This window comes from Lissotriton vulgaris, chromosome 3_1 (genome assembly GCF_964263255.1).
Source record: "Lissotriton vulgaris chromosome 3_1, aLisVul1.2, whole genome shotgun sequence".
Taxonomy (NCBI): Eukaryota; Metazoa; Chordata; class Amphibia; order Caudata; family Salamandridae; genus Lissotriton; species Lissotriton vulgaris.
In genome coordinates, this window is record NC_141689.1 from 975737686 (window position 1) to 976891118 (window position 1153433).

A 1153433-nucleotide genomic window follows, 5' to 3' on the forward strand; every position below is an offset into this window, starting at 1 on the left:
TCTTTTGGTGTTTGAAGTTAAGATGGGTTGCGAAATTTGTGAATTCCTGCCCATTGAAGGGGGGCCCATTGTCTGTCTTGACTCGCAGTGGGATGCCCCAGGCTGCGAATATCTCATCGAGCACCAGAATCACGGTGGTTGCTCGGGTGGATGATATCAGGCGTGCAAATGGAAATCGAGAGTATTCATCCATAGCTACCATGATGTATTGCCCCGATTGTAATGGTCCAAAGAAGTCGACTGCAATCTGTTGCCAGACTCCTTCTGGCAATTCCGACATTTGCAGTGGTGCCGGTGGCTCTTCTCGGCTGACTATCTGACATGTCATGCAGTCTTTCAGGGTTGTTTCTACCATGTTGTCAAGAGAGGGAAACCAGACACACTCTCTCAGGGCTTTCTTGGTTGCATTGATGCCTCTATGGCCTTCATGTGCCAGATTGACAACTCCTTGGTGTAGTTTGTGCGGGATTACTATCCTCCCCCCTCTCAAGAGAAGGCCATTGTCACTAATGGACAGTTCATCGCGCACCCGTTGGAATGCCGCGAGGTCTTAGCGCAGTTGCGCAGAGTCTTGGGAGTGCTGTTTCACGTCCCTCCATGAGTTGGTGCGGATTCGAGTCATTATGGCTTGCACGAGGGGGTCAAGTGCAGAGGCTTCTTGAATGGCTTCAACTGGAACTGTGGGAGGACATGCGGTGTCAACAACAAAGTGGAGGTATTCATTCGCCACAGAGAGTGCAGCACGTCTACCGGGTAGTGGGTGGCGTGACATGAAGTCAGCTGGGTTTTCAGATTTGCCTGGTTTGTGGACAATGGTAAATATGTAGTCTTGCAAACGGAGGCCCCATCGCTCGATGCGCGATGGCATCTTCGCATTGGGGTTTCCAAAATTGTGATGAGTGCCTGATGGTCCGTGATGATCGTGAAGTGTTTGCCGTAAACAAAGAGATGGAAGTGCTCGCACGCCCATACGACAGCCAGGCTTTCTTTCTCCGGCTGGGAGTACGCCTTTTCGGTGTCCGTGAGGCTGCGGCTTGCGTATGCTATGATGTGTCTCTGGTCAGAGTCTTCACGGTATTGGGCCAGGATGGCACCCAGACCCACCGGGCTGGCGTCTACTGTGATTTCCGTCTTTTTCTTTGTGTCGAAATATGCCAGGTTGATGGCAGACCCGACAGCTTGTTTGATAACGGTGAAAGCTTGATGACAGGCTTCAGTCCAGTCAAATAGCTGACCTTGACGAGTGAGTTCTCGTAGGGGATAGCTGATTGTGGCATAATCTCGAATGTACCGTGCACAGTAGCTTGCCATCCCAATGAAAGAGCGAAGGTCACTCACGTCTCTGGGTGTTGGGGTGTCGGCAAGGGCTGTCACCTTTTCAGGGTCCGGTCGCATTCCGTCTTTGGAAAATATGTGGCCATAGAATTTTAAACTGTCTCTGTGGAATTCGCACTTGCTAGCGATGAGTGTTAGATTTGCAGTCAGTAATGCATGGCAGACCCTATCCAGTGCGGTGTCGTGTTCGGTTTGGTCCTTTCCAAATACCAGTAGGTCATCACTGTAATTGAAAGCATTTGGGATGCCTTGTATAACTCGTCTGATGGCTTCTTGAAAGATCTCGGCGGCTGAGGAAATGCCAAAGTTTAAGCGTTTGTATCGAAACAAACCTTGGTGGGTGGTGAAGGTCGTGATATATCTGGATTTGTCGTGTAACTCCAACTGGTGGTAGCCTTTATTTAGGTCAAGTTTGGAGAAGACTGTGGCACCATTTAATTTTGTGATCATGTCACTGATGTGGGGCCCAGGGTGGCGCTCCCGCTCGATAGCGGTGTTGGGCGCGCGCATGCCGACACACAGTCGGACCTTGTTATCCTGTCCCTTTTTGGGGACCACCACAACTGGCGATACCCATGGGGTGGGTCCTGTCGTGCGTTCTATGATGTCTGTTTGAAGCAGGTCTTGGAGCTCGTCATCGACGGCTTGTTGTAGGTGAAACGGCACCTTCCTATGGTGTTGAGCGATGGGTGTCACGTTCTCGTTGATGTGTAATTTTACCTTGAAGTGGTTCAACTTGCCAAGGCCTTTGAACAGGTTTGGAAACTTTGCCACGATGTCAGGAGCATCTTCTGTCATGTACAGCAGTTCTACAAGTTTGAGTCTTTCTGCCGTGGGTAGGCTTAGCAAACAATCTGCGACATCTGGCCCCTCTACCACATGTATGTAGGCGTCGATTTTCCGATCCTTGAACGTGAGAGTGGTAGGAAATCGACCCAAGCAAGGCAGTGGTTTGCGTGACATCCATGTGAATATGCGAACAGCAGCTGGTTCTAGTTTAGGTTTCTGCTTCATGTTGTGGTATTCTAGGGCGCAGATGTAATTCAAGGAAGCTCCGGAATCTAGGACAAATTTTGCCGGGTGGTCGCCTATTAGTATGTCAAGCTTTGGATATCGCTTCAATCGGTCTGGGTCTGAGACCATGCTCATATACTCATCACTGTCCTGTGACGTGGGGGTGCGTGAAGATGACTCACTGGAGGTGTCTCTATGTGACCGGTATGATTCAGTCGCATGATGCTTGGTGCGGTGGCCACTTCCGGATCGTCCTCTGGATTGCCGGGAGTATGTTGACTGGACGCTGGAGTTTGATGAGCTGGATGACCGACCTCTTCTCTCTTCTATTGCTCGTGCATGATGACGTGTGTCATGTCTTTTGACAGACGACCTGTGATTTGGCTGCTTGGCCTGGCATGCGATCTCAAAGTGGTTATCTCTTCCACAGTTTGTGGCATCTCTGACCTATCGCTGGACACTGTCCCAAGTGTGGGTAGTCTTGCCCGCATCTGTAGCAAGTGGGCGCAGACTTCGTGGATTTCGTGTGTCGTGAACTCTGTTTGGACGATGTTTTCCGGGTGGTGTGGGACTTGTGAGATTTTGACGTATGTCTGGACGTCTTGGAAGAGCTGTGTGCCTGGACTCGCAGAGCCTGGTCTTTCCTGTCTGATGATTTCTGTGTTCCCATCCGCTTGGCGTAGTCTTCTGCTTGATCGTTGATCCTCGTTAGTTCCTCAATCTCCTCTAATGTGTATGGTTTCTTTAAGAGTCTCCTGCGGAGAGTTTCAGATTGGCATCCGTCAATAATGCGGAGTCTCAGAGCATCCTCCGTTTTGAAATTATCGAAGTCACAGTATCGCGCAAGTCTTTTTATGCGCATGATGAAATCACTCATGCACTCATCTTTCTCTTGTGTTGCTAGGTTGAACGTGTGACGCTCGTAGTCTACGTTGCGTTTGTGAAGGAAACACCGATCAAGGGTAACTTTTACTTCATCGTAATTGGCAGTTGCTGCGTTGGGTAGTTCTTTGATGATTTGTGCTATGTCCGGGCCTATCAAGTTTCTTAGGGCCACTAGTTTTTGCTTGGGGTCTTGTACCTGGGACCCTATCATGTAGTCTTCAAAGTCCTCACTCCACGTTTTCCACGTCAGGCCCATGCTGTTTCCTGGCGTTAGTGGCAGTGGTTGTGGTTGGCGCATGAACGATGCTCCAATAGGGTTGGTGGCCATCGTGGGCGCGTTGTTAACTGGAGGGATTGGGCCTCCTGTGCTTGCTGTTCCTGCTACGTCGTTTACCTCTGATGAGCTGTCAGGGTTTGTATTGGACATTTGTAATTTGCTGACCCTGTATGATTAAATTATATATAATCCCGATTTGTTTCTTTGGTTCTGGGGTCCTTCTGTATCCTGGGCTTGTGTTTTCCGCCTTGTTCTGCAACCAGCTTATTAATTTGGACGGTGCCTGACCCTAAAATGGCCGCCGTCGAAGGTGTGTGGTCTGTGTTATGCACTGGCGCCTGACCCTAAAATGGCCGCCACTCGAGACATGAGGTCTTTCCTTTTGACTACCCTTGTGGTCTCTTGACTCCCTCGTGTTGGCTGGGGCTTGTATGTAGGTATGGCAGGGCGCGCTGGGCAGTTTTCAGGGTTTAGACTCACCCTAGTATTCTTTTTCCTTTTCTTGTTTGGCCGGCCTCTTCACCTTCTCTTTGGTGTCTGGGGCTGCTTTCCGGTGCTGCGGCGCTAAGAGGAGCCGACCGCTCGACTCTAGGGGTTGCCTGGTAACAGCGCGTGTTTGCCCGCGCTTGTTACCGGCAGCCAGCGTCTTTCTCGGCAGGCGGGGGCGGGGTCCGGACGCACACGGAGCAGCGCTCCGGTTCTCCGCAGGCAGCTTGTAGGCACACGCGGTGGCAGCACCCGACACACGCGCTTGTCCTTCTCTCGGCAGGCAGTGCCTGGCCACACACAGAGTAGCGCTCTGGCATACGCTCTCTGGTTTTTCCGGCGGACGGCTGGAGGCACCTTGATTTTCGCGCTCTTTCTCCGCGCGGCCAGGATTGGTGCTGCAGGGCTCGGTGGTCGGCCACACAGGATGGCTGAGCGATGATGCTGCGTGTGGGGTTTATGAGCATCCCACCCTCGTCGCCAATGTCGCAGCGCTCATTAAAGAAAACACACCGAGGCACAGGTATATTAGATGCGTGCTTCTTTATTCCCTGCTAGTAGCATACTAGCTTACAGACTACTCTTTCCTGTTCATGTCGTTTCCGGTTCCTATTTCCTGTCCGCCTGTCCTGTCCCTCGACAGGGTCAGGCGGGAAGACATGACAGTTGTCATTAAGTCAAACAAGTCAACATTCTGATCCAAATGTGATTCCAATTCAATATGTTTTAAAAACAAAGCTATGTCAAAAGTCAGGAAAACAAAGGAAAAATGTCGGTGCATGGTCTGGATGCTTCAGCATTTAAGATCACACTAAAGAACATCACAAAGATATATCCAGATTTGGAGGATTATGAAACTATCTCTATTGATTGAAGAAGCCATTTTGAAAAACCATCAGTTTCATGATTCTTCACAGGGCCACTCTTTCATAAAACATCCTGGTCAGAGCTTAATTTATAAAAAAAAAGTATGTTTCGTAGGAGCCTACTACTGGCACTGCTAAATTCTGTTGTTGCAGATTCTCACGGTGCAAAGTCTAAGTTTCACCTCACACCTCTTCCTCAGTAACTCCACACTTCCATCCTCCCTCTATATCTCATTCTTTGAGATGTTATCCATTCCTTTTTTTCTCCATTTTTCCCTGTTTTCCCACCTTTCTCTTATTCCTTTCTGATGATGGATCAGGGAATGGAGTTTGCACTGTGCAAAACCTTTGGTGCAAGCTGTACCGGAGTGGGTGGACCATTGTCTCGAATTGAGGCTTAACATCAACAGTATATTGATAGCAGTGAAGCACAGCTTGCCCCACAACAATGACAGATAGTAGTAGCTTTGCAAACCATAAAGGTTTATTAGCAAATTATGATCTGTCATAAATCAATAATCACCTTGTTAGAACATGGTCCAATATAATCCAAAGTAGGTCAAAATAGTAAATGCAAGACAAGATATTTAAAGATAGACATATGCAAATTGAGTAAGATTCAGTTCCCATGAAGAGGAATTCACTAAACCTACACTAAAGTTTCAGGAGAGGTTGGGGAAAATAAAGCAGCAGGTGCCAGCAAGTTAAACCTCTAACGGCAGAGCCAAATGAAGGTTTTAGATGGCCACAGAGAAACACATTTATTTACTTATTCAAGGTTTTATATAGCGCTAGCTTGACCCTGAGGTATCAGATCGCTTTACAGAATCAAGAGCAAAGCAATAATAATAGGTTCAAGATTACATACAATTATAAAAGAAGGGAAGTAAAAGTCTGCAGAGAAGTACACATTAATATATACATAGAAACAATTGTAGGGCCTTGAAGGATGGAAATTACTGAAATAAGGTCCAATCAAGAACAAATTAGGGGCCATACAGCTCTAGCTGAGCTGTACCCTGGGGTATCAGAGCGCTGTACAGAATCAAGAGCAAAGCAATATTAATAGGTTCCAAATGATATAAATGTATAAGACGAGGATAGTAAAAGTCTACAGAGGAGTACACATTAATAAATTCATAGAAACATTTCTGGACAAGAAGGCATTTCAGGTCTCTTTTGATGCCTGGGAAGGAGGGGTTGCAGCGAAGGTCCCTCGGGAGGGAGTTCCAGATGCTGGGAGCATTAACTGAAAAAGAGCGAGAGTGGGTAGTTTTCCTTTCTAGTTTCGGAGTCACGAGGAGAAGAGCGGAGGTCTGGCACTTCCTGCTCTTGTGTGTTTGTAGTCCAAATAGTCAGGGGAGTGAGAGTGAAGTGCTTTGTGAGTGTTACAGGCAGTCTTGTAGATGCATCTTCCTTTGATGGGAAGCCAGTTTAGGGACGTGCGGGCCTGCGTGATGTGTTCATACCGTTTACAGTCTGTTATAAGCCAGGCTGCTATGTTAAGTACTGATCTGAGGAGGGCGAGGTAAGTTTTCGGAGTGCCGGTGAGTACAGCATTCCTGTAGTCAAGTTTAAAGAGGACCAACGATTGAATGACCCATTTGAAATCCTCTGATGGGATGAATGGTTTAATTTCTTTGAGGTGTTTAAGTGTGTATGGCGCTCTTTTGCCTGAGCTTTTGATATGGTCCTTCAGTGACAGATGTTTGTCCAGGGTAAAGTGTAAGGATTTGGCTGAGTTGGATAGAGTGAGCAAACAGTTTAGGGCTTTAAGGTCAGTGATCCGCCTTGGATTGGGAGGTGGTTCATTATTGGGGAGAATAAAATGATTTCTGTTTTGTTAGGGTTTTATTTTAGATGGTTGGAATAAAACCAAGATTGAATCTTACTCAATATGATGTTAAGTTGTAGAATGTCCCTGTGTGATTTAATTTTGTAGTAGAGTTGCGTGTCGCCAGCATAGAGGTGATATTTGATACCTGCTTGTTTCAGAATGATAGTAAGGGGTTCCATGAAGAGGTTGAAGAGTGAGGGGGAGAGTATTGAGCCCTGAGGGACACCCAGAGAGACAGGAACTAGATTAGAGAGGCAACAACTGATTTTGATTTGTTGTGTTCGATGTTGTCGGTAAGAAGTGAACCATTTTAGGACTCTGCCATTGAAATCGAAGCGTGTTTTCAGAGATTCCAGTAAGAATGAGTGTTTGACTGTATCGAAAGCCGCTGAGAGGTCCAGTAGGATAAGAAGGCAAGCATCTCCATTTTCTAAGGATCGATGTATGTCGTCTGCAATGTTGAGCATGGGGGTTTCTGTGCTGCAGCCTTTCCTGAAACAAGATTGGAAGGAGTCAAGTAGATCTTATTCGCCTATGTGTCTGTCGAGTTGTTGTAAGACGCTTTTCTCCATGGTTTTAGCTTGGAACGGGAGGTTAGAGATAGGTCAAAGGTTGTTGGGATCATTAGGATCTGCCCTGGGGTTTTTGAGTATAGGTGTGATTTGACCTAGATGGAGGGAATCTGGTATGAGGCAAGGGAAGTATTAATGATTTTTGTCCAACACAGGGCGATGATGTGTTTTAGCTTATGTGCTAATTTTACCGGGAGAGGATCTTTGGTGTGTGAAGTTGGCTTTAATTTCGCCATATATTAAAGACTTCTAGTTCAGTCATGGGTTTGAAATGTGTCCAATTGGCATCATTTTTCAATTTGGTGTTAAAAAGGCTTTCAATTGGTGTTGATTGAATATTGAAAAGCTCGGGAAATTGGGTTGTCATGAAGAGGGGAGTGTCATTAAGAGTGATAGGCAGTGGAGAAAGGGTAGTGACTTGAAGGAAGTATTTATCAATTTTAACGATTTTGTCTGTGAATAAGGATTGATCAATTTTAGCGATTTTGTCTGTGAAGAAGCTGGAAATTTCATCACATCATTCTTTGGAGGCCATTAATTTGTGTAGGGCAGATGAGGTTTGTCATTTGACAATATTAAAGATTTCTCTAGGCCTATTCTTTGCACATTCAAGTTGGATACGGAAGAAGGAGGCTTTTTCTCTGAAAATGTGCTTCTTGAAAGTTAACCCAACAGTTCTGAGGAGAGTTAGATGTAATGATGCTGGGTTTTGTCTCCAAGTCCTTTCAACTGGTCTAAACTGTCTTCTTTAGGTGTTAAGATCCGAGTTAAACCATGATTTAGATTGGATTGATCTACGTTGTTTTAGTATGACCGGTGCAACTTGGTCGAGAACTTCAGTTATCACCTTATTGAAGTGGAAAGTGAGCTCATTCGCGTTTTGAGAGTGCGGGACACCTTGAAGTTGTACACGAATGTTTGACTCAAGTTTGGTCAAAGGGGCTCGTTTGAGGTTTCTGGTCCACAGCTTAGGTTTGTTTCTTAAGATGGAGTGAGGTTTGACGATGGTGTTGATGTTGAACAGTAGCAGATGATGGTCAGACCAGCCAATGGGTACGATGTCATTAAGGGAGACCAGTTCATTACTTGTGATGATAGCGTCTAGAGTAGCGCCTTTGATGTGAGTTTGTTTGTTGCAGAGTTGCTTTAGGTCATTCATCTCGAGAAGGTTAGCAAGGCACCTGACTGTGGAGTCTTCAGCATAGTTCAAGTGAATGTTATAATCTTCCAAAAATACATTCTGGAGTCAGTAGGGGAGAACTGGGTAAGTAGATCAGATAGCTCTTCAGCAAAGAGTTGGCGATCACCAGCGGGGTGATAGATAGATTGCAGTTTGATGGGTGAGGTACCTTTGTCATTAAGTTCAACGCCACGGTCTTAAAAGGTCGAATATTCAGCATTCTTCATAATGGAGAGTTGGATTTCTCTTTTGTGGATTATAGCTAGATCTCCACCTGATCTATCAGTCCTGTCATGTCTAATGATGGAATACCCAGGCGGAGTAAGTAGGTCAAGAATAGCAATCGAGTGTTCATTGAGCCATGTTTCTGGAAGAAAAGCAATGTCAATTCCCTCACTGAAGATGGTTTCAGCTATCTCAGTAGCATGTTGTGCTGCCGATCTGCAGTTGGCGAGCATGCAAAAAAGAGGCCTGTGATTATCCTTATCAGATTTAAGGGTATGGATGCTGGTATATTGTGCAGGAGGTCTGGGTGAGTTAGGAATTACATGGGTTCTATTTCAGCCCATTTTTACTGGGATGTGTAGGTGGGGAAATGGTAAATCACCTGGGTATTAGGGAGGTAGTATTTGCTAAGAACATTCACTTCCATGGCAGAAAGAGGTCAGTGTGCACGATGAGGCCTGTGGGCCCACCGGCAAAGGGGAATGGAAGGCCAAGTGGGGCATTGAGAGGAATTCGAAGAACTTGTAGGTGAAGTTTTGTATGAGTAAGAGCAGGCCACGATGTTCAGGTTTAAGAGATCTTGTCTAAGATGCGCTAATTTGGTTGTAAGAGAGTTGAGTTTACCATCCATTCGGTTCAGAATCTGTGCAAATGATTTGAAGGTGCATCTCGCATTGAGCGTGGGGGAAACGCAGTGAGATCTGTGTAAAAGGGTGAGAGAATCACCACGTTAAGGGGATGGTCCTTGTCATTAGGACTAGGATTGGAGATACTCTGGGGGGATGCTTAGGGTCTGCCTTATGAGGGGGAAGTGTTGGATGAGCATTAGTCAATAAAGTTCCCAGGATAGGTGCCTCAGTGCATGTTACACATGTTATATATGTTATATTGCACTCATACATTTTCTCAAGAGTTAAACTTTGAGAGCAGGACAATTAGGTATGGGGTTTAAGAGAAGAAATAATAATAATAATAATACTGGATTTTATACAGCGCGAACAGCTACCTCACGAAGGAGGTGTCCCGGCGCTAGTAGAACATAAATGACCTGGGCTAAAGATAGGAAAGCTAGCGTGGCTGGGTGAATAGCCAGGTCTTTAGTAGTTTCTTAAAGCAGGGTTCGGAAGGGGCCTGTTGGATTGCTTGAGGCAGTGAGTTCCACAGAGCGGAGACGTTTGCTGAAAAGGTCCGACCGCCTAGTCGGGCCTTTTTTGCGCGCGGGACGGCCAGTTGGACACAGTCGTTGGACCGTAGTGCGCGACTTTGGAGGTATCTTGGGAGGCGGTTTTTCAGGTATTGTGGGCAGGAGCCATGCAGAGATCTGAACGCCAGCGTCTGAGCTTTGAATTTTATTCTGTTGGCTACTGGCAGCCAATGCAGGGTTCGAAGATGCGGAGAGACTGACTGCTTGAACGGGATTCGCAGTAGCAGTCTCGCAGCCGCATTTTGAACTACCTGAAGCTTGTGAGTCAGGTATTTTGGGAGGCCAATGTATAAACCATTGGCATAATCCAGTCGGGAGGTGACAGTCGAGTGGACAACCGTTTTTCTGCAGCTCTCTGGTGGGAATCTTAGGATTTTTCTGAGGTTTCTCAGCTTGCTCAGGCAGCATCCGGCGACTTGTTGGATATGGGATGAAAAGGACATGTTATCATCCCATCTCACACCAAGATTTTTTGCCGAGTGACTGGGTGAAGGGGGCGGGCCCATCTCAGTTGGCCACCAGAGTTCTGGGGGGGGGGGGGGGGGAGGGACCCTTGCCGAAGAAGATGACTTCGGTTTTATTGGCATTAAGTTTTAATTTATTAGTGTTCATCCAGTGTGCTATATCCTGGAGACAGCCTTTGAAATTAGAGAAAGACTCCTGCGTCATCTCAGAGTATGGAAATACCAACTGGGTGTCGTCGGCATATGAGATTGCCTTGACGCCCCAGTTGGCAATTAGCGTAAAGAGAGGAGCCAGGTAGATGTTGAACAAAAGGGGGCTGAGGGCCGACCCCTGCGGGACTCCACAGCTAAGGGTTTTGGGTGTAGAAGAAATCGTTCCAAGTGCCACCTTCTGCGTTCTCTGAGATAGGTAGGAGTTTATCCACCCCAGCGCTCTGTCCTGAATACCTATCTCAGCCAGCCGGCTGAGTAGTCTGGCGTGGTCCACCGTATCGAAGGCGGCCGACAGATCCAGGAGTACCAGCATTGCTGAGTTACCTGCATCCATCGACCACCTCACGGACTCGGCAACTTCAATGAGCGCTGTTTCTGTGCTAAAGCCGGGACGGAAGCCAGATTGTGTTTCATGCAAAATGTTGTTAGTTTCTACAAATTTGCTCAGTTGGCGCTGTATAACTTTTTCCAGCATTTTTCCCGGGGCAGCTAATAGGGATATTGGGCGGAGATTCGTAAGGTCATCTGGGTCCCCGTTAGGTTTTTTCTTTAGGGGTAGGAGAGTAGCGTGCTTCCAGATGTCCGGGAATAGGCCCGACATGATGGAGGAGTTCCATATACCTTGAAGTGTGGGGGCGACCGAGTCCGCTATGGCACTCCATAGTTTAGCTGGGCAGGGGTCGTCAGGGAAGCCGGATTTGCAGCGGATAAGTTCCTGCCTTACCTCATTCAGGGGGATATGCATGAACTGGGTGAGGATCTCACCTGGCCCACCATTATTCACTAGGTCCTGCTTCACAGTTTTTATTATTGGACCAAAAGAGTCATATACTTTTTTAATTTTTTGGTCAAAAAACTCTGAAATTTGTTCGCATAGCGTAGCTGTGGGTACAACCTCTCTTTCAATGCATTTTGGTTTGAAGAACGACTGTACCACTTTGAAGACCTGTTTGCTAGACTGTTCTGCCTGAAGAATCAAGTCCGCATAGAAACGCTTTTTACTTTTTCTGATAGCTTTCCGGAATTTTTGGGAGGCTTCTTTATACCTAGCTTTTTCTTCCAGACCGTAGCTTGCTCTCCAGAGTCTCTCCAGTTTTTTACAGGCTGCTTTCTCATTCCTAAGTTCTTGCGAGAACCAGGGAGCTGAGGGGGAGTCTCTTTTAGATAGAGCCCGAGAGGCTGGAGCAATGGAGGAAACCATCTTTCCGATCCATTCATTAAGTAGTTGAGCATCCGTGTTGGAATTATTTGTCAAGGATGGGGAGGTTTGCGCTAGGACAGGGCACATAGTATCAGGGGTCAGTTTTTTCCATTGCCTCTTCAGGTAGTAGCTTTTACTCGCAGCGGGGATGTCATTCACAATGTTCAGTGTAAAAGGGACGAGTGAGTGGTCTGACCATGTCAGAGGGAGAGGAGTCTCAGATAGCACATTCTTGATATTAGAAAAGATGAGATCAATAGTGTGGCCCCCAGTGTGTGTAGGGCCCTCATTGATCAGTCTGAGGCTGGCCGTATTTAACGTGGTTTTAAGCAGTTCTGCCAGGGCACAGTCGGGTTTATCCATGTGGATATTGAAATCGCCTACCACAATAAAAAGGGGGTGGAGGAGCGAGCTCTGAACAATCGTGTCTAATAAGGTAGTTAGGGAGGGGTCTGCGCCGACCGGGGGGCGATATATCACTAATCCTGCTAGTGATAGCTGAGGGCTCACTTGAAAGCAAAAGTGAAGGACTTCGATTCCTTGAATAGCAGTGGGGGCTGAGGATGTTAATACTAAATGCTCTTTAAAAATAATGGCTACACCACCGCCTCTTTTTGTCCCAGGGCGGTTGGCGAGGCATATTTTAAATCCCGGAGGGACTGCAAGTGCAATGGAGGTCAAGTTGTCCTCCTTGATCCATGTTTCTGTTAAAAACAGGATATCCCATTCTTGTTCTTCTAATAAAAGCCAGACATCATCTGCATGTTTGGCTAGGGATCTGCAGTTAAGTAGACCTGCCCTAAGGCTTGTTTGAGGTGGGGATTTGTGCTTAGGGGGTATCATGGAGGCCTCCCTGCAATGGCTATCCCACAGTTGTTACAGATCTGGGGGATTCGAAGGTCATAGGGTCTGTAGAGTGAGGGCAGCACTTGGATGGGGGATCGAGCGCCTTACGGTCCTCACCTGACCACGCTATCCTTCCACCATGTGTACCACTGCCGGCAGCATGCCTGGCCCCGGCCGCGGTCTGGTCGCGGACGAGCGCAGACGGGCTTGCCTTAGGCGCGCCTTCGGCGCGCAATCGGCGCTCCCGCTGCGCTCGTCCGCTACGCTTCCGGTGGCAACACATACTAAGTAGAGATGGAGGAAGGGGTGTGGCCTGACAGGTGGTGGGCGTGGCCTGCGTGTCCCAGGGGAGGGCGTCCACACTAGGAGTATCACGTGGCACAGGGGATCGAGGTAGGATTTGTATTATGTCACAAAAAATACACTCAACAAAGGTAAAATCAGTTTTAAAATCACATCAATTACACCAAAAGTTTTAAAAATCGCTAGGGCGACTCTCCCGGCTTTCGCCTCAAGAGGTCAGTAGGTTCTGCCTTGCGCTCAGATTTGGCGCGCTATTTAAGAGCTCGGCGAAAGGGGCGTGGCCTGACAGGTGGTGGGCGTGGCCTGCGTGTCCCAGGGGAGGGCGTCCACACTAGGAGTATCACATGGCACAGGGGATCGAGGTAGGATTTGTATTATGTCACAAAAAATACACTCAACAAAGGTAAAATCAGTTTTAAAATCACATCAATTACACCAAAAGTGGCATCTGCATTCGGAAACAGACCGTAGCAATCTGATTCTGACTAACTCAGCAAAGCATACTCAATCATACAAATTCTAAAGCAAAGTACAACTTCCTAAGGTTCCCATGAGGCAGAAACCAGCCAAAATCTAGCATTAGATGATAAGATGTCTGCATTTTCCTTCACAGTCATCAAGCTCACTGCTGCACAGCCTTCAGAAAATATCTCGTACTGGCTTAAACATCAGTGGCAGACCGTCCATGGCACATGTGCCTAAAACCAATGTCCAGTTACAGTGATACTAGCAACAATACATTTTATCATACAGATTAAAACAACTTAAAACTATTGCTATTCAAACTGTTTCAGTTAGCTTGGATCCTAAAATCAGAATAAAGAGTAAGATAACACACAGCTGCCAAGAGCCAAGTTTTGATGTTAGCAGAACTTATTTTTTTACTGAGTTCTACATTTACCATGGCCAACTTAACGTAAACAAACATTAACTATGGTTAACTAGAGCGCGGAAATTGCTAATTATGGTCAAACTTAACATGAAAGTCACACTTCAGATATGGGTATATAATGTGCATTAGTTTAACTGCTAAGCAAAAATAAAAATAGGAAGAACCCGTCACCACTTGCATGTCTCTCTTTTTAGGTCGAGTTTTAGCAGCGCATGCACTGCTCTGCGAGATATGCTGTATTCGAGTATGGACTTGTAGCTCCACACACTCTACGCCCATATTTTTCATTGGCTTGTGTCATTGTCCTTTTTAAGTGCTGGCTTCTGATTCATTAATAGACTTGTTAGTCCCTCTTTAGTGCCACCTTGTCTTCATTCGTAACCTTCCATGAGGACTGGCCCTTTTACTTCAGTTGTTACACAGTATTTCTTATTTAGTCTATAAGCACTATTTTCTTTAATGAGTTTCTCCTACTGCAGGTAGGACATGCTTTCCTGCAGCATTCAGCGCACCATGCACGCTTCCACTTTCCAAGCCGCCCGGGACAACGGCTTCTTTAAAATTAAATAGGTCTCGCATTTACAAGAGTTTGAGCTATTGGCATTGTAAATGACAATGCCATTTATTTATTTGTTAATTATCAAAACAGATAAAAAAAAGGCATTGACATTTACAATGCCAATATCTTAAACCCTCGTAAATGCAAGACTTATTGCATTGCAAATGCTTGTTATCTCTTGCTCTGCGTCCAAGTCTGCCGATGAAATGAGTGTCAAAGCCCTCCACCTAAAGCTGGCATAAAATATTAAGCATTGGTTCTCGGTCATGTTTCCCTTAACCCTGCAAGGTGCCTTTTCTGTATGTAAGAATAGCCTCCCCATTGTAGATATTGCTGTATCTACCAGTTATCTGCATTCATTTAATCATAGCACCCAGCATGACACCCGCTGGTTTTAGAATGGCAAGTTATTTGCTCATAACACAGGATTATTATTCACTGCAATGCAAAGCTTTTCCCAAAAGAAGTTGGCAAACTCTTCACATTTTATTATATATTAAGTGATGGGACAACAAGAGCGGAATTGGTGGTGGGCTGCTTCATAAAGTTCAATAGTAGCTACGTTTGGTTTCTACCTGAATCAAGATGGGGTCTTATGGGGTAGGTTGTGACATTAAAGATGCATTTTAATGTTCTCAGACATTTGCTAGATGAGGGGGTGAGGATTTTTGTCACCATTTCTGCTCTAACACCTCTCCCAATTTCCTTGCATCATTAAGCTCAGTGGAGACCCTTTGGGCAGAGGTATTAGGTTTCTTCTATTTTATTATTGGAACAAAGGTAAAGGTAAGTTAGCCATTACTATATTGTACTGAATGGTCAGTATGTTCACATACCTTGGGAAAGAAGGGGACAAGGCAAGCAAGTATCCAACAATAGACAAACTTCTGCACAATTATTATCTTTGGTGATACAAACCAAGAAGGTTCTTTGTTTGGGTTGCAAACACAAGGAGATGTTGGACGGAGCGCTGAAACTTTTCAGACACAAACCCCAGTCACAGATCTGTCTTTGGATTGGCATGTGACATTGTAATCAAAACAAAGGGAGAAATGAATTTTGAAATGGTCAGACCATTCCACATTTTGGTTGGGTCATTTACCTTTGGAGAAATAAGATCAAACGGTGCCCTTGTCGTGTGGGGTTGGCAAAATGTTGGATGAAATTGATGTCACTCAGAAAGGAGGCTAATGAGTATCAGCTACGTGTGAGGAATTGTCCCACTGCTACTAACAATTTGCAAAGAAGAGATTGTTGCAAGAGTACATCAGTCGGGAAGTAATGTGTTCAATTCTTTGAATGAGAGAGATGCTCACTTTCCCACAAGGATGGTACATGGCACTTAATGGGGTGGAGTGTGATGAGGCCATTTTGATTTCAACCTTCAGACACTGAAATGTTGGTGAGGTTTCTGCAGATATGTGATTGCAAGTGAGTATATTTACATGAATCAGAGAGCTCACACCTCCTGATTAACCCTCTACATCAGTTATGATAATGATCAAGCAGGAGGAAGTAGGAGATCCACTAATGATTGGGAAGCTTCATTGTTCCAGGTCTATGTTAGATTCAGTAGATTTAAGTTAGGAGACAAACAGTAACAGGCAATTCAATGGAGAGTGCCTCAGTGGAGATGCAGTTGTAAAGGAGGGAGAACTAGAGGAAGTATAATTTGAAGAAAATCATGACCATTTGCTCAAGGTTAATGTGTACTAGATTATTAATCTATGCCTACCAATGTCAGTTCAAAGGGCCATTAGATTGCTCAGAGTTGGTGAGTGTGAGGAATTCAGAATGGATCTGGGTTATGTTGAGGAACAAGGAGGGAATAGGGAATGATATTGAACCCTCATCCAAAGTATGGAATAGATGGATATAGGGATCTGGGGTGGAAACACAGGTGCATGTGATGAGCCATTTTAGGTAAGACTATTCTGAGAGCCTGGGTCATCTAGGGGTTATTCATTGAAGGCACAGGGTGTGCAGCTCAAACAAAGCAATCAAGGTTTAAAGTCTACGGGCCCGATTCACAGAACAAACTTAAGACAAATTCCTAAACTTACTACCTTTGGTATTCACAGAAGTTAGGATTTTGTCTTAAGACAGACTTAAGACAGACTTGAGACATAGAATCCTAACTTAAGTCTGTCTTAAGTCTGTCTTAAGTCTGTCTTAAGACAAAATCCTAACTTCTGTGAATACCAAAAGTAGTACGTTTAGGATTTTGACTTAAGTTAGTTCTGTGAATCGGGCCCTTCTTTAGGCTATCCAGCTGATTGTTTAAGAAAATAAGCTATTCCCGGTGTGTGAGCTGGAGTCTGAAGTATACTAAGAATTCAGTGCTTAATTTGTAAATTAATAAGTACTCAGGCCTAAGTATTGCTCATCCGCTCGAGACTGGTGCTATTGAAGGTCACAGTTACTAAGGCTGCTTAGTCTAGATTCCACCTCATCCCTCTTTCATCTATCACCACACACTCCCTGTCCCTTTATCTCACTCTCGCAGGTTCGTTTTCATCCATGATTTCTCTCTTTGTCACTTTTTCTCAGTCATTCCCGGTCTACTTTTTTCCCCCATTTGTGTTTTTTTCTCTCTTGCACTGGGTCAAAGTCTGATGAGGTCAAATAAACACTGGTTCACAAAAATGAGTGCTGGTGGGCCCCACCTGCAACCACTGGTTCAAATAAGAACTTTTGAAGACTCGAGGATAGCTGGTGTGCCAGACCCAAGTAATGAGAGGACATTTCAGTGGATAAAATGCCTTCTTTCAGAAACAGTTAAAGGGGGGGGGGGTAAACATATCATATGAGAGATCGATTAGGAGGATGGTGTTAGTTGTACAGCCAGGGCGTCAATGTTAGAATTAAAGCACTCTTGTTGATTACCGGAGCAAGGGTAGCTGGAGACACAAGTTCGGACAGTGAGTAGAAGGTGAGCGTTGGGATAGGAGGCCAGATTGTTGTATAGTAATGGGTCTAGTGGCACAGAAGGGGAGTATGTAGCTGGTTAGGTAGGATAGAACCAGATAGGTGAGATAAAGTGGATGCTTGCCAGTCAGGGAAGAGGGTGGAACATTCTTGGGGTTTGTGAGGGAGATGAACAGAGAATCAAACCTTATCATTTGCTTGGAACATAGTTTTACATTTCTCATAGAGGAAATTAGATCAATATTTAATAGAGAATTCCCAATAGAATATTTTTTTCATAGGTGATATTAATCTTGAGGAGCACAAATAAGGTGCCAACAGAGGATTAAAGTAAGTTACAATGGGGTTACCCAGTATCCCTCAGAACCTGGCCAATTTTAAGGTATAGCAACAATGGTCCTGTCGGGTTCGAAACAAGATTCTTAACACATTCTACTTAATAGTTAATAGTTCATTTCTTCTCGATGGGTCAATCCCAGCCACAAAACCAAGAACCTAATTTAAACGAATAAACAAATCCAAACCATGTTGGGTATCTCAGGTTATTTTATATGAATTTACTTGCATTCACAATTACCCTTCTTTGCATTAAAAAACAGTTCAAATATTTCAACCGGCGCAACAGATTGTGAGAACAGTGACGGTCAAGTGCTCAGTGATATTGAACTGTTTTTTGGCTGGCATTGACCCATCGAGAAGAAATGAACTATTAACTATTAAGAAGAATGCGTGAAGAATCTTGTTTCGAACCCGACAGGACCATTGTTCCTATACCTTAACAGAGGATTAAATGCAAGCCTCAGAGTTAGGAATGAAAAACAGCAAGTCTGTTGGGAGGAAACCATTCTTTATGCGTGTGGTTTTGGCCTGCCAACCGTGTGTTGGAACTCATGGTGAATGATCTGAGTGAGGGAACTGTAACAAATCTAAAAATAATTAAAATAAATCTAAAAGAGAAAGGCTGAGAAATGTATAAGAGTAAAGAGCTAATGTATATAGCATAACACGAGTAAGGTCGAAGAGTACCCTAATAGTTGACTAACATAGAAGCACTATTTACTTAAATATGAGTAGTATCTTATTTAAGAAGCATGAGACAAGGACTTAAACATATATGGCTACATGATTGCCCCTTCCTGGTAATCAAATCTAATTGCATTCCTAATACTCTCAAAATTGTTATAAAATCTAACACATCTGCTGCTTTATTTGTAAGCACTGATCTGCATCCATCATAAATTTGGATGGGACACAAATAAACACTCATCATAACCTCAAATCTCTCACCTGTCAAGTGCTAAATCATTTTGTTGTTTTTTTGTTTTTTTTTTCAGTTTCATAGCAGCAAAATAACACGAATCAATTTACAATATACATTGAATATCAATGAAGGAAAAGAAAAAAAAAACATAGAGATACAAATATATATATAAATATAAAAAGCTAATTCATCCCTCTAAATAATCATAAAAGGCACCCCAAATCCTTATACCAGTCTGACGTTTTTTAGGCCCTTTAACAAAGAATAGGCCCCAAAATTCTCCACAATCGCCCCTACCTTCTGGAACTCTCTACCGGCCCACCTCAGATCTTCCACTCAATACTCTCACTTCCGAAAGGCGTTAAAAACCTTTCTCTTTCTACAAGCCTTCCCACTATAAACCACTCTATTCCCTCCCGACCTTCCTGTTCTCTGACTTGAGTAAACTATAGTGCCATGAAACCGCCAGGTGAACGTGCGCTTTATAAATGTTTTAAACTCAAACTCAAACTCATTCTAACTTATATAAATTATACATTTTTGCTCGCCAGATTTCAAATGGCGGAGGATCTTTCTGCAACCATTCACCAGCAATACAAAGACGAGCGACAGTTATAGAAAAAAAAATCAACAACCTATGTTGGTATGTTATATTTGATAGACTACTTCCAGGCAATTTCCCTAATAACATCATAGCAGGAGTAATAGTCAGGTGAAAGTTCATAGCCAAAGATAAAAAAAATTCTATATCAGTAATAAATCTGAACAGTTTTTCTCAACCAAAAACAATATGTACACTGTCAGCGTTATCATCCCCACATTGAAAACACTTCCCCTCAAACCCAGCCCCCCATTTAGCCATCCGTGCGGGGGTATAATATAAATCAAATAAAGTCTTATAAAACGGAACTTTCAAATTCGCTGACATTAACGTCTCTCTAGACATTGCAATAAGTTTCACAACCGAAATATCCTATTCTCACAGCTCTCTAGACCATTTAATATTATGTTTATCCAAATCATCTGGTCTATCTGATAAAAGTAACTGGTATATAACCCCAATTTTTGGCTGTCGTCCAACCTTCTATATAAGAGAATGGGGTAACATATTAACATTAGTCTGAAATAAAAAGTCCCTAATCTGTACAAAATTGAAAAACTGAGCTTTAAGCAAACCATATTGAAAAACTAACTCATCAAAAGATATACACACCCCATCCGAGGAGTAAAAATTCCCTAAATTCTTAATGCCTTTCCTTCTCCAGTTTTGAGTGATTTTATCCCCAAATATAGAAGGTAAAATCTTAACTGCGTTCAAAGGCGTATAATAAGAAAATTTCCCCATTAAATTCAACAAACGTAGCCGTTTCTAAACTTTAAATGCACTGTTCAGGACTTTAAATCGAGTTCGTTTATAATAACTTCCATCCACCTCTGTAAATAAACATTGTCTAGCAATTGGACCGATAAGAATTTCATAAATTGTGGGTGCGTAGCACTGTTCGAAGCTCCGTCGCCAGTGATTAAAACCTGCATCTTTAACAAAAAACAAGTAAAAAAGTACAAGGCAAAATCGAGTACTGCTAAGCTCCCTCTCTCGAACGCATCACGCGTCTACGCCTGCCAGGTCTCCAAATAAATTTCCCACAAATCAATTGAAGATGTTTTAGTCTAGTATTTGTAACTTCCAAAGGTAGTGAGTGAAATAAATAAAGAGCTCTAGGTAGGACATTAATTTTAATAATATTGCAATGCTCTATCAAAGTGAAATGCAAACGCCCCCACCTATCCAAAGAATCAATTGATTCCAATTAACGTACATCAACTCAGACATAGAAGATCGAATTTGAATACCCAAATAGGTAACCTCTTTTACTACCCGCTCATCTCTCCAAACAATACTATCTGAGCACAAAATTTATGTTTTTGACACATTGAGCTTATACCCAGAAATAAAACCAAATTCTGTAGCTAAGCGCTCAATCTCCTCAATCGCAAGAGAGGGATTCACAATAGTAACGGCTATGTTATCCGCAAAAGCAAATACAGAGAAATGATAATCATGACACATAAACGGGGGGATACGAACATTGTGGGATAATTGTTCTATAAAGGGATTAATATATAGAGCAAATAAAAGGGGAGAACAGGGGCAACTTTGCCGGGTGCCCCGGGTTATAAACACCGGGTCCGATAAAAATCCCATTGCAGAGATTTTAGCAGTAGGGGCATTATTCAAAGCTTGCAAAGCAACAATAAAATTGTTACCAAAACCACTTTGATCCATCAATTGCCACAAATAGTCCCATTGCACGCGATCGAACGCTTTCTCTGCGTCAAGTAAAATCAGAGCTAAATCCCTCTTTTCTGTACCAGCAATGTCGAATAGTGCAACAACTTGATTAACATGTGAAACAGTTCCGTGTTGAGAAATAAAACTGTGTTGATTTAGAGAAACCAAAGACATAATGACTTTAGATAGTCGGTTAGCCAGTATTTTAGAATAATTTTATTATCGCAATTTAATAAAGAAATTGGACGATAGGATCCCACCAACTCCGGTGGTATACCCTTCTTGCAGAACACAGCAATTGTAGCTTCCAACCAAGATTTAGGGGGTTGCCCTAATTGTGCCATCTGGAAAACCTTCAACATCTCATCCTTAAGTAAGTGAAAAAACCAACCTGTAAACCTCCGCAGGAATCCTATCAGGTTCTGCCCTTTCCCTAAGGCTAAACTGTTTACTGCACTTTCTAATTCCGTCATTGAAATTGGGGAATCAAGTTGCTCCACGAGAAGAGGATCTAGATGTTCCACTCGCTCCTGTAAGAATACACTATCACCCCCAGCGGATCACCCCTGCTGAGTATATAAAGTAGTGTAAAACTGATGAAAAATGGAGAGTATCCGCTGGTGGTCAGAGTGCAATACACCCCTCTGATCCTGCAATGCCTGAATCGTTCGCGCCGATTCCTTCATATGAAGTCGCAAAGCCAACCATCTTCCAATGGCCTCCCCAAATTCATGATTTTGCTGTTTAAACGTTAAATATCTTCTGGCATTCTCAAATTTCCAAAACCCCAAGACATTTGCCCAATATTTAGCCACATCATTCAGTAATTCAGAAACATCATTCTTACTTAAAGCAATCCCTGTAGGTAAGGCGCATTCCGCCTTGTTCAAACACTCATAATGTCGGGCCAGGTCCAACTTAAGTTTCTTCTGTTGGTATAAACTAAAGCTAAGAACCTCCCCCCAAAAACAAGCCTTAAAGGTGTCCCAAATAATAGTAACAGATGCTGACAAATTGTTTAAAAAAAAACCTTAATCCAATAGCTCATATTTTCCTTAAATTCCTCATTTAAGCAGAGTTTCCGGTCAAATGAGAAGGACCTATATGGAGGCCTCCTCCTAGGTATAGCTAATTAAAACACAATAGGGGCATGATCCGATGAAATCCTCGGATATAGCAGAATAGGCGCTTCCTTTAACAAAGAAATAGGTGCAAAAAAAAATACAATCTAACTAACTTTTTATGTGGATGAGAATAAAAACTAAAACCCATATCATGTTCCTTTAATTTACCCCAAGCATCCCCTAACCCATGGTCACGAGTTAAATTATATAATGCTTTAACAACTTTCGGTTTTCGTCCATTATATTTCTGAGGACCCTCCTGTAAAGCTCGATTGGTTAGATTAATATTAATATTGCCACAAATTACCAATGGATGCTTCCACGTAGCCAATTCCATATTTAAATCAACTAAAATCCCAGGATCATCAAAATTAGACCCGTATACAGTGCAAAGTGTAACCTTATGCCCCTCTATCCCACATTCAGTGAAGGCCCACCGGCCACATTTATCTGCCAGAGTCCGTTCAGCAATAACCAAATCCCGTCTAGCTAAAATGGCCACACCCGAGTCATACCTAATTGTCCAGAGGCAGATATTAATACAAATCCCAAATCTGTCATTATGTCTCGCTTACCCCATGGTATATGGGTCTCCTGTATACAAAGTAAATCTGGCTGTATATGTCGTAATTCCGCAGCTATTTTCTGCCGCTTTGCCCAGTTATTAAGGCACAACACATTTAACGAGCACATTTTTTATCCTTTATGTAGCATTATGATGGTTAAATGATCCACCTATGGCAAACAATACAGATCCAAACAAAGCTAGGCTACTACATGCACATTTATACTGCTTTAAACACTCCTCCGACTTTAAGCACCAAGGTTTTAACTTTTTCTGTTCCTTGAAATTTGAAAATCTACTTACTGCTGCGAAGTTCTTTCCCTTTTTCCGCCACCTAAGTGAACCCCACCCCCTTCCCCCCCGCCCCTACCTACCGAAGGGCTGCCCCCCAACCTTGAAACCAGCCCTCCCTTTAACGAGGATTTAGGACACATAGTCCTGTAGATGCGAGCTCGCCAAGCCCCTTGCCTTCCCCTAAAGAGTCCTTTGACAACCCTAAACCCATTACATAAATCAAACAAAACAAAGTGAAGTGAAAACAAAAAAGGCAACAAGAAATAAGATACAGACTCCCTTCCATCAGTATAAAGAGGTCAATCTGATGTTTTTACTCTAAATAGAGTTTAAAAATTATTTGGCAGGGGTAATACTAGTAAAGAAACGAGTGCGCTCCTTATGAACAACTTTCAACTTAGCAGGGAACATTAAGTAAACTAATACCCCTTTAGACTGTAGCTCAGGAATCATTTGGCGAAATTGCCAGCGAAGCTCAACTGAACGTTGACACAGATCTGGCCGAACAAAAAACTCTACATCTCCCCCTTTTCGTTTCTTATCGGGTCTAGCCAGTGAAAAAACTTCTTCCAGTGCCAAGAAACTATTAAATGATACCAAAAGAGCCAGAGGTTTAGAATCCTGGCCGGGTCTCAATCAAATGTTAAAAGGAAACCTATGCACCCGTTCTATCTCACGGTCCCAATCCCACAGGGTCAGTTCAGGGAAGGCCTTTTTAAATAAATCAACAATAAACCCCCTTGGATCCTTCCCCTACTTCCCCTCAGGAATCTGAAGGATCCTCAGATTGTTACGGTGAGCCCGATTCTCAATGTCAGTTAATTTCCAAATAGTGTCTTCCTTTAAAGCCAAATTTACTTCCGTAGCCGCCTTATGTTGAGCCAAATCGTCTTCTAATGTGAATATCCGGGCCGCTGCCTTATTAAATCTGGACAGAAAGTTGGCGTGGGATTTAACCAATCGTCTCACAGAAATTTTGAAGCTTACGACATGGGTTCTGCACTCTTAAGCTTTCTTCTCTCGTTTCATCCCTATGGGACATAATAGAACGATAAATCATTGATAAAGAAACCTCCTCCCCCTCAGCCACGCCTTGTTCACCTTGGAGCAAAGGTTTAATCAAAACATCTTTCTTGGCACACAAATCAAGCTTCCTGACCGTTTTAAGTTGCCTATTTTCAACTTCTTCATTCTCTTCCAAAATTAAACTACTATGATCACTACCATCCAACATTAAAAGTTGGTGGTTCTCAATCCCTTTCACGCCTTTAATCAATGTCCCTCTTTTTTCCTCCCCTCTTCCGCGTCATTTTCCGTATTCCGGTCAGTCTCGCCTCGTTATCCTTCCCTTAGCCCGTTTTTCTTTCCCTCTGTCTTCTTTAGTTTTCTTCCTCAGTCCTTCTCTCCCCTTTCCTCCCATTAGCCCTCTGCCTTCTTTTCCTCTTCTCAGCCGTTCACCCTTCATTTCTTCCTATCATGCTTTATTTCTGTCTTTCCCCCGTTCTTCCCTATCAGTCCTATTTGCTAGTAACACAGTGTTTCCCAAACTGTGGTCTGCGGAAATCCAGGGGTCCAGGAAACATTCCCAGGGGGTCCGCAGGACTCGAGTGCTTGTCGTAGTGAAGGGGCAGTGGGCAGTCAGGGGGCGGGCCACAGGAGGCACCGCTGCTGGGGATACAGGCAGAACAGAAGGCAAAAGGGGCACAAAAACAAGGAAAAAAGGGGCACAGAAGGCAGAAGGGCACAAAAACGAGTGGAACAGAGAGCAGAAGGGCACAAAAAACTAGGGGAAAACGAGTGGAACGGAGGGCAGAAAGGCACAAAAAACGATGGGAAAACGAGTGGAACAGAGGGCAGAAAGGCACAAAAAACGAGTGGAACAGAGGGCAGAAAGGCACAAAAAGCGAGTGGAACAGAGGGCAGAAGGGCACAAAAAGTGAGTGGAACAGAGGGCAGAAAGGCACAAAAAACGAGGGAAAACGAGTGGAACAGAGGGCAGAAAGGCACAAAAAACTAGTGGAACGGGGGGCAGAAGGGTACAAAAAACGAGGGAAAAACGAGTGGAACAGAAGGCAAAAGGGGCACAAAAATGAGGGGAAAACGAGAGTCACAGGGGGCAGACAGGCACAAAAAACAAATGGCACAGAGGCAAAATACAGAATACAGAAATATTCGGTCAGCTAAGAACAGAAGGCAGAACGGGCAGAGAGGCACGGGCAGCGAGAGGAACAGAAGGGAAAACCGGGCAGAGACACGGGGCAGCGAGGGGAACAGAAGGAAATACCGGGCAGAGAGAGGACGGGGACAGCGAGGGGAACAGAGGGAAGAAAAAAAAAGGGGGGGCCCAGACCACGTACAGGCAGCGGGGGAAGACAGACAGCAGCAGTCACAGACATAACAATGAAAATACAGGCAATACAATAAAAGCAATAAAACGTTGAAAGGCACATGTATATAGGTTACCGTTACTTGGCAGGCAGGTAAAAATAGATGCAGCCAGGATCAGCAGTAGGATTTTCGTGCTGCTGTCTGATTGCTCACTTTCCACAAGCCCTTGGGTCCCACTAAATAAAACACTGCTGTATGCATACATGTCCATGGCAATAGTCCCAATTCAGGTTGTCTCCCTCTTGAAATTGCCTCTGCTTCAAAAGGCGTTTTTAAAAATAAATTTAAATTGTCCAAATTGCTTGGGGTTCCCAGCTTCCAGTAGTGATTCAGTGGGGGTCCCCAGGAGTCAAAAGTTTGGGAACCACTGCAGTAACAGATCAGCTGCCCACTCTTTTGTAACCAACACCACGCTGTGTTCATGTTTTCTTCTCTTCAGCAGCTAGACACTATAGCCGGTGCTTCGCAGTCTACACCTAGGGTTATACTTACTCAAGCGCCCGCCGGCACCCACGCAATCCTTAGTAAATATATACCCCTTGGAGGCTTGGCTTTCGCTCAGCATGGCTGACCTCTGCTCGCTTCTTAACACAGGCGTATGCATTCCCCATGATTCACTTTTTAAACTTGTGTCAATATAATTACCCCCGCCCCCTTTCCTATATTTCTTTTAATGACATGGCCCCTCTCCTCGACAAGGCCTGCGTCACAGGGGAGAGCTGATATTCCAGCTCCTCTTCTGTTTAATTTGTCAATAATATGGAAGTTGATGTCTTCTTACAGTGGATGTTTCTAAGTCTGGTATGTACTGATAAGTGTGAGAAATGCATAAAAGCCAAGAAGTTATAACTGTGTGTGACCTCTTTTTCACTCCTATGACATTGCCCTTTGAATTTTTGCTGGGTACTTGTTTAATATGTACATGCAAACATACTCATGGCACGAACTCACCTGATGTCACCTAACTGTAAAGTTCTACTAATTGTGCATGAATTACCCATACAGCATTTAGACGTTTTTCGCTTTGTGTATCTCTGCAACCTCACACGCGCCTTAATTACAACATTTTACATATGTGTGCATTAGTGCAATGTTTCGCGGGGCTTAAAATGTTTCTTTCCCTCCTCGATCTAAAGGCAATCGGAACATCCGAAAACATGGAGTTAGTTTCATTTGGTGAACATTTCATTTGATATTTAGTCCAGTCTTTGCTGCCCTCTTGCGGTGAAAGGCTGGCAGTGAACTTTGCATACAAATTCAACCTGAGAAATCCATAGGTACAAGGGCTATAAAACAATGCACACGACATTCCCTGGTGCCCATGCCCACTAATACTGTTTAGTAAGATTAGCAGGTTGAATAAAATAGGTTCCTTAATTCATCCAAGCTATTATCATAACCCAGCCGAGTAAGCACTTAGGAGGAGGACTTTGCAAAAATGTTAATGCCTGCTCCGCCTTCTCACCCGCTTCTCTACTTAACTCGACATAAGGTTTGTCAATGTACAAGCAAATCAACTAATTTATGTTTCTAGTACATTGCAAGAAGATACTTTGCGGTAGAAGTAATCTGCCTAAAACCTTTTCTCGGAATAGCTGTCCAAATGGCTGAATTTGCATGATCTCATGCAGTAATGATTTTTAAAGACATTAACATCACATTACAAAAAATGAATAAGATAAGGTCGCAGGAACATCAAAGCGGGTATAACAAGTAGCACTGTACAAAATGGTTTGGGAAATAATCAATTTCTAGCTTCTGCTAGAATTCCATTGCCTTGCAGGAAAGTGATTTGTTCAACTTTTTCAAACTTGGGTAAATATAAAGAGCAGGACTCAAGCAACGCTCTGCAGGACCCTGTTTTGCTTGCTTAGACCGGGGACCCTGGCAATAGTTAGAGCGGCAGACCCTGATGCAGAGGTCTAGCCCGCGACCAGGGTTCAATTCCCCGCCTCGGCGGGTCTTGGGCTCAAAATTCCAGAGACCTGATAATTCTCGCCTCGGTGCCTATTCCAATCATGGAGTCCAACTCTGGGCAATAGCTTGCTTAAACTCCACAACGGCCCCCACAACGCTAAGGATGCCTGGCCTCCACCTTGGGGGTGCCCAGGAGAGGGCGCCTCACAGGGAAAGCCAGGATGGGTTCCACAGCGGTATTCGTACAAGCGCCTTGAAACCCTTGCGGGCGAGTAGTGCGCTATACAAGCATCAATTTACAATTTTATAAAGATCATTATCATACATCTCTTAATGCTGATCCCTGGGCAAACACGTTTTTAGCCATCGGCTCGCATGGAGGGCCTAACTATTCATTTTTACAGGCACATCCTTCTAAAATGTGAATGTTGTACTCTGGGCCTACATTTCCAAACCAGCGTGATAACTTCGGTATTACATGTGTCGTTTTCTTGTGCATGCTTTACTACTGAGCAAATTGTGAGGTATCCTGTGTGCTGCGTTGATTTCAATGTACTGATGTAAAAATATATACACACACATATGTTTATGTATTCTAAAGGGAAATATAACTCATCTGCAGCTATGGTTGAGGGGGTAATCTCCAGGAATTGGATTTCTGTTTATCAATAACTTTGGCGCAGGTTTAGAAAACTGTCAAAAAAGGGAATTCGGGGGGCGTGGCCAAGATGGCGGCGGAGTAGGACGTGCTGTGAGTCCCCTCCGGCGCCAGGCCCTGCATAGCATCAATTAGCAACGGCCCCGGGGTTCCCCTTGGACTGCGGGCAGCTCCGGAGTGACCCGAGAGACGGTGGCCCCTAGTAAGGCACCTCCCGGGGCGTCGGAGCTGGATTGTGCCGCCTGAAGATGACGGAGGCCCTAGCGGTGGGACGGGCCGATACGCGAGCCCGTGGCGGCAGCGGGCCTGTGCAGACGGAGGAGAGCGGAGGACAGCGGAGCAACCCGGGGTGCGGAGCCTGCTATACCAGAGGCCGCTGGACCTCCGGTGGAGCTCTGAGCTGCTCGGTCCTTGACGGCCCTGGAGGGGGAGGAGCCTGACGGCCGGGCGCCCGGCCGCCACAGCGAAGCCGGCCAGCTACTCGAGGCCGGGGACTGCGGCCTAGAGCGGAGGCGGAAGAGAGGCCCCCGACCTCGCACGACTGCTTGGGCCCCTGGCGTGTGGCTGATCCTTGAGGCGGAGGATCGCACGAGCGGAGGGAGTGCCTTCTGGGGCGGCGGTGAGTGCAGTGGCCCCCGGTGGAGACAGTGAAGAGACTGGCTGGGCCCCTGGGTTGTGCTCCCGGGCACGGAGGCGAGGGCAGCGCTGGTGAGGATTCAGGTGGCAGACTCTGCTGGGCCAGGGCGGTCTACGTGGCGAGGAGGCCGGCTTGGGGTAGGCATCACTGGCAGTGGAACGGAGGTCTTATGTGAGGGTTTGACCCTTCCCACTCCCCCCCCCGAAGCGGGGGCAGCACACTAGCAATGGACACTGGGAGCACGAGGTGAGACAGCGAGGACATCCGGGGGCTGGGAAGCTGATAGCGGGGAACCTGCACGCATGGTGGACAGCAAGAACCGGTCAATCACGGAATCTGCGCATCTCACGCCGACAATACCCCTGCCTGTGGGCGACTAGTCTGGAGTTGCAGTGGCGAGCTAAGCCAAGAGTGCAATAACTGCGTGGAAACTGTCGCACTAGCACGGACTCTGGTACCCAAGCTTGAGCTGAACGTGGTCGGCCTGCGCAAGGGGGGCAGTCCTGCCTAATCGCGACGCTGTCTCTGGCGTGGCACGCTGGTGGGCCTGCTTCTGATCACTGGGCCTGGCGGCCGACCTACCTGTGCTGCTTACCCTGGTCTGGATCAGCTGAGGGGGAGGGACTGCGCTACCCCTGTACGACATTATCGGACTTACCTGAAGAGTTGGGGATACCTTGTCTCCGCCACGACTGCGGTTCCAGGATGACCACCACACTTCGCAAGGGAAGGCCGGGGAAAGACTGAGCCCCTAAATCTTCGCAGCAACCGGCCTCTCTGGGAGCCAGTGGCTCATCAAAGCAATCGGATGACGAGGCGCCGGCCACTAAGGCCTTTATGACAGAGCTCTTCGCCTCCATTAAAGAGGATATCTCAGAATTGCGTGCGCAGTTGGCGTCCGACTTGAGGGAAGTGCGGAGGGACGTGGATGGCATCGGAGAGCGAGTGGCGACGCTGGAGGATCACGACCTGAGTGTGGCGAACGATGTGCATCTGCTGCAACAAGACATCATCCGCCTCACCGAACAGAACCTGGATCTGCAAACCCACACCGAGGATTTGGAAAATCGTTCCCGCAGGAACAACTGTAGCGTAGTTCCTATTTTCCCAATAGGCCCTGCGCATTGGAATAACATAAACAGTAGTATCGACGTAGAAGTGCGGATCTTCCAGGCCTCTACTGACTATGCTAAACTTAATTGGGTTTGTTACCAACTAGCTCAGAGGTCACTGGAAACTTTCTTGACTGAAATAGGAAGTGATCAGCTTCCCTGGCACAGACAAGAAGGGATTCAGTTTTCCAACAACCGTGCAACATGACAACTTTGCTCCTCAGATCAAGAGTCAATCTCTAGGGTCGTGTGAAACAATAGACAGTTATTTTACTCAGTCAGTTTGGTGCAGTTTACTTTCACAATATGTAGAGAACAGAGAGACGGGCGTTTGTCAATAAAGAGTTAACATTTATTGAACAGTCTTTCTTCTCGTACAAGAGAAATGTATTGCCACAATTGCAAGACTTGTTATTATAAAAAGTACGTACAGTAAGATAAGTATTGTGAAATAATACTGTAAAAGCATTGATATGGTTTCTTAGCCATACAATGATTTAAAAGTAATAAAACATATATACATTCATATATACATTAGGCTAAAATACTCAACTGGTGCTTCTAACTATGCCTACCCCAGTGTACCTGACCTAAGCCTAATACTTGGGAGGGGAGTAAGTAAGTAGCTTTAAGTTAAGTTGGTTTTGCCAAGGTTTGCTTCAAGAATTCTCTCTCAAGGGTTTAGTCAACACCATACCTCTGGAATAGAATGATGGAGGTCTGGTATCTCCCTCAGGGCTTGATATCCCAGTCACCCGCAAGGGTAGACCAGAAACGCTGGAGCTGGATTTCTCGGCAGGAGAAAGGCAGCATCTCTTCTTCAGCGCGTCGAGGAGGAGAAGGAGGGGGGACAGCGTCCGCGGGCAGCTTGCATCTGCTGGGCTCTTCGCAGGGGGACGGCTGTTCAGCTCCTAGGTTCACCACACCATCGTTCGCTAGTTAGCAGCGATAGCAGTAGCGATAGCAGCGATGATATCTTCAGCATGACAGCTTCTTCAGCTTCAGCGAAGATAGCAGCGATGGCATTGAGACAGCTAGCGTTTGCTTAAGGCAACGTTGGTAATATTTATACCTGAAAGGTGCCTTGTTTGACGTAAGTTTGCTGGACATAAGATGTCAATATAGATGTCACTAGGAAGTGATTGTCTATCAGTGCTCATTAGAGTTCTATTACTAATCAAAACACAGCAAGCGGGGATTTCCAGGTTTGCTGAGTTTTTATCCTGTTGAAGAACTCAGAGTTTTAATCTAGGAATCTCAGATAGTGACTTCTGCTCTGTCATTGCACTAATTGGTTGCAAAGGAAGTGGCAGAGAAAGCTATCCTGGAATGTGGCTCTGTTCGTGTGAGGCCAGAGATGAGTTTCTGAATATTGCACTTGAACGGTTATGCCAATATTGGGAATAAATGGATTTATAGCCAAATAGGGGCATAAGGTCACAGTATTGATCAGGATCCTAGATAAGCACGCAACACCCACTCCACGGATTCATGTCCATCAAATTACTAAAACTAGAGCAATAAGATGCATGTGTAACATTGCCCACCCCAAAATACATAAATGCATTCGAAATAGGCGTATATTGTAATACGTGAAAATTTAGGTACTGTACGTTTTTTTGAAGCATAGAAATCATTCAAAAATCATTGCATATGAAATCAATGAAAGATTATGCAAAAAGAATTACACATGAAATATCTCTGAAACAGAAGAAGGGCGAGATAAATCATCACATATAAATGCATTGCAATAAATGTGCTAGAGGCTGGTGTAAGGTTGTTATGTCTCTAGATGTGTGTAGAAAATAGAAGTTGAAGCTTCTGTTCTCTAAGAATAGTTTTCACTTTAAGCAAAGAATTTTTCGTGCCAAAAAAGGGTGAATATTAAAAAGTGTTCAATTCAAAAGAATTATTGCTTGAACGGGGAAATAGAGTTCCAACGCTTTTAGCAGTTTTTGTTGTTCAAAACTGAAGGCCGAATTCAGAGTTCATGGGAACGCTGTGTGTCGGAATGTTTCTCCAAAGTTATTATTTCTGTTCGGGTGAGAACATCATATCAGACAGGCTCTCAAAGAATTGGTCTACAAAATCAGGTGACAGTTCAACCAAATTCGATAGTGCTGTAACTTGGCAGGTGTGAGAATGATTGCTGTCATCATAGTCGGGATCAGCAATGCTCACAGAAGGTCGTACCTGGGTGATGTTGCTTTTGTCACTCGCTCCACTGTTACCACCTAGTCGTAGCACACGAGTCTCAACGAATGCTGTCATCAGGATTGGTAGCCGCTGGGGACAACACAATGCGTGAGCCGTTATCGGACTGAGCAAAGTATCGACGTCCATTGGTACTGCTGATGGAAGTGAAAGACAGATGTCCAACATGCACTCATCTCCGCATAGCATACATCGAAGTACCGGTAAGATACAGTTCTGCCATATAGGTCTGAATGAAAGGAACCAGGTCATGTTTAGATCTCTCAGCCTGGCCAATCCAAGGACTCTAGTTATTCTGTCCCGGTAGCGCATTGCTAGGATTGTCTCTTCCATTCCCATAGGAGCTATGTCTGAGCTGTGGCTTGCCATAACGAAGCAGGAGGGTCAAAAATAAAATCCCTGCTACAAGTCCCAAAAATAAGGGTATGCCGCCAAAAACAGAGTGGACAAAATTAGGAACGATTCCCAAAATTGCTTGAAACGGTGTTAGCAGTCCCGTAAAAATCGTCTTAAATATGCCTGGGATGCCTGTGGCACTAGACATGTTAAGGAGTTGGCTAAGCATTTCTACGAAATGCACGGGGCAATTTGTTGATAAAAGTTCATGAACTTCCGTAGCTGTCCTTGCAACTAGAAGATCATACGTCTCTTTTGATGACGTTATGGGCACTGTTGTCTGTAAAAGCACAGACTTCATTTTGCTTAAAGTATCAATTCGTATAGAATAGAGATTCAGACGAGGCCAGATGGGAGTCTCTGTGTCTGCAAGCCCGCTCGGAAACAATGCTTGCATACAGCATTTGACCATGAATGTTACACTAGATAACTTTTCCCTGGCACAAGGCCACAACATCTGTGATCCGTTCTAAGAATGTAACTCCCGTTAGCAAGTTGCATAAAGAAGGGCTCTATCTGAGTTGCAGGTGTGACTAGCTGGTGGAATGAAAGGTTGTTAGAATTACCTTCACAGGCTCCGTGTAAATTAATACCCTGACACAAAAGTATACCGCTCAGTGAATGTTTACAGTTTTCACCACTAAGAAATACATTTTTGTCGCTGTCACTATAGCATGAATGTGTGTATGGTAATTTCCATTCTGATTTTACATATCCTTTACCCAATCGTTCATACTGGCCAGTAGGTATGTATTCAAGGCACTTTTTAAATCGGAAAGTTGTTATCGGAATAGTGATAATTCCGTGTATTATCCATTCAATGACAGGACTCTCTGACATTGTCAATGGTAATCTCTCAAGTTTTCCGATGCTCCGGATTGTATAGTCTGCTCCTTTCTGTGCCAAACTGATTTGTTTATCAGTAAGGTTAAAAATGGAAAATAATGACGTTGTGTTGATTAAACGCCAAGGCACATAGTCTGAACGAAGATTTTGCAGCGTCCAGCCTAATTGTACAATAGAACGTAATTGAGATTGGTCATGCTGTAACATTAGCAAGTCTCTGTCTATTATGTCAAAGGCAGAAGATACAATATTGTCCAACGAATATATTCTGGAGGACAGAGTCATTAACCCATTGTCCACTACAGAAAGTGATTTTTCCAAATTAATACGATCAATTTCTCGTATTTTTTCTGCTGTTTCAATTTGTGTGACTTTCCAAGCCTCGTTGTACGCAGCATAGATACTGGTCGCTATGAAACGTTTTTGACGCTGTTTGCGTGGTCCAAGAATGAAATCGCGCAAATCAGCACCATCTTTTAGTAAAGACAAGTGTTGCTTAATTTCAGCCAGTGTGGATGTTCCTAGCCATTCGAGGCAGAGTTTCCCTACACTGTATGTTGTTACTATCCCTGGATGTTGTCTCTGGGAGTATCTAGGGTCTTGTCTGGTCATTTTTAACCCCTGTGTTTTGTTCAGGAATCTATCTTGACAGCTGTTTGTGTCAGTCGGCCAGATTAACCACTTTTTCCAATCAGGATGTGTTCTGTTAAAATGTAAAATTTGTGATACGTCTATCTCAATATCTGTCGTTGCATTCTCAGGTATTGGCCTTGGAATAGACGGTTTGTTTAGGTCTTTGATCTTAGCTAGGCCAAGACAGGATGTTTGGTGAATTGTGTCATTTAAAAACATCATTTGTTCTGGTATCATGCAGGTTCTGAATAGTGCTTCAAGGCCTTGTACCTGCCAATCTTTTGTACCCCAAATGGTTTTCGTTTCAATGTTATTTTTCCAATAATCAAAACCAAATGCCATCATTTTTTCATAAAATGCTTCTGAAAATATTAATTTAGTGTTTGTCAGCATTGTTTTCATTCCTGTTTTATCTAACAGTTTGTAATAAAACGTTTCTCCATCACTGGTGTTAAACCCTGAGAAGTATTTGAATTTCTCAAAAAATGTTTTAGAACTGCTTTTAGGTGGTGTAGCACAATGTTCCCATTGATTATACTTAAAAACATTTCTAGGCTGTGCAGATTTATGCAAATAATGATCACCATAATGTGTGTAGCAGAATAATTGTTCATAACTAGATGAACCTTGTAAATAATCATGTTCTGTAAATCTAGCTGACATTACTAAATCAGACATCATGTCATTAATACTGTTAAAATCCCAATCATCAGAGAATGTACTAGGTTTTACAAAGTCACTTAAGGAAACCTTCAGTTGATGAGGATACTTCAGGATTTCGACCGGACCATAGATCTCATAGTCAGTTTTCTCCCATACTACCCCACCAGGTATTGGAATTGCTGTGACATTTACTGTTGGCAGTTCTCTTTTCTTCACGTGGGATGATCTGTGTGGTTTGAGGACTAGGTTGATGTTCTGACTTGCTGTGTTAATAAACTTTCCTAAAATTAAAACTAAAATTAGGCATAGTAGGAGTATAAATACCCCTGAAATAATCCAATGCTCAATCAACGGTGTATCCAGATATAATTCTATAATTTGTTGAAGGAGTCCTGTTGTATTTTCTTTAGAATACTTTTTTGTTTCTGGCATCACTTCGGGGTCGTTTTGATCTTCAGAGAAGTTGTCGAAGTTGATGAAATAACCAGAGGCAGTTCTGTCAATTGTTGGGATTGTTCCTTCAATCTGTCTTTCGGTAGCACTTTCTGATGCCACATTATTGTAGACTGGTGATTCTTGACGAACTGTTTCAATCTGTGACTCAAGAGGCACGAGTTCCATGGCATTATTGCATAGTCCTTCTCTGTGCACTGCAGGCTGATTGAATGTGATTAGTCTTTCAGTTTGAACCTCTTGGATTGTTGCAAGTTTGTGTATTCTGTTGTTTCTTGGGAGTCCACTGGGCCTACTGTTGATTATAGGCCACATGGTTGTGGTTTTACCAGGTCGATAGACACGACTCTGTTCTCCTTTTTACCAGCAAGGGGCGGTAGTACAACTGATCTTGTTCCGGTGACTGCCAAGACAGGTACTGCTTTTCTGTAAGAAGGCCCAAATTCCTTCTTCACCGCGATTTTTTCTCTGACTAGATCCCCAATCTTTGGAATCCAGACAGGCCTTGCTGGGGCTGTTGCTTGTGGTGCCTCATCAGTGGTATCTGGCTGTTGCTTTAACTTTATGTTGCTTAAGGATTTTCTTGTTTCATTCAGTTCCTGTAAAACAGCCAAACGATCTTTGATGTCAAAGTCTGTTGTTTTTTCTTGTACCACTGACACCTGACTATCTAAGTCCTGAATTCTCATTCTAATTCCGAACAATAGCTCGTATGGGCTGAAACCTTTTAGAGATTTTCTTGGCAAATTGTTAAGACTGGACTGGACACTTATTAAATGTTTGACCCACCCAGCGCCTGAACCTAATACCTTCGCTGTTATAGATCGCTTTATGTCCCGGTTTTTTCTTTCTACCACACTATTCCCTTCGGGGTGCGACGGACAAGAATACCGCAACCCAATTCCCATGCTGGCCATGGCCTCCCCATAAGCTCGAGAGCTAAAAGCAGGACCCTGGTCAGAATGGAACGTGGTAATTGCGTATGTGCCGATATAGACTCGCAGATCTCTCTTATAACAGTTCTAGCGTCAGCCGAGCGCTGGAGGCCTCATTTTTTAAGTGTGTTTAGTCTTAACTGATTAATAGGGCGCTGAATGGCTTGCGGACATCATTACCCTTTCTATAAATGGTAACTGTGCAACAGGCAGGACCGGTTCATTACTGCGATCCCTATCACAGTCCGGACAGTTCTTTACATATATCTGATGTTGCACGCTCATCCCCGGCCACCAGTATACTGATTGCAATTCAGTCAGGGATTTTCTCATCTGAATGTGCCTTGGACCTTCACCCATGTGTGCGTCTGCTATTAATAATATTCTCCTGTTCGTGTTTGGAATTACCCTATCCTCCACTCCAGGAATTCGAGCAAAAGGAACGGAGTTTGCATCGATTACGTATGCATATTGAGTGGATAGTTCACGGGTAGTGCTGCACAGTCGCCTTTTACGGTCGTTTTTACTGCCAGCATGGTTTCCCCGTCAATGTATTTTTCTGTATGCTTTTTTGTGGCTACGGAAGCCCGGTTAGTTGCTTCCGCTGTGGCTGTGTTAGCCAATGAATTCCCTGCAACGTGAACGCCATCACGTTGAAGACTCTGTGCGTGTATCACGTGAGTCTTTTGTAGTTCTTTGTGTAAAAGAGCTACCTGTTTCCAGAGCAATTTATGCTTTATTGTGGCGCCTGTGTCATCTTTGTAATCGTTTTCAATCCAACTCTGCAGTTTATTATTGTAAGAGTTGACGCATAAATGAGAATCGCACACGATAAGTGTGGGGAATTCACGTTCTGCATTTTCGAGCGCCATCTTTAAACATCTGATTTCAGCTCTTCGAGCCGAACAGTTTCTCAATGATTCAGTTTTTGTTACTTTCGGTCTGAATTTACCGCACAGCCAACGACCTTTAACAATCGCACAGGCTGCATCGTAGGATTTGCTCTCTACGTTGAAATGCTGTACAAATCTATCTGTATAGATTATACAGGCGTACTGTGGGAGAGGCAGAAGTTCGATTGGCAGAGGATATTCTTCTTCATATTCTAAATCATTCAGTTCTTCGAATTGCGGGGCGAAATAGTATTTCACATCTTCCGCTCCTAGAGAATCTACACACTGTATCCATTTCGGATCCAGTGACACTGTAGGCAGGTTTACTGGGCTGAATAGCGCCTCGAAGGCGGATTCCGCTGTGAGGATATTAATCCGTTTGCCGTGTGCTAGTTCTCTTTCATTTGCTAATGCAATTTGCACTGCTTTCACAGTTCTTTCTGTGAGACTGAATGCTTTTCTGCTTGTGTGTACAAGTGAGATTTAATTGAAATTGGTACCTTTTCTCCCTCATTAGAGGTTAGGTACGTGAATCCGCATCTTCCTGGGATGACTCGGATTACAAGACCGCGTGTGTTGTCACGTGTATCTAATTTAGTTTTAGCTAACATGTCTGTTTGCAGTGATCTCAAAATTTCTGTGTGTTTTTGAGTCCAATTGATTTGTTTAAAATCAGGTTTAATTAGATCGTAGAGAGGTTTAACCCTCTCTGCGTAATTTAGAATGTATGTTCTTCCGAAATTCAGAAAACCTAGTATGGATTGTAAATTCTTCAGCATTTTTGGAGCTTGGAGTACAGCGCACTTTCTAAGAAGTTGTCCGCTAGGCTTTTTCCTTCACTTGATAATTCGTACCCTAAGAATAGTACTGTCAGATGGGCAATTCGAGACTTTTTAAAGTTGAATTTGTAACCCTCTGCTGCAAACCCAAGTATAATGGTGTTCACTCTTTTCAAGTGAGTATCCAAGTCGTCGTCTGTGAGATAGATATCATCTACGTAAGATAATGCCTCATCATCATATATTTGTAGTAACTATGTTACCCTAGCTGAGAATAGTCCTGGGCTGTTCTTGAACCCCTGTGGGAGTCGACAGAATTTTTTCTGTGACCCAAATGCTGAGAAAGTGGTCAAATATCTGCTTTCTGGTGCAATGTTTTGACAAAAGAAACCATTAGATATGTCTAATGTCGTTTTATATTTTTTCCTAACTATGTTATTCATTAGGGCTGCACATTGCGAGTTTTGTACTGCAAAAGTTTTGCAACATGCATTAAGATGTCTGTAGTCCAAAACTAGACGATATGAATTGTCTGGCTTGGAGACAGGAAACAAAGGATTGTTCATTTGAGAGGTGCATGTTTCAATCACCCCCTGGTATTCAAGTTGATCTAAGATCTCCCTGACTTGTTTTTTAGCTAATGGGATACTGCCGTTGGGCAGTTGGTTCACTTTTTAATTGTATTTTGTGGGGAGGTGAGTCCTCATCCCATCCTACATGATTTTTATATAATGCCGGTGCCTGGGCTACTGCCCATTTCCTTGCATAAGTATATTTTTTGTGAATCGGAATGTGATTCGAGAAGGCAGGCATAATCATTTCTTCGCCACGAGGGAACTCCCTGACAAACTCTGGGGGCCAATCTTTTTCAGCTAACAGAATATTGTAGCCTTTTGAGAGTTTATCCCAAAATAGACCTCTTATTTTCCTAGTCTTATCACCCTCTATACGTAATGTTATTTCGTATATTTTATGGGGCTCGCTAATTCTGGTGTCGGCAGTTTCAACCTGAATGAATTCATTCGTGTCCACTGTCTCCAGATGACTCATCAGGATCTTGCGGGCTATACTGATTTCTGCTGCACTGTCCAACATTGTCAATGCCCACTCCCCGTTTTTAAACTGTGTCCTCAGTATTCTCGGCATGGTTGATTACTCTAATACTGGCTACCTTCTTTTTTGGAAATTGAGATTTTTTACTCTGAGCAGGTTCCTTGTCTTTGGACTTTGTGTGCTCTCCTGGGTCTGACCGTCCTCTTCTTTCCGATTTCTGCGAAAAAGATCGAGAGGGACGTGTATCAATACTTTGATATCTATCAGGTTTTTTCAAATTATCCCTATTTCTAAGGTTATATCTTTTCTCAGAGGGCTCCCTCTGGGGAGACTGGTGTTCTTGAGTCGGAGTTCTTTCCCTCCGTCGAGGAGACCTTCCTCTGGACTGGAAAACTTTTTCCTTGGGAGTGGATTGTTTATTTCCATCCCAGCTCTTTTTAGGAGTGTTTAAATTATTTTTAATAAATAATTTTTCAGGATTTTCGAGCAGTTGGGGCTTTACTGGTTTCCCACCCAAGCTGTCTCTACCTAATTCTTCATAGCATTTTTCTATGATTCTGGCAAGCTCAACTGGCTGATCTGTTATATCTGTTTCCTTCAACTTCTGGCGGATCGCCACAGATGCTGCTTCTCCCTTTATGTTGGCTAATAATATAGCCGAGACCTGCTTGAAGTCTTTCAGTAATTTCATACCAAGAGTTAAAGCGGGCTCTGGACCGTATTCATTTTGAATCTGTTTTAGCACTTCTGGTATTACCGCCATAGACGGAACACCGTGTGTTTTTGTGTAAATGGAAGCAAAGACTGTACCCCAAGTGTCACAGTCCTCTATGTGTGGTGCGATTCCCATAGGAAGGCAGATGGTCAAGATTCTGTGTTTCTCAATAGGGGTAGTATCAGGAAATACTGCCTCTATTTGAGTGATTTTCTGTGCTAACCAGAAAGGAATTTGTTCCCGTTTTACGGGTGTTTTACCAAGACATGACTGTATGATCTGTGGTGTGATTTTATTAGTGTTCCCCTGATGAGGGGTCAGCTGTGGTACATTAACCGCTGGTTGGACTGTTGCAGTCCGCATTACATATTGCACTAATTGCCTATGTATTTTTATTAATGTTTTTAGCTATACTAACAGCTCTTCTCTAGACATTTTTGCAATGTCCGGATGTGGTGTGTAGCTGGCTAGAACCGGCCACGTTGCTCCTGGTCTAACTAGTGGACCGAGCCTGGTAATATGATCATTATGTTTTAGGGCGCCATTAAACCAGAGCAGGTGCTCTTGGAATTTTAGTGGGATTTCAGTCTCCTCGAAAGGAGCGTACTCTTCCAGAGGTTTCTCTATTTTGTAATAGTGAAACTCTTTTGTTCCAGCGTTTGCCGCTGGAAAGTTTATCCATGAATAGAATACCTCTGTCTGCCGATATTCGTGTGCCGAAAATTACTGTACCACCTTGTGGTGTCAGTCCGTTTTCTATAAGTTTTAACGTTATAGACTTTCTTAAATGTACCGGGATGATAATTGCATCCGGGTCAATATGTAGGAGACTCGTGTCTTCCTCTATTAGTAGGGTTGCCAGTCTAACTGCTTCTCTTTCTTCTTCACTGTCTGACATTTTATAAATGCAGGCTTTGCAGAGTAGGTCTCCAAGGAGACAAAGATTAGGTGCACAATATTTTGGAACACTGTATCCTTCAACGTTGAATAAACCAGAGCTTTACATAGGAATCTCTTCCTACTGAGTTCGGGCGGATTTTAACCTTTCACCCACTCCAGACGTCTATTGGAGTATTTACGGGAGAAAGGGGTTTGTGTGAAATATGCACGACTGAGTTACTCTAACGTCTTGCGTTAGTTTATCGCCTTACCAAACGTTAGGCGCCATGTAGCGTAGTTCCTATTTCCCCAATAGGCCCTGCGCATTGGAATAACATAAACAGTAGTATCGACGTAGAAGTGCGGATCTTCCAGGCCTCTACTGACTATGCTAAACTTAATTGGGTTTGTTACCAACTAGCTCAGAGGTCACTGGAAACCTTCTTGACTGAAATAGGAAGTGATCAGCTTCCCTGGCACAGACAAGAAGGGATTCAGTTTTCCAACAACCGTGCAACATGACAACTTTGCTCCTCAGATCAAGAGTCAATCTCTAGGGTCGTGTGAAACAATAGACAGTTATTTTACTCAGTCAGTTTGGTGCAGTTTACTTTCACAATATGTAGAGAACAGAGAGACGGGCGTTTGTCAATAAAGGGTTAACATTTATTGAACAGTCTTTCTTTCTTCTCGTACAAGAGAAATGTATTGCCACAATTGCAAGACTTGTTATTATAAAAAGTACGTACAGTAAGATAAGTATTGCAAAATAATACTGTAAAAGCATTGATATGGTTTTTTAACCATACAATGATTTAAAAGTAATAAAACATATATACATTCATATATACATTAGGCTAAAATACTCAACTGGTGCTTCTAACTATGCCTACCCCAGTGTACCTGACCTAAGCCTAATACTTGGGAGGGGAGTAAGTAAGTAGCTTTAAGTTAAGTTGGTTTTGCCAAAGTTTGCTTCAAGAATTCTCTCTCAAGGGTTTAGTCAACACCATACCTCTGGAATAGAATGATGGAGGTCTGGTATTTCCCTCAGGGCTCGATATCCCAGTCACCCGCAAGGGTAGACCAGAAATGCTGGAGCTGGATTTCTCGGCAGGAGAAAGGCAGCGTCTCTTCTTCAGCGCGTCGAGGAGGAGAAGGAGGGGGGACAGCGTCCGCGGGCAGCTTGCATCTGCTGGGCTCTTCGCAGGGGGACGGCTGTTCAGCTCCTAGGTTCACCACACCATCGTTCGCTAGTTAGCAGCGATAGCAGTAGCGATAGCAGCTATGATATCTTCAGCATGACAGCTTCTTCAGCTTCAGCGAAGATAGCAGCGATGGCATTGAGGCAGCTAGCGTTTGCTTAAGGCAACGTTGGTAATATTTATACCAGAAAGGTGCCTTGTTTGACGTAAGTTTGCTGGACATAAGACGTCAATATAGATGTCACTAGGAAGTGATCGTCTATCAGTGCTCATTAGAGTTCTATTACTAATCAAAACACAGCAAGCGGGGATTTCCAGGTTTGCTGAGTTTTTATCTTGTTGAAGAACTCAGAGTGTTAATCTAGGAATCTCAGATAGTGACTTCTGCTCTGTCATTGCACTAATTGGTTGCAAAGGAAGTGGCAGAGAAAGCTATCCTGGAATGTGGCTCTGTTCGTGTGAGGCCAGAGATGAGTTTCTGAATATTGCACTTGAACGGTTATGCCAATATAGGGAATAAATGGATTTATAGCCGAATAGGGGCATAAGGTCACAGTATCGATCAGGATCCTAGATAAGCACGCAACACAACATTCGCATTCGGGTGGTGCCGTGGGACGGTGAGGCGGGGGACCTGCGTGGCTACGTGCAGGCCCTGTTTTTGCAGATCTTGGACGAAGAGGATGTGCAGGAAATAAGAATGGGCAGAGTGCACAGAGTAGGGCTGCCCCGGCGGGGGGGTCCTCCACCGGACATCCTTGTGTGTGTTCACGATTTTCAAGTGAAAGAGCGCATACCGCGGAAGGCAAGAGCCATCCAGTCTTTGCAGTTTAGGGACCACCGCCCGCAGCTCTACCAGGATCTGGCTGCCTCAACTCTCCGGAAGAGACGGGAATTTCGCCCCGTGACCTCCTTTCTACGGGACCGTGGAATCTCCTACTCCTGGGGTCATCCCTTTCGTATCATCTTTCGGTGGCAGAACAGGCTGACCCAGATTCATTCCGTTCAGGTAGCAAAGGACCTCCTCGGCTTGGATGACGTTGCACCCTCCCAGGAACCTACCGCATCACCGTCGAGGAGGCGCCATCGCTCGTCCTCCCGGGCGTCAGCGGCCAGATCGGGCTGCCAGTCTGCAGGAAAGGGGAGATGCGGTGGCATCGGTGGCCTCAGCAAAGTTAGCTGATTCCCAGCAAAGCTCAGGAGCGGCCTGATCTTTTGTTTACTAGGGTCTGGCGCAGGAGGGGCTCTGGCCATATGGTACCGGGGCTTTGGTTGTACTTTTGGAGAAGACGCCTCGGACCGTGGCCGTGGGGGTCACCATGTCGGTCCCCCTGCCCTGCTTCCAGTCCAGAAAGGACCTGTCGAACTATGGCCTACTGGAACTGTTTGGAGACTGGTTCAGGTTCAGTGACTTGAGTTTTTTCTTCTTCTTCATCTTGTTCCTTTTGTTGTGGGGTGTGTTGGGGGGTGGGGGGCGAGAGGGGAGGGGGTCGGGGAGGGTCCGTGGTGGTGACAAGGGTGCTAGGTGGTGTGTATGGCTGAGTTGCACGTTGGAACTACAGAGGATTTCGGCGGAGGGGCCGTACTCAAGGTTCAAGATGGCCTGTTGTTCGGCGGGTGGAGTAGGGTGGGGGGTGGCGGGTAGTTCATCGGCAGCATATATGGCGGGTGAGTTTAGGCCTCTGGGTGGGGGAACTCATTGGCTGGCTTTAGCAGGGGTCGGGGTGATACTGTGTGATGCCTGTTAGCATAGGGACTTGGAATGTTAAAGGGCTTAACTCGCCGCAGAAACGACAGATTGTCTGGAAGTATGTGACTGACCATCAACTGGATGCGGTGGGTCTCCAGGAAACTCACCTAGCGCGCAAAGACGAGCTGCGCCTTAGACATAAGGCTTACCCTCATATTTACAGGTCTTCTGCTGCTACGAAACACAGAGGGGTGGCCCTCCTTTTCCGCGCCGCGCTGCACTTCCAACCTGTAGAGGTGCGCAATGATAAGGATGGCCGATGGTTGATGGTGAAAGGGGTTGCTCAGGGACGAATGTGTACCTTTGTAGTGGTTTATCTCCCTAATGTTGGCCAAAATAAGTTCCTACAAGACTTGCTGCAGAAGGTGGGGGATTTCGCTGATGGGCACTTGTTCCTCATGGGGGACTTTAATTTGGTGTGGGATAAGGTTGTGGACAGCTCTAGGACTCACAGGGCTGATACGGGTCTGTTTTTGGATGCGACACAACAGCTGATGGGAGAAATGGGGATGATTGATGGATGGCGATTTTATCACCCTACTTCTCGGGATTACACATTCTTTTCCCATGTACACCACTCCTACTCCCGATTAGATTATATTTTCCTCAGTCAGGCCCTTAGGGGAGATGTCCTAGATTCTACCATTCTCCCGCTGTCAGTCTCCGACCACAGTTTGCTGGTCCTCACCCTTCACTGGACATCGTCCGGTAACGGACAGCGGAAATGGTACTTCCCTGCCTCGGTGGTCAGGGACGACGCGTCGAACAGGGCATAGCGGGAGGCCATTAGGAACTTTTTTGATCTCAACCCCACAACGGACACATCGGTAGTTAATACTTGGGACGCCTTTAAGGCGTCCGTCAGGGGTACGTGTATAAGCCTTAATGCCAATCTTAATAGGCTGAGGCGGAAAGACCGGGAGGACTTGGAGGCCGAGTTGGCCAAACTCGAACAGGCGCACAAGCTCAATCCGTCGAGGACGACTCTACGTCCACTTACGGCGGTTCGAGGGAAACTGAGAGCCCACTACAATAACAGGGCTGAACCTACGATGTTGAAGCTGGGGCGTCAATCGTACACTTCTGGGAATAAGGTGGGTAGGCACCTAGAGCGTCAACTGCGCGACAGGAGGGAACGTGAATATATCGGTGGGATTAAGGATGACGCAGGCGTGTTACAGCATAGGGACGAAGTGAAGGCGGGCATCTTTGGCCGCTTTTATGAGGCCCTTTACGCAGGGGACGGTCTCGATACAGAGGCACAAAGGGAGTACCTGCGGCGCCTACCACTCCCCCAGATATCAAAAGAGTGGAATGAACTGTTGGAGGCCCCGGTCACCAGGGAAGAGGTACTTGAGGTCATCAAAAATCTGAAACTACACAAAGCACCTGGGCCGGATGGCTATACAGCCGTCTTCTACAAGACATACGCCACCGAACTCTGCAACTTCTTAGTGTCCCTCTTTAATGATATGGCCACCTCTGGTTCCTCGACCGGAACTTTGGCCGAGGCGGTAATTACGGTCTTGCCAAAGCCGGGGAAGGATCCTACCCAGTGCGCTTCCTTCCGCCCAATAGCGTTACTTAACATAGACGCTAAGCTATATTCGGCGATCTTGGCGCGCAGGTTACAAGATCTGATGCCGGCAATTATTCACTCGGACCAGTCCTGATTCATCAAGGGGCGCCAGACTCATGATAACACACGGAGGGTGGTGCACCTCATTGAAAAGGCGGATAGATTCCGCATACCGGCGGTCCTGGTTGGGTTGGATGCCGAAAAGGCCTTCGACCGAGTGGATTGGGGCTTCCTGTTTAACACAATGACAGCATATGGCTTTTCGGATAAATTTATTACTATGGTGAGGGCCAATTATTGCGACCCCAGGTCACGGGTGACAGTGAATGGACACTTATCGGCGTTCTTTCCACACTCCAGGGGTACCAGGCAAGGTTGCCCTCTTTCACCACTCCTGTTCGCTCTGAGCATTGAACCCTTAGCGTTGGCGATACGGGAGAACGAAGGGATTCGGGGCATTCCTTTCACGGGAGAACAACATAAAATCACGCTATTCGCAGATGATGTGTTGTTTTCGGTGGCGGATCCGGAACACTCATTACCCTGCATTAGGGAGGCCCTGTTGCAGTTTGAAACAGTGGCCGGTTTCAAGGTCAACTATAATAAGTCATATATCTTGAACCTCACCCTATCGCAGGCAGAGGTGGAACGTGTACGTCCCTTGACGCCCTTAGCATGGGCCACTAGCTCGATAGTTTACTTGGGGGTCCATTTGCGTCGACGGTGGGCGGATTGTTCTCAGCCAACTTCCCCCCTCTATTAGCGAAAACACGAGCTGAACTGGACAGGTGGAAACCTAAATTCCTGTCCTGGTTGGGTAGAATCCATTCTGTAAAGATGGTTCTCCTTCCCAAATATCTATACTTATTCCAGGCACTGCCCATTCCACTGGATAGCGATTTCTTTCAACGCCTCAGGACTCAGATATTGCGATTTATATGGCAGGGAGGGCGGGCGCGCCTTCCCTTTACGGTCTTGCGTCGACCAAAATCTGAGGGAGGGGTAGGACTCCCGGATCTGCAGCTCTATTATAAAGCGGCACAACTGAGGGTGTTAGTGGAATGGTCGCAGCAAACATCGGAGAAGCACTGGCTCCACATGGACCGGAGTGTAGCTGGTAGATCAGTATGGGACTTGGCGTGGAAGCCCAAAAAGGACCGCCCTCTTAACGCTTACATTAGCACCCCTACAGGGACGACGTTGAAGGTCTGGGACACACTTGCTTCAGACGAGAGGTGGACCACATTCCCCTCACCCTACACACCTATACACCTCAACCCGGCCTTCTCACCGGCGCTCCAAGAGGGACCCTTTGATGCCTGGAGGGAAGGGGGCTGTAGAGCATTGACCCATTTGTTCCATGGGCAGGATCCTCTATCCTTTACTAACTGTATGCGAGACTATGGGATCCCTCAGACTGAACGATATCACCACGTGCAGTTGCTCCACTGGGCTACGTCGCCTGGAATACGGGAGGCGGCTACAAGGCCGCCATCGTTATTTGAGGCCTTCCTGCTGCGGACATCTACCATGAAGGGAACTATCTCATTCCTGTATCAGCTCTTGCTACGATCTGTTGAGGCCCCTCGGCCTCGTTACATGGAACAGTGGGAGGAAATGGTGGGGGGAGCTATCTCTGATAATGAATGGACTGCACTGTGGCGGGACCTAACTGCGTTTAATCACTCACTGCACCTGAGGGAAGCGCACCTTATTACACTTCTGCTATGGTATCTTTGCCCGACTAGGCTCCATCGCATATATCCGACCGCGTCCGACAAATGCTGGAGGGGCTGTGGGCTACTTGGTGACTTCCGCCATATATGGTGGGACTGCCCGGTGATTCGGCCTTATTGGGAGGAAATTCTCTCGCACATCAAGGATATTCTTCAATATCCCGTCGAGAACTCCATCGCTTCTGTCTTGCTGGGCCTCCGGGAACCTGGTCTGGAATACCAGACTCGGGCGGACAAGAAGATCTTGTGGCTCTGCCTAGGAGCGGCCAAGCTCACGCTGGCTGCCGCTTGGAAACAGAAGGGGGCTCCAGCGATTTCCCTGTGGCACGCAAGGCTGTGGAGGCTTTTGAGTATGGAAAAAATGGCGGACATCTTCCTGGGTAACTTCAAGAACTTCCAATTTCAGTGGGGCCCGCTGGTTGCCTTTCTTTCTAAAGGTTTGCCATCAGCTGTGTGTCCTGCATCCTTAAGATCACTACACCTCTTTCAAGTCTAGAATGAATGATGGAATGGCAGTTGGGGCGTATGGAGTCACCACCATGGGGAGGGAGGGGGAGGACTGGGGGGGGGGGGGGTTTGTTTATGTTCCTTTGATCTTGGGTCCTCTGGGGTGCATACTGCTGGGCTCCTTGCCCTCTGCTCTCGCTGCACAGCATCTTCTGCTTATATGTCAGTAGGTGGATTGAACTTTTGCGTCCTCATTGCAGAACTAAGTGGGATCCTGATGTAAGAACTTTGCCCTTGATTCTGTTACTACATGATATCATCGCTAACGATCGACAAATGAACCCCCTGTGTGGGGAAATGTATGGCACCTCGGGGGCCCTTGTTTTGTTTATTACACCGTTTAAACCAAAATAAAAAATTTACAAAAAAAAAAGGGAATTCACTTTTGATCTATTCTAGCTGAACTGTTTCTAACACAGCAGGCTGAAGACTAATTTGAATATGGCTGTGTGTTTTTTATTAAAACAGCACCTGTACTTTTAATGGATTTGGGTTGCTTCAATAGAATCTCCGTTTTGGAAAGCGAATGAATTGACGGAGGCCTGCTGTGCCTCACACATCTCCATCCCTGCATTGGCAGTCAATCAGAGGGGCTTACTAATTGCAATCTACCAATATTATTATTAATTAGCAAAGTGGTTTAGTGACCCCCTGCAAATGGACAATTTGCGAGGTGACCGAAAGATACATGAGCTGCATTGAAAGGGAAATGAAGCCCTCTGACCATCGGTTTATATCTTGTAGTGCGTCAGATTCACATGTTCACAGGCTGTGCACAACCCTGCTATCTAGTGGTGGGCACTAATGTTTGCAAGTACTTTTTCTTCGAGAAGTCTTTGATCACAAGATGTCTTGTGGTTCCTCCTTGAAACCCACAGGGTACCAGAACAAAGGCTCTACCTCACATTGTGACACACCCCCGGGTGGGTTTATTAGGTGAAGTAAGTGAAATAGAAGAGTTAAAGTCTATTCGTGCATTGTACAAGGGAAATCCTCATCTGAAACATTGCCTCGCATCTGGGAGAGCAGGAGGGAGCATATGAATCTACAGCACTATAAGCTACAAACCGATGGTTACAGGGTAACATTTTCTGTTGGTAGTATGTGTTGCGACAAAGCAAACACAAGATGATGGATGGAGAGCTGATACTTTTCAGACACTCACCCCCAATCACAGATCTGGGTTGAATCCATCATCGTTCATTAGCTCACTTTGTCACCCCAGTTCAGACCCAGCTATATGCAAATAAGTCTTGACCCTGTGTCTCATGGAAACAGTCCAGCCCGAACTGCCAAGCCAGGTCTTCCCTGGACTGGAAAAAAGCATTCTGGATCGGTTTTGGGGTAGCATCCCTCATCAGCCAGGCTAGCTTGAATCTAGTGGCAAAGTGAGCAAGGGACCCACATCTGGGCATACCCTGCCAACTTAGGGTGAACAAAGCAAACACAAGGAGATGATGAACGGAACGCTGAAACGTTTCACACACAGATCCAGGTTCAATCCATCATCATTCTTTAGCTCACTTCGCCACATCAGTAAGCATGGGCAAATTTTGCGAATCTCGCGTTCGCGAATTTTGCGGATTTGCGAACTCGCAATTCGCAAAATCCGCGAATTCTCGCGAATTTGCGGATTTTTTTTTTGTGTGTGTTCGCGCGGGTTCCTGCCAGTTCGCGAGGGTTTTGTACAATTTCGCAAACGCGAACATACCTGTCGGGTCGCAAGTTTTGCGAACTTGTTGTTTCTACGTGTCCAGCCTGTTTGGGACACTCTTCTTCATCACTGCCACTCTCTGTCACCACTGCCACTCTCTGACTACTCATGCCACCCTCTGGCCCACCCATGCCACCCTCTGTTTCATCACAGCACCCTCTGGTTGTCCAGTCAGTGTACATTATTGTGGCAAAGCAAAGCACACCTTCCCTGCCTCAAGTGACCTGAATTAATTTGAGGCTGATTAATGTGTCACAGAATATTTTTTTAGCTGGCACCTGCTTCCTTAGTGCTTCCTGATTAGTGATCTTTTGCACTTGCTAAGTGCTTTCATTGTTGCAAAATTAGTTACAACACCTGCCCTGCCCCAACTGACAATAATGAATTAGGGGCTGATTAATGGATTTGAACTTCCAGCCTGGCTCCTGCTTGTCTCCCTTAGCTGTAATTCAGGACCTTTGTGGCATATGTGTAACTATTCTGAGGTTCAGAGCAGGGTCACATAATAGTTGCAAGTAGGCAACTGAACTCTGGAGGGGCCCCTCAGGAAGCACTACAGGAAATGGCTACTAATGATGAGCCTGAACTTTTGAACCTGGTAAGTAGTTTCAGTTTTGCTAAGATCGTATTTCTGCAATTTAGCGCTTATTCGCGGGGCGCGAAGTTGTACTGGGAAGCCGCGAACTCACGCGAACAGTGCGAGCAAGCCATAAAATCCGCTGCTCGCGGATTTGCGGATTTTGCGGGAGATTCGCGAATCTCGTGGATTGCGAATTTACCGAAAATCCGCAAAATCCGCGAGCGAAACGGATTTTCCGCCCATGCTTACACTTCAGTAGTCTGTGGTGCTGCAGATCATATGCTCTGCAGAGGCGACAAAGAAGTGTAGTACCACTAAAACAGTGGCTAAGGATCCAATGAAGCAGATGTATGAAATACAGTTCTGAGCAGTGTTTGGCTAACTTGAGTCTCTCAGCAAGTTTAGAATATCCACTTAATATTTATTGAAGATGTCTGATGTACTGTAAGAAGCAGGTTACACTGGTTTGCTAGTAGTATGTTCTCATAAAATGCCATTGCAGACCCTTTATTTCTGGTAGAATGTGCCATTGGCACCAAAAACAAAGGTTGTTTTGCTTTGGCATAATAGACTTGGTTTAGGCTTAGCTAAAGTGACAAAGAGTTTTTTTGTCTAACTGATATAGTTTATTCTGTCAAAGTAAAACATTCGTACTCTCCTACGTCTAATGTGTCCAAAGCTCTTTCCGCTGCTGTGCAAGGGTGCAGAAGGAAATGAGGTAACTCTCTGGTTTGGTTGACATGACAAGGGCAAACCACATTGGAAGAAAATGGATATTAGTCCTCAAGATGACTCTAGCACTCTACAAGTGAATTACAGCTGTGTTCCTCTGTTACAGATTGCAACCAACTTAAAGGAGTGATTGTGAGAAGAAAAAACACGTTCCATGAAAGATACTGCATTGCACAAGAATGACAGTTCTCAAAGGGAGGTTCCTTAAGCCTGGTAAGTACCAACTTAATTACAATTGCAGGGACCAGTGGTGCTCTTGGGCGGATTACTCTATTTACCCATCCATGAATACTTTAATGACTAGAATTCTAAAAATTGAAGTGTGTTTCCTGTTTTACAGCTAGGAGCCACTGTTGCCAAATGCACCGTAATGGGTGCATATTCTAACCATACATTTTGAAACAGCAGATAATGTCTTCCACCAAAACATTTAGAGGCCCTGCTTTTTATCTTAGGCAATAATGAACAAAACACTTCCAATTTGCTGCATAACATGTAGGCTTGCATGCCTCCCACTGGATTTTCACACTGTATTTGGGTAGTTTGAGGTACCCAAACTCTATGACCTCAGGTGCTAAATTGCAAGGTTTATTTCTCTGAGGCTTGGATATCTCAGCTTACCCCTAATGTTGTGACAGATTATCTGCCTTTATGGGGAGCTTCTCATGTGGATGGACTGATATTTCTAAAAGTGCTGAGTACCAAGGCTGTCTTGCCCATTTTGACGCGACCAGGATGAGAGTCATTGTCATTTGTCTGAGTGTCCTCACTACATAAGGACACAGAGGTAGTGAAAGAAAAGCGTAAGTTTAGATTCTTAACCAAGTCAACCATTGTGACTGCCAATGGACTGTGCATACTCGAGGAGACTTTTGGGTTTTCTGCAGTGGCAAGAAGATTGATTGTGGGCATCCCTCATTTTTTGAGGTAGTGCCGAAGTACTTGGGGATTTAGCTCCCATTAGTGTTCTTGTTGATGAACCGTGCTTAGTAAGTACGCAAAGGTGGTATACACCCCTGGATGGTGCTCCAATGGGAGCTACATATGATTATGAAAGGCCTGGTGGCAGTTCCTTTTGGCCAAGGATGACAGCAGAGACAACTAAGTGCCCCTTTGTTTTTAATATAATACATGGCTGTCATGTTGTCTGTCCTCACCAGGACTTTTTTATGTCTAATGTGCATGTAAAACCCTATGAGCGCCATTTGTCTTTCTGTCAGTTTTAGGAAATTTATGTCGTATTTTCTATTCTTCCGTCCAGATACCATGAACAATCATATCATTTAGATGTGCTCCCCTCCCCATGAGTGAAGCATCAGTGGTAAGGGTACCTGACCCTGAGGATCCGTCCTGAAATGGCCTGCCCAGTGACAAGTGTTTGCCGTTCCACCATGGGTGAGTGTGCTGCACTCTGGGTTCTACCAACACTAGATCTTACAAGCAACCAGCTACTTTTGATAATTCCCTGGCCAGACACTCTTGTATAGGGCGCACATGATAATATGCATATGGCACTATGGCTATGCATTAGGCCAGCATCCCCCAATGTTACTGTTCTCATAGTTAAAAGACGTGTTGTCTGAAAAGGGGAGCAGATTTGAAATGTGATTTCCCTTTCCTGGTTTGGGTAGGATTTACCTTTAACTGACGTTAGCACTGCTCTTAGAAATGGCAGAACCTTGCTATGGATTGAGATGGGACTTCTTGGCCTTCATTGTGAACCACAGCCTTGGTATGAGTGGTACTGCTACCTGAGTGTATGTTAGCCACTGCTGTTGGCTTTTGCTTTTTCTATCAACCATTCATTCAGATAAGAAACCAAGTGAATGCATTGAGGCAATGATGTGCTGCAAATGCTGGAAGCCATTTTTTAGGTACTCTAGTGGCTTTTTGATACCTACGCGTAAAACCTTGAACTGGTAACATTGACCACTTACCACAAATAATAGATAGTGGTGATGTGCCAAATGAATTGGTGTGTGGAAATAGGCCTCCTCCATTTCAAGGATCGCCATGGGTTTTCGGTGCAGGGAAGAGGGATGACATCATGCAGGGTTTTCATTCTGAAATGCTTTGACAGAATGTAGCAATTTGGTGGCCTGAGGTGGTGAATAGGCTGCATGTTACTGTTCTTTTTGGGAATACTGAAATACAGTAAGTACCTTCCTAGTCTCACTTGCGTTGAGGTACAGGTTTGATGGCATCTTTGTTGACAAGTGATTGCTCTTCCTCCTAAAGCAGTCATTGATGTTTTAGGGTGATTGTATGACTTCGTGCTGATATGTTTGATAGTGTGGAACTCCAAGCATTTCTGTGCTGTACCAGAGATAGGACCTACCTCTGTGATGGTATTTATGGCTATTCCAGATAGAAAATCCTGATCATCCCCCACCAGGTGTTGTGTGTTAGAGGACCCAGGAAAGTAAATTTTTTGAGGGGGAGGTGTTACATCCTCTCAGTTAAATTACAGGTTTCACATATATTAATGTTACTTTTTACCTGTTCCTTTAAGGCATGCAACATGTGTATTTTCCATGTCAGTTCTATATTCCAAACCGAACTTTCCTAATGTACAGTTCCATCATTAATGTTCAGTTGCATCTGGACCTTGGTTTATATGGATGTTTTCATGCCGTGCAGATAATAAATATATTTATTTATTTATGCAACCTGGATTATTTCTTACAATTTTGTCGACGAGGACCTAAAGACTACTCCTGCCATCTCCAGCACGAGAGCGGAGTATTTTTAGACCCACCAATTGTTTATTTTTTTTTCTTCTTCGCTTTAATTGTTGCGTTAGTTGTAAAGACTTATATCTACATTGGCTTCTCGCGCTCAAACTACGGATTTCATCTCCGCTGGCGGATTTTACAATGTACAAGCATTGGGGGTGAATCGGTGCACGATTGATCTCACCGCATTTTTCAAGCTACAACAACGAGTCTTCATTGCTTTGAGCAGAACACGCCAGGTCAGAATTTTCTTCATGCCGGCATTCTTCTTCTGCCCTGCTCATTCCATGTACGCGTAGCTGACGGCACCTACATCACGGCGCCTAGCTACATGCAACGTTTAGCGGCTCCAGTTCAGAACTTTCTTTTTCCGGCATTCTTCTTCTGCCGTGCTCATTCCAGGTACACGTCGCTGACAGCACCTACGTCACGGCTCTTAGCTACGTGTAACGTTTGGCGGCCATCTTCAAGTTACCTAGCAACCCTTCCGATCAGATCCTACGGAGTTATAATTGCTAAAGCACAGAGAAACTTGCATTTAATTCCTTTCAGTTACTTGATCAACATCGTTTTCTTATTTTATCTACTTTCCATATTAATTATTTATGTTATCTTAAATATTTTCAACTCATCGGTTTGCTAGAAGATCACCAAACATGAGTTATACATATTTTTTTTTGTTGTTATTATTTACTGTGTTACTTTTTCAATTTCTGCGCTCTCACAGAGGTTGTTATGCAAGTGCAAGCTTTCTATAAATCCTTATAAATTACTATTTTACAAAATCAATATTTATTACATTTTTCAAAACATTTACTTTATTAGCAGCACCAGAAAATGCAATTTGACCCCCCTGCAAAGTTTCTGCAAAATAAAGGTGATCCTCCCATGCCTTGGCCTAGATGGAAGGTCAAGCTGTGTTCAGAACTTTACCCCAGATGTCTTTACACTCTGGCGAAGGAGATAATATGAATGTTTATGTGGAAGCTTTAACTAGATTTGAAAAGAGATTTAAACCAACGTCTAATATCTCTCTTAACAGATTTAAATTTTACACTAGAGCGCAAAGGGATGATGAATCGTTTGATGTCTTTCTAACTGCCTTAAGATCTTTGAGTTTACATTGTAATTTTGGGGCCATTTTTGATGAAATGATTCGTGATCAAATCATCGTTCACGTCAAAAATAAAAAGATACAAGAAAAATTTTGGGTTATGGGTGATCCAAAGCTGGAAGAAATTATTGCCATAGCTAAATCCACTGAACTTTCAGAAAAATGGATGGATGTTGTTAAACAAAACAAATCTACCCCAGAGGAAGAGATTTGTCTTGTCAAGTCAAAAGTAGATAATAGGAAGTTCCAATGTAGCACAGGGGAAGTCAAATTACATTGTAATGTTGGGGCCATTTCTGACGAAATGATTTGTGATCAAATCATCGTTCACGTCAAAAACAAAAAGGTACAAGAAAAACTTTGGGTTATGGGTGATCACAAGCTGGAAGAAACTATTGCCATAGCTAAATCCACTGAACTTTCACAAAAATGGATGGGTGTTAAACAAAATTCTAATAACAATAAATCTTCCCCGGAGGAAGAGATTTGTGTTGTCAAGTCAAAAGTAGATACTAGAAATTTCAATGTAGCATAGGGGAAGTCAAAATCTACTTATAATAGTTTTTTAGTAGGAAACAAGATCATCCTAACAGTTTCTTTTCCTGCTATAGGTGTGGGAGCAGATCACACATTGCTTCTTTTCAAGGATGCCCAGCAATAAATAAGGAATGTAAAGTTTGTGGAAGAATTGGACATTTCAGCAATGTGTGTAGAGATAGACGTTACAGTAGCCAACCACGTAACATATCCAACAATGTTGATTCCACAAAAGCTTCTTGTGTCAATGAGAGTCAAGATTTGAATCAGGATTATACAAAGACTATGTGGTTTCTATTACTCAAATGGGTTGTGTTAATGTGAACTGTATGAAATCTCCTAAATGTTCTTTTGAGGTTTTAGGCATTGATTTAGAACTCATGGTGGACTCTGGTTCACCATGGACGATTATTAGTATGGGATATTTTAATGAGAAATTACAAGGTGTGTGTAATATTATGGTCTTACAGCAATCAGACATCATTGCAGAAAGCTTCGATGAAACACGAATTGACATAGAAGGTTTGCTAAGTGTACCTTTAGTTTTTAAAGGAAGGCCTGCTTATATCAAATTGTATATTGCTATTAAGGGAATCAATGTTCTAGGCTGGCGTGATCAGTTGGAGTTGGGAACTGTTCTCAATCCACGATCTAAAGACCCAGTGTCACTGCAATGAACATGATATGATAAATGTCACAACAATCATTCAAAGTATGGAGAAAAAGAAAGACATGTCCTACTGGAGTCATACATATAACAAAGTCTTCTGTGATAAATTGGGAAAATCAAAAGATATTTCTCATAGAATTGTTTTAAAAGAGAGTGCCATTCCAGTTAAACAAAAAATGAGAGGGGTGCCTATTATTGTTAGGGATGAATTGAAAGAAATGCTACATGATTTAAATAAGGATAACATTATTGGGCCAATTGAATCCTCTGAATGGGTTTCACCCATTGTTTTGGTGCGCAAGCCGGACCAAAAATTACGTGTGTGTATCGATTTGAGAGCATTAAACTCCAACATCATAATAGATTGTCATTCCCTCCCAAATATCAATGTGCTAGGTTCCTTGTTTGATGGTGTGCAGATCTTCTCTACTCTAGACTAAGATCTGCGTACCACCAGATTGAACTCACAGAAGAATCAAAGAAATATACTGCGTTTATCACGCCAATGGGATTGTTTCAATACACAAGGATGCCCTTTGGGCTGACATCAGCAGCCTCTGTTTTCCAGAGAGTTATGTTTCAAATTTTTAGAGATGTTGACTCTTTTGTCAAATGTTTTCAAGATGATATTTTGTTTTTTTCCAAAAATGAATCTGAACATGAATCACATCTGGATGAAGTTTGCAAGAGACTTGAGAAATGTGGTCTTACTCTCAAAGCACACGAATGTAGTTTACTTAGATGGTCTGTTGAATATTTGGGACATACACTTTCTGGGGAGGGTCTCATCTCTAAAAAATCAAAAGTGGAAGCTATTCTGAATGCTCCAGCCCCAGTTAACAAGGAACAAATGCTATCATTTTCTGGAATGTGTGAGTACTATAGTAAGTTTGTTGAAAATATTGCGACCAAAACAGAACCGTTGAGACAACTGTTGAGACAAAAAGCTTTATTTGAGTGTAGTGATGAAAAAGATAAGGCTTTTATGGACATTAAGAATTATATTATTAATGCCCCCACATTGAAACCTTTCAGGATGAAGAAAGAGTGTATTATAATGGTGGATGCCAGTTTATATAGCCTGGGTAGTGTCTTGTCTCAAAGAGATGGTGGTGGTGAATGGAATGTGGCTTTTTCCTCTGGAACTCTCAATAAAACGGAGCACAGGTATGCTGTGATTGAGCGTGAGTGGCTTGCATGTGTTTGGGCAGTGGAACATTACAGGATTTATGTGTGGGGCAGCACATTTGTTCTCAGAATGGATCATAAACCGGTGGCACGTATTCTGTCAGTGGGTGGAGGCTGACATTCCACATATAGAATTGCACGTTTGGCTTCTAAACGTCAAGAGTATAATTTCACAGTAGAGTATATACCAGATAAAAAATGTGACTGCGGATTGTTTATCACGCCTTCCTTGTAATGATGGTTTTAGTAAGGTTAATTGTGTCAAAGAATTGGATTTTGTGTTGGAGTTTCTGATTTGATTCCTTTACAATACCAGGAGATTACTGAACAACATTGGAAAGAGGCTCAAGATTCCGATGACAAATGTGTTCAACTTAAGAAATTTGTTTTGGAAGGAAGGCCAAGGAAGAATGATGTACGGTCAGACTTATTACCTTCCTTTAATGTTGCAGATGAGTTGTTCTGTGAAGGTGATTTGCTATTTAAAGATGGTAAGTGTACCCCACCCAATGGTATGCAAGAATGAATTCTCAAATTAGCACACAAGACACATCCTGGAATTTCTGCGATGAAACATTTGTTAAGATCTTATTTTTGGTGGCCAGGCATGGATAGGTTTATTGACCACACAGTTAGGGAATGTAGTGAGTGTTGTTCTAGTGACAAAATGTTAAAAGTACACATTACGCCACTTAAAAGTGTCAAATGGCCTCAAGAACCATGGAATAAGGTTGCATTTGATATATCAGGCCCTTTTAATATGTTACCTGAAAGTTCACGTTTTGCGTTAGTCATGATTGACTACCATTCAAACTGACCTGAAGTTAAATTTGTATCAAAGGCTACCACCAGTGCAGTCATTAATTTCTTTAAGGAAGTCTTTGCACGAGAGGGATGTCCATCTGCTCTTGTTTCTGATAACGATGTGCACTTGGTATCAACTGAGATGGGAAGTTTCTTAAAGAATTGTAACATCAAACACATTCGTACATCACTTTATGAACCTCACGAAAACGGTCAAGTTGAGCGTTTTAACCGTGTGCGAAATAATTTTGTAACTGATTCAATTAAACAAAAAGGAAATTAGATGATTGTTCTTAGGGAGAAGTTATGGGTGTATCGCATTACCTCACATTCTCCTACTGAGATTAGTCCCTTTAAGTTACTTAAAGGAAGATATCCAGCTTCAGATGTATTTCCTTGGTGGTTTAGGGAATAATGTAAGGATTATATAGAGCACAAAGTAGATGTGCAGGAAACTGCTAATAAAGTTGGACACAAACAAGATAAAATCAATTTATGGTACAACAACAAATGGAGGACGAAGGAACATGATTTGAAAGTGGGTGATTGTGTTAGGATCTTAAAGCCTTTCCTTGTTAGTAAAGGTACCAGCAAGTATGGTAGACCTGTACAAATAAAAAAAAAATTAAGAACAGTGTTATTACCCAAGATGGTAAGATTTGGAATTCCAGGAGAGTAGCTAAGTGTCCTGTTCAGAATGATGAATATTTTGGAAATTTTGTTAATTAAAATGGTGAGCTAAGTAATGAGCAAATATGTGATTCTGTTGCGTCAAGAGTCAAAGATAATATATGCATCAGAGGAATAACTAAATTGTTCCAGAATTATGTTTGATTTCTTCCATTTCATTTTCTTGTTTTTTTTTTAATGAGGGAGATGTGTTGCATCCTCTCAGTTAAATTACAGGTTTCACATATATTAATGTTACTTTTTACCTGTTTCTTTAAGGCATGCGTCATGTGTATTTTCCATGTCAGTTCTATATTCCAAACAGAACTTTCCGAATGTACAGATCCATCTTTAATGTTCAGTTGCATCTGGACCTTGGTTAATATGGATGTTTTCATGCCGTGCTGACAATAAATATATTTATTGATTTATGCAACCTGGATTATTTCTTACAGGAGGCAACTTTTACGGAGCCACAGTTGCCATTTCCATGACTGTTGCCTTAAAATACTCCCTTGTGAAAGGATTTTTGGGTTGAGTTTCCTGGTAGGGTTATTGTTGTTGATAATCTGACTGCTGCAGTGTTGTTGCAGTCTTTGGACTCCCTCACATCTGTTGAACGTGACATCCAGGCTTTATCATTTGAGTCTGCAGTGCTCTTTAGTGGTAGTGGTATCCATTTAAATTTTCTCCAGGCTGGAGTAAACCTGAGGGATGAAGGGATGTTCCCTATCAAAGGTGTCATTAAACAGTTGTTGCGGCTCCACAAGCTGAAACCCTGATACCATGATCCATGTGTGATGGTCAAGGATCACATTGGTGTTGGCCACTCTAGTGGCTGTGATGATTTGCATCCAGGCCACATTGAATGTAAGAATTGGAAATGGTCTTTTCTTCCTGCACCAAGTCCCTGCCTCTTTTCTTGTAGGCCTGTAGAAGGCATTTTACAAGTTGATCCATCTTCTCTCAATGGTCCCTATTGTACCTTGAAAGGTCAACCGAGTTTGCAATATGCCTTTGTGCTGCTGCTTCAACTGCTACACATTTCCTTGCAGCATCTATATTCCACCTTTCTTTGTTGGGAGAAGATGCATCACCTATGCAAAGTCTAACTTACAAGCTGTGTACACCACTGGAGAATCAGGAGGAACATGGACCTGTATGTAGATTGGGTCCTTGGGAGTGACACCTTGTCTTCACTAACTCCTTACAGTTCTCTGCTTCACACTTTGTCATGCTTTAAAGCACCAATAGGAACTGAACATGGCTCTCACTCATGGGCAGTGTTCTCTACAAGAAAATCTCCATCCTCAACCATATGAAGTTTGACTTTCAGATGGTCAGCCAACCTCTGAATAACATGTCATCTGAGGTAGATACTAAAGCTGGAATCAACAGCACTTTCAGAAATGATTTTAGCACCAAAGTTTTAATACCTAAAAACTGCAAAGGTGTCCTTTTGATTCATGGCTTAAAGTCTGTGGGTCAAGGTTTTTCTATTTGAGACTGGCCTCACTGGAACCACAGCCAGAGCCAGGTGTGGGCCTCTTAGACTGTGTCTTAGTGCTCGAAGCCCGCCACCCTAGGGAGCAGTGCTTTACCTCTGTGTGAGTAGTTTTGAGGCGGAACCCCAGGGAGTCAATCCTCTTGTGCAGAAGGAGACATAGGTGTTCTTGGGGTGGTTGTTTCCAATGTGCAATTTTACCCCAGACATTCTTCTGTGATCTATGTCGGAGCCCTCCAAAAAAAGGGTGCTGGGATTCTCCTCAGCTTAATCTGGTGGAACACCAGAAAGGCCTCCCACTCCAAGTATCTTAGTCCAAAGAGCAGTTCGGGCCCTGCTAGGTCTTGTAGTTTCATTTTATAATGATCCCAGCAATATATCAATTAGTCTTCTTGTTTTTAAATCCCATACAGGAGGAGTGAGTGGATTCCTCATGGTTTGGAGGAAGACAGAGTTTAAATACTAGGGGGCAGATTTACAAGCCCTGTACGCCTAATTTGCACCATCGTTGCATCACTTTTGTGATGCAGCGGCTGCGCAAAGCCAGCGCCATGCTGCGTGGTATTTACAACCTGACGCAACTAGGGAGATGTGTCACGTTGTAAAGCCCTGCGCCACATGCGGGAGTTCCAGCATGGGGGGGTGGGGGGGGGGGGTTCCTGCGCAGGAACGCCTCAGAAAAGTGGCTGAGTGAAATCTACATGAAACCATGCGCCTGCTTTGACGCAGCATGTTAGGCATAAGGGCACCCGAGTGCTTGCAACGCGACTCCAGCAATGCGTCGCATTTCCTCCTGCCCCTAGGTGATGGTCCGAACCCAAGAAGTGTTATTATATTTAGTGCAGAATTAGAAGGGTCTGTTCTTCATAACTCACCTGTTATAATTGCTATGCTTTTTTTCTTTTAGGTACCCCCTTTTTTAAACTATATATGTTGGTTATTAAATCTAAATGTCCAAACCTTATCCAAGCTTTTATTCATTGCAACATAACAGGCAAGTCTTCTTGAATATATTCATGTTATTTTGTATGAATCAAATCCTCTGTTCTAGTGATTGTTTTGAATGATGGACAAGAGTTCATAGAAGCTGAAAATTCCAACTGTCATTGTTTTTAAACAGAAAGCATGGTTCCACGAAATTCAAGTATGTTAAAGTGTGACATACAACCACTATGCAAAAGTTGACCACTTCACTAGCCTGCCATGAGGCTTGCAGAGAAAAGCTGTCAACTCCATGGAGATCACAACCACACCAATGGAGAACGAAGACATGGATGACAACATCCCGGAAAGGGTCGCACAGTTAATCCATGCTATAGAGCAGTCTCAGATACGCATCGAAATGGCACCTCGCTGCCAGACCCTGGTGGAGAGCCAAATCTCAATGGCACTCATAGACACTGAAGCAACAATCAACGTACTGTCACTGACACTGACACTGTGCAAGTCAATGCCCACTCCACCGATCCTTCTCCCTACAACTACAAGGATATATGCTTTTGGCACCAACACATGCATTCCCTTGGTTGGGGTCCTCACCTCTGACATCACCAGATCTTGTTTTAGGGCAGTGCAACTGGTGCAGTCAAACCTGCCTCTGACATTGGTGGGGGGGGGCACTGTGCTTAGATTAAATATTGGCTTAAAAGCATGTGAACTTCCTTGTGCATCAAGTAGTTTTCAGGTAACAATAGAAGATATCACAATACCTCTGGTGATTAATGTTCCTGCTGGAGAAAGATAGGAATTATGTCTAGTGGCAGTTTTGACTGAGCATAAAGTAGCGTGGAGGGTTAATGAGCCTGCTACAAAGAACATGTACCAGGGAAATCACAGAAATTAGTGTGAATGAACTATGAGTAGCAATATAAAAAAATGAATTGTGTGTCAGAGCGGAGCTATGGAGGGGTGAGAGGCACTTGTGTAGGGTTGTAGTGAGGGGTTCCTTGAAGAAGAGGGTCATTAGTGGGCGCAAAAAAAGATTGTCGTACCAGGTGCCATCAGCTCTAAAGCTGGCTCTGGACATCACACACGAGGGACAATCAATGAGGGCAAAGATATTTGCCACTTTTGGAGGAGTGGACATGTTCACAAGCAGTCAGCCATCGGGACACCTCCAACTAGTCCAGTTCGTATTTGGAGTCCATGCACCTTCGACTCCATTCTAGGAATATTCAAACATCAGTTCCAAGGTATTGGCTGCCTGAAAGGCTGAGTGGTCAGCCTGCACATCAACCAGTCTATCCAACCCGTTGCTCTGTGCCACATACGTGTAGCCTTCTACCTCAGGCCCATAGTGTAAGTGGAACTCTGGAAACTCAAACCCCATGACAACGTTAAAAAGGTCAGAGGGCTTACCCCATGGGTCTGATCCATTGTTGTGGCCACAAAGCAAAAGCACCATGGATAGGTGCAAATCTGTGTAGATCTGTGCCTCCCAAATAATGCCATAAAACGGAAGAGTCATCTGACCCCCACAGTCGATTACATCGTAGGGGAGCTCACAGGTTCCCGCTGATTCTCCAAGATGGACCTAGGACCAGGTATCACCAGATTCTGTTAGCACAAGAATCACGTCACATCACATCATAACATTTTTCACTCACCTAGGTGGAACACTAGCCTCAACCTTGGCATTTCCAGCACTGATGAAGTGTTTAAGGACATCATTAGTGGGGAACTGTCCGGACTCCCAGGGGTACTAAACATTAGTGCTTATATTCTGGTACTGTCACCAACCATAGAAGAACACCTCAGCAGGCTACGAGCTTTGTTCAGTCGACTTCAAGACAAGGAACTCACTCTGCACAAGTAGATGTGTTAGGAGATGTGTGAATGCTTAAAAGAGGAAATATGCTTCTACTTGAAAGGAGTTACCTCCAGCCAAAGTCTGTAACATCCAGTGAGTACCAGCCCCAACCACCATGACAGGTGTGATAAACTTCCTAAAGATGGACACGTACTTCGGCAGGTTTAAGCAAAAAAAACCCTATGCTCACCAACCCCCTCTGGGAGTTCGCCAAGGCATCCACACCCTTGCAGCTGGATGGTGAATTTGATCTAGCATTCCAAGCTAATAAACAAGGGATATCTGTACATACTACCCTTGCCTACTTTGACCCAAGAAGGGACACAGAACTATCAGAGGATGCTAGCTCCACTGACCTAGGAGCTGTACTCTCATAGAGGCAGTCGTGTGTAGAAGGGGCCCTCATTGCCTTCACTAGCATGGTACTGACCCCAGCAGAGCGGTGGTATGCCTATATTGAATAGGAGGTGGCCGCCATTCACTGGGGCTGCAAGTAATTCCACCTGTACCTGTAAGGCCACTTCATGATTGTCAGTACCCATCACAAGCCCCTAGTACCCCTATTTAAATAATCCTCAGTGAAACCCCACTCCTAACAAGGATCGAAAAGTGGATCATCCAGCTGCAGGAGTAAGAGTTCATCAGTGAGAACAAACCTGGGGCAAACAATCCTGCTGACTATGCCGGCAAGTCTGACTGGCTATGCTCCAAGAGGAGAAGGAAGTGGTTGACACAAAAGACTATGGGCCTGAATTAGATCTTGGCGGGTGGGTTGCTCAGTCACAACGGCGATGGATAGTCAGCCTGCCGAAATAGAAATCTTAATATATTCTATGAGATTTATATGTCAGCTGTCAGGATATCCATCATCGTTGTGATGGAGTAACCCGTCTGCCAAGATATAAATCAGGCCCTAAGTCACGATGGTCATAGAGCGATCACGGCCTCTCCCCCTATCTCTAGCTGACATAGTGGAATCCACCAACTCAGATGACTACCTGCAACAAGCCACCACAGCAGTACAATCAGGTAACTGGAAAACCACCACTGACGTTCTATCACAGAGAACAGAGGAGGCAAGGCAGATTCTAGCTTCACTAACACATGTATAAGACAAATTGACAGTCAAGGCAGAAGGCTGCCTTCAGAGAGGCCCCAGCTAGTCATACTGAGGAGCCTGACACGAAGGCTGCTATCAACGAATTGTCAAGATGAAGAAACTATTCTGCAGCAAAGTCTGGTTCCCAGGGCTGGATGAGCAGACGGTCCAACACTGCGAACTCTGCCAATCCACTGGGGCATCCAACCCCCGACGCCCATCATCACAGAGCATATCCCTTCTGTGCCTTGGATCTCATCAGTGGAGATTTTGGGAGGCTCCCCGGCGAGAGATACCTGTTAGTGGTTATCAACAATTTCATGAAATACCGGGAGGTGGAGATAATAGTATCAACATCAGTAGGTGAGACTGAACCCAAATTGGAAACAATCATTGCCACCCATGGCCTGATCAAAAAACTACGTATGGACAACAGGCCTTCATTCAGTGAGCAAGTATTAGCGAACTACGACATGTCCCTAGGAAGTCAAGATGTTCATACGTACACTACCTAAAACCATCCACATCCCTCAAGCTGAACAGCAGTGCGTGGAAAAGGCCATCTATGCTTTCTGACTGACTACTGATTAACTCTCCATAACAGAAGAGACGGTGCTTCCAGACCCCTATGTTTCATCTGGAGAGTAGACGAAGCCATCCCCCATTACTCTGCATGGGCGGAGGAGGCCTCACTAGTCAACCAAGCACATGACTGCCGAGTGGACTAGAACCAACATGCCCCCCCCCGATGGAGGAGGGCCAAACCCATCAGCCTGCAGGTCGGGTGACAAAGTACTAATTAAAGATTGACACCCCGGAAGGAAACTCCAGCTTCTCTTTGAGCAGCAACCACGGCAGGTCGCCCAGATTCGTGGCGCCATGATGTTTGCGAGGAAAGGGGCAAAGATAACGTCACAGAAAGCATCATCTTTCAAATGCTTCCACACATCACCAAGGGATAGCGAATGATCACAGTAGGCAGGTCACAGTAGACTGCATTCTAGAGACCAGGACCACGGACCACCAAGAAGGACCACGGACCCCTCTCTAAGCTAGAACACGGGCAACAGGAGGCACGCCCTCTCAGCCAGAGTTACGAAGCTCTGGCCCTGGTGAAAAGGCCAGCGGAGAAGCTCCAAGAGGCACTGCCTTAAGCACTGAAGGGATCCAGGTCAGTCAACAGGACAACCGGGGATGAGGTTTACCTTGCTACAACCTCCTGAACAATTGTGCCCCCACTCAGGGATTCCAAGACTATGTGATGGACTCCTAAGACAGCGAATCACAGAGCACGAGGCTCGTCTAGGCCAATATCCGTTTGTTGGTGTTTAAGCATTTAGTGAAGACAGTTGTATATGTCTTTGTGTCATAGGCCCATTGGTGTCTGAGTTACCACCCTTATCTCTAGTGAGGATAATGTTTGCACCTGTGTTCATGTGACAGAGGGCAATAAAGATCGCAGCGGAGCCTATTATAGGCAGTTCCATGCCAACGCAGCCACTGGTGTGTGCATCCATTATTTACTGCGTGCAGCGCGGCTCTTTGGCTTACCGTCACTGCCACAGCCTGCCCAACCTCTACCAAATATAGCCATAAAACATAGAGGCGACTGACCACCATGGTCGATGACAACATAGGGGAGTTCACAGGCTCTCGCTGGTTCTCCAATATGGACCTAAGATCACGATATCACCAGATCCTGTTAGCATCAGAATCACGTCACGTCACAATGTTTTCCACCCACTTCAGATTGAGGCGGGACAAGCGCTCACCTGGGGCTACATAACAGAGAACTCTCAATGTTCATCTATTGAATCATCGGGGAAATGTCATTTTTGGTGGTTTATTGTGGTAATTACAACAGCTGTATCTGACATGGCCACACCATTGCAATGACACATCAATTGTTTATGATCAAGTGCCTGTACAACAGGCTTCATCCGAAATTCTAAAAGTTCATTGCACAGCCCTGCTGTAGGCACAGATAGTGCTGCTAGAGGGTTGCCTCCTGCACTTTACTCTGCTGCCCTTAACAATACACAGTGTTGCAGCGCCCAGAGTAGCCCTCCCTTAGGGCACCTCACAAGACACCATAAACACAGGACAAGGACTGGCTGCCTGATATCTAGCTGCTCTTACAGACTTTTGTTCAGATTTTTCTCATAGACCTATTACTGCAATGACACCCTATCAACAGAGCCAGCCTTATAGCTGGTGGCGCCTGGTGCAACAATCTTTTTTCTCATAGACACACTATTGTATTTTCACTCTCTGCACTGCATTTCTGCAATTCAAAGCCATAACCCTAAAAAGTATTAACAACACTAATAGGTGTAAAGTGCATGAACACAAATAAATATGCTGTCAGCCCACACTCACACTGCTGCCCTCACATGGGCACACTCCTCTTGCTGCATTCATACAAACAAATAACTAAATGTCATGCTTGTAAAAAAGTGCATTCCACTTTTGTCACAGAATTGCACTCCTTACAATCAGTCTTCAGCATGCCTTTCAGGCAAAGCCACACGCTCCAGCACCTCCTTTCCAAAACCATGCTACAGGTATATGTACATTGAATCACTTTTTATAAATTTAATAAAAGTCATTTTGAATTAAAAAAGCACACTGTGCGCAATGGACTTTGTCATTGTACCTAACTGTACTCTACTACAAATATAAGTTCTTAAAATCTTGAATTCATTTATAATTCTAAATTGATGTATGATTGTGAGGCTTTTTCTTACGGTCCTTGTGAAGTCCTACTCTATTGGGCTTCAGCCTTAATGGGTAAGGTTGGTTACCACTGATACCGCACAGCAGTCTGAATTGGATTTCCAATAGAGTCGCTCATGCAGGTAACTCTCTCAGGATAGTGATGGCGAACAAGGAAGGCTTCTTCCATGGTAATGAGGGGTTTACAAACTAAGAAGCAGTATGAAAGTTTGGATAATAAAGAGTGCATGAAGTGTTCAGTTAGTGTCAGGACAACGGCGGTAGAAAGTGGTGGGCTTGGTGCTCCTATTGTTATTAATGCTTTGCCATTAACGGTATGCCTATTTGTCTTATTGTGTTCTTGGTTTGAGGGCTTCTTATGGCTCTTCTTCTATTGCCTTACAGGGAAGTATTCGTATTGGAACTTCACGTCCTGGGGTGAAGACAGGTTGAGTGTGACAATGTCTATAAAAGCTGCCACGCCCTTTTATCCACACTCACTATTCTCTTGGCAGTCCATGTAAAGGGAGCTCTTCATTCCGGTGCTGTTCCGGTTTCCAGTAAGAGTATTTCCGGACCTTTTGTGAGTACCCTGGTGGTTCCCAGCAGCATTCCAGCATTCTAGTGGCTGGCTTCCGCTACTCTGGTGAGTGCTTGTCTTTGCCGCGTCAAGTCTGTCATTGGGAGGGAGGGGGTGAAGCAGACCACGGACAAAGAAATATGTGGAAAAGGGTGCTTTTATTGGAACAGGTGTGCATCACATATTAAATAAACCTTGGCAAAAAGCCTTCCAAAACTAAGCCTCACTAAATACATAACATACCTAATCCCGCCCCTCCCCATAAATGTCATGACCCCGCCCCCACCCATACAATAAATGTCAAATATTACAAAAACATTACAGCACCATATCAACCAGTATAAACCTATAAATACAAGCCCTCCGTTAACCAACTCCCATGCCTGCCCCTTCACATCTGTCAATCCCCCCAAAACGTGTAACTGAACTAAACACGACCAACCTATCCTTTCCCCCTCGATAACACAACTTAACCATTAATCAACAAACCTCTGCCAAACTACCCAAAAACAAATAGTCCCCATACAGCAACTGCTCCAAGTGACAGACTACAGCAAAAAAACCCTGCTCAGCTGTTCCAACAAGGCCAACCAAACTAAAAAAATTAAGAAAAAGCCCTACCTAACTAAAAGGGGGGGAAAAAACCTTAACACAAAAAAATTGGGAGGGAGGGAGGTAAAATAAAATCCTGCCTAAGCTCTCAGCTACCAGGTCACCAAACCTAAAATGGTGGCTGGGAGCAGGAGCCCAAAGCATTTATGATTGGGCTCCAATTGGGCTACCTGCCAAAAACAGCCCAAAGCCCAAAATGGCCTACGCTCCAGCTTCCAACCCCCCCAAAGCCCCTCCTTAATCACCCGGTGGGGGGACCTCCCTGCGGTCAGATGCCCCCCAAGCCTCCCTTGGGAGGGAGGGGTGAGGGGGGGTGAAGCAGACCACGGACAAAGAAATATGTGGAAAAGGCTGCTTTTATTGGAGCAGGTGCGCATCACATATTAAATAAACCTCGGCAAAAAGACTTCCAAAACTACGCCTCGCTAAATACATAACATACCTAACCATGCCCCCGCCCCCTCCCTTAAAATTTCATGACCCCGCCCCCACCCATACAATACAACATTTCAAACATTACAAAAACATGACATCACCATATCAACCAGTATAAACCTATAAATACAAGCCCTCCGTTAAACAACTCCCATGCCTGCCCCTTCACATCTGTCAATCCCCCAAAACGTGTAACCGAACTAAAAACGACCAACCTATCTTTTCCCTTGCGATAACACAACTTAACCATTAATCAACAAACCTCTGCCAAAACTGCCAAAAAACAAATAGTCCCCGCCACCCAGAAAGACGGGGGAAAGGAACTACTCCCCTTTCTGCCCCCAAGTAGGAAAAAACCCTCACACTCCTAACCTCTGAAGATTCAAGCATCTGGACAAAACTGATTTCCAGCAAATAGAGATCCATACCCAGCCTGGATAAATGCACTCCATCGTCCCGAAAAAATTCTACTGACTCAAAACGGATATCCCTGTATGACACTCTCCCAAAACCCAACTGACGGCAAAACCTTGAAATTTCCGAATTCCCCTTCTTCCTTGCCCTGTCAATGGCTCTGGGGTTCACCGCCCCTCTACAAATCCTCCGCAGAACCAATTCCATCCACAACACATGGCAATCAGACCAGCCTTACTTCATTTAAGACAAATCCCTCTTCATTGCCCTCAGCAGGACCACACCCTTTACCCCACAAAGATCGTTCTCTCCCAGGTGTAACAATAAAACATCCGGGCATAGGCCTTTCACCATCGCCTTATTCAAACAAGGTATGAGTTCACTCCAAAGCATACCCCCTTTCCCTTCCACACAATGTTAAACATTTGGTCATTAAAACCTAACATTTTTCCAAAATAACTCTGGGCCACATGAACCTGTGCCCATTTGATGAACGAATGCTCCACTATCCAAACCGTCAATTCCTTAGACTAGGACCCAGCCACAGAACCTGTAATGAGAAAAATAAAAGGAGTCTCAAAGCAAGGAGGATGACGCATGCGCCTCCCACACGTTTCCCCTCACATAGTGCTGAAAACAGTTTGACGACCAGCGCCCTAACCGCATAATTTCCCCCTGAGACCAGCCTCTGTTATGCGCTTCAGTCGCTGCACCAATCCTAAAAGAGTGAGTTCCATACTGCTCCCCGTCCAACCCAATATTCCGCAAAGCTTTACGCAAAACCATGCGCAATTGATATGCCGTTTCTCGTGCCCCAATGATATGTTGAAAAACAAAATCGCACTCTGACCCCCCTGACAAGGTCTTCCAGCGACGGGCCCAACGCAAAGGGCAAGTAGCCTTGGGAGTCCTTGATTCCAACCAAACCCCTTTTCCGGTTTTTCTCTGATCGGTTTTAGAACTAGACAGCCAAATGTGCAGTACTTCTTCCGAGAAAAAGACTTTTTGCCAAGTGATTCCCTTCTTTAATTTGCCATGTGATTCCCTTCTTTAATTTGGTTCCCAATAGCTCTGAGACTCGAAAGGCCCTGAAAAACATGAAGGCCATCAGAGCGGCAAACAAACAAGCCTCAAAGTCATCCCTGCATACCAAAGGTAAAACGTCCAACAAACGAGCCAAATTCTGCCACGAGAAAGGAGAATGGGACAACTGAACACCTCCCTGCTCCCTAGCGCAACCTTCGAGCATTCTCTTCCCTACCTTGCCAGCAGAAGGAGAATAACCCCAAAAGAGTTTCCCCATAAAAGAAATACCTGCCGATTTTCTGGCGATGGTAACCCGGGAGAGGCCTCTCTCTATAAGATCCAAGATAAACTGTACTACATCTTCAGAACGACGCCATGCCTCCTCTCGTCTACATGCCCCAGACGCAAAAAATTCCTTCCATGCAGGGAATATGCAGTTCGAGTGGACGCAGACAAGGAGCCTACCACCAGTTGTAATACCCTACGTTGCCTACATACCAAAGATGTTGCGGCATTGGGGTCGGTGTCCTCCCCACCTCCTTGGCCAGCCCACGGAATCTCCCCCACTGCGAACGCGACAAAGCATCAGCTATGTCATTGTCCACACCAGGAATGTGCAAAGCTCAAAATGTAATGACATGTTTCAGGCAGACTAACACAAACACCCTCATCAACTTCAAAATCTGTTCATCTCTCGCCGACTGCCTGTTGACGATCTCGACCACTGCCATGTTGTCCACATGAAAAAAAACCTTCTTGTGAGCTATTTCCTCCCCCAAAGAGTCAATGCAACTAGCAATGGGAAAAGTTCCGTAAATGTTATGCTCCTTCCTCTAGTCCTCCAATCCTGTGGCCACTTCTCTGCACACCACCTGCCCTGTCAGCATAAGCCAAAACCGTCACTGCCTGCTGCATCCGAAAACATTTGAACATCCAACTGTACATCCTCTTCCCTATCCAGTGGCACTCCATTAAATGAAGTAAGAAAAAAGGACCACATACGCAGTTCCTCCTTCACTCCCGCTGACAAGCGGACATGGTAGAGAGGCAAATGCTGACCGACTAAAGCTCTGCCCAAGCACCTACAGAAAGTCCTCCCTGCCCTGACTACCCTGCAAGCGAAGTTAAGATGTCCCAGCAGCACCTGAACCTCCTTCACCTTCTGTTTTGAAAGCATAGTGTCCAACAAGGGTAGCAATTTCAACCTTTTGTCATCCGGCAAGCGAGCCCGCATTGCCACGGAATCATTTTCAATACCCAAAATGGATAAAACTGTAGCGCGTCCCATTGTTTTTTTCGGAGCCAAGGGCACTTCCAGGTCCTCCATGAGCTCATGGAAAGTGTCCAGAGCTATCTGGCACTCCGCGGAACCCGGGAACCAACAAAGAAAAAATCATCCAAATTGTGTGTTACCAATGAATGAACTGTGTGGTGTGTGAAATGCCATTGCAAAAAGGTGCTGAAACATTCAAATAGAGCACATGACATGGAGCAACCCATCGGTAATGCTTTGTCCAGGTTCCATTTACCCTCGAAATGGATACCCAGAAGATCCCAATCATCTGAATGGACTGGAAGCAACCGAAACGCAGACTTAATGTCACATTTTGCCATCTCTGCAGTTGCCCCTGCGGTCACCACTAGTGACATGGCCACGTCAACTAAGGAATATGAAACCGAGGCATCCTCCTCATCAATGAAATCATTCAACGAAGACCCCTCAGGCCATGACAAATGCTGAATTAGCCTGTACTGCTCTTGCTCTTTTTTTGGGCACCACTCCAATAGGTGATATTATCAAGTTCTCAATTAGCCAATCATCAAAAGGGCCTACCATCCTTCCTTCATGCACTTCTTTGCTCAGTTTTTCTTGCACCACCCCTCTATGCTCTGCCGCTGACTTCAAGTTATCTGCCCACCTTCTCTGCCTTAGTCCCTGATAACCCAAGTAAAATCCATATTGAAAACCTTCCAAAAGCTTCTGTTTCACCCCTACATCCTCATACCCCCGAACTGCGTGTTCTAGCTTTGACAGCCTAACTGGCGTAGGAGCCCTTTGGCCCAGTGCCCTGCACCCCTCTACCCGCCCGACCCCCTTGAAATTGCTGTGGGGTGCCAGATGTACCTGCGCCTGTCTGATGCACTTGCTGACCTCCTTGCGATTTAGCTCCCAGACAACTAACAAGGGGATGCCGCTTACCACACTTGGAGCATTTGTGTCTGTACTTGCAGTACTCCCTTGTGCATAGTACTTTTTTGAAATCCCAGCATGCCCCCATTCCAGTCTGTGTAGCCGTTGCGCTTCCCACCCCACCCCGGGTGGGCTTCCCCTGAAATGGCCGATATATTAACGGCAGACCACTAGCTGTAAAAATGGTCTTGCCGCCTGCAGCCGCCCCGATCGTATGCTGCCATAAATCTGCATCTAACTCCCCCCACATTGCTTCTGGGTCCCATGCCATCCGAGCCTGATACTCCTCATCGTATTGAGCCCATGCATAACCTCTCCCAGTAATCTGCGCTTTCCAAATGACATCCATATATTTAAATATAGACACGCTGCGCTCCCGGAATTTCTCACAATATATGCTTGCATAAATTAAAAACGCTGCCGTCCAGTTCTCAATGATCAATGGCACTTTAGGGTGCTTAGCCAACTAATACTCCTCTTCCTTAGAGCCCTCCTTAGACCCGACCTCCTTATGCAGGAGTTTCAGTATCTCAACATACTCACCCTTCCATATACGCTCCTTGGTTGCCAACATTAAATGAGCGCCCAAAGGCGTGGTTACCCCCATGTAAGGCAGCTTCTTAATTTTCAATTCCTTACTGTCAAGTGGCTCTTTAACTCCCCCAGCTGCATCTGTATTAGTCCCACTCTCCACCTTAGTACCCAATGCCACACCTCTATCGTCAGTGCCCACTCCCGTGTCCTTAACATATTTACCTTTGAGCAGTCTCCCTTCCGACACCACCCCGACCACCTCCACCCCTGTCCCCACGGAAACCATTTTTGGTTTGGCCTGTGTACCAGCGGTCTCACCTGGCTCTAAGGAAGCTGCTCTAGCGGACTCTGACCGTTGTGCTGAGAAATCCAATCTATCCCTTGTTCGAGGAGCCCTCACCGAGGGGCCGCGCTCTCTTCTGTTTCTTGTCTGCTGTACCACTCCTGAAAACTTTAGAACACTATGAGACAAGTGAGAGGGCCCTCCATGTCCTGCAATTCCCCTTTCTCGGGGCTGTCTTCATCATAATCAAGCAAAATCAGTTCCACCACTTGAAGCCCATCAGTATAAAATTCCACCTCACGGGTCCTACCAGGCCCAGCATTACCAAAACCGGTCCTGATGGCCTCCAAGCGTCCTCCTGGCGGGGGAGACGACTGTACCCGCCGGTACTACTCCATGAGTTGATTCTCAAAATACATAGTCATCGGTAAGGTAGACCGCCTAGACCTGCTAGTAGTTGGGGCCAGCGAGGTCACGGCGGACCTTCATGTGCTGACCACGACGGGATCCCTCTTTGGTACGGAAAGTGCCTTGCAAGGCTCCACCCTCCCTTCACCTCGGCGCAATTGGGCTGTTCCATGCCCTACCGAGTCTGCTACGCCACGACGATCTGCATCCTGAAAAGAAAAAGTTTGGACTGATGTGTTGGGACCCCTATTAGCAAAAGCCAACTCTGACCAATGCCAACTAGAAATTACCGGACCTACTGACCGCCTTCTTACCCGACCAGACTGCTCAGCTCTGCCAGTACTCACCACCGGAAGATAACCACCCCCTTCCTCGTCATCACTCCATTCCAACATAGCCTCTACCGCTGCCGAAGCTTGGCCCCAACTCTTACCCCCCCTAATAACATCAATCCCCCCTTGTTGCCTCTCCACATGACCCCTGACATCCTTAAAAAACCCCAGGCACCCATGGGGATCAGACCGTTCAACCACACCACGACCCCGCAACCCTGCCGACCAAGAGGGAAAAATGTCTAAACCCTCCCAAGCCTGGCCACCGCCCGTTGACTCCAGATCCCTTTCCACCTTTAACAATGAACTTGGAACAAAACCTCCAGCACTTTCCCCAGGGGACATGCACCATGCTCTTGCTGGTGTAGCCACAAAAGCACCACCACTACATGAAAAACTCTCTCCCAACCTGCCCTGCACCAAAACCTGAAACTCCCCCCTTTGCGCTCACCCCCCCTCCACTTGCGCCCATTCGCCATCTCCCTTAGAGCTCCCCCCAATGAACAAACCCCCCCCCCTCAAAGATGCAGGAGGCGAAAATAGCAAAGGGCTGCCAAAGTTCCATTCACCATCTAAGCCCTCTTCCTCCCTTTCAACAAATTGTGTGCCATCTTCTATTCCCTGCAAAGAATGGGATAAAATAACTCCCAACACACTTCTTTGCTCTACATTTTCCATGCCTTCATTGCCCTCTGGACAAGCGTCCCTCTGCTGAGGCAGAAAGAGAAGAGGAGCGCTTCTTGCCCCCCTTTTGGCCTCCATGCTTCCTGCTACTTATTGGCGACGCGCCCGCCCCCGCCCTCTGCTCACGGGGCCGGGCTGCATTCGCATCACTCCCTACACCAGCTGGACACAACAAGGAGCCCTCAGCCTCATCCTGCGCAGGCCCGCTCGACATGCCTGCGGCCTCCCCCCCCCGAACTGCACTGACGGGCCGGTTTCCGAGTACGAGACCGGCCCCTCTCACTCACCGGAGATGCCCGCCGCTTTTTCGGAGAGGTACACGCTGCCACAGCAGCTGCGACGCCAGCAGAGGCCTGCCGCAGTGGGCGCGTCGACTCCCCTCCGATTACCAAGTCCATTCTGCCGGCTTCGCTCAGCAAGCGAAGCGCTTCCAAAACCCTGTAGTCCTCCATAATACAGGTAAGCAGACTCGTAATACACTAACTAAATGCAACCTAAAGCCTTGTAACTTTACAAACACAGACTAGATACCACAGAAGAAATTCCTGCCTAACCTCCCAGCCACCAGCTCACCAAACCTAAAATGGTGGCTGAGAGCAGGAGCCCAAAGCATTTATGATTGGGCTCCAATTGGGCTACCTATCAAAAACAGCCCAAAGCCCAAAATGGCCGACGCTCCAGCTTCCAACCCCCTTCCCCCACAGCCCCTTCCAAATCGCCCGGGGGGGACATCCCTGCGGTCAGCGGCCCCCCAAACCCCCCTCGCGGCCGGCCCCCTCTGAAATTTCCTGATACCGCAGCTCATGCCGGCTCCTGCCGAGGTTTCCCTTGATACCGCAGTTCATGGGTATTTTTTTCAGAGCAGGCCGTACTCTGTACGGTAAGAAAGGAATGTAAAATACATTACATTGAAAGAAGAAGCAACAACGTTTCTTTGTCATATTGTGAATATTAATGCCTGTCTGAACGCATTTGTTTTTCATAATTAGCATATCCTGAAAACGTGTTTATTAGACAAGATTCATGGTGTTGAGCAAGTTAGAATATTAAAACAAAGTACTAGTTGGTGTAAAGAGCAAGTGGTATGCCTTAAGATTCTGCATATAAAACTCAAGCCACGCATATTGGTGATTTTATGAGTGAACCTAACTCGCATAAACTTTAGAGTGATTTTTGCATTGAAAACGAAACCTTCAAAAACTACGTGCTGCACAAAAGCATGCTTTTAAATCTTTATTGTATAATTAATGGTATATTTGTTTATTTAACCTTTTCCTTTGCAGATCTCCTTCCCATCTGTTCCCATCCTAATGTTTCTTCCCCCGCTTGATAGCTCCAATAATTTGTTACTATATAACTCAGAGTTGGAGGTATCGAGAGGTGGGTCCATTGTGTCTTGGCATTCAGATCCTGAGGAAGAATGTTCGCTCTTACAATTAGTGCTTTACTCTGTAAAATGGAAAGTACTTTAACAAAAGATAAGTAAACTAGTATACATACAAATATGATACAATGTGTTAAATACCAGAAACCTTTACATATTCTTCACCCAGTATTCAACCTCAAACAACTTTATAGGACCCTCATGCTGGGTTCTAGAGGTGTGGTTTACACTGAGCCTTCTAAGATGCCTCTCAACTGCCGCCTCTTTGCTCCATTGTTACCTTAACTGAGATTCTGACGTTCAGCTCAGTAATGTTCAGAGCTTGGATCTTTAAACTAAATATATACTTTACATGACTGAAAATTGTCAAAGGATGCTGGTAGCCAGGCCTTATTTGGATTTAGCCTCTGTGGTGTTCAAAGATGCTCCTCCAAAAAGAAGGCACTCAAAAAATAGTTCTAACTGACCGGCTGAATGGTAGCTATGGATCCACCCAAATAACACGGTTCCCTCCCTACAGAGTCTATTTTCTGATTCACCTGATGGCTAGCCATTGATGATCACTAGGACTACATGTAAGTGGAGCCCAGGGCCTGGTTAAGGGCTTTTAATATTCTGACATATGCCTGTATCTTGATTTCTTTTGGTCCACGGGATAGTCAGTAAGTGGGCACTGTTAGATCTTTCAGCCTTAGGGTGATCTTACCCCAAACCTTTTGCATTCTGCACTCCTGTTTTGCCGAATTCGTTTTTGTTGGCCTTAGGACTCTGTGCACTTTACCACTGGTCACCAGTGCTAATATTCACTTCCTAAACAACTGTAAAATTTGCTTACACCTAATTGGTAATTGGTATACCATATGCGCATGACTGGTAAATTAACTGCTATTGATGGCCTGCAGCATTTATTGGACAAATCACTTAAGCAGCCCCTTAAAACATGCCTTAGGTCTACCGTTGCAGCCTGGATTCGGTTTCAAACTGCCAATTTGATGTGGCAAAAGAAACCACTTTGCCAGGCCTAAAACTACCTTTTTAATACATATTTATTTCACTCCTAAGGCAGGCCATATGCAGTCCATAGAGAAGGGTCCAGTGTATTTAAAAAGTTGGACATGTCCATAACCACAGGACCTGACTACCACAGCTGAAAGTGATCACAGAAGAGGACTGAGCTTCCACTGTCTCCACACAATGGCCTGAGCACACAAGCAACTTGCCGAAACCTCATCGACTGGCTCACTGCATGCACCCACACCCTGGTTTCCCTCAAGTGCAACCCAACAGCAAAAGATTGACTGCAACCCAGCTAGTACAAAGCGAATTTAAGTCAGACAAAATGCCACTGCAAGCATCAGGAGCGCAAATGGAGAGCAAATGAGACACCGTGGGTAAAGACCTATTCAAATCTGCCCTATGACGCTACCATCAGCAGATATAGAACATCAAATGCACAGCTATTGCAGACCGCATCAGCACCCATACAAACAGCAGCAGCAAGGAAATCTTCACCATCATCAAAGATTTTAACGCACATCTGGCCATCTCCAGCAACATCACCTCCTCTCAAGACCTTTGCAACAAGCCCTTGGAATTATTGTGCAACAAAATGACCCTCATGTGCTTCAACGTCAACCCTTTATGAACTCGATCACTACTCTACTCTGAATCATGGGCCAAGAATGAGTCATACCCTCATGGTCCCCGTCACCATAGTCAAAACTACAACTACCACGAAGATCATCTACTCGGGGTACCCATCTGATATTTGGCCCCACCACTACCTTCACCAATGACTCCTACTGACCAACGAAGTACAAACACCCATCCTCAGCACCTCCATCATCTCAGACATATTCCTGGACACCTAGAAAAATGCCACTGCCACACTTTCCAACTACAGAGCCATCTCCCTCCCACAATACCTGGCCAAGGTCTTAGAGAAACTTATCAACGAATGCTTCACCGACCACCTCACCAACCAGCAGATCCTTAATTACACACTTTATGAATTCATACCCAACAACAGTACAGAAACAGCACTCATCGTCACCACTGACATCTGCAACAGAGACATGGCAGCCCTCATTCACCTATATCTCTCATGAGCATTCGACATGGTCTCACACCTCATTAGGCGCCTGCACGAGATTGTCATCCAAGAACCCGCTCTTCACTGTCTCTGCTCCTTAATGGATAGAACACAAGCTGTTGGCCTGGCCCCTTACTCTTCGGAAGCCCACAAACTCATCTGCAGAGTGCCTCCAGATCCCCAAACAAGTTCACCTCCTGCATGACTTAATTCGCCATCTGGATGAAAGCTAACTATCTAATGATCATCACTGACAAGACTGAAGTACTGATCTTTGGCAAGAACACCTTGCCATGGGGCTCCAACTGGTGGCCGGCCGAACTTGGACCTGCACACAACATCCACGCCAGGAACCTTTAAATCATCATTGACAGTAAACTAGACATTATTGCACAAATCAAAACTGTTAATGCATTCTGCTTTTATAACTTGAAGATTCTGAGGTAGATCTTCAAATGGCTCAAAAGCAATACAAGAAAAACTGTCAATTGTGCCCTAGTCACCAGCAAGTTGGACTTAAAGAGCACCCTCAATGGTGAGATCGCCAAGCAACTCACTGGAAGACTACAAATCATTCATAACTTAGCAGCCAGATGCAGCCTCAACCTCCCACACAGATCTCACATCACACCACTCCTCAGGGAGATCCACTGGCTTCCGATTTACAAATTAGCTCATTTGAACACACATATACATACACACACACAACAACATTCACACAACCACACACACACAAACATGCACATATACACACACACACAAACACACACACACAAATTCTCTCTCCTCTCTCTCCACTACACAACTTAGGCTCAACCAACCTGAACTGTTGAATCTCATTCATCAAACCATCCAGACACCTCCACTCCACAGGACTCTTATTGGCACATACCCCACACATAGGCAGAAACAGATCAGGAGGATGGGCGTTCTTTTACATTCACTCCTAAGGTAAGCTGTGGAATAATCTCCCATTCCACATCAGATCCCCCCTCCTCTCTTCTTGAATTCTGCAATAAGCTGAAGTCCTAGTGCTTCAATCAACTAACTTACCCTAGGCAGGGCTAGGCAAACCCACCTGTTCTGTACTGCGATACCCTCGCAGGTGATGGTGCTCTTAACAAATAACAACATGAAAAGATCGATCAACATATAGTACAACCAAAGATGGGAGAGGAAAATAGGTTTTTGCATATATCACATTGCAATTAAACCAGAAAAGACCGGGAGAACTTGTTTAGAAAAAGAGCAAAGCAGCAACTCCCTCTGATATTGAGATCAAAATTCTGAGAAAAAGCCAAAAGAGATATCTAAGGTCTGCTAAGGGAACTTTTATTTTATTTTGAAAGGAGATGGGCTGATATGATCTGTTTGGCCTATGGTCATGACTGAAGTATGTTCTGGGGATTACTAAGGTGATAAAGTTGGATAAAGATGAAAATAAAATCAACAGCATATAGGCGACCATCTGAAAGTTATGTGCTTGTTTACTGTCTATTCTTCAGCCTTTGATAGGGCTAATAGTGCTATACTATGGGTAAAGTTTCCCAAATGAGTTTTTCCCTGGTCCCTGTTTAGAACAACCCACGTAACCTTGGTCCTAGTCAAGATTGTGTATGGAATCAGGGTAACCGAAAATATACCAAAGAATAGGGGTCTAACGCATGGCTGCATGTTGGCACTCCTTCCTTTTAAACTATACACCACAGATATGGCTATGTACCTCAATGAGCTAAGACACTTCCACCAAAGGTGGGGAAAACACTTACACCTTCTTCAGTACGCGGAATCCGCCATTGTGGACACTACTGTAATTGGGTTTAACGAGGCATTGAATGCAATCATTATCCATAACTTTAATGATCTGAAAGTTAGTGTAGCAAAAGCAAAATGTATATGGAAATAAGGAACCCATATATTTGGAGGCTAGTGATCGAAAAACATTATTGTGTACATACGTATAATTATCTTGTGGTCTGATAGGAAAGTAGCTCAGGACCAAGAGCACAACAGCAAGCACGAAAAACTATACCTGCTCACATGTAGTATATACTTACAAAATTATACTTAAAACTACATAGCCCGTCAATGTTATCAGTCCTTAAAGTAATCAAAGCTAAATTAGTAACTTGCTTTTATATGTAGCTCTTACCTTTGGAATAGACTATGTGATGCTCCAGAGAAACCCACACCATGTCTCTCTAAAGATGACTACACTTCTCCCATCTATCCTGTTGCCAGAGAAAATTGACATATATTATCTAGTTATCTAGGACACTTTAATAGTATTCCAGTGTCATGTATGATCTCCAAAATAACCCTTTCTAGATGCTTCCCTCCTCTATCCCTCTTTGGATCACCCCAAACCTCATTTTACTACTATGATCTCCCAAACAACCCTTTCTAAATTCTTTCCTCATGTATCCCTCCTTTGACTCATCCCAAAACTCATTTTACTACTGTAATCTCCCAAATCCATTTTTAGATATTCTTACCTCCTCAATCTCTCCTTTCACTCATCTCAAACCTCATCTTACTACAGTGATCTCCCAATAAACTTTTTAGACGTCCCTCTTCTATCCCTCCATTATCCTTTTCAATCCGACTAACAGACTCTCATGTCCATTGCTCAAATTAACTCATATTTCCCTATACTAATCCAACAATAATCTTTTTGGGTTCCTTAGTAGAGTGCTACTCATTGAAAAACACTTCAACACCTCGCCAGGGGTAGTAAGTGCTATATCAATACAATTACAATTACACAAGCATAGGCCTCACTCTCAACTCACAAATGCACATTTTTCAGCATATACACCACTTACCCTACACTCACAAAAGGCAATGTTATTCCTGCATTCAACGAGTCACATCCTTCACAATGCACTCAAAAACATGCTAGCTATCCTGCACTCACACAAACACACTGCTCACACACAGGTACAGCGCTCAATAGGAAGAACCAGACTTTGGCAGATGGTGGCACAGGTTGACACAGGTTGATTATCTGGTGCATTGGTCCTCTAATGTGATTAAAAGCTCTTGTAGTAAGCAACATTGAAGCCTGAAGGTCTTGGGCCAATGTGTAGGTGGAGGCCAAGCACAACAATTACAACCATGATCCAAACAATTCTGGACTGAGAGGTTCCAACAACTTAGAACCAAGTCAGGCATTCCTTGGCTTGACTGGCTAATACTGGAGGTTTATTAAGGGGTTCCATTGTTGCACCCCTCATAGAACTCACCTCTAAGATAATGCCCAGGAAGATAAACTGGACAGTTAACTGTCAAGGGGCTTTTGACACCCTTAAAGAGGCAATGTGCTGAGCACCAATTCTCAAAGGTCCAGAGTACTTTAATCAGTTCATTGTACAGCCTAATGCCTCTGAGCTAGGGATAGTAGCAGTCCTATCCAAAACTAACGATGATGGCCAGGACCAGCCTGTTGCTTTTAGTAGCAGGAGGTTTCTCCCCAAGGAACAGCGTTGGAGTGCCATAGAGAGGCCTTTGCTGTGGTCTGGCCAGTGAAGAAGATGAGACCATACCTGTTTGATACGCACTTCCTTGTTCAAACTAACCACAGACCTCTCAAATGGTTTGGCCAGAAGAAATATGAGAACCCAAAACATTTGAGGTGGTCCATCTCCCTACAGGGAATGAATTTTAAAGTGGAACACAGACCTGGGACTGACTATGCCAATCTAGATGGACCTTCCAGGTTCTTCCATTTAGACAATGAAGACTTTCTCAGGAAAGGTTAGTCTCATCCTCTTTCTTTTGGGGGTGGGGGTTGTGTTGTGTAGGAAAGTACCCTTTTGGCATGGTTACCTCTCACTGTTTGCCTGCCTCTGATGCATTTTTGAATACGTGTGCACTGGGTTCCTGCTAGCCAGGTTCCCAGTGCCTGTGTTCTTTCCCAAAGCTGTACCTTTGTTTCCACAATTGGCACACCTTTGGCTCACATATATGTCCCTTCCAAAAGGTATCAATGGTACCAAGGGCCTTGTGACCAGCAGGGTCTCTAAGGGCTGTGCCATGTATTATACCAACCTAAGGGTCCCCTCACCAAACACAGACATTCCGCCACAGCAGCCTGCATGGTTGGGTGCAGATGAAAGTAAAGAGTCGGCCTGGCACAGATCCTTGTGTGCCATGCCTACCAGCACTGCAAGAGGTCTAGGTAAGTGACCTCTACAGCAGGCCTTACAGCCCTAACGTAGAGTGCACTATGCCTCATGTGAGGGCATAACTGCATGAACAGATATGCCTCTACAGTGTCTAGGTCCATTATTAGACATTATAAGTGCACAGTGAAACCATACGGAGTACATGGGCTGCGAGCTTGTCATTACGACTTCCACAGCTCCATTATGGCTTCACTGAATTCCAAGATGTTTGGTACCAAACATCTCAGCTTAATAGACCCACACTGATGCCAGTGCTGGATTTATTAAGAAATGCATCCAGAGGGTACATCAGAGATATCCCCTGAAATCCTACCAACTTGCTTGTGTGTGCCTGACTGGTCCCCACCAGCCAGATACCTTTAAACACAATTCTGACCCCCTGAGGTGGGAGCCTTTTGCTCTCATGGCTCAGGACCAAAGCCTGCTCTGGGTGGAGGTGGATCACACCTACCCCCAAGCTGGAACATCATAGAAAGGAGGTGAGCGTCAAAGGCATCCCATCCTTTGGTATTCTGACAGGGCCTCTCCAGCTAGTGGAGATGCCCTCTCCCCTGACCAACCCCAATTTTGGTAGCAAGGTCGGTAGGAAAATTAGTAAGTAAGATAAGTGTGTCCCCTCTTAGCCAGGGCCCCTCATAAGGTGCCCTGAGCTGAAGTGACCTCCTCCTTTCAGAATCCTCCACATTGTTTTGGTGGGCTCTAGCCAACAGAGTTAGAAATATGCCCCCTCCCCAGGAGTGAACATGAAAAGGGTGTCGACACTCCATAGGTAAGTAGCCCATTAGCTACTACCTTCTGACCCCTGTAACACCCCTAAAGTTAGTATTAAGGGGCACCCTGAACCTTAATCCTTAGATTACTGATGACCTACGAAGAAGAGGTTAAAGAAGAGCCGATCCCTGCATAACATGAAGCTCCAGCCACTGACTTGGTCCCAGCCCTGTCAGCCTGTCTGCTTACTTTGAACTTTGCAAGCTTCCACGACTTGTCCTGCAGACCAGCGGCCTCCGAAGCTACCTTTCATAAAGACACAGCGGACCTGTCCAAAAGAAGAGCAACTTTCAAAGACTAAAGCTCTTACAGAAGAATCATCAAACCAACAGACTCCCACTGCCCCAGTCCCAGTGCCCCACCGGTCCACCAAAGGTTTCCAATGCTGTGTTGGCACTCTGCACCGGGCCGACCCTGTGCCACTGGAGGTGTACGTTTGTTGCTGCCTTGTGCCCCCCCTGAGCTTACCTTAATCCCCAGAGACTGGGTTACCAAATGGTGCTACTTATTTTTAAATAGTACCACTAGGATCGCCCCTTTTCTCAATTGGATAACATCGGCACCAGATACCAAGTTAGACCTCTGCAACCGGCCGCCCCACTGCCGCAGTGCATTTTTGTCACTTACCTGAACCTTCATTGGTACTGATTCTTTATCCACAAACCCAATAACGTAAATTGTTTACTTACCTGCAAATTGATGAATGTGTTTCCTCCTATAGGATAACATTGTATTGTTGAAAAATGCAGTGTCCACCTTTTATATTTAAATGCATTGATATTCCAACACGTATTTACATGTAACAAAGTATCTTTGGTTCTATAAAATAAATATACTAAAAGTATTATTTTTACAAACCATTGGTCTCTGATTTAGTCATTGAGTGTGTGTATCATTTATTGCCTGGGTGGGTACAACAAATGCTTAGCACAGCCCTCTGAAAAGCCTATGTGCTCGCCCACACTACCACAAAGAGAGTATATGTATTATCTACTTGAGCCTCTGTAATGCTTGGGGATCCACTGGACTCTGTGCACACTATACCTCATTTTGGTACAGTATATACAGAGCCATCTTCCTACAGGGTGTTCCATACTTAGCTTCAAAAAGCCTTTATGAGTTGTAACACCACATTTGTGATTTACAGACTAAAATGCAATGGTGATCAATTTTACATTGGCCTGACTACAAGGAAGGTTAATACTCACATTCAGGTCATATTGGTACAACAAAGTTGGCAGACTTACCACAAAATTAGTCTTACACTTCAAAAACATGATTCATAAGTCTACCAAATGTGAATGGAAATTGACCCCCACCATCCTAACGAAGCAAAAAGTATCCTATCCCTTAAAAAAGTGGAACGGATTTTTTCTGAAGAAACATTGGCGTGAGCAATTTGGTGAAATCAATCAGAACCCATGTATAATCTCCAAAGGAGTTACTGTTAGAAGGTGCATCACCCATGCTTGATATGGATTTACATGTAACAGCAATACACATACTGTACATCTGTTACATTGTTTTCTTTTCCATTCACGGCAGCAACTTTACCAATTAATGGCACAACTAAACGCTGGATATCGATGGAACCCTGGCATAATTGAATGGTATAGGTTCAACATGGTCCTCTATGCACTTTCCCATAAGGGGGCTTGTTTCATTTTCTAATTTAACCCCACTTTAGGAACAAACTTGCTTGATCTATTTTTATTATTCAAAACCATACATTTTCATGTGTATATTATGATCAGCCCATTTTGCGCCACATCAGTAATTGCTAAGGACGGGGTCGTCTTGGGATACAGATGCCCAGACTTATATTCGCATACTCATGTTCTTTTTTTCCACACAAGTTTTTGTAACAAACAATATGGTGACATTTTAGTGGTATAAATGAAGTGCATGCTATGTCCAGCCTTGCTCGGGTGATTGGCACATACCTGGGTAGCGCCTTCAAGATGGCCGTCTACCGTGCAGTTAAAATGATGCTCTACTTGACCGCTCTATACGTACATTTTGTCTTGTTATCCCCAGTGGGAACATGTGATTGTGTTTGGTGAGTCCACCGTGCACCGCAAGCATGTGAGTGGCATGTGAGTGGCATTTGAGTGGGCTATTCCCAATTTACGCATGCGTGGGTAGTCCCTTCAATATAGCCACCCACCTTCCTATTAAAATGATGCTCTAGTTTTCCGCTTCCTCCAGGTTGGTGGACACATATATTTTAATTCCAGTTTTTATCTTCATTCGGGACATGCAGTAGAGTTCAGTCAGGCGTCCGTGTTCCACAGGTGTGTGACTGGATTGCTCCTCAGTTAACAGTTGGTCTATTCCTCAAATGCTGGTGGTTAAGATTCTGCGTCAGCAAAGGGCGGGCCAAAAGAGGTGTCTTTATGGAGGTAGCGTTGTCTTCTTGCATTCAAGCACAGTGTAGGTCTTTATGACCATTCTTTTTTTCATGACACTTTTCACTGGCCCTAGAAGATGGGGGTTTGTGAAGAAAGACAGATAACATGTTTTAAAAAAAATAAAAACACAGTATATTAGATGTTGTGTGACTACTGTCACAATCCTTAAATCCTGCCATTGTTTGGGGGGGCTACTTAAAGACCTTCTGTGAGCCTCCTCCCATCATGTACACTAGTTTGGAACCTTTGTGGCACTTCCGTGTTCATTTATAGACCTTACAAATTCTTTTGGAAATCATACCCACTCCAGATTCCATTCCAAACTTAACATATCAACCACTAATTCATTGTGGTACTTTTACACTTTACATGAGCGTGCATGCTGGAGTGGGGTCTTTTGGTAAATCTTATTATACTTGGAACTCTTGATGAATTCCTGCCATATGTCCAGGAACATAATCTGATCATTGTTCCATTTCGGAGTTTCATGCCGCCCACCGGTTGCTTCATGGAACTTCAGTGCACTCCTTCAGGCAGAGAGCTGAAGGAAGGTCTTGTACTGCTCTTGCCTGCTCTGTGCTGCAGCTAGCTCACATATTTTCTGAATACCAATCACCCTATGTTGCTGGGAGGAGGGATATAAGCCTGGCTTCTGCATTCAGTACTTGTGCTTTAACTGCTGTTACTGGGAGCTACTGTTTTTTTGTTCAGTTGCTTTCACTGCCGGATCCTTTAAAGCTGAGAGGAGTCCTGATTCCTGCTACTGCTGTTTGCAGTCTTCTGCTTTCCTATGGCTCCAATGTGCAGCATTGTGCTTCATGAGTTTTCCTCGCTTCACAGTCTTGTTTTGCTTTCTATCTTTCCTTTTTAAGCTCATATCATGATAAATGTGTTTTCCCTATTGGGCTTCTGACCACATATTCACGAGGTTGGCAGTGGTTTCCTCTGTTTCCTTCTTCTGATTTGCTGTTCAGACCTTGTTCTGAATGCCTGTGTTTATTCCATGTATCAGCAAGGCATTACTCGTTTCAGTGCCTGTTTGGTAAATCTTTGAATTCCTTCTTTTAGTTCCAGTTTCCATGAACCAGTCGAACATTTCTTGTTCCAGTGCCTGGAAGGTACATCCTTGAGTTCCTTGTTCTGAATTCTAGTCGCAGGTTCCCTGTACCAACGGGGCATTATTTGTCGCGGTGCCTTTTGGGTGCAGCCTGCTCTTGATCTCTGTACTCCTCTCGTTGATTTCTGAAGCCCTGTTCATAAATCATCATCTTGGCTTTCTCCTTGTCTCCTTGCTGTCCTCGTCTGTCCTGTATTCTGGTTATTCTTTCCACTCTGGTATTCTGTTCCATTCCAATTCTGCTCCACTTCTATTGCAGTCCATATCTGTATACAGTGTGATTTCTGGCTTTGTCTCAACTCCAATCAGGTAAAAGAAAGACTTCTGTTGTTGCACCCTGGTCCTTTGAAGTCTTACCTGTGTCACTGTTGTCAGCCACATTCCATCTTACACTGAGTACAACAGTCTCTAACAACAGGCCCAAACTTTAAATTTGCTGTAAGACTTTTGTTAAGAGCAATCCACTGGTGTGAGTCCACGGGGTGTTCCCTAAGCTAATAAGATACCTATTGTCATATACTAGTACACCCTTACTTTAATTAAACCTTGTTCTCATCCAGCTCCTGTCCTTGTAGTTCTGTGACCACTGTTTTAGTTTGAGTAGCCTGGTATTGACCTTGCTCTGTCACCTTGCTAAATGTGCCATCAGGAATCACCTGTCCCTGCCTTCACTCCACTGAGCTACACTCATTGTTTGCCTGGCCATTGTCCTCTACATATGTTCAAGGATATGTCAGGATTGCATGCTACTAACAACAAACACATAATTATGTCAACAGGTAGCCATCAAAGAATGCTAAGCCAGCCAGTAGGTTTTCACCCTAGTGGTCATATGGTAAATATACCAATTAATTTGCAGTTTGCTGGCAGTCATTGAGTTATCAGTCTGATGGAAGTGGACAGCAGATTCGTTTCTCCCTACCTTTTTTCATTTTCATACAGGTTTGTGGTGTGCCTTTGGATGATAAGATGGTTCTCTGGCCCTGAAGAAGTTGCCAATAGAATTTAAGGCAATGTAATATTTTGTCTTGATGCAATTAACAGGTCTTAACATGCACTATTATGTTTAACCACGTGCCTTGTTACCACATTTAATAAAATACAGAGGGTATCTCAGACACATTTTTAATAATATAGTACAGAATAAGTACAGCGATGTGGCGTGGCTGTACCACCCGGCTATGGTTATAATTGCCAAATTATTAACTGAGCTAGGCTGACTGAACCTCAGATGCAAAGCCCCTTACCCTTGCATTCATAGGAGTACACTTGTGACAGCAAGCCCGGGGCACTGGAATTATCCTTCAGGGTCGCTTTTGGTCACTTATGTGATTGTGAAATGTCTCCTATTTCTCTTACAACGCTCTATGCTTACCAAAGTTCACTGTTGTAAATAGATGCACCTTGAGTAGCCCAGTGAGCCAGACAGTGGCTAGACTAATACCCTTGAGAGTCTGTTCAATTGACCCAGGGTATAATGACTGCACATTGTGTAAGGTGCTAGAGCAGGGTTTTATTGGGAATGCAATATACATGAATGAAGCGCACCCCGGCTCCTCTTGATTCCCTCTTGGCTCCCACCTTTGTTGATGGATTTATTAAAATTACTCCCTTGACCAGAACTAAACAACTTATTGGCCACAGTCACTTGCATAGTAGAATGAGTAGTATCAAGCTGTCTAGCATCTTCAAAACAGCAACAAAACAGTTGCCTCATCCAATGAGGGATCTTGCATGCTAATAGTGATTCTTGCTCCTTCTTCGAAGCTCACCTAGACACAAGTTGACCCCTTATGAGTAAGAGTATGCAGTAAAATATGAGTCTACTGATTCAGTGGGAGCCTGTACGATTGTAAAAATAAATTGTGGGAATGAACAAAAATATTGAATTTGCCTTCAGAATACATTTCCTGACGTTTCACAACAACTGGATGTTCATCTATAATCTCATCACCTGCAGATGTATAATCAGGTAAATGATGAAACACATTTTGGCCTTCAGACCTTAGATGATAATACAAACATTTCAATTTACATCTGCTCTGAATGTATGCCCCTCAATAGCACCATGATACTCGTTTAATGACTTGGGGCCATATGTATCAAGCCTTTTGTGATTCGTGCGACCTTAGCGAATCGCAAACGGCCTTTTTACCGATTTTGGAATGTATGAAATATTAGCAAAATAAGGAATCGCAAAAAAGTGAGATCCTCATTTTGCTTAAGCATTTAAGGAATAGCAATTTTGTGATTCCTTAAATGCTATGTATGAAGCTTTTTAGAATTGCTATTTCAGGTTTAGAAATCGGAAATTACCACCAACTTGTAGTTGGTGGTAATTTGCGATTTCTTGTAAATATGCACAATTGTGCATTTGTGAGGGTGGCATATGACGCACATACATGCCCATTGGGCATGTATGTGCGCCATATGCACACACATGTAATTTACAGGGGTGCAGCAGGGTGTCCTTGAGACACCCCTGCACCCTTGAATTAATTCTCAAATTGCGATTAGCAAATTGCGAATTCGCAAATTGAGAATTATGTTACAGTCATTGCTATGGGCCTCCTGGCCCATAGAAATGAATGGGAAATTATTCCTTATTTGCGAATTCGCAAATTGCGAATTCGCAAATAAGGAATAATTGGAAATCGCTAAAAAATACCGATTTTGTACATACATACCATTTAGCGATTTCTAAATAGCGATTCCTTAAAATTCCCTATTTAGAAATCGCAAATGGTGATGATGATACATATGGCCCTAAGGGCCATATGTATTAAGCCTTTTGCGATTCGTTAAGGCCGGAATTCGCAGAATTTCGGCCTTAGCGAATCGCAAACTGCCTTTTTACCGATTTTGGAATGTATGAAAAATTAGCAAAATAAGGAATCGCAAAAAATTGCGATTCCTTATTTTGCTTAAGCATTCAAGGAACCGCAATTTTGTGATTCTTTAAATACTATGTATGAAGCTTTTTAGAATTGCGATTTCAGGTTTAGAAATCGCAAATTACCACCAATTTGTAGCTAGTGGTAATTTGCGATTTCTTGTAAATATGCACAATTGTGCATTTGTGAGGATGGCATATGACGCACATACATGCCCGCTCAATAGAACGCGCCGCGCAGGCGCGAAATCAGCGCCGCGCAGGCGCGGAGTCCGGGCCATGACGGAACCGCTCCGTCATCAACACAGCGCCACCGCGGCTGATGACGGAGCGGTTCCGTCATCAGCATGGAACGAGTTAATATTGTTAATCAATGTTGATCCCGTTGCATGAATTGTCAAGTGACATATTGAATGTCTGTTACGGACCGAATCGCGCCTCACTGTGAAGCCGCAGAGGAAAGAAACTACATTGCCCATAATGCTTAGCGGCAGAGGCGGGGTATATAGGTAGCCACCCCCTAGGCCCGGTGTCGGATATCCTGAATCTTGACCCGGTAGTTATTGAGCCTTGCTGCGGAAGGTTCTGGCCATCCCGTTGTTCGTTGTCCTTGTTCGGATACCCTGGAGGATTTCCAGAGGAGTTTGGAGTGCTAACAGAACCGGCGGTGAAGCAACCGCTACTCCGTGGAGATCCGTTTCCGTTGGTGAGCCTTATTTCCTCGGCTCATGCGGAAACGGGGTTTGTTATTTCCCTGTGCGTTTACCCTTTTCCGTTGGCGAGCCTTATTTCCTCGGCTCATGCGGAAACGGGGTTAGTTATTTCCCTGTGCGTTTACCATTTCCGTTGGCGAGCCTTCTTTCCACGGCTAATGCGGAAGTGGTTCCTCGTTTATTGTCCTTGGTTGTTTAGACCCTCTGTTGGCGAGCCTTCTTTCCACGGCTATTGCAGAGGGTTTGCTTCATACGTTTCCAAAGGGGAATTGGTCCTGGTGAGATTAACCAGGCGCCCTCCTTCATCTCTCGGAGGTTTCAGGCAAGAGTCTTCAAAAGAGAGGTACTTGTTTATTTATACTTTACATTGTTTGGGTGACGTAACCCACACCTTTCGTAGACTCAGTTAAGGCATTGTTCCTAGAACCCCACTTTGAGACAAGAAGGGAAGGATACTGGGTAGGTGTGTTACTATTCTAGACCTACGTTTCTTAGACGTCAGGGTTCACGGCACATGTATATTCAAACTTCGAATCCTATTGTGTGTTTCAGAGGGGAAGAGTCCATTAAGCTACCAAGGCCAGCTCTCAGTAGCAGAGAGGTATCTCCTGAGTATAGCAGCCATTCATTGGTTTCAAGGTAGGGAGAGTATCAAGCTGACCTTATTTGATTATACTTATTGTTGGTACAAGACCAGTTTCCAACCTTCTTGTCCTTTGTCTTACAGCTCTCCCTCCCCGCTGTCCTCTTCCTTCCCTTCCCGTTTGTTCCTGCAGCCCTCATCTGATCCTTCCTTAGCCCAAGGCTTTTATAGCACGCTGGGTTTGGATAGATCTGGAGGGGGCCTTTTTATCTACACGCTGATCCTGAGGAAGAAGAAGATAACAGAATATCCGACCCAAGGTTATACATCCTCCCGTTCAGTGTGTAGATATGGCCTCTCTTGATGATGTGTTGGCTGCGTTGGTAGCCGTACAGGCTGAGCTCCTATACTCTAGACAGGAGACTGAGGTTCCGTGACGGTTCCGTGACGACTTGAACCCGTGTTTTCAAGTTTGTCGGAAATACATAATATTGGTATCAGTGAACCGCAAATGATCCATTTAGTATATCCTAGTGTTTTCGCTACGCTACGAGCAAGAGCACTCCTTCCTCTGACACATTTCTGATCTACCCACGGCATCCATCTTAGATCATGGCCGCCATTTTGTGTTTCCTTGCCCTCACATATGCAATAGCCTCTGATCACTTCATTCACTTCACTTTGATTAAGGACACGTAGCCTTAGCCGGAGATTCACCTCTTACATGACACGTGCACCTTAAACCAGATCACGCTGTAGCTGCATGACTCGACAAAGGCTGCCTCCTCTGCCCGAGGCCAGTCCTGCCAAACTGGTCTTCGTGTCCATTGTACCTGATCATGATTAGGCGGCCGAAGCCGGTAGCCTTGCCCATTTACAACCCACAAACATCCCTTATCCCGCTTTCCTATCTTCCACACCTGGCTCTGTTTCTTTCTTTCTGAATCTTTATTAGGGGGAGGTAACGAACTTTACGATGAGGCGGTCCGGGTCCTGAAAGCAATATTGACAGGGGATTGTGATGAACTAGTGGGAACCCCTCTTCGTAGATGTTTGGTATCAGATTTTATCGACGGTTCCTGTGTAACGCCAAATATTTATTGTTTAGAGACACAAAGGTTTGGGAATGTACCGACATGTGAAATATTTGCCTAGAGCACAATTTTTAGTATATAAGGAGCAACCCACTTTGTACAAATCGAACAGGCTCCTAGTCTCTGCCCGTGTGTAGATTCTGTGACTTCTGTGTCCCTGCAGTAATAAACCTTTGGTCTTTGACGCCACCATCGAGAAGCCCGTGTTTCTGTTCATTTGTGCACCAAGGCAGGTGGAACTCCGGGGTCTTTGGGTGTTGTACCCTGACACCTCTGGACGGAACCAAAAAGTCCAGAACTCCATTTGGCGCCCACGTGGGGCGACGTCATTCGGTACCGGTCCAAAAGCCTGAAGAGTTCGAGAAGCTTCGTGTGAAGATTCCTGAGGGAGGCGCCCCACTTCATCGATCCCGGCATATCGCAAAAGTGGCCTGAAGTTCTCTTCCACGAGGGTTTCCCGTTCAGGACGGCTGCAGTGGGCCGTTGCCTTGACCGTCGCCCTGTCTTGGACCCGAGGTGGTGCAGTCCTTAGTACGGCGAAACGTGACGGGTTTCTCCTTGGTGACGTCTTCAGTGACTCAGTTAAGTATTTAGTGATAGGTAGCTGGTTACTTTTGTGAGGATTGTTAAAAATCCTTGATCGGTTCTTGGTTTGGTTTGGTTTTGTCAGATTATCACTGGTTGTTCTAGTTACGATAATCTATTTGGTTTAGTTTTGGGTATCGATACATCAGTTCGTTTTGGTAGGCCTAAGTTCTTGGTTTGAGTGCACATATTTGTTCCGTGTTTTGTTTGTTTTGTGTTCCGGACTGAAAATGGTAAGTCGGAAAATGTTGTCTTGTTTTAGTTGCAACAGTGACTCACGATTGGAGGACTCTTGTCTGGTTCCTCCGATTGGGACTCCCCTATATGATTTATACTGTAAGTATGGCGTGGGTCCTATAACTTATAATGAGATATGGGTCCGTTATTGTAAGAAGGATGGTGTCCTTAGTTGGCCACTGCATGGTAGTTTTGAACAAGAGATTCTCGACAATTTAGAAGCGAAATTGTTCAAGAAGAAAGCCCGGCCGGCAATGTTTGATTCCTTCCGTTATTGGCGGAAAGAATCCAAACAGAGAGAAATGAAAAGGTTGAAGAAAGAACAGAGAGAACAAGAAGAGTTAACTCTAGAGCAAGCGACTAAACAGTTGCAGGCTAACGAGTGTGAGAAGGCCATAGATGTAGCCATTAGAGAGCATAACTTAGCGATTGACAAGTGCTATCCCGCCTTGCCATCGAAAATGGCTAAGATACTGGAGGACTCTGAAAACGATCCTCTGCTATCTTATCTGTTACGGTCACCTCCACCGTATGCACAAGGCGCTACGGCTCCACTCGTCCCAAATGTTCAATTGCCGGTTGCTGGACAACCTGGTGTTCCTGCTCCTGTTCCCCAGAATCAAGTTCCTGTACTTCCTATGGTGAATGTAAATGTTCCTACAGCTCCTCCTCTTCCTACACTGCCAACTCCTATACCTACCTCTGTACCTACTGCTCCAGAAACTATTTTCCTCGATACTCCTACTGTTTCGTCATCTATTCCTACCTCCACTGCATTCTCTATGTCTGCGAGTGTACTAACTCCACTTTCTGTTCGTCGAAGAATCACTGATTCTGTTACTAATATGCTGTCTCCTATATATAAAACTTTGATCAAGACTCCTACTCCTGACTCTGTACAGAGACGGAGTCAGCTTCCAAGTACTGAGGAACGGGGAGTTTTAGACTCCACGGCTCTCAGATGGATTTCGAAGGGTAGAAGATATAGTACGAGAGATGTGCTAGACACATTTATGCAGTGGGGAGAACCAACGCAACGGTACGTCTTTGATGAGATGTGCTCGTTGTTACGCGAAGAGATAGAAGAAGACGATGTCGAATCAGATTTAGAAGATTTAATTAGGGTTCAAAAGGAGTTTGCTGCTGGAATGATAGTGGGTGAGAATATAAAGGAAGCGATGGAACTTATTTTAAGTTTCAGGAGTGATCCATCTCTTCATTCACCAAGAAATTTAGAAAAGGGTAAAGTGAGGCTAAATCGCCAATATCCTATGAGGGAGGTTCCTCCAATTTGGCGTGAAGCTGTACAAGCTGATGCGGTCCGAGGAATTGCAGCTGCTCCAGCACAGTTCCAACGAGTGTGGATACACATTCCATGGAAGCGAGCAGAAGTGTTAGCGGTGAAACAGGCCTTGCCAGATCCACGTAAGAATCCAGCCGGATATTACAAGGAATTAACACAGACAGTTGAGGCTTGTGTAATGAACTTAGCTGACATTGATATGTTGTTTGGTAATGTAGTTCCACAACCGGTGTGGGCTAAAATTCGTAGAGAGGATCATCAGGCTGCTTTAGGTGGTGATTGGGCAGCTATCACTGCAGCAGATGGTCAACAAATAGGTGGTTCGAAACCAGAACCTTTAATTGCTAATCTGCCAGGTAGAATAATTGATCTAATGAAGACTCTGATGCCAGCATTGCGTGTTAATTGGGACAAGTTGTCAGCATGCAGGCAAAAGAAAGACGAAAGTGTCTCGGACTTCTTCACGAGGTTCGAGGAGACTTTTGTAGATCATAGTGGTCAGGACATGAGTACAGAAGGAGGACAAAGACTGTAGATAAATTTGTGCATAATTTGTTACCTGAATTATGCAATAAATTAAAAGACTCAGAAAGTGCATGGGCTGTATCTACGACAGCGCAAATTCTTGCGACTGCGCAGTACTACGAAAATAGAGATAAAGAGGAAAAGGAAAAATCAGAAAAGAAAACGAAAGATTTAAAAACTAAAGTTCTTTTGCAGCAGGCGTATCCGCCTCGCGCGAATCAGACTAATACGCAGCAAAACTCATACCAAAGGACAGATTATAGTACATCAAGGCCTCAATATCAATGGAATCAGTGTGCGTACTGTAAGAAAGAGGGCCACTATAAAAATGAATGTCCGATCTTAGCGCAAAATAATGCAGCAGCAGCTCAGAGAGGTCGTGGTGGTTTTGTGCAGAATTCTAGAGGGCGAGGACGAGGTGCTATGCCTCCACAAACGAATGATCGTCCCTCCAATCACTTTGATCAACGAAATGGACAATCTGCTCAGCAAAATAGATCTCAACAATATCTTGTTGAAGACTATTGTGAAGTAGATGAGGGTTTTCAGCAAAATGGGTACTAGGACAGCCATGGACAAAGAGAGGGAGTAGTATCAGTTCCAGTGGATCAGAGTGGGCCTTATGTCGCAGTAGCAACATCAGGTGTAGTCGAACCGTTTCTGTTGGATACTGGTGCCGCAAAAAGTTCTATAATTCATGCGAAACTCCCTGGCGCACCTTTGTCTGGCTCAACAAATGTTTCCGTAGGTTTTTCAGGCGCCCCGGTGTACAACCCGATATCTTGTCCTTTGTCTATTTCTGTTGGACCGTGCCAATTGAAAGCACCCCTGATTTTGACGACAGGTTGTAATGAAAATCTGCTTGGTTTAGATTTGTTAAAACGACTATATGCGACATTGTACTGCTCTCCGGAAGGAGTACAGCTTACACTGGGCAAAAATATCACCTCTCCGATGTATCTGTCAATGGACGCACTCCCGCCGGAGCTACGTTCACTCCCTGATTCTCTTTGGGCGACTGGTCCCAACGATGTAGGTCTCTTAGAAATCCCACCGTATGTAGTAACTTTGAAAGCAAATGTAAAATTTCCAAGAATTCCCCAATATAAAATATCGAGTGAAGGTGAGCGTGCACTTTTATTGATTGTGCAAGATTTGATCAAGAAGGGTGTGGTTGAAGAAACTAGAGGAAATGTCTGTAACAGTCCTGTATTACCGATTTTGAAACGAACTGATCCTACAAAGCCTCCAGTTTATAGGTTTGTCATAGACCTTAGAGAAGTTAATAAAATTGTAATTCCGCAGTTTCCTGTAGTGCCAGACATTACTGCCTTGTTAACATTGATTCCTGCCACAGCTACGTGGTTCTCAGTTATAGACCTTAAAAATGCCTTTTTCAGCATTCCGATAGCCGAAGAAAGTAGGGATATTTTCGGCTTCTGTTTAGGAGGTCGCAGTTTCAGATTTAAACGCGCTCCACAAGGCTATTGTGAAAGTCCATCCATTTACAGTCAAGCTTTAAAAAGTCAGCTAGATTCTTTTGTCCTTCCTCCAGGTTCTGCCCTAGTACAGTACGTAGACGATCTTTTAGTGGCTGCCGATGATAAGGAAACTTGCAAAGCAGCTACGATTTCACTATTGCATCATTTGTCTAATTTGAATCATAAGGTGTCACCTTCCAAAATGCAATACTGCTGCCAAGAAGTAACCTACCTAGGTCACCTCTTATCAAAGGAGGGAAGGAAGTTGACCCCAGAAAGAATAAAAGCCATTACGCAGATGAGTGTTCCACGCACACAGAGAGAAGTACGTGCCTTCCTAGGTATTACCTCTTACTGTAGGCAGTGGATTCCAAATTTTTCTCTTTTAGCGAAACCATTGGTAGCTTTGACTGGGAAAAATGTTCCGAGTCCGGTGCCATGGTCTGATGAATGTCAAGAGAGTTTTACTGAATTACGAAAAGCATTGTGTTCAGCTCCTGTATTAGGTACACCTGATTACAGCAAGCCATTCACGCTCTACGTTCACGAAAGAGAAGGTTGCGCGTTGAGTGTTCTGACACAGAAATTTGGTGATAAACAACGCCCTTGTGCGTATTTTTCATCAACATTAGATCCGGTAGCCAGAGCGTTGCCTAGTTGTTTGAGAGCTACAGCGGCAGCTGCAGCTTCCATTCGACAATCTGCTGGTTTGGTGATGAACAATATGCTAGTGGTCATGGTTCCTCATGCAGTGGATACACTCATGAACCGAACGAAGACACAACACCTTACTAGTGCGAGATTATCTGGTTACGAGCTGACATTACTAGCGAGTCATATTCAGATCAAAAGATGCAATGTATTGAATCCAGCAACATTGTTGCCGACTGATCAAGAGTCGAGTGATTCTGAACCACATGACTGTTATTTCAAAACGGAGGAAGAGACAAAAGGACGTATCGACCTGAAAGATACTCCGCTATCAGATCCGGATGGTACGCTGTATGTGGACGGGTCATGTTTTAAATTGGAGAATGGTGATGTGACTGCTGCTTACGCGGTAACGACTTTGAAGACGATTGTGGAGACTGCAAGAGTGAGTCAGAATTCTGCCCAAGCTGCAGAATTAATAGCTCTTACGAGAGCGTGTGTTTTAGCTGAGGGAAAGAGAGTGAATGTGTTTACAGATAGTCAGTACGCATTTGGCGTGGCCCATAGTTTTGGCCGGTTGTGGAGAGAAAGGGGTTTCATTACGTCCCATGGGACTAAGATCCAACATGGTCAGCTAGTTAACGACTTGTTGGAATCTCTAACCTTACCGACTGAAGTTGCGATTGTGAAGTGCAGTGCTCATAAAGCAATCACGGATGATGTTGGTCGTGGGAATGCCTTTGCTGATGAAACTGCTAAACAGACAGCTAGAGACACGATGAGTAGAATGTATGTTGCTACGTCTGCAAGATGGATTGCTGAGTCTGGAATGTGTGAGGACACTATGGAAAGTGTGAAAGAGATTCAGAAAGAAGCGACTGAGGAAGAGAAACGTGTATGGAGAGAAAGTACGGGCAAGTTGGACTCGAATGGATGTTGGATTGATTTGACAGAACAGCAGCGTTGGATGTTGCCTGATGCGTATGTGCTTGCAGTAGTGACGATGGCACATGGAGTAGCGCATATAAGTTCTAAAGGGATATGTAAGATGTTGGCACCGGTCTGGAAGAATGAGGGAATCAGTAAGTGTGCAGAGAGAGTGGTGAAAAATTGCATGGTGTGCTTGATGCATAATCCTGGCAAGGGAACTCCAACTCCAGCTGGTCATTTTGCTCCTCCTTCCTGCCCCTTTGAAGTGATTCAGTTAGACTTCATTCACATGGAACGCTGCAACAATTTAAAATACGTCCTGGTGGTAGTGTGTGCTTTTTCCAGGTGGATAGAAGCATATCCACTAAAGGACAACACTGCTCTATCTACTGCCAAAATTCTTCTAAAGGAATATTTCCCTAGGTATGGAATGCCACGGATTGTATGGTCAGATAACGGAAGTGAGTTTATAGGGAAAGTTATGCAGAGTGTGTGTGCTGGTCTAGGATTGAAACAAAAATTCCATAGTGCAAACCATCCCCAATCTGCTGGTTTAGTCGAGGGTTACAACGGCACTCTCAAGCTTAAGATAGCCAAAATACAAGCATCCACAGGTTTGGCTTGGCCAGACGCACTTCCTTTGGCCTTGTTATCAACGAGAGCAACAGTGCATTCTAGAATAGGGCTTTCTCCATACGAGATTGTGTTTGGCCGCCCGGCAAATATCTGGGGTGTGCCAAGGCCTAAACAATTTTGCTCCATTGAATATCCTATGTTGATAGACTACCTTTACGACTTGACTGCTAAATTAAGTCTTATTCATCAACAGGTCTTCGATGCTTTGCCAAAACCTCCGGAGAGTCCAGGGCATCAGCTGAAACCCGGCGACCACGTGGTGGTCAGAAACTTCGCGAGGACAAAGAATCTTCAGCCTCGCTACATCGGCCCCTTCCAGGTTCTGCTGGCAACGAGGACAGCTGTACGTGTTGCTGGCCGCAAGCACTGGATCCATGCTTCTCACGTAAAGCGTGTTCCGCTGCCGCTGCCCTACGACGACTGGGTGAAGAAGGGAATTGGTGCCTCCGAATCTGAAATTACTCCGAAGTTTATCCCTTTCAGCGATGCCGATTTGATTACTGACACTTTGAAACCTGACTCTCCTCCTGAAAAAACTCCTTTGAACACTGAACATTTGTCTCCAGCATCAGAAGAAACTTTGTTATCTGCGAACTTAAACTCTGCAACAGCTGCTAGTGAAACACTATTTTCTGATCAAACAGTACCAGCGAAGAAGAGATACAACCTTAGAAGCCATAAAAAGGACTAATAAAGCAGGCAACTGCATATTGTGATTTTGATATATTTATATATATTGAACTTTTGCCTTCAGCCAGGAAGTTTGCTATTGTTTATTGTTTTTAAAAATTGCCTTGCCGTCTGGGTAGCCGTAGGGTCGTGGCTGTGTGCCTAGTTTGAATTTGCAGGGGTCTGACACAAGGTCGATCTTTCTGTTGGTTCTGGGAACTCCCAGGGCTGATAGAGGCATTTTCATCTACGTACACATCATCAGTGGTCGCGAGCGGATTGTAGAAGATGGAGCTTCCTGCGCTGCAACGAGAAAATGTGATTTATGTTCGCAGAAACAGACTTAATAGAATTCTTCACAGCAAATGTTTTCTGATGCAATGTGCCATTACATTTTTGATTGTTTTAACAACATTGGTGGGTGGAATTGTCTTTAGCATAAATTTGATTTTTGTGCCAGTTTCTACAGTGCCTCCCCTTGATCCAGCTATTTCCACTGTTTCTTCTATACACTCTTTCCACTCGTTTCCAGAACATGAGCAAGCCCGACGCTCAGAATTCACCAACAACACATTTGTACAGCTCTTACACCAACACCAACTGGTAGTTAACACTACAGACTGCTGGGTGTGTGGCTTGATACCCCACACTATGGATAAAGGTATTCCCTATCTGGTTTTACCGTACAGCTATAATGGATCATTTCAGGCCTTCCAAACCATCTTTGCTTATGCCCTCGAAACCTATCCTCCACGTCCACCACGTTCCACTAAATATAACTCTGCCAACAAAGCTTTAGTCCAGGGAATTATTGACATGGTCAAGGATGTCAATAATACTCCATCTTACCCTAGAGACGAATTGCGAGTATATTTAAGTTGGAATACTTCAGAGTATCGCCTCAGTTTAGGAGAAAGCAAGCGTAAAAGCTCAACTCCAATCTGGGTCGTACCTCACCGAGGTCAGGTCTGTTTGCAAGGTAATGGGAGAAATCCGAGAGCTCAGCTAGGGAGGAGTGAGTGCATAGAGACTTATGTGTTTCCGGCTAACTCTTCCCCTGCCTTTCTCACTGCTAGGGGTACTTATTTCATTTGTCGAGACAGAGCTTATACATGGTTGCCTGCCGACTTCTCAGGATCATGTTATATTGCTCGATTATTGCCTCCGACATACACTGCTTCACCGGATTACCATCGAACAAGAGTAGCAAGAGGTGTCTTCAGCAAGGAAGATACCGCTGGCCAGGAAGCTGGAGACTTTTTCAAAGGCTTCCTTCCGTTCTGGGGGCCTATGGCCAATAGTAGAAACATACGTCAGCTAACACGGGTAGTTGAATCTACTATCACCGAAACTGCTGGTGCCCTTAGCAATCTGACAGTTGAGCTTCAGGCGGATAGGCTCATGACGTTGCAGAACCGTATGGTTCTAGACGTTATACTTGCAGATCGAGGTGGGGTATGCAGAATGATCCAATCGAGCTGCTGTGTCTTTATTCCTAATAATGCTCCAACAGTCTATGAGGCGATCTCTAAGTTGCACAAGATTTCAGACTCCATACATGTAGACAAAGGAAACTGGTCCTTCATGGAGTGGTTTTGGACTCTGATATCAGGGTGGGGATGGAAGGTTCTAATGGTCATTGGTGTCATCCTAGTGTTCCTATTCTCATGTTGTCTGATTATCCAGTGTGGTCCTGCTCTGTGTGGTCTTTGTGCTGCGACTTGTCTCAGACAACCACCTGCGTTTGGAGAAAAGACACGAGAAAGGATGATGATACAACAGCATGTCACTGACTTAATGAGCATAGAACTAGATTCAGACATAGATTGAGTAATTGCCTATGTAAGGGCAAAAGGAGGGGCTGAGGTTCCGTGACGGTTCCGTGACGACTTGAACCCGTGTTTTCAAGTTTGTCGGAAATACATAATATTGGTATCAGTGAACCGCAAATGATCCATTTAGTATATCCTAGTGTTTTCGCTACGCTACGAGCAAGAGCACTCCTTCCTCTGACACATTTCTGATCTACCCACGGCATCCATCTTAGATCATGGCCGCCATTTTGTGTTTCCTTGCCCTCACATATGCAATAGCCTCTGATCACTTCATTCACTTCACTTTGATTAAGGACACGTAGCCTTAGCCGGAGATTCACCTCTTACATGACACGTGCACCTTAAACCAGATCACGCTGTAGCTGCATGACTCGACAAAGGCTGCCTCCTCTGCCCGAGGCCAGTCCTGCCAAACTGGTCTTCGTGTCCATTGTACCTGATCATGATTAGGCGGCCGAAGCCGGTAGCCTTGCCCATTTACAACCCACAAACATCCCTTATCCCGCTTTCCTATCTTCCACACCTGGCTCTGTTTCTTTCTTTCTGAATCTTTATTAGGGGGAGGTAACGAACTTTACGATGAGGCGGTCCGGGTCCTGAAAGCAATATTGACAGGGGATTGTGATGAACTAGTGGGAACCCCTCTTCGTAGATGTTTGGTATCAGATTTTATCGACGGTTCCTGTGTAACGCCAAATATTTATTGTTTAGAGACACAAAGGTTTGGGAATGTACCGACATGTGAAATATTTGCCTAGAGCACAATTTTTAGTATATAAGGAGCAACCCACTTTGTACAAATCGAACAGGCTCCTAGTCTCTGCCCGTGTGTAGATTCTGTGACTTCTGTGTCCCTGCAGTAATAAACCTTTGGTCTTTGACGCCACCATCGAGAAGCCCGTGTTTCTGTTCATTTGTGCACCAAGGCAGGTGGAACTCCGGGGTCTTTGGGTGTTGTACCCTGACACCTCTGGACGGAACCAAAAAGTCCAGAACTCCAAGACCACTGAGTTACGCACTCGGTTGGATGCCATGCAGAGGAACCCCTTTAGCGCAGGGGCTTCTGGTTCTAATCCTCCCAGTCCAGTGGTAATTGAAATACCGACCAGCGTCCCACTTGCCAACCCAGAACGGTTTAAAGGGGATGCAGGTACGGTACAAGTGTTTTTGACACAAGTAATGATGCATTTTACGTGCAAACCGCGCTCCTTTCCCACGAATCAGTCCAAGGTAGCGTTTGTAATATCGTACCTAGTTGGGGATGCTGCTCAGTGGGCGGTTCCCCTGATTCAAAGGAATGATCCCTTGATTCATGACTGGGAGGCGTTTCGGGACGAGTTCGTCAAAGTGTTTGACAGACGGGCTGACACTTATACGGCAGACAAGGAGTTGTTGGAACTCCGACAGGGAAATCAGGACATCTTGACCTACCTGAATTCCTTTCGGAGGCTGGTTACTGAGACTAAGTGGCCGGAGGCAAAGCAGACATCATTGTTTCACCAGGGATTAACAGAAGAAATGAAAGATGTCATTGCTCAAATCGATCCCCAGCCAGTGTCATGTGAAGACTTAATTAGTCTAGTATTGCGCTTGGATCACCGACTCAAGAATAGAAAGGGGGATTCTAAGACCAGGTCCAGAACCATTCCAGTATCAAGCCCTGCTAGAGCCACGGATAGCCCTCCCGCTACCAATACAGAACCGATGGATATAGGCGCAGTCCGTGCCGCTCTTACACCCGTTGAAAAAGAACAGAGACGCAAATTTGGTCTTTGCTTATATTGTGGGAAAAAAGGACACTTTGTTAGGGAGTGTCCTGTTAAACCCAAATTCTCCAAGTTCCGAGCTAGCAAGGGGGCATCCGCTGCGTTGGAAAAACCGGCGGAAAACTGACGGACTCTAGGGTGAACGAAGGGGTTCCTTGGAGTCGCGTTTGTATCCCTTCAATGGTAAAAAACACAGTGGGGGCGCATCATTTGTTCATAAATATCATACTGTTGATCAGCATGGTTGAAGTCTCCACTTGTGCAATGGTGGACTCAGGGGCCACCGGTATATTCATGGATAAGGCTGAGGCAGAGAGGATTGGTATTCCTCTCATACCTAACGAGAGGTGTGATGAGGTATACGCAGTAGATGGTAGGAAATTGAACTTAGGACCTGTAAGTTATCGGACTACTGAAACGGAAATGAGATATGGGAGGCACTGTGAAAGGGTCACGTTCAGCATCATAAACGCCCCCCAGTATGGAATAATCATTGGCTTACCATGGTTAAAAAGACATAACCCCGAGATCGATAGGGGTAAGGACACTGTAGACATGAACTTGGAGTATTGTAGAGATCATTGTTACAGTAATATTCAGAGTCCATCTTTTTCCCTAGCTAACGGGAATAGCGTGGCCACAGCGGCCGAAAAAGAGGTGGTATTACCAGAAGTCTATAGTGACTATCAGGATGTGTTTGACGATGTATTGGCTGAAGAACTACCCCCCCATAGACAGTACGACTGTCAGATAGATCTAGTGCCAGGGGCCGTGGTACCCTCAGGACGCCTGTACGCCTTAACAGAACCAGAGAACATCCATTTGAGACATTATCTGGACAAATTGTTGGAATTAGGGTTCATACGTCCTTCCAAATCACCGGCTGCATCCCCTCTTTTCTTTATCCCCAAGGCGAATTGGGAATTGAGGGCGTGTGTAGATTTTAGGGCCCTCAATGAGATAACTGTCAAGAATAGATACCCACTACCCTTAATCAATGTGTTGTTGGAACAGGTAAAGAAAGCTAAGATATATACTAAATTGGACCTGAAAGGGGCGTACCACTTAGTGAGGATGAGGTCGGGAGATGAATGGAAGACGGCCTTTAAGACCAGGTATGGGCTATTCGAATACCTGGTCATGCCTTTTGGGCTATGTAACGCCCCTGCGGCGTTTCAGTTTTTCCTCAACGACGTGATGCGGGAGATTCTGGAAAGATATGTTATTGTCTACATCGATGACATTCTTATCTACTCAGAGACAGAGGCTATGCATGAAATACACGTGAAAGCCGTATTGACGATTCTGCGTCAACATGGACTATACTGCAAGTTGTCTAAATGCGACTTCCACGTGTCTACCGTATAGTTTCTAGGGGTCATGCTGAGCCCTCAGGGTCAAGAAATGTCTGAGAGAAAGGTACAGGCAGTACGCGATTGGCCAGTGCCCAAGAACGTTAAGGATGTTCAGTGCTTCCTGGGCTTCGCCAACTTTTATCGCCGCTTCATCGACCAAATCGCCAGAGTTGTGGCACCCCTTACCAAGTTGCTGCGCAAGGATCAGGGTTTTGTGTGGGATACCGAAGCTCAAAAGGCCTTCATCATGTTGAAACAGGCGTTTGTGTCCGCACCAGTGTTAATGCACCCCGATCCTGAATTGCCGTTTATCGTTGAGGCGGACGCGTCCGAAGTGGCGATAGGGGCTGTTCTGTCCCAAAGGAACGAACAGACTAAGCTCTTACATCCGGTGGCATACATGTCCCGGAAACTTAATGGGGCTGAACGTAATTACTGTATTGCGGGGAAAGAGCTTTTGGCTATTAAGATCGCCTTCTCCGAATGGCGTCACTTTCTGATGGGTGCTCAACATAAGGTGACAGTCTATTCTGACCATAGAAATTTGCAATTTATGTCGGCAGCACGACATCTGACCCCGAGGCAGCTGCGGTGGATGCTTTTCTTTTCGGAATTCGATTTTACCATCACCTTTCGTCCAGGTGTGGATAACCGAAAAGCGGATGCACTCACTCGCCAGTCATCCTCCAAGACACCCAAAAAAGGAATAGACACCTCCATCGTAAATCCAGCTAGGGTGACAGGAGCCATACAACCTGATGATTTTCTTCAGGGAGTACGCAAGGGCTTCAATTCCGAACATTGGAGGAATTGGTTACAGGTACATCCGGAATGGCAAGATAGGGATGGATTCCCTGTTAAACAAGGACGTTTGTTGATCCCTACAGAACCTCTTCGAAAACAAATGTACTCATGGTGTCATACATCGCCAAGCGCTGGTCACATGGGAGTGGAAAAAACTGTGGAACTGATCACGCGCAAATGTTGGTGGCCATCTGTAGGGTCAGATGTCAGGAGGTGGATATCGTTATGTACTGTATGTGCGACTGTAAAGGCAGATCATAGGCGTCCTGCTGGTCTTCTTTGCCCCATGCCTACCCCCTCAGCCCCGTGGGAACGCATCTCTTTGGATTTTGTGGTGGGCTTGCCCAGAGACCAGGGATGTACTGCAGTGCTAGTGGTCATTGACTTTTTGACTAAGATGGGTCACTTTATCGCCTGCACTCAGGTTCCCTCAGCAGGTCAGTTGGCACAATTGCTGATGGTTCACGTAGTACGGCTGCATGGTTTACCTACAGTTATAGTCTCAGACCGAGGCTCTCAATTTACCGCTAGGTTTTGGAAGTCTTGGTGTTCCTCACTGCACATTGAGACGGCTCTGTCCACAAGCTTCCACCCACAAACTGATGGACAGACCGAGCGGCTCAACCAAACTTTGAAGCAGTATCTGCGGTGCTTTGTATCCCAGGGGAAAGACAATTGGGTGGAATATTTGTGGCTGGCTGAGGTGGCTTACAACAACGCCATGCATTCGGCCACTAAGGTATCCCCTTTCTACTGCACGTATGGCCGTCATCCAAGGTTTCTACCTTTCCTACATCCGGTTCAGGAAGATTCGGTGCCTGAGGCAGCTACGAGGATTGCAAAGCTCAAGGACATCCTGGTGAGGGTCAGGACTGATCTAAAGACGACAAAGGAGAAGTATAAAATCTCGGCGGATAAAAGACGTCGTCCAGGTCCGATGTATCAGGTGGGGGACAGAGTGTGGTTGTCAACCAGAAACTTCAGTTTCAAAAGATATAGCGTGTTCAATCCCCGTTACATTGGGCCTTTTCCAATAGTACAATGCATCAATCCAGTGGCCATGAAACTAAGGCTACCCCATCATCTCCGGATTCATCCTGTGTTCCATGTGTCTCTACTGAACCCAGCAGCGGTGGTGGTGCATCGACTGCCTCCGCCATTAGTTGTTCCCGATGGGGAAGAGTACGAAGTGAGTGGTATCTTGCATTCTAGGTGGCGTGGAAGGGGTTTGAGCTATCTGGTGGAATGGAAAGGATATGGGCCAGAGGAGAACTCCTGGGAGCCAGCGTCCGGAGTGCATGCTCCCCGGCTGGAGAGTGACTATCATAGGCGGCATCCTTTGCGTCCTGGTCCTGTTCGGCGCTCTAGGTGAAGGGGGATGTACTGTTACGGACCGAATCGCACCTCACTGTGAAGCCGCAGAGGAAAGAAACTACATTGCCCATAATGCTTAGCGGCAGAGGCGGGGTATATAGGTAGCCACCCCCTAGGCCCGGTGTCGGATATCCTGAATCTTGACCCGGTAGTTATTGAGCCTTGCTGCGGAAGGTTCTGGCCATCCCGTTGTTCGTTGTCCTTGTTCGGATACCCTGGAGGATTTCCAGAGGAGTTTGGAGTGCTGACAGAACCGGCGGTGAAGCAACCGCTACTCCGTGGAGATCCGTTTCCGTTGGCGAGCCTTATTTCCTCGGCTCATGCGGAAACGGGGTTTGTTATTTCCCTGTGCGTTTACCCTTTTCCGTTGGCGAGCCTTATTTCCTCGGCTCATGCGGAAACGGGGTTAGTTATTTCCCTGTGCGTTTACCATTTCCGTTGGCGAGCCTTCTTTCCACGGCTAATGTGGAAGTGGTTCCTCGTTTATTGTCCTTGGTTGTTTAGACCCTCTGTTGGCGAGCCTTCTTTCCACGGCTATTGCAGAGGGTTTGCTTCATACGTTTCCAAAGGGGAATTGGTCCTGGTGAGATTAACCAGGCGCCCTCCTTCATCTCTCGGAGGTTTCAGGCAAGAGTCTTCAAAAGAGAGGTACTTGTTTATTTATACTTTACATTGTTTGGGTGACGTAACCTACACCTTTCGTAGACTCAGTTAAGGCATTGTTCCTAGAACCCCACTTTGAGACAAGAAGGGAAGGATACTGGGTAGGTGTGTTACTATTCTAGACCTACGTTTCTTAGACGTCAGGGTTCACGGCACATGTATATTCAAACTTCGAATCCTATTGTGTGTTTCAGAGGGGAAGAGTCCATTAAGCTACCAAGGCCAGCTCTCAGTAGCAGAGAGGTATCTCCTGAGTATAGCAGCCATTCATTGGTTTCAAGGTAGGGAGAGTATCAAGCTGACCTTATTTGATTATACTTATTGTTGGTACAAGACCAGTTTCCAACCTTCTTGTCCTTTGTCTTACAGCTCTCCCTCCCCGCTGTCCCCTTCCTTCCCTTCCCGTTTGTTCCTGCAGCCCTCATCTGATCCTTCCTTAGCCCAAGGCTTTTATAGCAAGCTGGGTTTGGATAGATCTGGAGGGGGCCTTTTTATCTACACGCTGATCCTGAGGAAGAAGAAGATAACAATGTCATATTAATTGCTGTAACATGGAGAAACCAGTACCAGCTTACTAATTGCTGCAGAATGCAAATGATTCAGAAAAGGGGGTGGTGATGAACAGAGTGTCTGAATTAAGCAGACCACTCTTACCCAGTCCAAAGATCAGGGCTTGATCCATCACCGTTTTTTAGCTCACTGCACCATCCCAGCTCAGAACCTGGCTACATGCAAATTAGTCTGTTCCTGTCCCAGTGCATGATGGGAACAGGGAAAACCAAACTACCAAGCCAATTCTTATACTGGGAAGGAAACAAGCTTCCAGGGACCGGTTTCTGGCATTTCAGCCGTCGTCGGCCCGGCTTGCTTGAATCCTGACGGTGCAATGAACAAGGGACTCACATCTGAGTATACCCTTCCACGCTTATGGTGGACAAAATGATTCAGAAAAGGGGGTGTTGATGAACAGACTGTCTGAATTAAGCAGACCACTCTTACCCAGTCCAAAGATCAGGGCTTGATCCATCACCATTGTTTAGCTCACTGCACCATCCCAGCTCAGAACCTGGCTACATGCAAATTAGTCTGTTGCTGTCCCAGTGCATGATGGGACCAGGGCAAACCAAACTACCAAGCCAATTCTTATACTGGGAAGGAAACAAGCTTCCGGGGACCGGTTTCTGGCATTTCAGCCGTCGTCGGCCCCGCTTGCTTGAATCCTGATGGTGCAATGAGCAAGGGACTCACATCTGAGTATACCCTTCCACGCTTATGGTGGACAAAATGATTCAGAAAAGGGGGTGGTGATGAACAGAGTGTCTGAATTAAGCAGACCACTCTTACCCTGTCCAAAGATCAGGGCTTGATCCATCACCGTTTTTTAGCTCACTGCACCATCCCAGCTCAGAACCTGGCTACATGCAAATTAGTCTGTTTCTGTCCCAGTGCATGATGGGAACAGGGCTAACCAAACTACCAAGCCAATTCTTATACTGGGAAGGAAACAAGCTTACGGGGACCAGTTTCTGGCATTTCAGCCGTCGTCGGCCCGGCTTGCTTGAATCCTGAGGGTGCAATGAGCAAGGGACTCACATCTGAGTATACCCTTCCACGCTTATGGTGGACAAAATGATTCAGAAAATGGGGTGGTGATGAACAGAGTGTCTGAATTAAGCAGACCACTCTTACCCAGTCCAAAGATCAGGGCTTGATCCATCACCGTTTTTTAGCTCACTGCACCATCTCAGCTCAGAACCTGGCTACATGCAAATTAGTCTCAGATGTGAGTCCCTTGCTCACTGCACCATCAGGATTCAAGCAAGCCGGGCCGAAGACGGCTGTAATGCCAGAAAACGGTCCCTGGAAGCTTGTTTCCTTTCCAGTAAAAGAATTGGCTTGGTAGTTTGGTCTGCCCTGTTCCCATGATGCACTGGGCCAGGGACAGACTAATTTGCATGTAGCCCGGGTCTGAGCTGGGATGGTGCAGTGAGCTAAAAAACGGTGATGGATCAAGCCCTGATCTGTTGACTGGGTAGGAGTGTTCTGCTTAATTCAGATACTCTGTCCATCACCACCCCCTTTTCTGAATCGTTTTGTCCACCATAAGCGTGGAAGGGTATGCTCAGACATGAGTCCCTTGCTCACTGCACCATCAGGATTCAAGCAAGCCGGGCCGAAGACGGCTGTAATGCCAGAAACCTGTCCCCAGAAGCTTGTTTCCTTTCCAGTAAAAGAATTGGCTTGGTAGTTTGGTCTGCCCTGTTCCCATGATGCACTGGTCCAGGGACAGACTAGTTTGCATGTAGCCAGGTTCTGAGCTGGGATGGTGCAGTGAGCTAAAAAACGGTGATGGATCAAGCCCTGATCTGTTGACTGGGTAGGAGTGTTCTGCTTAATTAAGATACTCTGTCCATCACCAGCCCCTTTTCTGAATCGTTTTGTCCACCATAAGCGTGGAAGGGTATGCTCAGACATGAGTCCCTTGCTCACTGCACCGTCAGGATTCAAGCAAGCCGGGCCGAAGACGGCTGTAATGCCAGAAACTGGTCCCCGGAAGCTTGTTTCCTTTCCAGTAAAAGAATTGGCTTGGTAGTTTGGTCTGCCCTGTTCCCACGATGCACTGGGCCAGGGACAGACTAATTTGCATGTAGCCAGGTTCTGAGCTGGGATGGTGCAGTGAGCTAAAAAAACGGTGATGGATCAAGCCCTGATCTGTTGACTGGGTAGGAGTGTTCTGCTTAATTCAGATACTCTGTCCATCACCACCCCCTTTTCTGAATGCGAATAGGACATTGAGAAATAATGTAGAGAATTATTCCAGCTTGGTAGAAGTAGAATTTGTTCTTTTACTCCATGTTTTGTGTCAAGTGTGCCAATCGCTGGCAATGCATACTGCAGAGGTCTTCAAACTGGGTGGCTGGGCCCCCATGGGGGGTCTTAATTGATCCCATTGGGGGTCGCTAGACACTGTCCAGGAGAATCATCATGCTGATAAGAGTGCTTTGTTTTTACTGGGGAAAAACAGAGGGGCAGAAGGCAACTCTGTAATGAGCCATTACTAAGATCTGTTGTCGTTCATATTCTGCTGGGAATAGATGTCAAAGGCCGAGGGCCTCCAAATGACACTTGTACGCTTCAGTGTAACCTGACTGAACAGAGAAGGATGTAGTCATTCATGTATTTGTTTGCATTTTTACAAGGGATAACTCCAATGTTTAAATATGTTCATTCATAATTAAGCATTGGCAATTTTGTAGAAGAATTGGGACGAAATACGTGTTCTTTCCTGGGAAGAAGAGGGGCAATTATTTATTTATTTGGGTATTTTGACACCGGACTGGGCATACCATTAAATCGTTTGAAGATCACTGGCATACTGGAAAATCACCATGAAATAAACTTCGTAATAATATTAAAGATGTCCAGCAGGTGGGGCTGTAAGTTCACTGTGAAACTGGAAATGCTGAACAGTAAGCAGAATCCAGAGGTAGGCTATACAGAAGGAAAAGGGGCAAAGCGAAGTTGAATCAAGCTCCAATAAGCACTAGAGATGGGCGCACCGACTGAAGGTTCGGGCCAAAATCTATGGATCTGGCTCAGCTCAAGGTCTTTCTCACCCGGGAGACCAAAGAAAGGAAGCTGAGATTTCATGTGGCGCCTGCCTTCTCTTTGTGAAATTCCATAGCTTCCAAGTTTGAAGTGTAGTTGTGTGTGACTTTCTATGTTTGCAGTGAGCTTATGTGTGACATTCTAATGCATTATGTGTGACATTCTGCGTGACACTTTAAGGCAGAGGTCTTCAATCTGTGGGGCGCGACCCCTTGGGGGGTCGTGGAGTCCTTGGAGGGGGGTCGCAGATTCTGTCAGGGGCATGCAATTCCTGGCGTTGGGCTGATCGAGGGTGCTCATGTCAGAGGCCTAATTCACACCGAGGTGTGAAAAACATCAGAGGCTCATTAACAAATAGAAGGTATTTTAAAGACATGTTAATTACTCGGGTGTGGCTGTGTGTGTGTCCCTGAAACGGTTTCAGCCAGGCTCACACACACACACACACACACATGAGCTGGGGGAGGGGGGTGGATGGGGGGGGGCGGAGGGGGTTGAAGTGGGTGTGTGAGCCTGGCTGAAACCGTTTCAGGGACACACACAAGAAACCAAAATGACATTAGCCAGAACTGATGACAAACTGGAGAAAGACCAAGACCTATGGAAGACGTTGGCACATAGTGTGAGCTACCCCCACCAGACGAAAGCCCCCCACATCCAAACGAATAAAAACTTTACAGGAACGAGATGCAAAGTTTTGTTACTCTGTTGTTGCAGTCCATAACCATGTGCAATACAATGGAAGCTAAATGTTTCAATGTGTTACTGTGATCTAAACGCTGTACAAGTCTCACTGTCTGAGCAAATTGGGCACTCACTAGTTGACTAAGTCTTGCATTGTAAAACTCAATAAAAAAATAGAAAAAATTAAGAGAAGGAACTGTGAGCAGAGACTATCGATACATCTCCTATACTATAGAACTTATGGCAATTGGGCATTTCAGACTGTGATTGTTTACACAGGGGCATATTCCAAGTACCTTTCTTTACTGGTTATCTCGGCGGTGCTGAGACACCACCTATTCTAGTTATTGCATGTTACTGTTTGAGTGACAGGCACTCTGCAGGTGGGGAAACTGGGGAATGCAGGACCTATCTAGTGGGTTGCAAGGTGGGTGGAGGAGGGTTACAGTTGGGGAAAGTTGAGTTGTTATTGCAGCATCACAGGTAGAAATGTATGGTGGGGCATCTTACAGTGGAAATGATACGAGGACGGTTACTCTGTGGGTGGGGTCTGGGGGAGCAGGCTGTAGTGTAGCCCTTTGAGTATAATTGATGTTGCGTGCCTGGAGCTGTGGGTCCCGTGACACGTCCCCCCTCCCGCCCCCAGCAGGGAGGCACAGAGATGCCCTTCCAGGGAAAGAAGGAAGACGAAGCTGAGATACTGACCCCCCCCCCCCCCACCCCTCCATATGAGAGGCACAGAAAAGGTGGGTGGATGAATGATGGGTGGATGGATGGATGTAAGGATGAAGGATGGATGGATATGTGAAACGATGGGTGGATGAATGATGGGTGGATGGATGAAAGGGTGGGTGGATGGATGAAAGGGTGGATGGATGGATGAAAGGGTGGATGGATGGAAGGATGAAAGGGTGGATGGATGGAAGGATGAAAGGGTGGATGGATGGATGAAAGGGTGGAAGGATGGAAGGGTAGATGAATGAAGGATGTATGGATGGATAAAAGGTTGCATGGATGAATGATGGATGGAAGGATGTGTAAAAAGATGGGTGGATGAATGATGGGTGAATGGATGGATGAAATGGTGGATGGATGAAGGATGGATGTATGGATGGAAGGATGAATGGGTGAAGGATAGAGGGATGAAGGATAGATGTCTGGATGTAAGGATGAAAGGGTGGATGGATGAAGGATGGATGAATGGATGAAAGGGTAGATGGATGGAAGGATGAAAGGGTGGACGGATGAAGGATGGATGGATGAAAGGGTGGATGGATGTATGGATGGATAAAAGGTTGTATGGATGAATGATGCATGGATGGATGTGTGAAAAGGTGGGGGGATGAATGATGGGTGGATGGATGAAAGGGTGGACGGCTAAAGGATGGATGGATGGAAGTATGAAAGGGTGGATGAAAGGGTGGATGAAGGATGGATGTATGGATGGATAAAATGTTGCATGGATGAATGATGCATGGATGGATGTGTGAAAAGGTGGGGGGATGAATGATGGGTGGATAGATGGATGAAAGGGTGGGTGGATGGATGAAAGGGTGGATGGATGAAGGATAGATGTATGGATGGGAGGATGAAAGGGTGGATGGATGTATGGATGGATAAAAGGTTGCATGGATAAATGATGGATGGATGTGTGAAAAGGGTGGATGAATTTGGGTGGATGGATGGAAGGGTGGATGGGTAAAGGATGGATGTATGGATGGAAGGATGCAAGGGTGGATGGATGAAGGATGCATGTATGAATGTAAGGATGAAAGAGTGGATGGGTGAAGGATAGATGGATGAAGGATAGATGTATGGATGTAAGGATGAAAGGGTGGATGGATGAAGGATGGATGGATGAAACAGTGGATGGATCGATGAAAGGGTGGATGAATGGATGAAAAGGTGGATGGATGGAAGGATGAAAAGGTGGACGGATGAAGGATGGATGGATGGAAGAAAGAGTGGATGGATGTATGGATGGATAAAAGGTTGCATGGATGAATGATGAATGGATGGATGTGTGAAAAGGTGGGGGGTGAATGATGGGTGGATGGCTGGATGAAAGGGTGGGTGGATGGATGTATGGATGAAAGGGTGGATGGAGGAAGGATGGATGTGTGGATGGAAAGATGAAAGGGTGGATGGATGTATGTTTGGATAACAGGTTGCATGGATGAATGATGGATGGATGTGTGAAAAGGTGGATGGAGAATGATGAGTGGATGGATGGAAGGGTGGATGGGTAAAGGATAGATGTATGGATGGAAGGATGAAAGGGTGGATGGATGAAGGATAGATGTATGGATGTAAGGATGAAAGGGTGGATGAATGGATGAAAGGGCGGATGGATGGAAGGATGAAAGGGTGGACGGATGAAGGATGGATGGATGGATGAAAGGGTGGATGGATGTATGGATGGATAAAAGGTTGCATGGATGAATGATGGATGGATGTGTGAAAAGGTGGGTGGATGGATGGAAGGGTGGATGGGTAAAGGATGGATGTATGGATGGAAGGATGAAAGGGTGGATGTAGGGATGTAGGGATGGAAGGATGGAAGGATGGATGGAAGGATGAAAGGAAGGATGAAAGGATGGATGGATGTGTGAAAGTATGGGTGGATGAATGATGGATGGATGTGATGCGGTCTAACAGGCGCATTTATGGTTGTCAAAAGTTGATGATGAGGAGTACCAGTTTCTAGAAACTTTTGTCAGAAGGGGGTCCTTACGCCTAAAAAGTTTTTACAAGGGGGTCTCGGCATCAAAAAGTTTGAAGACCACTGCTTTAAGGTCAGCTGAAAAAAACAGTTACGTCCATGTAATGAGATTAATCTTTCTTAAAGCTGTTTTGGAAGGGGCTTTAAAAAAAATTGCAATCCTCCTGCAAGGTGATTAACCTTTTTTACGTGATCCCCAGGCATTTCCCAAACTAGTTCCGGCAAGCCTCACTCTGACCTCGGCTTTCCGTCAATGCCTTTCTACCTCAGTTAATACCTCTTTCCATTTTTTACTACTGATTTTGTCTCCTCCCATCCCCCTTTAAGTATAGATTCTTTCTTTCACTGATCATCTTACCCTGGTCTAGCCCTTTCCTCAGAGCACCATTACCTGCTTTGAATAATACACTTGCTTTCCCGCTCCTTACTCATCTGTGGTTCTCTCTCCTCATGATGGATGACCTGTGCAGGTGCCATTTCCTCTTTCCTTGTTACTCGCCCTGAATTTTTCTCTACTGTTGTTTTTAGGTTCATAATTTCCAGCGATGTATTGGTATATGTAAGACTGTTTTATATTTATTTTAGTCCTGTAATGCACTACTTCTGTAAAGTACTCTAATGCCCTTCGGGCAGGTATTCCAAATCGCTTACGTGTAATTGACAGGGCTCTGACAGTATATTTTAGATGTTGCCACAAGAGGGCAGCAAATTACATATTTTCTTTTCTCAAGTTCTTTCACTGGCTGTCGGTGGTAATCAATCCGACATAGGGAGCAGCGGTCTGAACTCCGTACTGCGATGTGGTCGGTCAGACCGCTGCAGGCTGGGAAAAACCGACACCTGGGACAGGATCGGAGATCCCGTCAGGGCGTCGGTAGGACAGATAATCCCTAAATGGCAGCGGTGCCTGTTCAGGGGCAGCCGCCAGGATTATGATGTCCATTTTCGACAACCTTTCCATATCAGCCTTTCCGAAAGGGAAAGGCTGTGGGAAAGCAACTTTGGGAGCCCCAAGCAGGGTCCATGCCAGGCGCCCTCTGCTGGGGGGCCCACTCATCCATGCCTGCACACGGGGCATGGATGCTCTAGAAATGTATGTTTTCTATTGAGGCTTGTGCTGCGGCACAAGCCACAATAGTAAATATCAGAGGCACAACTAGAGCCTAATTTCGGAAGGGGCTAAGAAAAAATTTCGGGGGGGGGGGGGCTGAACCTTTAATCACTAGGCAGAGTGGAGCTGCAGGGCCTCCAACAAGGGGTGAAACAACAGCAAGGCCTAATTAGCATTCAAATGGTCTTTTAAAGACCTGTGAAACGTTCGGGTGTGGCTGTGTGTGCCCGGGATCTGTCTCATCCCGGGCTGCCACACACGAGGGGGGGTAGAAGCCTGGTGAGTCCAATGGGTGTTGCGCGCCTGGTAAATATCCACTTTACAGCCGCCGTGAAGGTGGTCGCATCATAATGATGGAATTGGGACCACGACTCCTTGTTGGGCAGTCCCGTTTCCGCTACAATGTCAGTCGGATGCTCTTCCAACCGACATTGTAGTTAGGGCCTTAGTCTTTCATAGTAAACTACAACGCAATGTTTCTTTACTGTCTAAATTGTAAGCAACCAATGTCACAAAGCAGCTGTATCTGCCATGTTTTCATGGCATATAAAGTCAGTCTTGGATGCTGTGCTGCATTTAATACAGTGCCACCGTCACAGTAGCTTTAAACTTTTGCTTTAGTTCCCTCAGGCTCAGTGCTCATAGGTGGTCAAGGCGCTAAAAATGTGTGATGTTTCTGAATGTGGTGATGCGGACCACCACATTAAAATGCATTAGTCTAATGCTTGATATTCCCCTGCCCTTCTGCAGCAAAAGTGCTGCCCAGCACAGCCATGAAGCAGGACAGTAAAGACCAGTAGAACCCATCTGCACACAGCTCGCAACCACAGAGGGTAATAAATAGTGCAAAAAGGTTTGCCACTGCACTTCCTTTTTAGGTCTCGCGTGGGCGTGACAGCGAAGCTGCTCCGCTTCTGCGAGTGATATAGTTTGAAAACATTTTCTAAAGGGGACTCTAAGCCCGCCCCCCTTTGCCATTGGGTAGCGTCAGCGTTTATGGTAAATGCTTGCTTCCCAATGGAAAGGAGTGTTTTTGGGTGCCACCCTGTCTGTTTTTCAGACAGCCCCTCCGGACACCATGTTGTGGTTTGCGGCTGTCGTGAAGACTTTTCTTATCTGCTTGTTTATTTTAGCAAGCAGGTAAGAAAAGTGTTCACGAAACAGACGAGCCATGGCGCACAGGCATTCCAGGGGCACCTGTTCCAAGCACTTCCCTTTTCTCTTATCTGATGGGCCGTCACTCGCCTCTTCTGTTTCCTCCCTCCCCTCGCTACTCTACCCCCCACCCCACTCTTGCTTGAGGTGCGTTTGTGCGTGTAGGGCACGCTGAAGAACGCTGCTGTGTCTGAAGTGCACCAAAATGCAACAGTCTCTTTTCGTTGTTTATTTTTATTTTAAAGGTTTTATATAGCGCTGGCTAGACCAGGAGGTATCAGAGCGCTTTACATGAGCATCAGATCGTAGGTACAGGTTACATCGTACAAAGGTTACACAGTTATTAGAGCATGGCAACATAGTTACTTGTAAGGTCAAGATAAACAATAAGTACAAATTACGAAAGGGGAAAAGCTAGCAAGGGGAAAGATTCAGGGGAGGGGGAAGGAGCTTGGGAAGTAGATAGGTAATGAAGGCGGGAAAGAGGAGGGGAGGGTGAAGGACATCGCAAGGAAAGAGGAGGGCAAGGGCGACGGGGACACAAACCAGTAGATGAGTCAAAGCAACGTCCAAAGTCCAGTAAGCTGTGATCCCAGGGGAAGTGGTATCACTTCCCTATCTCTGTTGCGGGAGGCTCCCTTTACACAGCGGACTCTCTCCGAGGGGTCTCTGAGATTCCAGGCCTACATACTGGATCCGGACCCAAAAAGAGGAGAGGGAGTGCTTTGGCAAGGGGTGCAATACCATACCTCAGCTGTGAGTGGCTCCCTTGGCGCAGTGGACTCTCTCAGTGGGTATGCTGAGACTCTAGAGTATAAATATTGGATCTTTCCCCAACAAGGGAAGAAGGAGTGCTTAGTCAAAGGGCACAAAGAACAGGGGGCTAGGCAGACTAGCAGGTAAGGTGAGATATTCAGGGGAGAGAGGATAGGAGCTAGGGAGGTAGACAAAGGGAGAAAGAGTACTAAATGGGAACATATTTAACTAATAAGTTATTATATAGCGCTGGCTAGACCCGATGGAATCAGAGCGCTTTACATGAGGGACAATAATGTTGCAAATTACATCAGTTAAAAGTTACGTAAGTATCAACAAAAGCATTTAAAGAACATATGAGAACAAGGTGAATGGAGCAGGAAGGGTAAGGGGATATGTTAAAGGGGTAGGAGGAAGACAGGACGTAGAGACAAGGGGAAAATAGTTACAAAAGATATCAGAAAAAACTTTTTAGGAACATAGAAGAAAAGGAAAATGGGGTGAGGAATGGAAAGGGGTTGAGGGCAAAAGGGGTAGTGTATAGATACAGCGGAGAGACAAAGGTAAATTTTGTCCAAGGTCCGGCTGGGTAGGTGACGGCCGAGGGGGAATCCTCGGTCCATCTCCTCTTCAGCTATCAGGTAGGTCCACCGGGCATCGGTCAAATGGCTAGGTCTCAACAGAAAAACATTAAAGGGGAAGAGGGCGAGAAGAAGGGAGCGTAGAGGGGGAAGGGGGCGGGGTGAAAGGGTAGGAGGGGAAAACGACAGAGAGACGAAGGAAAGTCTGCCCAAAATCCGGCTGGGTAGGTGACGGCCAAGGGGGAATCCACACCCCATCTCCTCCTCAGATAACAGGTAGCTCCACCGGACAAATAGAATGGTCTCTACGGTCGAGGGAAGGTTCAAAGTACATGTCCAAGAGGGAGAGCAGGATCATGGTCAGGTGAGGGATGTGGTTAAGCTCAGGACGCTGACTAGTTCTATTGTCCGGGAGCATTAGAGCATCGTGGAGAGACCGACTGAGGCTGCCAACTTGAGGTCAGGCAGGGGGGTTGAGACCTTGGTGTTAAGTTCAGTCTGTCCCCAAAATTCCCAAAAGTAGTAACAACCCCGTCACCGGGGTTGTTACTGTGAAGACCAGCCCTCCCGTGCCCCACTCATCTCATCCTCCTCAACCTGTCACCACGACGCTCTCGGGGCTCTCACGTCTCAGAGGCAGATTCCTCCCACGCCCTGCCTCCTGCCTGCTGCTTCTGCCGAGAGATGCGCCTCTGGCTTCGCAACCCTAACATTTGGCTGTCAGGCAATTGCCGTTTAAAATACAGCAAAAGTAAGTGTTACAACAGACAATGCCCACTAGCTCACAAGCAGTGTGTGACCGTGGGCACAATGCCGAGGGAGTAGGTGTTTCAGCACAACAAAGTCAAGAGTTGGTAAACGGAGGATGGGGAGGGGGGGGAGTTGCCTTCATTTTATAATAATTATTAACTATTTGCTATTGAGTGTAAAATGCTCATGGACGCCAGTCCACATCACCGACCCCTGGGAGGCAAAAACGCCTTTGTATTGTGCCTTTTTTATGTCAAGGGCATGTAAACACTCTGAGAAACGATTCACATACACAACAAAAAAATTAAAGGGCCTTCCTGCCTGGATGTTTTGTCCCTTAAAAGTAGCCCGATGTGTGTGCTTTTGTATGCTGAAGTTCTCATCACGCCTTGTGAGCGCACAGAATGGACCCCAGGCTGCGCCGCGTCCTCCTGTCGCCTGCTCTCCCAACCTCTTATTTTCTCTCACTGTTGCCTTCTCTCCTTCCTGCCACGTATTCTATTACATCCATTGCCCTCTTCTTCCTCTTGTTCCACTTTGTGTTTGCTTGTACCATTCACTCTCCCCTGCCTCGTTTTCTGGCCTCTCTATCTCTCACAGCTTTTTTTTCATATTTCCCTCCAATTCTTTCTCTCTCAATATTTCTGTCTCCATCTCTCTGTTTCTCCCAACCTCTGTCTATTAATTTCTACTTCTTTTTTTCTTTTACTCATTCTTTCCATTTTCTCCCCAGCTGTCTCTCTGTCTGCACATATTTCTTCTTCTGTGTATACTGTTCTTTCTTCTATGTGCTGTCTCTGTCTCGCTGTCCACCTCTCTCTCCGTCTTATTTAGCCCCCTCTTCTCCATTGTGTGTTTCTGCTCTCCTCGCATCCCCTCCCCTACCGACCCCCCCTACCTCCATCTGTACATGTTTCTTTTTTGCATATCCTGGAGCTGTTAGTGCAAAACTGTGGAATATTCTTCTGGGTCCCGAGCCAAAAGAAATTCAGGGGAAGCATTCCACCCTGCCAGCATCAGCCAAGGGGTAGGGAACCAGATAAGCCCCTATAGACACTAAGGAGGCGATAGGTCACCGGGGTCAAAGGGGAACCAGCCTTTACAGGGAACAGAACAGGCAACTAAAATACAGATTCCAGGTAGCCTTCGGGATAGATAGCGCCTTGTGAGCGCACAGAAGATGGGGGAGATTTGCAAGCATGTAGGCAGCCGAGGAAATTCCGAGCAGCCGTTCCTTTGAAAGGAAACATCCTCGCACCTGCCAAGTTTGTGCACACCGTGGCCTGTCCGTCCCTAGCCCCGCGGAGAAACCCCTGGATGTTTCTATTGGCATCGCCCCAGTCACACACCTCAAGGGCCCGTTCCTAGACCCGAGCGCGGCTGTGGGTCACCCAACTACTGCGTCATCATGGAGGCAGTGAGAAAAGACCCTACACCCTGTCACTAAGGTGCAGTGCGACTCCCCCCTCCTACGTCATGTCATCATGGGAGCAGTGCTGCGCAGTGTCCCTGAGATAAGGCCCTACACCCTGACACTGTGGTGCAGTGTCCCTCAGAGATGGCACTACATCCTGACACTGAGGTGCAGGCGACTCCCCCCTCCTACGTCATGTCATCATGGGAGCAGTGCTGCGCAGCGTCCCTGAGAGAAGGCCCTACACCCTGACTCTGTGGTGCAGTGCGACTCCCCCCATGAAGACGTCTTCATGGGGGAGTACTGCACACTGTCCCTGTGGTGCAGTGCGACTCCGCCCTCCCGCGTTATCGGGGCAGGCAGTGCTGCGCAGTGTCCCTCAGAGAAGGCACTGTGATGTCCCAAGGCCGCAGGCGCATGGTGTGTGTGGCGCCGCGACTGCAAGAACACTCGGGACACTGTTTCTTTGTTAACCGCGTGGTCCGGACTGCCCCGCCGGCCACGCCTACTTTATTTTATATGCTCGCGTGTTACGTCACGCGCTCGCGTGTGCGCACCCCTCGGTGTGCGGCTAACTAGACCGCTGACTCGCGGCCACGAACATTACATTCCTTTTAACCTTTATTTAAACAAAACATAAATAGGTATACTGTCATTAGAGTCTCATTAACTTGAAAACGGGGCCATCCGGCCAGTTACCAGCATGATGAGTAGACAGTTCATGATCAGCCCACAGCAAAGTCCGCCAGCTGGGATGATGGAGCTGGATTTCTTCTCAGGCCATACCCAGCTGCTTCTCCCCGGGCGGGGGCCCTTCGAGCGGTCGATTGCGGGGACCCTCGGGTGCCCCGGGACTCATCGGAGGACCGGGGGGGCTGGCCCTGGGAGTGCTGGATGGTGGTGAGTTCAGGTCTCCATCTCCGTCTGGGGTGATACACTCATTTTCCTCTGCTCTGCTGGGTTCCGCTGGTTGTCTGGGGACTTCTCCCTCCTGTTCTGGCTCTTGGGAACTGGTATTGTCAGGGTGGGCTTTCTTGAAGAAAGATACATTTTGGGTGACTGTTTCCTGTCCTCGTTGCGCCGTTACCATAGTGCCATTGCGGTGTGTGACAGTCCATGGCCGGGGTTCAAACGGGAGTCAGAACTTGCTCCCCGGATACCTGTCTTTTACGTAGACACAGTCCCTCTTGTGGATCTCAGGTTCTTTGGCCCTCCGTCTGAAACTGGCATAGTTGTTGGATCGAGTCCTGTTGGATAGCGCCCTCTGCGGGTCTACCTGGCTCGGAGCCCAGTTGGGGTGACTGGGGATTGTGTCTCTGACCACTCATCCTAGGGCTGACGGGCTTGGGGCCGCTTCAGTGGTTCGGTGTGGCGTAAGGCGGTACTCCCTCAGGAAACTGTATATTGCCTTTTCCATAGAGACTTCTTCTGCATGTGCTATTCGGATGACTTTATTCAGAGTGTGCATGAATCTTTCTACCTCCCCGTTGGCTTGAGGCCAGCGGGGGGTCACTTTCCTGTGATGGATTCCCAGCTCTTCAGATATTCCGCGAACTCCTGCCCTTGGAAGGGTGGTCCGTTATCTGTTTTGACGCTCTCGAAGATGCCATGTGTCGCTATAGTCTTTTCAAACTTTGAGATGACCTCCTTGGCAGTGAGGGTTGTTATCACTTCTACTTCTGGATATTTGGTGAAATCATCAATGATGACGAGCACATATCTTCCATCTGGGAGGTGTCCGAAGTCTGCGCTGACACAGTCTCACGACGTCTGCGGGTTGTCCTCCGTGATGACCAGGGGTGGTCTCTCGGGCTGTCCTGCTGCTTGGCACCATTGGCACGCCCTGACTGTTTGCTCCACCATATTGTCCATTTCCGGGAACCACACTTTGGCGCGGAGCCTGCTCTTGGTCTTGACTATGCCTTGGTGTCCTCGGTGGGCTAGCTCCACCGCTTGCTGTGTTAGGCTCTCCGGCATTACAATCCTCAGACCTCTTAGCAAACACCCCTTGTTGTTAATGCTATAACTCCTCTTTCACTTTCAGAAGTGCTTCGATTGATGTTTTGGCTTGTGGTGTCCGTTTACTCAGGGAAGCCTGGACCGCCCTCCAGTCATTTGATTGGATGGCACTCGCCACCAGTTGTAGCACCTCGTCATTCCGCGTGGCTCCAATGATCCTATCTAGACTCATGGGTAGGGGTCTCGACCTTTCCAGCACAACCTTGACGTACTCCTCGGTATCCTCCGCGTCTTCTCTCTCCCCTTGAGTTGAAGCTCGGGGGTGTCTGGAGAGATAGTCCGCTGGATTTGTCGCTCCCGGTCGGTACTACACTTGGTAGTCGTACTCTTGTAGTTGGAGGATCCACTTTTCAATTCTGGGAGGAGGTTTGGATACTGTCCCTTGAAACAGTGGGATCAGCGGTTTGTGATCCGTCGACACAGAGAATGGATGTCCATACACTTATACATGGAAGTGTCAGCAGGCCCAATGGATAGCTATCGCCTCACGTTCTATTTGAGAGTATCTTTGTTCTGTGTCGGTCAATGACCGACTGGCGTAGGCAATGGGGTTCCATTCATCCTCTCCTTGACGTTGTGTCAGGACCGCTCCTAAACCGTAGATCTGGCATCCACTGCTATGTTGGTGGGTTTAGCCGGGTCAAAGTACGATAGGGTTTGGTCTGCGGACAGCGCCACTTTGGTGTCCCTGAATGCTGCCTCCCATTGTTCACCCCATTGCCAGGGTGTTGTCGACTTGGTTAGCTCCCGGACAGGTCGGTGAGGTTTGATAAGTCAGGTATAAACCTTCCACAGAAGTTCACCATACCCAGGAAGCTTCTCACCTCTGATATGTTGAAGGGGGCTGGCGCATTCTGCACATCTTTCACCTTCTCCGGGTCTGGCGCTATCCCTTGGTCAGAGAAGGTATATCGAAAGAAGATGATCTTGTTCTGGAGAAATTGACACTTCTCTCTGTGTAGCGTCAGGCCGGATTCCTTGATTCTTTGCAACACTCCCCTGAGTCTCCAGTGGTGTTCCTCGATGGAGTCAGCATAGACTAAAAGGTCATCAGTGACGTTCAGGACGCCTGGGAGCCCACTCAAAACCTCCCGGGTAGTGTTCTGGAAGACTTATGCGGCACTGGATATGCCGAAGTTGAGACGTCGGTCGCATCGGAGGCCCACGTGGGTAGAGTAACGTAGCGGGAGTCCGGGTGGAGGGGTAGTTGGTGATAGCCTGTCCGGAGGTCCATTTTTGAGAACCACCGCGCCCCATTCAGCTCTCCGAGGATGTCATCGATTGTGGGAGTGAGGTGCCTCTCCCTCTTGACTGCAGCGTTGGGCAGGCACATGTCTACGCATATGCGGTTCTGTCCAGGACTTTTTGGTTTTCGCGCTACTACAATTGGGGACACCCATGGGGTCGGTCCGCTGACCTTTTCGATGATGCCTTGTCGTTAAAGGGATTCCAGCTCCTCCTCCACCTTCTTTCGGTGGTGGAACGCTATTCTTCGGTGCCTGAGTGCGACAGGTTGAATCGACTGGTCGATGTGGAGGGATACCTCTTTCCCTTTTAGGCATCCGATGCCCCTGAACGTATCCTCGAACTCCTCCAGTATTGTGTCCAACTCTTCAGTCAGCACCGCCATGGTGAAGGATATCAGTCAGAGTTCTTCCGCTGCCTGCCCGCTGAGAAGCATGTTGCTGCCTTCTTTGGTGACATATATGGTCATCGGGGCCTTCAACTCCTGGTGCTGTAGCTCCGTCCGGAAACAGCCTATTAGTGGAATCGGTGTTTTCTGCCCATACTCGAACACCCTGATCTTTGCAGCTTGCAGTGGCGGTTTGGCTCTTAGCTGATTGTATACATCCGCCGCCATAAGTTCTATTGAAGCCCCGGTGTCGATGGTGGCTCTCACTTCTTGGTTGTGTATCTTGATGCAACACTTTGGAAGGCGCCTCTTCTTCCGTTGGGGTTGGTCTATGGCGAACACGTAATGGACGGGATAGTCATTAGTGTCATCATCCATGTCTTCGCTGTCTCGACTTTCTTTTATGGTGTGAGCTGCCTCTTTCTTGGCCTTAGTCGACCTGCATACTGCTGCGAAGTGGTTCATCCACCCACACGAGCTGCATCTTTTCCCTCGCGCCGGGCAATCTTGGATGCGGTGTGGCTGACATCCGCAGTATCCGCAGTCTCTGCGTTTTTCTTGCGGCTTCTTCCCGCCATACTGACCTGTCTTGGGTCTGACGACATTGACTTGTTCTGCCGCATTGACCTGCTCCGTTTTGACTGGTCGGTGGAGAGCGGCCTCCATGTGCGACGCCCTCGCTTGGGATAGCTCTTTGGAGCGCCCCAGCTTCAGGATATCTGCCAACGGCTTTCCGTCTTCTTGCAATATTGTCACCCTCAGCTTTGAGGAGTAGCACCCCTGTCTTATCTGTCCCCGTATTTCCTCTTGCTCGTCGCGGAACCCGTACGTGCTGGCTAGTTCTTTGAGCCTGCCGTGGAAAGCATCCAGTGACTCTTCGGCTTCCTGCTTGGCTTGTCGGAAGATGAATCTTTCATAGTCCTTGCTAGCCATGGGTTCGAAGTGCGCGTTAAGAGCATTGAGGAGCGTTATGTAGGTTTTCGGGGTGGCTTCCACGATGGTTTTGTAAATCCTATGTATGTCTTTCCCGCCCAGATGCATGAGTAGGGCTCTGCGACGTTTCCTTGCTGTCCCTGCGCCTTCAAAATATATCTGTAGGCGATCTGTCCAATCTTTCCAGCGAAGCGCCAGGGATACTGGGGCACCGTCTACCACGAAAGGTTCGATGGCGGGAATGGACGCCATATTGGCACGTGGATGGGCCTAGCTTGTGGCCTGGATTATTCTAGTTCTGGCTAGGCACTGTCCTTGCACGTGTGTTGGGGCGAGGCAGGTGGCCCGTTCTTTAGTGTGTGGGCCTATCTGGGTTGCCCTTGCTCTGACACTGACCTGCCGCCGTCGTGGCTTGCTGTCCGTCCGCTCCCTCAGGCTGTAGTGCTAGGGTGTGTCACCCAGACTGTCCTTTCCTTTTCTTCTTTATTGTTTTTCATTTAATGAGGAGTTGATGGCCTCAAGACTTCATATATGCTCCCCCGGGCCTCAGCGCCGCACGTGGAGTAGGGGGGGGCGGCTGTACAGTGGTTCGGAGACACAACACGATGCCTCCGCCTTGATCTGGGGCCGCCCTCGGAGCGGTGGCGCTGCTGGTGCAATACGCGCTGGGCCCACGCTGGATCGGGCTAGCGCGCAGCCGCGCGCTCCCATTTGCGGCCACACGAACGTCGCCCAGGGGCATAGCACGGGTCCTCAGACCCTCGTCGCCAGTGTGATGTCCCAAGGCCGCAGGCGCATGGTGTGTGTGTGGCGCCGCGACTGCAAGAACACTCGGGACACTGTTTCTTGGTTAACCGCGTGGTCTGGACTGCCCCGCCGGGCACGCCTACTTATTTTATATGCGAGCGCGTTACGTCACGCGCTCGCGTGTGCGCACCCCTTGGTGCGCGGCTAACTAGACCGCTAACACGCAGCCACGAACATTACAGGCACTACACCCTGACACTGAGGTGCAGTGCGACTCCCTCCTTCGTCATTAGGGTGGGCAGTGTTGCCCAGTGCCCCTAAGAGAAGGCACTACACCCGGATACTAACACTATGGTGCAGTGAGACTCCCCTTTCCCATCCCCTTCCTGCCTTATCAAAGGGGCAGTGCTTCGCAGTGTCCCTGGGAGAAGGCCCTACACCCACAGCCCACATCATGATGCACTTTCCCCATGGCATATTCAGTCCCCATAGTGATACTATAATATTGATGTTGTTAAAAAATAATAACATTAATAAAAGCCATTACCATTTACAATGCCAATAGCTCACACTCGTGTAAATGCGATACAATACATTCACATTGACAAAACTTTTGACTATTAGCATTTTAAATTACAATGCCTTTTATTTCTGTTTTACAAAAGAAAGACAAAAAAAACAATGTCATTTACAATGTCAATAGCTCATAACAATTTCAGTGCGAGACCTATTGCATTGTAAATGCTTGTTATAGATGGGAAGATGAGTCATAATGTTGAATCTCCCACATTGTTTGCTTTGGCAAAAGTGTATTGCATGCTGTGTACGTAGTGGTGCTTCACACTCCCCCAGTGCTGCGAGCCGGTGTGCTCATCCCGGCAGGTCATTTCGTCTCATGGGTGTGACAGGGAGGCCCACCCATGATCACAGGCGCCATGCTCCGGGCACGTGGGCCTGAGGTTTCCTTGCTGCGCGGTTAACCTCCAATGCCCCACCTGGTGACCTGATCGCAGGTGTGCAAAGCCCACCGCTGCATCTGCGGAAAGTGAAAGTATCACCTATATGCAGTTGAGGACATCTCACCCTGCCTTGTATCTGGCCTGGAGGTGTCACTGCGAGAGGCGGTGACACGTCTCAGGGAGGGCCTCACATGAGGAAGCAGGCACCGGAGTAACCGTGAATTGTCTAAATTTGACAATGAAGAAAATGACCTACACCAATGACAAAACACTTGATAAAGACCATGAAAGAGGGGTGACCAACTGTGTGGAGCAGCACATAGAGTGTGTGGAGCAACTTATAATGACACTGCATAATATTGGGACACTACTGAAAGGCATTGGGTGGAAGGTATACGCAGAAAAGACTGCAAAGACTGTGTCTTGCAGGAAGACCCTCAGAAGCTGCTCATACTGGGGCTAAGGGAAAACCACCCAGTCTGCCTGAAAAAAAGGGCCACGTCGACACCTGGCATCCACTCCGGATGTTACCCACGCGAGAGACTCAGGGGCCGCACACTATGACCCAACAGCAGAATCCTCCCCTGACTGCCCCCTGCACTGAGCTCTCTCTCCTCAGTCACTTGCAGACCCTGCCATGGCCTCCCTGTGCTGACACACATGGATAGGGTGCCTGCAGCATTATTTTTGTGCCACCCGCCCAATGAATTGGGCAGTAAAAAGGTCAACAATACTCCATATCGGGGTGCAGAACTAAATTACCTGTTTGAACACCTTCCAACACCGGTGGAGATGATGACTGTGATGCTGCGGTGGCAGCACTGAACCACCATTTTGACCCCCAGATCAACCCTGACTATGAGAGGTTTAATCTGTAGCAGGCCTGGCAAGCAGAGGATGAGTCCGTGGATGTCTTCTATGTGCAATTCAGAAAATTTGGAAGCACCTGAACTGACATCGTATACACTCCACCAGGCATCCAATCCTACGTGAAGGCCCAGATGCACCGGACCTCCCAGACTGCATTGACCCTTGAGGGAGCGGTTCCTAAGCCCCCAATATGCATTCTTACAACTCTGATTAATTTTATTTCAACCGCAAGGGGCCCATGTTTCAAGGACCATTTTCCATTGTGTGGAGCAAATTGATTTTTTCTGTGGCGCCCCACATACAGAACGTTGTCGCATCTCATGTCAACGCATGCTTGCCATCCTGAGCCATTCACATCTGAAGCTTTAAAGCCATCCTGTTAAGCATGCCTTGTTGCTTTAGCAATTCACCCATGCTCATCACCTACAGTGTTCTTGATATAAAATAAGGGTCCATTTAACAGGATTCTTAATTGTTTCTGAGGCGCCCACACACACGGAATTCTGTCACATCTAATGCCAATGCAAGTTTGCCATCATGAGAACACAGCACCGTCTACACTCTTGATAGTCGGGAAGCAGCATGTATATACTAAGGGACTAGCCCCCCACATCAGAAGCCCTAATCATAGACACTTACTGCATCCCTACATTTGTCCTTCCTTTTATCAGATTCATTCACCTTGACTGATGGATAACATTTTCTGGATTGAATATTAATTCAGCACATCTCTACGTTTTAATTTGGCCCATAGGGGTAAGCTTCTTTCCTCCTTCACATCCGGTCCTAAATCAATTCATGCACCATTGTCCCTTGACTGGCATTCCACCTTGTTGTTGTCTCTCTGCACAGCCCTTGGGTCTATGAATCACGCAGATTCAATCTGGTAGTTCAAAGGACTCATGGTGGACTTTATTCCTCTTCATTGGTGACCAGTACCACTGGCCCAGCTTTGGACGTTTCACGACTCATAAAACCATACCCCCTATATTACCTACATCTGTTCCAACCCTACAGCTGTTGACAGTCGGAAATATTTATTACTCAAAAATTAGCTAGGAGTATATTTCTTAGTCCCTCTTTTCATCTTTTCAGGCGCCTTGGATTTCCTTCAGGTCCCTTTCAGACACGTATTCCAATGATGTGTATACAGGTCTAAACATTTAATGCATAAATCATGCTTTGGAGATAGTTATTTTCCTCTGTTTTCCCCTCCAGGCAGCAATCTTTCACACGGTGTTCTCTTTGTCCTGAAGAAGACCTCAAATCATGAAGGTCGAAATGCCATTGACTTCATACAGCTTGATTGAAATTGCTAATTATGTTATGATTTTATTAATTATATTATGAAGTCATTTCCTCATATATAATTCTTGCATCAGATCACTTCCAATGTACTTGCCGTTCTTTTTCCATGTTTTACTTACGTGTTTCACTTGTGCTGTTAAAAAAAATTTCACGAGCACTATGTGTTCACTCTGCACTTTAAACACAATTTAAGAAATGCTACTGATGTCTGCCATCAGACTTCTTTGTAAAAATACAGTAAATTTTTACATTGATACATGTAAATTATTTAATCTACAAACATACAAGTGTTTATGTAATTAATTTACTGTTATACATTGTACTTTGCTTACTGACTCCCATTGAGACATTGTTGTATGACAGTACACTCACCCAGGTCTCAACTGGGCATAGGGGTTTTGCTCCTATACCGTATTAACACATACTTTAACCCAAGGCGCCAGACGGACTGTACATGCCTCATGGGACTTATGCAGTTCTCCTTCAGGAAGAACAAGGGATCATGGGTCCCCAAATGTAAGGAGAGCGTTGACGGACACTGAGACGAGGTACACGCAGTTGAGCATGAGGCACTGGCAAATAGTGGGCCTGCCGCCATTTTCACTTGTACCTCTGTGGGCAGTGGCTTTGGGTCACAACTGACCATGAGCCATTGGTCCCTCAGTTTGCTGGATTGCCCAGAATGCTCCTCTCCCACATTGATAGGTGGGCTTCAGCTGTACATGTTGATGTTGTGTACTGTCCCGGAGTGAATAACCCAGCAGACTACTTGTCGATACATTAGCAGGCACAGACTGGTCCCGAGGAGATGGAAGAAAACGAAGGTGCCAAAGAATTTGTGAAAATAGTGGTACATGACGCCTGTCCCAGGTGCTAACATTTGAGGAGATAAAGAAGGCAAACGATTGGACATGAGCATATCAAAAGTGAAAGAAGTGCTTCTCAAGAAACAGTGCCTAAACCTCGATAGATGGTGCCAAGGGGCTGACAGCCGTTGAGCAGGCAACAATGGGCTAACTCTGGAGGGTCAGAGACGAAATTAGAACAAGTGCAGAGGGCCTGCTATGTCCGAAGAAGGCAGATCATTATTCCCAAGAGCTTTTGGACACAAGCTGTTGATCTGACCCACCAAAGTCACCAAGGCGTTCTGACCACAGAAGCCAGGGTAAGAGCCAAAGCATGCTTTCCTCGCTTGTACACGTGGACTGATGATAAAGTCATAGTTTCTCACTCATGCATGATGAGTGGGACACCCCCATCTGTTCAAGCAATCACAGAGGAGTCTTGTCTGACACTGTGGTTCTGTGTCAGTATGGACTTTGACAGTTTCTCTGATGGCTGTCTCATGGCTGTGATGATTGACAGAGGCTAATCAAAAGAGAAAGGATCACTTGTCCTGCTCAACCTTGAGTGTACAGGACTAGCAAGGGGTGTCCCAATAAAAAGACCCTCATGCACGTGATGGGTAAGGTGGATTCAGAGCGGTATATCTTGATTCTCCGCTTTTGTATCACGTGTGTGCATAATCATAAGGTCTAGTTTCGTTATGCAGCCTCCACCCGGAGGTATTTTACCCAAGGTTGGTGCAGTAGTGAGCCAGAGATAAAAATTGTTAAAAAACCAAAAACTCAGTAAAAGGAAATTTTATTCAGTCTGGTTTATGGTCTGGTAAACTCTGTTATAGTGCAGCTTGTTGACTTGATAATGAGTAATAGTTGCACTTAGAGTCATGGAATTAGAAAAAATGGGGGGGGGGGGTGATTGAAAATAGGTCGACATGTTTCTGCCTTGGTTGCCTGGGTTCTAGGACTTACGGGCATTCATCAGGACCAATGGTGAGTGAGGTGAAGGGTTAAATAATTGAAGTGCTCGAAATTGGGAAAAAAGGAAAACGGTTATTGACCTGTTCCTATGTTTGGAGGTCTTATGGTACCTGTAACGAGTAAACACAAGTTTGCAACATTCATACAGGGAGGGGAGGGGTGGGGGGACACACGTTAAGCAAAATTTGCTTCTCATATTTACCAATTATAAACAACTATAAAATGACAATACTTTACATGACCGGTTATTGTCTGCGGCAATGTCAACTCTCTCTAGTACTCTCCTGTCTCATGCAGTTGGCTATGGCATGCTTCTGGGTGAATTAACATGCATTTTTTGTGGACGAACGTAGGTATCAATCGAATTGTGTAGCAATATTGTGCTCATAAAGGTTGCTACTAATTGTGATAGTCTCTATTATGTTTACTTATTCTGCTGTGAAGTATACTCAAAGTGCTTTGTGAGTGAGGTAGATCTTACTGGGCGTTGCGTATTTTTATACGTGAAACAAAGTGCTAAACTGCGGGAAAGACAGCACGGTGCAAGATAAACTGGTTCACATGCGTATGGGCAGGGAGAGGAGGAGAGCGGCATAGTGACCGTCGGTGTGTATTAAAATCCCTGCTTTACCTCGCGCAATTATTATGCACACTCCCTTCGGTGGTAGAGCTCTTAGAATGGGCTACAGGGAGAAAAAAGGGTCCGAAAATTAGACGGAGCACAGTTTTATACTTGCGGTTTTGTAGAGGCGTATTCGCGGTGTTTCCTTATGTTACCTATTGCGCCCTTTCCTCAGCTTTCATGTGAATGCGCTGTGCTGCTCTTACCGGACCGGAAGCAAATGGTATTGTTTCCGGGTCATATTAATGGGCGTTAGTTGTGCGTTCAGAGACTTCCTATTGGTCTGAGTCTTGTGTTTAAGTAACCATGGTGACCGAGTGTGTTGATCTCGGTGTTACGCTACGGTTTTAGAAGGCATTAATTGAGGTACTTTATTCTGTAAATCGCCTGCTCAGTTTAGTTTTTAGAAAAAGGGAGGGCTAAAAAAATACGTTATGGCATTTGTATCTTGCTTCCTCCTTTCCTTGGTGTTCCATTATTTTTCTCATTAGGGCACAGTTTCATCTTTCATAATGGAGAGTTTAATGGTCACCATGAGTGTTTTTTATATTATTTATGATTAGTGGTAGGTCTGGTCTTATAACAGAGTAGTCACCTTCTTACTAAAGACAGCCAAGGTATATTGTCATTCAGTCCCTCGGTGTCGGCCTTGAGTCTATGTACCCATCTCTGTTCTTTCTCGAATAGGGTTCTCTCCGCATTGTGATCCTTATTTGTTAAGGTTTCAAGAATCACCCATTGTAGGTCAAGAACAGTATGGCCTTTCTCTAGATAATGTGAGGCCATTTTCGTAGTGCTTTTTTTGCATTTCACGCTGCTCCTGTGCTCACAAATTCTTTGCTTTGCTTTCCTGCACGTCATCCCAATGTAATTTAATTTACACGGGCATGTGATCATATATACAACATGCGTCGTGTTACAGTTAGTATGGTTGTTCAATGTCCATTTGAAATTGAGTAAAAGCTGTATTTCTTTTGTTGGTCTTGTGAGGTCACAGACAGAGCACGAGCCACATGGATAGTGGCCTGTCACTCTTGGGTTGCCCCACATTTTAGCACTTTGTTTCACGTATAAAAATACGCAACGCCCAGTAAGATCTACCTCACTCACAAAGCACTTTGAGTATACTTCACAGCAGAATAAGTAAACATAATAGAGACTATCACAATTAGTAGCAACCTTTATGAGCACAATATTGCTACACAATTCGATTGATACCTACGTTCGTCCACAAAAAATGCATGTTAATTCACCCAGAAGCATGCCATAGCCAACTGCATGAGACAGGAGAGTACTAGAGAGAGTTGACATTGCCGCAGACAATAACCGGTCATGTAAAGTATTGTCATTTTATAGTTGTTTATAATTGGTAAATATGAGAAGCAAATTTTGCTTAACGTGTGTCCCCCCACCCCTCCCCTCCCTGTATGAGTGTTGCAAACTTGTGTTTACTCGTTACAGGTACCATAAGACCTCCAAACAATTGAAGTCAGGATGTGTATGCTCAAGTGTTGTGAGTGCAAGGTTTAAAAGATCCCAGCTGTGCCTAAAAAAACTTTATTAATGGGCCAGCTGTTCATATTAAAAACAAGTGTTGCATACGTAGTGGTTTTTATTAAAACCACTATGTCCTAGTAACAAAAGGTCGTCATGTTTCTGCTGCTTATTGCATCATTCGGCTCAGCTTTCATCAGGACCATAAAGTGAAATCCCCCGGGGGTCCACGCACGCTAAGACGCGTCCACTCCGTGAGGATATATATGTGAAAAGGTAAAAAATTATTACAAAAACTCACTGTTTTATCCGTATAAAGCACTCCCAGAGATCACCAGGAGCCAACTCTGTAAAGAAACAGATTAGACAAGACAAACATTAATAATGCACAAATGTCAGGCATTCATTTCATCATACTCTGCCAATTCCTTATGCCATTAGGTTTAGAATTGTTCTCTTTTACTGTGGTTCACTTCCAAACCCATCTCCATACACCCACAGAGTTCTATACTGTTTGGGCAATACCCTTGTTCACCCTTGCGAATTGTCAGGGAGGGTTTCATTTGGACCAAACTCAGTCCCACTGTGCGCTATGTCACGACTCAGGTAGCTATTCGCCTGCGTCGTACCTATGGCGCCATGCGTACAACTATGATGATTAAAATTAATGCAACACCCCTTTTTGTTTTGAAAAAAAAAATGTATGAACACCCCTCATTAAAACAAACGTCCCTTCGTAGTAGGACGATGGATTCATATACTCAGACTTAAGGAAGCTTTTTGCTGTGGTATACAGTGTCATAAAATTGCCAAACACTTACAACACATGTAAGTCAAGTGTGCCGCATGGACTCGCAGCGGGGCACAATCTTCACGTCTCGCTCCGTCTGAAAGTTTAAACAAAACCGGCATGAATAATAGAGCCAATACAGGCCCCGGCATCCCATAATCACGCGGGGGGCAAAACCGGAACGTTGGTGGACTTACTTAGTGCACAACGACTCGCCGCCGTAAACCTATTCTGTTTTGCGCTGCAGCCCGGAAGTTGTCGCCCATAGGTATTCCACGGGGTTATGAAGAACGCAGACATCAAGTTACGTATCTGACGTTCTGCGTCCGCGTCAGGTGACCGGCGTAACGTGCTCCATGTCCCCGTTTGCGAGCAAACACTAGAGCGCTAACCCTCTGGGAGGTACGCCTGGTAGATCTACTCAGCGCATTCACGGTTTCACTAAAATAGAATAACTTTATTGTTCACCAAACTTCGGCAATCTAACCAACCCGCCCTATCAGGCATCTGAATTTAAGCTGTCACTTCATGTGGTAATTTGATTCTAAAATAGTGACAAAAATGGCTATTTAGATCCTATTCCCATTTCATTCATTGTACTCACTGGTGCCGATGAACGTCAATGGGAACACTTTGCAAGTGTACAAGTTTGACATGTTTTATTCGTCAAGTTTCCCACATATCAAACATAGGTGCAATTTTTCTGACCTCACACCCCACCCGAGTGCCGGCCGGCACGGAGGTGCATAAGTGCACACACTCTTGCATCATAAATAGCGCTGCTCACTGGAATAGCCATGGGCAGATTATGGTCTTAGTACCGTCCCCCAAGGGATTTCATCATTCAGGCCTGTCACATGGGTAGAGAGGCGGTGAACCCACCTCTGCTCTTTCTCAAAAAGACTCGTTTCTGTACCATGGCCGAGCTGTTCAATCACACTCCAATGAATCTCATTTGGGGAGTGTCTTTGTTCCATGAAATGTGTGGTAAGTTTGGTGTTACTCTTGCCACATCTTATGCTACTCCGATGTTCACAAATTCGGAGTTTGATCATCCTTTTCGTCATCCTATATATCTTAAGCCACAGGGACAGGTTATCAAATAAACAACATTGCATGTATTGCAATTTGTATGCTTTTGTTGCTGCCATGTCTTTCCTGGCTCAAGGTTGAGTGTTTTTGAGTTCGAAGTAAGGGGGCCCACACTGGACCCCCCACAGGGATAGTAACCAACAATGGGTGGCAAACCCCAGGCGTTCAGTACACCCCTTGTCATTTCCTGCTGTTTTCTCGGACGTGTATGGACAATGGAGTCCTTAAGGCTCCTGGTTCTTTTGTAAGAGAACAAGGGTTTATCCCATACACAATTGTTGGATGTCAAGATCCTCCAATGTTTTTTAATGCTGTGACTCACTATGTTAGATGCTGAGTTGTAGGTCGTAACACATGTTAGAGGTACCTCTTTCCCTGTCTCCTTAGGAAGGTCCTCCAAAAGAGCCTCCCGGTGTTGATTGCGCGCCCTTTTGCAACTTTTAGACAGAAGGTGTTTAGGCTAACCCCTCTTGTTCAATTTATTAGTAAGGTCCTTGGCCTGTTCCTTATAATCAGAGACCTCACTACAGTTCCTCCTGATTCGGAGGTACTGACCAAATGGAAGGTTTTCTCTCAATGGCTGAGGATGAAAACTTGAGTAGTGCAAGAGGTTGTTCTTTGCTGTGGGTTTGTGGTAGGTCTTAGATCTTAATTGGTTGCCTACTCGTGTAATTGTTACATCCAGGAACACTATCTTGGTTCTGTCAAATTCATAGGTGAACTTAAGGTGAGGGTCTTGGTTGTTCACCCAGACAAAGAAAGAGCGTATTGACTCCTCATCACCCTTCCAGATCAACAACACATCATCTATGTATCGTTGCCATAGAATGATGTTTGGAAAGTAGGGGTTGGTGGTTGGCAAGATGTTATTGCATTCAAAATTGTACACATACAACACCGCCACACTAGGGGCAAATGTACTCCCCATTGATGTTCCGGTGGCTTGTAAATAAATGTTGTCCTCATATTGAAAAAAAATTAGTTTCAGTGCCAGAGTCGCACAGTCTACTACAAACGTTCGCAATGTCTTATATTCCCAATTGTTCCAAACTTTCTGCAACCACGTCAATTGTGGCGTCTTGGGGTATGCAAGTATAAAGACTCTCAATGTCTGACGTTGCTAAGAAACACGGTTCTTCAGGCATTTCAATGGTCTGTAACATTGCAAGTAGACTTTTGGTGTCTTTAATATATGTGCTAGTCGATTCCATGAGAGGCCTTAAAAAGAAGTCGCAGTACTTCGATAAGGGTTCTAACAATGAATCCAAACCCGAAACAATGGGCCTGCCTGGTGGTGGATGGATGCCCTTATTAGTTTTGGGGAGGGTGTAAAAATATGGTATTTTACCCTCTGTGATGGTCAAAAAGTCTGCCTCTTGTTTAGTTATTTGCCCTTCATGTTCTGCTGTCATCACCAGATCAATTATTTCTGATTTCAGACTAGTAGATGGATCCTCTCTCAGCAACACATAATTAGTTTGGTTATCTAAGAGGCGTCGGCATTCTCGGTCATAGTCACCCTTGTCTTGGATGACTATACCGCCCCCTTTGTCTGCACTCTTAATCACAATATTGGTATTATTCTGCAGTGACTGTATCGCCTGGAACTCGCCTGCTGTTAAGTTCTTGAAAGGTGTTGGAGTCACTAAGGACTCAACCTCATTAACAACGGCTAGCTCAAAGGCCAATATCTCAGATGGAATTGTGTGGGGCAGGGGGGTAAAAGTAGACTTCAGTCTGAAACTAGTATCTCCTTGCGACATCTGTGTAGACTCCTTTGTGTGTTTCTCGAAAAAGCTTTTCAATCGCAATTTCCGGAAAAGTTTGGTCAGTTCACAGCGTAGCTTGAACTTGTCAAGACCTGGAGTGGGCACAAACCCAAGGCCCTTTTCCAGGACCCGGGTTTCCTCTTCTGTGAGGGTAGTTGAGGACAAATTCGTAATCAAAGTCTCTGGTTGCTCGGTCCCGCTCTCTGCTCCGAGGTTTTGCTCCTCGTATTGTCGCCCACAGATTCGGTTGGTTCCCAATGAACTTGATTGGGCCCTTTTCGTCTCCCTTTCCTCCCCCGGCCCCTCTCTAGAAAAGGCTGAGGGAACATTTGAGGTTGGAAAAAATGCGGTTGTGGAGGACCAGACCCTGGATTCCACCCCATCATGGGTGGAAAAGGTGGTGGTTGTTGGAAGGCGTTTTGAAACCGGGTCCGGCCCTGCTGGTACGCTTGCCAGCCGGGATTAAAGGAACCTCTGCCTCTTCCCCGACCTCTATTTCTTTTACCAGAACTTCCTGAACTGGAGCCACTAGAGTTAAAATCCTCCGACACATCGGAGTTGTAGTCTGTCTTAGTGGGTGGTGTGTAGTCAGGGCTGGCATACGGGTATACTTTCACGTACGACCACCGTTTTAAGTCTTTCTGGAACTTCTGAGCTTTGGACTGAGCTAAATTTTCCTTGTACTCATTAAGTTCTTTATTCAGATTGTCCAACCTCTTCTTGTATCCAGTCAAGGTTGCCCTAAATTGGCTCTCAGTCTGTTGGATTTCAATTTGAAGAGCATCTGAGAGTCGGAGGGCGGTCTTTATTATTAGCACTGCCCAATCCCAGGTGCAGTGCCAGGTGATCTGGGCCCATTCTTTCCTGAACACTGCATCCTCAAGAACAATTCTAAGGGCATTAGTGACCAACAGTCCTTTAGGGGCTGTGTTCTTCATCAGATATTCCTTCAGCATCGTGCTATGTAAAATGGCTCTGATGCAGCTTTTTTGTTCACCAAGTTTGTCCCATTCCGTTGTTTGGGAAATAGTCTGGGATATGAGTGGGTCGGCAAATAAGGATGCATCTCCTAAGAGTGCATCCACTTCCTCTCTTGTATACGAGAGACCTAGATCTTCCATTCTGTCTGAGTGGGGTGGCACTAAAAGAATGTTTTAAAGAGAGCAACACTCTCGCAGCTGTGCGCTGCCAAATATATCTAACCAACCTTACAGGAAGATTTTAGCATGCCATGGCAGGATAAAAAGATCTTGTCTGAAGAAGACATTTGTAATGATCAAGTTACCGCGCCAGAGACCAATTACTCGAAGGAAACAACAAAACACATAGGATCAGTTTCAGTCATCTTGATAAACACCAAACAGCTGAAGGGAATAATTAAACGCCTAAGAGGGTGTGGCAGGCCCAAATGGGCTTCCTAGTGCCTTTTTAAGCACTCACCTGACTTCTGGGCAGAATACCTACCACCACTTTTTAACCAGATCTATAGCCAAAATAAATTGCCTAAGTCCTGGAAAGGGAATATTATCCATCCGATCTTCAAGCAGGGTGATCATAATGAGCCGGGAAATTACAGGCTGATATCATTGATCGATGTGGAGGCAAAATTATACGGATCATGCTTACTAATGCACCTTCAAGATTGGATGGAGGAAACAAACATAATTCCCATGTTCCAAACGGGTTTCAGGCCAGGGACAGGCACATTAACAAACTTGACAACCTTGGCGCTCCTAACAAAAAAAGCAGAATAAAAGAAGACCAGACTGTATGCTTGCTTTATAGATCTGAAAACAGCTTTCGACAGGGTGAATCGAAACCGTCTATGGGAAAAATTACGATCATGGGGGCTGCCGAGGAAAATACAGGAGCCAATAATAGGCTTGTATAGTGAAACATGGGCAAGAATAAAACTGGGCGATGGTCGTAGCATCACTGCCGAAATTAGTACGCAACAGGGTTTAAAACAAGGCTGTTTCCTGGCCCCTAGTTTATTCATCCTATACATGGCAGATATTGTTAAACACATGCAGGTAGGGGAAGGTCACCCACCGAACCTGGCAAATAGTCCAATTCCTTTTTACAATATGCCGACGATATTGTGGTACTGAGCCAAACACCTATAGGTCTTCAAAGAATGATTAACAACCTTGTTACCTATCTAGAGCACGAAAACTTGGAATGAACAAGGAGAAAACTAAGGTGGTACGCTTAAAAAAATCGAATTTTAAATGGTACACTAAAGGATCACTAATAAAAGAGGAAACGTCTTACAAATATTTAGGTCAAAGTTGGGGCGAGGATTGACCCACAAAGAACATAAACTGGGCCTAAAGGCGAAAACACATTCCTTGTTCTATGCGTACAGGCTATTATATAAAAACTTGGATTGTCCTAATTACATGCATCTTCTAAAGGTGATGGCATCACAAACTTTACCCACTCTGTCGTATGGTCTGGTTACCTGGTGTGGAAAAGAGGCTGGGTTGCTAAACAACCTTCAAACAAAGGTATACAAAGCAGTTTTCAACCTTTTAAAATCAGCCTGGCCAGCACAGGTTCGATTGGAATGTGGGTTGCGGAACCAGAAGTTTCAGGACATGAATAGTTTTGTGAAACTGTGCCACAAATTGCGCCTGTCAGCACAGGGTTCATTAGACAGCCTGTGTTGGAAAAAAATCGAAAATCAGTTGAAGCAAACTACCGTACGCGGTTGGGGAGCTTACCTGAGCAAATCCTTGCAGGAGTTAGAAATCCAATCGACATGGGACTCCAGTCCAGATAGAGCTAGCTTTGACAAAATAACAAATAATGCCGCAAAATGGAAGTCCTTTCTGGAAGACAAATCTGCAATCTCCAAGCGCCAACATGGGTGGACAGTGATTAACTCATATTCTTCAACAAAACCCCAGGCATACCTAGAAAATCACTTCAGCATAATACTAAAGAAGAGATATATAGAATTTCGGCTGGGCTTACACCTTTCGAAAGACTTACAACCATCTTGGAAAGGCGTTTATAGGGATCCTTGCTGTCGCTTATGTGGTTACCAAAAAGAATCACAGCCCCATCTGTTATGCGTGTGGCCGGCTCTTATGGACCTAAGGAGATGGCTTTTAAAGGATATTTTTAACGAATTGAACATTCGCACATGCAGGCAAGCTGTAATTCGATGGCTTGAGGGATCGTCACCAATGTTGGCTTGTAGGGGGGTCAAATACATGAGGAAAGTACAATCTCTCCTACGACAAGTCGAACTTGGGGATACAAGTAAAGAAGGAAACAGTAACCTCATTGCTTGACAGATAATTTTAGCAAGATTGTAAAATATGTTTATAATGAGCTAAAATGAAACACTTAACTCAAACTTTTTATGGACCAATCACCCACCTATTTAACGCTGTATAAAATAAACCCTCCAATGATTTCCATGATGATAGTACATGGTATTGGACAAGGCAATCGGATGACAATTTTATGAAATGTGTATTAAAAATTGTTTGAAATTTTATAGATTATTTTCTTATTGCAATTTGTAATGACTTTAAATAATCAAACAATACATTTTTGACTTGACTTGACAGTAAATCAACACTTTTTACTAAACCACATACAAGCATTGACAAATTTTAGCTGGCTAGCACCAGCAGGGAGCTAGTCAGGGGGCCAGCAAGGTCCACGGAAAGTTCCTAGACAAAAGAGGCAGTCTCTAGTCTAGTTCCAGTGTCAGTAGCTGCTTGCCTTTTACTTCTATGGAGTGGTCCTGAGAAGGGACAGAAATTGCTGAAGATGCTGTGCAGTCAATGGGATCTTCCTGGGGTTACTCATCAGTCCACATGCTTGGTGAGGCAATCCTGGCCACACGGGTTGAAATCCCTAAAAGTCTGTCAAGCTGGGTGAAAGTCCAGTCATCAACAGAATACCGGTCACCCGGTGCAGCGTTTTCACCGACGGCGACTCCTGTCAAGCAGAGTCAGGGGGGAAGCAACCTTTGGGCATTGGGTTCTGGTCCCTTGTACTGCACGGAGGCGAAGAGCAGTGATTCAGGAATCTGGGCTACCATCTCACCCTAGCAGGATTCTTGAGCTGACGCTGCTTTGTGCTGCGAACAGAAGATCAGCCAACTGACCCTTTGTTTCTTACTTTAGCTGGGCTCAGGAGTCTGCTTCTCCATGAGCAAGACACAGTCCTGCTCCTTCGCTACCCACTAGGTGCAGCAAGTGGGGTCCACGGAGGTGCAGCCTGTCTTTGCTGGGTCCTTGGGGTAGTAGGGCAGTCATACTCTGATCCTCTTCTCCAGTCTAACGAGGTTCGAGTGCAAAGGTTGCTATTTTTACTCACAGAAAATGGCCTTAGGGGAGGTTGCGGTCACTAACCAATGGGCTCCTAGGTTTCCTCAATCCTGATGACTACTTCCTGTGAAGTGTGGAATACACCTATCCCAGAAGTCCTTATTCTGCTCACTCTCTCGGCCTGCCCAACCCAGCAATGTGGCTATCGGTGGGCTACACACCTGTGGAAAGCCGGTTTAACAACTAGCTTCCCCTCTCTGTCCCTTGTGCCAGCCAGTCTACCTAGACAATAGAGCAGCCCCTTTTCCAAGTGTTCATCATTTGCTCTTTGATAGTTACTTCCCATTTGAAGCTCGCCTTTTGAGCCAACAGTTGTGTGGCTCCCTGCCAGGGAGAGGTAACAATTCTCCCCCATGCAAGTTTTTATTGATTCCTTTCCTGGGAGTCATTCACATGTCTCCCCAGGAGGGGAGAAAGCTGTCTCGGGTACAGAGCCCATGTGCAAGCATAAACGGGCACAGGAGTCTGAGGGCAACAAAGTGGCAACTTTGTAAAGGTTGTACACCGCAACACATTATATCAATTTCGAATTGGTAAACAAGTCAGCCAAAAGTAACAAGTTGTTCGATATCTTACAATATCAGCCTTAGTAGTCCTAGTCAGAAGTTAGTGTTGCTGTTGTGGCAACCTGTAACTCTGTCATTTTATTGTGGAAAAGGCTAGTACCATCATTGGTGAGTGCAATTTGGTTTTTTTTCTGTTGGATGTAAAAGTACGTTACACTTTCCAATATACTGTACCCTGCCTTTAGGCTTGATAGGTCTCCCTTTGGGGGACATAAAAGAGAAGCGGTGTTTTACATTTGTCACACCCACAGTGGCGCAACCAGTGCTACAATCCCTGGGGTGACCTTCTAATTTACAAGCCCTGGGTACTATTCTAGGGACTTACAAGTAATATAGTGTTGTATCTGAGTCATAGATGGTGATGTCATGACTAGGGAGACCTTGGAATGATAAGTATGTCATGCTGGAATCTTGAGGGGGAGAGATGAGCAATTGGCCAGAGAATCTGTTCCTTATGTTGGAATAATCTACTTTCTCCTCCACATCTCCGCTATGGACTCATTCATTTTGTCCCGGAAGGTATAGGAGAGGATCTCAACAATCCCGAATGGATTCGTATTACAGCCATATGAGTGGTTTGGAAGTCCTGCTCTAAGGCGTTTTGCCGCAAACTGATGATAAATCTCTTTTAAATTTTTCATTGGTGAACGTGTTCGGCGAGGCCACCCAGGGAGACTAGAATAACGCACTAGACTTTGGATCATATAACAGTAACATCTGGGTTATAGCCCATTTTGGAATTCATCCTAAGTGATTTGTTTTGTGTTTTTCTTTCAGCCTTTTTAATCTCTTGACTTGATGTTACTGTTAATCATGCACTGACCTGCTTAGCCAACGGTGCTGAGATCGCGTGCTGCCTTCATGCAAACACTCACTTGTTAAGAGCGTGCTTCCCTCGTGACAGCTTCTCTGTTGACCGCTTCTCTGTTGACCACTCCCTTGGCAATGCACCACCCAGTTCTGATCTCAGTCACAGGTCTGGAATCCCTCATTAAAGCGGCCCGTTTCAACACTACCGCCTACAAGGATCAGTTGGACTTCTCTGCGCAGGCTCCAGCAGAGTGACGAGCTTCCAGAACACCTTCATACAGTAATCAGCAGTGTTCCGGTTCGCGCAGGCTGCCTTAGTATGATCCTCTCATGCAATCACAAAAGCTAGTCTGCTCACTTGCCTGTTCAGTGACGGGCACACTTCCTGGAGCAGCAATTGTTATTTAACACTAAATATTAATACGCTTGAGTGCTGCTTAGTTGGATCTTGCCTGCCCAGTGACAGGCACATTTATTGGTTTCTAGTCTGCTCACTTATTATTACGCTGGTACATTGATTGGTTGGATCTTGCCTGCACAGTGACAGGCACACTTATTCATTGTTCGTCGGCTCAGTTGCCTGTTCAGTGACGGCCACGCTTCCTGGAGCAGCTATTGTTATATTTGACACTCTTCCCAGAGCATGCTCATGTTGTTCCTGCCTGTTCCGCGACAGGCACACTTACTTATTATTACTCTGAATTGCAGTGATACGCTCACTTCTTTGTGCATCCATCCTCTCTAAGTTTCCGTTGTCAAGAAAACAACAGTGATGCACACACTCTATAATTCTGTCATAGCAGAGTTCATTGGTCCTGTTGTCAAATTTTATGAGAACCCATTTACAAACGTTAGTTCTTTGGGCTTGTTTTTGGGACTCTTTTGAGTGAAACCCTCATTAAACATGTACTGCTTTTGTGCTTACGTAATTGTTTTTAAGTATGCAAAATATACCTGCACCACCTTTTTTCCTCACTACTCCTGGTAATCCTCCCATGAAGTGGAAAAAGTGGAAGAACATATTTGAAAGGTATGCTAAGGTATGTGGGGCATCTTCGAATGCTGAGAGAAGATCTTCCTTGCTGCTCCGTTGTTTAGGCTCTGAGGGGCAAGACATTTTTGATCATCTCCCAGATCTTGCTGCTACAGAGGCCAAAGACTTAAATGATGATGAAATTTGCATTAAAAAATTGGACAAACTTTATTTTATTTTTTTACCAATAGTGAGTACTATACTAGAGAGGTATAATTTTGCAAGGAGGCTTCAAAAATAAGGTGAATCTGTAGAAAGTGATGTCACTGAATTAAGAAAACTAGCTTTCTCTTGTAAATTTGGGGTCTTCTTGATGAAAGAATTAGCTACTAATTCATGTTGGGATGTGACATGGAAAGGGTCAAGGAGGAATGTGGATGAGAGATGAACCTTCATTAGATGAGGTATTGCATGTTGCCAAAAGGGTTGAACACTCTATGAAATGTGTGGCAACAATAAAGAAGGAAAAAGACCAGAGTGTACAAGCGGTGAAAGAGAAATTGAAGAAGCTTAACATGAAGAGTGAGAGAGTGCAGTGAAACAGAGGGTAAACCCATGCAAGTGTTACAGGTGCAAAAAAACAGGACATCTGGCTAATGACAAGATTTGTCCTGCCTTGAGAGCAAGGTATACCAGGTGCAATAAAAAAGGGGATGTTAGAACTGGGGGTCTCTAGTTGGCAGAGGTAGGTACCACTGTCCAAATAGGGACCCTTGCTTCTAGTCAGGGCAAGGAGATAACCCTCTTAGATAACCCCTGCTCGCCCTCTAGGTAGCTTGGCCTGAGCAGTCTAGGCTAACCAGAGGCAATGCGTAAAGTATTTGTACCAACACTCACAGTAACACAGTGAAAACACCACAAACGGATTCCACAACAGTTTAGGAAAATAAAGATATTTATTCTAAACTACACAAGACCAAAACGTCAACAATCCAACATACACAGTTCAAGGATATGGTTTCAAAAGAGTTCTTCAGGTTGTAATCAAAGTTCTTCAAGTTGCGATCAAATAATCCACAGATGCGTGAAAATTTCACAGTTGCGTCACGTTTACTCACAGTACCTTTTAGATGCAACAAAGTTCCACAAGCAGGAAGCTGGTGCGGTGGAAACAAGCGATGCGTTACTCCTGAGACCCTGGGGAGGCGATGCGACAGCCCCGCTGCAGCAGCGGGCGTGTGGCGACGAATCCGGTCTGTATGGGGAGGAAGGCAGCTTGCGTGGATTTCGGTGCGTAGGTTCCGTAGGAAGTCTGTTCTCGCAAAGGCACAATGCGATGCTCTCGTAGGGGCTGCGACGATCTCCGGGGCGACGATGCGCGGTCCAGCGGTGATCCTCTCTCTCGCAGCTCCTCGATGCGATGGTTCTGCGACGATGTTCGCAGCGACGTGATGCGGTCCGCAAGCAAGCGGTGCGGCGATCTCACCCAGCGATGACAGGCTCTGCGACGACACTCGCAGCGATGTTCGATTCTCCCGCACCGGTCTGGTGCGTCCCGCAAACGAAGGATGCGACGGCTCCGGCAGCGGCGTCAGGCGCTGCGCCGATCTCGACCTTCGTAGCGGTGGGAAACTTCTCGCACTGTCGGGGATGCGCTCCGCAAGCGAGCGATGCGACACTTTTCAGCTTCAAAAGTCTCTCAGCTTAGTTTCAAGCTTCCCAGCTCAGGATCAACTTCCAGAGGCCCCACAACTGGATCAAGCACTCTAGGAAGGACAGAACTCTCTCAGCAGAGTTCAGGGAGACTGGGGGTGAAGTCCTTTTGTTCCTGGGACTTCAAAAACAGGGAGCCAGCTCTTCTCAGGCCCTTGGAGATTCCTGCAAGACAGGGGACACAGCTCACAGCAAAGTCCTTCCCCTCTCCTTGGCAGCAAAGCAACAGCAGGTCAGTCCAGCAGAGCAACAGCAGGACAGTCTTCCTTCTTCAAAGTCAGCTTTCTCCTTGGCAGAGGTTCCTTCTTGTTTCCAGGATGATCTAATTTTCTGTTGTCAGGGGTCCTGTACTTATACCCCTAAAGTCTTTGTCCTCTCTGTGCATGTGGGCCCTGAGCCCGGTCTGAACCAGTTCTGGGTGGATCCTGAGCACTTTGTTTTGCTGGCTGCATCTTTCCTTTCAGAGTGAGGGGCAGGGTCCTCAGCCGCCCAGCAGGAGGTGGAGCCAGCATTGTGGCAGGCTGGCACAGCCATATTCAGCCCAGGTGCTAACTTCTCCCACCACTCAGGTTGCAATTGCATTCATTCAGCCTAGTGCTGACTCATCCAGCCTCTGGGGGAATTCCCCAGTCCCTGTCACTCACAAACCAGACAGTCAATACACAAACAGGCCCAGGCACACAGAAGGGTCAGACAAGAGAACAGCAACTTTCTAAAAGTGCTGTTCTCAAACACAGGATTTAAAAACCACCTTTCCTAAAAGATGTATTATTAAATTCTGAGTTCAGGGATACTAGATACCTATGTCCTATCGTGTTCCTATGGGAAGAAATGCTGTTAACCACTGTAGCCAGCATCCCCCATGTTAACCTATGGAGCAAGATAGCCTTACAATAGTGAAAAACGAAAATGGCTGTAATTCACTACCAGAGCATGTCACCTGCACTAGTACATGCTCTACCTTTCACATACACGGCACCCTGCCCAGGGGGGTACCTTGGGCCTTCCATAGGGGTGACTGATGTGCACGAAAAGGGAAGGGTTAGGCCTGGTCAGTGGGGACACTGACCAGGAGGACATGGCAGTTCTAAACTGCCCATAGGCGCTGCAGTGGCAGGCCTGAGACACCATTTTTAGAGCTACTCCTGTGGGTGGCACAATCAGTGCTGCAGGCCCACTAGTAGCATTTGTCATCACCAGCCCTGGCACACCCAGTGCTCTTTACTAGGGACTTCATGGTGATACAAATATGCCAAACATGTATATCCAATCAGAATAACAATTTACACAGAGAGCATATGCACTTTAGCACTGATCAGCAGTGGTAAAGTGCTCAGAGTCCTATTGCCAACAGCCAGGAACAGGAAGAATGAGGGAGGAAGAAGCAAAAAGTTTGGGGATGACCCTGCAAGAAGGGCCAGTTCCAACAGGGGACTTTGCGTCTGTGTGCAAGGCAAGAAGTGTCAGTATGTGTGTAAAACGGATTACAGTAGAGGATGGTCCAGCAGAAGGTGATCAAAAAAATTAACCTGGTGCAAAGATCACAAATGTCTCTAAAACATTTTACCAGGAGAAACTTGCAGGGAAAATTGAATTGTTGAAACCAGATATTGTCCCAAACGCATATGGAGGTGAACATATATGCCTACAAGAGTTTTTTAAGGGGCTCATTGAGTATAAAGAAAGATATGTTCCAGGTAAGATTTATGTCTCTGAAAAAGGGGATAGTATCATAAGTTGGATACATCAAGGTGAACTTGGCGTCATGTTCGATCCCAATTGTGATCCCCCGTTTGCCTTAAGGAATGAATGTCCTAATGTGTTCATAGAGGATCTAGGTTGCTTGAAAGGTTATCAGCATAAAATAAGGTTGGTGGCTGAGGTCCAACCTGTACGTTGTAAGGTTAGGAATGTCCACATAGATCTCAGAGATGCAATGCAGGAGGAGATTGGGAAACTGAAAGTTAGAGGAATTATATAGGAGGTAGAAGGACAGAGTGGCTTACACCTGTGGTTGCAGCACGCAAGGCTAATGGCAGTTTACGACTCTGTGTAGATTTCAGGCACCTAAACCAGATTGTTAATAGGTATCCCCTCCTGAACATCTCTGAATTGTTATTGTTACTTGGGGGTGCAAACGTATTTAGCACTATCGATCTCACCTCGGCCTATCACTTGAGCTGAAGGACTCTTCTAGAGATTACATGGCATTTATTACCCCTTTTGGTACTTTGAGATATGTTCTACTGCTGTTTGGTTTGTTATTAGTGGCGTCAGTTTTTCAACATGCCATGGAAAAAGTACTACAAGGGGTTGTGGGTGTCTGTGTGTATCAAGATGATATTCTTGTCTTTGGCAAGGATTTTGGAAGAACACAATGCTTGTCTTAGGAAAGTATTGGAAAGGTTGAAGAGTACCAATCTTACCATCAAAGCTGAGAAGCAAAATACCACTTACCCAGTATGCATCTGTTCTTTGCATGTAGAGCTGTAGATTCATATGCTTTGCATAACCTGCCATCTGGTGTTGGGTCCTGATGTTTGCACTTTGTTTTTCTTCAAGGAAGTCTTTTCCAGTCACGAGGTAGGTGACTCCTCCTTTCTGTGATAGTGCGCCTGGGCATCAACTCCATTGTTAGATTGTTTTCCAGCAGAGGGTGGTAATGGAGTTAGTAAGAGTAGTAGAATAGAGATGTCCATGTGCATGTATCTAAGTAAGATATTAGTGTAACAGGTACAGGGACCTGGGGAGGCGGGAGGGCACATGTGAATCTACAGCTCTACATGCCAAAAACAAATGCATACTGGGTAAGTAGCATTTTCCGTTCGAGGCATGTGAGCTGTAGAGCACATGCTTTGAATAGACTTTATAGCAGTAATCTCCCAAAGCGGTGGCTAACCGGTAGCTTTTGCAGTGGTTTGAAAGAGTATGTAGACCTGCCTGGCCCACACTAGCCTTCTGTCTTGCTAACACATCTACACAATAGTGTTTTGTGAATCTGTGAGGTGTAGACCATTTTGCAGCTTTGCAGATGTCATCTATGGGGATGTTTCCTAAGAAAGCAATAAAAGCCCCTAATTTGCAAATGGAGTGCACTCTAGGGGGAATTGTTAATGTGTGCTTCGCTTTTGCATAGCATGTCTGCATGCATTTGACTATCCACCGGGCAATACCTCATTTTGAAATGGGATTGCCTTTATGAGATGGAGCAAAAGTCACAAAGAGTTGCTTCATTTTACTGAAAGGTTTTGTCCTTTCTATGTAGTAGAGTAATGCTCTTTTAATGTCTAAGGTATGTAGAGCAGGTTCTGCCACAGAATCTGGTTGAGGGAAGAAAACAGGCAACTCAAAAGATTGGTTGATACGGAAGGCACAAATCGCCCTGGGTAAAAATGAAGGATTAGTCCGAAGAAACACTTTGTTTTGGTGTACTTGTAAAAATGGTTCCTGTATGGTTAATGCCTGAATCTCACCTACTCTCCTCAGTGATGTGATAGCTATGAGGAAAGCGACTTTCCAAGTGAGAAATTGCAGCTCACATTTGTGCAATGGCTCAAAGGGTGGACCCATCGGTCTGGTGAGGACAATATTGAGATTCCACACTGGGCCAGGTGGAAGTCCTGAGGGAATTACTCTTTTGAGTCCTTCCATAAATGCCTCAATAACAGGCACTCTAAAGAGAGACAGATGTTGTCTATTTTGAAGGTATGCAGCTATTGCAGCAAGATGTAAGCGTATGGATCAGTACGCCAACTTTGAACGCTGTAGATGCAGTAAATAGCAGATGATGTTTTGAACTGAAGCATCAAGCGGGTTGATTTGATTGTTATTACAATAAATAACAAACTGCTTCCGCTTTGCTGCATAGCAAGCACTTGTAGAAGGATGACTAGCTTTGATATTGTTCATGCAGTGTTGCGGAAGATTGAGGTAGCCAAACTATGACTTCAAGTGCCAGATCGCAAGGTTGAGGAGACCGGGATCTTGGTGTTCTATCTCTCCACAGCTCTGCGTGAGGAGATTGGGTGTAAGATGTAGTTTTTGGTGATGGACTACTGAGAACTCCAACAGGGTGGTGAACCACGGTTGATGGGCCCATGTGGAAGCGACTAGGATTAGTGTCAGGGATGCCTGCCTAAGCTTCTGAACTACTAGTGGAATGAGTGGGAGAGGCGGAATCTGTGACCTATTCATTCATAGTGCATTGCCTCTGGACAATGGGTGTGGATACCTGGAGGCAAAGTGTGTGCATTTTACATTTTGGTTTGTAGCGAACATAATTATGTCTGGGACGCCCCACATCTGAAAGTACGGGAGCACTCAAGGGTGGAGTTCGCACTCGTGAATCTGTTGTCTGTGTCTGCTGAGCAGATCCGCAATTTGATTTTCTACTCCTGTAAGGTGTTCTGCGAGGAGATACATTTTGTGACGTATGGCCCACCTCCAGATGGTCTGTGCTAATTTTGACAGTTGGAGAGAGTGTGTCCCCTCGTTTCTGTATGAAATACATTGCAATGAGTGATGAGGCTGAAACTGGGAAAGTAGAGTTTGAATATTGCGGATTCTGGCCAGATTATGATAGGCCAGAGCTTCTTGTGTATCTAGAGTGGCTCCCAAGTACGCTTGCGTGTCGGAGGGTTGGAGATGGGACTTGGACAGATTGACTGAGAATCCAAGATCGTGGAGCAGCTGCAATGTTTTGCGAGTATGTCGTAGACAGTTTGCTTGCAAGCTTGCTTTTGTGAGCCAGTTGTCTAAGTAAGGGAAGACGTGAATGTGTTGTCTTCGCAAATGAGCTGCAACTATTGCCAGGTATTTGGCGAAAACCCTTGGAGCAGTAGTGACTCTGAATGGGAGCACTTTGAATTGGTGATGTTGCCCCCCTACCACAAACTTAAGGTAGTTGTGGTGAGCGGGATATATCGGGATGTGGAAGTGAGCATCCTTTAAATCTAAAGTTGACAGAAAGTCGTCTTGCTGAAGGAGTGGGAGTACTTGTTGGGGTGTCACCATATGAAAGTGATCCGATTGGATGCATAGATTCAGGTGTCAGACATCCAGTATAGGTATCAGAGAGCCGTCTTTTTTGGGAATTAAGAAGTATAGGGAGTATACACTTGCCCCTTGATATTGTAACGGGACTGGTTCTATAGCTCCTCTTTGTAACAGAGAGAGAACTGCTTGTTTGAGAAGGCAGAGACATTGCATTTGAGCTTGGAGGAATGTTTGGGGGAGTTTCTGTAAGTTCCAGGCAATAACCATATTGGGCAATTTATAAAATCCATTTGTCTAAGGTTATTGTATTCCAGACGGGTAGAAATTGGGAGAGACAGCCCCCAACAGGCGTGGAATGATCAGGGGTAGAGGATAGAAAGTCCCTGTTTGGGGTTTGCAGGGGAAGTGCGTGTTGAGTTGCCTCTGCCTCTTACCTTCCTGTTGTTCCCTATAAATCCTCCTCTAAAGTAACTGCTTCTTATCTTGCCGTTGCGCCCTCTAAATCCTCTTCTTAAGTAACCTCTTGACGAAAGCGATTGATTATTGTTCTTGTAAGAGGAGGAGGGATTCTCTGATTAAGTGTTTTTTGAGCCAGCTCTGTAAAATGAGCACTGAAATGACCCCCGATTGGAAGGGAGTTACAAAGGCCCCCTGGATTTCGTGACCTCTGCATCTTTTTTCATCTTCTCTATAGAAGTGTCCACTGTAGGGCCGAATCGGTGCTCTTTATCAAAAGGTTGGTTCAGAATAGAAGCTTGGACCTCAGGTTTGAACCCCGAAATTCTGAGCCAAGCATGTCTGCGTAGCGACACACTGGTGTTAACTGCGCGGGTTGCTGTGTCTGCTGCGTCTAAGGCGAACCTAATAGAAATATTGGCAATTAATTTCCCCTTCTGCATTAGGTAAAGGCTTTGGTTTTGTGCTCAACATGTAAAAACGGCATTAATTTTTCTAGCTCATCATAATGAGCTCTGTCGTAGCAAGCATTTGCAATTCGCCAGTGATTGGCAGCTTGCGATGCTTTTCTTTTGCCCGAGGCATCAATTAATTTTTACTGCTTATCAGGAGGAGGTCCGATCTCCTGTAGTTTGGGAGTTCTCTTTTGCGAGCATTGGAGACTAAAGGGAGTCTAATGGAAGATGACCCCAATGTAAGTGGGGTCAGTAGGTGCTGGCTTGTACTTTTTCTCAATTCTGGGCGTGATAATTCTTGCCGGCACAGGGTCTTTAAAAATCTCGTCAGTATGTTTAAGCATTCCCTTAAGCATAGATAGAGTTGGTGTTGATATCCGAGAGGAAATTAAGGTCTCAAATAGAAAATCCTCTTCAAGAGCCTCTTTAGGTAATTCCACCCCATGGTATTGAGCAGCCCTATTATGTAGCTCTATATACCCGATGTTGTCACAAGGTGGTGGGGGTTGGGAAGGGTATAGATCCAATCGTTGTCTGATCAGATCTGTATTATAGTCCTCCCAGGGGTCATTAGTGTCCTGTGGCATATCTTCATCCCCATTCCCTTCGTCTTGTATATCAGTTGATTGAGGTTGTGGGAAATTTGGGGGTGTGATGAGCAAATATAGGTCAATGGGTGAAGGAGGTGTAATGGGAGGAGAAGAAGGGTTAGTACCCACATTCTTGAGTTTTAAAGGAATGTGGTAATCCTTTTATGAGCCCATTTTATGTGTCTCTGGCAGTTTCACATGAATATGCCCAGTATCTGGATGGATAACCAGTCATTTTTGTTTCGGATCCATGTTTGTAGGCGGAACGTCAAAACAAGGCTCTTTGGATGGAACAGTTGTTTTCCCTTTGGGTGCCATACTTTTTGGCAGAGGAAGGACCAGAGCCTTTTTCTTCAACAAATGTTGGGGCAGAGGGGTGTCTGTACTCACGGTACGCTGATCCAGTGTCATTGCTCTTGTTCTTCCATGTTGGAGTCAGCTTCCGACACAGAGATGTGTTCCCCCTCTTCTTCGGCTCCTTGTGCATTGAATTCTTCCTGGTCGGAATCTTCATTGAAGATGTTTGTTGGGAAGCCGCTTTGTTGGTGCATTTCGTGACATGGAGCCCAACGGTCACGGAGTGTCGTCTTGGATCGATATTACCGGCACGCGTTGCAGTCTCGTTTGTCGTGACCCGGTGTAAGACAAAAATTGCACACTTCTTGCAAGTCGGTGCATGGAAACTTAGTGCGACACCCGGGACAGAATTTGAATGGAGTCCGTTCCATCGACTGCTAGCGAGCCCGACACGGGTAGGCCCAACGGCCCTTCACGAATCTTCCGATAGAAGACCTTGACTCGAAACAATATTCGGAGAACAAAAAACGCAATTGAGAACAACATCGTCAAGGGTAGTGGATTGCGCGCCGAGGGGAACCCGAGATATGGTGTTGAACCAGAGCGCAGCAATTCACATTCGAACCCGATGGCAGAAAAAAAACAATCGAACAATGGGGTCGATGCCCATGCGCACTATCATCGAAAGGAGGAGTCACCTACATCGTGACTGGATAAGACTCCTTCGAAGAAAAACAAAGTGCAAACATCCGGACCCAACACCAGATGGCAGGCTATGAAATGCATGTGATCTACAGCTCACATGCAAATTTGCCACTACTAACATTGATTATTTGGAGCACATCACTGGTGATGGGATAGCTCCCACGGCTGAGTTGGGTATTACCATTGAGCGCATGTCCTCACCCTCTGCGAGTGAAGAAGTCATGAAGTTTTTGGGGCTGTTTGAGTACTTTAAAAATATGTGCAAAATTGAGTGTCAACATGAGACAATTGTTGAAGAAATGTACAGCGTTTTTATGGGTTGAAGCTTTTTTTTGCGTTCAAAGGAAAAGCTCAGTTCAACACCCAAATTGAAGAATTTTGGTCCTCGGAGATCAGTCATCACCACTGATGCCAGCCATAAAGGTTTGGGTGCAGTTCTGCAGCAGGAGAAGAGTGATGGTGGCATGGATACCATCATGTTTGTTTGGCACGGATTGAAAGAGGCAGAGTCAAGGTATTAGGTGATTGAGTGTTAGGCTCTGGCAGTATTTTGGGCCATCAAGAAGTTGAAGAAATGTCTGTGGGGCATGAGATTTAAGGGTAGAATGGACTACAAACGTGAGATTTTTATGCAAAAAGGGGATTGACTCAGTTTCGGTGAGAATAGCTAAGTGGGTCGTAGCTTTGCAAGAGTTAGATTTTCACATGAAATACATCCCAGTGTTGGAGAACAGGATTGTCGACACGTTATCCAGGTTGGTCTCAAAGGAGAGCCATGGCGAAAGTGATTCTGATATGTATGATGAGGAGTCTGAGTTTGTGTGTGTGTGTTGGAGAATAATGTAATCTCAGAGGAGCAATGACATGGAAACTTAGACTCTGGAACCTTACTCATGGAAGTGTTGTCTTTGGTGAGGAAGGGTTGACATTCAAGGAAACAAAGTTGAACACATGTGGTGGTCTTTTGTGTCGGGGTCCTCGACTAGTGCCTTCGGTTAATTAACGTGAACTGATAGACTTGGCTCATGAATCACGTTTGGGCATGTCCAAGACATAGGAGAGGTTGCATCAGATGTATGGACATACAGATAGGAAGAAAGATACAAGACTGTTTACCATGCTCTTTGAATGAGAAATCTAAGAAACCTAGGGTACAGCCCATCTCGGGGAGACAACGCCCCTCTGGCCATGGAAGGAGTTTGCTTTGGACATCCTTGGTCCAATTTATAGCAGGGGCATCAAACGTGAGTTGGTGTGGTGGATTTGCATTCACGGTGGAATGAAGTATGTCGGACAATGAGAGTTGAAACCAAACAAGTTTTGAGTTTCTTGGGGAGTCTGATAGCTAGGGAAGGTATTCCTGAAACTCTTTCTATTGACAACGGGGTTCGTTGGTCTCAAAGGAGATGGAAGAATTTTTGAATGCATGTGGCATAGCATACAAGTGTGCACTCTAACCCTTCCACCATCCCATTTGTCTCAGAGTGGTAAACAGGGTTCTGAAAGAAACCATTATGCTTGCAAAGTCCAATTCCTTGAAGTGGAAAAGAAATTGAATTGTATAGGTTGACACCCCATAGCACAACAGGGAAGACTCCATTTGAGCGGTTTAGAGGGAAACGTCCTATTACCTTGTTTGAGCCTTCTTGGGTGCGGTATTTTGAATTGGAAATAAAGGTGGGGGGGTCGGCAGAGACCTGTGATGAAAAAGAAAAAAGAAAAGTGTTAAAAGAAAATTTTATTTTGATAAGAAAAAAGCTGTAAAGAAAACTGTGGGGGCTGTGGGTGATGATTTGGCAATGATCAAACATCCCGGGAGGGTTGGTAAAGAAGCAAAATATTCCCAACCTATCAAAGTCATTAAAGTTTTCAAAAATGCAGTGAGGACACAAGATCATCACATTTGGAACCTTGGAAGAGTGACGGTGAACATTGCTCCTCTGGATTCCTCTTTGCCTAAGGGGTACCTGGGGAGTACCTTGGGAAAAGGAGGGGATGTTATTGACCCTCAAGGGAAAGTTGGGCCAAGAATGTCTCATAGAGAAGTGAGAAAAACAGAATATTTGAAGGATTTTGTTTAGAATATGTCATACATTTGATACCTTCCTGTGCTTTATGTTTCCTCTACTCAAATGTCTTGAGCACTGTAATATCTACTCACTTGTTGCTTCTGTTTCCATGATTTTCAAGACATAGCTTGTTTTGTTTAGTTGTTAAAGGAGGGCGGTATGTGGTATCTGAGGCATAGATGGTGATTTCATGGCTAGTGAGACCTTGGAATGATAGATATGTCAAGCTAGAATCTTGAGGGGGAGAGATGAGCCAGAGAAGCTGTTAAGAGCTGGCTGGGTTTCCTCTCCTTATGTTGGAATAAACTACTTTCTCCTCCACATCTCCGCGATGGACTCATTAATTTCGCAACTGCCTGGAGAGATTCTTACAGTTAGCTTATTCAGATTGGGTATAAGCCAATCACTTACAGATTTTAAGGTCAGGGCACGGAGGTCTGGTTAGCTGACTGAAGTACACTCAGTCGAAAAAACAGCAGCATCATACAAAAAGAGGCTTTTCCTTTCACATGCATACTCATCTCTATTGATAAAGTAACTATATAATAATTACTACGTGCGGGAGCTAGGATTACCATATTTTCATAGGATAAGTTCATGAAATTCTGGGCAAACAAGACATTATTACCTCCGGTTGTGACTACCACTGAAGGGAGCAAAATATTATTTGTATATTTTGGGGCGGAAATTGGTTTAAACCATAAAACAATATACAGAAAAACATTATGTTGCACAAAAAGGACTATTTTTTCTAGGATGGTGGCATCAAGCTGATCTGGGGAGAACGATCCCATATCTTTAGTAGATTCTGAAACATCCCGAAATTAGGTGCAAAGGTCTGAACAAGTGTTTGAGTTTTTATGATGCATAAAGTTTATTTATTTATTTTTTGCAACTTTTTCTTCAAAGAGCAGATTGTTAAAGTCAAACATTGCCTTCTTAATGTTCCTGTGGAATATTAAGCTGCTGCATTCACGGTCTGTGACGATCAGCTTCAGGTATCATCAGAATGTTCACCATTCTATAATAGGGCAGAAAGGAAGATTCTGTGTGTTTGAATTTTTTTTGTAAGAAGCTGTGATTGAGACAGTAATAAAACAACCTTGAGGTTACCTTTCGGAGCCTTGTGTTTTTTGGACTATTTTTCAGTGTCTCCAATTGTAAGAGGGGAACGGAGTAAGACAATTTAAAAGGTGTAAGAAGATTGTATCATTTTGGAAGTGAACACCACTATATGGTGGCCACCTTTCATCTTGGCTAAAAAGAATAACAGGCAAATTAACTTGGAGCATGGACTTGTGTTGGCTTAACAATGCTATTTGGGTGGAGAATGTATCTCTTCCCTGTATGGAGGATCTCACAAGTTCTGTAGGTTAGTCCAAATTGTTTTCCAAATTTGATCTTCATGCCGTATACCATCAGGCAAAACTAGACACGGATTCTAGTCATCTAACAGAGTTTGTGACACAGGATGGCACTTTGAGTTTTGTCGGATGGTATTGAGACACACCCTCAATGTGCTTTTCTCAAAGTAATGATAAAAATGCTTAAGACTATTTCTGAAGAGGTAGTGTTTTAAAAGGATATTCAACTACACATTTAGAGACAGTACCTTGGGTTTTCTCATTAGTAACTCCTTAGAAATCCAAAAATATCTTCAAAATAACTTGGTGGTAAAATGTGAACTCAAACAGATTAATGCTCTTCTTTAACTAAGTATTTTGAAGTATAATAAAGTGAATGAAGAATGCACCTGCACAAGGCAAGGGACCTCAGACCAGAGCAACTGACTCTGAACTCATAAGACAACAAAGATGTTTTGAAGTTGAACACATAATTGATCGATTGGAAACATGGAACACTACTTGATTATTAGTATGCCAAAGCTAGATGCAGAAATATATGATACCTTTGAAAGGATACTGTGCATGCTGGGCTGTCCAACAAGGACACAGAGAGCGTACCGGAAAGGTGAACACTTCGAGCCCATTACGCAAACAGATCCAACAGCACAGCATTATCAAGCAGAAGGAAGGACTTTTGCCCCTAACAGACAAATGCACAAGTGCATTGATTATTAAAATGTTTGATAAAATCGGTCCTTACTTTTCAGTAGCACAAACACAGTAAAAACAGATAGGAGGGGAAAGTCAGTTAGAAATTATGAAAAAAGGAATGAAAACTAGAGGCTATGGGAGCTCCGGTGAAGTTGTGGGGTGTTGCCTGGACTCCATCTGCCGTAATTCCAAGTGCCAGGAGGCGCTAGATAAGACTGATGCCGGCCCGTGGCGTGGGACACGCCGGGGCAAGTGTGGGCCCGTCCACGCTCGCCGGAAGCTGGGCTAGCCACCCCATTAAACGCTTGGGATAAAACATGGAGAAAAGGAAAACAACATTGCAGGAACAAGGAGGAGATACTGTAAATACCTTGGACTCCTTTCTTATGAAGGCGGCCAACGCATGGTCAAAAGAAATTGAGAGAGCAGAGGAGAGACTTACTGGAGGCGAGGTGGATCAGGTATTGCTAACTCCTCATCATAATGCTTCCACAATTGAGCCAGTGGGGGTAGGAACTGTGGTTATTATGCAACCAGGGTTACCCGTACGGACTACAGACTCTCAATTAAATGGCACTGTTTGTTTAAACTCTACAGGTTCTCCTGCTGAACCACCAGTGAAGAAAATGAGAGGAGGCAAATCCCATAGTCCGATAAATTCAACTATGACTTTAGGTGGGGGAAAGGGCTCGGCAAAAAAGATTATACCCGGCCCTAGACAGTCGGGTCACCCTCCTAAGATCTTGAAAGTATCTTGTCCCGCTCGCTACAACCCCTTTTGAAGAGACTCTAATGTATCGAACTACAGATGGTGAAAATTATTGATAAAGGGGTAAATGTATGTGGCGGGGGACTGAGGGTGAATTCAGCAGGTGTATGTGACTGTACCGAGCCCGTACCTACCAAGTCACAGTTAATGGTAATTCCAGAGTCTGACCGTCGAAAAGCTGCATTAACTTCAACTAACCTAGTTATCAAAAGGGGAACAGGAATTGGGGGGGGGCGAAGGCGCGCCAAAGGCAAGCCCGTCTGCGCCCGTCCGCGCCTGGACCGCGCCCAGCGCCAGGACCCCTGGTCCTCAACGATGCCAGCCTACACGACGGACGTACAACGACGCCACCCTCAACGCACTCAAACCCGACCGGAACCCCACCTGCTACTGTGCCACACCGAAACGCACCCACGGACCCTTCACCTGCCAAGTCTGCAAGTTCACCTGCCCCCAGACCATCACCGCACCCGAAAGGCCAGGCACCAGCAACAACCACCTCAAATGCATCCTGCTTAACACCCGCTCCGTCCACAGACACGCCGTCAAAATCTGCAACCTGCTCGACTCAACATCTCCAGATGTTGCCTTCCTCACGGAAACATGGATGAACGCCTCCTCGGCACCAGACATCGTCATAGCCATCCCGGACGGATACAAGATCACCCGGAAGGACTGTGTCAACCAGACCAGAGGAGGCATCGCCATCGTCCACAGGAACACCATCCGCATCACGACCAACTCAGACGACACCCTCACCGCTGCCGAGCACCTCCACTTCCAGATACACACCGACCCCAAGACCACCCTCAGAGGCACTCTCATCTACAGACCCCCGGGACCATGCACACAATTCAGCGAAGCCATCGCAGACTTCATCAGCAGCCACGCCCTCGCCTCCTCCGACTACATCCTCCTAGGGGACCTCAACTTCCACCTGGAGAACAACGATGCAACACCACTACCCTGTTGGACAACCTCGCCAACCTCGGACTCAAGCAACTGGTGAATACCCTCACCCACTACGCCGGCCACACGCTTGACCCAGTCTTCTCCTCCAGCAAGCACATCGCCTTCAACCACTCCACCGGACTTCACTGGACTGATAGCTGCGTCCACTTCAGCTTCAAGAGAACCACGACTCACCACCACCCGCAACAGGCTCCCCTCAGGAGCTGGAGCAAGATCACCTCCGACCAGCTCACCACCTCCCTCAGCCAGAACCCTCCCACCAACACGATGGACCCCAACGAAGCAGCCCGCATCTTCACACAGTGGCTCATCAACTGCGCCGACGACCTCGCACCAAGGAGGAACCCTCCCAGCAGACACGGCAGCAAAAAAGCATTGTGGTTCACCAACGAGCTCAAAACATCCAAGAAAAACTGCTGCACCCTCGAAAAAGCCTTGCTCCACGACCAGACCACAGAAAACATGACCGCCCTCAAGAACGCCACCCGCACACACCACCAGCTGATCCGCACCACCAAAAGGACATCATTCAAAGAACGCCTTGACAACAACACCCACAACAGCAAGGAACTCTTCAGCATCGTCTAAGAGCTCTCCAACCCCAGCTCCGGAAACAAAGACATCACACCCTCGCAAGACCTCTGCGACTCACTCGCCTCCTTCTTCCACCGCAAGATTGCCAACATACACAACAGCTTCGACACACCAACCATGCACCCAACCACCAAAACAATGCCCCCCACCACCACCCTCTGCAACTGTACCCCGGTCAGCACCGAAGACACCACCCGCACGATGAACACCATCCACTCCGGATCCCCTACCGACCCCTGCCCCCACCATTTCTTCAACAAGGCCGGCTCCATCATCGCACCCCAACTCCGGAACATCATCAACATCTCCCTCAACACCGCCACCTTCCCGGAGAGCTGGAAGCATGCTGAGCTTAGCGCCCTCCTGCAGAAACGGACAGTGGACCCCACCGACCTCAAGAACGTCCGCCCCATCTCGCTCCTCCCTTTTCCTGCCAAACTCATCGAGAAGACCGTCAACATACAGCTCACCGCCTTCCTTTGAGACGAACGGATCCCTCGACCCCTCACAGTTCGGTTTCCGAGCCAACCACAGCACCAAGACCGCCCTCATCGCAGCCACCAATGACATCAGATCCCTGCTTGACAGCGGGGAAACAGCTGCCCTCATCCTCCTGGACCTCTCTGCAGCATTCGACACAGTCTGCCACCGCACTCTAATACAGCGCCTCAGCAACATCAGAATCCAAGGGAATGCACTGGAGTGGATCACCTCGTTCCTCGCTGGAAGAACCCAGAGAGTCCGCCTCCCCCGTTCCGATCCACAGCCACCGAAGTCATCTACGGCGTACCTCAAGGATCCTCGCTCAGCCCCACCCTCTTCAACATCTACATGAGCCCCCTCGCAACCATTGCACGTCAACACAACCTTAACATCATCTCATATGCCGACGACACCCAGCTGATCCTCTCCCTCACCAACGACCCGGCCAACGCCAGAGCCAGCCTATACGAGGGAATGAAGGACGTCGCCGAATGGATGAAGAACAGCCGCCTGAAGCTGAACTCAGACAAGACGGAAGTCCTCATCCTGGGATCATCCCCCTCCGCCTGGGACGACTCCTGGTGGCCCCCCGCCCTGGGCACCACCCCCAAGCCAACGGACCACGCACCAAACCTGGGCTTCATCCTGGACTCCGCCCTCTCAATGACAAGACAAGTCAACGCAGTATCGTCATCCTGTTTCAACAACCTGCGCATGCTTCGAAAGATCTTCCGTTGGATCCCCACCGAAACCAGGAAGACGGTCACCCAGGCACTCGTCACCAGCCAAATGGACTACGGGAACACCCTCTATGCGGGAACCACCGCCAAACTACAGAAAAGACTTCAACGCATACAGAACGCCTCCATACGACTCGTCCTGGATATCCCTCGCCACATCCACATCTCCACCCACCTGAGAGACCTGCATTGGCTCCCCGTCAGCAAGAGGATCACGTTCAGACTCCTCACCCACGCACACAAAGCTCTCCACGACCTTGGCCCCAAGTACCTCAACAACCGCCTCACTTTCTACACGCCCACCCGCCAGCTGCGATCGACCAGCCTCGCCCTCGCCACCATACCACGCATCCGCAGAACCACCACCGGAGGAAGATCCTTCTCCTACCTTGCGGCCAAGACATTGAACTCCCTCCCCATCCACCTGCGGCTGACCCAGGACCATCTCTCCTTCAGGAAGCAACTCAACATCTGGCTTTGCGAGCAGTAACGGACCCCCCCCCCCCCAGCGCCTTGAGACCTTTCCGGGTGAGTAGGGCGCTATACAAATTGTTCCGATTGATTGATTGATGGTTGTAGAGTAAAGGACGAAGAAGTCTGACCATTCACAAGTACCAAAGCTTTGGGTGCTGAATATAAAAGGGAGATGAGGGATATGAATTTGGGACTAAAGCCGTGCCATCGCAATGAAGCAAACAAAAAGGACCAATCAACCCTGTCAAAGGCCTTTTCTGTATCAACAGAGATAGCAGCTAAAGGAATTGAAAGAGATGAAGCTTTATTCACGTTAAGAAAGAGACGAGAGTTATCGGAAGTAAGTCTGCCTTTAACAAAGCCACATTGCTCTTTACCAATGAGATGGAGCATGAAGGGATCTAAACGTAATGCAAGTATTTTAGCAAATAGTTTATAGTCCACATTGACTAACGAAATCGGACTATAATGTTACAAAAATTGGGGGTCACGACAGTCTTTAAGACTAAGACAGATGGTAGCGTCTTGAAAAGTGCCTTCCACCTTACCAGATGAGCAAAATGATTGAAAAAGTGTTAAAAGCTTAGTAAGTAGAAGATCAGAAAAGTGCAAATACAATTCAACTAGGAATCGATCAGGACCAGGCATTTTACCTTTAGTGAGGGATGACAAAGCTACTGAAAGTTCATGTAGTGAAATATCTAGGTCAAGGTCCTGAAAGTTAAGATGGGAAACAGAGGGTTTAGGAAGCCTATCAAAGTAAGTTTGAATGAGAGAAGGAGTAGGAGGAGCTTCCGGTGTATAAAGTTGCTGGTAAAATGATTGGAATTGGTTAAGTATGTCCTTATCTTAATGAAGGAGGGTATTATCAGAAGAATAGATTCTATGAGGGTACGCTCTTTACGTGACTTGAGATAATTAGCTAGGAGCTTCGCTGACTTATTCTGACCACCATAATAACGAGCGCTACTACGAAGAAGTATGGAAGATGCATTATCCCTAGTAGATTTATTAAACTCTAATTTTGCCCGTAAAAGTTCTGGGGATATATGTTTATCTGAGGAGGTATAAAATTTGTGTTCCAAAGATTTGATATGAGCCAAAGAGGCTTTCTGTTTCTGGAGATATTGCTTTTTCTTCTTGGATACAAAATCTATGAAAAAACCTCTCACAAGATATGAGGAGGAGTATGAGGATCGCAATTGAGCGAGAAGAAATCATCAATAAAGGAACGAAAAGAGGAGGAGAAGTTGGGACAGTGAGAAGGGAACTATTAAAACGCCAGTGAGATGACTTGGGTTGGGACGAAAGTAAGTCAAGGTCTGTTACAATAGGATCATGATCAGAGATCACTATGGGTTCAATAGAAGAAGACAATAAGTGTTGAGACAAAGAGTGAGAAAGAAAGATATAGCCGAGACGAGAAAAGGACATGTGGGGAGGAGAGAAGAAAAGAGTAATCCAGAGTGTCAGGATGAGAAAGTTGCCAAGAATCAATAAGATGTGATTGCAAGATAGTATCAATGAATTGTTTGTGTATCTTGTGAGGTATGAAGCGAACTGTGGATTTACGATCAAGAAACAGAACAATCTGGTTACAATCCCACCTAAAATAAATAGATAGTCTTTATGCTGGATATATTTTTTCGTGATTGTAGGACAGAAAGAGGAATCGGGTTGTGTGGGACCATAGACATTGAAAACAGTTAAAGGTTTAGAATTAATTAATAACTTAGCTAATATCCATCTACCATCAGAGTCATATTCCTGTGACAAAACTTTACATTTTAATTTCTTGTGACATAAAATAACAACTCCATTATTTTTATCAGTGGAAGGTGAAAACAAAACAGCACCCACCCAACTCCGCTTTAACTTTAGGGATTCAGCCTCTGTAAGATGAGTCTCTTGTAAAAGAGCTGTCTGGGTTATAAGAGGCTAAATGGGAAAGAACTCTCTGCCGTTTATTAGGACTAAAAAAACCTGTTACATTCCAAGGGATAACTCTGAATTTTTAAACAGCATAAATTCAATAGAAGTACAAATCACATTAGCATAAGAAGGTTAAACAATGCCGAAAGCTAATGGAAGGAAAACATGAGTAAAAAAGAGGACATCAGAAAAGGTGTTAAAATGAAGCAAAACAGAGGAAAGGAAGATCATTCAAAGATAGATATGAAAGAAAGATAATAGAAGTGCGAAGATAAACAGTAAAGAAAAGGGAGTAAAAAGGGAAAAGGGGAAAGAAGGAGAGAAGGAAAATATAAGGTTGATAAGAAAACTGATACTGAGATAGAAAAAAGAGGAAAGGCAGATAATACAAGGGAAAAAGAGGGAAGAAAGGGGAAGGAAGAGAGGAAGAAAATACAAGAAGAGACAGTACATATCCAAGCGGATGACTGAGAGTAACATACCTGGGGGAAACATACAAAAGGACAATGGGGTAATGGCGACACTCAACAAGAAGGACCACCCGAAAGGTAGGAGTCCAACCACACCAGGACGGAAAAACGAAGGCAGGAAATCATATAAGTTGAGGGGAAGAACGCCCACGAACCTACATAGGGAAACATGGAAAACAAATAACAATAGCAGTATACGTTAGAATATAAGTGAAAAATCTAATCAACAGATTATGTAAAGACAAGGAAAGTGTTAGAAGATTACAATATCAGGAACGACTAAACAACAAGAACAATGAAAGAAACCATATTAAATCTATGAAACATTTAAACCTTTATCTAAGCTAAACCTAAACGTAGAACATCCTCATAAGTGTAGTAAGAAAAAAAAAGTTTAAACAATCCATCAGCCTTTAGGAGAAGTGGACGTATCCATGCCACCATTAGAATGAATGTGAATGAAGTTCTTAAGTTCTCCAGGATTCTGAAAAGTCCATGTACGATTTTGATGGGGGACTTTAAAAATACATGGATGAAATAAACCATAACTAGCACCAAGAGAACATAGAGGAGCACGCAGGTTTAGAAATTATTTTCTTCTTACTGCTGTGACATTGGAGACGTCTCGAGAAATAAAGTTTGACCCAGCCAGGATATTTGTCGTTTAGCTTTGGCTGCAGAAAGTACTGAAAGAAGATCTGTGAACTTCAGAAAAAGAATGACGACACCTCGAGGTTTGGTTGAAGCAGATGAATGTGGACCAAGCCGGTGAGCCCTTTGGATACTAAGAGAAGTAGTAGCTGACATATCCAAAAGTTTTGGAAGGAAAGATGTAAAAAACGACACTGGGTCTTCACCTTCAAGGGATTCCGGCAGACCATAAATACGAAGGCTATTCCTCCTATTCCTGTTTTCTAAATTCTCAGCATGTTGTTGGAGAGCAAGAACTGACTTTTCCAGAAAAGAGATGTGCTGCGCATTACCTTGTATTCCTGAGACTTGTTGTTCCGCAGATGTAACTCTGTTGTCCATAGTTGACCACTTCTCTTCAAGAAATTGCATTTTATTTTTAGTCTCTTTTACAAATGGACGTAAAGCGCGAATCTCTTCCAAAAGTAACTCTATAATGATGGGAGATGCCGATTTCTCTGGAGAAGGAGGGTCAGGTTTCAAGCGCTTAGTAGAAATTATAGGAGGAGAGGACTTGCTTGAAAGAGACTGTGTGGAGGTTGAGCGGTTAGGAGCACTGAAGCCATTTGGGATACAGTGAAGGAGAAGCCTGATGTTGAAGAAGATGAGAAAGTTGTCACAGGAGCACTCTTGGAAGGAACAAAAACAAACTTCGGACTACGTAGTCTGCTCATAAAAACCAGGCTACTCAAAACAGGTGAGTAGAGGGGTGCTATGTCAAAGGTAGAGAGGGACTAACTTAAGACAACAAGTAGTCCCTGTAAGTGGATGGGTGCTACAATGGAATACAGTTCTGAGGACAGTCAAAATACACCTCACAGAATAGAATAAACTCGCAACAACAGCAGTTAGAGCTTCCCTAGTTAAATAAGAAGCATGAAAAATGTACAAAATACAAGTGGTATATCTAACACACAGGCATCAATAATTTATCCACATTGAAGATGGTAGGAAAAATAGATGTCGCATAATATCTGACACAGCACACTACTCAAATGCAGTATGCCTTTAAACAGGTTACATGCAATTCTACCACCATAGATATGTATCGCAAAGATGATAGCGATATAGAAAAGAAATCAAACAAAAAAATGTTGAACAATAAATTGTTAGCACAAATACATTATGCAGAACGTTCCATGAAGAAAGTGGCTTGACTTGGTCACACACACAACTGGTAAGTACCTGTTGTCATAAGTTCATGGGAAGAAAGTGACGTAAAAATATTGGAGGCATCCTCACAGTAAGAAGTTTGAGAACATAGTACTGGTGAAAAGAGAGGCTTCATTCCAAAGGTTACAGTAAATGAAAAGCCATTCCAACAACAAGTGTATGTCCTTAAAGCTTTACCACAAAGCAGGTGAAAGAGCGTCGCGCTGTGAGGCACGCAGTGAAAGTATAAAGGCAGACTTGTGCAAAAATGACCTGGTCACACTTGCAGTTGGCAAGTCATCTTCAGTGTATGGATGGAAACCTCCTCACAATAAGAGGCTTGAGACCATGGCATTGGTGAAAGGAGGAGCCACATTCCAAGGCTTACAGCAGAGAAAAAGCCAGTCCAGCAACAGAGATATGCCTATAAAGCTTTATTTCAAAGCAGGTGAAAGTTCATCAAATTTGAAACGTATAGCAAAAAAAAAAATATGGCCAGATTTGCGGAGAAAAGATGTTAGCGCATTAAAAAGGGGGTTAGAGCGATTATGAGGTTTTCCTGCGGTGGAGCTGAACGCCGTAGGAAAGCGCACGCTCACAAGATGGCGGGCGCTATGAGGGCGTAAAAGCTTCAGCGCTTATAATTGAGAAAGCACAGCACACCAAAGGTCAGGAAAGCGCTCACCCAACTCCACAAGTGTTCCAGTTTATGTTCACGGCATTTAAACTCAGCATGCTGCAGGAAAACCGCAGCGAAGGCGTCCGCGAGTAGTCCGGTGTGGCGGAGCTAACTCTCTAGCCGTCCATCGCGTGCGGCACCGTAGCCACAACCCCGGTTAAGATGTTTCTAACCCGGCATAAGTTGTAAAAACTATTTTTTGCTTCTTTCAACTGACAGGAAATAATAAACAAGCACTGACAAAAGCAAACCCTGTTTTTTTTTATACTGTGTAAAGTTCATCTTGCACTACACTGCATACAGAGACCTTACACCGCCTTAAGTTTGATGTAGCATTCACTGTCAAAATCGAAGTTCTGAGAGTTCCTTGATAATGAGATGCTTGCCAAAATCTGCATTTAAATGCACTGACCGTACTGCTTGTTGTCCGTGTCATTTTGGTTGCTCACATTCCCCCCTTCTCAGCCAGTCCTTTAATGCTGTGTGCGTTCTTAACTTTAAAAAACCGTTACATTAAAATTTTATTTGAGACTGACCAGATTCTGTGCCATAATTTCCACGAACTATGCAGAAGTCACCTTAATAACATGACATAACGCTTTATAAAGCTCTAATAAATAAGTGAATAACATTTGGTATCTTCTCCTCGTACCGGTATCAGAGTTAACACCCAGTCTACTGTTCTGGGATGTCAGGGTGCCCTACACATACCTACAAACCTCGAGTTGGACTCATATTCATGTTTTCCACAAAACACATGCCTACAGGGGTTTGAGGGTTGGTGTGGGATCCCCAACATGCTTTGCCATGCAGCATCAACTCTCTCTTTCATGCACACAAGCTCTCTCCCTCTCTCACACGCATGCATGCACAAATGCACGCTCTTTCTCCCTCTCCCTCACTCACACACAGGCACGCATACATGCAGTCGCTCTCTCTCACTCACACGTGCACGCTCTCGCGCTCAAACGCACACGAATACTCACATGCAGACTCTGCTCTTTCTCTCTCCCTCACACACATGCACGCTCTCAGACACGCACACACACAAACGCATGCACTCTTTCTTTCTCTCACACCCACGCAGACACATGCACGCTCTCGCTCACACGCATGCATGCTCTCTCTCTCACACAAACACACACACACACACGTACACGCTCGCTCTTTCTCTCGTGCATACTGGCACTCACGCATTCTCTTTCTTTGGTGTGTAGTGCCGAAGCACCATTGAATCCTGCTACCCACAGTAAGTCATTCATTGGTGCTTTTATTATGATACAAGGACCCCTTGCTCCCTGCCAGGCCTCTAGCACTGGTGGCGAGGTGGGGTAGTTAAGAGTAAGACCTTCACTGGTGCTTTTAGCTTGACTGTGGTATGATACAAGGACCCCTTTGCTCCCTTTCAGGCCTCCATCACTGGTGGCATGGTGGTGGCAGTGAGCAGTGCCGAAGCACTTTTGACTTCTGCTATGCATGGTAAGGCATTCATTGGTGCTCACTGCTTTCAATAGGGCCATAGCTTGACAGCAGGCAGGCCTTTGCTCCCGGTCAAGTCTCCAGCAGTGGTGGTGCATCATTCATTCCAGCTGCTCCGGGCTGGTGCCTGTTAATGATTCCCCTGCAGCTGCGCAGTCAGCAGTGGGTGAAGTTCTGAAAGGCTCTGGTGGTGTCTATGCGTTCCCTCACACCTTTTCCTGCTCTACTCCACGCTTGTCTCTCGTGTGTATATTACAGAGGTCCGAAAAACACAGCATTTGAAATACCTAAAACACGAAAAGATTGCATGAGAACCGGTGCCGCGTGGCACCTTTCCTCTCATTGATTAGATATACCCGCTCTCCCTACAAGTCTCTCTTTCTCACGCACACAAGCTCTCCCCCCCTCATACACACACATGCATGCTCTCTCTCTCACACACACATGCACGCTCTCTTTCTCAAAAACACAGGCTCTAATGCACGCTCTCTCGCACTCACTCACACACATACTCACACATGCAGGCTCTACTCTCCTTCACTTCCCCTCTCACACACACACACACACACAGGAACGCACACATGCACATTCTCTCACACACACAAACACATGCACTCTCTCTTTCACACACCCACGCACAGACACATGCGCGCTCTCACGCATGCACAGACATGTACACTCTCTCCCTCTTACACACATACACACCCACGCGCTCTCTCTTGCACACTCACACACACAGGCACACATGCATGCATGCTCTCTATTTGGTGTATAGTGCCGAAGCACCATGGATTCCTGCTACGCACAGTAAATCATTCATTGATGCTTTAATTATGATACAAGGACCTCTTGCTTCCTTGCCAGGCCTCCAGCACTGGTGGCGTGGTGGGGGTAGTGCGTGGTGTGCAGTGGCGAAGCACCATTGACTCCTGCTGTTTACAGTAAGACTTTCACTGGAGCTTTTAGCTTGACCGTGGTATGCTACAAGGACCCCTTTGCTCCCTTTCAGGCCTCCAGCACTGGTAGGATGGTGGTGGCAGTGCCAAATCATTTGACTTCTGCTATGCATGGTAAGGCATTCGCAAGCGTGGCAGTGCCTAATCTGAACACCTTCACTGCTGTCTTTTGGAGTACCGAAACACTGCTGTGAATAGTCACAATATGTTCGTGAGTACAACCACCCACACAACCACACACAAAACCACACCCACCAAACCACAATCAACCACACACATATAGCCACCACACATACAACCACACACAAATACAACCACAACCACACCAAGCATTGTCATAGCCAATAGGTCTCGCCTTTGGGACCTTATATGTTTTTAGCCACGCAACAGTTAATGTGGTTGCACCAAGGATATTGTGCTGTTCAAAGAACATGTGTTAATGCTTTGCTGCTGCCAGTTTTACTTACAACATGCTTTCTCTATCCACAAACACGATGTTTGTGTTCCTATATTTTGAGATGATTTTAGTATTACTGTCACACACACACAAACTACAACCACACACACAACCACACAGTACCATCAGTGCACGCTTTCACCGGGCACACACACCACCAGCCGTCAGTGCACGCTTTCACCAGGCACACACACAACCAGCCGTCCGTGCACGCGTTCACCAGCCAGCAGTGCATGCTTCCACAAGGCACACACACCACCAGCCGGCAGTGCACGCTTCCACCAGGCACACACACTACCAGCCGGCAGTGCACATTTCCACCAGGCGCACACACACCACCAACCATCAGTGCACAATTTCTACAGGCACACACACCACCAGCCATCAATGCACACATCAATTGTTAACGCATGCACAATTAACTATTGTAGCAATCGCAGTATGGCTCACTTTACTTTTAAACATATTCATCTAAAGCGCAGCATGCCACCATTGCTACAAAAAAAAAATTGTTTTGGACTACAATTTATAGACTTTGGTTGGAATTGGTGTTGCAAAATTTAGCAATGCCAATAGCTCATAATTAATGCAAGACCTATTGCATTGCAAATGCTTGTTATCTAATGTTTTTAATGTTATAATGAAAGGCCCCATTCCGGGTTCCTGGAATAAGACAATAATTGTACCAATATTTTAAAAAGGTGATAAAGCATTTCCAAAGAATTATCGGCCGATTTTACCAATAGATGGCACCTGTAAATGAATGGGTCGCCTTTTGCTAAATAGACTTGAGGAATGGGCTGCAGGGAAAAATATTTTAATCAATACACAATATGGTTTTATAAAAAGGGATGGGGATACTTGATCAGTGTCTAAATCTAAACGTGGCAAAATATACTCATGCTAAAAATGGAAATATATACATGGCGTTTATGGATCTTTCCGCCGCGTTTGATTCAGTATCACATGGAAAATTATGGTTTATTTTAAAAGAGATGGGCGTGGAGGAAAATATTATACATTTTATCTGACAATTACACTCTCAGTCCACAGCATGTGTTAGATATGGTTCCCAGGGAGAATGCACAAGGCCCTTCCCAATTTGCCGGGAGTAGGCAAGGCTACTTCCTAGCCCCCCTTTTATTTTTTACGTACACAAATAGGCTAGAGGCTGCAGTAAACAAGGATGTTATTGATGTACCTCGGGTAAATAAGAAACAGCTTTCCATATTATTATAGGCGGACAATGCAGTTTTGTTGGCAAGGACAGGTGTAGCCTTACAAAAGTTAATAAATAATTGTCTTATATGGCGGGACTAGACCTTTAAGTAAATGAAGCAAAAACGTTTGTCCCAATAGCTGGGAAGCAGCCCAAAAAAGTTCCAGCTTTTTACATTACCACTCGGAAAATTGAATGAACTAAAACCTTATTATATTTGGGGGTTCTTTTTAACAGTGAAGGGACTTGGACGGACAAGGTGGCGAATAGATGTAACGCCCTAGAAAAAAATGCCATGGCTATTCCATCCTTTTAAAAGAAAGCTGGGTACAAAACCACTGGAACCAATCAAAAACATGTATGGGGCCAGAGCGGTCGCCTCTGCTACATATGGAGCAGGTATTTGGGGGTGTAGAGAATACTGAAAAGCTACAAAAAAAGGAAGATATGTTCTTTAAAAAGTTATTTGCTATCACCAAAGGGTGCTCAAATTATATTATGCATCAGGAATTACAAGTCCCTTTTATATCTGATCTGTTATTTTTAGCCCCAGTTTTATTTGGCATTCAGTTTGGTCGAGACACGGTGGGTTAATCAAGATGGTTTATTGCTTGATAAGGTAAAACGAGTCCCATGGTTGTGTTACATTAAGAACACATTGTTGAAGCTGGGTTTAGAGACTCTCTTTAGATCATCTAGCTTGTAGGGGTACATCAAAAAATGTAATTAAAGCATGTGCAAAAGAATTGAGAGAAGTAAAGAGATATGTTAAATCGTGTTAAACCAACTGTGGCATTATATCTGATCCTTCCACTTCTATCAGGTGAAATGGACTCATACCCGACATCTGTAACCCCCCCCCCCCCGACATAGATTTATATTGTTAAGGTTTAGATTAACTTTTATCCCCTGTATGTTAGGTTATCCATCAGGGACCCATTTAGTAAACAAACTTTCACCTTGTCCCTGTGATAACAAATCTATACAGTCTAACGTACACGTTATTCTTTTGTACATTTTATTCATGTTTACGGAGAAAGTATATCCGTCCATTGCTGCAAAAGTATCATTTTACTCAATGCTGCCCTGCTTGGTTTTTCCTCCAAATGCTTCCTAATCCATATGTTATTTATTGTGTCACATTATATTTAAGCTTGGAATTATCGAAAAAGGAGGTCAACAAGGCATTATATTGTTTTTTTAATGAACACTGCACTAAAAAGCACTTTAACTGATTGTGGGAAGTCTGGTATCCTGGGCCCTTAATACGTCTTAGATGAAATAATGGATAATGCGAGACATAACATCTAATGTATTGGTATGGTTTACAAAAGTCTCTGTTAGCACGTTATATGGCATCTTGCGTATTTGCACAAAGCACATTATGAGCTATTGATTAACTTTTTGATGTGTTTAACTGGATCGTTGCTGATGTATTTCACTTTTTAATTATGAGCATGTGTATTATGCGGTGCTTTTATGATCTTGCTGTACAAGATCGAATAAAGTTACGAATTAAAATTGAATTAAACAATCTAAAATACAATATCTAAAGAGAAAATGGAAAAGAGATTAACAGAAATTCACATTGTGGAACAGCACGACAGAAAAAGAAAAAAAGGCGCATATGAGGAATATATGATAATAAAGGAACAAGGGTGTAGCAATTACTAAACAAACTATTTTGAAGCTAGGAGGGAAATGGCAACTTAAGTTTTGAGATCCAACTGACACTTCAAACCAAAAAACTGTGTAGCCTGCACATCTAAACATGTGTAATGCAGGAAGAATCTCAAACTGGCTAATTCATACACCAAAGTCAGTCAGTTTCTTCCAGCAAACATTCACAAGCAAATTAAATATATGGGACTTCATTTTTTAAAACACTTTAATTGTTTCCCATTTCAGCTAGATCATGAACTGAAATGAAGAATTTGCTGAAAAGAGCTCCAAAAAGGTAATGTCACAAAAATGTTATTGCTTAATTTCAGATGTAGGACAGCGGGTTACACTTATGCATCCCCATATAAAATGTTAAGACATACAAATTATCATGAAACACAGAACATATACAATGCATTACATTTTTTACATAAATACACAGATATGATTTTATTCGTCCAAGACACCACTGATAAGTGCTTACTGACACAGCAGCTTTAATGACTGACGTTTGGAAATTGGCAACATCGCTTTGTCATATCACAGTATATACACATGATAGTGTTCTTGTAGTTTTCAGTACAACGTGCAGCACAGCTGTGAACGGTAGGAATGCAAACATCAATTGAGGAATGTTACAAAATTGCAAAAAATAAAGCCTACAAATATGAAGTTGTTTTGCAAGATGGAAATGTCCGATGGTGCACGTGATAAGAGCATGTAAACTCAAACACATAGCTGATTTTCTGAGCTAGACACAGAAAATGGTACACCATTGTTTGCAGGTTTTCCCGGTTTACTGCATCTGCATGAAGTTCCTCATAAAAGTTGCAAGCTTCTCAACTTCTTCAACAGTAACAGCGTTATAAAGGGAGGCCCGGATGCCACCGACTGACCTGTAACACAAAGGAAAAGTGAACACTTTCACACCACAAGGTCACACTCAGAAGAGAGTTAAGAACACTTTTTATTCCAAAGCATTAGTGTGATTTAGTTAACGCTTGGAGTACACTAGGAAGTAAAAAGTGACAACTCCATACATTTTAACACTGTTCAGTCATACGAATTAAGTGGGGAAAAAAAAGCTAAAAACAATATTTCATGACAAATACATTGAACTGAACAGGACAAACGGTCTATTGAGTAGGCCTCGTTTATAACCAATTATAGCTTAAACATTGTGATGAACAATTATCAAAAGTTTATTAATGTAAGTGATGGGTTATTTTTGTCGAAGGGATAGGGTAGAATGAGAGTATTACGCCATCCACTGTACGTCTTTATCCATTCAGTGTCTGTAACTTCAAGGGTGTCCACATAAGACATAAGACATGAAGAACAATGAAGAGAGCGCAATCACCACTGAGGCACGTGTAAAAGACTTGTAGATTGACTTAAGTCATAACAGATCTTCACACTCCTAGAATGATTGGTACGTATGTGTAGTGTAACAGGATTAATCACGCTTCATGCCAGTTCTTACAGGTGGCATGGTGGAAAGAAGGGAAAGGGAGAAGATGGAGTCTTTGCACCACTAAAGATATGATGTGCGTGTCAGTTTCATCTTTTTTCTTGAACAGAAACATGGCTACGGGAAACATGAAGTGTTTCTAAAAGCGCTTGCTTACCCAGAGGCATCTTGCCGCTAACTAGCCTAAGCAAACAAAGTTGGTTAGATCTTATGTCCACTGTAAGAAAAGGGAGGTTTTGATAAGCTTCCTGGAATGTGTGATCGTCCACAGCTTTGATGTTCATTGGGGGCAAAGTCCAGCTTGGCTGAGAAAATGGCAAAGGTACTTCCTACCCATCGAGATTACTTTATTCTTAGGACAGCCATGTCTGTCATCTCTGCTGACCTGCTAGGTCTCCAAGGGCATACCAAGTAAACTTATATTTAATTGATGCTGCACCAGTCCCATATAACGCCCTATGCACCAAGCAGGGGGCCTCAAACATGGAGTGTTTGAATAAAACAGCCAATGTAGGTCATTGTGTCTCTGCCACAGAATCAATCTCGCAGACACATTCTGAGGGACATGTAATCTTGAAAATACCACCTGGGTAACTCCCAGATAGATGGGAATTGTAGTAATCCAGGCAAGAGGCAATTTTGGCTTGGACAACCGTTTTGTGCCGAATGGGAGATAATAGGTAAGATTTTCTTTAGCTTCCTAATATTAAAGCAACATATAGCTATTACTTGGTTAAATGAGGGCTTTAAAGGGCAAGTCTTAGTAAAAAAAAAAAAAAAAAAAAAAAAAAAAATCACTCCATGATTCAATGCAGAATTACCTGGTTGCAGTACAGCACAGACAGCCACCATGCATGAGAGCAGGTATTTAGCGAGTTTCTAAATATCAGGACATCTTTTCCTCACACCAATAAGTTTTCAGCAATTTGATCACGGTGTTAACACCATGAGAACTAGTTTTAACAAAAGAGCAGCAACAAAGCCTCACTTCAGCCCAATCACAAAGGGCCACACCACAGCACATTAAGCTGTTCCCTTTTGTGGGATCCCCCGGATCTCCCCCCCCCCCCACACACACACACACTTTCACTGCCTGTCCACATGGACCAATAAAATGGGGCCTTCTACATGCAAGATCTAGAGCTGCGTGGCTCCTCTACTCTGGGCTCAGATCAATATGGAAACAGTTGTCATTTACATATTAGACTGTGTACATGTATGCCATCATAACAAGCAAACAAAAGTTACTGCCATCTTTACCTGTGACCTTTTAATGACATCATTCCCAGCTCCGCAGCCTTCTCAAGAAACATCTTTTCCAAAGTGTCATCACCTTTTGCATTTCCTATACGGAAAGGTGTGTTCATTTTGCTTCTGCTCTTTTTTTCAACAGGGCAGCTAGAAAAATATAAAAATTCAATTGTTGGCTTCACCCATGTAATGGGAATTCAAGGTTGAAGGCAATAGCTTTACCTGCTTTTTCTTTCCACATACATTGTTTTAAGAATTATCTGGCCTAATATTTACTGAGGAAAGGTCCAAAGGCAATTTTACAGATGACAACAAAACGTACATTTTGTTGGCAACACATCCCTTTGATCGGTCTTCCATATGTAAAGGAGAAAAGGCTAAAGGTATTCATTTTTCACCAACAGCATTTCGACTTGCACCCAAGCGAGGATTCTTCTTTCATAAAAAACAGCGGAAAATTACTTTGCAATAACTTATTTTTTGTAAACTATTTCTATATCAAATAAGAATTTAAAGAAAATGTAATACTAAATCAAAAAACTTGCAAGCATAGACAACTTAGATTTATTGGGCTTTTTTAATTCATTTAAAGATGTCACTCAAAAGCAGAGTCTATTATTGTCAGTTACAATTTTGTTAAATATGGGCAATTGCACTAAAACCGAAGATTTTGTAGTTTTGTATTGAAGCCCATGGAGCAATACCTAATAAAACATTAACTTATCACAGGGAACCCAATTCTGGACAGAGTATATTCAAGCATAATTAAATTCAAAACTCGACAGGGGCTGCAGCTGGCACCGTCTCGTTTTGAGGTCTTCTGCCGCGATCTTGGGATCAATGTAGGGAAAACAAAGTTTATGGTGCTCCATAGGTCTAAGCCAGTTAAAGCAAATGTCTACATGGATGGCGCTCTATTGGAGCAAACAGATGTCTTTACCTACCTGGGTGTTGCATTCAATGATAAATTAAGTTGGAAGCCCCAAGTTGAAATGCTAGCGCTAAAGCACGCTCAGCTGGCTGGTGCCCAGATTAAAGGAGCAGCACAGGTTGTCTCCAACCAAACCTATTGCCCCTATTGTCAAGATATACACAACCAAAATTTGCCCAGCCATACTTTATGATGCGGAAATATGGGGTTTCTGTAAGTTATCCTCACTTTCCTTAGCCCTAAAAAAGTTTATGAGATCGATAGTAGGCATGCCGCAATCGTCCCCCCTAATACCATTGCTTCTCGATCTGGGCTGTCAGGCACTTGAAGACGTAGCACGCTACAGACCGCTGGCATTTTGAAGGAGTCTTTGGATCACTCCGGAACTCTCCTTGTATGCCAAGGCCCTACTGGAAGTGAGGGGGGCTGAGTCGATCACAGAAGATCCCATGGTTGTCTGCAATTAGGTCCTTGTTGACTGATATGGGGATGAGGAATGTATGGGAACATCCAGAGGTTGCGGAATTTCCATCAAAAAAGTCCTACAGAGCAGTATACTGGGAGTTGTGTTAAAATTAAGAGATTCTCCTCCCATATCTGCCAGTCACTGCCGAGGGACTTCCTTGATATTAAGGATGAACCACTCCTGGAAGGTTACTGGGATCTTATCACAAAGCCTCATGATCGTAAACATTACCATCAGTTCAGGATAGGCACATTACCCCTACGATGGTTTACAAGCAAATGGAACCCTGCCAGTAGTGATAAGTGCGCATTCTGCCAAGATCATAGTTAAAATATTGATCATTTTTTATTTGTATGCCCTGCATACCCTCAGCCGAGGAGTATCTGGCTGAAACCTGTATGTTTGACCATGATTACAAGATTGGCGATGGTTGCAAGGAGAATATTGAAATCTGACACTTCCAACCTCACTGTAATAGGTGTAACAAAGTTCTGGACCTGGGTGTGGGCCATACGCAACAAAAATGGGGGGCAAAGTAGCTGTGTAACAATTAAAGATGGGCCCTTTTAAATAGGGGTTGGAGTTGGTATAGCAATACCTTGTTTGGCTTAGAAGATTACTTGCCCCTTGTAAAATAACTGATGTACATTACATTTAATTCTTTTTAAGATACTATTTTAACGTGTGTATATATATATATATATATATATATATATATATATATATATATATATATATATATTATTAATCATTGTGATATGGTATAGTATTAAGTTTTAGATTTTTGAATTTGAATGTGATGCGTATTTTAAAGTGAATTAAAGCTGTATTCATTTTGGATATTACTGTCTTTTATGATGAAGAAGAGCAATAAAGACTTAATGAATGATAATTAAATTCAATTAGATTTTCCATTTTATCATAAAAATATGGTGCCTCTTTCTTCAGTCCCGGGGAACTAAATCATGTAAAGACTAGAAAGTTGCCCATACATTTGGCTCTCCACTTGGGGTCAGGATGTAAACAAAGACTAGAAGGAATGAAAACCCAGTTGTGGTAAGGGCTACAGAGGGCAGCACAATTTTTTGTGCAATCTTAAGTAGTTCTGAGATTTTGCACCGGGCAACGCAGAGCAGTCTACATACTAATGCACTGGGCAGGTTTTTAGCTGGCTAAAAGTAGTCTAATGCTCTGTATAAACACAGATTAAAATATATAAACGAGTGCACCAGGGAAAGGTAATTACTACCTTCTGATCATACTAGTTCACTGAATCCCGGGTTGTGGAATTCCACATACCAAATCCCCTACTTGGCTGTTATAATCTCACCTCCAACCGTAAAGATCTTGTAGTATTGATCCCACACACACTGGTCTTAAATGAAACAAGCATTGGTATAGCAAATACGTCTCGCTTTCGGGACCTTATAAGTATTTAGCCATGCAGCACATTATCATGGGTGCTGTGCCACCTGGGACTGGAGAGTTATACAATTACTACACACTGGATGAGGAGTCTGATTCAGGAATACATGCTTGCCTCAGGATATAATTTGACACATTCAAAAGGCTTTTTAACCACAACCCCATTCTCACTACTAATGCAATGCACTCTGAGATCTCACATGAACAACCAGTACACTGCAGTCAGACATGTCTCAGGCTCCACTGTGCACTGTACTTCGAATGGTCCTGCTTTCAGAAATGTCACAAACACAGACAACCTGCCACATGTGAAAAATCACCAATTTAAAAAAAATGCCTAGCCATTGCAAATGCCCTAAGGATCCATGTCAAGCTGACTGACTGATTAAACGCTCCCGGCTGACATCTGCTTTACGTGTTTGAAAAGCCTTGAGCAGTATGTAGGATCCCTGTGTCACATGGCACGCACGGAAGTCACAGACAGTAGTTACTCGGAATGCTTGGAAGCCATGAGTAATGAGCAGGGCCAATGGAATCATGCAATTGCACAGCGATTTTGACAAAAAAAAACAGAGATCTTTGTTTCTAGCTCAAACACTTCAAAAGTAACTAAGAATATGACATGTGTCGCTGCACAGTGGAAGGGCCTTTCCAAAGCTAAAGGGGTCAGCTTTGTGGCTTATTGCTATATTTGGGTGTTAAATTAGTACTAATGCAATACAAGCAATGCCCAGACAGCGTTACTAAGTTTAAAAATGACGAAGTAGAAATGCGTTACTTACCTGTAACTGCAGTTATCCAGTATTGGGGTCTTTCATACATTCACATGCCTGAATCATTCCGAGTTGTGTCCCCGGTATATAAATAAGTAATGTCCTATAGACATATATATAGAGAAAAGTAGGCCTAGAGGCCTCACCTTAGTAACATATCCATGTCCTTTTGTAAAAAGGACCAAACTATAGAGAAGAGCCAATCAGCTGCCACCTCCCTCTAGAACCTTCCTGTCAGAAGCCTCAGTCCCTCAGATTTTGGTACGCACTAAGCTAAGTAAGCGTGTTACTGAGAGAATTAGGCGAGTCCTTCCAGGGAAGGCAGGAGGGTTGCATCTGAATCTATGAAAGACACCAATACTGGATAACTGCAGTTACAGGTAAGGAACGCATTTCTTATCCAGTATTATGGGTGTCTTTCATAGATTCACATGCCTGAATCAGAGTAGCAAGCAATGCCCAGTGCACATTTCTGATGGAACAGCATATACAAGTCATTAGATAATACATATCCTGCGACTATGGACCATCAATAGACATAAACAATAAGCATTAGTAAAGAAATGTGCATACCAGAGTAGGATGGAGGGACGGAGGAAGACTCACCTTACTGAAATAGATGGCGAAGCACTGCTTGTCCCACTGCTGCATCCTTCATCAGCTCTGTATCCAGGCAGTAGTGCCTAGTGAAGGTATGCGGCGACTTCCATGTTGCCGCCCTGCAAATGTCAATGACTGGCACCCCTGCAAAGAGTGCCATAGAAGTGGACATAGCTTTCGTGGAGTGCGCTCTCACTTTGGAATGCAATGGCGGTCCAGCTTGGTCTTGACAGAAAGCAATGGCTGCAGAAATCCATCAGGAGATGCTCTGCTTGGTAAGCGGTAGACCATTCCTAGGTCTGCTGTAAGCTACGAATAGCTGGTTAGATTTTCTGAATGTTTTTGTTTTGTCAATATAAGATTTCAAGCATCGTTTGAGATCTAAAGAATGCAGCAATCTCTCAGCTGCTGTGCTTGGGTTTGGAAAGAAGGAACGTAGAACCACAGGTTCATTTAGGTGGAAGTCCGACAGGACCTTTGGGATAAACCTAGGATTGGTTCTCAGGATTACTCTGTCGTTTGTAAACTTTAGATGAGGATCCTGGATTGAAAACGCCTGTAGCTCACTCACCCTCCTTGCAGATGTGAGCGCTAAGAGAAGTGCGGTCTTCCACGAGACATACTTTAGGTCGGCTCTGTGTACTGGTTCGAACTGATGTTTTCATGAGCTGATTTAGAACCACATTGAGATGCCAGGTAGGTGGCAACATCCTTACTGGCAGGAAAGACCCGTGTAATCCCTTTAGAAATTGCTTAATCAATCTGCTTGACCAACCTGCTTGACCAGAGAGATGGACTCATTGACGTTTTTATAACGAGATATTGCTACCAAATGTACTTTAATGGAGGAGTGGGATAGGCCCGACTGTGCCAGATGTAATAGATAAGGTAAGATTTGCTCTGGTTAGGAGGAGAAAGGACGAATTCCTTGATCTGTGCACCAAACACAAAAGCGCTTCTATTTCAGGGAATACGTTTTGGTCGTGCTATCCGCCCTTGCTCTGGCAAGAATGTCTCTACAGTCTTGTGGAATATTCAGATTCCGGAACTCAGGAGCCAGGCGGCTAACCCGAGAGACTTCAGATCCGGATGTTACACTTGTTTGTTGTTCATCGTGAGCAGAGATGGATACCGCCGCAGGTGGATCGGCGGTTTCAGGGATAGACGGCGGAGCTCTGTGAACCAATGTTGCCTCGGCCAAGTTGGGACTATTAAAATTAGAGTACAAGGCTCCACCTTCATTTTCCTTAGGACTCTGGGATTCATCGGGAATGGCGGAAAGGCGTACGCAAAGACGTTGCGCCATGCGATGGAAAATGCATTCCCTAGAGACCCTGACTGGGGACGCCAACTTGCGAAGTGTGGGCATTTGGCGTTCACTCTCGTCGCAAATAGATCGATTTGTGGTGTACCGCTTTGTGGCGTACCCCATCTGGAGAAGATCTGGTTGATAATTTGTTGATCTAGCTCCCACTCGTGTGATGATGTTTTCTGCTTGCGCAACTTGTCGGCGAGCACATGGTCTGTGCCTGCGACATATTCCGCCTTTAGGGCTACATTGTTGAGTATGAGCCAATTCCAGATTTTTTGCGACTCGCGAGAGAGTGTCAGCGAGCGCGTCCCTCCCTGTTTGTTGAGATGGGGCATCGTCGTAGCGTTGTAGGTCATGACGAGCACTAGGGAGTTTTTGATCCTTGGTAGGAATGACTGCAGGGCCAGGAAGACTCCTCTCCGTTCGAGAAGGTTGATATGGAGTTTCTCTTCCACTGACCATTTGCCGCTTATCAGCAACTCCTGCAGGAAGGCCCCCTAACCTTCCAAGGAGGCGTCCGTCGTGATGGCATGAGGAGCTGCGGGAAGTAGGAATGTCAATACTTGAGATAGGTTCTTTGGCGACATCCACCAGCGTAAACCTTGACTATTTGCACTGTCACCTTTATGCGGTCGTCAAATGACCCCATGCATTGCACCCACTGCGTGGATAATGCCTCTTGCAGAGTACGCATCGGCAGACGGCAATGTGGTATCAGTAGGATGCACGATGACATCATCCCCAAAAGGGACTTGGAGACGAACCGTCAACACTTTCTTCGAGGCCACTGTCGAGGCTAGAGAAAGGAGCTTGCGTTTTCTCTCCTGTGATGGGAATGCTCTTGCAGAACATGTGTCCAGGGTTGCCCCCAGAAAGGTGATGGGTTTGAGAAGGCTGCAAAGTCGACTTCTCTTCTATTATTCTTGGTGAAGCGTAAGACCTAGATGATTGAAGAGACTGAGACAGGCGTTGAAGGATCTGGAAGAGTCTGAAGGATGGTGCCTTTATTAGCCAGTCGTCCAGATATGGGAAGACTTGGTGACAGTGTTGCCCGAGGTATGCCCCCACTGGGGAGAGACATTTGGTGAAGATGCGGGGCGCCGATTTGAGACCAAAGGGCAGGACACGGAACTGGAAGTGTCTGCTCACTACTGCAAACCTCAGGTACTTTTTGTAAATTGGAATATGAAAGTACGCGTCCTGTAAATCCAGTGACGCCATGAAATCTCCCTCCTCCAGAAGATGCAGGACTTTTTGTATGCGAAACGACTGCTTCCTCAAGAATTTTTTCAATGCCCTGAGGTCTAGTATCGGCCTCCATTTCTTCTCTTTTTTCTGGATGAGAAAGAATCTGGAATAAAATTCCTTACCCTTCTGTGATGGTGGTACCTTCTCTATTGCTCCTTTCCTTAGCAAAACGGAGTCCTCGCAGAAGCAGTCGTAAATTCTTGTGGTGCATTGGGCGAGGAGGAGTTTGTGGAGGAGTACTCTCGAATTCAATGGAATGACCAAATTGTATTAAATTGAAGGACCCAACGGTCCGTAGTAATTTTCTTCTAATTTTTTTAGAAAGCGGGTTAGTTTTCCTCCAATCTTTAATAATTGAGATGAGGTCTGGACTGGCTGGATAAACAAGTCATTGTCGTCCTCCGTTGTTCCTCTTTTGACCTTTGCCCCGAAAGGATGACTTTCCATATGAGGACTGTCAGCCCTGCTGTTGTTGGTGCTGCTGGTATTGAGCTCTACTCTGGATTGGAAGAGTAGGATTACCTGTTTTGATAACCACCTCTGTAGGAGGATTGTCCTCTTCCTCTGTTTCCTCGAAAGGACAGATTCCTATACTGGAGCGTGCCCAGCGCTCTTGCAGTGTCAGTTTAAATATTTTGTAGTGCCTCATCAATCTTGGAAACAAACTGAAGTTGGCCGACATTTGGCATGTCCAATACTTTGGACTGTACCTCAGGTCTGAATGAGGTCGCTTTCAGCCATCCCTGCCGCCTTAACACTGCTTCCCCGGCTAGTTGGCGGAATCCTGTCATTGCCACATCCATTGCACAGTCTATCATCTCTGAAGCTTGACCCTCTAGAAGTATAGTTTTCACTTCTTCCTTCGAGGCATCAGGCAGTTCAGACAGGTATGGGGCTATATCTGCCCACAGTTGTCTATTATAGCGCCCAAGAAATAGCTAGGGCATTTGCTGCTTTAACTGTCATCGCTGACATTGTGGAAAATCGTTTCCCTATGTTGTCTAATTTCCTTCCCTCCTTATCCGGTGGCGTCGATAAGGGAGATGAGGGATTTCTGAGGGTTCTTCTGTGCCGCCTGCGTCTCCACCGAATCAGGCTTAGGATGTCCTGTTAGGCAGGCCGGTGCCGATGTTGGAGCTTTGTATTTTTTGTCCAGGCGAGGGACCACTGGCGAAACTGAAGCGGGATTTTGCATCACCTGAAACCCCCTGTGTCTACAGATAATCAATAATTGGAATCGATCGTCGATTTCTTAAGAGGTTCTTTAAAGTCGTACAGGAAGCAGTCCTGCTCCTGTGATTCCATTGTAATCTGGAAGCGTTTAGCGGCCTTTTCTACCACATTGTGGAAACCACCGATGTCCACAGGCGGAGAATCGGAGGTGGCAGGCACTGGAGATGCTGGGGAAGGTATAACATAGTCCCAGTCTTCATGGACAGATTGATCGTCCTGCACTTCTTCTCCCTCCTCTTCTTCATCTGAAGACTAAGAGGAAGGTGAACGAGGACTAGGCACATTCACCCTTTCCTGCTGGATAACTAAGGGCGGCGGTCGTGGTCTTGGCGATGGTACTGCTGTGGTAGGTGGAGGAGCTGGAGATTCTGGGAATCTCTGCTAGTAGTCCTGAATGAGGAATCTCAGATCCGTAACCAAGGATGCTGGTAGACAGACCATAGACGTAATTTGTGGTTGAACCATGTGCTCCTGAACATCCTCCTCATCCGAGCATTGACATTTAACATTTAGTTCTGAGGGGCTAGTGGCTTGAAACATATCCCCGTCATCAGAATACTCATCTTGAAGGAGACATGCTGGTGGTAAACGCTGCACACTGCTAGGAGAAGTTAACTCGGCGTTAGTGTCTTTTTGAGACATACAGAAGGTGCTAGAAATCCAGAATCCTGCAACGGGCCCGTCGACGTAGTGATCGTCGACAGTTGTTATATTCTGGAAATCTGTCAACGGGATTGTCGTCGTTGACTGTATGAAAGGTATCGTAGACAGTGTTGTTGTCAATGGCAGAGATGCAGCCGCGATGTCGACTGTGATGATCTCGTCGTCTACGCTGTAGTCGGCGAGGTAATAGTCGACGGGATCTGGGCGTCGACGATGATTTCTCAATGACAATCGTCGACGATAAAGCCTTACCTGCTGTCGACGATGGGGTAGTCGATGAAGATAATGAAGACGATGCTGTCGTCGAGACGGTCGTCATCGACGTTGAGACATAAAAACAGGAAACACAGCTTTACTAAGTGCTGATGTAGTCGACGGCGCAGGCTTTTTGAAGGTGTGAACCTCCTTGTCAGGAGCTGATTTTGACAGAGCCTCTGAAGACTTTCTTGGTGTCTTCTTTTGAGGAGCGTCCAGAGGGCTAGGGGAAGCTACCCTTGGCCTTTTAAGAGACATCTCTGAGAAGACTGAGGAGCCCTTACTTTCCTCAGAAGACTCTAGATTATCTCTGTCCCTGAGTCTTTGGAGCCAGATCAAAAGGCGTCCTTCACGGTCTTTGAGGGTTTTTGTGGAAAAGGCTCGACATACCTTGCAGTCCTTAGCTGAATGATCAGGGTACAGGCAGTACTTGTGTTGGTCATCTATGTGGAGCCTTTTCTTTCCACAAGAGCTACATGCTCTGAAGAGACCCTTCTTATGAGTGTCAGCCATAGTGCACAGCTTTCACTCGAGAGAAAAATCTAAAAGTTTGAAGAAAAAAAGCTTTGAAGAAACAAACCTGAGCAGAACTCAGGGGGAGACTCCCTTAGCACAATGTGCGGTAGAAAATCTAAGGGACTGAGGCTCCTGACAGGAAGGTTCTAGAAGGAGGTGGCAGCTGATTGCTCTTCTCTATAGTTTGGTCCTTTTTACAAAAGGACTTGGCTAGGTTACCAAGGTGAGGCCTCTAGGCCTACTTTTCTCTATATAGGTCTATAGGACATTACTTATTTATATACGGGGACTCCCATCCCGACGACGGGGAATGATTCAGGCATGTGAATCTATGAAAGACACCCATAATACTGGATAAATACTATTCCAAAACGTGCCACATTATGCCCCATAATTTTCCTTTCACTGCAATCTGCTGCTAAAAAAAGGGAGGCATTTTCACCAGTCCTTAAACAGGACCACTGGACAGTCTATTTTCTCAACAGGAAGTGGAAAAATATATGTGGAAAAATATATGTGCAAAGTAACACCTCCCACAAAAATAGCGAGCCTGGGTGAGCAGCAAATTGGGAATGTAAGCCAGAGACTGGTGTTTGCTGCAAACTGGGACCAGACCAGGTAAAACCGCAAAGTGCAACCAGTATCTTCCGTCCATAGTGGTCCAGGTGGGAGAGCAACCCCGGGAAGCCGTCCTTCAGTCCCTGCTTGATGCCGGGTCGGTGGCCTTGAAGTTCTTGAACATGTCCAGGTTCTGCTGGCGGTACTCTAAGTACTGTGCCAGGAGGCGGAAGGCCTCGAAGTGGTTGACCTTCCTGGCCCGCAGGAACCACAAGATGTAGGAGTCATCCGTGCGCAGGAAGCCGATGTCCGGCCGGGTGATGACCAGGTCTCGGACCTCCTGGATGTCCTGGTGCAAGGTGTCCGGGTTCTCGTTCAGCTCTAGTCGAGCTTTCTCCAGGGCTTCGTGCGAAAGGCCCGCCTGCAAGTGCAGCAACCCAAACCACTTATTCCAACGGATGCATTGCTTTATCAGTGACGGAAGATGTTGCAGCTGCCTCCACCCTCCTTGCTCCATTTAGATTTTTGACATCCTTCAATCAGTGCATGAGATTTACCATTTAACACATTGGCTGCTATGGCTTTTCCCCTCCTGTGCTGAAAGGCTTGAAATACTGTAGTTTCATGACAAGCTCAGCTCGTCATAAGCACAGCTCCAGTGTGCCTCATGACGAGCTGAGCTTGTCATGAGCAGCGAAGGGGTTAAAGATCTGTCTTGTTTTCTTTATAATGAATAGGTCTCCTGCACCATTTGGTTTCCGTGCTCTTTCCCATTTTAGGCACATAACAATAAACCGCAACGGAGTAAAATCCACCCAAGCGGTGTTTAACAGGAAGCAGTTATGGCTGAACATGGAGATGTAGAACAGAAGGAATACAAACCAGACACAGCCTGGACGGAGGCGCCCCGCGAGTGGCGCGCTGAAAGTTTAAAAAAAAAAACTCTACGCTCCACCCCCACAGTAGATGGCTAAGAGACCCCTGAGACACCCGCACCACACTGATCATCATGATGGTGCGTCCCACTGAAGGGGGGAGTGAGGGGGGCACACGTCGCTGAGGCTGCAGGGGGCGCTGTACGCCGCATTGAAGATCCATGCTGGTCATCGGAAGTGCACAGTTATGCACTGTAAAGAAAAGCAGATTCTTGCATTTCACGTACCCACGGTAAGCGATGATTCATGACAGTGTAGGAAGCCCAGTCAAGGAAAGCTGCTGTGTGTGCAGAGAAACTGGAGTGAAGAGTGACCTCACGAGCCCCGCTGAGCCCCCGAAGGAATGCAGGACACCGCACGCCAAGGCAGAGGGAGTGATCGGGGAGGGGTGAGAGGGCTGGCTCTACTGACAGGCAAGGGAGGGCGCCCGCCTGATAGTGCTCTGCTGTTGGGGCGATACCGGGCTCCGGAGAGGGGCTGCTAGTATACACAGAAGACGCGTGGCCTGTTAGAGACCCGCAGACAGAGACTCTCTGTATGGGGATCTGGGAGAGGTGGGGGTATTTTGGGCTGATGGACCGTTTACTACTGTGGGGTCGGTATGCCCAGGGCAGATGAGGGAGACTGTGCTAGTGTTGGGCGCAGCTCTGTTCCTGGTGATGAGCGTAGGGTAGCCATTGTGTCTGGGACCAATCCCAGCGCTGCTAGTCAGTGACATCTGGGGAACCCCTAGAGGCTGGACCAATACCAGCGCGGCTTGGAGATTATGTTTTCAGAATCTGCGCTCTGCAACGCTAGGCGCGAGAGCGCACGCCACACCGAGACATGGGTTTTAAATTATTGCGCACGCATCTGTGCACGAGAATTCAAAACACATGGCGCCCGTACGGGTAACTTCAACCAATAGGCCATGGGCGGAGCAATGCACCCGCCTTTGCCCAATTGCGTGCTGTCTTCATTAAAAAGACCCACGCATAGGCCAATAGCCTGGGACAAAACAAAAAGCACACGCAGGAGCGTGTGCGAGCGGGAGGAGAGATTTAAAAAGCCCTTACATAAAGTCTTTGCCAAAACAACGCAAGCGATGCTACAGGCTCGACCTAAAAATGGCTTTCCTGCAGACCATTGCTTCACTGAAATAAAGTGAACACCGTCCCACAGTCTAATTAAACCGGGCGCGATAACCTTGGTGGCTCATTTCCAGAACCATGTTCCAGTTCCAAGGAGTTCCCGATTGCATGCCTTTGACATTTACTTCATCTGACTTTTAGCCCTCACAATAAAACCAGACTGCATCAGAGGAAAGGGCACTGAATCATGAACTCGTCAGTACTCGAAAGCAAATGTGACTCTATGGAGAGTGTTAGAAGAATTCAAAATTAAGGACATAAAAAGCATACATCTTCTCAAATGTATTCTTTTTTATGTTCCTTTCTATACGAAAACATGAATTGATTAGGAGATGTAGGTCTATAGTGCGTCATATGCCACCATTGGCCGGCTTGCTTATTATATTGCCGCCTCTGGTCTTACAAGGGGCATCTTGCTCCTCTTCAAATCATTTATCACATATAGTTTGTGGCTTTGATACCCTATGCTTTAAGCATAAATGTAAACTTGAATGTCTGTCTTCTGGCCACAGAGCTGTAGCCTTAGGCCTGTATGGATTGATCACAGCAGCCTGGAGACAAATGCTAGGACTAAACTCCAAGCCACTAACTCAGTCGCTCATGAGGCATGGTGAAGAAAGAAAAGGCATCCGGAAAAGGAGCAAGCTTTTGATAGTTTTAGTCTACATATGGTTCCAACAAGTCATTTAAAGACTAGTTGCAGGGAGTCAGGAGACAATACAATTGGCCTACATGTATCCAGGTATGGATACACAATTAAACATCTTTCTTATCGACTATTTGAAGATATTCAGACAACATGGCTGTGATCCTTCTTGGACTGCCGTTCGGAGAGACATTACAACTCCCCTCCTAGACAACTTTAGAGCACCATTCTTAAGAACTAGCGATAAAATTCAAGTGCCACTGAACACTCCATGGAACTGGTGAAGACTCCACGCAATAATCTCAACAGAAATAGCATTCTTTTATTCTCATTTAGAAAAGTATATAAAATCATAAGAAACAAAACGGATTTGAAACCTCATATTCGGGAACAGTACAAAACCTGCACATCAATGCATGCGCTTACTAGGACTTGCTGCTTGAATCTTTTACAAGAAGCAAAGATTGACAAAAACAACCTCCGGTTACCTCATTTATCAATAGGAGTAAGCCACCAAGACTAAAACTGGTGCAGATCACTTCTCTTCGGTAGCCCAAATAAGTGAAACATTTCAGAGGAAGTGCATTTGCAAGATTTGCTCGCAGCCTCTTAAACTACTTCTTTATCACATACAGCCATTCATTGAACACAAATACTTCCAACTCCTCAAAATGTAAGGAAAGAAAACAACCAGGCATCCTCGGATGTCCCACTCTTGCTAAATCCCTCCTGGATATCCCCAAATTACACCTGCTCACTAGGATCTCTTCCTAATACAAAAGCAAGAATAACACTAGAAACCCTATTGTAACTCCGAAAAAAAAGCAACAAAAAAAAGCATGCATGTGGAATCCTACAGTGCCAGTATCAAATATCTATTTCTGGGACATCAGGGTGGGAGTAGGAAGTGAGCATCCTTTACCATTACTTTGCTATAAATCTGCAATAAAATCGAAGTATTTGATGGTTTAAAATATGCAAAATACTGTGAATAAGTGAGAGGACATGAAACACTTAAAACAACAATAAGAAAAAATAGTAACTTACACATAAAATCCATGGGATTCATCAATGAGATCATAAATCATATTTGATTTGAGACGAGTCATTTTCTCCATGGCTGCAGCACCACCATTGTTCTTAATCCATTCCAGAACAAGACCTGTAATGTAGATGCTGTAAGAAGGAAACAATGAAGAAGTCACATTGTGCACCAACAGAGACAAATTACAACTGGTTCCCTGTCTGTAATTCTCCGATAAAACCAGGGAGTCCAATTCAACCAACAACATAAATTAATTGCTTTTGATAGCCTTTTTCTGCATGCAATGAGAACATTTAAGACACTCCACTAATACTTTGACTGAATACAATACATAGCTACAGGAGGCACACTTTGAGGAAGCTGAACTTTACCTCAGTGAAAGGCTAGCAAAAATTTTAAATATCCAGCAAGATAGATGACAGTGTTATCATTTGAGGAAGCCTTGTACAAAACACCGGGGCAACTCTGGAGGGATTACTGTTCAGCAATGCTTTGAACTAAGAAATGCAAATCATTATGAAGCAACAAGGAATGGTTTATGTAATTCCTAAGGAGGATATTAGGCAGTAAACATTTTTGAATTACATGAATAAGAAAAACAAGTTACTTACCTGTAACTTTAGTTCCCCAGTATTGGTAACTTTCATAGATTCCCATGCTTTGTATCATTCCCCGTCGTCAGAATGGGAGTCTCAGTAACAAAAATACCATAGCTGTAGGTACAAAAGACAATGGAAAAAGGCCTAGGCCTCATTTCCTTTTGTAGCATATCACCCTCTTTGTGTAAAAGAGACCAAGCTATGGCCTCAGCCAATCAGAAGTGCCTCACCACTTAGAACCTTCCTGAAGGAACCTCAGAGCCTCAGATTTTCGTAGCCGTTGTGTACTTAGACACCATATCTGTTGTAGGCTGAGCTTTACCCGGGGAGGTGGGTGGGCGCATGGGAATCTATGAAAGTTACCGATACTGGGGAACTAAAGTTACAGGTAAGTAACTTGTTTTCTTACCCCAGTATTGGAACTTTCATAGATTCCCATGCTTTGTATCAGAGTAGTAAGCAGTTGGCAAGATAATCACATTTTGCATTGTAAATAATAGCAGTAGACAACATGACATTAGATACAAAATGTGAAAAAATGGAAGGTGGGCAGAAGGGAAAGCTCACCATTAGTGGAAGAGGTTCCTCAGGACAGCCTGTCCTACTACTGCATCATCCTGTTGCAGAGATTCCAATCAGTAACGCTTGGTAAAGGTGTGGACGCTGCTCCAGGTAGCAGCTCTGCAGATATCCTTAATTTGCACCCCCGCGAAAAGGGCTGTTGAAGAAGCCACAGATCTTGTGGAATGCGCTCGTATCTTTCCAGTCAGAGGTTAACCAGCAGCCTTGTGACAATGTAATATAGCGCTTGTGATCCACCTTGAAACACCCTGTTTGGATAGTGGAAGGCCTTTATTCGGCCCCCCGAAGGCCACAAACAGTTGAGAAGATTTTCGAAAATCTTTAGTACGTTGCAAATAAAATGTTAAGCATCGCTGCACATCCAATAAATGCAATGCTTTTTCCGCTGGCGTGGAAGGCTGAGGGAAGAATGTTTTTAGAATGACCGGTTCATTCAAGTGGAAATCCGAGGGAGCCTTTGGCATGAACCTAGGGTTAGTCCTCATGATGACCGTGTTCCTTTTGAATTGAAGGAAAGGTTCTTGGATGGTCAAAGCCTGTAATTCTCCTACACGCCGAGCCGACGTGAGAGCAAGGAGAAGAGCCAACTTCCACGAGAGATATTTGATGTCAGAACGATGGACTGGTTCAAATGGACCCTTCATAAGTTGAGAAAGGACCAGGTTCAAATGCCATGTTGGAGGAGGCGGTCTCAACGGTGGATAGACCCTGAACAGGCCCTTAAGAAATTGCTTGATTATTCTGGAAGACCATAATGAAGGCCCAGAGTCTGTCCTTCTGAATCGTGACAAAGCAGCCAAATGGACCTTAATTGATGAATGGGCTAGACCAGATTTGGCCAAAGACAGCAGGTAAGGTAGGATCTGATGAGGCTTGGAATTGAATGGATCAATGTTCTGCTTTCGACACCAACAACAGAATCTTTTCCACTAAAGGCGGTAAGTTTTGTTAGTTGAAGGAGCCCTTGCTTGGGACAGAACTTCCCTAACCTCCCTTGACAATGGCAGGTTCATAAATTCTCGCTGTTCAGGAGCCATGCAGTCAGGTGTAACGACTGAGGGTCTGGATGCAAAATCTGTCCTTCGGACATCGTGAGAAGATCCGGCAGAATCCTTAGAGGCAAGGGGGGAGCTATCGACAACAGATGGAGCTCCGTCAACCAGAACTGCCTCGGCCAAGCCGGGGCTATCAGGATCATCCTGCACGGTTCCACCTTGAGTTTCTTGATTAGTCGTGGTATCAGAGGAATGGGAGGCAAAGCGTAGACAAATGTCTTCGACCAGGCTATCGAAAGGGCATTTCCCCAATGAATCTTGATGGGGAAGCCTGCTTGCGTAAGACCGGCATTTCTTGTTGGTCGGAGTGGCAAAAAGGTCGATGTCCGGCCTTCCCCACCGGCTGAAGACTTGTTCCAAGACTTCCTGATTCAACTCCCATTCGTGGCTGACCGAGGATGACCTGCTCAGTCTGTCGGCGTTTTCGTTCAGGACGCCTGGCAAGTGTTCTGCCGTCAGTGACATCTTGTGCTGGATCGCCCATTCCCAGACCTGCTGAGCCTCTAGCGACAATGGGCGCGATCTGGTCCCTCCTTCCTTGTTCACATAGTGCATGGCCGTGGTGTTGTCCGTCCTGATAAGCACTTCTGAACCTTCCAGGCGAGGAAGAAACGCTTGCAGAGCCAGTCGTATCGCCCTGAGTTCCAACAGGTTGATGTGGAGGCGTTTTTTCTGGGGTGACCAATGACCGCTGACATGTAGGTCCTGCATCACTGCTCCCCAACCCTCCAATGACGCGTCCGTCGTTATCACTTGTGGAGACGGGTCGTTTGCGAAGGATAGACCTTGGGACAAGTTGTTTTGATCTGTCCACCATAAGGCCGCTTCCTTCATCTCTGGAGTGATTGTCACCCTGTCGTCGAATGAACCGTGGACTTGCTTCCACTGATTGTCCAGTTGCTCCTGCAAGGGACGCATCTTCAGTCTGCAATGAGGAATTAGTGGGATACACGATGAGATCACTCCCAGCAGAGACTTGTAGCGGCGTACCGAAAGAGACTTTCTTGTTTGTAAGTCTTGGGCCATGGTTTGTAATTTCTGCGTCCTTTCCGGAGTAGGAAAAGCTCGTGATAGCTTCGAATCCAAGATGGCTCCCAGAAAACGAGCCCTTCTGGACGGGACCTGGCAAGATTTCTCGTTGTTCAGAGTGAGTCCCAGGTTCTGAAACAAATTGGTACATGCTTGAACCGCCTGCAGCGCTGCGTCTCTGGACGGAGCTTTCAGTAACCAGTCGAACAGATAGGGGAAGACCTGAAACTTGTGCCTTCGCAGGAAAGCTGCTACTGGAGCCAGCACCTTTGTGAATATTCTTGGGGCTGAGCGGAGTCCAAAGGGTAAAACCCTGAATTGGTAATGGCTCTTGGCTACTGTGAATCGCAGAAACCTTCTGTGCGCTGGGTGAATCGGAACGTGGAAATAGGCATCCTCGAGATAGAGGGTGGCCATGTAATCTCCGGGCTGATCAGCTTCAAGATGTCCTGGAGGGACACCATCCGGAAGGACAGAGAAATGAGATCGGTGTTTAGCCCCCTGAGGTCTAAAATGGGGCGCCACTTGTCGAGCGTCTTCTTTACCAGGAAGAACCTGGATTAAAATCCTTGACCTCTTTGGTTTGATGGAACTGGCTCTATCGCCTCTTTCCGGAACATCTGTTGAACTTCGAGCCGAAGGAGACGCCGGTGTTTTGAAGGAGTGGCTGCCGGGGGCTTGGGTGGCGGAACTTGAGTGAACTCTAAGGTATGCCCTTTCCGAATGATGTTGAGCACCCAACGGTCCGATGTTATCTTGGACCAGCTGTGAAGGTATTTGTTGACCCGGCCTCCAACTGATGACTTCCTGAAGGAGGGTCCAGTAGGAAGAGCCAGGAGGCCGCTATTGACGCTTGGACGAATCTCGTCCTCGTGCCCCCTGCTTTCCTTTACCGTAAGGCCTGGAGTAGTTGGAAGACTGGCCCTGCCGCTGCTGGTAAGGCTGACGGTGTTGCTGGGAACCGGATCCTGTGTTGGAATAGCGTTGTTGTTGGAAGGATCCTCTGTAAGTACCACCCCTGCCTCTGGATCCCTTGAAAGGAGACTTTCTGTACTGAAGTGTTCCTAAAGACCTAGCGGTCTCTGTGTCCTTTTTTATATCTTGCAGGGTGTCGTCAATGAGTTTGCCGAACAAGGCTTCCCCATCAAAAGGGAGATCCAATACTTTATTCTGGACCTCGGGCCGGAACCAGGTAGCTTTAAGCCACCCTTGGCGACGGATTACTGCCGCTCCAGCCAGTGAGCGGAATGCAGTAGTTGCAATATCCATTGCACAATCAATGATTTCCATCGACGTCGCCTCTCCCTCTTGTAAAATCTTCTTTGCCTCAGACGTAGATTCAGGAGGCAGCTGGTCAAGGTACGGGGCGACATCGCACCAGAGTTGGCGGTGGTACCTACCCAGGATCGCTAAGGCATTAGCCGCTCGCACCAGCAAACTTGCCATCGATGAGAATCTTTTTCCCACGTTATCCAACCTCCGCCCTTCCTTGTCCGGAGGAGTTGTCAGTGGTGCCGAAGGGTTGCGCGATTTTCTCTGCGCTGCCTGCGAAATCACAGAGTCTGGTCTTGGATGACCTGTCAAGGCCGCAGGGGCATCATCGGTCGCCTTGTACTTTTTATCGAGACGTGGTAGCACCGGGACCACCGTCGCCGGGTGTCATTGCCTTTATGCCCTCTTTCCATAGGTGTCCACGATAAGAATGGACCTGGCAGTCTTTCGAAAGGGTTCCTTAAAATCATATAAGAAACAATCTGTGGTAACCTTAGGCATTGCCAATTTAAATCTTGCCGCAGCTCTCTCCATCAGCTGATGGAAGCCCCCAATATCCGCTGGCGGGGAGTCCGCCGGGTCCGGATTTGGCGATGCGGGATTGTCAATAACATATTCATCATATTCCGTGTCGGGATTAGAGACATGATCCGACTGTTGGTCCTCATCCGAGGATTCATCAACATTATGAGTTCCTGGCAATCCAGAGGAATCCTGTTGTAAGGACGCTTGAGGCTGTGGAGAAGTTGGAGCCGTTAAAGTAGATGACACCAATGAAGCCGGAGTTCTTGAAGGCGTAGCAGGCGTTGACGTATTTGGCAGAGGTCTACTAGCCTTAGATTTATAGTCCTGTAGCATCCTATGTAGATCTTGCAGGAAAGACGTTGGCACTGACACCATTTCCTGTTCAGGTTGCAGCTGCTGCTGCTGCTGACTACAACCACGTTCCTCGTGGCCGTATTCGCCCTGAGTCAGTGTCCTGGCATTTGACAAATAGCTGGGAAGGACTATTGGCATAGCTATATGCATCTTGTTCATCCTCCTCTGATTCTCCCTCTTGAAGAAGCATGGTAGGTAGCAGAGGAGACACCGTCCTTGGAGAAGTCATCTCTGGCGTGATCCGCGTCACAGAAATGGTAATCCGCTTTTCTGTGGACAATATCGTCGGTTCTGTAGTTGACGGTTGTATGTACGCCGTCGAGATAGGTGTCGTGGACGTAGTCGACGATGAAACTGTCGACACGCCAGCCGTTGTCATAGTCACTGTAGTGGTCGTCGACGAGACCGCAGTCGTCGACACAGTCGTCATCGGGATTCTCGCCGTCGACACCGTTGTCAAAGTCGTCGACGGGGCTTTCGTCGTCGACGGGGCCTTAGTCGTCGACGGGGCCTTAGTCGTCGGCGGGGCCTTTGTCGTCGGCGGGGCCTTCGTCGTCGGCGGGGCCTTAGTCGACACCCTTGAAGCTGGTACCTTCGTCGTTGGCGCCTTCAGTTTCTCCGTCGACGGCGAGGACTCCGCTGTCGACGGTAGCGACGTCGACGAACCTCCTGTCGACAGTCTTCGATGTCCTTGTCGACGGACCTCCCGCTGTCGACGTCTTAGTCGTCGAGGACTTAGAAGTCCTCTCAGAAGATTGGCATGAAGGTGTTTTGAAGGCTGTAGCAGTCTTCTCACCTGTAGAAGGCGTAGAAGGTCCATCCCTCTCCTTTACACTTCCGTGAGGAGATTTGCTGGGACCTGGGCTCTCAGACTCACTGGGGGTCTTTTTTGAGGCCTTTGAATATCTTCACACAGAAGAAGTAGAAGGGGAACCCCTACCCCTTTTCACTAACCTTGTAGAAGACATCGATCCAGCATCCTCACTGTCACTAGAGACAGTATCCTTCCTTGATTTAAGCTTTTGCAGCCATGTCAGGAGCCTACCCTCACGGTCCCGGAGGGTTTTGGCGGAAAAAGTGTGACAGATCTGACAGTCAGCAGCCTGGTGGTCAGGATAGAGGCAATAAATGCAGTCCTTATGCTTATCCTCCACAAAAAGCCTTTTCTTGCCACAGGAGGAACAAGGCTTGAAAAGGGTTTTTTTCTTCTCAATTTCCGACATCCTGGAAGGTAGTAACATTCCTGAAGAGAATCTGGAAGATTCTGAAGAAAATCTGAGGCTCTGAGGTTCCTTCAGGAAGGTTCTAAGTGGTGAGGCACTTCTGGTTGGCTGAGGCCAAAGTTTGGTCTCTTTTACACAAAGAGGGTGATATGCTACAAAAGGAAATGAGGCCTAGGCCTTTTTCCATTGTCTTTTGTACCTACAGCTATGGTATTTTTGTTACCGAGACTCCCATTCCGACGACGGGGAATGATACAAAGCATGGGAATCTATGAAAGTTCCAATACTGGGGTAATCAATTTTACAATTTGAAAAAAATCTGTAGCACACAAAGCTTTCATCTTGCAGACTCAAGTTCTAGGATACTCTTAATATTTCACTCTATTACAAATTACTTTGTTGTGTAGTTTGAGTGGATGCTTTGCAATAGAAAATAGAGCATGTGCAAAGACCTACCATATTTTGCTGAGGATATGACAATTTCCATGAACTGGATGGGACATAACATTTCTACACTGGCAGAGGCTTTCACTTTCCACAAAAGCCAGCATTTTGTCTTGGAAAGAGGAGGGTTTATGCCAAAATCAAGCAAGGTAGAAGCTGGAGGTGACTTTTTTTTAAATTCAGCACTCTTGTAGGGTGGATGTTTACCGTAGATGATGCTTGCCCTCTCCACAGCCCTTGGAGTCGCAATCATTTTTTGCTGCTTGAATTCTTCAGAACGGTTAAAACCACAATAGGCCCATGTAGCTGCTTCAGAATTACCTCATCTTCTCCGAAACTTTGTGAAATTCTATGAGGAGTATTTAAACGACTAATTGTGTACCACTCCAAAAAACATTATCCACTGCATAAAAAGGAGTGCTCAATTACTTTAGATCAGTCTTAAAGGGGGTTTGCCTCTGAACTATAGACAAGTTATTTTGTTCAGGACAGAAACCCTCACCCACCCTTAGGTGGCATGCTTCACCATAAGGTCTCTCTTCACACCAGGCCCAGAGGTTGCTGGTGTTGGCTAGAAGAAATGTGTTACTTACCTGTAACTGCAGTTATCCAGTATTGGTATCTTTCATAGATTCACATGCCTGAATCATTCCCCGTCGTCGGGGTGGGAGTCCCCGGTATATAAAAAGAGTAATGTCATAAAGACATATACATAGCAATAGGCCAGAGGCCTCTCATTAGTAACATATCCATGTCCTTTTGAAAAAAGGACCAAACTTTGGCCAAGAGCCAATCAGATATCACCACCCTCTAGAACCTTCCTGGAAGGAGCCCTAGTCCCTCATTTTTTCTTAAGCACAGTGCTAAGTAGTATCTACTGAGATAGCCAAGGTGAGCCCTTCCAGGGGAGGTGGGTGGGTTGCATGTAAATCTATGAAATATACCAATACTGGATAACTGCAGTTCCAGGTAAGCAACACATTTCTTATCCAGTATTATGGGTATCTTTCATAGATTCACATGCCTGAGTAGCAAGCAATAACCAGCACATTTTGTATGGTACAACATGTAAAATCACACGATATAAGAATACCATTTGTGAAATATAACTAGTACCAAAAAAAAAATAAGAGAAATGTGCAAGTAGGAAGGTGGGCTGAAGAAAGAAGGCTCACCTCTAGTGAAATAGGATGACGGAGCACAGCTTGACCCACTGCTGCATATTTCATAAGTTCAGAATCCAAGCAGTAGTGCCTGGTGAACGTATGTGGTGTCTTCCACGTCGCCGCTCTGCATATGTCGATAATGGGCACTCCTGCAAAGAGCGCCGTTGAAGTGGAGACAGCTCTGGTTGAATGAGCTCGAACTTTAGAATGCAGAGGATGACCTGCTTGTTGATGGCAGAAAGTAATGGCTGCAGAGATCCAACGAGAAATGCTCTGCTTAGTCAAAGGAAGACCCTTTCTGGGCCTGCTGAAGGCGAAAAAAAGTTGGTTGGATTTCCGAAACTGTTCTGTGAATGTAGAACTTCAGACAACGTTTGAGGTCTAAAGAGTGGAGAGACCTCTCTGCTGCGGAAAGTGGATTTGGGAAGAAAGTCCGCAAGACTATAGGTTCATTCAGGTGAAAATTAGATGGAACCTTTGGGATGAATTTAGGGTTGGTCCGTAGGATAACTCTGTCCTGTTTGAATTGCAAGAAAGGATCCTGAATAAGAAGGCTTGCAGCTCACTTACACGCCTTGCTGATGTGAGCGCTAGCAAGAGAGCGGTTTTCCAAGACAGGTATTTGATGTCGGCTCTGTGTATTGGCTCAAAGGGATGTTTCATCCGTTGAGCAAGTACAATGTTTAATTGCCAGGTGGGTGGTAAAGCTCGCACCGGAGGGAATGTCCTGAACAGGTCTTTTAAAAATTGCTTAACCAGTCTGTCGGACCAGAGGGAAGTTCCAGATGACGAACGCCTGAAGCGAGATATTGCCGCCAGGTGGACCTTAATAGAAGCATGGGCCAAATGGAGCAGGAAAGGTAGAATTTGTGCAGGTGTTGATGAAAAGGTGTATCTTATTTGCTTTACACCATACACAGAACCTTTTCCACTTTAGAGAGGACGTCTTGTTGGTACTGTCCGCCCGAGCCCGGGCTAAGACTGCCCTGCATTCTTGAGGAATGTCTAGGTGTAGAAACTCTCTGAACTCAGGAGCCAAGCCACAATCTGAGAGATGCTGGATCCGGATGCTGGACTTGCCCGTGGTTCATTGTAAGGAGAGTCGGGCAAGGCTTGAATAGAATTGGCGGTTCCAGCGACAGGAGATGAAGCTCTGTAAACCAGTGTTGGCGCGGCCACGCTGGTGCTATTAAGATCAGGGTGCAATGCTCTGCCTTTAGTTCCGGAGGACCCTGGGAATCAGGGGAAATGGAGGAAATGCGTACGCAAAGATGTTGCACCATCCGATCGAAAATGCATTCCCCAGTGATCCCTTCTGGGGATGCCAGCTTGCGTAATGTTGGCATTTTGCTTTGTGCTGTGTCGCAAACAGATCCAGATGAGGCCTGCCCCATCGGGCGAATACAGAGCTGAGAAGTCGATGATCCAGCTCCCACTCGTGGCACACAGAACGTTGCCTGCTCAGAGAGTCCGCCAGGACATTGTCTGTCCCTGGGACGTACTCCGCCCGAAGGGAAATGTGCTGAAGAAGCCATTTCCAAATTTTTTGAGATTCTTGAGACGACAGAGTGCCCCCTTGTTTGTTCAGATAGTGCATTGTGGTGGTGTTCTGTTCTCACAAGCACTGGGGAATCTCTGATCCTGGGCAGGAACGATTTTAATGCCAGGTAAACTGCCCTTAACTCTAGGAGGTTTATGTGCAGTTTGCTTCTCTGCCAGGGACCACTGCCCGTTGATTTGAATGTCCTGAAGGAACGCCCTCCAACGTTCCAAAGACGCATCTGTAGTTATCACGTGGCGAGATTGGAAGTATGAACGAAAGGCCCCGCCGTAGAATTTGTGGATGAAGCCACCAGCTCAGAGCCTGGACCATGGTAGGAGTTATCCGGATGACGTCGTCTAAGGATCCCCTGCATTGAATCCCCTGAGCTGATAGAGCCTCCTGAAGTGGACGCATACGAAGGCGGCAGTGTGGGACCAATAGAATGTTCGAGGCCATCATCCCTAACAAGGACTTGTACAGGCACAGGGTGATGGACTTTTTGGATTGAATCCGGGCGGCCAAGGTCCTTCGTTTCACTTGACGTTCCTGTGAAGAAAAAGCCTTTCCTCTGAGCTGTCCTAGATACTGCTCAGAGAAAGTGAGACACTGGGACGGATTTTTCCTCGTTGAGAGTAAGGCCCAAACCATTGAAGAGCTGAAGACAGGCGTTGGAGGACTTGGTCACGCCTGCAAAAGTAGGCGCCTTGACGAGCCAGTCGTCTAAGTACGGGAAGACCTGGTGATGTTGATGGCGGAGGTATGCTGCTAATGGATATAGACATTTGGTAAAAATGCGTGGTGCCGACTTTAGGCCGAAAGGCAATACTCGAAACTGGTAGTGCTTGCCCGCCACCTCGAACCTGAGAAATTGTTTGTGGTTCCTGTGGATTGGTATATGAAAATATGCATCTTGAAGGTCTAAAGACACCATAAAGTCGTTCTCATTGAGGAGTTGCAACACCTCCTGGATGGACACCAGACAGAATTACTGTTTTTTTGAGGTATTGGTTGAGGTTTCTCAAGTCCAATATAGGTCTCCACTTTTTCTCCTTCTTTCGAATTAGGAAGAATCTGGAGTGGATTCCCTTGCCTTTCTGATTCCGGGGGACTCTATCGCTCCTTTTTTGAGCATGAGGGAGAGTTCCAATTGCAGCAGTTGCAGATTTTTGTGCCGCATTGGGATTGGCGGTTTTTGAGGAGGAGTTTCCACAAATTCTAGAGAGTGTCCGAATTGAACAAGTTGGAGGACCCACCGATCCGTTATGTCGCCAATTGTGAAGGAAGGATGAAATTATCCCACCGACTTTGCAAGGTGGAGAAAAACTGGAGACCTGTGGCAGAGAGAAGTCATTGCCTTCTGCCTGTGTCCTTCTTTCCCCCTCGTCTGCGAAAGGAAGACTTGTTGTAGGAAGACTGGTTTTGCTGCTGCCTTTGCTGGTACTGGGGTTTGTATGGTTGGCTTGGGTCGTACGTGGATTTGTAGCCCTGAAAGGTGCCTCTAGTGGACTGCCCTCTTCCTCTGGAGCCCACGAAAGGAAGGATTCTTGTATTGGAGTACCTAGAGCTCTTGCGGTATCAGTATCTTTCTTGATACCCTGTAGCATTTCATCGATGTGTTGTCCAAAAAGAAGCTGACAGTCATACGGCATGCCCAATACCTTGGTCTGAATTTCAGGCCAGAAAGATGTTGCCTTAAGCCAACCATGGCGCCTCAGGACTGCAGCTCCTGCCAGCTGCCGGAACCCCGCAGATGCGATATCCATCGCCACATCAATCATCTCCGAAGCGGAACGTTCGCCTTCAAGGAGAATCTTCTTCGCCTCTTCTTTCTGCTCCTCTTGAAGCGAATCCAAGTATGTAGCGATATCTGCCCACATTTGACGGTTGTAACGTCTAAACGGTGCTTAAGAGTTTGCTGCACGCGCCGTTAAAGCAGACATGGACGAAAACCTCTTCCCTATGTTGTCTAGCTTTCGACCCTCCATATCTTGCGGCGCAGCCAATGCAGCCGAAGGATATTTTGACCTGCCTTGCGCTGCCTAGGTATCACAGAATCCGGCTTTGGATGGCCAAGAAGGCAAGCTGGGGCTGTGTCAGGAGCTTTATATTTTTTATCCAGTCTGGGCAGCACTGGAGCCAGAGATGAAGGGTTTTGCATTATTTTTTCCCCTTGTTCCCAGATGTAATCAATGATGGGAATGGACCGTACCGCCTTTTGGAATGGCTCTTTAAAAATCATAAAGGAAGCAATCCTGTGGTGTTGCCGTTACTTTGAGTTTGAAGCGGAACGCCGCTCTCTCTAGGATGTTGTGGAATCCTCCAATGTCTTCAGGAGGTGAATCCGCTTGTGTCTGTACAGGGGATGCTGGACCTGGAATCACATACTCATCCCATTCGTCTTGTGTGTCCTGGAGCTCCCCTTCCTCACGTTGTTGCTCCTCTTCTTTGTCTTCCTCAACATAATACTGGATAACTGTTCACTCTTTACAAACACTGGAAATTTACAATTACCCGAAGGTGTCAGGGCGCTGGGGGTCGTCGGGAAGATTAAGCGAGCTGTTGCCCAGAGTCACAGGGTGCTGGGCTGATCTGCTGCCGGTGCTGGGGATTGAACAGTGAGCCCCCGGGTTCCGGAGTCAGTCGCCCTGGCTGCTGCGCCACACCTCTTCCACTTCAGCAAGGGAGTATTTCTTGGCGTGTTTACGATGTTCATTAGCATGTAGGGGCGGTTTGTGTGGATGAGGTAAGAAGAACGCAGCTTAAATTCTTAAGGAGAATAAGACTGCATCTTGGTGGACTGATCAGTAACTTTATTTTAATGTTTCAAAGGGATAGTTAAAACTGAGGGGGAGTGAAACGTCAACTCCACCCCCATTTAAACAGATCTAATACAATAATGTTTTGACACTGTATGCACCTTTTTTGTGCAATGAACACTTTATAGAGTCCTTCTGGGCTCCGTACTATTGCCATCACATTTGAAGTTCAATATCTTACCATAGCTCCAACTGATGCAATGGCAGGGCCTAAAATGTAATTCCTAAACAAGGACACCAAGATCAATCAGCAGGCAACTGGTGATGTAACCAGTCTTTAGAGCACTTAAGAGAAGTTTCCTAGAAAGTGTCTACGAGTTCAGGCATAGTGGTTCAAAACTTAAGGTGGCTCGGGCAAAACGCATTTGTGCCTCTTCCATGCTCGGTCCTCCTCACTACTGTCTTTGATGTCCCTCTTAAGTGTGTAAAGAGAGTCAATAAACTGGAATTCCAGTGTAAGGTACGTTCCCCCAACACTGGCTTCACCATAGAGGTACCTTCAAGAAAGAATGGGTAAAGGGCATAATAGAATGATCTAGGACTGAGAAAATACGCATAAAAGCTAGAAAAAGAATAAGAAAGCACCAGCTGACCTAGCTAGATGGGAAAATAGGATTAATGAACTGAGGAACCCAGTAAAAGAAGCATTGCAAAACTAATGATTGAGATAGAATATGTATATGACTCACGACTATCTATGCTTAGTGCAATACAACTGTAGGTAGAAAACAACCTTAAGTAACAACCGATAAACATGATCGGATATTTAGCTTGCAAAAAGATATGCTGAATATTCGGAATGTTTATTTCTCGGCTTAATGATAATATGACAATATTCTGATTTTTATGTCTGTATTTCCATTTACAAACTACAAATAAGAGTTGTATTAAGTTCTTGTTCCCCAAATCAACAAAATTGTCAAGAACAGTAGGTTCAATCTCCAACTCCTACGAAAGGTACTCTGTTTGTACTGGTGAACTTTAATAAAAAATACTTGTGGGAACCCTAATCAAATCTAAACTTGATAACAGCATCGCTCTGTTTGGTAGACATCTGAAGTTTCATGTAGCAGCACGACCACCTCATAGCGACCATCTTGTTTACAAAACATCATTTGTCCTTACAAAAAAAGACTCCATTTGGAGGTCAGTAAGTTAATTCACTTACACAAAACAATTAACAAGTACTGCTCGCCAGACCTTTGAGATCAGCTAATTCCGTGCTTCGGACAGTCAACCATTAAAATCCAAACACAATGGGACTTTAAAATTCTATGAGCTTGGTCCTAGATTGTGTGCAGCTCTTCCTCCTACTTTCAGAAAGAAATGTTCACCTTTCTCCTTTCTTAAACCCAAATAATCATGGCTTTTCTGTTAACTCTTCCCGCTTCCTTAGGCCCAGAAATCACTGCGTGAACAGCACCTGAACACATTCGGGTTTTCGTGCACAGTACAAATAAAATGAATAAATTAGCACACTTTCAGTAAACATATACCTGATCCTTCTTCAAGCAGCACGATCTTCCCGTTAAAACACTCAGGGGCCCCATTACGATGGCGGGCGGACACACCCTAACGGTAAACGGGACCGACCGCTAGAGGTGCGGCAGTCCCGCCAGGCCCATTAGGATGCAATCGCCACCCTGGCGGTCGCATCCTGCATATTTTACATTGTGGTGGGCGGTACTGTAAGCAGCACCCGCCGCAATGTAAAATATGCATGTTGTGCATTGGCATGTACAACGTGACAGGCACCACACGGTGCATGCCACCTTATGTAAGCCAATGAAGGGGGTACCATAGGTGGTACCCCCTAAGTACAGCCCCCCACCCCATCCAGGGGCCTGTAACGGGCCCCAAAGCATTTTCCGGAAGCCTTTCCATGGCAGCATCGCCGCCATGGAAAGGCCTTTTCAATGGCACATGATAATATGGCAGCGCATTGGCACCGCCACCATATTATCTACCTTTTCCACCCGGCCAGGAAAGGGATCGGCGAAAAGCGGAGGACGGTCTTTCCATCCGCCACAGTGCCCCCCGCCATACTGATATGGTGGGGCGTGTCACAGGGACATTAGGCAGGCGGATCGCCAATGCCGGCCAGGCGGTGGCGATCCGCCCGGAATCATAATAGGCTCCCAAATACGTCTGACCGAACTATGTAGTGGTTCCTGTAGAAAACATACAGCCCCCAACAATTTTAAAGTGTTCTAAAAAGCAATGTTGTCTCCACCATTCTAAAAACGCTAGCTTTCATTTAGGACTGATCTGCTTACAATAACTGAGTTTTAGAAACCTACCAAATAAAATAAAAAAAAGTAATAAATTGGGGGGTCACCTTTTTACAGTTCTACACACCACTAAGTCTGTGTGCGTACTAATGATGTGTTAAACCCAGCTCTGTGTAGACTTCAGATCAGCCAAAATGGGTGCGGCAACATTTCAGCTACTAATTGAGAGCAGGCCAGTGCTTGCATCTGCCCTTATTTCGGATGGTTTCATAAGCACTGTTGGCTTTCATTTCCATTGTACAATGCCATTGTACTGAAAGAGCTAAGGAAACGCACACGTGATATAAATAGGGAGTGTTTGCATCCATTTTACTGTTGCTACAATTGAATGTGCTCAAATACTTCATCCAAATGTAATGAAATGAGAATAGAGGGAGGAACAAAAAATTCAAAAACTAAAATTCAAAAACAAAAAACAAAACAAAAAAGAAATAAATAAAACAAAAAGGTACAGGAATGTTGATTTCATAAGCATGACTTTGCAAGAAGACCAGAATTACCTGAAACATGGAGGGGTGTTGTATAAGGAATTGTTCCCCATTTGAATTTTGTAGTCAAAGATGGTAGGGCACTCTTTCAGAGCAAATCCGAGCAAGTCTTCACGGACTATCACCACAGTGACGCCAGCACAGCCAATGTTCTTCTGCGCTCCAGCAAAAATGAGTCCAAACTATAAAAAACGAAATTATAAGTCAGTGAAAGTGGGTGTCATTTTAAGGCTGCAAAGCACTAGAGAACATATATTCACTCTGGGCTTTGGGGTGGTGAGAACATTGCCATCCCACCAGGCACCAAGGTCACGGGTGTGCACGCTGCATGGCAGGCTGATCCGAAATAAGAGCAGCCTGCAGAGATCTTGCTGGGTGTGGCATCTTTCGGGATATAATTACAATGGCATGGCAGCTCTCATGGTTAATGCACTTGATGGGGAGATGCCATTTGGACTCCTGATATAGTAGCATAGAGTGTTAATGTTCCTGCTACAAAGCACAACATGTGACATGTAGACCACAGATGAGTATTATATGCAGCTCGCTCAGTGGGATGTTGCTTTTGTCGCAGAGATCCTTTTGTTACTCAGAGTTTTTGAGTCTCAATCCTAAAATAGCATATTTGAGCTATAAAATGGCATCCAAGCACTGCATGCACATTGAAAGGCATTCGTTTAGAACCTTCCTGTTCTCTTCCCCCTCAAACTTTCGTTATTCTTCGGTTGCTAAAGAGGTTTCCTTTGGGTAGCAATTCAGTGTTATTAGAATTACCTTTTCCCTCCACCCCAAATGACAGGGTTACGTTTATGAGTAGGATTTACTAACACTTTGTACCAGGTTTGCATCACGTTAGTGATGCAAACTAGGTGCAAAGTGCTGCTTTGGGGTTTACTTTCCAGCACAAACCCTGAATTAGCGTTAACAGTAACCTTAAAGTAACACAAGTTAGCACTATGCAATACTTCACGTGAAGGAGGCATACTAAGGGTGGTACATAGACAGCCCCATGCACTCACCCACGGATTTTTGTTCCCAAACCCCATCTACTAACTTTGTTACAAAGAGATTGGCATAAAAGAAGAACGCCTCTTTGAGGTAGACGTAAAGTTAGAGAAAAGATGTATTTCCTCCAAACCTTTCCAACTTTGCACAGGTGCTGTATTGTACAGCGCAGCTAACAAGTGGTAAAGTATTAATCTTTGCTAAAGCATTACATTTTGAGCTAGGAAGGCACCCTTCCACTATAAAACCAAAGCTTGTCCTTATGCATACACCCTTGCACTATGATGCAGTCTACATTAGGATATGCAGCACTATTAAATAAATGTGAAAGAGATGCAAAGGAGAATGGAGGGCCACCGCTGGAGGGTGGTAGTGAGGGAATCCATGAAGATAGAGGTCAGTGGAGGTGCTAACGAATACTGTTACACTGGGCGCCATACATACTGAAAACGTGTTTGACAAAAACACAAGTTCTAGGTTATAATGTAACTCTTTCTAGTCAAATTGATAGCAAGACAAATCATCATAACATTTTATAGGTCTTTTTTCAGCTTCGGCCAACAGGTTGATCAGGGAGTAAACAGTATTCAATATGCCAGCATATTTTGTATTTTTCAATTTCATATATACTAAAAATGAAGACAAGAAACGAATATGCTACTTACCAGTCTGCATCTGTTCTTGGCATGTAGGGCTGCTGACATTCATATCTGTGCATAGATCGCCGCCTAGTGTTGGGTCCGGATGATTGCACATTGTTGTCCTGGAAGAGTCTTCGAAGTATCACGAGATAGGTGGCTCCTCCCCTGGACTACAGTGCGCATGGGCATCGACTCCATCCTCAGATTGTTTTTAGCCATTGTGGCCAAGATGGAGTGAAACCAAGTGAAAGATGACCATGCTAGAAGTATGTGTGAATTCTGCAACTGCTACAGGCGCCGGGGAGGAGGGTGGGCGATATGAATGTCAGCAGCCATACATGCCAAGAACAGATGCATACTGGTAAGTAGCATATTCGGTTCGAGGCATGTGGGCTGCTGAATTCATATCTGTGCATAGAATACATAGCAGTCCCTCCATCAACGGCGGCCGCCTGTGCCAGCTGCAGCAGTTTGGAACAGTGTTTTTAGAACAGCCTGCCCTACAGCTGCCTGCTGTTTGGAGTGCACATCAACACAATAATTCTTTGTAAATGTGTGTGTGGTAGACCATGCGGCTGCTCTACATATGTCTTCCAAAGGAATATTTCCAAGGAAAGCCATGGAGGCCCCCAACTTTCTGGTGGAGTGGGCCCTTGGTGGAATGGTGAGAGAACGCTTGGCTTTCAGATAGCAGATCTGAATACATTTAACGATCCACCTAGCTATACCAGCTTTGGAAATGGGGTTACCTTTGTGTTGTGGTGCAAAGGCAACAAAGAGTTGCTTAGTTTTCCTAAAATCCTTGGTCATATCGATGTAATACATCAGGGCCCTCTTGACGTCAAGGGTGTGGAGCATCCGCTCCGCCAATGACTCAGGATTTTGGAAGAAAACAGGCAATTCAAGAGTTTGGTTAATATGGAATTGAGACACAACCTTAGGAAGGAATTTAGGGTTAGTGCGAAGCACCACCCTGTTAGAATGAATTTGGATAAATGGCTCTTGGATAGTTAGTGCTTGGAGCTCACTAACTCGTCGCAGCGATGTAATTGCTATGAGGAAAGCCACTTTCCATGTCAAGAATTGAATCTCGCAGGAATGCAGTGGTTCAAAGGGAGGACCCATCAGCCGGGTGAGGACCACATTGAGGGACCACTCCGGAGCTGGTGGAGTCCGTGGAGGAATGACTCTGAGTCCCTCTAGAAAGGCCTTAATGGCAGGCACCCTGAAAAGTGAGAGGTGCTGCCTGTTCTGGAGATAAGCGGCCATTGCGGATAGATGTATGCGAATGGAAGCATAGGCCAGATTACATTTGTACAAATGGAAAAGATAACAAATGATGTTCTGAATAGATGCATCTAGCGGGTTAATGTTGTGGTCTGCACAATAAATGACAAACCGCTTCCATTTCGCCGCATAGCATGCTCTGGTGGTGGGCTTTCTTGCCTCCATGATAATGTCCATACAGTCAGGAGGTAAGTTGAGGTAGCCAAACTCTAAGACCTCAGGAGCCAGATCGCCAGGTTGAGCTGTTGCGGATCTGGATGCTGAATGTCGCCATGGCTCTGCATCAGAAGGCTGGGAGTGAGGCGCAGCCTCTGATGCGGTACCACGGACAGTTCCAGAAACGTGGTGTACCATGGCTGGCGAGCCCACGTTGGAGCAACCAGGATGAGAGTCATCGAGTGCTGCCTGAGCTTGCGTGCCACCAGCGGTATCAGAGGTGCTGGGGGAAAAGCGTACGCAAATGTGCCTGACCAGTTCATCCATATCGCATTGCCCTGCGACTGTGGGTGTGGGAACCTGGTGACGAAGCTTTGGCATTTTGTGTTCTCCCTTGTGGCGAACAGGTCTATCTCTGGATGACCCTATCTTTGGAAGTACGGTTGGAGTACTGATGGATGTATCTCCCACTCGTGCATTTGGTGGCTGTACCTGCTGAGCAGGTCAGCCATCTGATTGTCCTTGCCCGGGAGGTGTTCCGCCATGAGGAAGATGTTCCTCTGAATGGCCCACTTCCACATGCTCTGAGCCAGATGAGACAGCTGCGGAGAGTGTGTTCCTCCCTGCTTTTGAATGTAGTACATGGCCGTCATGTTGTCCGTCCGGATCAACTTGACCTTGTTGCACAGATGTACTTTGAAGGCTTTGAGTGCCATGAAGATCGCCATCAGTTCCAGAACATTGATGTGCATCTTCTGTTGCGGATGCGTCCATAGTCCCTGCACAGTGTAATGGAGTACATGAGCTCCCCATCCCTGGAGAGAAGCGTCAGTCGTCAGGATGATCTGTGGCACAGGCTCTTGGAACGGTCGCCCCTTGCAAAGGTTTCGTGGATTCCACCAATGCAGAGAGTTGTATGCCCGACCGCTCACCAATACCAGGTCTTTCAACTGCCCGTGAGCCTTAGTCCACTGACGTGCTAGGCACTACTGAAGCGGGCGCATATGTAGTCTCGCGTGCGGGACTATGGAGATGCAGGAGGCCATCATGCCTATCAACTGCATGAACACTCTTGCTGGAAGCGAGTGTTGAGGTCTGAACTTCTGTATCAGCGATTGAATGCTGCTGACTCACTGAATTTGGCTGTGCTGTGGCCGCCAGAGTGTCTATGGTCGCGCCCAGATACTGCCGTATGTGGGCGGGTTGGAGGTGGGATTTTGGGTAATTCAGTGAGAATTCCAGATCGTGCAGGAGGTGAATGGTGTGGGACACGTGGGCGGCACACTGCTGGGCTGACTTTGCCTGGATGAGCCAGTCGTCCAGATAAGGGTAGACATGGATGTTTTGTCTCCTTAGGTGCGCCGCCACTGTCGCGAGGCACTTTGTGAACACCCTGGGTGCCGTGGTGACACCGAAAGGCAAAACCTTGAACTGGTAGTGCTGGTTTTGTATGGTGAACCGGAGGTACTTCCTGTGTGAAGGGTGCAGTGAAATGTGACAGTACGCATCCTTTAGGTCTAAAGTTGCGAGAAAATCCCCCTGACTGAGCAACGGGAGCACTTGCTGCAGGGTCAGCATATGGAAGTGCTCCGACAGGATGTAGTAGTTGAGTGGCCTGAGGTCCAGGATGGGCCTGAGGGACCCGTCCTTCTTTGGTATTAAGAAGTACAGGGAGTAGACCCCTGTGCCTCTTTCCTGCACTGGTACGAGCTCTATTGCTCCTTTTTGCAGCATGACGGTGACCTCCTGCTGCAATAAGTACAAGTGCTCGTCCGACATAGGACGGTGTCTTGGGGGCATGTTGGGTGGAGTGGACGTTAACTCCAGACAATAACCGTATTGCACAAGTTTTCTGACCCACCTGTCTGTGGTGATGGTTTTCCAGACTGGCAGGAACTGCTGGAGTCTCCCCCCGACCGGTGTTGTGTGGTCGGGGGGCAGTGACAAGGCGTCGCTGTTTGTTGGTGGCAGAGGATCTGGAGTTGTTGTTTCCACGACCTCTGCCCATGGCGCGGTTACCACGATATCCACCTCGACTTTTGTTGGTGTACGTGGATTGAGTGTTGCCCTTGTAGTACTGCCTGGACTGGGAGAGCTGGCCCCTGGAAACGCCTCTAGTGCTTGAGCGACGAAAAGACCCACCCCGAAACTGCTGGGACTGTAAGGCACCCATGGATTTAGCAGTTTCCGTGTCCTTTTTAATTCTTTCTAGGGTGGTGTCAACCTCCGGGCCAAACAGGTGATCTGGATTCACTGTTTTATTAAGGATGGTGGTTTGGATTTCCGGCTTAAATCCAGAGATTCTGAGCCAGGCATGTCGTCGTAGCATAACACTGGTGTTGACAGCCCTGGCTGCGGTATCAGCCGCGTCTAGATCGCACTTAATCGAAGCATTAGAGATCAGCTTCCCTTCCTGAATAAGCATCTCAGCCGCCTCCTTGTATTCATCAGGCAGGTGCTGCAACAGGATCTCCAGTGTGTCATAGTGTGCCCTGTCATAGCGCGCCAGAAGCGCTTGTGTGTTTGAAATGGGCCATATGTTGGCTGCCTGTGCTGCTACCCGCTTCCCCGATGCCTGAAAGACTTTGGATTCTTTGTCTCGGGGAGGAGCATCACCCGTAGTCTGAGAATTAGCCCTCTTCCGGGCATTCGAGACGAGTCCAGAGGCAACTGTCCTTTGATGTAGGTAGGATCAGTAGGCGCTGACTTGTATTTCTTCGCAATCCTAGGGTTTATCACCCTCGCCCTGGTAGGTTTTTTTAAAGATCTCGCCAGCATGTTTTAAAACACCTTTCAGCATAGGCAGAGTCTTAACAGTTCTTTCTGAGACTGAGAAGGTATCAAAAAGGAAGTCGACATCAACAGGGTCAGCATGGAGCTGGACGTTGTGATTGCAGCTTTCAATGCCCTCATTGAACGGGCAGCTAACAGAGTCCTCTGTAGGAGACGTTTTTGCAGAAAATAGCTGAGGGTCGTGTCCTGCTTGAGGGTCACCTGGGTCAGCACCAGCGGCCCAGGGTTTGTTGGTATCCTCAGGGTCTGTATAGACAGGATAACTGTATTCGTCCTCATCATCTCCCTCTCCAGCGTACACATCAGAGCAAGTGGGCGAAACATCATGAGTCTGTGGGGATAGTGGTTCCACCAAGACGGGAGTGAAAGCAGAGTCCTTCTTTCTCTTGAGAGGGATCTTGTAGGACTCCAGTGGGCGTTCAGGGGCGATTTTCCTCTTGTGGAGGGAAAGCTTGCCTGTTTCGGCATCAATGAAGTGTTCTTGATGCTCGTCCACAGAAGGTAGTCGAGGCTGTGGGACAGGGACCACCGTTGACGACTTCGGCGGCGAGGAGACCTTCTCGGGAACGCTGGCGACCGCCTTAGGAGCGAAAGCCTTCGGCGCCGTCTTCGGCGGCAACGTAAAATGGATGGGCATTGACGCCTTATGCGGTTTCTCCACCGGTTTCGGAGGCGGAGGATCCTTCGGACCGACCGATAAGGTCCTGTCCCTGATGCGCTGTAGGGAGTCTGTCACCTTCTTGGTGAACGCGGCGGATGGACGCGCCGGTTCAACGGAATCCTTCGAGGCCTCTACTGGAGACGACTCACGGGGTGCGCCGCTTTTGGCCCCATCCTGTTGACGCGGGGTCACGAGAACCTTCGGGTTATCAAGACGTTTCTTCGGGTCGCCGAGAGCTTTCTTCGGGTCGCCGAGAGGTTTCTTCGGGTCGCCGAGAGCTTTGCCGGTGTCGACCATCTTCGGCGCCGACGCGCTCGTCTCTACCACCTTGACTTTAGTCTTCGGCGCGGCAGACTTCATCTCGACGCCCTTGACTTGAGCCTTCGGCGCGACAGCACCCTTCGGCTTCTTCGGCGCCGAGGGCTCCGAGGCCTTGGAGCCGACCAGAACGATGCGCACTTTCGGTTTCGAGGACGGCACCTGCACAGTTTCTTGTGTCAAGACCATAGGTTTCACTTTCGGTTTCTATTTGCCAGGGTGTGGCTCAACAGCAATGTCCGTGGCCGAGCCCGAAGGCGGGGCCGTAGAACCCATGGTAAGGCCCGAAGGCGATCCCTCGACCTGAGCCTTAGTAATTAGCACGGCCCCAGAGTCAGTTTGAGGAAGCTCCTCGTCCGAGCTATCCTCCATGGCCGCAAGGGCCCCGTCGTCTTCTCCTACCTCATCGAAGACTTCCTCGGCCTCGAACATCTCTGCGTCCGCGTCGTAGTCGTATTCGACGTCCGAAGCGGGGTTCGACTCACTAATGTCCTGGATAGATTCTTCCTCGACATCCCCTGCATCGAAGATGTCCACAGGTGCCGGTGCAGCATGCTGGGCCTCCTGGCGCGCAGCTCGTCGAAGCTTAAGCGTCTTCTTGGACCTGAAGCGTGAACAAGCCATACACTTGGCTTCATCGTGGTCCGGCGACAGACACTAGTTGCACACCGGGTGGACGTGGATGTGGGGATACTTCGAGTTGCAGACGGGACATTTCTTAAATGGACTCCGGTCCATGACGAACGGTCGATAGGGTCTGAAGCGTCGACTGGGCCTTCCGCGTCGAAGCACGCGGGTGATGGAATCCGGCTCGGGACCGAGCTGGAAGAACTAAGACCGAACGCAAGACTATACCGACGTATTAGGCTAAAGACCTTTGGTCTTAAGAAAGTTTTCGATTGATTCCGACAAGAGGGAATTCAAAGACATCCGAACCCAATGGCGTAAAAAACAATCTGAGGATGGAGTCGATGCCCATGCGCACTGTAGTCCAGGGGAGGAGCCACCTATCTCGTGATAGGTCGAAGACTCTTCCAGGACAACAATGTGCAATCATTCGGACCCAACACTAGGCGGCGATCTATGCACAGATAGGAATTCAGCAGCCCACATGCCTCGAACATATGTAAAGGTCTGCTGTTAAACATCAGCATGCCAGCACACCTTCAGACGTTTTGTAGTATGCATGACAAGACAGTGGTCAATATGCAGTTTGCATCATCGGCGGTGTGCTCTGCAGGAGCACCAAGGACTGACTGGATGATCATTCAACTCTTTTCTCAGTAGTTCAAATCCAAAGTTGATTTTTCCGAATCACAACAAAGTGCCAAACTTATGGTATATTTTGTTTATATCATTTTATAAAAAGTTTTTGTCTTGTTGGCACAGGCTCTAGATGGAGGTGAAAGCAAGTAAAGAATGCAACAGTGAGGTTTTACTTGCGTTCTAATTTACAGATTTGTCCCCCAACACCAACGTTTGCTGTAATTGAGCCCAAGGTGTAGGTTTCCACCCTCACTTCCAAGCCAATGCCTTTATCTCAGTCTCTTTTCATTTTCAAACACTGGAAGATGTAAAACACATTGAAATATCAGATCTTATTGCTTCACACTGATATTGCAGACAGCACTTTAATCTGACATAACTCTGAATCTTAAGTCACAGGCCTTTTCTTCAAATTTAAAATATGTCCACTTCCACCCTTCACATCATGTACTACAATGAAACCTGTAACCGATTTAGCAATACCATTTGTACATCGGGTAGTTTTATATCACAGCTTATTAACAAAAGCACTCAAATGATAAGTACTATTTTATCACAGATTTTACCACCAAGATTGGTAAAGGATTCTATCATTTAAATGGCAAGCACAGATTTTCCAATGGCACAGCAGCCAAATGATTCAGCGAAACTGTGGTGAAGTTTGACAAGCCAGGAACAGAGTGGAGTCAACAATAGCAGAAATTGCCCAAGAAAACGGTTCGAAATTATCAAACATCAATCTAATCAACAACCTAGCCCCTACACATTAGGGTCCAATCCGCAGCCAAACTGCAATATATTTGCCTCCCACTTCCTTAAAAATAAATAATCAAAAAAGCTAGAAAGTGATCAACAAACAGCTATGGAACACCTCACAAGGATACCTGCAAATAGCCCCTGCCTGCCTCGGATGGAGCAGCTCCCAAACCAACAAGGACTCGCAGTGAAAAGAAAAACGGGTCATGAAACACTTTCAAAAGCTTTGATGAAAATGCCATTCTGAAGAGCTTAACACTTAAACATAAAATCACTTCTGCGACCCTCTACCAGCCAACGTCTTCAATGCGATCAAAACGTCTCTACTACCTCTCTTGACAAGGATAGTAAATGCTTCACTACTTCAAGGGGCTATACCAGACTGCCTAAAATTAGGGCAGGTAACCCCCCATTTCTAAACTAACTCACTCCTTCTCCTGATCTGTAACAGGTACTGACAGCATTTATGTTTCTTGGTTGTCTTGTTTACTACTTGCTGGAACACTTGTAAAGCACTTGGTTACCCTTCCAGGATCTAGTTCGCACTATATATAACTTTATAAATAAAAAATAAACTACATAAAAAAGGGAATGCTTTACAGATGCTGGAGCCAGTCCGATTTATTATAAGAGACAGTGGTTCCTGAGTTACTGGCGAATGTGTTTGCAATAAATATAGCCTCAATACTTACTATAGATTAGCCGATATCCAGCCTGACAAGGGCGATTTTATGATGCAAAATAATGGAATAAAACAAAAATGAGAGTTAATGACAGTGGGATACAAGCCTGTATCCACGAACCCACATAACAAAGAGTGAAAGGCTCAGGCAGTTTGCAGTTGTTTCTATAAAGTAATTTGAAATAGAGTAAACAACAATTAGGAAAAGGTCACCTTTACACATATTACATATAAGATTAACTGTGTATAAGGTTGACAATTATGTTGACGCGTTTCGATCTTTAACCAAAGGATATAGGATCATCATCATGATTGCCTGAAAACAATGGTCTGTAATTTACTATACAATAGCATGGAAATAAAGGAGAGAAAAAGTGGAAGGAAACATATAAAGAGGTCAGTCAGGGCTCTCATCAGAGATAACGCAAGAACACCGCAGGTGTGGGTTGCGGCGTAATCCCAGCTTAATGGTCATTTATTTTATGTGTGGGAACAGACGTGATGCCTATCGAGAAGGCGGAGTGAAGTTGCAAGGTGAGTAAGTATTTTTGGACCAGACGCACAAGTAACTACTTGTGTAACGATATATCTGTAAGAGACATTAGTTAGTGATAGATTCCTTACCTTAGAATATCCCCAGGCGTCAGACTGGATCCGGATATTTTTCACGTAGCAGTACCCATGCGCGGTGGTAGGTGTCGTCCGCGGCACCGCGTCAGTCGTCGGCATCGTGATGACGTCATCGGAGTACTTAGACGCCGCCTCCGTGGGCTGACGTCAGTTCTTATACACAGCTTTTCTGTGCCAGAAACGCAGAGCCATGATAAAAACCAACTCTGGTTCCATGAAACTAGGGCCCTGAAAGGGGAGGACCTTAACCCTAGATATCGGTTCGCAGAACGGGGAGGATGGGTGGGTCGGTAAGGAATCTAGCACTAACTAATGACTCTTACAGATATCAGCCCATCAGGAGGTTCCTTATTAGCCAAAGAGTAGCATGCCTGGATGCACAACACGATCCACAGAGAGATGGTCCGCTTGTGCACCGCCAGTCCTTTCTTAGCGCCCACGTAACCAACAAAGAGTTGGTCATCCACCCGGAACTGGCGTGTGCGATCCAGGTAGTAAGAGAGCGCACGTTTTGGGTCCAGACGGTGGAGCCTCTCTTCCTCTTTCGAGGGATGCGGAGGCGGAAAGAAGGTGGGCAAGGTGATGGACTGCCCGATGTGGAAGGCTGTGACTACCTTGGGCAGGAAAGAGGGCTTTGTCTGCAATACAACCTTGTCCGGATGAACAGAAAGGAAAGGTTTAGAGGAAAGAGCCTGGAGCTCACTCACCCTCCTGGCAGAAGTGATGGCAACCAGGAAAGCAGTCTTAAGTGTAAGAAGACGGAGAGGACAATTATGAAGCGGATCAAAGGGAGCGCACATCAGGTAAGTTAGAACCAGGTTCAAGTCCCACTGGGGCATCACAAAAGGAACAGGTGGGAACATATGAGTGATGCCCTTTAAGAATATTAACAATCGGGGACTTGAACAGAGAAGGCTGATCAGGTAGCCTTAAGAAGGCAGAAAGGGCAGAAAAGTAGCCCTTGATAGTGCCCAGAGCAGTGCCCTGCTGGACAAGAGAACCTCTGAAAGGGGGGTAGAGAGTGGATCCACAGCCTTGCTGTCCACCATGTCACAAATCTGTTCCACCTGCAGGCGTATACAGACTTTGTGGAGGGACGCCTGGCTGCCAGAATCACATTCCAAACTTTAGGAGGCAAGTCAAATGGCCTCAACTGTCGCCGCTCAATCTCCAAGCATGGAGGTGGAGACTGGACAGGTTCGGTTGGAGGACCATCCCCTGCTGCTGCGACAGAAGGTCCTCCTGAAGAGGCAGACTAATCGGGGGAAATCGACATCCATGCTGAGTAGCTCTGGATACCAATATCTTCGTGCCCAGTCCGGAGCCACAAGGATAACCTGGGCCCGGTTGCGCCTGATCTTCAGCACTCTGGGCAGAAGTGGTATATGCGGAAAAAGGCGTACAACAGACCGCAACTCCACTCGCGACGACAAGCGTCTCCGAGCGAGTGCTGCCTTGGAAATTCCAACGCGCAGAACTGATGACATTGCGCGTTCTCTTCTGTGCAAATAGATCTAACCAAGGCTCTTCCCACTGCTGAAAGAGGCCTTACACCACGTCCGAGTTCAGACGCCATTCGTGATCCATCATGCACCGACGGCTAAGTTTGTCCGCCCTGGCGTTAAGGGAACCTGCCAGGTGTTGAACCACCAGGGTCACGCCCTGATGTTCCACCCACTGCCAGAGGCGCAGAGCCTCCTAGCATAGGGTAATGATAAATGATAATTACGCACTTATATAGCGCACGACTACCTGGAGGGATCTCGGTGCTTGCACGAATACCGCCGAGGAACCCTTCCTGGCCTTTCCCTGTGAGGAGCCCACTCCTGGGCACCCCCAAGGTGAAGTCAGGCATCCTCAGCGTTGTTGGGGCCGTTGTAGAGATTAAGAAAGCTATTGCCCAGAGTTGCAGAATGGGGCTCATGATCAGAATAGGCACCGAGGCGAGAATTCTCAGGTCCGAGGAAATTGAGCCCGAGACCCGCCGAGGCGGGAATTGAACCCTGGTCCCGGCCAGACTACTGCATCAGGGTCTCCCGCTCTAACCACCGAGCCACACTTCTCTACCACGACCCCACCCCGCCCGTTGCAGTACCACATGGCGGTGGTGTTGTCCGTGAACACCTGCACTACACTCCCCCGGACAGAGGGGAGGAATGCCTTCAGTGCAAGCCGGATCGCCCGCAGCTCCAGAAGGTTTATGTGGAGCTGGGACTCCGCCGGAGACCAGAGGGCTCTGATCTCCACCTCTCCCATGTGGCCCCCCTAGCCCTGGAGGGACACGTCACTCACAACTACATGCTCCGGTTGGGGTAGGGAGAGAGATCTGCCGCTGACCCAATCGCGGTCCGTGAGCCACCGCTGCAACGGTCTTGCAGTGCCCTCCGAGATCAAGACATGGTCGGACAAGTTGCCCTGATGCAGGGCCCACTGAAACTTCAGGTCCCACTGCAGAGCCCGCATCCGCCACCGGGTGTGATGCACCAGAAGGATGCAGGAGGCAATCAGCCCCAGAAGCCACAGCGTCAACCTGACCGAGATTCGGGATGAAGGCTGAAAGATCGGAATCAGAGCCAGAATATCCCGAACCCGCTGTTCGGGAGGATAAACCCAAAACTGTGCCGAGTCTAGAACCGCTCCGATGAAGAGTAGCTTCTGAGAGGGACACAGGTGTGACTTTGGCACATTGATGGAGAACCCCAGCAGGTGCAGGGGGTCGGTCGTAGTCTGGAGGTGGCTGACGACTGTCTGGGGCGAGCCCGACTCCAACAACCAGTTGCCGAGGTAGGGGAAGACTGAAACCCCTAACCTGCACAGATGAGCTGCGACCACGGCCATCACTTTCGTAAACACCTGTGGGGCGCTGGTAAGGCCAAAGGGGGCATGGTAAACTGAAAGTGCTCGTGGCCTACCGTGAACCGCAGGTAACGCCGGTGGGCCGGCAGAATGGGGAAATAAGCGTCCTGCAAGTCCAACGCTACCATTCAGTCTCCAGGGTCTAGGGCAGCTAAGACCTGAGCCAATGTCAGCATCTTGAAATTCTCCTTCCGGAGGAAGCAGTTGACTTTCTGTAGGTCCAAGACAGGGCGTAGGCCCCCTTTGCCCTTCTTGGGTACCGGAAAGTAGTAGGAGTAACTACCACACCGTACTTCTGGCCCAGGAACGCGCTTGATGGCCCCCTTGGCCAAGAGGGCTGTAACTTCCTCTTGCAGAAGACTCAAGTGATCCACCGACAAGCTGTGGTACTGCAGTGGCATCGCTGGAGGGGACGTCTCGAAGGGGAGGGAGTAACCCCTTAGGATGATTTGCAGCACCCACCTTTACGATTTGACAGTGCGCCAGTGGTGGTGGTCATGGCGAACCCTGCCCCCCACTGGCGTCACATGGGCCTAAAAGCTTGGACTAGGAGGGTTTTGAGGCGGATGTTGCAGGGGTAGGTGTGGACTGGCCTCGCCATTGTCCCCGACCGCCACCACGGCGGTTCCCACGTCTGCCACCGCGCTGGGTGGTAGTCTGCGGCCCGTGGCTGGCTGGACATGTGGGGCGCCCATAACTTGGCCACGAAAGAGGCGAAAGGCTGCCGTTTGCTGGCATGGGCCGAGAGGCCCCAGGTCTTGGCCGTAGCCCTGGAGTCCTTAAAGCGCTCAAGCGCATGGTCTGCCTTGTCGCCAAAGAGGCGACGGCCATCGAACAGCATGTCCATAAGGGTGTTTAAGACATCAGCCGAGAAGTTGGCGGACCTCAACCAGGCGTGGTGACGAATCGCCATCGTCGTTGCCATCGCTCTGCCCAGTGAGTCAGTAGTGCCCAGCCCACACCGGATGGACCGGATGGCTGCATCTCGACCCTCCACAAGGGCTTGGCCGAGTTTAGCCCGGACCTCCCCCGGGCATTCTGGCAGCATGTCCGCGACCGTATCCCACAGAGAGTGGGTGTAGCGGCCCAAGAGGCACGCTGTGTTGACTGACTGCAATCCTAAACTCAGGGAGGAGAATACTTTCTTCCCGTATTGCTCGTACCTCTTGGATTCCGATGGGGGAGCCTCCGGGAATGCGGTCTGGGAATTAGAGGCCTGGATAACCAGGCTCTCGGGGGCGGGGTGGGTAGACAGAAAGCAAGGGTCGCCCGGAGCCGGTCGGTGGCGCCTGGCCACGTTCCTATCCACAGGCTGACCTGTAGCGGGCTTGGACCAAGTGCCCAGAAGAACGTCTGATAAGGCCTCATTAAAAAGGCAGCAGAGGCTCGGCCGAGCTTGACTGCGGTTTAAGGACCTCAGTGAGGAGGTTAGTCCTCACGGCTGCGACGGGGAGCTCAAGGCCCAAGACCTTGCCGCCCTCATAAGCACCACGCTATAAGCAGCCCCCTCCTCCGTAGCCACACTATGAGGGGAGACAAAACCAGTGTTGGGCGAAGTGTCCAGACCACTGGCTTCCCCAAGCTCTCCTGTCCAGTCCGCAGAAGACTGACACTCACGTGCCAGAGGGTCCGCAGACCCCTCCCATTCCCCCTCGTCACCCATCGCCTGGTATTGAGGCTCAAAGGATGGGGCCGGGTAATAGAAATAGAAATCTCGAAACGGCGTCGGATACGCTCCGACGCCAGACCCGAATCGAGGGTAGGACCAGGGACTGCGTGGTCCTGGGACGGCGCCGGGGGCGACACCGTTGGGGCCGGTGCCGGCGAGGTCAATCGGCAGCGACCCGGATCCGGTGGGGCCCTGCGGCGTCAGGACCAGAGTCGCCGCCGAGGCCGAAGCACCCGGCCCGCTGGGGGACCCAGTCGGGCCGCTTGGCCTGAAGGCGCCACGGAACCAGACGGAGGAGTGAGCGACCTCATGGCGGAGAGGAAGGCCTCGATCTCCTCCGGCGTCGTGCGCTGCCCAGGGACCGGCGGGTATGGAGCAGGCCGCGACGCCCGCGGCTCCAGCGGAACCGAGTGGGTGGTGTCGCCCGTACCACCGGCCGCATCGCGCGAGCGTCGGGGGGGAATCAGAAGAGCAGTGCTGCCTCTTCGACTTCTTGTGCCTCTTACCTGAGGACTTCGAGCCCGAAGACCGATGAAGACTCCCGGAACTGTGGTGACTCCGGTCCCTCGACCTCCTTTCGGACCGGGACCTCCAGTGGCACGGGGCGGACTGCCGAAGCTTGAGTCGCTTACAGGACCGCTCCCGTCTAGCTTTAGACTTCAAGGCCCGGCAGTCGGAGCAGGACTGGTCATCGTGGTCCAGGCCTAGACAGTGCAGGCACCCGCGATGGGGGTCGGTAACCGACATCAGTCGGTTGCAGTTGGCGCAGGGCTTGAACCCAGGCATCCCTACCGGCACCGTCTGGCGCGGAAAAAAGAATAACGGACGTCAGCGTGCGGAGGCGACGTCTAAGTACTCTGACGACATCTTCGCAGCGCCCACGACGACGGACGAGGAGCTGCGGACGACGCCTACCGACGCGCAGGGGTACTGCTACGCGAAAAATTTCCGGATCCAGTCTGACGCCTGGGGATATTCTAAGGTAAGGAATCTATCACTAATGTGTCTTTCAGATTAATTGCGTACGTATACAGCAGGCCGGTGAAGTCAGTCCAATGGGCACAAGTGGATTGTCAACTGGAAGATCTAGTGAAGGCCTAGGCGCACCACTTTCTGCTATGTTATGTTATGTTAAAATGCGTTTATATAGCGCTCGGCTACTCCAAGAGAGTGTCCCGGCGCTTTCCACAGGCAGCTAAAGTGTAGAAACAACATAACAAGAGAAACAGATTCCAAAGAAAAAGAAGCCCACCTAGACAGAAAGATTAAAAAGCCAAGTCTTCAGATTTTTCCTAAATTGAAGCAGATTGGGGGTACTGCGAAGTGCCAGTGGGAGCGAATTCCACAGCTGGGGAGCCTTCAGGCTAAAAGAACGCCCCCCAATGCGGGCCTTCCTCACATGCAGAACAACAGCAGTAAAAAGGGATGCAGAACGCAGTGAGCGAGCAGGGCGATAGAAAGCCAATCTCTTCTGCAGATATCCCGCGCCTGAGCCAAACAGAGCTTTGTGCACCAGTGTTAGGGATTTGAACATAATCCGCTTCCGGATCGGCAACCAATGAAGCGTCAGCAGCAGCCCAGAGGCCCGTGCTCGTCTATGCAGACCAAAAAAAAAAATCGCACGGGCTGCAGAGTTCTGTGCGACCTGCAAACGCTGGACCAGGTAATCCGGAAGACCTAAAAAAAAGGGCATTGGCATAGTCTAGCCTGGATCCGAAGAGCGCCTGAACCGTAATCCGCCTGTGCTCCGCAGATAGTAGAGGGAGAAACTTGCGGAGCATTTTCAGAATACCGAAACAGGTGCCGGACAGGCCAAGAACGTGCGCTCTCAATGAGAGCTTGTTATCCAGCTTAACACCAAGGTTCTTGGCAACCAAGGAGGATTGCGTCGGGGGACACATGGCAGCCGGCCACCATTGCCGCCACTCGGGATCGATGGCACAGCCGAAAAATAGAACCTCCGACTTACTGGAGTTGGCCTTCAGACTATTACGCTGGAACCATCCAAAGACCATGTCCAGACAGTCCCGAATTCTCTCCCCATCAAATGGCTGATCTTTGCCACAGGTGAAGAGGAGTTGCGTGTCGTCGGCGTAGGACACGATCTGGGCTCCGTAAGCCTCCACTGCTGCCGCCAGAGGGGACATAAAGATGTTAAACAACGTCGGGCTCAACACAGAACCTTGTGGAACCCCGACTCCCAATGGCGGCATCTCGGCGGAGCTCTGGGAAACCCAGACCGTCTGGCGACGGCCCTCCAGAAAACATGTAAACCATCTGAACACCGTCCCCCTTAGGCCGATGTCATAAAGCCCGGCTTTGAAGGTCAACCACCTCTATACAAGTCTTTTGTCCAGCTACATAGCGCTAAGCAAGTCATGACTAAAATCTTAACCAATCAATCAATGTGGAGGGACTAGGGATTTAAGGGTCTGTTTCATTCCCCAGGGAAAGTACAAGGTTTATCAAAGAGGAAACAGACACTTGTAACACTAAGCCATTGGTTATGTAAATTTTAGAGTAACCTCAAAAAACCCTATGCAATTTGGAATATAGCGGTATATATGGTTCATCCGCCCCGCATATGGGTTATTGGCCGTTATCATTGGTTACTCTAAGTGAGTGATTTAGCCAGCCTCAACCAGAGGCACCTCTGGCATATAGTGCAGTGTCCAGAGAAGGAAAAAGTGGTGTGTCAAAAAAAGAAAAAAGGGAGAAAAAAAAGGGGGGGTTTGTTAAAATAACTGGAAAATCACCCTAAGTAGTTTTATTGATTGGTGTGATTTCCAGGTTGTTAAAAAACTGGTACTACTAAGTTGATCGAGTTACTAGATCACAGTAGTTGGGAAAAACACTTATTACATAAACGTCGACATGTTTCTGCTCCGTCGGCCCATAGGGGTCTATAGAGCATTCGTCAGGACTAACAGTAAAATAGACAAACAGTGTTTGGATTACTCACACCTTTTGTGTTGCAATACGTTAATAACCTGTATATTTTGCAGGGTATTGACTCCTCTGGTTTCTTGTAACAGAGAGTACTTGCTTGCGTCGGGGGGCCCTCAGGACTCAGAGCCGCGTGTGCCTGCGATTGCGTCTAGTGCTGACTCTGCCCCCGGAAGCTTTTTCCAAATTGCATAGGGTTTTTTGAGGTTACTCTAAAATTTACATAACCAATGGCTTAGTGTTACAAGTGTCTGTTTCCTCTTAAAATCTTAACCAACCAAAGGGATTTTCCATGTGCCCTGCATTCGATTTGGTGACACTTTCTGCTAAACTGAAGGAAAGCCTGGTCTAAAATACAAACATTGATTAAAACTTACTCATGCCTTTAGCCACAAAAAGTTGGCTAACTCATCAACAACTCACAGGATCTGTTTTGAGAGCGAAGCAGACCAAGTGTGGCTTAGCAATACCATTTATATATCGAATAATTTAATAGATGTCATAACTCTTTAAAAAGAGACCTCAATCACTACCGCATTCCATCTTCTAATTAGCAAACACAGATTTTCCAAGGACACACCAAATCGATTCATCGGAAGTCTGACACAGCCAAGAAACTGGTTGTCTGATCTACCAATAGAGATTGCATTAGAGGCGCTGGAGATAATCCCCATAAAGTCAAGAGGCTTCTCAAATCAATTCCTGCTTTTCCCAACACACATACACAAACTGCACTCCCAAAAAACACATAATGATATTGTTTATGAACAGTATGAAAATCCGAGATTTCTAGGAGAATATAAACTATAGCATCCATGCCAAGGAATTGGAGGATTGAACAGCCAACTATAAGAAAGACAAGTTGTTTAAGAGTTTGAAATTTATGGGCGAGTAAAAGTAAAATATGGCAAAACTGCTAGGGCTTTAGTGCAAGGTGTCCAAGGCATTTTCGTAATTATGCTCTTGGGTCGATTACATTGTGGCACCTAAGTGATCTAAAGCTCTATCAAGCAGAGAACACTAAAAACCTGATGTGTTCTTGTGCCAACATATTGGATCAGGTACTACTTTCCCCTTCCAAACATGGTAGAACAGATAACAACCCATACATATAGCACTGCCTTTCTACTCCCAATATGTTCCCACATCACAATGGTAAGGCTGAAAATCATCCTGCAACCTTTCCTTACTGGTCCAGATCTTGCTCACCAACAGAGCTGCTTTGGCCAGCACTTCAACTTCTGATAGTCTTCAGAAGGACTCTATGTGGAAACGTTTAACGGAATGCAGTGAATCAGGTTATTTTCCAATTAATTAGGACCCAACTAGCAACCAACAACTAATGGCAGTCACATAAGACTCAGCTGTAGCATTTCGTATTCCTTAAAAATATTCCATTTTATAAACAAATTCTTCTATACAGTATTGCCAATTCACTGCTCTTGCCTTCCTTGCACCTTTACTTTAAGTTTTCAGCACTTGTGCAGTGATTTCCTTGTGGCATCGTAGCACTTTATCGGTGCACAAATCTACGAGGTGCTTATGGCTCATGAGTACCTGGAGCCCTATCCCCCAGAAGGCCGAATATCAGGTATACATCGTCTGAGTATATAGAAAACAAAATAGACAGTAATAAAGAATTAGCCACAATATTATATTTTCTTACCTATGACAGTATACAATGTGGTATTGTAGAATACTGTATTATTTTGCCATTTATATATCACTCTTACTTCTGTCGGCATGTTCAACTTTGTCACAATTGAGTCCTGAGATTGATCTCAAAATTACTGATTCTTTGAGAAATGTGCCCAAACCATAATAAATCACTGGTGTTTTTACTGACTACGGAAAAGGGAGAAGTAACATTTTGTGAATTGAGCCTCCCAGATATGAAGCACCCCAGGTGGGTGTGTGGTCAAGTGTATGGTCAGAAAGTAGACCTTGTAAACAGAAACAAGCACTGGCGTTGCCAATAGGTCTCGCAGTAGGAAAGTTGGAGCTATTGGTTTTGTAAATGACAAAGCCCTTTATGTTTTTAAAATGAAAACAAAAATAAAAGGCATTGTTATTTGCAATTGCAATAGCTCCAACTTTCCTACTGCGAGACCTATTGGCAACGCCAGTGCTTGTTTTTTTTTTGGGGGGGGGGGGGGGGGGGGGGGGGGGAGGGGTTGGCATAAAAGGCTGATAAAAAAAATAACACGATTGGAAATTGCTTTTTGTGCTGGGATGAGTTCTCAAACGTCTGCTTGTTTTAAAACACCCCGCTCCCCTCCACTCCCATTTGTTTTCACAGAGCCACTCGGTGATTAATGCCTGGGTCCGTGGACTGTCCCTAATTAATTCGTCACTTGGTCATGTTGCAGGCCCAAGAAGCCCAAATGTAATTCTGTTCCCCTATGCAGGCCCCCAGGGTGTGCAGATCATAAGCAGGTTCTGGATGCAATACTTTAAGTATGAGCGCCTGCACTTCTTAGGAGGGATGCAGTATTTCTAATGAGAATACCTGTACTTTTCAGTAGCAAACATTAACCATTAACCAACTACCCCGGTGAACAATATCACTCAACCAGCCCGCAGATACCATTCGCCCTAGTTACCCCGCTTGAATTGCCGCAGAACTTCCCGCAAATCTATCAAGCTTTCCAGACCATGTTCAAAAAGATGCGCAAGCCATGCAGCTACAAGTAAATGCAGACAGTAAAGTACATGAAGCTGTATGGTGCGGTGAGACTGCGAGTTGACCTCTCATTTAAATGAAAATGTTGCGATTTTTCCTTCACCTACTCAATAGTGTTGAATGTCACTATAATTTGCGATTGGGGCGTATGCAAGTGGAGTGCGCTCGCAGAGGAAAACAAGTGGGGCAGGGAAGCTGCGAAGAGAAAGCTTTCGTAACCCGACCCAAAACAGATGGCAGGTTGCTGAAGCTGCTGACTTTGGAGCTGCTGACTTTGGAGCTGGAGAACAGGGTCCGAGCCTCAGCGTGGGCTGCATTATTATATTATTAAAAAATAATCAGGGATCTCGAAGTGGGGGTGGGGAGAGACAAACTAAAAAAAAAAAAATACACACGGAGGCGGGGAGACAGAAACAATAAACATGTCTGTTATTCAACCTCTGCGTGAACAAGAGCAGGCACCGAGGAAGTTATTTAGGTTTCCTTTAGTGAATCACTTCAGGACTCGTTACTTGTGGTGCGCGGGCCTCTTAACAGTGAATATCTTGATTTGCTTTGTGACCGGTTGAAATGCTCACCTTCGTCCTAATCATTCAGTCTTGCGGTTTGTCAGTCGGTGATGTAGATGTTTAGAAATATGTATGTCCACAAAGCCATTTTGCCGGTGTTAAAAACAGGAAACACCGGCATATACTGATGCACTGAAGGACAGGAGGAGTTTTAAACACAGCGAGAGGAGCTGGCGAGAGGAGCTGGAAACACAGCGAGAGACAGGCAGAGATCTATAGCCGCTGGCGGAAAGCAGCTGATTGATAGTTGCCATGAATAATTAGGGGAGGAGAAGCCGCACAGCACACGCTGGGAGAAGCCCTTTTATGTGCTGTGCGGCCGTGAAAAAATGCAATTAGGAGGGAGGGAGGCTGGTGCGCGTGCTTGTTTGGTCACGTGAACTTAAAGAAAACCGCACGAACGAAACCCTTGGTTTGACGAGCATTTTGAGCACTTGAATTCTCGCTCCGCTCAATGCGCTTGCGCGCATTGATAGGTCGCGAGACCTAAAAACTGTTTTAATCGAACCTCTGTGTTCAGGCAAAGCTCCGGGCGGAAAGTATATTGGAGCCTGAAGTCAGGGGTGAAAATACATTATGGAAAGAAAAGCTGGAATGGCCTTACTCTGTGCAAAGAATAATCATCTTGCAGTACTTGCTACGCCCTTGAAGAGGACTCTGTTGATACACACTCTGCCTTCATGCACACCACATTAAAGCCAAAACACGCTAGTGTGGAAGAGAGGTTCCGTTTTGACAGAATAAACTGATTTTACCAAAGTTGGGGTCAGTTAATTCATCTGCCAGGGGTACACAGCACGAGATATGTGTCCTCTAGAAGAATCTCAGAAGTCCCAAACGTTTGTCTCCTCCTAGGCAGTGAAGTGACAGAATAACCACATTCAACTGTAAGTGTGGCACGCTCTTGTAGCACATCTAATACTGAATAACTTGGTCCACAGCTGTTGAACAGGGCTGGATGTGGGACAGCTGTCTGTACAAAGCAATGGATTGCATGGACTGAAACAATAAAATAAATAATTTGGGAGGAAGGAGTTTTAGGGTATTGATACATGTGCATAGAACTGGGGGTTACATTTTGTGTGTGTGTGCGTAAGAAAGAGTACAATTATCATTCCTTTCTCCTAACTTAAAGAACACTTTATAGGTCAATTCGATAAAGTAGTATGTCACGGTCGCTTCCAAATTGGTTTAGTTGTGACTGGTATCCACTTTAGCACAATCTGAATTATAGATCATATGGCCAAAACAAACAATTTGATTAAGCAAAAAACGTTGTATCAATACTCTCTACCTTTGAAATATCCACTGGCCTTGACAAGATATTTGATGACATGTCACAAACCAAGACTGTTCCTTTGACATCAGGTACAAAGTCAAATTCCACACCATGGATGGTTTCATTTGAACAGTAATACACGTATGAAGCATCAGGGTTAAGTTTCCAACTGCTCTGATCTGGAATTTCTGAAAAAGAGAGAAAAAACCTTCAGTGTGTTCCGATTCATTAAAATACCTTATAACGAAAGCTTAAAAAACAAAGCCTTTTGGAAGCGTGAGGGGAGTGGAATCCCCTCAGGTTACCTGAAGCCTTTGTTCACAGCCAGAGCGGTAAACAAAGAAACATTGGAATGTTGGAGCTCCAGGCTTATACCAGCCATTATAAGCCCAGAGCACTCCATTGTTTTCAATGGAGCTCCCAACATTCCAATGTTCTAATGTTCTAATGTTCTAATATAGCCTTATAGCCCGCCGTAGCCAGCTATACCGGCTATTAAAGGCCCGCTGAATCGTTAAAGGCCCGAGCCGAAGGCGAGGGACTTTAACGAGACAGCAGGACTTTAATAGCCGGTATAGCCCTGCTACAGAAGGCTATAAGGCTATTAGAAAAATCTGCCCTCTAGTGGCAGAATGTTCTAACAAATTAAACGAAGGGTTCTCGAAGTTCGAGGGGATATAAATCCCCTCGAGCTTCGAGACGCCTTTGTAGAACATTGGAATGTTGCTCTGCGGGCCTTTACCGGCCCGTAGAAGCAGGGAGCACTCCATTGTCTGCAATGGAGCTCCCAACATTCCAATGTTCTAATATAATTTCCGAATGTTAAATGAAGGTCAGTCCTTGGACTTAAACAGAAACGCATCTTTCTACTTCTATTGTGAAGGGCCACACAGCATACGTTTATTTTCGACTCTGCTTCCTTTTGTACAGCAGATTGTTTTATTCCTGTTTCCAGTACCATGCCTTTGCACAGAGATACAAAATTGTTGGAAGAAATCACGTTAACCTTCTTAAACTTTCCCCCAATCGCCGGGAACTAGATAGATATCTGGGAGTATTACACTAAGGGAGCTGGGATAGGAAATGAAGAGGTCAAAATAAAACGATATATATGTAAAGTAATTTCCACATAACAATACCCCCCCCCCCCCAAAAAAAACTACAACGCCATATCATTATAATCCTATTTGGGGACAGGCAGTTCAGATTGCAAAGTCTAATAAAAATTCCTTCCTAGAATTTACAACATAAGATAGGTGCTCACCTGTCCACTGGTATGTGCCATTACTAAGTACTAGAAGGCAGTTATGGAAATAGAAAGGGGCAAGAGGACAGAGGGAGAGAGGAGTAGAGGAAGAGAACGATGGAAGAGCATGAGCCGATGAGGCTTTTCAAAGTGTGTAATAGTCTACATTCTCACCTTTCAATCATTAACAACCTACACCACTTTAGGAAATCACTCAAAACTGTTCTCTTCACTTATTAAGGTTTCAAAGCTGGAATTGTTTTTGTTTCAGTTGAGCCAGCGTCAAGACACCCTCGGGTATTCGAGCGCTTAAGAAATTAATTTAACAACATCCTAAATCACACGCTTCATCCCCAGAGGTAATAAAAATGTATGATCAGGTGATTATATTTCTGAACTCGAAAATATCTCCTTAAGAGACTGAATGGGTCAAGATTTAAAGGACAACTCAAGAGTCCAAAGAATCAATACATGCTTATTTACTTCCAAGGTTTTATATAGCGCTACTGGACCCGAAGGTATCAGAGCGCTTTACATGGTAGGTAAACATATACAACAAAATAAACAGTGTGCATTAAAACATGAGTGACATAAAATAAGGTATTTGAATGAGCTGGGGGGGGGGGGTAGGGTGATGGAGATCAATAAGGGGGGGTGAGTGTCGAAATTCAGAGGGAGATGGGAGTGTAGAAAAGGGGAGAGGAAGAAAGAAAGGCGGGGAAGGGGTTGAGAGGAGGCCAGTGCCAGGGAGCAAGGAAGGACGAGTGTCAGACTTCAGTGAGATTATGTTCCCCAATATTGGTTGAGAGGGAGTATTTGGAGTCTTTTTTTGAAGAGAGGATAGGAGGGGTTGCATCGAAGATCTTTGGGGAGAGAGTTCCAGATTGTGGGGGCGTTCCCAGAAAAAGCAAGAGATTGTGCTTTTTTGTGTTTGAGTCTAGGATGGATTAGGGCAAGAGAGTTGGTGCTTCTCAGGGACCTGGAGCACCCAGCTTTTTGCAATTTCTCTGCCACTTAGGAGCGGGTGCTTTGGTGAAGGGCTTTGTGCGTGATACATGCAATATTGTAGGTGGATGTTCCTTCTATTGGGAGCCAATTGAGGTTTTTTAGGACCGGAGAAATGTGGTCGAATTTTTTACAATCTGAGATAAGTCTGGCGGCAAGGTTGAGAAAAGATTTGAGCGGAGCTAGGTAGGCTTTAGGGGTGCCAGCGAGTGTGGCATTACCATAGTCAATACGGGAAAGGACAAGCGATTGGACAACGGTTTTAAAGTCATCTGCTGGTATGAAAGGTTTGAGTTTGAGGTGTGGAGGGTGAAGAGGGCACCCTTGGCAGCATTTTTGATGTGTGGGATGAGATTCATGTTATGATCAATGCTGATGCCTAAGGATTTGACAGTATTCGAGGAGGAGATGGAGCAGTTGAGAGCTGTTATATCCTTAATTCAGAGGTGAATTGAGCTGTTATATCCTTAATTCAGAGGTGAATTGGGAGGGAGTTGTTTTTAGGAGAGAAAAGGATTATTTCAGTTTTTTTCGGGTTAAGTTTGTGATGATTAAGATGGAACCACGCTTGTATTTTATTCAGGGCCTCGTTGAGGTGAAGGATGTCATTGTGAGATTTAATACTGTAGTATAGCTGGGTGTCGTCGGCTTAGAGGTGGTAGGATATTTTAGCTGTTTTAAGGATGTGGGTGAGAGGTTCCATGAATAGATTAAATAAGGTAGGGGAGAGGATGAAGCCTTGCGGAACACCAAGTGAGACAGGTTGAGGCTTGAAGAGGCAGTGGCTGAGCTTAATTTGTTGGGATCTATTTTGAAGGAATGAGGAGAACCATTTGAGTACAGTACCCTCAAGACCGAAGCTGACTTCAAGGGTGTTAAGAAGGGTGGGATGGTGGACAGTATCAAAGGCAGCCGAGAGGTCAAGGAGGATTAGTAGAGAGGATTCACCTTGGTCTAAGGAGCGATGAATGCCATCAGTAATATTGAGCTTGGCAGTTTCAGTACTGCATCCTTTTCTGAAACAAGTTTGGAATATGTCTAGGAGATTGAATGAGGCGATATGGTTATCGAGTTGGGTCAGGACACATTTTTCCAGGGCTTTTGAGAGGAAAGGTAGGTTAGAGATGGGGTGTAGGTTGTTAAGGTCGTTATGGTCAGCGGAGGTGTTTGAGGATGGGGGAGATTTGGCCTAGCTTAAGGGAGGCGGGAACACAGCCCGTGGAAAGAGAGGAATTGATTATGTTGGTCCAAACCGGAGCAATGACATGTTTGAGTTCTTGGACCAGGTGAGCGGGAAGAGGATCTTTAGTGTGAGAGGAGGGTTTGAGTTTAGAAAGGATATTGGTTACAACGGTTTCGAAGACAAAGGAGAATTCGCTCCAGAGGTATAATTTTTAGCATGGTGGTGCGTGACAGTGGAGACAAGTTGAGGGCGAACAGTGAGGGATTTAGAGGGAATTTGAGGTGGGGTGGAAGAGGATGAACTAGTGTTAGGGATGTTATGGGGGGTGGGGAGTTGATTGAGGGGAGGTTGGGGTGGAGGCGAAGGAGAGTTTAATCGAGTTGACTTTATTAGAAAAGAAGCTGGCGATTTCTTCGCATCGTTCAACAGACGCTAGCATTGGGGGGAGGGGGGGGAGTTTGCTTTTTAACAATGTTAATAGTTCACAGTATTAACCCCTTCCATGCTCATGACGAGCTGAGCTCGTCATGAGCATGGAAGGGGTTAATACTGTGGGAGAGAGGGGCGAGGAGTAAGTGAGTTTTAATAGTGGATTCCAATTCACCCGGCGGAATAAGGTGAAGTTTACGAGTAGGTTTCAGAAGTAGACTGCCGATGGGGTGGGGTGGGGTGCGTAATGGAGAAATTCAGGGTGAAGAGGATAAGGAGGTGGTCGGACCAGTCAACAGGAAGGATGTTAGAGAGGGAGGGCAGATCCTTGCAGGTCAGAATTGCATCAAGGGTGGCACCTTTGGCATGAGTTGGGGATTGGCAGAGTTTAATCAGGTCAGTGATGCCCATGATGCCGTTAAATAGGGAGACTGCGGGGTCGTCATTTTTATTCCAGTGGATGTTGTGCCCAGGAAAGATTTTTAGAGTGGGAAAACGATGCTTGGGTAATAAGATCAGACATCTCTTCAGTAAAGACGATAGAATTACCAGGAGGGTGGTTGATAGTGTGAAGCCTAATGGAGGGGGAGCCAGGAATTTTGATGTCAGTGCATAGGTACTCAAATGTGGAAGGGTCTTGCACCTGGACTGTTGAAAGATTAAGATCTTCTTTAAAGATTAAGGCAAGGCCACCTCCTATTTGCTCACTTCTATCTCTTGATGATGGAATAACCAGGGGGGGGGGGGGGGACAGCAGGTCGAAGATAGGGGTTGAGTGAGGGCTGTGTCAATGTTATCGCGGAGAATGGTTTCCACAATCTCAGTTGCGTGGCAGGAGGCGGATCAGCAGTTAATCAACATGCAAGAGAGGGGGGTGGGGTTGGGCAGTTTGGAGGGAGTGCAGGGGGTGACAGGTCCGAGTTGTGGTGGGGGTCTAGGTGACGCCGGAAGTAGAGGGAGTCTGCTTGTACCATCGAGAACTAAGATAGTGGACTGATGGTTAAGGGGAGTGGAGGGAAAGGATGGTGATGGAGAAACGAGAGCGCTAGAATGAGAGTTAACTTCTAGGGTTGTCGTACAGGTGTCAAGCTGTGGAGGGGGGCGTGATGGCACAGAAGGGGGCATGATTTTGGTAGTTTCAGTGGGTTCGGATAGGGTAGAGCCGTTTGGGGGGAGGGGTGGGCAGGGGGGAATGTTGGTGTTGGTAGCAGTGCCAGGTGGAGTGTGGGTGTTGGCAACAATGTCATGTGGGCAGTTTGTAACGGGGTTGGAGGGAGGGGTGTTGAAGTGTATAGAAGAGGGGATGGTGTAATGTGAAGGGATCGATTTGGGGGCATGAACCAAGGAGTGGGCTTTGGTGAGAAGCGAGACATCAGTTCTAAGGGAGGTGAGTTCAATGGCAAGGGATGATAGGAGAAGTTCAACAACATTAAGGAGTGATTGGGTAAGAAGTGAGGAATGAAGTGGCTCAATAGTGTTAATGAAGTTAGAGGGGTTAAAGTGGTCTAGGGGTCGGAGATAGAAGGGGGGCAGGGGGATAGCCTGGGGAGGGAGGACACCAAAGTTGTGATGAGGGGGAGGATCGTCATTGGGGAGAGCAGGGGCACAGGAGATAGACAGGGTGGGGCGTTCAAATTGGGTGGAAGGATAGGAGAAAGGGACAGGGAGATAGAGGGGGTGGCGTCTCTGGTGTCTTTCGGGTTGCATGAGAGAACGAGTGAGTGTGGGAGGGAGGAATCGGAGGGAGGGACGGACGTGGGAAGTAATAAGGGGCTAAGGGGGACGGCGAGGGAGAAGTGCATCAGAGGGTGGGGGGAGGTGGAATTCAGAGGGAGATGGGGGTGTAAAAGAATCTGCGTTATTAGTATGAGGGGATAGTCGGGGTAGGAGAGTAGGTTGGGCGAGTTTGTGAGGGGGGAAAGGGGGCTGGGGGATTGGGCGTTGGGGGTAGTGGGGGAGTTTGGGGCACTAGTGGACAGAAGAGATTGGGAATCGATAACACAGATGGGGCGCGTGGGCTGTAAGAAGTAGAGAAGCGGGGGTGGGAGAAACAGTGTATAATGATGGACCCCGGGGTTTGGGTGAGTTAGAGAGAAAAGGCAGGGGAAGAGGAGATAGGTGAAGGGTCACGTGGTGGAGGGGGTGATCGGGGAGCGTTCGCGGGTTGAAAGGAGTTGTGAAAGAGCATGAAAGTGGAGTTCAAAGATGTTTAGGTGGATTTCGGAGGCTTGGATGAGTATGTTACCAGACTTGAAGATGGAAATATCTATTTCCCCCATAATGGCGACAGATGGGGTGGTGGAGAGTTTCAGAACGTAAGGGATCTTGCGGGAGGTGGTGATAGGGAGGTGTTGAAGAAAGAGGCTTTTCTATTTAGAAGGGCGCTTGGAGAAGAAGATTTAGTTGGTGGTCACGGAGGAGTTGAGGCTGTTGTGGTGGTCCGCAAATAGGGTTTCTGGATGCGGACAGAGAAGTTTGTGCTTAAAGTTTTTCTTCCCATGTTTAGAGAGATGGAGAGAGTAGAGGATGGACCAAGTGTTGGGGCAGAGCTTCAGGATTGGTGGGGATGTAACAGTGTGGGGGTAGGGGAGGCATGATTGGGAGAGAATGGAGCGGGGGGGTGGAGAAGTCAGGATCCGTTGGACTATATTTAGAGAGGGATTAGGTAAGGAGTAGTGGTCTGTTAAGGCCAGAGCAGTTTAGAAGCGGGTGAGTCGAGCAAAGGGATGCAAAATAGGAGGGAGTATTTGCAGCGATAGAATAAACAGTGTGATGCAGCTTATATGGCGGAGATGGATCACAACTTGTCATATGTAGCATACGGCACACCACAAGCAATAGACTGCTCCATACATGATAGAGAGGGGCACATAGCACTGTAATTACACCAGGATAAAGCAACAGTCTATGACAATAGAGAGACTAAAACAAAGGCAGCATGCATAAAGGGATAACCAGGATGCAAAGCATGTAAGGGGTGGGGGGTGGCTTGCGTGTGGTCAAGTGGAAACGGTACTAGAAGAGGGTGGGTTCAGCAGGGGGAAAATAGGTAGGTGGAGGTATGCTGATGCAACATAAACAGTGAGATGCAGTATAAATGATGAGTATAATACATCATATCACATGGCGCATACAAGCAAAGCGTAAGCAATAGAAAATAAAATGCATGATGCGGACATAATGCACATAAAAAGGATTAACACAGCAAGTAAGAGGATGAGAGTAAGGAGGTAGTGGAAGAGATGTGTTTCAAATAATGGTGAGTCGCTGCCAATGGATACAAAGTGAATCAGCCAAGTTAACAATCAGAGTGGGAGGGACGAGAGTTCAGAGTAGTGGATGGTAGAGGAGTGGGTCGTGGAGGAAAGCGGTATGGGGTGTTGGATGCATAGATAGCACAACTACGGACGTTAGTCTAATGAAATAAACTCACAGTATGGTAGAAAGGGTGAGGTAGTGGAGAGGCGAATAACGTGCATTAAATTGCATTATAGAATTGTAGGTAAAAGGCAAGGTCAGACGTGAATGGGGTAAGATAGTGAGGAGTAATAGTTTATAGGACAGGGGTAAGATGGTGCTCGCAGTTCAGTGGGACAGACTAAAGACATGGGGCAATTTGTGAACAGATCTGTCTATGGATTGAAGCCGGAGGCTAGTTCCATGATTCAGCAGCATTTGATTTGCTGACAGATTAAGCCGATTGATGAAATATTGAGACATGCTGAATACTGCTGCCATGGCTTGGCAGTTCGGGCTGGACTGTTCCCACGAGGCACAGGGTCAGACTGATTTGCATATGGCCAAGTCTGAACTGGGGTGGCGGAGTGAGCTAAAGAACGTTGGATTAAACCCAGATCAGTTGACTGGGGGTGAGTGCTTGCATTGTTCAACACTCTGTCAATCATCCCCTTTGGTTTTGCAATGTTAAGTTAACCCCACCCTTCTCGTGTAGACTAGCTTAGCTCTACAAGTGTCCTTCAAACACCACTTCCTGCAGACAGTAGTTACCTGTCAGAGGAGAAAGATTTACACATAGATGCATCTAGGAGGAGACTATACATTGAAAGTGTATTCCAAATTGCTTTATGAATATGTTGACTCAATGGATTCTAGGGATTGATACGTCTGCATGCAATTATCTGCGTCAGTTGCTTAGGTGAGAACATACCATCACCTCCACTTGACATACAGAGTTACCTGTGGTTTATTGAGGAGCTTATTCTGTGGAAAGGGTCATCTTCAATATTATTACTCGAATCAAGACTTGTTTTTTTCAGAAGTTCCTATGTTGAAGCATTTGAATAGTCAGCCTGATGCAACAAACTTCGCGATAGTGGGACATTTCCTTAGACCCACCATGACAGACACTGCTTATGTGCAAAGATTTAACTTAACTTGTTCCTCAACAGGTGTAGAAAAGAAATTCATAAATTCAGTAGACAGATGAAGAGACATACTGGCTAAAGCAGCAAATTATTCAAAAGTACCCCATTGGGCTAAAAGAGGAAAGTAAGCACAAGTTAGTGGGAAAATTAGCAGCATTAGCTTTAGATTGGCAACACAAGGGGAAATTATGCACATTCATTAGAAAAATCAACAGACACAAATTATGTGGGGAACAATGAATGTGATCATACTTTTGAAATTTGTGGAAACTGGGAATAGACCAGCATCAGAAGTCCTTCGAGCAAAGTAAGGAGGAGTCTGTTGTATGTTGAAAGTTCAATAACGTTGTACTTACAGTGCAGACAAAAGTAAAGACTTACAGAAATAAATTAAGAGCATTATGGACATAAGAGAGATTTGAAAGAGTTAGAAACAGGTGCTTGGGAAACAATAGAGAATGGATTTTCTGCTATAGGCAGATGGTTTGGAAACTTAGGGTGTGTAGTTGTTGGAAGCCTATTGAAACCCTTAGTAAGAACTGCTCTTTGTGGATTGTTCTTGTTTGTAATCTATAAGGGATACAAATGTGCACAAGTAAAAAAGGGACTGAAGAGAAAGAGAGCAGACAGGGACCTAGAAGATACAGAGCAAATACACGAAGTTTCTAGAGGAGTGCAAAAAAATAGACGACAACCAGATTGTGATTTGTCCATTTGATAAAAGACGCCTAGCTTGATGCGATTGCTTGATTCGCCATCAGAGGGGAATTGGTGCAGCTTAATTTTAGCTCCACTTACTTAGCACATGTTTCTTGTGTGATCTAACGACTAATGTGAAGTGGTACAAGTGACATTATTAAAGTGCAGTTACGGAAGAAGTAGGGACATCATTCCTACACGGTGTGTCTTAATTGTATTAAATTATATATTCTTTGAAGACCGGATGAATAAACCAATCTTAATAATTAAAAGTGTACTTACAATAGAAAGGAAAATGATTTATATAATGTGTGCACTAATGTTTCATACATTGCATTAAATGTACTTCTTAGCCACACTTACACCAACATATTCAAGATTTTACTGTATGTCACATGTAATAGGAGTCTAACGTACTTACTATTTACATTTATCCATGTTTGAAAGTGCAGAAGCATAGTCTGCTGGACATATTGACCCTTGATAAATAATATCCCCAATAGACTATTAGCGCTTAGAGATAAATGTCGAGGAATCCACAGGTACACCAGAGGACATAGATTGGGAAGCGGCGCTGATGCATCCAAGAGAAGTGGCAATTAAGCTTTATCTAAGATTAATACAGTGCAAAATATTGCAAAGGATATACTACGACAGGGCACAACTCCACACAATGGGCAGGGCAGAAACACCCAACTGCCTACGCTGCAGAACTGGCCAAGGTACCTCCATACATACCCTGTGGACCTGCCAGCAAATACAAATATACTGGTCACAAATAATTGAGGAACTAAGTGCTATATTGGAATTACAGATACCTATGGATCTGAAGTACACCCTCCTGGGCATTACCACAGATGTTGATATTCCCAGGTACAAAATCCTATTGAGCAATTTGGGGCTCATAGTGGCCAAACGTGACATTGCCAGATGTTGGGGTAAAATAGAGTTGCCTACTATGGCAGAATGGTGAACCAACATGAACTTATATGGGGGCAGAGATAAGTATATATATGCTGCCAGATGGTGCCCGAAAACGTTTAGGAAGTTTTGGCAACCATGGTTAAAATACTACAACCTAGAGATGGCGGGGGATGAAACAAACAATACAAACCCCTATATATTGTATTCATAACTTTTGAGTCGATACTTTAATTTTCCAAGAAGAGGCACTGCATGCGGACTAGGCTTAACCCAAGGAGGGAGGGGTACCAGTCAAGAAACTATCGTTATGTAACCTATGCATTTTTAAATGTAGAAACTATCGGTAATAATGTCGCACTTGTTGCATATAAGACTCAATTGCTCCTGTGCTGGCTAATGTTTAAAAATACAATAAAAAAATAGTGTTTAAGTGCATACGCATATTTAAAGGTGCACCATTGATTTAATACTTTAAAGTTGACTTTCCCGTTATGCACAAATTAAGTATTTCTATTTTCTGCCTACATGATTTTGCCCATGCAGGTGCGTTCACAAGGATTGTTAGCTGAGAGTAGAAAAAATACTGTATTAGTTATAAAGAGCCTGAGAAGTAGACCTTGACAAAAGAACATGGAGAGCCAGAGCATTAACTGAAAAGTCTTGTTCAGCAGCATTGCAGTATGGCCAGAGTGATCAAGGACGATGTTGTTCCCATGTTCAGTGTGGGACATTTGTAAATGTTGCATCTTCCGTGAGAATGGAAAAGGATCATGGAAACCTGGTTGATAAGAACAGAGGAGTGTTGCTCAAGAGACTCTTGTGTGTCATATCAAGTGTTCACTCCTTCTGAGTTTAGGTACTTTTCCCTTTGGACTTGGAGCGGGTTAGATCTCTATGCTTTCCCTTGATTCTTTGCGAAATGTGGGATAGGCGAATGCTTACTCCCTTGACTCTAGAAGACTATTGACCAAGCATATGGAATGTTGGCACCTTCCCATTCTTCCTATTTTTCCTGCCCTGCCTTATTTTGCGATCTTATTGAATTTACCTAGCTTGGGAATCTTAAGTTTAGATTTTGACGATTCACTCATGTACAGAAAAGAAAACCAGAAACTGTTCTCAGAGTACCAAATCTTGTTCTTGATCTTTTGTATTGCTGTGGCTGAACCTCTGGTTTCCTTGATACTAGTACACCAAATTCTTTTGAGGAGGTTGGGTTCCCCAGTTGTTATTCTGTACCTTTACAGCATGATGCGGAGATGTGTTTCTTAAGTGGATTGCTAACTTACACTAAACCATCTTAATTCCAGGTCCTTATTGTGTAGCCAAATGGGTAACACTGTTAATTGACATTTGAATAATCTATTGTGAACTCCCATCACCTCTCAGTCGACGAGAAAGGTTCATAAGAGGACAAATGGTAAAAGGTTGGCCCAGAGCGCTGGATCACACACACACAACGATTTAGTAGGGAAGGGGGTGGTTTTTACCCTGCTTCACAGAGGGCAATGGCTGACATTGCTAAAGTACTTTTAATATTCAAAGCTTTCATCAGTCTTTTGAATAGCATTAGGATGGTGACGAGTAGTAAAGATAATATTATGTTAATTCGAAGAGGGAGGCCAGAATACTGAATCATGGAAGCTCCAATTGCTTCACAGCACAAGGAGGAGGAGAAGAAATCAGATGCTGCAACACGACTGCCTGGAGGTCGATGCATATTTCCTCCAACTCACAATGAGTTCCAGGGATGAAAGCAAGTCACATACAAATGGTGGACAAGTGAAACTTCAAAAGGAGGGGGGTTTCATCAGTCTGTACTGTATTCAACATGTCGTGGCACATTTTCACAACAGTTAATCTGATTTTAAAACTAAATAGTTAACAACTGTACTGCAAAAATCTTTGGGGAGTGAGTGCCTGGATTTTGCTACGTACCACGTGATTTTGCTACGTACTTTCCACGTGATCTTGCATAGGTTTTTTTGGACGGGGGAGGCGGGGGGGGGGGGGGTGGAAGTGGATGAGGTTACCACTATTCTTCTAGAGATCTATGCCCTCTTATACTTAACTAATAATGCTTTACATATTAGCGCAGGAGGCGCCCTCTGTTCAATTTCCTCTTCAATGACCGTTTCATGAACCTGGCTTCGGCCGAGAGCCCTCTTTTCAAAGAAATGTATCTAACACTGTTTGGGGCAACATGTCCAAGGCAGTGGAAATTAAATTGGCACAATTACATGTTATTTAAAGCAACTGCTAAAGAAAAAGGCGTTCACACCTTTATTACTGGAGTGCAAAGTTCCAATTTGAGTTTATTACCAGACTACAGCAAAAGTGACTATAAAAACGGTTTTACTACCACAAACTGGTTTTGCTACCACATATTGCACAAAACTACTTTAGACAGAGAAACTGCTCTCTCACTTGTCACAATATGTCTGGAGTGATATTATAACTTGCTGCACTTATTTTAACTTCTTAAAACTAAAAGAGTTGCGGTGCTTGACCTTGGTCGGCTGTTGTGTTGGTACGAGTTTCTTGCTGCACAAATGCAACCCTTTGCGTCCTGCTTTTGGTTAAATACAGGAGTTAAAACAAACGCACATGACAAATATACCATGGCACAAACCATATATGTAGATACACAGAGATTAATAGGCTATTTATTATCATTTTTGAGTGTGAGGCGGTGCATAAGGGCTCACAGAATGTTTCCCTTCCCAGGAGTCATGGTCCTGGCCTACACTCAATGGTGTTAATAAATATATTATGCTCTGCACATTCGCTATTATCAATAATCACCCTCCTTCTTTATTTCTCTTGCACAGGCTTCCTATTCCCAGCCAGTAACACCTATGGATCGCTCTGCACAATACTAAATACAGAAAGCAGACTTCTTGATGAATGTACATTTTCATCTTAACTATATTGGAAACTACACCAATGATGATATCTTTATTTTATGTTGCAAATTGTTCCTCCATTATGGCTGTGCAAAATGGATCAATTGAAAGTCTATGACTTTTCGGAAAGTTCATATACAGAAATAAAATTCTCTATTTTTCCCTTTAATCCAACTTTACTTGGCTTGAATAACATGGTCCGACGTTTCCCATCCACATTTTAACTTCCCATCTGCATTGTGAGAATTTCAAAATCTGACCAGCAGATATGGGTGGAAGGTTGTCACTTTGTGTCATTTACAAAAAAAGTCTAAGGTGATGTCTTTGACTGAAGCTAGCTGTGACGACAAGTGACGTTTGAAAGTGGTAGGGCATAAAAGTTAGGAATTACTGTTAAGTAGCGAGCACCCCATTTTCTTTAACTTTCACCTTGTCGTTATTTTAAAGACTGTGTACCCCAATGATGGGTGACCCATCATGCTCATTTTCACATAATCACAATTACAACTTGAATACCGGACCTGTGCCCTCTCTGTAAAGAGGCCAAGAATTGGATGGCCATGTATTTAAAACACGTTTTTGACTGAAGCACTGTGCGAGACTCAGTATAGTGTGACACTCACCTGCAGCCCTTGCTACCTGGACAGTGTTTCTCTCTTATGGGATGTCTCACTTCATACGTAGCCCCAGTCTAACAGCTGGTTCTAATGATCCTGTGTGTTCCAAGTCCAACAGAGCAGTAAGTTCCAGAGGGAGGGAAGGTGGAAGACTATCCGAATGCACCCCCAAAGGGAAATAGTGATGGTACTGTTAGCCACCTTAGCTTCCCCTGCTGTTGCGCCTCAACACACAACGGAACATCTGCACCTGGCTTGATTTTAGCCTATTGGTGTGCAGCTCAGCGCTACGATATGTACATAACACGTCTTGTTCTATCTACCCAAGTACAAATGACTCTTGTATCCTTTCCACTGACGCACCAAGCACTGTGCTCGCAAAGTGACAGGACTTCTATAGTCAGAGTTTTTATTTTTTCACACCCTGCAAAAATCGATATATTCTATGGCTTCCCAGTTCTATAAAAGGAGGAAACAAAGGGTACTCCCATCTAAAGTAATTATCCAAGGATCACACAATGTGTACATAGTAGACGCCAAATTAGTAACAACAACATCTTTTATGAATTTTTTCAGTATCAAGAAAACTACATTAAGCGAATCCAAAGACACACAGCAGGTCTCGGGGCATCAACTTTATAAACCTGCACCTCTGTCAAATTTAGTTTAACTAACTTTTTGAAAAAAGTACTTTGTTTAAATTTAAAAAAAAAAAACACATCCACGTTATAACAAAAACGACTTATCAAGGTTTAAAATGTGCAGGGAAAGACCCCAGAGACGCAGGACACCGTCCGATTGGAGTCTTCATAAAAGGCCGAGCTGCCGTACTCCCTGATCCCAGGAGTCTTCTGCAGGCCTCACTTATCCCAGGAATCACGTGTGAGGACTCAATGCAGCAGGCTCCTTCCAGGCCTTGATTCAGAGTTTCTAGCGCTTATCTGCCTCGGTGTGCAGCGCACACTTTTGAAGTCCAAATGATTACTTTGGTTAGTGAGCTGTGTATACCTGTATTATGAACAGTGTGTTACAGACCCTTAAACATCACATAAGTAATTAAAGTAAGAAACCTTCCCACCCCTGCATCAATGCGGTTAGCCCTACAGTAAGTCTTCACTCTTACCCAAAGGCTCCACTTGCCAAATTAGCGTCTTTGTATCTGTGTCTCCATGTTTCGAATGATACCTGACCGCTGCTTGCTATTTGTGAGAACATACCTGTTTCCGACACTTAACATCTCGGAGCTCCCAGATGTAGCATTTGGCTAAACTATGTTATTTTTGCTGGTTTCCATAGCACCAGCGCATTTTGGGTGCGAGGAGAGGGGACAGCAGTCCGTGACGGGAATTTTCAGTTCAGAAGATTCTCCAGAAGCACCTTGGCATTTACCAGGAATAATCGATGTTCCCGGAAGCCACAGAGGCGAGTCGTGCCTTGTTTACTTAAAAGAGCAAAAAGTCAACAAAACTAACTAATCCAGGAGCTGCTATCAATCGGTTTTCAGCATGAGAGAAGCACCATCATTGGTTGAAGCAGGTTAACACAGCGCTCCTTTTGAGACTAGAAGCCAGTGTTAGTAGTTCACCTGGCTGTTTTACAGCTCAGATTGGTGTGATCTTACGTGTGCATGTAGGAATGGCCGTCGCAAGACGGCCGGCAAATCTGATATTTACACTTTATGGTTTAGGAAATTCATTACTCTGCCAATCAGCAGCAGGATTGGCCCAGCCTCCACCCTCATACTCGAGGTGGAACAGTGGCACTTCACTTTATAAGAATGGTAAAGACCATTTTATTTCATTTAGATTTGCCGATTCACTCGCAGCAGGCGGGGTGCCGCCTCGCCACCGTAAAGGAAAAACCACCACTCTAAGTTAGGCCAATCACCTGTTCAAAATATTGTAGCAACTCGGTCTCCCACAAACACGCTCCTAAAGTTGGAGGGAAGATAATCACACAAAAAGGTTTGGCGCCATGTTGTCATTATTTCTTAATTAAGTTCAGTATTGCAGGCTAATTCTTAAAGATGGGAGTATTTTTCAGCCAAGCCGCATCCTCTTCACCAAGTGCAATTATTCATTGTTACAGCCCCACATTCTCTATAATAAGTGTACAGTCATCATAGTACCACGACTAGCGATAAACAGCGGAAATAAACTGCATAAGCAGTAACTCATTCAATGGATTTTAGCTACATTTTATCGACAAAACACATTTAAAACCATGCAGTCTATTCTCATCCTCAATCAATACATGGGATTTCTTGCCTGCAAATTAACTCAAATAGTCCTGGAAGAAAATATACAAATAAGAAACCTTAAGTGAAAAATAGGACAAAACAGACTATTATATCCCTGATAGTGTAAGGAGACTAAGCTATGCAATCTACTGAATTTCACAGATTATTCTTAGAAGTCATACGTGAATGCTGATTACATCCCTTATAAAGCGATCCGCGCAGCGCAAATGCTTATCAGACCAAGTCCCATCCATAGATCTAGAGGCTATCCACCATGTATGTAAAGATAGAGTGCCCACCTGTGTGTTCCACAATCCCACTGCCAACTACTGGACAGAGGTGGAATGGCTCATGCTAGGTAGAACAATAGAATAGAGAATCAATCACACCTATTCCCCTCCCCCCCCCCCCCGGGGTTGTGGGGTGTTTAGTTATTCAACAAGAGGGATTGATTCCAATGAGAGAACTCAGAGAAAGGTGTTACTGGCAAGTAACCGCTTTTAAAACTACTTGGCAGATAAACCTTATGCAATAACAAAGTAAGATAGCAGTGCTTCGATATGACGATCCCATCTCAGACTAGAGATGTGTTCAAAGAGAGATATACCTGTGTAACTTCCAAGTTTAGGATGAACAATATTCACTTTTCCATATTTCTCTGCCTCAAGAGCAGCCTTAGCAGACCAGGCTCCAGTGACGACATAGTCAGCACATCTGCTTCCCTTTAAGCCGATAAGGTTCAGGGGGACTGAACAAAACTGCCCTGATCCACCCCCTTGCAGGAAAAGCACCTTGTAGTTTTCTGGGATATTCCTGTGGAACAAAGAACATACATTCCATTAGTAACGGAACAGAGACATGGAATTCAAGAAAGATTCACTTGTACTTCACACAGTAGCAACAAGAATTCGGCAATTCACAGCTATGTAAACATATCATTTTATGTTTACTAAGCATGAGTATGAAACGGATCTCAAATTGTCAAGGTTACACCGAAAGTAAACTTACAATAATTCACGTAGCAGGTTTTCACTTGTGTTGAGAATCTTAGTGAAATCCGATGACCTGTGGCTCATTTCTGAATAAAAATCAAGATAAAAGAAGGTTATTCCAGTTGCTCAAAATTCCAGTATCCTTCATCAGTTCATCTCCACAAGCCTTTATCAACCACCAGCCTCCCCCTACTAGCAAACCTTTCTGCCAGCCTTACCAAATTTAGGAAGCCTATCAATCTCTGATCACCTTTGGCAATCCAAATCTAGGAGAGTTCAATTGTCTGGAGCGACAAGAACATCTGAAAAATGAATGACGTTGCCATCCAAAAGACGGGCTAGTGGAGAACCCCTTTCAGCCTCCTTCGAGCCAGAGGGCACCAGAAACACACAGCTCCTCCCGTGGAGGGAAAACGCAAAACACCAATACAAACACATTGCGCTGCAAACAAAATGGATGCAACAAATCTTGTATCACAAGGTTATTTTTTTTTTGTTGAAAAGATGGAAAGAACCAATTTTCTTCATCTGAAGCATTTAAAAGACACATTTGGAATAGTGATTAAAAACAAATTGTCTGACATGCTTACCCAGGATACTAATACCAAGTCCTCTGTAGTCCACCAGTTCCTTCTGGGCTTCAAGCAGAACCTGTAAGTTGTCAAACAGTATCAAAGAGTCAAATACCAAAAGTCATTTGCTGTAGCAACTGGGCTTCACATTTTGAGTAAAACTGCAGTTTGTTTCAAGTTGTAAACTAGGCAAAAGAAACATTTACAACTGGGCTCGCTCTGACGTGCTTGCTGGTTGCTACTAGTGGGATTACCAATGCTGGTAAAGTTACGTTGGTATTGCCAAATCCAATAGCAGTAGACGGAGATCTTGGAATGGTATTTTCTATATTACCTAGATGGCTGCCATGTTATGCTGCATGCAACACGACGGCTATGTTGGAATGGTATTTTCTATACTTCTAAGTTGGCCGTCTGACATATTGTGCTAAAGGCAATGTGGGAAATATAGAAAATATGAATCCATTCCAAGGTATAATTCCGTCTGCAACAGAAAGCCTGAGCTGTATGTCGTGACATCACCAAAAAAAAGGCACTTTCAGGGTGTAGTTTAGCTTGCTAGGAAAAGTTTGCAAAATGAGATTCTCGCCAGCTTTAACTTATTTCCCGCTCAAGTTAATGCAGGTTAAGGACCACCCTTTGTTCTAGGTCTATGGTATCTAGGACTTATAAGCATTGACGACGGTTCTCAAATTAGACACTGGATTTAGCAGCCAATCACAACAAGCATTGGCAAAACCATTAGGTCTGGTTTAAATGAGGACCTTTTGGCTTTGACAATGCTCATTTTGTTTATTAAAGTTTTTGAATGAATGCGTACACTGTAAGAAAATAAGCGTTGCCTAATAGCCAAATCAGATATTTTAGGCAAAGGGTTGCCTAAAATTCAAAATACATCTTTTATGCAAAAGCACACATTACACTGTAGTAGTCTCGAACACTCAAAAAGACTACTTATCGTGAGGAAGTCCACTTTGTTCAACAGCAGAATGTTGTCACTGATTTTAATTGAGCACAATCCCGTAACTCGCACGGGTCCAGCTTGGTGGACGTGGCTGACTGAGTGTCTGGAATGTGAGCAGTGACAACCGGTCTCCGCCGCCTTCCTGAAGCTGTCAAACTGTTGCTCTTTGAAATCATATGACCGATAAGTGGCAAGTAGGGCGCTGACTAACTGTGTGCTGCCAAGCGCACAGGGGCCGACTTAACTCCTGCCTCAATGCCGGGTCTTGGATTTCTCTTTAAGCGCGGGTGTGGCAGGGGACCCGCGCCGTCATGGATACGCCCGAGGGCGTAGGGTTGTATGCCTTCGGAACCGGGAGGAGCTTGAGGCAGGCTATGCAGCAAGGAGTTGGAGGCGCCCAGGGAGGGAAAGGGCAGCGCGCAATCTATTAACGAGGAGGATTCTGGAAAATCCAGGGAGAGCACAGTAGAGGGAGGACCTGACCGGCAGAAACCTGAAACAATTGTTATTCCACTATGAGAAGCTTCTAAAAAAGTGGTCCAACAGATGGTGGGAGGTAACTTCCCTGAAAAATTATATTGAGGTGGGCAGGGTCCCAAAGGGACTTCAAAATCTCACAACACCTATATACCAAAATCCCCACCCCAATGTACACGAAGAATGGTCAGCATAGCTGGCTTCTATGTGTAAAAACAGGATAGGCTAGATTACTTTCCAACCTTGAACTTCAGCAAGAGTGTGAAGAAAAGAAAAGAAAAAAAAAAAAGAAAAGCTGCTCACGGTCACTTTGGATAAACACCATATATCGAGACTGACTATCTCAAACTAGGTTTACCCACAATATATTATATACATAAGAAACAAACATATTTCCTGACTGTAGGTGTCAGGATTGAGAACGACTTCATACAGATTTGCCTTTCAAGGAAGACCACCTCAAACAACAGTATTACATGCTCACAGTCACCGCCCATAGAAACTAAAGTGGATCATTCAGTTTGGTGAGATTCTGAGGGCCAAGGTGAACCGTAGCACACAACAGGCTTTTGGGAGGAAGACAGAAGGGAAATCAGGAGGTTTATGGTCACAGACTATCCATCCAAGGTACTTAGAAAGGCCAGTGCCAAAGCAGCCAGCCTCCCTGAGAAAGCCTTCTGGTCAAGAAACAGAAGGACAAGAGCGAGGGTAATAAATTGAGGATGATCACCACTTTTAAAACACTGAATCTCCCACCATTAGAAACATGCTAAACAGAAATTGGTACGTAGTCAAAACAGACCCTGTTAAAGGAGGACAGGTGACTCCTTATCACCTAGTGGCCTAACGTAAATCAATGTCTCTGAGGGGCAGGCAGGTGAACAGCTATATGGCTAAACAAAATCAGCAGATGGTTGTAGGGAAGAGATGGGCTTCTACAAGTGTGGGCGTTGCAAAGCATGCAAGACTAGCAAAAACACAAATACATTTTTACTACCCACAGGTAAAACCGGCAAAATCTTGAAATTCATCACATGTAACAGTAACTAATGTGTATATGTATTGGTATGTCCCAGCGGCCGCTGGTATGTGGCTAGCACCATTTTCCCAGTGAAGAAGATAATCTTAGCACACTTGAGGGCCATTAGGAATGGCGACCCTAATTACTCGACTGCTAGACCTTGGTGCACTGAACATGAAAAAAAATACTGACACTGTCTTGATTTGTAATGGACAGGATTGCCTTGACCCCCAGATGGGGTGCAAGGAAGAAGAGGATTCTTGAGTCGGACTATATAATTCTTCTAGACAGCAAATCTCGACAGTTTGAAAAAGGATTAGGAGGGGGGCGTGGCCAACTGCCAAGCATGGCGGCAGCTTGAAGAGGGAGCTCCCCAAGGCATAACGGCCTGCAGAGACATCCGTTTATCTATCCGTCTCATCGCCCGCCCGAAGTGGCGGTATCGGCTCGGGGACCCGAGCGGCACTTTCTGATCCGGTCCCGACGGAGATCGGGTCCCGGGAACTGCTCCGTCTTGCAGTGACGTGCTGTGGCCTGTGACTGCCTGGCCGCACCAGACTTGCGTACCTGGTGGACCCCGGCGGAAGTTCATCCTGTCCGGCTTGAGCGAGGTGGTGTCAGCCGGCCCCTTCAGGACACAGAAACGAGGTTTGCTCCGACGCTCCACACTGCTGGCGTGAGCCCCCGGGGGGGCAAGAAGGGCTGCCGCACCAGTACTGGCTGCATAGAACAGTGGAATTCAGTGCAGACACCAGCACAGACGGAGGTGCCCCTGGGATTCGGTCGGCGCCATATTGGGGATAGTAGTCTGTCCAGCACACCACTCGCAACGCAAGGTGAGGCCGATCGCGCCGGGGGCCCTGTCATCCTCCCGCAGAGACATTGATATCCAAGTCCCCACTCAAGGCTACCGGAGGAGCGGGACTGGGCCCCTAGATCCTGGAGCTGTGATCTGCATTAAGGGGAGAACACCCAGGGAGACCGTCCTGAAGGCGCTGGGCACACTGGAGGAAAGCTAAGCAGTGGACGTCCTGGCGGGAGGCGCTTTGGCTCATCGGCCAGTGACATCCTAGCGCTGCGAACGTGGGGTACCCTCCTGCTGCACAGGGGGGCCTGACCACCATTAAGCAGGGTGTGCCTTACCAGGAGATCGGTGAGGGGACCTTGGAGCACCGAGTCAAGGCACAGTGAAATAAGCACAGGGGGCCGGGGTGGCTGCGCGGACGGCCGCTCAAGTGAACACCAGTGAGGAGTCATAAGCTGGGAGGAGGGGAGGCTAGCGTGGTTACACCGGGACTGACGCACTGACCATCGCGGCGGCTAGGGTGGCTGTGCTCCGCCATCGACTGAAGCACGCCTGGACCCTGTGGAGAACGGAACAGGATCTTAGAACCAGTGAGGCACTCACCCGACTGCACTCCCCCTGACGAACAAAGGAACCACGCAGCTCATCGCCGTGTGGTACTGTGGATACCGCTAGAGGCCAGCTACGCGTCCACGAATACAGCGCCATGGCAGGCAAGGGAACTAGGAGTGCGTCGACACAGGCGATACTCGACAAATTTGCGTATAGCCAGCACGGGCACACTCAGGCTGGTGGGCGAAACTCCACAGGCACATCCCCGGACACAGAAGGGTCTAAAAAGGTGACTTTGGAGGACATTATGAAAACCCTCTCCGAGGTACAAACAACAGTGGGCTCCATTTCCTCCGAAGTTACTCTGCTGCGGGCGGACTTTAAGAAAATGTCGGAAAGGGCGTCGCAGGTAGAGGTGGTTACAAAATCGCTCATTGAGGACACTTCAGACCTGCAAATAGCGATGGAGCGAATGGAAAAAGTCACTAAGCAACTACAGGAGAAGCTTGACGATCAGGAAGGGCGCTCCCGGAGAAACAACGTGCGCATCCTTGGCCTGCCGGAATCGGAAGGAAAAGGGGCAATGGATTTGTACGTCGAGGATCTCATTAAAACTAAGCTGCAACCTAAAGGCCTGTCCCACTTCTTCTCCGTTGAGAGGGCACACCGGGTGCCTGGCGGGACGCCCAAGCCGGGAGCCACACCGCGGCCTGTGCTGGCTAGACTGTTTAACTTTAGGGACAGGGACGCAATCCTGCAAGCGGCGAGGGTCTCACCGCCTGTCAAAATTCAGAACTCGACTTTGGCCTTCTTCCCAGACTACACGGCGGAGGTGGCCAGGCGCAGGAAGTCATTCACTGAGGTCAAAAAGACGCTTCGTGACAGAGGCCTACCGTACTCGATGCTGTTCCCCGCCAAATTGCGGATTGTCGCCGAAGGGAAAACATGGTTTTTTGATACGCCGGAGGTGGCACAGGAATGGTTGGACGGATGGAGACAGGTGGGCCAACCCCAGCGCCCACACAGGGATCGCCAGAACCATCGCAACGGCAGGCCAGCGGAGCGGCCGTCCAGTAGTCCCTTGAACGAGGAGGGCACCGCAGGACTGGAATCTGATCTTGAACGGGATCCACTTGATTCAGGACAGCCGGTCCGGGTTTGATTAAATATGCTGCCTGAGGGACAACACACTTGCAGCATTTGGGACTCCGAAGCTGATGGAGCTGAGTAGGGCGGACATTGGCCGGTGCCTGTAGGGGACTCACCAAACCCCACGAGCAAGTAAGATAGTTGGTGATGGGATTAAGCACTCTGCCAAGTTGGGGATGCGGGCGGGAGTCAGTCCGTGGAGCAGGGGAGCAGGGAGGGGGTGGGGGGAGGAAGGGGGGAAGTTGCAATGTTAACGATCTTGTTCATCACTAATTTCATATGGAACACGGTCCTAACGCAGGCCATACATTTCGGGTACCCTAGCACACGGCACTGCGTCTGCGTTACACCCCACTGCCACTCAGTCACACTAGTCACGTACCCTAATGGCCCAACAGGAACACGTTGTACCCGCGGAGGGCGCCCATGCAATGGCTGTAGTGCCCCCCCTGAGACTGCTCACATGGAACGTTAGAGGCCTGGGGGACAAAATTAAAAGAGGTTTGGTCTTGCAGTCCATTAAACGCCATGGGCCTGATTTAGTGATGCTTCAGGAAACACACCTGGCAGGGAGTACGTGCAAAGCGCTTGACAGACGTGGGTATGCCATGGCAGTACACGCAGAATTCACTACGGGCTCCAGGGGCACTGGGATACTCCTTAAAAAGAACTCGTCCTTTATGGTGGAGAGCCGCAGGACGGACTATCAGGGTCGTTTTGCGGCGCTACATGGCCAGTGGGAGGGAAGATCCCTCAGTGTGGTATCCGTGTACATCCCCCCGGCACTCCACTCTACGGCATTGCCGGCACTTGGGCAATTTCTCCTTGACCTCCCGGAGGGTGATATGATCATTGGGGGGAGATTTCAATGCAATAACGGACCCCTCACTGGACACCTTTCCCGTACGAGACCGCCCGAGAGGGACTGCCACACTTCCTGGTTTTATGACCGCAATGGGCCTCACGGATGTGTGGCGTCAGTTAAACCCCACAGCGACTCAGTACACGCATTACTCCGCTACACATGACAGCCTCTCACGTATAGACTACTTTTTATTTTTAGGGGTGGGACTGGGATTGATAGACAAACTAGAAATTCTGCCCAGAGGCATATCTGATCATTCCCCAGTGTCCCTCCGCCTTACTACCAAAGAGAGGAAGCGCGCTAGAATATATCCGATATACCCCAACTATTTAACGATCCCTGGAATCAGAAAGAAACTCAAATTAGCCACAACACACTATTTTAAAGAAAATAGCAGCAATCACAGGGCATAAACGGGATTCCAGACGTGAACTCGCAGAATTAGAACTGGCACTTCACAACGCACACAGCGCCCACATGTCAGACCCCACCCCAGAAACAACACATTTGCTGCAGCTCCGACAGCAGCAACACCAGGCTCACCTCACAATGACTATTAGGGGGCATCTGGCAAACACCGCACATAGAATATATGACGTGGGTGACAAAGCAGGGAGGATGTTGGCTTGGTTAGACAAGCGGGGCGGCAGTAACAGAGGGATACAAAGACTCTACGCGCATGATGGCCAACTACAGACACACCCTGAACAAATAGTACGCACCCTAGCACGCCACTATCAGGAGATATACACCCCGGTACGGACAGTCACGGCACAGGAGGAGACTGCCTCACTCGAACACATTGCTATCCCCGTGCTTCCGCAAGAAGCACAGCAGGAACTAGACACTGACCTGACGGAGGACGAAATCCAGTTGGCTATACAGGCGTTGCAGTCCGGCAAGGCACTAGGGCCCAATGGGCTACCCATAGAATGGTACAAGGCAACGGCTTCTGTATTGAGTAAGCCCCTGCTAAATATGTATGCTGAGAGTGTGGAGCGGGCGGAGCTCCCGCTTGACCAGCGCACGTCCACGATCGTAGCTATTCCTAAACCAAGTAAGCCGCTGACTGTATGCACCTCATACCGACCCACTTCCTTGCTTAACGTTGAAGCAAAAATCCTAGCGAAGCTCCTGGCCAGTTGTTTGACTCAGCACCTACACACCTTGATACACCCGATCAGTCGGGATTCATGCCACACAGGAGCACGGCACTGAATCTACGGAGGGTCCATGGAGTGCTGGCGCGTGCTCATCTCCTTTCGGAACAAGCAGTGATTCTATCCCTGGACGCCAAAATGGCTTTTGACCTGGTAGAATGGGAATACCTGTTTGCAGTCCTTGGTCGTATGGGCTTTGGACCGAAATATCTTGCATGGGTAAGGTTGCTATACAAGTCACCGGTGGCACAGGTGGTTGCAAATGGTCACATTTCACCAACGTTCCCATTGGGGCGCGGGACTAGACAAGGGTGCCCGCTATCGCCCCTACTCTTTGCACTGGTGCTAGAGCCACTGGCCATCCTGCTCAGAGCAACGCCACTGTTCCGGGGCATCACTTGGGAGGAAGGGTGGGAGGATAAAGTCTCCCTATATGCAGATGATATGCTGATTTACATGGTTAACCCCAACGAAGGGATCCCCGCCCTGTTGAATCTTTGCGATGAGCATGGAAAATAGTCAGGATACACCCTAAATTGGTCCAAGTCGATAGTGTACGTGCTTAGCGGCCCGGAACCATTACTGCAAGACGACTGCCCCCTGACGTTGGCGACCACCTCCTTTAAATAGCTGGGTATTTTCATCACTAATAATGCCGCGGACTTCTATGCCAAAAATCTGATGCCACCTCTGGTCCACCTCCGTGCGGATGTTAATTACTGGGCGACCTTGCCACTGACCCTCCTTGGGCGGGCGGCATTGTATAAAATGATGGCTCTCCCCAGATCTCTCTATGTGCTGGAAAATACCCCTTATATGGTGGCACCACGTTACTTCAAACAAGTCGCTGCACTGGTCTCCAACTTACTGTGGAGCAACGGTCCAGCTCGTATAGCGCATGACAAATTAGTGAAAAGCTGGTATGAAGGGGGGATCGCGCTGCCCAATCTTCAATTGTACTATTGGGCGTCCCAACTTAAGATAATTAATCATTGGATCCACGTCCCACGAAGTGACCCCGCATATAAGGCAGACTGGTCGCAGTTGGGAGCGGACGGTATGCTCTCCGTGTTGTATAATTTATCGCAAGTTAAAAATCTGCTCGGTCCGACACATCATACGGCGGCCTTGTGGCATGCAGCACAATCTCAACTGGGTTGGAAGGGGAGAATTACCAGGATGACGCCATTGTGGGACACAAAATCACTGGGAAACTTACGAACATGTAAGGGGTTCGCACAGTGGGACCACATAGGAATTTCCACGGTAGGGGACCTTTGGGACAAAGACACGGTAATTGCATTTCCACAGCTCCAGCAACAATATGGTCTGGGCCCCACTGAAACATTTAGATATGTACAGATACGACACGCACTACTACAAGCAGTCCCGCCTGACACCACACTCCCAGAGTCATCGCCATTAGAGGATAGACTACTGACGGATTTTATGGAACAGAGGGCAACCTCTCACACATACAAAAAACGGGTTAACAACCTGACAGACCCTACACGGAAACTTAGAGAGAAGTGGGTTGAGGAAATAGGAGAAGTGGAAGAATCAGAATGGAACGAGGCACTTGCATCAGCAAGGGAAGTAGGCATCTCGGCTAGGTTCAGGTTAGTGCAACTCAAGATATTACATCGCACTTACTACACCAGAACACTTCTTCACAGAATACAGAGGGCGCCGCACCCCTTCTGCCTCAGAGGTTGCGGGGAGGAGGGAACTCTGTTCCACACACTATGGGACTGTCCACAGATCCAAGAATTTTGGAAGCAAATTATGCGCACGGTCTCCCAGGCCATTAAACTCTCAATCCTGCCTGAGCCCCGTAAGTGCCTATTGAACATTTGGGACCCTAATGACCTGGACAGATATTGTCTGCTATGGGTCACGTTGGCCGTGACAGTGGCCAAACGAGACATTGCACAAAAGTGGGGTGCCCCGGAATTACCTACGGCGGCTGGTTGGATCAGAAATATGGCCCTACTGATGGTAAAGGAAAGGGCGGTCTACGTGCTACGAGCCTGCCCCCGTAAATGGAATAAGGTCTGGACACCCTGGAACAAATACAGGGGAGAACCATGTGAACCCTTACCGGAAGACGACGAATTGGACTCGGAGGAGGAGGATTAGTGAGGGCGGGCATAAGTGGTGAGCTCTTGTTCATGATGACGTGGCGCATGAATGTAATACTACCTTTATCGCCGTTCTGTTCATGTGCTATGGGTAATGACAGGATTTGTGCAGGTAATACCTGGAGATTAAGCAAGCTATATGCATGTAGCCAACCCCCGCCGTGCATGGCCCTCATGGTTGAATTAACGTATGGTCATTATATAATATTACTTTACATTAAACAAATACACATTGAAATTAACTTTTTTAAAAAATAGGTTGCAGGGACATAGTTAGGTTGACGCTTTGCCCACACACAACCACAGAAATACATCAGTTATAGTTATACTTATCTGAAGAAACTATAATTCGTACCATTAAGTAATTTCAGTTTTTGAACACGAGTATAACTATAACTGATGAATTTCTATGATTTTGTGTGGGTAAAAAGTCAACCCAAATAGAACATCCCTGTAACCTTTGTTTTTTTCAGTGAATATATATATGGATTAAAAAAAAGCTCTTGCCTAACACCAGGCCTAAAACTTTCCCACTCCAGAATCAAGAACAAATTATTATTATTATAATTACATTTGTAGGGCGCACAGCTACTCGGAGGCTTATAGGACTGGTTTCATGTGAAGAGGTGTGCCAGATAAGAGAAGGAACGGCCCCCCAGGCGAGCAAATCTGAATCTTGGGACTGAATATTTGGCCTGGGAAGATAATCTGAGCAGGCGTGTTGGGTGATAATACAAAACAACTCAGTTAGAAGGGGGTCCAAGGGAACAATGTTTATAGACCCACTAGTATCCTGTCCCCATTCTACAATATTCACTTACAAAGAGGGAAACTAATGGTCTTGTAAAAAAGAAAGGGATTAGTACAAGGCACAATCCAGATCTGTGGACTGTTAGCAATCTGGAAGGAATCCCATCAGCCCACCCGATGGCAGAGCATCATCATCTGGGATCGGCAAGTCTGGTATTCACTAGGACAGCTCTCATTATAAAATCAAGAGCTGTGCCATTCCGTGGTACCAGTGATGGATCTGACAAAAAAAGGGGGTTATTCAAGCAACGGTGGTGCTGAGAAAGTATTGCAGTGGAAAAAAAAGAAAAGAGAGTAACAAAACTAGAAAGTGCTATTAAAAATTGATTTCCATGGTAACAGAATCAACTTTAACCCTTTCTATGCTCATGACGGAGCCGCTCCGTCATGAGCCTTGGTTGAGCTGTGCTCATGACGGAGCGGTTCCGTCATGGCCCGCTCGGCGCGCCAGCCCGGCGCGAAATCCGCGCCTGCGCTGAACGTTCCATTGAGCGGGCGGGGCCATGACGGAACCGCTCCGTCATGAGCACAGCTCAACCGCGGCTCGTGACGGAGCGGCTCCCGTCACGAGCATGCGAGCGCCGCTCGGCCCCCCCGCCCCCTTAGCGCTGCGGCGGAATTCCCGCCGCAGCGAAGGGGTTAATTATGTGCTTACCACAGTATCAAAGTTAAAAACAGAGTGTGGATTGTTTGACATGATAACTATCTCCAAGTGAAAACTTGGAGACCTTTGTAAGTGCGTGTTGGGTGATAAGTCTGGACCAGGGAACATAAATAATGGGGAGCTGTACCTAGTTTAATTGTATGCATGTAGCACAAAGCTTTAAATTTAGTCCGGTTCTCAATTCACAGTCAGTGGAGGTCCTGAAGGGTGCCTGAAATGGGAGATGTTTTAGGAACATGACCGAGCATCCTAGCCGCAGAGTTCTGTACAACATGTAGTCTGCGAATTACCTCCTTGTTGGCTCCTAGTTAAAGGATGTTGCCATAGTCTAATCTTGACATTATCAAATTGGATTACAGTTCTTTTTGAGTAGGTCCCGGCAGCATCCATAGTATCTTCTGGAGCCACCTCAAGATGGTAAAGCAGATGCAAGCAGTTTTGATGGCTTGCTGCTTCATGGAAAGTTGATCATTACACCCAGGTTGCGAGCGGATTGGACTGGTTGAGGGAGAGGACCCATTTACGGGGGCCAATGACGTGGGCCCCAAAGATCTTTTTCTTTCCCTATGATCAGGACCTCTGTTTTACCCCCATTGAGTTTCAGCCAGTTGTAGGGCATCCACATGGCTATTTTAAGCAGCCCTGTCTGGAAGGAGGAAACTTTAGAGGTATCATTAGCAGAAAGGGAAAAAAGAAGCTGGATGTCATCAGCATAAGAAAAGATAGACAACCCAGCTTTCTCCGCTATGGTGGCCAGTGGGCTAACATAAAGGTTGAATAATACAGAGCTCAGACTCGAGCCCTGCAGTACTCCATAGGGGGATCCATAGATCTTTGAACTGGCTGTAGAGGAGAAAACCTGGAAGGTTCTTCTGATAAGGAAGTCTTTGTTTCAGTCCAGAGCTAAGCCTGCAATTCACAGCGATTGTAAACATTTCAGAAGGGTACTGTGTGACACTATCGAAAGCGGCATTGTTAATAGTAAATGTCAAAGGCCGACTTTCAGATCCGGGTCTCATTTTAAACAGAGCCCATTCAGCTCAATTAATCAAACTGTGCTTATGTAGTGCAATTTATCAGTAGTGGGGGTATGAAGGCGCCGGCTGACTGAGACACTGCATAAACTCACCTTTACCGAGGTGCTCCTCTAAAAGGAACTTAAAAAGTGCTGCATGCTCAGGCCTGCTCCCTATGCACCTGGACTGAACACAAGCAACGGACTGCAAAACAATTCAAATGACATAGGGTGTAGGAAAGGCATTCCCATTTTTTGACTGATGCTGGTGGTTACTCACTCTGAAAGTGCTGTGGGCTCTGCTAACCAGGCCAAGGGCAGATGCCTTGTCCTCTAAAGGTATATGGCACTTAGTATAATTCTGATTGGATAAAACAGCTTACCTGCACGTCCCTAGTAGATGGTAGGGCATGTAGGTTTAGAGACCCTGTGGACTTGATGCACTTAAGACGGTACTGGTCTGGTAACTGGTGTAATTTTAAGCCAGTCCTGCCTTGCAGGCTGGTTTTGAAATAAAAGGGTGTCCAAATTAGACTTTTGAAATAAAACTACTTTCAAAGTCCAAAACTACCTTTTTATCACATATGAGTCGCACCTAAGGTCTGCCCTAGGTGACCCATGAGTTGGGTGCATTGTTATCAGGCCTGGGCGAAGTACAGCTCAAACTGCCATTCTCACTGATCTTCCTGCCGATCGAGTAGAAATTCTACCTGAGCGGCAGCTCACGCTCACCAACTTACCGTTGGCAAGCGCTTGAAAGGAAAAAGACTGCTGACCTATGCGGAGCGGAGTCTTCAGCACTCCGCAAAATGCAGAAAACTCTGCAAACTCAGCGGAGTTCACAGCCCAGGCCTAATTGTTATAAAAAACAGGAACATAAAAGGATGTTTTAGTGCTGCTAGACCCATAGGCTAATATGGGAAGGCCCTATTAAACTTAATAAAGTCTATATCTGCTGGGAGCTAACAAGCAACATCATTCATTCAAAGTATCAAATTAATGGTCACATTAAATCAAACAACCTGCCAAGAATGTAGCCTTACGCCTAGAGCGGTTGACCTCGAAGCTGAACTACCGGGTTCGAGACTCGGCAACGACGTTCAACTTCCTGTGATTCTGGGCAAATCATTTAATCTCTGTGCCTAAAAAAAATGAATGGGTCCATCTGTAATGAAACTGGTGCTCATGTAAAGCGCATTGAAACCAGCTGTCTCAGGTCTAGTCCGCGCTATATAAAGCTCTAAAAAAATGTTTTTTTAACTTTGGGGGGGGATTTAATGTAGCTATTAAAGGAAAGCCGTTTTAGATCTTACAATCCTGAAGTTACCTAAAGCAGCCCTGTAGCGGCCTCTTTTGAATTGCAAGCCTCTGACAGCCTGCGCCAAGATGCTCACTGAGTATGTGTGAAGAGGCATGTGGCTGAAACAATACAGCCATTTGGTGGGAGGAGATGTGCTTCCTGGATAAGCCAGGGAGAGGAAGGGGCTAGGGAGATCAGCTAGACCTCAACAGCGAGGAGAACCGGGGGTCACAGGACCCAAGCCAGCCCCAACTTCCTTGATCGCCAGCCACATGGAAGCCCCCCAAGTAGGGGAGATTCTGAAGGGGGGGGGGGGGGTGTAGTGAGTTGTTAGCCACTCCTTTGGGTTGGGTTACGCAGGCACACACACCAAGGAGACATTTTCTACAACTTTACTTCTGGGAAAACTGTGCATTATGGGTCACAAATATGCCATAACTTCACAGGAAGTGGTCATAGCAGAGGAAGGTAACTTTACCCCTATTGGTTGGGGTGGAATGGAGGATAAATATGGGAAAGCTGCAAGAGCTTGCCTGAAAATAAATAAATAAATAAAAGACGGACTGCCCTGCTGGACCCTTGGACTTCACCACATAAGTATTAAGGACTGTACCTGTTGCACTCTCATGGCTGAACAAAGAAAGGACTGTGCCTGTCTCGAAGGAAAAGGAGTGTACTCTCTAATCAGCAACAGCTAAAACAAAGTTGGAAGAAGTTGTCTGCAAGCCCAAAGAGAAGATCACCCCAGCAGAACAGTTACAACTGGATTTTACTTGGGCTGTGCAGGTACATTGTGGGAAAGCGATTCCTAGCCCCCAAGAAGCATGCCAGAGTCTCTGAACCCTTGGACGGAGCGAATGGCCCCTTATTTTCCCCAAAGGAACAAAGAAACTTTAAGGTTTAAAAGTTAGGAAACTTTCTGCAAAGTGTTACAGAAAAGCTCCAGGAGACCGGCTCGGCATTGAGAATCGGCCCGACCGCGATGGTTTGTCCCACTGAATGCTCCGGAGCTCCTCGAGGTCAAGGACAGAGACTTAATGAAGTATCGCGCTGCAGCAGGCCGCCATTGTTGAATCAAACTTCAGATCCGAGAAGTTGAGGACCAGCGGACAAGCCGGCCAACGAGAGAAAAGCTCCAAGAAACAGACTAAGTCCAAAGGTAAACTTTTGACCTGGACCTAGCGCTCAGCCTATTTCACCCACATTCCATTGCAGTCGGCCTAAAACTTTGACTTAGTCCTGTTTAGCACGACTAGATTGACACAAGTGACTATTTCCACTTTTTGGTGCTAGAATGCAATTTTTTTTATTTATCTTTAAAAAATTCATACCACTATTTCCCTACATTAGATTTTTGACTTTTTGATGTCAGCCTAAAGATAAAAATAGTCTACTTTCATAAATTGGAGTTGGATTTTTTATTGTGCTGTGTCTTTTACTTATTTACTGTTTTGGTGATACAAAATGCTTTACACATACATCTTCTCAATTAAGCCGGACTGCTCGTTTGCCAAGCTACCAAAATTGTAAATTGTAAATTGATACTTGTATAGCGCACTACTCACCCGCAAGGGTCTCAAGGCGCTTGTACGAATACCGCTGTCGAACCCATCCTGGCTTTCCCTGTGAGGCATCCACTCCTGGGCACCCCCAAGGTGGAGGACTTGACTGGACCCATTAGTGATTGTGGTATTATTACACACCGAAGGTTAATACCCAGGGGCGGATTGGCAAGGCGGGCATCGGCCGAAGGGCCGGTGTCTCAGTGCCCTCTGTGGGCCGTTTTTTTCTCCCCTTTCCCAGTCCACAGAGAGTGGACTAGGAAAGGGGAGAAAATAAAACCGGCCCACAGAGCGCATGGAGACAGAGACTGAGAAATGAAAGCAGCCTCGCTGTGCACCGTACAGCGATCAGCAGCTGTGGCCTCTCCTTCACCCGCTGCCCTGCCAAGCAATCACGCTGAGGCTGGGCTGGGGAGGGGTGATTGCTAGCAAGAATCGGCCTCCCTGGGGGCCAGGTGTTGATCAGGCCTTTGAGCCATTTTCACCTCGGCCCCCCTGGGGCCCACGTAGCCCAGAAACAGTGTTACTCTTAACACCTCACCCACAGCCCTTCACATTCAGGGTGATGTTTTGAACTCAGGCACCATCTTCACCTCGGCCTCCCCCTGGCTACTTGGCTACCTTGGATGACCCAGCAGCTGTGTTTTGTGCTCCCCTGCCAGGACATTGCCCTGAGGCCTGGAGGGCTAATTAATTTACTAATTGCAGGGGCCTTACCTCTGTTCATGTGCTCCTCAGCTGAAGGGCTGGGGAGGGCTAAGTAGGTTAGTAATAGCAGGGGCTTTGCTGCTTTTCAGGTGCTCCTGCGCTGGAGGGCTCGAATAATTTTGTGACAGAAAGGAGCCTTAATGTTTTTTTTAGTTGCTCAGCATGTAGGCCATTGTCATCTTGGCCCTGTGTCCTATGCAAGAACAGTATTCTCCCACTTTCATTCCTTGTCTGTGCAAATGGTGTTTCATGAAAGGGCACGCCCCTTGAATGTGGGCCACTTTTTTCATCAGTGCCCGGGCCAAATTGTGATCCCAATCCGACCCTGTTAATACCCCCACCTACTAAGAAACCACGTTCCTACACAGGGAAAGACTACAATGTTACTATATGCAGGCTTTCAGTAGGTCAGCTTCTGCTAGGTCTCACACTGAAAAACAACTTTCAAATGGGTCCCTATTGTGCTCTTTTTTCATGTCCTTAACTCTAGTGGCAAACCCCTGGATTGATTTCCCAAACTATGACTCTAAAACCCTTATGGCAGAACACTGGACCTACAGGATTTTGTAGCTGTGATGTTTTCTGCAGAATAATGGATTTGCCGCATAATTCATCATATGATGCATAATTTGCAGATTTTTCAAAAAAAAAAAAAAAAAATTCAGTTCAAATGGAATAATGGAAAACATGAAGACAAAAGTTGTTTTAATAATCACAAAAGAGAATGGACACTTGTATCTACAGTAACCAATGGTTATTTCTTGACAACCCTCATAGACGCTGTGATTTTGTTGTTGCGGTGTATCTTTTATCCGCCCCTTCTCTAGCGTCATGGCATAGTCATCGGGTTGTCAAATAACGTGCTATATGCCTGCCTCACCCGAGGCAACCCCTGGTAAGTGTAGAAGTGTCCAGAGATAGTAAGGACTGGTCCAGAGGGATAATGTGCAGTGCCAAAAAATAAGTGTAAAAACAGTATTGCACCAAAAACCAAAATGTATTATAAGAAGATGCACACTGTGAATTAAAAAGGGGGAATAGTGGTATATTTGTTAATCGAGTTACAGGATTACCATATAACTCCATCAGTAGGTCAACATGTTTCAGCTCTATTGGGCCCGCAAGGGTCTGTAGAGCTTTCGTCAGGACAAAAACAAAACTTAATACTCACACAATTAGTGTAGTGTTCAATGGGGGGTATGAGATTCTCATACTGAGATTCCTTAATTGCCGGTTAATCTCTCCGCATCAGGCGGCCAACAGAGTCGCAATACACGTGGCGTTTGCCTCGTGGTGCCGAGCAATTACTGCTAGTGCTGACTCTGCCCCTGGGAAGCAACCTACTGATAGAGTTATATGGTAATCCTGTAACTCGATTACCGAATATACCACTATTCCCCCTTTTTAATTCACAGTGTACATCTTCGTATAATAAATTTTGGTTTTTGGTGCAATACTGTTTTTACACTTATTTTTTGGCACTGCACATTATCCCTCTGGACCAGTCCTTACTATCTCTGGACAGTTCTACACTTACCAGAGGTTGCCTCGGGTGAGGCAGGCATATAGCACGTTATTTGACAACCCGATGACTATGCCATGACGCTAGAGAAGGGGCGGATAAAAGATACACTGCAACAACAAAATCACAGCGTCTATGAGGGTTGTCAAGAAATAACCATTGGTTACTGTAGATACAAGCGTCCATTCTCTTTTGTGATTATTAAGGTACCTATTCAGGTGAACTGAATGGACGTGAATTCCTCTTCCCTCCCATGATAATAGACAAAAGTTGTTGTCACCTTTTAATTTCCGATTGCTGTATTGTACTGTTAAACTGTTACTAATGTCTTATTACTTACCGGTAATCATCATTACCCCGATTAGGGTCCTCCCCGTCCCAGTCCTTACCACGTGAGGCAGTCCTGCCTCCACCCAGCCAATCAAAACGCCAGAAATCCAAAGGTCGAAGGTGACATAAGCCCCTCCCACCCACCGCCATGCCTGTTATCAACAAGACTCAGACACAAACACAGCGAGAGGGAGGGAAGAGGACTGGGGCGGGGAGGATCCTAATCGGGGTAATGAAGATTACCGGTAAGTAATAAGACATTACCCCCTCATGGGTCCTCCCCGTCCCAGTCCTTACCACGTGAGGAACTCACAAGCAGAAAACCAAGAAGAAAAAATGCAGGACACCAGGGATCCATGCAAAAGTACAAAACTTCAAACAATAAAGCATCGACGAACAGCAGCGTACAAGACGCCAACAGAAATCGTCAGAAGAGGCAAGAAAAACATCAAGCCGAGAAAGTCGCACAAAAGTGTGACGGGACCGCCAAAAGGCCGCCCCACAAAGCACCAGGATAGAGACCCCGCCCCATCAGCACAGGAAGCAGACACAGAACCCACAGGAGACAAACAGGTTAGGAGAAACCCGAGACTGCAGTGAACATCGGAGGCAAAACAGAAGAGCCCCGCGAACACCCAAAGAAGGGGAACAGGAGAAACCCCCACAGCAGGCAAAACAGGAAGCAACACCTCCGGCCGCAAAAGGAAACACGAAGAAACAGGCAGAAAAGCCCGATCTAAGCCGCAAAACAACTCAAACCTGCAGAAACTGCAAAGAAGGAAACAAAATGAGCAAGGCACCCAACCCACCCAACCGACAAGCGGAAGAGAAGGCCAGCAAAAAAAAAACACCGCAGTGGACAACCACAACACGTCCACCACTAACAAGGACATGAAAGGGGCAACCGCAGACCATGCAAAACAGCAGGCAAGGCCCAAAGAAGAAATGAGAACAGGAGAGCCCGGACAACGAAGCAAAAGCTCCGAAGAAGCCGACCCACCAAAGGGCAACAACCACCGAGGAAGCCCCAAGGCCCCGACAAGCACAAACCGCCGTCAACGAGCAGACAAAGCGGAAGGGGAAAAATCCCAACAACAAACCCAAGCTGGAGAAACCAGCACAGAAACAGGAACCCCACCATGGATTCCGACCAAGAGAAGAGCACCAGGAAACAAAAGAGCCCCAAAGTGCATCACAGCTCCAAAGAGCGGAAGGCCAACGCGACCAACACATGCCACAGGCCACCACAGAAGAACAGCCCAAAGACGCCAAAGACAGCCGCTCAAGAGACAGGCAGTCAGAAGCAAGCGCCAAAGACAGGGCAAAGACAGCTGCGGACCCAGAAGCAGAGCCGGAGGCAAGGGAGGCTGGCCAAATCCGACCCCCAACAGCAGGAGCGGAAACCAAAAACAGCAAGGCCAACCCAACAACAACGACACCCCCCAAACCTCCGCAGAGCGCCAGGGAGGAGAAAAACGGGAGGGAAGGTATACAGAAAACCCGAAGGCCAAGGAAACGGGAGAGCAACCCCCGAGGACAGACCACCCCGGAACAAAAACCGGGGGAGAAGAGCAACAGGAGGGGAAGCAAAAATGACCAAACCAAGAGACCCAAACCAAAGACAAAAGGACCTGGAACAGAGGAACAGACAGAGGGAATGCTACACGAAGCAGCAAGACAACCCAGCGCAGGGCCATTTCAAGCACCAGCGCACAGTCCCAAGCACCCACGCAATGTCCCAACAAAAGGACATGTCCCGTCGAAACAAGCACCAGACAGCGCCAAACAGAGGACGGCAGGAAGCGGCCTAAGCCACCAAAAGAAGGCACAACCAGAGTACCATTCCAGTAAAGAAACCAACCGCCGTAACAGGGATGCCTCTCAAGACCGTCTGAAAGACAACAGAGAAGTCGCCGCCCAGACACTAGACAGGGAAGCCCGCAGGAACAGAGACACGTACCGGGACCCCCCAAGAAGGCCCAAACAACAACGAGCCCCCAGAGCGCCAGCCCGAACAACAGACAAGCCGGCCACCAAGGACCCCAACGGGGCCCCCAACCCAAGGACAGGCATCCAAGGACAACAAGAGGAGAGGAAAGCAGAAATGCACCCCCCACACCAGGTCAGGAGAGCAAAGCCACCAGACCAGGGGATAGAGGAACCAGAGCCGCGTAATCAGCAAGACAAAGGACCCAACAAGTCATCAGAAGAAACACCAAGGACACGAGGTGCACAAGAGCCCAAGGAACCACAGCCGAGGAGGCAACCACCAACTGCCGGACACAAAACCAACCCCGAGCCGGGGCAGGAGGGAGACCCAGTAGGACCCGCAGAAGATCCAACAGGACAGAGAACAGATCCAGATATATGGAACGCCTCACGAAATGCGTGTCATCCTAGCGCAGGGGCCATGTCAACCCCCTCCAGCAACGCTCAACAGAAAGCATACGAGCCGCTGAAGCGAGCACTGAGAAACAGCCCCCAGCAAAGCGTCAAACCGGTCCCGAGGAACTGAAGCCCCCGAACAGGAACCAGACGAGGAACGGCCAGACCCAAAACAACCCCAGAAACCGGAACCAGGCCAGCAAACCCCCACAGCAGGAGCCAGCACCGTGGAAAAAAACCAGAGGAGCATGAGAGAGACCGAAAGGAAACACCTGAAAACAGGAAACGGAACTCAACCACCGCAAACCTCTGAGCAGCCGGATGGAGGGAAACGAGAAAAACAGGCGACTCCCACACCTAGGGAAGCCAAAATTACCCACCAAGAAGAGGGGAAAACCGGGCTGCAAGGGGCACAACCGAAAGGGACACAGCCGCACCAACCCGACCAAAGCCCCGGGAGGCAGAACCGAACAGAAAGACCAACGGGAGCCAGGACCTGGAACAGAGAGAAAGAGGACCCCCGGCCCCACTCCATCACCGAAACCAGCACCACAGAGCGTAGCGACAAAAAATTGGCCGACGCCAAAGAAGAATTGCCAAAAAGGGGGACAGCCCGGAATGGAAACCGGCAACCAAGAATGACGACCAACAGGAATCACCATTCTCAAAGCAGACCGGACCAATGACACCAAAGGAGATAGGCGACCCACAAGCAGGTCAACACCAGGAGTGGAACACATAACCTGAAGAGGAAGAGATGCAACCACCAGGCCACGGAGACTCCACCCGGGCACATCCGACTGACATTCAGGGGCAGCAGCAGGCGCCGCAGAGGCAGGGAACCAAACGTAGTGCAAAAAATGCAGGCATAGGACCAAGGCACTAGGGGAATGGCAAAGCACCAAAACGCAGGCCAGAGAGAAACCTCACAAGCCCCCGCCGCCCCGGTAGCCGAGGACAAGGCTCAACCATCCGGGACCGGAAGGAGGGACCCCTAAGAAAGCACAGACCGAAAAAGAGAAAGCACACACCTCAAAAAGGAGAAGCAGCATACAAACTCTTGAGAGCGGAATCCACCAACCGCCCAACCCGGACCTCCAGGGAAGAAGCCTCCGAAGACCAAGGGAGAAGGTGCAAAAAAGAAGAAAAATGGAGGATACCAGGTGACAAAGACCGCCAGGCGAAATCGTGTCCCCAGAAAGAGAGGAACACCCCGCATGGCAATGCCAAGCCACACCGCAGCCAGTACAGCCAACAGGACAGCACGAAATGGCCGGTAAAAAATGGGAATAAACCCCGCCGGAGCAAATGAATCAGGGAGAAAGACCCAGCAACAAAACACCAGAAATCTCATGGACCATCCCCGAACGTTTACCCCAACAGGGAAAAAACGTCCACGATCCCACCAACAAGAGATGATGGCATAGCCGCATGCACCAGCAGCGCAGACAGCGCAAAACAGTCCAAGAAAAACTGCAAAAGATGCTACGTGGACAAAGAGAATGCAAATTTCCAAAGCACAGCATGAAAATGAACATCCCAAGTCACATTGACAGCATAGGCAGGACTTGAACCCTCAGCACATGATAGCCTGTGACACCAGAGGTATATGACATACCAATGAGCAACAGCTCCGTGGATGCACCGGAGAGGAAGTCCCCTCAAACATGGCGAGTAAAGGAGTAAACCCCATATATGGAACGCTTTACGAATATGCATGTCATCCTTGTGCAGGGACCATGCTAATCTACTCTGTAATGTTCCAAGCTTAGTATATGTGCTGCCGAAGCGAGCACCAGGAAAACACCCAACGGTGGTGGTATTGAAAGGAAGTGCCCAGCAACCTCCAGGAAACACTGCCCCAAACAGTAATCTCATATGTGAGAACAGAAAATAAACAAAAAAGGGCAGCCCTGCAGTCTCCACCCACAGCCACATATGAAGAACATGGCCGCAGGGGCCGGCCACTGCACTAAAGCACCAGCGCCGGAACGACCTGGGGCCAGAACACCAGGAGGGCTCCCCGCCCCAGCCCAGCACATGAACGGGGAGCATCCTGACCCCAGAACAGGAGCGTGGCCGGCCGGAGGACCGGAGCGGCCGCGCCGGTAAAAACATGAAGACCATAAACAGAAGCATTTAAAAATGCAAAAGAAACACTCACGGCACCGCCAAAACACCCAGAAGCAAACAGGAACAGAGGCAGGAACCGGGAGCACCAGCGTTCCGACAGCCGTCGGAGCAGAAAAAAAACAGGCATGGCGGTGGGTGGGAGGGGCTTATGTCACCTTCGACCTTTGGATTTCTGGCGTTTTGATTGGCTGGGTGGAGGCAGGACTGCCTCACGTGGTAAGGACTGGGACGGGGAGGACCCATGAGGGGGTAATGAGGTAGAACCTTTGCCTAGGCAGAATTAAAACCTGTAAAGTAAAAAAAAAAAGGCAAAATTGCCTTTCCTTGCCGCATAATTTAGTCAATGCTGCTGCGTATTTTAGTCTACCCATGTTGCATAGTTCCAAAACGCCTATCATATTTTCATGGCAGTGATGCAATTCCCGTTTACAGTTCACGTTTTACTTCACCTTGCATTTCCTAAGAGTTTTTGCTTCTTTCAAGAGGTTGCGTTTATATTGCTGCATTCGTGCAAGAGAGGGATTTTGTATATTGCATACTTTGAACTGAGTCTCCACTAAGTGTCACTGAGTTCAGGTTGCACGTGGGTTTTTGCGACGGTGCGGGATTGAGAGCTCTGGAGTGGAGGCTAAAGGCATTGCCCTGTCATGGCACCTGTCAGAGGTTCATTAAGGTGTGTAGGTAACATGTACATCCAGCCGTTGGCCTCTCTACAGAGAAAACAGAGCGAAGATTCATATGTGCAAGTTGGAAAGGGGGAGATATGCGGATAGGGAAAATCTGAAAGATGTGCGGAGAGAGGGGTGCAAGTGTCTATCAGAGACAGATGGCAGAAGAAAGTGGTGGGAAGGTGAGAATGTGTCCAAGACACCCCAACGTGCACTACACCTTCCACAGTCCTGAACATAATTCACAATCTAGAATTGTTCAGAATATAACGTTTTTTTCAATTATAATTTCAGTACAATCTTGTCGATATTCATTTACCGGATACAGCTAACAAGCATCGGCAAAGCCAATGAACGTTTCTGGCTTGTTTGAAGTATACGTGCCGAGTGCTGTAACATGTCTGGATGGGGTAACAAAAAAAACAAGCAAAAACAAAAAAACAGGCACCCTAAAACTAGCCAGGGGGCATATGTAATGTGAAAGACAGGTTTTTAGTTTACATATTGTATCGCACGCCTTTCATTGCATAGGCCACGCCTCATTGGCCAGGATTCCTAATTGCGCCTCTTTGGCCATGCCACTGCCACCCAGCTTTTCATCCCACTTAAAGCAATTACTATAGCTCACGCAGACTGGTGTGCGAGACCTTAAAATAAATTAGCTCAATGATTATAACCTTTCAAAAACTGACCGAAGGTCAAATAACAAAACAAAAAGCTTGATCCTAAAGAATATGCACTTAATTAAAGAAATATCAGTATAGTTCAGGTTACCGTACATGAGAGACCGTTGAATAGGAAAGATGGCATTGTATTTTGACTTCATACGATTAGGGGCAAGCCACAGTTTCAAAACAACTATAAATTGCAAAACCACCATTTAAAAGTTGTCTGAAAAGAATATCAAATAAACACAGAAACGGAGGTTCAACAAAGGTAAACACACGTATGCGAAAAAGAGGGTGCAGTCGAGTCGACATGCCATTGCCCAGTTTTCTCATAAGTGCGGCACGAGAAGAGTATGGACTCAAACAGAATGCAATAACAGATGAGGGCATGCAGCCAGAAAAATTCAAAGTTGCGGAGAAACAGCTGACAACACATTGTCTGGAAAACCCACACGGGACACGCCCCTTTGTCTCTCACTGGCTAAGAGCAGAGATTGTTGGCGCAATTTTGCCGATCTTTGAGTTTGGTTCTCGCCGTTCTACTAACAGCTGCTGGTGAGACAGCGAGCAACACGAGTGCAGAAAAAGTAACATTTTCACACAGAGGCTTTAAGTTGCTAGGGCCGCAAATCATGGGCATGCCATTTAAAAACTAGAACGCGTGCTTACTTAGATAGCAACAGACTGCCAGGAAAGTGAAAGCTAAGCCATCTTTAGTAGCGAGCCCCGAAATTAATGACATAAGCATACAATTACACAAAAATGAAAAACCGAGTTTAAACCTTCCCACTTTACTTCCATTGGCTCACATTTTGATTCCCCGTACCAGGGGCGGATCTAGGGCGTATGTCATTAAGTTCACTTTCCTGGCAGTCTGTCGCTATCTAAGTAAGCACGCATTCTAGTTGTTAAATGGCATGGCCTACACATTTGCATACAACACGTGAGACATTCAGGCTGTTAGCATCTCAATGGAGGACCCTTCTGCTGCAGCTGTTTTGAGCAGACCCCTCCTGGGCTTCAGCCCCTCCCTCTCAGCCACTTACATCTCGTAAAGGGCTGAAGGTGAGATTGTTACTTTTCAATACTGGTGGGGGAGGGGGAAGCTCAATGTAATAGGCACCTCTCAACAGGAGGTCTAATTGCAGGACAAACCTGCAGACTGTGTTGCCGCTGGGATTATAGGAGGGCCCTCCTCCCTACACCATTGCAGCCACCCATAGGAGGGCACCCTCCCCGTGTCTTCTTGCAAGAAGACACCTCTTTAACCCCTTCCACGCGGATGACGAGCTGGGCTCGTCATGGCGTAGCCTCCTCGCACGCTGATGATGAGCCCAGCTCGTCACGTAACATGCGTTTTTAAAAATCTCAGCGCAGGAGCGGAATTCCGCTAGCGCGCATGCGGTTAAACTGATGAAAAGGCAGGAGTCACAAAAGGACACTTATGCCACATTGGCCTGGCTGTGCTGCACTTAAGTGTGGCCCTAGGAATGTAGGCTGCGTGCAAGGCCAGTCGTGGTCTGTGCAGGTTACAGCGGTGGGCCAGGGGGGGGGCCTTTTGGCATATGATGTAGTGGGAAAATTAAATAATTTCCCTCGTCATCGTCTGTCGAAACACCCACCCAAACACACCCGGCCTTCTGCTCTTACCTGCACGGGCTGTCGCTGTGCGAAGCCCTGGGCAGCTGCCACACTGCCCCTGCCTAGTGCCAACCCGGTTTCATACTCTGGATCAAGAGCGGGAGAAACTGTTAGAACTACAGTAGTAGTAATAATAATACCTGCTTTACATACAGTAGGTTTTACCCCACTTCTGGAACCTGCAAGAACTTTAAAATCACCCTTGATCGGTTTGGAATTTAGAGCACGTAGGGGCATATTTACAAGTTTAGTGGTACAAGGCTGTGCAACACTCACCTTGCTGCCCTGCATCATAAGGAAAGGGCAGGAATGCACTGTATTTATCCAATACGGCCCATTCCTGTCCTTTCCCCTTGCGCTGGAACTGTTTTGGCAGCCTAGCCCCAAAGCAGGCACCCTTGCACCATGGGGTGTCTGTTGCATCCAGGATGGTTTGCACATAAACAATCCAGTGAGACTTTTTTTCTCTTTCTAGGTGTACTGCAGAATGGAGCACTTGTAGAAAAAGGAAAAACGAGGAGAAATCCAGATATTTCTCCTCGTTATGCCTTACCTGGGAATGCCTAAGATGTTGGGCACATTCCCAGGTTTGCAAGCAGTTGTAAATCTGGGAATGTGTCAAAATCCATGGTAGTTGCGTGGGAACACCCACTACAACAACTCCCTTGCGCAGAGTTGGCCAACACAGTGATTTGCGTGGCTACATAATTCTGACCAAGAGGCTTGCGTCAGGCATGTCCCACTTTGCGTGGTGCAAACGTGACACAAGCCTCTCGTGTCTGCACCATCGGGGCCTGGCAATCAGTAATGTTCATGGTCGGAAAATGTACAGCTTCAAGGGAAGATTTTTAAAGCCCAAGCATGCAACCTGTACCGTCGGCCTGCAGCATCTTTCAATTGTAAATACAACCCTTGAAGATGCAGCATTAATTTGACAGCGTCAAAGTGCCATACACAGCTGCCTGTGGAGGAGCAAGGTCGGTCTACCACTAGGGCAATTTGGAAAAGCCACAAACCAGGATCAGGTCCGACTGGGACTGAAATTAGGCCAGGGCACAAAAATAAGAGTAGCCCTTTTCACAAGACTGGTTAGCTAAAAAAGAGTGGCCTACATTTGAAAGCCGGGAAGTTTCGAACATGTAAAGACAGGTTTTATATGTGTTTTGGAAGGTATGGGAGAATGTGCGCATATGTGGTGCTGCAGGAATGGTTTGTAGTAATGTCCGGGTAAGCAACAATAAACACCAACGCGTCAGTTCAACATATCCACACACTGAACTAACAGGCCAACCCTTCTGGCACCGCCAGAGTGTCCTATAGGGCGGTCTGACTCTGGCAAGAAGAGCTGCTTTGAGAGGTCAGTGCGTGAGCGGTTTTTGGCAGTTTGAGGACACGTTTTATGGGCCGGGTTTTATTACTGCTCAGTTCCCATATATTACCACAAACATTCCCCGCAGCAAGTGCAACCACAAATGCATATTGTTGCACATACCATGCAAAAACGTAAGCAGCATGTCTCTAGAAGTTTAAAACTACCCCAATTTGCAAATGTAGGCCACTTTTATAGCTATAAGATTCGTAACTGTACTCCTCATTTATTTTGGTGCCCCGGTCTGACCACTGGAAGGAGGGCATTTACAGATAAGAGGGCAAGTAGTACTAACGTCAAAAAATACACCTTGTAAATGTATAACGTGCCCCTTGACTGAGAAGACCACCCTCCCCCCCCCCCCTAGCAGTTTAATAGCTTACGTCAAAAAGCTAAGAAAAGCAATCCCCAACACCTCATGAAGGGGAGAAAGCGCTAATTCCATACATGCCACTACACCGCAATGCACCCAGTGATCAGTTAAGACAGTTTACATCCTAAATTAGGGGCAACACGAGGCAGGAAGGTGGACGAAGGTTGAAACACAACTTACAGACGCCGGCAGCTTGGCAGGCCCTGCCCCAAAATTCAGAACCTGCTTCTTATTCTCCATGTGGAATGCAATTCAGCTGCAGGTGTAGAAGAAATGCGCGGAAGCCTGTGCTGCGGTGGAGTGCGGGGGCTGCAAGGGTGGCGTTAAGAGAGCTGCAGAAGATGTTCACTGCTGCCAGGAGACAGATGGCGCTCTGGGATGCTACCGCAGGGAACTGACTGGCAGGCTCGGCTGACTGACTCCCAGAGCGTCTCACTGCAGAACGAGTGATGGAGCTGTATTTGGTTTCAAGGCCAGTCTACTTTTGCAGAGCTTGGATGTTTCTTCCCCGCGTCCTTGTGCAGCTGCGGCTCACGGTCCAGTCGCCCAGCACTAAATAACTCTCTGCCGGCCCTCTCGCCATTGGTCCGTTTCGCGTGCAGCCTATCATTGCCGTATGGGGATTGGTCGCGGCGTGCGGCCTCAGCCCCGTCATTGGTTGGGTCTGCACGAGCGCGCCGCGTGATCACCGCTTCAGTGCAAGGCTGAGTGGAGATTGCACCATCCAGCAACAAATCTCTACACGTGAGCTCGGCGGAGCGCGAAGGAGCCAGCTTGGCGAGCTGCAGAGAGCATCAGTATTATGTTTCATGCGTGTTTCCCCCTCCACCAAAAGACCTTTGTGGTACGGAGTACACCTACCGTGCAGGTTACATTTACGTTTACGAGGGTGCAACGTGAGTCTCATAAGACTCATCTGGAGGATGCAGCTGATAGCATTGTACTCTGTTTTTGTTGTAAATAAAACAGTTGTACCAACACAATATGTTCAACATTATGCTTGGAATTGGTTCCAAAATACTAACTAGGCCCACGAAAGCCCAGTGATCGCGTGCACTATGCGAGGGTGTTGTGCCGTATGAGTTGGCTCAGGATGTGCATCTGGTGCTGCGCAACGAGACGGACAGAAGTTGTAAGAGGAGTGGTGAGGGGTTCCCAGATTGAGAGGACGGCTGGTGTGTTGTCTTTGTTGGTGTATAGAGTGCTGAGGGTGGCAAGGGGGGTGGGGGTCGAAGTGTTTGTATATTGTTGCATTTTTGCTGTGGAAGTATTTGTTGTGTCGGACGCACTAGCATACATGCCAACATTTTAGGACAGGGAGGTGGGAGATTCAAATAAAAAAAATCGGGAGAATGAAAATTCCCCATTGACTTCTATTGTTGAAAACGCAATTTTAGGCGGTAGACAGCTAAAATAAAGCCATTTTTGGCTTTTAAAATCGGTAGTCTCCCGCCTGAATCGGGTCTATTGGTTTGTATGCACTAGGCAGCGCAGACACTCGTGGGGCTCAAAGATGTTTTGAGGGGCTGGGGGCCTACTTATTAAATAACCACAGGAGACGTGTGGTGGTTAACTCTCGGGTATCGTCTCCGTCGCCAACTGGCCGACGTGAGCACGCCCCGTACTTTTATTACTTAAGGGTCACATGACCCGTGCGTCGCGACGTGACAGTGTTGTCACTTGTCACGACATTACATTCCTCCCCAACAAGGTTCAAAACAACATAACAAACGAAACTGCGTTGGCAACCAATTAAACTTTTAATTGTCCAACTTAAGTCCCACACCCAGCCAGGGCACTGGTACTGAGCATACACTGTAACATACATAGAACAGTCTTACGTGATATAGTCCCGCAGTCTAGACGACGGTTCAGGGTTTTTCCGCAGCTGATATTGGGACTGACCTCGACCAGAGGAGGAAGGGAAATCAGCTTCTGGAACTACCTTGCACCAGCGATAATCCAGCAGATCCGAAGAGCCGGCACTCTCCGCACCCCCAGTGTCACGGACCCAGGAGTCTTCAAGGTCACCATTACCATAGGCATCTTCCGCAGGAGCAGGTTCCATGGACTCCCGGCCACCATCCTCAGTTCCTGATGTGGCGGCAGAGGATGTCAGCAGGTCCAGGTGAAACTTTTTGAAATGAGACATGTTGCGGGTCACGGTCTCCCGTCCTCTAGTAGCAATGATTCTGGTTCCTTTAATATTCACCACTGTCCAGGGTGATTTCTCATAGGGGAGTTGGAATTTACCAGCATGACAGCGATTTCTCAACAAGACTAAGTCCCCTTCCTTGATCCGGCTCTCCTGCGCATTCCGTCGGTGGCTTACGTGTGCGTGAGCCTTTCTTCGTCGAGCATCAATCCGAGGGCCATCAGGGTCCGCCGGCTGCCATCGTGGATGATGGGGTATGGAATCGGTGACTACTCGACCCATCAGCAAGCGAGCAGGGGCCACCCCAGTGGTGGTGTGAGGTGTCTGCCGGTAGATCTGAAGAAATGTGAAGATGGCCAGCTCGATAGATTGGCTCTTGTCATGGGCAATTCGAATGACCTTGTTGAGGGTCCTCATAAACCGTTCTGCCTCGCCGTTGGCTTGAGGCCAACGGGGCGTGATTCTGCGGTGTCGTATGCCCACGGCTGTGAGGTAGGCAGCTAGCTTTTGTCCTTGAAATGGAGGCCCATTGTCAATGCGTAACTCCTGTATCAAGCCATGTGTGGCCATGATTTTCTCTATTTTAGGTATTACCTCAGCAGCGTTGGGAGACGTCACAATTTCCACCTCCGGTTATTTGGAATAGTCATCAATTGCCACCGGTGTGTTTCGGCCATCTGGTAGGCTGCCAAAGTCCATGCTTACACAAGACCACTGTAATTGCGGTCTAGGTTCTGTTGTCACAGGGGTAGTGTGACGCAGATCTCCAGTGACTTGACATGCCGAACACGACCGAACCGCACTCTCCACCAGTTCGTCCATGAGGGGAAACCACACTTTGGTGCGAAGTCATGATTTTGTTTTTACCATGCCCTGATGCCCCACGTGGGCCAGTTGTACACATCGATCTGTTAGTGCCGTAGGGATGACCAGACAATGCCCTCTTAGCAAAGAACCGGTAGGGTCTTCAGTGAGTTCATCCTTCACATGGTGTAGATTTTCCATAATCCTTTGAGCAGGAGTTGTCAGAATTTTCCATTCTTCTTTGGCCTTCTGCCAGTTGCCATGCTGCAGGATTAGCTTGGCCCTTTGAAGGCACTCATCTCTGGCGGTGGCTTCGGATAGATCCTGCAAGGACAGGGGAATTGGACTGTGATGCATTTGACGTATTCTTCAGTGTCAGCGGCGTCCTCCATCTCTTTGTCAGTGGCTGCCCGGGGATGTCGTGATAAGTAATCCACCGGGTTGCAGGATCTGGGTTGGTACTCCACTCGACAATTGTAGTCTTGAAGTTGTAGCATCCACTTTTCGATTCTTGGCAGAGGCTTCGTAGATGTCCCTGCAAATAATGCCACCAGCGGCTTGTGATCTGTTGTGACTATGAACGGTTTCCCATAGACGTATAAGTGGAAGTGGCGACACCCCCAATGGATGGCAATGGCCTCTTTCTCTATTTGAGAATACCGCTGCTCAGTCTCTGTGAGGGATCTGCTTGCAAACGCCACAGGGGCCCAGTCTTCCTCCCAACGTCTCTGCAAGAGTACAGCTCCCAGGCCCATTGGGCCGGCATCAACGGCAATTTGGGTCATTCTCTCCGGATCAAAGAAAGCCAATGTGGTCGCTTCCGAGAGGGCGTTTTTAATGTCCTTCTTGAGTCGGACCCCACTTCCACGGGACAGAGTCCTTGGTCAGCTCTCATAACAGCAGTGTGAGGGTGGTAAGGTCTTTGATGAACCTACCGCAGTAGTTGATCATACCTAGGAAGCTGCGAACTTCCGTCACACTGGCAGAGGCGACAGCATTCTTGATATCCCGCACCTTTTCAGGATCCGGGTTAACTCCCTCCGTGGAGAAGGTGTAGCCGAAAAACTGGAGCATCTTGGTCAAGAACTCGCATTTTACTCTATGTAACGTAAGACCAGTATCTCGCATCCTTCGCAGTACTTGCATGAGACGGGTGTTGTGTTCAGGCAGCGATTTGGCGTGGACCATGATGTCATCGCTTACATTAATGACCCCTGAGATGTCCATAATTAACTCTTGTATGACATTCTGGAACATCTCCGCAGCGCTGGATACCCAGAAACTCATCCGAATGTAACGTCGTAGCCCTACATGAGTTAAAAATGTGTTATGTTTCGTGACGCCTCATCAAGGACCAGTTGGTGGTATCCAGATCGTAAGTAGAGTTTGGAGAACCAGCAGGCTCCCGCCATCTCTCCAATGAGGTCGTCAATTGTTGGGGTAATATGGCGCTCGCGTTTGATTGTGGCATTGGGTAGGCGCATGTCGACACAGATGCGTACCGCGCCAGGCTGCTAAGGCTTCCGGGTGACTACAAAAGGGGATACCCACGGCGTGGGACCAGTGACCTTCTCAATTATCTCAGCGGCCTCCAGTTTCTTCAGTTCCTGCTCGACCTGTGGCCTTAGGTGTAACGCTACTCTTCGATGCCGCAGAGCGACGGGTTGAACCGTGGGGTCCATATGTAGATGGACTTCTTTTCCTTTGAACCTTCCAATGCCCTCGAATACCTCAGAGAATTCCTCCAGTAAATGTTGTATGGACTCCTGATGCACGCTGAAGGCAAATGTTAATACCCCAGGTCTTCAGCAGCCCGGCACCCCAGGAGCATGCCATGGCCGTCTTCGGTGACTTATATGTTGGTGTGGACGATCCGTTCTCCGTGAGTCACTGACGTTTTGAAGCGCCCCTGAATCTTCAGAGGGGTGGGTGTCCTGACCATACGCCAACACTACGATTGCTGATGGCTGCAGCGGGGGTGCAGGTCGCAATGTTCGGTGGAGGGCAGCGGCCATAATGTTGATGTTGGCCCCGGTGTCTACTACCACCATGACTTCTTGATCCTCCACCCGGATGTTGCATTGGTGCAGGCGTCACGCTTTGCTGGTGGCAGTGCCAATCATGTGCACTTTGTGCACTACCCGCTCCTCCTCCTCATCATCGGCCATGTCACTTGGTGTTTTATCACCCTCGGGCACCGTGTTGACCCTTTGTCGGGGCTTGCGGTATTTCTTGACCCTGCACACTTTCTCGAAGTGATTAAATTGTCCACATCCCGAGCATCTTTTCCCTTTTGCAAGACAGTCTGCTGGCTGGTGTGGCGGTCCACCACAGTATCCACACGTTGTGGCTGTCGCCGCCGCAGCATTGCGGGGTCCTTTCTTGTTCCATTTCGTCGCAGGTTTATTGGTTACAGCGTTAACCGGTTCCGTCTTCACAGGGGCTTGGAGGGCCGCCTCCATGTGGGCTGCACGAGTTTTGTACAGCTCCTTGGTGCGCCCTAGAGTCAAAATTTCAGCAAGGGGTTTGCCAGATTCCTCGAGGATACGTTCCCGAAGTTTGGCAGAGGCACACCCCTGGATCACCTGGCCCCTTATCTCTTCCGTCTCGTCCTGAAACCCGCATGTTGAGGCCAGATTTTTTACTTGTGCATGGTACGTGTCCAAAGATTCCTCAGGAAGTTGTCGCGCCTATCTAAATATAAATCTCTCATAGTCCTGGTTGGCCATCAGCTCAAAATGACCATTGAGCGCATTTATTAGGGCATGGTTGTTCTTCGGTGTTGCTTCCACGATTGTTTTGGCAATGTTGTGTATGTCCTTCCCTCCGAGGTGTAACAGCATTGCTCTTTTTTGATCCTTGTGCACCTTGGTGGCTTCAAATAAAATTTGTAGGCGTTCCACCCAGTCTTTCCATTTGGGCGCAAGGGAGGATGGTGATCCTTCCACTATGAAGGGATCTATCAGAGTTATTTGCGACATGGTTTTGATTCACGCACGAGCAACTATGTCCTCACTGAACGCTATCGCTGTGTGGGGTCCTTCCAAACCGGAGCCTCTGGGCTGGGACGGGTGCTCTATCTTAATTTCGGCTCCTAATCAACGTCTGAGGAGTGAGGAGAGGTTCTCAAATTGGCTGGGGGAGTCCTGGTCCTGCACACCAGTATTGCAAGTGCCTGCAGTGTGAATCCTTTTGTATCCCCCTCTTTTGTATATTGTTCTATTTAGGGCAGGGGACCTCCACCTGACTGGCGACTCCTTGGGCTCTTGCCCAGGCTCAGCACTTTGGGCCTTGATAACTCCTGATTGCTGCCTCTCGCAGCGCTCCTCATCGCCACCTTGGGGCTTGCTGGGGGCAGGGCCTGACACACGGCCGTCTTCTGGTCTCCGTCCCGAAACCTCTTCTTCCCCCTTCACATGGCAGGCCAACACGCCAGGCATCCCCCGACCTCACAGAGTGGACCGCACGTCCATTGGGAGCGGGCGGGGCCGCGCCTGCCGCTGAAGCACCACACGGGGCACAGCGACTCAGCTGCGCACAGCCGCGTGGACCGCGCCTGCATCAGGCAGCACCTCGGGAAGCCGCACGGAGGTAGACTCACCTCGCGGCCACGCCTGGCCTCTTCCAGGTCCAGATCGATCCCCACACGGGCCCGGAGCGACACACAGGGCAACGGGCGCCAGGCCAAGACGGCTCCAGCCAATGGGGCACGAGCGCCGCGAGCACCAGGATACGCTCGTGGCCGCCTCACCGGGTTACGAGGGCACGTCCACCCTCGTCGCCAAATGTTGTGTCGGGCGCACTAGGCAGCGCCGACACTCGTGGGGCTCAAAGATGTTTTGAGGGGTTGGGGGCCTACTTTTTAAATAACCACAGGAGACATGTGTGGTGGTTAACTCTCAGGTGTCGTCTTCATCGCCAACTGGCCGATGTGAGCACGCCCCGTACTTTTATTAGTTAAGGGTCACATGACCCGTGCATCGCGACGTGACGATGTCGTCACTTGTCACGACATTACAGTACTCTACAAGGGAGCCACAGAGGTCCTGGGCGGGGTGATGGCGTTCTCTGTGGATTATGGGTTGGTGAACTCCCTGACAATGCCAAAAAGTTCCTTGCTGTGAATGGAGCTGGATTTTAGGCGATTGTTAGGGCCTCTTTGATGGCAGTCTTTAGTTGGGAGTAGTATTTGTTTAGTGCTCTTTTGAGATTTTCCCTGTTGGAGGGGGTCTTTTTGGCCCACCAGGTCCTTTCCAGTTTCTTGCAGTTTAATTTAGTGTTGACAAGTTCATCTGTAAACCAGTTGGCTCAGTGGGGGGATTTACTGGGTCTGGAAGGTTTGAGGCAGGTGACTTTTTCAGTGCAGTGAGTGATCCAGGTATTGAAGCTCTTGGTGGCTTTGTCAGGGTTGTGGGAGGGGGGAGGTAGTTATGCATCAAGGGTGCTTGTCCAGCAGTCCTCTGATACCTTGCTCCAGCTCCTGTGGTTGGTCGGGGGCTTGGTGGTGGAGGAGAGGAGGAAGTGTACTATAGAGTGGTCGGACCAGGTGATTTTGCTAGTGTGGCTGGCTGTAGGTGATTTTGTTGCTAGCAGAGAAAATGTTGCCCAGTGTATGTCCAACGGTGTGTGTGGGGTCGGTTACTAGCTGCGAGAGTCCAAGGTTCTCCAGGATCTTGCGGAGGTTGGTGGTGGGGTCAAAGAGGTCCTCCAGGTATCTAGGTATGTGAGACCCAGGGGTTGCCCACCCCCTTACGCTCCTGGTTTATCCTTGGAACTGCTCCTAGGCACGTACTCACGTCATGGACGCCTAGAGTTTGGAGAGTGGCTGGACTCCTGGGTTGACATGTATGCAGACTCACAGTTACCGACATTTGAAGGCTTGGTGGGAAGGTATGGTGTACAGCAGTGTTCCTTTTTACTACATGCCTTACTGTCTCGCTTGTCCCTACGGACATGGAAAGCTGAACGGGTAGAACCTGTTACTTCACAGTTACTACACACACTGTTGTATTTCTATCTAGGACCCTAATTCGATATTCCCTAATTCATGCCCTTATGTGGTTATAACTAATAGTATCCTTATAAAGGCATAAGAATCATATCCATATTTAGTAATAGCCCATGCAGTCCAAAACACAGCAAGGCTACTCCTATAGACTCCTAGAAAGCACAACGCGTTCTTTAAACAAACCAAGCTTCCAGCAGCCCGGGAATTCCCCCTGCTTCTGTTATGATTTGCACAAGAACTCCTGGAGTCCAGAAAGAACTGTTAGTTCTTAGTGACGTTTATGTCCAACCTTACGTCAAACCCGGCACCTTTCAGGTATAAATATACCAACGTTGCCTTAAGCAAACACACGGTGGTGGGGAGCAGAGCGACGTTCTACTTGTCCGAGAGCCCAGCTGTTGCCAGAGCCAAAGGAAAACGCCCCTCCCTTCGACGCACTGAGAGAGACACTGTCTTTTTCTCCAGCTGAGAAAATCCAGCTCCGGTGTTCCAAAGTCACCGTCGCGGGTTGCTGGGAGATCGAGTCCTGAGAAGCGAGATACAAGACCTCCTTCATTCTATAACCAAGGAACGGAGCTGATTGATACCTTAGAGAGAATTCTTGATTCCGATACTTGGCAAAAACCTAACTTAACTTAAAACTGCAACTTACTTACTCCTTCCCACGTATTAGGCTTAGGTCAGGTACACCGGGGTAGGCGTATCTTAGAAGCACCCGTTGAGTTCGTTAGTCAATGTTTTTATGTATGTATATATTTTATCAATTTTAAAGTATCATATGGCTCAGAAACCATATCCATGCTTTCACAGTATTATTTCATAATACTACTTTTACTGTACGCACTTTACTTTATAATAAGTATTGCAATTGTGGCAATTCATTTCTCTTGCATGAGAAAGAAGACTGCTCAATAAAATAACACCTTTTATTGAAAACGCTCATCTCTCTATTTTCTCTGCACATTGGTGAAATTATGCATGCACGATTGACTGAGTGAAATAGCGGTCTATTGTTTTCACACGACTCTAGAGATACACTCTTTATTCTGAGGGAGCAAAGTTGTCATGTTTATGCGGTTGTCAGAAACTGATCCCTTTTTGGCTAAATCTTCCTGAACATTCGAGAAAGTTTCTAGTGACCTCTGAGCTAGCTGGCAAAACTAATTAAGTCTAACATAGTCAGTAGAGACCTAGATGACCTCAGTCCTTCGTCTACACTGCTGTTTATGTTATTCCAATGCGCAGAGCCTATTGGGAATATAGGAACTACACTACATGGCGCCCAACGTTTGGTAAGGCGATAATCTAACGCAAGACACTAGAGTAACTCAGTCGTGCTTTTCACACAGACCCGTTTTTCCCGTAAAAACTCTAATAGACGTCTGGAGTGGGTGAAAGGTTAATATTCGCCGGAACTTAGTAGCATGAGAATCCTATGTATTCGTTTTTAGGTCTCGCCTGTCGATGCGCATGCGCATCGAGCAAGGCGAGAGTATTGGGACTTATCTACTCTTTATCCACACTGCAAGGAATCGTGGCGATTCCTTGCAGTGCCCGTGACTTTTAAGCTCAATGCGCATGCGCATTGAGCTTAAAAGCGCGTGCACGTCCGTCTATGTTTACCCGCTCCGCCCCCTCCCCGCCGTCTCGCATTTCCCCCTGCCGCATCAAAGGCTTTCACGGCCGGCCGGCCATGCTTTCAGTTTCACGACCGGCCGGCCGTGTCAATTACATTACAAAGCCCGCTCTCCCTGCTCCGCCCCCTGCTCCGGCCAACATTGGCTGCCACTAAATATACACACCCCAGATACAACACTGCACACAGGAACACGTGCAGCAGCCACACAGGAACACATGCAGCAGCCACGATACAAGAAGACTTTGTACGTGCATTGAAGTATTTCATCTCTGCGCAGAAACGAAAGCCGACATCTTTGTGCAGTACACCAGCAAATCCAAACATTGGCTGCCACTAAATATACACACCCCAGATACAACACTGCACACAGGAACACGTGCAGCAGCCACACAGGAACACATGCAGCAGCCACGATACAAGAAGACTTTGTACGTGCATTGAAGTATTTCATCTCTGCGCAGAAACGAAAGCCGACATCTTTGTGCAGTACACCAGCAAATCCAACAGGAGGCAGCAGCGTCATCGGGTATGCTATCAGCGATTCACAATAGACGATATTACAATAGTGAGAAGGCAAAGTACACTTCCTTACTTCCTAGAAACCACAATCCCACAAACGGCCATATGCTAATGAACAGACAAGGGGAGGGAAATAAACATCTTCCCTTGACATCCAGGAAGTAACTACCATGAAAACGGTGTTGTTCAAACAAGCCTTTGACCATAGCCCTGCCCTGCACCCACAAACCAGGCAACTAAACATGCAAACAGCAATGCAATAAAACACAGACAATATAGAAGCGCCGGAATACTTTAATTGGCATGGAAAGGGGCTGCAACGGGGTTCAGCTTACTTTGAGACCCGTGCGAGTATCTCTAGGCCTGATTCGAACGTCTGAAAGCCCCCTCTCCCAACTCTAAATACACCATCCCTGGTGAAACTGCACACAAATGCCTAGACCCACTCACCGACCGTCCGTCTTGTTTTACCCGCTCCGCCCCCTCCCCTTCCCGCCGTGTCGCATTTCTCCTCCCCCCTCCCCTCTCCTCCGTCCGTCTTGTTTCTTTAATTTAACCCGCTCCGCCCCCTCCCCTTTCCGCCGTGTCGCATTTCTCCTCCCCCCTCCCCTCTCTTCCCTCCGTCTCGTTTGTTTAATTTAACCCGCTCCGCCCCCTCCCCTTCCCGCCGCCTCTCCCTACCCGTCTAAATGTATTAGCTATTTTTTGATATTTCTGGCAGCACACTAGAATACATTTTTTTTTAGCAGGAATAACACATAGTAAGAAAATGCTACCGCAAACACTTTCAACAACGTTGTTGCCGTTTTTACACTTTCAACAACGTTGTTGCCGTTTTTATTGTGTCATATTGCAGTGCCAAGAATGTCTCATAAACCTTTTCCGTGAGTTACTTATTTATTTAAAAAAAAAATCAAAAGCTGAAAAGATATTCAACCTCATAAGGCTCCAACTTCATTCATATTTTTCTCATTTGCTTTTATACGACTAAATCATCACCATGTCGTGCCACATATACCTCACCCACACAGTATCACTCTGTACCCAAATAACCATTGTACAGTTTTTTCAATTGTTTTTATTGACGTACTGGCCGGAAGTACTGGCTTCCCAGTTTACATCAAAGGTGGTTAGGAAATGCTGGGTGCAGACATTGCAGGTAAAGAAAAATAACATTTAAAACAACTAAAAAATGTAATAAGCTAATAAGATTTAAATAAGATTTAAAAAAATACCTCACTGACACGTTGCATATATAAGGAAGTTCTGACACTGCCATATGACACAACAAACAAAACTTGAACAATGTTGCTGCAAAATGTTGCAGTAGCGTGTTTTTACCACAATGAATTTGGAGTTGCTCCAAAAAAATCTATGTTGCAATGTGTTCCCAGAGCTGCTCATAAATAGCTAATATATTTGGTCTGCCTGTGAAAACATTGCATGTACAGAAGAAGAATGAATATTATGTTCATGACATAGGGGCTTCTAACTTCATTTCTGGCTCTCACGCTGTCCATTGCAGCTAGACTTTTGTTTACTCTACAAACTGCACATTTCCAGTTACCGATGTGTAACGACCTTGGCCCGTATTACATAATGGGTTCACTGTTCCACTTTGCGCCACGGCACACCTTTAATCAGGCACACCAGGAACAAACAGGAACAATGCACCCTATTAGAAGGAATGCGCTGCTTTTGCTCTGCCGGTGTTTGAGCACACGCATTCTGGGATGAATGTATTACATACATGGGGGGCTTATGTGCAAGCCTCTTGCGCCGCCGGTTCGTCACCTTTCCACACATTACAAGAGACCCACCGGCAGCGCAAGGGGCTTCTAAATAAGCCCCATAATACCTTGGCCTCGTGCGCTTGTAAACTCACTTCGCACCATTTAAGCTGCATGGGACGTCCGAGCGTTAGTGGCCTGGGGAGTTTGGTGGCAAACATACATCACCCTCAACCCCTCACCCTCAACCCCTCACTCACCCTCACTCTCACTCACCCTCACTCAGCCTCAACTACTCACCCTCACCCACCCTCAACACCTCACTCACCCTCACCCTCACTCACCCTCACCCTCCCTCACCCTCACCCTCACTCACCCTCACCCTCCCTCACCCTCAACCTCACTCACCCTCACTCACCCTCAACCCCTCACCCTCAACCCCTCACTCAACCTCACTCTCACCCTCACTCAGCCTCAACTACTCCCCCTCACCCTCACTCACCCAAAACCCCTCACCCTCAACACCTCACCCTCACCCTCAACACCCTCACCCTCAACACCTCACCCTCACCCTCACTCACCCTCACTCACCCTCACTCTCACTCACCCTCAACCCCTCACCCTCAACCCCTCACTCACCCTCACTCTCACTCACCCTCACTCAGCCTCAACTACTCCCCCTCACCCTCACTCACCCAAAACCCCTCACCCTCACTCACCCTCAACACCTCACTCACCCTCACTCACCCTCACCCTCCCTCACCCTCAACACCTCACTCACCCTCACCCTCACTCACCCTCACTCTCACTCACCCTCAACCCCTCACCCTCAACCCCTCACCCACTCTCACCCACCCTCACTCACCCTCACTCACCCTCACTCACCCTCACTCACTCACCCACCCTCACACAGTGCAATAGGTCTCGGAGCATTTGAGTTAGAGCTTTTAGAATTGTTTATGGCTTTTTTTATTTGTAATTCTTTAGCATTGGCTACAGGAAACAAAAATGCTAAAGATTTACAAAAAATACCCATAAACAATTCTAAAAGCACTAACTCTAATGCTGCGAGACCTATTGCATTTCCAATGCTTGTTGAATTAGTCAACGTTGAGGGATACAGTGTTCCAAAATATTGTGCACCATATCTTTGTTTCCTTGAAACTTGATCTGCAACAAAAAACTTTCTTTCAGTAAAATGGGGGAAAATGAAGAAGACAGAGATAGAGAAGCATTAGCAACTCAACTCTTAATGGATGACACAACCATCCAAGAAAATGACCCGGGTGCTATAATCATTCCGGTCAATATAAGAAGAACTATAACTCTTAAACTTATAGAAAATTGACTATCACCAAGAGGTGGTACGGTCATATTCGTGATAGAGGCACATGAGTATCGGCAGACAGAGGTATTCTATTCATGGATACATTTTCCAGCAGCACACGCTGTGACAAAAGATTTCCATTATTACAAAATAGAGGAACCTCCGAATGTATCACTCCTTTCCAGGACGTTGAAATCCTACTAACCTACCTGCTCTGGTTTAATGGCACCCTAAAACATCAAAATCACATCACCAGGCACGGTCCACTAGGTGGACCAGGAGCCACGTGGCCGGTTCTAGCCAGCTACACACCACACCCAGACATTGATAAAATGTCGGACCGGGAACTTTTAGCTCAACTGCCCCAATATGTCATGCGGACTTCAACAGTCCAATCAGCAATTCACATCCCACAACTGACCTCTCATCAGGGGAATACAAACAAAATTACACCACAGAACATACAATCACGTCTTGGTAAAACACCCATAAAACGGGAACAAATTCCATCTGGTTAGCTCAGAAAATAACTCAAATAGAGGCAGTATTTCCTAATACTACACCTCATGAAAAACACAGAATTCTGACTATCTGCCTCCCAATGGGGGTCGCACCACATGTGGAGGACTGTGACACTTGGGGCACGGTCTTTGCTTCCATCTACACAAAAACACATTGTGTTCCGTCTATGGCGGTCATACCAGATGTACTAAGACAAATTCAAAACGAATACGGTCCAGAACCTGCTAAAACTCTGGGTATGAAATTACTAAAAGACTTTAAGCAGGTCACGGCTATATTATTGGCCAACATAAGAAGAGAAGCAGCATGTGTGGCAATCCGCCAGAAATTAAAGGAGACAGATATAACAGACCAACCATTTGAACTTGCCAGAATCATAGAAAAATCCTATGAAGAGCTAGGAAGAGACAGTTTGTATGGGAAACCAATAAAACCCCAACTAACTGAAAATCCTGAAACAACATTTATTATAAATAGTCGAAATACTCCAAAAAAGAGTTGGGATGGTAATAAACAATCCGCTCCCAAGGAAAAACGATTCCAGTCCAGAGGAAGGTCTCCTCAACGGAGAGAAAGATCTCCTGCGCGAGGAGACAAGTCTTTCCAAAGGGAACCCTCTAAGAAAAGATACAACCTTAGAGATAGAGATAAATTGAGAAAACCTGATAGATGTCAAGATATTGATACACGTCCCTCTCGCTCTTTTCAGACTTCCTCACAGAAATCAGATAGAAGAGGACGGTCAGAACACAAGGAAGAGCACGTCAAGTCCAAAGACAAAGAACCTGCTCATCAAAGTAAAAAATCACAATTTCCCAGAAAGAAGGTAGCAAGTATTAAAATTAAACATGCCGAGGATTCTGAGGACACAACTGAAAAACGGAGAGTGGGCCCAGACAATGCTAGACAGCGCAGCAGAAGTGACCATAGCTCGCAAGATCCTGATGAATCTTCTGGAGACAGTGGACACAAATGAATACATTCAGGAGGAAACTGCAGACACACGAGTTAGCGTGCCCCATAAACTATATGAAATAACATTACGTATAGAGGGAGCTAAAACTAGGAAAATAAAAGGTCTCTTTTGGGAGAATCTTTCTAAAGGCTATGACATCCTGTTAGCTGAAAAAGACTGGCCACCAGAGTTTGTCAGGGAGTGCCCTCATGGCGAAGAAATGATTATGCCTGCCTTCACGAATCACATCCCGATTCATAAAAAATACACATTTGCAAGAAAATGGGCAGTGGCCCAAGCCCCTGCATTATACAAAAATCATGTAGGATGGGATGAGGACTCTCCTCACCACAAAATCCAGTTAAAAAATCAACCCACTGCACAAAGGCAGTACCCAGTTAAACAAGAAGCTAAAAAGCAAGTCAGGGAGATCTTAGATCAACTTGAATATCAAGGGGTGTTTGAAACATGCACCTCACAAATGAACAATCCTTTGTTTCCTGTATCCAAGCCAGACGATTCATATCGCCTAGTTTTGGACTACAGACATTTAAACTCCTGCTGAAAAACATTTGCAGTACAAAACTCTCACAGTGCAGCACTAATGAACAACATCGTGTGCAAAAACTATAAAACGAAATTAGATACCTCTAATGGATTCTTCTGTCAAAACATTGCACCTGAAAGCAGGTATTTGACCGCTTTCTCAATAATGGGGTCGCAAAAACAATTTTGCCAACTCCCACAGGGATTCAAGAATAGCCCAGGATTATTCTCAGCAAGGGTAACAGAATTACTACAAATATATGATGATGAGGCCTTATCATATGTCAATGACATCTTTCTTACAGACGATGACCTGGAGACTCACTTAAAAAGAGGGAATACCATAATTCTTGGGTTTGCATCAGAGGGTTACAAATTCAACTTTAAAAAGTCGAGAATTGCCCATCTAACAGTCCTATTTTTAGGCTATGAATTATCAAGTGAAGGCAAAAGCCTGGCAGACAACTTCCTAGAGAAGTGTGCAGTACTCCAAGCACCAAAAACGCTGAAAAATTTACAATCAATACTAGGCTTCCTGAATTTTGGTAGAACATACATTCTAAATTATGGAGAGAGGGTTAAACCTCTCTATGAATTAATAAAACCTGATTTCAAACCAATACATTGGACTCAGAAACACACAGTAATTTTGAGATCATTACAGACAGATATGTTAGCTAAAACAAAATTGCAAACTTGCGAAAACATACGCAACCTTGTAATCAGAGTCATCCCAGGAAGATGCGGATTCACATACCTGACCTCTAATGAGGGAGAAACGGTACCTATAGTTTACAAATCACCTTTGTACACTCAAGCTGAAATGAAATTCAGTTCTACAGAAAAAATTCTGACAGCGGTTCAAACTGCTGTAGCAAGAGAAAGAGCCCTAGCCCAAGGCAAGAGAATAACTGTTTATACAGCAGAATCAGCTCTTGAGGCATTAACAAGTCCCCGCAATCTGAATACAGTGGCACTAGATCCAAGATGGATACAATGGGAAAATTCTCTTGCTGCAGAAGACGTGAAATACTATTTTGACCTGAAAATGAAAAAACGAGATGATCTAGAATACGAACAAGAATATCCTCTGTCAATCGAAATTCTGCCTCTCGAACAATATACCATTACGATGTAGAGAAAAAATCCTCCAATGCAGCGTGCGCGATTGTTAAAGGTCGCTGGCGCTCAGGTAAATTCAAACCGATGATTACCAAAACTGAATCACTCAGAAACTGTTCAGCTCAGCGAGCTGAAATAAGATATTTAAAGATGGCGCTTGAAAATGCCGATCGCGAATTCCCCACACTAATAGTGTGCGATTCACATTACTGCATCAAGTCATACAACAGTAACATGCAGATATGGAGCAAAAACGGTTACAAAGATGACACAGGTGCCACAATAAAGCATAAAACGCTTTGGGAACAAGTAGTTCTTTTACAGAAAGAACTACAAAAGTCTCACCTGATACATACACTGAGTCATCAACGTGATGGCGTTCACGTTGCAGGGAATTCATTGGCTAACAGAGCCACAGCAGCAGCGGTTCAACCGGCTTCCGTAGCCACAAAAAAGCGTTCTAAAAAACACATAGATGGAGAAACCATGCTGGCGGTAAAAGCGTCGTTAAAAGGTGATTATGCAGCATTGCCTCTCAACTATCCACTCAGTAATACATACATAATTGATGCAAACTCCGTTCCTTTTGCTCAAATCCCTGGAGTGGGGGATAGAGTAATTCCAAACACGAACCGGAGAGTTTTCTTGATTGAAGACGCACACATGGGACTGGCTCCGAGGCACCAAGAAATCTTGAAATCTCTAATAGAATTACAATCAGAATACTGGTGGCCGGGGATGAGCTTACAAATTTACAAATTTGTAATGGATTGTCCAGACTGCAACAGAGATCGCAGTTGTGAACTGGACCACACTATTGCCAGGACACCTTTATTAGAAAGCATCAGGCTATCTATACTCAAAAATCCAGCTGGAGAAATGCGTTCCAATAATTATTAAGACTGAATTCACTTAAAAATGTGGCCCCAGCGCTCGGCTGACACCAGAACAGTTATAAAAGATTTGCGAGTCTTTATCTGCACATACGCAATTGGCATGCTACATTCTGACCAGGGTCCTGCATTTAGCTCTCGAGCTTACAAAGAGGCCATGACCAGCATGAGCATTGCATTGCGGTACTCTTCTCCCTTCCATCCTGAGGGAAATGCGGTAGTGGAAAGAAAAAACCGTGACATAAAGCAATCTATAACAGCGAGGGTATTAGGTTCGGGTGATGGGTGGGTCAAACATCTAATAAGTGTCCAACGTAGTCTTAATAACATGCCAAGAAATTCTCTAGGAGGTATCAGTCCATATGAACTTTTGTTTGGAACTAGAATGATTATCCAGGATCTGGATCGTCAAACTTCAGTGGTAGAAGAAAAAACTTTTGATATCAAAGATCGTTTGGTTTACAGGACTTGAATGAAACAAGAAAGAGTCTAAGTAACAAAGTTTAAGCCAACAACCACTGAAGAACCACCTGTCCCAGCAAGACCTGTCTAGATTCCAAAGATTGGGGATCTGGTCACAGAAAAGATTGCGGTGAAGAAGGAATTTGGGCCTTCTTACAGAAAAGCAGTACCTGTCTTAGCTGTCAGCGGAACAAGATCAGTAGTACTGCCGCCACTTGCTGGTAAAAAGGAAAGCAGAATGTTTCCATCGACCTGGTGAAACCACAAACATGTGGCCGATAATAAATAGCAGGGCCTGTGGATTACCAAGAAATAGCAGAAGACCAAACTTTGCTACAATACAAGAGTTTCAAACTGAGAGACTTATCACATTCGATAAACCTGCAGTAAAAAAAAGGACTATGCAACAAAGCCATGGAACTCGTGCCTCTTGAAACCCAAATTGCAACAATTCCTGATGATACACCAATCTACAACGATGTAGCCTCAGACTGTACAAATGTAACAAAAGAAAATGCAAAGATCAATGGAAATCTGGAAGCAATCCCACCAATTGACAGAACTGCATCTAGCTATTTTATCAACTTTGATGACTTTTCCGATGATCCAAGTGAACATGGAGACAAGCCAGCAACAAAAACTTTCAAATAAAAAATAACTGAGCTTTTTCACCAACTAAAAGAAACATATCTGATTTCACCATGGATTGAATTTTGGACTGTGTTAGGTGTACTTTTCCTCCTGCTTTGGCTCGTCATGGTTTTATACTTGGGTAGATTCATTGATGGAAAATATAGTACAATGGACACAGCAAGTCAGAACATCAACTTGGTCCTAAAGTCTCACAGATCCTCTCACATCGAGAAAAGAGAACTATCATCAGTGAACATCACAGCCAATCCAATACCTGGGAGTATAGCATGGGACAGAACTGACTATGAAATTTATGGCCCGATTGAGCTCTTGAAATATCTACACCAGTTTAAGGTTTCCTTAAGTGATTTTGTGATACCAAGTTCTTTTTCTGATGATTGGGACTTTGAAAATATTAATAATATGATGTCAGATTTAGTAACGTCAGCTAAATTTTCAGAACATGATTATTTACAGGGTTCATCAAATTATGAAGAGTTATACTGTTACAATCACTTTGGTCATCACTATTTGCATAAATCTGCACAACCTAGAAATGTTTTTACTTATAATCAATGTGAACATTGTCCAACTCCACCAAAAGGAAGTTCGAGGACATTTTATGAGAAATTTCCATACTACTCAGGGTTTAACAACAGTGATCCAGAAACGTTTTATTTTAAAATGTTAAATAAGACAGGAATGAAAACAATGTTGACAAATACTAAACTGATTTATTCTGAAAAGTATTATGACAAAATGTCTACATTTGGTTTTGAATTTTGGAAAAATAACATTGAAACAAAAACCATCTGGGGAACAAAAGACTGGCAGGTTCATGGTCTAGAATAATTATTTAGAGCCTGCATGATCCAGAACAAATTATATTCCTGAATGATACCATTCAACAAACTGCTTGTCTTGGTTTAGCTAAGATAAAAGACTTAAATAAACCGTCTATTCCGAAGCCCATACCTGATAGTAATAGTACTACGAATGTGGAAATAGACATATCCCATATTTTTCACCAAAACAGAACAAATCCTGATTGGAAAAAATGGTTGATCTGGCCCACAGACACAAATAACTGTCAAGATAGATTCCTGAACAAAAGACAGGTATTCAAACTGACCAGGCCAGACCCAAGATATTCCCAGAGACAACATCCAGAGATAGATACAACATACAGTATAGGGAAATTATGCCTTGAGTGGCTACAGAAATCCACACTGGCTGAAATTAAGCAACACTTGACTTTACTTAAAGAAGGTGCTGACTTGCGAAATTTCATAATGGGAAATCGCAAACAGCATCAAAAACGTTTCATAGCAGCCGGTATATACGCTGCATACAACGAAGCTTGGAAAGTAATGCAAATTGAAACAGCAGAAAAAATACGAGAAATTGATCGTATAAATTTGGAAAAATCACTTTCTGTAGTGGACAATGGGTTAACGACTCTGTCTTCCAGAATATATTCACTGGACAGTATTGTATCATCTGCCTTTGATATAATAGAGCAAGACTTGCTAATGTTACAACATGGTCAGTCCCAATTGCGTTCTATTGTACAGCTAGGCTGGACGTTGCAAAACCTACGTTCAGGATACGTGCCATGGCGTCTAATCAACATAACGTCATTATTTTCTATCTTTAACCTTACTGATAAACAAATCAGTTTGGCACAAAAAGGAGCAGATTATACGATTCTGAGCATTGAAAAACTTGAGAGATTACCATTGACAATGTCAGAGAGACCTGTCATTGAATGGATAATACATGGAACAATTACAATTCCGATAACAACTTTCCAGTTTAAATATTGCCAAGAATATATACCAGCAGGCCAGTATGAAAGGTTGGGTAAAGGATACATCAAATCAACCTGGGATTTACCTTACACACACAAATGTTATAGTGAAGGGAAAAAGGAGGTATTCCTTAGTGGCAATAATTGTAAAAAATCACTAAGCGGTACACTTCTGTGTCAAGGTATTAACTTGCATGGAGCTTGCGAAGGGTCTTCAAATAACCTTTCATGTCACCTGCAAGGCACTCCTGCAACACAGATAGAACCATTCTTCAGACAGCTTTCCAACGGGAGCTACATTTTAATAAATGACCACAGCTGTTGTGGAATGGTGCCAGGAGAATGCTATCTCGTAACTGTCACTTCCAGGGTCATTTGCTGTATGCAAGTATTGTATCCAAACAGCAATCCAGACATGGAGGCGGCAATATGGCCTTATGGGAATATCTCTTCTATTCGAATTGATACTTTAAGCAGAATGAATTCTATTCTTTTACAGACTACTGTGCCACTGACGTCGTCCAAAGAAACGTATGATCTGCAAGTTGCAAGGACAACATCAGCGATACATACCCTTTTATCGACAAATTGCCCCATGCATTTCGTAGAAATGTTAAGTCAAAATTTAATCATGTCTGATACCAGTGGCATCGCACATGTATTTAAGACAATTTTTTCGGGACTGTTAACACCATTTGAAACAGTTCTGGGCATCTTCCCGAATTTGTCCATTCTACCTTTGATTTTTGGGACTCGTAGCAGGAATTTTATTTTTGTTCCTTCTGCTCCGATATGGCAAGCCAGTACAGAGACAAGACTACAGCAACGATGGAAGAAACGATCCTAGCAATACGATATCAAGACCGTATCACTAAGGTCCTCGTATTAGCCCGGCAAAGAGATCTGAGTACAACTTGGTTTCTTTCATTCAGACCAATCTGGCAAGATTGCATCTTACCTGTGCTTCGATGTCTGCTATGCGGAGAAGAATGCGTGTTGGACGTCTGTCTTACACTACTATCAGCAGTACCAATGGATATCGACACTTTGCTTTGCCCAGTAACGACTCATGCAACGTGTGGTCCCCAGCGGCTACCTATTCTGATGACGGCATTCGTTGAGACTTCACCATTACAAGTAGGTGGCGGTGAAGTACGAGAGGAAAGCAGCACCAAACAGGTGCAACCTTCTGTGAGCATTGCTGATCCAAACATCGATGATCGCAATCACGCACAGAACTGCACAGATTTAGTATTTTCAAAATTGGTCGAACTTTCACCTGATGTTGTAGACCAATGTTTTGCAAGCCTGTCTGATATGATGTTCTCCCCTGAACAACGAGAATAACTTTTAAAAACAACAAGCACACAGCGTTCCCTGAACTCTGAATTTGGCCTTCAGTTCTGTTAAACAAAGCAACTGAAAACATTTGGAACTATTTTTTCCCCTGAAAGCGAAATTATTTTTCTTTCAAATCAAAAATATTTACCCTTTTTTCCGGCACATGGTACTTTGCTTAAAGTAGAACTATTCTTAGAGAACAGAGCTTCTATTTTTAGAGACATTAGCGACAATCTTTTACCTCAGCCTCTAGCACATGTATATTATCGTATAAATATGTGATGAAATGGTCTCGACCTTCTTTTCTGTATACAGAGCCATTTCATGTGTAATTTTTGCAATTCATTCAGCTGACATATATGCATTTAACTGAATGATAACCTTGCTTGAAGAAAAAACGTACAGTACCAATTCTCATTTTTGTGTATAAACCATACACCATTTCAAATGCAATTATGTATTTTGGAGTGGGTTGGAAAACACACATGCATCGTATGTTTAATATTGCTTATTTTTTAGTAATGATGGACATTAATACGTGGAGTGGGTGTTGTATTTCTATCTAGGACCCTAATTCGATATTCCCGATTCATGCCCTTATGTGGTTATAACTAATAGTATCCTTATAAAGGCATAAGAATCATATCCATATTTAGTAATTGCCCATGCAGTCCAAAAAACGGCAAGGCTACTCCCATAGACTCCTAGAAAGCACAACACGTTCTTTAAACAAACCAAGCCTCCAGCAGCCCGGGAATTCCCCCTGCTTCTGTTTTGATTTGCACAAGAACTCCTGGAGTCCAGAAAGAACTGTTAGTTCTTAGTGACGTCTTATGTCCAACCTTACGTCAAACCCGGCACCTTTCAGGTATAAATATACCAACGTTGCCTTAAGCAAACACACGGTGGTGGGGAGCAGAGCGACGTTCTACTTGTCGAGAGCCCAGCTGTTATATGTGTATTTAGCAAGGACCCCCTGAATAAATGAATTTAGCAATTCCTAGGTCAGGGAAAATAGTACAAATGAAAAGTAACAACCTAGGCAACTTAAAGATTAGAATACCTTAATGGTAAGAAATTATGAAAAATCGACTACAGCTAACTAAAAAACGTAATTTTATTAAACAATTCATACAGTTAAAAAATACATTTATATAGCATCAAATCACAATTAAAAATTCACAGTATATATTTAACATCAACATTATTATATGCAAATTGACAAACAATAAAAAAGATAGGTGGCATAAAAATTCAGTCTCTACGCGCGTTTCGGCGGCCAGCGCCTTCTTCCTGGAGCAGCCACACAATATCTATAAAGTGAAGATGCATATAGAACATAATATTATATCGTTTCAACGTTACATATTTATACATTCCAAAGACAAGTTCTAGCATTAAAAAAGGTTTTAGCAGCTGTAGTTTGATAAAAACATTCTAGTTTACATTTACATTCTCGTTGTCATTTCCTTGCGGTATTCTGTTCATCACTATACGGAGAAGGGGTTCAGGTGATATAGGGGCAATTATAATAGTAGTTCTTTCTTGAGACTTAGAAAGCAATTATTCACATAGTTGTTTTATTTAATTTATATAGGCGTTCAGAAACTCTGTATGGTAAAACAAACTTGATGATGATCAACAGATTTACTGTCTGGTATGGATATAGAAGATAATGCCTTGTTTACTCTTGCATATGTATATATAGGCAAGTATTATTTTATGGATCTATTTTTCAGTTTCATTTTCCTTTATTAGAAGGGGGTTTACTGTAAAGGATATTTTATAGTATTGGTCGTAGGATACTTACTAGTAGGAAATTTCTAAGAAGCTGTTCAAGATAAATTTTCTGTCTTAAGTTTGATAAAACTAAAGAGGGGAGAATGAAGCAATATCATATAAGCAAATAGTTTACGAGAATTATTAATTCCAGTTATTTGTGACAAGCAGGCGTCGTGCGCTGCTTATTACCTGATTGATTTGGTATTAAAACACTTAGCGCCCGCCAGCCGGAACCCTTTGTATAGGTTGATGCTGGATAGTTTTTCTTCCCTGGAGTTTTCTAGTTCTCTGATATTTTAGGAGTATAAAAAGAGAAATGACGGGATATTTATTTTACATTTTTTTGGAAGGGGATTGCAAGTAGTTGATCAATTACGATTATTCAAGATATATCGACAAATGGCAGTTATCTTACCTAATAAAATATATATCGATCTTTTAATCGTATCTTCAAACCAAGTATCTGTTTTGAAAGTTGATCTATTTACGAAGTGTTGATTTCAACAGCCACTTTGGTAGCCTAGAGAAAATATACGTGCAAAATTAACACTAAGTTGTATATTTCCTGATTCTTGATGTTCGAGTCTTTCAATCTTTTGTTAGTCATCTTACCTAAACAATTAGACACTTGTTCTTTTCAGGTCTCCAAGATGTAGGATGGTTCTTGATCCTTATATGTATGGAATTAGGGTTAAAAGATCTCCCTGCCTGTGAATTTAAGAATAAGGGGACATTGTAACCAAAAAGGGGATATTGATTCTTATTCTGTCTTATTGAAAATAATCTAGTTGCTGACTCTAGTCTCACCTGAGGGTGGTCGGCAGGGCTCCCTATGTCCGGTGGCGGGTCGATACGTCTCTCACTGCGGCAAGCGCGGGAAAAGTGATGAGCGATTGCCTATGTCGCAGCGCTTGTTTATATATTAACGTTAATAACTATAAATCATTGGCACCTGTTGAGTATTTTTGTTTTCGTCATTTCATGTGCGGAGTAGCGAAGTTCCGACTTCGGACGCCACGGATTGGTGGTGTGACATCTGCGGAGTTTCGTGGGGGCTTCCCTGATTGGCTGCGCTTGTGATAGGCTCTGAGGATTGGTGGTTTTAGCATATGTTGAGTTTCACATTGGCTAAGGCATTGGAAGTAGCGAAGTTCCGACTTACGACGCCACGGATTGGTGGTATGACGTCTGCGGAGTTTTGTAGGGGCTTCCCTGATTGGCTGCACATGTGGTAGGCTCTGAGGATTGGTGGTTTTAGTATATGTGGAGTTTGACATTAGTTAAGGCATTGGGAGGTCAAAGACGGAGTTCTAGTTTAAACGCCAGTGATTGGTGTTGTGACGTATGCAGAGTTTTGTGAGCGCTTCTCTAATTAAATGTGTCAATGGCCGGTTCTAGGGGTTAGAGGTTTTAGGCATATACGGGGTTAAGCATCGACTTTAATGATTGGAGGTCTAAGCCTCAAACAGTTTAGTGTGGATCTCACGGTTAGGGAACTAGTTTTCGTAAATATTGCATTTGCAAGAGAGGAAAGACTTTCCACTAGTGGTTTCGAAAAAAACCCCAGGAAAGGACGATTGTTGATACTTATTAAAATATGGATGTAAACAATAATTAAAATTTAAAAAGAAAAAGTTCCTTTTAAATATTGGTCTTTTATTTCTACACACAGCTTATTAGTGTATAAGTTTATAGAAGGGGGCCTAAGACAATTAGATCATATAGAGGGATCTACAGACGGTGTTGAATACATTATAATTGGTCTAAAAATGATTTTATATTGTTTGTAAGGTTTTCAGGTCAATAGAGTGTATTTTGTAGTCTATATTATTCTTGATCCTGGACATCATATGTATTTCAAGGGTCTAAGTTTCCAGTACATTGTATATATCTGAATAACGTGGGCATATGTGTATGTTTATAATAGTGGGGGTTCTTAGCAAATTGCGTGTTCCCACGGAATTTCGCTATTTAGGCCTTGGCGGAATGTGTTAAAAACAAAAATCCAGAAGACTTCTCTTTTCTTCCGAATAGCCATGCCTCCTTTGGAGTCAGGGACGTGGATTTTCTCTAAGATTCTCCATTTAAAATCGTCAACACTGTGTCCTTTATCTAGAAAGTGTTTTACCATTGGGCATGCAGTTTTCTTGGTTCTTATGGCTGAGCGATGCTCGTTTAGGCGTGTGTGAATCATTCTTGAGGTCTCACCTATGTATCCTTGAGGGCACGGGCATTGTATAAAATATATCACATTGTTTGTTTTGCAATTCCACATTTCCCTCGCTTTAGTTTTGTGGCCATTATGTTCAAATTCTTCGCCTGACAGAATGTTTTCGCATGAGTTACATGATGAACAGGGGAAGGTACCTTTTAGAGGGTTATTAGTCAAGATTGATCTTTGACTTAGGACTTCTTCGTTGGTGTTCTTTTGAAAGCGAGAATGAACAATAAATTCTTTTATATTTTTATTTCTTTTATGTGCAAATAAAGGCTTCATCAATTTTTGGTCATTTGTACAGTTGCTATTCAATATATGCCAGTTGGAATTTATGACTTGTTTTACCTTTTCGTTTAAAGTTGAATGTCGTGTTATACAGACTAATTGATCATTGGGCTTGGTGGTTTTTGTTTTTAAGAGGCAATCTCGATCATAATATCGAGCTCGTTTGTAAGAATCTCTTACTAAACAATGGGGGTAGCCTCTGTCAATGAATTTAGTTCTCATTATTGCAGCCTGCTTGTCAAAATCATTTAAGTTTGTGCAGTTGCGTCTGACACGAAGGAACTGTGAGAACGGGATGCTATTTTTTGGGGTTCTCGGGTGGAAACTCCGGTAGTGGAGTAAGGTGTTCCTTGCAGTAGGTTTTATGTGGAGATCCACTTCTAGATTTCCTGCATTATTAACAATCTCGATATCCAAAAATTCTACTTTCTCATTACTAATATGAGAGGTAAAGTGTAAGTTGGGATTTGCTCCATTTATCCATTGGATGAATTCATTTAGAGTTTCCCTCCCATCGGTCCAGATAAAAAAGATATCATCAATATATCTGGACCAATGGGAGATAGACTCATAAAAAGGGGCAGCTTCATTATGGACAAATTCTTTTTCAAATGCTGCCATGAAGATGTTGGCTATAGATGGTGCTACTGAAGCCCCCATACTGACACCTTTAATCTGGCGATATAGGTGGGTGCCAAATTCAAAGACATTTTCCGTCAGTACAATTTCCAGACAGGCAAGTAGGAATTCTTTGGGACATGGAATCTGGTGTAGATCAATGAACCAACTGGTGGTTTTCATTGCGTCGGGCAGAGGAATATTACTGTATAAAGACTCGACGTCCATTGTGACCAGTAGTTCGTTGTTGGAATTGAAGGGAATTCCTTCGATCTTTTGTATCATGTGGCCTGTGTCACGAATATAGGATTCTATTTTAGGGACGAATGGGCGTAAGTAATTGTCTACGTATTTAGAAAGTGGTTCAGTTGCTGTCCCTATTGTAGAGACTATGGGTCTATAAGGGGGGTTACTGGCATGTTTATGGATCTTGGGTAGACCATAAATACAGGCAGTTTTTCCTTGGTGATGGTTCAGAAAGTCAGATTCTTTGGCATTAATGAGGCCATCTTCTTGGGCAGATTTTGTTAGGGACCTAATTCTCTTAGATAAATTTATCAAAGAGTGGGATCTCAAAGGGACATAAAATGTCGGGTCATTTAACATTTTGAGCATATTTATTTCGTAGTCTGATGTATCCACGATCACTATACCTCCACCTTTATCACACCCTTTAAAGGTGAGGTCTTTGTTTTTAGAGAGGGATATTAGGGACTGATGTTCTTCCTTTTCTAAGTTGTAAATAGGTTTAGGGATCAATCTTAGGGCTTGATCTAACTTTTTGAGCACTACTAGTTCGAAAGTTGCTACTTCAGGTCCTAATTGTTCGAGACCTGGGCAGAAAGTTGATGGAAGACAGAGGGGTTTTATAGCGGGAAGTTCCTCATCTATGGTGGTCTTTGGAGCAAAAAATTTTTTTAGGCGAATTTTACGGAAAAAAGAGATAATGTCACAGTGAAGCTCAAATAAATTGACTGTGGAGTGAGGGACATAGGAAAATCCTTTAGATAGCAGGTTCGTGCTGTATTTATCTAGCTCTAGTTTGGTTAAATTGAAAATTGGAATTATATGCCCTGCTTCCAATATTGTCGGCTTCTGGTTTCCCGCACAAATTGTGGTTCTTCCTGCTGGTGATGGTGCTGAGGTTGATAGTTCCCTCTCGGTTGACCCTGGAAGTGGACTCTGGGGCGTCCACGTCCTCCCCCGCGATTCCCTAAAAAAGCTGTATACGATTTCCTCTGTTAGGTGTCTGATTATAGAGTAAGTCAGAATCATAGTAACCTTCGTTATTTTTATTTTCAGAATCGGAGGTTTCTGAAAAGGTGTTTACACGTTGGTTCTGTTGTTGGTGTTCCCTATTTTCAGTAGTATAGTGATTCTGTTGGTAGAAATCTGGTCTTAGATACGGATACGTGTTTTCAATGGTGGCAAATCTTTTATCTTTCAATAACTTGTCATTTTTTCTTTTTTCTAGATAGCTGGTAAATGATTCTATATCTTTGTTGCATTCCTCAATTTTCTTTATGGCTTCATCTATGTTGCCCATTTTTTTTATGTTATTTTCCAATTCTTCTACTTCAGACCTTACTTCTGCGGCTAATTCTTTCGCGGTCTCAACGATGAGCATCATAAGGTCCCTTGAGCATCTACTGGCAATTCTGCTCCATTTGTCCAGAAAAGCCTTGTAGTGAACAAAGAGGCCAGGGATGTTTCTCACTCGGAGACCCATGGGGATAATGCCCAGCCTTAAATAAGCTAACATGAATTCCCCATGTGCTTCAATTCTTTTTAATTTCTTTTTTAGTTCTAATAATTTTTTTGTATCATCGTTATGTAAGTTCGAATTAGAGGTAGAGGCACCAAAAGTAGATGATGTTCCTACAAGTGTTTCGAATTCTTCGTCTGTGAAGCCAAAGGTTTTTTGGAGTGCCATTTTAGCACTGGGTTATAATATAGAATATATGTATAGTTATTGATGACAACAAATTTGCAATGAAATGACTAGAGAGGGGTTGATATAACAAGCTCTATCTGAGGAACAGCCCTGCACAGACAAGCTGTGGGAAGATATATGTGTATTTAGCAAGGACCCCCTGAATAAATTAATTTAGCAATTCCTAGGTCAGGGAAAATAGTACAAATGAAAAGTAACAACCTAGGCAACTTAAAGATTAGAATACCTTAATGGTAAGAAATTATGAAAAATCGACTACAGCTAACTAAAAAACGTAATTTTATTAAACAATTCATACAGTTAAAAAATACATTTATATAGCATCAAATCACAATTAAAAATTCACAGTATATATTTAACATCAACATTATTATATGCAAATTGACAAACAATAAAAAAGATAGGTGGCATAAAAATTCAGTCTCTACGCGCGTTTCGGCGGCCAGCGCCTTCTTCCTGGAGCAGCCACACAATATCTATAAAGTGAAGATGCATATAGAACATAATATTATATCGTTTCAACGTTACATATTTATACATTCCAAAGACAAGTTCTAGCATTAAAAAAGGTTTTAGCAGCTGTAGTTTGATAAAAACATTCTAGTTTACGTTTACATTCTCGTTGTCATTTCCTTGCGGTATTCTGTTCATCACTATACGGAGAAGGGGTTCAGGTGATATAGGGGCAATTATAATAGTAGTTCTTTCTTGAGACTTAGAAAGCAATTATTCACAGAGTTGTTTTATTTAATTTATATAGGCGTTCAGAAACTCTGTATGGTAAAACAAACTTGATGATGATCAACAGATTTACTGTCTGGTATGGATATAGAAGATAATGCCTTGTTTACTCTTGCATATGTATATATAGGCAAGTATTATTTTATGGATCTATTTTTCAGTTTCATTTTCCTTTATTAGAAGGGGGTTTACTGTAAAGGATATTTTATAGTATTGGTCGTAGGATACTTACTAGTAGGAAATTTCTAAGAAGCTGTTCAAGATAAATTTTCTGTCTTAAGTTTGATAAAACTAAAGAGGGGAGAATGAAGCAATATCATATAAGCAAATAGTTTACGAGAATTATTAATTCCAGTTATTTGTGACAAGCAGGCGTCGTGCGCTGTTTATTACCTGATTGATTTGGTATTAAAACACTTAGCGCCCGCCAGCCGGAACCCTTTGTATAGGTTGATGCTGCATAGTTTTTCTTCCCTGGAGTTTTCTAGTTCTCTGATATTTTAGGAGTATAAAAAGAGAAATGACGGGATATTTATTTTACATTTTTTTGGAAGGGGATTGCAAGTAGTTGATCAATTACGATTATTCAAGATATATCGACAAATGGCAGTTATCTTACCTAATAAAATATATATCGATCTTTTAATCGTATCTTCAAACCAAGTATCTGTTTTGAAAGTTGATCTATTTACGAAGTGTTGATTTCAACAGCCACTTTGGTAGCCTAGAGAAAATATACGTGCAAAATTAACACTAAGTTGTATATTTCCTGATTCTTGATGTTCGAGTCTTTCAATCTTTTGTTAGTCATCTTACCTAAACAATTAGACACTTGTTCTTTTCAGGTCTCCAAGATGTAGGATGGCTCTTGATCCATATATGTATGGAATTAGGGTTAAAAGATCTCCCTGCCTGTGAATTTAAGAATAAGGGGACATTGTAACCAAAAAGGGGATATTGATTCTTATTCTGTCTTATTGAAAATAATCTAGTTGCTGACTCTAGTCTCACCTGAGGGTGGTCGGCAGGGCTCCCTATGTCCGGTGGCGGGTCGATACGTCTCTCACGGCGGCAAGCGCGGGAAAAGTGATGAGCGATTGCCTATGTCGCAGCGCTTGTTTATATATTAACGTTAATAACTATAAATCATTGGCACCTGTTGAGTATTTTTGTTTTTGTCATTTCATGTGCGGAGTAGCGAAGTTCCGACTTCGGACGCCACGGATTGGTGGTGTGACGTCTGCGGAGTTTCGTGGGGGCTTCCCTGATTGGCTGCGCTTGTGATAGGCTCTGAGGATTGGTGGTTTTAGCATATGTGGAGTTTCACATTGGCTAAGGCATTGGAAGTAGCGAAGTTCCGACTTACGACGCCACGGATTGGTGGTATGACGTCTGCGGAGTTTTGTAGGGGCTTCCCTGATTGGCTGCACATGTGGTAGGCTCTGGTGGTTTTAGTATATGTGGAGTTTGACATTAGTTAAGGCATTGGGAGGTCAAAGACGGAGTTCTAGTTTAAACGCCAGTGATTGGTGTTGTGACGTATGCGGAGTTTTGTGACCGCTTCTCTAATTAAATGTGTCAATGGCCGGTTCTAGGGGTTAGAGGAGGCATGGCTATTCGGAAGAAAAGAGAAGTCTTCTGGATTTTTGTTTTTAACACATTCCGCCACATGTGCAGCCAATCAGGGAAGCCCCTACAAAACTCCGCAGACGTCATACCACCAATCCGTGGCGTCGTAAGTCGGAACTTCGCTACTTCCAATGCCTTAGCCAATGTGAAACTCCACATATGCTAAAACCACCAATCCTCAGAGCCTATCACAAGCGCAGCCAATCAGGGAAGCCCCCACGAAACTCCGCAGACGTCACACCACCAATCCGTGGCGTCCGAAGTCGGAACTTCGCTACTCCGCACATGAAATGCCGAAAACAAAAATACTCAACAGGTGCAAATGATTTATAGTTATTAACGTTAATATATAAACAAGCGCTGCGACATAGGCAATCGCTCATCACTTTTCCCGCGCTTGCCGCCGTGAGAGACGTATCGACCCGCCACCGGACATAGGGAGCCCTGCCGACCACCCTCAGGTGAGACTAGAGTCAGCAACTAGATTATTTTCAATAAGACAGAATAAGAATCAATATCCCCTTTTTGGTTACAATGTCCCCTTATTCTTAAATTCACAGGCAGGGAGATCTTTTAACCCTAATTCCATACATATAAGGATCAAGAACCATCCTACATCTTGGAGACCTGAAAAGAACAAGTGTCTAATTGTTTAGGTAAGATGACTAACAAAAGATTGAAAGACTCGAACATCAAGAATCAGGAAATATACAACTTAGTGTTAATTTTGCACGTATATTTTCTCTAGGCTACCAAAGTGGCTGTTGAAATCAACACTTCGTAAATAGATCAACTTTCAAAACAGATACTTGGTTTGAAGATACGATTAAAAGATCAATATATATTTTATTAGGTAAGATAACTGCCATTTGTCGATATATCTTGAATAATCGTAATTGATCAACTACTTGCAATCCCCTTCCAAAAAAATGTAAAATAAATATCCCGTCATTTCTCTTTTTATACTCCTAAAATATCAGAGAACTAGAAAACTCCAGGGAAGAAAAACTATCCAGCATCAACCTATACAAAGGGTTCCGGCTGGCGGGCGCTAAGTGTTTTAATACCAAATCAATCAGGTAATAAACAGCGCACGACGCCTGCTTGTCACAAATAACTGGAATTAATAATTCTCGTAAACTATTTGCTTATATGATATTGCTTCATTCTCCCCTCTTTAGTTTTATCAAACTTAAGACAGAAAATTTATCTTGAACAGCTTCTTAGAAATTTCCTACTAGTAAGTATCCTACGACCAATACTATAAAATATCCTTTACAGTAAACCCCCTTCTAATAAAGGAAAATGAAACTGAAAAATAGATCCATAAAATAATACTTGCCTATATATACATATGCAAGAGTAAACAAGGCATTATCTTCTATATCCATACCAGACAGTAAATCTGTTGATCATCATCAAGTTTGTTTTACCATACAGAGTTTCTGAACGCCTATATAAATTAAATAAAACAACTCTGTGAATAATTGCTTTCTAAGTCTCAAGAAAAAACTACTATTATAATTGCCCCTATATCACCTGAACCCCTTCTCCGCATAGTGATGAACAGAATACCGCAAGGAAATGACAACGAGAATGTAAATGTAAACTAGAATGTTTTTATCAAACTACAGCTGCTAAAACCTTTTTTAATGCTAGAACTTGTCTTTGGAATGTATAAATATGTAACGTTGAAACGATATAATATTATGTTCTATATGCATCTTCACTTTATAGATATTGTGTGGCTGCTCCAGGAAGAAGGCGCTGGCCGCCGAAACGCGCGTAGAGACTGAAGTTTTTATGCCACCTATCTTTTTTATTGTTTGTCAATTTGCATATAATAATGTTGATGTTAAATATATACTGTGAATTTTTAATTGTGATTTGATGCTATATAAATGTATTTTTTAACTGTATGAATTGTTTAATAAAATTACGTTTTTTAGTTAGCTGTAGTCGATTTTTCATAATTTCTTACCATTAAGGTATTCTAATCTTTGAGAGCCCAGCTGTTGCCAGAGCCAAAGGAAAACGCCCCTCCCTTCGACGCACAGAGAGACGCTGTCTTTTTCTCCAGCCGAGAAAATCCAGCTCCGGTGTTCCCAAGTCACCCTCGCGAGTTGCTGGGAGATCGAGTCCTGAGAAGCGAGATACAAGACCTCCTTCATTCTATAACCAAGGTACGGAGCTGATTAAAACCTTAGAGAGAATTCTTGATTCCGATACTTGGCAAAAACCTAACTTAACTTAAAACTGAACTTACTCCTTCCCACGTATTAGGCTTAGGTAAGGTACACCGGGGTAGGCGTATCTAAGAAGCACCAGTTGAGTTTGTTAGTCAATGTTTTTATGTATGTATATATTTTATCCATTTTAAAGCATCATATGGCTAAGAAACCATATCCATGCTTTTACAGTATTATTTCATAATACTACTTTTACTGTACGCACTTTACTTTATAATAAGTACTAGCAGCCCGTCCCGACCTTGTCCGGGAGCAATCAGGCTTCAGGGCCCCCGCCCGCCCCGGCCCCGCCTGCCCTGACATTGTCCGTGGGTCCCCCGGAGTAGCAGCCCGTCCCGAACTTGGCTTCAGGGTCCCCGCCCCGACATTTTCCATGGGTCCCCCGGAGCCTTACCTCATCTGCCGCACCTCCCCGTGCTCCTGAGTTCACCGGTCCGCCGCTCCTCCCTGCTCCTCCCCGCCTGTCCGCCGCTCCTCTCCGCTCCTCCCAGCCTGTCCGCCGCTCCTCCCCGCTCCTCCACGCCTGTCCGCCGCTCCTCTCCGCGCTCATGTCCGCCGCTGCTCCTCGCGCTCCTGGACGCCACTCCTACCCGCGCTCCTGATGTCTGCACGCACGTCGTGGCCGGCGCTACTTCCATGGGACTACTTTTTTTTTCTCGTAAATTTTTTAAATCACTTATATTTTTTTAATTTATATAGCCTATGTCCATCTGCACACCCTGACAATTTCAACAATGCATCTCGTGTGTGGATTGGCACTGTGGTTCCCGAGTTTACCCACCTCAAAGGTTCAAAGTTCTTCCTTTATAATAGTAGTATAGATTGCAATTGTGGCAATTCATTTCTCTTGCATGAGAAAGAAGACTGCTCAATAAAATAACACCTTTTATTGAAAACGCCCATCTCTCTATTTTCTCAGCACACTGGTGAAATTAAGCATGCACGATTGACTGAGTGAAATAGCGGTCTATTGTTTTCACATAAATCTAGAGATACACTCTTTATTCTAAGGGAGCAAAGTTGTCATGTTTATGCGGTTGTCAGAAACTAATCCCTTCTTGTCTAAATCAGGACGGTTAACCCTTTCTTGAACATTCGAGAAAGTTTCTAGTGACCTCTGAGCTAGCTGGCAAAGCTAATTAAGTCTAACATAGTCAGTAGAGACCTAGATGACCTCAGTCCTACGTCTACACTGCTGTTTATGTTATTCCAATGCGCAGATCCTATTGGGAATATAGGAACTACACTACAACACACCTCACACATGGCCACGGTCGACGAGCTATAACGAGCATATACACCTCCATTAGACTCGATGATCCTCTTGCTGCGTTGACGACACTGCATATACTGTACTACGTCCTCCTCCCTGTGCCATACCTCTTGACTGTTGCCTAGCCCCGCTGGCAATGAACTTCTGCTAAGCATGTGCTTATGCCTTCCAAGTGGATTCTGTCAGAGACCCTACCACCAACTGAAGCATCCTTTCTTGCCTATGCTCCACATTGCTGCTGGGATCAGTGTCTTGACCTTGTCTGAATCCATGTCCAGCCCATGGAACCTCTCCCAATGTAAATGAGACAGAGCATCTGCGAGTGTTACTGCGGTGCAACCTGTCTGCCATGTGTACACACACTGCAAGAAAGTACTGAATCGCTCAAAAAGCGCACATGAGATTTAACACCCCATGGGGAGGGCTTTGTCCACATACCAAGATCCTTCAAACTGTATCCCTAGCAACTGGAATTCCTCTGAGTGTACATGCAACAGCCTGAAAGCAGACAAAAGCCAGTCAACAAAAGAATCACATTCACGCTCCTCACACACAGCTACAAAGTCCTACATGATTCGGGACCTGCGTACCTCAAATACCACCTCACATTCCATGCTCCACCCAGAGACCTCCAATCTGCCCAACTGGCCTAGGCCACAGTCCCACACATCCGCAAGACTGTGGTCGAAGATCCTTCTCCTACCTCGCAGCAAAGACCGGGAAATCCCTGCCTGTCTACCTCAGGCAATCACAGTCACTGCCTCAATTCAGGAAGGACCTCAAGAATAGGTTCTTCGACTGAACCACAGTGCCTTCGACAGATCAGCAGCCCACCCAAGCACCTTGAGACCCTTACGTGTGAGAAGTCGCACTTTACAAGACACCTGATTGATTGACTTTATATCGTACTTAGCCATCAAGGCCCCAGGACTGACCTGTTCCACTAATGCCATAGCCACATCCACGGAGGAGTACAATACTGATGCCACCTCTTCGGCTATGTGATCATTGACCGTGCCCCTACTATGGCTATGACAAGTGTGTATTAATCTGAATTGACAACTCTCTTTCTTCACCAAGCCAGTGGGTGAAATTATCAGGTCCATTATTGGCCATGTGCTGAAAGGGCCCTCCATCCTGCCCTCCTGGACTTCTTTTACGAGCTTTGCTCACACCACCAGCTTTTGTGACCATCCTGACTCAAAGTAGAAAGAGTTTCGACTATGAGGCCGGGCACACAGTATCTTTTACCCAAGGTCACTCTGTCCATGCCTGACACTAGACTGGTGGGAGAAGGCATCTGTCTAGTGGGAAAGGTATGCCCTTATAAGAACAGTGTATTCATTAGCAAAGCAAGGCCCAACCTTGGAGAAATGAAACTTTCCACAACCCATGGTCTCGAGTTAAGAGCATGATTCAAAATTGCGACTAAACATAAAATGGTGCAGCGAATGCTAACTTACATGGAACAATGCACTGACAAAATAGCAAAAATATTTTCATTTCATCAGACCCTCCTTTTAGCATTCACTAACTAATTTATGTGGTGGGCGGAAAGGACATAACATGCTTACAGGCAAAGGGGCATCAGTACTCGGAACAATCCATATATTCAGTGTCAGTAATATAAGCTGCAAGGAAGGATGTACTATCAAAAATACCTTTGTCAATCTGTATCAATTCGACAATATCCTTTTGTAATATAACTGCTGCATTAGTATCATGAAATGACATTTTCTGCTTGGGACTGAGGATAGTGACATAATAGGAGCAACACGCTGGGAGACGTATGCAGAGGCAACACATGAAGAAGATACAGGCAACCACGGCCAGAAAAGCAGGGATCTTCCAACAATGATGAGAGTATGTTCCAAAACCACCCCGATAGGGTCCAAGTACCGGTCTCTTGAGGTATGTCAGACTAAAGAATTTCTGTATGGCTGCATAGACATTGGGTGTGTGATCAGGTATGTAAACACAACAGCTGCTTCCAATGATGCGACAAGCCCCGCCCCTATCTGCAAGTATGATTTCTAGCACCATCCTGTTCTGCGAAGTGACTAATCTTGTAGCCTGGAGCTCAGCAGTGATATTTGTCATTATCCCAGTAGTTGCATAAATAACCCCCTCCACAACTCTTGTTAACCAACTAAGTTGGAGGCTATTAGCCATGGGGCCCCAAAAAGGTAGTAGACCCATTATGGCATCCCCAAATTGTTGTGCAGTGGTATCTGTCTGATCTATATCCTTTGTGTCAGCAACCCTTCTGACTCAGGACAAGTAGGTACTCCTATGCTGAAGCTGATGATCTTTGTGATAATTGGAGGGGGCAACATATAATGGGGAAAGGAGGAAAGAGAGATAACATGTGACTGACCACCCCCTCAGAAGCCAGACATGAGCTTGGGACCCACAGACAAAAGAGACATTATGGGGTAGGATCAAAGGCGGACTCCTAGTAGTATTCAGCTTGTAGGCAAAATTACATCTACTTTCCCCCACCCTTGTCTCCCCAGTCTCCTGGACACAAAAACTAGCTGTTGTGTTGACCACTGACACCGGTATTGGTTTGTCTTCGGTAATATTGCAAGCTTGGATGGATTGAAAATACTCAGAGGTGTTAAATCTCTGGAAATCAGCCATTTCCATTCAAAATCAGATATTGTTCTTCACTTTACGGTACGTGTTCACAGAAGACTTTGAGGACAATGTACAGAGGGTCCCTGCTCCTCCCGGTCCTATGGCAGTAAACCCTTGGTAAAATCATAAATACTCAACTGCAGTATGAGAATCAGAAGGTGTCCTACCAAAGGTAGAGAGTTAGATTTGGTAGTACACCAGCAGAAACAATTCAAACTAACCTTTACAGCTACCAATATACAACAGTGGCATAGACAACAAATTGTCGCTCTTATGAGTGTCTGAGGAGAGCAACCCACAAACCCAACAATGTGTTGTATTAGACACATTATGGGCCTGATGCAACATTTGTATAAAAACATTGTCAGTGGGATATTCTCAAAAACGTGTGATAAAAATGCAAAATTAGCTTAACGCAACTTAGCACATCGCAGACTATCATGACAAAATAACATCGTTTAATGCCGTATTCTCAACCCGGTGGCACCATGTGATAGTCGCAGGAAAACGCACCAAATGACCACGTAAAAATCGACGTGATGCCGAAAAAATGCGAAACCCGAATGTGAAAGAAGTTGCAATGCCCCAAATGCCCAAAATCGTGATACAAAAATCTGCGACAACCAGCGATAGGCCTGCAATTCCCATATATCATGTGGGAAAATGCACTATAAAAGCACAGAAAAAACACACCAAAACCAAATCAAACTGCGTAGCACCATGGATGCACCGGACCGAGTACAGAGGATAACCCGAACCCGACAAGCCCCATGGAGGACCAGCCAGGAACCCCGTGTTCTGGGAAGGGCAAGGAGAAGAGGAAGCAGAAGACAGGGTTCAGTTTTCAGGAAGACCAGATCATCATCACGGAGGTGATAAAACACTACCAACAACTGATCGTCACCTCCACTGTGTCATTGGCAACACAAACGGAAATATGGCAGTCCATCGTCCACAACGTGAATTCAGTCGGATCAATGATGTGGTCAATGGAGGAGATCAAGGGGTGCTGGCATGATGTGCTAAGCCAAACCAGAAACTCACTGCCAACAGGAAGGCAGCAAAGGCGATAGGAGGTGAGAGTCCTGTGCCACAGGAGGCGCTGGATGAGCTGGAGGAAATGGTGGCCACAGTCATCAGTGTGGAGATGGTGCAAGTAGTCGGGAGCCCAGACACAGATCGACATGACTTGATCCAGCAGCAACAGGGTGAGTAACGACCAGAGACTGGGGGGACAGAGGGAGATGAGCACCATGGCACACATGCACAATCAAGTGTAGCATACTGCACACCCACAATGATTGTGGAACATGTTCCTGATACCCTTGGCACACCGCAGCACACATAGAAACACCAAGTAGGCCCCCGTCCACTATGTGCACAAAGGGGCCCCCTCCCGATCACCACTCCTACAACCTACCCATGCACATGTGCTGAATCCAGCAAAGCAGCAGCTCTGTGAGCCACACTGACAATGCAGGGGACACTGCATGACCGATAGAATGGCTGCAGCCAAAATACATGACAGGGTGCACAACATGACATTGAGGTGGCTCAGTGTGGACCACATCCTCAAAGTAGCAGGTCACACTCTGATACATCCACGTCAGGCGCGCAACACCCATTGGACCTCACCGGGCTTCAGCCCCCCCGTGGTGTGTGGCAGCCCGGGATGAGACAGATCCCGGGCACACACAGAGCCGCACCCGAACGTTTTACAGGTCTTTAAAAGACCATTTGAATGTTAATTAGGCCTTGCAGTTGTTTCACCCCTTCTAAGAGCCCCTGCAGCTCCACTCTGCCTACTGATTAAAGGTTCAGCCCCTCCCCCCCGAAATTTGGCTCTAGTTGCACCTCTGATCCACGTGCACATACAACCCCTGACGTCAACAACACATCTGCAGGCAAACAATGCACAAGAGTACAAACTCCGTCCAAGAGCACAAATGTCCCAAGTCGTCTACACCTTAACACCCGAAAAGCACACAAGTCAAAGGCACACCGCCTCAAAGGGATAAGTGGCCACCAAATCAGAGCTGCAGGGGCGACTCTCCTACAATGCAGCACACACAAATAGCAATCATAGCACATCAACATTGTCGACAATGTGGTACGAAGTTCAACTCTTAGACCACAGGACAGAGGACATAGCTGGTACCGCTTGTGCATAGTAACAGGTCAATCACATCTGGCATTGCATGAAACTGTGAGATGCTAATATACGAGTACAACCACATATCCGCCATGTCATCGAAATGTCCACTGTCTCCCATCAAATAGCCAGCTGCTCCAAAACAGTCACAAAGTACATTGGCATGCTGTCTGTCTGGGAACATGTACAATGCGTCAACATACATAAGACACACTGTTTACCTGCATCACCCATTTACCTTGCAGAGGGACAATCAACACCACCTGCAGAGCAGACCAGACATATCTTCAGTGATGATGAAGAGGATACCCTGGTCATCTGCACCAACACCCTCCAACATATCATAGACAGCCTCCGCACCCCACCTCCAGGAGCAGGTCAGCCCAGCTGCATCGAGGTGACACAACCCCCTGCACAGACCACACAGCAGGAAGCACACACCACCACAGCTGGCTCACAAGACCCGCACGAACAATACATGGCCTTCCAAAGACGTGTGTTAGGGTGCTAGGAGAAGATGGCTGATCAGCTGCGTTTGTGGTTCGACCTCAAGGCAGCCAAACTAGATGCCATACATGGGTATCTAAGTCCCATCAGGGACCACTTACAGTCCCTAACGGACACCCACTGTCTGTTCCTTACTCTCCAACAATCCTTGGCTGACCTCGCTGGAGCCATTACTTGGATACAAGAACTGTCCAGTCAGTCAGGCTCCAGCGATGACAGCACAGAGTTGGCACAGATGCGGAGGACCATGGAGACCATTGAGCCGATGCAGGCTGGAAGTATGGCTGCCATGGCTGAACACCAGCGAGATGTAGCTGGGATCTTCTATGCCCTGTGGATCCTCATCTTGCCATTGCTGCCACAGGGCCTGTCCTAGAAAACTGCTGCAGGAACTTTGACACACACAGCCCCGCCCCCTGATGTGTCTTTGGCACAAAGTGATGCAGCCCTACAACCTTTGCCCCCTGATGTGTCAGTGGCACACAGTGATGCAGCCATAACACCATCACATACACCTGACACACCGGATACTGAAGAAGTATCAGAGGAGTAATATGTGATTAGTAATGACTGTGTGAGGAAGGAGGTAGTAGCATCCATCCCCACCATATGGTTCAGCCCTCTGCATCATGCTCAGGAAAAACACCTCCCACTGTCCCTTAAAAGACTCTGTGACATTCAACAGGACCCCGACATGGACTGCCATATGTGCTGTGGTTACCAATGACACAGCAGTCCGGCTGCGGACTGGACTCTTCCTCTTCCAATTAACTTTTCATTTCCCCTAAGGACTCTGGTTGGCCATGTAATGTGGGCCTGGCATGGCCATGTGCTACTCCAGCTCCGACAACCCACAAAATGTGAATAAAACATTCAAAATCACACAAATGTGTCATGTCTATGTTCACTCAAGTATGAAAGTATGGATGTATGTAGGGACATTGATTGCACTAAAAGGTCCAACCTGGTAAATTACATCAAGGCGCATGTTTGACCCTGACCTCCATGGCCAATTAGATGGCTGTGAAGGTTTGAACTCACTGTGGAATCATTGCACATGAACAACAATCTCGCAACCCCCAACGTAGCCCCACGTCCATGTATTAATTAGGGCTGTGTGTAGAAATGTCAAAATCGTTAGCAGGCCTGAAGTAGTGTCCCCCATGTTAAGTGGCAACAGAACATCTCTTCGCATGACTTACTCACACACATCTGTGTGGACACAGCCTGTTTTGAGGGTGCACATTGATCCACATGGCAAGTATTTGGACACCAACATTGCTGAAGACACATAAGGCAAACACAAGGAGATGATGGACAGAGTGCTGAAACATTTCAGACACTCACCCCCAGTCACAGATCTGGATTAAATCCATCATCCTTCTTTAACTCACTTCGCCACCCTAGTTCAGACATAGCAATATGCAAATCAGTCTTGACTCTGTGCCTAATGTTAACAGTCCAGCCCGAACTGCCAAGCCATGTCGTCCCTGGACTGAAAACAAGCATCCTGGGACCAGTTTCGGGCTAACAGCCCTCATCAGCCAGGCTTGCTTGAATCCAGTGGCAAAGTGAGCAGGGGACCCCCGTCTGGGCAGACTCTGCCAACATAGGGCGAAAAAAGCAAACACAAGGAGATGATGGACGGAGCGCAGAAACATTTTAGACACTCACCCCCAGTCACAGGTCTGGGTTGAATCTATCATCCTTCTTTAGCTCACTTCACCACCCCAGTTCAGACATAGCTAAATGCCAATCAATCTTGACCCTGTGCCTCATGGGAACAGTCCAGCCCGACCTGCCAAGCCATGTCGTACCTGAACCGGAAACAAGCATCCTCGGACTGGTTTCAGACTAACAGCCCTCATCAGCCAGGCTAGCTTGAATCTATTAGCAAAGTGAGCAAGGGACCCACGTCTGGGCATACCCGTCCCACTTAGTCTGTCAGAAATCGGAACGTTGCCAAACGACGATGGCCAGCCCCGCCCATGCGACTGCATCACCTTGCACTGGTGTGTAACAACACACGTAAATGCACACACATGCATTCTGAGTCTGGGTGAATGCAGACATGTCCACTGTTGTGGTGGGATATGTGACCATTCCTCCAAGATGCAACAAGGTGTTGGGACCTGTGCTCTGGGTGTCAATCAGTTGTGGCTGCAGGAACGTAGTTACTCGTCCATGAATGCGAGTGCAGCTTCATGGGCAATCAGCTCCAGGAGTACGCCATTCTCGAGTTCAACGAACACGAGGGAGAGCCAATCCATTAACTGGTCCAGACAGATGTGCTCCACCCACGCAGTTTCACCAATCCGCAACACATCCCAATAGGGGAGCACCTCAATGTGGTCACTGCACACAAGGACTTGTGCAATCTCCCATCCACTACTGACGGCACAGACACGGGTATCCCGGTTGCACTCCTGTTCGTGGGCCAACAGGGGGCGCACACACAAGTCATAATCCAGTTCAGCTACAGTTGTGTTGGATAGGCAGACCTCCATGGGTCACTCGTATGTGCATGTTCAACAGTGGAACCAGTGCTAGACGCAGGTGACGTACACAAGATGGAAACTCATACGGTAACTGATTCGCAACACTGCCAGTGGCACTAATCCCAACAGATGCAGCAGTCGTGCACGGTCAGTTCCACGTGACAGGGCTTGTCCATGTGCCCAGGATTGCCTGCCATTACGTTTGTTGCTCTTGTAGCACCGGTACTCCGCAGACTGGTGGCAGTTGTGTGGACGATATGCCCCAGCTCGGAGCAATGAGTCTTATGTGTGTGCAATGTTTGGAAGTTTAGGTTTTTCTTTGCCAATGTGTCAAGGACATCCAATGCAGGTGTACCTCGAGCAGGGATAAGTGTGTGTGTGGAGTGGGGACTGATTGGTCTTTCATTAGCGCATTTCGTGGTGTGGGAGTCATCAGAGGCTGAGATGGTTCCTCACTCAGGGGATGCCGGACGCATTCAAGCCCAAGGACGGAGGTTCGGCTGTCCTTCCGACTTGTATATTGAGACGAAGGAGCTTTCATACCTAATTTTAGTCTGACTTCTGCTTGCATTTCTGAAATGTGATGTGGCCTTCGCGCTGAAAATGCTGCCAGGCCTTAGATTTAGGGTGCACCAATAGCGAAACACAAGCAAAACAGTTGGCATGTAGGAGCCAAGGGCCTGATTGGCCTTGCGCTCCTTGTTCAGTCTCTCGCTTTCGCTCTCTTTCTTTCCCTCTTCCTTTCTCTCTCTCCCTCTCTCTCTCTCCATCCCCCTCTTTCTCTCTCTCTCTGTTCTTTGATGAGTGCCTGACACACCTTCATAACGTGGATATTGTCTTGCAGGCTGTCACTTACAGATTGTCCAGATATGACCCGCCATGACTGTAAGAAACTGGCTCTATATATACTGCACCAAAGTGAGGTACAGAGTGTATAGAGTACAAGAGTCCCCGAAGGTAGTCAGAGTTTAAAGTTAGGGAGAACCTTACTCTAATAGTGGTAGCTTGGTCGAGCAGTAAGGCAGTATCAAAGGACAGTGTTAAGCATTTGATGTACCCACTCAGTCAGCAAATGAATTAACACACTCAAGAACTGAACTCGAGGCCAATGGTTTTTGTATAAAAAATATACTGTTGTTTATTTCTAGAACCAAGCATTAAATACTTTTCAGTAATAAGTTACTGGATATAGAACAGTTTGAAAATGCAATCAAAATTGTACTTTGTTTGATTTACAGGGGAGCAGAAGTATGCAACACTTAGCAAATACAGTACATTGGAATGAATAGGCTTTTTCAATAAATTGCAGGTAAGTTACTTTTACCTTACTTTTTCTAATTCAGTGCTGGATGCCTAGATTCAGCACTGGGACATTTCCTGTAAACAGGTGAGTAAATGCGTTTTTGTTATTCGTGTGATTTTTAGAGAATATTTTCAGATTTCAATACTTCACACATAGAAACTTTTTGGAGCTATACATTGAAATGAATAGGCTTTGTCAACAAATTGCAGGTACGTTACTTTTACGTTACTTTTTCTAACTCAGTGCTAAATGCCTAGATACAGCACTGGGACATGTCCTGCAAACAGGTGAGAAAAGACAGTTTGGTTATTTATACGATTTTTAAAGAATATCTTTAGTTTTCAAAACTCCACACTCTACACTCAGGGGTGTCCCAGGGTCAGTGATGCACAGGAATTGCACCCTCAGCGGCACTAGCGTGGCCGGGTGCTTAGTGCTGAGGCTCAATATGATCCTATGGAGGATACGGGGTCTCCGGTTGGTGGCTGCTGGCAAGCAGGTGATGAGGCTGTGGGAGCAAAGCTCCTAGGGTTTAGCTCAGGGCAAGTTGGTGACCAAAGTAGCACAAAAGGTGAAACCCTCAGCAGCACTAGGGCGGCCGGGTGCAGGGTGCTGTTTTGAGGTTAGGTGCCCTGTTGTTTCCAATGGAGAACCTCCAGGACAAAGAAACACTGCAGGCTTAGGGAAGAGGATCTTCTAGGTTCGACCATCACTTCGGGATGTTGAGGGTTGGTTAGGCACCATTGGTTTGGACACACAAGGCCGTGGGGCATCGTGTGCAGGGGTGCCTAGTGACGTCAGATTTTCTTACCCGCTCTGGTCGTGGTAGGGGGGTCCTCTGAATTGAGGCTGCAAGCTTCGTCTGGAGGCTTGAGGCAGGTCAGGGGTTGCAGGATCTCGGGTCAGGATCGCCGGGGGGAACTCCACGTGGTATTTTACCACTCAAGCTCAGGCCGGATTCGGCGGGTGCAGAGTGGGCTGGATTCGCTGTTTCTGGTTGGCACCAGAAGGCAGGTCCTCCGGGGTTTTTGAGGTTGCTGGCTGCAGGACACACCAGGATTTCTCAGGAACAGATTTGAGGGGAGGCAGGCCTGTAGTGCTGGGGCCAAGTCAGTGGGCGTCGTCCCATTGTTAGCTCTGCAGAGCTTTTCGTCCTTCTTCTTATCTTCTCTTCTTGTGGTTTCTGGATCTAAGGAAGGAAGGTTCACGGTGCCCCCTAAATACTAAATTTAGGGGCCTCACAGGTAGGTAAAGGGCAGGGACCAATGGGTCCCTTCCCTGGGGTGGGTACACCCCCTATTCTGCCACCCTCCAGTGGGAGGGGGGCAGGAGCCTGTCCCTGGTCGGCTGAGTCCCCCCACCCCCAAGATGGCAGGGACTCAAGGTTGTGCTTCACCTCGCCTCCCCACCTTAGGGGTGGAGTTGATAGAGGTGAGCACACCTCCTTTCCTCACTTGTTTTTCCCACCGGTTCTCCCGCCCAAAGTGGGGGGTAGAACCAGTGGGGACCAGTTGCTGAAAGCAGCAAATGGTCTGGAGAGGTTCACAAAGGCGGCATGCCTTTGAAGCTTCTCCTTTGTGAACCCTGCCCATCCTGGGGGCGAAGGCTTGGCACCCCGTCCTAGGATGTGCATTGTTTCAGGCCCCAGCGAGCAGCAAGCTCTCGACCCAGGGGTCCAGAAACATGTCTGGTGGTGGCAGCCTAAGCAGCCACTCAATCAGGTCACTAGGAGTTTGTCGACTTTCAGAGGGCATCTATGCCTCTGTTGTGCATTTTACATTAAATGCCACACTTGCATCAGTGTGGGTTTAATGTGCTGAGAAGTTTGATACCAGTGTAGCCATTATGATGCTGTGGAGTTCGTACTGACAAACTCCCAGCACCATAAACTATTAATGGCAGCACTGCACTTACAGTTGCCTTGAATTTTGGCACTGTAAGGGTACAGGGCTCATGCACCTGTACCCTCACCACTGGTATAGGGCACCCAGCTGGAGGGGTGGCTGGTGTATGCCAGGGCAGTGGTTTGTGGGCATGGCACACATGGATGTGTGCCATGTTGACTCTTCACTTTGTTCTGCACCAAGACACGCAGCCTGCAAAGGCAGTGTGTGAGTGTCAGGGTACAGGGCCTCTAAGGGTGGCACAATAAGTGTTGCAGCCCTTAGAGGCCTTCTCTGGTAACAGTGCCCTGGGTACCTGTGGTACCTTTTACCAGGGGCTGACATGTGGCAAGAGATGTCAATTGGGTTAGTTTTGGGGAAAGAACACAGACCCTGGCAACCTGATTGGCAGGGACCCAGGGCACACCAAGAAAAAGTGCATCAGTAATCTGGCAAAAAGGGGGGGGGTTAGTGCAACAGAAACCCACTTTCCTACACAAGCCCCCCTCCCGCCCAAAGGCCAGGAGACTCTGCCAAAGCTGGGAGAGTCTTCCTAGTCTTTCAGGCGAGGAAGAGTTGAGGAAGTAGTTTGAAAGTTTCAGGGCCAACTCTGCCTTACATCCTTGTGTCCTTTGGGTAGCTGGCCTACCTCAACAGTTTCAGGACCTAATTCCCAACACTCCTTTCCTTGCTATTTAGTGTCTTCACTCCATCTTTTTAGTTTGGGTTCAGAGGTGCATACCTCTGCAAATTCTAACTTAGCAGGGCAAAGCCCAGCTTACCCACAGAGGTCACCCACAACTTGAGGGACCACACCATGACCAAGACGGTCAGGGGCCCTAACTTGCAATTTGGCAGGGGGCTAGGCCACCATGCCAAGGATAGTGCTGTCATGAAGGCTAATACCCAGCGGAGGCTGCTGACAACTGTAAGTGCCCAGAACCACACCTTTAGCTCCTGAATGGTAAGTGAAGGGGCTATCTTACAGGCGTTTTTGGGTTCTGGCTGCCTGTCTGCTGTTTTAGGGTGGGGGTCACTACACATGGTCATGCACCACAGTGTGACTGGCACATGTGTCTCTCAGGGCAGTGGCTGGGATTCCATTCACCAGTAGGTGGTGGAAGTGTCTACTCCCCTCTGGAATCTCCAGCTCACCTCTTGGGCCCATTTCCAGTTGAAGGCTAGGAGGACTTCCTCATCTGAGAACCCCTCCTCCAAAGCTACACTGGCAACCCCTTGAGCTACACTAGTCACTCCCTGGAACTGTACTAGGGATTTTGTTTTTTAGGACAGCTAGGGTCCTTGGTGTGGTGTCCTGCCTTTTGACAGTTGTGACACCATATTCTGTTGGGATCCCAATTCTTACCTTGGAATCCTATTTTGGTTTGTGAGGTGTCTTTGGCCCCACCCTCCTGGACAGGTTTTTGGGGGGCTACCTGGAACTCCTTACTTTTATCTTTAAGGGGTTCACTATATTTCCTCTGGGGAGGCTTTGTAACCCCTTTCTTTTGGTCACCCCCAGTAGACTTCTTAGTTACTCTTGTTTTGACCCAGTGGTCTGCCTTCTTTCCCAATTCTTGGGGAGAAAGTGGACCTAGGTCTACCAGGTACCGATGCAACTTCTCACCAGTGCAATTACTTAATATGTGTTCTTTCATAAACAGGTTGTAAATTCCATTACAGTCATGCACATTGTTTCCAGTTAATCAGCCACCTAGCGTTTTTACTGAGTAGTCTACAAAATCCTGAAAGGGTCAGGAGTGTATCTCTGCAGTTACCAGAGAACAGTTCCCAAAGGAGTGCCCCCTAGAAAGTCTTCACCCTTCTGGCTTCACAAGCCCTCTCAAAAGCTGTGAACCACTTGGTGATATCATCACCCTCCTCATATTTAGGGACAATCCCTTTGGGGATTTTATGATCATAAGATTCCTGTCTATCCTTTGATTGCTGCCACCATTGATGGATGCTAAACCCATCTCCTTTCTTTCTTTTTCCAAAGCCAGGAGTCTGAACTCTAGATCCAATCTTTTGCCCAGCTTTGCCAAATGGCTGTCCTCCTCATTGAGGCTGTCCTCAATGCCCTCACCAGAACCTGGACCACCTGTGTGGCCTCTAGGTCCCCACAGGTTAACTCTTTCTTCCCTAGGAAGTTATGGAGGTGAGTAACTATCTCTATCCTCCTCCCCTCCTCCCTCTGTGGCTTGGTTATCACCATTCTCAGAAGGGTGGGTCTTAGCATATCCTGTATGTTATCATTGTTATCCTCACTAACAGTTGGGTTCTGTTTTTGAGACATTTTAACAAAAAGTTCTAACCCCTCTACCCTTGACTATAGTGACTTTTTATTTTCTAAAATTCTAAAGGGACTTAAGCAAGGCCGTAACAAGACTTTAGGAGTTTGGAAAAAATGCCAATTTGTAAAAATCAGAATTCTAAAGGCAATTTAAGAGTTAAGTTGTGTGATCAGGTGGTAACCAAGTAGTGCAACAAATGCAAATTGTGTATCCCACCGCTGCCAACAATGTAAGAAACTGTCTCTATAATACTGCACCAAACTGGAGGGTGGTAGTGAGGGAGTCTGAGGAGTAGGTAATGAGTTGGAGGGGCTACGGAGAGATGAGGGGCACTGGTGGAGCGTGGCAGTGAGGGCACCCAGGGAGGTGGTATGGGGAGGGGCTATGGAGCTATAAGAAGCACTGGTGGAGGGTGGCAATGACGGAATCCAAGGAGGTGGTCATGGGGTGTTGGGGGGCTACAGAGAGATGAGGGGCACTGGTGGAGGGTGGTGTTGAGGGAGTTTGAGGAGGAGGTCATGAGGGGGAGAGGCTATATAGACATATGGGGCACTGTTAGAGGGTGGTAGTAAAGGTATCTACGGAGAAAGAGGGGGGCACCAATAAACACTTTTGCACCAGAGTTTACCAGCTCTGTCATGGCCTTTCTGTTTTTGTTTATTTAATTAGCAGTCAGGTCATTGGGGCCACTGTGGAATATATTTTAAAGTGTGGGCTCATTTCTTTTACATATATTCAATGATTTAAGTTTGAGGGTAATTTTCCTAATGTTTTTTACCGGCAATAATGAAAATTGAGTTGGATGGTGGCTGATATGGGGCTGGGGCCCAAGGTGAGCTGTGAGCTAAGGTGCACGGGAGATGGATGGTAGAAAATGGATAATCAGGCTGGGAAGGAAGTGTGCTGCAGAGTCCGGGGTCTCTGCAGGTAGTAATGAAGAGAGATTTTCTCTGAAGACTGGCAATGAGGGAGGCTAAGTAGTGTTACTTGCCTTATATTCCAACCTCAGAAACCACCTCTTCCCATCAAAGGGACCTTACATGGGATACATTTCAAAAAGAAAAATAACAAGTTTGTTTCATTTTTTAAGAGCAGGCAGTGGTCCGTGGGACCACTGCCTGCTCTTAAAAATATTTTTGCACCCATTCACAAAGAGGAATGTATCCCCTGGCGACTCCTTCCTCTTTCTAAGGCTTTCGTGTGAAAATAGGGACTTCCTTAATCTTGAACTATTATAATATGCTTGGTATTCAAGTACTTGTATTGAAGCCTGGGCTGCTGGAATTTGAGGGTTTGCAGTTAGGTCCAGACATAGCTCTTACTTTCAAATAACTCTTCACATGCTCTGTATACACACAGAAGCAATCTGTTGTATCATTGTGACTGCAGGTAGCTATGATGTAATCTAGGGCTTGTAGGCTACCTCTAGAAACAACAAATTGGGCCTGCAGTGCAGAGGCAGCTCCTACACTAGGGCGGAGGAGCGTTGCCCCACTACTCACTCGCAGTGTGAGAAGCAGAAACACAAAATGGTAATAGTTTACAGTTATTACCATTTTATGTTTGGTTGTGGGTGGGCGGGGCTGCTCTGCGAGCAGGGAAGGAGTGGTGTGCCCACTCCCGAGTGCGTAAAGAGTGTTTGGTGGCCCGTCTGGGGCCACTCAAACCTTTCATGCGCACTCTGTCCTTCTCCATGCTGATTAATTGATATTAATATTATTAAATTAAACCCAAGCGCAACACCACCCCAGCCTCCCACCCTCCCCCCCAGTCATGCTGGCCGTGACTGCTGCAGTGGCCCACCCGAAAGCACCCTTGGTCCACCCAAATAAAAATTTCTGGAGCCGGGCCTAGGAGGCAACCTCCTCTGTAAATATATCAGCTTAGCAGAGGTCTCACCTCTGAGCTGCCTCCCGCTGCAAGTCCAGAGTTGCCGGCCGTATTACCGCCGTCAGGCCACTCCCGCTTCCACCTGTTCATACTCTGGTCCAAAGACCATCCAGCCTCAAAGACCCCCGCAACGCAGCGGCACCCCAGTGAAACCGGAGGTCCCTTCATATCAAAGGTAGTACAGCCCTTCTATGTCCCGGCAGGCAAGATGGCGCAGACAGCCCTCCAACATCAAGCTCCGTAGCTACTGCACAGGGGTTCCCAGACAATTATTCTCGCTGATACTGTGGCACAGGGTCTTACGGATCTTTTGGGACCCTTTTTATAGTAAATATGAGCCACAATATTGAAGCTCTCAGCAAGCACGTCTACATGGCCATACCATCAAGCCATGCCCCCCCCCCAGTGTTAAATTTAACACAAAAATTAAACACACAACCTTCGGTGAGATGCACATCTGTGCAAGGTACTGTTTACTTTACTTTTTGAAGCGCTACTTTCTCCTTACACTTACTCCATTTAGCTTGCTCAATTATCTGCACATTATTTTGGGGATTTGGCAATTGACATTTGAATGTTTTTGTTTTATTTCCTGCTTTATAGTTACAGTTTACTTTGTACAAATTACTGCTCAATGTTTAGAGTAACTAAATACCTGTGATACAAAGGTAAATAGTACCTATTTATCCTTTTAGTAATTCTTTTACAGTGGTGTGTGCAAGTTTTGTATAAAGTGCTGTTTTACCATGGTAACTGCAAGCATTCCCCATTATGCACAAATTGCACCTTTTCTACAGAATCTAGGTAAATCTCCCATTGAATGGAAACATTGGTTCCGCAATTTTGAAAATGATATGATAGTCATTGATGCATCAAAATTTGAAGGCAAAACAGAATTGGCACCTTTGTTCAGTCATCTAGGACAGGAAAGACAACAATTATTTGACAACGTACCTGAACTTAATGGTCCTTCAGACAGCTTTGACACTTGGAACGAATAGGCGGAAGCAGTAGCAAGGTTGCCAGCAAATTTTTTGAAAAAGCCACTGTCTTATTGGAATGTTTACATTTCTTCAAACGCAGGGGTGTAAGGAATCGGTTGAAGAATATATCTTGGCTCTGAGGAAGCTACCTTCCTGCAGTTTTGGGAACTCACTCAACACTCACATCAGGGATCAAGCTGTGCTTAAAAAATCTAAGAAAGACTGTTGGGTTATAGAGACCCAAGTTTGTCTGTTGTAATTTTATATTGAAAAACGCATTGATAGGTCCATTGTCTCTAGTAAACTCATTGCTATTGATGCTTCTGGACAAAGTGTGTCTACGGTGGATTTATCGTGCGGGACAGACAGCATTGCTGCCATTTATGCAAAATACAATATGACAACATTTCCTCAAAAGAAAAGCTCTTGTGTATACTACCTACCAGTGCGGCTCCAAAACACATTTATCTAATAGTCCTACATGCCCAACAGTCAACAAAAGGTGCAACAGGTGTAGTAAAATTGGATATTTTCAAGGTGTGTGCAGAAACCCTAAACCACACTTCAGGGTTAACAGCATCAAATTGGATATTGAGCAATGCTACAAGGATTTATCTAAGGTATTCTTAACAGTCACTTCGGAGAATAATACCACAGTCAAAGCTAAAGAGCCTTGGTGTCAGGCTATCATTGGTGATCTGCCAGTACACGTGATGGTAGATTCAGTGGCACAAATCATGATCATATTAGATTTGTTGTATGAGAAAGTGTTGTAATCTAGTGGTCAAGTATATTATGGTATGTTGTGTCATGCAATGTTCTTTATTCCATAAGTTCTTTTTTATCTGTGGTAATGGGGAGAGCCTGACGTTCGGTTCTGACAGTTGGCTTTGAGCTGGCGCGGAGCAAAGTCATGCTTGACCTCTGAGCTAAATAAAACCACATACTAAAATCATACGTGGTATATTGATTCCCTACAACATAATTTTGGCAACGACTTGCCAGCTCGAAGAGGAGGTTGTGGCGTGAACTTCAAGGTCCTGAGTAAAGAGGTCAGGACCACGGACCCAAGGAGGAAGATGGTGAGCTACGGAAATTAATTATATTTCAAACGAGGAAAAGACTGTTAGAAGCAACATAGTGAGTCAACACGCACCAAAAATAAGCATAGCCAAGTTTCTCAAGGAAGAAATACTTCCCAAAAATAGTCGGAGCAGTTCAGAAGGTTGAAGCTGTTGCTTAGCCCAGCGTATTGTGCCGCGCGTGGGAGGAAAGGGCCAGCGCGTGACTGAGAGGCTTGTGTGAAGCGAAACAAATTAAGGTGCAGACATGAGGAGAGGTGGCAGGCGCATATGGCCAGATTGGGCAAGCTCTGAAGGCTGAGAGTCAAAGGGAATTTGACTACTGTGGGCATGCTTTGAAGCCCGAGTGCAGCCCTCAAAAGCGAGCGAAATTAAACAAAGCTGCAGTTGTGTGTCGGTGCACAGATGAGCAGGGCCAGTTTCTTTAAAAAGAAACATACACGAAGCACAGTGTCAGGTTGCTGTGAGAAAGGAAAACTTTAACTTACTGTGGAAAGGGATTGGTTGGTTTCCCGTCTGCACTTTTGTCTCAAAGACCGAATGGTAGAGTGCACATCTTGCAGTGCGTTTCCAAGCGTTGATGAGAAGCCTCCCTCTGGAGCCACTGCAAGGTGCAACTGCAGTTCCACATCACATTTTAAAGGAAAGAACATTAAGCGAAAGCCCGGAACAGAACTTCATTGTCACACATTTGAAATCCTTCACTAATTTATGTTTAAAAAAATGGTGTACAGTTAAAACCCTTTGCTAAATTTATGTTACATTTTTTTAAACTGTTAGTTTAAGAGGAGAGCCCGGGAACGTATTGAGAAAATTGTAGTCTGTATGTATTTATAGTTCTAGTTTACAGTTAAATATGAATGCTTCTGCCATAGCACCACCACCACCATCCTTGTCACAACCTGGGGATCCACCAATTGAGTTAGAAGAGTGGTTGGATATTCTTGAAAATTATCTGGAGGCACTAGATGGTTTAGCATTTCAACCAAGTTGGAAAAGGGCATAGTTACTTAATGCTTCGGGGCAAGAAGGACGACATATATTAGGATATTTACCAGACTTAAAGGGTCATCAGGATTTGGATGTGTACGGGGAAGCTAGAAAGAAACTGGAGTTCAGATTTATTATAGAAAGAAATGTGGTAATGAGAAAGCACACATTTTACACTCAGCCTCAGCGGTCAGGTGAATCGATAGATGAATTTGTGACTAGGTTAAGGGAATTGTCAATGAGGTGTCAGTTTGGTCCGATGGCTGAGGAAATGATTTGAGATCAATTGATAGTGCAGTGCAAGAGTCGCCAGATGCAAGAGAGGTTGGGGCAAAGAACCCAACTTTGAAAAAAGCAATAGCTATAGCAAAAATGGTTGAGGAATCAGAGTATTGTATGAATGAGAGGGAGTCAAGAGTAGAAGTGGCAGAGGTGGATTCGTTAAAACAAGAAATTTGGCCCATTGGAAAAGTCGAGCCTACAGTTGTTAAGTCGAATAAGAATTATCAAGGGAATAAATCTAGCAGTACGATGTGTGGGAGGTGTGGCAGTCTTAATCACTCAACCGATGCACAAAATAGTTTTGCAATAAGGAAGTGCAGGCGCAAGGGCCACTTTGCCCATATGGCAGAGTGGCCAAATATGAAATTGAATCCTGAGGACATAGGTCCAGGGGGTTATCAGGGGTGGACAATCAACATCTTGGGTTATATGGACTCTGAAGTTGCTTTTGGAGGAAGAAACATCACAGGGAGAGTGTATGTAGCTGAATCTGGACCTCGTATTTTAGGGTGGGTTCATCAGTAGGAGCTACATATTGTGATAAACCCTAATGCACTGAATCAGGGCAAGGAGAATTTGAAGTTGGATAATATTGTTAAGGAGGCCGAGATTGTGTTTCGCACTGAAATGGGACACTTGAAGGGTTATCTGCATAAGATAAAGCTAAAACAAAACGTCGTACCTATACAGCATTTGGTTCCCATAATGATTAGAGAGGATGTTAAGAAATTGCTGGATAAAATGTTGGAGAGTGGGGTAATAGAACCTGTGGAGTGTCAAGTTGGATTTCACCAGTAGTCATTACACGGAAGCCGATGGTAATCTCAGGTTTTGTGTTGACTTAAGAAGTATAAGTCTGAGTGTCATAGCTGACAATTTTCACCTTCACAATATCAATGAGCTTGTCCCGACATTAAAGGGTGCAAAGTTATTTACTAAACTGGCTCTTGAGCATGCTTCCAATCAGATCAGGTTGCACAATGATTCTAAGCCTTGGACAGCATTCATTACTATGGAAAGCACGTTTTAGTTTACCCGGATGCCGTTTGGCCTATGTTCAGTGGCAAGTGTCTTTCAGAGAGCGATGTTAGAGGTGCCCAGGGTCATGATGAACGTGCTATATTTCCAAGACGACATTCTTGTGTGCCATTACCCTGGAACATACAACGAGAATCCAACACGCCGGATTCCGGAGCGCAGATCTCCACCCGTTACGGACGCACCCGTCCTTTGGCTTCGTGTCCCTGTAACTTGGGGACGCCGGGAATGGTTGCATTCAACTTCCCCGCTTTTTCGCATTGAGTAACCTAAGTCGCAACGGGGTCAGAATTATCACCGGTTTTGCAATTTCCTGACCCTTTTGTCAAACCTACAGCCCTGAAGAGTCACAATTGTACCACGTTGTGATGAAACAAGTGTCGGCTGGTTTGTTTTTCTCTGTATTGACCTGGATTGATATATAAATCCCCATTTCTGATACCCTTGATGTCAACCTTCGTAATTTCAGCAAGCAAAATTATTTAATTTTGGTTTTTACACTAAAACCCATTATCCTCATACGTGTGCACAGGACTTTGTTCTATATTTACTCTGTGGGCTTTTACCTACACACTTGCAGGGAATGTTTCTTGTTTGGGTTTGTTCCCCCTGACCTGTCTGCACTGTGCACTCTCAACCTCATTTACTCTTTGCGTACATGTCAGAACGCCATTACTTCCTGTCCTTAATCTAAACCCTTCACCGATACAAAATTCTTGTGTATGGTGACACTGAGGAGAATCACAACTTGGCATGGAAACAGGTTGTAAACAAAATCATGGAGGCAGGCTTAACATTAAGAAGAGAGAAATGTGTTTTTCTCACTGAGGAAGTTGATTATTTGGGGCATACGCTGTTAGCTAATGGAAGCAGCCCTAGGAGACATTTGTTGGGGGCGAGTAAGTTGGCACCATCACCTCAAGACAGAGACCAGCTGAGGACTTTCTTAGGTTTGATTGAGTTTTATGCAAAATTCGTAAATAACTTTGTTGCAAAAACTGAAGATCTGAAGCTCTTGCTAAAAAAGGGTGTGAAGTTTAGTTGGTCACCCATTCATAAAAAGTGTTTCATCAACATAAAAAAGGGCATATGTGAGTCCTGAGATTTTGGTTCCCTTTGATATAAGGTTTAAGTCAATAGTTACTGTTGATGCAAGTGCTTGTGGGATTGGTGACGTTCTGAGCTAGGTTCAGACAGCAGGGGAGAGAACAGTGGCATTTGCATCCCATACTTTGACTCCTACTGAACATCACTATTCTGTGATTGAGAGGGAGGCATTGGCAACAGCATTGGGCATGGTACACTTCAAAACGTATGTGTGGGGTAGTCAAGTGACTTTAAGAACAGATCACAAACCATTGATGACAATTCTTTCCTCCAGGCTGGGCAGGCAACGGATTGGCCAGGCTGGCTAGGTTAGCAGCAAGACTACAAGAATACAACTACGCTCTTGAGTTCATTTCTAGTTGGAGTAATGTGCAAGCGGACTGTCTCTCATGCTTACCGTTGAACTGGGAACATGTGGACAGGGATGCTGTAATGAGGAGTGAAAGCGAAGGGGCAGTAGCTTGTGTTAGTGATGTTGTACAGTGGTCTTTGGGGACTGTAAGTGAAGATGAGTGAAAGGATGTTATGTCACAGGATGACGTGTTAAAAGTGGTTTCTGTATTAGTTATAAAAGGGGTGTGTAAGTAGAGTACTTTGCCCAGATCCCTGAGGCCATTTGCAAAAATTTTGGAAGAGTTGTCCATAGTATGGGACGGTGTCTTGGTCCAAGGAGAGAAGATTGTCCCACCCATCGGAGTGCTTAAAAAGTTGCTTGCCATTGCTCACAAAGGACATTTGGGGCAAACAATGACAAAGAAGAGAATCAGGGCGGAGTCCTGGTGGCCAGGTATGGATGAGGAGATGGTTCAATGGGTGGAGAGGTGTAAGGAGTGCACTGAGTGTGAGAAAAAATTGAAGGTTGGCTCTGAGAGTGATTTTGGAAGTATTCATGATCCATGACAGGCATGGAACACGGTGTGCGGGTATTTCATAGGTACATTAAAGGGGTTAAAAAATGGAAAGAGGTTCTCAATTGTGTTGCTGGATGTGCATTCAAGGTGGTTGGTGGTCAAGTTCATGGCAGAGATAAGCACATCTTCTACCATCGATATTCTTGCTGAGATCTTTATGGATGAAAGGTATCCTATGTGTTTGATCACGGACAATAGGACGCAGTTAGTTTCTAAAGAAATTAGAGAATATTTGGGAGCGTGCAAAGTGCAGCATTCTTGCATGGCTTTATAGAATCCCCAGGCCAATGGAATTGTCGGGAGGGCGGGCAGGATGTGATAAGTGAAAATGGAGATATTTTTGGACTCCGTCCTCGTGTGTGAGGAGGGTGTCTGTGTACACTCAGCCAGAACACGTTTCACCTGTTGCTGCTTCTCCATCTATATCTTATCCACAAAAGTTGCCTCAAAATAATGAGATTGGGAGAGGGGAAGGAGTTGGGAGTGGAAGAGCACAAAGGATAAAGGGACCTTCAATGTATCTAAAGGATTTTGTGATGTAATAATTGTTTGGTTCAAGAGGGTGGTATAAGACATTTTAATGAAATTTGAGGGAAGATGAAAGGGGGAAGATAAGTTGTAATCTAGTGGTCAAGTATATTGCGGTATGTTGTGTTATGCAATGTTCTTTATTCCACATGTTCTTTTGTATGCGTGGTAATGGGGAGAGCCTGATGTTCGGTACCGGCAGTTGGCTTTGAGCTGGCGCGGAACGAATTCAAGCTTGACCTTTGAGATAAATAAAACCACATACTAAAATCAAACGTGGTGTATTGATTCCCTACAACAGAAAAATTGAACAAAACTCCTTTATCTGAATCTGATGTTAACCTCAAGGCTTTCGGGGAACAAGATACAGACATAGGGTATTTTGTTTGGGTAGAAACGTCATTTTAAAAATATATGGTGACAGTAAAAGGGAGAAACGGTATTGGTTGGCAAGACCAAGCCAGGTTGGTCATCATGCTAATTTCAGGTTCAGAAAATCCTGTTGTTGCTGACAGCTACATATCATTTATTAAAGCAGCTGATGATTTGTTGGTAGACAATGTAATTTCCAAATTTCCACTTATTTTTCTGACAAAATAGGAAATATCAAAAACATCATAAAGCTCAAAGAGACGGCTATCCCTGTCGTACACAAGGTGAGGCCGATACCAATAGGCATCAGAACTGAGTTAAAAGCTTTGTTGGACAAACTATGCGCAGAGGAGGTAATTCAACCTACGGAATCCTCTGAGTGGGTCAGTCTGGTAGTAATTGTCTGAAAAAAGACTGATGAGATCCGTCTATGTGTGGATTTATGTACTTTAAACAAGAATATTATCGTCAATTGCCATCCCTTGCCAAAGCACAGGAATATTTGGCCAATTTGGGGGGTTGAAAGGCATTTTCTTTGCTAGATCTCAAATCAGCGTACCACCAGATACTGCTTCTGCAGAGAGTCAAGACCTTACCATGTTTATAGCTCCATTTGGTGCATGCAAATGTTTACTTATGCTCTTTGGATTGGCCTCTGCAGCAAGTGTTTTCCAAAAATTCATGGATAGCATCTTATCAGGAATTCCTGGAGTTCAAGCCTTTCAGGATGATGTTCTTATTTTTGAAGACTGTGTCAGGGAACACATTTTAATTTTTTTAAAAGTTCTATGTATATATGAGGATGTTCGCATCAGCTTGAGAAAGGAAAAGTGCACATTTCTAGTTAATCAATTATATTACTTAGGTCATTGCTTTTCAGATCAAGGTATTAAACCCAAAATGTCATTGATACAGGCCATACAGGGAACAAAACCACCAAATAACAAACAAAGGTTACGTTCCTTTCTAGGCAAAAAGAAAATGAAAATAACACAATGTTATTATAATTTTATTTTCTAGTGCTGAGGCAGTCTAGGGCGGGGCTATCCTCATGGAGCGAAGTAGCGGGCACCATAAGTGCGCATGTTGGTTTTGCCGGCAATCTTAGGACGGCCAAACCGACATGGTCAATTAGCTTTTATCCAAGTCAGGCTGTGTTGCACAGCCCAGTGGAGAACCGTATACAGGCAGTGTGAGCGGCAAACCAGGCTGTTCAGACCAATCACGGTGCTGCTCTCATGCTGGTATTACAATAACCAGCATGAGAGCAGCGTCTTGATTTGCTTAAGGGAGTTAAGAAGCCTGTGTGCTGCCAGGAGTCAGAAGAGGACGGAGGACAGGCAGAGGCCAGCAAGTAATCATATTTTCTTTTTGTTCCCCCCCCCCCGCACTGCCCTACCATTTCTGTTTCCTAGCAGCTGCCAGTTTTAACAAGTGGATAGCTGAATGTGACACATGTTTAGTTTCTGACAAACACTGAAAGACGTTAGAAACCAAAGTGCATGCTGTTCCACTTACTGATAGCCCATAAGAGAAATTATCACTGGTTTTGCGTGTCCATTTGATCTACTCCCTAGTCACATGAAGCATATGATTGTTCTGGTTGGCTATTTTTCAAAGTGATACTATTTTGATTTTGTATCCAGTCCAGACACCAATGCAGGGATTTCGTTTCTAAAAAAGATCTTTGAAATTGAAAGACCTCCCAGAGAGAACATTATTGACAATGATAGGAACTTTAAATCTTCTCAGATAAAGTCTTTCATTGAAAGATGTCACACCATACATTTGCAAGCTGCACTATACTCTCCCACCTCTAATGGTCTTGTTAAAGGGGTTAACACATTTTTAAAAGAAGGGTTTGTAAACAGCATTGTCCTCTTGGGTCAATGTGGAGAAATATTTGAGAAAAAAACATGGAACTATTTGGTGACTCCACAGTGTAACACCGTTGTTCCCTTTCAAGCTATTGCATAATAGGTTACCCAGTTATGCATTATGCTCTGATTGGATCAAGGACCTTTTGTGTCAGACGAAATGCAGGTATCAAGGAAATTGTAAAAAGCAAACACAATGCCATGGAGTCTTATTTTTATAGCAAGTTGATACAAAGGATAATGATTTTAAGATTAGGGATTGAGTGGTCATAAAAAACAATAGAGTCAAAACAAGAGAATCCAAATGTACCCTTCCCTTCAGGATTCCCGAAGTATCCAAAGGTGCCATGCAGTTAGAAGGTAAAGGGTGGTGGAGCAGAAGGAGCCTGGTTAACATGTAATTAGAACAAGAAAGGAAAATTCAAGAAACTCAAGATACATTTTTTAAAAAGTGTGATCATCACATAGACACTGCAAGTTGTGTGGATGTTGACACTGAATATATGCCTTCAAACTCTGGTTCCATGAGTGCGTCTGGTACTTGTATTCGTTTCGCTACAGAGGAAACAATTTCCAGCACAAGTAATGGCTCTCTGTTGAGTTCTGGTTCTGAAGTTAGTTCTCCTTCAGTCACAGTTTTGGACATACCTACTCAAGTTGACATCAGATCTGCACGAACCTCTGGTAGGAGGGTTTACTTTAATGTTTCTGTACCTGTTAGATGTACAGATTATTATACGCAGTAAATATATACATTTAAAATGTATATGTAAATATTTTTAAGTGCATTTGTTTTCATTTGTATAAGGGGAAAGGTAATGTTGTGTACACAAGAGTTGGCTGTGCATCTCTTGCTCCGCCACAAGATGCACAGGAGAAGTTGTCAGAGGTGTTTTCTTTCAAATGCTTGACGACTTTCCAGGTTTTTGCTCATTGGTAGTTGTGATCAGAATCTTCTTTCTGAGTGTTGCTCCGGACATGCGAGCACTAGCTCTTCAGCTCTTCCTTTGCTTGAGATTCAATAAAGTCTCCAATGCTATCTCTGGTTTCGCTACTTGATTTAACCCCTATACATGGGGTTGGATAGAGGTGGGCAAGACACTGAAATCTCCTGCCATGCCGAGCCTGAAGCTTGGCTCTGACTCAGCTTGAGGTCCTGTTGGAATCTCGAGCCCATAACGAGCTGAGCTCTCATGTGGCTTCTGCCTGCATTCTTCCCTCTACCCAGGATGTGGTGTAACGGCTGAGCTGATGACTTTGAAACTGAGGAACTAGGTTTGGCATTGACTCAACATCGTGTGAATCTGGGCAAATAACGTAATCTCCCTGTGCCTATAAAAATTGAACGAGACGTGTGTAATGTAAATGGTGCTCATGTAAACCGCTTTAATACCTTCTGGTCGAGTTTGTGCTGTATAAAAAACTGCAGATAAGGTAAAAACAAGGATAAAGCTCCATTTAGTTGCTGATTTTTACAAAGTGAAACTAGAAAACCTAGAAATAGCGCAGATTTCTGCTTAAATTGTGTGATAGGCCAGTATTTTATTTCACTTAAAATTCCTTTTTATTCATTATTGTGTGTGAAAGCAATTTCAAGTATGTGAGCTCAGAATACCAGTTACAAAAATGTCTTGTGTTTGATTTAATAGACTATAATGCTATTCTATAAAAATCTGGGCCACATATAGGTGTCACTTTTTTTAAGAACTTCTCAGCGCAGAGGTATTATGGTCAAAGCTTCAACATGTTAAAGAAATACACTTTTTTGAATTTTGAAGAAACTTTAAAAGATTTTACATAATGTTTGCTCAATAAGTCTCATAGCAAACATATTCATGGTTCGGTTTGTGCATGGCTCTAAGAACGGAACCATACCCTTGGCTCGGCTCTGGCTCACCACTCCATGTTAATTTGTTGGCTTGCCTATCTACATGGTTGAATGACATCATGTGCAACGCCCATTGGGCTAAAATGGCCTCAGCCCCCAGCCCCCCACCCACCCAAGCGTGTTTCTTAGCCTGTCACACACAGGGGCATATTACCAAGCAATAGCGATAATTATCACTATTGCTTGGTTAGCGTGAAAAAATTATCGCCGAGCTGCGGCGATTTTTATCGCAGATAAACCTTGGTATTACCAAGGTTTATCGCAAATACGATAAAAATCGGCCGCAATGCATGAATATCGCTGAAAAGTCAGCGATATTCATGCATTAGCAAGCTAATGCTCTTAGCCATGTTATCCACCTCCCATTGGATAACATGGCTAAGAACTGCTCAGGGCAGGTGTTAGCTTTTGGAGATATTCACGCTTAGCGCGAATATCTCCAAAAGTTGGTAATAGAAGATAGCGATGTTAGCGACTGTTTCCAGTCGCTAACATCTTGGCACGCCCACTTTGCATGTCATTAGTGATAAATATCACTGACATGCAAAGTGGAACCCAAGATGGTCGCTATCTCCTACTAGCTGTCACTAACTGGTGTTAGCGACAGCTAGGTAATAGGGAGATAATTTTATCTCCGCTTTCTTGGCTTTTAAAGCCAAAAAAGCGGAGATAAACCCCCTTGATAATATGCCCCATACTTCGCAGGTCATCACGAGCTTGAAGTGCATAAGTAAAGTATTGCAACTGAAATCCTGAGTGCAGTGGGGCCGAGGCCAGAGACATTGCTGAAAAAGAACAAAACATTGTCCAACTATTTTGTTGGCCTCTCACTTTTAGGTAAATACATTTAAAATATGAGACAACCAGCGTGAAATGCATTCTTTTATTTTACAGTCTCAATTGGTTAATGCAATCACTAAAGTCATCCCTGTGTATAATCAGACAGACAGGGCCGACCGTTCACAATACTGAATCCTAGTTGTTGCGACATGCATTTAAAGTGCTATGAGGTGGCAGCCTGAGACTGAAAGAACTGTGAATATGCAAATCCTTATTTTAAAAAAGTATAACGCACAGTATAAAATAGGCTGCCTGTAAAATTAGCAAAGAGATTTAAGGGCACATTTTAACTCTATATGCAATTTAGAAACAAAAGTTAATGCACAGCGTTGCTTGATAAGGAAAGAGCAGGACAGCCCCGGTTCACAAATTTTGCATAAGTTTACTATTTTATGGGGGGTATTGACAATTTATTAGTTTAATTGTACTGATAGTAATTTGACCACTGCTGAAACTTCGCACCTAAAAAGATAGGCCTATCTTATCTTTATTTGCAGAGCTCGCCGCCAAAGCTGCAGAGTCTACGCAGTCGTTCAATTACGATTTTGAATACCCCAAAATTATATATACAAAAGTATTGTGAATCAGGCCACAAAACTACAAAAAAAGTGGCACTTGTGCTCTCTCCCTGAGCGCTGGCACACAAACTGGTTGGCTAGTGCCACAGACACATCTTTGCACCGTAGTGAAACAGTGGGTGCATTCTATCTAGCATAGATTTTGTTCTGGAAGGTTGCCCTTCCAGTACAAAAGTCTATGTTGAGGTGTACTTTAAACTTGTTTCTCATTATAGTGAGCTATACAGTGCAACACACATGTAATGTGGGAAAAGTCAGGAGACAAATATTTTCCTTCTTAATACCTGCCTCGACATGACATTATTTTTGACACAAGGCCCTGACTACCATTGTTAGTAAATATGGGTTTGTGCCAAAAATCGTGGGTGGTTGCTTGGGAATGCCCTTTACCACCCATGCAACACCCCCCTGATGCAAAGCAGCAGCCCAGGCACTATTTTTCATAGCTTTAGGACTACTTCCCAGCTAAAATAAAGTTCTGGGTTGAAAAGTAAAACCTATTTCTAAACTTAGTTTGATTGAATATGCCCCATTCAGTGTTTAAGATAAAAACAATTACATGGAAAATAGTTTTCTTTAGTAATACTCAGCACGACTGTACTTAGTCCAAGCCTCTTTCTTTAAGTTTCCATTAGGAGGATATGCTAGTGGGCTCAGTTGATACCACTCTTACATTACGTCTCAAAACAATGAATCTTTGGTAACATGGAGCCTAAAATAACTACACCAAATAAAGCTATATGCTGGCTCCCAAGCAGACCTAAGATTTGATGAAAAATCACATTTTGCCCACATTACATTTCTTTAATGTAGTAGGCACCTGGGCGAGTTTCTTCTTTCTCTGTCAGCATCTACCTTCTCTTCACAGAATAGGATACTGTCTTCCTTCCCTTTCAGCTATAGGTACCTGTAGGATGTTATTATTTATTCAGAAACAAAAACAGTATGAGAACTGTTATTGTAAAATGAAAAAAAAAATGTGAACATCATTTTCAATTGACCCTGTACAATTACTGAGGTCATCCAAAAGCCACTTACAGGTAGTTGAAGCTTTGTTTCTTTTTTCCTTATCTCTCATGTCTCATGATTTAACGCTCCCTATTTGCCTATTCAGCCCCCTTGCAAGGTGTCCATAAAAGATATGGGTCACCATTGGAAAATGAGAGGAGTCGGAATTCAATTGTTCACAATTATAAGAATTCCAGTGCTCCTGCACCCAGATAGATCTGCTGGGTCCTGGAACGACAACCCGATTTTACTGGTTGGAAAATCCAGCAGGTAAAATCACCATGAGAAAAGGCTGCATATTAGCCCGGACTGCTTCCTTGACCCCTGCCCAAACTTCAGACAAGAGAGCCAACATTTTCTATTCGTTCCCTCAGCCTCCTCACCCCACCCCTGAATTACGATAGCCCCGGCACACATTTACCACAGCCCTCCGAATTCCCATTTATCACATGTTGGAGAGCAGATGGTAAATGTGTGTGTTAACACCCACATAAAATGGAATACCATACAGAATGCTGCCAGGCAAATCCAAGTCAAAACAGTCATTTCCCATTATGTGGGATTTAACTCATTATTCCATGGTACTGGTGGGTTGTTACTGCACAGTAGTGGTAACTACTAGTACAGAGTTTGCAGCCCACCATTACCAGGCAACTAGTAACCAGGGACATGATGGCAACTGTGATAGGGGTCTTTGAGGACCAAATACCTAGGATAATGCCTTAATCAGGTGGGAGGCGGGGTGTAACCCCTGCAGGGCAGTACTCCTTCCTCTCAGTAATTATTGAAAATAGTTTTTTTAGTTTTTGGGGGATAAAGCATCACACATCTAGTAATTAAATGTCAAGCCGACATATATGAATAGAAACAGTGTCCAATATAGATATCTTATGTAATATTGTACGCAGATCATTGCATTCATCAATTGTATACATAGATGAAAAAAGATAGAAGAGATCCAATTCATGACTTGGGAAGAGTTTATTCCATGCTCTTTGTTTGATGCAACAACAGCCAATTAATGTGATAACAGCCAAGACGTGTTTCGCCCCTGTCAGGGGGTTCCTACCTGCCACGACTCTGCTACTGATGTTTGTCCCTCTTCGTTTCCGCCTCGGCGCACACAGGATGTTCGTACACCTTCCACGGCCGCCTGGGCTTACCCGGAGGCGGGACCTTCATCGGTGACGTCATCCCCTGATGTCCAATCATCTCCCACGACGGCGCTGATAACGCGAGGTTTCGAACAGGAGGGCGCGAACGCCGGAGCAGCACAGGAAGCATCGGACGTCTTCGCCGCTGGACGGAAGGAACCCGGAACCGGATTGCTGAAGGAGACCGAAGCAGGAGACGGGGAGAGACCGACAGCAGTACAGCCAGAAGGCCAACGGAACCACGCTCCGCCCAGCCATACTTCACCTGGAGAAGTGTGGCACCGCAAGGTACGGGCTCGTATACGGGGACTCTTTCAGTCGGAGGGAGGAAACGGGTAAAGGGCGGTTGGGTGGATAAGGGACGGGAGTGTATAAGGTGCCGCCTCAGTAAGGAAACACAAGAATCGGTGAAGGTCCCTGGTGATCCCCCTCACGTCTTTTCCCTACCCCTCACGTGTGTCAGATAAACAGCGCAGTCCAGTAATGTGGCGTTTTCTTTCTTTCTTTCCATTTCCGCTCAACGCCCCCTGAGAGTGAGAAGACCTTCCAACGGATGTACCACGCGGGAGTCCTGGCGGAACAGAAAAGCTACTTTACATCGGCCTACAGTCCTTTTTACCGTTGTTACTTTAATAAATCCCCAGTACCACTATATTCTACTTTGTGGCTTTGCCTCATTGCTCGCTACCCCAACAACCGCAAACCTTACAGCCCCATAGCATTGCGCAGGCCTGGCGCCTTTTCAAGGCTGAAACATATCATGGGCTTGAAGATACATCAGAATGCATGTAATAAGTCTTCCTAAAATATCTGCATATACATAGAAATTACTAAGGGGCCTATTAGGATGGCGGGCGGACTTTTGTCCGTCCGCCACCCTAGCGGTGCTGGGATCAGCTGCCAGTGGTGCGGCGGTCATGCACCGGCGATTAGGATGCCACTGCCACCGTGGCATTGCATGCTCTATTCCCAGCATTGTGGCGGGCGGTGCTAACAGCACCGCCCACCACAACTCTGGGAATGCACTGTGTGCATTGTCATGCACAAGCTGACAGGCACCGCGCGGTGTCTGCCACCTCGTCCATGACAATGTAGGGGGGTACCATAGGTACCCCCCATGTGCACCCCCCACCCTCCCAATACCCTGGGGGCCTGCAGACTCCGCATGGTTTTCCATGGCGGGGTCTCCGCCATGGAGAGCCATGCACCGCTGCCCATGCTAATATGGATGGCGGTGTCTAGCAGACACCACCACCATAACTAGCCCCTTTTCCGCCCAGTCAACTGGTTGACCAGCGGAAAACCGGCGAACAGTCTTTCCATCCACCGGGGTCCTCCCACCATACTAATATGGCGGGGGAAATGGGTGGCGGGTGGGGTATGATTTAGGGCGGGTTGCCACCACCATGCGGGCGGTGGCGATCCGCCCTACATCCTAATAGACCCCTAAGTGTTATACATTCTATCACCAATGCATACAAACGATAGTCCCGCTGTACACCATCTGAGCGTGAGTCTTGGAATAAAATTGATTAATATAATAGTAAGGGTCACGATTCTGTAAAGAAAGATTCCCATTTTTTGCTATTCCAGGCGTGATAAACCATAGAGCCGGTAAGTGAAAAGAATGGTACGTTATAGAAGTGCCCCCTGAAAAATAGCTATATGAAGCAATCACGAAAAAATATATGGTCAAGTTCATTAGCTTGCTGGTGGGCTAGTCAGTTTGTCTAGCATCACATTGGTAAGACTTTTAAAAATGAAAACCAAATGGTGCTAAGTAATCCACCCATACTGTAGGAGGATGTTTGGGAGATGAGTTGTATACGTAGAGATAAATACCTGGCACACCCGTTAATGGGAAGATATCAGGTCATGTACAACTAAGAAAACAAGGTAAATTTGATCAACTTAAAAGTCAAGTATGCCCTGTTAAAAGACAAGTCACATCATTGTACCTTGTGCAGTCTTAAGATGCATATAATATAGTCTCCATTCAGGTCTGTCTGTCGAAAAGAAATCTTGTCTCTTGCAGTCTGGGATGATACTGTCAAAGAACTGCGTAGGGGGTAATTACTTCATCAGAAATGTCATAATCCCTTGTCAGGTTAAAATAAGAGAGCTACCATTACATCGAAAAACTTAAGTGTAAAGAGCTTAGGAAACCTGTCTATTAGTCCATTTAGGGAAGGAGTTCCATTTTAGAATGCTTGCGTAGACCAATTGTAAGTAACCTTCGTGATATATATATATTAGGGAAAGAAAACAAGCCCAGTGTTAAGGTCAAGATGGTGAATAGGGTCCAAAAGGGCGAGCTCAATGTTTTTAACAACATATACACATTTATAGTCAAAATTAGCTATTTTGAGCAACATTCATAATAGAAAGTTAACATTATGTTTAGCCCCTCAATAACGGAGTTTTAAGCAATAATGTAATAACACATCTTAATGAGACCATTGCGATCCATATTATGTAGTCTTATTATACAAAAATAAGATATATGAGTGCTCAGTCATTTCAACCAATAATGCAATTTTGCATACTTATTGAGACCATTACGAACTGTATCAAGAAGGAGTATCTACTCTTTTTTTGTTTCATTCTCAATTCCCTGTTTCCAACCCTTGTAGATTTTGGGATCTGCTCAATTCCCAAAAATGAAAACGTGTGGTTATGTTCATGGAATATGGAATATGACAAAATGTTGTGCTAGAGGGAGTGTGGTATCAAGTTTATGTATGATGTAAGGGTGCTCCTCGATCCTTAGTTTAAGATTGCACTCTCTGCGTAGATTTTGGAGCATGGGCACACAATGATATAGACCATAAAGGTACTGTACCAATTCAGCCACTGTTGCAATTTTATTTGAAATGTTGTCTCTGCCTCTGGAAAACAGAATTTTGTTTGTTTCTTGCCAAATTTGTACATTGAACAATTATGACATGAATACAATTCAGGTTGTTGGGCCTGAAAGGCAGTATTAATCCTCCGCCGGTCCCTACATTTGGAGTTGCAGAGAATTTGTTGAAGGTTTGTAGCTCGTCAAATGCCCATTTGAGGTTTTTCAAATTGAATTTCTCAAGGAAGGATTATTAGTCAGGATGTGCCAAGGTTTTATTATGGAGGTGACCATTGTGGAATTGTCTTATGAATCGCAAAGTATCCGTTTTGGTTGTGTTATTCACTATTTTCTTTTTGAACAATGAAGTGTTTTTGGAAGTTGATGAGATGGTCTTAACTATTTGATCTAGGTGATGTTTTTGATCACTGCATTGCTTTAGCCTCTAAATTAATTTCTTACTTTTAAGCATGAATTCGCTCTCCTGCGAGAAATTTTTATGAACCCTGAGTAATTCTCCTTCGGGGATATTCCTTATGGTGAAATGAGGATGATAACTGTCTGCTTGAAGTATGGAGTTCGCTGATGTTTTCATTCATAATAGTGTTGTGTATATTTAATTGTTCTAAAAAAGAATCCTAGTATTTGAGAATTCTGATGTTGTCCTGATGTTCCGCTTATTAATATTGATAAGCTCCAAATATTTACTCAATTCATCTTTGTCACCTTGCCAAATACAGAGAATGCTGTCAATGTCTGATGTAGGGGTGTATTCTTGGAATTGATCATCCCAGATGCAGAAATTCGTCACCTGTCCCATAAAGAAACAGGCACACTGCAGCCTAAATTTTGCTCACATCGCTGTCCCATGTGTTTGTATAAAAATGTAATTATTAAAACTGAATATATTGTGTTTTAGGCTGAATTGTAGCAGGTCCAAGATAATGATTTGTCATTTAAGAAAGTGTACTGGTATTGTTGAGAGTTCTTTGTGTAATCCATCTTTTGCTAAAAGTGATTTTTAAGCTTTAGAAAAAGCTCTGAAAAAAAGAGAATGCAAAATGGTGGGAAGCTGCCTCCCTATAAAAGTATATAGAGATGGATTGGATACCATGAGGTTTAAGTATGCTGATTTTCCCTCCTGTAGATATCACTGATCCTGATACATTTGGAAATGGGATACCAATCTAAAGGTGGCTTCTAAAAATATGAATAGATTTTTCATTGAGATAGGAGAGGAAGAGTGTGAGAAATACAAAAATGAAGTGAATGATTTTACAGAAAGAATAGAGGAAGCGGATTGGAGAGATGAGATGCAAAAGCATTACCCTTTCCTTCATAAAGACATTGATGAATAGGATGTGGATATCATTATGGTGCGGTTTCCACTTTCTCAGTACAAACTGTTTGTTTGTTGGACAACATAAATGTCAGGATGGTGCCAGACTGATTCTATCCACCCCTTAGGATAAGTTGGCCTGTAGACCTGCTACTTCACAGTGTCCCCTAAGTAACCCTAAACCTAGGAAGGTAACAAATGGATTGGGCAACCTCAGTACATGACAACCCTGACGCCCCAAGGAATCGTGGCAACAGATCTAGAACCTTTTCACTCAGTCACTTGTGCACACTCAGAGAGATACACAAAAGGGGCATTTCTATATTTATTGAAACATTGTGATTCTTATATAAAATATATGCACTGCAATGATTAATTGACAGAAGCAGATGAAAGTGATTAGCAATATGAGAACAATGAAAATGATAATTATACCATTGTGCTAAAGCTGTGTGTGTATATATGCTGGCAAATAAGTACTGTACATAGGGTGCTCTTACTACACACTCCCTATCATAGATGTCTAGGGCTGCTGATCTGCCAAAATCCCCTGCTGGATCATCTAACTCCCTATTACCTGAAGATACGTACATGCAGGTCTCCATCTTGGTCACAAGTTGGACATCTCTCCTTTCAGAGGGAAAACAGGAATCAGCTGAACTGAGACTCAGACAACAGCGACCACGCAATGACTGCAAAATGCTCCACTAATTGGAAAATGGAAATGTGTGTTTATGTATAATAATAATAATAAGCATGCTTACGTGCTGAGGCCTCAGCAAGGCTGTCACTGTTTCTCTTCTTGTGACAGCTATGTCAATCTAAGGACAAATAACAACATTTGCAGTATGTGTGTTTAGCCATTGTACTAAATGTTGAAGGAGCCGTGATAGTATACTTACGAACTGGAAATGTAAACAATGTGGATCAGAGAAACTTATCCTGCACTGTCGTGTAGGCAAATGTGTGTCAAAAGTCATTGTGTAGAAAAGAAACGTGTGCATGTAAAATGCAGTGTTTCTTCCCAGGCCTAACACACCCACGTGACATCATAAAGAGGAAGAATCTGAAATTTCGTTGCAACCAACTCGACTACCAATTAGGTACATTATAGACTTTTGCAAAAAAGTATAGGGTTTCCACTGGACCGTCTACCAAATTTGCATCAAGCTCTGAAATAGACTCACCAGGGAGTGAGTTGGAAGTGTGCTCCACTCGACGGGTATTGCTTTATTGGGAGAACTCATCAGACATCGCTAAGGACTCAGGAACATCAATATATCATTTCATATTGGAATCTAGTCGACACACACATAGACCCTTTCAAATTTGTGAGACTCCTTTAGCTTAAGTCTTTCCTCTGTAATAAACTGTCCTTGACACAGTTTTCTACAGATTTATCATATAATTGATTGACAAGTCCATTTACCATTTAGGAACTTGAAGATATTATCCACTCTTTCACATGTGAACACAATAGACCATCCTATAAATCAGGCAGCTTAGAATTTAGAAATTAATACATCGTGCACATTGGCCATTACCATTAGGATCAAATCTTCCTTTCCTCCACAACTACCAGCAGGTAATTTTACAGATCTGTTCCATACAGCAGCATACAGGATTTGGAAAGAAATATAAAAAATATACCAAGAAACTGACATTCTTACCTATGAATATTACAAGTATAGAACAACAGGCCCTCTGGGACCTAAGAGACATGACAGACATGGTTAAGAGGCTGACTAGGGTGGCAATTTGGTCATCCTACATGTGGACGATTATATCAAAGAAGCAAATAGACGGGGCGTGGCTAGCAGCCAACGATGGCGGCCGCAGCTTTGAGAGGCTCCCGAGGCGAGGCGGCTTCCCGCAACAATCCGCTCTACTTATCCTTGTCTTCACGAGCTTTAAGGGGAGGACCGGACCTGGAGTCCATGCGGCTACCAACGCAGCAACTTTGGGGTCAGCGACGGCCCGAATTCGCATCGAAATGCCAGACGGAGACCGGAGAGGGGAAAGGCCTAATGTCTGCCTGGAAGCAGCGGAGTCGCGGCAAGACTATAGCCGGCCGGAAGTGACCTGGTGGCGGCGGTGTGGGGCAGGAAGTCCCGGCCCATCGGGCGCGTTGCTCAGAAAAACCTGCGAACCACTCTCCGGCGGCCCGAGGACACGGGTAGAACCCCGCGACATCCATCGATACTCTACAAACCCACAGGACCTGGCCAGGGGCGCGGAGGAAGCCGCGGAACACAGACGCAATGCCGCCATTTTGCTCACTACGCACATACCACCTCACGGCCCTTCACACGGAGCAGCAACTACTACAAGTGAATGACCCTATCCGACCTGTCCACTGGCCCACTGTAGCTGCGGAGACCGAGGGGGCAAAAAAGGCCATGCTTGAAGATGTCCTGGCGGCATTAGCCCAGGTGCAGGCGACGGTGGGTGCTACGGCCACTGAAGTCACGCTGATACGGGCGGACCTCCAGAAAATGAATGAGAGAGTCAAGCAGGTCGAAGTGGTCACTAAATCTCTAGTCGAGGATGTTTCCGAACTACAAACGGCAATGGAGCGATTACAAACAGACAACAAACTGCTCAGAGACAAACTGGATGACCAGGAAGGCTGTTCCCGGCGCAACAATGTCCGAATTTTAGGTGTGCCAGAATCGGAAGACACGGGGGCGATGGATCTCTATGTGGAGGACCTGATTAAAAACCGACTCCAGCCCAAAGGACTCTCGAATTTCTTCTCCGTGGAGAGGGCCCACCGAGTTCCGGGTGGAAAACCGAAGACGGGGGGCTCGCCCCGACCAATCTTGGCTAGACTGTTTAACTTCAGGGACCGAGATGCCATACTACAGGCCGCGAGAGTGGCGCCTGCCATTCAAATTCAGAACTCAAGGATTGCCTTCTTCCCGGACTACACAGCCGAAGTCTCCAGGAAGAGAAGGACGTTCCTGGAAGTTAAAAAAACACTGAGGGAGAAGGGACTACCATACTCCATGATCTGCTCGGCTGAGAGTCGTAGCGGACAAGAAAGTGTGGTTTTTTGACTCCCCGGATACTGCCCGGGACTGGCTGGAGGGGTGGCACACTGTTGGTCGACAGCGTAAAACTCATAGACCAGATCACGAAAGCGCAGGACACAGCAAAAATGGCTCACAAACATCTGGTCGTGGGGAAGGAGCGGAGAGATCTCCCTCCCGCGGCTTTGCGGGAGCAGGAGGAGAGGAATAATTCCTAACCCGGGATCTGTATTAATGACAATCACTGATCATTGACTTCACATTTTGACTGCTGCACATGGACTCTGGCATGGCTACCCCAGAAGCATGCAGGGATGCCGCCTGCTTGGGGAGACACTCTCCCCCCTACACGCAAGTACTCTGGTTGTAGGATGGGTTAAGCACTCTGCTCAGTTGGGGGGGCGGGCAGTTGAGAGTCCGTTAGGCAGGGATGCAGGGAGGGGGGGAAGGGGGAAGGGTTGTTTTTCTACTGTTAGGATTTTGTATGTTAGGTCGCAGAAAAAAACGAAATGCTCACCTGAGTTAATCCCAGAAGGGGAGAATGAAGTGAGGCATCCAACCTCCATGAGAACACTCACCATCCTCCCACACAACCATGTGTGCCACACCTCCCCACCGGCACCCCGTGGGACCCATAGGGCCAAATGGCTGACATCCCAGCGACTGATGGGGGGAATGTAGACCCCGAGACACAATGCCCCTCCCTACGCTTAATGTCTTGGAACGTGAAAGGGCTGGGGGATAAGGTGAAAAAGGGGGCTAGTACTCACCGCGCTTAAGAGACAAAAACCCACCATAGCGCTATTGCAAGAAACCCACTTAACAGGGGGGACTACCAAGGCCCTGAATAGCAGAGGGTACAAGATGATGGTCCACTCGGATTTCACGTCCAGCTCCAGGGGGACCGGAATTCTAATGCACAAAAACACAAGGTTTCTCCCCCTACAAACCAAAACAGATGATCAAGGCTGCTTTACAGCGCTGCAAGGGCAATGGGAAGGGAGACTCATCAACCTAGTTTCAGTATACATCCCACCAGCACTTCACTCGGTACACCTCCCTAAACTGGGCGACTTTATCCTATCTCTCCCGGAGGGGGAAGTTATTCTCGGGGGGGGGACTTTAACGCAGTTCTGTATACACAGCTTGACAGGTTCCCGACACCAGCCTCCACGGGAGGGGTCCCCCGCCTTCAGCAATTTCTGACAGCCATGGGACTGGTTGATATTTGGAGACACCTCCACCCCGCTGTGCAGCAATACACTTTCCATTCTGCAGTACATGGTAGTCTGTCTAGAATCGATCACTTCCTGACCCTGGGAGACGGGCTCCATTATATAGATGCAATGGAGATTCACCCTCGAGGCATCTCGGATCACTCCCCACTAACTCTCACACTCTCCTCACAGGCACATGCACGTAAACGCATCTACCCCATACATGCTGCATACCTCAAAATCCCCCAAGTTCGCAAAGCTCTTAAAAAAACAACAACACAATACTACACTGAGAATATACGCTCGGTGCATTCCGCCGAGGTGCTATGGGAGGCATATAAAACGGTCCTAAGGGGCCAAGCCATAAATTCCATCACGGGCTTCAAAAGACAACGGTCTCAGGAACTGGTTGACCTGGAATTGACTCTGCAGGCACTGACTACAACTCATGAACAACATCCCACTCCATCCACCCTGCACGCACTCACATTACAACAGCAGATGTACAACGATCACCTGCGCGCACATGTCATGGAAAGCCTATCCGACACTCAGAATAGGATCTATGAAGTGGGCGATAAGGCCGGGAAAATGCTGGCGTGGCTCGATAAAAGAGAAGGGAACTCGAGGGGGATTCAAAGACTGAAAGATGAACGCGGGGAGATACACACTAACCCGGGACACATTGTAGAACTACTCGCAGACCACTTCGAACGGGTGTACACCCCTGAATACACAGTAATGCCCGAGATGGCCAAAGACGTGTTGGCCTCAATTGAGGTCAATACGTTAACCCCGGAAATATCAGAAGAGTTAGAAGCAGACATAACCGCTGACGAAATTCAACTGGCGATCCGTGCTTTAAACCCGGGTAAGGCACTGGGGTCAAACGGAATACCTGTGGAGTGGTATCAGGCGATGCCTGAGACCCTCAGTACACATCTGCTCGAGATATTCAAGGAATGTTTGGGAAAGGGTACGCTCCCACCGGATCAGAGAACGGCGACAATAGTGGCCGTCTCTAAGCCAGGCAAACCACCTGAAGACTGCTCTTCGTATCGCCCCATATCGCTGCTTAATGCAGAAGCCAAAATTTTGGCCAAACTCCTAGCAACGAGAATTTTGCCCCACTTACCATCTCTTATACATCCGGAGCAGTCCGGATTCATGCACCACCGCAACACAGCTCTAAATTTGCGCAGATTGCATGGAGTGCTGGCACGGGCAGATTCAGTGAAAACTCAAGCAGTGATCCTGGCACTCGATGCTAAGATGGCCTTTGACCTTGTGGAATGGGCCTACTTATTTGAGACGTTATCACGCTTGGGATTCGGGCCCCGCTTTATTGCGTGGGTGAGATTGCTGTACACCGACCCGATGGCGCGGGTAGTGGCCAATGGACATATCTCACGAGAGTTTTCAGTGGGCAGGGGCACAAGACAGGGCTGCCCCCTATCACCATTGTTGTTCGCGATCTCACTGGAACCCCTTGCAACCCTAATTAGAACTTCACCCCAACTTCAGGGTATATGCTGGAAGGAGGGTTGGGAGGATCGACTGTCCTTATATGCGGACGACATGTTAGTATATCTAACCAATCCGGATACAGGAATCCCCGCTCTATTACACCTTTGTGATACTCATGGAAAGATATCCGGATACACACGAAACTGGGGCAAATCAGAATTGTACGTCCTGAAGAGTCAGGCCCCGGTCCTTGACTCGGACTGCCCTTTACAGATAGCCGGTACATCATTTAAGTACCTAGGCATTCAGATCACCAGAGACCCAGCAGAATTCATGGACAAAACCCCACTTAGACAGACTCAAACATGACGTTCAATTTTGGTCAGGACTCCCGCTGACACTTTTGGGGCGAGCGGCACTTTACAAGATGATGGCCTTGCCCCGATTCCTATATGTCCTTGAAAATACACCCTACTCGGTGACCCCAGGTTCTTCCAAAAGGTGACAGCATTGGTATCTAACCTCCTATAGGGGAACCTCCCCGCTCGTATCGCACAGTCCAAATTACATAGGGGGTGGTATGATGGTGGTATTGCTTTACCCAATCTAAAATTGTACTACTGGGCGGCACACCTTAAACCCATCAACCAATGGATCCATACTTCACAAACCGAGCCGGCATTCCAGGCGGATAGGGCACAACTTGGCACTAACAGTTTACTAGCCCCATTATATGACCAACGCAAAGCACGCATATTAGTGGGACCCACCAGACTTACGGTAGCAATCTGGCACACAGCGACGGCGGCCCTGGGTTGGAAAGGAAGAATTACCAAGCTAACCCCGCTGTGGGACTCTCGAGTCCTCGGCAACATGAGGAACAGCAAGGGATTCTCACACTGGGACACAATAGGAATTTCCACAGTGGGCGATCTTTGGGAGAGGGGTGGGGTGATACCCTTCCAGAGACTGAAAGAACTATACGAACTCAGTGACAGGGAGCTCTACAGATACGTCCAGATTCACCACGCACTATTAATGGCTTTGCCTGCAGACACTGACCTGCCCGAGTCCTCCCCGCTGGAGGACCGCCTCCTTACTGATTTCATGGTCGAACGCGCTACATCCCTCACATATCGCAAATTACTTAATAACCTACCGGACCCGACACTGTCCTTGAAGGAGAAATGGGAGGGGGACACCAGTGAGATGGACGAGCAGGAATGGAATGAAGCACTAGCTTCACCTAAGGAAGTGGGCATCTCAGCGCGGCTGCGATTAGTCCAATTAAAAATATTACACAGGGTGTACTACACAAGGACAATGCTACATCGTATTCACCGGACACAACACCCTTACTGCCTGCGTGGGTGCAGGGAGGAGGGTACATTTTTTCACACCATATGGGACTGCCCCCGGATTCAGGAATATTGGAGACAAATACTGCGAACGATTTCACAAACACTAGAAACATCATTATTGCCAGAACCGAAAAGATGCCTTTTAAACGTGTGGGAGCCTACAGATATTTCTAGACATGGACAACTCTGGGTCACAGTGGGGTTGATTATAGCGAAACGGGATATTGCGCAAAAATGGGGAGTGGCAGAGGTACCAACCAAGTCAGTATGGTGTCGGAATATGGATAAAGTAATGATAACGGAACGGGCTGTGTACTCCAACCGTGCCTGCCCGGGGAAGTGGAACAAAATCTGGACCAAATGGAATGTATATAGGGGGGAGATTTGTGATCCTTTGCCAGAAGACAATCAAGATGATTCAGATGAGGAAGAGGCAGAGGGCTAGTACACCGCACATCTTAGGGAAGGAGAGAGCCGGAGGCGGGGTGAAGGCATTCAGCCACATTGGTGTGCAAGATAATCACAGGTGGACTTCGGGGGTCACTACTTGAGAGAGATATCCATAATGACACAAGTATGGTAACCGGGGTCAGTTGGCGGGAATGGGAGGGACTCCAGTAAAGGATACTTCGGTGAGATAGCTACGAAAGCACAATATTGTTATATGCATGACCGCATTGATATTCCTAACAGTTATTTCGTTTTATTGTTGTTCAGGGGGGGGGGAGGGGGAGAAAAAACAGAACAATTCACCAAAAACCAATAATCTTTAAAAAGACATATGCATATGCTGCACCTTTTCCTTTTGGCAGCTGTCCTACTGTTTGTACTACTGGAAAATGGACTACTGAATCTACACCATTGCCATGTGATCTACAGACTACTATAGCGGCCGGCCCAATGGGTTGTAGGCGTTCCGCTGTGTAATTTGATGGTGCAATAAAGGTTTTTGCAACAAAAAAAAAAAAAAGAAGCAAATAGACAACTAAAGGACACAGGCTCCTACATTAAGTTTCCACATAACCCTACCAAGGAGATTAATTTGGAGCTAAGAGACAAATTGGATTACTGGTATAACCAACAACGTTTGACTTTTGACATTCTGTAACATCTTGGTGATGGACGACCCCATCCTCATCTGCATCATTCTCTGAAAGTGGCGAAAGAGGTGCAGGATTCAGTACAAAATCACCTGCTCTTATTTAGTGAGTCTGCTGTTTGTCATGTGCTGTGTTCGAGTGTAGGTTAACCAGATCTCAACTGAATGTGAAACCATTGCAATAAGCGAGTATTCCATAATAATTCCTCAATCTGTTGGATGCCGACAACCACTGCAGCGACTGTTTTTAGGCATCCAGGCAGTACGCCAGCTACTGAGTCAAGTGTAACAGAGAAGTAAGAGACTGACCGTTTTACTTCTTCATCAGTCTGCGTCAAAACAGCTAACATACACCCTTCATGTTTGTAACACCAAGTCTTTTTCATAATCAGGGATTCTTCTCTGAGCTCTAGGGAGGCACTCACATATTTGTTGTCCCAGCGTTGGTACTCAGACATATTATTGTGTGTAAGTCTCTGAAGAGGCTTTGATACTAGGGAAAAATAGGAATCCACTGTAAATAGTAACCCATCATTACCAGGAACATTCAGACATCTCTCAGTGTCGTAGTGGGGGGTTCATTTTCAGAATTGTAGAGAGAAGTTCTTTGGACACTTTCCTAACTACTTTTGTCTATTTGATTTCCCAGATACAGAATATCCCTCTGATAGCACTATCATTTTGAGCGGACACCATGTGTCCATTCTCAGCCAGGTGGTTCAGTAATGCATTTGTGTCTTGCTTGCATGCATCTTGCAGTATTGATGGCACCAGTAAGTCATCCGTGTACTGGACCAGAACCAAGTTGCATTGCAACTGTAGGATCTCCAGATTCTTCTTCAGTATCTGATTAAAGATTGAGGGGCTCTCTGTATATCCCTGCGGGACCACACCAGCTTGCCCTAAAAATCTGAACTTGAAAAAGAATTGACTATCCTCTAGTAAGGAATGGAAAAGAATGGTTGACTAAAATCAATGACCGAGAACCACTCAGCATCACATGGGGAGAGGATGTGGCCTACCGGCTCGGGTTGTCGACCTTGAACTTGCGGAACCCGGATCAAATCTTGGAAGGTACGCTCAACATCCTGTGATTCTGGGCAAATCACTTAATCTCCCTGTGCCTAACAAAAAGTAATGTGTCAGTCTGTAACGCAACTGGTGCTCATGTAAAGCGCTCTGATACCTTCGGGTCTAGCTCGCGTTATATAAAACTCAAAAAAACAAAAACATGGAAACTGGAAGAGTAACACAGCAGGGTTCAGTACCACAGGACAACATGGGATGAGATTTTGATTCACCTTTCTCAGGCATAGAAATATCATCCTCTTTTCTTTGTGTCTGCAAACCCATCACAGACGAGTTGGATAGAGTGAATAATATTTCATTCAAGGTGTGCTGCTCTAGCAAATATTGAATAATTCCAGCCTCTACCTCAGGTGTGAGATTCTTTTGGGGTGTTCGGTGGCACTACATTTGCATTAGGCTTTATTGTGATTCTCACTGGTTCAACATTCTTCATCAGACCAATGTTTGTGCCTGTAAAATGCCTGAATCTCTTAAATCAGGAAGGAAGACTTCTTTTGTTAGGAGTTGGAACAACACAACTGTTGCTTTTGTGATTTTAATTTTAAATCTACATCCTCATCACTTGTCTGGAATTCCACACCAACCAGTGTGCAATAGATCATACAGTTTAAGTTGCAGAGTAAATCTGTGCCCAGTAGATTGACTGAACTTGAGTCACATATTACAAATTGATGGTCCTTTTCGAGAGGCCCTTACCAAGATCTTAGCTGACTCGGGGCTTGTACTTTGTTGATTTGAAATACCTACAAATATACTAGAATGCAGAGGGGCGATCCGGAGGAGAGGCTAGCAGTGTGCTCCCATCGTTGATTCCTGTTATAGGGCTCCCGTGAGCCCCCAAGCTGACGAGCTTTTGGAGATGCACCTGCGCGCCAGTGAGGCAACGAAGCCTGTGACGGTTGTTTGGCGGCCTTCTCAACCACCCCAGAACCTTTCTCTACTGATGAGGGATATTATCCCAAAACACGAGACATGTCTCGTGTCTAGAGATACTGAAAATACCAAGTACTTACTTGCACCAACCTTGGTGAAACACTCACAAACTTTTTCCTAACTCTTCAAGTTATACGCACTGCATATACCAGAATGCAGAAGGGCGATCCGGAGGAGAGGCTAGCAGTGTGCTCCCATCGTTGATTCCTGTTATAGGGCTCCCGTGAGCCCCCAAGCTGACGAGCTTGATGTGTTTTATCTAGGAACCCGATTCAATATTGTGACTTTATGCCCCTATACAGCTATAATCAATAATATCCCTACAATGGCATAATAATCAGATCCATATTTCAGTAAATCGCCCTTGCAGTCCAAGGCACGGCAAAAGCTACTTCCTTGGATTCCTAGAGAGCACACCGAGTTCTTTCAACACACCAAACCTCCAGCAACCTGGGAAAGCCCTGCTTGCTTTGTTTTGATTTGTAATAGAACTCCTGCGAGCACTGTTAGAATGGCCAGTTCTTAGTGACATCTTTATTGACGTCTTATGTCCAAACCTTACGTCAAACTCGGCACCTTTCAGGTATAACTATACCAACGTTGTCTTAAGCAAACACACGGTGGTGATTCTGGAGCAGAGCAGCTAATCTACTTTCCGAGTGTCCAGCAGAAGCGAGAAGCCCACGGACGCTGCCCCTCCCCTTTGACACGCTGAGAAAGACGCTGTCTTTTCTCCTGCCGAGAAAATCCAGCTCCGGCGTTTCCAGCCTACCCTTGCGGGTGACTGGGATATCGGGTCCTGAGAGGGAGATACCAGACCTCCTACATTCTATTCCCAAAGGTACAGTGCTGACTAAACCCATAGAGAGAATTCTTGAACAGATCCTTGGCAACAAACCTACTTAACTTAAACTGCTACTTACTTGCTCCTTCCCATGTATTAGGCTTAGGTCAGGTACACCGGGGTAGGCGTATTTTAGAAGCACCAGTTGAGCACGTTAGCCTATGTATATATGTATATATGTTTTATCTATTTTAAAGTGTCTTATGGCTAAGAAACCATATCAATGCTTTTACAGTATTATTTCATAATACTCCTTTTACTGTACGTACTTTACTTCACAATAAGTATTGCAATTGTGGCAATTCATTTCTCTTGCATGAGAAGGAAGATTGCTCAATAAATAATACCTTTTATTGAAAACGCCCGTCTCTCTATTCTCTGCACCCTGGTGAAATTAAATATGCACAACTGACTGAGTGAAATAGCCGTCTATTGTTTCACACGACTCTAGAGATTGACTCTTATTCTGAGGGAGCAAAGTTGTCATGTTTATGCGGTTGTCGGAAGCTGAATCCCTTCTTGTCTGAGCCAGGGAAGCTGATCACTTCCTATTCAGTCAAGAAAGTTTCCAGTGACCTCTGAGCTAGCTGGCGCAAACCTAAATTAAGTCTAACATAGTCAGTAGAGACCTAGAAGACCTCAGTCCTACGTCTACACTGCTGTTTATGTTATTCCAATGCGCAGGGCCTATAGGGAAAATAGGAACTACACTACATGGCGCCCAACGTTTGGTAAGGCGATAAAACTAACGCAAGACGTTAGAGTAACTCAGTCGTGCTTTTTCACACAGACCCTTTCTCCCGTAAATACTCCAATAGACGTCTGGAGTGGGTGAAAGCTTAAAATCCGCCAGAACTTAGTAGGAAGAGATTCCTATGTAAAGTTTATGGTTTAGTCAACGTTGAAGGATACAGTGTTCCAAAATATTGTGCACCTAATCTTTTGTTTCCTTGAAACCTGATCTGCAACAAAAACCTTTCTGACAGTAAAAATGCCAGATAGTGAAGACGAAAGGGAGGCAGCTAGATTAGCAGCCCGACTACCAGAGGAAGACACGAGTCTCCTACAGAATGACCGGAATGCTATCCTCATTCCGGTCAACATAAGAAAAACTATAACTTTAAAACTTATAGAACACGGACTGACATCACGAAGTGGTACAGTCATTTTCGTGATAGAGGCACACGAATATCGGCAGACAGAGGTATTCTATTCATGGATAAACTTTCCAGCGGCAAACGCTACAACACACGAATTCCACTATTACAGAATAGAGGAACCACCGGAAGAATATACACCTTTCGAGGATATTGAAATACCACTAAATTACCAAGAGCACCTGCTCTGGTTTATAGGCGCCCTAAAACTTAATGATCACATCACCAGGCTCGGTCCACTAGGTAGACCAGGAGCAACGTGGCCGGTTCTAGCCAGCTACACCCCACATCCTGACATCGAAAACATGTCAAGAGAAGAACTTTTAGCACAGCTAAAATTTCTCATTAAAATTCACAGACAGTTAGTCCAATATGTAATGCGGACTACAACAGTCCAACCAGCTGTTAATATTCCACAACTGACCCCTCATCAGGGGAACACAAATACAATTACACCAAAGAACATACAATCATGTCTGGGAAAAACACCCGCAAAGCGGGAACAAATTCCATTCTGGCTAGCACAGAAAATAACTCAAATAGAGGCAGTATTCCCGAATACTACCCCTATTGAGAAACCCAGGATTCTGACTATCTGCCTTCCAATGGGGTTCGCACCACATGTGGAGGACTGTGACACTTGGGGCACAGTCTTTGCTTCCATTTACACAAAAACACATGGTGTTCCGTCTCTGGCGGTAATACCAGATGTACTAAGACAGATTCAAAATGAATACGGTCCAGAACCTGCTTTAACTCTGGGTATGAAATTACTGAAAGACTTCAAGCAGGTCTCGGCTATATTATTAGCCAACATAAAAGGAGAAGCAGCATCTGTGGCGATCCGCCAAAAATTGAAAGAAACAGATATAACAGATCAACCAATTGAGCTTGCCAGAATCATAGGAAAATGCTATGAAGAACTAGGTAGAGATAGTTTGGGTGGGAAACCGGTAAAACCCCAACTACTTGAAAATCCTGAAAAGATATTTATTAAAAATAATCTAAACACTCCTAAAAAGAGCTGGGATGGCAATAAACAATCCACTCCCAAAGAAAAAGGTTTCCAGTCCAGAGGAAGGTCTCCTCGGCGAAAGAAGGTAGCCAGTATTAAAATAATCAAACATGCCAAGGATACTGAGGACACAGCTGAAAACGGAGAGTGGGCACAGACAATGCTAGACAGCGCAGCAGAAATCAGCATAGCTCGCAAGATCCTGATGAATCATCTGGAGACAGTGGACACGAATGAATACATTCAAGTGGAAACTGCAGATACCAGAGTTAGCGAACCTCATAAAATATACGAAATAACATTGCGTATAGAGGGAGATAAGACTAGGAAAATAAGGGGTCTGTTTTCGGATAACCTCTCAAAAGGCTATGACATCCTGTTAGCTGAGAAAGATTGGCCCCCAGAGTTAGTCAGGGAGTGCCCTCATGGCAAAGAAATGATTATGCCTGCCTTCTCAAATCATATTCCAATTCACAGAAAATATATAAATGCAAGAAATTGGGCAGTAGCTCAAGCACCTGCATTGTATAAGAATCATGTAGGATGGGATGAGGACTCTCCTCCTCACAAAATCCAGTTAAAATGTCAACCTACTGCACAAAGGCAGTACCCGATTAAGCAAGAAGCTAAAAAACAAGTCAGGGAGATTTTAGATCAACTTGAATACCAAGGGGTGATTGAAACATGCACCTCTCAAATGAACAATCCTTTGTTTCCTGTCTCCAAACCAGACGATTTGTATCGTCTAGTCTTGGACTACAGACACCTTAACTCATGTTGCAAAACATTTGCGATACAAAATTCGCACAGTGCGGCACTAATGAATAACATAGTTCGCAAAAAATACAAAACAACATTAGACATCTCTAATGGGTTTTTTTGTCAAAATATTGCACCGGAAAGCAGATACTTGACCGCTTTCTCAATAATGGGGTCACAGAAAAATTTCTGTAGACTCCAACAGGGATTCAAGAACAGCCCAGGATTATTCTCAGCCAGAGTAACAGAGTTACTACAAATGTATGATGATGAGGCATTATCTTATGTCGATGACATCTATCTCACAGACGACGACTTGGATGCTCACTTGAAAAGAGTGAACACCATAATACTTGGGTTCGAGGCAGAGGGTTACAAATTCAACTTTAAAAAGTCACGAATTGCCCATCTAACTGTCCTATTTTTAGGATACGAATTATCAAGTGAAGGCAAAAGCCTAGCAGACAACTTCTTAGAGAAGTGCGCTGTACTCCAAGCACCAAAAACGCTGAAAAACTTACAATCGATTCTAGGCTTCCTGAATTTCGGAAGAACTTACATTCTAAATTATGCATGGAGAGTTAAACCTCTCTACGAATTAATAAAACCTGATTTTAAACCAATCAACTGGACTCAAAAACACAGAAATTTTGAGATCACTGCAAACAGACATGTTAGCTAAAACAAAATTAGAAACACGTGACAATACACGCAACCTTGTAATCCGAGTCATCCCAGGAAGATGCGGATTCACGTACCTGACCTCTAAAGAGGGAGAAACGGTACCAATAGCTTACAAATCACATTTTACACACAAGCAGAAAAAACATTCAGTTCAAACTGCTTAGCAAGAGAACGAGCCCAAGCACAAGGCAAAAGAATAACTGTTTTCACAGCAGAATCAGCCTTCGAGGCACTATTCAGCCCAGTAAATCTAAAAAGAGTGGCACTAGATCCGAAATGGATACGGTGGGAAAATTCTCTTGATACAGAAAAAGTGACATACTATTATGTCCCGAACATGAAAAAACTGAATGATTTACAATATGAAGAAGAATATCCTCTGCCAATCGAAATTCTGCTTCTCCAACAATACTCTTGTATAATCTATACAGACAGATTTGTACAGCTTTACAATGTAGATGATAAATCCTACAATGCAGCCTGCGCGATTGTTAAAGGTCGCTGGCTCTGCGGTAAATTCAGACCGAAAAGAACAAAAACTGACCTGGTCGCCCCCTCGCTCCTCACCTCTCCTGCCCAGAAGCCTCTTGCTGCCTAGATCCTCGCCGCCGACGCCGATAGCAGCGCCCCAGCCGTGCTGGGCCGCCCGCTCTGACTGCTCGTGTTTTCCCGCCGCTTCCTGCCTGCGGCCCCGCCCCCACGCCAGACGATTGGGCAAAGCGATCCCACCTCCCAGCTGACCCGCCCGCCTGGCTCCCTTCTTATGACGCCCCCTCAAGGACCGCGCAGCGGACGCGTGCAGCGGGAGCACCGATTGAGGGCCGAAGGTGCGCCAAAGGTAAGCCCTTCTGCGCCCGTCCGCGCCTGGACCGCGCCCAGCGCCAGGACCCCTGGCCCCGCAGACACCAGCCCACCCGCCGGACCTACGACGCCGCCACCCTCAACGCACTCAACACTGGCCAAATCCCGGGATGCTACCGAGCCACCCCGAGACGAACCCACGGACCCTTCAGCTGCCACGCCTGCAAGTTCACCTGCATCCGGACCTGTCCCGCACCAACACCCGCCAAGCCGAACACCAGCAGCAACTACCTGAAGTGCATCCTCCTCAACACCCGCTCCGTCCACAGACACGCCATCGAACTCTGGAACCTCCTCGACACCACAGCCCCTGACGTCGCCTTCCTCACGGAAACCTGGATGAACGACTCCTCAGCGCCCGACATCGCCATCGCCATCCCAGAGGGCTACAAGATCACCCGAAGGGACCGCATCAACAACACAGGAGGAGGCATCGCCATCATCTACAGGGACACCATCCGCATCACGACCAACACCGACGACACCCTGACAAGCGCCGAACACCTGCACTTCCAGATACACACGGACCCCAAAACCACCCTCAGAGGCACCCTGATCTACCGACCCCCGGGACCACGCACTCAATTCAGCGAGGACATCGCCGACTTCATCAGCCCGCATGCCCTCCCCTCCGCTGACTACATCCTCCTGGGAGACATCAACTTCCACCTGGAGAACAACAACGACCGCAACACCATCACCCTGCTCGACAACCTCGCCAACCTCGGTCTCAAGCAGCTGGTGTCCACCCCCACCCACCTCGCCGGACACACACTCGACGCCGTCTTCTCATCCAGCAAAGACATCGCCTTTAGCCACGCCACCGGACTCCACTGGACAGACCACAGCTGCGTCCACTTCACCTTCAAAAGAACGACGATCCACCACTACCAGCAACAGGTTGCTCGAAGAAGCTGGAACAAGATCACAGCCGACCAGCTCGCCGCTTCCCTGAGCCAGCACCCTCCCGCCAGCTCAGCGAACCCCAGCCAGGCCGCTGACAACCTCACGAAGTGGATCAGCAACTGCGCGGACGAACTCGCCCCACTGAGGACCCCGTGCAGCAGACCCGGCAGCAAGAAGGCCCCATGGTTCACCGACGAACTCAAGAGCTCCAAGAAGAACTGCCGAGCCCTCGAGAAAGCCTGGAGAAGGGAACCAACACCGGACAACATGACCACCCTCAAGCTTGCCACCCGGAAGCACCACCAACTGATCCGCGCCACCAAGAAAACTGCATTCAAGGACCGGCTGGACAACAACGCACACAACTGCAAGGAACTCTTCAACATCGTGAAAGAGCTCTCCAACCCCAACGCCGGAAACAACGACATCACCCCATCGCAAGACCTCTGCAACTCCCTCGCCTCCTACTTCCACAACAAGATCGCGGACATACACAACAGCTTCAGCACTCAACCAACGCACGCCACGACCGAACCACCGCCCCCCACAACCACCCTCCGCGCCTGGACTCCGATCAGCACCGAAGACATCGTCCGCGGGATGAACTCCATCCACTCCGGATCTCCAAACGACCCCTGCCCTCACCACGTCTTCAACAAAGCCGACGCTGTCATCGCACCCTACCTGCGGGACATCATCAACACATCCTTCGACACCGCCACCTTCCCGGAGAGCTGGAAACACGCCAAACTCAGCGCCCTACTCAAGAAACCTACAGCGGACCCCACCGAACTCAAGAATTACCGCCCCATCTCGCTCCTCCCGTTTCCAGTCATAGTATTCGAGAAGACCGTCAACAAACAGCTGGCCGCCTTCCTCGAGACGAATGGATCCCTCGACCCCTCACAGTCTGGCTTCCGAGCCAACCACAGCACCGAGACCGCCCTCATCGCTGCCACCGATGACATCCGAGCCCTGATGGACAACGGAGAAACAGCGGCCCTCATCCTCCTAGACCTCTCCGCGGCATTCGACACTGTCTGCCACCGCACCCTAGTGCAGCGCCTCAGCAACGTCGGAATCCAGGAGAAGGCACTGGAATGGATCATCTCCTTCCTCGACGGAAGAACACAGAGAGTCCGTCTACCACCGTACAAGTCAGAGGCCACCGAAGTCATCTGCGGCGTCCCTCAAGGATCCTCGCTGAGCCCCACCCTCTTCAACGTCTACATGAGCCCCCTTGCGGCCATCGCACGCCAACACAACCTCAACATCATCTCCTACGCTGACGACACCCAGCTGATCCTCTCCCTGACCAACGACCCCGCCGCCGCCAGAGCCAACCTTCACGAAGGGATGAAAGACGTAGCCGAGTGGATGACGACCAGCCGCCTGAAACTGAACTCAGACAAGACGGAAGTCCTCATCCTGGGCTCCTCGCCCTCTGCCTGGGATGACTCCTGGTGGCCCCCCGCCCTGGGCACCGCACCCAAACCGACAGACCACGCACGCAACCTGGGCTTCATCCTGGACTCCTCCCTCTCCATGACCAGACAAGTCAACGCCGTCTCCGCGTCCTGTTTTAACATCCTGCGCATGCTACGGAAGATCTTCCGGTGGATCCCCACCGAGACCAGGAAGACGGTCACCCAGGCCCTCGTCACCAGCCGTCTGGACTACGGCAACGCCCTCTACGCCGGAGCCACCGCCAAGCTCCAGAAGAGACTCCAGCGGATCCAGAACGCCTCAGCCAGACTCATCCTCGACATCCCCCGACACAGCCACATCTCCAGACATCTGAGAGACCTGCACTGGCTCCCCGTCAACAAGAGAATCACCTTCCGTCTCCTCACCCACGCACACAAAGCCCTACAGGACCAAGGCCCGAGCTACCTCAACAACCGCCTCAACTTCTACGCTCCCAAACGCCACCTCCGATCGACCAACCACGCCCTCGCCGCGACAACAGGAGGAAGGTCCTTCTCCTACCTGGCCGCCAAGACCTGGAACTCCCTCCCAAGACCACCTCTCCTTCAGGAAGAAGCTCAAGACCTGGCTGTTCGAGCAGTAGCAGCCCCCCCCCCCCCCCAAGTGCCTTGAGACCCTCCGGGTAAGTAGTGCGCTCTACAAATATCTTTGATTGATTGATTGATTGATTCGGCTCAGCGAGCTGAAATCAGATCTTTAAAGATGGCGCTTGAAAATGCCGAACGTGAATTCCCAACACTAATAGTGTGCGATTCGCATTTCTGCGTCAAATCTTACAATAATGATTTGCAGAACTTGGTTCAAAATGATTACAAAGATGACACAGGTGCCACAATCAAGCATAAAATGCTTTGGAAACAAGTAGTTCTTTTACAGAAAGAACTACAAAAGACTCCTGTGATACACACTCTGAGTCATCAACGTGATGGCATTCACGTTGCAGGGAATTCATTGGCTAATACAGCCACAGCGGAAGCAACTAAACCGGCTTCCGTAGCCACAAAAAAGCGTTCAGAAAAATACATAGATGGCTAAACGATGCTGGCGGTAAAAACGTCTTCAAAAGGCAACTGTGCAGCACTACCCGTGAACTATCCACTCAATTATGCATATATAATTGACGTAAACTCCGTTCCTTTTGCTCGAATCCCTGGAGTGGGGGATAGGGTCATTCCAAACACGAACCGGAGAGTCTTATTAATAGCAGACGCACACATGGGTGAAGGTCCAAGGCACAAACAGATGAAGGAATCTCTGACAGAATTACTATCAGAATACTGGTGGCCGGGGATGAGCCTGCAACATTATAAATTTGCGAAGAGCCGTCCAGACTGCAACAGAGACAGCAGTAACAAGTCAACCGGAGTATTGCCATGGCCATTTCTGTAGTTAGCATAAGGCTATCTATACATAAAATCCAGCGTCCTATTAATTCCTTTTAAGACTAAAATCACTTAAGAATGTGGCCCCAGCGCTCGGCTGACGCCAGAACTGTTATAAAAGATTTGCGAGTCTTTATCGGCACATACGCAATTGCCATGCTTCATTCTGACCAGGGTCCTGCTTTTAGCTCTCGAGCTTATAGGGAGGCCATGAACAGCATGGGCATTGGGTTGCAGTACTCTTGTCCCTTCCACCCTGAGGGAAACAGGGTTGTGGAAAGAAAAAAACGAGACATAAATCAATCTATAACGGCAAAGGTATTAGGTTCGGGTGATGGGTGGGTCCAGCATTTAACAAGTGTCCAACGTAGTCTTAATAATCTGCCAAGAAATTCTCTAAAAGGTTTCAGCCCGTACGAACTATTGTTCGGAACTAGAATGTATGTTCAGGACTTAGATAGTCATGCTTCAGTGGTAGAAGATAAGAACAAATGCTTTGATATCAAAGATCGTGTGGCTATTTTTCAGGACTTAAATGAAACAAGAAAAGCCCTGAGCAAAATAAAGTTAAAATAGCAGCCAACAACCACTGAAGACACACCACCTGTCCCAGCAAGACCTGTCTGGATTCCAAAGTTTGGGGATCTGGTCAGAGAGAAAATAGCGGTGAAGAAGGAATTTGGGCCTTCTTATAGAAAAGCAGTACCTGTCTTAGCAATCAACGGAACAAGATCCGTTGTACTACCGCCCCTTGCTGGTAAAAAGGAGAACCGAGTTGTATCCATCGACCTGGTAAAACCACAATCATGTGGCCAATAATAAGTAGTATGCCCAGTGGACTCCCAAGAAATAGCAGAATACCAAAATTTGCTACAATCCAAGGGGTTCAAACTGAGAGACTAATCACATTTGATAAACCTGCAGTGAATAAAAAAGGACTATGCAGAAATGCCATGGAACTTGTGCCTCTTGAAACCCAAATTGAAACAGTTCGTCAAGAAACACCAGTCTACAATGATGTAGCATCAGAATGTGCTAATGAAAGGCAAATTGAAAAAACAATTCCAACAATTGACAGAACTTCATCTGGCTACTTCATCAATTTCGATAACTTTTCTGAAGATCAAAGCGAGCCTAAAGTAACGCCAGCAACAAAGACTTTTAAAGACAAAGCAATAGTACTCTTTCATCAACTCAAAGAAACCTATCTCATTTCTCCATGGTTAGAATTTTGGATTGTGCTAGGGGTATTTTTCCTCCTGCTTTGGCTCATCATGGTACTTTGTTTGGGAAAATTCATTGAGGGAAAATACAGTACAATGGACACAGCAAGTCAGAACATCAGCTTAGTTCTGAAGCCACACAAGTCATCTCACATCGAGAAAAGAGAACTGTCATCAGTGAATGTCACAGCAATTCCAATACCCGGCGGGGTAGTTTGGGACAAAACAGATTACGAAATATATGGACCGGTCGAACTCTTGAAATATCCTCATGAGTTTAAGGTTTCATTAAGTGACTTTGTAAAACCAAGTACATTCTCTGATGATTGGGATTTTGAAAGCATAAATAATATGATGTCAGATTTAGCATTATCAGCAAAATTTACAGAACATGATTATTTGCAAGGTTCATCGAATTATGAACAGATATATTGCTATACCCACTATGCAGACCACTATTTGCATAAATCTGCTCAACCTAGAAATGTTTTTAAATATAATCAATGGGAACATTGTGCAACTACACCTAAAAGCAGTTCAAAAACATTCTATGAGAAATTCCAATACTTCTCAGGGTTTAACACAAGTGATGCAGAAACATTCTATTATAAACTGTTAGATAAAACAGGGACAAAAAACATGCTGACAAATACCAAACTGATTTATTCTGAAACATTTTATGAAAAAATGATTACATTTGGTTTTGATTTCTGGAAAAACAACATTGAAACAAAAACCATCTGGGGTACAAAAGAATGGCAGGGACAAGGCCTAGAAGCATTATTTCGAGCCTGCATGATACCAGGACAAATAATGTTCTTGAATAACACCATTCAACAAACTACCTGTTTTGTCCTAGCCAAAATCAAAGACTTAAACAAACCGTCTATTCCAAATCAAATACCTGATAACACAACCACAGATATTGAGATAGACGTATCCAAAATTTGACATCAAAATAGAACACATCCTGATTGGAAAAAGTGGTTAATCTGGCCAACAGACACAAATAAATGTCAAGATAGATTCCTGAACAAAATACAGGGGTTAAAAATGACCAGACCAGACCCTAGATACTCCCAGAGACAACATCCAGGGATAGTTACAACATACAGTGTAGGGAAACTATGCCTTGAATGGCTACAAACATCCACACTGGCAGAAATTAAGCAACACTTGTCTTTACTTAAAGATGGTGCTGACTTGCGCGATTTCATAATGGGACCACGCAAACAGCGTCAAAAACGTTTCATAGCGGCCAGTATATACGCTGCTTACAACGAGGCATGGAAAGTGACTCAAATTGAGACAGCAGAGAAAATACGAGAAATTGATCGTATTAATTTGGAAAAATCACTTTCTGTTGTGGACAACGGGTTAATGACTCTGTCCTCCAGAATATATTCACTGGACAGTATTGTATCATCTGCTATAGATATAATAGATCAGGACTTGCTAATGTTACAACATGGTCAGTCCCAATTACGTTCTATTGTACAGCTCGGCTGGACGTTGCAAACCCTGCGTTCAGGCTATGTGCCTTGGCGTTTTATCAACACAACGTCATTGTTCTCGATCTTTAACCTTACTGATAAACAAATCAGTTTGGCACAGAAAGGAGCAGACTATACGATTCTGAGCATTGAAAAACTTGAGAGATTACCATTGACAATGTCAGAAAGACCTGTCATTGAAAGGATAATACACGGTATTATCACAATTCCGATAACAACTTTCCAATTTTAAAAAATGCCAAGAGTATATACCAGCAGGCCAGTATGAAAGGTTGGGTAAAGGGTACATTAAGTCATCATGGAATATACCTTATACACACACATGTAATAGTGACAAAAACCAGAATGTATTTCTTAGTGGTAATAATTGTAAACAATCACTAAGCAGTATACTTCTGTGCCAAGGTATTAATTTACATGGGGCCTGTGAGGGGACTTCAAATAACCTTTCATGCCACCAGCACGGCACACCTGCAACACAGATAGAGCCATTCTTTAGACAACTTTCTAACAGGAGTTACGTTCTAATAACGGACCACAGCTGTTGTGGCATGGTGCCAGGGAAAGCATATCTCGTAAGCGTTAGTTCCATGGTCACTTGCTGTATGCAAGCATTGTATCCAAACAGCCCTACTGATACAGAGGCGACGATTTGGCCTCCTTTGAATATCTCTTCTATCCGAATTGATACTTTAAGCAGAATGAAGTCTGTGCTTTTACAGACAACAGTGCCCATCACGTCATCAAAAGAAACGTATGATCTTCAAGTTGCAAGGACAACGGCAGAGATACATACACTTTTATCAACTAATTGCCCAGCGCATTTCGTAGAAATGCTAAGCCAAATCCTAAATATGTCAGATGCCAGTGGTATCTCAAATGTATTTAAGACAATTTTTTCGGGACTGTTAACACCCTTCGAAGCAGTCCTGGGCATCTTTCCCAATTTTGTCCATTCGGTTTTTGGTGGCCTACCACTACTTTTGGGACTCGTAGCAGGAATCTTATTTTTGACTCTTCTGCTCCGATATGGCAAGCCAAAACGCAGACATGACTCCGGCAACGATGGAAGAAACGATCCTAGCAATACGCTACCGGGATCGCATAACTAAAGTCCTTGGATTAGCCCGGCTAAGAGATCTGAATATGACCTGGTTTCTTTCATTCAGACCTATATGGCAGAACTGCATTTTACCTGTGCTTCGATGTATGCTATGCGGAGAAGAATGCGTATTAGACACCTGTCTTACACTACAATCAGCAGTACCAATGGATATCGATACTTTGCTAAGTCCTGTAACGGCTCATGCATCGTGTTGTCCCCAGCTGTTACCAATCCTGATGACGGCATTCGTTAAACTTCTGCACTACGATTAGGTGGTGGCAGTGAAGCAAGAAATGAGAGCAACATCACCCAGGTACGACCTTCTGTGAGCATTGCTGATACTGAAATCGATGACAGCAATCATTCTCACGACTGCTCAGTGACAGCCTTTTCAACCATGAACGAACTTTCACCTGAAGCTGTAGACAGTTTTTTGCGCATCTATCTGAAGTCATGTTCTCCCCTGAACCAAAAGAATAGCTTTTAAGCAAACCGGCACACAGCATTCCCATGAACTCTGAATTCGGCCTTCAGCTTTGAAAAACAAAAGCTACTGAAAACATTTGGAACAATTTTTTCCCCTGAAAAAGAAATTATTTTTTCCAAATTCCAAAATATTGGGTTTTTTTTTGGCACACGTACTCTGCTTACAGTAGAACTATTCATAAAGAACAGAGCTTCTATTTTTAGCAAATCTAGAGACAATATGTTACCGCAGCCTCTAGCACACTCACAAGCAATTTCATTTATATGTGATGAAATAGTCTCGACCTTCTTTTCTGTAATTAAGAGACATTTCATGTGTAATTTTCGCAAATCGTTCAGCTAAAGATATATGCAATTTTTTTGAATGATTACACTGCTTAAAAACGTACAGTACCTATAACGTTCCGTGTATTTCGCATACACCATTTCGAATGCTAAATGTATTTTGGGGTGGGTTGAAAAACACATGCATCTTTATTGCTTAGTTTTAGTAATTGATGGACATAAAACCGTGGAGTGGGTGATGTGTTTTATCTAGGAACCCGATTCAATATTGTGACTTTATGCCCCTATACGACTATAATCAATAATATCCCTATAATGGCATAATAATCAGATCCATATTTCAGTAAATCGCCCTTGCAGTCCAAGGCATGGCAAAAGCTACTTCCTTGGATTCCTAGAGAGCACACCGAGTTCTATCGACACACTAAACCTCCAGCAACCTGGGAAAGCCCCGCTTGCTTTGTTTTGATTTGTAATAGAACTCCTGCGAGCACTGTAAGAACGGCCAGTTCTTAGTGACATCTTTATTGACGTCTTATGTCCAAACCTTACGTCAAACTCGGCACCTTTCAGGTATAAATATACAAACGTTGCCTTAAGCAAACACACGGTGGTGATTCTGGAGCAGAGCAGCTAATCTACTTTCAGAGAGCCCAGTAGAAGCGAGAAGCCCACGGAAGCTGCCCCTCCTCTTTGACACGCTGAGAAAGACACTGTCTTTTCTCCTGCCGAGAAAATCCAGCTCCGGCGTTTCCAGCCTACCCTTGTGGGTGACTGGGATATCGGGTCCTGAGAGGGAGATACCAGATCTCCTACATTCTATTCCCAAAGGTACAGTACTGACTAAACCCTTAGAGATAATTCTTGAACAGATCCTTGGCAACAAACCTACTTAACTTAAACTGCTACATACTTGCTCCTTCCCACGTATTAGGCTTAGGTCAGGTACACCGGGGTAGGCGTATTTTAGAAGCACCAGTGGAGCACGTTAGCATATGTATATATGAATATATGTTTTATCCATTTTAAAGTGTCTTATGGCTAAGAAACCATATCAATGCTTTTACAGTATTATTTCTTAATACTCCTTTTACTGTACGTACTTTACTTCACAATAAGTATTGCAATTGTGGCAATTCATTTTTCTTGCATGAGAAGGAAGACTGCTCAATAAATAATACCTTTTATTGAAAACGCCCGTCTCTCTATTCTCTGCACCCTGGTGAAATTAAATATGCACAACTGATTGAGTGAAATAGCTGTCTATTGTTTCACACAACTCTAGAGATTAACTCTTATTCTGAGGGAGCAAAGTTGTCATGTTTATGCGGTTGTCAGAAGCTGAATCCCTTCTTGTCTGAGCCAGGGAAGCTGATCACTTCCTATTCAGTCAAGAAAGTTTCCAGTGACCTCTGAGCTAGCTGGCGCAAACCTAAATTAAGTCTAACATAGTCAGTAGAGACCTAGAAGACCTCAGTCCTACGTCTACACTGCTGTTTATGTTATTCCAATGCGCAGGGCCTATAGGGAAAATAGGAACTACACTACAAGCTTTTGGAGATGCACCTGCGCGCCAGTGAGGCAACGAAGCCTGTGACGGTTGTTTGGTGGCCTTCTCAACCACCCCAGACCCTTTCGCTACTGATGAGGGATATTATCCCGCAACACGAGACATCTCTCGTGTCTAGAGATACTGGAAATACCAAGTACTTACTTGCACCAACCTTGGTGAAACACTCTCAAACTTTTTCCTAACTCTTCAATTTATTCGCACTGCATATACCAGAATGCAGAGGGGCGATCCGGAGGAGAGGCTAGCAGTGTGGTCCCATTGTTGATTCCTGTTATAGGGTTACTGTGAGCCCCCAAGCTGACGAGTATTTGGAGATGCACCTGTGAGCCAGTGCGGCAACGAAGCCTGTGACGGTTGTTTGGCGGCCTTCTCAACCACCCCAGAACCTTTCTCTACTGATGAGGGATATTATCCAGAAACACAAGACATATCTCGTGTCTAGAGATACTGGAAATACCAAGTAGTTACTTGCACCAACCTTGGTGAAACACTCACAAACTTTTTCCTAACTCTTCAAGTTATACGCACTGCAAATACCAGAATGCAGAGGGGCGATCCGGAGGAGAGGCTAGCAGTGTGCTCCTATCGTTGATTCCTGTTATAGGGCTCCCGGGAGCCCCCAAGCTGACGAGCTTTTGGAGATGCACCTGCGCGCCAGTGAGGCAACGAAGCCTGTGACGGTTGTTTGGCGGCCTTCTCAACCACCCCAGAACCTTTCTCTACTGATGAGGGATATTATCCCGAAACACGAGACATGTCTCGTGTCCAGAGATACTGGAAATACCGAGTACTTACTTGCACCAACCTTGGTGAAACACTCACAAACTTTTTCCTAACTCTTCAGGTTATACGCACTGCATATACCAGAATGCAGAGCGGCGATCCGGAGGAGAGGCTAGCAGTGTGCTCCCATCGTTGATTCCTGTTATAGGGCTCCCGTGAGCCCCCAAGCTGACGAGCTTTTGGAGATGCATCTGCGCGCCAGTGAGGCAACGAAGCCTGTGACGGTTGTTTGGCGGCCTTCTCAACCACCCCAGAACCTTTCCCTACTGATGAGGGATATTATCCCGAAACACAAGACATGTCTCGTGTCTAGAGATACTGGAAACACCAAGTACTTACTTGCACCAACCTTGGTGAAACACGCATGAACTTTTTCCTAACTCTTCAAGTTATACGCACTGCATATACCAGAATGCAGAGGGGCGATCCGGTGGAGAGGCTAGCAGTGTGATCCCATCTTTGATTCCTGTTATAGGGCTCCCGTGAGCCCCCAAGCTGACGTGCTTTTGGAGATGCATCTGCGCGCCAGTGAGGCAACGAAGCCTGTGATGGTTGTTTGGCGGCCTTCTCAACCACCCCAGAACCTTTCTCTACTGATGAGGGATATTATCCCGAAACACGAGACATGTCTTGTATCTAGAGATACTGGAAATACCAAGGGGCAGATTTATGAGGCCCTTGCGCCACGTTTACGCCGCTGTTGCGTCACGCAAGGTGGCGTAAACGTGGCGCATCCCTACGAACGATTTACAACGTGACGCATCTAGGCAGATGCGTCACGTTGTAAAGCCCTGCGCCGCTTGTGGGCGTTCCGGCGCAGGGTGGGCGTTCCGGGGCAGGTGCGCCTCGCAAAAGTGGCTGAGTGAAATCTGTGAGATTTCACTCAGTCACTTTTAAGCCAATGCTTCGTCAAAAGCCTGCGCCTGCTTGAAGCAGGCGTAGGTCTTGACGCAGCATTGTTAAAATGGGGCACCCCCGAGCCTTGCTGGAGCTGCGTCGCGCTTGCGACGCAACTCCAGCAATGCGCCACATTTCCGGCACAGATGCATCACGCATCTGTGCCGTTTTTGCACCATGGTGCGCCGCATTATAAATGCGGTGCACCATGGCTGGCGGAGCTGTGGCGCACTGTGGCGCATGTTAACTGGCGCATCCCTGGGGATGCGCCAGTTAACATAAATCTGCCCCTTAGTACTTACTTGCGCCAACCTTGGTGAAACACTCACAAACTTTTTCCTAACTCTTCAAGTTATACGCACCGCATATACCAGAATGCAGAGGGGCGATCCGGAGGAGAGGCTAGCAGTGTGCTCCCATCGTTGATTCCTACCTACAACTTGTACTTGTTTTCCCGAGAGGGATAGGTTTGGGACTTCCACTGCTCTAACAGTAGGACAGGTCGCTCCAGTATTTATCAGGAATTATACGAAGTGGCCAATCCCTTTTCCATCTGCATACAGCTCACTCTGGTCTACTTCTGGAATTGCTTTAAGCACAAAATCCTCATCCCCTCTCAGGCACAGTCATTATGACTAAACAGAGTCCAGTCCAGTGGATCAGAAACCGAGATTATCAGCACTCATGAAAGAGTTATGTTGAACCATCAAGTTAAGATTGGTACCTTCGGTTAACCACGTTTTCCTGAATCATTGGGGCACTGGGCATATTGGTAATATATGACCTTTCAACTTGCATATTCTGCACTAGCATTACATTCATGTCTGGCATTTGAAAATTGCTTCGCATTTAATTTGGGTTCAATGTACATTCTCGTTTCCAGCAGTCCTCTTTATGACAAGCAATGGTCTTCTTCAACATGCTTATATCCATTGTTGCTTTCGAATCTACAGCCATACCTTGGCCTCTGCCTTGCAGACCGAAACTCCCTGCCTGCATCATATGGCCACCCCGTTGATAACCAACTCTCTGCATTTCTGCACTGACACCAGAAGCAGAAATAAACCCTGAATCCACCACATATGGACCCTTCTGACATCCTTTCTGCGCGGTGCCTGCTGCTCTGTGCACGCAAATCCAGGGGGGTACCATAGGTACCCCCCATGTGCACCCCCCACCAACCCTTCACCCAGGGGGCCCGCAACGGGCCCCCGAAGTGAAGGTCCGTATGCTTTTCCACGGCAGAAAAGCCGCCGTGGAAAAGCATAGAAATGCAGACATCCTAATATGCCTGACGGTGTCTGACAGACACCGTCAGACATGTTAGTGCTTTTCCGCCGCGGTCGGAAGGCGACTGTGGCGGAAAAGCTGCGGACAGATTATCAGACCCACCAGCCATCCTAATTTGGCGGTGGGTCTGTGGAGGCTCCGCAGCGGTTTTCCCGCATCCTCCGGGCCGGCGGTGGCTTCCGCCAGCCCGGAGGATGCGGGAAAACTGCAATCATAATTAGCCCCTAAATGGGCTATCTGGGGGCAATCCCAAGCTCCCTTTATTCGCCATGATCTTATTCTATTTGACCCAGATACAAATATGTAATTCAACCTTAGTAGTCAAATAGTGTGCGGGTGTGCCCTACAGAGGAGCTTCTTCATGAACAGGTATTCCAACATTATTTTTTGGCATAGCTTTTATTTTCTTAAAAGAACTTCATCTGTGCCCATTACACAAAGCAGCACATAATTTGTAAATTCAAATTTGAATTAGCTGGCAGTTCCCAACAAACCACAACGCAATTATCAACAAACAGCTAGTCCTGCCATGGCACCACTGAACTGGCCACTCACAGCACAGAACTTCGTGATGTAACTAACAATCCCTGCGTGTGGCACAAGGCGAACAGCTGATCCTAGTTGACACCTAATGACATAACTCGCAGCACCACACCACAGCTCTCACTTCACTCCAAAAGCTACGCATAGCTAGCTAAAATATCAAAAACAAACAATAACTATTGTTTGATTACCTAAAGAAATATAGAACCAACAATCACTCTAGCGGTATAGTGAATAGCATACTCCTGGCACTATCAGCGCCAAGACACCTACGGGTAGTTGTGCGCTCAATAAATCTCTTAAATAAATAAATAAATATCAAACATATGAAGTAAGTTCTCGAGCAGTAGGAACCCACTCAGACTACTCCTGTGCACAAAGAGTTGACTGACACCAATGTCAAGTAGCACAATCTAACAACAAAAGATTAATATGTCCCAATCTTGATGTGGCCCATGGCGCCTCACGGTCCAACACCTCAGCCTTAACAGATTAGTCAAAATATTTCTTAATATATCTCTATATTTATCCCAAGATCATGAATTACAACAAATATGATAATCAAACTTCAACTCTTTGCAGGAAGTACATTAATCTTCATAAGCACAAACGCTATTCGTGAAAAAGCACTCTCAATTCTCTATTCAACACAGAACCTTCTTGGACCCAGATCTGACACAACAACTCAAAACATGACATATGACAAAAAACCACAATCACTGCAACTCTCACCAACTCCTAATCTAAAATGGCATAACCCTACCTATACTCACATTCCTAGGATACTGCAAACTATTTCAAGAATGCTGGAATGCCGTGAATAATCTGAATGGGACCATGGAAAATCAGGAATGCAGTATTGAGTCAGGGCAAATATTTGACTCTCAGGGGCAAATTTTAAATCCCCCTAGCCTCAGTTGGCACCTTCCTTTGCTACAAATTTTGTTAGTGCTTTTCTTCATGGAAATTCGGGTCCCATACAACGCTATTTGATCAATCAAAATCCACAACTGAGACTAGTCATCAAATTAATACATTTAAATAATGGGAATCAACATTAGACTCTTATTAGAAAGGAATCTTTATACTTCGAGGTAACCCCAGGGGCTTCAGGGTGAAAAAAGGTAACATTCGCAAAGTTAGTTCTCCTAAATATTTATTACAAATCCAACTTTACCAATGAATTATACGTTTAATAAATATCCAGAGTAGTCCTTGAATGACTGTTTTATCTGTTTGCTGTCAAACGTTACAGATTAAAGTTTATAATATGTACTTTGACATCCGCAAGTAGGTGAAGACTAAAACATAGCGGATATGGGCAAAGCGTACCTGGATCTTTGAAAGGGTACCTGTGGAGCTGTCACTCATAGAGGCAAGTACTGGGATTGGAAGGCTGGTTGTTATTTGAAACGGATGCGCACCTCCCCACACTGTCCAGAAAAATCTTGTCTGTAAGAGATTCAATTCGGCAGCATTGTGTCACAAGCTAATCGTGATAATGATCAGTTGCTGTTGGGGAGAAGGGGACGATAAGCATTTGGTCGTCAGCGTGAAAGAACCGTAGTGGTATTCGAGCTTGAACGTACTTTTAGTTGCGAATCGCGAGATGGCTAATCATCTGAAGCAGTCTCAAGCGGCCGCGGGAAGAACTGATTTAAGGGCAATGACACTGGGTGCGTCAAACCGACGTCAGCATCTAACGTGTACGGTTCTGTGCAGCAGCTAGATCCGGCAGCTGTCGGTCCAGGTGACAGAGAGGAAAGACTCTTGTATCAAACAGTTCCTCCTTTGGACATCCTGAATTTCAAATACTTAGGACACATGTCAGTGTCAGAGAACATGTGAGCGGTATTTACTCATTGAAATATGTTAAAGTAACTTATCAACGTGTATGGACCCCTTCGCTATAATGAAGGTAGATTACATTTTTGGCCTTCATAACGAACATTTCACATTGTTCAACATTTGATTGTTATCAATACACATTAACTTCAGATAACATATCATCAGAATTCAAATAAACAAATATTTCAACAATTTAACATAATAGGGGGAAACAAGCCACACTAGCACAATAATAATTCGTAGAGAATTAAAGTCAATGAATATTTCAATATCATGGCTTACGAGAGGGGGAGAGGAAGATGGGAACGAGACGCACAAGCACAATTATTAGCTAGTAAAGAACAATCATCAATGTTTCAAAACCAAAATGGTATCTTATAGCGCAATAAATGAATGGGACACAATGTATCAATGTATTGATGTATATGGTAACAGATACAATCTGGCTGACATGGATTAAGGGAACTAATGTCATCTATTGCTCAGCTGTCCCATTTGTTTGTGTGTTTACTCCATTTCGTTCAGACCCAGTGTGACCATTTTCAAAGAATATATCCATTTACACTCTTTGAAATTCAGCGAGGAAGCCAAGTTGCCTCCTCTAGGATGCGGGCAGATTTTTTCAGGTATCCACCACTTGAGGCTTTCTGGTGGATGGTCTTGACTCAAGAAATTTTCAACTAAGGACGCCCCTTGAACTTTACATTTAATTTGGCTAGTGTGTTGGCAGATCCTACACTTAATCTTCTGGGTGGTCTGTCCCACGTATAGCTTATTGGAAGGACATTTCATGACCTAATCCATGTTGGTACTATTTCAATTCGTGTATTGTAACAAAGTGTGGATGTAGTTAGAGTGTGTGAAACGGTTTACTTCAATTGTCAATGGGCAGGCCTTACATCGTCCACAACTGCGATGGCCATTCAAGGGTGGTAGGTTCAGATGCATCCTTTAAAAAAAAATATTTGTATTGAGTTTTCAACAAGATATGCGCAGTAACGCTGCCGTGCAAGGCAGCTCAAAGCCGTGGATAAACAGACAAACAACATGTGATTGACCTCATACAGTATGTCACTAATGCTAGATAATTGACCAAGGACATTGAGGAAGTCTGCAATGTACAGGATACAAACATGCATTTACATCATTGTGCGTCAGATTGGGAGCTGGCATGGGCTTGTTGTTGGAGATATTGGCGTAGTGGTTCCCAAATGTCCTTGGGCTTAGACAACGTCGGCAGCTCCTCTGCGTATAATTTAAGGTTCTCCTTACAGTACACCATATCTTTGAGCCAGTGCTCAGTTTTCGGGGCCAAAGTGCCAAGTAAGAGCCACTCGGTGCTTAGCCATCAGTAATGCAATGCGCACAAATTTACCCAAGGTCCCCTTCAGTTGAGGAACATAGCATAATAACAAATTAGCGGTGTGCATTGCAATACAACTCCAGATATTTTTTGTACACGTTGCACCACCTCTTCCCAGTAGTGGAACACCAGTCGACAGTCCCAGGCCAGGTGCCAGATGTCAGCGTCTAGTTGGCAACAACGCTTACATTTGCTAGAATCACATAGGCCGCATCTGTGTAATCTGAAAGGCGTGTGATAGATCTGATGGGTATACTTAAAATGTATAATGCGCAGGTTTCCGTTAGGTGTAAGTGCGCTAGTGAGGCTGCATATATGGCCCCACTCTGAGTATGTCAGGGGTAGCTTCAGTTTTTCATTCTAGTGGGTAAGGCTTCCGTCCGAGTCAGTGACTCACTCATCTCGCACCACTCTGTATAATTTGGGGACCAATTTTCTCCGTGTGGGAGCAACCAATAGAAATTGTAAAGATTGCAAGGCTGGCGGTTAGGCTGGATATGTAGTGTAATGTGTTCTGATAGCTTGCTTGAGTCTATGCACAGTGAATTGAAACAGTGGTGTGGGGTTGGTAATATATTGGAGCCCCTCTGAGGTAATGAAACTCCCGTCCGGATATAAGTCTTGCATAAGGTCAATACCTGCCTCTCTCAGCGACCGCAGGGGCCCTCCTCCTGTGTCACAGAAAGCACAGAATGGTGTGCTAGGGGTAGTGCCGGGGCGTAAATAGGAAGTTTAGCTGCAAGTTTGCCTATAGATTGCCAGTCCCCAATAGTGGTATCTAAAGTGTTAATTTCATGCTTTGGCGTACCTCCACGTGTGTGTGTGTGTGATGATGCCAGGCAGTGGGATCTGGTGGGCATCGGCATCTTCCACCGCCACGTGAGGGGTGTAAGCATGGGGGTTGGACCAGTAATGTGCAAACTGCGCTTGATCACAGAGATAGTATATGTACGGGTAAGGTGCGCTGAATCCCCCCTTGGCATAATCGAGCGTGGGAGTAGTCCAACTCACTCTAGCCTGCTTACCTCCCCAAATCAATCTAAGCAGAAAGGTTTGCATGCTACTAAAAAAGTGCTGTGTCAGTTTTAAAGGGATATTGCAGAGTAAGTATAAAAACCGTGGTAAAATAACCATTTAGATAACTGCAATGCGATCGACCAGAGATAGTGGCAGTGCGATCCATCTATCAACCTGCTGCTCTAAAGAAGTGCACGCTCTACCGCAGTTTTCTTTTATAACAACCTTGGGGTTGCGATGCACCCAAACGCCCAGGTATTCGGACTCAAGCAGCTGGTGACCACCCGCACCCACCTCGACGGACACACACTCGACGCCGTCTTCTCATCCAGCAAAGACATCGCCGCCACGCCACAGGACTCCACTGGACGGACCACAGCTGCGTCCACTTCACCTTCAGAAGAACGACGATCCACCACCACCAGCAACAGGTCGCCCGCAGAAACTGGAGCAAGATCACAGTCGACCAGCTCACCGCTTCCCTGAGCCAGCACCCTCCCGCCAGCTCAGCGAACCCCAGCCAGGCCGCTGACAACCTCACGAAGTGGATCAGCAACTGCGCGGACGAACTCGCCCCACTGAAGACCCCGCCCAGCAGACCCGGCAGCAAGAAGGCCCCATGGTTCACCGACGAACTCAAGAGCTCCAAGAAGAACTGCCGAGCCCTCGAGAAAGCCTGGAGAAGGGAGCCAACACCGGACAACATGACCACCCTCAAGCTTGCCACCCGGAAGCACCACCAGCTGATCCGCGACACCAAGAAAACTGCATTCAAGGACCGACTGGACAACAACGCACACAACTGCAAGGAACTCTTCAACATCGTGAAAGAGCTCTCCAACCCCAACGCCGGAAACAACGACATCACCCCATCGCAAGAACTCTGCAACTCCCTCGCCTCCTACTTCCACAACAAGATCGCGGACATACACAACAGCTTCAACACCCAACCGACGAACGCCACGTCCGACTCAACCGAACCACCGCCCCCCACCACCACCCTCCGCGCCTGGACTCCTATCAGCACCGAAGACACCGTCCGCATGATGAACTCCATCCACTCCGGATCTCCGACCGACCCCTGCCCTCACCACGTCTTCAACAAGGCCGACGCTGTCATCGCACCCCACCTGCGGGACATCATCAACACCTCATTCGACACCGCCACCTTCCCTGAGAGCTGGAAGCACGCCGAACTCAGCGCTCTACTCAAGAAACCAACAGCGGACCCCACCGAACTCAAGAATTACCGCCCCATCTCGCTCCTCGGGTTTCCAGCCAAAGTCATCGAGAAGACCGTCAACAAGCAACTGGCCGCCTTCCTCGAGATGAACGGATCCCTCGACCCCTCACAGTCTGGCTTCCGAGCCAACCACAGCACCGAGACCGCCCTCATCGCTGCCACCGATGACATCCAAACCCTGATGGATAACGGAGAAACAGCGGCCCTCATCCTCCTAGACCTCTCCGCGGCCTTCGACACCGTCTGCCACCGCACCCTAGTGCAGCGCCTCTACAACGTCGGAATCCAGGAGAAGGCACTGGAATGGATCATCTCCTTCCTCGACGGAAGAACCCAGAGAGTCCGCCTACCACCGTACAAATCAAAGGCCACCAAAGTCATCTGCGGCGTACCCCAAGGATCCTAGCTGAGCCCAACCCTCTTCAACGTCTACATGAGCCCCCTCGCGGCCATCGCACGCCAACACAACCTGAACATCATCTCCTACGCCGACGATACCCAGCTGATCCTCTCCCTTACCAACGACCCCGCCGCCGCCAGAGCCAACCTTCACGAAGGAATGAAAGAAGTAGCCGAGTGGATGTCGACCAGCCGCCTGAAGCTGAACTCGGACAAGACGGAAGTCCTCATCCTGGGATCCTCGCCCTCCGCCTGGGACGACTCCTGGTGGCCCCCCGCCCTGGGAACTGCACCCAAACCGACAGACCACGCACGCAACCTGGGCTTCATCCTGGACTACTCCCTCTCCATGACCAAGCAAGTCAACGCAGTCTCCTCGTCGTGCTTCAACATCCTGCGCATGCTACGGAAAATCTTCCGGTGGATCCCCACCGAGACCAGGAAGACTGTCACCCAGGCCCTCGTCACCAGCCGACTGGACTACGGCAACGCTCTCTACGCCGGAACCACCACCAAGCTCCAGAAGAGACTCCAACGGATCCAGAACGCCTCAGCCAGACTCATCCTCGACATCCCACGACACAGCCACATCTCCGGACACCTAAGAGACCTGCACTGGCTCCCGGTCAACAAGAGAATCACCTTCCGTCTCCTCACCCACGCACACAAAGCCCTACACGATCAAGGCCCGAGCTACCTCAACAACCGCATCAACTTCTACGCTCCCAAACGACACCTCCGATCAGCCAGTCACGCCCTCGCCGCCGTCCCCCGCATCCGAAGAACGACAACAGGAGGAAGGTCCTTCTCCTACCTGGCCGCCAAGACCTGGAACTCCCTCCCTCCCGACCTGCGCCTGACCCAAGACCACCTCGCCTTCAGGAAGAAGCTCAAGACCTGGCTGTTCGGGCAGTAGCAGCACCCCCCCCCCCCCCTAGCGCCTTGAGACCCTCCGGGTAAGTAGAGCGCTCTATAAATGTCTATGATTGATTGATTGATTGGTCCACATTAAAGGGTATTCTATACTGGGAGGGTGGTATCACTGATTTGTCCGAGTTGATAATGAGGCCAGGGAACAACCCAAATCTGATGTATTCTCTCAGCACTTGGGCCAGGTCTCTCAGTGGCTCTCTGATTAAAAGCACCATATCATCGGCATAGAGGGATATTAAGACAGGGCGGTGCAGGAAATTGAGGGCAGTTTCCCTATGTCGCAGGTGGATCACACAGGCCAGAGGCTCAAGTATGATGGCAGACAGAAGCGGTGACAGGGGACCGCCTGCCGGGTGCCTCTATTAATCGGAATGGCTCTGATGTCAGTCCCCCCCACTCGCACCCGTGCAGAAGGGTCGGTGTATAATAGCCTCACCCAGGCTAGAAATATTGGAGGAAATCCCATATGTTGCAGAATTTGGAACATATAACCCCACTCTATAGAATTAAATGCTTTTGCTGCGTCAAACATTACTGCAGCTGTGTGTAGGTTTGGTTCGAGGACATGAAACATTGCAAATATAGTTCTTAAATTATGGGATGTGGATATTTCTGGGATAAAACCAGATTGGTCCGGGAGGACCAGACAGGGCGTAAGAGGCTGGAGTCTGGACGCCAAAATTTTAGTGAGTATTTTAGCAGCGAGATTATTCAAGGATAGGGGCCGATACGACTCACAGAGGTCAGGTGGTTTGTCCTTCTTAAGTAATGTGATAATCAACGCTTGAAGAAGGGACGGCGGCAAAAATCCAGATTCACGTGCCTTAGCGTACATTTCCAGCAAGTGGGGTGAAACCATATCAGCATATTCTTTATAAAATTCCGCTATGAGGCCGTCTGGCCCGGGCGCTTTTTTGTTGGGTAAGGCACTTATCGCCACTTTTAAGTCCGAATCGTCGATCGGCTGACTAAGATAGTCACGGTGGCCATGCGCCAACCATGCGCAAGCAATATCTGATAAATACTCTGCAAAAGCCGGAGCAGGCGCTGTCCATTTCAATGTGTACATAGTGGCGTAAAAAGGCACAAAATTGGTCCACTATCTCCGAGGGGTTGTAGTGTTCCCCACCCTGAGTATCAAGTATTTTAGCTATGTGGTGATGGTCGGCACTGAATTTATGTTTAGCGGCTAGGTTACGCCCCGGTCGCCCGCCCTCCCTGTACGCTCTGGCTACATGTCTACGTGAGATATAGTGGATTTCAGATTCTGCTAAGGTATCATATTCTAGAACTAGCTCATGAATACGAGAGAGCGTGTTTGCACAAGGCTTAGTTGCGTAGGCACGATCAAGATCTGCCAGTGCGGCTTCGGCCTTCGCAAGCTGCCCTCTAAGGTCTTTTAAAATACCTGCAGTGGTACTGATGCAAACCCCTCTAATGGTCAACTTAAAGGCTTCCCAAAGAGTGGTAGCACTCTCTACGGTACCTACATTGATTGCAAAATATTGTTCTATGACTTTTCTAATGGTATCCGTGTATATGAGATCCAAGGGGGCCTCCGAGCGGAAGTGCCACATGAACGGGCGATGGACGGTGGTTGGTATTATGAGAGCGAGTCGCACTGGATAGTGTTCGGAGAGCGTGTGTGGGAGAATGGTAATATCAGTAACCCACTCATTTGCCCTCTCACTGAGAAGCCAGAGGTCCAAGCGAGACCAACCGTGATGTGCTGGTGTGGCGTGTGTGCCTTCCCTCACTGTGCAGTTACGAAGCCTCCAAGCATCAACCAGCCCAAATTACATCATAGCATTTTTGATACTTTGAGCCACTCTAGATGTTCAGATCCCTTTCAGACTAGATTTATCCAAATTGGGATCCAGATAGGTATTGAGATTCCCCCGTATAATAGCTGCTTTGGGCCAGTCTCGCAGTATGCCATGAATTTGTGCAATTACCTCTGGTTCATCTACTATGGGCCCGTACACATTATTAAAGGTAATCAGAGAGATCTCAAGTTTACCATGGACCATTGCACATCGCACCTCATCCTCTATGTAAGTTTTGATTGATGTAAATAGAATACCTTGTTTAACCATAATGTTAACCCCTCTGGCGTAGGAAGAATAGGAGGAGGGCAGTTTGTATCCAGCCCATTTAAGGGCGATTTTATCTTCAAATAACTTGGTCGAATGCGTCTCCTGTAGGAGAGCAACTTGGCACGCGTGCCTGTCCAGATAGGTAAAAACCTGTCTCATTTTTGGGGGGTGTCCAGCCCTTCGATGTTCCACGTCAAACAAATGCAGTTCTCACCCATCAACACATGTAAAGATAATTACCAATAGCAAACTATCCATCCTGCGGAGAGAGTATCATGAAAACAATGTAGTCCATAGTAAGCATATTGTTGCAATCACAGTGAACAATCCCCAAATCAACAACATTTGAACCCCCCACCCCCACTCACTTTAGCAGCCCCAATTTGCCAAAGCCATTCCCTCGAAATAACTCAGACCCCAACACAAGAAAACAAATGCAAAAAGAGATGAGGGGTACACCCGTTGAAGGACACCGCTGCACATCCATTTCCCTAGTGGACAAGGGAGGTGGCCGCCAGCTAGAAACATGTGCCCTCTAGATCAGTAAGCCTGCGCCAGAAACTTGAGATGACAACACCTGCATATTAATATAAGTTAATGCTACATTTGCAATGGTACCAAAGATGGTGTATAATAAAATGATATGAGTGTGCAGATGCATCCAATGACACAAATGGCGTATCCAGCATATCATAGGCCTTAAGCCACAGTGTTCAGCGTACTAGTGACAACAGTGCTCCCAGTGGTACCCGGGTCGTGAGATGGCCAGTATGTCCAGAAAGGGAGGGGTGAGTCATGCGTGTCAGGCCTCAGAATCCAATGCATCAGGAGGAGCCTGCTTCTTGCGTCTGAGAGACTTGGCAAGGTCCATGGCCTGCTTGGGGTTAGTATAAATCCGGGCCTTATCATCAGTGCCTATCTCAAGACGGGCCAGGTAGAGCATGGCATATTGAACAATCTCACTATTAGAGAATGCTGTGCACACCTATTAACACTTATTTTAACCTGGTTTTTACAAACTGTAAACTGCAAATGTGCCGCCTGGAATACGTGATCTGCCCCTTGTCACGTCGGTGATTCACATCATAGATGGAGCGGTACTACACCCCAATCCAGGTGCACAGCTGTTGGGATTATGACATAATCCTTTTCAATAGCTCTTTCACTTTCGTCAATAATTACTCCATGTAATCCAAAACTTTTCCTTCATGCCATTTTATTTTCTTAGTTCTTGTCACACGTGATTTGCTTATGTTTTAACAACTTCTCATGCACCGGATATGCCCATCCAGGTCTTTTTCCATGCACGTCAACAAACATAAAACATCCTTGGTTGCAAGTTCATGTATTGCCCAATGCATTTCGGACTATATAAAGTCCTTCGTCAGGGGTTCTCTGCAAAGTTAAAAAACGTGACTGTTAAAATCTAACTTCAAATCTTTTAACACTTTGTATTTACATTCAAGCAACATCATACTGTGTTTCTATTTATAGCACTTTCCCTCTAAACCCAGAGGCAAATGCCTCCGTAATAAAACTTGAGGAATGCTCTAGCAAACCGCTTTGCCATGTGTTTTTAACCTTCCTTTACCTTAAGTGACACCGCAAATCTTAACCTCTAGTTGCCTCCTACCTCCCCCTTCATATGTCCAGCTTTCCATTCCCCCGATATCGTTCATAAAGCCTCGTACCTTTGCAACTTAAAATGGCATTCTTCCTTGCTCCAACATATTTCTCTCTCTATCGGTGGTTAACAACACGCCGTATTTTCAACTACTTTATCGCCTGATCAGTTTCCCCACCTCTTAAAGCTGAACCTATCGCAACCTTTCAATTAACACTGTTGTCAACGCTCCTGACTACATTGCCCATGATTCACCTTTACATCAATCTATCAACACTCGAGTTTATCGAAAATCCTTCATATATCACTTTTCTAATTTCGTCATTCCTCAGTTAAAACAATACTTTACCCTGCCCTCCCTTCTGATGTTTACTGTTGCGCTGTAACTCCAATAATAAACGTTCACTTCATGCTATTAATGCTTCATATAACACATAGTGTACAATATTTGCAAGATGTTACAAAAATGATGTTTCAAAAGCTAAATTATGTCCATCAGCTGATTGAATGATTGAAACCAGATATTCACATGCACGTATCTTAAGTTCCTTGGGTGTGCAGCTCACGTGTTTAAACATATCCATTATTGATCCGTTGTGCTTTAATCTTCTCCGTGGGTGCTACTTGCAGGTAGGGCAGAGAATCAAATGTCACTATTAGAGATTGACGTGCACACCTATTTACACTTATTTTAACCAGGTTTTTCCAAACTGTAAACTGCATGCGTGCCGCCTGGAATACGTGATCTGCCCCTTGTCACGTCGGTAATTCAACATCATAGATGGAGCGGTATTACACTCCAATCCAGGTGCACAGCTCTTGTCATTATCACATAATCCTTTTCAATAGCTCTTTCACTTTCGACAATAATTACTCCATGTAATCCCAAATTTTTACTTCATACCATTTTATTTTCTTAGTTCTCATTACACGTGATTTGCTTATGTTTTAACAACTTCTCATGCACTGGATATGCCCATCCAGGCCTTTTTCAGTGCACGTCAATAAATTTGAAACATCCTTGGTTGCAAGTTCATGTATTGCCCAATGCATTTCGGACTATATTAAGTCCTTTGTCAGGGGTTCTCTGCAAAGTTAAAAAACGTGACTGTTAAAATCTAACTTCAAATCTTTTAACACTTTGTATTTACATTCGAGCAACATCATACTGTGTTTCTATTTATAGCGCTATCCTTCTAAACCCAGAGACAAATACCTCCGTAATAAAACTTGAGGAATGCTCTAGCAAACCGCCTTGCCATGTGTTTTTAACCTTCCTTTACCATAAGTGACACCGCAAATCTTAACCTCTAGTTGCCTCCTATCCTCCCTTCATATGTCCAGCTTTCTATTCCCCCGATATCGTTCATAAAGCCTCGTACCTTCGCAACTTAAAATGGCATTCTTCCTTGCTCCAACATATTTCTATCTCTATCGGTGGTTAACAACACGCCGTATTTTCAACTACTTTATCGCCTGATCAGTTTCCCCACCTCTTAAAGCTGAACCTATCGCAACCTTTCAATTAACACGGTTGTCAACGCTCCTGAATACATTGCCCATGATTCACCTTTACATCAATCTATCAACCCTCGAGTTTATCGAAAATCCTTCATATGTCACTTTTCTAATTTCGTCATTCCTCAGTTATAACAATACTTTACCCTGCCCTCCCTTCTGATGTTTACTGTTGCGCCGTAACTCCAATAATAAATGTTCACTTCATGCTATTAATGCTTCATATAACACATAGAGTACAATATTTGCAAGATGTTACAAAAATGATGTTTCAAAAGATAAATTATGTCCATCAGTTGATTGAAACCAGATATTCACACGCACGAATCTTAAGTTCCTTGGGTGTGCATCTCACGTGTTTAAACATATCAACAGTTTAGAAAAATAGAAGTATTTAATCTAAACTATGAACAACAACAAAGGAGTGACTAGAAAAGGAAAACATTTAAAAGTGAAGTGAAATGTAGAAAAACACAATTGTTTTTTATATTACCCTCACTCACCCAACTATTGGGTGACATGCTTCATCATTGGGTTTTTCACTGGGTAGGTAAAAGACCTAACCAGTGTGCTATGACACCTGCAACTGCAGTGGAGATGGTTTATATAAAAACAGTGAGTCAAGTGAAAAAGTGAAAAAAGGTAAAAGGTGCAGACGCTGATCCAAACCAGACTTTAATGAAGATCGGCGTGAGCATCTGGTTAAAAGGGGTGAGATGGATGATGTAGACCTTAAATTTGGGTCGTATCATCTATATCACAAGGTCGACATGTTTCTGCTCTGAGGGCCAACTTGGCCGAGCTTTCATCAGGACCAAAAGGAAACACACTGGGCGGTATGCACACTCTAAGGTGCACCCTAACCTCAGTGTACACGTTTAGTATTTCCAAACTCACGGTTCTCAGTACCGGTTTAAGCCTGGGAATTCCAGGTTATGAGGATCTACAGAAAGGAGAAAAAAACACATATCTACATTTCAAATCATGACAAGTGTAAATTTCATCCCTTTTTAGTGATTCCCCATGCACTTCACTTCGCCAAAGCCCCATACTCATTGTGTATAGAACATAGGGTATTATCAAACTGGCATCCATGTTATAGACCCCTAGAGTACAAATCCCACTGAACCAATATGTCAGGAGGTATTCTGAGCCCGTTATGAGCCCAATGGGCTAGCTATTAATGAACCCAGACCGTGCCTGTCACTTTAAAAGCACAGAAAGGAAAGCGTGTTGGGGTTTCCAAAACGCCAGCCTATCCATTCAAAGAATGGTAACACTCGATTGCGGTAATTAAATGCGAGTAAGTAACTATCAAAGTAGTACACTAAGTGTAGCACACACTATCAACACACCCAGCGATGCGGACCTGAGGCACTACTATAACACAAGGGAGTAGAATGGTATAATTACATGAAATAGCGGTGTTTCCCGCATCATGGGTCACAGTGGTGGGGGCTTTCTTCACATCGGAGAACACTGGAAAAGTAGTAAACAAAAAAGAAGCGCATCAGCCGTCTCAGATGTCAATACTCAAAAGAGTGGCTCCAGGTTTACACGCAAAATTACATTAAGCTCAAGCGGCAGCCTAGGTCTCTTACCAGTGCTCCGATGACTCCCCGTGTGGAACCTAACGTGTTCTCACCCACTGCCCGGACTGTGAACAGCGCCGAAGGTGAAAACCACAAATACACGGCTGCTCCGGTCACGTGGTATCTCGTAACCAATGGTATTGCTTCATTACCGGGGAGAAAGGCTAGCGTCTAAATTAACAAAAACCAGTGATGTATTGTCTTTTCTTCTAGACTACTCGAGTCCATCAGGGGGCACAGACCTGAAATAATGCTGGCGACCTATGCCAGGATTTAAGATAGTATCGGTACCGAAAGGGCCCGATCATGTGGTTTAAGATGGCCAATTGTCAGGCTGCTTTTGCCGAGAGAAGGGAAACAACAGATTTTAAAGGGGTAGTCCTTTCATTTTCATGTTTTTTCTTTTAATTCTCTTCCCCAGCTTTATCCAGTCCCTGAAGAGGTAGCAAACATACACGGATTGTTTATTAACAACAAAAGATTTTCGAATCTCAGTACCCTTCTGTATTGATTAAAAAGGAGGAGGTATAGCTTTGAAGTTGGGTAAAAAACGGGCATTGCCTACACTTATTGAGATTCTAACTATCTGGGTATGTGTGTGGGACTCAGAAACGGTGTTGTGAAGATGTATCATACATAACCCAAACTATATAGATTTATTTAGTCAATGGGGTTACCTAATGTGGACTAAGGGCAGTTCTAGTTCTTATTGCTAGTGCTCATTAATGACGCATAGTAAGTATTCAGAAAGGCACCATCCAACTGATTCACCGATGCATCACTGTGCCCCACGGGATGTTATCGTTAAGGCCATGTAGATGGGTTGCCAGCCGGTATACCCATCTCTGTTCTTTTTCAAATAGAGATTCATTCAGTCTGGTCCCAGCCTGTAATTGCTCTACTATGGTCCACCTAATGTCGTTTGGGGTATGATTGGCTTCAATGAAATGGGATGTCAGTTTTGTAGTATTCTTTTTGCACCTTATATTACTACGGTGCTCCCCAATTCTCAATTTTATACGTCGTGTCGTCATTCCTATGTAGCGTAACCCGCAGGGGCATGTTATGAGGTAGATTACGTTACAGGAATTACAGTTAGTGTGTTGACGTAAAAACCATGTTTTCCCCGGTTCAAGGGTCAGGGTATTGCTTGCGGACGTCAAATGACATACACTGCACCCGCCACAGGGATGGTGGCCCAATACTGGGGGAAGACCCCAGGCATTCAGTACAGTATTTTGTCTGGGTACAGAGTGTGTAGGAGGTCTGGTATGTACCAATGTATCTCTAAGGCTTCTTGCTCTTCGATAGGAGAACATAGGTTTGGTCCAGTTATGGTTATTGCTTGTCAAGATTGACCAGTGTCTGTTTATACACTTGCTGACGTTGGTAGATAAGCAGTTATATGTGGTTACGCACGTCAATGGGACCTCCTCTTCCAGTGGTCTTGGGTTGTCCTCGATCAAGACATCTCTCGGTTGGTTCTTTGCTCGTTTACAACTCTTGGCGAGAATCTTTTTCGGATAACCTCGTGTCTCCAGTTTCTGAGTAAGTTCTCCAGACTGGGTCTTAAAGTCTTTCATCTCGCTACAGTTCCTTCTGAGGCGTAAGTACTGCCCATATGGAAGGTTCTCTCTTAATGTGCGCGGATGAAAACTAGAAAAATGTAAGAGATTATTTTTAGAAGTGGGCTTCTGATAGTTCCTAGTCTGTAACCGATTGTCTTGTCTCGTAATGGTGATATCGAGAAAAACCATTTCATTGAGATGGTAATTGGAAGTGAACCTGAGATGTTCGTTGCAGGTATTGATCCAAGTTAGGAATTCCTTCAGCCTTGATTCCGTGCCACTCCAAATGACTAACACGTCGTCAATATAACGGCGCCAGAACGTCACATTGACAATAACTGGATTGGAGTCATGGAGGATGTGTTTGCACTCAAAATCGTTGACATACAGACCAGCCACACTCGGGGCGAAGGTACTGCCCATCGAGGTACCGGTGGCTTGTAGATACAGGTCTGTTTGGTATCTAAAATAATTCCTTTTGAGGGCTAATGTAGCACAGTCTACTACAAAGGAAGGTGTGGTTTGATGTATCCATACGGAGTTTCTAAGGGAATCTCTGATAACCCTGATGGTGTCATCCTGTGGGATGCAAGTGTATAAACTCTCTATATCTAAAGAGATAAGATAGACGGGTCCGTCCGGTAGCACTATATCTTTCAGCATAGCTAAAAGACTCTTGGTGTCCTTCAGGTAGGTATTTGTCTGTTGGACAAGTGGCTTCAAAAAGAAGTCACAATACTGTGACAGAGGTTCCAGCAAAGACCCAATACCGGAAACTATGGGACGTCCCGGTGGTGGTAACTTGTTTTTGTGGGTCTTTGGAAGGATATAGAAGTATGGTATAATACCTTCTGATTTGGTTAAGAAATCAGCCTCATGTTTAGAAATGTAGCCGTTGTTTTCTGCATCTGACACCAATTCAAGGATTTCATCCCTTAAGGCCTCTGTGGGGTCTATATCTAAAATGATGTAGTTGGTTCTCTCACTGAGGAGCCGGCGGCACTCAGTGTCATAGGCTCCAGCATCAAGAATCACAGTCCCTCCCCCCTTGTCCGCTGGTTTTATCACTATCAAGGGGTTTTGTTGCAATCATTGTAATGCTTGAAACTCTGTTGCCTTCATATTTTTGAAAGTGGAGGGTTCCTGCAGTTGTTCAACTTCATTGAATACTGCCTGTTCAAAGGCTAAAAGCTCTGGGGGTACCATGTGAATAGGTGGGGTAAATGTAGATTTTAAGCGAAACCCCGTGTCGTCTTTGGTAGTTTGAGATTCATCAACTGTCCTATTCTCAAAGAAACATTTGAGACGTAGCTTACGGAAAATGACACTGAGTGCCGCCGGCTCCTCAGTGAGAGAACCAACTACATCATTTTAGATATAGACCCCACAGAGGCCTTAAGGGATGAAATCCTTGAATTGGTGTCAGATGCAGAAAACAACGGCTACATTTCTAAACATGAGGCTGATTTCTTAACCAAATCAGAAGGTATTATACCATACTTCTATATCCTTCCAAAGACCCACAAAAACAAGTTACCACCACCGGGACGTCCCATAGTTTCCGGTATTGGGTCTTTGCTGGAACCTCTGTCACAGTATTGTGACTTCTTTTTGAAGCCACTTGTCCAACAGACAAATACCTACCTGAAGGACACCAAGAGTCTTTTAGCTATGCTGAAAGATATAGTGCTACCGGACGGACCCGTCTATCTTATCTCTTTAGATATAGAGAGTTTATACACTTGCATCCCACAGGATGACACCATCAGGGTTATCAGAGATTCCCTTAGAAACTCCGTATGGATACATCAAACCACACCTTCCTTTGTAGTAGACTGTGCTACATTAGCCCTCAAAAGGAATTATTTTAGATACCAAACAGACCTGTATCTACAAGCCACCGTTACCTCGATGGGCAGTACCTTCGCCCCGAGTGTGGCTGGTCTGTATGTCAACGATTTTGAGTGCAAACACATCCTCCATGACTCCAATCCATTTATTGTCAATGTGACGTTCTGGCGCCGTTATATTGACGACGTGTTAGTCATTTGGAGTGGCACGGAATCAAGGCTGAAGGAATTCCTAACTTGGATCAATACCTGCAACGAACATCTCAGGTTCACTTCCAATTACCATCTCAATGAAATGGTTTTTCTCGATATCACCATTACGAGACAAGACAATCGGTTACAGACTAGGAACTATCAGAAGCCCACTTCTAAAAATAATCTCTTACATTTTTCTAGTTTTCATCCGCGCACATTAAGAGAGAACCTTCCATATGGGCAGTACTTACGCCTCAGAAGGAACTGTAGCGAGATGAAAGACTTTAAGACCCAGTCTGGAGAACTTACTCAGAAACTGGAGACACGAGGTTATCCGAAAAAGATTCTCGCCAAGAGTTGTAAACGAGCAAAGAACCAACCGAGAGATGTCTTGATCGAGGACAACCCAAGACCACTGGAAGAGGAGGTCCCATTGACGTGCCTAACCACATATAACTGCTTATCTACCAACGTCAGCAAGTGTATAAACAGACACTGGTCAATCTTGACAAGCAATAACCATAACTGGACCAAACCTATGTTCTCCTATCGAAGAGCAAGAAGCCTTAGAGATACATTGGTACATACCAGACCTCCTACACACTCTGTACCCAGACAAAATACTGTACTGAATGCCTGGGGTCTTCCCCCAGTATTGGGCCACCATCCCTGTGGCGGGTGCAGTGTATGTCATTTGACGTCCGCAAGCAATACCCTGACCCTTGAACCGGGGAAAACATGGTTTTTACGTCAACACACTAACTGTAATTCCTGTAACGTAATCTACCTCATAACATGCCCCTGCGGGTTACGCTACATAGGAATGACGACACAACGTATAAAATTGAGAATTGGGGAGCACCGTAGTAATATAAGGTGCAAAAAGAATACTACAAAACTGACATCCCATTTCATTGAAGCCAATCATACCCCAAACGACATTAGGTGGACCATAGTAGAGCAATTACAGGCTGGGACCAGACTGAATGAATCTCTATTTGAAAAAGAACAGAGATGGGTATACCGGCTGGCAACCCATCTACATGGCCTTAACGATAACATCCCGTGGGGCACAGTGATGCATCGGTGAATCAGTTGGATGGTGCCTTTCTGAATACTTACTATGCGTCATTAATGAGCACTAGCAATAAGAACTAGAACTGCCCTTAGTCCACATTAGGTAACCCCATTGACTAAATAAATCTATATAGTTTGGGTTATGTATGATACATCTTCACAACACCGTTTCTGAGTCCCACACACATACCCAGATAGTTAGAATCTCAATAAGTGTAGGCAATGCCCGTTTTTTACCCAACTTCAAAGCTATACCTCCTCCTTTTTAATCAATACAGAAGGGTACTGAGATTCGAAAATCTTTTGTTGTTAATAAACAATCCGTGTATGTTTGCTACCTCTTCAGGGACTGGATAAAGCTGGGGAAGAGAATTAAAAGAAAAAACATGAAAATGAAAGGACTACCCCTTTAAAATCTGTTGTTTCCCTTCTCTCGGCAAAAGCAGCCTGACAATTGGCCATCTTAAACCACATGATCGGGCCCTTTCGGTACCGATACTATCTTAAATCCTGGCATAGGTCGCCAGCATTATTTCAGGTCTGTGCCCCCTGATGGACTCGAGTAGTCTAGAAGAAAAGACAATACATCACTGGTTTTTGTTAATTTAGACGCTAGCCTTTCTCCCCGGTAATGAAGCAATACCATTGGTTACGAGATACCACGTGACCGGAGCAGCCGTGTATTTGTGGTTTTCACCTTCCGCGCTGTTCACAGTCCGGGCAGTGGGTGAGAACACGTTAGGTTCCACACGGGGAGTCATCGGAGCACTGGTAAGAGACCTAGGCTGCCGCTTGAGCTTAATGTAATTTTGCGTGTAAACCTGGAGCCACTCTTTTGAGTATTGACATCTGAGACGGCTGATGCGCTTCTTTTTTGTTTACTACTTTTCCAGTGTTCTCCGATGTGAAGAAAGCCCCCACCACTGTGACCCATGATGCGGGAAACACCGCTATTTCATGTAATTATACCATTCTACTCCCTTGTGTTATAGTAGTGCCTCAGGTCCGCATCGCTGGGTGTGTTGATAGTGTGTGCTACACTTAGTGTACTACTTTGATAGTTACTTACTCGCATTTAATTACCGCAATCGAGTGTTACCATTCTTTGAATGGATAGGCTGGCGTTTTGGAAACCCCAACACGCTTTCCTTTCTGTGCTTTTAAAGTGACAGGCACGGTCTGGGTTCATTAATAGCTAGCCCATTGGGCTCATAACGGGCTCAGAATACCTCCTGACATATTGGTTCAGTGGGATTTGTACTCTAGGGGTCTATAACATGGATGCCAGTTTGATAATACCCTATGTTCTATACACAATGAGTATGGGGCTTTGGCGAAGTGAAGTGCATGGGGAATCACTAAAAAGGGATGAAATTTACACTTGTCATGATTTGAAATGTAGATATGTGTTTTTTTCTCCTTTCTGTAGATCCTCATAACCTGGAATTCCCAGGCTTAAACCGGTACTGAGAACCGTGAGTTTGGAAATACTAAATGTGTACACTGAGGTTAGGGTGCACCTTAGAGTGTGCATACCGCCCAGTGTGTTTCCTTTTGGTCCTGATGAAAGCTCGGCCAAGTTGGCCCTCAGAGCAGAAACATGTCGACCTTGTGATATAGATGATACGACCCAAATTTAAGGTCTACATCATCCATCTCACCCCTTTTAACCAGATGCTCACGCCGATCTTCATTAAAGTCTGGTTTGGATCAGCGTCTGCACCTTTTACCTTTTTTCACTTTTTCACTTGACTCACTGTTTTTATATAAACCATCTCCACTGCAGTTGCAGGTGTCGTAGCACACTGGTTAGGTCTTTTACCTACCCAGTGAAAAACCCAATGATGAAGCATGTCACCCAATAGTTGGGTGAGTGAGGGTAATATAAAAAACAATTGTGTTTTTCTACATTTCACTTCACTTTTAAATGTTTTCCTTTTCTAGTCACTCCTTTGTTGTTGTTCATATCTTACTTGGGGTATAGGAGTGTCCTTTGAGCCCTAACTCTCTTGTTGTTGTTATATTTAATCTAAACTAAACAAGACCAAAACAACAAAAATCCAACATACACAGTTCAAGATATGGTTTTTAAAGAGTTCTTAATGGTTGTGTCAAAATAGTCCACAGTTACGTTAGAATAGTTCACAGTTGCGTCACGTTTAGCCAACAGTACCTTTAGATGAGACAAAGTTCCAAAACAGAAGCTGGTGCGGTGAAAAACAAGCGATGCGTCACTCCTCAGACACTGGGGAGGCGATGCGACAGCCCCGCTGGACGCTGCAGGTGTGTTGCGACAAATCCGGTCTGTATGGGGAGGGAGGGGATACCTTGTATGGATTTCGGTGCATAGTTTCCGTAGGGAGCATCTCGCAAAGGCACGATGCGACGATCTTCGGTACGGCGAAGATCTCAGGTGAGGCAGCGATGCGCGGCGCAGGGCCGATCTCTCGCGGCCCCTCAATGCGATGGCTCTGCGACGATGTTCGCAGCGACGTGATGTGGTCCACAAGCAAGTGGTGCGGCGATCTCACCCAGCGACGACAGGCTCTGCGACGATACTCACAGCAATGATACTTCTCTGGCACCGGAGCGATGCATTCAGCAAGCGAAGGATACGTCGGTTCTTGCAGCAGCAACAGGCGCTGCGACGATCTCGATCTTCTCGGCGGCGGCAATTTCCTCGCTCTGACGGGGATGCACTCTGCAAGCGAGCGATGCGTGAAAATTTGCAGATAGTCTTAGTTTCTTGTTCTCCAGCTTTCCAAACAGCAGGCCACAACTTCCAGATGCCCCTCAGACGGATTCAGCACTCAGGAAGGGCAGAACTCTCTCCGCAGAGTTCAGGTGAAGCTGGGGGTGAAGTCCTTTTGTTCCTGGGACTTCTTAACAGGAGGCCAGCTCACAACAGGCCCTTGGAGATCTCTTCAAGCAAGGGAACACAGAAACAACAAAGTCCTTCCCCTCTCCTTGGCAGCAAAGCAACTGCAGGTCAGTCCAGCAAAGCAACAGCAGGACAGTCTTCCTTCTTCAGTCTTTCAGCTTTCTCCTTGGCAGAGGTTCCTTCTTGATTCCAGGATGATCTAATTTTCTGTAATCAGGGGTCTTGTACGTATACCCCTAAAAGTCTTTGTTCCCTTTGTGCAGGAGAGCTCTGAGCCCGGTCTGAACCATTTCTGGGTATTCCTTGAGTACTTTCATGTCCTGGTCTCTCCTTTCCTTTCAGAGAGGGGCAGGGTCGTCAGTCGCCCAGCAGGAGGTGGAGTCAGCATTGTGGAAGGCAGGCACAGCCCTATTCAGGCCCAGGTGCTACCCCCTCCCACCACTCTAGAAGCAGCTGGAGCTATTCAGCCTAGGGATGGCCCACTCAGCCTCTGGGAGCCACCCAGCCCCTGTCACTCACAAACCAGAAAGTCAATTCACAAACAGGCCAAGGCACACAGAAAGGTCAGACAAGAGAACAGCAACTTTCTAAAAGTGCTGTTCTCAAACACATGATTTAAAAACAACCTTTCCTAAAAAATGTGTTATTAAATTCTGAGTTCAGGGATACCAGACTTTTATGTCCTACCTTGCTCCTATGGGAAGATATGCTGGTAGCCACTGTAGCCAGCATTCCCCATGATAGCCTATGGGCAAGATAGTCTTACAATAGTGAAAACCGAAAATGGCTGTTATTCACTACCAAAGCATGTCACCTGCACTAGTACATGCTCTACCTTCCACATACACTTCACCCTGCCCAAGGGGTGTACCTTGGGCCTTCCATAGGGGTGACCAATGTGCACAGAAAGGGAAGGGTTAGGACTGGTCAATGGGGGCACTGACCAGGAGGACATGGCAGTTCACAGACTGCACACAGGCGCTGCGGTGGCAGGCCTGAGACACCATTTTAGGGCTACTCATGTGGGTGGCACAATCAGTGCTGCAGGCCCACTAGTAGCATTTGTTACCACCAGCCCTGGCACACTCAGTGCACTTTGCTAGGGACTTCTTGGTGACACAAATATGCCAATCATGGATAACCCATTACCATCATAATTTACACAGGGAGCACTTGCACTTTGACACTGATCAGCAGTGGCAAAGTGCCCAAAGCATCTAAACCAGCAAAAACAAAATCCAGCACAGCATCAAAAATACAGGAGGTAGAGGCAAAAAGACAGGGGAAACAACCACGCCAAGGATGCCAGGTCTAACCGGGACCCCCTTCCCATTTGAGAATAGGTAACCACCAGTTTTAAAATGTTATGTTATTAAATTATTTATTAAGCGCACTAACACTGATTAGTTTCTTGGCGCTGAATTTGACAGTAACACAACAGGTAAACAAGCATTTACAATGCAATGGTTTTGCCTTTGTTAAAGTTAGAGCTATTGGCATTGCTCTTGACACTCTGCACTCTGAAGCTCCACTCTGAAGCTCCACTCTGAAGCTCCACTCTGCTATAGAACATAGAATGAGTGCATTTGTTGTATTTTTGTTAAACTAAATTTGCATAGTAACATTTATGTTGTTTGTAAATAATAATGCAAAGACAAGATAAGGTTTACATTTTTTATTTAAGTAAATATATTTATTATTGTATGTAAGCAAATTAAACTGTACTGAAAATACTTTTACATTTTGTATGAAACGTAATTTAGTTATGTTTTTTTAGTTCCATTTACAGTAAAGTTTTGTGTACTTTTTTTCAACTTATGGAAATATATCTTGTACAAGCCACTTTTAGATGGATGCAGGCAGCTGCTTCGAAACTTCTTTAAACAACATATACAATGATGTGAAGGTCTTAGAATGCGATTGCATGTATTGTTGGAAAACATCAATAAGGCACTTGAGGATGTCACACCGAACCATGCATAAGTACAATATTGCACAGTGACTTTACTAGTTTGAAAAAACCATAACTTCTGAAGAATTTGAAGATTGATGTATAAAATGTTGCATGGATGAATGATGGATGTGTGAAAAGGTGTGTGGATGTGTAAAGGATGGATGGATGTATGGAAGGATGAAAGTGTGGATGGATGCAGGATGGATTGTTGAAAGTGTGAATGGATGAAATGTTGGACGGAAGGACGGATAAAAGAAAATGTAGTTGTATGGATGTATAAAATGTTGCATGGATGAATGATGTATGGATGTGTGAAAAGGTGGTGTGATGAATGATGGGTGGATGGATGAAAGTGTGGGTGAATTGATGTATAGATGAAATGATGGATGTATGAAGGATGTATGAAGGATGGGTGGAAGAATGAAAGGATGGATAGTTAAAGTTGCATGGATGTATGATGCATGTGTGAAAAGCTAGGTGGATAAATAATGTGTGGCTGGATGGATGTGTTGATGTGTGTATAGATTGTGGAATGAAATTTTAAGATGAATGTAGAAAATGTTGCATGGATGAATGATTGATGGATAGTTGAGAAAGTTGTTGGACAAATGATGAGTGAATGGATAGAAGGGTGGATGTGTAAATGATGTATGGATGGAAAGCTGAAAGTGTGGATGGATGTATTGTTAGTAGAATGAAATGGTAGATGAATGTGATGGATGGATGTGTTGAAATTTATGTGGCTGTATGATGGGTGTATGGATTGAAGGGTGGATGAGTAAAGGATGGATGTATGGAAATGTGGAAGTGTGGCTGGATGAAGGATGGATGAATAAAAGTGTGTATGAAAGGATGCATGGAAGGATAAAAGGGTGGTCGGAAGGACGGATGTAAGAAAAGGTGGATGTATGGATGTATAAAATGTTGCATGGATGAATGATGTATTGATGTATGAAAATGTGTTGTGATGAATGATGGGTGGGTGGATGAAAGTGTGGGTGGATGGATGTATAGATGAAACGTAGGATGGATGGTAGAGTGAAAGTATGAATAGTTAAAATGTTGCATGGATGTATGATGTATGTGTGAAAATGTAGGATGCTAAATGATGTGTAGCTGGATGGATGCGTTGATGTGTATATACATTGGAGACTGAAATTTCCAGATGGATGTTGAATCTGTTGCATGGATGAATTATGTATTGTTGAAAAGGTGGGTGGCCGAATGATGAGTGGATGGATGGGAGGGTGGATGTTTCAAGGATGGATGTATGGATGTAAAGCTGAAAGTGTGTGAATCTATTGTCATTAGAATGAAATGTTAGATAGATGTATTAATAAAAATGTTGCATGAATGATGAATGGATGTGTGAAATTGTAGGTGGCTGTATGATGGTTGGATGTATTGAAGTGTGGCTGAGAAAGTATGGATGGAAAGATGCAAGTGTGGATGGATGAATGAAAGTGTGGATGAAAGGATGTCTTGTAGGATAATAGGGTGGATGAATGGAATAAAACGTGGCTGGATGTATGGTTGGATAAAATATTGCATGGATGAATGATGTATGAAAAGGTGGTGGGATGAATGATGGGTGGCTGGATGTAAGTGTGGGCGTATGAGCATTATCACGTGAGTAGCAGTTCTAATGAATGTGGGATATGTTTTTATTTTCCCATTCTTTAAAAAGGAATAAGACAGATGAATTTGCTACAGAACATAGAATGATTGCATGTTCCAGCTTCTTTAAAAAAAAGAATATTGTGCACAGTAACATTTTGTGCATTTTCCTCAATTTGCTATAGAACATAGAATGAGTGCATTTGTTATCGTTTCTTTCAACTAAATTTGCACAGTAACATATTTTATGAATTTTGTAACTAATAATGCACAGACAAGATAATGTTTGAAAATGTTATTTAAGTAAATATATTTACTATTATTGTATGAAAGCAAAATAAAATTTAATAAATACTGTTTCATTTTTTATGAACCCTAATTTGAATATTTTTTGTTTTTACTTCCATTTACAGTAAAGTATTGTGTCCTTTTTTTCAACTTATGAAAATATATTTTGGACAAGGCACTGTTAGATGGATGCAGGCAGTTGCTTAGAAACTTCTTTAAACAACATATACAATGAAGTCAAGGTCTTAGAATCTGATTTCACGTTTTGTTGTAAAACATCAATAAGGCATTTGAGGATGCCACAGAACTATGCATAGGAACTATATTGCATAGTGACTTTACTAGTTTGAACAATCCCATAACTTTCGAATAATTTGAAGATTGATGTATAAAATGTCGCATGGATGAATGATGGATGTGTGAAAAGGTGTGTGGATGTGTAAAGGATGGATGTATGGATGGAAGGATGAAAGTGTGGTTGGATGCAGGATGTATTGTTGAAAGTGTGAATGGATGAAAGGATGCGTGGAATGATGAAAGGGTGGACGGAAGAAGGACGGATGTAATAAAAGGTGGATGTATGGATGTATAAAATGTTGAATGGATGAATGATGTATGGAGGTGTGAAAAGGTGGTGTGATGAATGATGGGTGGATGGATGAAAGTGTGTGTGTATTGATGTATAGATGAAACATTGAATGGATGAAGCATGTAGGATGGATGGATGGAAAAATGAAAGGATGGATAGTTAAAATGTTGCATGGATGTATGATGTATGAGTGAAATGTAGGTGGATAAGTATTGTGTGGCTGGATGGATGCGTTGATGTGTGTGTGTAGATTGGGGAATTAATTTTTAAGATAGATGTGAAAAATGTTGCATGGACGAATGATTGATGGATCGGTGAAAATGCTGTTGGACAAATGATGAGTGGATGGATAGAAGTGTGTATGTGTAAAGATGGATGTATGGATGGGAAACTGAAAGTGTGGATGGATGTATTGTTAGTATAATAAATGGTAGATGGATGTATTAATAAAAATGTTGCATGAATGATGGATGTGTGCAAATGTAGGTGGGTGTATGAATTGAAGGGTGGATGTGAAAAGGATGGATGTATGGATAGAAAGATGCAAGTGTGGATGGATGAATAAAAGTGTGGATGAAAGGATGCATGAAAGGATAAAAGGGTGGACGGATGAAGTATGGATGGAAGAAAACATGGCTGGATGTATGGATGGCTAAAACTTGCATGTATGAATGATGTATGTATGTGTGAAAAGGTGCTGTGGTGAATGATGGGTGGATGCGATGAATGATGTGTGGATGGAGAAAGGGTGGGCGTATGGATGTATAGATGATAGCGTGGATGGATGAAGGATGTATGGATAGGAGGATGAAAGGCTAAATAAAAAGTTGCATGGATGGATGTGTGAAAAGGTAAGTGGATGAATGATAGTTGATGAAAGGGTGTGTGGATGGATGTATATTTGGGAGAATTGAATGTTAGATGGATGTATGGATGGATGGAGAAAATGTTGCATGTATGAATGATGTATGAAAAGGTAGTGGGATGAATGATGGGTGGATGGATGAATATGTGGGCGTATGAGCATTATCATGGGAGTAGCATTTCCAATGAACGTTGGATATGTTTTTATGTTACCATTTTTTCACAAGGTATAAGACAGATGAATTTGCTACATAACATCGAATGAGTGCATGTGGTGTAGCTTCTGTAAAAAAAAAAGTGTGCACAGTAACATTTTTGCATTTTGCTCAATTTGCTATAGAATAATTGCATTTGTTGTAGTCTTTTTAAAGTAAAATTGTCCATTAACATATCTTATGTACTCTGTAAATAATAATGCAAAGACAAGATAAAAAGCTTTAAAAATTTTATTTAAGTAAATATATTTAGTATTGTTTGAAAGCAAATTAAACTTTAATTAAAATACTGTATTTTTAGCCTTTTTACAGAAACATAATTTGAATATCTTCTTTGTGTACTTTTATTTACAGTAAAGTATTGTGTTGTTTTTTACAACTCATGTATTTTTAGTATGTATCCATTTTGAAATATTACATTTACATTTTTTGGCAAGATTGGCATTAGAGCTTCTTGAATGTCGTCAATGTCCGGTGGTATATTGAAGAAGTCCAGTAGAATATTGTTATTTATTTCTACAGATTGTAAATTTTCGGCATTATCAATATGTACATTTAGTGTACTGTGTTCCTGATTCACAGTTTCTAGCCCATATATAGTCATATTTATTTCTTCTTCTGGTGGTTGTATTTTCTGTGAAGGAAAAAGAATTTAGTTAATTTCATATTTATGAAGTTCTTTTATTTCTTTTCTTGTGTTGACCTACGGAAAAATTTCTTGTTATATGCAGGCTTAAATAATGTTAATAAGTAGTGAAGATAGTTTAAGAAAGGATAGATGTGAGTACATATAGTGAAAAGGTATAATATAGTGTGTATAATAGAGGATTAGAGACTGTTTTGTAATGTTATAGCTACTTTAGTAAAAATACGTTTTAATAAATAGTGAGTAGTAGGTACTAGTTTTGTGTTTTAGAATAGTATTGTAAATAGTGATTATAGTTAATAGTGCAGTGTGAGTAGACTGAGTTATTAGTAGAGTGTGTATGATTTTGAGTGCAGTGTTAATTATTTTTGTAGTATTGAAGTTATTGGCGTAGTAGTATAAAGTTAATTTGAAAACTACCAAAAATTGTGTACTTAAGTGTTAGTATTAAAGTTATATTTGTAAGTGATAGTTGGGCATTATTAGTAAGTTATTTTGAAATAGTGAATGTTATTTTTCTGTAATAGTGTTTTTTTATGGTGTGAGTAATAAAGAGAGAGTAGTTAAGATTGAGTAGTAGATTTATTAGTGGAGAGTATTAGTGAGTTTTATAGTAATGATTAGTAGAATACATAGTATAGCTTAATCGATTTAGATAGAGAGTATTAGAAGAGAGAGTTTGAGTGAATTGTAATTAGTGAATATAGAGTTTGATGGTGTTTTAAAAAGTAGATAGTATAGATTGAGTAGTCGAGCAAGTTATTAATATTTTCATAATTTGTACTTACTTGAAATTGTGTATTTCTTGTTGTGTTTAACATTTTATTGCTGTTAAATTCATGCACTGTCAGGTGCGTCATCTTTATGTAGGATCCAATTTCTATGGGAAAGTCTGTGGCATCTCTCCAAAGAGTTATTTTTACTGAGTCCGTTGTATCTTTCACAGTTATTGATTTAAGTTTTGTATCTTGTCCAGCAATAACAATTGTTTTTGTTTCTTCTTCCTGTAAGACAAAATTGGTAATAGAAATTAGAGAGAGTCTGTCAAAGAGAGAGAGTCTGTCAAAGAGAGAGAGAGTCTGTCAAAGAGAGAGAGTCTGTCAAAGAGAGAGAGTCTGTCAAAGAGAGAGAGAGTCTGTCAAAGAGAGAGTCTGTCAAAGAGAGAGAGAGTCTGTCAAAGAGAGAGAGTCTGTCAAAGAGAGACAGTCTGTCAAAGAGAGAGAGAGTCTGTCAAAGAGAGAGAGAGTCTGTCAAAGAGAGAGAGAGTTTGTCAAAGAGAGAGAGTTTGTCAAAGAGACAGTCTGTCAAAGAGAGACAGTCTGTCAAAGAGAGACAGTCTGTCAAAGAGAGACAGTCTGTCAAAGAGAGTCTGTCAAAGAGAGAGAGTCTGTCAAAGAAAGAGAGTCTGTCAAAGAGAGAGAGAGTCTGTCAAAGAGAGAGAGAGTCTGTCAAAGAGAGAGAGTCTGTCAAAGAGAGAGAGAGTCTGTCAAAGAGAGAGAGAGTCTGTCAAAGAGACAGAGTCTGTCAAAGAGACAGAGTCTGTCAAAGAGAGAGTCAAAGAGAGATAGTCAAAGAGAGAGAGTCTGTCAAAGAAAGAGAGTCTGTCAAAGAGAGAGAGAGTCTGTCAAAGAGAGAGAGAGTCTGTCAAAGAGAGAGAGTCTGTCAAAGAGAGAGAGAGTCTGTCAAAGAGAGAGAGAGTCTGTCAAAGAGAGAGGCTGTCAAAGAGAGAGAGAGTCTGTCAAAGAGAGAGAGAGTCTGTCAAAGAGAGAGAGTCTGTCAAAGAGAGAGAGTCTGTCAAAGAGAGAGAGTCTGTCAAAGAGAGTCTGTCAAAGAGAGAGAGTGAGTCAAAGAGAGATTCAAAGAGAGATAGTCAAAGAGAGTCTGTCAAAGAAAGAGAGAGTCTGTCAAAGAGAGAGAGAGTCTGTCAAAGAGAGAGAGAGTCTGTCAAAGAGAGAGAGAGTCTGTCAAAGAGAGAGAGAGTCTGTCAAAGAGAGAGAGAGTCTGTCAAAGAGAGAGAGTCTGTCAAAGAGAGAGTCTGTCAAAGAGAGAGTCTGTCAAAGAGAGGGAGTCAAAGAGAGAGTCAAAGAGAGAGTCAAAGAGAGAGTCAAAGAGAGAGTCAAAGAGAGAGTCAAAGAGAGAGTCAAAGAGAGAGAGAGTCTGCTCAAAGAGAGAGAGAGTCTGTCAAAGAGAGAGAGAGTCTGTCAAAGAGGGAGAGAGTTGTTAAAGAGAGAGAGTCTGTCAAAGAGAGAGAGAGTCTGTCAAAGAGAGAGAGAGTCTGTCAAAGAGAGAGAGAGTCTGTCAAAGAGAGAGAGAGTCTGTCAAAGAGAGAGAGTCTGTCAAAGAGAGAGAGTCTGTCAAAGAGTGAGAGAGTCTGTCAAAGAGAGAGTCTGTCAAAGAGAGAGAGAGTCTGTCAAAGAGAGAGTCTGTCAAAGAGAGAGAGTCTGTCAAAGAGAGAGTCTGTCAAAGAGAGTCTGTCAAAGAGAGTCTGTCAAAGAGTCTGTCAAAGAGAGAGAGAGTCTGTCAAAGAGAGAGAGAGTCTGTCAAAGAGAGAGAGAGTCTGTCAAAGAGAGAGAGAGTCTGTCAAATAGAGAGAGAGTCAAAGAGAGAGTCAAAGAGAGAGTCAAAGAGAGAGTCAAAGAGAGAGTCAAAGAGAGAGTCAAAGAGAGAGTCAAAGAGAGAGTCAAGAGAGTCAAAGAGAGAGAGTTAGTAAGAGAGAGTCTGTCAAGAGAGAGAGTCTGTCAAAGAGAGAGAGAGTCTGTCAAAGAGAGAGAGAGTCTGTCAAAGAGAGAGAGAGTCTGTCAAAGAGAGAGTCTGTCAAAGAGAGAGAGAGTCTGTCAAAGAGAGAGAGAGTCTGTCAAAGAGCGAGAGAGTCTGTCAAAGAGAGAGAGTCTGTCAAAGAGAGAGAGTCTGTCAAAGAGGGAGAGTCTGTCATAGAGAGAGAGTCTGTCAAAGAGTGAGAGTTTGTCAAAGGGGTAAGTATTGTGTGCAAGAGTTTTTGGTATATAGTGTGCGTGTAAAAGGGTGAGTGTGATAATTTGTTTTTTTTTTATAAGCTTACCTCAGCAATAGTCCCAGAAATGCTCATTAATGAGCGTAGTGAAGCTGCTTTAACTGTTTTTATCGGTGATATTGGTGGAGCAGGGGGTTGTAGGATATATTCTGCCTCCTGTATTATTTCTTGAGGTATAGATAAGGGCATCATGCGTGATAGTTTCGTTTGTTTCGTGATGATAATCACATTGTTTTTGGCTAAGAAATTGCGAATCATAATAGCTTGTCCTTCTTTAGTTTGCTGGTAAAATGGCTCATTGTAGCACGTTGCTTTAATGCAACTACTTTCATCAGCTAGAGCTAGATGATACATGACTTTGTTCTCTTGTTTAGCATTTGTATAGTTTGTTTTTGTCGAACATTTTATTACGTTGGCTCGGATTGTTTTTTGGTAAGGTTTGTTGTCTTCATGTTTCATTTTTTTGAGGTCTTGTATGGAAATCATCTGAAATGAGAGAAAATGTTAGTACACATTCTGAGCATAAATTTTTCCCCTTTTGCTATTACCTGTAATAAAATAGCATGTTAATGAAGTGGTTGCATTTTAAACTGCCACCCATAATGCTTTGTGATCACTATAATATGATTCTAATGTACCGTAGTGCATGATGTTGTCATTAGTATAGATGTGATCTAGTGTAGAATTGTAGTCTGTTGTGTATTGTTGTATTTTTTGCTGGCATTGAAATTGCTGCAGCATATATTCTAATAGCAAAGTTCTGTTTGGTGACATTTGTGTTAAATCTATATTGAAGTCTCCCATGATGACATATTTCGAATTTGGATACAAGTTAATTATGCTACTTAAAACTTGTAATAATGTCTGCAAAAGTACATGTGGTGGTTTGTACAGTATAATAAATAAGTATTCAGAATCATTAAGATGCTGAGTGAAAAATAAAAAGTCAATTTCGTGTTGTGTTTGATATATTGGCGATAAAAGCATGTTTTTTTTGTAGTAAATGGCAATATCATGCTTTGTGTGCTGGTTGTGAAATTTATCAAATAATACTAGGTGATATTGTTCTATTAAGAACGTATTCTTACCTGCTTTTCTAGTTGTGTTGATTTCAGTGAGGCATATAATATCACTGTTCATGATATTTTTGTCTGATTTAATAGCAGTGTAATTTCTTTGCAAGGACCGTATGTTATGGACAATTATATTACACTGTTGTCTATAGCTATCTAATTGTGGTACTGATATTTGTAATTGCATGTGTGTTCTTAAACGTGTCATTTCTTCATGCACTTTTGGATGTACAGCTATTTTGTCTTGCTGAAAGTTTCTAATGTATATGTTGTCTAAAGATTTAGCTCTGCTTAAAGCTACATAATGCAGATGATGTACTTTACTGTTGTTAAAGTGAATGTAAATGGGCTCAATTGTTTCTCCTTGTGTTCTATGTATAGTTCTTGCAGATGATTGTCGCAATGGGAATTGTTTGCGTATAATAGTTATAAATTTCTGTGTATATTGGAAATGCCGTGTAATAGCATGAATGGGTGTCCAATGAGGCAAAATATTACTGTGATATATGTGTTTGTTTTCTTGTCTTGTTAATTTGCCTACTGTTTCTTTATCAAAATTAATCCAAATTACATTTGGGCGGTTATTGATAGTTTCTACAAATTCTACTATACCTGTTGCACCATTTGTTAAACCATCATTGACATTTATATTGTTAGTTAAATCATATCTTAATTGCAATGCAATATGTAATATTGATGGCAGGCTCATTGTTTTAGTAGAATCTGTGGGCAACTGTTGGAGTATTTTTTTTTTTACTGCTTCACTTAAGTCTGCTGCAACTGTATCTATTGCTGTAGCTGTGTAAACTGGGTAATGTGTTATATGTTCTAATAAAACTGCATTATTTATGCTATTGACTTCATTGTTAGTTCCCATAATGTAAGGGATCGTTTTGCTAATGTTTTCAGGTGGCTCTATTTCTCGTGTTTTTATCTGTATAATATCTTCATTTGTTTGTTTCCCTTCTCTTAATCTGTTTAGTAGTTGAGCAAATGGCAAGTCATTTTGTTGTCTCATTATTTTAGTCAACTCAAATAACTTGAAATGTGTCTGCCATAAATTAGTACTTACTGGCCTATATGAATGTTTTGGGTTGTCAAATATGTATGGGTCAAAAACTGGCTTCAATTGGTAAAAGTCTCCAATTGCTAAAATAGATATTCCGCCAAAAGGGAGATCAGACATTTTTATCTCTTGCAATCTATTATGTATAAAGTTGAATACATTAGCCCCTACCATTGATATTTCATCAATTATTAGCAATTTAAGATGCATTAGCTGACCTTGTAGTGTGCTTCTATTCTCATGAGTTAGCTGTCTATGAGTTAGTGTTTGTGAAATAGGTATTTTAAAAGTACTATGTAGTGTTTGGCCTTGAATGTTATGTGCTGCTTTGCCAGTTGGAGCTGTAAGCAATACATATATGTTATCTGGGTTTTCTCCTGCTTTTGTATTGTAATAACGTACTAATGTTTGGTAAAGTGCTGTTATAAGGAAACTTTTGCCTACTCCTGCACCACCTGTACAAAATGTGTAGCATGGTGTTTCTTTTGTTTTAACCCAATGCAAATGATGATACATAAAGTTAAGTTGTTCTGCTGTTAGATTTTGCATTATACTATCATATTGTTCTTTTGGCATTATGTTATTGCTTAGTGATTCTTCTCTACTTGTACTTCTAATCCCTAAATCAAATGATAGGTCATACAATGGGTTTTCATTATTTTGCACTTCATGGAATATGGTGTTATCTTCTTCTGTATCTATTGGTGGTAGCAATGTATCTAATATACTAGTTTCATTGCTATTAGTTGTTAGTTGTTTATTATGTTTATTATATTTATTATGGTTCGAATCAACTGCATTTTTAAGTTCTAGATAGCGTTCATAATAAGTTTCCTTGTTATTAATTATATTATGTTCATTTCGCCATGGGTAAAAAAGCATGAGCAATTCTCTATAGTAATTTTCTGAGTCATTTTTGATGTTAAATCTGCAATAGCGAATTACTCTTGCTTTTTTTCTTTTTATGCAGTTTGTTTCGTCTACTAAATTTATCTCAAGTTCTTCGTCATCTGAGCTATGAAAGTTATTTTCAATAAGGAAATTGTCATGGCCTGTTTCTTCTTTTCCTTTACATTTTTTCTTTTCATTATACATAGATGCATAGTCAGCTAATGTACATGTTTCTAATTTTACAGGGCGTTTACTATACCTGCCTATAGTATTATCATATTGTATTTTACAAGACTCATCTGGTAAAGAATTGATAGTTTCGATGTCTTTTAATAAGTATGTACGCTTTTCATTAGGACTTGTATTGATAAATACAAAAGATCTTGAACTTTTCCGTAAAGGAATTTGTAGTATTAGATATGCTGCTTCTTGGGCACTTATTTCTGTACAGTTTAAGAATTTGTTCCCTATATGCTTAAGTTGTTCTTTAATACTTGGATTGGCATGTACTTCTTTAGCAGCTTGGGCAATTAGTTTGCTCATTCCTCGCTGTGATTTACTAATGTATGAAACAATATACACAGCACATGCATATGCATCTAAGATGTATTGTATATCTATGTTTGCTTGCCATGCTTTCAAAATAGTTGGATTGTAGTTATTTATAAAGCATTCAGCTGGTGTCCTTTTCAAGAAAATAGTATTTTTTTGTATAATAGATTGTATACATAAAGTATATTGTTTTAGATCTATGTTCATTGAATGTAAAAACTGTTCAAAAGTATAATTTGAAAATTCTTGGCTGTTTATAGTTAGATGTATTAGTTCAATTTGCTGTAAGAGCTCGTTATTTGTTTTGTCTAGCTCTATTGGTTCTAGTATAAAAGTTTCAGGCATTGGATATCTGGGATAATGATATTTGCATGTTCTTTTATGTTTGATACGGCAGTTTTTGGTATGGCCGTGTCTTTGTAGAGGTAGTAAAGACTCTATATCTGGTTCTTGTGTTTTTGCACATGTAACATACTTATTTATGAGTTATCAGAAGTTTCATATAGTGGAGCATTTTCTATCCATATTATAGCATGTATATGTGGTGATCCCCGTTGTTGGAATTCCACTCTATAAAAGTAATCAATAATTTTGCCAATCGGATTACTTTCATGCAATAAAATAGAATTAAATAATTTCCGAACTTGGAAGTCAAAATGTCTTGCACATGTAATGGGATTTTGCTGTATTAATTTGCATTTCGTTTCCCATGACATATTTTTAAATTCTTCTTTTGTGCATTCTGGTCTCTTTTCTGTACGTAATAATATGTTAATTAAGTGATACCATTTCGTTTCTGCAGCAGATAAAGTTAAAAAAAATGTTGGTAATCCTAATTGTCTAATCATAGCAAAGAGGTCTTTTTTGCATTGCTCCCAATATGGTGGTGAACTACGGATAGTTTTAAGTATTTTGTATCCTTCATTATACTGTAAAATTGTATCTAATTTATTCTTTATGTCTTTGGCAGTTATAATGTTTCCATTATTAAAGTATTTCCTAAGAGATATAAATATTTTGCTCTGTAATTGTTTAATGTGTAATGTTTTTAATTTAAAGAAAAGATTAGTAACACACTTTGCTACTCTTAGATCATTACTTCTTACTTCTGATTGACAGATTGTGCTGTAATGTATTGGGACATGCCTTTCTTCATTAGTCGGCCTTCGTTTTCCGCAAAATATAGTTGGGAATGCCAAATATTCAGAATCTTTGTCTTCATACAGGCCTCTTGGTGTGTTATATTCTGCAGGTGCTAAACTTAAAATATTATTTGTTTCTGTAGTAATAGTTTCATTATCTAACATAGTATCTAAATTTCCTGCTGGAATGTTGTCTGAGGAATCTGACGTATTACTTGTATCTGAAGTCTCATCACAAGAATGTATATCTTGTGTTGTATAATCCCAATCTTTATTAATAGTGATTCCATATTCTTGAAACAAAGTGCTTGTAGTGGCTAAATATAAAGCTGCACGTTTAACTTTGTTTGGTCTAACATTTTCATAATGGGTATAAGATTTATAACTTAATTTCCTTTTTAATTTTATTGGAATTGTCATGTTATCATTAATTTGCCTTGGTAAAACAGTTACTGTTGTCATAACGTCTGCAGGGACATTTACTACTGCACCTGATAGAGATTTTTGGAATCCACGTGGTAATGTTCTAATTTGTAAAAAAGGTATTCTTGGTGATACTAATCTTTCTTCTAAGTTATGCAAGTGTAAGACTGCTGGGATATCAGGAAATGTCATCCCATTATATACTGAACATGGAGGTATTTTGTCTTTAGATATATATGTGTAACATGTTCTGCATATCTCATTTGTTCTGTATTTGCTAATGTTACATTCCATGAATTTAGCTCTCTTACTAATACTGTGTGTATTTTGAAGACTTTGCTTATGCCATAGTTGATTGCAAATAGTGCAAGTGTACTCAGGTCCATATCGTATTTCTTCCTGAAATATCCTAATTATCTCATTTGTTGTTTGACCTGCTATATGTCTATGATTAGGTTCATTCTCTTTGTTTTGTGTCCGTTTTCTTTTTCTATTACTGTTTATTTCTAGAATTTCTATATTGGTTGGTTGAATTAGTGATTCAACATCAGCTGTTAATGTGTTTATTATCTCAGTATTGTTAAGAGCTATGTGTGAAGCTAAATAACTGTCTTCTGTTACATGCAGTCTATTGTCCTGACTATTGCTGTTTTGTGTGTTTATTATTGTATTTTCTACTTGTAAGTTATTTGAAGGAATTTCCCCTAATGTATTTATAGATATATGTGTCGTATGAACATATATGCTTTTTCTAGACTTTACATTTCCTTGTTTATGATTCCGTTGGGTTTGGTGTAATCCTTTTTTGCTAATTGTTGTTATGTTCACTGTAGTTAAATCTAAAGTAATACTCTCAGAATTAGTAATTTGTTCTCTATTGCCTAACTTTAGGATGTATTCTATAATAAGATTAATAGAGTCAATTTGGATAGCAATACATGTTCCATTAGGATGTTGTATTGCATTTTCATTTTGGCTATGTGAATCAAATAGAGAGTATGTATGTATAGTTTTGAAGACTGAAATTATATATCTACCTATGGAGATCAATACACCAGTTTGTGAATTAATTGTAGAAGTTAATGCAGATATAAATTTACTATGTAAAGTTTGTGCTGATTTTGTTAGTTCTTCGCTAAAGCATTTTTTGAGCTTTGTAGAATAGATTATGTCATTGCTAACTATGTAATTTGGTAACTTTAGAGGTTGCATACAATCTTGTTCATCGACAGAGTGCATTTCAGTGTACAAAGCATCTCCAAGATTCATAATACAGTGCAAGTCTACACTATCCCAAATATATGCTGGTTTACAGTAGTTCTTTAGAATAGCAAATATACTATTTTGAAGACAATGTGTATAGTGAATACTTTTATCACTATGTGTATTTTTTTCCTGTGGATGTGTGTTATGTAAAAAGGGAATTTCTTGTGGTGTTTGTGTTAAAATATTTGAATCTATATTGGTATTATTTGTGCTACTTTCCTTGTTGTGCAATGTGCTATTGTGTATATTATCATGAAGTAAACTGTCATTACTTCCAGTAATAAGTTTATATGTATTATAGTAATCACTTGAATATGTGTTTGTATGTAAATTACTTGTGTATATTGTTTGTTGTACATTTATGTGTGTGCTATTAATTACATTAGTAGAATTTGTGTTGGTATTTAAATTACTTGCTGGTATTGTTTGTTGTACATTTATGTGTGTGCTATTAATATGTTGTCTTTCTGTGTTGCTCTTAAGTGTTTTCTTAAGTATACTTGCATATGTGTCAGTAGGAGTAGTCTCTTCTGGTGTATTAGTATATTGTGTTGTGCTGATCTGCTTGCTGTTGTTTTTAGATAGATTATTAGGCCCTGTTGTAGTGAGAATTGCACAGGAATACGTACTAGTACTAGGAGTATTATGTAAAGATGCTAATGGCTGTTCCTTATTCAAAAAAGTATTTTTTTTAGATTGACCTCTCTGAATGATTTTTTTGGCATTTTCTATACGCATTTCAAATGCTTGTGTGAAAATTTTTTCACTACCTTTAGTAGAATACACATAAAAAATTTTCGGTGCTACTGCATTCTTATTTTTTTCATGACGCACCATTGCTTTTTGAAGTGATTCTTTTGTAATCGTACTTATTTGTATTGGAGTTAATTCATACGGCACACAATTCATGTTTGGTTTCTTAAGATAGTGTGCCAGATTTGTGATGTACTCTAGAAGTTTTTCAAATCTGAACTGTATAGTAATACATGTTCCATTTGGATGAGGCATTCCAGTGTTATCACGACTATGTGAGTCAAATACAAAGTACGAATCATTTTTCTTAAAAATGGAAATAACATAAATTTCCATGCAAAGTATAACACCGGAGTTGGAATCAAGTGCAGGTTTTAATATTTTGTTGAGATTTGGAAACGAAGGGTCACATTGTTGTAATATGTCTCCATAATAAGGTTCTTTAAGTTTAAGAGAATAGATAGTAGTATTGTGTTCAATAAAATTTGGTAACTCATCTGGATGCCTAAGTTGTTCGCTATTAAGTAAATGCATATCTATATGTAAAGCATCACCTAATTTCATAATGTAATGCAAGTCTTCTTTAGTCCATGTATGTGCATCTTTGTAATAGTTGTGTATAATTGCAAAAGTACTATTTGGCAAGCATTGATAACCTCTAGAATTGCATGTAAATTTGTCATGACCTTGATGATAATCTGCTGCTAGTATTTGCATCTTAGCTAAGCTAATTTATGAAATAATTTGATATCGCTACAGTATTGCTAGATTTTTTTGTTATACGTGAGTCTTTTTTCGTTCTCTCTCTCTTATTTAATCTATATATATATATATATATATATATATATATATATATATATATATATATATATATATCTATTGCTAATTTATATTTGTTTTGTAGTTAAGTATAATGCAAGGCAATTAATTTAACACTATTTTTTTGCTTTGTATTTTAGGTAGCAGCTTTAGATGTATCTTTTTTACAATTTTAGTGATGTACTAGCTATAAGTTATACTATTAGCGTATATATATATATATATATATATATATATGTATATATTTATATGTATATATATAGTTATTTTACTGTTAAATATATTCCAAGTTACAGGTTGATAGTTTATTTAAAAAACATACTTCTAATTGTATATATTTCCAAACAATTAGCAATTGTCTTTATAAAAGAAATATTTTCAATGGTAAGTATATAAATATATATATAAATTTTTTTTTATAACTAATTATATATATGATTAGGTCTAGTTTTTTTTCTCTAAATCCACTCTATTGTTGTTTTTGACTTTTTTTTATAGTTGGAGCTGTTAGCAAAATAAAAAGCAATTCGTTTTACTTTTTTGTTAACTAATTTTTTTTCTTAAGATTAATGTTACCTATGGAAATCTTCTATATGATATTTCCTAATTATAAGTATATACAATATATATATATATATATATATATATATATATATATATATATATATATATATATATATATATATATATATATGTGTGTGTTGATATATGTGTCTTTTTTTTTCCTTGCTATTTCTATACTTACAAGTCAATACAGAAGCAAAATAGATACTTTTACCGTGATGATGTTTTCACTGATGTTGTGTCAAACAATTATGAACGTCTGATCTTATTCAATCAATTGGCAATCTAAGGAAGAATGAAACAAGCATTAATATTGAGTTTACATATTAATATAATAAAAGCGGCTCGATACTCCTAATCATTGTTAGTATTTTAAAAATGTTAGCAAAAAGTTTTTTAATTGTAATTAATTAATAGTATTAAATAGTGTATACAGTAAGTTATATTGAATACTATATAGTGTATTGTATTGTATGTTGATATAGGTTTTTGAAACATTGTGACTAGAGTGCATGTGTAAAGAGTGCATGTGTAAAGAGTGCATGTGTAAAGAGTGCATGTGTAAAGAGTGCATGTGTAAAGAGTGCATGTGTAAAGAGTGCATGTGTAAAGAGTGAATGTGTAAAGAGTGCATGTGTAATGAGTGGCAAACGTATATGTACAAAGGCATATGTGTAGAAATTGTGTGTACAAAGTGTATATGTAGTACATACTTTAAGACTATGTGTAGAAGTTGTATGTGTAGTATGTGTGTGGACTGAGTGATGAAGCATATTAGTAGTCGTAAATCGAGTATTAGAAGTGTATGTAGTATAGAGTAACTAGTAAAGTATAGTAGTAAGGAGGATAAAGTGAGCAAGATAGAGAGAGATGGAGGGCAGGAAGAAGAGATGTTAATAAAGAGGGGTGGATAGGCAATATTGAGAGTAGTGGAAAGATGAAGAGAAAGATAAGGAAAAGAGAGAAGTATGATAAGGAAGAGAGGATATAGAGGTGTAGAAAGGAAGCTAAAAAAATATAGAAATGTAAATTACACGATGTGAATTTTATTAGAAGTTGTAAAGAGTGTATTAGATGCATTGTTTGTAATTTTAAGCAAGTACAAAAGAACAATAGGAGAGGTAGTGAGATTAAGGAACACTTAATCCCCTGTTAAATCTAAATAAACAAGAGAAGAGACGTTAAATAAATCTGAAATTGCCACAGAGACTGAGTGATGCAACTGGGGAATTGCACACTCACTTTAGGTGGAAAAGAAAGCCCTCACACACCGACCTAGTCAGTGTCATGCTTCATCATTGGGCCCCACCAAAGAGGCCGAATGCCTCTTTGGTGTGCTACGACGCCAGAAGACTGCGGAGCAGGTTTTGTGAAAAAGGCATGTTGTGAGTTTTATAATTAAAACTGCCTAATGTGGAAGTACAAATCTATAATTCTTGATGCTTAGTACACAAATGAAAGAGTTATGTGTCTGAATTTAATGCCCAAGGTAATGGATTTGTTAATTTAAAATACTAATTAGTCAGTCAACATGTTTCATCTTTTACAGTTGTTTACATTTACTTAGGCATTTATAATGACAGAATTATACCCCGGCGGTATGGACTCTCTAATCGCCCACCCTGACCTGGGGGCGTGAAAGTGAAAATATCAAAAAAAGGATTTAGTGCATAAAAAAAGGGGGAAGAGCAATTGCTCATTCCAAAAATACTCCTAATTGCGGAGTGTTTGTGCACCTGTAAAAGAAATAACAGACAAACATATAAAACTTTCACACAATTAGTTGTAAATATAAGTCATTGCGTTTGTCCAGGGTGTTCCATAGTTGTTGCATAGTGTTCCTAAATAAACACTATAGTTAACATCATCTATATATCTATATAGCCTTATAGGGATGCTCACACTAACTTTGTAAAGTGAAGTGGAAAAATGTGTGTAAAGCACACAAAGTAGCTAGAAAGTGTTGATGAAGAGAGAAGACACATAAGAGAGATCAAGAGAGCTAGAAAGCAAGAAGAAAAGTAAGTGCAGAATGGAGTGAGAAGATAGCAAGTAAAAAGTGCAAGATAGAAAGTGAAGACAAGATGGAGACGTAGATAGAGAGTGAAGGCAGGAAGGAGAGAGGACATGAGAGAGAGAGAAAAAGGGAGGGTAGGATGTAGGGCATGAGCAAGAAGGAGGAATGGATGGAAGAAGGTGCAGGAGCAAGAGGCCCAGCTCAGTGGTGTAAAGACTTTCAGGTAAGCAATTTTGTGTTTTGTAAAGCTGATAATACTGTCACTTTGAATGCGCCGAATGTGACTAAATTTATTTTTCTTTTGTTGCAGTATTTGACAGCAGGGTTGGCCAAGTATTTCTGGTTGCCATTTTGTCTTGAGATCTTTGGCTCGCTGTCTCAGTGTCCATGGTGCAAGGACCCCCATAGAGAGAGATGTAGATGGAGGGCAGTAAAGAAGAGAGCAGTTGGAAGAGTGGGCAAGAGGAAGAGTGATAGCAAAGGGGAAAAAAGCGGAGAGGGAGATAAAGAGAATAATGATAGATAAGGAAGGAGAGAAAGAGTGGATGCAGAGAGTGAGCAAGAGGAAAAAACAGATAAAAGATAGAAAAGAGAAAGTTAAAGGGATAAAACAGGGAGAATGTGCAAGAGAGAAGAATAGTAGATAGGGAGGAAGAGAGGGAGGAAGAGAGAGGGAAGACGAAAAGTAAGGGTACAATGGAGCGAGAAGATAGGAAACAAAGAGTGCAAGATAGTAACTATTTCCGGTCGGCATTTTGTCTTGGGATCCATGGCTCGCTGTCTCCATGGCACAAGGGATTTCAGGTACGCGTTTTAAATTGTAATGTAATTAGTATTTCTCTTACAGGTGTTTAACTATTTTGTTTATATTCTTATAATATGTTTTTTTTTTGGGCTGTTCTCTCTAGTGTTTCCGTGTTGGGTCTCCTCCTTGGCGTAACAACTTTCAGGTAAGCGATGTGTTTTGTAACAAATAAATGACTGTCTCTTTTGAATGACCGGATTTTTTTTTAAGTTTGAAAAGGATTTTTTGACTTCATTCTACCCTTACGTTTCTTTTTGTCTTTTTTTTCTCTTCCTCCATATGTACTATTTTTCTCTTGCACTTGCTCCCTCTTTTATCCTTTTAACTTTCTCTTTTTTATCTGTTTTTTCTATTGCTCACTCTCTGCATACTCTCTCTCTTGCCTTATCTATCCTTATTCTTTATCTCCCTCTCCTTTCTGCTTTTTTTTCCCTTTGCCATCACTCTTCCTCTTGCCCCCTCTTCCAACTGCTCTCTTCTTACTGCCCTCATCTACATCTCTCTCTATGGGGGTCCTTGCACCATGGAGACTGAGACAGTGAGCCAAAGAGTGCAAGATAGAAAGAGAAGACAAGATGAGGACAGAGATGGAGAGTGAAGGCAGGAAGGAGATAAGACGCAGGAGTAAGAAGAAAGACAGAAGGTAAAGGAAGAGTAAGAAGTAGGGCATGAGCAAGAGGGAGGGAGAGAGAGCAGATGGAAGAGGGTGCAGGAGAGAGGGATGGTAGAGAGAAAAGAAAGCATAAAGGAGATAGAGAGAAGAATGATAGATAGGGAGGAAGAGGAACACGGAGAGTATTAGAAAGAGGAAAAGAAAAGAAAAAGGAGAGTGCAGGACAGAGAAGCATGATAGATAGAAAAGGAGCTAGAAGAAAGGAGAGAGCAGATGGAATAGGGGGCAGGAAGAAGGAAGAGAGCATAAAGGAGAGATATATAGAGAAGAATGAATAAAGAAGTAATTAAAAAAAGGAAGAGAGAGTGCCAAGAAAGAACGGAGTATGCAGAGAGGAGGTGAAAAGAAGATAGAGAAAGATAAGTAAGAAAGAGGAAGAGAGTGCCGGAGATAGAAGTATGATAGATAAGGAAGTAGAGAGGATGCAAGATAAATGGAGATCATGAGAGAGAACGTAGAAAGGGGGAAAAGACTGCAGAATGGAGGCAGAGGGCAAAAAATATAAGGAGTGCAAGATGGAAAGGCAGAACAAGATAGGGAAGGAGATAGAGAGTGAAAGTCACAGAGTGCAAAAGGAAGAGCAAGAAAGAGAGAGAAAGCAGGAGTTAAAGGGAGGGTGTGCATGAGCAAGAAAGAATTAAGAAGGGAGCAGTTGGAAGAGGGGGCAAGAGGGAGAGTGATGGCAAAGGGAAAATAGCAGAAGGGAGATAAAAAAAGAATCATGATAGAGAGGGAGGAAGAAGGAAGGAGAGAGAGCAGATGGAATAGGGGTCAAGAGTAAGAAGAAAGAGAGCAAAAAGGAGAGAGAAGAGAGTGCAGAATGGAGTCAGAGGGCAAGAAAGAGAAGGAGTGCAAGATGGAAATGTAGCACAAGATAGGGAAGGAGATAGAAAGTGAAAGTAAGAGAGAGGGCAAAAGGGAGAGCAAGGGAGAGAGAGAAAATGCATGATGTAAAGAGAGGGTGGGAAGGAGGGCATGAGCAAGAAATAAGTAAAGGAGTAGTTGGAAGAGGGGGCAAGAGGGAGATTGATGGCAAAGAGAAAAGAGCAGAAAGGAGGGAGATAAAAAGAGAAGCATGATCGAGTGGGAGCAAGAAGGAAAGAGAGCAGTTGGAATAGGGGGCAAGAGGGAGAAGGAGGAGAGAGCAGAAAGGAGAGAGATATATAGGAGAGCGATAAAGAGAACGGGAGGAAACAGATTGTGATGGAAGAAAGAAGGTGAGGGGGTAGATGAAGAAAAGCACAAGAGTGTGAATATAAGATGGAGTGGGCAAAATAAAGAGAAATAAAGAAGGAATACAAGATAGCGACATAAGGAGCAGAGAAAGAAAGGAGAGAGATGGAAAGGGTATGCAAGAAGAAGAGAGGGGCAAAAGGTAAGAGAGCAAGAGGGAGAGAGATAAAGATAGAAGGAATAGGAAGGGAGGGCAGGAGAGATAAGCATGATAGAAAAGGATGGAGAGAGCAAGCAGAAAGGAGAAAGGACGCAGGGCGCAAAGGGAGCAGCTTTTTTGCGCAGGCCAAAACCTAATGAGAACTGTAGTGTGAGTTTGGGTCGGCCCTCGTCATTCATTGACTGGCTCCATAAATTGAGCCTAGCCATTGGACGAGGGGCCTGTCCGTCAATTTAGAGCAGACTCAGGGGCGTTCGAGATTCTTTGGCTTTTGCCGACGTCACGCGACGCCGGGAACGCCCCCCATTCTGGCCCGGCATTGCCGGGACCTGCCTTTGATGACGTATCAGGTTTCTTTGTCTGTGGCGGAACAAATTGCAGGTAAGCGATGGTGTCTTTTGTAATATAAATGACTGTCTCTTTTGAATGCCCCAGCCGAAATGTTTATTGACGTATTTTTTTTTGTTGTTCTCTGCAGGTATTTGGCGACGGCACGGTGGGGGTAACAATTTCCGGTCTGTATCCTTGGCTCGCTGTCTGTCTCCGTCTCCATGGTACAAGGGATTTCTTGCAGGTAAGAGATGGTGTCTTTTGAGGACAGAGATGGAGAGTGAAGGCAGGAAGGAGATAATACGCAGGAGTAAGAAGAAAGAGGAGGAAGGCAGAAGGTAAAGGAAGAGTAAGAAGTAGGGCATGAGCAAGGAGGGAGGGAGAGAGAGCAGATGGAAGAGGGTGCAGGAGAGAGGGATGGTAGAGAGAAAAGAAAGCATAAAAGAGATAGAGAGAAGAATGAAAGATAGGGAGGAAGAGGAACACGGAGAGTATTAGAAAAGAAGGAGAGTGCAGGACAGAGAAGCATGATAGATAGAAAAGGAGCAAGAAGAAAGGAGAGAGCAGATGGAATAGGGGGCAGGAAGAAGAAGGAAGAGAGCAGAAAGGAGAGATATATAGAGAAGAAAGAATAAAGAAGTAATTTAAAAAAAGGAAGAGAGAGTGCAAAAAAAGAACGGAGTACGCAGAGAGGAGGTAAAAAGAAGATAGAGAAAGAGGAAGAGAGTGCAGGAGATAGAAGTATGATAGATAAGGAAGTAAAGAGGATGCAAGATAAATGGAGATCATGAGAGAGAACGTAGAAAGGGGAAAAGACTGCAGAATGGAGGCATAGGGCAAAAAATAGAAGGAGTGCAAGATGGAAAGCCAGAACAAGATAGGGAAGGAGATAGAAAGTGAAAGTCACAGAGTGCAAAAGGAAGAGCAAGAAAGAGAGAAAGCAGGAGTTAAAGGGAGGGTGTGCATGAGCAAGAAAGAATTAAGAAGGGAGCAGTTGGAAGAGGGGGCAAGAGGGAGAGTGATGGCAAAGGGAAAATAGCAGAAGGGAGATACAAAAAGAATCATGATAGAGAGGGAGGAAGAAGGAAGGAGAGAGAGGAGATGGAATAGGGTGCAGGAGAGAGAAAAAAGAGCAAAAAGGAGAGAGAAGAGCGAAGAGAGTGCAGAATGGAGTCAGAGGGCAAGAAAGAGAAGGAGTGCAAGATGGAAATGGAGAACAAGATAGGGAAGGAGATAGAAAGTGAAAGTAAGAGAGAGGGCAAAAGGGAGAGCAAGGGAGAGAGAGAAAATGCATGAGGTAAAGAGAGGGTGGGAAGGAGGGCATGAGCAAGAAATAAGTAAGAATGGAGCAGTTGGAAGAGGGTGCAAGAGGGAGATTGATGGCAAAGAGAAAAGAGCAGAAAGGAGGGAGATAAAAAGAGAAGCATAATCGAGTGGGAGCAAGAAGGAAAGAGAGAGCAGTTGGAATAGGGGGTAGGAGGGAGAAGGAGAGAGCAGAAAGGAGAGAGATATATAGGAGAGCGATAAAGAGAGCAGGAGGAAACAGATTGTGATGGAAGAAAGAAGGTGAGAGAGTGTAGATGAAGAAAAGCACAAGAGTGTGAATGTAAGATGGAGTGGGCAAAATAAAGAGAAATAAAGAAGGAATACAAGATAGCGACATAAGGAGGAGAGAAAGAAAGGAGAGAGATGGAAAGGGTATGCAAGAAGAAGAGAGGGGCAAAAGGTAAGAGCATGCGGGAGAGAGATAAAGATAGAAGGAATAGGAAAAGAGATGGCAGGAGAGATAAGCATGATAGAAAAGGGAGAGAGGAAGCAGAAAGGAGAAAGGACGCAGGAAATAGAGAGATAAAGAATGAATTCAAGAGACAGCTAGATCTAGGAAGTAGAGAAAGAAAGGAGAGAGATGGAAAGGGTATGCAAGAAGAAGAGGGTCAAAAGGTAAGAGAGCAAGAGGGAGAGAGATAAAGATAGAAGGAATAGGAAAAGAGAGGGCAGGAGAGATAAGCATGATAGAAAAGGAGGGAGAGAGCAAGCAGAAAGGAGAAAGGACGCAGGAAATAGAGAGATAAAGAATGAATTCATGAGACAGCTAGATCTAGGAAGTAGAGAAAGAAAGGAGAGAGATGAAAGGGTATGCAAGAAGAAGAGGGGCAAAAGGTAAGAGAGCAAGAGGGAGAGAGATAAAGATAGAAGGAATAGGAAAAGAGAGGGAAGGAGAGATAAGCATAATAGATAAGTAGGGAGAGAGCAAGCATAAGTAAGGAGAGAGCAAGCCGAGACGCAAGATAGAAAGAGCATGAGAGAGAAGGTAAGGAGGAGTAAAAGTGAGAGCAGAATAGAGTGAGTAAAAGAAAGTGCATGATAGAAAGAAAGAGAAGAGGGGAATACAGGAGAGAGAGTGTAGAAGAGAAAGGATGCAAAAGAGGGAGAGGAAAAGAAAGAAGGAAAGTAGGAGAAAGTGAGGGAAGAATAGAGCAGGAGTAAATAAAATAGAAAGACTGCTGGCAAAATCATGAAGGAGATGCAGAGTAAATGCAAGAGAGAGGAAAGGCAAGAATGCATAATTGAAAGGGAAGGCAAGAGAAGGAGATGTATGTATGTTGCATGTGCTGTCTCAGTATCTAAGCATTTGCTGCAGGATGTGGAAGAAGATATAGGGTGTGTGCAGAGACGTATGAACAAAGTCTTGGTTATAAGTTTTCCTTTAGGTTTGACCTCTCTCTTGATTACGACCTCACCAGTGCAGCTTTCATCTCCAAACTAAATTAAATGTTGTTTATGAGGCAAACTTTTGTGTATAACTATCCAGCAAAGAATGCCCAGTACAGACAGGAAGAACAAAGTCTTAGTTATAAGTTTTCCTTTAGCTTTGACCTCTCTCCTGATTACGACCTCACCAGTGCTGCTTTCATCTCCAAACTAAATTAAATGTTGTTTATGAGGCAAACTTTTGTGTATAACTATCTAGCAAAGAATGCCCAGTACAGACAGGAAGTACTACCCAAAAAAATGTCTAAAGTAAAATAAGTTTTAAGTATGAACGTACCGTGTTGAATGAACGAATTTGAAAGATATGTCCTCGATGGGGCAGTTGCACCAAATGGCAAATTTTTTGTCCTGTAAAAGTAAAATATACTGTTAGCAAAAGATTGAAAAGAGTGAGGACATTTGTCTGAAGTATATTAGAAGTTGTAAATAGAGAATTGAAGCACTATGTATTAGAGTAACTAGTATAGTAGTAAAGACTATAAAGTAGCAAGGTAGAAAGAGATAAATGTCAGGAAGAAGAGAGAGAGATGGAAAGAAAGAGGGGAGGATAGGCAAAAAGAAAAGGAGTGAAAAGAGAGAGTGTAGAAGACAAGGGATGCAAAAGAGGGAGAGGAAAAGAAAGAAGGAAAGTAGGAGAAAGTGAGGAAAGAATAGAGCAGGAGTAAATAAAATAGAAAGACTGCTGGCAAAATCATGAAGGAGATGCAGAGTAAATGCAAGAGAGAGGAAAGGCAAGAATGCAAAATTGAAAGGGAAGGCAAGAGAGGGAGATTATGTATGTTGCATGTGCTGTCTCAGTATATAAGCATTTGCTGCAGGATGTGGAAGAAGATATAGGGTGTGTGCAGGGACCTGTGAACAAAGTCTTAGTTATAAGTTTTCCTTTACTTTTGACCTCTCTCCTGATTACGACCTCACCAGTGCAGCTTTCATCTCCAAACTAAATTAAATGTTGTTTATGAGGCAAACTTTTGTGTATAACTGTCCAGCAAAGAATGCCCAGTACAGACAGGAAGAACAAAGTCTTAGTTATAAGTTTTCCTTTAGCTTTGACCTCTCTCCTGATTACGACCTCACCAGTGCAGCTTTCATCTCCAAACTAAATTAAATGTTGTTTATGAGGCAAACTTTTGTGTATAACTATCCAGCAAAGAATGCCCAGTACAGACAGGAAGTACTACCCACAAAAATGTCAAAAGTAAAATAAGTTTTAAGTATGAACGTACCGTGTTGAATGAACGAATTTGAAAGATGTGTCCTAGATGGGGCAGTTAAAGAGTGAGGACATTTGTGTGAAGTATATTAGAAGTTGTAAATAGAGAATTAGAAGCACTATGTATTATAGAGTAACTAGTATAGTAGTAAAGACTATAAAGTAGCAAGGTAGAAAGAGATAGAGGTCAGGAAGATGAGAGAGAGATGGAAAGAAAGAGGGGAGGATAGGCAAAAAGAAAAGGAGTGAAAATAAAAAAGGATAAAGAAAGGAAGAGGAACAGTGCAAGTTAAAGAGAAGCTTGATAAGGAGAGAACGCAAAGAAGTGAAAAGACGACAAAGATAAAGAAGGAAGAGAGTGCAGGAAATAGAAGTATGATAGATAGATAAAGAGTGAAGCATAATAGAGAGGGAGCAAGAAGGAAGGAGAGAGCAGCTGGAATAGGGGTCAGGAGAGAGAGGAAAGAGAGAGAGCAGAAAGGAGAGAGATATAGAGGAGAGCGATAAAGTAATTGAAAAAAGGAAGAGAGAGTGCAAGAGAGAACGGGAGGAACTAGATTTTGACAAAAGAATGTGAAAAAGGGTAGATAAAGAAGAAAAGCACAAGAGTGTGAAAGTAAGATGGATAGAGTGGGCAAAATTGAGAGAAATAAAGAAGGAATACAAAAGAGCGAGATATAAGGAGGAGAGAAAGAAGGAGTGGTGGAAAGTTTATGGAAGAAGAGAGGGGCAAAAGGTTAAGATATCAAGAGGGTGAGAGAAATAAAGATAGAAGGAATAGGAAAAGAGAAGGTAAAAGAGATAAGCATAATAGATAAGTCGGGAGATAGCAAGCAGAAGGGGGAGGACGCAAGAAATAGAGAGCAGGAGAGAGAAGGAAAGGATGGGTAAAAGTGAGAGCTGAATAGAGAGGGAGTAAAAGAAAGTGTGCATGATAGAAGGAAAGAAGATTAAAACAGGAGAGAGAAGGTATAAGAGAGGGCATGAAAAAAAGAGGGAGAAGAGAAGAAGAAAGAAAGTAGGTGTAATAGTGAGGGAAGAATAGAGCAGGAGTAAATAAAAGAGAAAGACTGATGGCAAAATGGGAAAGGAGATGCAGAGTAAATGCAAAAGAGATAAAGGCAAGAATGCAAAATTGAACTGGAAGTCAAGAGAGTGAGATGTATGTATGTTGCATGTGCTAGCTTAGTATGTAAGCATTTGCTGGCGGGACCTGTAAAGAAGGTGGGGATGAATATATAGGGTGAGGGCAGAAGAGTGAGGATGCAGGAGAGAGAGGGAGAGCAAAAGAAAGAGAAAGTAGGAGAAAAGGAGAGAAGAATAATGCGAGAGTGAAAGAAAGGACAGTGAATGTAAAATTGTGAAGGAGATGCAGAGTAAATGCAGAAGAGAGACATAAGGAAAGGCAAGAAAGAAATTGAAAGGGAAGGCAGGAAAGAAAGAGATCTATGTATATTGCGTGTGGTAAATGAGTCAAAGCATTTCCTACAGGGACCTGTAAAAAAAGTGTTGGTTATAAGTTTTCCTTCTCTGCTGACTACAACTTCACCAGTGCAGCTCTTGTACAAAAGCATAAGATGTGCTTTATGAGCGAAATTTTGTGTATAACTATACAGCAAAGAATGCTCAGTACAGACAGCAATTATTAAAAAAAGAAATGTATTAAGTAAAATAAATAAAGTATTAACATACCGTGTTTATATAACGAATTTCAAATTGTGTAGTCGATGGGTCAGTTGCAACAAACGTCTACTTTTTGACCCTATAAAACAAAAATAGCATTAGCAAAATATTATGAGTGCAGGCAAAAAAAGCAGTGATTTTCTCATGCAAACTGTGCAAATTGAATCTTAGCTAAAGCTTTGCGTATTAGCGATTAATGCGTTCTAATGTAATAGTATGGCAATTATTTGCGTCACGTTACTGGTTTGTATGTGCCTTTAAAAATATAGAAATCCGCGCATGCACGTAGTGAAAATAAAACAAGGAATGTTGTCAGTGTTTTATTTAATTTCTCGCATCGTGCAAAGCAGTTTGTGAACTAAAGTTGTAAGTGAACATATATATATATATGTGTGTGTGAAAGATTAGTCTTACCTAAAGAACTGAAATGGATTAACCAAAAACATGGTGAAATTGGCCAAATGTATATGCAACACAATTTAATTGTAAAGTGATACGTATTCTTACTGCAAATTAGTTTCACAGAAAGGCATACTTACATGCGCAAACATTTTCATCCTAAATGCACAGTTTGCAAACATTTATATCGTAAATGTACCTATTGGCGATGTATGAAAAAGAACTCAAAGGCATTAAACAAAAACATGGGGAAATTGGCCAAATGTATATGCAAGACAATTTAAATCTAAAGTGATACGTATTATTACTGATTTGTTTGCGCATATAAAAACAGAAAAATGTGCTCGTAATACCGCTGCTCAAAAGAACAGATTACTTTCACAGAAAGGCCTAAACTTACATGCGCAAACATTTTCATCCTAAATGCACAGTTTGCCGATGTATAACTTTGCACTGAAAGTCGTCGTGTCTCACCTTATCCTAACTGTTCTTTATGCTCTCAGTAAATGTAACGGGCCTTCATGCTCTGACTAAATCTAGTGTTGCGACAAACACATGCTTGTGCTCAGCTAACTCTCAGCCCTACGATTGGAGCATATTAAATAAAATCTGGCATCGCACAAACAAGGCATCCAAAATGTACATAATGACGAATTGGATTAAACAGCAAGGCCTTACAAAGTAAGCATGTGTTCGAATTTTCAAAGGCCATGAATAAAGTAGACATGCGCAAACATTTATATCGTAAATCTACCTACATTTTTCTCCTAAATGCACAGTTTGCCGATGTATAACTTTGCACTGAAACTCGTCGGTCTCACCTTATCCTAACTGTTCTTTATGCTCTCAGTATAAAATCTGGGACAAATAACTTTCACAGAAAGGGCGAAACTTACATGCGCAAACATTTTCCTCCTAAATGCTCAGTTTGCCGATGTATAACTTTGCACTGAAAGTCGTCGTGTCTCACCTTATCCTAACTGTTCTTTATGCTCTCAGTAAATGTAACGGGCCTTCATGCAATGACTAAATCTAGTGTTGCGACAAACACATGCTTGTGCTCATCTAACTCTCAGCCTTACGATTGGAGCATATTAAATAAAATCTGGGACAAATGACTTTCACAGAAAGGGCGAAACTTACATGCGCAAACATTTTCCTCCTAAATGCTCAGTTTGCCGATGTATAACTTTGCACTGAAAGTCGTCGTGTCTCACCTTATCCTAACTGTTCTTTATGCTCTCAGTAAATGTAACGGGCCTTCATGCAATGACTAAATCTAGTGTTGCGACAAACACATGCTTGTGCTCCTCTAACTCTCAGCCCTACGATTTGAGCATATTAAATAAAAAAGGGGACAAATTACTTTCACAGAAAGGGCTAAACTTACATGCGCAAACATTTTCCTCCTAAATGCAGTTTGCCGATGTATAACTTTGCACTGAAAGTCGTCGTGTCTCACCTTATCCTAACTGTTCTTTATGCTCTCAGTAAATGTAACGGGCCTTCATGCTCTGACTAAATCTAGTGTTGCGACAAACACATGCTTGTGCTCAGTTAACTCTCAGCCCTACGATTTGAGCATATTAAACAAAATCTGGCATCGCACAAACAAGGCATCCAAAATGTACATAATGACGAATTGGATTAAACAGCAAGGCCTTACTAAGTAAGCATGTGTTCGAATTTTCAAAGGCCATGAATAAAGTAGACATGCGCAAACATTTATATCGTAAATCTACCTACATTTTCCTCCTAAATGCACAGTTTGCCGATGTATAACTTTGCACTGAAACTCGTCGGTCTCACCTTATCTTAACTGTTCTTTATGCTCTCAGTAAATGTAACGGGCCTTCATGCTCTGACTAAATCTAGTGTTGCGACAAATACATGCTTGTGCTCAGCTAACTCAGCCCCACGATTTGAGCATATTAAATAAAATGTGGCATCGCACAAACAAGGCATCCAAAATGTACATAATGGCGAATTTGAATAAACAGAGGTCCTTACAATGTAAGCATTTGTTTGAATTTGAAAAGTTCATGAATAAAGGAGACATGCGACAAAATTTATATCGTAAATGTACCTATTGGCGATGTACCAAAAAGAACTCAAACGCATTAAACAAAAACATGGTGAAATTGGACAAACGTATAGGCAACACAATTTAATTCTAAAGTGATTCATATTATTACTGCTTTGTTTGCTCGTGTAAAACCTAAAAATGTGGTCGTAATACCGCTGCTCAAAAGGACAAATTACTTTCACAGACAGGCAAGTAACTTACAGTTTATGTCGAAAGGCTCCAGTCCGCTGTCTCGAAGTATACCTCCTGAGATCGGTCGAAAAATCGAGAGAGGCTCCAGTCCACTGTCTCGAAGTATACCTTCTGAGCTCGCTCGAAGAAATGTTTCTTTCCGTGGCTGTAGTCCTTTACATACTGTGGAAGACAAAAAACGCAGTTAGTTCATTAAATAACAAAAGACTTGCAAAGTTTGTTGTTAAGAACATGTAGGTGAGATGTTGTTTAGGATGTTGCTGTCTCGACATATGTAAATTGCCGATAGGAGGCTGTCTAGCCGAATGAAAAGGTCGTGGATGCTGTGACTCGTTAGAGTACTTAGTGGCTATGTGCGACTTTTGCCGATCTTGAATATCAAAGCTTAGTGGTAGACGAGTTGGCGCCACGCTGCCTGCAAATACAAAAAGAAGTGCTGGTGAATTTTATTTTGTTAAAGTAGAAAAACACGATATCTCTTTGCAATAATTCCCTACACAGAAAGCACACGATATAAAATAACTATTAAAGTAAGCATAATAGAATTACGAGTGCCACCCATCCGTCCAATACCTGCAAGGAAAAGAAAATAGATGTATTAAAAAATATAGAGCATTCAAAGAAACAAAACAGTTTTATTTTACAAAAGACAAAATCTATTCAATCTCTTACATGAAAAGCCTTGCACCATGAAGACAGCGAGCCAAAGATCACAAAAGACACCAGCAAAGGCACCAAGCAGCTGAGGCGATACGAAAGTACGTACCTAAAAAAGAAGCCGAAAAGAGAGATTAATATCGAACATGTTAAATAGCTTACTTGCACCACGAACAAAGCGCACGGAGGCAACGTCCGAACATATAAAGGAAACACGAGAGAGCTGCAAAACAAAAATATATTCCAAGATTATAAGCAAAGGAGCATGAAGTTACCTGTAACAAAACAGTAATTACATAACAAAGTATGTACTACGAGTCGCACTTACCTGAATAGTCAGGGCAAGATCACCAGACAAAATGGCGAACAAAAACACATGAGCTACACTTATTACTTTGGAAAAAAAACAAAATCACCTACCTGAAAGTCCTTGCACCACGAAGACAGTGAGTCAAAGATGACAAAACAAAATGGCTAACGGAAATAGTTACCCCCACCACACCGCCGACAGATTCCCGCAAATAAAGGAAAAGAAATGAAGTCAGAAATTACTTTTGAAACGTAAAAAAACACTCCGGGTATTCGAAAGTGACAGTAATTGTTTACTTACAAAACACATCGCTTACCTGCAAGTCGTCACGCCACGGATGAGACCCGACACGGAAACACTAGAGAGAACAGGCCAAAAAAGAAACATTAGAAGAAGATAAACCAAATAGCCCGAACACCTGTTACGTTACAATCTACAACACCTGTAAGAAAATACAAATTACATTCGAATCTATCTACACCGAGTCGCACTAATACATGACCACAGCGCTTACCTTAAAGTCGTTCGTCCACGGGGAAGGAAACCCGACACGTCACGGCAGGCTACACGGAAACACTAGAGAGAACAGCCCAAAAAAGAAACATTAAAAGAATATAAACCAAAAAGGCTGAACACCTGTAAAAGAAATACTAATTACATTACAATTTAAATCGCGTACCTGAAATCCCTTGTACCAAGGAGACGGAGACAGACAGCCAAAGATCCCATGACAAAATGGCGACCGGAAATCGTTACCACGCCGCCGCCGTTCAATTCCTGCAAAGAAAGGCAGATACATAAACTCAAAAATGCATTTTCCAAGTTAAAAAAACTCCCGGGCATTGAAAAGGGACAGTCATTTGTTACAAAACACAACATGGCTTACCTGCAAGTCGTCACGCCACGAATGAGACCCTACACAAAAACACAAAAGAGAACAGGCCCAAAAAATAAATACATTACAATATAAACAAAACAGGCTGAACACATAAAAGAAATTACAATGACATAAAAATTTAAATTACAAAACACACCATCGCTTACGTGCAAGTCGTCACGCCACGGAGGAGACCCGACACGGAAACATTAGAGAGAACAGGCGCAAAATATATAAAACCAATAGGCAAAACACTTGTAAACAAAATAAGTATTACATGAAAATGTAAATTGCGTACCCGACACGAAAACACAATATTACAAAACACACCATCGCTTACCTGCAAGTCGTCACGCCACGGAGGAGACCCGACACAAAAACACTAGAGAGAACAGGCCCAAAAAATAAATACATTACATTATAAACAAAATAGAATGAACACATATAAAAGAAATTACAATAACATACAAATGTCAATCGCATACCTGAAATCCATCGTACCACGGAGACAGACACCGAGCGAGCCAAGAATCCAAAGACAAAATGGCGACCGGAAACCGTTACCACGCAGCACCGCCGACAAATACCTGCAAAAAAAGTTAGATAAATTAATTCGAAAAAACGCTTTTCAAAGTTACAAAAACTCACAGTCATTGAAAAGAGACAGTCATTTATTAATTACAAAACACACCATTGCTTACCTGCAAGTCGTCACGCCACGAAGGAGATCCGACACGGAAACATTAGAGAGAACAGGCGCAAAATATATAAAAGCAATAGGCACAACACTTGTAAACAAAATAAGTATTACATGAAAATGTAAATTGCGTACCCGACACGAAAACACTATTACAAAACACACCATCGCTTACCTGCAAGTCGTCACGCCACGAAGGAGACCCGACACAAAAACACTAGAGAAAACAGGCCCAAAAAATAAAGACATTACAGTATAAACAAAATAGACTGAACACATATAAAAGAAATTACAATGACATAAAAATGTAAATCGCATACCTGAAATCCATCGTACCACGGAGACAGACACCGAGCGAGCCAAGAATCCAAAGACAAAATGGCGACCGAAAACCGTGACCACGCCCAGAATCCGGGACCACGCCGCGACGCCGAAAAATACCTGCAAAGAAAGTTAGATAAATTAATTCTAAAAAACGCTTTTCAAAGTTACAAAAACTCACAGTCATTGAAAAGAGACAGTCATTTATTAATTACAAAACACACCATCGCTTACCTGTAAGTCGTCACGCCACGAAGGAGACCCGACACGGAAACATTAGAGAGAACAGGCCCAAAAAATAACTACATTACAATATAAACAAAATAGACTGAACACATATAAAAAATTACAATGACATAAAAATGTAAATTACAAAAACACACCATCGCTTACCTGCAAGTCGTCACGCCACGAAGGAGACCCGACACAAAAACACTAGAGAGAACAGGCCCCAAAAATAAATACATTACAATATAAACAAAATAGACTGAACACATATAAAAGAAATTACAATGACATAAAAATGTAAATCGCATACCTGAAATCCATCGTACCACGGAGACAGACACCGAGTGAGCCAAGAATCCAAAGACAAAATGGCGACCGGAAACCGTGACCACGCCCAGAAACCGGGACCACGCCGCGACGCCGAAAAATACCTGCAAAGAAAGTGAGATAAATTAATTCTAAAAAACGCTTTTCAAAGTTACAAAAACTCACAGTCATTGAAAAGAGACAGTCATTTATTAATTACAAAACACACCATCGCTTACCTGTAAGTCGTCACGCCACGAAGGAGACCCGACACGGAAACATTAGAGAGAACCGGCCCAAAAAATAACTACATTACAATATAAACAAAATAGACTGAACACATATAAAAAATTACAATGACATAAAAATGTAAATTACAAAAACACACCATCGCTTACCTGCAAGTCGTCACGCCACGGAGGAGACCCGACACGGAAACATTAGAGAGAACAGGCGCAAAATATATAAAACAAATAGGCTAAAGACTTGTAAACAAAATAAGTATTACATGAAAATGTAAATTGGGTACCCGACACGAAAACACTATTAGAAAACACACCATCGCTTACCTGCAAGTCGTCACGCCACGGAGGAGACCAGGAGACAGACAGCGAGCCAAGGATCCCGACCGGAAATTGTTACCCCCACCGGGCCGTCGCAAAATACCTGCAGAGAACAACAACAAAAAATACGTGATTAAACATTTCGGCTGGGGCATTCAAAAAAGACAGTCATTTATATTACAAAAGACCCCATCGCTTACCTGCAAGAAATCCCTTGGACCACGGAGACGGAGACAGACAGCGAGCCAAGGATCCCGACCGGAAATTGTCACCCCCACCGGGCCGTCGCAAAATACCTGCAGAGAACAACAACAAAAAATACGTGATTAAACATTTCGGCTGGGGCATTCAAAAAAGACAGTCATTTATATTACAAAAGACCCCAGCGCTTACCTGCAAGAAATCCCTTGGACCACGGAGACGGAGACAGACAGCGAGCCAAGGATCCCGACCGGAAATTGTTACCCCCACCGGGCCGTCGCAAAATACCTGCAGAGAACAACAACAAAAAATACGTGATTAAACATTTCGGCTGGGGCATTCAAAAAAGACAGTCATTTATATTACAAAAGACACCATCGCTTACCTGCAATTTGTTCCGCCACAGACAAAGAAACCCGACACGTCAGCAAAGGCAGGTCCCGGCAACCTGCAGAGAACAACAAAAAAAAATACGTCATTAAACATTTCGGCTGGGGCATTCAAAAGAGACAGTCATTTATATTACAAAAGACACCATCGCTTACCTGCAATTTGTTCCGCCACAGACAAAGAAACCCGACACGTCAGCAAAGGCAGGTCCCGGCAATGCCGGACCAGAATCGGGGGCGTTCCCGGCGTCGCGTGACGTCGGCAAAAGCCAAAGAATGTCGGGAACGCCCCCGTGTCTGGTCCGGCATTGACGGACAGGCCCCTCGTCCAATGGCTAGGCTCCATTTATGGAGCCAGCCAATGAATGACGAGGGCGACCCAAAGCCACACTACAGTTCTCATCAGGTTTTCGCCTGCGCGAAAAAGCTGCGCAGAGCGCAGCTTTCGCCAGGCAAAACCTAAAAAGTAGGATTTAAAAAGCTTGTCTGAATGGTGGTGGTGTATTACTGTTTTGCAGCCTGAATTTGGTTGCAAAACAGAAATACATGTTTTTTTAAATTGAAAAGAAGTCTCCGTTTAACACGGCCTTACACCTACAACCCTGCGGGACGGCAGCTTAATAGATCACAGCATGGTACACAGCTATTTAGCTAACAAGCCAATGGGCAGGCAGTGTACATCAACCCTATGTATCCAGAGAACCATTGCTCGTAGTGGTCATGGTGCACCAAGCCCATTAGTAGATAAAACAGCATTTACATTGTAAATGAAGCTCATAAAAGCTATACTCTCAAACATGGCACCAAGGCCTGAAACCTGCAGCAATACCAGGCAGGCGGGATATCATTCCTCACGTGTGAAGCTCATCCCAGTCACCTTTCTACGGCCTTCGACTGACATGCCAGATACTAATCCTTCCCATCAGTGACGTGTCCAGGGGAATGTCTTGTGGTGTGTCCCAAGTGCAGAGAATCAAATACCAGCAGCGTGTGTGTTAGTGTCAGTGGTGGCGGGGGCCGTCTCACTCGGGACGACCGCTTTAGAAAGCAAATATGAAATATATAGTCCCCAGAAGTTCTTGGGTCACAAAACAGAAATATACCATTCTGATTCAGGATTTGGAAGGGATGCTCAAAACACGCTCCTTCCAAATACTAAATTGCAAATGCAAATTGGTAGCAAGTTACCAAATCACATCTTGTACATCTGAAAAGCATTTTTGTGGTCCAAACGGCCCAATTCTGCGAACTAGGCTGTTTGTGACCGGAAAAATGCTCTGTACATCTGGCCCCAAATTATTGAAATGCTTTGAAAAATACGTAATTATTATTTTATTTTTAATAACAGCCATAGTAAAATGAGGACACTGTATTTTTTTTTGTACATGTTTGTTTACGTCATTTTATTGATAATGGGTCAGATGTATGACACACTTTACCATTCGCAAACTGCCCATTGGGCCATTTGCAACCAGTAAAATGCATTTTTCTACGTACCAACCCTATTTTGCGAGTCAGTATGAATGAATGAATGAAGTCCATCTTATAATGCGCTACTTAGCCCGAAGGGCATCAAGGCGCCTAAACCAAAGAAGATATCCACATAGCAAGCTTATTGGTAAGCCTTAATAAAGCACCATGTTTTAATGCTTTCCTAAAAAGAGGCAAGGAAGGTTGCATCTTTATGTCGGAAGGGAGGGCATTCCACAGACGGGGGCCACGGTGGCAAAGGCCCTGCCTCCCCATCTGACTTTTTTGCTACGCGGGATGCATAAAAGATTCTTGTTGGAAGAGCGAAGGCTCCTACTAGGAGAGTAGGAGGTTAACAGAGATCCTAGGGCATCTGATGGTCCTGCCAAAAGCGCTCCAAAAACCAGACAGAGGATTTTGAACACAATTCTTTGCTGGATCGGGAGCCAATGGAGGTTCTTCCTGGCTAGGGTAGCAGAGAAGGACTTGGGGGCATCCAACACAAATCTCGCCGCAGCATTCTGCACGCTCTGGAGGCGTTGAATATGGCCCTTGTTAATGTCTGCATTCAGAGCGTTGCAGTAGTCTAATCGAGAAGACACCAACGCAACTACAGTCTGTTTACGTGCCTGGGGGGAGAGATAGTGGGCGATTCTCCTCAGAATACTAATGACTCCCCAACAGGCAGCCACCGTTCGATTTACCTGCAGGTTCATAGCCAGCGAGGAATCAAAGATGACTCCAAGGTTCCTGGCAGAAGGCGATGGTGTAGGACAGGTTCCCAATGATGGAGGCCACTACTCACTGGACCAGACATCCTGGTCCTTACCAAAGATCAGCACTTCGGTTTTATCGCCATTCAGCTTCAGGGAATTGCGGATCATCCATTCTGCAACTACTTGCATGCAATTCCTGAAGCTGGACGCGGTGGTGCTGACCGAGTTGGTAAAGGACACCATAATTTGTGTATCATCTGCATATGATACAACCTCCATCCCCTGCGATTTAACTAACCTAGCAAGGGGGGGCCACATAGATATTGAACAGGGTCGGACTTAACGCCGACCCTTGAGGGACGATTCAGAAAAGGGGGTGGTGATGAACAGAGTGTCTGAATTAAGCAGACCACTCTTACTCAGTCCAAAGATCAGGGCTTGATCCATCACCGTTATTTATCTCACTGCACCATCCCAGCTCAGAACCTGGCTATATGCAAATCAGTCTGTCCCTGGCCCAGTGCATCATGGGAACAGGGCAGACTAAACTACCAAGCCAATTCTTCACCAGAAAGGAGACAAGCTACCGGGGACCGGTTTCTGGCATTTCAGCCTTCTTCGGCCCGGCTTGCTTGAATCCTGATGGTGCAGTGAGAAAGGACTCATGTCTGAGTATACCCTGCCACACCTATAGTGGCCAAAAACGATTCAGAAAAGGGGGTGGTGATGAACAGAGTGTCTGAATTAAGCAGACCACTCTTACCCAGTCCAAAGATCAGGGCTTGATCCATCACCGTTATTTATCTCACTGCACTTGAGGGACCCCACATTGCAACGGTTTAGCAGGGGAGAGGAACTCTCCAAGCTTTACCCTCTGCTCCCTGAGTTCTAAAATGAAGACAGCAAGCTCAGCGCTGGGCCCTGCAACCCTGCCTCCCTCAGACGAGTTGTTAAAGTCGAGAGGGACAGGGTATCGAATGCTGCCATCAGATCTAAAAGGACTAGCAGAGTGGTCTGTCCTTGATCAACATTAGTTCGGATATTATTCATTACCACAGTAAGTGCAGATTCCGTGCTGTGTGATTTCCTGAACCCATGTTGGGATTGGTACAGGTAGCAAGAGGAATCAAGAAAAGTGGTGAGATGAAAATTAAGGTGAGATTTCAGCATCTTAGCAGGGGCAGGGAGCAGGGAAATGGGCCTGAAGTTTTTAAGATTTTCTGGGTCCAAGGTAGTTTTTTTAAAAGGGGCTTAACAATGGCCTTTTTCCAGGCTGCCGGAAAAATGCCCTGAAGGATAGCACCATTCATCACCTCCAATAATGGTGGTAACAAGGTATCCTTACAATCCCTCAGGACCTTTAAAGGGCAGGGGTCCAAAGGAGAACCCAACTACGTTTTATTCAACAACGAGTCAAGGTCTTCAGAAGAGAGGAGGGGAAAGACCGTAAGGGTCTTAGCTGAGTCCCTAGACCAGGGCTCTATGCTCAGGACTCTTGGGTAAGACTGAAATCGTCGTCAAGAGTCTTTCTCTGTGCTTCTAACATTAATTTTAGAGTGGAAGAAATCGGAGATCCTGTCTCAGAGATCTTGAGAAGCTACGACTGGATCCGGTTCCTGTAAGGTGCACAGGGTATCGACAATCTTAAAGAGCTCCCTGGGTGAAGTAAGGGACATTGTGCGTTTTGAAAAGAACTCCTGTTTTTCCTTAATAATCGTGGCCTTATATTCTCCCAGTAGCCGCTTATGGCAGTCTCTTTCTGTAGGTTCCAAGGATTTCCTCCATTTCCTCTCCTGCCTCCTGCACTTCTGTCTCAGGAGTCTCAAGGACTCCGAGAACCAGGGGGCCGAGGGTTTTGCCCTAGCTGAATAGCAAAGCGAGGCTGGGGCTAGCACATTAACAGCTCTCGCGATGGAAGTGTCCAGTTCGTGTGCAGCAGTAGCACCGGCGTCTCTGGAAGCCAGATCGGCCACAGATCCTATTAAAGGGGCAAGTGCCTCATTAGTAATGTTCCTAAGGCATCAGGCATCGCTTGGGGATTCTATTGGCGGGAGCCTGAGAAGTCAGGTGACCTAGAGGGGAAATCAGCTCCAAAGGCACAGCTAGATGGTCAGACCAGACCAGTGGTACGGGGGACCAGAGGACAGCCTTGGGTCATTTGAGAACACCCCGTCCAGGATGTGCCCTGCCAGATGAGTGGGGCTGGACACCAACTGAGGGAAACCACATGCCGTAAGAGGGTCCGTTAAAGAGAGAGAATCCTTAGAACTCAAATCGTCAAGATGGAAATTTAGATCCCCTAGAATAGTGAAGTAGGGTTTACCGAAATAGGGCTCCATAATTCTAAATAAATCATGACAAAAATTAGATCTGGGGCCCGGGGGTCTATAGATAAGAAGGTCGGTAAAGGATGTAGAAGGAGAAGAGGAAATAACGAAGTATATAGCCTGAAATAAGTCAGAGGGCCCAGAAAGAACTTTTATGTGACATGAAAGAGAGGTTTTATAGAGAATCGCCAATCCTCCTCCCCTACGTTTCACTCTGTCCAATCTGTGTAACGCATAACCTTCCGGGATGGCATTCAGAAGGTCCGGACCCGACGAATCCGAGGCCCACGTTTCCGTTATGAAAACCCAGGACGGATTCCTGGCCGTGACAAAGTCGTGGAAGGCAATATTGTTTTTGATGAGCGTTCGGGCATTGATTAAGAAACCCCTTTCCGAATGAAGGGGAACCCTATCCAAGGAGGGAACTGATAGACTTCCTAGAGCAGTAATAGTCGGGGGGTCTCTATAGCAGGAGCAGCAAAAGAAAGAGCCTACCATGGTCTCAGGGCTACATTTGTGGTGGCATGGTAAGAAAGATGGTTTCAAAGCAGTCAACTCCCCAAAGGAGTAAAAGCGAGCTACCTGACTAACTACCGAAGAGGCTTCAGAAATACCACTGGGCTCGTCCTGCAGCGCGTCCTCAGCGCGGACGGGCGCAGACGGGCAGAACTCTGGCATAACTCCGGCAGAAATCCGGCGACCCCGTTGCGCGTCAAAATGACCTGCTTAAGTAGCCGCCTAGCGTCCTAGTGACCACTAGACCGTCACCACGCGTGGGAATCGCCGCCGGGCATACCTTTACCCCCTCAATATGGGCGCCAAAGAGTACTATGTCGGGAGTACCGGGAAAGGGACCCGCCAAACAGCGGTGCTTTGTCCAATTATATCGCGGGTGAGTGGGCAATACAGAGTATACTACAGGTTGCTAACAGTTAAAAAGGGGCGAAGGAAAGAAAAATATACCAAAAATATTAAAACGGGATTATTAAAAAGCCTACGATCAGGCAGCTATGTAGATTTCAACAGCGCAGCGTGCTCTGCTAACGCAAAAGGACTGCTTGCTCGATTTACCCTGCTTAAGTAGCCGCCTAGCGTCCTAGTGACCACTAGACCGTCACCGCGCGTGGGAATCGTCGCCGGGCGTACCTTTACCCCCCCAATATGGCCACCAAAGAGCAACTACGTCGGGAGTACCGGGAAAGGGACCCGCCAAAAAGCGGTGCTTTGTCCAATTATATTGCGGGTGAGTGGACAATACAGAGTATACTACAGGTTGCTAACAGTTAAAAAGGGGCGAAGGAAAGAAAAATACACCAAAAATATTAAAATGGGATTATTAAAAAGCCTACGATCAGGCAGCTATGTAGATTTCAACAGCGCAGCGCGCTCAGCTAACGCTAACCTATTACCGACTCGGAAAATAGGGTTTGTGAGTCACTATTGGGAAGAGCGGCACTTCCGAATAGCGAATCGCACTCTTATGTATTAATGTTTTGCGACCGAGAATGCAGTTGCAAAACATTCTCAGATTACCACCAATTTCAAATTGATGGTAAGCCATACGCAAACATGAAGGGGTCCCCAAGGGACCTCTTCCCCTTTGTGAATTGGGTACCAATATTTTTTCAGAGCAGGCAGTAGTCCCACGGACCACTGCCCACTCTAAAAAAAATAAAAAAAATAAAAGAAACTTTTCATTTTCTTTCTGAAATGCATCCCATTTTCCATTAAGGAAACCGGGCTGAATTTAAAAACAAGCATTTACAATGCAATGGTCTCGCCATTATTAAAGGTAGAGCTATTGGCATTGCTCATGACTTTTTTTTAAAAATCATAAGTAAATGGCATTGTCATTTACATTGCCAATAGCTTAATCGTTAAATAAATGGCATTGTAATTTACAATGCCAATAGCTTAATCGCTTGCAAATGCATGACCTATTGCATTTACACCCACACAGAGCCACACACACACAAAGCCACCCACACACAAAGCCATCCACACATACATAGCCACCCACACACACATACAGAGTCACACACACACACACACACAGAGCCACACACACACACAGAAAGAGCCACACACACACACACAGACACACACAGACACACACAGAGACACAGACACACACACACAGAGACACCCACACACAGAGACACACACACACAGAGCCCCAAACACACACACAGAGCCACACACAGCTACACACACAGAGCCACACACAGCTACACACACAGAGCCACGCACAAACACACGCAGAGCCACGCACGCACACACAGACAGAGCCACGCACGCACATACAGACAGAGCCACGCACACACACACAGAGCCACGCACACACACACACAGAGCCACGCACACACACACACACAGAGCCATGCCCCCACACACAGACAGAGCCACGCCCACACACACAGAAAGAGCCACGCCCACATACACAGAGCCCCACCCACACACACAGACAGAGCGACGCACACACACACACACAGACAGGGCCACGAATTCAGAACTCACGCCTACAACAGCAATCGCTGTGATTCCATGTAACAAAATACTTGTCTACAGGCTTTAAAACAGTGTCATAACATCCCGCTGTAACGGTTTATTGTCATCAACATTTTCTCTTCACAGCAAGTAAGTCAGGCCTACTACCATTGCTATATCTTTTTACAATAAACAAGTAAGATCTATAGTGTTGCACATACATTTTATGAATAAACCTAGCAGTCTTATAGTGTTTGTCACAATGGCCAAATCAGGCCTTCTGTAATGAGTATAAACTTTTTCACAAGCAACCATCATGCATAAAGTCATCAAATTACAATTATGTACAAAATTACAGTTGGCAAAATAATAAACAACTCTTCCTGAAAGGCCTAACACGAATTATCATAGTGCAAATACCCAACCGCATCCCTACCTCCAGCATTTGTCCAGTGGGGAAAGATCGGAGATGGGGGAGGTGAGGGGGGGGGAACCAACAACAAAACCCTGTCTACTATGCCAATGTGTGAAATTCCATGCAACAAAATACCTGCCTAGCAATTTAACACAATGTAATGAAGCGTAATATTTCCAATCGAACCTTAAGGGTGTTTTGGTTTTAAGATGTGCTTTTCACAAAACATATGCCAAACTGTTGTCTACGTCTTATCTTTCTACAATAAACAGATTAGACCTATGGCTTCTGGTGTGACTTTTCCCAATGCACCAAGCAGGCCTAGAGCCTAGATCACTGGTGCGTAATTATAAACAACTCAGGCCTACTGAATTGATTGTAATCTGTGTAATAAAAGCAGTTTTAACAGCATAAGTGCCTAACTTCTGTCCAACCAAATCTTGTAAAAAGGAATCTCGCCATATCCTTGGAGCGCAGCTCTGTAGATAAGATGAGGCCAGGTGTAGGGGGTATAAAAAGAGTGTTTTGTATGATGGTTTTCTCGATGTGTCCTTGTTCTTCTTAATGCCATTTTTGCCCAGTCTGCGAGTGCCGAGTGCCACTGACGTCAGGGAGCGCCTGCCATTCATTCCTAGCCTGCCCCCTGACAGGAACTGAACCGGGCAGCTCCTCTAAGATTACCCCTCGTGGGCCCCTTTACATGGACTTAAATTAAATCAGCTCTCAAGCTCGACTTCAACGTGTCAGTGTATTTTCTCCACCGTATGTTCGACATGAGATGGGGACAGGACAGACGGGCAGGGCGCAGAAACCAATCACCTCTTCATGTCTAGTCACAGCCCGTCCCATCTGGCTTAAAATCAAGAGAGCTGCTCTTCCTGAACAAAAATCACATTGGGAGGCACAGAGCCAATAGGTGAAAAAAAGTATTCGCAGCGATTGAGGCGGCGGTGAGACCACCAGGGCAGAGATTTCACTGTGAGACAGTCAGCAGCAGTGCTTAATTTGGGGATAAACACTTATTTTTCCTCAATACGCTTGGATCCTAAGCAAGAGAGAAAAACAAAAGAGCGAAAGAAGGAATAGAAAGATGGGAAAAGAGTGAGAAAAGCAGAGCGCTGGGATTAAAAAGACCTTAAAGTGTGAGTTGTAGAGGAAAGAGCTCCCCAACCTGTGATATCGTGGTCGGCAGGCTTCTGAGCAAAACCTTGGGCTGGGGGCCCCAATACCTATTCTTACACAAATTAAGCACTAGGTAGAGCGTGAGTAGATGGCTTTCTGGTAAGTGAAAAGTCCTAGAACCCGCCAGATGGGAGGCTGGTTTGTAGGGTTTTTCTTGCAATAAGCACGGAACAGTGCTCCGTGAAACGCAGATCATTTTACATGGGGTGTGTTTAGGCCGCGCTGACGTAGAATGGCCCCTGCAGGTGTTCAGATTAAATGTGAGCCCACCTTACAGTGTGAAAGGCACCGCACACATGGCTGAGCAGAGAGGCACATCCCGTGCAGCATGCACCGGCGTTGCTGGAACTGGCCTCTCCAGGAGAATGAGGGTTCAACCTCCCCTCCGGTGACGCACATCTGGCATTCCTCCCGGCGTCCAAGAGAGGGTGCTCTTGGCAGGGGCCCCCTGGAGCCCCTGCAGTGCAGGCCCCTAACACCTAATCAACCTGAGTTAATGAATATCTGTGAGTTTGGAAGTTTCTGGAGCCCAGGATGCACAGGGGGTGCCTATCGTCTTGCCGAACGCCACTGACTCTTGGCAGTGATTATCGCCGGATTTATGAGGACTTCGCAGCTGTTCGTTTTGAGCTTAATGGCGAATGATCTCCTTTTCTGGCACATTGATCACTCATTCCATAGTTAGTTAATTTTTGGTAACCCTTGCTGCTTCGATGTGCGACGGCCGCTGGGAGCCAAAAAGCCCGGCGTCTGCACATCCAGCTTCCTGCCTCATTACAGCGCCTGCCTTACATCTGGAGAGCAGAGGACGGGTCAGGAGCAGGGGTTAATACGGTGTTAATATTTTTAATTCCGCGTCAGTGCTGTGTTTTTGGGAGAGCCCGGTCGATGCAGCCTGATCCGGAGCAGGAGGTGGGGGGGCATCAAAAAGTACCAGGTTTGCCCTCCAGAAGAGCAGATCGATGGAAGGCTACCTGCCTACCGCGGCGGGGGATCCAACTCTTTAACACCCCTACAGACCCAGCGGGAAGGAGAGACACGAGCAGCACCGAATACTTAGAAAAGCCATTTCCAAAATCCTTGGAACGCTAAGGAATCCATATACCACAACGCGCTTTGCATGTTAACCTTTTCCATGAAACTGACGTCCATCTTGTACGCTATAACTTAGCTGAAAGCTCCAACCCAGTCTGGTGAATCTCTGTGAGAGCCGCAGGAAACCAAGCAGCATGACCATGTTTCACCGAGGCAAGGAAGAAATGCCTCAGAGAAAGCACGGTCATTTTCCGAGTCGGGCGTGGTTTTCGTTCTCTCCTCTTTCCATTGGCTGGAAGGTAAAATTCCAGCCAATGGGAAGAGGAGAGAAAGAAAACAAGAAAGAAGCTTAAAATAACGCCCCCGAATCCGAAAAAGACGAGGCTTGGACCGAGTGACGCCCCTCTCCTCCAATGGCTGGCCAGCATTTTCTAGGCCAGCCAATGGAGAAGAGGGGCGGGTTCCAAGCCCCCTCTAAGAATCATTAAATCTTCGGGCTCCGCAAACTGCTACGCAGTGAGACGGTCCCTCGACCTAAAAAAACTCCTTTATTTAGAAACCAGTCACAGATGTGGTGGTCTGCTGATGCCAGCAGGCCACCATCCCTGAGAGTGCCGGCCATTCCCAGGGGGTCGCAAACTGCGACCCCTTTCATGAATATTAATGAGGCAGTTTCCTTATGACCCATTTGGGAACTGTAAACAGTGTCTGTGAAACTGTTGTACATTAGGTTTTTCGACTTGCATCAGACTGAATCTGGAAAAATGTGAGCAGTACCACTGTGTGCTGATAGGTGGCATCATTTGGCTCAGTATCAGCTGCGTTGGAAGTAATGTTGCTGTGCCTGCACAGGCGCTACCCCATCTCTGACATCAATTTGTTTTGTAACTTGCTTTGCGCACAAATGAGTGTTACTGTTTTGACCAGTGCGCAGTGTCTAAATGGATAATTCTGAGGAAAATCCCAGTTCGCAGATTGGGGTAGATGGGAAGGTTGGTTAGGATTTTGCTGTTAGATAAGAGTCTTTTCCCAGAAAAAGTGTTACCAAAGTTAAGTAACTTGTTCTTCTGATACAGACTTCTAACCACAAATTCCTCTCTTTAGAATGTATATCTTCTCGAAGGTGGATCTGCGAAATGGTTTAGAACAAAAAGTCCTGAAGGACCAAACAGGTAAAATTCCCATCATGTTAGACCTGACTGTCCAGGCAGTAGTGCTACGTGAACATATGGAGGGAAATCAATCTGGCAGCTTGACAGATGTCCAGGATAGGTATCGCTAATGAAGTAGTGGCAGCATTGGTCCTGGTGGAGTGAGCCGGCAAGCCCTTGGGGTTTGCTTCTTCACTGGAGCGTAGCAGATCTTTAATAAGAGTACAATCCATCTGGAGATGTTCCTCTACTGCACAGCCTTGCCCTTCTTCACTCGGTGAACCCGATAAATAGCTGATTGTCCACCAGATGGTGTTTGGTGCAATCAATATAGAATGACCGCTCTTTTAGGGTCCCAACGATGAAGTGTCTCCTTGTACGGATGAGGTGGAATCTAAAAGGCAGGCAAAGTGATACTCTAGCCAATGTGAAAGGGGGTGACCACTTTTGGAAGGAAAGAGGCATGTGTTCAAAGAGCCAGCTAGTCACTGAAGAAGGTGGTATATGGAGAATGCACCAGAGTTTGAAGTTCACTGACCCTCCCGGTCGATGTAATGGCCACCAGGAACGTTGTTTTCAAGGTCAGAATCTGCAGAAGGCAGCTTTGCAGGGGCTCAAAGGTGGAACACATAAGAAAACGACTAATTTGGGGTTCCATTGGAGCATCACAAAAGGAGTAAGTGGGAACAAATACTCACAACCAGTGACTTAAAGAGGCAGGATTTAGCTAGAAGCCACAAGAAAGCCTAGATGTCAGATAAACAACCTTTAACGGTGGCCAGAGCAAGGCCTTGCAGGGCTAAAGAAAGAAGACCTCAGCAAGAGGTGCAGAAAGGTGGTCCCCATGATGTGAGGATCACAAAGCCACAACCTTGCCCTAAGGCAGATGGAGAAACATTAAGTAGACGAATCCCTGGCTGCTGAGGTGATCTCACAAGCTTCATGAGAGAGATCGAAAACCCTCAACTATTGATGCTAAATCTCTATACATGAAGGTGGAGTATGCACAAACTCAGGTGCAGGACCCTGCCCTGTTGTTCTGACGAGAGATACTTCTGAAGAGGCAGCCTGACCAGAGAACAGATGTTCATGCTCAGGAGTTGTAGATATCAGAACCTCTGTGCTGAATCCAGAGACACTAAAATGGATTAGGCCCGTCATTTCTGAACTTCTTGAGAACTTGGTGCAGGATTGGAATCAGCGGAAAGGCGTACAGGAGTCCAGAGTCCCATTTGAGATGTAACGTGTCTCAGAATGACCTCTGTTTTGGAAATTCCAGCACACAGAAGTGCTGACATTGCTTGTTCTCGGGGTGGCAAATAGATGTAACCAAGGTACATTCTAGTCTTGGAAGAGACCTTGCACAACCTTCGAGTGTAAATGCCATTAGTGATCTGCAAGATATCAACAGCTGAAATTGTCTATCCTGGCGTTCAAAGATCCTGTCAGGTGCTGTAAGACCTAGAAAATGTCCTGACGGTCCTGCCACATCCAGAGGTGCAGAGCCTCTTGCCACAGGGTCCATGACTCCACCCCGCCCTGCTTATTGTAGTAACATATGGTGGTGGTGTTGTCTGTAAACTCTTGGACTAACCTTCCTGTCTTCGCTCTTCAAATACAACAAATTGATGTGGAGAGACTACACTGGAGACCAGAGTCCTTTGATCTCCACCTCTCCTACATGTCCACCTCAGCCCATGAGTCACGCATCTGTCTCCAGTGTGAACTCTGGTTAGGGAAGGGAGAGAGGTCTGCGACTGGCACAATGCGGGTTGATTAGCCACTACTTCATATCTTTAAAAGTTCCCTCAACGACCTATCACCATCCGCAACAAGTTCCCCGCAGGAGCTGGAGAAAGATCACCACCGACCAGCTCACCACCTCCCTCAGCCAGAACCCTCCCGCCAGCACAACGGACCCCAACGAAGCAGCCCGCATCTTCACCCAGTGACTCAACAACTGCGCCGACGACCTCGCACCACTGAAGAACCCTCCAAGCAGACCCGGCAGCAAGAAAGCCTCGTGGTTCACCGACGAACTCAAAACATCCAAGTAAAACTGCCACACCCTTGAAAAAGCCTGGCGCCTCGACCAGACTACAGAAAACATGACCGACCTCAAGAACGCCACCCGCAAACACCACCAACTGATCCGCACCACCAAAAGGACAGCTTTCAAAGAACGACTGGACAACAACACCCACAACTGCAAGGAACTCTTCAGCATCATCAAAGAGCTCTCCAACCTCAGCGCCGGAAACAACAACATCACTCCCTCGCAAGACCTCTGCTACTCACTCGCCTCCTTCTTCCACCGCAAGATCGCCGACATTCACAAAAGCTTCAGCGCACCAACCACACACCCACCTCCGAACAAACGCCCCCCACCACCCTCTGCGCCTGGACCCCTGTCAGCACCGAAGACACCACCCGCACGATGAACACCATCCACTCCGGATCCCCTACCGACCCCTGACCCCACCACATCTTCAACAAGGCCGACTCCATCATCGCACCCCAACTCCGGGACATCATCAACATCTCCTTCAACACCTCCACCGTCCCGGAGAGCTGGAAGCACGCCGAGCTCAGCGCCCTCCTGAAGAAACCGACAGCAGACCCCACCGACCTCAATAACTTCTGCCCCATCTCGCTCCTCCCTTTTCCTGCCAAAGTCATCGAGAAGTCCGTCAACAAACAGCTCGCCGCCTTCCTCGAGACAAACGGATCCCTCGACCCCTCACAGTCCGGTTTCCAAGCCAACCACAGCACTGAGACCGCCCTCATCGCAGCTACCGACGACATGAGATTCCTGCTCGACAACGGGGAAACAGCTGCCCTCATCCTCCTGGACCTCTCCGCAGCGTTCAATACGGTCTGCCACCGAACCCAAATACAGCTCCTCAGCAACATCGGAATCCAAGAGAAGGCACTAGAGTGGATCATCTAATTCCTCACCGGAAGGCCACCGAAGTCATCTGCGGCGTACCACAAGGATCCTCACTCAGCCCCACCCTCTTCAACGTCTACATGAGCCCCCTTGCAGCCATCGCACGCCAACACAACCTCAACATCATCTCCTACGCCGACGACACCCAGCTGATCCTCTCCCTCACCAATGACCCCTCCACCGCCAGAGCCAGCCTACACGAAGGAATGAAAGACGTCGCCAATTGGATGAAGAACAGCCACCTGAAACTGAACTCAGACAAGACGGAAGTCCTCATCCTGGGATCATTACCCCCTCCGCCTGAGACGACTCCTGGTGGCCCCCTGCCCTGGGCAACACCCCCAAGCCAACAGACCACGCACGGAACCTGGGCTTCATCCTGGACTCTTCCCTCTCGATGACCAGACAAGTCAACGCCGTTTCGTCATCCTGCTTCAACACCTTGCGCATGCTCCGAAAGATCTTCCGATGGATCCCCACCGAACCCAGGAAGACGGTCACCCAGGCCCTCGTCACCAGCCGTCTGGACTACGGGAACACCCTCTACGCAGGAACCACAGCCAAACTACAGAAAAGACTCCGGCGCATACAGAACACCTCTGCACGACTCATCCTGGACATCCCCACCACAACCACATCTCCGTCCACCTGAGAGACCTGCACTGGCTTCCCGTCAGCAAAGAGAATCACGTTCAGACTCCTCACCCACGCACACAAGGCTCTCCACAACCTGGGTCCCAAGTACCTCAACAACCGCCTCACTTTCTACGCGCCCACCCGCCAGCTGAGATCAACCAGCCTCGCCCTCGCCACAGTACCACGCATTCGCAGAGCCACCGTCGGAGGAAGATCCTTCTCCTACCTGGCGGCCAAGACATGGAACTCCCTCCCCATCTACCTACGGATGACCCACGACTATCTCTCCTTCAGGAAGCAACTCAAGACCTGGCTTTTCGAGCAGTAACGAACCCCCCCCTTCCAGCGCCTTGAGACCCTCCCGGTGAGTAGAGCGCTATATAAATTGTTTGATTGATTGATTGATTGATTGACCAGGTCAGAGAGACTCCCCTGATGCTGCACCCACTGGGACTTGGGGATGTTTAATCAACCTGATACAGAAGGCCACAAGACCCAGCAGGTTCAGAGTTAGTCTCAATGAAATCCAGGAAAGAGGTCGAAATATCGCAATGATAGCCTGAATATCACAGAGCTGCCACTGTAGAGGATAGAGACAGAACTGCACTGTGTCTGGAAAAGCTCTGATGAAAGGGAGGGTTTTAGAGGTTGTGAGTTGTGACTTTGACATATTTATAGTGAAACTCAGCGAATGCAGGAGGCCTGCCATAGTCTGGAGGTCGATGACAACTGCCTGGGGTTAACCTGGTTTTATCAGCTAGCCGTTGATGTAGGGGAACACTGGTACCCCTGCCCTCCGCAGATGTCCTGCAACTAGCGGCATAACTTTCATGAACACCCAAAGGTTGCTGGTGAGGCTAAAGGGGAGCACAGCAAACTGGAAATGCTCGGTCCCCTGTAAACGGTAGGTAATGCCTGTGAGCCAGCAGGATGGTGATATGAATATACGCATCCTGCAAGTCCAGCACTACCATTGACTCTCCAGGATCCAGGGCAGACAGGACCTGAGCCAAAGTGAGCATCCGGATGTTCTCTGTTTTATGGAAGTACTTGAAACGGCACAGATTTAGGATTGGGTGGAGGCCTTAGTCTTTCTTGAAAAGTAGAAAATTGAGGAAATAACCCACACACTGCTACATATGCAGGCACCCTCTTGATGGCTCCCTTGGGCAAGAGAACCTGCACTTCCAGACAGAGCAAGGAGAAATGGTCCTCTGTCAGTCAATCGTAAATGGGTGACATGAGTGGCGGGGTAGACGCAAAGGTCAGGGACTAGCTCCTGGGAACGATGTGTAGGACCCACCAGGCTGGTGTCACTGACCATCTGTGGGGCAGGTGATGGCGTATCTTTGGCCTATGATGGTCGGAAGGCAAATTAAAGAGGCTTGGAAGCAGCAGCTGCCGTGGGGGGTGTGTGAGCTCACCCGACCGTTGTCCGCACATCCTCTATTGCCTATGGGGCCTGCTCCCTAGGCCACAAAATGGCTGGGAAGCCTGTTGGCCTTGGTGGTTCGGACGGAATAGGTGCAGTTGGAGGCCCCCTTCTGTGGCCAAGAAAGGGCTGGAAAGGTGGACTGGGGAAGGCAAGGGGCCATAGACAAGCCCAAGGACCTGGGCATACATCTACTGCCCTTAAAGTGTTCGAGCACTGAGTCCACTTTCTCTCCAGAAAGATGAGAGGCATCCAAGAGCATGTTCATGAGGGAAGCCTGGACATCCCCTGATAAGCCAATTGTTCTCAGCCACGAATGGCGCTGCATGGTCACCAATGATGAAATCGCTCTGCCCAGCGAGTCAGTCGTGTCAAGCCCACACCTTATGGTGAACTTAGCAGCATCTCTCTCATCAGCAATAGCCTGGGTGAGTATGGCTCTGGCCTGCTACCAGATCATAGGCAGCACTTGCATAGCCGCGTCCCATACCGTATGGAAGTAACGGTCCAATGAGCATGCAGTGTTCATCATCTGCAGTGCTAGGCTGGCGAAAGAGAACATTTTCTTACCAAAGGTATCCAGCCTCTTGGAGTTCCTATCCAGTGGAGTGGTAGGAACGCACCTGGATTAATTCTGGAGGTGTAAGCTTGGACTACCAAGCTCTCCGTAGTAGGCTGCTGTGTAAGGAAACTGGGGTCTCCAGGAGCAGGGCGATGGCGACGGGCAATTGTTCAATGCACAGAAGCCCCTCTGCAGTGCTTGGACAAGTCTCAGAGTAGGACATGTGTAAAGGCTTCATTAATAGAAGTAGAGGTTCATAAGGGGTGACTGTCGACTGAAACACCTCCTCCAAGATGCTCATCTTGCCTGCCACAGTGGGCAACTGAAGGTTAAAGACCTCAGCTGCTCTACGCACCATCAATGCAAAAGAGGATCCCTTCTCCATAGCCACGGTAGAAGGAGAGACCAGACCAGAGTCAGGTGAGGTGTCTAACCCACTGGCCTCCACCAGTTCCTCATACCAGTTGTCCTGTTCCTCATTATAAGGGGGCTGGTAACCAGAAGGATCAATAGACCCCTACCTTTCATCTCCCACTCCAAGCCTTTCAAACAAATAAGGCACTGGCTCTGCTCCTAGAATCATGGGCCCGGTTGGCATCTGATGACGCACATCTGGCTTTGTATCAGAGTTAGGAATAAGGATATGTATGGTGCTGCCTAGGGGCGTCGGAGGAGACAAGGAAGATCTTGGTCTTGCCAGCGGCTCTGCTCTGGATCTAGCATGGGCCGAGAGTAAACCCGCTGTCGTGGTTCGAGTAGTGAACCCTCCAGCGCCCATGGGGCCCAAAGAGCTGACATGCCTAAATATGAGGCGCATGGCCTCAAAAGGCTCCTTCTATTGGGCGGGGTTGCTTCAGCTTTGGGAAATCAGGAAAGAGCAGACCCAGGTTTGGGTTCCGCTGACTTCCCGGGTCTTGGAGTGCTGATGCTCCTGCGTCTCCTTGCAAGACTTCAACGGACGCAGAGAAGTCAAACACCTCTTCGACTTCTTGGATTATATACGTTTCAGGTACTTACCCAACAATTTGGAGTGTGATGACCACTGTCGGAAGGGCTCCACAAATGGTCCTAGGACCTTTTGCCTGATCAGGACCTTGAGAATTGCACAGTCGACTGATGTCAGGCAGCAAGGAGCCTAAAGGGAGCTATCCCTCAGTGCCTTCGGATGCATGGCATGGCAGTCCTTGCAGGTCTTGGAGTTGTGATCCCATTCCAAGCACCACAAACACATTAAGTGGTGGTTTGTTGCCAACATTTGCCTTTGACAGGCCCCAAACGGTTTGAAACCAGCTGGTTTATTGGGTGACATACCATACACCAGGAGAACATTTCTCCCCAAAAAATTGACTAAACATCAAAAAATGACTGGGGTGGTAACTCAGACTAGATCAACAAAAGTAAATAACTGATATTCGTGCACCAGGGTGGCGCCTATATATGTGTGGAAACTAGCAGAGATCGCTGTTAGCATGAGCTGAAGCCATTTGGTTTTGGCAGCCATTTTAGTTAACCATGTGCTCGCCTTGTGCTTGTTCCATCTTGACTGTTGCCTGTCCTTGTATTTCATGTGAGTCATCAGTATAGTTAACTCCTTTAGCACTGAGCCACAGCACTGCGCATGCACAGAAAGGCCTGTGGCTGCTGGAATGCACCTGTTACAAACTTAACTGTCAGACTATTTTTACTGGTGTCATCAATTATGTAACTCCTCCCACTCTGTTGACTAAGTGATTCTCATGTACCCTTATATGTGAAAAGTTATTTGTGTATAGGCTTGTACTGCCTCTTTTTGAACCTCCATGCTTACACTGCAACTATCACAGTATATAAGCACCATGGTTTCTGTACTCCATGCACTGCCTCATACATTGCCTGAGGGTTATGTATCGCTGCAGTTCCACTCATGAGTGTTAATAAACTATCTCTTAATTACAGCTTCCGTGCCAATCTCTATTTTGTCAGTCTAAAGGACCAGTGCGCAAAGAAGGGCAAACCCCAGCACCGGTGGGCCCCTGAAAAGGCTCACCCCCACATATGTACCCCACACCCCACGTCCAGCGGGGCCGACACAGAGCCGAGCAACGCCACCTACTGGCGCACAGGGATACTGCTTAAAAATCTTCCAGAATGAGTCTGATGCCTAGGAAATATCCTAAGGAAAGGAAACTGACTAGAAGTCTCTATCAGATATGTTCTGCAGGGGTTTTACAAAGTATGGGAGACTATGCATTGGTGCTTGCTGCAGACAAAGTTTGTGATGTACGAGTCACTTACCTTTGGTAACGATGTATCTGGTAGAGACGTTGTCTAGCCACAGATTCCTTAACTTAGAATATCCCCAGGCGTCAGACTGGATCCTGAATTTATTTTGCAGCAGCACCTCTGCGTGCCGGGGGACGGCGCCACATGACCCCGCCCTGGCGTCGTCCACGGACGTGACATCAGCGAAGTAATATAAGTCCCTTCCGGCGCACTCACGTCAGTTTTCTTCGGAGAAACTTTTCCGCGGCACAACACGGAGCCACCAACAAAACTGTGAAAGTATGTAAACAGTGTGCGAAAGATGAAAAATCTGTGAAATAAAGAAGGCGGATGGTGCAAAACAACATCATAAAGGAAAGTATCAGATACTGTCTACATATAAGTGAAGAAGTAAAGGCAGAGCAAAGCTCTGAGAAAGAACCTCGCAATCGAAGTGTGGACCCTCCCCAAAGGCTGAGCAACTAGGGGAGAACATCTCAACAAACAAAGGTAGACTGTTATTACCACGTAGAACTGTGCAGATTGATTTAGGCCCATATCTCTGTACTGGGGTGAATGTATGACATTGTTCTGCATTCTGTCCATCAACTGTTGTTTTTTGCATTTGTCACCCCGAGTATGATGGGTATGCTCAGACGCGAGTCCCATGCCCTCCACACCACTGGAGTCAAGCTATCCTGGCTGAAGACGGCTGATAGCCAGAAACCGGTCCTAGGATGCTTGATTCCGACCAGGAGAGACATGGCTTGGCAGTTCGGGCTCGACTGTTCCCATGATGCACAGGGTCAAGGCTGATTTGCATATGGTCATGTCTGAACTGGGGTGGTGTGGAGTGCAAAAAAACTATGGATATTGGCCCAGATCTCTGTACTGGGGTGAATGTATGACATTGTTCTGCATTCTGTCCATCAATTATTGTTTTTGCATTGGCCAACAAGGACGGAGCACAGAAAGAACAACAATCTACTGCGAGAAGGTATGAAAAGAACGGCACTTCTCTTAAGTAATGGAAGGCCGAAACATAACCCAGCAGATCCCCAAAGAAGACAACTATAGAGGAGACAAGAGTGCTGAGTCAATGGAGAAAGCGGGAGGGAGGGAGGCAACAGGAGAAGAAGAAGATACTCCTGATGAAGGTGAATCAAAAAGCAGAGTTGTACAGGAAAGGAGCCACTTGGAGCTCAGCTGCATATGGTAATTCTTAAAAGGGTCGCACCAATGTGAGCACCCTGGATGAAAACCTAAGCCAACTGAAAGGAGGCAAAGCGGAGAAGCCCACCTGACAAGGTCCTCGCAGAACGGGGAGGATAGGTGGGCGTTAGAGAATCTGCGGCTAGACGTCTCTATCAGATACATCTTTACTGAAGATAAGTAACTCGTACATCTGATAGAGACATCTAGCCGCAGATTCCTTAACTTAGAATAGATACCACAGCCATGCCCCAAGGGGGAGGCGGGTCTGTGACAGAACAACCAAAAGTGCCCAAAGCACTAGACTATGTGGAAGGCTGTGGCGGAGTAGCCAAACAGCAACCCGAGTAGCTTGGAAGAGCAACCCCCTGACAACGGGAGACAAAGCATAAAAAAACTGCCAGAATGGCGCAATACCATACCCGTGTGAGTATGAGATGCAGAAACGGCACTAGCCATATCCCATAACAGAGTCCACAACGAAGGGAGGAAGAAAGACTAGACCCAGAGCTTAATGGCGCACTAAGTTGACATCAACCAAAGCTAGGGGACAACAAGGAGAGGTGTAACCAGAGCCTACCAGGCTAGCCCACGCAAGGGATCCCGGAGTGGCAGCATCCAGGAAGCAAAGGGCCAGAGGCAGGAATTTGAGCAACGTCTCAGAAGCACAGGCGGGAACAAAAGACACGCCAAGTGCACACCTAGTCACAAAGGGGGGCGACAGGGACGAACAGTATCACGCTGATACACACCACAAATAAAACATGGCCAGAGTCGACAGTCACGGAGACAACAAAGTAGCGTAGCTAAAATGAGCACCGGACTGCCCAACAGGCAGCCTGAAGGCCAAGGTGAGAACTCACCCATGAGAGACCAACGCAGGGCACAGCACCTAGGGCGGCCTGCATTAGAGGAGCTGTCCCGCAGGCATAGAGTAGGGTGACACCCTATGACAAAGGACACATCCGAACAGAGTGGCAGCAGAAGCACCGAAGGTGCCAATAGGAGTTGTGAAGAGGAACACGCATAATTGCTGAGAAGAACCTCAGATATTCAAACCACCTCCTCCGACTGAGAGGGGAAATGCACCCCCCACAGAAGAGTGGGACTGTTTAATGAATGAATTGCAAGAAAGAGCATCCTGAAGCGGGGTACCACACTAAGGAGTGGAACGCAAGGAACCCTTGTTGCCGAAGATGCAGTAAAAGTGCACTATAAAAGACAAGCGCTGAATTGCTCCTTGAAACACTGACATATAGGACCAGACCTCGCATTAGCAAAGAGAAGTGGAGGTGTATAACAAGGGACACCGCACTGGCAATCCGTGGGTATATACATATATAGCAAAAGGGGCGAGCAACGATCACGTAGCCATGGGTACCGTAGGAGGAACCCACCTAGTGCAGCTGTGGCAGGAGGTAGCCGTATTTTGAAGAGTGTTGAAATACATTGAAAGTCTCCAAAAGAGGAAAATGAGGCACATAAGCAAGACTCAGGCAAGGCGAGACCCATGGCGTATAGGAGATTGTGCCAAAGGCACAACACTGAACACCGTGCAACGGTTACGATAGTGGACGAAGAGAGCACAAAGGGACCTCCATGCCCACCTGGCACATAGCAGAGCTATACAATAGCATACAGATACCCCACTTGGAGTATAGCACACTCCCAGGAAAAACGGGGGAACACCTCTCAGGTTAAACCACAGTCAGAGGACAGAACACAAACAACATGTGGCACACCGCCACAGTAGGCTTACTGCCAGCCCAAAAACGCATAGTGCAACTGGTGGATGCTAAATGAAAGGGTAACCACACCAGAACATGACAGACTGAGACCTGCAAAGTACAGACCTAAGGGGGAAGGCAAAAGCTTTCAAGGAGGCGCTGAACAGCCGAATAGGCGTGGGCATCAAACAAAAGGACCCCATCAAAGGGAAGGTTAACAAGACGTTCCCAGATATTCTCCGGAAAGACGCCATCCCGCAACAAAGCATGGCGCCGTAGGGCAACTGAACCAGCCATAGCTCAGCCTAAGGAAACCACAGTATCCAGGGCCGAGCGTATTGTAAATTACGCCAGATCACAGCCGTCACAGAGAAGATGGAGGAGGTCCACACGAGCACCCTCAGAGGTGGAAGATAGAAGAGACTCGGTAGAGTCCCAAAGGGCAGATGTTCCCCGAGCCAAGACACACTGTATTGAGTGAGCGAAGAGCTGCGCTAGTGAAGGCAAAAATATTACGACCCCACCCCTCTTGGACTCCCGGGAGGGAGGAAGCAGCAGCTAAGGCAAGGAAGGGAAAGCAGCTTGCAGAAAAAACCCTTGAACATCTGGGTGAACAAATAAGCAAACTGGGTAGTGTGGAGCAGGACGGTGGCGGTGCAAGATGGAACGAGCCACCGGATCACCGGAAGCTGGCCGAGCCCAGGTGCCCAACAGGGCATCATAAAGAGAAACTTCGATAGGCAGAAGCGGCTCTACATTTCCCCGACCTGTGGTGGACATCGAGCAGAGGGTGAACAGGAAGGGGGACCGAAGGGGGTTGCATACTTAGAACACGGGCGGCAAAGGAGACAACTCATATGAATGCCGCACCGGCCTCGGTAGCCCTCCGAGGAGGGGACAGCAACTCATCCGTGGGTGAGGGCTGTAAACTGAACCTCCCACCCCAAGGGGTTTGTCCAATGAACTGAGGATGAGACCACTTTCCAAAAGAAGAAAGCTCCATTGAGAATGAGGGTCCGGATAGGGCTCCTGAGGTGGTGGGGAATCCGCCGGGGCCACAAATTCCAAGGGGGGGAGAGGCAAAGACAGATCCGGTTTCGCCGGACGTTGAGGCAGCGCCGAACCCCGCTGGAATGCTCCGGAGAGGAGTCAATAATCTGGCATCGAGACGGCGTCAGGATGACTTCAGCTGGCGCCGACCCTGCCTTGTCTGGTGCCGGCCCGGCCTCGTCCGGTGCCGACCCAGCCTCAACCACAAAAGGCTCCGACTCCGAAGTAAGGAATGGATTTGGAGCCAAGGAGGCAAGTCTACAGCGCCGAACCAGCGCCGACCCTGCTTAGGAACAGGCAGCCGCCTGTCCTGAAGGCCGTGGTGGGTTTGAAGCAAAGCTGCGAGCACCAGCAACCACCTGCCATGCCACAGGGAGCCCCACTGGACTATGCGACGTGGTAGGGGTGCTATGAGTCGAACAGGGGTTCTCAGCCGGGCCGTGTCCTGACAACGCCAGATCTCCATCATCCCGAGAGGCAAGGGGCTCAGCCGGCACTGAGGGCGAGTCCGCCGGAGACCCAGCACGTAGTGGAGGCTCCGAGGACGCCCCAGGGAGAGGAGGGGACCCAAGGGAGCTCTGCAGGGCCGCGGCATAGGCCTCTCTTTGGGTCCGATTCACCCCTGCGCCAGGATAAGGCGGATAGGGGAGGGACAACTCCCAGGGGTGCATGTCCGGAGAATTCTGGGAACTAGCGACTCCGACAACAGAAGTAAGGGAGGTCGAGGACCTCGGTGACGTGCGCTGTGACTTACTCGGAAGGGGCGACCGACGCACATGGAAACCAGATGGCGACCAACGCCGCGAATGGAACCCACTGCCACAGGGACCTGCCGTCGAAGAGGAGGCCGGGGCCAGGACGACTCCGACCGGGATAGGCGAGCCGAAAGCAGCTTCATCTTGCGATCCCGCCGAGACTTCGGCTTGAGGTGTTGGCAGGCGTCGCAATCCGTTGAGTCGTGGTGTTCGCCCAGACACCACATGCAGATAAGATGTGGATCCGTCATGGACATTTGCAGCAAACAGGAGGTAAACGTTTTAAATCCCTAAGGCATTGCACAGTGTTCCAGACACAAAGCGGCAAAGGGGGCCTGAAAACAAGCCAGAGGAACGGCTTACTCTGGATCCGTGTTGCACACGGAAAAGAAGGAAACTGACGTCAGCGCACCGGGAGGGACTTATATTACCTCGCTGATGTCACGCCCGTGGACGACGTCAGGGCTGGGTCGCGTGGCACCGTCCCCAAGCGCGCAGAGGTGCTGCTGCAGAAAAAAGTTCCGGATACAGTCTGACGCCTGGGGATATTCTAAGTGAAGGTATCTGCGGCTAGATGTCTCTATCAGATAACAAGGAAAGCAACAGTAACATGCATTACCAAGAGCTGTTAACTTTGTTAATGTCAATGTCTTTTAACCATATTGTACAGCAGCAAGACTGCTGTGCCGGATGACTGTAAGTTAGGAAAAAAGTGCTATGACGCAGCCAGTGCTGACCACGATGTGCAGTCATCCGTTTTCTTAGTATGGGATTATTCCCTGCCTTAAAAAAAATATTTCCAGGAATAAATGACAACAACACCTTCTCAGCAAACGTAAACCAACACGAAACTAAAACACACACTTACGCAGCAATCTTTTTTAATGGGGCAGTAAATGTAAGCTGAAGGCTGAGGAAGCTGGGCAAAGCAACAATTAAGCAATAATAACAAAAATAAATAACAGCCAACTGTAAAGGGGTGTGAGGACTGCAATCTGCTTAAACTGGTCTGAAGCTGTTAAAGTCGAGAAGGATAATGATATGGCAACAAGTTCTGAAACTCACAAATACATAAAAGGCATTTAAGGAAAAGAAACTTGTTTAGTTATCCTAAAACGAGTCGTATATGCCCGTGTGAAGCCAATGCCAAAAAAGCCATGCTGAGCCGGGAGCGCAGCATTGTTTACATTTTTATGGCATCTAGAAACCTGATGGCATGAAATTTGGGCACAGTTGTTTCCTGGAGGGATAGGAGAAGGCAAGCAACAAAAGGGGAGGGGTGGACAGGGCAAGCAATTACACAGGAGGGAGGTAGGGGTGTACCAGACAAGCAACAACGCAGGAGGGAGGCAGGGCATACAACAACTCGTGATAGGGGAGGGAGGGGCACAAGTAAAAGGAAAAGTTCCTCTGACACTGGGCAAAGGAAGCAGTACTTGGGTGGTAGAGGATAAGGGTGATTTCAGTATTTAGTTGTAGGTAGGGGTAAAAAGAGATAAATGTGATTTTAGAGTTTAGTGGTGAGTAGAGGTAAACGGCAGTATGAGTCATTTTAGGGTTCAGGGAGGTAAAGGTGATATTAGGGGTCAGGGTGGGTAGGGGTAAAGGGAAGTAAGGGTGATTTAGGGTTCATGGGTAGAGGTTAATGGAGATGAGGGTGAATTTCGTTTTCAGGGGTGGGCAGAGATACAGGGAGGCATGTGGATTTTAGGGTTCATGATGGATAAAGACACAGGGTGACAAGTGAGACTGCATAATCGGGGTTGGTAGATGTAAAAGAGGTAAGGGGGTTTTACGGTAAGGAGTGGGTAAAGGTGACAGGAGGTAAGGATGATTTAAAGGTTTGGTGTGAAGACTTAACAAGAGTTGAGGGTTATTTAGGGCTTTGGGATGGGTAGACGTAAAGGTAGGTAAGAGTGGTTTTCGGGTTCAGGGGTGTGTAGAGGTAAAGGAAGCTAAGGGTGTTTTTAGGACGTAGGGGTGTGTAGAAGAAAAGGGTGGTAAGAAAGTTTTTATCGTTCAGGGATGGGTAGAGGTAAAGGGAGGTAAGCGTGATGTTAAGGTTCAGGGGTGGGTAGCAGTAAGGGTGCTTTTAGGGTTCAGTGATGGGTAGAGGTTTAGGGAGGCGAGAGTGATTTTAGGATGCGGGGTGGGTAGAGGTAGCAAGAGGTCAAGGTGATTTAAGATTTCTGGTGTGGGTAGAGGTAAAAGGAGAAAAGGATGATTTAAGGTTTTGGTGATGTGAAAAAGAAGGTATGGGTTATTCAAGGTTTCGGTGAGGAGTAAAGGGAGATTTTAGGGTTCAGGGTGAAGGAAGTGACCCGCTTAGGGTCACCCGGGTCACTACAGACCACCTCTCAGCCTTCCATACCGAATGAAAAGTCAGAGAAACAATGGAGAATATACACCAATAACCTAGTTTTCTTTATTTTTATGCATGATTAATTAAAACCATTGCATACAGTACACTAACAATAAAATTGAGGAATATTGTACTAATACAAAAATTACAAAGAATAAAATGCTTTGTTTTATGAGTAAAAAACTTAAAATAATCTCCGAAGTGGTAGCACCACTGGCGCAGTTTTTACTAAGTCTGTTAAAAGTCAATTGGGTAAGAACTTTCTGTTTAAGCCGATAAGGTAGTCCAGTGCAGCAATTTACATCACTCTGTTACCCCTGGTTGAGTCGACCAGGTGCCATTGTGATCAACCATTGTGTTACTTTACGAGGCTGGCTCGTGTAGTGTGCAAAACCATTATACAGGGCTGGATCTTAACTGTTGAGAGTAGATTTTTTCAGCCTCAAAGAGGTTAGGTCAAAAATAATTGTAGGGCGACAGTTTAGCTGTACTAAAGTTGGATTAAAGCACAGCATCACCGCCTACCAACAGGACCTTGCTCCATGCTGGTTAAACAATGGTTTTAACAGAGTTTTCCGTATGTCCTTTAACTTGTGCATACACATATGATATGAATCAGAGTCTCCTTGTCGCAAGCGCACATAGCAAGGCTGATCTCCCCCTCTTCTTTCCCATGGTGGCAAAAACGAATTGATTGGACCGACTCCCAAGCGGATTCTTGGGAATTTTTCCTTGGTCGCAATCTTAGTACCGTCCTTGAGATAGGGTTGGGGTTTGAGGACATCATAATAATTATTTTTTTTATATATATATTTTTATTGAAAGAAGAAAAACAAGAGGAAATATTACACATATCAGGTGTCATACACTAGAATATATTACAACGGTGAGTAGGCGAATAAGCCAATGTGGTGAAAGCAATGCACAGGGGTGTGGGATGTCAACATGAACAGGTATACGAAAAAGGAGAAACAGTACGATTCACAACCCCATTAAGCTGACGCCAGCAAGGTCCGTCCACCCACGATTCAGGATAATTAAGACCAGAGTAGTCACTCAGATATGTAAAAAAGATCGACTCAGGATAAGCAACCCACCTCTCATAGAAAGGGGAAAGAAAAAGGCCATAGAACTAAACAAAGACAAAATAACCCCCCCCCCCCCATTCCCCCCACCCTGCACCCCTGCAATGGCTACGGCCTAACCCCACTAGCAGCATGCCTGTCGCCCAACAACTAAGACCTAAAAGAAGGAAAAGAGTGAAGGAGGAGATGTCATACAGGTTTACCGGTCCCCCTCACTCCCCGCCAGAAGCAAACCACCCCTAAATATAGTCAAAACATTGTGAAGCAGCAATTACAAAACAACCGGGGGAGTTTGTGAAAACCGCCCGACTCCCGCATCATTATAGGCTACAAATCCCGTATCAAGTGAAGCCTTTTTATCAAACCCAGACAATCAAACTCAATCCTGACCACTCCGATTTTCCGTGCGAGCTCTATCCGCTTGAACCGCCAACTTGACAGGAGAATCAAAACGTTCAAGAAAGTCAAAGTCAGTACGGTAGGATCGAATCCAAAGTATTAGTACTCGAAGTCCACAAGTCAAACAGAAAAATCTGTCCACCAACAGTAGGTCACGAGAACGTAGTTGAACAGACTGGGAGGAAAAGAGTGAGAAATCAATCCGATAGTCACTGAGGAAATTATCCTGGAGTATAAGATCGGCTGTGTCCATCTTGGGCGGTATCGGCATTGAGTATGATGAGTTTTTGGTAGTTCCAGGCTCGCTAGCTGTTGTTCGGGAGCCGACAAAAAACACCAGATCTGGTTTCCGCACGGAGCCCTCTGTCTCAAGCATGCCCTGCTTCGCGGGTAACATAACGTGTTTCAAATCTATCGAAGGGTCGTAGTCCGGTCCCAGGCACATATTTTCAGCTGTTACGACCATTTTATGGATGATGGCGGTGACCAGCGAGTGAAGCGCCCCAATGGCGGCCATTACGGTCTGCAACGACGGCGTACATTCCACCCGCTTCATATCCTCTCGCGAAGCAACAGATCAGATCTTTGACCCCGGAGGTCGACTACTCCGGGGTAATGGTTACTGTGCAGGGTTTGGTGTGACAGGCTCTTGGCGCTCAAAGGGTAGCTGTGGAGGATAACTGGATATAGGAAATAGTTCAGGGTATGGTGCTACCAGGAAAGGGGAAAACCCAAAACCCCTCACAAGGACAGGCGCATGGTCCTGCACTATATGATAAGAACACAAAACCTGGGCACACATATAATTATTGACAGTTCGTCACAAAGTAATACAAGTCTGGTCAGCACCGGATGTAAATCTTGTAGCTTTAATGCGTGTAGTAAAACATGGACAAACGCCAGCCGACACGTGTTTCGTCAAAGGACAATGCCAATGACTCTTCAGGGCTTAACGACCGTCATGTTAGGGATCGGTTGTCCGGTGATACTTCCAACCCGGATACGGGTAAAAGAAAATGAGAAACTGGATAATGAAGGTGGTCAGACGGGTGGATGTGTCCGAGACCACGGAGAAATCTGAAAAAGCAGCACTTCTCCTGTGAGCGTCTAGTCGGAACGGGTAACTCCGGGGTAACAGGCACAAGCGGGGCCGACGTTAACGGTGGGCACCCGTCATTCTCGCTGTCTAAACACCGTCGCCGCCAGCGAGGATCCAGGCCCGTCGACCCCCGTAGCTCAGCAGGGTCTTCGGGCAACGGACCCCCGTCCACAGCAACCGGTGTGTCTTGCCGCCGTATCCTTGGAATCAACCTGACCACAGCACCCCCATCCAAACCGGTCAGGATATTCTCGACTTCGGGAGACCGGATGCCGCCCAAGTCCCACGGCCAATATTGTTCAACTCCAACCCGGATGGGTTAAAAATCGAGGCCCCGGCTTCCGCGATGGGTTAGGCCGAGAATGAAAACACGGCGTAGCTTCATCATTCGAGAAGATGGACATCTTGGGATTACACCTTTAAGCTCAGCAACACGTCAGCCACAAGGGAGTCTGGTGCGAATTCAGGATCACTATCAGGATTTATGAGCTACTGGCGGAGGTCGGCGGAGCCGGGAGCTTACGCGGCCATCTTGGTTGCTAGCGTAGCTCCTCCTATATGACATCATAATTATTGAGCACAACCCAGCCATGAGCTTGTCTGGATACCGCTTTCTTGTCCTCTATGGCTGATATGAGTCTTGTTGACTTTGTTACTAGCTCTTTAAAAACCTGGCCCATTGGAATATTCCAGGCGTCTGTCAGACCTAGAGTGTGAATGGATTCCTGGAGGAACACATTGGCTGGCAGTTTTCCAGTGCTGGACATCTCAAGCCAAAGCAGATTATTCAAGGACCCTTTGTCAGCAGCTCTGATTTTGTGCAAGCTTTGTACAGAGGCTCCCTTTCTTTCTGTTGCCTGATTCTGGAAGCCAAATTCCAGCCTTATTTGGGCCTGTAAAACATATTTGGGGAGCTGAAAAATCGCTTGGTAAGAGGTTACTATTACGCTGCCAAGAATTGATGCATCTCTTCCAGTCAGACATTCGCTTCCATAAGTGATTGTTGCCTGCAATTTGGCTCGCAGGACTTTTAGAAAGGGTTCAAGTGTTATGTCCAGCAACAGCTTCTTCAGGGGTTTTAGTGCTTCCTTCGTAGGGATTCCAGCGGTGGCTTAAAAGGGTTGTTTTGATCTAAAAGCACGCCCAGGTATTTATAGTTTGTTACTTGGTCTAGACGTTTGTCGGCCAAGTACCAGCTAGCGTTTGCCTTCCTGTGATGGTTTACACCCATAACTTTAGATGTTTTAAAATTTATTTTTAAAGCATTCCGTTGCGAGAATCTGTAAGTTGCATCTAGAAGGTGCTGGAGCCCCATTGCAGTCTACTGATCAGAACTAAGTCATCAGCGTATAGCAGGTTTGTCAATGTCATGCCACCAAGCTTCGGGGTGTGTGAAGAACAACTGTCCAGTTCTGCCGGCAAGTACGCCAGGAAAAGGCTGAATAAGAAAGGGGCTAAAACGCATCCTTGCTTTAACCCCTTTATAGTGGTGATTCTGCTTGAGAGATGCTTCCCTGCGCCTAGTTTAATTCTGATCCACGTGTTAGTGTGCAGTTGTATGAGTTGGTCTAAGAGGGGTGCTGGTATCCCCATTCGTTCAGCTTTTGCCAAAGTCTGACGCGGTCGACGTGATCAAAGACAGCTGAGTAGTCTAAGAAGCAGAGGCATAGGGGATATTTGCCCTGCTTCGCTGAATCCATGAGCATAGTTAACCACATGACTGCTAAGGCAATTCCCCTCCTGTGCTGGAAATTGAAATAGTCCATGGATCATGACGAGCTGAGCACACGACCAGTGTACTGCATGACGAGCTGAGCGCGTCATGAGCAGCGAAGGGGTTAAGGCCATTATATTAGTTATGGTTCCATGCCCTTGACGGAAACCTGTTTGAGTTATAGGTATAATGCAGGTTGTGGAGGACCAGCTAACCAAATCTTTTACTACAATCCTGCATAGTATTTGGCCTCGGTATCCATGAGAGCTATCAGGGGATAGTTGTTTGGAGCAGACCTCACTCCTTGCTTGTGTATAGGGCTAATGATTGAGCCTCTCCATGACTCTGGGATTGCTTTAGTTCTTAGAGCATGTCCTATAACTGGGACTAGTGCGTTGCTCCAAAAGTCAGGATCCTGTTTGTATAGCAATGGTGGTATGCCGTTTGGGTCTTGTGCTCCTGCCTGTCTACCTCTGGATATTTTTTTCCTTATTGCTTCGACCAGGGGATCTTTTTGCTCATCTACTGCACTTAGTGGGCGGTTTGGACTTGGTGGCAGTGCTATCTCCAGCTGAGTTGGGTTGAGTAGCTTACTGCCCACTTCACCTGGGTGGTGCAGATTTGTTCCTGCCCTTATTGAATTGTTGATCAAAACGTGACCCGAAGAGGCCAGAAGAGTGAGTGTTTCTGGTTCTTGAAAGTTGAAGTGTTTAGAAAGTCAGCCCAGGTAGCTTCAGTAATGTTGGAGTATATGCCATGATGATTTGGTCACTGCAGTTTGTTTACTGGTTGCCAGAATTTGGTGCTGTTTTTCTGGTTGGCATCATGCATAAGTTTTGCCCATAATTTGTTATCCTTTGCTCTTTTGTTTACCCATATCCTCTGTTTTAATGAGGTCTTTAGCTCACGGAGGGTGCCTTGCTGACTCAGATTATTTGGAGATTTGCGTTGTTGCTTTAAGGTTCGCTTTATGGTATGCTTTAATTGTTTTGAGACAGGGCTCTTTAATGCTTCGATTGGAGTAGCTACTGACACATTTTTCCCAACCTTCCAATGGATGGGCTGAGTTGACAGTTCCCTGGTTGTATAGAGCTTTTGCTGTTGTTGTTATTTCCTCTATGTTGTTAGAGTTACAAAGAATTTTTTTGAGATTGCTGGTTTCATCCAGCACAATAGAGTTGCTTGTTTCTGGTGTTTGGCAGGGTCTTGTTTGAAGACTCAACTCTTGCGGCAAATGATCACTAAATTCATTACTGCCAATCTTGAAAGTAGCAATTTTATTAAACAGAGTCAAAGACGTAAAGTTGAAGTCTAGGTGTGATGATTCAGTGGACGAGTGATACATGGCTGCTGGTGGATTGTCATATTTAAACCAACCATTTAAGGCTCTCATATTTAGGTGCTCCAAGTCCCGGAGTAAGTTCTTTGCAGTCCTTGAAGGCTTGGTAGTCTCTATTTAGCCTTGCGTTGGGATTCCCCATGCACCCGAGAGGTCCTGCGTTGGATCTTCATCCTGAGTTGACCCTAAGAGGTGCATATTAAAGTCGCCAGCCAAGATGATGAGATCTGTTGCCTCCTCTACCATTACTCTATCTAGCTCTGTTAACAGCTCCTTCGCTGCCTTGGATTTTTGTTTAGGGTGCACATAAATATTTATTATTATAATGTCCTGTTTGAGCTGATTAAGCATGAGCGTTACTTTTGCAGCCTGGATACTGCTTGGTGGTGTTAAATGTATAGTAACGGGAAGAACGGCCCCTCGCGGCGGGATGCCTGGCTTTCACCTTGCGGATACCCTGCCGGGGTTATCTCACAGGGGAATACCAGGACGGGTTCCCTAAGCAAGCGCTTAGAAACTGCTTGGTGATTTGCGCTATATAAATTCCTGTACATTTACATTTACAAGAAGCTCTCCTATTTCAGTTATTGAGGCTAGAAACAGTTGGCCCCCGAGCAGCGGCCAAAGGCAGATCCCTTGGTCGCCGGAAGTGAGTGGGTGATGTAACCTTGCAAATCAAAGGGCTTGTCTTCCCAGGTCTCATGAAGCAGGATTATGTCAAAGGTTTTCAAGTAGTTTAATAACTCCTGATCATACATTTTAGAGGCTAAGCCGTTGATGTTCCAGACGCATATGGAGATTCCATCACGTTCTGTTTGTGGTGATTGTGCTAAGTCTGTCGCCTGTTAATTTGGACGTGCAGATGTTATTTGCCGATGTGTGCCTGTCCAATTGTTACTTGTTGGAGGATGCAAAGAGACAGGAAGACCTCGAGTCGGTAGCAGGGCAATTGTCAAGTTGGCCTCAGTCGTTAGGCCCGTTGTTCTGCTCCTTGCAAGACTGAAAAGGTCATCAGACTTGGGTGGTTTATGTCTGTGCTGAGGAAAGGTGTTGGATATAATGGCTTTGGTATGGATTCCAGGCTTATCCCCCAGTTTAGAAATCTATCTCTTTCCCGAAGAATTCTGCCGGCAACCTCTGAGGTTCTCCATCTTGTTTTTGTTGCTTCTGGTGTCTGGCTAGTGTTAGATGGCAAGAATTCTATTGGCAATAGGTCAAAAGTTTCAGTGTTACCTAGGGGTATGATGGAATGTAAGAGTCGAAGAATGTTCCTTCTGTTCAGTATATCCACGCGACCTCAGGGATTTATATTGAGGATGGAATATTATAGTGTCTGCCCCTGCTGCCTCGGTTGAGGCCTGGTTTTGAAGCTGTGTGCTGTCGCTGATAGTTGCTGTATGGGAACCAATAATCATTTATTTGTATACGCTAGAGCAGGGTACCGTCTGCACGATCTCGAAAGAGTACTACAGAGGGAACTGAGGAACAGTAAGCATAAAGATACATTATACGTTGCATGATTAGCTAAGAAGGCGCTCACAGTGGAATTTTCCAAACAGATGTGGCCGGTCAGCGTAAAGAGAAAAAAAGTCTAATCTTCTATCTTGCACAACTGAAAACATGTTCAAGGTCATTCCACCCTGCGATCAAACTGCCAGACAAGTGGGAGAGGGCCTTGACCAAGATGGAAAATTATGAACTGTTATTTGTTGCAGAAACTTAGCAAAGGTTATTTCTAGGAACAAGGAAGGATTCGTTTCGAACATCACCCAAAATGGAGTCTGAAAAAGAAAATGGCGCAGCAAATGCTAACTTATACCTGGCATTACGAGAGCATCAGCAAGCATAATCTAACAAGGGTGGGTAAAGAGGTAGGAGTAAATTTGGGGTTCTGGGTGGGTCCAGGCATAGGTAGGTAAGGGTTATATTAGTGTTTAGAGGTGGGTAAAGGGAGGTAAGAGTGGGGTCAGGGACGCGTAGAGGTAAGGGTGTTTTTAGGGTTCACAGGAATGTAGAGGTAAAGTAAGGTGAGAGTGGTTTTAGGATTCAAGTGGATAGAAGTAGCAAGAGGTATGGACGATTTAAGATTTCAGGGCTGGGTAAAGGGAGATAAGGGTCATTCATGGGTTTATGATGGGTAAAGGGAGGTAAGGGTGATTTAAGGTTTTCGTGATGAGTAGAGATGAACGGAAAATTTAGGTTTCAGGGTGGGTAAAGAGAGGTAAGAGTACATTTGGGGTTTAGGGTGGGTACAGACAAACAAAGGTAATGGTGATTGTAGGGTTTAGAAGTGGGTAGAGATGAAGGGTGGTAAGTGTGGTTTTAGGGTTCGAGGTGAGCACAGGCAAAGGGAGGTAAGGTTAAAACACAACCTTTTGAAAACACCACGTTTTATGATTAATGAAACATCCTCCTAATTATAGAAGAGGTAACCACAGTGGAAATGGGTCAGGGAGGAGTTTGGGAATGCCCACAAACCTAATTTTGGGGATGTTCCAAAAATTCAAGGCAAACCACATATTAGAACGCCCTCTCCTCAACCAATATGTGGGATTTATGAGTACAGATTAATCGGCCATGCATTTACACCCAGGAGGAATTCCTTTGTGGACTCCTGGCAGCAGCGAAAAATGAAAAAACTTAAAATCGTATGCATTTACTAGATTAGTGTCCGTTTTCTTTTGAGGCTGTTTGCCAGGATCAATCACTCCTTCCATCGACCCCTTAAAGCAAACCCCTGGCCTTTAGTCTAGGGCAGTCCAGCCCTGGTGTTCACTTATAGCAGCGTAAACATTATAGATCAGTTGGAACCTGCTTGCTTCGCCAATTCATACCTTGAGCAAGAGATTCGAGGGTCCGGAGCCTTGGGAAAGGGGGATGACGCACACGACTAAATCTCAACTTGTTGTAGAAATCACGTTTTGTCATCTTGTGCTTGGGTGGGATCGAATGTTCAAGTTTCTTGTTTATGTTCATGGGTATGCTAAATCTGAAGTTTACTTAAAACCCAATCAAATTTGTTATGGAAAACACAAAATCATAGATGGGATTAGGGTTATGGAATTGCCATGTTACCTGCCCCACCATCCCCTTTTCCTGCATACTGAGCTGGACTTCTGTCTTCTTAGCTGTTTTGTACCTGGATATAATAAATATTGAATAAGAGAGAAGCAGCCAAATAACATTTAATGGCCACATAAGTTGTAGGCATAGGATTTGGTTTACATTGTTTTTCCAGAATTTAATTAACATTTCTCTGTGTGTTTTTTTAATAGCGTGTCATCAGAGAACAACTGATGACAGAAAAAAGAGCAAAAAATAGACAAGACTTGTTATACAAAGCACAAACATATACTTTTATTTCCTATAAAGTTGTGAAAAAGATATAAAAGGATATTGGCTTTGAAACTGATAATGCTGAAGACAGCACACGTTTGTTCATATACACAGTTCAAGTTTTAGAATAAGGTGTCAGCAACTACAAAAATAAAAATTTTCAAAGCAATAAAATGATTGTATAAAAACATGTTTAGTTAATGACGACGCATAAATCATAATACTCCAATCATTTTAACATAAAACAACTCTGAGCAATTACATTAAAAAACACACACATAAATAGGTCCTTTTGCAATTCATTCGTGTGATAGGACGTTGGAATTTGAGAGATTGCAATTCTGATCTCTTCTTACTGCTGGTGAAATTGACCTTGAAGAAAAACAATATGTTCCCAAGTTGCATCTGAGTTAGTAAAACAATATGAAAGTAAAGAAGCTGAACTTTGTGGCAATGGACAAGGTAAACATAGTTGGTCTCAATCTCGCCATGGCATGTTTAGGTCACCCTGACTACGAATTACTGTAATGTTTTACTACACACTTTTGTCACTAATCCACTGGGGATGATGGGCTGGGGCAGTAAAGGTATGTGAGGGCATCTAGAATACAAAAAACGAGTCGTAATGGTGTAAACCTATCTAAAGATTGAATAAGACGAGCCCAGTTTATTACAATCATTTACATAGTAACAATATGTTAGGATTTAAGTCCTCTCTCTCCATTATGTGCTATAGCTATATGTTGGAACGCGGAGTGCTGAAAAGATAGGTAGTGTGATTTCTCCATAGAATCGTGAATGGAAAATAGGAGTAGAGTACAATTACAAAGCAAGATCTTTGAAACTTTTGTTACACTTAAGTTTAGTTATTCTTTAAACCAGCTTTGGACTAACCAGTCAAGCAAATCGTTTTATCACGTCCATGCTAATTCTGCAATAAAGCACAGCACGTTTGAAATGGCAACGTGCACACCCAGGGCACGAATATCAAAGGTCACATCCACAGCTACAACCATATGGTTACAAGCAAGAATGTAGATTTATGACTTCAAAGAATTATCCCTGGAAACATGCGACTGGCAACCTCTTAAAAACTGTGAATTCCACTTGCTCATACGGAAATATACAGAGGTAAATTTTTGCATGAGAAAACATGGAATATGCAATGCCTTACATTTTGCAATGCGGCAAGACCCTTTTTCCAAGACCACCAATTTTGTGGGGGTGTAATCTTCCCATCGAAGGGGTCTGCATGTAGTTTGTAAAAGCCCACAAATATGCAATTGTGAGGATGTGCACACATTTGCTTGGCAGTTCTACTCTGGATCACCAATCCCTTCCCAAAGGGCACTGGTTGTGTGGTTCAAGACAACAACCTGAGGCAGATGCCCTATAGGACAGAGACCTGCTTCTGAATATAAAAAAATGCATTGCAGTGAAGAAAAAAAAAGGGAAAATCTAGTGTTATGTAGTTATATTTGACATGTTAGCTGCTTCGTCATTAATAAATAGGGTAGACATGCTTTAACAATTTAGAATAAATGCTGCAGCAGGAGTGTTGGGTTCTCAAAAAAGAATTGGAGAATTATGACCCCACTGTCAGACTAGCTTACAAAATGTGCACATCTAACTTTCTTGAAAAGTAAAACTGATTTTGCTCTCGTAAAAAGGCTATTTCAGTGTGTAAACAAAGCATACACACCTAAATAGCTTTGCAGTGTATGCTTTCAGTAAACAAACAATCTTTACTGCTTCAAGGAACAAATCAAAGTAGTCAAAGAAGCAGAATAAAAGGGTAGAACAAACATGTATAGTCAGAAAACTGGACCGACAGCCTTTAGCAGCCGCTTGAGAGCTCCAGGCCAACCATTCACCATTCAGGCAGTTCATACTGGTGTAAGCCTGCTGCCATCAACAGGGACTCTTCCTCTTCAGACTAGCAGAGCCTGTAAACCTGGTGCATTTCTCATTCGGAGCAAGGGACAGTCAAATAAACTTTAAAATCCATCTTCCATGTTATTGGCCCACACAGACTGGGCCTCAAACGGCTGGTACAGACGACTGCTGCAGATAAGATGTATGTATAACATGATGGGAAAAGGTAACTGTCACTGGAATGTGATGTATAGCTTGATCTTTGATTCTGGGGTAAGCATTCTAGTGACATTGGTTTCTCATAAGCGTTCTCTACCAAGGGCTACCATTTTACTATTAAATATACTGGAAGGAACTGTGGGGTGATTATCAGTCATATCTCTAGATATAACCTTAAAAAGTAACCCTTTCAAAAAAAAAATACTGGTAAATGAGGACTTGAGATAAAATTCAACATATTTACAAGCTTTCAAAAATACCTTGTTTGATCCGATTGCAATAAACATTTACCTGGTGGCATATCAAACTGTCACAGAAGCAGGGGAAATGGAAGAATACTATATTTAAATATATTTTATCAACATACCAACTTTAGGTTAAACTTACAAGCCAATAATTTAATTGACTTCCATTATTGTGTATAGGGACATACTGGAAGTCTCTGATTTAATAGGAATGCTAGTAATTACTCGCAGTTTATTCCCAACCGAGTTGCTACACGCAGATTATCAAAAACACTGCAACAGAACAGCAACGGGGTTATTTACTACTCGGACGTCGTAGCAGTGAAAAAACTGGGCTCTGAAGCCAGGACTGATCTGCCACCTCCGATGGGTCTTCAGCTACCAGAGGGAAGCAGTAGAATGGCAGTTGACAGCCTACTGTCTGAGAGGCCTCTGCAAAACGAGAGAGTTGTGGTAATACAGGAGGTGTTCTTACGCCACAAACTGCTGCATCTCTGGCGAGCTGCAGGCCCACTCAGCAGATAGAAGGTTTCAGGTTACACTGGTAGTGGCTCTCAGAAATGCACATTGAGCTTTAATCCCACACTGAAAAGTCAGACTGCAGCTTCAGACTGAAAACTGGAAGGAATTGCAAAAGGTGCTGGAGAAGGATGGCAGGACACGAAGGGCGGCCGCATTATTTTTACAGAACACTTTCCACGTTTGCGCCACAGAACACCTTTCAAAAGGTGCGCTGGCACAAACAGGGACAGTATGCCATATTATAAAGAATGCACTGGCCCCAGGGCAGCTGCAAACAGTAGGGCAGCACATTCAAGTGAAATACAGAGTGGCTGCTTCAAAGCCGCTCCCTGTTTTCAAACTGCCCGCAGAATGCCGGTTGCACTTTCAAGAGGGGAGAGAGATACCCTATTGTGACAAGTGCAGTAAGGGACCCCTTTCTCCCATCCAGAGGGCTGGAAAATTGCAATTAATGTGTGAAAATTGCCTTGTGCGCACCCATTTCACCCATCACAGAACTTGGGGGTCAAGACTGAGCCACAGATGTGGCCGGTGTGTATCGTGTACATCCCTCATACACAGAGGGAGGTGGAAAGATGTGCTCCTGGCCTTCCTCATACTCCTACTGGACTCCTGGACTTGGGCAGGACTCGCCCTGTGGGATCAGTAATCCAAGCAGATGACAGAAGTCTCACTCAACCAGTCATTTTTCAAAGAAAGCAATATCAAACAGTCCTAATTTGAAACTTAACTATGTAAGCAACATTTTGCAGCTTATAAAACAGATGTAAAGGCAATGAGGTAACACAATATGGCGGTGTCAAAAATGAAATCGGTCGCTCTTTAAGTTTAAACTGGTCGCTCTAAGTTACTGCTCTATAAAAACAATTTTTGTAACACACTCTTACCTCTTAGGGCAAATCAGGGTACAGTACTAGAAAATCAACAACCTAAGAGTAATTTCTTTTAACAAGATCATATTGAATGCAACTCTTTGTTTTTTAATTCAAACTCAAATTTCCACCTCATTCTTCAAACAAATTTAAAAGTTTATATTATGAACTTGAAAATATATTATAATTCAGCACCTACAAACGTGAAAGGTAGTTGCAGAGTCATACAATGTCCTGGGCATTGGTTGGACTACAGGCCTCTACAGTAAAAGAAAAATACATGGCACCTTTATGCCCTACTTTATCACTATGTTTATTATTTAAGTTTATTCTTTGTATTCAAATTGTTTTCCTTCTTGGGGCAAAAAGAATGTAACCTGCTTTAATACGTGATTTTAATATGTGAGATTATATTTAATTACGAATAGATTTTTTTTCTTGTCAAGGTCAATAGGGTAACTAGTTTGTTTCATTAGGAAGTACCATATGACTGGAAAGTAGGAGATTGGTGCAAAGGAAATTGAGCCAAAATATGAGTTAAGGTTATCGCTGCCCTTGGTACAGTGTATTGTGCTGCAGGATGGACACAGAACAATTTGAGCTATAAAAGTGTACATTTCTATAGTGAGGTAAGCAACCAGTACACAAACCGGTCTGTAGGCACATTAAACTAGACCCTGGCCACAGTGATGCTTCGACGCTCGACAAACACAACTGAAGCATAAAACTAGTTCCTGGGTGAACTCTCGTAAATTTCTTTTGATGGAGAAAACACAGAAGTAAAAGGTGGAAAATAGTTTTTTTTTGTAAACCTGGAGCAAGATGTTGAATGTTATAGACTTGGCTAATACTCCTTTGTAACTGGCCTTATACATTTAGGACATACGTGTGTATATTAAGTAGCCATAAATAAAGACATCACTTGTACAAGATCCACTTTGCACTTGTTCAAGGAAACTAAGTTTGGATAGTCCAGAACTGCAAGACAAGTGTTTCGAGATGGGAGAGGAAAGCATGGGCAGGACCAAAATACGGTATTCAGTAGAACAAAGTAAGTTACAGAGTTAACATCTACCGGTTAAAACACAATAAAATGAGCAATTAAAAGATGTTTTTTTTAATAAATGTTCCAGTTATCGGTTACTGGCAACCTTATTGGAACCATGGCTACATGGGCTCAACAATAACCGCTTCTTAGCAAGTTGCCCAGTCTGTGCTTCAATAAAAAATATCATTCTATTTGGCTCAATTCCAGGGCCATGTTCATAGGTACACCATTCGCATAGACCCTTTGCATAGGACTAATCACAGTTTCAGAAAAAGTCTTCCACCTTATATAAACAGTTCACGAATAATCCATTTTTCCCCAGATATTTTGTGTCACTATTTTTTGCCTTACCAACTTTGAAGCCAACATGTTTGATAGTAACTTATGAAGTTAAAATGCCACTTATTCAGCACATTTTAATGTTACGATCCGAGACTGAGGAACTGCACTCCCATTTAAAAGCTTAACAGTATAAGTTCAGGGCGTTGACTAAACCAACAGCAAAAAACCTATATGTAGTGTTTCTCGATGAACATTCAGCTGACTCTGCACAACATGTTTTTTTTTTACCTAATTCAATCTTGCCTGAACCATATTTTCTGCTTCCACCTTCAGGTGCATTTATTGGCATCAGTAATGTGCAACATCTAGAGTTTATCTCCATAGCTGCTGTGCAGGCTTGCTAGGGACTGGATGCGTTCTTGTATTTCCGAGTCGGAAGCTGTGCCAGTACTGTTAGAGTCGGGTGCACCTTTTGGTCTACTTCGACTTGCTTCTTGTATGGCAGATTCCCCACTGGATCCTTTGGCACTGTGAGAGGGATGTTTTTGTTTGGACGCCCTTTTACTTTTTCCACTACTGGAGGAAGCAGATTTTCTACTGCCATGACTCTTTTGGTTGGCATTGGAGTCGGTTGAGGAATGATGGCTGAAAATCTGTTGCTCCACAAAGTCATCTTTCTTAGTTAGCTCGATGCCTTTGCCATTTTTCTTTGAGGAAGATGAGCTACCGTAGCTGTGAGCATCTAGATGTTTTTTTGCGGTATCAAAAACAGTGTCTGTGTTTATGCAAGGAGCAAGTGGGTACCGCTGCTGCTCAGAAGCTGGGGTCGGAGGCACCACTCCACCTTCTGGAAGGGTATTGTGAGCTAATTCTTCAAGTGCAAAGAAGCCGGAAAAATAGTCTCCAGTACCTTTTCCGCCACCCTACAACAAAAGAAAATAATATTTAATACACTATAGAAACAAATTACAAAAATGTGAAGATGGAGCGTATTACAATGACACTCTGGCTACAATTTTGTGATTTTAGATTCAATCAAAGTCATTTCAAAGGCCGTTTTCTAATTATTTTTGGTTTATATTTTTATATTATAGGTTGTGTGGCTACATATTTAAGGGAGACTGAGCATTTTGTAAATTGGGGCCAGAATAACTCGGCAATACATTGATTATGAATCTACGCTTTCAAAAATCAAATAGGCAACCATTTACAATCATTGCATCGGTTAAAGAACATTACATCAGGTACAAAGATTTGCCAGAAAGTTTCCGGTAGGATAGATGAATATTTAGGTTCCTCTGAGGAGGAGGAAATACTTTCCTGCAGGCCATGTCAAGTCCCGCCCCTATGAGCGATTTGGGCACTTATGGTAAAGAACAAGTTAGTTCCCATAGGTAACGCTCTTTCTTATAGGCTATGTAATGCAGATTCTCCACCTTTTCAATATTACCCAGGTGTCAACCGTGGAAGATGACGGCTTTTACTCCTTATGTACTGGGGCCCGACTTACTATGAGTCCTGAGCATCTGGGCAAAGTACCCCTTTTATCACTTGACTTCCAGTACTAGTGTAGGCCGAGCTGTCCAAGGCTTCTTTTGAGGGGAGGTGGTTGTAGATGTAGGGGGTTAACACTAGCTCACAACTAAAACACGTTCAATGCCAGCAATAAGTGAATGTCCAGTCAAATACTTGCTTTTATGAGAAAAAAAGTATTATAAACACAAAGTAAAATACAGCATACACAAACAATATGCACAATCACCTGAGATCAGGGCTCTAGCGTTCAATAGGGAGGTTCTTAAGTCCCACTTTCCTCTCACTAACGGTAGGGGTTATTCCTCATTCACTATAGGTGACATTCAGGGAAAGTGCCATTAGCAGTCCAATTCTCAGAAGTCCCACTCCTACTCTTCAAAAAGTCAAGAGTGTTCCAGCGCTCAGAGCTATGCAGTAGAACAAATTTCCATGGGGAATTCCAGTCCTGCGATCAGTCTTACTGGCTCACGCAGAGGTTGCACAAATGGAATCTTCAGGAGCGTTTCACTCTCCCTGAAGTTGCAGAGGGCTGCAGCGACTGCTGTTGGTGAGTATCACTCGCAGCTCTGCAGGGTCAGCCATTGGGTATCCATGGCACTTGCTCTGGTTTGACGGAAAATTCCTCTGATCCTTTTCACAGGTGGGTTGGGGTAAGGGGGTGATCGCTCTGGTTCCAATCCTCAGTTGGGGCTTTGACATGCACAGGTCACCACGGCGTCCTCTTCTATCGATGGCAAATGAACCAGGCACCAGTCCAGGCATAGACCTTGTTCTCCACTGTGGCCTCCTCTGCCATATGGGATCACTGATCTTAATCCAGCCACTGGCCCAATCGGGATGGCAGTCATGAAACCTTCATGGTGGCCCCCTCTGTGATACAGGATTGCTGACTTTAGTCTGCACATGGGCGATGGCCAGATCAGTGAAACAGCAGTCTCCTCACACCTCGCTACAGCGATCCAATTGCCAGGATTGCATTGGACCTCGCTCCCTCCAAGCGCTCTCCTCTTCCTCCCAGGTCACACTGGTCTTGGCAACCAGGCAGGCACAGGTGTTTCAAGTTCCAGTAGCAGGTGGTCTTACATTTCTCTGGGTGATGACCCCCTCACCCAGCTTGGAGACTGGCAGACCTGAGCACCCAGTCCTGGTCACAGGCAGAAGTCTTGCAGAGCTCTTTTGGGGCACTTTAGCTCCCTTTTTTATAGTCCATTTCAAGACAGCAATTGTGCTTTAGGGTCTGAGTCTTTGAAGTTTGTGTAGGGGGTCTGCTTCCTTTTTGAAGTGCCTACTCCTCTGCCCTGCCCTTCCTCCAGAAATCAGGGCCCCTAGAGTCACCCATTGAGTCTGTGCCACATTATGATCAGTGGGCTCCCAAACATTCAACAAACAGCGTCTGGCTTAAGTGAAGAGAGCCACACCCGTAACCCTCCTGCATCACCACATAGACCCTACTCCAATAGTCAAACACTTCCCGACATTCCCAGATAATATGGAGGAACGTCCCCAACTGACCGCAACCCCGCTGACACAGACCCTCCTCAGAAAAACCCATCCTGATCAGACGGGGACCCGTGACATAGACCCTATGTAGTATTTTGAGCTGGACAAGTCTCAGTCGTGCTGGAATCGCGACCTCCTTCGGTGAGGAGATCGCAGACTGCCAGTCTTCATCGTCAAGCTCAAGGCTGTCATGGGTCCACTGATCACGCAGTTGCGATAGAAGGTCCGCCCTGTGATTGATTAGTTTCTTGTACACCAGGGAAATGGTACTATCAGGCATATGGCCATCCAAGATACGATCCTCTAACGGGGTAGACTCCGGTATCACCTCCCCCTCCGGGAAAACGGACATTAGCGCATGCCGGACCTGAGCATAACGGAAGTATTCCGTCCCTCCTAATTCAAATTCGGTCTGCAAGGCCGCGAACGATTTCACCTATCCCTTCACCCATAGGTCTCCCACCTTGGAGATGCCAATGAGATCCCACTTGTCGAACCCTTTAGTGTTCCACAGTTTACCAAACTTATCAGAGCCGAAAAGCGGGGTAGCCAAAGTCAGACGGCCCTTCCACCATAACGAACTGGTAGCGTCGCGCCAGATCCGCACAGCTGCCTTGGTTGGCCCCGTCAAAGTCTTCTCCACAGATTTAGTGTACAACGCTCTATAATAATTGCCCCCAGGAAGTAGCCACCTATCCATGGCGAAACCAGGGCCGTACATACCGTGATTGAGGTCTCCCAACTGCGAAGCCCACTAATATCTCTTAACCGCATCATTGCTGCAGCAATTCCCGTGCTGTGCTGCAATTTTAAAAATCCCACGTTATGTGACAAGGTCAACTCATCACACGCACAGCGCAGGTAACGCCCATGACGAGCTGACCTTGTCACACGCATCGAAGCGGTTAATATCAGGTAGAGCGATGCCCCCATCATACCAAGGGAGCGTTAATTTAGCCAGCGCAATCCGCGGTCTTCCATTCCACAACAGTTTCCTTTGTAGACCCTCCACCACACGAAAATAACTAGCTGGGACGATATCAAGCGTGTTCTGAAGGGCATACATAAAACGAGGGAGCGACATCATTTTGAAAAGGGACGTCCGCCCAAGCATCGACAACGGGAGTTTCCGCCAACCCGCAACATCTCACTTTAGCCGAGTCAAAAAAGGGAGAAGATTCCTTTCGTATCGAACCATGGGGTCCATCGAAACATAAATTCCGAGATACTTGAACCCCTCTTGTGGTATTTGGATAGGACAGTTACACGATAGGATCAGTTTCTCGCCACTAAGAACGTACAGATAGGATTTCGCCCAGTTAATGACCAAGCCAGAGTTTCTACCGAAGGAGGTCAGAACATCACAGAGTACTATCAAAGATTTCCTGGGGGAGGTCAAACACAGCAAGATGTCGTCTGCATATAATGAAATACGATCTTCAAACTGTGGAGACCAATTAATACCCTTCATCGAGGATCCCAACGGATCCAAGCGCGAGAGGCTCGAGGGCCAACGTGAATAAAAGAGGAGACAGCGGGCAACCCTGGCGAGTACCCCGCCCAAGACAAAATGGCTCCGAGACGCGACCATTAACCACTATCTGGGCAAAAGGGTCTGCATAAAGAAGACGCACCCAGCTAATGAAATCCGAACTGAAACCAAATTTAGCTAGCATCTCCCACAGATACGGCCATTCAATAGTAACAAACATCATCGTGGCATCTAATGACGCCAAAATGGCTGGTTCACGCGGCGTCGAGACCCTCGCAAGAGCCCCGTGCAGGCGTCTAAGGTTCAACGCCGTATTCCTGTGCGGGATAAAGCCAGATTGATCCGGGTGAACCAGATCACTAATAACCTTGATTAGTCTATTAGCCAACCACTTAGCAAGAATCTTAGGTTCAGAAATTAACAATGAGATCGGCCGATAGGAAGCACACCTATTCCTTGGTTTCCCTTCCTTATGAATTACCACAATCAACGCCAATCTCTGATCACGGGGGAGGAGACCACGATTCCAGGATTTCAGGAACATGTCTCTCAAATACGGAGCAATCCTATCCAGGCGAAGCTTGTAAAGCTCAATTGGGAGATCGTTGGGACCCTTCGCTTACCAGAGTTCAGGGAGCGCATTGCTAACGCTACCTCATCTGCAGTGATCTTACCGTCCATAAGGTCCCGGTCAGCCTCAGACAGGCACGGGAGTGCAATATCTCGCAAAAGCAAGCATGAGTCCTCCTCCGGTCTATCCGACACGGAAGAGTACACAGAGCGAAACTGATCAGCGAAGCATACCACTATCTCCTGCGGGTCGGTGACCAGAACCCCACTCTCTGTCTCAATTTCTGGTACAACACGACCAGCTCTGTATTTCCTGTCCAACCATGCTATTAATTTGCCAGCCTTGTCCCCAACGTCATAGAGACGCCCCTGTTGTTCCCGACTAAGGGCCTTCGCACAATCCGTTACCAACGTTCTATATTCCAGCTGCTTCAATTGCAGGTCATGCAATCTAGAGCGGGTAATCTCTTGCTCCAATTCCAATTCCAAATCAGCTATCTCCGTCTCTATCCTCACCACGTCCCCTTCCTTCTGTTTTTTAACACCAGCAATTAAAGAGAGAGCTTGACCCCTAAGTACTGTCTTGAAAGCCTCCCACAGCGATATCGAGGAAGAAACAGAACCCTAATTTTCCTGGAAATACAAGTGCACTGCAAGTCTTGGGATTACAAAGATACTAAGGGTTAATAGGAGCTATCCTTCCCTCAGAGACCGGCGCAGGTTCAAACCGAAACCAAAGCGGAGAGTGATCGGAAATACCCCGAGCCATATGTCTGACCTCCGCAACATAGGATGCCTGTGCAGCCGGCACTAACACATAATCTATCCTGGAGAGACTACAGTGGGCGCCCGAAAGAAAGGTATACTGTTGCTGGGTAGTGTGGAGCAACCTCCAGCAGTCCACCATTCCCACCATTCCCATCGTGTCAATGAAGTCAGGCAGCCAGCCATGAGCCCCCCCCCCCCCGAGATTTCTAGGTGGATGCCGATCCAACACACCAGATACCACTGCATTAAAATCTCCACCCAGTATCAGAAACCCCCCAGGGAGATCGAGTAGAACCCGTCCCAGGTCAGCAAAGGTAGTAGACTGCAGGCCAGGAGGAACATAAACAGACACCAAGGAAAGCGTGCAACCCTCCCACTGTCCCGATACAGCCACATAGCGCCCTCTCTCATCGAGGACGGTTGATTCCACCTCGAACGGAAGAGAATTCTTAATGAAGATTCCAACCCCCGGGACCCAGATGAGAACCCAGCATGAGCCACCAAACGATATCCCTTTCTATTCATGACATACCAACTAAGTGGGTTTCTTGAAGTAAAACCACGTCCGGAGAGTGCCGTTTCAGGAGTTGCAACACCACCCCACGTTTAGTCTTGTCCCCCAACCCATTAACATTCCAGCTCATCAACCTCAACCCCTTACCCCCCCATCATAAAACAGAAAGAAAATCCACCCCCCATCCGAGACCAGCACATCAATACAAATGTCTTGCAATATGACGCCTTGCTGAAAAACGAAACTGAAAACCAACACCCCCCCACCCAAACAGCCCGTTACAATACCCCCCACTCTGCACCCCTGCTTCCGACTATAGGGCCACCCCAACTCGCAGTGTGCCTGTCGCCCCACATCTAAAGTAAACTGCAAAAAGTTAGGCTGAGGAGGAGAGAGACCCCCCCGATAGCCCAGTAACCCCCCATACCATCTACGTGAAAATGCACATAGAGACTAGAACCACCACAATATGAATTACCCTAGCGTCCCCAGGAACCAGCCAAATTATGCTCATTCCTGCTCCATAGTTCCTCCCTCAGTCCCATCAGAATGTCTCTCCGAATCTTGCTGGGCCGGCAAAGTATCCAACCAATCGGCCACCACTTCAGGCTTGTCAAAGAAATCGGTCCGCTCGTCATGCTCGATCCTCAACTTGGCCGGGAAAAGCATGACATATTTGAGACCCAGGTCACGAAGTCTCCTCTTCACTCCCAGAAAACAGAGTCTTTGTTTTTGGACCGCTTGAGTGAAGTCCGGATAAAAGCTGATAGTTGAGTTCTCGAACTTCAAGAACCCACCCGCTCGAGAGGCCTGGAGGATAGCGTCTCTGTCTCGTAAGTTAAAGATCCGCGCTATAATAGGCCTCGGCGGGGTGCCCACTTTCGGTCTTCTACCAGGGACCCTCTGGGCGCGCTCCACAGTAAAGAACTTGCTCAGTCCCTTGGGCTTTAGCTGGTTGATAATAAGGTCTTCCACAAAAAGGTCGGCCGCTTGATCCTCTGCCTTTTCCAGAACTCCAATTATACGACATTATTCCTTCGGGCCTTCCCTTCAAAGTCCTCAAGGCGACGGGTAACAATGTCATTCGAGGCCCTCAGATTTCGGACCTCGGTCTGGAACTCGACGACGTCATCCGTTAAACTCGATGTCTTTATATCTAACGATTTGATCTTCTCATTTGTCTTTGTAAGGTCCGTGCGAATCAGATTCACATCAATAGCCACAGTGTCTAACTTGTGTGCCAAGGTCTCTATTTGCTTCCCGAGGGATGACCTAATGCCGTTAATGGCGGTCATAACGTCCTGCAATGTCAGTTCGGGTGCCGGAGCCGAGGAATCCTTTGCCTCCTCCAGCGACCTACCCGGTCCACTGGGCGATCCTTTAACTTGGGCATATCGATCCATGACATTGGATTGGGTATATCCACCCCTTCTGGTGGTTTTCAACTTCTGCTTGTCCCCCTCTGATTTGCTCGCCATTTCAGGACAATCTCAAGTCGATGCCCAACTCAGGAGAAGGGGGAACAAGTCTCCGGTCTAGCAAGCCATAGATAGGATCTATCTTCCAGGATATTCACCTAATGTATCTTTTCCGCTCTGAAGTAGAAAAGCGAAAGCACAAAACGGCCCTACGCACTTGAACAAAGGACGGCGTGCCCCCAGGCTAAAGTCCGACACCTCTTATATTGTCTGAAACGCTCAGGCACCAACAGGAATACGAGCCGCCGCAATGAGGCATCTCCCGACTCAAAACCAGTCCAAGTGCCAAAACCGAAATTGAAAGTGAGACTGAACCGGTCGCCTCTGCGAACCTGTGCTGATGTTGTTCAATTACACCTCGGGCACCATGCCAACTCAAGCAGTGGGCATCCAGGAGGCGTAGGGCGCAGACTTCTCCACACCACAACCCCGGCCCCCAGGGTCCGATCGGGACGCAGTTTTCAGCTTTCACTTCTCCCGTGGTTCATCTACTCGGACACTCAACCGCAAACAGGATCAGTGACAGGATATATGCGGGAGGGTACGAGGGTCTCGGGAGCCCTTAGCTCATGCGGCCATCTTGGATGTGTGCGAAGCTCCTCCCCCCCAGCCCTATTCTTGATGATTCTCCTGTCAGCCCCATCTCTTTCATGAGATTTGCCCAGGTCCCTTTAAGGCAGCGGTCTTCAATCTGTGGGGCGCGACCCCCAGGGGGGTCGTGGAGTCCTGGGAAGGGGGTCGCAGATTCTGCAGAGTGCAGTTCCTGGCATTGAGCTGATCGAGGGTGCTCACGGCGGAGGCCTAATTCACACCGAGGTGTGAAAAACATCAACGCCTCATTAACAAGTAAAAGGTCTTTTAAAGACCTGTCAAGTACTTGGGTGTGACTGTGTGTCCCTGAAGCTGTTACAGCTGGGCTCACATACACGAGCTGGGGGAAGCGGGGGGGGGGGGGGCTGGGAGAGTGGCTGTAGTGTAGCCCTTTGAGTTCAATGGATGTTGCGCACCTGGAGCTGTGGGTCCTGTGACACGTCCCACGCCCCCCGCCCCCCAGCAGGGAGGCACAGAGATGCCCTCCCATGAGCGGGAAAGAAGAAGGAAGACGACGCAGAGAGATACTGATCCCCCCCCTCCCCTCATGAGAGAGGCACAGAAAAGGTGGGTGGATGGATGGATGTAAGGCTAAAGGATGGATGGATGGATGTGTGAAAAGGTGGGTGGATGAATGATGAGTGGATGGATGGATGAAAGGCTGAAGGATGGATGGATGTGTGAAAAGGTGGGTGGATGAATGATGAGTGGATGGATGAATGAAAGGGTGGATGGATGAATGATGGATGTATGGATGGAAGGGTGAAAGGCTGGATGGATGAAGGATAGATTGGTGAAGGATAGATGTATGGATGGAAGAATGAAAGGGTGGACGGATGAAGGGTAGATGAAAGGGTGGATGGATGAATGATGGATGGATGGATGTGTAAAAAGATGGGTGAATGAATGAAGGGTGGATGGATGAAAGGGTGGATGGATGAATGATGGATGGAAGGATGAAAGGGTGGATGGATGAAGGATAGATTGGTGAAGGATAGATGTATGGATGGAAGAATGAAAGGGTGGACGGATGAAGGATAGATGAAAGGGTGGATGGATGAATGATGGATGGATGGATGTGTAAAAATATGGGTGGATAAATGAAGGGTGAATGGATGGATGAAAGGGTGGATGGATGAATGATGGATGGAAGGATGAAAGGGTGGATGGATGAAGGATAGATTGGTGAAGGATAGATGTATGGATGGAAGGATGAAAGGGTGGACGGATGAAGGATGGATGGATGAAAGGGTGGATGGATGAAGGATGGATGGATGTGTAAAAAGATGGGTGGATGATTGATGGGTAAATGGATAGATGAAAGGGTGGATTGATGAATGATGGATGGATGTGAAAAAAGATGGGTAGATGAATGAAGGGTGAATGGATGGATGAAAGGGTGGATGGATGGATGTACTGATGGAAGGATGAAAGGGTGGATGGATGAAGGATAGAATGGTGAAGGATAGATGTATGGATGGAAAATGAAAGGGTGGCGCGATGAAGGATGGATAGATGAAATGGTGGATGTATGAATGGATAAAAGGTTGCATGGATGAATGATAGATGGATGTGTGAAAAGGTGGGTGGATGAATGATGGGTGGATGAAAGGAAGGGTGGGTGGGTAAAGGATGGATGTATGGGTGGAAGGATGAAAGGGAGGATGGATGTATGGATGGAAGGATGAAAGGGTGGATGGATGGATGTGTGAAAGTGTGGGTGGATGAATGATGGAGGAATGTGATGAGGTCTAATAGGCGCATTTATGGTTGTCAAAAGTTGATGATGAGGCGTACCAGTTTCTAGAAACTTTTGTCGGAAGGGGGTCCTTACGCCTAAAAAGGTTTTACAAGGGGGTCTCGGTATCAAAAAGTTTGAAGACCTCTGCTTTAAGGTGACCAAACCATGAAATAAAGAGCACCCTTTGAAGTGTACTGAAGAGCCTGACTCTCATTCCTCCAGTATATTCTACCCAGCTCCTAAGAATGCATCAATCCACAAATCTGTCTAGGCAGATTCCTCTACCGCCTCATGTTCCTCCAGTCAGCCCTGGGTGTCCAAAAATGGAACCCAAAGTCTTCCATGTATTGTACCATTCATAGGCACCCATACACATACATGCAACGACACGCATGCTGCACAGTGCTTCACACTAAATTGATTTAAGCCAAAGGTAAGTTAAGCACATAGTAGTGTGAACCTTACTTGGATGTTCCAGTAGACCACACTCCAGTGACAGGTCAAAAAGTCTGTTCACTTCATTTGATCACTATACAGTATGCTGCCACCACCGCACTCATGCCTCTTAAATCTCGGGAAAGGTAGTAGCCTTTCACCACTATGAGGGTCACGCTTTGGGAACCCCTGCTTGTCTAACAAGGCCACAATCCATGAGACAGGCCTATGTTATGACTCAACTTTATAAAAAACAACGGGGTTGACCCTGTGTCCCTCAGAACCTGGGTAATATGCAATTCAGAAAAACATGGTTCCGTCGGGTTCAAAACAACATATCATTTATCCAAACAGTTTTTTCTGTTCCCAAAAAGAACCAACAACACGAAAAACCTCCAAATTATGATACAAATCCGTATAATGAATAAAGAACAAAGACCTAAGTATTACTTTATAATTTCTTTATATCTTTTTCTTGAACAAAAAAAGGTCATTTCTATACATTATATACAATAACTGTCTTTATAACAAATACATTGCAAACACAAGTGACATTTAGTGAATAGTGAAATTGTGGAAAACAAGATATATCCAAATTTTCTTGTAAAAACCTGTACACCTATGTACAAAATATCATTGCATACGACCATCAACTAATACAATCTGGGAACCTATCCTTTCTTTTAAGTTTGTTGAGAATTTCAGAGTGGTTATGGCCTGTGAGTGGATGTCGACGTTTCGACCCTTAAAGCGCCAATGTTTTCAGTCGCGGTGGGACTTTATCAAGACAATATTATAGGCAGCACGACAGTCTACAAAGTGAATGGAGAGAAATGTCAGGGAGGGGTTGGATTAAAATGTTGGTTCTCTAATACGGGGCGTAGTTCAAGTACTCACCCTGTCAACCAGGTGGGCTAATCACTTGGGAGGAGTAACTTTTTTAGTCTGAAAGTGCTTGTTTTGCACAATTTCACTATTCACTAAATGTCACTTGTGTTTGCACTGTATTTGGTATAAAGACAGTTATTGTATATAATGTATAGAAATGACCTTTTTTTGACCAAGATAAAGATATAAAGAAATTATAAAGTAATACTTAGGTCTTTGTTCTTTATTCATTATACAGATTTGTCCCGTTGCATCCTGTTGACATGGCAACACCTACAGGAGAGATTCACCTGTGACTGACAGCTTGACCCGTAGGTTTAGGGTCAATTTTAACACTGTCAGACCAGCCAGCTTCTGTCCAGTGACACTGTTTCCGCAGATAGACACTGACTTTCAGCCAGTCAGTTCCGGGGTCACCTCCTCATGTGGAGCAGCTCTGGGTGCGTTTCTAAAAATGCACTGATAAGTGGGCAGGGTTCCCCAGTAAAGGAGGGGGCGCTGCTGTTTAGTCAGAGATGCACATGTCTTCTCTGGTGTTCCCACCTGCCCCCCTTAAAAACGCTGCCACTAAGAAGGCTCTCCTGAACATAAGGGAGAAGATGGGAGGGGGACGGGGGTTGACTGGGGGCAGCAGAGCCAGCATTCATGAGGCGCCTCGGATTCTGAGCCGCTTGATTATAGAAAAATAAATACAAAAAACTGTGAAACTTGTAGGAACAACAGAAAATGGTGGGTCAGACACCGGCATCCATCCACATCTGTTCTCGAAACGGCCAAGGTTAAACCAGTTCATATAGAAAGGACACTCAATGAATCAACCCCCTGGTTGGGCGCACTCTCTTGATTCGAACCTGTGCCCTTCAGCAGGTGCATGAACGCTCCAACGGCCTCTGTGCAGGGCAGCTGCAGAGGATCAAGCTGCCATTAACAGCTACAGGTCGGAGCCGGGAGTGACATGTCGTCAGGGCTGCCCGCCTCCCACCAGGGCCCATTGAAGTCAGAAGCAGGGTTTAAAAGCGGGCGCTCTTGTAGTGTATAAATAAGTGCACACAGCTGTGCAGCCTGCAGGGTGTGTGCGGGCAGGCCTCAGAAACCTCTTCTGGAACCGTAAATAAATCCACGTCGTGGCCTCTGCTCACCCTACCTGACCCACAAGGGAATAAAAACTAGGGCAGGTCCCGGTGGGTGCAGATGGGGTCTCACTCCCAGCATTGAGTGCTGCCCACCCTTAAACGGTTGACAAAATCAATCACTAGCGGCGCAGTGTTGGTCAACAGTGGAAAAAATATCTGCAATGCTATAGGTCTCGTATTTAAATGCGAGACCTATGGCATTGCAAACAAATGGCAGCCATTGGGCTGCTTCGAAAGTGAAAGCGGGCATGGCCCACTGAATGTAAGCAAAGCAACTGGTCGTGCTTGAGATAGGAGAAACTCAAAAAAGAAATTGGAACAGGTCCAGTGTAACAACCAGGTAAAGGGGCCTGTAGCTATGGGAGGAATCAACTGACAAAACAGCCGTACTATGGAGGGACTAGGAATCAGAAGACAGCATTTACGAAGGACAAAGACACAAGCCAATGAAAAATATAGGCGGGAAAGTGGGCGAGGCTTCTCTCCCGTACTGAACTACCACAGATCATCCCGAGAGCAGCCCTTGTGCGCTGGCTCAGGCTCGACCTTAAAAACGGAAGTCACAGCTATAGCTTTTGTTTACTATGGAGTTCCACCTCAACAACAATTTAATAATAAGAGCGCAAATCTACATAGATCATATGCAGAATGGGAAGTTATATAACATGCAGTTTGCAATATAGACAACATTTAAAATGCTAGTCATGAATTCTGTTGCTTATAACAACATGTTTTCAACAGACCACATGTACATGCACTAATGTGCAAATCCCCTCACTGTTATTTTGGGAATATTGGTAGCAAGAATAATTGGCATCAATTAAATGAAATGCACTAATGTATCACACCAGAAAGTATTTATCGACTATGAAATACAACGCCAGTTCTGACGTTACGGCTCAGTGCTCACATTATCAATCCTTGAATGCTCATGTTTGATGTCGCTTCTTTCAGAAGGAGGCTTTTCCAGGGTAGACGACATCTGAGGTTGGCCCAACATACCAAAGTCTGACTGATTTATGCCAGCCATTGTAGCAAGCTGTCCGAGGCTGCATAAGATAAAGGAAAACAAACAGACTATGAACATCATGAAAAATGCAACTTCCTAAGCATTCTGCTCTGTACAGTACATTAGACTAAACCCTTTCCTTGAGATTGCTGCAGGGATTGTTTTATTTAATACCTCGCAAATGTGCACAGATCATGTAGGAAGCCACAGCGAAGAATAGAAAATGATAGATTCTCTTCACCGGTGTTTTCATGCCAGCATATTGAAAAATTGAGCACACCAAATGTTCTATTTCTATTTACTTATTGCACAAGTTACTACTTGTGTAACAATATATCCTTAAGAGACATTAGTTAGTGATAGATTCCTTACCTTAGAATATCCCCAGGCGTCAGACTGGATCCGGATAGTTTTTCTTAGCAGTACCCCTGAGCGTCAGTAGGTGGCGTCCTATGGCTCCATGGCCATCACTGGCATCGTAAGTGCCGAGATGAAGACACAGAGACTACTTAGGCACCACCCATGCGCATGGACGTCAGTTCTGCACACGACTTTCCGCGCCAGGAACGCAGAGTCATGCAAGACACCGACTATTGGTGCATAAAACTAGGGCCCTAAAAGGGGATGACCTTAACCCTAATAATCATTTCGCAGATTGGGTGATGGGTGGGGCAGTAAGGAATCTATCACTAACTAATGTCTCTTACAGATATATCGTTACACAAGTAGTAACTTGTGCATCTGAAAGAGACACGTTAGTGATAGATTCCTTACCTAAGAATAGATACCCCAGCAATATCAACCCCGGTTGTGGGTCTGCGAACAAAATTACACCAGGAAGTCACGGAGAACAGAACGGCCAAAGAAGCCATATCTCCGGACTTGACTGTCAAGGCAGTAGTGCTTTGTAAACGTGTGCAGTGAGGCCCACGTAGCTGCCTGAAAAATATCCTGCAAGAGAACGCCGCGTCCCAATGCAGTAGTGGCTGCAGTTGCCCTGGTCGAATGGGCACGCAGCCCCAAAGGAGGCTCCTTCTTGGCCAAGGAGTAACATGCACCGGGAAATGGTCCGTTTGTGCACAGCCTGACCTTTTTTGGCACCCACGTAGCCTACAAAGAGCTGATCATCCACCCGGAACTGTTGTGTACGCTGCAGATAGCATGCGAGCGCACGTTTTGGGTCCAGACGGTGGAGACTCTCCTCTTCCCTAGAAGGATGCGGAGGAGGAAAGAAGGTGGGCAAAGTGATGATCTGCTCGATGTGGAAAGGCGTGACAACCTTTGGCAAGAAAGGAGGACGGGTCCTTATAACCACCTTGTCCGGATGAACTGAAAGGAGAGGAGGTTTGGAAGAAAGAGCCTGGAGCTCACTCACTCTTCTGGCAGAGGTGATAGCTACCAGGAAGGCCGTCTTTAAGGTGAGAAGACGTGGACAGTTAGACAATTGTGAAGAGGCTCAAATGGAGCGCACAATTAAATAAGTCAAGACGAGATTCAAGTCCCACTGAGGCATAATGAAAGGCACGTGAGGAAACATGTGTGTAATGCCTTTAAGGAAACTGTTAACAACCGGGGTCTTAAAAAGAGAAGGCTGATCAGGAAGCCTTAGAAAGGCGGAGATGGCAGAAAGATAACCTTTGATACTGCCCAGAGCAGAGCCCTGCTGGGCCAAGGAAAGAAGGAACAGAAGGACTTCGGAAAGAGGGGCAGAAAGGGAATACACAGACTTAACTGTGCACCATACCACAAACTTGTTCCACCTTCAGGCGTATACCGTTTTCGTGGACGGATGCCTGGCTGCCAAAATGACATTACAGACCTCGGGAGGAAGGTCAAAAGCCGTCAACTGTCACCGCTCAATCTCCACGTATAGAGGTGGAGGCTGGACAAGTTCGGGAGGAGGACCGTCCCCTGCTGCTGTGACAGAAGATCCTCCCGAAGAGGCAGACGGATGTTGGGATCGATGCTCATACAGAGTAGCTCGGAATACCATACTCTTTGAGCCCAGTCCGGACCACAAGAATTACTTGGCCCGGTCGCGCCTGATCTTCTTCAGCACTATGGGCAAAAGTGGTATAGGCGGAAAGGCGCACAACTGAACGCAGCTCCACTCGAGACGGAAAGCACCTCCAAGCGAGTGGCGCCTTGGAAATTCCAACGCGCAGAACTGATGACATTGCGTGTTCTCTTCGGTGGCGAATAGATCTAACCAGGGCTCTCCCCACTGCAAAAAGAGACCTTGCACCATGTCTGAGTTCAGACGCCATTCGTGATCCATCATGCACCGGCGACTGAGTTCGTCCACCCTGGCGTTCAGAGAACCTGCCAGGTGTTGAACCACCAAGGTAATGCCTTGATGTTCCAGCCATGTCCAGAGGCGCAGAGCATTCTGACATAGGGTCCAGGACCCCACCCCGCCCTGTTTGTTGCAATACCACATGGCGGTAGTGTTGTCCGTGAACACCTGCACTACACTTCCCCGGACAGAGGGAAGGAATGCCTTCAGTGCAAATCGGATCGCCCGCAGCTCCAAAAGGTTGATATGGAGCCAGGACTCTGCCGGAGACCAGAGGCCTCTGATCTCCGCATCTCCCAAGTGGCCTCCCCATCCCAAGAGGGACGCATATGTCACTACTGTGTGCTCCAGTGGGGGAAGGGAGAGGGATCTGCCATTGACTCAATCGCCATTCATAAGCCACCACTGGAACTGCAGTGCCCTCCGAGATCTGGACATGATCGGACAGGTTGCCCTAATACTGCGCCCACTGGAACGTCAGGTCCCACTGCAGAGCCCGCATATAGAGAGAAGTGTGACTCAATGGTTAGAGCGGCAGACCCTGATGCAGAAGTCTGGCCCGGGACCAGGGTTCAATTCCCGCCTCAGCGGGTCTTGGGCTCAATTTCCTCGGACCTGTTAATTCTCGCCTCGGTGCCTATTCTAATCATGGGTCCCACTCTGCAACTCTGGGCAATAGCTTGCTTAATCTCCACAACGGCCCCAACAACGCTAGGATGCCTGGCTTCACCTTGGGGGTGCCCAGGAGTGGGCACTTCACAGGGAAAGGCCAGGAAGGGTTCCTCAGCGGTATTCGTACAAGCGCCGCGATATCTCCGGGTAGTCGTGCGCTATACAAGTACCTCTACATTTACATTTATGTACCATCTGGCATGTTGCACCAGTAGGATTCAGGAAGCCATCAGGCCCAGGAGCTGGACGGTCACCCTGAACAAAACCTGGGATAGATGCCGAAAGATCGGAATCATAACCTGAATATCCCAGACTCGCTGCTCGGGAGGATAAACCTGAAACCGCGTCGAATCCAGAACCGCTCCAATAAAGGGGAGCTTCTGATTAGGACTCAGGTGCGACTTTGGCACATTGATGGAGAACCCCAGCAAATGCAGGAGGTCGGCCGTAGTCTGAAGGTGGGGGGACAACTGCCTGGGGCGAGCCTGCCTTCAAAAACCAGTCGTCGAGGTAGGGGAATACTGACACCCGTAACCTGCGCAGGTGAGCTGCGACCACCGCCATCACTTTGTGAACACCCGAAGGGCACTGGTAAGGCCGAAGGGGAGCACGGTGAACTGAAAATGCTCCTGGCCTACCGTGAACCGCAAGTAACGCCGGTGGGCCGGCAGGACGGGGATGTGAAAATATGCGTCCTGCAAGTCCAAAGCTACCATCTAGTCTCCAGGGTCGAGGGCAGCCAGGACCTGAGCCAGAGTCAGCATTTTGAATTTCTCCATCCAGAGGAAGCAATTGACGTTCCGGAGGTCCAAGATGGGTGGGGAGCAGGCCCCCCATGTCCTTCTTGGGGACATGAAAGTAGTGGGAATAACAACCACTCCCTACTTCCCGCACGGGAACGTACTCGATGGTCCCCTTGGCCAAGAGGGCCGTGACTTCCTGTTGGAGAAGAACTGAATGATCCCCCAACATGTGGTGGCACCGAGGCGGCATGGCTTGAGGGGAGGACTGAAGGGGAAGGGAGTAACCCTTGCGGATTATCTGCAGCACCCACTTGTCCAATGTGCTATCCAGCGCCAGCAGGAGCCCCCGTGCCCTGACTTTCCGCCGTTATTCAAGAGGTGCAACCTGGCACCTAGCGGAATTGTTACTTAACCAAAAGCCTCAAGTGTGTTCCGGCACTGACATATATTGATATCAGGAACTAAACCATACAAGGAAGGCCCATAGCCTATTGAGGATTTAGTGGCTGTCAGCCCCCGTTACAGATCTACTGGGCACTATTACAAGCGTGTCATTACCGTTGAACCTTGTTCATCCTTCAAACTAATGCGATATTGGCAAAATATGTGAATAAGCTTAAGACAACAATGAACTATCCCTTGTCCTGAAGATGATGCTTTATATTGTTGTGAATAGCATCGAAACGTCGTCGACACTAAAAGCACCATATGCAATATGATTTTATAATATTGTAATGATCAATGGTGTGAAAATGGATATTTAAGTCTGTCATAGTGATTACAAAACAAACAAACACATCTTATACCCTGCCTTTGGCAATTCTGTTTTTCGTTGGTTTGTCTTGTGTTCTGTGGGTCACGGTTGTGCCCACTTGTCATACAGCTGGATCACTGGTGTTGTATGACACTGCGTTTCTCTGTTATTGCACCCTTATTATTTTTCATTTTCTTTTACACACTTGCAGTAGCTTTTATAAAAGAGATCCTGTGAAAGGTCACAACACTATTATAGGTCAATACGGCTGAAACATGTTGATCACTTTTGAGTGCAGCTGTCTCTAATTACGGCAGCTACACTTTGTGATTTGATTGTTTTAATCCTGGCACCAGGAAGCATCAATAAACTTCGGTTGGCTTACCTTGTAGCTAGTTTTAGTTATTTTCCAAGTTTAGCTAGCACTGCACTTCCTCACTCACACCTTCGCTCACATTGGTTTTTAGTATTACACTTTTTCCTCACTAAAACATCCCTGAGCTTCTCCGTCGCAGTGAGGGGGTTGTAGCCCGCATAACGACTACGTTCGTGGCGCAAGGAGGTATCCCCATGATGAAGCATGACACCTTTGGTGTGTGAGGGAAACTGTCCTTAAGAGGGACACCCCCACCCCCAACCACAGCACAGTTCTCTTCACTTTCTCTCATTAGGACAACCGGTAGTACATTGCTCGCACCGGAGGGTTTCTTGTATTTTCTATTGTCTGAATCGTGGAGAGTGCCCTCGCTGGTCCAATAATCTCCTCCAGCCCCCAATTGTGTATTATATATCTTCTTGTAACCTCCCATGAGGACACCCCCTGTTACATGTGTTGTTACTTACTAGGTTTTAATTACATCCTCAAGGCACTATTTTCTTAAAAGGCTTAATGCAGGACACGCCCATGGTCCTAAGCTAGGCTGGCAGTGGTTACTTCACTCACTAGAACATCTCACATTTATATGAGTCCATCTATAAATTTACCTCCATCAGCTCCACACAGAGTACAACTTAATCCGAAATTAATGTAATCATTCTTTTGTCACATTTCAAAGCTACTAATTGTATATATGGACATAGCATTTGAAAATATTTGTAGTACTGTATTGCATGCAATGCATTATGGGTCGGGTGGATTTACCCTATCTTCTACAGGGTTCAGTGCCATATCTGACCAAAAGAAGTCCCCTGTTGGCAACATATGATACTAAACCCTACAAAGGGGCAAGGTAAAAAACACTGCCATTTATAAAGCCAATAACTCCAACTTTGTAGAAATGTAGTGCTGGTGCCTTGCTCACTAAGGACCTCTAGGAGCAGCTTGCGGTACTGCACCAAGACATGCAGTGATGGTGCCTTGCTCACTGGGGACCTCTAGGAGCAGCTTGTGGTACTGCACCGAGACATGCAGTGTGGGTGCCTTACTCAATAGGGACCTCTAGAAGCAGCTTGTGGTACTGCACTGAGACATACAATGTTGGTTCCTGGCTCACTATGCAAGCATGTGCAATGCAATAGGTCTCCCATAACTGAAAGTATGAGCTATCAGTGGTGCATTATAATTTGCAACGCCTGTATCTCAAACTATCAGTAATGCGAGACCTATTGGAATGCAAATGCTTGTTTACATTACTGCTGGCAATCCTGCACTGAGTTGATCACAGCTAGTAATCTTGCATACAGTGGCCACAAATGTAATCTTGTCTGATGCGGACAGCACTAATATTATTAGCTCAGGTTGATTTTCATTTTACATAAGTATCTCTTGTTAGTGAAAAGTTTGGAGACTCCTGTTGTAAAGTTTTTTGTCTGGACAAGCACTTTATTATTAAACAGATGATGGTGGTACATGAGCAGAGGGTCAGTGGCAGGAATGGTGGGAGGGAAACAGTGACATCTGCAGCAGCCACGAGGGAACCTCTTAGTTGGCTGGAACACCTGAGGACTTCAGTCTTACCAGAGGTGACCATCCTCTTCCCCACCCCAAGTTGTTTTCATATGGTGAGAAGGAGAGTATGGACCCAGCACTGATGGAGAGATAAGATTCTCCTACAAAGAACTATGAAGGAATGGAACAGAGCTGATCTTTAGATATGCGTAAACATGAACACGAACACTGAGAAAAGCAATGAGTAACAATGCAATAGCACTTTAGGAAGAGGTCTCTTATTCAGTTTGGAGGCAAATAGCCACCTTGCAGCCATTTGTTAGTTAAGAGAGCAAGTCTGACTAATTCAATTTAATGAGGATGTGGGCTGCACCTCTGAGAAATGAAAGAATAACACATAAGCATGCCTAGCATCTAGCATGCCTAGAGGTGAGGTTCTTGTGGATTGTCAAACCACTGTCAATTTCTGATGCATGACTTAAATGTGATGTTGAAGAGGCTAGATTTAACCACATTGTATAAGGACTGTCTCGAGATTGCATACTACTGGAAGGAAGTTCCAGGAGTGCTGACTGACCTCACTAATAAACCGATTGTATGCATTCCAAACACCTGTATATGTCAGGTTTCGGGCTTCCTTTTACGCCTACCTAGCCTGTAAACTACATTTCCCATGAGCCCTTGGACCAGGAAGCTACATAGCGTGTGTGCGCGCATCGGCTCATGCGCGTAATTCTGTTGTGTTTCCGGGTCTTGTTTGGAGGTCCGTAGGAACGGGTCTTGAGGCTTCGCTACCGCTCCTGTCCAGCTCGAGTGGAGGCGGTGGTGAGTGATCGTCAGCAACTCCTCAGCGGCAACGGAACGTAGTGTGTCGGCCGACCACACGTTACCGCTGCCTATCTTCTTTTTGTGTTCTCGGGGCTCCGAGGGCTTACAGGGCGGCTGCGCTTGCCTTATCTTCTACGCTGTGTGCTGGCTGGCCACGCGGATCTGCTTTGTTATCTTGAGCTTTCGTCGGAACGCGGAACATAGTGGTGGCTGCCACATGTTACCGTGTTCTTCATTCTTACCAGACTAAGAGTGGAGCTCAGTGTGTCGGCTGGCCACGCGTTACCGTTAAATGATTAATCATTTCTCCGGTTGTAGCGGAGCAAGGTGTGTTGGGCAACCACTTGCTGCCGTGATTCCCACAGAAGTATTTGGCTTTGTGTGTATTGACCTTTCGTGGTGACTTTTGCCTTACTTCAGTTCATTTACTATTGGGGTTTTTAATACTCTTCTGGCACTTTCAGTTTGTACAACAAGCTGGTTATGGGGTTACAATAATCAGTTGTTGAAGACTCTTCGTTTTGCTTTGTCCTACCAGTACTTCTTGGTTGCGGTCATCAGTGGATTTTGCTGGTGGTAGTAGTTGTGACGCCTTCCTTGTTTTCTATGATTACTCTGCTGGGGGTAAAGAGACTCTGTGTTTCAGGTGTGTAGGTGTGCTTCTATGGTGGGCCTTACTTAGCGAGAATTGATGACAGTAGCTATTTCACTGCTGAAGTATGTTTAACGGTTTTGTATGTTTTTATATCATTTCAGAGCCTTTGTCCCAGCAGTCCCCTCCCCGTTCCTGATTTCCCTCACTTAATGGTTCCAATTCCCTGTGTTCTGCTATCAGGGAGTTGGTAACGTTAGGAGGTGGACCCCCATTATCAACGACCGGATCCTGTGGAACGTAATCCTGACAGAATTACGTGCCCACGAATTGTGTTCCACCCGATCCGGTGGTTTTGGGAATAATGGCCACCATGGATGATGTGCTTCAAGCACTGGTTCTAGTGCAACAAGAACTGATTGCTTCTAAGTCGGAAGCAGCTGCTTTGCGTGAAAAGGTGGACAAGTTAGCCAGAAACCCCTTTGACGCTACGACTGCTGCCCCGCCGGTTCAGGTGACGATACCCCCTCCAATTCCCCTGGCTAACCCCGAGAGATATTCCGGTGATCCCACTAAGACACAGATATTTCTCACTCAAGTGTTGATGCATTTCTCCTGTAAACCATCCTCGTTTCCTTCTAATCATTCTCGTGTGGCTTTCGCGATCTCTTATTTAAGTGGGGATGCGGCTAACTGGGCGGTACCTCTGGTGCGGAACGACGATGCCATTCTATCCAATTGGATGGCATTCCGTGCAGAGTTTGAGAAGGTATTTGATAGGAGAGCCACCACCTTTAGTGCAGATAGAGAACTGCTAGAGTTGAGACAAGGAAGACAAGATCTGGTTACCTACCTCACTACGTTCAACAGGTTAATAGCAGAGACCGCATGGCCTGAAGAGAAACGTATGTCCATATACTATCAAGGGTTGCGTAAGGGCTTAAAGGATGTCATAGCTCAAATTGATCCTCAGCCTCTCACATGCTCGGACATGATTAGTCTTTCCCTTAGGTTGGATGGGAGACTCACAGACAGAGGGGGCGACAGACGCAGAGCTGAGAGAGGGAATTATCGTCCCGATTATTACCCCCGCAAGGCAAGCCAACCTGAAGACCCCGGTAGTGAACCCATGGAGATAGGAGCTGTTAGGGCCCCTTTGACCAGAGCAGAGAAGGAAAGCAGGAGAGTACTAGGATTGTGTATGTATTGTGGGGAAAAAGGGCCATTATGTTAGGGAATGTCCCTCAAAACCTAGAGCAGCAGGGACTTGGTCACATAATACGAAAGCATCGGTATCCTCCATTGCCACAGAAGAAGGGCCCCCTCAAGAAAAGGTGGAGAAGAGCTGGAAACTCCCGTCCCTCACCGCCCCTGAAATTCAGGAACATGAATCACATATAGTGCTTACCATGTCCTTGGAAAACCAGGCTCAGGTACACCAAGTACTGGTAATGGTGGACTCAGGGGCTACGGGGAACTTCGTAGATAGCGGCTTAGTATCCTCTTTAGCATTAGGCAGGATTCAGAGGGACAGCCCTGAGGAGGTATGGGCTGTGGATGGCAAACCTCTGAAGTCAGGCCTTATAACTGAGAGAACAGAGGACTTGGTGTTATCCTTGTCAGTACCGGGAGGGTTACATCGGGAGGAGATACGTCTGAACATCATAGAGGCACCCCAATACGAAGTCATCTTGGGTATGCCGTGGCTTAGCCACCACAACCCTTTGGTGAACTGGAGAGAAAAGACTCTGGAATTTGTAGATCCCAGTTGCAGGGCTCACATTGTGTCTGAGCTGACTCCTCATGTTGTAGCTTTGACTTATTCCCATAGTTTAGCCACTGCGGCTGAAAAGGTGGTGGTTCTACCTCTGTGTTATCAGGAGTTTCAAGATGTATTCAGTGAGGTTATGGCAGAACAACTACCCCCACACAGAGAATACGACTGCCGGATAGATCTGGTGGAAGGTGCAGTGATTCCCACATGTAGGGTTTATGCTTTGTCAGTCCCTGAAACAAAGTACCTGAAAGAATACCTAGAGCATTATGTGAAGATAGGGTTTATCCGACCTTCCCGTTCGCCTTCTGCTTCCTCTTTGTTTTTTATATCAAAAGCAAATGGTGATTTGCAAGCCTGTGTAGATTATCGCAGGCTCAACAAGGTTACAGTTCGCAATAGATACCCCTTGCCACTCATTACGGTGTTGCTAGACCAGGTCCGAAACGCCAAGATATACACCAGGCTTGATCTCAGAGGGGCTTACCACTTAGTCCGCGTCAGGGCAGGGGATGAATGGAAAACCGCATTTAAGACCCATTATGGCTTGTATGAATACCTGGTCATGCCATTTGGGCTTTGCAATGCCCCTGCTGCTTTTCAGTTTTTCTTGAATGAAGTGTTGAGAGAATACATGGATGTCTGTGTGGTTGTATATATTGATGATATTCTGATTTACTCTGAGGAGGTAGACATACATACAGCACAAGTCAGCAGGGTACTCCAGAAATTGAGAGTACATAAACTGTTTTGCAAGCTAAGCAAGTGCGAGTTTGGGGTGGACTCCGTTGAATTCCTGGGAGTCATGTTGCACCCCAAGGGCTTACGCATGGCGGATCGGAAAGTCTTAGCTGTTCAGAACTGGCCTACGCCCAAGTCAGTAAAAGAGGTACAAAGCTTTCTGGGCTTCGCAAACTACTACAGGCGTTTTATCGTAGGGTTCTCACAGATGGCAGTCCCTTTGACACGTCTGCTACGAAAAGGAGTGTCTTTCTGTTGGTCGTTGGAGGCAGAACAGGCTTTTACGTGTCTGAAACAGGCTTTCACTTCAGCCCCGGTGTTGGCCCATCCAAAGACAGACTTGCCTTTCATAGTGGAAGCGGATGCATCCGATGAGGCACTAGGGGCTATCCTGTCACAAAGAGATTCGGAGACCGGTCAATTACATCCTGTGGCATATCTCTCTAGAAAACTGAATACAGCCGAAAAGAACTATACGGTTTATGAAAAAGAACTCTTGGCAGTAAAGAGGGCTTTCCAAGAATGGAGACATTACCTGAGCGGTGCGGAACATCCGGTGACGGTGTATTCTGATTACCGGAATCTGCAATACATGCAGACTGCCAGGCATTTGTCTCAACGTCAAATGAGATGGATGCTGTTTTTTGCAGAATTCAACTTCATCATCACTTTCAGGCCAGGTAGCGAGAATAGAAAGGCTGACGCTCTGTCTAGACAAGACGAAGGTGATACCGTTGGTGTACCGGTTTTGGAATCCATAATAGAACCGGATAAAGTGGTTTGTGTGCTCAGTGCGGACTCGTTCCTGAGTAAGATACGGAATGCAAAGACCCCTTCTCACTAGGATACCTGGGCGGCGAAAGACAACAATAGATCCATGAAGAATGGATTGCCTTTCATAAACACTCAGCTTTTCTTGCCTTCCATCGCCTTGCAACAAGAGGCTTTTCGATGGTGCCATGTGGTTCCTCTGGCAGGACATCAGGGAGTGCTCAAGACCATCCATCTAGTCCAGAGACATTTCTGGTGGTTGACTCTGAAAAAAGACGTTACACTGTGGGTTGCTCGTTGTGCAGTTTGTGCAAGCGCAAAGACAGACAGCGGAAGGATGAGAGGAAAACTGATGCCCATACCAACGCCAAGAAAGCCCTGGCAAACAATAAGTTTGGATTTTGTAACCGGGTTGCCTTCTGATCAGGGAAAATCTGCAATTCTGGTCGTAGTGGACAGCCTGACCAAACTGGGTCACTTTATACCTTGCATCAATCTACCGACGGCTGGTCAGACGGCTCAAATACTGCTGACAGAAGTGATCCGGTTACATGGGGTACCTGAGGTCATAGTCTCGGACAGGGGCCCTCAATTCATAGCCAGATTCTGGAAGTACTGGTGTGCTGCGTTGCAGATCAAGTCGTCTTTATCCACCAGCTTCCATCCCCAGACGGATGGTCAAACGGAGAGGCTTAATCAGACACTAAAAAAATACCTCCGTTGTTACGCCAGTACAGCACATGACTCATGGGTATCGTTGCTATGGATGGCTGAATTGGCATACAACAACGCCTGGCACTGCTCTGCTGGTATGTCCCCTTTCTATGCCACGTATGGGGTGGATGCTAACATACTCCCTGTCAAGATTCCTGAGAGCGTGTCTGCTCAGCCCTCAGTGTATAACAGAGTGCGGAAGCTGCACTCAGTACAGAAACTGCTCATCAAGCATTTGACCAAGGCCAAGGTGGCTTACAAGCGGTGGGCCGATGTTCATCGAAGGGACGGACCGGATTATCAGGTGGGGGACCGCGTTTGGCTCTCTACCAAGAATATACGCTTCAAACTGCGCAGTGTGTTCCATCCACGCTTCATCGGTCCGTATGTCATCACAAAGAAGTTGAATCCTGTGGCTTTCAAGTTGAAACTACCTACCAGCATGCGCATACTGGTAGTCTTCCACAGCAGCCTACTGAAACCTGCCTTGTCCTGTGTACGGAAGGCGACCCCTCCGGTGTTGGTTGATGGTGGGGACGAGTACGAGGTGAAAAGCATACGTGATTCTAAATGGAAACGGGGTGCGCTGTGGTACCTGGTCACATGGAAAAGGTATTCGGCAGAGGACGATACATGGGAGCCTCAGCAGAATGTTCACGCTCCAGCGGCGGTGCGACGCTTTCACGCTCGTTTCCCGGCTAAGACTGGCCCTAGGAGGCGCTAGGGAGGGGGACCTACTGTCCGGTTTCGGGCTTCCTTTTGCGCCTACCTAGCCTGTAAACTACATTTCCCATGAGCCCTTGGACCAGGAAGCTACATAGCGTGTGTGCGCGCATCGGCTCATGCGCGTAATTCTGTTGTGTTTCCGGGTCTTGTTCGGAGGTCCGTAGGAACGGGTCTTGAGGCTTCGCTACCGCTCCTGTCCAGCTCGAGTGGAGGCGGTGGTGAGTGATCGTCAGCAACTCCTCAGCGGCAACGGAACGTAGTGTGTCGGCCGACCACACGTTACCGCTGCCTCTCTTCTTTTTGTGTTCTCGGGGCTCCGAGGGCTTACAGCGCGGCTGCGCTTGCCTTATCTTCTACGCTGTGTGCCGGCTGGCCACGCGGATCTGCTTTGTTATCTTGAGCTTTCGTCGGAACGCGGAACATAGTGTTGGCTGCCACATGTTACAGTGTTCTTCATTCTTACCAGCCTAAGAGCGGAGCGCAGTGTGTCTGCTGGCCACGCGTTACCGTTAAATGATTAATCATTTCTCCGGTTGTAGCGGAGCAAGGTGTGTTGGGCAACCACTTTTGCCTTACTTCAGTTCATTTACTATTGGGGTTGTTAATACTCCTCTGGCACTGTCAGTTTGTACAACAAGCTGGTTATGGGGTTACAATAATCAGTTGTTGAAGACTCTTCGTTTTGCTTTGTCCTACCAGTACTTCTTGGTTGCTGTCATCAGTGGATTTTGCTGGTGGTAGTAGTTGTGACGCCTTCCTTGTTTTCTATGATTACTCTGCTGGGGGTAAAGAGACTCTGTGTTTCAGGTGTGTAGGTGTGCTTCTATGGTGGGCCTTACTTAGCGAGAATTGATGAGAGTAGCTATTTCACTGCAGTATGTATGTTTAACGGTTTTGTATGTTTTTATATCATTTCAGAGCCTTTGTCCCAGCAGTCCCCTCCCCGTTCCTGATTTCCCTCACTTAATGGTTCCAATTCCCTGTGTTCTGCTATCAGGGAGTTGGTAACGTTAGGAGGTGAATCCTGTGGAACATAATCCTGACAGAATTACGCGCCCACGAATTGTGTTCCACCCGATCCGGTGGTTTTGGGAATAATGGCCACCATGGATGATGTGCTTCAAGCACTGGTTCTAGTGCAACAAGAACTGATTGCTTCTAAGTCGGAAGCAGCTGCTTTGCGTGAAAAGGTGGACAAGTTAGCCAGAAACCCCTTTGACGCTACAACTGCTGCCCCGCCGGTTCAGGTGACGATAGCCCCTCCAATTCCCCTGGCTAACCCCGAGAGATATTCCGGTGATCCCACTAAGACACAGATATTTCTCACTCAAGTGTTGATGCATTTCTCCTGTAAACCATCCTCGTTTCCTTCTAATCATTCTCGTGTGGCTTTCGCGATCTCTTATTTAAGGGGGGATGCGGCTAACTGGGCGGTACCTCTGGTGCGGAACGACGATGCCATTCTATCCAATTGGACGGCATTCCGTGCAGAGTTTGAGAAGGTATTTGATAGGAGAGCCACCACCTTTAGCGCAGATAGAGAACTGCTAGAGTTGAGACAAGGAAGACAAGATCTGGTTACCTACCTCACTACGTTCAACAGGTTAATAGCAGAGACCGCATGGCCTGAAGAGAAACGTATGTCCATATACTATCAAGGGTTGCGTGAGGGCTTAAAGGATGTCATAGCTCAAATTGATCCTCAGCCTCTCACATGCTCGGACATGATTAGTCTTTCCCTTAGGTTGGATGGGAGACTCACAGACAGAGGGGGCGACAGACGCAGAGCTGAGAGAGGGAATTATCGTCCCGATTATTACCCCCGCAAGGCAAGCCAACCTGTAGACCCCGGTAGTGAACCCTTGGAGATAGGAGATTCCCACGGAAGTATTTGGCTTCGTGTGTATTGACCTTTCGTGGTGACTTTTGCCTTACTTCAGTTCATTTACTATTGGGGTTGTTAATACTCCTCTGGCACGTTCAGTTTGTACAACAAGCTGGTTATGGGGTTACAATAATCAGTTGTTGAAGACTCTTCGTTTTGCTTTGTCCTACCAGTACTTCTTGGTTGCTGTCATCAGTGGATTTTGCTGGTGGTAGTAGTTGTGACGCCTTCCTTGTTTTGTATGATTACTCTGCTGGGGGTAAAGAGACTCTGTGTTTCAGGTGTGTAGGTGTGCTTCTATGGTGGGCCTTACTTAGCGAGAATTGATGAGAGTAGCTATTTCACTGCTGAAGTATGTTTAACGGTTTTGTATGTTTTTATATCATTTCAGAGCCTTTGTCCCAGCAGTCCCCTCCCCGTTCCTGATTTCCCTCACTTAATGGTTCCAATTCCCTGTGTTCTGCTATCAGGGAGTTGGTAACGTTAGGAGGTGGACCCCCATTATCAACGACCGGATCCTGTGGAACGTAATCCTGACAGTATACTGGCAATCATGGTTCGAAGTAAGAACTCTAAGGTAGAGAGAAATTTTATTTATCTGCCCAGGCAGGTTACTAAAGACAAATAGTACTGTACTCAAATGCTACTAACCCTACACAATTATTAGGCTGGATGGTGGAAATACAAAAAGGGGCTGAAGCAGAACTCACTGCTTCTAAGTCGCAAAGGGGGGCAAATATCACACAGACACTTTTCTTTGTTAAGAATACCCTTCCATTACAGGTTCGGGATGATGAGAACCAATTGTTCTACATTTCTTTCCTCGCTGTTGAAATAAGACTTCTAGGGTCACTAATAAACTACTCAAAGGGGTGTGAGTTTGATCAAAACAAGAACTAGATCAGTGCCAATTACGCAATACCAATGTTCAAATATTTGAAAAGAGGGGCGCATTAAGACATGTTGATGTTCATGAGCGGGACAACACATGCATAGGAGTATGGAGTATTTCTTTACTATTGCCTGACCAGTCCAGGAGAAATTGTAGATGCTAGGTACCCAATGGCGACACTGAAACGTCACTGTTATAATTTAGGGACTAAGTTGCTAATATTACCATGGTTTTTATGTCGCACATGTCTGCTTTTAGTGTTATTTATACTTTTTTATCAATTTCTTAATTTTAAAATGTTTTCACAATGATGTAATCACAATAATATATGTAGGTAATAATGTATTGTTTCGAAATCAACATTAAAATAAAAGTTTTACAGTCGCTTTGTTTGCAGGTGTTTTATGGTAAAGTGTTTTGATGAACTTGGGGGTTTAAACAGGGGATATGGAATGAATCGTGAATACAGCGAGGCTAAGACTTTGGTCTCAAAAGTCACATAGATGACTTGTTCATGTCTTACCTTTAAGCAGGGATCGCAGACTCTAAAACCTGACTGGTATGAGTCATGTGGGGAAGGGGGGGGAATTGGGGGGAGCACTGCGATGAGTAATGTGGGGTGGTGTCATGGCCGGTCTAGCTTATAGGGCAATCTGGCAATGCTCAACGGCCTGGCCTGACAGGTCAAGTGTGTAGGCCAGTTTTCTGGCGGTTTGTGGGCCTGTTTATATGGTATGGGGGCTTCTTTTTAGGTCTCGGACTAGGCAGCACATGCGCTGTCTCGTCGAGAGATGCTGTATACAGTATTGTGGGGGAAGCTCCGCCCACTTTCCAATCTATGTTTTCATTGGCTTTAATTGTAAATGCTGCATTTTGATTGGTTTTTAGGTTGTTAGTCCCTCCTTCTGACAGCCATGTTGTCACGTATATCCTTCCCCGGCTATTGGCCCCTTTACTTCAAAACTATTTTTGTCCTGTGTTCCTCCCCACCCCCTCCCGCAGTCCGTGACTTTTTGGCCTCCCTCTCGCATCTCACCCACTCCCGTTCGTGCCTTTCTGTACCTCCATCCTCCCGTTTCCAATGCAATAGGACTCTCGTAAATACGAGTCCTATTGCATTAAGAAATTCTTGTTTGTTGTGGTATTGGCTGGTTGCTTGCACTCCTTTTCCATGTCGCGCTGCTGACGGCTTTTTTGCCTGACTATAGCACATGCGCAATACTCACTTCCGCCTCTAGTCTCTCATCGCTCTCCCTTTGATAGCCTGCCCTGCCCTCCTTCGCCCCCTCCCTCTGCCCGGTGCTCGTGCAAGCGCCGGGCTCTTATTCCAGGCTGCTGCCTGTCGTCCATGCCCAGCCTCCCTCACACGAAGGATCTGCTTCACAGGCTTATGTGTGGGAGGGAGACAGCCGAGCTCGGAGCAGAAGATCCCAATGTGAGCGGCAGAGGGAGGAGGAAGTAGGAAGAGAAGGTACTGTCCGAGCGCAGAATTACCACACTCCCACCCACGGCTGCTTGGCTCCAGCACAGGTGGGCCCTGGGCAGAAGGGTAACAGGAGACAGCCTGGTTCACTGCACTGGGAGGTGAATTCCTCAACGATTTATGGGGCAGGTGCTGAGCTGTGGGAGAAGGGCAATTCGCAGCTCTTATTGTGTTTTGTTTAATGGTATCAAATTAATCAAAACCAGCTATTATGATAATGGAATACCTTTGGGGTCTGAATGTACGTAGGGGAGGAGGGTGGCGTGTTCCGAAAAGTCACATTTCAGCTTAAATGGCCAGAAGGGCCATTCATCCAATAGGCCAGCGCGCGCTGGGCATTAGCAAGGCTGCGCCAGTTGCGGAATCTCGGAGAGGACAAAGTTGGAACATGGAGTACAGTAAGCAGCAATTAAACAATACAGCCACTGCGCATTTAGCTAAAGACTACCCTAAGGATACAGAGCTAATAAAGTGGACGTTCAGGAAGATTAGGCAGGCTTTTAATGTAGTTGTGAAAGAAGATGCATCAGGGATATATCGGGTAATGTGCAGACAAGAACACACACCGGCCTCCGGGGAAGGTCGCGGAGGTTTCCATCGCCTTGCCTAGTACTGAGGCACTGTATTGTAGCATTTTTTTATAGTGCTTAAAATCCCTGTTCGCAGCGTATAAACGTTTAGCGGCTAAACGTTTACACTCTGTGAACAGGGATATAATTGCAAGTTACGCAATATTACATCTTAAATTCCAGTGTGGACATCTTTCTACGAAAAGCTCTGCTCTGTTACTATGTTTATCCATCTCTGCCCGCAAATCATTTCCTCAGAGGTCCGGAATATTGGCTCCTGCAGTGCTTGACAGATTTATTGGTTGAGTAAATAGACATCTTTGTTTTAAATAGACTCTCTGTTTTTTTATGGATTATTTTAGCACAGTGAAGTAGGTGTGTGTTATGTGTACATTTTGGTCGAAAAGCAAAAATGTCAGGAAGCAGTTAAAAACTTTTGTTTCAGGAGAGTACCTGCTTCATTGAATTGGGGAGTGGGAGTGGCGCTGCGGGAGGGTCATTAATTGAGCTGTGGTGGTGAGGCTCGTTGAGCTGTAGAGTTGTGGGTTTTATTCGCTAGAGGTGGTTCATAGAGGAGTAAGATGCTATAGGCTTCAATGGCACGGGGTGTTTTCTTGAGCTCTATATATAGGATTCAGTATTATGTTGGGTGATACTTTGAGCTGTTTGCTCATTAGCAAAGAAGAAAGGGTCATTGAGCTGTGGACCATCATCGATTAAATTAGCTGTGAGTTGTGTCTTTAGACTGGGGGGGTATATGGAGTTGCACTTGAGCTCGTTAGAGCAGTGAGTTGTTGAGCTGTGGAGTGGCTCCCTGCCCTGACGGGTCCTTAAGTTGATTGGGGGTGTGGGGGTCATTGTGGTGTAGGTAGTTCACTGTTCTCCGGGGGGGGGGAGGATTAGTTCTGTTGCGGTGCCGTACATTGTGCCGCGCGTGAAGGGTTCATTGAGTTGAGCTGTAATGTGATGCAATGCGATTGGTTGAGCTGCAGCAGGTCCTTGTGACGTGACGCAGTTTGTTAATTTGCCAGTTGGTCACGGAGTCTAGGGGCGTTTCATTGACCTGTGTAGTGATTCCTTGTACTGTGGGATCCTTGAGTTGATGGGGGAAGGTTTGATTGCGCTGTAGGTAGTTTTCTGATCTCAGTATTCTGCTGTACATTGAGCTTTGTGTGAGGAGCTTATCGAGTTGAACTATGGGGAGGTTGGTTGAGCTGCAACAAACACCTTGTAAATTGACATGGTCAGCTGAGTTGCTTGGAGGGGGTCACTGGATTATGGGGTGGCCTTACGTGCTGTGGTAAGTTCATGCAGGTGGGGTTCAATGAGTTTTGGAGGGTTCAATGAATTGTGGGGGTTCAATGAGATGTATGTGGAGGATCCCTTGAGATGTGACTGAGTTGTGGAAGATCAGCGAGCACCGGAACAGATTGTTGAGATACTTTATGGCCAGTTGGTCGTCTGTGAACTAGTTAGTGGAGCTGTTGCTTAGTCTGCTGAGCTTTGGTCGGTTTATTGGCTTTTTAGATTGGACTGAGCTGCTGTGTGGTTCAGTGAGTTGTGTGACTGGCTCTTTCACCTAGGTGTTTGCTCAATGCATTGCAGTGGGGGGGGGGGGGGGGGGGGGGGGGTCATTGAGCAGTTGCGCATTTCATTCAGCTGCGAGTAGTTGGAAGTGGCTGGTTCTTTGAGCTGTGTGTGACTATTGAAGTGTGTTTTATTTACTTTTTTTGCAGAATCGCATGCTGAAATGTGTTATGTGATATGTGGCCAATAGGGCTATGAATTGGTTCGATGAGATAACAGAATGGTTTAATTTACATGAGTGGTGGGGGTCACTGGGCCGATGGTTTGTGTGAAGGTTAGCAATGACTTCTGAAGTCATTGCAAACCTGCTAATTTATTCATCTGATACTAAACACAGTATATTAATAAATTTATAATAGCAACTACACTACTAAGCTCATTAATATGCCGAGACCAATTGCCAATGCTTGTTTCTGATGACTTCCCTGATATTACCACAAGTATTGGCTCAGCAAACACAAATGCACGCAGTCTCCCATAACTTGAAACACACTTTATAAGCATTTCTTTACAAGATCAAAACTGCCCGATTTGCAAATGTGAGTCATTTTTTTAGCTATCTTATTCGTTAATGTTGGGCAGTTTTTTTGATAAACGGGTCAATGTTCTGTCCCAGTATGACCCTGCGTGGTGTTACCTTTTACGATCGGAGCAAGTTTTACGACAGACTCATGTGTTTTGGTTTTTCTCCTCTGAGCCAGGCCTTCCCTGTTCATGGCCCGAACTTTTTGTGTTCAATTACTTATCATAGGCAGGTGTACGTTTAAAATTGCGTAACACGGACATTTACCTGGGATATTTAACAAATATGTAATGTGACAATGTGAATTTTTAATTTGAGCATGATTTGTCATGCCTAAAGGCAAAGCTAATACAAATTAAAATGTTAAGTATTAATAAACTAAACGTCTATCGCCTATCAGGTTTAATTACACGTACAATCAGACACCCCAGGATATAGTGGCATTGATTAGCAAATTTAGCGGCACAAATATGGAAATTTAGCGGCACAAATATGGAAATTTAGCAGCATTTTTGTGGCACTTTATTTTACTCCTAATCATTCATTTTTAGCATTAAAACAATGGAAACTGTTTTAGCAGAGTATTCCACTTTGAAATAGGCCCTAATGTGAAGTCATTTCCTTTGATGTCCCTTCCACTACTCCTAGCATTTTAGTGAATTGACACCCATGCTCTAGTTGGCGTTGTTACCCTCTCACCTTCCATGTCCAATGCGCCTGTATTTAAAATATATCTTGATGCATTGAGACAACCCATACTTTCATATATTAAAGCAACTTCTGAATTAGAGAGGTTTATTGTGTCCTACATGGAGAGAAGGGCAGCTAAGCATAGGTTCGCCTTACTGGATGTGGCCGAAATGGGATTACTGAAATGACAGTAAAACCCTGTTTCTTGTATCCAGTTGTGGTATTTCCACATTCGTAGGTACACTTTACACGTGTGAAAATCAACCAGTCCTGATACTCTGAAAAAAGAATATGCAATTACATTTGCAAACGGCAATGGTCCTTGAGGTCGTTTTAACTGCAAAACAATTGTTGGTAACTCACATCCTGCGATAGATTTAAAATGTTTGGAAGGTGTGCGCCCTGGTGTAATAATGCATCTCTTCTTTCGACATTCACAGACGTCCAGGCTTAATCATGGGCATACTTGGCATACTCATATGCCACTGCGATGTGCATTTCCTGGCATGTAGATTCTAAGAGGTTTGATGGCACAGGAGTTGTGCTGACAAGCCATAATCTGCAAATGAAGCCACTTCATTTTCGGGGGCACTTATGTAAAAATCGCAGCATTTTTACAAAAGTGCGGATCCCGCAGGCAATTTTGTAAAAATCACGGCATTTTTACAAAAGTGCAGATTTCGCTGCAAATTGCGAAATCCAGAAGGGTCTGATTTGAGCTAGCCCCCTACTTTTGGGGTGTCTGTATGGCAATCCAAGGAGGCGGCTTTGAATCAAGCTATTATCAAAGATTGTCTAGCATGTGACCAGGGCCTTAGAAACCCATGGTTATCATATGTGAAAAACACCTTTGATGAGGTAGGGCTGTCTCAAATTTGCACAGAAAAAAGACAATGAACCCGTTGTTGCTAAATCATGCTCCCTCACAAAGGTTAACAACAGAATGCAAAAAATCCTCAATCTCAGTTTATTTATATTTGACCCCTCAAATGCTCTGGGGCAATATTTATTTAGAACTCGAGGTCGCTTGGAAAGACCCCTACTATTCCGCTTTAGGGTTGATGCTGTAATCTATTTACTTTTTTATGCAATGGGTTATCAAAGAATCTTTAGTGTGTGTCCTTGTCCTTAGGATGTAAGATCATCCCAATCAGTGCTGCACTTCTTTTCTTATTGTAAATTTCACAGAAAATACACCAAACACTTTTTAACTCCGCTTATTAAATCACATAATTTTCGGAGGTGTAGACCTATTTGACTGTATTTTGCAATGCTGCTGTTTACCTTGTCTCTGGCACACATTACCTGATATAATTAAGGCACTATCCGAGCCACTCCATTCTGGGCTCGCCACTGAGCATTAAAAGTCCCCATTGAAGGGCTAATCATGGTTAGGAGGTGAGTGCCGAGAACGTGGTTAATTACTGCTAAGCCTTCTAGGCAGCATAACACAGGAATTAATAAAGTCGCCTTTGAACTATATTAAGCAATAACCTTTACCTACAATAAACCTACAACAATAAATAATGACAAGCCATAATCTGCAAATGAGGCCACTTCATTTTCGAGGGCACTTATGTAAAAATTGCGGCTTTTTTTTTTTACAGAAGTATCGATTTCGCGGGCACTTTTGTAAAAATCGCGGCATTTTTACAAAAGTGCCGATTTCGCAGCAAATCGCGAAATCCTGGAGGGTCTGTACAATACAAACTGGTCCTTATAGGCAAAACAGATCCATAATAATCTGCCCTCTACTGGGTTATGTAAAATGACTAAAGACCAGAGGCAAACATGTTAGGAATGTGCACTGTGAAAGGCTGTCGGATAATATGTCCGTTCATCCTCTATTGAAAAAGCTCGTGCAAGCTATTTGATTCAGCCGCGATGAGACTGGACTAAGGTGCTTTGTTTGCCTTTCTAATAGAGGGGCGATAAAAGTCTGACTGGGCATCACAGGCATTTTATCAGCAGCTGACAACGTTTTCCTAAATTCCAGCGCGAAAAGTCCACTCTTTTTCTATCTGAACTCAGGCGGGTGCCATTTGGTGACTAGTTACCAGCTTGGGAGTCTGCACACGACGCGCATTTACACACATATATGAAGGAGACAAATAAATAAACATGCATCCAAACAACTGGCAAACTTCGAACAAAAGACATTTTAAATGGGACTGATTCAAAGCAGATAACGGATGGCATTTCTAAATGATATCAGAGTCGGCAGGGATAGGGTGTGTAAAGATAAGGGTTATCAAAGCTGGGCAGCTGGGGTGGTAAACCAAGTAGTCTATAGAAGAGAAACCTGTAGGAGCTGAAGATTCCCTGAGATAGCTTAGTGTAAGAAGGGGAAATAAATATTCGAAGCGAGAGGGGTGGTCTGATAGAAGCATTTGCATGTTAGACAAAGTATTTTGAATCATATCTTGGCAGTGAAGAATAAGCAATGAAATATGATCTCTTTTTGAGATTTGAAATTAGATGGCCAGCAGCGTACTCTACTTTTAAAAGGTGGCAAACTGATATTCGAGGGGGCTGTTATACAGAGTACTGCGGTAATGGAGATTTCTGTTAGCTGGATACCAGATGGAAACCTATTCCATGAAAGGGTAAGTCGAGGTAAGTCATTTTTTTTGTTCAGTTAATTGAAACTCACAATATAGAAACATAACCGACATGTTTAAAAACCACATAAAACAGTCCTTTTCTCAATTTATACAGCAACTTTTAAAAATCAGAATATACAGTCTTATAATACGTATGAGTGGGAGACCACACCCAGTTCTCATTTCCGATGTCGATTTAGGGCTTTTAAAAGACATATCAAATTTAAACCGCTTGTGCTTCAGGATGTAAACATGGACTGCACAATCTGGCCAACCAATACCACGGTCAGGTTGAAGTGTCAATTAGAAATAACCCGACTATTTTGCCATTCACTGTTCACTTTGTGGTTTGCATTTAAGTCTCGCTTTCACTGTATCAAAGAACTTTGTAAGTCAGAAGTTTAGCTGAATTTCTGCTGGGTTGAAGCATAACTTTACTGCCTGCCTGCAGGTCCTATTGCCACTCTGTTTGAATATTGGATGGAGTGAAGTGCGTCTAATGTCCTTTAGACGAGGGCAGGTACAGATGACGTGCACAAGGTCCTCGTTTACTGTTCCACCAAGGCAGCAGGTCTGCTCTCCTTTGCCAAGGCGGCAGGTAGGGTAGGATTGTAAAATGCCAAAACGTAGCTTTACGAATTTTCCATTTATCTTCATTTTAACTCCTGTTTTTAAATAAGTGTGAGATTTAAGAACTTTAAAGTCATTAAGCACTGTCCAGCCATGAGCCCTTTTAGCCAATGTTTCCTTATCTTCTGTGATAGATGCCATTCTTGTTACTTTTGTTACAACCTTTTTAAAACTCTGGTGAGCTGTAGAGGTTGCCCAAAGGTTGGTCAGTTCCAGTCTTTTTAGATAATCAAGCAGATACTCTTTGGCGGGTGACAGTTCACTCCAAAGGTGCGAGTTTAGAGATCCTGGCTCAGCTCCTCGATCTTATGACAGCTTTTTAGGTCTTGCAGACCTAGCGCTAGAGCGCGCAAGCTCTCCTCACTGTGCGAGACTTATTGTGGTAGAGTGGATTTTAGAAATGGACTCAAAGCCCCGCCTATGTTTCTTATTGGATAGCTTCATCATTTATGGTAAACACAGGCTTCTAATAGAGACTCAGGCTTTTTTGTTACCGCCCTGTCTCCTTTTAACTCCGCCCTTCTGGATTGGATCGTTTACTCGCGGAAAGTACACAGCGCCTTTATGTTGTGACTCACCACTCTTTTCTTTCACTCGTGTTTGTCAATGGCAGCCGCATGTTAATTTTTGCATTGCGCTTTCACTTAAAGTGATAGCGCAATGCAAATTTAAACAAGCATCCGCATTTGTCACTCGGCTTTGGCAATCGCAGATGCGTGTTTATTTTTGCTCGCACTTTCAGTTAAAGAGCTTGGTTCATTAAAGTGAAAGCACAATGGCTCAATGGCGATAGCTTGTCCTTAGTGTTGGTCACAAATCACGACCACGAAAAGTGGATCAAAGAGGCTATGGTAATCGCGGTGTGCTCAGTTTGGTTGCAAGCATGCGGATGGCACAGTACCTTGTGCTGCAGGTCTCCTAGCACGAGTCCGGGAGGGGAGTTTGTCGGGACTCTTGAGAACGGCTTGGCTGCAGGGGGGAGGGAATGAGGGGCTAGGGTGTGTGTAAGAGCAGCAGTCCCCCATGGCCCCTTTCCCTTTGTTTTCAGGGGTGTTTACGCCTCTCCATTAATGATTAAAGTGGGCTGGGTTGGGTGGCTGTATGTAACTTGTTTCTGAAAACATATTTGTATGCAATATGTTGACATTGCTGGCCAGTGTCACGATCCAGCAACATGCTAGTTTATTTCTGCAAAAACCATGGGATATTCTGTTCCGCTGAAGACTCGTAACAAAGAAAATTCTTTAAGACAAGCATTGCTTCCCTGTCACAGATCTCCAGATACCGTAGCACACTGGGGTAAAGCGCACTTCACACTCACTCTAACATTATTCAACATAACACAAACCCTCCCTCCCCCAATCCCGGGGTGCTGGTATGAAGCTGTGTACACTTGGAGATTTTTTTAATAGCCAGATACCTTGGCATTAACATAGCAATAGGCGTTGGCCACAGCCCCCACCATCAAACCTATTCCTGTTCCTCCAGGGCTTAAACGGCGGACCCATATTCTTGGTGGTGGGCGGTGCAGGGACCTATGCGTGACCTGCGTAGGGCCGAGAGTGTCTGGGAGGGTCGCGTCCATCAGCCCTTCCGATCTGCTGCTCTGTAAACGAGGCAACCACATAGCACAGCGCCAGTTTCACGGCCGCCATGCTTCCACTTTCATAAAGTTCAGCAGGCCCCATGCTAATAAAAGAAGGCTCAGACTCTTATTAAGCACTGTGCACCAGGGGTGGTCTATAGAATAAAGCAACCCACCACAATAAAATGCTGAAATTGGCTCAGCCTGCCGGGAGGCATTAGCTACACCCTCAGGCTGGGAAGAAAGGGGGGAGGGGGAGTGTGCTAGCGGGTGAGGGGAGTTAACGTAAGGTAAGGCCCTGTCTGCTCCATTATTGGTCTCACTACTGGTATTACAGCTCAGAGCTCTGGTTACCTAGGATAATTCGGTAGGCTACCTTGGAGGGTCAAGCGCCTGCTGCGGAGTTAGCCTGTCACCCTTCACAGAATAATTAAAGGAACACCGCGCACATTAAAAGACAATTCTGCTTCGGTGGTGAGCAGTGTGGTCTCTCGTGCAGTTGTGACTACCGGCTTTGTTATTATTTACAAGGGGCACTTCTGTGGGTGCGCGGCCACACACCTTTTATTAAGAGCTCCAGTTTCACAGCCGCCATGCTTTCAGTTTAATAAAGCTCATGCTGAGGAAATAAGGTCAGACTCTTTCATTATGCACCGGGCACCAGGGGCGGACTATAAATTAAGGAACTCCGGCTCTAAGCCGCTTCAAAAACTTGCGGGTGAGCAGGCACATTTGTCAGCCCCACACAGCACTCTTTTGCATTGTGCATGAAATCTGCGTACTCTGCCTTTTTCATTAAAAAATGAATAATATAAAAGTATCTGTACATTTTCTGTGTATGCTGTTGCCATTGTCCGTCTTCTCAATATAAAACACGAGGCTTACAAGCAAGTATAACTGAGCGCCAACTGTACCCAGGATAAACTGCCATTCACATGTTCATTATACTTAGTAAAGGAGATGTTGTTTATTAGGTCTCACCTACGCAGCGCGCATGGAGACCTTTAGAAATCTATTACGTTTTTCAGGCAAAAACGTGTATGCATTGCATTGCTTTGAATGGCAACGCGTGCACGTTTGGCGATTCCCTTGCGGGAGCGAGCTTTGAAACCATCTGTTTGTAATTAACAGATGGTTCCTGCTCGCTACCGCAAGGGAAACATGCGCAGGCCTCCTCCTCTCTCCCCTACCCCTGCTGCCTCCTCCTCTCCTTGTCAAACCTGTTTTTTTTTTACTTTTAGCGCGGGCGCGCTTATTTTCATGCATGCACCATATAAGCTTTTGCAGGGGCTGTCGGGAGATTCGCTAACCCCGGGTCACCCCAAGACCGAAGTCTGCTTTCCCTTACCTTCCAATTAACTTTTAACTTGCTTCTTGCTGTTTTCGCTTGTCTTTTGTCGATGCTGTTTGTTTTACAGTGAGATATGCGTGCATTATCAGACCTGGGCGTACAATATACGGGTCATCTTAAATTAAATCTTTTAAAGCTCTACACAAGTTTACTTTTTCCGTGCTCCATTTAACACATTCTCTCCCTGCAGAGAGCTTGTTGTTGCACCGAAAGACAGACCTTTGGGCAGTCATTAGTTTTACGTTGTCTCAATATACAAAGCTTAGCAGCTACAACCTCCACTCCAAACCATCTTGTGGGTTGATGCTTGATCTCTACGTTCACTGAAGCACAAGTTACTTACCTTCAGTAACAATATATCTGTAAGAAACATTAGTTGTGATAGATTCCTTACCTTAGAATTACCCCCAGGGGTCAGACTGGATTTGGAAAGTTTTCGTCAGCAGTAGCCCTGCGCGTCGGTAGGCGTCGTTGTCGTTGGGTTGATGTTGCTGGAGCAACTAAGACGTGTCCACAGTTCTGTACATGACTTTCCGCGCCAGGAACGCAGAGCCATGCAAGAAACTGACCACTGGTGCCTTGAAACTAGGGCCCTGAAAGGGATGACCTTAACCCTAGAAATCAGTTTGCAGAACGGGGACGATGGGTGGGGCGGTAAGGAATCTATCACTACTAATGTTTCTTACAGATATATTGTTACAGAAGTTAAGTAACTGAAAGAAACACTTAGTGATAGAATCCTTAACTTAGAATAGATACCCCAGCAATACCAGTGGTGGGTCTATGAGCCAAGATCACACCAGAAAGTCCTGGAGAACAGAACGACCAAAGAAGCCATCTCTCCGGACTTGGCTGTCCAGGCAGTAATACTTGGCCTACGTAGCTGCCTGACAGATGTCATGCAAGGGAACTCCCCCTCCCAAAGCAGTAGTGGCTGCCATCGCCCTGGTTGAATGGGTGCATAGCCCCACCAGAGGCTCCTTTTTAGCCAAAGAATAACAAGGCTTTATGTACAGAACGACGCACCGCTTGTGCACGGCCCGACCTTTCTTGGCGTCCACATAGCCAACAAAGAGCTGGTCATCCACCCGGAACTGTTGTGTGCGGTTCAGGTAGAATGAGAGCGCATGTTATGGGTCCAGACGGTGGAGCCTCTCTTCCTCTTCGGAGGGATGCGGAGGCAGAAAGAAGGTAGGCAAAGTGATGGTCTGCCCGATGTGAAAAGCAGTGACAACCTTGGGCAGAAAAGATGGACGGGTCCTCAGAACCACCTTGTCGGGATGGACAGAGAGAAAAGGAGGTTTAGAAGAAAGAGCCTGGAGCTCACTCACTCTTCTGGCAGAGGTGATGGCCACCAGGAAAGCCGTCTTTAAAATGAGAAGACGAAGAGGATAGTTGTGAAGTGGCTCAAAGGGAGAACACATCAGATATATTAGAACCAGGTTCAAGTACCACTGAGGCATTATGAAAGGAACAGGAGGAAGAAGATGAGTAATGCCTTTTAAGAACCTATTTACAACAGGGGACTTGAAAAGGGAAGGCTGTTCTGGAAGCCGTAAAAAGGATGAAATGGCCGAGAGGTAGCCCTTGATAGTTCCCAGAGTAGAGCCCTGCTGGGCCAAAGAAAGAAGGAATAGAAGGACCACTGAAAGAGGGGCAGAAAGGGGATCCACAGCCTTTGCTGTGTACCATGCCACAAACGTATTCCACCTGCAGGCGCAAACCATCTTAGTGGAGGTACGCCTAGCTGCCAAGATAACATCACAAACTTCAGGAGGCAGGTCAAAAGACGTCAACTGCTGCTGCTCAAACTCCACGCAAGGAGGTGGAGGCTGGACAGGTTCGGGTGGAGGACCGTCCCCTGTTGCTGTGACAGAAAGTCCCCCCCCCGAAGCGGCAGGCGGATCGGGGGATCGATAGCCATGCTGAGTAGCTTGGGATACCATACTGTTCGAGCCCAGTCCGGAGCCACAAGAATGACTTGGGCCCAGTCGCGCTTGATCTTCTTCAGTACTCTGGGTAGAAGTGGTATAGGCGGAAAGGTGTATAGTAGATCGCAACTCCACTCGCGACCTAAAGCGTTGCCTAGCGAGTGCCGCCTTGGAAATTCCAACTCGCAAAACTGATGACATTGTGTGTTCTCTTCGGTGGCGAATAGATCTAATCAAGGCTCTCTCCACTGCTGAAAGTGACATCGCGCCATGTCAGAGTGCAGACGCCATTTGTGATCCATCATGCACCGACGGCTGAGTTTGTCCCTCCTGGGCGTTCAGAAAATCTGCCAGGTGTTGAACCACCAGGGAAATGCCTCCTGACATAGGGTCCACGACCCCACCCCGCCCTGTTTGTTGCAGTACCACATGGCGGTGGTGTTGGCCGTGAACACCTGCACTACTCTTCCCCGGACAGAGGAAAGGAATGCTTTCAGTGCAAGCCAAACAGTACAAGTTCCAGAAGGTTGATGTGGAACCAGGACTCCGCCGGAGACAGTCCTCTGATATCTGCCTCTCCCATGTGGCCGCCCCATCCCAGAAGGGACGCGTCCGTCACAACTGTGTGTTCCGTTAGGGGAACGGAGAGGGATCTGCCATTGACCCAATCGCGATTCGTGAGCCACCACTGCAATTGTCGTGCAGTGCCCTCTGAGATCTGGACGTGATCGGACAGGTTGCCCTGATGCTGTGCCCACTGGAACTTTAGGTCCTACTGCAGAGCCCGCATATGCAATCTGTCTGATCCACTAGCAGGATTCAGGAGGCCATCAGGCCCAGTAGCCGGAGGATCATTCTGACCGAAACCCAGGATAGAGGCTGAAAGATCGGAATCATAGCCTGAATATCCCAGACTCGCTGCTTGGGAGGATAAACTCGAAACTGCGCCGAGTCCAGAACCGCTCCAATCAAGAGGAGCTTTTGAGAGGGATTCAGGTGCGACTTTGGCACGTTGATGGAAAACCCCAGCAAATGCAGGTCGGTCGTAGTCTGGAGGTGGGAGATGACTGCCTGGGGCGAACCCGCCTTCAACAACCTGTCATCGAGATAGGGGAAGACTGGAACCCCTGATCTGCCCAGATGAGCTGCGACCACCGCCATCACTTTCGTTAACACCCGAGGGGCGCTGGTAAGGCCGCAAGGGAGCACAGTAAACTGAAAATGCTTGTGGCCTACCGTGAACCGTAGGTAATGCCGGCAGGACGGGGATGTGGAAATAGGCGTCCTGCAAGTCCAAAGCTACCTTCCAGTCTCCAGGGTCGAGGGCAGACAAGACCTGAGCTAGCGTCAACATCTTTAACTTCTCCTTCCAGAGGAAGCGGTTGACGTTTCTGAGGTCCAAGATAGGACGCAGGCCCTTGTTCTTCTAGGCGACCATAAAGTAGAGGGAATAACAACCACAAGCTACTTCCGGACCCAGGATCGTGCTTGATGGCCCATTGGGCAAGAGGGCTGTTACTTCCTGCTGAAGAAGCATAAGATGATCCCCGACATGCGGTGGTACTGAGGTGGCATGGCTGGAGGGGTAGTCTCGAAGGGGAGGGAGTAGCCCCTTCGGACAATTTGCAGCACCCACCTGTACGAGGTGATGTTGCACCAGTGGTGAAGATGATGGCTAATTCTGCCGGCCACTGGCGTTTGATGGGCCTGAAAGTGTGGACTAGGAAGGCTTTGAAGTGGATGCTGCGGGGTGGAGGTGGACTGACCCGCCCACTGGCTTCCAGAACCGCCTCGGTGGTTCCCACGTCAGCGGCCACGCTGAGGATGTTGCTGCGCAGGCCTGTGGCTCTGAAATAATGTGTTGGGACACCCCTTCCGTGGCCACGAAAGGAGCGAAGAGCAAAAGGCAGAGGAGGGCGAGTGGTCGACAGGCTCAAGGACTTTGCCGTAGTTCATGAGTCCTTAAAGCTCTCCAACGGACTGTCTGCTTTATTGCCAAAAAGGCAAATGCCAACAAAGGGCATGTCCATCAGAGTGTTCTGGACATCCCCTGAGAAACCAGTTGTCCTCAGCCAAGCATGGCGCCGAAGCGCCACAGTTGTGGAAATAGCCCTGCCCAGCGAGTCGGCGGTATCAAGCCCACAACGAATGGTGAACTTAGCTACTTCTCTCCCAGCTGCTATAGCTGGGGAGAGTACTGTCCATGCCTCCTCCGGACAGTTGGGCAGCACCTGTGCAACCGTGCTCCACACAGAGTGGGAATAACGGCCCAAGAGGCATGCGGTGTTCACTGACCGCAGCCCTAAGCTGGCAGATGAAAACAGTTTTTTGCCAAGCTGCTCCTACTTCTCAGATTCCATATCCGGAGATGCGGAAGGGAACGCGCTCTGGGAAGCAGAGGCTTGGACAACCAAGCTCTCAGGAGTGGAGTGTTGGAAGCGAAAGAGGGGGTCTCCCGGAGCCAGGGGATGGCGTCGGGCCCCGTTCCTGTCCACCGGAGCCCCTGTGTTGGGCCTGGACCAAGTGCCCAAAAGAACGTCTGAAAGTGCGTCATTAAAAGGCAGCAAGGGCTCCAAAGAGGTTGCCGCCGGTAGAAGCACTTCTGTCAGGAGGTTTGTCCTGATGGCCACTGTAAGGAGTTCAAGGTGGAGGGCCTCGGCCGACCTTCGCAAGACCACTGCGTAACTGGCTCCCTTCTCCGTAGCCAGGGTAGGCGGAGACAGCATGCCAAGGTCAGGTGAGGTGTCAAGACCACTAGCATCCCCCAAATCCTCTGTCCAGTCCAGATCGTAATCACACAGTTGTGTGAGAGGATCCTCAGACCCTTCCCAGTCTTCCCCTTCCTTCGAAGTCTGTGAAACAGACTGATAACAGCCTGTTTCTACCCCTTTTACCCCATGTCCGTAAAACATAGGGACATAGGGGTAAAAAGGCACCATTGCGTCGGAATCGGCGTGTAGCAACGCCGATCCAGCGCCGTGTCCGGTTCGGGGCTGAAACTGGGGCGACGTCAGCAGTGGCACTGGACGACGTCGGAGTTGGTGCCGGAGGAGGGGTCAACACCGGTGGAGGTGTTATGAGGTCAACCGGTGTCGCTTGGGATCAGAACCCAGATCCAGTGGGGTCCTGCGGCGCCGGAGCCGCCGGCGATGGACGGGCAGGACCCCCAAGCGTAGGCGCATGGGCGGGGCCAGACGGCCCAAAGAGTCGGGCCATGGCAGCAAGAAACTCGTGCCACTGAGCAGGTGTCGCCGACGGACCCGGAAAGGGCAGATAGCCCGTCGTCGTCGTCGCAGGCTCCGCCTGAGCCGCGGGGGTGGCACCACCGCACCCTCAGCCACGATGGGCGAGGGGAAACAGGCTCCGCCTGAGCCGCGGAGGTGGCACCACCGCACCCTCAGCCATGACGGGCGAGATGAAATTGAAGAGCGACAACGCTTCTTCGGCTTCTTTTGGAATGCTTCGACTTACTTGACCCCGAGTGCGAAGACTTAGATCCAGAGGAATGATGGTAACGGCTCCGCAACCAGTCCCTCGATCTCCCACGAGATCTGGACTTTGAGCGGCGTGGAGCCGACTGCCGGACTTACAGCAACTTTCGGGACAGCTACCAAAAAGTCTTCAGGGCCATGGCCTGGCAGTTGGAGCACAACTTGGAGTCGTGGTCGCGGCCCAGGCAGTAGAGACACACATGGTGTGGGTCCGTCACAGACATCATGCGGTGAAAGTCCTCACAGTTCTTAAACCTGGGCATACCTACGACACCAGGAGTCAATGGACTTAAAAGAATTGAGACAAAAGGCCTCGAAAAAAAAACTCAGTCAAAAAGTGACTGGGGGTACTTGCTCTTCCCGGATCTGCGCTTGCTGGCGCGGAAAAAGAAAGAACTGATGTCAGCACGCGTGGGCGCGTCTAGGTAGCTCCAGCGACGTCATCCAGGCACCAACGATGCACGTAGAGCCGTACAACGACGCTTACCGACGTGCAGGGGTACTGCTGACAAAAACTTTCCAGATCCAGTCTGACGCCTGGAGGTAATTCTAAGGTAAGGAATCTATCACTACAGGTTTCTTTAAGATGTGGCGTTTAGCAATACCAACAAGCTTCCCAAAAGACCTGTTCTGTCCATAGTATCATTCATTACCTTTGAAATCTCTGCCCAATACTGTTTTAACATCTGACATTGTCAGACTATATATTTCATCTCACTGTCTGGTTGCATCTCCAACATTCCGTCACAGGCAACAGCTCTGCAGCGCCTAGTCTTTTCGATGACCAGTGTAATATGTTCCAGATTTTACAGTAACCAAAAATTTAACTCTGCTTTTCATAGATGTTTGAAATGTGCAAAAAAAGTTTGAACCAGTCTTTGTGAGTGCACTCCCCATTCAGATTACGTAACCACCATTATTTCGCTGTCTACAGGGTATGAGAAAGTAAAGTCCATCAAAATATTTACCAGCCCTAATCACCCCCTTGTGTGTTTCCCATACACTCAAATATTTCAAAATCCGAGAATAAGGATTGTCAATTGGTCGGGAGGCCAATAGTTTATAGAGACAGTGAGTTACCCGTTGATATTCCATAATTTTGCAGGGTAAAGCCTAAAGTCAGTTTGCAGTTTTTCCTATTGGTATGCTATCTTTGCCCCATAATGGGCCCCCTAGATGTATTCTGCTATCTACTTTTAGTTTGCTGTGGGCTCGGTGGCAAGCATCAGTCACTGCATTTAGTGTTTCAAGAATCTCATCTATCATATATCCCACCTGGGCTAATTTGAAGAACAGTCAGTATATCTCTACAAGCAGTAATATTAAAAGACAACACTCTTTTGTATAATCCGGCCATTTTTAGGTGTGGTTCTCCCTCTTTCCCCCTCCTCACATTCATTTTATCACCTGCAACCTACTCCCATGTAGACAGGTATAAGGCAGACCACTGGTCAGGTCCGTTTTTATTTCATCTACCAAGGGGTTCAAATAACTCCATTATGTTACTAAGGCCTCTATTTAGCAACATTCCTTAGATGTTCCTGTCTGGACTCCTTCCACCTGAAGGGGCTCAACCCAAGGGCCTAAGTTGTGATAGATCTAGTCAGCAGTAGGGTCTCTTATGTCCCTCCAATTAATGAGGTAACCTGATAATTTGAGTAATCGCGATATAAGCCGAGTGATGGTCACTACTGGGGTCTGACAGTTACTAAAGTTATTGTCTGCATATAAATAGGCTTAACGTTTGCCCACTAGTGTAGTTATCCCTTTAATGTAAGCCGCTTGACAAATAGCTGTCACCCAACAGTTAAAGGGCCGAAAGGAAGAGTAAAAGGTAGATGCGTACAGCCCCACTGGTTGCCATCCCATCACAAAAGTTGAGGATACACAACCACCACTGCTATACAATTCGCAAAAGCCATTTTACTTATATAGTCTTTGCAGATTCCCATTTGAGCAAGCACGGTGAATAAATATCCTCATTTTATCCGATCAAAAGACTTTCCAGCGTCTACTGAGATTGTTACTTTTTCGTCTATGTCATTACATACGTGCAATAGTACATGAGCCAATGATGTCAAATGGGCTGCCAAATATCGATATGGGATGAATACCAGCCAGTCTGGATTTATAAATAAAGGTAGGACAGCTTTTAGCCTACTGGCCAAAACTCTGGCCGGTATCATGACCTCTACATTTATCAAAGAAATGGGTGTTTCACTTGTGCAACTCAATGAATGTCTGTCTGGTTGAAGAATTAAGGAGAGTTTGACCTTATTTGAATCCGGTAGCAGGGTTTTTTCCTCTAGTATTTTACTGAACATCGTGCACAAGAGAGATACCAGTTTTTGTGTATTAACTTTGTAAAACTCAGATGGGTAGTCATCAACTACAGGGGCCTTACACATAGGAAGTTAATTGTTTACCCTCCTTGTTTCATCTATTGCAATATCTTCTAACATCTTCATGACGTTCTGAAGGTGGTTTTAGTAACCATGTACGAAGTGTTCCTCTGCTGCGAAGACATTTTTATATTCTGCAGAGTATTTGTCCTAACAGCATGTCTGGAAGATAGAAAGTACTGACAAGGAGTATGCGACTATTGTAACTTGAGCATCTTTAATAACTGCGATAGTGTGGTTGGCTTTTTGTTGTCATAGTTGGACTGACAGTAAGCAGCCTGCTTTCTCACTCATCTTATAATGATGTTAAGACCAAAAAGGGCTCTTTCCGCTTTAGAGCTGTACAGCCCCTTCAACTCATCAGTAAATTATGCAACACCTCTTGGGAATGTGTGGTCTTGTATTGCTCATTTAGCTTTTTAGTATCTGCTCTAGAAAGTTTATAACTCGACATATAGAATCACCCTTGTCCTAGCAGGGGTTTCAGTAGGTCTATGCCAATCCGTATTTGTACCTTACCATGTTTCGTTCGAGCTAATGTTGGGTGTTATATCTGTATCCATCACAAGATTCCGCAATGAAGCAGTGACTAGAAATCAATCTATATGGGTATGTGTTCCATGTGTGCAAGAGGTGAATTTGTAATTCCGTTCTATTGGATGCATCAGTAATCATGGGTCAGCTAAGGAATAGTCACCTAGTAAGTGTCTATCTCTGGGATGGCGGACTGTTCAGTCGTCCGAATCAAGCCCCATTTTTACACTCCCACGATGAGAACTTTACAGGATTAGGGAAGGAGGATTCGGGGAATGGTCTTAAAGAACCAGCCCTTATCCCCTGTTGGAGTTTGTAACTCACACCCAGTACTATCACTTACTATTGTATTGAGGCCTTTATGAACAAATAGTAATCAACCCAACTGTGTTCGGAGTGGCAACTCTTTCCAAACCAAAATGGCAACTCCTCATTTGCGATAGTATCTAGTGGGGGAGATTTTGTCTGTCAGTGGACTTTTCCTGGCATGGTATTCCCTCCCAACCCAGTCTTCCCTCAATTTCTCACTTTCCATGTTTGAGAGGTGAGGTTCTTGCACCAGAGCAATATCTAGGTGGGTGTAACAGAAGAGAGTACTTTCTTCCTTTTAATGTAATGAGTCAACACATTAATAATGAGTGAAACTTTATATTAGTCTTAAGTTAAGTGGGTGCTTGCCCATGAATAGAGTATAAGACCGAGTACCATGGTGTATCTGAAAAGACAGCTGTGCCAACTGGGTGCAATCTATGAGAGTACACTGATGATGAAGTACAAAATATCAAGTATAAGGGTTCACTCCTTGCAACGGGGAGAAGTGTCAGGTAAAGGACCAAACCCTCACTCCCACTTGCCAGTTGTAGAAATATTAAATTGATTCCTTACCAAACTTTTAAAGTCAAGAACAGGGACAAAACAAGTCAAAGCCTGTTATGTACATGGGAGCTCTCACTATTGTCTGATAAGTTATCAACAGCCCAGGACAGCATGCTGCTGCCGGTGAGGCAGAATTAAGTCAACACAGCTCCCGAATAAGAGAGGAGAAAGTAAACCAGTAATCTTTGCCCTGCAAGAGATATCATCTATTTTCTGTCCCATACAGAAGATGCCTACTATAATTAGAGCTGGAACCCACCAGTTCCAATGAGTTATTGACCTTGGACCATGTTTTTCTCCCCCATCTGTGATCTGTTCATGGTCCCCATCCCCTATGGATCAAGGGGCAGACTCTAATGATTCCTTTGCGTCTTGCCTACTATTGCATGATCAAATATTTATAGCAGTGTATACATTACTTCAGAATCATCAAAACCCAGAACTAAGTTAGACTGAAACGTATGACTTATCCTCATGCAATCATAGCACAAACACATAGCAACAGCAATCATAGCATTAAAAGTCTCAGCTGTCGCCCGAGTCCCAGGAAGTTTTGTCAGGGCACTTTCAATGTCGATTTTTTAAATAAAGCATTTTTATTGATTTCAATAATATAGCACAGACTTATGAAAAGGATAGTTACGGTTCTTCCAAAACACTTCATGACTGTATCATCATTAGCCACAGATTCAATAGGAATACAAAAAATCATACAATCAACATGTAGGCTATTTCAATACCCTCTCTGATGTCTTCACAAAGAAAAAAGCTATACATCTGTGGCCTCACCTCTCCTCGATGGCAGTGGAGATCTTGACTTCTCTTACTTGTGGACAGATGGCCAGGATATTTGTGTTTAGGTCCTTAAGCCCAGAGTCTTGCCATTTCTTTAAGCCTCTCCTGTAACTCTAATTGATTACTAACAGAAGCTTTCCTACTGGACTGTGGGGAGGACCGGCATCCTCTGGTTTTTGGGACATGTCCATGTCTAAGGAATCAAACAAGTCTAGAAGTCCTTCCAACTGATCTGGATCATCGAATTCCACAGTATACCCATGACCGACTATTAACAAGATCGCTGGATAAAGTAGACTATAAAATTTCTAGTTTTTTTCAAACAAGGCCAGAATGCCAGGAATAGCTTTATTTTCAACATGGTTTTGTGTGAGTAATCTTGATTGATGTGGATGTTATGTTCCCTGTACAAAAACGTGTCACATTGTTTTGGAGCCAAGAGGGCCTGTCATGGCTGTAAGTGGCATAGGACACAGACTACGATCCCTATCGAAGCATCTCCCTCCTTGGTGTTTTAGGTCTTGATCCCACAGGATCTCTGTGGTTCCAAAGAAAGGTACAACTCTACCTTTGGTAGGTTCCAGGATAAAACAGACCATAAAAGCCATCACCATATCTTTTTCCAGTTCTCCGGAATTCCATAAAAATGGAGGTTATCCCATTAATTGCTATCTTCTAATTCATAATCTTTTTTCTGCATGTAACAATAATCCTATTCTAAGTCAATTGTGGTAGCCATTATGTGTTCTATAGTTGTGATTCTGTCTTCGGCTGTGATCAGTTAAAACCTAAAGGCAGTTATATCAACTTTAATTGAAAGGACTTAAGTGGACCTCTTCAAAGTGTTCTGTTCGGCTGTAGGCATGGATGTTCCCAGGTGGTCAAATCTTTCAAGATGATCTGCCTGGCTGTGTCTATGACATTATTCCTTATTTTCAGTAGTCTGCTGGGTAGTCCCTACCACTGCTTCTATGAAGAGGAGTTGTCTTGCTGGTTACAACATCTGAAGATTGTGCTCAATCGGGGTTACAAGTTCAGCTCTGACACAAGTATGCGGAGGATGGGGTGGAGCTTCAGGGTGCCCTTTCATGATCAGGTGGGTCACTGATGCAGGTCTCAATGCGACACTGTAAAATGGTTCAATATCATGTGTCTTGAAGAAGCAGCAAAAGGTGATTAGCCTCTCCATGAGTCTATTTTGAGTGCCTGTAAACACACTCCTCTTCAGCACTAATAAAAAATTCTGAGCAGTGACGTCAATGTTTGATACTTGTTCTCCAGTTTCTCCACTCCTTCTTTCATTTTGATCGATTATGTGCTCCTCTTGGGGTCAGCACTCCTTCACGACTGGTGGGTAAGTATGATGCCACTGTGAATTTCAAAGGCTTCTCAACCTTCAATTATCAGTCCCTAGCCACCAAAGTTAGAGGGTGAATGGCAGTGTTAATGACATACTGTCAGGCAGTGAGGAATATGCCAGCTAGGGATCAGACACCCTCCCAAGTTCGAAGATCGTTGTCATCAGGAATCATGTGCAGTCCTCTTTCTATTGCTACCACGGACTATCTCTGATCATGTCTGCTGAACAGACTAGAAAAGCTCATATCGCCAACACCCTACAGAAATTGAACCCTTTTGTCTCCCATTCCTGAAGGAAACATCCCCCACTCTGCCGCAGAGGTTCAGGGTGTGCTGTCCTCTTACCGGTCACTTAACTCAGCTCCCCCATGTTGTGAACTAGTTTCTCACATAGGATGATTTAAAATACCAAATTCTGCTATCGTAATCAAAGAGCTTTATAAAGGCAAGTCTTATTTATACTGTCATAATGTAATGCAGGCAGCATATCTTGGAAACCGCTTAACGTGCAAATCTTGCAACAATATACTATGAATTATGGCCCTGCCCAACACTGCTGGATCAGTCGCATAGTCCAGATGCCCAAATAAATTTCCCATCGGGAAACAAAACATTTGGGTAAATACCCTCAGTTAAAAATGCAACAAGAACATGAACATCTGCACAACTACGGCGTATGAACTAGTTTACCACCAGAAAGTAAAAGTGATTGTGCGGAACCTGGCAATGACAAAATACTTTGAGACCAAAGTGAATTAAATGTTCTGTTAATAAACTAAACTACAAAGTTATGATAACTTATGGAGTCTTAATATGTTCTGACGAGAATCATAAGAAGTAAATGGTGACCAGACTTCCTTACAATCAATGTTCTTAAACATATGTCAACATATACAGGCTTATTCACAAAGGCATTCGGGAGTATGTTCAAACCATAATTTTATGGCAAGACCGGAGGCTCCTATTATGCTTTTCTTATCTTGCTTTATTCCAACAGCAGCCAAGATAAGTGAAAACACTACAGTTCCCAGGGGCCCATGCAACAAACTGGCCAATGGGAACAGAGACTGTTCGCAGTCAGATAAGTGCCCTTACCTTTTGCTCTTCTACTGTTTTCATTGTTATATGCATATGTGCTTGGTTTTATTGTCCATTGGTTAGATTATATTTTTCTTTGCCCCGCGCACCCATCCGGCGCTTTCTGCCTCTCATTACTGCCCGCCCTCGGCGCCGCTTGCTGTTTGGTGCCCCCCCCCCCCGTGTTCGCCGCTTCGGTGGTTCTGCCGTTAGCACACATCTCGCGCTGCCTTCTTTCCCACTCGGCGCTCACCTTTTACTGTTGTTGGTGACGCGAGCGTTTCAACTTTGCCGGTGCAAGTTCGTCTTTCGACCGTTCTTCAGTGTAGAGCCCATATCTTTCCCTCTTGCCGTTTCAGCCACCCTGCTCAGCCCCTGAGCTCCATCTGCCTTCCGGAGCATTTCTTTCTGTGGCACGCCCCTGGGTGTGGTTTTGGCCTTTCAGTCACTCCCTCAGGCCTTTGTTAACCCTCACCTGCCTACTCCTTCCAGAGTCCATTTTACTATGGAGGTGGATAGCTCTCCAGAACCAGTGCAAGCTAATGAAGAAGGTGAAGCCTTCAAAAAGGATCTCAGTCATTTTATAAATTCTTCTGTGGAAACTGCTGTTGAGGTCTCTATGAGACGCATGTCTAAGAGTATGGAGAATACTATGATAAGCTTAGTGTTCAAGGCTCTGGCCCAATCTGCGGGGGAAAGCAGAAAACGAAAGGTGGATTCCTCAGCTTCTATTCGTGCCTCAAAATCTGCGTCTGGATTGACTAGCGAGGTTCCCTCGCATCTGATTAAGGACAGAGTACCTCCCAGGCCTCCTGTAATGGAGGGGTTTGTGGGTTCCGAGGGTAAATGCAGGCATAAAGTGAAGCACGCAGAATCACCAAAAAAGAAATTGGTTATCTCCACCATTTTGGACACTGATGACGATGATGATATACCGGACGCAGATGATTTATTTAATGTTTTTGATTATTCTGCCCCCCCCCTCACAAAAAGGCCAAAACTGATTCTTTTACTTTCGAACCGGTTTTTGACTCAGAAGGTCTCCCTATGTTTGACCATTAGTCCATTCGACACCCAAAATCTACTGAATGGTTGCCCTCCTCCCATGTGGGAGAATATATTTCGGCCAGACTTCGCCTTCCTCTAGAGTCCGCTGTCAGGTCAAGATTAAAATCTGAATGCTCCAAGCCTCCCTTTCGGAAAAAATACTCTTGTTCCTGGCATCGACCAGCTGCTGTTCACTTTCTTTTCAAAATTTGGTAAAGATCCTCGTAGGGGGGTAGACAAATCCTGGTCTACTTGCCAGGATAAACTTTTGGACGTAGTGGGACCTCTAGCGCACATTTTTGATATGGCCGAGTCGGCCCGACTGGATGGTTCTGACCTCTCAGCGGAGGATGTGTCCATGTGGGCTCAACATGCCTTCTGCTTATTGGGAAATGCTAATGCTGCTATCAGGCACGAACGGCGCAAAGGCCTTCTCATTTAACTGGACCCCAAATTAGCCAATCTTGCCCCTTTGGACCCAGGTTCCATGGCTAATGGACTCCTGTTCGGAGAGAATCTTATCATTGACCTTAGTAGATTCGTTTCCACTTTCCCTTCATTAGATAAGGCACAACAGTCGATTAAGAAGGTCTTCGCTCCTCGGGTTTTTGGACGGGCCGCCAGAGGCAGGGGTAGCTCTTCCGGCCGTCCCTACAACAACCAAGGCTCCAGAGCTTCCTATAACAATTCCCAGGAATACAAACCCCAGTTCTACCCTCAAGGGGGTAGAGGTTTCCGAGGTAGAGGGCAGAAGAACTACCGTAACAACAACTCCAACCAACAAGGTAAGCCTTTATTCCCCTCCTCCTGTGGGGGTTGGCTAAGACTGTTCCTATCAAAATGGAAAACTATCTCCACAGATCCATGGGTTCTCAACACAGTTCAAGGTTATCATATAGAGCTCTGCGCACCGCCTTTCCAGTCTTCTTTTCCCCCTCCTCTAGTTTTCTCTTCAGACACGGCCCTTCTGATCTCAAGCGAGATTCAGTCCCATCTTCAAAAACAAGCCATCCAGATTTCTCCCTTCGACTCCTTAGGCTTTCTCAGCTCCATTTTTCTGGTCCAAAAAAAACCCCTAAAAGCTATGCCCAATAATAACCTTGAAATGGTTCAATCAATTTGTGGTGTATCACCACTTCAAAATGGAGACTATTCTCCACCTACGGGACACTCTTCGTCCCAACGATTGGATGGTCCGGCTGGACTTACAAGATGCCTACCTTACTGTTCCCATTCATCCCTCCCACTAGAAGTTCCTGCAATTCCAGTGGTCGGGCGTGACGTACAGATTCATTTCTCTTCCTTTCGGTCTTTCTTCAGCACCTTGGTGCTTTACAAAACTCCTCAAACCTGTTGTAGCCTTTCTTTGGTCGCTCGGCATCAGGCTCATCATATATCTGGACGACATTCTTATCATGAACACAGACAAACAGCTCCTCTTGTCCGACCTTCACATTACTCAGTCTCTTCTTTTGGATCTAGGTTTTCTCATCAACCTCGAGAAATCATCTCTTATCCAGTCCCAGAACATGGAATTCTTGGGTTTCCTGGAAGACTCTGTCGCAGCCTCTCTCCGCCTCCCTCAGGCGAAAGTCTCCACAATCAAGACAGAGATTGCCACGGTTCTCAGAACATCTCTTATAGCCATCCGAACCTTAGCAAGGATCGTCTGACTTCTCTCTTCTTCTATTCAGGCCATTTTTCCTCGCCCTCTCCATTATCAAGCTCTTCAACGTTTAAAAATCAAACATCTGCGCTAAGGTCTGGCTTACGCCGATCTTATCGCTCTGGATCTAGAGTCCCGCGACGAGCTTCAATGGTGGACAGACCATTTAGATGCGTGGAACGGACGCACTATCTTCGCTTCGGCCCCAGATCTTGTGTTGGAGTCAGATGCCAGCCTGTCGGGTTAGGGCGCCCGTTGTGGTCCTATATTGAGTGGAGGTACATGATCTCTAGAGGAGTCCAAATTGCACATCAATTGTTTAAAGATGCTTGCCGGTTCCCTAGCAATTCAAAGCCTCTCAAAGAACAGGATCCGTTGTTTCATTCTTCTCCGAATGGACAATGTTTCTGCGGTCCCCTACATAAACCACCTCGGCGGTACCAAATCCAAACCTCTGGCGGAGCTGGCGAAAAGTCTTTGGGAATTTTGTCTGTCAAACCAGCTTTCTTTGACGGCAGAGTATCTTCCAGGAGACCTCAAGTCTGTAGCGGATTGGCATTCGCGTTTTCTCCGCGACTCCAGCGATTGGAAGCTGCTTCCGTCCAGTTTCCTCTCTCTCTCCCAAAGATGGGGTCCCTTTTCCATAGACCTCTTTGCATCCCGTCTCAACTCTCAGTTGCCCCGCTTCTTCAGTTGGCGGCCGGATCCTTAAGCCTTAGCAACGGATGCTTTCCTCCAGGACTGGTCTCGCTATCTCAATTACGCCTTTCCTCCCTTTCTCATGATCAGCAGAGTTCTTTCCCAAGTTCGTCGACAGTCGACCTCTTTGGTCCTTGTAGCCCCCTTCTGGCAATCTCAGAACTGGTTCCCTTCTCTGCTGAAGATGGCAGTGGATTTTCCGATTCTACTTCCGTCATGCGACGACTTACTCTTGAGTCCTCAAGGTGCTCGACACAACCTCATTCTGGACAACACCCTGACTCTGTCGGCTTGGAAAGTTTCCAGCCTGTTCCTTCTGACATCCTCATTTCACAAGAGGCTGCTCTCTTCATCAGCCAAGCCTGGGTTCCCGGGACTTCCAAAGCTTACAAATCCGCCTGGTCTCTTTGGGCAAGCTGGTGTCTGGAAAGGAACATTGAATCCCTTTCAGCCCCTCTGAACTTTGTGGTCAGCTTTTTGGCCTCAGAGGCCAGTGCAGGTAAGTCTTACCATACCATCCACCTTTATCGTTCAGCGATTTCTCTCAATCATGCCCCCATTGATGGCAAACCAGCTGGCGTCCATCCTTTGATCTGCCGTTTACTAAAAGGAGTTTGTTGTACCAAACCTCCGTTGGATAAGTATTCTTTTTTATGGGATGTTTCAGTTGTTCTCAAACTGTTTTCTGATTGGCCAGACAATTCTGCTCTCTCTCTCTCAAAATCTTATCTGCTAAACTTACAATGTTGCTATGCTTAGTTTCCATTAAACGTGTCTCTGATGTTAGAGTGTTAGATATTTCTTCTAGCCAATTTTCCCCCACAGGTGTTGTGTTCCAGATCCACAGACGGGACTAAAACTCATTTGGATTCTGTTTTTTACCCCTATTTTCCTTCTCATCCCAAGTTGTGTGTTGGCGAGTGTTTAAAAGTGTACGAATAAAGGATCTTCTGATCTCAGAGCGCCCTCTCATTCCCAACTCCTTATCTCCTTCCAAAAGCCCCACCTTCCTGTCTCCTCCCCTACCCTTGCCCGTTGGGTTAGTTGGGTTATGTCCCTTGCGGGTATCGATGTCTCTGTTTTCGGAGCTCATTCCACCAGAGGAGCCCTGGCTTCTAAGGCCTTTTGGGCAGGCTCCCGTCTGGAGGACATTCTGAGAGCAGCAGACTGGACAAATGACAATGTTTTTCGTATGTTCTATTGCAAACCTATTAATACTGTGGCTTCTGTTGAAGTTGACATGCTTTAAACAAGCATAATACGAGCCTCCGGTCTTGTCATAAAATGTAGATTTTCCTAGTTGTTATGACGGAAAGTCTTAATTTTATTAAAGACACGGAGGCGAGTATTATCCCACCGCTACACTCCTAACTTGTGTTCTCCCTCCCTTCAGCGAATCCGGCCCTGCCGCCTGCTTCTTCGTAAGAAGACCTCTCTCAACCATCTTAGAACTTCACCTCAACTGATCTTCCCTCCTGTCCGTCTGGCCCCATCGCCCAGGACTCAAGTTGGACGTTCCTCATGGTTTCATCTGATTCAAGAAGTTTGTTCCTGGACTTTGGCGTTCTCTCTTATTGTTGCAATTGTTCCTTTGTTTCATGACTTTATCTGATCTGCTCGTCAGCGAAAAGAGGAAGCTGCGCAGTCAGTGGTGTCTCTTATTACTGTACTTGGTTATGATTGGTCAGTTATGTCGTTTTTTCTCTGTTCCCATTGGCCAGTTTGTTGCATGGGCCCCTGGGAACTGTAGTGTTTTCACTTATCTTGGCTGCTGTTGGAATAAAGCAAGGTAAGAAAATCATAATACTCGCCTCCGTGTCTTTAATAAAATTAAGACTTTCCGTCATAACAACTAGGAAAATCTGCATTATCCCTTTCATAATTTTGTGTTATGCGGTGCTCTCTTATGTACGTAGGTACTCTTCCATATGTTTCTGAATCAACACAAAACATCCAGCTCTCTGTTAGTAAGGTAACATTCCTCCCTGCTTCTGATATATGACTATTCCCTGAATGCTCCCCATTTTATTTCCATTTTAGATGTTTGGTGGCTAACTCAACAAGCATTTGCAATGCAATCGGTTTCGCCTTTGGGACCTTATATGTATTTAGCTAAACAGCACATTAGCCTAGGTGCTGAAACATCTACTGTTCTTTAACATGGAGGAAAAGTTAGCACCAAACTGCATGACACGCCAGGTATGGGAACACATGGAGAGAAATATTGCCTTTCACTGGGAAATGGTGTAGTCCAAAGCTCTGTTTTTAATATAAAATCAGGGCCTTCGGTGGTCATATCACTGAAAATACAAGATTTGAAAAAAATATAATTATCTTTGGGTGCTCGTGGAAGACCATTTCTATGGACTGGAATCTAGAGAATGCTAAAGTGATTCTAGTATTTTACTGACCTCTGCTGGTCGTAGGCAGTTGACAGAAAAATTTAAAAAAGTCCCTCAGCAGTGTTGTGTTTTGTTTATTCTTTCTTATAGTTCAAAATGTTATAATTATATTGTCCCCTCTCTGCCTCCTTAGTAATTTAGAATTGTATGACATGATGTAATTTGGAATGTGGAGGCAGAGAAGGAGCTGACGGCTGAAGTTGGTGCTGCGTTTCTGTTGAGGTTGCATTTCTGCAATAAAACTAAGGATTCACACTACAGTGCTTAGTCTCTTCACTACAATTTTGGCGACATGGATGGGAGGGGAATCTGAGGATCAACACAATTCTATTCTGAAAGATGTTTTGCTTCGCTTACAAGAGAAGGACCTCACTGCACAATTGTCTAAGTGCAAATTTGCTTGCAAATCAGTCACTCATTTGGGTCATGAGGTTAGTGGAAATGGTATTGCACCCAAATCATCTCTCGTTAATGCAGTCAAAAATGCTCCTGTGCCATCCAGTAAAGATGATGTTAGATCTTTTTTGGGAATCGCAGAGTTCTATGCCAAGTATGTCATGCATTTTTCCACAAAAACATTTCCTCTCAGACAGCTTCTGAAAACCAAATCTGAATGTATTTGGTCTATTGAGTGTAATAAGGCTTTTCAAGAGATTAGGATTTTTATTTCCTTTGCTCCCGCTTTACAAGGTTTCAACCCCAGTTTGAAAAGCATTATGCCTACTGACGCAAGCTGTAAGGGTTTGGGGGCAGTTCTCACCCAGGTTGATAATATGAATAATGAATTTGATATTGCGTTTGGTACACGTGCTATTACCCCTACTGAAAAGAAATATTCAGTGATGGAGAAAGAGGCACTGGCCTGTACTTGGGGTATGGAGCATTTTAGGAATTTTGTTTGGGGTTCTAGGTTAACTTTACTTAGTGATCATAATCCCCTGACAAGAGTTCTAACCACAAATGGTTTTATAAAAGCTTCTCCCAGATTAGCGCGTTTATCTTTCAAATTATTGGATTAAAACTATGATGTGGTGTATGTTCCAGATCTCAAAAAACAAGATTGCAGATTTTATTAAGCAGGTCACCTTTACCTTTTACTAATGAACCTAGTACCGTGTGCGAAGATTTGTGTGTTGCTGAGATTGTCAATGAAGGTATACACGTTTCTGAATGGGTCAGTGGTACTATTGATGATTTCACCTTTAAGAAACTCATTGAATACATTCTCAATGGGTGGCCTGGCAAAAAGAGCGTTGATAAAAGTTTTCGTCCTTATTGTTCTATAAAAGGGGGAGATGTGTTGTGTTTATTCTTTCATATCGTTCAAAATGTTATAATTGTATTGTCCCATCTCTGCCTACTCAGTAACTTAGAATTGTATGGTGTATGACATGATGTAATTTGGAATGTGGAGGCAGAGAAGGAACTGACGGCTGAAGTGGGTGCTGCGTTTCTGTTGAGGTTGCATTTCTGCAATAAAACTAAGGATTCACACTAAAATGCATAGTCTCTTCACTGCAGGCAGAAAGCAATTCTGGTATTTTACTGACCTCTACTTGTTGCTTTCTATCAAGACAGTTGAATAGAGGCAGTTGAATAGAAAAAAAGTACCTAAGCGGCAGCAGACTAGTCCTAGGGCTGATCTCCAGAGCAACACAAAGTACATACACATATAAGTATATACTAAAGTATATACAAGAGGTCTTGAATGCCCAACCTAAAATAGCATGTAAGAGTACATAAAAATGTACATCGGGAGATTTCTAGGTACTACAAAATTATTTTGTGAATATAGCCTGCATTATTAAAAACTCTAGATTTACGTGGCTAAATGGCTCAACAGCTATGATGTGCAATTAAAATATACTTAAACTGGGTTTTTTAGTCAAACCCAGGAATTTATAGAACGGACTCCCAGAGTGCAGAGAGTGAGCCAAAAACAGCAGGTGGGTAAGATCGAGGTCCTACAAGGTATGCACAATCTTGATGACCAGCCAACTGAGCTGGCGATGATCTTTGCCTCCAGACTTTCTCAGAGGAGCTAGACAGATAGGTCAGATTTCTTGGCAGAGGCCCTTGTGGGTAAGATATATGGCAAACTGGAGGGCCTTAGTAGGACTTCTGCAAAAATAGTACAATTATTTAGTAGAAAAATTATGGCAAACTTGTTAGTAACGAATTTATGTGGTGTAATCTCATCTGTATAGGTTAGAGATGGTCAACCCTGTTGAGGGTTGGTGGCTTCCTAATTGTGGTACATCTCTCCTTACTAGTGTTCACTATAAAGATGGACCCGGACAAGTCAGTCTTGTATCTAGAGGTCAGGGAGGCAATATATTGGCTTGCAAGAGGTAAAGCACCAATTCCTAACTGGTTTCCTCCTGACTTTTACAATGAATTTGTTGAATTTTAGCACCCCACGTATTTGAGTACGGGAAAGGCCTTGTGGTTGGTCATGTCCATATACTATGAACAAATGTAATTCCCCCGTTTAACTAGATGTTGCTGTTAGTACAATTAGTTTGCACATCTAACTGTACCCCATGGGGGGGGGGGGGTAATAAAATCACTTTGAAGCACTTTCATTGCAGCGGCGAGCAGTAAGATTGCAGTTGGCAGTGAACGAACTGGGCCTTCATGGCTCCATGTGATGCATTTCCCCACAGCTTGCGGCATGTCACAAAACTGTGCCATTTCAAAACAGGGGAAACCTTGAGCTTTAGGGGTGGTTATCAGAGTTTTTTTTTCGAACCAAACATTGGCTATCATAAGTGTTGATTTAAAAGCAGCAAGCTGGTCTTTAGGGGGATTGGGAGACCGCATTTGGCAAACTGCACTTCAAAAAAGGGTCGCCCCAGGAATCAAATGTATTGCCGCTCTCTGCCTTGTGTTTTTCGCGTATTTCACTAGGAATGCAGTTAGGTTTAATAAAATATTTCAGTTACAGATTGTGATATTACAGGAACATTTTTAGAAAATAAAAACGTTAAAATGCCAATTGCCAAGTGGGTTCCTTAAACTCTGCTCTTTTATCTCGGTAGAAGTCACAATGGGGTCTGGGAATACTATGTTCCTGGTAGCAATTGTCTTTGTGTTGGATAAGCAGCAAAAAAAGGTCTTGAAAGCATTTCGGGCAGTCATCCTTAGTGCAGCACACCGGCAGTTGAACTTCTGTTTTAAGCTAATAAGACAGGTTCTAAGCACACACAGTAGTCTATCTTCTTCTGTCCAGCAGTTTCCAGCAACACCTCCATCCCATCTACTGATAGTACCTTGTCCAGACTACTGAAGAAAACAGGCAAACTTCTTCTTGATGTAAACACAAATGCTCTGTACTTTGGCGACCATCTCATGAGCAAAGCTGGCTATGGTCTATTTAGAAGTGGTGTGCAGCTTTTTCTAGAATACTAAAATGCCGTTTTTGCAGGAGACGCAGCAAATATCGGAATTCGGACACAAGCTGCATGTTTCATAACTTAGCCAGACCGAGGTGGCAAGTGAATCTGTAATTGGGATCCATCAAACAATCATCTACGTTGAAAGATGGCTAAGACGACAACATCTGTTGGTGTTCGGCAAGCCAAACGTGGCAACTTAGTTGTACAGAGTTTCAATAGGCAGAAGTACTAACGATTAAAAAAAAAAGCCTCTGACGCCCTAGGGCCTAATTCACTTACGGCCTCGGTACTCGTGGCGGAGGCCACGTAGTTTTTGGGGGAGTCTCCGCACTCAGGGCAGGAGATTCCACCCAGAGTGAAAAGTCTCCCCCACGACTACGGGGTCTTCCCAGGAAGGCAGAGGTCTTTTGTGAATCAGGCCCTAATTTTGTATTGAAAGGACATGGAGCATACAAACAGCAGGAAAGTAATGGCTTGCCATCTTTCACAAGAAGGTTTCCAGGAGGATCCGGGAAAGCCACAATGACGATTTCTGTGTTTTTAATGAAAAGGGCTGAAAAAGAATGCAAGCATGCTACTACACATTTTCTAGATTAATAATGTGTTACTAAATAAATCCCAACACAAAAAGAATGACAATTATCTTGTTGTTTAAGGTGTAGGTTGTCCTAATAATGACTTGGATAACTGGGCCAATCACTTTGACTCCCAAACCAACAGAAGCTTTGCAAACAGTGTGGTCATCTCATCTCTATCTATTTTACCATGCAATGTAACGAAAAGGAGATGTTAAAACCAAATATTTTATCAAAGATAATCCAGCTCTTAAAGAAAGAACACAGGCAAAGGATAATGGCTGATTACCTATTACACAATTAGAACCAATTAAAATAAATGTATGGAATGGGATACAATATTTAGCATGCATTTAATTGGCACCGTACAACGGGCTATGCCACATGTAAAATAAAAATATATCGTTGTGCTTTTACGGAGTAGTTTAGTTATTGATATATACAGAATAAAACACCTGAAATGGACAAATAAACACCCCAGGTCAAAAAATGAACATTTATATTAAACTCTAATCTCCTACGTGAAATGTTGGTGGGAAAATAATAAAGCGGCAGCTAAATCTATCCTGCACTGGCGGATTCTGGTTTTGGTATCACAATTGTTCATGCTATAAAGAGACACGAGGCGCGCGACGTTGCCTCCACGTGCACAGTATCTTATCACAGTCATTAAGAATTGGACATCGAGCAGCACGTTACTCTCTGGCTGACTGCCAGATCCAATTTGCTGAATTTACTTTTATAATCGCTTGTATTTTCACACCGTCAGATGTTGCAGTGTAATACCCAATTCACTTTAAACCCGGTGATCTTTCTGTAAAATGTAATGCGATTATCGAGTGTCTTAAGCACATGAATGCGGTCATTGGAGGAGGTCGGAAAAGTATTTTCAAAAACTTATGCTTAGTGGGAAAAAATTGAAAATAGCGAGCATTTCTTTCTGCACAAATGGGAGCGCACATTTGCTGTACTGGCGCAAGATGCATACAGAACACATTTAAACATTCTGTAAATCATATAAACCCTTATTAGCCCACACAGAGTGTTTCAGCAAATACAAAAAATACATACATCCAGAGGCTTCTTATCTCCTTAGCCAACAGAAAACTGAATTGTTTTACCTCACATGAAAACACACAATACACACGATATTGTAGAGCAAGTAATAATCACTAAAGTGGTTGCATTTACAGGTGACGAAAAATGAAGGAGTGGGGTAAGGTGATGAGAAGACCCCGAGGAGTATGTGATCCCCTGGTGTGTTGCACTGTTCTATCAGTCTCCGCACATCACACTTTGGCTGGGCCACCAACCTCGCTGCTTGCCTAGTTGGGGAGGGAAGAGTCTGTATCCTTTGCCATTTCCCACCTGCCCCCGGAGACTGTGGTGGGGGCTGTTGCTTCAGGACCAGCTGTTGCGGTGTGGGCGAAGATGTCAGTGTCTCCCCTGACATCAGGCACTTCCTGCATTGGCTTCGGTTGCACACGCACGAAGGAGCACAGCTTTAATTCAACTATCCATCACACAGCATGCCCATCAGGCTCTGAGTGCTATCCTAACTTTTTCTTTATCCTCCGCACTCTCCAATATTACTGCCACTGAGTGTCCCCATCTCATAAACTATACATAACGACCGCCAGCTTAAGAGGCACTCGGCAGGATGTTGCCTCCCGTGATGAACTACAAACAGCAATACAAACATTCTTTGATATCAAAACTAGGTCTGTTGAGAGGTACAAGATGCTCTGCGCGGCTTTAGAATATATGTTCACTGGGTTTGAATATCCAAAGCCAGGATTGTATAGCCAGGATTCTCACGACCGCCGAGGGAGGGCCTAACTCGGCTGGTGGGTGAGATCAAGGTCCTACAAACTATACACAATGTTAATGACCAGCCAACTGGTCTGGCACTGATCATGGCCTCCAGACTTTCTCAGAGAAGGCAGACAGACTGGTCAGGTGTTTTTTTCGGTAGGGGCTATTGTGGTGAGGAGATATGGCAATCAGGAGTGCCTTGATAGGGCGCTCACGTTTTTGCTTAGCAAGGACTTGGGTATAGATAATGCAATCACCTGGTAGGAAACGATGGTAAAACTGATAATAATGGCGCTCTCAATTTTAGTTTACAGGGGGTCTAACCACATCAGTATAGGTAGGAATGGGTTAACCCAGTTGATGGTTGGTGGCTTCCTGGATGCAGTGCATCTCCCACTACAAGTCTAACCTATAAGGGTGGCCATGGACAAACCATTCTCACTTGTAGACGTCGGGTGGCAATACAGTGATTTGCAAGAGGTAAAGCACCGAGCTTGTATGGACTGTGCTGATTTTTACAAGAAATTTGTTGATTTTCTAGCATCTCATGTTTTTTGAGGAGTACTGTGAGGGCCTCGTGATTGGTCCTGTCTCAAACTATGAGCAAATAAATTTCTTCAGCTCGACCACTTAATCCCCCCAAATGTCTAGCTCCTACAGGCTATGCTGACCATCAAGATTTATTTTTGGCTAAGGTAATTTCTTTAAAAATGCATCAACATCCTCTCGGGGTTAATCGATTGTGATTAATTATGGCCAATTTTGATACTAGGCAGAAGGTCACAGCCCCCCTCCTAAATATTGAAATGACCCTTGATCCCCAGAAGAGGAGTTATCCCTGGAAGGTCAAAAGAAGCGTGAATTTTTGGAGCATCAAATGAAACATAATACAGTGCTACACACCTACCACATGTCCATATTTTTACCAATGCTACGCTCACCCTCTCATTGAGATGCTGCGGGGACAGCAGTTGAACTAGAGCAAATCTTTGACTCAAAATTCTGACTGGCTTGGCTCAAACTGTTATTTCTGCTGGTTCCCGAAAGGTGTTAGCTATCAGGTAAACTAATTAGAGATGGGATGCGGAGCAATGCAGATAAGTATGCAGGAGTTCTTGTTGGTCTAGAGTAAAAGGTGAACAAGTGGCTTTAGTTTCTGCTGTTGTTGATTGTGAGGATCTCAATTTTGAAAATAGTTGTTCTACCAAAATTGTTAATGGCTTTATGGGTATCCTCCCACTGTCATATTTTGATAGACTTCATGCTTGTTTGAGGAGTCTTCTACTCTGGCGTAGATGGTCACTAGGAAAGCATTCTAGGTGTATGAGCAGGGTGTGGGGTTATCTTGATCAAGGTCCCTCAAGTAGAGGATCAGTAAACAAGATGGCGCTGGCCTATTAAAATAGTACAGGATAGGGCTCTGGCTTGGATGCCACAAACCAAAACGAAGTAATGGGCTATTGAGATCAGGCAATTCAGTCTTAGATACAGCACACAGTCTACTTGCAAATAAGGTTGAGACAAATCATCTAACCTTATTATAGGATAAATGCTGCTCTCAGGAAACATTAGCCCGACTTCCCATTGTTCTTTCCTGCATACTCATTAGTGTATATCGCAGGGTGCCAACTCGGTTATCTTGAAGTTGAATGCCAAGGTGGAGGAGGTCTAGCAGGCTTCTACCATAAAGAAAGTCCAGTCTGAGAGCTGAATCTGGGATGGGATATCATCGAGGAAGTTTAGAAGTAAGAGTCTTAACTGGACTATATCAATAAGTATCAAACTAAAGGGTGTTGCAATATAAATATAAGCCAAGGCTATATTATACACTGTAGGGTGTAGCTAGGATGCATAACATGTCGGTCACTTGAACGCAGAGCTCCCGGCTCCAGTTCTTAGATCTGACCCATCCGTCGAGGTGTGCTGGCCCTTCAGAGCCCCTGCTGAGGGTACTGAGTGGTGCTGGACTCTTTTCCCGGCTGGCGGAAAGGCATTTTCCCGGTCATTCCAGGTTTTCTGGGTTGGGCTGCCAGGGCCTTGTAAATGTAAATGTACATGTATTTATATAGCGCAAAATCACCGACCCGGTATCTAAGCGCTTGCTTAGGGAACCCATCCTGGTATTCCCCTGTGAGATAGCCCTGGCAGGGTATCCACAAGGTGAAAGCCAGGCATCCCACCGCGAGAGGCCGTTGTGGACATTAAGCAAGCTATTGCCCAGAGTCGCAGAGTGTGAACCCGTGAATCGAGTAGGCACCGGAGCGAGAATTGTCGAGTCCGTGGACATTTTAGGACTCAAGACCCGCCGAGCCGGGAATTGAACCCTGGTCCCGGGCTGACCTCTGCTTCCAGGTCTGCCTCCTCTAACCAGTGAGCCACACTTCTCCACACCAAGGGTAGGCCTCTTCGCCAAGGGGCCTACTCCTTCCCCCGCTGACTTATTCGGAGATCAAGACCCCTTTGGGAGGTGGATAGGGGGGTATTCTACACTGCATGCTCCTGGGGGCCCCAGCGGGATGACAGGTGGCCCCCCAACAATGGAGATCACACACACTCCTGGCTCTTCTAAGCTTGCTGGATTAATGGGTAGGGGTCAGGTCGCGGTGGACCTGCCCCTGCTCCAGCACTCAAATGCGATGCTCCATCCTGGAGGTGAGTGAGGGGGTTTTCTACATCGAATAATCCGGAGGCCCTTGGCAAGAACCCTCCCGGCAATTTACACTGTGCGGAGTGTTTGGGGCACGCGTGGGAGCCAATTTTCAACACTCTCGAGAACTTGACTGGAAAGGTGAAGCAGAGATTCTAAAGTTTCTGAGCTCGCCTGGTGGACTCAGGCTGTTTGCGGCCTGCCACCTCTTCATTGGACCACCCGATACCCTCAGCTTGGCATGTGGGACCCTCCATGGGCTGGGAGGGACCTCCTAGGGGGCAGGTTGCCCGTGGAGGTAACTGCGATGGAGCGGACCCTACTGCTCCTTGTGACTTGTCTTTGGGGGCAGCCATAGGGAGTGCTGTTGTGGGTTAGAGACTTGGGGACTATTTGGGCTCCTATTAACGGCTTGCCGCTGTCCCCTGACCTTGTGCTTGGAGCCATTGGGCCTGCTCGTTATGTCCCCCATCTGCAGCCAAGGAGAGGACAAGTGGGCCCGGGCGACGGGTCTACTTGGCTTCTCCAAGAGACATGGGCCACACAAAGATGACTAAGGTGACCCTCCCCTCTGAACGACATCGATGTGGCTCACCAGAATACTCCTGGCTCACACTCAGTGGTCACTTCAACCCTTGTGAGAGCCGAGGGAAGCGGAATTCGGTAGACCATTTAATGGAGAAGGCACAGAGTATCCTGTAATTCATGGTTTAAATTAATTCAATTTTATAAAGAGCCTATTTTTCTCCCAATCAGATACCTCGTATCTTTCTGGGGGCGTGGGTTGCTTGTGCTAGGTGCAGCTCCTCAGGCGCTGATCTGAAGCATCTCTTATGAGAGTGTCCTCAGCTGAGTTCATATTGGAGCACTGTACTCTTCTCAGCAATCCCGAAATATCTCCTCTTGGAAGTCAAGGCTGCTGGGTCTTTATGCCAAGGAGCGTAGGCATAAAGTAGCAGTTCGCTTCCTAGACTTGGCTCTTGTCTTAGCTAAGAAAGCCATTACAGCGGGCTGGAAGTCATCGATCCCCAAGCCCTGACTAACGGCAGCTAATGTTTATTCGCTGGCCCGCTGCAGTGTTGATGGCACTTTACTGTGAGCACGCTTGGGGGTATGTCATCACATAATGGCTCGATGTGGAAAGGCCTGTGATGTAGATTGACTGACCTACTATTAAGCTCCTCCTCAGACACTGCCCCTGCGACCCCGTAATTTATGTAATACACCAAGTGCAACTGCCTCACCTACTGCCCACTAACCTTTGCTAGACGACATGTAAGCCCCCATCATCTACATCAGTGAGCCCTTATGCATTACTCATCAGCCCCCTCCTTTCCTCCTCTCTCCTGCTTTCATGCGCACTCCCTGCCCACAGCGCCGCCCACACCCTCCTCATCATGCAATTTTGTGTCTTGCCTGCATGCCTGTTTCGGTCACACCTTCCATGTACACATGACACATATATAGTCGATTTCATTGATTGCTGTATTTGTTTTGTGCAAAAACCTAAATGAAAAGGTGTTTATAAAAAAAAAAGGCCATACTATATACACGGGTCAGGCTTAATAAAATGGATGCCTCCTTCCTGGAGTAGACACAAATAAATTTGCCTTAGCTAATTTTATGCATTTGACTAGGCATTTCATTCTGATGCTCTTCATTTGGGATTAGATAGCGGGCTCACTGTCTAGGGGACTTTACGTCAAGGTCTTGTGCTTTATTTTATTCTGAGGTTGTATGTAAACATGGCACATCTGACAAATGCCAGATTCCTAGACTAGCCACCATGAACTCTTGCTGCTGATTTTAGCTTTGCTGGATTTCCATCATGGGTCCTCAGCTAGAAGACTGGATTGTCCATATGATTTAGTATAATATTACTGAAGATGCATAGTTGTTTCAGGGTCACGGCAAATATAGCCATGTCTGGTTACCATTTCAATAAAAGGTAACAGGATGGGATGGGTAGGGTGATTTTCAGCACTGACGCGAGTCAAAGTCAGAGTTTCTGTGATCGCTGCCAGTCTTATTTTAAATATGACTATCAAATTTGGACAATGATCTGAGCTGGTTCCTTCATTCTTGGATTTCCTAAATATATTGTGCTTGTGGACTGTGATACGGCTTGCTAGCTTTGGGAGAATGTCTGCTTTTCTATGTCTGTTTCTATGTTTTAAAGTTGAAATAAAGTTTAAAAATTAATAACAAAATAATCTAAATTCAAGCCATACATAGCTAGAGTAACAGCTCAAACATTAAGCAAACAGGACATGGAGTCATGGACTAAAAATTAATAGCCTGTGTAACATTTCTTCCACTTTCCTGGAGAGAAAGTATTTGTTGATGCTTTTTAGGTCTTGCCTAGCGATGCAGCGCAAAGTGCTAATCGTTTCAGCGAGCCTACTGTTGCCGTCTTGACTCGGAAGGGGCACAAGACCTGTGCACGAGTACGGCAAGGCCTGGACTGGAGATGTGAACGTGTATGGTGCAAGCAGGAGTTCTAATAACGCCGCAAGCCGTACGCGTGCACATCAACTGTTTGTGCCGAAGCTTAATAGACAGGAGATGTGCATGGGTACGGGTCGCAGCGTTATCACAACTCCTGCTCACACCATACGCGTGCACATCACCTGTCCGAGCGCGGCGCGCTTACCACATACAGCATGTCTCACCCCACTTACCGGCTCTCATGGGGACTCTGCGCTGCTCCCCGGTTGGTCTCGCGCCTTCAGCCAGTCACTGCAGCAACATGCGGGGCTCCGTCTTGCTCACATGAGCCCCGCCTGAAATTCAGCTTTGGCCGCACCATGCGGCATTCACAAAGGCGTGGTGGGCTCCCGCCGGAGTTCCTCTACACGCGGGCTGCAAAACGCAGGGCTCCCTCAGCTCACGGGAGTTCCAGACACTTCCGGGGCGCGCGCTCTATGCCCCGCCCATGTCCCGGGCGCGGATGGCGTGTCTTCTCTGGTGTTCTCAGCTTGCACTGGGACACCAGATGTGCACGCTCACGGCAACACGCTCCCACCGCGCTCTGACTTTCGCACGCGCACTCCACCTTAGCTTTCACTTTCGCTGCGTCTTCACACAAGGCACTGAAAGTTAAACTAAAATGTGATCAGTTAATCTTCGCTAAAGATCTTGCCTTCAACTTCGTGGGTCTACGGAGAACACCCACTATTAGCCATGGGGAGAAATGTAAGTACCTTCAGCAAACAATTATTTTACTTGATGCCAAATGGATATCCTGGCACTACACTTGTGCACCCCTGAACTGTGTAATAATAACAGCTGTTGTTTTCTGTGCTTTGAAAGGTCGAACTATCCAGAAAATGAATATCTGTCTAGAATGATGTAAAATGCCATGCAGTAGTGTTGTGTGTGGACAGGGTTGTGGAGCTTACACTCTGCAGAGCTTGTTTTTACTCTGAAGGAGCCTTGCACCTCCGCGATAATTTCTGGCCTGTAGCATAATTCATCCATCGTATGTAACTTCATTTAGTGTAACCCAATGTCGGAGCTGGCTCCTTCCTGAAAAATGCATACTTAAACAAACCACGTAGTCTAGGGAAAATTTCGTACAACAAATTTAAGTAAATAACACAGATTACCTCTTTATATGTACTTTACCCATAATAAAGTTCTTGCTTTCTGATATGGCATACATTGCATGTGCAAAACATCCAGGTGCAACTTTTGAACCAAATTTTAAATGTTGCCACTGCTAATGAGGACTATAAAATTGTAAGATACACAGTGCTTCAAGTATTAATATTAGAATTGATATTACCTCTGCTTATTGTTGTTGTCATTAGAATGTATAAATATTATGTCAACTTTAAAACAAAAATGTGAGACACTGTGTTATCGATAGACCTACATAACCATGCTGGGATATTCAATGCTAAAAAGTTAATACTGTTTTACCTGTGATAAGGAAATGAACCATCGTATGGCCGTGCAGTGGCTTCTGGGTATGCAAATGAAAACAAGCATTTGCAATGCAATAGGTGTCAAGTTTGCAGAGTTTGAGCTATTGGCTTTGCAAATGACAATGCATTTTATTTCTGTGTTTCGAGGGCACACTTTGTACTTCTAGTCCTTGCTGACGAGATGCAAGCCTGACAATAACTGCGCATCTTTTACTTGCGACTCATAAGCAAGGACTAGAAGTACAAAGTGCGTTTTTACACATAAATAAAAGGCATTGTCATTTACAATGCCAACAGCTCAAACTCTCGCAAATGCAAGACCTATTGCATTGCAAATGCTTGTTTTTAACGTCTTTGTACAGCTCTCAGAACACGACTTAGCCTTGAAATCGGTTACTAGGACCTCAGTCTACGATTCTATCAACTCTGGCCTTAGCCCAAAACTTAACAAATATGTTACTCTAAATCTTTCAACAGTATTATAAGGGAAACTTAAGGTGACAACCAAAAGGAAATTGAATAGGCTAGAAAACAAAATAATAGGCGATTAGTATTAGAAAAAGGAATATTTTCATTCTACTGCAAGTCAACAGTGTAAGATACTGCCGGTGTGGACGGTGTGGAAATATTGCTGAGAAGGGAGTCTCCCCAGGACAGGATGTCCTAGTGAGTTGCACGGAGTAAGATATAGCTCAGAAAGAATCTTATCTTTCTTTTAGAAAAGCTTTTCTTTCGTTTAGAAACCCCTCACTCACCACCTAGTGGTCTCACTAATGATAAAAACTTTTTTAACAAATCACAATTATACATCACTAATATCACATTAACACTATCCTACCTTTACAGAATTCTCCAACAGTTTCTACACTGTTGCTATCCGGAGGAGCACGACATTATGTAACAATGTATTAGACAATAACTCACACATCTTTGTTCTCTAAAAGGTCCATCAACAGGACGCTACAGTAAAAGGACCTTCAAAATTATACTTTACAGCACACAGAGAAAACATTAAGTGAGCTTGAGGAAAATAACCAGTTGCGCCACAGTATCCTGTGCTCTGCTGCGTCTGCAGAAACATAGGGAGGGATGACATGCAAGGGGACAATGATTGGGAGGGGGGAACGAGCAGGAGCGGTTTGAACTGAACATCAGAAATGACATTCATATTTAAAAAATGGTGCTTCACAATAATGTGGCACAACGTACACATGTTAAACACACTTCTAAATATTTTTAGCAAAATGGTTTCAAGTGAAATATTAATTCATCATTTACGACAAGAATTCATTCTGAAACCCATTAATACTCAAAATAATTAGTCACCCAAAATTACACATTGAAAATAACTGAGAGGCTATAAACAAACATCACCCGTACAATCTTCTTACTGTAGTTCTTTGCTGGTACTTGAGTTTATCTAATTACTTATCTCTTGCTTATTTTCGGACCGGATAATTGTATAATTGGTTATATGTCATTACCACGAATTCCGTTGCAACGCATGCCTTTCCCACGCATGCGTTACCACGGAATTCGTTTTCCCCTCACCATCTTTTCCATGTCGTTGTTACGTTCTAAAGAGGAAGCGGAAGTTTATTCCGCTTCCTCTCTTTCGACGCTGATTTCTATGGCACGGCGGGGTCGTTTTTTTTTATGGGGGGGGGAGACCCCCCCCACCCCCCTTTTTAATCCTACGGTTTTTTTTTTTATCGTGGTTAAGACTATCGTTGTAGGCATACGCGTTGAAAAGACGTTTACGTGGTAAGTGCCTCGTTGTAAACGTTACGCGTGGTAATGCCTTCGTTGTTAATGATGTTTCCCTGTATAATTAATTTAAGAGTTAATATTTCTTTACAATTATTCTAGCTCTAGCAATGGCTAGTTGATTCATGCCAATACATTCAATCTGTTCTCTCCATATTGTAAAGGCTGGAGCTTTCAATTAAAGCGAACATTTTGCAATCAACAATCTTATGGTTTTCGCACCGTTATAGGTGCTTTTCCTTTGTTATATGTTTCCTTTCTTCATTTCATAATATAAAATAAACCTCATGTGATTCTGTATTGTATTCTGTGTGCACCACTTTACACTGCAGAGAGTCTTGCTGCCAAGCCTTCGGGATGTATAGCTGAATAGCTGTGTACTATTGTGTTGTAAATAAAGGTTTTCCAAAAAACAATCTTATGGTTCTTACAGCTAGTCTTAAAAAGACAGGGGGCGACTATGATAGCGAGTGGTCGGACCACCGCCTGCTATCACGGTGGTCAGTAGACCGCCCGACAGCCAGGTGGCCGCCCAATTACGAGTTGACCACCGAGCTGGTGGTTAGAAAAGTGCTCTCTAATACTGCGGCTTGTGCTGCGTTCCAGGAAAAGGCGCAAAGCACAAGCCACAGTGTAGATGAGCACATCCATGGTACATAGATGTGCGTGAGGGTAGTACATACATTAGTGGCCCACGAGGGACGGGGTAGTGTTCTGGACAGCCATGAAAAGGTTGTAAGAAAGGAACATCGTAATCCCAACAGGACTACGATTCCGAACGCTACCCCGTCAGGGCCAGAAGATCTTGTCGGACTGTCATGCATTTTCTTTGTTTTTTTAGAACAGTGACATAAAACACAGCAATCAAGACAGAAATTCAGTTTGAGGGATGACAATACAAATTAATGCACAGACACTGGAGCTGGTTGCAATTAATCCAATAGCAACTATACATAAACCAGTGAATAATACAATATTTCAGTTTAGGAGCACTAAGATGATGCAGTACTAAGGGATTGGGCTGGAGGTGGTATGACATTTCCTCCCAGAAGTATGTCTGTCACTGGACACCAGCCCTTAAAGTCCTCAAGGACCTTCTCATCAGCATGGACCATTTTATCCATATTTCCTGTGCCAAAAGCCACTCTCAGCCATCTTTGTGCCACATCTGTATCAGAGAACCTCTAGTTTGAGTACAATATATCATAATCCTATGCTTGGCCAATAACAATACCAGTGACAAATCTATATTGAATTTTACTTTTGTGGTAAGGAATGTATACCTAGTATACATTGTCTCAATGAGCATTCGACCCTCAGCAACTGTATCTTTAACAGGGCCTCGGTTATCAGCACCAGTAATCAATGACCACGACAATATCATGTGGAGAAAGTCTGCCACAGCATGTGCGCATTGAGGACAGGCCCATCATAGTTGGCATCCTAGGGGAGTCGTATAGAGCCTTAACAGTTTCAATGAATCCATTTGGTAAGACCATCTCACAGATTACACACCAAAGATAATTTCAAACGACTAAGCAGACTCTGCAAACACCTTCCTATATCTGAAATTAGGCACAGTATTGTTTGAGGGGAAGCTGCAGCAGAATCAATGCATGCGAGCAAGTTGATTATTTTAGTCTTTACTACATCATGGTTTTATAAACCCTTGATAGGGTTTATCAAGGGTTTACCCTATCAAGGATTATTTGTGGCATGAATTTTTGAAGATGTAGAGCCAATACCTTTGCAAATACGTTACTGTCACAATTCAACACAGGAGCAACTAGGGGAGTTCATCTCTAGTTTACTGAGATGGCCCCCTTTTGCCAAGAAGTTAGAGTTATTACTGGTTGATATATATATATATATTCTTTTTTTAAAGTTTCTTTAATGTGGAAATTATATCTCTGCAAGAAGCTCATTATGGCTTCCAATTTATTAACTATTACGTTACATTTCCTAGATCTTCAATTCGGCTGTTCACATCAAGATTAACCTCATCTTGATCAGAAGCTCCAAAACGATTTACTTGTTCCATAAAAGCCAATATTTCAGCGCTCTACAAACATATACCTTAACCAGGAATTAAGCAAATGCTTCCTGTAATCTTGGACCGTTACTTGTCTATCCCATGCATATTTAATTTTTTTACTTTATTCATAATTTGTTTACAGGTCATTCGCTTGTCTAAGCTTACTGCATTTCCCCCTAATTCAGACATTTTAAAACCTGTTAATGCTCTTCCAAGATGCACCCTTCTCAGTATCAGTAATTAAGAGTCACTCTTCCTGTAATACCTTAATTCGATTTGCATATCTCAAAAATCTATTTTATATCTGAACATATTGAAAATATGCTTACAATGCCCCTTAAAAAGGTTTATGTGTGTCCCATAATTAGAAAATGTTTGTTGAATTCATATGGTTTTTAAACAATTCTCCGATTTTCATTTTCATTCCATTCAACAGACTGGAACTTTTTTTTAGACAGACCTTTTGAACATCCAATGTCTAACTTTCACTGAGCGTTTAATATTTGGGTAGTTAAAGAGATCAAGTTATGATCTGAAATATGGCGCTGAGCTAGAGTCACTTCTACCATATTATTAAACACCTCAAGTGACAGAAAAAAATCTCTCTAGCTATACGATGTATAAAATGGATGAGTTGAGTAGTAAATCCAAGTACATCAGGATTTTTTCATCTGTATGGATTGATGCATTGCGGAGATCCTTAACCAGCCCGCAGGAGGGATGGGGGGTATCAAGAGGGCTTATACCAGTTTTGAATATAAAATACGAATTTTTTTCTCAATTTTGGATTATTATGCTTTAACATGGGAAGTGTTTACAATTTACCCCGCTCTTCGTTTCAGAATACAAACGTTGTGGTCTCGCATGTGACAATTTTCAAATGAAGGATAATGCAGCTAAGCCTGGCAATCAACAGTTAAAACATTTGAAATATAGTAATAAAGTTCCCATAGCCTTTGAGCAGTATGATATGAAATATCAAGGCTTGTCAGAACATTTCCTGTTGTATTTCTAGTGGTTTGCGAGCAGTGTCTAACATCTTATTCTAACATCAAATAGGTGAGACAGTATTGTCCTTGGTCTTATGTCAACTTTTATTGCCAAATCTGAAGGCTATAGATTTCTCTGTAGATTTTCTAAATTAGGAACTTAATTTAGCTCCCTGATATTCTACTTTAGAAGTTGAGTCATGACACCTTTAAGATTCAAAGTTATCTTGTTATTAAATTCATCAAATTTATCTATTCATCTGATTCGTAGATTATGTCTGAAGAAATGCTGATTCCAATAATTAGTTCTTTTTTTAAATCTACAATTATATTATCTTGATCTTGAACTTTAGATTTCATATCCGTTACCTGGGTCTCAGTTTGGCGTGTGCTACCCTTAATTCCAGAAACTTACACTGCTTGCTTTTGAAATTGCTTATTAATGGCCTTCTGTTTGTGAGTAACGACTTATATTATCCTCTAAATCGATTCCAGCTTTGTCTACTCCACCACCTTTAATGACATTTGGCAATAAAGTTTTGGGTCTCACTTCCAGGTTAGGACCTTGGTTCTGTCTCTTAACTTCCTAGCATTCTGCCTACTGAAAAAGACCCCTCATTTACCAACTGTTTCTGCGTTATCATAGAATTTGTATTGTGCATTGATACTAGAATCATCATCACAGTGGTAGCCTCAGAAACTTCAGAGAATGTGAGAAGCTTAAAGGAAGATTGAATGTAGTCCCTCTTATTCAAACGAAGACCCATGTTTTTCCCTTGTCTAACACCTTGCATGATATTGCTTTTTCTGCAACATTTTGGTGAAGTTGGTAGCTTGGTTCTGAGGCACTATATCACTACACGTGCGCTAGAGACAGAATAGATCTCATGAATCATTTTGCTATCATTACTGATTATTCTGATTATCACCTGTATCACTTCTTCAGAACATGCATCAACTCTAGGCATGTTTAAGATATTTTAACGGATGGGGTGGGGGTGGGGTGGGGGGATAATTCTACAGACAATTAAAAGCAGAATGTAGTGGATTTATAGGCAATTTTTTCCCTGTGTTCTTTGCTATTCTTTGCGTTTGTTCTTCTGCTATTATGATTAAGTTTGGTTCTACTGCAACTCTTGCCCTGTTGGTACAAGACACCTCACTTCTTAGTACAGCATACCTTCTCGCTAGTCTTGGTTATCTTATTGGATAAAAATTCAAAACCATTTCCATCTTAATTGTTTCAATCAGAATTTGTAAAACATTGTGTTATCCTCATTCGTCTTCGACCCCACGAACAAACAAGCTGTCCATACCAATACCTGGTAATCTGGGAGAAGTAGGCTTTTAGTTGGAGCCATGGGGAACGCCCGCTTACAGGTACTATGACAGGCTCGAATGTCACTAGCCCCGGAAAAGGGGAAGAGGCCACTCTTTTACAGGGCCCAAATGAGCCTGGTGACTATTATCGTTGGCTGACAGAATATCTGGGCATGCTCAACATAGTCCGAAAAGTACCATTGAGACATAATCATAGGACCCACTAGTTGTTATATGGATGTTTAGATGATTGTATATCTACCTAGGGATTAGGCCCCAGCCCATTTTAACAAAAAGTTCCAAAATGTGGTCTTTTTTCGCCACAAGCTCTAGACAAGTCCATCTTAGATGTCTCAAAGAGCGAAGCCAGCCAGTCGGAGTGTGAGGGGGATGTGGGTTTCATCCATTGCTTACATATTTTCCTCCTAGCTAACAATATAGCATAACATAGAAAGGATCTAGCTAATCCTGTAATTTGGTTATACCAGAAATGATCAAGGCCAAGTTTATTTGGATTGGGAGGCCTAAAATATCCACTAGAGACTTTCCAACTCCTTCCCAAAAAAACTGCTATAGCCAGACAGTCCTTAAACATGTGTATATCTGAGGCTCTAGTCAAGCCACATTTTCTAAAGCTAACTGGAGATCCCCTCGACATTTTGGTTAGCCTCAATGAAGATAAATAGGCCCTGTGTGCAGTGAACAAGTAGTTTCTCTTTAGCCAGGCTGGTTTTACGCTATCAAAAAGGATCTTGAAAGAAGTTTGCCACAGATAGTCCGACTGTTCATTTGGTAAAGCTTCGCCCCACAGTTCTTCGGCCAGTTTAAATTCTCCATCTACGGGGTCCTCAATGGTCCAATACAAAAAGGAGACCTCTCTCCTCCCAAATGGGCCAGCCACTAACTGGTGTTCCAAGGTGTTGACACTACCTATGGAAATTTTCAAAGTGTACTGGGTTTGAGCCCAGCTACGCAGCTGAAGACACTTAAACCTTGAGAGACTGACTCCCACCCTTTCACTAAGTTGTACCAATGAAATGAGTGTACCCTCATAGGACAAGTACCCCCAAAACTATCAAACCAGCTTCTGTAAGAGGGAGGGCCAACCTATCCCTTATGATTTAAACAACAATGTCTCAACCGGGTTCAACGGGGAAGGCAGATACATAAGTATGTACATGACATTACAAGGTAGTGAAGAAAGGAGAGACTCCCGGTATCTTTTCAAAAAGTGCTTATGGCATCATATATTGAATTCACACTTTACACAGGACAGTTATAACAGCACTGTAGGCATAAAATACGACGGCAACCCAAGTGAGCTTTGTCCACTTAGTGCTCGTGAAACAAAGAGTGGCGGCGCGAATGACAAGTGGAGAACACAGCGAAGGACGCAAGGTGACATGGTGAAGAAAAATATATACAAAAACAATGGTTCCTCTTCAATGATTGGAAGACAGATAATTATTTGTGAACAAAAGTTGAGACTGCGCTGTGCGTTGCGCTGTATGATCGGTCGACTGCGTTTTCATCCTATCAAGTCAGGATCATCATCAGGACCGGGTTGCCATTTTATAGGTGCTGTATAGGAGAGGAGAGATAGAAATGATGACGGGGGAGGGTGGACAAGGGACGGGGCGGGGAAAGGGAGGGCAGGTAAGCCGGACTCGGTGGAGTGTAGGACGGAGTGCAGTGGGGCATGTGGGCGAGGCTGGCGCGATGGGGCTGGGGGGAAAGAAGGGAGAGGTGAAAATAGGGGAGGGGGAGTGGGGTAGCTGGGACATGAAGGTTATGACCTGGCTTGTGTGGTGACCAGGCGGTCAGGCTAATGTGGTGATGTGAGGGAACCCAGAAGGAGGGGAGGGGGAGGGGAGGAGTGGGGTAGCAGTGACATGGAGGTTAGGACCTGGCTTGTGTGGTGACCAGGGGGTCAGGCTAATGTGGTGGTGTGGGGGAACCCAGAAAAGGGGGTGGTTTGGCTATGGCAGGCAGAGTAGTCTGGGGGGCATACAAGGGGAAGGAGAGGCAAGACCGAGTATGTGCCCTGTGCCATGTAAGGGAGTGCGCAGGGAGTGAAGGACAGGCGGAGTGGGGGGACGGGGCAGCACGGAGGCGAAGGTGTGAGGCAGGGTGGGAGGTGGCAAGCCCTGTGGCGGAGAAGCACTGTAAGAAGAGGATGGGGTGAAAGTGTGAGATGTGTGATCTGGTAAAGCCATTGAGCCAGCACACGGGCCGATAAGGTAGAAAGGAGGGGAAGGAGTGTGGGGAGGGATAGTGTGGCGGCGGAAACGGGCGGTGGGAGCAACTTACATGGACGAAAGTGGTGAGCAGCAGGATTGCTGGCTAGGAGGGATGGTGCTGTACAAGGTGGTAGAAGTCGGCAGGAACCGGCATCCCTACGTGGGAGGGAAGCGGAGGTTAGCACCAGAGTGTGTGGGAGCTGTGGAAAACACTAACGATGGGACAACGCACGTGGTGATTAAAAACGGTGGTGAGCGGAGTGCAGGCACAGGGTCGGAGCCCCGATCCACTGGGTGGCTCCTGGAGAGATCAAAGAGGGGTTGACGGCAGGGCGGGTCCCTGATCCACTGCCAGTGTCCCGAGTCGGGTACCTGGAGAAGGGAGAAAGCATGAATTATGCAGGGGGCTGGGGGCTCGGCGTATTGATAGGCGGTGGTGCAAACGGATAGTAGCAGCGAGGTTTCAGGCTTACCTGGGTAAGAGAGTTGAGGGCTGCGGAGTAAATCCAGTGGCCGTCAGGTGGCTGCAGCAGTGTGCGAGACAAATGCAGTCTCGACCGGAAAGTTTAGTGCGGGCGAGGAAGTTCGGCGAAGGAAAAGCGGTCGGAAGGGGGGCATGGCCTAACTGGTGGGAAAAGCGCATGTGCGAGGGGAGGGCGGCGCTAGAAGTGACGTGCATAGGGAGTGAAGCAGTAGAAGAAGGACTAGACTCGACAGCTGTGTAGAGGGGGCTTGAAGAATGGCCACTGGGGAGGATAACGGAAAGGAAGAAAAATGAAAAAGATCCTATGGTGACATGTTACCACAATAAAGGAGACAATTTCAATATTTCAATACGAGATAGTGCAGTTGAAAATAAAAGAAATCAAACCCCCCCCCCCCCAAAAAAAACAACTACCAACCTCAATACTCTGGAGAAAGACAAACCCGAAACAGTTTCTACAAATGGGGACCGCAACAGTAGCCAATAGTCCGAACACCCAGGCCTCTTCCACACCAATTGTCACCATCCTGGACAAACAAGACCAACAACTCATCCCAATTTTTAACCTTTCCAGCCATATCCTATCCAGCAAAGAAGTCCATCTCCTCAGTAGAGGCCTCAGCTTTGTGCCCACAGAACGTAGAAACTTCTTTGAACTGCAGATGCAACTACTTCAATTTTTTCAAAGGATTAGACTACGGCAATTCTTCATGGAGAAGCCAGACTCAAACTACACTTCCAGACCCCAATTCCATCCCCCCTCCACCTTCAACCCACTATCATCAACGATGCCCCCTGAGATACTCTCGTTTGAACAACTGGTCCTACGTGAGGTATCAGACCTCCAGCAACAAACAATTCGAATATGTCCCCTACAACATTCCACTTGTGGAGAAACAAGCCCTCCTACACTTGAAGGAACGAACTGATGTCATCATAAAACCGGCTGACAAAGGGAGAAGGCATCGTGGTTATGGATGTCGACAAATATGATTTGGAAATAAAGAGGCAACTTTCCAACCCTCTACACTATCGCAAACTCCCAAGGGACCCATTACCTGAGTTGAAAATTAAGATCCAGCAAGTAACCAACCAAGCGACACTGGATGGCATCATCACTCAGAAATAATTTATATTCCTTAACAACCCTCATCCCCGAGTACCAGTAATTTTTGTCCTCCCCAAAATCCACAAGGACAGCACTAACCCCCCAGGGCGCCGGATAGTATCGGGGTGTGGGTGCGTCCTCGAACCGTTAGGCAAATACATTGACGCTGTGATAAAGGTGTTCGTTCCCCACACTGAAACATACATCCGGGACAGTATGGACCTCATCAAAACCATTGAGGATAGGCCCTTTGACATTAACACATAACTCATGGTGGGACTCGACATTAAGTCCTTCTACACCCACATCCCCCATGAGGAGGGCCTCTCCGTCATTGAAGAAATGCTTGAGACTAGGTCGCGTCCCACTTTAATTCCGACCTCTCTCATCATGGATCTCGTACGCATCGCTCTGGAGAGTAACTATTTCCTTCACCAAGACACATTTTATCTACAAATCAAAGAGGTATCTATGGGCTCTTGTTTCGCTCCAAACTTTGCTATTCTTTTTGTGTACAAACTTGGAAATGACACACATACTTACCCCCACTAATCCATTACACACACAGATCCTTCTCTGGTGACGAAACATAGACGATATCTTACTGCTGTGGACAGGCCAGTCCAACACCTTGAACACCTTTGTTGAATGGCTCAACAGTTCCCAGCCTCACCTCAAGTTCACCAAGGATTGTAGAACCAATGACTTATTCTTCCTAGATGTCACCATCCACGCAGAAGACGGGAAAATTGGCACAGCCCTATTCCGGAAACCCACGGAACGGAACACACTTTTACACTACTCAAGTTACCAGCAACGGGGTCTTAGGGATGGCTTACCCTACGGCCAATTTTTACACATCCGCAGGAATTGCAAGTGGCGCAAAGACTATTTTAGGGAATCAGACATCCTCCAGAACAAGCTGATCTCAAGGGGCTATCCTGCCCACCTCGTAAAACATGCCTGCAAGAGGGCTTAGTACTGCCATCGATACGATCTTCTCACACCCCAACCCAAGAAAACGAATACCCGTATTCGTTTGTGACAAAATTCAGCCCTAGCAGTAACCAAGTAAAAAAGATCATCACACGTAACTGGCCAATTTTGCGCTCACAGGGGTTGTTCCTCGAAACCCCCCAGTTTTCATATCAACGTGGACAGAACCTCGCCAACCATCTAGTACATGCCATTACGTGGCAAACCAAACCCACCCAACAGAACTCTATCATTGCCGCTTGGGGTTTACCACGACTGATTGGACAATATAGGTGCCAGTCCTGCTCTATTTGTCATCTCACTTTCAACACCAAAGAATTCAAGATCAATGACAAAACCTACCCCCTCAAAACCTTCACGAACTGTAAATCACAAAATGTGATCTACGCCATCCACTGTCCTTGCGATTTAGTATACTTTGGCCAAACCACCCAAATGGTCAAACAAAGAATAATACAACACAAAAGTAGAATCCACTGTAAGGTCCTGACTGCACCATTAGTGTCACATTACATTGAAAAGAATTACAATGAACTTGAAATGTCGTAGCAAGTAGTCGAACAACCCTCACTACCCATCAGAGGCGGGAACCTGCAAACCCTACTGAATCGCAGTGAATGCAAATGGATCACACTCTGCAACTCGGTCCCTCAGGGCTCAAAAACGTTAGATGAATGGAACAGCTCAATACAAGTGTGAAACTTCCTACTATCACGCATAGACTTCTTCGTCTACCCCCTGACTACCACCTCTATCTAGTGATGGCACCCACCACCACTGGGACATGTCCATTTAGACCTCCCATGCCAGACAGCTGTGGTACCCGTCCGCGCCTGGGAGTCTCACCCAGAGACACGTATCCTCCATTCTGCTGCCACAATTATCCTTATTTTGGCACTCCAGCCCCTTAAGCCCCTGGCCCCTGCGCCTGCTCCCCGTCCCACTGATGGAGGCTCCTCCTACCTTGGTTTCCCGTTAACATAGTGAATGCCGTTCTAATTGCCCTATTACATATTCCATCAACACATGCCCCTTCACCATGACCTGGGTACTAACATGTGTATTGTCAATTGACATTTGCCTCAATTCATCGTAACATGGGGACAATCATGCGTTTTGGGAATGACATTTACCGTACGTATTATTTTTGATTTCTTTTATTTTCAACTGCGCTGTCTCGTATTCAAATATTGAAATTGTCTCCTTTATTGTGGTAATATGTCACCATAGGATCTTTTTCCTTTTTCTTCCTTTCCCTTGTCCAGCCCCAGTGGCCATCCTTCGAGCCGTCTCTACACTGCTGTCGAGTCTAGCGGGTAGTCCTTCTTCTACTGCTTCACTCCCTATGCACAGCGACGGCTCGTGGAGGGAGTTACGGTGGGGCAGGAGGGTGGGGAGGGGGAGGGGCAGGGTGGAGGTTGCTAAAAACCGGCATATGGATAATTGCAGGTAAGTAAACAATTTAATTAATAAAACGAATTTCGTAGCTCGCACTGCATTGCATTTTGCGATGCAAGGCGCACTACGAAATTCGTTTTATTAATTAAATTGTTTACTTACCTGCAATTATCCATATGCCGGTTTTTAGCAACCTCCACCCTGCCCCTCCCCCTCCCCACCCTCCTGCCCCACCGTAACTCCCTCCACGAGCCGTCGCTGCCTATGCACGTAATTTCTAGCGCCACCCTTCCCCCGAACATGCGCTTCTCCCACCAGTTAGGCCACATCCCCCCTTCCGATGGCATTTCCTTCGCCGAACTTCCTCGCCCGCACTAAACTTTCCGGGAGAGACTGCACTTGACTCGCACACTGCTGCAGCCACCCCATGGCCCTTGGATTAACTCCGCGGCACCCCAACTCTCTTACCCAGGTAAGGCTGGAGCCTCGCCGCTCCTATCAGTTTGCACCACCGCCTTTCAGTACGCTTAGGCCTCCCTGCATAATCCATGCTTCTCCCTTCTCCAGGTACCCGACTCGGGACACGGGTAGTGGATCGGGGACTCGACCCTGCCGTCAACCCCTCCTTGACCTCTCCAGGAGCCAACCAGTGGATCGGGGCTCCGACCCTGTGCCTGCGTTCCGCTAACCACCATTTTTAATCACCGCATGAGTTGTCCTATCGTTAGTTTTTTCGTTCACTTCCACAGCTCCCACACCCTCCAGTGCTAACCTCCGCTTCCCTCCCACCTAGTGATGCCGGTTCCTGCCAACTCCTACCGCCTTGTACAGCACCGTCCCTCCTAGCCAGCGTTCCTGCTGCTCACCACTGTCCTCCATGTAAGTTGCTCCAACTGCCCGCTCGCACCGCCACACTATCCCTCCCCACACTCCTTCCCTTCTACCTGATCGGCCCACCCGCTGGCCCAATGAAATTACCAGACCGCATATCTTACACTTTCACCCCCATCCTTTTCCCACAGCACTTTCCTGCCACAGGGCTTGCCACCTCCCACCCCGTCTCACAACTGCGTGCTGCCCCGCCCCCTCCCCCCCCCCCACTCCGCCTGTCCTTCACTCCCTTACTTGGCACAGGATACATACTCTGGCTTGCCTCTCCTTCCCCTCGTGTCCTCCCCGCACTACTCTGCCTGCCATACCCAAACCATCCCCCCTTTCTGGGTTCCCCCACATCACCACATTAGCCTGATCCCCTGGTCAACACACAAGCCAGATCCTAACCTCCATGTAACCCCCCCCCCCATTCTGGGTTCCCCCAAATCACCACATTAGCCTGACCCCCTGGTCACCACATAAGCCAGGTCCTAACCTCCATGTCCCAGCTACCCCACTCCCCTCCCCATTTTCACCTCTCCCTTCTTTCCCCCAGCTGCCCCATCGTGCAAGCCTTGCCCACATGCCCCACTGCACCCCATCCTACACTCCACCACATCTGGCTCACCTGCCCTCCCTTTCCCCGCCCCCGCCTCTGTCCAACCTCCCCCGCTCGGCCCTCATTTCTATTTCTCCTCTCCTATACAGCACCTATAAAATGACAGCCCGTTCCTGATGATGATCCTGACTTGATAGGATCGAAACGCCTTCGACCGATCATACAGTGCAACTCACGGCGCAGTCTCAACTTTGGTTCACAAATAATTATCTGTCTTCCAATCATTGAAGAGGAACCATTGTTTTTGTATATATTTTCTTCACCTTGTTACCTTGCGTCCTTCGCTGTGTTCTCCACTTGTCACTCGCGCCGGCACTCTTTGTTTCAAGAGAAGTAAGTGCACAAAGCTCCCTTTGGTTGGCGTTGCATTTTATGCCTACACTGCTGTTATAACTGTCCTGTGTATCTAGTGTGAATTCAATATATGATGCCATGAGCACTTTATGAAAAGATACCGGGAGTCTGTCCTTTCTTTGCTACTTTGTAATGTTGTGTACATGCTTGTGTATCTGCCTTCCTCATTAAACCCGGTTGAGACATTGTTGTTTAAAACGCATATACACCCAGATCTCAATCGGTCTATTGGTTATACTCCTGTTGTTTTATATTAACCTACCCCTTAAGCACTCGGGTGTGCCTGGTGAATCCCAAAGAGATGCTAGACTAGAAAAATAGTTTAGGCCAGCAAAGCGCTGAAGACTTGCCCACGTTCAAGCCATTGCCTGGAGAACTTTAAGCTTAACCTTTTTTAAAAATGTTGGTTCCCCAAATGTAAACAGGAAACCCTCCTGAGGTAGGCTGGCACCCTTTAGTATAATAACATGGCTCCCGCCCCAGTGCTTACTAGAATTTTTAACAGCATCCTGGAATGCAGGAGCTGGAAAGCCCATGCATAATATTGCAAATCGGGGAAAGCGAGACCACCCTTCTCTCTCCTACGCCTCAGCTTCTTCCAGGCGATTCTAGTAGATCTATATACCCAAACAAAAGAGTTGATGGCCTGCTGAAGTTTATCAATAGCTGGTTTGTCAAAATAAAGGGGATGGCGTTAAAAAGAAAGGTTATCTTAGGGAGAACCACCATCTTGACCAAATTGACCCTCCCAAGGATGGTTAAAGGAAGATGGGCCCAAGATTTAATCTGTTTCTGGCACTCCCTGGACACTGCCTCTAGATTAACCTCTGCAATCTTGGCAATAACCTGGACTATTCTGACCCTCAGATATCACATGCTAGGATTTTCCTGGTCCTGGCACCCCTTGAGTTTCCACGTCATGACCTTAGTCTTCCCAGCATTAACCTCTTACTTCAATACCTGCCCAAAATCCTGTGCCAGTCCAATTATAGCAGGGAAAGTTGTTGCTAAATCTGCAGAGAGAATCAGAATATCATCTGCATACAGGGCCACCTTCCTCTCCCAAGGATTGTGTTGAATGGCGCAATACGGAGTTCCTCCCTCAGCCACTGAGCAAAAGGCTTGATATACAGATCGAAGAGGAGAGGGGGAGGGGGCAGCCCTTCCTAGTCCCCCTGGTAATCTTAAAAGGTCTGGTCAGGTTGCCATTAACCAAAAGTCTGGCTGACGGCTCTTGGTAGATCAGCTGAATGGTTTGCCAGAACTTCCTGCCCCAATTAAATTTCCCCATGGCTTCCGACAGACAGACTCAATTGACCCTGTCGAAAGCCTTTGCGGCATTGAGTGTCATGACAGCTAGAGGGAGTGAATAGGTGGAGGCGATATCTATTGCTCCTACGAAGTCGTAGGTAATCTCCGAAAGGTGCCTTCCCTTAATAAACCCCTTCTGATCAGGATGAAGGATGTCACCGGCCACGAGGCCCAGCTTGGCCGATAGAAGCCCGGCAAAGATTTTATAATCCGCGTTCAACAGCGAGATGGGCCTATATGACCCACAGCTCGCTGGATTTTTACTGGGTTTCAAAATCAGAATAACTGTAGCTTCACTCCAGGACACTGGCAGCTTGAGGCCGTTCGACAAGATTTCATTAAATAGTTGTGTCAGAACCGGGATTATCCCTTCACCCAAAGCCCTACATAGCTCTGCTGGGTGCCTATCGAGCCCTGCAGCTTTCCCACTATTACAAGCAGCAATGGCCTTCCTCACCTCTTCCTGTGTGATTTCCTGCTCTTTATCTCCCTGCTGTTTAGAACTCAGGGGTGGTGAGAGTGTGGTCCTGCCCAACCAGTGCTTGACATCGATCTGGTCTATGGCTCGATCTTCTCAGTAGAGGTCTTGAAGAAAAAAAAGCGACTCCTATCTCTTCATCCGAAGAAAAAACAGCTACCCCACCGTCTGCAACAATTTCTTTGATCTGATTGTGAAGCCTGTCAAACTTCGCCTTCCATGCCAAAAGCTTGCCTGTCCATTCCCCAAACTCAAAATGGGCGATCTAACTTGCCCCCCATCTACGCATAAGCATTGTTTGAAGAATGGTATCCAACTGCTCCCTTAGTTTGCTGAGTTTAACCAGGTCCTCTTGCTGCCTTTCCAAAACTACCCCACTATTGAGATCTATCTCCACTGCCTTCATTTCTGCCTTCTTAAGTGCGATCTCCCCTCTATATTTTTCATTCCTAAAGTTCACCGACTCGTAATTAGACCCCATAAAAGGCCATTAAGGAGTACCAAACCACGTGGTTGTGGTTGAGCCTAAATTTACATAAAAACATTTTTGGTCTCCTAGGAGAGGAAGGACACCTCTGCTTCCTCGAGAAGTAAAGTTCAAAATACCAAGCTCTGGGATGCTGGGTCTGCACCAGATCAAGATCCAGTAATATCCCCGAGTGATCCGAGAAGTGTGAAGTCAGGTAACTGATGTCCTTAACCTTACCCCTTAGAGATTGACTAACCAAAATATAGTCATTTCTTGACTTATGTCGAAACTTGCTATTGCAGTATGATACACCTGGCTGCTGACCCGATCTTTCTCTCCAGATGTCACAAAGACCGGTTTGCGCCATCATAGTTTGCAAATACACCTGTGACTTAGAAGGAACGATGGCTCTGCTACGTGCGGATTTATCGAGTTTGGGGTTAAGAACAATATTAAAATCCCCGGCCATAATAACCGGGTCTGGGTAGTCTAGGAGATGCGAGAAGATGGTTTTATGAAACGAGGGGTTATCTTGATTTGGACCATACTAGTCGACCCAGGTAAGCAAAAATCCCCTGATGGTCAACTTCAAAATTACCCATCTACCACCTGGGTCAACCAAATGGTGTGGGATCCGGGCATTAGCTTATTTTATAAAAACAATAAGAACCCCCCCTGATGTTAGCTGCCTCGTTCGAACACATAAAAGAGCACCCATTTTTGTTTTGAAAAATGTTGATGGTCTTTTCCTTAAGAAGATGGGTTTCCTGGAGGACAATGACCTGTGCAGAGGAATCTTTTAAATATTGCAAGATTTTAGCCCTTCTAGACCTCACGTGCAAACCACTGACATTCTAGGACAGAATCTGGATTGTTTTCATGCCAGTTTGAGTCCAGGATCCCCACCCCACTCAGAACAAAGGAGAAACCAATACCAGACCAATCGAAATCTAAGAGCGGCAATCTGAGCTAACTCTAAGGCGAATGAGGAATTTTTGTGTTTTATGCCCCTGTGCGCCCCACTCCACACCCGTATCTCCTCTTAGCCATCCCACCCCTCCTGGAGAACCCATCCCCCATTAGCCTGGACAGATGGAGTCCAGATGCTGCCTCCCGGAGCAGCCTATCCCATCCCTTTATGTTTAAGTTTAAATAAATCAAGAGAAACAATTTGAGCCCCTGCTAATTAGAAACCCTAAAAAACAAGTGGATACGTAGAATTATAAATCGTCTTATACAATATCTGATCAGGGCAGAGGAAAGCAAGTCTAGAAAAAGCCAACTAAGTCCAAACCTTACCCAGGGAATAGAATACAGCCATTAGGGGATCCCCTTCCCCCTTATTTCGAGCAACTCGTCTGCCCCCTGAACTGATCTTATGTTATGCATCTTGTTATTATACATAATTTTCAGAGATGCTGGAAATTTCAGCTGGCCAACGGCACAGAGTTTTTTTAAAATCGTCCAACTTCCTACCTAATTACCATTGCCTATTAAGGGTAACTCTGGCAAAGTCTGAGAGGATTTCAAAGGAAAAGTCCCTGGCCTTCAGTTATTTCGCCCTTAGGGCCATGTTAAGGATCCTTTCCTTTAAAGAATAAGTAAGGAAGATGATGAGGATTTTCCTTGGTTTAGTTCTATTGGGATTCCTACGGAAAGGATCCCTATGGATTCTCTGTATGTCGTTGCTCAGAGCCTCCTCTGATTCTACAAGCTGCAAGGATTCTTTAGGCAGTGAGATGATATATGGCTTGAGGTTGGCCCCTTCACTCCCCTCCGGAATGTTCAAGAGGAGCAAGTTGTTCCTACGGGAGTAATTCTCCAGCGTCTCCATCCTGTCGGGAAGTGCCTCTTCCTCCCTTTTGAGTGCCTGAATATCGGCCTTAGCAGCCCCAAGATGGTCTTTAAGCTCGACAACAGTGTTCTCTAAGGTCTCAGTTCTTGTGTTTAAGAGATCCACTTTCGTCTCCAACGACTCACAGAAATTCCTAATCTCTCCCTGTTTAGCAGCGGATACCGAGAAGCCCTTCTTAATGTCTTTTGATAATTAGGAGAAAAGAACCTCCAACGACGCTACTGAGGGGCCGCTGACTTCCTGATCCTTGGAGCCTTTATCTTTACCCCATCTTGGCCGGATGCTGACAGCTGTCCATCAGGATCTTTCACTTTATCAGAGCCCACCGTTACCAATCTCTCATTAACTGTTGTTGAAGTTGCTACAGGGGGCAGCGGGCTGCTGACAGCCTCCATTCTATCAGGGACTGGTTTTACAAAATCTTGCCCTGCTGTCCCCCTTCTCAGGGCCTCACCCTGATTCGCAATGTCCAACACCGCTGGCTGTACTCTTAAAGTATAACCGCAGAGAAGGGGTGATCCTAACTTTAGTATCAAAGGGATTACTTTTGGCCCTTCCAGGCTTAATACTTTTGCCTTTAACCTTGTATGACTGAAAGGCAGAACGGCTAGTAGTTGGCTATGCATTATGGGGCCCCCCGTCCCCTGACTCTTACCAGAGCCCCCTCTACCCAACTCCTCTTGGGGCTGTTTGCTGCTTTTCGCGTTTTAATTTACCAGGCCCCAGGGTGGCCCCCTGCGGTTTTTTCCCTTTTTTTTCTCGAACGCTTAGCAAAAATAGCAGTGGCCGGTCTCCCTGAAGTAAGGGGCTAACCTGTGCCTTCTGGGCCCTCTGTCCCTGTAACTCCCTCTGTAGCTGCACTGACGGCTCCACTGGCTCCAAAACAATGCGGTCTGCTGAAGCCAGCTCCTGCTGTATCCTCTACTTGGATCCGTCCCCCTTTGGTGTGTCGAGATAATGGCAGGTACTGACGCTGCCTCCACTAACCCGGAGGAGCTCAATCAGAATTTTATCAGCTTCTTGCTCCCAATTTTTCTGTTTGGTAAGTGGTCAGAGAACCTAGTTTTATGAAGGCCTAACAAAGAGTGGTAAGATGAACATGCTGGATATGTACAAGGAGGTCTATGTGTCGGCAAGACTACAGCCTACCCTTAGAGAAGCCCTGATAATTACTTTGCAGATAAAAGACAAGGAGCCATGTCGCTGTGAGTCGTACCGCCCCATATCACTTATTAATATAGATGCGAAAATCTTAGCAAAAATCTTAGCGATTAGACTTGAACTGCTAATGCCAAAACTGGTCCTGCCTGAACAATCTGGGTTCATTACAGACAGATCCACCTCACATAATTTACACACAATTTTTGCAATGTTCCATATACTTGTCCCTGATATCCAGGCTGCGGCAGTTATGCTGGATGCATCTAAAGCATTTGATTCTATTGAGTGGGGATACATGTTGCAAATATTACAACGCATAAGGGGTCCCTGAATGTTTTAGAAGATGGGTGCTCTTGTTGTGTACAGATTCTATGGCACGTGTCCGGGCTGATGGACTCACGTCGAATCCAATTCGGATCGGCAGGGATACCAGACAAGGGTGCCCTCTCTGACCACTTCTTATATCCGTAATGCTGGAGCCGTTGTCTTGTATCATCAGGCAGCGGCACAGAGAGGCAGCCCTATGCTTTGCACACCGTCCCGTGAGCATATCGTTATATGCTGTTGACATGTTGCTCTTTGTAAAGGGAGCCGCAGACGTTCCTGGTGCTAGTTCTACATGAATATATCAGATTTTGGTTTTTCTCGGGGATCAGTATGAATTGGAACAAAACCCTGGTTGAACCTCTGACCGTGAAAACTATTGCCCATGCTTTGGAGTTTCCCCTTGTGTGGTCGACTGACCCTGTTAAATACTTAGGAGTTTGGGTGCATCGTGACCCGGACATAGTCATACGGGAAAATTATGGAGCTGCATGCACTACACTGGAGCAACAAGTTGCTCGATGGACAGGGATGCCGTTATCATTAGCTAATCACATAGCCCTACTCAAAATGATCATTCTACCCAGATTCCTGTACCTGTTAAGCAACATACCCATAAAACTGACCCAACAATTATTTAAAACCATACGCTCGCTATTGATGAAGCTGGTATGGGGTGGGAAACAGCCCTCGTGTGCTGGGATACACTTAACTGGGACTATAATAAAGGCAGCTTTAGCATACCAAACATGCATCTGTACTATCTCTGTGCGCAGGCGCAATATGCACATTACTGGTACAATCATCACAAATCCATTCCGCATGTGGCGGCAGACGACGGGGACGCACACCCGATTCCATTAAGATATATATTATCGCACGCATACTGAGGTACCCCCAAAAAAGAATTCAACACAATAGACACCACAATTGCAGCCCGGCAGGCTATAGGTCAACTGGCTGCGAAACTCCCACTATATCCACCCTCACTCCCTTTAGCACATCATGTGGCATTATCTGTAACACAGGAAGCACCCTTAGAATGGCAGGTATAGATAGCAAGCAGGATCTGTTCCCCAATGGTAGCTTCATCACGAAAGAGGAGATGAATACGTACACAACAAGTCGCCGTTGTTCATATTTATTTTTCACAGGATCAAGAGGGTGGTGCAGGCCCACTATCACACCTTTCCTGAACACCACCGACACTGCAAACTCTTCAGACGCTTAGCCCTACACGACACAAGCTGATAACTAAACTACACAGAGCAGCAAGGGACGAGGAATAATAGACTTAAACCTCAATTAAGGCAGATGGAATGGGATTACTGCTGTCAACTCACTAGTGCATTCACCTCTAATGGTAATCAGCGCATCATTCACTTCAAATATCTTCACCAAATATACCATACACCAGTTAGATTGCACAAATATGAACTTCGGGAGAGTGATGTATGCAAAAGATGTGGGTTTCAAGGAGCAGACTTCTGGCACCTAGCCTGGCAGTGTGGTTGTGTGGCTGCATTCTGGGCAGAGGTGACATACTGGCTTCAAGTCATGAAAACTGTAACCCTAAAATGTACCCCACAGGTGTGTCTACTGTGTCTTACTCCGCATCTAAAGAGTGACACTGGTACATTCATTAGAATTGCTTTGCTAATGGCAAAAAGGAGGGTGGCGATGAAATGGGAGAGTTCCGCAGCCCCACTGCCAGAACACTGGTTAAGGACCTGTGTACTGTAGGGAGAAACTCAAACTGTATGCAGAGGAGCTACCGGCTCCCTCTCGACAGAGGGACATTTGGGAACCACTACTGCAATACTAGTGGACCGGAGAAGTGTCCTCGGAAAGCGAAGATGGATAGTACTATGCATGTATAGATATCAATCGGACACGTGTAATAGCAAACATGAAAGTGTTTGCGGGCAAATGAATAATAGAAAGAGGAGACCATAGGTTGTTTGGTTAATTTTGGTTCTGTTATGTACACATCTGTGTCCGTGTATGCAATTATGCAATGAGAGACTTTAATAAACTCAAAAACACAAAAAAAAAACAAAGACTGGTAAGATTGCTGATTCTCTTGCTGGTCATTATGCTATTACTTAAGATCGTCTGGTTTTCCTCTTTGAGCAAGAGGCAAATAAAAAAAAAATATATATATATATATATATATTTTGCAGAGCCTCCTTCGGATTGTCTTTCAATTCTATCATTAACTGATACGGCATTGATCACCTCCTGAAGGCTAAAACTATATCCATAACTTCATCTGAAAAGTTGCAATCTTTAATGGTTAACTGTGGTGTGAGAGAAATTCCCGACATCTTCAATCATTCTGGTGTGATGAGAATCATGTCAGCTGAATCATGAACACACTTTTTAAGCACCTGCTGGACTTCGTTACAATTTAAAAAGAAAAAGTGAATTATGGATTCAGCAAAACCATTATACATGCCGAGTAGCTACTGCCAACTCAGTTATTTATAAACAATGCACTGCATTATTCTACTCTCATTACCCATTTACCCCGTGCTGACACATCAACACCAAGGAGTATTTGACATACCATCTCCTTTACTACCTCTTCTTACAGGTACCAACTGATAGGACGTTAAGGTTTAAATAGAGCCCTATACATACATAGACCATCCTGTTCTACAAATTCATCAACAGACTTGCAACTTGCACAATATGACTCCAATATTCACACACCATCCTGGACCCTCTCCTCACATTATATCCATCTTTTGGAGAACCCAAACACCCCTGCATGCTGGCTTGGACTCAATTTTCAGCTCTGTAACTCCATGCCGCTACAAAGCCCTTCCAATCAACCTAATACAATAACCATTACTGGCCTCACTACAAATCACTCTCAAGAAATACCAATTACGTGTGGATTTCCCTGTAGCAAAATAGTTTTTCTTGAACACCTGGAAGGAGGAGTCCCCTCCAACATACTCAAAGATATTGCATAGAGCCTGGGTCTCATGCTAGAAGGAACATTGCTAGCCTTTGGAAGGCTGGCTGAACAGCACATATACAAGGGATGTGTATGCCCTAAAGAATGGGAAGTACATGCTCTGCATGGAAACAATATAGAAATCAGGCATGGAGTTCACAGATGAGAGTAATCGTAAAATTGTTTTGTGTGAAATGTGGGCTATGAGAGAGGTAATACTAACAGGTGCAGTATTGTGCTGCAGGCTTAGGTCCACTTTCCCCACCTCACATGATATCACAATATGGAAATATTGTTTAAACTTGTAAGCTTTAATAGAAAGATTGGAAAAGAAAAACATGAAAAAAAAAACTACCAATAATACTGGTGCATCCTGGAGCAGGACCCACCTTATTAATACAAGGAATCGCCCTCCGAAGCACAGCGAGCCACTGACTTTAAAGTGTGTATTCATCACACAATACTCAACTCTATGCACATCACCTTACCCCCTCTCTCAACGTGGATTATTCCTTCTACTGCTCTGTGTCTTGCTATCCATTAAATTCTTCGATGTAGATACTACTTTTAGATTATTTGTTATGCAATTAACACTAGTCTTAGGTTACACTGCTCTTTTAATACATACATATTGTAAGTGGGGGTAAGGTGGGGGTCCTTCATGTCAAAACTGTATGCAAGGTGTGCCCCCTATAATTATTTGTTAGCTTTAAATAGGACATTTTATTTTTTTCTTATGGAATACATGTTATCTCTAAATCTACACATATGGGGGTGTCATCTGTGGAAACTGTATGAGACAAGCAATCGCACACACAAAAGGCATGTATGACAAAAGCCTCACATATTGTAATACAGTTTCTAATAATATGAAGTGAACACTGTTAGTGCAGTGCATGCAGCCGTGGTTCATGCACTTTAACAGTTCCCACAATATAGGGTCATCTGTACTAGGAGACAGCTAGGACCAGATTAACCAAAATGGCTCATGCCTGTGAGGCTGTGTTGGAATCAAGGGACAACTGCCTCTGCATTCACATGAGAGCTTTGGAGATGTGAACATCTTCAATAACCACTCTAAAAACAAACATCCACAAAGCCAATATGTCTTGCTTGTGGGACATATTCGCACAGTGGAAAGGGGAAAAGAAGCATACTAGCGAGACAGCTGGAAAACAAATGCACACTCATGGCGTGCTTAAACAAAAACAAAAAATAACACCTCAAAAAGTGTGCAGTGTAAAGACACACTAATGTGTTCATGCTATGGGGATAGACAAACATACGAGAAAGAAAAGTCCACACACAATAATGAAGCCAACCAATGTCAGGCAATGGGTGGGCTCTAAGCCCACTGTATGTTGGTGATATATTTTGCAACAGACTACAGATGAGCTGTCTAGTTGGAAAGACCTAAACAAGTGCACGAAGTTTCCGATTTTACCAGATAAGAAGCACTGCATACACAGGAGAGTAGTGTCTGACTGAGAAAATTAACTTCAGCTTATCATACATTCAGCTGACAAACCAACAGAAAGTCAAGTCTAAACAGATATTGGACCATTGCAGAGAAAGAGTGTAAATGAGACCTAACAAATTAAAACCACGGCTGCTTTTTAATGAAAACCAAATCGAAGACAATAATGTCTAAAAGTTGATGTGCATAAACCAATGCAATTACAAGAACAATCGAACATCAAAGTAGAAACAATGCAAAATAGGCAATAATGTTATACAGGTAGCACACACATTCAACACAAATTCAGAAATTAAAATCCTGTAAAACAATACCACATTTGTGAAACAGACAATGCTAATTGTTTAAATGCACAGGCAGATAAATATATGTTCGTCAGTCCTTAAGCAAATTAAAGTATTTAACCGACGGCTTTGCTAATAGAGTTTGCCAAAGCTGCACAGCTCTGGTAAAAAGTAAAAAAGAAGGTATGATGATGAGATTGCTATTGCCAGTCGCATAATTTACTTTGTAGTGATTGCCTTCAGGGAAACCTTTGCTGCAGTTATACCACATAAGCCGTGTCAAGAAATTTGCTGCAAGCCCTTTCATTTCATCATGCTCATGTGTAGTAATAGCACCAGAGCATGCGTTCATGTGAGCCACTTTTTTCATGATCATTCATTATAGCTGTCAAAAACTCTTATTTAGGGTGGCCATATGATACCAGATAAAAAACTATTCTGAAGTCATTTAGGATCCATCAGAGAGACACTTTGAAGTATTACATCTGCCCAATTTTTTTTCCTTTCAGAATAAGATTTATGGTCTCCCAACCATGTTGACCTTTCAGACATGCTAAATATTTATATATATATATATATATATATATATATATATATATATATATATATATATATATATATATCACCTCGCAACTTGCCTCGTCGCAGGGGGAGCACTCGGGAGCTGTTGCCATCGCCGGGATCAAGGCAGTATCCCGTTTCAATATCCACACACAAGTTCCGAAATTGATGGCACTCCACTCGGGGAATTATTAACAGAGTTTTTATTTCACAACTGTGATCACAGTTGTGAAATAAAAACTCTGTTAATAATGTGTGTGGATCCGTGTACATCTTAACACCTGGGGCGATTTATTTCAAGATGGACGGTTCCGCACCAAGGAACAGATTTTCCTGATCACCCCGCCGACGCCAATGGAGGTGTTCTATTATATTCGGCTTCGCCAGGGTATGAGGGATATACTCCCCAGCTTCCCGGAGGAACCGGGCACTGTCCTGCCTATGCATGTAATGCTGGTGTCAGACGGCAGACATTTGGTGTCGAAATTGTATGCTGCCATTCGAGAGCAGCGTCCCCCTGTCCTGGCCAAGGCGCGAGCTGCCTGGGACTCTGAACTACCCATGGCACTCACCGATGAACAATGGAAATATTGCTGCTCAGTCACTGCCAAAATCTCCTCCAGCTGTAGACTAAAAATTATTCACTACAAGTTCGTACAGCGTTACTACTACACTCCAAGTTCGGAAGTTGCGTTTTCACCTTTCGGACGATGATAGATGTGCGAGATGCCGGGCGGAGGGCGCAGATTTTCTCCATTTGGCCTGGGAGTGCGGAGCTATTCAGGCATACTGGGAACAGGTGCATGCTGCGCTCCAAGTTATGATAGCTGGTCCTCTTCCCATTGACCCCGTGGTGATGCTGCTGGGCTACACCAGGAATGTACCCAAGGCTGACCGCCGATATGTTGATGTTGCGTTGCTGCTTGCAAAGAGAAGAATTGCATGCAGATGGGGTAGGGGAAGGGCGCCAAAATTTAAGGAGTGGTTGGACGATCTCACGTACTGCCAGGATCAACATGGCGTCTATGCAGAGCTGATGCCTGCCCGTTGTAAACCCAGCGACTTTTGGTCCCCCTTGCAGGTGTACTTGTTGTCTCAGACAACTCACAGTGACTCCTCTGGAGATGACGAGTCGGTGCCGGGCCCATGAGCGTGTATAGATACCTCACACCACACACACCACACTATGTATCACACGTTGGAATGAGCCTGACCCGCCCTGCCCGGGGAGAGATGGGATGATAGCCGTTGGGGTGACGCTGAGAAGCCCGGCAAATGTATGATACACACAGCATTGCTGGAACGACAGGTCGCTCTTCCTCTTCTACTACTTTGACATGGTGGGCCAGCGGAAGCGCTCAAACGCGATGGTCCCTGCAGCCCCAAGTCGTTAAAGATGGCTACTGTGCTGAAGAGCGCCGCGCCCTGATTTGAGATGCGCCCTATTCTGATCACTCTCTCGCTGACTACCATTGGGTTACTTGAAGGAACAGCGCTCGCTTGCTGCACATAAGACACGATCTTATACAGGGGGATGTAGATGGCTAACCAATTGATGCCGAGACGGGCGTGGGTTGACGTAACCAGCGATGCTTCCCACCCTACTTGCCGAGATGCCTATATATGTCAGATTGGGGCTATGTCTCCGCAACTTGCGCCCCTGGTTGAATAGGGGGGGGGGGGGGGGGGGGGGGGGGGCTTCAGGAGGCGATGTATCTCATTCCAGGACACTGTACGTTATGCATGCACTGAACCAGTCCTTGTGAAGATAATCTATGTCCATTGTATGTACCAAGCACAGTTTTGTATCGTATTATTAATGCTTTGATCTTCATGCCTCAGTGTTGAATGCCACTAATAAAAGGTTTAAAAAAAATAAATAAATAATGTGTGTGGATATATATATAGATTCCGAATTTGCAAAGCAATGCCCATTTTACGATCAAATTCAGTATGAGTAATGTGAGCAAAGACTTTTTCTATGTCTATGGAAGAGCCGAGGTAAACAAAAAACGTCATCAGGCTGCTCCGACCATCGAGTGGTACTTGTGTATATAAACTGTCTATTTTAAATACAAAGGTGTTGTGACCAAGGCGGCTTGTGTCCGTCGAAACGCGTTAAGCCATTCATGCAGGGTGAATAAATCCCTTTTCGTGAAGCCCACGGAGTCAGTGCCTTTTTTCTAATCTGGACGAGCAAAGGTTTGGATTTTATACATAGGGGCGTGCCGGAGCTCCTTACGCTGACCCTCCTCGCTTTGGTGCTCTTCGTTCCCTGGCAAACTTCTATGGATATTCTTCAGGACTGAGGAAAACGAAGCGCCCCCCGAGCCAGCAATTGTAACGACCGACGCTGATAGACTGCCACGGCGTGTGCGACCCCATCTCTTGTGTATACCGGAGGGTGTCCGAGGAATGAGGTAAGCCCGCGTGTGCGGTGATCGGTGTGGGGAGTTCAAACGAGGTGGCAGACGGGAGAGGTAGTCCGCAGTGCTGTTTAGCGGAAAGCGGCAGTGGGCTTCGATAAAGGAGAAACAAGTATTCCCTAAGCAATACAAACGATGGCTGAGGAGTGGGCGCGTGAACGCATGGAGGCGGCATTAGACATTTTCAGTGAGACAAGCAGTGCTGACAGTCCCACTACATCGGGACAAAATGCGGATCAACCATCTGAGGGGATTACCATCAAAACATTGTTAAAAGACTTTGAACGATTCAGGAAACAAGAAATTTCCAAATGGTGGGAATGCACATCATTGCGCAAATACTTGGAGGTAGGTCGTGTGCCCAGAGGATTGAGGATATTGGTGGCACCGACTTATGAAAACCCAGACCCAGCTATGCTGCAGGAATGGGCAGACAATAACGCCCAGTCTTCCAGGAACATGTTACAAATATTGGTGAAGTATGCCGCCACGGATCGAGACAAAATTCTGGCGCAATTGGAAGTTGTAAGCAAAGAACTGGCGAGTCATGCGAACCAGGTAGAAATCAATAAAGCTATGGTGGACATTAAAGTAAGAGTGGAAAAATATGAGCAAACCATTAAAGAACGCAAGGCAGTCAAATTTCAAAGAGACCGCAATGATTATTTAAAAGGAAGAATCTACACGTTCGCCCGGAAGTTTGACAGTATCAGAATGCAAAAAATACCGACAACTATGGGTAACCCACAAGAAGGATCTGTTCCCAGCGAATCAGAGGTGAGCTCGGGAGCAGAATCGGACCCAGGCACCGAAGGCACAAGTGGTATGGCGCAAAATGTACCAACTCCCGCAGATGAATTTGTTTTTTTACGGGAAGATCGCCTGAGAAGTCTCAGGTCATGGCAACCACGTTCAGAATACAACAAGAAAAACAGAAATCAAGGGCCAGAAGGCCCAAGGACAGAAGATGGGGCAAACAAAAAACAACAAACAACAAAGAAACAGTCTTACAGGGCGAACAGGAGACAATAAACACAGATAGGGAATACAATAACACAGTAATTAATCTATCAAACATGGCGCTCTCTAAGAATGAAGAACTAATTTAGACAAGAGGTTTGTCATACTGCAAAAGAATCAACTTTGATTATATCCAAACTCGAATTGATTTGCATCAGTTCGTGAGAAAATTGAAACTGCGCAAACATTACATCAACACCAAGGATAAGAACATGAATCGGGAGAAACAATCAATATCGGACAATGAACAAACAAACTGGACGGTGGCAGACATGGATTTCATCCAGGAGATGGCTCAATTGGATAGAGACGGAGGAAGTCAAGAGTATCTGTGGAACACAGAAATGGCAGCACAACATGCCGGTATCAATATTTCCGAATCCGTCAAGACATCTTTTAGACCAAAATCAACCTTTTGTCCATTAATGCCCAAAGACAATTTAGACATCTTTTCAGACAAGGTGATCAAAGATCTGAAGCAGCTGTCCCTAGAAAGCAGCAATGATTTTCTAAAATCATGGAGTAATGAGAGAACTGAATACGAAAATGTTATGAACAAAATCAAGGCAAGAAAGGACATTATGGTACGAATGTCAGATAAGGGTGGGAATGTAGTGTTATGGCCCCAAGAGATGTACAACAAAGAAGCCTCTCTGCAATTATCAGACAGGGAGTGCTATGTACGAATCAGTACCACCAATGTAACAAGCATACAAGAAAGGTACCATCAATGTTTGTACACTTGGAAGTCTGCAGGATTAATCTCTAAGCAGGAATTTGAATTCCTGAAAAATAACTATCTGATAACACCACACCAGTACCTCATTCCCAAAATTCATAAAGATGAACGATGCCCCCCGGGGAGGCCTATAATATCGGCAATTGGGGGGCTATTTGAAAATACAAGCAAGTTCATCGATTTTTTTCTACAACCCTTTGTTCGGAATTTGCCTTCGTATATAAAAGACAGTGGTGACTTTTTGAAAAAAATATATGACACTGACTGGCACTCAGACCTTGTCATGGTAACATTAGATGTACAAAGTTTGTACACAAGTATTCGGCACCATGATGGGCTGCATGCAATCAAACATTATCTTGATACTAGGGACATTACACTACATCAACACACAGCCATGTTATTGCAAATGGTGGAGTGGTGTCTCGAGAATAACACCTTTATGTTCAACAAGCTTCTCTATCGTCAAATCCAAGGGACTGCCATGGGTACTTGCTTTGCCCCCAGCTATGCTAATTTTCATATGGGCTGGTGGGAGGAGCAAGTACTCATGGCAGAACACGGCACAGAAATGCCCAATAATGTGTTAAAATACAGTTGTTACATCGATGACATTTTTTTTCTGTGGAGAGGCAGTGAAGAGAGTGCCAGATTATTTGCTGAAAAATTAAATGAGAATTCTGTGAACTAAGTTCACGTGGAACACCAGCAAATCTTCTATTGTTTTCTTGGACTTAGAGCTCTTCATCTCTGAGAACAAGATACAAACAAGAACTTATAGAAAACCTACTTCCGGCAATACCATCTTACATGCCGGAAGTTTTCACCCTCACAGCCTGATTTCCAGCATCCCCTACGCTGAGTGTCTCAGAATGAAACGGAACTGCAGTACGCAAGAAGGTTTTGAAACATCTAAAAACCAATTATTTAAAAGACTGCGTATAAGAGGCTACTCAGATAAAATGTTGAAAACAGCAGATGATAAATGCTTGACGAAAAGTAGAGAGAGCTTGTTGTTTCAAGACAAATCTAGTGTAACATCCACAGATAAGAATGAGACGCCTAGAATCATCACTGGGTACAATGCCTATCATACTCAAGTATGAAAAATCTTGTATAGGCACTGGCCCATAGTACGTAGTGATCCTGCTTTAGGAACAATTTGCACCAAGTTGCCGCAGATCACATACAGGAGGGCAAAATCGATGAAACAGGAACTGGTAACCAATATTCCGAGCCAACCAAAAAACACCAATTGGCTCTCTAATAAGAAAGGATTTTGTAAGTGTGCAAAATGCAAAGCTTGTCAATATGGAGTCAATGTCAGGAAAGTACACCTTCCTCTAAGGAGAACACCACTAGAGTTGAGGGGGGCCTATAATTGCAAAACAGATTATGCAATATATGTACTTCAATGTACCTGCAAAAAACGTTATGTGGGTAGCACCTTACATCCTGTCCATGTAAGAATTTTACAGCATCTGAGGGCAGTGACTAATGATGATCAAAGCTATCCGGTGGCTCGCCACATCAACGCTTTTCATAAGGGGAGAACAGAAGATCTGCAATACTTTGTGATCGATAGTATTAGCAAAAATGTCAGGGGAGGCAATAGGCTCCTGGCACTTAGAAGACTAGAGTCCAGATACATATTTCTCCTGGACAGTAAGACCCCAAATGGACTAAACTCTGACGAAGCCTTAAGCATACACTTGTAACATCATATCCTTTCAGAAGAATAACCAGGGTCCTGCAATTCAGAAATAAGAACATATTAGCTCCACGCTAAGCACACGCATCCCACTCCTCTGAACCTTAATAGTAAGGATACTAATGTGATATGAAAGTATCAATACAAGTTCACTCTTTTTTTTCAAAAAAACAAAAGGCACCCTTTATTTTATTTACTTTCACTAGGTTAGGAGCACACAAAGTAACTAAAATAGGTAAACCACAAATAAAGAAACCATTAATTCAAGACTGAATAGTCCCAAACCATTACAAATTGTGGTGTTTTTGAGTGAACATAGAACTACCAAAATGCCCACTAGGGCTCAATTCCATTGTGATAATCGTTGTTCGCCAATTGAAAATGATTGTTTGAAGTATATAAATGAATTTTATAGGCACAATGTGGTTTGGGCATAACACGCGACAGTAAGAAATGAGATCTTAAAGTGGTTGACTATGTTTCATTAAGGCACTTATTCACAGTTAGTGTTTATTTTTTTGCACTTTCACACTGTTTTCTTTTCGTTGGCTGCATATATATAGGCATTAATATTGCTATACATATACAGGAATGAATGTTTTACCATTGATTAGGGCATAGAGTATTAATGAGTTTGCGACATGTTTCATTGAAATCGATTCAAATGAATTTGTAATAATAATTGTATCACAGTTGCAAACTGCACTTGCAGTGAATCAGATTCCGAATTTGCAAAGCAATGCCCATTTTACGATCAAATTCAGTATGAGTAATGTGAGCAAAGACTTTTTCTATGTCTATGGAAGAGCCGAGGTAAACAAAAAACGTCATCAGGCTGCTCCGACCATCGAGTGGTACTTGTGTATATAAACTGTCTATTTTAAATACAAAGGTGTTGTGACCAAGGCGGCTTGTGTCCGTCGAAACGCGTTAAGCCATTCATGCAGAGTGAATAAATCCCTTTTCGTGAAGCCCACGGAGTCAGTGCCTTTTTTCTAATCTGGACAAGCAAAGGTTTGGATTTTTTTTTAATATATATATATATATATATATATATATATATATATATATATATATATATATATACACACATATAACCTACCGGCGGTCGCCAGTAGGTAGTTATAGTTAGGACCCATTTTCCATTGGAAATCCGCAACATTCTATTTCCAATAACTTTGGCGCCGGTCGACGAATCTTTGCGAAATTTTCAAAACTTATGGCCCGCTCCTATCTTGAAAGTTTCAGGGTAATTTGGCAAGCGGGGGCCGAGAAAAAATGGGGGTCCCAAACCGTGTTTTCCCGATGCAATTTTCCATAGGAAACTTTAGCCGCGGCTACAGCCCGAACTGCAGAGCGGAATGAATCCAAATTTGGCAAAGAGGTAGCCCTTGGTTCAGAATGGTGCCTTTTTGTTAAATGGTGTAAATCTGTTCAGTAGTTGCTGAGAAAAGTAAAAGTAAAAACACATATATATCTATGGCCGCGGTGGATCCGCGCACCTTGTGCGCACCCTCCCGATCACAAGTTGAATGCTAATTGGCTGTCAATGATCCAAACCAGGAATTGTTGGCAGCCATTTTGTGCCTCGGCTCAAGAAATCAGTGCAACAAGTGTGCAAAAGTAAAAAGGGGGCAGGGTAGAAACACCCTGACCCCCTAGGCCTGCTTAGGGGGTCCCACAAGGACCACCAGGGCAAAAGAAATAAGAATTTCGGCAAAATCCACGCAGGGTGTGCGGATCCTGCCGTGAAAAAAAAATAAAACGAAGCACGGGCTCCTGTGCTTCTTTAATAATTAGCCCCCGGGGGTGTCAAATCCCAGGGGCAAAAATATTAAATGTAATGGGGGGCCCAGAGGGGCCCCCCAGCCCCGGGGACTGCCACCCCTGGGGCTTTTATGAACTACTAGCAGCCCGTCTCGACATTGTCCGGGTATGAATTTCTGCCGGCCAGTAGTATATTGTTTTGTAGGATTTCGTTTTGATAGCATTTTTTTTTATCTGTGACAGGCCTGTGAAACGCTCCGATTCGCAGAGCACTGCTGATGCACTTAAGAGTCCGCGTTCAGGAGTGTGTGAACTCGAGTTTCCCTACTTTATTTTTCCTTACAATATTATATAGCGCAAACTCGACAACATGGCATGAGCACAATTTACATTACAGAGGAACACATTCATTTGTGGTAGGCACGAGGAGATAAAGCGATTTGCCTGGAATCACAGGATGTTGAGCTGATGCCGAGATTCGAACGTAGCTCCCCAGCTCTAAAGTTCGCAATTCTAGAACTTGTGGTGGGAGGTGTGTCTAAAAGTGTATGTCGGTGCTGGCCATCAATGAGAAAGACCTGTGCATTTTTCAAATGGGTGGTGAAAAAATATGAGTATGTTGCTGGAGATGTGGGCCGCCGTGCCACCAATGTACTTACCGGGGGAGGATAAACACCCATTATTCCACAACTTTCTTTCCGCATACCATCACTCCGCATCCTTTCATTATGAAAGTACCATTACTCTGAAATGCCATTCTAACGCATGGCATTACATTTGATATGCTTTTACCACGCATACATTTACAACGGAATTCGTTGTAAATGCATGAATGGTAAAAGCATGTTTTTTTTCTAATCTTTGGATAAGGTAAGTATGGGTATAGGGATATATGTTTTGGGGTACTGAGGTATATGTTTTGGGGTGTTTGGGTATTTTAAGGATTCAGATATAGTTTTGGGTTATGGGGTATGTTTAGGGATAGGTATGGGTTTTGGGGTACAGGGGTATTTTTAGGGTTAAGGGCTAGGTTTGGGTTTTGGGGTATAAGAGTATTTTTAGGGTTCAGGGGTAGGTTTGGGTTTTGGGGTACAGGGGTATTTTAAGGGTTCAGGGCTAGGTTTGGGTTTTGGGGTACAGGGGTATTTTTAGGGTTCAGGACTAGGTTTGGGTTTAGGGGTACAGGGGTATTTTAGGGTTCAGGGGTAGGTTTGGGTTTTGGGGTACAGGGTTATTTTTAGGGTTCAAGGCAAGGTTTGGGTTTTATGGTACAGGGGTATTTTTAGGGTTCAGGGGTAGGTTTGGGTTTTGGGGTACAGGGGTATTTTAAGGGTTCAGGGCTAGGTTTTGGGGTAGAGGGGTATTTTAGGATTCAGGGATAGTTTTGGGTTTTGGGGTACAGTGGTATTTTTAGGGTTCAGGGCTAGGTTTGGGTTTTGGGGTACAAGGGTATTTTTAGGGTTCAGGGCTAGGTTTGGGTTTTGGGGTACAGGGGTATTTTTAGGGTTTAGGGATAGGTTTGGGCTTTGGGGTACAGGGTATATTTATAGGGTTAAGATGGGTTAGTGTTTAAGGGTGTTGGGGTATTTTAAGGAGTAAGGGTGGGTTATGATTATGGGGTGCAGGGGTATTTAAAGGGAGCAGGGTGGGATTAGCACACGATATGAGACATGGCAACGTACCACATGCCCCCAGCGTTTGTCACACCCCCAGCACACGGCCACAGCGACACGCCCACAAGGGACTACTTTGCTGGCACGGTTCTTTTACCTTTTAAATGTATATGGTGGGCGTCTGCATAGCCTATGTCCTTCTGCTGCAACTGCCCTTTCCAACGATGTATTGGATGTTTTGATTGGTGCTGTGGTTCCTGAGATTACCCGCCTCAAAGGTTTGGGCTCTCTCTTTATTATATTAGTATGGATATGGATATGGATATGCTAGCCCAGGGGACCGCAACCCCCCGGGGCTTCACAAGTAAATGGTTGGGGAGGCACAAAGGTCCCGCCAAGCTCTAGGGACCACCATCCCGGGGGCTTTGTACATTGTGGGAGGGGGGCCACGTGACTCTCCTCCTGGAGCCCACGAGGGCCCTGGGTTCCGCCACCCACCAGGGCCAGCTCCTGCAGTGTCCTGGGGTGCCCACCCCTTGGACAATGCAGATTGCTATGTTAGGGCGGGAGTCTCGTGGCTCTCGCACTGCCATAGAAAACTTGGTTTGGATTTTGAAAGAGAGAGCAGGGAAACCTGCTCTCTCTTTCAAAATGCAAACCAGATTGCTTTTCCACACGGGGAGCTGGATGTTAGTAGCTCCGCATGTGGAAAACCAATGCCAGCTCCCGAAGGACGCGGGGAGTCGGAGGGACCGTGGGGGCATTGCGACTCCCCACACAGTCCCCAACGTTGGATGGAGTCCCCGGGAAGCATATAAATTAGTGATAGAAGCAAACATTTTTTCCCGGTAAAATTAGGAGACGTGAAGCCAGCACGGTGCTCAGCGGGGCCCCTGGTGTAAACGCGCTGGGTGCGCGACTCCAACAAAAAAATATATATTTTTCAAATATACTTCAAGCTCATGTGTTTAGATCTTAGGTGGCTCTAAAAAGAGCCCTTGTGTTTATTGAGAGATTTCGGTACCTACAAGTACCTATGGAGAGTCTAAAGTTGAAGGGGAAGACTCTGTTACCCTCATCTATAAAATGTACACCATCTCTCCTATAGATGCCATCCATATTAAAACGCAGATTGTTGTGGTAAATGGACCCCATCCTATAATCTCGGATATAAGCAGAAACAGCTTTATTGACATGTTTCCTAGCTTTCTCAATCTATGGACAAAATTGATTGGACCAGTTCCATTTCTGACTTTGGCATATGTTAGAATAGACAAAGGCAGTTTGGGGGGAAAGTGACATAAATTCTCCAAAGAAGTCCTTCATAAGCATTTCCAGACCTACCCCAGTCAAAGTGCCTAGGTCATTGCCACCACAGTGCACAATTATGAGGTCAGGGTGTTGGAGAAGCAAAAAGGATTTAACCAATGGCATCAATTGGTGCCACTTTAATCCTCTCTATCCAATCCATTTAAAGTCTACATTAGGCAAAGCTAGGTCTTTGTTAATACTTCTGTTTTCTGCATAGCTTTGGCTTCAGAAAATATATCTGTGTCCCATAATCCACACTCTAAGCATCTTGAAGGGAAGACTGGATGCTCTCAGAAGGTGTCTGTATGTGAAATGGGCGGTTTGAAAACTAAGATTTTTCTAAAATGGTGGATAAGATGCAGTTTTATTTTAAAAAAGAGAAATGATTGGCTGTTTGAGAACATTATAGACTGAAAAATAGAGTGCATGTTTCTGGGTTTTAAAAGCATGTTTCTTATTGGTTAATGAAAACTGTTTGAAAGGAACATTACATAGGATAAGCTGATATTTTGAAAAGTCAAGCACACTTGCTGTTTAGATTTGCAACATTGTGTGCTGAACTTGTGACCTGTGTGTTCAGTTGAGTGTTCCATGAACTGTTACTATGGTAACAGACATTGAGTAGAGTGGGGGTAGGGTTGAAAGTTATGTCAATTGGAAAGGGTTAAAATGAAAGTCCAACTTATCCTGTTGTCAAGATTTAGTAGCATTAGAAGCCAGTCATTGCTTATGCATTTGCAGAATGAGTCAGGCAATCACACTAGAGTGCAGTAGTGAAATATGAAGAATGTGTGCAGTCACCTTAACCCTTACAGACTAGTGAGTCTGTTTTGCTAAAGTCCAAGGAATAGTGTTGCTTGTCTAGAATCACACTGTGAGTCTGTGTGCATTTGGGCAACCATTGTGAGCGAAGCATTTAATTACTTCGCTGACACATAACTACTTAAAAACCTATCAATCCCCTTGCATTTCTCTAGTGACCCATTTAGCACCATGTACTAATCCATTCACTGTGCCAAAACCCAACCACTTATACATTCACCCATGCATTCTCCTTGCAGTACTCCAATCATTCAGTCAGTACCCAAGTATTCATGCAGTAATCCAGGCCAACATGGAGTGCTACAATGTGCATGCAGTCCTTTAATCACCTATGCACTTATCTTACACACCTGTGTTTCCCCAGGTAGTATCCATACACTCCGGCAAACACTTTGTCACTCTCCTTGCACTCCTCTAGTGACCCATTCAGCACCATGTACTAATCCATTCGCTGGGCCAAAACCCAACCGTTTATTAATTTATGTTGGACTCTCTTTGCAGTACTGAAATTACTCTAGTTAAAAGACATATACTTAAGGATTGGCTAAGCCACTAACCCTAATACAAGTCAATGTCTTTATATACTATGCATGCAAACTTGCAAGAAGCTACAAAGTATTTATAAACTCTTCAAAATACCCAGTTAATACCTATGTAGTGTTGGAACCCCTCTGTCATAGGATCCCATGTGACCTGATAAAAAAAGATTTGATTGGTTCATAACATTTCCCATTGTACCAATTGAAGGACTGCAAGAATTTTAATCATTCTTCTTTGAGCATCTTTGGAGAGATATCTCTGTGCTTACCTCCTGTCACTCTCATGCAATTTTTCAATCAATCAACTATCAATATGTTCTTATTGTAACAGTCTGCCAATACCTAAGCACTTATGGGGCAGATTTGCAAGCATCACGTACTAACAATATGTCACTTTTTGTAACATAGTGATGGCGCAAGACACTCTTTCATATTTGCAAGGAGAGGAAAAGGCACTCTGTATAGCTTTTCTTCTTCATGTAAATACGATCTCATCATAAACACCACTTTGGTGTTGAAGGGGTGTTCCATAAGTATTGCTGTGGGTGTTTGCACACAACACTCATAGAACAAGACACATCTCTAGATTTATCATAAATCATTTAATTTCATAAATCTTTATTTTGGTAAAATTTTTCACCATAAAAGACATTTATAACATTCATAAAATTATTGAAAAAGTAAGGATATGTGCTTTATAAAATCATCCATTGTCAATAAAAACAGAGTTTCTTGGAACGGTATCTGTCCTTGGTACGTTAGAGTCAGTGGCCAGCCTTGAGGCATTTTCTTCTCAGAAACCAAATGGCATCCAAATATTTGGCCACTGCGAAAACAATATAGTCCGACAGATTTGATTTCAGAACTCTGAAGGCAGCCAAACACTCTTCGAATCCCAGGTTTCTGCATAGGGGAACTATCCATTTCTTGCGAATATTACTATAGACCGGGCAAAAAAAGAATATATGGAGTTCAGACTCATCGGACATTCTGCAAGCTGGACACAAGCTGACTGATTGTTCGCTCCACTTGCTTGTGAAAGCTCGAAGGGGGAGGGACCCGTGCCTCCACTGCAAGTATAATTTCCTAAGCAAGGGAGGATACAGTTTATCTAGAACTGGTACAAAGCTGTAAGTATCCTTAATGCATAGAAAAGAGTCGGTCAATGAGCCAGGTTTTTGATGGTTTAGGAGTTCCGTTAATTTACTATCGTGGTATGCCTTAGCTAATTTCTTTTTGGGAAAAAGTGGGCAAGTGGTTAAAGGATCAGACCACATCTTCGGGAGTCCCAGACCCTCCAACTCTGATTTGATGAATTTAAGCCACTTGATTTTCCCTGCGTTGGGCATAGCGAGCACCTCCTGTAATCCCTGTCTGTAGCTGGTCAATTCGGGAGTTGCCCACAACCTGCGCCAATAAGCCAGCGGACGAAAAGCCAGATCTTCGTCTAGTGGCCTCAACCCTAGGTCCAGCCTTAAAGGGACAAGAGGCGTGCTGGGTGGAAGTCCTACAACTCTCCGAATGAATTTGTTCTCCTCTTTTGCCAAGTCTTGTGTTCCTGCATGACCCCAAAGTTCACACCCATACATGGCAGCCCCCCTTGCCTGTACCTTGTAGATCTATATAGGGGGACCTATGGGCCGAATGGATGATTTGTTGTTGCCCAGGAGATTCATAATACCCCCGGAATATTGAGTCAATTTAAGGAGTGCTTTCTCCTGATGCGTACTCCAGGACAATCTATCGTTTAACATGACACCTAGGTACTCAAAAGTTTTCACCCTCTCAAGCCTGCTCTGTCCGATTTTAGGGCTAAAGCGGAATTTCTGAGGGGGGTTAAAGACCATGAATTTGGTCTTTAAGGTGTTAATTTCTAGACCGTAAACCCCGCAGAAGTCTGCAAAGCCGTCAAGAACGCGCTGGATACCCGTTGCAGACTTTGAAAGCAACAGGGTGTCGTCGGCGAACATGATTGCCGGCACCCTGGCGCCAGCCAGCTTGGGGGCATCGGAGTTGGCAACCCCGTTTAGGTGAGAGATTACCCCGTTGACGTAGAGGCAAAACAGGGTCGGTGCAAGCACACAACCCTGTCTTACCCCCCTGTCAACGGGGAACCTATTTGACAGTGCTCCCACCTTGCCACACCTCACCTGCGCAAAATTGGCACTGTGAAGACGAACAATCATCTCCAGCAAAACCTCGGGAACACCCAATTTGGCCAACACCTCCCATAGCTTTTTGCGGGGGACCAGGTCGAAGGCCGCCCTCAGGTCCACGAATACAGTGTAGAGGCTGCCACCCTCCAACTGCACCGTTTTCCAGAAGATGAGGACAAGCCGAAAGACCTGATCTATAGTTGAGACCTTCTCCCTAAAGCCCGCTTGGAAGGGACTCAGGATATCGTATTCCGTCGTCCAATCCAGCAGGCGGTCCAGCAACAGCCTGGCAAACAGTTTTTGAGAAACGTCTATCAGGCTTATTGGCCTAAAATTGACTGGGAGCAGAGGGGACCCTTCCTTAAAGATTGGGACTATCTCTGCCCCCAGCCAGGTTGGGGGGATTGGCATGCCATTCAAAATCGCGTTGAACAGCACCCTCAAGTACGGGGCCCAAATTTTGACTTCATGTTTGTATAGGTCCCCTGGCAACCTGTCTAGACCTGGCGCCTTTTCATCAGCCAGGCCCATGATTGCTGTACTAACTTCTGCCAGAGTGAAACCGTCCATGGGAACTACACTGTCGTTAGGTTGGTGCATTATATCTTCTGATGGGGTCACCAGTTGGTCCTGATTGTATGATTTATACAGGGTTTTAAAATGTTCCTCCCAGACAGAGGGTGCTATGTTTGCTTCAACTGCCGCTAGGGGTTCAGCTGAACCATGCTTAACGATTTGCCAGAATTGTCGGGCATCTCGTAGTGCAAGGGCGGCTGACATTTCCGACCAGTTTCCCTCGTCCCATTCTATTTTAGCACTACGGAGGATGGCCTTATAAGCTAACTGCTTTTCCCTGATCTTACTGGGAGTTTCTCGTGTTTTAAGGGACTCTAGCAGTACGGCCTTTGCACTCCTACAGTGAGCGTTGAACCATGTGGCTCTTTTCTTCTTAGGCTTCTTCGGCCTAGCCACAGGGTTCAGCACTTCTGTCAGGTTAATGCATAGCTCAGAGTGAATATCCCCAAGCTCATTGAGCTCTGCAGAAGTGGCTAGCAAGGTGATAGGAACCTCAGCTTTTTCTAGGGCAGAGGCCTTGGTGTCATTGAATTGCTGGTGCCTGAGATTCTCAACCTTTTCTAGTGCAGGGACGACTAGCGCATACAGCCTTTGGATATTGGATGGGTTTTCCAGCAATTTTGGCCATTTGATTCTGCGTCTATTGCTGGTTAGAACTAAATCTGCTTGGTCTACTAAATTTTCTTCTGCCAAAGCCGTGTGTGACCCCTGGATCGCAATTTTCAGTGAGAGTACGTTATGGTCACTGTCAGACCTGGCGATTATTCCAAAGTCCCTCACTTTATCCCAATCCCTCACTGAGACCAGGATGTAGTCGATTCTTGACTCGTATCCTGGTCTGTTGAAGGTATGTTTTGGTGGGATATCCCCTTTAATCATAAATCATAAATCTAGAGATGTGTGTGAATGCTGCACCATCCTCCAATTGGTGTAGCAAGGCACAACACAGAGAATTGTTTCCATTTCTCCTATTTTTTTATCTTTCAATATATGGTGCACTGCACAGCATACATTGAAGGATAAAAATGCCTTCACTGATTGTTTTTGTGCAGGAAGGTGTGTATTCCTGCACAAAAACAAACTCTGCACGACACAGATATCCTTGCACCATGGTGCAAGGGTGCCTGTGTCACCGCATGGCTGCAGTTTAAGCAGCAGTGCAGAGGGAAGCATACACTTGCAACATATTTATGTACATATGCTGCATCCCTGTGCTTCGAAAGTACCACAGCACACTGCAGCTAAAGAGCTTACAGTGTCATGCTGCAGCACTTCCTTATAGTTTGGCACTTATACATTTACCATACACTACTAATGCATTCTTTCAGTCAATTATGCACTACACATACATTCAACCAAACTTTCACACACTATCATACAAATATAGCTCTTTCTTTAACCAGAGAAGTTAGTTCTGAAAATAACTTTTTTTTGTTTTATATTGTTTTTGTAGTTTTTTTAAACAATTTTGTTATTGTTTTTGGTCTTTTTTGAAAATAAAAAAAGAAAAAAGGACAAAAAAAACTGGCAACTTCAGGAATTAACAGCCATTCCCAGAAAAAAAAAAATCTAAAAACGATGATTTTGTTGCGCTGTACACACTAGGCCCACAGACTACTCTTCATAGCACAGAAGCTGGTTGCACTTTATGCAGTGCATCTTCAGTTGAGCAAATTCTGGACGTATGTCCGGTCGTGCAGGTGATGTGGAGGTGCCAGATGTACTAGGGACTGCAGGTTGAGGGTTGCCTTGTAATCTCCAGCACTCCTCCTAAGCCAGATTCACTGGGTGAAGAGTGTTCAAATGTTTGTACATAGAGGCAGTACCGCATGAATATTTCTTCTAAGCACTGCCTCTTGATAGAACTCCTTCACTTTGGTGGCATTCACCTTCTTCTGGCCTTCTGGGAACATAAAAACCTTCCAGACCACCGACACAGGTCTTTCAGGACGTGGAGGTTCTGGAACAAATTCTTCCTCTGAAGAATGGTCAGAATCTTGTGGTAGCTGCTGTCCTGAAGCCATTGTCATCTGAATTTCCAAAGTACTACAAAAGAAATGACCCAATAAAGTTTTTCTCAGCTGAGAGATGTTTCTCCACAGAAGCTCAAAGAAGAATGATTGAAATGGGTGGAGTCCTTCAATAGTTACAATGGGAAACGTTATGAACCAATCAAATCTTTTTTTTTCAAGTCACATGGGGTCCGCGCACCGTGCGCACAGGCAGCACGCACCCAACGCGGCTTCGCGAAATTGCATTTAAAAGTAATATGTTTATTACAAGTAAAACTATATTATTTTTAAGAATAGCTTAGATAATGTTTTGCCCTAATATGTATATTGAAGACATATATATATATATATATTTAGACAATAAAAAATGTTGTGGGAGTCGCGCACCCAGCGTGACCAACACGTATATGACATCACGCGGAAGCGCCCAAGCGTCGCGTACAGTAATGTGCATGTGTCGCGTACCGGTCGCTTAGTGATCACGTACAAAAATACGCATCTATCGTACACCTTTCGCGGACGCTTCACACCATTCCTAAAATGGCGGCTAGGTTCCGCGCAGTGATCGAGAAAGGTACGCTATTAGTGCGCGACTCCAAAAAGAAATTTGAAAAAAAACAATAAAGAAAATAATATAAATATATTAAAAGAAAAATATAAAACAAAAACATATATTTGAATTTCAATATTTTAAAAAACATTTTTTTTCATTTATATTAAGTATATATAATTTAATTTAAAAAATAAAATATGTAGAAATAAATAGTTAAAACGTAGAAAATCAGTATAAAAAAAATAAATATAACTACTATTACATTTAAAAATTGTCATTTAAAAAACCTTTAAAATTCACTGAAAAAACCATAGGTTTCAGGGCTGTTCTCGTTAGCTGGACATTTCACTCGTACAAAACCATTGAAATTCCTCCGTTATAGTTAGTTCTAGTAACTATAACTCATGCGCCCACAATTCACTGCTGATGATGTCACATATTACATCATTTATGACATGGTCAGTGACATCACTGATGACATCACCATGCCCCCCTCCCTTTGTATTTTTTCTTAATTAAAAGTGGGTCTGGCCCGGGGGGATGGGGTCCCTGGGGCACAAAAGGGTTAGTGGAAGAAAAAAAATAAAAAGGAAGCTCAACAACTCGCTAGAAGCCCTGCCCCTTTCACCACTACTCTGTAAACGCATCTCCTGACAGGTTCTAGGTTGGGGATGAAGTCCCCTTCCCTACTGAGGGTCCTTAGGGGCCAACTAGCCCACCTCTTACTTGCAGTAAGCCCCACTCAGTGGGATTGCTGAGAGGTGGTTAGAGGCCACGTCCCTTTTCCCACCAGTCTGCAAATACGCCTCTTGGAGCAATGCTAGTGGGGCGATGAGGTCCCCTTGCGTCCTGAGGGCTTCAGGACGAAAGTGGACTTCACTGCAGAAGCAGAAGTGCGCCAGGAGGCGCAATTTCAGAGTGGTGTAAAAAGGGGCCTCAGCCCCTGACTACCTCTCAGCAATCCAGCTGTGTGGGGCTTACTGGTGGTAACAGGAGGGCTAGTTGGCCATCAGGGACCCTCAAGAGGCAAGGGGATTTTATCCCCAAACCAAGAGCACGCCAGGAAGTGTGTTTGCAGAGTGGTGGAGAAAGGGGGCATGACATGTGACCACCTCTCGACAATCCCACTGTGTGGTGCTTACTGGAGGTGACAGGAGGGCTAGTTGGCCCCCACGGACCCTCAAAAGGCAAGGGGACTTCATCCCCCAACACAGAGCGCGCCAGGAACTGTGTTTGCAGAGTGGTGGGCAAAGGGGGCATGGCCTGCTATCAGAACTTAGCAATCCTGCTGTGTGAGACTTAGTGGAAGTAATAGAAAGGGTAGTTGCCCCCCAAGGATTTCATTGGGGGCCACCTACCCCATCTGCTACCTCCAGTAAGTCACACAGTGGGATTGCTAAGAGGGCTTCGGAGGCCATGCCCCAGTTTGTCCACCACTCTGCAAACGCGCCTCCTGGCACACTACTGGTTGGAGGATGAAATCCACTTTACTCTTGAGGGACTTTGGGGGCCAAGAAGGCGTCCGGGTACCTCCTGTAAGTGCTACACAGTAGAAATTCTGAGCGTAGGTCGGATGCCCAGCCCCCTTTCTCGACCACTCTGGAAACGCGTCTGCTAGTTAAAGAAGCAATTGCAATGCAATAGGTCTCACATTTGTGAGAATAGAGCAATTGCCGTTGTAAATGTTTCTTACTAATGTTTTTTGGAGTTGAGTGGATGTACGTTGTGTGTAATGGAATTATGTGGTATGTTGTGCAGTGAAATTATGTGGATTGACAGTATGTGGTATTTAGTGTATAGGAATTATGTAGAGTGGGATTAAGTGTTATGGAGAGTAATTATGTGGTGTGTTAGTCTGTGTTGTGGAGTGGTAACCTCAGGTTTAGTCTTCCTCGTTTCCCTAGAAGCTAAAATATAAATTGAATAAGACAAAAAAAGAAGGACCCGCTGAGGAGCCCTTGGGCCTAGTCAGAGGTTTGAGCAGGGCCACTGGGATTATGCAACTATTTGGCTGCACTGATTTTTCCATAATTATACATTTTCCACATTTGCCACATATCTGCAGGTGTGAACAAAAAAAACTTGTTTCTGGCTCAAACGTTACCAAAAATGCAGCATGGTGGAAGGCCCTTTGCAAAACTGGAATGGTCACCTCTCACTTATTGCTAAATGTGAGTATTAAATTGGTACTAGTGTTGTGCAAACAACTCTTGCTTCTTTCTGCGCCTCTCTTGCCTCATTTCATTTCATTTCATTTCTGAATTGCTCTTCCTTCTTTCTGTACTTCTATTGCCTTTTTCTGTACATCTCTTCTGTTTTCAGCGCCTGCCTTCTTTCTGCACCTCTCTTGCTTCTTGCTGCACCTCTCTTGCCTCTTTCTGCATTTCTTTTGCTCTTTTCTGCACTCCTCTTGCCTCTTTCTGCACTTCTCTTGCCTCTTTCTGCACCCCTCTTGCCTCTTTCTGTACCCCTCTTGCCTCTTTCTGCGCCCCTCTTGCCTCTTTCTGCACCCCTCTTGCCTCTTTCTGCAACTCTGTTGGTTCTTTCTGCACTGCTCTTGCTTCTTTCTGTATCCCTCTTGCCTCTTTCTGCACCCCTCTTGCCGCTTTTTGTACCTTTCTTGCCTCTTTTTGCATTTTCCCTTGCTTCTTTCTGCACCTCTGTTGCTTCTGTCCGCACCCCTCTTCCCTCTTTCTGTACCTCTGTTGTTTGTTTCTGCACCTCTCTTGCTTCTTTCTGCATTTCTTTTGCCTCTTTCTGCACCTTTCTTCTTCTTTCTGTACTTCTCTTGCTTCTACCTGCAACCCTTTTCCTGCACCCCCTTCCCTCTGTCTTCACCCCTCTTTCACCTATAGTTAGGCTGACATTTCACTCGTACAAAAACAGAGAAATGTGGCAGCTATAGTTAGCTGAGCCCCCCCCCCGGAATGCCCTGCTGATGATGTCACATATCTGCTCCTCTCTTGCCTGTCTGCAACCCTGTTTCTTCTTTCGGCACCTCTTTTGCCTGTTTCTGCAAGTCTCTTGCCTCTTTCTGCAGTTCTCTTGCCTTTCTGCACCTTTCTTACTCTTTCTGCATCTCTTTCCTCTTTTTGTACTTTCTTGCTTTTTTCTACACTTCTCTTGCCTCTTTTTGCACCTCACTTGCTTCGTTCTGCATTTCCCTTGCTTCTTTCTGCACTTCCCTTGCTTCTTTCTGCACCCCTCTTCCTTCTTTCTGTACCTGTTGCCTGTTTCTGCACCTCTCTTGCTTTTTTCTGCATTTCTTTTGCCTCTTTCTGCATCTCTTTCCTGTTTTGTACTCCTCTTGCTTCTATCTACAACCCTTTTCCTGCACCTCTCTGCCCTCTTTCTTCACCCCTCTTGCCTCTTTTTGCACCTCTGTTGGTCTTTCTGCACTGCTCTTGCTTCTTTCTGCACTGCTCTTGCTTCTTTTGCCTCTTGTTGCATCTCACTTGCTTCTTTCTGCACCCCGCTTTCTGTACCTCTGTCGCCTGTTTCTGCACCTTTCTTCCTCTTTCTGCACCTTTCTACATCTCTTTCCTCTTTCTGTACTTCTCTTGCTTCTATCTGCAACCCATTTCCTGCAACCCTCTTCCCTCTTTCTTCACCCCTCCTGCCTCTTTCTGCCTCTTTCTGCACCTCTGTAGGTTCTTTCTGCACTTTTCTTGCCTCTTTCTGCACATTTCTTCCTCTTTCTGCATCTCTTTCCTCTTTCTGCACCTCTCTTGCATCTTTCTGCATCTCGCTTTCTTCTTTCTGCACACCTCTTCACCCTTTTTTGCGCCCCTCTTCCTGCACCTGTTGCCTGTTTCTGCACCTCTCTTGTTTCTTTCTGCACTTTTCTTGCCTCTTTCTGCACATTTCTTCCTCTTTCTGCATCTCTTTCCTCTTTCTGCACCTCTCTTGCTTCTTTCTGCACCTCTCTTGCTACTTTATGCACCCCTCTTGCCTTTTTCTGCACCTCATTTGCTTCATTCTGCACCTCTCTTGCTAATTTCTATACCCCTCTTGCCTCTGTCTGCACCCGTCTTCCTCTTTCTGCTCCTCTCTTGCCTCAGTCTGCACCCTTTCCCTCTTTCTGCAAGGCTTTTGCCTGTTTCTGCAAGTCTCTTGCCTCTTTCTGCTTTTCTCTTGCCTCTTTCTGCACCTTTCTTCCTCTTTCTGTACATGCTCTACCTATGTAGGCATAGTTAGAAATTAGAATTTAAAAAACTTTAGAAATTCACAGAAAAAAACACAGGTTTCAGGGACGTTATAGTTAGGGATTAGCATTTAAAAAACCTTGGAAATGAATTGAAAAAAACACAGGTTTTAAGGGACGTTATATTTAGGCTGACAATTCATTTGTACAAAAACAGAGAAATGCGCTGCTGATGGTGTCACATATTACATCATTCATGACATAGTCAGTTACATCACCGATTACATCATCCAGTGACTGAGTATTTCTAAAAAGATGAAGAATGTTACATGTTATATATATATATATATATATATATATATATATATATATATATATATATATATATTTATGTGATTTGTGCCCCACCTCATTAAAAACTGCAACTAAGATTGCGAGGTCATCATATTCAGTTGCAACATTTCTGAGTTGGTAACGTTAACACATCTATAATCATCCATATATGTTTCAAAATATAAAAAAATAAATAAGGCAGAACTCAAATCAATGAATAACCTACCCTGCATCCTTGAGAAGATCCAGGAATGCATGAAACTTTTGGAAAGAGGTCTCAATGCTTTCTAAAACACCTTCATCTTCCAGAAAGCTGCTTGTAACTGTTTGTTTGTGGACGTCCTCAGAGAGAGACAAGTTGATATGTCTTAACCGTGTATTTTCAATTTCCAACTGTCAAAAGAATGTTGAAAGCATATTAAAATAAATATCACAAGAATTTTTTTTTGACACATTTATAACCTAAAACAGCTTTTTTTTTGCTCAGTTTTGACTTTGTGGCCCTCTGAGGGGAAATTATTGAGCCGACCTAGAGGGGTGGGGCACACATTTCCAAGATTCAATTTTTTACATCCACAGAAAGAGTTCTTTCTCTGGTGTTCACTGATATGAAATGTATATAGCTGCAAACATAGTAAACTGATCCGTTATGTTGCTAACTGAGGCCCTGCAATGTTGAAACAGGAGCTCCCGATTGCAATTCTTCCATGGTGATCAGTTTTCAAGGTCACCAACTTGTCAGGATTCTAGCTCGTGTCTGGAAGCCGTGAGATGAGGAAATATAGGATTTTGTTTTTGGGAGGGTTATAAATGGGTGGTGGGTGATAAACAGGCATAAGTGTCTACAGATTGATGAGGATAAACAGTGGTACAAGCCAGTGTAGCAATCAAACAGGAGGCAATAGCCCAGAGCAGTATACTTCCAGCAGAGGAGGATATGCAGTACCAGGGAGCAGTTCGAGAAGAATGTAGATCCACTCAAGAGAGGGAGCGAGAGTTGGAGTGCTCTAGTGCAGAGGGGAAGCAAGAGGTATATATTCAAGAGGCTCAGGATTTTAAATTGCTTCACTGGGACTCTGGTAAAAGAGAGGTCTTTCCTGCTAATCGGTGAATGTAAACCACAGTAACACTGCACTGCTTGTGCCTTTCGCGTTGCCAAAGTAAAGCTTTGCCAATACAAGAGGGATAAAAATGCCCATAGTTTGTTCCTGTAATGAAAGATGCAGTAGGAGTTGCAAAGGTGATATCACCAGAAGAGTGACATACATGAATCTTCAACACCCACACCCAGCACTCTCACTCATCCACTTTACACGCACATTGAATATCACTTCCAGGGCCAAAGGGATACCATCACTGCTTTGGTTCTGAAACAGAGAGTTGCTATGAGTCCTAATTCAGATACAAAACTTCTTTAGTACCCTTTCCACTGGAAATTAAAGGTCTTTTGTTAGAATGTGTAATTGCCGCACTGCTGGAGCAATTTTGAGCCTGAGGATTGATTAATCATGTTTCAAACTATAAAACATGAAGCATAATCATGTCATTCATGTTCTCTGCTCATGAGATACTGCAGCAACCCACAAACCATTATCCAGCTCCACAGCGGTCCCACCACTTCATTCACATTTTACCAGGCAGTGTCCTGGGGAAGGAGGATTGAATGATCCTCATATGTAGAGATGTTACAGCAACGCCTGGGACTGACCTACTTAAATTTTAGGTTATGCAAAATCTTTGGAAGAAAGCAAAAATGTTTCAGCACCTACCAAAAATGAGCGTGGCATCAGAACTGGTCTACACAATTTTTCCATGACAAATGTGAGATGAAAGAGGTCATGTTCAAGTATGAGCAGTGCAATTTCGGTTGGATCTTGTTTACAAGTGGGGTGCCTTCCAAAAGACCTTTTACCTGCAACACTCATCAGTGACAATATATTTTATACCTCGTAAAAGCAATTTAATAACCTTATTTATGAAGGGAGTTATATTTTGCTCTGTTGAGGGAATAAAGTATCTTGTGGAATGTAATTGCAAACAGATGTGTGAGGGGAATTATGGAGTAGTTTCTTACCTGTAACTCCAGTTCTGTAGTAGGGGTATCTCTGTTATAGTCATAATCTTGTGAATAGTCCCGCCCATGTGCGTGGACCCCGGAGCAATCAAAATAGTCTCTAAAGTTGTCTTCTTCTGCAGTCCTGCATAGACACTTAAGAGAAAATCAAAGACTTATAATGCAGCCTAAAACCACAAGGCTACATTGGCCAGCACTTCATCTTGAAGTGAAAAGGATAGCCAAATAATATTACATGTAACACACTTTGCAAAGTTTCACACTCAGAGAAACTCCTCTTCACCAAAATCCTTTGTAATGATAGAGAGGAAGGGTTGGACAGACAAGCCCAATAGGCTGCCATTATGTGTCTGGAAAAGGGATACCGTGCCTTTAAGGAACTCTCCAGAGACCCTCGGTATCCCAGGATGCACAGCCAAAGGCTTTTTACTTTCAGTTCTTTTTGAAGGTGTATAAAGCCAGGCCTGAAGAATACAGTACATTATCTCTTCATCCACCGGGGAGGAGGGCGGGCGCTTATGACTATAACAGAGATACCCCTACTACAGAACTGAGTTACAGGTAAGAAACTACTCCTTCTGTAGTAGTGGATCTCTGTGTATAGTCATAATCTTGTGAATAGAATGGCAAGCCCATCCCAACAAACCAAACCAGCGGCGGAGGAAAACAGACAACATCACTACTGTACAAACAGATTTCTCAACGAAGCCTGCCCAACCTCAGCGTCTGCTCTGGCATCAGAGTCCAGACAGTAGTGCTTAGCAAAGGTATGGACCGACTTCCAAGCGGCAGCCCTACAGATATCTGCAATGGGAACATTACGCAGCAAAGACGTTGTAGCCGCTTTGCCTCTGGTGGAATGAGCCTTAGGCTTACCCCCTAAGGTTTTGTTAGCCTTTTGGTAACATAACTGGATACAGGACACAATCCACCTCGAGATGGACTGTTTTGAGGTGGCAAGACCAGTCCTGACCGATCCATAATTGACAAACAATTGGTCTGACCTACGTATGTCTTTGGTCTTATCCAAGTAGAATTTCAACACTCTTCTTACATCCAGGGAGTGAAGAGACCTCTCCGCTGCAGTGGAAGGATGTAGAAAAAACGTCGTTAAAGTTATCGTCTGATTAACATGGAATTCAGAAATCACTTTAGGGAGGAACTTAGGGTGAGTTTGCATCACTACCTTAGAAGCATGAAATACAGTGTAAGGTTCTTGGCAACACAATGCCTGGATTTCACTCACCCTGTGGGCCGATGTAATAGCTACAAGGAAGGCCGCCTTCGAGAACAGATGCTGTAGAGAAGCCTTAGGAATAGGTTCAAAAGGTTCCTTCATCAAGCAAGACAGCACCACATTCAGCTCCCATGAAGGCGAAGGACGCCTAACAGGGGGAAACACTTTCTTCAATCCCTCCAAAAAATCTTAAATTACAGGAATCTGGAAGAAGGATGTTTGTGAAGGGCATTTCCGATACGCAGTTTATGCTGCAAGGTGAACCTTAATAGAATGGAAATTAAGGCCAGATTGAGCCAAATGCAAGATGTATGGAAGGATGACATCTTCCTTGCAGGTGGTAGGATCATAGTTCTTGGACGTGCACCAGATGCAGAACCTCTTCCACTTGTAGGCATAGGAAGTCCTTGTGGAAGGCCTCTTAGCCTCCTTGAGTATTACCATGCAATTGTCAGGCAAATTCAGGTGTCCATATTGCACTAAGGAGCCATGCCGCCAAACTCAACGATGAGAGGTTGGGGTGCACCATGTGACCCCCGAACTTCGTGAGAAGGTCCGGCCAACACGACAGCCGCAGGTGGGGTTGGAGAGACCGGTGGAGCAGGTCCGTGAACCACCACTGCTGAGGCCACTCCGGAGCAATGAGGATCATTTGTGCTCTGGAGTGAGATAGCTTGAGGAGTACTGCCGGAATCAGGGGAATGGGTGGAAAAGAGTACAGAAATCTGTTCGACCAGCTGATCCATAGCGCATTCCCCAGAGTACCCGGTTGATAAAACCTGTAGGCGAAGTCTCTGCATTTTCTGTTTTTGGCGGTGGCGAACAGATCTATTTCTGGAGTTCCCCACCTGTCGAAGAGGTTTCCCAGCACCTAGTCGTTTAGAACCCACTTGTGGTTTTCTTGTACCAGCCTGCTGAGTGCGTCCGCCTGAGCATTCTGCACACCCGGCATGATGGGTAGCTTTTATCGTCAGTCCTCTGGCCAGAAGCCAGAGCCAGATCGCCTGCGCTTCTTGTGACAGTGTGGGCAATCTCGATCCCCTTTGCTTGTTGAGGTAATACATTGTGGTCGCATTGTCCGTCTGTACAAGCAAGGAAATGGTCCGGAAGGACGGATAAAAGGCCTTCAGCACCAAGTGAACAGCTCTGAGTTCCAGAAAATTGATGCGATACGTGAATTCCGCCTGGGACCACGTTCCTTGGATCTGTGGATGGTCCGAATGCGCTCCCCAGCCGTGGAGAGAAGCATCTGTCACGATAGTTTGAATGGGAATGTCCTTGTGGAATTGAACCCCCTTGAGGAGATTCTCTGCTGAGCACCACCATCTCAGGGACTGTTGAGGGTGCAGAGACAGTTGGATCCTGTCATCCCAGCTCCCTCGTTTCTGGTCCCACTGATCCTCTAGACATTCCTGCAGCGGCCGCCTGCGGAGGCGAGCATGTGGAGTGAGGAAGATGCAAGAGGCCATCTACTCCAGAAGAGAAGACACCGTCCTCACTGTCGTAGATGGAACGGACATGAGAGCCTGAGCCTTCCGAAGGATCGATAAGCGTTGCTCCTCCGAAGGAGACACGCTTGCTGAGAGAGTATTGATGGAGGCTCCCAAGTACTGCAGGCACTGAACAGGAGTCGGAATGAACTTGGACAAGTTGATGTGTAAACCCTACTGGTTCAACAGAACGGCCATCCTGTTGAAGTGCATTTGCGCTTCCTGGAAGGTGGAGGCTTTGATCAACCAGTCGTCCAGGTACGGGTAGACAAACACCTTGTTCTCTCAGGTGAGCTGCCACCACTGCCATGCACTTTGAAAAAGTCCTGGGTGCAGACTTCAGTCCAAATGGTAGTATGGGGTACTGATAGTGATTGGTGCTGACTAGAAAGCGCAGGAACTTACGGTGTTTCTGTGCAATGGGCACATGGAAGTACGCATCCTGCAGATCTATTGCGCAAAGCTAGTCTCCTCTTTGCAGCTGAGGATAAATCTGGTGCAAAGACAGCATGCTACATTTCTCCCTGAGAATCCATTTGTTTGATTGTCGCAAATCCAGAATGGGCCTGAACTCGTTTTTGTCCTTTTTGCGTACCAGAAAGAACCTTGAGTACAGACCCTTTCCCCTTTGAGACAGAGGGACGTCTTCTATCGCCCTTTTTCTTAACAGGGTATCGGCCTCCGCTTGAAGTTTGTGCAGCTGGTACTGTGAATAAACCGGTGGAATTGCTGGAGGAGGGCTGACAAAACAAAGACTGTATACATTGTAAACAATATTCAGCACCCACTTGTCCTGAGTAATTTTTCTCCACTCTGCCAAGTAATTTTGTATGCTTCTCCCCACTGGAGCGGGTAACGGACGAGGAGGAAGTAACTCCTCAGGGCTTAGACCCGGCCGGGCCCTTATTCGCCGAGGAGGACTGCTGGCCACCTCTGCCCCTCTGTCGCTTCTGGAAGGGCTGTCGCTGGTATTGCTGCTGCTGTTGTTGTTGCTGGCCAGCTTGACGACCTTGCCCACGCCTCTGGGAAGGGTACAGTCTCTGGAAAGAACGGAAGGACTTCCGCTGCTCCTTTAGTTTCTCCAAACCAACAGCCTTCAGCGTCTCAACTTCAGCCTTAATGCGGGCCATTTCCTCATCCGCATGCGTACCGAAGAGAGTAGATCCCGAGAACGGCAAATTTGCGATCCTCTGTTGTGCCTCTGGCTTAAGAGAGGTAAGGCGCAACCATGAATGACGTCTTAAATTGATGCCATGGCAGTACCCATGAGCAGCCAGGAGAGAGGCGTCTGCCGCCGAGCTGATGACTTGGTTTGAGACCATCATGCCCTCGTTCAAAATCTCCTGAAAGTCTTCTCGCCCATCCCTCGGGAGGAGCTGAATGAACTGTTGCAGGGACTCCCACAAAGAGCGGTCATAGCGACCCAAGAGCGCCGAGGCACTCGCTGCTTTCATCGAGGTGGCAGCCGTACTGCATACATTCTGTCCAGCTGAGTCCATTTGACGGCTCTCCTTGTCCAGAGGGACCGTAGACGAAGGTGCAGTCGAATGCTGCTTCTTAGCCGCAGTTACTATCTCAGAATATGAGACAGGATCTGACCTCAAGAACGCTGGATCAGATTCCGGGGGCCTGTACTTCTTTTGAAGTCGAGATGGCACCGACTTCACCGAGGCCGACGTCAGAAACAGCTCCATGGCCGGTTCCTCCAGTCCTGGAACCAAAGGCAGCAAAGGACGGGAGAGATGTCTGCGTTGCAATGTTTCGAAGATCACAGAGGTCGAAGGAGTGGGCACCGTCAACGTGATCCCTAACTTAGCTTCCCCCCTCAGCAGCACATCCTGGAATGTCACAATGTCATCCACAGGCGACACTCTCGTAGGAGGAGAGTCAGATAAAGTGGGAGAATACCTCCTGTCACTGGATGAGTCCGTGTATCGGGCCCGTGACCTTTCCCTCCGATGACGATGTCGTGACCTTGTCGAGGATCTACGCTTACTGCGAGAGCGATTCCTCCCTCAGGATCTTGACCATGGCTTTCTGGGCCTCACAGGAACTGCCAGCCCCGGAGGCTGCGGAAGGAGGAGGGGGTGGCCATGGAAGAGGAGGTGGAGGAGGAGGCGGTGGAGGTGGTGGAGGAGGAGGAGGAGGAGGAGTTGGTTTCCGAGGAAGCGGAGGAGATGTAGGTGTCCTGGGCCTCGAGAGCGAATAGATCCGTGAATAATCAGACTCACGCACTCTCCTCTTCTTACGAGCAGGCCTCGGGGAGGATGCTCTAGAGGCAGACCTCCCTGCAGACGAGTGCCGGCGTCGCCACGACTTGGGACTCGGAGAAGAAGATGAAACACCAACCACAGAGGCACTAGACACCGTCCTGGGCCTCGACTTCCTCTTTGACGTCGATTTTTCGTTCCTAGACGTCGACCTCTTAGGCTTCTCATCCCTCAACGTCAATCGACAAACTCCTCGACGTCAGAAATCTACGCCTCGACGTCGATTTACCTTTCCTTGACGTCGATCTTTGCGTCGACGTTGACGGCAAACGGCAGTGTCGCCTCGACGGCAAACGCCTTCGGCTTCCGGACACATCACGACGTCGATGGTGTGTCGACGCCGGTGAAGTCCTTGAGGTCGACCTTGTCCGAGGTCTCAACGTCCTACCCCTCGACGTTGATAGTCGGCGTCACTTCGACCCAGAGCCCTGGGTCGACGGGGAACATATTGTGGTCATACATCTCGACGCCGAAGCCATCGACGTCGACCGGGACCGGTGCCTTTTCTGGGCCTTTTCTTGACTGTGGAGCCCCCCAGAGCCTGATGCACGGGCAGAGGACGATGACAGAGTCCCTCCATGCTCAGAAGTCCCACATGTCTCTTGATGTCTCCTCTGCTCCAGACCTTGGAGACAAATATTCTCCCTGTCATGCAGGGTCCTACTGGATAAAGAGTGACAGATATCACAGGAGTCAGGGACATGGGTGGAAGGGAGGCAGAGTACGCATACTCTGTGGGGGTCAGACTTAGCCTTCTTCCTACCACACTCAGGGCGCTTGTCGAATAAAGCAGGCATTTCGACAAGAAAGAGGTGGCAAAACTGGTTAAAAACACAGCAACTGGAAGAGGAAGACCTTAGACGTCGAGTGAAACACTCAAAACAGTGGAAAAGTGGCAAAAATTGAAGTTATACCCAAAAGGGTAGAGCTCAATGCTCCAGGGTCCTGCTAGCAGGAGCCGGAAAATAGACCTGAAAGTAAAAGGCCTTTGGCTGTGCATCCTGGGATACCGAGAGTCTCTGGAGAGTTCCTTAAAGGCAAGGTATCCATTTTCAAGACACATAATGGCAGCCTATGGGGCTTGTCTGTTCAACCCTTCCTCTCTATCATTACAAAGGATTTTGGTGAAGGGGAGTTTCTCGGAGTGTGAAACTTTGCTAAGTGTGTTAAATTTATTATTCTTTGGCTATCCTTTTCACTTCAAGATGAAGTGCTGGCCACTGTAGCCTTGTAGTTTTAGGCTGCATTATTTGTATTTGATTTTCTCTTAAGTGTCTATGCAGGACTGCAGAAGAAGAAAACCTATGAGACTATTTTGATTGCTCCGGGGTCCACGCACATGGGCGGGACTATTCACAAGATTATGACTATACACAGAGATCCCTTACTACAGAATCTGCTACTGTCTGTGTAGCACCAGTTGTGTGCAAGCGAGGCTTGCACTAGTGCGGTCTGTACTTTACATATTGTGTGCACCTGGGAAGCTTGCACTCCTCTCACCGATTGGGACTTGTTCAGTTTTGTGTAAAGAAATCTTATGCTGCCCCTGTCACCTCTGCTGTACCGTTCGTGTATGTAAAAGCCTGTGGTCCTGCGGCCCATACTATACATGTTCTTTGTGAGAATCGTATGCATGGTTATTGCCTATACTGTATGTTAACGAGTGTGATGCATATCATATCTGCTGAGTATGTGTGGGAATCTTGTGGTGGTGCTGCTTCTGCTTACTGTTCTCTGTAAGGGACGCTTGTACTGCTACAGGCAATGCTGTACTTGTTTTGCATGCAGTCCTGCCAAGCGTCACGCAACAGGTGTGACACTTACGCATTTCAGTGCGGTGATCCGCTTCACCGCACTGAAATGCATTGCCACGCATTTTGCCACCAGTGCCAGGCGCGCCACCAGCGGTGCCTGTGCCCGGGCTCTGACTGCTGCTCGAGACGTGCTGTGCTGCCTGAGCCAGAGTTCCTAAATAGTTAACTGCTCTCATCCTCTGTGGAGTGGCTGAGAGCGCTACAATGTATCTGCAATCTGCCAAGGCAGGCTCAGCTGCCTGCTGTGTTGCCATGGAAAATGCTGTCAATCACCGGCGTGGCACCATGGGGCCGCCACGTCCGGACTCGGAGGAAGTAGGCAGAAGCGGCGGCCCGGGGAATCTGAAGTGCAGGCAGGAGGTAGATTCCTCGGACTCTCTCTCATGCCCCCATGGCCGCCAAACGCGGCCCAGCAAGAGGGGGCATGAAAATGATCTTCGATTGCGGTGGCCGGCTGAGCCCAGCTAAACACTGCAGGCGGCACCTCAGCAGCTGTGCCGGCAACTCTGCCAGGCCCACCACCAGGATTGAGAGCGCCAGCGGCCGCGCCGCCGGGGGCCGAGGAGTCCCGAGACTGTCGTCGACTCGAGTGGCCAGCAGCTGCCTGGCTGGTCCGGTTGAAGACAGGCAAAGTGACCACAACATTGCTGCACTACAACTTTAAATGCACAATTGTAAGTCTCATATCTTGCAAAATATGATTTGAACGTATGGCAGGGGGCAGCTTTCACACCCCAGCGGTCAGAGGATGCAGCGGCGAGGGCAACTGACCTACCCGTACTTTCAGTGGTGCAGGCAACCGTCATAAGGCGGGCCGGGTGCCCTCAGCACGAGCAGGCGGCGCAGATTTGCAGACAGTTTCTGCTCTCACCACACGTTGACTTGTGCCCTGAATTATTGCTGTGATATCACGACCCCGTCACTCATGACCTGTCCGCCAAACTGATGGTGCCTCAACAGGCACTGAAGCCTGTAGCGCTGCAGTGAGTGCAGCAGAACTCAGGGTATAATAAAATGCAGGGCCTGCGCCAGTCCTTGACTCAAGGCCTAGGCCGTGGCCTCTGCTTACGGTGCAGGAGGAAGTCGTGGCGGCTGGCTCGTACCGTGACAGCACTGCAGTGTTCCCTACACCACAAGTGTCTCACACTAACTTTTAAGTAGCAAGCAGTCGGTTGTTTCACACAATAGTTGCTTGTATTATGGTCTCACTCCCACTCGCCACTTGGCTTTGAAAGATGCCAGCTCCTCTTCATCAGGTGCGTGCTGCTCACAAATATCACTGGCTTACTGTTCTACTAAGCGATTGTTTCACTAATGGACATTCTTACTGTATAACCTACTTCTTTTGTTAATGTTTGAATTCTAGCATTGATACTGTTTATAATCATCCTAAAAAATTTACATAACTGTGCACGCTATATAAAAATACACATAAATAAATAAAACATGTATTCCCTCCTTCCCCCTCCCCCAGATCTAAGCCTCCATTTCTGTAATGTGAGCCCATCTCCTCTATTATAGGAACTATCTCTGCTGGAGGGCGGCTAGAGTACTGCAGGGGAAGCCTGAAACCTTTCACCATCTCAGTCGTGTTCTGTCTGCACAGCAGTTGGGGATTTTCGTAGGTTTACACCAGAGTATTGGCACAGGCAGCCGGCGCCCATAGGAACTCCTGAAGCTAAGTAAGGGCACAGGCAGCAAGAGTTTCCAGGTACGCACACTATTAGAACTGAGTTTGGGTACAAGACTAATCCATACTAATATAATAAAGAGAGAGCCCAAACCTTTGAGGCAGGTAATCTCAGGAACCACAGCACCAATCACAACACCCAATACATTGTTGGAAAGGGCAGTTGCAGCAGAAGGACATAGGCTATGCAGACGCCCACCATATACATTTAAAAGGTAAAAGAACCGTGCCAGCAAAGTAGTCCCTTGTGGGCGTGTCGCTGTGGCCGTGTGCTGGGGGCGTGACAAACGCTGGGGGCATGTGGTACGTTGCCATGTCTCATATCGTGTGCTAATCCCACCCTGCTCCCTTTAAATACCCCTGCACCCCATAATCATAACCCACCCTTACTCCTTAAAATAACCCAACACCCTTAAACACTAACCCATCTTATCCCTATAAATATACCCTGTACCCCAAAACCGAAACCTACCCCATACCCTAAAAATACCCCTGTATCACAAAACCCAAACCTAGCCTGAACCCTAAAAATAACCCTGTACCCCAAAACTCAAACCTAACCCTGAACCCTAAAATACCCCTGTACCCCAAAACCCAAACCTAGCCCTGAACCCTAAAAATACCCCTGTACCCCAAAACCCAAACCTAGCCCTGAACCCTTAAAATACCCCGGTACCTCAAAACCCAAACCTACCCCTGAACCCTAAAAATACCCCTATACCCCAAAACTAGCCCTGAACCCTAAAAATGCCCCTGTACCCCCAAAACCCATACCTATCCCTAAACCCTAAAACTACCCCTGTACCCTATAACCCAAAACTACATCTGAACCCTTAAAATACCCAAACACCCCAAAACATATACCTCAGTTCCCCAAAAACATATACCCCTATACCCATACTTACCTTATCCAAAGATTAGAAAAAAAACATGCTTTTACCATTCATGCATTCACAACGAATTTCGTTGTAAATGTATGCGTGGTAAAAGCATATAAAATGTAATGCCATGCGTTATAATGGCATTGCGGAGTAATGGTACTTTCGTAATGAAAGTATGCGGAGTGATGGTATGCGGAAAGAAAGTTGCGGAATAATGGGTGTTTACCCTCCCCCCGGTAAGTACATTGGTGGCACGGCGGCCCACATCTCCAGCAACATACTCATATATTTTCACCACCCATTTGCAAAATGCACAGGTCTCTCTCATTGATGGCCAGCACCGACATACACTTTTAGACATACCTCCCCCCACAAGTTCTAGAATTGCGAACTTTAGAGCTGGGGAGCTACATTCGAATCTCGGCATCAGCTCAACATCCTGTGATTACAGGCAAATCGCTTTATCTCCCCGTGCCTACCACAAATGAATGTGTTCTTCTGTAATGTAAATTGTGCTCATGCCATGTTGTCGAGTTCGCGCTATATAATATTGCAAGGAAAAATAAAGTAGGGAAACTCGAGTTCACACACTACTGAACGCGCACTCTTAAGTGCATCAGCAGTGCACTGCGAATCGGAGCGTTTCACAGGCGTCACAGATAAGAAATGCTACCAAAACGAAATCCTACAAAACAATATACTACTGGTCGGCAGAAATTCATACCCGGACAACGTCGGGAAGGGCTGCTAGTAGCTAATAAACAGAAACAGCTAAGAGAAACAACAGGCAGGGATGTATCTGCATACATTACAATTTTAAAATAACTCCAACATAGTTATCCAGATCTGTAGTGTTACTTTTTAAATAAAAAGATTATGTTTTATTTGATTATTGTATTTAACATTGCTTCTCTGCTTATAACATTCTAGTTATTAGTCGCCATATATGACTAAGCAAAACATTTGCATTCTTGCACCTGTGCATGTATATTACTCTGAAGTTCTAGGTCTGTGAAGGGAGATTATTCTAAGTATATGCTATTTTAATAGCACAAAACAAGACAAGTGGAGTGATGTACAGGGTCAAGGCACGAGTATAGTCAGCGAGTGATGGGAGAGGTACCTGGGTTCTGTGGGGGGACGTGCAACATTACTGCATTGTGCTGTCCTGCTCTTTAAAAAGGTGCGTCTACAACTCTTGCCTCAGTCGGAGCAGTGTTGAGGCAGTCCACTCCTTATGGATACAGGGATGTTTTTCCAGATCCTTTATGCATAGATGGAGAAAGTCAATTGCCTGTTTTATAACTCTTTAGAGTTTTTGGTCAGAACTCTTTTAGCTTAACTATGTGTGTTTGAACACATGATCCTAAAGCCGATCTCATTGCTCAAATAGATGTAATTTCTGATATTTATACGTTTCCCCTCATCTTCATTGCTTGATTTTGTGCGTGAGGAAGTGTCACTCATAGTGGGTGAAATGTCACTCATAATTACACTGAAATTATGAAAATGTCACACATAGCAATCTGAAACATTGGCAGCTATGTGCATGCGTTAGCACATCTTGAGAAAACATTGCCACTACTATGGATTTATAAATGCTTGTTTACTTAGTGACTGCTGTGAACTGAGTTGCTATTGCCAATGCTTGGCTATTCCTCCACAAAAACAATCCCAGCTCAGCTTTTGACGGTCTCAGAGGGGATATATGGGTTGGCCAGGTGGAATGTCAGCACCACCATCATCTCTTACTGAAGGTGACAGCTACAGAGCAAAAAAGGCACATTTTCGGTTTTTGGTTCCATGGCTGCCGACGGTGGTATGTATTGAAACCAAAACAACCGCAGCCGACGGTGTGGGTAAGGGAGGGGGTCGGGTGGAAAACTAAGCCTGGGCACTGCTAGAGGTTGGGAAATCTATCCATAAACCTGCTGCCGGATAACAATTCTGAGCACAAGTGCTTCGAAGCAAGAATCAACATTAGATATCAAAGTAACAAGCAAAAGTGTAGTTGCTTACACGACAATCTGCAGCATGTGAAAACGGTGCAAAGGTAACAGATAACAAGTATGCTCCACAAGGACGGAGTGACCTAGAGGGCAGTCTGGCAGTGCCTGAAGGGCTGTTCTAACAGATCACTAGGTTGGCTGCTTTTTGGCTGTTTGTGGACATGTTTATGTTCTGGTGGACCAGTGTTGCCTGCAGCTTACCCTGCTATTACCACAAACATTTTCTGCAGCAAGCACAAAACTATGCAGTCTCCCATACCTTGAAAAATACATATACAGTGCATGTCTTTGCAAATTCAAAACTGCACCGATTTGCCGAAGTGAGCCACTTGTGTTATCTGATTTACTGATGAGAAACACTTTTATTTTTGTGCCACGGGCTATTTTCTGTTCGAGTCCGACCCTGACGTTCCAATTATCAGAAACACAGTAAATACTGTTTACAAAACAGAGGGCTAGAGTCTGCAAATGGAAACAACGAGCATCATAGGCTTAGTTCTTCAAGTGTGCAAAATAAAGCATTGCAAATACGCGAGTGGGGTCTTCACACTATTTAACAATACGGGAAAGGAAAAGCCTAAACTGGGGTCAACCTTTTACTAGAGTTGAAGCTGTTGGGAAGCGAAGTGATATGTAGGCGACATCGGCATAAAACAAAAAATGTAATAACATTCCAACTTCATTGAAAGGAAATCTAGAATAAGCAAATTAGGTGTATGTGTTAATATTACACTTTTAGGTTTAGAGTTAGCAAAGTTATTAAACATTTCTTCAATAATCACGAGGAAGTCAAAGTGGGTAAGAAGTTTATTAAAGATGCGGCACACACATTTCCCACCGGATCCGGGGACACAGGAAAAGTGAAGGGTACACCTTAGCAGTCTGAGCACATTTGGGGTTTTTGTTTAAGGTTTAATGTGATTTTGAATTCTGTTTTCCTCCCTCCTTCTCACACTTCCCCTCCCCTCCCACCCATTTCCAGCTTGGGCTTATGATCACGGCAAGACGATGTAAATGTATTGAAGTTCTACTGCCTATTCCACGCGGCCAAATGGATGTAGGCGACGGCTAATGTTCTACCTTCCCTTAAAACTCAATAAAATGTTTCAATCCTGAAGATGCGGCGCACAGTGAGTGAGCCTGCCAGCCACTTGCCAACTGCCATTCCCTCAAAAATAAGCATTCAAATGAAGCATGAATGTTCGTGCAACATTATCTCAGTGTGAGGAACAGAATGCAACACATCCTCCTTCCTTCCTTATTTATTTATAAATATCATTTTTATTGCGTTTTACCCCATAAGTCAGAGCGATCAAAACGTTGTTTTATCATTTTGTCAAAAAATGATATAACATTATGGCATGCAATCCCCAAATTAAGATTACACAGTTACTAGAAAAAAAGATGGAGGTAACTAAAAGGAAGTTCGCAGAGAAAAGAAAAAGAAAGAAAACAAGAATTATATGCGAGGAATACTTTAAATCGGTTACATTCACATAAAAGCAGGGGAGTCTAATACAGCATACTACATCCAATGAAGTTGAGACCAAATTCCTTCCACCTTTTTAAATGATCTGGTCCCCGAGCCTTGGCGACTGCACTTTCACATACATACATCTGCTGGAGCATGGCCCAGAATTCAGGTACTCTGAGTGGTGCGGAGTCAACCCAAACCCTAGCAATACATAAGCATGCATTTACTATAAATATAGAAATTAGAGATCGGAGACTGGGGGCTTTAAGCCAGTTAGTATTTCCTTACTTTTTAATCGAAATTCAAGCCCTAGTTGTGCGGATATTAGTTTGAAAAGACTACTATACCAGAACTCTCTTAGCCTAGGACACTCGACGAACATGTGTACTGTATCAGCCAGGTAGAGGTGACACTTGGGACAATATGACGGGGAAAAAGGTCCTAGATGATGCCCTTAGAGATACACTCGGGTGTGTAATAAAGGATATACAATGTCTTAAATTGCTGTAGTTTAAGACTAACAGAAATTGATGACCGATCTAGTGTTTCCAGAGCATCCTGTATTTCAGTAACCGTTACTAGAGTCGCTAGACACCGACTCCACCTTTGCGCTATTTGTACACTGTCATCCTCGACACAGGACATATAATCCCAAAGCATTCTGCTTATAAAGCTCTGGGCTGACTCTTTTGGAGGTTGATACAGAGACATAAGGATTTCAGAAGTGTCTTGATCCTTATTATACTAACATTTATGAAGGAGATCGTCCCTGACCTGGAGATATTTAAACAAATATAGCTGTGGAAGCCCATATATTTTCTGGAGAGAGGTAAAAGATCAAACCTCTGGGTATCATATAACTGGCCCAAGTTATGTAAATCTATGTTTCCCCAAGCTTGTCAAACACTATCATGGAATATGCTGGGGAATGATGGATTGCCTCACAACGGAGTAAGAGAATGGACAGCTGGAAAAGAAAATTTAGTATGGATTTCCTGCCAAATTCAAACAACATCTCTTATCACCTTAAATCTAACCCTCTTGAAATAGTTAGGGTCAACTAACTTATGCAATGCATACCTAGTATTCAAACTGAATGCTAGTTGATACCCAAATCAATCAATCAATCATAGCATTTATAAAGCGCACTACTCACCCGTGAGGGTCTCAAGGTGCTGGGGGGGTGGGGAGTGCTGCTACTGCCATTAGGTAATGGGTCTGCCATAGGTGGATGGGCGTTCCAGGTCTTGGCGGCGAGGTGGGAGAACAATCTGCCCCGGAGGTCGCTCTTCGGATTCAGGGGACTGTGGCGAGGGCGAGGTCGGCAGAGAGAGCTGGCGGGTGTGGGGTAGAAGCTCAGTCGTCTGTTGAGGTATGCTGGTCCGGTGTTGTGGAGTGCCTTGTGTGTGTGGGTAAGGAGTTTGAAGGTTATCCTCTTGTTGATGGGGAGCCAGTGCAGGTCTTTCAGGTGGGGTGTGATGTGGCTGTGGCGAGGAATGTCGAGGATCAGGCGTGCAGGGGTGTTCTGGATGCGTTGCAGTAGTTTGAAGAGTTTGCCCAAAACTCCTGTGTAGAGGGCGCTTCTGTAGTCCAGCCTGCTGCTGACGAGGGCCTGGGTGTCCGTTCTTCTCGTTTCGGTGGGGATCCACTTGTAGATCTTGCGGAGCATGCGGAGGGTGTTGAAGCAGGAGGAAGAGACGGCGTTGACTTGCTTAGTCATGGCGAGGGTGGAGTCGAGGATGACCCCTAGGTTGCGTGCGTGATCGGTGGGTGTTGGAGCTGTTCCCAGTGCGGTCGGCCACCAGGAGTCGTCCCGGGCCGAGTGGGTGGATCCGAGGATGAGGACCTCCGTCTTGTCTGAGTGCAATCAACCCAGGTTTACTCACAGTCAATTAGCTTTGAATCCAACCTGTGATGAAAGCCCAAAAGTACTGTTTAAAATCTGGCAACTTGAATCCTCCCTGCACATAAGGGAGTTTCATACACCTGATAGCTCGTCTAGCCTTCCTATACCCCCATATGAAACTACTGATTGCCCCTCAAGACGTTTAAAAGAGATTGGGAACCCACAGTGGTATAGAGTGATACAGATAAAGACATTTTGGTAAGATATTAGTTTTAATGATATGACATCGCCCCAGGATACTTGAAGGAAGCCAATGCCATTTCCATAATATAGCAATAACACTGTGTTTAAGAGAGGCTCATAATTAAGTGCAACAACATTTTCCACCTGACTACTAAACCATATGCCAAGATAGATGGCAGTGGCCATAACTCCCATTAAAAGGGTGGGTGTTTTAAAGTTGAGAATTATTTGTGTTTTTGATAGATTAAGTTTATTGCCAGAGAATGCGCCAAATGTTTCTGCCTCCTTAGTTATGAGATCGATGGCTATACCGGAGTTGGTAACATAGACTACTATATCATCTGCATACACAGTTATTTTCAGTTTGACACCATTTAATCTAACTGGTTGAATACCCTGGTTCAGCATCAGGTGTCTTAAGTTGGGTTCTATATATATAATAGCAACCAACAGGGGGGAAAGTGGTCACCCCAGGAGCGTGCCCCTATATTTTGAAAATGAAGTAGAGCACTTACCACCCGTCAGGATTTTAGCCACAGGGTTCTTATATAATGTCTGATATATATATATATATATATATATATATATATATATATATATATATATATATATATATATATATATATATATATATATATATATATATATATATATATCCCGTCCCGACGTTGTCCGGGTATGAATTTCTGCCGACCAGTAGTATATTGTTTTGTAGGATTTCGTTTTGATAGCATTTCTTATCTGTGACAGGCCTGTGAAACGCTCCGATTCGCAGTGCACTGCTGATGCACTTAAGAGTGCGCGTTCAGGAGTGTGTGAACTCGAGTTTCCCTACTTTATTTTTCCTTGCAATATTATATAGCGCAAACTCGACAACATGGCATGAGCACAACTTACATTACAGAACACATTCATTTGTGGTAGGCACAGGGAGATAAAGCAATTTGCCTGGAATCACAGGATGTTGAGCTGATACAGAGATTCGAACGTAGCTCCCCAGCTCTAAAGTTCGCAATTCTAGAACTTGTGGGGGTAGGTGTGTCTAAAAGTGTATGTCGGTGCTGGCCATCAATGAGAGAGACCTGTGCATTTTTCAAATGGGTGGTGAAAAAATATGAGTATGTTGCTGGAGATGTGGGCCGCCGTGCCACCAATGTACTTACCGGGGGGAGGGTAAACACCCATTATTCCGCAACTTTCTTTCCGCATACCATCACTCGCATACTTTCATTACGAAAGTACCATGACTCCGCAATGCCATTATAACGCATGGCATTACATTTTATATGCTTTTACCATGCATACATTTACAACGAAATTCGTTGTAAATGCATGAATGGTAAAAACATGGTTTTTTTCTAATCTTTGGATAAAGTAAGTATGGGTATAGAGGTATATGTTTTGGGGTACTGAGGTATATGTTTTGGGGTGTTTGGGTATTTTAAGGGTTCAGATATAGTTTTGGGTTATGGGGCACAGGGGTGGGTTTAGGGATAGGTATGGGTTTTGGGGTACATGGGTATTTTTAGGGTTCAGGGCTAGTTTCGGGGTATAGGGGTATTTTTAGGGTTCAGGGGTAGGTTTGGGTTTTGGGGTACAAGGGTATTTTAAGGGTTCAGGGCTAGGTTTGGGTTTTGGGGTACAGGGGTATTTTTAGGGTTTAGGGCTAGGTTTGGGTTTTGGGGTACAGGGGTATTTTAGGGTTCAAGGTTAGGTTTGGGTTTTGGGGTACAAGGTTATTTTGAGGGTTCAGGGGTAGGTTTGGGTTTTGGGGTACAGGGTATATTTATAGGGTTAAGATGGGTTAGTGTTTAAGGGTATTGGGGTATTTTAAGGAGTAAGGGTGGGTTATGATTATGGGGTGAAGGGGTATTTAAAGGGAGTGTAGTGTAGTTCCTAGTTTCCCACTAGGCCCTGCGCATTGGAATAACATAAACAGTAGTATCGACGTAGAAGTGCGGATCTTCCAGGCCTCTACTGACTATGCTAAACTTAATTGGGTGTGTTACCAACTAGCTCAGAGGTCACTGGAAACTTTCTTCTCTATATAGGAAGTGATCAGCTTCCCTGGCAAAGACAAGAAGGGATTCAGCTTTCCAACAACCGTGCAACATGACAACTTTGCTCCTCCGATCAAGAGTCAATCTCTAGGGTCGTGTGAAACAATAGACATGTATTTCACTCAGTCAGATTAGTGCAGATTACTTTCACAATATGTAGAGAATAGAGAGACGGGCGTTTGTCAATAAAGGGTTAATATTTATTGAACAGTCTTTCTTCTCGTACAAGAGAAATGTATTGCCACAATTGCAAGACTTGTTATTATAAAAAGTACATACAGTAAGATAAGTATTGCGAAATAATACTGTAAAAGCATTGATATGGTTTCTTAGCCATACAATGGTTTAAAAGTAATAAAACATATATACAGTCATATATACATTAGGCTAAAATACTCAACTGGTGCTTCTAACTACGCCTACCCCAGTGTGCCTGACCTAAGCCTAACACGTGGAAGGGGAGTAAGTAAGTAGCTTTAAGTTAAGTTGGTTTTGCCAAGGTTTGCTTCAAGAATTCTCATCTAAGGGTTTAGTCAACACCATACCTCTGAATAGAATGATGGAGGTCTGGTATCTCCTTCAGGAGGAACTCGGTATCCCAGTCACCCGCGAGGGCAGACTAGAAACGCTGGAGCTGGATTTCTCAGCAGAAGAAAGGCAGCGTCTCTCTTCAGCGCGTCGAGGAGGAGGAGGGGGGGACAGCGTCCGCGGGCAGCTTGGCATCTGCTTGGCTCTTCGCAGAGGGACGGCTGTTCAGCTCCTAAGCTCACCACACCATCGTTCGCGCTTTAGCAGCGATAATGGTATCAGTAGCTTCACCAACAGCAGCAATGGGACACTGGCTGCAGCAGCAGGCTCGCTCGCAGACAGCATACAACAGCTAGCAACAGGCTATTGCTTAAGGCAACGTTGGTAATATTTATACCTGACAGGTGCCTGGTTTGATGCAAGTTTGCTGGACATAAGACGTCAATTAAATATGTCACTAGGAAGTGATAGCTATCAGTTGCTCATTAGAGTTCCATTACTAATCAAAACACAGCAAGCGGGGATTTCCAGGTTTGCTGAGTTTTTATCTTGTTGAAGAACTCGGAGTGTTAATCTAGGAATATCAGATAGTGACTTCTGCTCTGTCATTGCACTAATTGGTTGCAAAGGAAGTGGCAGAAACTATTCTGGAATGTGGCTCTGTTCGTGTGAGGCCAGAGATGACTTTCTGAATATCGCACTTGAACGGTTATGCCAATATAGGGAATAAATGGATTTATAGCCTTATAGGGGCATAAGGTCGCAGTATCGATCAGGAACCTAGATAAACACGCAACACCCACTCCACGTTTTCATGTCCATCAAACTACTAAAACTAGAGCAATAGGATGCATGTGTAACATTGCCCACCCCAAAATACATAAATGCATTCGAAATAGGCGTATAATGTAATACGTGAAATTTAGGTACTGTACATTTTTGAAGCATAGAAATCATTCAACAATTATTGCATATGAAATCAATGAACGATTATGCAAAAAGAATTACACATGAAATATCTCCGAAACAGAAGGGCGAGATAAATCATCACATATAAATGCATTGCAATAAATGTGCTAGAGGCTGATGTAAGTTTGTTATGTCTCTAGATGTGTGTAGAAATAGAAGTTTGAAGCTTCTGTTCTCTAAGAATAGTTTTTACGTTAAGCAAAGAATTGGTCGTGCCAAAAAAAAAAAAGTCAATATTAAAAAATGTCCAATTCAAAAGAATTATTGCTTGAACGGGGAAATAGAGTTCCAACACTTTCAGCAGTTTTTGTTGATCAAAACTGAAGGCCGAATTCAGAGTTCATGGGAACGCTGTGTGTCGGAAAGCTTCTCCAAAGTTATTGTTTCCGTACGGGTGAGAACATCGTATCAGACAGGCTCTCAAAGAATTGGTCTACAAAATCAGGTGACAGTTCAACCAAATTCGATAGTGCTGTAACTTGGCAGGTGTGAGAATGATTGCTGTCATCATAGTCGGGAGCAGCAATGCTCACAGAAGGTCGTACCTGGGTGATGTTGCTTTTGTCACTCGCTCCACTGTTACCACCTAGTCGTAGTACAGGAGTCTCAACGAATGCCGTCATCAGGATTGGTAGCCGCTGGGGACAACACAATGCGTGAGCCGTTATTGGACTGAGAAAAGTATCGACGTCCATTGGTACTGCTGATGGAAGTGAAAGACAGATGTCCAACACGCATTCATCTCCGCATAGCATACATCGAAGTACCGGTAAGATACAGTTCTGCCATATAGGTCTGAATGAAAGGAACCAGGTCATGTTTAGATCTCTCAGCCTGGCCAATCCAGGGACGTTAGTTATCCTGTCCCGGTAGCGCATTGCTAGGATTGTCTCTTCCATTCCCATGGGAGCTATGTCTGAGCTTTGGCTTGCCATAACGAAGCAGGACGGACAAAAATAAAATCCCTGCTACAAGTCCCAAAAATAATGGTATGCCGCCAAAAACAGAGTGAACAAAATTAGGAACGATTCCCAAAATTGCTTGAAAAGGTGTTAGCAGTCCCGTAAAAATCGTCTTAAATATGCCTGGGATGCTTGTGGCATGAGACATGTTAAGGAGTTGGCTGAGCATTTCTACGAAATGCACGGGGCAATTTGTTGATAAAAGGTCATGAACTTCAGTAGCTGTCCTTGCAACTAGAAGATCATACGTCTCTTTTGATGACGTTATAGGCACTGTTGTCTGCAAAAGCACAGACTTCATTTTGCTTAAAGTATCAATTCGTATAGAATAGAGATTCAGACGAGGCCAGATGGGAGTCACTGTGTCTGCAGGCCCACTCGGGAACAATGCTTGCATACAGCATTTGACCATGGATGTTACGCTTACTAGATAACTTTTCCCTGGCACAAGGCCACAACATCTGTGATCCGTTCTAAGAATGTAACTCCCGTTTGCAAGTTGCATAAAGAAGGGCTCTATCTGAGTTGCAGGTGTGACTAGCTGGTGGCATGAAAGGTTGTTAGAATTTCCATCACATGCTCCGTGTAAATTAATACCCTGACACAAAAGTATACCGCTTAGTGAATGTTTACAATTTTCACCACTAAGAAATACATTTTTGTTGCTGTCACAATAGCAAGAATGTGTGTATGGTAATTTCCATTCTGATTTTACATATCCTTTACCCAATTGTTCATACTGGCCAGTAGGTATGTATTCAAGGCACTTTTTAAATCGGAAAGTTGTTATCGGAATAGTGATAATTCCGTGTATTATCCATTCAATGACAGGACTCTCTGACATTGTCAATGGTAATCTCTCAAGTTTCTCGATGCTCAGGATTGTATAGTCTGCTCCTTTCTGTGCCAAACTGATCTGTTTATCAGTAAGGTTAAAAATGGAAAATAATGACGTTGTGTTGATTAAACGCCAAGGCACATAGCCTGAACGAAGATTTTGCAGCGTCCAGCCTAATTGTATAATAGAACGTAATTGAGATTGGCCATGTTGTAACATTAGCAAGTCTCTATCTATCACATCAAAGGCAGAGGATACAATATTGTCCAACGAATATATTCTGGAAGACAGAGTCATTAACCCATTGTCCACTACAGAAAGTGATTTTTCCAAATTAATACGATCAATTTCTTGTATTTTTTCAGCTGTTTCAATTTGTGTGACTTTCCAAGCCTCGTTGTATGCAGCATAGATACTGGTCGCTATGAAAGCTTTTGACGCTGTTTGCGTGGTCCAAGAATGAAATCGCGCAAATCAGCACCATCTTTCAGTAAAGACAAGTGTTGCTTAATTTCAGCCAGTGTGGATGATGTTAGCCATTCAAGGCAGAGTTTCGCTACACTGTATGTCGTTATTATCCCTGGATGTTGTTTCTGGGAATATCTAGGGTCTAGTCTGGTCATTTTTAACCCCTGTGTTTTATTCAGGAATCTATCTTGACAGCTGTTTGTGTCAGTAGGCCAGATTAACCACTTTTTCCAATCAGGATGTGTTCTGTTGAAATGTAAAATTTGTTTAACGTCTAACTCAATATCCTTAGTTGTATTTTCAGGTATTGGCTTTGGAATAGACGGTGTTTTAAGGGCTTTGATCTTAGCTAGGCCAAGACAGGATGTTTGGTGTATTGTGTCATTTAAAAACAACATTTGTTCTGGTATCATGCAGGTTCTAAATAGTGCTTCAATGCCTTGTACCTGCCAATCTTTTGTACCCCAAATTGTTTTCGTTTCAATGTTATTTTTCCAATAATCAAAACCAAATGTCATTTTATCATAAAATGCTTCTGAATATATCAATTTAGAATTTGTCAGCATTGTTTTCATTCCTGTTTTATCTAACAGTTTGTAATAAAACGTTTCTGCATCACTAGTGTTAAACCCTGAGAAGTATTTGAATTTCTCAAAAAATGCTTTAGAACTGCTTTTAGGTGGTGTAGCACAATGTTCCCATTGATTATACATAAAAACATTTCTAGGCTGTGCAGATTTATGCAAATAGTGATCACCATAATGTGTGTATCAGAATAACTGCTCATAACTAGATGAACCTTGTAAATAATCATGATCTGTGAATCTAGCTGACATTACTAAATCAGACATCATGTCATTAATACTGTTAAAGTCCCAATCATCAGAGAATGTACTAGGTGTTACAAAGTCACTTAAGGAAACCTTCAGGTGATGAGGATACTTCAGGATTTCGACCGGACCATATATCTCATAGTCAGTTTTCTTCCATACTACCCCACCAGGTATTGGAATTGCTGTGACATTTACTGTTGACAGTTCTCTTTTCTTCACATGGGATGATCGGTGTGGTTTCAGGACTAGGTTGATGTTCTGACTTGCTGTGTCCATTGTAATATATTTTCCCTCAATGAATTTTCCCAAACAAAGTACCATGATGAGCCAAAGCAGGAGGAAAAATACACCTAGACCGAACCAGAACTCTAACCAAGGTGAAATAAGGTAGATTTCCTTCAGTTGATGAAAGAGTTCCGTTGCTTTTTCTTTAAAAGTCTTTTTTGTTTCTGGCATCACTTCGGGGTCGTTTTGATCTTCAGAGAAGTTGTCGAAGTTGATGAAATAACCAGAGGCAGTTCTGTCAATTGATTGGATTGTACTTTCAATCTGTCTTTCGGTAGCATTTTCTGATGCCACATTAGTGTAGACTGGTGTTGTTTCTTGATGAACTGTTTCAATCTGTGTCTCAAGAGGCACGAGTTCCATGGCATTATTGCATAGTCCTTCATTGTGCACTGCAGGCTGATCGAATGTGATTAGTCTTTCAGTTTGAACCTCTTGGATTGTTGCAAGTTTGGGTATTCTGTTGTTTCTTGGGAGTGCACTGGGCCTACTGTTGATTATAGGCCACATGCTTGTGGTTTTACCAGGTCGATAGACACGACTCTGTTCTCCTTTTTACCAGCAAGGGGCGGTAGTACAACTGATCTTGTTCCGGTGACTGCCAAGAAAGGTACTGCTTTTCTGTAAGAAGGCCCAAATTCCTTCTTCACCGCGATCTTTTCTCTGACTAGATCCCCAATCTTTGGAATCCAGACAGGCCTTGCTGGGGCTGTTGCTTGTGGTGCCTCGTCAGTGGTATCTGGCTGTTGCTTTAACTTTATGTTGCTTAAGGATTTTCTTGTTTCATTCAGTTCCTGTAAAACAGCCAAACGATCTTTGATGTCAAAGTCTGTTGTTTTTTCTTGTACCACTGACATCTGACTATCGAGGTCCTGAATGTTCATTCTAATTCCGAACAATAGTTCGTATGGGCTGAAACCTTTTAGAGAATTTCTTGGCAAGTTATTAAGACTAGTCTGGACACTTATTAAATGTTTGACGACCCAGCGCCTGAACCTAATACCTTCGCTGTTATAGATCGCTTTATGTCCCGGTTTTTTCTTTCAACCACACTATTCCCTTCGGGGTGCGACGGACAAGAATACCGCAACCCAATTCCCATGCTGGCCATGGCCTCCTTATAAGCTCGAGAGCTGAAAGCAGGACCCTGGTCAGAATGGAACGTGGTAATTGCGTATGTGCCGATAAAGACTCGCAAATCTTTTATAACCGTTCTAGCGTCAGCCGAGCGCTGGGGCCACATCCATATGAACCTCGTACAGGAATCCACTGCTACCATGATATATCTATAGTTGCCGTCCCTTTGTAGGGGACCACAGTGGTCCAGGTAAACACATGCAAATGGTTTATCCGAGATAAGGGGTGTCTGCGCTGGTCGTTTTACTGTTGATACTTTTATCCTTTGGCATATATCGCATTCTAATACATACTTTTTAGTTTGTATTCCCAAGCGAGGCCACCAATATCTCTGTTTTAATAGTGATATTGTTGCGGAAACGCCAGCGTGTGCAGAAGCAAGCCCTTCGTGTGCCGCTTTGATTAGTCCTAACCTGTGTTCCCTGTTTGGAATTACTCTATCCCCCACTCCAGGGATTCGAGCAAAAGGAACATTATTCGTATCTGTTAAGTACAAGTACTTTTCAGGAAAGCCTTTTGGGGGTGTTTTCTTATCATTTTTTACTGACGCACTGACAGCTTGTAGAATATCGCTGTCTATTTTTGTCTGTGACCGAGTTATCGCAGCTACGGAAGCCGTTTGCACAGCTGCCTTCGCGGCTTCATCAGCCAATGAATTCCCTGCAACGTGAACGCCATCACGTTGATGACTCAGAGTGTGTATCACGTGAGTCTTTTGTAGTTCTTTTTGCAAAAGAACTACCTGTTCCCAAAGCCTTTTATGCTTTATTGTGCCACCTTTTGCATCTTTGAAACCATTTTCCACCCAATTCTGCAAATATTCATTATAAGATTGTACGCAATAAAAAGAATCGCACACTATTAGTGTGGGGAATTCGCGATCGGTATTTTCTAGCGCCATCTTAAATGCTACTAATTCAGCTCGTTGAGCCGAGCAATCTCCTAGAGATTGTGTTTTAGTGACCAATGGTCTAAATTTTCCTTTGTGCCAGCGACTTTTTACAATCGCGCACGCAGCACTGTAAGCTTGCTTACCCCCAACTGCGGGTTGTGCTGATCCGTCAGTATATATAATACTTCCGTATTCTTCGAGAGGCAGGATTTCAATTGGCAGAGGGCATTCATATTTATATTGTAAAAATTCCTGTGTTTTTAAGTTAGGATCAAATTCGTAAACTACGTCTGTTGCAGCAAGAGAATTAACCCACTGGATCCATCTCGGATGCAAAGCCTTAGCATTAGGAATGCTTGCTTTAGTTACCGCTTCTAAAGCCGGTATAGGTGTTACGATTATTATTCGTTTACCTTGTGCTAGGGGCCTTTCTTTTGCTACAGCAGTCTGAACCGCAGTTAGAATTTTCTCAGTTGAACTGAATTTTATTTCAGCCTTTGTGTACAAATGTGATTTGTATGCTATTGGTACTTTTTCTCCCTCATTAGAGGTTAGGTACGTGAATCCGCATCTTCCTGGGATGACTCGGATTACAAGATCACGTGTGTTGTCACGTGTATCTAATTTTGTTTTTGCTAACATGTCTGTTTGCAGTGATCTCAAAATTTCTGTGTGTTTTTGAGTCCAATTGATTTGTTTGAAATCAGGTTTAATTAGTTCGTAGAGAGGTTTAACCCTCTCTGCGTAATTTAGAATGTAAGTTCTTCCGAAATTCAGAAAACCTAGAATGGATTGTAAATTCTTCAGCGTTTTTGGAGCTTGGAGTACAGCGCACTTCTCTAAGTGTCCGCTAGGCTTTCCCCTTCACTTGATAACTTGTACCCTAAGAATAGTACTGTCAGATGGGCAATTCGAGACTTTTTAAAGTTGAATTTGTAACCCTCTGCTGCGAACACAAGTATAATGGTGTTCACTCTTTTCAAGTGAGTATCCAAGTCGTCGTCTGTGAGATAGATATCATCTACGTAAGATAATGCCTCATCATCATATATTTGTAGTAACTCTGTTACCCTAGCTGAGAATAGTCCTGGGCTGTTCTTGAACCCCTGTGGGAGTCGACAGAATTTTTTCTGCGACCCAAATGCAGAGAAAGCGGTCAAATATCTGCTTTCCGGTGCAATGTTTTGACAAAAGAAACCATTAGATATGTCTAATGTCGTTTTATATTTTTTCCTAACTATGTTATTCATTAGGGCTGCACTATGCGAGTTTTGTACTGCAAAAGTTTTGCAACATGTATTAAGATGTCTGTAGTCCAAAACTAGACGATATGAATTGTCTGGCTTGGAGACAGGAAACAAAGGATTGTTCATTTGAGAGGTGCATGTTTCAATCACCCCCTGGTATTCAAGTTGATCTAAGATCTCCCTGACTTGTTTTTTAGCTTCTTGCTTAATGGGATACTGCAGTTGGGCAGTTGGTTCACTTTTTAATTGGATTTCGTGAGGTGTTGAGTCCTCATCCCATCCTACATGATTTTTATATAATGCAGGTGCCTGGGCTACTGCCCATTTCCTTGCATAAGTATATTTTTTGTGAATCGGAATGTGATTCGAGAAGGCAGGCATAATCATTTCTTCGCCACGAGGGCACTCCCTGACAAACTCTGGGGGCCAATCTTTTTCAGCTAACAGAATATCATAGCCTTTTGAGAGCTTATCCCAAAATAGACCTCTTATTTTCCTAGTCTTATCACCCTCTATACGCAATGTTATTTCGTATATTTTATGGGGCTCGCTAAGTCTGGTGTCGGCAGTTTCAACCTGAATGAATTCATTCGTGTCCACTGTCTCCAGATGACTCATCAAGATCTTGCGTGCTATACTGATTTCTGCTGCACTGTCCAACATTGTCAATGCCCACTCCCCGTTTTTCAACTGTGTCCTCAGTATTCTCGGCAGGGTTGATTACTCTAATACTGGCTACCTTCTTTTTCTGAAATTGAGATTTTTTACTCAGAGCAGGTTCCTTGTCTTTGGACTTGGTGTGCTCTCCTGGGTCTAACCGTCCTCTTCTTTCCGAATTCTGTGGAAAAGATCGAGAGGGACGTGTATCAATACTTTGATATCTATCAGGTTTTTTTCAGATTATCCCTATTTCTAAGGTTATATCTTTTCTCAGAGGGCTTCCTCTGGGGAGACTGGCGTTCTCGAGTCGGAGTTCTTTCCCTCCGTCGAGGAGACCTTCCTCTGGACTGGAAAACTTTTTCCTTGGGAGTGGATTGTTTATTTCCATCCCAGCTCTTTTTAGGAGTGTTTAAATTATTTTTAATAAATAATTTTACTAACTCTCTATAAGCCTTTGTTAATTCACTTATGTTAACTAAGACGTCTTCCCTTGACATTTTTCCAATGTCTGGACGTGGTGTGTAGCTGGCTAGAACCGGCCACGTTGCTCCTGGTCTACCTAGTGGACCGAGCCTGGTTATGTGATCATTATGTTTTAGGGCGCCATTAAACCAGAGCAGGTGCTCTTGGAATTTAAGTGGAATTTCAATCTCCTCGAAAGGAGCGTACTCTTCCGGAGGTTCCTCTATTTTGTAATAGTGAAACTCTTTTGTTGTAGCGTTTGCCGCTGGAAAGTTTATCCATGAATAGAATACCTCTGTCTGCCGATATTCGTGAGCCTCTATCACGAAAATTACTGTACCACCTTGTGGTGTCAGTCCGTTTTCTATAAGTTTTAACGTTATAGATTTTCTTAAGTGGACCGGGATGATAATTGCATCCGGGTCAGTCTGTAGGAGACTCGAGTCTTCCTCTATTAGTAGGGTTGCCAGTCTAACTGCTTCCCTTTCTTCTTCACGGTCTGTCATTTTTTATAAATGCAGGTTTTGCAGAGTTGGTCTCCAAGGAGACAAAGATTAGGTGCACAATATTTTGGAACACTGTATCCTTCATCGTTGAATAAACCAGAGCTTTACATAGGAATCTCTTCCTACTGAGTTCGGGCGGATTTTAACCTTTCACCCACTCCAGACGTCTATTGGAGTATTTACGGGAGAAAGGGGTCTGTGTGAAATATGCACGACTGAGTTACTCTAACGTCTTGCGTTAGTTTATCGCCTTACCAAACGTTGGGCGCCATGTAGTGTAGTTCCTAGTTTCCCACTAGGTCCTGCGCATTGGAATAACATAAACAGTAGTATCGACGTAGAAGTGCGGATCTTCCAGGCCTCTACTGACTATGCTAAACTTAATTGGGTGTGTTACCAACTAGCTCAGAGGTCACTGGAAACTTTCTTCTCTGTATAGGAAGTGATCAGCTTCCCTGGCACAGACAAGAAGGGATTCAGCTTTCCAACAACCGTGCAACATGACAACTTTGCTCCTCAGATCAAGAGTCAATCTCTAGGGTCGTGTGAAACAATAGACATGTATTTCACTCAGTCAGATTAGTGCAGATTACTTTCACAATATGTAGAGAATAGAGAGACGGGCGTTTGTCAATAAAGGGTTAACATTTATTGAACAGTCTTTCTTCTCGTATAAGAGAAATGTATTGCCACAATTGCAAGACTTGTTATTATAAAAAGTACGTACAGTAAGATAAGTATTGCGAAATAATACTGTAAAAGCATTGATATGGTTTCTTAGCCATACAATGGTTTAAAAGTAATAAAACATATATACAGTCATATATACATTAGGCTAAAATACTCAACTGGTGCTTCTAACTACGCCTACCCCAGTGTGCCTACCTAAGCCTAACACGTGGAAGGGGAGTAAGTAAGTAGCTTTAAGTTAAGTTGGTTTTGCCAAGGTTTGCTTCAAGAATTCTCATCTAAGGGTTTAGTCAACACCATACCTCTGAATAGAATGATGGAGGTCTGGTATCTCCTTCAGGAGGAACTCGGTATCCCAGTCACCCGCGAGGGCAGACTAGAAACGCTGGAGCTGGATTTCTCAGCAGAAGAAAGGCAGCGTCTCTCTTCAGCGCGTCGAGGAGGAGGAGGGGGGACAGCGTCCGCGGGCAGCTTGGCATCTGCTGGGCTCTTCGCAGAGGGACGGCTGTTCAGCTCCTAAGCTCACCACACCATCGTTCGCGCTTTAGCAGCGATAATGCTATCAGTAGCTTCACCAACAGCAGCAATGGGACACTGGCTGCAGCAGCAGGCTCGCTCGCAGACAGCATACAACAGCTAGCAACAGGCTATTGCTTAACCCCTTTACTGCTAAGGCTATTTTCTTTCTTTTATGTAATTTCCATTGAAATCAATGGAAAGTCCATGACGAGTTACCCTTGTCATTAGCGGCGAAGAGGTTAAGGCAACGTTGGTAATATTTATACCTGACAGGTGCCTGGTTTGACGCAAGTTTGCTGGACATAAGACGTCAATTAAAGATGTCACTAGGAAGTGATAGCTATCAGTTGCTCATTAGAGTTCCATTACTAATCAAAACACAGCAAGCGGGGATTTCCAGGTTTGCTGAGTTTTTATCTTGTTGAAGAACTCGGAGTGTTAATCTAGGAATATCAGATAGTGACTTCTGCTCTGTCATTGCACTAATTAGTTGCAAAGGAAGTGGCAGAAACTATTCTGGAATGTGGCTCTGTTCGTGTGAGGCCAGAGATGACTTTCTGAATATCGCACTTGAACGGTTATGCCAATATAGGGAATAAATGGATTTATAGCCGAATAGGGGCATAAGATCGCAGTATCGATCAGGAACCTAGATAAACACGCAACAGGAGCAGGGTGGGATTAGCACACAATATGAGACATGGCATGAAGGGCGGAACGTACCACATGCCCCCAGCGTTTGTCACGCCCCCCAGCACACGCCCACAGCACAACACAGACACGCCCACAAGGGACTACTTTGCTGGCACGGTTCTTTATCCTTTTAAATGTATATGGTGGGCGTCTGCATAGCCTATGTCCTTCTGCTGCAACTGCCCTTTCCAACGATGTATTGGGGGTTGCGATTGGTGCTGTGGTTCCTGAGATTACCTGCCTCAAAGGTTTGGGCTCTCTCTTTATTATATTAGTACTAGCAGCCCGCCCCGTCGTTGCCCGGGGCAGAAGGGGGCTGGGGGCAGCATCGCAGCAGGAGAGGCGCAGCAGAGCGGCCAGGAGCAGCAGAGCGTACTTACAGTGTTTCCTTGCTCTCGTTTTGTTGGTCCTGGCCGCTTCTTCCCACGCTCGTGTCCGCTGTTTCTCCGCGCTCGTTTTCTTGGTCCTGGCCACTTCTGCCGACGCTCCTGTCTGCTCTTACTCCGCGCTCCCCTGGGCATGTCGACGCTCCTCTACACGCTCCGGACCTTGGAGGGTGTCACTTCCTTTCTCCTGTCCCCGCTGTTTCTCCGCGCTCGTTGTCTTGGTCCTGGCCACTTCTGCTGACGCTCCTGTCTGCTCTTACTCCGGGCTCCCCTGGGCATGTCGACGGTCTTCTACACGCTCCGGACCTTGGAGGGTGTTGCTTCCTTTCTCCTGTCCCCGCTGTTTCTCCACGCTCGTTTTCTTGGTCCTGGCCACTGCTGCCGACGCTCCTGTCCGCTCTTACTCCGCGCTCCCCTGGGCATGTCGACGTTCCTCTACGTGCTCTGGACCTTGGAGGGTATCGCTTTCTTTCTCCTGTCCGCTCCTCGCAGGGTGTTGCTTCCGGCTTCCGCACTCCCCCGTGATGTCAGCACGCATCAGCACGCACGTCGTTAGCTGGCGCTACTTCTAAGGGACTACTTTTCCTTAAAAATTACTTTTCCCTTCTAACTGATATATTTTTTTATTATATAGCCTATGTCCTTCTGCTTGCCCTGACGTTTTCAAAGATTTATTGGGTGTTTGGATTGGTGGTGTACTTTTCGAGTTTACCTGGCTCAAAGGACACAGTTCTCTCTTTATAATAGTAGTATAGATTAGTATGGATATGGATATGGGTATGGATGGATATATCACCAATCCCAAATGCACCCATGGTCATCCAGAGTGACTTCCTGGTGACCTGGTTGAATGCCTTCACTGCATCCAGCATTCTCATGCCGATCCAATCCTTAGTTTTGTTAGCGATATCAACTGCTGCGATTGTGGTATCAGTATGGGCCGTGGTGTCCCTTCCAGGTACAAACCCGTCTTGCTGTATGGAGATCAGATCTTGCATAAGTGGGGCGAGGTGTGTAGCTAAAATTTTAGAATAAATCTTCATATCTACATTTATCAAAGATATTGAGCGAAAAGACCTCCTGTCTTCAGATGGCTTACCCATCTTCAGAAATACTACAATGTTAGTCACCACCCATGAGGCTGGGGATTCTCCACCGCTGTAGATATAATTTTTTAATTCTGTGAGCTCTGGGGCTAGAATGTCCATAAAACCTTTATAGAATTCTAAAGGAATGGTGTCCCCTCCTGCAGCCTTCCCAGATAGTATTGCGCAAATAGCCGCCTCAAACTCTCCTAGCCCAACATCCACTTCTAGCATAGAGTTCTGCTGAGAATCGAGCCAGGGGATCCTACTCTCCCCAAGGTAATTTGCCGGGATCTGCTGGTCAATACTATCAGGCTTATTATAGACCTTTTGATAGAAAGCTGCAAACTGCCCAGCTATTAATTGTGGGCAAGTATAGCTGCCCCCGTCATTCCCCACAATGCACTTAATAGCACTGCATGTCTTTTGATCAGCTATCTGAATATCTGGAGGTTTTCCATGATTGCCTGCAGTATACAGCCCGATGGCTCCGGGCCAACTCCTTACAATTTAATGCTGGCAAGACAGAGGTGATTGTGTGTGCTGCGAATAAAATCCCTCGTCCTCTTCCTGACAATTTCTGGCCCCATGGCTTTTCTAACACAGTGCAGCCAATAAAAACTGTCCGTAATCTGGGTATTATGTTTGATTGCAAGTTTTCCCTGGAAGCCCATGTTACAAAAACAATAGCCACCTGTTTTGCAATCATTAGGTCCCTTCACAAAATGCTCCCTCTTCTACCTTTTCAGGCGCGCGCCTTAGTGGTGAGGTGTACCATCCTCAGTAGGCTTGACTACTGTAATGCTCTACTCCTATATTCCCCTAATTTCCTCCTGGACAGACTACAAAGGATCCAATCAGCGGCTGCCAGATTGGTGCTAGGTCTGTCTAGAAGGTCTTCTGCCTCTGAGGCTTTGGCAAAACTTCACTGGCTCCCCCTGAGACATAGAGTGCACTTTTAATCGCTCCGCCTGGTTTTTAAAGCCCTTCCTGGGGGCGGACCGGTGATCCTGCGCAAAACATTTGATTGGTACACTCCCTTGGGACTGCTCCGCTCGTCCTCGGCCAGACTGCTGAAGATGCCAAGATTGAAGAAAGTCAGGTCAGGGGGTAGATCCTTTAGAGTGGCAGCAGCCATACTGTGGAACAAACTCCCCTGGGAGATTAGGCAAATTAGAGAACTTCTCCCTTTTAGGGGACGTGTTAAAACCTGGCTGATTCCCTAAGAATTAGATGGCTGCCTCTGCCTGACTCACTCCTACTCTTTAAGCTGCTTAGCGACCACCTGCAAGGTGACAGTGCGCTCTACAAATTAATAAATATAAATATATATTATATTGATAGGTCTTATACTTCTGCTAGCTTACAGCCGCCTTCTCGATTAACCCTCGGTTTATCATTTGCCCCCTATCATTTAACTTAAGATGTAGAGCCTGTTCAAAAGGATCACAAATAAGAATTGCCTGAGCATGCTGCAGCTATAAGTCTAGGCATTCCTGCCGTCATTGTGAAGATTTCAGTTGCCTGTGCTTGTTCTGATTTAAAATAAACCGGAGTGTTGACCCCCTAATATACGCCTTTGTACACTTCCATACAATTGCGACAGAGGAGGTGCCCTTATTAATAAGTATACATTCAGCCAATACACTTTTTTTTAATATGTTTTTATTGGTTATACAACATGGAAAGGAGCAGCTGTCTACATATCGAAAAAGATCCAATATCATTTTCAGTACAATAATCCGGTCACAACTATATCCTTGCACATTCTCATTTCTGTTAAATATTAACAATCTAAGATTCGACAATCCAATCCCCACCGCCTAATCATCTCCGGAGTCCTCATCATCAGAGTCATCCTGAACTATATCAGTAATAGGCTTGCATATGTCCCCCCTATAAGTGTTCCAGGCCGCCCACAGCTTTGTCCATTTCCCCAGGCAATTCCTGTTTACATATACTGTTCTTTCCATGATCATTGTGGCATCCATGTCCCCACACCAAGACCCTAATGATGGTCGGTCAGTGGCTTCCCATTTATGTGCTATGTTACGTTTTGCAACCATGAAGCCCAGTGTCGCCCAAGTTTGACCATGTCTCGTCAGATCATTTGGTTCCCATATGTTGAGGAGGCATCTTCTCGGCTCAAGTAGCAAAGAGACTTGAAGGGTTTGGGATATCGTACGCAGGACTTTACGCCAATACTCCACTATAAATGGACAGTCCCGGATAGTATCGAAAAGGTACCCTCCTCCCCGCAGCCGCGTAAACAGTAAGGGTGTTGTGCTCTGCCAATTTTATGGAGTGTAGGCCTAGTGAGGTAGGAACGGTGAAGTATTTTTAGTTGCACCAACCTGAGTCTAGCTGCGATTCCTAACTCTCGGGGCGAGGCCAGGGCCTCCTGCCATTCTGTCTCGTCCATGTCTTGAACATTCGTTACCCATTTATCTTTCAGGGATGTCGTGGGATCAGGAATATTGTTGAGCAACTTGCGGTATGTGAGTGATGTGGCATGTTGTTGCATGAAGTCTGTAAGGAGTCTATCCTCCAAGGGGGAGGCCTCAGGCACCTCGTTGCCCGGTGGTAGGAGTGTCATGAGAGCGTGGCGGATTTGCAGATAGCGAAATGTTTTAGTGGGTCAAGTTCGTACTGTTGCTGCAGTCTATCGAAGGGAATGACCGTTCCTCGTTCCCTGAGGTCGCCCACTGTGGAGATACCAATGGCATCCCAGTGCCGGAATCCCTTGCTATTTCGAAGTGTGCCAAACTGTTTCGAGTACCAGAGTGGCGTAAGTTTGGTAATTTTGGGTTGGTTGGGAGCGCACAGCTGTTTTTTGTTTGGAGTTTCAAAGAGGTTTGTATATTTTGTTGAGGATTGGGTGCTACATGCAGGTGGCACGTCAAACCAACGTGCGTTTGGTAGATGCAATAGGTTATTGTGTTCCCATGTGACTTGGGAACATCCCTGTCTTCTGTGCACACCGTGGGTGCTTAAATAAGCCTCCAAGACATTAGGTGTGTTGAAATGTTTTTAATCATCATTTCTTGTCATTGTTTTCATGACAGGAGAGTTTCACGTGAGTTAAATGCTTTTGAAATGGCTCCAATGCATTTCGGGTTTTATACCCTTCATCTGGGAGCTTGTTTGACCGTTAAACATGCGGTTCAGGGTGTCGGTGTGCTCCGTTTCATGCGGACGATCTATATCAGCGTCCCTGCTCCTCGCGGACCGGGAAGTGAGTGTGGGTTAGTTCGGGGATGTGTGGAAATAGAAGGATGGTTAACGGTCAAACAAGCTCCCAGATGAAGGGTATAAAACCCGAAATGCATTGGAGCCATTTCAAAAGCATTTAACTCACGTGAAACTCTCCTGTCATGAAAACAATGACAAGAATGATGATTAAAAACATTTCAACACACCTAATGTCTTGGAGGCTTATTTAAGCACCCACGGTGTGCACAGAAGACAGGGATGTTCCCAAGTCACATGGGAACACAATAACCTATTGTAAGTTTGGTAATGACACCTTTCCAGCCAAGACGAGCCTGAGCTATGTACCATAATGTGACAGGGTGTCGTGTTGGGCCTTCCAGCGACTGCACACGTTTTGGGTTGTATAGGGCCGCTAACATAGTGTCCATCCCGAGTTGCGCTCGATCGGCCATGAATGCTAGGTCTGTATGGGGGCCGTGAAGCCATTGGTTAATGATCTTAAGATGAGCCGCCCAGTAGTAAAATTGGACATTGGGGAGCGATATACCGCCATCATACCAACCACGATGAAGCTTTGTTTGCGCAATGCGTGGTGGTTTGTTGCCCCAAAGTAGCGTGGACACTAGCGCCGCCACCTGTTTGAAGTATCGCAATGACACTGGGAAGGGTGTATTTTCAAGTGCATATAGGAAGCGAGGCAGGGCCATCATTTTAAATAATGCTGCTTTCCCCAGTAATGTCAGGGTTAGAGCTGCCTAATGGACCACATCCCTTCGCAGGCGCTCCAGGGGTGGGGCTAAATTGGTGTCGTGGAATGCGACCGGGTCAGTTGTAACTACAATGCCCAAGTACTTAAAGGAGTCTCGTGCAAGCTTTAAGGGATAATCCCCGGGGAGTATAGGCACTGGACCATTCAAAGGGTAGAGAACGGACTTAGACCAATTGATTGTATATCCGAAAGTGCGGCAGATCTCGAGGAGTGCTGGCAACGAGCTCTCCGGGTCTGTAAGATATATAAGGATATCATCAGCATAGAGGGAGGTGCGGTCCTCCCAGTCCGCTGTCCAACGTATACCTCGCATTAACGGGGCTTGCCTGATCCTAGCCGCCAAGTGCTCCAACACCAATGCGAAAAGGGGTGGAGACAAGGGGCATCCCTGCCTGACCCCCTTCGTCAACGGTATCGTCTCCGACAGGCGACCGTTCGCCGCTACATGCGCCACTGGAGCTGTGTTAAGGAGCCTGACCCATGCACAGAAGTTCGGGCCGAAGCCCAAGCGCCAAAGCGCCGCGAATAGATATCTCCACTCCACCATATCGAACGCCATTTGTGCATCCAACAATAGGACTGCTGAGGGTTCAGTTAGTAAATGCCTTCGAGCCAGTACATTATGCAGACGCCGAAGGTTGAGTGCAGTGTTTCTGTGGGGCATAAAGCCGGATTGATCCGGATGAGTTAATTCGGGCAAGTGTGCTTGCAGCCTATTAGCGAGCAATTCAGAAAGGATCTTGGCTTCTACATTGAGCAGTGAGATGGGGCAGTACGAGTGGCAGTCCGAAGGGAACTTTCCGGGCTTAAGAATCGCCACGATCGTAGCCGTCCTCTGGTCAAGTGGTAACATACCCTGTTCACGACTATCATTGTACATTGCAAGTAGGTGCGGGCTAAGGGATTCCGTGAAGCGCTTAAAGCGTTCCACTGGAATACCGTTGGGTCCTAATGCTTTCCCAGACTGCAAGGATTTAATGGCCATGCCTATTTCGTCTGACGTTAAATCCGACTCCAACTCTGCCACAGCTTCCGCGTCTAGGCTTGGCATCTCTATAGTTTGTAATAGTTCCTCTGCATCCGTCAGTGTGGCGCCGGAAGAGGAGGTGTACACCGCCCGGAAATGTTCTGCTAGTGTATGTGCTATGGCGCCGGGTTCCGATACTATCTGGCCCTCCACCGTCTGCAAACATGCAATCGTTCTGGAGCTGCGTTCTTTCCTGTCAAGCCAGGCCAGTAGGTTTCCTGCTTTGTCGCCCACTTCGTAGAGCCTGTGCCTAGTCGCTGTCAGGGACGTCTTCATCTCTTGCCTAAGATATTCCCTATGTTGTTGTTGTTTTAGATCAGCATGCACGCGCTTTCGAGTGTGGGGTCATAGGAGTGCGCACTGTCCGCTAATTGTAGTTCACGCTCTAAAGTCGTCAGGTCCTGCTGCTTGGATCTCTTGTGACCTGTAATTCCGGCTATGGCCTGCCCTCGTAATACTGTTTTGTATGCCTTCGAGAGGGTGGTTGCCGAGGCAACCGAGGCTATGTTTTCAGTAAAGAAATGCTTGGTGGCCCGTCGTAGCTCCTTTCGTACCCGAGGGACATGCAAGTAGCCAGAGTATATTGGGTATAGTCGTTTGCGGGCGGTGTGCTGTGAGGCATAAGTCAACACTATCGGTGAGTGGTCAGATACCCCCCTAGGTCCTATAGCTACATCAGTTATGTGCGGTAGGCAGGACTCCGAAGTTAAAAAGTAGTCTATACGTGAGAGACTGTTGCGAACAGAGGATTGGAAAGTGTATTGTTTCGCCTCTGGGTGCCATCGTCTCCATACATCTATTAGGCCCAACGCATCTGCAAAACTCTGTAGACGGGAGATGTCCGACGGCTGCTGACGCACTGGATGCCGGTCCATCCCTACATCCATTGCCGCATTAAAGTCACCTCCGATAAGGAGGTCTGCCTCCGGGAGGGCTAATACAAAATCGCTAAGGGCCGGGAGTGCCACAGTGTGCAGCGCAGGCGGAATATAGACCAAGACCACATTAAGCAGTCTGCCTTCGCATTGACCATGCACCGCTTCAAGCGTCCCTGATCGTCGTGTTTGGTGTGTAAGACTAAAAATTGAGAGTTTTTCCGGATTAAAATACCCGTATCCCTTGACCCAGTGGTGAAATCCGAATGGACTATCATTTTGAACCCCCATCTATCCATCGCCTTGCATGCCGAACCTGTGAGGTGGGTTTCTTGTAAGAGTGCCAGAGTGGGGGCCTGTCGTTTTAGGGATCGTAACACCAACCCTCGCTTAATTTTGTCGCCCAACCCGTGCACATTCCACGTCATTAGTGTGAGCGGCGTCACTGGCTTCATAGGGGTCATGTCATCGACAGTAGTGTGTTGCGTGTCTGTAGCCATCTGAGGTGTTTAGAAGCAAATGGGGGTAGTGAGTGTGTCATATCAAGCCGTAACCAATTAAGTTGTAGAGACCATGCTGCCTTATCAACGTCAAACAAATTTTCAATCAAAAAACAAAAACCAAGAGGAACCCAAATCCCGAAGCCCACCCACCTCCCTGCCTAACGGACTTTCAACGGCCCGCCACCCCAACTCAGCAGAGTGCTTCTTCCCAACCCTGAACATGTACTTGCGTGTATGGGGTGAAAGGTCCATGCGAGGGTACACCCTCCCATTCCCGGTAGGGTCTGCTCCAGCCTAGCGTCCAGGAGTGGCGTATGCAAAATGTTCAATCAGTGGGCTAATGGTGTTGTAGGCGCGTCGCCTTCTGGTTCAGTTCATCCCTCGCCCAAGTCTTCCGCATCCACTCTTTGCGAGGGGTCGTCTTCCTATTGAAAGAGATCTTGACTGCTCGTCGCTTCATCATTATTCTTTCGGTGGTGATCCATGTTTCTGTGTCAGGTACCTCTCGCCGTTCGCCAACCCTCGAGCCAATGGTACGCTTCTTCTGGTGTTTCAAAAAACCAAGTCTTTCCCTCCGCCACGACTCTCAGTCTAGCTGGGAATAGCATCGAGTAAGGCACCCCCCGAGCCCTCAACACCTTCTTCACTTCGATGAAACTGCGACGGCGTCGGGACAACGCAGCCGTATAGTCTGGGAAGAATGAAAGTGCAGAGTTTAACACGCGAATTTGTGGGGAGACGCGTGCTGTTTGGAGGATCACGTTGCGATCCCGAAAGTTGAACAGGCGGGTCAGCACCTGCCGTGGGGGCAGTCCCGGCTTGGCTCTGCCACCCGGCACCCTGTGTGCCCGTTCTATGGAAAAGAAAGTGGATAGACCCTTAGGCTGCAGCCGTGCTTTAATGAGGTCCTCGACATAAAGGTCCATTGCTTGTGAGCCCTCACTTTCCGGAATGCCAAGGATGCGTACGTCGCGATCGTCCTTCTTGCTCATCCAGCTTGTCGAATAGCACTTTATTTTCTTTTTCTAGACGCGTTACAGTTTTTTGACAGGCCTCTGCTTCTGTAGTCAAGGTTTGTGCCGTCTTTTCAACTTCTGTGACTCTAGTTGTGATTTTTTGAAAGTCCGCCCAGAGTAAGGAGATGTCAGTGGATATAGAGCCTACCGTGGTCTGCACGTTGGTAAGCGCCGCCATGATATCTTCCAGGGTCACCTTTGCGGCAGTATCAGTCCCTGCGGCCCCCCTTGTTGCTCCCTGTCCCACCGGAAGCCGGCGAAAGTCCTTTGCATAGGCATACTTGTCCAGCCGCGCCTGGGAGTTGTGGTTTCTGACCCCCCTACTAGACATGATGGCCACTTAAGATGGGTCATGGGGTCTTTTCACGAGTCGCACCTGTCCTTGCTGCGTGACCACTGCCGGGTTATATTAACGGCTAGGCCTCTGTGATCCCTGAGTCCAGTGCCCTCACCTGAAGCTGCGGGGCGTACACTCCGCGGTAGTCAACTGGAACGTTGAGGCCAATGGGAAGGGCGGGCCCAATAACTCCGTCCAGTTGAAAGAGGGCACAATGCTGCCAAAAAGAGTGTTCCCACTTTGGCTTCTGTGAGGGGGAGGGGAGGCGAGTCGGGCCCCGGCCCGGGGCTGTTGTAGGCCACGCTGAGTATGCGCGGTATTTTTATGTCTAGGGCAGTCTTGGAGCTCCGAGCACCGCTGGGCCACCGCCAGGCCGAAACTCCACCACCGGATTTATTTTCAAGGAGGGGGGCAGTAGGACCCGAATCCACCCCTCGCTGTCGCCGCCGGCGGGCCGCCCGATCTCCCCGTCACTGCCACCAGGCCCCCTCGCTCACCGGTGTTCTCCCCCGCCTCATTGGTCCATATGGAGGGGGGGGGCCACCGCACGCGGTTCCCACTCAGGCTGCTGTGTTGCGGGCACACCCCGTGCCTTCCGGAGGTCCGCAGCGTAGATAGCAGTGTCTTGGACAGGGCTCCGGGGAATCCGCCACCTCCGCTCCTCCTCACTTCCGCCCGGAGCCTCGGAGCAGTCAAGGTCCGGGCTGTCTATGTTTTGCGGGCCGCAATCATGTCACCCTCAAAGTTCCGGGATGCAGCAACCGATCGGCCCCGTGGTTTCTGCAGTCTCAGCCGCTCGGTCGCCGGCAGTCGCAGAGTCCTACAACTCAGCTGGGCATCGGATTATGTTACGGATTTTGCAGGGAGGGTCCCGCTTTGCTGGAGCCTCTCTAGCACACAGCCATCTTGCCGGCTGCTAGCCACGGCCCCCCAATACACTTTTTAAATACTGGCGATATTCCAAATTGGCAATTAGATATTGGGGGATGAGAATGACTGTCGAGCTCTCGACCTTTCTTGCGGGATCTGCAGCGTCAATATTATGGCAATGTGATTAGATGTAATCTTCGGACATATCTCAATATTCGGCCCTTCTGATATCTGCCCTCTTGCCAATATAATGTCGATTCATGAATATTGCCTATTACAAGAGGAGGAGTAGGTTTAGTCTGGCAATCGAGGATATGAGGTTCTCCATGCATCTTCTAACCCCTGTAGCCTCTTCAATTCCATGACTGAGGCCCGGTTTCTAGTCATCCGAATATTGGCTTGGCGATTAGTAGAATCAATATTATACTCCATAACACAATTAAAATCACCCATTGTGCTCAATTCCCCGGCCAAATCCAACAAATCTATATTTAAAAATTCAAACACAACTGGTTTGTCGAGGTGGGTGCTGTAAACAACACAGATGGTGTATTTCTGGGTATTAATCAACAACTGAGCTATAGCCTACCTTTCCCTACTATCTGAGGAGGTTTTAATAGTTCTGACTGCTAAGCCCTTAGACTTCCTTATAGCCACACCACATATGGACACTGTCTGGGATGATCAGATAATGCTATCATACCCCAAATGGTTAGAGCCTGCTGGTCTTTATACGCCAAGTGAGTTCCTATTATGCCCAAAATATGCAGTTTATAAACCGCAAGTTTCTCTCAAACTAGCTGTTGTTTGCGAGCTTGTTTTAACCCAACGACATCCCAACACATAAATTTCAAACTAGACATTATGTCATTCTCAAATCCGCTAGACCTTCCCTGCCTTTATTATCAAACTGTCCCCCTAACATTGCATTACATTCTATGTGCAGTTTGTGATCGATCTGACTTTTAAAACCACCCCCACTGTATGATCAACAGTAGTAACACAAAAAAAACTCCATACCGCCCAAAGCTCCGCACCCCCAGCCACCCGTGCCTAGAAAAGGAATCACCCACCTCCTTTGTTGCCAGCTGGTTTAAGAGCCAACTGGGGGTACCCCACCTGATCCCCCCACGACTCCCATATCAGCTTAAGTAGAAATGACTACACAGGCCCGCAACATCTATCACTGTCGACCCAAAGAGCTATCGTTAATGACACTTCCCATGGAACAACTATCTTAAGATCCTACGGTAAGACAGTAACCCAAACACCATTAACTCAGATCTTTGGATGCCTCAAACTCCAAGTGGAATATTTGCTGGTGTCCATGTATAATGACTTTAAGACGTGCAGGCTCTTGCAGAAACACCTGTGACCTGACTACCTTTAGCAGGACAATTAGCTGACGCTTCTTCCAGCACCGGTTCATTGCAGCATTACACAAGTCCAACCAGACAAAGGTGGACATTGCATCTACTGTTAGAGGTGCAGCAGGACGTGCTTTAAAATAAATAGCTTGTCTCAGCAGAAAATGATCAACAAAAATGAGAAGAGGACGAGGGTGCAGTGATTGTGCCAGTGCAGCTTGCTTTGTAACTAATGGTAATCTATAAGCCCGCAGAATCTGAGAGTCCATATCCCAGTCTGATCATTCCGGGATTGCCTTCTGTAATAAGTGGACCACAAAAGTTCAGAAATCGTTGCCTTCTTTCCCCTCGGGAATGCAAAAAAGCCTTAATTTATTGCGTTGTTGTCTATTTTCCAGATCTTCTATTTTATTCTGAAAAAGCGCCATGCGTCTCTCTTGCTTCCGGACTGTTTTAACAGTCGCAGACACAACTTTTTCCACACTCGCCACTCAGTGTTGGAGTTCTGCCATCTCAGACAAGAGTGAGGCAACCCTACTGGTAACTTCCAAGAGAGCCTGGTGCATCGCTATGCTGCCCACCTGTGCATAATGGTCCAATGCCTTGGTCCGCTGCATCTGAAGAAATTGAAAGTTGTTTCACCGGGTCATTGTCCATCTTTAGCAACCATACAAGATGAGGTTCCTGATAACAACATTAGAGTTACCCCACCTATTACTTCACCACTACTTCCTTCCTCAGTATCAGGGAATCTGGAATTTTTGTTAAGATCTCTCCTTCTACCCATTAATGAGTCAATTAAAAAGGTGGAAATTAGATTAACCATATTGGAAGCCGCCATAACTAGTATGTCTACCCATACCAAAAATAAAGGAAGTGTGGCGGTACATCCCACACCCCCTCCTACCACACCTCAAAGTAAATGTAGAATTCCTCCCACTCCTGCTCTGGCTAAGCAAACTCGCCAGCCTCCGGGGGGAGCTGTGCCCCCAACTCATAATACACCGCCGCCGAAACAACCTAAAGCACCAGCTACTGAGTTGGGAGCGGGCCCCTCCAACCCATCCCTAAAGGCCCCGACGAGTAACAATCAGAGTGCACACGGGGATGATGGAAAAAGCAGAATGCCTCATAAAAGGGTCCCACAAGTAGAGATTCCCCCAGAAGCCGTGCCCTACGTGGTGATTCTAACGGGGGTCCCGCAGCTAACTGAAAATAAGAAGGAGGGATTTGCCGACCTCAAAAATAAAATTATCCATTGGTTGCGGTTGCATAGGCCGATAGCACCTAACATAGATGGGGACATAGTTCATGTTAGACGGATCAATTGGCTGGGGAGTAGAACTAAAGATATTGAGGGGGACCTAGTGGTGGTCAATTTTAGAGACCCTCAGGCAGTTGACTACATCCTAAACTGGCCACCTGGGATTGGGGAAACCTGTGTTATCCCACGGGCTTTAACATACTTTTATCCCAGGTCAAAAGTTACCAACTCTAAATATTCAAACAGACCACAATCTTATAGGCCGCCCTTTATTCCGCCCTACATTAATAATCAACCTCAGTATGGTCATCAGCTGACTAGGGTGCCTGATCTACACTCCGCCTGGTCCATGGTCCCTCATGGACATAGGCAGAACCAGGGTTCCAGTATGAACCATCTGATGCCCTTTACCCCGTTGGATACCTACAATCGGTTTTCTCAGCTGTCAGGGCTGGAAGACTGCGATTGAAGTTGGGGGCAAGGGGGGGGGGAAACTGATAATGAACCTCCAGGGGTGGAGGATTCTCGTCCACTCTGGGGTAGCATTGGTACTGAAGATGTTAGTCTATCTACAGACCACATGGTGACCACCATTGACATACCTGAGGATTCTAGGCCAGCTGGGCCCGTGATGAGTACGGTTGGTAGCTTTGCAACCCTCACTTCACTGGCCCAGGAGGGGGGGTGCCCTTTGACTAGGGTGGTTAATGAGAGGTTGCCCAAGGTGGGTTACACTTCTATGCCTAGAGGAAGGAGGGTAATAAACCTCCTTTCCTGGAATATTGCTGGGCTAAAGAGGAAGTTAGATATCCCGGAGTGGCACACACAAATTGAGCAGTTTGATGTCTGCCTGTTTCAGGAGACATGGAGTTTTGTTCCACTACATAAATCGGGGTATACCACCCACTGTGTGCCCGCAGTAAGTAAGGGAAAGGGCAGACCATCGGGCGGTCTCATAGTCTGGATAAAAATAGATCTGAATTGGGTGGTTACAAGACATATTGTGGAGTGTAATGATATACTCCACCTCTCGGCAAAAGGAGGGGAGGATGGTGTCAGGCTTGACCTTTTTAATGTTTATGCAAGAGGGACACAGGGTGACTCCCCCTCTTTGACCCTAACATCCCTGGATTCGGCCTTAGCCAATTGCCCCTGCTCAGCTAAAATTCTGGTGGGGGGTGATTTTAACTGTACATTTGAACCCCTTCTCGGAGACGACCCTTTAGGAATCGAAGAGGAGGATTCAAAATGGTCTATTCCAACTCTTTCCCTGCCCCCTGTTAGGAAGTGGTCGCCTAGGGCCATACAAATTAATGCACTGACAAGGGACCATAAACTAAGAGCCCTCAATGGTAGGACTATATCTGACCAGTCAGGGGCATGGACCTTTAATAGACTTTCGGGTCCGTCCCGAATCGATTACATCCTAATGGATGTTGGATTCTGGCCGGACCTGATTGATATGGAGGTCGTCCCAAGCCAGGATAGTGACCACAATCCCCTGTGTTGCAAGTTTCATTGGGGTGTTCTGAATGACAGGCGTGCGATGGTCACCCTAAAAACAACTAAAGAAGTTATCCCATTTAATAACAACCGTAGACTGAAATGGGATAAGGCTAAGCTTAATGAGGGCGATATAGGAAGCATCAAAGCAATGGTTGAGGGTTTGTCTTCCACCTTAGAAATATGGGTTGGTGAAAATCGGACCGTCAATCTCCAATACCCCTCCCTTGACTCTGCCTATAAATCCACAATAGATCAAGTTGGCCAATTTTTTATCTCGAAGGGGAAAAGTAATAGGGCTCCTGCTATACCCTCTACTCTTAGCAAAGTATGGTATAATGATCTTTGTAAAAGTAAAAGGAAAAAATTGACAGAAGTTCTGCTTTCAGGGGACCCTCCACTGGTTAGAGCGGCCAGGAAGGATTACCTGAAAGAATTATCATTGGCCAAACGGGAGTGGGAGGAACAGCATTGGCAGGATCTTTCCAATGCAGTGAGTGGCAGGAACCCAAACCTCTTTTGGGAATTGGTCAATAGAACAAGGCAGAGAAAATCGCAACCATTGTCTGATCATATAACCTGCCAGCAATGGTTTACACATTTCTCATCCCTATATGGAGACTCGGAAGAAACAACTAGTCCTGGGGTGAATAGCCTGGGTGAAGGGGTCCCCGTGGATGATAACGATCTTTTGTTTTCAACGGGAGAAGTAGTATTGGCGATTAGACACCTAACCCCAAAAAAAGCCGCTGGGCAGGATGGGATCCCTGGGGATCTATTGTTGGCGGAGCCGGAGGCCTGGGCTAAACTAATCGCGATTATAATGAATCTGATCACGAAGGGACACCAGGTTCCAGACTCCTGGAAAGGGGCTGAGGTAGTTACTGTGTACAAGAAGGGGGCTAGAGATGACCCTGCAAACTACAGACCCATCAGTCTGATAGACATAATCCAGAAAGTGGTCGGCAGGGTCATCATTTCAAGAGTAGGCGACTGGATAGAGGAGGCTAGTATCCTCTCCCATTTACAAGCGGGGTTCAGAAGGAAGGTAGGTACGATGGACCAGGTCTTTCGTCTCTTTGCCATCTACTGGAAGGCGGTTACTATCATGAAGGGCAGTCTGTATATGGCCTTCATTGATCTTAAAACCGCATTCGACCTGGTCCCTCGTACAAAACTTTGGGGAATTCTAGGAGAGATGGGTATTCCCAGTGGTCTTCTGAGCCTAATCGTAAAGCTGCACGAGGGGAACTATGCGAGGGTGAGATGGGGATCCCAGGGTCAACTTACAGACAGGATCCCTGTGCGAAGAGGAGTGCGTCAGGGTTGTGTTATGGCTCCGACCCTCTTCTCCCTATTCGTAAACGGAGTGGTTGACCATCTAATGGGGGAGGAGTCGGATGCCCCATCCCTGGCGGGGGAGAGAATCCCCACACTTCTCTTCGCTGACGACACCCTATTAATTTCTAAATCCCCGGTGGGCTTGCAAAAACTCTTGAATCGGTTTAGCTCCTTCTGCACCAACCGAGGCTTAACTATCAATACATCGAAAACCAAATTGATGGCTTTTGCACCCTCAAAAAGATTTAGAAATAATTTTGTGCTTAATAACGCCCCCCTTGAGCTGGTCGAGTCTTTTGACTATCTAGGTGTCCGAATTAACAGTCACATGACCTGGAAGGATCATTTGTCTAAAATGCTATTAAACCATCAAAGAGTATCCGGGGTGACGCTGAAGGAGATCCGTGAGTCAACCAGCAAACCGGTCTCCCCAGCTATGACCATCTATGAGGGCCAGATCCTTCCCGCAGCACTCTATGGCTCCGAACTGTGGGGGTTTGAAGGGGTTTCTGACTTGATGAGAGCGGAAAACAACTTTTTTTAGGAAAGTGGTAGCTCTTCCCACTTCCACCCCAATGATCCCTCTAAGATTAGATCTGGGCAGAAAAACAGTAAAGGACTTGGTGAGGCTTCGCCCGTTGTTATTCTGGTCCCGACTAAGAAGAACTGAGGAGCTCGCAAAGTATGCAGAAGGGCTGGATGAACTACTACTACTGGACACCTGTAAAAAAATAGGATGGCTAAATAAACTGAAAGATTTGGTTTTCAGCTTGGGTCTTAGAGAGGCATGGGAGTTGCAGTCACCACCACCGAAAGATGTTATAAAAAAACTATACTGGGACTGGGTACAGAATAACGCTATGAGGTCTATGAATTTGGGCTCACTCACTGACCAATTTTTGTCTATTAAGTGCGTGCGTAAATTGGAACCCTTTCTAGACTTAATAACCAAACCATTGGACCGAGCGCTGTACCTAAAATTGCGATATGGGACGCTCCCGGTGCATGAGTATACGATGAGATGGCTGAATACAGATGCCTGCTCGCGTGTTTGCCCGGGCTGTGCGGCCCCTAAGGAATCGGTGGCTCACTTGTTCTTTGCCTGCCCAGCTTACAAAGGGGCACGGAAATTCTGGTTGAAACCCGTCTGTAGGGAATTAGGGCTGAGGTGCCATAGTCAGGCATTACGCGTCCTTTCTACAGATTCCTCATCTGCCAGTATGATCTGTGGGGTGGCCAAGTTTTTAGGAAGTGCGTGGATGACACGTTCCCGTTTACTGAAACTACAAATTGGAGGTCCCACTAGCTGAGGACGATTTTATTGCTAGTAAATTGATGAATGATGTGTCCATGCTTCTACTGTATTTTATAATCTTTTATTGGGATTGAAATGTTTATGTATTTGTATTCTTTTATGGTGAAAAATTGCCGAATAAAGATATTCAAGCTATGAATGGCCTGCCCAACCCGAAAATCAGATGCTATAGCAGGTGTTACCACCTGGGCCAATTCATCGCCCACAGTTTCAGCTGCACGTCCTCCTCCCTGCGCGGCTCAATGCGATGGTACCATCACTGGTTTTCAGGTCTTACCTGGAGAAAGAACGGCTTTGCCAGAGAGCCGCCTGTGTCTACAATAGACAACACGGCAGCATCACACACAGCTGCCACCACATCAAGAGCGACACTGAGCCCTCAAGACCAGGCTGCCAACTCTGCTGAAAAATGTCGTTCCAGCCAAGTTTCACCCAGCCCTGCCGATGGGGCTGAAACCAACCCCGAAAGAGGTAAGTAAGGAGGTATGGTGGGAACAGTCCGAGAGAGTGCTCACTGCAGCGGGATCAGCCCGCCATCTTCCTTCCTCCAACACATCCTCGTTCCTAAATCATGAGGAAAAAAAATGTCAAAAACTAATAAAACTGTACATAAAAGCTTCCAATGTTAACAAGAATGCCCTGTTAGCTAGTCACTCTAATACAACTCATGTTCACTTAGCCTATCAGGAGCACATTTGATACCTTTTATACATGAACACAGTGACCTAGTAAATGGGTTCTCAGTACAATAGGCATGATCCAGAATTTCGTTGTCATCAGTGAGATCTGTGAGACACATGGGCAATTTTACCACTTTTCAGTAATTCCAGCTATTACTATCACTCAAAAGAACAGTGCAAGGATTTACCTTTTTTACTTGGAAATGCTTGAAAAACCTGCACATACCTTCATTTCACACCAGTTCTTTCCTCACGTTCCCCGTCCACCAAACTACAATTCTCCAATCTGGTATTCTGTAATTCTTAAGCAATTATTTCTCCAGATCTACTCCTTTCCACTCCTCTAAACAAAAGCTCTCTAGACATTCTTCCTCTCGTAGCCTCAAATGTCTTTTCAGTGGAACTATTGGGTGTCGTGCGATATGCCCACAACAATTTGTTAAACGCACACCTCTACTGAACCTCCTTGGTGTATGGCCAAATGCAAACTTTCATTAAGTGCCAAGTTCCACCCTTTCAAAAGTCCATTACTTTGGGGATAATACACTTACAGTACCACATGGCGGTGGTGTAGTCCGTGTACACCTGCACTACACTTCCCCGGACAGAGGGAAGGAATGCCTTCAGTGCAAGTTGGATCGCCCGCAGCTCCAGAAGGTTGATATGGAGCCGGGACTCCACCGGAGACCAGAGGCCTCCTGATCTCCGCCTCTTCCAGGTGCCCACCCCCCCCAGTCCAGGAGGGACGCATACGTCACTACTATGTGCTCCGGTTGGGGTAGGGAGAGGGATCTGCCGCTGACCCAATCACGGTCCGTGAGCAACCACTGCAACTGTCTCGCAGTGCCCTCTGAGATCAGGACATGGGCGGACAGGTTGCCCTGATGCTGGGCCCACTGAAACTTCAGGTCCCACTGCAGAGCCCGCATCAGCCACCATGCGCGATGCACCAGAAGGATGCAGGAGGCCATCAGCCCCAGCGTCAACCAGACCAAGACTCGGGATAAAAGCTGAAAGATCGGAATCAGAGCCTGAATATCCCGAACCCGCTGTTCAGGAGGATAAACCCGAAACTACGCCTAATCAAGAACAGCTTCAATAAAGAGGAGATTCTGAGAGGGACACAGGTGTGACTTCGGCACATTGATGGAGAACCCCAGCAGGTGCAGGAGGTCGGCCGTAGTCTGGAGTTGGCTCACGACTGCCTGGGGCGAGCCTGCCTTCAACAACCAGTCGTCGAGATAGGGGAAGACTGACACCCCTAATCTGCGCAGATTAGCTGCGACCACCGCCATCACTTTCTTGAACACCCGAGGGGCGCTGGTAAGGCCGAAGGGGAGCATGGTAAACTGAAAGTGCTTGTGGCCTACCGTGAACCGCAGGTAACGCCGGTGGACCGGCAGGACGAGGATGTGAAAATATGCGTCCTGCAAGTCCAATGCTACCATCCACTCTCCGGGGTCCAGGGCAGCTAAGACCTGAGCCAAAGTCAGCATCTTGAACTTCTCCTTCTGGAGGAAGCCGTTGATTTTCCGCAGGTCCAAGAGAGGGCGCAGGCCCCCTTTGCCCTTCTTGGGTACCAGAAAGTAGTGGGAGTAACAACCACACCCTACTTCTGGCCCAGGAACGCACTCGACGGCCCTTCTTGGCCAAGAGGGCTGTAACTTCCTCTGGCAGAAGTCGCAAGTGATCCCCCAACAAGCGGTGGTACTTCAGTGGCATGGCTGGAGGGGTCGTTTTGAAGGGGAGGGAGTAGCCCCTTCGGACGATTTGCAGCACCCACCTGTCCGATGTGATGGTGTGCCAGTGGAGGAGGTGATGGCGAACCCGGCCTCCCACTTGCGTCAAATGGGCCTAAAAGCTCGGTTACCACATCCGCCGTCGCGCTAGATGTTAGTCTGAGGCCCGTGGCTGGCAGGACGTGAGGGGCGCCCCTTCCTTGGCCACGAAAGGAGCAAAAGGCAGAAGTTTGCTGGCGCTGGCCCGACAGGCCCAAGGACTTGGCCGTAGCCCTGGAGTCCTTTAAGCGCTCAAGCACACTGTCTGCCTTGTTGCCAAAGAGGCGACGGCCATCAAACGGCATGTCCATGAGGGAATTTTGGACATCAGCCGAAAAGTTGGCGGACCTCACACAGGCGTGGTCGCGAACCGCCACCGTCGTGGAAATCGTCCTGCCAAGCGAGTCCGTGGTATCCAGCCCACATCGGATAGAGTACCGTGCTGCATCCCGCCCTTCCGCAAGGGCGGGAGCGAGTTTGACCCAGGCCTCCTCCGGGCAAGCTGGCAGCACGTCCGCGACCATGTCCCACAGAGAGTGGGTATAACGGCCCAAAAGGCAAGCAGTGTTGACCGACCGCAACCCCAAACTAAGTGAGGAGAACAGCTTCTTACCGAACTGCTCATACCTTTTGGATTCCAGATCAGGTGGAGCAGTCAGGAATGCGTTCTGGGAGTTAGAGGCCTGGATAACCAGGCTCTGGGAGGTGGGGCGAGTGGACAGGAAGCTAGGTTCGCCCAAGGCCGGACGGTGGCGCCTGGCCACGTTCCGATCTTCAGGGGGACCTATAGTGGGCCTGGACCAAGTGCCCAACAGAACGTCAATAAGGGCCTCATTAAACGGCAGTAGAGGCTCCGAAGAGCTTGCCTGCGGTTTAACGACCTTGGTGAGGAGGTTAGTCCTCACGGCCGCGACGGGGAGCTCAAGACCCAAGGCCTTGGCCGCCCTCGTCAGCACCATGCTGTAAGCAGCCCCCCCCTCCATAGCCACGGTAGGAGGGGAGACAAAGCCAGTGTCGGGCGAAGTGTCCAAACCACTGGCCTCTCCTAGATCCACTGCCCAGTCCTGATACGACTGGCACTCTCGTGCCAGAGGATCCTCAGACCCCTCCCAATCCTCCTCATCTCCCATCTCCTGATAGTCAGGTGCAAAGGATGGGGCCGGATCATAGAAGAATTGCTCTTCTCTCGGCGTCGAATGCGGCGTCGAGCAATGCCGGATCTGGACCGAGGGAGGGACCGGACACGACGTCGTCCAGGGACGGCGTCGGGGGAGACACCCTGGGGGTCGGCGCCGGCAGAGGGGTCGTAAGATCGACCAGCGCCGACCCGGATCCGGTGGGGCCCTGCGGCGTCCGCAACGAAGTCGTCGACGGCGCCGGGGCCAAAGCACCAGACAGCGCCGGGGCCGAAGCACCCGGCCCGCTTGGGCTCCCGGTCGGGGCCGCAGGGCCCGAAGGCGCCACAGCGGGACCCGACGGAGAGAGAGCGACCACATGGCCATGAGGGAGGCATCAATCTCCTCCGGCATCGCGTTCAGCCCAGGGACCAGCAGGTATGGAGCTGGCAGCGCCGCCTGCGGCTCCGGCAGAGCCGTGTGGGCAATGTCGCTCGAACCACCGGCCGCGTCGTGCAAGCGTCGGGGGAGTCAGAAGAGCGATGTCGTCTCTTCGACTTCTTGTGCCTCTTACCTGAGGACTTGGAGCCCGACGAATAGTGTCGACTCGCCGAGCTGCAACGACTGTGGCCCCGCGACCGGTCCTCCGATCTCCTCCTCGACCTAGACCGTGAACGGCGCAGGGCCGACTGCCGGAGCTTGAGGCGCTTACGGGACCGCTCCCGCCTAGCCTTCGACGTCAAGGCCCGGCAGTCGGGGCACTACTTGTCGTCGTGGTCGGCCCCAAGGCAATACATTCACCAACGGTGGGGGTCGGTAACTGACATCAAACGGTTACAGTCAGCACAGGGCTTGAACGTGGGCATCCCTACTGGCACCAAGAGTCTACCGACTCGAAAAAGGACCCAAAAAGGATAGAAAAAGTTAGTCAAAAGTGACTAAGAAGTACTGCTTTTTCCGGATCAGCGATTGCTGGCGCGGAAAAAAGAAGAACTGACGTCAGCGCCCGAGGACGGTGTCTAAGTACTCCGACGACGTCATCCCGACGCAGACGACGGACGTGGAGTTGCAGACGACGCCTACCATCGCGCATGGGTACTGCTACGCAAAACTTTCTGGATACAGTCTGACGCTTCGGGAAATTCTAAGGTAAGGAATCTAACACTAACCTGTTTCTTTCAGATATGATCCATATACGGCCACTGCCACCCCCTCCTATCACACGGCTGGGTTAGCTCAAATGCACTTCCGACATTCACTGGTTATGGCACCCTTTTAAAATAGGCACATGGAACGTGCGAGGCATTCACAGCCCGGAACAACGTTATCTTATATACTCCTACCTGAAATGCCATCATCTACAAATAGCACTTCTCCAGGAGACACACTTAGCTCAAACAGAAGTCACACGACTCCACAGACGATGGAGGGGGCAACTATATGCGACAGGATATTCTGCAAATGCGCGGGGAGTCCTAGTGGGGATGAGGCCAGGTACTCCATTTAAAGTGGTGGATGCATTAGTGGACGGGGAGGGCAGGTATGTTGTAGTTAACGGGGTGCTTGATGGGAAGCTGTGAATACTGGCATTGCTTAATGGCCCTAACACCGAGCATGCAGCTTTCTTAGATCTTTTATCGCACAAAAATGTCTGTAAGGCCTGATCTCCCTATGATTCTGGGTGGAGACTATAATTGTGTACAGGACGTTTCCCTGGACCGGTGCTTTTCTCCTTAGCCAGGGACCACCACACACACAGCGGCTAAAGCACTAAGGCACTGGGAGTTACAGTGGCGCTTCTCTGATGTATGGCGATACAGACACCCACTAGACAGGGTATACTCCTATTACTCCGGGGCCCATAGGCTACTCGTAGCTTGGACCGCTTTATGGTGTCCATCGACATCCTACCATGCATTTCCGACTCCACCTACATGGGACGTACACACTCTAATCATAACCCGCACATTAGGGAGTTACAGTGGGAGGATGAGTTGCCACCGATCCCGATCTGGCGCCTTACGCAAGATATCCTCCGGGACGCGCCCTTTTGGGATTTACTGGCTACTAATGTGGAACAATATGCAGGTACAGCCACGTCGCCATTGGTGGAGTGGGATGCCCTTAAGGTGGTTATTAGGGGACACTGTTTGGGGACGCAAGCATGTATGCGTGCGTAGCTGGAAAAGGAACTCGCCGCTTTGGAGCGCTGACTAGCCGCCGCAGAGCAGGCAGATATAGAGGACATTCAGGGACAGTAGGGCTCCCTCAAGGAGGAACATGCGTGATTGCTAGAGCGACGGAGATGGTTCAGCTATGCTGCACACCCGGTGAGGACTCACCATATGGGCCACAAGGCAGGCAAACTGCTCTCATGGCTCATCCGTCAGAATGAGTCGTCGGCACCCATAGCGTCAGTGAGGACAACGACGTGGGTAATAGCATTTACACAGCGTGACGTCCACGGCGCGTTTGTGACACACTATCGAGACTTGTATAAATCGTGTGCACGAGCCACACCCCTGGAGATACAGACATATCTGGACGGTCTAGACCTGCCACGACCAACGCGCAAGCAAAGCCAAGACCTGAACGCCCCATTTCACTTAGAGGTGCTTTGTGACAGTATCTTTTCCCTGTCCAATGGGAAGTCGTCTGGACTGTACAGCCTGCCGACTGAATTCTACAAAGCATACACACTCACCTTAGTACCACAACTGCTCAAAGTGTACGAAACAGCGCTCGATAATTCTACCCTTACTGTTACACAGAACGAGGCTTTGTTGGTCTCTCTCCTTAAAGCTGATAAGAACCCTGACCTCTTAGGCTCCTATTGTCCGCTGGCGCTCCTTAACACAGACTATAACATTTGTTGCATTTCTATTAGCTAAGCGTCTCTCACCCCTAGTAAAAACGTTGGTGCACCCCGATCAGAATGGTTTTGTTCCAGCGTGCTGTACTTTCCTAAATATACGTAGATTTTTTAGAGTGCAACAGTACGCCACACATGCCTGGCCTCATTCGGGCTTCCTGGCGCTATATTTGAGAAGGCCTTTGATTCATTACAATGGCCTTATCTGGCGTCTGTGCTGGGTAAATACGAACTAGGGGAACACTACTTAAATATGGTTCGCTTATTGTACCAACGGCCCACTGTCCGGGTTCGTACAGGCAAGTTTAATTTCAGATAGCATCAGAGTGAGACAGGGCACAAGTCAGGGATGCCCACTATCTCCGTTGCTGTTTTCCCTAGCTATGGAGCCTTTAGCAATGTTGCTCCAGAGAGACTGTGAAGAGTGAGGGATACGGTTGGGAGACGGGCTACATGCCGTTTCCCTGTATGCGGATGATCTGTGACATCACTGCAATCCCAACGTCTATTGCTGATATACTTAAATCCTTTGAGGAGAAGTCAGGACTCCGGGTTAACTGGCCAAAATCAGGGATCTATTAATTTAGCGGTCACACAATAGAGGTAGATGTTTTTCTAAATGGCACATGGTACCCCACCATGTTCGGATATCTTGGTGTCTTTATATATCGCTCACCTGAAGACTTAATGGAAGGTAACTTGACGAGAGCGATTTCAGTCAGACGTGCTCAAACGTAATTCTGGAAGACCGTTCCGCTGAATGTAATGAGCCGCATCAACCTGTTGAAAATGATTATACTCCCCAAACTGCTCTATTATTTTTCAAATCTCCCACTATATATCCTTCCTAAGACATTCTGAGACCTAGAGCGACTATCCCGGGACTTAATATGGAATAATGGAAGGCCATGTATCACATTGTGGAAATTGTATGCTCCTACTAGCCAGAGCGGGCTTTTTTGACGAAGGTCCCTAATTTGGAACTGGACTATTAACCACAAAGTGGTTGAATGACATGTGCATGGAAGACACAGCGACCATACACCAGCGCTGGACCCTTTCCAAAATTTGTAACTTGTTCCATCCCATCGACAAACTCCCAAGGCCACTGCAGTTACACTTGGGATTAACCCATAAATGCTATATAAGAAGCTTATATCTCACCCGCAAGACACCTCCATACGCCCCAATTCTACCATCGATGGGGACACCACGGGGTTAGGCTGGGTACCCAAGAGGCGGCCCTCGCGGCCTGGCATGCGGCAGGGCTCGATACATTAGGTGACCTATATAGGGACGGCGCATTACTAACATTCAAGACCCTAGTCGAAGACAATGAACTGCCAGTGGGCCAATTCCTGTTACACACTTCCCTCCTGAAAGCTCTGTCAACTGCCTGGGGGGGATCTGGCAATTGAGCCATCAACGCATTTGTTAGTGCAATATTTACACGTAATGGGTGCTGGGTCACATGTGGTGTTTTGGTTGGTGGAGGCACTTCTCACAAACACACGCTGAGGCCGATGCAACAGCTTAAAGACAGATGGGAGGCAGATACAGGCCGGCCTTGGACAGACAAGGAATGGGATGCCATATTAGCGGGTGCTAGAAACAAACCCAGAAACTCGAGTTTCAAGCTTATTCAAACACACATTACACAGAGAGCATATCGCTCGCCTGACATGATAGATACTTCCACATCACCACGGCTGCATGTCCACAGTGTCAGCATGCTGATGCAGATCTGCTCCATATGCTGTGGACTTGCGTATGCCTTCAGCATTGACCAGAAGTAGTCACAATCCTAGCTTCATGCACTAATACGGAAAATGCCATTGTCGTGGGAAGCCTGCCTTCTAGGGTTGTACGCCAGATTAAAAAACAATAAAGTCACCTCGAAATTTCGAGATCTGGGTCTCATTACCGCAAAAAGTCTCATAACTACAAAAAAATGGGAAAATGCAGTCCCCTGGAGATAATTAGTTGGAAGCGCTCATTCATAATATGGGCTCAGGCGGAAAGTACGGCACTACATAGAGAGGAGATAGCTGGGCTTCGTAAGTTCCCCATTGCACTGATCTGAGACACACTGCTTGTTGCCTTACAGACTGGCAACCTGAAAGCAATTGATGCCGCCCCGTTAGCCAATCAGTGATGAACCTACCAGCCCCCCACCTCTCAGCCAAGGGGAGTTGACAAGCTTCAGAGTTTGCAGAATAAATTCATGTTGTTCCCCCTGGTCTGTCATGGATAGCTATTCACACCTCCTCCGCCCTCGGACACAAGGGTCCTCTTGGTTGGCAGCTGTCCTACCCTGTTATGTGCAATGTGTCAACTATCCATTAGGTGTGCGGATATGTGGAAGTGAACCGATAATACGTCTTTGCATTCAATCATCCACAATTAACATTGAATGTATTAAGTAGATGGCAGATGTTATTTTGATGTTTTAAGTTTCAGTTTTGTTTCGAACATTTTGGTAAATTTGATTTATTGGTGCTCACTGGTGATCAATATATGTCTGCTATCATCATTCAAGTCCTTTCTCCTACCAAGCAGTGAATAGACGATAAGACCCGACGGGCAAAGATTTGTATGTATCTGGTGCACACACGCAAGCTCCTGTCAGGACTGCTCAGATAAGATGTGTTATGAATAAGCAGTAGATAGCAATGACACTAATTTGCAATCTATGGTGTTCCTCAAATGTGGGCAACGGCATGCAGAGGCATTCGTAAATATGTTCAAGTATGATAAAAATGTCTGTAATAGAGAATAGCATATATCTGTTAATTATACATTGCTGTGATAGCTATTCTGCACATGGGATTTGTATTTCTGATACCCACATCTAAATATTTTTGTACAGATCCGGGATGACAGTCATATTAAGAAGAAAAATACCAATAAATATATTTAAACAAAAATAAAAAAATAGTGTTACAAGTTGTGAGTTAAATCTGAATATATAAAATGTTAGGTGTCGACTGCTCTCTTTTCCTATAACAGTATAATAGTAGGATGGTGTAGATTTCATAGAATATATATTTAAACCACCTGTGCTGTATGTACAGTGATGATAGTCAAGCATGATAATACTGAGGAAAAATAAATCATTAAGTTACAAGGAATCATAAATCATAAATAAGACGTCCAAGTCCTGTGTACTGTGTTGCAATGACCCCCCAACACACATAAGCACTGCAACGTTATCCTGTATATTTCGATTAAATCAGTGGTACAGCCATCATAAAATGGGCAGTTAAACCTTCGATGAGCCACAATAAAATATTTACTCTCAATTAGATTCTGCCACGCAAGAACAAATATTGCACTCATTATAAAACGGATTACATATTATAAGGATGAGAAGTTTTGAAATTTTTAAGTCAATGCCTTTAAATCTTTGGTGTCATACAAGATATTGGATTGGACTGTGCTTCAACAAATGTTTCACTGTACTCATTCCACATTTTTTTCCGATGCAAATCTCTATGTAACCCAATCTACAATTGCCATCATTTACCTATATATTCAAATAAATGTAATAATACAATAGTATTAAATCGGTTGGATTAAGTTGTTGGAAGAAATGCTCTGACAACCTGCATGCACTGCGAAATAGCTTATAGATTTATGATTTTAAGATTTCAGCCTTTGTCATAGCAGTCTAAATACATCTTTCCGCACAAGTGAGATGAAGTTTTCATTTTAGTGCACTCCCTTCATGTGCCAGGTGCCAATGAAGTGATAGCAGCCTCGAAGCTGGTGGAATGATGTTCTCAGTCCTCCCATAGACTGCTTCTTATCCAGTCAAACAGAACTATCAGAGGACTATCTACCTCAACAAAGTCCATTTCTACACCACCTTACCTTTCTTTGCTCCAGAAAACTCCTTGAAAAGTAGATCTTCCACCCAATATTTTCTGATATCTTGTATTATAAAACTCAGGGTTCTATTTGGGTCTAACTGATGGAGTCTGTCGCTTCCCCCATCGATGGGTGAGGAGGAGCAAAGAACGTTGAGAACTCAAAGGACTGCACAAGGTGAAAAGGAGTCACAACTTATGGCAAATACTCTGTCTTTGCCTTCAACACCAGTATGCCTTGAGAAAAGTTGGTTTAGAGTTGCTGCACCTTGAGAGCCTGAAGCTCAATCATGCGACCAGCTCAAGTAATCATGACAAGGAATACTATCTTCAGAGTCAGAAGACACAATGAGCAGCTGTGCATCAGGTATGCCTCTGGTCTAATTGCTGTCAAGTAGCCAATATTGCAGATCATTTGTAGTCTTCTCTGAGACCTGGACGTTCCCTGGTCCCAATAAGACTTCAGGTTCCAATGTAGAGCCCGCATATTCAATCTGGCATAGTCAACTAGCAGGATACAGGAGGGTCAAGGAGCCAAGAAACCTCAAAGCCACTCTAATAAGACCCAAGACAGAAGTTGAAACATCTGGATCATTGCCTGGACGTCTTGTGACGTAGGGAAGGCCCGCAAATGCACTGTATCCAAAATGGCTTCAATTAATGGAAGCCTCTGTGAAAGAGTCATGTGACAGAGGGAAGGCCCGCAAATGCACTATATCCAAAACGGCTTCAATTAAGGCGAGCCTCTACGAAGGAGTCATGTGTGAATTTGGCATGTTGATTGTGGTGCTCAGCGTTGTCAGGGGTTCAACGTCATCTGGAGGTCGTCTACAGCAGACTGTGGTGAGCTAACCTTCAATAGCCAGTCGTCGAGGTAGGGGAAAATTGGTATCTTCAACCTCCAAAGTCGTAACTTTTGAGAACACCTAAGGGGCACTGGTGAGGCCGGGGGCAGCACAGAAAATGCTTCTGAGATACCTTGAACCGCAGGTATTGTCTGTGGGACTGTAGTAAGGATTTGAAAATATGAAATGCATCCTGCAAGTCCAGGGCTACCATCCCGTCACCTGAATCCAGGGCATACAGAATCTGGGCCTGTATGAGCATCAGGAATCTGTTGTTCCACAGGAAGTCATTGAGAGGGCAGAGATGTAAAAACAGGTCAAAAGACTTTGTCCTTCTTTGGCATGAGGAAATAGTAGAAGTAACAACCAGCCCCCATTTCTGAGCCAGTGCCTACTCTTTGGCCCTTTGGAAAAGAGAGCCTGCACCTCTTGCAACAGAATGCCAGGTGCTCCACTTAGGAGTGGAAGATGAGATGTGTATCGGAAAGGAATGAACGTGCATAACCCGGTTGAACAATCTGGAGGACCCATGTGCAGGATAGGATCTTTTACCACCCTTGGAGAAAATGTTGGTTCTGGGCTCCTACTAAGGGCCAGCTAAAGTGCTTAGTAGACCAATGCCGCAGAGTTGGGGGACACGGATGATCAATGTCCCTGGTGACCCGCACATTGTCTGCCCAAATCCCGAGGCCAACACGACTGGGTTGACTGATGCGATAGCTAGACGCTGCATATGGACCATTCATCTGGAGTAACCTTGAAATCGACAAAGTTGTTGGGGAAACTGGCAGGCATTGAAAGGCCCAATGAATGAACTGCGCTTTGGCACTCCTTAAAGCATTCCAGGACCGAATCTGCCTTCTCACAACATGGGGAAGGTCTATCAAAAGGCATATCCATAAGGGTCACCTGGACATCCCCAGAGGTGCCCAAACATCTCATCCACTGAATGTCTCAACTCTCCATGATTCCCTGTCTGATAGGGAGTGGGGGCAGGGGAAAAGGTTCTGTGGGAAATGGATTTGGGTTCACCTTGCTGGTGGAAATTTGAACCACCAGAGTCTTAGAAAATCGGGGTCGCCTGGTACCGATCTATGCCGCCAGGCAACCGGTCGGTTTACTGGAGGGCAAGAACTATACTTGCAACAATTGCCAATCAATGCGTCAATAAGGGTTTCGTTGAATGATAGCAACGGTTCAGAAAAAGCCTGCCTAGCCTGCAACACCATTATGAGGACTTTAGCCTTTACCTCAACAGAGGGGGTTTTAGCACCTTAGCTGCTTCGCAAATATCCCTCCCCAGTGCTGCGCTGTCCATTGGAACTAGTGCTGAATGGACGTCCAATGGTCGTGCGCAGCACTGGGGAGGTAGCGCTCGTGACGACCGTTGGCCGTCAGCAGCGCTTAAGAGGTTAAGTTCAAAACATCAGCTGCACGCCTAATCACAACAGCAAAGAAAGTACTTTCCTCTGCTGGTGACCTGGAATGAGGGACATGGGGGTGGCAGCGGCAGGAGGGAGTCACGTCACTATCAGGTAAAGTACACTACAGTCTACTTGCCTCCTGCAAGTCCATGCAGAGACCCTTGACAATATAAAAAGGGCTCACATCATTCCCATCATATTAATTGTCATCTCTGAAGGCTGCCTGACTGATCATAGTCAGAACCAAAAAGATGCTCTATCTGAATCTGACTGAATGGGGACAGAGTGCATCAAAAAAATATTCAGGAGGCAACCTTGGCCCAGGCAGGGATGAGTTCAGCTCTGAGCTGGACACCAAAACTGGTAGAGGGTCCATCTTTAGTGTTTCAAGGCCAGCGTCTAAGTCAAAGGAAGCGGAGCAGATTTTGATGTCAGAGTGGAAGTAGGCACTGAATCCGGTGTGGAACCTAAAGCCAGTTCTAGAGGTACAGATGGCACCAAGAACAGATCCACCGGCGGCAACGTGACTTGAGGCCCCTGTGGATCCTTAGGGACAAAAAGTGTGCCAGAGATCAGCAATATGACCTCCGTAATAGCCTTGGTGTATTGCCATGTTGCTGATGACCTGGAAAACTTGACAGCATCAGGACGAATTGTGGAATCGGCTCCTCTGTGGATAGGAAGCAAGATCAAGTGGTTTCTCTGGAGACAGAGAGTGGCGGGATGGGGACCAGTCCCAATTGGCTTTCTTGTGTTTCCTCTTTAACTTCAATTTAGGTTTACCTGGAGACTTGGACCACGACGAGGACCTGTGGTGGGAACAACCTCAAGAGAGGCAGCCAATCCACACTCTTAACTCCGAATGGAAGCAGGATTGGCGCAGTTTCTATCAGTGATCGGCGACATACAGCTTTGCTTCATGTTGTCGCAAGCCTTAGGATTCATGAGGAACCGTTCCTTACAAGAATGGAAGTTGCGTTCTAGGAACACACACCAAAAGCATATCTTGTGCTGGGCTGTCAAAAACATTTGTCTACAACAGTCCTGGCAAGGTTTAAATCCTGTAGTTTTGGGAGGGGTCACAGTTTCCTTGCACACTAGCTGGAAATGTTCGAGAAACATATGTGACTAACCTACTTACAGATAAGAAAAAGAGAGGAGTGGAGCTCTGGATCTGTGTTCAAAGGTGCAGAAAGAAAGTAATATATCAACATAGAGGGGTGGCGCTTATATGTGACTCTATTTGCGACTTCCTTAGGGAATAAAGTCAAGCAGATCTGCATGGTGTCACCTACTGGCAATGAGGGAGCACTGCGGTGTATACATTTTCAGGTCCTGATACCTGGCGATAATCTCAAGGTGAGAAATCTGCAGATAAAAGTATCCATCAGAAGTCAGGCCCTGTGGTAAAATGGCTCAACTAAGGATCCTCTGTTTAGATAGTGACAGAGCTACCAACATAGAAAAATGCAGATAATGATGCTATTTCTAAGATTTAAGCTCAATTGTTTGGCATTTGAGGGTATTGTTCATATGCATGTGCCACAAATGAAAGACGTAAAATTGATTTGACTTTTTTGATAGAGAATCAACAATTACTTAACAGATATAAATCAGTAACATCCCCCTCAACCCCTCAAAAGAAGCATGCATTTAAATAATAAAATGATGGGCAAGGGGGAGCGTAAGAATTACAGTAAATAATGCACTTTGCCTTTTGTAAAAAAAAAAAGGATATCGTAAGGCACATCCTGAAGGAACTATGGGTCTCGTGGGTATGGAAGGCTATATGGCAGCAATTCAATAATGTCTATGTAGCACAGTGGAATTGCCACCATAATGTGCGAATATTGGAAATGTAACCCAAAGGAGTGGATTCAATTCAGTATCCGTTGAAGAAGCGCCACTGACATGCGGGAAATTTTATCATGCAACACTGTTAGGGTTTATTTGTCAGTCTTGAACAGAGTAATCATTATCGAAAATAGTGGCTGGAAGACCAGCAAGCCTAAACTATGTGTCAGGTATACCACAACACTTGGCAGAGTCTACACCAAGTATTTAGAATTCTTGTAGACAGAGCCAGATTCAGCTTTTGTATCAAAAAGCTCTAGTCCCTTAGTCTGGCATATGGGTATAGAAACAGAGACATGGGTGGAGAGAATTTCCAACATTTCGGTCTCGGACTGCTTTACTAAAATTGAGTTGAAACTCATTTACAACTCACAATTTCATGATAAATAACAAGTATGGCTGCTTAATACCGTATTTAATAATTAAAATGATGTCAGCTTGAGGCATTATTTACCTCTTAGCTTCCATAATATACATATTTATTCCCATTGGAGAGTGGGTACACTGACAATTTGCCAAAGCTCTTAATTTAAAGAGTATTGTGTTTATTAATGTAATTATTGTAGCTGGACTTCTAATGGTGGTCAGCTTTGAAGACATATATATTTTGCCAAGAATATAGTTCACATAACTTTCAAAGATAAAAAGAAAACAACATGCACTGAGCCAAAAAAGTTAACTGTGGCAAAACCAACAACAATAGGATACAGATAGAAAAAACAAGCTATAAAACAAAAACAAAAAAAAGATGCAAGATGGAGAATTTGTTTGTTACCCACCTCCATTATACGTTCATCTGATTTTAATCTTGCTCTCCTCTCTTCATTAAGCTTTAACCTGCAAGTTTCCAGTTCCACCTGTTAATTATAAACAATTTCATAAGAAACAGCGATCTTGGGTCATTCAGTTTTGGTTGAAAAATAACATTTTATGATATTAGATTTTTTATGTTAGCTATCACAAAGAATTAATGAAGTCCTACATTGGTTCCATGCAGAGGAACTAACTTCAAGATCTGTTAATTATCATTGTGATACTACCATCACCTAGTCTCACCAGATAATTGACACACCCCTAACTGAAAATTCATATACTTTGGAAGAGGTACAATTACAAGACACAGAAAGTGGCTTTTCAAAGAATGGCCTTTGGGTCAGAAATAAGGCCCAGACCAATCAACAGGGTGCAACGTGTGGCTACATTTGGCTATGGTTCAGTGTGCGTTGAAAGGGATTTTCAATCTAAAAAATCTTAAACCAAACAAAGACTTGCATGAACTAGTTCCTTACCTTCGGTAAAGTCTTTCTGGTAAATACTCTATCAAACTGCAGATTCCTCATCTGTAGAATTTCCCTCAGGCGCCAGACTGGGTCAGGAACCTTTCACAGTAGTGTTTTTGCATGATACTTGCTAGGTGGTGTAGTCCAGCTTCGCATTAGTCTCGTTCTGCCACAGAAGAGAAGGAATAGAGCAGCATATAAGCGACACCCTGCATGCAGAGGTCAGTTTCTTGTTTGACTCTTTCCACACCCTCAGGGATGGAGCACAAACGATTGGAGGTAGCAGTGTGCAAATCTCTAATATGGGTCTTTTTAGATGGTAAAAATAGGCCACTTCACAGAACTGGGAGGTTTGCAAGGAATCTGGATTAGATAAGTATTCACGGGAAAGAGGGTTACCATAGGGAAGTAACTTGTTTTGCTTAGCAAACCTTCTAATCACAGATTTCTCACCTGCAGAGATTCCAAAGCAGTAACTTTCCGAGGTGGAAGGTCTGTGGAGTGAACTAAGACAAAAACATCCTGCAAGACTGAATAGAGAAAATGCCCTTCCCATCAGACCTGGCTGTCAAGGCCGTAGTGCTTTTGAACTGGAGCATGGACGCCTACATCACTGCCTGGCAGATTACACATACAGGCCCTCCACATACCAATGCAGTGTTAGGAGTCATGGTCCTTGTGGAATGAGCCCTCCGACCTTAGGGAGGCTGTTTCATGGTCAATGGTTTGCAGATCTTAATGCGGAGGACGAGTCACCTTGAGAAAGTCTGTTTCTGCACTGCCTTACCAATCTCTCTTGAGGAGTGAGGCAGAGAAAAGAACATCACAACAAGTGGTTTAAATAAGGATGACAGGTCAGCAAATTCAAAAACACCGAAAGGGACTTTAGTAGTGCACACTGCAAGGACTTGCTGGCCCAAAGTCAAAACAAACAATAAAACATTCAAAACGTTTTGCATGGAAAGGGTCTGTTTTGCTAATCCCAGTCCAAACCATACATTTGTCCAAGTGCCTGGCATAAATGGACTTCGAAGACAGGCGCCTGGAAGCGATTATGACATCTGAAACCTCTGGTGGTAAATCGCATGCAGTCAGCAGCTACCACTCAATCTCAACACATGGAGATGTAGATTGTGCAGGTTTCGGTGCAGAACCCTGCTGCTCGAGACAGAAGAGCCTCCCAAATCGGTAGCCTAAACGAAGGACAGATGCATGCGCCCTGAATTCGGGTATCACATTGCCTAGTATAATCCTACTTAGGCCTAGTCATTCCTGATCTTCTTCAGAACTCAAGGCAAAAGGGAAAAGATATACAGGAATACCATGCTCCACTCCAGCCTCAATAAGTGCCCTACAGAGAGTTATTGGGGACTCCAATGCGCAGACGCTTTGACACAGCACCACTCGTCGAAGTTGGGGGAAGGCTTGTATCCCCGGATTTCAAAGCTGGACTTTCGTGAGCATCTGAGGGGCGCTGGCAAGGCCTAAGGGGCGTAAGGCAAATTGAAAATGTTCTTGGCTTACCTTGCATCCTGCAGTTTAGGGTTACTATCCAAACACCCAAATCTAGCACAGTGAGAACCTGGGCCAGAGTAAGCAATTCAATATGTCATTCCGTAGGTAACCACCTATCCATATTTATGAAGCTGGCATTCTCTGAATGGCTAGTAGGGCTCTCATTGTTTGCAGAAGATGGATAGGTGCTTCTTTGAGAGCCACTCTGATGTGGGAAGAAACTTCAGAGGGTCGGAAAGAAATGGAAGGTGATTGTCGGCTGGATGACCTGGAGGGCCATCTGTCAGTTTGGATGGACTTGAGAAAAATGTTGCATCCAACCTCTCAAAGGGTAGTTGCACACTGCTAAAGGTAAGCTAACATGCAGGGGGACACTTTTGTAGGGGATTTGTGGGGATCAAATTAGGATTCACCTGGCTGATGAAAGCTTGGACCACCAAACTCTCAAGAGTAGGAAATCTGGGTCACCATGCGCTGATCTGTGTTCATATGCATGCCAGTTAGGGCTTAAATTTAATGGCAGTAAGGATTCATAAGACGTCAACCCAGGCTGAAGGACCTCAGTGAGCACATTTGCTTCAATCTAAATAGAAGCAAGTGTAAACCCAGGACCTCAGCAGCACATCTGTTGACTGCTGCAAAGAGGCACTCATGTTCGTGCATGGCCCAAGGGAAGAAATAAACCCTGTATTGGAGAAGTATCAAGCCCACTGGACTTCTGTAAAACCATATAAAACTGTCATCATGAAATTGTCAGAGTAAATCATCTCCTATGTTATCTCGAAGCAGAAGCAATCTATGGTCCGAATCTAAACCAAAAAGGGATGGGGACTATTCTGTGGAAGAGAAAAGGTTTTTGTCTGAATGAGATTGTATGGAAATCCGCTGCACTGAAGTAGACACAGAGGATGACTTCAGTCAAGGTGGATTCGGTTTTGTTAAAAATTGGGTTTCTGATTGGCAGAGGTATGCACCCTGTCTAAGCAGGAACCACAATCCTAGTCAGGGTAAGCTAGATGCACACTAAAAGATAGCCTGAGCTCACCATTTGGTAGCTTGGCACAGAACTGTCAGGCTTATCTAAAGAGACACTGTGTAAAGAATTTGTGCAACTCACATACAGTAATATAATTAACATACCATAAAAACACCCCACACTGGTTTGGAAAAATAGAGAGAACCGGAGTAATGAATTTTGAAAGAAAAACCAAAAACTATAGTGCTTAGACACTTAAAAAGCCAATGGGGGCTATCGGTCGCACTTGACAAGAGTAAATCCAAAAGTTTAGGCGGATCACAATGGAGTGCAGGTTGGATACAGGGACCAGCCTTGGCCCACTGAAACAGTACCTTTGGATGGGGCTGAGTCAACATCTAGGACGAGATGCGAGGAGCAGGGAGGCGATGAGTCTTCGTTGTTCCGAGGAATTCATAGGAGATTCATAGGATTCATCGAGCTATGCACTTGGGGAAAGCTTCATCGTCGAGCAGTAATGCTGGGCAGTGCGTCATCATCGAGCCGCTCATTAGGGGAAGCTTTGTCATTCGAGCAGCATTGAAGATGGGCGATGCATCGTCATCAGGCTAAATGCGCCGGTTCTGATCAGTGCAAAGCAGGCAATGTGTCATCGTTGGGAGTGGTAGCACATAAAACCGCACTTTCAAGGGGCCAGGACTGGATTGGCACCATTTGAGAAAGCAGGACTCAGATAGGAAAGCCCAGGTGCTGTTGCAGGACTGGAGGAAGTCTTTGATGTCCCTGAAACTTCAGAACAGAGTAACCCTGGGATCAAGTGAAATGGCTCTAGTCCTTTTCCTCAGCAGGGCAGAGGGAAGAAGGCAGCAGGGCAGCATGTGAGAGCAGAAAACCAGTTTTTCTAGAGCCGCAGTCCAGCAGAGTGGCAGTCCTTGAAGCAGCACAGCAGTCCTTCCTCTTGGCAGAGTTCTTCACCGGTCCAGTAGTGTGTTTCATAAACTTGTGGAGTGACGCCCATGTAGCGGTGGGGCAGATATCGAGTACAGGTACCCTATGTGCTAACGCAGTAGTAGCAGCCTTAGCCTTGGTAGAAAGGGGCCACAAGTCCTCAGGAGGCTGCTTTTTATCAAGTGCCTAGCAAATTTAAATACAGAGTACAATCCATTGGGAGATGGTCCACTTCTGCACAGCCTTGCAGATAAAGAGCTGTTCATCCACCGTCCTAGACAGACAAGACCGGAGTTAAGGTGAGCATTTTGCTCTTCTTCTTCCAAAGAAAGGTGTTGAGAGGGCGCAGATCCAGGACACAATTACTCTTCCATCCTTTTTCGGTCCAAGAAAGTAGCAGGAATAGCAGCCACAAACTACTTCTGGCCCAGGCAACCTCTCAATGGCTCCTTTGAACTAAAGAGCCTGCACTTCCTGACGGAGCAAGGAGAGGTTGTCCTCCATCAGCCGTTCTTGGGATGGTAGCAAAGTTGAAGGGGTTTCCACAAACGAGAGGGCGTACCCTTTCCGCACAGTCTGAAGTGCCTACTTGTCAGATGAAATGGTAGACCACTGGAACAGCCAATGCCTGATCCTGCCAGGATGGCTGTGCCTGACAGAGCAACATTAAGGTGATGGATGGAATGCCACAATTATGGATTGGGATGCGGCCACAAGTGATTGCCAGTGGCTGAGATTAATTCAAGCATTTCATCATCACCTTGTTGTTGTTGCAGTTGGCGGCCGAAGTGTGAGGGGTATACCCAGACATAGGCCCTGTGCTCTCTGTGCCACTGGAATCAAGCTATAACCTGGCTGATGAGACCATATCAGTTCAAAACCAATCCTAGGCTGCTTGTATTCAGGTTCAGGGAGAACGTGGCTTAGCAGTTCGGGCTGAACTGTTCCTATTAGAGCACAGTCAAGATGATTTGCATATGGCCGGGTCCAAACTGAGGTGGCATGGTGCGGCCTGGGCAATTGCCAGTGGCTGAGATTAATTCAAGCATTCCACTGGCAATCGCTCAGGCCACATCCCAATCCATCATTTGTCCAAGTCAAGTCTCTTGAATTCAAATTCAAATTCAAATTCTTGGATTCCCTGTTCGGTGGAATGGACTCTAACACATTTGGGTTGACTTTAGAGGTGGAGGGCTGCACCACCAGGCTCTCAGGTGAGGGATGCTGGGAGAGAAAAGATAGGGCAGGACGATGACGTTGGGCTATCATGTGCTGCGCAGGAGATGCTGTGCAAGGATTGGGTCAGGTCCCCAAGAGAACGTTGGCGAGGATTTCACTAAAAGGGAGTAGGTGCTCAACCGAGCCCGCTCTTGGGTCAAGCACCTCAGTCAAGACGCTGGTCTTGATTTTAACTGCCAGCAACTCCAGTTCAAGGACCTCAGCTGCCCTGTGCATCCCGGTAGTGAGGAATGCATTTCTTCCAAGACCGGGCCAGGCAGGGAATCAAGGTAGAGTCTAGTGAAGTTTGCAGTCTACTGACGTTACCCAGCTCCTCATACCACTTTTCAGCTGGATCACAGTACTCCGTCATAGGACCAAACACTTCCTCCTTATCTCCATATACAGGGAAGAAAGGTTATCAAGTAGCTGGAAGTCCAGGAGTTGGTAGGGTCTGGACGGCGCTGGCAACAGCGTTGAGTGGTGTCGGGAAAGTGATGGCTCGGAGTCGAGAATCAAAAGGGTTTGTCATCTTCGAGCAATGCCAGCAACTCCAGGGTCGGTGCCGGGATGGATGCAGCCGGGGTGGAAGGAGTCATTGGTTTTGCCACTGGTCGATCTGGGATCGGATTCAGAGAGCATCGCTTGTGTCGCAGGCGGACCCACTGGCAGTAACCCAGAAAGGGCACCTTGCAGATCCGTGGGTCCCAGAGACACTCCAGAGGGAGTAGACTGCCCATAGAGGGCAGCATGGTGGAGTAGAATTTTTAAAGTTGGGTGGGTGTTGTTCGGATTCAGGGGAACTTGTGGTGGCGTGAAGAATTGCCTGACGCTGGCTTCGCAGGTGGAGTGTGTGAGCAGGGTCTAGAAGCACAAAGTTTGAAGAGCAAAGTCAAAGAATGCTTCCACTTCTTTTTCTTGTGCTTCTTCAACTTAACCGAGTTAGAGGAAGAGATCTTTCAACACGAATACGACCGTCTGTGGGAACAGCTCCTAAAATGACCTTGGGAGCGGTATCGAAAAAGGCACATTCCCAGCTTCTTCTGCTGCGCAGCTAAGAGCTTGACCGCTGGTGAATTGCCTTAGGGTCTTTCACTTGGTGCAAGCCTTGCAAGGCATGACTCGACCTCAGACACCTGAGACAGACCAAGTGAGAATCAGTGACATTCTCCACAAGGTTTAAACCTAGTAAGTTTAGAAGGGTACATGTCCCTAGCAAACTGGGAGCAATTTTAGAAAATCAAATTGACAAAAAGTCACAAACCGTTAGTAAATAATGACTGAGGTAGCTCTCAGGATCACGCTGTTTGTGCAGAAAGAAAGGAACTAATATCAATGCCCCAAGGTGGTGCTCATATGGGTGGTGTAGTGTTGTCACTTCTGAGACAGACAACATTGATGCCACCTATCAGCACACAGAGGTACTGCTCGAGGTTTTGTGAATCCAGTCTGATGCCAGTGGAATACCCGAAAGTGAGGAATAAGCAGTTAGATGCTATCAGAAGATTACATTTATGGGAGACATCAATAGCTTCTCGGAGAGCACTATGAATCCCAAAGGAAGCCACAGAGGTAAAATGAATTTCCTGTCATAAGCATCACAGCGTAATTCCGCCGACAGAAGCCCTGCTGAGAAGAGAGGGGTTAATGGAGTTAACCCCTTATTGTGTAATCAGCCATTATAAGTGCACTCGAAGTAGGTTCTTCCAAGGACTAAGGAGAGTAGCAATAGTAAGAAGTTTGAGCCATAGGTGAAAGCGAGAATTTCAAATGGAAATTAAGGAGCGAGGCCCAAGGCAACTAGATAATGATTTAATTATATATAAGCACAAAATGAAAACATTTTTCACAGCTGTGCTTAGAATTCAACAGACAGTTGAAACGAGTTTAATTCATAACACTTGCTTTGTGAGAATATTATTGATCTACGTTTTGTCGCATAGTAACTGAATACCATGCAAAAGGGAGGCAGTGAATGGGACAACAGGCCCTCTACTGTCCAAGGATCAAACTGCTATCTAGCAAGCGTACATATGAGGTTTGGTTGGTGAAGAGGAGATGAACATACATACAATGCACTGGGCGAGGGCTTCACTGACACATAAGCAAAAGCTGTTATTAAGAGTGAGAAGCAAGTGCCCTGATGGCACAAGACTGGTCATGCGTCACAAACCATTATGAGAGTGTCACACTAAAACTATTTGACTAAACTATCAGAAAGAGATTTCGATTTTCAATCATTTAAGAATACCGCAGTGATGCTCAATCTCTATACCGTAAATGCTGCGGTCGAGATAACTTCAATGACTTCCAGATTTTGGCCATAACCTGTGCAGACAGTTTAATCTGCAGTCGAAAATGTGGGATTCTTCTAACTGCAAACTCCATTTACAACTACAGAAAACCTGCACCTCTAGTGAATTTTCTCTAGTCTTAAGTGTAGGAGTGGAGCGGAAAAGGGAGCGATTAGGCAAGGGCCCGAGGGATGTGTAGGCCGTGGAATTGCTTCGAAGACCTACAAAGAGAAACTTTTCTAGATGTTCACAAACATTTTGCATGGTCATTAGCACCTGGGGAAAAGATGTAGATTCTGCTGGGGGGGCTATATTCTGCACATGAAAAAAGCATTGAAGGCATAGTTAATAAGAAAAAAAAGAAACTTGCATGTATTTTCACTACACTTATTTCTGTGAGCCGTCCATTCTGCAGACAACCCAAGTGAGAGGACCGGGAAGGCATGTGATCAGAGATTTGCACAGATTTCTAGGTGTACTTCTAGGGATTTTTTTATTTGTACTTACCCCCAAGCTGAAATTGCACACGTATGGTAGGAGAATACAGACTAGACTTTAAATTATGACTTTCAATAAGTTCCTTTGTTCAATGGGCTCAGTCAATCCAACACCAGCTAAGCCCTGGGATAAATGAACATCAACCTCACAGACAGCTATCACTGCCAGCTTAAAGAAAGCAAGGATTTCTAAAAATCACAATTAAATCAGATTTAGAAAGGACGTGTCACGTAAATCCTTCCAGTCGTCAGATGTTACTGAAATACTATGGGGATATTGCCAGAAGTGAGGGCTCCAGTCCACAGTTCGAGGAAATGCAATGTAATGCCCTGGAGGCAGGAAAACGCTGCACGGACTGCTGATCCCTTTTATTCGATTGCGAAGTGCTCTTCAGTTTATGTAAATGAAAATGTGCTAATATAACTTACAAATTATTACAGTCAAATACTTCAGTTCATTAAACAAAGTTGAAAGTCTCATGTGCGCATCAAAAATGAACATTAATGATAAAAACAAAAGGTGTTCTAGAAAACAATAATAATTATGCTTTTCTCTTTGGCAGAGCATTTAAAAGCTCAGTTTCCAGACACCAATTTGAACCTGTCTCTGTCAGTATGGTACCTGCAGCCTCTTGTACTGCCTGAGTGTGCTGTCTCCAGGGGACCGAGTCAGCAAAGGATCCTGATCAGCTTCACGTAGGCTCTCTGTCTCCTCTGTCTCAGTGGAGGAATCACTTTCCATGAAAATCTTCACAGGGCCACCTGTCTGGGACACAAGTCAAGAAGAGATATTTAAAACCAAGAATTGAAACAGTTGGTTAGTGGTAAGGAAACAGAATGCTGCTACTGATGTCTAGGTTTCAGGACCCATCCCTACAGGATTCCCTGTGTAACAACCTACAACAATACATTAGGGGCCAGATGTATGAAACAGTTTCACCCATTCTGTCTCTATGGGAAAAGGTGTTTGTTCATCTGGCCTTAATACGTAATGGCAAACAGACACACAATGAGATAAACAGAGTATTTAATGGAGCTACTGATTTACTTTCCACCTCCTCAATTAAATAAATTCTCCAAAATATTCTGAGGTAATTAAAAGGTTATTAGTCTTTAACCATATGTGGATTCCTGGTTTCATTTTTGTATCCTAAGATATTGAAAAAGTAATTTAGAATCATTCTATCCGGTTACCGTACCAGTTACAGTTTGCGCTGGGATGCAGCTGCACACAACTGCAGGGAGCAGCCCATCTCCACCGATTAGCTCTAGAATCATGATCCACACAGGAGGCATGATTTTGGGGACAGAACACGGATCAGAACTTGCACAGGTAAGATAATGTTTTAACACTGTAGGTAAAATAATGTTTTAACACTGTAGATCCGATCATCTGTTATACTAGTTCTGTTGGAAAGTTTTCAATAGGAAAAGAAATTTCCGAGAAAGAGCAGCCATCCGTAGTTGATCAACTCAATTTTGACATCTCCAGCACGTTAGGGCAACACTTCTGGGAAAAATGTCAAAAAAGCACTAATCTCTCAGTTGTGATGGACTCTGCCTGAACTATATACCTTGTTCTTGACTAGTCACTAGTCAAGAACAATGTATATATTGGGTGTTAAATACAGGAATTTCGAATCACAAAAAAGCTCTTTCAAAAAGCAATAAGAATATTATGGCCATGCCTGCATATTGTAAAGATCAACTATATGGGAAGCTATAAAAAGCCTCACCAGATGTCAGAGAAGATGCCTGCATTAAGGTGTTGAATGCAAGTTCAAAACAAACAACGCAAGGAGGACACTACTGGGAATAAATGCCTTTAAGATACACATTAGCTAAACCCAGCTATTTAGGCATTACACTGAAAAGCAGGCGGGGATGACACGAGACCTGTAATCGACTACTGAATAGGATCAAGGGTCATACTGGAAATCTTTTATTTTAAAGCACTCTAGTTAAAACAAATAGCACTGACAACTCTTCCAGATTGACACAATGATTAACCTTTCCAATGATGAAAATGATGTTTACAAAAACCATGTTTAAACTAGAGTAAAGAGGTGAAGAAAGCAATAGGAGGAGAAGGAGTAGTTTCTGTCCTGTAACTCCAGTTCTGTAGTAGGGGTATCTCTGTTATAGTCATAATCTAGTGAATAGTCCCGCTCATGTGCGTGGACCCCGGCAATCAAAAATAATCTCTTAAGCTGTCAAAAAAATTGCAGAACTGCAAAGACACTTAACCCCTTCCATGCTGATGACAGAACGGTTCCGTCATCAGCATCGGTTGAGCTGTGCTGATGACGGAACCGTTCTGTCATGACTCCGCCCGCGCAAGGCGGAGTCAGCACAGGCGGAAAATACGCCCCGCACGCAAGGGGTTAAGAGAGAATTTAAAGACAAATAATGCAGCCTATATCCACAGGCTACACTGTCCAGTACTTCAACTAGAAATTCCACCAAAAACACCACACATACAACACAACCTGACCAGTTTCTTTCCCAGAGAAACTAGCCTCTCCCAGTAAAAGCCTCTGGAATGATAGAGAGGAAGGCCTGGACAGACAAGCCCCACAGGCTGCCATTATGTGGCTTAAATAGGATACTGTGCCTTTAAGAGAACTTTCCAGAACTTCTCCCAGTATCCCAGAATGCACATCAGATCCCATTTACTTTCAGTTCTTTTTGAAGGCGTAACACGCCACACCTGTAGCATTCCCTACATGAAAAACTTTCTCCACCGGGGAGGCGGGAGGGCGCTTATGACTATAACAGAGATACCCCTACTACAGATCTGGAGTTACAGGACAGAAACTACTCCTTCTGTAGTAGGGTATCTCTGTGTAAAGTCATAATCTAGTGAATAGAATGGCAAGCCCATCCCCACACCAAGCGGCGGTGGAGAGAAAAAAATGAACACCACTACTGTGCGAACAGATTTCGCAGCGAAGCCTGCCCAACCTGAGCGTCTGTCCTGGCATCAGTGTCCAGACAGTAATGCTTAGCAAAGGTATGAACTGACTTCCAAGTGGCTGCCTTGCAGATTTCTGCAATGGGCACGTTACGGAGCAAGGCTGTCGTGGCAGCTTTGCCCCTGGTGGAATGAGCCTTAGGCTTACCTCCTAAGGTCTTATTAGCTTTTTGGTAACACAATTGTATGCAGGACACAATCCACCTAGAAATGGACTGCTTAGAGGTAGCAAGACCCATCCTGACTGATCCATAGTTGATAAACAATTGGTCAGACCTACGAATATCTTTGGTTTTATCCAGATAAAATTTCAACACCCTCCTGACATCCAGGGAATGTAGAGACCTTTCCGCTGGAGATGAAGGATTCTGAAAAAACGTAGGCAAAGTTATGGTCTGGTTGACCTGAAAATCAGAAATAACCTTGGGAAAAAATTTAGGGTGAGTACGCATAACAACCTTAGCAGCATGAAATACAGTATAAGGTTCTTGACAACACAACGCCTGAATTTCACTCACCCTGCGGGCCGATGTAATGGCCACGAGGAACGCCGTCTTGCAGGACAGGTGCTGCAACGAAGCCTTATGAATAGGTTCAAAAGGCTCCTTCATCAACCTGGACAGCACCACATTCAGTTCCCATGAAGGCGAAGGAAGCCTGACAGCAGGGAATACCTTCTTCAAGCCTTCCAGAAAATCTTTGATCACAGGGATCTGGGAAAAGGAAGTCTGTGAAGGGTATTTCCTGTAGGCAGTCAAAGCAGCGAGATGAACCTTAATGGAGTGAACATTAAGTCCAGACTGCGCCAAATGTAGAAGATAAGGAAGGATGACATCTTCCTTACAGGTCGTAGGGTCATAGTTCTTGGACTTGCACCAGATACAGAACCTCTTCCAGTTGTAAGCATATGAAGTCCGAGTGGAAGGCCTCTTAGACTCCTTCAGTATGTCCATGTAATCTTCAGGTAGATTCAAATGGCCATATTGCACTATCTCAGGAGCCATGCCGCCAAACTCAAAGACAAGAGGTTGGGGTGCAACATCTTCCCCCCGAACTTCGTGAGAAGGTCCGGCCTGCACGGCAGCCGTATGTGAGGAAGGAGAGACCGGAGAAGAAGGTCCGTGAACCACCACTGCCTGGGCCATTCCGGGGCAATGAGTATCATCCTCGCCCTGGACCGGGCCAGTTTGATGAGTACCGCCGGAATCAGGGGAATGGGTGGAAAAGCGTACAGAAAGCTGTTCGACCAGTCGATCCATAGCGCATTTCCCAGCGTCCCCTGCTGGTAGTACCTGGAGGCGAAGTCTCAGCATTTGCTGTTTTCGGCGGTGGTGAACAGATCTACGTCTGGAGTCCCCCACCTTGCGAAGACTTCTCCTAGTACTTAGTTGTTTATGACCCATTCGTGGTTTTCCTGAATCATCTGCTCAGTGCGTCCGCCTGAACATTCTGCACACCTGGCAGATGGGTAGCCGTTATCATCAGTCCTCTGGCCAGAAGCCAGCGCCAGATCGCCTGCGCCTCCTGCGACAGAGTGCGTGATCTCGAACCCCCCTGCTTGTTGAGGTAATACATTGTGGTCGTATTGTCCGTCTGTACAAGCAGAGAGTTGGTCTGAAAGGACGGATGAAAGGCCTTCAGTGCCAAGTGAACAGCTCTGAGTTCCAGGAAATTGATGTGATACGTGGCCACCATCGGGGACTACATTCCTTGAATCTGCAAGTCTCCGGCGTGCGCCCCCAGGCCGTGGAGGGAAGCATCCGTCACGACAGTCTGCTTGGGAATGTCCTTGTGGAAGGGAACCCCTCTGAGGAGATTCTCTGCCGAACACCACCACTTCAGAGACTGAAGAGCATGCAGAGACAGCCGTATCTTGTCGTCCCAAGAACCTTTCCTCTGATCCCACTGGTCCTCCAAGCACTCCTGCAACGGTCTCAAGTGCAGTCGTGCATGTGGCGTTAGGAAGATGCAAGAGGCCATCGATCCCAGTAGAGAAAACACCGTCCTCACTGTTGTAGATGGAGTGGTCATAAGAGCCTGAGCCTTCCGAAGGAGTGATAAGCGTCGCTCCTCCGAAGGAGACACGCTTGCTGACAACGTATTGATGGAGGCTCCCAAGTACTGTATGCATTGGACCGGAGTCGGGACAGACTTGGACATGTTGATGTGCAACACCAGCTTGTTCAAGAGAACGTACGTCTTCTGGAAATGCGCTCGAGCTTCCGAGAAGGAGGAGGCCTTGATCAACCAATCGTCCACGGGTAGACGAACAACTTGTTCTTCCTCAGGTGTGCTGCTACCACCCCCATGCACCTCGAGAATGTTCTCGGCGCAGACTTCAGTCCGAATGGGAGTACTGTGTATTGATAATGATTGGCGCCGACTTGGAACCGCAGGAACTTCCTGTGTTTGTGTGCAATGGGCACATGGAAGTATGCATCCTGTAGGTCTATAGCGCAAAGCCAGTCTCCCTGTTGCAACTGAGGATAAATCTGATGCAACGACAGCATGCAAAACTTTTCTCTGCAAATCCACTTGTTTGCCTGTCGCAAGTCCAGAATGGGCCTGAACTCATTCTTGTCCTTCTTGCGAACCAGGAAGAACCGGGAGTACAGACCTCTTCCTCTTCGAGACCATGGTACGTCTTCTATCGCCCTTTTCCTTAACAGGATATCGGCCTCCGCCTGGAGCGCACGCAGTCGATACTGTGAGCTGACCGGAGGGATCGCTGGAGGCGTGCTGGTGAACAGAAGACTGTATCCATTGCAAACAATATTCAGCACCCACTTGTCCTGAGTAATTTTTCTCCACTCTGCCAGAAAGAATTGAACGCTTCCCCCCACCGGAGTGGGTAACGGATGTAGGGGAAGTAAGCGCTCAGGGCCTAGACCCGGCCGGACCTTTGTTCGCTGTTGCCGACTGCTGGCCTCCTCTGCCCCTCTGGCGCTTCTGGAACGGCCTTCGGAACTGCTGTTGTTGTTGCTGCTGTCCCGAAGGTTGGCCACGCCCTATGCCCTGTCCGCCGAACCGCCTCTGGAACGGTCGGTAGGACTTCTTAGTCTCTTTGGGCTTCTCCAGGCCCACAGCCGTGAGCGTCTCAGCCTTCATGCGGGCCATTTCGTCATCTGCAGAGTTTCGCCAGAGAATGGCAAATTGGCAACCCTCTGTTGGGCGTCCGGAACGACGTGAGGCGGAGCCAAGGGTGTCGTCTCTGGTTAATCCCATGGCAGAAGCTATGCGCCGCCAGGAGGGAAGAATCGGCCGCAGCACTGATGACCTGATTCGCCACCAACATCCCCTCATTTAACACCTCCTGGAAATCTTCCCTTTTGTCGCGAGGCAGGTGTTCCACAAACTGCTGGAGGGATTCCCAGAGTGCGCGGTCGTAGCGCCCCAACAGGGCCGTAGCGCTCGCCGCCTTCATAGACGTAGCAGACGTTCCACAAACTTTCCTCCCAGCAGAATCCATCCACCTAGATTCTTTATCTGGTGGGACCGTGGATGACGGAGTGGTGGCATGTTGTCTACGAGCCGCCGTCACTATCACAGAGTCTGGAGGGGGTTCCACTCTTAAAAAGGCCGGATCCGAATCGGGAGCCCGGTTCTTTTTCTGTAGTCTCGAGGGGGCCACCTTAGTCACTGCGGGGGTGAGAAAAAGGTCCATTGCCGGATCCTTCGGGCCCGGCACCAGTGGCAGTAATGGTCGAGACAGATGTTTTTGGTGCAGCGTCTCGAAAATTACCGACGTCTTGGGAGTGGGCACCGTTAATGAGATGCCCAACTTAGCTGCACCCCGTAACAGGACGTCGTGAAAAGACACCAGATCATCCACCGGTGATACTCTCGTCTCCGGTGACTCCGACAGAGTCGGGGAGTAGTCTCTGGTCTCTGAGGACCTCGTCAGGGAACGAGACCTGTGCCTCCTGTGGGGTCGTCTCGATCTCGTGGATGACCTGTTGCGTGATCGTTTCCTCCTCCTGGAACGAGAACGCAACCTCCCGGTCCTTGGACGCTCCGCAGGTTTCCTTGGAGGTGTTCTCCGTGGTTTATCCTGAGGCTTCGGTTTTGGCGTCCCCTTAGGTGGTGTGGGAAGGGGAGGCAGTAACGTCGACCTTGGAGGAGGAACGGGAGGTACCTCCGTCCGAGGGACGGGCCCACGTGGCGGAAGTGGTGGTGGTTGTCCTGAGGGAGGTAGTGGCGGAAGTGGAGGCTTGATGGGAGGATCCTTCTTAGGAACAGGGGGAGGAGGGGCCTTTGGCCGAGGTGGTGTATTAACCACTGAGTACACAGAGCCCGTTGACTTCTTCGGGGGAGGGGACTGTGACCCAGCCCCACCAGCAGGCGATCGCCTTCTCCGGCGCCCTCCACTGGAACCACGTGACTTCTGGCGCCAGAACTCCTTCTGCGCCTCTTAGGAAAGTTGAAACGACTCCTAGACGCTGATCTCTTCCTCCTCGACGCCGAGCGTCGTGTCTCAGGCGTCGAATGTCTTCTCCACGACTCCGGCGTCGATCGCCGCCTCCGCGACATAGAACGCGTCTTCCTCGACGCCGAAAGCCGCCTCCGCGACGTCGAGCGTTCATACCTCGACGACGAATGTCGGCTCTTCCTCGACGCCGACTGCTCCTTCGAGGACCTCAACGACGAGGATCCCCTCGACGCCGATAGTCGTAGTATCGACGCCGATCGTCTTCTCGACGCCGATCGTCTCCTCGACGGCAAACGGCGGTGTCGCCTTGACGGCGAGCGCCGACGCCTGTCATGCCTTCTTCAACGTCGATGGCTCGACGCTGACGACGAAGAGGCCATCGACTGGGACTTCGACGGAGGCCTACCTCGGCCCTTCAACCATATCTTTTCCGTCGTCTCGACCCGTAGCCCCGGGGAGATGGTGAACACACCGTCGTCATCCCTCTCGACGGAGACCGGGACCGTTTGCTGGTCTTCCTACCTCTGGGGAGCCCCCCAGAGGCCTCAGCAGAGGCAGAGGGAGCCTTCCCGGTCTGCCCAGACCCACCTGCAGCCTGCAGTCGCCTGTCCTCCAGGCCTTGAAGCCTAATCTTCAGCCTTTCCCTCAGAGTCCTTGCAGAAAGGTTCTTGCAGATGTCACACTCTTCAGGGACATGTGCTTCAGGAAGGCAGATGATGCAGACCTCGTGTGGATCGGTCTTGGCCTTCTTCCTCCCACATACAGGGCATTTGTCAAAAAGAGCAGGCATTTTAGAGCCCTAAAAAGCCTAAACAAACCCACAGGAGTGAAGGGAAAGCACCAAGACAAAAACTGAAAACACTTTTGAATCACAAAGTGCACAAAATCCAATAAACCCTTGAAAAAGGGAGAGCTCAATGCACCAGGGTCCTGTTAGCAGGAGCCGGAAAAAAGAACTGAAAGTAAATGGGACCTGCTGTGCATTCTGGGATACTGGGAGAAGTTCTGGAAAGTTCTCTTAAAGGCACAGTATCCTATTTAAGCCACATAATGGCAGCCTATGGGGCTTGTCTGTCCAGGCCTTCCTCTCTATCATTCCAGAGGCTTTTACTGGGAGAGGCTAGTTTCTCTGGGAAAGAAACTGGTCAGGTTGTGTTGTATGTGTGGTGTTTTTGGTGGAATTTCTAGTTGAAGTACTGGACAGTGTAGCCTGTGGATATAGGCTGCATTATTTGTCTTTAAATTCTCTCTTAAGTGTCTTTGCAGTTCTGCAATTTTTTGACAGCTTAAGAAATTATTTTTGATTGCCGGGGTCCACGCACATGAGCGGGACTATTCACTAGATTATGACTATACACAGAGATCCCCTACTACAGAAATGGCAAGTTACATTTTATTTATTTATTTATTTAACAATTTAGAGTGTGTGAACGGGACCCGTTAGAGTATCAGAGCGTTTACAGGGATAACAGGTTACGTACAGGTTAGGCACAGGCAAAACACAAGGATGGGAATTAGGGAATTGACTACATTAGGAAAAAAGCCAGAGTTATATACAATAATCAATGCAGTACTATAATCAGCAGAGCGACATGTCAGCGATAAAAAAAAAAACAGTAATTTTATAAAAGGGGAGATATGATAGCAAAAGGCAGGGAGAACCAGAAGAACATTTGAATGAGTGAGAAATTGGAACACGGAAAGGACCAGGCAATAAAGGAAATTATGCACAGAAACAAAAGCCATGACAAAAGGCGGTATGCGCGACAAAGGAGAGTTATTGGAGAAATTTGCTCATTAAGAAGATTTTAGCTTCCTTTTTGAAGATTGACAGAGAGGGTATTCTTTTGATGGAGGACGGCAGTGAGTTCCAGATTCTTGGTGCAGCCCCAGAGAACGCTTGGTTATATGTTTTTTCCTTGCGGAAGCGGGATGGCTGAAGCACACGGTCTCTGGTGGACTGGAAGTTTCTAAATCCCCCAGATACCACGATTTTCTGGGCGAGATATGCCGGGGAGTTCGTGTAAAAGGCTCTGTGTGCGATACAGGCCAGCTTGCCCTCAATTCTGGTTACAAGAGGAAGCCAGTTCAAGACCTTCAAATGTGGTGAAATGTGGTCACATTTGTTTGAGCCAGATATGAGTCTAGCTGCTGCGTTGGGGCAAGATTTTAGAGGGGCCATGGATGTCTTTGGTAGGCCAGATAGGGTAGAGCAGCCGTATTCAATTCTGGAGCTAAAAAACACCTGAACTGCTGTTTTTAGGTCCACAGTTTCAAGGAAGGGTTTTAATTTTCTCAAATAGCTCATGAGGAACCTGGCAGTTTTGGACATCAAGTTGGTGTGTTCACGCATATTCAGGTTGCTGTCCAAGGTTATACCAAGAGAGTTAGAGGAATCTACTATGGTCGATGTGCAGTTAAGTTCTGTGATCCAGTTAGTCCATTCCAGGATGTCATTAGAGTTTTTAGGGGGGAGATGAGAAGGAACTCCGATTTTTGGGCATTCAGTTTGAGCTGGTTGTTAGCGAGCCATTGAACAGTCAGTTTCAGGGCGTCATTCAGATAGGTAATCTCTAGAGAAGATATTTTGATGTAGATCTGAGTATCATCAGCGTACATGTGGAAGGAGATGTTGGCTGTGCGAAGTATTTCAGCTAACGGTTCAAAGTAGAGATTGAAGAGGGTAGGGGACAGAGTAGAGCCTTGAGGGACACCGATTGATATCAGGGAAGGAGCAGATAGGTTGCTGTTGACTAAGAATCTCTGGGTGCGTTTCTGGATGAAGGAACCAAACCATTTGAGGACAGTACTTCCTAGACCCATTGTGTTTGAGGCGTTCAAGAAGTTTCTCGTGGTTGACTGTGTCGAATGCCCAGGAAAAATCCACTAGGATCAGGAGACAGGTTTTGCCTTGGTCAAGGTCTTGGAGAGCATCATCTACAATGTGGAGAATAGTAGTTTCAGTGCTATGCCCAGGCCTGAACCCACATTGGAATTCGTCAAGCAAGTTGAATTTAGCGATATGTTGGCTAAGCTGTAGCTGCACACATTTCTCCGGCACTTTCGCAAGAAGAGTAATATTGGAAATTGGTCTGAAGCGGTCTGGAGTTTTCGGATTCAGAGTAGGTTTTTTTAAGATGGGGATGACTTGCCCGGTTTTCAGGGAGTCCGGTATGGACCCTTGAAGAAGGGAAGTGTTCATAATTGTAGTCCAAATGGGAACGATGAATAGGGAGGTGAATTACAGGCAGTTGAAGGGGAGAGGGTCGTTGAAGTGGGTATTCGGTTTTAAGGAGGAAAGAATTTTCCAGATTGAATAGTCATCATACAGTTCGAAGTTGGACCAGTGAGCTTGATTTTTGGGTGTTGCCTGGGAGAGAAGTGAGGAGAGATGGGTCTCGGGAAGAGGAGGAGGCATTAAGTTTGTTACCTAGAGAGTTAATTTTAGTTCTAAAGAAGGAGGAGAACTCATCACAGGTTATTAGGAATTTTGTAGTTCCTTTGGATGACTTGGCTAGTTTGTTGGATTGAAGTTTGACTATTTAAAAGGGTTTGCGGATTCTGTTCTTGGCGTTTTCCAGTTCTGATCTGAAAAACTCTTTTTTGGATATGAGGATGTTCTTGTTGTAAGCATTTCTGGCCTGACGGAGAAGTTTAAGTTGAGAGGCTGAGGGGTGCTGTCTCCAGTTTCTTTCTGTATGTAGGAGAGCTCTCCTTTAACTATTGAGGGGTCCGCTGAACCAGGGGTTTTTGTCTTTGATTTGGGACCTTTTGAGCTTTAACGGGGCCAAATCATCCAATATGTTGGACATAGTCGAGTTGTAGTGCTCAGTGAGGTAGTTGACCTTGGATAGATTGGGGGAAGTGGGGGGGTGTAGGTTATTCTCAAAGTGAGCAGCTTCTCGAGGTCAAGGCTCTTAATGTCTCTGATGCGGCGTTTCTGTTTCACCGGTTGGCGACGTCTTTTCATGCAGTAGTCAGATATTAGGAAGGTGATGGCATGGTGGTCTGACCAGTCGTAGGGATCTATTGAATTCAGCCTGAACGAAAATGCCTTAGCGATGCATCTTGTAACCCGTAGGCATAGATGCATGGAGTCAGCAGTAGCAAAGCAACAATGCTACCCAGAACACAGCAACGCTGTAGTGTAAACTTTGCCTGGTTTACTGCACTGTCGTCGCCTGTGGTCAATTTGCAACAAAAAAAAAAAAAAACGTGCCAGGACTTTCGTCAGGAGGCAGCTTGCACCAGCTCATTTCTCTTGCTAGCGCCGCCTAAACCAGAACCAACTACTAACCATGAAAGGGGGGTGCGGATGTGGCGTAATGTTTACGTTTATGTTTTGGCAATTAGTATAGCGCGCAATTACCCGGGGGTGTCTCGGCGCTTAAAGATTCAGAAGATAGACAAGTGGAGTACACATTAGTGTGTAAACAGCCAGGTTTTTAGTTGCTTCTTGAAGCTGAGGAGGGTGGGACAGGTTTTGATGATGAGGGGGAGAGAGTTCCACAGTCTAGCTGTGGAGATCACAAAGCACCTGTCACCCCAGTTAGCTTTTTTTGTTTGTTGAACGTTAAGGAGGTGTGCTGAGGCTGAGCGAAGTGTCCTAGATGGTACAAGTGGACGGAAAGAATATTTAAGGAACTTCGGGCCAGAGTTGTTAATAGCCTTGTAGGCGATACAAAGTGCTTTGAACTTAGTCCGGCTTTTGACAGGAAGCCAATGAAGCTGGCGGATGATAGCTAGAGCTGCAACTTTGGAGTTGGGGAACCAAGTTCAAGTCTCCGTGTCCCAACATCCTGTCATTCGGGGCAAATCACGTAAACTCGCTGTGCCTATCATAATGAATGTGTCCTTAATGAAAAGCGCAGGTGTTGAAGATTACGAACCAATGACACTGACAAACAAAAATATTGCTGATATAGCGCCGTGTGTCAACATAAAATTAGAAGGATCTTTAAACATTACACTTGTGAAAACAAGGAACATGATAAAGCAATAAATCCGATAGACAGCCATCTGCACACGTTCTCAAGGGCTGTGGAAAAAAACTATGGGCCACCTTACTCTAAGGCAGTCATTAATTAGTGTGCTGACAGCTTCTGTCACCTTCTATTGACTTGATGAAACCTGCCTAGAGTTCGGAGAGTTCACTTGGCTGCATTAATTTCAGCGGGAGTGCAGGGTGGGGAAGGAGATTTTGAGGGGTGACACAGTTAGGAGGATAACTGAAGCCACAACACAACTACGCACAGAGCAGCAAGACATGCACAGGAAAGAAAGGAAGGGATTGGTTCATGCCAAGCTGCCAGATTCTGGAAAGCTAGGATTTGCCAGAAGGTTGGGGCTGGCCTGGACAAAGCAGACACAGAAATTTGGTAGCTCAGTCTAGGAAACCATCTAGGGAAATTTATAGAGATAAAAGTACAGAAGGGAAAGGGGCAACAAAGTGTAGCAGGCCCCTTCACCATCTCCAAACCCTTTCCTCTCTGAATGTAAATGTCTCGCTTTTGCTGCCCACAAGACAATCAGCGACTACCACAGAGTGGTGCTCTGTAAACCTCATTTTTGCCATAGGGATTGATTCAGTGACCCAGACTTCAGAGGACAGTGATCTAGAATTGCTGTACAACAGAGGAAGAAAGACCTTACAAAACCAGGCCAGCCTTGTTTTAAAACTGGGGGGCTCAGAGTCATTCGTCACTCCCGTAACAGTAACATACCAAGTACCAACCACCACCACAATAAAAAAAAAAGCAGCTTTACTTACTGGGTCATGTCACATAACGGTAATGTTACTGTCTTTAGTGTGAGAGGCCAGCTCCTGCACACAGCACACAGCACACACTGCACGACAAGTTGCTCCAAATAATACTGCTGGTTGGATGAGACTGCCTGTGCGTCCTGCGTGTGTACCTCATGTTGGCTAAGGAGGGACGTCGGCATGGAATTTTAAAACGTTTACAGCACGCACGCTGAAGTGTCTGCCACAGCCTTACAGGACCAAATCCAGTCCAATCAGTGACACCAGCAACACTGGCTGAAGGGACATAGATTTATTATCGTCTTTGAGCTCTTAACGGGACTGGGAGAGACAGAGACTGAGTGAGTGACTGTGAATGTGATTGTGAACAGATATTGTGTGACACAGACACGTTGTGCAGTCATGGTTGATGTGAGTTGGCACTCAGGTCTCTGATACATGCCGGGGCTAAGCACCAGAAACCACTCACACAAATTAATCACTGGCTGTCACTTTTCTTTTCTGTCTCAGGCCGATTTAAAGCAGGCCACATACTATATCCAGTATGCTCTCCTGAAACCCAGCTCCATAAATTAGTAACTGGAATCAGCCTTTACAACGTGGATTACCACGTTTTTACCATGTAAAATGCTCCCATGCATATACCTTTACCACACATGCCTTTACAATAAACATTTAAGTATTTCACGGGCAAGTATTAAGTCTATACATATATATGGGCGAGTGGAAATTAGTTGAATTAGTGGATCTTATAAATATTGCCTTCATTAATATCGGTGTATTATGTGGTGATCATTCCCAGAACTGGGGAATAATCAGGACAAGTGGTTTCCTTTATTACCCGTGCATGTCATTCTCAGGATAGGCATATCACTTAAATTAGCAATAGTTTACCGTAGTCAGTTTTGGTGGAAAATATTTTGGATTCTCTGCACGTAATGGTCATAACCAACGGTGAAATCAAAATAAGAATGGACATTAGGTGCGATGAAAGTCACAACCGAAATGACAATTGTACTAACAATAATATAATCAAAAACAGAAATTGCATTGATTGTGATGAATGGTGAACTTGAAATGAAAATTGTTTAAACAATGATACTTTCAAAATAATGTGTCAACATGTAAAAATTTGTAGCCATAGTTATTATAAAATGCATTATGCCACTAAAGAAACAGATTGAACATTAAACATTCGGAAATGTTGATAAAGTGTAGGAGCTGATTTGTTGTGCAATGTAAATGATGGTAGGATTTTATGTGTTGAATTTAAACATTTTACAGTCAAAGGATAATATCATTGTGCGGTTTGAATGAAATCAAGAAAATCTAGAACGGTATATGTATCAGCACTCTAGTAGTTGAAAGTGCTGTGAAGAGTGTTAAAGGACTAGGGTCCTGAAATGCAAATAAAAAATGGTCACAGCGTAAATGATGACGGCCCAATGGAAGGGTAGCCGAAACGCATCAGCCAGTATTTTTTGTATTTTTATGCACCCTGCATACTTTTATTATCCACATGAGATTGGCAATACATTTTTAGGTTACTACATGACATTCTGGATCCTTACTTCTGAGATGGCCAAAATTGTATTATAGTAGCCTTTGCACCAAAGAGCTTGATAGAAATAACCTACCCACGGGATAGAACGCCGTTCTCTCGTCAACTAATTCTGCAATAGCGCATGCGCGGGGAACTAGCACTTGTTCACCAGTGCCTGCGCACTATCGTTTTAACCCCTTGCGTGCTGGTGACGGCTCCCGTCCGTCATGGCACACAGTGCTCGTGTGCTGATGACGGCCGGGAGACGTCACGACCACGCCCGCGATCGGAATGTGCCACACAGGAGCAGAAATCCGGCCGTGGGCAAGGGGTTAAGCAAGGGTTCCACACCTGTTCTTGATTTGGACCTAGGCACTACAAAAGCGAGCGCTCTGGCTACAGACACTCACCTCCGGTTGCACGCTCATTCTGAGCACAGAGTATCGATGGAGAGATGAGTGGCGTGGCGTAGCGTGGCGGGGCACTGCCCCATTGAATTTGGATGTTTTGCCGCTCCGTTTAAGATTACAATATCCATGTCTCTCCATGGCTTTGCATGGTATCCATTAGTAAGGGGTGAAGCGGTAATGAAAGTGTTTCTCTCAGGGTCACTTACTATCTGGCCTGGCAAGTCTGTTACTTTGCCTTGGCGAAGTGTTAATTCCAAGATGTTCCATACTTTTTACGCCACATGTGTAGCCTGATAGTATGTGTACACTTGTGAGGATCTAATCATAGAGACACAACAAACGCTAGACGCCTGGTACAGTCTATGTACTCCATCAGGTTTTCCTTCATTGTTTGCGCCTAGTACCTTATGACTACCCTAATTTGTATGATACAGGCACACTGCCAATAGACTTGGAGTAGGACATACTGTAATAATGACAGTTGCAGCACCATTATTGTTCTTCCCTCTAGAGAGGTCACCCCATCCTGAGCTTTCGCCAGGTTGAGGTGGAGTTCCTTGCCCAGAAAAAGCGGGTAAGAGTTTCTCTTGTTCCTTTTTTTACTTATAGTAGATTGAAGCAATTAGTTATACCACCTCCCCACAGGTTGCACAGATTTGAATAAATGGTTCTGTTTCCATTAGGTAAATTCACCTTCCGGAGCAGTTGAACCATGAACACATCTGGGTCTTAGATCCTTTTTTGTTTATTCACTTGAGCACTCTAGCAGCAGCATCCGTAAAGGTCCTGAAGAAAGCCTCGCCCGACTCAGGGTCTTTTTAGGCTGAAACATGTTGACCACTACTTTCCACCATACAACTGCAACTTAAATCCATGTCGCTGGTGCACTGTTTTTAATCCTGGCAGCGGGTGCTCCCAAATAAAGTGTATATTTTGCGCCCCCTAGCTAGTTTTACTCGCACTTCATGCACATTTTGTATTTCCTTTTGCGCTGCGCCCTCCCTCACACTATTTTGCTCATCACATGTGGTTTTAGAATATCCTAAGAAAGTAGAAATTTAAAACACCCCTGAGCTCCACCCTCCCAGAGAGGGGGTTGTAGCCCTCAAAGGAACTAGGTTTTTCCTTTGAGAGGAGAATCCCATATGATGAAGCATGTCACCCTTGGTGAGTGAGGGATTTCGTCCTGAAAAGGGAATTTCCCACAGCTAGGTTTGTGTGTTATAGTCTGTGGCTTACTAATCTTGTATTCACCAATATTCTGCACAAAATAGACCCAAGGATTTTGTATGTGTTTTTGTCTGATACCTTTTGGGGATATAATCCTTTGCAGATCTTTAAACTTCTCTAGGACCCTTCTGCTTGAATTTTTTTGTTGTGTTAGTATGAATGTTAACAAGACCTGCCAGCATTTGGACATGAGGGGACTAATAGTTTTAGAAACCCTAAGTTGCAGCTGTCTTGTGCAGGTCTCCGCCATAAAAGCAGCAAAGCCCAATCCTTTCCTAATGTGAAGCAGAGAAGGTCGAGGGAGTGCTAGGCCTAAGTGATGGCCAGAAAAAACACCAAGAGGATACAGAAACCATATTAGTCTCATGGCAAGGGTGCGGTGAGCCCAACAGCGACTTCCGTTTTTGGCTTGTAACAAAAAGAGAGAGGAAAAGTCAAAAGAATGTCAAAGTATTTAGAGGCTTAGAGGGCACACTTTCCAGGCTTTAGTGGCACATTCTTCTCCCCTTTCAAGAGGAGAAGATCTACACCAGCGAGAAGCCTAGAAATATACCTTGTAACGTTATTGAGTGACAATGTGTGGGAAACTTTGTGAGAAAGTTTGGATAGTGGCTTGGTGAGGAGGCGGTTTCTTTCTTATGACGCATTAAAGAGGAGCATATTATGAGTCTAAATTACTAGAAGCAAACCCGGACAATGCCTAGATCTGCAGAATTTATAGTAGACTAATATGTGCATTTACGACTTCACTGTTGTCAAAGGACTAATCCTTGCAAAACGATTCTAGTGGAGATTTAAAGCAGGGTATGGTGAGCATTATTCCCATCCAAGAGAGTGTACACCTGCAAGGACGTTCAAGTGAACTCTTGTGATATGACACGTATGTCTGAATTCATAGGAGGATGTAAATGCTTAAGGAATTATGTATTAAGTACCACAGTAAGGATATACTGTGATATCCTATGAACAGTGTAACCCATCAAGGGGTCAATACAAAGTAAAACCCAAGGTCCTGGCTAGACGTGGTGGCAACTAGCACAAGGTAATTAAAGTGCCACACTATTTCAGTTTCCATAGGAAATGGTTAGTAAAGAACATTTTACAACAAAATAGAATAGTCTTTGGTTTTCATTTCCAGGTCACCTTCTGAACAGTTCCTCTCCTCAAAACCCTTTCCCTCGTCTGACCACTTTCATTTTTTGTTCTATAACGTCATTCAGAATTAGAGCTGTTGGTAGGTGGACAAATTTGACCATAAGAATCAATGGTCCTTCGACACCATTGCAGCAAAAAACATCCAAATAGAGTAGGAGGCATCAACGTCTTTTTTCAATTCTCTTTTTCTGTTTCAGTTGTATAACCTGTCGTAATGGACTGAATGCAAGTGGTCTCTGATAAAATTGCTCATTTTATGAAATAACTATGTTTTATCCATAACCGCTGCTCGAGGACAGCTAAAAAAAATTGTGCTCACAAGTGTAATAAATAGCTTGCAGCATAATAGCCATATAACAGGGGCAGTCCACGTGGGAGGTACTAGTAAGTTATTTCACCAATGAAAAGCCGGTATTTACCAAGGACACATAGGTCAGGTCAAGCTGGGAAATCATTACCCCACGCTTACTTTGAACGTCCTAAAAATGAGGAGTGGTTGACTGCCCACCCCTGACGGTCATTGACAGCCGGTTCTGAAGTGCTCCACAACTTTTTGTCCTGATGAAGACCCCACTATGAGGAATCACTAACCCTTCACCTTCCGGGGTCCAAACGTAGACTTGCACGTAACCTCACACCATAGGAACAGAAGAAATTGATTGACTTTGACTTATGTGTTATGAGTATAGGGAACTATGGACCAAATTTAGGCTGTAACAGTTCAACTGTATATAAGTGAAATCGTGTTTATGTCACACCATCTTTACCCAGTCCCCCACCAACCCAATCACCCCCATTTCCCTCAAAACCTCCCTTTTTCTATTTTCACTGTGAGCACTGCAAATGTTACATGCCATATAATGTACCAAAAGTAGTTTCATGAATTTACATTAATGCTTTGGCTTACAAGAGCCTTTAATGAATGTCCTACTTTGGCAATATATCTGTTTTCAAGAGCAGATACATGGAATAACATGGATGCTTTGATTCACAAGAGCATTGAGTAATCGTTTTTTACGCTTTGGAAATAAAATTGTTGATATGATGAATTATGAAAATGTTGTCTGTGGTGAATCGTTGATGCAAATATAAAGCTACAGGGACTACCCTGACCCTTTCTAAACGTACTGCTGTTATGACCCAGGTCGGGTGGTTTTATGGGTATACCCCGTTAAAACATAACACTATATCCTGAACACAGCATGTCCCGAAAAGACAGCGCAAGAGCTGCCCAGGCAAGACATATAAATAAGGTTGAATTACCAAATGTTGTCCTGTATTGGATTCATGTGGGAATAAAAAGAGGCACAAAAAGACTGTACACTAGGAATTAGAAATGCATAATTATGCTGCAAGTCTGATTCACCAGAAATCACAACTCACTTGTGTGATCACACAACACTGCAAATTGTGTAACCTGCAAACTCAGTGTAACCTACTGCTAACCTATCCTTCTGACCATTGTTAATGAAGCCATCAATATGCATTCTACTTGTATCTGAAGTTATCAAAATAGTGGGTGTTGGCCAATTATTTGTACCAAAGGTGACGGGGAAGTCTACAGATATACAAAATAACAATAAAACAAGACAAGATGGTTTTTAGGGGCTATACCCAGGGGTCATGTAGTTGGTGAACTATATAAGAAGCCCTCTGTTACTTCTATTAATTTGTGAGTCTTTTTAAAGTCCCAAGACAGTCTCACACATTCGCTTTTAGACTCGGGTTAGCATCTATTAACAATAAACATTTTGCTTAATTATCTTTGTCCCATATATTCAATAAATCAATGCTCCCATTTATCCTGTGTGCCCCATCTGTTTGAGGTTGGGCAATCATAATTTACGTATGGCCTCTGGTTGTACAGCTGTTTCGAATATCCAAATTATCATGGGTATCTCTTCTGTTTTAAGAGTCGGAGATCATATTTAGCCAGAGCCTCTGGTCAAACAGCGGTTTCTGACATCTCTTTGAAGTCTGGCAGTCATCATTAGGTATAGTGGGAGACCATTTGTGTCATATATTAGAATGTACTACCTTTCCTTTTTAAAATTGTTCGTTTTTTTCTGAAATGCCTCTTAAAACTCCTATGTCAAATTGCTTCAGGAAAACTGTGTTGGGACGGCCTTCATCTCGATCTCGCTTGTTAGATCACTCCCAAAACATTCCAAGAAGCAGCAGCAGTGGCCGAACCTTTTTTTCTGAAAGGTTTGTGAAGATTCATCAAATGGTGCCAAAATTAATAGCAACACCAGAAAAGCTCTTCCTATGGAAACTCTGACCTAACTATAACTACACAGTGTCAATATTCATATATTGTTTATATCATTTACATTACTCTATACCAGGTCCATTTAAATTCTGCTACGCAGTGTTCTTGATGCAAGTAGTGTGAATGTATGTTCATTGGGAGACAAAATACCAATCAGTCTTTTTGTTCAGCCCTATTCTGTCTGTGCCAAGCAAATAAATAGTAAGTTTCCCACAAGGAACATAAACAGGAGTTCTTTTATCACTCATTTTCTCAGTGATGGTCCACCATGTCATCTGCTGTACATCTGAGCTCTACAAAATTTGTCACTGGTTTTGTAGTGAGCACTTCCCGTCCTAATATTAATATTGGAGTTGTGCTCAAATAATATGGTTCTGAATTTTCCTGTGGTAATGCCCATATGTTTCAATTGGCAGGGGCACTCCAACGGGTAAATTAGCTTCTTACTGTTAGTCAGTGTTACTTTTTCCCAGGGTAATCTTAGTCCCAAATTAGGGGGATTTGCAGTTTTAGTTTAACAGCAGATGGTACAACCTCCACATGGAAATTCCCTATGGTTTTAGGTAAACCCGATAAGGTTGGTTGCTCATTTCTAATTTGGTTCAAGGGACATTCATGAATAATACTGTCCCTTTTTATTTCTTCTCTTTAATGTGAACACGGGTTGCTCTAAACGTGGGTCCAGGTTTGTCCATAGCTTCCAATGTTTCTTAGTGTATTGGCTAAATCTACTGTAGAGTAGAGAAGGTAGTTACACATCAGTCAATTATTTATTTCCTTTTCCTGCATCTGCAGAAGACTCCTCTTTTTAGAATTGTTGGTTCTCTTTCCAGGTCTTTTACTAATCCATATGGGGTCACACCACTCCTTTAATTGGCTACAATTTACTTGTTTGTTCTGAAAACAATGTAATCTGCAAGCAGTGTCTCCTGACCTGAGAAACTGTCCTGCTGTGAGTAAACTCAGACGGTGATAAAATCATTGTAGGGAATTTGTGTCCTTTTTTGTATGAACAGGGGTCGTTAGTTTTCTATTAGATGCAATTATTTTAAGAGCCAAAAAAAGAGATTTTCTTCTTTGCAATTGTCATTGTAAATTTTCGATTTCACTTTTGGGTTAAATTACTCTGGTGGAAATAGTGGAGGCTAATTCTGCTCTCCCCAGGTGGCATCACCGAGAGAGGATGATTTGATTAGAGCAGGATTTATAAAGCACACAAAGGCCCATGGGTGGCAAGGCGTGGAGAAGTGTGGGTCAATGGTTAGAGGGCAGACCCTGATGCAGAGGTCTGGCCCGGGACCAGGGTTCAATTCCACGCCTCGGCGGGTCTTGGGCTCAAAAAAAATTCCACAGACTTGATTGTTCTCGCCTCGGTGCCTATTCCATTCATGGAGTCCCACTCTGCAACTCTGGGCAATAGCTTGCTTAATCTCCACAACTGCCCCCACAACGCTAAGGATGCCTGGCCTCCACCTTGGGGGTGCCCAGGAGTGGACACCTCACAGGGAAAGCCAGGATGGGTCCACGGCGGTATTCGTACAAGCGCCTTGAGACCCTTGCGGGTGAGTAGTGAGCTATACAAGTATCAATTTACATATTTTACATTTACAAGGCACTATCGTAAATCACATAATGCAGAAGACTAGTAAATATAAAAAATATAGTGCCTACTATAGGACAAATAACTAGGTTTTTAGTGCTTTCCTAAAAGGGAGATGTGTTTTCACTGATGCAAGGCAGAGGGGGAGAGTGTTCCTGCCTTGCCGATGCAACTGAGAAGGCTCTGCCTTACCATTTATTCCTCTGAATCCTGGGCACAGTCACCTGATTTAGATGTGCTGAACGGAAAGTTCTGGGGGGCACATATCATTCAAACATGACTTTAATATCGACTGGACTTACAGTGTAGAGAGCTTTGTGTACTGTACATATAGCCTTAAACCATACAGGTTTCTGTACCAGTAACCAGTGCAGTTCTTTGAGTTCTTTTGAAACAGACTGCTGCTTAGGGCTGTTCAGCGCTAGTTGTGCCCGTACATTCTGCACAAGTTAAGTTTTGCTAAAAGTTAGCTAGTTAGTCATGAGGTAGATTGCATTGAAGTAACCTATCCTTGAAGATACCAAAGCAAGAGCAACGTGCTTACAAGCTGGAAGGGCCAGAAATGGAAATATCTTTTTAAGCATTATAATGATCCACAAACACATGGAGACTGTGTGGTTAGCCTGGTGATCCAGTGAGATATCACTATCCAGGAGAACACCTAGATTTTTTGCATTGTCCACTGGGATGGGTGGGGGTGCCCAACATGTCCAGCCATCAGTTATCATTATGGATCGAGGTAGGGGGGGCAAAAAGCAGTATCTCCGTCTTCTCTCCATTCAGCTTAAGGTAGATTTTGGCAATCCAAAGTGCAACAGTCTTCATACAGAGATTGGACATTGTGTGCAATGTCCTGAGAGTCTTTAGGGATTGACACCATAAAAACCTGAGTGTCATCAGCATAGGACATTGTCTTGAAACCAAAGAAGCGGACAAGTTTAGCAAATGGGGCCTCGTTAAGGTTAATTAACGTAGGACCCAGAACCATTTCCCAGGCAAGATTTAAAAGACTGGTGAGGGTGGTGGCGCCACAGTGCATTGGCTCTAAGATGGCTGCATCTTCAAAAGGCTCATAGAACCAGGCCTGAAAGACTTCATCATTCAAGTGCTGCAAAGGGACTTTTAAATGCACACATCATCATCCTGCTTAACGAAATCACTGTGCAGCATTTGGCGCAGTGAGTGCAGTGCAAATTGACTAGGGGGAGAACCCTCACAAACTTTCCAGCCAACGCGCCCTGCCAAAAATGGTCATACCCATGTGAGCAACCTGAAAGATTAAAGGGCGACAGATCAGACTATTGTGTCCTTCTGTGACTTGCGGGAAGCAGAGTAAGGTGCTAGCACAAGTCAACGTGAGTACGCCTCCTTTATCTGCACTGGAGAGGGTGGGGAAATGAGCAGCGCGGGCCAGATTGCGAGAACTCTTTGGTAGTGAGCATTTGATGAAGCTAGGCAGCCTGCGTGAGCCTCCTGGAAACATTATTCTGCCTGAGGGAGGCATAATTGGCTGGGCCCTGCACCTCCATACTTGTGGAGGATTATTGTGTGCAGGGGCCTAAATTTGGAAACTGTGCGACCCACCTTCAGCGAGAGCTGGGGGACCATGCACCCTCGCTTGCCATTGCAGTTGGTAAAACGGCAAGCGTGCAAGACCGCGGCCATCTGTCTCTGCCTTGATAGTTAGATCCGTCTACACTAGTTGAAGCAGACACCTCCCCCCGGTCAACATGTGGCTGCAAGTGATCCCCAGTCATGTATGCACCTTTCGCTTGGTGCCTACATTAGCAATCTTATGCCTGGGCATGGGGTCATATAAGCTTGCACTTTACTCTGCACGATCCTCATGCGGGTGTACTGGTAGCTCCCCCTACTGGAGGGAGATCATCCCTATTGCACAAGTAACAATATATCTGTAGACATTAGCTAGTGATTGATTCCTTATCTTAGAATATCCCCAGGTGTCAGACTGGATCCGGAAAGTTTTACTAGCAGTACCCCTGCGCGTCAGTAGGTGGTGTTGTGTGGCTCCGCGTCCAACGCAGGCGTCGTGTGCGCCGAGATGACGTCCCGGAGATTACTTAGGTGCCACCTATGCACGCTAACGTCAGTTCTGTGCAAGACTTTCCACGCCAGGAACTCAGAGCCATGCAAGAAACTGACTACTGGTGCCATGAAACTAGGGCCCTGAAATGGATGACCTTAACCCTAGTAATCAGTTCGCAGAACGGGGAGGATGGGTGGGGCGGTAAGAAATCTATCACTAACTAATGTCTCTTACAGATATATCGTTACACAAGTAGTAACTTGTGCATCTGAAAGAGACACGTTAGTGATAAGATTCCTTACCTTAGAATAGATACCCCAGCAATACAAACCCCGGTGGTGGGTCTGCGAATAAGATTACACCAGAAAGTCACAGAGAACAGAACGGCCAAAGGTCTTGAGGTCTACTACTTAAGTGGTCTGGCCTCTTTTCTCCAAGATCTCGTTTGGTCCTGAAGGACGCTAAGCTCTCTGGGCTCCATGACCCACACCTTCTGTCCAGCATCCAACTACACTGTCCGAGCATTCCGGTCGTACCACTCCTTCATGACGGCTTGACTAGCCTCCAGATTGTCTGAGGCTTCCTTCCACAGCTTGGCCATCTGGCTGCGGAATACCAGCATGTAGCTGCCCACATCACGGGGAAGCTTCTTGGAAGACTTCTCCCACCCCTCCTTCACAAGACTGAGGGGCCCCCTAACGGAGCGTCCATAGAGCAGCTCAAAAGGGCTGAACCCGACTCCCTTCTGCGGGACCTCACGATAGGAGAATAGCAGACAGGGTAAGAGGACGTCCCACTTCCGTCTCAAGTCCTCTGGCGGGTTCCGGATCATCCCCTTCAGGGTCTTGCTAAAGCGCTCTATGAGCCCGTTAGTCTGGGGGTGGTAAGGAGTAGAGAACCTGTAGGTCACTCCGCACTCCTTCCACAAGGCCTGCATGTAGGCAGACTTGAAATTCGTGCCCCTATCTGACACCAAGACCTTGGGGAATCCAAATCGGGGAAAAATCCCCATCAAGGCCTGCGCCACCGCAGGTGAAGTAATGGTGCTCAAAGGGATTGCTTTCTTAGTTACTGGGCAAATGGAGCAACCAGCTCTCAAATAGCAATTCCATAAAAATAGCACTTTTGATATTCAGGGACTTCATAGGCAACATCTCTTATGCAACATTAGTACAGGTAACATACACACTGCACTTCCGCAATGAGGCAACACTTGTGGGCATGAATACAACATCAGTACCATTTCCTAGGCACACATTCATTACAGGCAACACTTGGTATGCTTGTATTGAACATCAGTTCCATTTCCTATGCATGAGGATCATATAGGCAAAAATTTTCAGGCATAGATTTAGTACCGGGAACAATTCTCTAGGTACGGGGTATCTATGCCCGACAAGCATCAACTCTTGGCAGATGTATATTCAATAGGGGCACTCTGCCCTATGTAGGGATACTTCAGTACAGGCAACAGGAATGAAGCAGGTCCTAGGTCTTATGCAGAGATTCCCTACGGGTAGTCACTCCTGGGCCCTTATTAAGGGCAAGTAATCATTATGTCTATGTTCACTACAGGGCCCCTCCCGCTCAAGTAGATATTCACTGCAGCACCGGCCCTGGCCGGCACGGGCCGCCTCCTCTCCGGTCAGCCCACCTCTTCCTGCACTCGGGGCTGGGACCAGGGTAGGTGGACTCTTTTTCAGCTTTCTCCGCTCCGGGGGCTTCCGACTGCCTCCAGGCCTGGCAGCCAATCGATGCGCGGCTTTCGCGGGTGCACGGCCGATGACGCGGCTGGCGCCCCTGTTGCCGGGCAACGCCTCCCAGTACACTCCAGGCCCGCACTGCCTTGATTCTAACCGCAACGCATGCCCCCACCTCCTAGGCCAGCGCGGCCCTTGCTGCAGCAGCGGCGGCCCTCTCTGGACTTCGGGGGCCGCGGCAGTGAACGGGGCCAGTGCCCTTCTTCCTTCCCAGAGGCAACACGGACAGCGCGGCTCACTCGCACGTCTCCCGGGCTATGGCGGTGACCGGGACAGACAGTGCTCTTGACAGGTACCCCGGCACCGGAGGTGATCTTGTGCAGCTCGCGCTCCTCAGTGCGGAGGGGGCACAGCATCAGCAGGAGGGCAGCAGGGGTTTTTCGGGGGTCAACGTGGCCTGGGCGGCGGCGGTGATTACAGCCGGTAGATTGCAGCAGCACAGGTACCGCTCTCAGAAGCACAGCGCTAGATCACAGGGACAGGTGCTTGATGGCAGTATCTTGGGGGACAGGTAGGGGTTGAGTTGGCAGGCATAAAAGGCAGGATGGCTCCCTGAAGCACACTGGAGTTGGTCCCCTGGGTTTCCCCTCACTGGGCAAGGTCAGCAGGCAGGTAGAGTCCCTCAGCTATCTTGGGTACAGCAGGGCCTAAGCTCAGTCAGTCTCAGTAGTGTAGGTTCCTCCCTAGGCCCAACCGCCTATACTCGGACAGAGGTTCCCCCAGGTCCAGTGGTGCCCAAACTGACTAGTCAGGATTCCTCTTATACCCTTAGCTCAGGTGACCCTCCTGAAAAGGGGGCAAAGCAGGGCTGGGAGGTTCCAGGAGCTTCTACATGTCGGTCTATGGGACAAAAAGGGGGGACTGCAAGGATAAAGTATCAGTATGTCCCAGCCTGCACCTAACTACTGGTTTGTGTATGTTTAATGGCCACTCCGCAGTAGCAGGGGCCTGTGGCAGCCATGTTATTAGGAGAGCGCATCTGCACCTCAGCACTGTTTGACAGTGGTAAGGCGCCCAGAGGCCTAGGTCTATCAAAAAGATGGTGGCAAAAATGAGGCTCAAAGGGGACAAAAACGGGGTAAGACCTCCCTAGGGCTGAAAGGTCTAACACTCCTGACATAGGGTCCACGACCCCACCCCGCCCTGCTTGTTGCAATACAACATGGCAGTGGTGTTGTCCGTGAACACCTGCACTACACTACCCCGGACAGAGGGAAGGAATGCTTTCAGTGTAAGCCGGATCGCCCGAAGTTCCAAAAGGTGTATATGGAGCCGTCACTCCGACGGACACCAGAGGCCTCTGATCTCCGCCTCTCCCAAGTGGCCTCTCCATCCCAGGAGGGACGCATCCGTCACCACTGTGTGCTCTGGTTGGGGAAGGGAAAGGGATCTGCCCTGGACCCAATCACGATTCAAGAGCCACCACTGCAAGTGTTGTGCAGTACCCTCCAAGATCTAGACGTGATCGGACAGGTTGCCCTGATGCTGTGCCCTCTGGAACTTCAGGTCCCACTGCAGAGCCCGCATATGCCATCTGGCATGTTGAACTAGCAGGATGCAGGAGGCCATCAGGCCCAGGAGCCGGAGGGTCATCCTAACCAAAACACAGGATAGAGGCTGAAAGATCGGAATCATAGCCTGAAAACCTGAAACTGTGTTGAGTCCAGAACCGTTCCGATGAAGGGGAGCTTCTGAGAGGGACTCAGGTGTGACTTTGGCACATTGATGCATAAAGCCAGCAAATGCAGTAGGTAGGCCGTAGTCTGAAGGTGGGTGACGACTGCCTGGGGCAAGCCCGCCTTCAACAACCAGTCGTCGAGGTAGGGGAAGACTGACACCCCCGACCTGCGCAGGTGAGCTGCGACCACCACCATCACTTTTGTGAACACCCTAGGGGCAGAGGTAAGGCCGAAGGGGAGCACGGCAAACTGAAAATGCTCCTGGCCTACCATGAACCGCAGGTAACGCCGGTGGGGCGGCAGGACGGGGTGTGAAAATAAGCGTTCTGCAAGTCCAGCGCTACCATCCAGTCTCCAGGGTCGAGGGCAGCCAAGAACTGCGCCAGAGTCAACATCTCGAACTTCTCCTTCCGGAGGAAGCGATTGACGTCCCCGAGGTCCAAGATGGGGTGCAAGCCCCATTTGTCGTTCTTGGGGACTAGAAAGAAGTGGGAATAACAACCACATCCTACTTCTGGCCCAGAAACGCCTCCGATGGCCCCCTTGGCCAAGAGGGCCATAACTTCCTGCTGGAGAAGCGCAAAGTGATCCCCCGACATGCGGTGGAATTGAGGTGGCATGGCCGGGGAGGTAGACTGGAAGGGGAGGGAGTAACCCCCTCCTTACGAGTTGCAGCACCCACCTGTCGGAAGTGACAGAACGCCAATGGAGAAGGTGATGACGAATCCTGCCACCCAATGGTGTGGGATCCGGCCTGAAGCTCAGACTAGGAAGGTTTTGAGGTGACGTCGCGGGGGCGGAGGTGGACTGACCCTCACGCCGGCCCCCAGAGCCACCCCGGTGGCCTCCACGCACACGCCAAGTTTGGTTCTGCGCAGGCTTTTGGCTGAACGAACGGGCAGGGGCGCCTCTGCTATGGCCACAAAAGGAATGAAAAGTAGACTGAGCCGGGAGCGTGGTGGAAAGGCCATAGGACTTGGCCGTAGCCCGAGAGTCCTTAAAATGCTCCAAAGCAGAGTCGGCCTTATCACCAAACAGGCGAGTGCCGTCAAAGGGCCTGTCTATGAGCGAGCCCTGGAAGTCCAGGGAGAACCCAGTGGACCGCAACCAGGCGTGGCGACGCAGCGCCATGGTCGTGGAAATAGAGTCCACGGTGTCCAAGCCACAACGAATAGCGAACAGAGCTGCGTCCTTACCCTCAGCCACAGCCAGAGAACACAGTCTGGAACTCCTCCTGACACTGAGGCAACACCTCAGCCACGGAATCCCACACTGCGTGGGAATAGCTGCTCAGGAGGGACGTGGTGTTTACTGACTGCAGACCCAAGCTGGTCAAAGAGAACAACAGCTTGCCAATCTGCTCCAATTATTTAGAGTTCTTATCCGGCTGAGCCGTGGAAAAGGCACTCTGAGATGTAGATGCTTGAATGACCAGACTTTCAGGTGTAGGATGAGTGGTCAGAAAGGCAGGGTCACCCGGCGCCGGGCGATTACAGCTGGTGACGTTCTTATGCACAGGGGCCCCCGTGGCAGGCCGTGACCAAGTGCCTAACAAGTCTTCGGTGAGGGCATCATTAAAAGGCAGCAGCGGCTCCAATGAAGTGGACGCCGGCTAGAGCACCTCAGTGAGTAGATTAGTCTTCAGGGTCACCGTGGGGAGATCGAGGTGAAGGACCTCAGCAGCCCGACGGAGCACCACCATATACGAGGCACCTTCCTCCATAGTGGAGGGGGGAGAGGCAAACTCCGGATCAGAGGAGATGTCAAGGTCGCCGGCCTCCGAAGTCGTCCACCCAGTCTTGCTCAGAATCACACTGACGAGCAAGCGGGTCCTCAGACCCTTCCCAGTAATCCTCCGGCACCGTAGGCACAGGCCTCGGCAGCGGGGCTGTAACCGGGGAAGGAAGAAACGGCGCAGAGAACGGCGCCGGCCGGGGCCAAGCCAGCACCGGGTCCCAATTTGGATCTCAGACAGGGACAAATCCGTTCGGGAACCGTGGCAGAGGCGGAACCAGCGGTATCCACTGCAGCACCGCCGGCAGAGTCGAGGGCAACGCCGAGGCCAGAGCCAAGGGCGCAGGATCCTGCGACGCCTTGGCCGGAGCCGAAGGAGGCACCGGGGCTGGATCTGCCGGAGTAGTCGACGGACAAGCAGGATCCAGACACCGGCTGGAGCCCGAGGCCTGAACAGGCGGTCCATGGCAGCAAGGAAGTCTTGCATTTGTGCGGGACTCGCCAACGGAGGCGGGTAGGCCGCGGGACTCCCAGGCTCCAAAGGAGCCACAGGGGCAGAGCCCCTGTCCCCCTCGTAGGCATCCAAAGACTGACTGAGGGACGTCTGAGAGCTAAAATGCTTCTTTGACTTTTTTGTGTGTTGTCTCTTACCCGAATCCGAGGGTGAAGACTTGGATCCTGAGGATCGGTGATGACGGCGCTGCGAGCAGTCACGGGAAAGACCTCTGGACCTCGAACGGCGCGGGGATGAGTGCCAAACTTCAAGCAACTTCCGGCGCCGCTCCCTCAAGGCTTCGGGCCATAGCCTTACAGTCCAGACAGGACCGGGAGTCATGGTTGCTCTCCAGGCAGTAGAGACAGACGTCATGAGGGTCTGCCACCGACATATTGCAACGGCAGGTCCCACAGGACTCAAAACCAGGCATCCCTACTCGCACCAGAGAAAACCAACATGAGACAAAAGTCTCAAAAAGATAGTCAAAAAATTACGGAGGTACGTGCTCTAACCGGATCTGCGCTTACTGGTGCGGAAAAAAAGAACGGAGGTCAGCGCGCATAGGTGGCGCCAAAGTAGTCTCCGTGACGTCATCTCGGCGGATATGACGCCAGCGATGGACGCGGAGCCGCACGACGCCACCCACTCCCGCGCAGGCGTACTGCTAGCAAAACTTTTCGGATCCAGTCTGACGCCTTGGGATATTCTAATGTAAGGAGTCTATCACTAACGTGTCTCTTTCAGATGCTGTTCTATGGGGTTAAAACCAAATAGACGATGATAAGCACAATTGGGAAAAGTGATTACAAACAGACAAAGTGGTTGTGTGACACATGATGGTTCCAAGAGAGACTCATCCACCAACAGACATGTTACTCCCCAAACTGATGCAATGGGAACAGAGGACTCTGATATCAAAAAGCTCCTATGCCATATATGGAGCAGGCTCAGCCCCACTGACAGCAAGCTGGACACACTTACGGTCAGGGTGGACAAAATGTCTGCCACCCTTAACAAGTATGACAAGCAACTGAATACATCTGAATCCTGCACTAGATCTTAGACGATGAGACAGCACAACATAGTAATTTCTCATCAGAGATGGCCAAGATACTGGAGGTGATCCTAGTCAAGAATGAGGACCTGGAGGGCCGATCAATGAGAAATAACATGTGCCTTGAGGCATTCCCAGAGTCCACTGACACCAGCAATATGGCTGACTACATCAAAAAACTGCTCAGGTCACTGCTACAAACCTTGTCGCATTTTGGCAACAACAGTGCCGAGAATATATGCCCATCAAATGTAAAACGCGCCAGGCTGGTATTCCGTACACCATGCTCTACCCTGCATACCACAGGACAATGCATTGCAGCAAGTCCACATATCTCTAATCTGCAAATGCTAAGTTAGTTATCAAGCAACTAATCTCAACAGTTGGGGGTTTATCGTGGACCACGATTTGCTCATCTAGGAGAGTTCCAATTACATGCCACACTTTACACATTAGTTTATTTGCCTGCCTCCCCGACTGGGTTTTGCAATATGCCACGGATAAGATACTGCCTCTTTACACCACTCATAATTGGTCTTATCTCAATCTACATACCAGCATCCGCTAACTGACCATCACTACACTCTTCTGACATGGAATGTCCGGGATTGAATAATCCCCAGAAGACCAGGCACATACTTGTGTACCTATACAGGCATACACTTAATGTAGCCCTTCACCAGGAAACCCATTCAGGAGGGAACAGGAGTCCTCACTTTGAAGCACAATGATGCAGCTACAAAGAACTAGCCTCCTATTCCTCGTACGACAGAGGAACTGCCCTCCTTGTTAAGTAGGGGACACCCTTTTGTTACTACATGAAACTAAAGACCTCAGGATCATTTTAATACAATAAAGGTCATCATATATGGTAAATCTACACTATCATGAACTCATATGGGCATATACAGATGTCTGTGAGTTTATTGCAAGAGTTTGAAGCAAGTGCTCTCAACTGTATCTTGGGATGATATTATGGGGAGGGGCCTTTAACTTCATCAGATGAATGGAATGTTCCAATGCTGACAGCTAAAGACACAATGTAGGCACACAAGCATGACTAAATATCATGCAAATTGAAGGATTAGATGATGTCTTGCACTCTAGGCACCTCTCCCTTACTGAATGTACACATATTGCGTCTGCTCACAACTCCTGGGCTCGGTTGGATGATTGATCGGTGTGCTTGGATAAAGTCTCTATAGAACACGTCTTGTGCGTGCTCAGATCATGCCCCGTAAGGCTGGTATTAGATATACTCCAATCAAATCACTGAGCGTTCACATGGTGGTTTAACCCCGTGGCTCTTCACGATCTTGCATTTCCCATTGGCATTAAGCCAGAAATTCTACACTATTTCCAGGTAAACGATGGGTTGGTTGATTCACTCGGCACCGTGTTGCAAGCCTTTAAGGCCTATCTGCACGGTACATGCAGAGCTAACCAGAACGGGAGACGCAGAGCATTGTCTAGTAAACAGACTGACATTAAACACTTGAGGAGATCCAGAGCAGCTCACACTCAACCCAAATAGTTGCAGAGCTGGAACTAATCTTGAAGAGTTCACAGAGGTGGCCGATCAAGAAGTAAAACACACACACAGATTTGTTGACGTCAGGGAAAATGGTGAAGCAGAGCACCAGAGGAGAGCCTTGGCTAGATTATTGTGCTGCCAAAGCCCACCACAGGAAGTCTTTTGGATTCAGAAGGACGACGGAGAGATCCTGTATGAAGCAGAGGACATCTCAATTATCGGGCAGGCCCCTACTAGCTATCCCACTTACTTTGACCATATTGCACTGGCAACTCCTCAATACCCACATCACTTTGGACGAGAATACTAATGTAATCTCAAGCCTCCTTACATGCAAGGCGCCTGGGAGGGACTGATTCCCTATGGGATTCTGCAAAAAGTACTCTCATTTGCTAGCCCTGTCTATTGCAGTTGTACAATGGAGCACTGTTGATTGGCCCACTTCTAACATCATTCAGTGAGGCCACAATAAGAACACTATTGAAAGTAAGCCTGCGCAGAATTTAACTCCTACCACTCGTTGTCTCTGCTCAATGTAGATATCAAAATCCTTGCTTGCGAACTGTCCATTATTACTAGGGGTGGTCGGAATTTGCATAGTCGTGCTATGCAAAGCTCCGCGACACGGTAAAAAATCTCCACGAGCACGCAAAAGTTCCGCGAACACGCGGAATTACTTGTTCCGCCCATTCGCGATGCGTTTTTCCTGTTTGCGAACGCCGTTTGCGTGCTCGGGGAGAAATCTCTTGCAAACACGCATTTTGAAAGCGGGAACTAGCTAAAAATTGCACAGATCGCTGAATTTTTGGCAATTCCGAACTCTGCGGAACGCGAAATTAACCAAATTCCATGAGCGGAACAGAATTTACCGGCCAGGCCTAATTATTACTGCTCCAAGGTTTGGTGCCGGGGCCAGGCAGGATATATGCCAGGGAGATCAATTACACACAACTCATAACTGTTTGCAGTGATGAACCAGACCTGAACGCAGTGGAAGCCTTTCTGGACGCCCTCAAGGCATTTGATTAATTGGAATGGTCCTACCTATTTGCAGTCCTATCCAAATTGGGATTTCCGTCATCTTCATCAACTTAGTCAAGCTATTTTACGATAAAACCTCAGCGAAGACTACAAGAAACAGCTTGCTGTCATCGCCCTTGCCAGTCGAACAGGGAACGTGACAAGGTTGCACGCTATCCCCATTTTTATATGTTTTCACATTGGTGCCCCTGGCATCTGCGATTAGACAGCCACACGATAACAGGGAACTGCTCAAAACCCTGCGTAACCTAATTGTGTCCCTTTATATGAACAATATAACTATAACTCCATGAACCATTCCACAGCTTCAGCCTGCAAATGGGTATTAGGGAGTCCCTTTAAAAAATACTATTAATTGGAACAAATCCATTATACTCACCCTAACCCTTAACACCCCCTTTACCCCATTGGAGTTCCCGGTTAGAGTTCCTGGTGCTCATCATCAGTCAAATACTCATGTGTATGGATCAACCAAGACTGAGCAATAGTAATCTCTGAAAATTATGGGGTGTCTCTGACAAAAATTGAAGACCAAATTGCCCGGTGGAGAGGCCTGCCTCCCTCCCTGATGGACAGACTAGCTTTAAGGAAAAGATTATAGTTCCCAGGTTGCTTTATATATTCTACAATGTCCCATATCGTATATGATCTGCTCGGCCTGGGCAGGTAAACAGCTCAGAACCTACTGGGATTTCCTAACCCCACCATGTGAATTGGGCAGGCTGAATCTGCTGGACTTTGAATGATACTACACTTGTGCCCAGACTCACTTCTCTCATTATTGGTTGCACCCACACACTCACATGACGCATATGGTAGTGGAACACATCACCCAACTCAACACAATTGTGCACAATGGTAGGCTGTCTGCCTGGTACTAAAATCAACACGATAGCTAGTACGCAAAGAGCTTGGGACAAAATCTGTAGGCAATATCACATTACTCCCTGGAACAGCTCTCAACACTTTACTCACTCATCCATCCTACTCATGAGAACCTGACTTGCCATAGGCCACGGGTGTGGGGATACACAAAATAGGCAACAAATATCTGGGCAGCCAGTTCCTTGATCCCTTGGCAACTGAGGGTAATGAGCACCATTCCACAATAGATACCCTCACATACCTTAGGCTAAAGGTACTCTGTGAAGACATCTACAACCTTCACCTCAAATCCCCTTCCCTGCAGGGCACTGTGAATCGTCATAGCCAATACGTCCAGCAAACACTTGGTTAATTTCCTGTACTGTGCTGTGCAGGCCGTGGCTCCACCATACCCAATTCAAGATCGAGGTGGGAAGATGACCTGGAAGCGGAGTTCACGGATGAAGAATGGGCCTATTGCGGTGAAGAAACCAGATGGCGGTTCTAAAATGGTGCGGTGCGCCTCATTCACTTCAAATACTTGTACAAATATTACTGATTCCCTCTTGGTCTAGTCATGTGTGGGGCTACTGCGGACTCCCACTACTGCAGATGTAGAGTGACAGCTGCACATTTTATACACCTTACGTGGTACTGTCTGCCATCAGTAAGTTCTGGTCTGAGGTGTTTATGCTCCTGTCTGAGAAGACTGCTCCCCAATTGCAACGGTTACCAAAGCTGGCCCTTCTAGGATGCACTGCCAAAATCCAGAGTGACATGAGACATTTTGTGTCCCTTGCATTGATTGCTTCTGGAGAAACCAAAAGTGACCTGTGGCAGGGGCAGAGACCGAGCCCCTACGATCAAGGAACGAATAGAATATTGGACTTATTCAAACAAACAATTAGAACTTTACTATTCTACAATTCCTCAAGCCAGGAGGCCGAAAAACGTTTGCAGCCTTCTGTGGTCCTACCTACTCAATGCTCCTATGCATTCTGGTTGACGGTGGATGAGGTGTACTCATCGATGATTAAAGGTACACTTGATCCACCAATCAGCAACTAGATGGCACATTGTAGGTATACAGATGGAATGGAGACTACTAAATTGGGTGTTTTGGTCAGCGAAGGGTATTCTCACCATCAATCAATTGTTAAATAATAATAAAACATAAAAGTTTCAAGACATCAGCGTGGAGTTCAATTTAGATTAATCTTGCCATCAGCAATTTCATCAGCTCTTGCTTTGCCTGAGGAGCCATTCGTTTTATCCATAGCCTCATTAGAAATATCACTGTTCATGCAATATCTTCAACGATAGATCTGCTGCAGGATCCAGAAGCTTGTATAGCACCATCATTACAGATATTCAATCAAAGGCAGTTATTTGCGCATTTACATTGCTCTGGCAGTTGGTGCTGGGTAAAGAATACACACCTGAGGAATGGTCCACCCTTCTCTTGGACCATGACACGGAAGTGAGGGAATCCAAATTAAAATCTCTGTACTTTAAAGTCCTACATTACTGCCAATGGATTTCTTCGCCCGTCCATTTTCCCTTCAAGACTACAAAGGGCCACACAGTTGAACCACTCTAATCACTGGAGATATGGCCAGAAGAAATACATTTTGCTGCATAGCCTGTGAGGATGCATGGCCATACAGACATACTTAACACAAGTGTGGAATATACGTTTGATGTAGAAATTATATTGCACCACAGACCTAGCAGAGGTTAAGAGCTGCATCTTAAGACACTAGTGCCAAGTCACTGTGCCCATGAAAGATAAATGTCGGCTAGACCGTACACATTTGATACCAACTAGACGTCCTTTTCTCACAGATCTTCACAATGATGAATGAACAATAGTATCCTATGCACAGTATGCATTAGCATGTACTTTTGTACATTGGCTGCAGGACGATGGCGACGAACAACCCACCTGTTAACAGGTGGACCTGAACATTGTTTTGCCCAAGTGCCCAAAAGGGAGTCTACAACGGCCTTGGCAATTGGCAGCAGACGTTCTGTAGGCGGCAGACCTGGCTGAGGGAACTCAGTTAAAACATTAGTATTGACCTCAATGGTGGGGAGCTGGAGGTCTAACATTTCCGACTTCATCTGCATAACGACTGTGAAGGAGGTGCTTTCCTCCTTAGAATGCCTAGAGGTAGATACAAGGCTGATATCTGGAGAAGTATCCAGGCCACTGCCCTCCTTGAGTCTTCATACTAATTATCCTCATTGTATTATGGGATATAATCATCCCCTTCATCATTATTGTTATTGTCTGTGTCAGTCGCGAAAGGATTGTGTAAAGTTTGGGCCCTGCTGTGTGGTAACAGCAAAGTGTCAGAATTAGAGGGATTGATTGTTGGATGTGTGCCAAATGTGTCCTTGGTCAATGTCGTGGCAGATTCTGCTCAGAGTCAGATAGCCCAATAGGCTGTAAATACTCCTCCGGCGTAGGCACCAAACTCAGAATTGGCTCCGATGGAGACCTCTGGAGTCTGTGAGTGGAATGAAGGGGTGGATTCCCGCTTCGACTTCTTATCCTTTTTCTCAACTTACCCGGGGACTTCAACCACAATGAAGATCTGCTGTGGGAACAACTTCAGGTAGAGGACCTCCCTTTCATCTTGAACCAGTTGCATTGTGGAGTCTTCTTGTGTTTGGTAAGAAAGTTTGACCTTGCAGTTCCGTATGGCCTTTGTGTTCATCCGGACACATTCATCACAAGTCCTGGAATTGTCTGCCAAACCCAGGCACCAAAGACACTTTGTAAGGATCTGTCTGAAACCGCTTGGACCCTGTCTTCTGAGGGGGGATACTTTCCTTTGCACATTGGTAAATTTGTAAGAAATCTGAGGTCTTCAAGACCAAAGAGAAGCTCTGGATTCACATCTGAAGATATGCAAAGAAAGGAAATTATGTTAGTGCGCATGAGTGGTGTACATATGCAGCTCCGCCTGTCAATTTCGGAGCAAGATAAGGTCAGTGTGGAGCTGCACGAAGTCACCTACCAGCGCACAAGAGTACAGGTTTAAAGTTACCAGATCTAGTCTGATGCCTTGGGAATATTCACAAGGTAAAGAATATGCGGTCAGAAGTATCCATCAGAAATTAAATTATTACAAAGTAAATACAGCACTAACTTACATTTTATGGATTATTTTTAAGTGAATATATTCATCTTTAACTCCTTTTATTTTAACATGAAAGTTCAATTAGGTTACACAATTTGGTTGATTACGCACATAATAAACCTTATAATAAACATAACTCATTATTTTTAAGCTAATATAAATTACATTTAACAAAGCAAAGCTCATGATAAATAAACTAGTACCTGTGCATGAACGGGAGAGACATTCGAGTGGTCCAAAGGAAATCCTCTGAAAATGTACGGTGCAATGGAAAAGTGAAAGGAAAAGAGAAAATATTGCCTGTATGAACTGTGATCATTTCGCAAAAATGTAATAACAAAATTCATTGCCTAAAACATGTTTTAAAGACTTATGATCACAAAATGATACAATTAATTTAAAAAGACAACTTCATATTTAAAATTGATACTTGTATAGCGCACTACACCATAATTACACCAGCTGTTTTTGTTCTTTCTTTTTAAGAACAAACACTCATGAATATGTGATGCAGTATTGTTTGTTAGTGAGAACACAAGAAGAGTTGCATGTTATTTCAAGTCTGGGCTCCACACCTGACTATGTGAGTGATGGCTTGGTAAACCATGTGTACGATACTTAACTGAAGGAAGTAATGTTTCCAAAAGTCATACTTTCTCCTCTCTATAGACTCTCTCTGAAATATTCTCAGACTTTTGGTTGAGCCTCTGGAATAATTCTCAAAACCCCAAATGATAAAAAAGTACTATAGTAAACTGGAGAAGCACTACATCACAAAGTAACCTTCTGGTAAGAGACAACTGAGAAACATTCTCACTAACAGCTTGACTAGGGATATTTCTATACATACCAAAATGGAGAGATGGAGCGATAAAACTGTAGATCTTCCCTTAATGTAGACTTATTTTTTTTTATTCATTACATAACAATCAATAACCAACGTTTGGAAATTGGACAGCTTGCGGACTAAATTCTAAAAATGGCAAGTATACAACTAATGAAGAACATAATGAACAAACTGATTAGCTAAACAAGGCTGCACTAAAGCGTTACGAGTCCTGACATTACTATTTATTTAACTTCTCAGGTACCACTGTAAACTCTCTTCCTCCCAATTATCTCCATTAAAGAATGAAAGGGTTGGTTACTATGGCATCAGTGACAATACCATTGGAGTCAGATGGTGCATATATTATGTTTTTAATTTAAAAATATTCAGACAGAGACCTACACTCACAACTTTAAAAGTTGCTATTCCCATCAGTCAAAACAGTAGCAGAAAACAATGTTTTATATGACCACTACCATCAAAAGTGGACAAAAAACTAAATAAACATCTTGCAAATCTTTGCTCCTTATGTTGCTTAATCAATCTGTACACCTTTAATTTCACATCTATGTAGACAATTTTTTAATTTAAGTATCTTGAGACTCTAAACAATTAAACCTGTGTGTTAGACCTGTCTGGCTTTTTGGCGAAGTCCCTCCTAATTTTTATTTATTTTGTCCCCTTTTTGCCCCTCATACCCTTGTTAATTTTTGTGTCTACTGACTTTTTGTAGGTGTTGGTCAGGGGGATAGGTGTTTTCTTCCCCCCTCATAATCTTTTACCTTAGGCCCAGAGGCCTGTTCTGACAGGAAAGTTGGCACCACCTAAAATGGTGGCCACCAACTGCCCCAACTGTCACCAACAGAACATGGCCATAGCCTAACATAGGGCATTGCAGAACCTTCTGGTCCATTCTGGACCACTGAAGGGCAGCCTATATAAGGCGGAATGCAGGGAAGCCATTTTGTGCTGACCAGAGAGAGGAGGAGTGAGGCAGTGGTGAGAGGAGGAGGACGCACTGGGAGCAGTTAGTTTGTCCTTGTGACAGACAGCCACTACAGGAGGACGTTCCCCCTTCAACCCCTGACCAATCCCTCCCAATCACCTTCTTCTACTGAGGAGTAAAGTCCTCTGCCCAGCATAGGACTTCAAAGTGACTGTTCCAGTTAAGGACCCCAGTGAGGTTAATGCAGCCAGGGTTCCAAAGGAAGTGAGGTTAATCCTAGTGCCCTTCCCCTCATCCAGTTCATCCAGTGGTCACAGCCCGACTGTTGGCAGCCCCCATTCCCCTAGCGCCACATCGCCATCGTGTCCCTCTTCCTACCTGTGGTGGAGGAGACAGTGAAGTGACCAGCTGTATTGCCCTATCCGGCGCGAGACAAGCGGCGCCGTGCGGAGCATTGTGCTGATCAGGAGGTGAGGAGCCGGCTTATGGTGGTTGCCCCGGAGTTGAGGAGAGTGTGGGGAGGCGCTGTCGCGAGTGCGCGATCTCCAAGAAGGAGACGCTGCTCCCTCGCGCATGCCCCAGCGTTGTAGTGTCCCTGTCAGGAGGGGCCTATGATCGAGCAGGCCCGGGTGGACGCCTCCTTCCTGGGAGCGTAGGCGGAGATTAGCAGCATCAGGGCGAGCGCTACTGCGCAGGTCAGAGAAGGAAGCGGCCCCGCCGAGCATCGGAAGGAGCGCCGGCCTGCCTCAGGGAACCCAGAGAGAGTCCCGCCTTCTCCCTCGGCTCGCGCGCCACGCAGAGGAGCTGGCCGAGCCGGGAGGGGGAATCTGAAAGGCCTGAAAGCGGCCTGGGGGCAGTTGAAATTGGCATAACCTTCCCCTCGAGTGCCACGCAGAGGAGCTGGCTCGAGTGGGGAGAGTGAGCATTACGGAGCGTTTTGAGGCGTGAGGGCCTCCCCAGCCTCAGTTCCTCGACCCCCTTCATTGCTGTTCCTCTATCAGCCTGGCGCAGGACGACCCCAATTCTGTGAATCCAAAGTAAGGAGAGTGGGGGTGTGGGAAAACGGATGCCAGGGAGCCCTTTTTCAGGCAGAGAGATTTACTAATATCAGAGGTGATTCCCAACACCCTCACAGTTAATGACCAGGGTTCTTGGTTGACAGAAATCTGAGGAACTTTATATTAAGGTGTTGGAGGAGTGAATCCAGCTATTCTTCTTGGTGATAACCTTGGAACTGACTACTGGGAGGAGGCCTTCTCTGTATACAAACTGGCCAGGGTGATCTAGGTTAATTGAGATCATAAACCTGTTCCCCTGTAATCAATTGCTCAGTAGTGGAGCCTCTTAGTTCAACTGTAATGCACTGAATTGTGATTCCTTTTGAAACTGATAGGCATTGAACTGTGATTCCAATTGAAGCTGATTTGTGCACTTTATCAATTGTTTGACAGAAGAAAGGAGTTACTTACTAAAGGTGACGGTGTAATAAGATTAAGAGTGCTGAAGAGGATAATTTAGTAATTTACTTGATAGTCTTAGAAATGTGGTTGCCGATACTAAGATAACCTATAATGACTTGCACTGTATAATTTGAAACTGAAGAGTATATTATTTTTATAAAGCAGCACGTATTTTCATATAATTTTGGTGTAGTGTTTTCCTTTTGAGTGCTATTGCGTGGAATTACTTTTGGGTGGTCTGCAACCTTTACACTGTGCCTCTGTTGTGCTAGTCTTGCCCTAGGCCAGGCTACCTAATTCCAACATATTGGTGCCTAGCGGTGGGATTGCGGACTTGGTTGCAGCTACTTACTAGTAATTTGGCGTAATACACCCAACCTACACCAGGAGTTTTCTCCTTGCGGCCCTCCCAATTAGTCTTTTTGTTTTTTCTAAATTTATTCCTGGTGGTGGGTGGAGTTGGTTTTAGGTTACCCTCACCCTTCTGAAATTTCTGGTGTGTATCCAGGTTTGCCAGATTCACAATGGAGTTTGCGGTGGAAAACCTGGAAGTCTATTCCGTGCCCCAATTGAGAATGTTCTGCCAGCAAATGGGGGTCTTTTTCAAACATGGTGCTAGGAAGGGGGAGCTCCAGACTAGCCTTAGGGCCTGGGTGGAGGCACACCAAGAGACAAAGGAGGAGGATGAAGAGGTTGACCAGGGCACAGAAGGGGGGGTGGAGGAGTTATTCCGCCATGAGGGGGAAAACTTGCTCACCGGACCAGTGTCCTATTCCAGAAAGGGCAGTAGCATTTCTGGGAAAAGCCTAACAGAAGCCGAGCTCACCGATAGGAGGGAGAAAAGACAGCTAAAGTGGGAGTTGGCTAAGTTGGAGCAGGAGAAAGAGGAGAGGAGGATGGTCCACGAGTTTAGGCTGAAGGAACTGGAGCTCCAAAGTCTACAACGGGGGTCCTCTCCTGTTAGGAATGGTGGCAGCGAACCGAAAGAGTTAGCCAGGGAGACCAAACCCTATATCCCAAAGGACCTGATAGCGAGCTTCAGTCAGGGGGATGATGTTGCTAAGTGGCTGGCCGCTTATGAGGTTTCTTTGAAGGTTCATGGAGTGCAGGAGAAGCACTGGGGGGGTAGTTTGTACAAGTACATGCCTCCTGCTGGTCGGGACACCTTGCTGGCCCTGGATCCAGAGGAACAGACAAACTACCCCACCATGAAGCTGGCGTTATTGAGGAAGTTCGGGCTCACCCCAGAAAGGTACCGACAGAAGTTCAGGGGGAGCCACAAGATGGGCACTCAGAACTGGGTGGACTTCCTTGATTACGCCAGAAAGGCTTAAGAGGGTTGGGTCAAGGGCAGTGAGGTAAAGGATTATGAGGGGCTGTACGATCTGTTTTTGAGAGAACACCTCCTCGAGAAATGTTTTCCCGAGCTGCGCCAACACCTGGTAGACAGCAAGCTGACCAATCCCCGGAAGCTTGCAGAGGAGGCGGACATCTGGACAAGTACCCGGGTGTCCTCCAAGGGGACTGGAGGGGAATCTCAAAAAGCCTGACAGGGCGCCCCCCAGAAGAAGGAGGGGGGGGAGAAAAAGAAAGAGTTCTCTAAAGGTCCCCAAAATAACTTCCAAGGGAAGGGAGCAGGTTTCACCCCTAGGGCAAACCCGCCCCGGAACCCTCATCCTGGCCAGAGCCAGCAGCCCAGGGTTCTCCACTGTTTTGAATGCGGTGGCGTTGGACATTATAAGGGAGATGTCAGATGCCCAAAGAGACCACCCCCTCCCACCGGAGGAAAGTCACCGGGAGTAGCTAGTGTAGCGCTCGGGGAGGAGTTGCCCTTAGATAAGGGGGGTGAGTGGGCGGGTGTCACCTTAGTGTCCCTGGGAGAGCGGGAGATGGTGCCAAAGATCCAGGTGCCCCCAAATACTACAAAGTATGGGCAATGGGTTACCATCAATGGCCAGAGAGGGGAGGGTCTGAGGGATACAGGAGCCAGCATGACTATGGTGAGAAGTCAGCTGGTGTCCCCAGAGCAGGTTGTTCCTAATGTACTCCACCCCGCTGCGATGGCTGACGGCAGAATGGGCCACTATCCAGTGGCTGAGGTTCCCTTTGAGTGGGAGGGGGTTGCAGGTTCACTTCGAGTTGCCGTAAGCCCTGCCGTGCCAGTCGATTGCCTGTTGGGGAATGACATGGAACACAACACTTGGAGAGAGGTGGAATACCGGACGCATTCTGCGATGCTGGGTACACCTGACTGGGCCTGTGTCAGCACACGGTCTGCGACTGCCCGGAGAGGGAGTTCGCCTGGGTTGGAGCCTGGAACAATGGCCCAACCCGCTGCTAAGAAGGGACAGACCCGGAGACAGAGAAAGCCTGCTCCGGCTTCCACACCCCATGAGACAGATCGGCCACCTGCGGTGGTGGACCAGGAGTCCGTGGAGGGGGAAGTAGACTCTCTGGAGGATTTACCCATCCCTGCGGAGTGGCATGTGGAGGGAGGTCCTACCAGAGAGGAATTCTGTAAGGGGCAGAGGGAGTGCCCCACCCTTGAGGGACTGAGGCGACAGGCTGAAGCCCAAGCAGCAGGTGATGTTACGGGACATTACCATATTTACTGGGAGGATGGACTCCTCTACAGTGAACCCAAGGTACCCTTGCCTGGTTCATCAAGGGCCTTGGTAGTCCCGCAACAGTACCGAGCCTTTCTTTTGGAACTGGCTCATGCCATACCCCTGGCAGGACACTTAGGTCAGGACAAGACCTTTGCACGGCTTGTCCTCCACTTTTACTGGCCTCGAATGAAAGTGGCGTCCGACACATACTGTAGGACATGTGTAACCTGCCAGGCCAGTGGGAAAACAGGGGTGAAGCTAAAGGCTCCCCTGGAACCACTTCCAGTCGTTAGCACACCCTTTGAGAGGGTGGGCATCGACATTGTAGGGCCTTTGGATCCACCAACAGCAGCTGGTCACAGGTTTATCCTGGTACTGGTGGATCATGCCACACGGTACCCAGAGGCAATACCTCTGAGGACAGTCACTGCACCTGTAGTGGCAAGAGCCCTAATGGGAATCTTTACCCGAGTGGGATTTCCCAAGGAAGTTGTGTCCGACAGGGGGACCAACTTCCTGTCAGCTTACATGCGGGCAATGTGGAAGGAGTGTGGAGTGACCTACCGGTTCACCACTCCTTATCACCCCCAGTCGAATGGACTGGTTGAGAGGTTCAATAAGACCTTGAAGGGCATGATCAGAAGTCTGCCCGAGAGCCTGCGGAGGAAATGGGATGTCCTCCTACCCTGTTTACTCTTTTCCTACAGGGAAGTGCCCCAGAAGGGAGTGGGCTTCAGCCCCTTTGAGCTTCTGTATGGGCACCCTGTACGCGGTCCTCTCAGCCTGGTGAAGGATGGTTGGGAGAAATCTCCCAGGAAACCCCCCCAGGATGTGGTGAGCTACATGCTGGCCTTCAGGAGCCAAATGGCGAAGTTGTGGAAGCAAGCTTCTGACAACTTGGAGGCCAGCCAGGCAGTCATGAAGGATTGGTACGACCACAATGCTCACCAGGTGGAACTGGAGCCTGGACAGAAAGTGTGGGTGATGGAGCCTGGAGAGCTTAGCGCCCTCCAGGATCGCTGGACAGGCCCCTTTGAGGTGTTGGAAAAGAAGGGTAAGGCCACATACCTGGTGGACCTTAAGACCCCTCGACAGCCCCTACGGGTGCTACATGCCAACCGACTCAAGCCCCACCATGAGAGGCCCGAAGTCATGCTGATGATGGTGACTGACGGGGGAGAGGAAGCGGAAAGCGAACCTCTCCCAGATCTCTTTTCGTCCCAAGAGAAGGATGGGTCAGTGGAGGGAGTGAATCTCTCTCCTACTCTCACTCCTGAGCAACGGGAGGACTGCCGCCAGATACTGGAGCAGTACTCTTCGTTGTTCTCCCTTGTCCCGGGAAGGACCCACCTGTGTACCCATGATGTGGACACAGGAGACAGCCCACCAGTGAAGTCCAAGACCTACCGGCTGTCTGACAAGGTGAAGGCTAGCATACATGGAGAAGTTGCCAAGATGCTAGAGCTGGGAGTAATTGAACCTTCCAACAGCCCTTGGTCCAGTCCGGTGGTGCTCGTGCCAAAAGCCGCACCACCAGGCACCACACCTGAACTGAGGTTCTGTGTGGATTACCGAGGACTGAATTCAGTGACAAGGACTGATGCTCATCCGATCCCTAGGGCGGATGAATTGATTGACCGGCTAGGAGCTGCCCAATATCTGAGTACCTTTGACCTCACTTCAGGGTACTGGCAGATCTCTTTGACAGATGGAGCAAGGGAAAGGTCAGCCTTCTCCACGCCTGAGGGACACTACCAGTTCTGTGTGATGCCCTTTGGGCTCAAGAACGCCCCTGCCACATTTCAGCGGCTGGTGAACCAGGTCCTCTCTGGAATGGAGAGTTTCTCTGCTGCTTACTTGGATGACATTGCTGTCTTCAGTAGCAGTTGGGAGGACCATCTGCAGCATTTGCAGGCCGTTCTCCAGGCCCTGAGACAAGCTGGATTGACCATCAAAGCCAGCAAATGCCAGATTGGGCAGGGGTCGGTTGTGTACCTTGGACACTTGGTGGGTAGGGGGACTGTGCAGCCCCTGCAGGCGAAGATTGAGGCAATCATGGCCTGGGAACCCCCCAAGACACAGACTGAGGTCCGAGCTTTCCTGGGCCTCACAGGATACTACCGTCGCTTTGTGAAGGGGTATGGCACTATTGTAGCGCCCCTCACAGAGCTCACCTCCAAGAAACAACCTCGACGGGTAGTTTGGACAAAGGCTTGTCAGCAAGCCTTTGAAAAGTTGAAACAGGCAATGTGTGTGGCACCGGTCCTGAGGGCCCCAGACTTCTCCAAGGAGTTCATTGTCCAAACGGATGCATCAGAACATGGCATTGGGGCAGTGTTATCGCAACTCAATGAAGAGGGCCTGGATCAACCGGTAGTCTTCTTATCCAGGAGGCTGCTTCCCCGGGAACAGAAGTGGAGTGCCATTGAGAGGGAAGCTTTTGCGGTGGTGTGGGCTCTGAAGAAGCTGCGGCCATACCTCTTTGGCTCGCACTTCCTGGTTCAGACCGACCACCGACCCCTTCGTTGGCTGATGCAAATGAAGGGGGAAAATCCCAAGTTGTTGAGGTGGTCCATCTCCCTACAGGGAATGGACTTCCGGGTGGAACATCGGCCTGGAGTGGACCACGCCAATGCAGACGGTCTCTCCAGGTATTTCCGCCTTAGTGATGAGGACTCCCAAGGGGTTGGGTAGTTCTCCCCACTTTCAGCTGGGGGGGACGCGTGTTAGACCTGTCTGGCTTTTTGGCGAAGTCCCTCCTAATTTTTATTTATTTTGTCCCCTTTTTGCCCCTCATACCCTTGTTAATTTTTGTGTCTACTGACTTTTTGTAGGTGTTGGTCAGAGGGATAGGTGTTTTCTTCCCCCCTCATAATCTTTTACCTTAGGCCCAGAGGCCTGTTCTGACAGGAAAGTTGGCACCACCTAAAATGGTGGCCACCAACTGCCCCAACTGTCACCAACAGAACATGGCCATAGCCTAACATAGGGCATTCCAGAACCTTCTGGTCCATTCTGGACCACTGAAGGGCAGCCTATATAAGGCGGAATGCAGGGAAGCCATTTTGTGCTGACCAGAGAGAGGAGGAGTGAGGCAGTGGTGAGAGGAGGAGGACGCACTGGGAGCAGTTAGTTTGTCCTTGTGACAGACAGCCACTACAGGAGGACGTTCCCCCTTCAACCCCTGACCAATCCCTCCCAATCACCTTCTTCTACTGAGGAGTAAAGTCCTCTGCCCAGCATAGGACTTCAAAGTGACTGTTCCAGTTAAGGACCCCAGTGAGGTTAATGCAGCCAGGGTTCCAAAGGAAGTGAGGTTAATCCTAGTGCCCTTCCCCTCATCCAGTTCATCCAGTGGTCACAGCCCGACTGTTGGCAGCCCCCATTCCCCTAGCGCCACATCGCCATCGTGTCCCTCTTCCTACCTGTGGTGGAGGAGACAGTGAAGTGACCAGCTGTATTGCCCTATCCGGCGCGAGACAAGCGGCGCCGTGCGGAGCATTGTGCTGATCAGGAGGTGAGGAGCCGGCTTATGGTGGTTGCCCCGGAGTTGAGGAGAGTGTGGGGAGGCGCTGTCGCGAGTGCGCGATCTCCAAGAAGGAGACGCTGCTCCCTCGCGCATGCCCCAGCGTTGTAGTGTCCCTGTCAGGAGGGGCCTATGATCGAGCAGGCCCGGGTGGACGCCTCCTTCCTGGGAGCGTAGGCGGAGATTAGCAGCATCAGGGCGAGCGCTACTGCGCAGGTCAGAGAAGGAAGCGGCCCCGCCGAGCATCGGAAGGAGCGCCGGCCTGCCTCAGGGAACCCAGAGAGAGTCCCGCCTTCTCCCTCGGCTCGCGCGCCACGCAGAGGAGCTGGCCGAGCCGGGAGGGGGAATCTGAAAGGCCTGAAAGCGGCCTGGGGGCAGTTGAAATTGGCATAACCTTCCCCTCGAGTGCCACGCAGAGGAGCTGGCTCGAGTGGGGAGAGTGAGCATTACGGAGCGTTTTGAGGCGTGAGGGCCTCCCCAGCCTCAGTTCCTCGACCCCCTTCATTGCTGTTCCTCTATCAGCCTGGCGCAGGACGACCCCAATTCTGTGAATCCAAAGTAAGGAGAGTGGGGGTGTGGGAAAACGGATGCCAGGGAGCCCTTTTTCAGGCAGAGAGATTTACTAATATCAGAGGTGATTCCCAACACCCTCACAGTTAATGACCAGGGTTCTTGGTTGACAGAAATCTGAGGAACTTTATATTAAGGTGTTGGAGGAGTGAATCCAGCTATTCTTCTTGGTGATAACCTTGGAACTGACTACTGGGAGGAGGCCTTCTCTGTATACAAACTGGCCAGGGTGATCTAGGTTAATTGAGATCATAAACCTGTTCCCCTTTAATCAATTGCTCAGTAGTGGAGCCTCTTAGTTCAACTGTAATGCACTGAATTGTGATTCCTTTTGAAACTGATAGGCATTGAACTGTGATTCCAATTGAAGCTGATTTGTGCACTTTATCAATTGTTTGACAGAAGAAAGGAGTTACTTACTAAAGGTGACGGTGTAATAAGATTAAGAGTGCTGAAGAGGATAATTTAGTAATTTACTTGATAGTCTTAGAAATGTGGTTGCCGATACTAAGATAACCTATAATGACTTGCACTGTATAATTTGAAACTGAAGAGTATATTATTTTTATAAAGCAGCACGTATTTTCATATAATTTTGGTGTAGTGTTTTCCTTTTGAGTGCTATTGCGTGGAATTACTTTTGGGTGGTCTGCAACCTTTACACTGTGCCTCTGTTGTGCTAGTCTTGCCCTAGGCCAGGCTACCTAATTCCAACACTGTGCCTTCCAGGAACATGGCTGCAATCCTTTCACTAGGACTTCCATTTCTCTCCCAACTTTGCCTTCTGCTATAATTACATGCTTCTTTCTGAGGATAGCAACTAGAGATAATCGAGTTCACAGTGTTTGTTACAATCAACCATGGATTAAACCCAGATCAGTTGACTGGGGGTGAGTGTTTGTATTGTCAACGCTCCGTCCATCATCCCCTTTGGTTTTTCTTTGTTCGCCCTAAGTTGGCAGGGTATGCTCAGACGTGAGTCCCTTGCTCACTTTGCCACTGGATTCAAGCAAGCCCGGTTGAAGACGGCTGGAATGCCAGAAACCGGTCCTGGGAAGCTTGATTCCGGTCCAGGGAAGACATGGCTTGGCAGTTCGGACTGGACTGTTCCCATGAGGCACAGGGTCAGACTGATTTGCATCTGGCCATGTCTGAACTGGGGTGGCGGAGTGAGCTAAAGAATGGTGATGGATTAAACCGAGATCAGTTGACTGGGGTGAGTGTTTGTATTGTCAACGCTCCGTCCATCATCCCCTTTGGTTTTTCTTTGTTACAATCAACCAGCATTAAAGTTTGAGATTATATTCATGTAGATGGTCTTTGTGAACCCCTCAACAGGCACACAGATTGAGAGAGCAGTGAAAACCACACATTCCCTTGGGGAAAAGAGCAGCAGAATTCTAAGTTACTTACCTTCCGTAACGCCAGAGACTCTATGTAGCTGCATATTCTTCAACGTAGAATATCTCTCAGTCATCAAACTGGATCCAGAAAACATTGAGCAGTACCTCTGTGCACTGGTAGATGGCGTTGAAAGGCTTCACGCCAGCTTTGAAGGTAACGTGTGCTGCAGAAGTAGCATGTAAAGTGCCTATATATGCCCTACCCCAGCATGCTGACCTCAGTTTCTTTTGCAACTATTTCAGCGCCAGAAGCACAAAGTCATGTCATAAGGTGTTTGGACCAGTGTGCAGCTTCTAACGGCCTACAAGGTCTTTGTTAGGTGGAAAAGTCAGTTCACAAGATGGAGGGGATGGAAGGGTCAATAAGGAATCTGCAGCTAGATAGAGTCTCTACCAGGCAAGGCATTACTGAAGATTAATAACTTGAAAAGCTGATAGGCACTTCTAGCTGCAGATTCCTTACTTAGAATAGATACCAAAATAATCCCTCCCTTGAGTCGGGTCTTTGAACTGGCTCAGAACAAAAAGTCCTGGAGGACCAAATGAGCAAAGAACCAGTCAAGACTAACCTGTCAAGGCAGTAGTGTTTGGTAAACATATGCGAGGATGCCCATGTAGCAGCCTGACAGAGGCAAGCTATGCATGAGTTCAAAGGGGGGACACACCAGACAGGTTAAAAACAAGTTGAAATGCCACTGTTGCATAACACAATGTTTGGAAGGAAATATTTGTTGAAGACCTTTCAGAAAATGTTTCAACGGGTGACTCAAACAGGAAGAGTTTTTTCGGCAACCACAAAAAAAGTAGAGATGGCCGAAAGATACCCCTTAACTGTACCCAGAGCAATGCCTAGCCAGGATAAGGCCAAAAGAACAACCCTTCGGACAAGGGTGCATTAAGTAGGTCAATGTGTTTCTCGGCGCACAAAGCCACAAATTTGTACCAATAGCAGGCGTGTACAGTTTTTGTTGATGGCCGCCTGGTTGCCAAGATGACCTCAAAGACTTAGAGACTAAGATCCTACACTGTTGCTGCTCAATCTCCAAGCATGAGGGTGTGGAGTACACAGGTTTGGGTGTAGGACCCTCCCCTGTTGCTGCGGCAAGAGATCATCCTGGCTGGGAAGCCTGATCAGAGGACAGATGCTCCTGCCCAGACGTTCTGGATACCATACTGTTCTCACCCAATCCGGAGCCAGTAGGATGACTTGAGTTCAGTCAATTCTGATTTTTATCATAACTCAGAAGAGGAGAAGTATCAGCGGGAAGGAATATAGGAGTCCTATATTCCAGACTATTCTGAATGAATCTCTGAGCAAGGGCCGCTTCGGAAACTCTAGCGCAGAAGTACTGACATTGCAACTTCTCAGTGGTGATGAACAGATCCAGCTCAGGTTCTCCCGACTCCTGGAAGAAACCATGAGCCACCTCCAGGCGTCATTCATGGTCCACAAGGCGTCGACGGCTGACTTCGTCCTCCCTGGCATTTAGAGATCCCACGAGGTGCTGCACGACTGGGAAAATGTTCTGACATTCCAACCATTTCCAGAGGCACAGAGCCTACGCAGAGCTTTCCAAACAGTGTGTCCTGACACAGTATTGTGTTGCCTGCAAATGGTGGGTGTGTCGCGGATGACACCAGTATTAAGGGCGCTTAGCACATAACTGCTGGTAATTAAGAGGCATTCCTTTGAAAGAGTGTCTCGGAGTCCACCACAGCAGCGGGGACTCTGAGACACTCGGCTCTATGGGGGCCGGACGATTCAAAACAAAGCCTGATTTACAAGTAAATGGTCTTTTAAAGACCTGCAAAGTACTCGGGTGCGGCTGTGTGTGTGCCCGGGAAGCTGGGGTGAGGTGACAGACAAAGGGTGACAGGCAGAGGGTGAGAGGCAGATGGTGACAGGCAGAGGGAGGGAGACAAGAGGGAGATAGAGGGAGGAAGACAGAGAGAGAGGGAGACAGAGAGAGGGCGTGAGAGAGGGAGACAGGGGCGGAGAAGGAGGGACGGAGGCAGAGGGATGGAGGCAGAGACGGAAGGACGCAGAGGGAAGGAGACAGAGGGAAGAAGACAGAGGGAAGGAGACAGAGGGAGGGAGGGAGACAGATAGAAGGAGACAGAGGGAGGGAGAAAGATAGAGGGAGACAGAGGGAGGGAGACAGACAGAGGGAGGCAGACCAAGGGAGGGAAGCTGAGGGAGGGAGACAGAGGGAGGGAGACAGAGGGAGGGAGACAGAGGGAGGGAGACAGAGGGAGGGAGACAGAGGGAGGGAGACAGAGGGAGGGAGACAGAGGGAGGGAGACAGAGGGAGGGAAACAGACAGAGGGAGGGAAACAGACAGAGGGAGGGAGACAGAGGGAGGGAGACAAAGAGAGAGGAAAACCGTGGGAGACAGAGAGGGAAGGAACAGAGGGAGACAGGGGGAGGGAGACAGAGGGCAACAGACAGAGGGCGACAGACAGAGGGAGGGAGGGAGACAGAGGGAGGGAGACCGACAGAGACAGACAAAAGGGAGACTGACAAGAGGGAGGGAGATAGAGGGAGGGAGATAGAGGGAGAGAAGAGGAGGTAGACAGAGAGAGGGAGATAGACAGAATGAGTGAGACAGAGGGAAACCGAGAAAGACAGCAAGAGAGAGAGCTAGAGAGAGGGAGGGAAACAGAGCGAGAGGGCGGGGGACAGAGAGAGAGACAGAGAGAGGGACGGAGACAGAGACAGACGGAAATAGAGACAGTTACAGACAGAGGTAGAGACAGAGAGAGACAAATAGAGGCAGAGACAAGGACAGGGACAGACAGACAGAGACGGAGAGGGAGACAGATGGAGGGAGACAGGGACAAACAGACAGATAGAGGCAGGGACAGACAGAGGCAGAGAGGGAGACAGAGAGAGAGAGGGAGACAGAGGGTGACAGAGGGAGGGAGAGGGAAGGAAAGCGAGAGAGGGAGACAGAGGGAGGGAGGCAGAGGGAGACAGCCAGGGAAGACGGAGGGAAGGAGAGGGGGTCAGAGAGAGAGAGAGAGGGATACAGAGGGGGACAGACAGAGGGAGAAGGAGACAGAGGGAGAGAGAGAGAGGGAGGGAGACAGAGGGACGGAAATAGAGGGAGATAGAGGGCGACAGACAGAGGGAGACAGACAGAGGGAGGAGGGCCACTGAGGGAGCGAGATAGGAAGAGAGAGACAGAGGGAGGTAGACAGATGGAGACAGACAGAGGGAGAGAGAGGGACAGAGGGCGAGAGAGGGAGGGAGACAGAGACAGATGGAGACAGAGAGAGACAGGGACAGACAGAGTCAAATAGAGGCAGGGGAAGACAGACGGAGACAGAGAGGGAGACATGGACAGACAGACAGAGGCAGGGACAGACGGGAGGCAGAGACAGGGACAGACAGAGGCAGAGACACAGAGAGGGAGACAGAGAGGGAGAGAGAGAGGGAGACAGAGTGTGACAGAGGGAGGGAGACAGAGAGAGAGGGAGACAGAGGGAGGGAGGCAGAGGGACGGAGACAGAGGGCGATGGACAGAGGGAGGGAGACAGACAGAAGGAGGGAGGGAGACAGACAGAGGGAGGGAGGGAGACAGACAGAGGGAGGGAGGGAGGGAGACAGACAGAGGGAGGGAGGGAGACAGACAGAGGGAGGGAGACAGACAGAGGGAGGGAGACAGACAGACAGAGGGAGACAGACAGAGGGAGGGCGACAGACAGGGAGACAGACAGAGGGAGAGAGACAGAGGGAGAGAGACAGAGAGAGGGAGGGAGACAAACAGAGATAGAGATAGAGACCGACAGAGACAGGGACAGACAGAGACAAATAGAGGCAGAGACAGGGGCAAGGGCAGACATACAGAGAGAGAGACAGGGATAGACAGACATACAGAGGCAGAAGCTGAGACAGACAGAGACAGAGAGGGAGGGAGACAGAGAGAGGGAGGGAGACAGAGAGAGGGAGGGAGACAGAGAGAGAGGGAGGCAGGGGGGAGGCAGAGGGAGACAGACAGGGGGAGACAGAGGGAGAGGGAGAGGGAGAGAGAGGAAGAGACAGAGGGAGAGGGAGGGAGACAGAGGAACGGAGACAGAGGGAGGGAGACAGAGGGATGGAAACAGAGGGATGTAAACAGAGGGATGAAAATAGAGGGAGGCAGAGAGCAGGAGACAGAGAGCGGGAGACAGAGGGACACAGCCAGAGGGAGACAGAGGGAGGGAGGGCGATAGAGGGAGCGAGACAGAGGGAGCGAGACAGAGGGAGGGAGACAGACAGAGGGAAAGAGGGAGAGAGATGGAGGGAGGGAGAGAGAGGGAGGGAGAGAGAGGGAGGGAGGGAGAGAGAGGGAGGGAGACAGAGAGAGGGAGACAGGTAGAGAGAGAGAGAGGGAGACAGACAGAGTGAGTGAGAACCCCCCTGAATCCCCCTTATGTGTTTGGGGCTCGCTCCCTACGCTCGCTCGCTACACTGCCTTACTTTGTCCCAAAATGATGCATCTCCAAAAAGTGTGTCACCAACATAAAACGTTTGGAAAACTGTGGCCTACGGGTTCCAGGAGCTCACTCCACCCTGCTTGTTGCTGTACCACAAGGCAGTAGTGCTCTCCGTGAACAAAATGATGGAGGTCAGGAAAGCTTTCAGTGCCTTCAGTGAATCACCTTCAGGCCTAGAAGACTGATGTGGAGCCAAGTCTCTGCAAGAGACCAGAGGCCTCTGATGTCTACATGGCCACCCTATCCCAGAAGATAGGCATGGGTCATCACTGTCAGCTCTGGGTGGGGAACAGAGAAGGGGTCTACAACTAATCAAATCTTGGTTCAGCAACCCTCCAAAGACAATTTTTTGCATTCTCCTACATTAGCTGAACCGGAGTGGAAAGGATTCCTTGGTGCTGTGCCCACTGGGACTTATGATCCCACTGCGGAGTCCATATGTGCCACTTACCATATTTCATTAGCAGAATGCAGGAGACCATCAGACACAGAAGCCTCAGTGTCAGTCTCACTGAGATGCAGGACAGAGGCTAAAACATTGGTATCATATTCTGAATGTCCTGGAATTACCGCTCTAGTGGGTAGGCACAGAAGCGCACCAGGTCCAGAAAGGCTAAGGTGAAAGAGAGCGTCTAAGAAGGAGTCAGATGTGACTAAGATAATGAACCTCAGCAAATCCGCTGTTGTCTGCAACTGGGCAATGAGTGCATGTGGGGAGCAGTTGAGGAAGCCAGGTACTCCCGACCTCCGCAGATGCTCTGTAATCACTGCCATTACCTTTGTGAACACCCAAGGGGCACTGGGGAGAAAAGGGGAGTACAGCGACCTTGAAGCACAAGCTACTTATCTTCGGTAACGATATATCTGTAAGAAACAGTAGTTCGTATTAGATTCCATACCTTAGAATATTCCCAGGCGTCAGTCTGGATCCGGAAATGTTTGCGTAGCAGTACCCCTGCACGTCGGTAGGCGTTGTCTGCGGCTCCGCGTCCGCCGTCGGCGTCGTTGGCCCCGGGATGACATCGCCGGAGTACTTGGGCGCCGCCCTCGCGGGCTGACGTCAGTTATTATACACAGCTTTTCCGCGCCAGAAACGCAGAGCCATGATAAAAACCAACACTGGTGCCATGAAACTAGGGCCCTGAAAAGGGATGACCTTAACCCTAGATATCGGTTCGCAGAACGGGGAGGATGGGTGGGGCGGTAAGGAATCTAATACTAACTACTGTTTCTTACAGATATATCGTTACCGAAGGTAAGTAACTTGTGCATCTGAAAGAAACAGGTTAGCATTAGATTCCTTACCTTAGAATAGATACCCCAGCAATACCAACCCCGTGGTGGGTCTGCTAACCGATAATCACACCAGAAAGTCCTGGAGAACGGAACGGCTGAAAAAGCCATCTCTCCGGACTTGGCTGTCCAGGCAGTAGTGTCTTGCTAACGTGTGCAGCGAGGCCCACGTAGCTGCCAGACAGATGTCCTGCAAGGGGACTCCCCGACCCAGGGCAGTAGTAGCCGCCGTGGCCCGAGTGGAATTGGCACGCAGCCCCACAGGAGGCTCCTTTTTAGCCAGTAAATAACAAGCCTTGTGTGGAAAATTAATACGGTTTGGTGAACATTATCTGCGCCATCTTGCCCTTTTCTCCGATGCCACACTTTTTTCGTACACCCCCCCCCCCCCGCCATTTCAGCTGCCTTGATCAGAACCATCCTCTGCACACCCCTGACCCCCAGCACGGCTCTTCACCCTCACAAACACCCCCACGCACTGAGCACTCCCACATGCCTTGCGCGTAAGCAGCAGCCATTTTAAGCACCATGGCCTGCTCCCATATGCCTCAGGTCATAAACCCCTCTTCAGCGCAGCCCTGCCTCGGAATCCCATCCTGTTCCCAGCGCGACACCTCCCTTCATCCCTTTCATGGTCCCAAGTCCTTTGATACAAACCCCTCTTTTTCTGTGTGCCAGTTTGTCTCCCTTGTTCCCAGGGCGCCACCTGGCCCTGCGGATACTGTTTATTACCCCCCCCCCCCGTACAGTAGGAAGCTTCCCCCCATCAAAAGACCCTCGAGTCGATCGAACACCCTTCACCCCATGAGATCCGATCAACTCCACACATTCCGTGAATCGGCGGAATGTCCAGCTGCGCGATAAACATCACCTGTTGTGACCGGGGTGGGGATTTCAACTGTAAATGTGTGGGAACGGGCTGGAAGCGGGGATTCCTAGGATGCCTTTCCGTACATCAAAGTACTGACAAGTATATGTTTCATGTAATAAAGCAATAAACCTGTGTATAAGAGGCCAGGCCTCAGAGATGCGGTTAGAGCACCTCGTGACGATACTTGCTGTCCGAATTGATGTGTTCTCCTCTGGAGAGAATAAACCCTCGTTTCCTGCCTTTCAGTCTCCAGCGCCTGCTTCTTCATTGATTAATATTCTGTGGGTAATAGAGGCGACACCGCCGGGCAACACAAAAGGGTCTTTGGTCACTGGTTGTCTAGACACCCTTTTACACTTGATGCACAAAACGACCCATAGAGAAATGGTCCGTTTGTGCACCGCCTGTCCCTTCTTAGCTCCCACGTAACCAACAAAGAGTTGGTCATCTACCCGGAACTGGTGTGTGCAATCCAGATAGTATAAGAGCGCACGTTTTGGGTCCAATAGGTGAAGCCTCTCTTCCTCTTTCGAGGGATGCGGAGGCAGAAAGAAGGTGAGCAAGGTGATGGACTGCCCGATGTGGAAGGCTGTGACTACCTTGGGCAGGAAAGAGGGTCGCGTCCACAACACAACTTTGTCCGGATGGACAGAAAGGAAGAAATAGGCTACTTACCAGTATGCATCTGTTCTTGGCATAGAGGGCTGCAGAGTGGTACATTATGAATAGATCGTCATCTGGTGTTGGGCTCGGATGATTGCACTTTGTTTTTCTCTTGGAGAGTCTTTTGTAGCTTGGTGACTCCTCCTTTGGTTGGTAGTGCGCATGGGCATCGGCTCCATCCTTAGATTTTTTTGCCATAGTAGGGTTAGATGGAGTAGTATGATAGAATACAGATAGGAATGCCCATGTAAGTGTATCTAAATAAGATTATGTTGGAACAGACACAGGTTTCCGGGGAGGCTGGGAGGGCATGTACCACTCTGCAGCCCTCTATGCCAAGAACAGATGCATACTGGTAAGTAGCATATTCCGTTCGAGGCATATGGGCTGCAGATGGTACATTATGAATAGACTATACAGCAGTTCTCTCCCTAGCGGTGGTCACCCGTGACTGTTGCAACTGTCTGAAATAAAGTCTTTAATACAGCTTGTCCCACTCTAGCTTGTTGTGTTGTGTGCACATCTACACAATAGTGCTTTGTGAAGGTGTGCAGTGTAACCCAGGTAGCTGCTTTGCATATGTGATCTAGTGGAATGTTTCCCAAAAATGCCATAGATGCTCCTAGTTTACGTGTAGAGTGAGCTCTAGGAGGAACAGTTAATGTCCTCTTTGCTTTTAAGTAGCATATTTGAATACATTTTACAATCCATCTGGCAATGCCCGCTTTAGAGACGGGATTGCCCTTATGTGAAGGAGAAAACGCAACAACTAGCTGTTTTGTCTTTCTGAAAGTTTGTGTTCTTTCTATATAATACAATATTGCCCTTCTGACATCCAATGTATGAAGGGCCCTTTCCGCTACCGTTTGTGGTTTTGGAAAGAAGATCGGTAATTCCACTGACTGATTGATGTGGAATGCAGAAATTACTTTTGGTAAGAATTTTGGGTTTGTTCTAAGAACCACTTTGTTTTGGTGTAACTGCATGAATGGTTCTTGAATCGTAAAAGCTTGTAACTCACTTACTCTTCTAAGTGACGTGATAGCTATGAGGAAGGCCACCTTCCATGTGAGGAATTGTATTTCACACCTATGCATAGGTTCAAATGGTGGTCCCATTCGTCTGGTAAGTACTATGTTGAGATTCCAGACTGGGGAAGGTGGTTGTCTTGGTGGAATGACTCTTTTGAGTCCCTCCATGAAAGCTTTAATTGCTGGTACTTTAAACAGGGAAAGATGTTGCCTGTTTTGTAGGTACGCCGCTATAGCTGCGAGATGAACCCTGATAGAGGTATATGCTAAGTTACATTGCTGCAAGTGTAGTAAATAGCAAATTATCTGTTTAGTGGATGCGTCCAGAGGGTTGATGTGATTACTGTTACAGTGTATAGCAAACCTCTTCCATTTTGCTGCATAGCATGCTCTGGTGGTAGGACGTCTTGCTTGTTTAATGATTTCCATACATTCTGGTGGTAAATTTAAATATCCAAACTCTATGACCTCAGGAGCCAGATCGCTAGGTTCAATTGTTTGGGATCTGGGTGCATTATTTCTCCATGGTTCTGTGTAAGGTGCATGGGTAATAATCTTAGCTTTTGATGTGGCACCTGTGAGAGTTGTAGTAGCGTGGTGAACCACGGCTGTCTTGCCCACGTGGGTGCCACTAGTATCATTGTCATGGAGTGCTGTTGCAGTTTCCGAACCACTAACGGGATTAGTGGGAGAGGGGGAAAAGCGTAAGCAAATCTGTTGGACCAATTTATCCATAGTGCATTGCCCTGGGACCGGTGGTGTGGGTACCTGGATGCAAAGTTTTGGCATTTTGCGTTCTGATGATTTGCAAACAGATCTATCTCTGGTTGCCCCCATCTTTGAAAGAATGGCTGCAGTATTTGGTCGTGCAGCTCCCATTCGTGTACTTGTTCTGACTCTCTGCTTAGGATGTCTGCTATCTGATTTTGAACTCCTGGTAGGTATTCTGCTAACAGATAGATCTTTTGAGGAATGGCCCATCTCCAAATGTCCTGTGCTAGTTTGGATAGTTGGAGAGAGTGTGTCCCCCCCTGTTTTTGAATATAATACATTGCAGTCATCGTCGTGTCTTCGAGCTCGACGATTTCTAATCGTCGACTTGGAGGAGAATGCTGCGCAGACTTCGCAGTCCCTGGATTCGTGTTCAGGCGATAGGCAGAGGTTGCACACCTCGTGTAGGTCCTTGTGTGGGAACTTTAGCACCACACGTTGGACATTTCTTGAATGGAGTCCTTTCCATGGACTCCGGGCTTGACTACGTCGAGAAAGGCCTCCTGTTCGTCGACGTAGATCAAAGTTTTTTCTTCAATGTTGGAGTCGAAACGCGCCGGAATGGAAATGAAATCGCGTTCAATAACAATACCGTCGAATTGGAAAGGGAATACGCGCCGATAAGTCACTTCTTTTCGAAGTCGATCTGGAGCGTCTCAATCCTCATCCGAACCCGATGGCGGAAAAAAACAATCTAAGGATGGAGCCGATGCCCATGCGCACTACCAACCAAAGGAGGAGTCACCAAGCTACAAAAGACTCTCCAAGAGAAAAACAAAGTGCAATCATCCGAGCCCAACACCAGATGGCGATCTATTCATAATGTACCATCTGCAGCCCATATGCCTCGAACAGGAAGTTGTGAAGAAAGAGTATGGATCTCACTCACTCTCCTGCAGAGGTGATGGCAACCAGTCTTAACAGTTAGAAGACGAAGAGGGCAATTGTGAAGTGGCTTGAAAGGAGCACACATCAGATAAGTCAGAACAAGATTCAAGTCCCACTGAGGCATCACGAAAGGAACAGGGGGAAACTTATGAGTGATGCCCTCCAAGAACCTATTTACAACTGGGGACTTGAAAAGAGAGGGCTGATCAGGGAGCCTTAAGAAAGTGGAAATGGCAGAGAGGTAGCCCTTAAGAGTGCCCAGAGCGGAGCCCTGCTGGGCAAGAGAAAGAAGAAAGAGGAGAACCTCAGAAAGGGGGCAGAGAGTGGATCCACAGCCTTTACTGTGCACCATGCCACAAATTTGTTCCACCAGCAGGCGTATACCGATTTTGTGGAACGACGCCTGGCTGCCAGAATCACATCGCAGACTTCAGGAGGCAAGTCAAATGGCCTCAACTGTCGCCGCTCAAACTCCACGCTTGGAGGTGGAGGCTGGACAGGTTCGGGTGGAGGACCGTCCCCTGCTGCTGCGACAGAAGGTCCTCCTGAAGAGGCAGACAAATCGGGGGATCGACTGACATGCTGAGTAGCTCGGGATACCAGTATCTTCGTGCTCAGTCCGGAGCCACAAGGATGACTCGAGCCCGGTCACGCCTGATCTTCTTCAGCACTCTGGACAGAAGTGGTATAGGCGGAAAGGTGTACAACAGACCGCAGCTCCACTCGCGACGAAAAGCGTCTCCGAGCGAGTGTCGCCTTGGAAATTCCAAAGCGCAGAACTGATGACATTGAGCGTTCTCTTCTGTAGCGAATAGATCTAACCAAGGCTCTCCCCACTGCTGAAAGAGACCTTGCGCCACGTCCGAGTTCAGACGCCATTCGTGATCCATCCTGCACCGACGTCTGAGTTCGTCCACCCTGGCGTTCAGGGAACCTGCCAGGTGTTGCACCACCAGGGTCACGCCCTGATGTTCCAGCCATTGCTAGAGGCGCAGAGCCTCCTGGCACAGGGTCCACCCCGCCCTGTTTGTCAGAGTAGCACATGGCGGTGGTATTGTCCGTGAACACCTGCACTTCACTCCCTCGGACAGAGGCGAGGAATGCTTTCAGTGCAAGCCGGACCCCCGCAGCTCCAGAAGGTTGATGTGGAGCCGGGACTCCACCAGAGACCAGAGGCCTCTGATCTCCGCCTCGCCCATGTGGCCCCCCAAGCCCAGGAGGGACACGTCCGTCACAGCTACATGCTCCGGTTAGGGTAGGGAGAGGGATCTGCCGCTGACCCAATCGCCGTCCGTGAGCCACCACTGCAACTGTCTTGCAGTGCCCTCCGAGATCAAGACATGGTCAGACAAGTTGCCCTGATGCTGAGCCCACTGAAACTTCAGGTCCCACTTCAGACCCCGCATCCGCCACCTAGCGTGATGCACCAGAAGGATGCAGGAGGCCATCAGCCCCAGAAGCCGCAGCATCAACCTGACCGAGACTCGGGATAAAGGCTGAAAGATCGGAATCAGAGCCTGAAAATCCTGAACCCGCTGTTCGGGAGGATAAAACCGATACTGCGCCGAGTCTATAACCGCTTCGATGAAGAGGAGCTTCTGAGAGGGACACAGGTGTGACTTTCGCACACTGATGGAGAACCCCAGCAGGTGCAGGAGGTCGGCCGTAGTCTGGAGGTGGCTGACGACTGTCTGGGGCGAGCCCGCCTTCAACAACCAGTCGTCGAGATAGGGGAAGACTGACACCCCTAATCTGTGCAGATGAGCTGCGACCACCGCCATCACTTTCGTGAACACCCGAGGGGCGCTGGTAAGGCCGAAGGGGAGCACAGTAAACTGAAAGTGCTCGTGGCCTACCGTGAACCGAACCACAGGTAGCGCCGATGGGCCGGCAGGACAGGGATATGAAAATAAGCATCCTGCAAGTCCAACGCTACCATCCAGTCTCCCGGGTCTAGGGCAGCTAAGACCAGAGTCAGCATCTTGAACATCTCCTTCCGGAGGAAGCCGTTGACGCTCCGCAGGTCCAATATAGGGCGTAGGCCCCCTTTGCCCTTTTTGGGAACCAGAAAGTAGTGGGAGTAACAACCACACCCTACTTCTGGCCCAGGAACGCGCTTGATGACCCCTTTGGCCAAGAGAGCCGTAACTTCCTCTTGCAGGAGTTGCAAGTGATCCCCCGACACACGGTGGTACTGCGGTGGCATGGCTGAAGGGGTCACCTCGAAGGGGAGGGAGTAGCCCCTTCGGACGATTTGCAGCATCCTCCTGTCTGATGTGATGGTGCGCCAGTGGAGGAGGTGATGGCAAACCCTGCCCCCCCCCCCCCCACTGGCGTCAAATGAGCCTAAAAGCTTGGACTAGGAAGGCTTTGAGGCGGATGATGCGGGGGTGGATGTGGACTGGCCTCACCGCTGCCCCTTGGCACCACCACGGCAGTTACCACGTCCGCCGCCGCGCTGGATGTTAGCCTGTGGCCCGTGGCTGGCAGGACGTGAAGGGGCGCCCCTTCCGTGGCCATAAAAGCAGCGAAAGGCAGAAGTTTGCTGGCGCTGGCCCGACAGGCCCAAGGACTTGGCCGTAGCCCTGGAGTCCTTGACACTCTCAAGCGCACTGTCTGCCTTGTTGCCAAAGAGGCGACGGCCATCAAACGGCATGTCCATGAGTGAGTTCTGGACATCAGCCAAAAAGTTGGCAGACCTCAGCCAGGCGGGGCGGCGAACTGCTACCATCGTGGAAATCGCCCTGCCCAGCGAGTCCGTGGTATCCAGCCCACATCGAATAGAGTACAGTGCTGCATCTCGCCCTTCCGCAAGGGCTTGAGCGAGTTTTACCCGGGCCTACTCCGGGAAATCTGGCAGCACGTCCGCGACCGTGTCCCACAGAGAGTGGGCATAACGGCCCAAAAGGCAAGCGGTGTTGACCGACCGCAACCCCAAACTAAGTGAGGAGAACAGCTTCTTACCAAACTGCTCATACCTTTTGGATTCCCGATCAGGTGGAGCAGTCAGGAATGCGGTCAGGGAATTAGAGGCCTGGATAACCAGGCAATTGGGGGTGGGGTGGGTGGACAGGAAACTAGGGTTGGTGTCTGGCCACGTTCCTATCTACAGGGGGACCTGTAGCGGGCCTGGACCAAGTGCCCAACAGAACGTCAGTTAAGGCCTCACTGAACGGCAGTAGAGGCTCCGAAGAGCTTGCCTGCGATTTGAGGACCTCAGTGAGGAGGTTAGTCCTCATGGCCGCGACAGGGAGCTCAAGAGCCAAGGCCTTGGCTGCCCTCGTCAACACCACACTGTAGGCAGCCCCCTCCTCCGTAGCCACGGTAGGAGGGGAGACAAATTCAGTGTCCGGCGAAGTGTCCAAACCACTGGCCTCCCCTAGTTCACCTGCCCAGTCCTGAAAAGACTGGCACGACCCATCCCAATCTGCCTTGCCCTACATCTCCTAGTACTCAGGTACAAATGATTGGCCGGACCATAGAAGAATTGCTCTTCTCTCGACGTCGAATGTGGCGTCGATCCGACGTCATAACCGGATCGAGAGGGGGATTGGGGACGTCGACGCCCGGGGACGGCGTCGGGGGCGACACCCTAGGGGTCGGCGCCAGCAGAGGGTCGTTAGGTCGACCAGCGGTGTCACCCGAACCCCCGGCCGCGTCGCGCGAGCGTTGGGGGGAGTCAGAAGGGCATGTCGCTTCTTCTACTTCTTATGCCTCTTACCTGAGGACTTGGAACCCAACGAGTGGTGTTGACTCGCCGAGCTGTGATGACACCGGCCCCCGACCTGTCCTTCGACCTCCTCCTGGACCGGGACCTCGAGAAGCGCGGGCCGACTGCCGGAGCGTGAGGCTCTTACGGGTCTGCTCTCGCTTAGCTTTCGACGTCAAGGCCCGGCAGTCGGGGCACGACTTGTAATCGGGGTCGTCCCCTAAGCAATACAGGCATCAGTCGGCTGCAGTCGGCGCAGGGCTTGAACCCGGGCATCCCTACCGGCACCAATGTAGTCGTTCCACTCGAAAAACAGATCAAAAGGATGAAAAAAGTTTAGTCAAAAAATGACTAAAGGGTACCACTTTTTCCGGATCTGCGCTTGCTGGCACGGAAAAAAGAAGAACTGACGTCAGCGCACGAGGGGGGCGTCTAAGTACTCCGGCGACGTCATCCCGGCACCAACGACGCCGACGACTGATGCGGAGCCGCAGACGACACCTACCGACACGCAAGGGTACTGCTACGCAAAAATTTCCGGATCCAGACTGACGCCTGGGGATATTCTAAGGTAAGGAATCTAATACTAACCTGTTTCTTTCAGATATGCTCCTTGCCTACCATGAACCATAGAGAATGACGAAGGGTCTGCATGATCGGGATATGACAATAGGCGTCCTGAAGGTCAAATGCTACCATCCAGTCTCCAGGATCTAACGCAGACAGGACCTGAGCAAGTTATCACCTTGAAATTCTCCTTCCTCAGGAAAGCATTGAGACTGCACAGATCTAGGATAGGGTGGATGCCTCAGTCCTTCTTTGGCATCAGAAAGTTCCAGGAATAGCAACCACAACCTACATCTGAAACGAGTACCCTCTCGGGTGGCTCCTTTGGCCAAATAAGCCAACACTTCCTGGCCCCAGCATGGAGTGATGGTCCTCGGTCAGCTGATCTGAGGGAGGTAGCAGGGTTTCTAGGAGTGAAGGGGATAACCCTGCCTGACAATTTGGAGCACCCACTTCTCAGATGTCATAGCATGCCACTGGGGCATGTGATGTCAGTGCCTGTGTTGATGCGAGGGCACACTAAAGAGATTTGAAGGCTGGGGCAGCCAACGGGGGCAAGCTAGGCAGATCTCTGCCTTGGTTTCCAAGGGACTTGTAGGAGCTGTGTTTGTGGCCACAAAAAGGCTGGAAAGGACACAGCTGGTAGCCCATACCGTAGCCCCAGAAGATGCGAAAGGAAGAGTGTGGCTGACGTGGGGCCATGGCGAGCCCAAAAACTGGGCATGACCCTACTGTGCTAAAGTGCTGTATCAGCTTTGTCATCGTAAGTGCGAGTGCCATCGAAGGCATCTTATCCAGGCGTGGTGGAGGAGTGCCACCGAAAAGCAACAGCTCTGCCTAACAGGTCTGTTGTGTCCACCCCGAATCTGATGGTGAACTTTGCAGCATCCCAGCCATGAGCAACAGCCTGCTTCTGAATAGTTTGGGTTGTCTCCGAGACCATAGACAACCCTTGTGCAACCCACACTGTGCGACTGTATCGGCCCAGGTAGAGGAGGGTGATTTGGGCATACCCCTTTCTTCTTTTTTGAGACTGTCTTGGTCCAAGAGGCACGCGATGTACACGGAGTGCAGTACAAGGCAGGCCAATGAAAAAATCAGCCTCTTGGATTCCCTACTTGGTGGACTGGTAGGGAAGCGCCAGGAATAACTTTGTAGTTTGTTGCCCGCACCACCAATTTCTCAAGGGTGGGGTGCTTGGTGATGAAACCTGTAGCCCAGAGTAAAGGGTGTGATACAGGCATAGCCTAGAAGACAGATGGATAGACTTTGGCTTTGCCAGCAAACAAACGTCCTCACCTTGATAGTTAGCCTGAAAAGAAAACCTGCAATGCTTGTTCTAGAAGGGAAATCCCAATTTGATGAGTTCAAAGGCCCACCTTTTCAACTTGTCCAGTTGTGGACTGCAATTATCAGAACCTTAATAAAAACGTGAATTCTTCTAAACTGTGCCAGTCTTCTAAAACAGCTAGCATGAATGTCAGAAGTAGATGACTTTAAGCACAGCTCTTTAAAGTAACACCCATTAGAACACAGATCTACTTTTCCACGGTCCTCAATACCAAAAAACATTCTGATACTTCCTAGAATCAGGAGTAATGTGCACTAGCAAAAAGAAATTAAACTTACAGCATCTGCCTGCCTAAGCTTATGACATAAAAATGAATTTACATTGTTAAGCAATTTAGAACAAAAAAAATCCCCTTTCCATGAAAGCAGGTTGAAGACAATTTCAAGTGAATTGAAGGTCCTTCAAATCATCATCCTGTTGTTTTCTTTGGGGTTGTAAGACCGAACCACATGCCTTAACAACAAGGTATTTAACACAACCGCGTCTTTACTACACATGCATTTACAACAAATGTTGTTGTAAAGGCATGACTGGTAAAGGCATATGCATGGTAAAGTTTACACCCCAGCCCCACGCCCTGAGCCTAAAACCTGGCCCTCAGCCCTAAAAACACCCCAGCCGATTCAGACAGCCTTTCTCCGACCGCCGAGATGGCAGTCAGAGAGAAACAGCTGCCATAGGGCAGTGTAGGGATCTCCAACCACCATCCAGATAACAATGTGGGTTTCAGAGGACCCGACCATGGTATATTGCCTGACTGGCTCGAGTCTTCGAAAAAAATAGTTTTGGGGGTGCATACTCACCCAATTCTGCTTCTTCCCAGCAGTCTCCACTGTGGAACCGTTTCTCCAGGCCCCCCTACATCTGAGCAGCTGAACCCCGATGTCTAAGACGATGAGGGAGTGGAAATCCAAGTAGGTCCTTCTCCAGTATGCCCCATTGACTGGACTGTGCACATTCCACCAGCAATGGAGTCCATGGAGGACAAGGCATATCCCCACATATGTCATGCATGTGTGTACAATTCACAAGTTTTCTGTGATTTTGTATGCCATTGTAGCAACATATTTGGGGATATGTGCACCACAGTAGATGAGACAGTAGCCGTTGCATTGTAATACAGCCGAGGGAACTTTCCCAGCCTCGGCGGTCAAAATCGGATAACGGCCGCCGGACGGTCGGTACGAGCAGCAACGTAATGAAGCCCACAGTAATGCATTACCAACAGAAACCGTGCAACACAACTGTATTATTGGGCCTTAAGTCATACAGACATATGTCCTTATATACATGGGCATTGAGAGCACCAAAGTGTCTTTAGTAAAATTCATATCATGGAGCTTCACAGGTGCAAAAAAACCTCCTGTGAATGCATTTTTACTGAATGAGTTGATGTTGAGGATGTATTGAAACAGATCTAGTTGAACGGCAATCTTCCTTAGACTCATTGAGGTACAGGTCCTCTCCTATACCATTGTTTATGGGGAGAGGGGATCCTTTAATTTCAATTTAAATTATTACTAAGATATTTACAACATTTTCAGACATTCCTGAAGGTTAGACAATACTGGGGCAAAAGTGTAGCATTCACACACACAGAAATAAATCTGGAATGGTCAATAATGACTAGCACGGGGGTAATGTAGTGGATTTTGGACCAAAAATTAAAGCAGACCTAAATAGCAAAATCGGCCTCTAGGAACGGCCACAAGAGGACCCCCAGCAATAAAGCACACAATGCAGATGCAACGTTATACAAATCGAGAACAGTACAACCCTCGGAAGTAAAGATGTTAACTTTCTGCAGACACAAGGCTCAATCAACACATGCTGTCAGACTACACAACCAATCAATGTAAACTCATACTGCACAGCATTAAAACACCCCTTTTCCCAAAGCCGCCAGTGAGCACTGAGTGTATGTCATGGTCTCGGATAGCCCTTGAGTAGTGGTTTCAAGTGGCTGTTAAGAGAAAAACAGAAACAGCAGATCCAAATGACACCAGCAATAAAGGGAAGAGATCAACAAGACATATGTTCAAGACCTGATTAAGAGAAAGTCAAGGTAGAGTAAAGGGATTGCCATTATGACGGCAGAAGTGCCGCAGGATCTTCCAATAATTGTTGTGCCTCACATGCTCCAGGGAGCTCACAGAAGCCAAGTGATGCAGGGTAAAGGACACCTATATACACTGATCATTTATGATAGCATAAAGGAATAGGGCTCTAACAAAAAGAAGTCTGTGAACAGATAGAACCATGGCAGCCAGAATGCTAGGCTACGCTAGTGAATTGTAAAGTGCATGGCTATCCAACGTGCCGCCCAGTGCTGAAGGTCAAGTCTGTCACATAGTAATTAAAGCAAGATGAGCATTCATCGAGATGAGTTTTAAGTAGTTTCCTAAATTTTGATTCTTCCTTGGTCACTTACAGAAATAAAGGGCTTGGTCCCAAATAGGTGAATGACCGCTCCACTACTAGCTTTCTTTATTTTTGGTACAGTGAGGAGTCTCTGATCTGCAGAGCATAATGATCTTTTAGGGTTGCAGCCACTGGATTAAAGAACTGTTATTATATATCAAACCGGTAGGCAGACAGAGAAATTTTAATTTGATTCTCTTGAAAACTGACAACTAATGTAACCCTGCCAATAATGAAGAGACAGAATGTGGGCTGTAGCATTCTGAACAAATTGTAGATGCTTGATCACATACAAGGGGCCTCCCAGGTCAACTGAGTAGCCATAATCAAGCCAGGAAAGCACTAGCCTCTGGGCTATAGTTCTTTGAGTGGCCTAAGGGAGACAACTCAAAACCTTCCTTAGGGTCGTAAGTAGGCCAAAGCAGCAAGCTGCTAATTTCTTAACTTACACCGCAATGGTAACAGTCAATCCAGAAGCCCAGACTTTTTTTCAGTTGGGGGTGGAGGCGGTTAAATCTCCTAAAAACTGGGCCATAGAAAGGAATTGCTGCCGACCACCAAAACATCTGTCTTATCTCCATTAAGTTTCAGGCTGTTGCTGGACATCCAATCTGTGACATCTCTGAGGCAAGGCTTAAGCTGAACGGATAGAGCTGCTGTGTGTCAGGAGTTAGGGAAATGGCTACCCGAGTATCATCAGCATACAATATCATTGAAAATTCATGTCCCATTATGATGTCTGCCAGTGGCTGAACATAGATATTAAACAGGGTGGGGCTCAGTGAGGAGCCCTGAGGCCCCCCGTGGTCCAAGGAGAGTGTATTCGAGCAAAATGCTTCCTTCCAAACCTAAATATGTCTGCTTTTCAGAAATGAGGTTAACTATTTAAGGGCATTCCCAGCTCTTCCAGCATCTTCCAGTCTCTTGGTGAGTGTCAAATGAGACACTGTGCGATTGTTATGTTATGTTAAAAATACTTATTAAGCGCACATAAACCGACTATTTCATGGCGCTGGAATAAAGGTCATGGCAGTAGACGGAGAATGCACTTAATCAGAGTATGCTTGAATAAATAACCAGGTCTTTAACGGTTTCCTAAACTGAGTTAAGGAAGAGAGAGACCTTAGCTCAGCCGGGAGAGAATTCCAAAATTGTGGTGCTAAAATTGCAAACCTTAGTCCACCATACTTCTTCCGTTTAGCAGATGGAACTTCCAATAAGTTCAGGTGGGAGGATCTAAGGTTTCGGGTTGGAATGTAGTGATGTAAGCGAGCCGAGATGAAGGCTGTGCCGTTACCTTGTAGTGCTTTAAAAATGGTGCAACACATCTTAAAAGCACAGCGTTTACTCACTGGGAGCCAGTGAAGGCTTTTCATTAGTGGGCTGACATGATGCCATTTAGGCTGGTGAAAGATCAGCCTTGCCGCCTGGTTCTGAACAAGCTGGAGGCGCTTCAGTCGATTGTGGCTTTTAGGTTCAGGAATAGAACTGCCACTGACCCATTTGTTTCTAAAATTGTTTTGAGTTAATCAGTAACGGTTAACAGAGCCAGCCCGGTGCTGTTGCTGGATCTGAAACCCGTTTGGGTGTAATGGAGAATTCCACGATCTTCCAGCAACGACAATATGTTTTTGTTAACGAATCTCTTTTACTGATGACTGGAAACAGGGCAAGTGATATGTAACATTCATGGATTAAGGGGTCTAGTGAGGGTTTTTTTTTTTAAAGTGGTTTCATCCTGGCATACTTTCATGTCCGCTCTCCTTCACCACTTTCATTATATTCGCCAGAACTGGGCAAATAACTTTTCCGCCTTTCAGGAGAATATTGGGAAGTGCGGAGTCCAAAGGGGATCCTGACTTAATTGATGTAAGTAGACTTTCAAGATCTTCTTTTTTAATTTTTGTGAGAAAGTGCCTCTTTTGGCAAGGTTAGCCTCCCACATTTTGCCTGGAACGTGATGTGATTTCGATTGAAAGTGCACAACGTCCCTGTCAACCAGGTCCCTTGTTTCAGAACTCCTTCCCTAAAACTGTACCATGATTTTCACAATATCAGACCCCCCCGTAAGGCCCTAGTGAATGGAACCTCTGGTACCTAGTGCATTGGGATTGAAGAGGATCCCCTAGGGACCCCTCACCAAGGACATGCAAACTGCTACTGCAGCCTGCATGCCTTGATGCAGAGAAAATCAACAAAGTCGACACTGCCTGTGTGCCATGTCAAAAAGCACTGCTTAAGGTATAGGTTAAGGTATAGGTAAGTCACCTCTCTAGCAGGCCTTACACGCCCCAAGTCAGGGTGCACTATATCTCAGGTGTGGGCATATCTGCATAAGCAGATATGCACCTACAATATTTTAGTCTATTCTTAATATTGTAAGTGCCAGGGAAGCCTTAGAGAGTACATGCACTGGAAACTCGACAACACAAGTTCCCCAGCACCATGATGGCTTTGCTCAACCCAGGAGAGTTACGTACCAAACAACTCCTCTTAATAAACCCACACTGATGCCAGTGTTGGATTTATTAAAACATGTACTCAGAGGGCACCTCAGGTTTGCCCCATGCAAAACTACAAACCCTTGTGTGGTCTCGGACTGGCTTTAGGCAGCCTGCTACCCCCAGCCATGTTTCTGGTCCCCTGGGTCGAGAGCCCTAGATCTCTGAGGCCAGAAACAAAGACCATCATGGGCGGAGGTGTCACATCTCCTTCCCCAGGCAGGTACAGTGCTAGAGGGGGAAGCTTCAAAGGTCTTGCTGCCTTTGTAATGCAAGCCCAGTCCCTGCGCTAGCTGCAGATGGCAGCCCCCAGTCAAACCCCAACTTTGGTGGTAGACGCTGCATGAAAACTAAGTTAGAATAGGAGTTGTGCCCTCCTTCGCCAACTCCACCCCTCTGGTCCTGGGAAAAGAGGCACATATTTCAGTGCCCACCATCTTAAAGATGGTAAGACTTATCCAATCAGGGCTAGGACAATGCCCCCTTCCCACAGGAGAGTGGCATAACCGAGGGTGTAGAAACCCCAGGTAAGGAACCCATTGGTCCCTACCTGTCACTCCCCTGTAACACCTCTAAATCTAGTATTTAGATGGGAACCCTAGACCCTGAAGTCAGATTACTGATGACCTACGAAGCCTGGATGCCAAAAAGCAGCAACAGCAAGAAAGAAGGACCAGTAACTGACTCGGCACCAGCCCTGCCAGCCTGTTTGCAGCCTTCCACCCCAGCTACAAAAGTCAACTCATCCTACAGGCCCAGCGACCTCCAAAATCTGGGAGGGCTGCCTGCCTTCAATAGAGATCAAGAACTCCTGTGGAGAGTGGACCTGTCCAGAAGGAACCAGCTTAAAAGAATATGAGCTCCGCCCTGAGGAACAGTGAAACCACCCACCGGCCCCACTCCGCACCAGACATACATGGTCAGAGTCCAAGTGGACCACCTGTCCTGCGAAGGTCCCACGGAGATTCTGAGCAAGAGTCCATCGTGGGATGACCCCTGCCGGACTCCACATCAACACCTGCAGCTTCTACACGACAACCCTTCTAACCGAAACCTGCTCCGGTAAGCCTTTACCAATGTCTAAGGACACCCTTGCATCAGAAGCCCCTGGGCCTTGGGTAGTTCGACCAACGGAGACCCTACGTCCCCCAGCATCATTACTTTACTGGGCAGCTGTTGGTTTTCTTTGTCCAGCCTCCTGATCAGAGCTTGCAGCTTTTTTCCAAAACCAATCTCCTCCATTGATTTGCATTGGGCGCCAGATACTGTGTTGGCACGCTGCACCCGGCTGCCCTTGGTCCACTGAGTGTGTAAGTTTGGTACTGCCCTGTGGCCCCCAGTGCTTGTCTAAACCCCCATAGACTGACCCGACACTGATTTTACTCATCTATTAACAGCGTCTCTTCGAGCCCCAGCCTCCATTGGTTAAAATTGGGCCCTCGATTCCGAATTTGGCCTCTGTACCCAGCCACCTCTGTGCCGCTGGTAGTGCAGTCTTGATGCCAACTTGAACCTTGCCTGGTGTTGGCCACAGACCCCGAAGACTGGACTTGGAAGTCCTGTACTTGCAAAACTGCACTCTTGTTTTCCTCCCAGAGGTTAACATTGCTGAACTGAAAAATCGAACTAAGCATTTCAAGTGAAAAGCATTTTTTATTGAAAAACATACTCACCTTTTAAAGTAAATGCTGGTCTTAAAATGAATTTAGAAAGAAGCTTATTTTTCTAAAATTGATGTGGATCTCCTTTTTGAGTGATGTGTCATTTATTAATCACTGTGTGTATAACAAATGTCTTACACTCCTCTGTGTTAGGCCTAAGGCTACTGGCCCACTCTACCACAAATAGAGCACTTTGGGTTTACATTGAGCCATGCACACTTCTGGGGGAATCTCAGGACTCTTGACATGATATAACCAATTATTGGTATGTCACACAAAGAGCCAGCTTCCTACAATCTTTGAAAAGGAGATAAAATGCACCTTAGCCTTCCCTAACTGGAATGATGAGTTGCATGTATTTAATTAACTTTCTCCAGAAAGTAAGTTGCAAGGATGTTGCATCTGGCGTCAGATGCTGTTAGACCTGCTTGAGAAGCGGAAAGCTTCATAAATTAATTTACAATTTAAAAAAAATATTTTACTGAATTGGCTGAATTTTTGGTCTTCGTACTAAGAAAAGCTATCCTCGTTTTCAAAATAGCATAATGGCATTTTTTAACGTATCCTTGTAGACTTTTTTTTTTACTTGCTCTGTTGTAGTATTTTCTCGGACTTCTCTCCTTTCTCTTACATTCTTTTTTTCAAATTAGTAGCTATTTAGTGAACCAAGGAACAAGCTTGCATGCAACTATTTTTCTGAATTCTCTTTTGGAGTATTTGCTCTAAAGAGTTTTCTATCCAGTCTTCGAATGTAGAGTGTATTTGGTCCATGTCTCCTCTTAAAGTGGGAGCAGAGCTGGAAAGGAGACAGACCTAATTGTCTTCGTCTAGTTTAGTTTCGACAAAACCTAGGTTGCTAGGTACGAGTACTTTTCACTCCACTTAAATTGTGATAAAAAGCGATCATGTAATGGTCCAACCAACAAAGAAGGAGAGGGGTGTTTGCCCTTAACTGAGATATGTTTGAAAATATAGGGTCAAGGAGGTTGTGTGGGCTGCATCACTCTCTGCATGAGATGAATTGCCCCTAAATCCTGAGTTAAATTATTTGCATTTGAGCATCTAGTTTTTTCAAAATGGAGATTAAGATCTCCCAGTACTAAATAATTCAACTCCTACATACACTGTTTAGTTGGCGTATCAGGTAGTGCTTATATAAACTGAGCTCTGGCACCCCGTGGCCAATATCTGAGAATTCCTGACACCGTAAAAGCATGGGAAAGTTCAATTGCGAAAGTCAGATTTTCGCAATCAGGCAGAGGTAAAGTTAAAAATTGGGTATTTAGCTCTTTCTTGAGAATAATTGCTACCCCACCCCCAACTTGGTTTGGCGATCGGCCTGAATAATAGTGAACTCCTGTGGTAGAGTGATCATGATATCTGGCATGGAATCATCTTTGGACCAGGTTTCTGTAAGAAATAACAAGTCTGGCTTAGTCTCTTAAAAAAAAGCGAAAAGCTCCAGTTTATGTCTGGGGAGCGATCTACCTGCAGTTTACAAGATAAAAGCTCCCCTTTTAAAGGTTGTCCACCTCAAATAATAGCTTGTTATTATGTATCATATTATCTGAGTAGCCTAGATTCTTGTTACATGCTTAACATTTGAAAGGAATATTGCATTTTCTTGTTGCACCTATCCAAAGACGGGCAACAGACACCTTTCCTTTCCTAAAACAAGTGTTATCACCCTAGAGGAGGGATGCGTTGCTGGTTGAAAAACATACATTTGGAGTATTGTAAAAGAGCAAGACCAGTTACACATTGAGCACTATCAAGCACCCACATGGCTGCAAAACTAATTATAAAATAAATCCTTGTGGTTTTACATCAGGGCTCTTAACTATGATTATAGTCGAACGGCTTGAAAGCTAGAGACAAATAAATCAGGGGAGCTGTCAAAGTGTATGATATTCACATAGCACTTGTAGCCGGGTAAGAACAGTTCACTGGACTGATTAATAGGATTTAAAAACTTTAAGTATACCTTCTTTACTAAATCAAATTGATTCTGTCAGATTTTTACGTGGAGAAATGTAGTCTAGTGAAATAAATCGCTATTTTTATTACCTGTAATCTAAGTTTCTAATTCTAACTTCACCATTTGATCAAGAAAATATTCTGGATAAATTCCTAAAACGCCATGTGCCTTAGACTGTAAACATTTCCAATAAATTGCAAATGTATGAAATGTAAATGCCTCCAGCATGCCCCTTTGTATTACAATATATTTTTTATAAATATTAGATAGACGCACAAGTTACTACTTGTGTAACGATATCTGTAAGAGACATTAGTTAGTGATAGATTCCTTACCTTAGAATAACCCCAGGCGTCAGACTGGATCCGGAAACTTTTGCGTAGCAGTACCCTTGCGCGTCGGTAGGCGTCGTCTGCGGCTCCGCGTCCGTCGTCGGCGTCGTGGGCGCCGTGATGACGTCGTCGGAGTACTTAGACGCCGCCTCCGGGTGCTGACGTCAGTTCTTAGACACAGCTTTTCCGCGCCAGAAACGCAGAGCTATGCCAAAAACCAACACTGGTGCCATGAAACTAGGGCCCTGAAAGGGGATGACCTTAACCCTAGATATCGGTTCGCAGAACGGGGAGGATGGGTGGGTCGGTAAGGAATCTATCACTAACTAATGTCTCTTACAGATATATCGTTACACAAGTCGTAACTTGTGCATCTGAAAGAGACACGTTAGTGATAGATTCCTTACCTTAGAATAGATACCCCAGCAATACCAACCCCGGTGGTGGGTCTGCGAACCAATAATCACACCAGAAAGTCCTGGAGGACGGAACGGCCAAAGAAGCCATCCCTCCGGACTGGACTGTCCAGGCAATAATGTCGTGCAAACGTGTGCAGCGAGGCCCACGTAGCCGCCTGGCAAATGTCCTGCAAGGGCACACCTCGGCCCAAAGCAGTTGTAGTCGCCGTGGCTCGAGTGGAATGAGCCCTCAGCCCCACAGGGGGTTCCTTCTTAGCCAAGGAGTAACACGCCTGGATACACAAGATGATCCACCGCGAGATGGTCCGCTTGTGCACAGCTTTCCCCTTCTTAGCGCCCACGTAACCAACAAAGAGTTGGTCATCCACCCGGAACTGGCGTGTGCGATCCAAATAAAAAGAGAGCGCACGTTTTTGGTCCAGACGGTGGAGCCTCTCTTCCTCTCTCGAGGGATGCGGAGGTGGAAAGAAGGTGGGCAGGGTGATAGATTGCCCAATGTGGAAGGACGTGACTACCTTGGGAAGGAAGGAGGGCCTTGTCCGTAACACAACCTTGTCCGGATGGACTGAAAGGAAGGGAGGTTTACAAGATAGAGCCTGGAGCTCACTCACTCTCCTGGCAGAGGTGATAGCTACCAGGAAGGCAGTCTTCAAAGTAAGAGGGCGGAGAGGACAGTTGTGGAGTGGCTCGAAGGGAGCGCACATCAGAAATGTAAGAACCAAGTTCAAGTCCCACTGAGGCATCACAAAGGGCACAGGAGGGTACGTATGCGTGATGCCTTTCAGGAATCGATTAACGATAGGGGACTTGAACAAAGAAGGTTGGTCAGGTAGCCTCAAAAAGGCTGAAAGAGCAGAAAGGTAGCCCTTGATAGTGCCCAGAGCAGAGCCCTGCTGGGCAAGAGAGAGAAGAAAGAGAAGAACCTCAGAAAGAGGGGCATTGAGGGGATCCACAGCCTTTGCTGTGCACCATGCCACAAATCTGTTCCACCTACAGGCGTATACCGACTTTGTGGAGGGACGCCTGGCTGCCAGAATGATGTTACAAACTTCAGGAGGCAAGTCAAATGGCCTCAACTGTCGCCGCTCAATCTCCAAGCATGGAGGTGGAGACTGGACAGGTTCGGGTGGAGGACCGTCCCCTGCTGCTGCGACAGAAGGTCCTCCTGAAGAGGCAGACGAACCGGGGGATCGACTGACATACTGAGTAGCTCGGGATACCAGTACCTTCGTGTCCAGTCCGGAGCCACAAGGATGACTTGTGCCCGGTCGCGCCTGATCTTCTTCAGCACTCTGGGTAGAAGTGGTATAGGCGGAAAGGCGTACAACAGACCACAACTCCACTTGCGACGAAAAGCGCCTCCGATCGAGCCTTGGAAATTCCAGGTGCAGAACTGATGACATTGCGCGTTCTCTTTGTGGCGAATAGATCTAACCAAGGCTCTCCCCACTGCAGAAAGAGGCCTTGCGCCACGTACGAGTTCAGACGCCATTCGTGATCCATCATGCACCGGCGGCTGAGTTCGTCCGCCCTGGAGTTCATAGAACCTGCCAGGTGTTAAACCACCAGAGTCACGCCCTGATGTTCCAGCCATTGCCAGAGGCGCAGAGCCTCCTGGCAGAGGGTCCACGACTCCACCCCGCCCTGTTTGTTGCCGTACCACATGGCGGTGGTGTTGTCCGTGAACACCTGCACTACACTCCCCCGGACAGAGGGGAGGAATGCCTTCAGTGCTAGAAGAATCGCCCGCAGCTCCAAAAGGTTGATATGGAGCCGGGACTCCGCCGGAGACCAGAGGCCTCTGATCTCCGCCTCTCCCATGTGGCCTCCCCAGCCCTGGAGGGACGCGTACATCACAACTACGTGCTCCGGTTGGGGAAGGGAGAGGGATCTGCCGCTGACCCAATCGCGGTCCGTGAGCCACCACTGCAGCTGTCTCGCAGTGCCCTCCGAGATCAGGACATGGTCGGACAGGTTGCCCTGATGCTGGGCCCACTGAAACTTCAGGTCCCACTGCAGAGCCCGCATCCGCCACCGGGCGTGATGCACCAGAAGGATGCAGGAAGCCATCAGCCCCAGAAGCCGCAGCGTCAACCTGACCAAAATCCGGGATAAAGGCTAGAAAATTGGAATCAGAGCCTGTTTATCCCGAACCCGCTGCTCGGGTGGGTAAACCCGAAACTGCGCCGAGTTGAGAACCGCTCCGATGAAAAGGAGCTTCTGAGAGGGGCACAGGTGTGACTTCGGCACATTGATGGAGAACCCCAGCTAGTGCAAGAGGTCTGCAGTTGTCTGGAGGTGGCTGACGACTGTCTGGGGCGAGCCCGCCTTCAACAACCAGTCGTCGAGGTAGGGGAAGACTGAGACCCCTAACAGGCGCAGATGAGCTGCGACCACCGCCATCACCTTCGTGAACATCCGTGGGGCGCTGGTAAGACCGAAGGGGAGCACGGTAAACTGAAAGTGCTCGTGGCCTACCGTGAACCGCAGGTAGCGCCGGTGGGCCGGCAGGACGGGGATGTGGAAATAGGCGTCCTGCAAGTCCAACGCTACCATCCAGTCTCCTGGGTCCAGGGCACCTAAGACCTGAGCCAGAGTCAGCATCTTGAACTTCTCCTTCTGGAGGAAGCCGTTGACGTTCCGTAGGTCCAAGATAGGGCGTAGGCCCCCTTTGCCCTTCTTGGGTACCAGAAAGTAGTGGGAGTAGCAACCACGTCCTACTTCTGGCCCAGGAACGCGCTTGATGGCCCCCTTGGCCAAGAGGGCCGAAACTTCCTCCTGCAGAAGCCGCAAGTGATCCCCCGATACGCGGTGGTATTGCGGTGGCATGGCTTGAGGGGTCGTATCGAAGGGGAGGGAGTAGCCCCTCCGGACGATCTGCAGCACCCTCCTGTCCGAAGTGACAGTGTGCCAGTGAGAGTGGTGATGGTGAACCCTGCCCCCCACTGGCGTCACATGGGCCGAGAAGCACGGACTAGGAGGGTTTAGAGGCGGATGCTGCGGGGGAAGGTGTGGACTGGCCTCGCCGTTGTCCCCGACCGCCTCCACGGCGATTTCCGCGGCCGCCACCCGCTGGATGTTAGTCTGTGGCGAGTGGCTGGCAGCACGTGTGGGGGCACCGCTTCCTTGGCCACGAAATGAGCGAAAGGCACCCATTTGCTGGCGCGGGCCGAGAGGCCCAAGGACTTGGCCGTAGCCCTGGAGTCCTCAAAGCGCTCAAGCGCATGGTCTGCCTTGTCGCCAAAAAGGCGACGGCCATCGAACAGCATGTCCATCAGAGTGTTTTGGACATCTGCCGAAAAGTTGGCGGACCTCAGCCAGGCGTGACGTCTCACCGCCACCGTCGTTGCCATCGCTCTGCCTAGCGAGTCGGTGGTATCCAGCCCACACCGGATAGAATATTTGGCTGCATCTCGGCCCTCCACAAGGGCTTGGCCGAGTTTGGCCCGTACCTCCAATGGACACTCTGGCAGCACTTCCGGAACCGTCTCCCACAGAGAGTGGGTGTAGCGGCCCAAGAGGCATGCAGTGTTGGAAGACCGCAGCCCTAAACTAAGGGAGGAGAATATTTTCTTTCCATAATTCTCATACCTCTTGGATTCCCTGTCCGGCGGAGCCGACGGGAATGCGGTCTGGGAATTGGAGGCCTGGATGACCAGACTCTCAGGGGTGGGGTGGGTGGACAGGAAACATGGGTCGCCCGGGGCCGGGCGGTGGCGTCTGGCCACGTTCCTATCTACAGGCGAACCCGTAGCGGGCCTGGACCAAGTGCCCAAAAGAACGTCCGTCAAGGCCTCATTAAAGGGCAGCAGAGGCTCGGCCGAGCTTGACTGCGGTTTAAGGACCTCAGTGAGGAGGTTAGTCCTCATGGCCGCGACGGGGAGCTCAAGGCCCAAGGCCTTGGCAGCCCTTGTCAACACCACACTATACGTTGCCCCCTCCTCCGAAGCCACGGTAGGAGGGGAGACAAAACCAGTGTCTGGAGAGGTGTCCAGGCCACTGGCCTCCCCAAGGTCTCCTGCCCAGTCCTCATGAGACTGACACTCCTTGGTCAGAGGGTCCTCAGACCCCCCCCAATCCTCCTCATCACCCATCTCCTGATACTCAGGGTTGTCAATCAATGGGGCCTGTTCGTAGAAGTGAAAATCTCCATACGGCGTTGAAAGTGGCGCCCAGCGGCGCCGTTCCGACGCCGGAACAGGAGCAAGGGAGGCATTGGGGACGGCGCCGCCCGAGGACGGCGCCGGGGGTGAGACAAGACGGACCGACGCCGGGGGGGGTCATAAGGTCCACCAGTGACGATCCAGAGACCGAAGAAGGTCCAGTGGGGTCCCGGGACACCGGGCCCGAAGGCGCCGGCGGCGCCGGGACTGCTTGACCTTGCGGCGCCGGGCCCGAAGGCGCCGGCGGTGTCGGGACCATGGGGCCCTGCGGCGCCAGCGGCGTCGGGGCCGGAGCCCCTGACCCGCTAGGGGCCCCAGACGGGTCCGCTGGGCCCGAAGGCGCTGCGGAGCCCGTCTGAGGAGAAAGGGACCTCATGGCCATGAGGAAGCGCTCGATCTCCTCCGGCGTCGCGTCTCGCCCAGGGACCGGAGGGTGTGGGGCGGGTCGCGACACCCGCGACTCCGAAGGAGTCGTGTGGGCGGTGTCACTCGAACCCCCGGCCGCATCGCGCGAGCGTCGGGGGGGAGTCAGAAGAGCAATGACGCCTCTTCGACTTCTTGTGCTTCTTACCTGACGAAGACTTCGACCCGGAGGAGTGGTGCCGACTCCCGGAGCTGTGGTGGCTCCGTCCCCGCGACCTGTCCCCGCGACCTGTCCCTCGACCTCCCGTGGGACCGGGACCTCGCGCGGGGCTGACTGCCGGAGTTCGAGTCGCCTGCGGGACCGCTCCCGCCTGGCTTTCAAAGAGAGGGCCCGGCAGTCGGAGCAGGCCTTGTCGTTGTGGTCGACGCCTAGACAAGTTAGGCACAGGTGGTGAGGATCCGTGACCGACATCGTGCGGTCGCAATCCTCCCAGTGCTTGAAACCAGGCATCCCTACGGCACCGATCGGAGTCGCAAGACTTCGAGAAAGGATCAAAAATGATCTCAAAAAGTTAGTCAAAAATTGATTTGGGTTACTGCTTTTTCAAGATCTGCGCTGGCCGGCGCGGAAAAAAGAAGAACTGACGTCAGCACGCGGAGGCGGCGTCTAAGTACTCCGACGACATTATCACGGCGCCCACGACGCCGACGACGGACACGGAGCCGCAGACGACGCCTACCAACGCGCAAGGGTATTGCTGCGCAAAAGTTTCCGGATCCAGTCTGACCCGGGGATATTCTAAGGTAAGGAATCTATCACTAACGTGTCTCTTTCAGATAGACAAAGAGCAGACAGACAGACAGACAGACAGATAGATAGATAGATAGATAGATAGATAGATAGATAGATAGATAGATAGATAGATAGATAGATAGAGACCTCATGTTAGTGATGTTTCTGGTGCAATTAAAAAGTTCTATGCAAAGTCTTCCCATTTCTTTAAAACTACGTTCGCTCTTTAGCAAATGCCCAAAAAGAAAAATTGTGGTCCAAATCCCAGACCTTGGTCTTATAAAAAAGACACTTTCAGATAGCTTTTGTAGAACACCAAAGAAACAAAAGCAGCTACACACATATCGGATTTGCTGACATAGTAAGAAGAAATGATCAATGTACCTGTGTCTGTTTGCACGCTCTGCAGTACGCCATGGCAGAAAACCTTGTACTCCTGGAGGTAATGGCTCTGGAGCATAACGTTCTTTATAAGACACAGACTTTCTTTCCGACGCCAAGTTTTTTTTAGATGGAAACCCTATAATGGATTAGGAAGAGGAAGAAATATGTCATGAAGCTGGCAAAAGAGATAACTCTCCGGAGGCATGTTTATTGCATTCATTTTCAAACTCATGTTTAATCAGTTCAGACTACTAGAGACTACAAAAACCCACTAGGTAATAGTAACTGGAGCTTTTTGCTTTCTTCAGGCCTTTATTGTTTTCCATATTAGAATTCTGTTTGTTTAATTTGTTGTTTTTTTTAAAATTATGTTAATATGGTATTTTGAATTTGCAGTACAGGCCTGCATAGCTTCTGGGAAAGATAATTGAATTATAATACAGACATGCACGGCGGACGCATTAGTGGCATACCCAGAGAAGCCCAGCCTTATTTACCGGAGTTGTGGTGTCTCCCAGGCTGGCAGGCCACAATCTGAGTGTCCAAAAAGAGGTATCTGAGCCAAATAAGAGGACCTCAGTCTTTACACCATTCAGTTTCCTGCAGTTCAGACTAATCCACTCATACAAAGATTAAAACGATTTGTTGTCTCTTCAATGTTGCTGGATACTGCTGGATACTGACAACACAAGTTGGGTGTCGTCAGCGTACGAGACCAATGAGAAACTACATTGCCTGATGATTTTGGCCAAAGGGGAGACAGACATTTTGAACAACGTAGGGCTAAGGAGAAAGCCCTGTGGCACCCCAAAAGGGAGCAAAAACTGTCCTGAGGCGAAGGCCCCGGCTTCAACTAATTGGACTCTGCCCTCCCCCCAGCATCTAAAATAGATCTCAGTTCTTCAGTGGCCATAATCAAGGCTGTTTCTGTACTATGCCCCTCCCGGAAACCGTACTGAGATGGATCCATAAGGTCCTCGGAGGAGATAAAGGTTGAAAGTTGCATATTTAATATTGTCTACAGTACTTTTGCCGGGAAGGGTACTCTTGAGATGGGTCTATAGCTGGTAGGCTCATCAGGGTCCAGATGCCCAATGCACAACTTCTGGAAAGCTCGGCAAGTCGATGCACTAGCAAATGTCCAGGAGTTCCGGTCCCACGTCTCTTGTGATAGCTACAGGTCTCAGCTTCGCTGGGGACTCGTGTCAGCCTTTGAGATGTCTGGAAGTCCGTGTCCTGTGTCGCAGATTCTTCGGGATCCGGCGGGAGCCTTGAAAATGCAGACCGGCAAGATGCTTCTTTGGTGCCTGTTTGAACAGGGGAGTCACTCCTTGACCCCAAGGGAGATTTCTTTCATCTTCCAGTCGATATGGAATGTCGAAGGTCCAAGATTTATGTTTCAGAGTTTCGTCCAGGGTAATCTAAAGTCCTTGTGACTGGGTTCCTATACTTATACCAAGTTTAGGGGTTGGACTAACTCTAGGGTCCCACCTATGGGAGGACCTGGGGAGGGGGTGGTTACACCCCTTCCCCTTAGTCCAGTTTTGCGCTGGGCCTGAGTGCCCCAGCAACCGGTTTGAACTGGGAAATGCATGGGACACCTTGTGTGCCCCAGGCAGCGTCTGAAAAGCATTTACTGAATGCAACCCACCCTGCCCCAATACACTAAAGCCTGTCTGGGGAGGTGCTGGCACCTCCCTTGCCAGGAAACCTATTGTACAGGCCTCCCCTGCCGGAGTTTCGTCCAGCAGCAGGAGGTCAGACTCGTGTCTGTGGCAGCAGCATCCATTTTGTGATGCAGAGTGTACATGTCTTCTCCCTCTAGAAGGGTGGAAAGCTACCCCCGCCACCAGAACTGGCAGGGGGAAGTATTCCAAAGTGTTTGACACCAAACATGACATATTTTGATAAAGCCATTCCAAAGTTAGCATTAACCGCGAGGATTATAATGCACTTAACAGTATATGGTATGGCTATATCATAGAACAGCTATAAGGAAGGGATTCCGAAAGCTGCAGAGGGGCTCAGCTCACGTTAGGGCACCCTCTCACATAAAACCAAGCACTCTGCCTTCAGGATTGCCAAGGCCTGCCATAGGAGTGACTTATAGGTTTATATGTGTCTAAATATATAGGTAGATATAGGTATACCATATCTAAGTAAGGGGTTCTTACACCACCTTACCCAGGCTGCACGTGCAGGCCTGTAGTGCCATTTTGGAAGGCTTCCCGGGGGTGGCATAATAAATACATGCTTCAGCCCCTGGTAGGCCTCTGGGGTACCTATGCCTTTGGTACCTAAGATACCATATACTAGGGACTCACAAGGGTAACCCAGTAAACAATCTGGAGTGTACCTAATGTACAGGTAACTAATTTAGAGAGAGAACAGATTGGCTGTGGCTCTGCTTATCAGGACCACAGCCTGACTAAAGTCGATAAACCAGTGAAAAACAGCAGAACGTGGGGGTAACCATAGGAAGCAGATCCTACTCTCCTACACCCCCCCCCCCCCCCCTAATGCAGGGACATTAACCGCATCGCTGCGGCGGCTTTTCCCGCTGTGTGCGGCAATTTTTAAAAAAGCTGCGTTAGATGACGAGCTGAGCTCGTCATCCGCACACGACCACCGTGGCTGATGACGAGCTGAGCTCGTCATCAGCAGCGAAGGGGTTAAACTAACCTTGACCAGTTAAGTCTTCATGTTCTAAGTGGAAATATCTGGAGAGTCCATCTGCATTGACATGGTTACTCCCAGGTCCCTGTAGGAAAATGAACCACCTCAAAAGTTTGGGGTTTTCACCCTGTATCTGTTTTAGCCATAAGAGGGGCTTATGGTCTGTCTGAACTGTGAAGTGAGTGCCAAACAAGTATGGCCTCAGCTCCTTCAGAGCCCAAACCAAAGGCGTCCCTCTCAATAGCTTACAAACGTTTCTCTCTAGGGGTCAGCCTTCTGCTGATAAAAGCTACTGGCTGGTCCTGACCTTCATCATTCAATTGTGACATCACAGCCCCTACCCCAACTCAGATGCATCTGTTTGGACAAATAATTCTTTGGAGTAGTTAGGACTTTGCAGAATTGGTGCACTGCACATGGCCTGCTTCAGGTTATCAAATGCCTTTTGACAGCTGACTGTCCACGGAACTTTCTTAGGCATTCTTTTAGAAGTTAAGTCATTCAGGTGTGTCACAATGGATCGATACCCCTTGACAAATCTTCCATAATACCCAGTCAGGCTCAAGAAAGCTCTGACCTGAGTCTGGGTGGTTGGAGCAACCCAGTCCATTATGGTCTGGATTTTGCTCTGCAGTGGTTGAACCTGGCTTCCACCTACAAGGTGGCCCAGGTACACAACCTGATTCCGCCCTATCTGGCACTCAGTCGCCTTGATAGTTAGGCCTGCCTTCTGCAGGGCCTCAAAAAAAAAATTCAGGTGGATCAGGTGATCTTCCCAGGTGGAGCTAAAGACAGCAATTTCATCAAGATAAGCTGCACTGTAGTCTTCCAGGCCTGTTAAGACTTTATTCACCAACCTTTCATAGCTGGCAGGTGCATTTTCCAGACCAAAGGGCATTACAACAAATTGATAATGTTCCCTAGGAGTCGAAAATGCTGTTTTTACCTTGGCCTCCTCAGCTAGTCTGATCTGCCAGTAGCCAGCTGTCAGAACAGACGTGCTCAGAAATTTGGCAGATGCCAACATATCTATGAGCTCATCTGCTCTAGGAATTGGATGGGCATCAGTCCTGGTGACTGCATTGAGACCACTGTAGTCTACACAAAACCTCATCTCTCTCTTACCACCCTGGGTGTGAGGTTTGGGTACTAGGACTACTGGACTAGTCCAAGGGCTATCTGAAGGTTCAATCACTCCCAGATCCAAAATTTTCTGGACTTCTGTCCTGAAACAGTCCCTGACATGATCAGGTTGCCTGTAAATCTTACTAGTAACAGGCAGACTGTCCCCAGTGTCCACTTCATGAGTGCACCAGGTAGTCTGACTTGGAGTCAGCGAAAACATATGCCTGAACTGTTGGAGAACTTGTCTGCAATCAGTTTGCTGCTGATCAGTGAGGCTGCCTGCCAAGGCGACTCCATCAACTGATCCATCATCAGGGTTCTGAGAGAGCAAGTCTGGGAGAGGGTCACTCTCTTCCTCCTGTCCTTCATCAGTAGCCATGAGCAAGCCGATGTCTGCCCTATCAACATATGGTTTCTATCTGTTGACATGAAGCCCCCTAGGGGGGCTCCTGGGAGTTCCAAGATCTACCAAATAGGTGACCTCTCCCTTCTGTTCAACTATAGTGTGGGGCCCACTCCACTTGTCTTGGAGAGCTGCTGGGGCAACAGGCTCCAACACCCACACTTTCTGTCCTGGCCGGTAAACAGTCAGTACAGCCTTTTGGTCATGCCAGGCTTTCTGTAGTTCCTGGCTAGCCTCAAGGTTTTTAGTTGCCTGTTTCATGTACTCAGCCATCCGGGAGCGGAGACCAAATACATAGTCCACAATATCCTGTTTAGGGGGTTTGAGAGGTAACTCCCATCCCTCCATCACCAGACAAAGTGGTCCTCTGACAGGGTGCCCAAACAGAAGTTCAAATGGGCTGGAGCCAACCACCTTCTGTGGAACCTCCCTGTATACAAACAAAAGGCAGGGTAGAAGGATATCCCATCTCCGCCTGAGCTTTTCTGGGAGACCCTTAATCATACCCTTTAAGGTTTTGTTGAACCTTTCAACTAAACCATTGCACTGTGGATGATAGGGTGTGGTGAACTTGTAGTTAACTTCACATTCATTCCACATTGCTGTCAAGTAGCTAGGCATAAAGTTTGCACCTCTGTCAGATACTACCTCCTTAGGGAAACCCACTCTTGAGAAAACTCCCAAGAGGGCTCTTACCACAACAGGTGCTGTAGTGGTCCTAAGGGGAATTGCCTCTGGGTACCTAGTGGCATGATCCACTACTACTAGGATAAACCTAATCCCCAGATGCAGTTTGGGGATCCATTGGTCCAACAATGTCAATCCCTACTCTTTCAAAGGGAACACCCACCACAGGTAGTAGTATTAGGGGGGTGGGGGGGGGGGCTTTGTAGTGCCACCTGCCTTACCACTGGCTTGACAGGTTACACAAGAGCGACAAAACTCCTTGGTGCCTTCAGACAAGTGGGGCCAGTGAAAGTGAGGGACATTTCTGTCCCAAGTCTTGTTCTGGCCTAGGTGTCCTGCTAGGGGAATATCATGGGCTAGTGTCAATAGGAAGCCCCTGAATGCCAAAGGTATGACCAACCTCCTGGCTGCACCAGGCTTGGGGTCTTTACTCTCTGAATACAGAAGTCCATCATCCCAGTAAATCGTATGGGTGCCACTAGCATTCCCAGCAGCCTCAGCAGCAGCTTGGTGTCTGAGGAGTTCAAGAGAAGGGCAGCTCAATTGCGCCTGACTCAGATCTGCCCTGGAAGGGCCCCCTGTCCCTAAGAACTCAACCTGATCAGGCTCAAGCTCCTCTGGGACAGTTACTTCTTCAGGCTCACAATCAGCTTCCTCAGAAGGCTGATCCTCACTCTGAGTCAGGGGGAAGGTACTGCCTTAACTTTACTGCTCCTTTTCTTGGTAGGCAACTGGTCCATTATTCCAGAATCCAGTGCCTGTCCAGTGTTAGACTTTCTGACATGTGACCTAGTCACAGCAAACAAATGTGCAGGAATTCCAAGCAATGCTGCATGGGTCCATAACTGCACTTCAGACCAGGCTGAAGTCTCCAAATCATTGCCAAGCAAGCATTCTACAGCGAGGTCTTCACTGATCACAACCTTCTTAAGGCAAGTTACCCCTCCCCAGGAGAAACCAACAACTGCCATGGCATAGGTAGTCCTGACATTGCTGGCGTTGATCACTTGGTAAGTGTCACCAAGGATGACTTGTCCCGGGTTCACAAAGTCTGGTGTCACCATTGTGACACTTGCCCCTGTGTCCCTGTAGGCCTCAGCCTTTTTCTCATTAATTAAAGGTGTTTGTCTGTACATGCCCAGATTACTGGGACTCACAGAGGAGGTCATATCCATGCCTCCATCACAGACCAAAACAGCTTTAGTTGGCACTCTGACTAGGCCAAAGTCCATCTCAGATCCCAGGGTTAACCTACTACACCCTTCTGCTGGGAAACACCACTTGTAGCTGAACTAGGAGGAACAGTTGCCTTAGGGGCAATGGTGGCTGGAGCGGTCTCCTTTTTGGTGCAATCACTAGTCCAGTGACTATTATTCTTACAAACTTTGCACCACGGTTTCTTTGGGCCTTCTTTCTTTTTGGATTGGGGACCCCCACCATTAGAAGCTTTTTGGGGACTTCTGGTCTTTTGCTTTCTCCCCACCCTTTTGGTCTTGCTTCTTCTGATCACCACCTTGGTTCTGTACCTTCTGCTTCACTCTGGTTCTGACCCATTTGTCTGTCTTCTTTACCAATTCTTGGGGAGAGGTCAGGTCAGAGTCTACCAGGTGCTGACGCAACAGCTGGTTTTGACAGTTATTAAGAATTTGTTCTCCCATGATCAGATTATATAATCATGTATAGTCACACACTTTACTGCCCAGTAACCAGCCCTCCAGAGCCTTAGTAGCACAATCTACAAAGTCAACCCAGTCCTGAGTCTGTGCCTTCTGGGTGTCTCTGAACTGTATCCTGTACTGTTCAGTGGTTAAGACAAACCAATCGATCAGGGCACTCTTCAGGACCTTGTAATCATCAGCATCCTCTTCTCTTACAGTGAGGAGCTTATCTCTACCTTTGTCTGCATAGGAGAGCCACAAGATCATTGCCCACTGCTCCTGGGGTACCTGCTGTACTTTGCAGGCCCTCTCCAGTGCAATCATCCATTTGTGGATGTCATCCCCATTCTGATAGGGAGGGACAATCTTGTTTAAGTTTCTATGGTCATAAGACCTATCCCTACCACTAGGGAAGTTGCTGCCACCATGGGACTCTAGCCCCATATTTTTCCTCTCTCTTTCAAGAGCTAGGGTCTCCTTTTCTAAGGCTACTTCTTGTCTCCTTATTCTAAGCTGGGCTTCTCTCATCCTACCATTATGTTCCCTCTTCTCAAGCGAGTTACCCCTCCTATGAGCAGAGGCAGAAGACCCTACAGATGTACCATAATGATTAGACTCCTGGGTAGGAGACCTTTCTCTTCTAGGTACAACACCAATTCTACCTGGTGGGACAAAGAGAGGGCCTCTTTGGCCTTCTTCATCTCCAGGCAGATCTGGATTCCCCAGGTTTAGATCTCTGACATCAACCTGGTCTACATCATCATCAGAGTCCTGGTGCGGTAACTCACCAGAGTTCTCTTCTTCTGATGTACCCACCACACTGCCTACCTTTTCAGGATCTGATGCTTTCTTAAAGTCATCAAGCATTAACACCTCTATAAGGCGTTGGGTATTGGGATTCTGTCCTGGCTTCAATTTTCTCATGGCACACAAAGTCCTTAACTCTTGAGAAGGAAATGTGTCATACTTAGATGTCTGTTCTTGACTGGCATCTGGAACAGACCCACTGGGTCCCTCCTTTGAAGACATGACTAGTGAGGTGTGGTGTGTGCACCTACCCACACTATTTGGTTTCCAACTAAACCTCTCTGAGTTGTGGTGAGGGTGGGCTAGGCCCTTAAAACACACAACTCTAAGTTCAGTAGAACACACTGTATTATAAGCTTGTATTATAGGTACCTATGGTACCTTTAGTGGATTTTCAAATGATATTCTCAAGATTATCTAGTAAAATAATGCAATATGGAATCCCACACCCTGCACACAAATGTGAGAAGTTGGCCTGGCATATGATGTCCAATGTTCTAGTGGGCACCTTGCACCAGTCCAAACGACCCTTATTGATGGTAGGTTTAGATGACCTTTATAGAAAGCTATCCTAGTGGTAGCTGTGGAGAGCAGCCTTCAGGCTAAGTCTTGAAGGAATGTAAAGCAGCTTGTTTTACCAATCTATAATCTCTTGAATGATCAAATGAAAGAGCACCATACCAGGTATATATATATAAAATATATGTATTTATTCTAAACACAACCACTCTAGTCTCTTTATGAGGCTAGAGGCAAAAGTACAATACAAGAACTTAAATAGCACACAGTAAATTAGCACAGTATACGTTTTGCCCTAAGGGGCCTCACAAATCATATACTAAGAAAGTGGTATAAGAAACACGCGAGGGATAGAAGTTAGGCCTAGGGCCTGTAGAACCGCTGGGGCAACCAGGAACCACCCATGGTAGGGAAACAGGAGATCCACAGGGGACGCTTGCAGTGTCTAAACACAGCCGCGAATCACCATTGACTTCTATGACGAAAGTTAAAGTTACAAAGTTAAAGTTTAAGGACACTTAGGAGTGGACTACGGTAAAACCCTTTCAGTACGGAAGTGGTGTGGAGCAGCGGCAAGGGCGACTGACTCCGGAACCGGAGGGCTGCCGGTTCGATCCCCAGTGCCTGCAGCAGATCAGCCCAGCGCCATGTGACTCTGGGCAATAGCTAGCTTAATCTTCCCGATGGCCTTCAGCGCCTTGACAGGTAATTGTTCGCGCTTTACAAATACTAGACATTTCCATTTACTGGACACTTCAAGAGTCGAGACCCAAGGGAGCACCGAAATACTCATGTTACCTCACCCAGTAAAGCCGGTGCATAGGTGTCTTTTCGTGCAGGTTTCGTCGTTGATTCCAATGGAGAGCTGCAAAAAAGTGCTGCAGGCATCCAGGAGAAGAGTGTCCGGATGGATCCGAGATCTGAAGAACCTGAAAGCAGAGGGGACAGAGTCTGGGTCACTAGCCGGAAACCAGGATGGCGACAAGAAGATGCCCGACGATGTCGGGTGCTTAAAGGTGAAGTAGGTGAAACTTGACTCTTCAGCCACGAGGTCCAGGAGGCGTCGACGACAACCAGGATCTGGATTCGAACTGTCCCACGTCGGATGTCAAGTGCTGGAGCATCGGTATACGGATTTGACCCAACAAGCCTTAGCAACAGCAAACCACGCAAAATGACAAGATTGGCTTCGGTGCAGATCAGCAAGGGCTGAGGGACTCACCCTTTGGAGGGGAGTCAAGGCACGTATGGAGCAACTAGGAAAACCCAAGAAACAAAGTAGATTTCTTTGTGGGGACCCACTAGCCAATGGACTAGGGATCGCGACGGCGCTTCGAGCTGGAATGTTGAAATCGGGCCCACGGAATACTCGTGGAGTGTAGGCCCACAATCTTCAATGCAAAAGGTGCTCAGGGCTTGGACTACAAGTAGCCCAATGCACAACTTAGGGAAAGCTTGGGAAGTCAATGCACTAGCAAATGTGCAGGATGTCCATTAGTTCCGGTCCCTCGTCTGTTGTGATAGCTACAGGTCTCCGCTTCGCTGGACACTCGTGTCAGCCTCGGAGATGTCTGTAAGTCCATGTCCTGTGTCGCAGATTCTTCGAAGTCCAGCGGGAGCCTCGAAGATGCTTCTTTGGTGCCTGTTTGAACAGGGGAGTCACTCCATGACCCCAAGGGAGATTTCTTCCATCTTCCAGTCGATATGGAATGTCGAAGGTCCAAGATTTATGTTTCAGAGTTTCGCCCAGGGTAATCTAAAGTCCTAGTGAATGGGTTCCTATACTTATACCAAGTTTAGGAGTTGGACTAACTCCAGGGTCCCTCCTATGGGAGGACCTGGGGAGGGGGTTGTTACACCCCTTCCCCTTTGTCCAGTTTCACGCCAGAGCTGGGGCTGAGTGCCCCAGGAACCGGTTTGAACTGGGAAATGCATGGGACACCTTGTGTGCCCCAGGCAGTGTCTGAAAAGCATTCACTGAATGCAACCCACCCTGCCCCAATACACTAAAGCCTGTCTGGGGAGGTACTGGCACCTCCCTGGACAGGAAACCTATTGTACAGGCCTCCCCTGCCGGAGTTTCGTCCAGCAGCAGGAGGTCAGACTTGTGTCTGTGGCAGCAGCATCCATTTTGTAATGCTGAGTCTCTTTTAAACTTCTACCGGGTTTACCAGTGTGTACATGTCTTCTCCCTCTAGAAGGGTGGAATGCTACCCCTGCCGCCAGAACTGGCGGGGGTAGTTTTCCAAAGTGTTTGACACCAAACACGACATGTTTTGATAAAGCCTTTCCAAAGTTATCATTAACCGCGAGGATTAAAATGTACTTGGAGTATATGTATGGCTACATCATACAACAGCTATAAGGAAGGGATTCTGAAAGCTGCAGAGGGGCTCAGCTCATGCTAGGGCACCCTCTCACACAAAACCATACACTCTGTAAGGCTTACACCACCTTACCCAGGCTGCAACTGCAGACCTGTGTTGCCATTTTGGAAGGCTTCCCAGGGGTGGCATAGCACATGCTTCAGCCCCTGGTAGGCCTCTGGGGTACCTATGCCCTTGGTACCTAAGGCACCATATACTAGGAACTCACAAGGGTAACCCTGTAACCAATCTGGAGTGTACCTACTGTACAGGTAACCAATTTAGAGGGAGAACAGCTAGGCTGTAGTCCTGATTAGCAGGGCCACAGCCAGACTAAAGTCGATAAACCAGTGAAAACACAGCAAAAAGTGGGGGTAACCATAGGAAGCAGATCCTACTCTCCTACACCTGGTGACTCACGAGGCCCTTCGGGGATTGTCCAACTCTTCAAGGCCCAACAGCGAGGGCCGGGGTCAGTGGACTTCAGGAGGCCCCCGATGGGAGAGAGCGCCTCCTCAGTAGCTGCCGATGTCGCCGGGAATGCGGCAAGGGATTTGCCGCCCTCGAGGCACGCGCAGACCTACGATTGGTGTAGTTCTCGTTCGTGGCTTCGCGTGATTTCAGCCGACCGGTCGGCAGGCGCAGAGCCGTCGCAGTCGATTCCGGGCACTTCTCCCGTCCCGTGTTCCCCCCAAAGGTGCCCCCACAGCGTGCAGAGTCCCAGGCGCACAAGGGGGACTGTCGTGGGAAGCTTGTAAGGAGGGGGCTTCAATGATGCTCCAGTCCCGCCCTCTGGCTACGACACCAGGGCTGCAAGATTTTTTGGAGGGTTGGTTGATACTCACAGAGAACATTATAGCCTTATGATCTGACTTCTGCTTCTAACTCTAAAACCCACTTTCAAGACCACGAGTGAAAACAAACTAGTATGCTGATCCAACTTTGATACAACCTCTTGTAGCATCTGTCAACACAAAATAGTTTTATAACTTTCTCAATTGTCAGACTCTCAATAATAACTCTCAACAATGGGTCATCTGCTACAATACAACATACTCTGGATGAGAGCGAATTGCAAGCCATGAGTTCCACTTATCAACCCCAAATTGAGATCAGTAGTGTTGATAAGCTTAATGTAAATACTCTATACAAATTCAACCAATTTCCACCATCTCCTTCTCCTCAAATACGCCTTCTGAGACCTCAGATCGTGTCATCTCAGAAACTTCACCGTGCAGTGGCAAACTGTAACTCAGTCCTTTGTTATGTTATGTTATGTTATTGAATTCTTTTTTAGCGCATGACTCACCCAGGGGCATCTCAGCGCTGTACCAATAGAAATCCGGCAGACAAGAGCAGAACGTGTTATACCATGACCAGGTTAGAATAAGAATGTTTTTAATTGTTTCCTGAAAATCAAGTAGGTACTGGATTGCCGCAGAGCTATCGGTAAAGAATTCCCAAATTTAGGGGCGATGTAGGAAAAGGCTCTGCCACCTATACAGGTTAGCCTAATCCGTGGAATCTTCAGGAGAGCTAGATCATTAGATCGTAGGTTTCGTTCATGCACTTGTTTAAAAAGTTTATTATGGAGGTATGCTGGTCCTTTGAGGGGGATTGAATTTGTTTGGAGCCCTTTGCAAGAAGTAGTTTTACTCAGTCTCAAGTATCCTACAGAATTAACAATCACCTTCAGCTTTGCCAAGAAGAAAAGAATGTACACAAGCAGATTGATCCAATTTGTTCTTCAAATGAACACCTCGTTTTCCTAACTTGTTTGGAAATTTTGCCTTTGGTATTTTCAACTCAATGAAGCCTATCTTCAGGTTTTTTCTAAAAATGGTTTCACTAACATTGCAATTGAGAACCCTCATTCTCCTTACTCTGGGGAGATCTACAACTAAGACAAAAAAAGATCCGTGATTAGTGGATCAAGGAAACTAGCTAGTTGAAATAGGGGTCTACTGAATGAGTAAGACGCACCTTGGCTACAGGGAAAAGAGAATTCTTTTCTTGAGTCCCTTCATTCACCAAAGGTTTCCCCTAGGTGACATGCTTCATCACTGGGGCCATCCCAAGCATCTATTGCTTGGGGCGTGCTGCGACTTGTGAAAGTTACGTAGGAGCACTTTTATTTTAGTGACTATGTGTCCTAACTAGTGAGCTTAATAATGTATTCCAGCTCCTAGTTGATAAAGATAAAAAGGGGTTAATGAAAAGGAAACAATAATTATTATGTAATTGTAGTCCCTAATTATTATGTCAACCTGTTTCGAGGTGTCCCCTAAACCTCTTCTTCAGGACCGCATGGGGACCAGCCCCATGTGTACCATTCAGTGCAAAACCTGTAATAAAGTGAAAGAAAAATGGCGTGCACCTATTGTGTGAGCACTGATATAAATTACATAAGGTTTCCTCTGAACACGTGGTATCTAATGGAGGGATAAAAACAGACAGGTTAATGTATGCTGCCTGCCCAACACTCTCGTAGGCAGGTAAAACAGAATGTTTTAAAGGATCAAAATAATCCAAAGGTGATTTGTGTGCTCTTGACTGTAACATAAAATGAGTGCTTAAATCCTGTGCGGTTAAATAACTCACAATCTGGTGTCTCTATAGTGAGAAAGCATATATTAAAAGGATAAAAAACACTTGTGAAGGAACTAACATAACAAACATCACATATAAAAAATAATTACGTATTGCCGTATAAACCTACTTATTTACTGGCAAATTATAAGCCTCAAGGTCTGGAGGAGCCTGAAGTAACCCTAGGAGAAACTAAAGGTAGGCGTTCTTGAGTCGGCAAATGCCGGAGGTTACCCACATGGAAGGTGCATCATTCAAAATGTAGACTGAGCTGACGGCAAAAGGGATCCTAAAAGAGGGGGGGGGGGGGGGGGAGGAAAAATCTTTCTTGACTCGGCTGGCCTCTGTCAATGTGACTTACTCGTTCCCTTAGGCAGACCGCATCTTAGCATGTCTGGGGGCCGGCAGTTCTTAAAAAAGTAAACCAGGAAACTGCCAGGTCACGTACGCGGGAATGAAGACTATACCTTGTACTCGGGTAAAGGACGACGGGGGCCATCTTGGGTGTCCTAGTTAGCAAAATATGCATGTGTATCGCATATCAGGCACATAGGAGGTTAAGATCAAGCCTCCCATTGTCTCACCCACTGAAAAAGATCCCCAGAAGGTGGCCCTGCATTATACATTAACTGTATCAGCCCACTTATACAGCATGGCAGAACAATTTCAAACACAGGAGACGCAGGTAAGGATAAGTTACTTACCTGTAATCGTAGTTCTCTGCCAGGGGTATCCTCATCAAAGACATAAGCACATGACTATTCCCGCCCAAGGGCGGGACCCCGGAAACATATAACAATATGAGGAACCATTTATGTAGAGATATATATATATAAAAACACACAATGCAGCCTTCCATAGCAATGATGAGCAATATTGTAAGAAATTCCCTTGCATATAAATACATTCCAATAAAGCAGGGAGAAAGAAAGCATCTAAAAACTGCTTTAATATACAGCAGAAATCACAATCTTGCAAGGAAGAATGAAAAAAACATTGTCAGCACATAGGCTGCATTGCAGAAACTTCAGTGTAGTAAGCTGAAAAGCCGACCCACAGAAACACACAGAATAAACTGGCACCGTGCCCTCAAGGCATCCATGACCCCTAGCTTTCCATCATGCCTCAGGGGTGACAGTTAGGTCAGTTTTTTCTTTGCGGAGACCCGCAGACCATTTTACAAAGAGATGATATGTATCTTGTTCGACAGCCGGGGGAGGCGGGTGAGTTGCTTATGACTTTGATGAGGATACCCCTGGAAGAGAACTAGAATTACAGGTAAGTAACTTATCCTTCTCTTCGAGGGGATCCTCATCAATAGTCATAAGCACATGAATAGAACAGCACGCCCATCCCCTCATCCTGCGGGCAAGTAACCAGAGTAGAATCAAGGTACAAAGTAACCATAAGGCTTATAAAGACTCCAATAACATTAGCATTGGAACAGATTCCTCAAGGAGGCCTGGCCTACTTGGGTATCCGCCCTAGAATCAGATTTCAGACAGTAATGCCTGGTAAACGTATTGACCGATTTCCAAGTTGCAGCCTTGTAAATCTCGGCCATCGGTACATTGTGTAAGAATGCAACCGTAGCAGCCTTGCCCCTAGTAGAGTGAGCTTTAGGGGAGGCAAACAGAGGCTTGTTCGCTATTTCGTAGGACAACTTTATACAAGACACTATCCATCGTGAAATGGATCTTTTAGAAGCCGGAAAGCCTATTCTAACAGAGCTGTAGTTTACAAACAATTGATCAGCTTTTCTAATGGATTTTGTTCCCTCCAATTAGAATTTGAGAACCCTCTTGAGGTCTAACGAATAAAAAGACCTTTCCGCTGGTGTAGCAGGATTGGGAAAGTTGGTGTCCGATTTCCATGTAAATCAGACACCAACTTGGGCAGCAAGGAAGGGTGAGTTTGCATAACCACCCTATTGTGATGGAAAACCGTATACTGTTCCTTACAACAGAGTTCTTGTATTTCACTTACTCTGCGTGCTGATGTAATCGCAACTAGAAAAGCTACTTTCCATGTAAGGTGTTGTAATATGGCCTTATGAATGGGTTCAAAGGGGGGACCCATCAATTTGGACAAGACTAGATTCAACTCCCAAGGCACAGAAGGAGGTCGAACAGGAGGATAAACCTTCTCCAACCCCTGTAGGAAATCCTTGACCACCTGAAGTTGAAAGAAAGAAGCCTGGTAATCTGATTTACGATATGCCGTGATGGCCGCCAAATGCACTTTTATGGATGTATACTTCAAACTAGATTTGGCCAAGTGGAGCAGATACGGCAAGATTACCTCTTCTTGCCCGTTAATTGGACTCCAACCATTACGGATATACCACAATTAAAACCTTTTCCATTTAAGAGAGTATGAGGTCCTTATGGATGGTCTCTTTGACTCCCTCAAAATGTCCATGCATTCCTGAGGGAGGTTCAAATGTCCGTACTGCAGGACTTCAGGATCCATGCTGCCAAGCTGAGCGAGAGAAGGCTGGGGTGCAAAATCTTCCCTCCCATTTTGGTGAGAAGGTCCGGCCTGCACAGGAGTCCCCGATGCGAGCGAACCAAGAGATGCAACAGTTCCGGATTCTGCCATTTGGCGAGGCCAATACGGTGCTATAAGGATCATCGTCATTCTGGATCGGATAAGGTTGGCCAAAACCTTCTGAATGAGAGGGAGGGGCGGAAAGGTGTATGCAAAAGTCCCTGACCAGTCTATCAAAAGAGCATTCCCCCTCGTTCCTGGTCGGTAAATCCTGGATGGGAAGGCACAGCATTTTCTGTTTTGATCGTCTGCAAAGAGGTCGATGAAGGCATGACCCCATTGATGAAAAATGTCCGCCACCACTTCGTCGTTGAGCACCCAGTCTTCTTGCTCCTCGAAGTGACGACTGAGGTCATGTGCTCGCCCGTTCTGGTCTCCTTGTAGATGTACTGCCGTGATTGATAGGTTCCTGGCTAGCAGCCAGTGCCAGATCACCTGGGATTCGAGAGACAGAGGGCGAGAGCGTGTTCCACCTTGTTTGTTCAGGTAATACATGGTGGTTGTATTGTCCATTTGTATTACGATCGATTCGGACTGAATCGACGGTTGTAAAGCCTTGAGGGCTAAATGAACCGTCCGCAGTTCTAGCATGTTGATATGATAGGTCTGCTCTCTGCTGGTCCATCTGCCCTGAGTTTGCAGTTGACCCAGATGCGCTCCCCATCCCTTAAGGGACGCATCCGTGATCACGGTTTGTTTTGGCAGAGGTCGATGGAATGGGACTCCCACCAGAAGGTTCTGTGGCCGCAGCCCCAGAGAATGGACATCTTCGCTGTGGGAGAGAGGAGAATCCGGTTGTTCCACTGACCTGAGGATTGGTCGCATTTGTGCTCCAGATCTTGTTGCAAGTGTCCCATCCTCAATCTGGCGTAGGTATGAGAAAAATGCAAGAGGCCATCGACCCCAGCAGAGAAGCCACTTGTCCTACCGATTGCTGATGAGCTTGGAGGATGATGTTGCTTTTATCTCTCATTGATAACAATCTCTCCTCCGAAGGAAACACTTTTCCGAGGTCGGAGCTTAAGGTGGCGCCCAGATAGTGGAGCGATTGAGTAGGTTTCAGAACTGATTTGTGTACGCTATCATGCAGGCCTAAACGTTGAAGGAGATCCAGGCAGATGTGAAGGTGTTCCTTTACCATGTGGGGAGATGATGTATTCAACAGAAAGTCATCCAGGTACAGATACACGAACAGACCTTGACAATGTAATGCTGTTGCTACTACTGCCATGAATTTCATGAACACCCTCGGGGCAGACTTTAGGCCGAAGGGTAAGACCGTGAACTGGTAATGTTTCGTGCCCACCATGAATCACAGGAACTTGTGATGCCGTGGTGTGATTGGAATGTGAAAGTACGCATCTTGGAGATCCACCAAACACATCCAATCGCCTTTTCTCACATGTGGAAATATTTGATGGAGCACCAGCATTCGAAACTTTTCCTTTTTGATTAACTTGTTCAGAGAACTTAGATCTAGAATTGGTCTGAACTTGTTCGGCTGGTCTTTTTTCTGAACAAGGAAGTATCTTGATTACACTCCCTTTCCTCTCTGTGCAGGAGAGACCTCTTCTATTGCTAATTTCTTGAAAAGGGTCGACACTTCCTGACGCAGGAGTTCTAGATGTAGATGACAGGATTTTACCAAAGGAATGTCTCTTGGGGACGCGCAAAAGCGTAGTGCGTACCCATTTTTCAGTATATTTAGTACCCACTGGTCTTTGGTGATGTTGCGCCACCCTTGAATGTAGTTTGAGATACTTCCTCCCACTGGAGTGTGCAAAGGTGCTAGAGGAAGCAGAAACTCAGTGCTTCCCTTGAGTTTTTGTTGCCGAAGAGGACTGCTGTTGGAGTCCTCCTCTTCCACTCCAGGAACGATGGCCTTGAAACTAGGACGTGTTCTGCTTGTTTTGCAACCATTGAGGGGTTTGAACCCTATGTTGGTAATTTTACCAATTGTAGGGCCTGTGTCGATGTTTCAACTCCTTTTTCTTCTCCAGGCCCACAGCCTTTAAGGTGTCCAACTCGGCTTTCATTCTGGCCATTTCCTCATCTGTGTGTGAAACTGGAATATTCAAGATGGGTTGCTGCGCCTCCAATTACAACACTGTGAGGCGCATTCAGGAAGATCTTTGCACACATTTGACATGTGCATAAGAGTGAGACGACAGAGACGCATCATCCGCTGCAGTGCAGATTACCTTTTCGGCCACCAGCGCATCTTCCTGGAGAATCTCAGAGAAATCCTGTTAATCCTCCTTTGGGAGTTTGTCCTTGAAGCACAAGTTAGTTACCTTCGGTAACGATATATCTGTAAGAAACAGTAGTTAGTGTTACATTCCTTACCTTAGAATAACCCCAGGCGTCAAACTGGATCCGGAATGTTTTGCGTAGCAGTACCCCTGCGCGTCGGTAGGCGTCGTCTGCGGCTCCACGTCCGTCGGCGGCAGCGCCGGGATGATGTCGTCGGAGTGCTTAAACGCCGCCCTCGCGTGCTGACGTCAGTTCTTATACACAGCTTTTCTGCGCCAGAAACGCAGAGCCATGATAAAAACCGACACTGGTGCCATGAAACTAGGGCCCTCAAAGGGAAGAACCTTAACCCTAGATATCGCTTTGCAGAACGGGGAGGATGGGTGGGGCGGTAAGGAATCTAACACTAACTACTGTTTCTTACAGATATATCGTTAACGAAGGTAAGTAACGTGTGCATCTGAAAGAAACAGGTTAGTGTTAGATTCCATACCTTAGAATAGATACCCCAGCAATACCAACCCCGGTGATGGGTCTGCGAACCAATGATCACACCAGAAAGTCCTGGAGAACAGAACGGCCGAAAAAGCCATCTCTCCGGACTTGGCTGTCTAGGCAGTAGTGTCTAGCGAACGTGTGCAGCGAGGCCCACGTAGCTGCCTGACAGATGTCCTGCAAGGGGCCTCCCCGACCCAGGGCAGTAGTAGCCGCCGTGGCCCGAGTGGAATGGGCACGCAGCCCCACAGGAGGCTCCTTTTTAGCCAGTGAATAACAAGCCTTGCTGCTCAAAATGACCCATCGAGAAATGGTTAGTTTGTGCACCGCCCGTCCCTTCTTAGCGCCCATGTAACCAACAAAGAGCTGGTCGTCCACCCGGAACTGGCGTGTGCGGTCCAGACAGAATGAGAGCGCACGTTTTGGGTCCAGACGGTGGAGCCTCTCTTCCTCTTTCAAGGGATGCGGAGGCGGAAAGAAGGTGGGCAAGGTGATGGACTTCCCGATGTGGAAGGCTGTGACTACCTAGGGCAGGAAAGAGGGACGCGTTCTCAAGACACTTTGTCCGGATGGACAGAGAGAAAAGGAGGTTGAGAAGATAGAGCATGGAGCTCACTCACTCTCCTGGCAGAGGTGATGGCAACCAGGAATGCAGCCTTAACAGTTAGAAGACGAAGAGGGCAATTGTGAAGTGGCTCGAAAGGAGCACACATCAAATAAGTCAGAACAAGGTTCAAGTCCCACTGAGGCATCACGAAAGGAACAGGAGGAAACATGTGAGTGATGCCCTTCAAGAATCTATTTACAACAGGGGACTTGAAAAGAGAAGGCTGATCAGGAAGCCTCAAGAAGACTGAAATGGCAGAGAGGTAGCCTTTGATAGTAGCCAGAGCAGAGCCCTGCTGGGCAAGAGAAAGAAGAAAGAGGAGAACCTCTGAAAGGGGGGCAGAAAGGGGATCCACAGCCTTTAGCTGTGCACCATGCCACAAATTTGTTCCACCTGCAGGCATGTACCTATTTTGTGGAGTGACGCCTGGCTGCCAGAATCACATCACAGACTTCAGGAGGCAAGTCAAATGGCCTCAACTGTCGCCGCTCAATCTCTATGCGTGGAGACTGGACAGGTTCGGGTGGGGACCGTCCCCTGCTGCTGCGACAGAAGGTTCTCCTGAAGAGGCAGACGAATCGGGGGATTGACTGACATGCTGAGTAGCTCGGGATACCAGTATCTTTGTGCCCAGTCCGGAGCCACAAGGATGACTTGGTCCCGGTTGCGCCTGATCTTCTTCAGCACTCTGGACAGAAGTGGTATAGGCGGAAAGGCGTACAATAGACCGCAGCTCCACTCGCGGCGAAAAGCGTCTCCAAGCGAGTGCCGCCTACAAGCAGAACTGATGACATTGCGTGTTCTCTTCGGTAGCGAATAGACCTAACCAAGGCTCTCCCCACTGCTGAAAGAGACCTTGCGCCACGTCAGAGTTCAGACGCCCAGTGGCGGCTGGTGACATTTGAAAGTGGTGGGGCGTAAATACTGCACTGTGGCGAGAAAGCGCAGAGAGTGAGGCCGAACCGCCTATGGGGGGTCAGGGGGTTCTCCCACAAGAACATTTTGAAAAAAGTGGGAAAATGGTGCATTCTCAAGCACATTTGAGAAAGAGGTGGCTTGGCGAATACATCTCTGGGAGTAGCCAGTCTGCAAGTCTCATTGAGGGGATGAAGAAATATGATCACATCACCCCCATCCTGATTGAATTTTATTAGCTCCCCTTGATGGTCCTCTACAGCATCAAAACCAGCTGCATACTTTATGAACATTGCAAATGATGCAGTTGTTGTTCATGAAGTAGTTCAGCAAAGCCATCATGACTTGCTGCAGCACAACTTTTATGGTGACAGGCAGAGCACAGTTATCTAAAAATAAAGGCTGTTTTGGGTCAGATGTGGAAGGGGTAGTAGTGGTGTTCAGAGTGCCTCAATAGTGCAGTCATGCTCATTCTATGTTAGATTATTGCAGCCTGTACTCCCTCCACATCTTGCCTATATGTATATCTTATCTTCATAAGACTCCTTTCACCAAAATAGAGAGCTCTCAGCTGACATGGGCCCACTGATTGCAACAAGCTTCCTTGCATGCCGTGTCATGATCCATAGATTCCCCTTCAGTACTAACCTTGGCCAGAGCCTACCCTCGTACAGAACCTAGATGCTCTACAGCTCTGTTGGTTTCCTTTACTATCTGGCCAATATTTGCCATCATCATATTGCACCAAGGCGGAGGCATATACAGGTTCTCAGCCTCGGTGACCAATGCCTGTTATTACTATCAATATTCTTGCTGTCCCGTACCAGGCAGCTAGCTACTAAAGCTTAAGATCTAGACTAGTGTGCTACAGTGCTAACTAATTTCCCACGCACACCCACAAACTCCTTGGGGGAGTAACTATTCAGCAAAAGTGCTGTCTCCACTCGGCCACAACTGATCACGCAGCATGCTATTATTTAGATTTACCACCATCTGCTCAAACAACACAGGGTGTATTTTTTATGCAGAGGAATCAGCTTAGCAACACAGTTCAATGTGCCACAATCATCTGATCCTTGTTAGCACCACAAGTTAATATTTAAATACACTGTTTTTGTGCTGTGAATACCAGAAGCACAGTTCGAAGTGCTACATAATTATTATGAACGTTACACATTTAAAAATATTCACTTAGCAAATAAATGTACGAAAGACTTAAAGCACCATAATTACCAGCGCACTGATGAGCGGCAGAGAAGAGAGGCGATTCACTCTGAGCTGCGGGGGACTTACCGCTCTGATGATTTAGCCTCCGCCCCTCCTCACTCTTCCTCAGCCTCCTCACCTCACTCCGTTCCCCCTCCCCACACGCCCGTGGCTCCTTCTTTCATCCCCTCCCAGCCCCCCTTCACGCTCCTTCGCCCCCTGCCTTGGTCTTTCCTCTTCCTGCTCTCTCACAGAGGGCCCCTCACTCCCTTCTGAAGTTTACCCCTGCCTCCCTCCTCACTCCCTCTTCTCGGTACCCTGCGCTGCCTCGCCCCTCCTTTTATCTGCCAACACTTTGTCCCTCTCCTGGGCTCTCACTTTCATCCTGTCACCCGCTCTCCTCGGTCCTCGCTCCTCCCGGGTCTCTCTCTCCTCTGTCCTTTCACGCTCTCCCACACTCTGTCCCTCCCCTCTGTGTCTCCTCGTCTCGCTCTCTGCTCATGTCCCATCCTCTCGCTGTGTCTCCTCTCGGCACCTCTCTGTAATCCCTCTCTCTTCTTACTCTCTACTGCTCTTTCCCTTTTCTTTGCCCTTCGCCCTTCGCCCTCTCCTTCCTGTCTTGCCCCCTCTTTCCTGCCTGTCCCTCCTCTCTTTCCTGCCTGTCCCTCCTCTCTCCTGTCTTGCCCCCTGCGCTCTCTCCTGCCTGTCCCCCTCTCTCCTGTCTTTTCCTGTTTTGTCCCCTGCGCCCTCTCCTGCCTGTCCAACCTCTCTCTTGTATTTCCCTGTCTTGTCCGCTCTCTCTCTCCTGCCTGCCCTCCTCTCCCCTGTCTTTCCCTGTCTTGTCCACCCTCTCTCTCCTGCCTGTCCACCCTCTCTCTCCTGCCTGTCCTCCCTCCAGGGGCGGATTGGCAAGGCGGGCATTCGGGAATGGGCCGAAGGGCCGGTGCCTCAGTGGGCCGTTTTTTTTCTCCCCTGTCCCAGTCCACAGAGAGTGGACTAGGAAAGGGGAGAAAAAAAAAACGGCCCTCAGAGTGCACGGAGACAGAGACTTAGAAAATGAAAGCAGCCTCGCTGTGCAGTCAGACAGCGATTGTCAGCTGTGGGCTCTCATTCACCCCTACCCTGCCAAGCAATCAAGCTGAGGCTGGGCTGGGGAGGGGTGATTGTTTGCAATAATCGGCCTCCCTGGGGGCCAGGTGTTTCTCAGGCCTTTGAGCCATTTGCACCTCGGCCCCCTGGCGCCCACGCAGCCCAGAAACGGTGTTAGTCTTAACACCTCGCCCACAGCCCTTCACATTCAGGGCATAGTGGGCGAGGAAGAATGGGTCTTGCTGTGGGGGCCTGGTGATGTTTGGAATTTTTTTGCTTTATTTATTTATTTATTTATGTGATTTTATATAGCGCAGACTTTACCCGAAGGTGTCAGAGCGCTTCACACTAGGAACAGCAATAATACACGAGGAGAAAATTATAAGTGGACAAATTACAAAAGCAAACGTTAAGTTACATGAATCAAAAGTGATAATAGTGAGCAACCAAAATACATGAGGAGCAAACGATACATTACAGGAGGAAAAAGAGATATGTGTGCAGGTTACAAAAGTGTAAAAAATATAAGTAGAGGTATAATACTGCAATTAATGGCAGACACTCCAGCACAAGAACAAACGTTACGTACGCAATGGTGGCACTTGTGCAAGTATCTAAAGCAAACAAAAATGAGAGGTAGCAAACAGTGTGGAACAAGAGAAAAGTGACTTGTGCAAGTTACAAAAGGGCATCATACACGGGTACAAGGGTAATACTACAGTAAATGGTAAATACTCAAACTGCCAGAACACACTGGGACGGCACTTCCCATGCATCAGCTTCACCTCAGCCTCTCCCCTGGCTACCTGGCTACCTTGGATGACCCAGAAAGCTGTGTTTTGTGCTCCCCTGCCAGGACATTTTCCCAAGGCCTGGAGGGTTGATTAATTTACTAATTGCAGGGGCCTTACCTCTGTTCATGTGCTCCTGAGCTGAAGGTCTGGGGAGGGCTGAGTAGGTTAGTAATAGCAGGGGCTTTGCTGCTTTTCAGGTGCTCCTGTGCTGGAGGGCTGGAATAATTTTGTGACAAAAAGGGGGCATGCTATTTTTTTTAGTTGCTCAGCATGTAGGCCATTGTCACCTTGGCCCTGTGTCGTGTGCAAGAACAGTATCCTCCCACTTTCATTCCTTGTCTGTGCAAATGGTGTTTCATGAAAGGGCACGCCCCTTGAATGTGGGCCACGTCCCTTTTTAGGTCTCGCCTGTCGATGCGCATGCGCATCGAGCAAGCGAGACTATGGTGGCTTATCCACTCTTTATCCAACTTGCAAGGAATCGTGGCGATTCCTTGCAGTGCACGATAAATTTAAGCTCAATGTGCATGCGCATTGAGCTTAAAAGCGCGTGCACATGCCCCCAGACGCCTGCCTTGCCTACTCTCCCAGCTGGTGCTGCTCCACCCCCTGCCGCATCAAAGGCTTTCACGGCCGGCCGGCCATGCTTTCAGTTTCACGACCGGCCGGCCGTGTGAATTACATTTCAAAGCCCGCTCTCCCTGCTCCGCCCCCTGCTCCGGCCGAGACGCATTTCTCCTCCCCCCTCCTGGGTCAGGTTACCCTGCTTTCTCTTTCGCTTTTTTTTCGCCCGGTGACATTGTTGCCTTTAGCCCTTCCCTCACCTCCTCAAGCCGCCATGGAAAACTCCTCCACGGCAGGGAAATAGCAGACTCTGTGGATAGCCACGAGATTTCCAGAAGCAAGTATGAGAATGTTTGTGAATTAAAAAAAAAAGTTACTTTCAGGCAAATATATAAATCACCACCTGTAGTTTTAGTTGTAAGTTTCCGACTCCGCCTGTGGTTTTCAGATCCATTAACTTCCGTTTCCCACACGCACAAAAGGTGGTGTGTCTGCTTTATAAGAGAGATGCTATCTTGAGAAGCCCAACAGGGCAACACTCAGTATTTCCTACGAATCGTGTCAAAATTGCAATGCCAGCCACGTTGTTTAAATGTAAAATGTCAGTGCAGTTCCATCAGCCGCCACCGGAAGCGTCTGCTAACGTACGCAGCGTGCAAGAAATTCCTGCACGCGAAGTACCATCAAAACTCTGCTACCAGGCTCCTGCCTCCGTGCACAGTCACGACGACTTTAATGTCCTTTAATTCCCAGTTAACATTTATATCTGCTGAACGGGGCCGTGGCTGATTTTAACGTAGGATGCAGTTCACGGGGCGGCCGCGGTGCGGGCTCACCAAGGGCACCTGACCTTGCAAGCAAACGCTTAAACTCTCTCTGCTCTTCTCGGCGCACTGGCATTTCAATTACTCTTTTGAGAGCATGTATTTTTCTCGAGTTTGGAGTTAATTTGAGAACTTTGAGTATTTTGTGTGTAATATCTCTCTGCGCACTCGACTGGTACGTTTGATGCACAGTCTGCATGCAACTGCACACTCAGCAAAGAAAACATGCCTGCTGTGCCAGTTTCACCTGAAGCAAACAATGACGTCAAATACATGAAAACAGCTCGATCTCGTACACAAATAGATCTGTATGTGTTAAAATTAATTTTCAAGAGGAAAACTCAACTCTGGTTTGAGGGTACGGTACTCCTCAGGGGGGGGCGCACCCCCACCAGGACTGTGCTCAGCTCTGGGATTGCGGAAACGCTCCCTCCCTGCAGCTGCAGAATCTGGTTGCTTAGCAATGTTGGTGAAATAGAAATGGGCCTCACTCAGCCTCAACTACTCTCACTCACCCTCAACCCCTCACCCTAACTCACCCTCACCCTCACTCACCCTCAACACCTCACTCACCCTCACCCTCAACACCTCACCCTCAACCTCAACCCCTCACCCTCACTCACCCTCACCCTCACTCACCCTCAACCCCTCACCCTCACTCACCCTCACTCACCCTCACTCACCCACCCTCAACCCCTCACCCTCACTCACCCTCAACCCCTCACCCTCACTCACCCTCACCCACCCTCACCCTCACTCACCCTCAACCCCTCACCCTCACACAGTGCAATAGGTCTCAGACCATTTCAGTTAGAGCTTTAAGAAATGTTTATGGCTTTTTTTTGTTTGTAATTCTTTAGCATTGGCTACAGGAAACAAACATGCTAAACATTTACAAAAAAAACCCATAAACAATTCTAAAAGCACTAACTCTAATGGTGCGAGACCTATTGCATTTCCAATGCTTGTTATTATGGGCCACGCCTCTTGAATGTGGGCCACTTTTTTCGTCAGTGCCCGGGCCGAATTGTGATCCCAATCCGACCCTGCCTCCCTCTCTCCTGTCTTGCCCCTCTCCTGTTTGCCCCGCTTTCTCTTGTCTTTCCCTGTTCTTTCCCCTTCTTCCTGTCTTGTCCCGCGCTCTCCCGTCTCACCCTGTCTTCCCGGTCCCTTCTCCCTCTTTGCCTCTGCCTCCGACCTCTCTCTCCCAGGCTCTTGGGTCCCTCCTGCCCTCGGAGGATGAGCTCCTGGTCGCTTTGCACTTCTTGCTGCACTTGGAGATGGTGAGATCAGGAGGACCCCGGAAGCAGGTAGGAGCCCTCTCAGTCTTTGGGGAACTTGAAAGGTGTGTTGCCCGCCCCCCTGCCAACCCCCCCAACAACACACTGCCCCGGCCCCCACCACATTCCTCTTGGCAACGCAGCCGCAGGGACTCCCGGAGCGCGCGCCGCCTGAAATTAAACCCGCTATGAGGGTGCCGGAGAGTGAGGCTGAGGCCCCCAGTACCACCAGAGAGTTCGAACTTCGAAAGCATTAGCACCAAATACTTCTGACTTTGCAACAGGCACGTCTGGCCTACCCTTGCCCTTGAGCAGGAGATCGGCGATTGCACCTCCTGGGAAAGCGATATCTGTGTATATCATAAGATATCCAAATCAGCACAGCAGGTAATGGTGTGCGTGTCTACTCTCTAATTGCTCAAATCAACAGTGGGATCGATTGGTATAGCGAAAGGCCAGTTGCGGCCGGCAAGACGGGCGGGTGAGAGGGAGGGGGGGTACACAGGTCCAGGAGTGTTGCGCAGGGGATGGCGTAGGCAAGGGTAATAATAATAAAGAAAACCTTACCTTCCTCAGGACCTCGGCTCCGCTCCTTCTCCACACCCCGGTCCCCACGCCGAATCACACGCCGTGCCGCGGCCTCAGAGACACGAGTGTTCCATCATCAGTTCGTGGTTTGAAATGCACCCCGTTTGCGCGTTGGAGTCTCAGCCAATCCTGGCGCTGCATTACCAGCACCACTGCGCCAGGATTGGCTAAGAGCAGGGTTACGTCCTGCCCTTATGAGACCCCGGGGGCCCGGGTCCCTTGCCCTCTGACTCGCTGTTGGGGAAGGAGGGGAAGGTTCTGTAACATGAGCGCATGCGTGGGCAAGTTGAAAAATCGAGTAGCCATACATTGACCTGCGCAGACTGCAGCTGCGCTGTTTCTGCAGACTGCTTGCTGTATGTGTCTGTGCTGTCAATCACTGCCACAGACCCGCCCCCACACCTTCCGTGATGTCAGCCAGCCAGCCTTGTCCCGGTAATTATTGACGGCCACAGAGAAGTTTTGTGTGCGCTTACAATCACCACATTATAATAACATCCCATCCTGCCTCTCAGCGTGACGGTCGTCCACATGGTTAGTGGGGCAACGCCCCAACGCCCCCAATGGACGCACCGCCACTGCAGACGCCATTCGTGATCAATCATGCACCAGCGGCTGAGTTCGTCTGCCCTGGTGTTCAGGGAAACTGCCAGGGGTTGAACCACCAGGGTAACGCCCTGGTGTTGCAGCCACTGCCAGAGGCGCAGCGCAGCGCCTCCTGGCAAAGGGTCCACGACCCTACGCCGCCCTGTTTGTTGCAGTACCACATGGCGGTGGTGTTGTAGGTGAACACCTGCACTACACTTCCCCGGACAGAGGGAAGGAATGCCTTCAGTGCAAGTCGGATCGCCCGCAGCTCCAGAAGGTTGATATGGAGCCAGGACTCAGCCGGAGACCAGAGGCCTCTGATCTCCGCCTCTCCCATGTGGCCCCCCCAGCCCAGGAGGGACGCATCCGTCACTACTTCATGCTCCAGTTGGGGTAGGGAGAGGGATCTGCCGCTGACCCAATCGCGATCCGTGAGCCACCACTGCAACGGTCTCAAAGTGCCCTCCGAGATCAGGACGTGGTCTGACAGGTTGCCCTGATGGTGGGCGCACTGAAACTTCAGGTCCCACTGCAGAGCCCGCATCCACCATCTGGTGTGATGCACCAGAAGGATGCAGGAGGCCATCAGCCCCAGAAGCCGCAGCGTCAACCTGACCGAGACTAAAGGCCGAAAGATCAGAATCAGAGCCTGAATATCCCAAACCTGATGTTCGGGAGGATAAACCCGAAACTGCGCCGAATCCAGAACCGCTCCGATGAAGAGAAGCTTCTGAGAGGGACACAGGTGTGACTTTGGCACATTGATGGAGAACCCCAGCAGGTGCAGGAGGTCAGCCGTAGTCTGGAGGTGGCGGACGACTGTCTGGGGCGAGCCCGCCTTCAACAACCAGTCGTCGAGATAGGGGAAGACTGACACCCCTAATCTGCGCAAATGAGCTGCCATCACCTTCGTGAACACCCGAGGGGCGCTGGTGAGGCCGAAGGTGAGCATGGTAAACTGGAAGTGCTCGGGCCTACCGTGAACCGCAGGTAACGCCGGTGGGCCAACAAGGACGTGGATGTGAAAATATGCGTCCTGCAAGTCCAACGCTACCATCCAGTCCTCTGGGTCTAGGCCAGCTAAGACCGGAGCCAAAGTCAGCATCTTGAACTTCTCCTTCCGGAGGAAGCCGTTGATGTTCCGCAGGTCCAAGATAGGGCATAGGCCCCCTTTGCCCTTCTTGGGAACCAGAAAGTAGTGGGAGTAACAACCACACCCTACTTCTGGCCCAGGAACGCGCTTGATGGCCCCCTTGGCCAAGAGGGCCGTAACTTCCTCCTGCAGAAGTTGCAAGTGATCCCCCGACATGCGGTGGTACTGCAGTGGCATGGCTGGAGGGGTCGCCTCGAAGGGGAGGGAGTAGCCCCTTCGGACGATTTGCAGCACCCACCTGTACGATGTGATGGTGCGCCAGTGGAGGAGGTGATGGCGAACCCTGCCCCCCACTGGCGTCAAATGGGTCTGAAGCTCGGACTAGGAAGGCTTTGAGGCTAATGCTGCGGGGGTGGATGTGGACTGGCCTCACCGCTGTCCCCTGGCACCGCCACGGCGGTAACCACGTCTGCCGCCGCGCTGGATGTTAGTCTGCGGCCCGTGGCTGGCAGGACGTGATGGAGCGCCCCTTCCTTGGCCACGAAAGGAGTGAAAGGCAGAAGTTTGCTGGCGCTGGCCCGACAGGCCAAAGGACTTGGCCGTAGCCCTGGAGTCCTTGAAACTCTCAAGCGCACTGTCTGCCTTGTCGCCAAAGAGGCGACGGCCATCAAATGGCATGTCCATGGGTGAGTTCTGGACATCAGCCGAAATGTTGGCAGACCTCAGCCAGGCGTGGCGGCGAACCGCTACCGTCGTGGAAATCGCCCTGCCCAGCGAGTCCGTGGTATCCAGCCCACATCGAATAGAGTACCGTGCTACATCTTGTCCGTCCGCAAGGGCTTGAGCAAGTTTTACACGGGTCTCCTCCGGGCAATCTGGCAGCACGTCCGCGACCGTATCCCACAGAGTGGGTATAACGGCCCAAAACGCAAGCGGTGTTGACCGACCGCAACCCCAAACTAAGTGAGGAGAACAGCTTCTTACCGAACTGCTTATACCTTTTGGATTCCCGATCAGGTGGAGCAGTCAGGAATGCGGTCAGGGAGTTAGAGGCCTGGATAACCAGGCTCTCGGGGTGGGGTGGGTGGACAGGAAGCTAGGGTCGCGGTGGCGTCTGGCCATGTCCCAATTTCCCGGGGGGCCTGTAGCGGGCCTGGACTAGGTGCCCAACAGAACGTCAGTAAGGGCCTCATTAAACGGCAGTAGAGGCTTGCCTATGGTTTAAGGACCTCGGTGAGGAGGTTAGCCCTCATGACTGCGACGCCAAGGCCTTGGCCGCCCTCGTCAACACCACGCTGTAAGCAGCCCCCTCCTCCGTAGCCACGGTAGGACGGGAGACAAATCCAGTGTCGGGAGAACTGCCTCCCCTAACTCAACTTCCCAATCCTTATACGACTGGCACTCCCGTGCCAGAGGGTCCTCAGACCCCTCCCAATCCTCCTCGCCTCCCATCTCCTGATAGTCAGGTGCAAAGGATGGGGCCATATCATAGAAGAATTGCTCTTCTCTCTGCATCGAATGCAGCGTCCAGCGACGCCGGATCCGGACCGGGGACGACGTCCGGGGACGGAGTCGGGGGCGACACCCTGGGGGTCGGCGCCAGAGGAGGGGTCGTAAGGTTGACCAGGATCCGGTGGGGCCCTGCGGCGTCAGGACCGAAGTCGTCGACGTCACCGGGGCTGAAGCACCCGACGGCGCCGGGGCCGAAGCACCCGGCCCGCTTGGGCTCCCAAACAGGGCCGAGGGGCCGGAAGGCGCCACAGCGGGACCCGACGGAGGAGACAGCGACCTCATGGCCATGAGGAAGGCATCGATCTCCCCCGGCGTCGTGTTCAGCCCAGGGACCAGGGAGTCCGAAGAGCGATGTTGTTTCTTTGACTGCTTGTGCCTCTTACCTGAGGACTTGGAGCCCGACGAATGGTGTTGACTCGCCGAGCTGCGATGACTGTGGCCCTGCGACCGGTCCTTCGACCTCCTCCTCGACCTGGACAGTGAACAGATCGAGGCGCTTACAGGACCGCTCTCGCCTAGCCTTTGATGTCAGGGCCCAGCAGTCGGGTCGGCCCCAAGGCAATTCCGGCACCGACATCAGGTGGTTACAATCGGCACAGGGTTTGAACTCTGGCATCCCTACCGGCACCGAGAGTCTACCGACTCGAAAAGGATCCAAAAAGTTATTCAAAAAGTGACTAAGAAGTACTGCTTTTTCCGGATCTGCGCTTGCTGGCGCGGAAAAAAGAAGAACTGACGTCAGCGCGCGAGGGCGGCGTCTAAGTACTCCGACGACATCATCCCGGTGCCAACGACGACGGACGCGGAGCCGCAGACGACGCCTACCGACGCGTAGGGCTACTGCTACGTAAAACTTTCCGGATCCAGTCTGACAACTGGGGTTATTCTAAGGTAAGGAATCTAACACTAACCTGTTTCTTTCAGGTACGCTCCAGTGAATCCCATAAGGACCTGTCATAACGGCCCAGCAGAGCTGCAGCATTAGACACCTGAAGAGAAGACGCTGCAGAGCCATAAGCCTTCCTTCCCCAAGAATCCTGTGCTCTGCTCTCATTATCCAGAGGAGATGAGGAGGAAGACGCAACTGTGTGTGTCTTCTTCGCTGCTGCAATAATGACAGAGTCCGGTGGTGGATCCGGTTTGAGAAAAAGAGGATCTGATGCAGCCAGTTTATATTTCTTCAGGATCCAAGCTGGAGCTGCTGATGGAGTGAGGAAGATGTCCATTACCGGATCAATTATACCAGAGACCAAAGGAAGCAATGGCCTAGTCACATACCTTTCTTGGTGGGTCTCGAAAATGATGGATGTGGGGGTCTGAAGAGCTGACATGGCTATGCTCAGCTTTTGAGTTCCTCTAGAGAGAACATCCTGAAAGATGTTCATATCATTGATTGGTGACACCCTAGAAGGAGGACTATCCGTAAGGGTAGGTGAGTAATCCCTTTTGGATGAGTGCGAAGAGGACAACCAAGATGATGTTGGCAGCCTCTTGCGATGACCCTGAATCAACCTGCGTTCAGGGGACCTGCCTCTGTGTTCTCTGGTTTGAGTGGTGGCGGACCTGTCCACTTTCTGCACATGACGTTGCAACCGTAATCTGTGCAGTGGACTGGTATAGTCAGTAGGCCGCTGGGCGTGACCGGAGGGTTCTTTCTGGCAATGATGGAGAGGTTAGAGGCATCTGGGCAAAAGATGGATTGAAGGAGATCGCTGTCTCCTTGGATACCTTGGAGGTGAACTTAGAGGCTCAGGCAAATGAGCAGAAAAGCTGTGTGACGACGCAATCGTCTGGGGTGAGCCCCGAATAGAATGCTAGGACTCTCTGCTGCTTCTGGAGCGTGATCAGCATCTTGATGAGCGATGTGACGTCGATGGGGAGTACATAGAGGTCGACCGGCTCTGAGTCACCATCACTGGTGAGTCCCTAGAACCTGATCGTCTTCGAAGTCGACCTCTCAGTGTGCTTTGATGTTGTATGGTGCAACGTCGAACGTCTGGAGCCCATGGACCTCGCCTTCGACGATGAGCGTGCAGGAGACCTCAACGAAGAACAGGTGGATGGAGAAATCCTTCTCGACGTCGATCTCTCTCTTAACGCTGAACGTCTACTGGAAGTCAGTGGAGTCGAGATCGGAGCACTTCTCGTCGTCAAAGGAGTCCGCCGCCTCTACGAAGAACAACGTTTGGTGTATTTTACTCTTGGTCTCGACATCAAATCCCTCGCCATCGGCGAAGATCGAGCCTTCGACGTCCAACGTTGCTTGGACGACGACGGAGGCGATGAGTGCCTGGCCTCAGGTGATGAGGCGTCGGGTTAACGATGGCGGAGGATCCGATGTACCTGTGTGCTTCATCGACAACCGGTGTTCTATCGACGGCAAGCCCGCCGTCGATGGTCTTCTCGGCGACGTTTTTGTTGCTGATGAAGGAATTTGAGGTGCCGAGCCCGACCCAGATGTAGAGCAGACTGGAACCTAACTTCTAGATGGAGTGGTGGCTCTCTCTTTCCTCTTCTTCATCGGAGATCTGCCTCTTGAAGGAGATTTCCCCTTTTCAGCCAGCCCATAGAGGCAAATCCTTTCCCTATCCTTAAGAGTTTTTTAGGACAGCAGCTGGCAATGCTGACAGGTCTGGGGATTATGATCAGAAGGAAGGCAGAGAATACAGACAGGATGGGAGTCTGTTTTAGCCTTCTTCTTGCCACAGGCAGGGCAAGATTCAAAAAGAGAGGGCATTTTTGACTGAAAAATATTGCTCAACTCTCTTAAAAATAGTAGGGATATACTCCAACAACAAAAAGACATTGAAGTAAAAAGCTTTTGGCAAAAAAATGTGAAGTATTTTCTGACAGAAATCAGAAAAAAGGTAGAGCTGAAGTAACCAGGGTCCTGACAGAAGGAGCAGGAAAGAACAACTGACCTAACTGTCACCCCTGAGGCATGATGGGAAGCTAGGGGTCATGGCTGCCTTGAAGGCACGGTGCCAGTTTATTCTGTGTGTTTCTGTGTTTCTGTGTTTCTGCTTTTCAGCTTTCTACACTGTTTCTGCAATGCAGCCTATGTGCTGACAATGTTTTTTCATTCTTCCTTGCAAGATTGTGATTTCTGCTGTATATTAAAGCAGTTTTCAAATGCTTTCTTTCTCCCTGCTTTATTGGAATGTATTTATATAAAACGGAATTTCTTACAACATTGCTCAGCATTGCTATGGAAGGCTGCATTGTGTGTGTTTTTATATATATATTTATATTCCACCAATTGGCCCCAAGGAGAGCGTGCTCTTTCACACCGGGTGCTGGTTGCGGGGATGGACTAGTCCCCGTATTCTGTACTCCACCAATTTCTTTTTCACACGGAAGAGAACCGCACACCAAGGATTAGCGATAAATCTATTTATTGCAAGAGTGCAATTGTCATCCCCCAACCACCACCAACGCGTTTCAACCCCCACGGGTCTTGCTCACGGTACCGTGAGCAAGACCCGTGGGGGTTGAAACGCGTTGGTGGTGGTTGAGTGATAATTGCACTCTTGCAATACATAGATTTATCGCTAATCCTTGGTGTGCGGTTCTCTTCCGTGTGAAGAAGAATTTGGTGGAATATATGTATGCGTCAACGTTCATGCCAATCATGCCGCGGGATGCCATTGACATTTTCAGTGATGTGGTTGTAAATGATCTCAAGAAACTGAATAGAGAATTGGTAAATAAAAAACCCAACAGGAGTCATAAGGAAATACAGTATACCAAATTGAGGAAGAAAATCAAGGATAACAAGAGTATCATTGTCAAAAACGCAGACAAAGGCGGAAATATTGTCCTATGGCCAAGAGACCTCTACATAAACGAGGCTAATAAACACTTGGATGATGCATTGTGTTACAAGAAAGTCATGTTCAATGAATTAAATAAAGTCAAGGAATTGGTTTTTAAAGAGTTAGCCCAGTGGAAACGGATGGGCTTGATCAGTAAGGAAGAATATAACTTCTTGAAAGTGGACCATCCTATCACCCCCACGCTATATTTTATACCAAAGGTACATAAACAAGCAATTCCAGTAAATGGAAGACCGATTATATCAGCACAAGGAGGTGTAATGGAACCAATTTCCTAATAAGTTGACTTTTTTATCAGAGATTATGTGGAGAACCTGGATTCATATATAAAGGACACAGGACATCTTTTGAACAAATTGAATGAGCTAGTCTGGAATGATTCATATTGTTTAATTGTGATGGATATTTGTGCTCTATACACATGAGATTTATCCAATCGTAACATCAAATTTTATGAACACAGCAAAATGATACTTCACATGATTAGATTATGCTTGTACAATAACTTTTTCCTATTTAATACCTCTGTATATCAACAACTCCGGGGTGTGGCCATGGGGGCATGCTTCTTCCCCAGTTTTGCATGTTTACATGTAGGCTGGTGGGAGGAGCATGTCCTGAGGCGCATCCTGTTGGAATCCTTTCCTGACAAGGTCATTGCCTGGTGGCACTTTATTGACGATGTCTGTGTAGTTTGGCAGGGCTCTGTTGAATCTGCCCAGGCATTTGTGGATACAATCAATATCAACGATATGAATTTGAGTTTCACGGCGAACATCAATAGGGAGAAAGTAGAATTTCTCGATGTAGAGATTTATATTAATAACAACATGATCAATACCAAGCTCCATAGAAAAGTTACGGCTGGAAATTCCATTCTCCACGCCAGCAGCACCCACCCTAGACATCTAATCAAAAGTATACCCTACGGGGAATTTTTAAGGATTAAGCGTATCTGTAGTAACAGCAATGACTTAAAAATATGTTTAGATGAATCCATGCAAAGGTTCTTAGCAAGAGGTTATAAGATAGAGGACCTCAAGAAATCTTTACTCAAACTTGATACCATTGATACCATTCACAACTCACATGAGGTACAATCGGATGTTTCTAGCAATCCCAATGTGTCAAGTCTTCAACGGAAGGCCCTGTCAGATTAATAACGACATATAACAGTCATCACAAACGTGTTAGACAAATTATAACTAAAAGTAGGCCGATTTTAAAATCGGACATGATGTTAACTATGGAAATAGATGACTCTCCTAGTATAACCTATAGGAGAGCTCCATCTATGAGGGATGCCTTAGACAGAACAATGCCTGAGACTGTGACTAAATCCTCCACTAAAAGTGACTGGCTAACTAAGAAAAAAGGTTTTGTGAAATGTAGCTCATGTCAAGCCTGTAAATTTGGTATCAACACTAGGGAGGTCCAGGATGCATTTTCAAATGAGTTGTTTAAACTTAATCGTCTGTTCAACTGTAAAACTGAGTTTGCGGTTTACGTTTTAGAATGTACCTGCAAATTAAAATATATAGGCAGTACCAAGCTACCTGTATCTACACGTATTTTACAACATCTACGTGCTATTGTTAATTCAGACTCCAGCTACCCTGTTGCCCGTCATTTTAAACTTGTACATAATAACGATCTCAAAGATTTAACTGATTTTGTTTTAGATGCGGTGCCTAAACAAATAAGGGGAGGCAACAGGGACAAACAATTGCGTCAGCTGGAAAGTAGATACATTATGCAGTTTGACACTAAGATGCCTAATGGTTTAAATACAGGGGAAGACCTATATACCTTCTTATAACCATCTGAATTGCTATGTAATTACAGTCATTAGAGTTTGATCAGTACACGTCCACTGGGATCAGTGGGCGTATTATGAATTGTCTGATTTTTTGTAGTGAGATTTTATGAGATGAATTTTGATAAATTTATATAATGATTTCTGTTTTATCTTGTGGTTTTTATGCACGTTGTATCGCGATGGTTCAATTTTCGGCCCATTTTTACTGTATTTTAACTGGTTTTACTGGTTTTTATTCGGTGTCTGTGGGTGGAGGGTTAACTATATGTGATTGATGTGTGTAATAAACAACAAGATGGATATATATTAACTGTTTCAGAGATGGATGAATTTCTTAACATTGTATTATTTATTTATTTATTTTCGCTCTAGCACGTGGCACTTTAAATAACAGTTGAATCAATAACGTGAACCCTTGTAATTAAATTGTCAATATGAAGGTATGACGGCAAAAAAAATTTGTAGGGAATTTAATAGTATATACAATTTTCCCTTTTTTCTTAATTTGGGTTGCATACGATTCTTTAATGTGCTCTTAATTGACTGTTTGTTTATCATATTTAAGATTTATCATATTATTTAATTTTCAATTTTTCACTGGTTTCTGATTTTGCACTATAATGTTATGTTAATGTTAAGCCGAACTTTTTGAGCGCACGGCTACCCCAAAAGGGTGTCCCGGCGCTTTAGCAAAGAGGCCCAGAGAGACAGGAAACCAAAGGCAAACCTACTACAGTCACAGCGGATTACTTGGTAAAGAGCAAAGTCTTCAACTCCTTCCTGAAAGCCAGGAGGTTGTTCGCTTTCCGAAGGGAAAGTGGGAGCTCGTTCCACAAGCAGGCAGTCACGTGTTGGAAGGAACGACCTCCCATCCGAACACGTTTGACCACCGGCACCTCCATTTTAGCCAGGTCCGCCGACCGCAGCGACCTCCGCGGCACATAGAAAGCAATACGCTTCCTCAGATAGTTAGGGCCAATCGCATGGAGGGCTTTAAATGCCAGAGTGAGGAGTTTAAATCTGATTCTCCCCAAAATTGGCAGCCAGTGCAGCCTAGCCAGGAGCGCAGAGGCGCTAGCTCTCCTGGGCAGCCCATAGATGGCTCTGGCTGCCGAATTCTGGACAATCTGCAGTCTGGATAACAGATACTTAGGTAGGCCTGCAAAGAGTGCATTAGCATAGTCCAGGCGGGATCCCACAAGCGCCTGGACTATATTCCTACGATACTGCAGTGAGAGCAGAGGAAGGAATTTCCTAAGCATCTTGAGGATGCTGAAACATTTCCCTGCTAATCCCAGAATGTGTGGACGGAAGGATAGATCATCGTCAAACACCACTCCGAGATTTTTTACCTGAGAAGATGGTTTCTCTGGGGGGAACATGTCCTGGGGCCACCATGTCTTCCAGCCCGGATCAGGGGCACAGCCGAAAAAGAGCAGCTCAGATTTGTCTGAGTTGCATTTCAGGCTGTGCCGCTGAAACCACGCAAAGACTGCGCTCAGACAGTCCTTGATTCTGCTGCCGTTGAAGGCCTCTCCCTTCCTGCAGGTGAACAAGAGCTGGGTGTCATCAGCGTATGAGATGACCCGGGCCCCAAACGCCTCCGCTACCTCCGCTAGAGGGGCCATGTATATGTTGAAGATGGTGGGGCTCAGGATGGAACCTTGAGGCACCCCCACCTCCAGCGAAGGCATTTCGGCCGAGAACGGCGGAGCCCAGATCCCCTGCCGGCGGTCGGCAAGAAAGGATTGAAACCAGTCCAGCACCGTCCCTCGCAGACCAATCTCCCTGAGTCTTGAGAGAAGACCTGCGTGTGGGACGGTGTTGAACGCCGCCGATAGGTCCAACATGACTAACATAGCCTTTCCCCCATGATCGAGCGTCTCCCTGATGGCGTCGGTAACCTCTACCAGAGCCGTCTCCGTGCTGTAATTCGCACGAAAGCCGGACTGGGAGTCATGCAGCAGTTCGTTGTTCTCAATAAAGGTGGTCAGAGTATGCTGAACATGTTTCTCCAACACCTTCGCCAGAGCAGGGAGGAGGGAGATTGGTCTATAGTTAGCACATTGCAGGGGGTCGAGCAGAGGCTTCTTAATCAGCGGCAGAATGAGTGCGTGTTTCCATTGTCGTGGAACCACCCCTGAACTCAATGATAGATTAAGCAGGGGGTTCAGCAAGCTGTTCAACGCTGAGGCCACCTTGCCCAAGCATTTCGCCGGACAAGCATCCAGAGGCGAGCCAGATTGCAGCCGGGATAACAGCTCAAGCGATGTCTCACAGGACAGCTGGGGAAAGACAGATAGTAAAGGCCCAGATTCAGCCTGTGAGGGAGCTACGTAGGTCGACTTATCCCCTAACACAGCGTCAGCCGTTCGGGAATCCACAGATGGAAAAGTGTCCTGAATCTTTAAGATTTTAGTCACAAAAAAGTCGGCGAGCTGTTTGATCCATTCTTCCGTGTGTGAATGGACCGGGGTCCCTACTACAGGATTGACAAACTCCTTCACAATCCTAAAGAGTTCCCGGCTCGTATTATCGGCTTTGTCAATTCTCTGCTCAAGATAGTTCTTTTTAGCTGCGGCAATCTGTTTATAGTATGACTTTATCGCGTCGCGGTATTTCGTTTTCTCCACAAGATCGTACTTGCACCGCCACCGCCTTTCCAACTTTTTGCAGTCTTGTCGCATTGTACGTAAAGTAGAAGAGAACCAAGGAGCAGAATTAAGATGAGGTGCTGTTCTAGCAGGCTTCAATGGGGCCAGCTCCTCGAATCTTGCCTGCATCCAGTTCTGGACCAGGATTAGGTCGGCTTCCAGAACCCCTGTCAGTTGACACGGGTATTGGCAGAGAGCATCGGAGAGCATATCTGCTGTCACTAGGTGGAAGGCTCTAGATTGCCGGGACCCTTCCTTCAAAGCCCTTTGGCTAAGCTTAGATTCAAACACTAAGGCAAAGTTTATCAGATAATGATCTGACCAGAGGACCGGGAGTGGAGGGGACACCTCAATAGGCTTGGAGGAAAAGATCACATCTAATGTGTGGCCTTTCACGTGAGTGGGGTTGTGGATAAAAGGGGCTAGCCCTAACATCGCCGTGATATCACGGAGTTTGGTAGCTTCAGCATCGGTTAGACAGTCCATGTGCAAATTTAAGTCGCCTAATAACAAGCAATGCGCAGAACGCATGCAAGGTACTGATAAGGCCGACTGTAGGTCCTCGAAAAAGGACCCGATGGGTCCAGGGGGTCTATAGAGGAGAATTCCGGTACAGGTCTGGGACGCCGATAGATGGAATGTAAAACCTAAGGCTTCACATCCGGCAATGTTGTCCACCGCAAAGGAGGAGCAATCAAAGACCTTGTCCACTATCAGAGCCACCCCACCGCCTCTTCCCTCAGTTCTATCCCTCCGTAAGATGGAATAGTTAGGAGGGACAGCACAGGCAATGTCGGGTTCCGAGCCCACTCCCAGCCAAGTCTCAGTTAGGAATAAGCAAGAGATCTTGGAGTACGCGAGAAGATCCCATATGTCCGAGGTATGACGGGGAAGGGACCTAGTGTTAAGCAACGCGCAATGACAATACTGAGGAGGGGTAGATGGACCACGAGTAGATGATAATGTGGGGAGCCAGTTACACACGGGGCAACCCTTGCCTAGACGACGACCGCCGGGGAAAAGAGACAGACAGTCAGAGCGAGGGGGGCGCAGAGCATACAAGGAAGCAGCGCTATACGAAATCATCTTAGAGCTGCGGGTAGTCAACCTCTAACCCGGCAGACAACAGGAGCCGAGGACCAGAGTCCGACCTCGTCCGCCTCCGAGACGCGGACGAGCGCAGACGGGCAGGACTCTGGCACGACTCAGGCGCAGGGAAGGCGCTCCGCTGCGCGTTACCGCTGCGCGAAACCAGCGAGCATTAAATAGCGTCGTCTCGGCGTCCCAGGTGACCTGGACGCTCAAAGATGGCGCTCGCGCTTCCTCCCAAAGCAAGATGGCGCTGAAACCCACAGAAACCCACAACCTCCCGGTAACCCGGACCCGCCAAACAGCGGTGGTGATTCCTGAATTACGGTGCAAGGTAGGGGCCAGGAGCGCTTTTAAAAACAGGGGGGAAGGCAAAAAGTAAAACAAACAGACCCATTCCACACACAAATTTATAGGAAAACATGACATATATTTTCCATCATGCTCATTGGTATAGGAGTACAATTGGAGAGTCTGGGCACTGGCCCTCGTTGTCTTATTATGAATTATGATGTTTATACATATGATACAAAGGCACTGACCTATGTTCTTTGATGTGACATGTATATATTTTATAAAATAATATATTCATGTTTGTTTGTATAACATTTCATTAGATATACGTTGATTGATATAGTCTGTTTTCCATACCCATGAATATGGAGGGGAGGAGCATAGTATGCTGTGGATAGGTACTTAAGCACTTTGGGGTCATGACATGTCATGTGTGTATATATATATATATATATATATATATATATATATATAAATCCAAAGAGCACCTCTGTGGGGTATCCCTCGTCTCGTGGGGGTGGCGCGCTGCCGGTGAGGTAACCGGTAACAATATGAATCCAAAACGGCGTGCCAGGCGCGCACTCAGGTACAAAAATCCACACCAGACAGCAGGTTAGTCAACTTGAGTAGGGTTTATTCACGCCATAAGCCCTACGTGACGCGTTTCGCACTCCATGAGTGCTTGTTCACGTGAACAAGCATTCATGGAGTGCGAAACGCGTCACGTAGGGCTTATGGCGTGAATAAACCCTACTCAAGTTGACTAACCTGCTGTCTGGTGTGGATTTTTGTACCTGAGTGCGCGCCTGGCACGCCGTTTTGGATTCATATATATATATATATATATATATATATAGCTACATATATGGTTCCACATATATGTTTCCGGGGTCCCGCGCATGGTGTGTAATATTCATATGCTTATGACTATTGATGAGGATCCCCTAGAAGAGAAGTATTCTATTCTAAAGCAGGAGACAAGAAAAAAGCCTGCCCTGCACTATAATAATTTTGCTACCACCTCTGCCGGTCCTCAACAACCTGGCATATAACAGTAATCACTCATCTAAATATGGGGCATGCGCTTGGCATGTCTTCCTGAAACCTGGCTCCTGCATGCGCATGATTTTCATGGGTGCTGAGGTGCAGGTCAAAAACACTACAGCATGCTATAGAGACTTCAAGGCAGTAGCTCACATTAGCCACAGCTGTGCAGAGGAGGTTTCAATGCTACGAGTCTGTGACATCCTGCATTTTAATAAATCACTGCAACCACATAGCTAAGATAGGTTATCTAGAAATTGTAATAGTAATTTCCACTAGCAGGTATAACTACCACATCAAAGTAAAGAATCACTTCACAACTAGCACCCAATTATGCCACAGAGGAGAAGTGGTGTAGTGATTTATTTCCTGATTTTAGCATGAGAAGATCTGGAATATAATTCTGATTTTACCACTCATCTATAATATGTGATCCTGGTCAAAACCCTTTTTCTCCTCACCATCAGTTTAAAGTCTGCTGAAACAGGTTAAAAGCTGGGGATTACAAAACATATTATTAGCAAGCTTTTAGAATAGCCTTTCCTCACTGGGGAGCCTGTGAGTGGATTCAGGGGGTTCAGGACCTTGGTTTGAATCTTTCATTTTTTATACCCGTTTTAGACGCTCGAGCTGCAAGGTGCTGGCTACCAGTCACGCCCCCCCTTGCATGGAGGGATATTTAAAGCGGTGAAAAGTGCGTCAGCACTGCTTGCACGCATACGGCGTGCCTAAGGCAAGCCCACATGAGCCTGTATCGCGTAGAGCGCCAGTCCCCTTGCCAGTTATTGTTAGGACCTCCTTTCTCTTCCCTATGCCTCTAACATGACCTGTCAGGGATGTGATGTTCAAATAATGAACCCTGAGACACAAATCAATACGCCTTTGTACACAGACAGTTTTAGAATGCAGAAACAATGCTTCACAGTACAAGAGTGGAAATGGAGCAAGGAGTGTAGCAGGGATGAAAAAGAAAAATATAAACAATGTATGGATAATTACAAGTCCTTATTGTCTAAAGAAAAATCAGCTTATTTCACACATACAATTTAATCTGCCAAAAAGTATGGACAATATTTATTTCAAGTCTCTTCTGTTTCAAGTAAAAATCAGCTAAGCAGCAGCCTGACCTTTTGCAACACTCTTGCCAGATTCTTCCTCGATAAAGTAGAACAGATATATATCAAGTTTGATCAAAATGAAAACATAATCCATGAAGGAATAAATCAGCCTGATTCAGACCATGGACAGGCTACTTTCACAGAATTCATGGCAATTACTATTAACCAAGTAATGATGCAAATTCAAGCTGCTAAGTCAGGCTTTCCTATGGGCCCATGTCCCCCTGCAGTGACCAAATTAGCTCCAGTGATCACAGCTACTCATCTTACCAGAAAAATCAGCTTATTTCACACATACAATTTAATCTGCCAAAAAGTATGGACAATATTTATTTCAAGTCTCTTCTGTTTCAAGTAAAAATCAGCTAAGCAGCAGCCTGACCTTTTGCAACACTCTTGCCAGATTCTTCCTCGATATAGTAGAAGAGATATATATCAAGTTTGATCAAAATGAAAACATTATCCATGAAGGAATAAATCAGCCTGATTCAGACCATGGACAGGCTACTTTCACAGAATTCATGGCAATTACTATTAACCAAGTAATGATGCAAATTCAAGCTGCTAAGTCAGGCTTCCCTATGGGCCCATGTCCCCCTGCAGTGACCAAATTAGCTCCAGTGATCACAGCTACTCATCTTACCAGTATCTTCAATTCTATATTGAAGACAGAAAACTTTCCCAAGTAATGGAAGTTAGCTTCTATACTTCCTCTAATAAAAAAAGCCTAGCCTGAATCAGATGCACCATAACAGATCTCGTCCTATCTCTCACCTTCCGCCACCCACAAAGACTGGAGAAAAGGCTATGAATCACCAGCTTGCACATTTTATACAGAGCAACGAAATGGCCCTGATTAAAGCAAACTGAGGAGATAAGGGCCACTATGGACAAGGGAGGATTGTGGTTCTTGTCTTACTCGATGCATCGGTAGCCTTTGATACAGTCGATCACAATTTATTGATTGACTGTCTCTGAGCTATAGGGATCGAGGGGGCTGAACTTGCCCTGTTAAGATCTTTTCTCTCAGGGCAAAAGAAAACAGTGGCCCTGGATCAATTTGTTTCTGATTCTTTCTCTCTACCTTGTGAGGTCCCAAAGGGATCCTCACTTAGTCTAACATTGTTTAACGTTGAAGTGACGTTGTTGAGGATACACAAATTGTGGTATCTTTGTCAACCAATGATAATAGTGCAGGTGTGAGATTTCATCACTGCATGTTGGCCATCAGCAACTGGATGAACAGAAATTGTCTAATACTTCATTCTGGGAAGACAGTGGTTATCATCTTGTTGGCCAGAGGAACTAGGAACGCTGCCTACTCCTGTTAGTAAGGCCAGTAATCTAGGAGTTGTAATGGATAACAAACTCCCCTTTGGTGAGCAGGTGAATGCAGACATCCCGTACTCTTTCTACATTCTGAGGATGCTAAAAGAATCCTCCCCTACAATTCCACGGAAGCACAAAAAACTCTGGTAACAGCCCTGGTCAAATTAAAGATTGTTTACTGCAATGGCTTGTATCTAAACATGCAGCACCAACATCTGAACAAATTACTAACTCTGCCAAATTGCTTAAAGGGGTCCCCAAATTTAAATCTGCTTTGTGCGCCTTTTACCATTTGCATTGGCTCCCCATCAGGCAACGAATCAGATTTAAGTCTCTGGGCACAGCTTACAAATCCCTACATGATGCTGGTCCAGACTACTTGAAACAGAGTTTCAGGTGGCATGAACCAAACAGAAACCTGTGCCGCTTTGGAGCCAAGAAACTCGTCCCTAGGTTTAAATTCCTAACTGGGGAGGAAGAAGCTTTTTACATGTACTACCAAAGCATGAAACAAATTACCCCCTCACATTAGAGCCATGCCCAAACTGTTATCTTTTAGGAAGGAATTAAAATCTTCGCTTTTCTCTAATTGATACTGTTCTGAGCCCATTCAACAGAGCCAGCACCAAGACACCTCCGATTAATCGTGCACCCTAAAAGTTACTTTAACATAACATAAAAATCATGGAATAGGTTATTGGGAAATGTAGCTATTTAAAATTCACAAACGAAAGTATTACCTATGCGTATGGTGGCTTTTCCTTTCAGACCACTACGAAGAATAATTGTTCTTCTCCTTTGTTTGACCTTCGAAGTATCTTTAGTAGATGGAGATTTTAACCACTTGTACTAGAAGGAAACAGATCACTTTTGTGAAACATTTGCAATACATAAACTATATACACAGATATCAAATGGTTTACTATCAGATTAAAAGCCTAAAAATTACAAATACCACACTTTTTTGATTTTAAGACATAGAATCAATGCCACGGCAAGTCCAAACAAACAGTACACTGTGATGTTTCTGTATGCACAGAGCGAAGAAGCCTAGTCGAGTATTCTTGTTCTGTTGCCACTTAGGTCGATAGAAGCGTGAATAATCAGTACATGGGGGTACCATTTACAAAGTGCAGGAAGAAAAAATATTTAAAATTAATTAAAAAATGCTATTCAAAAACGCCTTAAAACACCTTTGTCACTTAAGAGAAAGCAACTATTTTTCGGCAGCTGGAACAATGAACAAAGGCTTTGAGAAGTGAAAAGAATCAATGTGAAAAGTGTGCTAACTGCATCCAGCATGCTGAATTGAGTGGGAGTACATTGTGAATGACAATTTAACTGACCAATAAATGAAGCAAACTTTCCAAAGGCTCTTCTGAACAGGTATTTTGTATGGAATTCTGGGGCAAACAGAGTATGGAAGGGCAGCTACAGTAGTCTCAAAGGCCTGATCAAAAAAGGAAAAAAAAGAAAATTCATCCTAACCTAATCATGGCCCCTACAGGCTTGCAATTAAAAAACATTGGCAGACCTTTATGCTTTTCAGGTCTATCATATGCAGCGCGCAAGCTTTGGAGTGACCTCTTGGAATCTCTCCGGGCTTTTGTGGAAACTCGTGCATGTTTTGCATTGTTTCCAATGAGCCTTCGTGCATATATGGTGTTTACCTTGCGGGAGTGAGCAGCAGTGCCATCTGTTTGCAATTATAACACTGCTCGCTCCCGTAAGGTAAACGCTGCGCATCGCTTTAACTTTCGCTGTTGCGTGGCCGCGCTTGTCTTTCAGCGCTTGTTTTAAGTTGTCGTGTGTTTCTGTTTGCACTTCAGGAGCTGTGCATGATGTGAGCCATTACAATGCCTTACTGAAAGTTTACATTCAGAATGAGCACAGATTCTCGCCCACCGACTTCTTGGCAAAAAAAGAAGCCGCTAATGTTGTTCCAAATCGGGTTTTTATTCACACAATCATTTCTGCACGGCGCATCATGTCGTACTGTGCTGTGAAAGGAGCTCATGCAGCCCGCAAAGGGGAAACGCCCGCCTCTGTGTTGCAGCCTGTCAATCTGACAACCATGCTAGTTTACAGGAGTGTGCATTGGTGTGGGGGAAATCCTGTATAATACAATTTCGCATAAATCTATTGTCATTTTCATTATGAGCCACTTTAAAGCTGTGACTAATGAGCACAGGCAAGATTTTCAGAACCATGCACTCTTCGAGGGCAGTGTTTACCCACACGTCCATGGTTTCAGATGCGATGCTCGTAAACAAAGCGGTTAGGGAATGGCTAGGCCGTTGAGATCCCGCTCACGCACGGTGCGCTCTGCCTCCACGTCCTCGCGTGCGCAAGGTCCCTGGCCAGGGAGACGCCAGACATTTTGAGGCTTGTTGCTTTGAAGTGCTGCTGATACGGACGGCAGTGTAATGAATTCCCTTTGGCACCACGCATGTGTAGCAGTACATTTTGATTCCACAGAAGGTGTAAAATAGTTATATGTTTACCTGTGACTCGAGTTACAGAGATTTATTAGATGCGCAAGTGTGCAAGAAGCTATAAGTCTTGCAATTGTGGCTTAATAGAGACCCTGAAGAGGTGAAACGGGGAAGTTACGTGCGCAGAGCGGACTTCTGCGACTGTGGCAACTCTGCAAAGTGTCCAGAACTTATGCTTTGTAAACACTATTTTTAATTCGTAGATGTGAGCATTCAAAAAATGTGTCAGAGAAGGGATCATGCAAATGAGAAAAGCTACGCAGTGGCACCTTTGTGAGGATTCCCAAAATTTTGGAAAATATTTTTCATGGTTATCTGTCCTTCTAAACTCGCACTTAAACGAGGTATAGTGGGGCCCCATTGCACCCTCATTGCACAGGAGAAGTGTAGGAAAGGAAGATTTTTCATGGAAAATATTGGACAAGAAAAAGGAAAACAATCGAAGTTATTTTACAGACTCTTGCATTGCATGAAGTTGCTATTTTTATTTCGCGCCAACTAGCTTAGTTACATTACGTGACTTGTACAGAATTGCAGGTTTTTGAACCGAAGCCAGGTCTTGTTTTGAAACGTCCTGTTAACTCGCACTCACCCTCCCTTCCTCCCATCCTTTTTTTTTCAACACCCAGCCGATTAGCAAAGCCAATCACTTGTAAAATAAATGTTATGAATGCCCAGCTTTTCCCCTTTTCTGTTTCCCGTTTGCCTTTGTTTGTCTGTGTATTTGTCTGCTACTTATCTTTTGGCAATCTTCTTTTTCCCCCATTTTGTTTCTATTTTCTCTCATGGAGTTCTTCCTGAACTATGCTCTGCGTCTTGTTTCTCTGTGCATTTGTCTGCTTCTTTTTTATTTGTTGTTCTATGTACTGTGCCTCACGACTTTACTTTCTGGCTTCTCCTCTTGTATCCTTCTTGTTTTTCAGTAGCAGGAAGTCCACTCCTTTTGTCATAAACTCAAACACGTTTGGGCCGCAAGTCACTTGAGGCTATTTAATCCTCTCCCCTGCATACAATACCAGAGTAAATATTCACAATACTTGTTGAGCAGCTCATCTGTGCTCAGTGACTCTGAGCTTCTCATAACTAAATCCCCGAGAATTGTAACAAACAATGCTAATGTTGCTTATGCACACATTCTGGCTAACTTCTTTGTGGTCCTGACAAAAGATTATTATCTCGGTTTATAGATTGTACTTGACAACAATTACCACTGATACCACGTAATTCTGCTCTCGCTTCCTTTCTTTAACTTTATGACCCTGGCTTTAGTTTCTATATTTTCAGTATCCAATGATGCAATTGCCAGTGAATCTACCTTTCGGCATGTACATTATCTACATAGGGTTTTGCTAAATATGTGCTATTACCACTATTGTGTGATTACAACACTACAGTTGTGATGTAAGGTTTAAGTCGGAATTTCATTTTTACGTCTCATGCAGATATTTTATTTATGAACAGTTGGCTTAGAGGCTGCTTGTTACTTACCATTGGTTGGTTCCATTGCGACTCATTTTCTTGTTTCTTATTGGTGAGTTGCTATAGGTTTTCCTCCTCTTCATGTGTTTGTCCCACCCTTAGAGCATGGACGCATTACTTATGTCCTTCCACTGCTCACTTTTGAAGCATTACTTTTTCATTTTTTTCTTTTAAATACTCTACAAAAGTGCATTTGTTTTCAAGATGTCTCTCTCGTGTACTGCTCTTCTCCTCTTACCCGCACTCTGTGATGCTCTTTTGCTTGTGTGCTTGCCTCCAGGCTCTTCATTATTGTGCTCATCAATATGTCCTTCTCATACAGCAGCTACATTGCTCTACAAAATACCTCAAAAACATTGCCAATATCTCGGACTAAACACTTATAAACTCCCAAAGGCGAGACATATTGGCTAATGCCAATGCCGTCTTTCAATTGCGCAATGCATTTTGTTATTAACATTGTTTGTGAAGGAGACAAGATTAAATCATGACCCAACTAATAGTGACGAGGGCCCGAGTGACTGACTTTTTGGTGTTAGTTGGGATCCATCTGAAGATTCTGCAGAGCACGCAAAGTGTGTTGAAGCAGGAGGAAGCGACTGTGTTGACTCGTCATTTCATGGTCAGTTGGCAGTTGAGGAGGATGCCCAGGTTGCGTGTCTGCATGGTCGGTCGGTGTGGGTGTGAGTCCGAGCTCTCCAGGCCACCAGCTGTGGTCCCATCCGGAGATGTTCTCTTCGTAGATCAATACTTCAGTTTTGTCAGGAGTTGAGTTAGAGGCAGTTGTCTCTCATCCATTCGGATAAATTGGTCATGGCGTTGAAAAAGTTGGTTTTGGCGTTGGAGGGCTCCTCGGTGAGGGAGAGGATCAGTTAAGTGTCATCTGCGTGAAAGATTACGTTGAGTCCGTGGGATCTGACTATGTCTGCGAGGGAGGTCAGGTAGATATTGAACAGGGTGGAGCTGAGGGATGATCCTGGTGGTACACCACATATAATGTTTATGGGTGCAGAGGTGGAGGGAGGCAGTCGGATGCTCTGTGTGCATTCTGTGAGGAAGGAGGCGACCTACTTGAGGGTGTCTTGCTGTATGCCGGTGTTGTGGAGTCTGTTGATGAGGGTGTTGTGGGAGACGATGTTGATCAGGGTCACAGTTTCTCCAAGGTCGAGGAGAGTTCTGATGTCATCTGTGGCAGCAATCAGCGCAGTCTAAGTGCTGTGGTTGGCAAGGAATCCTGATTGAGAGGCGCCAAGTATGTGGTTTTGTCCAGGAAATTGGTGAGCTGCTGGTTGAGGTCTTTCTCGAGAACTTTGGCCGGGTAGGGGAGCAGGGAAAACAGACGGTAATTTCTGAGATCGTTAGAGTCAGTGGAGGCTTTCTTTAGGAGGGGTCTGATGTCTGTCTGTTTCCATCTGTCCAGGAAGGTTGCTGTGGAGAAGGAGGTGTTGAAGATGCTGGCGAGTTGTGTGCTGATTGGGCTCATTGCAAGGGTGTAGAGGTGGTAGGGGCAGGAGTTGGTGGACGCCTTGGAGTGGATGGAAGACATGATGGCAGAGGTGGTCTGGGTGGTGAACAGCGACTAGGTGGGGATGGTTTGGCTGGTGTTTGTTGGTTGGTTGGGATCATTGGGGTCGAGGGTTGGATATTGAATTGTTGTAGATGTCGGTGGTCTTGCTGTGGAAGTAGTTTGAGAGGGTATCGGAGAGTTCTTGGAAGGGATGGATGTTATTCTCTATGGCTGTCGGGTTGGAGAATTCCTTGACTATTTTGAAGAGTTTTTTGTGGGATTGGCTGAGCAGTCGAAGCAGGTGGTGATGGCTGCTTTCTTGACTTCTTTGATGTGCAGGTGATAGATGCTGAGGACTGTTTTGTGAGCTGCTCGGTCGGAGGGGTTCTTGGTGGTGCACCATCGTTTCTCCAGTTGGTGGCAGTTGCACTTCGTGGTCCTGAGTTCTGGGGTATACCAGCTGGCATGTTTGGGGATCTTCTCAGATTTTGAAGGTTTCTGTGGGTCTACTGTCAGCGAGGTTCTGGATGGCCTGGTTGAAGTATGTTGATATCTCATGTTCGGAGGTGGTGAGGACCGGTTAGTTTCAATGGCAAAACAGGTCCTCCCAGCAGAAAGGGCCAAATAAGCATTATCACATTGCAATTCTCAACTCCAAGTGCTCTGTAAGAGGGAGTAACCAACACCAAAACCCTTGCCTTGCCTACTAGAGTAATCTGTGATATTCCATAGTACAAAATACGTGACAACAGCATTTAGCAAAAGGTATTGGAAATCAGTCCATAAAGGCATATTGCCTTTGTCATAACTATTAATAATAAACACATCAAACCGATTTAGACTACCGCCTTTTCCATTGGCTAGTCAACTTAATTAATGCAAGACTACTGAATTCTACATAAGCTTTCCCACAAGGCAACACTCAGGGATACAATCAGATAATTATCCACATCTATACAAATGTACAATTGTCTAAACAATATTTAAACCCCCCAAAGAGGGTTAGCAAGGATCATTGAAGAGCAATTCTTCCAAGTGTAGGGTTTCCCAGAGAGGTAAACCAGAAGAGGAAATCAACACCAAAACCCTTGCCTACTGCAGTGATAAGTGAGATGAATGAAACACAATACCTGACTCCAGGGTTTAACACAGCATTACAAATCCACACTTAAAGGCCTATTTGCTTTAACATATTTTGTTCACAATAATTGTTTAAATTTTTATTGATACCGATCTCTTACGAGATCAACAATTCAACGGTTACACGGCTCCGCTCGCCCCCATCGTCAGAATCAACGTCTACATGGCTCCGCTCACCCCCATCTTCAGAACCTACGCACTCAACATTGTGTCATACGCATTCAACACCTAACTCACCCTCTCCTTATCCAACGAACCCAACACCGCCAGACACAACATTCGAGAAGGCATGGAAGCCGTCGCCAAATGGATGAAAAACAGCTGCCTACACCTAAACACCAACAAAATGGAAGTGCTCATTATGGGCCTAAACTCAGACGCCTGGAACGACACCCGGTGGCTCCCCGCCTTCGGACGCTCTCCCAGCCCCACTGACCACGCACACAACCTGGGAATCATCCTGGACTCAGAGCCAGATCAACTCTGTCTCGTCCTCCTGCTTCCACACCCTCCGCTTCCTACGTAAGACCTTCAAATGGATCCCCCTCGAACACAGAAAGACCGTCACTCACGCCCTGGTCAAGAGCAGGCTCGACTACGGCAACGCACTCTATGCCAGAATAAACAAAAACATCACCTGCAAGCTACAGAACATCCAAAACGCTGCCGCAAGACTGGTCCTTAACCTGCAAAGACACTGACACATCTTCCAGCACCTGCGCACCCTCCACTGGCTCCCCATCGAAGCTAGAGTCACCTTCAAGATGCTAACCCACGCTCGCAAGGCCCTCCACGACACCGGACCAGCATACCTGAACAGCCGACTCAAATTCCACGCACCCCAAAGGACCCTACGATCAGCCCAGCTCTCCTACGCCGTGGTCCCCCACACCAGAAAGACCAGATCGGAAGGCTTCTCCTTCCGTGCAGCCAGAGCCATGGAACGACCTTCCACTCCACCTCAGATAACATCGCTCCCCATCCTCGCAAGAAACCTCAAAACCTGGCTCTTCGACAGACCCCCTCCTTGATTGACTGGAACCTGCGAACCCCACACCCCCCAGCGCCTTGAGACCCTTATGGGTGAGTAGTTGCGCTTAACACCTGATTTGATTTTAACAATTGTACATAATTCCGTTTGTAAACATAAAATATTTGAAAGCTTAGTATATAAAACACATTTAAAACAAAAATAGAACACATTTCATAAATTTGTACAATTTATAGCAAAAAAAGCAATTAAATAGGTGGAGGAGGAAAGGTTATTTCTGAAAACTATAGGTTTTATAAAACAGTTTCAAGCCTTGTTTGAACATAATCATAAGATATGTGCTAGGTCCTGGTTTCTGTGATTGCATTTATCACATACCCTACTATCATCGTCAAGGTTATTTCAGTGTCTTGTAAAAATCTTTAAAGGAAGTAGCCCTAAGTGCAACATGGTGATACATCTCCTAATATTATGTTCCAAGTTAAAACTTGTAATTTGTTATGGGGACTTAAACTTGATTGTAGAAGTGATAGAGTTGTAATGAGATAATTGCAGGCAATATGCCTTGTCAAGGTTGAAACAAAACGGGGTGTCACATTTTTCAGAAAGTTCTTCAGGTGTGCTGGAGACCAGAATTGAAGAATGGCTTCAGTACAGAAAGTATTGTAGAGCAGTCTTGAGATTTGTTTGAAATGTAGATCATGCTTTTTCCCTGAATTAAAGCTTTCGTATCTCATTAAGGCCCTAAGAGAGACGCCTTCTGCATGTAGATATTTGAAAGCCCATCTGATTATATTTGCTAAGGATATTGAGAATGCACTTACAATGGCAAATTCCAAACGAAGGATCTATACTGGGACGGGTTTTCTTAACATTCACTTACGTAAAAATGTGCCTTCACTAATATTCAAGATGTTCCATCTGACTAAAAGAATATACTCTGTGGCATAGGTTATAGTTGGGGAAATTTTGGCACTATATATTTCAAAAAGTGCTTGAAAATGCCTCTTGACTGATTAATTGTAAAATGTCCTTATGGCATAAATGTGTGAATCTGCTTTTTGGTTCATCTGGTGAAGATGAGAATGAACTTCTAAGATTTGAGAAAAGTCTCGCCCGAGAAAGGTATAGGCATTTATCACCTCGATTTTAGTGCCATCTAGTTGCCAATTATAGTGGATGTGGTGTTCCCTACCCCTAAATGGAACTACCTTTGTTTTGAAAATATTCACCTTTAGGAAAATTGTTTCTGTATATTTAGTAAGTAAGTCTATATTTCTCAGTAAGTCCAGCGGGGTAAGATCGAAAATGACTACGTCATCGGCGTACATTAACGCATATATTTTTTCATAGGCTACTTTTGGAGTAAAATTATTTACATTTAAAAAGATCTCTGGAAGATCGCTTATATATCGAGAACAGAAGGGGGGTTAGAAGGAAGCCCTGCCATCATCCACAGGAGCACCATCCGTCTCACGACCAGCACCGACAACTCCCTGACCACCGCCGAACACCTGCATTTCCAGATCCACACCAACCCGAACACCACCCTCAGAGGCACCCTGATCTACCGACCCCCTGGACCACGCACACAATTCAGCGAGGACATCGCCGACTTCGTCAGCCCACATGCCCTCCCCTCCGCTGACTACATCCTCCTGGGAGACCTCAACTTCCATCTGGAGAACAACAACGACCGCAACACCAGCACCCTGCTCGACAACCTCACCAACCTGGGACTCAAGCAACTGGTGTCCACCCCCACCCACCTCGCCGGACACACACTCGACGCTGTCTTCTCATCCAGCAAGGACATCAACTTCAGCCACACCACAGAGCTTCAATGGACGGACCACAGCTGCGTCCACTTCACCTTCAAGAAAACAACGACCCACCACCACCAGCAACAGACCGCCCGCAGAAGCTGGAACAAGATCACAGCAGACCAGCTCGCCACCTCCCTGAGCCAGCACCCTCCTGCCAGCTCAGCGAACCCCAGCCAGGCCGCCGACAACCTCACGAAGTGGATCAGCAACTGCGCGGACGAACTCGCCCCACTGAGGACCCCGCCCAGCAGACCCGGCAGCAAGAAAGCCCCATGGTTCACCGACGAACTCAAGAGCTCCAAGAAGAACTGCCGAGCCCTCGAGAAAGTCTGGAGAAGGGAACCGACACCGGACAACAGGACCTCCTTCAAACTTGCCACCCGGAAACACCACCGGCTGATCCGCGCCGCCAAGAAAACAGCATTCAAGGACCGGTTGGACAACAACGCACACAACTGCAAGGAACTCTTCAACATCGTCAAAGAGCTTTCCAACCCCAGCGCAGGAAACAACGACATCACCCCATCGCAAGACCTCTGCAACTCCCTGGCTTCATACTTCCACAACAAGATCACGGACATACACAACAGCTTCAACAACCAACCAACGCACACCATGACCGAACAACCACCCCCCACCACCACCCTCCGCGCCTGGACCCCGATCAGCACCGAAGACACCATCCGCACGATGAACTCCATCCACTCCGGATCACCGACCGACCCCTGCCCTCACCACGTCTTCAACAAAGCCGACGCTGTCATCGCACCCCACCTGCGAGACATCATCAACACATCCCTCGACACCACCATCTTCCCCGAGAGCTGGAAACACGCCGAACTCAGCGCCCTACTCAAGAAACCAACAGCGGACCCCACCGACCTCAAGAATTACCGCCCCATCTCGCTCCTCCCGTTTCCAGCCAAAGTCATCGAGAAGACCGTCAACAAGCAGATGGCCGCTTTCCTCGAGACGAACGGATCCCTCGACCCCTCACAGTCCGGCTTCCGAGCCAACCACAGCACCGAGACCGCCCTCATCGCCGCCACCGACGACATCCGAGCCCTGATGGACAATGGAGAAACAGCGGCCCTCATCCTCCTAGACCTCTCCGCGGCATTCGACACGGTCTGCCACCGCACCCTAGTACGGCGCCTCAGCAACGTCGGAATCCAGGACAAGGCGCTGGAGTGGATCACCTCCTTCCTCGACGGGAGAACACAGAGAGTCCGCCTACCACCGTACAAGTCAGAGGCCACCGAAGTCATCTGCGGCGTCCCCCAAGGATCATCTCTGAGCCCCACCCTCTTCAACGTCTACATGAGCCCCCTCGCGGCCATCGTACGCAAACACAACCTCAGCATAATCTCCTACGCCGACGACACCCAGCTGATCCTCTCCCTGACCAACGACCCCGCCGCCGCCAGAGCCAACCTGCACGAAGGGATGAAAGAGGTAGCCGAGTGGATGACGACCAGCCGCCTGAAACTGAACTCGGACAAGACGGAGGTCCTCATCCTGGGCTCCTCTCCCTCCGCCTGGGACGACTCCTGGTGGCCTCCCGCCCTGGGCACCGCACCCAAACCGACAGACCATGCACGCAACCTGGGCTTCATCCTGGACTCCTCCCTCTCCATGACCAGGCAAGTCAACAACGTCTCCTCGGCATGCTTCAACATCCTACGCATGCTACGGAAGATCTTCTGGTGGATCCCCACCGAGACCAGGAAGACCGTCACCCAGGCCCTCGTCACCAGCCGACTGGACTACGGCAACGGCCTCTACGCCGGGACCACCGCCAAGCTCCAGAAGAGACTCCAGCGGATCCAGAACGCCTCAGCCAGACTCATCCTCGACATCCCACGAACCAGCCACATCTCCGGACATCTGCGAGACCTTCACTGGCTCCCCGTCAACAAAAGAATCACCTTCCGCCTCCTCACCCACGCACACAAAGCCCTACACGACCAAGGCCCGAGCTACCTCAACAGCCGAGTCAACTTCTACGCTCCCAAACGCCACCTCCGATCAGCCAACCACGCCCTCGCCGCCGTCCCCCGCATCCGAAGAGCGACTACAGGAGGAAGGTCCTTCTCCCACCTGGCCGCCAAGACCTGGAACTCCCTCCCGACCGACCTGCGCCTGACCCAAGACCACCTCTCCTTCAGGAAGAAGCTGAAGACCTGGCTGTTCGAGCAGTAGCGGCTCCCCCCCCCCCCAGCGCCTTGAGACCCCACGGGTATGTAGCGCGCTTTATAAGTGTCACTGATTGATTGATTGCTTTAGACCAATATGCGTTGATATCTTGTGGGTCAGGCCTTTGCCAGCTCCCGTCTGAACTTTACACTAAGTTGAAGTGTAAAGAGCTACTATCAACCCCAATAGTGAATCCGAGATCCCTATTTTCTTTAGTTTCCTCCAAAGAGTTGGTCTATCAACTCTATCGCAAGCTGTCAATAAATCAACAAAAAGACTATATACTATTTGAGATTTAGATAGTACATACTCATCAATGATAGAGTTTAAAAAACCTTTGTTGTCAATCACAGAGTGATTAGGACGAAAACCTGCTTGAAACTTAGAAAAAGCCCAGTCCCTTTAATGCTCGAGGATACTTGCTGCAACTATTTTCCCTGAAGCACCCAAATGTGCAATTTATCTATAGTTTCCAGGGTTAAGTTGAGTGCCCTTTTTAGGTCTCGGCCTGGCAAAAAGCAGTGCATGCGCTGCTCAGCCATGCAGAGGACCTTTTGGAATCAATACGATTCCAGTGTGCACGCGGGGAGACAAACAAGACAAAAGATGTGCACGCGGGTATTGGCTACTATACTGGCGGCGTGATACTCTGTGGACTTTTTTTTCTCGCCGCCCTGTAAACAGCCGTTCAAGTCCCATGACGGGCCGCAAAAGGCAGCCGCGTGTTTATTTTTGCATCGAGCTTTCACTTAAAGTGAAAGCACAAAGCAATTATAAACAAGCGGCTGACTTTAAGAGCTTGTTTGCATGAGGGAGGTGGGTACCAGATTGGTTTTGTGAGCGTTAAATAGAAGAAGGCGCTTGGCAGCCAGAGAGAGGCAGGTGGAGCGGCGAGAGGAGCATGAGGTAAGTCACAGCTTTCACTCTCTCCTTCTGTACCCTCTTGATACTGTCCGGGCCAAGAGCAACATTTTATGTACTCAAGGCCACGTGCGGCACACACTCCACCCAGAGATTTATGAGGCAGTGTGTACTGGCACGACCTTGACTCAGGAGTAAAACGCGGGAGGCCTCTTGGGCGACTTTATTTTAAGCCCGTAGCCCAGGTGTGGTGCTTTCTGGGAGTTGTAGTTTCACTTCAAACAAATTACTGTGGGTTCTGAAAGGAAAAACCCAGAATTCGGGAAAGGTTGCCATCTGTACCCACAGTGTCAGGGCACCATGTTTGCAGGCCTCGGATTTTGAGGTCACTGCATTCTGGGATATGTAGTCATGTTTGACATCAATTCAACTAGCCCACCTGTTACCTATGATTTGCAAGGGCAAAGTTCACAACCGGAAACGTGTGTTGACAACAGAGTGGAAGGTGGCAACCCTCCGACATGCTGCCTTAGAACTATATGGCTGGACCACTGGAATTAGGTGGCAATGGAGGCCCAAATGATGTGGCGGGGTTGACTGACCTAAGCAGAAATAAAAGGTAAATTATGCGATGGGATGCAGTGCATTGTGTGACTGTATAATTTCACTATTTTGTCATTTTGACACAGGTTAAAGCTGTCTGAGCGAAGGTTTCAATTCATCAACGTTTCTACAAGAAAAGGGTTACTAACTGGGGCAACTCTTTTCTGATGCGTTCAGCATCTGTAAAGGGGGTTAACTTGTTTCTTTTTATCTGCGCCACCGCTTTTGGCTTCTTCCTTCTGACAAAAAATGTCCCCCTAGTTAGCAGCAGTTAACACCCTAATATACAGGGAAAGGCTGCTAAAAAGGGCGCAAGTTAGCTTTTTTGCAAAGGGTATTCGTGCGTGTGTGGTGTGAGTGTTCATGTTTTTTTTATTTGTTTTTAATTCAGTTTCAGCTAGAAACGTTTGATTAAATCTGCAAATGACGTAATAGCAGATTATTTCTTCAATCCGTAATTATGCTGAAAACACTGCGCCGCAGGATTGCACAGTCCAGTGACCCTGGTTATAGATAAACCTAAGCATGAGTAGCAAGTACACCCACCCTGCACCCAGAGGTGTCTCGCTGTGGCAAGCACAGACAACCCTGCACCCAGAGGTGTCCCGTTGTATGAAGCACACACACCACCCTGCACCCAGAGGTGTCCAGTTGTATGCAGTACACACACCTCCCTGCACTGCACCCAGAGGTGTCCTGTTAAATGAAGCGAACACACAAACACCACCCTTGCACCCAGAGGAATCCAGATGTGGCAAGCACACACCACCCTGCACCAAGAGATGTTCCGTTGTATGAAGAACACACACACCACCCTTGCACCCAAAGGTATCCCGCGGTGGCAAGCACACACCACCCTGCACCAAGAGGTGTTCCGCTGTATGCAGCACACACACTACCCTTGCACCCAGAGGTATCCCGCTGTCACACAGTATGTAGGAATTGTACCCAACTTTTACTTTTTTCCACCTGTACTTCCGACTACTTACAATCGCAGGCTTATAGTGGCTAGGGTTGTCTGATCATGCCATCTGTGCTTTCTTTTATAAATCCTGGTTATTAGATGTGTTGGTGGAATTCAAATGTACCTTGAGCAAAATTTCCAGAATGCACGGATTTGTTAAATGAACGCCCGGGCAGGAAACATGGTGTTCTGTGAACTTTGGACAACCGTAATAACAAGGGCTGTGGTGGGAGGAGTGAAGGGGGGAGGGGTGGATTAAAGAGTTCAGTTTGGAAAGGAGAACAAATTCTTCTAATGAATTACTTGCTCTGGACATGGGAGACCTTGAGGTCTATACATGCATTTTATTTCGCTCTCTTCCTCTGTCTGACACTTTGGATCGCCCCACCTCAGCCGTGATGGGTTAACTCGGACTAAATGTTTTGCCTGTAGATTCGAGGTATTTCTGTCTTGTATTCCATATTAGAAACGAAAGATTACAAGTCCTCAAATGTAAAGACAAGAGAAGCAACTCGCAACTGCCACAAAACAAACTCAAGCTTCGTGTATCATAGGAGGTATTTATTTTTACAAAGGTACGTTTTGCTAAATCCAACCAGGCTCACTTTGTCTCCTCGCTTAATCTCTTTCCATCCATTCTTTTTCTCTCCTTCTCTCCATCCCTCTGTGGTCGGGTTCTCTCCCCCCTCTCTGGAGCTTCCAGGATCTCCGCCCCGCTGGGGGAGTGCCCGGTGGATTAAAAGCCCCTCCGGCCCAGGCTGATTGCTTCAGTGCACCACGTGCTGTGAGTGCTTCCATCTTCCAAAGGTTCTGCAGTGCTCGTGGGTTGTTGCTTTTCCCTGAGGGTGGTTTGCTCGTTTGCTTTTTTCCCTTTGCATTCTGGGACTTGTAATGCTTTGTTTTTATATTGATGAAAAGAAATGACTGAATGTCACAACATTCAGTAATGCAACAGGAGAGTGTGGGGTGATCCTCCCTGACAAGGGATTGACTCGAGACCTCGAAGAGTGTATGTGAGCGGGGTGGGGTGCACCCTCGTACATATTAACGGACAGTGGCCTGTCTGGTTTCTGCACCTGTTGAATAGTACCGGTACAGGAGACCCCTACAAGCATCGAAGGCCTAGTGAGAAGCCCGGGTTGTTGTGTGGGAGGCCTTCATAGGGTCCCCTTGCAACAGTATGCCTTAGACAGTCATGATTCTTTGGTCAACGCCTTGTTGCATTCTGGGACTTGAAGGTTGGCATTTAATATTGAATATTATTGGAGCCTATTTTTGCAAAGTGTTGTTGGCGTAAAAACCAAGATTAGGTAAAGGTGTGACAAACAGCATGGGGGTCACTTGTTAGGCCCCACTGAAATATAACAGCTGCTGTTCACCCTGCATGCCACCCCCCCCCCCCCCCCCCCATCAACGTGCTGGCACTAGTATAGCACCACTGCTAAGAAGTCTTGTGTGTGTGTATGTGTGTGTGTGTATATATATATAATATTACAATGCTGCATGCTTGTAAAGGACCCCCTCATAGTACTTTGTATGTTGAAATGGCCACCTTAAAATTACGGCAGAACCGCCCCCCCAATTCCCCCCCCCCAAGAGTGGCCATACTGTTACCCGGGCAGCAGCTGATCTCTCTGCCTTTCAGTGATTGCATATAGAGGCGGTGGCTGTATCCTAGATTTGTGCTACCTGAATCCAGTCATGCCTAGTAAGTAACCACTTCACCTTACCTGCGCGGGTGTAGCGCATAGACTGCCAATGGAAGGGCCTTGTAGCGCTGGCTACCTGGAGCAACTTTCCAAACAGATCTGAGGGTTCAGGGCTGTCCTGTGATGTGTTTTTGGATTTGTCTGTGTACTCGTCCTGCTGTTGTTTTGGTGATGGGGATGACATGGCTGGATCTCAGGTGTGGGGTTGTTGATGGTTGGGTGGTGGTAGTTGGGGAGTTTACCACTTCTTGCAGGCCGCCCCTTAGCTGTTGCTGGCTGTGTGGCGTGTTTCAGCTGTTTTGAACATGTTTTGTGCTCTTTGTATCTAGGCCTTTGTGTCTGTGCAGTGCATGTGTGTTTATTGTGGCTTGGTGTTTGCACAATACCGCACTGGGATGCCGGAACTGCTGGTGGATTCACGTTGTGTTGCTAGTGTGTGTGCAGGCTCCGGTGTCCTTTTGTCTCCTCTGTTCCTGTGGCTGGTGCAAGTGTGTGTGCCGAATCTGCTGTGTTTTTGACCGGTATTTTCTTGTGGCTGGTGCGAGTGTGTGTGCACGCTAAGGGGTGTTTTTGTTTGGTGTGTTCCTGTGACCTGCGTCTCCATAAATTCCCTTGCTACCACCCTCCAACAGTGCCCCTCATCTCTCCATAGCCCTTCTCTGACATAAATGTAATATTTTATAGTGCTACTCATAGTTCAATTACATTCTGTTAGCGGCATGGAACAAGTTTTTTACAGCAGACACATTAACCTCTGTGCTATTCTGTGATGAGTCAAAATGGCCACTAGAAAAAAACTCTGATCTTTTTGCAGAAGGAACATTAATCACCACAATTGGAGGCGCTAGAGGGCGCACTGCAGCATGGCCGCACTGCCGTGAGGCTCCTGCAGCCCGGGGCTTCTATCCGGCAATTTATCCTTCTAACCATCGTCATCTCCTGATCTGACCCTGGAATCTCCTTCGGAAGGCTGTGGACTGCACTCGGTCCAACTCCCACCGCGATCGGTGGTTTCTGTCCGGAGATAGGAGGTCCGGAAGTTTTACCACCAGGTGCTCTGGAAGTCGGGAGCACTGCGGCCCGGCGTCGCAGCTCACTGTGGGTCGCTGCCTCTCACGTGGGGTGGAGGCCGGATCCCCTCATCCCTCAGGGACACTGCGAGATCGCCCGCCTCGAAGTGGATGGTGACGGTAAGCGGGGCTCGCGACAGGTGGCAGAGACTGTGCAGTGTCACCACAGGTGCCACCCTGGACTACGGTGGCGGGGCTGCGACGGGGACTCCATTACACCCCCGGATTTGATGCACTGCCGGGACACGGGCGGGAGTGGCGGGGCGTGCTTGCCTGCTCGTGCCCCCGTCTGTGGGGGCCTCCTGGACGCTTGTGAGCTGCAAAGTACGGACGAGGGTGACCTGTGGCTGGCGATACGATTTGCAACAGGACTCGCTGGGCGTGCTGCTGGGGACCCGCTTTTCCCTCCGTTTGGCGCCATTGTCGCCGCAGAAGCCACTGTGTGACGGTGCCTACCGGCTGAGGCTTTTCAGCGGAGCGCTGTGCTAGCCATTTGGTGTCGGGCCCCTCTGATTGCATTGTATGCCGGTTCCTCCTACTTTGTGTTTCCTATGCCACTCTGGCCTGGATTGGACTGTCCTGCTTCATAAGGGGCGACATAAGAGCTGAGGCCTGCGCTCTGTCCCTGTTACATGGTGTAAGTGGCGCTGCCCTCACTTGTCTGTGTTGTACTATGGTGATCCGCTGCTGTGTGCTCTCGGTCCATTCTCACCTGCTGTTGTTGTAAATACTCCTCTGCCTCCCTGTGGGCAGCAACGTGCTTTGTCTGTTTGTGGGGGCTGGCGATACTGCGTGGATACACGGCTGCTGCGCCCTACTCTTGGATTTTGCTATACTGCCTGTTCTGGTGAGTGCATACCAGTGGCTGGTGTACGAGGGCTTGTGCCTAGGACTACCCTCGCCTCTGTTTGCTGTGTGTGCGGGACCATGGGGAAGCTGGACAATAAGCAACCTAAACTTTCCTTTGACTCTGCGGCTTCTAGGAGGGGCACTCGCCTGGTGCAGGAAGCTGGGAGCTCCCGTTCCCCTCCCCCACCTGTCATTGATGCCACTCCGCTGTCCACTGCCCCGGATTTCCAACAAATGATGCATGAGATGAGGCAAGGTTTTGCTACCATTGTGGACAAAGTGGACAAACTATCCTCGCGCATGGACGCAGTGGTGCAAAAACTCGATGTCCATGAGGAGCGCCTGACTACGGCAGAACAGCGCATCTCGGATCACGACGACACTGCGGCCACTCACACCACTCAATTGGCGAGGATGGACAATATATTGAGGGTAATAGCAGCCAAGAATGAGGAGTTGGAAGCGAGAAGTCGACGCAACAACATACGCGTTGTGGGTGTGCCGGGGAAGACGAATGTGGGAAAGATGGAGACGTACGTGGAAAGACTGTTGGTTGGCGCGGAAGCGTTCTCCACGCAGTTTATTGTGGAGCGAGCGCACAGGTCCCTTGGACCACGTCCGGCCACAGGCGCGGCACCGCGCCCTATCATTGTGCGCCTCCTGAACTACCGTGACCGGGATGCGGCTCTTCGTGCAGCTCGCACCACCCGCTCACTTTCATTTGAGGGGGTCAATTTCACCATCTATCCGGACTTCACTCCGATGGTGCAGGAGCAGCGACGCAAGTTTCTTGCGGTCAAGAAAAAACTTAGGGACCTGCAGGTGGACTACGCCTTGCTATACCATGCGAAGCTGAGGGTGACTCATCAGGCGAAGCAGACCTTCTTCACGAATCCGCAGCATGCGGAAGACTTTGTAAAACGTCTCAAGAGGGAACGTGCTGCTGCGGGCCGGCAAGACGAGGAGGAACAGGATGGCCACCGATCGGCGGGAGAGGAGGAGGACGCCTAACCAGGTTTCTAGTGACGAACAGGCTGAACTACATACTTTGCCCTGGCGGTTCTATGGCTGCCCTTTAAGTCTAGGGATTTGCAGGCATAACTGTTAAGAGCGGATGTGTGGATCGCCTCAATAGTTGAGACTGTTGATATGGAGATGGTTGATGATAATACTTTGCTCCGGGCACCCTCTCCCACACTGTGCCTGGGTCAGGTCTTCGCCTTACGGCTGAGGGGTCGTCATAGTGTGGGAGGGTGGTAATGTGCACCTCTGGTGGGCACTCCTACGGGCATACCCCACCATTGTTGAGTTCTTTTGTGCGCCTGAGTTTCTGGATGGTTGGATGGATGTATGGAGTGTGGGGAGGGGGGGTGGCAAAGGGTCCTGACAGGTCGGGGTTGGTCAGGTGGGCGGAGGGCGGGGGAATTGCACTGGTAGACTCGGTTTCCCTTGACGTACGTCTTAGGTGCGCAATGTTCTCTGGGTGTACTGCGTGTCGGTTGCACGGAGGTTCTTCTCTGTTTGGGGGGCTGCATTTTGGTCTGCCGGCGTGCCTGTTGCACGGCTGTTGTTATTTGGGATTGGGAGGGGGGGGGTCTGGTTTTTTGGTTTGGAGATGGCTGGGATGAGAGTGGAGTGAGGTTGTTGGAGAGGCTGTGGTGTGCGATTGTGACATCTCGCTGCCTTGCGCTGAGAGACTGGGACGGTACACTGCTTCTGTGTGCCCCGTAGCGCCTTGATCACGTGTGATGACGATTGATACTGTGGATAAGATATCGATCTTGTCTTGGAATGTCCGTGGGCTTAATGATGCCAGGAAATGTCGTAATGTACTACAGTATTTGGATAGACATGCAATACAAGTGGCTCTCCTGCAGGAGACACATCTGCGGCGTTTGCCTGCTTCTACGTTTGGGGGGAGGTGGGCTGCAGTGAGGACATTTGCATCGTACTCCTCATATGCTCGTGGAACTGTTATACTTATTAAGAAATCGCTCTCCTTTCAAGAACTGGGGTCACGAGTGGATCCTGAGGGGAGGTATGTGTTATTGTGGGGGAGGCTTGGGCAGGTCACTGTGCTCTTCGTAAACTGTTATGCACCTAACGTTGATACGCCTGCTTTTTTTCTTACCCTTTGGGGCCACATTCTTGCTGTAGAGGCCTCACATATTGTGTGGGGGGGGGGATTTCAATCTGGCGGTTCAGGCTCTGGAGGATAGATCGGGGCGTAGCCCTCAGTACAATACACAAGCCAGGGATGCTTTGCGGGGCATTGTGGAGGAGGCAGGGCTGATTGACAGCTGGAGGTATGCTCACCCGACTGATAGAGAGGGCACGCATTTCACTGCACAGGCTCGCTCCTGGGCTCGTCTGGGCTATATCTTCCTCTCCAGAGGGCTGGTGGTGGGGTTGCGGGAGGCGGTACACTTGGCCAGGACGTACTCTGATCATTGCCCGGTCAGAGTTGTGTTTTCTGTGCCCGGGCTGCACAGGCCGCGCCCACCCTGGCGGCTCTTTCCCTCTGCCCTGTTGGACCCCGTTTTTAAGGCTGAACTTGGCGAGGAGGTGGAAGCTTTCTTTCCAAGGAACAAAGGATCTGTTGATAGTGTGGAGGTGATATGGGAGGCATTTAAGGTTACGATCCGGGGTGTCACTATCTCCAAGAGTTGTGGGATGCTTAAACTTATTGTTCAAACTCTCGAGGGCTTAGAGGCTGATTTACGACAATTGGAACGCAGATTGCAGGCTGGTCCTGATCCCGACCTCTTAGGTCAGTTTAGGAGTAAGCTTTCGGAGTATGAGGAGGAAGCTGCCAGGGAGGCTAAGCATAGAGGGAAATACTGGACGGCAAGGAGATATTGTGAGGGGGAGAGGCCTGGGAAGGTACTTGCTGCACTTACTAGACATCAGAGGTATAGCTCGGACGTGTTGGAACTGGTCTCGCCGGATGGCACTCACTGTAGAGACACGAAGGAGATTCAGGAGACATTTATTCACCATTACACCCACTTGTACACTACACAGCAGTCGGGTGATGTGCGATATGGCGGATTCCTTGATGATTTAGCGCTTTGCTGGTTGTCAGACGATCACAGGGCATTCCTGGGCAGGCCTCTTGAGGAGGAGGAGATCAGGGGTGCCATCATGTCCCTGAACAATGGGAAGGCCACGGGGCTGGACGGCCTTCCCGCCGAATTCTATAAATGTTACGTGGATATTATGGCTCCTGTTCTTCGCGAGGTTTTTGAGGAGTCCCTTGAGGTAGGGAGGCTGCCGGGTTCTATGAGAGAAGTTGCTATCACATCGTTGCTTAAACCGGGTAAAGACCCTCGAGACGTGGGTTCCTATAGGCCCCTTTCATTACTTAATTGTGATGTCAAGATTCTGGCGAAAGTGTTGGCGGTTCGGCTTTCTGAGCTCATGCCTGTTATTGTCTTGCCTGATCAGTCTGGGTTCGTGCCTGGTCGGGCGACTTCCCATAATCTTCGTACATTGTTTTCCCTTATCCCGACCATTGCTCCGGAGCTCCCGGTGGCCGCCGTTTTCCTGGACGCCACTAAGGTGTTTGATTCGGTGGAGTGGGGTTACCTTATTGATGTTTTATGCAGAATGGGGTTTCCTCGGATCTTTATCTCCTGGGTCAAATTGCTGTATACTGACCTGGTGGCGAGAGTGGTAGTGAATGGTGTGCTTTCCCCCCAGTTCCCTATTACAAGGGGGACCAGGCAGGGATGTCCCCTTTCTCCCCTCCTGTTTGCCATCGCTATAGAGCCCCTTGCCTGCCGGATCCGCCAACTGCACCAACAGAGTGTGTTTAACTGTTTCCAACGCCAAGTGGGAATCTCTTTGTATGCGGATGATGTCACACTTTATGTTAAGGATCCGCAGACGAATCTTAATGCGCTTTTGCGAGAGCTAGTTACTTTTGGAGGGGTCTCAGGGATACATATCAATTAGCAGAAGTCCCAATTCTTTCCGCTCACTGCGGCGGTTCATCGATTTCCGTTGGACTACCCTTTGGAGTGGTGTGACTCGGAGCTGCGATACCTTGGTATTGTGGTCTCTTTGGTCAGAGAGGAGACTATTAGGCTTAACTATGGCGTAGCTATCACTAAACTGGCGGATAACATTACGAGATGGATGTCTTTGCCTTTGTCCATGGCGGGTAGGGCGTCCTTGATTAAAATGGTGGTCTTACCCCGTTTTCTGTATCTTTTTCAGAATATCCCATATCACCCTGGCGCTTATTTTTTTAAACGTCTCCGCTCAGAGCTCATTCGTTTGTTCTGGGGGGGTAAACAACCGAGAGTAGCGTGGGCTACCTTAACGTTGCCCTATGTCGATGGCGGATTTGATGTTCCTGACTTTGAACTTTACTATTTAAGTGCTCAGACACACTATGCATACCACTGGATGCGTCCCACGCCGTTTATGCCACAAATTGCGGCTGAACAATGGGTCGCCCATCCTCTCCCGTTAGAAGGTATGGTACTGGGCAATGTGGGTGATGTGGACACCCACCAGACAACGGTGACGTGCACGGTGGATGCTTGGCAACGTGTGGCGCGATTGCTGGATCTTTCATTTCTCTACTCACCTGCACTACCCCTTGCGTATCATCCTGCCCTGTCCCTATTACAGGAGACAGGATTTCAGCGTCTGTGCAAGCGTCTTAGGGTACTTACTTGGGGAAGCCTTTTTCACGAGGGCACTTTCCGTACCCGGGACCAGTTTTTTGGTGATGTGATCTGTTCCCCCTTGGAGCTGTTCTATTATGTCCGCCTGCGACAGGGCCTGCGTACTTTACTGCCGGATTTCCCTAAGGAACCAGATGTGACCTTGCCACTTCACGTACTACTAGTCTCCGATGGGCGACATTTGGTTTCGAAGCTATATGGTGCCATTAGACGGCAGCGTGCTACCCCGGCTAGTCGGGTGCGGGAGCAATGGAACGCTGAACTGGGCATCACTATTTCTGACGAACAGTGGCAGTACTGTTGTGGTGTTACTGCTAATATCTCCTCCAGTTGCCGTTTGAAAATTATACACTACAAATTCATACAGAGGTTTTATTATACCCCAGCCAGGAAACTTCGGTTTCGATTGTCGGAGGACGATAGATGTACCCGATGCCGGGCAGTAGGTGCCGATTTCCTGCACTTGGCATGGGAGTGTGCGACCGTTCTGGAGTACTGGGTGCAGGTCCATGCTGCTCTGCAGATTATGACGGAGGATGGGGTGGTGTTCGGCCCCATGGTTCTCCTGTTGGGGTATGCTAAGGGGGTACCTGCCCTCCACCGTAGATTTTGGATGTGGCCTTATTGTTGGCCAAACGGAGAGTGGCTTGCTGCTGGGGGCGAGGCAGGGTGCCGCAGTTCGAGGACTGGTTACGTGATATCATTTATTGTCAGGACCAATACAACGTGTATGCGGAGCTGATGCCCGTGCGATGTAGGCCTAAGGTTTTTTGGAGCCCGTTGCAGGTGTACCTCCTCACTAGGACGGTGCAGGACTCTGATTCTGACAGTGAAGACCGGGTTGGGGTGGGTTAAACGGCGCGAGGTCTGTTATGTCGCGCAGGCACCTGCCGGACTCCATGCCCCGGTGTGACTGGGGTCATCTCTTCCTTCTGTCGCTGTGCTACTTCTATTTGTCATGCTGTGATGGCCTTGTGTGCGGTATGATGGGCCAGTAGCTACTCTCCTGTTGGTGGTTGGGGGGGGCCCTCCTCTGACCACATGGTACATGGTGCTTGGTCGTCCACTAGGCCGAGGTTTGTCTCCCTGCCTTACAGACTGTGTGCTACAGATTTATACCCCTGCCATCACCTACTGCTTTGAGCGGATGCGAACCGCGATGCATGTTTACAGATGTTATGTGTCTTTTCCATTACTGTCTGCTTTGTATTGTGCCTTGACATGAAGCCTGGACATTTTGATCATATTGCCACATTGCACTGTCTCTCACTATTTGTATGGATTATGAATGTACCACTGCTGTCTTTTGCTTGTCTCCAAATAAAGGTTTAAAAAAAAAAAAAAACATTAATCACCACAATTATCTTAACATTTTTATTGCAGCATGAAAACTGCTAGGCACACAAGGAACTCTGCAGAAGATGCTTTAAAACCACGTTATTTTTAAACACAGCACCCCCTCTCGCCGGGTTCGCACAGGGTGTGCCGGCATCGGTCGCCCTGGGTGGCATAGTTAATCTGGCTGCTCCATTGCCAGCGCCATCTTGGTACTTGGCAGGCTCGTGCTGGGCTCGCAGAGTCTTTTCAACTTTGCACAGTGGTGAAAGAGTCACTTTGTGAGTGATTGTATTAGGATAGGTAACATAAAAATCCCTTTTACGTCTAATTTGTCACTTAAGCAGGGCCACTGTAATTATGTGGCAGGAAGGGCCAAGATTATGCTGCAGTGTTGAGAACATGTGGCAAGAAAAGGAAAATTATGCAGCATAATGCAGCACATTTTATAATATTATTTCTTTATTTCGTCATTTTTTTTACTTGGTAAGACTGTCTGGACATTGTTTGTACCAGCTTAACCTCCAAACTTAGCAATAAGCCATGGAAAGGTGTGGAGTCCAGATGTGCAAAGGGCCTTCCACTCCTAGCAACACAAACACATCTGAGTAGCTTTTGAACCGTTTGAGCTAGAAACAATTTTTTTCTGTTGATTATGAGGCAGTTGATGGATTATGTGACAGTTGCGGCATATCTATAATACCCCCTACCGCACAATTGCATATTTCCAGTGGCCCTGCTTATAAGAGGTTAAAAACAAAGGACATAGGAGGCGCTCAGTAGTGACTATGAAGAGTTCCTCACAGGGCCGGACTGGAAACCGAAACCAGCCCTGGCACACAGCTCGACCGCCACCCCCTGGGGGAGAGAGGGATGTACGACGGAGGGGTTGCTAAGGCTGGTTTCTGCCGATTTTGTTACAGGGGGCCGGTATTGCCGGCCCTGGTAACAAAAAGCATTGATTAAGTTAAAGCCATTGCTTTGCTAATGGTATTGTATCGCAAAGCAAATGGATTTAACTTGATAAAAGGCGAGACCTATTGCATTTTCAATGTGTGTTTAATATTGGAATAATTATACTCTCAGTCCATAAATAAGGAATTTGATCAGTAACATAGCAATGATGAAAGAGGGGTCCCAAGAACGCACTCCACTTTGCAGGGTCACTTTGTAGCACTTTTATTGGTTTTATGTCTGGACCCATAGCTGCGGAGGTTTTCGCCTTCCTAATATAAAACTCAATTGGTTCTCCTGAGAGGGTACATAAAAAGTTGTTTGATTCCACCGGAAGGACTCGGGTAGATGATGCATCCCTACTGCCCATATGCTCTAAGTTTGACTTATAAAGGTCCAGAAGGTAGGTTTCCCATTCGGTCTCTGATATTGGCGCTGCTTTTAAGGAATAAAATTACCCATTCCTTTAGCAATCAAGTGCCATATTTGCTTGCAGTTCCTCCTAATGGGGGCCACATGTAAATCATCCCAATGTTTGTCAGACGCTACATTGTTTTTTTCCTTAACAAGTCTTTGCAATTTTTTCTTCAGGCTAGCTATTTCTATTTTTCTTGACCTTGAAAAGGTGATATATTGGCACCTGATTAATTGATTTCATCTTTGAGAGATGTTCTCTCCTCCTCTTCTTGGACTTATGAGAGGGATTGCATGTGAGAGCTTTCTTGTGTAGTTTATGGACGATGGCAGTCAAAGTTTGCTTAAAATTCTTAATAGGGTTGAGAGTATGATCTGCCAACCAAAGCTGATGAGTAGATATTACTTAATTGATTATATTTATGGTTGCCAGATTATACGGCCCTGCTTGTATCTAAATCCAACTCACGTTTCATCCGACACAGCGACCATGGGGCAGACATCGAGAAATTTAGACTGAGATTCAGATCGAGTATCTTGAGGTCGATATCTTGTGAGAAGTGGAAGTCTACAAAATTGCATTTCCGATTATTTTTTTTAATATCTTTATTGCATTTTATCTTTTTCTTGTTACATATAAACCAAACATTGGTACATGTCGCACTTATAACAAAATCGTTGTTACAATGCCACCGTTTACATAGTTCAAGGAATATGCAACTTTCAATTATATCATGGTTTACATTTGTATTGCAGTAGTTGACGTGCAGTTGCAATTTAGCATGGGCATCAATAGCCCACACATACCGTCACCTCTTATTGAAAAGCGGGGCATGTCTATCATATGTATCTCTTTCCAACAGTGGTTTTCACTATGCAGGTATATCAATAGTAACAGAAGGGCACAGCTCATATGTGGTTCAACTGTAGGATCACAAAACACAATGTTGCTTGGGCGGTAAAAAGTGTGTACCTTAACTGGCTGTGAGATATCCACATTTAATACATTTTAACCACAACTAACAAAAACAACATCAATTCAAAAGAAAAGGGAGATATCCAATACTGAAAGGACTGGGTGAGTTGAAATACGTGTACTGCGCCGGGGCAACGGGACACTGACAATTATATAACGGGGAGATGCGTATGATTATTTTGGAGGTACGGGTTGACCCTCAATCGTTTGGACTATTTTTACTTGAACAAAATAATAAGCATGTTCTAGTATATACGGGGCATTTCATTACAGTGTTGGGGCTAGCTTCACTTGAATAGGATAAAGAGCATGTTTCAGCATATACGGGGACATGTCACTGCAATGATGACAGTGTTTATGTACACAATGCTAATTTGGCCCCATTACATCTAGGTACCTGTACTCGGGTGCGTTGCTAACGGAGGACGAGGAGCTGGAGAGGACAGAGTTCGTGAATTTTGGATAACAGGGGGCGAGTGTCAGGAGATAAATGTGCTATAGGTTACATATGAATTCTTTTGGAACAGGAGTTCAAACGTTATTTCTAATTATAATTGTAGGAAGGATACACACTGAAAGGATTTATTAACAGAAGATCTTTTGATTGAGATTACACGGCAATGGACTACAATTATATGGTACATATATACATTTTGGGATTGGATGCTTACTTGAAGTAGTGGTATGAATTCATTTGGGACGGGAGCTAAAATGTTATTTTAATTACAATTATAGGGAAGATATATATTGAAAGGATTTACTAACAGAAGATACTAAGATTGTGATCACATGGCGATGGATTACAACAACCTGGTACATATATACTTTCTGGTATTGGATGGGAAGGGAATTTTGGGGGGTAGTAATATGCATAGTATAAAATTTGGCTATATTTTAGGTTATTGGACTTATTGGTTCTCTGTGAAGAAGCTGAGGAATACTTTTGTATTGAGACGGTATAAGAAAGGTGAATTTCTGTATACAGTATTCTAACCTTTTACTTTCTTAGATTTCTATAGGCATCTTGGAATTTTGAGTGGTGGAAGCTTTGTGTTACGGATGCTTATCACTTACTCTGTGATTTGGGATTTGGATCTATACTTTTTCTTTTCCCCGCACAGGATTCTTGTACTCTTTAATTTTATGTATGAGTTATGTTCTATACCCTCATGTAAATAGCAGTATGTTGATGTATTGTTTGTTTGGGTTGCAGCCCTGACGAAGTCATTGTGCCTCACATAGCACGACGAAACACGTGTTGGCTGCCGCTTTGGAGTGAACATTGGATGAAATAAAATGATCTGGAATATAAGGAATTGTCGATTGGATCAATACATGGATTGTTTCTAACTTCCTGCCATTGGATCATTTTTTCGAACAATTAGAGACTTTGAGGACATTTGGTTTCTATATTTGGTCAGAGTGCTCAGGGAGAACTTTCTATGCTTTGAAAGGATCCACTCATGTGGACTGGACTTGGTGTGTTTGGTAACCACACCTTTCACCCTTAGGAGCACTGTGTGAGATCTTTATCTTATGTACTTTCCCTTTACTTAGCTGAGCGCCCTATTAGGAACTGGTTACCAATTGTTACTTTACTGAAAGGAATATGTATCTGGTATATTAGGCGAAGTTCGAGTTCAGTCGTGTCTAGGCTTGTGTGTTTGTAGTGGATGTGAGCTGTTTTTCCTGTACTGTATATAGTCACATGGACACCAGGGCATTGTGTATCTGAAGTCGTGCCTATGAAGTTCCATGATGGAATGTGGGGTCATTGCTTAGCCTGACAGCGATGGCCGAGGCGCTCTGTGAATACAGCATGTCTGTTGCACCCAGACGACATGCTAGGCATTATCTCCTGCTTGTTGCGTGGGGGGTGTATGTGATGTGGCATTAGAGTGTGTAAGGGCTTTAAGGATATCACACCAGGCTGTGCGATGGGATACTTATGCAACTCTGCTGATTTTAGCCAGTGAGGTACCTCCGGGGGGATCCTTGTGTTTCCACCTCTTCGTCATCAATCGTTTCGCAGTTATGAGGCCTAGGTCCTGAAATCTAGAGCTTACTTTGTTAGCTTTCGTTCGTTTGTAAAACCCCAGAATACAGACCTCCCATGTGTTGGGTACCTCGATGTTCTTGCTGTTTATAAGTGCCTCTGTTACCTCACGCCAGTAGGACAGAAGTAAGGGGCAAAACCACAGCATACGTAGGAGGTCAGCGCCTAGTAGACGGCATCTTGGACAATCAGAGGAGTTGATGTTAAAGTATTTATTAATCTTATCTGGTGAGAGGTACACTCTATGTAATATATATGTTTGTATAAGTTTAAATCGTGAATTGAGTGGTATATGTGTGGCACTGGCTAAGACACGTTTCCATTCCTTATCAGTCCAGGGTCGGCCTCTGTCCTCAGTCCAACATGCACAGAGTCTCTACGGTGGTTTTAATACATGAGTAAGAAGGGCCTGCACTAGCCAGTGGATCACATGTGACCCCTCTCCCATCACATGCAGATACTGCAATAACTGAAGCGTCAATGGCTCATTTGTCAATTCTCCCCATGCTGATGTCAACGGCCGTATGATGGCTGCGTGTAGAAGAAACTGTCCCACCGGACATGTGGTCCTCCATAGCCACAATGGGCGCCAAGATCTAGATCGGCAACTCCCTATGAAAGGGGGCCCGTCGCAGGACTCATTCCACACACCTCTGCCAGATTGCAGCCGTGTGGCGCACCACATATGGTAGGGTCGCATCCACTCCCCTCCCCTTCATTAATGCTACCTGCAATGTCCGTTCAGTGGCACCTCCAGCCAAAAGCTGCATCTCCCACCCGTCCGCATCCGCGAACCACCTCGCTGCCGGCAGCAGTTGCGCTGCATAATAATATAAATCAAACCTCGGAGCCTCCAGGCCACCTTCCTCCCAGCTCCAAACCAGGGTGTGTAGCGCAACCCGGCTACGTCGTCCCGCCCAAAGCAGTGACGTTAGCAAGGTATTAAGTACGAAATATTCGCGGTGGAATAGGGCAGAGCGAATTCTGGAGGACATATAGTGTCCTGGGAAGCATCACCATCTTTGCGACAGCGAGCCGTCCCATAAGGGAGGGCGGCAATGTATTCCAGAAGGTTACCGAAGTCTGAAAGGACGTAAGTATCCGACCGATGTTTCGAGCCAGTACCTGTGAGTCCGTCGGGGCCACCTGAATTCCCAGATACCGAAAAGCCTCCTGTTCCCAGCACAGTCCAAGGTCTGGGAAGCCTGCTGCCGGCCCATCCCCGTAACCCGCCAGAGGGAATATCAAGGACTTGTTACGATTGATCCGCAAACCCGAGGCCTCCTCAAAGCGGTTGAGATGGTGCAACAATACGGGTAACGATTCATCTGGCGCCCTCAAATAGAAAAGAGCATCATCCGCATACAAGGAGACCACATTACACGTGTCCCCCACCAGAATACCCCATTGTGCCATCTCCGCGCGGACCTTGACCGCCAAAGGCTCTATTGCCAGCGCAAATAGGAGCGGCGAGAGGGGGCACCCCTGCCGCGTCCCCCGAACTAGCCGCCATTCCGCAGAACGCCGCGCGCCCAACCGTACTCTGGCACAGGGAGCTATATACAACAGGCGGACCAAGCGACGAAAATTGGGGCCCATGCCCACCACTCGGAGGACCTCCAGGAGGTATCCCCAATCAACCGTATCGAACGCCTTGGCGATGTCGATAGACACTACAACCAATGGTTCCTACCAATCGCCAACTTCATGCAGAATATGATTCAACCGCCGCAAGTTCATGGCGGTATTACGTCCCGGAATGTTATGTTATGTTATGTTAATAACTTTTATTCGGCGCACAGCTGCCCCAGCGAAGGGGCGTCCTGGCGCCTGATCAAGTACCACAACACAACAGGGGGAATAAAGCCACATTGATCCGAGTGGATCAAATGCGCCATGTGCAGCGCTAAACGGGCCGCCAAAAGTTTTGTCAAAATCTTGACGTCAGTATTAATCATAGTTAAGGGTCTATACGCTGCCGGGTCACATTTGTCACCCCCCGGTTTCAAAATCATGCAGATCTCGCCCTGGTTCATGGTAGGCGGTAGAACACCACTCTCAAACGCCTCAACATACACCTGCAACAGGCTAGGCGCAACCGTATCAGCATATGCTTGATAAAATTCCAGGGGAAAACCATCACTCCCCGGAGCCTTGGCTCTCGGAAGACCAGCCATAGCGACCCGCACCTCCCCCAACGTCAATGCCGCATCTAAGTCCTCCACTGCGTCCCTAGACAGGGACTGCAAGTTTAAATCCTGCAAATACTGCAGGTATGAGTTTTCAGAAACCGCAGAGTCGGCCGCATACACCGTTAGCAAATGGGACTGGAGGACCCGGAGTATAGCTTCTTCAGAGTGCGCCCGATACGCCCCGCAGCGCCACTATCCTCTCTGGGGCAAATTCTCGCCACAAAACCCAGGCCAGCATCCGACCCGCCTTATCACCCTCCCTATGAAGCCGCTGTCTTAATTGGCCTAAAGTGTACTTATCGAGCCGATCTAGGATGTCATGTACACAGGCTCGAGCCGACCGTTCCGCCTCCTGTTGTGCCTCGTCCGGGTCCAGCAATGTTTGCTGGTGCAACAAGTCACCCTCAGTTTCCCGCAGTTCCCGGAGAAGCTGCTTCCTGACCCCATAAGTGAGGCCCATACACTCACCCCTTATGACCGCCTTCAGGGCATCCCACTTGGTGGAATAAGCAATGGACCCCTCCTGCCAGTTCAACTCTAGGTAACTGTTGAGAGCAGTCTGGACCGAGTTCCTCGCTATCAGGTCCTGCAAAAGATCCCCCGGCAACCGCCAGGTTCGAGGGCAGGCGGGCCGCCCCTCCCACTGCACCGCACACGTCACAGGGGAGTGGTCAGACAGAAAGCGAGCCTGATGTGTGATCACAAGCGAGATGGAAGCATCAACGTTGGCAACTAAAATCCTGTCCAGCCTGCTATGTGTGTTATGAGTGGGGGAGAAACATGTATAGAGCTTCAAGGTCGGGTGTCGCTGGCGTCATATATCCATCACCCCCAGATTCCCCATTACCTCCCCGAGCTGCTTCGTCATGCGCGGCTTCGTGCCCCGAGGGGAGGGTGACAATCCATTATGGGATCCAGGACGCAGTTAAAATCCCCCACCCAAAACAGAGGGGCCTCCAGATCCGGGACCAGCCCCTCCTGAAGTGTTAGGAAGAATCCAGGGTCATCTACGTTAGGAGCAAAGGAATTCAAAAGCATGAGATCTCTCCCATCCAGTTTCGCCCTCAAAAGCAAGTATCTGCCCTGTATATCCGCCTCCATGTCATGAATGGCAAAGGGGACCCCGTGCGCTACCCAAATAAGTACCCCCCTAGCGTAGGAGGAGAAGGAAGAGTGAAACAATTGGCCTCACCATTTCCTCCCCAATTTACGGGCACCTTCATCATCTAAGTGAGTCTCCTGAAGGCATGTAATGGAGACGCCGTGTCTACGGAGGAATGAAAGGACTCTATGTTGTTTAGCGCACGTGCCCAGCGCCCTCACGTTCCACGTTAAAAACTTATAACCCATGACCAGTCGCCAGGCCCCACCAGGGCCCCATCATCACATCCTGTAATTTTCCCATTTCGTGCCCGCACTGTAATGCAACTGATGCCTGTAACAAACCCCCCCAGCAAACCCCCCCCAACAACCCCCCTTCCCCTCTCCCACAAGCAATATTCCTGCAACAACTAAACATGCTGAAATGCCCTTCCCCTGCTGGTGCCAGGACGTACACAGCAACCCCATCCCTGCAAACATAGCAATCACCCCAACAGAACTGAGGAACAAACACTTCATTCCCCCCCCCCCCCCCCCAAGCATCCCTCGGCACAGCTAGCCCCCTGAATATACTCTGCGCCCCTCAGACTTTCAATTACGAAGGACTTGCGGCCCGTGTACCCTCCCCCGCACACGAAGCCCCCCCACACCCAATCAGGCCACACCAAACAGGACACTCAAAACCCTGAAAAGGAAAAGAGGGGGAAAGGGAAGAAGGGGGTTCAGCTCAAAGGTCCAGCTAACATGCAAGTATATGTCCCTCAGGGCCGGATCTCTGCTGTAGCGGCCGCATCAGCAATCGTCTACGGTATTGTGTCCACTGTGGGCGGTAGGGCGTCCAGCTGCGGTGGCAGTGTGTCGGGTACCAACACATCCTCCCGCGGGCTGTCCACATCCGCCGACAGCAAGTCCTCAGCCCCAGTGGATTCCAAGCAGAGGGCCCCATCATCCCCCACCGGGACTCTCCGTTAATCAGCATCGCCAGAGGTGCCAGTGGATCACCGCCGTCTGGAGCGTCGCTTCCTTTGCCGGCCGCGTCCCCCACGTAGCCCTAGAGCGACCCCTTTCCTCAGGGGGGAGTGCATCGCCCCTGATTTCAAGCCACTCCCACACTTCCTCTGGTCTTTCGAAAAAATGGGCCTTGCCCTGGGAGAGGACCTTAAGTTTGGCGGGGTACAATAACATATATTGGAGGCCCATGTCTCGTAGCTTTTGCTTAACCACCAAAAAGGATTTGCGCTGTTCCTGGACCTGCCGGGTGTAGTCCAGATAGACAGAGACCTTAGAGTTTTCGAACGTGAGGTCCGCCGTTTCCCTCGCTGCTCTTAGGATACAATCTCTGTCGCGATAGTTCAGAATTTTTGCGATGAGGGCTCGTGGTGGGCCCCAGGCCGCGTTGGTGGAATCAGCGCTCTAGGGGCACGTTCGATCACAAAGACCTCCGATAGCCCTGCCGGGCAGAGCGTAGTACCGATCCACTGCTCTAGAAAGCGTTCCGCATTCCCCATCTCCGCCCGTTCCGGGATGCCCAGGACTCTGATGTTGGTGTGGCACGCCCGTCCTTCGGCATCCTCCGCTCTAGCTCCCCCGTGGTGGCCGAGAGCCGCGTCACCGTCTGCTTAAGAGAGGCCACCTCCTCCTGTAGCTGAACTAAGTTCCCCTCCGCCTCAGTAACTTTATCTGTGACCTGGCGAAGGTACGCTCTCAGCAGATTAACGTCGATGGACACTGTCTCAATCTGCCGTTCAAGGGCGGTGTGAGATCCCTGTATGGCCTTCAGCAGTTCCGCCCTGGAGGGCTCGGAGGAGCTACCGGACGCCTGTCCTTCGTCCCCCTGGCCGGTTTGGCGGGTGATACGTTGTGAAGGCAGACGTGGGGTGGTGTACTGGGTAATGGTATTGGGCTGCAAGGAGCAGGCCATCCTGTCCTTCCGCATCATCGATGCCCAGTGAAGCCCCCTCAAGTGCTCCTCCCAACAACGCCCCCCCAGCAAGTCTCAAATCAGCGAGGGACCCCCGCAGAGCAGGGAGGGGGATCACAGGATCCCACAGGGCACTGGGCCGGACTCACCACGTTTCCAGACGAGCGTCGTCCTTCACACTGCGGGGACCTCGCCGCCGCTTCCAGGCCTTCAGGTCCCCCGCACAAGTTCCAAACCAGTCTGTGGGGTTAATATCAAAGTCCACCCCCAGTCCGGGCTCTGCACTGTCGAGGCGAGGGCGCGATCACAGGAGAAACACTTGGCAGGGTCCTCACGGGGGGATCATCAACTCTCCTCCCTCAGGCGCCCCCCGTGAATGGGGTCCCCGCAGTTCCCAATGATCAAAGCAGGACGTCGAGAGCGGGCAGCGAGTAGCGCCCGGCCCTGGCCAGCCACCAGCCCCCACAAACTCCAACACGCAGGGGCGGGGGCCACGGGCAGACAGTAAACTCATTACCTCAGTCCCGCTCTAAACCAGCAGCTCCGCCACAAACACAACTGGGAGGGAATCCACAGGCCAGAGTCCGTGCCTTCAGTGCCCCACACCCGATCCCAAGTAGCCGCTCCAGTTCAGGGAAGCCACCCCCTGGCAGGCTCCACCGCACTGCCGTCCAGGGCAAGGGCAGCAACAGACTCCGGGGCCCAGAGAGAACCCCCACGCCGGTCCAGTCCCCGGCTCGCAGGGTCCGCCGTGCAAGATCTTCTTCGCCCCCCCCCCGCCCCCCCGGGCTCACAGGTACTCCACGCTTGGTTCTATACTGCCACGAGGCGCGCCGCTCAATCCCACAGTGCCTCCCCGCACCTCCAACTACCAGGGGGGGCAGGCGTCCACTGCACTCAGGGGGTAATGTGCATCCGGCTCTGCGGGTGGCCCTCGATGGCAGTAGGGGCCTCCGCCCCGTCCCGCTCCCTTCGGGCAAATGCAGCGGCTCCAAGCCTCACCGCCGCCCACGTCCCTCAGGGGGCAATGTGAATCCGGCTCTGCAGGCGGCCCCCGATGGCAGCAGGGGCCCCCGCTCCGCCCCGCACTCTCCGGGTCACTGCAGTATTACCCCGTCCGCCGCGCGACAGCGCCCACCAGGATCCGGGCCCCAGAGGGGGAAAGAATCGCCTCCAACTCTCCAAGCTCCCGGGCCCAGGGACACGTGCACCTGGATCCGCCGTGGTCCCGGGAGCAGCGGCGGTCCCAGATGTCGCCCGGCAGCGGCCCGTATGTTAGGCCGCAGCCCTAGCCTCCCGTGAACAGGGCGCCGGCGCCCGCAGTCCAAGCGTCTCTCGACGCCTCCCGCAGTCGGACCTCCTCAAGCTTGACACCGGAGAGTGCCCCTGGACGTCAGGCCTCCGGTCCCACAAGTTTCGCCACCGAACGGGCACAGGATCAGCACTGAAACAGGATTTTTGGGCTAGGCTGGCCAGGAGCTGCAGGAGCTCACGTCCTGTCGGCCATGTTGCGTAGCCACCGTGGGTTGTGGTCTTAATGACTGCGGATGTATGTGGGAGTAGATCCTCTGAAAGCATGTAGCGGTCTAGCCGCACATGTAAGTCATGAGCACCTGAGTAGTAGGAATATACCCTAACATGGGGATTGCGATGTCTCCAGACGTCTCTGAGACGCCAATGCGTTGCCCAGTTGGTTAATGCCTTCATGGCATTGTGTGTGCTTGTGCCCTGAAGGGGTGGGAAGGAGCGATCTAATGATACATCAAGTACACTGTTGTACATAGGTATATCATGCCATGGCGCTAGAATGCGCAATATATTGTCAAAATAAGCAGCCTGCTCTGTGTTGGGAGAGTATAAGGATGCAATTACGATCTGCCGGCCATCTAATGTGCCCCTAACTACAACATATCTGCCCTCCGTGTCTATCAACGAATGTGTGATTTTTAGTGGGACCCCTGGTCTTACCAATATCAGCGTGCGGTGCGCAAAAGCCGAATGTCCTGTGGCATACAATTGGCCACGCCATCGGCGGTGCAAGCATTGGATTTTTGGTTTGGCAAGGTGCGTCTCTTGCCAAAGAGCTATTTGTATGTGATGTTGTTTAAGGTACGAGTATATCTGATACCTACGTGACAGTGAATGCATGCCCCTTACATTCCACGTACCAATTTTAAGCGCAGACATAGCTCTTACAATGTACTAGGTGCCCATGCGTCCGTGGCAGCCCAACAAACCCATGCGATGAAGATGATCTTCAAATGCACAGCTTCCCTAGCATACTGACTCGTGGTATGTTGTGTTTTGTGTGAAACGGCATACAATAAAGGATATCTCACAATATAACCAAAACAAGAACATAAACATAAGCAATTCCATAAGGGCGCTAGTGCAACCAGCAATCGTCTAAACTCTCAATAGAGATAACAGTCAAGAAACAATCCGGGGGGGTGCGCTGTGTGCTACGCACAGGTAACTTAAAATATGTGTGTCCTGTGTCTTAGAGACTTCCCTTCTACAGACAGAATACAACATAAAGAAGGCAGTCTGTGCACCCCGGCTCAGGAAAATCTGCCAGGCGAACTATATGTACTGGTGGCTATGCGACAATAACAAAACATGTGGTTAAGTCCCACCCTCCCTCCCCATATCATGATGCCACCCAAGACTTCATGTGGATGTTCAGAATCACAGCAGCGTCTAGTACATACGGCTATATCGTCAATGACAGCATATGCCCACACATCAACTACAATACCTCAAGTTGCAGTCCAATCAAGGATAGGGTCTCGCAATGTTCATATTATAATGTCAGCCGTCTGACGAGTGACATCTGGCTGGTCAGTTGAGTCTTGTGAGTTTTGCAGGCCATATATTCGCTCGTCATCACTGGAGAGGTCACGTTGGCTGGAGTTAGATGTGTCCTCAGTCACCAGAGAGCCACTGATTTATGCCACTGCCTGCAGGGAGTCTCGTTGCCCACTGAGAATCAAATCCAAGTTCAGACATACAGTTGATGAAGGCGGTGTCTGCGCCTCCAACGATCTACGCTCTCTCCAACACCGGCGGAAGGGGCCTCTTAGTTTCGGTAGGGTCGTCGTCGCGGCAGCGTCCCGAGGTCCCGCAGCAGTGAAGGTGTCCAGACAGTCCTCTGTCTCCTCCGGTGTGGCAAAGAAATGAGTTTTATCACTGGCAACTACCCGCAAGCGTGCCGAGAAGAGTAGAGAGTATATCAGGTTGTTTTGCCGAAGGCGTTTTTTCACTGCCATGAAGAATCTCTGCCTCTGCACCTGGATGGCATAGTCCGGAAAAAACATTATTTTATGATTGTCTATGTAAATATCCTGCAGCTTCGTACTTTTGTGTAGGAAGGAGTTGCGGTCTCTGTAATTGAGGTGGTGGAGGAGCATGGGCCTCGGGTTTGATCCTGTGGGAGGGGGCCTCGCTGGGACTATGTGCACGTTCAATGACAAAGTGAGGTGAGAGGGTCCCCTCCGGAACTAGATCTCAGAGCCAGTTTTCCATGTGCAAGGTGGGCTTTCTCCCTTCCCAACGTTCCGGCACGCCCACTATGCGCACACTGTTTCTCCATGCTCGTCCTTCCGGGTCCTCTGCTCTGTCCTCCAGGAACTCCACTCGGTTGAGCAAATCCTGTACATGTTTGTCTGTCTGGGTCACCTGTGGTTTGATATCAGCAGGTGTAGTTTCCAGAACAGTGATGCGATCCGTTAGTTTCCGGTGGTCTGCATGCAGGTGAGTGAGGTCAATAGCCACCATATCGATTTTAGATTCCAGAGAGGGGAGGGTCTGATTAACTGTTTCTTCCAGTCTTTCCCTCGCAGCAAACACAGCATCCAGTTTATGTAATGTAATGTACTGTAATATAATGTAATGTAATTTTATTTTTGTAAAGCGCGGCTTACACTCCACGGAGCATCTTGGCGCTGACCATTCGTGTCTAGGAGGTGTTTGGCCAGGGAGCTAGTGAGACACCGGTAGGACAGTGTCTGGTGTTTCTAGGGAATGGGTTTAGACTAGGGCTAAACATGCTGTGTCTGCAAGTTTAAAAATCCATGTCTTTAGAGCCTTTCAGAAAAGGTTCTCTGACGGGATCTGGCGTAGTTGGTGTGGTAGTTTATTCCAGGCCCTCGCGCCCAGCACTCCAAGGGATTTTCCTCCTTTCGTAGCTAGTTTAAATTTGGGAGTAACCAGCAGGTTAAGGTTGGAAGATCTGAGTGAGCGAGAAGGCACATATCTTCCAAATCTTTTTGACAGGTAGGTAGGACCCAGCTGGTAATAGGCCCTAAAGGTGATTACTAAGATTTTGAATAGTACCCTTTTGTGGATGGGCAGCCAGTGCAGGGTCTTGAGTGCTGCTGATGCAGATGACTTCCTGGGCCATCTCAGCACAAGGCGGGCGGTGTCATTCTGGACCATCTGCAGTCTATGGGGTACTGCTTTGCTGGAGCCTGCATATAGACTGTTGCAGTAGTCCAGGCGGGATGTAATAAGAATAATTTATTCGCAGGTTGATCCCCATGACCCTGTTTCGTCATTTTGTCCGATTTAGGTTTGGGCGGCAGCGGTGGGGCCAGAGTTCCTTCGTTACGGCCCATGCTCGGGTGCCACTCGGCATGAGTCTCAGAGTCCACACACCTGCGCTGATCCGTGTATGGCAGGACCCCTATACAATGTCTCCAGGTCGCGAGCCTCTCAGCGTGGCTTGCGCCGTTGGTGGGCCGCAACTAGCCCCCGCTCCATAGCCCTAAACTTTAGCAATAGGGCTCCTCCGCCATGAACAGGCAGCTCCTCCGCCACGCACAGGTAGCTCCTCCGCAGCACAACCACCATCCACACCGCACAGCCATGTAGGTCTACCCAGGCAGTGGTTCATATCCGCGCCTCAATGAAGGGCCAGGTACGGTCCGAGCCAGTGATGTGACTATACGTGGGCGCCAGCAAGACCCACCTCCGGAGACCACTCAGGCAACCTGCACGGGAATGCTCAGGCGTGGCACGCCAAAACAGAAACGCGCCCGCACGAACAGTCCAGCACTTGCCAGGGTATCAGTGTGTGCCTTTCCGCTGCCACAAACTGCGGGGCGTTGTGTATCAAGATGGCGGCTGAGTACCCACACAGCGCCGGCCCAAGAGAATCACAAGCGCCGTTGTACTCAGCTGTCGGGCAAGGCAGGTTCAATCTTCTCTCATGTGTCGCCACTCAGCTCTCTCAGGGGTACCAGCAGTGCGGTTTTCAACACTCAGCCATAGGTATGTCTCTACATGTCTGCACCGCAGCTAGCATTGTCATGAGCGGCATCAGAGTGGGTAGCGGCGCTCCAGGAAGGAACCTGAAGTCTGCAGCAGGCAGCAACTCGGTGGGTGCTCACCTTATTTGATCACGCTGTGAGGGCAACGGCGGCATCAGCAATCCAGGCAGCGTCATTGCCCGGTATCCGTCTTCTATCTTAGTAATGGCCAGCAGTAGGTCCGGGGGGTCTCGCTCAGCGGCAATGTATGGGAGGTTCAACAGGGCTCCCAGCCGTGCCTCGCCGCTCAGCGGTGGTTGTCCAATGGGATGGCAGAAAGGCGGGCACCCACAATTCTCTTCCACTTGCGGGGGACTCACTCACCCCGTTCCCACCGCAAAAGCAACGGCAGCGCAGGCGGTCCAGGCGGCGTACACACCCACCATCCCCTCTCATACACTTTGACAGTCAGCAGCCAATCCAGGGGGGGTGCCGCGTAGTGAAGCCGTGTAGACGGTCTTGCAGGGGCCCCAGTCTCTCCCGGCCGCCTGCCGATGGACAAGCATTCGGCGGCAGGGCGAGCAGTCGCAGGCGTCCTCCATCATCAGGGGCCCAGACACCCCAATTGCGCTGCGAGGGCAATGGCAACGCGGGCAGTCCGGGCAGCGCTACCGCCCACGATTTACCCCCTCTCGCGGCAGCAGCTGATCCAGGGTAGGAGGCAGGTAGGCGATGCAGCAGGTGCCCCGACCGCACTCCGCCTCTCCTCAGCCAGTGCCCAGCTAGGCGGCGGCAGGGCGAGCAGTCACGGACCTCTTTAGTCGGATCATTATAACTGCACCATGTTTTGCGGCCTTGTGGGCGGGGCTAAGCCCCGAGCTCGCTTAGGCTGTGCCGGCCTAGGGATCGCGTGCAGGGCGGCCCACCTAAACGAAGTCCACAGATCAGGGCTCAAGCAGGATGTAATCAGCAGTGGAGGTCCAGGCGGCAATCCTGACAAATTTTCACCCAGCAAGAGCCTACATGGGTGACTACAGTTAGAGAGCAGGGCCTGTTCAGGGGAGCCTCCGGCGGAGCTCTACCTAGACACGTCTGCCTCCATTGCAGTCGTAGCCATGCCCCCCCATAATTGCATTTTTGATATAGCGATTGGCTGCATATTATATAATCTATGTTCACAATAAATAAGTCAGGCCTATTACGTTGGTTGTACATTTTCAGAATAATGAGATTACATAGCTTCTGACCTAACTTCTTCTAATGAACAAATCAAGGCTAAGCTTTTATCACTGGCTTGTCAACATAACCAACTCTGGGCACAAAATATATATATGCACTTAAAATTACACTTGGCAGTATACAACCCTTTCTAAAACAGTATTGCAAAGATTCTCAAGTTGTGCATCTTCTACCCCTAGGTTAGCCACATGGGAAACAAACACCTTAACTCACAACTATTATAGTACTTGTGTGAGCCCCTATAATAAAATACCTGTCTAAAAGCTTTAAGAAAGTGCAGTGATAATCCACCATTACAGACCTATTGGATTTTCGTTATGATTTTTTCACTAAGTCAGACCTACTTCTGTTTTTGTACCTTTCAAAACAAACATATCAGGCCCATAGCCTTGATCGAAGGCTTGTCATCCTAACCATCTCCGTCCTGCTCTGTGAAGCATAAGCTTTCCCACATGGCAACAAGTTCGATCTCGGTAGTTAAAGTTTCAAATATGTACAAAAATTACTTTTGGGAAAACAACATACATGTCCTAAAATTACAGAACAAAAATCAATTTGCAAAGTGCAAATCTTCTACGCTAAGGGATTGTTGCAGGGAGATAACCAACACCAAACACTTGCCTACTATGGCAATCTGCAAGGTTTCCTGCAACAAAATACATGTCTACATTCTAACAGTGCAATGACAATCTTCCATTGAAGGCCTATTGGCTTTTACATATGCTTCCACAATACAGATACAGAAGTCAGGCTTTCGAAGGATTATAGCACCAATGGCTTGTCTCTAGAATCAATTCAGTCCTGCTGTGTAGAGTATAAGCCTTCCCACAAGGTAAAGGAAACTGCAATACAGGGACTCTTTTTTTCAGTAAAAGCATATAACTTTAATCTAATCAAAATCTGTACTCAGACAACTAACATATGAGCGGCTTCACAGTCCTCTATAGTACTCATGAAAGCTCTTTTTCTGCTGATCACAAAGTAGGGTGACAGCTATGCTGTCAAGCCAGACATGGATTTTAGCCATGCTGTACAGAATCTCCAATGCTGTGCAATGTGGCGAAATACAAAAAAAAGTTCTGGGACGTGGCTGGCTGCAACATTTATTTGGGTGCAAAGTGGTACTAATGAGGCAAAACCTATGCTCAAAGTCAACATGGTTTAAGGATTCCAAAATAATGAGGCAGTACTTATACTAAATGTGACGCTTTTTCTGCATAAATAGCCTTTTCTAGCCGCATAATTTATTCAATGCGGCACATTATTTGGTCCTCCTCTCCTGCCTTGACAATATGTCCCGAAATAGAAAGCCCATGCTCCATCCAGATAGGATCGACCTAAAAAAGGCTCAGCGCTGGTGTGGGAAAATCCGCAGCAGCAAACGAGTGACAGACTAAAATGGCTAACCTTAGACAGTTTTGTTTCCAGATGGAAATCGACACGATTCCATGCATTAATCTCAGAAATCCAATAAAGCTTGGATTAATTTCGTAGAAATTAATTACGGGTCCCTATATATTAGTGTTTGCGTAAAAATCGAATGAATGTAATCTTCATTTAATTTTTATATTCATTTTAGCCAGTAGATGGCAGTGTTGAGTTAAATTGTGTTTCCTTTGTTTTGTTCTACCCGTTCTCCGATTTTCTTTCTTTTGTACGTCCCGTCATAACAACGTCCCTTTTTTCCCAAATTAGTTCCTAACTTCCTTCTCCCTTGTTCCATAACTCCATCCCGTTTTATTTACTATTTCCCTGAACTCATTTTACATATAGTTTTTTTATTAACCATATTTTAATAAGTGTTATTCAGATTTGATTATCCCTAGATAAAGGTAGTAAAACCGAAATTAACACAAATCACCCGCTGTAATGTAAAGAAAGTAATAATCATTTACAGAGCACCCTGATACCTATTAGACGTCCAGCCCCTAAAAACAGCAGGGAGAAAACAATACGCCTACAAGGTCATCTAACCAGTTTCAAGCTGCTGGAGGGGGTGGAGCCAGAGTTTTAGTGCGTCACGAAAGGTCACTATCTTAGTTTCAGATATTAAATTGAAGAGTAATGTGTTCCATGTCTTAGTTTTCCACCACAAAGAAAGTGCGCTCATTGGACCGAGTTCGCTTAACCGGGGGAACCCCTATTCTGAAGGAAGTGGTTAACTAACTCACGAGTGGGACAATATTATTGAAACTTATATTGAGTTAGACCAGTCCCATGCAGGAAGAATCTTTGAAAACTATCAACAACATAGCCTGGAAAAGAACCCTCTTTTCAACCAGCAACCAGTGTAGATTACTCAATGCATCCGTGGCGGAGACGATTCGAGATCTCTGGCAGGCAAGCTTGGATGCGAAATTTTGTACTCTTTGCAATCGCCTAATGAGGTTCTATGAAGCCCCCAGGTAATCATGAGTTGCCTTAACTGAGTCGACTCAATATGAACGCCTGAACCAGCAAGGGGCGTGTCTTTGCTGGTAAATAGGATATAATCGTGTAACCATCCCAAGAAATGACAGCAGGTAGCTGACAGCGTGCTTACTGGGCATGTCGGAGATAAATTCGCGTCAAAATGAAATCAACGATTATGTATTGATGCAGAAGGTACCGGCACTTCTAATTCAAGTTTCCATTGACCAGGTGGGTATCTAGGCACAGATTTAGACCTTGATACTACCAAAACCTATCTTATCCGAGGTGACGTTCAAATTATTGTCAGCAAGCCAGCTCCCCACCACAACCACGCGCTGTAGCAAGTTATTGACAGCCTCCGTATCAAATGTCAAATCGCTGTCCAATGAGATCAATATTTAAGCATAGCCTGCATAGTTCATCAATCTCCAACCGGATGAGCGCATCTCCTGCAGAGTGTTTAAGGGTCGGATCCCGTCCCCTATGATTCTCTAACTGCACAAGCATATGGCATAACAACTTATTGCTGATCAGGTCCTCACCTTTCATGATAACTGATTGCTGATCAGGGCCTCTCCATATTATATCCATATGCCAACACCACAACTGAATCTGAAAAGATATTACATTCAGCCGTGCCAACCCCTAAACAAGCCACTCCTGTTCATCAAGGCCCAGATGTCAAGTGTTTAACTTTGAATAATACCTGAAGGATGGTTTCTATGATAAATATGAAAATACATCTCTGCCAATTCAATCTTTTTGCCTGGCCAGGCAGCTGACCTCACTATTCAGTTATCTGCCAAATGCTTATGGGTGCCTGCTTACAACCATGTGGTCACAACTTGAGAGGTTTCGAAGGGATTACAATAAGTTTTGGCAAACGCAATTTGTTGCATATGTGGATAAAAGTGAAAGTAAAGATGAAAATAAGACAAAACATTTTGATTAAAGTATGGATTAACATTTAACATGGACAAACGGATTAATATGAGTTGGATCTAGTATCCTATAGATGCAGTGCATCTTGGAGTGGAGCGTGACTTTCGCGCTCCCCATAGTTTATGTTTAAGATTGATGCAGATCTGGCAACCGATAACAGATTGCAAAGAACTAAAAAACAATCCTTGAATCTACTTCATACAAGACAACAAGAGTCCTCTTGAAATGGACTGAGGTGTTTACTTTTGAGAATATGGCTTGTGGTGAAGCTTTATCATACACATTGCCTATTTGTAGAAAAAACAGTTCAATGTAGTTTATCTAGAAGAAATGCAATATAATTAAATTGAACACTGATTCATAGCACTGTTAAGAACTTCTTACGAAGTTCAGTGCCAATCATTTCACTCTCCTTCCCCCTTGCTGTTTCCGGATGTAAGCATTATACATAATCTGGCCTGTCCCACTTTCAGGGCCTTTAATTTTGAAAAACATGTAATCTATGTAAAAATCTGCCTTTGTCTGGTCGTTCTCAAACTATCACCTACAATTCAGGGACTACTTTGGCTATTCCTCCAGTAAAAGAAATCTAGTAGAGTTTGTAGTTCTGTCCGACTAATCCTCTTTCTGTCTGGATCCCTCTTTGTTAAAAAAATTTCATGCAGAATATTGAAGGACAATACTGATGTAAGAATGTAATTGACGCGAATCAACATTACAACAGAATGTCGAAGTGGTGCCAGCTCCATGTGTAGGGGTGGGGCTCAAGTTTACCCTTAGTAGCTGCATTTGGGTAAAGTACCCCAAGACTGAACTGTTTCAAGGATTCGTGGAGACAAACACTTATACCAAGTAATAGGGTCCTGAACGAAGAACTTGTACAGACCCACAAAAAATTATTAAGACACTGTACTATCCTGAAAAAGACTATTGGTACAAACTACGGATTGGACCCTCAGAACTACAAATATCTATCATACAGTTTGGATAAGAACTTGACTTCTTTCTCTTATCACCAATACTTGCTGACTATAGTCAAATGTTGCACATGCACCCGGTACCATCCTCCAAATCCCACGATTCTTGAAGCTAAACAATGACGATAAAAGCCCTTGTGAAAGGAAGCAATCCAAATTTTGTATCTTCTTCAACCTGAACAAACCTGTCATGAGCAATGATCATAAAGTACTCCCAATATACCTTGCACACACTGCAGCCATCAACAAGAATCATTGGACCAACACCCAAAATTTGTAGAAAAAAAGGACTAGACAGAAAGATGATAAAACATTTCAAGCTCAAGAATCCCACAGCATGGAGACATGGCCAAGCACCAACTAAGATGGCGGGAGAGTAGAGAAGCTCTGTCACCTCGCTTGCAATACTCCCAGTCATCTGTTCAATAATCTGCCATCGATGCGCATGATAATGAGGTAATGCTTAAGAAACTACACGTAGCTGGCCCAGACACCACGAGCCTTAGCAACGGTGAAAAAAGTAAATGAGGAGACAGCTGCTGCAGCGGGCCTACACAGCTGAGTGCGATGATGGCCTTGAGTGAGAGGCCGGAAGTGAGAACATGAGCCAGACGGCAAAAAGGGAGCAGAACGCTGGGCCGAAGAAAAGGGCAACCACAAGCGGAAGTGAGAACCACTCAACGGTCACGAGGTGAGGGGAGGAGCCTGAAGACCACGACACGCCCCAGCTACCAGTGTGTCCTACATACCGGGTGCCCGGGACTCCGTGAGCGGCACCGAGGTGGCCTGGAGAAGACAGTCTCGCAGGTGGCTGTGCTTACAGCGGCGGGCCAGGGTGGGGAGACCCAGATAGAGCCAAATGTTCCTTGAAGGAGCAGAGGGAAAGTGGGTAACAGGTCCGGCTTTTTTGCAAGCCTGCGTCAAATAGAGCAAATTTAGAAAAGGTCACTTGTCCTTGGTAATGGGAGACCCCTTCCCCATTACTTATAGAGAACTTTGAATTGTGTCACTACTTGTTCTGGCACAATTCAAAGTTCCTTGAAGGAGGGCAGGTGTTGAGGGCATAAAAGCTGAAAGGCAGAGTGATACTTCAGACAAGTACTATACTTTTGGGATTGCCACCTGACAGGCAGGGTTGAGTGCTGCCTGAACCCCCTCCCTCCCTCGAACTAACCACACAGCAGCGTTAGATTGCCTGCAGTAGCAGGGTGCGGGGAGCAAAGGTACAAGATAAAGGGGGTAAGCTCGGCATGCAGAACCATCTAGATAAATAGGCTATCTTTAAGCCGCCCACATTGGGGCCCACAAAGGAGGCAATGCTGAGAATCAGGATGCTAATGAGAAGACTCCCGCTCAATGACATAATGGAGGCGATAATGGGAGTCGGGAGCCATGGAACCCAAAATGGACTCATTTACCACAAAGGTAACCTTCCTTAGAGTGGACCTTCACAAAGTTAGCGACAAGACCCTACAGATGGAGAAAGGTATAACAGGGCTAAATGAAGACGTTCAGAAATTGAAGTAGCAGGTTAGCTGACTTGAGAAAAATAATGACACCCTATAAGGTTGTCTGAGGGACGATGAATGCCGATCACGCAGAAACAACATAAGAGTGGTGGGGCTCTCTGAGAGAGAGGAGGGCCCCAGTGAAGAGTTGTTTCTGGGACAATTTATCCTTAATACCCTGTAGCCTAAAGGCCTCTAATAGTTTTTCTCCATTTTTGCACATAGGACGCTCATACCTCCTTGGAGAACAGGAGAGCCACCGCACTTAATTATCACAAGTATATTCAATCACAGAGATCAGGACGCAATCCTTCAAGCAGTCAGGTTTCACGACCATCTCTATCATGAAAATGCAACAATCAGGATATTTCCATACTTTGCATTAAGGGTGCAAAGTGGTACAGAAGTCTGCCTGCTAAATGTTTACGCCCTGAATGTGGATGACCGTGATTTCTACCTTGACTTTGAGATCCGCTTACAGCCATATGCTGGGACTCCAATATTGTGGGCTGGGGACTTTAACTGTGTCTGGAATGTTCCTGCCGGGCCTAGCCCTCTACTATCTTGCTGGCCTCCTCCAGTAGGTGGTGCAGTGGTGCGCAGAGTATACGAATACAGAGACGGTGCTTTTGGCTGATTGGGGGCGGTAGGGGGATCTCCAGAGGTGTCTTTTGATGGGTTCCAGGACCCCCTCCCCCCCGGAATGCCGTTTGTGGTTCACCGGATGCGTGGGTCTGGGAGCGAGCGGTCACCTTGGTCTTGCAAAGGGCTCCGTAAGTGCAGCTGCTTTTCCTAGCTCCATAGCTTCCGTCACATACAAACAGTGATGGTTTTGATGGGATGATTCGATGGTGGCTGTGTGGCGGCAGGCGATTTATACCTGAATGGAACCTTTCTCTATTGCGTTGATGGAAGAGAATGCCATCAGGTCCCAAAGGGAAATTTTTTGCAATACGCAAAAATATTATGACCAGCACGCAAATTATGGAAAATATTTCCTGAAGAACCCAATGAATCCCATACCTTGATGGTGATCCTTGATCAGGGCTCCTTCAGGGGTCTGACTTTCTGCTTGTACAAGGCCTTTAAGGCAGACTGTAAAGTTGACGTCTCCCGGGTCCAGGGCAGGTGGTTAGCGGACATACCGTTGTCTCTTACAGAGGGGGAGTGGCGGCACGCATTTGCACAGGTTTGGGAGGTGGCTAACAACGCTCACTATAAACTCCTACAGTTCCACTACTTGCATCGTACATGCCTGACCCCCCCACTGGTTGGTGAGGTTTAATGGGGCATACTCATCAGCGTGCTCCCGTTTTGGCATTGAGCCCATGACGCTTACACACATGACGTGGGAATGTACCCGGCTCCAGATGTACTGGTCGAGGGTCCTGGGGCTACTACGGGAGTCTGTGTCAAGGGGACGGTCAAGCACTGTCTTCTCAGGGTTCTGCGGGTCCACAAGTTGAGGAACCCAATGCACCGTAAATTTACCGTGTTGTGGCTTGTATTGGCCAAACAGCGTATTGCTAACCATTAGACACATCCTGGTCCACCTCTGCTGGCTCCATGGAGAACTGAGCTATTCGAATGGGGAGTAGCTGTGGAGAACCGGCTGAGCTTAGTCCATACAGATGGAAATGATGACCGTGATTGTGGAGAATTGAGGGGGGCATACTGGAGAGGTTTCAGTCAATTGGGGGGCTGGGTGGGGACAACGCCTTTGGCCCAGGTGGGGGACTCCAATTCAGAGTCTGGGACACATGTATTTGATGCGTTGCCCGATTGACTGTTGCCGGCTGGGGTGAACAGTTTGGAAATACATGTTGGGAATTGGGACTTGTGCATTGTAGATTGTGGCGGGGCAGGCTGTCATTGGCGGGCCCCCTCCTGGGGCAGGAGGGGTGATGGTTTCTTGTGTAATCATTATTTTAGTGTTTAGAACTCCTTTTTCTCCTTGTCACCGGATGGTTGTGAAGCTGACCAGTTGCCCCGTGTTATGGCCTCGTCAACATGTCATTCAGTGAGTTATGGGTCCATTCTGGGAGATGCAAGAAATGGACTCTGATATCTGCTTAAGCCTGTCTCTATAACTTAAGAATATGTAGAATATGTAACTCCGCCAATCGCTGCCTCAGTTTTTTTGGCTTCATGTTTTGTGTATTACTTTATCATTAATGACAACTGTTCATCTCATTGGGGTTGTGCAGCACTTCAAGCACTGTTGAATGTACCTCACGATGCCAATTGTAAGCCTAGTTCCGGATTGTTCTCAGGGGCACTGCAGCTCCTGTGAGGGTACTTGGATGCATGAAGTGTACTCAAACTTTTATATAATTCCCGTATGACGCACTCACGTGTGAGTTACATGTATGCTGATGGCTGTATGATTCCGAATAAAAACAAATTGCAAAAAATAAGTTTCAAAGAATGAGACAACGTTTTGTAGTGTAGTTCCTATTTTCCCAGTAGACTCTGCGCATTGGAATAACATAAACAGCAGTGTAGATGTAGGACTGAGGTCATCTAGGTCTCTACTGACTATGTTAAACTTAATTTAGGTTTGCGACAGCTAGCTCAGAGGTCACTGGAAACTTTCTCGAATGAAGAGGGATGGATAACCTTCCCTGGCTCAGACAAGGAGGGATTCAGTTTCCGACAACCGCATAAACATGACAACTTTGCTCCCTCAGAATAAGAGTATATCTCTAGAGTCGTGTGAAAACAATAGACAATTATTTCACTCAGTCAACAGTGCATACGTAGTTTCACCAGAATGCAGAGAAATGGAGAGAAGGGCGTTTTCAATTAAAAGGTGTTATTTATTGAGCAGTCTTCCTTCTCATGCAAGAGAAATGAATTGCCACAATTGCAATACTTAAAGTAAAGTGTATACAGTAAAAGTAGTATTATGAAATAATACTGTAAAAGCATTGATACGGTTTCTTAGCCATATGATACTTTAAAATGGATAAAATATATACATACATATATACATTGGCTAAAAGGCTCAACTGGTGCTTCTAACTAAGCCTACCCCGGTGTACCTGACCTAAGCCTAATACGTGGGACGGGACAAGGAAGTAGCAGTGTTAAGTTAAGTTGGTTTAAGATAATTTTGCAAAGAATCTGCATCAAGAATTCTCCTACGGGTTTAGTCAGCTCCGTACCTTGGTAATAGAATGTGGGAGGTCTGGTATCTCTTTCCTCAGAACTCGATATCCAAGCAACCCGCGAGGGTAGGCTGGAAACACCGGAGCTGGATTTTCTCAGCTGGAGAAAAAGACAGCGTCTCTCTCAGTGCGTCAAACAGGAGGGGCGGCTTCCGTGGGCACTCGCATCAGCTGGGCTCTCGGGCAAGTAGATGGCCGCTCTGCTCCAAACCACTGTGTGTTTGCTTAAGGCAACTGTTGGTATTTTATACCTGAAAGGTTGCGGGTTTGACATAAGGTTGGACATAAGACGTCACCAAGAACTAACAGTTCTTGCAGGACTTCAGGAGTTCTTGTTCAAATCAAAACAAAAGCAGGGGGGTTTTCCCGGGCTGCTGGAGGCTTGGTTTGTTTAATGAACGCGTTGTGCTTTCTAGGAGTCGATGGGAGTAGCCATGCTGTGCTTTGGATTGCATGGGCTATTACTGAATATGAATCTGATTCTTATGCAGTTGTCAGTACATTATTGATTATAACCTCACAAGGGCATAAATCGGGAATATCGAATTAGGGTCCTAGATAAGAAAATGACAGTTTAAAGAGGTGAAAATGTGCCTCAGGGAAAGAGAACTGAAACATATGATGTTGTTACAGGCCAAATTAAGAGTAGGGGTAGAGGGGAAAACTTGGCACTTTAACACTCTGGAGGAGGCATGGGACTGACTGGCCAGAGGAATGCTGCCCGGTGAGATGCAAAGACATTATGACCTAGCGATGGGAGCTTTAGGAGTGAAAGACGGCGCAGAGGGAGGGCCACCAACATAACCGGAGCCCTGGAAAGGAGTGCCTGTCCTCCACAATAGGGTCCTCCCTGGCAGAAAGGGGTGACGAACAGCAGATGGAGAGGACTGGCCTGCGGACTGGGAATTCTGGCCTAGTGGAAGCCAGGAAAAGGCCGATAACCATAAGAGTCACTGGTAGGATGGTAACGGTAGCAGGACTTAAGCGAAAGGCATGTAAACTGGGCGGAGAGGGACGTAGTGGTCTTAAATAAGACTAAGACATTGACCAAAACGAGAGATGGTGAAATGAAAACAGGGGGATGCATAAGGCAAGGGAGACGACCACTTAGTTAGCCCATGAGTTATTGGGAGTATGGGATGACAGGCACTCTGCAAGTAAATGTCACAGGAAGTTGGGGGCCTGCTCCGCAGAGCAGTGGGGGAAAGAGAGGGGTTTCCACATTTGTAAGAAACAAAGTTCAGCCAGGCCAGTGCCTAAGGACCATGCTGGGAGCACTGCACGTTCGGCAGTATAGGTGCTGCTACATTAAAGATACTTACCTGGAATGTGAATGGTTTGAGGAGCAAAATGAAGTGGGGGATAGTTATGTAGTACTTCAAGAGGAAGGGGCGCATATTGTTCTCCTGCAGGAAGAGAGACAGGAGTATAAGGCTCTTCTTCATACTTGTTTTACCACAGACTAGAGAGGGGTGGGAATACCGTCTCCAAGGGCTACCCCCTTTGTGCTAAAACAGACCTGGAGTGACGACCAGGGTCAGTTTGCAGCGTGAACGGGTGCATGCGATGGTTAGGTGGTGAACATCTGCTCGTTATACGCGCCCCCTAAACTGCACTCCCTATCCAAAAAGCAATAAACTACCTGCTACTTGATATGCTGCTGGTGTGGCGAGACACAGATCATTGGGTGATGGAGGTGGTCGGTCATGCGAGCCACCCAAAATTGTGAGATAGCGCAGACATTAGCCTGTTACTATAGAGAGCTGTATACCTCCACACAGGTGAGCACGCCGGCTAATATTAGAGAGCTCCTTGGGGAGACAGACCTCCAGGCGCTTTTGCAGCAGTACAGGGAGATGTTGGACGCAGAGCTAACCTCAGCAGAAATATAAAAGGCTATTAGAGATCTACAATCGGATAAAGCAGTGGCCTGCCAGTTGAACTGTGCAAAGGGATGGCAAGCAAGTTGGCCCCCATCTACTGCAAATGTAAAGGGCGGAAAGACAGGAGGGACAACTTCTGCAAGACCAGCGCCTGTCAACAATAGTCACTATTCTTAAAGAGGGTAAACCCCCGAATGACTGCAGATTCAACAGCCTGCTACGGCTGGTAAATGTGGAAGCTAAGGTACTGGCCAAATTATAGACAAATAGGCTGAGGAGGGTGGTGTTGACACTGTTCCATCCCGGTCAATCAGGTATCATGTCCAACAGGGGGACCAGGCTCAACTTGAGCAGGCTATATGGCTGTATGTCTTATACTGAACAAGTGACAGCCAGCTTTGGTGCTGCCCTAGAGGCTAGGGTGGCATTTGACTTGCTGGAATGGTCCTTTATGTATGGTGTTCTAGAAATAATGGGGATAGGATGGGAATACCGAAGCTGGGTGGAGTTACTATACCAACATCCAATAGTCAAAGGTAATGGGATATAGTCCACAATATTCCCACTGGCAAAAGAAACAAAACAGGGATGCCCGCTCTCGTCAATGCTTTTTGAAATAGCATTGGAATTCCTGGAAGCATTGATTCAGAGATGGGCAAGTCAGGGGGCTGCAATGCAGTGACCCGTAGAATGAGAGAGTCTCAGTTTATGCTGACGATGTGCTGCTATATGTAGTCCAACCCGAGATTACTTTACCTAGGCAGTACATATACTTCAAATCTTCGGAAAGTACTCAGGCTAAAACCATAAACTGGGGTGAGAGTGATTCCCAGCGACCTTCCATTGAAGATGGAGACAGAGGATTTTCGATACTTGGGATTATATCTAACGAGGAATGAGGAAATATTCCTCGGAGCAAATCTCTATAAACTACTAAAGTAGGTCAGAAATTAAGTGAAACACTGAAGGACACTTTCCCTCTCCATAATGAGCAGGGCAGCGATGTAGAAAATGATCAAAATTGGAAAAATTACGCTACGTCCTACAGAATACCTCATACTGGAAATAAGAGTTGTTTTTTCAACCGCTGGAAGGGCAAGTGAGGCTCCTATTATGGAACAGGAAGGCCTCTCCTATCTTGTTTGCTAAACAGGACCTGGCTTTGCATTTCAGGCTGGACTGTGCCCATGAGGCACAGGGTCAAGAATGATATGCATATAGCTGGGTCTGAACTGGGGTGGCGAAGTGAGATAAAGAACGATGATGGATTCAACCCAGATCTGGGATTGGGGGTGAGTGTCTGAAAAGTTTCAGTGCTCCGTCCATCATCTCCTTGTGTTTGCTTTGTTCGCCCTAAATTGGCAGGGGATTATCAGACATGTGTCCCTTGCTCATGTTGCACTGGATTCAAGCTAGCCTGGCTGATGAGGGGTGTTACCCCGAAACCAGTCCCAGGATGCCTCTCTCCGGTCCAGGGTAGACCTGGTTTGGCATTTCGACTGGGCTGTTCCCATTAGGCACAGAGTCAAGATTGATTTGCATATAGCTGGGTCTGAACTGAGATGGCAAAGTGAGCTAAAGAACGATGATGGATTCAACCAAGATCTGTCTGGAAAGTTTTAATGCTCTGTCCATTATCTTGTTTTTACTGTGCCTTATGATGGGACTCTCCACTCTGGGGCATATCTGGGACAAGGAGGAATTCATGTAATTCGAGAGGCTCAGGAATACCAACTGGTACTTACAAATAAAGCAAGCCTAAGCGTCCATAATCCAGAAAGACGCGCCAAAAGAGGCCTACTCACCACTAGAGGACAGGGTGCTGGGGGAACCACTGCACAAATAGGTGATTTTCCCGATCTATACGAAAATTATGTGCAGCTCGGCAGAAGTGATGGGCAAACTTAGCACAGACTGGGGAAGGAGGGTGGGCTCTTTGGAGGACGGGGACTGGGAAGAGGCCCTGTAGGTTCCGTGAGAGATATCGATACGATCTGGGTTTCAACTAGTATAGCTTCGGATATTGCATCACTATTAATATACTAGAGAGGCCGTCTGCAAGTCGGGGAAAATTAGCTCCAATGAATGCATCAAAGGATGAGGTGTAATAAGAAATTTTATGCACACTATCTGGTCTTGCCTGAAGCTTCGGGAGTACTGGGAGGGGTGGGTGGCAGCCTATACAGAGAGACCGGTGCTAATTTAAGTAGCTCAACAAAAATGTCGATACTCAATGTATGAGGTAATGACAGGCCGCCAAAATACACCAAGCTGTTACAGATGTTAAGGCTTGCAGTGACAAAAAGGAATATCGCTAGGAGTTGGGCACACAAAGCACTGGGGGTTACTACCTAGGCGGAAGAAATGGACATGGTATATGCTGGAAGAGAAGTAAGTCTATGCAGGGAGGGGAAGCCCCAAAAAATGGGAGAAAAGTGTGGACTCCCTGGCAAAGATAAAGGGGTATTGCTTTCACTCTGTGTGCAATGTTAGAAGACTGCAAGGACAGGAAGTCAAGGTGGTAGTTGGGAAGAGGATGACAGAGGGTGAGAAGGGACCGAAAGAAGATGATCTGCCCAAATGGAGAATGTATAACCAGCTCCACCTGGTGGATCAAGGCTGTCAATGGTTTGTATGTTGTAAACTCGATACAAAAATGTATCAAATAAAAAATAAAAAAAAGAATCATACAGCAAAGGAGCTTTAAGCTGGCACAGCTTAGAAAATGGCCTTGGCACACGTTCCAACACTTTGTGAACAGATTGAAAGAAAAGTTTAGGGCATGGACAAACAATTAAGACAGAATTATCCATGGACTGAACCTTCACTGTCTTTTTACTAACTGTAACTCACTACGAGCAAACCTGAATGACCTAGTAACTTTAGGTTATTGCCAATAAATGAGACAAGTGTTTACCAAACTTGCCTTACATTAATGTAAGTCCCCATAAAAATATATATAAACATAAGTACATAAAACAAGCAGGACCAAGAGGATAAATGATGGGTAACAAGACAAGGAAATAAGAACCCCATCCAATCAGCAAAGCGGTTATCATGTACTTCATGGTATACCGACCATAGCACTTTCTACTTTTCTAAATGTGTGTTACCTGGCATTGCAATAGCTTCTATTTAGATAATATCAAACCAATCAGACAATCTTTTTAAATCACTAGTGCCGTTGGAATGAAAGTTAAACAACTATTGGAAAAAGCTCTAGGATATAAAATAAAGTACAAAAGAAAAGCAACTGCTCATGCAGCATAAAGCCCGGATTCAAAATAGAGATAAAACATACAAACTATACATAGTAACCAAATTTGACGCAAAATGTAAAATAATAGCTGACAATAACCACAGCAAAGTAAGAACATGAAAGAAAACGCAGAGGGTACAACAAGAAAAAACACATTTTCACAAGACAAGCGTTTTTTTCTATAAACATTTAGTAATTTGTAATGCACCAGCCTGGTGCCAAGGCCATTTCACTGCCCAAGGATGAAGGAAAGAAGAAAAGCTGAAAATAATCAGATGAACGTTTTGGACAACAGTCATGCACAAGTGAGGCAGAAACATGAAGAAAGGGGGACATGCAGTGGTGGGAGTGGGGAGGGGTGGAATAGGAAAACAACCCAGAATTGGGTGAGGTACCCAGTCCTCTGGCATCTTGCAGGTGAACATGCCAATTTTGTTTTAAAATCGACAAGAATTTAAGACATAATTGTCCATGGACTGAACCGTCACTGTCTTTTCACTAAACATAACTACAGTCCCAACGAGCAAACGGGAAATAACCAAGTATCTCTAGGTATATGGCAAATAATATGACAAGTGTTACCAAACTTGCCTACATTAATGTAAGTCACCAAAAACATATATATAAACATACGTACATAAAACAAGCAGGAACAGGAGGTTAAATGAAGGGTAACAAGACAAGGAAATAAGAAACCCATCCAATCAGCAAAGCTGTTATCATATAATTCATGGAAAACCGACCATAGGACTTCCTCCTTTTCTACATTTTTGTTATCTGGCACTGCATAGCTCCTATTTTGATGATATCAGATCAAGCAGACATTTTTTTAAAATCATCTAGTGCCTTAGGAATGAAAGTTACACAACTATTGGAAAATATCTGGGATATAAAATAAAGTACAGAAGAAAAGCAACTGCTCATGCAGCATAAAGCAAGGATTACCGGAACTCTGGTCAATAGTAGGTCTCTATCTAGATCCTGTAATTGATATATTAGTAGCCATGTGGATCAGCTACATCTCAAACCTATATTATGACAGAGGTGTTTCAGCAGATAAGACCTCTCCAGAACGTATTCAATCTAACTACAAAGCAAATGAGGGGGTATTTTCACTGTTTGTTGTAGAGGCAGCCATCAAATCATCTATCAACAGGCAGAGAGGCCCCAGGGCCTAACAGTACTTCGAATTATTTTTCAATGACGACTCAATGGACCCGTATTTTGTGTCCTCTCTGCAATTCATGTCTTACCAACTGTAATATCCGAGACAGTTGAGAGACATGTTGCTGGTTCTCATACACAAAAAGTGTCTCCCAGAATTTTTGCCTCATTGTATTGTTGACTATCGGAGGCAAGAGCTACGCAAAACTACTGTGCCAAGAACAAAATAAGTGGGCCAACGCGAAAAACATTAGTTCCCTCTCTCAAACTGAATGCACAAAAAAGCTGTGGTATTGAGGATAACTTCTTGGCAGTGTCAATTCTTGTGGAAAACACATTAGTCAACAAAAATAAATTGTTATATGCTGCCTTTATAGACTTCACCACAGCCTTTGACAACGTACATAGAGGCAGGCTTTAGGCAACATTCAATAATTGGGTTATTCGTCAGCCTTTGCTTAAAGCAATTATTAGTTTAAATTCCAATCCATGGATGAAGTGAAGACTAACTTCCCAGTGGATCACCTCAGGAAAAATTCTCATGAATAAAGGATTGAAGCATGGCTGTATACTGGCTCCTCTAATCTTTAATCTATATCTTGCGGATAGATGTAATGCCTTCTCCCAAAAAGAGGTTGCCCACATATGTTGACCGAACTAAAAATCAATATCCTACAGTATGCTGCTGAGACTATTTTGCTGAATCAAACCGGAGTTGGAATTCAAAGGCACCTAGATGATCTAGCTAGATACTGCATGGCCAACAAAATTAAAATCCACACATTCAAAACAAAATCATAGTTTTTGGTAGAAAGATGAAAAGAAGGGTCACTGGCTGATTGGTAGCAACTGCATTGAGAAAGTCACATATTACAAATCTCTGGGGTATGGTTTGAGGGGAGAGGACGTACTGTTCGGTATACAACATCAATTTGGAACACAGCTAATTTTCTACGTATTTCTATCTGGTGATTATTATAAAATATTTTCTGTAAGACACAAGACAACTTTGCAAAGCCATAGCCATAGAGTATACATTATAGCCAACCATCTTGTATTGCATGATTGTCTTCAGGGCTAATTTGGGAGACTGACTAGAGAAAATACAATGTAACTACTATTGCCATACAATTAGACATCCGTACGTCTCATCCCAGGCCCAGTTAAGATTGGAGTTTAATTTGATCAACTGCAAACTACTTCTCCCAGCTTGATTTCTTTCATGTAACAGGCTATGAAGGTCTGCGACCAACACACAGACGTTTCAACTATGGACTGTGAAAAAGAAAGGTAGTTCCAGTAGGTCAACTTATCTTGAAAGATCTTTAAAGCATCTAGAAGCCACAGAACTCTGGAATACGGGGCTCAATGATAAATAGTTCTCCAAAATAGTGAATAAACAGGCAAAATAGGATGTTGAGGAGCTGAGAAAAAAATATCACACTAAGCATACTCTCCTTTCTTTACGTCTTCCCAGAGGCACTTCACTATTTGAAGCAGCACTAGACAATTAAACGGAAAATAGCTCTGACGAGATACTGCTTTGGGCTAATTCCTTCAAGTGCCTTTAGGTACAGGAGATTGGGGCATGCAAGGACTGTTTATGTCGCTTGTGAGGGGTGGTATCCCGAGTCACTAGTTCATGTTATTTGTATTTCCAGTTGCCAGTAAATATTGTCTGAGACCAATTTCCAGGAGTCTATCCATCAGAACTTGCCTAACTGCAGTTAAGGTTTGCCTAAAGGGTGAGGCTGGTTAGATGATGTCCCATTTTCTTACGTTTATGAAATGTGTCATTAAAGAAATGAAGGGTTGAGAGTAATAGTTTCTTTAACAATGAAGAGAGTCTTCTCATTCCAAGGTTAATGCGATGAATCCCTCAGCTCACTTTCGATCTGTTTGAACTGTAGCACTATCTGAATTCTTATTATCCTTTTTAGCTTTAACGTGACCAAAGAAATGAACAGTAACAGCCTCTCAGAAACAGGGAAAGAGTATTTTTATCTTATTTTTTCATTTGATGAATTTAACAGGCCATTTAGGAATGGTTTGTACTGAGCTACTCCTCGATGTTTTGCACAGACATTCCTTGATTTTTTTGCTACCATGTAATTAGTTTGCATAATAAATCTTACTTAACATCTTGTCACATCATTTGTTTTTTAGATAATTTTCAAAATAACAAGAAATGTTGAAGTATTTTAGAATGATCTAGTGAGATTGTATTTTGACAAGACACAGGTTATTGGATGAAGTACAACACACAAGTTGATGGACGGAATGTTGCACATTGGTAAAACATTCACCCCCAGTCACAGATCTGGGTTTAATCCATCTTTATTTTGCTCACCATGCTACCCTAGTTCAGACATGGCCATATGCAAATCAGTCTTGAACCAGTGCCTCATGGGAACAGTCCAGTCCAAACTGCTAAGCCATTCTGGCCGATGACGGCTGATAGCCTAAAACCGGTCTTGGATGCTTGATTCTGGTTCAGGGAAGACATGGCTTGGCAGTTCGGGCTGGACTGTTGCCATGAGGCACAGGGTCACGACTCATTTGCATATGGCCAAGTCTGAACTGGGGTGGCGTGGTGAGCACAATAACAATGGATTAAACCCCGATCTGTGACTGGGGTTGAATGTTTTGCCAATGTGCAACATTCCGTCCATCATCTTGTGTGTTTTGCTGTTCGCCCTATGTGGGAAGGTTATGCCCAGATGTGGGTCCCGTGCTCACTACGTCACTGGAGTCAAGCTATCCTGGCTGAGGACGGCTGATAGCCAGAAACCGGTCCTATGGCCAATGTGCAACATTCCGTCCATCCTCGTGTGTTTTGCTGTTCGCCCTATGTGGGAAGGGTGGAACGTGGTTGTGATGAAATTTGGAGATTATGATTAGGAAGCCAATCTACAATTGAAAGATAGATCTAATTATGAACTACTTGATAATGTTTTGGAGGAGAATTCTAAGAAAAGTTTGAAGAATACATTGAGCAAATATCTCAAGAAAGATCTAATTACTGCAGATTCATACAAATATATGGCCATGAAAAATACTATTACACTTATTTTAATTTTACTGAAAATTCACAAAGAATGCAAGATACAACCAGGAAGGCCCTTTATTTTTGGTATCAGGTCTCATACTAAATAAGTGCCAGAATATGCTATGTACCAGCATGAAAGGGGGACTTCAATGGGTTTATTTATTTATTTATTTAATGGTTTTTGTAAAGCGCGTAGTAACTCGGGAGAGCATCCCAGCGTTCCAGGTTTGATGCCTCTTATGCAAACCTGCTTATGGAACTTTATGAGAGGAAGCATGCCTGGACATGGAGATATAAAATCCTCAGTAATTTGTTAATTGAGGATGATGTATTGTTAATACTTTGGTGATTTTGAAAGATGTAATTCAAGAACTTAAGGAATACTATACCTTAACAATAATGATTATAATGTTACTCTAATTCCTGAGTATAGTTAAGAATATATTTGTTTTTAGACTTTGAACTTTATGTCACAGGAAAGGCCTCTAAGATTTTAAGGTAACCAACAGCAGTTAACTTAATTTTGCTTGCTAGATCGGGACGTCCCAAGAGGTAAAATATTAGTATTCTGCTTAGTGAGTCTTTACAACCCAAAATGAATTGCAGAATGGCTGCTGATAGTCAGAATTAAGAAGCCAAAATAATGAATAGGTTTCTGCAGAGGGGTTATGAGCACAAAAGTCTGGATACAGCAAAAACAAGAGTAAGGAAAACAAGTAAAGAAGAAAAATCAAAACATGTGGCTTGCTAAGGATATACATGAACTGCAATTTATCACTGAACTTAGTAATGATAATGACATTGTTTTTAAAAGTCTTCAAAAATATTGGGATGTTCTTAAGTACTGGCGAGCGGTAAACTCCACTCTGCTGGCAAAGTTTTTTCCCACTCTGTAAAAACTTTGGAAACTGCAGCATGGCACAGGTTTTCTCGCTACCGGCTCGCCAACTTTATGTTGGCGAGAGCAAGTGAGAAAAACTAAGAGCTAGGACGAGCCCCGGGGCGATTTCCAATGCAGGTGGTGGGTCACTATAGTTCATGTTGAGAAAGCTGCCGCTAAAGTAGAAGATCTACTCGAGGGGCCAAAAGAAGCAGCACCCTCTGGCATCGTGTGTGGTGCCATTTGCTCTGTTTTACAGCATGGAACAAGCTCCCGGCTCTAAAAAATAGTGCAGAAATTCTGCCACTTAAAGAATTTTGTGGAGTTTTTATGCAACTACAAAGAATTCTGGAGTAAATCTCAATTAATTCTGCCCACCCTTATTCTTAAGCTGGATCTAGATACTCTACAATTCCTTCCAAAGCAGCCTATCACAAAAGAGCATCTACTTAACTCTTCTGAGCCCATGTGACATCGTAAAATATAGCCAGAGAACAGAGATTAAATCTGAAACATTAAGGTGGATGTGAGAGTGACCAACAGTTTTTTTTTTATGCAGAAATTTCTCCTGTTGTAAATAAGCAGCAGACAATTGTAAACTATTTACAGATGGTCACAAAATAAGGACCATTAATATTCAAACATTCATCAATTGTAACATCTTGTTGTATTTATATAATTATGTGTCTGTGAGAAACAATATAGTGGTTCCACCATGAGGAAGTTGAAAGAAAGATGGTGACAAAATGAATCTGTCATTTAGGAATCAAGGTCCCAAATATCCAATGGCGGTACACTTTTAAACATGTACACACAGTGACTGAACTAGAAAAAATCTAATTACTGGGGGTTGATACAGAATAGGAGAGAAAGTGATATAGAATCCAGGGTCGGAGCATAAGAAACCTTTTGTATCAATACATTAGGAACAGTTGAAAGTGGTCTAAATATTGATAGAGAATTGCATGCTCTCCTATAAGAAATAGGGTATTTTTATACAGTCAATAATAGTGGGGATTCTTAGTTACATTGAGTGTACATGATAATTAGTATGAGATTTTGTGGTATTAAAAACAATTGCATAAGACACATTTGTAGAATTCAACTTTGAAGTACAATGATTATAGTTATTTAATCAGGCACATTAACGTAATTACAAGATGGCACACTGTGGAGGTGTGTGGCTTTGGAGGTTCTCTGACTGGGGTTCGAGACCCCAATAAGAATGCTAATAAATGCTGTAGATGTATTGTTTAAATGTATGTATAAATAATTTGAATAAGATTCTACGTTTTCTGTGTTTCTTGTCCTGGAATTCAAAGCAGACATAAAACACATTTGTGGAACTCCACTTTGAAGTAGAACGGTTAGAGTCATTTAACCAGGCATGATATTGTAACTACAAAGTCGCACACTAGAGGTGCAAGACTTTGGAGGTTGTCAGACTGGGGCTTGAGACCCCCTCAGAGGATATTAATGGACAATATTTGACCAGAGATTATTTTATCTATACTACTATTATAAAGAGAGAACACAAACCTTTGAGCCAGGTAAACTCGAAAAGTACACCACCAATCAAAACACCCAAGACATCGTTGAAAACCTCAGGGCAAGCAGAAGGACATAGGCATAAAAATAAAAATATACGTTGTTTAAAAAATTTCGAAATAAAAATAAAGTAGACCCTTGCAAGTAGTGCCGGCCGCGACGTCTGCGTGATGACATCATTTGCGTTTGTGCTCCCTGGCAACACTTCCGGAAATGGCGCTGAAGATCGTGACCTGCTGGGAGGACTGCCGCGGCCCTGCTTGCTGCTGAGCGAAGTGGCGGCCTGTGCGGGCGGGGCGCTTGGAGAGTGGCGGCCTATGCGGGCAGGGCGCCTGGAGAGTGGCAGCCTGTGCGGGCGGGGCGCCTGGAGCGGGACCGGCGGCTGAGGTAAGGATCTCCGGGACACGGGCGGGAGTGGGGCCGGGGCGGGAGGAGGCGAGAGGGGGCCGGGGGCAGAAGTGCACGCAAGCCTCAAATACTGCCCCTAGCCCCTTTCTGCCCCAGGCAACGCTGGGGAGGGCTGCTAGTGTTTATATTAAATGAATAAGATGGGGGGTCAGATGTAGGTCACCCAATACCGGTCGGTAACGGCCGAAATTTCCGAATTTCGGCTGTTACCGACCGGTATTAGGCTACTGAGATGTAGGTGGCCTAAATTACAAATTCGGTAATTTACTGATTCAGTATTTTAAGGAATCGGTAAATTACTGATTCCTTAAAATACCGAATCGGTAAATTACCGAATTTGCAATGTAGGGAGCACTCAAATGAGTGCATTACATAAGTAAGGATTCGGTATTTACCACCAACTACAAGTTGGTGGTAAATATCGAAAACCTTTGCAAAAGCAATTATTTTGCTATTACAACAGTGCGATGTGGTAGACATACATGCCCTTAGGGCATGTATGTCTGCCACATGTGCACCCATGCATTATTCAGGGGTGCAACAGGGTGTCAATGTGACACCCTGCTACCCTTGAATGAGTTTATCATTTTACCAAATCGGTATTTATTGATTCGGTAATTCCAATTCATTCCTATGGGCCTGGAGGCCCATAGGAATGAATGGGAATTACCGAATCGGTAAATACTGATTTGGTAACTACCGAATCGTACCGATTCGGTAATACTTACCGAATATTTACCTACATTGCATTTACCAATTCTAAAATACCGAATTGGTAAAATTCGGTATTTTAGAATCAGTAAATCAAGATTACCTATATCTGGCCATAAGTGTTTACTGTTGGTTTTGCGCCAGGAACTATTTTTGAGCACATTCTGTAGCTTACTAGATAAGATCTCAGATTTGTAGGGGCTGGCTCTTGTGGTGGGGAACCCTGGAAGCTTTACGACAGAGGCAGATCCCTGTTGAAGATGATTATGGATGATGCGTATTCTTAGGACTTTAGCCATACATGGAAGTATTTCAATTCCTTAGGCAAATTATTTCCCAATAACTTGAGGATATATGTTGTGGCACAATGTGTTATTGAGACAGGCAACACTATGGCAAACTAAGATTTGAACATAATCTAGGATAGTTGTTTTGTCTTATATTTTTTCTTTTCATAGAAAAGTTGAAACAATGAGGGTTATCATAAATTATTAATAATTTTGTTCAATTATTCAGTAGAAATGTGTTAGGTAGAGATTGTTGGTATTTAAAGCAAGTACAGGAGAATTAGAAAAATTTAGAATTGGATCAGTGTGTATAGACTCACTGAGAAACTGTCAAAGATGTTAATTGGTCATTGGAAGCAGGAACAGTCTGAATTTGAATTTGTTGCATTTCAGGTTATTTAAGGGAAGGGAGCAGCCTCTTGCTATCACAATTGGATCAGATCAGGTCTGTGGTGCTGCAGTAAAGAAGAGACATGTTACTGGGTGAATCAAGAGTGTTTTTTTGGATATAGTTTCTGTTATTACATTTTACTGATCTTCTGCACCACACTGTTGGACTTTAGACACCCTTATCATGGGCCATGGATGACCACATTAAAAACCTTGGATCGTGTGCTTTGTTGGGGTCAGTTGGATATGGTTGTTTCAATAGGAAACCCATGCTTTAGTTAGTGAATTTGTTGTGTTCTGATTTTAATTTATACACATTTCAGATAATAATAATGTGAGGACCGGTCTATTGTTTTCAAGTTCAATTGTGAAGATCTGAGAGGATGCCAACAAGAGTCAAATTTGTGAAATCAAGTACGTGACTGAGAATGGTACAATGTAGTGATGGGTGAGTAACAAGTGTAATGTCTGTGATATTTACAAGGGCATGATTTGGAAGCAATGCTAGTGTATCTGTATATGGTAAATGTAGAAACAAACCCATATAACATGCTAATTTTATTCCACTTTGGAGTGGAGTGGAACAGCGATGGTCTTCCACTTAGCGGCGATACTGCAAATTATAAAGTGGCACACTGAGGGGGAGTGGGTTTTTGGTGGTCTCCGGACTATGAAATACAACATGCATATGATAACTCTGCTGCTTAAGGGGTGGGTTTGGAATTGCAGAAAATGACAATAATCCTCACTGGTGGAGTGATGAGCAAAATGATAGCAAATTATTTTTTTAGGTGAATAATGTACGATAAACGTCTGATACAGACTGTGCCAGTTATATAAGGATAAGCATAGTGACAAATAAATAACGTTGTAAGATTCTTACACACAATTGAATTGGTTGTAATTTACTCTTAACAGATACTTTGTACTATAATACGCGAAACACATTATTAGATCCAATTGGTATCTACTCAGCATATTGAAACGATTTCTTAAACTTTATGGTTCAGGATTAGTTTGAGTTATAGTGATTTTAAACTAGGAACAAAATTAGAAGGTGTAAACAATTTGTATAATAATTAGGACTATTTATGATACTCACTTTTAATAAGTATCATTATAAATTTAATTTGAAATTATATCATTGAGGTTTTTGTTTATTTGTAACAATGGGTTTCAACAATATTTATGAGAGTTTTGGAATTCAAGGTACTTCACACATTATATTGCAGTCTGTTATTTGTTTACAGGATTTTAGGAACAAGGTATGCTAAAACAACCGCGATAGAATGAACCAGAGAAAATGTAAAAAACCTGAATAACTTAATTTCCTGAAGATATGAGAATTCAATTGGAAATTAATGGGAATTAAGATGTTGGGATTATATCGCAAAACACGTGTTGGCTGGATGTCTACTTTTTTGAATCATGCAACCTTTGTGAAAACGATTGAACAAATACTACCAGGATGTGAAATTTTATCAAAAAGTGGACAATTGAATAAAAGAATTGTAATCTGCAGCAGCAAAATAGATAGACTTCTTTCATACATTTTCTGTCAAGAATTTTGAATTATGTTAAATTCAGATATATTGTCAACATTTTTTGAGGTAAGGTGCTATAGCGTGTCACAGTTGTAGTAGCGGAAATATTGCTTGTTGTGCAAGCCTAAAACAGAGTGTAGGCCAGAAAAGGAAGGAATGCAATTATGCTTTACCCTTTCTCCGGGACCGGAAATACCAGTGGTGCTTTACATCCAAAAGCCGTTTAGGGACTGAAACTGTCCCAACATGCCAAAAGAGGGTTACCAGGGTCAGATGGCCATGCCAATCAATAGTATTCAATGTTTCTTTCCACAGTCTGATCACTGTAGTAATCATGGAGATAATGTACTAATAGAAAATGAAGGAGGTGCATATTTCCATTCGCTCACCATTCAATCGCATATGTAGGGTCTGTCTGAGCACTGTGAATCCAGTTGTTTATGCACACCAGCTATGATGCCCAGTAATAAGAGCGGATATCACCCATTTTTCCATAGAAAAATGTCATAACATAGCTAAGTTAAGGGAAGACGTGACAGGGAATTTTGTGTGGATAATTCGGCAGCTTACTCAGTTACAAAAGAACATAAACTATTTCAATTATTGCTACCATGCCCATCAGTGACAGCTTAAGAGGGGACCAGAAAGCCAGGCCTCAACATAGGCTGTCAAGCAGTTGGACCATATTGTCCCTGTAGTTTTCCACCTCCTGTGTCGTCATGTACACCTATAACTATGTGAAGCGCCCAGTCTCTAAAGCCAAACCTAAGGCCTAACTAACTGCCCTACACATAGCTCAACTAGGTTGATCACAGGCTTGGACATACTGAGTTTAAGTTCTGAAAATTCCCAGCACATGGGCTGGGTCAGCGCAGGTCCCATAGAGGAAAAAGGGAGGCCTTCAGCATAATGTGATATCCTGTCCTCAACCCCACCTAACCTGTCAGATACTCGTATCTTAGTGTCAATCTGGAACCATACCACTAGTTGCTCAATGACCATGGGAAGAAAAACGCGGACAGAGGGCACCCCTGCCTGGTCCATTTCTACTTGAAAAACGGTTCAGAATATGTTCTGTGTCATGTAGAGGATTCACACCTGGTGGAGGAAATTGGGACCGAAGTTCATCTTAATGATTTCTTGAAATCCACGACAAGCAGGGCCAGAAGGGAGTTTTGCAGGAATGCAAATGCAAAGGCATTGTAGAAGCTATCGATGTTGCGGCTCATGGCCCTACTGGGCACAAAGCCATTTTTGCCAGGATGCACAACTGTGCCAATAGTTCTCAGCAAATGAATGGGAAGGGCTTTCCCCAAGATATTCACCTCCACGTTTGCAAAGGGAGATGGGCCTATCGAAGGTGAGAGCCTCCAGGGGTATACCAGGTTTTGGAGAACTGTAATTTTAGCAGGTTCCAAGTACGGATGCAACGTTCATGGAAGCCTCTACAATAGCGTGAAGATTGGGATATAGTCTTAAATAAGGCAACTGAAAGATTCTGCCAGAAACCTGTTGGGATCTGGAGTTTCACCATTCTGGTGTTGACCCCGCACCTTTTAAACTTCTGCAGCAAGGAGAAGCTCGTTAGTGAAGTTCCTTCAGCTGTGGTGTACAACTATTTCAGTATAGGTTCCAACAGATGTCGGCAAAGGCCTTGGCCAGCAACTGCTGAAACTATTATCTGCCCAATCACTGTGTTAAAGATCTTTCCATATGGTCAGTCAGTAAAGAAGGTTGCCAGTCTTAGTGCCCAACTGGTAAACTCAGCTCTGGGCTGCCACTCAAGACCTCTGTGTTTTGTCGAAGTGTTTGCCTCAGGAGGTTTTTGTTGTAATCGATCTGTTGGAGCAGCTGTGGCACATGGGATATTAATTATCCTTTTCGAGATGGAATATTAATTAATCCTTTTCTAGACTGAGAAGCAGAGATTCAATCTGTGTAACCATTTCCTTCTAAAGTCAGTTGAGGCAAGCTCTATAGCTTATCACCTGGCCCCCAAATGGCGGCCTTAAAAGCATCCAAAAAGTTCAGGGGAAAAGCTATATTATTTTTAAATATCTATATGCCTCATCCTTCCTTGCACCAGGATATCTGCATCAACCACCAGGTGCTAAGTTTGCAGCCCGAATGCTCATATACCCATCCTCGCTATATGAAGTGAGCTCCATCCGGGGATGGTCTGATAAGGCTCTCAACTGGATACTAATATGCTTGCAGTCCACGGGAGGCATCAGGAAACAGTAAATCTTCAAAAAGGACGTATGAGCTCTAGAATAAAATGGGTCTTGCCTTTAATTTGTGGGAAAGTGATGCCAGACATCCCACAAGCCCAGGAACATAGTGAACTCTAAGAGGGGGATGGTGGTTATGACCAGGTACGAAGGGAAAGACTATCTGTCTAGCATGTTGTCAGTAACTCCATTAAAGTCTCTTCCCACCAAAACAAATCGTGGCATTCTGGCAACGACTGCTCCCAGGCACTAAAGAATTTCCGAGACCAGGGAATGGAGTACATTAACTAACGTCAGAGGCCTACTGTTGAGGCTGCCTGACACAGACAGTTAAAGGCCCAGTGTGCCGCTTTGTACGTTATGGGTTTGAAAGGATAGGTAGCATTTTATTAGAATGGCCACACCTCATGCCCCTTGAGGTTCCGTGACAATTGTAAGTGGTGTTTTCGACTCGCACGAATATGGTCGAGTCTGGTATCTATGAACCGCAAATGACGAGTTTAGTAAGTGTGCGCAGTTTCGCTGTGCTAACTTAAACCGTTCGTTTGTTATGTGGGTTTTTCATCTGTACCCACGGGTTCCATCTTAGATACGGCATCCATTTTGTCTCTTGCCCTCAAGTAGCCAGCGAACGGACGCTGTCCGCTTCGCGACCCTGGGACTCCCAAGATATTTGCGGAAGACACATGTTCTTTGTAAGTGTCTTTATGACGAGGGGGTTGCTGCTGTAAGGCAGATGGCGCCGCTCGAGGCTCATCTTGCCGCACGGACTTATTGTCTCAGCCGTGCATCTCATTAGGCACGTCCCTTTGATGCCTGTATCTCGTGTTTCCCGATACCTCCCCTTTTACACCCTTTCCGATCTCCCCACTGTCTCCGTCTTCCTCTGCACCTGTCTTCGTTCCTATTTCGATCTATTTTACTGCTGATTGGAATTTGCTAATGGTGGGAAGATGGTTTTTACAGTTGGGAACCGCCAAATGTTTCCGCACTTATGTTCCGGACCTTGTGTGTTTCAAAGTGACCAAAGCGACCCCTCTGGGGGCTAATTGTGGGAACCGGGTTGTAAACTTTTGTGTATCATGTTATCCTATGGGTAAAAACTGTATAAAAGGAGCGATCCACAGAACCAATTCGAAGCAGTCTCCCCGAACTACACTTGATGTACTTCCTGTGATCTCTGTGTTCCCTGCAGTAAATAAACCTTGAATCTTTGACGCCGAAGGAAGTGTCCCGTGTCTCTGTGACTTGTACGCCGGAGCAGGTTACCCACGAAGGTTTCAGGTGTTGTGCCCTGGCACCGCTGGGTCCAAAAGAACCCAGTCCTTCAGTTGGCGCCCAACGTTGGGCTGCATCAGTGGTACCGGTCCAAGCCCGACGATCGTGAGGAACTTCGTGTGAAATCTCCGAGGGAAGGTGCACCCCGCTTCATCGATCCTGTTGTCGAAATAAGTGGCCCGAAGACTTTTCCCGCGAAGATTCCCGCCTCCTGACGGCTGCGACGGACTGCTGCCCTGACTGTAGACCTGTTTTGGCGCCTGGCGTAGACCTTGGTATAGCGAGACGATTGACGGGCCTTCCTGGTGACGCCATCGATCTTTGAGTTAAGTATTTGTGGGTCGCTCCCAGAGTTCTTGGTTGTTGAACACTTTAGCGAGTGTTTTTTGTTGTTAACGCTGTGTGAGTGTTTTTGTCGGTGACACTTTGCTAGCGTACTTTGTTGTTGTATTGTTTGACGACTGCAGCCGCCAAAAACCGAGGGTTTTGTTCTTTGCTGGGACTTGGTAAATCCCGTAACCCTTGAAGTTTGTGAAACTCGGCTAGTGTGCAAGATGCCTGGTCGCAGTACTTTGTTCAGTTGTTTCAGACCTTGTGGTGCGGATTCCCTGCTGGAGGACTCGTGTCCGATACCTCCGGTTGGAACTCCTACTTATGACTTATATAGCAAACATGGGCTAGGCCCGATTGCTTTTAACGATTATTGGGTTAAATATACAAAGAAAGACGGCGACCTTCGTTGGCCACCTCACGGTAGCTTCGAGGCGTCGATCTTAGATAATCTAGAAATGAAGTTGTTCGAACGTAAATCAAGGCCGGCCATGTTTGATGCCTTTCGGTTGTGGCGCAAAGAAGCCCGACAGAAGGAAATCAGACAGAATAAACGTAGTCAGCGAGATACTGTTGCTACTATAGTGAAGAAAGCTGAGCAGTTCCAGCGTGATAAGGAGGATAAGGATAAGGAAGTGTTTGAGAGGCTACAGCGTATGACCATAGATAAATGTTATCCTGCTTTGCCTACGGAGTCGGATAAGAAGGAAGAGGCAGTTGAGGATCCTTTAATGTCCTATCTTATGAAGTCGCCACCTCCGTACGTACAGGGTACCGCAGTTCCTGTGGTCCCTGCCGTACCTGTTCTTCCACCTATTGTTCCTCCGCCTGTTCCTCAACCTGCACCCGTTCTTCCGACTGTTCCTGCTCCTTTGTCTGTTTCTATTCCTACTGCTCCTCCGCTTCCACATACTCCTGTTCCCGCTACTGTTCCTGTTACTGCTCCTGTGTTGTTAACCCCTGTTGTTGCTACTGTCTCTACTCCTTCTCTTGTTAGCCCGGTGTCTTATTCTTCTCCCTCTACTCGTAGTCGCAATTCTCCCCTTGCGACAAGCTTCTTTCAGTCACTCGGACCTGTTCATGGGTCTGCTAGTTTCGATGGTCCTCAGAGACGTAGCCAGCTTCCTGGTAACAGAGAACGTGTTGCGCTATATAATATGGCGATGGGTTGGATGGTAAATCCTCAGAGAAATCCACCCCGTGTTGTCCTCGAAACGTTTTGTCAATTCAACATACCAACTCAGAGATATGTGTTTGACGAAATGTGCAAGTTCCTACATGATCAGATAGCGGCCAATGCGCCTGACGAGGTGCTGACCGCCCTGTCTGAGCTTCGACTTCAGTTCGCAACTGGACTGATAGTAGATACTAACGTCCGACGTGCTATTGAGCGGTTACTATCCTTCCGTCCCGCTCCCATACCTCATGCATTGTTTGTCGAGGATATTGAACACCAACCAGACGAGTCTGGCCAATATCCTATGCGTGAAGTTCCGCCGGTTTGGATACCAGCTGATGGTAATGCTAATCCTCCGGTATTGGCGCATTTCCAGCAAGTGTGGATACATCTCCCGTGGAAACGTTCGGAAGTGCTACAGGTGAAACAATCTTTGCCCGACCCTCGCAAAAATCCTACTGGGTACTACAAGGAATTATCGCAGCTCGTAGATGCTACGATAATGAATCTTGCCGATATTGACATGTTGTTTGGCAACGTCGTACCGCAACCGGTATGGGCTAAGATTCGTCACCAAGATCACACAAATGAATTAGGCGGTGATTGGGCTGCCATTACAGCGGCAGATGCTGGACAAGCGGCTGCTACTAAACCCGACCAATTGATTACTGCTCTTCCTCAGCGAATAATAACATTAATGAAGACTCTTATGCCAGCTATGAGGGTAAATTGGGACAAATTGTCAGCCTGTAAACAAAAGAAAGATGAGAGTGTTTCTGACTTCTTTACGAGGTTTGAAGAAGCATTCATCGACCATAGTGGACAGGATATGGGTACTGAGGGTGGACAAAGGTTGTTTGTGGATAAATTTGTGTCAAATTTATTGCCCGATTTGAGCAATAAATTAAAGAATTCAGAGAGTGCATGGGCCGTTTCTACCTCAGCTCAAATATTGGCTACGGCACAATATTACGAGAATAGAGAGAAAGAGGAGAGTGACCGTGCTGACAAAAAGACGAAGGAACTGAAAACTAAAGTGTTGTTGCAACAAGCGTATCCGCCGCGTTCTAATCAGAATGCGCCCCAACAGAATAGATCACAGTCGCAATCGAATCGATCGCAGCCACGTAATGATTCCTCTTTCCAAAGATCTTCGTTAGGGTACAATCAATGTGCTTATTGTAGACAGGAGGGACACATTAAATTCAATTGCCCTGCTTTAAATGAACGTAATAGTGGTAATTCATCTAAAGGAGGCCGTGGTGGTTCACAGCACGCATCACGTGGTAGAGGTCGTGATGCTCAGAACGATCGCTTTGACAATTCATCAAATTCTAATAACTGTTTCGATCAACGTGGATCATCGCAAGGACGATCTGCGCAGTACAATGTAGACGATTATTACGTCGATCAGGGAACTGACGATAGTAATTACTAGGACAGCCAAAGACAAGGAGAGGGAGTGGTATCAGTTCCGGTTGATCAGAGAGGGCCTTACGTCGCAGTTGCTACATCGGGCGTCGTTGAGCCTTTTCTGCTGGACACTGGTGCAGCGAAAAGTTCTATCATGCATTCGAAACTCCCTGGCGCACCTTTGTCTGGCTTAACAAACGTTTCCGTTGGATTCTCTGGCGCCCCCGTTAGCAATCCAGTTTCACGCCCTTTGCCCCTTCGAATTGGGCCACGTGAGCTAGAAGCTCCGTTGATTTTAACTACTGGTTGTGGTGAAAATCTTTTGGGTCTGGATTTGCTTAAACGTTTGTACGCAACTTTGTATTGTTCTCCTGCGGGTGTAAAGCTTACGTTAGGAGAGACAGTAGTCTCTCCCATGTATTTGTCCCTCGATAAGCTTCCACCGGAATTGAGTTCTCTTCCTGCATCTTTGTGGGCGACGGGTCCAAACGATGTGGGCCTACTTGATATCTCCCCTTATGTTGTTCAGTTGAAATCGAATGTGCGATTGCCACGTATTCCCCAATATCGTATCTCTCTTGATGGTGAACGAGCTTTGTTAGCAATCATCTATGACTTGATCGAGAAAGATGTTATTGAAGAGACTCGGGGAAACGTGTGCAATAGCCCTGTACTGCCCATTCTTAAACGTACAGATCCTACAAAACCGCCTGTTTATCGCTTTGTTATCGATTTACGGGAGGTAAATAAAATTGTGGTTCCTCAATTTCCTGTTGTGCCTGACATCACGGCGCTACTGACTCTGATTCCAGCTACTGCTTCATGGTTTTCGGTGATTGATTTGAAAAACGCGTTTTTCAGCATCCCGATTGCCGAAGAGAGCAGGGACATTTTTGGTTTCTCTCTCGGTGGACGTAGCTTCCGGTTCAAACGCGCTCCTCAGGGCTACTGTGAAAGTCCATCGATTTACAGTCAAGCCTTGAAGGGTCAACTGGATGCGTTTCGGTTGCCGGTTGGTGCGGCTTTAATCCAATACGTCGATGACTTATTGGTGGCTGCCGATACTCAGGACATTTGCAAAATTGCTACAGTGTCGTTGCTGCAACATCTCTGTGAGTTAAATCACAAGGTGTCACCTTCTAAACTCCAATATTGTTGTCAAGAAGTAACCTATCTAGGTCACTTATTGTCAAAGGAGGGAAGGAGATTGACCCCAGAGAGAATTGCAGCGATTGCGCGAATGGCTGTGCCAAACACCCAAAGAGATGTGCGCGCCTTTCTAGGTATCACGTCGTACTGCAGGCAATGGATTCCTAATTTTTCATTGCTAGCGAAACCATTGGTGGCTCTCACGTGCAAGGATGTTTCAACTCCTTTACCATGGACGGAAGAATGTCAGAGAAGTTTTTCTGAACTGCGTGATTCATTGTGTTCGGCTCCTGTGTTAGGTACCCCTGACTACGGCAAGCCGTTCACGTTATATGTTCACGAGAGGGAAGGTTGTGCTTTGAGTGTTCTAACGCAACCTTTTGGTGGTAAGCAACGTCCATGTGCATATTTTTCCTCGACCTTAGACCCAGTAGCTAGAGCATTGCCGAGTTGTTTGAGAGCAACTGCGGCAGCTGCGGTCTCCATCCGACAATCAGCAGGATTGGTCATGGATAATATGCTTACGGTGATGGTTCCGCATGCAGTCGATACTCTTTTGAATCGAACGAAAACTCAGCACTTGACGAGTGCGAGGTTGTCTGGGTACGAATTGACGCTCTTGGCAAGCCACATTCAGATAAAACGTTGTAATGTCCTGAATCCGGCAACTTTGTTACCAATTAGTGCAGAGTCAGATGAAGTAGCAGAACATGACTGCTACTTGAGGACTGAAGAGGAAACGAAAGGTCGAGTGGACCTTAAAAACACCCCATTGGAAGATCCGGATGGCACTCTGTATGTGGATGGGTCATGTTTTAAGTTGCCGAATGGCGATGTGACTACTGCTTATGCTGTTGTAACGTTGAACACTGTGGTTGAAACTGCAAGATTGAATCAGAATTCTGCCCAAGCTGCAGAGCTGATCGCTCTTACTAGAGCATGTGTGTTAGCAAAAGGGAAACGTGTGAATGTGTACACCGATAGCCAATACGCTTTTGGTGTAGCGCATAGTTTTGGACGATTGTGGCGAGAGCGTGGTTTCTTGACGTCGCACGGTACGAAGATACAGCATGGCCAGCTTGTGAACGATCTTTTGGATGCATTGACTTTGCCTAAGCAAGTTGCGATTGTTAAGTGTAGTGCGCATCGTAAAGTGACGGATGATGTTGGTCGTGGTAATGCGTTTGCAGATGAGATTGCTAAGGAGACTGCCCGGAACCTTAGCACTCGAATGTATGTGACGAGTTCGGTTAGGTGGCCTACAGAATCAAGTATGTGTGTAGATACTGTTGAGAGCGTGAAAGCAATTCAGAATGAGGCCACCGACACTGAAAAGATGAAGTGGAAAGAAAGTACGGGAAAGTTGGATGCGAGTGGTTGTTGGATTGATTTGTCGGATCAGAAAAGATGGATGTTGCCTGATGCGTATGTGCTGGCCGTTGTGACAATGGCACATGGGTTAGCACATATTAGCGCGAAAGGTATTTGCAAGTTGCTGGCTGCTGTGTGGAAGAATGATGGCATTACGAAATGTGCTGAACGTCTGGTGAAGAATTGTATGGTGTGTATAATGTACAATCCTGGCAAAGGAACCCCAACTCCTCCTGGCAGTTTTGCTCCTCCTTCGTATCCCTTTGAGGTGATTCAATTGGACTTCATCCATATGGAGCGATGCAATAACCTGAAATACGTTTTGGTTGTGGTTTGCGCATTCTCCCGATGGATCGAGGCCTATCCCCTCAAAGACAATACTGCTTTGTCTACTGCGAAAATCCTACTGAAGGAATATTTTCCTCGGTATGGAATGCCTAGAGTCGTGTGGTCAGATAACGGAAGTGAGTTTGTTGGAAGTGTGATGAAGAGTGTGTGTAAGGGCTTTGGAATTAATCAAAAATTCCACAGCGCCAATCATCCCCAGTCAGCTGGATTAGTTGAGGGGTACAACGGCACCCTTAAACTAAAACTAGCAAAGATTCAGGCTACGACTGGTCTTTCGTGGCCTGACGCTTTGCCTCTAGCATTACTGTCGACTAGGGCGACTGTACACTCCCGAATAGGGCTTAGTCCCTATGAGATAGTGTTCGGCCGTCCTGCGAATGTGTGGGGGGTTCCTAGGCCAGGAATGTTTTTTGATCTTGAGTATCCAATGCTGATTGACTATTTACATGACTTGACTGCTAAACTGAGGTTAATTCACCAACAGGTTTACGACGCATTGCCGACGCAGACGGAGGGTCCAGGCCACCAGCTCCAGCCCGGAGACTGGGTGGTAACACGCAACTTTTCACGCAAGAACAATTTGGACCCAAGGTTTACCGGACCTTACCAGGTGCTCCTGGCCACGAGGACTGCCGTTCGTCTTGAGGGGCGGAAAAATTGGGTACATGCTACCCATTGTAAACGAGTCCCTATTCCTTTGTCGGCAGACCCGTGGGTAAGGAAAGGCATTGCGTCAACAGAAACATTGCCGGCGTTTGTGCCTTTCAGCGACGCACAGCCTGTTGGAGGATCCTCGGCGCAGCAGACAGCCACTGTTGAAAAATTGTTAGCAAAAGACTCAAGACCAGAACAATCAACTGATCAGCAGGACGTTGCCTCTTCAACGGATCCTTTGTTCGACGAGCAGACACGTCCCGGGAAACATCGATATTCTTTGCGATCTCACACTAAGGACAAATAAAATATTTTTGCTTTGCTAAATTGACAACTGCATTATCCCCGATTTCCCGTGATCAGTTTTGAACATTCGTATAATTGAAATTTTTGTACATATATCAAGCTTCTTCCTTGTATCTTTTTACTTCCACAGCTGAGAAACATTGTGCTTATATATATACATATTGTGTATTGAAGGCCGTAGGGCCGCGCGCGTACTTCCTTCTGGACAGTAGGTCTTGACGCTAGGTTAAAGGCCGTCGGTTCCTAGGAACTCCTGGGGATTGACTATTGCTGCACAGAACGAAGTGCGTCAAGAAACGTTGCGGACGGTCATAGGGAATGGCATTCTCGAAGCTGAATGATTTGGAAGGAGCTAAGGCGCACAGATTCAAGCTGCAGCAACTCAGTCGTACTAAATGCTTCATATTTCAACTGTTTGTATTATTTTTGACTGCTTCTGCATTATTGGCGGGTGGGGTGTATTATACGATGTCTTATTTCTTACCTGCTACACCTACTCCTACTCCTTACCCTAATCTTACCTCTACTGCTTCTCCCCATTCCTTTCACATGTTACCGGAACACGAGCAGGCTAGACGTGTAGAATTCTGCAACAATTCCTTTATTCAGCTCCTCCATCAGCATCAGTTAGTGGTTAACACTACTAATTGTTGGGTGTGTGGGTTGATGCCACATACTACGGATAAGGGAATTCCATATCTGGTGTTACCGTATAGTTCCCAAGGGTCAGCTCGAGCATTCCAAACAATGTTTCGAAGCGCACTGGGTTTCCACCCCATTCGAGAACCACGTTCCCCCTACTCTGGTCCTACCTCATATCAGAAGCCTTTATCGATAGCAATAGAGGATATGGAAAGTGAGATCTATGACTATTCGCTTATCCCTGAAGAAGAGGTACAAGCCTATAAGGTCCTAAGTAGAGGTGAATATAGTGTGTTCACTAGTGAAAAGCAGCTTAAAAGCTCGCCTCCAATATGGGTCGTACCCCACACTGGTAATTTTTGTCTTATGGGTCGTGGCCGAAGATCGCAAGCCCTACTTGGAGCAAGTGCTTGCACTGAAAATTACATTCTGCCTATGTTCTCGTCCCCTGTGTTTCTGGCTGCCAAGGGTACCTACTTTATCTGTTATGATCGTGCATACACATGGTTGCCCGCAGACTTCATGGGCACATGTTTTATTGCAAATCTGTTGCCTCCGACGTTCACTGTAGATGCCGATTATCATAAGACTAGAGTTGTACGAGGCGTAATTAGCGAAGAAGACACTGCCGGTCAAGAGGCAGGAGACTTTTTCAAGGGTTTCCTCCCGTTTTGGGGACCTATGGTTAATAGTAGGAACCTGAGACAGTTGACTCGAGTGGTAGAATCGACAGCTAATATTACTGCCAGTGCCCTTGGTAATATCACCACAGAACTTCAGGCGGAGAGACTTATGACGTTACAAAACCGTATGGTTTTAGATGTCATTTTAGCAGATCGCGGTGGGGTATGTAAGGTGATCCATTCGAGCTGCTGCATTTTCATTCCGGATAATGCTCCTACTGTCTATCAAGCCATCTCGAGGTTGCATAAGATCTCCGAATCCATACACGTGGATGTAGGGGATTGGACGCTACTTGGATGGTTTTGGGGCCTGATGTCGACTTGGGGTTGGAAGATTCTGATGATCATCGGAGTCGTTGTGGTGTTCCTGTTCACGTGTTGCCTTTGTGTGCAGTGTGGTCCTGCCTTATGTGGCCTCTGTGCTACAACGTGTATGAGACAACCATCTGTTACCAAGGGGACTCGGTTGGACAGAGCTATGCTACAACAACATCTTGATGGTCTGATGAATATCGAGTATGATTCCGACTAGTGCTTGCCTACATGAGGGCAAAAGGAGCGTCTGAGGTTCCGTGACAATTGTAAGTGGTGTTTTCGACTCGCACGAATATGGTCGAGTCTGGTATCTATGAACCGCAAATGACGAGTTTAGTAAGTGTGCGCAGTTTCGCTGTGCTAACTTAAACCGTTCGTTTGTTATGTGGGTTTTTCATCTGTACCCACGGGTTCCATCTTAGATACGGCATCCATTTTGTCTCTTGCCCTCAAGTAGCCAGCGAACGGACGCTGTCCGCTTCGCGACCCTGGGACTCCCAAGATATTTGCGGAAGACACATGTTCTTTGTAAGTGTCTTTATGACGAGGGGGTTGCTGCTGTAAGGCAGATGGCGCCGCTCGAGGCTCATCTTGCCGCACGGACTTATTGTCTCAGCCGTGCATCTCATTAGGCACGTCCCTTTGATGCCTGTATCTCGTGTTTCCCGATACCTCCCCTTTTACACCCTTTCCGATCTCCCCACTGTCTCCGTCTTCCTCTGCACCTGTCTTCGTTCCTATTTCGATCTATTTTACTGCTGATTGGAATTTGCTAATGGTGGGAAGATGGTTTTTACAGTTGGGAACCGCCAAATGTTTCCGCACTTATGTTCCGGACCTTGTGTGTTTCAAAGTGACCAAAGCGACCCCTCTGGGGGCTAATTGTGGGAACCGGGTTGTAAACTTTTGTGTATCATGTTATCCTATGGGTAAAAACTGTATAAAAGGAGCGATCCACAGAACCAATTCGAAGCAGTCTCCCCGAACTACACTTGATGTACTTCCTGTGATCTCTGTGTTCCCTGCAGTAAATAAACCTTGAATCTTTGACGCCGAAGGAAGTGTCCCGTGTCTCTGTGACTTGTACGCCGGAGCAGGTTACCCACGAAGGTTTCAGGTGTTGTGCCCTGGCACCGCTGGGTCCAAAAGAACCCAGTCCTTCACCCTCTTATTAATCCAGTGTACAAAAGTGTGACAAAGCCATGTAAAGCCAAGAATCCACTTGTAGTCCCCCACCACGTGTGTTTCTTTCAGAAACAGGATATCGGGGTATACCTTTTGGTCACTTTGAATAAGCTCTGTGTTTAATTTTGTCCACTAAACCATTGACATTTCATGAAAGGGGTCCAAGGTTGTGTGACAGCTTTCCTTTTGATCTTCAGATGTAGACAATGAGACACCTAATTGGAGACGCGACTGTCACAACACCAATATTAGTCAACAAGAAACAACAAAAACACAAAGCTTAAACTTATAGGTAACTCCTTCTCCTACCCCCTCACACACACACACCCTACAATTCAAAATGAGAAGAAATTGTCATTGTATTTCAATTCCCCATGCTAAACGACAAAGCATGGAGCCTGTCAGATCCTTAATGAATCAGCATAACAAACCAGATCATATTGGAATGCTAAAGACAAGGGCATTGTTTCACTGTGTAGGTCCACACCTAGCTGTTGCTCTACTTAGCTGTGTGACAAATCTGGTACATGGAGTTCAGCTTTTGCAGTGAAGGTGCAGGCTTGCCATGGCCAGACAAACCTCTTGCAGTTTAGCTCAGCAAAGAATCAGGTTTTAAAACGTTACTCCTAAAGATCTTGGTCATTTACCAGTTCAAACCAAGGGAGGGATATTGGCACAATGCCCACATCTGGTGACATCTTCAGAGGCAATCCCCAATAGAGCCAGTACTTGACCAGTAATGGGAGGTTTTCTCTACGCCAGAGTTTTCCACAGAGGATGTAATCTCGGGATCGGTGGCATTGTGTGCGGGACTCCCTACCGTCTACTCACATGGTCTTAGAGGAACTTACCTAGTGACTCAGCTTCCTGGGTCCTGCTCCTAGTGTGGGTGGGGAGAGGAGACAGTTTGGGGAAAAATCATTCCTGCTATTGTGTTGTGCTCACTAATCCCATGCAGACTCCAAGGTATCAGAGAGGAACGATTTGCCTCAAGTATTACATGATACAGAAGCAAATAGTCTACCTTCGAGACCTATAGCTTCTATTTGAATCAGTCAAATGGTTTCCATTGTGTGGTACAAATTTTGTGTAGTCTGAAAAATGAAGGATGTGGTTCAGTTGTACATCACGAAGCTTTTGACCAAGGAGCACACCTCTGTCCATGTAATGCAGCACCATACCAATCATCAGATAGGTGAGAGCCCTGGAAGAAAGTCTCTGGATCAGGGCACAATCGGGCAGTTTCAATACAAACCATAGAAACAGGTCTGCCTGGAGGACCCCAGTACAAATCCAGGCATCTCAGAGGCATTACAGGTTTGTGCCTTTGACTTTCTTTGGAAATCCCACCATGCGGATATTGTTGTGCCTGACCTTTACCTTGGAGTCTTTCATCGATGATTTAGGATTTTGGGGTAATGAGTGTGCTTTCCTTCCTTAGCTTGGCAGCCTTCAATTGTGTTTTTGAGTTAGGAGAACCGATCCTCCACCTCGGTGCCTTGTCTGAGGCCAGATGTCAGTTACAAGTCATCCAGCTCCGCAATCGGGTGCATTGCCCCCTCGCACTTCCAACCGCAAGGCTCCACCTACCCTCCCATGGGGACCATACTGGGAGCCTGTTCTAGTGCACCATACCAATAAGCCTCACCTTCCTGCTCTGTCCTAGTCCTTTTATAATAACCTTTCCTTTCACCCTTCTGGTTCCCCTGGATCGTCACAGGTTCGCACCCCACCTGCTTTTTCGAAGCTTCACCTTCAGGGCATCAAATCGCTAGTAATCTGTTCTTCCAGGGCTCCTCACATGTGCTGTTTTTGTGTGTCCATGGAATGCTCAGAAGTGAGTCCTGTGCTCTCCACGTCACTGGAGTCAAGCTATCCTGGCTGAAGACGGCTGATAGCCAGAAACCGGTCCTAGGATGCTTGATTCCGGTCCAGGAAAGACATGGCTTGGCAGTTCGGGCTGGCCTGTTCCCATGAGGCACAGGGTCAAGGCTGATTTGCATATGGCCATGTCTGAACTGGGGTGGTGCGGTGGGCAAAAAAATGATGGATTTAGGCCCAGATCTCTGTATTGGGGTGAATGTATGACATTTAAGGTTCTGCGAGGGGTTTGTGAGTGTTCAGAAATGTTTTGGCGCACAACAGGTAGTGGTTGGGTCAAGAGAAATATTAGCTTGTGGTTGGTGCAAATGGATCAGAGAAAACCATAAACTCTGAAAAGCAGGGATGGAGAAGATCCTTCCCTGTAGTTAATTGTAAGCAAAATCCGATGCACACTACAAGTCAGTGTGATATGAATGATTACCAACAAATGATAAGGATGGAGTCACACAGATGTGTTCTTTTTGTGTCGTTTTATTGGAATGCATATATTGAGAACATGAAACCAGCCGACACTTGTTTCGTCAAGCAGGGAGTTAACCCGTGACTCTTCAGGGCTAGGGGTGAAACAAAAAAAGGGGGAGGTGAGTATTAACGTGTCAATAAGACAGAACACATGATGGGAGGTAAAAGGAGAGGGAAGAAAAGATAAAAGGCCAGAGGTCAAGGAGGGAAAGTGCATGTGTGTGGGAACCGAAATGTGAGGTGAGTAAAAACACAATAGTGACATATTGTGAGTGAGTATAGCGGACCAAATCCCTTTGTGGTTATGTAACAAAGCTTGCTTATATTATTTATATATCAAAATAGGCGGATACAATGTGTACATCCGTATGATGTTTGGGAGGGAGGAAATACAAATTGTTAAGACATGCGTACAGTAGCAGTTAGTGACCTAGCCGGGACGTGGTCACATTTCATGAGGATCAAATACAATGCACAGGATTGTGGTGACACCTAAGTGCAAAGAGAGGTGGGGTGGGGGGGATGTGAATGTCCCAAGAGAAATTAGGAATATTAGTAGTGTGAACATAACGTAAAATAGTGGTTTGTCAAATTAAACAGTTTGCCTGATGAGCATCACTAATGAGCGAAGAAAAACAAACTGGAAAGGAAGCTCAGTAAGGAAAATAAATGGAACAATATGTACGACCCGGGTAGCAGGTATCTGCAGAGGGAGAAAAGATGTGATGCAGTACTCTCTAAAAGAGTCAGTGTCGATAGAGACACACTAATTTGGTCCGTTTGGTTCCTATTATCTATTCATCTGGAGCAGCCGGTATCTGCAATAGGAAAAACGAAAAAATATATACTCCTCTCTAAGGTACACCGTACTTGTAAACAAACAAATTTGGAGCATGAAGTAACATATCGCAGTGAGTTGTGGTAGCGTGAACTCGGTTCTCAGAAAAAATATATCACATACACATGAAGCGGTATATAGTGGTAGTATTTTGGCAGTTTAGGTCATGAATACCTGTAATGGAAAAAAGGAGAGAAAAAAAAGAAAAAAGAAAAAACCCCAAATCCGTATGTGTGGTCGGTTTTGCTGTTGCTGTAATTGCGGTTTGATATTAAGATCACATTTTAAAGGTAAAAGTAGATAATCTGCAGCGGCACAATTTGTGTGCACATTTTACAAGCATTATATTTTTAGTGGAAAGGCAGCTGTATAGAGAACGCTTCAATTGAAATAGTGGATAGTGATAAAAGTGGAGAGAAAAGGGTGAGCAAAGAGAGCGAAATCTGGAGGAAAAGAAAAACCTTAAGAAGAGATCCGAGTCTTGGCGGCAAAAAAAATATAGACAAGGGAATACCTGTTAAGAGGTCATGAGAAGCGGGGTCTGCAAAGGAAAATGACAGAAAGGAAAAATGACTTTAGAGTGGGGAACATGAGTGCATCAAAGGACAAGGGTTGCTGAGGGTGGACATGGGCTGTAAGAAGAGAGAAATGACTCACCGGTGGAACGGTGATATTTCCAACCCGGTCCTGATCGGGTGTTTTTACAAAAGTGTGATCGTACTATTTGGGTACGCTTTAAACGTTCCAGTAAGGAGAGCGTCGGAGAGTGGTGCTTGCGGCGTGTTAAGCCGTCTATAGTAGCCCCAGTATTTCAAACTTTGGGTAGAAGAGGAAAGATATTTTAAAAGAATTGTTGGCCCATTGCTAAGCTGAAACAGAAAACCTTAAGTCAGGTTCAGCTCTATTATCTCTAGCGAGAATGCGGCTGTCGATTTCTTACCTGGGGTTCGAGGTCGGTCCGAGTGTTATTGATGGCGGGTCTCGCCGGGTATGGAGAAGACCCGGTCGCACAGGAAGTGCGTGCTATTTAAGGTAAAGTAAATGGGACTCATTTGCGAAAGACTAGACCGCAAAGTGCGTTTATGCCGAAGGCAGGTAGGGAATAGAGTAGGAATAAGAAGAAAACGGACTAGTCTTGTATAACGTGATGACGGACTGCGGGGCAAGACGGCTTGGGCCGAAGTAGGGAGTGCTAATGAAAAGGTGGCACGGAAAGTGGGGTGGGAAAGGAAAAACGGGTTTGGGGAAAGAGTTTTTCCTTTCCCACCCCACTTTCCGTGCCACCTTTTCATTAGCACTCCCTACTTCGGCCCAAGCCGTCTTGCCCCGCAGTCCGTCATCACGTTATACAAGACTAGTCCGCTTTCTTCTTATCCCTACTCTATTCCCTACCTGCCTTCGCATAAACGCACTTTGCGGTCTAGTCTTTCGCAAATGAGTCCCATTTACTTTCCCTTAAATAGCACGCACTTCCTTTGCGACCGGGTCTTCTCCATACCCGGCGAGACCCGCCATCAATAACACTCGGACCGACCTCGAACCCCAGGTAAGAAATCGACAGCCGCATTGTCGCTAGAGATAATAGAGCTGAACCTGACTTAAGGTTTTCTGTTTCAGCTTAGCAATGGGCCAACAATTCTTTTAAAATATCTTTCCTCTTCTACCCAAAGTTTGAAATACTGGGGCTACTATAGACGGCTTAACACGCCGCAAGCACCACTCTCCGACGCTCTCCTTACTGGAACGTTTAAAGCGTACCAGAATAGTACGATCACACTTTTGTAAAAACACCCGATCAGGACCGGGTTGGAAATATCACCGTTCCACCGGTGAGTCATTTCTCTCTTCTTACAGCCCCCGTCCACCCTCAGCAACCCTTGTCCTCCGATGCACTCATGTTCCCCACTCTAAAGTCATTTTTCCTTTCTGTCATTTTCCTTTGCAGACCCCGCTTCTCATGACCTCTTAACAGGTATTCCCTTGTCTATATTTTTTTTGCCGCCCAATCGCCATCCAGACTCGTATCTCTTCTTAATGTTTTTCTTTTCCTCCAGATTTCGCTCTCTTTGCTCACCCTTTTCTCTCCACTTTTATCACTATCCACCATTTCAATTGAAGCGTTCTCTATACAGCTACCTTTCCACTAAAAATGTAATGCTTGTAAAATGTGCACACAAATTGTGCCGCTGCAGATTATCTACTTTTGCCTTTAAAATGTGATCTTAATATCAAACCGCAATTACAGCAACAGCAAAACCGACCACACATACGGATTTGGGGTTTTTCTTTTTTCTTTTTTTTCTCTCCTTTTTTCCATTAAGAGTATTCATGACCTAAACTGCCAAAAAACTACCACTATATACCGCTTCATGTGTATGTGATATATTTTTTCTGAGAACCGAGTTCACGCTACCACAACTCACTGCGATATGTTACTTCATGCTCCAAATTTGTTTGTTTACAAGTACGGTGTACCTTAGAGAGGAGTATATATTTTTTCGTTTTTCCTATTGCAGATACCGGCTGCTCCAGATGAATAGATAATAGGAACCAAACGGACCAAATTAGTGTGTCTCTATCGACACCGACTCTTTTAGAGAGTACTGCATCACATCTTTTCTCCCTCTGCAGATACCTGCTACCCGGGTCGTACATAATGTTCCATTTATTTTCCTTACTGAGCTTCCTTTCCAGTTTGTTTTTCTTCGCTCATTAGTGATGCACATCAGGCAAACTGTTTAATTTGACAAACCACTATTTTACGTTATGTTCACACTACTAATTTTCCTAATTTCTCTTGGGATATTCACATCCCCCCACCCCACCTCTCTTTGCACTTAGGTGTCACCACAATCCTGTGCATTGTATTTGATCCTCATGAAATGTGACCACGTCCCGGCTAGGTCACTAACTGCTACTGTACCTATGTCTTAACAATTTGTATTTCCTCCCTCCCAAACATCATACGGATGTACACATTGTATCTGCCTATTTTGCTATATAAATAATATAAGCAAGCTTTGTTACATAACCACTAAGGGATTTGGTCCGCTATACTCACTCACAATATGTCACTATTGTGTTTTTACTCACCTCACATTTCGGTTCCCACACACATGCACTTTCCCTCCTTGACCACTGGCCTTTTATCTTTTCTTCCCTCTCCTTTTACCTCCCATCATGTGTTCTGTCTTATTGACACGTTAATACTCACCTCCCCCTTTTTTTGTTTCACCCCTAGCCCTGAAGAGTCACGGGTTAACTCCCTGCTTGACGAAACACGTGTCGGCTGGTTTCATGTTCTCAATATATGCATTCCAATAAAACGACACAAAAAGAACACATCTGTGTGACTCCATCCTTATCATTTGTTGGTGATCATTCATATCACACTGACTTGTTGTGTGCATCGGATTTTGCTTACAATGAATGTATGACATTGTTCTGCATTCTGTCTATCAACTGTTGTTTTTGCATTCATACCTAGCAGCAGGCAGGTGTCAGCTCCAAAAGACCATGAACGCTCTCCAAGCCTCTAAGGACAGTGACTCAGAGGCCACTCTGGGGACAGTCAGGGCAACTCAGAATCGCCTAGTAAAAGTACAGGTCAACAAGGATTATGCTTAAGCAGACTGAGAGGTCAAAGCTCAGCTTCCACCAGGTCAGTCCAGACACATAACAGAGCATCTTAATGAGACTACGCAGGTTTTTTTTCTGGAATTGAGTCCCCTATGCTAACCTCAGACTTGTAGTCCCAACTGGTTATAAACTGCCAGCATTTCCTACTGATGCCAGTTTTCCAAATTTCATAACATTTCTATTCATATAGTTTCAGTATTAGTGCTTCAGGCATCCAAACCCAGTAATTGATATAATTATTTATAGAATTTGTATTGGAAGCAGTAGAGAAAGATTTAATAGTTGCTTGATCACTCTGTTTTCTGTTATAGTTTCCTTTGGGGTTTAAGTTCAGCACCAGCTACCTATCTGCTCACAGTTGTGATTAAGCTATTTAGCAGAACTTGGCAGGAGCACACCATTTAGAGGCCTATTGAGAAAGGCCCTTAGGAGTATGTAAAGTAGTTCTTTTCGCCATACATGTTACATGCCCTTGTGAATTGGCCCAAAACATTTAAACATGGAGTGAAATCAGAATATTTAGGTAAGATTAATTTTCCAGTAGACCAAACAGATAGGACTGTACCCTTTTTGCACATTTACAAATGGGGAGTAGCTCATGTTGAGGCAGAGCTCCAAAGGCCTATAAGAGTATATAAAAGAGCACTCTTGTAGGTTTACTCCCCATACTCACAAATGCTTTTGTGAATCAGGCCTGTAGTTAGTGAAATGGAGCATCTTAGTAAAGTGTAGCTAGGAAGCTTTATAAAGCGATAAAGGAGGTCTCTAGCAATTTAGAGGCAATCCAACACATGCCCCTCACCCATTCCTTGTAACTCCACCTAATTTCCTTACTAAGTTCCCGATGTATACAAATTTATAACAAGTGAGACCAATTGAGCTTTGTTGTCCCTTTCAAGTCTTGTTATGATTGCAAAACTTTTAAACTAATCGAATGAGAAAGCAGGCACAAGCGTTGAGCCTCATAGAGTGTTCTTTTAATTAGAACAATGGTGGTAATTTATTAGCACATCTGCAGTGAATGTCCCACTATGAACTCTCAATTTAACTGAATAGAAAAACCTTAAAAGTTCAGTCATTTGGACATAATAGCACCCTTCCAGCTCTATCACAGCTGGAATGTCAAAGCAAAATTATGGAAAAATTGGAAACTATTGTTTCCTTGTCATACAAGTGATGTGTCAAATTAGCAGTGTGCACACACTTTATAAGCATTTAGGGAGCTTATTAGTTCAACGGTTTGTTGTTTTACTTTCCACAATGTGACTAGATAAATACAGAATTTAAAAGCATCTTTATTTATTGTTTGGAGTTTCACAACCCACCAGAACAAATCGGATGGAGACCAATCAGTGCGTTGCCATGCACAGTTTGGGAAACACTGAGTTAGATACATCTGCACCTATCTCCTGTGTTCTGAATTGTTTGGAGCACCCCCCCCCCCCCGGTGTAAACAAACTGACTTTGGTACATGTTGACATGCTCCAGTAAATTTGGAGCCTCTCATTCTATAGGTTTAGACAGGTTGAAGCCCCCTGAGCACCGTTAAGTATTGTAGAGCCAATGATTCTTGTTTTTTGACCTGGGACTTAAAATGTATGCACGGGGGGGTACTGCAGGAGTAAGGCCCTAGAGAGCCTAATATCAAAGGTGGCTCTTTTTCCAGAACAGCTCTGGGATGTTCCAAGAAATCCTGGTTCATTCAATAGTCGAATGGGGTTCAGCAATTAGAATCCCACACCATCTAGAGGCATGAGAAAAATATGTTTCAACAGTGTATCACATGTTTGAGATCTTATGCAAATATTCTCCCTCATCATTCTCTATTCTTTAAATCCAAGTTAAGTATCAGTAAGAGTTTAAACTTGCTTGCCAAGAGTTTCAGGACTTATAAAATCTGATTGAGCATTAACTGTACGTTACCGGCCCAAAAAACGTCCACTGCATTCGTATGAGCCTTTCCATAATTTGTGGAAATGGTGAAAGAAAGCACTCCATAACAAACATCCACCTTTACAGGGAATAAAGACCATTAACTTCCCCTATAGTGTTATGTTATTTTACCCAGTGTTTTGTAGAGCGCTCAGCTACTCAAACAGAGTGTCCCGGGGCTATTCAAGACCCAGCACAGCAAAAAGCACGGTAATCGGTGGAATCATTGGCCAAACAGCTATGTTTTGAGATCCTTTCTAAATGACAGCAAATTAGCTGTCTTCCTCAAAGACAAAGGCAGTGCATTCCAAGATAGGGGCGTCAGATGACTAAAGGAGCGACCCCGATGCGAGCACGCTTGATTACCGGGACCGTAGCCAGCGCCAATGATGCAGCGTAGAGCTCTGGACGGATGGTGAAAGCCGATTCTGTTCCTCAGATATCGGGCACCAGTGCCATGCAAAGCCTTAAAAGCCATTGTGAGTGTTTTAAAGCCAATGCGTTTCCGTATAGGCAGCCAGTGAAGAGATTTCAGAAGTCCTGCAGCACTAGATCTTCGGCCGAGGCCGAAAATTGCTCACGCAGCAGACTTTTGTACCATTTGCAGGCGCAAAAGAAGGTACAGAGGGAGGCCAAGATATAGCACATTGGCGTAATCCAGCCTTGAGCCTATCAGGGCTTGAACCGCAGTCCTCCTATGGGCCAAGGATAGAAGTGGAAGAAATGTTTTCAACATTTTTAAAAGACCAAAACACTGTCCAATGGCCACTAAGAATCTGCTATTGTGCTAAAGAGTTAGTCTCGGACTAACCCACTCTGTTATTTTGCTTTTCTTTAACCCTACGTTCCTCTTTTTGTCCTGTTATGTGAGGTTTCAGCAGTGAAATGGTCCTCGCCAACCTCAGTAATTTTTTGCTGCTTGGAATGTATTTTTTTAAATGGGGAAGTGTTTCTGTATATCTGAATCATTGCTAGACCCCCAACCGTGGACACAAAGGACTTATTTTACATGATTTATCAAGCTTACAAAGTCTTTTGTGGTGTTTCCTAGAAACGGGCTTAACTGGCATAGAGCTCTGAGCCCATATATGCCCTTTCAACAGACTATTGGCCTGCAATTGTTTGTTTTTGCTCATGCCCAGCATCACAAACGTACGCAGCCCCACTGCATTTAATAGATGGAGCAGTGTGATCGCCTGAAGAAGAGAAAGCACACTGTGTGATTTAGACATTTCAGCCATCATAGGAAGGCATCGAATTTGCATGAGATTGTGATCCCTTTAAGTATTTTAAACCATCAGTTATTGTTTTAACAAATTGTCAGGCTATAATGGCAAGTGAGAGGGGAGGTGGGGGTATTATCCCAGACTGTTTGCCTAATCAATGAACTCAGTCAACAATATGGTATCAAGAGAAGATACTAAATCTGCAAGTGTGTGGCTTATTAGCACCTGTGTGTCCAGTTTATCAGACTGCGCTACAAAGTGCGATTAGAAATTTACATTAGTCCTTTTTGGAAACTCTGGGGAAAACCAGAGCTGTGCACTTCAGATTGGTTAGCACCTAGTGATGACAGTAGATCCTCAGATTCCTGGCAATGTGGTTTCAGGGCTCTGCCAGGTCTAGGTACAGACTAATGGACATGTGTGCTTCTACAAATTAGCAGAATTGTTGTGTTTCTGATGCCAACATTTTGCTAAGCAGTGGTAGATTTAAATGAGGAAATAATTTGTTGGGTCTTTTTAGATCGGTTGTAGGTTTTTACTTTTTTTGTTTGTTTTAGTACTATTATTTTTTAGTAGCGGTGTGAATTTAGCATGATTAAAGGTTGATGTAATCTGACTAAATCTGAATGACATGTTCAGCAGGAGAGCAATGTCTAGAGTAAGGGTGTCCATCCGTTCTTTAATAAAGGCTGCTGGGCAGGGATCAGCTGTAAGTTGGTTGCCTCTGTTATTGTAGAGATTGGAGAACTTGCTCTCAGAACAGATATATGAAACAACTGAGGAAGGTACAGAGATAAATTGGAGTGGTTTGTTTTACGGGGATTTCTTGCATGGTCTGTACAATATTTTCGGTCTTGCAATTGAATAAATTAAAGAAATGTTTGCAGAATTCAGTGGTTGCCATCAGGGAGGAATCCCTGGATGTATTTTTTTAACCAATACGTGGCTCAATGAGGACACGGTGCAGAACCTAATCTCGCATTGCCTCCGGGGTACTCTATTTTTATGGTTAACAGGGAGTCCAGAGGAGGTGGCATTGCGGTGATTGTTAAATCCTGCTACCCATGCCTTTTTGTAAAAGAAGCCATTGAGGGCTGGGAGTGTGCACGATTTGGTATTACAATCAGTACCCATCTGACTATCTGGGCTGCTAATTTATCGTCCACCAGGGCCCACCTCTAAATTCATAGCCGCTCTTCTGGAGGTGGTTTGTGCTCACGTTTTGGATACGGCCAATTTTAATATTTTTGGCGACCTTAATCTTCATTTCGATTTAGTCAAAGACAACGAGATCTGTAGTCTTCTTGCTGATCTAGCCGCTTACCAACTCCCCCAATTGGTGTCCAGCCCCACACTCTTAGCAGGCCACCTGTTAGATCTTATTTTCTCGAACATTACGGCTGCTACCGTGGGTACTCCTATTCCCATGGGTTGGACCGAAAATTCACGGATGGAAATATCCTTCCCCACTATAGAATCCCCCTACAAAACAATCCATCCACCTGTTTTTAAACGCCCATGGCGCAAACTGAGGTTATAGGACTTCCACATGTTTCTTAATATGAATCCTCTAGGACCACTTGAAGACACGGAGACAGGCTATAGATCTTTCTGTGCCTGGATCACCCGGGGGCTCGACTCTCTTTTACCTGCCAAATGGTGTAAGGGCCGCACAGTCAATGCCAGTCCCTGGTACAATGAGTCTCTGTCCATTCTACGGAAGGCCTGTAAGAGGTTGGAGCTTGACTGGAGGAAAGACAATGATTCTGGGAAAAGTCTGCTATTTGAGGGAGCTCAAGCACTATATCATATCATAAGACCATTTGTAATGTCCGGGCAGCATATTATGCCAACGAAATCAAGCTTAGCCCTAATCCAGCTAAGTGTATCTTTAAGATTCTTAAAGATCTGAGGGTTAGGAAAAATCTGGAATCCCCCATATCATCTGAACAGCAGTTCGAGGATCTCGCCATTTTCTTTGTTGAGAAAATTTGCACCATTCATCGGGCTTTTCCCTCAAGGACCCCTCCTCCCTCCAATAGTCCCTCACGGATCCCTGCCTCTTCCGTCCCTCCTAGCTTTCCCCGAGTATCACCCAGGATGAGTTTGTTAGACTGAGTAGGATAGTTAAATCTGGCACCCCTGCCGATCCTTTAAGGCCTGCTCAGTTTCAGGAATCAGTCCCCCATTTGCTAGCCCCACTATGTCAGCTGGTTAATTCCTCTCTCTCCACTGCTGTGGTCCCGATACCTTGGAAACAGGCATGGGTTTCCCCCATTCTTAAGAAACCTTCGCTTGATCCAACTAAGCCCTCAAATTTTCGGCCTATATCCCTCTTGCCGTGGGTGGCCAAAACTACGGAGGCTCATGTGAATTCCACACTCACCAACTCTTTGAGCGCTAACAACATCTTGGATCCCTCACAAAACGGTTTCCGCCCGGGCCACAGCACTGAGATAGCTCTCCTAGCTGTGACAGAACACCTGCGGTTCAGCCTTGATTCCGGTCAAACTGTGGCACTGATTTTGCTCGATCTCAGTGCCGCCTTTGACACGATCTCGCATGGTATCCTGCAACAACATCTGGAGGAAGTTGGTGTGGCTGGTCCGGCCCTGGAATGGCTCAGATCATTCTTGACCGACAGATCTTTTCGTGTATCGGCCCCTCCATTTCTTTCCCAGGCCTACTCCATCAACCAGGGAGTGCCCCAGGGCTCGGCGCTGAGCCCGGCACTATTCAATCTGTATGTTCAGCCTCTGACTGCAGTTGCCAGGCAATGGGACCTTACAATGGTCTCATACGCTGATGACACACAGCTGGTGGTGGTCCTGACGGAGTACTCCCCTCTGAATATATCCAGATTCAGAGATGGGTTGGCTGCCATTGCGGAATGGATGACCACCAACTGCTTGCAGTTAAATGCCAGCAAAACAGAGGTCTTGTTAGTGGAGAAGAACTAGAGTGCCTGGAACAAGCACTGATGGCCAAGCGTTCTGGACCTGGCCCCTAAACCAAAAGCAGTGGGGAAGAACGTAGGGGCCTGGATGGATTCCTCATCAGTTTCCAAGACCACACAAAAAGAGTCCCCGGCACTTGTTTCGGCCTTCTGCGCGGCCTCAAACCCATTTTAAAGTTCTTTGATTCCTCGACCCACCAGCTGATTGTCCAGTCAGCTATTTTATCCCTACTGGACTATGCCAGCTCCATTCTTCTAGGGGCTAACCAGGCCGAAATAACGCGGATGAAACACGTTCAAAATGCTGCAGGTAGGGCTTTGAGGGGCACCCACGCACCTGCTCTACAGCTTCTGCTATCGGGAAACTCTATTGGCTTCCCATGGCAGCGCGTATCCAGTTCAAAACATTGTGTCTCTCTTTCAAGATTTTGAAGCTGTCCATACCTAGCATACTGGCAAATCTTCTTACCCCTTATGCTCCCTCCCGCCAGTTACGCTCCCTGGGGCAGCACCTGGTGACTGTACCCCGTGTGAAACGTCTTCTCGCAGGTGGCCCGTCTTTCCACTATCTGGCGGCTAGACTCTGGAACTCACTACCTGTCCAGATTGGCAGTATGGATAGCCTGTTGGAATTTAGGAAAGCCATCAAAACCTTCCTTTTTCCTTCTTATTAGGCTATGCTTTCTATCTCTTTTTCTAGCGCTCTTTTCTGCTCGGTTTATAGTTGCTGTTTTATGATGCTGGTACTGCCGGGACGCCCCTTTGCTGGGGCAGCTGAGCGATATACAAATCTTAATAACATAACATAACAAATCACAATGCTTCTGATGGAATCTGGGCCAGTTAGGCAATTTTTAAGTGTTCTCTCAATTGGTCTGTTGCCTTTTAAGTTTGAAAAGAATAGTAATGTTTTTGGCTTCTTGGATCGTTTTTGATGCTTGCATATGTGACTTTTGTAGCTAGGAAAATTTGCATTCAGGTTGACATGCTGCTGTGAAAGACACTGAACACAAAATAAATTAATACATTAAATACAGGTTGGACAGACCCAGACAAAAATTACCTCTGGATTTGTATCATGTGCATTCATCAAGACTCTTTCGATAATAGTTTTCAATAGACTGTGATCTAAGAGGAAAAATTACACATGAAGTTAGCAGTTTTTAACAGGAAAACGAAAATCAACTTAGACTGATGCATTAATCGTGTACCAAGATACTACATGTAACATTCAACAGTCCATAGTCACTCACAAGCAATAATAAATAACACAAATCAGAACATGGTCCCTGCCCCCCATGAAAAAGCAAAAAAAGGTTTAAAGATGTGAACATGTTTTGCAACAAAACATCAGAAACATATATACATACTCTAATTTGAATACGGTATGTCTGCGGATGTAACTACTGTGTATAATTCCACTTAAAATAGCTTTTGTGTGCATATTCACATACAACAGTGATCTCCTGCCCACATAAGCTTGCAACAGATCAAAAGTACACTGACTTGTTTTTAAGTGGATACACATTTCTTATACATTACTGCAGAAATTGGCATCACATCACTACCAAGCTACCAGGTGTCTTTTTAAGTCAAGCTGACCTATGTAAAGCAGCCTAGAACTGCCCACTCCGCCCCACCTCCCAGTCTCCGGCAACTAAGGGGCTCCTCTTGTTACTGGAGTTATAATTAACTATTTGGCGTTGCCAGCTGAAAAATGCCCAGTGTCATACTTTTCCTTTTCTTTCCATGTATAGCAGGGACCTGAATGGCAACATCAAAAACTGCCATTATATAAACAGGGTAGAGGAGAGAATGCATCACAGTCCCCTCCTCCACCTGCAGTGCTGCAGACCCATCAAAATCAGAGTTATCACTTTTGTTATTTTAACCCTAAGCACCGTTCCGCATTAATTGCCTGAGATTCTGAATGTAATCAATTGAAGACTGAATTGAATCAATTGAAGACAACCATCTTGCTCAAAGAACTGTAGATGCAGCCATATGCTATTGCATTGCAAACCTCAAAGCACTGCTCCACTCAAAGCGTGTCAGAATAGCACCCATGGAATGCATACAAACTAGATGCAAACATATCTGCAGATGTTGTCCAGGTATCTTTATATGATGCATATAAGACCTTTGTGTGGCGTTGTTAACTGGTATATTCCTACAGGTCCACAATAATCAGCCTCCACTGGCATTGGTTGAAAAGCAAATAATTATAAAGTGTTTTTAATACCGCACTAGCTACCTTATAAGTTGACTATTTGCTTGACTTGATAGTAAGCATTTTAGCATCCTCGGAACAGACGAAATGCTAATTCAATTCATGGAATGTAAATGTAAATGTACAGGAATTTATATAGCGCAAATCACCGAGCGGTTTCTAAGTGCTTGCTTAGGGAACCCGTCCTGGTATTCCCCTGTAAGATAACCCCGGCAGGGTATCCGCAAGGTGAAAGCTTGGCATCCCGCCGTGAAGGGCCATTGTGGAGATTAAGCAAGCTATTGCCCAGAGTCGCAGAGTGTGAACCCGTGAATCGAGTAGGCACCGGAGCGAGAATGGTCGAGTCCATGGTTATTTTAGGACTCAAGACCCCGCAGAGCCGGGAATTGAACCCTGGTTCCGGGCTGACCTCTGCTTCCAGGTCTACCTCCTCTAACCAGTGAGCCACACTTCTCCACTTGTTCAATCGTGGGAACTGCACACTGCATACTACAGACCTCAGTAGGGAGCTAGCAATTCTCAGAACTAAGTTGGAGACTAATGGAGCTAATGTGGTAGTTCTGCATTCCATACTCTGTTTGGATGAATGAAAACAGCCGCAAGGAGGTAAACCCCCCTTAACTTGTCGTTTCACTTGTAACTCACAAGAAATCGCAATGTGCATCAAACATTTTGTGCACTGCCGTTTGAGATGTGAAGTTCATGAAGCCTGCCCACATATACAGCAACATGGTTTGGGCACATCAAATCCTTTCGTGCATGTGACCCAATGTATTAAATGTATCAACATGACATCCCTACATTAAGCCTTACATGACAATACAAAATGGAGTTGTACTCTAAGGAGCTCTGGACTACTTGTATCTTACCGTTAAGTCTGTATATGTTTTGCGCCCTGGCACCAGGGTAAGATCCTTTGCATAGGCTAAAAGGTATCCATCTAATGTTGTACATGAATGGCCCTAACCTAAGCAGTGCTGAGATCTGCATAAAGCTTTACATAGCAGAAACATCAATTCTAATTCCCCATTCTTTTTTAAGCAGTTTGAGGAGATTATGTTAGTTTTCTGATTAAAACGTCTTCCTTTAGCATTGGAAAAAAGAGAAAGCATTTCAAGTTGAAGCAAACAACATTTTACACCAGCAGAACTACATGGTAAATTACCTCCAACCACTGACCCTGCACTATAAATTACTCCAATGTGCAGCCCAGCCTTTCTAAGAAATGTCCAGCACTACTGTTACCTCTACCAGAGGTTCTTCATAAGAAAAACAAATCATTGTGTTGCTCCTGGACTAGAACAAAATCAAAGCTACTCTTTTCTTCACCAATATCTTGCTAGTTCAGAGTATTATGTGCCACTAATTTCGCAGACATATATACAGGATCTACCACTGCAGACATGTAAAATAAAATAAAAATGCACAATGGCACACAGTGGAGCAGTGACTACAGAGGCGAAAACTGACCCAGTGGAAAACACTGAATTTTGTTCAGAAGGGACTAAAATATGCAAACACTGGTAACTCAAATGGAGTTTATAATAGCTCCCTGTTGGACTTGGCCCTTTTGGCACATTCACCCCTAAACTTTTTGCCTGTTACTGTGACCTGATATTAGTAGTTTTTGGCCTCTGCGCACTTTAGCACTGTGTCCCAGTGTAAAGTGCGTGCGCACTCTGAGTGCATGTGGTGAGATTGGCCTGCCTCCCATAGGAATGCATTGGGGATATGTGTGTCCATGGTAATTCCTGGTTTGAGAGGAGTGCAGGGGCAAGTTTGGTATGTGCGAACTCCTGAGAATAAATGCTGCGCAATGGTGTCCGCAGATTTATTGTGACTGGTGGAGAAGTGCCACTTTTAGAAGTTGCCATTTCTGTGTGCTGTGTGCCTGCCTGCCTGCCTGATGTGGAGTGCATGTCTGGCTTGTGATTGACAGGGGCTGGATGGTGTGCTTGGCTCCAGGAGCCAGGATGAGCCTGCCCAGTGGTGAATAGGTAGATCTCCATGTAGATGGGAGGGAGGAGTTGCACCTGGGACCTGAACAGAGCTGTGCCTTCCCGCCACAATGCTGGCTCCGCCCCCTGTGGTGCGTTTGAACACCTAGCCCCCACCTGACAAAGGGGAGGGGAGCTGAGCACAACAAAGTGCTCCAAAGCTACCCCAAACCAGTTTAACCTGGTTTTCCCCCAGCCCTGTGCTGTGTCACAAAAGGAACATAGCGTATTAAAGAAGGGGCTGTGACCCCATGAAAGTTGTTCTCTGTTGTGCCTGACTTGAGGGGGGCCTGCTGCTGCTGTGGGGTGCCAGGAGGAACCGCCACTAGTGACTGCCTCCCTGCTGGAGGGCCCTGTGAGCTGGCCTGCCTGGGCCCAGCCCTTTGCCCCCCCTCCCTTTTCCTTCCATAAGACTTTTTCTGGACTTTGTGCTAAAGCACCTGGGAAGCGCTAAATCTTAATTTTCTGATGAGCGCTTTATTTTTCATTTTGAAGAAGCGCTTGACTTTGGTGCTGAGGAGCGCTGTGTTTCTGCCCGAGGAGGATTGCTGGGGCCTGCAGCACGAAGCTGCACAGTGTAGAATTCCCCTTATTGGCGTGGGAATTGAGCGGGAGCCCACCCCGCGTTCATGCTCTCTAGCGGGTGCCTACCCCGCATTTTTGGTGACTTTCTACGTATAGTTACGGAGCGGGAGCCCACCTGCATCTTTGCCGGTTTTCGGTCCTATTGAAAAAAGCGGGTGCCCACCCCGCATAATTGCCGCTTTTTTTAGATAGCTTTAAAACAGGGGGAGCCCACCCTGCTGTTGTGCTTGCAGACGCGGGTGCCCACCCCGCACTTGTGGAGAAACAAAATCACCGTCGCAACCCGGGCGAAACAGGAAGTCCGGCCAGGTGGTGCCTGTCTAGGGACGGGTTTCGGGAGGAAAAGGAAGCCCTGCACGTTGCCCAGAAAAAGCCGGAAGCCGACGGGAGCCCACCCCGCGCTCCGGTGCACAAAGGAGAAGTGAGCCGGAAGAAGAGTCCAGGCTGGAGCCCACCCCGCACTGGACAGTGCCCGAAAGAGTGGCGAAGGGCTGCAGTGGCTGGCGTGGCTCCCGTGCCGTGAGGGAGAGCCCGCGCCTGCACCGGAGGAGGCGTCCCCAGAATTGAGGAGAGTTCCGCACAGCAAGCCTGGAGACCAGAGGAGCATCCCCAGACAGCCCGGTGAGTGGGGCTCGTTTCCGAAGGGGTTGGTGGGGTGCGTTGGGGCACATTGCCAGTGCCTGCCCACCTCCTGCCAGTACTTCTTTGGGGGCACAGCTGCTGAGCGGACTCGCAGGAGGGCAAGCCGCTCCACTATTGGGGCATGATTTTTGTTCAAGGAGCCCCAGAGTGGGGCCCGACTTCCTGTGCCGTTCTTTCTGTTCTTGTGGGGGCATATTTGTTTTAGAGCCTGTGTGCTCCAACGTGAGGGCATCGAGGTGCCCATGACCCATTTCTCCCAGCTGCCCCGCTCGCAGAGGGCAGCTGCACCAAGAGGGTAAGTGTTATTGTTCAAGAGCCCCAGAACAGGGCTCAGGCCATTTTCCCCGCTGCCCCTCCTGATAGAGTGCAGCGGCCACGGTTGGCGCAGATTGATTTAGAAGTCCCTGAGAGGAACAGAGTTGGCACAGGGAGTGCCAGTGCCCACATTTTGGCCTTCACAGCTGCCCAGCAAGTAGTGGGCAGCTGCCACGTTTAGGCCTTAACTTTTGCGCACTCTACTTTTGCTGCATGCGCAGCCAGCCCTGACATTATTGGACATAGGGCATTGGAGCCCTGTGAGAGGCCAGTTGGCCTGGGGCCAGTTTTCAGGTGTTGTGTCCCCGCCTGCGGCACACTGGGTTTATGATGGTAATTACATGATGTTTTATACCTAACATGATGTCTAATGTGATTTATGCGGAATGTACTTATGCCCCTGAGGTTTGGGCAGGATATATTTGATTCCTAATGTATAGTGCATTTATGCTTAGGATGTTAGGCACAATGGCATTTATGCTAAATTGATGATGCCAAGTTCATTTTTTCTCCCGTAGCGACTGGTTGTTATTACTGATTGGCTACATTTTTTATTTTGTGCTACAGTTAGTATATGTTCTACATTTGCTAATTTCCCTTTGTGATTGTCTGACAGTGGCCCAATTGGCCCGGTCAGGTGTATATAATCCCATGTAGATACTGCCCTGTGCCAGTTAGCACAGTGTATATGTGTGATTATGATGTAATATGTTTAGGGTAATACAAAGTGTGTGTATTGCGCAAACGCTTTACACATTGCCTCCGGGATAAGCCGGACTACTCGTGCCAAGCTACCAAGGGGGTGAGCATGGGTTATCTTTGGCATGTAACTCCCAAGTCCTGACTAGAGTGGTGGTCTCTGCCTGGCTTTGGTGCAAGCCTTAGCCAACCAGAGAACCCATTTCTAACACTCCCAAAATGTTATCAAGTTCCTGGGGATCAAATGCAATTCTGCAGGTGGTAAAGATAGATTGCTTTCACCAGAGGTGTGTTCACTGGTATGTAGCTGCTTTGATAAGCATGCTTTCCAGAATGAGGTAGACATGCTGCCCTCTCAGCAAAGGTACACTCTACCCTGACTTTAAGCCTATAGGCTCCTGACTAAAAGAAAACCCTTGCAAGGAGCCAGTTATTGATTCAATAAAGAATGTATACGAATGTGTTACTTACTAATGTGGCGCTCTTTGTCATCTAGAAGGGCCCAGCACAACTCAGCCTTAGCGTAAGGCTTACTGGGGAGCAAAGAATAATGTGAGTGTAATGTATTTTAAAAGTCTTGTGTGAAGATTCTCAGGGCTAATTGTTTCTTTTACTGATGGATCATACTATATAGGAGAGTTGGTGCCCATCCCATTTGTAAGAGCTGCCTTTAACACCTTCGGTGCACATGACTAGCTCAGCTCGTCATGAGGTACAGCTTTCGTACACTCATGACGAGCTCAGCTCGTCATGAACAATGGGAATAAATCAGGGTCAGCACAGGAGGGGAATACCATCAGCATTGAAGGTGTTAAAGCAGGGTCGCCACCTAGATAGCTCAGGCCAATTAAGACTAACAACCGAAGCTGAAAAAAAATGCATTAAATGGTAAAACCATTATGATAGAAATTGGATTTGAATGCACTCTCTTTGTGAATCTATTCAGGAACGTGTGGCCAATTTAGTGCTCAGTCGAGAATAGGTAAGCGGCATCTACATTTGCATCGCAAATCATTCACCTACATCTGTGCGGTCTGTCAGCAGCAGTGCCTTCACCTTTTCTAATGCTTCCTTCGAGCACAAGGGCAACACCTTCAGCTAGTAACATTCACCTACTCCAAAGAGAAGGATAACCTTTCTGAGGAGACCACCAAATAGGATGTTGAAAAAAGTATGGCCTGTGAATCAAACATACAAAGCCAATATCCTTAAGGTAGTGATAATGGGTGATCTCAATTATCATTGGGAGAAGGTCCCGAAAGACGGTCAGGCGGTACAGATCGAGGAGGCGTTAACCTCATTGGATCTGGCTCGACAAGTAAAGGGTCCAACTCATGCCAAGGGCCACACCTTGGACCTGGTGTGGACGACAGTTCCTGCTCAGGGTATGGCAACGGCCCAGCCATGTGTATGGTTCGATCACCATCTGGTGAGAGGCAAGTTATTAATGGACAGACAAAGAACAACAACTATAGGAGGGTGGAAGGCAGTTAGGAAGTGGAATAAAATTGATGGAGACAAAATGGTACATCTACTTCGTACCACCCCCTTTCCTAACAACCGGCCAGACAATCCAGAGCTCCTTTGTGGGGAACTCATGGATAAACTCATGAAGGCTACGGACAGAGTAGCACCAATCTGTAGGGTGAACCTAGTGGATAGAAGACGAGGGGCCCCATGGTACAATGAAGCACTTAGAGCAAAGAAACGTGGTTTACGTAAATTGGAAAGAGTATGGCGCAAGGATTACAGTCCTGACTCTCAGAGCAGATATACACTGGCTCTCGCTAGCTATAAGCAAGCGATTATAGCTAGGAAGTCCGAGTTTTATGAGGAGAGGATCACCACTGCTACGAATCCCCAGAAAGAAGTCTTCCGAGTCCTTACGGAGCTCAGGAAAAACAAGGAACAGTCTCCGGATTTTAGTCAGGAAGATTGTCAAAAATTTCAGGACTTTTTTACCAACAAAATTGTCGACCTGGTCACTGAAATTATGGCGACCTCGCAAATTGACTGCCCACCGGTGGTCATTCCAGCTAGAACGCCAGTTACATCTTTACTTTCCACCTTACCCTCGATTACAAAGGAGAGGTTGCTTTCTCTCATGGGGCGGGTCAAGTCGGGCTCCAGGTCGGATCCATGTCCACCTGAAGTGTTTAAACTTGCACTCCCTGGTATAGAGGAAGATGTGCTGAGTCTTCTAAATCTTTCTCTACAGGTTGGCCAAGTGCCCTCCTTCTTTAGGGAAGCTCGGCTGATCCCCCTGTTAAAAAAACCGGGGGCGGACGCGAATTGTCTGAAAAATTTCAGACGAATTTCCCAGTTACCGTTCCTGGCGAAAGTACTGGAGCAGCACGTTCTCACCACTCTGTCGGAACACCTGGAAAGCAACATGCTGTTAGAGCCGAATCAAGCAGGTTTCCGTGCCAACCATAGCACGGAGCTGGTTATGCTGTCTATCGTAGATGAGCTTAGGAACAGAGCAGACAAGAAAACCCCGGGGGCCCTGGTGCTGCTGGACCTCTCCGCGGCGTTTGATACCGTGTGTCATGAACAACTACTGTCGCGGATGAGGGAATTCGGCATTCAGGGCACAGCACATGCATGGTTCACATCCTTTCTTCAAGGGAGGATGCAGAGAGTGCAATTAGGTGACATGCTTTCTACCGCAACTTCGATCACTTGCGGAGTTCCGCAAGGGTCTGCTCTGTCACCCCTATTGTTCAATATATATCTGCAGCCTTTGATTCTAATGCTTAATCAAATGGACTGTCAGGTATATAACTACGCGGATGGCACCCAGATTATCATCCAATTGGATGATAGCCAGGATGCTTTTGCCAGATTGCAAAACATTCTTAGAAGTACAGCTAACTGGATGTCCGGGAACTCCCTAAAAATCAATCCGGACAAAACCGAGGTGTTGCCAATTACCATCGCTGGCAACCCTTGGAGTGATCGTTTCTGGCCTGGGGAGTTGGGCATGCCTCCGGAACCGGCGGCAGTGGTCAAGAGCCTGGGCATCCAGGTAGACAGTAAGCTGTCCATGAAAAAGCAAGTTACAGCTGTGGTGGGCAGTTGTGTCGGCCTCCTCCGACAACTTAGGAAAGTCTCCTCGTTGCTTTCTTTTTCCACTTTGAGGAGTGCGGTCTCTGCGATGATTCTAGCCAGGTTGGACTATGGCAACTCGTTGTACATAGGACTACCACAAAAACTTCTAAATAGAATGCAGACCGTCATGAATGACGCCGCCAGACTCATTTTTAAAAAGCTGAGGAATACCCATGCATCCCCCCTCTTGCGGGAATTACATTGGTTGCCAGTTAAACAGAGGCTAATGTTTAAGGGGCTCTGCATTGTTCACAAAGCCCTTTATGGCAGGGCACCTACCTATTTGAAATCACGCTTGACACTCTACAAACCAGGAAGGGTGCTCAGATCTGCTGAATCCATCTTTCTGGTTCAGCCACTCTGTAGATTGACCACAGTGGGTGGGCGTGCTTTCTCATACACACTGCCAGCTATGTGGAACAAACTGCCGCTGGAACTTTCGGAATGAGACTAATTTAATGTCCTTCCGTAAGAAATTAAAAACTGTGCTTTTCCAACAAGCGTGGGGAGGCCTTTAAATTGCAACCAGATGTATCCTATGTATTGCCTAGCGGACCCTGACAAAGCGCTTAGAGACCTCTGGGTTATAGTGCGCTATATAAATCAAATAAATATATAAATAAATAAATAAAGAAGCAATGTGGCTAAGTATTAAATAAGTGGGCCTCTCAAACATTTCCCCTGTTCATATGCTTGCTCATCTAACATAGGTCTAGGATAGATCTTATATATGGAGCAGTTTTCTCCATTATGAAATGTCTAGAGCATGTACTGTAGATATTGGGAGTAAGTGGTTTGCCTCCTAAATAAGACAGCAACGCAAAATAGTTGATTTTTTACATTTCATGGCGATAGACCCTTTTTTTATCTACACCTGCAACTGGGTCAACTAAAGAAGGTGCATTTTTTTAAACTATCAAACCACATAAATACAAACATTAAAGAGTCTTTAATAACCGAAGACAGGCATTAAGCTGCTATGATACCTAATAAGTGAGAGTTGCATACAGTATTAAAAAAAATATAAATAATTGGCATAAGTAGCAGTGAAGAGCTACTGTACTTTCATTACAACAGATTTTAAAGTATCAAACGCTGCTCATAATGGCAATGTGAAAGGACAGTATCAAGCTTACCGTATTTGCATAATCTGATAAACAACGAACATGCTCTCAAAATATTAATTAAAAAATATGCTGGCCACCGACTGGCAAAAAGATCACTTGTTGGCTGCCAAAAAAAAAAAACTGGTGGAAATTGGTACGTTAAACATTTTGTTGCACACAAAAAACAAATTAGTCCGTTTGCAAATCAACATAGCATCAATTAAACAACTTGGTCTGAGTACCGAGAAAAAAGCATGGAAAAGGTTGATTTTTAAACAAGCATTGAAAATGCAACAGGTCTCGCCATTAAGTTAAAGCCATTTGCTATGCTAATGGTATTGTATAGCAAAGCAAATGGCTTTAACTTAATGAAAGGCGAGACCTATATCATTTTTAAATCTTGTTGGAATAAGAGACTTAGCACTGTACATTATTACTTAGGCCGTGCCGCACCCGCTGATCTGCCGGTACGTGCCGTACCCACTGCGGGGTGCCGCCGCGACGCCTCTACATACCTGCTTCGCTCCGGACCAACCCTTGACCAGGAGACATCCCCGAGGCCGCGCCGCACCAAAGAGGAGCTGCCCTGTACGAGGCGTACTGGCCTCTCCGTGTAGCACTGCCGCCTCAACTCTCCTGAAAGCTTCACACCCTTGGGCCCATACCGGCGTGCCGGCCCCCTCTGTGCGCCTCGCACCTTTGGCCCGTACCTGCCCCGAACGCACAGTCCGCCTAAAGCGTACCCCTTTTGAATGCCCGCTGAGATCCTCACGTCGTACCGGCTTGGAGCTAGTAGCCGAGTATGACTCGCACAGCGCCTGCCAAGTATCCTGGAGTACGCGCCGTACGCCTGAAGCGTACCAGCATCGCATCCTGCTGACAGGGCCCGAAGGTGGTTAGCGACTGGGACAGAACTCCACCTTTAGCCAACGCTGTCTGTTTATGAGCGCCGCGCGCCCCTCTGCAGACTCCCCCTGCATTCCACGAGGCGCGCGTCGCGATCCGGCTTTGTCTGCCATGCAAAAGCGCAGGCCCCCAACGTTATCCTATGGGACAACGCGGCCAGGTCTTTTATCCACATTCTGCTCGTTGTCGGCTGAGCCGACAGCTATAGTTCTCTCTTTTCGCAGCGAGCCCTAAAAAACACTGGCCACTCTCTTATCAATAGGTACAAACTTCATGGGAACCGAGGTGGCATCCCTCAACCAACTCTGTTAATAAGGACTTCAATGGGGTGGAAGCTTGAAAGAAATTGCTGGCAGTGGAATCTAGTGCACACAAAAAAAAGCTGAAACAAGTCCTTACTGAACAAATAAATAGTCCTCCTTGTACATCCAGCGGAAGGAACACACAAACCATATTTCACATATTTTCAGTCATACACTTAGAACAAAGAAGACAACGACAATTAGCAGACCAAGGGTCCTCTTGAACATGTAAGCATCAGTTTCCAATGTGTTGGATGAGATCTTAATGACTTTTCCTTTTATTATAGAAACAGGAGCAACTATGTTTTTCTCGTTAACACATTTTTTACCTAGTGTTCTTTTTCATCTTTTATTGACTAAATGTACTCAAATGCATAGGTGCGTCTAAGGTGTACCTCTCATGGATTCCTCAAAGAGTTGGCAGGTTTATGATGTTATGGGTGGTAGAAGTAGGTGAGGGTTTCAGTTGAGTTGGAATATTTTGATGTGACAAATATTAACTATGATACCATGAGATCTATCATTATGAACTTGGGTGTGACCAAAAGCAGATGTTTGACCCACATCAGAAGTGGGATGAACACCAGACTTGGGAGCAACTATTCTAGAGGTGGGTGTGACTTGCATGTGAATTTATTTTTGAATGTCTATTGAGCAAAGTTATTACTTGTAGAGCTCCAAGATTGTTCAATAACTTAGCTAGTTGTAGCCTTGGCAGCTTTGCTCTGAAATGTCTAACAGTTCCATACATGTGTCGCAACTGAAATCAGGCTGGTGCATCTCCTGTTGGACTGATGTTTGAGTTGGGCAGTGTTTCAAGGCCAGAGCACAGATGGTATTGTTTTCTTGATTATATTACAATTTTCAAATGTGAAGCACTCCACTTGGAAGGAAAGACCTCAGCATAACTGCTTAAGAAAAGATAAAATTGCGCAATTTTGCAAAGCAGGCAGATCGAATCACAATGACGTCAAGCTGAAGATGTCAAAGATTATTTTATATAATTTCAATGTTGGTGATAACATTGTGGCTACTTGGAAGTGCTTAAGTATACTAGAATTTGGAAGAAACGTGTTATTAAGGCTCGAGCATGTGACGACTTAGGACAAGATAGAGGCTTCAGAAGGTATTCAAGGGTGAACAACAGCTAAGCAAATTCTGTAAGCGTGATACAACAGATTCAGAAACTCGAATCCTTTTATATTTTTCATATTTAAACAAGCTCTATGAAGCTGTTATTAAAGATTAACTATTAGGAAAGAGTGTCAGAATGGGGAGAAGCTTGTCAAGTACTCCAAAACACTGATGAATGAATTGAAGTAAAAAAGTATGGGATGCCGATGGATTCTTTGAACTTTTATAAACATTATTTATATTTACATTTTTGTATATCTGTTCAGATGGGTTGTGTGTAAACCAGATATACAAAACAAAGTCAGACAAATGTTGCAAATTAAGGACTCGATGTGGTTGGCTAATTAGATTTCGAACACTGCCTTTGGAGACGGTCTTCTCTGCAATCTTGCTTTTTTTCTGTCATCTTTGGTAACCCCTGTCCTATTCCCCACTACTTGAAAGAACTTCCCACATTATCGGTGTTACAGTTGTGACAGCATAATGGCTGGAAAGCACAATGCAGTCTGTCGTTACTACGAGAGAATTGTTGCTTCTAGGAACAAAATCCTCTCTATACAAATCTCCAAAATAAATACTAACTGATCTACAGAGGAAACTGAGGAGCTGCCTAGGAAGGATTTATCTGCAAATCAGGGTGGTAAAATCACCCTTAGAAATAAAATGTTAATATTGGGGTGGTTGCAGTACTTATTCTGGGTCTATGCTTCCAAATCACACAACAGAAGTGCTTAACTAGTCATTTTTCACATGCCCCCACTGTTACAATAGGGCGGCAGTCACTCTGCTCCTAATGGGTACCTGAAGAGTAACTAAATGGAATTTTACAGCTCTGTGTCTGATAGAGGAATAAGCAACGCAGCGAAGGTAGTCGCTGAAAAACTATTTAAACGATAGGCATGCAAGAAGAGCTAATAAGGCCAACATTAAGTGTGTGCGTGGTACACTGTGCACGATAAGCTCTGCAAGACCACGCACAAGCTGGTGCACAGCCTAATCACAGTAAAATTCGATGCAAATGAGGACAGCCTAATACATTACACTGCGTTTGAACGCATCAAAAAGGGAATTAAAAAAAACTGATTATAAGTACAAATTAAAAGAGCAGTAACAGCGAGTCATGATATCATGCATGTGTGTCACCCAACCCAGCACAGTCGAAAATGCCATAGCCAACTATACGTGCAGGCACTTTCTTAGTCAAAGTGTGGAAGGAGACAGTGTTCATCTGGCAAGAAGCTATGGCGCCACAAAACTAATCAAAGAGCTTTGCATTTTTGAAGATGGCAGGATGTTGTAAGTTATAAATGTCATATTCAGAAGCTTAAAGAAAATAAAAGGTCGAAAATATCATGCGAATTGCTGCACTCTAGATGAAGTTCACATGCAACCCTTAGGGTTGTAGGCTGGCAGTGGACATGAAGAAAGAGAAGCCAAGATAAACACAATCTGAGTAGGCGGCAGGCACAGGAAGCATTAATTATGCACTTTCCACGAAGAGGCCTCTAGGTGGTGGAATGGACCTCACAATTAACTGACAATCTGTGCCCTGTTGAATAATACCTGGCTGGGTAGGACAGCATTAGTACTCGAGAACGAGGTGTTGACTGAGCCCTGAACTTGAGTTATGTGAGAGGCTAGTGGCAATAAATGAACCTAACAACACACTGAGAGCAACCGGCATCTGGAGTTGCCCAATATTATACTGAAACGATAAGGCAAGTGCGAGAATAAAGGTACAGAAACTAAACATGGCAAGGGAAAATACTGTGAAATGGGACAGTCAGCTATTGAGATATCCAGGTTTAAGATGTTAAACATGTTAGCATTTATTTGATGTGCGTACTATTGGATCATTTCTCATTTTGAATTAACTTAGCCTTAACAAAGCAACACACTGGCTATAAAATGTCAACAAAGATATTTAAAAATTAGTAACAAGCTGAAACCACAGTGCACAAATTTACACAGTCACATGTAACTGGTATACATGCGACTGTACGCATGATGCATATGGTTAGCTTACATGAGATGCCATTGAATCACTAAAAACACCTTAACTGAGAACTCTGTTAGTTTAAGCGCTAGACAGATCCAACTTAAAGTTTATCAACATAGGAACTATACTTTCCAAATCCCACCCACGTCCAATAAAAACCAGTCCCTGCATACACTGCTTTAAAGGAAATAAGAAGTAAAACAGACTTGCCTAATAATTGTGAAAACAAGCATTGGCAATGACAACAGGTCTGGCTTTAAAAGAGAGTTGCATGCTAATGTGAAGCATCACAAGTAGACAGCCTGGGAAGGGATATGTATTTGTGTGGAAGCAAAAACACAAAATAATACTGTTGTAGGTTAAAGGGTCAGGTGAGAGTCACACTGTCAAGTCCAACCTAAACATCCACGTATGTAATTGACTGCCCTCCTCCCATCTGTGCTGGTGCCAGAGGAAAAAAAAATATCTTGGTTTCTAAGACACTTCAATAGCATTACAGTGTTATGTGTGTGTCCCTGAAAGTTCAAGCTCAGGCATCTGGATAATTAAACAAAAAGTTATCACTGATGTATGGGGAGCAAGCACTTTTTTAGTGGAAGCACACAACTTATGCCCAATCAAAACATGTACTACCGGCTCACGGCATTGCGGAGCCAATCCCCCTCCCCATGCGATTATCACATAATGGTCTGGTGACAGCTGTGCTATCACTCAAGAACATAAAAAGGACAAAAACCTACCCATACTCCAATAATACTTATTTCTAACTTTTCAGTTTTTTGCGGCTATATTTGTCCACATAGCAAATATACTTTATACGCCTGGCTATTGTCACTGAAATACAGGATAGGTTTCAACACCGTAAGCTCAAAGGACTGATTAGGAATCAACCGTCAGTCACCTCTCAACCACCAGGGCTATGGAGCTTTAAGGCTTTATGAGACTAACACACTGATGGAAGCAGGTTATCTTGACTTTTTACATAAGTGACAATACTTGAATGCTTGTGTGCATGCACACCAGTGCTGAATGCCTTGAATCATATTCTTGCACACATTAAAGTAATAGTGCACCTGCTTTTAGGAGTGAGAAAAACAGAACCCCATTTCAAACCGGCCGCCCATGTTAAGTATTGTTTTTTAAAACTGGCAAAAAGTTGTTTTTTAGTGTTGCTTGCTTGCCTTACGAAAGGTATATTACATAAACTAACAGCAGAACTTATAATTTCACACCTAACGCACAGGCAGCATCTGCCATCCAACTGTGCCTGGTGGCTAGATGCCGAACATGATTTACTGATTTCTACTTTATTTCATTTAGATTTCTCTGTAAATAAAAAGGTACATTTTGAATTTTACGGGTTTGTGTTGCTTTGATGGCAATTTTGTGGAACGGAAACTAGCAGGCTTTTTTAACATGGTTGGTAAAGTCCACTATGAGAAGCAACTACTTAATACACTTCGCCTAAAGGCCTTTGGAAGTGATATTCCTTAAATTCTGCTTACTATGGGCGACAGCCAACCAAATATGTTACAAATAAAAACAAAACAGAAAACATAACCGCAGACATTGCTTGCAGCTTCACTCATACATAATTACAGAACACGCAGAATTCCGTGGTGATGCCGATTTCAGCAATCAGATCCTTTCCATATAGGCCATAGTGCACCATTTATTAAAGGTCTAGTCCTATAGGTGTTCTCCGGCATCTTCTGAAATATATTTTTGGCATGGGTTCACTTGCGCACGCGCTATGTGAAACGAGCACCACTCCCTTTTCTCCACAACAAACGCCCCATGTCTCGTGTGTCTGAAACAGATGAAGGAGCAAGCCCTGGCAAAGGCAAAACAACAGAATACCAGGCAACAGAATACCAGTTGAGGGGTGGGAAGAGGCTGCAGCTTGGCGGACAGCGCCAGAAGCAAACAATAAAACAAGTCGGCCTGGAGCGGAGAACAGCCTAAGAGACGCGGGAGGGCATGAGCGTGACGCCGTGAGCGTGCACGTTGACGTTCCCTGCGGCTCCTGCCAGTGGCGGCCCTGCAAAGCTAGAAGCGCGTTCACAGACCTGAATCGGCTCGTGCCCATACTACAATCGGCTCGGGCACAGGTCTGTCTCCAGGTCTGTCTCCCTTGGAGGCAAACACGGCGACTATAAGTCTCTTTAGCGACAGCGCTTCGCGCTTCAACGCCAGCGAGACTTAAAAATGCTATAACAGAACTATCGATATTCTTTTTTAACTTATTGAGGTAAAGGAGAGATTTATCATGCACAAGGACAGGAGAGAAGGCCAAAAAACAAAGAAACCCTCAACTAGAACTGTCAGCGAATGTTTACAGGCAGAGCTCTCTGGATGTTTAATGTGCTCCTCTTTTAACAGTCCACATCTCAAGCGTGTCCAGAATATTGTTTTTCAAAAACCATGTACAGGGGGCAAATCTTCGTCATGCTGTTCTCCTGCTACTCCAGAAAGGAGGAGAGCAGCAGGAGGAAAATCTGAATACTTAGTCTAAGTTTAGTAGGCCGTCCCTACATGAGGTGGTGGATTTAGAGTCCAACAACTGACCCTGTCTTATACCCCCTTAGGTTTCTTCTCTTCAAGACCGAAAATACTCTCCAGGAAGATAGTCTGGTGTGATAGTCCTATGGTACTAAAATAACATAACATACAACAGGACTGTCCTATTAAAGAGAAGGAGGATTTGTACAGCTTAGATAGAAAAAGGGAAGGAAAACCTCAACACATGCACTAGAGAAGGGTGTTTTTGCTACTCAAATGTCTATAAATTGAAAGTGGACTACAATTATAGTTAGCAGATTTACTTTAATTTAAGACATATTTAAAAAAAAATCTTTAAAATGTTAAATCAGTGAAATTCACGTCATCAAGTTATACTCCTTAAAGTTACGTACCAATTAGGGGATTCCTTCGTACGTCCAGTACCATTAGGGTTGTGTTAGTCCGAAAAGCATCTAGTAAGGCCTGAGCCCCCTGATTGGAAATTCCACACTGCTGCATGTCAAGTGCTAAGAAGGTAAAAAGGACACTTATGTTTAAAGATTACCAAATAACGGGTAAAAGACGGTAATACAACAGTAAAACACACACTGCACTTGACATAAAAATAATAAAACAGCACAAAGACAACCTACTGAGACTTTTTACTGGCAATGCTTTTAACGTTTTGCTGCCAATTAGCAAAACGTTATAAATAAAATTAAGATGTAAACCATTGCTCACCAAATGTTAAAGAGGATTTTCAATCCCTACAATGTGATCTTTCAAGTCTGCCTATTGATCAATACTTGGTTCTGTATATTTTCTTGTGAATAAAAATCTTTAACATGGAGCTATGATAAGATACTTTTACGATGCTAGTAGTAGATAACCCTAATGTGTGAGGTAAAGATGATGAAACCGCAATGTCATATAAACAAACTTAAAATAAAGAATGAATCAGTAATACAGAAAGGAAATTAAACTCCCTGGAACAGAATGCTGCACCTTGATAGTACTCACAAGATGTAAATCACCCTTTACAGAGGGACAGCATAATTAGACACCTGTTTCACAAGGAATGATAGGTAACAGGCAGTCTGTCCAAAGAGCCTCATTCAGAGTTTGGGGGAAATGGAACAACTACTAAAAAATGCTTAAAATCTATAGATGCCATGTCTGTCCACCTCTTGACTCCTCAACCTCATTTAGAGATTGAAGAACCACTGTGTTTCAGATGGAGGACCTTCTACCAGCAACACCAACAGAAACATGCGTAATGCGAGCCACCCATTGGGATTTGGTGGCCAACATGGAGCTGGAAAGCCTGTCCTATACAAGACAATACTTACAAATCTAAGTCTGCTCGTTTTTTTCTGTCTATAAACACCGTTTAAATCATATAGACAATTATATCACAATTTTGTAGACAAAATACTTTTGGAATACATGTGAAACCAAGAAGAAACCGCTCTTGCAGACTGTCCTGTCATAACTGATATGTGAGGGAGTCACAAACTGACTCAAAATGAACCAGACTGGACTTTTCCTCATTTGGGCCTCGCCAAACTGTAAACTGACATCGCACTTCCTAACCCTTTTCTTCCCCTCTCACAAAACAAACCTTGGGAGTCTGCTTGGAGGCAGAACTAACAACGACACAGACAGCAGCAGAGGAAAAGGCAAGTATTTCTTTTTTTTTTTAAAGAAAGACTTTAGCTATTTATCCTTTCCCCAAACACTCTCAGCAATTAAAGTCCTTCGTTCTATCTTGTTTGGATTAGGCGAGCAGTTTCTGGGCAGGTTTGTCAGTGTAATCTGATGCTTGTGACAATCATAGAATGCCTCCACTTCCCAGATGCAAAGTGAGAAAATCGTGTTAATAAATCATTCTGGCCCAAAGTTCAGCATACTGGTTTGCAGCTTGCAAACAAACAGAACTTTAATTTCTGACAGGATATCAATGCAGTTGATGAGTTCACCAGTCTAGGTACAAATTCTTAAAATAGAAAACAAGAGGTTAGTCTCATACCCTTCAACCAGAGATCTTCTTTTAGTGATTCTGCTAGGGCAATAGCACCCTCATCCCCAATTAGCATGTTATAATTCAGAGTAATACGTCTCAAACCAGTCATGCAATCCAGGTCAGGTCGCCTGTACCTCAGGCTTTCCGCCCAGATATCACTGTGCCGTCTGGTTGCCTGGTGCTGCAACAAAATAGAATACAACATTCATGTTAGAGAACAAAAGTAAATTATTACTCGTGACAAAAAACTGCTTCAAATAGGAAGTAGAAAAACATTTGCGAAGACTGGCATTGTTCAGCACACATAAATGAACATCAATGTGGAATATCTTTTATTGCATACAGGAGATTACGCACGAGTGAGGGGTCCTTGAAAAGTGAGAATCTACTACACACAATTTGTTCAGAAAGTTTTTAGCAGGCAAATAGGCAAGTATAAGATCTAGATATTCATGAAAGGGATACAATTTGTCCCCAAAACTAAATTAAATAGGGATATTTAAGAAAGAAATGTGTCACTTAAAGAACAATCTACGAAACACCAGAATGACACATAAGGTTGACACTGTATTGTAGACTTAATCGCAGCTAGCCTCAATGTATCAAAACCAATTATGTAATTCTAATGAAAAGAGATCCATATGCAGAAAATATGAGATTGACTTAAATAGTAAGAATAGGAATTGTGGATTGTTTTGAGAGCTGATAGTGCTGTGTAGAAATCCCCGGCTTCCTGTATCAATTATCAGGTGTTTGCTTTCAGATATGAGCAACTTTGATCTATAATCTCCGAGCAGAACCAGAAGGATGCACATTGGTGGCTATAGGAGTGTTTTATTTATCTTCTCGATTTGCCTGCCCTGGTTTAGCTACTTAAAAAATATACATTTCAGAATAAATTATGGAGATCTCAGATGGATATGCCTGTAATCTATCACTTTATCCTTTGACGAGGTCAGATTTCACCTCGGGAGCGAGCGTCTGGTAGCTGCGCATGCGCGAAGCAAATCCCTTGCTCACACACAGACACAGGCAGCCCCCACCCCTCTGCATGCACGCGCACACACACACACACACACAGGCGCGCGCATGCACACGCAGGCATACGACACACATACAGGCACACATACAGGCACACTATTCCCTACCTCGCATTCTCTCTCAATCACACATAGTCACGCATGCGCACACACATTCCCGAGCGCACACACGCACACACGCGCGCACACACTCCCCCCACCCTCCCCCACCCCTCCCAGGCATACACACAGGCACGCACGCACTTCACTTCAGCCCTAGGCCCCACTCACCGACTGCGCTCTTCCGGCGGGCTCCTCTCGCGCTCCGCTCCTCACGGCGCGGCGCTCCTCTTCTCAATCGGGGCTCCCTCAGGTCCGAGGAGCCCCGCAACAGGCGCCACACTCCTCCTTCTCCACGGCCCCCTCCTGGGGACCCGGGCTACCTCGGACCGGCAGGGCGCTCCATGCGCCGGCAGCTCGAGGACCTCGGGAGGCGGGACTTCCGGTCGGCCGCGACCGGATTGGCCGGCCGGCTAAGAGCTTCCGGGTCGCCGCGGGCAGCGCGGCGGCACCCTACAACATGAACTTGTTTTCTTTGTTTGCGTACTTGGGCAGCACTAGGTACTCTAGTCTCAACTCTGAGAAGGATGTGAAAATATATTTTTTGTGAAAAAAGAAGCATTGCTTAACATATGAATTTACACCTTCTTTAAAATTGATATTGTGATATAGCTTTGAAATGTAAAATTGTGGCCAGGGTAGAGGAATTAATTTCTGTGAGGTTTGTCACCTCACTGGGATAAAACGCATTTATTATCAGTTGTAGAATGTATTACATGATTGAAAATGACAATTTTGCAGAACAAGCAGCAGTCGCAATCCAGTTTCTTGCCAAAAATTTCTGTTTAAAGTCTTTCCCACTAATCTCGAATAGATCTAACGTAGTGTTTGAAAACGACAGTCATCTTGGACTAGTCTTCCTTTACTTATATGAGCCAGGTGATTGGCTGGTTGCTTTCTGTTGAAAGAGGAAAGAGTCGCGTTAGGCCACGGAAAACAAGAGCTTGATGGGCTGCAAACCATGTCAATTGCATTCAATGAAATCTTTAGACCCTGTACATTCCAGGTAGGTGGGTTCCACCAGGTCTTAAGGCTGCATCTCCGGAAGGTGCGATTACAAATCTAGTCAAGCAATATGGGTGATGGCGGCAAAAGCTAGACTTAGCTAGAAATGAGAATTTTGACATCGGTCTGTAAAAAACACACCTCGGCCATTATTGTATTCCTCTGCCTTTTTCAGCACTTTTTCACTCCAGCCACACACCGATTACTAATTTTACTCCAACTACCTTCATATGCACTGGTTCGATGCCGCTGTGCGAGCGTTATCGGTTTTGTGTGCAAGCATAATTCATTCCTTGGCGATACAATTATCGTGCCTGAGATCCTGATGCGCGCAGAATTTGTGAAAAGCAACAGAGGATGATTCTGGCTATTAAATGTACTCCCAATGTCTGAATGATTTCTCTGCGCCGAGAGAACGGCGTGCAAATGCAACGGTTGCTCACTGCAACCGTTACTTGGTGATAATTCTGTATACAACCACAGGAACCGGAGTCACTGATTTATTTTTTTGTATATTTTACCCAGCAGTTGGCTACAGACGATTTTTCGCTCATGAAAATACTGAAGGTGTGAAATGTTGTTGTTTTTATTTACTACGCAGCTTTTGATACTTGTTAGAAACATCCCCCTTGATGTTAAACAGTTTGCCTTGCCTTACCCATGTGATTTTAAGTGTCTTGCCTTGGACATATTATGTAGAATCTTGCATGCTGAGAAATGATTCATTTAGATCTGGCATTAGTCAAGAGGTATAGATATTAGCAAAATGATATGTATAATATATTTGGTGCTGCTATCAGCCCTCTTCACCCAGTGGACTGGTATTGTGTCATTCACATTATTATTTCACCCATTACATCATACAACATGCATACATCATGGAGCAGTGGGGATCAGCCACTTCAGCCATTGACTAAACTAACAGTGAGTGATGGCATTCTGCCCTTTCATAAGGAGCACATCATACACAAAGGTGTTCACTTTAGTGCTAGGGCCGTATATGGCAGTGTGTGCTTATTAAGACAGAAAATACTAATGCTTTTAGCAAACTTTAAAAAAAATATTGTTGAGGGCCCATCAGCTACCCCAGCAATAAAGTTTTGTTAGATTCATGACAAAGGAATTGATAAAACCAAAAAGTCTGTTCGCCAACACCAGACCTATTAACTTTGCAATTGCTTTTTTTTAGGTCTCGCCCTGGAATTCGCATCCGAAGGATGTGATAAGATCATAGATTTGCAGAGGAGTACATATTGAATTACAAATGCTATAGGTATCACATTTGCGAAAGCTATAACTATTGGCATAGTAAATGACAAAGCTATTAATTTCGCTATTTTCAAAAACAACACAAATAAAAACGTTGCCATTTACTTTGCCATTTACAATACCAATAGCTCAAACTTTCCTAATGCGAGACCTATTGCATTGCAAATGCTTGTTTAAATATGGCTCGCTGTTGTTCATTTGCAGTGTGTCTTGTGGAACATACCTCACACCCTGGTTATATCTGGATGATATCAATGCCCTAATCAATCACATTGCATAAACCCTACACTTAACACTCCGGTCTGTTTGATTAATGTCTAAAGAATTTGACCTTGAAACCCTAATACTAAAGAACATACCTTTGCTTTCAATGAAGACTCATATCATCTTTTAGACCTGCGATATCAGGTACAGGATAGTAACAACCAACACATCACCTTACCATGGCTATCTCAGGTGGACTATGTAACACGCAAAGCCAAGACACAATCATCAAAGTTAAAGAAACAGAAATTTAAATAAAAGGAAAGGCCATTTTGAGCCATATCTCCAGGATGCAAAGTCCATCCAACTGTACATCAGGGTTGCTCCACTGCTTCAAACTCCAGAAAGGGCCACAACAAAACTCTTCAAACACCTCATTCACAGTAGAAAGAGCACCTATCACTATTTAGAGGCACATTTCTGGCTACCAACACATTTCCTTATCACATTCCTCTTCTGTGAAGATTTTTAATTAGTATGCCTATTAACAATGCTCCACTGCTTCACATTTAGGTTTGCACAATATGACTGGCATGGAATGTAATCTGAAAAGAGCTGCCACGTGTAATCTCAGACTAGATCCTCTTTTCATACCGGGGTCTGATCTGATTTTATTCTTATCTTGCAGTAAAGAAGATGTGCCACTTTCTTGGCCTGACAATTATGTTTTTATGTTTGTTCAATACATTTATATACAATGTATATGTAAACAATTCACAAAAAAATCTAAAGGTTAAAGTGAAGTTGTGGCCAGGTTTGCTCGTAATACCGTAGGGTATGTTTAAAAAATAACTGAAATTCACTGAAAAAAACAGTTGAAGTGCAGTTATGGTTACAAAACAAAATGTAAAAAAAACAAAGAAATTTGCCAGCTACGGTTCATTGAGCTAATCATAACCTGTGCCAGTCATGCCTCCTTATAACCTCACGTATTACGTCAATCATGACATGTTAGATGGCATGGTTGATGACAACACTGATGAAATATCAATTGACTTCACTGATTACAAGTCAACTTGGAGATAAAAGCTAGGCCAGCCCTCTGAGTAACTAACCCACAATGCACACACCTCTGGTAACATGCAGCAAGTACTGACCACAGAGTTTGCACATACAGTTAGGCTATATAGACCACCCTCTGCAGTTGGTTAACACGCAGTGCATACAGTTCTCAGCTATGTATAAAGGTGTTACATTGGAGTTTAGCCTTAGGGCCACATTTACATCACCACCATGAACTAAAACATCTCAGTGTGACTCACCCTACAGTGTACATCTATAAGTTTTTGTGCAATGAAGCATAGTCCTCAGCGAAGTCCTGCACCCAACAGTCCACAGCTAATAACCCCCCACTTTACAATGTCTTAGTCGATAACACTTGGTTTTGACTATATAACAGGGGCATGAGCCCAGCTCTCTACAGGCAGGTTTTCTCTGGTGCACACAGTCTTTGGCTTTATTTAGATGTGGGTGGCAACTGGCGTGGGCTTTAAGCCAGGACTTTCATTAAAATGTATCTCAGCAACCAACACAAGCTGCACGCCGCCTTTACCCTGTGAAGCAGAAGTTACTGCCTGTGGCCAAACCTTTCTGGGTTGCCAATCCCTGCAGCGTACAGTCTTCAACATGTGCAGCAGGAGTAGCCTCCATGGAATAGCCAATGTCCAACCAGGTACCCGTCCTTTTATCAACAGTATTCCTATGCCATGTATGACCATAGTTCCCTTTTTCCTTATTTTATTTTTTTTAAAGTTTGTTAGGGTTCATTTAGTTATGCAAACAGCAGTATCATTGATGAAGTTATCAGTGATGTAATTTTAGAGTCAAGTAATACCATCTCTGATTTAATATGCGAGGTCCTAAGCACTGTGTGATGTTTTATTTTACAACTGTACTTTAACAGTGGCTTTGTTTTTAGTACATTTCAAGTTTTTTTAAATAAACAATATGGTTTAATGAGAAAATCAAAAAATAACTTCACCTTTAACTTTACTTTAACTGAATTTCTGTAGTTTTTAATCATGTTCAACATGGAAGTTTTCTCTGCACTTCAACCTATGTTTAAATCTAACCACTGCTGTGCATTTACTTTGGTTTTGACTTGTAAGCAATCACTGCAGTCTCTGTAGAAAAGGTTTGTAGACAACTTAACAATTTGAGAACATGGTGTGTAGACATATAAGGCAAGGGTTGACTGCATATAATATTTTATGGTAAGTCCTTTATCCTAACTGTACCAAGTGATGTATGTGCGGGCGCTGTACCCCAACCTACTCCAGTAGACTAATCTGCAACGTGTTTTACCTTCGATTGTACTCAGCATGGGTAGACCGATCATAGGAGCCCAAAGGTCAGGTTCTGAGGATCAAGTCAACCAGCAGCTTTTGTTTGTGTGCAAAGGAGGATGGAGTCCAGATTGGATCTCTAGCAAGTCACCGCACCAAATCATTTGTTTGTGTTTTACAATACAAAGTGGACAGCCTTTGTTTATCTGCAGTGGGAGCGAGACCGCTGTCTCAAAGTTGTATAATTCCTCAAAAGGGTTCAGGACCGGGACTCAGGTCAGGCCCTGTTGACCCTTCCCTTTAGTGGGAGAGGAAGGGATCCTGGCAGTTCTGACGATAGCTGTTTTAAACTGGGGTGTAAGACAGCTTGGCAATACTGCCTTTGAAGGTTCCACAACCAGCCCCTTCAGTCCGTGGAGCTTGCCCTGGAGTTGCGTTATGGAATGGAGAGAATGGGGTGGGGGGTGAAGGAGCTTGATAGTTTCATCTTTTTGCGGATTCATAGGGCCAGATGTAGGTAAATCCGATTTACCGACTTTTAAATACCGAGTCATACCGATTCGGTATTTAAAAGTCGGTAAATTGGAAGGAGGCAGATGTAGGTAAAAAATTACCGAATCTGTAAGATTCGGTATTTACCGATTCTGTAAATACCGAATCTGTATTTCCCATTGATTCCTATGGGCCTTGAAGCCCCTAGGAATCAATGTGAAATACAGATTCGGTATTTACAGAATCGGTAAATACCGAATCGTGCAAGGGTGCAGGGGGTGTCACTTTGACACCCTCTAGCACCCCAATTCTGGACTTGTGTGCAATGTGGCACACAGACATGCCCTAAGGGCATGTCTGTGTGTCACATTGCACAGGTGTGCATGCACAGATGGGCATGCACACCTGAATTCGGTATTTTACCACCCAATAGGATTGGGTGGTAAAATACAGATTTTTAAGGGCCTGTGGCACTCCTAGGAGTGCCACCTACATGTGGTTTTTCCGAATCGGTAAATATACCGATTCGGTATTTTACGGATTCTGTAAATTTACCGATTCGGTAACTTTACAGAATCGGTAAAATATAGGCCCCCTACATCTGGAAACCCTAATACCGGTCGGTAACGGCCGAATTCGGCCGTTACCGACCGGTATTAGGGCTCCTACATCTGGCCCATAGTCGGGCCCTTCAGACGGTGAGCTTGCCAAGGAATTGATTATTGCAGGGTAGGTGGGGGAAGGATGGAAGCATGGTGGTTCCACCTTTTGGTGGTTTCACAGCTGGGCACTTCGGTACATAAAGATTGCCCTGGTATTGGTGTTCTGGAGATGGGGTCGGGTAGGGCGGCTGAAGCTTGGTGGTTCCACTGTTTTGCAGTTTTGCAGGAGGCGCCCTTCAGTCCTTGAGCTTGCCCAGGCATTGGCTTTCTGGGGTGGGGATGGGGAAACAGGGTAAGCTTGGTGGTTCTGCATTGAAGCATGTACATATTTGTATGGTATTTATATAGTGTGAATCTATCAAAAAGGTAGCAAAGGGCTGAACAATGCTCAAAGATAGGCATAAAGTCAACAAGAGATAGGAGAATAAGCTGGGCTGTGGACAATTAATGCATTGTGATGTAGCGTTCTTTAAAAAAAGGTGAGTTTGCAATTTCTCCCTAACTGGAGCACCATTGGGGCAGTCCAGATGGATATGTGGATATTTTTCCAGATTCTGGGTGCATAGATGAAAGGAAGGGGCTTGCTGTCTTGTTTTTTCCTTTTTATACTTCTTAGTCTGCAGTCTGATGGTATCCTGACTGGGGATGTGCTAAAAGCCATCAGTAAAGGCTAGTATACCTGGAAAATAAGTGGGGACGCTAGACCCGATGGCACATCCTAAATGAACACAGTTTGTTTGAAGATGGTCCAGGTTGGCAAGGGGATCCAATGAAGTTCCATCAGGACTGGGGTGATACAATCGTATTTCTTCAGACCCTAGATGACACATGCTGTTGTGTAGTGTTCCCCTAAGGGGTGCCAGTGTGGCATCTCGGAGAACATGGAGAAGGCCATTGCTACCAGAGGGGAGAGTAGCGGACTTGAACAGCAGTGCTGAAGTCTTTCTGGAAGAAAACATTTCACTTTCTTTAGAAGAGAGAGCTAGCACTAGACCTACTTTTGTTTTTTGGCAGTGTGTTCCTTGAGAGTAAGATTGGTGGTCCAGGGTGAATCGAAGTGAGTTGGCATTTAGTGAATGTTCTGGTTTGAAGCCATCTAGGTTCAAGTTAATAAATCAAATGCAAAGTTTCCATAGGAAATGCATTTTTTTTCTTTCTTTAATTAATTTGGCGCCATATGATGAATATCTGAAGATAACATCCTACTTTTAGCAAGGTAATTTTCGCATTTTTTAAAGACATACAATACAGTAAGAAAATACCTGCACCCCATCAGTGCACTCCTCTCGATCTCACACTGCATCACTGATGGCATCTCAAATTATATCATCAATGGCATCAGTTCTGAACTTCTGTAAGCCACATACCACAAAAAGACAAGGCTACTATGAGTTCATGATTTCTCTTCTTACTTTCAGATCCCTGACACAATCTTTAAAAAGTTGAAGTGGTTGAAAAAAGGATAAAAAAAAGAACATCATAAACTATGTATGCCAAATTAAAATACACCCTTGCATTTGCCTTTAATTCCAGCAACATTCTTCCCATTTAAGACCCGTTCTGTGCTGAAAACAAACGTACTTATATTAATGAGTCATTCGTTTGAGAAGATAGGTTCACACTCCTAGCTGAAAAGACACAAGTAAGATTTATTTCAGCCATAGTGATGTCAACCTTTTGGATAACGTAGTCTATCCGAAGTGGGAAAATTCGAATGGAAGAAGTGGTGCAAGAAAGTAAAGGACAATCAACTGGGGAAGGTGAAGTAACGGCAACAAAGACAAAGTATGGCACAAGGGAAAAAAAAGCATTAAAGAAATTAAGAGGAGAAGGGGAAGGCAAAAATAAAATAAGGGAGTTTCTGAAGTTTTTCGGAAGCATGGGGAGAAAACTCAGAAGTGGAATATAAATGCAATAATATTTACACACAGCCTCGGTCTACCTTTATTATGTTAGCCATGTGCTCAGCTCCTAACCAGGTTAAACCACAACCTGTAAAATTGACTGTCTTGATGGTGGATGAGTTCTTCACACTTTGACAAATAACTGCAAAAAAACACGGAAACAAATGTTGCCATTAAACTTTCTAATGATCAGATTTAAATTTGCATTGCTTGATTAACTAGGTTACTTCCTAGAAACAAAGGAAACCATTAAATATAGAAAGTACAATTCAATGTCAGCTTTTCTTTAATGTTGCTCGTGTTGAATGTGTTATGTCCACACAAAAAAACAAGCAGAAAATAAACATGTTTGTGTGAACACTATTTCAGTCTCCCAACCAAAGTGTTCTCAAAAAGGAACATCTAATAATGATCAATCTTGCTACGATACATTTGGGATGATTTCTGATGACTCAGACCTACAAGATAAAAGTATTTTGGGACGCAGCTCTTGACACTTAATTTTTTTGGCAAAACGCGACACCATAGTCCTTTATAATTACAATATTTTTTTTAAAGTCAAGAATCAGTGAAATACTTAATTCTACAGAGAACTTGAAGGAAATGGTGCTGGTGTACAAAGTACATGACTGGACATGGCTGCAAGAAGTGGCAGGTCAGGGGCATGTGTATCCTCTTCATGGCCCAGTCCCATTAGGATTATGATGTAGGTGTCAGACCGGGCTCTCCTCTCTACCCACTTAATGTGCCATGTGTTTCATGTTTCATGGACGGGCAGGGAGCTGTCGGTGGAGCTGCAACGAGTGCATCGGGACGGTGTTGGAGTTGCAGTCCTATATGGTCTAGTGAGGAGGTGCTAGGCAGCTTTGGGGTGTGGCAGCCCCAGTGCAGCTTGCAGATTTACCTGCCCGCATCATAGCCCATCCTGGACACCTTTGGAATCCTTGATAATTGCCAATAATTTTTGCAATGGCTAATCTCCTCTCCTTGAATGTCATCAGCAGAGTGGATCTCTGGAGCGGAGGTATGCCAAGCAACAGCTTCCAGCAGGTTCTGTAAACTGCTCTTTAAAACTTAAACTCAGCTTGGCAAGTAATTATTTAAATACTATCAAAGAGCAATAAGCAATTAATTATTGGTACTGCATTATAGAAGCGTGCGAGGGAATCATTGAGGTATACATTCAAGTCTTCCGACATATTGCCAATCGAGTTTTTAGATCCTGTAGACTCAGTAAAAATAAGCTATTTTACAATGGTAAATTGCAGGAAATGCATAAAGATATTGATAAAAGTAAGTTCTGTGGAAAAATATCTAGAGGGATGGGTACATTTGCAAAAATACACCCATAAAGTCAACACAAAACATAAGGGTGACTTGCACCTATATATGAAACACATACATTCCAGGGACACTAGAAGGTGGATGATTCGGTTAAGACCGGGGGTAATTCCTGCTTAAATGGAAGATGAAACAAGCATTGGAAATGCAATAGGTCTCGCAGCATTAGAGTTAGTGCTTTTAGAATTGTTTATGGGTTTTTTGTTGTAAATCTTTAGCATTTTTGTTTCCTGTAGCCAATGCTAAAGAATTACAAATAAAAAAAGCCATAAACAATTCTAAAAGCTCTAACTAAAAATCCTCCGAGACCTATTGCACTGTGTGAGGGTGAGGGGTTGAGGGTGAGTGAGGGTGAGGGTGAGTGAGGGTGAGTGAGGGTGAGTGAGGGGTTGAGGGTGAGTGAGGGGTTGAGGGTGAGTGAGGGGTTGAGGGTGAGTGAGGGGTTGAGGGTGAGTGAGGGGTTGAGGGTGAGTGAGGGGTTGAGGGTGAGTGAGAGTTAGGGTGAGTGAGGGTGAGGGTGAGTGAGGGTGAATGTGAGTTAGCGTGAGGGGTTGAGGGTGGGTGAGGGTGAGGTGTTGAGGGTGAGTGAGGATGAGTGAGGGTGAGTGAGGGGTTGAGGGTGAGTGAGGGTGAGTGAGGGTGAGTGAGGGTGGGTGAGTGAGGGTGAGTGAGGGTGAGTGAGGGTGAGTGAGGGTGAGTGAGGGGTTGAGGGTGAGGTGTTGAGGGTGAGGGGTTGAGGGTGAGGGGTTGAGGGTGAGGGGTTGAGGGTTGAGGCAAATCTGTGCAGATCGATCCAGCTTGACTGCAAAAAACAACTGTGTGAAAAGACTGTGTAGCAGACTGATCTGGACTTAACGATACAATATTGACCGAAGTTTCATAACTAACACTCTCAAGTGCAAAGCAACCCAAACATAAAAGTAATTCACATTTACCCAGAGTACAACATATGAAATATATTGCTTGCTCGGCCTGTGTGGTGTGTTCATGTGAGCCCACTGTAATCTATTGTGATGCACTGCCATGCAAAGTATGGGCAGACTCACCGGGAAGACGGAAGCTCCGGACTGCTTGCCGATGACTGGCTGTTGTGTGATTTTACAGCCCCAGCTGGTGGTTTTGGTTTAATTTTTGCTCCATTCAGGGGACCCCTATTCAGCCAAGGACGGTCTCATAAATCTTAAAGATACGGGAGGCTTGGGAGTCCCTCGACCAATTCTGTAGGGTGGAGAGGCGCCAGTTTGCGTTAGGCTTCTTAGTTTGAGCCTGCTGCCTGAAAAACCTCCGGCCAGGCTGCCCTCTAGGAAGAAAGAAGCCATTGCATATTGCATCTGGGGATAGCGCCGATGGATGGTTGGACAGCTTTCTTGAGGGTCTCTCGAGCGTCCCTTGAACTGGGGGGGGAGGGGGCTTGCTGTGGCATTGGCTAGTATGCGGGGAGGGGTGGTCAACCCATCCTAAGACTGCATGCGCGCAGCCCTGATGCCTTTCAGGCTAACTGAACGGAACAGAAATACTGTAAACTCCAGCTTATTGGGAGAGGGAAATAAAAGGTTAATGAAGGTTAATTCCATCGACAATAATCACGGAGTAAACAACGAGCAATCGAGTGAAAAGGCGCGGGAGTGCCGAGCGCAGTCCCAGAGAGGCCTCGGATTTACAACCAGCTGCTTGGGAAGAGAGCGAGTGGAGGAAGGGGAGCCGGGTGATGGCAGAGAGGCAAAGGCGGGCAGTGCAAGGCTGCAAAAAGCGCGGGGTGGTGAAAGAGACATGGAGCGGGAGAGAGAGGCAAAGAGCGACACTGAGAGAGAGAGGAGGAGGAAGGGAGGTAAACTGAGAGATACAATGAAGGAAAGAAAAGCTGGTAGATCATGTCCAAGATAAAGAAGAACAGAGCGAGACTGCAGAGTAACAGGGGCTGGGGCATAAAGAGTGACATATTAAGGGCTTGATTTATCAGTGTGTTTTACTCAGACTGCCTCTATTGGGAAATGCGTTCGTCGGTACACTGTGGCCTGTGGAGAGCAGTCGACGGTAAGCAAGGGGTAGAGTTGGAAGGAGATGAGGGGAATGAAATGCAAACGAGAGAAACATGTAGGCAGAGATGGATTGCAAGAGGGAGCGGGTGAAGGGGGTGGAACTGGGCGAGCACGTAACACGGCGGGCAGGGGAGGGGGCGGAGAGGGGAGAGGTGCGACACGGCAGGAAGACGGAAGGAAGAGAGGGGAGGGGGAGGAGAAATGCGACACGGCGGGAGGGGGCGGAGCGGGTAAACATAGACGGACGTGCACGCGCACGCGCTTTTAAGGTCAATGCGCATGCGCATAAGCTTAATGCGCATGCGCATTGACCTTAAAAGTCACGGGCACTGCAAGGAATCGCCACGATTCCTTGCAGTGTGGATAAAGAGTGGATAACTCGCAATACTCTCGCCTTGCTCGATGCGCATGCGCATCGACAGGCGAGACCTAAAAACGAATAATACATTGTATGCCAAATACTTGCCTAACATTTGCATTCTGCAATTCTGCTGCCATTACATTATTGCACTTGATTGTTCTCTGCACACGTTAGTGTTTATCTTGACCTTACAAGTAACTATGTTGCCATGCTCTAATAACTGTGTAACCTTTGTAACAATGTAACCTGTAACTATGATCGGATGCTCATGTAAAGCGCTCTGATACCTCCGGGTCTAGCCAGCGCTATACAAAACCTTTAAAATAAAATCAAATAAATATGAGGGCTAGGAAAGCATTATTGCTTCCAGTTTTTAAACATTTGCAGATATCTACTCTCCACATATGCCCCTGCACTGCCCATAATTAATCATTCAAGCCTAACGGTAATGCAAGAGAAGAAAATGATGTCATTGTTAAACGACATGGGCCTCAGTATCATGGGCGACATATTCCCGAACGTGAAATTTCTAGAATCAACTGACGTCTCACTCACCGTACACCCTTAAAATCATTTGCATACCTCAGGTTGCGCACGGCGGTGAAAGACCTATAAACCTCATTCCCAAGTGAACGGCAAACACATAATGCATTACCACTGGCGTAACGAAAATTGAGGGGGCCTCCCTGCAAGGTATGTAGAGGGACCCCTCCGGGCTCAATTAGGAGCTCTCCGGACAGACTGTAGTGCCGAGGGGGCCCCCTGGAGCCTCTAGACCCAGGTACTTCTGGGAGCCACTTGTGCAATACGGTGGCTCTAAATAAACGGATGAATGATTGTATACTCCATACTGCGCAAAAGTAGATACTATGAGATTGATATGGTTACCCTTCTGGGTCAGACTCCATTGCTAAGACCATGCGAGACTATGAGTGGGTGCACCAAAGTATTTGTACGTACTATTGCTCTATATAAGATATATACTTTCAACGTGTTTGGGTAATAGCCGTCTTTGGGTCATTCCAGATGCTGTGAATGTAAACGGAAATTAATATACATGTGAAAATTGTTCTAGATTGAATGTAATGTATCTGTATTAGTATGCAAAACTCTGTATGCTGTGCCTGACCAATACATTTTTTTTTAATTTAAAAATAAACTTTTGCAGGTGTTATAAATTGGAGAATAATTTTTTTTCAATACTGTAGGGAAAACTATGTACTTGTGAGTTTTATAATAAGGATTTCAATTTGAATCAAGAACCCTCAAAGTACTTTTTATATTGTTTTGAAATCAATGTTTTGACTGCTTGGCTGGCATGAAATTACACAATAAATAAAAATTTGAAACTTAAATTCCATTGAGAATGATCGTAAAATCCAATCATGATTCATAATATATTTGCTTAAAGGAGATTTTTAAAATGCTCATGGATATCGGGAGAAATAAAGCCCAGGAAAAATTAAATGGGCCAGATATGGTTTCATACACAATGCCCTTTTTTCTCACTACAGGTGAATTTTACACCATGCAGACCTGTTTACTTCATTTCCATTCTTCAATGATCTCCTCAGGCAAATTACATTTTGAAAAGGGGTTGGGCTTGGAAAGTGTAATGATGCAATTAGTGTGGACAGGTAAAACAGGATTAAAAATAACAATCATTTTTTTCTGTAGAGGATTAAGGGGCAGATTTAGAGTATGGAGGACAGGGTACTCCACCACAAACATGGCACAGTACCCAGTACCTCTAACGCTTGATCCACCAGCTAAATGTTTTTAATCCAGGAAGACCGTCATCTTCCAAAGGCACAGCCACTGCTGACTCAGCCTTCTTAAAGATTAATCCAACAGAGCCAAACCTGGCGCTGAGATATTGAAGATCTTGTCAATGATTTGGACAGAAGGAACAAGAAATCAAACAAGGAAAAAAATACGTTTCCCACACCACAACATAAAGTTTGCTCAGTGGAAACCATGCTTGGCCAAAGGCTGTGGAAAAGAGGTTACCATGGCCTACTTTTTTCTGCTGTGCAAGATCACCAACAAGAGCAACCTTATTGATGCGTTAAAGGTGAGTGCTTGCTAGTGGCAGGAGTTGCAGCAGTATCTGATGGAGTGTGCTTGTAACAAGGAACCCTGCATTCTCAGTACACCGTGAACAGAACGGGTTTGGCAGTAGATGGTTTTATTAGAGAATATCCTCAAGTGGATTAGTAAATCCTTGCAATCCTTTGGCATGCTGAGATTTCCAAATTCTAAGCCCTAAAAAGACACTCTGTGTGTTGCATCAGGCTGTAATATAGGGCCTACCCAGAGTCCCTGGAGACGAACCTGGAAGCACTCAGGGTTGGAGGTAGTTTGAAACGGACATCTTGTTCAAGATCATATTCAATATTTAGTTACAAAAATCCAACACAGGCACATCTCATGCACTTAACTGTGGAGGAGAAGTGACAGAACAATGCTATGTGGGGCAGCCTCACAGAAAAAAGTGTAAATCTCTTCATTAACGTCTTTGGGTATATGTATTCTTGCATATCCCAGGTGGCAAGATATGGATGATCTGCTTTTCTGTCAGGCCACAAGTTAAATCTTGGGCCTCCCTCAAAAGAGTGGGCGAACAGCTGCCATTTTTGTTGAGGGCAAAAACATGCCTGTGATGATATATTTTTCACCATTGGACTCTTCTTTGTGACCTAAGGAAGCAAGGCATTCACAGCATACTTGGCCGTCCTAAGCTCAAATACTGTAGAAATCTGCTTTTTCTGCATGGTCACCCCAGATTTATTGCCTTTTTGGACCCTATTGATCCCTACGCTAATCTTTAATCATTGTTAAATTGTCTCATTCCTGAATGGAGCATTTAACGTGCCTGTAAGTCCCTAGTATATAGTGTCAAATGTGCACCCAGGGCCTGGGCGGTAATTGCCACTTGAGAACATATGGTGCTAGCCTGTGTCTGCCAAGTCCAACTTTGCTATGCCTTGTAAGAAGGAGAATCTATCGCCCTGTAGAATCTTCTTTGCCTCAGCCTCCTTGTCATCAGCGAGGGATGCAGTGCCATGTGCCTTGCCCTATGCTGAACTATATCATATGAAACTGGGTTCATAACATCATCTGGTGGCAACCTATACCACCCAGTTTAGCTAAGGCCATGGAAGGACTGACTGCTGACTTCCCAACATGGGAAAGAATAAGTAAGGGACAATTACTCATCAAAATAATTTAGATAAGATCATCAAACTGGTTCTTCAGTAGAGGAACATTTAGTAAGGGCAGAGGTGTTGGTTGAGCTAGTAAGTACAATAGAAGATACTTTTTCCTGTCTTAAAGGGCAGTTGAACCTGTTTAGCATTGAAGATTGGAGAGCTGCCGACAGAATAATTGCAGCTGTGCCAGGACCTTTGCAATGCGGTAGTGAGAAGGATGGAAGAAGAGAGACATTTGCCAGACATGGTGAACATGGTCTGCAAGCTCCGGACCATAGGTATGCAGCTTTTGGGGTCTTCATAACACCTTCAGAACAGAGTCAAAGCACCGGCGTAGCTAGGGGGGGGGGGGGGGGGCGAGAGGGGGCGGTCCGCCCCAGGCGGCACCTTTTTTGAGGCGTCCCTGCACCGGCGTAGCTAGGGAGGGGTTGAGGGGGGCGGTCCGCCCCAGGCGGCACCTTTTTTGGGGCGGCCGCGGTCGTTCAGAGTCCTCCTTCATTACACTTTATGTTGCAGCAATTTAGATTTCCAAGGAATGCAAGTCTTGTTTACGCTAACTGCTGCCTTTCACAGTAGCTTTTTTTATGTCGAGTCGTATTAATCATGACAGTAGAATCAATATGTTTTTATGGTAATGTGTCCCACCAAGCCTAGAGATTTGTTAACAAGGCCACGGGTAAGCACAGAAACACGGCTTTCCTTTTTTCTGTGTAAAAACTTTGCAGCACACCATGACACCAACACCCTTCCAGGTGTCTTGGTGAATTAAAACCCACAGAAAGTGAGAACAAGAACACCTTTCTTTAGATATGTTTGAAGTAAACAAGTATAGGCTGAAAGATCGACAGGCTTATGCAGTAATATCATTCTTTTCAGGACGATGACGTAAACAGTACTGAACGGCACTTACATTATCAACCTTCATTGTATGACACGCCAAGTTTATCCAGCAAGACAAAATCTGAGGAATAGCCCCGGGCGCCACAAGCTCTAGCTACGCCCCTGAGTCAAAGATGCACAGGGGAGGGAGCATAGCTACAAATCAAAAATTGTGGCTATCCTGAGATGGGAAAAAGGTTCTTAACATGAACACTTTTGGAATCCTGGCTTAAAACACTACTCCTGACAGAGAAGCAGTGCTCCTGCTTTGCTGTGGAGTGAGCTCGCTGAGCCCTGAGGCAAGGTGGGAAACCTCCAAGCCACAGTGCCTCATCTTCTCAATTACAAGGACCATGACTCCGAGCTATGTGTGGTTTGCCGAAGGGATGAGATAAAATGTCAGTCCTCCCAAGTCATGCATTTTCCTGAACAAAACTTTTAACAAAAGTGGAACACCATTGAGGCAGTTAACCACCCACAGACTAAGGGTGATGCCTCTAGGGGTGTTGTAGACCGTAATTAATGGGATTACATTTCATACAGGGTTTGAGGGCATACAGTGGTTCACACACTTTTTTATTGAACACCTGAAGGTAGAAATATGATTAGATTAATTTTTGAAATAGTAATATTTTTTGATGCACCAACTGCAGATGAATTATGGGCCGCAAGCAAGGTTAAGCAGTCCTGCTAAAACAAGAGGCAGAAAGCTGTGAAAGCCATTAGGGCCTCTGGAAAAAGCACTGTGATCCTACAGCTCTAGTTTGTTAATCAGTGAAATGTTGAAAACTAGACAATGAGAATATTTTCTGCCCATTCCTATAAAGATTCTAATGATGAACATGTAGTAATGATTTCACGTTTATCAATTAATCCTTACTTGAATAGACAAGAGATTCAGAGTGAAATCCTGAATTTAACATACATATACGTGAACACTATAAATTAGTTATTAGGAGTCGTAGGGAAACCACATTGATAGTGATTTTCCTTGTGCATTAAAATGTAAGTCCAGGTAAGAAGAAAAAATAGATCAGTGCTAATATAATGCTCACATCTAATTTAAAGGCAAACTGTTTTTTCCATTTCCAAATATTCACTCACTTTGTAATCCTTTATCCCCAAATAGACACTGTGGTAAAGACAGGTTCTCCAAGGATGATGTCGTAGCCAGTCCCTTCAATAAAAAATAATTCTATTTAAAATGAATGCTTAAATACAAATTTAGAAATGCATTTGATGTCTTCTTTAGAAAAGAGTTTGCTCCGGTAAACTGAACTTAGTTCTGCTTAAAAACAGCATTCAAAATAACAAGGTTTAAGTCATATCTGGCAAAGTTATGGATTCAAAAACTGAAAAAACAGGTGTAAACAATCAAGGTATAACGGTGGTAATTTTACCTTTTAACTTCTTAATAGGGCAAATGACAATACATCCTCATTCCAACATGAATATTATGAAAAAAAAGATTAGGGCATCAATTTCCAATATATGTGTATCACCCAGTCACCTATGCAAGTACAAGGATACCCACTGAAAGTATCTGCCGAAACAGCTGCTAGAGCAACACCTGTCACAAAGAAAATCTACTGATCTCACGGTCAATCTTATTTTCCGTTTATCTAGTGGAAAAAGTGTTATTTTAATTTGTTTTGGGGGGTGGGTCATATTGATTAAATTACATTAGGGGCTTACAAATCAAGAAGAGCGCAGTGTGAAAACAGCCATGCAGCAAAGATCTTTGAGAAGCACTAAAGTTGCCCGTTCAAATGCCAGGAAGGTGCACTCAGTTTTTCATCCCTTTATAGTCAATAAAATAAGCACTACCTATTTTGTAAACTTCATATACTGATTTTCAGATTTCTAAAGTACAAACAAGACCCCGATGGCCGGCTGAAGGCTTTACAACGATGAACAACAGACATCTTTACAATAAACAGGTCAACAAGAAGCATATTTGTTTATTTGTAGTTCTGTAAAGACCACAGGAGACCCACCAGGGTAACTTAGGACCAGATGTACTAACATTATGAATCCAATTTCCAAAATTAGGATTCTCTCCGAATCGCAATTAGGTAATCGGTATTTTTAATGTATGAAACTCTTTTGAGTTTCATTAGCGATTCCTAGTGGGTCTCAAACAGACCTACGTCATGCATATTAATGAGGTAGGTCACAATATGCAACCGATTAGGAATCAAAGCCATCACAGAGATGGTGGCTTGCTGAGGTCAGCAGACCACCATGTTGGTTATTGCTTTTTAATAAAGGACTATGTTTTGTTTTTTTTAGTGGCTGGATATTCTCCATACACTTTATACTGCTTTACAATCACATTTGGAAGTAGCACTGGAATAATAATACTTTGAGTTTTGTATGAAAATGCTAGAAGAAGAAATTTTCCTGATGGAGAAGGGTACAGTTTAAGAATCGAGGGCCACTCTATGAAAAAGACTGTCCCAAGTCTGATGTTTGAGGGTTGTTGGTGATAGAAGGTGAAAATCTGCACTTCGGGGAAAACGTAATACCCCCAGAGATGGTCAGTCTACCAGATGTGTTTGAGAACATTTGCGCATAGCTCTACGTGTTATACATGCCAGTTTGGAAAAGTTCCTTATTTCCAAGGGAAGCAAGTTCGGGATGTGTGTACTTTGGTTATATGGTCGGATCCTATGGTTCCTGTAATCAGTTGAGGGGCTACATCAAACAGAGGGGGGTGGGTTTTAGGCATGCCAACAAAAAGGACTTTGCCATAATCAACACTAGAGAGCAAAAGAGCTTGAACAACAGGTCTGAAGTCAGTTGTTGGGTAGTGGGACTATATCTCAGAGGAGTCTAGAGTCCTGCGAGTAATTTACCATAAATAATAGTCTAAATGGGAGAAAGGTGGCATTTCAGACACTTAGGGCACTTCCAGAGAAGACATATAAAACCCTTGTGTTATTGAAAGAGTGGATCTCAAGTAGGAAGTAGTCTACCCGTCAGAGCATTTGGAGGCATCCTGGTCACATCAGTTTCTGAGTGAGCTAGCAACAGAATATAAAGATCTGGGTCCAATGCATGCTCCTTTGAAGATTCTCCTAGTTCCTATTGAGAGCCATTATTGAACAATATTGGGCAAATGTGGCCATACTTTCTAGTGTATGAAGCTATTCTAGCGGCTGCATGTAGAATCGTCTTCAGCTCGGTCTGGTGAACTGTGGGCAGGTTGAGCACAACAAGCTGTTTTAGTCTATCCTAGACTGAACTAGAGAATAGACAATTGTTAAAAAGTCTTAATTCCTCTTAGCAACCTGAACTGATAGCAAGCACTTTTCACTAGTGTGCTCCTGTCAACTTGTTTACGATTTTGTGAAGCCTGAAGAACAGGGATTTACCACCATCAATTGACAGTACTACAGACTACTATGGTTGATTAATATTTTAAATTACCATTTGTATCATTATTCTCTTGTGGAAAAAGTATGACAATGTATCTGGAATGCAGAGTGCACTTGATTGCACAAAGCGAATTAGTTACAATGATGAAGGCCATGGTCTAGGGAACACTGTTTATTATCTGCACAGAATGTACTAACTATGCTCCAGGTGGTCAGATATCCTGGAACTCTGCTAAGAAAAGAGTTTCAGTCTTTCCTAGTAGGTGTAAAGTTGTAAAAATATTAAACTGTATTTTCTGCTTTTTAGTTCACACCTACTGAAACTTACAGTCAGCCTAAACATAAGTGTGGCTTATGTGCTTTTTGCTTGGATTTACATCAAAGGAGTATTTACTATCATAAAACTGCTCTCAAACAAATTGCATCCAGCTGAAAGGTTTTTTGGCTCCCTCAATAATGCACACTGCTATTTGATATCTCCAGTTAACCAGCCAAAAACTTGGAAAGAACTCCATGCTCAATTAATCATTGGTAAAAGAAATCCACAAAAAATATTCAAATGAAAAAAGTGATAGAACAGGATAGACATAGGACCTTGGTTTAAAAGAGGTACATTAAAGTTCTTCCAGACAGCTTTTCTGCAACTGTAATTGGCAGAGAAAAAACATAAACCTTAAATATGCTGAAAAAAGCAATGTTCAAGCTTTATTTAAAGGCTATTTCTGCCAACGAAAAGGTTTGGGAGAGCCACGGTATTAGGATTCCATGCAGGCAGGTAATGGCTACATACTCGGCGTGTCGCCCATAGTTTTGCTTATAGAATGAATGGCATTCTGAAGGCCACTATAGTCCAGTAACTGCCACAGAAAAACAAATGCTCTATGGGGAAAGAAATGCCATTAGGACATTCTTTGTGGTGATGGGCTTTCTTTGTACAACACATACTTCTGCCCATCTTCTCTGGAATTTTTTATGGCTCGTCTATGAACCCTTGAGGCACCTCATTGCACAGATTTACCTTAAAACAACACATTCTTTCAGAGGGAAGTGTTGGGGTGTGTGTGGGTAGAATGAAGAGCTTAGAATGTGTACTGTTTTTGAGAAACGTAGAAATGGTGCTTGTGGAAAAGTTCTAATGCTCGCAGTATTTCTGCCTGGTGGGGAATGGTAGCGGGTCTGTTTGTTTGTGATGTTGAATAAACTACTCCTTTCAACTGCCTTGGCATGTAAGATGTTTAACAGTCAGCAAACCAAACCAAAATCACATTCCAACCAAGTCATCTGCCTGGGCATTACAGGCGCATTGTCTCACAGTCAGTCGGTTCAATGTAAAACATGCTAACAGGAAAGATCCAAAAATAACATTGTATATTATGAAAAAGAATAAAGACATTTTCACCAAACCAGCATTTGTTTTAAAAACTGTGGGCCTTGACCAACAATTAATAACGTATTATCTTGAGATAAAGTTGCCTGGCAGAACCAAATCGATCAATTCTAAGCAATACACACAACCCATTTAGTGATGATGAAGGATTACAAAAAGCACTGAACTTACAAAATGGGGAGAAGTTAAAGAAATAACTGAAAATCCACTCATGTTCTTGGTGCTAAATTGTAAAGATTCAAATCAAACAATTTCCAAACCTCACCTTGGTTAAAGATATTAGATCTCGTTCTCTTAAAGGAAGCCCTTGAATTTCAAGATGTTTAAGTGCACTTGATACAGAAAGGCAGCTTCTGATGGCTTTGCATAATTGGAAAGTCATGTCCCTGGATCGTATTGCCGGAGTACGTCTTCGAAACTGTGCTGTATATCGCTCCTCACCTGTTATTAATTAAAATATATATATATAACATTTAAAAACGATGCCTTTATGATGCAAAACATGTTTCTTGTTGAAGAAAATCATGGTGTTGATCCGAAAATATCTTATCAGATTACCTGTTTAAAAGCTATAAAAGGGCTAACATCCCCCGCCAATGCAGATATTGCACAGAAGAGCGCTGAATCAACAATGATCCATTATTTAGTCTATAATACTTTCTGTAATGCCTCTTCTCTTCAGCCCAGTTTTGGTCAGAAAATGTACATATATCCAGAAGCAACAAGCATTTGCAATGCAATAGGTCTCGCATATACGCGAGTTTGAGCTATTGACATTACAAATGGCAATGCCTTTTAGTTTTGTTTTCATTTTTAAAACATAAATAAAAGGCATTGTCGTTTGCAATGCCAATAGCTTAAACTCGCGTAAATGCAAGACTTATTGCATTACAAATGCTTGTTTCTTTTGAGAAGGTCATGACTGTCGCTCACCGTCTGTCCTGATCTGAAATTGTTACCAGCACATGGCCCAGATGTACACAGCGGGAAGAACATTACCTACCATAACTGTCAAGTAGCCCATATCATGATAGCAAAGAATGTAATCGTGGCCTTGCATCAGCACTGCAGGAATGTTGCAGCTTGTTTGGTTCCTTTTTTAGAGTATAACAGTTCACAGAGGAAACAAAATTGATGGCGCAATCGTTCTCAGGTAATGCAGTGAGAATCTGGAACTCGCTTCCTCCTGTGCTCCGTGCCATCACCTCCATCCATATCTTCAAAGCGGACCTCAAATCTCTTCCATTCCAAAGACACTTTCAGAACTAATTCCCTCCTTCTCAGACCCCACCCAGAAGTTCTTTAGTCATTGTAAATTTGTCTTATATATTTATATTTTTGATTGTACATTATGTGCTTGTTGTGTTTGATATTGTGTTCCTTTTGCCCAAGTTGTTTTGATTCTATGTCCTGCTATGTTTCGCCAGGAAGTGTTTTAGTCATTGTAAATTTGTCCTACATATTTATATTTTTATTTGTACATTCCGTGCTTGCTGTGTTTGTTATTGTGTTCCTTTTGCCTGCGTTGTTTTGATTTTATGGCCTGCTATTTTTGTTTGTTCCATTTTTGTAACAGTTCTCTCATGTAACTTAACTGGTTCTATTGTACAGTCCTCCGACACCTTCGGATAATGTCCGCGCTTTTTAAAAATGCATTAAATACAATAAAAATAAAAATAAATGATCACACATAAGACATTAAAATGTCACACGAGCATATTGAAAAGATGGAAATTCAACACTTAAGCAAAAGGAAATCCTGGCACCTACAATAGCGCTTCTTTGTCCAGTCTAGGATTTAGGTGCTGTGTTAAATGAGACAGTAATTTTCAATTCTAGTCAAGTACACAAATATAAAAAGTATATATATTTATATAAACACACATATATAATATATACATATATATATATACATATTATATATATATATATATATATATATATATATATATTGAAAAGTATCTTCTCCCGAAAGAAAAGAGCAGGCACCCGAAGAGGAACGTGAAGAAATGCTTTATTGAGGGTTCTTGTTGGCGCCAGAGGCAAGCCCGTCTGCGCCCGTCCGCGCCGGACACGCGCCTAGCGCCATACCCCCTGTGTCATGCCATATCGAAAGAATTACATACACCGCTGATGAAATCCGCAAGCTGAATCCCGGACCACTGCCGATTTGCTGTCTATATACTCCAGAGATTCTTGAAGATCAAGCCACCATCAGCTGTAGGAGCTGCAAAACTACTATTCCCCTCATTAACAACAAAGTTAAACATCTGATCGACGCTACCACCACGCATCCCACGATATTCATCGCCCTTATTAATGCTCGCTCCCTGGCTAAGCATAGGCAAGACATTGCTGATTTAATTACAGATCACGCAATAGACATCCTTTTTATAACCGAAACCTGGATGGATGATACATCCGAGCCCGACCTTCAGGTAGCTGTACCGGAAGGTTATAAGGTGCATAGGCAAGACAGACAGGGGAGAAAAAGAGGAGGTGGCCTGGCTATCATCACACGGGTCATCTTCCCAGTTAGACTCTCCCCGGTACCATCGTCGGCATGCGAGGCGCTGCACTTTGCCATTAAATTGAACGCGTCGCACAATTTTAAGGGAGTGCTTATCTACAGGCCACCAGGACCTCGCTCAGAATTTCTTTCCACTTTTTCCTCCTGGTTGGAACCCTTAGCCATTGAGGATTCCTTTATGGCATTAGGAGACTTAAATTTCCATCTGGACAGGACAGATGAGGCGGACACACTAACGTTACTAGGAGATTGTAACACACTGGGCTTAACCCAGTACATAAAAGCCCCAACACACGATGCAGGACATACCCTGGACGCTATTTTTTCTAACATCAGTGATCTGGAGGTATCTAAAATCTTGCCGCTCACATGGACAGATCACCATGCCATTTTCTGTCATTTACCGTTCAAACGACCCAAACCGGAAAAACAGGTCCTTTATCAAAACAAATTCAGAGTATGGAAGGACATCGATGACGAAACCTTTAAGATGTCCCTGTCCAACACCTGTCCGAATATCCAGTCTGACCCCACCGAAGCAGTGGAGCAGTACCATAACTGGGTAGGCAAGGCGGTAGACATGCACGCTCCTCTAAAAACTATATCAAAAAACAGAAAGGTGCCTTCAGCGCCGTGGTATTCAAAAACCCTTAGACTGCAAAAACAGATTTGTAGAAATAAGGAAAGAACCTGGCGTAAAACATATGATAACTTAAGCAAAGCTCAGTATAAAGATGAACTCATCATCTATAAAAAAATGATTCAGGAGGTAAAAAAGGACTACTTCGAGCAGCAAATTGAGCAATAAAAAAATTCGAGTCGACAACTGTTTGAAGTAGTTAAGACTCTGGCAGGGAAGGTGGTAGATCTGAATCCTCCACACACTCAGGAATTCTGCAATAATTTAGCAGATTACTTTTTCTCAAAAGTAAACGATATATATGCAGAATTCTCGGTCATTCCATCAAACACCAGCACTTATCCTAAATCATCAAAAAATAGTATGGACTGTTCGTTTTCCCGATTTAGGGATATGACGGAACAGGAAATAGGAGATATTATGAGACTGGTTAAAACAGGTTCAGCCTTAGATCCTTGCCCCCCTAAAATTTTTATTCCAGTAACTGATGTGGTGAGCAAAGTCATAACCCCCATCTGTAACGCCATGTTCCAATCGGGGATCTTTCCGGATAAGTTAAAAAACACTTTGCTGAAACCCTTACTGAAAAAAACTGGTCTTGATAAAACAATTCTCAAAAACTACAGACCCATTGCTAGCCTACCCTACTTGGCTAAAATTGTGGAAAGAGCAATGAACGTTCAACTAGCCGAATATATTGAGCAAAACAGTCTCCTGGACGAATCGCAGTTTGGATTCCGGAAACTTCATGGGACGGAGACTGCCCTCATTAAAGCCGCCGATGATATCAGAGCCATTAGGGACCAAGGAGGGACAGCTATACTGGTCCTACTGGATCTCTCGGCGGCCTTCGACACGGTCAACCATACCGTTCTGATTGACCGTGTCGAGGAGATGGGCATTTGCTCAAAAGCCAAAGAGCTTCTGGTATCATTCCTGTCCAATAGAACACAGGCAGTAACATTGGGCGCATTTCAATCCCCTCAGCTCGCCCTCCCATGTGGCGTCCCGCAAGGCTCATCCCAAAGTCCGACACTCTTTAACATCTATGTGTCGGACTTAGCAAGGGTGATTAAGAACCACCGGATGAGCCTTACCTCCTACGCCGACGACACCCAACTGGTGATCGCTATTAAGAACAACGGTGAGGAGGTTGCCGCCAGATTCCAAGAAGGCATGCTTGCCATCAAGGAATGGATGTCGGAAAACTGCCTGCGTCTCAACTCGGAGAAAACCGAGGTAGTGATCTTTGGAAATTTATCACCACAGTGGTCCACTCTTTGGTGGCCGACACCCCTCGGAGCCCCTCCAGAACCAGTAAAAAAGGTCAGGAACTTAGGCATTATATTTGACGATAATCTTAATTTTTCCAACCATGCCAACCAGGTTGCGTCGTCTGCTTTCTACAAGCTTAAGATAATTAAAAAAATCCTGCCCTATCTCCCGGAGAGTGCTAAGAAAACAGTGGTGAGCTCCTTAGTACTCTCTTCACTCGACTACTGTAACGGACTGTTTGTAAACGCCCAGGCAAGGGTGGTGGCCAAACTCCAGCTTATACAAAATGCGGCCGCAAGGCTACTAGCTGGCATTCCTAAGTTTCAGTCCACCAGGCACGCGATTAGAAATCTCCACTGGCTAACAGTGAGAAATCGCATCAGATTCAAGACCCTGTGTCTCACCTACAAAGCTCTCAAGGGTCTTGGACCAGCCTTTCTCAAACGAAAACTTCAATACTACTCACCAAAAAGATCCTTACGCTCCGAACATAGCCACCTACTGGTAGTGCCTCGCACCAGGACGGTGACATGGGGCGACAGAAGCTTTACCAATGCTGCAGCCAAAATCTGGAACATGCTCCCAAAGGAAATAAAACTGGCACCATCGTTATTTCAGTTTAGAAAACTGGTAAAAACTTGGTTATTCGATCAATAATCCGCTCAGAAACAATACGTTTGAAGGAAGATACCACCTTATCCTGGGATTTTCAGCAAAATTATAGCGCCAAGACACCCACGGGTTTACGCCGCGCTTTATAAATTTTTAAAATAAATAAATAAATAAATTGGGCGGATGCATTTCGGCGTGTCGTGCCTTCTTCAGCGCCTCCCTCACACAGTGTTTCCTCTGCCGTTGTGACGAGTGCAATCCTGTCTCGTTTAAATTCACCCTGCTCCGCCCCCTGATGCTGATGCGGTTCACCTGTGCAGTTCTCCAGTAGCGGACTACACCGACCAGAATACCGCTGTAAGGTGCATTTTGATCCAGTGAAACCGGGGGAGGGAAGGCACTCAGGGAACAGGGAAACTTGACAGGCACAGCGCTAGATGAAACCACGGAGGTAACAGGAGTCCCGCAATCAGCGCTTTCCTCAGGTCCTCTTCGTAACCGCCGCCACCCTTCTGCCAAGTGTCCATCACGGGGGCTAACATGACTGTGCATGTCGTCCAAAATTGCAGGTAAAATACCTACAAACCGCAGTCTCCTCCTGGCGTAGTGGTGGATCTGGACCTTAGTGCAACCACACTGGAAAGTTCAAAGCCCCGTAGAGCAGCCAGGAAGTCCAGACCTCTTTATGCGGCGGGGATGCACAGGGATGCGCACTGGCTGGCGCATAATTTATTGAAAAGTATCTTCTCCCGAAAGAAAAGAGCAGGCACCCGAAGAGGAACGTGAAGAAATGCTTTATTGAGGGTTCTTGTTGGGCGGATGCATTTCGGCGTGTCGTGCCTTCTTCAGCGCCTCCCTATATATATATATTTATCTTTTATCAAAATCAACTTAAGTCGATGATTTATATTGCATGATGTGAGCCAAGCATGGTTTAAGATGTTTGTTTTGGATAGTTATTTTCATTAGAATAGAAGCTGTAGCTGCTTACTTCGCCGCAATCACATGCGTTGAGTCAGCATTCACTGTTCTCTGCTGTCTCGCTTCTACTTCCGGGTTAGGTGATACGGTACTCTACTGTTTAAGCACGTCCCTCCTTTTCTTCCACTGGCAATCAAGGACAGAAACGCTCGGGATATGCGTGGTGCCCGGAATGGGTGGTTACCTGGAGGAGGATACTGTGAGTGGGACCGCTGACTGTGGGCGGTTCCTGTGTGCCTCAGACTCTGGGCTGAGTCAGAGCAAAACCGGCTGGATCGGGAGAGCAGCAGCAGCTGGGAGTAGAAGTCGAGAGGCAGGGCAGAGGCGCCCACCCGCACGGATCGGATGAGGAGGTGAGGAGAGAGGTGAAATGAGGCAAGTGCCCCCTGGAGCATGCAATGAAGCCGGAAGCGAGCTGCGGAGCATTTTACATAGGTTAGGTGAGTCGGAGGAGGGGCGATAGGATAAGAAGGGGAGAGGCAGGTGAGTGAGGCTGGGGCAATTTGGAGCCCACGATGAGCAGCGGCGGAGGGGAGGGTTGGTGTGAGACCCGTGAAGTGTAGCCTTCACCTGGAGACGCCACGCATGGAGACCATTCTTATCCTTTCAGTCATGGGTACTCTAGATAAATAGTAGTCCAATTTAAACATACCCTGCGTGTGTGTGCGTGTGTGTGCGTGTGTGTGTGTGTGTGTGTGTGTGTGTGTGTGCATGCGTGATTGTGGCTGTGTGTGTGCGAGCGCGAATGAGAGAGGCGAGAGGCGGCTAAATGTGGAGAACAAAAGATGTGCACGGCACCGGGCTGGGCGTGCGCGTCCTAGAGATGAAATCGCCAAGGGAAAGCGTGTAACCACCCCCTGTCAGCCATTCCTGGCAAACCAACAACAATAGGTCTTTCGCTGGAGCACCGCTATGCGCTGCTAACACCAGCGAGACCTAAAAATGCGCCCTAGTTTTCAGTGTAAGTATATCAATGTGCCCATTCACAAGACAACATGGATAGGTAGAGGAATACAAAGAAACATATGCCTACTTTTAACAACCGAAAGTAGGTAAGAAAGAACTATAAAAAACAATTATAAATGTCCTTAATGTAATAGAATTACACATTTGCCAATCGTTGCCTGCAATCCTTTAAATGAGAACATATAAACATCCTAATGCTCTCATACCCAACACATCACTAAACATTCAATACAATAACTATCATAGCAAAATTTTCTGGAAAAAATTCCGTCTTTCTATAGCGTGACAACATGCAAGAAGTTCAAACACCTTAAAGTTACAACAGATAAAAGAGGGATGAAACTGCAAACGGGCTGATGCCTCCAAAATGAGAAGGGGGGAGAAGCCATTGTAATATACTTTGACAACTTGAATTGCTTTCTGTCATAAAAAACACTTTTAGATTCCCAGATGCAACAAAGTACCTATACGACACCATCTGTCTAATTTGTTTATATAGGTGGGGACTACTCATCTGGTAAATAAACAGGACATTGACAACTAGTGACTCACAATGATAGTTTTCCAGGTCGCCAAAGTGAGAGCCTGGCAACCACTTTACTGTACAATGTCCATTCACGGTCCTTTACGATCACTTTCATGATGCTCATGAAGGCGGATGCATCAGCTAAGTTGCTAACCTCGAGTCTATCATTTTTTAAGGGTTTTATTGATTTGGGTTTCACAAAGAATAAACAAAACAATGAGTCAACGCATTGGTTGTGCTTACAATCCATGCTAACAGCTCTATGGCTCTAACAAACTACATACAAAGATATCAATGAAACAGTGCAATAATATTAGGCTGTCCCGTTTCAGTGTTTATTGTTTACGGATTTCAGTGGAGTTTTCACACTGTATTTCAAATCTTTTGAAATCAGTGCTTATCAGTTCATTCAGCTGCCTAACCAACAAAATAAACAAGAAGTATATTGTTTCCAGTGTTTACAAAACATTTTTTTTTGTAGTGATTGTTATAAATCACATATTCAACATGAATAAATAATGGATGGTATGTAGTGGCATTGTGTCTAATGGACTTTCGTTAGTCTCTTTTAAGCATAGAAAGTCTGTGAATTGAACTCACACCTAATTGTTTTACCCAAGTAGCTCTTTATTAAGTTGTTATTACATCCAAAAACAGTGTGATCACCACATGAATGCAGTAGGGCAACAGGTTTACACAAGCAGTACAATTGATGTGCCCTTACACTTCCAGGCACCAATCTCGCAAGGCTCATAATGGAGCAAAATATAAAAGCAATCGAATGCTTACATAAACAAAATGCACTCAAAGTGGTATCTATAAGACCTAGGAGCCACTCTATTATTTACCGGATCCAACGTGGATGTCACTAGAGGAAATGACCAAATAGGAACCTTATAAGAGGTCAGGGGCACATATTAAGGAGCTATACAATGGCAACAAAAGGCAAATGTGAAAGATAACTAAAAATGTCTCTGCCCCAATAAGGATCTGGAGACGAGCGCCATAGTGTGGTGTAGTATGTACCAGTTATCGTAGGGGAGGCAGAGGGAAGCCAATAGCCAGGCTTATGAGGGGGATACCAATGAGAAGGATTCCCTAGATGTCACTACTTGGAGTGCAGTTGAGAAATCAGCAGGGTTAGGGGTCCTCCCTGGCTCCCAAGGTCCAGGGAGCATCAGTATGTACAGGGGGACCACCGACTCTACCCCTAACGGACAAGCAGGCACCAGTGAGCAACCACTCGGCTTCAGGGAGGTCTCACATCTATCTTAACCAAAAGGTTGTCAATATACACATCCCAAGTGTCCAGAGACAATATCACCTCACTCTGCAAGGGCAGTGATCTCCACGTCATCGTTTCAGCGGACACCCATTTAAGAAAGTCCTTCAACCACAGTGACAGCGACGTCACTACCGTGGATTTCCAAGCCATTGCCATAAAGCACTTCAGGAAAAAAAAGCCAAGTTGATGAACCTGATAATGTATCTACGTCTATACATTCAAGCTGTCAGCCCCAGGAGGCAAAAAAGCGGATGACACTGCAGTCCTCGGAAAATCTACACGCCCACTTACTATGGCAAGTCAGACTTCATCAGGGCGAGCAATTTTTAGGGCTTACCTACAAGTTCTTGTGAGCTGGCAAATAATAACTGTTCACTCACAAAGTGAATGAGCAATAATGATGCCTTTAAATCTTGTTTTTATCTAGTCACTTTTGCTCTGCATTCAGAGGCAGATGTCAAAAGTCAATTTGTCTTCCTACATTTACTTTTCTTTCTCCGACTGAAATTAGAGGATTTTTCAAAGTGAGTTGTGTGACAATCGTGCTGTGCAAAGCATGTGAATTGAAAGGCTGTAAAATGTGAGGCTTTTTTCTAACACAACAATAAAATAGCTAGTAAGCGGTACAAATATTTCAAAATATATTTCAGTTATAAAGGCACATTTGTGTATTTGTATATAAAGATTTTTATAGGGTGAAAACAAATCAGAATACTTTACTTGGTGATGTGCAAATGATAAATATTTTTGCTGAAACCCAATTTCCAAACATTGTGTGTACGCTATATAGTTTTATCAGTAAAACTGCATGTTAGTGGAAAGTTTGTGGCTATTTCAATGGAAAATGTGCTGTCTGTAAGTACCAGTGTACTATTACATCATGCTTTAGCACAATATCTATTAAGTTGTGAAACATGAACTGAGAAATATTCCTGCCCTGCTCTGATGACAATGCTATTAGTGAACTAAGAAGCAAGTCAGGGGTCAGGTGTACCCTATATGTGGACTCATTCCTTATTATACATGGAGCAAACGTTTAGTCTAATAAATAACAAATACAAAAGTTTTTTGTACAGCAGAAACACTGAACTCACATATTTGAAGGGGCTCCTGTATCTGATAATGAAGAAAAAGGTGGCGCCACAAAATATAATATTTTTCTAGGATCACACAATTTGAGACCAGTTTACTGATCAAGTATATTCCAGTTAGGCTGAGTAGATTATTCAAGCCAAAAACTGGCCCTCATGAATCGCGTATCTCTCCCTGAGGTCCTAAAAGGACATCAGGACCGAGTGCTCATACATGTTCCCCAACATGAGAACACACACCTCTGTTCAGACGCCCATGTCTTGATGGTTTGCAATCCCGCAAAATTGCCAGGAGCACGCACAGTGGTACGGCGGTGACATGAGGTACTGGGTCGCGTTGCAGGGTCACATATCTATCTCAAAAGTGTTTAGCCACCCTAGACAGGCACCCACCCTCTGCGCGCCATGCCGAGGGCCCATGAGCCAACCTAGGATATGCTGTCCTTCCAAGTCCTGGAAAACGCAAACCTGCTCCGGAGTGGGAACCGCAGGAAGCCATCGCATGGGCGACTGCAATTGCGAAGCAGCATAGTACAGTTCATAGTGTAAGGTAACCATGCCCCCCTTGTCCAGAGGGGTGAACAACACCAGCATGGCCACTCTTTTCCTCCAGGGGCCCCAGATCAAGTTGAAAAGGAGTTCAATTCCCAAAATAAGTGCTGTGGAATGGGGGAGGGGGACAGGCAAGTTGAAAATGGTATAGAATCCAGGGCAACACCTGCATCTTTGCAATGGATAACCTGCCCATGGAGGAGAGCAGTAAAGTGTTCCAGAAAGTCCCGGAACAGTGCGTTGCCGCTGGTAACCTACCCTTATTGCCTGGATTAGATCTTGTTCTGCATAGTAAACATTAACTCCAAGGTAACAGAACATATCATACTGCTAAAGCAGACCAGAGTGGCGGGAACAATGTTCTCCCTAAGGGTTTCTGCATAGAGGTAACAGACAGGACTTAGACCAGTTCAACCTCAAGCAAGAGGTGCCACCAAAAAGCATCTAGCACCTCCATCACCCCAGACAAATCCCAGCGGAACTCCCAGAGAAATATTAGCATGTCATCTGCATACAGCAAAATCACCTCCCAGACAATGCCACTCTGAATGCCCCATTGCAGGCCTTGCTGGCAAAAAAAAGCCGACCAGTAGCTCCAGAGCCAGGGCAAAGATAAGCGGGGGACAGCGGACACCCCTGTCAGGTCCTCCTATGTAACCTAAATGGTCCTGAGATTTTCCTGCTGGTCCACATTTTTGCAACTGTTTCTGTGTATAGGAGATTGATCCAACACAATATCTCTGTACCCAGACCCATGCACCTCAACACACCATGCAAATAAGGCCAACGTAGGTAGGCAAAGGCCTTTTCAATGTCCAACAAAACGGTCACACCTAGGAGCAACACAAGGCGAAACAGACATTGGAGACTGAGGAACGTATTTCTCCTGGGAATTAAGCCATTCTGGTCTGGGTAGACCAGAATGACGACATGCAACAGCAGCCAATTCATTCTAATCTTCCCAAGAACCATACAGTCCATATTGAGTAGACGATAGGAGTTCACCTCCAACAGGTATTCATCCGGCTTAGGAAGTACCACACTCAAGGCCTCTCTCACGGACGGCGGAAAGAAGACTAAGGACTTAGGTGAATGAAACAGCTGTAGGCGCTTTGGAGCAAGCGTAGCCAGATAAGCCGAATAAAACTTTACGGGAAGCCCATCTGTCCCTGGGGTCTTATTGTACGCCATCTGGTCTAGAAGCCAGATAGACCAAGTTTGGGAGAGTGGTGGAAACTTGCCACGTCCAAATAGCTGTTTAAAACTGCACTCTCAGACACTGCAGTGGCAGTTCTGAGACATGTTAGCAGGGCTACTTATGTGGGTGGCACAATCGGAGCTGCAGGCCCACTAGTAGCAATTGATTTACAAGCCCTGTGTCCACCTGGTGCACTTTACTTGGAACTGAGTAGTAAATCATATATGCCAATCAGGTAGAAACCAATCAACAATACAATTTAGACAGAAGGCATATGCACTTTAGCACTGGTTGGCAGTGGCAAAATGCCCAGAGTCGTAAAGCCAACAAAATCAGGTCAGAAAAATAGAAGGAAGAAGGCAAAAGGTTTGGGGATAACCATGCAAAAAGGGCCAGGTCCAACAGTGTAGATGAAGATGAACAGTGTTGGTTAGCTGAGGTTGAGGCTTGTTTAACAGACGGGTTTTCAAAAGAGGAATGGTTTGTTAAACTGGAGGACAGAGTTTTTGAGGGTGGTTTGAACTACATAGTGAAGGGAAGGCTTAAAGAAAAAAAATCTTCTGCATAATATCCAACCATTTTTTTAAAAATCAGATGCATTATTGTTTGGAAAAAACATCATGATGATGCGGGGAGATAAATGTATCCTGCCAGTTGGCCTGAAGTCACAGATTATTGTTTTAGGTCATTAAGGTCAAACAATTACTAAAAGAAGAATGTTCAATGCATTTAAGTGGTGATCTATGGATACCCAAATATCAGCAGTGGTTAAAAGTTGTGTGTGGTAAGCTCAGCCAGTGACAAGACTATGAAAACACATACTCGTCCTTGTCAGCCTGTTGAATTACCTGATGGACCTTGGATCAAACTGCTAGATGATTTTGTTGGACCTTTCCACATTTTACCTGGGCAATACAAATTTGCTATTGTTTGGGCAGGTTATTACAGTAAATGGTGGGAAACTGAAGTTATAGCTGATCTCAATACTGCAGTGGTCATTACCTTTTTCCAAAAGATATTTGCCACTAACCCCAGGGCTGACTGCAGTCTGTGTTCACGGTACAGACACTTTGGATAGTATATACGTGAAAAGCAAACCATACAGGTTGCTAGACCCAGTCCACAATTGCATCAAGGAAGTGATGGCCAAACCTTTAGACCTGGGTGCGGTGAATGCTAGTACATTGGTACAAGTCCCTAAGCAGGGTTGAAGAATCTGCACTTCTCCCGCAACTCAGAAGTAAGCGAGACCTTATCTAGGTCTCACCAGTCATTGTAGGAACTTTGTGGGAAGCTATGGAACTATAGTTGCCGATTATACAAACCTGGCATCCAAGAAACAACCAATCAAGGTGATCGGGACTCAGATTATCAGAAGAAGTTGGATGACCTGAACATTACACTATACAATACACTAGTTTTGTAAACCGCGACTAATCAACACCTCATTGTGTAGACTGATTGTTCTACCTATGGAGTTAGGGCAGTTCTGAGATATCATCATAGGTCTTCCCATAGCTGGCAATGGGCTGGTGACCTGGGTAATTTCAGGAATTTGTATCCAGTTTTTCCTAGTAAGACCTCTTTTGTTCAGGGATTAAGGAGAGAGCTCCCACTGCCTGTTAAAAACACTTGCAGAGTCAACATGCTCCTTGGTACCCAGTCATGAACAAAGGAGCATGACAGGGATGTATCATCAAAGGCACTGGAGAATGTCATCAATGTAAAGAAGGGAGATTTGGGAAACATAGCTATAGAGCAGACATCAGTATACTTGCAGGAACAGGCAACTCTAAGCATGGGGTATGGGGTGTAAGGGGGGGTGTGGCCACTGAGGCGAAGATGGCAGACACGCTCTGGTAGAGCTTTGCCTCTCATCTCCAGAGATCCTGCCAATGATCCTGGGATAGGTGGCCCGGAGTCTTTGCTGTGTGCAGCAGCAGACCCGACGCGCCAGCGAGATACAATCGGACACTCGGCCGACTCAGAGGCTGGCGGAACCCAAAAACACAGACTAGAGAAGGCGCTGGCAGGCTCCTGGAGGAAGGCCTGCAATTGCTACGCGAACCTGGTGCTTTGTGAGGAGTCGGACAAGCCTGGGCCCAGTTGAATGAAACGGGGATATCCAGTGACCCCCTCGCCCTTCACAGGCTGCCTGAGGCAAGCGGCAGCGACCCTACACTGCAGGGGAGCGGCCGCTCAGTAAAGAGGGAGGCAAACAACAACACAGCCTGATCACCAAAATGCATGTGGAGGCCAGGCCGGAAGCGAAACCATGCCGCAGGAGTACAAAGGCAGATCTAAGGAGAAGAATTACAGTAGGCAACGGGGTGGGGAAAAGGCCCACTGTATATGACCTGCCCTCTATGAGATAAACTACAGGGAACCGCCTGGGGACAGGGGGAAAAAAATCGGAAATCTCCGAGGCCCCATTCGGTGCACGTGGAGATGGTGCCAGAGGCGCAGTAATGCACGCAAGCCAGCCAACTGCCAAGATAGCAGGGGAGCATCGGGACAGTCACCTGGGCGCAACATCCCACAACAAATGACATAACGGGGCAGACAGCACCAGAATTGAAGAGGAATACGTGTAGGGGAGCAAACAGAAAGCAGTGGGCCATTGTGGTGCAAGATACGGCGAGGGCTCATAAGACGCTGTAGCACATCACCTGATCAGGTGCATGCAACCCGCAGTGCCAGGCTCCGACGAGCAGCAGCACTGAAAAGCTGTATGCTGAGCCTAGCAAACAAAGACCAGCCACCCCAGAACGGAGCAGGAAATAAAAATAGACACAAACTCCGTGGGGCTTGAGTTCCTTCTTGCAATGCATTGCTGTTCAGTGTGAGGCCATAAAGAATAACAGTAAGCAGCCCACTAAGTGTGGACAACTGCGAGAACCAGATGGGAAACAGGGCTAGAACAGCACAGGTCTATACACACAAACCATATATCGGACATGGGTCGCCTTTGGTCAGGCGCAGGGGGCCAGGTCAGTCACCCACCTCTACCTCACTCTCACCCAGATACACCACTGACTAAAACTTCTACGGACCCCATGTCCAGCAAACTCAATGCAGTCCTGGCTGCAGTGGAGAAGCTGAGTGCCACGATGGAATTAACAACGGCTTCACTTGAAAACAAGATAGACAATGTTACCCTAGAAGTAAATCATCTACTTGTGGACCATAGAAAACTAGTCATCGGAAAAAAGACGCTGGAGAATAGGGTAGTAGAACTCCCCACGCAGACTCATGACATGGACAAATGCCTAGAAGAACTTGCCACTAAAATCCAGCTCCCGGAACGCAGAGCAGAAGACTCGGAAGGCAGTTCCAGGTGCAACAACGTAAGAGCTGTGGGCCTTCCAGAACGTGAAGAGGGGAGAGATTTCACAAATGTTGTAGAAAAATGAATCCGTGACCTGCTGCCAGAGGGTGCATTGTCAAATGACTTTGTCGTGGAGTGGGCCCACAGAGTGCCGGCTCGGCCTCCCCTCCGGGAGCGGGCCCTAGGCCGTTCCTGTTTCGGGTACAGAACTATAGGGACAGAGATGAGATATTGCAAGAGACCAGAAAACTACAGAAAGTACAGATGGGGAATAGCACTCACAATGCTTCAAGTAAAGCTGGCAGGCTACTAGCGTTGCTCATTAGACAAGACATGCTAAAACTCCAGTCACAAATATCCGTTCTCAGAAAGGTAAACTATTATATTCGCAGGAGGAGATACATCAGGCGTTCACAAGACATTATGTCAAATTATATAAGTCCACAACCACAGTTGAAATAGAGGGGATCCGCCGGTATCTCTCAGAAATTACATTCCTTAAGGTGACCCCAGCACAGAAAATAGAACTTGACGCCCCGCTTAACTTAGAAGAAATATTGGCAAGAATGCACACCCTAGCCACGGGGCAAACCCCGGCCTGGACAGGCTACCAGCGCGAATTCTATAAGACCCATGCGACAATGCCAGCGCCGCAACTCAAGACAGTATATGACACTGCTTTAGCCAACACCATACTTCTGGTTTCACTCCTGAAACCAGACAGAGATGCAACAATGATGGGCTCCTACAGACCATTGCGCTTTTAAACACGGATGATAAAATCCTGGCATCAGTCATTGCGGCAAGGTTAGCGCCTCTTGTACAAGAACTAGTACATCCAGATCAAAATAGATTTGTCCCTACCAGGAACACCTCCTTGAATATAAGTAGATTTTTTCAGAGTCCAAGAATACGCAACACAGTTATGATCTGACTCAGGGTGTGCAGTTCGAATGGACATACTTCTTTGAAGTATTGAGCAACTATGGGCAGGGAGATGCTTTCCTACAACTGGTTGGACTGCTTTATACGCAACCCACCATCAGGGTATGCATGGGCACCAGGCCCTCGGAAAACATAGCCATCAACAGTGGGACTGGGCAAGGCTGCCCCTGTCCCTACTGCTGTTCTCATTAGCTATGGAAATGCTCGCAGCACGGCTGCGAAGCAGAGGAGATTTTTTCAAAGTCCAAGAATACGCAACACAGTTATGGTCTGACTCAGGTGTGCAGTTCTGGATTTAGAGAAGGCTTTTGACTCCTTCGAATGGAGACATACTTATTTGAAGTACTGAGCAACTATGGGCAAGGAGATACCTTCCTACAACTGGCTGAACTGCTTTATACGCAACCCACCATCAGGGTATGTATGGGCACCATGCCCTCGGAAAACATAGCGATCAACAGAGGGCCTAGGCAAGGCTGCCCACTGTCCCTGCTTCTGTTCTCATTAGCTATGGAGCCGCTTGCAACACAGCTGCGAAGCGGAGACGACTGGGGCACACCGTTGGGAGATGGTACACATGCAATCTGTCTTTATGCAATGATCTCATTCTATACATTAAGGACTTACACAACATATCAGACACCATAGCAGACACATTACAACAATTTGAGGCAGCGTTGGGGCTAAAAGTAAACTAGATTAAATCATATCTATATCCTTTTAGGTGAGAAACCCAAAATCCGGACCTTCGGATAAATAATTCGCCCCTCAATTGGCAGCCTGTCTCCTTACGATATCTAGGCATATTCATATACCGCTGCCCTGCAGATATATTAGAAGGCAATTTATCCAGAGCGATTACTGCAATTAAATCTCAAGTGGAATTTTGGAAAACGCAGCCGCTAGCAGTGATGGGTAGAATAGCTTTGATTAAAATGGTTATACTGCCAAAATTGCTACATTACTTTGCGAACCTACCTGTCTACATCCCAACGAAGATATTTCGAGAGCTAGAGCAAATGCTATGAGACTTTATATGGAATAAAGGTTGCCATAAGATAGGCTTTGGAAAATATAAGAAAGAAACAAAAGCTTCAGCAGCAGACCAAGGTCATGCACATGAATTCCATTAGTTGCAAATATTTTACATAGGTGCAGCTACTCCCGACACCTGCTGCTAAGAGATGTCTAATACAAGAAATGTCCACAAAAAGGCACGCTTTGGAAAATATATGCAGCTTTTGAAGGAGGGAGGACTTGCAGTCCCGAACTTAGAGCTATATTACCTAGCAGCACAGCTGCAATGGGTGGCACAGTGGCTAGCAGAGCATAACATATCTACCACTGCCACGGGAAGGCCAGCATGGTCGTCATCCCAAATATACCACATATTCAACACAACGCCTCAGCCCCCAACACTTGAGCCCACTGGTCTAGCCCTAGCTTACAGCGGTTACAAACGCAGCCTATATCCACTCTGAGCAAAACACCCTATGCGCCAGTCCTGCCCCTAGTAGGAACCCCGAGAAATAAAACATGCACAACAGATGGTATGCTTGCGCAGTGGGAGGAGGCTGGAATACATACTAATGATATTTGATACATTGGTCAGTGATTATGATTTACCGGCAGGCCAATTTCTCCTATATAAATAACTCATACGGTCATTCAAGCTGGCTTGGGGAGATATAGATCCTGAGCCACAAATGCACCTTTGATCCAATTTTTGCACATGATGGAAAATGGTAGCCATATAGTACACTGGCTGGCAGAGGCACTACTAACACATACTACCCAGCCATTCGCGTTGTTGCTGGAAAAATGGGAGGTAGACCGGGGAAGCCTGTGGACAGCAAAGGAATGGAAGGATTTCCTAGCCAGCACAACGCAAATTCCGCGAAAGGCTACATTTCGTGTTATATAGACATATAAAGTACACAGAGCATACTTGTCGCCTGACAAGTTAAACAGCTATTTCAATCTGTTGACAGCTTCATGTCCCAGATGTAATCAGATAGGGGTGGACCTGCTGCATATGCTATGGTATGTGGGGAAATAAGCACGTACTGGGGAGGGATAACAGAAGTGTTAGCAGCATGGAATGATTGACCTCCCCTCCATACTTCGGAAGAATGAATATTATAGATATTCTCAAGACCTAAGAAGCAGAGAGTAACCTCAAGATTTATAGATCTAGGGCTAATAGTAGCCAAAATATTACTTACCAAGCATTGGAAGGCTAGGCGTACCCCGCTCTTAAAAACTGGAAAAACTCACTAGCGGTGTGGGCCCAGTCAGAGAGTACTGCGGTGCATAGGGAGGAAATATCTGGCCTGCGTAAATACCCAATTGCGCAGAACTGGGATGTGATACTGGCTGAGACTCGAGACACATAACACAGAGGGAGACGGTGCACAGAGTGGGGAGGAAAACAGAGACGAAGTAGCGAATTGAATGAAACTCACCCCAGAACATCTGCAGGTGTCAGGGGTGAGATATCTAGCGAGGGAAAGGAAAGTACAAGGGAATGAAGAAACGCAAACACATACTAATGGAAAAGCTAGACAAGATGCAATGGGGGGAGAGAATGGCAAGTGACTGGACCATACAATGATGAAGACATGGTAAAAATGTATAGCGAACTGAACATACTAAACTGTTTGTTGTTATTAGATAGTTTGTTTATTGATGACAAATTGTTTGAATTTAGGAATAGGCCACATTTGAACTATTAATACGCAGCTCTTCCCTTAGAATCGACATAGCCAGTCCTAAGTCAAAGTACAGACAGCTGTACTATATGTTGTAAACATAGGTGCCCAACGCACGGGAAGACTGTAACAACCAAATGATAAACTTTACCAGTAGAATAAGCGGGACATGTTTGCGTTGATCCAATTTGCTGATGCAACCATAACTGTTAATATATGATGTGAACAGCATGTAAGACACACAAATATAAATGTAACAACTGTTAATTGATTGTATGTAATACAATGGAAAAAGATAAAATGTTAATTAAGAAATTTAAACAAAAAAAATGGAGGACGGGGTGTAAGCACTGCCTCATATCTCGATTGTACGCAGTAGAGTCGGGAATGTGTGGATCTGAGGGAGATATCAGTGTAAACGCTGAGATGAGAAGCTCTCCAATCTCCCGGCTGTCACTTTGGACTAGGAACTGTGTGATGTAGGTAGTCGCTCCTTGGCAAATCCAATGATGGCTTCATTCGAGAGCCTCAAGGGAAGCAGTGAAGGCTCAACAGTTATTTGCTGGTCACTCCCAACTCTCTCCACTTCCCCCACTGGCGAGGGTATGCTAGAGACACCCTACCACCTCTACTTTCTGGACTTTGGGACGAAAACACATGTTGATGAGATTAATACACAAATTTGTCCATATTCAGTGGCAGATCAACCACTTCAGATGACGGAGATGAAATAGCAACTTGTAAGAATTGCTGCCATATCTTAGTAGAGTCAAGAGCAGAGCCAGAACGGCTTCTGCCAATGAGATTTCCTTCCATCGGAACCAAAAAAGGCTGCATTTAGTTCTGAAGATACAGATGCCCTTTTTTTTATTTAATTTTTTTTATACCAGGCAAAACAGGAATTATTTTACAATAATGCAATATAAGATACAAATACATAAGATAAGTGATACGAACATACAGCAGGTACTAGAATCCGAGGGGTAAGTAAAAAACCATGATGAAACAAAGAGAACAAAATAAGAGGCCAGATTAAATATAACATCAGACAAATTAAACATAAGATCACATACAAGTTTTTTAAATCAACCAATACCACTGGGAATAATGCAGTTTTTCCATTTGGTTATTGGGCGCCAGAGTGTTTCCCCACGCATCCTAGAGTGTATTCCTCTTGTTTCAAATATAGCAGTTTCGTATCTATAAACTGCCAGGAATCGTGCTAGCCACATCTGAAAGCTTGGAGGATCTACCTCTTTCCAACGAGCAGATAAAATTATCCTAAATACTGCCATACCAATAAAAATTAGATTTTCTTCAGATTTCGTTAAATTTAGAGAATGGTCATGGCCGAGTAGAAACAAGGTTTCTGATTCTGGTATTTTATGCCTGAATATTTCTTCCCAAAAGGAAGCTATCATATTTTTAATTAGGATCAAATCAGGGCAAGTGTAAAACATGTGGGTGAGAGTTGCCGGTCCTTGAGTGCATCTAGGACATAGATCATTCTCACGTTTACCCCAAGTAAACAGTTTAGCGGGGGTGAAATAGAGGTCAAAAACAGTTTTATAAAGTTGTGCTTTGAGATTACTCGCCATCAGTAATTTTTGACTCATCTCTAATACTTTATTGATGTCTACATTAGGATTGTTTAGTTTTGTGGCCCATTTTTTTTCCGTCTTATCAAGATCATCATTCTTCATACTCAAAAGAATATTATATAAGGTTCCAATTCTAGTATTTGTTCTAGGTATTATGTCCAAAATTTCAATTTTAGAAAGACAAATTAGGGACTCTGCCTTTAATTTAGCAAATATCTGTGCAAATTTTAGGAAGTCTCCGTTGGGTAAATTATATTTTACTTTTAAATCAAAAAAGGTGGTTTCAAAATCATTTGTTAAGAACTCACCAATTGTTCTAATTCCCAGCTTGTTCCATTTCTTTAACACGCTAGTGAGATCGTGTCCTTAAATGGCGTTAGAGTGCCAAAGCGGCGTATATCGATTAATCGTCTCGATTTTCACATATTTAGCCACTTTATTCCAGGTTCTCCATGCATTAACCATAATTTCTCCTGTAAAATCTTTATAATTTCTTGTCTCGGTCTTCCGTAGTAGTAAACCCTTAGCCTCCTGACCTACAAGGAGCTCATATATTGAAGGTATTTCTTCAAAGCCTTCTGAGCTCTCTGGATTATAGCCTCTAATCATAGGTGTAAGCTGTTTTATCTGTGCTGCCCAATAATATAAAATTATATTAGGTATAGTAAGACCGCCTCTATCAAGAGGAAGTGATAATGATGCAAGGGATCTCCGAATCTTCCCATTTTGCCACACAAATTTAGATATAAGTGAGTTAATCAGTACTAACGTTTCATGTTTAATGGCTACATCTGGGTAGCGTATTCATTTAAACATAATTGGCTCTTCCTATAATAGAGAGATGGAGGCTATTAACCCTTTCAAAGTCGTTCTTGATCTTAATCAGTAATGGATCGAAATTAGCTTTTGTGATTAACTTAGTGTTTGCACAGAGTACAACTCCCAGATATGTAGCTTTTTCAGCTCTTCGTTGGTCCATGCAAGTGGTATTATCTGTACATACAATAATCGTTTTTCCTTTATTAAGAGAGTAGCCTGAACAGCGCCCAAATTCAGTATTGACTTTCTCTATTTCACGAATAGCCTCACTCGGTTCAGATGTAGTAATTGCGATGTCATCGGCGTAGGCCAGTACTTTGGTTTCAAAATGATGACTAATAACAGGTTTGATATTATTGCTTTTTAATAATTTCAAAATAAGAGGGTTAATATATAAAGCAAAAAGCAGGGGTGAGCATGAACACCCTGGTCTAGTGCCCCTAGTTATGTTGATATATCCAGAGAATAACCCTGCTGCCAGAACTTTTGCTTTGGGGCGATGATACATTGATTTAATAGAGTTAATAAATTTAGGGCCAAAATTATTGCGTGTCATAACTTCCCAGAGAAAGTTCCACGTGACGCGGTCAAAAGCTTTCTCAGCGTCATGCAGGTTCATCGACATTCGTCCCCCCTTGGCAACCATGGCGTCAAATAAGGCAATTGCCCTGCGGGTATGTTCTGTAGTTCCTTTACCAGGAATGAAGCCATGTTGCCACGGGGAGACAAGATGTTCGATAACCCTGCTGAGTCTGAGCGCCAATAACTTTGCATATAATTTAGAGTCCGAATTAATTAGAGATATGGGGTGATAAGAGGTTAACTGTTCAGGGGATTTTCCCTTTTTTGGAAAAACGATTATGTTAGCCTCATCCCAGGAGGTTGGAGGTACACCATTACACTGTATCCCAAGGAAAAGGTCGTGCAAGATAGGAACTAATTGATGGCTGAGAATCTTAAACAGCTCGATCGGTAGTTTATCGGGGCCTGCTGCTTTACCCGATGCCAATAATGTTAATGCGGCACCCACCTCTGTCAGTGTGATTTCTTTTTCGAGATCATCCTTGGTGGCGTCATCTAGTAATTTTGTGGCCTCAGGATTAACAAGAAAATTATCTAGATAGTCTTTTCTATCCTCTTCAGAGATTGGAGCTTCCTCTGAATACAGTTTCTGGTAATACCTTTGAAATTGAAAGTTGATATCAGTCGCATGGGTGAAGGTCTGCCCATTTTCTATTATAGAGGTAATATCTTTTCTTGCGGTTTTCTGTCATGTACTAAGTGCCAATTGTCTACCCACTTTCTCTCCACTTTCGTAGACTTGTTTCCTATGTGATTGATATGTTTGGGCAGCTTTCTGGCTAAGATTAGTGTTTAATTCTGATTTCAGTACTGCTACCTGCATCATCAAGTGACTAGTATCTTGTTTTTTTTATGATTTTAACAGTATGTTCTTCCTCAGCCTTAGCTAAAGCCGCCATTTTCATTTCATATTCTTTTTTTTCGGTTTTTCTGATTTTGTTTTGGTAGCTCATGGTCTCTACCCTCAATGCAGCTTTATAAGTATCCCATACGGTGTTTCTTGATGCACTAAAACGATTCATAGTAAAGAATTCCTCAGTCCAGGTTTTAATATAGTCAATGTATTCTTTGTTAGATAGCAGCTTCCTATCAAAAGACCACGAACATTTTTGAATGAGATTAGTATCATAAATGATTCGTAATGTTAAGGGATTATGATCCGAAATTATTTTTAGGAATTTATTTATATATGAAGAAGGTGCTAAGTCCCTGGAAGTAAAAATATAATCTATCCGTACATGCTTTTGGTGGGGATGAGAATAATACATATAGCCGGGGTCAATTGGATTATTTTGCAGCCATATGTCAGTTAGTCCAAGGCTGCATATTAAACTATTAACAGCGCGATAAACCCCTGGTTTCCGGCCCATATATTTTGGTTTAGATGAATACGCAGATAAGGGTGGTAAAAGGGAGATGTTAAAATGGCCACAAAGAATTAGCGGACCTTGCCACATAGCTAGTTCTGTTTCCAAAGTTTCAAATATTGTGGGGTCATCATGGTTTGACCCATAAACAGTGCATATAGTGATTCCATTTGCTAATTTAGCGATTGCCCACCTTCCATGTGCATCAGATAGAAAACGTGTTCCTTGACCATAACAGATTTTTCCAAAAATTGCTACACCCCTAATATTTGATGATTGAGATGATGCTATCAGTAAGTTATATCCCTTAAGTCTTAATAAAGCTCTTTCACTCCAGGGAATGTGCGTCTCCTGTATGCACAAAATGTCTACAGGGTGTAGTTTTACTAATTCCTCTAATCTGAGGTGTTTATCTCTAGATAGTAGCCCTCCTACATTCCAGGATTGAATACTAAGCTTACCCATTATTAATGTGGAAAAATTGACTAATAGGGTTGCTCAAATAATGTTCCATATCATTGTCCTGCTGTGTCTCCTTTCTCAATATTTCAAAAGTTTATTTTATTCCTGTTACTGAACCTGGTTCATTTTTCATTTCCCCCCCCACTTTCTCCACCCCCACCCCCTTCCCACTGTCCCTCCCCAGGACCCACCCGCAAACCCTCTCCTTTTCCCTCCCCCCCCTTACACAGGCATTCAGACTCTACCAGAGTCTGTGTGATGAAGTTGCTGCACTTCTACTGAGCTACCGCTCCTTGTAATAAATAACAAAAAATTGAATGAGTAGGAATAAAGCTTAAAGTAAAGAAAAAAATAGCATTATATATCATAACCATGACCATCGTGACCTCTACATCTTGTCAGGCTTCCATATAATTCACACCAACCAATCTTTAGAATATGAAAGAACTGTCAACAAATATTTTACATATGAAGATACAGATGTCCAATATGTAAATGTGTACCATTAATAAGTCCAGTCAAACTATATGGAGAAATTGAGCTTCATATTACCCATGTCAGTTGTAATGAAGTTAGAGGCATTGTGTTTTTGGGCAGAAATTAGAGTAGCTAAAAAAACTGCTGAAATGATTAGAGACCAATGTACAAGGCCAAACATAGCATTCAATCCAGCAAATTCTGGTTTGAGACTTAGCTGTCACTAATCAAGACTTAGCCACTTAATCTAGATGTAGCCTTTCATACTTTAGTTAGCAAGGACATGCATTAGATACTAAGGCCCTAATTATGATATTGGTCGAAGATGCCTCTGACCGACACCGTCTAAGTGTGTGAACCAACCGACTGTAGGTCGGCGGTTCCGAACACTATTAGAATGCAGCCGCAAAACTGCCATTTCCCTATAGGAGCTTGTGCAGCAGTTGGAAACGGGCAGCTGCACAAGCTCCTATAGAGAAATGGGAGTTTCTGTAAAACTGTGCCCCGCGTGGCAAGCACCTCATGGTGCCGGCCACATGGTGCAGGAATTTACAGGGGGGCACCATAGTGGCCCCCAACAGGAGGCTGCAGTGGCATGGGGCCCTGCTAGGAGCACCCAAGGTAGCTTTTACGACAAGCTTTTCATGTTGGAAAGCCTGACATAAAAAGCTGACATCATAATGCAGACAGTGGAATTGCAGTCCGTAGGGGATAATGTGCGGCCTCCGACTGGTCGACAGGCTCCTTGAGCCCGTTGCAGGCCAGTCGGTCCAACCGGCCGGTTTAAACTCCAATCGCCTACTTTGTAATTAGGCAGTCAGACTTAAAACCAGGGATGTCAGTTGGAAAGCTTCCGACCGCACCGATATCCTAATCAGCCTCAAAATATTTTGGGGGATTTTTTTTCCTTTTTTTTAACACCCACTGTTCCATTTTACTTGAATAAATCAGGAATGTGACTGCTTACAACGTAATTTACCTAACACCAAAATACCAAAAAGCTTGGTACAAACCTGGTTCTACAGGACCTGGCTGAAGGAAGCTCCTAATGGCAATCGAATTTAAATTCTTGTTGATGCGGAGGGTGTCCAAAATGGGCTTCCAGTCAGCAAGCTTAATTCGATCTCCATTTATATCGAGGATGCCATGACGTAAATTGGCTTTTACAGCTGGCAATGGAACGGAGTCTTGAAGGAGACAGAGGTGTTCGTAATGGGCCTGGAAGCCAAAGGCACCCTGCCGACGTATTTGGACAGAATCAATCATTTCTGTAAAAATATGGCTGAGGCTTTGAGCTGTAAAAGAAAAATAAATAAATTACTTTAGGACAAAGTATGCTTATCTTGCTGGACAAATAACATTTCATAGTGAACAGTAGAGGAGCAGTCCACCGTCTATTGCCTTCTGACTAGAACCATTAAGATTAATAAGCAGTAGCGGAAATTATAAAGATAAAACGCAAGTAAATCTGGAGGCCAAGAAACTTTAGGAAAGGTAGCTAAATGAAAAAGTTCATAACATGATCAGATCAGCCGCGTCCGTGCAGGTAAGAGGGTTGAGGCCGAGTTAAGGGTGGAGGGGGGGTTCGACAGACAACCATGCAAAGGAAAATTAAATTATAATTAATGTTCCCTCGTTGTCGTCTGTCGGACTGGTAGAGCGCCATGTTGTTTGAAAAATTGTAGGGGTGCATCATAACCGCCTGTAGTCAGCACCCACATATTTAGAGGGCCTACTAATGTTTGGTTTTAGAACTTTAGGACTAATCGAGAGTGTTGCTGTATATAGACTGATGCTCATATCATTTACTGATTAATACAGTGCTTAGTCTAGAGAATAATGTGTTAAGTAATTTAGGATTATTTGCTCTGTGTATACAATGTGCATTAAGATTTAACATGTCATATTAAAGTTGCCCATGTAGGCTGCTTAATGAGAAATTAATGCTTTTACATGAGTATAATGTTCGGTAACATAGAGTGTAATGTTAGGATTTATTAATTAATGCGTATGTTGTTGTATTAGAAATGCATTTAAAAGAGTAAAGGCCTGAGACATAGAAACGCTAGCAGAGGCCTAACTGTGTGTTTTCTTAGCATAACTAGAGATGTTGAGTTGGGAAATGTACCTTGAGAAAAAGCTTATGTTTGCAGTTGAATTTCGAATTGAAACTTAGAGCGTGCAGATGGATTCGCTCTCATGCATTTCTTTTGCAGGTGCAAGGCCATGTAGCTTGTTAGGTAGAATGAGCCCTTGTTTAGAAGTTAGATTGGTACGAGTGGAGACGAAGGGAATGTGCTTGCAGGTGCACTTGCAACATTTGGTGGAGAAGGTGCCTGGGATCCAAGGACACAGCAACGGTTTTTGGAAGAAGAAGGTTCAACACTGGAAAAGTACGAGGGGCTGTACCTGCTGAAGGAGGAGTGTCATGGGCTTACCCCTTGTTTTTGAGATTTTGTAATAGGGAAAGTGCCCCGAGGGTGGAGAGTTAGTTCGGTCTTAGTGAAGGTAGGGTTAGGGTCAGTTGGGTTTAGACTGGGTCCTGTCTAAGGGAGTCCAATTGGATGTGCAGTTAGACATGGGTCCTAATTTGGACTAGGCAGGAGAAATTAAGGAGTATCTTAGATTGAGCTCGGTAGTTTAAGTTACTTACTTGGAGAAGTTAATGTGCTTCTTAGGGAGCCTTCACAGCTGACACCTTTTTCTCTTGCCTGGGAGGTATGTTAAGTAGAGATGTCACTTTAGAGTTAGTGTAGGGATAGACTAATCTTTTCTTTCCATTGGAACAGATGCAGTCGAGAGTTCCAGCGGGCACAGTGATTGCATGCTTGATGCTTCTTGAATTAACTTTGCTTTTTATTCTGAGTCGTTTGAGACTTCTGTGTAGGATTATGTTTGTGTTAGTGCCAGTTTATTTCTTGAACCTCTTGATGAGGTGCTTGTATGTTCAGTTATTTTTGGCTTTGTAATGCATTTTCAAACTTTCCTTTGGAGTCAGTGGTTCTTCAGATTAAAATGAATTGATTTGGGGAATCTGTCAAAAGTGTATTGAATTTAAAGAGCTTCCTTCACACTTCCATGCAGACTAAAGAGACCCGTCGACCTGGGGATTCCTCGGAGTGGTAAGGTGAGAATCTAGGTGGGAATCCCAGGGTCATCTAACCCATCCTACACCCCCTCCCTCCCCCACCCAAGCCCTACCGCTCTTACCTGCACGGGCCACAGCTGTATCAGATTCAAGGGAACCGAACACTCATAGCAAACAATCTATGTACCTCCAATTGAGGAACATCTGGACAAAACAATGCAAAGGCATTTAAATTTTCACAACAAATCTGCTTTACAACACCCCCTCCCCAACCTTTCTACAGGTGTTTGTAAGCCACGAAAGGAATACAATAAAACATTTTCTAACGAATAACACCCAACTAGTCTCAATGACTACCATTAAAGAATCAGACACACTGGAAAGTTCTCAAATATGTTATTGCAATAATGTAAATAGGTAGATATAGAAAGGTCTACATTCAGCAATAGGTCTGTTTCTGAAAGAACACATTACTTTCATCAAGCGCTTACTGATCACTTGCTTCATTCTTGGAGCATTTAATTTTAATGAATTTCTTCACTGTTCTTCGAAAATGTATTTCATTTACAAAGACAAACACAATGCCTGAAGATAGCCTGCAAAATACCTAATTGTGTGGTGTTATGAATTAGCACATTTATAGTTGATATGACTGCTACTGTTCCCTTTGTTTACCTTTCCCAACATTGTTAAGTAGGGCTGTTTGCTATATACAAATACCAAAACAATTTGTAGTTCACATTGTGTAGTTGTAGGAAACATCTTCTCCAGTAATGAAGAGAGGGTATTGAAAGGGGACCAGAGAGAAAGACAGAGGAAAGGCCTCTTACGAGGCTCTCATTTGTAATACTTAAACATGGAAGGATAGTACGAGAATTCCATAAATTAAGTATCTATACAGGCAAAAACAATGCAGTGTTTTGACAGCAACAGAACAGGATACCAGCAAGTTTTTAGTACACTGTGATACATAAAAAGAAGATAACCATCAACATATGTGAAATTACTTTTTTGTACTGGGGAGAAAGAAAAATGCAATCTCACAGTTATATACAGTGACGATTGGACTAACGAAATAGAGCTGACTGACTTAGCAGGGAGGTGGCTGAGGGACTTGGGTAAAGACCTTCAAGACAGGGAATGAATATTAATATTAGACCACACTATAAAAATTACCAGAAATGCTAGATGTAAAGTACTCCATTTTACTATACGACACAGGACATATGTAACATTGAAACATCTGAGAAGAATAAATTCTCTACTCTCAACTGAATGTCCACAACGCAGAGATGAAAATGTTGACTACTAGCATATGCTATGAGCAGGTCCTGTCATACAATTCCTGGGGAATAAACACTAATATATAGAAGTAACAAAAATATCTAAACTAAACATTACAAAATCATGCCCCCAATGCTTAAAAACTTGTCGCTCCAAGACTCTGAAAGCAGCCTTCAGATTTGTAGACCTAGCATTACTACTAGCAAAAAAGGGAGATAGTAACATACTGGAAGTCGTATAGTATATCAGTCATAAAATGGCAAGACAAACGGCAAAATAAGCTATTCAGAGAAAAGAGCCATTAAGCATGGACAGGAGAAGAGGGCTCACAGATGAAACAATAGTCTACGCCTAGGATATTCTTCTAGTAATGTGAAAGCCAACTAAAAACAGAAATTAATTGAGAAGCGAACCAACTAAGAAATTCAAGGTTGTACAAAACATAAGACAAAAGATGAGGAAGCATTCACACAAACTCAAAACTAGTCTAGAATACTCGATATCGCGAACAGGCCAACTCCCCATGTAAAATTCAGTTACATAAAGCTGGTCTGACTTATAAAAGAACATTCTGCCGAAACTAACAACAAAAAGAAGACAGTGTAGGCTGATGAAACAAGAGAATATGGACATCCACCAACATATAAATGACAAGATATGAGACAAAGTTACATCATTATTATGTTAATGTTTAATAATTTAGTTATTTAAGGGCTGGACCACAACAGGGAACTTGAAGATACAAGTACATGAATACTATAAACTGCTGATAGCCGGTATTGTGCCATGTTCTTGCAGTCACACTCAAAAGACACAGTAATCAAAATTGAAATACAATGTATGGACCATGTTCTCAATAGAACGATTGTTTGTTTTTGTTTTTTTTTTAAAGATTAGGACCTTGGCTGTAGTACTCTGATGAGTCAAAACAACGATTAGGCTCCATACTGGTTGTAAAAAATTAAATGAACCAGGCACAGTAATTTGAGACTGATCTTGATCAATGCTCTAAGTCAGTGTAGATGGCATATGGCAACCAAAACAGAGACATGTCTGGGTTGTTGAAGTAGTACCGGGTGGATGCTAAATGCACCCTTTCAAAAATATTCAGATATTATGACAGCTCTACAAGTATGTCAATCGTACAGTAACGCATGGATATCACTTGTACACAGACAGCAGACACTCAATGAGAGGAATGTATATATTTGAAAACCTGCTTCATCATTCCCAGATGGAAGCGGCAAATCTAAATTACATGGATAAGATGCTTTGAGAGGTCACACCATATATTTTGTATTTATCAGATGGAATCAAGGGTGTGCACCAGCGGCTGACCAGTAATCGGGCACCCACAGGTTGCTTGTATATCTGACTTTCATCCAAGTGGTAAAGTTAGCACAATAGTTGTTATAAGTGTTTTGAGCCCACGCAGGAACTTGTGCCATCAACATACTAAAAAAAAATCTGAGATTAATAAAATAAAAGTTTTCATAAGAGGGTGGGTATAACTTTAAAGAAAAATCAAGGGTGCTGTGGTGACCACTAAAGAAAATCAGAGGTTGTGTCTAAAGTGAGGGCAAAGCTACAGTGTAGGTCCAGTTGGAGAAGTAAGAATGGCATCAGGCTAGAGCAAAGCCTTTAAACATGGGCTTCATCCATGGTTGTAAAAAATCGCCAAAAAGGAGCACCAATTTTCAGGCTCCACCATAGCCCTTCCTATAAGCAAAACATGTCATTCACACAATGTACATTCATAGATTGTCAAAACTAGAAACCTCAAATATGGAAAATTTGGATTTCCAAGTTTGTGAAATGTACAGACATAGATTCTAAATTTTAAGAAGACAAGTTGGGGATAATTTTACACTGAAATTTGGGCCAAGCATTATGTAGCACACCTAGTTATTGGTTAGGGGGAATGTTCTTTAGATTCACTAAAGTAAAAAAAAACCTTGGATTGTAAAATGACTGAACATATGTATGATGGTCACTTAAATAAAGGCGCTCTTCCGTTCCATTAGCTTCACAGTAGTCTCAAAATGTGTAATCTGTAGAGGCCTGCATGTCTTCAATCTTCAACTATATAAGCTTTGATTGACTTAGCTGCCACCCTAAATAACTGTCCAAGCCACTACCCTTGGGGCATTTGGATGGGGATGGGAAGGTGAAGGTAGCACCGTAACTCTTAAATTTCTTGGGTATTTAGTTTTAATTGTGAAGCCACTGTTAACATACTAGTCAATCTTAACTTGCTTAGAGTTTTTTAGTTGATCCGCAGATGCTGTGGGCCACAGAGGAGCAGATCTGCTTGCACTCATTCCTACGGCAAATTGTGAACAAGATGCAGAAGCTTGGGCCAATTCGCCCATTCTTCTGTTGCCTAAACAATGCTGTCCTGTTATTTGGCGTGTTTTGTATAATGCAGTGGTTCTTCACCTGTGGTCTGATGATCCCAGGGGGTCTGCAGGGCCCACTCAGGGGTTCCGCAACTGTTTTACAAAAGTAAATAATAAAGTATACACAAATATAGAAGCAAAACTGAGAATTTGAAACCTTTTTCTATATTTGATAGTGAATTCACAAAAGATTTCAATATTTCACCATTTGTTAGGTGTATACTTGTTTTTTGTATTTTTGTGTATTGTTTTGAGGTCCAAATCATAGAAACTGTGTAGGTCAGTGGTCTTCGGGTTCTAGTAATGATTCAGTGACGGTCCACAGACGTCAAAAGGGTACGATCTGCTGGTACGTGCACAACTCCCCGGGTAGATGAATTCTGTTCCCACAACTCACCCGGGAAGTGCATCCTGATTCTGAATGTAACCCCTGCTCTCACCTTTGCCCTATTTGCAAACAGGGTGCAAGAGTAGGCGGCAGATGATCACCTGCTCTGTGGCTCACAGAATTCTGTAGATCATAGAGGAGAATAAGCTGCCATCAACTTCTTTGCCCTGTTGCCAATTACGAACTAGATGCAGGAATGGATGCCAGCTCACTAACTCCTTCATTGTCAACTCAATACAGGGAACCATAGAGGTGTACAGAAGCTGGCATCTGCTCCTGTGATATGTCAGCGATATTTTGCAGGCGTTACTTCGAAGGTCGTTGCATCAGGAGTTTTTGCTTCGCATCCGTTTTCTAAAAAGTTTTACTTCAATACAATGTTTGCCATTTTTAACATTCAGGAAGGGAAAATGTATAGGTATTGTAAAAGTTTTTAGGGCTCAAGGTTGAGAGAAAGGTAGTGTGTAGAAGTAGTAAATCATTTTTTAGGTCTCAGGGGTGTTTTGTTTATGGCTGGTAAAGGATTTTCCAAGCCTCTGGGTAGGGTAGTGTATAAAGGACAGTGAGGAGTTTCTAGGGTTCAGGGATAGTAGTGTAAAGTGGTAGTATATGATTTTAGGGCTGGGTAGTAAATAGGGATAGTATGGGGTTTTAGGCCTCAATGATTGGTAGTGAATGGGATAGTAGAGAGTTTATAGGGTTCTGGGGTGGGTAGTGTATACGGGTGGAAATGGGTTTTAAGGTTCAGGGAAGGATAGTATTAAGGTATTTTAGGCTCAAAAATGGCTTGTGTTTAGGAGTAGTAAGGAGTTGTCAGGGTTCAGGAATGGTTAGTGTACAGAGGTAGTAAGAATTGTTTAGGAATGGATAGTGTATGGAGGTAATAAGGTGTTTTTAGGGTTACAGTGATGGATAGTGTATAGGGGTAGCAAGGATTTTTTTTTTAGATTCAGGTATCTGTAGAGTACTGGGACAGGTAAGGGGAGTTAGGATGAAAAGATGTGTAGTGCATGGGATATTAAAGGAATAAGAATGCAGATGTACAGAAGTTTTATATCAACAGAAGAAAGAACATTTTATTCCAATATTTTAAAATTAAATAAATTAACTTTGTTTAATTAATAGCATTAAACATATACAGATTAAGTTATATACACACACACATTATAAATATTATTATATATACATTAACTAAAAAGGGATTGGAGTAATATTTACTTGCTCCTCAGCAGCAAGGGGAGCAAGGGGAGAAAAGTGTAATTTCTGTTTCCCTTAGATGAGTGGAGTGAATGTAACACCTTTCCCTCAACGCCCCCATCCTTAGGCAAGATGAAATGTGGTAGTGGAGCATTTCACCCTTGGGAGGGGAGGAATCCGATTAGTGAGGCCATCTGCCTTAGGCAATGTTAGGGACGAGGAGGGCTATTCTCCCTGCCCTTGTGCAAAGTGGGTGGAGCAGTTTGCAAACCCCTCATCACTCTTGGCTTTATTTTTAGGTTTCGCCTGGGCTTGAGAAATCTATTGTTTTCAATATAAACTTAAAAGGAATTTACATCCCGCCTCTTCTCTTTCTTGGCTTCTCACAGGTTTTTGTGGGCGCCACTTACCTTTCCTCCATTTCTATTGGCTGTAGTATATATTCCTGCATTTACCAATGCTTGTTCCTGATCTGCTTCTCTTATCAGTTTCCTGCCGCCGACATTCTGTTAACATCAGCTATGGTGGATCTATATTTTCATAGTTTTGCCTTTTTACTCTTTCAGCATATTTATATAACAATTTATCACCCAGAGAGGTTGAGTGATTTGCATAGAATCACAGGATGTGCAGCACAGTGGAGACTTGAAACAAGTTCCCCAGCTCTAGAAGTGAGCAGCTCTGGCCACTGCACCACATCCTCTCCACTCCCGTGTTATCTGTCAGGGACCTCTTTCCTCCTACTGGATGATGATTGATGAAAATAGCTCTTTATTCATTACATATGTGAAACCGATGCATTACCAATGCTTGTTGTTTTTAATCTTTGTTTTCAGGTCAATCTGTAGAATGTTATAAACTGGAGTGAACAAGTGTTACAACATCCAAATTGCGACAGTATGTTAAACGTGTCTTCGTAACCTTAGCTATAAAATTATGGATGTGGAAATCCTGGTGCTGGCATAGGCTTGTATAGAGCTTGCAGGTCGATGGTGTTCTCGACGCCTCGCGTCGATTGCTTGGCTTGTGGTCACCATGACAACATCATTGGCCGCCAAACAATCTCAGTAGTTGCCATATATATGCATCAGCAACTACCTTCTCAACGTGCTGTATACTACAGTTTCGTTCTGTTCTAGCCATGGGCACACATTTAAAATTCGGAAAGGGCATGGCAAAATCAACCCTGGCAGTTGCTCAGTCAACAGTATTTTTTGTGAATTTTTTAAAAAATTGGAATACCATTCATGATGAGATCAATATTTAAATACTATTCCACGACTGCAGTCATCTTGCACTCAGCTAAAATTGTGCAGAACTACTGCACTCCCGTGAAGAATCACTGCACTCAGCATGCACTAACCGTCCAGTACACTGCACAAGAATACCAGCTAGAGATTACTCCACCTGGACCAAGGTGCCTCAAGCACCAGGCACACTACTACACTTAAACGTCAAAACCACGGCTCGTTGCATGGCCGTTTTACAGCCGCACCAACACTCACCCTACACAGCAACAGTAGCATTTAGACACGGCTTTATTCAGAGGTAACGCTTCTTGCTGAAGCCTTAGTTCCGGACAGCCAACATACGCTTCCTTTTCCAGGGACAACGCAAGCTGATCATGTGACACCAGCCAACAAATGAGAAATGCGCATACGTCGTTTGCTCCTTGTAGCTCCGCCTCCTCCGGAAGATTCTCCATCGGATTGGACGGCATGGTACTGTTGTCAATGATTTTTCATTGGTTAGAGTGGCGGCTCAACCTGCCGCCTAGAAACGAAAATAATAGGCAGGAGAGGGCTAAGCAAGATTCAGCTGTACACTGAGAACAGTTCATTTGATAATCAGGGAAACAGAGACATTTTAAGGCATGGGCAAAGTGGGCTCCCACCAGGGCCCCAGCCATTCAGGGGGCCTCTGATAGAGCCAGCTCTGTTCTGGAGAATCTTTCCCTGGGACCTTGTAATTCTTAACCAGATTGTTTTAAATGCGGGTTTCCTCTCATTTAATTTTAATGTGGGTGATGTGTGACAGTCTATTACAGATATTTTGCAGAGAAATGTGTTCATGTTTCTTGCAGCAGCCATAAAAAAGTTTCTTTTAGGTCAAAAGATCAAAACTGGGCCTGACATGAGAAATAGGAGGTTGTCACAGAGATCATTTCCAGTAATATGAATGACCTGCTGCTGTTACGATATTGAAAACACACATCACTATACCTGAATATTAAATGTAAATGTAAACACATTTAGCATTTGGAGGGGTGTCTCTGTGCACTGTGAGTGATCTGGACATAGAGGGCATGAAAGCACTGAAACTAGATTATAAATTCAAAATTGTCCTGAACAGGGGCCCCCAAAATATGTTTGCAATCAATCAATCATAGCATTTATAAAGCGCACTACTCACCCGTGAGGGTCTCAAGGCGCTGGGGGAGGGGGGGCATGCTACTACTACTCAAAAAGCCAGGTCTTGAGGAGTCTTCTGAAGGTCAGCAGGTCTTGGGTCTGCCATAGGTGGATGGGGAGGGTGTTCCAGGTCTTGGCAGCGAGGTGGGAGAATGATCTGCAGCCAGAGGTCGCTCTTCGGATACGGGGGACTGTGGCGAGTGCGAGGTCGGCGGAGCAGAGCTGGCAAATGGGGGTGTAGAAGCTGAGTCGTTTGTTGAGGTACGCTGGTCCGATGTTGTGGAATGCCTTGTGTGCTTGGATGAGGAGCTTGAAGGAGATCCTCTTGTTGACGGGGAGCCAGTGCAGGTCTCTCAGGTGGGGTGTGATGTGGCTACGGCAAGGGCCTGGGTGACCGTTCTTCTCGTTTCGGTGAGGATCCACTTGTAGATGTTGCTGAGCATGCGGAGGGTGTTGAAGTAGGAGGAAGAGACAGCGTTGACCTGCTTGGTCATGGAGAGGGTGGAGTCGAGGTTGATCCCCAGGTTGCGTGCGTGGTCGGTGGGTGTTGGAGCTGTTTCCAGTGCGGTCATCCACCAGGAGTCGTTCCCGGCCGAGGGGGTGGATCAGAGAATGAGGACCTCCGCCTTGTCTGAGTTCAGCTTCGGCCGGCTGTTCCTCATCCATATTGCGACGGCCTTCATTCCTTCGTGGAGGTTGGTTTTGGCGGTGTGGGGGTCCTTGGTGAGGGAGAGGATCAGCTGGGTGTCATCAGCGTACAAGATGATGTTGAGGTCGTGCAGTCGGGCGACGTGGGCGAGCGGTGCCATGTAGATGTTAAACAGCGTTGGGCTGAGGGATGAGCCCTGGGGTACGCCGCATATGCTCTCGGTTGCTTTGGAGCAGAAGGGGGGAGGCGGACGCTCTGTGTTCTGCCGGAGAGGAAGGAGGTTGTCCAGTTCAGGGCCTTCTCTTGGATCCCGGCGTTGTGGAGTCGTGTGCGTAGAGTGTGGTGGCAGACCGTGTCGAAGGTGACTGACAGGTCCAGAAGGATGAGGGCCGCGGTTTCTCCATTGTCTAGCAGGGTCCTGACGTAATCGGTGGCGGCGATGAGGGCGGTTTCGGAGCTGTGGTTACTGCGGAACCCGGACTGGGACGGGTCCAGGGTGCTGTTTTCCTCGAGGTAGCCGGTCAGTTGTTTGTTGACGGCCTTCTCGATGACCTTCACCGGGAACGGGAGCAGGGAGATGGGCCAGAAGTTCTTGAGATCTTTGGGGTCCGCCTTGGATTTCTTGAGTAGGCCGTTGATCTCGGCATGCTTCCAGCTCTCCGGGAAGGTGCTTGTCTCAAAGGAAATGTTGATGGCCTCCCGGCGGTGGGGTGTGATGGCGGTGCTGGCTTTGTTGAAGATGTGGTGCGAGCAAGGGTCTGATGGAGAACCGGAGTGGATGGTGTTCATGATCTTGATGGTGTTATCGTCGTTTATGTTGGTCCAGGAGAGCAGGCGGTTGGTACAGGTGGTGGTCTTGGGGAAGGGGTCTCAGTTGTCTCGGTTGTCGGAGCGGTCATGGCGTTGAAGGTGTCTTGGATGTGGGGGGCGTGGCAACGGAGGCGACCAATATAGCCGCCTTTGCCTGAAGCTCCGCCGGCCGGGCTGAATAAACTTTATTTCTCCTAATGTAGGGACATTCCTGCTTTAGCAAACACCCTCCAGGAACAACCTGATGCCCGATCCGGACGGAGACGACGAGTGGGGCAGGTGTGAGGCGAGCCGACGTGGAGGGCAGACGTGGCTTGGCTGCCTCTCCCGATAATGTTGTCCCGGTCTGAGGCGGTGGTTTAGTTCGGCCCCGGTGGGTGCCTGATGCTGTCCTGTGCTCTTTTCCCGCTCCTCTTGTGGGCTATACTCCCTCCCCTCCCTCCCGCTGCGGCTGCCGGCTGGGCCCGTTGGGCGCCGGGTGCTTTTGGGGCCTTCTGGCCTGGTGGGGGGTTCTGCGCCGGGGCCTGGCTTGTTGGTTGCGGCGGGGGTTTGACGGGCTTGTGGGGAGGCCGTAACACTCCTGTCTGAGGCTGCGGCGGCGCTGGGCCTCATCGGCTGTGCCGGCCCCCCGAAACCCCCTGGCAGCCTGCCTGCCGCGGATGTAAGGGCCTGCTGAGGAGAAGACACGCACGGGTGTGTATGACGCAGCAGGATTTTCCCGGCTCCGATGAGGCATTGTTTGGACCGCTGACTGCTCCTGTGGCCTTTGATCTTACCTGCTGGCGGACGATCTCCGAGGGCTTTGTCTACTTAAATGGGCGGGCCCCCTAGCGCCTCTACGTGCCTTGGCATTCCACCAGTGCCCACAGCCCAATGCTTGCCTCCACGCCTTGATCCACTCTGTTCTGTGTGGGTAATCGCTGTTTCACCATCTTGGCCGGCCGCTCTCTCCTCTTTGCACTACCCTGGTCCCGACATCGGGCTCGTATAGCCGCATCACCGCTCTTTCTTGGGAGCGCATCCGCCCTCTTTCCGCTGACAGGCGCTGCTGCGATGGGCACATGGCGTTTTCTTCCATAAGTTGATATTGTCGCTCATCACGCAGGTGCAGACTTCCTCAAGTGCTCAGATTGCACCTCCCTGCCCTCAGATTCCCCTGTGGCTGAAGCTTTGCCGGTCCACCGACAGGTTTCCATCCTCTTTCTGAAAAATGGGGAAGAAAGACCCAAAGCAACCTATGCTGCAATTTGATAGGACTCCTGGCTCCACCCCGGATGTCCCTACTGGCCTAGCTGATGGGGTACGGGCTCAAACTCCGAGGATAACCCTGCCTCTCTTGCGACGGCCATGCTCAGCGAGATGAGGGCCGGATTCAAGGCACTTGACAGCCGCTTTGACGACCTAGATAAGAAATTAGCTGACATGGGGTCTAAACTTCAAGAGCACGATCGGAGACTGGATGTCGTGGAGGTGGAGGCAAGGGTATCGGACATCGAAGACGGCGCATCATCCTCGCTGAAGCGGCTGCACAGGGTAGAGAAGATCCTCAAAGACGTTGCTATTAAGAATGAGGATTTAGAGGCGCGCAGCCGTCGGAATAATATTCGAATCCTCGGAATTCCGGAGACGACCTCCACTGGTCGTATGGATATCTTTGTGGAACAATTGCTTACAGAATTGTTTGGCAGGGACACGTTCACACAAGGCTTTGTGGTTGAGCACGCTCACAGATCGCTGGGGCCCTGTCCACTGCCGGGCCTTCCCCCGCGTCCCATCATTGCCAGACTCATGAATTTCAGGGATAGAGATGCTGCTCTCCGTTCGGCTCGAGACAAGGGAGACGCCCAGTGGCAGGGGAGCAAGTTGGCTTTTTTCCCTGACTTCACCATCATGGTTCAGGAGGCAAGATGCAAATTCAATGGAGTCAAAGCGACCCTTAAGAACTTGGACCTAAGGTACGGAATGCTATACCCAGCGAGGTCAAGAGTTGATGTGGATGGCAGATTTCGCATATTTGATACTCCCACTGAGGTGCAGGAATGTTGCCAGGAATACAAGAAAAGACACTCTGGGGCGGCCGGCGTGCCGCGCTCCGTCTCCCCATCGCAGTGGAGCTCACAGGACAGTGTTGAACTCTTCTCCAACACCGAGACTGGCTAAATGATTATTGAAGTTATCACTGTGTTTTGCTACTTTAGTTTATACAGGAATTTCTAACCTACATGTTGAGCTTGTATGTCTTAATGCCCGACCGGCGGGGCGTGCCACGCCCTATGGTGAATACCAAAGTTTATTTGTTATGTATGCTATTTTTGCGATGTGCACAATTGTTTACTATGGTTATGAGACTGTTTGTATTGCACACGTATTTAACTAGGCAATTTGGGGTTTGCCTCTATGTGGTCAGTAGGAGGCTGGGTGGTGGGTGGTGGGAGGGGTATTTGCGCAAATTCCTTGTTTCTTTTACAGTCATTGCTTGGTTTACTAGTTTGCGGCAGGAGATTTGCATGCATTGCGGTGCAATAATGGTTACAGTTATTCAATGGTTAGGCTAGGACACCAGCCCGGACCTTCTGGGCTCTTTTTGATGTCATGGAACATTAGGGGCCTAAACAATACCAAAAAGTGAAAACAGGTCCTCAACTACATAGTCAGACACAACATTGATATTGTGTTCATGCAGGAGACGCATTTGTCCAATTCAGACCACGCTCCCATTGCGAAAAGTTGGGGTTCCCACAGGTTTTTTTCTAACTATAGTCGGTATGCTAGGGGGGTTGCTATATTCATGCATAAGCGTGTCCCCTTTTCGCTGCACGGGACCTTGACTGATGCTGAGGGTGGTATTTTGATCGTCACTGCTTCCATGTCAGGACACAAGATTTCATTTGTCGGGATTTATGGTCCAAATGTAGACTGCCCAACCTTCTTCCACGAACTGCAGGTCTCATTTGACCCTGGACTATTGATACTAGGGGGTGATTTCAACTTATTAATGAATCCATCCAGAGATAGCACTTCTGCTTCCCTCGACACTAAGTCCCGCTCCCGACAAGCCCTCCATGACATATGCACTCATTTTTCTCTGATAGATATAGAAAACAAACTCCATTCACAACTTCCGGAATTTACACACTATTCAGGGTTTCACAATACATGGACAAGGATAGATTTTTGGTTAGTCTCCCTGGGAATTACTGGCTGGCTGGAGGGGCTACTTACTTTGCCATGTACACCCTTGGATCACTCTCCAATTGTTCTCAAGCTCAATATTCCCAGGCCGGGTGGCTACGAAAGGCGCTTCCCTGGAAATGTTTTATTAGACCCGGTTTTTAATGAGGAAGTTAGACAGGTCAATGAAGACTATTTCGAGATCAACACTGGATCTGTAGACACCTGGGCGGTTCTTTGGGAGGGGTTCAAGGCCTATATTAGAGGCATTTGTATAGCTAAACATGCATGAGCCCTGCGAGATCTTCGCTCCACTTTGAATCGTATTGAGACATACATCTCTGCCCTAGACCGAGAGTCAATGGTCACTGTATCCAGTGCAGGAGAGGCAAGATGTTTGGCCCTGCTACTTGAATTTAGAGAGACGGCTGAACGTGAGTTATTGTTCCTTAATAAACAGCACATTGCGCGACGATATGGAGAAGGCGAAAGACCTGGTAGATTACTGGCTCATATTCTCCACCCCCACGAGACTCAGCTTACATCACGGAAATAGTTGGCCCGAATGACACCCTACTACACTCTACCCCAGATGTGAGAAGTTGGCCCGATATGCAGTGTTCACTATTCTAGTGACCACTATGTGTCGGTCCAAACGACCCTTACGGTGATTGGTTGTAAGTCAACCTTAGACCAGCTATCCTAGTAGCGTGGATACGAGCAGTCTTCGGGCTAAACTTTAGAGGGCGTGTTAAGCCAGCTGTTATACCATCACATACCCCTTGAACACCAAGTGAAAGGACACCACACAAGTGTTATGAAAATAAACAGTATATTTATTAGAATCACAACAGCCCTGGACTCTTTATGAGGACAGGGTACTAAGCACAGAACAAAACTCTTAGGAAAATACTTCAAGTGCACAATCAATACAAGTGCCCGAGGGCACGGAAAGTTTAGTGGTCTCGGGCGGACCCGATAAGGCAAGTCGGAAGCGAGGGACTCGGGACCCTTAAGTAAGGAGGCTATGCAGGCACCGAAATGCCGAAGTTATCTAGCCACGAGGGCTGCGGCTGCACAAGTCTTACAGGCGTCGGGGGTCTTCGCTGACGAGCCAGGAGACGGAAGGAAGGAGTTGCTAGCCGGCGACCAGTGGAGAATAGTTCGTAGAGATCCAAGCCTGGATCAGAGATCGATGATCCCTGAAAGCAGAGGGGACCAAGTTCGTACTACTAGTCAGTAGTCAGAGGGTACCAGGAGGGCACCGGATGATCGTCACCTCGACCAGGTGAGTGGGCGACGCTAGGCTCTGCAGTCTCATGGACCAGGAGGCGTTGTCGGCGACCAGGATGGAGGTGCGAGCTGTCCCACGAAGGTTGATGCTGTCGGCGTCGCTGGGCCCAGGATTGGGGCAACAAGCCTTGGCAGATTTCAGGGCCACGTGGTGGGCCTAAAAATGGCGTCTTGAGTGGACCAGGAGGGTCCGGGGTGCTCCTTTCGCAGAAGGGAGCAAGGGCCAGTCTGGAGCAACCAGACCAGCAACGTTGGTTGTCGTTCGTCGTCAAGGAGTCACAAGCCAGCGGCTAGTGATCGGACAACGGGCTGAACGGCGAAGCAGAAGGGCCCCACGCAGATCGTGAAGATGCTGGGAGGCTGCACTTCGGTGCTGGAGCTGCTCAGGGTCGGGGCTTCTCGGACCCCAGAGCACTCACCAGAGAATTCCTTCGGTGGTCGTGCTGGTTAAGAAAGCGTGCAGGTTTTGATGATGCCCGGTCCCTCGAGGTCTCGTCGCACCCACAGATCTCAGCTGAGCTGACGATGTGGGTAGAGGTCAGAGGTGCCAGGGAAGCCGGTTCTCGTCGAGCTGGGCAGTCGGATTCCTGAGGAAGGACTTGCAGCAAACCGCAGAGTTCTTAGATGGTGTCTGCGGACGCAGGGTGACTACTCCTTAGCCACAAGGGAGAAATCTTAAGAAGAGTCTCGAAGTCCTTTCGTAGAAAGTATTCTTGATTCAAAGATGATCTAATTTGGAAGGGTCCCCGCTCCGGCCTTTATCCTAAAGAAAGGGGTAGGTACATGACTAGGTCCTGCCCGAGGGGTGGGACCAGGAAGGGGGGTAGTTACACCCCTCTCCCCTGCCGGACTTTCCCCAGGTCAGGGGCTGTGCGCCCCTGGAACTGGTTCTAACCGGCAGATGCGTAGTGAGCACCGGGGTGCCACTCCGCAGTCACCTTCTTGTAAAGCCCTGCCTACCCAGGATACACAAAACCCTGTCTGGGATGGTGCGAACACCGCCCCGGACAGGAAACCCTTTGTCCAAGCTCTCCTCGCTGGAAGGACTCCCAGCAGCAGGAGGTCAGACTCGTGTCTGTGGTGGCAGCATCCATTTTGTGGAGCTGAGGCTTCAGTTAACTTTAACCGGGGTTCACAGTTACGTACATGTTGTGTCCCTCTAGAAGGGCGGAATGCTAACCTCGTCGCCAGCATTGGTGAGGGGTCAGCATCCCGATTCGTATGACACCTTACTCGACATGTCTTGATAACGCGATACCGAAGTTAGCGATATGGTATGCGTTATCATTGAACAGCCATTGGGTCTTGGCTCCGCAAGCTGCAACCGGGCTCGGCTCATGCCAGAGCCCAATTCACACGATTCCATGCACTCTGCCTTCAGGATTGTTAAGGCCTGCCATAGGAGTACTGATAGGAACTCGGGTGTCCATTTTTAGGGTTAGATATAGGGATACTATACCTAAAGCAACGGGCGAGTACGCCACGTTGCCCCAGCTGTCGCGCAGCCAGTTGTGTCAGATTTAGATGGCCATCCAGGGGTGGCATAATACATGCTTCAGCCCCTGGTAGGCCCTGGGTACACCGATGCCCTGAGTAACAGGGTCTGACAAGGTGGCCCAGTTCCAATTGGAAATGTACCTAAGGTACATGGAATCCATTTTAGAGAGAGAGCAGTAGGCCGGGGGTCCTGATTGGCAGGGCCCCAGGTCAACTAAGTCGGAACACCAGCAAAACACCAGGCAAAAAGTCGGGGGTAACCATAGTCAGGTATCTACCTTCCTACACAACCCCCCCCCCCCCAACGAAAGGAGATAAGGCTATCCTTGTCCAGGTAAGCCTATATTGCCTGAGTGGCCATATGAGGTGGTACATGCACTGGCATGGTTACCCCCTGTATCATGGTCCACTAAGCAACCCCTCACCCTAAGGGTATCTGAGGGTCTCCACCATAGGGAATCACTACCTGTGGCGTGCTTTGGCAAAGTAAAAGGCTGGTGTGGGAATGGAGTACTGAAGTGAGACTCCACTACTGTTGGGCTCAACTTCCTCCAATCACTATCCACCATATGTGCCTTTCTTTCCAGTACTGAGTTGCTATGAGCTCTCAGGGTCAATCTCTGGCTACCTAAAGCTGGAGGCTGAGTCCCTCTTTTTGGCTTACTGGAGGGACAGGTCAGGTTAGGGGTTTTTAGGCCCCATGTTTGGCTGTGCCCAACAGTGTCCAGCTGCGGGAGTTCCCTAACTAAATTTAAGGGAGATCCTTCAGGAGTGTGTTTTATTTTCACTTGGCTAGGACCACTAGCTTCAGTGATCCTAATCTGCTGATTGGGGATTTTTGGACAGGGGGCCCTTTGGGGTCCACCACTGGCCTCCCTGACCTCTACAACCCTGGGCTGACTGAGGCAGGGTAGAGAGGGGCAGGTTACCTGCTCCAGACTGGGTCCCACCTGGGAAGGTTCCACTGTCATCAGGGGCTCTGCCAGGCTAGGCCTGACTACCTCTGGGGCAGTTCCTTCACCCGGGGTAGAGTCAGTTCCCTGAGGAGGCTGGCTCTCACCTAGTGTCTGGGAGGGGGAAGACTTTTCTTCCTCCTCAATGCTCTCTGTTTGAGTGGAGTGATACATGGTTTCAGGCTTCACAACACTATTATCGGTCTGAGTTTGAGCTGTGGCCATCACAACTCCACCAACCTTTTCAGGAAGGGACTCAGTTTGGGTTTGGGCTGTGACCATCACAGCCTTGCCAACCTGTTCAGGAAAGGCATCTTTCTGGGATAGGGCTGTGACTGGCACAGCCCTCCTGACCTGTTCAGGGAGGACTTCTGGGACTGGGGCTGTGGCTATCACGGCCCCACTAACCTTACCATGGAGGTTTACCATTTTAAAATGGGTTTCTTGTTCTACCTCATCCCAGGCTGAGGTCTCTAAATCATTCCCCAGTAGGCAATCCACAGGTAGGTTTGGTGACACAGCCACTCTCTTGTGACCAGTGACACCTCCCCAGCTGAGATTTACCACTGCTATGGGATGATCTCTCTGCACTCCATCAATGTTCACTACCTGGTATGTGGCACCGGGCATAAGTTGCCGGGAGGGGACTAGGCTCTCAGCCACCATGGTGATGCTAGCCCCTGTGTCTCGGTAGGCCTCAACTTTTGAGCCATTGATGAGGGGCTCCTGTCTGTACCTGCCCAAAGTGTTGGGACAGGCTGTGAAGTTGGCAAACCCCATGCCAGTCTCACAGACAAGAGTATCTAAGTCAGGGGACCTGGTTAGGCCAGAGTCCCCAGGCACTCCCAAAGTAAATGCACCCAGATTCTTGGGGGCACTCCCACCACCTGGGGGATTACTACTAGTAGTAACAGGAGGCTGGGAAGCTTTATTTGGGGGTATGTTCTCCTTATTGTTGTTGGCCTTGGGACAACTGCTGTCAGTTTTGTAATGGCCCACCTGTTTGCAGGTGTGACAATAAGGTTTCTTTTGGGTTTTGGGAGAAGTTGGGGACCCACCATTTTCAGAGGAATTTTGGGGCCCTGTGGTTTGATCAGAAGATTTATTCCCACCCTTCTCTTGAGGCTTGGTCGATTCCTTCTTTTGGTCACCACCCTGGTTCTTAGGCCTGACCCTGGTTCTGACCCATTTGTCCGCCCTCTTACCCAATTCTTGTGGAGAGGTCAGATCAGAGTCTACCAGGTGCTGGTGTAATAACTGGTTCTGACAATTACTTAAGATTTGCTCTCTCATAATTAGATTGTATAATCCTTTAAAATCAGTAACGTTACTTCCCAGTAGCCAGCCTTCAAAAGCCTTAGTGGCACAATCGACAAAGCCAGACCAGTCCTGAGACTGAGTTTTCTGGGTATCCCTGAACAGCAACCTGTACTGCTCAGTGGTTAAGCCGAACCCATCAATCAGTGTGTTCTTCAGGACCTGGTAATTGTTAGCATCCTCAGCTCTAGTAGTGAGGAGCTTATCTCTCCCTTTACCTTCAAAGGAGAGCCACAAGATAGCTGCCCACTGACTCTGGGGGACGCACTGTACAGTGCAGGCCCGCTCCAAAGCAGCAATCCATTTGTGGATGTCGTCCCCTTGCTTAAAGGGGGACACTATCTTACTCAGGTGCCTAGTGTCTAAACTCCTGTTTTCCCGTGGGGGAATGCTGCCACCAGTGGGATTTGTCCCACACAATTCTTGCTCTCTAGCAAAGGCGAGTCTTTCCTTGGCCAGGGCAAGTTCTTCCCTTTCGATCCGCAGATTGACTTCCCGCTCCTTCGCTTCGTACACTCTCCTCTGAGGGGATGTCATCCCTCGTCGAGAAGAGCCTCGAGAGCCATTGGTTCAAGCGGATCTGTTAGAGCCTCTCGACAGAGACCTAACTCGTCCACTCCCAATGTTAAGCTGGCCTGAGAGGGGTCCCAGGGTTCTCCTAGTACCATTCTCGTGCCGGCTTAAGTTGTCCCTAGTTAGCTGGCTGACCACTACTGGACCTTTGTCTGCCTCGTCCCCAGATGTTCCTAGCTCCTTATCCTCCTCTTCACCTTCTGCGGAGAGATGGATAAGGTCAGGGTCACCTGCGGTTCCCTCGAGGGGGGGCATACTCTCTTCTGGATGAGAAGGGTCGGTGTTACCCGCCCTCCTAGCATCATAAGTCTCCAAGAGACCAATCAGAAATGGAGTAGTATGGTTTGAACCCTGTTTTAACTTCCGAGATGTACAGAGCTGTCGCATCTCTTGGAAGCTAAGTGCAGCATATCTGGACGTGACCTGTGGAGGGTCGACTGACAAAAGGGAGACTCGGAGTTTCCTCCTTTGTCGGACATGCTGCTTCTAGTGTGGTGTAAGTGATGCACCTACCTACACTATATGTTTACCTACTGATCCCTTGCTAAGAGTTGTAGCCAAGGTGTGCTAAGCCTTGAAGAGCTACAACAGCTGGTTCAGTAGAACTCAGAGTATTCTAAGCTAAGTTATATGTACCTGGAGTACTTATGCGATCTTTCACAAGATATTCTTAGGATACGCGTGGTAAAACAACAGCAAGCTCAAATCCCAACCGCTGCTCACCAATGTGAGAAGTTGGCCCGATATGCAGTGTTCACTATTCTAGCGACCACTATGTATGGTGATTGGTTGTAAGTCAACCTTAGACCAGCTATCCTAGTAGCGTGGATACGAGCAGTCTTCGGGCTAAACTCTAGAGGGCGTGTTAAGCCAGCTGTTATACCATCACATACCCCTTGAACACCAAGTGAAAGGACACCACACAAGTGTTATGAAAATAAACAGTATATTTATTAGAATCACAACAGCCCTGGACTCTTTATGAGGACAGGGTACTAAGCACAGAACAAAACTCTTAGGAAAATACTTCAAGTGCACAATCAATACAAGTGCCCGAGGGCACGGAAAGTTTAGTGGTCTCGGGCGGACCCGATAAGGCAAGTCGGAAGCGAGGGACTCGGGACCCTTAAGTAAGGAGGCTATGCAGGCACCGAAATGCCGAAGTTACCTAGCCACGAGGGCTGCGGCTGCACAAGTCTTACAGGCGTTGGGGGTCTTCGCTGACGAGCCAGGAGCCGGAAGGAAGGAGTTGCTGACCGGCGACCAGTGGAGAATAGTTCGTAGAGATCCAAGCCTGGATCAGAGATCGATGATACCTGAAAGCAGAGGGGACCAAGTTCGTACTACTAGCCAGTAGTCAGAGGGTACCAGGAGGGCACCGGATGATCGTCACCTCGACCAGGTGAGTAGGCGACGCTAGGCTCTGCAGTCTCACGGACCAGGAGGCGTTGTCGGCGACCAGGATGGAGGTGCGAGCTGTCCCACGAAGGTTGATGCTGTCGGCGTTGCTGGGCCCAGGATTGGGGCAACAAGCCTTGGCAGATTTCAGGGCCACGTGGTGGGCCTAAAAATGGCGTCTTGAGTGGACCAGGAGGGTCCGGGGTGCTCCTTTCGCAGAAGGGAGCAAGGGCCAGTCTGGTGCAACCAGACCAGCAGCGTTGGTTGTCGTTCGTCGTCAAGGAGTCACAAGCCAGCGGCTAGTGATCGGACAACGGGCTGAACAGCGAAGCAGAAGGGCCCCACGCAGATCGTGGAGATGCTGGGAGGCTGCACTTCGGTGCTGGAGCTGCTCCGGGTCAGGGCTTCTCGGACCCCAGAGCACTCATCAGAGAATTCCTTCGGTGGTCGTGCTGGTTAAGAAAGCGTGCAGGTTTTGATGATGGCCGGTCCCTCGAGGTCTCGTCGCACCCACAGATCTCAGCTGAGCTGACGATGTGGGTAGAGGTCAGAGGTGCCAGGGAAGCCGGTTCTCGTCGAGCTGGGCAGTCGGATTCCTGAGGAAGGACTTGCAGCAAACCGCAGAGTTCTTAGATGGTGCCTGCGGACGCAGGGTGACTACTCCTTAGCCACAAGGGAGAAATCTTAAGAAGAGTCTCGAAGTCCTTTCGTAGAAAGTATTCTTGATTCAAAGATGATCTAATTTGGAAGGGTCCCGCTCCGGCCTTTATCCTAAAGAAAGGGGTGGGTACATGACTAGGTCCTGCCCTAGGGGTGGGACCAGGAAGGGGGGTAGTTACACCCCTCTCCCCTGCCGGACTTTCCCCAGGTCAGGGGCTGCGCGCCCCTGGAACTGGTTCTAACCGGCAGATGCGTAGTGAGCACCGGGGTGCCACTCCGCAGTCACCTTCTTGTAAAGCCCTGCCTACCCAGGATACACAAAACCCTGTCTGAGATGGTGCGAACACCGCCCCGGACAGGAAACCCTTTGTCCAAGCTCTCCTCGCTGGAAGGACTCCCAGCAGCAGGAGGTCAGACTCGTGTCTGTGGTGGCAGCATCCATTTTGTGGAGCTGAGGCTTCAGTTAACTTTAACAGGGTTTCACAGTTACGTACATGTCATGTCCCTCTAGAAGGGCGGAATGCTAACCTCGTTGCCTGCATTGGTGAGGGGTCAGCATCCCGATTTGTATGACACCTTACTCGACATGTCTTGATAACGCGATACCGAAGTTAGCGATATGGTATGCGTTATCATGGAACAGCCATTGGGTCTTGGCTCCGCAAGCTGCAACCGGGCTCGGCTCGTGCCAGAGCCCAATTCACACGATTCCATGCACTCTGCCTTCAGGATTGTTAAGGCCTGCCATAGGAGTGACTGATAGGAACTCGGGTGTCCATTTTTAGGGTTAGATATAGGGATACTATACCTAAAGCAACGAGCGAGTACGCCACGTTGCCCCAGCTGTCGCGCAGCCAGTTGTGTCAGATTTAGATGGCCATCCAGGGGTGGCATAATACATGCTTCAGCCCCTGGTAGGCCCTGGGTACACCGATGCCCTGAGTTACAGGGTCTGACAAGGTGGCCCAGTTCCAATTGGAAATGTACCTAAGGTACATGGAATCCATTTTAGAGAGAGAGCAGTAGGCCGGGGGTCCTGATTGGCAGGGCCCCAGGTCAACTAAGTCGGAAAACCAGCAAAACACCAGGCAAAAAGTTGGGGGTAACCATAGTCAGGTATCTACCTTCCTACACCAGATATATGTGATTCCTTCCTTTCATATTACAAAACATTATATACTTCAAGAATCACTGGGGATCTACGGGATCAGGGGAATTACCTAGCAGAGATTGCAATGGTCTGCTTAGAGCGATACATGCAGGATTTTTTGGCCGTCCCCATTACCCAAGATAGTATATAGGAGGTCATTGATGCTTTGCGAGGCACCTCAGCTCCTGGTCTTGACGACTTTTCTGTCGATTTTTATAAAGCCTATAAAGATATCTTAGTCCCAAGACTGTTGGAGGTGTATGCTGAGGCGCTGGAGTTGGGCATCCTTCCCCCAACATTCAGGGAGGCGGTCATTATTCTCCTCCCCAAGCCAGGCAGAGACCCTAAACTATGTAGCTCCTACAGGCCGTTGTCTGTATTAAATCTCGATTATAAGATACTGGCCAAGGTGATTGCGATACGATTGTCCTTACTAATGGAATCCATCATTTCGCCAGCACAATCAGGCTCCGTGCCTCATAGGTCCACATCGCTCAATCTGCGGACCTTATTCACTGTATTGCATAGGAAAGATCCCACCACACCTGCTGCCGCTGTCCTCCTTGATGCAGAGAAGGCATTTGATTCCCTCAAGTGGCCCTTTTTCCTGTCCATCATGCGACTTATGGGCATGCCCGAATGCTTAGGTCTACGGTGGCCCAGCTGTACACCCGGCCAACTGCTAGATTGCGCCTAAACAGCACTCTTTCCGACCCCTTCATTCTGCCTCATGGCACGCGACAGGGCTGCCCTTTATCCCCACTGTACGCCACTTCCAGGAAAAGCACTATTTCTTACTGGTCCCCTTTTGATCTCGCTTTAGGCGGATGACACTATCTTGTACATTAGGATGCCCCAGCTTAATCTTGAACCCTTAATTTTAGAAATCATTTGATTTGGTAAGTTTTCTGGGCTAAATGTCAACTGGCATAAGTCGATTATTTTCCCATTTACGGCCGGCACGACTTCCTGGACCTGTGACTTCCCGCTTCAGTGGTGCAATGACGCGGTCAAATACCTTGGAATTCATATTCATCTCGACACCACTACCATAATTAGGCTAAATTACGGCAGGGCAATCAGCTCCCTTGAGTCCCAACTAGTTAAATGGCTGCGACTGCCATTATCAATGGCTGGGAGAGTCGCCATAATTAAAATGATAGTTCTCCCTCGGTTCTTATATCTTTTTAATAATATTCCCATCCCGCTTACTAAAACCTTTTTTTCACAACTGCGTAAACTTTTATTGCACCTCGTTTCGGGGGACAAAACACCTCGGGTCAACTGGCAGACTTTGACCCTTCCATACGAGAGGTGAGGCTTTGGGGTCCCAAACATTTATTTATATTACCCGATAGCACAGTGTGTCTGGTTTCATCTGGATGCGTGCATCCCCTATTTGAAGCCGGAGGCATACCTGGTGCCCCCTCAACACCTCTCCACTATCCTACCAATGGGATTCCCTTCTGACCCCCACGACATTCAAACTGTATCTACCACATGCTGGGCATGGGACAGGCTGCGGAGACTGCTGGGCCTTGACCGGCTGTATTCCCCGGCATTACCACTACCTAACCCTTCACTGCGTCCCATAACGGGTGAGGTCTTGATCAAACGCACACTGTAGAAATTGCATATTTGCACGATGGGCAATTTGTTTCCTGAGGGTCATGCCTTCTCGGTACTAAAGGATGCTCGATTCACCGAATGCTCTTTTATGGACACCTTTGTCTTGTCTCATATGCACTCCATGCTACGGGCCACCTTCCCTTCATTCCCAGCGGCCCCCAAACTGACTCCACCATTGACTCTGCTCATCCAGAATCCTACTGGCGCACATTTGCTCTCCAAACTATACAAACAATGTGGGGCCTCCATGCCTGTTACTGACGTCAACGTGCGTGCGGCTTGGGCAGGCCCATTACTGACGACCAATGGGAACAGTGCTGTAGGGCTACTAAGGAACTCTCTTTGAACAGCATGCACAAACGACTCCATTTTAAGTTTCTTCGTAGAATGTATCCTACACCTGCATGTTCACATAGAATTGACCACAACAGGCCCCATCACTGTCAGAAGTGCAAGGCTCCATTTGCTGATTTTGCTCATCTCGCCTGGACATGTCCCAAAATACACCAATACTGGTCCCTGGTCCATGCCACACTTGGTGACATACTTTCCATTCAACCCTTGCCTACCCCTGACATTGCACTATTGGGCTATGTGGTCAATTTCCCCCAAACTGTCAGTAAGCTGACAGCACTGGTCCTCTTGTTGGCTAAAAGGGAGGTTGCTCTATTATGGGGCAGCAGGAGAGCCCCCACACTGCTGGCGTGGCTTAGAAGCTTGGCATTCTGTAGCGTAAACTGTGAAGAATATTCCACTCTAATTCCTAGCTCATCACGACCAATGGACATCTGGGGCCCATATAGGGATTACATTGCCAAGAGGCAATCCGATTCACACTTGCAGACAGTAAGCGGTATTGTTCCGGAAGGGGTTGGCTAGACACGAGTTTTGGAACAATTGCTTGTATGGTCGATCTGCCTTTGTTAACATGCCGCTGACATTGTGCTGCTGTCTATGATGTTTAGAAGTTATTGTCTCCTGGCATTGAATATCTTCTTATTGATCGTTTGCGATTGATGTCATTGACTTCTGCCGATAATGCGCTGTTCCTTTACATTTGTTGCTGTATGCCTTTGACGATTGATTTGATATGCATGTATTTTTTTTAACTGCTGCAGATGCTGTAATCTGCAATTCACTGCTTATTCTGCTTTTATATGTAAAAGTGGGAAAATAAAGCTTAAAAAAAAAGAAGGTGTCGTGGATGTCTGCGATCTTGCGATGGAAGAAGAAGGTCAGCTAGTCACACAGGTCTTGCTAAGGTGGGATGTTGTTGGTGTTGGAGCCGGGGTTGGAGAGTTCTTTCACGATGTTTAAGTACTCTTTGCTTTTGTGTGCATTGTTGTCTAGGTGGTCTACGAAGTAGGCCCTTTTTGGCGGATCTGATGAGGTGATGGTGTTTGCGGGCGGCGTCCTTGTAGGTTGCGTAGCTGTCTGGTGTTCGTTCACGGTGCCAGTTCTTCTCTAATTTTCAGCAGGTTTGCTTGGAGGCCTGGAGGTCTTCAGTGAACCAGCTGGCTTTCTTGCTGGTGTGGCTGTTGGAGGGTTTCTTGAGCAGGGCAAGGGTGTTGACGCAGTCGGCGAGCCACTGTCTAATTTTGCGAGTGGCGGAGTCTGGGTCGGTGGGGTCAGCGGGTGGGCCCTGGGCAAGGGTGGTGGTTAGCTGGTCTCCAGTCACTTTTCTCCAGCAGCGGCGAGGCATCTGTTGGGTGCGTGGTGCGTGGTGGGTTTCCGAAGGGTGAAGTGGATGCAGCGGTGGTCAGTCTAATGGAGTTTGGTGGTGTGGATGAAGGAGACGTGGAAGCTTGTGGAGAAGATGGTGTCAAGCGTGTGGCGGGCGGAGTGGTTGGGTGTTGTGACGAGTTGTCTGAGTCCAAGGTTGGTGAGGTTGTCGATCGGGATGGTGGAGTTGGTGTCGTTGTTGTTCTCGAGGTGGAAGTTCAGGTCCCCGAGGGGGATGTAGTCCGTGAAGGCGAGGGCGTGTGTGCTGACAAAGTCAGCGATGTAGTCGCTGAACTGTGGCCGGGGTCCGGGGGGTCTGTAGACGAGGGTTCCTCTGAGGGTGGTGTTGGGGTCGGTGTGGATCTGGAAGTGCAGGTGTTCGTCGGTGCTGAGGGTGTCGTCGAGACTCTGAGAGTGTTCCTGTGGACGATGGCGATTCCTCCATCTACTCCGTTGGTGCGGTCCATGTGGGAGAACTTGTAGCCTTCCGGGATGGCTATGGCAATGTAAGGTACCAAGGAGGGGTTCCGCCAGGTCTCAGTCAGGAAGGCGACGTCTGGGAGGGTTGAGTCGAGTAGGTCCCAGAGTTCAACAGCGTATTTGCGGGCTGAGCGAGTGTTCAGAAGAATGCAAGCAGCACGCCCGCTGCGCGCGACTCCCATATAAGGGGAGTTAGGAGGGTGTAGCAGCTTGGAGGCGGGAGCGGGAAAGCGAGTGGGCGAGCAGGGGGGCGGGGACAGAGGGGATGGAGCGGTGGGAAACACGGCAGAGCGGGGCACAGAAGGCAGAAAAGGGGAGAAAAACAAAAACTCACAGTGCAAAACCAGAATTGAGCGGGGTACACAAGGTAAAGAAGGAGAGAAAGACAAAATTCACAGTGCAAAAACTAGAATTAAGGGCAGAAAACGATTAGACAAACTACAGGAACAGAGGCACAAATTACAATAAGGCTTAGAGGAGAAGGGGCAGAATGAACGCAGAGAGCTCGCTCGAACTTACTACAATGGTAGCAGCGGGCCAGAGGACACACAGGTGGTGCTGTGTGGCGAGGGGAGAGCGACCTGCCTGTGAGGTGGGTCAAGGGTCCTTCCTTTCACCGCGCAGTGGCCGCCATGTAAGGGGTGGTGGGAGAGAGGAGCAGCTGGGAAGCGGGGCGGCGAGTGGGCGAGCAGGGGTGCGGGGACGCAGCGGCAAGAAACACGAAAGAGCAGGGCAAAGAAGGCAGAAAAGGGGAGAAAAACAAAAACTCACAGTGCAAAACCAGAACTAAGCGGGTTACAGAAGGCAGAGAAAGGGAGAAAGACAAAAGTCACAGTGTAAAAACAGAATTAAAGACAGAAAACGATTAGACAATCTACAGGAACAGAGGCACAAATTACAATAAGGCTGAGAGGAGAAGGGCCCCCAAAATCCTTAAGATGTCCCTGCAGGGAAACTCGCATAAGTGAGTCAGTCAAGGACTGTGGAGGGAGAGGAGAGACCGATGAAGTCTAGGAGTTTTACATCAGTACTTGTTCATAACAGATAGCTAATATAATCAAATTAAGTACAATTAGGTAGAAGTGGCTTATGTAGAGAGCCACACGTCATCTTCTGTACTTGAATTCACCCCAGACACCCCTTGCGACCGGGCTCGGTCCAAGGGTATAAATAAAGGAGCCAGGGTTGCACACGACCACTGGCTGAAGAGAGACCAACATGTCTTGCGTGAGCTTCTTTTGTGGTGCATAGCACAGGCCTTCACTGCTGGGCCATGCCTGCTACACTGGCGACGAAGGGTGACGAACTCCCACCCTCCCGCCAATAGCCTCGCTCACCTGATTAGCTGAGCAGCAAGCCTGCCACTCACACAAAGAGACAAGTGTGGGGACGTTCTGGCAGGTATTATTTTTGCTGGCTAAAAAAATAATCGCCCCCGCTCACTATCGCCTATCCCGCAAGAGCACCTTACAAGCCTGCAAGCGGTCACCTGCACACTACTGCCAGAAGCACAACGTGGAGGTGAGCACGCCCATACCCACTAAAAGGGGTAAGTAGAGCCAGACACAAGCACAAAGAAGGTGAGTTGCAGTCTGTGAAAATAATAAGGCTACAACAGCACCTCACCCACCTCCAGCAGCACTACCTCAACAACACACAGAGGCCACCATCTACTAACAATGGGATATCCACCACCACCACAAGCGCCCACGCAGGCACCACCAGCACCATTCTCACACGCATCAGTGATGCCCATAGCCTACTTCAGCCAGCATGCCAACCCCGCCACGGCCGCGCCCAGGCGGATGCTCTGGTTGGGTCACCTCAACCATTACTTCCGGGGGACCAGAGAGACTGATGGTGCAGTAAAGCGCTCCCCGCTAATGCACTTTGGGGGCAATAAGCTGTACAAACTGTTCGAGCCACGGTCAGACACGGGGGAGGATCATGACTACGACGCAGCGGTCAGTGCGCTCAAAAGTGATTTCAACCCCATTTGAACCTGGACTATGATCGGTTCAAACTGCGTCAGGCCCGGCAAATGGAGGTGGAGATGGTAGACATGTTGCGGCGAGGCTGAGAAAGCTTGCCCGTACATGCATTTTTATCGATCAGTCAGAGGAGATCCGTTCACAGATCATTCAGGTGTGCAAGTCCATTGCGTTGAGACGTCTGACACTCCGCAAACCAGGCATATTCCTCGATGAGATCCTTGTCCTGGCACTCTCCCACAAGCTGTCGGACAGCCAGGCAGATGAGATGGAGGCTGCCCGGGTTTGCAGTAGCTCAGCTACTCCAGCGCTGAAACCTGTCCACATCAAAGAGGAATCTGTGTAGGTGATACAATGGCACCTCGGACCTACACACATGCGAAACCCCCCCAGCCGGCCCACAGAGAAATGCGGATACTGCGGTTCTGACCACAGGGCACCAGACCAATACCCGGCCATATGGCAGACCAGATTCAAGTGCGGCAAGGCCAACCACTATTTCAGCGTCTGCAGCGGAGGTGGAGGGCGAACCCGAGCCGCTCACCAAGAAGCCACACCATGACCATAAGACACCTGATGCTTGAAGACCCCACCCACACAGAAGAGCAATGGGGACAAGGAGTGGTTGCCCATTAAGAGGACGAAGACAACGTCTTCATCATCTCTTTTGCTGAACAGTCTGGCAAAAGGAAACGCCCCCCATGTGCAGGTCAACAGTACCACCGTTCACGCACTGATCGACACAGGTGCTCTGTGAATGTGATGGACTCTGATCAGTATAAAGAAACTATCACCTCGACCACCCCTCGCACCCAGCTTGGCCAAGATATACACTTATGGATGCACAACGCCTATGCCGCTTCTGGGAGTAATCGAAGTCGACGTTTCCAGTACAGTACATTCCATCCAGACAAGGTATAGGTCACCAAGTAAAGCTACACATAGACGAGGCAGTGAAGCCAACAGGGTTCAGTCACAGGTGCATCCCATTCCATCTTCGGCCTCTCGTGGAGCAAAGAGCTACAAGGCCTCGAGAGCCAGGGTGTCATTGAGAAGGTGTTGGAGCCTACCCCATGGGTAACCCCACTGGTGATAGCCCCAAAACCCAAGCAGCCCGGGAGCCATCTGGCTATGTGTAGATGTGAGGCTCCCCAACCAGGCCATCCGGAGAGAAAGGCACGTGACCCCGACGAAGGACGACATCGTAGCCGATTTAAACTGCGCCCAGTGGTTCTTCAAACTGGACTTGAACTCGGGGTACCACCAGCTGGAGCAGGCGCCGGAAAGTAATTACATAACGATGTTTACAACACATGTGGGCCTCCTGCAATACACTTGGCTTGCCATCAAAGAGACCCTCTCGGGCCTGGTCTGTGTGATCAATCTCAGAGAGGACATTTTGATATACCCTCAGAGCCTGGAAGAACACCCCGCCCGGCTACCAAGCCACGCTGCAGCGTCTGGCGGACTGCTGCCCCACGCTGCACAAGAAGAAATGCTCTTCTATCATGAGTCGATTAAGTTCTTTGGGTATGTATTCTCACGAGATGGGCTCCGTGTAGATGCACTCAAGGCGGATGCCATCCGAAATGCCCCAGTTCCCCAGAACCCAACGGAAATGAGGAGCTGCCTTGGCATGGTGACATACTGCAGGAGGTTTATTCCTGGCCTGGCCACGCTGTCTGAACCCCTTCGCCAACTTACGAAGTCCAGTGTTCCGTGGGGGAGGGGCCCCAGAGAAGAGACGGCATTCAACAATATTAAAAAGGCACTGCTGGACCAGACGTCCATGGTGTATTTCCACCCCAAGAGGAAAACAGAGCTAGCAGTAGACGCCAGCCCCGTAGGGCCCGGGGCAGTCCTTCTGCAAGAAAACGACTGAGGAATCAGTGTCCCGGTCTTGTACGCTAGATGGGCGTTGTCACAGACTGAAACCTGCTATGCTCAATTAGAGCGAGAAGCCCTGGCAATCCGTTGGATGTGCAAACATTTCCACCTATACCTCTGACGCCACCCGTTCCGTGTAGTCAAGGACCACAAGCTCTACTACCTCTGTTCAATGGGTCATCTCGCCTAGCACCACCAAGGATAGAAAGATGGGCCATCCAGCTCCAAGCCTACTCCTTCCAGCTGATCTACAGACCAGGGGCGGACAACCCGGCAGACATCCTATCAAGACACCCACCACCTGGCAGCATAGGGGAAACCATGGCAGAGGACGAACATACTGAATGCTTCATAAACATGGTGGAAGCCAATGCCTGCCCGATCGCCATAAGCGAGAAGACCTCCGGAGGGCCACAGGAGCATATGACACCCGTGAAAAGGTCAAGGAGACTGGCTAGCGGTCAGTGGCATTGATTCCTTGACAGTTCCAAGTCAATCATGCCAGAGCAACAGAATGTCAGATGCCAGCTCTGGAGGTTGAGACACAAGCTAAGCATCAGCGGAACAGGTTTGGTACTACAAGGGCAGAGAATTATCTTTCCAAGAAGCCTCCGCAGTCAAATGGTCACACTTGCCCATCAAGGACACCTGGGGGCCGCAAAAACAAAGGCAAGACTCCACACAAAAGTATGGTTCCCCAACATGGACGAAATGGTGGAAGAAGAAGTCGGGCGCTGTCAACTCTGTGCAATCACAGAAAAAGAACCAGCTCCAGCGCCCGTGCTGACGGAAGAACCATGCCGGGATCCCTGGACGAAAATCAGCATCGATTTTGGGAGCTTCCCAGATGGGCGGCACACAGTGGTAATCATGGACTCAATCTTGAAGTTTCCCATAGTGGAGCTTGTGCATTCATTCACATCCAGCCAGTACTGGAGAAGACTTTTGCGCTGTTTGAGCTCCCAGAAGAGGTCAAATCAGACAATGGGACGCCATTCCAGGGGCAAGACTTTCATGATTTCCGAGCACAAAGGGCCATCAAACACCATTGGATCACCCCACAATGGCCCCAAGCTAATGGGTAGGTGGAGCTATTCATGAGAGCACTGAACAGAGCCCTCAGAATCGGCGTGAATCAACAACAGGACCGGAAGTGTGTTTGCACTAGTTCCTGCTTGCATACCGACAAACTCCTCACTCCATGACCGGGTGCGCCCCAACCTCCCTACTGCTCAAGCAGTCACCACAGAACATCATCCCAGAAGAGCCCGAGTGCATCCGTCCTGTCTGGATATACGGAGGCCTCAACAGAAGTGGTGATTAACCAACGAAAAAGCAACCTAGGATCGGAGGACAAAGGCTCCGACACTGAGCACAGGTGGTGCTTAAGGATTGCCATCCAGGATGGAAGTTTTGCACTCCATATGAGCCCGAAGTATGGACAGTGACCCGAGTGGAGACCACCATGATTACAGCTCAACGAGGTCAGGACATCATAGTGACGAACATGTCCTGGTGATGCCTTCCACGTGCGACCACCCCCACGAAGGGGAGTGGGGGGCCTCAGAGTGATGACGAATTGCCGACCATGGCTGGCAGCCGGGGCTCAACACCCTTTTCCCCATCGAAGACCATGGCCACGCCGGAAGACGGTAGTCGAGAGAAATCACATCCAACGACACCGGGGAGACCCTGGGGGTGCGCACCTGATGCCAGTCCAGTTGAGGAGCCTCGGAGTCAGCGCAACCCTTTTGCGGCACAATCCCGCTCCAAGTCAGAGAATGAAACACTTGAGCTGATATGCCTATGCACGTTTGTTTGGTTATTCTCTTTTACGTTACTCCTTTTCTGTTCTCCCTTCTCTCTCTCTCTCTTTTTCTCTCTTTTTCTCTCTCTCTCTTTTTCTCTCTTTCTCTCTCCGTTTTCCGTTTTATCTCTGAACTAAAATAAGGGAGGGATGTAGAGAGCCATCTGTCATCTTCTGTACTTGGTTTCACCCCAACCACCCTCGCGACTGGGCTTGGTCCAAGGGTATAAATAAAGGAGCCAGGGTTGCACACGACCACTGGCTGAAGAGAGACCAACGTGTCTCGCTTAAGCTTCTTTTGTGCTGTGTAGCACAGGCCTTCACTGCTGGGCCTTGCCTGCTACAGTTTACAAATCTCAACTCCTATAAGATATAGACATTTGGGTATAGTATGGTGATCATCAAAAGGCATTTGGTTGGTGCTTTGATGGTATCCAACACCCTACTACCAGGTGTGCAAACAGTACTGGACCATAGGATCCACTGTGTATATTGAACAGCAAGTGCAAGAGGATAAACCACAGCACTCAAATAGAAGTCCATAAATAAGGATTCATAATAAGGTGGTTCAGATTGGATGATTTATTGAGATGTGAAGAGTTCTATAATCTTCAGTCTATACGTTATTACAAGAGCCAACATGTGTCCATACAAATAACAATTAGAGAATACATAGGGTTACAGAGATAAACCTATTGAATGAATGTGTGAGAGATAGATAGTGGAAAACTTGTGCTAGACAAGAGAGGATTCAGTGAGAACGAAAGATTATCCCAACGTGACACATCAAAGTGGTAGGAAGAACGGTATATTGACCATTGGATGTACGCATTGTCCAGAAAGTGAGAAAATACACAAGGCTCTGTGCCCGAACTTGAGCATGCCACCAAGTGAAGGGCTCAATTCTGTGGTAAGTGTTCAATGTAATTTAATGAGATGAGCAGAAAAAACTGACCCAATATTGGATTAGATTAGGTTCTTTCATGATTAGTTTGGGGTCCAGTGTGATTTCTAGAAATCTGGCGGAATCAGCTAGCATTATATGGAAGCTAAGAGCCTCTATGGAGTTTTTCCGTTCTTGCATCTGGGGGGACTGCTCTGTCTTTGATTTAAGGTGAATTTCTGCCTTATACTGGTTGAGATTAAGGTGGTTGCGGGATAGACAGTGTTGGAATTCTTTGAGGGAGGTATTTAGCCGGTGAGGTTCCTCCTGTGAGAAGATTTCCATGTAGAGCTGGGTGTCATCTGCGTACAGATAGAAGACAATGTTTGCTTGATTGAGAATGACGGTGAGGGGTTCTATGTACATACTGAACAGTGAGGCAAGAGGACAGAGCTTTGAGGTCCACCCCAGGTAATTGATGTTGTGTCAGAGGCCAGATTGCTTATTTTTATTTGTTCAGAGCAGGTATGTACAAAAGATATGAACCAGCTAGTCCGCGCAGTTCTTTTTTTGTAGGGAATCTAAGAGGAGGTTGTGGTTGACCGTGTTGAAGGCACCCAATAGGTCTAGGAGTATGACCAGGCAGCATCGGTCTGTATCCAGGGATTTACTTAGGTCATCTACTATGTTCAGAATGGCTGTTTCCATGCTGCTACCTTTTCTGAATCCCAATTGATGAGGGTCAAGAAGATTGTTGTTGTCAATGTGTTGGTTTAGTTGTGAGAGAGCACATATCTATAGAGTTTTGGCTAGGAAGGGGTGGTTGGAGACTGGTCTGAAGTTATTGAGGTTCTTCAGTTCTACTCCCATTGTTTTAAGCAGTGGAATGACTTGGCCTAGCTTGAGACAGTTTGGCATCACTCAGTCATCAGGGAGCTGTTTCTAATCGTAGTCCAGCGTGGTTGAGTTTTTTTGCCAGGGATGCTGGGAAGGGGGTCCCCAAGGTGGGAGGAGGGTTTGGAAATAGCCAGCAGAGCAGAAATTTCTGCCTCCAAGAGTGGGTTGAATACCTTCCAGCTTCTAGGAGTTGTAAAGGACCCTTGGATTTGATTGCACCCGTTGTTGTCCTGTGGAGGGATCGTTGATAGGATGGCCATTAAGAGAGAGGGGGATTGTTGTCTTCCTTTGTGAGAGGAGGGTGTTCAATAGTTGAGTGATTGTGATCTTCAAAATAGAGCTCAAACTTCATGATTTTATCACTCACGAAATTGGCTAAGTTGTTGCACCGTTCTTTGGAGAACTAAGGGTATTTTAAAGGTAGTTTGGAGGTTTGTTGTTTGATGATATTGAAAAGCTCTTTGGGGCAGTTTTTGGCCTTGTCTAGAGCATTGCGGAAGAATGTGGCTTTATCTTTTGTGATGCGTTTTTTGTAATTTCTGCGATTTGATCAAGGTGGGCTGTGGATGGAATTGTTTGCCAGAGTCTTTCTAACACAGTAAGATGTCTTTTTTCAGTGTTTGGGTCGTTATTGAACCAGGATATGGAGGGTGTGATTCTTACCTTTTTCAGTTTCAGAGGGGCTACTTGGTCCGGTATAGAGGACATTGTTGAATGTAGTGGGGTTGTGGGTTCAGCTGTTGAGAGGTTATCTGATGAGGGGGAATAGTGATCCTATTCTTCCTCCGAGGTCCACTGGGGGAATTTGTCTTATGTTGCTCGCCCGATGGAATGTTTTTTGTGCCATTTGGGTGGTGAAACATTTTGTTGATATGGAACAGAATGATGTGATGATCCAACCAGTCGACAGAGAAGATGTTTCTTCCTGAGCTATGCTAGCATCCAGGGTTGAGCCTTTGTTGTCGTGTTGATCTTTGCAATGCTGGGAGAGGTTCTTACTAAGTAAGAGATAATTTAAGGATTGGATTAGAGTATTGCTTTCATTATTCCAATAAAGGTTGAGTCCGCTAGGATGATGTTATTGGCGCATCATGAAAGTGAGGAGTCTGTTATCAAATCTGCTAGATGTTCACCAAAGGAGAGTATGTTACTTGGACGGTGGCAGAGTAGGTGACAGTTCATAATTATGTTGTCTTTCATCCTTATGTTGGTGGTGAGATATTCAAATGTGTGGTAGGTGAAGGTGTCTGTTACCCCTATGTTGATAGTGTACTATGTTGGTTAAGACATATGCGAGGTAGGGCTTGCGTAGTACAGTCTTCGCTGTAAAGGCTGTTCGTTGTTCAACCTTAGTGGTAAAGGCTGTTTCCCGTTTCTGGGATGAATGTGATGATGCTATAATAGTTCGGGTGGCTTCTGCTAATTCTGTTGATTGCTTGGTTGCAGACCTGCCGTTTATGAGCATACATTTGATTTCTCTTCCGTTCTTAGGATCTTGAGGGGTGGAAGTCAGGGGGGTATTGATGAGGTGTGCTGATGGCCTGGTAATGCTTGTTGGTGTGGGGTTTCTCCCTAGTCCGTTGAATACCTGGATCTTAGAGGAAGGGTTCTTTTTGGCTAGTTCCAGGTTGTAAGATTGGGCTAATGAGGCTTAAAAAAGGATGTAGGGGGTAAGGTATGGGATGGATTCTGATGAAGTGGCACAAAAGTTGGGTTAATCGAAGTGCATAACAAAGTATGAGAGAAAAGTGATCCTGAGTGCAATGCAGGTGGGGTGATCGAGCGTGGTGGGGTCAGAGGCACTGTCATTGCTTCACGTGGAATGAAAATGATGAAGGTGAGCTTTATACTTGCATGGACGTCCCCCCCAATTCGCTAGAATTCTCAAAAGTAGCCTTGGTTAGAGTGTAAAGTGGCTTATTTTTAGTGCCAAAGAGCCTTTAGATACGCTTTGACTGATGTGGATCTAGGTAGGGTCCCAACTAGATCAGCACTTTGGGTCGGTGGAGTGTCTAACACTTTGAATAATGGGGCAGAGCCATATTTAGAGGCAAAGTTTAAATTATTTGTGAGTACTCCCTACACTGTTCTCTTACAGTACGTAACATGAGCTGTATTTTTCAATATGTAGAGTCAGTGTATCTAATTTTGAAGTGCACTCGACCAATAAGATTGGTCTCAACAAAACAAAAAAAGGCAACTTTTACAGTGAGTTTAGGATTTGCTAAAAAAACTTTCACTGTATGAGTCTTTGATGCTGTAAACCTGGCTGGAGGTGGACTTTTGTGTTCTGTGTTTTTGTAGCAGGCAGTGGCAGATAGTGACCCCATATCCGATTTTGAAAAATTACAGAAATTAGTAATTTGTGCGCAGAGTTCTTTAGTTCTTATTTTAATCACACTAAATTTACCAATATACAACACCTTTATGTGCTGTGCATGGATGGAATGTTAATATAGTAGACAACTCTCTTGCAATTAGGGTGAGGGGACCTCATGATCAGGCTCCATAACAAGGTGAATGTTGAATCTGTACTCCCTGGTCTACAGAATAGCTCTATGTTTCAGCTCCTGGCAAATATTCCTGGATGTAATGTGTTTAGGAATCTCATCACATAAAAGGAAGATTACACCTAGAAAGATACTGGGTGCAGAAACACACATGGCACACACAAATAAAGCATAAACAGGGCTAGAAAAATCTAGATGCCCACTCACAATCACGGATCAGATTTTACCAGGTAGAGCTACTTTTTCCACCTACTGGCCCATTCTAGTGAGTGAGCATAATCTGGAAAGGAACAGGTGTTCTGTTCATTCAGAAAGTAAATGAGCAATAAAGATGCCTTTAAATCTTTTTTTATTTTGACACGTTGCTGTCTGTTCAAGGAAAGAGGTCAAATGGCAGTTTGTCTTTTTAGTCAATGCTGCTTTGGAAATGGAGTTTATTTTTCTTTCTCTTACTACAGTTAAAGGTTTTTGCCAAGTGAGCAGTCGGACAAAAGGCTGTAAGATGTCATTTTTTTCTAGCACATAACATTTAAATAGCTTGCACATGAATAGTACAAATATTTCAAAATATATCAGGAATTACAAAAACACTTTTTTTGTAATTGAGAACTGTGATGCAAACAAAGATTTAAATAGGAGCAAAACAAATCTGATCACTTTACTTGGTGATGTGAAAATGACAAATATTTACTGAAACTCAATTTCCAAACATTATTATTTGTACACTATATAGTTTTCAGGGGTGGGGAATTTTATAAAATATCTCCTTGTCCATGGGGCAGGTTGCTTCGTAAATCTACTTTTCAAAATCCAATTGTCCCTTAGGTGTCATCTAGTGCGGCGACAAATTATGACAGCAGTCTCATTACATAAGAGCTCTGAAATAGCCTCTATGATTATGCTAGGGCTCATACCACAGTAGTGTTTGAATACTTGCAATCCCCTTATGTTGCCACGTTTCTGCAGATCTACATACTGGGGCTGAAGGTAGTGGTAAGCAATAATTCCACGTTTAGAATGCCCTTTTGAGTCTCTGCAAACCTACCAACTTGCATGTTTTAAGCGGTTTCAACAACTCTTCTCTAATCTTTTCCCATACTGAGAAATGTTGGAAATGTACTCCTGACAATGGCAGACATAAACCTTCTTCCAGATTTGGGACCAAAGTGGTTGGAGGGAAAGTGAACTTGAAAACACTGAGATTTTTGCATGAGCAAATCTACGCATTCATATTTGCTCATGCCCAAATGTAGTTCACAAATATTTTTTAGGAGTACTATTTCTTGTCCTACTTCTGTAAATTCTTGGGCATTCAAGAAAGCTGTATGGCTGCACTTAATGCAAGGACATTTACCTTGGGTGCACTTTTGAGACTTTCTTTAATAATTGGGCCCCTAATTTGGTCTGGTGTTGACCATTACAATTTGTGTTTATTAAAATTCTGCCTCTCTCTCTGTATAAGCTGTCTTCACTGTGAGTGACAGCATTCTGCTCTTTCACAAGGAGCATATGTGCACACAAAGTAGTTCAGTGCCAGTAACTACCGTGGCAGTGCGTGTTTTTTGAGTCCAAAACAATTTTTGTTTTTGCCAATGCTTGTTTTAATGGTGAGGCCCCGGCTGCTCCCACACCAATTAGGTTTTTCAAAAACCATGCCAAAACAAGTCACACATTGACAAAACTAAAAAGATGACCACCAATTTCAAACCCACTGGCTTTGCCAATCTTTGTTTATTTTTGTTTCTCATAATCTCATTGAAACTGGTTGCACTGTTTTCCATTATGAATATTTTTGGGAAATACTAGCATGCATCAACACATGTTACTAAATGATGTTGTAAAGAAATGTTACCTGAAACTTTACAGTAGTTTACCAAAATGTTTTTTTCCTACTTTTATTTTTTTTATGAACACTTTATTTTGAAATCAAATAATCATCAATCTTGCATTCAAGCTTCTCCAGATATGTGCATCAAATCAGAGGGTATTCTGGTAGCATTATACATAATCTCATATTGCTGAACTTTGAACATGTACACATTTTTATAGTGGAACCACTGTCAGTAGTGCAGTCAGAGCTTACAACATTTCTCTCACCCTAATAATAATAATAAAGGCTTTCAGTTAATGAACCTTAAATACAAGTTTGAACAGCATTGACATGTGGACAAAAATATTACCTGAACTGCAGACAGTGTCGTTTATTGATCCATAATTTGGTACTGCAAACTGACAGCCAAAGGGTTTGTGCTGCAGGGGGTTGGCCCTACTTGTCCCAAGGACAAAATAGACATGAAAATCTGTTGCCCTTAACCCCAAACAATGAGTCCTGGGCATCAGGGTAATAGGAATTCCACATCCCTGAGTTTTATCAGTAAAACCACGTCAGTGGTACATTTTGTGGCCATTTCAATGTAAAATCTGCTGATTGCACCACTTCATGCTTTATCTATGTATTTATTAAAAACAGTGATAGGTTTTAAACATGATTTGAGAAACATACCTGCCCCCGCCCTGATGATAACGCTGTAACATATGTATCCCATTTGTGCCTGTGGAGCGGGATTTAGGGCGGGCCGGAATAACAGGCGTGGAGGCCGTATGAAGTGCGCTATGATTAGCGGAAACTTTATTGTTCACACAAATTAAACACGGGTCACGGGATGAAAAGGCTCGGGTGGAAGACCAGGTGGGTTGTAGAGATGAGGTGTCCGGGAGGGTTCCGTGGGGATGTTCACTGCTGGGCTGTGGTCGTCTTTCCGTGGTGTAGGAACGGTGAGTCACTCGGAGGAAAAGAGAACGAAAACAGGGCGATTAGTTCAGGGGTAACAAAACTTATCTCAATTCTGTCACCAACACCTGGGGTCGTGTGGAAGGTTTGGGTGGGGCGTGACGGTGTTTGGGTTGTGGGAAGAGGTAAAGGTGGGTAGAGGGTGAGCACAGGCGTGAACGGGACGGAAAATAGTGCGCAATTCTATACAGTGTCGGTGCACGTCTTTACAGTGACAGTGGTTCAGAGCGCTATTTACACTATGTACACATCTACCAGTGGAAACAGGGGAAAATGGTAACGAGGTACTCACATGCCCCGCCGTAACTCTCCTGTGAGTTACGGCCGCTCTCCAGCCACCTCCTGAGGACGCCACCAGTCCTCACACCAGACGGCTTCCTCGTCTGCTTCTTCTTCTCGGTCCTTCGGTCCTTCCGCTGCTGGTTCTCCGAGGTCTGCCAACTCCTGCCACGAGTTCGCTGTTGGGAACCCCGAGTTGTTTGGGTCGTCGGCTTTTCTACTCTCCTGCCTGTATCCGGTCGAAGGACTTCCGGGGTTAGGTGAGTTCACTTCCGGTCCTTTGCTAGCGGCCCAACTTCCGGGGTCATGGAGGGACGTTTCCAATCCGTCCTGAATCGGGGTTATCGGTGGAGCCTGGGGGAAGACAGAGAGAGGAGTAGTTCCGGAGGAGTAAGAGTCCACAGCGCTCCGTTGTACCCCCGATGTAGGTATCAACCCTTCACATTCCCTTCCCCTAGGAGTGTTTCTTGTAGGGCCGGTAGGTGGCGGATATCGAGATAGATAGTCTGCGTTGCCCTGTTCTAGGCCTTTTCGATGCAATGTTCGAAAACGAAAAGGCTGTAGGGAAAGAAACCAACGAAGCACTCGATCATTGTGTCCCCTATTGCGAGCCATCCATTCAAGTGGAGCGTGGTCCGTATATAAAATGAATTCCCTACCATCAAGGTAGTAGCGAAGGCTTTCCACGGCCCACTTGATAGCGAGTGCTTCCTTTTCAACAACCGAGTAGTTGATTTCCCTGGGAAACAGTTTTCTGCTAAGATACAGAATGGGTTTCTCTGCTCCTTCCGAATCTTTTTGGGATAGAACAGCCCCTAAACCTTGATCCGATGCATCAGTTTGCAAAATAAAAGGCTGACTGTAATCGGGGCTCATCAACACAGGTTCAGAGGTCAAGGCGTTCTTTAGAACATTGAAGGCTTGCAGAAGTACGGGAGATGGTTGGTGTAGGGTCTCCTCTGTTTTTGCAGTCTTTTTGAGGAGATCTGTGAGGGGAGCTGCTACTTGTGAAAAGTTGGGGATAAATCTCCTGTAATAACCCAACATACCCAAAAAGGCATGAAGATCTTTTCGTGTTTTTGGGAATGGTATCGCCTGTATTGTTTTGACTTTGCTCTCTTGGGGCCGAATATGTCCTTCACCCAACAAATAGCCGAGATATTTAACACTCTGTGCTGCTAATGTGGTTTTAGCCGGGTTAATGGTAAACCCGTATTTGCCCAAAGAGGAGACCACTGAATATAAATGGGACAGGTGTTGCTCCCAGGTGTCACTATAAATGACGATGTCATCAAGATAAGCGCCCGCATATGAAGCATGAGGGCGTAGGACTTGATTCATGGCCCTCTGAAAGGTCGCCGGGGCCCCGTGCAAGCCGAAGGGCATTACTTTAAACTGAAACAAGCCTTCGGGGGTGGAGAAGGCGGTCTTGTGTTTGTCCTCAGCTTTCAGCGGAATCTGCCAATAGCCTTTGCAGAGATCAAGAGTGCTAATGTATCTTGCTTTGCCTATTCGTTCAACCATCTCGTCCACACGGGGAAGAGGATAGGAATCAAAGGCGGAGATCTTATTCACCTCCCTGAAGTCAATACAAAATCGTGTAGAACCATCGGGTTTAGGGACCAAAACAATGGGCGAATTCCAGCTACTGTTCGATGGTTCGATGATATTCATTTGAAGCATTTGGTTCGTTTCTTCTTTGATTACAGCCCGACGGGCTTCCGGAATACGGTACGGTCGTTGCCTTACCGTTTTCCCTGGCTCAGTGTGGATGGCGTGTTCCACCACAGTGGTATGCCCTGGCAGAGTTGAAAAGACTGACTGTAGGGGTACAAGTGAACGACAAAGTTCCTGTTTTTGGCGTTCCATCAAACCGGTGTCGAAACAACCTTCAAACAGGAAGGGTTCGTGACCCGATAGAACAGGGCGCGGTCCCTCCCATTTCTTGAGGAGGTTGATGTGATAGATTTGATTGTTTCCCCTATTGGCATCTGTTTCCACCTCGTAAGTGACTGGAGTCACTTGTCTCACTATCGTAAACGGACCCTGCCACTGACCCAATAGCTTATGGTCCGAAGAGGGAATTAGTAGGAGTACCTGGTCTCCTGGGACAAATGTTCTGGGTTTGGTTCCCTTATCGTACTGGGTTTTCTGAGTGGATTGTGCAGCTACAAGATTCTGTTTGACGATTTCACGGACCTCACCTAAGTGGGTTTTTAAATTTTCAATGTACTCTGGAAGAGGGCGAGTCCGGTCCGGCTCGGCCTCCCAAGCTTCACGAGCCATATCCAATAGGGTTCGGGGCGCCCTGCCATACAATAATTCATATGGCGAGTAGCCGGTACTACTTTGTACTTTACAGCGAATGGCAAAAAGAGCAAGGGGCAGCATTTCCTCCCAGCGTTTACTCTCTAGGCCCAACAGCTTTTTCAGAGTGGTTTTTAGGGTGGCGTTATAACGCTCGACTAAACCGTCGGTTTGGGGATGGTAAGCAGAAGTTCTTATTTGCTTGATTCCCAAGGTAGAACAGACCTGACGCATTAGCGAGGAAACAAAGGGGGTACCCTGATCGGTTAAAATCTCTCGGGGAAAACCTACTCTAGAAAAGATGGCAATAAGGGCTTTGGCTATGTTCTGTGTTGTTGGCTGTCTGAGGGGAACTGCTTCGGGAAAGCGAGTGGCGTAATCCACTAGTACTAGAGCGTACCTGCACCCACTCCTGGACGGTAAGAGGGGACCTATAAGATCCATTCCTACTCTAGAAAAAGGAACATCAATCAGTGGTAAAGGTTGGAGGGGAACCCTTGGGGGTCTATACCGACTATTCTTTTGGCACACCGGGCACTCCCTACAGTACCGTTTAATTTCTGCATAGACTCCTGGCCAATAAAACTTCTCTAGAATAGCTTCCCCCGTCTTCTCGTCACTGAAGTGCCCTCCCAGTAAATGACTATGGGCCAAAAAGAGTACTTTCTCCCTAAATAGTCCTGGAATGATTAACTGGGTATTTTTCTGAGGTCCCCCTTTTCTATAGAGGAGTCCATTTTTTTATGAAAAAATAAGGACCTACTTGTAATGGATCCTCGTTGGGAAGAGCCCGACCCCATGCATCTTGGAGAACCGGATCTTCCTGTTGGGCGGCTCGAAATTCTCTGTCGGTCTCCCAGGGATGGGTTTCCGGTTGTGCAGGACAAGCCAAGGAATATTCCCTTCTCTCTTTTTTCTTTTGTGTTTTGGACTTCAAAGGTTTATCTGACTGTTCGATAGCAGGGGAGACTCCTGAAAAAGGTGCTTCAGCCCACCATTTCTTTAGGGAATCTGTGGTATCTTGGAGTAGATGAGGAAGACCACTGTAATCACTGCCTAATATAGCTTCTTCAGGAAGATTCGGAACCAGCCCAACAGTCAAAGAGCTACCACTACTACTGGGGTGTTGTACATATACTTTGGCCGTTGGATAACATTTCGTGTCTCCGTGGACACATTTGATGGCTACAGTTCCTGTCACAGGTTCCGGAGAGTGAGGGAGATCTTGGGGTCGTAACACGCTATGTCTGCAGCCTGTATCGGCAAGCGCCATCATTTTGTGTCCATTGATTTGTATAGGACAATGAAAGGGCGGGGGAGCGGAGTCAGCATTGAAACACACATAGTTTTTAGCTACACCTATTTCCATCGGCTCTTCTTTCTGGGGGCATATACGGGCGATATGTCCGTACCCTCCACAATGAAAACACTGTGGACCGGGAGGTGGCGCTCTCGGCATCACTGGATACGGCATTGGAGGTATCGTCTCCGGTTTGCGAAGCACAGGTGGAGGTCTTGATGGCCGTACATGACTGCCATGGCCCGGCCGTGGAGGATGTTCTTCTTTTGCTCGTTGAGAGTCTTGTGCTCGGTTGTACGCACTAGCAATTTCGACTGCAGTGTCAAGAGTAAGTCGTGCGTGTTGCTGCACCCACTTTTGTGTGGCAGGATGTAATGAGGTAAGGAATTGTTCCAGATAAATCTTGGCCATTATCTCGTCTTTACTGGACGTGGCTGGTTTTAGCCAACGGTTAGCCAAATCTTTTATCCGGAAGGACAACGCCCGGGGATTCTCTTGCGGACCCTCCTTAGCCTGACGAAGACGAAGTCTATACGTCTCATCGTCAATTCCGAGCCGTTCTAATATACAAGTCTTAATATCCTCGTATGGTGTCGCACCCTGGATGTTTGCCTGTTGATACGCTGCCTGTAGTTCCCCAGTTAGCAGGGGACCAAGGTAATGACCCCACCGGTCGGCGGGCCATGCTGCGGCCTGAGCCAAACGTTCAAAGTTTGTGAAGAAGAAGTCTGGGTCTTCTCCAGCTACGTATTTCTGCAGTACAACAGAAGGAAGAGAGGCCAGCGGTTTTTGTTGGCCCATGACTGTTGCAAGTTTTTCAAGTGTCTTATCCTGAGCTGTGCCCTGACCTTTTAGGACATCGTACAGTTGTCCCCGGTCGTCTTCTGCGGTTTTCAGGAATTGTTCCATCAATTTTCCTAGGTGTTCCTGGCCTTCTGCTAGTTGTTTGACCGCGGCCTCCATGCTTCCGGGCGATCCCACTTCTGACACCACCTGTGGAGCGGGATTTAGGGCGGGCCGGAATAACAGGCGTGGAGGCCGTATGAAGTGCGCTATGATTAGCGAAAACTTTATTGTTCACACAAATGAAACACGGGTCACGGGATGAAAAGGCTCGGGTGGAAGACCAGGTGGGTTGTAGAGATGAGGTGTCCGGGAGGGTTCCGTGGGGATGTTCACTGCTGGGCTGTGGTCGTCTTTCCGTGGTGTAGGAACGGTGAGTCACTCGGAGGAAAAGAGAACGAAAACAGGGCGATTAGTTCAGGGGTAACAAAACTTATCTCAATTCTGTCACCAACACCTGGGGTCGTGTGGAAGGTTTGGGTGGGGCGTGATGGGGTTTGGGTTGTGGGAAGAGGTAAAGGTGGGTAGAGGGTGAGCACAGGCGTGAACGGGACGGAAAATAGTGCGCAATTCTATACAGTGTCGGTGCACGTCTTTACAGTGACAGTGGTTCAGAGCGCTATTTACACTATGTACACATCTACCAGTGGAAACAGGGGAAAATGGTAACGAGGTACTCACATGCCCCGCCGTAACTCTCCTGTGAGTTACGGCCGCTCTCCAGCCACCTCCTGAGGACGCCACCAGTCCTCACACCAGACGTCTTCCTCGTCTGCTTCTTCTTCTCGGTCCTTCGGTCCTTCCGCTGCTGGTTCTCCGAGGTCTGCCAACTCCTGCCACGAGTTCGCTGTTGGGAACCCCGAGTTGTTTGGGTCGTCGGCTTTTCTACTCTCCTGCCTGTATCCGGTCGAAGGACTTCCGGGGTTAGGTGAGTTCACTTCCGGTCCTTTGCTAGCGGCCCAACTTCCGGGGTCATGGAGGGACGTTTCCAATCCGTCCTGAATCGGGGTTATCGGTGGAGCCTGCGGGAAGACAGAGAGAGGAGTAGTTCCGGAGGAGTAAGAGTCCACAGCGCTCCGTTGTACCCCCGATGTAGGTATCAACCCTTCACAGTGCCTAAATTTTTATTATATTTTGAGCACAAGTTTAGTTTATTAAATCAAACAAATTCGTTTTTTGTACAGCTGGCGTGCTGAACTCGCATTTTTGAAGGTACTCTCAGATGTGATAATGAAGAAAATAGCAGCTCAGTGAATTTAAATATTTGCCCAGGATTACATCATTTTAAACCAGTCATGGGTCTGAGCATTACAATTAGGTCAAGTAGATTATTTAAGTCACAATACCTGCAGGGTTCATAAAATTTTTATGATTTTCGACGCCTGATGAAATGTTTTGATATCGCACAGCAAAGACTATATAACCAAGCTAGCAGCATATCCACGAAAACCAGTAGCAGCAGAATAGAATAAAAAAAGGTTTTGGACAGGAGTAAATATAATATGAGCAAAAGAATTTGGTATGGACATTCTATGGTTTACAATGTTATCGCAGGTAGGGATGTAGAGTGCTGGCAATCCTAATACCAACTTCATGTGCTTTTCTGAATAGGAAATAGCTATTCCAGAGAGTAAAAACCTGTAGTGGGCATTTTTCCGTTTCAACCACTGCTCTTCCTGCTAAAGGACCACTCTGCTTCCTAGCTTCTTAAACCATTGTTAAAGACCTTACATTTCTAAACTTGAAAGTCCCTGTCTCCGCCCCCACCCCACTCCCATTTGTTCTCCCTCCAGATTTCACCATATTCAGTTATTGGTAGACAGCTATATTTAAATGCTAACAAAAGGATAATTAGAGGAAGTACTGTAGACACTGTGGAGATGTTGGGCAGTCTGCAGCCTCCGAAGGATCCTATTTGGCCTTTTCTATTATGTTTAAGTTGAAAATCATTTCTAACTCGCTATCATCCTTAGCTGTTCTCGCTGTCTACTGTCACCAACTTCTTATTCCTTCCTTTTGCTAGTCTCTTTTGCCCTCTTTTACCACCCATTATTTTTCACTTTTCATCTCCTCCTCACGCATTTAGGGGTCGATCAAGTCCGTCCGCGACCCCTGAGGAGGAGGGAACGTCTGCATGGGCTGCGGCGTTCCCTCCGGGCAGATTAGGATGTGACCGCCAGGGTGGCGGTCACATCCTCTATCTTTAACATTGCGGCGGGTGCAGCTTCGAGCTGCACCCGCCGCAATGTTAAAAATGCATGCATCGCATTTGCATGCACAAAGTGGCAGGCACCGCGCGGTGCCTGCTGCTTTGTGCACGCAAATGCAGGGGGGTACCATAGGTACCCCCCATGTGCACCCCCCACCCCCCTTCACCCAGGGGGCCCGCAACGGGCCCCCGAAGTGAAACTCTGTATGCATTTCCGCCGCGGAAAAGCATGACATTTACACAATCTTAATATGGCTGGCGGTGTCTGATATACACCGCCAGCCATGTTATAGCTTTTCCGCCGCGGTCGGAAGGCGACCACGGCGGACCAGCTGCGGACGGAATTCACAGACCCACCACCATCCTAATATGGCGGTGGATCCTTTGAGGCTCCGCACAGGATTTTGCGCATCCTCCGGGCCGGCGGTGGCTTCCGCCGGCCCGGATGATGTGGAAAATCCTCCATCGTAATCGACCCCTAAGTTAAATGCTTAAGACGAGCTACCCATACAACACTGCTGTGCTGGCAACTGAAATATTAGACTCTTGTGGAAGGCCACATGACTAAAAATGCGCCGACCTCTTTTCTTCTATCTTGTCTCCTCATTTACCTTCGCTAGGGTCATCTTTTCCAACTGTCTTGCCTCTCTCATCCTCAGTGTTTTGAGATGACTGAACCCCTTGGGCACGGCCGCGATTCTGCGCCTGTTCAGCAACAATGAAGAGTGGGCGGGATCATGGCGGCCCCCAGCCGTCATCAGAACACGAGCACCGTGATGCATGACGGCTGTGGGCCGTCATCAGCATGAAGGAGTTAAAGAGCTATACAAACTAGCAACAAAACATCATAGGCCAGCATATTTATATTTTAAAGCGCTATGGGGGTTCTTTCTTGTTCTCACAATGTATCTCTGGGTTTATTTCACTCTTTTTCTCTGCCTCACACTGTCATGTGCACAGCAGTAGGATGGAAAGCAAAGTAGACCCTCATAGTGGAAATTGATCCCTTTTCCTCCTCATCCTCTACCAAACATTCCTGGGGTTGCTTGTGATGGTGCACTCTGTGATGCAGAATTCCATGACATTGCTATAAAGTTCCGTAGTAGGGCATTTGGTCATGGATATACTGTTAGTAAAGTGATATCTCTGTGCCCTATGGTTGGAGGGTCCTCTTCAGTTGTTTGAGAAACGGTTTGTCATGTTGAATTTTGGATTGCTTTCTTTGTCATTGGAGTACAGTGATTTCTCTTTGTAATCTTGTGTATATCTTTGTCAAGCCCAGAGGTCCTAGCTAGATAGTTTGGTTGCATGGATACATCGTCCCGATTGTATCTGATCAAGAGCCAAATGTGTTATTTATTTCAAAGGGCAAAACACAATGTTCCTTATTTGCAGCACTAGGGAAGATAGTGTGGTACCAATCAGAATAGAAGATGAGAATGGAAAATAATCTGAGCAGCTGATGTCAACTCAAGATGGGCATTCCACTGTGTCTCCACCTGCAGTGACAGGTCTAGAGCCATACCTTTGTTTTGAGTGCTGTGAGATGAAGGCCTTAGAGGATTGTGGAGGTTTACAAGCTTGTTTAGGGCGGTGAATGATTTGCATTAGGGTTGCCACTGTCATAATCACCAATACACATGCTAGTTTTCCCTTACTAGACTGATGGATTTTTGCTCTGATTAGTGAATTCTGATTGGAGCTTTGGTGGGTGGTTAATTACATGTAGGCCGACTGTGAAGGATGGTGAGAAAGCAAGAGAGCCTTAGAAGCTACTGAAAAGTGGAAAAGGTTGTAGTCGGTGTGTATTTGCAGATGAGGATGTTTTTGAAGATGATGGCTATACCACCATTCTGTTTCAGCTGTCTCTCTTCATGAATTGTGGGATACCATTTGGTTCTAGGAATATTATTAATCCCATATTCCTTAGTGTAGTATTCATGGTTGATTATCCAACTACTGATAAATATTACAGATGCTTGATTACTAGAGTTGATTAAATGTGTTACTACAGATAACCAAATTCTGAATATTGTATTGGGATTCACATGTGCTTAATTATGTGAATTTTAGTGAGCACTGAAACACCTTTTCCTATGGTTCATAAAACACTAGTTGCTTCTAAATCATTTTATTCAGGTTTCAAATCAGAAATGTTTTCGCAAATCCCTCTATCTCTTTGCTCTTGTCCGTTATATAACCACAGTAATTATCCACTTTCAACATTTTACAGACTCTGCCTTTCTCTGCTAACAATATATCTAAAGCCAGTCAAACTTGTAAAACCACAGATCTAAGACCTACCAGTTCTGAATCTACTGCTAAGAAAGTTAGCAAAGTTGGTAACGTATCCACTACTATAGAAAAAGTTATAATCTTCTCAACCTTTAACACTACCCCTACTGCAGAAATAATGGCACCAAAAATATCTTCCACTAAATGTGATCCATTATTATTATTACTCCTAGATCTGTGATGTGAATTCTTCTCAAAAGCCTCTAAACTATTCAAATGTCTTCCTTTTCTCTTGCCTTATAAAAACACATGAGCTCTCCTTTCCTTTGAAGACTGAATACATTTCTTCTCTAGTGGGTTCGTAGAACATGTCAAATTGTATTCATATTCTCTAACAGTGTCTATTGTACTAGGCTCACAGAGGGTTGCTGGCCTGAAAGGACGACGTGGGACCCGTGCGCTTTGCTAGCGCTTGTGAATCCGTTTGGGGCTACTTGAGGGGAAAGACTGCACCACACGCCGAGGGACTGCGAGGACCAGCAGTCTCTGTGCTCACCAGCTGCTGCCTCTTCCCTCGGTGTTCCCGCCCCCCTGCCTGCAATGTTTAAATCTCGCTCCTAATCCCGCGACGCGGGACGCGCGCGGGACATAGCCCGGGGCGAAACCCGGGCAAAGGGCGGGCCCTCCACGGGCCACCCCCCTTGGTTGCCACATTGTAGGCGTACTATATAGTAGGTAAAGACCCCCTTTAAGTATTCTGTTTTCCTTTTTGTGGACTCTTTCATATATCACGGTTCTACATTCCTATACCACCATGACCCCCAAGGGGGACCATTCTACCTACGAAGCTGGTACTGGGCAAACGTGCTCCCTGTTAGATGAGTTGAACCTCCTTTGCAAAACCACATATGCCTCATTGGAAACTCCCCCTCTGCCCAAAAATGTTAGTTTACTTTCACACAAGGCTACACTTCTAGATCCCCCCATATTTGTTATTAAATCCTGTAGTCCGAACACACAAAGCATTGAGTTCCCTCAGATCCCATCCACAAAAAGGAAAAATATCGATGTCAATCAAGGTGGAAATAACCCCAAAACCCAAAAACTGTGTCCACCCACTGCTAACTCCCCAATGATTCCTCTGTTTGCGGAGTTTCCAGAAGCTATAACACTCCCTTCCCAACTGCAAATACTACCCATTATCGAACAACGGCTTAGTTCCATGATAGCACCCTTATTAGAAAAAATGAACTTGTTAGCGGAACGGCTTTCTGAGATAGAGACAGCCATTACGTTAAATTCGCTGGTTGGCAAACGCAGTGTTACACCCAATCGCTCTAAGACATCTCCTACACATCTAGGCTCAAAACCACTTGTGCAGGATAAAAGGCATCAAACAAAACACGCTGGCCCTACTGCTTCAGGGCAACAAACAACTAAATTCCCCACTAAAGTTTCCCCTCCACAGCTGACCGCACCGAGAGTAGGTCATAATAAAATGAATTCTATCCATTTACCTCCGTAAGCGGCCCCATAGGTGTGCATCCTTGCGGGTGTACCTACTCTTCCACCGGGAAAAATTGAGAGACAATATGATTTAGTCAATAAAACCAAATTCTGGCAGTCAAAAAATAGACCACTGCCTCCTAATCTATACGGAGTAATAAGGAGTGTTAGAAGGGTTGGTTGGCTGGGCTCTCTTCCCAAAGACGTTGCGGGGGACCTGGTACTCGTGAGATTTAGGGACCGAAACATTGTCCCATATTTGAAAACCTGCCCGCCTCGAGTAAGAGACGGCCCAATATCAATATGGGACTTACATGACTTTTACCCCATAATCCTGTGTTTTCCCCCCTGAATACCTGGACATGTAACAAAGGCCAATCATGAGCTCCTGTGTTTAAACCACGAACTCCTTTGATACTGCCATAACCTTGGAGCTGGAAATAATTTTTTATGTCAGGGACCCTTCCTTACTGTACTTTGGTCATTTAAAATGTTTTTATTTAGATTGTAAATCGCATTTATTATGAACTTTTATGGTTTTGTATCTCAAAAACCGAATAAAGTATATTTGATTTGATTTACTAGGCAACCTAAACAAATCCCAAGCTGTCTCCATCTCCTTTGCTTGTGGGTGAAAGTTCATTCTTTCTAAAGGGGAGCTTCTGAAACAATAAAATCATAATTGGAAAAATTATACTAAAAATGAGCAATATACTACAGGTGATTCCATATGAAAGGAGAATATGATGATTGGTTACATCTTCAGCAGCTGAAGCAGGTAAGTAGGTGCAAACTCAGAAAACCTTAGCGTCTAGCGCATGTGTGTATTCTTGCACTAATTTAGAATAAACGTTTGATGTGAAATCTTCCTCTTCAGCATCTAAATATGAAGCCTTAAGTTTTATTTGATCTAATGAATGTGCAGATAATGTAGGTGTGGGTGGTAGACCTAAGGATACCTGTATCATGAAAAATACTCATACCAACTAAAAGGGTTATTAATACTAACATAACTGTTAATGTTCCAGCGATCACTATTTTATATCTAGTCTTCAAATCTCCTTGTTGTTAATTGTGGTTATTTGGTTCTGCGTATACACAGCAGTCTTCCTGAGGCATCCCTAATCTGCTTTTTTTTAGAATGAAAACTCTACTCTTCTACTGCAGCCTTGGCGCTATGGAATCTTATTAATTCTTTTAGTTTTAATTATATATATATATATATATATATATATATATATATATATATTCCCTGAAAAAACCATAGGTTTCAAATCAGTTATAGTTAGCTCAAAATTTTACTGACATAAAACCATTGAAATTCCCACGTTATAGTTAGTTGGACTTACTTTAACTTGCGCGCCTGCAATGCACTGCTGATGACGTCACATATTACATCACTCATGACATGGTCAGTGACATCACTCATGACATCACTGATGACACCATCCAGTGAATGTGTGTTTTTCTGAAAAATAAATATGTTTTATATATGTTTATGTAAAGATCGATGGAAGAATAAATGTTTAAATAATTGATTGGTTAACTGGCTTATTAAGTGTATCTTAGTGAATACATATATTAGTGAGTAACTTTTAAATATTGAAATATATGTATCAGTGTTTCACTTTGTGTATAAGTGGCTGCATGGGTTGGTGACTGACTCACTGTTTGTATGTGTTTTGAAGACACCATATGTGTAATATTGCAAGGGTGGATGAGTGTGTATATGTGGGTGTTAGTGAGTGAATGACTGTCTCACTAGTGTCTTTATTAGTAACGACATATGTTTTAATCTAGTATATGTGAGTATTGATGTATATAAGTAAGTATATGTGAGAGTGAGAGATTGTAAGAGTTCCTGTTTAAATGAGTATGTGTTTCTTTAAGTGATTGTTTATGAGTGTAAGTATGTGTAAGTTTCCTTAGAAGTAATGTGCTAGTGTGTGTATACTTGTATATGCAAATAAATGGATGTTCAATGGTTTATTTGCATGTGTGAGTATGTGTGTGAGTAACTTTTGGATGACTGTCGGTGTGTAACAGGATGTATATGTGTATCACTACATATGATGAGTGAGTATATGTATGAGTGACTATGTAGAACTGTTGCTGAATGAGTGGATGTGTATATAGATGGTGGAATTACTGAATTGGTTGTTGTATCTGGTATGGGTATCTCCATTTTTTTGAAAATGTTAGTTTCTATTTTTGAATATGTGTTTCAAGGGGTACATTACTTTTTTTTTATTATTATTTTTTTTTTTAGGCAGAGGCATACAAAATACAAGGATGAGAAAAACATTTTAAACAATGACAATCATTCGCATAATTGCTGATACATTGTTAACTAAACCAAGTAAGAAATAGATGAAAAAGAAGAGAAAATAAACCGGTGAGACATAGAAAACATAAGATATCTCTTTTTACAGATGTGGTCGTTATTAGATTAAATCCAGTTATCAATAGGAGACCATAGTTTCCTAGCAAATATCTTCTTTCTGTGTCCTTTCAATTTGTACACTGCTTTATCCATTCTATAAACATTTAACAACTTTCCCAACCATTGGTCGAATGATGGTGGATCAACATCTAACCATCTTGAGGTAATACAAAAACGGTAAATGGACATTCCAATAAAAAGAAAATGTTCTTGATCAGCAGATAAGCTCTCGGATGGAACATATAAGCCAAAAATAATCACAGATGGACATAACTTGATATTAGTATTAAGCAAATTAGTCAAAAACTTTTCTATCATACTTATATATACAGTTAGTTTAGAACAGCTAAAAAACATATGACATGAGTCTGCTGCTAAAGTTCCGCAACGACTACAATTGATACCTTTCGTAGCTTTCCATTTGGCCAGTTTTGCCGGTGTATAGTAAAGATCTAGAGATGCCATGTAATGTTGACTTTTAAGAGAACTGTTGATTAATGTTTTATTGCTAATCTCAAACACCCTTGCCAAATCTATCCCTTCTATACACAGTTTCCTTTCCCATTTCTGGGCTTGTTGATCGAGATCATCATGCAGCCTGTTGACCATTAGTTGATAGATTGTACCAATGCGACTATCCCTCCTGCCGCTCTCCATAACAACATTGGTCTCCATTACGTCACTATATAAGAGGTTTTTTTTTCCAGAAAACTACGAATTTGTAAGTATTTAAAAAATTCGTTTCTGGAGAGACCAAATATATCTTGAAGTTCGGAAAAGGACATTAGAGCCCCATTTTGGTACAGTTGCCCAATTGAATGAATCTGTCCCAGACGGAATCGATTCGTGGGGATATCTTGAGAAATACCAGATAATGAAATATTGCAACAGATGGGTGTATAAAAATTATATTTTGAGGTTATCCGTAAAGCTTTATTAATTTGTCTCCAAACCAAAAAAGCAGAAAGAAGAACCTTAAATTTTGTTTTTTTGTAGTAACTCGGCTCCATAAATATCAATAAACATTGGCGCACATGAGCACCCATAAGCATTTCAAAAATGGATGGTGACATAAAGGTTTCGTTGACATGATCATGAAATAATAAAACCTTAATTGTTTTAAGAGTTATAGCCCAATAGTACATTCTAAAGTTCGGAAATCCCAACCCACCGCGCCCTTGCGGTAAGGTGCACCATTTTAGAGATCTTCTTGAGCGGCGATACCCCCATAAAAATCTGGACAGCATCCTATCTATTTTATTAAAAAGGGACATAGAGAAAAATAGTGGAATGGTGCGAAAAAATAAAGAAATTTTGGAAAAATCAACATCTTAATGACATTGGTCCGACCAAATAAAGATAAATGTAGATTATTTATCCTTTCTAAGGTTCTGTTAGTGGATATGAGTAAAGGATCCAGATTTAGTCCAACAATGTCATCTATTTTAGATGATATAGTTACACCAAGGTATGTAGCAGTATCATTTAGTAGAATATCAGTGGGTGTACCAGTTTTAGAATGTACAATTTGGGTTTTTGAGATATTTAATTTGTATCCAGAGAATTTACCAAATTCACTAGCAATTTCTATTATTTTAGGTAAGGCGGAAGAAGAATCAGAGGTTACAATGGCCACATCGTCTGCGTATGCTAAGACTTTGTGGTCTATCTCATGGAGTCGGACAGGTGGAATACCAGGTTCTATAATTAATCTATTCAAATAAGGTTCTAGGTAAAGTGCAAATAAAAGTGGAGAGCAGGGGCACCCTTGCCTGGTCCCCCTGGTAATTGAAAATGGACTAGAGATATCCGTGCCTAATCTTATTACACCCTTTGCATTAGAATAAAGTGACTGTATAGCTTTAATAAATTGTGGTGGAAAACCTTTCCATTTTAGTACAGACCAAAGGAACCCCCAGTCTACTCTATCAAACGCTTTTTCAGCATCGAGTAGGATAACTCCGACTGGGGATTCCTTTGCTTGAGCCCAATCCAACAGTGCGATAACACGTTTAACGTGATCTGTAGTGTCCCTGTGTTTAATAAACCCGTGTTGAATATTAGAAACCAAACCCGGCATAACATCGTTTAGTCTATTTGCAAGCATTTTAGAATAAATCTTACTATCAGCTGTAATCAGGGAGATGGGACGATACGAGCCTAATTCCTTTGGATCCTTGTTCTTTTTAACAAAAACAACTATAGTAGCTGTGGACCAGGAGTCAGGAGCTTTGTCTTGAAATGCTACATTAAAAATTTTAAGCAACTCTGGTTTCAGCAAGAGTCTAAATGTCCGATAAAATTCAAGAGGAATCTGATCGGGCCCCATAGCTTTACCAGCTGCAAGACTCGTAATAGCCCTTTCAATCTCTTCCCAACTTATTGACCTAGCAAATAAATCTATATCATCTGTGCACAAAGAAAGTTGGTTAATATTTTGTAAATAATCTGTGGGATTAAGGGTCTTGTCAATTTCATTGTTAAAGTCGTTATACAACATCTTGTAGAAGCCCTGAAATGCCTCTAATATTCCTTCCCTACTTTCGTGAAAGACCCCATTTGTATCTTTAACACATTGTATTTCGTTAAAAGAAGATTTTTGTCGTAAGCGCTGTGCTAGAATTTTTCCCGTACGTTCGCTAAATTCGTAACGTTCCGTTTTATATTGTTTAAATTTTGCAGCTACTTCTTCAGCAATATGTGTACGAAGACCTGAGCGTTCAATGGTTAATCGTGTTTGTACATCCTCTATATTAGCATTGTTTTTACATGCGGTAGATAATTCCAGCTCGACCTGCCTTATCTTGTTTAACCTGTCCCTGAGATCTGTTTGTTTTTTTTTCCTCTTATAATTTGCAAAACTGATTGTCTCGCCCCGTACAATAGATTTGAAAGAGTCCCAGACTACTTGTGGAGAGGCAGTATCGTTATTTATTAGAAAGTAATCTTTAATAATATTAACCATAAATTGAAGGTATTCTTCATCTAATAATAAATTTCTTTGAAATGACCAGGATCTAGTGGAGTTTTGGCAATCAGTAGAAAATTGCATCTCAGCAATTATAGGATTATGATCTGAAATGACTTGTGGTAATATCTCAATACGAATTTTCTCCAAAAAAACTGAGGATACAAAAAAATAGTCTAAACGGACAAATTTTTGATAAGGAGTAGAAAAAAAAGTATATCCGGGGTCATTATAATGAAATTTATTCCAGACATCAGTTAACCCATTACTTAGTACCAGGTCTCTAAGTGCTTTATAAGTTTTAACCTTTCGACCCGTATATCTCTTCTCTGATTTAATATTCCAGTCGGCTGACATATGTATATTTAAGTCTCCACAGACTATAATCGGTTGTGTCCAAGTGGATAGCTCTGTATTCATAGTGTTAAACAATTCGGCATCGTCCAGATTGGGACCATAAATACAACATAAGGTAAATTTGCAGCTTCCAATTTTTAGCTCAGCCAGTCCCCATCTGCCCTATTTATCAGAGAGTGTTTTTAAACATTTCCCTGTTCCTTTTTGCATGCAAATTGCAACGCCTCTTTTGATACCCATTTGCTTAGATGTAATTAAGACTTCCAATCCCAAATTATTCAGAAGAAAACGTTTATCCCATGAAATGTGAGTTTCCTGTATACATAGCAGATCAATATTCAGCACTTGGAACATTGTTCGGAACATAGCAATCTTCTTTAAATCATTAAGACCATTGATATTAATAGTACATATTTTCACCTTTTTATCCATATCAAAAATGATAGAAAAAAATTATCGACCATCATCACAAGTATTTGCTCTTCAATGTTATCATTTAAATGCCTTATATTCATCCCTGTGTTGAACACCTCTGCCTTACACCCCCACCACCAACCCTTGCCCTTGCCCACCCCCACCCTTATTCCCAGAGCCCCTCCCCCCACCCTCCCCACTATATGAGGCACAGGAACTTTCAGTTCCTGGAGCGTATGGATGCCGTGTCCCTTACCCGTGGCGTCCTTACTAGAGAAAAAAAAGAAAAGAAAAAAAAGAAGAAGAAAAGCGAGAGAAGGAGAGAGTTCAGAAAAGAAGAAAGGAGAGTATAGAGATAGAGAAACATAATGGTCCTGCATTCAAATAATTATTAAACAGTATAATTATTACGCTCAAGTTCTAGATTTATCATACTATACATCGAAATTCTTCTTGTTTATTCAAAGAGATTCCAAGTACTCCTTAGCTTTGATTATAGAAATAAAGTATTTTGTTTGGCCCTTGTATATAGTCTTTAGTTTTGCAAGACCTTGAAGAAATACTGCTACTTCTTTCTTCTGAAAATCAGGAATTAGTTGCTTCAGTTGCCATCGTTGAGCCACAGTAGCTTGGCAGTAGTCTGGTCGCACAAAGAACTGACAACCTAGACCATCCGCTTTCTTATCTGGTCTAGCGTTTACAAATATAACTTCGCGGGCAAGGAAATTATTGAATGACACCAGAATGGCCCTAGGATAGTTTTCTTGACCTTGTCGTGGTTTCCTTGTTGTGAAAGGGAATCTATGTGCTCGTTGTATTTCCCGAGCCCAATCCCAATCAGTAATTTCAGGAAAAGCATTGTTTAGTAAATTAATGATAAACTTCCTCGGGTCCCCTCCTTCTTTATTTTCAGGGATCCCCAAAAAACGCAGGTTGCTTCTACGGGCCTGATTTTCCAAACTAGCTAGTTTGTCAGATAGGTCATCCTTTTGTACTTTGAAATCTCCCACTTCTTGTCTTTGAGCCATACATTCTTCTTCTAGTACAGATATCCTGGCCTCTGCTTCAGTGACCCTATCAGCAGTCTCTGAGCATAATTTGATTGCACGTCGTACTGCGTTTTTGACTTTGGCACATGTCATTTGCGTGCGTTGATTCTCGGCCTTGCTCTCTGCTCTATGACACATCATGGTATCAAATATAGTTTTCAGTGTAATCTCTTCGTTGTTCTCTTGCTGTAGACTAGGATCAGGTATAGCGTTATGGCTAGACCCCGGAATATCATTGGCAACAGAAGCGGTAGATATTAAATTAGAAGATAGGGGATTCGTATTGTTTGGTGAATTAGAAGCGGCCTCTTGGCTCATTGTGCGAGAAGATCTCTTCTTCCTCCGCTTCTTTTTTATAATGGTTGCCGCATTAGTATTATCAGGACTCATACTGATCTCACCCTCAGAAGATAGGCTCTCACCACTAAAGTCTACCCAGTCTTTATTAAGACCCGTCGCTTCATCGGATGAGAGTTCTGATAGTGAATAAAAATTTTCAGGGAGCTCTTGATTATGTTGCTGCCCAGTAGTTTCTTTTACACTTCGTGATTCACTTGGCGCTTCATTTGATAGTAATACCAGTGATGGAAGAGAGCATGCTCTATTGGTGATAGCTCCACCCGGAGCTGGAACTGCAAATCCCATAATACCCTTCCTCGAAGAGTCGGTCGGTATCAGAATGGGTATCAGAGTAGAGGGATTATTAGAGTTATTCTGATTATCACCGCTTGTAGATGGTTGATTAGCAGATTGTGCTGCGGTTATATCAATGCTTTGATTATCATTATCAGTTATTTTCTTTTTTGCAGCATGCTTTTCAAATAGATCTGGTAAAGTTTGTAACGCAGAGCTTTTTATGCCGGGTATTTCATTAGATTTAACAGCAGCCCCCTTATTAGAGTTCTTACCCTGTTTGGTGATGGTTTTACCAGGGATCAGTGGTGTTGCCTCTGCCATCTCGGTCTCCTCGTTCTCTTGCTCCACGTTGTTCAAATCAGACCCAGGGCCGGTTTTTCTGTTGCTGCGTGTGGCAATAGAAAGTGGAAGTGGCGTCCTCTTTTTCTTCCGTGAGCCACCTCTGCCGGGAAAAACACTGCTCTGTGCCCAGCACAAGCAAAGTGTAGCACGCCACAGCGGAGACCGCCGATTGAACTCAAAGAAGTTTAGCAACATTCGTAAGCTCCGCCTGACGCAAGGATAGTTTGTAGCAAATTGTTATTACTATTTGCTGAAATAACGCGATGTGATTATTTCTTCTCCGTTTTTAATACGTTTTGTCTCCGTGGCTCTGTGGCTTTGTCTGACCTGCACGAGCCAAACTCCGGTGAAATCAATTATTGGACGCTTTCCCCGCTGCTAGAATCTACTCGGAAATGGTCAACGCCTCTCTGCCTCTCTGCCAGCGCGGAGCTTCGGATCCAACCCTCCGGTCAGGAAATGGAAAAAAACACCTTTCAGGTTCGCAAGGGTTACATTACACTGAAAGGAGGTCTGTCAGTCTGTCACAAGGATGGTGTTATCAGTGATGTCATGAGTGATGTCACTGACCATGTCATGAGTGATGTAATATGTGACGTCATCAGCAGTGCATTGCAGGCGCGTAAGTTATAGTAAGTCCAACTAACTATAACGTGGGAATTTCAATGGTTTTATGTCAGTAAAATTTCCAGCTAACTATAACTGGTGTGAAACCTATGTTTTTTTCAGTGAATTTAATAGGTTTTTTAAATGCTAATTCCTAACTATAACTGGTGTGAAACCTCTGGTTTTTTCAGTGAATTTCATAGGTTTTTTTAAATGCTAATTCCTAACTATAACTGGTGTGAAACCTATGGTTTTTTCAGTGAATTTCATAGGTTTTTTAAATGCTAATTCCTAACTATATATAGGGCCTCAAACTTCTGAAATGTAATATTTTTTATAATGAATCCTATATTGTATATTTATATAATACTATTTTTTATTTTTTTTGCCCTGGAGCGCTCCCGGTGCGCGCCCTGGTGTGAGCACCGGAAAGGGCAGTTTTTCTGGGGCGCGCACCGGTTAGCGTCCCGTTAGAGCTATTGCAGCGAATGAAAACATCAGCGTGACGTATCGCGTAGCCGCGTCCGCGTGATATGCACGGCGTAAGCGCACCCGGAAGCACTAGAGCGTATACGATCGCGCAACGTAAACATCCGACGCGCTTACGCGACGCGACCCGAGGCGCGCCCCCGGGCGTGCCCGGGGGCGCGTCGGGTCATGTGACCTGAAAATAACACTTTTTATTGGTGCAGAACAGTTTTGGTTTCCAAATTATGAAAGCCCGAGTCATGTGACCTGAAAATAACACTTTTCATTGGTTCAGGACAGGTTTTTTTTCTCCAAATGATGGAAGACCCCACCTTTTTTCCTTATTCTGACTTTGTCCTTTGACTGAGGAAGACCTGTTTTGAGATCTTTGTGGTATATTTTGCACTTTAAAATGGCTACAGTAGCAGCAGCAGCTGGAGCATCTGCACCACCACCACCACCACCACCAAGAGGACCACCACAACATCACATTGGTGGTCAAGAAGAAGAGGAGGAGGAGGAGGAAGAGGAGGAGGGGAGGAGGAGGAGGTGGCTGGCAGAAGACAATACCCCATACAAACCCAAGCAGCACATTGTATGGGAGTTTTTTTCCATCCCTGAGGGAAACAAGAAAGTCAATGCGCCAAAGGTGACTTGCCTTATCTGTGACATGGAACTTTCAAGGGGGAACCCTAATAAAAAATATTCTTTCGGTAATAATACCATGATTAGGCACATGCAGCGCAAGCATCCGAACAACTATGCTGCCGCAGAGATGAGAGAACTGGCCAGCAACCTTCCCCGATCTACACCCAACACCTCCAAACAAAAACAACCCACTCCATCGGGACCAGAGACAAGGGAGACGATCCCTTGCATACAACCACGGTTCGGTGAATTCAGGATCACATGTATTTTTTGTGGTAAGATCATCTCTATGGTGAGCAGAGCATAAAGCTCATCCTCATTGCTGGTGACAACCACAATTGCCCCAAAAAACCCTAATTTTTTCCTGGTTTTTTTTGCTCCAGTTGAGCCATTTTCAATTCCCTGTTTTTTGTTTCTCCCCATAAAAACAACAACAAAAATATAAAATAGTTCATAAAAGCCAAAAAAAGTACAAAATGTTCAAAAAAAATGAAAAAAAATATAAAACAACAAAAAGAAGAACAAAAATAGTTCTTTTTAGAACTACCTCTAATTTATAAAAGAAGGCTACATTTTTTGAAAACTCTATCATTCTTTTTTCCCCTAGTACGCTCCCCGGACCGCTCCCCGGTGCGCGTACCGGGCGCTCCCCAGCGCAAATAAAAAAAAAAATGTTTTACTTGTTTTTTACCCCGCAGGGCCCTTTTATAGCCCCCACATCAAACCTAGGGGGTCAGGGGGGGTGTACTCTGCCCCCTTATGGTCATTTCCCGCTTTGTTTTTGCCACTTCTTGTGTCTCGATCCTACCGAGACACAAGATGGCGGCCGCTCCGGTCTGTTTGGAATGTTGAAAGACACCCGAGAGCCAATCAGCTTTCCGCGCGCGAATTCGCGTAGCGCGCTGGTTAGCGCCCCGGTGCGCGTACCGGGGCGCGGCCATAGATATATATATTTTTTTAACCTAAATTACTCAAAATCCACTGGAGCACATATCTTGAGACATAGCAAAGGCACATCAGCCTACCAGTCCCTACAATTTTGCCAAGTTTGGTGGAAATCCATTCAGCCATTCGGGCTAAAAGTGAGGTCGACCGCCCTATGAAAATTAACATGGGGGAAACACGTTTTGGGACCCCCCTTTTATCTCGGTCCCCGCTTCACGAATCCCCCCCCCAAACTTTCAGGGAAGGACCGGAGCACCGCGAGGCAAATTTGAGGAAATTTTCAGGCAGATTCCTCAACCGGTGCCAAAGTTATTCACAATAGAATGTTGAGATTTTGCATTGAAAATAATCCTAACTATAACTACCTACTGGCGACCGCCAGTAGGTTATATATATATATATATATATATATATATATATATATATATATATATATATATATATATATATATACATATATATATATATTGTTCCCTTGCTTTTTTAAGCAATAATTGCAGTATGTATGTGAATTATCACAGTAAATCGGTTCAAACACAGTTCTTTGTTTGATGAAGCAATTGTATTCTTAAAAATTTTTTTTTCTTTTATATTTTTTCTTAAAGCAATAATTGTAAAATTTGTTTAAGTCAGTTGATTTCAGACACAGTTCATCAGTAACAGATTAAGTCCAATTTAAACATTTGATGAAGCTAAGGAATCAACTGCTATTACTGTTGTGGCCCATCGTGGGGGTTCAAGTAGTTCTGGTCTCAGTTCATTCAGGTCATAGATTGCTGTGTTGGGCACACTGTCCATATAATAAGTCCACTCAGATGCTGAATATCTTGCTCTCTTTAATCTTCTAGGTGTCTGTTGATCTGCTTCAGTGTTGCTCACACCACTTGACTCTGTCTCTTCGATGATGGTTTGTGATATGCATTCAACTGATACACTAGATCTCAGTCTCTCTCGGCTCCTTGGAAACTCTCTCTCCCGCCATCTCCCACTTCCTTCACTTGTTCTTTCACCAGGGTCACTTGTCTGCAGCTGTGGCTGCTCTGTGACATTCCATCAATCTAGTTTCATCCCCTTCTCCTCCTGAGACGCTTCTGCACCACTCTACGAGACTTCTGGAACTTGGACAGCTGGGGAAATCCATTGTCCGACCACCCCCCCACTCCACTCCCTCCCCCGGGTCCTTCTGCATGGACAGGTACAGGAGGTTGCCAACTTACTTCAGACGTCACAACCTCTTCGAGCGGGCACCTCATTCTCTGGGTGTGAGAGAGCCATGTACCCAAATAGGCAGTTCACCACACTTCACAGCAGTGTTGATGATAAGTTTCATCTGATAGGGTCCTTTCCACCTCAGCTCCAAGTACAGCTTCTTCACCAGAATCCAGTTGCCAGGACTGAGGTCATGGCATTGCTCTTCAACAGAACGTACTACTTCAGCCAGTCGTTGCAGTCGTCGAGAATCATGTCATCTTTGATAATGACAAGCACATTTGTAGGCACATCAGGCAGTCTCAAAGCACACCCCATGATTATTTCATGTGGTGACACATCTGTTCCTCGGTCAGGTGTACTTTGGAGACTCATCAACACGAAAAGTAAGGCACCCAGCCATTTAAAGAAAGTTGATGCACAAACTTTGGCTAAACGAGACTTCAGTGTCCTGTCAAACTGTTCCACAATACATCATTTTAAGGATCTCATTATTAAAATGAGTCCCTTGGTCTGTCTCAAGAGAAACCAGTAATACGAACTATGATGTGAGTTCTCGTGACAGCAGTTTGGTTACAGTGCATTCCGCCTTCTTGGGTAGGTTTCCACCCATCTGGAGAAAATGTATACTATGACCAGCACATGTCTTAGCCCTTTACAGACAGGCATCTCTATGAAGTCCAACTGCATTCTGGTAAAGATTCCTCCTGATCTGCCATTGTAACTCATCCATTAATCTGTTGACATGTCACACACGTCACACACCAATGGCACAAATCCTCAGCCATAACCCTAAATCGTGAATTGAATCAGTTCTTTTTGAAAAGTCTAACCATGGCATCTCTCCCTATGTGTACAGAACCATGAACATTTTTAGTCATTGGTAACAGCAAACTGTCAGGCAACACAAGTCTTCCATCAACTGAGACCCAGAACTCATTCTCATTCTTGATACATCCTGCTCTGACCCATCCTTTACTCCCGTAATCTCTCAACTTCATCCCAAGTATCAGCCACAGACAAGAGCATAGTAAAAATTGGTGTCCTCATCAGATTAATTTCTGCAATACTCGTTAAGTGATCATGCCACAGTGGCACAATACAGAGCTACCTCATCTGCATATCTATTGCCAGACGTTACATAATCATTTCAACTCCAGTCGGTAACTTTCTGTGGTAACTGTAAAGCCTCCAAAAGGTGCATCACATATTCCCCATTCTGGATGGGTGACCTGGATGCAGACACAAATCCCCTCTATGACCACAACTGTCCAAAGTAATGGACCATACCAAAGCCATATTGACTGTCAGTAAATATTGTCACCCTCAATTGACTTGAAAGACAATAAGCTCTGCTTAGAGCAACCAGTTCTGCTACTTGGGCAGAGGTGACACTGCCAAGCCAAGAGGCTTTCACTACTTCGTGATTTGTGCAGACATCATGAGCTGCTCTCAAATTCTGCGTTGTAATCCGGGTCCCCTTTATGAGTATCCACCACCCCGGAGCAACAGAGTACTGAAGCCCCCCCAAAAAAACGAGTTTGTCCTAGAAGAACTTACAATTGGTAGCTTAACTACCCGTCACCTGTGCCATCACCTGAAGTGAAAGGTAAAGAAAGGAGAAGGTAAGTGCCCTTCTTTTTACTTATCCGAGCTTCGGTGTGCACCATTTCTTCCTGACAATTTTTTAATAAAATGGGAAAAGGGCACCTGCCTGAAGCTGCGGCCCTCCTGGACCGCAGCAATGGGTATCCCCACGTCCTCTCTCTCCTGGGGACAGCAGAATACTTGGACGCTGCCTCTGGGCAGTGTCTCTGGGTTCCCTTTGGACCTCTCAGCTCAGTCTTCCTTTGGTCCCCCTCCTTCAGCTGCAACCTCCATCGTTAGTAGAAACGCTCTTCTCTCCTCTGGAATCTCAGTTTTCTTCCCCTGTTCATCGCGTGTTCTCCCTACATCAACCTTCAGCCACACCATTTGTACAGGACCTGATGTCTCGTCTAATGCTATGCCTTTTACTGCAGATGGGCATTTGATTGGAGCCATCTTGGAATTCCCAGCAGTCTGAGGTACTGTTTCACATTCAACTTCCAGGATTATGGCAGTAACAGTAGATTTCTCTACTGGAGATCAAATCAGAGCATGACCTGCTAATATGGAAGTGTTTACCATACTATTGTATACATTCATAGCAGAGACACCAGAGTAACTGGGAAGGGAGGTCCAGTTAGACAAAGAATTCCTTTTCCGGCAACAAGGGCAAGATTCTTGGATAACTGATATTGAATTAATATTGCAAATGAAGCCCTTAGAGGTAACTAGCGCCCTGATAGTGAGTTTTCATAATCATGTCTTATTGGCATGTGTTATATTCATTCATTGAACTATGAAAAATGGTCAGGGAGATAATGAATGATCAACTGTTTGATGATGATTCCAAGAATACATTTCTAGCCTTTCAGGAAAACATATCATTGAGGACAGTGTTGGAAGTAAGGTTGCCCACATCAGTTAGGGCTTTTGATTCCATTAGGGAAGCAGATCTTTCCCAAGTACCAGATACTTTGTGGTCTAAGGTTTCCCATGATGTAGGCCTTATCCATACTGCAAACACAAGGAGATGATGGACGAAACACTGAAACTTTTTTAAACACTCAACCCAAGTCACAGATCTGGGTTGAATCCATCATCGTTCTTTAGCTCACTTCATCACCCCAGTTCAGTCCCAGGCAAATCACTCTTGACCCTGTTCCTCATGGGAACAGTCCAACTCGAACTTCCAAGCCATGTCTTCCCTGGACCGGAAACAAGCATCCTGGAACCGGTTTCAGGCTACGTAACACCCCTCATCGGCCAGGCTAGCTTGAATCCAGTGGGAAAGTGAGCAAGGGACCCACGTCTGGGCATGCCCTGCCAAATAAGGACAAACAAAGCAAATACAAGGAGATGATGGATGGAGCACTGAAACTTTTCAGACACTCATCTCCAGTCACAGATCTGGGTTGAATCCATCATCGTTCTTGAGCTCACTTCACCCCAGTTCATACCCAGCCGTATGCAAATCAGTCTTTTTTTAACATAAGATTTTATTGGAAAGAAAAAGCAGAGTCAATAAATCAGTCACATGTAAAACGACACAATCGAATCAAAATACAGAGTAATCAGGATGATAAATCAGCGTACATTTCGACATAAGGGTCCAGCCCGGGTCATGGCTAATTCAGTTATCGGAGATTCACAGAGTTCAAACCACAGTATTTATTCCAATGTCCCCATTTCTTATCCCACTATGTGGGGCAACCTCTAATTTTGTACACTGTTTTTTCGGCAAGCATGCAGAGGTCCATCTCAGCCAACCAGCCACCACCAGCGGCCTCTCGGGAGAGCCCCACTTCATAGCAATGGAGCGCTTAGAAAGCAGGAAACCCAATGCCGCCCACTGTAGTTCCAGTTCGTTCAGGTCCGTGGCCCCCCATATATTAAGGACAATTTCTTTTGGCAACAGTGGGACTGGCTTACCCAGGGAGTTGCTCATTTTACGAACTGCTCCCCCCCCAGAATTGTTGTATTACCGGGCTGTCCCATTGGATGTGATAGAAGGTACGAGGTAAGCCGCAACCCCTTAGACACAACGCGTCAGGGAGCCTTCCAATTTTGGCCAGTATGGGAGCGGACATGTAGGCTCTATGTAAAACCTTAAGTTGGATTAGTCGGAACCGATGGTTGATTGCTGTTTCCCTAGGGGACATTAAGGTCACCCACCATTCCTCATCTTCTAAGAGACCCAGATCTTCCTCCCATTTGTCCCGTATTGGCTGGAAGGTGTCAGGGAGATTGTTACAGAGCTTACGGTAAGTGTAGGATATGGCCTTTGCAGGGAGAGGTTCCGATAGCAGTCTATCTTCCAGGGGGAAATCTCAGGTATGGAGGTAAGGTCAGAGATGGCGGTGAGGATGGCATGTGTGATTTGGAGATAGCGGAAAGATTATGTCAGTGCAAGGGAGTGTTTGGTCTGTAGGTCCGCGAATGTCAGTAGCTTGCCCCTATGTACTAAGTCACCCACCGTCGAAATCTCTATTGTGTCCCATTTATCGAACCCCTGAAGGAAGCAAAGGGAGCCCAGTTGTTGCGACGACCATAGTGGTGTCGCTTCGGTAAGTTTGTCCGACCACCCCATACACTTGTTGGCTCTATGTCATATTGCGACTGTGTGTGCCATGGGTCCAACATAACTTTTCCTGACCAGTTTTCTGTAAGGGGCCCCCAAGTAACCTCCCCACCCGGTCTGACATCAGTCAAGGAGTAAGGCCGGATTCATGGGCGAGCCATGTTTCCAGTGATTGATGGCCACCAATTGCGACGAGCAATAGTAAAGGCGCAGATTAGGCAAGGCGATGCCTTCGTAATACCAACTTTGGGTGAGTTTATGGAGGGCGATACGGGCTGCCCCACCGTCCCATAACAGAAGAAGCATGTCACTCTCCACGGCGCTGAAGTAGGAGTCAGGGACCGAAAAGGGATAGTTTTGCAGGGCGTACAAGAAACGCGGGAGCACCAACATTTTAAATAAGGCTGCCCTGCCAGGGAGGAAAAGTGGGAGAGATCGCCAGTGGGCTACGTCACTGTGTAGCCTGCGTAGAGGACCCAATAGGTTCCGATCATGGAACACTTCCGGATTTGGTGTAATAAAGATACCTAGATATTTAAATCCATCTGGGGCCATCGTGATGGCAAACCCTTGGGGCAGCATGGGCGGGGGGCCGTGTAGCATGCATAATGTCGATTTAGACCAGTTGATCGAATAGCCCCAATATTTCCCGAAATTAGTGAGGACATGGAATAGACGATTAATAGAGGACCAGGGGGAAGCTACATATACCAGGATGTCATCGGCATAGATGGAAATTCTGTCTGTGATCTCGTCGGTCCATTGGAGGCCTCTAATGGAAACGTCGTGCGAACCCAGTGGGCCAGGGGTTCCAAGGTGAGGGCAAACAGCAGTGGTGACAAAGGGCAGCCCTGTCGGGTTCCCCTGTGGAGTCTAAACCGTCGAGACGTATGGCTGTTGACCTGCACTTGGCCCAATAAATCTGTATAGAGGAGTCGTACCCATTGCATAAACTTGGGTCCGAAGCCAAATCTGCGCAGGACCTCAAAGAGATAGGACCACTCGATCGAATCGAACGCCATCATGGCATCAAGGGACAGAATGGCGGCATCTTGTTGTATAGTAGGTTGCCGACTCAGAACATTATGGACCCTTCATAGGTTCAGGGCCATGTTGCGTCCCGCAAGGAAACCCGATTGGTCATCATGGATTAGGGAGGGAAGCACGATGAGGAGGCGATTAGCCAGAAGCTTAGCCAGGATCTTGGCCTCCGCACTAATCAGAGAGATCGGTCTATAAGAACCGCAATCGGTGGGTGGTTTATTCGGCTTGAGGATGACCGCTATGGAGGCCAGTCTTTGATCGAGCGGCAGGGTACCACTATCCCAGCTGTCTACAAACATGTTTTTTAGATGAGGGACAATTCGGGGAGCCATACCTTTCAGAAATTGAATGGGAACTCCGTTAGGACCCATAGCCTTGCCAGAGTTAACGGCAAAAAGTGCTGTAGTTAGCTCGTCCGCCGTAAAGTTGGCGTCCAGAGTCTCTTTTTTAGTCTCTGAGAGGGTGGGTAGGCGCATCTCCTCTAGGAGTTGTCTGGACTCCTCCGAGGTGTAATGCGCTCCAGCAGTATAAATTCGCTCTAGATGGCCGGCGAAAGCCTTCGCAATTTCCTGTAGATCCACGGTCGAGGACCCATCCGGTCTTACTATGGATGATACCCATCTAGTTCCCTGTTCACGCCGTTCCAGCCACGCAAGCATCTTCCCCGCACTGTCACCGAATTCGGTTACAAGGTGGCTTGTGTGGAGTAACCGAGCCTGTGCCTTTTCCTGTGCCAGTGCTTTATAGACGATTTGCTGGGCTCGGAGACGGCGAGCCGTCTCTTCCGAGGGGGCAGCGCTATGGGACATTTCAAGACTGAGAAGGTCAGATTCGGCCTAGTGGATCTGTTCGCTGTGCTTCTGTATATATCCCATTTTAAGTGCTAATGCCTCACCCTTAATAACCGCTAGGTATGCCTCCCAGATTGTGACTGCTGAACGCACTGATCCAACGTTTTCCTCAAAGTAGAAGTCGGTTCGCTCTATCAGGCTATCTTTGATGTCCGGAATCTGCAGAAGCCAGGGATTGATAATGATGGGACCTTGGGTGTATTGGCGGTGATACCTTAGATCTACACTAAGAGGAGAGTGATCAGAGATGCCCCGGAGAAGGTCCTTTGGCCGTGTGAAGAAGCCAATGTCTGTTGTGGGGCATAAGAAATAGTCAATCCGGGACATGCTGTTGTGTGCGTTAGAGTAGTGCGTGAAATAGGGCATTTCGGGATAGTGGTTTCGCCAAAAATCCTCAAATCCCATCGCCTGTAAAAAGTCTGAAAGGTCATAACTATGCCTGTGTGAGCTGCGCCTAGGATGTCGGTCAAGTTCGTCACTCATTGTCATGTTAAAGTCTCCCCCAATGATAAGTGTACCGGTGGGGAGGCCTATCAGTCGGGTGCCCAATTCTCTGAGGGAATCTCGACCTATGGTCGGTGGGAGGTATGCCGATACGAGGTTGAGAGGACCTCCCTCCCAGGCGGCCTCAACTAGTGCAAAGCGGCTCAGAGGGTCAGCCCACGTCTTCGTGTAAGTTAGCGCTAAATTATTTTTAACAAGAATACCCGTGCCACGGGATCCAGAGGTGAACCCCACGTGTACTAGTAGTCTGTACCCTCCTCTCTGAAGTGCTTGACAAGTGTTGCCCACCAAGTGCATCTCCTGCAACAATACGATGTCGGGGGAGTGGCGCCTTAGGTATTAAAGGACTATACCACGTTTTATTTTGAGCCCCAACCCGTTAACATTCCACAACTTTATCGTGATGGTCCTAGAGAGGGTCCGTGGCATGGTGGTGGATAAGGCGGGGTCTGTGTAGGTGTGACAAGAGGAGAGACAATGTGCACTGCCGAGTGGCCGTGATAAGGAGGAACGCAAGATCAGGGGGTCTCCGGACCTCTCGGGGACTAGGTGATACCCGAAGAAGCTGACACACCATGATTCGACCCTGGAGGAGATGTGAATTGTGACAAGGAAAGACTCTGCTGTAAGCACCAAAGAAAACCAACAAAACCAAAACAAACACCCAAGGACCCCCCTCCCTCTCAATCCAACCCCCCACCCTGCCCCCCTGCCCGCGGACTTGAAACTATCCACTCCCCAACTAGGCAGAGTGCCTGTCGCCCTCCCAAACATTTACGGGTGTGTGGAGAGCCATGAGTGCCCTCACCCAAAGTCTACAAGATGGTGGAGCCTAGTGCATCTTAAGTCAACTTATACCAGCAGTGGCATTTACATAGTACAATAAACAATGAAAAAACTGGACGGTCCATAGTGTCTGGACCAAAGAAAGGAATGCGTGGAGACCATGGGAGAATACACACCAGACGATACATGGCCGGTCAAGGGTAAAAGGGCTCAACAATATGAGGCGGGTCTTGGGACAACATCTTGACCGACCATTGAAGAAGGACAGGGCAACTGAAAACATCACTGGTCATCCTGATTGCCATCGGTGAACAAATCCTGGCTCTCTGGGAGAAAGCTCGGGCCGGAATGATCGGCCGATCCTCGGCGGTGATTCGGAGTGGTACCTGATTGACGCCATCCCTTGAGCCAGTCCCAGACCTCTGCAGGGGACACAAAGAACCAAGTCTTGCCTTCCGACTCCACGCGTAGTTTAGCGGGAAACAGCATGGCGTACTTTATGTTCTTAGCACGGAGTGCCTTTTTGATTTCAAGAAAACTGCGCCGACGAGCCTGAACTTTCACCGTGAAGTCGGGGAAGAGCGTGATCTGAGCATTCTCCAGGCGCAGGGGTGGCCCCACTCGTGCCATTTGAAGGATGACATCACGGTCTCGGAAGTTAAACACCCGAGCAATTCGGCCTACCTCCCGGGACCCTGTGTGCCAGCTCAATGGAGAAATAATTAGACAGTTGTTTTGGCTGGAGGTGTTTCAGGATAAAATTTTCGACAAAGAGATCAGTGGTCGGCCCCTCCATCCTTTCCGGAACCCCAGGATGCGGAGGTTGTTGCGCCTTGCACGTCCTTCGTAATCGTCGAGGAGCTCTCCCATTTGCAGCTGTTGTTTTTGGAGTTGGGTCACCTGTTGTTGGAGGGTGGAGGTGTCATCTATTAGTGCTGTGGTTTTAATTTCTATGTCTCGTACTTAGGAGTCCATTTTGCGGAGATCTGCGCGCAGTAGGGTAACCTCTATGTTCACCGAGTCTATGCGGGTCTCCAGCGATGAGCGGACACCATCTATCGCCTCCATCACATCTTCCAGTGTGGGGGGTCCTGTTGCCAGAGGAGGGGCTGCGGTTTTAGGTGCAGTCTCGGGGTTCGCCTCTTTGTTCTCTCCTTTAGATCCCCATGAGAGTTTATTGATCTGTCTCTGATTGGACGGTCTGTTGCCTTTATTGGAAGCCATCATGAAAGCCAACACGCACAGTGTAGTCCAGTGGCGCGGGTCTAAACACGATCAAACAGGAGGTGGTCCCCACTCCCCCAGTCCGCCACCACCCCCACTAGGTCACCGCCACCAGACTGTCTAAGGCCCAGGCGTGAGCAGGGAAAAAGGAGCAAAGCAACAGTAGTGGGTAGGGGAGTGCAAGCGTACCACTCACTATGAAGCAGGTCACAGGCCGCATGCATAGGTGCCCCGCACAGGAGGGAGTCCAGCCAGTCCGTCCAGGAGGAGAGGGGGGCGCCCCGGGACCAGGCCACGTTATTGAAATCCTCAATCAGGGGTAGAGCTCACGCAGTCAATGCGCCGTGTGGCGGAGTGCCAGGGCGATCCTCTAGTGTGTTCAAGGGCCAGGTTTGAGGCAATAGACAGCAATTACCCGGCTACAGCGTCCTGTTGGTAAACTCGGGGCAAAGGAGGCAGGGCCCCCCCCCAGAGCGAGCCACCCCAACCTCAGCGTTCTCCAGAAGCCGAGGTGTGCAAAGGCAGTTCACGTGAGCCTGCAGTACTAGGTCGTAGGAGCCACCTCCATAGTCGCAAGATCAAGCCCCAGTCTGCGCCGACTCCTCATGGCCGAGGCGGCCTCACAGAGCACCACATCGCGATACACGGCCCCCACCATACACCACGGGGGTTAAGGGGTAGACCAATCAGGCGGTGTAGCAGGCGATGGCCAGCGCAGGCAGTTAATTCAGTTTCAGGCAATGTTAATCGGTCCCCGGCAGTATGCCCAAGCCGGGGACAAGCGTGATTTTAGCCCCGAGTACCAGAGGGGGCCCACTTCCAGCAGCTGTAGTCGGCACGTACTTGGACTAGCAGGATGGGACCTGCTCGGGACAGCAGGCAGTCGTCTCCCGAAGCTCCGCCACAACCGGATCGTCACCGCAGCGGCTCCAGTCTCCAGCAGCAGTCCCGGAGTAAGGCACCACAGCGGTCGGCGGCCGCGGCCGCCATTTTGAGGCCGAGAGACAGTGGAGCCTCAGGGACCAGCCGCCACCACAGGAGCTCGGAGGCGTCCGGGGAGCAAATGTTCATGTCCAGTTGGTCAGAAGATCAATACCCCTAGATTTAGGGGGAATTGAACGCACAGGCTGATGATTAGTGCCGGAAATATCGGCGAGGGCCGAGGAGCCGCTTCAGAACGCGGCCATTCCTCTCGGCTGCAGACCACGCCCCCCTACAAATCTGAGGCCATCCGCTGCGATGCAGGTACTATTTCTTCTACCCCCTCTGATTCCCCACGCCTCTTTGCCAAGGCATGTATTTTTTTTTTTTTTGCTTCCCACGCCCACCACCCTCCAAGCACAAACACAGTGTTTCACTTCATCAGACGCCAATGCTTCCTCCCCAATGGAGACCAAGCAATGTCTCTGCCAGTGCCATGTGTGCTTGTCCCCATCGCCTCCTCTCCTCCCACGTTCTCCATGTTCCCTTCATGTCCCAACGGCCCTCTGTATTCCTTTCGTATTCATCTCCCCACCCAACCCCATGTTGTTTTCATATTCACCCCCACCCTTCCTTGTGCTGACTCTGCGCTCACTACCCAACCCTCCCCCTTGTGTTTATTCTCCGAACAGAGTGCAGCCTTTCGCACAAAGCTCAAACTCCTACTCCAGTGGTCCCACCATGTTCCACGCAGGTCTCGTGGGCTTTCCTCCAGGCTCTACCGTCTGCCTCACCCGGTCCGCGGCTGGTCCACTGCAGCGGTCATCCCGGTGCTTTTTAGGTCCTGATATTTAGGATAACAAGGAAAGGCATGTGCAGCATTGGCGCTAAATACACTGCTGTATTGTAAAATGTAATTGTGTCTTCGAGTTTTACCAGACGACAAATATCAGATCGTCTGTGCCTGAAAACATGCGGACAAAGCTTGACTAGTCGATCGAATGTTCATAGGACGAAATGCAGTCCACAATGATAACTTCCAGTGCTATGGCAGGCGTGCTGGTACTCTTTGTAGTAGGAGCTGTTCACATGCAGTTTGTGTCGAGCCATGATGTGGTGTATTGGGTCACTTGCTTTCTCTATGATCATTCTTCGCTTGTAACATGTGGGTTCGATAAATCAGTAGTGTGTGTAGTGAGGTGTACAACTCAGTGCCTCAGGAGAAGTGCAGGATTAGAGTAGAGTACTAGAGATTGTGTATGTTGCATTTGTTCTGCTGGTAGATTTATGCTTCATCTGCCCGCAGTCCGTGACAAATTCACACTTTCACTGCAGTATTCTTCCCTGTATCTTGGATGGTGCTATGTTTAGCCAAGAGATGTAATTTTTAAAATGCAGTAGTGGGTAGATCTGTCGTTTATTCATACATGCAAGTCTTCTGCGATTGCACTCAGGTACCTACAATCATAATGTATGTGATTGGTTCAATTTGCATGTTTCGTCCTGGACAAAAAAGAAAATGGCGGCAGTATTCCTGTGTCACACAGCGTGACTTGTAGAAAGAAAATCATAGTAAAATCGTAAGCAGTTCTATTTGGGCACTGTCGGCAGATGATGCTGGTAGTATAGCATATTAGTATATCCACAATGTGAAACCTAAAATACCTGCTCCTTCCTGCAACTTTCTTTCCCCATGGTTTTCCTCAGCGTCTTCACCCATCACATTCTTTCATCCCATTCGAAGCAAGTATTTCCACCTACGCTTCTCTGTATGGTTAATGCCACAACCCTCACTGTCTTCCACCCTCCGTAGGCTTTTACTGTGTGCCACGCCTACCCTCCTATTTCACCCAGCCTAGTTTACTCCTTCCTTCCTGAACGTGTTCTGTACTCACGTCTTTGCTATCCTTCTGTACCATTGCTGCTTCTTCTCTACTGTCCTCCCTACCCTCATGTACCTTGCTTCCTGTATGCTAGCCTTTCCCCCTCGCTGTCCTTGTTCCATCCACTCTGCCGCTCCAACACGAAATGGAAGCAGACTTCAATCAATTCACTAAGGTTAATCGGGGCTCTGGCTCATATATGGTCGACAATAGGAGGCCCTTCAACCATCCCTAAAATAGGGATGTGGCTGCTCGTGATAAAAGCTGTATGTACTGATTTGTAACATGACTCATGTTTTGTTCACTTTAATTATCAATCAGGGGCTATTAATGCTACTCTAGAGCACATTCAAAACTTTGTCTATTTATATTTGCTATTCTCTTGTCCACTTGTATATAGTTTCTGGAAACAAGTATGGTCCCAAATTAATATGATTTTTGGAACTAAATTCTCTTTTTCCTTTACTCGTCTTTTCTTAGGAAGTCTTTCATCTATCTGGAAAAATGTTACGCTTAATGTTAAAATCATTGATTTGTTATTAGCCGTCGCATTTCAGCAAATCACAAAAATCTCTTGGCATGGCATGGTGGTATGCTGTTTGGCATAATCATTTGTTGGACACCTCCTTTGTGTATCCTATACATATGGCGGCGAAACGTCTGGATTTATGGTCACCCGTTACAACATATCTTGACGTAAATGCCAGAAGATGTTCCCAGCTACATCCATCTCAACAAGAAGTTCTAAAACCCCCTTGGCCCCCAAATATTCCTAGTAATTTCGATATCTCAATGTTTTCTATGATCTATTTATATCGTTTTGTTCTTTCTTTTTTTTTATTCATAAGTCCGATTCATATAACTTTAATGCAGTAAATTTCAATTGTAATGACATGAGTTTAATTTTGTGTATTTTGTACTGACACCTTTATTTTCGTCAATAAAACTTTTTTAAACTTAAAAAAAGAATGTCTGCTGTATAAAATAATATTTTGTTTGATTTACTAGACAACATTTTTGCTCCATATATAATACACATCTAGCCACATATAGGATACACATGATCCCTGACTTGCCTCTTAGTTCATTAACAGCATTGTCATCAGGGCGGAGGCAGGAATTCTTCTCAAATCATGTTTAAAAATGATCACAGCAAAGTGGTTAAGTCCTATCGCCCGACCCTCGCTCATGGAGGTGGGATGTGGATTGGTGCTCTCAGCAGGAGCATGTGGTCTTCGAATTGTGAGGTTGCCTCCAAACACACGGACGGGTGTGGGGAAAATGGCGGGTTTACCTTCTGTAATTCAACTGTTGCTTGGTGCTCTGGATCAGCGTGTGCAGTGTCTGCTTTTACACATAATTGTCATGTCATTTCATTTGATCATGGTGTATCATTCCACAATGTACTACTCAATTTCCGTGCTTGATTGTTTCTGTGTGGCCTACTACTGTGGCCTCAAAATTCAATAAAGTTTGTTTATCAAAAATTATCACTTTTAATAAATACATAACTGAAGAATGAATTGGTAGCAAGTTATCATTTGCAATCAGCACATTTTCCATAGAAATATCCACAACATTTCCCACTGGTATGCGGTTTTACTGCTAAAACTAAACAGTGTACAAACAATAATGTATGGAAATCATGTTTCTGCAAGTATTTGTCAGCACTAAGTAAAGTGTTCTAATTTGTTATGCTCATATTTAAATCTTTGTTTGCATCACACTTCTGAATTACAAGGAAATACATGCTTTTCGCTATTTCCCGATATATATTTAGAAACATTTGTACTGTTAATTTACAAGCTATTTAAATGTTGTGCGTTAGGAAAAAACCTGACATCCTACTGCGTTTTGATTCTCCATGATTGCCAGACCGCTCACTTGACAAAATCCTCTAATTGTAGTAAGAGAAATAAAAGTAAGCACCATTTTCCACCATAAATAAGCAGCAATTAGTAAAAAGACAAACTGACATTTGACTAACCCTGGGCAGAACACTACGCTACGCTCGCGGAGTGTGCGTAGTTTGCGCAACTATGGGCTACTCGAATAGCACGCAGCACAGGGCGAAACCGCTTTTTTTGCTTGCTCGCGGTCCTCAACGCCAAGTTGGCGACCGCGAGCGAGCAAAATCACCATTCCGGAGAGTCTTTTTCCTCGTTCGCGATCAGCATCATCAAGTTGCTGATCGCGAGTTTGGAAAATAAACCTCCCGGCGAGATTCTCAACGTGGGGATGTCAGGTTTCTCATTGAGAGTAGTCACGTATGCTCACGACCGCTCGCGATAAGAAACTACCAGTCCCCGTTGAGAAAGCTGCTGCTCAAGTACAAATCTACTCGAGCGAGAGAAAACGACCGCTTGCACTGTGCAAGATGCCGTTTGCAATGATTGCATAGTGCGGACAAGCACTGTGCAATCAGTGCAAACAGCATTTCCCCTACGCAGTTCGCATAGCTACGTGTAGCATGCGTTGTGTGAAGAGCACTTCGCGTAGCTACGCATACCGCTACTACGCGAACTACTCCCAGGGTTACATTTGACCACTGTCCTTGAACAGACAGCAAATGTGTCAAGATAAAAACAAGATTTAAAGCCATCTTTATTGCACATTCGCTTTCTGAATAAACGGCTCTTAAGGTGTAAAATGACAGCTTATCAAATTAAATACATTGAATTGAATTGAGGTTGAGTAGCCATAATGAAAATGGTAATATTACCCAAATTCCTCTACCTCTTTGTCAATATCCCTATTACCCTCTCACTATATTTCTCCAAAATGCTACAAACACAATTTATAACACTGGTGTGGGTGGGTAAAGAACCCAGGATATAGTGGGATGTGCTCATACTTCCATAAACATAAGGAGGTTTTGGTGCTCCAGACCTAGCATTATACTACTTATGTGCACAAGCACACTTCGCGCACAACTGGTACCTTCTGCGTGACTAAAAACCAAAGATAGCAGTAGAAAAAATAGCGTGAGACCCATCCCATCAAATGCCACCCTACCACATAAAGGCGATTATTTTACAAGGACAGAATTCGCCACAGTACATTGCACAACAGCGGCGTGGTGCGACTGTGCATACGCACTCATAAAGAGATGCCTTACCCACCAGAACTTCCATTACTTTACTATCCATCGATATTAGTAGCACACAAACAAAAAGCACCTGAGTTCCTCATTAAGGCAAGCATGAAAGACATGTATCCAGGAGGCGAGTCACTTAAGCTAGATGATATACTCAGACCACAGCGACACACACCCTACTGGTTTTCACATACTACCAGCTCTGCGCTGCTGTTTAGGCAACATTGCCTCCAAAACGAACCTCCACCACTGCGCACACTACATACACTGTTGGCTACTACTACACGTAGAGGGCTAATCACTAGGCTCTACACTCCATGCAAAATGGCAGTCCAGCAACACCTGATATAGCAGTAGAAAGGTGGACCGCTTACACCAGATGACTGGGCATTCTGCTGCTCCCAAACGAGTATGTTAACTCTAAATGTAACCTGCGTATATATTTTAAATACCTACATCCTATGTTTTATACTTGAGCAAAGCTGCATCCGTCTGGGTTAAGGAAGGATGCATGTTGGAGGGGCACTGAGGCAAATTTTGTACATTTGGCATGGGAATGCTGTTAAATTCAGTAAAATGAAGATGATGGGTCCTTGTTGTAATGTTCATGTAGTATATTTATTCTTGAGATTAGATAGAAGGTACAGCAGTCAGGTAGAAATGTAATATGGTAAGAAACCCCACCGGGAGCAGATAACTTCCTGCTCAGCCTCCAAACTCATAAATCCCTTGAATAGCAACAGGTAGAATTATGGATGACATCACAGAGACATGACATAGACAAGCAGACACTAACACTAAGGAGGGACAAAGAGAGAGGAAGAGCAGGATATAACAAATGCCCTTCAGTACACCAATACTACTGGACATTGATTACTGAAGCCCTATCCGACATTCTGCCGGAGCTGCAGAAATGCAACCACGCCTAAGCTTCCTCGGCTTTGTGAAGGTGATGCAACCAGCGGCGCAACAACTGGCAACAGTGACTTTAATCTCCATAAGAAGAGTGGGGACATGAACCCCCACAAAGCAGCAGTGGAGCTCAAGTCTGGTCTGTTGGAAAGCACAATTAGAGTCATATGTTGAGGAACCACCAGAGTCATCATGCCCTAAACATATAAGTCAATGTATGTGTTAACCATGACGGAGTCACCTTCATGGTAGCTTGATGTGTGAGAACTCGTTCCTGAATCAAGAGACCTGATGCTTTGTTATTGCTATCTCGTGGGGCATGTGTCAGCACACATTTTGCCTGCTTTTCGTTTGTTTCTGTTCTCTTTCCTTCTGTATTGTATGCTATTATACAAGAAACACTAATACGAGAAAAAAAACGATCCTCGTATTTATGAAAAACAAAACTACTGAAACATATGGGAAAAGGAAAGTCTCCGAAACAGAGGCTCATATACAATTCATCATGAGGTTCTATATGAGAAGTGTAAGAGGGGCTGCCGCACTGACTGGGGTTATCATAAGGGTTCCTGCACACGATGTCTAGAAAGAAATCAGTATTTTTGCTTGTAAAGTTAAGGGCATGAAGACAGGGCTTGGCGGGGACCCATTTCAATAGCTGTTTTTAATCCCTGGGGGTTATGAGCACTCTCAGGACCAGTCCCACTTAAAGCCCTCACCGTGGCAAAAAGAACACAATATTCTGCAACTATCTTGTTGGACTTTCACCTAAAGGTAACTGCATATAAAATACTAATTGGCAGCTAATCAGAGAAAGTTCATCTCTGTCAGTGCATTTCTGGGAGGGAGTTCTATTATTGGGACAGAAGCCTGTGACAATGGCCAACACACATATATTTGCAGTAAGTACACTAACACACTGAGCTATCTCACTTGATTAGAACGTGTGGTTGATAAGCCTCACCCACATATCCCACTGAACTTTCGCATTGGGTGAAGACTATGTGGCCTACAGAATATACACAAATCTCTGGGGAAGGTGCATTCATTCACTAACTTTCTTGGCCTGGATTAGAACCTGTGACCTGCAGGCCACACATGTCTGTGCAATCAAAAGTCTTAATGGTTAAAGAACCCTGTGCCTAAAGCACAGAAGGGTATGTTGTACAGCAGGCCATTCTTGGAAGCTTCAGATACAGTATTTGAAGGGGTGTCAAAGGCCTAGGAAATATAGTAACTTTGTAGTTATGTACATACAATGTGCTGCCATTCGCTAATGAAGAGTGACAGGTGCTACATGCATTAAGACTCATTTAGGACCCAAAGTAGGCTACTGAATCAGCTCAGGGCAAGACAAAAATATGACAACATTTGGCACAAGAGGTATGTGTTGAATAAAATAAAGGAAAAATAGTACATGTGGTACATGGACCTTGAAGAGGGGGTTGTATTTTATCATAAAAAAAAGAGATGAGTATGTATCACCAGTGCAGGGGTGAAAAACAATAAAACATTGACAAAGCCAACAGATCTGGATTTAACATGCTAACAAATGCAGCCTGGGCATGGACAAATGCACTTTGTATGCTTTACCACGCTAAAAACAGACCTATTGGCTACGCTAGTACTCATTTGTACATATTCATCAGGTTACATAAAAGCATGCCCTACTTAGAGAAAGTAGATTATTGGATTAAAGGTCTGTTTTAGGGAAATATGGCTGAAATCGTGTCAGACCTGAGACAGCCATCTTCCTCTTCGTTCTTCCATGTTCAACAAAATGAGTACATTGAGTTGGACAACATAAGCTGTCATTGTACACCTTAAGAGCCTTTCAGCTTGTAGTGTGCAATGTAAGAACCTGTCTTGGCCTTTCTGGCGGGCACTGCATATTGAATATTTAGCTAAATGAGTTAAAGTGTTCTTCAACTGACCTGCTTACTACCGGATTCAGCATGGGGGTGGGTGAATACACGCTTTCCGCTGTAGTATATCTTACTTGATGTCCAAGCATACACGCACACGGAGCACCAACTCGTACAGCATGGCTGTTTTTATCAGAGATGTGTTTAGATGAGAATAATTGAGCCAAACACACGGCTCTATGGTCTAGTTTTTTAAAAATTGTGATTTTACCAGGGCACAAGTTGGGGGCACACGCGGGTACATGGCATCCATCCACTATTTTCACAGGGTGGACGCTGTCCACCCTGCTAAGAAGTTGGGCCCAACAGAAATATGTTGAACTTGTCCCAGTGTAATTTTCAGACACTGGTACACGTTCAGCAGCTCCTGCAGGTTGTCTGCTTTCCATTCCCAGCAGCAAGTACACGGGCAGGTTTGTTTTTTCACATCCTGCTGGGCACAGATAAAGACAGAGGTTAAGGTGCCTTCAGGCCTCCTTTTCGATTGAGTATTGGGCTGGAGGAGTCCTGGAACCTCACAAATGCAAATGCACCAGCGAGGAAACAAAAGCACACAGCTTATCTTTTCACAGGTACTTAAGAGATGCAAGCTTTTTACTTCGTTCTATATAAGTGCATGCACTGTAAGAATGTCAAATAGGTTGGTCTGTACCAGTATTTACACAAATAACAATTTAAATAGCACTATTTTATTTCTTTTACAGCGCTACTCATCCCAATGCAGAGTGTTAGAGCGCGTTACAAAACATACACATTATCCATTCCCAAAAAATCATGTAAGTGTTTAAATTAATGTGCAAAATGTGTTACATGACACAGTCAGGGTTACAAGGTGTATGAGTCAAATACCCTTCATAGCTCACTGTGGTCTACTAGAAGGATTACAATTTATTAACTATAAGTAACAAAAGGAACTCTGTGTTCAAAGCAGTAATCCACTTACCTATCTACATAAAATAAAAACCTGTGATCTGCAAGCGATATGATATTCTTTTGTTGTAGACAAATCTAGGGCTCTAGTGTAATTTCCTGATTCATGCCCTTATATAGGTAGGCATGGCTATTTCCACAGATTCCTAGAAATCACAACGAGTTCTCGGAGAGACCAAACCTCCAGCAGTCCGGGACTTTCCCCTGCTTCTGTATTGATTTGTCCTAGAACTCCTGGAGTCCTACAAGAACTGCGAGTTCTTAGTGACGTATTATGTCCAACCTTACGTCAAACTCGGCACCTTCCAGGTATAAATATACCAGCATCTGCCCTAGCAAAACACACAGTGGTTTGGAGCATATCAACTAACTACTTGCCCGACGCCCTGCTGTAGCGAGAACCGAAGGAAGCCGACCCTCCAGCTAACGCACTCACTGAGAGAGACACTGTCTTTTCTCTTGCCGAGAAATCCAGCTCCGGTGTTTCCCGGCTACCCTTGCGGGTTACTGGGAGATCGAGTCCTGAGAGAGAGATACAAGACCTCCTACATTCTATAAACAAGGTACGGAGCTGATTAGACCCATAGAGAATTCTTGGATAGATTCTTGGCAGAAACTATTTTAACTCAAGCTACATCTCACTTACTACTTCCCATGTACTAGGCTTAGGTTAGGTACACCGGGGTAGGCGTATCTTAGAAGCACCAGTTGAGTACGTTTAGTCATCTTTTATAATTGTATGTATTTTATCCATTTTAAGTATCTTATGGCTTAGAAACCAAATAAATGCTTTTACAGTATTATTTCATAATACTCTTTTTACTGTACGCTCTTTACTTCATGACAAGTATTGCGATTGTAGCAATTCACTTCTCTTGCATGAGAAAGAAGACTGCTCAATAAATAACCTTTTATTGAAAACGCCAGTCTCTCTATTTCTCTGCACTTCTGGTGAATCTAAGCATGCACGATTGACTGTGTGAAATAGCCATCTATTGTTTTCACGACTCTGGAGATATATTCCTTATTCTTGGAGAACAAAGTTGTCATGTTATATGGTTGTCAGAAACTAATCCCTTATTGTGTATTCGAGAAAGTTTCTAGTGACCTCTGAGCTAGCTGGCATTCACAAATTACGTCTAACATATTCAATAGAGACCTAGTCGACTTCAGTCCTACGTCTAAACTATCGTTTATGTTATTCCAATGCGCAGAGCCTATTGGGAATATAGGAACTACACTACATGGCGCCTGTTTGGTAAGGCGATAATTTAACGCCAGAGACTAGAGTAACTCAGTCGTGCTTTTCACACAAACCCCTTTCCCGTAAAAACTCCAATAGACGTCTGGAGTGGGTGAAAGGTTAATATCCGCCAAAACTTAGTAGGAGGAGAATCTTATGTATTAGTTTTTTGGTTTGCTCAACGTTGAAGGATACAGTATTCCAAAATATTGTGCACCTAATCTTTGTTTCCTTGAAACTTGCTGTTATGGCAGAGTTTTTGGCTTTATTTAGCAGTGATATAGATCATTAGTCTTGCTCGCATCTAGTATAGGTATTCTTAGCCTGTGTTGGCCCTTTTAAGCCCTTTCTTCCAGATCTAGAAGAGGATAGCTGCTTAATATGCCTTTATTCTTGACTTTAACCTGTCTATTGCCTATTGGCTTTGACATATTAGACACTTTGGTATGGTTTATGTAGGTATTCTGACAGAGCTAAGGAGCATTTCACCCTTTTCAGGCCTACAGGCCTAGAGCTAGAGGGACTCCATCTTGATGAAGCTGAGAGGCTTTTCAGGGCAAAGGCAAAGTTTATAGTTATAACTGTTGTTCGCCCTAAGCGGACCGGAGAGAACCGGCCAGAGCTGAATCTAATCAGGAATTGTTCCCGGGCTCAGGTCTCTAGACGAAACAAGCAGACTGGTCACTGTGGGAGCGTCTAGCGCAAGGAGCCTGGTGCATGGGATTGGTGGGAGGAAGCTGCTGGCTGGAACTTTCCATGAGGAAACAGCATTCTATATCAGTGAAGTGCAGAGGCGGAATCAGTCAGTCGAGGAGAGAGTCAAGCAGAGGGTCAGTCCAGCAGAGAGTCGAGCAGTGGAGTGGAGTTGGCAGAGAGAGAGAGAGGGTTCAAGCTGGAGAAGAGCTGAGTTGAATAGTGAGCTGGAACTGAAGGAAGCAGTCAGAAGCAGTTGCTTATCAGGAGGAGGTGTGAATAGCTGGAGTCTGAAGTAATGCCTTTTAGAAGAGATAGAGGAGAGATCGTGGACTAACCTATGGGAGCAGATGGAGTTAATTGGACATTGGCGCAGAGACAGAGTGAATAAGCTAGTGGAATGAACGGTGATCAGAGCGGCAGGAACCATTAAGATTGAAGACGGAAGGTGGAGATAGTTTGTGTGGGGGAGAGGAGTCCAGAGACAGAGTGATCAGCGCAGAGGTGTACCCAAGAGTGCAGGAGAGAGAGAGAGTCTGAGATGAGCCAAGGCACAGACGAGAGAGGAACCCAGATGACAGCTAGAACAAGACTTCACACTAATCAGGTGATATTGTTTTCATCACATTAGCTACACTTACACTTTATGTCTAATCTTTTCCCTTTCAGCGGAGTGTTCCTGTTATGTGTAATCCTTCTCTTTCAAGCGGTGTGTTCTACCTATAGTCTTTGTCAGATTTGTGTAAATGTTTATATTATTGTAATAAAATAACCCCCAGTTTATAACAAACTGGTGTGTATTTCCTATTCTTGTTCACTGAAGGTAAATATATCTCCTAGGTAGTTGCTACGTGAATGGATGAGTAATCCCAATCAGGTAAGTGGTGATCACATAAAGAGGGAGTGAGTGGACCTTTGATGCCAAGAGCAGGGAGTACACTATATAATCTGGAACTATATTCAAAGTTATTATTGTAGTTTCATCCCGAGTAGACAACTGAGATATCCCAATAATTGTTCATAGGAATGTGGTCGTCGTTGATATGCGGCGTTAGTGACAGCACTGGGTGGGAGACCAGTGTTAATACCCACTGGATTGTGGTTTTAAAATAAGTGAGAACACTAGGAGGTCGAACTAGTGTGTAGTTTCGCAGGATTGCGAACAGTTTGGAAAAGGGAGCATTGGGTTCTGCAGGCCCGTGTGTAGACGCACCGGATTGTGTGTCATATCTGCCCTAGGGTAGAACGGTCTGGGTCAGGGTGGCCGCGAGACCAACTGATGTGAATAAGTGTGGTGTAGGGTATGGATATCCCTAGTAATCAGTGAGTATTCTTAGTATCCCTATAGATTTAGTGGTGTTTTTAATAATATGAGCTTGTATATTGCGAGTTCCCCATCCTCAGGTAGGTACCAGGTGCCTGGATAGAGGAGTCCTGAGGAGGGAAGGTGAGTACGTTCTGGCTGGGTTGGAGGGGCCCCTGGGGGCTGATCCCACCTACTCAGAAAATCCAGCCATTACATCTGGCGTAGTCGGACAGTTTACGAAGCCTGTGTGCCTGGCCATGTGCTTAGATTGTTTCCCATGTGTTGTGTGGGAGTGCCCTGAGCGCCAGACATTACATCTGGCGTAGTCGTCATCTTACGAAGCCTGTGTGCCTGGCCATGTGCTTAGATTGTTTCCCATGTGTTGTGTGGGAGTGCCCTGAGCGCCAGACTTAACATCTGGCGTAGTCGTCATCTTACGAATCCTGTGTGCCTGGCCATGTGCTTAGAGAGTTTCCCATGTGTTCTGAGGGAGTGCCCTGAACGCTGGTTCCATCTGGCGTAATGTTGCAGTTTATGTAGCCTGTTAGATCTATGGGCTTGAACAGTTGCAGCGTGAGGAGATTGCATTACATCATGGCATTTGGTTTATTCAGGGTGGAAGGAATGGTTTTCATCTTGGTGTTTAAACTGTCAGAGTTGAAGGATGGCATTACATGAGGAAGCCAGTTACATCTATGTGATGGTCCAATTGTATAAATGTGTGTAAAAAATGCTTTTAAATTGCCCATTAAATTGCTTGCTGCATCTGCTTATGCTGTGCAATGTGAAATGTGTTCATTGTATTATGATTTGTGAAGTTCTTTGAATATAGCTCCTTGTAAATATGACTTGTGAATAGCGCCATATTATTGTGACTTGTGAGGTGCATGTTCTCATGTTGATCTATTGTGTTCCTTGTGCATTGCGCCTTGGATACATTGTTTGTGAAAAGCTTGTCTTGTAAATATGGCTTGTGAATAGCGCCATATTATTGTGGCTTGTGAGGTGCATGTTCTCATGTTGATCTGTTGTGTTCCTTGTGCATTGCGCCTTGGATACATTGTTTGTGAAAAGGCTTGTCTTGTAAATATGGCTTGTGAATGGCGCCATGTGGTCATGGCTTGGACAGGGCATGTTATCATTACGTTTGGCAGGAGGGAGCTGGATCTCTCTCGGGTGCTTGGGGATAACGTTTTTGAAAATATGTGTACGTGTCATCTGTAAACGTGAAGAAATGTGCTAATGATTTTCCCATGTATAAATGGACGTTGGGAAATGATTCTGCTTGAGCTGCCAAAGGGTTAATATCTTGAGTTGAGATGGCAGTCTTTATTTTTTACATGCTGTCAACATGCATGGTTATCTGACCTGACTATAAAAGTCAGTGGATTATTTGATGGTTTGATTTTGACTTTTTTTGATTCCTTGGTCTGCCTATGTGCTTTGTCAGTTTCTTGACGGAAAGGTAACATCTTGTGTTTTGCGAAGGGTTTTGTTCATTTCACATTCCTTTTGAAATGCGTCTACGAATTTTTGTGTGGGTTTGCCTTGGAACTGATGTGGTTATAAATCAACCAGTAGGATTACGGAGAAAGCTGTGTTCTTTTAAAATGAGTGAAATGTTAAAAAGATGGCCCGTTAGAGTGCACGCTACGGAGCTGTTTTCATTAATTATTTCTGTGAGGGGTTTCCATCTAGACAGGAATGTGCTGGTTTGAGAATAATAAATCTTGCCCGACTGTGCATGGTGACATGTGCTTTTAATTAGTGAAAGGCAACCATGTGCCTTTGAAAGAAAAAATGTTAAAATGTAACATTATTATTTTCCCAAATGTAAATTAAAATGTATGCTTTTATAAATGTGTCAGCAAAACATTAAATTAAATCCAATGTTGAAATGTATCTGCATTTTATGTTGTTTTGCAAATTATTTCTCTTTTACAATGGACCATGTTAATTCGTTTTTTCTCAAATGCAGAATGTATAATCTTGTGTGCCAAAGGTAGTTGCCCCTTTCTAAATAAGTGCCCATATTTTAAGTGTCTTGCCTTTAGCTGAATTAGTTGGACTAAAGTCTTTTTTAAAAACTGGAGCTTTTTTAATTGGCAGTACACTGTAACAGAATTGGTTTTTTTTTAAATTCTAGCTTCCGTTAGTTAGAAAATAAGGCATGAGAAATTTGTTTTTCGACCTTGGCAGACCAGCTGGTTTGTGCAGACGAGTTTTTTTCCTTCATTCTGCAAGTTTCGATCACGTCCCAGTTCGTTATGATTGGCTACAATCCAATTTTCTTCCGCGGATGGCTTGTTTATGTAAGGGAGGGGCTGGTTTAGAGAGGCTCATCATATTGCAGTGTTTAAAGTAGCTTCCCACTGTAGCATGGCTCCTGCTCTGAAGGGAGGGGCTGGCCTGGTAGGGATTAGGGTATGTTAGGCCCTGCCAATATTATTGAAAGTTAAATTTTGAATGTTTTTAATTAATTAGGATATTTTCTTTTCAATAATGAAAGGCACCCGGGGTGCTTTTTAAATGGAAAATTTTATTTTACAAGAATAATGATACTTGTTCTCTTGTTCCTAGGTTGCTGGGTTGTGGTGTTGGTGCGTGCGTCGGCCCACCCCCCTCCCACTCCCTTTATTATTTTGGTTTTTTACTTTCATGTTTTTATTTTAGTTTATTATTTTTGGATGATGGAACCAGACCAGACCAGACCAGACCGGGTGATGGATGGCCGCATTGGAGGAAGTGTCCGGATACCGAGGATGCAGGGTGGTGGCCTACACTGAAGACTTTTGGACTAAGTTATTTAATTCCTTGGCCTGCAATTTTTTCTTGACATCACTACGAGCAGGCCCCACTTTTAAAAAACAAAAAACTAAAACATGTTTTATTTGTAACAGTATTATAAAAGAATTTGATGCATGATCCCTTGGACAAGCAGGTCCCACTTTTAAAGCAAAAAAACATGTCACCTATTATAGTTTTTCTGTTTTCTTCAAAACAGTTTTTGCCAATGAAGGACTTTTTTGAATGGCGGTGCCCACATGTGTTCTTAATGTTACACCAGCTATCTTGTAGAAATGGGGTTGTCTAACTGTTCTTACATTTTCACCTTGATTGATCAAAGGGTGGTTACCTTAAAATTTGGATTGTTCTGGGTGGTGTGTCTTTTAGTATGATTATGTATTAATGTTTGCCCAAACCTTGAAACAGTACTTCTCTGATTTCACTTTAAATTGACAAATGTCAGAAGGTAGGCCTCATTTAGGCCTATTGTTATTTTCATCCCACAAACAAGCCCCAACACCAATAGTTTCATGAGTCATCATTAGCTTAAGTTGCCTATAGTACGTAGGGCTCATTTAGGCCCTTTCTTGTTCTCTCATTAGGAGTTGAAACACATTTAGTTCTTAAGTTGACAATAGTAGGTAGGCCTCATTTAGCCTTAAGTTGTCCGAAGTAGGCCCCATTTAGGCCCCTTGCTGTTTTCATTCACCACATAAGTCCCTACATCACTAGATTTCACCAGTTATCATTAGAAGTTGAGGCACATTTAGTTTGAGGATGCTTTGGTTAGTTTCTGTTGTTATCTGATATGTTTCAGCATTCAAGTCAAGGGTGCTTTGATTTGTTTTTAGGTTTCTATTCCCTACAATTGAGTTTCAGGTGGAATTTCCTTGAGTTGTCATTGTTTTTAGGGAGTTTTTTTTTAGGTTTTGATTTGTTGATAGATTGTGTTGATGTTTGTTTATCTAGATGTTATTGTTTATAAGATGTTCGCAAGATAAGGATCTAAGGGTGGATGGCAGAGATATTTAGCAGTGATATAGATCTTAATCTTGCTCACATCTAGGATAGGTATTCTTAGCCTATGTTGGATAGATTATGTTGATGTTTGTTTAGATGGTTGTTGTTGTTTACTGATGCTCGCAAGATAAGGATCTAGGGGTGCAATGTTATGGCAGAGTTTTTGGCTTTATTTAGCAGTGATATAGATCATTAGTCTTGCTCGCATCTAGTATAGGTATTCTTAGCCTGTGTTGGCCCTTTTAAGCCCTTTCTTCCAGATCTAGAAGAGGATAGCTGCTTAATATGCCTTTATTCTTGACTTTAACCTGTCTATTGCCTATTGGCTTTGACATATTAGACACTTTGGTATGGTTTATGTAGGTATTCTGACAGAGCTAAGGAGCATTTCACCCTTTTCAGGCCTACAGGCCTAGAGCTAGAGGGACTCCATCTTGATGAAGCTGAGAGGCTTTTCAGGGCAAAGGCAAAGTTTATAGTTATAACTGTTGTTCGCCCTAAGCGGACCGGAGAGAACCGGCCAGAGCTGAATCTAATCAGGAATTGTTCCCGGGCTCAGGTCTCTAGACGAAACAAGCAGACTGGTCACTGTGGGAGCGTCTAGCGCAAGGAGCCTGGTGCATGGGATTGGTGGGAGGAAGCTGCTGGCTGGAACTTTCCATGAGGAAACAGCATTCTATATCAGTGAAGTGCAGAGGCGGAGTCAGTCAGTCGAGGAGAGAGTCAAGCAGAGGGTCAGTCCAGCAGAGAGTCGAGCAGTGGAGTGGAGTTGGCAGAGAGAGAGAGAGGGTTCAAGCTGGAGAAGAGCTGAGTTGAATAGTGAGCTGGAACTGAAGGAAGCAGTCAGAAGCAGTTGCTTATCAGGAGGAGGTGTGAATAGCTGGAGTCTGAAGTAATGCCTTTTAGAAGAGATAGAGGAGAGATCGTGGACTAACCTATGGGAGCAGATGGAGTTAATTGGACATTGGCGCAGAGACAGAGTGAATAAGCTAGTGGAATGAACGGTGATCAGAGCGGCAGGAACCATTAAGATTGAAGACGGAAGGTGGAGATAGTTCGTGTGGGGGAGAGGAGTCCAGAGACAGAGTGATCAGCGCAGAGGTGTACCCAAGAGTGCAGGAGAGAGAGAGAGTCTGAGATGAGCCAAGGCACAGACGAGAGAGGAACCCAGATGACAGCTAGAACAAGACTTCACACTAATCAGGTGATATTGTTTTCATCACATTAGCTACACTTACACTTTATGTCTAATCTTTTCCCTTTCAGCGGAGTGTTCCTGTTATGTGTAATCCTTCTCTTTCAAGCGGTGTGTTCTACCTATAGTCTTTGTCAGATTTGTGTAAATGTTTATATTATTGTAATAAAATAACCCCCAGTTTATAACAAACTGTTGTGTATTTCCTATTCTTGTTCACTGAAGGTAAATATATCTCCTAGGTAGTTGCTACGTGAATGGATGAGTAATCCCAATCAGGTAAGTGGTGATCACATAAAGAGGGAGTGAGTGGACCTTTGATGCCAAGAGCAGGGAGTACACTATATAATCTGGAACTATATTCAAAGTTATTATTGTAGTTTCATCCCGAGTAGACAACTGAGATATTATCCCAATAATTGTTCATAGGAATGTGGTCGTCGTTGATATGCGGCGTTAGTGACAGCACTGGGTGGGAGACCAGTGTTAATACCCACTGGATTGTGGCTTGAATAAGTGAGAACACTAGGAGGTCGAACTAGTGTGTAGTTTCGCAGGATTGCGAACAGTTTGGAAAAGGGAGCATTGGGTTCTGCAGGCCCGTGTGTAGACGCACCGGATTGTGTGTCATATCTGCCCTAGGGTAGAACGGTCTGGGTCAGGGTGGCCGCGAGACCAACTGATGTGAATAAGTGTGGTGTAGGGTATGGATATCCCTAGTAATCAGTGAGTATTCTTAGTATCCCTATAGATTTAGTGGTGTTTTTAATAATATGAGCTTGTATATTGCGAGTTCCCCATCCTCAGGTAGGTACCAGGTGCCTGGATAGAGGAGTCCTGAGGAGGGAAGGTGAGTACGTTCTGGCTGGGTTGGAGGGGCCCCTGGGGGCTGATCCCACCTACTCAGAAAATCCAGCCATTACACTTGCTCTGCAAAAACTTTCAGTCAATAAAATGTCGGAGAGTGACGACGAAAGGGATAGAGCTAGAATAAGCAGCTCAAGCAGTCTTAAATGACGCAGCTCTCCAACAAAATGACCTGGATGCCATATTCATCCCAGAAAATATAAAGAAAACCATAACTATAAAACTTATAGAAAATGGGGTATCATCGAGAGGTGGTAAAGTTATATTTTTAATAGAGGCACAAGAATATCGGCAGACAGAGGTATTCTATTCATGGATATCTTTTCCAGCAGCAAATGCTGTGACACACAAGTTCCACTACTACAAAACAGAGGAACCTCCAGTGGAATACGTTCCTTTCGAGGACGTTGAAATTCCACTAACTTATCAGGAGCATCAGCTCTGGTTTAATGGCGATTTAAAACAGCAAAATCACATTACCAGGCTCGATCCACTAGGTAGACCAGGAGCTACATGGCCGGTTCTAGACAGCTATACATCACATCCTGACATTAAAGAAATGTCCGACAGAGAACTGTTAGTTCAGCTAAAACAATTAATTAAAATACATAGACAATTGGTCCAATATTTCATGCAGACTTAAACAGTCCAACCTACTATAAAAACTCCACAGCACACCCCTCACCAGGGGAAAAAGAACAAAATTACACCACAGACTATACAATCAGTCATTGGTAAATTAACCACAAAACGGGAACAAATTCCGTTCTGGTTGGCTCAAAAAATTACTCAAATCGAGGCAGTATTCCCTGATAGTACACCTCATGAAAAACACAGAATTCTGACAATCTGTTTACCAATGGGGATCACACCACATGTGGAAGACTGTGACTCTTGGGGAACTTCTCAGGGTTTAATAACACAGATCCAGTAACGTTTTATTTCAAAATTATGAATAAGACAGGAGTGAAAAACATGTTTAGAAATACTAAACTGATTTATTCTGCAAAATTTTATGCACTAATGTCTACATTTGGTTTCGAATTTCAGAAAGACAACATTGAGACAAAAACGGTCTGGGGTACAAAAGACTGGCAGGTACAAGGTTTAGAATCATTATTCAGAGCCTGCATGATCCCAGAACAAATAATGTTCCTGAATGACACCATTCAACCGACAACCTGTCTTGGCCCAGCCAGGATAAAGGACTTAAACAAGCCGTCTCTACCAAAGCCCATACCTGATAGTAATAGCACTACAGATGTGGAGATAGACGTATCCCATATTTTACACCAAAACAGAACTAATCCTGATTGGAGAAAATGGTTGATCTGACCCACAGACGCTAATAACTGTCAAGATAGATTCCTGAACAAAACACAGGGGTTCACACAGAACAGGCCAGACCCAAGATATTCCCAGAGACAACATCCAGGGATAATAACAACATACAGTGTAGGGAAACTATGCCTCGAATTGCTACAGAAATCCACACTACCTGAAATTAAGCAGCACTTGACCGTACTGTAATCCCTGAGTGCCCTCGGGATTGGGTGTGAACCTATCTCTCAACCCGTGGCGCACCTGCGCCTTAAGAAAACAAACTGAATCCAAATGTAAGGTTTGAAGGTCTTTATGAGCAATGCTGAACTTCTACAACGGTACAACACACGCTAGAAGTACACAATGGTTAACTCCACCCTAGATGCTCATCATCTCCCTGAATCGTCCTCCGCATGAGTGCCCGTCCAGACACTCTCCAACGGAGGGCACCCGACTATGAAATGGCCGACAATGCCAATCGACCGTCCTACAACAAAACCGCCCCCCGCACGAATGCCGGTCCCGGCACTCCCCAACGTGGGGTACAGTATTTCTGGTTAACCTCACCAACAGTTGAGAACCCAATGAAAGCAGGTCCGTGAAGCACTGGTAATGCAATAATGTTCGCTACACTGAGAGAGCAGCTACGTCACTGCCTCCTCAACGTTGTTGGTTAGTAAGTCCTAACCTCTCTCAGTTTTAGGTTCTTAGCTGAGCACCTACTTGGTGCCGAGAGTTCGCACACAGCAAATGTAGGCTCCGGTAACACAGTGTTTGACGAGCGTGGGGGAGGGGGTGCGCAGAACTCCGAACAAGGTGGCCGTAGGGTAAGTGCTTTGTGAGTTCCTTGGGAAGCCTTAGGATGCAAGCGCAGGAGAACGTAGTCTCTTACCTTGCGGAGAGTCTTCAGCTTAGCGGCAGCAATAAACAACAGTGTTCGCGGGCGCCGCCATCTCTTAAATACTGCCTGGTGAAGTGCGCATGAGCCGCGCATTGCCTCACGGGAATTGTAGTTCCTTCCGGAGTCGCGAACCCGGAAGTGTAGTCCGTGGCATTCGCGACGGTGTTCTGCATCCCCGTCGCTATTTCCTTCGCCCCCGGGAAAGGTATGACAGCACATCCCTCCTCACACGGCTCCCACAGACGGGCCTGGCTTCTCAGGATACTTCCTGTGAAATGCCGCGATCAACCGGGCGGCAGAGATGCCCGCCACGGGCTCCCACGTCTGCTCATCCGGACCGTACCCCTTCCATGCCACCAGGTACCACAGCTTGCCTCTTTTCCACTTCGAATCGCGGATACCCTCCACTTCGTAGTCTTGGTCGGCCTCCACCCGAACCACCATGGGAGCCGGGGGTCTTGCGGACACTGAGGGCTTCAGAAGGGATATGTGGAAAACAGGATGCATCCTCATGGTGGAGGGCAAGGACAGCCTCATGTTCACCGGACTGATGCACTTCTCGATACGGCACGGCCCAATGTACTTAGGGTGAAATAGGCTATGTTTCCTGAAGTGCATGTTGCGGGAAGATACCCATACGAAATCACCCACCTTGTACAACGGACCAGGCCTCCGGTGTTTATCAGCCTGGGTTTTGTACCTGTCTTTGGCTTTGGCCAAGCACTCCTGCGTACGCCCCACCAGTTCCTTCAAATGGGCTGATCTCCGTGTAGCCTCAGGCAGACTCCTGGTCCCCGTTGGGTGGGCCAATGGGAGAAACCTGGGATGATGACCGTAGTTGCCGTAGAACGGCGATACCTTTGTGGAGCTGTGCGTGGCGTTGTTGTAAGCTATTTCGGCAAGCCATAGGTGTTCCACCCATTCCTCTTTCCCCTGATTGATGTAACACCGGAGGTATTGTTTGAGTGTCTGGTTGAGCCTCTCCCTTTGGCCGTCCGTTTGAGGGTGGTAGCTGGTGGACAGAGCAGACTTGACATGTAAGGAGGAGCACCAGGTTTTCCAAAACTTTGCCGTGAACTGGGACCCCCTGTCCGACACAATAACTCTGGGTAACCCATGAATACGCACCACCTCCCTCAACAGCATGTACGCCAGTTTCCCGGCCGTTGGTACTCTTTTACATGCTATGAAGTGTCCCATCTTGGTGAGGTAATTCACCACCACTAGAACCGCCGTCATCCCTTGATCCACCGGGAGCCCTACCACGAAATCCAGGGAAATGCATTGCCATGGCCTCAAGGGCGTTGGAAGTGGTTGCAGCATTCCTTGGGGTTTTCGGTGATCGGCTTTCATGGAGGCGCACACCTCACATGACGCTACCCATGCATCCACGTCCCGGCGTAGACTGGGCCACCAGAAGTTCCTCAGGATGTACTCTCCCGTTTTCTCGGACCCAAGATGTCTAGCGCTTGGCGATTCGTGGCACCATTTGAAGGCTTGTTTCCTCAGTTGTAGGCTAGGTAGTAGCATGCGACTCCCTTTCATAGGAATACCGTCCTGCAACTGCCACTCTGGGTGGTGTTTCAGCCACGTCGTCCACTCGTGTGTACGTGCTCCCATCAGCACCCCTTTCAGGAAGTTAACGGGTTGGATCGTCCCGATTACGTTTTCGGGTGGAATGATGGAGGCCACCGGTGCAGGGAGGAGTGTGGACACCGAGGACTGGCGTGAGAGAGCATCAGCCTTACGATTCTCCGCTCCGGGTCTATAGGTGATAGTGAAATTGAACCCCGAGAAGAAGAGCATCCACCGCATCTGCCTGGGAGAGAGTTGCCTAGCCGCTGTCATGAACTGGAGGTTCCTGTGATCAGTAAAAACGGTAACAACATGTTTAGCCCCCATCAGCAGATGTCTCCATTCCGAGAAGGCGTCCTTGATAGCCAGCAGTTCCTTCTCGGCTATGTGGTAATTGCGCTCAGCTTCGTTCAATTTCCTGGACATGAAGGCTACAGGGTGTAGCTCATTAGTACTCTGTTGCCTCTGAGGCAATATGGCTCCCAAGGCTACGTCCGACGCATCCGCCTACACGATGAACGGCATGTCTGTATCCGGGTGAGCCAACACCGGCGCCGTTCCGAAGGCCTTCTGTAATGCAGAAAAGGCCGATCCCGCTTCAGGGGTCCATAGAAAGACATGCGCTTTCCGCAATAACTGGGTGATAGGGGCCACTAGTCCAGAAAAGCCATCGATAAAGCGCCTATAGAAATTGGCAAAGCCAATGAAGCTCTGAACTTCCTTGACGTTCCGAGGCGTTGGCCATTCGTTTATCGCCTTTACTTTCCGTTCTGCCATCGTCTGACCCTCGGGGCTCAGCATTACTCCCAGGAACTCCACTGTTGTGACATGGAAGTCGCACTTGCTGAGCTTACAGTACAACAGGTGTTCTCGCAGAACCTGCAGAACCTTAGACACATGCTGTACGTGTTCCGTTTCGTTATCTGAGTATACCAATATATCGTCGATATACACTACGACGGATACGTCCAGCATGTCCCGGAGGACATCGTTCAGGAAGAACTGCAAGGCCGCAGGGGCGTTACACAGGCCATATGGCATCACCAGGTATTCATACAGCCCAAACCGTGTTTTGAACGCCGTCTTCCATTCATCCCCTGTTCTCATGCGCACTAAGTGATATGCCCCTTTCAAGTCGAGCTTGGTGTATATCCTGGCCGTTTTCACTTGCTCCAATAGTATGTTGATAAGAGGCAATGGATAACGGTTCTTTACCGTGATGGCATTGAGGGCCCGGAAGTCCACACAAGCGCGGAGTTCCCCATTGTCCTTGGGGATGAAGAACAGGGGAGACGCGGCTGGTGATTTCGATGGGCGTTTGAACCCTAGGCGTAACATGTCGTCGTTGTATGCACGCAGGTGTACATTCTCTGGTTCAGATAACACATAGAGCCTTCCACTCGGTATGCTTGCCCAAGGGACCAAGTCTATTTGGCAATCATATATCCGATGCGGTGGGAGCTCTTCGGCTTGTGTGCTGTTGAACACGTCGGCGTACTCCTGATAGACGTCGGGTAACTCCACGCTTTTTTCCGCCGCTGTGGCCACTGCATGCAGTATCACGTGCTTTTCCTCCTGAATGGGAACGGACACCCCGCACTTGCGGGCACAGTAACCAGACGTCATGCTTATGGTGTGGGTGATCCAGTCGATCGAAGGGTTGTGTTTCTGGAGCCATGGCAACCCTAATATCACTCCGTATTGAGGCGCTTGTATGATATTGAAGTCGATGACCTCCGTGTGTTCCTTCCCGTATCGTGTTCGAATGCCCCCTGTGTGTTGACTGATGGGCCCTGAGGCCAGACGCCTTCCATCCACCGCAAAGACTTCCTCTGCCACCGTCTTGGTTGTAAGACTGAGAGACAGGTCGCTTGCCTTCTCAGCGTCCATGAAGAGACCCGTGGCACCTGAGTCTACCATGGCTTCTACCGGAGACCACTCCCCTTTGACCTGAAGGTGAATGGTTATGAAAAAGTGTCTCGGGTTTGGCAACATTTTCACCTGTACGGAAGGGATCAAACAACGACTCCCGGAATCCCCTTCTCTATTCCTGGAGCACTTCAGTTTTCCGCAGGGTTGTCGATAGGGGTGGCTGTTGTTCTTGGGCCCTTGAAGCGACTGGTCTTTGGTTTAACCGGACACTTCCTCACATAGTGGCCTTTCTTGCCACAATACAAGCATAGGCCCTGCTTACGTCGTGATTCTCTTTCTGTGGCAGTTAGGCTGGCCCTTATAGACCCTACTTCCATGGGCTCAGATCGTACTGAAGGGGGTGTTTCTGAGGCCCCTGGAGCCCCATGGACGGATAGGGTTTTATCTTTTTCTTATGATCCCCACAGCGTTCCCCTAATCTGTGATCGAGTCGAAGAACCAGACTGATGAGAGCTTCACACGTGGCGGGTTGGGGGTCAATTTGGGCTACCACGTCCATCAGCTCTTCACTCAAGCCTTGGTGAAAAAGCGCTGCCCGCTTTTCATCAGGCCATTTGGTTTCCGACACCAGCCTTCGAAAAGAGTTCATGTACTGCACCAGCCCGTTATTTCCTCTAGCAGCTCTCTGTCTGCCGTATACGAATCGGCTCTCCTGTCGAACACTTTTATAAATTCCTCCTGGAAGGTGTCCCAGTCGTGAATGAGAGGGTCGTCTCTGCTCACTAGTGGCACCGCTCACTGGGCTGCGTTTCCGGCCAGATACGAAATCAGAAAGGCGACTCTCGCCTGATTCGTGGGGAACGACCTTGGCTTGCAGGAGAAATGCAATGCTACTTGTGTAAGGAACACTTGTACCGTGCTCGGATCACCTCTGTAACGTTCCGGTGTAGCAAGCGGTATAGACACTGGTAACTCTACAACCACTGCAGCTGGTTGAGCCACCACAGGCGTACCAGCGTTGAACGGGTTCCTTTGGAGATGCTCCATTCTGGCCCTTATGTCAGCAGTCTCCAACCTTGAGGCCGCTAGCTCATTCTGGACCGCCTGAAGGGCAGCTAGCACATCGTCCATATCCGCCATGTTCAACAACCCAACCGGGAGGCTGATTAAGATTGTGCAGGCCGTTTATTTTGTAATCCCTGAGTGCCCTCGGATTGGGTGTGAACCTATCTCTCAACCCAAGCCGCGCCTGCGCCTTAAGAAAACAAACTGAACCCAAATGTAAGGTTTGAAGGTCTTTATGAGCAATGCTGAACTTCTACAACGGTACAACACACGCTAGAAGTACACAAGGGTTAACTCCACCCTAGATGCTCATCATCTCCCTGAATCGTCCTCCGCATGAGTGCCCGTCCAGACACTTTCCAACGGAGGGCACCAGACTATGAAATGGCCGACAATGCCAATCGATCGTCCTACAATAGAAACCGTCCCCCACACGAATGCCGGTCCCGGTACTCCCCAACGTGGGGTACAGTATTTCTGGTTAACCTCACCAAGAGTTGAGAACCCAATGAAAGCAGGTCCGTGAAGCACTGGTAATGCAATAATGTTCGCTACACTGAGAGAGCAGTTACGTCACTGCCTCCTCAACGTTGTTGGTTAGTAAGTCTTAACCTCTCTCAGTTTTATGTTCTTAGCTGAGCACCTACTTGGTGCCGAGAGTTCGCACACAGCAAATGTAGGCTCCGGTAACACGGTGTTTGCCGAGCGTGGGGGAGGAGGTGCACAGAACTCCGAACAAGGTGGCCGTAGGGTAAGTGCTTCGTGAGTTCCTTGGGAAGCCTTAGGATGCAAGCGCAGGAGAACGTAGTCTCTTACCTTGCGGAGAGTCTTCAGCTTAACGGCAGCAATAAACGACAGTGTTCGCGGGCGCCGCCATCTCTTAAATACTGCCTGGTGAAGTGCGCATGAGCCGCGCATTGCCTCACGGGAATTGTAGTTCCTTCCGGAGTCGCGAACCCGGAAGTGTAGTCCGTGGCATTCGCGACGGTGTTCTGCATCCCCGTCGCTATTTCCTTCGCCCCCGGGAAAGGTATGACAGCACATCCCTCCTCACACGGCTCCCACAGACGGGCCTGGCTTCTCGGGATACTTCCTGTGAAATGCTGCGATCAACCGGGCGGCAGAGATGCCCGCCACGGGCTCCCACGTCTGCTCATCCGGACCGTACCCCTTCCATGCCACCAGGTACCACAGCTTGCCTCTTTTCCACTTCAAATCGCGGATACCCTCCACTTCGTAGTCTTGGTCGGCCTCCACCCGAACCACCACGGGAGCCGGGGGTCTTGCGGACACTGAGGGCTTCAGAAGGGATATGTGGAAAACAGGATGCATCCTCATAGTGGAGGGCAAGGACAGCCTCATGTTCACCGGACTGATGCACTTCTCGATACGGCACGGCCCAATGTACTTAGGGTGAAATAGGCTATGTTTCCTGAAGTGCATGTTGCGGGAAGATACCCATACGAAATCACCCACCTTGTACAACGGACCAGGCCTCCGGTGTTTATCAGCCTGGGTTTTGTACCTGTCTTTGGCTTTGGCCAAGCACTCCTGCGTACGCCCCACCAGTTCCTTCAAATGGGCTGATCTCCGTGTAGCCTCAGGCAGACTCCTGGTCCCCGTTGGGTGGGCCAATGGGAGAAACCTGGGATGATGACCGTAGTTGCCGTAGAACGGCGATACCTTTGTGGAGCTGTGCGTGGCGTTGTTGTAAGCTATTTCGGCAAGCCATAGGTGTTCCACCCATTCCTCTTTCCCCTGATTGATGTAACACCGGAGGTATTGTTTGAGTGTCTGGTTGAGCCTCTCCCTTTGGCCGTCCGTTTGAGGGTGGTAGCTGGTGGACAGAGCAGACTTGACATGTAAGGAGGAGCACCAGGTTTTCCAAAACTTTGCCGTGAACTGGGACCCCCTGTCCGACACAATAACTCTGGGTAACCCATGAATACGCACCACCTCCCTCAACAGCATGTACGCCAGTTTCCCGGCCGTTGGTACTCTTTTACATGCTATGAAGTGTCCCATCTTGGTGAGGTAATTCACCACCACTAGAACCGCCGTCATCCCTTGATCCACCGGGAGCCCTACCACGAAATCCAGGGAAATGCATTGCCATGGCCTCAAGGGCGTTGGAAGTGGTTGCAGCATTCCTTGGGGTTTTTGGTGATCGGCTTTCATGGAGGCGCACACCTCACATGACGCTACCCATGCATCCACGTCCCGGCGTAGACTGGGCCACCAGAAGTTCCTCAGGATGTACTCTCCCGTTTTCTCGGACCCAAGATGTCTAGCGCTTGGCGATTCGTGGCACCATTTGAAGGCTTGTTTCCTCAGTTGTAGGCTAGGTAGTAGCATGCGACTCCCTTTCATAGGAATACCGTCCTGCAACTGCCACTCTGGGTGGTGTTTCAGCCACGTCGTCCACTCGTGTGTACGTGCTCCCATCAGCACCCCTTTCAGGAAGTTAACGGGTTGGATCGTCCCGATTACGTTTTCGGGTGGAATGATGGAGGCCACCGGTGCAGGGAGGAGTGTGGACACCGAGGACTGGCGTGAGAGAGCATCAGCCTTACGATTCTCCGCTCCGGGTCTATAGGTGATAGTGAAATTGAACCCCGAGAAGAAGAGCATCCACCGCATCTGCCTGGGAGAGAGTTGCCTAGCCGCTGTCATGAACTGGAGGTTCCTGTGATCAGTAAAAACGGTAACAACATGTTTAGCCCCCATCAGCAGATGTCTCCATTCCGAGAAGGCGTCCTTGATAGCCAGCAGTTCCTTCTCGGCTATGTGGTAATTGCGCTCAGCTTCGTTCAATTTCCTGGACATGAAGGCTACAGGGTGTAGCTCATTAGTACTCTGTTGCCTCTGAGGCAATATGGCTCCCAAGGCTACGTCCGACGCATCCGCCTACACGATGAACGGCATGTCTGTATCCGGGTGAGCCAACACCGGCGCCGTTCCGAAGGCCTTCTGTAATGCAGAAAAGGCCGATCCCGCTTCAGGGGTCCATAGAAAGACATGCGCTTTCCGCAATAACTGGGTGATAGGGGCCACTAGTCCAGAAAAGCCATCGATAAAGCGCCTATAGAAATTGGCAAAGCCAATGAAGCTCTGAACTTCCTTGACGTTCCGAGGCGTTGGCCATTCGTTTATCGCCTTTACTTTCCGTTCTGCCATCGTCTGACCCTCGGGGCTCAGCATTACTCCCAGGAACTCCACTGTTGTGACATGGAAGTCGCACTTGCTGAGCTTACAGTACAACAGGTGTTCTCGCAGAACCTGCAGAACCTTAGACACATGCTGTACGTGTTCCGTTTCGTTATCTGAGTATACCAATATATCGTCGATATACACTACGACGGATACGTCCAGCATGTCCCGGAGGACATCGTTCAGGAAGAACTGAAAGGCCGCAGGGGCGTTACACAGGCCATATGGCATCACCAGGTATTCATACAGCCCAAACCGTGTTTTGAACGCCGTCTTCCATTCATCCCCTGTTCTCATGCGCACTAAGTGATATGCCCCTTTCAAGTCGAGCTTGGTGTATATCCTGGCCGTTTTCACTTGCTCCAATAGTATTTTGATAAGAGGCAATGGATAACGGTTCTTTACCGTGATGGCATTGAGGGCCCGGAAGTCCACACAAGCGCGGAGTTCCCCATTGTCCTTGGGGATGAAGAACAGGGGAGACGCGGCTGGTGATTTCGATGGGCGTTTGAACCCTAGGCGTAACATGTCGTCGTTGTATGCACGCAGGTGTACATTCTCTGGTTCAGATAACACATAGAGCCTTCCACTCGGTATGCTTGCCCCAGGGACCAAGTCTATTTGGCAATCATATATCCGATGCGGTGGGAGCTCTTCGGCTTGTGTGCTGTTGAACACGTCGGCGTACTCCTGATAGACGTCGGGTAACTCCACGCTTTTTTCCGCCGCTGTGGCCACTGCATGCAGTATCGCGTGCTTTTCCTCCTGAATGGGAACGGACACCCCGCACTTGCGGGCACAGTAACCAGACGCCATGCTTATGGTGTGGGTGATCCAGTCGATCGAAGGGTTGTGTTTCTGGAGCCATGGCAACCCTAATATCACTCCGTATTGAGGCGCTTGTATGATATTAAAGTCGATGACCTCCGTATGTTCCTTCCCGTATCGTGTTCGAATGCCCCCTGTGTGTTGACTGATGGGCCCTGAGGCCAGACGCCTTCCATCCACCGCAAAGACTTCCTCTGCCACCGTCTTGGTTGTAAGACTGAGAGACAGGTCTCTTGCCTTCTCAGCGTCCATGAAGAGACCCGTGGCACCTGAGTCTACCATGGCTTCTACCGGAGACCACTCCCCTTTGACCTGAAGGTGAATGGTTATGAAAAAGTGTCTCGGGTTTGGCAACATTTTCACCTGTACGGAAGGGATCAAACAACGACTCCCGGAATCCCCTTCTCTATTCCTGGAGCACTTCAGTTTTCCGCAGGGTTGTCGATAGGGGTGGCTGTTGTTCTTGGGCCCTTGAAGCGACTGGTCTTTGGTTTAACCGGACACTTCCTCACATAGTGGCCTTTCTTGCCACAATACAAGCATAGGCCCTGCTTACGTCGTGATTCTCTTTCTGTGGCAGTTAGGCTGGCCCTTATAGACCCTACTTCCATGGGCTCAGATCGTACTGAAGGGGGTGTTTTTGAGGCCCCTGGAGCCCCATGGACGGATAGGGTTTTATCTTTTTCTTATGATCCCCACAGCGTTCCCCTAATCTGTGATCGAGTCGAAGAACCAGACTGATGAGAGCTTCACACGTGGCGGGTTGGGGGTCAATTTGGGCTACCACATCCATCAGCTCTTCACTCAAGCCTTGGTGAAAAAGCGCTGCCCGCTTTTCATCAGGCCATTTGGTTTCCGACACCAGCCTTCGAAAAGAGTTCATGTACTGCACCAGCCCGTTATTTCCTCTAGCAGCTCTCTGTCTGCCGTATACGAATCGGCTCTCCTGTCGAACACTTTTATAAATTCCTCCTGGAAGGTGTCCCAGTCGTGAATGAGAGGGTCGTCTCTGCTCACTAGTGGCACCGCTCACTGGGCTGCGTTTCCGGCCAGATACGAAATCAGAAAGGCGACTCTCGCCTGATTCGTGGGGAACGACCTTGGCTTGCAGGAGAAATGCAATGCTACTTGTGTAAGGAACACTTGTACCGTGCTCGGATCACCTCTGTAACGTTCCGGTGTAGCAAGCGGTATAGACACTGGTAACTCTACAACCACTGCAGCTGGTTGAGCCACCACAGGCGTACCAGCGTTGAACGGGTTCCTTTGGAGATGCTCCATTCTGGCCCTTATGTCAGCAGTCTCCAACCTTGAGGCCGCTAGCTCATTCTGGACCGCCTGAAGGGCAGCTAGCACATCGTCCATATCCGCCATGTTCAACAACCCAACCGGGAGGCTGATTAAGATTGTGCAGGCCGTTTATTTTGTAATCCCTGAGTGCCCTCGGATTGGGTGTGAACCTATCTCTCAACCCAAGCCGCACCTGCGCCTTAAGAAAACAAACTGAACCCAAATGTAAGGTTTGAAGGTCTTTATGAGCAATGCTGAACTTCTACAACGGTACAACACACGCTAGAAGTACACAAGGGTTAACTCCACCCTAGATGCTCATCATCTCCCTGAATCGTCCTCCGCATGAGTGCCCGTCCAGACACTTTCCAACGGAGGGCACCAGACTATGAAATGGCCGACAATGCCAATCGATCGTCCTACAATAGAAACCGTCCCCCACACGAATGCCGGTCCCGGTACTCCCCAACGTGGGGTACAGTATTTCTGGTTAACCTCACCAAGAGTTGAGAACCCAATGAAAGCAGGTCCGTGAAGCACTGGTAATGCAATAATGTTCGCTACACTGAGAGAGCAGTTACGTCACTGCCTCCTCAACGTTGTTGGTTAGTAAGTCTTAACCTCTCTCAGTTTTATGTTCTTAGCTGAGCACCTACTTGGTGCCGAGAGTTCGCACACAGCAAATGTAGGCTCCGGTAACACGGTGTTTGCCGAGCGTGGGGGAGGAGGTGCACAGAACTCCGAACAAGGTGGCCGTAGGGTAAGTGCTTTGTGAGTTCCTTGGGAAGCCTTAGGATGCAAGCGCAGGAGAACGTAGTCTCTTACCTTGCGGAGAGTCTTCAGCTTAACGGCAGCAATAAACGACAGTGTTCGCGGGCGCCGCCATCTCTTAAATACTGCCTGGTGAAGTGCGCATGAGCCGCGCATTGCCTCACGGGAATTGTAGTTCCTTCCGGAGTCGCGAACCCGGAAGTGTAGTCCGTGGCATTCGCGCCGGTGTTCTGCATCCCCGTCGCTATTTCCTTCGCCCCAGGGAAAGGTATGACACTTACTTAAAGAAGGCGTTGACTTGCGAGATTTCTTATTGGGTCCTCGCAAACAGCATCAAAAACGTTTTATATACGCCGGTATATATGCTGCTTACAATGAAGCTTGGAAAGTAACGCAAATTGAAACTGCTGAAAAAATACGAGAAATTGATCGTATTAATTTGGATAAAACACTGTCTGTAGTGGACAATGGGTTAACGACTCTGTCCTCCAGAATGTATTCTTTGGACAGCATTGTATCATCTACTATTGATATAATAGAACAGGATATGCTAATGTTATAACATGGCCAGTCCCAATTACGTTCTATTGTACAGTTAGGCTGGACGTTACAAAATCTCCGTTCAGGCTACGTGCCATGGCGTCTAATCAACACAACGTCATTATTTTCTATCTTTAACCTTACAGATGAACAAATCTCTTTGGCACAAAGAGAAGCAGACTATACGGTGCTGAGCATTGAAAAACTAGAAAGAGTACTATTGACAGTTTCCGAAAAACCTGTCATTGAATGGATAATACATGGCACCATTACAAAACCAATAACGACATTTCAGTTTCAATATTGCCTAAAGCACATACCAGCGGGCCTGTATGAAAAGTTGGGTAAAGGGTACATCAAGTCAACCTGGAATTTACCTTACACACTTACACACATAGATATTGGAGTGGGGGGAAAAAGGTATTTCTTAGTGGTAACAATTGTAAAAACTCACTAAGTGGTACATTTCTGTGTCAAGGAATTAACTTGCATGGAGCCTGCGGGGGTTCATCAAATGACCTTTCATGCCACCTGCACGGCGCCCCAGCCACACAAATAGAGCCTTTTTTCAGACAACTTTCTAACGGCAGTTACGTTATGTTAAGTGACCACAGCTGTTGTGGCATGTTGCCAGGAACGGCCTATCTCGTTAGTGTTACATCCAGGGTCACTTGCTGTATGCAAGTATTGTATCCAAACAGCAACCCAGACAAGGAGGCAACGATATGGCCTTCATTGAATATCTCTTCTATTCGAATTGATACTTTAAGCAGAATGAAAGCCATTCTTTTACAAAAAACTGTGCCTTTGACCTCGTCCAGAGAGACATATGATCTGCAAGTCGCAAGGACTTCAGCAGAGATACATGCATTATTATCAACAAATTGCCCTGTGCATTTCGTAGAAATGTTAAGTCAAATCTTAAACATGTCTGATACCAGTGGCATCACACATGTATTTAAGAGAATTTTTTCGGGACTATTATCACCCTTTGAAGCAGTCCTGAACATCTTCCCGAATTTCGTGCACTCTGTGTTTGGTGGCCTGCCTCTCATCTTGGGACTCGTAGCAGGAATTTTATTTTTGTTCCTTCTGCTCCGATATGGCAAGTCCAGTCACAAGCAACACCCAGGTTACCATGGAACTAACGATCCTGGCAATGCGGTATAGAGATAGGATTACCAAAGTCCTCGGCTTGGCTCGGCTAAGAGATCTGAATACCACATGATTTCTTTCATTCAGACCAATCTGGCAAGATTGCATCCTACCTGTTCTACGATGCCTGCTCTGCAGAGAAGAATGCGTGTTAGACGTCTGTCTCACACTCCCATCAGCAGAACCTATGGATGTCGATACTTTGCTTGGTTCGGTAACGCCTCATGCAACGTGTTGTCCCCAGCGGCTACCAATCCTGATGACGTCATTCGTTGAGACCTCACAGCAACATGCTGGCCGTGAGGTACGAGATGAAAGCGGCACACAGGTACAACATTCCGTGACCATTGCTGATCTAGATAACGATGACGGCAATGCATCTCACATATGCACTATTTCTACTTTTTCGAACATGGTCCAACTTTCACCTACTGTTGTAGACAAATTCTTTGCCAGCCTACGACATGGCTACTTCCACAGATTCCTAGAAATCACAACAAGTTCTCAGAGAGACCAAACCTCCAGCATTCCGGGACTTTCCCTTGCTTCTGTATTGATTTGTCCTAGAACTCCTGGAGTCCTAAAAGAACTGCGAGTTCTTAGTGACGTATTATGTCCAACCTTACGTCAAACTCGGCACCTTCCAGGTATAAATATACCAGCATCTGCCCTACCAAAACACATGGTGGTTTGGAGCAGATCGACTAACTACTTGCCCGATGCCCTGCTGTAGCGAGTGCCGAAGGAAGCCGACCCTCCAACTGACGCACTGAGAGAGACCGCTGTCTTTTCTCTTGCCGAGAAATCCAGCTCCGGTGTTTCCCGGCTACCCTTGCGGGTTACTGGGAGATCGAGTTCTGAGAGAGAGATACAAGACCTCCTACATTCTATAAACAAGGTACGGACCCGTAGAGATTTCTTGGATAGATTCTTGGCAGAATCTATTTTAACTCAAGCTACATCTCACTTACTCCTTCCCATGTACTAGGCTTAGGTTAGGTACTCCGGAGTAGGCGTATCTTAGAAGCACCAGTTGAGTACGTTTAGTCATCTTTTATCATTGTATGTATTTTATCCATTTTAAGTATCTTATGGCTTAGAAACCATATAAATGCTTTTACAGTATTATTTCATAATACTCTTTTTACTGTACGCACTTTACTTTATGACAAGTATTGCGATTGTAGCAATTCACTTCTCTTGCATGAGAAAGAAGACTGCTCAATAAATAACCTTTTTATTGAAAACGCCCGTCTCTCTATTTCTCTGCACTTCTGGTGAAACTAAGCATGCACGATTGACTGAGTGAAATAGCCATCTATTGTTTCCACGACTCTGGAGATATATTCCTTATTCTTCGGGAACAAAGTTGTCATGTTATATGGTTGTCAGAAACTAATCCCTTCTTGTGTATTCGAGAAAGTTTCTAGTGACCTCTGAGCTAGCTGGCATTCACAAATTAAGTCTAACATATTCAATAGAGGCCTAGTCGACTTTAGTCCTACGTCTAAACTATCGTTTATGTTATTCCAATGCGCAGAGCCTATTGGGTATATAGGAACTACACTACAATTTGCAGGAGACAACTTTAAAAAAACATATTTTATTACATTTTTAGTTGGCACATGTTATAACTTACACAAATAAGAGCATTATTGCATAATTAAGTGGTACATTTATGCTCACAACATTGTATAAGATGCCCAACACGTATGTTGCGACATCATGTATAGTAAACCCCAAACGCGCCGTCTCCCCAAGAACAGTGGGTGATTATGTTTTGCAGGAGACAATTTAATCTTCTATACTACTTTGATTGAAATTTGGAACTACACAAAACAAAGATCTATCCAACAAATGAGTAAACTTCCAGAGTTATCTCACCATTATTATTTTTCCCTGAGATTTACTAGGCACCTCTGCAGCAGATGCCTTAACCCCATAAAATATTTTAAAATGCAGACTTTTTAACTAATTAAGCAGAATTTCTCCCATGCTTTTCCTTGTTGCCAATTTCTTTGTGGCAGGGTTTAAAAAAATGTATTTGTTGAGGCCCCGATTTTGCGTCAGGATTGCGCAACTTTTTTTGGCAAAACCTCGACTCCAAATCTCCTCTGTTAAGTATCGTAATGCACTTAAATGTACTCATGATGCACCTGATAAACATATGTGCGAGATCTTAGTATCTGATGTCTCTTCTTGTGATGTCACTTTGAGTGAGGTCACTTCCTGTGATGATATATGGAATGTCACGTGTTGTGATGTCATGTGCTTTGATGGCATGCGTCATGATATCACTTGCATACTGCCTAACTTGGTCAGTCCCCGCACTTCTTTTTTTAGGACTTGTGCCCTCGATTTTACATTTTAATAACTTAAACACCCTAAATGTTTGACTCTTCCACCCCTGCCCATAGAGGAGCTGCAATCATGGCATGACTCTTGGTTCCTCTGCACTGACACACAAATGAATTATCCCGCCCATTTATGGCTATTTAAAGCACATTGGGAAGGATATCATTTACTTTTTATGTTGCTCAGCACCCTCGCACCATTTAAACATTGGTCAGATGTAGCTTAATTCCTAACTCTTATCTGTTTCTGTGGTTTCCCAACACATACCCTGCCTTGTTTAAATAAATGTAAGCCCAATCAAAACACCAGAAGTTTGGACTGGAAATATGTCTAATCCCACCCCACCCCCACAGTTCTTACCTGTACCGGCCGTGCCTGAGCCCTTCTCAGCTAACTTCGGAAAGCTGATCCATACCAAGCCCTTAAATACCAGTCATACACCATAGCCCAGTGGACAAAATGTTTGAGGCAGGGCCACCGCTGAAAATCCCGCCCGCCCAGTGAATGTTACAAACCATGGAGTTCAGCAAGATTGGTAAGGGTCTGTGTGAATCGAATGAAGGCAAAGGAGTTGGAAACCAAGTAATATCAGGTTTCACTACAAAGGTGGCACAACCTTGAATTGTGACAGTATGCCGTAAATTCAGCCACACATGGGAATGAATGCTTTGAAGGCGAAAATGAGGGTATGTAAGTGTGTCTTAAATAGGAGGAAAAAAGGATATTTGAAATATGTGACTGTTGGGACACTGATATTTGTGTTTCCCAACAATGCAGCATTGTGGTTAATGCAGTTTTCAACCTGCGAAAAGGAAGAACTGTATTCAGTGTGCTGAATGTGGAGATGCTAAATGTGGAATTGTTTGGACTTACCAACGCATCGATTTTGATTAAAAAAGCAACAGATTCTATTTATAATTAGAACTGTGCATTTGCGAGTCAACCATTTGTACATCTTGATTCTTTTTTTACTCTCTGCTGAAAAAAATTGACTTTGTCCCTCATCACTGTTGACTAATACCTTGTTTAAATAAGACCAATGAGTGGCCACCTTTGGGAATGCAAATGATTACAACTCACCTGAGTCGAAACGTGTCATGCTACCGGTTTTGTCCGCATAAAGGTTTTTACTACTGAGGACAGTGGTTGGGTGTTGATTTCACGCTTCAGGAGGTGAAATGCGAAGTTCTTGTAAAATATATGGGGATTGATGCTATCCAACAAGCCCTGATCCGACAGGATGGGCGTCCCAATGAGTAGCTGTTGGTTTGGAAGAAACATTGAATGGGATGCCCGCCTGCTGAATAAAGAAGTGGTAAAATGTTTGAGGTAGGGCCACCGCTGAAAAGCCGGCCCACCCACTGAATGTTTAGAAACCTTTGAGTTCAGCCAGGACTTGTAGGGGTATGAACCTTGCACGCTGTGCCTGTGTGATTCGAATGAATGCAAAGGAGTTGGAAACCAATTAATATCAGGTTTCACTACAAACTTGGCACAATCTTGAATTGTGACAATATGCAGTAAACACAGCCACACATGGAACTGAATCCTTTGAAGGCAAAAATGGAGGACAATAGGATATTTGAAATACCTGACTGTTGGGATACTGAAATTTCACCGACAAAACACATTTTATCCACTTCAGCCTGTCAGAAGTCAGAAAGAGGATTACCTTGAAGGCCCCCTGCATGGTATTCCAAGGCCTGCATCAAAAAGGCCCCAGCCAACTTAACTCACACTGTCAATGGTACACTCCTTGCAGGCTATTCAGATCCTCCCTAAGTAAAAAGGTGTTTGTTCCTAGATTTCAGAAGGTCATATGTAAAATTGCCAAACCTAGAAAACGACTATAAATCATTACCAATGGCAGTAGTAGCCTAACCTTAGATAACGTTCGACTGTTTTCCATCTCTGAACTGTATTATTGGCCCAGATAATTGTGTGGTTGCCTGTGAGCTCAGGTAATGTGACAAGACAATTTGCTTGACAGTACACAGTCGAAAAACACCTAAACTTTTAGCAGTTGGACAAGGGACCCGAAAATAAATGTTAGATGTTGTGAATGTTTGTCGAAGTTGTCAACATGTAAACTATAACATTTCAGTAGATTTAGTTTTTTAAGGTTGAATGCTGAAAGAACGGAAATTATTTTGTTGGGCAAACCTAACACCTCTAAGGCACCCTATTTGCTGACCCAAAGAATTGCTTGCACCCCCAGAACCAGTCAAAGAAGCCAAAAGCCGGGGTGTTCTCATCTATACTACTAGTATAAAGAGAGAATAGAAACCTTTTGGCAAGGTAAACTCTGGAACCACAGCGCCAATCCAACACCCAATACATTGTTGGAATCCTCAGGGTGTGTAGATGGACATAGGCGACATAAAATTAAAATAAAACGTAAATTAAAAAATAAAAATTTACAACCAAAGTAGTCCCCTAAAACTAGCGCCGGCCGCGACGTATTGCTGACCGCGACCTAGATGTGCGTGATGACGACAGGCGGGGAGGAGCGGTGACGAGCGGCGACGAGTGGCGGTGAAGTCCGGAGCTCAGGGAGGAGCGGCGGCTCAGGTAAGGCGAGGCGGGAGGTGGGAGGCGGTCTGGGCAATGTTAGAGCGGGCAGGGGCCCGGGAGTGGCGGTGAAGTCCGGAGCGCGGCTCAGGTAAGGCAGAGGCAGGGGGCAGGCGGGCGGGAGGCGGGAGGCAGGCGGGCGGTGGGCGGGAGGCGGTCTAGGCAATGGGCAGGGGCCCGGCCGGGACTGCACAAAAGCCGAAAATGCTGCCCCCAGCCCCCTTCTGCCCCGAGCAACGCCGGGGCGGGCTGCTAGTAGATGATAAACTCACCCATTACCAAACACATTTCCAAAGTAGCCTTTACCTGCTCTTTACTGCTTTGGATGCTCAGCAAAATGTCCTCTGATATCCTTAACCTGCCAAAAATCTGTCATTCAAGCCTTAAGTACATCTCTGCTGGACCATACCAGTTCTCTCTACCTCACTCCCTGCTCAGTCATTGGATGATACAGAATGCGCCCGCTAGGCTTGATCTCAACATTCCTCCAAGGAATCAGGTCTCAGGACTTCTTTACTCTCTTCGCTGGCTCCCAGAACGAACAAGCAGAGTGGTGCTGTTTTCAACTCTAAGAATGTTCGGGACACAAGATTCAGCGTCTGTGATGGGCCGATCTGCCTGAAATCCCATGGTGCTTAAAATGTACTACTTCAACACACAATAGTAATCTCACTCCTGCTTTTGACGCTGCAAGGTCACTAGCTAGCAGAACTTGAACTGAAAGGGTCAAAATAAACACCATTTTAAATAGTTACTTCAGAGACGAGCACTTACACACGTTGACCTTCCAGGCACCCGGATCTCATATTTTACCATTGGCCACCACTGTGTACTTAATATATTTGATCCCATAGTTGGAAAAACATGTGGTTGTGATAACTTTTGCAGTAAAACCCCACTGAGATATATATTACCAACTTAGAGAGCTAGGAGGCAAAGTTCTACTTGAGAGGCTCCGAGGCTGCGTGAACTCTGCTTGCACAACGACCCTTCCTATTAATTCGGCTCACAGAAAGGCAAGCCCTGAAATAATTATTAGGAGTTATTGTTTTTTTGTTTTTTTTACCCCCAATAATAGAGGTCTTCATTGGCCATACAAAACAACTATGTATCTCCCAAATCACGCATTAAAGTACTAGACATCGCATATGGGACCAGTGTGAGGGAGGAGTTAATGTGAGGGTACTGGCACCCTTTTAGGAGCAAACAGATATTAAGGTAGTGCTTACCAGCACGTCTGTATTTCCATTTAAAAGCACAGGGTGGTGATTACAAGCAGTACCATTGGGTGAATCTCCTTTTTTATTGGACCAACCCTGTTATCTGAGGACTTGAGCTGTTTTCCACATTCTGCTATAAAGTGTCTGTCCATTTCCAGACAGAGGGATCAAGCCCTGGTGCGATGCACCCTCACAGGCAGGAGGCTGGTGTTTGTGCGCACCCGCTTGTACAGGAGACTTCCTGATTTCCGATGAGACCCTTATCAGGGAGCTCTTGGCGCAGCGCTGAGAAGCTTCAGGCCGGCGGGAGACAGGGCAAGTTGCCACCCGAGCACAACCTCGGACCATTAGCATCCCCCGTGAGATTCAGCATCCCTCCTTTCACCCCATACCTTGCTGAACACCTCCAGGTCATCGTCCTCGTCAAAGTCCAAAGCATCAGTGCACAGGGGCAACGTGGCAGGTAGGGCTCCCGCGGGCTGGGCTGGAACGTGGTGGCGCGAGGGAGATGGGCGCTCCCCCAGTAGGTTCAACTCGCTGGACCTCGGCTGACATGGCCCCGGGGAGCGACTTCAGTCGTCCAGAGAGCGATTCTGGCGGCTGCCTTCCAGCGCGATGTAAGCCGTGCAGTGATCTTGTGTTTTTTCTCTGTATTTGGAGTGACACCGGTTAGGCTTTATGTTTACTATTGTATGTTTTTTGTGACGTCACTAGCTCGGATGGGCGCCATATATTTGGGGTTGACGCAGATAGGTACGGGATGTGAAAGGATATATATGGGGTGTGAGAGGCTCTGGGTGATGGATCTGTTACGTGTGCGTTTCAAATGCAGGCACATATTGTGTTTTGTGGAATTGCAGCAGGCATTACTCGTGCATGCGTCTAGGATTCCTAAGGCCCAAACACATTTTCTGAATATTCCTGCCCGCCCCACAAGGAAGAATTGTACAGGATAAGCACATTGCAAATGCTCTATGGATGAAGGGATGTTGTCTACCTGTAGCCCCTGCTAGCCAACATGTTTCTGAAACGCTTACCAAAAACTGTAGTGAGTACAGACTCATCATAAATCAACATGGCTCCCCAAACCTTTTCCCAGGTAACTGAAGACAAGTGAAATCATCTGTGTGGGGCAAGCAATACCAAAGGTTATTAATGCGCTGAGAAAACAAATGGACAGAAAGACTGACCCGACAGTGAAGCAAGCCCCCTCACTCATCGATTAGTGGGGCTTAACTGATCAATTAAGGTAGCCCCGCCAACTGAGACAACCAACAGCTCGTGGGAGCATCCGGTTTCCTAGAAAGCCACCTGTTCTAGGAGGTAGTCCAGTGTGCGAGACACAACACATAGACATGCCCATCTGCCCCATGTTGGGACCCGGTGCGGTCCAGGCCCCCTCAAGGATCGTGCTATTGAGTAAGCTACGCTTTTAACCAACACACTGGTCTTCGCACAATAACGACTGCAGCATACGGCACGGAGAGCACCGCAGTCTTACAGGGCAAGCCCGCTGCAGCATGGGAACTGAAATGACAGTGAAGCCGCATAGCTTAAACTGCGGACGCTGGTCCCCCCTTTTGGTTTTGCTGCGGGGGGAGCAGACCACAATCGCATATGTCATTTAGCAACTGCAATTTCAAAGTGCGCCCGTTGGAGCCAAGGGCCACCCGGCCTCGACTCAGCATGTCCCCTGAACTAACCGGAAGCTTCGCCGAGGCACGGATCTGGTGTCCCAGCTCCGAAGTCGGCAGCTCTGGCCGCGAGGCTACACCCTTTTCCCATATGAACCCCCCCTCGCATCGCCAGCCCAGCTTCGAGCAAGCGAGTAAGGCCAGACCGCCCCAACACAACTGAAGGCCCCGAGAGAGGTTGGAACAATTACCGTAAGGTACCTCGGCTCAGGGGCTGCCGACAGTAGAGGGGTTATACTGTTCCCACCCAGGGCCGCAACACGCAACGGGCAGGGTGTTGACTAGCCCCATACTCCTGTCATGGGTGTTTTGCGATCGGAGCACACCCGGGAGGATAGGGGCACTGTTCGCGCTAGCTAAAATTTCATTGCATTAACTAAAATTACTAAAGATAGGGTGCCGACCACGAGACCGGGGATGTACCCGGCACACCCCCGGCCCCAAAAGAAATGCGTCCCATGATTTGCTCACCGGAATCGAGGACTTCCCGAGCTGAGCGCGGGCGTTCATCAGAACAGGACCCCCGCCGGCCGCCATCTTCGGAGAAATGAGCACAACAAATCCCCCCAAAAATTAAAAATAACCACCGCCCACCGCCGCATGACGTGCTAAAAGGGGCTGGATGAGAAAAAATCGCCGGAACGCCCACGAGTTGCCTCGCAGAATGATGACGCCTCTCTCTTCCAATGGCTAGCCTCCATTTATGGAGCTAGCCAATGGAAGACAGAGGCGGGACAAAGCCCACATACTTGTAAACAAAAGATTTCGCCTGCTCGAAACGCTGCTGCGCAGCTTTCGACAGGCGAAACCTAAAAAGGATTGAATTCAGAGTACAGTGCACCACCCATCGGACCCTCTACAACCGAGGCCCTGCCTCCCTTAAATAACAAATGCTGATAGTATTTACCCTAATGATACCTGTGATCTACCACTAAAGCCCTTATTTCAGTCCCAGCATTTGTTCCATTAGGTCTGAAGGAAGATCCTTCTCCAACCTGGTCGCAAAAATTTGGATCTCTTCCATGCTTCACATCACAGTGAACAACAATCACAAGAAATGCTGATACACAGAAGACCGCTTAACTTTCATCAGGTGATTGTCTTGACCAAGATGAGTGATTACTGGGGAATGTGACCCCACATTTCCTATTCCCCCGGTAATTGCTAATTTCTTTGTGAATTGGGAAGAATTTGGAACATAAAATACTGAAAAAGAATTAGCATAAAGGAATTTGCACACAGATTCCCATATGTGCACCAATATAATTCAAGGTACATATGAAATTAATATTAATAATTAACAATAATTATCTTCCGTTCAGTATTTCCAACATGCCACCATGTGAGAACAGGGGATGTCTAGAGCACCCTGCAAGGGCCCAGCTCAAGCCGTAGTGCAAGAGGAAGTGAAATGGGCCCAATCCAGGACGCCTCAGCATCCTGAAACGAGAAGTAAAACATAGCGGAAAGGCGGCTGCCCAGAAGCACCTGAGTGAGTTGAAGACACCACAATGGAGCTGCAGGCCCTGCACCCGAGCGGGTGCGAGTGAGGTAATGGTGGAATCCTTACATCACCTCAACAGCTATTTTGCTGGGCACAATGTTTTGGATGCCTGAGGTCCTGCTTTGCGAGAATACAAACGGTCATCCTGCAGTAAATAACAATACCCTGTCCCCTGATGTATCTGATTTGCTTTACTCAGTGCCTTCCTCATTATGGTCCACATGGCCCAATCAAATGGAATTCAAAGCTTCAAAGAAATCCTTTAAGCTCAAGATCAACTCACAAAAGAAGCTGTATTGAATTCTCTAGTATCTCCTCAAACCTGGGTCTGTGGTAGGGTTCCATCCTGTAATAACTGATTTGAACAAGCAGAGGTTTTTGGTATTCATTGTTAGTAGATGCAATGCCTAAAAAAGGCGGGAAAAGCCAACATGAACAGATTCATACAGGAATTGTGAGCCATTAATGACAAGGGTATCCATAGCTTCCTTGTGATCCTCAAGCATGCCACCATCCTATCTTACATCCCTGCAAAAGCCAAATAGCTTACCATGATAGACCTGTGTTCTGTCTTCCTGTCCATCCCTATGCACAAGGAGAATACATTCCTTTTTCAGTTCCTTTCCGTGTTCCGATTCAGAGAATCCCAGTGCTCCTGGCGGACGCTCCTACAAGAATTTAGGAAGTCTCTCTCAATATTTTTACAACCCTAGAAGAAAGATCCGGATACTTTGGTATTTCCCTGGGGTTCTACATTAGTTTAGTATGTTGATGATTTGCTTTTAGTTTAGATTCACTCTACCTCCTCACTGAATTGGTGACGAAGGGGCACAGACTTCAAAAGAGAAACTATAGTGCGATACTTCAGCCATCAAATCTCAGCTGGTGAGTGTCACTTGTCACCCGACTGCATTGAAGACATTATTAACTTTTAAGTTGCCCATTGAGTTACTGTCTTCCAGTTACAAGCTTTATAGTTTATGGCTGAGTACTGTAGCCATTGGATTCTAGGTTATGCTACTATGGCAAAGCCCTTGCAAAGTATGTCAGAAAAGACACCCCTTAACCTCTGCAGTGGTCTTAAGAAGAAGCCAAAAATGCGTTTGCACAAGTAATACAAGCACTGACTTCTGCACCTGCTTTGGGTCACCCTATAATGGCAAACTGTTTACTCTGTACTGTCAGGAACGTAGTGGATTTACCCTTGAGGTACCTGTCCAAGACCCTGGGGGCCAGAAAATGCCTGCAGCCTATTCTGCAGCTATGAACAGAATTGTGGTTGGACTCTCTCTATGTCTGCCAACCTTGACTATACCGACGTAGAAAACAAAGCTGAGCATATATAAGATAGTTGTGAGATTCCTCTGCCGCTACGTTAGACTTACAGCTGAATGATGATGTCGTTTTACAATGTTGCAGAAAACGTAGACGCTGTCGCTACACTTTTCTTTTTCAAGTCAAAGCTGCCTTACATAAGAGTGTGACCAAAGCCTGCTATTCCCTCTAGCCGAACGAGTTGGGTCCACAAGAAGAATACCTCTTTTTGCAGCCTTTCTGATGTGTCAACTACCAGATCCTGCTGATCACCAACACATCTGTTCAGTGTTGTGGTATTGCAACGTGTATCCTCTCTTCCCAGTGTCAGTGGTTGTACCTTCCTAAGATCACCGCTCATCACTGCCTGCTTCCAGACCTGCCTCAAGTACAAGGCTGGGGCCCTCTGATGCAGCTGTTCCTGTTGCTGCCTTGCCACCTTCCAGAGGTCCTTATATCCAGAGTCCACTTTCTTCATTTGCTCCTCCACAGCTGCACGCCCATCACACCTCATCGTTACCACATCCACCCAAGGTAAGTAGCCGTCTCCTGAATTGAGCCGGTCCTTGAGTGTGGACGAAGCTCTGAACAACTCCTAGAAATACTCCCAAACAATTATACTTTCCCTCGGTTGGATCTCCACTCACTTGCCTCTTGATGTGGGTGGAAGTGTGCCTTTGATCTGAGTGCTCCTCAGCAAAAACAAAACTTTCCTCGATCTGTTTGATCACAAGAACAAACTGCCACAAAGTGCCGGCATCTCCCCCAGTCTATCCAAAGAATCAAAATGCAACAATTCCCTTGGCCGTTACAGACCCGATGTGACTCATCTGGCCATGTCAGAATGGTGGTCAGTCTGCGAGCACCACAAAGTAGGAAGTGAATGTGACACTTTTGTTGAGAATAAACTTTTCAACTCTCTTCCACAGGAAATGCTTTGCCTCGCTGCCTCGAGAGTGGCCTGGGATCTGTTACTCTGGATACGTTGTCCCTGCTGTCAGAGATTTTGCTGTCTCCTAGCTCCAAAGAAGCTAAGACTGCCACAAGATCTCTGAAAAAGTGGATTCTTCTCCTTTCTGTTTCCAAACTACGATGTATGGTTGGCCATTTGAGAGACTAAATGCAATCGAAGAAGTAGCCCGTGCCACAGCCATTTCTTTATGGTTAATTACAGATCAGTTTAGATGCCCACAAAACACCATCTTATAAAATAGAATGGCATTAAATTAGCTCCTGGCAGCCAAAAGAGGGTTGGGGGAGGGGTCTGTATTAGTACAGATCAGGGAAATGCCCAGTAAACCATGCTCTTGCAAAATAGAATGCCATTACATTACCTCCTGGCAGCTAAACGGGGGGACTGCACAATAGTAGGTTCTGAGTGTTGCACCTACTTTCCAGGCACCTCACCTAGCATACACAAACAGATAAATTATATTAAGGATCATATTTATGTAAAGAAACTACATTAAATGCGAAAAGATTTAGATTTTAACACCAGCGGCATCTGGGCATGGGTGTCAGGGATATTCGAGAAATGGGGTATGAAGATCTTTCAAATCTTGATTCCATGTATTCCATTTATTCTACACATATCACATTGTATGTGTTGATCACATTTTGCATATATGCATCATCCAAGATACTTGCAGTAATAAAGGCATTGCCAACGTATCCACTGAATACTGCTGATTATGAAGACAGTGATAATGATATTAAAACTGAAATAAAACTTTTACTCACCATTTAATTGTTGCAGAGATTTGGCCTTCGAGCAAAAAAGGGGCTTGTGAAAGTGAATTTACCTACATACCAGCCTCACTGTTTTGTTTTTATTATGAAAATGCTAATACTCATGTGCGCCATAACATGAAAGGATATATTTTATTAATCAATTGCAATGTCATTTATTTACCTGTGTGACGACCAATAAAGCCTTAGTATTGTTGCACACTTACATATTTTAAATAAATTAAAGTTCAGATCCTCCATGTTGTACATTGCATATTTCTGCTGAATCGTGCTAGCAATCATTAGCCTTGTTTTTAAGTTATCACAACAAAGCAAGGATTTCAGAAGATAGCAGAGTAAACTCCTGCTAATTCTTTATCAAGGACTTCTCACAATCCCTACCACAAGAAGGTCTTGGCACCTGCTCATTAGTAACTATCTGCAACTGTCTGTTTTGTGACATATTCCTGCTCCCATTTACTTGTATTGAAATAAATGTATAAAAATGTTCAGCAAATGTATGCATTTCAGCTCCAACTAATCAAGGATGAAGCTAGAGTCCATTGAAACAACAACTGCCTTGCTTTATTTTTTTAATGCTTATAGTCTATTTTGCATTGAACACCTAAGTCCTCACTTGTGTTTTTCACAGTATTTTTATAAACATTGGTTTACCCTTGTGGTCTGACCTTCTATCTGAGGATGGTGACTGGACCAGAGTACACATCAGTCTTTATCTAGGCCCAAAAGGATTGCCAGAAGTGGAATATGCAATGGTAACAGTGCAGGCTTTAGGGTGGTGCGACCGATGCCACCACACCGGGTGACAAGTTTGTGGCGGCGCCATTTGCAGGATTTCTTAAATGAGTGCCGTTTTCGGTCTTTAGCTTCCAGGACGTCAGCAGTTCTGGTAATAGAAGACGGACACCGGCACTCACGTGGGCACAGATGGCGTCCAAAAGGATACAAATTGGCTTATGTTAGCATTCGGCCAGCAAGCTTCACATTGTATGAATGATGCACTGCACCGAGTGTCTTCGTGCTGCTTGTATCCCCATCACTCTTCCTCCTATTCCTGCACAGACCTCCTCCAAGCCGAGGGGACCAGCTTCATGCTACATATAATGTACGTTTAATGTATATACAGGGCACTTTTGCCATGGAGACAGCAGGCTTTCCGGAGAGTACTTTTCTAGAGCTGGTTGTGCTTCCAGGGGTTGTTCTGTGGATGTTTACAGTGCACTATAAGAATGCTGGTGACCTAACAGGTGCTGAACACATTCTTTCATGCTCATCGTGCGTCATTTTAAAATAAGCTCGCACTTTGGAAAAGCGGACCTTGAAGGCAGCAGAGGGGCACATGACGAGGAGCGAACCACGCGTTCCATAAGGCAGCGGGGCCAAGGACAGGCTCACCGGCACGCCCTCCACCCAGGTGCTCAAGAACTTCTTGCGTTTCCCGCACCGCGGGAAACGCTCGCACTTTGGAAAAGCGGACCTTGAAGGCAGCAGAGGGGCAGACGACGAGGAGCGTACCATGCGCTCCATAAGGCAGCGGGGCCAAGGACAGGCTCACCGGCACTCCCTCCACCCAGGTGCTCATAAACCTCTCGCGTTTCCCGCTCCGCGGGAAACAATCGCACTTTGGAAAAGCTGACCTTGAAGGCAGCAGAGGGGCACACGACAAGGAGCGAACCACGCGCACCATAAGGCAGCGGGGCCAAGGACAGGCTCACCGGCACGCCCTCCACCCAGGTGCTCAAAAACTCTGGCGTTTCCCGCTCCGCGGGAAACGCTCGCACTTTAGAAAAGCGGACCTTGAAGGCAGCAGAGGGGCACACGACGAGGAGCGAACCATGCTCTCCATAAGGCAGCAAGGCCAAGGACAGGCTCACCGGTACGCCCTCCACCCAGGTGCCCGAAAACTTCTCGCGTTTCCCGCCCCCCCCGGGGAAACGCTTGCACTTTGGAAAAGCAGAACCTTGAAGGCAGCAGAGGGGCACACTACGAGGAGCGAACCACGCGCTCCATAAGGCAACGGGCCCAAGGACAGGCTCACCGGCACGCCCTCCACCCAGGTGCTCAAAAACTTCTCGCGTTTCCCGCTCCGTATTTTGGCCTCTAGAATATATCTGCATGCGCATTCTAACCAATAATATCCATCATGGACGGTCTGCCAATATTGGCTAGGAAATCCCTTGCTGCTACCAGAAATACCAATACGAAGCAGGCCATCTAATCAGGTTGATAGTAGCTCCTGTTCTCAAACTGAGATTTCCTCAGCTGAACAGATAAGTTTAGTAACCATCGACCCCACCAACGAGGGAGAAAAACAACCACTCACTAACACGCTTGGAGCAGGCCAACCACCCAAAGTGAATACTGGGTGAAACAGACGTAAGGGCAGATGCACTAAACCAGCCAAACCAGCAATGAATCCGCCAAACATTAAAATCCCATTATTAAGTAAATGTGAGCAGTGTAATTCCTGTACTAAAACATTCTGTACACAAGATCTGCATTTAACATCAAAAGAGGTGTGAGGCAAGGGTGTATTCTTGCACCCTTCCTCTTCATATTATATATCAACTCGGTGGGCCTCCACCTTAGGAAGTTTCAGTTTGACTACCCCGCCGTGGGAGGGAAGCCTATTCCCATCCTCCTTGATGCGGATGATGCTACCTTAATGTCTCGCACTGTTGTTGGCTTGCAGAGGGCAGTTACTAAATTTTTGGAATACATGGGTGCCCGCGACCTAATAATAAATGTTGCAAAAACCTATAAACTCTATGACCTGTGGTTCGCTGAACAAAACAAGCAAACCTATTTATCTGGTACCCAAAAGGATTGAAAACACTAGTTGCTTCTCCTATTTAGGAGTCACATTTGATAGCAGAGGTGCCTGAAAAGAAGCCGTCCGCTCAAGAAGATTGGCCCTTAGCAGGGCTAACTGCGCTCTGATTAATTTTTCAAGAAAATTGGGCGGGAGACCAGTGCGGGAACTTATACAGATTTATAAAGCTAAGTGTGTCCCCACAGGTACATATGGGGCTGGTTTATGGGGAATGGCCAAAATAGAACAGATTCAATACTTCAATACACTGAAAATAAATTTTTGCGTTATTTATTGGCGGCACCAAACTCAGTGTCCACCTATCTTTGCCATGGAGAACTGGGCTTAAATTTCTTAGAAGACATCATTAAATCGTCTCCACTTCTCCTATGGCATAAAATTTGGGTAACCGCCGAAACATCGCTAAATAGAGATGTTGTGCGAGACTGTTTATCTCTAGACGGAGCAACAAAAAATAAATGGCTCAACTATATTAGGAATATGTCAGTTGAGTTGGGCCACAAAGAATATTTTGACAATCCGCTCTGTCTAGAAAAAATCTCGAAAAAAACCCTTAAAACATCTATTATGGAACATCTAGCCAGAAAAAGATGGCATAGAGAAAAATCTAAGAAAGCTGCTACGGCGTATCGGATGTTGAGCACCCATGCTGGGATACAACCTTACTTACTGTTAGAGCCCAATCCATATTTGAGAATGTTGCTGACTAGGTTGCGCGCAGACACTTCTTTTCGTTTGGTGTCCTTTCCTAAATGTAACGACTGGTCTTCACACTTAGAGAAATGCCCCTGTGATGAACTTTCAGCCGAGACCAATATACACTGTATCCTTTTTTGTAAATACTATGTTACTCCCAGAAAAAAGTTTTTGATACCTATACTAAAGACCTGGGGAATCAGAGGGTGTATTGCAGCTTTTTCTAGACTGAAAACATTAGAATCACCCTTTGTGATGAAATCTGTTACCTCTTACCTTAGGATTGTTATTGCCTTGAGGAAAACTTCGTGACCTGAGCTTTTGCTTCTTCTGAAATTTGTCTGCTGTGATATAAGATATCCTTTCCCAATTTCTGCTTGTAATATGAATTTTTTATGGAAACTTTTAACTGATTTTAATATTTTAACTGTTCCTTTTTATATGTGCTTTCATGATTTTAAAACAAAAATCGAATAAAGCTGATTTATGACTATGACTATGAAAATAAGCTCACCAAATCAGAAACCGTTGATATTAGAGCTCATGTCTGTTTTGGCCCACAGAACAAATATCAAACACCTACTAAGGAGCTTGTCTTGTGGAACGCTAACAATTACTTCGTTTCATTTTGGCGCACTGGATAGCTCGCTGCAAATTATGAAAGCCTCCCCGGCACTGCAAAACAGACCTCCTAGCTCGGCACTTGCGATCCATGGAGACCAAGGTGGAGTGAGAGTGCCTGATTTTTGGAGCTTATAAACAGAACAGTTCACGCATCTGAAGCGGTTGGAGCTGAGGAGCATCAAGGTGGTGTCCGGGAGCTCAAGGTAAGTTCTTCTTTTTTTTATTATTCCCCTCCTACAACGTCCCGCGCTGCCCACCAAGTTTTAGTGGCAGCAGCTGCCACTGGTTACAGTTTCCATCCACTGGCCCCTCAGCTTTGGACCATAGGTTAGCGCGGCTCCCCAGACCCACACTATCATAGCAGACAGCACAGCACTGCCACTAGAGCAGGTGAGGCAACTGTGGCTGAGGCACAGCACATGCATTTGTATCATGACTAGTGCTGAGTACACTGCTGCTCGGACAAGTCTTCTGTCCTTTGATATTCCCCGGTTAGAATTCATGGCACATGTGAAATGCATGAGAGTGTTTGTATATGTCTTTCTGACCACAGCACTGGCAGAGCCAATTAGCCAAAGAACCACCAAGCACAGACCCAAATAAACTACTCATTCACACAGGGTAACCCTGTATGTATAATGGTACTTATTCAGCGCTGCAATTTACAGCATATAAAACAGATCAGAGTGGCAACTTAAAAAACAGATGCCCTGACATGCATTTTGGTCTTTTGGAATGTAGAAGTTGTGCAACGATGAACATTAAGGGAATACTGCGTTGACTGCCACTGGCAACTTTGTTTGTTTTCTGACTCTTCACCAGCCCACCTGTAAACCGCCCCATTTCCCTGTAGGGCAACAGTCTGCGCCTGTATGGGTTTCCAGTGTTGCTATCTTCCTGAGTAATCCGTGCTGGGAATTACGGTCTCCTGAGTGAAAGGAAGTGAAGTTAAAAATAAGTCCCTGCTGCAGGTCATTGCAGAAGAGTGAATCATTGGAAGGCCTTGTTATAGCTTTTGGAACATCTGGTTATTTATGTTGTGTAATGAGATGAAGGGAAATCCCTTGTGATATTGTGTGGTTGAGTGTGTTATGATGTGCCCTCATGTACATGTATTCCATCTTTCTTTGCATGTGCGACTCTATGAATTTTCAGATCAGTGTTCATGTATGTTTCTGAGATATGTGTCTATGTGTAGAAATTTTATCTGAGTGCACTATTCCTTTAAATCGGTCTGCACCGCCAGCTCATTTGTTCAGAGGCTTACAAAACTCTTCCTGAGTTGATGGTGTTTATGAAAACGTTGAGAACATCACTCTCCTTATTGGATTTGACATAACACTTTCATCTGTAGTACTTGAATGCTCGTTTGGAGGCTTCCGTGCTATACGTGGTTACGGCTGATGGTAAAGTACATATTAATTGCCTGGCTGTGTTAACTACTGTACTAGTGCATCAGAATAGGCCTCTGTTATAGGCCCCATACCTAACAATCACATTTCCGGTCCATAGAAAACAACAGCTAATGGCGCTACGACTGGGAAAATTCCCTTCCATCATGGACCAACCAATCTGGATTCACGACGGTCCCAAATTTTGTAGACTATGTGGGAACAGCAAGGAGGACCTCATACATCTTGTTTGCATCTGCCCGAATTTAGCCCATGCTCGAGCCATCTTCATAAAAAAGGCCATGAATGATCGAGGAATAAGAACGTGCAGATCGGCGATTATGGCAACCCTAAATCCAACAGACACTTGTTTGAACTGCCTATTAATAAAGTTCCTTTTGGCTCATGCTCAAGCATTGAAATGTAACCTGGTACCCTGCCTAGAATAGGGTAATAGGGTGGTCGACTCAGAACCTTGGGAGTCATATTTTACATGGACCAACAAATGTCTTTTGATCGGTTTTTAATGCGTATATTGTTGTGACGAGGGGGACCCGGACGCGGGGCCCCCTGGTATGCCTATTAACCTATCTCCTCTTTTTGTGCAGCACACGAGGCCTGGAACACCCAGGATGTCATCAGACGTCGGCCCGACATGGAGAACCGGCATCCCTACACCTTTAAGGGGGCGGACCCAGAATGGAGACACACCTTCCCCGAAGAGGTAAAACCCATCCCCGAATCCAGCCAGGTGTGCGAGACACCCGGAGGCGGAGTAGGAGATTGGTGGCGAGAGTGGAGAGAGAGCGGAGCGGATTGGACGGAGGGCGAGGACGAGGATCGGAGGACGGAGGAGGACGTGGAAGACGAGCGAAGGACGGAGGAGGAGGACGTGGAAGAAGGACGGAGAGCGGAGGAAGAAGAGCGGAGGAGAGCGGCGGAGGACGTGGTGGAACATCGGAGGAAGAAGGCGGGATACGGACCGGGAGTTCGGAGGAGGACGGAGGAGGAGCCTCAGACGGAGCGGAGTTCCGAGGAGGCTACGGGAGAGAAGTCGGCGCCAGCACCGGAGGTCGACTCTGAGGGCGACTACAGCTACACGCCAGGAGGCCTACGGGACCACGCATCGCCCAGCCACACTAACACGGAAGTGTGGCTCGACCAGGTACGGTCCAGGTTCAGCGGGTGGGCGGGCATTAGACGAGGCAAGCCACCCTGAGGACACGAGATCCCTACTGCACACCCCCCCCCCCTTTTCACGGGGTTAAGTCACTGTTCGGGGTACGGGTTTCACGTGTGATATCCTCACTCCCTTCCCCTGAGAACAAGCAACATTACGGTCAGCTGGACTGAGACCATTTTCTTTCTTTTTCCTCCCGGTATTGTGACGACCTCGAGAAGGCGGGGAGAAGGCCTACGACTCCCAGGAGGCAGTGGGAAAGACGGCCCGGAGCGGGAAGATCCACCACGGAAGAGACAGACCAACCCCTTCCGTTCTACCGAGTGCCTGTACAAAAATGTAGACTTTACAAAATAATAAAACCCTCACTACCAAGACAACCTGTGTCAGTCAATCTCTTTGACATACCACCCGAAACCCCACAATTGTGTACACTAAAACGTCTATATTTAAAAAAAGAAATATATATATATATTTGCACTAGATACAGAATGTTTTAGGATTAAGGGAAACAGAGTAACAGAATGTAGACAAATATTTAGAGCTTCATTTGTAGTACTTGATTTTATAAAATGTATTGTTATGGTTTTAATTAACTGAAACAATAAACTTTCTTCTTCTTCTAAAAAAAAAAAAGACTGTACACTTGTATGTGAGTGCATACCTATGGGTGAGATTGGTGTGAGTGCTTGCGTAGGCCATTGATTTTCATTACAGTTTAATGTGTGAACACACGTAATTATCCTGTTTAGTGTGTGCCATTGTGGGTAGAGAACTTTTCCAGATTTCCTTCTTTACATTTCTTAGTGTAAAGATAATGAGGATGTGCCATTCATTGTCTCTTTATATGTGTGTGATGTGATGCTTTGACGCCCTAGATTACGGTGAGTAGTGCTAAAAGTGTGAGAGGGTCTAGGAAGTGATAAGGAACACCGTTGGAGAGTGGCAGTGAGGGAATACTTGGTGAAGAAGGTCATAGGGTCACGCCAAAAAAGATTGTCACACCGGGTGCCTTCAATGCTAAAACCGGCCCTGAATGGTAATCATGGTCTGTGATTTTTAGAAAGGGGTTTCCATGTAAGCACAGTTTGCAAAAATGTAATGGTGATGGTATTACCAGAAGCTACCCCTTCAAGGGAACACAATGCAGCATTTAGATCAGGTGATCCACCACAGTAAGATTGTGTCATATCCGGGATAAAGTATGCCAGGGTATAGGTATCGGCTGCAACAAATTCCACAGGTGACCACAAACTCCTGTGTAAACCACCAAAGTAACTTTGCACTATTTGTTAAGTCTCTTTGTACCTTGGTTGGCTTGCTTAAGGTGCAGTCTGACTGCAATATAAATCTTAGTCCTAGAGATCTTAGGAAGAATGGTTCAGGGTGTCTTGTATAAATCTTAAGCCCTCTTTGACACTCCCCATCCCCAGCCCCTTCACGTAACACTAGCTGCTGCATGTCTCTACTGGCATGGCACTCATGTATGATCTCATGAGTGTATTCCAAAACACTTGCCACAATAAGAACTCCAATTATTCTTCCTGGTGCACTATCTAAGGTGGCATTGTAGGAATTCCCCCTATAGGATACTCCTCCCGAGACAAAGTACAGGCTTTTGCCTCTTTGGTCTGCGGGCGAAATTGTATCACACTGTCACATTCATTAAACGACTGTGACCACCTTAATTGTTTGAATACAAGGCTCTAGTTGACTTTACCAAATGTAAATGATGGTGATAAGTTAACATGATCCCTGTATAACGTACTCCGAATAAATAATGCTGTCACTCAGTGGCCAGCCAGCCTGGTCTGGTGTATGCATTTAATGATTTGAATGGAAGCAGTTCATTTGCAAAAACATTAATCAAGTCCCAAACAGCACACTAGGTGACTGTAATTCTGCAAATGAATTGCTGACATTTAGGAACAAATTTGCTATTATTTCACACAATGCGGCACTGCGAGAATGGAGAGAGGAGAATTGCTCCAAATCTACAGAGTTATAATACTGCTGCTGTCTTCCGAAGCCCTGGAGAACTGTTAGACTGCCATATTGCAAAGGTGTGTGCATGATGTCTAGCTTTAGAGTGCACAGATACTCTGCCAGTGCTAAATACTTTGCTCCGACAACACTTTTCCAACTGTGTATGTGTGCTCTAGATTGTAGCACACATGCAAATTTTGAAGTTTGGAGCTAAAACCGTTTCTCCTACTTTGCGCCTACCTCAAAAAGGGATATATTTCTGGTGCAGAGCTCTGCCTGCAAATGTTAGTAGATAGGGCTTTGTGTCAAAAACTATGAGTCGTAGCATTGGAACACCCATGTGCACACCCTTGACGTAAAATAAGGCAAAGCAGCTCAAAGTGCTATTTTGGGGTGCCGCTCGCAGCAGGACATTGCATTCTGGCGTTTTGATACCCTGCCTGCCCCCTAATAGAATCCTTTGCTGACAGGATACCGAGGGCTACGGGGAGCCTCTGAATTCACCAAACTTGTCAAATTGTGAGGAGCAAGAGCGGGAGCCCGGGACTGCGAAGACCAGTATTCCAGCAACTAACCACAGCTGGTGCCTCTTCCCGGGCGTGCCCAGCCTCCTCTCACCGCCTCATTACTGCTCGCGGCCCCCACTTCGTGGGAGCCGCTTGCAGCAGGACATTGCATTCTGGCATTTTGATACCCTGCCTGCCGCCTAATGGAATCCTTTGCTGACAGGATACCGAGGGCTACGGGGAGCCTCTGAATTCACCGAACTTGTCAAATTGTGAGGAGCAAGAGCGGGAGTCCGGGACTACGAGGACCAGCATTCCATAAACTAACCACAACTGGTGTCTCTTCCCGGGCATGCCCCGCCTCCTTTTTGTACTTAACTGGACTCCCATTGCGCAATGCGGAACGTGCGCGGGACGAAGCCCGGGCAAAGGGCGGGCCGTTTGAGGCCGTTCGAGAACGGTCGAGACCGGGACTGGGCTACACCCTTTGCTCCTGTTATTGTTCATTAACCTCTTCGCCCTGCCCTGACAACATACTATGGCGACTAGAGAAACCAGGAGCAAGAGCACGCTGGCTGCAGGAGCTGCAAAAGGTACTATGGACAATTATTTTGTCAAAGCAGGGTCTCTCCTGATTGAAGAAATTACACTATTGGAAAGGTGTGTATCACAGGAGATAGAATGGGTTCGGAAATCTTCTATAGGGCCCTTAGCGCTTGCAAAGACCCCGGAAAATAGATCTAGTTTTGTTGTCCCAGAAAACGGAGAAAATCTATCGGGTGGGGAGCTAGCATTATCTAATTTAAATAATTTTACTGTGTACAACACTGACAGCGAAATGAGTGTTCCGGATGATTTTAGCCTCCTACCCCTGCCGATACCACACACTCAAGTACAGCAGACCGTTCCCTCTCCCATTAATATTACACCTAATTCAGATGTGATTATTGAAACCACACACTGCCTTACGCAGGGGGGAAAGGGAAGGTGCTGTACCAAAAAGGAAAAGAGGGGCACAAAATAGTTGAGGGCGTAAAGCAAAAGTCCCTAAACACAACGAAATCCCAAAGGGTGGTAAAGTGGGACAAAGCAAAAAGGGGCTCACTCCAACTGATAAAGCCCCACTCGCTATTATTGCCTCACCGCTATCACAGACACCAAGTGTGGTAATTTCACCCCCTTCTGTAGAAGTACATGACTGGATCTTAGCCAGAATGGAAGTACTCCTCAGAACACTCTTAAGCCCCTTAGCCAAACAGCTATCAAAGATTGAAGGTAGGCTAGTGTCCATTGAACAAACGACTTTACAGCTAAGCAAGATAAACAACACTATAGCCAAAAGTGGGACCGAGCCTAGGACCAAGAAGGCTACATCGAAGCCCCCGACTAATGAACTTGTGATAGCTCCAGGAACAGCACAAATACCTATTCCACTAGCAAACAGTGTCACTATACCAGTCGTTGATCATGCCCCGCAAATATTATCTCAGTCAGCGCACACTGCTACAACTCAGGTGACTGATGGTAACCCAAGGCCCAAATGTCCACTTAAAGAAGCTGCCCCTAGTCAAGATGCTAATGCCACCACAAAAAGAATTAGGCCTGTGAATTTGCCAGAGGCTAGTCCTTACACAGTCATTTTGGCCGGTGTTCCAGAGCTGAGGCTAGATTCGAAAGAATCAGCATCCGCTCTTAAGAACAAGGTCACCAATTGGCTTTCTATGAATAGGCCCCTCCCATATGGAATTACTAGCGAGGTGCTCACGGTTAGGAGAGTTCCATGGCTGGGCCACACAGATAAATCGATTGAAGGAGACTGTTATAGTTAATTTTAGAGATCCTAGGACTGTCTCTCATATCAGTAGTTGGCCACACCTTGAACAGGGGACATCTATTCAATCGCTACCCCTTTCTTTCTTTTATCCACCAGTGCGCAACCCATATGAAGACGAGGGTTGGCACACTATCTCTAGGAGAGGGAGAGGGAGAGATGATAGACCTAGAAACAATTTCTATTACCCCAGACAATACCAACCACACCAGCCAGACCGCTTTTTTACATTCAACAGATATAGTTGTCTGGACAGGGTGGACTGACTTAACTGGGGCAGGAGAGGGGAGGGGGTGATGTTAGGGGCACTTACATTGAAAAAAACATTGTCCTCCCGACTAGCACTCCCGTTAGTCCTCCGGAAATTAATCACTGTGATAAGGCAGTTAATGAGATCATGGGTACTTTCATAAATGACATGGGGCCCCCACCTAACCTAGGGGATTTTAGAACGGAGGTACGGGAACAATCTTTGAGTGTGCTATCCCAGGTTAGCAGAAGGGTTTCACTCACATCTAATTTACCAACTTTGCACCCCGGATCATCCTCACTTAACATTTTGTCCTGGAATTAAGCATGGGCGTATTTTGCGGATCCACGATCCGTGGATTTTGCGGATTTGCGGATCCGCGGATTTGGGGCGGGGTTTCCATGCGAGTGCAGTCACTGAATTTGAGCATCAACTAGTTCGAGCGACCATGTGTGTGTTACTATGCAATCGCCCCGACGGGCGCAGGGGTCCCTTGAGTGAGCTGTCCATCATAGTGGGTGAATGGCGGGCAGACGGTGCAAACCGCGAGTGTGTGGGCGGGGCCAAACGGGCAGGGCTACCATGCGAGTTCACACATGCTTCTTGTGTGTATAAAAGGTCTGAGAAAGATCAGTTCAGCAGATGAAGAGAAAGAAACCCCTGGTCACAAGAACAGCACGGGTATTGTGCTCGTGAAAGTCAAGAATGCAAAGGCCTCTATCCAGCATCACAGCTGATTTTCCACGGTAGAGTTGGGAAGAAGGCACACCTGTCCAGCCTCGACGACGCTCACGATTGTTTTTGGGCTAATGAATGAGTCACTGAATTTGAGCATCAACTAGTTCGAGCGACCATGTGTGTGTTACTATGCAATCGCCCCGAAGGGCGCAGGGGTCCCTTGAGTGAGCTGTCCGTCATAGTGGGTGAATGGCGGGAAGACGGTGCAAACCGCGAGTGTGTGGGCGGGGCCAAACGGGCAGGGCTACCATGCGAGTTCACACATGCTTCTTGTGTGTATAAAAGGTCAGAGAAAGATCAGTTCAGCAGATGAAGAGAAATAAGCTCCTGGTCACAGAAACAGCACGGTTATTGCGCTCGTGAAAGTCAAGGATGCAAAAGCCTCTATCCAGCATCACAGCTGATTTTCCACGGTAGATTTGTGAAGAAGGCACACCTGCCTCGACGACGCTCACGATTGTTTTTGGGCTCACAGGAAGGGCATGTTGGAACTATTTTAGGATGGCGCCGGCAAGCTGCCAGCGCCATCCTAAAATACTTAGTAAATTAGCTTCAACAGGAAGCTCTAATAGATAAAATAAAGCAGGTGTGAGCATCTGCTTTATTTTATCTATTAGAGCTTCCTGTTGAAGCTAACTTAGTAACTATTTTAGGATGGCGCTGGCAGCTTGCCGGCGCCATCCTAAAATAGTTACAAGTTGACAGGCCAGCCAGGCTTCAACTTTTGCCCCCGGAATCCGCCGCTCGCGGATTTGCGAATTCGCGGTAAATTTGCGGGAGTTCGCGGATCGCGAATTTACCGAAAATTCGCAAAATCCGCGAGCGGAACGGATTTTGTGCTCATACTTACCTGGAATGTGGCTGGTCTGGGAAACAAACTGATTTGTCCTGACTGGAGTACATTCATTGAGGGTAAGGACATATGCCTATTTCAGGAAACTTGGTCCAGAGAAGTAGTAACTCGAACAGGCTTTGCTGCTTTCTCGATCCCGGCAAAATGGGGAGGGAAGGGTCGCCCTTCGGGAGGCCTTGCAACCTGGGTAGCGGTTAACCTGGGATGCAAGGCTTCTCCCATCCCCTCAGTTTCCAATGACATCATTGGGGTCTTGCTATAGTGGTCAAATGGGAACAAGTTGATCGTGGTAAACGTCTACTCTAGACCAGTAAACATCACAACTGAGTCAGACACCATTGACCAACTCTCGGCCTTCTTAAATGACATCCCACAGGGCATACCATTTTTGGTGGGCGGCGATTTCAACTGCCACTTTGAGCCCCTTCCAGGCTTACTGGACGGTCTATCACGAGAGGAGGACGCTGTATGGTTGGTACCTCCTTCGGTAGGCCCTCCACCTAGAGCCTGGACACCTCTAGCCCTTCAAATTACAGCCCTTACCCTGAGGTGGGGCATTCGGGCATGTAATGGACGCGTGGGTTCAGACATCCCGCCAAAATGTACTTACCACAGGGAGGGCAGGGAGTCTAGACTAGACTACATCATGGTCCATCTCTCCATGTGGCCGGATATCATTGATTTCAGGGTAACACCTCGGGAAGATAGCGCTCATAACGCCCTAGAACTAGTTTATGCGGTTCGCAACCTGGAGGATAGAGGGGGTAAATTAGATGATGTTGCCCTAGGGCTCACACTGACTAATAATAGACGTCGAGTGAGGCGGGAGAAGTTGGCCTCCAATACGGAGAAGCTCGGTGAACTCTATTCCCGGCTTATACCGACTCTGGACAAGGTGTGCATGATAATGGAGCTTCCTACGCCCCAGGACATACATAAGGAGCTAGGGAGGGCACACGAGAACCTTATTGAGTCTGTGGCCGAGGTTCTTTTTACCTCAGGAAAGAGGCGGCATTTTGATCGACCCAACTGGTATAACCAGGCTTGCCGGAAGGCAAAACTGGACCTCCTGACATCCATTAAGGACGGTGCAGATAGGTCAGTGGTCCAGGCAAGAAGAAGGGACTACAAATATCTGATCACCAATGCCAAAAGCGAATGGGAGTATGACAAGTGGGGAAACCTCGTGAGAACACTAGTTGCTAAGGATTCCCGCAAATTCTGGTGTATAGTTAATACGGGGTCCGAGGAGCTAGCACCGGCAATCCAACCCAACATCTCAGCCAAGATATGGCGGGACCATTTTTACTCGTTATATAAGGCCCCAGACTACGCCACTGCCGATACACCACTGATTACTGACATAGTAACTGAGGGTGAACCTTTTAAAGAGGCGGAAGTCCGCACAGCCATTACAGGGCTGGCAACAGGCAAAGCGCCAGGACTAGACGGCCTCCCGGGCGATTTATTCAAGCATGAGCCTGATGTATGGGCACCATATTTGGTTGTGATATTCAATGCTGTCCTAGGGGGTATGGAGGTTCCTAGTACTTGGCTGGGCGCAGAGATCGTTCCCATATTCAAAAAGGGGTCGCCTCTGCTCCCAGCCAACTACAGGCCTATTAGCCTTATCGATATTCCTCAGAAGTTATTCGGCAGGCTGATATTAGATCGCCTCCAAAATTGGATGGAGGAAAATTCCATTCTTAGTCCCTATCAGGCGGGATTCAGAAGAAGGGTTTCTACTATGGATCAGATATTCCGCCTGAACCTCCTCTATTGGAAGACTGCGGTACTCGAGGGCGGCAGCATGTACACGGTCTTCGTGGACTTGCAAGCCGCCTTCGATTTAGTACCCAGAGATAGACTCTGGACTGTACTGCTCGAGTTGGGTATTCCGGCGGACATTCTGAATATCTTGATAAGGCTACACCAGGGAAATTTCGCACGAGTCAGGTGTGGTAGAAATGGGGCACTCTCCGACAGGTTCTCCGTTGACAGGGGGGTGAGACAGGGCTGTGTGCTTGCACCGACCCTGTTCTGCCTCTTTGTCAACGGGGTAATTGACCACCTGACCAGGATCAAAGACATCGATGCCCCTAAGTTGAACGGCAGCAGGGTGCCCGCAATCATGTTTGTGGACGACACCCTGCTGCTGTCCAAATCACCAATGGGTATACAAAGAGTCCTGGATGGGTTCTCAGCGTTCTGTGCGGAGCGGGGGCTTGAGATCAATGCGTTACAAACCAAATTCATGATTCTCAACCCCCCCCACTAACACGCCCCAACCCTACTATTGGCTCAACAAGACTGGAGAGGGTTTTCACCTTCGAATACCTTGGCGTAACTATCAACCAGGACATGACGTGGGACTCGCATCGGGCAAAGGCCCACATGAAATTGGTCCAATTATCGGGAGGTATATCTAGGATGATAAGTAGATCGACCTACAAACCCTTTAGTGCTGCCCTTGAAATTTACAAAATGCAGGCCAGAGGGGCAGTTCTATATGGAGGTGAATTGAGGGGTCACTCTCCTAGCCAAAAATTACAAAAACCTGAAAATAACTTCATTAGGCAGATGGCGGCCCTACCTGTAAGTACCCCTCTCCTCCCGCTGAGACTCGACTTAGGTCTGAGACCCATTGTGGAGGAATTGGGATTAAGACCAATCATCTTCTGGCGCCGCATCTGGAGCACACCAGAACTTGTGAGCTACAGAAGTGAGCTCCTAGAGATCCTCTGTCTACCTAAATCAAGACAAATTCCATAGGTGAATTACATCAAGCAAACATCTGAGAAAATAGGCAGACCAGAGTTATGGTTAGATCCAGCTAACACTTGCATTAGGACCCCACGTAAACTTATAGTGAGAGATTTTCGCGAGATGAGGCTCACTGCTATATTGGGAAAACCACGGGAGGGGTCCTTGACAGAATTGTTTCTTAAGTGTAAGGAAGCGTATTTATTCGAGCGTGTATTAGATGACATTTCCCCGGTCCTTACAAGGAAAATCTTCTTAAAATGGCGATATGGCACACTTCCTACAAGGGCATTTACAAAACACTGGGCTCAGACCTCACTGAGCGAGCATTGCCCGTCTTGCTCGCACCATCGGGAAGATGATCTGCATATTATATTTTTCTGCAAGGCCTATCGAAGACCAAGGAAATACTGGCTTGTCCCCCTCCTCAAAAAATTGGGTTTTACAAGATACCTCCCAGATTACAGGATTTTAAAAAGGGACCTTTCACCTATTATTGTATTTGGGGTGGCAAAATTCTTAACTGCGATGTGGCACATCAGTAATCGATTTTTAAAATTTGAGCAAGAGCTGGCATAAATGAAATATTCTAATTTCATGTAAATCTAATATTTTTTAAATGCTGTGTATCTTGGCTTGACCGTCTTGCTGTTTTATTTGAATGTGCTTTGTATATCTTTTATGATCTAAATAAAGATGTAATGGAATGGAAATTATGGTGATAAGTTAACATGATTCCTGTATAACGTACTCCGAATAAATAATGCTGTCACTCAGTGGCCAGCCAGCCTGGTCTTGTGTATGCATTTAATGATTTAAATGGAAGCAGTTCATTTGCAAAAGCATTAATCAAGTCCCAAACAACACACTGTAATTCTGCAAATGAATTGCTGACATTTAGGAACAAATTTGCTATTATTTCAAGCAATGCGGCAGTGCGAGAACGGAGAGAGGAGAATTGCTCCAAATCTACAGAGTTATAATACTGCTGCTGTCTTCCGAAGCGCTGGAGCACTGTTAGACTGCCATATTGCAAAGGTGTGTGCATGATGTCTAGCATAGGTTTTGGAGTACACAGATACTCTGCCAGTGCTAAATACTTTGCTCCGACAACACTTTTCCAACTGTGTATGTGTGCTCTAGATTGTAGCACACATGCAAATTTTGAAGTTTGGAGCTAAAACCGTTTCTCCTACTTTGCGCCTACCTCAAAAAGGGATATATTTCTGGTGCAGAGCTCTGCCTGCAAATGTTAGTAGATAGGGCTTTGTGTCAAAAACTATGAGTGGTAGCATGGGAACGCCCATGTGCACACCCTTGACGTAAAGTAACGCAAAGCAGCTCAAAGTGCTATTTTGAATTACCTTTAGGCAACTTTCAAGTGCAAAACAAGCAAATGCAAATCAACACTTTACACTAGTTTGTATCTTTTTTTGTGACTTTGATCCTGACAAAAGTTGATGAATCTGGCCCTTAAAATGTAAAACGTATACAATTTTTTTTGTAGTCTTGCTTGCACAGGGCCCAGGCCAAGTCAAGATCTAGGCTGTGAGTAAAGAGGAGAAGAGATGGGATGTGCATCGTTTTCTCTGGGACCCAGACTGTCAGCAGGTCCAGAATCGACCCCGTTAGGATGAGCGCAGTAGACTCTGCAGGCTCCCAAGTGCCCTTATTGTTGGAGTGTCACAGCCAATAGAAAGAAAGTGAAGGCACCTTTCAAAAATAGTGGGCAGAATATTAGGTACAGTGAGTAAGAGCAAAGGGTGAGAGAAAGAGAAGAGTAAGATGTGACAGAGAAAGGGGTTTGGCAGTGTGACGTTTGAAAAAGAGCACAGCGATAGAATGAGAGCAATGAATGGTAACAGAGGTATGAGTTTGGGACATTAGCACAGTAGTGAGGCGGAACACTCATGTTATCCGCCATTAAACAAATCTGATAATGCTTGTTCCAAAATGAATAATTTCTTGTACCTTTGCCAAGGGCAATGTTGCTTTTTACATAAAGGTGCTCCTGATGGCACTGAAATCTATTTCTTGGCCATCTCGTTGGTGCAAGAAGCCTGCACTCAGGCTAGATGCCTATCTTCATTTCTTCTATAAATCTGAGAGCTAAAGATGAATTGGAAGCAGATGCATCCAGGTCAGAGCCTTGAGCCATTACTGGGAACCCACATATAAATGTGTCTGCCCCACCACAACAGCTGTAAGAGACATGGGCTATGTGGAACTCCTCAGGTTCCAGCATTTGTCAAACACAAAAAGTTTCTAAAATACTTTTGGCCATCTACAGTGGATAAGTATGGCAGCAGCGAGGGCATAGAGAGGAGAGGGCTGAGCCGTGGATCAGGGAAAGGGGCTGAGGCCCCCCAATGTGCCTGGATGTAAGGTAAAACATCCACCTGTACCTCTCGCTCCATCTCTTCCTCACTGTACAGTAGAACACCAATAGAGCCATCACGTTGCCAGCTCTGCTCATAAAGACTTTCTTAAAGAAGATGTTTTAGGTCAGATGGCTGTGGACAGTGCACATTACGGTTACCCTGGGCACAGTGCAGACTTCAGTGGCTGCCTTACGTGGCCCTGCTTTGGGTAGTAGCAGTGCGCATATCCTCTGTTTTTGAAACCTGGGTACTCTGTTTTGAGTAAGCTACAAGATTTCCACCAATCGATAATGCGGCTTAGACATGGCTAATAGAACGTGTCATTGTACTGTAAAAAAAGTAATTAGAAAGTCACATGTTTGTCAAGATCCAGTCTCCGGTATATTGTTTTTACTGGGTGCCCCCACTCACTAGCTTCTGAAAGTTGTTGTGTTTCCAGCTTGTAATTTATGCAACGTTATTTGTGCGGAGGTGGGCGTTGCATAACAGTATTGGCTCCTTATATGTCCCTGCAGCTTGAAATATTGTGGGGAGTACTTGGTCTGCATTATGCTCTATGCATGTATGTTTACAGAGGGCATGAATGGACTTCTGGAAAAGCCAGGTTGTAAGTATTTGCAGTTGATCAACAAACTTCAGTAAGTCTCATTAACATAAGTGTACTATTTTTTTCAAGGACATAAGAACATTTCCATGTTCTATCAAATATTTGGGTTTACAACACTTCTTATGCATTGTCAACATGGAGTGGAAAGGATCCCATCCACTGTGTCCTAATACACACAATTGCAGTCGCACACAACTAGGTTGAGACTGGCAACTTGTTTTTAGGAATGACTGACTTGGGTTTAATTTCTCTGTTTCCCCTTTCTTTGCTACAAGATTTACAGTCTGTTTGTAGCATGAAATGGATGATGTCACCTGCCTGATGAGTTGTGGTTTTTCTTGTTTGTATATTTTGAAGGACCCCGGCTCCATCTGAAGATGGGAAGTTGGGGTGAGGGGACTACAGAGGGGTACTGTCAATAAATGCCAGGCATCCACCTACAAATAACCCTTCCAGCCTCAATTTGAATTACTCTTGGCCCCACTCCCTGCTCCACAGTCAACCCCTGCCAATAAGGCAGTTTTGCAGAACTGCCTGCAAAAAGAAACTGTCTGAGACGCCTCCCAGAACATTATAGATCATACCCATGAATCCTAGACGAGTGCCATTAGCCTGTCCCTTTTATCCTTACACATAGCCACAGCCTACCTAATGCACATACGTTGTATAGTTGTGTGTCACCACACTCACAACCGTGCAAAGCCCTAGCATAAACTCACAGATTTTCATCACATTAAACAATATTTTGCACACCTTTTAAAAACAGCTCAGATGTGTCACATAGTCGGGTATCAATACATGATTACAACAGAATACATTTCAAATCACACAACAGAGGGAGTAACCTCAACATTACACGTTAGAGAGAACATTACACACATACACATCTAACCCTGCACATACAAGCCATGTAACATACATATTTAGAAAGCACAGGATGACCAGACGGGTGTCTTGGCACTGACAACAGATGTTTGTTACCTAGTTCATTGATAGGCATTATTCACATTTTAGGAGGATGAAATGAAGGGCGGATCCACACTGAATCAAACCTATCATCGTGGAATCAAACACAGATCACTGAAGTGGATTCATTAGTCCACTGAGCAATCAGGCCTATATATAGTTGGATGGTGACATGTTCACAACTATCACACATCATCTTTAAACAGCACAAATGTAGACAGACCTCTGAACATAATCCCAATGTAGAGCCAGGGGATTATTTAGAGTTAGGGGGATGCAGGACACCCACTAAAAATCCTTGTTTAGAGCGTATACTTATGTCCTGCATCCACCAAACAAAATAACATTCCCGTATATGCAAATCACTATTAAAACATCCAGCAACAATCCCTATCACCTGTTGCCAACCACACATATGTATTTGCAATGAAAAACTACTCCCATCCATGGAACTATGTAAGCAATTTACTACAGCCCTCTCACCCACTACAAGATTTAGAAGGTCATACCCCGGGCTCCTCAAAAGTCCCACGATGTCATACTAATGGTAGATCGTGCACTATAAATGTGTGCCAGCTAAAAATTACAATAACATTATAAGCCAACCTTGGCCCCTTGTGACATCCCTGAAGTACGCTAAAAAAATAAAATGTTATTTCTAGTTTGGGCAATCACTGTAGATTGTTACATGATTGGTATTCATAAAAAGTACATGATGTACTAACAAAGGTACAAATGTTATTGTTTAATAATTTTATAGCAGATGTTGCCAGCGAATTGTTTTTGTCTGCTGTTACATAGGTGTGGTTCTAGAATATCCTTGCCAGTACATCGTTTGGCGTAAACTTGCGTCTTAAATTTCATCTACAAAAGTATCGGAGTCAATGATAGAAAATCTACACCCTATCGGACGATACTTTTGTAAAGTATATTTAGGACACAATATTTATGTCCAACGCTATTCCTGCTTATCATATTCAGGCAAACAACCTGCCCATATTGGGTACCGTAGCCAACTCAGTAGGTGTGCAATTGTAAACTTCATGATGATGAACGGCTGAGCCAGCCCTGTTGGTTTTTATCTCTGTGTCCTCATTTAAGACCCGCAGTTGGGATGGGTAGAAATGCAAAATAGGAAATGTCAGCTTTCTGCCTGACATTGGAAGCATTAACACATGCCATGGCAGCCAACTGGTCGCTAGGGCTGTCATTGGTGAGCTTATTAAAACATAGGGGTCATTGTTGTCCATAGTGATCCTGAACTGAGGCTTCTTCATTTCTTTTTTTTACCTAGACTGAAGATTCAAACATAAGAACTGCAAAGTAAGTGTCATCCACTATGGCTCTCACTTGCACTCAAGTGAATCGGGAATGACACATGTATGTTTTGATGTTGACACAGTTGAAGGCTAGGAGACCAACCCAAAATTATATTAAAGGAAGAAAATTAAAAGAGGGCAATCCAGCCTCAAATATGGACCAACGCAGCTTGTAGAGAAATGTGGGGGAAAATGTGGATTTTTGGTTACACACAAAACAACATTGTACGGACAGTATCAATCTGTCCAGGGTTTCTATAATGTTCCTTTAATTACTTCAGGAAGCACTCAATTATTCATGACATATTGCAATAGGGTATACAATACATATGTATATGTTTAGGAAGTTTTGAAGAGCATTGCTTTTCACACTTGTGGTTATTTTCGACCACTACATGGTCTGATCATAGAACAGTCGTGTCCCCCCCAGACCGGCTTTCTATTCCAGCAGCCGGCAGGGAGCGGGAAGCGGGAGCCTGAGAGTACACACAGAGCCTGCTAGCCCCAGAGTGAGGACTCCATGCCTTTTACAAATCAGAGTCATTTTGAAATTTCACTCGTGTCCTCCTCAAAATGGCGGCATATGAGCAACATCGACTTCAGATTTACGTTCTGGCTCGACACTGAAAGCTACTCCCCACACCTGTGTCTCTTCATCACACTTGCGAGTGATAATTATCAGTTCCTGCAGCATATATATATATATATATATATATATATATATATATATATATATATATATATATATATATATATATATATATATATATATATATATATATATATATATATATATATACCGCCTCCTCTGCTCCCTCAGTACCTTCAGGGTAGCAGAGCGGGGTTGGTTGCAGCATTCCTAGCGCGCTGCACGCCGTGAGTTTTTTTAATAGTTCTTACTTTATGTATCTTTCTCCACTAGTCCAGTGCTGACTGTTACTTCTCTGAACTAGTTTCACTCAGCAGCTAGGGCGGCCTCTGCCATCACCTAAGAGGCCATTTTCTTACTCAAATTGGGTACGTTCTAACACTCGTGGAATTTTACTGCCTTTGTGCATCACAGATGTATTGTTACAATTGCCTAGTGTATTGCTATGTGCCAATGGGGCATGACCTACTGACTACCCTCCTTGATTTTAATTCTTACTATCTATTGCTCTTTTTCCATTGCAGGTCAGGTTTTAAATATCATAAGGTATACCCTACATTTTGAGGGTGAATTTTGAGACTGGGTATTGTTGCTAATTGCCGCTGCTATGACCTCAATCATTGGTAGATTAGGGTACATGGTCTTGATGAAGTGCCCAGATTCGCAGGGATTTTACATAACACAACATGTGTATTTGTAAAGTGCATGATCACCCCAACCAGGTCTCTTGGCACTGAATAACAGATGTTTACTGCTACCCAAGTCAATAGTACTAATTTTATCGACCTCAGATGGATGAAAGGCTGAGTGGACTCGCCGGGATTTGAACCTGTGACCATGAGGTAGAACACAGGCCCCCTGCAGTGGATGCATTAGTCCACTGAGCCACTAGACATGGCAAAAAACATGTTGACCGACGTTCTGACTTTTCTGTGAGCTACACCAGATCATTGTCTCCAACACAGCCGCCCTTTGTTTTAATTAATAACAAGAGGTCCCACGTATTAAAACTTTGAGGGTCTCTCTTAGTTATTTTTATACCACACTTATACCAATCTACACATACGGCACCTCCACCTACACTTCATCCCGGCATCTTATTTTGAAAGACCTTCAGCAAAGAGCCCCCTCAAGGGGCCCGCTGGGCATTGCAGCGCCGGCCCAATGACGAGCAGCCCGATGATGAAGCATGACACCTACCTGAGTGTGTGAGGGCTCTTGCTTCTGCCTGAGCAATCAGATTCCCTCGACTTGCGTGCTCAGACCCCTCTCTACCTACTGGCTTTTCTGTTTCCATTTCTGATTTTTTTTAGGAACTGCATACTCCATTTGTATACATGTACATTTAAGGAGCTTGTATGCTGGACCTAGACGTGCTCCCAATCCCCCCATTATCCTGTTCTGACTGAACACTAGGCACAGGGCCCACAAATGTTGCTGGAAGCAATATTGGACTTGGCCTGGAAATGTATGACTTCATGTCAGAGAGCCCTGTTGTCTTGTAACATTCTGAGCATATTTGCAAAGTCTATCAAGGAAACACTCTGTGAATCCATGTCGTTCCCATTTCCGCTCTCAAAGTGATAGCTCCCTGTGACGGTTACACGAGGGAACTGACCAGCAAGACAGGGGAAAAGAAAGTGGGAAGTGGGATGGGAGAAGAGAAGAGATGAGAGAGTCTCCAGCTCATCACTGGGATGTGTGTCCTCTAGTGCTGCTTCCAACGTCCCATATCTTCCGCTTCTTACTGCAAGGACCGCTGTTTATTGTGTTGGAATTGAAGCGCAGAAGAGGTAAACCTCCAACACACCCCTGCCCTTCTTCTTCGACTCTCCTACTAGTTTTTTTCCTCCCTTTGTGTCACCGTACCGAACTCTTCCCTGTTCCTCACTATCACTGGGTAAAACTATTCTCTGTTTCTTTGCACTAGAACAGAAAAAACTTCACCATAGGTGTCCTATTACTACCAAGTTACTGGTACCACTGACGCTCCTTGTCTTTGCCTGTTAACTGCTGTACAGTGCTTAAGTCTCCTTCCTGGTTAATGGCACCAAGATCTCTCTCCATTTTTTAAATAGAACTTTTTGTCTGTTCTTCGTCACTGCTGTGACAATATCCCCTAAATGTTGTTGCACAACTAAAGGTCTCAAACTAGTCTGTAAACCTAGAGCGCTACACCGTACCCCAACTAGAGGTAGTGCCAAACTGGAAAGTACTGACAAGAGTTTGATAAACTCTCTTTGTTCCCCTTCAACGAAATGTTCAAGCTTGGTCTAAAATTGCAACGTAGTGCGCAGTTTCGATCGCGCAAGCATTCAGTGTCTTTCCTTTGAGATACTAATCGTTTCTTCTCTCTTAGGGCAACTGCAACATGCTGGACAGAATAGGCTTGCAGAAGACTTCGAGATGCTTTTAGCCAAGTGTAATTGCCAGCACATGCGGGTGAACCTTGCCTTCAACAAGTTTTCTACTCTTTGTGAAATTAGATCTTACTAATATGTTTCTTCTTCCCCATCAATAGGCTGCTGAATCCAGTTGAGGACTCCTAAGGACCTCTAGACCACGGAAACAGGTAAGCAATTACTTGAAACACAAATTAGGGGGCAGAACCTCCAGATGAGCTTCCCTCGGAGTGGAAACCTTCATAGCAAGCGAGGGCTTGCCCTCGGGGCATGGCCTAGATAGTCAACCCACACCCAAGATGGCGTCCGCCCTTGCAAGTTCTCATGAGATTTCCTTTCCAATTATGAAAAAGGATCTTCAAATCTTAGCATGCACACTGCGTGCCCTAGCCATTAAAACGTGCTCCTACATTGAGGGTACCAGTCCCTCTATTCCAGCCTTCCAGTCTCCAAACCTTAAAATCCCCTCTGAAAGGGCAAACACATACCCTAATTTGTCCTTTTTAGATACCCGATAGTGCTTCCAGTGTGTGACAATGCATTAAAAAGTAACTTGCATCTAATAATATGGGAGCCATAAGCATCACAATGGTTTCAGAAGTACTGAAATCAGTGGTGGAGGGCCAGTCTAAAGTGCAAGCAATGGCTTTGAATAAAATGATTGAATTGGTGCTTCATCAGGTTAGGAGAGATATAAGCATAGGGACAACATGAATGAACTCAATCCCAAAAGTTATGAATTAGGATTGCAAAACACATGATGTCGCAGGCGGTAACTCAGTGGGCATGCCACTGACTAGCCAATTTAGAGCGAAACAGTCAAAGAGCTACATCTCAGAGGTGAAGGATGAAGGTGGAACCATGTACAGTGGGGAAATGGAGACTGCTGAGAGATTTCAAGCAGAAGCGGCACAAGTACCATTTGTTCTACGCGTTTCCCTGGATGACGTTATTATGCCAGGTTCTTTTTCGAGTCCATACAACATTAAGACAGTTAAACAGATTCTACATGATTCAACAACTTCTAGATTTCAATACCCGGGCTTTCTTCCTTAATGAAGATCCTTGTCTCAACATGTAGTTGCCACAATATGTTGTCTTCTCATCGCTGTGTCCAGCGCTGCGTTCATCAATCAACTGAACAACGTAAATTGTATGATTTCACTCACTGGGAGCACTGGGAGACTCCTTGTGCTTGCATCTTAAGGGAGTTCTTTAAAGATGTATTTATTTTGCCATCAACAGAAGATCTGATGTATCTGCTTTTTTTGTTTGCAATATCCTGAGTAATTTGCCAATGGTTTTTGTTACACCGCATGCAGCCATGTATTCCTCTGAGTTCTTTTTCAGAGCATGATTTCTTGTATTCTTGTGAAAGGTATTTGCGGCACTGAATCCTGGGATTTGATACATACACTATGTCTTGCTTGTTTATACCCATGAGAGTGTTGCAGTTTACTATCTGGATTATCGTTTTCAAACACTAACTAAACGAGTCCATACTATCTCTACTATCCCTTCAGCTGCTCTGAAGTTAATTAGAGAAAGTAAGTATAACCTACGTCAAGAACACATTCAAACATGTGCCATCACAGATTTGTGTTTGGCTTTGCAAATGCTTAAATCTCATAGAATGTCCTTGTACGGCTTTAGGTTTAAATCTGTGTATTGTTTGAAGCCTGGATATAATACAGCAACTTCCCACCTACATCCACAGGCCGGTGGGGTAGAGTGGAATAGAAGACAATCACATGTTATCTGTGAGTCATTTCTGGCTTGTTGCTGAACGGTCTCCCGCCTGTCCTACCCATAGTGCTGACCTGTCTAGAGTGACATCGCCCACTACATTAAAATCCTCCCCTATAAGTATGTCAGCGTCTTCCGTGGCCACCACTCGCCCCACTGCATCATTAAGAAAGACCTCTTGCATGGCTGTTCGGGGCACAGTCTACAACGCAGTTCTGACTGATTTGTATCACCTTCCTCGGAAAGTGTGAGACTATCAGAATTGCCCCCCACCCTCTTCCCAGGCCCAGAGGAAAAGTGCTGATGGTCAAACCATTGTGATCGTAGACGTTTTACAGTCTGTAAGAATTAGGTGTGTTTCTTGAAGCAAGCAGATGTTGCATTTGAATTCTTTAAGTGATGAGAGTAGTGCTGCCTGCTTCTCTAGCACCATTAGACCTCGTACAGTAAGGATTAATATTTTAACCATGTATCAGGGTGCATATTTGCTCTAAGCAGGGAGGGGCAGAGAGGGAAGGACTGTGTAACCCTTTGTATGACCCAGTAGGTAGCAGTGAGCATAGCATGCCCATCAGAGTGGGGGGATGTCGGGTAAGGGAGGAAGTAAGAGAACATATAACAAAAAAACTGGAAAGTTCCGGTCCTGTGAACAAAGTAGTCAAAGAGCAAAGGGTCCATGCCATTGGCGGGTTTCGAGTCCATGAGTCGTTGCAGCAGATTGGGATGGGAACTCCCCCAGCTGTGGAGAGGACTAAGGTGGCACCATATCGCCATACAGCGTCGCTGGTAATCAAACGTTCATCCTGCAAGTAATGGCCCTCTCTGTGGCCTGAGTAGGTGAGAAGTTTATCCTTCAGGCATTTCAGGTTCTGAAGTGTTGTCCTGTTGCTGAAGTTGGCACAGCAGAGCAGCTCTCACCTTGCGGTGTTTGGTGTCAGTTTATTGAAGTGCTTCTTGGTCGGACGAGAAGAGCGGTGGGGCCCCGCATTTGATCCCGATGTTGACTTCAATGAATGGTGATCATCATCATCCTCCTATAGTTTGTTCATGCCTCATAATGAGTGGGCCTCTTCTAGAGTGTGTATGCTTGGAGTCTCATAGTTCCAGACAAAAATCAGTCTGAAGGGGTGTCCCCACTTGTAGCGGACCCCTTGCCCCAAAGAAAGTCAATTATGGGCCGAAGAGATCTGCAGTGTTGCAGTCTTATTGGAAAGAGGCCTTGATATAGCCATATTTGTGCACCTTCAAACTTAATATTGTTCTTTTCACGGAATGCTGCAATGATAGTTTCTTTTTGACAATATGAATAGAGGCAAGTGAGTATATCCTGGGGCCGACCAAGGGGCGTGCCTGGATGCCCTGCTATGTACATGAAGTCCAGGACGATGTCCTGCTCTGCTAGGTTGGGTACCACATGACGGAACAGGCGTAGTCAGTTGCCCTAAGTCAGCTTGTGGTTGGGGTACCTTGTATGCAGATGTTAGATCATTGAGACCATTTTCCAGGTCTTCCAGCTGGTATGGGAGTCTGGTGTTCTTGGTTCTCGGTTCCAGTAGTTTTCTCCTGTGGTCCTCCAGCTACTACACCTGCCAGCCACCCGTCTGCTCCAAAGCGTGAACCCTCTGAACCAGCTTGCCAGTGTCTTTCTTCCTCATAACCTTGACCTCTGGAGCTATGCTGCGCTTCAAAGCCGCTAGGTTTTCCCATAGGGTGCCAAAGAGATTTTCCAAGTATGCCCGTGTGACTGGTGCGTCATTGTCTTTCAATCGGGTAGCTGATGGCGATGGGGGCCGGGAAGCAAGAAAAGCCATGTTACCTCCTTGATCAGTCTTTTTTGAGGATAGCTTGGCAAAACAGTCCTTGACAGTTGCGTCTTTCTTGGCACTGCAGTGTGTGGACCTGGTAATTACACTAGGCGCTATTGAGAGAAAGGAAGATGGATCCTGAGGTTTAGGGTGGATGTTGTTGCGTGTACTGAGGTCTCATCTAGCGTCTCAGGAGGGCAGGGGCCGTCGCACTGGCAGGGACGCTGGAAACACCAACACTCCGGAACGGCGGCGATCACAGGGCACAGTCTATCTGTAGTATCCTCAGCCCTGCCACTGTATGGGGCATTCTGTGTTCCCTTTGTCAGGCCTAGTGGCATTTATACAGTGGCCCAGAGAATCGAAGTAGCTGGAGTGGCCCACACAGTAAATCTATGTACCCCCTGCCAAGTTGGGTTGTTGCGGTCGGTGTTTGGGCAATGAGGTGCCCCCAGGGCATCAGACTGTTAAGAAGTTACTGTCCAGGGCCAGGAGCGTAGGTACCAAGGCCTCCAGTTTGTATGTGCCCAATAGCACACCCAGACCCAGGCATCAGGTGTCGTTCCAGCACAATGTACAAGAAAGTTATGTGCACTGACCTGAGGTAGTACAGACCCACTTTACTGTGTGGCTATTCAGAGTTCTTGTTTCAGTTTGTGGCCCTTAGTAGTGATGCATGTCCCTCTTTCTAGTAGCGCTGTAGATGCACTGAGGGGTATAAGGTGTCACCTTATTGTCCTACCGGTGGGGTACCCGGCGTAGAGAACGGCCAAACAGAGATTCCCAATGCGGTGGATGCACGGGAACCGGCGCTAGTAAATATATGCGAGCCGTATCTCGGCCTGTGTGGCGTCACTGTTATGACCTCAATGTCCACTACCTTCAAGAGTGTGAGGCGGCATTGGTCACGGCCTAGCCAATCTTCATGGGTTCGCTCCGGGAGTCAGACCAATGGCCGGCGGGTCAGCTCCCAGCCTTGCAGCATCACATGTGGCTGCCCCAAGCGATAGTTTCTACAGGTCCCTGAAGACCCACGCTCCACGTGGCCACCCACAACCGTTCTTGTAATCACTGGCTTTCTAGGTGTACTTCTGTTCGCTAGGGAGGGGCTGCCGGGGGACAGCCACCAATGCAGGTCGGATGCAAGTACTGCTTTCGGGAACGTGCAGTCCCTACCACCGCTGGGCTGCAGTGGCCGCCATGTTGAGGCCTCAGCTGGCAGGGCTGAGTGGATCTCTTGGTGGTGGAGAGAGGTGGTGATGAAAAAGAGGGTCAGAATCAGTTTCCAGCAGTCACCAGCAGGTCCAGAGGGGACAGGAGTCAGCTGCGGGGCTCTCGGCGTGCCCCATCCGCCCTTGCTGTATTAAGGTAGCAGAGCACCATGTTGGTCACGCCCCCCTTATCCCACTTTAATGAATTGCACTGAATCAACCGTTGATGATTCAGAGTTGCAGTTTTGATCCCTTTCTATGATGCAGAACGCAGTTTAAAAAGAGAGGTATGTACTATTGCTGATACTGATCCCCAAATAAACTATTTATTGTTTTGCAAGCTATTTTTTATTGATTTTTTGCACCTTGCTTCATAGTTGAATTAGATGTAAGACTTTTGCCTTGTTTCAAATGTTATCAACAAGTGTACCATCGTACGCTTTAATTTGGAAAGATATGATTTATATATTCCCTAGACAGCTGACTTTCATTCAGGGTTGTCATATATTTTGACTTGTGTTTGTTTTGAGGCCCCATATTGTGATTTGCATAGGCCTCAGGTCATATAATTTGTTATTCATTTGTAATAGCTAATGACTGTATTTCCTTTATAGTGCAACAATGTGCATTACATTAATTGTATGTTTTGATAGTATGCTTCCAGGTCATTTATTTTTATGAACAATTGGTGCTTAAAGAAGAGCTTTAATTTTGGAAAAGGTGATGGACAGAGTTTCTGAATGATGCAGAATACTCCTACCCAGTCAAGAGATCAGGGCTTGATCCATCACCGTTTTTTAGCTCACTGCACCATCCCAGCTTCAAAACCTGACTATATGCAAATTAGTCTGTTCCTGTCCCAGTGCATGATGGGAACAGGGCAAACCAAACTACACAAGCCAATTCTTATACTGGGAAGGAGACAAGCTACCGGGGACCGGTTTCTGGCATTTCAGCCGTCGTCGGCTCGGCTTGCTTGAATCCTGATGGTGCAATGAGCTAGGGACTCACGTCTGAGTATACCCTCCCACACTTAGTGTGGATGAAATCGAATTTTGGAAAAGGTGATGGACAGAGTTTCTGAATGATGCAGAATACTCCTACCCAGTCAAGAGATCAGGGCTTGATCCATCACCGTTTTTTAGCTCACTGCACCATCCCAGCTTCAAAACCTGACTATATGCAAATTAGTCTGTTCCTGTCCCAGTGCATGATGGGAACAGGGCAAACCAAACTACACAAGCCAATTCTTATACTGGGAAGGAGACAAGCTACCGGGGACCGGTTTCTGGCATTTCAGCCGTCGTCGGCCCGGCTTGCTTGAATCCTGATGGTGCAATGAGCTAGGGACTCACGTCTGAGTATACCCTCCCACACTTAGTGTGGATGAAATCAATTTTGGAAAAGGTGATGGACAGAGTTTCTGAATGATGCAGAATACTCCTACCCAGTCAAGAGATCAGGGCTTGATCCATCACCGTTTTTTAGCTCACTGCACCATCCCAGCTTCAAAACCTGACTATATGCAAATTAGTCTGTTCCTGTCCCAGTGCATGATGGGAACAGGGCAAACCAAACTACACAAGCCAATTCTTATACTGGGAAGGAGACAAGCTACCGGGGACCGGTTTCTGGCATTTCAGCCGTCGTCGGCCCGGCTTGCTTGAATCCTGATGGTGCAATGAGCTAGGGACTCACGTCTGAGTATACCCTCCCACACTTAGTGTGGATGAAATCAATTTTGGAAAAGGTGATGGACAGAGTTTCTGAATGATGCAGAATACTCCTACCCAGTCAAGAGATCAGGGCTTGATCCATCACCGTTTTTTAGCTCACTGCACCATCCCAGCTTCAAAACCTGACTATATGCAAATTAGTCTGTTCCTGTCCCAGTGCATGATGGGAACAGGGCAAACCAAACTACACAAGCCAATTCTTATACTGGGAAGGAGACAAGCTACCGGGGACCGGTTTCTGGCATTTCAGCCGTCGTCGGCCCGGCTTGCTTGAATCCTGATGGTGCAATGAGCTAGGGACTCACGTCTGAGTATACCCTCCCACACTTAGTGTGGATGAAATCAATTTTGGAAAAGGTGATGGACAGAGTTTCTGAATGATGCAGAATACTCCTACCCAGTCAAGAGATCAGGGCTTGATCCATCACCGTTTTTTAGCTCACTGCACCATCCCAGCTTCAAAACCTGACTATATGCAAATTAGTCTGTTCCTGTCCCAGTGCATGATGGGAACAGGGCAAACCAAACTACACAAGCCAATTCTTATACTGGGAAGGAGACAAGCTACCGGGGCCCGGTTTCTGGCATTTCAGCCGTCGTCGGCCCGGCTTGCTTGAATCCTGATGGTGCAATGAGCTAGGGACTCACGTCTGAGTATACCCTCCCACACTTAGTGTGGATGAAATCAATTTTGGAAAAGGTGATGGACAGAGTTTCTGAATGATGCAGAATACTCCTACCCAGTCAAGAGATCAGGGCTTGATCCATCACCGTTTTTTAGCTCACTGCACCATCCCAGCTTCAAAACCTGACTATATGCAAATTAGTCTGTTCCTGTCCCAGTGCATGATGGGAACAGGGCAAACCAAACTACACAAGCCAATTCTTATACTGGGAAGGAGACAAGCTACCGGGGACCGGTTTCTGGCATTTCAGCCGTCGTCGGCCCGGCTTGCTTGAATCCTGATGGTGCAATGAGCTAGGGACTCACGTCTGAGTATACCCTCCCACACTTAGTGTGGATGAAATCAATTTTGGAAAAGGTGATGGACAGAGTTTCTGAATGATGCAGAATACTCCTACCCAGTCAAGAGATCAGGGCTTGATCCATCACCGTTTTTTAGCTCACTGCACCATCCCAGCTTGGGACAGGAACAGACTAATTTGCATATAGCCAGGTTCTGAAGCTGGGATGGTGCAGTGAGCTAAAAAACGGTGATGGATCAAGCCCTGATCTCTTGACTGGGTAGGAGTATTCTGCATCATTCAGAAACTCTGTCCATCACCTTTTCCAAAATTGATTTTTATCCACACTATGTGTGGGAGGGTATACTCAGAAGTGAGTCCCTAGCTCATTGCACCATCAGGATTCAAGCAAGCCGGGCCGACGAGGCTGAAATGCCAGAAACCGGTCCCCGGTAGCTTGTCTCCTTCCCAGTTTAAGAATTGGCTTGGTAGTTTGGTTTGCCCTGTTCCCATCATGCACTGGGACAGGAACAGACTAATTTGCATATAGCCAGGTTCTGAAGCTGGGATGGTGCAGTGAGCTAAAAAACGGTGATGGATCAAGCCCTGATCTCTTGACTGGGTAGGAGTATTCTGCATCATTCAGAAACTCTGTCCATCACCTTTTCCAAAATTGATTTTTATCCACACTATGTGTGGGAGGGTATACTCAGACGTGAGTCCCTAGCTCATTGCACCATCAGGATTCAAGCAAGCCGGGCCGACGAGGCTTAAATGCCAGAAACCGGTCCCCGGTAGCTTGTCTCCTTCCCAGTATAAGAATTGGCTTGGTAGTTTAGTTTGCCCTGTTCCCATCATGCACTGGGACAGGAACAGACTAATTTGCATATAGCCAGGTTCTGAAGCTGGGATGGTGCAGTGAGCTAAAAAACGGTGATGGATCAAGCCCTGATCTCTTGACTGGGTAGGAGTATTCTGCATCATTCAGAAACTCTGTCCATCACCTTTCCCAAAATTGATTTTTATCCACACTATGTGTGGGAGGGCATACTCAGACGTGAGTCCCTAGCTCATTGCACCATCAGGATTCAAGCAAGCCGGGCCGACGAGGCTTAAATGCCAGAAACCGGTCCCCGGTAGCTTGTCTCCTTCCCAGTATAAGAATTGGCTTGGTAGTTTGGTTTGCCCTGTTCCCATCATGCACTGGGACAGGAACAGACTAATTTGCATATAGCCAGGTTCTGAAGCTGGGATGGTGCAGTGAGCTAAAAAACGGTGATGGATCAAGCCCTGATCTCTTGACTGGGTAGGAGTATTCTGCATCATTCAGAAACTCTGTCCATCACCTTTTCCAAAATTAAAATTAAAGAAGAGCTTTAGACTTTCACATGATTGGCAAAGAGATTTCTTACACAATTATTCTCAATTGACATCTTGATCACAAGGTTCAGTTTTAACAAAATTAATTATTTGAATGGTACAAATGGGCTGTTCACAGCACGCTGCATGAGCGAGATTGTGACTTTGAAGATACTGCAGACAGTAGAGCTGCATGGTTCAGAGATGAGCCTTGCCAAGGCCATCAGTGCCAAGACAGTTGTGGAGCTGTTTGTCAGATAATATTTTTGACTGCAGAAACACAGCTTGGCCTCATCTCGCAGACATGCCCACAGAATGGGAAAACAGATGAGGGTGAGATACAACTGTGTGTTGACCAATGGGTAATGCCCACGGACTGGAAAAACATGTGAGGTTCAGATACAACTGTGTGTGACCTGTTGTTAATTTGTAAAATATAAGAGTTGGTGCCCAAAGATTTGCTCAGATACCCGCAACCACACTGACAAATATCGGAATTGCCAAATACCAAGGTTGCGTAGTCTGGATACCCCATATGCCTCTTTCTGCCACCACCATACTCTCCATGTCATTTTCTTTCACTCTTGGATGTTCGTTTTCATCACATAGGAGGAGAAGTAAGTAATCTTTTATTGCTCAGTTAATTAAAACCATTGCAAATATTAGTACATGGGAAAAAAATAAAATTATAAAAGTATAAAATGACTATAGGTTCGTGATGTTAATGGTCATTGCTGCAGAAATTTATACAGCTTTTCCACAAAACGTGAGTTAAAATCCGTAAGTCCCTTGTGTTGCTTGAAGGAAAAGTCTTACACGGTAGCATTGGTCCCTTCTATTCCTGCGGTGACTGTGTAGAAGGCATTGCCCCTGGGTTTTAAGCCTTGTTGTAATGTGCAACTTTAATTTGCTTCTTGATTTTTACTGCAGCCGGTGTCTGCCATCTGGCTTTCCTGTTTCTTTTCTGCTTTCTCTAGAAATTTTACGAAATGGCATGCTAATTGGATGTTTTTTCCATCGAAGCAAGCCATGACCGCTTGCCGGCATGTTCTTATGCCCAGCTTGTTAAAGGGCACTTTTAGGTGTAATCTGCGCTCTGTGTCCAAGCCTTTGCAGGTGCAAATTAGATGTTGAATGTCTTCTTTTGCGCTCCCGCATATTCGGCAGTTGGTTGTTGCTTTGGACCTTTTCCATGGAGGAAGGTGTTTTTGAGATGGGAGTAGGCCCAGCCGTAGATGCAAGAACTTCTCCTTAATGCTCCTGGTAAACCCAGCTCCTAGGTAACTTTGGTTGAGGCTGCTTGTGTAGCTTTTAATGACCATCCAGCCGTGCGCACGTTTGGCTAGGCTTGCTTTGTCCTCTATAAATGAGATAGCTCTAACAGATTTGTTAACTAGCTGTTTGAAGGTGTTATGGGACCCGCTGCATTTCCAGGCTTCTTGTAGGCACAAGGTGTTTATTGATTGGTTTAAATATTTTGCGGCCGCGCTGTTGCTCTTTCTTTCTATCTCTTTCCATAGGTAGAAGTTGAGACTAGCAGCTTCTCCTCTCTGGATTTTGTGCCATCTTTTGGCATAGGCACCCATTCGCTCCAGCGTTTGGTTTCTTAGGCCAAATTCCAGCCTTATTTGTGCCGGCGAGGTGTAAGTGGGCAAACTGAATATCATTCTGATCGCCTTCACTATTGTGCTATTCAATTGCTGAGCGTCTCTCCCTCGTAGGCATTCGCTTCCATACGTTATGGCTGGTGTCAATTTTGCCTGAAATACTTGAAGTAGGGGGGTAAAGCTTCGGCCAGCTACTTTCGTTTTTAGGCCCCTTAGTGCTATTGCTATGCTGATACCCCTTCGTTTGATTGCTTCCTTTTGCTGTTGAAATGAGCCCTTGATGTCCACAATTACGCCGAGGTACTTGTATTCCTCCACTTTTTCAAGTGTGTGCCCTCCCATGTGCCAGCAGTGCCCTACTGATGATCTTTTGGCATTAATCCTCATTGTTTTGGTCTTTGTGAGGTTGATGCTTAGGCTGTTCTCTGTTGCGTAATTAAAGGTTGTGCTGATTAGGTGTTGTAGCCCTATCGGTGTTCTACTAATTAGGACAATGTCGTCAGCGTACATTAAATTTGAGAGAGTGAAGCCACCTATGCTTGGAGCATGAGAGTTGCTTTCATCCAGCTTCTGTGCTAGGTCAGACATAAAGATGTTAAATAATGTTGGCGCCAGCACGCACCCTTGTTTTAAGCCTTTTGTGGTTTGTATTTTCCTTGATAGGAGGTCTCCTGTTCCTAACTTGACTTGAACCCAAGTGCCCGTATGTAATAAGATTAACTGTGTTAGTAATCCCGATGGAATGTTCCTGTCTTCCAGCTTTGACCATAGCAAGTTCCTGTTGATGTTGTCAAACGCTGCGGCGAAGTCAATAAAACATAAGTACAAGGGCAGATTAGCTGTCTTCGAGGCGTCGATGAGGAGTGAGAGGGCCAGAATGTTTGTTGATGTGCCCAGTTCCTTTCGGAATCCTGTCTGGGTGATGGGAATTACTGCATTTGCTTCCGACCATTCTGTGAGCTCTTCTAGTAGAAGGCCAGCATAGTATTTGGCCTCGTTGTCAATTAAGGCTATTAGTCTGTAATTTTTGGGATCCTTTGCGTCGCCTTTTTTATGAATTGGTGCTAGTATCGAGCCTCTCCACGATGCAGGAATTGTTGTGGTGTCTATTACCTGTTTGAAAAGAGGTAGTAAGACCATGGCCCAATATTCTGGGTTTTGTTTGTAGAGAATTGGCGGTATCCCGTTGGGGCCTGGTGCTCCCTCCGCTTTTCCTTTAACGATCCTGCTTATAATTTGTTTTTCGGTAGGATTTAATGCAGTAATGTCCTGTTTTGGGGGCCCAGCTCGAGTTTTTCTGCCCTCATCTGGTCGTCTGTTTGTTGCCGGCTCTTTTGCTGTGTTAAAGTGGGCCTGAAGGTAGTTGGACCAGGCATCTTCAGTTAAGTAGGAGTCTATGCTAGTGTTTCTAGAATACTGGAGTTTGTTGACGGTCTTCCAGAATCTACCGCTCGTGTTGATTCCTTTTGCGTCATGTAGAAGTCTGGCCCATAACTCATCCTCTGCTTCCCTTTTTTCGTGCCATATTAGTCTTTTTTTACTCTGTTTTAGTTTTTGCAGGTCCTTTTGTATTATGGAGTTAGGTCCGTCTCGATGTAATTTCCGCAGTAGTTTGTTGATGTTTCTTTTCGGATGCTTGATCTTGGCGTTTTGCTTTGTGGCCTTGTAGCGGTTTCCGGTTGATTCCGACATCTTTGTCTGTATGTTGCTGTTTCTATATTCCTTGTTTATATGACTCATAGGAGGAGAAGACACACCTCACCTTCGCTCAGTGCTCAGTAGACGTCATCCAGTAATTTCAAAGCTATAGGTTCTTTGCTGTAGTCACTTTGAAGCCAGACTAGTATTCCACTAATAGGTCATTTTCATTTAAGCAGGCTGTTAATTGAGTATATACATATTTTTCGATCGTCTTACTTGGTCACTGTAAATTCAAGACTGGTCTGTAATTTGTTTGAATGTTTGGGTCTGCAGTAGGTTTCTTTAAGTGTGTCTTTGTAATTGATTGAATGACTTTGTTTCACAATTTGTACTCTGGGATTTTGTGTAAGAAGCATTGGAGATGAATGTTTGGAAATGATTTTATTTCTGATCGTATCTACGTTCTCGTTGAAGAATATAATGAATTCTTTGAATGAGACTTCATTGCATAAGAGTTGGTCTTCTTGCGAAACTTGGAAATCCATATGAATCTTTAAGTCTCCGTAAACTCTCATGTGGCAGAGGTGGAAACCTCCACCTGGTTAAATTTACGGAGCAGTGGTGCCTAGGGTATTCGGTTGTGCCAATTTTCTGGTCTGGTTACATGGCAACATACAGGTAGACTCAGTATCTTTTGAGGCACTGTTGGCACTCTGCAGGTTTCAGTGTCAATCCTGAATCGGATTCCTTCGAACCCAATATGACAACTTAGAATATAAATCTTTAAAATGATGCCATTAATGATGCTAATTCATGAAACTGATTCTTTTTCTGGATTGAAGAAAATGAATGCCCCAAAATTAACTGGATGCATGGCAAAGTACCTGACAATGCTGGACACATACTTATCAGGGTGGAAATTACTGTTTGTGTCTGTCCTATGTGGGAAATCGCATTGAAATGAGCTATAAGCAAAGTGCATTACTTTATTGAGGTAAATAATCTCACTCCTGTATAACTACAGGCCAAGGCAATGGTCTGTGTGCTTCGAAGTCCTTCAGGTATAGTCCTCACGTTTTATCAACTTAGGACATTTTCGGTCTTTCACCTTTCCCATGAGATTGTGTGGGGAGAAAGGAACATCTGTCCGCCAAAGAGCCTACTCGTCTCCTTTAAAAGTTTGAACGACTTCAAAATCATTAATGACCTTTTCCCCTTTCCTTATCAGGAAAATGCTTAGTTCAGCCTTCTGAGTGGTTATCTGCTAATTGATTCATGGCAGGTTGAGTGTCTGGGGGCACAGTCCATGTCCAGCCTGGCTCTTGTGAGAGCGCGGAGCTTTTAGTTTGAGGAAATAAGGTGAGTGAGGTAGTGAAAGTGGGTGTGAAGTAGCAAGTACACCTCAATCTTGGGATAACTCTGGATTACTCTTGGCTTTCAAAGGGAATGGGGTTTGGACACTGGTGTTTTTCTACTTTTTAGAATGTCCAATGTTTGGAGCTTGGTTTGCTCCTAAAATATGTCCTTCAAGTTTGTTTGCTTCTTGTCTCCACACTTATGTGCCTTTCGGCTCCGGTTTACTGGGTATTGTGCGAATTTGGGTTTTGTTTTCTTGGTCTCCCAGGTTAACTTCCACCCCTCTACATGTACCCTATGGTTTCAGCTTCCGCACAGATTGTCGTTCCTTGAATTTTCATAACGCTCATGCCCACCTGTTAATCGCCCTGTAGTAAATAATGGTACTCAGAAGCAGAAAATATATGGTTGAACTAGACCGGGTGTAATTTTGAGTTTGCACCCCAACACAAGTGGAGTTGGAGTTTGCACATTTTATAGGAAACTCTTGGGAAACCAATGCTGTTTTCTGTACGTTTTTATGATACAGTGAGTGTCAAACAATAAAACCGAAAACATACATTCCTACATTGTGTAATGTCATGGGGACAATGAACATAATGAGTTCAAAAGTCAAAAAGATACTTTATTCGGTTTTATAACCATAAAAGTGACAAAACATCCATATAATACATTTAACCTAGTTAACTTCAAACAGCATCCTTAATACATAAATATAATAAAAACGTTAAAAAAATCATATGTCATAAACTTGATTCCAGCATAGTGTATACAAATAACGATTTCATTACTATTGTTGCTGTCAATAAATACCAGGATACTCCCACAAATCAATAGCATTATATGTACATTACCTAAATCAATCGTTAAAATCAAACCCAAAATGTATAAAAGTCATCAGTATCATATCATGACGTAAAGAAGTACAGTGTTCGGAAAAGTACTTTTAGGGAGGATAGATCAATAATGAGTTATTCAGGAGAACATGGTCCTATCTGATACACAGGTATTGCGATAAGCATTATAGAACGCTGAATTTACACATGTTTAATACTTACTCCTCCTTAAAAAGCCAGCATCCCGCTCACATGTATTTTTCCCAGGTAACCCTAGGCCTCAGTGTAGGGACAGCAGGATGATTTAAAGTGTTTCTCCTGCTCATTTGACTTGGCAAAGTCCCTTGTGTATGCCAGATAGCTGGAGTAGTTCACAGCATCCACCTCAAAGCAATTTGCCATTATACAAATAGGAGAGCAAGTCCTACAAACACAATTTGGGAAATACGAAGCTTGGGGGCTGTGCAAGCGATATAGCCATACAATCAAAAGGTATTTAAAAACCCCATACACTGTGGAATCAGCACCCATCAACAAAGTACTTCTTGATAATTACAAATAATGTCCTTTGAAACAATAAGAAACATCCGTATCAAATGAACAGGACCGAGCTGGGCAAACGTATATTTTCAATCCTTTATTTTGTTTTCACGGTAGACAAATGATCCAATTCACAATGGATTTTCTTTTTCTCTTTTCTAGCCAACGCGTTTCGTCTCATTTACTGAGACTTCTTCAGAGCTCAAACACCTGTCTTTATGGTAAGTGGTATGGGCTGGCGAATTCTTAGTATGCACGAGAAACTTGTAAGAGATCTGTCATATCCTATAAGTATTCAGGAATGACTCGGAAACGGCATGGTGACCTGCTAGAAGAACAGCGTGGATTCAAAGTAGCGAACCCACAGTGGAATTAAAATCTTAAAGTACTTTATCCCAAAATACATAACTACCGTAATTCCAGATCAACTTGAGAACTTGAGAACTCCAGCATCAGCTTATCTGAACGCCCGTTGTCTCGCCCCAAAGTTCTCAGGGATCTAACCTCAAAATCCTCGAGCCTTACAAACATTTCAGACCAATATGCAGTGGCGTAACACAAGCCCCCGCCAACACTGCTGTGCGGGGGGGGGGGGTTTCCTCAGCAAAAGTACTAGGTGGTGAGCCAGGAAAGGGGCCCCCTCCATGCACTTTCTAGGTGGGGCTCTCAAGTTTTGCTATGCCCCTGACACTAAGATAAATCCAGTCAGAGTAGTTCATATCAGTAATTAGTCACATCGTCGCAGTTTCCCCAAAGGGATATACAGCCATTTAGCTTCGAGCGTGGCAAGGGCTGTGGTCTATTCATTTTTAAATCACTCTTTATTCATTTTACATAAAGTATTTGGCCATGCTCAAATAAAAATGGACGCAATACTATGTTGCAGCAAACAAAATAGATCAGTCATCAGCCGTGGGTGCAGTCAACACATGAGTTTCATGAGTTTCATTTGGAGGGGGATGAGGACCAACTACTTAAATTGAAACGCAGGAAAAACAGATGTGGTAGCCATTAGTAATAGACTTGACGTCTGGAATAATCACTACTTTCCCTCGGATATGGGTCATTTCTCCACTCCCAAAGACTCGCCAAAACACTGAGTCCTCAAATGGATAATGGTCTCTCAGATTGCCTCAGTGGCATCTGTAGTGTCGTGCGATCATGTACAGTAGGACCCTTGTAGTCCTCAGTGGACTCCTTAGGAAGTTAGGCAATCAATTGGGAGGTATTCGGATGTGTCTGGGTGTGGTCAATAAAGATCATGACGTAGTGCATTCAGTTAACGGTTGCATGCCGAAGAATAAAGAAGTGTGTTACAGAGCTCCGTGGGTGGCTTGTTAATTTGCTTACTCCAAAGCTGGGGTGGACGCAACAGCGTCCAATGCTATTTTTCTGCTCAACCTGATTAGGCTCTAGAAGCCTTTCAAATTTGAACTCTAGCAATGACTGTCTCCAGGTTGGATTATGCCAACTCCCTGTATTCGGAACTTACTAACACTGATCATTTTAGACTGCAAGCCGTTCAAAATGCAGCTGTGTGCTTAATGTTTAAAGTATCAAAAATATCTAATGCGACATCTCTATTGAAACAGCTGCACCGGCTTCCAGCGAAGCAAAGAATTCAGTTTAAAACTTGCTGCATAACGTGTAAGGCATTGCATGATATGTCATCTTCATTTATAACCAAGCACATTTCACGATAGGAACCTTCTCATGCTCTCCGTTCATCCCCTGCAAAGTATTTGAGGATGCCAAAGAACAGGAAGATGACGTTTTTCTGTGTAGGCGAATTTACTGGGGAGCTCCCTACATGACCAGCTTCGTGCTGAAACGGAGTTTAAGTCTTTTAGAAACCCTCTGAAAACCCACCAAGCGCCAAGAAACCATTGATAAACATGCGCTGTATCACCATTTGTTAACAATAACCAGGGACACTGGAATTATGCTGCATGGGATGGCCAAGTTATGTGGCAGGGTTGAGTAAATAAAGCAGCAGGAAAAGGCAAATTATGTAAAGTAATACGGCACCTTTGTGATAGTATTACATCATAATTTTGTCATTTTTACACTTCTTGGCACTGTCTGGGGATTGGTTGGACCTCATTAGCACCCATTTTTAACACCCAAATACAGCAATAATTGAAAGAAAGTTAACCAGTCAGCCTATGCAAAGGACCTTCCAGTAACTCGTGTCGCTGCATTTTTTGTAACTTTTGAACTGTTTGACCTAGAAACAATTTTTTGTTGTTTTTAAAATCTGCAAATTATGCAGCAGATGATGAATTATATGCCAAATGCGACAAATCTATAACTAAGCGATCGCATAATTCCATTGACCCTGACAATAACAATGAGTACAGTGGTCATGCATCAATACATCTTGAAAAGGAATTAGGCAAAAAACATGCTATGGTCACTGATTCCGTGATATTAAGATGGAGTGGAAATCACATCCCCACCCCCACCAACTTAAATCTTCCCAAAATGGTCTATGACTGATAAAACAATATTCAGAAACACTAGTCAATCATGGTGGCTTTTCATGTGACTTTGGACCAAGGTCAAGCAAGATTCCAAGTTCTTGTTAACCTAATCAGTTTCCTTTCTCTTATGCTGTGAGATATATGTAGTTTTCCGCAGTTGGTCATATATGTAACTCTGACCTCCACCCATTCATGCTGGGTGCAGAATATGATCAACAGTTGATAGCTATGAACCGTTTGTCGAGCAGTAGGGCTAAATCAGTGAATCTATCATTAAACTTCTCAGCTTTGGCCTGGAACATCAGTCCAACAAGATGCGTTGAGGCTACCGTTGATATTCCTGCTGATCAAAGACTGCATCTGATCTACAGCAGTCCTTCAAACTACATATGTTGTGGGACATCCCTGTACCATATGGAAAAAGATTGCTTCCTCACTCCGGCATCTAGCTCTTTCTCTACCCTGCCTGATGACTGATTTGATGCATTGCTTTCCAAGTTTTATACTGTCCATTAGTCAAGAACTGTAAATATAGTCTATAATGTTTTTTTCTGCCCTTTATAGCTTTTTCCACCTAACTGAGTTCTAAGGAGACAGTTGATGCCTTTCACATATAAACCCATGTGCAGAGCAGCGCCGTGGCTACCTGGAGGAGTTACTCTGTACTCTGAAAATCAAGAAGGGAAAAAGAGAGACCATCACTATGACCAGTCCATGACATCTCAGTTGGCAAATATAAAGATATGGGGGCAGAGCAACTTTATCATTTGCCCAAATAAAATGGTGGATTGTAGTTCTTGCTCAACCTGACCCTCCTAAGAAGGAACATAGAAGAATGATTGGATAGCTTTCTGTCTTCTAGACTATAAAAAGGGACCTAGGAATGGGTTACTTCAGCTGCAATGCACTTCTGAAGTTTTATTTCATCTAGTTCATCACCCCTTCACAATTATTTTTTCCCAGCGTATTGCATTCCTTCGTCTTTATGGTTTCCAGTGAATTTCTTGTTGCAGCCATCTTTCAAGCTCTCTACCCTTCCTTGGTCACCTATTGAAGCTCACTGAGGATTCACCCAGCCACTTTTCATCGAGGAGGGATTTTAAACCATGAAGGGTTTGCCTATTTGGGGCTCATTCTTGAAGTGGTTCTGTAGTCTAGTCATTCTAAGAGATATTCATCAGCATCATAGCTACTGTGAGGAGTATCCCTTTCTGGCAATCACAAGGGTGACCCCGGTGCCCAGCCCTTAGCAGCAAATAAAATATTATCATCCACATTCAATAAAATATAGAGTTTAATGTCCTGTACGGTTACACCTGTCACTGCCAGTTCTTGCCAATATAATTGTGCTTAGTTCTACCTGAAACCCTAGTGGCACAACAACCTTATAACATAGAACTATGATAGCTCACCAAAAGCATCAGGAGTTGCTGCTCATCATCATCATTGCATCGCTTTATGACGTGAAGCTATTTACTGATATAACAACCTGTCAGGCCCACACAATTATGGAAGGTCGATCTGGACAGACAAGCTTGCATACTACATGTGGTGCCCTGGGACAAATCGCCTTCCAAAAAATCATATTAGGTGTAGCCACTTCCCTCATACCAGTTGGGAGATCGAAGCCTCCGGTTACTGTAAAAAGGCTACAGCAGTTTGGGAGTTAGAATTACTGCAAACACAACATTTTATTTCAGTCTTAAATCTATTTGGGCATGGGCCTGACCTAAAGAGAACTTTAACAGCCGCTATGATTTCATATACCATCACAGGCTGAATAATTTCACTGCCCTCTTCAGTCTTATACCTGAACAAATGCAGTACACTGATGTATGTCTCCGCCTCACTGTCACACAGTGGGAGTACTTGTGTGCAGAAATTACCATAAAATTGCCACACCTTCATAGAGATGGTCTGATCCCTAATTTCACGCACAGTCACATTTTTATTCTCCTTCACCGGGGAATGACCTACTTCCTTCACTACAAGTCCTGTCAAGGTAATTAGGGGCATATATGCGAGTCATAATATTTTGACTTATCAGACACATCTGTCTGTATAAGCTGTGACGTCCTCCAGTAACACGTTGGGGCAGATTTACAAGCACCATGCGCCGCCAGCGCATCACGTTGCGTGACGCACCGGTGGCGCAGCCTGCAAAGGGATATTTACAAGCACAGGTAAAGTCACCCTCCGTGACTTAACCTGTGCTTGTAAATATCGTCTCTGTTCACGCAGCACTTTGCGTGTTAGGGGCAGAACATGGGTGTTGCTGTGGGTGTTCCCAAGCAACACCCATGTCCACTGATGCATTTCCAGATTTACGAGAACTCCTGAACCTGGAAATGCATCAGTTTGCTGCACCACCATAGGGGTGGCGTAGCCAAGCAAAACGAGGAGAAATGTTTTCATTTCTCCTCGTTTTTTTCCTCTTTCAGTGCGTGCTGCATTCTACAGCACACATTGACAGAGGAAATAACTGCTGTGATTGCTTTTGTGCAGGAAGGGGACCCTTCCTTCACAAAAGCAATCTCCCCATGGCACAGGCACTCTTGCACCATGGTGCAAGAGTGCCTGCACCGGCGCATGGCAGCTGTTTCTGCGCCAGCGCTGAGGAGAGCACAGAAATGAGACATAACATATGTCGCATTCCTGTGCTCTGAAAGTGCAGCAGCGTGGCACAACCAAAAGGCTTGCGGTGCCGTGCTGCGGCACTTTCTTGTAGATCATTATCATACTCATAATGTGATTCTTTTTACTCTGATACACCTCAATTTTAGCCAGATCTCCTCTGAGAGACTACATGATACTCCCTTACAGCCCCCTAAGATACACCAAGAATATTTCCTGTATGCCACCCATGAGCATCCCAGAGATGGTATTTCTAAAGAAAAAACACATCTATTATCCTTAATCAATGTGTAGACATGCATTATCTTTAAGGGTGTCCACCTTGAAGCACCAGCTCATTGAGCAGCGGACAGAGGGTAAAATGAAAGTCATTGCTATAAGGCTCTGATCCTTGTGTTGGTGCATAGTGACGTTTTAATTAATAGCATCTCATATTTCTGTGATATGATAACATATAAGCTTTGAAGGAAAGCTGTGCACACTAATCAAGTGTATTTCTTGATGGTTCAATAACTTTGTTACCTAACGTCTTATGAGACCACAACAGTGAAATAAATCAGTGATCCTAATTGCTGGTTTACACAGTGGTGTAGGAGCCCAGGATGACTGTTCTACATCTGTGGCTCGAATCACACTAAAATATATGCATTATTAATTCTTGTTCAGGTGTGGCCTGCTACATGTGGGTAGGTGCATCATAAAACTGTGGCCAATCTACATCCGGCCATATTCATAGGAAAGTACCAGTCGTCTACCTTGAAATGTGCTATGAGCAATAAACATCTCACTTCCTAGTTCTAATGTGAGATCAACATTTAATGTAAAGTGACTTATGCATGATTATCACCACCCCACTAGAACTAACCAAACGCTAAGCAAAAAAGACACCTGTCAGCCCCAAGTTATTGTGAAGTTTTTGTTGTCTTCTCGGAGAAGGTGGATGTTGTCCAATTTTTTTTAATGCTATTGTTGAGCTCCTGTGCATTCAAACATGGCATCCTATGAGCTTCACTCACCATATTGCCAGTTAATAAAAACTGGGAGCCATGACCCCATTCCGGTGCTTGTCCCCCCCTCATATATGTACAGTATAGCACATTCCAGCAATCTCATATGAACAAACCACTTAGAATCATCTTCCCTATCTATCCCCCGTCTTCATTGGTTCTCCCAGCTTACAAATATGTGAACTAAAGGTCTAACCACCAAAAGTGAAAACAATCCTAACGAAGCCCACCTGCCCAAAGTGCTATGCTGACACAAATGACTGAGTTGGGACCAATTGTGACAGACAAGGAGCAATGCCATTACGCCAAATCAGCATCCCTCTCCCTCTATAACAGGTAGGAACAAGAATTGATCAGTCTCTTAGCCTGTTCAAAGAAAATCCCAGTAGGAAACATCTCAGTTCCATTCGTGCAAGCACCATTTCTCATTGAACTCCACATTTCATCCTTGCTCACAAGGCACGGCCATACAGTAAAGTAATTCTGCATCAACCAATTCTTGAATGTGAAGTTCCCCAAAAGTGTAGCTATCCTTGAAATAGCTACTATCAAACGTCCAGCGTCAATTGAGAACCAGTAGTGAACCAGCCTTCTATATGCCACTTTTCATCACTGGGTTTCCCCGGTGGTGGTACCATTAGCGCCCAGCTAGATGATACAAAGGAGACCGCAAGTAGTTTAGCAGAGAGCATTCTTCTGGACCAGTAAATAGACTACCTCCTATTCAAGGATTATTTTTAACTTCACTGGGTGCAGCATTGCGTGCTTAGTAACCCCTGCCTGGAGAGTTGCTTTAACTGTATTGAATAGTTTGCTAGCTTTCTGGTCAGCTAAGATGAAACCTTGGTAATAGCTTATGCTGTTATTATCCTGCGTGGGGTAGCCATAAAAATAGTACCTCAAGCCTTAGGGTTGAGGAATGGGAAACAACCATTACAACGCAGTCATTACAACGCACTACCTTTGCAACGCAGCAGTTACAAAACAACTGCCTTTACATTGCATGCTATTACAACACATGCCATTACAACGCATGTCACTACAACGCATGCCATTACAATGCATACCATTACAACACATGCCACTACAAGGCATTATAAGGTAAGTAATTGGGATTTTTTAGTTTTAGGGTGGTATGGGTTTTGGGGTACATGGGGATTGTATTTTTACCCCTACACTATCCAACACTTATACTACTGATGCACTCACTGGAGTGGGAATAATAATTTTTACCCCTGCACTATCCAACGCCTACACTACTGTTGCACTCACTGGAGTGGGAATAGTAATTTTTAACCCTGCACTATCCAACACTTACACCACTTTTTCAACAAAATTATTATGCGTTGTAATGGTATGCGTTGTAGTGGTAGTTTCTAAAAATGTGTTCTAATAGCATGCGTGTTAAAATCATGCGTTGTAAAGGTAATTGCGATGTAAAAACTGTGTTGTAATTGTTTGCGTTGTAACGTCATATATTCTGAGGAATACCACAACCCATGGGGTTGAGGATTTGAGCAATTATGGGCCTGATGGATCTACCTGGGTGGGAGGTCTGTGGGCCAATAACCTTTGGCCTTTCTCTACTAAGGCCCTTCTGGGAACTATGGTTCCTGCAGTAGGGTTATAATCATCAATATTAAGATTCCTGGTCCTTCTTGCACTCACTTTAGTTATGAAGGTAGTATGCTTCAGCTCTGATGTGAAGGAGTGGACTAAGTTCTCCATTGATTTGACTGCATCCTCATTGGAACTTTGTTCCTCTCACCCTTATTAATCTCATCAGCGGCAAGTCCAGCTTTTGCCGTGAAGGATCCAGTCCTATTCCCATACTGTCCTCCTTCCCCTATACCTTACTGTCTATAGGCTTCATTCCCTTGAGCGCCTGTCTGATTCAATGTCAACCCATTGGGGGTGGGTTATGGCTTGCCCGTTGCTACCCCTAGCACTGCCTTTGCGACCCCTAGCCTCAGTGGCGTAGCAAAGGGGTGGGGGGGTCCTCCCCGGGCGGCACAAGTTTTCTTGTGCCAACACCCCACTCCTCCCACCCCCACTCCAGGAAAGGCAGAGACCGCCAAGGGCAGCAGAGTGGCTAGCTAAGCCCCTAGCATTACAGGTGGCAAATTCAGTGCAACACAGAGGCAGCTGGGGCTCCACTCTCTTTATTTTCTGTCATTTTTTACTACACTAATAGTGAATAAATAAAATAATCATCACTAATTGTGTAATAAAAATGTCCTTTCATGGCACCTGACGTGAGTAAATAATTCTTTTAAATGTAGGTTGAGTGCGTGTTTGCGGGAGATAGTGTGTTTATGTGTGAGATAGTGTATGTGTGTAAGTGTAAGTAAGTGTGTGAGTGAAACCGGAGGTCAAAGTTCGTGTGATGTCACTTCCGCTACCCCTGCCATTTCGGTGAATTGACGTCCATGTGGCGGGTGCTGACTTTTGGGTAGCAACATACTGCCCATTTAAACTACAGTATCGACTTATTTAGGCAAAAATATTCCCAGGTTCCTCCGGTAAAAGTTTCTTGGTTTGAAGTTTTTTACTCAAAAGTGAAGAGGCTCCAAAAAGACAATGCAATTTAGCTATGACGAATCATGTGACTCGCAAAACATGTCCAAGTTTGATATCCGTATACTTGTGAAGAAGCAGGTGTATTAACTCCGAGTTCACATTTGCCGCGGGCATAGTCCTGTTTGAGAGAGATAGGATGGAAATATAACATTTTCAAAAATATCTCCAAGTCATATTCTTACCGAAGCCGCTCAGCCACATGGAAGGATTGCTGCGATGAAATTAGAACACCAATCAATATTTTTGTCATGCTTTGCTCGAATGCTATGTCCAGATTGTATCACCAAAGACCTGGTGCACCGTAGCATTTACAGAATAGCATAAAAAATGCTAAAACATATTTCTATTTCATTAACTGCACCCGAGCTCGCTTTTTTTTGTTTCGGTTTTCCTAAAATGTGCCTCTCTTGACGGACCTCCCTTGCCCCTTGAACGAGGCTGACAATGTTATCTCCACTCGTGAATCAGTACATTTGCTGGTGGACAAACTGTTTCTTTCATGACGCCGGAGGCCTCCGGCGGAATGCGGTTTCTCAACCGAAGCTGCTGTTTCCTGACAGAAAGCGGTTGGTACTTGCTGAGAACACTGGCTGTGAAGGTTGATTTCCAGTAAAGAGATCTTTTGTTATAAGAAGATGCTAAAAAAACTATAGCTAATTTGTGTGGGAGAGTTTATAAGGCTGCTAATAACGAGATTGAAATTGAAAGGGCAATGAGATATTGATTTTAAATCCAGGACAGACTGCATGCATAGAATATATACAAAGGGATGATGTATATCAGGGAGGTAAGTGCAAATATGACACAGCACTGTAACAATGGTGGTAAGAAGCCAGAGATGTTTGAAGGCATGGGCAAAGTGGGGCCCCACCCTTTCAGGGGACCCTGATAGAGCCTGCTCTGGTCTGCAGAGAGTCTTTCCCTGATGACCTTGAATAATTCTTAAACAGAAGATTTTAAATACCGTTTCCTTTCATTTATTGCTAATGTGGGTGATGTGTGAGAATCTATTTATAGACGTTTTGCTGAAAAATGTGTTTATGTTTTATGCAACATCTATAAAAAAGTTTTAAACATCAAAACAAGACCTGGCATATGAGAAATAGGAGGGTGTCACAGAGATTATTTGCAGTGATATTAGGCAGCTTTTGCTGTGTTAAAATATTGAAAACATGTCCCCATCTCAGAATACTAGATGTAAACAAATTAAGAATTTGCACAAGTGTGCCTGTGCACTGCCAGTGACCTGGACACAGAGGGCATGAAAGAGCTGGAACTGGATCATAAATTCAAAGCTGTTTTAAACAGTCTACTCCAAAATGTATTGGGCCCAGGGTCCCAAAAATCCTAAAGATGTTCATGTAAGAAGCCCATACACGACCAGTACAGGATTGTGTACATGTCGTAAAAGATGACGTCTTGAAGGCTATTAGATCAATCTGCCAGGAGTAGTTCTCAATTTTTCTAGTGAGCTCTACTGCTTTTCTGAAACTGCTAAAAATCTAAAGCCAGGCTAACTCCCTTTCTTTGATGTTTTGGGTGCATCAGTAGTACGTTGTATGTCAGTCGAGTCTCTCCTGCACTAAACGCTTGTAAGATATGTAACTGAGTAAAGTAACCCAAAAGAATGATGATGTTTTTAAGCCTGAGCTGACGTGAGCAATGAACCCTCCCTAGACCTGACTGCCTATTCCAAACAACAGATACATAGCAGAGACTGGAGCAAGCGCATATATGTAAGCAGCGCTTAATTTGATCCGGCGGTTGCCAGTGGGAGCCACCGCAAGTGTGATATTATTGTTCTCTCTAGCGGAACATCTCATTTGGACAGTCTCAACAAATACCTCCAAGCAATACAACCATCAAGAACCCTACCCCCTCAGCCTGGGACGACTGCTGGTAGCCGACCACACTGGGACCAGCACCGACACCCACCGACTATGCACGCAACCTAGGATTCATCCTCGACTCCTCCCTATCCATGTCCAAACAGGTCAACGCTGTCTCCTCCTCCTGCTACAACACCCTCTGCATGCTGCGCAGGATCTACAAGTGGATCCCTACCGAAACAAGAAGAACGGTGACACAGGCCCTAGTCAGCAGCAGACTGGACTACGGCAACGCACTCTATGCAGGAATCCCAGCCAAACACCTACGACGACTACAACGCATCCAAAACGCCTCCGCCCTTCTGATCCTCAACGTCCCCGCAGCAGCCACATCAACCCCACCTGAGAGACCTACACTGGCTCCCCGTGAAGAAGAGGATCACCTTCAAGCTCCTCACCCAGGCACACAAAGCACTCCACAACACCGGACCAACCTACCTGAACAGCAGACTCAGCTTCTACACTCCCACCCGCCAGCTCCGCTCCGCCAGCCTCGCCCTCGCCGCTGTCCCCCGCATCCAACGAACGACCTCTGGTGGCAGATCCTTCTCCTACCTCTCTGCCAAGACCTGGAACACCCTCCCTGCCCACCTACGGCACACCCAAGACCTACTCGCCTTCAGAGGACTCCTCAAGACGTTGGCTCTTCGAGCAGTAGCGGCACCCCCCTCCCCTCAGCGCCTTGAGACCCTCACGGGTGAGTAGCGTGCTTTACAAGTACTCTGATTGATTGATTGATTGCACTCACATCCATCAAAACTAGTCACTGTGGGATAGATCTGCTCACTCATACAATGAATGATGACCGTGTATGAGTATAACCATGTGCCTAAGTGCTTCTCAAACAATGGAGCTCAAACACATATCTGTCAAAGTGTCTCCTATTCCTGGTGTCCAATATTTGGTTCTTCCTTCCTATTTTCCAGCATTATAGGGGCCTAACTTTTTACTTTACAAACCTTGGAAAATTACATCAGAGAATTACATTTTTCTTCTTGTATCCATGCTTAACGTCTGCTGTGGTGTAACTGCATGTACAGGATATTGATCCCTGGCATTCTCGCACTGACATTCTTACCATTCTCTAATTCTGTTATGATTCTTAAAAATCATCAAACATATTTGAACCAAAAGGACTGACATTGAAGCTTTCTTTTTTTTTTTGTATTTTATTTTTTATACCAACCAGCAGAATACAATATCTGACAATGCATTTCAATGATCAGCAATATGGTACAATTTACGTCTATTAATCACAGCACAGATACTCATCAGTTAGGTACAGTTTACAGTCTATATAATGTGGGATAGTTGCATCATAAGCTATCAGGTGTTATAATTCTCTATAGCTCTGTCTAGTATTAATTTGCTCATCTCTCTCAATGTCATAATAGTATACCAATCTTCTACCTTAATTTATATGTTCATCCGGCAATCAGCTCAAGAATGGAGTAATTAACTGGCATCATTTTGTAAGTATTGTACAAATGGTTCCCAAAAATCTCGGGGTCGAGACGCTAGTGGTATGCCTTCCGCATATGTCTCTAGAGTTGTCTTGCAGTATGTCATGTCTGTTATCCAGTCTTTCAGTCTATGTGGCCTTTTGCTTCCCCATTTCATTGCCACTCGCCGTTTCACCAGCAGTAGTGCTACTGCCAAGAACTTCCTGCGCCTAGAGTGTTTGATCTTCTTAATACCCAGCAGGCAGGTCAAGGGTGTATTCAGAATGCGCTCAGCGAGCATAGTACTCAATGCGTCAGTGACTGCACGCCAATATGGTTGCAGGCCAGGGCAAGCCCATGCCATGTGTGTAAAATCTGCATCCGACATGCCGCATCGGTGGCAGGAGTCAGTATCTCGGAGACCCAATTTGTGTAGTTTTAGTGGGGTGTAGTAGATTTGGTGAAGAAATTTGAAGTGTATAATGCGCAAATTACAATTATAAGTTAGAAGTGTGAGTTGCGTACAGCTACATTGCCAGTCCTGTTCGTCGATAGGTTCGCCCAGTGACTTCTCCCACCTATCCTTTGCCTTCGCAGGCATGTCTGTCTGTTCATTTTGAGCAACTAAATTATATTGTGTTTGCACACCTGTGTTTGTCAAAAGTACTCTCAAATTAATAAGTTATTCAAAACTTGAAAAATATGCGTGCTACCGCCTTGGAGAAAGATCAGACCTCTGTCCCTCTCTAAAACATAAATCCATTGTGGAAGGGCTGTGGAATCCCCACAGCCTATGAAGCGGAGCACAGCTTTAGTGGGGCGACCAGGGCCGCCTACTGGTGTTTAGAAACAGAATTACTAAACTTTAAATGGTACACTCAAAGGTGTAAAGTTTAATTAAACATGTAGCATATTTTACTTGTTCCACAAAAAATTCTTGCATCAGTAAATAAGTGAACATTTCATTGCTATAACAACATCAGTATTTCAGCTGACTGTCAATTCATACTGGGCAACTTTAAATCAAAATATACACTGTGGTCCTTCAAAAAATCACATAAGCGATTCAAGAAGTAATTTAACAAGCAATTCAACAAGCAAATCCCAATGCATTTCGGGTTCTATGAAGCGCGAACCCTTCTTCAGGAGATATGTAGGTGATTCTAATTTCCAAAGAATATTCACACTTTCTTTCCACAGGAACCTACAAATACAATAAGTACCATAGTCTCAGCAAGTAGCAAATAAATACAGAACCAATTTACATTTTTCTTACAATCAAAGGGGATAGAATTTGCACTCTGAGATGAAAAAGTTAAGAAAAATAGGAAATAATGAGCAAATGTGTGGTACTTGAAAGTTATTTGCAGTGATTAAGCCGTGAAAGTGATACACTCAGTACAAAAAACTGATACACCAGAATGTGCCAGGTGTCCCTTGTGAAGGTGCCTTCGTGGTAAAGTGCAATTGATTGTGTGTGTAACTTATAAGTGGAGGTACTCGCTTACCACCCACTCGAGATAAAGATGAATACAAGCAGCCGCTTGGACTCCGTCCGTGAATGAAAAATTAATAATGCGATGGGGTCGCTGCAATACAATGTGAAACAGGAACGCAAATGAGCGATATACTCCAGATATAAACAAGCTGATGCCATTGTATCACACGTGCGTATTAGTTCTTACCGAAATGTATAACCGGTGCTCTTTCTTAGATGGGAAATTCGATGTTAGACCAAGTTCGCCAGACTCATCTGTGAGAAATGGACGTTTAGAAGATAAGTGGTGTATCGTATCGCAAACGTGTGACCAATGTAAACGATGCCTCTACCGAGCATGTAAATCTCTTACCTCGGTAGCCGTGTTTAGAATTCCAAAAGTATTCGCCCGCCCGTGTTAGTCGCTTCCGCGTTGTGTAAACATAATCCCAGCATGCCCTAATATTTAAAGGCATAGTGTACTATTAACTGTGAGTTGCCTCAGTGAATCGAAAACAGAACCCGAAAACAGTGTTAATCACATAATAACCGAAAATGTGATGATCGATACTAATTAAAAGTAAAGAAAAAACGTTATAGAAAAAGAATGCAGTTTGTGGCAGATACGGTCCTAAAATAGTGTAGTTGTTGAATGAATTTGAATATAACTTTATTGTACCAATGTGGACACGAACATGTGGGGGCCAGTGTTCCATATTGGAATATCTGCGAGTGTCTTGAAACATATAACAATGTATGGAAAAAGAATGGTTATTCCATGTCTGGTATGTAAAAATCATCACATTCGTGTATATAAAGAAATGTACCAAAGAGCAAATTGCAATGTTTTCAAAATCCAGTAAGGTAATATGAGTGCTCACATATGAAATATACAACAAATGAAACATGATGACGAGCTAGTGTAGTGTTGATGTCAATACCTGGCTTAGATTGAATGTGTTCCAATATGGTGAAGCGCAATTGTGGTCCACCTCTATTTGCTCATACCAGATCTAGGAATTTACGGGAATTTCTCAAACCCAAACAAAGAATCTCCATGACGCATAGAGGAATGAGGAAATGTTATAATTGTGGACAATGCAGCAATGTCATTATAGGCAATGTATTCGCACATCCACAAACAGGTAAACAATTAAAACTACAACACACTTCAGACTGCAACACCGAAAACGTCATCTACGCCATCAAATGCCCATGCGGTTTAGTATATATTGGAAGAACAAGTCTCAAAATCAAAACCAGAATTGTGGAGCATAAAAGTAGGATTCGCAACAGCAATACAACTTCACCACTAGCAGCACATTGGGTACAAGCATCGCACACCATACCACAATTGCGCTTCACCATATTGGAACACATTCAATCTAAGCCAGGTATTGACATCAACACTACACTAGCTCGTAGAGAGACATTTTGGATAAAAACTCTAGGGACAGTGACTCCGTCAGGACTCAATGATCATTACGAAATGATTTGTTTTTTATGATTTACAACTATTGCAACACTCTCATGGATACATTGCAACTTTTATGTACAGAATTTGCACTCTGGCATTATTATTGTTTTGGTTATCACCCTCAATAAGACAGGAGACCTATCTTTATAATTTCTAGATCACCATGTTTCATTTGTTGTATATTTCATATGTGAGCACTCATATTACCTTACTGGATTTTGAAAACATTGCAATTTGCTCTTTGGTACATTTCTTTATATACACGAATGTGATGATTTTTACATACCAGACATGGAATAACCATTCTTTTTCCATACATTGTTATATGTTTCAAGACACTCGCAGATATTCCAATATCGAACACTGGCCCCCACATGTTCGTGTCCACATTGGTACAATAAAGTTATATTCAAATTCATTCAACAACTACACTATTTTAGGACCGTATCTGCCACAAACTGCATTATTTTTCTATAACGTTTTTTCTTTACTTTTAATTAGTATCGATCATCACATTTTCGGTTATTATGTGATTAACACTGTTTTCGGGTTCCGTTTTCGATTCACTGAGGCAACTCACAGTTAATAGTACACTATGCCTTTAAATATCAGGGCATGCTGGGATTATGTTGACACAACGCGAAAGAGACTTACACGAGCGGGCGAATACTTTTGGAATTCTAAACACGGCTACCGAGGTAAGAGATTTACATGCTCGGTAGAGGCATCGTTTACATTGGCCACACGTTTGCGATACGATACACCACTTATCTTCTAAACGTCCATTTCTCACAGATGAGTCTGGCAAACTTGGTCTAACATCGAATTTCCCCTCTAAGAAAGAGCACCGGTTATACATTTCGGTAAGAACTAATACGCACTTGTGATACAATGGCATCAGCTTGTTTATATCTGGAGTATATCGCTCATTTGCGTTCCCGTTTCACATTGTATTGCAGCGACCCCATCCCATTATTAATTTTTCATTCACGGACGGAGTCCAAGCGGCTGCTTGTATTCATCTTTATCTCGAGTGGGTGGTAAGCGAGTACCTCCACTTATAAGTTACACACACAATCAATTGCACGTTACCACGAAGGCACCTTCACAAGGGACACCTGGCACATTCTGGTGTATCAGTATTTTGTACTGAGTGTATCACTTTCACGGCTTAATCACTGCATATAACTTTCAAGTACCACACATTTGCTCATTATTTCCTATTTTTATTAACTTTTTCATCTCAGAGTGCAAATTCTATCCCCTTTGATTGTAAGAAAAATGTAAATTGGTTCTGTATTTATTTGCTACTTGCTGAGACTATGGTACTTATTGTATTTGTAGGTTCCTGTGGAAAGAAAGTGTGAATATTCTTTGGAAATTAGTATCACCTACATATCCCCTGAGAAGGGTTCGCGCTTCATAGAACCCGAAATGCATTGGGATTTGCTTGTTGAATTGCTTGTTAAATTACTTCTTGAATCGCTTATGTGATTTTTTGAAGCACCAAAGTGTATATTTTGATTTAAAGTTGCCCAGTATGAATTGACAGTCAGCTGAAATACTGATGTTGTTATAGCAATGAAATGTTCACTTATTTACTGATGCAATAATTTTTTGTGGAACAAGTAAAATATGCTGAGTGAAGTAGTGTGGCTCACTGGTTAGAGGCGGCAGACCCGAGAGCAGAGGACGGCCCGGGACCAGGGTTCGATTCCCGGCGCGGCAGGTTTCTGGACCAGGGTCAGCGGACTCGATAATTCTCTCGCCTCGGTGCCCACTCTGATCAGCGATCACACTCGGCAACTCTGGGCATTAGCTTGCCTCATCTTCACTAACGGCCCCACCAGACCGCCGGGATGCCTGGTCTCACCCTGGAGATACCCATTAAGGGACCATCTCTCAGGGAAGCCAGGAAGGGTTTCGCAGCGGTCGAAGCGCCTTGGGACCCTACGGGTAAGTAGTGCGCTATATAAATGCCTATACATTTACATTACATTTACATTTACATGCTACATGTTTAATTAAACTTTACACCTTTGAGTGTACCATTTAAAGTTTAGTAATTCGGTTTCTAAAAACCAGTAGGCGACCCTGGTCGCCCCACTGAAGCTGTGTTCCGCTTCATAGGCTGTGGGGATTCCACAGCCCTTCCACAATTGTTCATTTTGAGCTGCAGTGTATAATCGGGACACTAAGTGCTTTCTGGTAGGGGCCGTCAAAAGTACCTGTAGAGTCAGCAGCTGTTCAGGCTCAGCAGGGAACGTGTCATATAATGCCCTTACTGCCGCTCTAAATCGCAGGTATAGAAAGAGTTTCATGGAAGTCTGATGCGCACATAGGACAGGGTCTGACCAGCTGACGAATTTATTATGTGAGAAGGCTTGGCCCATAGTCTGCAAGCCCGTTTCCTCCAGTAGTGACTGCATGGCTGGCTCTTGAGTCACCGTCAGCCTGGGGTGATGAGCGGTCGGCAGAGCCCGTGCATATATTGGGGACTTATTTACTCTGCAAGCCAGTGTATGCCATGCTCTCGAGGTAGTTTTTGCCGGTTGAAACTTGTCATGTGGAGTGTGTCGTATTGGATGGGCTAGTAACGCCCCCAACGGTGTAGGAGACACACTGTCGCTCTCCACCGCAAGATGTGGAATATAGGCATGTGGTCTCGTCCAGGAATGTGCGGGTTGGGCTTGTGCCCAGATGTAGTAGAGTTGAAAGTCAGGCGCTTCAAAGCCTCCTAAATGATATGGTTGGGTCATGATTTTCCAGCTGATTCTGGCTTGTTTACCAGCCCAGGTCAGCCTCTGGAGTACGGAGCGCAGTCTGTCAAAAAATGGGTTTGTTAGCCAGATAGGGACATTCCAGAATAGGTACAGGAATCTGGGTAGAATAATCATTTTCTGGAGCGCTATCCTGTCCGCCAGGGAAAGCGGCATTGTAATCCATCTCTCTACCTGGTCCTCCAATCTTGACATAGCCATGCCATAGTTTTCTCGAATGACCACCTCGGGGTCTCTATGTATCCAGTTTCCCAGGTACTTGACCGGGTCGACACACCATTTCAAAGGGTAGTCTAGCTCTGGATCCATCGTACATTCAGTGAGCGGGATCACTACTGATTTGTCCCAGTTTATGCATAGACCGGCGTGTTGTTCATATTGAATGTATTCCCTGATCAGGGGGGGCAGATTCTTGTCCGGGCCGGTGGTATATAGTACCATGTCATCCGCATATAGCAAAATGCCAATTGGTCTGAGCTTGAACTGTAGAGCTGCGGTGGGGTGTTTTTGTCGAATCTTGCAAGCCAATGGTTCAAGTATCAAGGCGAAGAGCATGGGTGACAACGGGCACCCCTGCCTCGTTCCTCTCGTAACCAAGAAAGGAGGAGATGTCAATCCATTGATTCTAACCCTTGCCCTTGGCATTGTGTATAATAGGGAGATCCATTGCAGGAAGGGTTCAGGGAACCCCATCTTGCGTAGAGTGACAAACATAAAGCCCCACTCCACGGAGTCGAATGCCTTAGCGGCATCCAACAAGGCAGCTGCTCGGGCACCTCCGGGTCCAAATGGTGGTATAGAAAAAAATGGAGCGCAGGTTTTGGGCCATAGATCGGGTAGGGATGAAGCCCGCCTGATCAGGTAAGACCAGGTTACAGAGAAGTGGTTGTATCCTGTTCGCTATGATTTTTGCCAATATTTTCGCGTCAATATTTATCAAAGATAGTGGCCGGTACGATTAACAATATTGTGGATCTTTCCCCGGCTTTGGGAGCGCTATCAGCAATGCTTCAGTGAGAGTGTCTGGGAGTGTACCTTCCTCATATGCTTCCTCCAGCATTTCGGCAAAGTGCGGCACCAGAAAGTCACGGTATTCTTTGTAAAATTCTCCCGGAAGTCCATCTAGGCCCGGGGCTTTATTATTAGGAAGAGAGTTGAAGGCATCAAGTATTTCTTCCTTAGAAATCGGTTCACAAAAATACTGTCTATGAGTTTCTGACAACCAGAAGAGGCCTATGTCCTCGAGGTATTTCCATATATCTGTATCGGGGTGGGGGGTAGTTTTAGTAGTGTATAATTGTGCATAGTAGTCCATGAAGCATTTAAGTATGGCTGGTGTGTCATAAACCCGGGTGTTCCCAGCGTCCCTAAGTCAGTAATGAGCGACGTATTATGTGCAGGTCTGATTTTGTACGCCAAGGCCCTGCCAGGTCTGCCACCCCCACAATACCTGCGTGCCACACATTTGCGTGAGAGATATTTAAGTTCATCAGTAGCGAGGTCGTCGTATACGTCTATCTGCTTCCTTATGTCTGCCAACAGTGCGTCTGAAGGCTGTATCTCATAACTGTGCTCAAGGGCCTGTATGGCCTTTTCGGTATTCTCCAGTTGCTGCTGGATATCACGCAGTATGCCCGCATGTGCAGCCATGCAATGACCGCGTATCGTAGCCTTAAAGGCTTCCCAGAGGGTTAGTGTACTTTGAACTGAGCCGGTGTTAGTCTCAAAGAAAGACTCAATAGCCTGTTGTAAGCCCTCGCAGAATACTTGATCTTGCAGCGCCGTGGGACGCAGGCGCCACGTAAATTGTCTTGGAGTATGCGTTGGGATATTTAATCTTAGTAGAATTGGTGCGTGATCTGAAAGGGTCCTAGACATGTGTGTCACTGCAACAGCCCAAGTGCAAATATTCGGAGTGACTAACAAGTAGTCTAGTCTGGACCATGTGAGGTGTGTATCTGAGAAGCAGGTACCCTCTCTTTTAGTAGGGTTCCTCTGCCTCCATAGGTCCACCATATTCCAGTCTGGCATCCCATCCCGCAAGACCTTATCCGAGTTCCTGCCATATCTATCTATGCCAGACGATCTGTCTATTGCGGGGTCTAGGCATGTATTAAAATCTCCTCCCCAAACTATAGTGTCAGATTGTAATTCTCTCAATTTCGACCAGAGCTGGGCATAAAAAGCGGGATTGTCCGTGTTCGGGCCGTACACATTCACTATTGTTATTGTTGTGCCCCCGTAATTTCCCAGTAATATCACATAGCGCCCTTGGTCGTCCCATATAGATTTAATATGGGTAAATGGTGTTGATCGTTTCACCCAGATTGTGACACCCCTGGCATACGAAGAATAGGAGGAGGACAGTCGAAAGGAGGCCCACCTAGTACCTATGTGGCGTTCCCTGCTTTCGGTGAAGTGTGTTTCCTGTAAGCAGGCTACATCAATCTTGTGTCTATCTAGATACAGCAGCACTTTACGTATTTTCTGTGGGTTATGTAGCCCCTCACGTTCCACGAGAGAATAGAGAGCGACATGCTGTCTGTCAGAGTGTCACCCATGTCGTGCATGGAAAGTAAGGTCTGAGCTTATCAGGGGTATCCCAGACCCTGTATCGTCATGCTGTTGGCTCGCGCCAGTCCCAAATTGTTCAAACATCTCTCTGCTGGTCAGAGTTTTCTGTTTCCCCCCCACCACGCCCTCCCACTCCACCACCCTAAACTCTGCGGAGACATTGCTACCCATAACAATCATCATGTTCCCCTTACCATCAAACGCAAAAGACAACGTAGAAACATTAACAGTCTATAACTTGCGCGGTGCTCGCTTGGGGGTCGGAGCAGCCCACCCGTTACTTCTAAACGAAGTTACATGGGTCTGAACCCAACTCAAGATAGATTCATCCAGTGTCTACATATTCACCCCTTAACGTTTATAAAAGGCCCCACTATGGTAATAGAGAACCATTAGGTCTGGATAAAGTCACCAGTGGCCCCAGTACATCTCGGAGTGCAGGTAGGTCCCTGATCAAAGTAAAATAGTGCACACTTATCTGGCGATGATTTCAGCCGCCCATATACTTGCATATCAACAATGTCCATTGACTCTGCAGCGGGAGGGGTCTCAATCAGGCTCCACTGTCTATCGGTTCTAGTTCGTGCTTGGGGTAGTGTTACTCCACATCAGATAGATTCGGCTGTTCTCCCTGTTCGCTCCAGGGCGATCTTCGTCATGTGCTCGGCTTCACACTTTGGGTTTCAGGAATTTCTGCGCCTCCGCCGGTAACATTGAAGATCCGCGTGTTGCCGTCCAGTGTGATTTTGAGCTTCGCTGGATATAGCATTGCATAAGGGATGCCTAGGTCTCGTAATTTCTTCTTCACCTCCATGAATTTCTTTCTTGCTTCCTGTACCGCTGAGGTGAAGTCCAGGTACAGAGATAGTTCCATCCCCTCATGAGTCAATTTACCAATTTCTCTGGCCTTCCGCAATGCCGCATCGCGGTCTCTGTAATTTAGTAACTTGGCTATAATAGGTTGCGGTCTTGATCCGGCAGACGGCTTTGGAGCCAGCGACCTATGCGCTCTCTCAACAATGAATACTGTAGAGAATGTGTTGCGACCCAGCAAGGTGATCAGTAGTTTCTCAACGTATTGCTCCATTGGGCCCATGGCTGTGGTTTCCGAAACTCCCATCAGGCGGATATTGCACCATCTGGACCTGGCTTCCAAGTCCTCCACCTTTGCCGCCATTGCCACCATCTGCTTCTCCAGCCTCGTTTGTTTCGCATCCATCTGCGTCTGTGAGTCTTCGGCCTACGATATTCGCTTTTCCGCCATATCTAGACGTTCGGTGTGCTTATCCAGACGTTCCGACATACGGTCCACTCTATATGTTGGTGAATCTATCTTCCCATCTATGTTTGCAAGGGAGGTCTGGATCGTGTGGAACATGGATTGGAAGCGTCATTTGCTGTCCCGTTAGCCTCTGACGTCGCAGGCATGGACTGGGTCTGCGATCCAGTTACCTCCTCCTGTTGCTTCTTCGCCTGTTCGAAGGTTAATTTGGACTGGTTGCGGTCCGGCTTCCCCATAGTGTATTGTGTACAGGAAACAGTCTCTGTTAGCCAGCAATCAGGTCCTGGGGGGGTGCTGGGGGGACAGTGTATTCACCTCCACTATGTCCGTTATGATCAGCCGGCTGCGCGGCAGTACCGCCTGGGTGTCTTAGCAATCTGAGCCGTCCGCACCTCCACTATACAGTGTTGTGGCTACTTCTGACTTTGTGCACTGCTATCCCCGGGGCCCTCGTCACAGCAATCGTCCACTCCACCGGTGCAGAGATGTTTGCTGGGACTGGCTCCAGAGTATAGACATCAGTCTTCAATGGTGGCTCAAAAGGACTGCAGGCGTCCAAGGTAGTCAGTATGTGGCAGCTCCCAGGTGGGACCAAGTCGGGAGCACAGCGTCACGGCAGTCGCGCTCCACCTCTCCACCGGGAACGGTCAAGGAGCAGACCACCGACCACAGTGCAAGGTGGGTATGTGGGATCCCTTATAGGCCCGCCTCATGCACTATATAGTTGGAGCCCGCCTATATTCGTTGTCCGAGATGCACGACTCCTACAGTTTTATTAATGGGCCCGATGAGGTAACCAGTTTGCGTCAACCTCATGAGGGTACAGTTTTCAGGGGAGCCTGGAGGGGCCGGAGTTGCCGCAAATATCTCTCACCTTCACCAAGGCCATCAGAAACTGACCCGTAATGACTGGGACGACTTCTCGTTGTTGTCTCGTCCACCCCCGTGTGCACCAATCGAGTCTCTCCCCCACCGGTCTTCTCCCGGCGTCCGCTCGTCAGGGTCGTGCTCCCGGTCGCCGCCGCACAGGCAAGTTCCTCCAGCCGCTGTGTGTCGCGTACGTCACGGCAGCTCCTCTACGCAACTCCGAGGCGTCGGATCCGCCACAGCTGCACTAGGCCACAGGCTTTAGTCGTTTTGTCTTCGCACTGGTACTGCCAAATGTCTAGCAGTTCCATCGAGAAATGCACTTGAAATAAAAATGGTATACTGTATACCCTAGATAGTGTGAAGTGAGTGCAGACCCTTTATATAGATTACCGCATCCTTGAGCTGAGGTCTAAAAGTTGCAGATTTGGGGCAGCTATCTTACATACATACAAAACATATTTGTTAATGGTGACATTATAGTAATGATCAATCTCTACCAGATACCCAGGTATCAATAATGGTTGATATAAGACCCGGCTTTGTCACTGATAGAGGAGGTGAGCATATGTGATCAAGCACACAGTTCTTTTCCTGGATATGAAACACTTTATCAATTATAGAAAATACTATTTATCTGACAAATCATTTGAGTTCCTGCTACCAATTTAACTGATGGTCTCCACAGAAAGAACATGATCTTTTAGATCACAGGATATATCATGCAGCACTCCCGAACTTGCCCCATATCTCTTTCTCCCTGCACTCACCCACCTGTGTCCACCACTCCCTTATTTTTGAGCCTGGGGGTATGTGACCTCCTTTCCTCAACCTTCCAGATGCCCCTCCTAACATTTCATAGAAGTGTGACCCATGGATGCCAATGGTTTCCGCCCACTAGTTTTGATTGTTCCTGCTGGCGCACTGAGTGCAAGCCTCACCTTTTTAATCAAGAAGGAAGGGGGCTCCCTGGTGACATCAACAATATGCCTGTCAAGGGATATAAGGCATGCCTGCTTTTCATTGCCACTTGAAAGGGTATATCCAAAATAAAATGATAAATGTTTTGATGTGTGCACTCATGACCAGAACAAATCCTCATGACAAAACATGATAAATGTATAGATTCTCAGGCCAAACCTAAGTTGAGAAGGATCTTAGGATATAGCTTTTAATCTAGGCCTTCTAGAATGTAAAACAACTCTAGCAAAAGCCTCACATAATTCCCCAATACCTGGGATCACGTCAAGGCAATTGGGGATTTTTTAAATTGTCAGATTGAAAGCATCTTCCCTAATTCCACAAGGTTTTTGAGCTTATACTCACCTTAGGAAAGAAGAAAATAAAGCCCATTTTTTTCCTGTATTGTTTTTCCATGTGTGGTATCTCGGTTTTCAGTGAAGTAGTTGATTCTAGAGATAAAGTCAGTGGTGGAGTGGCAGTCCAGCTGTGTCCAGGAGAGTGACTGGATTGACCAGCTGTGGCAGCAATAGTTGAGTCACCTGGAGGCACCAGTGTTACATGGAATTGGGCTTGGCTAGTGGCAGGTTTTCAGACAGGGTTCCCTATGGTTTTCTAGGGTCATGATGGAACCTCAGTAGATCATGATCCAGCGATCAGGGACTAATACATTTCATCACCTGGACCCGATTCAATACACTACAAGTCCCTTTCACGCTGGGTGAGTAAACCAAAATTACCAATTTTTCATTACCATATCATCCTCGCATTATCCTTTTGTGGTGATACAATCTTTATTATGTAATCAGGGATTGGCAAAATAATACTTGGATCTAGAATAAACTATTGTATACTCTTCATGTAACCAGTCAATAACACTAATAGAGACAAACTAATTTATGAGTTAATATTTCTTTATCTATATTAATGTGATTGCTCATCAAATACAATGCAGTTCGAATCATAAATCACCACATACGAGAAACATCAATTGAAATGACATAAACATATCTCAAATATAGCGCTCTGAGTGAGTGGAAAGGCGTAGAGACAAAAGAATATAAACATAATTCATTTGCAAAACAGTTATGCAAATTCAGAATATCATACTAACCAAGGTTTGAGAAATTTGGAAAGCTACCCTCTGGCCATGAGAGTAAGCAAGGCCCCTCAAGAAGAGTTAAGGAGCAAAGTTTAAAGTCAGGTTTCAGCAGAACAGCAGCCAGCCCATAGCATTTGGGAAACAGCAACACAGTCCTCTCCTCTCATAAAAGTAGGAAAATCACACCTAAAAAACCCCACCCCGTTTCTACAACTAGTTGTACCCTAAATTCACGAAAGCCCAACATACACTGTATCTTAACACACAACTTCATTTAATTCTATTGGTCGAATCAGGAGGTGTTCTATCACACCACTCTTGACATGACAATTTTGCAAAAAGATCCATTGTCCGTTTATTCATTTTATTAACTTCCATCAAAGGAAATGCAATTTCAAGCTTCCATATTTGAACGCTTCCTCCATCTCACTCATGTATCAACTTTTGTGCACAATTGTTTTAATGCGCCGTTCACTGAGGAAGTGTTCCATTCTTTTTATTCAATTTGTTTCCTCTATGCAACCTTGGCAGGCACACAAGGACTCGCGAAGGACAGTTCGCAATTTCTTCCCCTCTACATTTCTAATACGCCATATTTATTTCAAAAGAGGCACTCGGGTCTTTTCTGCAAAGCAGAAAAATCACACTTCCAGGAAAGACAAACACAAAGTGACATTTATCTTTTATAAAGCCATACTATTAAAACACCCTATGTGATGCATTTTCTTGCTCTATCAATGCACAATTTTAAAAGATTATTCTTTTGATTTAGTTTAGTGTAAAATAAAACTAGTAGCTTTTAGTCTGTTATTTTCTCCATTAGCCACAGGCATTTGCGGCTTACTAAAGCACTTTAACATGCGCTTGCGCAATTTTTCGTCTTCTCCCATTAGCCTTTTGCGATTAGTTTGCACATCACTCGATTAGTATTTTCACACAATGGGGGTTCAATCCGAGCAGGTTTTATTTAGTGAAAACCCTGATCCATCAATCATGTTAGTCATTATTGGTGGTATGCCCAAATGTGCCATGATTTAATATTTTGTCATGAAGTGGGATCCAGTGGACAATCAAATTTCCCCTCTCTTTTATACAAAAGATTCATTGGTCCTAACACAAAGCAACTAAATGTATTGGACACTTAAAAGCGTTGGTATAATAAATAACAGGGTCAGCAAAACTCTGGATACAGCATGACTAGAAAGCCCTGACAACAGGAGAGCAAGATACCAAGGAAACTAACAAACAAAATAAAAGGGAAGCTAAACTAAAGGTGATACATCAAATAAGGAAATAGTTTGCTGCACCAAACAGGCCTGCATGTGTTTAAAGGACAAGCCAAATGTAACTAGCGTTCCACAAATATATATGCACTATTTAATGGTGAGAACAGGAAAAGGGCTATTGGTCAAAGTGGTACATCTGCCTAATACACATCTACATCTTAATTAGAGGTATTACTGGATTGTGAATCCAATCTAGGTATAGCTCCTACCTAAACAAAGTTGTTTAGGTACTTGGTTTTGTGGTGGATACTTTAACCGAAAAATGTCTGCTTAATTCAGTGATTGTGTACAGCTTTTAAAATTTCATTGATAAATCTCATAAGAGGTATTTAGGCTATGCCTTCAAGGACTACCTTGACATTCCAGATCCTTAACTTAAGGTTATTTTTTGGTTTGGCTAATTTATCCTAATAATAGCAAACACTTTTTTATCATATATGTTGGAGAGTATAGTTTTTTTTTGTACCAAATTGTAGTAGGTCTCAGTGAAATATATGTAGGGTAGTTTATTAATGAATTGTATTATGTGGTTGTTGCTTTGAAAATTAATGCTATTCTGTTTGTAAATATTTGGGGTATTTATTCTGTGCTAGTGAGAATATTTGTTTTGCAGAAACCTCCATTTGAAAGCATTCAAGACAGGACTGGCACTCACCCCTGGCCTTCACCTGTGGGCTTCAAGTGAAACACGACTCAGTATACCTCCCAGTGCATTCTGGTCAATGTGGTCCATTATTTGCAAAGTTGCAGTTCATCCAGTGAAGCAATGCTTGATAAATGTTTATGTCTCCCAAGATATTTCATTTTCTTAGCTTGACAGCTAGCTGTGGAGCAGAGGAAATACTTTGTCAGCTTTTCATAAGCTTGTGCATATAGAAAATGAGTACTCTACACACTTGTACTGATTTTATTCGCACTAAAGTGTCTTTATTGAGCAATCTGTCACATGTTTCAGGTGGTATTCATGAATCTCTGTTTTCTTCTTTTGTAGGTCTAGGATCCGGACTTCAGAGTGCTCCCCGCTGTCTCTCTCTGGATAAGAAGTCAAGAATACCAGCTATTTATTTTATGACCATCACCAGATTAAGTCACCAAGAAGTGAGGTTTTAGGGGTGGGGAGTGCTCAAAGAGTATAAGTGCACACACAAATGCTAAATTAGGTGTTTTTTGTTAAGTTATTCCAGTTTGTTACCCAGATAAATCGCTATTTAACATGTGCCCAAAGTAACCTCTATTTTACTATCTCTGACAGGCTTTTGACATAAAACTAGTAATTTTATATAATAGTGTTTTTCAAGCAGGAATAGTGCCCCGTGCCTTTGCAGTCTCACCATCACCACACCATAACCCTGGCACGCACCTGCTCAAGCCACACTCTTCCAGGAGTGTGCCTGGGACTTTCAGTATGCCAATGGGGTTCTCCTTATCCCAAATTCTCTCCTGGCTGGAATGTCAGCAGGCAAGTAGGTTGTTTCGGCTGAATCGGTTCAGCTACACCTTTTGAGATAGTTCCTTTGTCCGGCTGCAGTCCTTCCTCCCGCAGTGGCTCAGTGTTTTGCGTCCACTGCAGCGTCTTCGATGACCACACCTACCCAGTTGACAAAGAAGACTCGATAGTTGTAGGCTTTGAGATATAGGGAATCTCCTGTATGACGCAGGCGCTAAACTCCACCCCTTCCTCCTTCAGGGTTGGTTCTTAAAGGTCCATCGTACGATGCCCTGCAGACAAGCAAATCGTACATCTGTAGATGTTAAAGACAAAGGAAGCCAAGGAAGACATTCGGTAAAGTCCTCCTCCTCGTCACATACTGTGTACCAAACTTGTTTGCAGCATTAACTTTTTAAGACCAGTGCCTTCTAAACTGTTCATCAAACAGCATGTTATCACAAAGGTCATTTCCCTGTGGTGCCTAGCCATGGGCCCCATTCAGTTTTCAACGTATGTCTTTTTTTATTTCATATTTTCAGGTTTCTGATGGCTGCGAACAAGTGTGGAATATCTCTATCAATATATTTATCTATTTAAATTTTGAATTTTCTGTGGGGGGCTATTGAATTTTGTTGATTTGTTTGTTGTGGATTTAAAGAAGATCATGGACATCAGCTACAAAACTGTTACATATATTTTTAATATTTTTATTGGGTAGGAAATGTGTGTAGCTTTTACCGTTTTTTATTTTATTGTAATGCTAAATTAATATATTTGTATCTTATTTATTTACTACTTATTGGTAGTTGGTGTTTACTTATGATTTTGTGATGTATGTTTGTTTGTTATTATGTGAAGTGCTATATTTTTTATGGGAGACTTCTTGCTGTGAGTTCTAGGTAGGGTACCCCTTTGTTACTAATACGTTTTTGTAATTTGTGCTGTAGCATTTTGTACATTTCTTTTGTTTGTTTTTAATAGTTAAGGCTTCATTTGAGTAATACATGTTTCTATTTTAAGTTGTTTAAGATTTCTAGAAATTGATAGTGGGTAGGGTGGATTCAGCCTAGTATAACTTGGAAGGCATTGTGCCATCTTTCCACTGCGTTGTTTGTATTTGTCTTGTTGAGCCATGGTGCTGTCACATACATTCCGCCATGGTATTTGATCATTTCTGTGTATAGAACAGTGCAGTCTGCCAACACAAGTATTATTAAAATATTCCATTAGGTGACTTAGTTTGTGTTTTTGGTAGTAAGGGGACCCTATGAGGAGGTTGTAATGGTTAGCTACTTCTGTGGCTAGTACATATGCTGGGGATATTACTTGTTTTATCTCGTAGTATAATTGGTCGTATTGCATATTCAACTCTTAGGGCCACATTACAATGTCGGTCAGAAAGCATTCACACCAACTCCTTGCTGGAATAGTTTCCGAAAGACTCGGGTTTGTGGAGTCCGACCGACCGATTACAATGTTTCCGAACACCGTTCGTCGGACTCCCATTGCCTTTAATGGGAGCCTGTGTTCTGACCGACAACACAGGATCCCATTGAAAAAAGGGGTGGTTCCGTAAAAACCTTGCCCCCTGTGGGGGGCACCCCATGGTGCCTGCCACACTGTGCATGGTTGTACAGAGGGGTCCCATGGGTACCCCCACGGGCCACAACCGGATGCCTCCGGACGAATGGGGGCTTGCTACAGGCCCCCAAAGTCAGCTTCCGACAGCCATTTCGTGTTGGACAGACCGATTCAGAAAGGCTGTCAGAATCAGACATTGTAATACTTTGGTCGGAAACGCGGTCCATAGACATGTACGATTTGGCTCAGACCGAATTGGAATCTCCGAATGCCAGTCAGAACCAAGTCGGAAAGACCTAATGGTTACCATCTATCGCAATCGGTTGGTCAGAAATATTTCCAAGTCGGTCAGAAACATGGGTTTGGACACGGGTTCGGAAATTCCGAATGCAATTCAGAGCCTTTCCGACCTACATCGTATTGAGGCCCTCAGTGTAGATTTTTGGATGTCTCTCCAAATGCTTTGGTTGAAATGCTAACAACAACCTTGTATCCCATGTATCCCATGTGGCAGGTTTTTAATATTGTGGTTATCATTGCTTGTTCAAATTCAGTGATACTTTTGAGGGTTAGTAGCTGTTAGTTTGGCTTTAATTTGGGTAAGTAGTTCATAGTACATAACACTTTGTTTTTTAGGAAGCAGTAGGTTCACTAATGTTATATTTGCATTATGATATTCATCATGAATGTTGAAAATCTGTGTGAATGGTGTAGGGCACAATTTAAAAGTGCCATTCAATATTCATATTTGGCTTTGGGTTTGCCTAAGCAGGGTACTTTCTATTGTATAAATGATTATTCTCAGCATTACCCCGTCCCACATCGTCCACCACTGCCTTATGTGCACTGCACTTTATCACAGCCAGTGGTCTAGGTAATGTCAATGCTGTTAGTAGTCGTAATATCAATGGGCCGTGTTGTATGCGTTGTCCATGTGATGTTAGGAATCCCCGTTCTGCCCACAATCGCCCATAACTATGAGCCACGCCAAAGGCGTATTGGCTGTCAGTATAAATGTTCACGTCCAGTCCTTCACTCAGTTCACATGCTCGCAGTAAAGCTATAATTTCTGCAGCCTGAGCCGAATGGTAAGGTATTCTAGAAGTCTCCACTACTGTCTGTAATGTCGTAATGGCATATGCTGCCGTCGATGTGCCATCTGCGAGTTAAAAACAAGACCCATCTACATACAATTCCCCATCCGGATCATCTAAGGGCTTGTCTGTCAAGTCAATTCTCCCTTTCGTCTCCTCCTCTGTCCGAAACAAACAATCATGTATGTCATCGTCTTTTGCGTCTGTTGGGATGGGTAACAACGTGGCAGGGTTCAGGGTGGCACACCTCTTTATCGTGACATAAGGTGCGAAAAGGGTCATTTCATAACCAGTAAGGCGAGCACTAGTTAAATGCTGCGTCTGTGTTCTATTCAGCAAAATGTCCACAGCATGCGGTACCATCACTGTGAGATCTGAACCCAGAACGAGCCCTGCCGATTGCCTAATGGAGACCGCAGCAGCCGCTGTGGCCCTCAGACAGCTCGGCAGCGCTCTTGCCACGTTGTCAAGCATCGCAGAGAAATAAGCACAGGGTCTCTGCTTCCCTCCGAAACACTGTGTTAGGACAGACAACACGCAACCTTCCGCCTCGTGTACATAAAGCACAAAAGGCTTCTGGTAATCAGGTGTTCCCAGGACGGGTGCAGAACATAAAGCATTTTTTAGTGACTCGAAAGCTTCCTGACATGCGGGAGTCCAGGGTAGGGGTTCGCGCACTTCCTTAGTAGTCAGATACAATAGGGGTTTTGTTAGTAGTGCATAGTTGGGTATCCACTGGCGACAATACGATGTTATGCCCAAGAATGCGCGCACCTCTCGCTGCGTGTTAGGTACATTCATGTTAGTTATCGCTTTTATGCGCTCCGGCGTCAGCCTCCTCCCCGCTTTCGAAAGGAGGTGACCTAAGTAGGTGACCTCCGTTCGACAATATTGGAATTTTGGAAGGGACACCTTGTGCCCCCTCTGCACCAAATGATGTAACAATTTAACCGTAGCATCCCGACAACCTTCCTCAGTGTCCGATGCTATTAGAATATCGTCCACATATTGCAACATAACATTGCCGGGGGGAAGTTCCAAATCGTCCAATTGTGCCTTGAGTGCTTGACTATATATACTCGGGCTCTCCGTATAACCTTGGGGAATTCTTTTAAACCTAAAACTTCGGCCAGCCAATGAGAATCCGAAGAGATAACGGCTGTCTTCATGCACAGGAAAACTGAAGAAAGCATTCTTCAGATCCAAAACAGAGAAATATTTAGCAGATGGGGGAATCATTGTCAGTATCGTAGTGATGTCAGACACCACCGGATATTGGGGCTCCACTACTTTGTTTTCGTGGCGCAAGTCAATCACAAACCTATAAACATCAGGTGCATCGTCGGTAGCATCAGGTGACCGTCTTTTAAGGATCGGCAGTATGGGGCTGTTACATATATTAGAATCCGTCTCCTCCACCACTCCCGACTGGATCAGATCCTGTATTATTTGTAACAGGGCTTTCTCTCCCTCCCTAGATATCCTATACTGTGGTATCCTGGGCAATTTTGCTCCCACCTTAACCTTTATCGTCACTGGGGCAATATCCATCTTACCCACATCTGTATCATTGGTAGCCCATAAACTCTCAGGGATCCCTCTGAATTCAGGTGGCAGTGGGTCATCTTTCGAGAAACATTGTAGTGGACGAGCAACAGTAGGGCCCAGCGTGATGTACACACCGTCCGGGGAACAATAAATGGTAGCATGCAACCTCTTCAGTAAATCTAAACCCAGTAAGTTTTCGCCACAATTAGAAGTCAATAAAAAGGGTGAATCAACAGTGAAAGGGCCAATCGTAAGAGTAAGTGGTTTAGAAATGGGGCTAATCACCGGGGTACCTGAGAAACCCACAGAGATATTGTTCTTGCCAGACAGAGCCGCCCCTGGGACCCGAGAACGAGCCACAGAACTTTTCATTGCACCCGTATCTACTAGAAATTTCTGTTGAGACCCCAATAGATCCGCTGTTACATAGGGTCCCCTTTGATCAACTTCCACAGAAACTGGCCCCTCGCTCTGTCCTACGCTGTCCTAATTATGGGAGAATCCTGTCAAATCATCCATAGCATAGTCATCATTGTAATACTGACCGCCACCCCTCTGGAAGTGCTGTCTATCTGAGCTATTGTCAAAACAATTTCCCCCTTGTCTCCCACCTCCATCTGACTGTACATTCTGTCTCCGGGAGTCACCTCTTCCCCGTCCCCGGCCGTGGCCAGCATTCGACTGAAACAGAGGACAATCTCTCCACCAATGCCCCTCCTGTTTACATTTCGCACATTGATTCGGTCCCAATCGCTCTCTATTGTCACCTCTCCCATAGCCGCCACCTCCTCGTCCCGCTGCTCCAGGCGAAGCACCTCTTCCTCGACCCCTAGATACTTGCTGCAACAAAACCCTTGTCTTTAAATCTTTGGCCTTCTTTTCCTGCTTGTCCTTACTTTCATTTTCTCTATGCTCATAATACTGAGCCATGCTAAGAATGCCGGAGGGAGTGGATGTCGTCCACGTGCTCTCCGACGCCTGCAACCTTGCCGAAATTTCCGGTAATAAGTTCATTACAAACCTATTAACAAAAAGTCGTAATCCTCCGTCCTGTGACATATCCTGCCCACTGAAATCCATAAACGTCTCTTCAAACCTTGTAAAGAAATCAGAGACCGCTTCATCCTTTTTCTGTCTACATGCAGTCAACTTATCCCAGTCCACTTTTTTCGGGGGAATGAGAGTGTGCATATACTTAATAATTCGCCCCGGTAACGACAGAATCTCGGCTTTTGGCTTCTCCCCTGGCTTACGTTCCTTGTCCCAATCCTGCAATTCCGTCCACGTGCCACCTAACTCCTCCACATGATCTGTACCCTTCACTTGCCGCCACACATCTACTGGGACCAAAAGTCCAAAAAACAATTCAATATCAGCTAAAGTCATCACAGTGGAAGATGCAGCTTCCGTCAGTTCTTTATAATAAGCAGTCGGATTCTTTCTAGAGTCTGGTAGCTGAGCCTTCAAAGCTAAGACCTCACTTCTCTTCCATGGTGTATATACCCACTGCTCCTGAAAATGAGCGTCTACGCGGGCCCTTGTGACAGCATTTGTGACCGGATCTACCACCTCGGGTGTCTCGGGGTGAAAAATAGGGTGCACCTCGCGCATTGGATGTATACCAGGAAAATGAGGGGAACCTGCAGAGGGTAATTCATTTCTATACTGCAATATGGCTCGTAAGCTGCGCATCACCTCCTTTACCCCAGTGTTAGCTCTATAGGCTCCATTTTTTATATCTCGTAAAGTCGCTGGAGCCACACCTCCATACCCCAGCTCCCATAATGTTATCAATATATTCGACATGTGCCACAGAGCGTGCTGCTGCATCAAAGGCTCAAAAACTTTCATCGTGGACCAAATGTCTTCAAACGAATAAATGTTGTTCCTGGCCCACTGACAGGCCTGATTGGCCACCACCGTTTTCTCGTCTAAACCAACCGTAGAACGTGTAAGCAATTTTCGTACCTGAGAAAACAATCCACTACCTGCGCCTCTACTTGGCGTCGACAACTCCTGACTAGGGGTAGTGCTGGCAGAGACAGTAGGGAGTGCTAGGGAAAACTGGGAGGGAGCGGGTGAACTTGTCGGGAGTAGGAAAACGAGGGGTGCCAAAGATGACGGGGAGGTAGAGATCGCTGCGCCGGGCTGGTGTGGAGCACTCGCTTGTGAATCCGAAACCCCATCCGGAGAGGTCGGAACTGGTAGGGTAGGATACAACGGCTGCGGGGCATAAGGGGGAGGGGGTCGAGTATTCAAAATGTCCTCCATCTCATCCTGTTCATCCTCACGTACTACGTAACTTTTGTTTTCTTTCAACCTGCAAAGCCTATCCGCGCGCTCCAAGCGTTGCTCATTCTCGTTCTTTGTGTGTTCTCTCGCTTTCTGCGCCATTGTCTGTGCTGCCTTTTTCTGCGCCGCCTTCTCCTCTCTCAATTTACGTTCTCTAACTTCCTTCTGCCACATCCTTAAGGAATCGAACATGCTTTGACGACTGCGCCTAGCAAATAATTTATCTTGCAAATAATCCAATTTAGCTATCTCAAAGGAACCTGTCAGGGGCCATTGCAAATCCACATTATCGCTGGTATATCGGTGCCATAGAGTGCCAAACAGGATCGGGGGAAATCCATGTTTGACATACATGTCAAAATTTGGGGTGCCCTCTGGAGGTGCAGGTTGGCTTTCAGCCAGTCTAGAATCCGATACACGACAACAGCATCCGAAACACCGTAACTTACTAAAACACGGCATCTTTACCTTGATGCAAGAACACCTTCTCACAAAATTCGTTACCTCTAGACACTAACTCCTAACTCATTCACACACATATAATATACATTGGGAATCAACACACACACACACGCATCCTACACATATAGATCCTACCAAACACGTGTTACCAAAATGGGACAAGGCCCGTCGACCAAGTCCTGGGGAACCTGGACCCTACCGCAGACCGAACAGTACACTAACTGTTCTGGGGATGGAGAACACATCCGCCACCCGAGCGGCACTACGGATCACTGCGCACTTTACCACAGGAGACCCAGAACTCACTTCCACCGAACCACCACTCTAGGTGTTCAGGGCGAGATCCAGAGTTTACCCGTAATGAGCCACGCCTTCACCACAGTACCACCCGGTCGGATGACTACAAACAGGATACAAAAATATTCTCCCAACCTCCGTTAAGTCTGTCAGAGCACCACTCGCACTCTGAGATCCCCGGAGCACACTAGCCCCAGGAGCGCACCGGCTCCTCAAACCATTGGAGACACCCTAGTCTCCCGGAGCACTTCAGCTCCTGCAAACAACAACAGGTGGACCACTCACCTTCCGTATGCGGTACCGACCTCTACCGTTCTCCACCTCCGGCTGCCAGGACCAACACGGTCAGCTCCAGGTTCTGCCTTCTGGACCCCGGCATAAGATCCGAACCGGGACCTCTCCCGATCAGCAGGGTGGGGCAGCGCTGCGAGAACCAAGCTCGGCATCAAATGGGTACCCGGACCCACCGTGCCGACCAGCAGGTCCCCGGTCTTCTGCTACCCACCTACGGGTGAGAAAGATCCTTATCGCGGGGTCCCTGTTCGGGCGCCATCTGATAAGCATGGCTCAAATCCACCCGAGTGACTTACCACACTCACCTATAGTTACTCAGTAAAAAGTCAGCCGGACAGTGGAGAAGAATAAACAAAGTAATTTTATTAGGCCACAAACTCCCATATGAGAGGGCCCTGTCCGACCTCACCCCTAAGAGTGCGCCGAGAGGACTAACTCATATCATCACAGCAGTACATTATAACATGGTACAGTGAATTAGGATACGCCCCTTCTGGAAAATTACTGAAACTTAGGCAGAGGAACAATGGCATCATACAAGAGGCATCTGCACCTGCGAGGGATACATTTGCTATCTTTGCCCAAGGCCGCGGAGCCGAGCCTCAGCGTCTCTGGGGCATGAGAACACTACTGATAAGAAACTTGTTAGTTTCGGCCACAGTTAGCCGAGAAACGAAAACTGCTGCATTAGTGATTTTCCTATTCCTACGGGGAGGGGTGGATGAGCGAGTGCGACTCGCAAACACAGAGGAATACACAAAATGGAGGCACACGAGCTAAGCTAAGGAAACCAAATATCATCACACATATAAATGAATAATCATATAAGTAGTAAATATAACGCAAAAACGTAAGTGTATACTTCATCAGTTAGACACATGATGCTAACTTGCATATGTTGATAGTGATGGGTGGGGCATCGAAAAAGTGAATTCTATCAATTATTACTGTTATGGTACACGATGAAGGGTTCTTCACTATGTGCCGTGGCTAGATTATCTGAATATTTCTGTCTTGGAATCTTATAGGAGAAGCCTTTCTGGTGCATGCTATTAGTCTTTTTAAATTTGGGATCCCTGGCAGTCGCCCTGTAGTGTACCCATAACCATTTGGAAGTACATTATTTAAAATGGTTCCTGTAGGGGGCATGGCTTGGAAGGAGCGGCAGATGGCGGCGCCCGGGTAGAGCTATGGGACCCGGCACGTTTGAGAGCACACTCCTTACCCTTTCTATGGCTTCTTTATGCTTCTGTGAAGCCCTGAGGGGGAAACTGAAGCACGTTGACCTTCTCTTTGCGAGCTGAGTTCGTCTTTAGCTGACGGCTCCATTCTCCTCAGAGAGCTGTCGGCCATTTACATATTTACTGGTCATGCGCAACCAAAGATTTTTGTCATGAAAGAATAAGATTCAGAAAAGGGGGTGGTGATGGACAGAGTATCTGAATTAAACAGAACACTCATACCCAGTCAACAGATCAGGGCTTGATCCATCACCGTTTTTTAGCTCACTGCACCATCCCAGCTCAGAACCAGGCTACATGCAAATTAGTCTGTCCCTGGCCCAGTGCATCATGGGAACAGGGCAGACCAAACTACCAAGCCAATTCTTATACTGGGAAGGAAACAAGCTTCCGGGGACCGGTTTCTGGCATTACAGCCGTCTTTGGCCCGGCTTGCTTGAATCCTGATGGTGCAATGAGCAAGGGACTCACATCTGAGTATACCCTTCCACGCTTAAATGCCAGAAACCGGTCCCCGGAAGCTTGTCTCCTTTCTGGTGAAGAATTGGCTTGGTAGTTTAGTCTGCCCTATTCCCATGATGCACTGGGCCAGGGACAGACTGATTTGCATATAGCCAGGTTCTGAGCTGGGATGGTGCATTGAGCTAAATAACGGTGATGGATCAAGCCCTGATCTTTGGACTGGGTAAGAGTGGTCTGCTTAATTCAGACACTCTGTTCATCACCACCCCCTTTTCTGAATCGTTTTTTCGCCACTATAGGTGTGGCAGGGTATACTCAGACATGAGTCCCTTGCTCACTGCACCATCAGGATTCAAGCAAGCCGGGCCGACGACGGCTGAAATGCCAGAAACCGGTCCCCGGAAGCTTGTCTCCTTTCTGGTGAAGAATTGCTTTGGTAGTTTAGTCTGCCCTGTTCCCATGATGCACTGGGCCAGGGACAGGCTGATTTGCATATAGCCAGGTTCTGAGCTGGGGTGGTGCATTGAGCTAAATAACGGTGATGGATCAAGCCCTGATCTTTGGACCGGGTAAGAGTGGTCTGCTTAATTCAGACACTCTGTTCATCACCACCCCCTTTTCTGAATCGGTTTTGGCCACTATAGGTGTGGCAGGGTATACTCAGACATGAGTCCCTTGCTCACTGCACCATCAGGATTCAAGCAAGCCGGGCCGACGACGGCTGAAATGCCAGAAACCGGTCCCCGGAAGCTTGTCTCCTTTCTGCTGAAGAATTGGCTTGGTAGTTTAGTCTGCCCTGTTCCCATGAGGCACTGGGCCAGGGACAGACTGATTTGCATATAGCCAGGTTCTGAGCTGGGATGGTGCATTGAGCTAAATAACGGTGATGGATCAAGCCCTGATCTTTGGACTGGGTAAGAGTGGTCTGCTTAATTCAGACACTCTGTTCATCACCACCCCCTTTTCTGAATCGTTTTTGGCCACTATAGGTGTGGCAGGGTATACTCAGACATGAGTCCCTTGCTCACTGTACCATCAGGATTCAAGCAAGCCGGGCCGACGACGGCTGAAATGCCAGAAACCGGTCCCCGTAAGCTTGTCTCCTTTCTGGTGAAGAATTGGCTTGGTAGTTTAGTCTGCCCTGTTCCCATGATGCACCGGGCCAGGGCAGACTGATTTGCATATAGCCAGGTTCTGAGCTGGGATGGTGCATTGAGCTAAATAACGGTGATGGATCAAGCCCTGATCTTTGGACTGGGTAAGAGTGGTCTGCTTAATTCAGACACTCTGTTCATCACCACCCCCTTTTCTGAATCGTTTTTGGCCACTATAGGTGTGGCAGGGTATACTCAGACATGAGTCCCTTGCTCACTGCACCATCAGGATTCAAGCAAGCCGGGCCGACGACGGCTGAAATGCCAGAAACCGGTCCCCGGAAGCTTGTCTCCTTACTGGTGAAGAATTGGCTTGGTAGTTTAGTCTGCCCTGTTCCCATGATGCACTGGGCCAGGGACAGACTGATTTGCACATAGACAGGTTCTGAGCTGGGATGGTGCATTGAGCTAAAAAAACGGTGATGGATCAAGCCCTGATCTTTGGTCTGGGTAAGATTGGTCTGCTTAATTCAGACACTCTGTTCATTACCACCCCCTTTTCTGAATCGTTTTTGCCACTATAGGTGTGGCAGGGTATACTCAGACATGAGTCCCTTGCTCACTGTACCATCAGGATTCAAGCAAGCCGGGCCGACGACGGCTGAAATGCCAGAAACCGGTCCCCGGAAGCTTGTCTCCTTTCTGGTAAAGAATTGGCTTGGTAGTTTAGTCTGCCCTGTTCCCATGATGCACCGGGCCAGGGACAGACTGATTTGCATATAGCCAGGTTCTGAGCTTGGATGGTGCATTGAGCTAAATAACGGTGATGGATCAAGCCCTGATCTTTGGACTGGGTAAGAGTGGTCTGCTTAATTCAGACACTCTGTTCATCACCACCCCCTTTTCTGAATCGTTTTTGGCCACTATAGGTGTGGCAGGGTATACTCAGACATGAGTCCCTTGCTCACTGCACCATCAGGATTCAAGCAAGCCGGACTGACGACGGCTGAAATGCCAGAAACCGGTCCCCGGAAGCTTGTCTCCTTTCTGGTGAAGAATTGGCTTGGTAGTTTAGTCTGCCCTGTTCCCATGATGCACTGGGCCAGGGACAGACTGATTTGCATATAGCCAGGTTCTGAGCTGGGATGGTGCATTGAGCTAAATAACGGTGATGGATCAAGCCCTGATCTTTGGACTGGGTAAGAGTGGTCTGCTTAATTCAGACACTCTGTTTATCACCACCCCCTTTTCTGAATCATGAAAGAATAAGGGCCAGATGTATCAAAGGGTTTTACCCATTCTGTGTGTATGGGAAAATGTGTTGATACATATGGCCCTAAGTCTTTTCATCTGCAGCAGCACTTTCGTCATTTTTTTTCAATGCCCTTGCCTATAGAAGTTTTCATGCATGAGTTTATTGTTTTATGGGCTATTTTCTATTTTATGCTGCTGTTTGCTTGCTGAACATTAGGTGTTCCTCACTTTTTTGCTGCGGAGGTTAAATATTTCCCTCTCTGTGACTCGTTTGTATTACACTTTTGAAGTGTGGTTTATCCTTCTGGTGCTGGAGTGCTATTCACTGTCAACATTTTTATTTTATAAGTTATTTCCCTTTATTTCTGTCTCTGAATATTTATGGGACATCTAAGAAGGACAAATAACCCAGTGTCAACACTTACTTCATAAGTTTGTCAAGAATACTACTCTGTTCTCAAAGTTATCTAAGATGGAGGACTCTTTAGTCGCTCTGCACAAAGGTAACCTCTCCTCTGTGTCTAATAGTGCTCCTGCCTTATCTTCTGAAGGAAAGATACCACTAAACGTCTAAAAAAGGATCCTCCCTCTCCTACAAAATCTGTTTCGCCTTTCTGAATGGAGCTTTTGCAGGAGAAAATACGCACATTAAGACCCTTTATGGAAGAAACCAATTCTAAACTACAAGCTCTTACAGATAAGTGGTCTCAAATGGAGGAAAGGCTGAATGCAGCGGAACAGAGTATTATTTCTCTTGACTCAGCTGTTGGCAAGATTCAATCCCTTCAAACCCAGGTCTCATTTCTTCAGCAACAAGTTGTAAATTTGGAAAATTGGTACAATTTACGCCTTTATAGTTTGCCTGAGGGGTCGGAAGGCTGGGAAACTGAAGTCCTTTCTTTCCAAGCTTTTGCATCTGTCTGAGGACACCCATCTTAACATCAAAGGGCTCACAGACTGGGACATCAGCCAGCATATGTTTTGCATGTATGCAAGCCATGAGGAGTTATTATGTATTTTCTCGAATAGACTGACCTGCTCAAAGTTCTAGCAGCTGTTAAATCTCTGACGCGTATTTCTTGGTCAGGCACTCCTCTATTTTTCTCCCAGGACTATGCCAAATCTACTTCTGACAGATGCGAAGAGTTCCTCAAACTAAGGCCGGATCTTCGTCTACTTGGTGCTTGTTTTGGCTTGCTACATTCTTGCCTATTTAAAGTCACCTATAAGAATAAGACTACGACATATGAAGATCCTATTAAACTGAAGAGCTATATTAATACCTACAAAATTGAAAACATGGACACTCACAGACCTTTTTCTGTTTCTTGAATGGCGTTCTTTTTATTGTTACCTTTTCACTGTCATTAATCTTTAACTTTTAAAAGTTCAGTGTTACTTAATTGTTGAAGATAATATGTTCAAACTTTTTGTTATCTCAATATAAGATTCAGGGACTTTATCTCCCTTATGTTCATAGTAATAACATAGGTCAATGCTTCATTGCAGGTTCATCATTCGTGTTGGGGTCTTCCCCAAATGCTGTAGTATGTTTTGTGCTCCTTTCGTGATCTTCCCCTGGATCCCCGACGCACAATCCCTTCCATGTGGTCTCATTCCCCTCCAATCCTTCCTTGGATTCTACTTCTCATAGGTATGTTCTATTCGTTTTCCCTTTTGTCATCATCGTATTGTTTTCTACTTTATGGATTTTTCTCTTTTACTTGTTACCCTCCTCTCGTGACTTTTAGTTTTTTCTTTCTTCTTTCTTATCTTCTCTCCCATCTAACTCTTACAGTTTTTTCATTCATGCTTTTTTGGTACACATATATCATGATAAGGTATATAACACTTTTCTATCTTGTTTGATATGTATCATTGTATTTTTTATTTTTATTTTTTAATAATTATCCACGTCTTTGAAAATCATTTCATGGAATGTCAGGGTTTTTAATTCTCCTATTAAAAGGCAGCGTGTTTTATCCCATTTGGCACATCTCGGTGCTAATATTGCTTTGATTCAGGAATTTCATCTCACAGAACATGAAGCCTTAAAGCTCTAGAGAGGGTGGGTAGGTGATGTTTTCTTTTTTTCTGGGGATGGTAAAAGAAATGGTGTTGCCACGCCATGTCATAAATCATTGTGTGCTAAATTGATTTCTCAAATTTCTGATGAGGCAGAAAGATGGCTGTATACTAAATTGTCGATTGGAGGAATTTCAGTCTCTTTGTTAAATGTATATGCCCCCACGATTAGTGATTCCCATTTTAGGTCTGACCTAAATCAGACTCTTGCCAATTATTCTGGCGAAAATGTTATCGTAGCTGGTGACTATAATCAGGTGCTTGATCCTTTTGTTGATCATAACTCCAAAGTAACCTTTACACCAAATAGCGCCCATGTGCTCTTTGTCCATACTATTAAACAATGGAAGCTTGTAGACGTGTGGTGTCTTTGCAGCCCTACTTTAAGAGAATATTCTTATTTTTCCTATGTTCATCATACTCAATCCCGTATTGATTATTTTTTTATTTCCCATAATATGTCACAATCGCTATGATCTGCAGACATTGAGTCAATTTTGATTTCGGATCATGCCCCTGTTTCCTTTCAATTGGATCTCTCCCTCCATTCCGTACTCCTGGTAGATGGCGCTTTAATAACTCACTCCTCCTGGACTTGAATTTTACTTCATTTGAAGTATTTTTTCAAGATTATTTTCTTCTTAACTAAACATAGGGCATGACTTTCCATGTCATTTGGGATACCTTTAAAGCAACAGCACATGACTTTATTATTTCATATGTTGCTAAGAAGCGAAGAGCTGTGCGTGCTTATACATCCGGACTTTTAACCCAGACACATAGACTTGGACACTCCTTTTATACCTCCAACTCAAAAGAATGCTTATCTAAACTGATCCATGCCAAATTACAGTTTAATAGAGAGTCCACAGAAAATGCTTCATTGTTCCTGTTAAAATCTAATGCCAGGTTTCATGGTGGTCAGAATAAGATGGGTAAGTTATTGGCAAATTACCTTAAAGTTAAAAATAACAAATTTAATATCGACTCTATCATTGATGCAGACTGAGTACCGAAATATTTAGACTCCGAAATTCTGAATGAATTTGCTCTATATTATAAGTCCTTGTATACACCTGAAAATACGACCTCTGATGTGAATATTTCCCAATTTTTCTCCTCTATTCATAGACCTGCTGATAAATGTATCGACCTCTCATTATTGAAAAATTACATTTCGCAGTCAGAACTACACACTGCATTAAATACATTAAAAAAGAATAAGGCCCCAGGTCCCAATGGCTTCACCACTGAATTTTACTCACACGTTGCTAAATTGCTTCTTCCCAAATTGTTAACTCGAGTGTCCTCTTTCTTTTCCTCTGGTTCTTCTTCTGGTTCCTTCTTAGATGCCTTAATCTGTCTTATTCCCAAGGAAGGTAGAGACCCTCATTTCTGGAAAAATTATAGGCCAAAGTCATTGGTTAATGTCGATTATAAAATGTTCTCTAAAGCTCTAGCCCTAAGACTTGATTACTATCTCCCTGATGTAAATTCCAAGAGGCAGTCTGGTTTTGTCAAAGGACGATATGTCTCAGATAACACACGTCTTTTCTTTGACATACTCGCCAAGTCTCCTTTTAAAAATGAGTCGGTCGCAGCGATTGCCCTAGATCCTGAGAAAGCATTCAATTGTATTTATTTGCCCTTTCTCTTTCATACTCTTCGATGGTTCTGCTTTGGTCCAAAAAGCATTTCCCTTATTTCTCTGCTCTATTCTGCCCCAAGAGCTGCTGTTTGTGCAAATGGTCTTATCTCCTCTTATTTCCCTTTGGCCAGGGTTGCTTGCCAAGGTTATCCGCTTTCACTTTTTAATTTGGCACTAGAACCTTTTCTTTCCCGTATTCGACAGAACCAAGACATTCAGGGGTTTCCTTTTAATGGTCTACAGATTAAATTTGCAGCTTTTGCAGGCAATGTCGTTTTGTTCCTCTCTCAACCCACCTCGTCCCTCCCTACATTTTTGCAGGAGGTTACTTCTTATAGCAATGTCTCGGGCTATAAGTTGAACAATGAAAAATGTGCAATATTGCCCTTGACTAAGTTTACATTTAAAGAAGTGTTCTCTATGTCTAATTTCAAGTGGAGCCCTCAGCACATTAAATATCTTGGATGTGGTTCACTTCTTCGATTTCCTTTTAAGTTTTGCTAAATCTAGAGAAATGCATACACAGGCTAACCACTTTAACTACTAGATGGCATCCTCTTTATCTTTCCTAGTGGTGTCGCTTGGATACCATAAAACGATGTTAAGTCCCATTATATTGTTCTTTATATCTAACCTTCTGGTACCCATACCTCTTAAATATTTTAAGAAAAAATTAATTATATTCTCATCTCATTCCTCTGGAGTCAGAAAAAAGCGTGTATGTCCTTACTCAAATTAACTCGACCGAAATCGATGGTGTTAAGTTACCGGATTTCCCTAATTACCATAAAGCCATTCTTTTATGTCAGTCATCTAGATGGTTTTCTGATCTCTTACTACCTGGTCCACTATGGATGGATGTGAAGAAATCCTTTCTACTTCCCTTCTCTTTCAAGGAATATCTATCCTTTACTCGCAAGCTACAATTTCTTTGTACCCCCATTCTTAAGCACTCATGTAGAATGCTGGATTCTACTTTATATATCAATTCTTCAGAAATTGGTACACATCTTAATTCTGCCATTTTTCACAACACATTTATACTCGTTAACAACAAACCCTTCTATTGGAAAACATGGAGGAATAAAGGTTTAATTTGGGTACACCAGCTTCTTGAACATGATACCTTCCTGTTTTTTATTCAAGCATCTCAAATTTGATCTGCCACCAACTTTTGAGAGTAAATATAAAGTGTTGCTTAACACCCAAAGCATTGCCTATGAAGAAAGTCAATGTTTCGTACCCCCCTTCGTCATCTATCGGTAGCCTCTGGTCTACCTTGCTGCATTTTTCTCCAAGTGCATCTACTATTTATTCCCACTTATCTGCTTCTGGCTCTAGTAGATCCTAGACAAAAGGGGAGTTGGCCTGGGAATCTGACTTTGAGGTTGAGTGGCCAATTAATATCTGGGTTAAAATCTGAACTAAAAGCTGAAAATCTTCTAGGGCAGCTTACATTAAGCAATCTCTTTTTTCATATATAACAGATTATTATTGAATCCTTCATTCAATACATCCAGACACACCGGATACTTGTTGGACTTGCTCTTTACCACAAGCTGGTTTAAAGCATTTAGTCTTTACATGTCCTCTTGTGACACGTTTTTGGTTGCAAATATGGGCTAAAATTAATTCAATTTTTCAGATGGGAGTTCCTTTTTCTATTTCTAATCTCTTTTTGGGTAGCATATCTGATGCTTGGATCCACTATCTTGTGATATTCGTATTCTGGATTTATTGTTGCAGCAGCTTTTCAACAAATCACAAAAAATTGGAAGGACTTCACTAAATTGTCATTTCAAGCCCGGTGGAATGCAGTTTGCTACAATCACAGGCAGAACACTAACTACATTTCTCCGATGTCTCTAGCTTTGAAAAGTCAGATTTTGTGGACCCCCTTCACTCAATTTTTAGATGATTGTGCGAATAGTTCCCTGACACGCACACCAGCCCAACTGGAAGTTCTTGAACCCCTCAGATTCTTCCTTTTAGTCTAACTTAGCATAACTAATTTTAATAATTAATAATCTATTTTTGTATATTACTTATACATGATATGTTTCTTTTGACTTGCTTGCATTACCAAACTCCTTTATTTCTTATTTGACTTTATTCTTGTGTTTCATTATAAAATTACTGTATTATTTGGTACTGTATAAGTTATGGACATTTTATTGTAATGTATTGTCTCTTACCTCTATGCCACATTATGTTTTGGTTCCTGTAGGTTCTTGGGTTATATTTCTCACATACTATTTCTGTGACATGGGGGAGGGTGAATGATTATGCTGTTTAACTTTAATTACAAAATAATTTTCAGTAGTAGCCCTCGCATGACAAGCATTAGCACAGGATTTTGTACGTTTACAAGGTTTCATTTCTGTGCTTGTGCTCTCTTGACTGTATATATATCCCATTTGTGACAATAACTGTTTTCTTTTTAGGGAGGAGATATAATTGTCTCCTTCTGCCATTATATCTGTAAATGTTAGAGTTATATATATTTATTAAGAGGTTGTAAAATGATAGTTTTAGTTAATGTGAATATTTTAACGTGCATTACCATTTTTTACATTTAATACTTGCATGTTTGCTTTTTGTCTAAATGTGTAGATTCCTTTCTTCAGGTTTTCTTTAATTTTGTCAAGATGAGGGACAGGTGGGTGACTTTTTGCCTGCTAGAAATAGAACATCTGTTTTAACAAAAAATTTTAAAAATGTATTGTTTACATTTAGGGCTTCATATGTGTTAGTTATATTTTAAACATTTCACATTTAATTACGTTTGCTTACTTTCAAGTGTTTGTTCTTTGAAAAAGTGGTGTTTTGGATTGCATGTCGGTATTTTTTTTTATTTCTTTTTATTTCGTATATAAATATACAGGTACAATACAGTGATTCGTATATCATACATACATCATATTGTCCAAAAATAAAGAATTGCTTGGTTTATTCCGAGCCATCTGTAAGGTGTATGCCCCATGGTTATTTCAAGTACATCCTCCCTCTTCCCTTCATATCCCTCCCCTTTTCCATGTTAGTTGCTTTCCTGTCTGTGCGCATACAGTGCTCCGTTTTTACTTAATATCTGCTTTGGTAGTGGTTAAGGGCCATCATCGTTCATAATTCAGTACTGTAGGCAAGCAAGCATCTGCTACCTGTCTTGGCAGTGGGCTACTAGACTCCTCTAAGAGATTGGCTAGTAGGTATGTTTGTAGAGGGTCCCATATGTCTTTTAGTCGGGATGTGGGTGGGAGTAATTCTGCATATGTAAGCGTTTGTTCCTGCCAAAATAGCACATCCCGGAGCCATTTCTTGATCTTGGGGGCCCTTCCCTGTCCCCATCTGCAGGCCACCCTTTGCTTAGCTAGGCGAAATCCCAGTGCAGCATACCTTCTATAAGTTGTTTCTATCTGTTCAGTATATCCCAGCAGGGCTAGCAACAGGGAAGCTGACAGCGGTGTTATTATCATTTGTTCCATTGCTTTAAAAACCTGTTGCCAATATTGATTGACTCTGTCAGAATCCCATGCAAGGTGCAGGAAGTTTGCACCTTCACTCCCACATCTATCATTGTCTCTTATTCGGAATTTGTGCATTTTAACTGGCGTGTAATATGTGTGGTAAATAAACTTGAAGTGAATTATGCACAGATATCTGCCCTGTTTGCATACAACAGTATTCCCACTGTTTGTCCAGTAAATTAATCCCTAACTCCCCTTCCTTTTGCACGCATGCTGTGACCTGTCCGTGTGTACGCAATGCTTGTAAAGTATGATATAATAGTGAGACAGAATGGGCGGGATTCACAGATTGTAATAGGGCATGCAATGGGGGTCAAGGCTGGAGGTTCTTGTGGAAAGGTAGGTGTGGCTGCCCGGACACTCTGTCTTATTCTAACATATAGAAATATATCCCTTGGCATGGGGTCTACACCGCTACAAATGTGTTCCATCCATGTAAATCCCCCCAGCTTTGTATCTTTGTCTTACGGAATAGTTGTTTGCAGCTTGATTCTCAGAGCACCGATAATTCTGGGTGATATGTAAGAGGCAATAAAGGCAAATATAGCATTGGAGCATTTAGCGTCTCTGCTATGCTTCGCCAGGCTGTTATTGTGCACACCGCCGTCGTGGGATCTGTATCGCGTATTTTGGGTACAACAGTAATGTCTCCAGTCAGTGGGATCGATCCATGTATCCCTGTTCAACCGCAATGTGTGGTATATACCGCATAGTGTGCTTGAGCACAGATATAGTATAGTTCTAGATTGGGAACCTCAGATCCTCCCTGTGAAAAGGGCCTAGTGAGTACGTCTCATTTCAATCTTGGCTGCTTGCCTCCCCATATTAAGAGAACTGTTTGTGCTTTAAGAGCTGCAAAAAATGTCTTCTGGGATAATGTGGTATATTTATGAATAGGTATGGTAGCTTGGGAAGTATTACCTTCTTGATTAGAGATATTCTTCCTGCCATTGACAAGGCGAGAGATATCCACTTTGTAATAGAATCAGCTATGGATGTTAAAGCCGTATCATAATTGAGTCGTATTAATTCTGCGCGATCCCTGGTGATTTTGATTCCCAGGTATTTAACCTCCGCCACACGCCACTCTATGGGATAGTCAAGTGGGAAAGGCACAGTAGCGTCTGTAAGTGGGACTATTTGTGAATTTTCCCAATTAATATGTATCCCTGACAGTTCACCAAAGGTGATACATTTCCTCAATATGCAATTTAAATTTACGTGCGAGTTTCTGATGGATAATGTGATGTCATCCGCATATAGGGATATTAGAATATGTTGTGTGGGGTAGCATAGGGCCCGTTCCTGATAATGTTGCGTAACTTGGCTGCCAAGGGTTCAATGGATAGTGAAAATAAAAGAGGGCATAATGGGCATCCCTGACATGTACTCCGTGTTATTGGAAAGGGCTGTGAACTTACTCCGTTAATGAGGACTCTAGCTTTCGGTAGGTTGTACAACAGCTTTAATTCACGAAAGGAAGCCAGACGGCATTCCCAATTCATTGTAGGATTCCTATTAGGTAGTCCTACTCGACGGAGTAAAAGGCTTTTGTGGCATTGTGGAGGACCGCCACAGCCGCCAGTTCAGGGTCAATGTCCTGCATTACAGAGAAGAGGGTTCGGAAATTGTGAGAATGTCACCCGTATGGGGATGAAACCTGCCTGGTCAGTTAATACCAGTCTCTCAATCAGTAAACTTAATCTATTAGACAACACTTTAGCAAGGATCTTCACATCACTGTTGATCAGAGACAGTGGTCTATACAAATCACATTTATTAGCTGGCTTTCCAGGTTTCAGTAGCGAGGCAATCATTGCTTCCCTCATGGTCTGTTGAAGAACCCTGGTCTCTTTTGCCTCATCATATACACTTTTCAGTATGGGGGTGAGCTGGTCTATATAAGCCTTGTAGAATTCAGCCAGTAGGCCATCCAGCCCAGGAGCCCTCCCAGATTTCATCTGCATTATTACAGAACGAATCACATCCTCCTCCAGAGGTGCAGATAAGAATTCTCTTTGCGTGTCTCCTAGCCATCCGAGTGTCACATCCCCCAAATATGCAGACAGGTTTATCGGTTGTTGCCTCAGTGTTGTACATAAAGTAGAATAGTGAGCAATGAACGTTTGGAGTAAGTCGGTTGTATCTCTGTAGGTGTGACCATTGAGGTCCTGAATTTCCAAACACATAGTTAGAGAGACAGGGTCTACGAATTTCGTCTGCCAGCATTCCCAGGTCGATCTCCGTCTCCATACTTACGGGCTGGAAAACATTTCCCCCGAAATAGTCATTCTAGTCTGCTGTGCCTTTATAGTCCGTTAATTTATCCCGGAGTTCTCTCTGTTTGTTTCCACTCGGAGTAGTGCTAATCTCTTGCTGTAATTGTTTCAGCTCTGTTTCTAGCAGAGGTAGTGTATTGCAAATATCTCGGAGTATTTCAGTTCGTTTGGCTATACAGAACACTCGAATCATGACTTTGAAGGCCTCCCATACCGTGGCAACGTGTGTTACTGTGCCGATGTTACATTGGAAAAAAACAGTTATCCCTATATCTAGTTCTATACGGAAAGCTGTGTCTAACAGTGTCAATGACATGATCCTCCAATTCCAATGGGGTGCACTAATATCCGGTGGTGACAGTGTCATTTGGACCGGTGAATGGTCCAAGTATGTTTTTGACAGATGTTCAACTTTGATAATCTAGGGACCTACACCTCTGGAGACCAGCCAATAATCAAGTCTGGACCGCGTGGAGTGTACTGCTGAATGGTGTGTGCCCTCCTTCGTTGTGGGGTGAAAGTGTCTCCAGGCATCTATCAGGCCATGTTCTGTAATTATACCTCGTACGGATTTTGGGATTTGGTGTAGTGGTGTGGAAGGGGGTTTGATCTATCCATCTGCAGTGCTAGTGTCGTGTTGAAATTTCCTCCCCAGATCACATGTAGATCCTACATCTAATATCTTACCCCATAATGTAGTGAAGAATATGGGACTGACCGAGTTGGGACCACAACAGCTAACCAGTGTGGCAGATGTGGAGCCCAGTCTGCACCACATTATACTATAACTGCCTAGCTGATCATGTGTGGCTCCTATTGGAACGTACAGGTGTGCTTTTAATCAGTATTACAGACCTCCTAGAATATGTAGAATACAATGAGAAGCCTTGTTGTACAGCCCATCGGGAAGCGAAAGTGACTCTTGACCCTTCCAGGCAGGTCGCTCCCCATGCCGCACAGCTCCACCTGCTGGTGCCTGTGTCCCCGTCCTCGCTGCTGCTGGTGCTCTCATTCTGCTGAATTTGGTCTGATTCCCCTCTTATGTATTCTGATTGTGCTCTGTATTGTTGTATTCTGCCTGATTAACACCCTCCCCTTCCGCCTGCGGCAGACCCAGGACCTGCTGACCTTCAGGAGCCTTCTCAAGACCTGGCTGTTCGAGCAGTAGCAGCACACCCCCTCTCCCCTCAGCGCCTTGAGACCCTCATGGGTGAGTAGTGCGCTCTACAAATGCATTGATTGATTGATTGATTGATTGAAGGCAGGGGTGCCATTAGAGCCGAGGTGCGTCTCTTGCAGTAAAGTAATTTGAATATGATGTAGGTCTAAGTACGCTAGTATCTGTCTACATTTGCGTGGATCCCCTAGCCCCTGGACACTCCAGGTCAATAGCTGCAATTTTTGAAGAGGTATAGATTTTGTCATAACAGAGTACAGAGGAATACTGAAGCTAAGGGGCGAGGATCAGACGATAATGTGTTTGTGAATGTATGCAATAATGACATAGTATGCAAAGTTACCTTCATTGTGCAACCCCCCCAATTTCAGTACCCGTCCCCCCCCAGCCCCTACAACGGCAACCCAAACTTGCCGGGATCACATTCCCCACCCTTCCTAAATGCGTCCGAAACTTTAACTCAACTAAGACAAAGTTTGGCTTTGAAAAGAGGGGCGATCTCCCTTTGAGGAGCGCCAGGGACTGTCACAGTTTTTCCCCTCCCCCTAGTTGCTGGGGTGTCTATAGGGGAGGGTGCCTGGCTTTTTTATAAAGTCTCAGTACTGCACTTCTCTTCTTTTGTGTCCAGTAGGGGTCACGGAGTATCACAATCACCATTCCTACCTTCTATCGCTTATTTTGCTTAGGGCTGGCTTATATCTCTCGCTGAGTTGTAGTGTTTTGTCACTGTTAAGTGGCAGAGCTCAACGATTTCATTTCTGTCATTCTACCCACAGTGCTTTTACTCCAATGATGGTGATGCTGCTTGAGACGACGGATTGGTCGACTTATTGTGCGAGTCCTTCCGTTGGGTAGCTTTCAGGACGTCGTCCACCTGTTGCAGTTTCATAAAGAGGTATTGCTTGCCTTGATGAGTGACTATGAGGTGTGCAAGGTTCATTAAGGCATAGTCAATTTGAGCTTGTCTCAGTTTCTTCTTCACCAGAACGACTTTCTTCCTGGCTTCCTGCACTGCTACTTTAAAGTCTGGGTATATGGCAAATTAATTCTCTTCAAACTGGAGTTGCTGCTTCTCTCTAGCCATTTGCAGTGCCGCATCTCGATCACAGTAATTTAAGAGTTTACATTTTCAGATGTGGCGGTGTTCCCGGGGTTGTTGCGTGTTTATCTAGGTTCCTGATCGATACTGCGACCTTATGCCCCTATTCGGCTATAAATCCATTTGTTCCCTATATTGGCATAACCGTTCAAGTGCGATATTCAGAAAGTCATCTCTGGCCTCACACGAACAGAGCCACATTCCAGAATAGTTTTCTGCCACTTCCTTTGCAACCAATTAGTGCAATGACAGAGCAGAAGTCACTATCTGATATTCCTAGATTAACACTCCGAGTTCTTCAACAAGATAAAAACTCAGCAAACCTGGAAATCCCCGCTTGCTGTGTTTTGATTAGTAATGGAACTCTAATGAGCAACTGATAGCTATCACTTCCTAGTGACATCTTTAATTGACGTCTTATGTCCAGCAAACTTGCGTCAAACCAGGCACCTGTCAGGTATAAATATTACCAACGTTGCCTTAAGCAATAGCCTGTTGCTGCAGCCTGCTACCCTGTTGCTAGCTGTTGTATGCTGTATGCACCCTGCTGCTGCAGCCTGCTGCCCCGCTGCTGGTGGTGAAGCTACTGATACCATTATCGCTGCTAAAGCGCGAACGATGGTGTGGTAAGCTTAGGAGCTGAACAGCCGTCCCTCTGCAAAGAGCCCAGCAGATGCCAAGCTGCCCGCGGATGCTGCCCCCCTCCTCCTCCTCGACGCGCTGAACAGAGAAATCCAGCTCCAGCGCTTCTAGTCTGCCCTCGCGGGTGCCTGGGATACAGAGTTCCCCCTGAAGGAAATACCAGACTTCCATCATTCTATTCAGAGGTATGGTGTTGACTAAACCCTTAGAAGAGAATTCTTGAAGCAAACCTTGGCAAAACCAACTTAACTTAAAGCTACTTACTTACCCCCCTTCCACGTGTTAGGCTTAGGTCAGGCACACCGGGGTAGGCTTAGCTAGAAACACCAGTTGAGTATTTTAGCCTAATGTATATATGACTGTATATATGTTTTATTACTTTTAAACCATTGTATGGCTAAGAAACCATATCAATGCTTTTACAGTATTATCTTGCAATACTTATCTTACTGTACGTACTTTTTATAATAAGTCTTGCAATTGTGGCAATACATTTCTCTTGTACGAGAAGAAAGACTGTTCAATAAATGTTAACCCTTTATTGAAAAACGCCCATCTCTCTATTCTCTACATATTGTGAAAGTAAACTGCACTAATCTGACTGAGTGAAATACATGTCTATTGTTTCACACGACCCTAGAGATTGACTCTTGATCTGAGGAGCAAAGTTGTCATGTTGCACGGTTGTTGGAAAGCTGAATCCCTTCTTATCTGTGCCAGGGAAGCTGATCACTTCCCATGCAGAGAAGAAAGTTTCCAGTGACCTCTGAGCTAGTTGGTAACACACCCAATTAAGTTTAGCATAGTCAGTGGAGGCCTGGAAGATCCGCACTTCTACGTCGATACTACTGTTTATGTTATTCCAATGCGCAGGGCCTAGTGGGAAACTAGGAACTACACTACATGGCGCCCAACGTTTGGTAAGGCGATAAACTAACGCAAGACGTTAGAGTAACTCAGTCGTGCATATTTCACACAGACCCCTTTCTCCCGTATTACTCCAATAGACGTCTGGAGTGGGTGAAAAGTTAAAATCCGCCCGACCTTAGTAGGAAGAGATTCCTATGTAAAGCTCTGGTTTATTCAACGTTGAAGGATACAGTGTTCCAAAATATTGTGCACCTAATCTTTGTCTCCTTGGAGACCAACTCTGCAAACCTTGCATTTTAAATGCCAGGAGAAAACGGAACCACTGGGGCCGCAGCAGATGCGACTCAGCAGGTCCCGAACACACAGACCCGAATGCAATTATCATCCCGGTCCACTTAAGAAAATCTATAACTTTAAAACTTATAGAGAACGGACTGACACCTCAAGGTGGTACAGTAATTTTCGTGATAGAGGCTCACGAATATCGGCAGACAGAGGTATTCTTTTCATGGATAAACTTTCCAGCGGCAAACGCTACAACAAAAGAGTTTCACTATTACAAAATAGAGGAACCTCCGGAAGAGTACGCTCCTTTCGAGGAGATTGAAATTCCACTTAAATTTCAAGAGCACCTGCTCTGGTTTAATGGCGCCCTAAAACATAATGATCACATTACCAGGCTCGGTCCACTAGGTAGACCAGGAGCAACGTGGCCAGTTCTAGCCAGCTACACACCACATCCGGACATTGTAAAAATGTCAAAGGAAGAGCTGTTAGTACAGCTAAAAACATTAATAAAAATACATAGGCAATTAGTCCAATATGTAATGCGGACTGCAACAGTCCAGCCAGCTGTTAATGTACCACAGCTGACCCCCCATCAGGGGAACACTAATAAAATTACACCACAGAACATACAGTCATGTCTTGGTAAAACACCCGTAAAACGGGAACAAATTCCTTTCTGGTTAGCACAGAAAATCACCCAAATAGAGGCAGTATTTCCTGATACTACCCCTATAGAGAAACACAGAATCTTGACCATCTGCCTTCCTATGGGAATCGCACCACACGTGGAGGACTGTGACACTTGGGGTACAGTCTTTGCTTCCATTTACACAAAAACACACGGTGTTCCATCTATGGCGGTGATACCAGAAGTGCTAAAACAGATTCAAAATGAATACGGTCCAGAGCCCGCTTTAAATCTAGGTATGAAATTACTGAAAGACTTCAAGCAGGTCTCGGCTATATTATTAGCCAATATAAAAGGAGAAGCAGCATCTGTGGCGATCCGCCAGAAGTTGAAGGAAACAGATATAAAAGATCCTGTTGAGCTTGCCAAAATCATAGAAAAATGCTATGAAGAATTAGGTAGAGACAGCTTGGGTGGGAAACCGGTAAAGCCCCAACTGCTCGAAAATCCTGAAAAATTATTTATTAAAAATAATTTAAACACTCCTAAAAAGAGCTGGGATGGAAATAAACAATCCACTCCCAAGGAAAAAGTTTTCCAATCTAGAGGAAGGTCTCCTCGACGGAGGGAAAGAACTCCGACTCGAGAACGCCAGTCTCCCCAGAGGGAGCCCTCTGAGAAAAGATATATAACCTTAGAAATAGGGATAATCTGAAAAAACCTGATAGATATCAAAGTATTGATACACGTCCCTCTCGATCTTTTCCACAGAATTCGGAAAGAAGAGGACGGTCAGACCCAGGAGAGCACACCAAGTCCAAAGACAAGGAACCTGCTCAGAGTAAAAAATCTCAATTTCAGAAAAAGAAGGTAGCCAGTATTAGAGTAATCAACCATGCCGAAAATACTGAGGACACAGTTGAAAAACGGGGAGTGGGCATTGACAATGTTGGACAGTGCAGCAGAAATCAGTATAGCGCGCAAGATCTTGATGAGTCATCTGGAGACAGTGGACACGAATGAATACATTCAGGTTGAAACTGCCGACACCAGACTTAGCGAGCCCCATAAAATATACGAAATAACATTGCGTATAGAGGGTGATAAGACTAGGAAAATAAGAGGTCTATTTTGGGATAAGCTCTCAAAAGGCTATGATATTCTGTTAGCTGAAAAAGATTGGCCCCCAGAGTTTGTCAGGGAGTGCCCTCGTGGCGAAGAAATGATTATGCCTGCCTTCTTGAATCACCTTCCGATTCACAAAACATATACATATGCAAGGAAATGGGCAGTAGCCCAGGCACCTGCATTATATAAAAATCATGTCGGATGGGATGAGGACTCAACTCCTCACAAAATCCAATTAAAAAGTGAACCAACTGCCCAACGGCAGTATCCCATTAAGCAAGAAGCTAAAAAACAAGTCAGGGAGATCTTAGATCAACTTGAATAACAGGGGGTGATTGAAACATGCACCTCTCAAATGAACAATCCTTTGTTTCCTGTCTCCAAGCCAGACAATTCATATCGTCTAGTTTTGGACTACAGACACCTTAATACATGTTGCAAAACTTTTGCAGTACAAAACACGCATAGTGCAGCCCTAATGAATAACATAGTTAGGAAAAAATATAAAACGACATTAGACATATCTAATGGTTTCTTTTGTCAAAACATTGCAACAGAAAGCAGATATTTGACCGCTTTCTCTGCATTTGGGTCGCAGAACAAATTCTGTCGACTCCCACAGGGGTTCAAGAACAGCCCAGGACTATCTCAGCTAGAGTAACAGAGTTACTACAAATATATGATGATGAGGCATTATCTTACGTAGATGATATCTATCTCACAGACGACGACTTGGATACTCACTTGAAAAGAGTGAACACCATTATACTTGGGTTCGCAGCAGAGGGTTACAAATTCAACTTTAAAAAGTCTCGAATTGGGGGGAGGAGCCAAGATGGCGACCGGAGCGGACCTGTAGGCTCCCGGCTCCGCTAGTCTGTTTCTGCCGTGCCGATATCCTGTTTCTAATCCTGGCGCATTTGACGGTGGACTGTGGGCGAAACGGCGCTGATCTTGGCGGTGCTTTCCCGGACCCTCGACCCGCCTGGCAGCCGAAGATATTCGCCTCCTGGCGCCTGACCCTGGACCCCACATGCGAGGACTCCTCCTGCCGTGCCTCGGGGACCGGTTGCCGGGCGGAGTGCTCCGCCGGCGCTGGCTGCGACGGAACCAGTGTGACTCCTGTGAGGCGCTTCTCGAGCCCAGCCGCCTGGGGTGACGCGTGGCAGACGGAGAGAGGACAGTGCTTACGGGGCTGTTGAACCCCATCGAAGCGGAGCCTTTGTTGGAGGAGGCAGGTACGGGAAGAGGACTGTCCGGCCATTTTGGGTCGCGTATCGCTTGTAGACCCCGTGCCTCGCCACCCGTGGTCGCCGAGGGGCGCTTACATCGAGCGGAATAATTCTTGGGCTCGGCGCATGCCACTCTGATAGCAGCTATAAGGGAGTGCGCCGGTGCTCTCCTTTCACCGGTGACTGTCGTGTCCTTTGGACATAATGGCGGAGTGCGCCGCCATGTTTTGCGGGGAGATGCGCCCGTCCACGCCAGAGACCGGTGCTGCCCTGACAACTGGAGAGTCCGAGACTCGAGGGATCTCCCGGGGACACAAAACCCAGGGGCAACAGTCTGAACCTTCCCTTGGAACCGTTCTGTCGGCCCTACACGATCTCCGCTCGGAAGTCCGCCACTGCTGCCTGGAATTGGGGGACAGGCTGGACCAAATGGCGTCTATGTTGGGACGGTGCACTACTGATCCGGAGTCGCAAAGTTGCCGCCTGTCACCGCCTGCACCGTGTTGGGCGCCAGTGCTCTCCCTTGCCTGCAGTACAGCTGAGCTCGCTGTGTATTTCGCTGCTGCCCAAGACCATCAGTTTGAAGATTCTACACGGGACACTTTGTTTCCCCTCCCAGCGCAGTGTGCAACATTGTGGCCGGACTCCCTGTCGTGTGTGTCTAGAGAACTGTTTGGGACGTTACAGCTGCCTTTTCCTCCTGCGCTGCGCCTCTCTCCTATCCTGCTTACAACGACGTGTGCTGTTGGTGGAATTATGGTATATTTTGTTACACTCGTGGAACTCCCTGATGACTCATCGTGGCCATTTTGTGCTTTCTTGTTGATGTCCTCCTCCCTCTCGCCATTTTACTCCCTTGTTATGTGGTGGGCGGGCTCTCTTGGGTGGCGCGTCTGGGGGTGTATCCACGCTCGGGACAGGGCTAGGCTGTTTTTCCTGTTGTCGGCTGCTGGGCTGGTGGACCGGGGTTTGGGAGGGTTTCTTACGTCCAGACTGTGTGATCGCTGTTGAGTAATGCCTCGCACCTGTGCTGTCTTATTGATCGGTGTTTATCCTGAACCTGGGGTGGCAGATGCTTTGACGACTGGTGGGATCCGGGTTGCCTGGAATTGATCCTCCTCCTCTCCCCTCTTTCTTGTTTTTGAGAGTCGAAGATTAGGGCATCCTTCTCTCCCTCTCTATATCCCATGGTACGTTTTTCTATCTCTTTTCTTCTTCTTTAATCTTTCTTTCTATATTTCGGGTTTATTGGGCGACAGACACACTGCTGGGGGGGGGGGGGGGGGGGCAGGCCGTAGCCTCCGCATGCGTGTAGGGTGGGGGGTTAGTAGTTAGAACTTAGTCATTATTTCTATGGTGCCTTCTTTTATTTCTTTTTTTATTTTTACTTTTGGTCTGGATCCATGTCTAGTTTACTAGGGGTTAGGTAGCGGCGGTGACTGGGTGGTGCACGTGGGCGGGTCTTCTAATCGACTCTGAGGTTAGCTGCCTTACTGCCCGGGGGGAACTCGCTGGTTGATGTTGATATCCTGTGCAAATGCTTACAACTGTGTTTACGCTCCTCCCGCATGGATCCTTCTTTGCTTCTCTTTTATAAACTTGGAACACTACGATTTGCTTCAATACTTGCCACAAAAAACCTTTTAAAACTAACCTTCACTGGTTTTGGGACATGGTACTACGGTAACTGGAGTGCAATTTTAATGTCTGCTTATATTGAAGAGTACTACTATGTCGTCGTAATGCTGCATTGGTGCTTCACAGTTTCCGTGGCCGGCCGGTAGGTTGTAGGCCCGTATTTGTTATGATGTGATGCACAATAAAGGTTTTCAAAAATAAAAAAAATAAAAATAAAAAAAAGTCTCGAATTGCCCATCTGACGGTACTATTTTTAGGGTACGAATTATCAAGTGAAGGGAAAAGCCTAGCGGACAACTTCTTAGAGAAGTGCGCTTACTCCAAGCTCCAAAAACGCTGAAGAATTTACAATCCATTCTAGGTTTTCTGAATTTCGGAAGAACATACATTCTAAATTACGCAGAGAGGGTTAAACCTCTCTACGAACTAATTAAACCTGATTTTAAACAAATCAATTGGACTCAAAAACACACAGAAATTTTGAGATCACTGCAAACAGACATGTTAGCAAAAACAAAATTAGATACACGTGACAACACACGTGATCTTGTAATCCGAGTCATCTCAGGAAGATGCGGATTCACATACCTGACCTCTAATGTGGGAGAAAAGGTACCAATTTCAATTAAATCTCACTTGTACACACAAGCAGAAAAAACATTCAGTCACACAGAAAGAACTGTGAAAGCAGTGCAAATTGCATTAGCAAATGAACGAGAACTAGCACACGGCAAACGGATTAATATCCTTACAGCGGAATCCGTCTTCAAGGCGCTATTCAGCCCAGTAAACCTGCCTACAGTGTCACTGGATCCGAAATAGATACAGTGTGTAGATTCTCTAGGAGCGGAAGACGTGAAATACTATTTCGCCCCGCAATTCGAAGAACTGAATGATTTAGAGTATGAAGAAGAATATCCTCTGCCAATCGAACTTCTGCCTCTCCCACAATACGCCTGTATAATCTATACAGATGGATTTGTACAGCATTTCAAGGTAGAGAGAAAATCCTACGATGCAGCATGTGCGATCATTAAAGGTCGTTGGCTGTGCGGTAAATTCAGACCGAAAGTAACAAAAACTGAATCTGTAAGAAACTGTTCGGTTCAGAGAACTGAAATCAGATGTTTAAAGATGGCGCTCGAAAATGCAGAACGTGAATTCCCGACACTGATCGTGTGAGATTCTCATTTTTGCGTCAACTCTTACAACAATAAACTGCAGAGGTGGATTGAAAATTATTACAAAGATGACACAGGTGCCACAATAAAGCATAAATTGCTCTGGAAACAGGTAGCTCTTTTACACAAAGAACTACAAAAGACTCACGTGATTCATGCACAGAGTCTTCAACGTGATGGCGTTCACGTTGCAGGGAATTCATTGGCTAATACAGCCACAGCGGAAGCAACTAAACCGGCTTCCGTAGCCACAAAAAAGCGTACAGAAAAATACATAGACGGGGAAACCATGCTGGCAGTAAAAACGACCGTAAAAGGCGACTGTGCAGCGCTACCCGTGAACTATCCACTCAATTATGCATACATAATCGATGCAAACTCCGTTCCTTTTGCTCGAATCCCTGGAGTGGGGGACAGAGTAATTCCAAACAGGAGCAGGAGGGGCTTCCTCTTACTGGAAGCACACATGGGGTTGGGTCTGAGACACCAAATAATCAAGGTTTCTCTGAAAGAATTACAATCAGAGTACTGGTGGCCAGGAATGAGTATAGATATTCAATGTTTTGCTAAAAATTGTGAAAACTGCAACAGAGATCGCAGTAATGAACAGGCCAGTGTAGTTTCAGGATCCCTGCTAGACAGCATAAGGCGGTCTATCTGCGCAATCAAAGAAGAGAAGCGCGTCCCATTGTACACAGTTAAGGCTAAACACACTTAAATAATGTAGCCTCCTGCGCTCGGCTGACGCTAGAACTGTTATAAGAGAGATTTGCGAGTCCATATCGGCATATACGCAATTACCACGTTCCATTCTGACCAGGGTCCTGCTTTTAGCTCTCGAGCTTATAAGGAGGCCATGGCCAGCATGGGAATTGGGTTGCGGTATTCTTGTCCGTCGCACCCCGAAGGGAATAGTGTGGTTGAAAGAAAAAACCGGGACATAAAGCGATCTATAACAGCGAAGGTATTAGGTTCAGGCGCTGGGTGGGTCAAACATTTAATAAGTGTCCAGACTAGTCTTAATAACTTGCCAAGAAATTCTCTAAAAGGTTTCAGCCCATACGAACTATTGTTCGGAATTAGAATGAACATTCAGGACCTCGATAGTCAGATGTCAGTGGTACAAGAAAAAACAACAGACTTTGACATCAAAGATCGTTTGGCTGTTTTACAGGAACTGAATGAAACAAGAAAATCCTTAAGCAACATAAAGTTAAAGCAACAGCCATCTACCACTGACGAGGCACCACAAGCAACAGCCCCAGCAAGGCTTGTCTGGATTCCAAAGATTGGGGATCTAGTCAGAGAAAAGATCGCGGTGAAGAAGGAATTTGGGCCTTCTTACAGAAAAGCAGTACCTGTCTTAGCAGTCACCGGAACAAGATCAGTTGTACTACCGCCCCTTGCTGGTAAAAAGGAGAACAGAGTCGTGTCTATCGACCTGGTAAAACCACAAGCATGTGGCCTATAACCAACAGTAGGCCCAGTGGACTCCCAAGAAACAACAGAATACCCAAACTTGCAACAATCCAAGAGGTTCAAACTGAAAGACTAATCACATTCGATCAGCCTGCAGTGCACGGTGAAGGACTATGCAATAATGCCATGGAACTCGTGCCTCTTGAGACACAGATTGAAACAGTTCGTCAAGAAACAACACCAGTCTACACTAATGTGGCATCAGAAAATGCTACCGAAAGACAAATTGGAAATCCAATCCCAACAATTGACAGAACTGCCTCTGGTTATTTCATCAACTTCGACAACTTCTCTGAAGATCAAAACGACCCCGAAGTGATGCCAGAAACAAAAAAGTATTCTAAAGAAAATACAACAGGACTCCTTCAATAAATCAAAGAATTATATCTGGATTCACCGTTGATTGAGCATTGGATAATTTCAGGGTTATTCATACTCCTACTATGCCTAATTTTAGTTTTAATTTTAGGAAAGTTTATTACAATTGAATGGACACAGCAAGTCAGAACATCAACCTAGTCCTGAAACCACACAGATCATCCCATGTGAAGAAAAGAGAACTGTCAACAGTAAATGTCACAGCAATTCCAATACCTGGTGGGGTAGTATGGGAGAAAACAGACTATGAAATATATGGTCCGGTCGAAATCCTGAAGTATCCTCATCAACTGAAGGTTTCCTTAAGTGACTTTGTAACACCTAGTACATTCTCTGATGATTGGGACTTTAACAGTATTAATGACATGATGTCTGATTTAGTAATGTCAGCTAGATTCACAGATCATGATTATTTACAAGGTTCATCTAGTTATGAGCAGTTATTCTGTTACACACACTATGGTGATCACTACTTGCATAAATCTGCACAGCCTAGAAATGTTTTTATGTATAATCAATGGGAACATTGTGCTACACCACCTAAAAGCAGTTCTAAAGCATTTTTTGAGAAATTCAAATACTTCTCAGGGTTTAACACCAGTAATGCAGAAACGTTTTATTACAAACTGTTAGATAAAACAGGGATGAAAACAATGCTGACAAATTCTAAATTGATATATTCAGAAACATTTTATGACAAAATGATGACATTTGGTTTTGATTATTGGAAAGATAACATTGAAACGAAAACAATTTGGGGTACAAAAGATTGGCAGGTACAAGGCATTGAAGCACTATTTAGAACCTGCATGATACCAGAACAAATGTTGTTTTTAAATGACACAATACACCAAACATCCTGTCTTGGCCTAGCTAAGATCAAAGACCTTAAAACACCGTCTATACCAAAGCCAATACCTGAAAATACAACTGCAGATATTGAGTTAGACGTGTCACAAATTTTACATTTTAACAGAACACATCCTGATTGGAAAAAGTGGTTAATCTGGCCTACTGACACAAACAGCTGTCAAGATAGATTCCTGAATAAAACACAGGGGTTAAAAATGACCAGACTAGACCCGAGATATTCCCAGAGACAACATCCAGGGATAATAACGACATACAGTGTAGGGAAACTCTGCCTTGAATGGCTAACATCATCCACAATGGCTGAAATTAAGCAACCCTTGTCTTTACTAAAAGATGGTGCTGATTTGCGCGATTTCATTCTTGGACCACGCAAACAGCGTCAAAAGCGTTTCATAGCGACCAGTATCTATGCTGCTTACAACGAGGCTTGGAAAGTCAAACAAATTGAAACAGCTGAAAAAATACGAGAAATTGATCGTATTAATTTGGAGAAATCATTTTCTGTAGTGGACAATGGGTTAATGACTCTGTCCTCCAGAATATATTCGTTGGACAATATTGTATCCTCTGCCTTTGATGTGATAGATAGAGACTTGCTAATGTTACAACATGGCCAATCTCAATTACGTTCTATTGTACAATTAGGCTGGATGCAGCAAAATCTTCGTTCAGGCTATGTGCCTTGGCGTTTAATCAACACAACGTCATTATTTTCCATTTTTAACCTTACTGATAAACAGATCAGTTTGGCACAGAAAGGAGCAGACTATACAATCCTGAGCATCGAAAAACTTGAGAGATTACCATTGACAATGTCAGAGAGTCCTGTCATTGAATGGATAACACACGGAATTATCACTATTCCGATAACAACTTTCCGATTTAAAAAGTGCCTTGAATACATACCTACTGGCCAGTATGAACTATTGGGTAAAGGATATGTAAAATCAGAATGGAAATTACCATACACACATTCTTGCTATAGTGACAGCGACAAAAATGTATTTCTTAGTGGTGAAAATTGTAAACATTCACTAAGCGGTATACTTTTGTGTCATGGTATTAATTTACACGGAGCATGTGATGGAAATTCTAACAACCTTTCATGCCACCAGCTAGTCACACCTGCAACTCAGATAGAGCCCTTCTTTATGCAACTCGCAAACGGGAGTTACATTCTTAGAACGGATCACAGATGTTGTGGCCTTGTGCCAGGGAAAAGTTATCTAGTAAGCGTAACATCCATGGTCAAATGCTGTATGCAAGCATTGTTCCCGAGTGGGCCTGCAGACACAGTGACTCCCATCTGGCCTCGTCTGAATCTCTATTCTATACGAATTGATACTTTAAGCAAAATGAAGTCTGTGCTTTTGCAGACAACAGTGCCTATAACGTCATCAAAAGAGACGTATGATCTTCTAGTTGCAAGGACAGCTACTGAAGTTCATGAACTTTTATCAACAAATTGCCCCGTGCATTTCATAGAAATGCTCAGCCAACTCCTTAACATGTCTAGTGCCACAAGCATCCCAGGCTTATTTAAGACGGTCTTTACGGGACTGCTAACACCTTTTCAGGCAATTTTGGGAATCGTTCCTAATTTTGTTCACTCTGTTTTTGGCGGCATACCATTATTTTTGGGACTCGTTGCAGGGATTTTATTTTTGACCCTCCTGCTTCGTTATGGCAAACCGAAACTCAGACATAGCTCCCATGGGAATGGAAGCGACAATCCTAGCAATGCGCTACCGGGACAGGATAACTAACGTCCTCGGATTGGCCAGGCTGAGAGATCTAAACATGACCTGGTTCCTTTCATTCAGACCTATATGGCAGAACTGTATCTTACCGGTACTTCGATGTATGCTATGCGGAGATGAGTGCGTGTTGGACATCTGTCTTTCACTTCCATCAGCAGTACCAATGGACGTCGATACTTTGCTCAGTCAAATAACGGCTCACGCATTGTGTTGTCCCCAGCGGCTACCAATCCTGATGATGGCATTCGTTGAGACTCCTGTACTACGACTAGGTGGTAACAGTGGAGCGAGTGACAAAAGCAACATCACCCAGGTACGACCTTCTGTGAGCATTGCTGATCCCGACTATGATGACAGCAATCATTCTCACACCTGCCAAGTTACAGCACTATCGAATTTGGTTGAACTGTCACCTGATTTTGTAGACCAATTCTTTGAGAGCCTGTCTGATACGATGTTCTCACCCGTACAGAAACAATAACTTTGGAGAAGCTTTCCGACACACAGCGTTCCCATGAACTCTGAATTCGGCCTTCAGTTTTGATCAACAAAAACTGCTAAAAGCGTTGGAACTCTATTTCCCCGTTCAAGCATTAATTCTTTTGAATTGGACATTTTTTAATATTGACCTTTTTTGGCACGAACAATTCTTTGCTTAAGGTAAAAACTATTCTTAGAGAACAGAAGCTTCAAACTTCTATTTCTAAACACATCTAGAGACATAACAAACTTACATCAGCCTCTAGCACATTTATTGCAATGCATTTATATGTGATGATTTATCTCACCCTTCTTCTGTTTCAGAGATACTTCATGTGTAATTCTTTTTGCATAATCGTTCATTGATTTCATATGCAATAATTTTTTAATGATTTCTATGCTTCAAAAAACGCACAGTACCTAAATTTCACGTATTACAATATACGCCTATTTCGAATGCATTTATGTATTTTGGGGTGGGCAATGTTACACATGCATCCTATTGCTCTAGTTTTAGTAATTTGATGGACATGAAAACGTGGAGTGGGTGTTGCGTGTTTATCTAGGTTCCTGATCGATACTGCGACCTTATGCCCCTATTCGGCTATAAATCCATTTGTTCCCTATATTGGCATAACCGTTCAAGTGCGATATTCAGAAAGTCATCTCTGGCCTCACACGAACAGAGCCACATTCCAGAATAGTTTTCTGCCACTTCCTTTGCAACCAATTAGTGCAATGACAGAGCAGAAGTCACTATCTGATATTCCTAGATTAACACTCCGAGTTCTTCAACAAGATAAAAACTCAGCAAACCTGGAAATCCCCGCTTGCTGTGTTTTGATTAGTAATGGAACTCTAATGAGCAACTGATAGCTATCACTTCCTAGTGACATCTTTAATTGACGTCTTATGTCCAGCAAACTTGCGTCAAACCAGGCACCTGTCAGGTATAAATATTACCAACGTTGCCTTAAGCAATAGCCTGTTGCTGCAGCCTGCTACCCTGTTGCTAGCTGTTGTATGCTGTATGCACCCTGCTGCTGCAGCCTGCTGCCCCGCTGCTGGTGGTGAAGCTACTGATACCATTATCGCTGCTAAAGCGCGAACGATGGTGTGGTAAGCTTAGGAGCTGAACAGCCGTCCCTCTGCAAAGAGCCCAGCAGATGCCAAGCTGCCCGCGGACGCTGTCCCCCCTCCTCCTCCTCGACGCGCTGAACAGAGAAATCCAACTCCAGCGCTTCTAGTCTGCCCTCGCGGGTGACTGGGATACAGAGTTCCCCCTGAAGGAAATACCAGACTTCCATCATTCTATTCAGAGGTATGGTGTTGACTAAACCCTTAGACGAGAATTCTTGAAGCAAACCTTGGCAAAACCAACTTAACTTAAAGCTACTTACTTACTCCCCTTCCACGTGTTAGGCTTAGGTCAGGCAGACCGAGGTAGGCTTAGCTAGAAACACCAGTTGAGTATTTTAGCCTAATGTATATATGACTGTATATATTTGTTTTATTACTTTTAAACCATTGTATGGCTAAGAAACCATATCAATGCTTTTACAGTATTATCTTGCAATACTTATCTTACTGTACGTACTTTTTATAATAACAAGTCTTGCAATTGTGGCAATACATTTCTCTTGTACGAGAAGAAAGACTGTTCAATAAATGTTAACTCTTTATTGACAAACGCCCGTCTCTCTATTCTCTACATATTGTGAAAGTAAACTGCACTAATCTGACTGAGTGAAATACATGTCTATTGTTTCACACGACCCTAGAGATTGACTCTTGATCTGAGGAGCAAAGTTGTCATGTTGCACGGTTGTTGGAAAGCTGAATCCCTTCTTATCTGTGCCAGGGAAGCTGATCACTTCCCATGCAGAGAAGAAAGTTTCCAGTGACCTCTGAGCTAGTTGGTAACACACCCAATTAAGTTTAGCATAGTCAGTGGAGGCCTGGAAGATCCGCACTTCTACGTCGATACTACTGTTTATGTTATTCCAATGCGCAGGGCCTAGTGGGAAACTAGGAACTACACTACAGGGTGGTTGAGGACCCAGCGATTGATGTACTCTTTCTTTCACCATGCAATGGGAAAAAGCTTTGGCCCTGAAGACAGACCGCTACAGCCGCTCAGTGTACTCCTCCATCCGGCCTGTGTTCGCGCTCTGAGGGATTCCCGGTATCCTTATGTTATTGCGCCTAGAGTGCGCTTCCAGATCTTCATTTTTGGCCGCTATTACCCTTAGTAGGTAATCCATCAGTGTTACTGTCTGCCTGCCGCTCGAGGTATCCTCCAGATTCGAGAGCCTGTGTTCCACCTCTGTAAGCCGGGTGTCATGTTTTTCGAGCTTGTGTACTTTGGAGTCCATGAGGATTGTCATTGAGCCCATCTTTGTCTCTATGGAGATAAGGCTTTGCTTCACAGCAAGCAGGAGTGATTTCATGTCATCTTCCTATCTCTGTGCTATCTCTGGGGTTTAGTCCATTCCAGTGTTTTCAGGTTCTTACTGCTGTGTGCGCAATACCTTCTTAGGCTCAAATTGTAGTTTTGCTTTCTTCCCTTCTGTTCTTCCCATCTCAAAGCCAGAAGTGCTCACAGCAGCTACTTAGGTTCTGACCTGTGGCTTCTATGTTCCGCTTAAGACCCCCTCACCAGTAGTGAGCTCTGGGGGCAGGTACGTCGTATATCCTAGCAAGCAGTTGTCACCTCTCTTCTGCTGATATCTAGAGTTATATGCCTAGTCTAGAATGCTTTTTGCCCTTTTGCCACTCTTTCGCACCACTTAGGTTCTCTGTGGCTCAATAAAGGGGTCTCCACTGATAACTATGCTTATGCACGTTGTGTCTCACTTTTAATTATACAGATGGCCTTCTATTAGCAGTATTGTAAATTATTGATTGCAGTGTCCAGCTTTATAACTGCCCTGCCACCATACCACTTGGGGACTCGCTGCGTCAGTCCAGGTCGGATTAGAGTGCCTGTGTGACTATGTCCATCTTCAACTTTGAGACATAGTGCATTTGCATATAATTTCTGCTGCATGCCAGGGGCTTATCCTGTGTTTCACTGAGGGCCCTGTGGTGTTGGTTATCTCTGGCTGCCACACGTTACTCCTTACCTCCCGTTGTCGTCTTGCTATCGGTGAAGGGGGGGAGGGTTGAATCCTCTGCGAGTCGCAGTGCCTCTGCCTCTTTGGCTTTCCATCTCTCCGCAGCAATGGTATTTTGTGTTTTCTATTCCCAGTCGCATTCCGGCTGTAGCCTGGGTCCGCAAGTGAGTGTTCTCTGCCCAGTTTCTGCGATCTCCAACACTTGTAATTCAGGGCCTTATCGGCCCCCAGCGCCACGGGCTCACGTAATGCCGGCCCTGTGATGCGTCGCTCCTAGGCATGCTGAAAGGCCGCTCCAGCCTGCTGAAGGCAATCCCTAGCAATGACGGTTCTCGTAGACTCCGCGGTTTACTCCTGCAGGTGCCTGGCCCTTGAGACTCTCCGCGACCGCCTTTTTTTTTACTGCTAATGTCAGTTGCTGAGCAGGATAATGCTGGATGTACGTTCCGGGCCGCCGGAGCCTCACTGGTGTGTGGCCTTCTTGCGTGTGCGCCAACTAGCGCTCCCCCAGGTCAGTATTTATGTGTTGATCTGATAATGATAACTATAGTTTTGAGATATAAAAATATACAAATATTATAGGGGTTGCCTTTAAGCTAAAAGTTAAGTAGTTCAAATAATTTCATTTTAAATTAATGTGTTCATATTACTGTTGGAAATTGGATTGAGCAGCTTGGTTTAGGGATTCCTGTGAGAGGGGGTATGGAAGATCAAATGTTCTTGTACACTAGTGACATATTGCTATTTCTGTGCTCCACACACTGGATTAGAGAGAGAATAATGACATTCCTAAACATTTATGGGAAAGCTTCTGGTCCAAGTTTTAACTGGGACAAATCTATAATGATACCAATCGGGGAGGATGAGGAAAGATTACAAGACAAATGCAGATGCAGACAGGCCCCTTTAAATACCTGCAGATGTATATCTCTCTCTCTCTCTATATATATATATATATATGATAGTCTGCTGAAAAGTTAGCTTGGCTACATTATTAGTGAACAGGTGTAGAGATTCTAAGACCTTGAATACTCTTCCCATCTCTACTTTGGGACGAGTATTGCGATGTGTCGACATGGAATGTATATTTGTCTTATTTGGTAACAGGCACCTGGTTGCAGCTAACAAAAATAACAATTTTGTTTAAAAAAAATACTTGTGGGCGAGTAGCTCCTCTTAAAAAAGATAACACATCTCATGTTTCTCTATGTTTTCCAGAACCATTCATTTGAAGTCTCTGAACATTTCTTCACAGCAAGGAGACCAGCCTTGCGGTCTTCGGAGCCAGGGGGACCCAGCTAGAGGGCTAAAGTTAGATTTATTTGAGGGGCCTACACTAAATAGCTTGATTAAGTGGGGGGGGGGGGGGGTTATTTTGTGAAATGACATTATGACAACTCTCCCAGGTTGTTACCCTCTATGATGGCTCTTAAAATGATGACATTCCCCTTGGAACAGTCCCCTGGAGTCTGTGATCATCATAGAACCACTCAGTAAAAAGGGGATTTTGAAGATGTACCACTCACTTATAATCAATGCACTCATCTGCTTTGGGACATTGAGGGTCCAGTGGGAAAGATATGTACAAATAATACAAGATGAAAATGGGACAAAATCCTGAATGGCACTCCATGAAGTAGCGAGATCAGCACATCTTGGTTGTTCACCAGGTGTGCAGAGTTGTGGGGGTTATACAGCAATACAATATCTGCATATTATTTGAGAAAATAACTAGCCCCTCCTGGGCTGTCGAACTCACAGCTGATTCTACTTTAAGTAAGACATTCACATGCCATGGATTTCATCACTCAAGGCTTGTTATAATAGAGGTTTTAATATCAGCCACGGAAAATTAGACTACTGCATCCCATCCTCACAGATCTGTAGTGACGCTTCGAGCAAGCCTAGTAATCTTGCTAATAAACCTACAATCACTGCTGTTGTCTGCCCGACCTCTAAAGTGCCTTGCTCCTACACTAAAACTCTCCCCATCCCTAATCCAACTTCTGTCACTGTCAAGAGCCTGATGGACACCTGGATTAGACCAACTAGCAGAGTCAACAGAATTCAAGGGAAGGGAGTACTGATCGCCGGGAAGAGCAAGAAGAACCTGAAGACTTAGGTAAACGACCCAGGAACTGGGTAATGCCTGCAGGGGACAAACCTATACAGATGAAACATATAGAGTAGAGAAACTACCAAGATGGGGATCAGCATAGACAATAGGTTACAGAGCAGATCAACAACAGGTTAACTACTGTAAGGATAGATAAATATGGACAAAGGACCACTAAGGGTGCATCCTCGAGGGCGGGGGGCATCAAACCCCCTAATATATAAATTCTCAGGTTGGTCATCGGTCTAGTGTCTCAGAGTTGGGTGTGGCAGTGGTTTGCTTCCCTCTGGAGCTGCAGCGCTAGGGACACAGATGAACGGCCCTCTCATCATTTGAAGAGTTTGTTTTCGACCAGTGTATTGTCCCACTTACCACAACACAACAATGAACACTCATTGAGACCTGACAACTCAATAAGGATCTGAGTTAGAGAAACCTTTCACATATGAAAACCTCCCTTTCTGCCCTAAGAAAATGCATTTTGCCTTGTTTACTTTATTATCAGGTGCTCTGAAGATCTAAGACATGAAATGTCAAAAATCATTTTACCATGATGGAAAGTGATGTGCTGGGCTTCATGTTTTTTTGGGAAGGGTGGACCAAGAGAGTCAATTCAGACTCTGCAGCTGCCCCTCTTTAGCAAGACGGTGCTGACTTTCATATCAATATCTGCAAATATGTACACATTGTACTTCCGTCTTAAAAATCCATTCTGCCAGTGTTCAGTGCACCTACTTCCAGTGTTGGAGGGCAGAGCTAGATCTGCACCAACATCCCTATAACCATCAGGACCGCTCAAACTCTTCTCCAATGCAATGTATGAAGAAGTTGAAGACCCCCCTCTTTAACCCCTTGGCTGCGGCGGTAATTCTGCTGCGGCACTGGGGGGAGGAGGGGCCGCGTGGCGCCGCCATGCTCGTGACGGAACCACTCAGTCACGAGCCATGGGCGCGCTGTGCTTGTGGCGGAGTGGTTCCGTTACGGCTCCGCCCTCTCAAAAGAACGCGCCGCGCTGGCGCGCCGGCCGGGCCGTGACGGAACCATTCCGTCAACAGCACAGCGCGTCCGTGTCTGGTGACGGAGTTGTTCCGTCACCAGCACAGAAAGGGTTAAAGAACACTACATTACTATGCTGTAAGAGTACACGACTGCTCCCAGAATCCACACATCCCTCGCTGACTCCTGACCCGGTACAGCGCTCCGCTGCCTTTCGGCTAGCTTCGCGCGTGAAAAGTACCACATACCCATGTAATCCTCAGAGATAAATTGAAAAACTTTGGATGCTATTAAGGGGTGCCACGTGTTCTCTTTGAAGAAGGAATGTATTTAAAAGAATATACAATCCGTGTATTTAATTCTGCCATGAAAGGAATAATGAACTCATTATATAATGAACTGGCATGTTTGCCAGCAGCTCAATGTTGGCATTAAAAGTGCTCATGAAGCCGTGATTTTCATGGATAGAAAAAAAGACCTAACAATAATATACATCATAAATATTTAAGCACCCAGATACTGTTTCTGAATTCTTTAGTGCCCCTCCCCCTTAAAGGTAAGCCAACTAGACGTCTGCGCTCCCTTTCTCGGGTTCATATTTCCCACAGAAATGAAAAAGGCAGGGGATAGGGAACACCATTGTCATCGCCACATTACAGCTTTAATCAAACCCCGATGACAGGTATCAGCTATCTCTACAAGCTGGAATTCCAAAGGTAGTAAAGGTAGCGTCTGTTCTCGTCCTCTCCACGTTGACCATGAAAAGGATATTGTTCTTTCTTGCTATAGGGATTGCAGGCCGGGTCTACATGGCAGAGGAAGCAGGGTAGTGCAATCGGCAGCACTACGAAAATAGGAAGAAATTATTCATTTGTTTGCCCTTTCCTTTCTGTTACCCTGATTTGATGCACAGTGTTGCAAAATATGCCGAAATTCACTACATGGAAATAATAAAATCACAAAGAGCAAATAAAACTAATTTTCAGGGGCATAAAGTGACCTAATATCCACCTAGTCATGAGGGAGCATAGTATAAAAATGTGTGGTGCGAACACAACCCGCAATATATTCGGGCTTGGTGTTATGGATGGGGGAGCACGTGAGCGTGCATCGATATAACTGATTGCACAAGCCCAAAGTTCGCACTTACGCAATTCTATTAGAAGCAATGCTCTCAACTTTGAACCGTGGCTAAGATTGTGCATTTATCATCCTCTGAATTTCTGCATTCTTTGAACCAATGCTAGCCTAGGTCCAAGAATGACCCCCTCCTAGCGATCGTACCCGATCACACCACAGCCTTTGACACGCTTCAGCATCAACCATTCATCCAGAAAGGGACTTCTCTTACATGGTTCTGCAGTGAATCACCCCTTACCACACCAACCCACCACCTATATCCTGCTCCGTTCACTTTCAACCTCTGTACGGAAGCCCTAACAACCATAATAACAGATTCAGCATCATGATCCATTGATATACGGATGACACACAACTCTTCATGAAAAGCTGCTCTGCTCATGATATTTGATGACTCAAGATCTGCCTCAGCCTCATTCAGCACTTGATGTCCAACATCTATCAGAAGCACAACCCAAACAATATGCATTAGTCAACAGAAGTAGCAAACAGCCACGTATTCGCCAGACTCAAAATGGATTGGAACTCTTCATCCCTCAACCGTCGGGCGATCCAAACCCACTTGGATTCATGCTCAACACAGTCATTTCCTTCTACAGGCGCATCACCAGAAAACCAAGACAGCATGGCATCATCTCTTGTGTCGAAGAAAAAGAAGTCGGTTCTCCTAGAAGTTGACTTTAGTGCAGCAATTGTGTTCTTAGTCTTCACACACTCTAGTAGGAGTGATGTCCTGCTCCAGGTCTCACCGACACCATGCACCCCCCCACAAGATATCGTTTACGCTGCTTTATGATATGTTTCAGCAAATGCCTAAAGAAATGTGACCATATCACCCCAGCGTAGAAGGAACTGCACTGGCTCCAGCAGCAATTCCTGGTCATCTTCAGAATAAGTCCATCAATTACAAGGCCAGTAGGAATGCCACTCATCCATATCAGGCCAGGAAATTAATCACATCAGATGGCGAGTACCTTATGAGAGCCAGGACGTTGCTAGACCGCAAACAAAGACCTGCAAGAATGGAGAAGACAAGATCAGCCTTTTCCATCTACATCCCCGAGAATCTAGAGCAACATCCTACTCAGCTTTAAAACTGCCCCAACACTCCGGTCATTCAGAAAGGCTCTGAAGACTCGCTTCTTCAGACAATCCTACACCTGCAAACCATCACAAATCATATCCAAGGCCTCCTGTCCATGTTCAGCACGCCATAGCCCACTAGCTAGGTTTGTGGCTTACAAATAGTCTTACATACATAGCGTGAACCATGATAGTCTTCTCAGCAATATTAAAATGTTTGCACAGGAGGTGTGGAATTATGGTGGTGGGGGGGAAGGAGTGAGAGAAGAGGCGTTGTTCCTGCATGTCAGATTATTGAATCTGAGGATAGCATTTTGTAAATCTGACCATAGAGAAAAAATTCAA

General features: G+C 45.7%; 3 protein-coding genes and 1 non-coding gene across 4 annotated transcripts; all 4 read right to left on the reverse strand.

Moving 5' to 3' along the window:
* Positions 1-169015: 169015 nt before the first annotated feature.
* On the reverse strand, positions 169016-266906 carry PSAT1 (phosphoserine aminotransferase 1). The gene is made up of 9 exons (XM_086961338.1): positions 266509-266906; positions 240065-240125; positions 239491-239560; positions 239090-239295; positions 222865-223037; positions 200665-200834; positions 185268-185396; positions 171539-171676; positions 169016-169703 (listed from the first exon to the last, which is right to left on the reverse strand). Exons 1-9 carry the CDS (start codon positions 266566-266568, stop codon positions 169604-169606), a joined length of 1107 nt encoding a protein of 368 aa, XP_086817464.1. The 5' UTR covers positions 266569-266906; the 3' UTR covers positions 169016-169603.
* LOC147727281 (U6 spliceosomal RNA) lies at positions 261166-261272 on the reverse strand. Its single transcript, XR_015309662.1, has one exon. It is a non-coding gene; the product is annotated as a U6 spliceosomal RNA (small nuclear RNA).
* Positions 266907-390626: 123720 nt separating the features above from the next.
* LOC147727282 (uncharacterized) lies at positions 390627-394822 on the reverse strand. Its single transcript, XM_086963079.1, has 3 exons — positions 393958-394822; positions 391688-391903; positions 390627-390887 (listed from the first exon to the last, which is right to left on the reverse strand). The coding sequence occupies exons 1-3, from the start codon at positions 394393-394395 to the stop codon at positions 390627-390629; spliced, it is 915 nt and encodes a 304-aa protein (XP_086819205.1). The 5' UTR covers positions 394396-394822.
* A 60429-nt stretch (positions 394823-455251) lies between these two features.
* CEP78 (centrosomal protein 78) lies at positions 455252-934684 on the reverse strand. Its single transcript, XM_086961339.1, has 17 exons — positions 934555-934684; positions 925707-925988; positions 901011-901186; positions 897083-897155; positions 888185-888288; positions 879133-879307; positions 877517-877630; positions 860639-860703; positions 770341-770449; positions 727230-727365; positions 685452-685497; positions 649136-649279; positions 640565-640642; positions 577927-578093; positions 473872-474010; positions 457936-461238; positions 455252-457864 (listed from the first exon to the last, which is right to left on the reverse strand). Exons 2-16 carry the CDS (start codon positions 925957-925959, stop codon positions 460681-460683), a joined length of 2337 nt encoding a protein of 778 aa, XP_086817465.1. The 5' UTR covers positions 925960-925988; positions 934555-934684; the 3' UTR covers positions 455252-457864; positions 457936-460680.
* Between the last annotated feature and the right edge of the window lie 218749 nt (positions 934685-1153433).

What these genes read in the sequence shown, in the direction of transcription:
- LOC147727282 (XM_086963079.1), bottom strand. Translation starts at nt 394,395, where the DNA reads ATGATTTCCATACAAGACCTCAAAAAAATGAAACATGAAGACAACAAA. An exon ending in TTTCTGGGACTATTGCTGAG is followed by an intron (nt 391,904 to 393,957) that starts GTAAGCTTATAA and finishes TTTGTCTTACAG; the next exon opens with GAAGAAGAAACAAAAACAAT. An exon ending in CAAGAAATACACAATTTCAA is followed by an intron (nt 390,888 to 391,687) that starts GTAAGTACAAAT and finishes TTTCCTTCACAG; the next exon opens with AAAATACAACCACCAGAAGA.
- CEP78 (XM_086961339.1), bottom strand. Translation starts at nt 925,959, where the DNA reads ATGATTGATTCTGTCCAAATACGTCGGCAGGGTGCCTTTGGCTTCCAG. An exon ending in TGGGGATAAAGGATTACAAA is followed by an intron (nt 888,289 to 897,082) that starts GTGAGTGAATAT and finishes GTTTTTTTGCAG; the next exon opens with TTATTTGTCAAAGTGTGAAG. An exon ending in GGCAGTACAAGAGGCTGCAG is followed by an intron (nt 640,643 to 649,135) that starts GTACCATACTGA and finishes TATAATTAACAG; the next exon opens with GTGGAACTGGAAACTTGCAG.
- PSAT1 (XM_086961338.1), bottom strand. Translation starts at nt 266,568, where the DNA reads ATGGAGAATAAGAAGCAGGTTCTGAATTTTGGGGCAGGGCCTGCCAAG. An exon ending in ACTTGGTATTAGTATCCTGG is followed by an intron (nt 239,561 to 240,064) that starts GTAAGCATGTCA and finishes ATTTTTATTCAG; the next exon opens with AAATGAGCCACAGGTCATCG. An exon ending in GGCCAGTGGATATTTCAAAG is followed by an intron (nt 200,835 to 222,864) that starts GTAGAGAGTATT and finishes CGTTTTTTATAG; the next exon opens with TTTGGACTCATTTTTGCTGG.